The sequence below is a fragment of the Camelus bactrianus genome, chromosome 16, assembly GCF_048773025.1.
Source record: "Camelus bactrianus isolate YW-2024 breed Bactrian camel chromosome 16, ASM4877302v1, whole genome shotgun sequence".
In the NCBI taxonomy this organism is placed as follows: domain Eukaryota; kingdom Metazoa; phylum Chordata; class Mammalia; order Artiodactyla; family Camelidae; genus Camelus; species Camelus bactrianus.
Window position 1 is genome coordinate 12,988,084 of NC_133554.1, and position 1,061,558 is coordinate 14,049,641.

Consider the following 1,061,558-nt stretch of genomic DNA (forward strand, 5'->3'; position numbering starts at 1 on the left):
GAGATAAAAAGATGTTCAAGGTTGTCATTTAAAAAGCCAGAGACACTTTAGAAGCTGTGCTTCATTTCTGATGACTTTTTGGATCCTTCTTCTGTTTGTTGGTTTCCTTGAACAAGCACTATTGCTGCTGATTCGACATGTTTCATTCTATACATTTTTAATGTGTATTCCTGTTTTTTTGGAGAATGTGAGCAGAGGGCTATTAAATTCTTTTAGCATCAGTATAGCAAAGGAGTAAGAAAATCTCTTTGTGAAACACGACTGACTTTCATGGGGGTAGGGTTTCACATTCATTGAACACTTACCAAGAAACTCTGCCAGGCACTTACAGACTTCATTTACTACCTAGAAGCCCCTGGGAAAGGTATTCTAATTTTAAACGCAAATGTGACTGAGGCTGAAGGACCCACAAGTCTAAATCTTCGACTCTTCTCAACCCTGTCAACTGCCTCCTTGGAGACCTCCTAGAAAGACAACCAGGGACATCCCTGGTTTCTCAGCGCCCCCTAGAAACCCAGGATCATCTCAAGGCATCATACAAATAAGAAATCTTCCTCTTCACCTCGTCTCCTAATCTGCAGAAAAACTACTGTGAAACCTCCTTCATCCATTCTCGGTTCCAAACAAGCAAGCTAGCCTTCTCCCCGACTCCTTCAATGCCTTCCAAACGATCTCCTAACAGGGATGTGAACCAAATTTAAATCAGTGTACCTGCTCACTGCAGGTATCTTGTTCTACCGCCAACAGTTTCCATCCTCTCAGAGAGGGAATGTCCACTCTATAAGTCAGGTAGGTACTATTTAAGAAGGAGGATTAAAACAGGGTCACAGAGAGGAAGGCTAAAGAATGTCTCTTTTATGTTTAGTTGTACAAAGGAAAAACAGCACATAGATGCATCCACAGTATTTAATTTATTTGGATAATAGTTACAGATAAACAGGTACACTCCATATACAATTACCAATACTTTTTATACAGTTCATATTTCAGAACATCAACACTATTTTATTTACACTCTATTTATATACATTAACATCTTTCTAAAGTCAGTGCATTGTCAACAAGTTTTATACAGTAATTTACAAGGTGAATGTAGTTAGTTAATTTAATAAATTTTCTGCTAGTCATGAATTAAAAAAAATTAATTACAACCAATATAACAAACACAGATCAAACAACATTAGTAGATTGTGCTACCTGCTTAAATAAAACATCTGTAAGGGAATTATTTAAAAGCTTCCACTGTTTCATGGGACTTGTCCAGGTAGGAATGGACAGATTTTATATATGGAAAATCACAAAACTATGAAGTCTGCATTCTGTCTGATTTCATATACCATTTAGGCCACTCCTTCCTACTTGCAATTATAGTTTTCTTCTATATAGGGTTTCAACTTAGGTAGCCATTTAAGACAATCTTTCCTAATGCTCTGAGAAGAACTGAATAGTAACCGGCCTTAGATATCAGAACACAAATGCTTCATTTCATTGGTACCTACTATCTATGAGGAAGTAAGGGCAATGGAATCTGATAATTAATGAGAATCAACTTCCAGGATTCAGATGAATAAAAAAAGATCACTGAAAAAAAGTGGAATAATTACTTCAAACACATATTTTAAAACAACACAGAAAAAAATTACTGCTTGAAATAAATAACATTTAAACTTTTGTTCCAGTCTTGAATTATCAGAGGAAAAAAAAATGAAGTGAGCAAAGAAACATAACTTTTGATGACCACTACTGTGAAATTAAAATAAAATAAAATAAAGTAAAAAGGACAAACATCAAAATTAAAAAAAAAAGGACATGCAAACAAAACAAAAGTTTACTTCCTAAAACCACCAATTTCATTAAAAATACTTACCCACTATCAATGCTTGGGATGTATTTTGTTTTTAAATTTAATATGATGGGGGAAAAATACCCCAATCAAGTTACCTTATAGCCCTTACAGCCATCAAATATGAACAAGTTTTGAAAAGTTCATTTGCACATATTCTTTTTTTTTTTAAAGTGCAAAACAAAGAAACAAAGAACAAACAGTCACTAGCTGTAAAATACCATTGAGCTTTGCTGCTGCTTTCCCTCTCAGAATTTCTTTGTGCAGCAGTGCCTGTAAAGATGGTATGAATATTGGCAGCTTCCCCCCACCCCCCACACTCAGCAATGGGGAGATACATTTCTGAGGGCCCCTGAAGTATCCTCAAGTTAAGCTGCCTCTGTCTGGAGGGCTGTGTTGGCTGGATTTCCCAGGATGCTTTTTTGTTTTTCCTACAGGGTCTCCCAACCAAGGCCCTGGGTAGAAGGCACACAGCTCTTAAGAGATTCTCCCTTTCAGACCAACTGCTTAAATATGCCTCTGCTACCAACGACTGGTTGTGTCTCAAACACAAAACAACAACAACAAAAAGCAATGAAGACACAGAAAGAGTGGGAAGATGGTTCAAAAAGTAAATCGAGAAATCTGTGTCCAAGCCACAAGAACCCTTTGCACACCTTCACGATCTTGCTTTCTCCATCTTATTAGTCAATACAATGGGATAAAACTTCAGGAAAAAGGAGGTAGCATATCATGTCGTCCCCAGACAACACTACAATTTTTTGTTTTACTTTGACTCCAAGGAAATTCTTAGTATTTTGTTATGATTATTGGTAAACTATACTCACTACATGTTTGTTCATATCTGGACAAGCACAATTTAGTTCTTATTTGGTCCCAGGTGGCTGGTGCCAAACCCTTTTGTTTACAGGCTAATGGTGGGCTCTGCCTGAAAGTTCTCTACCAGAGAGCTTGTGTGAGACACTTCCAAACAAAATTATTACTACTGTCTGTTAACTGCTATTTTAATTAGGATTTTTATTTTGTGCTTCAGGGTCACAGGATAAAATAACTACATTTAGCTTGCCTTTCAGCGACGCTTTTGCCAAATGTCAGCTACTGGGAGTCACCTCCCTCATCAGCAGCCTGTCTAGCGGCCAGAGTGGTAGCTTTACTGCAACACACAGTACTTTCTGTAATCAGATTCGAAGTCTTCGTCCATGCTGCTTGTGTCTGCCATCTTTTTGCCATCGATCTTTGGCAGAAATTGTGCATAGTCGATCCCCTGCTGCTCATAGAAAAGAATGTAGGCAGAGTCGGTGTCAATTTCATCAGGGTGAAGTTCCTAGAGGAGAAAGAAAAGCCTTTAACAAAAAAGCCATCACTAGCTTGGCTCTTAATTCTTGCCAGGGAAGGGAGGACCAGTCCTCTTTAATTACTAAACCTGATTGCTTCCAATCAGCTTAATATTTTGGCTGTCTTGTGCCTGCTCCTAAAATAAAACCCAGTATTTTCAATGTTTGTTTCAGGGAAAATACTCAGACCATAGACAAGTCAAAAGAATGACAAAAAACAAAACCAAATACAAAATCCCATCAAATTCTAACAGCTCGAAAGACAAGAACTTATTCTCATCAACCTACACCTTCTTTTCCCTCACTGCTCATGTTTTCCTTGTCTCCCCCGCATATCACTTTTGTTCCTTTATGCTGAAGCCATCTACACACTGATTCTAACAGAAATAACTATTTTCTATTCAGGAGAAAACAAAACACATTATCTCTACAAATACCCTCCAGATCTGCTGACAGATTCAGTTTCTTTCATTCACAGATGGGAGATACTTACCTTACAGCTGCTGTCATTGTAACAGTACCACTTGCTGTTTGGGTTTTTGGCATAAGTGACATAATGGCCCCCGCCCAGAATTCCTGAATGGCACTGCAGGAGAGAAGAAGTGGAGGTATGTCAGTGGCTGACAGTACTCTGGCCAGGGCACAGCACCAGGATGCCAGCAGGAAAAGACTTACTGGAAAAAAAAAGTGTTTCCCTTTTCCCAAAAACAAATCAAAGAGGAAATGTCAAAATTCAAAAACTCTAAATCTTACCATTTTTATACTTGTAATTATTTTTGGAAAGCAAAAATTCCTTAGGAACACACAACTGTGAGTGGCCTGAACCTGTGACTCCAGTTACAATGATTACATGACTGTTCCCCTCATCACACTGTGAGCATCTTGGAGTCTATCTAAAAGCTCAAGGTTATCTACTGCCAACTTGGTCTACTGTCAAGTTCAAATAAGCAGGCCCTGAAAACATGATGAGTGAATGAATACGAACAAACAAACCACTGAAAAGTGCAGATCATTCTGAAAACCATACAACAAACCACTTACCGAAATTGCATATAGATTATAAATAGGCTTAACATGAACATCTTCTCTTTGGTCATCAGTGCTGTCTTCTTCACTGTGGTTCTCAAGCTGACCATTGCTGTAGCCATTGCCACATGCCTCATGCTCATAAAGGAATCCATTGGCCAAAGCTACTTCGTGGTCCTGCGGGGTGACCAGCTCAGGCTGGCTGCCCCCCAGCACATGTCCTCGGCTCAAGGCATCAGTCAGCTCACAAACTTGCCCAGCCCCATTCTCTTTGCTGGCATCCAAGTTCTCCTTACTACTCGACAGTTTATTTTTGCTGCCGATCTGGGGTAGCCGGAGCCTCCCTTTGCTTCTCCCTAAAGTCCGGGGGCTGCTGTTAGGGCTGCTGTTTTTGCTGGAGGGACAGCTGGTTCCACTTTTTCTTGATGAGGAAGGTGAACCTGTGAAAGGGGAAGAAGGAAAGATTCATAAATCCAAATGCCACAAGTTTAACCAGCCACCAAATGCTAACTGAAGCCAATTTCACAAGTGTACACCTAAAGGTAAAGACAGGGGTGTCCTGACTGGCTACTCTTTATTCCCATTATGTGGCCAATAAGTTGCACTCTTATCTTCCTCAGTGCCAAACCCCACCAGAGGCAGCAATGTCCTGAAAATGTAAAATGCCACTAAGTACGGACCTAGAAAATAGTAGAAAGATAATTTAAGACAGATTCAGTTCAAAATAATATTTAACTAAGGAGTTTTACAAATACACATTCTTCTTCTTTGTTAAATTAGATTAAAAAATACAATCACCAATTACCAAGGACTCACTGTTGCTAGCACGACACTGAGAGCTCTCTCCCCCTATTATCTCAACATCTCACAACAATCCTGTAAAGCAGCAGGTCTCAAACCTTTTGGTCACAGCTCCCCACCCCATTATATACCCTTAAAAATTGTCCAGGGCCCCTAGGACTTTTGTTCATGTGGGTTATATCTATCAACATTTACCACATTAGAAATTAAAACTGAGGGATTTAAAAAAATACAATACGCAAGCACACAGTTCACTGACAATATCACATGCAATGCTGGCTGACTCCACTGTACGGTTGTGCGAGTGACAAGGCAGATACTGTCTCAGAATTTTTATGAAAATAGTTCCTGTCCTCCAGGCTCCCTGAAAGGGTCTCAGGGACCCTCTACGGGTTCCCAGGTGATACTCTGAGAACCTCTGCTTAAGTATGAAAAGTATCCTTCATGATCACCAAATGTCAGGCATTATGGAAAGTGCTTTACTCTTGATATATGAAATCCTCACACTCTGTGAACTTAGTGCTATTTTTTATTTTACAAATGAGAAAATGGATTTAGTGAGGGTGTATCTCTTGCTACAAGTCACAGAGCTCAAATTTAGATCAGTCTGATTCCAGATAGGTTCCTTGTACCTCACTAAGCTGCTGCTCCAGAGTAGAAGACAGGGAAACAGACAGCCTAGAGGGGTCCCAGGAGGGCCTGTCTCAGGGTGATGCCTGGCTCCATGCAGTCCCCCGGCCTCCTCCTCACCTTTAGGGCTACTGACGGTGTTTGCACTGAGTGAGGATGGGCTCTTGCTCAGGAGCACACTGTCTTCCCCAGCTGAGTTCGGAGCATCCACTTTCTTCACCTCTCCTGTTGGAACCCTGGGGTCAGAGAGGTCGTCCCCCTGGGGTGTGAGTGGTTTGCGCTGACAGAGGGCTGGGTCTCTCGGCACCAGAAAAGCACTAGGGTCAAAACTTTCACGAGGAAATTTAACAATTTTCTGTGATTTTATCCACCGACCATTTACAAACTGAAATCGTTTGAGGTGAATAATCTGGAGAAGAAAATATAAAAAACACTTGCAACAAAGAGTTCTGAAGATAGAAAATACACATTAAAACAACAACAACAACAACAACAAAGCTGGGTCTAATACATGTAAATGTTCCCAAAATATATAACATAACTTTTTTTACCCCCAAGAATATATTTTATTATGTAACAAAGTTATCAGTTGGGCCAGTGCCCTTCAGCTATGTGGCTGACATGGTATAACCCCCCCATTTCATAGTCTGTGTGTATCCAAAACTCTCTCCCAAATTTCTTCAACATCCTAAGAGCCTATAATTGCATGTTCTCTGGGCTTGTGGTGCACACGGACCTTTACTTCTCTCCAACATCATAAAAAACCCAGTCACAAATACACTCATGAGGATAGAAGACTGTATTTAATGTTCTGAAGGAAAACAGAGGTGTTTTTTTTACAGATGAAGCTTATGTCATCCCCAGAAGGACTCTCCTTTCTTACTACATCCTTTGGCTGCTCCAGGGAGCTTCACTGTTCTGAAGAGCTTAAGAAGTTCCCTTCATCTTTCTGGCTTCTCTTCTCCTTTTCAAGAGCAATGAATTCCTCTAGCCTTACCCAGTGTTACTACACTCTCTGTTGTGGTCACAGATGTTTGGGTTGCTACCTCTACCCTAAATGCTTAACAATTTTGTTACGTACTCTACGTAAAGAGGGTTTCTTCCTAAGGGGCATGCTGGTGACTGGGTTTAACAGAAGCCCAGCAAGTTCTCAGCCTAATATTTTATTCCTCAGAAACATGGTTTTTTAAATGCCCATACTTCACGATATGTGATGGCTATATGAGTACATACAGTTGTCAAAACTCATCAAACTACACATTTAAGATCTACTAATTTAATTTCATGTTAACTATACTTCAATTAAAAAAAAAAAACCACAGACACGTTCCCCTTTCCCACTTACCTGTTCCCAGGCCTGCCCCTGTGCTCTGCTTCCCTTCCCTCAATTCTCATCCCTGGAGCTAGTTAGTAATTTCTTGTGCATCCTTCCCTGAGAAGTTGCTCTGGTCTAAGCTGTTCATGGTCTCACAGAATAGTAGGAAGAAGCCATGAACAAAAAGATACACACAAGGACTAGTTAAAATACACCAGTGCCTCACAGTGACTTTGTTTTTTTCAGTGACATTTGATATGATACTTCCACCCTTAAGGAAAAAACTCTCTTAAATGAATAGGAAGATTTGACACTGCAAACTCTCTTGACAAGCAAGAGGAGAGTCTCCTAACCCAGGAACGGAGAAGGCAGAAGTAATCCAGTGGAAACGAATACGTAAGCTGCAGTGCGCTTGTGCACACACACACCCCAGCAGTGTGCCATGGCCACGTGACCAAGCCTGGTGGGACCGGAGGCTCGGGCCCAGGTGCTCCTCTGTAGCTCATAAAGCGGAAGCATAAAGCTTCCCCTCTCCCTGGAGCCAGAAGTGCCTCCACCTTCTCCTGAAGCTCAAATTCACCAGGTTGTCCCAGCTGTGGCACTTCTCACATACTGGCCGTAACTGGAGCCACTGGTCTACACGGCTTCTCTCCCCTTCTAGGCTGTGCGCTGTCCAGGAGCAGAGGCAGCAAATACCTGTAGCACAGTTCACCTCTGTGTGACCCCACACAGCAAAAGCGCTTTGAACACTGCTGCAGGGAGGGACTTATTCTCTAAACCCATCATTTGTTCATGGCTTCTTTCCTCTGAGCCAGACTCCTGCTCCCTCAGAGGCGGGGCTGTGACCTACCAGGATGGGCGGGAGCCTCCAGAGATCCAGCTTCTTGGTTGCCAAGCAGTGTGTCTTACACTTGGAGCAGTAGTACATCTCATTCTCCCCGAGCTCCTCCTCACTGGTGAAAGCGCGGAGGCAGCTGTCCAGGTTGATGGGCTCGGCTTGCGCTCGCCGACTCTGTTCCACACTCTCGTGCTCATCTACAACCTACAGGTGGAGGGAACAGGGGAGATGGGGGAAGGGGCGGAAGGGAGGGAGTTTAAAACGGTCACCTGGCCGTGCATTGTCCTCTAGGGGACTCAACTTCATTTTACTTTACACGAGGAAAAACATACAACCCAAACTCGAGTCTGAGCAAACAGAGCATCTGCGCATTTATTCACAAACATCACATCAATAATAATATTCTTGGGCAAATTTCTATTTACGTGACCCTAGCTATTTGGGAAAAATTTCTGCATCCTTCAAAATGACAAACAAAAACAATCAAGGAATTGCCTGTTTATTTTACAGTTTCAAAATCCGAAAACAGCTTATATGTGAGCTGGCCCTCTCAAGGGTTAGAGATTAGGCCATTTACTTTTTAACATTATTATTAGTATGCTGCAGGCTTTACAGGGACCAGGAGAAACAGTATCACTGGAACAGACGCCAGATCCGCATTAAATAAGAAAGGATACACACAAAGCTCACCTTGAGAAGACAACATCAGGGTGTTAAAACCCACAGGCTACAACTTATTTGCATATTGATGCCCGAGAGTTATCAGAATACTGTGTGTATCATTATGACTCCTGTCTCTTGATGCATTTTTATCTGAGATGGCAATAAAAGGAACAGCAGGCACAAGAAAGCCGGATTTTGCTGCGAAGACCTTTAACACCTGCCCAAACCTCTGTGGTCCCGTTAACCAGCATGCTAGGCTTTGGGGCAAGGAGGTAAGTTTAGGAAAGGAGAGAGCAAAGGCAGGGGTAGGTGTGTAAGGATGTATGTTGGAGGTGGCGTGGGAATCAGGAGGAGGGAGACAAGGAGGAACCCAGAACGTGACAGAAAGGAAGAACTTGGTGCTCTCCAATTCTTGGCTGCTGCTTAATAAGCAATCAAGAACCAGAGCAGGGCAGGCACAGTAAGACTATGAATGACCGTGAGACTTCACACAGGGATCACATCCCAGGGTGGGGCCCGGACAACAAGTACAACAATGAAACTTTTGGCAAAGGTCACATACATGTCCTTGTCATCCCTTCCGGGGGTGAATAGCTTTCTTTGCCTGAGGCAATTTCCCTCATGTTTTCCTTCCTGAAGTCATGGTTTAGAACAGGTTTTCAGAGGTGGCTTTTTTCCTACATGAGAAGGTGGCTGAGTAATAGGCTGTCACTTTTTTTTTTTTGTATATATGTATTTTTTATTGAAGTATAGTCAGTTTACAATGCTGTCAATTTCTGGTGTGTAGCATAATGTTTCAGTCATGAACATACATATATTCGTTTTCATATTCTTTTTAAACCTGTTACCACAAGATATAGAAAACAGTTCCCTGTGCTATACAGCATGAATTTGTTGTTTATGGTCAAATGCTCTTATAAACTTTTATCAAGGCTGGGGTTGATGAGGCAATGAAGGGTTTTGGCACTGTATCATCGACCATTTTAAAAGGGGAACTTAGAGGAAACCTATTTTTCGGAAAGGGAAATCCGGTTTGATCTTGAGTCACTAACTTCTTTTTATTTTTGTTTTGTTTTTGTTTTTTGCATTTTTAAAAATTGAAGTATACTCAGTTTATAATGTGTCAATTTCTGATGTACAGCATAATGTTTTAGTCGTACATACACATACATATATTCATTTTCATGTTCTTTATAGGTTACTACAAGATTGAATATAGTTCCCGGTGCTATACAGTAAAAACTAGCTGTCTATACTAACTTCTCTTTTCTTTTTAAAAATTTAATTAATTATTCAAAAAATTGAAGTATAGTCAGTTACAATATACCAGTTTTTAGTGTACAGCACACTGTCCCAGTCATGCACATACATACATATATTCGTTTTCATATTCTTTTTCATTAAAGGTTTTACACTAATTTCTTTTCTGATACAAAAACTCACGTCATCTTCAGGGCTGGTCATCCAAGGGAAAAACTGACATGCTTCAAGAGGAAACATGCCGTATTATGGGGGTTAGAATCAGAGTAGAAAAAAAGGTGTATCAAATGGAGCAGCGTCTCTTTTCTCACAGTCAGTTAAACATTATCTATATCATCTCTACCAGGGATGCTTTATGGCCAACCACAAATTACAGCAAGCTAGTAAAGAATGTTGATTTTTACTGACCATATTTTATACAGAACACACAGACATAGATACAGAGCTTGATGGAGACAGGAAGGAAAAAGATGATGGATTAAAAAAGCATACTCGTAGATGACAGTAAGTTTTATTTATTAAGAGAACTTCCCTAAATGACAAAGATTCCTTTTGCCTCCTAGGATCCAATTCCAGATCCTCTATGATTATTCAAATAGCCTAAGTTACTTATTGGCACCCTCTTCCATTTTTTCTAAGTCGCTTGGAAGTTCATCCTAGCAGGGGTGGGTATAGCTCAGTGGTAGAGTGTGTGCTTAACATCCATGAGTTCCTGGGTTCAATCCCCAGCACCAACATTTAAAAAAAAAAAAAAAGCTCATCATTAGCCCAAAACATAAGGGCATGAAGTAATAGCTTTCATACATTATAAGACTATTAGAAAAAGAGGGAGATCTAAGAAGTTACCTAGCTTAATTTTCTATTGAGGAGTGTGAGGTCCAAACAGGGAATTGCCTGTTTTTGCCACCCTCCTTACCAAATAAAACATTCACATATAAATTCTGGAAAGCAGAGGAAAATGTAATTTTCTTTTATGTTCTGAATACAAAGGCAAACTGTCAAAATATTGACAGATTTTCTTCTATCCTTTCTTTTTATATTGAATAGATTTCTCAGTATATCCAATTTTATATCTTGCTTTATAAAAAACTTTACATGATATTATAAGTATGTCCCCATACCTGTTAGTAAAAACTCCTTGTAATCATCATTTTCAATGACTGCGTAATATTTTATCCAATTACTATATCACGCTTTATTTAACCACTCCTCTAATGTGGGACAAATATAAATGGCTTCAAATTATTTTTGAGTTATTTTTTTTAAAGTGATTTGTTGTTGTTGTTAGTGGAGGTACTGGAAAATGAACCCACAACCTTGTGCATGCTAAGCATGTGTTCTACCACTGAGCTGCACCCCACCCGCCATTATTTTTTTTTACTATTCCAACAAATGTTATGAAGAAATTTATCAGTAAATCACAGAGTATTCTCCTTGGATAGATTCTTAAAGGGGAATCACTGGAATAAAAAACATAAAACATTTGGGCAGTAATCTCAATTTTGAACCAAGGTATCTCCTTTGTCTACGTGACTTTCCAAGCACATGCAGAAACCACATGTAGGAAGAAATTAGTCATGTGGCGCCATTTCCCAGCAAGGAAGGATATCTCAACAGCAACTTGGTTTCCATGGTATCTTAAGAGCATCACTGAAAGTGGAAGTGGGGTGAGATTTAATAGGTCACATAGGCCCTTCTTCCTATAAAGATGTCCTCCAGAGCTTTACAGACTGCACATTGGGCTTGTTAAAAATGGAAAGAGGAGGGCAAGGGGTATAGCTCAGTGGTGGAGTGGGTGCTCAGCATGCATGAGGGCCTGGGTTCAATCCCTAGTGCCTTCATTAAGAGAAACAACAACAAAAGGGGGGAAAGAGATTTACAGCCAAATTTTTTGTCTTTGACAGGAGTATCTTGTCACAATAACGTCCTGTCCGATTTTGTGCTGATGAAGATTTAAGAGCATCTCTTTCAATTGCTAAAATTTTCCCTCTTCAGACGAAGCATGGCTGAGGTATTGAATCACCCTGTTACAGTGAGCATAACCTGCTAGGACATCAACTTCCCTTCTGTTCCCTTTAGCCCAGGGATCTTTCATTTGGCAAATATCCACAAAGAACACTCATCCTTGACCAGTGAGAGCTTAGGGGTGTGTGGGGGCATATTTAGGGATTCAAATAGGGAATTTGGTCTGGAATCGGTAGCTCCCCCACTCCTCAGTAGCACTAAAAAGACAGAAAAGTCAATTCTCATTACTAACTTGTCTAAAGGGAACACCTTAAGAAATAGCGGAGGAAACCTCCATCAAGAGTCATATAATGAAAAAATGCTCAATATCACTAATTATCAGAGAAATGCAAATCAAAACTAAGATGAGGTATCACCTCACACCAGTCAGAATGACCATCATTTAAAAATCCACAAATGACAAATGCTGGAGAGGCTGTGAAGAAAAGGGAACCCTCCTACACTGCTGGTGGGAATGCAGTTTGGTGCAGCCACTGTGGAAAACAGTATGGAGATTCCTCAAAAGACTAGGAATAGACTTCCCACATAACCCAGGAATCCCGCTCCTGGGCATATAGCCACAAGGAACCCTACTTCAAAAAGACACCTGCACCCCAATGTTCATAGCAGCACTATTTACAATAGCCAAGACATGGAAACAGCCTATCCAGTCCATCAGTGGATGACTGGATAAAGAAGATGTGGTATATTTATACAATGGAATACTATTCAGCCATAAAAATGACAACATAACACCATTTGCAGCAACATGGATGCTCCTGGAGAATATCATTCTAAGTGAAGTAAGCAGAAAGAGAAAGAAAAATATGAGATTGCTCATATGTGGAATGTAAAAAAAAAACAGAACATAAATACAAACAGAAACAGACTCACAGACATAGAATACTAACTTGCAAACTTGTGGTTGCCAAGGGGGTGGGACGTGGGAAGGGACAGACTGGGAGTTCGAAATTTGTAGATACTGACAGGCATATGCAGAATAGATAAACAAGATTATACTGTATAGCACAGGGAAATATATACAAGAACTTATGGTAGCTCACAGTGAAAAAAAAAGTGACAATGAATATACATATGTTAATGTATAACTGAAAAATTGTGCTCTACACTGGAATTTGACACAACATTGTAAAACAGTTATAACTCAATAAAATATGTAAAAAAAAAAAAGACATGCAAAAGCCACTATAATTCTTCATGTGACTAAATCAGCTCCTTTGATTCCGTTGCTTTTACTTCTCCATCAGATTCTTCATATCTCTACCCACAAGCTACCTAGTCAATCCACCCTTCAAATTTGGGGAACATTTTTAGGTATGGAGTTAGTATTCCTTTTGAAGTTACATTTTCAAAATTTAAAAACTGCTCTGGCCAGAGAGTGGCAGTAGAGGAATGCTAAGTGAGAAGACCAGGCACGGAGATGTACTCTTAGGTGCCCAGTCTGGAAACATTCAATATTTTCTCTAAGTTTTCTGATCACTGTGCCCATTAAAGGCAGCAGCTATAGCCCTGGAATGCATTTGAGCTAAGTAAGAGTGGTCACCAAGTGCTACAGCTTCAATAATCGTTAACAAACAGGCAGAGAGGTTGGTTATGCTTGGTATCTCATGGCCAGAGAATATAACTTCTTAATTACACCCAGAGTTTTATTTCAGGAATTACTTATTATTAGTATTTTTGAAATTCAATGCCTCAATACAATTAACTCTACAAGTGGGAAAGCTGAAACATCCATAAAATTAGTCAACACATTTAAGTGCTATAGAGAATGCCAATGAAGGTATTCCTGGCTGTCCTTAAACTGTCTGAAAATAGAAATGATATGATACAGTTAAACTGGGGGAAAATTTTACACATAAAAACCACTGCCTTACAGCGACCTTTCTGTGTACTCACCCTTTCCTGTGATGTTTGGTAGCGGAGGTGAAGGGCTGTGGGATCCCAATCCACAGCAATGTAGGCGTTTCCAATGAAAGCTCTGTCTTCCCCACAGTCAATTTTACAGCCTCTGCAAAACCTAAAGGGGGGAGAAAGATCTGCTGAGGAAGGAATAATTACGAAGGAATCCAGATTTTCTTTATCAGAAGTATTCTCCCTTTCTACTTCTCTGTTCTACTTCTTGGGCCTCACAATTGGGCATGGGCTTCTAACTGCAGACTGATAAGTGCATGAGTATGTATTAGTAAGCGTTATTATTTCAGGGAATCATGCTTATCACTTCTCAAGTCTTTGGTTTTTCAAAGCACTTGATAACCATTTGTTAACCCACATGAATACGTGGACTTTATGGCAAATAAATGATATGGGAATTGGATATTTGAGATCATGCACCTCTCAAGAAATTCTAAATTTAGTTTTTAATGCTTAGCAGTAGGGCAATTTATCTAACATAACAACACCTATTTCCTTGTTTGTACAATGGCACATTAAATAGACATATATAAGAATTTATGGGGGGGCGGGGACCATGACAAAGGCCATGGTTCCAATGCCTAGGCAGACTCAGTTTGCTAAGGCTATTACGTTTTCTGAAGGCTGACTTCCATACTCGGGCATTTCCCAAGTTGGAACAGTAATGACCAATCAATCTCCATAACTCTTCTAAAAACCAAAAACAGACTTCCAGCAAGGTCCAGTAAACAGACTATATTCTGCTGGGCTCAGAATCGCTAAACTGATTGATATCTAAGGAGCAGATGGTACAGAATGATAAATGTTGATCATAAACCTGAATCTGGTGAGCACTGTAGCATTTACAAAACCAGCTGAGTCTCAAGAGCAGAACTTCGCTGTAGACCTTATAGGGAAGAGATGAACGAAGAATTCCTACATTTATTTCAAGTATCTCATTCTTCACTGCTGCTTCCAAAAACTGGAAACCTTGTGGAAAAGGTATACTATATGAAGCTGCAATTCTACTAAAGACGTTCTTTTGCAGAAGGTCACCTTACCTATACCATGGGCACCAAGCACAGGAGTTCCCATCTTTCTGCACAACTCGGAGCGTGAATGGATATTGGTAGCCCATACTGTCATCACTGAAACAGAACATAAACCAAAGAGTATAAGAAACTTTTCTTATTTGAGGTCTCTTTCATCTTCTCCTGAAGTGACCCCAGAGAGGGGCAGCTGCCATGGCAGTATGCTCACACCGCCGGCTCAGTGCTGGTCATCCGAAGCCACTAACCGCAGCCCTGTACAACCACACTCAGGGCTTCCTCCTCACAGAGCGGGAGACACATCAGACTGCCAGATGTCTCTAAGAGGGTCCATGTGGTCCGTGCAAATTTTATAAAATAAGCTAATTATGAAACCAAACACTAATTATCCTTCAGCCCTAATTCTATCAGAAGATTTAATTCACATTAAACTAAAATAATTAGACCTTCTCCATGACAAGAACATTGATACACCACAGAAGGCTGAATGGTCATGATGGTTTTCAGAGGAGTTGACTGACTGTATATTTAGAAGCCTCTTTAATCAAAACCCCTGATGTGGTACATAGTAGGTTATCTTTTCCTTGCCTTAACTATCTAAAACTGTAAGTTACATAACATTTTTAGAGTAATGTCTTAACTGCAAGATAGCTTGTGAGTTCTCCAACTTTTAAAAAAGTTTATTCATCCTTGCCCTAATAAGAAGCAAAGCAAGGAATACAACATAAGAGCAATATACATAATGGATCATTTGGCAATTTGAAGTGGCCATGACATGGCTGCTGAAGGTAATGAAATCGTGATAAGGGCCAAAGTGAGTGTCGCATCTGTCACAGCAGTTCCCAGCTTCCCACTAACTTACTGACTGAATGATTATTCATAGAACATGCTGTCGTGCCCATGCCATCATGTCAATGGTAACCAGATCAATGGTAAGTGAAAAATCCAGAGAGAGAGCAAAACCACCAGGGAGCACTCTGGCAGGGAACTGTGCAGCACCTGTCTTCTAAACACCTTCTTGACCTTTTTGCTCTAACTGAAACCTGGCTTTCCTGAGGACACTGCTTTCCACTTGCTTCTTAAACGCTGACTGTCGCCTCACAGATCCCAGGACCTGGAGGTGATACGGGTCTCCTCCCTACCCCTCTTTATCACTTCTAGATGGTATTTCTCCTTCCTTCTCTTTCTAAAAAATTCTGGTTTCTCTGTAGCATGAGCTATTGAATTATACCTGCGATTCCTCCCTAGTAGAGACATCTCTACTTTATTCACTGAAGATTTTAGCACCTGGTTCACTGTTTTTCTCTCCGTCACTTCTGTTATTACCCTTGGTGACTTCAACATCAATGTAACTTATCCAACGACACCAAGGCCTTCTCTCCTCCAACAATCATTTCCTCCATTCTACATGATCCACCCTCTCCAATGGTCATATTCTAGATCTTGCCAAACGGCTGCTGAAGGTAATGAAATGACGATAAGGACTTTGACACCTCCGAAAATCTCAATTTCCAATATACTAATTTGCAGAAACCATCTCTTAGATTCTTGGATCACTTATTCAAAGTACCGCTACTCTAACAATTCTTTGACCCAGCAGAAACCTCTAAATCACTGCCCTCAAATCCTCACTTTCCTCCTTAACCACTGTCCCTCAAACTAATCACCTTTTGTATAGACCGTCAACTTCAGGAATTTGTCCATTTAGTCTAAATTTTCAAATTTATTGACATAAACACTCAGAAAAGTAGAGAATTGTACAATGAACATCACCCAACTATAATAATCATCACCTCTTGACCATTCCTATTTTATCTATACCTTTACCTAGCCCCACTAGATTCTTCTATTTCATTTTTTAAAACTGCGGTAAAATATACATAAAATTCACAATTTAATCATTTTAAGTGTACAATTCAGAGGCATTCACAATGTTGTGCAACTATCTATCTCCAGAACCTGTCTTCCCAAACAGAAACTCTTTATTAGCAATAACAAATTCGTCTGCTCCCTCCCCTCCAGACTTTGTTAACCTCTAATCTACTTTCTGTCTACAAATTTGCCTATTTGAGATACCTCATAAAAGTGGAATCATACACTATTTGTCCTTTTGTGTCTGGCTTATTTCACTTAGTATAAGGTTTTCAAGGTTTCATGCGTTATAGTATGTATCAGAACTCCATCCCTTTTTATGGCTGAGTAATACTCCACTTATGTATATACCACATTTTGTTTATCCATTTATCTGTTGATGGACTTTGGGACTGTTTGCACCTCTTGGCTATTGTGATGTACTAGATACTTCTGAATAAAATCAGAGGCATTTAATCATTTTCATTCATAAATATTTCAGTGTGTTATCTCTAAAAGATAAGCTTTTTTAAAAAGTGAAAGCAAGTTTATTTAGAGAGCTACACACTCCACAGACAGAGTGGGGTCTGTCTCACTCAGAAGGGAAAACGGCTTAGAAGAATACATATTCCATAGGCAGAATTTGGGCCATCTCGGAAAGGTGAGAGGGAGAGAGACCAAGAGGTGTGGGGGTGTTTAGTTTACAGTAAAAGCAGATACACACTCCAAAGACAGAGTGCGGGCCGTCTCAAAAGGCAAGAGAGAGAGAAGCTCTTATTATCCTTTAAATGTCTGCAAGATAATCTTTTCTTTAACCTACTTTAACCTGTGTGCCTTCATCTACACCACCCCACTAGCACAGTTTTTGCAAAGGTCTCCAAAGACTGCCATTTTATCAAATCCACTGGTCAATTCCTAGTCCTCTTACTCAATCTCTCTGTAGCATCTGAAACTGATCAGTCACACTCCTTACTCCTGATTTTCTTCTTCCGTTACTGGCTGTTCTTTCTCAATTTCCTTTGTTGCCCCTCCATCCATTATTCAACCTTTAAATGCTGGAATGCATCAGGAATTAGATCGTGGGCATCTTCTCTGACTCTTACTCTCTAAATAACATCATCTGGTCTCAGGGCTTTAAATACCAACCATTTGTTGATGACACTTATATTTATATCTCTAGGAAAGGAATTAAGTCATTTCCCACTTGAAAATACAACACACATCTTAAATTTAACTTGATTCCTGTCATTGCTTACCCGAACCTACTCCTTCTCCAGTCTTCCTCATTGCATTAAGTGGTATCACCATTCACAAACGATTGTTCAGGCTAAAAGCCTAGCTTAGATTTCTCCTCCCCTCATACTCTGTATCTGATTCATTAGCAAGCTCTGGGAAAAGCCCTCATCTAGAAGTCCTTTAATTCAATTAGATTTTCACTTCAAATTTAATCTTGCCCTACTGTTATTTTTACTAAACACAACTTTCATCAATTAAATCACTTATCTATTATTTGCAGTTTTCCTCTAAAATTTACTTACCTTAAACCTCATCCTAATCATCAAAACACCCCCATACCATAACAAATAACCTATCAGCAAAAAGAATGTCTTTACTTAGTTAACACAGAAGCAGAACTCTCATTTGCACCATGATAGCAAGAAAATAATCTACAATTTAAATGAGATATAAATAAGACAACATAATCCCAAGGATTCTTAGAAGTAAATACATTTACTAATCCAATAGAACAGTGGTAAGAGGAACGGAAAGAAAACACAAGATGTTTATTTCCTTTACCTAGACTTATGAAATCATTCCATGTTAAAATGACATGGTATGGAAATAATCCAACTGAACCATCTGTTACGGCATGAGACTTTTCCAGAGTTTATGTATAGACATGTATAGTATTGCTCCCATTCTGAATTTCAGAGAGTTGAGATGGTACAAATTTCCTATTGAACTCATACTACTTCTGTAATTACAGAAGCCAAAGATACTACCTGAAGCATTTAAAATACTAGCAAGAGAGATTTATTTAAGAGATCAGAGAATAAAAGGATTATTAGAAACTGGAAAGTCTAGGTGATGAGAGGAAGGTGTATGATCTTGCCTACTCAAAAGACCAAACCAAATTGTTGAACTCTATGTTCTCTGGATGGGTCTTCAGAGAGTGGTTAACCTGACATGGGACATGTACTATAAATCACACATAAATTCTTCTTCTACAGTCTGGAAACCACAGGTCTAGGAAGATGCACTGAACTCACCAATCCTGAGCATGATTACTGGCTTCCTGAGGTGGGAGTGGGCTGGCTAATCGAGATACTTGAATCCAAACCGCATCATACAGGTCTTTCTTCCGGGTGTGCACAGTACATGGAACAATCAGCGGCATTCCAAAGAGGCTGGGGCGATTCTTCTGAGATGACAGGAAATACAGTTCTGTCCTCATCTGTATGTACAAACAAGAGAGGCTAAGAAGACAGGCCTCCGATTCCTCCCTTTTGTTCTTCTAAGACTGCCAACAGCAAGCATCACTACCATTTTCAAATTAGTCACTACCACACTTTTCTTTATTTATGAAGAGAATGGTCATTCAAAGTGGGGTCATGGAAATGCTGAGGTATTGCCAATTCCAGACTGGCTGTCTGTCTACCAGACTTGGGTTTTCAGCATTTAATATTGTCAGAGTACGTAGTTTTCTCTGATAGATATTTCTGACACAGACTGAATCATATGTAAAAAGATTAAAAATCGTATTTTTAATTACATGATAGAAGGTAAACTTAAAATATTTGCTTTAAGTATGTTAAGAAGTCTTCTGTATTTCTTAACATGGAGATACTGCACAGAATTAGCTTGGAAACAGTGGCTTAAAACAAAAGTTTAGTATAATAGAAAGGTTGATAGGAATTGCAGGATTACTCAAAAAAATTGCTGCGCACTTGGACATTTAATTCTTTAAGTTTGGTCTTTATGTAGTAGAGAAGCTAAACCAACAACTTATAAATTCAGTAATTTCTAAGTGAAAAGACTCTCTTATTTCAGATTCTCAAGTAATTTATTTTGCTGTTACTCACTTAAGCTTAGCTAGTTATGTGATTTTAAGATACCAACTCATGTGTTGGTAGTTACATTATTATAGGACCCACAGAAATGTGGACAGAGTTCAGAACAACTTTTTAAAAAGATCTAAAAACTTAGATTACTTCTCTCCTTAAACTTCTACTTTTCTTCCATTCCAACTCTCAGCAGATGACTTATTTTGACTTACTTTACTAAACAAACGAGATCAATCAAGTCACTTTTTCCTCTACTCTTTTCAGTGTATCTCTTTTTTAAGCCCACACAATTAGCATGCTCTTGAAGGTAATTTCTCCCAGAGACCTCCAGCCCATACCTGCTCAGTTCCTCATGGGAAAATGCTCCCAGATTTTTTTTTTTTTTAATTGAAGTATAGCTGATTTGCAGTACTGTGTTAGTTTCAAGTGTACAGCAAAGTGATTCGGTTTTATATATATATGCACATATATATTTTTTCTCATTCTTTTCACCCCCGATTCTTTCCCATTATAGGCTATTACAAGATAATGAATATAGTTCCCTGTGCTATATATCCAGTAAATCCTTGTTGTTTATCTATTTCATTGTGTTTTTGTCTTTGTTTACTTTTTTATTAAAAGAAATTTTTTTGCAGGAAGGAGGTAGTTTTACTGATTTCTAGAGGAGGTACTGGGGATTGAACCCAGGACCTTGTATATGTGAAGCATGTGCTCTACCACTTGAGCTATACCCTTCCCCCTTTCTTATTATTTTTTATGTTTATCTGCTTTATATAAGGCATGCTCCCAGCTGTACTGCACCAGGAATTCTCCTTTTGCTCTCTCCTATCAATTTTTTCTCTAATCTGAAGAAACGCACTTGACCTAACTGTGCTAATGTCTCACCCTATTTCTTCACCTGGTCACACAGCCAGACTTTTCAGTTTTCATTCTTTTTGACGTCTCTGGCCCATGTGACCACTTCTTTCTTTCTTTTCTGAAATTGACATTCCTTTATTGTATCAATACAACACTATTATTTCTCCCTTTACTCTCTGAATATTCTTGCCTATGTTACCTTGCCTTACTCCTCTTCTTTTTCTATCTTGTAGAAGGGAGTAGAAGAAAAACTACTTTCAAAGTAATTCAACCATGAGATCAAAGGGTCTGAAAGAAGAAAGTGGCAATGAAAATGAAGAACAAATGGTAAATTCAAGCAGTATTTTGAAAAAGAAATTAAAAGGCATAGAGATATATTGAATATAGGGTTTTAGATGAGAAGGGGGAAAAAAAATCTAAAAACACTCCCAGCCTTTAGCTTTTAGCATGGAAGAACGGTGGGGCCTTTCACATAAATAATGGGGAAAAAAAGAGCTGACCTGGGACAGACAGATAGTAAAATCAGTTTTAGGCATTCCCCAAAGCAGCTCCTAGGTCATGAAGGAAACTACAAATGGGACTGGTTAAAAGGTGAACATATAGAGCTGAATATGGCTGTATGGTCCAATAATTACAAAAACCTGTATATAAGAGTATTTATCTTTAGCATTTACCAAGCACTTTATATAACATATACATGATAATTGAAGAGAGTTTTCTAAGAAAGATGAAAAAATAAACCAAAACAAAAACAAACCAGAATTCTTAATGTGTGATCTGATAAAGCCTAGTTGAAAAAAAAAAAAACATAGGGAAATGCATGAATCACCCCAATTATTTTAGCTGATGGGGCCAGTTCGAGCTGTGCCTAAACAAAATTCCAAGACACAAATATATCCCTTAATTCTGTAGGATGTTTAGTCACATTACCCTGTCTAGAACATGGTCCACAGAATATCATCCACATGGTCAGAAAATCACTTTAAGTCAGTGGTCACTAATTCAAAGGAGGGAAAAAGTACATTTCAAAGAATTATCAGAAAGCGAATAGCTATGTAATCACCAGTCAGGTCAAGAAACAATTCAGCCAGCACTCCAAAAGCCTTCCTCTTGCTTCCTCCCAATTATGAATTCTTCCTTCATCCTAAAGGTTAACGGTTTTTCTGAATTTTATGATAATAACTTCTTTGTTTTTCTTTATAGTTTTATATCCTATGCATAAATGAACAGTAAATTTCATTTTTCCTGTCTTTAAATGTTTTATTTATAAATAGAATCATATAAGTTGCATTTCTTTTGTGCCTGGCTTTTCCCCCACATTATGTTTATTGGATTCATTTATGTTCAGTATAATTATAAATCCATTCATTTTCATTGCTGTATAATATTCTACTATATGACCATGTCTCAACTTCCTTATCCTTTTTACTACCAATGGACATTTAATGGTTTCATAAAAACACAAGATGGAATAGTAGAATTACTTACTTCTAACTAGGAAACAAATTTTCCAAAGTAGCTGTACTAGTTTACACTCTTCTTAGCAGTGTATCAGAGTTCCTTTTGCTAAATTATCCTTACCAGCACTGTCAATCTATTTAATCACAGCTATTCTGGTGGGTGTGCTGTGATATCATAATGTGGTCTTTTATTTGCATTTCCTGGATTAGTAATGTGGCTGATCACTTTTTCACATGGTTATTGGCTATTCAGGTATCGTTTTTATAAAGTGCCTATCTTAGTATTAACCATTTTTTATTAAACTGTTTTTTCCTTAATGATGTAAAGGAGTTATTTATATTTTCTGGATTGAGCCTTTTTACTGGTCACATGAGTTGCAAACATCTTCTACTCCAAGGCTTGCCTTTCATTCTCTTAATGACGTCTCTTGATGAAACTGAAGTTCTTAATTTTAATGATGTCTAATTTATCAATCTTTTCCTTTGTGGTTAGTGCTTTCTGCGTTCTATTTAAGAAGTCTTTCCCTAAACCAAAGTCATGAATATATTCACCTTTATTATTATCTAGGGGCTGTTTCATTGTTTTGCTTGTATATTTAATTCTACAGTCCACCTGAAATTGATCTTTGTGTGGTGAGAGGTAGATGTCAAGTTTCATATTGATATCCAATTATCCCAGCACCATTTATCAAGGAAATTTTCTTACTGCTCTGCAATGCCATCTTTATTATAAATCAAGTGTTCACACATGTGTGAACCTATTTCTGGGCTACTGTATTCCATTGGTCTGTTTGTCTTTTCTCACACCAATATCATAATGTCTAAGTATCACTGCTTTATAAAATCATGATATCTGGTAGCTCTGTGCCTCATGCTTTGCTCTTCTTCAGCAATGTCTTTGTTATTTTAGTGCTTTGTGCTACTGTATGTTAGAATCAGCTTTATCAAGTTAAACACAAACAAGGATACACATACAGAGTTTGCATTTTTATTGGGATTGTGCATTGAATCTGTAGATCAGTTTGTGGAGAACTGGTATCTTTGAAAAATTGAGTCTTCTAATCCATGAACATGACCTATTTCTTCAAACATTTGAGTCCTCCTTAATTTCTATCAATAATATTTTATTGTTTTCTATGTAGATACTTTGTGTATTTTTTATAAAGCTTATTTTTAGGTATCTACATTTTTTCTTGGTACTTAATTTTTTTGGATACTATGATAAATGATATCTGTAGTGAATGGTGGTCCTCAAAAAGATACATCCACATCCTAACTCCCAGAACTTGTGAATGTGACTTTATGTGACAAAACAGGTTTGGATATGGAATTAAGTTGACACCATCCTGGATTATTTGGATGACCCCTAAATCCAATGACAAATGTTCTTATCAGTCAAAGCCAGGGGGAGAAGCAGCCCATGTGAAGACAGATGCAGAGATTGGAGTTATGTGGCCACAAGCTAAGGAATGCCTGCAGAAGTTGGAAGAGGCAAGAAGGATTCTCTCCTAACACATTTGGAGGAGGCACGACTCTGGTGATGTCTTGGTTTCAGACTTCTGGCCTTCAGAATTGTGAAAGAATTTCTGCTTTAAGCCACAAAGTTTGTGGTAATTTGTTACAGCAGTTTTAGGAAACAACTTGTCTTGCTCAAGAATGTTCTTCTTTCTCCCTTCAAAACAAACAAACTGTTCTCTAAAGGCAGCCATGCTTATATGGCAAAGAAGATGTACATACCTACATGAACATATAGGAGTCACAAACTTTTTAAAGAAAGTAGTATTCAGATGCACCAGCTGTCCTGTGGTTGCTTAATATATGAGTGAGGGATGTCATTTCATACATAGGCCATCACGTGTGATTCTAATCCTGGCTCCAATCACTTAGAACAGCATTCATAAGGCATTGAAAGTACACACAATGAAGATGTTGCAAAGAGAGAAAATAACGTTTTATAAATCACACTGGCAAGACTAGCAGTAACTTGCCTAACATTAAACTAACCATTTTTCGATGGACTGCAATGATGTAGCCTGTAAAGGAACTGTCAGGAAGAGATGGCATATGACCATTCACCATTCCATTTGTGAAGTTCTTCTCAGTTCCACATGGCACAACAGTGTTTGGCATTCCATTGGGGATGAATATTGGTCGAGGCAGGTCCCCATTGGTGGTTAGGGTGAACATTCCATTTGTAGATGGGGAAGAGGAGAAATCTACAAATTTGAAGATAAGTATAGCATCATAAGCTTGTGGTACATTAATCTTTGCTCTTTTCTCAAATATCTTTGGGACCCAGACTACTGACAGTCTCTTAACAGAAGACAGGGAGAAAGCATAGGTCAAATAATTCTAGACTAATTGGAAGATTTTAGTTTCAGATTCTATTTCTATAACTCACACTTCTGACAAAATGACAAAGCAAGAGTAATTACTGGGAAGAGTAAGTAGAATTTTTGCAACAACCTTTATCAGCACCAGGATGTGACAGGAAAACAGTTACACTGCTTGCTTTCTTTTTCTTCTCTAAAAATTCATTTCTCCATTCCTCTAAAAATGTTCTAGGACAGCAATCCTTAGCCAGATGCTGCTTTTAAAAAATTGTTTAATCTTTTAAATAAGAGTTTATTTTTAGATAAATTTCAGATTCACAGCAAAAGAAAAAGCAAGATAGAGACTTCACATCTGCCCCCAACACATTCACAGCCTCCTCCGTTAACAAGTCCCACCAGAGCAAAACATTTGTTACTACTGATGAAAGATGCTGCTTTTTAAATTAAATTAAAGTGCATTTCCTCAGTTTCACTAGCTGCATTTCAAATGTGAATAGTCCATGTGACTAGTGGACCCTGTACTGGATGGCAAAGATTACAGATAATTTTCATCATTGGTAAGAGTTCTATTGTACAGTGATGATATAAACAAAAAAGCAATATTACATCATCTACCAACTCACCATCAGTACTACCTATTGAGTGCCAATGACAGGAGCCTCATTCTCTCTGAAGCCCTTTACAGTTGGGGAATGTACCTAATTATCAACAGTATAAAGAAGAATAGACAAATCCTAATAATGGCCAAAAAGATTCACTGGATGATATTAAATTATAGGCAATATCAGATGAACAGATTCCTTTTTAGTCATATTTATTGTTTTCTGACAGTATATTCCTCTCAGACATCTGTTACCACGTTAGTATTAGATAAAAGAGTTAAAAGAGATCTGAATTCCAGTGGTAGTTTTAGCTAATAACTACCTATCTAACTTAGTCACTTAGGTTCTCTGAATTTTGGGTTGCTCATTTATAAATTGAGGAATCTGAGATAAATGATCACCAAGGTTTCCTTCAGGCTCCAAAACTCTCTTACTCTAATATTTTTAGCCTAAACAAATATAAAAAGGATGATAACCTTTAGACCAATATTCAAAGAATCATGAGAGGGAGCTCTAGTTATATCTTACCTGTCTGTACTGGACTAGAAGCTGAAATTGGAGATCCAGGGATGGGAATTTCAAATGCACACAAAAATCCACTCACTGAAAGCCGTACTTTCTGGTTGTCCTGAGGGAAATTCTATAGAAAAAGAGGCAAGATGAGAAGGGGGAGGTGTTTCAGATAAAATGGAGAATCATGTCTCTGATATATTCGAAGCAAATGTCTTAAATGCTTTCATCAGTCAAACAAACAAGACATCTGAATAATTTTTTCTAAAATAACTAAGAAGATGAAAGCTTGATACACGAAATGAAAAACCACCTTACTGACAAAACTACTCATCCCCTTCCATAGGGAGGAAGTCTCTTATAAGTGCCTTTTAAAATTCTGTCCTTCATCTCAAGAATCCCCACAGAGACCTCAACTTCTGCATTACATATGAAAAAAATATCAATGAGGTGGAAGTTTGTTTAGAAATTCTCAAAATGAATATAAATAATACCAATGGTAGCAGCTCAATTTAGGGCAGACAATATATTTATTACACTGCTTGTTTCTCCAGGTGGTATGCAGGAAGAAGTGATTTATGTCACTTTGTCTTTACTTTCTAACTCCTTAGTTTGGAAAGTCCTGGTAAACATATTCATAAGTACTAAAAGCACACATTCATAAGTACATAAAATAACCTAAGAAGAACTCTATTAACAGTGGTAATACAGAAGAGCTGTCAAGTGTAGCAGCAGCAGTCACTGGGAACATCTATACTACAACGACATAGTCAGATCACTCCATATAGGCAGCGTGGGCTTACATATGTTTCTCCTTTAAAACAAATACCACCATCTTTATTACTCTTTTATTCTGATAGACAACCCTTAAGCTTCTCTGGAATGAAAAACTTGACAATTCTTTTTTCAGTTTTTGCTCTGGTTTATTATCTCCTTTGGCCATTTAACATAATAATTAATTAAGAAAACTGTGATCTTTGAAGGAGGAATCAAGGGTTTCCTAGAAAGAATAGTAGTATCACCTTTATGTTGGAACCATGTACTTCTGCGAGAAGAATTTGTTCTGATTTAAGTCCACAGAGATCGCTCAGCTGTTTTTTTAAACCTGTGTACTTTTCATCCATATTCAGTCTTAGTCCATATCGTACAGGGGTAGTACCATCCAACTTAATAACTAGTAAAGAGGAAAGATCTTTTATCAGTAAAATTCAGGTTTCATTGAAAGCTTTACACTCTGTGCTTGCGTGTGACTTAGAACTAGCAAACATTCCAGTCTAGGATTTTTATTTTATATGTAAACATCACAACAGATGATACTTAGGGATAATACTGAGTGAAATCATTATTTTTTTAATATTCATGTGATCCAGAAGTGGGAGTGGCTTTGCAAGATCATAAAAAGAGTTTCTGGCATGCTTGAAACTAACAGAGGACTCAATGGGCACAAAAATGGATCCATGTTCCAAATCTTTCAAACCTCAAATCATCCCTGAAATTAGATCACTAAATTATAACATGCTGACTACCAATCTTTAGGAGAATGGATTATAAACAAAAGACTATACTTACAAGTTCAGGCTGCTTGAATTCAAGGTAAAAGACAATGGAATCAAATCATTTTTCAGAACTTTGTGACTCACCTGTTATTTCTAAGTGCATATAACTGTCCATTGGTAGTGGCAAAGACAAAAAATTGAAAGGGTCAAATCGGACACTTATATGCCCACATGTCTTGCATTTGACTTGGGATCTTAGCTGCCCATGAAACAAATCCACAACAATTGATCTATTTCTCCTCAGGTGGTTGTCCCAGGCCTAGCAATAAAAAAGATGAGAGAACTTTTGGATCCCCTCAAGTTAAGAAAATAAAAAATACTTCTCTGCAAATTCAAAGAAAATGGTTAAATATACTAGATTTAAATTTCAAGAATGTAATCTTCACTTAAATCGTCACTTCACCTTAATCTTCATTTAAAATATAAAAGCTTTTTGTCTACACATTTACAAGTCAGATACGTAATTTAAAATGTATTGCCTACTGAGACAGCAGAAACAACATGAAGTGAGTAGAGCGTGATTCTTTCCGCTCAACCTATAAAACATTCCATCAGATGGAAAATCTTATTTTTTTCTTTGTTCTTACCATGGTAACAATGTCCATTACAAAGCAGATAAAATATGCTATTGGTCACTATATACATTACTTTAGCAATTACGGGGACCCCTGAAGTTCTTGTGAATAATTATTCCTATATTCTGTCCCCAAAATTTACAATGTGAAAAGGTAACACTTTTCTATTTTCATTAAAGATGCTTTGTTTGGCACCACTGCTCAAGAAATAAGCAGAGAAATATAAATTCCTTCATTTTCACAGTGAAATTCTGATCACAGGATAGTTTAAATTAGCATTTAAAGTTGTGTAACATACATTTGTGACCAGAACATTTTCTCTGCTGCTTACAGTAGAAACCGAAAACTGACAAACCTCTGCAGCTACTTCCCAGTCTGGTCGACCATCACTGTCTTTCAGCTCCACATATGGCTTCTCATGCACTCGGTTGAGATCTTCATGAAGACCATCCAAGAGAAAAGCCAGAAGTTCCTGGGAGTCCTGTTGTTGGAACCCATTAAACCGGGGAGCATATTTTGCTATGGTCCACTATGAACATAAGAGGAATCAAACTCATTACTTGCTATCTCTACATCTCTCTCTCTCTCTCTCTCTATGTATATATCTATCTATAAAATTTAGAATGAACATGTCCATAATTCAATCAGAGCATTAGAAGAAGATAAACAGTATAGTATTTAGTCTGTGTCTAATTTCAGCAAATATATTTTGGATAATCATGAAAATCTTTCTAATCTTAATCTCAAATGACCTCTCCTCTCCCCCTCAGAAAGTATTACGGCCAATACTGTGTTCCAGTTTAGTATCATGTGAGCAAAGACTTCTTTAGGTACACAGATGCCATTTAAGACAGATAAGACAGAAATATTAAAACAGCATTTTCTCACACCAAAAAATTCCGTTTTATTTCTTTTACAGTTAACTTTTCTGGTCTTGTTGCATCCTAACTTGCAGGATAGCCTTGTGTTTAACTGTGAGGACTTATACTAGCTTGCAACTCTGGACAAGCTATTTAACTGCTATAAGCCTTAGTTTCCTGAGCCACACAGTGAAGATAGTAACACTACTTCATATTACAGGGCCATTTAGAAGATTAAATGAGTTAATACACACAAAGTAATTAAAATCGTAGCTGGTAAGTTGTAAGGAGCCAATTTTAACCTATTATGATTATGATTATTAATGTCTGACCTAAAAAGCCTTTGTCTTGCTTTTAAAGATAAAAAATAATCCTAACTTCACTAAAATTCACATATGATACTAATGTCAAATTTGTATCCATTAATTACATTCTTTCAGCTACCTTTTATCCTACAGATAAAACTAATTATCTTAGTAATGTTAAAAATGGATTGAGAATCATTAATTAGACTCAGAGGTCTACCTTGCAGTTAGAACACTGTTAATTGTGAAGGACTAAGAAAGAAAGGTTTACTGTATATACATGTAAGACACTTGATAAATTAGTAAAGTGAATGACGTCCCAAATTTAGACCATACTTTTGATCTTTCCCTACCTACATCTACAGCAGTATTGTACATACATGTGAACAAGTAAAAGTATCTGATGTCCCGTTTATGCCTTGTGAAGGACCCCAAAACATTAAACTAGAACTAAAAAGCTAACTATAAAAAAATATGTAGAGAAAAATAATTACTTACACAACTGCCTAGGACTTAAATACCTTTATATTACTTTAACATGCTTACCCGAAGCTTTAATGGGGCGACATTCTTTTGAGTTCCACTCCAAAGTTCCTGTACTAAATCCCCATAGCATTTAGCCATATGCCCCTTCATACCAATGGGATTTGTCCTAGAAGTTTGAGAAGAAAATTTGTTGCCAAAGATTCTTATAAATCACAATCACGTGGGCACAGAAATGCCTAGCATCTGTTTTCTCATATCAAAGTATCTTTTCAAAATGAGAAAAATAACACTTGGTCCTTACTTCATGCTAAACAGAGCCAATAAGATTAAGACTTTTCTCCCCCAGGGTGAAGAAGAGGAGATTTAGGTAATATTGTGTTTATATCAAAGTTATAAAACTTGAGAGGCCAATGACTCAAGAAAGATTACCTGTTGAGTTCATAAAGATGTCTCCCTGAGATAAAATACTGTGTCAGTGGCTGTGTGTTACTAACACACTGGATGCTTGAATTCATGAAGCATGTGTTTCCCAGGTTACTCAGACCTGTGGCTCCCTTTTCTGTCGGAACTGGAACAAACAATATAAGAACATAAGCCTAGCTGTAGGAAGATGCTATAGACCAAACAGTTACTTGTATTCAGTGCAATGATTTTAATGACTCTTCTAATCAGTTAAATGGAGCTAACATTTCTCTATCTGGTCTTGCAAGGCTAAACTAAATGTTTTTCATGGAGCATCACTGGCAATCATGGTATCTATGCTCATTTGTAATCTAGAAGCAGCAATGATTCTCTTTAATTGTTCTAACAGTTTTCTAAGCTTCAAACAATTCTCTTCTAGTATCATGTCTTAAAAAAAAAGCATACTTATTTAAACTGCAAGGTTAAAAAGAAATCTGATGCTTTAGGAAAAGGGAAAATAAGAGGAGGCCTGATCACTTTTGAGCCAGAAAGCCACAAGCTGTTAACACCTCAATAGTGAGAGAAGGAAAAAAACCAAAAGAATAATTTTAAGATAATTTCTTTAAAAATAATACACTGGAGACTTACCCTTGTGTCTATCTATTTTACTACTGTTTGCTATAAAGGACATTTCCTCAGGCCAACTCATATCTTTATTTCGAACTGGAAAGACAGAGATAGCAATGTGTTAATTTCTTTTCCATTCAAATCATACCTACTCAATTACTTTTGTTAAAAAAAAAGAAAGTTCTTATTTCTAAACCAGGAACTGGAAAAAAAAAAAGTGAAGTTAATTTTAGTAACTGACTCTGAAACCACTTCAATTCTTTATACTGGGGACTTTGTAGTCTTTGGTTAGAATTAATCAGTAAGCTAATCCCTCAGTTACCTACCTGAAGTAAAATTATACTGAATTGGTGGGGGGTATAGCTCAGTGGTAGAGTGCATGCTTAGCATGCAAGAGGTCCTGGGTTCAACCCCCAGTACCACCATTAAAATTTTTTTTAAATATTAAAAAAATTTATACTCAACCATCTATAGGAGCAATTAAAACTCTTAAATTTAGTACGTTAGAACTATTACAATTTTTCTCACCTTGTGACAAATGCCAGAGTAATCTATTCATTTTCATACAAAGGCAGTTAACAATAGTTCCTGAATCTTGATGAGAAAAGACACTAAGTTTTCAATGACATGTGCATGCCAGTGTGTAAATCTATGCTTATACAAGTTAAGTTCTGTTGGTGAGTGATCCGTGTTGATGATTAATGAAAGCCTGCACCATTAACTATGCAAGAAAGTTAGTCTCCTTATTTATTATTTATTGGGGGGGGTTAGGTTTGTTTGTTTGTTTATTTATTAATTTATTTTTAATGGAGGTACTGGAGATTTAAACCAGGAGCATGCTAAGTATGTGCGTTATCACCGAGCTATACCCTCCTTGCTAGTTTCTTTAACTCAGAAAGGCAGCTTGAAAATTTTAAGAAACTTGTAAACTTATAATTGAATTCACCTGTTTTTACCTACAGTTTTTCACCCTTGCCAGCCAATGAATGTAGACATATTTATCTTTTAAAGCAATCTAAATAGTATCACAACAGGATCACATAAAGGTTTCATGGATTTTCATTACCATGAAGAATATAATGATCAAATAACAGTTGGAAAAATTATAAAATGGATTATCAGTGAGTAACTAAATCTTTAAATTCTTCCCCTTCATTTGTACCTTCAATTACCAGGTGCTGCTCATCCTGGATTTTCAAATATTCCAATCTATGATCCTCATCATCCAGAAGAGTAAGGTAATTCTGTATATGGAGGAGGAAATGTTTTTGTTAATTTAACTACTAATCTTGAAACAAATACGGATATAAAAATGAATGACAATTAAAAACGTCCTTGTAGTTACGTAACTCATGTGACATACTTAGTATATTATAGTCATTCAGAAATACTTACAATTTTGGTGGTAAAATGAGGGAAGGAAAATGTATACTTTGTAAACATAAACTATGGCTCTAAAACAGTTATATAGGACTGTGGGGAGACCAGAAAAGACTTAACACACATCAACCCAAAATTCACTGAATTCTGATTTTTCTGAAGGGCTTACAGAAGCGAAATTTTTCTAGTACGTAGTATGAAATTCAGTAAATGTGCTTGTGATCAAGATGGAACTTGATTGCTTACTAGGAACCGAAAATGTAAAACCAAATGTCAAGAAGTAGAATTATACATTTTTGTTGACGCTCACCCTGTCTAAAGTACTCACAAAGTTAATTCACTTAAATCTTAAAACTATCCTAAGGGAGAAACTATTATTTTTCTCATTTACTCGTAAGAAAACTGTGACAGAGAGTTAAGCGACTTGCCTTTGGTTATTCAACTAACAGATGTGAGAGCCAGGATTTAGTTCTTGGCAGCATGGCTCCAGGAGCTATGCTCTTAACTTATGCTATACTGCCTCTCTATGGTGACCAAAGGAGGGTATGTATAAGAGAGAAAGAACTAGAGAACAGAGAACTGGTTAAAACTACTTATAATCCAATTTCACAGTACAATGAAAACATACTGCATGTGTTAGGAAGATTATAAGCAACTGACCATTCTCTGAAGAGAATGGAAGATGGAAGGGGTCAGAAGATGGGAAGGAAGAATTTTCACTATATACTTCTGTGCCGCTTGAATTTTTTAAAACATCTGTATAAGTTATTTTAAAACAAATCCAAAATAAACTCTGTTTATTTAAAAAAGATATTTGCTGTTACTTTATAATAATAATCTTTATAAGCTGGTACTGTTCATGATAATCAATTGTTATCATGGATTTCAGGTGACAAATATCTACACATGTGCATACAGTAATTTAAAAGTTGAAGTTCCCACTGAGGTCCTAGATATGGGTTTCAGCATAATTGCTGTAGACAAAAACCCCAGACTCATGAAATACGGCTTTGACGCTTAATCAGGTCTTTTCAGGACCCTGAGGCCTCTCACCTCACTGTTGTACAGCCACAGGCGCATGTCCTCCTCTTTGATGCGCAGCCTCTGAGACAGGTATTCATGAATTTCCTTGATGGTCTGCATCCGACTGAAACAGCCTGTGTAGGCCAAGACCCGCTTTAACGGCGCGTTCGGAGAAGGGACATTTCCTATGGTCGCGGTGACCACAACAAGGAAAAAGGCAGATGTGAGTATAACAGTGCCCCCCTCAGCAGTGGGGACCAGGCCATTTCAGGAAATAATGATGAAAAATGAGAATTACAGGTTTAATAATTTTATAATTAAAGAGGCTTTAAAGGAAGCTTTAAAATGAAGGTAGGAGACTCAAGCGTCTTTAAGAGTGAGACTTAACTTTGAAAGGGAGAACAAAATCATAGCGGCCCCCAAAATAAGAGGCAGTATTTGGATCCCCAGAAAAGTGGCAAATGTCAGTGGGCATTGGTATCCTGGCTGCCCTCAGCTGGGTCACACTCACCAGCAAAATCACAACTCAGTATAAGAATGGGGAAGATAAAACGGGACTGGATTTGAACTTCACAGATAACTGGATTTACCTGATCCGCCTTCTTAAAATAAACTGTCTTGAATTATTAATCCTATCACTCTCATTAAGTGGCCCAATTACCTGGCACACTGGTATAATTACACAGGAAATTTTTACTAAAATTCTAAGTTGGCATAGACTCTAAATGGCCAAACAGAGCTTTAAAGTGAAGCCACGGGGCTTCCCATGACAAAAAAAATTGCCCTATTGAAAGGTAGTATGCATTGGGAGAATCATATGGCCTGCTCACCCAATAAAAGGACAGCAGACATGACCTTGAGCTCTCAAAGGGCTCAAGGTGGAAACAAAGAGTGGCAATATGGGGAAAGAGTAAAGACTGAAGGAAGAATATATAAAGTCTAACTACATCCTTCAAAAGAGAAGGGTGAAGAAATGACAACAGATTATGGAAATCAAAAATAGGTTGCTAAGAAAATCTGCTAAACCCTGGTTTCAGCCAAAATCTATAGACAAAAACTGTAGCTTAAAACGGTCATCTCTACCTATGGAAGGTTATAGTTTACTGAGCAATCCAAAACAAAAACACATGTAACGTATCAATATAATTCATCTAGGGTACAATTATACACTCTAGGTAGTTTTCCACCCATTTAATGATGACTTGGCTTTTTCCCTCCCGTTAAATGTGCTTTGAGTCTTCACCTACTTAAAAAAAATGAAGTGTTGGCATCATCTGCTTTTTCAGAGCTTCCAAAAAGAATTAACTCACCTAAAATTGGTTGAAAAATCATCTAACAATGACTTCTGCAGCCTTGTCTGTTGAAAAGGCTACGTTTAAGTCAATGTAACTGTGGCAAGGTTTGTATACCTGTCACTTCAAAAGGAATAACAGAGCCTAGTAAACAGCTGATAAATTGAGTAATGAGAAAGATGAAAATCACATTACGGAGAACAAAATGCAACTCTGATCAATTTTTAAACATCTAGCAAAGCAAATCATTTACTGTTAGCAAGCAGAAGACAATCCCTAGAAGAAAACAAAGAGCAAATTTCTCTAATTACACATCAGAGGATTAGTTATAAGATTACAGCAAGAAAGCATATTTTTATAAACTTCAAAATGATTAAAGATTGATTTCACAACTAATTAGTAAGAAATAAAATTTCAAATTAAGAACAAATTTGGAGCATAACTATCCAGTTCTAGGATTCAGAAGCATTTGCAAGTGTAGTGTCCAACTCAATTTCTACTGTCCTAAGCCACGTAAGAAATTTATTTGAATTCTAGACAGTTTTTGTAGCATCGCTCATTAAGCAGGCAGCCACTTATTATACATAATTTCGTGCTTTTGAATAGCACCAACAAACCTAGTGGAATTTACAGAAGCAGCTAAAATCTAGGATCAGCACAAGAGTTACAAAGAGAATTTTAAAAGATATGTGCTATGGGTACAGGAAAGTGAGGCAAATAATATTATTTAATGGAAAATTAAATCAAAAGTGTTTCATAGAGATTCTTATTTCTCTGTTCCTTAATTTTGATGTTTTCCCCAAAGACAAAATTTAGCTAGGCAGAGTCCACTGCTTTATAACTCTTACCAAACAGTATGTATAAGAATCTCCACAGAATATCTGAATATAACCTTTAAGGAAGACATAAAACAAACCCTACTAAATTTCAAAGGAAGGATTACACTTACGGGGTTGTTTGGGTTCACAGGTAGTTCTTGTACACTATTATATTAATTATAATAACATTCTGGCATTAGTAACACAAAGTCTGGGACTTTGTCTAAATGGATGAACTCATTATTTTTACTGAAGAACTATTTCAAATATTTGCAAAGCAAAAGCATAGAGCAAGTCCTGCCCATTAATAAAATTTAACTTAAGAGAAATCAAAAGGGAATTTTTTGCATGTAATACATTAAAACGAGAACTTATTTATATGTCATTTTGATAGGTTTGATGTTTTTCAAAGGAATTGTATCATTTTCAAAAATATACCCTTTATTTTGTATTATCTGTGTTTTAAAGGTACCTTGGACCTAGCATAAGGAATATATATTTTGCTAAAAATGAACAAACAAACAAAAAAACCCCGAAAACAAACAACAAACAAAAAAAGATGATATTGTCTAAGAAATTACTTCTTAGAAATCTGAGTGGAGATGAGAAGACCAGTCACTGACCAGCAGACTGTAATTTAGGTCAAGCACATAATTTATAATGGCTTGTTCTCAAAGACACAAAGTATTTAAAATTTACTTCTACTCATTATCTTTGTATGTTTACAAACCAGAAAAGGGGACAACCATTCTCAGTTTGCTGCTGAGATTTTGCCTCCACCCCATCTAGTCTTGCGCATGACCATAGATCTAAGCCCCACAGTGATTTACTGATTCTGTATGAAAACAGATGGAAACGTGTTATTATGTACAGTGGCACCAGACTTTGAGGTCTTTATTTTTTATTTTTTAACGGAAATGCATGGTATTCTTGCTGCATTCTTAAGTTACCTCTTGGTAAATGCTGAGGAAACATTCTCAGGCTCATCATACCCATATTCACCCAGATGTTAGACTGCTGTGTCCGTGTGGCAGGCTGCTGTCGCAGGAAGAGAAGATATCGAGGAAATAACTCCAACTCTGGGATTTCTGTCTTGCTATTCTTGATCACCTGTTGTTTTAAAAGACATAAAGTGATCACTATAAAAGAAATAAAACTTGCCATTTTTACCCAATTTCCGAGATTTATTTTTAAACTCACCTGTTCAATAGGTTCACTGCCTATATTCAGTTAGATTATAGAAGTTCACAGGTTTAAATTACATGGCTTTAAAGACTCTCAAGCTCTGGTTCTTAAATCCATCTTCCAAGATTAAGACCCCTGTGGGTATTTCCTCCCCTTTCATTTAAAAGCAAGTAACATCAAAATTAAGGGGAAAAAATCTTAAATATTATCTACAATTTAGTACCCTCACACCGTAACTCTCTTCACTTTTACGTATTTCATACATAAAAATGACGCTCTTTTAAAGGACAAATTCCTAGGACTGATATTTCAAGTAAAAAAGTATAGAAGTATTCATGTCGTTAATTATTTAAGTCATACTGCGACCCAAAATGTAACAATTTACAGTATTTCCAGAAATGTATGAGTGTATTACTTTCATAAAACTTTATCATTGGACATAATTTTAAAACACCCCATTTCTTTAATACATATAAAGAATATTGTAAATTTACTTAAATTTTATTTTTTGTATTAGTAGTGAGAACAAAAATGTTTCCATATATAATTTACTATTTATGTTCTGTGTAACTGAACTGTTCATATATTTTTTCGTCTATGATTAAAACAATTAAATTAGATGTACAAAACTGGGATTCACATGGCTGAAACAGGACTTTTCAGTAACTCCTCCCAGTAACTTGCTTGCTGGCTTAAAGACACAGAAAAACATTTCATCATCAAAACAGTGCTTTGAGAGTAGCACATTATCAATTTAACATTCCATAAAGGACAGGAGGGTTAACACTCAAACTCTTTCAAACATAAACTCTTACAGAATCTTTAACAGTCTCAAGTGATCAGGCTTTATTTCACTTCCTTTTGCCCTACTAACCAGTGTATTCTGCAACAGAACATTTTTTAACATCAAGAGGGGGCAGTAAAGAACCAGGTAAAAACAGTGCTACAAAATCAAACCTTCAGGATTATTTCTGCATGTTCTGATATGCTGTCATACGGCACTAGAAAAGTTCCACTTGGGAGTTTTTTTAAACACTTATTTAGATGGTAAACAGTAAAAGGAGCTCTCTGTGACACCAAGACTACTAGATGAAAACAAGTCTGACCATTTCTAGACAGTCACTGATAGCTGCAAAGCCAACAGTAAAAATTTCTTATGATTTCAGTTTAAATGTGATTTTGGGAAAGAGTAATAATTCTGCATCTGTGGTTGTCGGGCTACCTAAAAACATACCTTTGGCAGAATCTGAATTGACAGTGAGATAATTTTTATAATATGTAGTTTGCTTTCCAAGATAAGTGATTTTGTGAGCAAATTACTGATAAACAAATTCTTCTACACACATGCACAATCATACATACATACATATTTATTTACAGTTCAATTATTCTTGTCTATAAACTTGTTAACTTCAACGACAACCAGCAAACAATACATGCAATTCCATTTACAGAAATTTACCTTAAAGAGATCATCACATGTTTGGAAAGAGAATTATTTACCAGAAAATTGCTTTAAACAACTAAAATCTAGAGGCAAACTAAATGTCCATCAGTGGTGACTGGTTAATAAATTATGATGTATGTATATATGCATATGTATATGTATGCAGTGTATATTAAGGAGCACTATGCTATTATTTAAAGTTATGGCAGAGATCTAAATTTATTAACCTAGAAAGATATCTGTAGCATCTATCTTAGATTGAAACCAGCAGATCACAAGACATCAAGTATAATATGATTCATTTCATAAAATTATCCAAACATATTTATACATTTATATGAATAAGCACAGAGGAACATTTGGGAAAATGCACACCAAAATGTTAGTAGTGGTTATCTGTTAAGTGGTAGGATATGGCATAATTTTTATTTTCTTCGTTTTTTCTATATTGCTTAATTTGTTATCGCTGAGCATGTACATGTACAAATTAAAATATTTTTTTTAAAAATGGTATGATTTATGTAAATATGAAGGTGAAAGTATTTTTAAACTTGCCATGGCAAAAATATTTAGTATTCTTTAACTTGGAACACCATATTCTAAATGGTTTTATAGCAATTTTTCCTGAAATCAGGCAAATTTATCATATTTAGAGATGAAAAAATATTATCAACTCAGCAAATGAAGATTTAATGTACTAAAATTATAGCTTAAACTAGTACTTATCTGGCATTGTTAAAAAACATGACCTTTTGTGAGCCTCTGTAAAAACTCATTTAATCATTATAATTATAGTTATAATGATGATGGTGACAGGAGCAATAGGCAAAATTTATTGACTATTTACTATAAATCAGAGGCAGTGCTTATCATTATGTATTATTTAATTATCAGAATAATTCTAACGAGGTAGGTATTACTGTTACCTCCATTTTACAGATGAGGAAACTAAGATTTAGAGATTAGAACACCGGTAATCTCAATCTAGGCAGGCTCTAACACATCAAACTACATCTGCCTGCTTACCTACCTACCTACCTACATACCTACCTACCTACTTACCTACCTACCTATCAATCTATCTAACGCAAGTATCACAATGATTCCCCTACAGATACAGAATATTACATTGAATAGGAAAGTCTCAGAAATTAAGTGATTAACTCAAGGACTACCCTACCTCCCACTAAAGAATATAATATGTAAGTATATGTATGCATATATATTCATATTTATAGATATCTATCTAGGAGTTCTATTGCCAAACAGAGTAGAAATCTTTTGGCGCTAACAAACACAAATCCTAAATTCCTGAAATTAAACATAATTTTTAATAAACATGATTATTAATAACTCAAAATCATTACCAAAATTATAGACTAAGGATATATAGCAGATTTTTACTATTTTGGAAGTGACCTAACTTACTGTATCTTATCTATTTAAAACCTTTCTGGTATAAAAAAGTTCTAGCTTGGACACTATATAAGAGAGAGGGTTTCTTGATGTACCAAGAGAATCTTCTTATGAGGTATTTTACTGTATTGATAATGGAAAGAGTATTCAGAGCAATAAGTACTGCTGTTTACTGTATAAGCAAAACAAATGATGTATAGTTAGTTCACTAACATTTGATATTATATACTCTAAGTCTTTTAAATTATTTTAGAGCATTTTATTTATGCTCTAAATGACTCATTCTAATAATGGCAATAATCAGAATTTATTAGCTTTGCATTCTTATTATCTTATGTTGTGGTGTTTAAATGTCCCTCCTTCAAAAAGAGAAACCACAAAAATCCACCAACAGCTGCAAGATGAACTCAGTCCCTAACTGGATGCCTGTATGGTTAATGGGAGTAACAGTGCAAGAAAGTAACCTCTGCACCACTTCCCCTACAATTCACTGAAACTTTCTGGCACTGGCTCTCAGACTTCTGCTCTGGCCTAAGTTCTGCATTATCTTAATGTCTGTTTGAATGACTTTAGCATAGACTAGCTTCATAATTTCTTGACTCTATTTAGTCCAGTGACTATTTCCTCCATTCCATATAAGTCACCCACCCACAAAGGAACATTATTATATGGTTGGTACCTAATGCAGTGCTCAGTAAATGTATGCATAAATAAATGAACTGAATATGAAAGAATCTAAAATTTATTCAACTAACTTGAATAGGTACTGAATACTGTGCTACTGTGGGCAAGAACTAATTTGTAGATAGTGAGGTTCATACAGAAAAGTAATAGGGGACCCCATCTATGATTGTTCCTTATGTAACGCACTACTGGCTATACTTACAGGTCTAGGTAGGGCCAGGTTTGCTCCGTACCAATGATAAAGTGCTCTCCATACAGGTTCAGGGACCATTTCATAGTCTTTTCCATGGATCAGCTGTGGGGTTCGTTTTAATCGTCCTCCTTCTAGTGTTAATGATGTAGCCTTAGAAAAAAATGGAATGTAAATGCTGATTTTTAATATTACAGGCTCTTGTGTTTTACCAAAACCTAGACGCAGGAGAATAAACACATATGTCACTACTCAGTTTCATGTTACTGGAAAAAAAATGAATTTTCTAAAAGAGTCTTATTTTGAGCTTTCAAAATAAACTATTTAAGAAAGGAAACTCAAAGCAAATCATTTGAAACTACATTTTCACAGAAGCTGTCCAAAGTAAGAAAAACATTTCCAAGGATCACTAAATGGCTTCTACGTAAGTACTAAATCATAAAATATTGTCACAGGAACATTTCTATGCAAAGAGATTTCCATCTACAACAGGTTAGTGAAATGTACCACAAACATTTCCCATGTGCTAAAATCTCTAGAACGAAATTTACTAGCAACTTGAAAGAGATGTCAAATTACTTACCTTTACTGGTTCTTGAGTTACTAGTGGCTGGTTATCAATAGCCCCTGGTTTTTGAGGATTGAGGTGTAACAAAATACTCCCATTGGCTCCTAGTAAACACTGGTTGTTATTGTCAGAAGTGTTATGTTGTCGAGCAAAGCACATATCTGCCCCTGGTGTGGCAGAATACAGAAAGCCTGTAAGGAGAAAGAGGATGGATCTCTCTATTTTGTTATATATAAGTAAGCTTGAAGATATGAACTCAGTGTCCATGTATTAGGTTAATGGTATTATTCTGTGGGACTATCAATACAGTGTTAGATTAAAAAAAAGTACAGTGTTAGATTCTGATAATTCTGCATAAGATAGGAAACAGAGATGTATCCCTTTCTGGACAATATCTAATATAGCACTAGGTAGAATAAAAGCTTTAAAAATTGTTACCAAATGAACATTTGGCCAGCCTCCTAGAATATCTAATAATTCACAAGAATTACATGCCCTCTGATAGGAAAGGGAGAAATATGGCCAAGTAGCTGGGCCCTCACAGTCTTCCCTTAATTCTTCTCTTCCACCTGCAAACACATTTCAAATGTTCTTGGTAGATAATGGTGATAACAAGTCCCTAAACCAAAGGGAAGGAGCTAAAACAAGAATTCCAACAGAAGAGTGCCAGGAGGGAAGGAACTGTTTCCTAATAAATCTATTTGAAAGGAAGGCATGAACATTACTATAGAAAAATATACACAGAAAAATGATTAATGATGACTAGGAGTTGTGACTCTCAATGGTAACTTAAGGTATTTCACCTCTCAACTACATGTTAATCTAGCCATCAATCACGTTGAACCTTCTACCTATGGTACTGCTCAGCATGTAGATAACACAGGTTATGTACAGAGTGAGTCCACGTCAAAAAGGACTTTATGGAGGGTTAACAATCTTAGTTTTAAAGCTGATCAGAGAGAGCATTTCTAGGACTGCTAAGTGATCTTTGTAATGTCAGATGGAGAAAGAGGGGCAGTAGATTCTACAAAGAGCTTTGTAAAGAAAATGCTAGCTCTGTCCAATTTGCCTTCTCCTTCCACAGAAAAGGAGAAAAGATCTCAACGATGCAATAACAACAGAACAAGATAAAGAGTCCTGCTACTGTATCAGCAGAGTAATAGTGATCAACTAAATTCAGTTGGGCCAAAATACACCAAAACATTTCCCCCCTAAGTGTAGAACCACTAAGTTTTAGGTAGGTACCAATGACTGAAGGGAATTATGGGAAGATCATGAATTCTTTCTCAATATTTTAACAAAATAACCCCCAAATTCCAGCCTGAAATGTCTGCAGAATCTGATGTGAGGGTGCATTTAGTCCAATGAAGGTCTGCTTATGCTCAGAGAGAGTTCTGGAGATAAAAACAGATTTTCTTAAAAGCTGTCTTCCCAAATCTACATTTGCTGACAAAATTATTTAACAGCAATATGGAAGGATGTGGCTTAATGAAAACAGTGAAAATATTTTCATTTTGAGAGACAAATGAAGTAGAATATAGAAGAGCTTCTCTTTGTAAAGCTTCTAATACAATCAAGAATCTGACAACTGACCATTTCATTCAAAACTTACTTCTGGAAATGGAAGCCTGATGCTCCATTTCCTGTCAAGCACACTCTCTGACAAACTGTGGCCTTTAAGAATGACCCGGACTAAATCCAAGGGAAACAAGCCATACTTACTGCTGCCAGCAGTTTCTGAGGCTTCAGATGCAGTAGAAATGTTGTCTGAAAATTTCTCTTCCGTGGTGTTCACATAACTGGGGCTGCCTCCTCCGATTTTATCTTCACTCTGTTCTATAGGGTGTACTGTTGTTCCGAATGAGTATTTTCCTCCATTCAGAACAGATGACGGCTCAATTACAACAGGGCTGGCATCCTAAAAACCATGAAGTCAGAAATTAAGAGGTAAAATTTAATAATCTGACAATTATGCAGCCTTCAAAAATAAATCCCCAAATTATCTATTGTTTCTAATCTTCCTGTGGTTGGCTACAGCCACTTAAAAACATCTGGATGTATAGCTAAATTTTTATTCTTCAAAGGGGAATAGTATATATAAATAAAATTGGTAAGGCAGAATGGGAACAGGCTGCAAAGGATTCTCCCAGGTAAAGTAATTTAGACTTTAGTCTGTTTAAAGTTGGAAGCCATGGAAGGCTTTTTTTGATACTAAAAAATAAATAATATTTATTCTTTTTTCTATTAAAGATTACTTTGTTATTACAGAAAATATAGAAAACCATGAAGAAAATAAACATCACAGGTACTCAGATTCCACCATTTAGTATTAACTGTAGCTGACATTTTGATGTATTTCCTTTATTTTTTGTGACTGAAAACATATACATATATGGAAAAACCAAGTAGTGTGGAGAATACACTTAAAATTAAGGGCAGGGCACTGACTTGCCAGCTATCTGACCTTTCACAATAAGTAAACTTCATAAGCCTCAGTTTCTTCTTAGGCAAAAATTAGGACAGTATTAGTATCTACCTTAGAAGTAGTATGAAGATTACATGAGTGGCACACGTAAAGTGCCTGGCATTTAGTAAATGTGAACCAGCATTCCAGTTGTTATCAAACAGATCCCACATTTTAAATACAGCATAATGCTTCTTTTTCTTTTACATAACATTGTATTGACAAGATTTTTCTATGAAAGGCTTTTAAATAGGGGAATAATATAATCCAGATTTTGCTTTAAAAATAACTCTAGTGTATAGAAAGGACTGGAGGTAGAAATTGAAAACTGAGACACAAGTTAGAAGATTTCTGTAATTCAGATAGGAGATGATGAGGCACTAAACCAAAAGCTAGATCCAGAAGTAAGGAGAGAAGAGCACGGATTCAGGAGTCAACAAAACCTTGTGTATGAAAGAGGGGCCTAGGTACTTGCAAGGCAGAACAGGAGGTGCTGGCTTAGATGACTGGAGGAGAGATGACAGCTTCATAAGATAAGGTATATGGGTGAATGGGATTGTTTTGGGAACAAGCTTATTTTGGGATATTCTGGTTTGAGATACGTGGATATTTAAGGACACAGAAAGAGACTAGATATAAATATGTGGGGCTCACTGGATTTCCAGAAGTACAAGAAAATGGTATATGCAGAATAAGGAGAGAACAATATTTATAGGGTAGATAACAGAAGAATCTGAGAAGGACATTGAGTCTGAATGATCAGAGAAAAATCAGGAGATGCAGACTACCAGAAGTAGAGACCATTTTATATATAGCACAGATCTATTTTCTAAGAAGCTTACCAGTGTGGGGGGGGAAAAAAAAAAGCAAAACAAAACAAAACAGAGAGAGCTAAGACTTGAGGAGAAGCAGGAGGGAAGGGGCTATGACAATGTGTATCCGTGTTTTAAAAAGATCAGGATATTTGTAAGTGAGAGGGTAAAGAGAAAGACTAAAGGGGCTAACTAGTTGAACAAGTTCCCATAGGCATCTGAGAAGCATGGGTAGAGGAGCTCCAGTGGCATTCAATAAACAGTGACATGAATTTTAGTAGATGAAACAGATCAATGGAAGTGGGTCTTGAAGGTACTGCTTATAAAGTAACTGACTGAAACCCTAGATAAACAACGAATTTAAGACAAACTCCAAGTGATAGCATAGCAACAGCACAGTGTATGCTTTAGTTTCTATTAATGCAATTACAGCATCTCTAATTTTAGCTAAAAAAGGAGACATTGTATCAACATTTTATTAGATGTTTTCTCCTCTTTGATCTGTAAGCCAGGTGAATACTATTAATTTGTAGATCCTTCAGAAGCCAGCTCTGAAGGATCTTTAATCAAAAGAGTGTCAAGAAGAATGAGAATAAAACTTAGATTTCTTTCTACATACCAATTAACTTACATACCAATTAACTTTATTGGACTAAAAAGGAAACCTCATTTAAAATGTAGTCAGAGGGTGGGGGGGGGTGGCCATAGCTCAGTGGTAGAGTACATGAGGAGGTCCTGGGTTCAATCCTTTACACACACACACACACACACACACAGAGTCAGGAAGCCCTGAAAGGGGAGCTCAATCCATTACAAAAAAAAAAAGAGACTTGCCTCTGGGGTTCGCCATCATTTGCTTATCCCCAATTACAATTTTCTGCTATTCCCAAATAAACTCATTTTGCTAGTATAACATCTGGCTCTTTCATTTTTCAAAGTCAAAAGGCCAAAAGATATAGAAATAGAAATTAGGCCTGAGTAGTTTATATTATTAATCATCTGTTTGGGCTTCAGTTTTTAGATTTAATAGCAATTTATTAAAGATAACATTGATCAGCTTATCTGATACTGAGTCCACACTAACAAAATGCACTACATTTAAATTAGGTTTCAAAAGAAAATTTTCAGTAAACAAAAATGACTTATACAAATTAATCCAACTTTTTTTTGCAATTATGCTTTCTGATTTATTTGGTCTGGAGTGGAACGAAGGCTTGGCTTTTCTTTCTTTCTTTCTTTCTTTCTTTCTTTCTTTCTTTCTTTCTTTCTTTCTTTCTTTCTTTCTTTCTTTCCTTCTTTCCTTCTTTCCTTCTTTCTTTCTTTTCTCTCTCTCTCTCTTTCTTTCTTCCTTCCTCTCTCTCTCTTTCTTTTCTTTTTAAGCTTTCTACGTGATTTATGCAGTCAGAATTGTTAACTACTGCCCTAGTGAGGATTATAATGTCACATTTTTGTTTTCATAACATTCTCCAAATGTTGAGTATAGTAAATGATTTCTTACTGAATCTATTACTTGCTCTGGAACTTGCTTTTTAGAAAAAGACTCAGACTTTAATGAGCTTTGGGGTTATTTGCTTCTTTCCTATAAAGATGGAGCACAGCCAGTCGAAAGAATAACTTTCTGAAAAATTAGTCTTCTCCCAGGTCCTGCAGAACCTCACTATCTTCCAGAAAATCACTTTATTCTTGTTTTAGATGTTCTTGAGTTTAAATAATGTCTGCATAACCATCAAATGGTTGACAGGCAACTTCCTTTTAAATTTATATTCACTTTTCTATTCCACTTATATTAAGTTTCTGTCCTATTAATTTCTTGAAAAAAATCTGTAGTAATATATTTAAAGAAAGATTAATTCTCCTTAATCTCACTTGAGCAGATAACTTTATTCAAGTTTTCCTCTGAGTCTGGCATTTGACAGAATTTCAAGGAGAAATATTTGAATTGTATTTGAAATGTTTTAATGGGTTTGGAAATCTTATATGGAACCTAGATGTTTCTGAAGAAAATCTACATGAAATTGTTCTTACAGTATTTCCTATTCTGAAAAGCTTAGTCCATAGGTTGACTCTACAGGTATCACTGGCAAGAGAACAGGATGATAAAAAATGGCAGGCATTAAACCTTTCAGGTTGAGTTTTACAGTAATTTAGCAATAGAATGACTGGACTAGTTTATCAGAGGCTGCAATGTTTGCCCTCAAAGACTGTAGAGTGTACCATCTGCTTTTAACATGGCACAGTGAATGCTACCATTAGACTTGGAGAATACAGGATTTTCTTCACTTCTTTTTCAATGTTCCAAACTAGTGTCTGTTTTCTCACTGCCTCTGGTTTTCTTTTCTATTCTAGGAACCTACTGCTCTTAGTGGCCAACACTGTCTGAAACTCACCACTACTCAGGTTCTTTTTCCTTCTTCCTTATTGGCCCTGTTTTTCTAGTCACTGCTTTAACCCTTCGTGGCTTTCAGTAAAATTGTCAACTTTTACAGTTAACTAATCTTATCACTAGTACCTTCCTTCTATATGTTGAAAAACCAATAATGGTCATATATTGTAGTCACTGGATCTTTTTGACTTTGTTATTTTCAGTTGCTCTGGGAAATTTTTTTGCCTAAACATCTTGGTGTGTTTTCCCTGACTTCTGGGTCTGGAACTATTAGAAACTATCCTAGAAGCCTGTTTTCAGAAAGATACGTCTCTGGAGAGGTCAAGTTTCATCTATGGTGAAAAATATCCATACTTTCTCTGAGTCAATGATTCCTTAAAAGGGCTACATGGCACTTTAATGTAAGATAATTCTATTTTGAGAATTTTATGATTCCTTCTAAGTTAAGTTATATGAATGGTTTATGATGTTCCAAAATAAGGGCTCACTGTCTTCTCTATCAGTGATAATATTACTTCTTTTTAGATCTTATACAGATGTATACTATAAGTATTAGTGATCTAAAACAACTAATAGCTATGCCAATTTTATATTTCATTAGTCTACAATGCTGGTTTTGGATAAATGAAAAGGCAATATGAAGTAATGTAAAAAGTAATGAGGTAGGAATCAAGAGACCTGAGCTCCAGAGATCTAGATCAGGTAATACAGTAATTGCCTAATACAACTTTGGGCAATTAAAAAAAAAACCTAAGGGACCTCAGAAGCATCATTTGTAAATTTAGAGAAGAGAGGCATTTAAAGTGTTTTCTAGCTCTAAAGTTACATGACAACTAAACAGTAAAATCTGTGCTGTTCCCTCACAGCTCTCAAACAGGAGGAAAGACAAATGTATATACCACAAAGAGGACAAATAAAATATTTCACCATTACTCCTATTTACATCTTTTTAAACTTTTCATTTTTGTTTCCTAAAATTGGGGGGGGGGGGGGTAGTTAGTTTAGTTTAGTTTTGTTTAATTTTAATGGAGGTAAGGGGACTGAACCCAGGACCTCATGCATGCTAAGCAAGCACTCTACCGCTGAGTTATACCCTCCTCCCTCCCATTTACATTTTTACAAAAGGAGATTTCACACAGCAGAAAAACACTTGGCTCATAAAGAGGGAACAAGATCAGCAAGATCCCACGAGCAGATCAAGTATTCAAGCTCAAGTGAATCACAGCAAATTGGAAGTAAACCACTTCTGAGAAAGGACTGCTTATTCTTCCTGCTTCCTTGCTCTCTTTGCAGTTAGGCATGCTGCTGTCTAGAAGACAGTCTGCGCTCACAGACAATCAGTAATTCACACAAGCAAATATGCCATTTTGTGGAGAGAAAACATGAACTAAAGCTAACCGATGTCTTAGGCAGGTGGACTAAGCCCAGAATAAGATAAAATTAGCCAACATGTTAGGAACAACAATTTATTTTTTTAAGCAAGGCTTTTGTCAAAGTTGTCATACATACTGGAAAGGTAAGTTTAGATCACTGATTACCTGCCAGACATAGCGCTGAGTGCTTCACATATACATCAGCTCATCTAATCTTCATAATAACCCTATTGAAGTAGGTATTACGATTAATCTTGTTGTTCATATAAGGAAACTGAGTTAGAGAAAGGATAAGTAACTGGTTCAAGGTCATATATCAAACAGCAGGACCAGGACTCCAACACAGGGAGTGCAAGCTTACTACTATTATCCTATACTGGTTTCTCATAATATTAGCTAATACTTATTGAGTACTTACTATGTGCCTGACACTTAACGTGTGTCAACTCCTTTAATCCTCATAATACCTATGAGGGAGGTTACTGTTATTATTCTCATTTTACAAAGGGAAAACAAAGCCCAGAATGCCATTAAAAAAAAAAAGTTATTTGCATTTAAAAGAAAGTTACTCTTTATTGAGTAAAGAACTCTTTTTTAATTAACACGCATCTTCAGAAAGGACTGCTGTTACTCCACTTACATTTTTCTCCTTCTAATTAAACAGGTCGCCATTAGTCTCTAATACCTTTCCCTGCAAATGAACTGACACTCTCTTCCCAGGTTTCTCAGTTAACCAGATTTTAAAGTCTGCATTTGACAGGCACATACTAGACAATAACATAAAGTGCCAGAGTGAGGAGGGGAAGATGGCCCTGAAGTATAGATTCCCTCTCTCTACATTTCTCCCTTACCATCCTCAACTAATTCTTTTAATGTACAGGAGGGTTACAGTAGCAGGCAAGAACAAACTCAGTCCATGTTTTTAGCAGTGCACTTCTATTTATAAGAGATGAACTGCTAAGAGCAAGACCTGATTCTATCATGTTCCTATAGGAAACAGAAAGTAATCTTTCAAATACAAAACTACGTTATTCTCTGAGAGTCTACAGCCTCTTAAGACATTAATAACCATTCATTCTACGGCCAAACTACGAATATAAAAACTAAAAGGTGTTTCAAAATAGACTGTGACACTGACTTTACCCCAGGGTTCTCAATTTCTACCTCTGTGAACCATCATTATCTACCTACAAGATCTCTGAGGTCATTTGCCTACTTTTATTCCTGCAGTGACACCAAAGTCTACCATTTCCAGTTAACATATTTTATGTGTGAAAACACACTACTAAACTCTGCAAAAGGGGGAAACAACCAGGTAGAATAATGAGGTAGATAATGTAAACAGTTTACTAACATTCTGATAAACGATGACAGAAAAGGACACGTAGGAAAAATATGGATCAAATTATTAGAATTCTGGTTAGTGATTATTTGGCAACTGACAATGAGTCTGTATACCACCCATCTCTCCAGGAATGGAGGAACTGATGCCTGGAAGTGCTCTTCTCAGTTTCATAGTTCCAAAAAAGATTCCTTCTTTGTTTTAAATAAAGCTCTAGAATATTCACTAATGAGAATCTAACTCTTCGTTAAGAACAATGGCAGATTATCATTTAGAAATTGAGTTCTAATGTTAGTTCTGAAATTAACTTTCTTGAACAGGAAATCAACACTTCTTACCCAAGGGCCTTCAACTTTTTGATGGAAAAGGTGAACAAATGAAGGATAATGTAAGTGATGTGATTGAGACACCACTGGCATTAAATCGGTCCTTAGGTTTGACTCCAGAACTTCCACCCTGAGCAAGATATTCAGGTAGCCTTTAAACTCAGCCTAGGTTCCACACAGGGCCCACATTTGGGTATAATACCACCCTTCTCACAGGGATATTGTGAGAATAATATGAGATATATAAGGTGCATATACATGCACCCCTATGCCCAGTATTACCTTCCTCACAGAGTTGTTGCAAGGGAGGAAATTCATGTGGAAATTCTTTATCTGGGTTGGGGCATTTTATTACTGGTCAGTAGTCTAACAAAGTCTGATGGAGTCTATGAAAAATGTAGATAAACAGGAATCTTACTCACATATTTGACATACTCTTTCCACTGCTGCCACCACTGCATGGAGATGATAAACCAATTGTGTCCTGGCTGCAGGCCATACCTGCTCTCTCGTTCTAACCATCCTCTGTACACACAAGAGAAATTCAGCATATCAAAAGGTAGGTAAAACAGATGACCACACACCCACAAATTATCATTAGAAATTTTTCAAAGGAAAAACATAAAACAGATATACTCAGAAACAGTGTAGGAAAAGTGGCTGCCAGGAGCTGGAGGAAAAAAAAAGGTTAGGAAAAGGGTACAAACTTTCATTATAAGATATATAAGGTCTTTAAATCTGATGTGGTGACAGAGTTGATAACACTGTCTTGTATAACTGAAATCTGCTAAGAGACTAGAACTTAAATGCTTCTCACCACCCTCTTCGCCCCGAAAAGGTGAATAAATACGTGAGGTGACTGTGATGGATGTGCTAATTAATTCAATGAGGGGAACCCTTTCACAATGTATACATATATCAAGCAATAACACTGTACACTTAAAAATCTGTTAATCCAATCCCCTGGTTAGCAAGTTTACTCTAACAAAAATACTTTCATTATATAACTATTTCTGAGAAACAGAGTGCTGTGGTAATGATTACATTAAAATGGGACATGCTATTACTTAGTAACAATGTATTTCAGGTGTCAGAGATTTCAACTATGATGAAAAAGACACAGATTGAAACTATAAACTTACCTAATAATTTGTCCCTCCTCTTCTGGAGTAGCTGGTCTTAAACCCAGAACTATATGACACACCTAGAGATAAAAATGGTAAATTTAACTTCACTGATTGGTGTCAGATGATAGACTATAGACTATTTCACATTCTCTATATGAAATCCACTTTCTAGATGGGAGCTGGAATTAGCAATAGCTCTCAACTGAATGAATTATCAATGATTCACTTTAGCAAATTTGAACTTTAAACTTAAATTTTTCTTTCTTTAAACAAACCATCTCAATGGAGGCCGATTTCCAAATTTCTATGTGAGATAGAAAAAAAGAGAGAGAGAGAGATAAAGGAAGAAAGGAAGTAAGCAAGCAAGTACCACTTTGCAGAATATTTCATTAATATTACATATTTTAATATATCTCATGCAGAGAATATTTTCTTTCCTGAAATCTGAAGATTGGGGAGAAAGGTAAAGGGGAGACGAAAAGGATATAGGAGATGAAGCATAAAGGTGGCTTTTCAATTTGAACAGCTATAAGAAAAACATTATTGCCACTAAGGCTAATTATGCTTTTTAAGGCTCATTTTCTCAATTTATTTGGCTTCTCTAAATATCATCACAAAAGATGTGATTTCCCCCCCAATATTTTAACCTGAAACTTTTCAAAAATACAGAAAAGTTGAAAGAATTTTATACTGAACACTGATACCCATTACCTAATTCTAACATTAACATTTTATTATACTTAATCTATCCATCCCTCAATTCATCCATTAATCCATCTTAATTTTTGCATGCATTTCAACGTAAATTACAGATATTAGCACAGCTCTCTGTAAATATATCAGCATGCCTGTTTACAGTTTTGTTTAACTTTTAAGTTAAAATTTACCTGACAATGAAATACATAAGTTAGGTTTTTGAGATTCATCCATGTATCAGTAGTTCATTCTTTTTTATTGTTCAATGATATTCCATTGTTTGAATATACTATCTTTTGTTTTATCCATTCTCCTACTGATAAATACTTGGGCTTTGGATATCTTTTTTTGCAAGCAAACATTTTTTAAAGTGCAAATATAATACACATGCTTAAATGTGAACAAATCTTAAGCGTACAGTTCAGTGACTTTTCACAAAGTACACACACCTCTGTAACCTACATCCAGTCAAGAAACAGAACATTGTTGTTCCACTTTGGGTTCTTCCTAGATACTACTGCACTCCTTTGATGTATTCACCATCCTAAATTCTACCACCATGGATTGGTTTTGTTTGCTTTTGAAATTTTTGGTCCAGTATTTTTTACTCAACGTTATGTAAGATTCATCCACTTGTGTTGAATGTAGCATTAGTGTATTTATTTTTATTGCTTTAAAGTATACCATTTGTATGCATGTGCCTCCACTTACGTTTATGTATTTATTTATTGTTGATAGGTGTTTGGGTCATTTTCTGTTTGGGGTTATAACAAACAGTGATTTTGAGAATTTGCTGCATGTCTTTTGGTGCTCAGATATACAAGTTTCTGATGGGCACACACATGGGTTAGACTTGCTGGGTAATAGGGTATACATATGTTAAACTTTCATTTAAAAAAGCCCATTTCCAAAGTATTTGTAAGAATTTATATCCCCACCGGCAATGTGTACGAGTTCCCGTTGCTTCTTGTCTTCACTAATGCTTCATATCACTTAACAACTAACTATTCCAGTGACGTCTAATGGTATTCCAAGTGTGGTTTTAATACGTATTTCCATTATTACTAAAGAGGTTAGCCCCTTTTCATAGCTATTTGGATATTCTCTTTTACGAAGCACCTGTTCAAGTTTTTTGCACATTTTAATATTAAGGTTCTGCCTTTTTCTCATTGGTTTTTGTTCTTTATATGCCCTAGATACAAGTCTTTTGTTGGAAACAGGTATAGCAAATATATTCTCCCATTGTATGGCTTATCTTTTCACTTTCTTAATGGTATCTCTTGATAAAAAGAATTCTTAATTTTACTGAAGTCCAACTTAAAATTCTTCTTTTATGTTTAGTGCTGTGTCCTGTTTAAGAACACTTTGCCACTTCAAAGTCATTAAAATACCTCTTACACTATTTTCTAGATGCTTTATTTATTTTGAGGGGAGGATTAGGTTTATTTATTTATTTTAATGGAGGTACTGGGAATTGAACCCAGGACCTCATGTATGCTAAGCACACATTCCACCTGAGCTATACCTTCCCCTAGACACTTAATTTTTTGTTTCAAATTTATTAGATTTATAATCTATCTAAAACTACTTTTCATGTATGGTACAGGGTAGGAATAATGACACACATGGTCCCCATATGAATACTAATTGACCCAGTACCATTTATTGGAAAGACCATCCCATCTCATCTGCAATGCAATGTTATAAATCAAGTGATCATATCTATGTAGGTCTGTTTAATTCAATATTGTTCCACTGGTCTATATGTTTAGCTTTATGCAGTTATCACATAGTCTTTATATTGTTTTATAATAAGTCCTTTAGCATTCTTCTTTAATATCATCTTGGCTATTGTTGGCCCTTCACATTTCTCTATGTATTTAGAATCAGCTTATCAAGTTCTACAAAAACAACAAAAACAACAACTAACATTTTGGGATTTTGACTGTGAGTAAACAAATCTTTAAATCAATTGAAGGGGAACTAACATCTGTTGAGCCCTCCAATCCATAAATATGGATTATCTCCCCTATACTGTTTTTTTTAATCACTGCTGTAACAAATTATCACACATTTTGCAGCTTAAAACAACACAAACTTATTATTTTATAGTTCTGTAGGTCAAGTCAGGAACAGGTATCACTAGGCTAAAAATCAAGATGTCAGCAGGGCTGTGTTCCCTTCTGTAGGTCAAAGGAAGAATACATTTCCTTGTCTTTTCCAGCTACTAGAGTTCACCCACGTTCCTTTGCCCATGGCCCCTAGCTCCATCTTCAAAGCCGACAACTTTGCACCTTTCTAACCCTTCTTCCAACATGATCTCTTTCTCTGTGACTACAGCTGGGAAAGATTTTCCACTTTTAAGAACTCCTGTTATTAGACTGGGCCCATGTAGATAATCCAGGCTAATCTACCTGTCTCAGAGTCCTTAACCTGATATGTCAGCAAAATCCCCTTTGCCATGTAAAATAACATATTCACAGGTTCCAGGATTAAAGCGTGGACATGGGTGGGGGGCAGGGTGCACTATTCTGTTTACCAAACTGTTCAACATTTGATACTTTCTGACAAATGTACAAGATAGAAGATCTCACTCATGTTTAGCATGCTTCCTCTGCAAAATATTGGGCACTGAGATTATTAAAAAGGATTGAAAATAATGATATTACCACAGGAATGGTTTCCTAACTTTACTGACACTTACTTATGTTATACTTAAATACCCAAAACAGCTAGCCAAGAGTGGGATCTTGGCAAGTTAAATAAAAGCATAATTCAAGCTTTTATCACTGAATTTACCAGCTAACTCTATTTTAAGAAATAGATAGAAAATAAAACAACTTAGAATAACAGTCTGCTTACTTACATATTAAGTGAACATAAAGTTTTAAAACCATGTCCAAATACAGGATAAAGTGAGCATCGTAAAATGTAATGTTAAAATTTAGTATCTGCAAATCTCGAACTCCCAATTTATAAACAAGTTCATGCTGCATAGCACAGGGAACTATATTCAATATCTTGTAGTAACTTATGGTGAAAAATATGAAAATGGATATATGTATGTTCATATTTGACTGAAGCATTATGCTGTACACCAGAAATTGATACAACATTGTAAACTGACTATATTTCAATAAAAAATATATTTGCATATATCCCAAAAATTGGATCGATACCCAATGAAAAAGATCTTTCAGTTTTTCATAAAAACCTGGAAACACTGACACACAAAAGCAAATCTCAAGCATGTTTGTTTATAAATTAGTCATAGAAAAATAGTGCCACCGCAAGTCCCTGATAAGCATGAGAAAACAGGAAAGGCAAGATACAAATTCAAAATGCTTTGCTATGTAAGAGCTACAAGATGACTCAGATACAAACTTAAGTGGTCAAAATGTTTATACAATGAATGACGACTTAAAGTAATTGAGTATATTATTTTAAATGAGATAAAAATAGCTACTCAATTTTCATATTACCAAGCAAGTCATTTCGGTTTATAGTAGTGATTTATATTATTTTTATATGTATTTATATTTTACAAAGCCATCAACTTAAATCCCGGCTGATAACTGATAGTGGAGCAACTGATTTAAATGGATATCACAGGCTTATCAGATGTCATATGCTTTAAATATACATTAATTAGTTATCAGCTGTCAGGAAGAGTTCAGTTTCCATTTATTCTAACATAGCTTTGTTGCAGACAGATTACTCTTTATTTACAATGGAGGATCATGATAGATATAAAGATACCAAACCTTACTGATCTTCATAGGGGTGCTTTTGTAAGAAAAGGAAAATAAAATAAGGAAAACCTAAAATACTACTATTTTTTTTTCCAGTGTTCTAACAGTTTTATCTTTATTTATTTATTTATTTTTAAATTGAGTTCTAGTCAGTTTAAAATGCCATCTCAATTTATGGTGTAGAGCAGTTTTTTAGTCATACATGAATATATATTCATTTTCACATTCCTTTTCACCGTGAGCTACTACAAGATCTTCAATATATTTCTCTGTGCTACACAGTATAAACTTGTTTATCTATTCTTTATATACCTGTCAGTATCTATAAATCTCGAACTCTCAGTCTGTCCTTACCCACCCCTTTCCCCCCTGTAAAATACTATTACTAAATCAACTTATATATTTATGAAGAACTATGAAAAATGGGAAACTATAAGTTGTTTCTTAAAATTGGAGCAAAGAGAATGACTTTAACTGGGAAAACAGTTAAAACCTGGCAAGCTCTATGACTTCATATTCACCCTTGGCAGCTTTTCTTTTCTCCTTTCTCCTCCTATGTTTTTTGGACCTTCTAAAGAATTTTAAAAAAAAAAAGAAAGAAGGGAAGAAAATTAAGAAATAGCCTTGCATCTAAGATAATCTCCTGACTGGAAAGACTGTATACTTTGTGAAAAGTTTACAGCTGCTGACTTATGATCTGAGTCTCTGTTCACACTGCCTTACTTGTTAGAAAGGGTCTTTAGAAAAGACAACAGTGAAGAAAAATAGCAAATTGTAATGGCTTTTACATTTTAAATTATTTTCTATGTGTCTACATTCTGCTCTATCATGAGTTATAAGATAAACATAATCAGCCATACTTTACTTTCCTATCTCTCACGTAGTGACTCTGAGAAGCACGCATGCTCTAACTTACCATCATACAGGTTACTGTAGTTCTTTTGATAATATATGGTTTTGTAGCCTAGTTGTAACAACTACTACATAATGGAAAAGATGTAGAACTACTGGTACCACTGCCCTCAGTACCTGTCATTTACCTTAAACATACCTGGAAAAGTAGATTCAAAAACTCATTGGCAAGAACATTTTTCACACTCCAGATCTGATAGTCTTCTAGAGTAAGATGGCCCATCTGAAGGAGAAACAGTATTTAAAAAGATCTTATATCTTCATTTTCTTACAGCATTTGAATAAAATCTGGTTTATTAAACTGTAACGGTCATTTGTCTGAAAGAAAACTAACAATTTAACGTAGATCCTATGTGTTCATTTGAAAAGCAGGCCAGCAAGAATAAGTTTAAAAGTAACCAAATTCTGTTGAAGTAGTCAAGGGTAATGCGGACAATTTATCACCAAAAAATCTCTCTCATCCAGTAAGACCTGAAAAATAACTCACAACATCTTCTGGTTCAAGGTGAAAGTTAATAATAGAACCCACAAAAGGTCCTGGGTAGAGAAAATAGACTATTTACTAATTTTGAAAGCATTTTTTCTAACTCTCTGGATTATGTCCTTTGATCCTAACAATTTTCTAAGATCTTCTTTAAAACATCTGGCAATATTATTAGACTTCCTAGAGATTTAAAAGAACTAAGTATATATAATAAATGAGTATCTATATTACATTTCTTCAAAATAAAATTTAACATTACTTTCATAAGTTGAGTATAGCAATATTTTTTTTGGTGTCAAAGTGTACCAAAAATTACATTCACATATGGAAGACAATATTTCTTGTCAGGCAAAAATATAACCAAATGCTTCTTACTTCACATTTCCAACAATCACCTTAACAATCCTAGATGAATAACAATGTTTTTTAGCTTTTATTATTTAATTATATTTGTATTATCTAATGATTTATTATTTAATGATATAATTTAACATTTATTATTAATGACATTGATGTATTCATTCAATATATAATAATCATTTATGGTAAGAAAAGATTTTAAAGCACTGTGATTGTAACTATTGGCTTTCATGATACAACTTCAAGTATATTAATACCAATCTAAAGGTACAAAATAATGGGTAACATTGTCACAATCTAGTCACCAGTGAATACGGGTAATAGGTTTGGTTGAAAGGTCCAAATTCTAAATTGTTACCATTTCATTATTATGGTTACATGGAGATGGAGCAGCTAAATGATCTTTTTTTTAACGTTCGAAAGCACAGCCATAAGTAGAAACTCGATCTTACATAAAAATAGACAGCAATGATACCTCCATACTTCTCAAACACCCAGAAAAAAGGCGCTGGAAATTGTATCTCTACATATGGCAGTTTCTAACAGAAACTTTCCCATGTTTCTGTTTTCGTGTATACCAAATAGAAATGGATACCTTAGTTTTGGGCAGAAAGGTAAATGAAGATGATTATCTGAATTACCAAAGCTCAAGCCTTGTAAAACTCATTTCTATTATTTATTTCTATTGAGTGTCAGTTAATAAGACTATGATGATTTCTTCTGGATTCGTGATTGAAGAAAAAAAATGTTACTTATTTTTCTAAGCCTGTATAACTATACCATGGTCTATATCCTACTGTCTGCTACTTGGTATATGTCAATGTTTGAATAGAAAGGCTCAAATTAACTCAAATGTGTCTCACATATATGGATTATCTTCAGTTTCACAGGGACACGCAGACATCACAGCAAACCTATTATAATACCCTTAACTAATAAATGTTGTCAACTAAAAAGTTCACGGATTTATTCTTTGTAAAGTACATGCTTATTTCTGCTATTATATGCTTATTCTGGCTGCCACTAAAGAACTTAGGACAGAACCTCACCAATATTACCGAAAAAAAAAGTTTAAAGAATAGATACACCACCCAGATTGGGATAAAAAATCATTTCCATCATCCCAGATATCCTATGGTCTTTCCCAGTTAAACCACCCATCCTCCAAATCACTACTGTAACACTTACTAACATTTGTTATTCTGTCCCTGTTCTAGAACTTCATATAAATTGCACAATGTGTTCTTTTTTTCTGTGGCTTCTTTTGCTCAATATAAGGTTAGTCTTACCACGATATATTAAAATGGGAGAAGTAAAGATTATAAACTACAGATGGCAAGGGCTGTGTCTACTTAATTTTTACAAAATGCCTAGCTTATAAAATATAATAAATGTTTTATGTAAATAACACTTAATGGAGTTGTTTAAAGATGGAATGGGCTTTCTTTAGAGACAGCTTGGAGGTACTGTAACCACAGGTCCATATAAGCATTTAGCAGGGATGATGAAGAAGAGATTCAAATATGTATATGTAAGGCATATATACCAATTCAGAGCATAAGGCATTTTTAGAAAAGAATAAATTAGTCTCAGCTAGACTCACCTTTGTGGTGTCATGTGCATTCAATATGCCTTCTACAATGTCAGATAGATCCATATGTAATTCCTTTAAAAACAGAAATCCAAATCAGTAGTTCGGAAAGAGTAGGAATCATTTTTATTAGCCAGTAGCTGAAGTATAAAATATTTTTGGTCAAGTATTTTTTTTTTTAATTACCATAAATAGATTGCTTATTTGCTTTAAAAATTTAAGACAATTTTCCTGTGGTTTCTTTTTTTTTTTTTACATAATACATTCAGTTTATTGAATTTTCTAAGGCAAATTCCCTTTCCAGTTTTGCACCTTTGGCTATGAATATTTTGAGTAGCATAATATAGCAACTAGAAGTAGTAACAAGCCTTTTTCTCAACCTCTTTTAAAAAATTCTTCACTCTACTTTCCTGTTGGAAGTTTACATGCAACAAAATGTATATAATCAGACTTTACCGGGATTTCATCGGTGCGGTTGTCCTTCCAGACCTCTAAAAGTGCAACCACCATGTCTCTCAGTTCAATCCTAGAGAGAACTCCATCACGGTCAACGTCAAATACCTTGAAACAAACTAAAGAAAAGAAACTCTTATGGAGGAAAATTACTTTTAAATTCTGAAGTATAATACATTTTATTAGAAGCTGCCCTACTAAAATTACTTAGCTCCTCAAACAGCTGCATTTTGGATTAAGTTCTCATTTGGAGCAGACTATGTCATTAAAGTCCTTTGAACTTGTAGGACTTCCTGCACACTTCATAAGTCTCTTTCCCTATATCATTAGCCAGGTTGGAGAACTCTATCCTTCACCTAAATCTAAGGTTAAATTTCTTGCAAACTCAAAAAGAGGGACCAAGTTAATATACAATGTCTCATAGATTTTGAGGAGGTAATTCAAGCCTTTAAATTAATTTCTAATATTTAAAACATCACTTCAGAGTTGATTCTTACAATGCTGAAAATATTCCACTTACATTAAGAACCAACAAAAAACTGGTACAGTCAGCCCTCTGTACCCATTGGTTCTGCATTCACAGGTATAAACAACCACAAAATAAAAAATAAAAATATCCATATAAAATATTTTCCTAGAAAGTTCTCAAAAGCAAAACTTGAATTTGCTACTCACTGACTATTTATATATCATTTACATTGTATTTACAACTAATTACATTGTGTTAGGTGTTATAAGTAACCTAGAGATGATTTAAAGTATATAAGAGGATGTGCACAGGTTATATGCAAATACTATGCCATTTTACATAAGACTTGAGCATCCATGGATTTGGTATCTGAGGGGGTCTCAGAACCAATCCTCAGCAGATAATGAGGGAATGACTGTATAAAGATTTTTGCCTCTCCAATGTAATTAATGTGCACTAAATACTTTTGCCAAAGAACAATTTCAAGTCTTCAATGAAGTTTATATATAACAAGCTAAGAATCAGAAATATCAGCAGTTTGCTAATTAGCTCATTTGCTAGTTAGTCTAGTTGGTTAACTTCCATTAGTCCACTGGCAAGAAAAGAAATTTACAAAAATTTTAAGGCAATAATAAACCTCAATTGAGAAACAAAGATTTCAGCCTCTTTAATATCACAACTTTAATGTGAACAAATAATCTATCATAAAGCCAAGTTAGAGTAATGGCATACTATTAGGGAAGAAAAAAGAAATCTAAATTTTTAAGATTAAATAATTATCTACTTCATACACCCCCATAATAATTATGCTATAAAATTAACTGAGTGCATCACAGTACAACATTACTAAAGAATATCAAAATATTAAATGTCATACCCAAAATATGCAATATTTGTGAAGCTGTATTTTAGAAAGATGCAGAGATAATAACCCTAGTGAATACATTAGAATTAGGTTCCAATTAAATGTAAACTGTTGCATTTTCTCAAATATGGTTAAGGTTTATTAATGTAATTCTTATAAATTATGCTATAACATTTTAGCTAGGTTTAAAATACTATTTTAATATTTAATAAAATTGTGCTTTGATCATAAATTTAATTTTGCTAATAAAATATCAATATATATGTGATAGAAAATAAGTTGGAATTCAAGTTAAGCAAGACACAAAATTTTCTATGTAGACTACCAGAAAATATTTTCTATATGCTTAATATTTTCAAACACATCATGACTGATGTAGTTCATTTATCATGAATTGTACATTCATCTGGAAAATCAATCTCATCATTAATAACCAAATCCCAAATTACTTTACAGTAAAAGAGAATAGTTGATTGAATCCTCACACTGACCTCAGAAAAAACCTCAACAAGAGATTGCTATTTGCCAAAGTGATGAAAATTCAAGCCATTTTAATCAGATGATTTTTACATGAATGAATGCTAATGTTTTTCTCTGTATAGTCTGCACGTTTTGTGACAATGTTTAACACACTTACATTTTTGTCTTTCAGCCAGGGGTCCTCTGCAACAGGCTGATAACCCACAGGATATCTCCTTAAAATCTATGTGATTGTCACGATTTTCATCAAAGGCATTAAATAAACCTGTAAAATAGGAAAAGACAGCATAAATCACAACCAACAAACTTCCTGTTAATAATGACATGTTTATGAAAGGAGGCATGACTCCCATAAACTGACTTAATTTAAAAAAAGTTATCAGTAGTTTCCACTGTCTCAGGAAGTATTTCTTTTTTTTTCCTGGCATAATTATAACTAAAATTTAACTTCCTAGAAGAAAATACTGTCATTTAGTGTTTTTGTTTGCCTACCTGTCTCTATCTTATATAAACTCCAAAAGCCAAAAATGATTGTAGTATGTAAAAAATAAAAATATATTTTAAAAACTTAACTGAAAAAAAGTCAGAGGCCACAATCATCCTTATTTGGAAAGACTGAGAAGAAAAAGGAAAAAAGAAGAAGAAAAATTGAACCGTCTATCAAAGATATACTATGTTGTTATTAATAAGCTTCATACAGCTCCTCCATGAAGCAAAGAAAAATAACACATTATATTATAAGAGAAAGAAATTCTGTGCTACAGTCTTCACTGTACTACTTAATCTGTATAAATAAATATTTCAAGTTTTAGAAATAAAGGGCAACTTATAATCTAATCCTGTGGTTTCCAAACTTTTCGTAAAAAATAGAAATGAAATAATTTTGTTTTCAAATTAAATGATTTCTCAATCTCCAATTCTAAAAAGGTAAAACCACAACTGCACTGTGAAGTAAGTGGAAGCCCTGTCCTGGCTCCCCTAACAAGTATTTCTGAAACACACCAGTAATCTGAAGAATACAGACTGTCTATTTCAAGAATCTAATTCTGTGCCCTCAGTTTAAAGAGCAGAAAATTAAAGCTAAGAAGTAGTTAAATGACTTGCTAAAAGTAAGAAAAGTTTTTTTAAAAAGTTCTGAGCCAGAAACAGAACCCAAGCATTCAAATTTCAAATATAGTTTTTGTGATATCATCCACAACTACGCTTTGTAAACCTCATTAAAAAAAAAAAAGGTTATAGCAGTGAAAAGTTTAGAGCTAAGTGGGGACCTTAGAGATGGTCTAGTCCAGTGGCTTCTTAATTTTTTAAGGGTGGGGGAAGGACGCAGCAGTGGAACCTTCTTATATATAAAAGCAAAACAGTAGACACTCCTCAGCTGAGGAAGAGGTGGGGTCATGCGCGGAAGCCCAGAGCTTTGCCTAGTCAGCGTCCGCCACCCTGATCCCTGCACAGACGCTGAGGCACCGCACTGGAGCACAGTGTCATAATGAATGTCTTCGTCAAACTCATTTTGTATATGAGAATATTCAGCTGCAGAAAGGTAAACCAACTTACGCAAGGCTCCAAAGGTAGAATAGGAATCTCAAGACTATAGTCTTAATTCTCAATTCAGTTTTTCTGCACTAAACTACACTATCTACAAGAAACTTGCAAATCTGTAATGCTATGGCCTTTTAGAGTTAAGGTGTATTGGTTAGAAATCAGATACGGGCTCATTTGTTTAGCAAAGAACATTTGTAGAAAATAGAATGATTCCTACCTTCACTCAGAGATGGACGAATTGGGGGTGAAACCAATGGGCCAAATGTCTCTAAGTCAAATCGTCCAGTTCGGGATTGAGCCTTCAGCAACCAATAGCGTTTCTCCAGATCAATGATGTCTGATTCCTCCACTGACAATCAAATCAAATAAGATTATAAAACCTCACTCTTCTTTTCTGGGCAATTAGTTAGTTCATCCTGATAATGCAACTTCTAAAGATATATTTTAATTTCCCAGCTAAGACGTTAAAAGAATTACCTAAAACAAAAACTCTGAAAGACATATACATTATATCTAAAGTGGCATGAAAATTAAATTCAAATTCACATAAAAGAGGCTTTAAAATGGGAAACAATTTTTGCAATTTCCCATTAAGCAGGCTGTTTAAGTCCAACATGTAAAATAATAAACAACCGAGACATTGCTTTTCGGCTTCCCACACCACTTTTATCTGTACTCGTTTTTGGTAATTTTAATCTCCAGCTTGGATTTTAAAATTCTATATACGTAGTCTCTCCTGGCTACACAGTAAACACTCTAATAGCAGAATCCATGTCTGATTCATCCTGTCGCTATGGTAACCACTTACACATTTAATACTTATTAAATAAACGAAAAAGAATATGATAAAATGTTATAAGTAATAAAGTCAGTAAGTGAGAGACAAGGTAGAATAGGATTTATAATGTGATATGTAACAGGGGCATCACGAAAACATGAACATCATTTTCTCCTTAATCATCAGAAGATATATTTCTTTTAAAAATCACAGATAAGCTCCAACTATGGTTACATTTTATATGTGCCTTTTTTTCCCCTCTAAGGAACTGAAGGAAAGTTTAGAAAACAAACAAGGTGAGTCCTTCCATTGCCTTGGCTTTCTGCTTGCAGTCTCTTTCCACACCTTGGCAAGGAATGAGGAACCTAAGCCACGAGATTTCACTGAGTTAAGAAGAGAAGCTATAGTTCAGGGAGGTTGAGGCAGCTGAAATTTGCAGGGCAGAGTACTGGAGTGGAAAAAGTTATATAGAGATAGAGCTCCAGAAATATGCATAGGAGTCTTGTTGAGTTTTGGCAGTGTACTAAGCCACGTGTGCATATGGTGAAATTCACTGAGGCTGGGCTAGGAGATGCCTAAGTTCTCAACAACCAGAGTGGAGATACCTTGGTGGGTTGTTTTTTTTTTTTTTTTTTTGGTATATAAATATTTTTATTGAAGTATAGTCAGTTTACAATGTTATGTCAACCTTTTTGAACACTGGGAACATTCACAGACTCAGAGGGTCACACTTAATTAGTAGGGGAAGAACTAACTCTAGAGTAAAGGCTACTCCAGACTTGCCCCAACAAAGCTTAAAAAAAAATCATTGAAAATATCAAGCTGATCCACAGATAACTGCCTATCAAAAAAAGCAAACTTCCTATTTTAAAAGAGGCTAACAGAACCTAATTAGCCATTTAACATTTATAATGTCTAGCATACAAAAATAACAAGCGGGATAGAAATAACAGACATGAAACCATGACTATAATGAGAAAAGAAATGGAAACTTTTTTTTTTTTTTAAGTAGCAAATGGAACTATTAGGAACGAAGAAACAATACAATTATTCTTCAGTATCCATGGAGGATTGGTTCCAGGACCCCCAAGGATACCAAAATCTGAGAATGCTCGTCTCCTATATAAAATGGCACAGTATTTGCATATAACCTATATTTGCACATCCTCCTGCATCCTTTAAATAATCTCTAGATTACTTATAATACTATGTAAATAGTTGCCAGTGCATGGCAAATTCAAGTTGTGCTTTTTGACACTTTCTGGAAAACATTTTTTTCCAGTATTTTTGATCCGCGGTTGGTTGAATTTGTGGATGTGAAACCCGTGAATATGGAGGGCCAATTGTATTTGAAATTTTAAAAAATTCATGGGAGAATTTAATGGCAGGTTAAAAAACACAGAAGATCAGTGAATTTGAAGATTGAGCAACAGAACTGTCTAAATAAAAGCATAAGGAGAAAAAAGACTGAAAAAATTATTAGAATCTTATTGACCTGTAAGACAGTATTAAAAGTATAGCACATATATTATCAAGGTCCCAGAAAACAGTGGGCAGAAATTATTTAAAACAACAGATGAAAAATTTTCAAATTTGATTAAAACTATAATCACATAGGTCCAGAAGTTCAATGAACTCTGTGCAAGAAAAATTCAAAGAAAATCAAACTAAGGCAAGAAACAAGTTGATGAAGCAAAAATCTTAAAAGCAGCATGAGGGGGAGGAAAAACACATTACAAACAGGGAAACTAAGATATGCAATGATTTCTCTTCAGAAACAAGAGAGCCAGAAGACAATGGGGAGAAAAAAGGTGTTCAAAGAAAAAAAATCTTATTAATCTCAAGTTCTATATTCTATGAAAATATCCTTCAAAAATAAAGGCAAAATAAAGTATTTTTTTGGACAGACAAAACCTGAGAATTCATTAACAGGAGAACTGCACCAAAAGGAATATTAAAAGGATGTTTTTCAGACTAAATTAAATGGTATCATATGGAAGTCAGTATCTACAAAGAGGGATGATGATAACAGGAAATGCCCAGTCCTGAACCTCCATCTGGTATTATTAATCATAACAGATTTGGGATGGGAGTTTAGTTGCAGTTTTGGTTAGACTAAGTTTACCTTTGGTTCAAATATTCTTAAGGTTAATTCAGATTTCTTCTCAGGAGAGCTCAGAAACTGCTTGTTTTTGAAACTAGGGGTCTATTAAACTCCAGCCTGAAGGCTGCATACGTGTTTATATAAGTATTGTTTTATTAGAACACAACAATGCCACTTGCTTACATATAGTTTATGGCTGCTAATGTGTTACAATGGCAGAGTTGAGTAATTATAACAGAGCCATATGGCCTACAAGTCTGACTGATTTACGATTTGCCTTTTTAAGAAAATGTTTGCCAATCCCAGTGCTGAAACTGCATAACCACAAGACTTCAAGACTGCGATTCCATAAAACGACAGCACCTCAGGCCCACGCAGCCTTGACACTGCAACCTTTAAGATTCTGAGATTTCAAAATAGTGAGGCCATGAAACCACATAATCAACAGCTCTTTTCACTTTTCAGCCTAGCCCCAGTCTCAGCAAAATTTCCACATGAGAGAATTAATTACTGTGTAGAGAGGATTATATTCACATTTGGGGTTCCTTCAGATTTAAATCTGAAACAGGTTTCTCAAAGTTTGGCCAGTTTGTCCTCATTCCAGCAAAGATTGTCCTTAGGCAGGCTCACTCCTCTGCCAGCCTTACCCCGAATTTCAGCATCTGGCCTCAGAAATGAAAGCATCTTACATCCCTTGATCACCTAGGAAGGGCTTTGTCCCTCTGGAGTTCAGTTTCATTTTGTTTCTTAAGATTTCTTTCTATTGATGTATCTTCAGTGGCTTTAAAGAAGATTATGATTGGTTTATGTGATTTCATGTTACTAGAATGAAGACAAAGTCTTTCATGTATTACTTTCCAACTTAAAGTAGAATCCTTCAATTACTATTTAAGATGATTCTGAAAATTCTCACCAATGAAAGAAAGTACAAATATGAAGTATAAAATATTAGAAAACAAGAAGCAAGGTAATTATCTGCATATAAGTAGAATACATATCAAAAAACTCAGAAAACATTTACAAATTAAAATTGAGTTAAAAAATTTGTAGGGATACAAAAATCAATGATTTTTCCTATATAACATTTATAACATGTAAGAAAATATAAAAAAGAAAAAAGTATAACAATAGCAATTCCCTCACAAGAACTAAATATCTAAAAATAAACTTTAATAAGTGAGATTTTTATGAAGGAAAATTTATAAATAATATTAAAGATTTGAATAAATGAAGAGAAAGTGGTTTTGGAAGATTGTACTATGAGGGTAACATGAGCAGAGATCTGAAGGAGGCAAGGGGGCAAATCACAGAGGAAAAAACACTCTAGACAGAAGGAACAAGGGTAGAGGCCTGGAGAGGACAGCGTGTCTAACAAGCTCAAGGAAGAGAAAGAACAGAGTGGCTAAAGTGAACTCAGGGACAGGGAGAATAGTGACAGGAGAGTAACAGGAGGTAAAGACAGGGAGAAAAGGAGGGTCAGATTATACAGGCCTCGGTAAGGACTTTGGTTTTAAGTGAAAGTGTGAACCACTCTAGGGTCCGAAGCAGAGGAGTGACGTGATCTAATCTGCATGATCACTCGACTGCTGAGTTAAGAACAGCCTGGTGGGCAGCTAAGAACAGAAGTGAGAAGACCAGTCAGGTGTTTAATAGAGAGTTTAAATCATCATTATATGCAACTGAACAGCATTAAGATTACAATAGATTAACAAGTACAAGACAGACAGACAATTCATAAAAATGGGAGGGGGACTACTACTTTACAACTAATAAAAAAATTATCTCAAAAGAAAAATTTAAGCAGAATCATGCACTTTTCTGCTTCAAAACCTTTTAACACTCTTCTCCCAATATACCTGCATGGCTATTCCCACAACTCCTTCAGTTCTTTACTCAAATGTCACATTCTCAGACCTTCCAAACTGCACTGCATCCAATGACACTCCTCCATCCCTCTTCCCTGCTTTATTTTGCTCCCTAAGTCTTGTCTGTTTTATTTATTGTTATCTTCTCCAGCTAGAGCATATGCCCCTTGTGAGCAGGGTTTTTTGGTCTATTTTATTCATTGCTATATTCTAATCCTTAGAATAATACCTGGTACATTTTGAGCACTCCATAAACATTTTTTTTGATGGACAAATAGCTTACAAGTTACCTGGGGAGACAAGAACAATGTACTTTAGAGGCAGGAGTTCTTTTGGCGGCGGGGACTAGGTTTATTTATTTATCTATTTATTTATTTTTAGTGGAGATACTAGGGACTTAAACCCAGGACCGTGTGCATGTTAGGCATGCGCTCTACCACTGAGTTATATCTCCTCCAAGAACAATGCACTTTAAATTCCTAGGGCCTTCAAAGCATTCATTCTTACTCTATTCCTTAGCAGTTTTAATTAAAAATTCAAGGGGAAAACTTTTTCCTCACCAGCAAGATAGTTAACAGACAGTCAAATCAATATGCATATTATACTGTATTGATACAAGTACTATAGCCATAAAAAGTGGTGAATAAATGAAAAGAAATTCCACCAACTTCTATAAAATTTTAAGAAAAACTATATTCCTCTTGTTTGACCTTCAAGGGGGCTCTGAGGACGTAAAGCTAATGTTTTTCTATCTTTCCTTCTTATCCCCTACCCTTCCCTGATGCTCATTATGTCTGAAACCTAAAAGAGAGGTTTTTACTTAAGGACACAGGAGTGAATTTCTTTTGAAAGCAAAATATAAAAATGAAGGAAAAAATCCTGTGCTGGAGGTACAGAATTTTGTACACATTATCACAAACCAGTAGACCAAAGAACTGAGATTTTCAGAAAGCTACTATCCTTATTCTGACATACAAGGAAAAATTCATGAGAATGACTTACGCCTGCCATATCTGAAAACAAAAGAGGTCTTGACAGTATGCACCTGGAGTCAAGTACACTGATTCTAACTAGTCCCTACATTTTACAAAGAAGAATGCTCTCCTGGGAAGTTCGTGACTTGGCTGTCCCTAGAATAGTGCCTCTCTCTCTCTCTCTTTTTTTTTTTAACATTTGTTTATTGAGTAATAGTCATTTTACAATGTTGTGTCAAATTCCAGTGCAGAGCACAATTTTTCAGTTATACATGAACATACACATATTCATTGTCACTTTTTTTTTTTTTGCTGTGAGCCACCACAAGATCTCATATATATTATTTCCCTGTGCCATACAGTATACTCGTTTATCTATTCTACATTTTGAAATCCCAGTCTGTCCCTTCCCGAGAATAGTGCCTCTTAATGATACACAAAACCTACGGAGAGGGATTCCAAGATCAACAGTGAAGCTACCCTATACTTTTGGCATCAAAAGGGAATAGAATTATTTATTATTTACTAGAAGTAATTATAAACAACTGAGTAACCAAGTTATATAATACATTTTAAGAAGTTAAAAAATGAAAGTACTAATAATACTAGATTAATTTTAAAATTTGTATTACTTGTTTTTATTAAACTAGTAATAGATTTTGTTGCATGAAAAATATTTAAAAATGTAGGTAATCAAAAAAAGGAAAAAGAAAACATAACTGCATGTTTTCATATAACTATAATCATAGTATTTAATTGACTGTCACCTGGTTGTTTGGGAAGATTACTTCCAATACTTTCATTCTAGCATCTTAACCACTGTATGATTTCTCAGATTATATAAAATCCTAGTTCACAGTTTTAAACAATCAAACAGCTAAGTTCATTCTTAAAATTTTAGAGAAAAATCTTCAAAAAAGACCATGATACAAAAAAGGTAAGTTTTTCATACAAAAGTACACACTGTCATATATATTTTCTTTTTTAACCAAATAACAAATATACAACATTCATTACTATATTGTAACCTCCTGATAAATCAACCTTTGCAAAGGTCCAATTACTTTCGAACTGGAACTGATTTTTAAAATGTACTAAACTTCTACATAGGCATATAGCTTCCAGTTTTTAAAACAGAAGTATCTGCTTCAAATACCTAGATGACTGAATTTATTTAAAAGGAATACGTTAAAAATTTAGTAATAGGGAGAGTAACACTAGAGTCTGATACATAAATTGAGCATTACTGTCTCATTTTTCTAAATAAGAAGTCTGTTCACTCCATTTACGATGTGAAAGAAAGAAACCTTTTCTGTTCCTCAGAGAAACAGCTTTCTCAAATTCTAAACTTTCTTCCAAGTAGTAGATCTGCAGATAAAAAATCTGACCCTGAAACAAAAGGAGGAAGACAGCAGCCTTGACAGAAACTATGTTCTTATTTTTATACTTCTAGGTACTGAGCATATTATGGATGCTCAGTAAGTACTTCTGATTAATTGGTGTTTAGTTAACACACTAAACTAGAAAACAGAAAAATTACATCAACTGCCTCCCAAATGTTTTTACTTTTGAAAACTAAGTTTATTAATCTCCTTAAAAAACAGAATTTTTCTGCTGAAGTAGAAATGTGGAAAGATAAGTAGAACACATTTGGAAGAAAAAAAAATGATCAGATTGGTCATAATTACCAACTAAAATCATGGTTTAGAGCTCCTTTTTAAGTTTACGTGATCTGTTCATTTTTTGGTTATAGACTGTAATTTTGTTAATTAAATATTTGCAAAAGCATGTTAAAGTAAATTATATATACTATATTATCATTACCCAAACATTTTATATGAGCTGGCAACAGAACTGTTGGGAAGAGGGAGATAACTAAACTTATTTTCACTTAAAGTTAGAGGTAAAAGCCACAGTAGTTACTCTATTTGCAATTCACACATCAATACCAAAACTTATACGTTACTAGCTAAATAGGAATGAATTTTTTATCACCCACCTATAGGTATAATTTTTTCTGGTTCGCAACAGCAGCATACCATATTCCCAACATTCTAAATAGTTCTGGGCCTCCACTTTGGGCCATCCTAATCAAGTCCCACCTTACCAGAGGCTTCAGCTGCAGAAATAGCTCTTTAATGCCAGAAATGAATTCTCATTTAAAAAAAAGAAAAAAAAGCCCGGCAAAATATCCAAATATTTTCAAACAGTAACACAGTTCTTTTACATTTTTGAGGAAGCAACCTGTTCTCAAAAGCAATGACCTTCTGAGGTCTACTTAAGATGGCTGTAAGCCTTACATCAGTTACAACCCGCTAAGAGGATAATGAAGGAGGGACGTGCAGATTTACTAGGCGGTTTATGGCCTAAGGATCACTGAAGTAGTTTTTTCTTATTGAAAGAAGGTTTTAACATTGCAAACTAAAATGTGGCAAGGGAATATAATAATATGCATATTTTAGTTGAGATAATAAATGCCAAAACAGAGACAATATATGAGTTATATATGAAAAGAAAAATAATCAAAATGGGTTCAATGGCCCTAAAATTAGACAAAAATATTACAATAATTACCTCAGGATCCAGATTCTGCTACTTAAAAGAAACCACTGAGTTAGCAGGCTATTTACTCTTCTACATTTTAGGGAAACGTCAAAAACATATTTACAAAAAAGAGTCAGCACACATACTTTCTTCCAAATAAAATAGCTAAATTCTATGAAAATATGGCCAGCATTAAGGGAAATCAATCTCAATTAGTCTTAAAACATAATTCTTAAAATCATAGTTCTTCTGATTACCTAGTTCACTGTCTAGTACAAATAGGCAATCATTCAATGATCTCACCTGGATCAAATGAAATTAATTCTTAAAGAGAAACATAACATTGCAATCATTTGAAGGTATCCCAAGGGGGAAGAAAGGAAATTGGAAAAGGGAATCTACAAGACTGTCTGAAGTGAGTCTGAGGAAGATGACTCACCACAGCCACAACCACCACATGACCAACTCCTTTTATTTGCAATTACAAACTACTCATAAAAGATTAAAGAATAAAATGACTATGTATCAATAAACTGCCTTTGAGTCCTAAAATGATAATAAGCATATACTCTGGGGTTCAAATATCCCAATTTTGGCACCTATTAGCCATCTGATCTCAAGACAGTATCTTCAACTTTTCATAGCCATGGTTTCCTCATTTTTAGAATGGAGATAAAGTGAACTTCAGAAGTGGCACAAGGATTAAATGAGATAATGTACACAGAGTATAGTGCCTCCTCTAGTAAGCTGTCAATCTGCATGTGGTAGATTAGAACCTTTCAAAGTATTTTTAGGAAAAAAAAGTACAGGAGCTATAGTCAAGTTCATTTAATATTCTGTAACATTCAATGAAAATATATGTGCCTGATATTGTGCTAAAAATCATATATATGACTGTGAACAATTATGTTTAGATTCTAGTAGAGAGAAAATTGGTCATTTGAATCCAGTGTGGAAAGTACAATGAAAGAACAGACACACAGACCTTTCTGGGAGCACACAAGCAGGTAGGCCCTAGAGGTCCTGATATTTAAAGAGGTATGTGCTGAACATCTAAAGGTTGACCAGGGAAAGAAAGAAGATTGTGGCAGAAAAAGGATATTATAAGCAGAGCCAAAGGAGCATATGTAAAAGTCTGTAGAAAAACATACAGTAACAGGATAGAAAAACAAAAAACAAAGAATAACTGTTGTATTCTGCTATACTTCAGAAACTAGGAAAAGGATAACCTATCGAAGGATTTACACTATGGACCCAAGATAAAAGACAAACAATAAGAAAGAACTTTATTTTCCAGTAAGTAACCAAAAATAAGTGTTAAGATGACAGTTCAACCTAGAATTACAGTAGGCAGTTTGGTCAGAATGTAGATATTTCAAAGGTTAGCATCTAAAGGATGAGACTTTAAGTGGGGAGGGTAAAGCTCAGTGGTAGAGCATGTGCTTAGCATGCATGAGGTCCTGGGTTCAATCCCCAGTACCTCCATTAAACATAAATAAAAATCTAATTACCTTGCCCCTAAAAAAACAAAAAAGAACTATATTAAATAAAGGATAAGCCTTCAAACTCAAGCAGGGAGCTGCCAGACTGTGTTTGGTTAGGACTATGTATATACAGTAGTAGGGGATGTGACACACTGATCTTAATTTGTGAAAAGCTGATTAAAACAAATTACATTTTGAGTTTGCTGTGTGTGTCTCTCCAAACTCTAACACTATATGTTGCTAAATAATCATGAACAAAATGGATAGGCAAGGGTTTTATAGGAAAAAGCCAAATAACTAGTCTTAGAAAGCAGAATCTTCTGTCATATATATGCTATTACTATAGATAGATAGATAGATAGATAGAAAGAAAGAAAGAAAGAAAGAAAGAAAGAAAGAAAGAAAGAAAGAAAGAAAGAAAGAAAGAAAGAAAACCTGTACCAAATTATTTAAAAAATTTAACTATACAGACCATATTTATCTTCTCTATACATGTTCTCTGATTCTGAATATCATTAAGATGTTCAGGATCATCACAAACATTCTCTAGTACAATGTCTTTAAAAATTAGCTTGTCATTGTCATTAAGAACACTGTACATATTTGACCAAAAAAAAATCTTTTTAGGAAATCTAATCTTAGATATTTAAATAGCAAATTATAAAAGAAAAATATATCAGTCAATAAAAATCTGGTTAAGATCTACTCAAGCATAAAACCTTGAACTTTTGGCTATAGTTCCAATTCAATTTCTTAAATTTAAATAAAAGGCAAGGTAACAAGAGTTTGGAGTTTGCAGTTCTGAAAACTGTACTGGCCTTTCAAAATCTAAAATCTTGCATAAATCAAATTGGTTACTTATTCTAACTCTATACTGAATACCAAGTGCCCCAGTTTCATCTGTGATTTACATAAAAGAGAACAAAATTTGATTAAAAATGGCAGTATGTTCAACTTACTGTGATTTCAAATTTTACTTTATAATTATATGTGAAAAAGAATTAAAGGCATCTGCATTCTAGTATAAAAGTTATTTACAAGTGAAAAATTGTAACTCCTTTTTGTTTCCTCGATGCCTTGGCTCATTACACAAATTTAAATGGAGTCACTAATGCTTTAAAATAAATATTTTCTGTCTACTTATAAATCAGTTAATGGCATTCTCTATTTTTATCCCAAGGTTCCACATTCCTAACATATTATTTGGGAAGTTTGATGTACCAAATATTCTTTGAGTGGAAGAGCCTGCAAAGACATCACTAGTGAACTGCTTAGCCAGAAGCTCAGAATCTGTAAATATGATAGATAAATCATAGTCATCAGAATATAAACCTGCCCATGTAAGAATTTTTATAAGAAATTTAGCAGTAATTCTGATTTTGTTGAGCCTTATTCAAAACTTATTCAAACATGATGATTCATGATCCTTTTCCTTGGTGGGGCTTTAGTCCTACAATCCTAAAACAAGATATTCCTCCTGCTCACTCCTGGGGAAATCAAATGTTTAAATCAGTACTTAGAATGTAGACTTCTGGTGGCTGAAAAATTTTCCATACAGTTCAGTCCACCAACATGCATTTAGTCCACTGCACTAAGGAAAACTCAAAAAGACGAATAGGATATGAGCCTTGTTCTCAAGAGGACTTGTCACTTCTGGTGAGAAACAAAGCCATTTCCAACTGTTTCTAAGGTAAGGCAAAAAGCACCTTAATTGCTTTAACTGAAATGTAAAGTGTACGAGAATGAAAATTAATTAATTCAAGCTGCAGAAAAATGGAGGAGGCTTGATAAAAGAGGCAGCGTGTGAGTTGGGTGTAATGACAAAGTATTTCAACTGTCAAGAACTCAAAGATGGAATGCATTCTTAATGAAGGAATATTAGGAGTGATGGTAGATAGGGTAGCCATAAAAGTGGTACAGTCATGGAATATTGACTAGTGCTCTGGAGTTGAAGCAGAGAACATATGAGAGGAGAAATGAGTATGGATCAGCTCTACAGGCTGAGCCAAGAGAAATAATTTATACTTAAAGGCAGACAGAAAAAGGAGAGCAGTAAAGGAAAGTCAAAAAAAAAAAAAATAGTAAAAAACTAGAAAACTACAATGTTTCAAAACCAGAGAAGAAGAGAATTTCAAGAAAACTGAATAGTCAATGGTACTAAAATGCTGCAGAGATACTGGTAGGTACAGGGATCCTAAGAAGAAATCACTGAGTTTAGAAATTAAAAGGTCATTATTCCAGGTGAAACAATGCCTCTGTGTTAATGTTTTAAATAATTCAAGATAAAATATTTTTTAACAAGGCAAAGGCATTGCAACTTTCAGATACAATTAAAAATCTAAAAATCTTCCCAACTGATAAAAAATTAAAGAGAAAAGATCATTTTCAAATAAAAATGGAGCCATATAATGGGATAACTTTAACATTTGAAAATTATTTTGACTGATTAAATGTAAATAAGTCTGTAAACTTTAATACAGTGCTTTCAAAAACAAGCAGTAAGCAATGTTTGCATTTGCAAAGTATGTCAGAACTAATTTAACTTTAGGCAACTGACAAAAACCCTCTCCTTGACCAAACTGAGTTCCACTCCTGGCCCTCTTTTGTACTAGGCCTTGAACTTGGCCACCATATCATCTTTAGCCTGCTTAGTCCAATCTTAGCAAAAAATTCTGCTAAATCATCCCCCACCCCTGATAAATGATCAAGTTTCTCATACCCCATAATTAATGAATAAGCCTTTGGCCTACCTTTAGCAAGAATTCACCTACTCTTGATGTCTCCTCTTAGTAATTTTCCCTCCACTCACCTCCTCACCTTGCTCCTTGGCTATATATCCCCTACTTGCCCTTGTAATATTTGGAGGAAGATCAATTTCTCTCCCCTGTTATAGTATGCTACTGCAAAGTCTTGAATAAGGTCTTGTTTACCATTTTAACAAGTGTCAGAATAATTTTTTCTTTAACATAAGTCATTCAAGGAAAGTAATCACACCCTTAGCCAATATTAGCAGAAAAATAATTCACCATACAATTACAAACAAAAGCAGAATATCTGTATGACTGACAACTTAAATATTAATGTAAGTTAGATAGAGCTTGAAGTACGTATAAAAAAACTCCCTAATTTTTTATGCAAAACATTAAAAAAAAAAAAAAAGGCTTTCCTATCAGAAACAAAAAAAAGTAGGAGCACTGAATTCATTGCCTATTCATGCCAGAATTTATCTGTCAGACCTTCTGATAACAATGAATGAAAATAGCAGGGAAAGTAGGTAGGGTGTAACTAGTAGCCAACTCATAAATCACATTAAGCAATAGACACAAACAGCACTTGATACCCAAGGTCCTCCACTCAGTCAACCAATACTTATTTAAGGCTTGGCGCTGAGGGTGAATAATAGGAATAATACAGACTCCCTATGATTTAAGAGAGATGACATGTACAAATAAATAGAATGCTATAAATAATTACAATACAAGGATGAAAGTGGTAAGTTCATTCTGGAAAGGTACAATAAAGGTGCTATGAGAGTTCAGGGGAAGGACAGATGAATTCTCATAGGAAAGCAAGACAATGTTTCATGAAAACCAAGTAGTATGTGATTTAAGTCTTCAAAGATGACTAGGGTTTACAGGGAGAAAAAAAAAAGGAAAAGCATTCATTCCAGTGTTTAGAAGAAGCATGAGCAAAAGCCCAGCGTAGGTACATCTCTGTAACCACAAGAAAGAACAATAGGAGTTAACACTTAGGCCTGTGTTGTGGGGGATTGAAGAGTATCCCTCAAAAATTCATTACTTGGAATCACAGAATGTGACCTTATTTGGAAATAAGGTCTCTGCAAATATAATGAATTAAGGCTCTTGAGTTAAAATCATCCTGAATTTAGGCTGGGCCCTAAATCCAATGACTGGTGTCTTTATAAGAAGAGGAGAGGACATATATACACACACACAGAGAAGGTCCTGTGAAGGGGGCAGAAGTTGGAATCACGCTGCCACAAGCCAAGCAAAGCCTGGGGTCACCAGAAGCTGGGAGGGGCAAGGAAGGCTTCCTTAGGGCCTTCGGAGGGAACATGGCTGTGTTAGCAATTTGATTTCAGCTTCCAGAACTATGAGAGAATAAATTTGTTTTTTCAGTTTATGGATTGTGGTAATTTGTTACAGCAACGCTAAGGAAACTAACACAGCTTGGTTAAGGACTATCAGTAGAAGGCTACTGTGAAAAAGTAAGACAGTGGTCTTTGCCCCCAGTTCTTGCTATTATTTGCTCTTTGATCAAATTCTTGTCGTTTCCTGAATGACAGGAGTTCCTGACACAGAGCTCCTAAACCCTTTGGAATTTCCTGGGTGATAGGAATCTTTTGTTCTCATGCTTGAGGTGACTCTTGGTAGGCTCCTGGAAACTGGCTGGTCACTAGAAAGACCAAGCCATAATTAGAAACTTGGAACTTACAGCCCCATTTCTCCTTCTCTGGAGATGAGAGAGGAACTAAGAATTCAGTTAATTATCAATCATGCTTAAGTAACAAAGCCTCCACAAAAATTCCCCAAAGCACCAGGGTCTGGAAAGCTTCTGGACTGGTAACCACATCCACGTGCCAGAAGGACTGGGGCATTACAACTCCATGGGGACAGAAGCTTCTGCGCTTGGGGCCCTTCCAGACCCCAGCCCATGTATCTCTTCACCTGGCTATTCATCAGTATCCTTTAAGATATCCTTTACTATATAATAAGTCAGTAAATGTAACTGTTTCCTGAAGTCCTGTGACCTGGGCTAGCAAATCACCAAACCCAAGAAGGTGGTCATAGGAACTCTAATTTACAGGTGGTTGGTCAGAAGCACAGATCACAACCTGGACTTGTGATTGGTGTCTGAAGTGGGGGTCAGAGGGCCAGTCTTTCGGGACTGAGCCTTAAACCTGTGGGGTCTGTGCTAACCCCAGGTAGACAGCGTCACAATTGAACTGAATCGCAGGACACCCAGCTGGTGTCCATAGAGCACTGGAGAATTGCTTGGTGTGGGGAAAAAAACCTTATACATTTGGAGTACAAAAGTAATCAGTGAGTAGGAAAAAAAGAGTTTTCCTTTTCAGCTATGTACCCAGGGCTCCAGCATTCCACTTTATTATACTTTGAAAAAAAAAAACAAAACACTGATAATAAATTTCTCCTTTATAGGCATATCCTCATATCACCAGACAATTGCATTAAAAAGTGAATGGTACACAATGCAATGCCATTACTTACAATGTGTGACTCCAGCTAGAGTTTGGTAGAAAGTGGGAGTATCACTATCATCAGTGAGGGTCACATACACACCTCCAGACAGCAGCCAACGAGAGAAGGTAAAAGCATCTTTGTTTAGAAGAAGCCAATTTCTAAACTTTTCATAGTTTACCTTTTCACCCTAAAATGAAAACAAACACAGGTTGAGTCAAATTTTAAGGTATCTTACTTGGAACTTATACAACCTGAAACTTGCATTTAATTGACATTTGCCCTTGTAATATCTATAAGTGAAGAATTAACTAAATACCACCATTGTCTATATACCTGGGAATGAAACTGCCTGCAAATATAATGGTACTTTAGAATTTCCATTTGCATAAAAATGTATATGCTAATTGAAAATTATTTCATTAATTCATTACAGCAATGCACTGCTACTAATAAGCCACATTTTATTTGTTAATGCATATCCTGAAATCAGTGAACTGCATTTCTTTCAAAATTTAATAAAACCGATTTTTCACTTGCTTTATCCTTCTTCAGCACTTCAGTTGGTCAGAATTAGCATATTTTAATCAAATATGTATGGAATTAAAATGCTTTTAAATTTCACTGGCGAATTAAAAACTATCCAGGAGTCATTCTCCAAAAGGCATCGCTGAAAGCGTGTATTCAAAAAGAAGCATGGAGATTTCTAATTTCTTTGCTTCCCCCCACCCCAAGTATTTGCCTTGCTAAATCTCTGGAGAAAAAAAGTATCCAGGCTGAGAAAGAATATCACATGGCTGTGCAAGTCAGTCTCTGATTGGAAGACAAGAGGACTTAGGTAGAGTGAGGGCCAGAGGTTTCTACGAGGAAAAGGGAGAAGCGACCCACAAAGAAACACAATGAATGATACTCGGGAGCCTAGCAGCTCTCATCCTGATGTAGATATTAAGAGATAAAAGTAATTTATAACCTAAAAGAGAAATGGTAGAAATAATTTCTACAATGTTTAGTAGCATCCTATTAAGTACAGCAATATGCTCAGCCTCATAGTTTCAAAACATTAAACAGAGCAATCCAAACAATCAAGACAACATTGAAAGTCCTATTTTTCTAAAAGTAAGAATATGACATTCAGATTTACTGCAGGGATATGTGACACTGCCAATATGTTTAGAGATTGGGGATCACACCCATATTTTTTATCTAACTCACACTTAGTCTAGAAAAAGGGTTTGCAGTATAAATTCCACAAAGTGATGCACATTTTTACATGTTACCAACTCTGACACTGGAGTAAGTCTTTTCTTTTTCCCCCTAATGGAGGCACTGGGGATTAAACCTAGGACCTCATGCATGCCAATCATGTGCTCTACCACTAAGCTACAGCCCCCATCCCTGGGACAAGTCTTAAAATCAATAATATCATTCAATTATAACTGGCAGAGCTTTTGTTCTTTCTAATACATAAAGGTGCATCTTATTAATGGCATCCTAGACTTAGTGAACATGGTGGTGCTTCACTGGTGAACAATGGTTTCAGTGAAGCTAAGATGTTGTTATAAGATGCACCTTCATGAACCGCTAAGAAAGAAGCTGCTAGTATCCACCACCTTCACATAAAGTTAATATTTATTGAGTATTTACAAGGCCTTAAGCACCATTCTAAGCACTTCTATATTCATTTAATCTTCAAAGCAACCCTCTATAGGAGATATCATTATCCCCCTTTTACACATGAGAAAACTGAGGCACCAAAAAGTTATCAGTTCAAAGTTATACAATAGCAGAGACAGAATTCAAAGCCTTGTGCCTAATCTATACACTACACTGCCTGGTTGACTTAGTGAAATATAAAGCAACCACTTGCTCATTGGGATCACTCCACATAAGTGGTAGCACCAAAATGCCATCTGTGCAATCTGACTATGTTTTTGAGACATGGATCTAAATAAAAAAAGAAGCAAAGAGAAAGTCTTTTATAAACTGTCATAATAGCAGTCTAGAAAAAACTTTCCAGTACTACTAAAGGCAATGAAAAATAAACAGGCTTCTGAAACTGATACATCTTTCAAGAACAGTATAAAACACAAATTTCCACTTTAGGTATCAAAAACCAAAAGAAAGCAATTTAACTCCTATGTGGATTTCCTTCATAACTTCATCTGTCACGGCTAATAAAGCACAAGACAGAAAAAGCTGAGAACCATTTCATTTAAATCCACGTCATTTAAATCTAGGTGCTAGGTTCCCCATCTTTTAGCTAAAGTCTTTCCTTTATAGTGTGAGGTCTTTTTTTAGGAATGCAAAATGAAAAACAAAAAACAAAAAACAAAAAAAAATCCAACACAAAGCATTGCTATGGAAGGTCCAAACAAGCCTATTCTAATAAAAGTAAACTGATATTGAAACATAGTAACTTGAAAAGCAAGGGTCTGGATATAATCATCATACACATTACTCAGGAATTACAGCAGGTAAATACATCAAATAGTTGAATCAGATAAAATTAGCCCACTTACGTGTGTTGACTTTTAACCAACCATAGGTACCTAATGATTTAAACAGCCATATACATGAGTATTCCAAAACCTTGGCCTTCATTTCTTTGATCTTTCCTCTTCCAAAGACCTTATTTTTCATATACTACCCTACACATTTACTACCATAGTCTCATATTTTTATTGCGGTAATCATTCCCTTTCCAATAAATGCAATTTTAAGCACTCTGCTCTCCCTGTCACAATTTTCTGTTACGAACGTATTCCTTCTAGTATCCTGACCCAGTGATTTTTGAACTCCACAGTACCTACACCAATAACCTATCTTCCAGATCTACCGATCACTTCTCAATGATTAAAGAACAACTCACTTGATATTTCAGTTTAGTTGACATAGTTAAATACTCCTTCCTCTTGAAATATTTTCATCACTTGGCTTCCAGGACACCACCCTCTTTTGGTCCTTTTCACAGGCTATTCCTTAGGCTCTTTGTTTGTTTGTTTTATTTTTTATTTTAATTAATTAATTAATTAATTTATTTATTTATAACATTTTACCGAGTTATAGTCATTTTACAGTGTTGTGTCAAATTCCAGTATAGAGCACAATTTTTCAGTTATACATGAACATACATATATTCATTGTCACTTTTTTTTTCGCTGTGAGCTACCACAAGATCTTGTATGTATTTCCCTGTGCTATACAGTATAATCTTGTTTGTCTATTCTACATATGCCTTAGGCTCTTCTTTGATTCTTCTTTATCTCGTCAATCTCTAAACATTAGAGTACAGTCTTCCAATTGATTTTCTATTTAAATTCACTCCTAGATGATCTCATCCACATCTATAAGCCAAAAATCCTTTCCCCTGAACTCCACCTTAATCAGAAGCACAGTTACAATTCCACCTGAATGTCTAATGATTCTTTAATTATGTCTTAGTGCTCGCTTCGGCAGCACATATATTAATTATGTCTTAAACTTCTCTTGCTACTGAAAGTCCAAATTTCCCTCTCCTGTAGTGTTCACCATCTCAGTTAATGGCAACTCCATTCATTTACTAAATCAGGCCAAACAACTTAGTCATCCTCTTCTCTTTCCATCATAGTCCATAATCAATACAAGAAAAGATCCTGTCAACTCCACCTTCAAAATAAATGCAGAACCCAGAAAGTCTCATCACCTCACTGATACACCATGATCTAAATGACTAAAACCTCTTACCTAGATTATTCAGTATTCAGATACCTCAATCAGACTCTTTTCAGCATACTTTCTACATAAGAGCCAAGTGATGACGTTTAAAATAAAATTAAACAAAACCTCATATATTCCTCTGCTCAAAATCCTCTAAAGCTTTCTGTCTGACTCACGGTGAAAGCTGAAGAATTCACTGTCCTACAGGGCCATTAATAATATCCCCACCCTCTCCCCCTCCCCCAACCTCAGTATCTTCATTTCCTATTATTCCCTCACTCATTCCATTCCAGCTAAACTGGCCTCTAGTTCCTTGCACAAGTCAAGTACACTTTCCCTCAGGGCCTTTGCTATATTTTCTTCATGGAAAATGTTTCCCCTCGATATCTGCCTGGTTTTCTCTCTCACTTCCTTTTAAAATTCTTTGTTCAAATGTCACTTTCTCAGATAAGCCTTTTCCCAACTATCCTATACAAAATACCTCCACTTGGCCCCCTCCCCTTTAGTCTACTTTGTTTTCTTCTATAGCACTAAATATCATCTAATATATGTACCTGCTATTGTGCCTAAATTTTAAGTGAACTGGGTGGCTAACCACGTTTAATTCCCATCTATAAAATGGGAATGTCTGCATAAAATGAAAAATATTTGTTATTAGAGGGAAAAAAAAAAAGCCCATAATCTAGTTTTTCTTGAGATACTGAAACTTCCAGTCATAAATCACAACCAAAAATACAGGAGGCCAATCCTTCTGCACCAAACACACAGATATGCTAAGTAAAGTGTAACACCATAACTACTACTGAAAACTGCTTAGCCAAGCTCAAAAGCAAGAAAGGGAACTCTCCAGGTGCTATCAACACAGAGGAAACTCAAAAGCCAGAGCGATGAAAAGCTAAAGCCAGAGAGTCAGAAGAGGTATCAGAACCAGAAATATGCATATGGCTGAAGTACTAACAATCAATGCTTATGTAGTTAGGAAGGTGACTAAAATAATTGAATAAAAACTCCCTGAATAAAACCAAGAGCAGTGAAAGACTCTCATATCCGTGAAATGGAAGCGGGTCAAACAGTCATAAGAAATCATACAGCATTGAGTGCTACAGGAAAGGGTCAGAAATTTGTAAAAGTGCTTTCCTCTACCCCCAGAACTTTTCCCATATTAGCAGACACTAGAAAAGAAATAAAAGAATTTTCTCTGTTAATGATACATATTTTCTATTGTTAAAGTCTTTTTTTACAATGAAAACACATTATTTACAAAAACAGAAAAACGACAAATTTTTAAAACCCAACTCCTTCACTATGCAAATCAACTAAGTAAAATAAATGATAAAATAGGCATTGATGAGTCACAGAGGCCACCTATGGCTCAAGGCCATGAGTGACACATCTACACGTTCACGTTCATGATGAAAAGCAATGGGACTACAACTTAAGTAACGCTCAGGTTTCTGCAGGATCACTCGTGTGTGTCTGTGTTTGGTGACATGAGAGTGTGGGCGTGTGTTTCATTATAACTTAGGTACAGACAGTTGCCTTTACAGTAGAATTGAGACTTTTCAGATTCAAATACAGCAGTAATATGTGTCAAGGACCTTTGAGCGTAGCACACAAATCGTTAAAACATCAACCATTAATTACAAAAGTGTCAAGAATAGGCTGTACGTAAACAGCTATTCATCATAGCCAAACTCATACAACTAAGAGTTAATACTTTATCAACAGGTAGGCGTGAAATGTAAATCTTTAAATAAATACCTCTGAGAAACACTTCCTGAGTGTATCTGGGACTTTACCATCCACCACATGGAGCATTCTTTCCATTTCTTCCCGTATAACATAGCTCCCAGATTCGCTTGCAAAAAGACTAAAAATGTCTAGGAGAAAGGAAGAATAAATTAACATTATCACAGATTAAATGGACCCTGGTGGAAGTATGAAGGGAAGAGAAAAGTAACAATTACTGGCTGATTACTAGTGCCAAGAACTTTATAAATATATAATTTATATTATTCCTTTAAAAAAAAACAATGCAAATCAAAACAGCATGATATGATACCTTTTCAAATACCAAACTTGCAAAAATGTTTAGGTGTGACAATACAAAGTGTTAGCAATAAACTGGGAGAAACAGGAAGTTTAATATACTGTTAAATGAGTATAAACTACTGCAACCACTTTGGAGACTAACTTGCCAAAATCTAGTAAAGATGAAGATTTATGTAGAAATTCAATTTCTAGGCAATTCCACCTCCACCTTTGAGAAACTCATACGTATGTGCATGAGATATAACATATACTGGACTATTTCCTGTAATAGCAAAATTTAGGGGAAAAGATAAGTATCTATCAATGAAAAAAGGTAAACTGATACACACAATGAAATATTAGAAAAAAGGAACTAAGTGTTTCAACATGGGTAAGTATCAATAATAATCGAGGGGGAAACAAACTGCAAAATCTGTATAGTATACCATTTATATAAAAATTTTTAACTCTATAAAACAGTTGAAGATATGTGTATGGGTATATAAAATGTCATAAATGTATTAAGACTTGAATGAGGAATGAAAGATCACCAAATTCACAAGAGTGGTTACCTCTGTGAAGGGAAGAATGGGGATGGGACCACAGAGGGATACTGGAGAGAGCTTTACCTTGGCTGTATTTTATTTCCTTTTTTTTTTTAAAGATAGATTCTTAATGACATAAGCAAGGAGAAGAGTCTCACATTCATACTAAAAATTCCAACTAGACTCACAGGAATTCAGTCTTTGTTGTGGAAAGTCCCAGCCTCCTGCGCCTGCCCAGTGCACATACGTGTACACACTCGTGCTCACACTCAGGTGCCAGGATGCCCGCTTCAGGGACTCCTGGAACAACGGTCCTGCCTGTGGGTGGAACTGAGGGAAACTAGCTCAGAGCACTAAACTAAGAGAGTCCACCTTATATAAGGTATAGGTAGAAGCTTGGTTTCTAGACCCATGCCCCACCCCGACTCCAATCTAGTAGGTATTTGAGGCCCCCCCCCCCCCAGCTCCACACCCAACAGAGCTCTTCTTGGGGCGGGGAGGAGCAGTCCCCTGCCACAGAACATTCACCCTCAGTCACAAAGGTGGGGGGACTAGTTACATCTACACCACATTATTTATAAAATAAGAATTACATTTTTATATAATGTTTCCAGAAGGAGCTCTAGTCCCTTGGGAAAGCTGCCTGGGACAGCATTTGAGCCTCTTCTTCACACAGGTATATCTTAACAGTACAGCTAATTTCTAGTCAATAGCATTTATACTTAATCACCTCAATGAACCAAGCTTGAAGGAATTTAAAAGGCAATTTAGCTTAAATACAAAAATAAATTTTTATTTTGTTAAAAATTTTTAAAAATATTTTTCTTTTAGTTTAGACACACACATTCATACTTCTCCCAAAGAGGATGGGCCTGGCAGCAAGGCTCTTGGGCCTAAGGTATGCGGTTTTGGAACAAAGGAAAAAGAAGGGAAGGGGTGGGGAGTAATATAACTTTAAAATGTGGTTCATTAATTTAGATTTTCAAACATACCCTATGCGTGATCTTGCCTAGAGTGAAGTGAGGGAGGTGGAAAAGAAACAGCAGAGGGAAGAGGCCTTTGCTTCCCCTTGGCCCCATCCTCCTGGGCTGCCAGCCCTTAAAGTCAAAACACCATTTGAAAATCCAGGACTCGGCACTTACAGCCGTAAAGTGGTGCTACTTTGCACATTCAATTAGCTAGGCTCTAGAAACATAAGAAACAGTTAAGTCCGGCACTACCAACGTGCCGCCACTCATACAATTCAATGCTTCCTCCAAACTCGATTCAAAGAGCAACAGACATGAGCATCAGACAAAATAACACAGAACAAGGCTTTAAATGTACAATCCCGGAGAGGCAGACAAGCCCAGTGAGGCCAACAGGGTAGGTGGGTGAGGGGGCAGCTGAAAGCAGCGGTGGGCATCCTGCCTGCTCCAAGAGCTTCCATCTCCTGGAGTGAGGTACCACCCCTGGGTCTGCCAGGCTAACAGTCTTGAGCCACCAAGCTTTTAGGAGCCAAACTGGCAGAGAGGGTAGGGGATGAAACATCGGCTCAGACTTGGCAGGAGGAAGTGGAACAGCAGGAGCGGCACCCACTGGGGTCTCCAAGGCAAAGCTAGATTCAGGATCATTTTAAAAGGAATCGATCCTGTAAGGAACCAGAGAGGGATAAAGCAGCAAGAAATGGGGAAACAGTCCCCTAAAGGGACAAGAAGGGGAGAACCACTTTTTATAGCCAAGCCAAGCAAGGTAAAGCTTTAGGGATAATCCATTTCCCCCAATCCCATCAAGTGCATATCAGAGATGCAAGAGGGTGACCCTCCATTACCCTCCAGCAAAGATGGCTCTTGGGGGAAAAGGAGGGAAGGAAGGCCGCCTGACTAAGCTTATACACCACACAAGAGTCAGGGAAGGAAGTAGACCGTATGTATAGGTGTTTCTTAAGTTCTCTCCAGCCTCACCAGCGGAATTGTCCCAGTAAGGTAGCAAGCTCCTGCCCCGCCCCATCCTGCCCCACCTCCCTTGAGAGGCCCAAGGATTCTGCTTCCCGGAGGAGAGGGGAACAGCCGCCTGGGCTGCCACTACCTCCCTGGTGGTTGAAGCCAGAGGTCTGGGGTAGGTCTGCTTTATGGAACTAGAGGGGTCAGAGGCTCTTCCTAGCAGGTGCCGAGATCCAGATTTGGGCAAGGGGCAGGGGAGTGGGGCAGGGACAAAGGCTATTTCTTGCGGGTGTGCTGCCTTCGGGCCTGCAGTCGCTGCTGAGCCCCTGAGGTCTTGGATCCTGCACCAATGGAAAAGGAAGGGGCCGCCGGTCCAAAAGGTCCGACTCCAACAAAGCCTTGGGTGGGTGTTGAGGATGCTCCAAAGGAGAGGCTGCTGCCCGATGTGCCCACTCCAGGGGCAGGGGTGTTCTGACCAAAGGTGGATGTGGAGGTGCCTCCAAACACAGGTCTGCTATCTGGCGTGCTGGCCACATTGAAGGCTAAGGCTGTGCTCTGGCTAGACGCGCCCAAGCTGTTCTGACTCAAGCCTCCCCCGAAAGGGGTGGTGCTGCCCGTGGTCCCACTCTGTTCTGCTCTGAAGCCAAACGCTCCAGAGGTGGTACTGGTGCCTGGGGTGGCCACGCTGATCCCAGAGCCCCCGCTGCTGGCTGGCGCCACCGATCCCCCAAATGTGGAGGGCGATGGCATTGTGCTGCCAAACATCAAGCTGCTGGTGGTCTGGGTTGTAGCTCCAAAGCCAGACACGGTGGCTGCACCAAAGGAGAAAACAGCTGTGGTGCTGTCGAAGGCTGGCTGGGTGCTGGCAGGGGTGCCGAAGGCAGGGGCTGTGGGCTTCACACCACCAAATGCTGACTGCGTGGTACTGCCAAAGGCCGGCTGGGCTGGGGCTGGCGCTAGGGCTGCAGCTGGGGCTGGGGCTGCAGAGTTTCCAAAAGTGAAAGAGCTGCCAAAGCTGGGGATGAGGCCTGGCTTGCTCGCCCCCTGCTGCTGCCCATCAGCGGCCCTGAAGGTGGGCTGGGGGTTGGCTCCCGGGTAGGGTGGCAGAGGGGGCTTGGCGCTTGAGCCTAAGGGAATGTTGAATGCCAGCGTGGGCTGGCTGCTGGCGACCGGGGCGGAGGTGCTGAGGGTGCCACCAAAACCACCAAAGCTGGCAGTGCTGTTGCCACTGGCAGTGGTCTGAGTGGCACTGGGAAGGGACTGGCCAAAGGTGGTGACTGTTGTTGAAGCAGACACGGAAGGAGACTTGCCAAATTGGAATATGGAGCCCACGGCTGGGGTGAAGTTGGTACCAGAAGCAGGGGGGGTCCCAAAGAGGAAGGGCTGGGAGGTGAAGGCCGTCGTGCTGGTCATGCTGTTCAGGGTACTGGTCGTGTTGCTCACACTGAAGCCGAATGGAGGGTTCGGAGCAGAGTCTGTGGAGGTGCTGGCTGTGGTCATGGAAGCCACTGTCGGGGTGGCACTGGCCTGGCCCATGAAGAGAGGGGCACTCGTGGTAGTGACTGGAGAAGCTGTTTGCTTGAAGAAGGGAGTTAACAGGGGCACAGATGTAGGTGGCCCCACGGTGCTGAAGATAGGCTTGAAAGTCAGGGGTGGGGTGCTGGTCGTCGTGGGGAGGGCTGAGCTGGAAGAGGCCATGGTTGTGACCCTGGATGGGCTAGAAGGCAAGGGGCCTTCATTCTCGCTTTTAGGTGGAGCTGCAAAAATTGGCTTGATCATGGGAGATGCTGATGACACAGCAGGAGCTGCAGAGACAGGAGGGTCTGCAGGTGTGGTGTTCAGCATTCCAAACAGAATGCTCTGCTTGGGGGTGGGAGATAGGGCAGGCAGAGCTGGGGACTTGGCAGGTGTCTTGGCCTGAGGGGCTGGCAGTGACCTGGTGGTGTCAGTGACTGGTCCTGTGGAAGAAGCAGGGGTCAGCCGCAAGAAAATGGCTGTGGATGTGGAGTCTGAGGAGATGTCTGGAAGGGGTCCTGACTGTGAAGAGCCAAGAAGGGCCAGAGGGCTGGGTGACTTTGGAGGTGAATGGGCCACAGTGGCTGCCACTCCAGCAGATTCAGGGAGGGATGGTAGGCCTGGGGAATTCTGCATCTTCTTCAAGCTCTCCAGCAGTGGGTTAGTGCTTGGGGCTGGGAAGGAGGCTGGGGAGGAGGCAGTCCCAGAAGCAGGCAGGGTAAAAGTGAAAGAAGGCTGACTGGGAGATGGGTTCTCAGTGACAGAGTTCGAGGCAGGATCAGTCTTATCCTCCAAGACCTTGTTAAGCCACTGTAGTGAAGCTTTCTTTTCCAAATCGAAGTCTTCAGCGGTGACTGAATAACCAAGCTGGGGAGGTGGAGGGAAGGTCAGCGGGTCCCCTCTCCTGGAGGGCAGCAGCTGCACCTTCCGTTTACGCTGCCCAGAGCTGCCAGGTGTTGATGGGGAATTCCACGAGTTCGGTGTCTTCCCTGTGGTTGTATCTGCAACCTCTTCTCCCCGGGACTCCTTGTCTGTTACCAATGGAGTTGAAGAGCTAGAATCATGAGAAAGCTCCTCTTCTCTTATTTTCTTTGCTGGCCTCTCTGGTGTCTGGGAGCGGGGTGAGGGGCGGCTAGAGAACGGAGATGAACTGGGTCCACTCCTCTTCCACAGCTGAGAGACACCTCGAGTGGAACTGTAAGAACTGGTGATGGCGTTGCGGCTGGAGCTAGGGATGCCACCCGTGTACGTGCTTGTCAAGCAGCTCACATAAGAGGTGCAGGGTCTCTTATGCAGGTGGTCATCTGAGCTCTGGGAATTGAGACCTCTTTTCAGAGACCCAGGCTTAGGCACAAAAGAAGCAGGGACTCCATTGGCCACCAGGGGCTCAAATGCTGAAAGTCCTCTCACATTGCTATCATGGCGCCCTCTTTTGTTTTCCTGGCTATCAGCAAATATTTGGTCTTCCTCCTCTACTATTCTTTTCTTCCTCTCTTTGAGGGCACGCAGTACAGTCTCCTTTGCACATGGGTCTGGGGCACTAGTTGAAGGTGAGGACAATGTTGAGCTGATAATCTTCTCTGGTATTGGAGAACGAGTCAATCTGCTATCCGGAGGAGCAATTCTCACTGTCACTGGGCTGCACACCATTTTGGAGTTTCGAACAGAAAGCACAGTCTTCTTGTGATAACCATTCCAGCATACTGTGGGAAGTGTCCCCAGCAAGGAATATTGGGCCCGCTGGATTGGGTATCTTCTTCGAGGTGTTATTACAAACGGATGTGATGAAGTCCCACAATCCCGGTGGGCAGGCCTCCGAGATGGTCGAAGAGGAGAGGGGAAGGAGGGGTGAACGCGAACGCGATTGGGATGCGCTGACTGAACGGGCGGCGCTGCGGGGCGGGCGGGTGGGCGGCGGCCAGGCCTCTCCCGCAGGTCCCTGGCCTCCGGGGTGGGGGCAGGCTGCGGGGGGTCGGGCGTGCCCAGGTAACTGCCCATGAGGAGCAGTTCAGCGCGGTCAGGTCCTTCGAGAAGGCTCCGCGGCTCTAGGAGACTTCAGCTTACTGCCGACTTAGCTGGAGGCGAGGCGAGCAGTGTACGCTGACGCCGCGCGTTCCAAACGAACCAGAAGGCGCGCAACCCTCGGGGCTCGCGGCTCAGTCCCCACCAGGCCGCTGGAGCCGCCACAGCCAGCCAGGCCAGCGCAGCCGCCGCCAGCACGAGGCCGAGCAGCGACAGGCGGAGGAGCGCCGCCCAGCTGGCCCGCCGCTGCCCCCGCCCCGGCCGTCCCTGGCACTCGCCATGGGCCGCCACGGCGCGCCTCCTCCAGCCGCAGCAGCCGCCAGAGACATCGCGGCTCCGCGCCGTGGAGAAGACTTCTATTTCTTAAAAAACAAGATCTGGTACAAAAATAACACGATGTGGACATATTATATGTACGTTTGAAATACTGTTATGGGTTGAACTGCATCACCCCAAAAGATACGCTGAAATCCTAACCTTCAGGTACCTGAGAATATGACCTTATGTGGAAAGACAGAAGACAGAAAGATAGAAAGGACATTCCATCTCTCTGAAGGCCCAGTGGGTTCCACTGCCTGACCTTCCACATCCCAAGGCTGATCCCCTTGTGGGGAATATTTGGTGTTATGGGTTGAATTGTATCCCCCACAAAAGATGTTGAAGTCCTAACCCTAGTACCCATGAATGTGATCTTATTTGAACTAAGGTCTTTGCAGATATAACCAAGTTAAGATGAGGTTAAGGTGGGTCCCAATCCAGTATGACTGATTATAAGAAGAGAAGACAGACCCAGTGGGAAGAAAGCCATGTGACGAGATAAGAGATTGGAGTGATGCAGGTGCAAGCCAAGGAACATCAAGGACTGATGGCCACCACCAGGAGTTGGGAAAAAGGAAGGGTTGTTCCCTGGAGATTTCAGAGGGAGCAAGAACCTGCTAACATCTTAATTTTGGACTTTTAGCCTTCAGAATTATATCCAGAGATAATACATTTCTGTTGTTTTGAGACATCCAGTTTGTGGTATTTGTAACAGCCGCCCTAGGAAACTAATACAACTGTATAATAAAAATTATTAAAAATTTAAAATATAGGTGTTTGTGACCTCCAAATTGGTTATCTTTATTTACTGGCTGCCTGGAGCCAGAGCATGTGTTTGTTGGTAGAGGGATGCTAATTTGAAAAAACCAGGGTCACAGTTCAATTCCAATACACAAAATCGGGTTTCTGGGTATGTTCATCAGCCTCATTGTGATAACATGGATATATACATGCTTCAAAACGTATCAAAATCTACATGCTTTAAATATGTGCATTTTATTGTATGTCAATTATACCTCAATAAAACTGTAAAAAAGGAAACAGATTAAGAACAACAGTCTAAAGTCAGAAGTAAGAAGATTCTGAGAGATTTAGATGCAGTTAAGAGTGTAGGTTAGAAAAGGAAGAAAGCAGAAAGACCAGCATCCAGCGGGCAAGGGTAAAAACCCAGGGATTTTTAAAGCAAAATGTCATTCTCTGTTTAATATAAACACCTTCCTAAACTTCCCCTGGAAATTTTCCAATAAAATTTCCTTTGCTTATTAATACCCTAGGTAAGAGCAGATTTATCTCTGGGGACCTCAAAGAAATGAATGAGGAGACAGAAAATAGTAGAAGTAATTAAATGAATAAATTAAAAATGAAGTAAAATAAATGAATATCCTAGGAAACACATATGGACAATGAACGTAAGGCTATCTTCCCTTTCATGTTTAGGCAGTAAATGATGCCCTCTCATCATAACATTTCCCTTCTTAGTAGGACTTAAGTAATAGATGAGGTGCCATTCTCTTCTAGGCTTAGATAACTGACCTAATAAACTTAATCTCTGAAGTTAAAAATAAAACCGTTAAAAAGAAACATTTTACCAAGAATTTGTATAAAACATTATAAAGTAAATGAACTTTTGGTGTATTTGTGAAGTACGGCAAGAAGAGATTACTAAGTCTATGTCACCAGAATTGTTTTTTAAATAGTAGCTTTATTGAGATATAATGCAAATTTCATACAATTCACCCTTTTAAAATGTACAATTCAGTGGTTTTTAGTATATTTACAGGATTGTGCAACAGTCACCGCTATCTAATTTCAGAACATTTTTACCCCAAAAGAAACTCCATACTCATTAGCAGTAGCTCTCCATTTCCCTCTCACCCTTGCCTCTGGCAACCACTAATTTATATTCTGTCTCTATAGATTTGCCTAATCTGGACATTTCATATAACTGGAACCATATAATGTGTGGCCTATTTTGACTGGCATTTATCACTTAACATGTTTTCAGGTTTATCCATGTTGTAGCATATATCAGTTGGAGGAGAGTTGAATTTGTTGCCCCTGAATATGTCATTTTGGCATGAGAATTGTTCTGAGCTTAAAGGCAATAGAAACTCAGCAGATTAAGGAAAACCTCTGTTCCCTCCCCTTCAACAGTCTAAATTTACATTAAAAAAGGGGGCAAATACCAGAAAGAGAGCTATTATCACAGAAACCTTTTTACCTAAGAAACTTACCTGCATAACTGGGCAGCCTTTGTTTTCCAAACATCTCTGCTGCCTTCCAGTGAATGGATTTCCTTCCCTTTGTACCCCCAAGACTCCTGTCCCTTTCCTTAGCTCAGAATGTTATATAAGCCTCAATTACCTGGCTGCTCTTTGGGTCTCGTATTTTTATGGGGCTCACGGACATACATATAAAATTTGTTTGTTTTTCTCCTGTTAATCTGTCTTATATCAATTTAATTATGATACAGAAGGGAAGAAGGAAAATTTTTTCTGCTCCTACAAAGTATTTTATTCCTTCTTATTGGTGAGTAATATTCTATTGCTGGTTATATCATATTTTGTTTCAGCTGAACCCATCAGTTTTTTTTAAACTTTTTTTATTGAGTTATACTCATTTTACAACGTTGTGTCAAATTCCAGTGTAGAGCACAATTTTTCAGTTATACATGAACATACATATATTCATTGCCACATTTTTCTTCACTGTGAGTTACTCAGCTGAACCCATCAGCTGATGGGCATTATGGCTGTTTTCATTTTGTGACTGTTACAAACATGCTGTTATGAACATTTTTTTCCTAATGAATATATGTTTGCAATTTTCTTGGGTATGTACCTTGGAGTAGAATCGCTGGGTCATACGAAAACTCAATGTTTAATGGTCTGAGGAACTGCCAATTTTCCAAAGTGGCTGCATTATTTTACATTTTCAGCACCAACGTATGAGGGTTACAACTTTTCCACATCCTCACCTCACCAATATTAATACTATCTATTTTAGCCATCCCAGTGAGTGTGAAGTGGTATCTCATTGCTAACTTTAACTTATATTTCCCAAATAACTAATGTTTAGCATTTTTCTAGTGCTTATTGGTTACTTGTATATCTTCTTTGAAGAAATATCAATTCAAATCCTTGGAACGTCATCAAAATTTTGAGGTAGATTATTCTGCACCAGATGTAGTATTTTTTACATTTTGAGACAGTAAAAGTACTTACATTTTGCTTTCTCTTCATCTTTGCCTCTTGTAAGAAGGACAAGTCCAACTATTAAGTTATTGAAGTGCAGTCCTTTGGATGTTCCACCAAAAGAACAGTAAATCACCTAGAAGAAAATGATAAAGCCAACCTTAGATGTTTCAGTTGTTGAGGAATTTGAGGCTGATATCAGCTTTAACAAATCTTATCTCCAATTCAAACAAGGCCCTGGCAAACTTAAGTGCAATGATTTACTACAAAGGTCCTTCCTCCTCTTCCTCCTTTACACCTGTTATTGCACTCAGCCAAGAATATACTGTATCTGCTCTAAAGTACATATATCACTAGATCACACACCTTCTCTGGAGAGTACTCATCAAGGTCAAGGAGGTAAGTTCCTCCCCCCTCAATAGTCCCAATAATGTGATAAGAATTTTGTGCAATGAGAGAACATCCTTCAAACTCTGTTAAACTTATACACATCAACTTGATTTGAAAGATCAACATTCTCTAAGTGAATATTCAGAAATACAATGGCAATTAAATCGCAATATATAAATGTACAAATTAACATGTTGTACACTTTAAATTTATACAATGTTATATGTCAAATATATTTGATTTCTTTAAGTTAAAAAAAGAAGGAAATACAAAAGACTTCTTTACACTCTTAGAATTGAGTATTAAAGTACTCAGAAACAAAGAAGAAAAGCTATTCCATTAAAGAAAGGGATAGTAACATCAATCACATAAATTCATTCATTCAACAATTCTTTGTTGAACGCCTAGGGTGATAGTGTGATATAACAAACATTTATTTGGTCTTCCTCCAGGTTCCTAACATAAAAGCTTCTAAAATGTTTGGAATTCCCAGAGTGATATAAGTGAAAGAAGCATCTTCTGTTATTCATAATATGCCCCTCTCAACTGTACCTGAATTTATGCTAATAAAGTGGCTCTCGGTGGGTCCTTACAAAGCTTGGGAGCTGGTAGTCAGAGAAACTAATGCTGTGATTAGAGGGTTAGAACTTTCAGCCCCACTTCCTAATCTCAGGGAAAGGGAGAGGGGCTGAAGCTAATCACTAATGGCAAGTGAGTTAATCAATCATGCCTATGTAAAAACTCCTGAACTCCAGGGTTTGCTGGTGTACACATCAAGGTGCAAGAAGGGTGTTACTCCCAGAAAGGACATGGAAGCTCTGTGCACCATCCCCTTCCTCCTACCTACTCCCCATCACACCCCACACATCTCTTTCCATTTGGCTGCTCCTAAGTTGTATCCTTTATAACAATAGACTGGTAAGAAGGTGACTTCCTGAGTTCTGCGGGCCATTCTGAAGCAAATTTTTGAATCCCAGGAGGGGGACATGGGAACCCTTGACTTACAGCTGATTGGTCAGAAGTACAGAGTCTAGGACCTGCAACTGGCATCTTCTGAAGAAGGGGGCAGACCTGTGGGGTCTGCGCTAACCCTGGTTACTTGGTATCAGAACTGAGCTGAATTGTAGGACATCCAGTTGGTGCCCAGAGAGTTGGAGAACTGATTAATGTGGGGGAAAAACCCCACATATTTGGTGTCAGAAGTGCTGTGCTGTTTAAAAAGAAAACAAAATAACCCGATCTAGTATCTGCTATGCATAGTCTGTCACTAAAATACATGATTAAAGATAATTCAAAAAATGAAACTTAAATGGTCAACATATGAAAATACATATTCATTAAATGATATTTATAAGTATATTTAATAACATTTTGACAGCTGATGCAAAAACTGTGTGTCTCTAGTGCCACTGATAGCAAAAACTAGCATAGGGAGATGGCTCCAGATCAGAAAGATAAAAAACATAAAAAGAACATAGCAAATATACTTTGTGGAATAACTATTTCTAGTTGGCCCCTCCATAAACAGAAGAAAGTAACAGAAAAAAATACTCTATCCCTGGGGGAGGAATAGGAAAACATCTTAACCTCAGACCTTTAAAAATGCTCTATCATTAGGGGAGAGGCAGAATCACTGAGGAAGTCTCACCCTCCAAGATCCAGAGACACAATGACTGCCTAAACTGAGACAGAAATAGGACAACAGAGAATGTTCCCCACATTTGTACCCCTCAGCCACCCCCGCCACTGGGCCAGCAAACACTGAGGAATAAATAACAGCAAGCAGTCCACTGCTGAAGGAGGCGGAAAGGTGTGGAGAGACATCTTCTCTGAGGTACAGAAACAAAGAGAAAATAAGCTCAAAAGATCAAGGTAGAGCAGACATTGGAAAAGAGTCTTCTGGCAAACAGGCCTCTACTGTAAAAAAGGTAACCCTAAACTGGAATTTGAAGCCTAGAGTGCACTGTGGGTAGCCATAGCAACACAAGAAACAGCTCATCTACAGACTAGACTGACTCAACTACTCATGCTAAAGACCTAGCCAGGCATAAACACTATTATTAGCTCAATCTCTGCTGTCTGATACAAAACATCCACCTTCCCACCACAAATTGTAAGTCACACGAGGAAGAAAAGAAAAAAACCCAAACCTCACATACTGACAAAGGAAAAACATGGCAACAGAGTTCAGTAAATCTTTGGTTATCACCCCCTAACAAAAAAAATTAAATAAATAAATTAAAATTAAAAAAAAAAAACCTTTGGACTGGCTCAACAGTAAACTCAACAGAATCAAGTTAGAGATTATCCAAAATGAAACACAGAGCGGAAAAGAATGTGGTGATGGGAGGGAACAAAACAGAAAACCCAAGAGCTGTGAGAAAATATCAAATGATTTTACACGTAATCGAAATCCTAGAAGAAAATAGGATGAGGCAGAAGAAACAGGTGGAGCTAAAGACTGAGAATTTTTCAAAACTAATAAAGACATAAAACTATACAGATAGAAGCTGTTCAGAGAACAGGGAGGATAAATCACACCTCTAACCCTCGCCCCCAAAATCAACTGGACAAATCATATCCAAACTATTTGAAACAAAAGATAAAACGAAAATCTTTAAGGCAGCCAGAGGAAAAAAAAAACAAATTACATTGAGAGAAACATTTCTCATCAAACACTACATAAGCCAGAAAACAGTGAAGTGACACACTGAAAGCACTAAAACAAAAACAAAAACAAAAACAAAAACAAAAACAAAAACAAAACTGTGAATCCTATACCCAATGAATATATCTTTGAAAAAGAAAGAACAATAAACTTTTTCAGGAAAATTAAAACAGAGACGTCATTACCAGAAAACTTACTACACACAAGGACACAAGAAAGTACTTCAGGCTGAAGGAAATATGATTCCAAACAGATACATGTATCTACACAAAGAAATAAGAGTAGAAAATAGCATAAATGAAGGTAAATATAAAATTTACTTGTTTTCTTATTTTTAATTGTTCTAAAAGGTAACTGGCTGGCTAAAGGAATAATAGTAAAAATTTAATGAGTTTATAGCATATGTAAAAGTAAAACATATATCAAAAGCACAGAAGGAATTGGAAGAGGAATTGAAAGCATCCTGTTGTATACTGCGTCATACCACGTACCTTGATCTTTACATTGTCAGTCAGCAAGAAATTAATCATAGCACAAAAACACAAAATGTTGTGTTTAACTCAACATTAACTCCATTAATAAATTTTTATTATAGTAATAAAAACAACAGCTAACACTTCAATGGTCATTATGTGGCATATGACTGTTGTCCTAAGTGCTTTACCAGCATTAAGCCTCAAGATGATTCCATGAGGAAGATATTACTGGTGTTCCTATTTTATGGCTGAGGAAAACTAGAGCCCAAGGAGATTTAAGTTAACTTGTGCAGAGCCATACAAATGAAGTGGTAGGGTCAAGATTCAAGCCTAGGCTCCTGAAACTAAACTCTTAACCACTTCATAGTTCTACAGTACAATTATATACATTCTATAGTACTGTATGAAATGAAAGACATCACCATAAAGATGTACACCATTTTGGTGAAATATATTGAAGATCAAGAAATTTCAAATGATCACAAACTCAATTTACAGACACGAAGTTCTTGGTGTCCTGTTTCTCCCCACTTTAGCTTGATAGTACACTCTCTTCACTTTTGACCACATCACTGACTTTAATACAAAAAGAGTAAAGTAATAAGGGTAAAAATTAACCAAGAAATTTTGGGTAAGATATGATGTTTAGTTTTGCAAGTATTCTCAAAGTGTAGATTTTTAAAAAATACATTTGGTTAAAATGCTGAAAATATACTGGCACCTCACTCCCAGCATACAAGTACAGCAATAACTTTCTAAAACAATAAAGTTCAAAAGTTCATCTGACAGATGAGGAAAGGAGTCCCAGGAAAAAAAAAATCGCCATTATTTCCTGAATTCTAAGATATATGTATTTTCCACCTTTTATTAATGTTCCAGAAATCATCATGCATCTCACACATCAAATGTAAACTTTTTTCACCCCAAAAAGTTACTTTTAAATCAACAATCATCTTACAACTGACAGTGCTTTAACATTTATGAAATATTAAGTGCTATGCTCATTATTATTCACACTGTTTTTAGGAATGATGAGAGGGACTATGCACAGGATAGCAAGGATATTGTGATGTTACTTTTTAAAAAAGCATATGTGTTAACTATTATTATTAATATAACTTGCTATAAGATCTTTATTTTAAAATTCCTCTAATAATTTTCTACAGCTATTAAAAGATAAAGAACAAAAAAACAGACATTTTCTTAAACATTTGGTAGCCATTAATATCCAGATGGAGACTTGGCATACTGTTATACTGCTGTATAAAATTGATGCTTGTGGTAATGATCTCACTAGAATCCTTTCAGACAATGATATCATCCAGTAAATATGATTAGTTGAGAAGAGAGGGAAATTGGTCTGCATTAACAAAAAAAAAAAAAAAAAAAAAAAAGACTTGTACCAAGAACCTACCCCTTGCCAAACAGTTAGTTAAAAGGTTAAAAAAGGCAAATGTGTGTAGGTCTCCAGAGTTAAGAAAAGGTTGTGTCTTGTCTCAATTGATGCTCTAGGCCCGGGTCCTTCTCATTCCACGTTCTTTTGGACTTAAGGTACAAGGGTATTCCACTATTCCTTGGGCAAAGTAGTAAGTGATGCATACGGTTTCATATTACAGCTTTTGGAGTCAGGGAGTCCTCAGTCTGAAGCCAGGCTTTATTAATTTACCAGCTATGTGATCTTGGGCAAATCCCTTAACTACTTGAGCCTTAGTTCCATTCCACTATAGGAGCAATGTGTCACATGTCTTCTCATTCCAGGACTCAGGTTGAAGAGCGGTTCCTGTGTGGGAAATGCTAGTCTCAGGGCAAAAGGCAGAAATCTGAGCTTGATTCCACTTTGTAAATTAGTAAGAATTAATTCAGCATCTATGAGCTCATGCCTTTTGCCTTGGAAAATATTTTTCCTGAGTAAACTATTACACCTTTTAAATGGTGTAAAACATTCAACAAACCAAATTAATGTTCTCAAATTTTCATTTCATTTTACATAATTTTCATGATGATCGGTGCTTTTCCATTTAAGATTTTAATGATTTGACTACCAATTGGTTTTTCTCCATATCAAAAATTTTCTGTACTATTTTTTGAAGATGTTATTTCTATCAAATCCAGTTTTCTTACATCAAATTTAGCTGATCTAAATTTGTTAATGAAGAACTGATTTTTCTGGAAATGTCTAAATAACAAGAAACTTTCTGTGCTTAAAAAAAACTGCTATACAGTTTATTCTTAATTCTATATATAAATTTTTATTGTGTATGTCTACAAGACACTTTTAAAGTATAACCATAATGTCATTATCACAACTTAAAAAAAAACCTGTCTTTCCAAAATTCATGTTGAAATCCAATGTGAAGTGGGACTTTTGGGGGCTGATTGGGGGGTGAATGGGATTAGTGCTCTTACCAAAGAGGCCTCAGAAAGCTCCCTCGCCCCTTCTGCCACGTGAAGACAGTGAAAAGATAGCCATCTATGAATCAAGAAGTGGGTCCTCACCAGACACTGAATCTGCAGGCACCTTAATCTCAAGACTTCTTAGCCTCTAGAACTGTGAGAAATAAATCCTGTTTATAAGCCACCCAGAATGTGGTATTCTGTTATAGCAGCTTGAATGGACTGAGACAAAAACAAACAGAAATTCCTCAGCGTAATCAAATATATAGTCAGTATTCACATTTTCCCACTGTCTCATAATTTTTTTCCAACTTGTTTGTCCAACTGGGGATCTAAAATATATAACTGGTCTCTAATCTTTTAAGTCGCTTGATCTGTAGGTTTTCTTTTGCTCTTTCTTCTTCTCACCCTTTTCTCTCTTTTTCATTGCAATTTATTTGCTGAAGGAACCAAGATGTTTGTCCTGTGGAGTTTCCCAAAGTCTGCATTTTGATGACTGTATCTTCTGTCCTCTGTATTTCTTGTAAAGTGGTAGTTAGATCCAGAGAATTGATCACATTTAAGTTATATTTTTTGGCAAGAACCATCTCCCAGTTGGTGCTATTGTGTCTCCATGAGGAGGCACATAATGACTGCTTATCTCTCTTTTTGTGATATTCGTAGCCACTAATAATCATTGCCTATATTCATAAATTCGTTAAAGGTTAAAAAATCCTGATAATTATAACTCTTCCATTCTTCTGTTTATTTGCTGGAATATTTCTGTAAGAGAGAATTCTCCTAATCTACTATTTGGTTACCCTGAGATATACTTTCTATAGAACAGCCAGAATAAATGCTAGATTCTTTTCCTTCATTAATCAGTTTTTTAAATAACAAGTGGTTTCCCAGCAACTTTCAAAGGTATCTGAGCAGAAAAAAGAGAACACAGAAGACCTGGGACTGCTATCCTTAGGTCTGCTTGCAAGTTTGGCTCTTGACTGGTATCTGTAAACTTGGATTTCAGGGAGGTTTCCACTATTCCCTAAATGTGAAATGTGGCTAACTTCCTAAACTGTGAAAACAATGTGATTTATGCTCGACTTCTGCTTTTCTTCTGGAAGACTGGCATTTTAGTATGTAACAGGTAGAAGATACCTATGTGACCAGCTCCAATAAAAGCCCTGAGCACTGAGTCTCTCTAAAGAGCTTCTCTGGGAGACATTTCACACCTATTGCCACAACTTATTGCTAAAGGAACAAAGGACATCCTGTGTGACTCCACTGGAAGAGAACTCTTGGAAGCTTGTACCTGGTTTCCTCCAGACTTTGCACCATATGCCTTTTCTCTTTGCTGATTTTGCTTTGTATCCTTTCACTACAATAAATCACAGTAGTCAGTATGACTATATGCTGAGTCCTGTGAGCCCTTCCTGTGAATCATCAATCTAGGGGTAGTCTTGGAAACTCCTGTGTCCAAAAGGGGTATTTTTAAAAATACCGTATTTGATACATTTCGATCTCCTTACAATTATCCATATTGATGATCAAATTTGCCATCTTTGCCCATCCCTCTGTAAAGGGAGACTCTCCATACTGGCTCCTGAATCCTTTTTATATGATTCCAAGCTCATTTTAAAAATTTCGTGGCCCAGACCTAGAATCAAACATCTTTCCAAGCAGCCCTGGTTTTTTTAAGTGGGAAATGATATTTAGAGGTTACCATCCAGGTACTAGGGGGGCTTAGAGCTTGGATATTAGTGACTGTTTCTCAAACTTTTCAGTGGACAGAGCTAGGAAACTAAAACATATCATGAATGGATACTAGTACTCCCATGTACATACAATCTTTTCCATTTCATCTCCATACTAGTACTCCCATGTACATACAATCTTTTCCATTTCATCTCCGACTAAGTTAATCATTATATGTTGATATGGATTAAATGTTTCAATATTTCTAAAGGGCATCACTGAACTAAGGTAACAGGGAGGTAGGATAATGAGAAGATAATTCTAAATGATAACTTCAAAAGGGAGTTTGAGAACATAAAGCATGAGAATACTGGGCCTAGAAATTGAAGAAGAGACTCGATGCTCTCACAAATGTACTTCTCCTCTTTTGGGGGCATAAGGCATGGCAACATTCCTTCACACTCTTTACGACTGAATAGGGCTGTATGACTACTTCTGGCCAAAAGATTATGGGTAGAAATGACAGGCACCACTTCTGGGCCAACTACCTAATTGCAAGAGACCCCTCTCTAGCATGACCTCCACTACGCTTGTTGATTTATAGAAGCTCTTTCTTTTTTCGTTTTGTTTGGGGGGGGGTAATTAGGTTTATCTATTTGTTTATTTTTGGAGGAGGTATTGAGGATTGAACCCAGGACCTCATGCATACAAAGCATGCACTCTTATCACTTGAGCTATACCCTCCCCCAATAGAAGCTCTTTCTAATACGCAAATACCAAAGAATTGACACTGCCAAACAAAAACACTAATTCAGAAAGATACGTGTCCCCCATGTTCATAGTAGCATTATTTACAATAGCCAAGATATGGAAGCAACTTAAGTGCCCACCAAAGGAAGAATGGATAAAGATGATGGATGTGAGATACACACACACACACACACACACACACACACAAATGGAACACTACTCAGCCATAAAAAAGAATGAAATTTTGCCATTTTCAACAATATAGATGGACTCAGAGGGTATTATGCTAAGTGAAATAAATCAGACAGAGAAAGACAAATACTATATGACATCACTTACATGTGGAATCTAAACAAAAACAAAAAAACAAAAAACTAGTGAACACAGCAAAAAAGAAAAAGACTCACAGATATAGAGAACAAACCAGTGGTTACCAGTGGGGGAGAGGCAAGATAGGGGTAGGGGCTTAAGAGGTACAAGCTACTATATATAAAATAAATAAGCTACAAGGATATACTGTACAACACACGGAATATAGCCAATATTTTACAGCTATAAGTGGAATATATTTAAAAATTAGAATCATTGTGATGTACACCTGAAACTTACATAATAAAAATGGACATCAAATATACCTCAAAAAAACTCATAGTAAAAAAGACCCACGCAAACGTACACTATTATCTTATAAATGAGTAACAAATTGCAAATCAGCATTCTGGCTTCAGTGCAGGAAAAAAGAAAAGAAAAATGAGGGAAATGGACACTGCCTGAAAAGCTGAAGCAACAAAAAAGTTGCCATGGAGAGTCACCCAACTCCATCAATAGAATTTTTATGAATGAAAAATAACCTTATGTTATCTCAAGGTATTTTGGAGGGTACATCTGTTAAAAAAGCAAAGCATAATCTACACTGACTGACACAGAATTAGAAAAGAAAATAGCACAGAAGTTAAAAGTCAAAAAAGATACCCTTTCCCAAAGAACCTGATGCCTAAAAAACGATCTTTAGGTAACCTATGACAGATACATAACATGAATACAAACATGTGACAAAAGGAGTCACACTGTATGCTGGTGAAGTTCAGCGAATAATTCGAGCACACCATAAGACCCACGGTGTATAAACTATTAAAACACTAAGTACTTACTTGCATAAAACATACTTAGTACTCATAAAATTTGAAATACTGCAATTTAAATTCAAACTCTGATTCTATATATATGTGTTAAAAAGATTTTTTCTTTTACAGATAAAAAGTACTTTTGTTTACATTACTGTCTTCGCAGAGAAGAGTCCATTGCAAATGTATTTCATAATACCAATCACATTTTTTATTTTCTATAAATTCCATATAGGAATATCATAAGATAGAGTCACACTTAGCTCCAGAAAATAATAAAAGGCCCCTTGAAATTCTGAATGAATAATAAGATGAATTCATAGAGTAAATTCCACAAGCAAAGAACAAAATACTAAGGAAACAACTACCAGGAATCGGAAAGCTGAATAGTACTCAAAGCTCAAAGGTCAAATGGAGTTGACCAGTCAGACAGAAAAGAGACCTCAATTAACATCCAGTGAATTTAGTAGAAACCCCAGAAGAGTCAATCCATGGTATTAGAGCTAAACTAGATTTTAGAGTAAAGGCTACTCAAAACCTAACATAACAAAACTTTACAGCAAGCCTCAAAGGGATTATATTAATCTGGAACTAATTAAACTGTACGCTAGAATAAAAATGTGTCAGCACTCTTTAAATAAAGACAACAAAATTCAGGTGCTCGATACATAAAGTTTACAATGTCCAGCATATATAAACAATTACTAAATGTAAGAAGAAGGCAAATTAACCAATCTCTAGAAAAAATACAAGCAAAAGAATGACAAATATGATAAAAACTGGTATACAAGAAGTTGGAAACAGCTATTACAAATACGCTTAAGGATTTAAATGAAAATATGAACACTGAAATTGAAACTATTTTAAAAGAAACATGGAATTTTTAGAGTGAAAAAATACAACATCTGAAATACAAAGTTTAGAGCTTTAACAGCATATTTAACACAGGCAAATAAAAGATCACTGAATTTGAAGACAAGGTAATAGTAACTATCCAAACTGAAGTACAGTTTGGAAAAAAAATTACAGAGGAAAAAAAGCTAAAAATGAGGGGCAGGAGAGAGATAGAAAGTAAATAAAAGAGAGATAATAATCAGAGTCTCAAGCAATGTGAAAAATCACCAACCATTTTTACATACATATAACTAGAGGCCAAGAAAAGGGAAGGGGGTGGGTGGAAGACATATTTAAAGAACAGTGGCTAGTATCTCCTAAGTCTGATGATAAACTCACAGATCCAAGATGCACAAAGAATCTCAAACAAGATAAACATAGAAAACCAAACTAAAGTGTATCATACATTACTGAGAAACAATGACAGAAAAAATCCTGAAAAGCCCTGAGGGAAAAAAGGACACATACATAGCAAAACAAAAATAAAAATAAAAATAATCACTGACTTCTAATCAGAAACAATGTAAGCCAGAAGGTAACAGAAGAAACACTTCTAAAGTGCTGAAAGCAAAACACACACACACAGAGCCTAGGATTCTATATCCATTAACAAAAAGAAAAACACCCAATTAAAAAATAGGCAAATGGAAAGAAAAAAAAAAGAACCTAAGAGGTTTATAAATCAGAAAAAAATGTATATATATACACCTCTCCTGCTAAGAGATCACATATAAGAAGTAGACCAATAACCACATATGCCTGACTATAAAGCCAGCCTAGAAGTTACAAAAAGTTAGATTCTATGTTGTGACAAAGATCATGTTCCAGAAATTTAAAATGGTATAGTGATCAAATTAACTAATAAGAATTAAGATAAATATATGCTGACTTTATTTAAGAAAGTACTTGACAAGGTCTCATAACAGTATATTTTAGATAATATAGTATATTGTAGACTGAATAATTATAGTTAGGGTCATACAAATCTGGCTGAAGATTATAAACATAAAGAGGGGGTTTTTTTTGAGGAGGAGGAGGTAATTAGGTTTTATTCATTTGTTTACTGGAGCTACTGGAGATGGAACCCAGCTAAGCATGCACTCTACCCTGAGCTATACCCTCCCCACCACATAAAGAGTGTTGATTAAAAATTCTACATTTTCCTTGGGGAAAAAGCTCTAAAGAAGTGCCAACTGGACTTTATTTTTATCATAACTATTAAACACTTAATCAGTAATTTGGATTATGACGTAAGGCATGTGTATTAATTTTAAAAACGACAAAGCTGGGAGGAATGGCTAAGAAAATAGTTAACAATACAGAGTCAGATTCATCTTAGGCAGGGACACTAGTCTAAATGCAACAAGATTAAATGTAATATATTTAGAGTTTCTTAAAAACTCAGTATTGTATGTAAGGATAAAAGAACAAGATCAAGCTTGTAAATTTTAGACAACATAACTATGACCTTTATGCTTAAGCTTATATAAATTTATGCTGCATGGTAGTGATTAAAGAATTAAATATTCCCCTACTGTTCACTAATCTAATTCCATCTAGAGAACAGCATGGGATTAATCAATATGCATATTAACTATGGTTAAGGAGCAGCAGGGGAAAAGGACTTGTTCACGTGCCTAGAAGGGAAGGTTCTAGTTTCCCAGTTCAAAGAGCTGAATTCCATCTCTGAGAGGTAGCAGATTTCCAATGGGGGTTCTAGTAGAGAAAGCAAAAACTCTGAGATCATGATACCCTGCCAAAATCCCCAGTAGCTTCAAGCCCCACCCCATCTCTAAAGCCAGAAAATGAGGCTGGGTCTAGGTCAGATGAATATTTAGAACTGGTTCAATGCCCCCAAATCTAAATGAGGTGGAACCAAAAAACAAAAATGTCGCTGAATTCATAATACCTTACATTTTCAAGGTGATTTACCACATTGATTTACAACATCCAACACTCAGCAAGACACAAAACTTTTAATAATGTAAGAGAAATGTTAAAGAGAAGGATGTCTGAGTTAAAACTGACCACTTTTAAAAGTTATTAGTTACAATGGGATATCATTCAGCCAGAAAAAGAAATGATGTTCTAACACATACTATAACATGGACAAATCTTGAATACATTATACAAAGGAAATAAGCCACACACAAAGACAAATATTGCATGACTTCACTTATATGAAATATTTAGAGTATGCAAATCATAGAGACTTGGAGAGGGGAAAAGGCAGTGTTATTATTGCTTAATTAGTACAGAGTTTCTGTTTGGGGTGATGAAGATATTTTATTTTATTTTATTAGGTTTATTCATTTATTTATCTTTGGAGGAGGTACTGGGGATTGAACCCAGGACCTCATGCGTGCTGAGCATGTGCTCTACCATTTGAGCTATACCCTCCTAGCTGATGAAGACATTTTAGATAAAGATAGTAGTGATAGTTCCATAACACTGTGAATGTCATTAATATCACTTAAATGCACACTCAAAATTGTTTAAAATGATTAAAAAGGCAAATTTTGCTTTATATATATATTTTTAATTGAAGCATAGTCAGTTTACAACGTTGTGTTTATTTCTGGTGTACAGCATAGTAATTCAGTTATACATATGTGTATACGTGTGTGTATATATATTTATATATATTCCTTTTCATACTCCTTTTCACTATAGGCTATTACACGACACTGAATATAGTTCCCTGTGCTATACAGTAGGACCTTGTTGTTAATTTATTTTATATACAATAGTTAGTACCTGCAAATGCTGAAATCCCAATTTATCCCTCCACCTCCCCTTTTCCCCCCTGGTAACCATAAGTTTGTTTTCTATGTCTGAGTCTGTCTCTGTTTTGTAAATAAGTTCATTTGTGTCATTTTTTCAGATTCCACATGTAAGTGATATCATATAGTATTTTTCTTTCTCTTTCTGGCTTACTTCACTTAGTATGACAACCTCCAGGGCTATGCATGGGGATCTCCTCTCAAGAACAAATTTCAACATTGCCTGATGTTGGTTTTAGGCTTAGTTTTTGTAAACCTATGTGTTTGTAGAGATTTTAGGCATCTTCTGATGTCTTCTCACCCATAATCCTTAGCTAAGAAGTCAGGGGTAGCCAATGGTCCCTTACTTTCATTTTTCAACTTTCCATTGGTGCATAAATTCCAGCTGGCTGACGCTGTCAGTAATCTCACCATTAATGATCTTTGTGCATGTAGTCCTTGCATCCCTAAAGGATAAGCCACTTTTAACTTTCTACACTGGATATCTCCGTCATTCCATAACCTTCATGGTATGTATGCCTTTGCAGCTTCTCACAGTTTATTTTCATTTCTAATGTAGCAATAAAATAATAAATACAATCATTATGTTGAGGAAAAATGGTTAAAATGGCAAATTTATTATATATATATTTTAATTGAAGTATAGTTGGTTTACAATGCTCTGCTAATTTCTGGTATACAACATAGTAATTCAGTTACACATATGTATTATATGTATTATATATATATATATATATATATTCCTTTTCATCCTCTTTTTCATTATAGGCTATTATAAGATATTGAATAAAGTTTCCTGTGCTATCTAGTAGGACCTTGTTGTTCATCTATTTTATACATAGTAGTTAGTATCTGCAGATCCTGAACTCCCAATTTATCCCTCCCCCCTCTCCCTTCCCCACCCGGTAGCCATAAGTTTGTGAGTCTGTTTCTGTTTTGGAAATAAGTTCATTCGTGTCATTTTTAAAGATTCCACACATAAGTGATAACATATGGTATTTTTCTTTCTCTTTCTGGCTTACTCTACTTAGTATAACAATCTCCAGGTCTATCCATGTTACTGCAAATGGCATTATTTTATTCTTTTTTACAGCTCAGTAGTATTTTGTTATATATATTGTTATATATTTTAACACAAACACTATTTGCTCTCTCTCAGTTCAGTATGATCCAGCAAAGAAACTGGAATTACATTTAACAAATAAACAGCACCCTGGGATATCTTATCATCAGGCAAATTAGAGAAACACCACACTAACCCAAATACAAAGTCATTCTAGGCAACAAAGACAAAAATAAACAAGTAGGACTACATCAAACTACAAAGCTTCTACATAGCAAAGGAAGCCAACAACAAAATAAAAAGGCAACCTATAGAATGGGAAAAAAAATTTGCAAATCATACATATGATAAGGAGTTAATAGCCAAAATATATAAAGAACTTATTCAATCAACAGCAAAAAAAACCATACAATCTGATTTCTAACAGGGCAGAGGAACTGAACAGACATTTCCCCAAAGACATACAAATGACCAACAGGTACATTAAGAGTTGCTCAACATCACTAATCATCAGGAAAATGCAAATCAAAACCACAGTGAGGTATTACCTCACACCTGTTAGAATGACTATTATCAAAAAGACAAGAGACACTGTTCTATGGCATATGTAAAAGTTGTTAAGCATAAACTGAAAGAGTTCTTATCACAAGAAAAAAACCCTTTTTTTCCTTTTTTTATATCTATATAAGAAGATAGATGTTAAGTAAACTTACTGTGGTAATATTTCAAGAAATATGTAAGTCAGATCATTATGCTGTACATCTTGAATTTCAATACTGTATGTCAATTTATATCTCAATAAGATTGGAAGAAAAAAACAAGAGATAAAGTGTTGGTGAGAATGTGGAGAAAAGAGAACCCTTGTGCATTATTGGGAATGTAAACTGGTGCATCTATTATGGAGAACAGTATGGAGGTTCCTCAAAAAACTGAAAACAGAAATACCATACGATCCAGCAATCCCACTTCTGGGAATATATCCAAAGAAAATGAAAACAGGATATCAAAGACATACATACACTCCCATTTTCAATGCAGCACCTATTATTCAGCCATCAGAAAGAAGAAAATCCTGCCATTTGCAACAATATGGATGGACCTTGAGGGCATTATGCTACATGAAATAAGCCAGCAGGAGAAAGAAAAATACTTCATGGTATCACTTATATGTGAAACTTTAAAGAGAAAAAATGTCAAATTCTTAGAACCAGAGAGTAGAAAAGTGGCTGCCAAGGTCTGGGGGCATGGGGGGAACGAGGACAGGTTAATAAAAGAGCACAAACATTCAGGTTTAAGCTGAATAAGGTCTGAGAAGCTAATGTTTAACATGATGACTGTATTTGATCACACTATATTATATACTACTAATTCAAATTTGTTAAGAAGAGTACTTTAATGTTCTTACAAAGCAAAACAAAACAAAACAAAACAAAACAAAACAAAACAAAACTCAAGAGTTAGATTCTGTAAACTCCAGGGTAACAAAGTGTTTTAGAAATCTAAAGAAACTGCTATGATGGTAATTTTTAAAAAATAGAGTAAATATCCCAATTCATACTTTTAAGATACATCTTAACTCTGATAGGATACATCAAAACTTGGTAAGATCATTCCTTCTGGGAAGGGAAACTAGGTGGCTAGGGGACTGGGTGGAAAGGAGATTCTCATTGTTCTTTTTAAAATTTTGAGACATGAGAATGTATCATTTGTTAAGAAGTACAGAAAGAGAATAAGGAAAAGATAATGTACTTTTTAAATATCCCACAAGCCATTTCATACTGACAGAGCTCTAAATCAGGCAAAAATGAAGCCATAGTCACCAGACAAGACAGTTTTCCAATAGACCAAATAAGACAGTGTTGGGCATTTTATATAAAAGTAAGAGTCAACATGACAGATAAATATATGAGTATGCAACTGTAGGTGAGTTTTCAGTGAAACAAAATGGTGAACCACCCTGGAACCAAGTAGACCTGGAGTCAAATCTTAGCTATCTTATAATTGGATAAATTATATAACTTTAGCTTGCTCCTCTAGAAAATGGGATTAATAAATAGCATGTCACCTCACATGGTGTGGTGAGAATTACATAATTTACATAAAATGTTTACCCTAATGCCAGGTGCATGGTAAATAACTCCACAAATTTTAGTTATTATCATCATCTATGAGAGGCAAGACATAACAGTGGCTAAAAAGAATTTGGAAACTTGGACTTGAATCCTGGATCTGCTCATTAGCTTTAATACTTGAGTAACCTAACCTCCTTAATTAAGCCCCAGTATCTTTTTCTCATTCATAAAATGGTAGTAACATTAGTACTTGAATCATGACAAATGTCATATAAATTAAATGAATTGATAAAAATTTGCCAATTCACTAGGCAACACAATTTTGAGTAGTCAAAGTTAACATCCCCATTAATAGTATAATGTAGTTGTTCAAAGTACTAAGTGACATATTAGCGAAGCTGCTAATAAAATAACTAGCATATAATATTAAACAACAACCAAAGTCCCTCAGAGTCATATAGTGTCTCTGAAGGAATGGTTTGGTTTCAAATAAACTAAATACTTTTATTTGTACCTCCTGTAACATTTGCAAACTATGTTATTATATATAATTGTTATTATAATAACAATATTTCTGGCTTGGGGTTTAACTAAAATTATCCATAGAAGGGTAAATCTAACAACCGTGGCCATTGTAGCATGATGCTCTGAAATGACCTAACAGAGAAACAGACTAATGATACGTTCAAGTAGTATCTCTTTGGAGTTTAAGGATGTTAAACAAATATCCTATTATCCTTCAAATAAATATGCTGGCGAGGGCTTAATGTGGTTCCCTGGGGTTATTGAAAACATGTCCCTGACCCTAACTGAGACAAGCTGGCACCTGGGACCCTTTGCTGCAGTGCTTGCACCTGGACAAATGTCTCCTATCCTCGACCAACATAATACAAAGAAACTGTAAGGGACTAAAAATAACTGTGTACATGCACAGTTAGGGCAAAATATGGACAAGATACAAGAAGATCAAAAACCCAATTGTCACTTCTGAGGTGTCGGGAGCAAAAGTAGGGCCCCGGGAGCAGAAGCAGGATCCTATGCGTGATCCCTATACGCAGCAGCACGACTCTCACCCCATGTAAGGGACCAGCTCACCTCATCTCAGAGAGCCAGAAAGGGAAGGTCATGCTGCAGCACGAGTCCCAGTAAAGCCTTGCCTGAATTTCTCATCTGGCCTTTTACCAATTTCTACTGATTAAAGAACCCAAGAACCCTGGGTGGTAACATAATGAAGGGGAAAAGAAAAAGATAATGAAAATCAGTAATAGTGACTATTTTTCAGTCCAAAAAACTTCAATATATAGCTTATAAAATATCAGTACAATTAAGCTGCTGATCCTTTTTCAGGGCTGTCCTGGACAAACAAAAGTATCCTCAAACATATTTGGATGAGGGACTCCAATTCTCAAGAACTAAAGGGTACCACGAAAAGTGCCCCAAACCAAACCCAATCAGAACCAGAAACCAAAGAAACTCTGCTGGAAGACTGATAAATGGACAGTGGCAAAGCAGAGTGCACATGGATTCCATGCTGTGATGTCCACCAACAGAAGATGTATAACACCAAAAAATCCAAAGTTTATCAAACTATCAAGCTTTGGTGACCTCACCAACTATTCAGTATCTTGACTGTGGTGGTAGGCACATGCACCCATGACATAAAATTGTATAGAATTACACACAAACACACACATAAAACTGAGGAAAAGAGAATAAGATCAATGGATAGTATCAGTGACAATACCCTTGTTATGATTTTATGCGTTTGTAAAATGTTATCTTCAGGGGAAACAGGCAGAATATAAAAAGGATCTCTATTTTCTTTCTTATTAACTGCATGTGAATCTGTATTTATCTTAAAATTTCAAGTAAAAAATTCAGGATGAACAGATCTTCGGAATATTTAAGTAAGTTTACCATGGAAAGAATTTTTAGAAAAAATTTCATATTCAATGTATTCTAAATAATATTTTCTCCCTACTCCTAGCTTTAACAGTTTTTCTCCTAAGGGCATGTGACCAAGGGAAAAAATTCCACAAAGATCCATACATATAGAACATGAGCTTATGTGAAAACAAGAAACAACATAACACTTTTCTGATTAAAAAGAAGAAACAAATTATTCATAAAGTCAAATAAGTAATAAAAATTATATCCCACATTATAAATATTATCTATGTGCCAGGCATCAAATGGGATAAGGAAGACTGAAGAAGAGAAATAACTTAATTGGTCTTTCTTGGCACCAACATTTTGTTGAACTTTAGTCATAAATAGATGCATACGTCTTCCGTTACATGTGCTTAATTTGCTTCCTTATTCTACATCTTCATCTCAAAGTGTCTTGGTTTTGAAGGCAGACTTATTCTCTTAGATTTTTAAAAGCCCTTTGAGATGGAGAAAGATTTGATCTAGTGGTGTATTACTCTCATTTCATAAAAGTTGTAGCAAGCATGGCTTTTCTGAGAACTACCTTCATAGTCAAAATGTCTGTCACCTAGACAAGAAATGAGCAAATTACATTAACATACAGTTGTTAGCTTGACCTCCCCTTCCAGCTAAGAGACAGGAATGCTCAGAGTGAGCTCTTCCAAAACTCATGCCAGTTCATGCCCTTACCTACAACCTTTGGGGGGTGTGGGGGGGGGCTGGGGGAAGGAAAGGTCTTTAACACTAAAATGGAAAAAAAAAATCCTCATCCACTATAGCACTCAACTATTAGGTAAATACTACATACCTCTATGAGAAACAGGAAAATCAAAACCTAACTCAACAACTTGTATGAGGGTGTGATAAACACTGTGTCAACAGCTGAATTTTATTTTATCTAGAATGGTCATTACAAAACAAAAGAGGACAGGTTATAAATATCTTTCATATCATCACTAGAACAATGCCACCCACACAATAAATTTTCAGAGAGTAATCACTGTTAAAAATCTCAAACTGAGATTTAAACGACCGAGAATACATAATTATATAAACCTATTTCCAGTAGCCAAGGAAGATTTCCTTAATAAATAAAAATATTTTCAGGTTAAGTTATAAGTAATAAACCTGGCATTTTAGAACATGCACACTTATTACCACAATTTCACAGACACATGCCTCATGCAGGTTCCAGGGATTAGGACCTAGAGATTTGGGGGTCCATTATTCAGTCTACCACACTCTCCAATCAGAGTAGCTATGGTCCTAAGAGGGTAAGATAAACTCCCATTGTTTTCTCCTCTCTCTATTGTCCTATGGCTTGGCTCAGGACATAGGGATGGTCTTGCTAAGCATGTGGCACAGCAGGGTAATGAAAGCACCTGATAAGAGGACTAAAAATGGGAGCTCAGGGAAAGGAAAAGAACTATGGATATTGAGAGGAGGAAAGAGCTCAGGAAAGTTGCTTTTGAACTCCTGGGTTCATCTCCTAACTGCACATGCATGGATCTGACCCTAAACAACAGCATTACAAATTCAGGATAGATCAATGCCCAGGTTCCAGACTGGCCACTGGATGGTGCACATGTGGGACAGATCCAAACAGCACTGCAACGGCTGTAAAAACTTCACTGACACAAACAAAAGAAGACTGGGTGGAATTTGCAGCCTGAACCCATCAATATCCACGATCTAATAAAAACAAAAATACAGTAATCCCTCAGTATTCAGGGAGGACTGGTTACAGGACCCTGGCAGATACTAAAATCCATGCATGCTCAAGTCCCTTGTATAAAATGTAGTAGTTGCATATAACCTACGCAATTCTCTCCTACACTTTAAATCATCTCTATATTCCTTATAATACCTAATACAATGTGAATGCTAACTAAATAGTTGTAAATACTATATAAATAGTTGCCAGCCTGTGGAATTTTTTTTCCAACTATTTTTGACCTGCAGTTCAAAAGGGAACCTGGGGATACGGAGAACTAACTGTACCAACATCTCTGTAGGATTTAAAGAGACTCAGTATCTCATAACATAATACTAGAAGTGTCTAGACTATATTCCGAAATTACTCAGCATATAAAGAACCAGAAAGTCTCAATTTAATTAGAAAAATGCAATCAACAGGCATCAACTATTACCTACAACTATTACATGAGACTTCTCAAAAGACCCTGGAGCAACTACTATAAAAACGTCCAAAGAAATGAGATCAAACACTTTTGAATGGAAAGATGGAAAGTCTCAGCATAGAAACCAAATGGAAATTTTAGAACTGAAAATCACAACAACCAGAAAAAAAAGAAAAATCACTTCCCTAGACTGGAAGTCTAAATTGGAAATCTGGGAAAACAAGCTCCTCTTTTAAGAGTGACAACTTCTTGTGAAGACCAACTCTATTAGTCATTAATATCTCAGTGTTCATTATTTTAATCAGATGACTTTCTTCATAACTCTAGTATGACTAAGTGAAAGAGACATTGTATTTCAACTTTGTCACAACTTTAGTCACCTCTTTTTGACAAAGGGCCCATAGTTGGCACTCATTGACTACTGAATAAAGTTAATGAACAAAAATAAATAGTATCAAAATATAAGTCCTGAAGGGATGAAGAAAAAAATTAACTAAAATGTGACTACTAGGTACAAAGCAGACACACTGTTTTACAAGATATGTTTAATATATCTTGAGACTCCATGTGCTATTTCTTTAAAGTGAGATGGGTAGGTAGCTCTGTAGAACTCAACCGTGTTCATTTATGTGTTTAATAAGTATTAAACTACAAACCAAGAAAATGTATAAGTGATTTAAAATCCAATGGCATTTCATCTATGTTCTCTACATTAGTAAGTCTTCACAGAATGTTATTTATACAAAATTACGAGCTAAATAGATATTGTAAAAAATGAATTTTAAAAGGTAGAATTTCAGAAAAGGATCAAGAGTGGAAAACATCAAAATTAAATGACTTGAAAAAAGAAAAAAAAATTAAATGACTTGATGTTCAAAAAAGAGACAACAGTCCCTGGGTTCTAGACCTTAAGTTATATTTATAGAACCACCATATGAAATATATATTAAATTCTTTATATCAACATTAAATTTGATAAATGACTATTACTTTACATTTTAAAAACTATTTATTGCTGAAATACAGGAAACCTCAAATTCTTCCGTGCCCTGAAATGGCTTGAGCCAATTAAGCCAAACACAAATTTCCATATACATGTACATCACAGAATGTACAAACCTTTACTATACATTTCAGATCCACTAATATATTTAATCAGGATACTTGAACACTTGGATATTCTTTTCAAATATTCTGCTTTAAAAATTAAAAAGTTTACTCCAGGATACCACTATTCAGGGAACTGAAAATCTAAACCACAATGAGATACCACTTCATACCCACTAGGATGTTAATAACAATGTTGGCAAGGATGTAGATGAACTGGAACTCTCATACACCATTGGTGGTAATGTAAAATGGCACAGCCACTCTGGAGAACAGTCTGGCAGTTCCTCAAAAGGTTAAACACAGTTACCATAAGACCTGGAAATTACATCCATGGTATATACCCAAGAGAAATGAAAATAAATGTCCACACAAATACACATGAATATTCATAGCATCATTATTAGCCCAAAAGTGAAAATAACTCAAATATCTATCAACTGATTAATGAATAAACAAAATGTGATATATCCATACAATGGAATATTATTCACCAATAAAAGGAATGAAGTGATACATGCTGCAACATAGCATAATGTTTTCGAGAACAACTAAGTCAAAGAAGCCAGTCACAAAAGACCATATATGTGGTTCCACTTATAAGAAATGTCCAGAATAGGTAGATCTATAGAGATGGAAAGTAGACTAGTCTATTAGTTAGCTCACAGCTGGCAGAGGACAGGGTGAAAAGAATAGGGTTTCTTTTATGGGTGATAAAATTGATTGCAGTGATAGTTGCACAGCTCTGAACAACTAAAAGCCATTGACTGCGTACTTTAAATGGATGAATGGAATAGCATGTATTATATCCTAATAACTGTTAAGGAAAAAGCTGTTAGGAAAAAAAGAATACTACTATATTTCATTTAAAGCAAAGAACTGGTATACGCAGCAAAGTCAGTTTAACACACTTTCCCAAAGACTGCTCCTTTTTATTCCTAATCTAAAGGTTTCAAAATCAAATTAACTATCAGAAAGAGCGAAGATGGGAAAAATAGTTCAAAACAAATCTTAATGTGAGGTATTATATGCCAGTATAGCTTTCTGTATACATATCAAAATACCTTCATTGCTTCTGTCATTTGGAAAAATTATTTTTCAAAGCTGGAATACTATTAAAGTTGCCACTCATACACAAAATAACTTTAAACTATTTTGCCTAGTAGCAATTTTTATGAATAATACCAACTTAAACTGATTTTAAAATTATAAACTATTTAAAAAACTAAACTCTAACCAGAATCTGTAAAAAATGAAAACATGTTTTCAGAGATGCTAACTTGATTTTAAAAAGAGTATCTCAGCTTCTTTCACACAAAGCAAGAAAAAAAATAACAGTCCTTAAGCCTGATTTCTCCTTCCTCTGAGGTCAACTGCTTTGTACAGATGGAATTTTATATCCAGTGTATTCCCATTGTTGTTATTAATGGTAACTTTACAACATGCAAATGATGTGATTAAAATTCACCCTCAATTCACCTCTTATATTTTATCTTGATGTTCCACATTACTCCAACAGCAAATAAAGAAAACTCAATAATTAAGTCTTGCAACAGAGTTTTTTTTTATTCACAGATGGGACAAAGGTGGCCAAAAAGCATCAAAACTCATGGAATATTAGAGGATACAAAGAGAGCCTGATATAAATAGACAGACAGAAAGACAGACAGACAGACATTATATATAATATCTCTTTCTCTCTCTTACAACTATAATACTTAAGTAAGCTAAAAATACATTTAAAAGATCAGTGTAAAAAATTAACCACTGTCTCACAGAAAATTATATTAAAAAGTTGTTGGAAGAGATAGAATGATTTAGCCACAGGTATGAAAACTAAGCAGATGAAAAAATAAGGCAATATTTTATAATAACTATAAATGAAGTGTAATCTCTAAAAATTGTGAATCACTATGTTGAACACCTGAAACTTATAAAATACTGTAAATCAACTATAGTAAAAAAAAAATAAGACAACTGTTATAATTCTAGAAAAAAACAAAAAAATTGAGTAAGAAAGAAAACTAAATCATAGTATACCATGTTGCAGAGAATACTTACATAGTCATAATACTGTAAGTAACAAATACTGATTTAACCAAAAACTATGATATAATTGCATTGGGCAGATGTGGAGGGGAATGTTTAAGAATGCTAAATATCTTCTGTAATTGGAAAGCAAAGGATAAAATCTAAAATTAAGGAAGAAATATCAGTAAAAAACAGTATTTAGAAAATGGAGGTATATACAAAAAACTATTAGAAGGAAAGTGGTTGCCTCTGGAACTGGGATGAGATTGAGGTAGGTGGGGACAAAGATTCTTGTTTTTCACTCTCTCTGATTCTGCTTTAACTATGTACACATATCAGTTTGACAAAAATAATAATTTTAACACTGTTTTTGCAAAACAAGTAACTCGTTGCTGCTGGGGAGGGTCTCTAGACTAATGGGGGTAAAATGGAGAAGTCTTACTTTTCACTTAAAACTGCTGTAGTTTTAAATAACGTGCCATAAGTACACATTACCTATTTCTTTTAAATCACTTGATAAATAATAGTTCACAGGATTATAAAACATGAAATACAGAGCAATTAAGTACAAAACAGCACTAATTCTATTTAAATAACATAACTAAAATATTTATTGCATACATTTTAAAAAGGCAATTTTACTAAATAAAATTTACATCTTTATAGGAATAACTAGTCTCCACAACCTTGTCCAATCCATTTAAACATATTCCTGTTGCTACTTACCCTAGATCATAATACAGCTTGTAATGATATAGTTTGTGACAGAAACTGTTAGCTATCTACACAATATCCATTTTTCTCTTCTTCCTTAGTAAAAGAACCCCATTTTTTCCAAGATACGTATATACCTGTTCAAACTTACATACATTTTTTACATTTTCTAGAGGCTCTGGCAACTGGGGACAGCCAACGAGAAATAACTGAAAGTCAGTGGGAAAAGACTCATCAAATGGGACCTGGGTCCCTAATGACAAAGTGCAGCTGCCATTCAATTCCTAGCTTTGAGATTCTTTTACATGAAACAAAAACAAAACTAATACATTTAGTCACTGTGGGTTTTAGGTGGGAGAGAGTAGTGATGTGTTTCCCACTGATATATAGATCAATAATAAATCGAAGCCTGCATTTCAGACCATCTGCCCTTGCAACTTGATTTGGAGTCCATATTTGACACCATGGTTTATTTTCTCATTCTGTTGGGACTTAATACTTGTGGTTAGTCACATGGAATTCTTGGACCTCAGTATGAGATACTTTGTAAGATGCCTCTCTTTGAAATTCCCCTAGAAAATCATCAAAGAAAAGTTCATGCATAGCGTAGAGAATAGTCTTTAAGTCCTATATTCCCAAACAGCCTTACCAAGTTTCATGAAAATAAGTCTGGTTATTTTCACAGGATGTTCTAAGAGACAGAAATTAATTTTGTTTACATAAATTGCTATCCTGTCAACATTATTGTTAAAAAATAAATTGTTGAATTTATTGTTAAAGGGAAAATATTAAATACTATTTTCAGAAAAAAACTAAAACATGTTAGTTGCTCCATATTCTTAGTATATTTCATTAATATCTGCCTTACAATTCATTTTTTTTACATAAGAATTATCCTAGGCCTATGTCAGGTATATATATCCCACAGAAATGTTGACATTTTATGCCTGTCATGAACCTATGCCATAAAATGTTTAGATAAGTCAGAAAGTAAGTTACTAATACTCTTCCTAAATTTAGAGAATATAATACTCATTACTTCTCTCTCTTCCTCAAGTCCAAAAGCAAAAGAGCTTTGCCTAAACAAAATATCCAGAATACCTCTGTACTTTCTTATTTATATCTGACAGACTGTTGGACCAATAAGCTAATCCCAGGACTGACTGGACAAGCCAGACTATTACCACTGTCTTAGGTGACTTTCTGTTGCCACCACACCGGATAGCAAGTCCTGAGATTCAATCTGTACCCTCTTTTCTCATCTCTGAAGATACCTTGTCTGCTTAAGTCTATCCAAAGACACAACTACAAGAGAGATCAGAGCACAAACTACAGCGTCACTAGACATCAGTGAGGTAAATTATTGGTACACCCTCTCAATTAGCTTGTCATTGGCTTAACATAATTAAATAATTTCTTTGAAGTTCTGGGTTGCAACTTCCCTTCCACTCACTAGCTTCCTTCAGAGCAATTATTTGTCCCTTTCTTATAGCTGATCTATTCCTATCCCAAGGAAGAAACTGAATTCTCCTTAAACCCACTGATGCTTGAACAAAGAAGCCTGTTTAGGTTTCAGGTTCAACTACTAGGTTTCAAGTCAAAATTGTTCTCCTTGGAGTTAGCATCCCTGAGTTCTGCCTATGGAGATTGCCTGGCTAGCTTTTTCCTTTGCTGTTCCAACTTTAATTCATGATCCTAAGGTTGGATGCCTGGCCTCACACGTTTCCCTGTACCTATACATCTCTTGGAAGATAACTATCCTGGATGCTCTATGATTAATGATCTCATTCTGGAATCTCGTTGCTTTAACTTTTATTTTCTAGAAGCTTAATTTAACCTGCAAGTTTAAATCAGAAGAAAAAAGGCAGCCTAACCTGGCCCATCTCCTTCTTCCCTCCAATCCAGGCAGATTTCAAAGTCAAGAGTAGAGCATCACAATTTAACTGCACTTCAAACTCTTCTAATTATAGTCAATCTGGTCAAAAGTAAATAAGTAAACCTAATTACCTCCCCCCCACAAAAAGATCAAAAAAAATAAAGAAGAAAAAAATTTACAATTTCTATAGACAAACTCAGCAAAATTTTATCAGCTAAATTTTGGCAGAGATTTTTAACATTCTCAGTTATAAATTAAATCAACCTATTTTACCTTATAATACCAATTAAGGAATATGCTATTAGATAGAACTATCCTATCAAGACTGACTTGAACAGGATACCAATTATTTTTATTATCTACTATACCAGTCATGTCAGTAGCTCACTTAATACACCAGGGATTGAAAGTAAGTGATTATACATAAGTTATTTTCTATAAGAGTATTTTTTAGTGCCAGTATAGGTGAATAACTTCTTTGACATCTGGCGTATCACTTAGAACATTCATAATTTATGTAATATATTTGATGTAATGTTTTATAAGGAGATCACTAGTCCCATTATGCTTAATGACATGTCAGCTCTTCTACGATAAACTTTGTTTTCAACAGTTTATCAAACTGTTTAAAAACTGCTCTAGGATAAAACCTGGCAGTTAAGAACCATCAAGACAGTAATGTACATTTTTTAAATGTCCATATGTAATTTTGCAAGAAGAATGCTATATTCTGTGATTATCTTCACCTAACAGAGCCCTTGGAATCTTTTTCGTCCAGTCTTACAGAGAGAAATACTGAAAAACAATGAAATTTAAGAACTCGAACAGAAAGTCTTAAGATAAAGACTAGTGGATATTTTACAGATTCCAGTTACAGAGAAAGATTTTAAACCAGTATCCTGCTTCGTGTTCTCCTGTTAGCCATAATGCTAAGATTAGGATTTACTATAACAAATGAAAACTTTAGTTGCTTTTCTCTGGTTGATATAAACACATTATTTTAGTGTATTACAACAGTCAATGATTAACAGTATCAATAGCTAACAATCAATGACTAGCGCTGTCAAGAATGTTGTCACTCACGATGCTAGTAAATCCAACATAAAAGGATGTAAACAATAATACTGATCAACTAACAGCAAAACAAAACAAAAAAATCACAAATTATTATTCTGTGGTCAGGCAGTCTCCCTAAACCTAGACTATCTAATAAATGTATGTCCCTAGTCCCAAAGGGGCATCTAAATGCAGTATGAATAACGCAGCATACATTTACCACCACTAATGGAAAAATATCCTACTAATCAGCTGTTTGTTTTCACATGTTGAACACTGTCTGAAAACACTGTAGGTCCTATGATTGCTTTTGATTAAAATGTGCATTTTCCTCTAATTTGGAAAAGGTTATATGCTCAAAGATTGCAAAGTTAGCGAAGCTGATTTTAGGAACACAGATTCCTGGTCACTGTCCTGGTCATTCTTGGAATAGGATTTTGCAGAATATGCAATTACTTAAAAAACAAACAAACAAAAATTAATCAAAATACTAAGTTTATATTAGATGCCCAGAACTCTGAGGCACATTTTTAAAAAATCATAAAGCTTGCCCATCAAAAATGATAACTTAGTTGAGAGACAATATTTAAATGGACACAATAAATAAGCCATCATCTAATAAAATATTGTGCTACATATGCAGTACAGAGACAGGCTTTAATGTCTGTTAAGGGTTTAGGAATTGGAGGAAAAGTGTGGGCTAAAATTGCCAGAAGCAGATTTATGGAGGAAGGTGGAGTGGTATTTTCGTATGAGCCAGTCATCCAGAATTGAAATCAATCCTGGGATAGAGATTTAAGAGTTTCCAGTTGAAAGAAAGAGCTAATGAGTAGCCACTATAAATTCACCTGCCTACCATATTTTGTAAATGGTGAAAACCACTTTTAAGTGAATGTGAAAACAATAGGAAATGATTACAAATTAATACTACATGGCAATGTTTTCTTATTAGATATCTTTGGGTGAATAGGGATTAGGGAATGGGTGACACACTAAAGAAAATATAAACACTGAATTATTAAGAGTTAGTGGCCTTGGTTCAGAAAAGCCCAATTTCAAATATAACACATTTTTCCATTTACCTTGCTTGACCTTGTTTTCTTAATCCTCTCAAATTCCATTCATTTAATATTTTATTCAAATAATACATGATTATTATAAGCAAGATCAGGATTTCATCAAAATATTAATTACACTCATCTATCCTAGAAATAATGAGTCTAATAAAATCAATGCTTTGATTCTAAAAATTGTAAACTGCCATGAGTTCTTATTCCTCATCCAAAATAGCCTCTGTCTTGGAATTTATCACACCAAGTCTTCAGAGAAGGTAAAAAATGGGAGGTTAGTTCAATCCTAGATAAATCTCTCTTTTGCTTTAAAAATATATAGCTACTCTCTTCTAGAAAATAATTGAGAAATTTATGTTGCCTCCTTAATATGTTAAGGATTAAAGTTACTGTCTTTTTAGGTTTAGCATTCTTTTGCACTAAGATTCCAAAAACACCTTTTCTTGCTCTTGAAAGATATTGTTATTACTTCTACTGTAAATAAAAGCTCTGATTAACTAGAGAATAAAGTTTAAAGTTTCCATCCACAATTGGCAGCTTATACTGGTTCTATGGCTCTTCTTAGAGAGGTATCGATGTTAAAATAATGCTACTGCCTCAAAAATATTAATTTCAGAATCTCATCATGAGTAGGTGGCCCACTTCACCCAGATTTAAGGCCCAAGCTCTCTGTAGGATTTTAAGAAAGATCTCACAAGGCCATATACAGTAGAAAGGTTACTTCCTTTGATTTGCAACTAATCACTTTGTTTATAAATCCCATCATTTGACTTGATTTCCCTGCAACTAAAGAATATAGATCTCCCATTCTATGAGTCTACCTACGCACTAAAACTAAATTCAAACTTCAAAACTATCTGCCCAGATCTATACTTCCATTTTATTTAAAATGCACCATTTCTCCTTCAGCAAATAACTCCGTACTCTGCAAGGATGAAATATGCTCATAAATTCTCTCCCTTTCCCAAATACACACAAAAGCTGGTGAAATCTGTCTACTGACTTGCTTGTCTTGGAGGGGTGCCTGAAATGTGCCATAAGCTCATTTTATTTGAATGCTGAAACTGTTTCAGAACTGAGCTTAATGGGGTTCACCCATCCTTTGAAATTATTGTATGAAAAACTATAAAGATTTACTTTTGTAAGAAAACACCAGAGATTAATTAAAGACAGAAGGACTCAGTTACTTATAATACTTTAAAACTTACATAGTATGTTATATGTATTAATCAATATTTACTTGCTAATAATACTCCTTTCTCATTTATTTTATTTTTCCAGTAGAAGTGTGTGTGTCTGTGTGTGTGTGTGTGTGTGTGTGTGTGTGTGTGTGTGTGTAGTCAGTTTACAATGTTGCGTCAATTTCTGGTGTACAGCCTCCTTCTCACTTAAAATAAGCCAACTCAATGAATAACAGGGCAAAAGAAGTTCACCATTATTACTAAAAGCATTTATAAATTTTCTATTTGTGTTTAATACTGTTCTAGAGTTTACATAAAAGTGTTAACTACAATGAAACTGAAATTTGAAACTATCATTGTGGATTTTACAATTTAAAATTAAGATCATTCTTGCAAAATAATTACTTTAATTATTCAAGCCAGTAATGACTCTTAACAAATAGTCCAAAGGACAGAGACTCTTGAAACAATTTTGAGTGAAATGAAATTTATGAAATAGTCACATAAAACTGATGCTGCAGGGAGTTCCACTTCCACCTTAGATGTAGAAAGCCTGAAAGAGTGTCGCTCCTAACCTAAGAACAAGAAAAAGCAATTGAACTATCATATTACACTTCTCGATCCTATCAGAGAGCTGAGATAATAGGGCAACCTGTGTCTGACATTCCAAGAAAGACAGGTTCCTCCAAAACAACAGTAGGAAGATGCAGCTATTATGCACGTGAGTAAGAAAAAAAATCAGCTAAAATTTTAACAAAGTGTCACTAATCTATTTCCTGTCTCCATAGATTGGGTTATCATTGCCATTACATACAAATGGAACCAAAAAATATGTGGTCTTTTGTGTTTGGCTTCTTTGACTTGGAATGTTTTGAAGGTTTATCCATGCACATATCAGAAAAGTTAATTCCTTTTTTATTAACGATATTCCATTGTATGGATGTACCATATTTTGTTCTGTTGATGGACTTTTGACCTGTACTCTGAAAATTACAAAACATCACTGAAAGAAGTCAAAAATTGAAATAAATGGGAAAAGGGGTGGGAAGGGATAAATTGGGAGTTGGAGATTTACAAGTATTAACTACTATATACAAAATAAATAAAAAAAGAATTTCTGTATAGCATAGGAAACTATATTCAATATCCTATAGTAACCTATAATGAAAAAGAATGTGAAAACAAAAATATGTATGACTGCAACACTATGCTGGACACCAGAAATGACACATTGTAACTGACTGTACTTCAGTTAGATAGATAGATAGATAGATAGATAGATAGATAGATAGGAAGAAAGAAACAAACAAACAAACAAAGGCATTCTAATTTTGTGAATTGGAAGACTTAAATATTGTTAAAATGGCAATACTCCCAAATCAATCTACTAATTCAATATGATCCTTATCAAAACCTCAGCTGCCTCTCTTGCAGAAATTGAAAAGCTGATCCTAAAATTCATACGTAAATGCAAGGGACCCAGAATAGACACATAACTTGAAAAAGAAAGCTGGAGAAATGACACTTCATGATTTCAAAACTTATTACAAAACAAGAGTAATCAAAACAATGTGATTCTGATACAAGGACAGACACAGAAATCAACAGAACAGAATTGAGAACCTAGAAATAAAACCTTATGCTTATGGTCAATCAATTGACTTTTAACAAGAGTGAGAAGACAATTCAATGGGAAAGAATAATCTTTTCAACAAACAGGGATAGGACTGCAGAGAACTAACCTAACTCCATGTTGAATCTGTTCCTTTAGCTCTAACCTTTGTGCTCTGCTGCCTGTGCTTAGTCATGCTGGCTCTGCACCTTTTGTAAAAGAATGCTGCCTATAGCCCTAAATATACAGGACAGCCCATTCTCAAGACTCTGACCTTTAAAGGTATAACACTTTTCCACTCATATAGAGATAAAAAGACAGAATAACATTTGTCTTGTTGGAGGTTTATAGGAACATTGTGACCAGATTTATGTGGAAAGCTGCAAGAACAAAGGGTTCTGACACCAAGAAGTCTGTAACAACAAGCCACACCTCTTCCCCTTCTAGTACTAAAGAAGCCTGAATTCTAACTCAGGATCTTTAGGACACCAGTCCACCATCTTCTTGGTCTCCTGGCTTTCCAAACAAAGGCTCTATTCCTTGCCCCAACAACTCATCTCTCAATTTACTGGGTCTGTCATGCAGAGAGCAGTATGAGCTTGGACTCAGTAATAGGACAGCTGGAGAACTATTTCCAAAAGAATAAAGTTGGACTCATCACACCATACAGAAAAACTAGCACAAAATGGGTGGCATTCAAATGTAAGAGCTAAAATTCTTAGAGGGAAATTTGTGACCTTGGGTTAGACAAAGGTTTCCTAAACACAACACCAGAAGCACAAGCAATAAAAGGGAAAACAGGTAAACTGGACTTTATCAAAATTTTAAAGTTTTGTGTTTCACCATCAAGAGAGTAAAAAGATAGCTAAAGAATGGGAGAATATACTCGCAAATCATGTATCTTGTAAGCGGCTTGTATCTAGAACATATAAAGAACTCTTACAACTCAAGAATAAAAAGACAAACAACTCAGTTAAAAAATGGACAAGAAACTGAATGGTTATCCGTTCACAGGTGTGCAGACATACACATGTAAATCTTTATACATGATCCAAAGAGATAAGTATATTCTGACCTAAGTTTTCTTAGCACTATGAATTACTCTGAGTCTGACAGTTTTGGCTTTAAGGAAGAGGCTGAGGGGAAAGAAAGGCTGAAGTTAGTATATATTTGAATTTGGAAGCATCCTGTATTAATTACTATGGATTCAGTTTAAACCCCTTTCTCTAATTGGCAACTTAGATTATCTCATTAAATTGCTAGGTATATCCTAAAATGAAAAATTCTAAATTCCAAATTTTATATTATATTAGTATTTAAGACAAATTGATTAAAAGAAAATGGGAAGATAAATTCATACTGAAAAAGACAACCCAATAAATAGTATCAGGAAAAAAATAATCTTGTCATAAATCCAAAATAATGGCAGAACAAGAAAGTACATAATTTTACACAAGAATACATATTCCAGAATTAATGCGTCATATACTCCCACCAAAAAAAAGATTAAAACACACCAAAAAAGCAATAAATTTACTTTCTATATTATGTAAACCACAAAGTTCAAAAGCATACAGAACAGGTTAGAAACACTGTCACTAACTAGAAATGGTGAATTAAGGTTTTATGTAATACACCAAGCTTAAAGTTCTTGTAATTTTTGCCATTTTATTAATTTTATTCTCATTTCACCTTTAGAATGACATAACACATACCTGTGTATATACCTATAAAACAGTGAAATTCATGTTAGAAAGGGGATATTTATATCAGTTTAGGTCATTTTATCTCCACCAAAAAATTTTAGTAGAATTCAAATAAGCCTTCACAAGTTCTAATAAGCTAGTGTTTCATATACGATACTTAATTTTACAGAATTAATTAGGTTTTACAATATGGGGAGGTTTTTAAACACAAAACTTATTAAAAAAAAAAAATACTCCCAACATAAAAATTCTATGTCAGAGTGACAAAGTCTGCAAGACTAAGAAGCCAGCCATATACATGGTCCCATGATTATAATCATGGCTGTTAGAGTTCAGTGCATAAGAAGGAGAATTGCAACTCTACAATACTCCCATTTGGCCTCCAAGAACACAGCCATATTGACATCTAAAACAAGATCTGTTCACCTACTCAGCAGGAAAAGTAACTGGAGGGAAGATTAAATCTGTCAAGACCAGGAGAGCCCTCAAGAATTCAAGCTGGTGGATAACTACCTCAAAGGAAAACCTAGAACGTAAAGATTACCTCAGCAACTTTCGGAGGCACTCCATCCCCAAGCACTTCCCTGATGAAGCAGTGCTGGCCCATGTAATACGAGAGTCCGCAGGTCCTCTTGAAGGCATCTTTCAGTCGTTTCAGCTCTACATCTGTAACTGCAATTCAGAAATAGGAGACGGGTAAGACACTGGAGGAGAAAAATCATCTCTCAAAATCTTTACATTTTTTTTAACCCAGTTCCTAATAAAAACTGGCAAATATTACCTCTCTTTCCAAGTAAATAAAACAAACCCAAAGATATTGCCGTAATTCTCTATTTTCAAATCTAACCTAGAAAATAAATATGAAAATTCTTGACTCACTATCTTCAAATGACAGAACATTAATTTATGGATACAAATTTTAGGCAAGGGCAAGGAAGAGGTAACAAGTATTTCACATTAGCGGGTAAGCTAAATGGCATTAGACTTTGGCATTAATATGTTTTTAGCAACAATTAACTCATTTCATCCAGGATAAAAATTGTATTATTTGTACTCTCTGAGCATGTATCTATGTATGTAGAAGACAGCCCTCAAGTTTAGGGTAGATTGCATCATCATCTACAAAGAAAGTAACCTATAAATAAACAGATGATTCTAATAACCTATAATTTTTAGATACCCACTATCAAAAAATTACTAAGCCATTACTTTATATTTTTGGCATTGAAGACTTTTTTTTCCACTAAATAAAACAATCTCTGCCTACAAGGACAGAAAAAGTAAATATTCTTTAGTATTATGGGGTCAGTAAAATGGTCACAACAGAGGCACAGAAATGGTACCTTTAGCCCATGCCAGAAGATAAGACTTCTGTACAAAAAAGATGATTACATAAAATTTTAAAGGCTAACCCAAGCCAAAGGGACAAGGGCATGCCAGGCAGAGATAATAGTTTATTTCAAAGTACAATGATGTACCAAGCGTATGGAGACTTGTATGTCACTGGGACAAAATGAACAAAGCAAGGAGCAGGAAACGATAAACCTAAGGCAGTCACTGATCAAGTAATAGAGGTTCTATTCTGTCATAATAAGGAAGAGATTCAGTCAGATACAATTCAAATAAAAACTACAGGCAGATAGGAAAACAGACAGATAAAATTCAGATAGTTAATCAGTTTTGCAGAGAAAGGAACCAACCTGGAAGCAAAAAGTAGACTGGTATGAGAAGAAGAAAAGAAGGAGCTAAATCTGGGAAATACTAGAAGGAAAATTTGGTAGAACCTGAAGCTTGACTAAAAGTAGAAGCAATCTAGAATAACACTCAGGATTCCATCCTGGGAAACCTGAAGGATGGTATTAGCATGTAGAAAGGGAAAGTAAGAAAAAGAGTAAGTGAGGAAGAAAAAATAATAAATTCTGGTAAGGACGTATTGAATATGATGAACCTTGGGGAGAGTCATTGGGTTTTGAGTGTAAAGCTTAGGAGGGCATTGATGAAAGGCATCAGCATACAGGTGGCAATTAAAGTCACGAATGAATAAAAAGCACAATGACACAGAGACACAACTGAAAGAAACCAATGCTCACAGTACCTGCAGAGAAAGAAAGAAAAAAGAAAACCCTAAAGAAGACTGACGAGGAATAGTTAGAACAGGAAAAACCACACAGCGTAGTCTCCAAAGGACAGGAAGAAGGGGCTGGTCTACAGTCGCAAGTAAGGCAGAAAGGGCCAGCAAGATAAAGACTGAAGAGGGCCTGGCGCACAGATTATCACCCAATAAAAGTCTGTGGCAGGGAGGGAAAGTTCATGGGTTCAACAACCTGTAAGGCAATGATAAAACATAAGTAAGAAGTAGTACTTGAATAAGTAGCTAGAAAAAAGAATGAATACTAGATGCTTAATTCATTAAAAATTGAACTCATAACATTAACCCCAATTAACTGATTTTTTTTCCTTTTTAGAATGCAAAAGTAAAAAACAGAACAAAGCCTTGTTTCATATATTACAGTAACAGAGAAGAAATTAGTTCAGGTACTGGAGTATCTATTTCTTTAAGATGCATAATTTTCATCAATGGCTTTACTAACAAATAAGGATGCTCATAGTCTAGTGGAGGAGACAAGAGAAATCAATCATTGTGATATAAAATGATAATCTCATACACTGTTGGTTACAGATATTTGAAGGACTGTTCAGTAATATGTTAAAAAAATAGCAACTTGACTAGTGAATTTATTCATTTATAACATGAGAAAATATAAATTTTTTAAAGCATTTTAAAAGCAGGCATCCATCAGCAGAGGACAGATTGAATAAGTTATTATACATGCACAAAATAGACTATCATACACTGAAATATTGCCAGAGATCTTTACTGAAAATAAACAGTATTTTTATTCAAAATAATCAGTACAACAATTAGTTCATCTGTGGACAAGAAATACATAAAAGTGTTCATTATACAAGTAAAACTTTGAAAACTCAAAAAATAAAAATTTAGACAAGATGGAAAATAAAACAGAATCAAGCCTAGTAAAATTTTAAGGTAGGAAAATATATTATTAATGCAGTTATTTTAGTTTTAGAAAGAAAAACAATTTCATTAGAAAAGAAAACTGAACACGTTTTTTTTTTTTCTGTCTCTCTAGAGACTTCACTAAAATTACAGCAAGAATAAAAAAATATATAAACTCATGAGGACAAAGGGAATAGGAGAAGAAATAACTGAGGACTTAAGAGGCAGTCATTTTTTCTGGTCAACATTAGTGTCTGGAGGAGTGGTGACTGACCTAAGCAGACAAAAGAAAATTAAAACCTAAGCACTAGCAGCTGAGAAACGTGAACAAGAAAGTAAACTAATTTACTCTGTCCAGAGCACCCAAAAAAAGGCTCAGGAATTCACTGTATCAATTACCAGCAAGGGTGGGGGGAGTAGGATTGAAGAGACATTGGTTGAAAGTCTATGTGAAGAGTGCTTAGACTCTTGAGTCCACAGTAGCACAATGCAGTCAGGCACCAACCTACCAACTGCCCACATAACCAACACTTGTAAATGTAGATATATATCAAAAACCAGAGGTACATTCTCTGGAGAAAGCGAGCTAGAAAGGCTCCATACACGGTAACACCAGATTTAGCTGAGAGCTACAGGAAGGACAACGAGGTATGAAAAAGGTGAAGACGGCGTGAGTATTTGCATCTAGCTGAACTTTGTTGCCCTACTTGGACATATATATCACCTGGGCAGAATAAATGAGGATTCTTCTCTAAACAAAGCAAATGATCCTAGAATAAAGACCTACTGTTACTGACATGGGGTGAGGGGAGCGTCTCCATTCCATGTTTAGAAATGGTTGGGTTCCAAACTAATTACCCAACAGGAAAATCCACAAGTCAACAAATGATATATTCAAACATGTGAGTCTTCCAATCAATCTTTTAATGTATCACTTTTTAAAAGGCAGTTTGGCAGTTATTAAAACTATTCTGCAAAAAAAATGAAGAAACTACCAATTCATGCAACAACATAAATGAATCTCAAAAACCATGCTGAGTAAAAGAAGCCAGACATAAAAGAACATATATCATATGACCACATTATATGAAAGTCTTAAAGAGGCAAAACTAGCTATGGTGACAAAGACAGTGGTTGACAGGCGGTGGAGTGGGGAGAACTGGCTAGAACTGTAGAGAACAGACACTGCAAAGAGACGAGGAGGGAACTCTTCTGAGGTGATGGAAATGTTTTATACATTTGACTGGGGTGGTGGCTACATAAATGAATACATTCATCAAAAGTTATTAAACTGTATACCTAAAATTTGAGCATTTTATATGTAAATTATGTATCAATAGAGTAGACCTTAAAAAAATGAATGGTCAAGGAACACCAAATATTGAGGAAGACTCCAACAAGAAAGGCACCAAAACAAACCAACAGGGGAACAAGGATGAACAGAAATAATGAAGAAAGAAGAAAAAATATTAAAACCACCAAATATTCTTGGAGAAGGATAAAAAGAAAATTACATCTAAATAAGAACAGAGTACTATAAAAATATAACAAGGAGAAAGTAGAAACAATATCTTGTACCTTTTCCTAGCAAGCTACAGGAGAATGTCCTACAACACAATGAGGGGGTAAACAAAGGAAAGAAAAGGGATCCAGGAAACACTGAGTGCTGCATCAGAGAGGTACAGGGAATTTCCAGGATGATCATGATACAATATTCCAGGAGGACAGCTATGCAGTAAGCCTAGAGAACAAGACCAGATTAGAAATGAAGGACTTCAGAATAAAAAAAGGAAAGCACAACAGTAAACTAATACGTCTGACCACAATGGGAACAGCTTAAAGAGGTATTTCACCTTCAAAAAATAAATGTCAAGGACTGGTTTTACTTTAGGTTTTTCTTAATCTAAGGAAGTGTAGAAATGTTTCAAGTACATCTACAACACTGTCATGAGAGTTCAACCAACCAGAATCTTACTGAAAACCACAGAAACAGAATTAAAATTTTTCCTCAAACAGGAAGTAAACGTGAACAAAAGACCAAGGAACACTCAAGGCAAAGAACAAAGGGAGAAAGTTTTCTTTTCTCACATCAAAACAGATTTTCAAGGGAATTTAACACAAATCTCTCCCAACAAAAAGCCGTGGTGATTTCAAGACATCTCAGTTTTTTAAATATTCAAGTATAATTAGCAACTCACGATCAAATACCAAGATCTGGTAAGAAAAAGTACTTGATAATCAATGATTATATTACAAAAGTAAAAGCGATTACACAGAAAGGGCAGATAGTGAAACAGATAAAATAAAGATTATGGTGATCACCAGTGAAAAAGAATTCTTCCAGTAAGATCCTGCTGAAATACAACCAATCAGTCAATCATCAGTTAATTCATTAAAGGCTACTAGATCCTTTACTTATGCCCAAACTCTGTGCTAGGCCATGAGGAACACAAAAAAAGTAAGACACCCAATTCTGCCTTCAAGGAACTCACAGCAAAGAGACAGACTCGTGAATAAACAGTAACAACACAGTAAATATAAAAGACATAGTTGTGCAAAAAGGAAGACACCTTAAAAGGAGGGATCGAATGCTCTAGAACTACATTACTAAGCACAACTTTGAGCAAAACAGCTAGCTGCACCTAGTGATTATTTGCATATATACTTTCTGTAAAGGTCTCACTGTGAATTCTTACATTTGATCACTGATAGCATGACATTCTCAAGATCTATTTCACCTATAATAAACCTAATATAGCAACTTATCAACATAAACAACCTAATCACCAGTTATAATGTTTTTAAGAGAAAACTGTAGCCTTCTGAGCTAAGTACGACTTACAGGTTACATCAGCTGATAAAACTGCGACTAACATGGCTGGGTGTGAGTTAACTGTAATGTGAAGGAGAGCAGATAACTTTAGGAATTCCCCATGTGACTTAAGGCCCTCAACCTCCTCATCTGGATGGAAGAATGAACAGCCCTCAGACACAGACAATGGTGCTAGCTATGAATTTGTGCTTCCTGGACACCCTCTCATCCAAGACTTTCCCATCCTCTCTCATCACTTGGTTTTCTGAGCACAGTGAAGGCAACTGTGTACCCTGGTGAACTAAGGGAGGACACTGAATTCACTCCAGGCAGCCTATGTCCTGCTGAAGGACTACATAATCAGGGCAGTGGGCGCTGACCTGTGCTTCTTTAGTACTCTCCACTATTTCTGAACCACATTCCATCTGAGCCTTTATCTCACTATCAATAAATATTGGCCAAATAAATAAAAATACATGTGTAATTCCAACTGAAAAAGCCAGAAACATAAGGCATCTCCCTTACACCTGACTATTCTCAGACCTGACATTGGGAAGAAAAGCTGTATGAATAAAAATATTCTGTAGCTCCTTTGCTCTGGAACACAAATTCAAGCATAAAAGGAATTACTGGAGTTAGTAAAGACTGATGATGCAAAGTTCAAAAATGGAATACAGGGACCAGGAGGGTAATATAAATGATGAAGTGGGCCAGGTGGGGCCTGTGGAACCTGAGAGCATATATCCCATTTCCCATCTGCAGCATGAAGCTGCTACAAAGTTCAAGGTATTTGCTGCAAAGTGGCAATGAGGAAACCAAGAATATACATTTTTTCCTAAAATAGCTCTACCTAAAAATTGTTAGTCGCAAATTTTTTTTTTATTGTAAACAACAGGCAGTCTTAATATGGCCCACTATCTGCCAAGTTTGGCAACCTCTGGCTGAATGGTTAAAGGTACAAACAAAACATATGTATGTTCAAATCCAACATTGCCACTTACTAATATGTATTTTATATATGTATAAAAAACATATATGTATATAATGGTTTAACAAACACAGGGAAATAATGGATGCCTAATAATGATAGTCTGGGAGGAGCGGGTTTCTAGCAATAGTGAGGATGTCCCCTGTTCACTTTCCATTCCTAACTCTGGAGGAAAGTTGTGAAAATAAGGACTGGAGAAAGAAGGTAAAAGTCAAACAAACAAAAACAAGTTTTTCTGCCCCCATCCTCTTTCCTCCTTACCGACTAATATCATCCCAGCAGACCCAGCTGCCACCTAACACTGGAACGAAGGGAAGGAAAAGAGAGAGAGTGAGCAGAAGGGGAAGAGAAATACCAAGAGGAAGGCAATTTCTGCAGGTATGACAGACAAGCAAGTATTGCCATTAACTGTAAAGACCATACCCAAGTCAACATACAAGTCATCCCTCGGTATCCTCAGAGGACTGGTGCCAGGACACCCTCCCACCTTCCCATCCAGGATACCAAAATCCACAGATGCTCAAGTCCCTTATATAAAATGGTGTAGTATCTACATATAACCTACAAAAGTCCTCCTGTATACTTCAGATCATCTCCATACTCCTTATAATACCTAATACAGTGTAAATGCTATATAAATAGTTGTCTGTGCCTAGCAGGCATGGCAAATTGAAGCTTTGCTTTTTGGAACTTTCTGGAATTTTCCCCCCAAATATTTTCAACCCACAGTTGGTTGAAACCACAGACGCGGACCCTGTTGACATGGACGGCCAACTGTGTTACATTTGAGCACGAGTGCTGTCCTACTCAAAGCCAGGCGAGTCACATAACTATGACTATTCATAAACACTTAAAGAGGACATTAACATTCCGTAAAATTATAAACAAAATAAAACCTTTGTAAAACAAATTTTGCTATCAATATCACATAAAAGAAGCAAGACAGGAGCCATGTGATCTTAATAGGTCAACCTGGTAATTTTGCTGCAGGCACTGGCTATACAGGTTGGGCTAAATGATATTCACTGAGAACATGGGCACATTCATTTGCTATTATTTATTATACTTATCTATAAAGGATCTCAATTATAGTTGAACTAAAGCCACATTTTATAAAGACTACTTTGTACCAGATTAAAGAACGGAGTTTATATTCTACTTAACCCATAGATCGAGCACAAGACTTGTTTAAAATTCATTAAATCCAAGACTTCTCTAGACAGCATTTTTAAACTTATTTTTAAAAATACAGACAAGAGCAGAAAAACCTTTCACAGTTGTTTGTCTAGCAGTTTCTAGTTATACGGTAATCCAAGCTTATTCTGAACGGCCCTTACAACTACATGAAATATCATGAAAACTGAAAAGAACTATATAGTCACTTAATTATATACGGGTATCTCCCACTTTTTTAAAGTTCACTTTATGTCACTTTGCTTTTATGAGAAATCCACTTTAGCACCTGCTTTTCCCAACTGAACAAAATCCAAAGAGGATTTCCATTTTTACGAAAAGAAAGTGAAAACAGCTTTCAGCATTTGCTTTGCAGACATCTGTCTATTACAGAGACGTAATGCACTCCAAGCAGCAAGAGTGGCACCGCCAAGCTCCTTCCCCAGGAGCTACAACAGCATCTCAGCATCAAACCGCCATAGCTCTGAACCGTGTCTGACTACCTGTGCTTTATCTCAATTTATTTTGTACATTGCTAGCATGATGTGTCCTCGGGTAACTGTCTCTTCACTTTATGCCATTTCAGCTCACAAAAAATTTCATAGGAATGCTCTACTTTCAGATAGTGGGGGAAACCCGTATGTAATAATAGGCAGTAGTGTGTTGGGTGCTATGGGGGGTTACAAAAACAAACTATGGCCCTTGGATTTAAAAGCTTAAAAACTGTCAACAAATATTTGAGTGTTCATTACAGGCCAGGCAGTCACTGTGTTTTATCTTCATTCCTTTAGTTCTTAATCCTGAAATCACCTGAGGATCATTTAAAGAAGTCTGATGCCCAGGCTCCATCTCAAACCAATAAATCAGAGTCTCTGGAAGTAGTACCTAGAGATTCAAATGTTTGCTAAATAAATGAATACATAAGTAACATGCTAATAACACAAAAGTATTATGTAATAAATGGCTTAAGGGGTATAAACAAATGCTATCAGAGTACAGAAAAAAAGATAACGGGAAGAATCAAAAGTTTCATGAAAGGGGGGCAGTTCTCATGCTAGAAAATCAAGAATGAGTACAAGACAGGGAGACATGAACATGTCAAGTATCAGAAAGGGAATGAGCAATGGCACAGAGGTCAGAAGATGTTAGGGAATTTAGAGGACAGTTTGAGAGGCTGGAATGTAAAATGTAGGGATTACAAGAGAGAAAAGTATGGAAAGAGAAGTGGAAGGAATATCTAGGGTAATACATGTTAATGAGTTTTTACTTTTTCAGGAGTTATTCTGGTGAGAGTGTGAAAGAAGTAATAATAAGGTGTAAGATTTTTAAATTGGGAATGAAAATCTGGAAGCTAATGAAAAACTAAATCTGATCTAAGACAACTATTAAGTGCTCAGTGTTCATATAAACACATGGTCCACACTGAAAAAGTTTACAACTTGAAAAAGAAAGCCAGAGAAACATACATGAGCCCTCATACAAACCCACACCTCATTTAATTTCATTTTCTGATATAACAGAGAAGAAAAAAGAAGGGCCACTGGCCTTGGTTTGAACTCTCCAGCATTATGGAAAAATATTTACCAAAATGCCCAGCATCTGCTTCCTGGATGCAGAAAACAAAGAGAATGAGACTGAGGAAAGGAAGGCAAATAGAATAAGAAAGTTAACAAAGCAAAAACAGAAAGATTAGAGAAAAAATATTAGACAAAGAGGCAAAGGAAATCAACATACATTTCACCAGTATTCCAAATTTTAGAAGCTGAAATAACAAGACTGTCACTTTTACTGTGTCATAAACCTGCCCAGATTCAAAAGGAGCAAACCACAGGTTCCACATCTCATGGGAGAAGTAAGCGTCAAAGTCACATTGTAAGCACCTTGTGGGACGGGAGATATCGTCATAACTATCTTTTGAAAATATAATCTACCATATATATACAAGAATACTACATATTACATTTGTACTGGGTTTCCTTTTTCCTGTAGGCACCTGAAGAATTCTACATCTTATTCTACTCTTAAATATTTACAAATCTCTGCAAGGTAAGTTAGATGTGTAACTTTCTCCAGTAGTGTAAGTACTGGAGAAAACGGTACTTCAGCAAAAAGTGTTACTAAGAACTTGGTCCTAAAACTGTTAATCATGCAACTCTCCTTCAGGAATACTAAACTACTATAGAGGATTACCTCTAGCCAAAGAGAGTTAAACTAAAGATTTAAACTTTCAACCTAACATCTTAGAAAAGATACAGGATCAACACGGAGAAGACAAAGAATAAAACCACGTGACCCGCTACTTCACTGAGAGAGATCAAAACCCCATCTGTAGTATATTTAAGCGCACCAATTCACAAACTGGGAGTAACCTAGCCTTAGAGAAAAAAAAGAGGAGAGGCAACTGATCAACTTCTTCACTAAGAACTTCAGTAACTAAGATCTAGCAAAAGAAGAGCAAAAAAAAGAAGGAAAAAAAAAGAAAAAGAAAAAGAAAAAGGAAAAGGAAATATATTCCAAAGCAAAAGGATAAAAAAAAAGTTATGTTAGCTTTAATCTGTGATCTGAGGTTCTAGGTCTAGCTAGAGCCCTTCTTCCTGAAAGTTTAAATGAAAATTTTCTCTTTTCCCATAGTCAACTTGGATAATGAAGTACAACTTATCAAGGCAATGGATACACTGTCCCTGAGGGGAAAAAAATCAAAGATGAAACAGAGCTAGTTAGTTATAACTGTTTTGTCATAGTTTTTTTTTAAAGGGGAGGAGGAGGCATAATCTGCAAAAAAAAAAAAAAAATCCATTTACAAAAATTCATTTACAATGCAGAGCTATCAGGCCTAATTCTGTTTAACTCTGTTTTACACAATAAGCATGTTCAAATCATTCAGCCAGGGATTTCAGAACTTTCTCTAATTCCATCATTTTAATGCTATAGTCCATAAACCCTACATATTCATTACCTGCAGTAGAGGCAGTTCCTAACTGCATGTGGCCTACAAGAATAACATGCCACCTAGCTGTTTTTCAATTGTACTGTTAGCTGATTTTTTTTCAACAATCATTTATTAAATTGTCTACTATGTGTCAGGCACAGTCAAGATGAGTAAGACATAGTCCCTGCATTCTCATACTTCAAAATTTAGTAGGGAAGAAAGACACACAACCAAACTAACTGCAGTGCCAAAAAGGAAATGTTAAAGTGGAAATATTAAAACAGACTCCCAAAGGGAGTCATTAATTTTGTCTGAGTTGGTAATTAAGAAAGGCTTCCACGAGGTGTTGATCCTTAAAGAATAGGGATTCACCTGGCAAGAAAAGGGCAGAAGAGTAATCCCTGCAAGGAAAACATATATGAAAGAATAAAGAGGCATGGATAATCAGGGAACTGCAGGTTGCTTGATATAAATGAAGTACTGGGTGCAAGAAGCAGAGCTGTAGGAAATGAGGCTGGAATGACAACTGGAATGATAAACAGAACCCTTTTTTCAACGTGATAATATTCCCAGCTAAAAGACTATACTTTCCAGCTTCCCTTGCAATGGAACTAGAAATGGCAAATGAAATGTAATAGGTATTACTAGGGAGGACCCCTAAAAAGACTCCTTAAAAGCCCCAGATAGCTAGCAATGTCCTTTTGCTATTATCTCTTCTTCCCACCTGATCTTGGACTTTCCAGCTTCCATAAGTATTTATAATACCAATAACAAATAGGCTAACTCCTTCTCCCCAATTTAGATAGAAAATCTATTTAAATGGTTTTTGCAGGGTCAGTGGAAAAGATTAGAACTCACTGTCTTCGAAAGGAAAATAAAAATATGTACTTTAATGATCATACCAAAAAACAAACAAAAACACCTCCATATAAAAGAAAGAACAGCACAGTGCTCATCTCTAAACTCTTATAATTTTTTCATGTCTATACTAGTAGTATCAACCTTCTTCTGCAATGACACAGGATGGATGTTTTCATTTCCATGTGCCTTCCCTAAACTCTAGCTCTAACTACAGTTTTTTTTACTTCCACTTAAGAAATCACATACCTGTGTGAAGTACGTGAACTTTAATCCATTGTAAAGCTACGCTTTTTTAAAACAAAGTTCAGTACTTCGTTGTTACTCATTGCCTGGTTACAAAATATTTCACACTAGACCACATATTGGTTATCTATACTCCTATTATATACTGCCTTGTATCATAACTTTTTTCAAAGATAATGGTTAAATCTTATCCCCCGAAGTAGATTTTGCAGGGACCAAGTAATCTATTTCTTCGTTTTTCTCAAAGAGCCAAGGCTTGTCATAAAATCAGATTTTTGCTAAAAGATAGGAGATGCTGTTTTAACAGTTCAGTTCCAAAGGCATGGATAAAAATTTAACAACATCTGAATTAGGATAACCACAGAAGTAAACAAACACTGGGAAATATGCTTTTCACTGCCAAAGCAGCGTAAGAATTTCCAAATATACAAAAGAAAGAAAATGCCCAACGTGGCAAAGAAATCACAACCAATACTAATTTATAAATGTGCCTGGTGCAGCTGATCTAAAGTGAATTTACCTACCAAAAGTCCCTCTGGCAGACTAACTATAGCAAAAGCTACTGCAAAGCTATTTCAAGTAGATAAAGGGCAACCTAAATGGAACATCTCAGGCAAGAAGCAGCCCACAACCATGATGGTTTTTGCCACTAGTAACTTTGTAGAGAACACAGTTTCACCAAGGTTTCAGATTGTATCTAGGGTCAAATGGCGTCGTAAGAGTTTTTCTCTTGTAAGAAGAGGCAAAGTAAAGGTGAGGGATTAAACTCTCACAGACATTCATAATCTTTAATCAAATGGCACAAAATTAGACATTCTGAAACTGGCCTAACATTTGTTCTATAAACTAGAGTTTCTAACAATATAAAGGATCAATTCCTTCAAAGTAGACTTTCATTTTAAGTTGGTTTTTATGTATTTTAAGGGTTAACAAAAAGTATACAAAAAATTAGCTCTAAATAAGATAATGGAAAAAACTAATTTTAATGATTAAAGATTTATTCTTCTAAAAAGATTAAAGGACTTCAGAGAGCCACAATTTTGCACAGTACCACTATAAGGCAGGAAAAAAGTTCCCAATTTTTGTGAGGCCAAAAGACTGATTTGGCTAAACAAAGATAGTGCTAACACTATAATTACTGATTGTGATCTCTAAACAGTATTATCCTCAAAAAAAGTAACGGCTCATAGACAATGCTTATACAAACCGTTCCTGTGGCAGATTATGGTAGATATGGTTATGGTTGTACCTGTGAATCCAAAGAATAGACTCTATTATTATAGTTTAAAATAATAATTTTCTACTTACTCTGAATTCTACCCATCACAATATAAAAAGTAAATAAGATCATTAAAATTCCAACTCCAAGACCCCTCGTCAATCTAGAAAACAGTCATTGCCAGATTTAAGAGTATTAATTACATCGCTTCTGAACATCTACAACTTCATGTCACAGGGAATGACCTCAAAGTATCAGACTCCTTTTATTATCTCCCTTTAAAGCAAATATTAGAAAGAGAGCTCAACTAAAAGACGGGGGGGAAAAAAAAGACTTAAATGAGATTCCAAAAAAGAAGACAGCCAAGGTGTTCATTAGGACATTAGAAAAGGTGTTCAATTTCCTTGGTAATCAAGGAAATGTAAATTTAAAGCATGATGAGATACTACTACACAACTATTCAAATGACTAAAATTTAAAAACCTGAGAACATCAAATGTTGGCAAGGATATAGTGGCACTGAAAACTCTTACTCATTGCCAGTGGGAATATAATAAAACGGTTTATCTGCTTTGGGAAAAAGTTCAGCAGTTTCTTATTAAGTTAAACACACACCTATCCTACAACCTAGTAATTTCACTCCTAAGTATTTACTCAAGAGAAATAAAAACATAAGATCCCAAAAGACTTGTACAAAATGTTCACAGTAACTTCACTGATAATAGCCAAAAACTGGAAATGACCCAAATGTTCATGAACAAGTTAACAAAGAATTATGATACATTAATATTATAGAATACTATTCAGCAACAAAGAGGCAAAAGCTACTGACAGACATAAGGACATGGACGAAGCTCACAGACAGTATGAACAAAAGAAAGCTGATTTTAAAAAAGAGTAGATTCTGCTTACATGAAAAATGAATAAACCTATCCTAAATGCATAGGAACAGTCCAACAAATACAAATATCTGATCTGACTTAGTGACAACTCCCCAGCTATTTACAAATGGACAAAAATTTCCAAAGATACTCTTATCCTTCTAGGTGAGTGTTATATATAAACACTGTGAGGCTGCATCTGAAATGGGCTGGCTGACCTAGAAGGGAAGAGTATTCTATATTTCAAATATTAACGTTTAGATACATTTTTAAACTTTTTTTTTTAATTTATCTATTGGTTTTGTTTGTTTGTTTGTTTGGGGGAGGAGGTAATTAGGTTTATTTATTTACTTATTTTAACAGAAGTACTGGGGATTGAACCCAGGACCTTGTGCATGCTGGGCATGCACTCTACCGCTGACTGATACCCTCCCCTATGCTTTTTCAATTTTATTGTACTTCATCTAGTATCCCCACAATATTGTTTCTACTACTTTTCTATTGCAAATATACAGTATTTCAGCTACACAATGACTTAAATTTCTATATGCCACCACCCTATGAATCTAATCATCATTTATAATATTGTTTCTATGGAGAAAAAAATTTTAAATTCCAAATAAAATTGGGGGGGGGGGCATAGCCTGTAAAAAATTTTTTTTAATTTAAGTATAGTTGGTTTACAATGCTGTGTTAACCAAAAAAATTTTTGGAACTCAACCTATAGTGTACTTTAAAACTAGCTTACTCTCTTTCAGATTAAAAAAATGTGTTTCAATAGCTCAGCTAATCTAATCTGTTTCTCTAACCTCATTAAATCACTCAGTAGTGCAATCTAATTTTTGATAGTGAACATGTCTATCAAAATAACATTTTCACAAATCCCTTTAAGCATTCACAATATTTTGGTTTTTGACTCTAAACTAAAACAGAAATACAGCATTCTGAACATAAAGCCAAAAATAACCATTCCTCCAAAGTTTTCAAAGTATCTGTTAGAGAGGAAAAGAATGGTAAAATATAAATGATTAACTAAACATAAAAGTAGAAGTAATATAGAAGAAATCTCAGAATAGAAACAAAAAAATTTCTACAACTATGACAGGAAAACTGCAAACTAGTGATGAATAAATTATGTCTGGCATGAGTAAATTGCAAAGATATAGATATATTAAACTAGTCGAAAAGAACAACTTCTGGACTAGATCTGAATAAGGAGAGCATATAAAGACAATTAATGGCTACTTTAATATATAAAAATGTATAGGAAGCAATCAGGAAAAAAATCAGTTACAGCTTGAATGTCACAACTGAGAAATAGTACTAGAAAAATATAAATCATGCAAAATTCAAAGGAGCAGAAAACCAAGAAAGGTAGGGTTTAATAAAGGTAATGTTACTCTGTACATCAAGAATATCAAAGACCACTCTGAAAACAGGAGCCCAAGCAAGAGTTTCTACATCTAAAAATTAGATTAAAAATGAAAGGAATTTTTAAAGAAGGAGTTTACTATAGATTGAATTGGGAGAAACTAGCCAAGACCAGAAAATTGATGATGAGGATGCTTCCCAAGGCTTCTGATTTTACCTCACAGGGCATCATCAGAAACTAAGAAAATATACATGGTTACAAGGCCACGAAGGATGTCACCTACCAAGACTTGAAAATTTTTGTCTTAGACCAAAAAGATCTAAAATGTTCTGACACGTAATAAATAGATGAAATTTTTAAATGTAAACCTTAGAACAAGAAGTATAGATATAAAGGCTTGAGCTATTCCAAACTATAGTTGACCCCTGAACAATGTGGGTTAGGAGTGCCAACCCTCTGTGCAGTTGAAAATTCATGTATAACTTAGAGTTGGTTCTCTGTATCCACGATTCTTCTAGATCCATGGTTCCTCTGTATCCTTAGTTCCACATTCTCATTCATCCAACAGCAATCATGTACTACTACATGAATTTACTACTGAAAAAAATCTGCACAGAAGTGGACCTGCGTAGTTCAAACCCATGTTGATTAAGGGTCAACTGTACTTACCATTCATTCCCTAACTACATTATACTCACTGCCATCTTCTTTGCACTGTCCTCTGTCCACTAACTCCAATTACTTGAACTGGCCTAACATCTTTCAAGACTCGGTTTAATATCACTCCTTTACCTTTTTTTGAAGTATATTCTAAAGATTTCCATGCCCCATTACCTAAAGTTAAGTGCCCCTCATACAAAATGACCTTCCTTACCACTACTTACTCAATATTAAACTTTCAATGCTTTAACTTTCAAATAACATAAGTTACATTGTATTGTTGATTTAATTATATACCTCCCCTCTGCTCTCTGGGAACAAAGAAATGGTCTTATTAATCTGTATCCCAACACCTATCAAAGAACCTTAAATATTACTAATGTTCAGTCAATTTTTGGATAAAGATTAGATTTTTTTTAAATGATCAAATGAATGTCCTGTCAATTCTACTATTCCCAGTCTTTCACTTTTTACTGAACCACAGCATCTGAAAGTAAGGGCTCAATAAAAATGTTTTTTCATTAGCTTGCACCTGATGTTTATCATCACTAAATGTATCTCCCTCCTCACATCCTTCCTTAGCCTAAGATCCAATATGGAATCAGGTTCCAATGAAACCCAGGTGGGAAATACAGTATGTTAATTCCAAAAGTGCTGTGGAATAGGTATAATTCAGACATTTACCTGCCCAAAGGCAGAAAATTAAATGACTCAAAATCTCTTACATTTGATAGATGCATCTTTTTCCTTATCACTAAAACAGGTACTTTTACTCAAAAGTTACATATTTAAACACTTATGTGGTATGTTTTTGCTTCAAAAGACAAAAAGTGACAAATCTTAGGAGCAAAATAATCACACAATATCAAACAAGGCAGATAAGATACAAACTGGATAACACAGTCTTGTTTCGAAGCTCCTCCAAATTAACATTAAAAAATTTTTTTTATCTAACATTTACTCCATGTCAGACACTATTCTAGGTTTTCACGAATATTATTTCATATAATCCTTGTAACTTTCCTACGGAGTAGATAAAGTTATTACTCTCATTTTACAGATGAGGAATCTGAAGCACAAAAGTCAAGGTCACACAGTTGAGTGGCAGAGGCAGGATTTGTACCCAAGGAGTCAGTTTCCAGAGTTCACACTCTTAATTTCTATGTTACGCTTTTAAAAGGAAATCTGAACGATGAGGTTGTGGTGATGTTAGCGTACTTCACCACTGATTGTAGCATTATACACTAGTCAAATCCTTTTGTAAAGTAATACGGCAATACTTAAGATAAGCAGGATATGTTCATATCCTTTGGTCATATGGTTCATTCCTTGGAATTTCACTTAAAGAAATAATTTAAGAGTATTATTAAAGATGATTTTTTAAAAAAGATTTCATAGAAACATGAAAACATGTTTGTAATATAATAAATTAACAACCAAAGATTATTAAAAAGTATACAAAATACATACATCAATGAATGTCTAAAGACATCACCATTACCAAATCCTACTCACTTCCTCCCACTGGTCTTGATCCCTTATCCTTCCCAAGAGATAATCAATGTCTGTCTCCTTTCAGACCTTTTTTCATGCTTTTATAAGATGTACCTGCAGAAGCTCATAGTGGTATCAAATAATACATACCACAATGGACCTTACTCTTATCACACACTAATCTAGCTCATTCCTTTATGTGTTGCATAGTATTAAATATTCCATTATGTAACAATACTATAGATCATTGATACATTCACTTGTTGTTGGACATTTAGCCTTTTTCTCTTTTCCTTCATACAACACTTGCCATGAAAAACTATGTACATGCCTCCTTAGGGGGAGGAAAAAAATATATATATATATAAAATCTTTCTCTAGTAAGTAGTAGGTCATTCACATTTTTTCTTTTAATAATTATCACCTAACTTCCTTCCAAGTGGCTCTACCAATTTATATTCCTACAGTTGTGCTTTTCCTAGCCTTTTTTTCACTATTGTTTATACAGCCGCTGTAATTCCAAAAAACAAAAATTTCTTAAAGAATCTATTCTGTATGGTCCATCTACGGGTAGCTATTCAAATAATGGAGAAAATAAATCTCCATTTCTCTTGATATTGAGAAGGTATAAATCCAGCTCCCTGCTATTATGTCCTAGCTTCATCCCTGACTACATCATCTGTAATTCAAAGTAGAAAACAGTGTGGCAACGTATATACCACTTGGCCTTAGCACTCAGATATATAATGTTGATGGTATTGCTATGTGTGAGTGTGTGGAAACTAAAAGTGCATGCATTCATCTCTTCTACCATGCCCATACAAAGTTGTTCTTGGCTCTACCACAACACACATGGTTAATGCATGCTGTAGAATAGACTGGCTTCATATCTTCACTTCACAGACTGTCAGTGTCTGTAATCAAAAGGAACCACCCTATCTTTGCAGAGCATCAGGTTGGACCATCTGCCACTACTTCTATTCTCTAGCATCCCTGAGCTGTGCTGCCCTGCATAAAAATTGCAGTAGTTCAAGAGAAAATTCTCCTTCCTACTTCCTATTGGTTTCTATTAACAAGCATTAAAAATGTGAATAAAAATAATATAGAAAGGAATACGTGTGTTGGATAGCTAAGCTATTTTGTCAATGAATGAACCAGTAATAACTTTTCAGCTTAGAGTACAGAGAAATATGCAAGTTGTATACATTTTCTTCTATTAAGAATGACGGTCTACTAAGAATGACTTTCAGAAACATGTCAAATATGCCACTTTATAGTTAGCAACTTCAAATAATTTCTGGAGATGAATGTGTCTTTGAAAACTGCCCATCAGAACATAAATCAAAAAGACACCACTTAGTTTATAGTCACAGGAAATCTGTTGTATACTTGAACGCTGCAGGAGGGTCTTAAAAATATCACAGGAAGAATGCCTTTAAGTATTCATTAGCTTTTTTTATTCTTCATAATATAACAAAATGACTATTTAACATATGTCGATGACAAGTTTTCTAGTTCATTCACTTGCTTCCAGCAGTTTCTCAAATCAAACACACAATTTATCATTCTCCTGGTTCATAAACTTCTGAGCTATCAGCAACATGGCACTCATCAGTTCAACTACATTAAAATATATGTCTCCAAGTACCCTCCTTTCCCCCAGAGGGGGAAAAAACTTAAGCCAAAAGACATGTAGTAGTCCAAATTCCTCTGCAAATCTAACCAGAATGTAATGACAGGTTATCATCAGAGCCTTTAACTTAAAAGAAAAAATTAATAATAAATGTTGTATCTAATCTAGCATTTTACTCTTTAAAAAGCACTTTCATAGACACTCTCTTAAGAGATTCTTACGATAGTCTCATGAGATAAGGATAACATATAACTCTGTGCTGGTTCTTCTGTCTTGAAGAGAAGAGAGAGAGAGAAAGGGACTGAAGGTAAGAAAGGAGGGGAGGGAGGGAGGGAAGGCCAGCCCACATACAAGTACATAAATTTTCCAGTCCCTAAGAGAACCAATGACTTTTTTCACCACCATCCCCCTAAATATGCTAAGTAAGTCAATCACATTTAATATCCATGAATTTAAAATCATTTATTGCTTCCATTCTATTTACCTTTAAGAGTAGTCTTTTACAACATAATGTATCCTAAATCTCCCCTTTCCAGAAGCTTTATTATTCACTAAGATGTCTGCAAAGAAAACAAAGCCCAATCCTCCAATGAGATTCATCTTCCAAGTAACACTCAAATTTTATACTTTAGGCTTCCACTTATAAAGAAAGCCACAAATAACAACATAGGTGTATGTCTTTATCAAATGACTACAAAATTAAAAGTCAGACATTCTACATTCTACCACTAATACTAGCTAAACCCATAATATTCACTGAAAGTTATTTTCTTGTATCTTTCAATTAAGAAATCATGAAAAATTCCCTACAGTTCTGAGTACTCATCCATCCGTGTCACTAAGATCCTTGCTGAAAGGCACTATAAAAAAGCAACAAAAGAAAACCTTAGAACAAATTCACAACACTGTAAATCAGCTATACTTCAAATAAAAAAGAACAAAATAATGAAATTGGGAAATAAAAAAACAATTTATTAGTCAGAAGAAAACATATTAGTGAAATGTTCTCCTACTTCCCATACAGAGTGGAAATAACTTTTTTAACATCCTTCCTGGCAAACTGGTGAAAAAGAACATATATAGTCTCTCTAGTCTCAGTACTGCTGTAATTTAGGAAGAAATACTGTTGACAATAAACTGATGCCTTGGCAACCACTACACCTAACAAGCGACAAGAAAAAATGTCACTTTCAGTACTATTGATGGTAACAAAATGTAACATCTGTCAAAACTTCATGTTATCCCTTCTGATACCAAAAGCAATTCTGAAAAAATTATATAAATGGATGAGTCAGGTGTAGACAATTCAGAATTCTTTAAAGAAATCCACACATTTACAACGTCAAACTGAGCTCCTTTTTATATTCTCTCAACAGTTGTTTACCCATGCTTTATGATAAGAAGGTGCACACCAACCTGGTAATGACAAATGTTTTAATCTGAAATTTTAAAATCAAAGTTCTAATAAAATCTAACAACTTCAAACTTTTGTAGAAAGGATTCATGTACCACAGATACTTAATTTTCATGAGTATTTTAAATATTGTCCCTTACTAGTTCTCTGACCTCAGACTTCCTAATAGCAATGATATATACTCTTCCTATCCTAAACTCTCAATCACAACTTGCAGACAAATACTAATATAAAACTATTGACATAAATAGCGGAATACTAACAGTTTACCCACAAGTATGGGGTGGGGGGGGTCATTACTGTTCTATTAAATATTCAGGTGGAGTAGTAACAGCATTACCAGTTTATGGCTTAATAAAACTGAAAAGAAAGTTATTTCAATAAGTTAAAGTTACTTTTGTTTAAATGAAGAAAATGTTGATTTTTTTCCAGTTTTCCTTGTCAACTAAGCTTTAACTATTCAGTTTTATAAATGAGTTTCTTTCTTTTAAAATGATTGCATTTTACAGTTAGTTGAATTTAACTTTCAAGACAATTAATCTGTAACTAAAGAATTACCTTCCCTGTAATCATTCACTCAATATTTCCCCAAGTAATTCCTGTCCTAGTTATACACAAAAATTTTATTACTTTTTTCATTACTCTACACTGTGACTTAATGGTACTGGTTATTAAGACGTCAGGGAATAAAGTAATTACTAAAAGGATTCATTCAGAGAAGGCATTTTTACAAATATAATTTTATTAAAATATCAAAAATAATGCCACAGAATAAATATAAGAGAGAAAAACTAGAACAAAACTACCAAAAAGAGAACCCAAACTTCTGCAAAGGGTATAGGCTTCAAAATGACATGAGATTAATTCATATAGTAATAATAATAGTTTTAGTACTCTGACATTTAAAACTGAAATGAATAGTGCATAGTATTTCTAGGAAAAATATAATTTAGTTAGATTTGGTAAGAGTCTGCTATTGATTCTCAACTTTTATAATTCTAAAAATATTCTAATTTAAGTCTATTGTTGAAAATTGTGGTGTTGCTTCTCTCCTAGAAACAGAAACACACTGCTATTATTGAAGTGGATAAGAATCTTAAGCCCACTTTTTAAAAGAAACCCATGTAGAAGTGCAAATCAAAAACCACAATGAGGTATCACCTCACACCAGTCAGAATGGCCATCATTCAAAAGTCCACAAACGATAAATGCCGGAGAAGGTGTGGAGAAAAGGGACCCCTCCTACACTGTTGGTGGAAATGTACTTTGGTGCAATCGTTATGGAAAACAGCATGGAGATTCCTCAAAAAACTAAAAATAGACTTACCATATGATCCAGCAATCCCACTCCTGGGCATATAACCAGAGGGAACCTCAATTCAAAAAGACACATGCACCCCAGTGTTCATAGCAGCTCTATTTACAATAGCCAAGACATGAAAACAACCTAAATGTCCATTGACAGATTGACTGGATAAAGAAGTTGTGGTATATTTATACAATGGAATACCACTCAGCCATAAAAAATAATACAATAATGCCATTTGCAGCAACATGGATGAACCTGGAGAATGTCATTCTAAGTGAAGTAAGCCAGAAAGAGAAAGAAAAATACCACATGATAGGACTTACACGTGGAATCCAATTTAAAAAAAAAAAAAAGACAAACTTATTTACAAAACAGAAACAGATTCACAGACATAGAAAACAAATTTATGGTTACTGGGGGAGAAGGGGGTGGGAAGGGACAAACTGGGAGTTTGAGATTTGCAGATACTAACTAATATATATATAAAATAGATAAACAAGTTTATATTGTATAACACAGGGAACCATATTCAATATCTTGTAGTAACTTATGGTGAAAGAGAATATGACAACGAATATATGTATGGTCCTATATGACTGAAGTACTGTGCTGTACAGCAGAAATTGACACATTGTAAACTGACTGTACTTCAATAAAAATATATTAAAACTTAAAAAAAAACCAAACCTACAATGAGATCACCTCATGCCTGTCAAAATGGCTATCATCAAAAAGAACACAAATAACAAGTGCTGTTGAGGATATGGAAAAAGGGAATTCTCCTATATTGTTGATGGGAATGTAAACTGGTGCAGCCACTGTGGAAAACAGTAAGGAGATTTCTCAAAAAACTAAAAATAGAAATACCATATGACAAAACGATTCCACTCCTGGGTATATATCTGAAAAAAACAAAAACACTAATTCAAAAAGATACATGCACTCCAACATTCACAGCAGTGTTATATATAATTGCCAAAGTATGGAAGCAACCTAAGCATCCATCAACAGATGAACGGATAAAGAAGATGTGGTATACATACACATACACACACATACATACATACACACGCACACACATATACATACACAATGGAATACTACTCAGCCATAAAAAAGAATGAAACTGCCATCTGCAGCAATGGATGGACTTGGAAGGCATTATGCTAAGTGAAAAATATCAAAGACAAACACTGTATGATATTCCTTATATGTGAAATCTAAAAAATACAACAAACTGGTGAATAAATAAAAAAGAAGCAAACTCAGATATAGAGATATATAGTTGTTACCAATGGGGAGAAGGAAGAAAGGAGGGGCAATATAGGGGTAGAATTAAAAAATAAAAATAAATTAAAATTAAAGAAATCTATATACCTCAAAGAATCATATAAGCTAAAATGCAATAAACAAATCAACAAATAAATAAAAAGAAAATGCAAGTAAAAATTCCACCTAACCAAGTTCATCCTGTTTCATAAAACACAATTTCATCCTTCCTGCTGCAAGAAAAATACAGTATTTAGAGACAATGAAGCATTTCATGGTACAGGATAGTGTTCTACTTGTTGTTTATTTATTTTAATGTAAAATTTTTAAAAACTTGTGAGTTATATAAGCATTAGATTGCTTTATAATCCTGTATATAGGGGATTTTTTTTTGTTTGTTTTTACTTTATAGAAATCAAGGGAATGAGAAGTTCTGTTCTTCACAGTTAACAAGAAATCCTGATATAAAGACTTAAAAGAGCTTTGCTGCTAGATGAAAACCTTTTCACCAAAAAGCACTGATTCAAAAGAAACAAGGCTACTAGTTGTACGGCCATTATAAGGACTAAAAAAAAAAAAAGCTAAAGGGAAGATATATTTTAAACTGAGATCTTAGTTAAAAAACAAAAATAAAACAAAACAGTTAAAACCAAGAATTGAATCTGGCCATCAAAAAAATAAACATAGGTCTAGAAGTTTATTTTCCCTATTGTATACAATAAGGACTTCATTGTTGTTAGCAATTTCCTGACAACCATACATGGTTTTATAAGCAACCTCAAGATGGCAACATTCTGAAGTTTTATTACATAAAAGCAACAGTGTACAAACACTTCCAAAACAACCAAAGCAGAACAAAATAATTTAAAATAAGGAAGTCTAGATTACATATGATGCAATCCAAGTCTCTGAGAGAATATGCAAGTTTCTGATGCAAGACTATACAGAGGAATAATTAGAACAGAATACATGAGGCAAAATAGGAGTTATTACACATACTCCTTTTTTAAATATTTTAAAGAAATAAGAACAGAAATGATTCCCTGGCTCATACTGGGTTAGCTGCTTAGCAGCTTTAAAACAAAACAAAACAAAACAAAAAACACATAAATTTAGATCCTAATTTTAATCACCCTCTAAAATAAATTTCAGGTGAATTTTTTTTTTAAGTTCAATGCTAAAAATACAATCATAAATTAGAATCAATTATTTTTCAGACATCTGTTAGAGTAAAAACATGAAACTTCCAAAGTGATACAAAACACGGTAGATTTGACTATGTGCAAATTTTAAACTCATGCACATTAAAAACAACAGCAAAAAAAATCACTAAAATGGTAAACCAACTGGAGAAAATATTTGTAGCAAATCTGTCAGATGGTTAACATCTAAGGCATTTATTATAAAAAGCTCTACAAATTGATTTTTAAAAGTTTTAAAAAACTAAAAATGTTGATAACAAAGGACAAAAAGATAATAAAAAATTCAACTAACAAAAATGTCGAGAACTGTTCTACCTTGACAATTAATCCAAAAAATACAAATTGGGGGAGGGTGTGGCTCAGTGGTAGAGTACATGCTTGGCATGCAAGAGGTCCTGGGTTCAATCCCCAGTACCTACAATAAGAAATAAATAAGTTTAATTACCTCCCCCCACAAAGAAAACAAAATTAAACAAAAAATAGACAAAAAAATCCAAAAAATATGAAACAAGATGCCATTTTAGACTAGTCAATAAACAAATGATTTTTTGGCAAATTACAATACCAAATTCTCATAGGTGTTTAATAAAATCAACACTCAAGTATCACTTTCAGAAAATGATTTCCATCAAAAGATGTTACATTTCTGGAAACCTATTCTAAGGAAATAATCCAAAAATGGGGGAATCTTAAATAAACGAAGATGTTCACTTCAGCAAAATGTAATAAGTGAAAAACTGGAAGAAACTTCAAAAAATCTAGTAATAAGACAACAGTAAATTATGGACAATCCAGGCAGTAGAATATTGAGCAACCAAGAAAAATTATAATTATGAAAATATAATAATTTGAAAAAATAAGACATGATATACTATGTGACAAAAAATACAGAGTTCTGATAAAAGAACACTGGATTGAAACACTTAATTTCACTCCCTTCTTAAAGCCCACTAAAACTCAGTAAAGGGACTGTTTTCTTCTTTAAATGCATAAACCCAAAGACAAGGAAATCAGGATAGAAGATAAAAGCAAGAAAATTTTGGAAACTGTAAAGCAGATGAACACACATTAAAGGACTCAGTAGATGTAATAGAGTTGAATCCCTAAGTTGACAAGAGAAAAGATGAATTCTGTATATGGCAGAATCCTATAAAGGCCCAGAATTAGTGGGACCAGGGTACCTCCAGAAGGCACAGGAGAGTGGGGGTAAAGAAGGCAGTTGTGCTATTGGCTAGAAGCTATTTGAGAAGCAGTGACATTCCAGAGCTCCCCAACTCCCTTCCACACAGCCTGGTCACCAAGCCTCCCTAACCATGTCAAAAGACTAGAAGTTTATTGTCTAGAAGACATGAAACACTTCTCTGGACATCAGAAAATCTCTCTCTGGACACCAGATATAAATGAGGTTAGTTAAGGCATTCTAAAAACAGGGGTATTAAATAAATACATGAATGAGAATGTGGAGACACCTCCCCTCTTCCTCCTCTGAATTTCCAGAGTCTGGCAGTCAGAACTTTACCCTCCAGACAGAAGACCTGAAGGGACTTCTCTGATTAAAGACCAGAATATACTGACTTGGGTGTGGGGTTAGAAGGTTCCACAACGAAAATGCTTAGCAACAAGCCCCACTAACACAGAACTTCTAATCAGCATTATGAGCAGAGAAACAAGATTATTAGGCATCTGCAAAATGCCTCTAATATGAAAGAAGCAAAAAATAGGAAAAGAAAAACTTGAGCAGTCTATAGAGGGAGGGAAAAAAAAATCCCTTAAAAACATACCATTAATATCCTCAAAGAGATAAGATATCAAAAAGATGGGGGGAAAAAAAGAACAAGATACTATTAAAATTCATAGAACAAAAAAGGGCTCTTAAGGGACATACAAATGGCCAACATGCACAAGTATGCATTATTAGTCATTAAGGCAATACAAATTAAAACCACATTGAGATACTGCTTCCCACTAATCTGTATGTCTAAAATGTAAGACTCACAGTACGAAGCACTGGTAAGGAGGCAGAACAACTGAAACTGAGGAAAGTAAAAGAATTATATAATCACTTTGGAAAACTATTTGATGCTTTCTAATAAAGCTAAACATATACCTACTCTATGTCTCAACCATTCCACTCCACTCCTAGGTATGTAAGATATATGAAAGCATATGTCCAGAAAGACTTGTAGAAAAATGTTTATAGTAGTTTTACTCATCATAGCCAAAACCAAGAAACTCAAATGTCCAACTGAAGAACAGATAAATAATTATGTTAAATTCGTACAGCAGACTACTACTCAGCAACAACAGGGATGACATCAAAACAAAAAAAAAGCCAGACACAAAAAGATACATACTATACAATTCCATTTATATTAAGTACAAAAACAAACGAAACTAATGCATGGCAATAGAAATCAGAAAAGTGGTTGTCTCTGGTGGGTTGGGATGACTGATTGGAAAGAGGCATGAAAGATCTTTCTGGAGTGATAGAAACATTCTTTATCTTGAATTGGGTGATAATAGAAGCGTAAAGCATTTGTCAGAATTCACTGAACTAAACACTTAAGATCTATACCTTGATTGGAGGGTAGGAGGTTACATGAGTGGATTTTTTTTAAACTCACTGAAGTGTACACCTAAGATTTGTGCATTTTACCCCATGTAAATATATCACATGAAATTTTTCAATAAAGAAAAACATTAAGAGCTCTTAAAATTTAAAAAATGAGAGCAGAAAGATAAAGATCATTTGAAAGAATGTAAAAGTTTAAAGAAATCTCCCAAAAGGTAGTAAAAAGACAAAGATGGAAAATGGTAAGAAAATGAGAGGATCAGCCCAGGAGGTGCAATATCAAAATTATAAGAGTTACAAGAAGAAAGAAAATCTAAGAGAGGAAATCATCACTGAGACAATTTTTTTTTAATTTCCCCAAACTGAAGGACATCAGCCTTCAAATTAAAGGAGCCCATTTTTAGTAGCAAATAGGTGAAAACAAGGCCATACAGGACATCACTGTGAAATTTCAGAACACTGAGGATAAAAATCCTGTAGGCAAATCCTGTAAACAAACACAATGCTCCAAGAACTAGAATGCATTGGATACCTCAAGAACAAAGGGAAACCAGGCTAAAAATGAAGCAATACTTTTTCAAAATTCTGAAGAAAAATGATTTTTAACTTAGAACTCTAACTCAGATAAACGTTCAGTCAAGTATGAGGTCAGATTTAAGATATTTTCAGATTTAACAAATGTCAATAATTTATCTCACATAAACTCTTTCTCAGAAAGTTCCTGGAGGAAGTCATCCACCAAAACAAGAAAAAAAAAATCCAGAAAGTAGAAGATATGGGATTAGAGATAACAAAGATCTAGCAGCAGAGAATTCCCGGGATAAGGGTGAAGGGAGTTCCCAGGATTGTAGCTGTGGACCAGGTTCAAAGAGTCACCAGTCTAGTTTGAAGCCAGACTGAAGGCTACATGAAAACATTAGAAGAAACTGACATCTGATAATCTTAAGAGGCTAGTGTAGGGTTGAATTAGTGATAAATACTTAGAATACCAAACACAAATAAAACCACAATTAGCTCTAGGGAAGACAAAAAGTTGTGCTAGAAAAGTGATCACAGCCTACTATACAACTTGGTCTGGTACACAAGGTGTCATAAGGTAAACACTGAATATTTATGTAACCAAAATTACCATATAACTGTAGTGGTAGGATGAAGTAATAGAGAGAGAGGAAGGGGAAGTGACTAAGGGTGAAGGGTAGGGGGAAGAAAGCTAAATTTGCATGCTCAGAAGTGGGAAGTCAACAGATAATGCCTAGAATATAACACAGTCTCTTCTGGGAAGGAGAAAATACCAAGGAAGATTAGGCAACTGCTTGTTATTCAACAAACCTTAAACAAACAAGTTAACACTTTAAACTATATGTATGTATGACACTGATAACAATTGGCATCTCAGAAAAAAACCCAAAAATACAAAATCGCACATGCTATGATTAAAACAACGTAAAACATTTATTTGAAAAAAGAGTAAAAGCAAATAATTAGCTGTTAGGTGACAGGATCATCAGTGGAATTCTCTCCCTTTTCCAATCTGTCAGTAGTATTATTGTGTTGCTTTTATAATTTTTAAACAAATTTTACAGAAGTGCTACTGGCTGTCAGGTGACATTCCTGTTTGCCTTTGCTTACAATGCTCTCTTCTTATCTATAGATACCACCTTTTTACAACGCCACCTGAACACCAAATGCTCTTTTATGACTTGGTTAAAACATCACCCCTTCTTTCCTTTCATCACCAAACTACTCTCACCTTCATGACCCTGCTCTACCTTATATGAATAATAAGCTCCTTGAGTGTAGTAATATGTCTTATTTGTCCTGGTATGCCTAGCATTCAGCACAGAGCCTAGAACAGTGTGCAGGCATTTAATAAGTAATCATTCATTTATTTATTCCAACTTAGTGAAAGGTAAATGAGGAAAGTAGTTGTGATGAAAAGGAGGAAGATATCCCAGAGGAAGCAGCACTGGCAAAAAACAAAACAAAACAAAAAAACTTTTAAGAAATTCTCAAAGGTAACACTGAAAGCACAAAAGGGAAAATGTTGGAAGTTAATCCATACTCAGAAAGAAATGTGACAATTCACCAAAGAAAGATGCACACTGCATATTTTAAGTTATACAACGAGAAGGCAAGCTTCAAACTACTCTTGATAGGTTTTTTACAAAGAAATAAAACATTAATTCTGATCATTTAAATTACAGTGTACTAAACAAACAGTATTATTGAGCATTTAAAGAAATATCTATAACGCACCAAAAATTATATAGCACAATGCCAGAATGTACAGTCTAGGACCAAACACACAGACCCGACCATGAAGTGGATGAAAAACACATTCTAAATTATCTCTCTGGTTAATACTGTTTTTCCTTTTCCTATTTTAAGTGCAGTAGAGCTGAGTACATTCCACGGATAAGGCCAGAGTTATGATTACCCTTATCAGCTTTGATAGAGGCAATCTGACAGAAAGCTACAGAAATAAGTCTAACATGCCAATCAGAGTTGAGATGTGAATTCTAAGCACAAAATGATAGCAGAAGGAAAGTGAAAAAAGTAAATACTAATTTTGACCTGTCATTTAAAATTTTCAAACAAATCTTTAACTTCTAAACTAATTTGGTAAGAAAGGATAATTCATATCCTCCAAAATATGTAATCAAAAAGCATCAAGTCAGACATGCATTGCATTTTTGCTATTACTCAATTTTTTTTTTGCCAATTATACTCTGATTTTTAATTTTATAAAAAGTAACAACTTTTTAAAAATGGAGAAAATTTAATGTCTTCCTTGGAGTATGCTAATGTAATTGCATTGTTATAATATGCCAATAATGACATTAATGTTTAATGCAACATTAAAGCATTAATAACTGATTAAAGCCATGCATTTAAACAATATTCAAAATCTGGAAAAAAATTTTCAGACTAACACAGAATATAAGACTTCAATCTAGAATAAAAGTTTTCTCCAATATATTAAGTTATAAAAAGCCACTGCCAAGAGATAAAAAGAATTATTAGATAAATGGCTGACAACCTCTAATAAAATCACACAAAGAACACTGCTATAATAAAATTTTGGTATGTAAAGGACTATGTCTGAGGGGTTATGTAGCTAAAAAGAAACCTCTTAGAGCAAGTATTAATTACTCAGTATTACTTACATATTAATCTCTATATGCCCATTAAGATATAACTTTTGAGAAACCTCCCTCCAGAGAGAAAGTTAAAACAAACCCTTCTTTAAAAGTGCCTACAAAAACAAAAGATTTTAAAACATAAAAATGTCATTTGTATCACTAAGTACCATCTTAACGATAAAACGGTCTCTACTCCAGCAGCATATGTCACTCACACCATAGGCCTCTACACCAATGGGGTTAACAAAGGTTAAATTTTAGAATTCATAAAGACACACGGCACTCTTACTCTTAGGGAAAAGACTACCTGTTATCATTTGTGTACATGTTTGCAATGATGGAGACTTGACCTTTTTGATGTTCCTCAATGAATATCCCAATTTTCCACCCTGGCTAAATTTGATAATGAAGTTGGCTTTCCAGTGCTTTCATTACAGGCAGGACTGCTTTTATGGGCATTGTTTGCTTTTAATTTACCCACAGGCTATGTAGATTATTTACTGCCAAAGGATTCTCTCTATTTGGGGAGATTTTTTTGGTTACAGTAAGTACAGTTCTTTCTACGCTGGTTTCCTACAGCTGTAGAATCAATCTTTCAGGTGTTTGTGGTTGTATCCTCTGCACAATCTATAACATTATTTACATTCAAAACTAAATACCTGACATCATCAAAATTAAAAACTTTTGAGCACCAAAAGACATTATCAAGAGCATGAAAAGCATCCCTCACAAAGGGAGAAAATAATTGCAAATCATATACCCAGTAAGGGATTAATATCTAGAATATATAAAGAACTCCTACAAGTCAACAACAAAAAAGCAAACAACCCAATTCAAAAATGAGTTAAGAAGATAAATGAATGACGGAGCACAGGAAAAGATGCTCAACACATCATTAGTCATTAAGGAAATAGAAATCAAAACTACAAGGAGATACTACTTCATATCCACCATGATGGCTAAAATATGAAAGACAGATAACAACAAGTGTAGCCCAGGATGTGGAAAAACTGTGACCCTTACACATTCCTGGCAGGGGTGTAAAATAGTGTAGCCACTTGGGTACAGTTTGGCAGTTCCTCAAACTGTTAAACATCGAGTTACCATTTGACTCAACAATTCCACTCCTAGATATATATGCAAAAGAACTGAAAGCAGGGACTCAAAAGATCTTTGTACACCAAATGTTCACAGCAACATTATTCACAATAGCAAAAACGTGGACACAATCCAAATGTCCATCAACAGATAAATGGATAAACAAAATGTAGTATATATATTATTATTCAGCCATAAAAAGGAATGAAATCTGCTATATGCTACAACACAGATGAACCTTGAAAACATTATGCTAAGTGAAATAAGACATAAAAGGATAAATACTGCGTGATTCCACTTACATGAGATACCTAGAATAGCAAATTCAAAAACAGAAAGTAAAATAGAGGTTACCAGAGACTGAGGGTGGGGGAAATCAGGAGTTATTATTTAGTAATTACAGAGTTTCTGTCTGGGATGATGACCAAATTCTGAAAATAAATACTGGTGATGGTTGCACATTATGAATGTACTTAATGCCAATTAATTACTTTTCAAATGGTTCAAAGAGTAAATTTCATATACTATATAGATACCATAGTAATAATAAATTACTGAAGCCAGGGGAAAAAAAACAAAATTATGCACATACCTGAGTCTGTGAAGGTCAGACAAAAATTTACACGAAATGTTTCAGAAGTACCTTACAATAATGCTAAGACATATAGTTGAAAATACAATACTGATCATAAAGCTATATTCCTATTACAATCAGATGTCATAATTTAGTGCAATTTTTCTTTCCCTCTCATATGTATGAGAAAAGTATATTTTATTTGTTAATATTAGAAATAAACACACAGTTTTTAGAAAGGGTTGTACAGAAATGCAAATGTCAAATTAGCTATGGTGAAGTTAAAAAAAAAGTTTTTTTCTATTAGGAAATAATTGTGAAGGACTTAATAAATGAGAAAATTTGGAAAGGCTGAAAAAGCCACTTGTAATGTTTTCACTTGCATAGGGAAATCCATAAACATCTATTATTCAGGTATAGGGACCCAGAATACAAAGGTAAACAGAAAAGTCTACCCTTTCACTTAGCTTATCAGTGCCAGGATCGAAAAAGGCACTGGTGAAAATTATAGGTCCTGGGTGCATCTTCAAACCCTCAAACTGACAGAAATATAGAAGATGAGCAAAAATCTTCTAAATTCCAGTGCAACTTACAATTGTCTATCTTCTAATAAATTCTTCTAACACATGTAAAGCTGCCATGCAGTGCAGTTCTCTTGGACCTATTAATTGTAATCTTCAGTCACATTCCTATAAACTTGCAAATTAGGAGTTTGTGATATGAGCCACATGTCACATGGAAATAAAATTTAAAAGGTATCGTCATCCCTCCGTACCTGCGGGGACTTGGTTCCAGAAGCCCCCATAGATACCGAAATCCACAGATGCTCAAGTCCCTTTTATTAAATGGTGCAATACAATGAATACAGTCGGCCCGCCTTATCTGCAGATGTGAAACCCACGGAATACATAGGGCCAACTGTGTATCTTAAAACAAAACTAAATAAGAAGTAACCATTGATTTTAAAAAGCAATACATCATATAAAGACACCAGTGACTGTAACCATCTGATTCTCTTGATCACCAAACAAATGCTGAATACCTATTTGTGCTTAAAACAGTGCAAAATGTTTTTTTTTTAAAGATTCCTCCTCAAGAAATCTGCAATCTAGTGGAGAGATTAAATTAAAACACATAAAACAATACCATATTTATGTAAAAATATTAAAACACCAAGGATACAAATTAAGAGTCACAGGAATTCAAAGGAGGTAAGTGCTGGATAGTCCACGAATGTTCGAGAGAAGAAGGTAAAATTTAGGCATATTCTACAAGTCTAGAAAGATAAGTAGAATCAGAGAACAAACCCTTCATGTTCTAGCCTCATCTTGCCTATCCAACACTTTGAACAATATCAAGTTATTAGAACAGATGAAAGCGGAGAGAAAGTCGCCCTAGACAAATGACAAACATGAAATGAGGAGAGCAAACCAATTAGCCTACATAGTCCTTATTATGGAGAAGTTAAAGAGTTTTAAGTAGGAGAATATATCTCACTGTTTAAGTTATATGAAAAAAGTTTCCAAAAATTGCATGGACTTTTGACATGACTTTCCCTTGTTTCCTATTCATATCAGTAAGTATTTACTATTTATGAGAAATGTGAATGTCTTAGGACCAGTGAAACCAAGGCTCATCAAAAAGTGGGCACTCAAACTTACTCAACGGTGCTAATTGTAACACAAATCAGAAATCTACTAGTCCTTGCCTATAAGGCTGTGTTTCAGTTTTCCTTCACATTTTCTGAGTCCTTCAAGGATTCAGATAATTTTAGTTTAAAGCCACTTTTTCACCCAAATTTTAAATGTTTAGATTCCCAGTACACTTAAATATTTGCATAAATGTCATGAAACAACCATAATTTATCCTGTAGAAATACAATTTATGAGATTATTATTATTAGCTTTATTTTGTCAGCTTCTCCCGTATTCAAAGGGCACTATGTGTCCCATTCAATCAGTCAACATTTTAATAAGCCCCACCAGGTACCTTCTAGACAACAGAGTCCTCATTCTCAAAGATTGCAGAACGCAATTAAGGAGAGGAGACAGCCAATTAAACTAGCAGCTGTATTTCAGTGCAATAACTACTACAAAAAAAGTGTATTACAGCTAGAGAGAAGGGAGGAGCAATATCAGGGAAGGCTTCTGAGAGGACTTGATGCCTCTAGTTTTGATGGATGAGGATCTAGTGAGGTGGATAGTTCAGGGAGAAAGATGCATGTCAGTTCACTGATGAGCATGTACTTCATGCCAGCCTCTATGTCAGCCTCTGGAAATAAAAATACACTGACCCAAATTTCAAGACATTAGTAATCTTTTAAGGAATTTACTTCATAGTGAAAAGGCTTCAGATTTGGTCTTAAAAATGAGTTCAGACTCAACTTTTTTTTAAAAACTGAGTTCACCACGCACAAAAGAAAAGAAATATTGGATAATTCTATTTATACAAGACTCAAAAATAGGCAAAACTAACCTACAGTAATAGAAGTCAGAACAGTGGTCACCTCTGAGGGGCAGTACCAACTGGGAGAGGACAGGAGAGAGCCTACTGGGATGCTGAAAATGTTCTTTATCTTGGTTTTGCATAGTGGTTACTTGGGTACATACCTAAAATTTCATCAAGCAACACAGTGAGTTTTGTGCACTTTATTGTATGTAAGTAATAAAGGGAAAGGGGGCATTCCAAGATCTAGGAGGCAATGTTTTCAAAGGCACAGAGTATTCAGGCAGGGACCAAATCACAGAAACTGCCAGGACTTGCCATGCGAAAAAGACTGACTTCAAACCATAAGCTGTGGATATCTTCCACTGAAAGGCACTTGAGTAAAATGACCAGATGTGTATCTCAGAGAAACACTATTCTGGTAGAAATACAAATAATGGATTGGAGGGGTAGGAGACTAATAGTCCAGGGGACAGATGAAGGCCTTTTCTAAGGCAATGACTTTAAAGATGGAGAAGAATCAGGAGATAATAAGAAGGCAGCACCAAAGGGACACTGTGATTGATTAAACGTGAACAGAGGCAAAATAGGAAAAGTCTCAACTGATGACCAGTTTCTGGCTTGGGCTTGTGGGTGAATTACAAAGACATGCAACAAAGAAATATCTGAAGATATACAGGCTGAATGATTTTCTAGGGTATTAAACTACTTCAAGTAGTCCATTATCTCATTTGATCTTCACAGCAATTTTATGAAGGCCACGAAAAGATATTACATCCATTTTACAGATGAAGAAATGGAATCCCAGAGAGGCTAATGGTCTTCATTCATTTATTTAAAATGCAGTCATTCATTTGCTTAGCAAACATTTACTGACTGTCATCATTTGTAAACTTGTTATACAAAGCAATAAAGGGCTTAGAAATAATTTAAAAAAAAACAAAGACATGCAATATATAAGCAGATCTGTAGGAAAAGAAGTCGCATTTAGTTTTGGACTCTATTGAAATAATATAAGAAATAAGCTCCACTGAAAATGGAACATTTTTCTATGAGATGTTATTTCCTGCCAAGTGTTCATTCAGCTGTCCTAATTTTCATTATTTAAATATATTTGCTTTGCAATCTTCTGTCAACTTCAATTTGAATCTCTATAGTACCAGTGATGTGACAATATAAAATGCTTCCATCATTAAGTAATTGCTTCTCACCACACCTCTAAGCCTATAAAGAATAAGCAATTTGTCCTTCTATAGTCAACTGTAAAGAGGTATTCTCAAGTCAGCATCTCTGACAAAATGCGTAACTTCTGATCTATACAATTCCACACAGTGAAAGATTTCATTTATAGATGCTTGCATAAACTAAAGAATCTCTAAACCAAATTTATTAATCAAACAACTATTCTAAATCCACCACAGCTTCCTACCACAGCTGTTCACCAACAGATTCCAAAACCAACTTTACAGCAGAGCCAAAAATGACATAATGGCATGCCTAATACAATTAACCATTTTTTAACAGCAAAAGATGCATTTAAATACATATACACTATAGATATGTAAATATGAGTTTTAAGCCTCTGGGCACGCACACCTGAGCACACACATACCCTTAAACAAGTTTCCACTAAAAATTTAATCCGGTTTTTAGAAAAGGTTGCTTATTCAATTCACTCATTCAACAAATATGTATTGAGTAGCTAATATGTAATAGGCACTGTGCAAGTGCTAGAGATAGAGCAGTGAGTAAGACATACATGTCCCCACCCTCCTGGAGTTTTAGAGTCTACTGATCCATGATCACAAAAACTGCATTCTAGGGCAATGTCTTCCTCTCACGCCAGTCTTTTAACTGATCGCTGCAATGAATCTGCCCTGCGGCTTAAATTAAGACCCACATGACTGGAGATCAAGTATAAGGATTACTAAAAAGAACTTCAGAATAATTAGTTGGTAAAAACATAAAGAGCCTCTTGGAAACTGAAGAGTACAGATGTAAGAATTATTTTAAAGCAAAAAGCATCAGCTTGAGAATGAAGGCCTCAAAACTTTACCTCCCATGCACCCTTTTTCAAGAAGCTACCAGGCAATGAGCTCCACCAAAATGGAAGAGTAAATCAAGAGAGAGGAAACAGGGATATAGAGAACAGGATCCAACAAAGGACAGCGAAGAAAATCTCCAGGATAATGGTGAAGGAAGATCCCAGGATGGCAAACTTTGAGCACAAGGGCAAAAAGTACAGACTGGAGGTGGACAGAAGGTTCCAGGAAGTTTTTTTTCCAATATGGCGAACTGAGTGAACACCTGATATATATGAACATATGGAGTAGATTTAACATTTGGTGGGAACTTTAGGGGTTGAATTACAGTGACTAGAAACCTAAGCAAATAAAATAAAAGGTAATTATTAAAGGAAATCTTTAAGAGAAAGTCAAGTGTACAGGAAAGGAAAAGTAATCCTAGTATATTAAATGGCTTAGCCATGAGCAGAATTTATAAAGACCTGATTACGGAAACATTGAACACTGATCTAATCAAAATTAAATTATACCAAGATCAGGAAATGGGAGGACAGGAGCACAGGTGTGTGTTTTGGGGACTGGGAGCAGAATAATAAAGAGCCAAGTCCTCATCCTTAATTAGTGGGGACACAAAAAATACTCCTTAAATGGAAAAAAAAAGTAGCAATCTAAGTATATTACTTCAAAACATAAAGACCAAATTAATAAATTTAAAGTGTTAAAAGCACTGGCTGATGGGTAGAGGAAAACTGGCTAGAGAAAAACTGTCAAGGGAGAATAACAGCACTACTGTTTTCATAACAAGCCCTGTACAATCAGCTGATTCTAAATTATGTGTATATATCACTGTCATAAAAATTAAAACTAAAAGACTAAGAGAAAAAAAGCATTAGCCATGGAGTATAAGAGAAGAAGAACCTTGGACAAAAAAAGCGCTATTCATAAAATTTAGTTTAAAATCATTTGGATTCTTTAGAACCAGTAAGAGTGCTCTGTATGTTGACGTGAATTTTATTCTCAGCTTCCAAAGGAACTCTGAACAACACTTTAAGCATGTAAGTTACCAACTCTAACCTCACATTTGGCAATAGGATTATAACTGTCACCATGGATGAAAAGTACATGAAGATCACTGTATAAAAATCAATCATTTCATGAGCAAAACTATTAAATTTTATATATTACCAAAAGACATTCTTAAGTGCTCATAAACACAATACTTACTGCCATATAGAACTTACCTTAAGTATCAACTTAAATATTTTAAATAAACAGACAAAACTGAATATTACATTTAAGGCTCCTATGTTTTTAACTATCATTCAAACTGAATCGCTTTGCTGTACACCTGAAACTAACATTGTAAATCCACTACACTTCAATTAAATTAAAAAATCCATGTTAAAAAAAATTAGCAATTTTTTCCAAAGATTTTCAAAGTTGACAAAAGGAAAAGAAATTTTGAGATGGATATATTGCTCAATATACTCAATCTCTGTCAGCACTCCATTCTTAACTCCCTTACAAACCTTATGCAGTTCTCCAAATCTTCTCTCCATCATTTATATATTCGCTCCACCATCCAATCCCTACTGAGCATTTAACATATACCAGTCACCGTACCTATCTTGGCACTGGGGATTCAGCATCATGCCTGACGACAAATATGATAATTACAAACTATGAACGATGCAGAATAGTGCAATATCCTCATGTAAGAGGATAACAGAAGGCCGAGTTGAGGCAATCAGAGCTAAGACTTCAGATATGAAGAATGGACCAGACATGTGAAAATTTGTAAACAGCCTTTCCAGGCTGAGAGAAAAACAGACTGAGAGGACAGGAATGACAGGATCCGATTTAAATTTTAAGATTACAAAGGCTGCTGTGTGAAACTAAAAAACCACTGTGCGGTATCTCAGCAAGAGCTGATGGCATCTGGGACTGGAGTAGGGGCAGTGAAGATGAGCACAAGTTAACAGACTGGACTGGATACCAAACTAACAGGACTAGGTGACAGACTCAAACTGGGGATAAGAGGATAGGTCAGATGGTGAAAGAGAGGAACTAAGGATGTCTATGGACTTTTGGCTTTAGCAGTTGTGTTGGAATACCGGTGCCATTTACTGTCATGGGAAAGACGAGGAGAGGCCTATCTTTATAGAAGGCTCTTTTTCATAATGTAGTCTCTCTAGACTCTTTCACAAGTCATTAGGAAAAGGCAAGAAACCACAGCAAAACTTAAAAGGTTTTTCTTCTGCAAGGGGTAAGATGCTGAGACAATCCAATTTCACAGAAATGGAAGAGAAGAGGGAGAACTTCCTCTGTAAAACCTTAGTTTCGGATAGTTTTGCCTTTAATGCAGTCCAGTATCAAGGACTCCAATAACCATCAATTTTCCTGAACCTTGTTCACAAGTGATGAACTTGGGATTTCCATAAAATGAAGCAAGCCTTACGTTAATGAATATGAAGTCTCTAATAAAAGCGGGTGTTAAGGAAAGGCCTTCATCTTTGAATAGATGGGTCTTCTAACAAATAGGTCTCTGACTATAACAGTAAATACCATGAAGCTAGTTTTATCAGGCTTTTATGTCAGTAATTAACTATCCATCTCTAACCTCTAAGAGTTATGATTAGAAAAAATGGAAAGAGGTGGAGGTGCGTGGCTCAATTTAAACACAAATATTATGAAGCCCAAAAGGTAAAAGCAAAAGTATAAACACACCCTGAAAAGAGAAGCCATGCTTTCTGGATACAGTATCACTCTCAGCACCACTATCAAACCACCAATTTTTAATTTATAAATAAAATCTCTCTACCTCTGCAGCTGTTTTAACACTGGAGCTTCTAATCTAAACTCTCAGCATTAATCTCTAGTGCTCCAAAAACAGATTCTCTACAGTCACACCAAGAATAATAACCACTTTCCTAACTTTTCCTGCGGCTTATCATAAAATCAAGTGCTGAAAATCTTCCCCTTCTCCTGAGAAAACACCTGGCTATTGGGTGGTCACCACATTCCCAACTCTAAGTGACTTATACATCTGTCTGAATGCTGTCACTCTGAAATCTCACTAACCAAGCACAAAGACAAACAATGAACAAGAAAAAACAACAACAGCTGTTCAGTTTGGTAAATGAGGCCATTAACTATCAAGTGATGTCACCTCATTCTGCTCAACCCCCCCCCAAACCCAGGGTTCATTGGTGTATTTATCTCCTCTTTGTCACTGACACTCCATATGGAGTGTCAAACTGGAGATTATGAAGAACAGCACCTTTGTAACTTCTTAGGTGACTACATATAAGCAGACTAATTTAAAACGGCCTCGTTTTTCTCCTTTACATACAATAGCAGCTGGCTAGGTATACTTGCAAAAGGCTTGACCCAAACCTACCGTTCTACACTAATGCTAGTTGAGTTCACCGGTAAATTTAGCAAATTTAGATGAAGGCAAATTAGTGCTTTCATAAGAGAGAACAGTGCATCCCAAAAGGTACCAACTGTGAAATTCAATTTTCACTTATACAATGTTATACTAAACTAGTTAACATCACATCATAGGTAATATAAAGCTAATGAAATTATAATAGTAATACTATAAAACTTGGAGAATAAAATCTTGGTTGGAAAGTCAATGTTTTAGAGCATTTTAGAGTTGGTGGATAAGCAAAATGAAAAGTACTGGAATCTTCAACTATTACATGCTTAATTATCCCACTAGCAAACACAACTTATAAGTGACTAGGAAATTAAATTCTTTAGCATACAATTATTGAACACATGCTGTGAAATGAGTACAGTGGTAGGGCACTTCCAGGCCACCAAGTACAAACACACTGCATTCCTATAGTACTTCCTTCTATAGGACTGTAGCACTTAATATACAATGTTAATCACTTATAAATTATGCACATATATACTATTATAAAAATGTTATGTCCACTATCAAACATACACAAAATAGAACTTTAAATAGAAGTTCTTATATTTTATTCCCATCTCCCATGGATAGTCTTGCATACACCTTGCAGTGTATCTCTTCAGTAGAGATCCCCAACACAGGCTATAAAAAGTCATTCATCTTTCTTCCTTCAGTGTCTAAGGAGTCATAGCTAGTACTCAGTAAAAATTTGCTGAATGTATGAGCAAAGAGACACTCTAAAGTGTGAATCCACAACATAACTTTTTGACATCACTCAGATATTTAGTCTAACATAAGTGCCAAACTCTACTAGAAAAAAAAGGGGGGATTAGAATAAATTTACCCACTGTATTTTACTACTACAATTTAAAAGCTAAGGACAATTTTAACTCAGCCAATTCCTACTAAAAAAAAAAAAAAAAAAAACCCACAAATGCCTTATAATTCTGTATCCAGAATGCTGCAAGAAAGGAAGAGAGGAGCAGGAGGAAAGAATTAAAGAATTGGAAAAGATTTTTAAGGTTTCTTGAGAGTTCTGAAATTCTCTAAACTACAACTCCTTTCATTCAATGTTTTTTTAATGCTATGTTCCAAGCATTTAGAATACATTGCTAGGAATACACAAGCCACAAACTTAGATGCAACAAAGAAATGAAGTAAAAACTTAAAAGACCTTAGCTGCTAAAATTGTCAGTACCCATGAAGTACAGTAGGTGGGTATACTTCAGAAAATACATGCAATCTAAGCCAGAGTCAAGCAAGGCTTGTGTTCTACTCAAGGTATTTAAGATAGATAGATTGTGTGTGAGTGTGTGTGAGTGTGTGTGTGTACCTCCCTTAAAAAAATGTCAGGGTGTATTTTAAGGAAACTATTTATGCTTGTATAACCGACATACAGTCTAGCAAAACCAATCTTTCTAATTTCTAGAGCATCTGAATGTAGATGGGAAGTCACTTAGACTACCCTTTCACTCAGGTCCAGTGTTATCTGTCATTAACACTGCATTTCCAAGGCCCCATTTTGCAAGATAAACTGCTGTAATTCTACGTTTGTAGGCGGTAATGTACGCTTGACTTTTTTTTTTTAATACTACCTAATTATGGTTAGGCATTATTTTGTGCTCAATAATTTTAAGTAAAGCCAAGGGGGTAGGTATTTCAGTAGTTTATCAAGCTTGTTTTTTACTTGTACAATGACTAATATAATATGCATTGTGTATTTGGCCAATTCTCTCCCACTCCCCATTCACCTTATACAAAACAAGTAGGCAGGTAAGAGTAACAGATGGAAGTTTTGGTGTCTATTTAGATTATTCATGTTCCCCCCTCCAAAAAGTTCTCAAACCACTTTTTAGCTCTATCAAAAGCTTTATAAATTCTTTTTATAAACTTACTAAAAGAAATTCTATATTAAACTCTGACATTTACTAAATAGTACCATGTTCAAAAGAATTGCCCACTTTAAAAAAAAAAAAAGCTCCTGGTTTACATTTTAAAAAGCTATTTTATCAACTTGCTTATCTTTCTTGCCTTAATTTTCTTCTGCAGCAAAACTGATAAAACATAAATTCCAACAACAGCTAAATAAGGTTTTTATCTTTCTTGCCTTAATTTTCTTCTGCAGCAAAACTGATAAAACATAAATTCCAACAACAGCTAAATAAGGTTTTAATAAATATTTTGCTACCTCTTCAAATATGTTTGAAAATTCAACAAGCAGACATTTCCTAACAAATTGAACAAAGATCTTCAGTCAAGTCACCTAATCAGTTTAAAAGGCACCAACTGTTAATTTCCTTTATATTTACAAAGGCAGAATCTTAGTTTGATACAAGACAAAGCAGGATAGAGTTGGATAAAAGTTTCATTTCAGAATTCCTTAATGCCGGCTATATCACCCTCTCAAACTTTAGAAACTAAACACCTGTGAACCCTGAAGCTGTGAATCAGTTTGACTGATCTCCTCTTCCATGCCATGTAAGCCATTGCCTAATTGAGGCCAGACCTGTCAGGCTCAACAGCATCCCGGAAATGACTGGCCTACTAGAGCTGGAAACACATCAAGAATTTGGAATATTTCTCATATTGAGGCAAGGAAAAAAGTTCAAGTGAGATTGTCCATAAAAACAATCAGTATACTGTTCCACAGGGAAAAAAAAAAAAAAAAAGAAAGACCTAAAAAGCATATTTTTGCTATTCTGGTCAGTCCACAAAAACACATCTAAATACGTATCTATTTTCAGGTGATGGTCCACTGAACTTATCCCTTTCCTCCCTACATATGAACAAGAGTTCACTACCAAATTCTCATTTTGAATGCCTGTCTTGCAATTAATTTTTTATTTTATATCCTTAGTTACTAATACCATCACCTGGATAATGGCTGGTTTCTTAACTTAGAAACCTGTCAACAATAACGCCTAGCACCTAACCTGCTTAATGTTTTCCACTTCTTACGAAGAAAAGCCATTAAATGCTGAAAAGAAATATAAGTACACCTAGACACAGACAGACAGACACACACAAACACACACTCAAATCCCAGTCATGAAAAATTAAGTCACATTCCGGCCATAAACTGTGCAACAGACACTTCCAGTTAGCGTGTGCTTTAGTGATCATGGACAGCGGTATTGGAGTAAGTGGTAGGGGGTTGGGGCTGTTAACATACTGTGCATCAGAGCCAATAAGCAGCTGGCTAGGACTGCCAGCAAGGCCGGTCTCTAAAGGGAGCTATAACACAATATCAGAATGCTGGATTTCCGAAGGCCATTTTATGGGGAGGGAGGGGGTGAGAACTGGGGATCAAGTGCAATGAAAGGCTCTGACCAACGTCTGAAGAGATGAGACCGAAGATGAGGTCTTGCGGCAACACCAGCTGTCCAGTCTCATCTCATCTCAAACACAACTCAATTTCAGGTCGTTCTTATCAGTCAGTCGCTCAAAGGGTGAGTGGGTGGCGGCAGGGGGTGGTGATAGCCCCACGAGACTGGCAAAGGCCCTCGGGATAGGCAGAGACTCCACAATCGGAAGGGGTTTCTACCAGCAAAGAGAGGGCTTTGCAGCCGCCTCCCCTCTCCCTTCCAGCCAGGGCGAGGTGCGAGGTTAGGATGTCGCTGGGGCGGGGGGGCGGGGGGGTTGTGAAGGAGTGATAGGAAAATATGGCAGTAAAGGATGAGGGGGCCTGGAAGGGCTGGTGCCACCCAAGAAAAGGGGGAGAGGAGGACTTCCCTGGACACATCCAGGATAACAACGCCACCAGAAAGCACAGGCAGTGCCGTGCCGGCGCCTGACACCCCTCTCCCTGGGAAAGCTTCCCCCCTTTCAGAAGGTCCCAATCCCCAAACACTGCTCCCACCCGACCCTTCTACACAGTATCCCCATCGCTGGCCTCCTTTCCCTTCCGCCTCAGGCGCCCCACGCCCTCCAGCTCCCCTCCCCTCCCCCGGTCACCCACCCTCTGGGCAGCCCGTAGCCGGCCTCCCCGGCAGCTCGCCCAGACCCCTCCCCCCTCACCTCTCCTCAGCGCCTCCTCGTAGCTGAGGAATCCGATCCGTGACTCCTTGGCGCCCATGCTCCCCTCATCCCCTCGGCCGGGGGTCGGAGCCCGCTCTCGCCCCCACCCCCCTCCCGCCTTCTCCTCGGCGTCCCTGGGTGACGGTGTCGGCGTCCCCAGGCCCCCTCCTCCCCCCACACTAACAAGTGCGGCTTCTGCCCCGGCGGCTCCTCCCGGCCACCGCCACCGCCTCCATGCCGAATCACGTGACCCGCTCCCACTCCGCCCCCTTCCCCTCCCTCTTACTCCGCCCTTCTGTCTCCTCCTCCCCTCCCTTCCCTCCTCACGCCTTCTTCCCTCCCCCTCCCTCCTGCCTGCCCCGCCGAGGGTCACCTGACCCGAGGCCGGGGATTGTTCCGGGTAATGGCCGCCCGGGGCCACCCACACCGCCCCGCCCCACGCTCGCCGCGCGCAGGGGCGTAGGGGCAGGGCCAGACCTCGCGCGTAATACATCATCCCCACCTTCTCGCCAATCCGGGGCCGCGAAGCCTAGGCGCCTCCGCCCTCCTGGGGACAGCGACTTCCGGGGCGCCCGAGGCCGTCCCTCCCGCCCACGCGTTCTGGCGCTCTCTGGGCAGGGTGGGAGCCCTTGACAGTTGGTCTGGCCGTGGTCCCAACCCATCTTGAAAGAGAAATGGAATCTTAGGGAGCCAGGGTCTGAGGGGTGCGGTTCGTGAGGGAAAAGAGCAGGCAGTCGAGGCATTCCTATCGTTAAGGGCATATCTGAGTGGGAGGGAGTTGTGAAAGGAAAGGAGAGTCTCAAGGATTTCTTTTGATGAGAGTATTCTTAATGCTAGTGGGGAGATTCTTAAGGAAAGTGAATCTAGTGATAGAGTTTAGAGTATCTTCCTTTGCACGTTACCCCATTCCCTCCGCGCCAGTACACTGTAGATTTCCTTTCACATGCGCAGATCCAGCTGCCCATGGGCACATCTCCGCCTCTGAGCCTTACTCTTGGACAGTCTTTGGAAGCTGCTCTGCAAAGACGTAGCTTGATTACCTCCAAGGGTTGCTCCTCGCCAGAAATGTGAGGGTTACAAGACCGATACCGTAGTTCCTTACTTTTTTTTAAGTTGTGATAAAATAAACAATTGCCCATTCTAACCATTTTTAAATAGCTCAAGAGTATTTCTATACAGTTTCTCCTTTCGTGGCTGGCTTATTTCACTTAGCATAATGTCCTCAAGTTTTATCCATGTTGCAACACAATATCAGAATTTCCCACATTTACTGTATGATGCAGCAATACCACTTGTGAGTAAATACCCAAAGGAATTAAAAGCACGGACATGGATGGATATTTATAGGCCAGTGTTTATAGAGCATTATTATTCACAATAGCCAAAAGGTAGAAGCAACTCAGGTGTCCACAACGGACAGATAAATAAAATATGTCTGCTGTTCAGTTTCTTGCTTTTCACTCTGTTCAGTTTGCTTTTCTTAATCTTCACCCTGAAAGACTGAAAGTCACAGCATAAAGCTTCTGGATAAGGAAACACGTCCATTTGTTTGAAAAATAACCATTTGGATTAGATAAGACTCAAGGTGCCACTGAGCTAATTCAGTGCCAGCAGAAGGATTTTACTTCCTAAAGCCGATAGGTTATAATATGCCCTGCTAGAGAGAGAAGGTAATAACTCTTTCTCTACTCATCTTTCCTGGCAGACCAGATCAGCAGCGTGGCATTAGTCACTTTGCTGCCCTTTCCAGTTCACTGTGAGGTAGTTAATTTTAAGACCTCAGATTAGTTTCATTACTAAAAGGCCATGAGTAAGGGGGTTGGGAATATACTTCAAAGCCTTTAATTTCCAGGTGATTAATTCAACATAGACATAAGTCTCCGGACAAAACAATTCAGTCATCTTCAGCCTGCAGTTAGATTATCCTAATTAATGGGAAGTGAATCTTTAAAAAGGGCTCAGCTGTGGGAGAGAAGACCCTCAAGAGTTTAATTGCAAGATACCTTGGCATTATTACTGTCCTAAATAATTCAGTACCTACAGGTGACTTGTACAAAGAACAGACCTGAGTGATTTATCTACCCACCTGATTTACAGTAGAATTGGAAGTAAATTGTTTTATCTTTGTAGTATTTGCCCTACTTGAAAGGTAGGATTGGGTTGGAATTAATCAATCTCATGAAATAGTAAATTATTACAAAATACTCAGGAAAGAATAGAATATAAACTGTATAATGAAAGATTTAGAGCAGTACTAATACACAGGAACTTCTAAAATTTCCTCCTTGGTTTCAGGCCCTGCTTCCCATATGGCCATAAAAGATTTCACCCTGTCAGAGTTTACCATGGATTAAATACTTCTCAGAATTTATGGGTTGAGATAGGAGAGTAGGAAATACTATTTCTTCCTTGTCTGAGTTAAATTAAGCATATTATTGAAGGCAGTGAAGCAAATAGTTATGTCTAATGGGAATTTTTAAATGTTAAGCTGGGATTAAAACTTGCCTTTTGGTTTGTATTACACAGTTATCAGGCAGTCATATGTTAAACATCCCTCCATAACTTAAAATTGATACAGTACTTAAGTTTGATGATGTAGAAAATCTAAAGTCTACCTGTCATGCTTAAAGGAATTCTATTAACCATTTAGTTTATTCAGTTTCATTATATTTCACTTAATCCACTGAAGAGTTGGCCAGCCACCTGACTTTAAGCATTAGGTTGTACTTGGGGAACCATTTCTTTAACTATAATTACATGCCTGTGAAAGAGTGGTTCATTCAAAGATTTAAAGCATGGGAGATTGGTATGTAATTTCTGCTTCCAATTGGGCAATCTAAATAACAGAGTTCCTCAGTTTATACTCCCAGAGAAATGACATAGGAATAGAATAGAGTTATATTACTTGCCAAAGAAGCTTAGGTCATGGAAAGGGAGGTCAATACAATAAAGAAGGGGTGGAACAGCACCTGACGTATATAACTTGATTACCACAAAGTGAGGCCAACAGTGCATGAAGTATGACTATATAATAAAAGAAATGCTTTTCCAGAATTAGGGACTTGTTACCTTATGTTGACACAATATGAGGTTGTGGTCATTTGTATTATATTTTTATTTAAAGCACGTTAAGCTATTTTTTAATGAAAATAATACTAGTCCCTGTAAAAAGTTTTTGTCATCAGTACAAAAGTGTGTATAAAACAAAAAGTCACACTTCTTGCTTTATCCACTCTCGTTCCCTAGAAGTATGTATCTTTCCAGTTTTCTGTGACTATACCCACCATATTTGTTATGAATATAAGGTATGCATCTCTACTCCCTTTATTTCTACACATATTTTTCATAGTCTATATTACTGATTTGCAGTTTCTTTTTTCACTGGATGGTATATGCCAAACTGCTTTTCATGTCAGCATGTAGATCTTACTCTTTTTAACAGATGCACAATATGCCAGTTTTGTGTATTGTATAATTAATCAATTACCTATTGAGGACATTAGATTGTTTCTAGTGTTTCAAATTACACTGTTGCAGTAAACATCCTAGTACATATATCCTCCTTTATATATATGAGTGTATCCGTAGATGGAATTTCCAGAAGCGGGATTGCAGAATCTAAGAGTATGCACCTTTTAAGTTTTAACAGACATTGCCAAATTGCCTGCCTAAAAAGTTGGATCAATTTACATTCTAATCAAGATTATCTGAGAAAGCCAGTTTCCCCTCACCCTTGCTAACAATTTAAGCTAATTTTTGTTATTATCCTTTACCTGTTAAAAATCCTACCAACAAGGAATTGAATCTCTGCTCTTCTAGATATGAAATTCATTTGCATTTTAAACCTGGACAAAATATTGAAGAATGACCAAAGAGATGTCATTCTCTAATCAGCAATTAGATATGTTTCTCCTTTCCATTTATTGTTCGTAAAAAAGTGGCTAAAATTAGCAAAATTTCAACAGGGCCCATCTCCTAAGAGCCTCTGTCACACAACATACCTAAGCTAAAACTAAAAAGGGGAAAGAAGTAACACATTCAGAGTGAGGGCCTTTAATTAAACCTACTTTAGAAGTTTTCTTCTGTCTTACCACAATCCATGCTTGGCAAGCAATTTATATATACTACCCACTAAGCCTGTGAGTAAACGTTTACTCTTTATTGCCCTCCTTTGCCCCACCTGCAATGAAGCTATATTTGTGTCTCTTTTAAATTAATAGTTCAAAGATGTTAGGGAATGGGTCTTAGGGACAGTACCACTAGGAGCTGCTTTTCCTTGTGAGCTCCTGAAAAATCAAGTAGCTTCTTTGTAGTCCTCTTCTGATCTCTTATTCCTTCTACTGTGGCCACTCCATTGCTCTCTTAGGCCAGTCTTTTCCAGCAAAATAGAAACGACAAGAATAAGCACATTAATTGAACTCTAATCAGCAATTAAAACATAGAATAATACAGAATCCAGCTCTGAACAGATAGGATATACCTTCCTTCAGTTTCTAGGCTCTAAATAGCTTTGTCAAGTCATCCAAAGTCCAGCTTATCATTCTAATATGGTATCTGAGAAATGTCAAATGTACCTTTGACTGTGATTTCTTCTTTTAGTAGATGAGAGGTTTAAATTCAATCAGGCTTTTTCCAGTTCTTCAATTCTACTATTATCTCTTGAAATGTACATCCTCTTGCCAGCTCAAATCTGTTTTTGTTTGTTTTTTTATCGAAGTATTGTCAGTTTACAATGTTGTGTCAATTTCTATGTACAGCATAATAGTTCAGTCATCAAATCTGTTTTTATTTTTAGTTCAGGCTGAGTTTTTTCCTCACCTGAATATTAATGTAATGTTTCTATTCTGTTTTCCACCTTTTACAGGTCTGCTGTTTGTCTAATATCTTGAGGCTTCCTTTTAATCAAAAACTATCATTTTGATGGGGGAAGCTATGCATATGTGAGGATAGGGGGCACATGGGAAATCTCCATACTTCTGTGCAGTTTTGCTGTGAACCTTAAACTGCTAAAAAAAAAAAGTCTGATAATCAAAAATTCTGATGCAGAGACATGCCTGCCTACATATAGGTATTTAATAGCTAGCAACTATGGTGTAATTTGAAAACTCTCAGGGATTTACAAGGGAAGTAAAGTTGAGGTAAATAGTTGGAGTCAAAAAGAAGTTAGAGGGAGAAGCTAGACATACAGTATGTGAGTTGTGATTCTAGGTTTAGGTAAAACTTTTTGTTTGATGCTACTGATCCAGCAAGTAACATCTCTAAAAATTGCAGTATTTTCTTCCAAAAGGATTTGAAAGCTATAAAATAGCATTTGGTCAAAAAAAAAAAAGTTTTTTTGACAATTATATTCAATTACTCGCACTCTAGGGGTGGGGGTGGAATCAAATCTGCGTTTCTTTAAAAGAGGAAGGAAGTTCGTATAAAAAAAGAGGAAGCTGACAAGCCCCTCACTCATGCCTATTTAACATTTTCCCACAGCCCCAACATTTGGTATGAAGGTTGTAAAGAGTTCATTTTAACATTTACTAAGCATTTTCTGTGTACGAGGAATGGTGCTAAGCCCTAGGGAATACAAAGGTGAATTTTTAAAAAGCCTCTGGGAAGTACTATGATCAAGATAAATATAGTATGTGATGGGAACCGAAAGTACAGAGCGATATTAGTCCAAACTGAAGGAGTGGGGAGGGAGGGAAGTCTTGGGGGATAGGAGTCTTGAAGAATAAGAAAGAAATCAGCCAATTATTTACTCTTTAAACAAATTTAAAGTGCCTGCTATGTGGCAGGCATTGTCCTAGGCACTGAAGATACAGAATTGAATAAAGGAAAAAGTCCTGCTCTTATGAAATTTACATTTCAGTGGGAAAAGACAATAAGCAAAATAAGTAAAAATAATGGTAAGTCAGTCAGTAACAAGTCCTATGAAGAAAAACTGCAAAGAAGGGAGGCAGAAAGTGCTGAGATGAAGGTTCAATTTAAAATAGAATGGTTGAAGAGGAGCAGAAAGGCGATATTTGAGCCAAAGTCTGAAGGAGATGATAGAGCAAATCTTATGGCTATCCAAGGGAAAATTGTTGTAAACACTGAGGCAAGAGCATCCTAGCAGATGCGAGGACCAGCAAGGATCAAGTATGACCATGAGGGAAATGGAGAGAGGCAGATCCTCCTTAAAGATTTTGGCTCTCACTCTTTGGAAAATGGGATGCCATTGCATGTTTTTGAATGCAGAAGAGAGCTGTCATACATTTTTAAAGGATCTCTTTGACTGCTGTGTTGAATATGGGCTGGAGTAAGAGGAGACAGGAAAGGGTAGACACATGGAGACTGGTAGAGAGGCTATTACAGATATCCAGACAATGAGTTTGAGGGATGAGAGGTTGGGTCCAAGATAATAATTTGAAGGAAGAGCCAACAGGATTGATTGATAGATGAGATTGGGATGTCAGAGCGAATATTCAAGGATGACTCCCAAGTGGTGGCCTATGTAACTAGAAGGACAGAAATGCAATTCACTGAGCTGAGAAAGGCATTAGGAGGAGCAGGTTTGTGGGGCAAGGTCAGAAGCTCAGCTTTGGACCTGTTACATATGAGATGCCTATTAGACACCTAAGTGGAGGTGTTGAATAGAGCATTAATTAGTTGTCTGAAGTTAGAAAGAGTCCAAGCTGGAGATATAAATTGAGGAGTCATTAGAGATTGATGGTGTTTAAAGTCATGAGACTGGATGAGATCTCCAAGGACATGTCCCAATCCCAAAGGGTTTCTGACATTAAAAGTTCAGAGATGAGAAACTAGCAAGAAGACTGAGAGAGTGAAGCCAGTGAGGTGGAAAAGGAAATAAGGGGAGAGGGCATGCCAAGAAAAAACAAAAAGGTGGATAAAGGCACAGAGATATAAAGTAGAACTCAAAAGATAAGATGCTCTGCTTCATCAGAAATGCCTTTTTGTACCAACAGAATCAAAGCTAATAAAACAACTAAAAAATCAAAATCCATTATTAACTAGTAAGGTAACAGTTCTCACTTTTAACACCTAGTAGGGGATTATAAATGTTTCAGGAATGCTCTCAGGTAGATTTTTAAGAGCTTATTTGGTTTTTGTCAGATTTCTTTTTTGCTGCGGTCTCTTTGAGCTATCCTGGGCAATACTTGACAGGAGGTTCTGGAAACAATAGGCACCCATAATATTTCATCTAAAAGAATGAATTAGGCTAATGTATAATAATTAATGGTTAAAAGTGGAGTTCTACCAATGCATGAATTTCAGCCTGGATGTCACTCAGAAGAGACTGTTGAGGCCCCATACGTTGGTGTTTATTAGTAATTAACATTGACATCCCAATTAATTAATGCAAAAATCTAAGACAATAGCCAATAAATACAAAGTTTATCTCCAGAATATCCATAGGGAAAGGATTCAAATTTCCCCCACTCAGACAAACTCTCCTTTAATTAGTAGCTCAGACCATGTACTGGACATGTGGGCAACCTTTCGAAAAAGGGTACTAAATTAACCCAACTCTTCTAGTTTCTGTGGATATGGAACAAAAACAAAAATCAGCATAGTTACAAAAAACTAAAACTAGACTTACTATATGATCCAGCAATCCCACTCCTGGGCATATGTCCAGAGGGAACTCTAATTCAAAAAATACGTGCACCCCAGTGTTCACAGCAGCACTATATACAATAGCCAAGACATGGAAACAACCTAAATGTCCATCAATGGATGACTGGGTAAAGAAGCTGTGGTATATTTATACAATTGAATACTACTCAGCCATAAAAAAGAATAAAATAATGCCTAAAAAAGAATAAAATAATGCCATTTGCGGCCACATGGATGGACCTGGAGATCATCATTCTAAGTGAAATAAGCCATAAAGTGAAAGAAAAATACCATATGATATCACTCATATGTGGAATCTAAAAAAAGAAAAAAGAAGACACTAATGAACTCATCTACCAAACAGAAACAGACTTACAGACATAGTAAACAATCTATGGTTGCTGGGGGGAAAGGAGGTGGGAAGGAATAAATTGGGAGCTTGAGATTTGCAAATATTAACTGCTATATATAAAAATAGATAAAAAACCAGTATCTTCCGTATAGCATAGGGAATTATATTCAATATCTTGTAGTAACCTATAATGAAAATGAATATATATATGTATATGTATGACTGAAACATTATGTTGTACACTAGAAATTGACACATTGTAACTGAATACACTTCAATTTAAAAAAAATACAGTTAAATTCTAATTAATAGTCACTAAATTCTAGTTATAGTTATTAACTATACCCAATTTAGCATTATACAAACACTAATATAAGGATTTATTATTTATTTATTATCTCTGTCCTCAATTCTCCATCCCTCATTGATCTTAATCTTTTTCATTCTTCTGCAGTACTAGAATACTCATTGGGATTACATATATCTGCCTACACAAGTGAGAACACCTGTGCTATTGTATGTGATTCTGGTTCTTATTGCTGCACAAGAAATTATCCCCAAAACTTAGTGGCATAAAACAACGACAACATTTATTTTGCTCATGGATCAACAATTTGGGCAAGGTTCAGCGAGGATAGCTAACCTCTGCTCGGTTTAGTGTCAGATGCAATGGCTTGAAAGCCAGGAGCTGGAACCCTCTGGGGGCTTGATCATTCACATGTCTGGCAGTTGCTGCTGGATGTTGGCTGAGACCTTAGCTGGAACTCTTTGCTGGAACAATTACATGCCTAATGTGCTTCCTCTTTCCTCACAGTGTTGTGGCTAGGTTCCAAAGGTGAGGAGAGAGAGAGAGAGACAGAGAGGGAGAGAGAGAGACAGAGAGGGAGAGAGAGGGAGAGAGGGAGAGAGGGAGAGAGAGAGAGAGAGAGAGAGAGAGGGAGAGAGAGGGAGAGAGAGAGAGAGAGAGAGAGAGAGAGAGAGGGGGAGAGAGAGAGAGAGAGAGAGAGAGAGAGAGAGAGAGAGAGAGAGAGAGAGAGAGAGATCAGCCCAATCTACATCCCTTTTAATGACGTAGCCTTAGATGTAACGCAGTGTCCCTTCTGCAGCGTTCTAATTATCGAAGCAGTCACAGACTTCTGCCCAGGTTCAAAAGCAAGGGAAATAGTCTCCAGAAATATTGCTGAGCCACGACCATCTGCCCTCTGGTCACAGCAATTTACATTCCTCTCATATGGAACTATACCTTCATTCCTTTCTCCAAAATCCCGATTATGACATCAAGGTCAGGCTTGGAGTCTGGGGCTCATCATCTAGGTCAGGTCCAGGTGTGAATGAGGCGCCTTGGGTGTGTTTTCTCAAATACAGTATCTTTTGACTTGATAACGTGTTCTTTGTAAATAGACACAGAGGTTATTTAGGGAAAAGGGACCATTATGTATGAAACTTACTCTTAAATGGCTCAGGAAAAAAAAACTATTTTGATACACACAATTTCTGGAAACTATTTCCCCACTCCTTGAGCCTGAGCAGAAATTTATTATTGCTTCAATGAACACAATGCAGCAGAAATGGCACTGTGTTACATCTGAGGCTAGAATATATACACATACATATATATGCAGTGTATGCACATGTATGTGTATTGTGTGTATATATGTATCTATATGTATCTCTATACATATAAAGAAAGAGAATGGGAGAGAGAGAGAATGCAAGTGATAGGGTAAATTGAGTAAAATGTTAACAATAGATGAATGTTAGTAAAGGGTATGCAAATGTTCTTTATACTATTCTTATTTTTGCAACTTTTCTGTAAGCTTGAAATTAATTCCAAATAAAAAGTTCTTTAAGGGGGAGGGTATAACTTAGTGGTAGAGTGTGAGCTCAGGATGCACGAGGTTCTGGTTCAATCTCCAGTACCTCTATTAAAATAAATAAATAAATGAATAGAGGGGGAGGGTATAGCTCAAGTGGTAGAGCGCACGCTTGCATGCACAAGGTCCTGGGTTCAATCCCCAGTAGCTTCTCCAAAAATAAAATAAGCAAACCCAATTACCTTCCCCTCAAAAAATAATAAGTAAATAAATAAGTGAATAAAATTAAAACTAAATAACCCCCCAAAGATAAATAAATTTTTTAAAAGATTATGTCCATGAAATAGGTTCTGAGCATTAATATTTTGATATGTTTAATTCCAAGGGCAAGTCCTAACTTGACCTTTCTGTTAACTTTTAGGTGTTCAGAAAAGACCATTTAATTCTCTCTTTGCCCAGTTGTCTACAAGAAGACACCATCAACTGCCACACTTTAGCCTGCATCCCTACACATCCTATTTACTTAAATAGCTAGTCTTGGAAAGATCCCTCTTTGAGAGAAGAGATTTGGCCTTGCTGAAACTCAGTTTTTCCATGGTCTTTGCCTACCACACTAAAGACATCTGTAAGTGTGGCTTGGCTTTTAGAGAAATTATGGAAGGGTGCATATCAATCTCCTTGTAGCAAAAAGAGACTGGGATTAACTTCCTTGAAGAAACAACATTGTGCTCCTAGAGCACAAAGTCTAAAAACAGTAGTTGCCCAGAAACAACTTTCTCACATTTCCAGTTTGAAAATGACACTTAAATAGAAGGGTCTTTTTAGCCAGAATGTCACAATCCCCAAATAAAGAATAGTCACCATTTAAAGTCCCTCTAAGAAGCACATGCTGGCCATTTAACAAACTTATTCAATGTATACAATTTTATTCATTCAAAACTGATTATTTTGAAAAGCCTTGGACCAACATCAGAAGTGTTATCACCTAAAAAATAAGTATTAGCCATACTGAAGATATATAAAGAATTCATTTATGAGACATGTAATCAAAGAAAATCCTCTTAAACAATAATAATTGCTAGCACTTATTGCGCTCTTAAATGTGTCAGACACTGGTTTAAAGACTTTTACATATATTGTTAAATAACTTAATTGTCACAACAGCCCTATGAGCTGTGTGTCATCATTATATCCATTCTACATGTGAGGAAAATTGAAATCTAGCAAGGTTAAATAATTTTCCCAAAGTCATACAACTAGTTAATGATGCAGCTGGGATTTAAACCCAGGCCATCTAGATCCAGAATCATGCTCATAAACTATACTTCCACTATGGATTAGAAACTAAAGTAGGAACTGAAGTGTGTTGTTACTTTGTGAGTTATTTTTCCCTTGTGAGAACATTGGTGAGCTTTGCCCACACATTCATTCTTTGATAAATTAGTCTTGTTTTCCATGATGAGTGTGGTTAGATAATTTCTTTGCCATTAGACTCATAGATCAAGGAGTTAGTAAACTCTTAGGGTAGAGTAAATCAGTTGTCCATTCTTTTGGATCCTAGAAAAACCATGCTTAAATTTAATAATGTTAATTTAGTAATTCACTAATTCAGCAAACATTTGTCAAAGGACCATTCTGTGTGAGAAACTGGGGTGTGAGATGTCACCTCAACAGGTTTGTTGGCTGCCCATAAAAGCCCTCCCAGGTTGACACTAATCTTTGTGGAGACACTTCAGTTGAGGAACTTTTAGGTTTACAAACTCCACTATATCAGGTTGATCAGTTTCTCACAGATTGGCTTACGCTAATCAAATGACCATGAAACAGAGGCTCTTTGTTTCTGATCACGTTGGAGGAAAAGGAACCAGGTTTACCTTCTGCCGTAAACAACTAGCAAACTAGATAAAATATATTAAAAAACTGTTTTCAGACATTGGACAATAGACAGCCCAGAACCGACATCATTGAGAGAAGGAAAACAAATGCGGTGAATTCTACAATTGCCCCGGCTTTCTGCCTAGAGGCACGTTCTGGATCATAAATTCAGAACACGGCAGAAAATAGCAATCTCACTGAGTTAAGAAGACAGAGGTTGGAGTTCTTGGTCTCTGTGGCAGCCGCAAGTTGCTAGACAGAATAGTAAAATGGAAGAAGGCATCCAAAAACAGAGCTCCAAAAATCTACACAGCATCTTGAGTCTTTGCTAGATACTAATGTGGCCACACACAGAGTTAAATTCCAGGAGGATGATCATGGAATAATCAAAGAGATGTAATTGAAAAATTCCCAGAGCTCATAAAAGGCTGGGAAACATTGTGGCCAGTTACAGTAGAATGACCTCGTTGACGACCCAAGACCTTCAAGAGAGATTTCAGAAGAGTCAGACATTATGAATTGGTCTAACCTAGCTCTAGAATATGGGATACTCTAGACCTGCTTCAACAAAGCCTTAAAACAAGCCTCAAAACCATCAAACTAATCTGAAAGAAACTTATCTGGCTGGTAAAACAAAGGCCTACAATCTTTAAGAGAAGACTACAAAATTCAAACACTCAAAAACGTAACATCCTAGCATCCAGTAAAAATTTTCTATATATGCCAAGAAACAGGAAAAAAAAAAAACCCCAAAAAACCTTACCAGGAGAAAAATTAGCCAACAGAAACAGACCCAGAAATGACAGAGGTAATAGAATTAGCAGAGAAGAATGATAAAACAGCTATTGTACTTAGGTATTTAAAGGAAAACACAAACATAATGAGAAAAGAAATGGGAGATATAAGAACCAAATAAAACTTCTAGAGGTGAAAAATACAATATCTGAAATGAAAAATTCAACGTGGCAGCTAGCTTCCCCAAAGCGAGTGATCAGAGGAAGGGGAAAAAAAAAAAAAGAGGCAGCAAGGAAGAAGGCACATGCCTTTTATGACCGAGTATGTCCCTTTTCTACTGCAGTAATAAATTAACAATGTATTGGCCAGTGATTTAAAAGAACGCAAGCCTATTATCTCACAGTTCTGTAGGCTAGAAGTCTGACACAACTGTCATGTTGTAAGGAGACTCAGGAAGCCTTATGGAGAAGTCCAGGTGGTGAGGAACAGAAGCCTCCTGCCAACAAGCAGCACTGAACTACCAGGCATGTGAGTGAGTCACCTTGGAAGTGGATCCTCAGACCCCAGTCACATGACTGCAGCCCTGGCTCCCATCTTGACTGCAACTTCATGAGAAACATTAAGTCCGAATCACCATGCCAAGCCTCTGCTAGATTCTTGACCCAGAGAAACTGTGTCAGACAATAAGTATTTATTGTCTTAAGCCATTAAAATGTAAAACAACGGGTTTTCCAGCAGTAGGTAACTAATGCAAGAGTCTCTTCAACAAACAGTACTGGAAGGATTGGATAGCCATTCGTAAAAACAAACAGACAAACAAAACACTCCTCCCAAACTGGTATATTCATACAATAGAATGCCACTCAGCAATTAAAAAAAAAGGCATGAACTATGGATCCATGCAACAACCACGGATGAATCTCAAAAACATTCTGCTGAGCAAAAGAAGTCAGGCATGAAAAGTACATCCTATATGATTTATTCATATGAAACTGTAGAAAAGACAATTGATGATGATGGAAAGAGGACCAGTAGTTGCCTGGGGCTGGGGTGAGGGCAGAGGGAGGAGGGAGGCATGAAGTTTGGCAGGAAAAGGACAAAGAACTTTTGGTGTGATGCAATGGTCTCCATCTTTTTTTTTTTAAATTCTTTAAAAAATTATATATGTATTTATTATTTGTCTCTTCTTTTTTTAGGGGGAGGTAATCAGGTCTATTTTTAAAATAGAGGTATATGGGGATTGAACCCAGGACTTTGTGCATGCGAGGCATGGATCTTACCACTAAGCTATACCTGCTCCACAATGTTCCCCATCTTGATTGTAGCTATCCAGTTTATAAGGGTATATTTGTTACTACTCACTGAACTCTACACTTGAATGGGGTTCACTTTATATAAATTATAATCGCATAATTATAATGTATAAAAATTTACCTCAATCAAGTTGAATTTTAAACTGAAAAAAATAATCCCGTGAAACAAATATGCATACATAAATGGTTATTCCCTTTTATATAGGAGAAATTTCTTCCAGAATATATAATAATATTGGTCCCTATTAAGGATTTTACCTTTCTGGCATCAGGGAGCTTGGGAAACTAAATTTGTAATCTGAAGATTTTTTTTTTTGGTCAGCCAGTCCCCTTGTTAATAGTTCTCATTATACCTGATGTCATACTTGTCACTGTGATTACAAATTTCTGGGAGTACTTGATTGATATTTTTCTCTCCCATTAGACAGTAAGCTCCCAAGGGCACAGTCTAGCACAGTGATTGGCACAGGGTAAGTGCTCAATATGTATTTGCTAAGTTAATTCTCTACTCCATTCAAAGTACACAAGCTAGTCCTATAAGCACAAAGTCTTGCTTTCTTTCACAGATGAGGAATTGTTTTCCTTTCATCCAACCGGTGGAGAAACTGTGCCGTCAGATACCTCAGCCCTCCATGCCCTTTGTGAGTGTTCCCTCTCCCTTCCCTTTCTCTTCCCGCTCCCCTTCCCTAGCCGATCTCTCTCTCTCTTTTTTAATGGAAGTACAGTCAGTTACAATGTGTCAATTTCTGGTGTACAGTGCAATGTCCCAGTCATGCATATACATACATATATTCGCTTTCATTTTTTTTCATTAAATGTTATTACAAGATACAGAAGAAACTTCTTTTAAAATCTGTTTATATATAGTGGCTAACATTTGTAAATAAACTCCCAAATTTATCCCTTCCCACTGCCTTTCCCTGGTAACCAGATCTCTTCTAAGTCACGTGACTCACTTCTCTGCCTCTAGATGATGTCAGAGATGCTGCCCTTGGCGTGGGTGGCTGCCTGCCTCGACATTCTCATCTCTTCTCTCATCTGGCTTCTCTACTCCAGTCAAGCTAATGTGATTCCCTGTCTACACACTAGTCTTCCTTTCTTACCATCTCCATGACTTTGCCTGTGCTATTCCTTCTGGCTGAGAAATCCTAACCCCTCCTTGACGATGCATCAGATTTGGCCTATAAATGGTTTATTTGAGGAAACCATTCCTACCTAACACGTCTCAATCTCAAGGCTCTTGCTTCTTACCAGCTCTTTGGATTCAACCTGAAGCATGGGGACTTTGCACTTACGAGATGTCACCTCCTTGTGCCGTCGTGATGGATTTGTATGCAGTTATGCTATTTTCCACTAACTATTAACTCCTTCCAAATGGGACCTGCTTGCTTCTTTCCCTTGTATCTGTTTTCCTTTCTTATGCAAGTACTCAGGACAGAGTTCTGCACAGAGTTGCCCTCCACCTCAAAATATTACAGTTGCACAAATGAAGCCTCCAAGGGTAATTCATCCCCAGTGCAGGCTGGAAAAGGAAGGCAGGTTTGATCCCATGGAAACAGCTTGAGGGAGAATGTCTTTTCTGGGACCAAGTTCCCAAACGCATCCCTTTTTTGTGGGCTAGGAGAACCTAGAGAAAAGGTGTAATTTTTTTCTTTGCCAGTGAAGATAATTGATTCCTTGAAACGTACTCTGCCAGGTGGCACAAACAAACCATATAATTATATTTCCTTAAACAGAAAAACCTAGAACATACAAGGATATGTGGCTTCTCTGGGTCAGACCAAAGACCATGTAACTCAGATTTTTTGGGGGGATTTGTGTGTGTGTGTGTGTGTGTGTGTGTGTGTCTGTGTGTGTGTTGGTGGGGGTTGGGGGGGATTAGGTTTATTTATTTATTTTTAGAGGAGGTACTGGGGATTGAGCCCAGGACCCCAGGTATGCTAAGCATGTGCTCTTGACCTATACCCTCCCCACAATTCAGATTTTTTTTAAATAAACGTTTTGTTTGGAAATACTTTTAAAGATTCACAGAAAAGTTGCAAATGTTGCATAGAGAGTTCCTGTATAGTCCTTACACAACTGCCACCATTGTTAACATCTTATATTACCATGGTACATTTGTTAAAGCTAGGAAATTGACACTGGTGTGTTATTATCTAAACTCTGGGTTATACTTGGATTTCAACAGTTTTTCCATTAATGTTCACTCTCTGTTCCAGGATCCAACTCAGAGTACCACATTGCATTCAGTTGTCATATCTCCCGGGTCTTCTCTAGTCGGACAGTTTCTTGGTCTTTCCTTGTTTTGCATGAACTGAAAAACACTCTTGAGGAGGACTGGGCAGATATCCTGTAGACCGTCTCCCAAACTGGTTTTGTCTGATGTTTCTCTCATGCTTAGACTGGAGTTATGGGTTTTTTGAAAAATATTGCAGAGTTGCAATGCCCTTCCTCATCACACATCATATCTGGGAGTACATGATATACACATGACGTCATTGGTAATATTAACCTTCATCGTTAGGTTAATTTAGTGCTACCAGGCTTCTCTACTGTAACATTCCCTTTCCCTACTCTATTCTTTGGACAGCTCAGATTTTGATGGGCATCAAAAAACATTCTGTAAAGAGAGCAGGGTATAATGGCCTTCGATTTTATGGATTTACTCAAAATATTCCTAATTCTGGCAGGAGTCCAAAAAACCAAAGAATCTTCTCAAAGTTTGATCCTCTTGAACTATAGAAATAAAACCAAAATGTATTAAGTCCCACTTGTGAAGCAATGGAACATTGCACAGCTCTAAATTTTTTGATGTAATTGAATACAATCTCTCGATAGCTGAGATCTCCCAGATCCTTAAAATCTAGAGAAAATTGATGCAGATCTTCAACCTGTAGAGGATAGAAGTCCAAAGTGCTTCTGAAGGTTTCTCCAGGTTCCCAGGAATTTATGTCATCAGGGTGGTACCTGCTGATTCAGTTTTTCCCTCTGTAACTTACCTTGTTGTTATCCCTGTACCTGTCACCAGCAGCCTGGGCCAAAAATAGGAGAGCCTAGCTTCATTTGATTCATCTACTCCAAAAGAAACACAAAACCAAGGCTGTTGGGTTAGAGTAGACATGAGGGTTTTAATGAAGGGTTGCATCTTATACCTTACAGCGAACGAATACAATCCATATTAATCCTTCTGGCCACCCCTTTCCAGGAATGTCTTATCGGAAGTGTTAGTCTCCATCCGACCTAACCTCCAACTCACCCCATGGTCATCTCGTCATCAGTTTTGCTGGCTTCTATCTCTGCAGTGTCCCCCTCTTTCTTCCTCTCCCTTCTGGCATCCTTTTCTAGATCAAAAACAAAAACGAAGTCCAAATGCTTCTCATTTTCTCTTTCAAATCAGCTTAGCTATCTGTTTTTGGCGATAAGGCTCCCTTGTCTGCAGAGATCACCTTCTGCCCCAGGAGTTAGGAAGTTGCTGGGGAGCTTATGGTCTCCAGCGGGAGGGGAGGCCAAGCAAGCACTCACTGTGCAGCAGGCAAGCTGATGGGCCCCTTTACCTGAACAATCTATTTTCGTTCCTTTTCTTTTACTTTATTTTGACTGACCTGTAACATTGTATTAGTTTAACGCGTACAACATAATGATTTGATATGTGTATATATTGTGAATGATCGCCACAATAAGTTTAATTAACGTCTTTATTTAATCCTCAGAGAAACTCTGTGAGGTAGGCTTTGTTGTCTCCTTTTGACCATTGAGGAAATGATGGCTTAGGGACAGCGGTGTGCTGGTAAATGCTTAACAAACAATTTGGTGGGGAGAAGACCCTGATTTGTAGCGTTTTCTATTTCTGCTGTGTGAATACTCCCACTGCAGCCAGTATCCAGCTACCAACACGACATCACTGAGCTCGGAGTTGGGAAGAGATGCCCGGCAGCACACCTTGATAAAGCATCTCTACCGAGCAGATACCATAGACATAAATAACCTCCCGGGCCAGATAATTGTACAGTGTAGAAAAATAATCAGGAAGTGTTGAGTTTAGAGTATTATTGTGTTTCCAATTTATTTACCTGTAAGTGGATCATTTTATTTTTACAGAATCGACTTTTTATTGTGGTAAAATATACGTGACATTAAATTGACCATTTTTAACTGGAGAATTCAGTGGCATTAAGTATATTTACAATGTTGTATGGCTATCACCATTATCTATTTCCAGAAGTGAATTTTTCCAACATCCCAAACAGAAACTCTGTAACGATTCCTTCTTTTTTTTTTTTTTGGTGGCGAGGGGAGAGGTTAATTAGGTTTTATTTATTTATTTTATTTAAATGGAGGTAGTAGGGATTGAACCCAGGACCTCGTGCATACTAAGCATGTACTCTACCACTGAACTATACCCTCCCCCAACTATTCCTTCTTATTTCCAGATGCTGGTAACATCTGTTCTACTTTCTGCCTCATTAATATAGGTAGAATCACACAATGTTTGTCCTCTTGTCTCTGGCTTATTTCACCTAGCATAATGTTTTTGAGATTCATCCATATTGTAGCATCCATATTGACTGAATAAAATTCTATTGTATGTATATACCATATTTTATTTATCCGTTCGTCTGTTGATGGATACGGGTTATTTCCACCTTTTAGCTATTGTGAGTAACACTGTTATGAACATTAGTGTACAAGTATGTGTTTGAGTCCCCACTTTTAATATCATTTAATTTTGTGTTTAACAAACTGCTGGCAGAATTCCTGAAAATTTAACAATCAGCTCTGGTGAGCCTGTTAGAACCTGTCAGAGCTGGCTCTAGCGCAACACTGCAGAGTCCATAATGTAGCCAATTGGACCCAAGAAGCGTCAATTTGGGATTCATCTTTCAAACGTGCCTGCTGATAAGAATTGCCTGGGACATCTATTGAAATATGGATGCCCAGGCCCTCGTGGGACATTCTGATTCTGAAGGTCTGAGATGAAGTGATTTGACTCATTGGAATTTGTCTCTGTCTGGAAAACCTGATATGAGCCTCCAGTACCACCAGATCTGGATCTGAAGAGGGGAGAGGGGGGCGGTTAAAAATATAGTGCCCTGGAAGAGAGGAGGCGAGAGTAAGTCTTTTGGAGACAAGTTACTGCAAATTTGGGGGCAGCTTTTTTTTCTCTCCAAAATCTTCTCAGCTCTAATATTCATTGACTATACAGTTCTCTCCTGCTCAACTCCCTGAAACCCACTGTAGGAAAGAATGCTTTCTGGATACAGCCAAATGCAAACCATTAGGCCCAGCAATTTGACAAGATCACAGAAGCTTGCATATCATTAGGCTGTTTAGAAACATGCTCTGAAGTTCTGAGGATGCATTTGGCAGTGTTATTTTGATACGGTGACAAGATATTTTTAGAGCACATGAGGCCCAAATTAAAACATTGCTACAAAAGAAAAAAAAAGTGAAATTAATCCAAGGTTCCGTTAAATGGAAATTATCAGTAAATATCAGATAAGAGCGAAAAAAAAAGTACCAAACATTTTTGAGAGCTATTTTGAGAAGAGAGGAGATGATGAGAGGTTCCTGATCAGCTTGCAGAGATGTGCCTATCTCTTGCCAGGGAAGGAGGGAAAGGTCTCACGCACATAGCCCTGTCCTGATGGGCTCTCACCTTTGTATTAGTGCAAGAGGAGCTTCCTTCCCACTGGTAAGGCCTGGATGGAGGCCCTTGGCAGGGGACACAGTATTTCAACTTTACTGGACATGGTCAAGGATCTCACTGCCCCCAGCCAAGTCCCTGGTTTCTTGGGTTGGGTTTGAAATACGGTTAGTTAGGCCTAAAACCCCTTTGTCTTCTTCCTCCATTCTGTTTCTTTCTAGAGTAGCCCTGTATCTGGCATTTCTCAGTGTCTCTATTTGAGTACTTTTATGAGCTCAGATTTAAAGACCTACCTGTGAACAGTCCCAAAGTCATTCTATGAAGCCACTGTCACCCTGATACCAAAACCAGGCAAAGAGAATACCAAAAAAGAAAACTACAGGCCACTATCTTTGATAAATATGGATGCAAAAATTCTTAACAAAATATTAGCAAACCAAATCCAATAACACTTTAAAAAGATCATACACCACGATCAAGTTGGATTCATCCCAGGGTCACAAGGATGGTTCAACATATGCAAATCAATCAGTGTGATACCGTACATCCACAAAAGAAAAGACAAAAAGCACATGATCATCTCAACAGATGCAGAAAGAGCATTTGATAATACTCAACACCCATTTATGATAAAAACTCTTACCTAAGTAAGTAGAGGGAACATATCTCAACATAAAAAAGCTATTTATGACAAACCCACAGCCAATATAATACTCAACAGTGAAAAATTGAAAGAGTTCCTGCTAAAATCTGGAAGAAGACAAGGATGCCTACTCTCACCACTTCGATTCAACATAGTATTGGAAGTCCTAACCACAGCAATCAGAAAAGAAAAAGAAAGAAAATGTATCCAAATTGGAAGAGAAGAGGTAAAAGTGTCATTATACACAGATGACATGATATTACAATATAGAAAACCCTGAAGACTCCACATAAAAACCACTAGAACTGATAAACAAATTTAGCAAGGTAGCAGAATACAATATTAGCATAAAGAAATTTGTTGAATTTCTTGACACTAAGAATGAATATCAGAAAGGGAAAGGAAGAAAATAATCTCTTTTAAAATTGCATCCAAAAAAAAATTACTTAGATAAAAAAATACTTAGGAATAAACCTGACCAAGAGGGTAAATGACTTATACACTGAGAACTATAAAACATTGATAAAGGAAAATTAAAAATGATGTAAAAGAATAGAAAGATATCCCATGCTCTTGGATTGGAAGAATTAATATTGTTAAAATCACCATACTACCCAAAGCAATCTATAGATTTAATGGGATTCCTATCAAAGTACCCAGGAAATTTTTCACAGAAATAAAACAAGTAATCCTAAAATTTATGGAATCACAAAAGACCCAGAATTGCCAGTGGAATACTGAAGAAGAAAAACAAAGTGGAGGCAGAACCCTCCCAGGCTTCAGACAACACCACAAAGCTACAGTAGTTAAAACAGCATTGTACTGGCACAAAAACAGACATATGGATCAATGGAATAGAATAAAGAGTCCAGAAATAAACTCACACACCTATGTTCAATTAATCTTTGACAGAGGAGGCAAAAACATACAATGGAGTAAAGACAGTCTCTTCGGCCAGTGGTGTTGGGAAAGCTGGACAGCTGCATGTAAATCAATGAAGTTAGAACACTCCCTCACACCATTCATTAAAATAAACTCAAAATGGCTTAAAGACTTAAATATAAGACATGACACCATAAAACTCCTAGAAGAGAACACAGGCAAAACATTCTCTAACATAAAGCGTAGCAATGTTTTCCTAGGTCAGTCTACCAAGGCAGTAGAAATAAAAGCAAAAATAAACAGATGAGATCTAACTAAACTTATAAACTTTTGCACAGCAAAGGTCACCATAAAGAAACCGAAACGACAAGCTATGGACTGGGAGAAAATATTTGCATATGTGAGACTGCCAAGGGTTTAACTTCCAAAATACACATACAAGTCATACAACTCAATAACAAACAAACAAAAAAATAAATGGGCAATCAAAAAATGGGCAAAGCTCAAAAAAAGACATTCCTCCAATGAAAACATACAAATGGCCAATAGGCACATGAAAAGATGCTTAATATCACTAATTATCAGAGAAATGCAAATCAAAACTATAAGGAGGTATCACCTCACACAGTGAGAATGGCCATCATTAAAAAGTCCACAAACAATAAATGTTGGAGAGGGTGTGGAGAAAAGAGAACCTTCCTACATTGCTGGTGGGAAAGTAATTTGGTGCAACCACTATGGAAAACAATATGGAGATTCCTTAAAAAACTAAAAACAGAGTTACTATATGATCCAATAATGCCATTCTTGGGTGTATTTCTGGAGAAAACTCTAACTCGAAAAGATACATGCACCCCAATGTTCATAGCAGCACTATTTACAATAGCCAAGACGTGGAAGTAACTTAAATGTCCATGAATGGAAAAAGATGTGGTAAATATACACAATGGAATACTACTCGGCCATGAAAAAGAATGAATTAATGCCATTTGCAGCAACTTAGATGGACCTAGAGATTATCATACCACGTGAAGTAAGTCAGAAAGAGAAAAACAAATACCGTATGATATCACTTATATGCAGAATCTAAAATATGACAGATAAACTTATTTACAAAGCAGAAACAGATGCATAGACACAGAAAACAAACTTACGGTTACCAAATGGAAAAGGAGATGAGGGAGAGATAAAATAGGAATTTGGGATTGGCAGATACAAACTACTATGTATAAAATAAACGGTAAGTTCCTACTGAATAGCACAGGGAACAATCTATGTTCAATATCTTGCAATAACCTATAATAAAAAAGAATACGAAAAAGAATATATATGTATAACGGAATCACTATGCTGTACACCAGAAATTAACACAACATTGTAAATCAACAATATTTTGATAAAAAAATTTTTTTTTAATGTCCAGATAGCAGACCTTCCAGTTTGGAGGCAAAGCCAGCTTGCCTCCTAGGATCATAGAGCTAAATGCCCCTGTCGTGCGCAGCTACCGCCGCCAGATGGCGAGAGGCAGGCCTGGGAGGACAAAGGGGCAGGACCGGCCCTGGCCCCGCTGGCCGACGACGACGATCCGACCCAGTGCCAGAGAAGGCGGGGGAGGAAGAGCGCCAAACAAGGTGGGGGAAACGGGACCTGGGTCCAGAGGGCGCAAAGGCAAGGGCCAGGCAGGGAGTTCAGCGATCCAGGGAAGAAGATGTGGGAGCGCTGAGGAAACCGAGGCTGCACCGTCTTACCTCCGCCGTGACCCGCGTCGGGGCCGCGTTAGGGGCGAGGGGGCGGCGTGGACCCGCGCCCTCGAGAGCCTCCGAGGACCTCCAGGCCAAGCGGACAGGGGAGACGCCCGGACCCCACCGGCCGCCTCCACCTCAGATCCCCGGAGGGCGGCGCGGGAGGGAAAAGCGAGGGCGGTCGGAATCCGACCCAGAGCCCCGCGCCCCACTTTCTGGCCGCGGACCGAAGGCAAGTTACCGGACCTCTGTGCATCTCGGCTGGTCTATGAAATGGGATCACTGCTGGTACCTACCCTGGGGAAGACTGTTGTGAGGATCAATTGAGATTATACGTGGTAGCTAGTATTTTGTACATCCCCTAAAAACATCACCACCACCCAAGCAACATCCAACACAACTGGCTCCTTACCTTCCTACGGGGGCTGGAAGAGAAGATCTCTCTCAGTAGAGAGTTACTGTGTTCTGTCCTCTCGGTGCACCCTCTAGTCCATTGTCCCCAGTCCGGAAAGGAATGTTTCAAACCCTGGTCCTCACACTCGGGGAGCGCACGCTGTAACCGAGGGGGCATGAATGATACACACGCAGGAAATGTACTTCAAATACCTTATCAGGGTTCAAAATCAACAGCATCTGACAGTTCTCTCTCGGGAGAAGTGGATGCCAGCCCCTCCGGGCCAGCTGTGAGCTCTGACCTGGGTCTACCTGGCACAAATTGTTCACTTCCCTAGTCCAGTCCCGGTTGAAGGAGAGGCTGCTGGTCACCCCTAGGCACGAGGACAGGGGAGAGGGAGGGGCGCGGGGCGCTTTGTTGGCCGTTGCCATGGTTTTGCTCCGAGTTCTGGAGCCAACCTGCCCACTCCCAGACACACTCAGGTCCCAGAGCCCGAGGTCAGAAGCCCGAGGGGACGTAAGGAGCGCCCCTCTGGAGCCCATCAGTGCGCCGGCTGATATGGAGGCCTCCGATGGGCAAGAGGGTGAAGGGGACAAGCCACTAGAGAAGGTTAAGTGGGGTGGGAGAGGGAGGGGAAGAAGGCCCTTGAGGGGCTGGCTTTGGAAAGCAGAGAATTTGAAATTCAAGGAAGAAGAGAAGGAAAAATGGTGAAGTACATGAGGTAGCAGGAGACCGAAAGAACCAGAAAAGGTTAATTCATTCAAACAGATGTTTACCAAGGACATAGATACCTGGCAAGATGATTGGTGGTTATGAAGACAAACAGGATCTCACGCACGTGCGTGCGTGCGTGTGTGTGTGTGTGTGTGTGTGTGTGGTGTGTATGGAGATGATCAGCCAGAGTCCCCTCTCTCTGGGGTCTGCAGGAGCCTATGTCCTATGTTCTCTCCCTCTTCCTCCCTCCCCTTCCCTGGCCCCTCCCTTCAGAGGGTCCTGGGTCTGGATCTTCCTTGTTCCCAAGGAACGCAGGGAAGAATTACCGCTCACCTTTCTGAGAGGCTTTTGAAAGGTCAGATGTAAATCTTGCATCATCCTAATCCTGTGCTCTGACTTTGCGTTATTCCACAGACATTTTGCCCTCATTAATTTCCAGCTTTTTTGGCCCCAGCTTGCTGTCAGAAAGTTCCTTCTCATCACCATTGGCGTCACACATTTTTTGGAGTGCCCACTAGCATGGCGTGATGCTACAGGTTAGAGATACAAAGTGCTGGTGCTGGGACTCGGGCAATCGATTAGGATTTGCCAAATGAATGAAGTCAATGAATCCCTGCTCATTCCCCAGGGAGTTACTCAAAAACCCCTTGGTGTCTCTGTGTTCTCATTTGTAACCGGGGATCAGGATATCTAACCTCACAGAATCTGGGAGAATAAAATGAGTTCATGTTTATCAAGTGCTTTGCCAAGTTCACTAGTATACTGGGTTATATATTATAAAAGAAATGTGTAAGACATTCTAGGTTTCCCAAGCAGGAATTCTCCAAGATGGGTTTCTGTGACCAGGGCCCGCTCACCTGACTGCTGGGTCAAGGAGGAGGTCACTGGAACAATGGAGAAAGGCTCTGGCTGGCACCGGGGCCAGTGGTTGCCCAGCACTGCCGCTCAGGAGCAGGAGCCCACGCCCCGCCCACACTGATTCCTGCTCCTGCCTCCTCCCAGGTGACAGATGGACCCCGCATAGAGGGAAGATCCTGCACCAGCCTTGCTAGAGACTCACTTGTGTGCCAAGCCAAGGGCCTGAGCCAGGACACCTTCAAAATTGTGAGTAAGGAGACAGCCCAGGACCCTGTCCCCTGTTCCCCCACAGGTCAAGAGGCCTGAGTCAGAAATTGACAGGCCTCAAACCCATAGTTCACTGCCCCACTGGACACACTCTTAGGAAGGGAGTGGGGGTAAGGGGTCATGGGGCCGCCTCGCTTAGCATGTGTAACCCTTCCTGGGCCATAATGGCTGTAGCCGGGCCAACCCACTGGTTATTTGGGGCCGCCCGTCTACCTCTTCTTTTCCCCTATCACCCTTCACTTCACCTGTTGCCTCCTCAGTGTAAAGAATGCCTAAGGCCACTGAAGAAGTTCCTGCGAAAGTTGCACCTGCCCAGGGACCTTCCCCAGAAGAAGAAGCTAAAGTACACGAAGCAGAGCCTGGTAGTCTTAGGGGACCACATCAACACCTTTCTGCAGCACCACTGCCAAGACTGGGAAATCAAGCACTGGAGGAAGTAGGGCAGCCTCCTTGCCCTTCCACTACACCTCCTCCTGGGCCACCCCCTCTAAATTCCAGGTCACACCCCCTCTAAGGGCTTAGCAAAGAGCCCTCAGTCCCTTATCTTTATATGAAAGAGCCAGGATCCTGGAGTGAGCCTGGTGACGGGAGGATGGAAAGAACGGAGTCCTCTAGTGACTCAGGGCAGCATTGATTCACCATCGCTGTACACACTGCAGACAAAGAACTCTCCTGACCCTGGGAGGAATGACCTCTGATTGAACAACTGCTGGGTGGTGTGGGGTCTCATTACCAGAACAGAGGATTCAAGGTCTGGCAAATACCCGCCTCCCTGCCCCCAACCACAAACCAAGGGGGCAGCCTGTGTCCCGTTTCTCCCTGGGTAGTCCTGGCCACATGACAGATGCTGGAGGAAGAGGGGCTGTGCTCCGCTCCCCTCAGCCCCGTGCATCTCCCCTGCAGGATGCTCTGGCGATTTGTCTCCCTCTTCTCAGAACTGGAGGCAAAGCAGCTTCGCAGGCTCTACAGGTACGCCAAGAACGACCAGACGGCCAAGTTCCTGGTGAGGCGCCTCCCTGGCTGAGCTGAGGGTTGGTCGGTAAGGGCCTGGGACTGAGGGGCCCTCTGATACAACCAATGCCCCTCCAGTCTTTTCCACGCTCACTGCCCCACAGAGCGGGGCTGCCGAGGGCCAAGACTGAGCTTCACGTTCTCCATGTTTATTCCACCTCCACACCCACACCCTGACATTAGCAAGGGCAGGGACATCCCTGGGCAGCCATGGGTGGGGTCGACTGAGGCCAGGCAGAAAGGCACAGCCAGCTTGGAGAAGGCTCTGGAAACTGTTGCAAAGGACAAGAGACAGAGGGCCAATCTCCTGGGCTGGCTTTGTCCCCAAACAGTGATTCTCAAACATTTTGGTCTCAAGTCACTTGTACCCTCTTAAAAATCACTGGGAGCCCCCAGAAACATTTGTTTGCATAGTTTACATCTAGTGGTAGTCACCCTTCTAGAAATTAAAGCTAAAGAAAAAAAATCAAAATATTTACTAACTCATTTAAAAATAAAAATAAGGAGCCCATCCCCCATTAACATAATTTTTATGAGAAATAACTGTCTTTTCCAAAACCAAAACATTTAGTGAGAAGAGTGGCATTGTTTTGCATTTTTGCAAATCTCTTTCGTGTCTGGCTTAAGAGAAGGCAGCTGGATTCTCACATCTGCTTCTGCAGTCCATCTTGTATGAGATAATGATTGGGTGGCAAACATGAAAAACACCCAGCCTCACACAGATAGATAGTTAGAAAAGAGAAGGGTATTTTATCAATGCTTTTCAGATAACTGTGGATATTTTTCTTTGATACCACGCCAAAATTCAACAAGTGGTAGTTGCTTCATTGCAATGTGGAATTGGAAATTGTATCAATGAATGTTTGAAAAAAGACTTTTTAAAAGCAGTTTTAGGCTTACAGAAAAATTGAGTGTAAAGTATAGAGTTCCCCATACCACCCTCTCCTGATTCGCTTATTATTAGCATCTTGTCCTAGAGGAGGGCTCTGGTGTCTTTGATCAGCCAATACCGATACATTATTAACTAAATCATGACCATAGTTTACATTAGGGTGCACTCTTTGTTTTGTACATTCTATAGTCTTTTTGGTGGGGAGTGGGGGGTAATTAAGTCTTCGCTGCCCCCAAACCCCCCTGTGCTCCACTATTCACTCTTCTCTCCTTTCCCCCGGACCCCTGGCAATGACTGATCTTTTTACTATCTCCATAATTTTTCCTTTTCCATAATGTTATATAGTCAGAATCAAACAGTTTGTAGCCTTTTCAGATTTGTATCAATGAACTTTTCACAGTAAGTTCCATTAGAATCCATTGGTTCCTCTCTTGCATTTGGAGTGGACCCCACTTTTCAGGGGGTCTGTGAGGTCAGAATACTTCACAGAGAACACCTGAAGGACCACTGGTCCAAAATAATCATCATAGGTAACAGTTTCCATGTACCAGACACTTTATGTTCCCCCGTGTCATCCTCCAAAGGAACCTAATGTAGCAATTAGAATGATTGTCCGCAGTGTGTAAAGGAAGGTGCCAAATATAGGGGGTAAAGTATCTTGACCCAAACCACATAACAGGCAGGAGGAAGGAGCCGGTTTCAAACACAACCTGACTCAAAGGAAAGCCCTCCTTTGACCTTAACTCCACCCCTCCCCTGCCCCACCACCTCTCCAGCTGTGCAGCTTTAACCAAATCCTCTCCCTCTCGGGGTCTTTATTTCTTCCTCTGAACAGGAATGAGTGAATCATTTCCGTGATTCTTCTCCTGAATATGAGGAGCTGCCACTTTAGTGATGCCTGGATTTCACCAGCCAGGAACATTTCAAAAGATATTTCCAGGCTCTCAATTTTAATTTAGCAAAGGACTTTCAAACAAATACCATTGTTTCATTACAAACACAGAAGACTCTCTAACCGAAAAGAGATGGAGGATGTATCTCAGAGGAAAGAACCACCCAAGAAGAGACGGCTGGCAGCCTGGCCTCAGCGTCCCCATGGTCCTTGCCCTCCCACGTCTGTGCCTCTCACTCTGTCCTTCTGGCTGCGCAGTTGCAGGTGTGGCCTGGCTGCAGCAGTTTCCTAATAAGGGCAGGGGTGGGGCTCTGGCACGCGGGCCCCTCTCTTCTCCTCAATGCTGTGGCTCCCTTGCAGGTGGCATTCTGCCCCATGGACACCCTGGAGAGCTCCTTGCTGGCTGACCAGGAGGACAGTCTGCCCAAGCTCTGCACTGCGTGGGGGCTGCACAGCCGCATCAGCAGCATGAAGGAGAGGCTGTCCAAGATGCAGGCCCCGATGCGAGGCCACGCTGCTGGGGGATCCCAGAGTCCCGAGCCGGGGGCCACATCAGGAGAGGTACTGCCAGGTTGAGGGGGGAGGGTCTGGAGGACTGGCCTGCGTGTCCCCGGAGCATCTACCATGATCGTCTTCCCCATCTCCATCTTCTCTTCATCCCTGCATTTCTCGTTCTGTCCGTTTTCCTTCCCCTTCTCTGAGGGTATGCTCATTACAGAAAGTTTGAAATGTACAGATAGGTATAAAATAAAGAGGAAAATCACTCAACACCCAGAGGCGTGACTAGTAAGGTTTAAGTGTGTTTCCTTCAGTGTTCTGTATCCTTTCCCCACCAGACGTCTTGTAATACGTGCATTTTCCAGTTAACGTTGAAACAAAAGCAGACAGACTGGGATTTCAAAATGTAGAATAGATAAACAAGATTATACTGTGTAGCACAGGGAAATATATACAAGATCTTGTGGTAGCTCACAGCGAAAAAAAATGTGACAATGAATATATATATGTTCATGTATAACTGAAAAATTGTGCTCTACACTGGAATTTGACACAACATTGTAAAATGACTATAACTCAATAAAAAAAGTTAAAAAAAAAAAACAAACCTTCAAACAAAGGCACTTTCCCAAAGGCTTAGAAGCAGAGCACAGACTGTTTCTAGTGGCCAAGAACAGGGACTCCCAGGAAGGGTCCAAGCAGCCGCAGGACACCAACCTCTGGAGGATGGGTGGGGGGTGGGAGGGGTTCATCCTCACAGCGAGGAGGCAGTCCGGCCCTTCCCAGCAGCTTTGGCTTCTGTGATGACCACACTGCCTGGAGGCGGCAGGGCTAGGGGACAGACACTCTTCAGTGAGAGGCGCCCCAGCCAAGGCTGCAAACTCTGAAGCCCCTCCTGTGCACTGGGGTGGAGAGAGATGTCGGAGCCCCCCACCTCACTTTTCTAGAACTGGCTTCTGGGGCCACACTTAGCTGTTCTTGCTTAGCTGCTGGGGGGGAGAAAATGAAAGCAACCAGGGTAGCCTGGGACCACAGATCGTGGTCCTAAACTGGGCGCAGGTATTCTGGGAAGGCCCGGCTGGCTGGGGCTCCAGGCCTCTTCACTAGTCACTGCTGGACCGAGTCGGAGAGCGGGAGTGAGAACAGGTCAGGCTGCTACCGAGACCCAGAACTCTGCCTGGGCTCTGTGAGGGTCCTTGGCCCCGGGGCCCACTGTTAAATTGAGGAAGTAAAACTTACAGTGGAATGAAGACCAGTCCGTCACTGAGATGACTTTGACCACGCAGACCATGAGTCAGGTGGGGAAAATGAGGTCCAGGCTTCGGGGGCCAGCATCTCCCAGCGCCAGGTGCTCTGTGGCTCTTAATTTTACTTCACCCCCTCCAGCATCTGGTGAGATGGGCATTATTATACCCTTTTACACCTGGGCACTCTCAAGCCACAGGGCAAAGGGTAGGACAGACCGCCTGGAGTTCAGGAGTCTTTAAAAGAAAAGAATAAGGACAGGGAGGTGGATAAACATCACCCTGTCATCCACTGGTAGCACTTTTTAGATTTTTTTTATGCATGTAAATTTAAGCAAAATGTATTTAAGTAAAATGAGACCATGTGATACAGACCATTTTGAATTGAATTTGCTTTTTTCAGTTAATTATATCAGTCTTCCCTGCCAATGGCTTCATTTCATCTAATTGTTGGATCAAATACTCCCCTTTTCAAGTTTTTCCAGTAGTCAGAGCTATCTTTTGCACTGGTTTCCCAAAGCATGCATTTCACTTGGTATGTCTCATTTCTTTTCACCTAACCCAGTCCCTTTCCTACACCCTGACTGATTGATGAGATCAGGCTATTTTTATTCTGCAGAATGTTCCCCTCTTTCTGCTTTTTTCTTGTTGCTTCCTTCTGGCATCTTTTAGGCTCATTCCTCTGTCTATGAGCGGATTGTGGGGCAAGAGTCTTGATGAACTCCTGTTAAACACATTTTTGGGCAGGAGACGTGAGAGACGAGGTTGTGTTTGTCACATTGTGTTACATGAGGAAACACGTACTATCTGGTGGAGCCCCCGTGACTGGGCTGAGGCGAACCACTGAGTCTGTCTTGCAGTTAACATTGACCAGTAGGGGGAGGGTATAGCTCAGTGGTAGAGCACGGCCTTAGCATGCATGAGGGCCTGGGTCCAATCCCCAGCACCTCCATTAAAGCAAATAAGCTTAATTACCTGTCTCCCCCCAGAATAAATAAATAAAAAGAAACCGCCACTTTAAAAATAAAATAAAATTTTAAAAAGCGACTGGCGTGGTATTTCCTCGGCACTATGTTCATGAGCCAGAAGCCAGAGGTCAAGAACCCTGGGTCTGGTCCTGACTGCGCCCCTAACTTGCCTGAGGCTTTGGGCAGCCCATTTCCTTAAATGCCTCCCTCCATGGGATCCCTCATCTGTAAATTGTAATTGACACCATCTCCTTCCCTCCCCACCCCCACCCCCAGCCGCAGAGTTTCTTCGAGAAAAGAACAAAGGATATAGGCTGGGAACAAGATAAGATTTTGTTGTTCTTCCTTTCGGTCCCTACTGCGCCCCCCAAGTATTACAGACTGAGATTCTCTTACTATTCGTGATGTCTTCAGGACTGTCTCCGACCTTCCTTTTTTCAGGTTCTTTCAGGAAACTCCCTCAAAAGCCAAAACTCAAGAGAAAGGGGATTAAGGAAGCCCCAGAAACTGCAGAGATCTGCCCATAAGAAGATCTAGCTGGGACAGACAGACAGCTCGCCCTGGATCCCAGAGCACTTGCTCCTGGGGAGGAGGGGAAAGAAGATATTGTCTTTATCAAATGGCTGCTCAGGTCTTAATTACGTATAAATGGGGCGGGTGAGGAAATAAACATCCTTAAGACTGTTTTACTTTACTTGGCTGATCATCATCATTTATTCCTTTTTCATTAAAAAAAAATTTGCCAGCCACCCTCTGAGTGGCAGGTGCCCCATATATACACAGATAAATAAGTGGTGGTCACTTGTGTCAAGGACCAAAACAGCTTTGCTGGGAGACACTCATATATGGTAAATAGATATTACAATGGGGTGAATGCAGGTCCCTGGGAAAGGCCACAGTGGAGGTTACAAAGGGGCTGATGTGCATTTGCCAGAGGAGGGCACAGGGGGGCGTGGAATGGGGCTGGGGTCAGTCAGAGAGTGGTAAGTCTGGCAGCCTGCCTAAATCGTCTGGACTTGATCTTATGGGAAACTTAGCGGGGACAGTGGCAAGGGAGACTCCAGGTAGTGGAACCGTCTGGTGTGACTTGGGTACTGGGCAACGTATGTGGAAGTGAGAGAGGGTAGAGGCAGGAGACCCAAGAAGGAACCAGATCAATAGTCTTAGCTTGGATGGTTGGTCAAACCAGTGGTCCGAAATTGGGAGCCCAGGTGCTGAATTCAGACCACTGATGTGTTTTGTTTGCCCCTTGTGGTCTACTTATTTAAAACACTTTCATTAAAAAAAAAAAAAAAAAGTAGTTGCCAATATTAACGTGGTGCTCTTCATGTTAAAAACAACAACAGCGTTTAAAACTGGCCACACTGGGACCTGCCTTCCCACACGGCAACGTCTGCCTGGGGCTGAGTCCCACGTGGCGCTGAGGTTTCACTGGGGCTTTTTCCAGTTCCTCATAGTCCCCTCCCCTCCCTGTTGCCCTATGCACTGGCCTCCCTCACTCCCTTATATCACCTGTGGGACCATTTTAGCCTTCAGTGTTTGCTACCCTTGGGATATAAAATGCAATGAAGCTGTGTGTGGAAGGGGGAGGGGTGAATTTGTGAGATTAAGGTAAAATTGACAGTTTGGTCAAAGTATTTTCTAAGAACAGAGGAGAAACAGGGCCCTGCCGGCCACAGCGGCTTTCAGGGCCCAGTATGGGCTGGAGTGTTTGGGACCAGAACAAATGTGTGTCTCTTTTTTCCTTTTCGCCCTCAATTTGTATTCAGGTGTCAGGGAAGGTATAGCTCAGTGGTAGAGCACATGCTTAGCACGCATGAAGTCCTGGGTTCAGTCCTTAGTACCTCCAATTAAAAAATAAATAACCCTATTTACCCCCTCGCCCCAAAAACGTGTATTCAGGTGTGAATATCATTAAAGATTTAAAATGTTAAAATGAGTATCAATTTAGACTTGAAGAACAAGCCTGGGGAGGCATAAATAGGGAAGAAGATGGCAGCTTAGCTCTTTCTTTGTTCCTTATACCCATTGCCTCCCAGAGGCCAGGTGAGAGGGTAAGGCATGCGCCTGGGGTCAGCCTTGCTCAGGTGGTCCTGACGGCCCTGACAAAGCTGGGAGGAGCTGAGACAAGGGCAAGCCGGCTGGAGGGTGTCCTTTATGATGGAGGGCTCTCCAACTTTCTACTACCCCTGAGAGAGTTCACTGACAAGGTCCCAGGGAAAGGGCTGGCTGTGTGGGGACAGACCAGAACAAGGAGGTGTCCCCTGTGTGTGAGGCAGCACCGCCACCTAGTGGAATTAGAGAAATCTACAGCCTTCTTCCTGTGCAGAGAGATGGAGACCAGGGGGAACATGGGGAGCTTCAGAACAGCCTGGAGGACAGCCAAGGCCTGAGGGCAAAATGGGCAACAGGGGAGGCTTGGTTTTGGAGGCTTCTTAATTCTTTCCTCAAATTCAGAAGGATCTCGGAATTCCAAAAAGGTCGATCACATGACAGAGTTCTTCTCAAAACCCTCCAACCGTACAGGGAACTTTGAGGGCAGTGAGAACACCCTGCATGATGCTAGAATGGCGGCTACACACCATTGTATATTTGTCCAGACCCACAGAACGCACAACACCAAGAGCGAACTCTAATGTAAAGCCTGGGCTCTGGGTGTTGACAGTGCATCAATGTAGGTCCATCAGTGGTAACAAATGTACCCCTCTGGTGGGGGCTGTGGGTGACAGGGGAAGGCCATGCACGTGTGGGGACGGAGGCATACAGGAAGTCTCTGAACCTGCTGCTCCATTTTTCTGTGAACCTAAAACTGCTCTGCAAAATAAAGTCTTAAAACAAAAACACAAATAAAACAGCCTTTAACCTCATGCAGCTCAAAGGCCAAAATCTTTCCAAGGGCCCACAAGGCCCTCTGTGATCTACCCCTGTCCATTCCGTTACCTCTCTGCCCTCTTCTTTGCTTTTCTCATATGAGTCAAGCATATTCCTGCCTCAGGGCCTTTTCACTAGCTGTTTCCTCTGTCTGGAATATTCTTTCCCAAGATATTCACATGGCTAACTCCTTCTTTGCCTTCAAATCTTTGTTCAACTGTCACCTCCTGCGGGAAGCCTAACATGCCTCCCCGTTTTAAATTCCACCACCCTACACACTCTGAATTATCCCTTACTTTGTTTTTGTTTTCCTAAAGTACTTCTACCTCTCAAATATTACATAATTTAGTCAATGGTTATATTTCTTATTTACTGACAGTCTCCTGCCATTAAAATGAAAGCTCCACAGGACAGAGCTTTTTGTTTGTTTTGTTCATTGCTGAATCCCAGGCAATTACAGGAGTACCCAGCACATAGTAGACCCGTTAACACACATTTGTAGAATGAATGATTGAATGAAGGAACGAACCAAAATGGAGACTTCAGTCCAAACACCACCTGGTTTAGAGGGGATAAAGAGGCCCAAGAGGGAAGGTGACTTCTCCGTGGTCAAACAGGCAGTCAACACCAGTACTGGGGCTAGATCTCGGACCTGCAGACCCCTGGCCAGCACACTTTCCACACACCAAGGACACATGCTCCACCTGCTCTCAGCCAACAAACTCATTTCCCACAGAATGTCAGTAACCCACAAGACTCAAGGTATGACTTCTCCTAGGATGGTTTGTATTTTCTTAGTAATGCTGTTTCTACCCAAGTATGGTGGACCTGGGGACACCAGAAGCAGGGAGGTCAGGGAGGCTCTTTGGAGGTAGGGAGCCTTGGTGGAAACCCCCAAACCACACCTTGGTCTAAGCTGCCTGTGAATAGGTTCACCCCAAGAAACAAGCCTCGTGGATGGCCCCTCTCCTAGAGGATAATGGATACTTTCTCGAAAGTCTTAAACGGAAGAGGCTCCTGACCCTAGGAACTAGGCACGTAATGTACAACACGATTAATATGATTATGTTCTGTATGAAAGTTGTTAAGAGTAAATCCTAAGAGTTCTCATCATAAAGAACTTTTTTCTTTGTTTTATATCTATAAGAGTTGATAGATGTTCACTAAATTTATTGTGATAATCATTCCATGATGTATGTAAATCAAATCCACCTTAAACTCCTACAGTGCTGTATGTCAATTGTATCTCAATAAAATTGGAAGAAAATAAAATAACATAATTGTGTGGCAAGGGCAGAGTGCCTGGTGACTGAGGGAATACTTGCAGTGAGACTGGCCATGTATCTATAAGCTGAATGCAAGGTATAAGGGAGCTGCTTATACTAGTTTCTCTACTTTTGCATATGTTTGCAAGTTTCCAAAACAGAAAGTTTCTAAAGAGTAGCCAAACCATCGCCTCACCCCTATTTCTGAAAGAACCATAATCCTTCTGCTTTAAAACAGGATTGGCAGGGAGGGTATAGCTCAGTGGTAGAGCATGTGCTTAGCACGCACAAGGTCCTGGGTTCAGTACCTCCATTAAAATAAGTAAGTAAATCAATATACCTAATTACCTCCCCCCCAAAATTAAAAAAAATAAATAAAACAGGATAGTCTTCAGCCTTGATGTTTGGTCTAGAAGCCTATCCTGCACAGACCCTTCCCCACCCCAGGACTCAGTTTCTGTAAGGGGGTGGGATCAAGGGGCAGACCAGAGTCCAAATCGAGTCCTGACTTTGGATAGCTGATACGTTGCCAGACAGCTGTGACAGGAGCGTCAGAGCCACAGGAGATGCTTTGGAGTAAGAAATGCTCTTGGCACAGAAAGAACTAATTCACAGACATTGCTTACCAGCAGGAGGCTCCTGACTAGCCAACCACAGACCCAAAATGCATAACCTCGTTACTAAACCAAGAGATGCAAATGAAAAGAGTCATTCTTTCTTGGCATCACAGTGGCAATGAAAACAATCATAAAGCTCAGTGCTGATGTGGGTGTGGAAAAATAAGCGCTCTGATACATTATAACCTGAATGGAAATTGATACAACCTGGCAGCATGTGTCAAAATCTGACCGGCAACTCCAGGACATTCATAAGACAAGAATCAGAGAAGGGCACAAAGCTTCAGTGTCAAGGATAATCGTCAGAGAGGAATTTAAAGTAGGGAAAAACTGGGAGCAATTTGAATGTCCAGTGTGGAGATTTAAAAATACATCCACAAATTCTGATACTATTCCTTTCAAGACATAGGGCTGAATTCCCCTTCCCTTGTGTGTAAGCTGTACCTAGTGACCTACTTCTAAGGGATAGAACATGGTGAAAATGAGAAGTGTGGCTTCCTAGGGCAGGTCATGAAAGATACTGTTGGTTTCTGTCATGCTTTGTTGGAATCACTCGTTTTGGGCGAGTCAGTGGCCATGTCATGAAGACACGTAGCCCTGTGGAGCCGCCCACGTGAGGAGGGATGGAGACCTCCTGCCAACAGCCACGTAAGTGAGCCATTTTAGGAAGCAGATCCCCAGCTGCCATCGTTACCTGGTTACCACCTTCATGCAGTCTCATGAGACTCCCTAAGCCCGAACCACCCAGATAAGCCATTCCTGAATTCCAGTTCCACAGGAATTGTTACTTAATAAATATTTTCTGCTTAAGCCATTAAGCTTTGGGGTAATTTGTTACTGTTAACTAACGTTTTAGAAACAGAGACCTGATTGAAATAAAATTAAGTGTTTATTGGGGGTTTGTTAGGATTGCAGCCTGGGAGACACAGGGTCAGGAAGCCATTGGAATTGCGTTCCACTGGACTACAAAATGGGGGAGGCTTATACAGGCAAAAACTGGAAGGTTACAGTTAGTTACATGAGTTGTCTATCAAGGATTATAATTGGAGCTCGCAAAAAGTAAAATACTTAAGTAAGGGTTGGTTGGGGTCTGAAGTGGTTGTATAGTTAGAAGAGACCTTGAGACCCTAAGGTTGCAGCTGGCAGGTGTTCTAAATACAGCTGGTGGTGTCCTTGGGTCTGGTACAGTTCAAAGAAAGTTCAAGTTTTTACTGGTACAGAGATGTGTCTGAGACCAGATCCTCAGTGGCCACCTGTGGACTGTGATTATTATTATAATTCAATTTGTCATCATTACACAGCAATAGATAATTAATAATTCCAGCAATAGAGGATGCATTAAATAGATTATGGCCCATCCACAGAGGAGCATACTTGTACAGTTATTAAAAATTACACTTTCCATATATAATAGTATGAGGAAATTGTCGTAAGACTAAAGCTGGATAGGCTCCCTCCTTCAGCTGCTTCTGAGACTCCTCCCTTTCTTATCTGAAGTGACTTCTGTTACTAAGAACCAAGCTTCAAAAAGACAAGATCTAAATAAGGCTCCTCCCTACAAACCTGATCCGAAACCAAAGAGCTTAGCTCAACCCTACTTATTACTGAAACCCTGAGTAACTACTCCAGTTTTAGGTCCCAGCTGGGTCTTATAGATGCCATCTTGGCAGATGGAATCATCTGGGTAGGCATCATTGTATCATATATTCAGTAAAACTGGAGTTTCAGTCTCTTCCTTCTCCTCCGTAACCCTCTAGCAAGCGAGGAGGAGAGAAAGGAACTAACACTTTCACCATATCCGTACTGAAGCAGGCGTTGCATTCATTTTATTTCATCTTCTTAATAATCCATGTGACAGATGAGGCATCCAGCTCAGCAACGGGGTAATTTGCCTAAAGCCACACAGCTGGTAAAAGGCAGCGCCTCTGGACGTCTGAAGTCACTGTAAGCACCCTGACTCCCTGGAACTCTCGACTTTCTGATAAAAGCTGCCTTTAGGTAAATCTTGTTTCTGAAAACTAAAAATTAAAGGCCTGACTTGTGTGATCAAATATATACTGGGTAAACTTTGTCTCAGTCAAAAAGTGCCAAAGGTAGTTTTTAAATGACTCATCTTTTTCTTTTTCTTTTTTTTTTTCTGTCGAGCATAGAGGAATGGGATTACTCTGTCACCAACATTAACAGATGCAGAATGTGGGCCGGCACTGGGTCACAGTCAATAACAGGAAAGAAAAATACTCAAGCTATTTAAGTAGCAGCAAGAGTGAAACAAAACCTGATTCTGTGCTGAGAAGGAATTTAAATGCAAATGAACGTTTGACAGGTTATATCAACGTTCTAATTCAGAAGTAAATCACACTTGAGGTTCATCAAGCACTGTCTGGAAGTGACCATTCACATTTTTTCAAACTTATATATCATGTCTGCTCATGCAGTTGTCTTGAAATTTTTAAAAATTGTGGTAACTCAGAGAATTTACCATCTGTAAGTGTACAGTTCAGTAACATTGTATTCATGTTGTGTAACCAACCTCCAGAACTTTTTTATCTTGCAAAACTGAAATTATACCCATTAAACAGCCACTCCCCATTTTCCTCCTTCCAGCCCTGATAACCGTCACTCTCCTTTCTGAGTCTGACTACTCTAGATAACTTCTAAGAGGAATCATACAGTAGTTGCTCTCTCCCCTCCCTTTTGCGACTGGCTTCTATCTGTTAGCATAATGCTCTCACAGTTCATCCATGTTTGTAGCATGTGTCAGAATTTCCTTTCCGTTTCTGGCAAAATAATATTTTACTGTTATGTCTATACACTACATTTTGTTTATCCATTCATCCATCGATGGACATTTGGGTTGCTTCCACCTCTTGGCTGTTGTGAATAATGCTGCTATGAACATGGGTGTACAAATATCTGTTCAAGATCCTGCCTTCAATGCCTTTGGATGTGCACCCAGAAGAGGAATTGCTGGATCACATGGTAGTACTATTTTTAATTTTTTGAGGAAACATCTTAGCTTTCCATAGCAGATACACCATCTTACATTCCCACTAATAATACACAACGGTTGCAATTTCTCTATTTTTTGATAATAGCCATCCTACTGAGTGTAAGTTTGCCTTGAATTTTCAAATTATAGAAAGTGAGTGTGGTTTACTACTACCTGTTACAGAGTAAACATCTCAAATTTTTTAAACGCACAAGTCAGCGAAGTTTATAAGCTAGAAATAGTCTTAATTCTGTAAGTTACATGATAATGGCTTTAACAAAGCTTTATATAAAATGCTGCATTAAGTATCAAGAAGTGGCAACTCAGGTTTTAAGGGAAGGCTTCCCTTGTCCTTTGAGCTTGACAGATGAGTAAGACTTTAAGCAGGAAATGGTGTTCCTTACAAAACAGGAAATGGCACGTTCAAAGTCATAGAGATGTAAAAGGAAAGATTTTTAAATTCAGTACCACCAAAGGTGGTAGGTGATGGAGTGCTGACCATTCCAAGCAAGGGTGGGATTTTGTCTAAATGTTTTCTTTTTAATCTTTTAAAATTTGGTTTCATTTCCTGTAACTAACTGTTCTAAATGCTTAAGATTCATGCTGTTTTCATGGTGAATTTTTTTTAAAGAACTAGTTTGACCCCACCGTTCACATGAGGAAATGAAACACAAAGAGGCTTATGATGACACATCTCAAATTCCCTGCTGTTCAAAGGCAGGGCTGGAACTGTAACCAAGACCGAGTCTTCTCCACTGCTGCCAGCAGAACTTCACCAGGTCTCATCACCCATTTTCAGTCTTTTAGAGTTAGGAGAGCAGGGAAAAGAATGGCATCATTACTTTTGGAAAGACTAAAAAATTCCCCACATTAATATAGTGCTTATTTTTTCCGTAGAACTTTCAAGAGCACCATATCCAGATGCTGTTCCCATGTGTCTCCCCTGCCACACAACTCACTTTTCTTGAGCAGGAGCACTTTCGTTCTAGTGTCTCTTGCAGTGTTCTCTAATAAAAACGGTCTGCAATGTTTAAATAATCCCAAGTCCCAACCAACAGTGATCACAACTAAATTGGAAACAGATACGCTATGAATGCAGGAACACTATATTTATTAAGTCAATAATTCATTTTTAGCAATACAAGTACAGAATATATCACAATGCTGGTTACAAACATACTTAGTATGGTTTAATGGTTACAAACAATGGTGGGCACTACAAGTTTGTGGTAAGGATGATATGAAAGGTCATTCTGACACAATGAAGAATTAGTTGTCTTAAAAAAAATCTATCAATGACCTTAGATATTTCTATAGAAATTACTGTGGCACTATCAGTGGGGATTTTCACATAAAGAAATGGTTAATGATTTGCTTTTGTTTCATTAAGAGTTTTTTACTTTGAGTCTATTAAACTAAAATCCCCTGTTGCTTAATAAAGTATAAAAATAGTACTGACCTGGTAATATTTAATAAAACATCGCATTCATTCACATCAGAAAAGTAGAACTAAGTTTAAAATTTTTTTAGTTACCATGGCAACACATCTTCCCGTAAAAGCAATCTATAGAAATGAATGATGTTACACAAATGGTACCTGCAAAGTTATTTAGTGATCCAACACTTAACTTGTGCACCACAAACCAAGTTTTCTAGATATCTATATATAGCATATATTTTTAATCTTAAATTTTACTTTTGAAAAAAAAAATGTGCACTTCAACAGACTCACTAAGGCCACTCATGCTATAGATGCCTAGGACTGCAATTAAAGAAGGGCATTATTTAATAAATCCTAAAGCACACTCCTTCAGATCACCAACAGGGTAAAACCAGTTTTCTGCCTAAAACATTCCTGAGATTTGTGGACAATGCAAATACTAGTGTTCAAGCTGGACATTAATGCAAATGTCAGATTAAAAAGAATCTCCTAGCAAGAGCTGAGGTCCTCCAAAGCCAAGAGGTGAAATATATGTTAATTCTTACAGCAAAAATAAAACTCCTAATGAAGTTTTTACTTATAAGTTATTTTTCCAGTAGTAACTTTGCCATCCAGAAAAAGAACAGTTTGGAAGCAGCAAGGCTACAAATTCAGCAGGAAAAAAAAAAAAAAAAACAAGCTGAGTGGCAGTTAACAACACAGGTATCCCCCGCTTTCGGAAAGTCCACTTTATGCCACTTTGCTTTTACGGAAGATCTACCTTAGCACCTGTTTTCGCTAACCAGATGAAATCCAAAGAGGATGTTTGCTTTTATGGAAAAAGATGAAAAGCAAAACTAGTGTTCAACCTTTGTTTTGCAGACAGCTGTGAGAGAGGCAGCCACACCTGGAGCAGCAGGGGTGGCACCGCCATGCTCGGACTACAGTCGGCATCTCAGCGACAGCCCTCCAGAGGCTTATTAGCTAGGCAAGCATCTGTGCTTCACCTCGATTTATTTTGTGCATCTGTATGTAGCAAGATATGTCCATAGGAAACTGCCTCTTTGCTGTCCACCCGTTTCGGCTTAGAGACGTTTCATAGGAACGCTCTAATTTTAGCTAGCGGGGGAAGCCTGTAACTGCTACTTAGCAAACCATTATTTCACCTGTAAAGCGTGGCCAAAAGCTTCACTCGTGTTCTAGGCACGTGTTCCCCGTTCAGCATTCAGTCTGCACGGAAAGGAGCAGCCAAATGGCACGCTCACACAACTGCAGCCTCTGGACCTTGTCACAGTGAACTCTTCCCAAACAGGCTAAGAACAAAGATCTCTGTCAAATCTTTTATTTTCACAACTGAAAGCACACCTGCATGGGGGTTACTCCAAAGCAATAGTGAGTTCATTTTTCACAAAAGAGGACAGAGCTTTGATGGTAATAAGGGTCCAAATGCTTTGGGCAAAGTCAGCTTTTGGGAACCCATAAAAATTATGGTCTAAAACACTCAACTGGCTCTATTAAACCGGACGCAGGAGTGACCGACCCCCTGTGTGGCATATGGGTGTTACAGGGCTCCCGGATGCACCCAACTTGAGTAGCACCAAATTTTAGGAAAAAGACTGGGTAAGAGAAAAAAAAAAATGAAAGTCAGTAAAGGATGAGACCAAAGGTCCCTTACTTATTAACATTACTTTGCCGAACTAGAAAAACCTTTAAGTTGGTCTCGGCTTCCTTACACACATCCCCATCATATATGAAAAATTCATTCAAGCAATTGGTTATTGAGGTAAATTTTATTCTTTTCTTCGAGATTTTTTTTCTAACCTCATAAATTACGATATTCACGTCTCCAATTTATCCTAAACATCCCTATTAAAAGGATAAATCCCACACTTAAAATTATCAGTGTATTATTCTTCATTAGAACCAGAAACAAAAGCATATTAAATTAGGTCACTAACAGAAAAAGCAATCTCTTTTCTAAACCTAGAGTGTTTATATTAAATCAAAGAAAACAATGTTAAAGTAGTGGTAATAAGGGGAAACTATTAACAGTGACTTTTTTTAAAGAAAAACTGGCTGCCACTGAACCCTGTGATCCTAGGCTTCTAAATATCATGTCGCTTTATCATTGAATGTGAGCTAAGTTGAGTTCAAACTGAATGAGAGAAGATGAGGCCTTAAGTCATTTGCTTGATTTTATCCTAGAAAATGTTACATGTGCACAAAACCAAAAAATATAAATTAAAAAAAAAAACTTCATATGGAAACATAAGTTTCAAAATATTTATTGAAAAACAATTTACCATGACATTCCTATACCACAAACATACCACAGGACTCTAAATAACCAACAAAAGCATACAAAGCCTATCCTTAAAATATCTTTGGAGGTATTAAATATATAAGCCCATGAGGATAGAGCTGAGTAACTTAAAAATGTTAGTCCTTGGTCACACAGACTATTTGGTAACTAAGAGAAAGGTGCCTCTTGGCATTAGATTGCAATTAACTGGGAGGGGGAGGTGTAGGAGTGCCAATGTACTCTTTTCAAAATTAAAAATAATTCAATTTGAGGAATAAACTCAGGTTTCAAAATCACACAGCTATAATCTTAGGGTCTAGGCTTGCTTCATCTCTTTAGGTACCTCCCCTAGTCAATCCCCTCCTGGGGACTTAAAAAAATACTGGCTCATAACTAACAAGATGGCAAGTAACAGTTTTAAACAAGGTTATATTTGGGAAGTTCAAAAAAGTGTTTAAGATCAAATTTATCTGAAATCTCCAGCTACTTTTTTTGTGTTCAACGTGGCAGACAGATTAGATTCTTCCCCACCTCCCACCCCAATGTGCCTGTTAAAAGAAAACCAAAATTCAGCACACATCCACTCATCCACAGACCACTCCAAGCATTAGCCAGGAGCAACATCTCTAACAGCCAAGTCATGAGCCCCTGAAAATAGGGGGTAAAACCCTGATTCTTAACTATAGAGGCACCAAATAAGCCCCTATAATAAGAACTGAGGTAATAGCAAAAGACCTTTCTTGTTTCTTGGATTGCTACACATCACAACTTCTCAAATTTGAGTATTACCTCAACATTAAATAACCTGACTGGCTTAAAAAAAAAAAATCAAAACTCAATAAACAAAGATAGGTTAGTGAAACATATCATTAGGGGAGTCTTTCCATCTGACTCCTGAATTTCAAATAAAATGACCTAGTTGGACTATTATTTACCACAAACATGAAGGATTTCTAAGAAGGCTTGCTTATTTTTGGGCATTCATTTTTCCATTAATCCCCATAAGCCATACAGTAACCTAAAATTCCCATCTGGACATGAGCTATTTCATGACTTTTACCCAATACACGTGCTAACTGCATTGATTATTAGGGTAACATTTAAAATGAAGGGGATGGCTGCAGCAGATCTTTATAGACTTGCTTATGACATTGCCATCTGTGTACCTTGACTAAAGATATGCCACTGAAACTGCCAAATTTCCCTAGTTTGGTGTCTATTACATGAATATAATCTTTGCATTATCACTTTTCATTACACATCTAAGTGAAATCATTCTACTGATAAAAAGTATAAGCAGGGGCTAAAATAATAATCTAAAGCCTCTGGTCCAAATAACCCCTTTCTACATTAGGCTGGTCCTTTTCAGATCCTCCTGGTCCTGTTAGCAAACACTATCAGAGCATCTTGCATTTTTGTACCCCCCAAAAACACAACAAAACCAAAACAATCAAAAAGTTAAAATTGCTGGTTTATCAGCTTTTGTGTTACTTACAGATCAACACTGGTCCAGTTCAGAAGAGTCTGACAGTCCTTCCCTTGAACTAGAGCTCTGGAGTGGCTGTGTCCACCCCTCTGGGTAAGGCAGCCAAACCTACGTCAGGATGTCCCTCTTCTATTAGTACTTGTGTTAACTTTGCTATACTGCATAGAAAGATTTTCCCCATAAAATTTCTTTACAATACAGTATTGAATACCTCCACAAGGAAGAATTACATGTTAAAAAGTTGTTAAAATCATCCTTACATAATAAGAATGCAACTCTTTTAAACTCTTAAATAGTTTTATTTAGGGGTTCTTTTTTTCTTTCAGGCTTTCTGCAAAATGAATTATTTTTTTAAAAAGAAAAAAAATTTTCCTGTTGTTTATTCTACTAGGTTGAAAATATGGGCCAGACTACTTATACATGCGGTACATGCTGAATATAACTGAATATATGCTTATTCCTACGGACACTCTGCAAGGTAGGGATCACCCACATAGGGTCAATGGACTGGACCAGTGTTTCAATGCAAATGCCAGCCGCAAAAAACAACATGGTTTTGATTTCACAGTATGAATTCCCTGGAATCTGGGAAAAGGTAAATTAGTTAACTGAGGTCCTCCCTCAGCAGCTGGGTCCCTCAACATTCTGAGAAATCAGGAAGGACTGTACCACTTCCTCAGTGGACTGGGGGCTGGTGTTGACGTCTTCAAGAGCATCGGTTACTGAATACTGCCGATCTCGCAACCGGTTCCAGTTAGACAGAACATTGTGATACTCAAACACTTTCTCGTAATTTCCAATGGAGTTGTAAAGTTTAATGAGACCTCGGTAATCATATTCTAGTCCACTGTAGCCTTCACCAAAAAGTTTCTTCCCTGAAAGTAACCAAAAAAACAAAAGAAAGAAAGCTTAAATAACAAAATAACAAGTGGTTATTGAACAACGCAAGTTCAATTCTTTAAAATAGGGTGGCTTGGTTTTTTCGCTTAAAAGGAACAGATTCAATTCTCATATCAGCATTCCCAACACAGTCCTACCCATAAACTATCTCCAGGACTTAAAAAAAAGTTTCTCTTGTTTAAAGCAGTTGAATAGAACAAAATTATAAAACACTCATTAGAATAAAATTATAAAATAGCATATTCTGAAGGGACCGATTTAAACAGATCTAAAGAATGGCAGTCTGATTATATTAAAATTTAAGAACGTCTGTTTTTTTGAAAGGCATTAAGAAACAAGGGGTAGAGTGAGAGTTATCTACAATACATTTAACCAACAAAGGGCTTGTTACAGCCAAAGTGGATAAAGAATCTCTGTACGCCAATAAGAAAATGACAGACAACTCAATATAAAAATGGGCAAGAATTTTAACAGGCACATCACTACATGATGACTACAGTATCTTATTTTGTAATAGGCCTGAACTGGAAACAATCCAACGTTCCACGTATCCATGAACAGTAGAATGGATAAATAATCATATACTAATCCAATACAGTATTATATGGCACTGGAAATTAACAGGCAACAGTGACATGAAACAACACAGATGTATTTCACAATTCGTGTTCACCAGAAGAATCTAGACATACAAAAATACACACTGTATGATTTCATTTATATCAAGTTCAAAAACAGGTATACTTAATCTATGTTAAAATCAGGAGAAGGGAGGGGATGGGTAAAAAAACTACTTTTGCCTTTACCTGACACATTACTGTCATACGTTTTACTAGTGGCTTCAACAACAATAAATAATCTTTAGCAAAATGCTCCAGGTGATTTTTCAGTGGTTCCTGAATATCCTTAGCAGCTCTGAACTCATTTAATTCTTAATAATAATAATGATAATAACACTTCTCTTATACAACATGTAAGAATGCTGATCTCTAATCAAGAAAATTTTAAAATAACATACCAATTGCTATAGATCGCAAATAAAGTTTCTCAGCATTTTCAAACTGATTCATGTCATAATTATATAAAGAAGCCAGGTGTCCCACTGAAAGGGCGACTTCATAATCTTCTTGACCAAGGAGTTGCTCTTTAATCTGAATTGCCTTGATGTGCATTTCTTCAGCTTCCTGAAAAATAATTAAGCCGAATTAACCATTAGATTAAACATTTAGATTAAACCTTACGTTGGTAATTCTTACTCAATAAGTAAGGTTCTTCTAAATGCCAAAGGCATCATGTGGATGGCATAAGGCAATCAGATCAGGGAACACACTATACTACTCCAAAAGCTGCCCGTGGGAAGCATTTCTGTTTGGGGAAGCTATGCACGTAAGCTGATGATAGTAACCGAGTCCTATGGCAAATTGACAAGAGAAAATTTGTCCTGGTAAAAAAAATTGTTAAAAGAACTTAACATCAAAACATTCCAAAAAGAAAATTATTTCTTTCGGTTAACATGTTCCAAATTTTAACAGAACCTTGTTAAGAAAGTCTATACTACAGTATGTTACTTTACATAGAAGTACATTTTTATTTTTTAGAGTTTTGACAAATTTTCTTCCAACAAAGTCAGGTTAATTGAGGGACATGTAAACTGATTTTCAAGTAAAAATGAATGTCTTAAGGACAGCAACTCTCATCCTTTCCTTATTGTGACCCTAAAATGGATTTATAACCCAAAATTCTAAAAGGGAAGTAAATTCAGTAAATTTTTATCACTACAAATAATACTTGCAGTATGTTCTTACATTTCTTGCATACCTACTATGCGTCCATGCATTCTGCTAAGTGCTGTACTTAATCTACTAGCTAAGACCTATGTTTTAAGTTTAACTATAACTGTTTTAGTCTTTATGGTTTGATGTATTTCTTATTTTTATATGGTCTTTATTTCTGAATTTTATTTATATTTTGACTACATTGTTATACACTAGCTATTTTCTCAAGTTTGATGTGAAATAATGTAGGAGTGTAGTAGCGTATACTTTATTACTTAAGATTACTAATGATGCATTATTTAAGATTTATTATTTAAGGTTGCACTTTATTACCTAAGATTATTTAGAGAAAGAAAAATACAGTAAAATATGCTTCTACCTTAAATTTTCTCATTGATTGATAAAGTCTTCCAAGGTTTCCATAGTGTTTTGCAGTCTGTACATTAAATTCACCAAAAGCTTTTTTAGCTAGCTGGAGTGAAGACAGGTGCAAATCATGAGCTTCTTGTAGTAGCCTCTGTTCAGTTTCTTTATTATGACAGTCAATTGCAATCTCCTCTAAAATAAGTGCTGAATAAGAAAGCAATAAAATTAATGCACTTTTAAACCATCTATCAAGGCTAACAGAACATAAGATTTAAAATTAAATTCTACAAATGTTTGTTGCATACATTTATATGCGGTTACGGTTTAGAACTGGTAAAAGTATTCCATTTTAATGAAAGAATACTTTAGGGGTCATTCTATTTTGCATTGTACAATGTATTTCAAATTTAAGAAAAACAATGGTATACATCAAAATATTTTGCAGAATTATTTTCTATTTTATCAGGCCTGTTATACTTTGCTGATATGACTTAGTGTTTTAAGCAAGTGGAAGGAAGATAAGAACAAAAAGGCACATTTTTTAGTTGTGAAACTGGGTCAAGGAGTACCTAAGCACTGACGAAAATTTTGAAACCACATTTTGTAGAATATAACCTTTAACCAAAAACAACTAAAGGAACTGGTTTCCTCCTACTCACTTGACCAACCAAATCAGGCAAGAAGACAGCTCAATTTCAAAGTCTCATTCAAGACTTTCAAATTCCATTTAAAGTCTTAAAAAATATATATATATTTTTACCAGGTCATTTTGTTTCTACAAAAACTATCCATGTACACAAAAGTAAAAGAGATTTAGTTCACTGTAGCATTTTTAAAAATAATATAAAGGTCCAATAAGACAGGTGAGGTTAAAAACATTAGAAAAAAGGATACATACATACGTGTATTGAAATGGGAAAATGTTTATAACACAGCAAATGAACAAGTAGATTATAGAACTAAAAAAAACTTATTCACTCAAAAAAAAAAATTATTCACTCATTTCATTATTTGAAGAGAAAAGAGTCTAAAAAAATATGTACCAAACTGTTGATACTGGATTGATGAGATTTCAGGTGACTTATTTTTTTCTCTTTTCTATCTAACTTTTAATTTTGGGTGACTTTAAAAATGCAAACCTAGAGCGGGGAAAAACCTAGTTCCAAAATTAAGGTAAAAGTTATCCACAGAATTACCACATGGGTGACCCAATCGTGTTGGCAAAATAAATGCTTTAAATAAAAGGGCTTTGGCAGTGATTTGCAGAAAAGATAAAACACAAAAAGAAGAAAGTGGTATGTGGTAAGAGCCTTGCAACACTAAGGGTAACCTGATACGAAACTGAGTTTCACGATCCTGCATTATAAAGCTGATGGTATCTTTAGTTTGCTATCCATTTCACCGCACAGTACAGTAATCATTTGTGATTCTTCCACTCCCCCACAAAAGAAAGGAATGAATGACTAAATGAGGAAAGAAAGAAAGGGAGAAAGAAAGAGGCAAAAGAAAGGTATTCTGGTTTATTAACAATGTTATATGAGAGAAGCAAACAAATTCTTAAGTAGAGCTGTAGGTAAGTACTTTAAATCAGTGAATTGGCTATTTTAGTAATACACAGATATAGTCTAATCCTGAGGAAATAAACAAATACCTCTATTTTATACCATATATCATCAAATGAAAAATATCACAGACTAGACATTATTACAACTGACAGCTGAAGAAATCTGAAAAAAATATATATGTATGCATGTGTGTGATATATGGGAGACTAGATTACAAAGGGTACCTTTCACCCTCTTTGAAGAAGCCAAAAGAAGATGATCTTCAGGTAGGATGTGGGTAATGATACCAATAGCTCTTTCTGCATGAAATCTGCAATACAGATATATATATTCTAGCATTTCTTTTCAGTTATAAATGATTTAAATATTTTTAAAAATCACAATTTATAATATAATATGATAGAATTTCCAAAACTATCTGCGGTCAAGGACTAGTTTTTTGTTTTAAATTCTAAATCTTTTGTGGTCTAAACTTTTAACATCCAGTGGATCCCCATCTCCCCCAGAATCATCTATGAGGGTGTTATTATAGCCTACAAGGCTCAATACGATCTTTCACTAGGCTACCTCTCTGACCTCATCTCCTACCATTCTCAGAAATAAACCCCTCTTTCCCTTCCAGCCACACAGGCCTAGCAGTTTCCTGACCACATAAAGCATGTCCTCTCCTAGGACTCTCGCACTTGCTTTACTGTCTCTGGAATGCTCTTCCCCTGAATGTCCACATGGCTCACTCCTCACTGAAGTCTTTCCAGACCAGCCTATACAAAAGATCTTAAAATATATTCCATCACTCTCTAAACTCGTAGCTTCCTTTATTCTTCTTTATACTGCTTTCTCACCTGACATGTTTGGTTGTTTATGGCCCATCTTGCCAAAGAAAAGAGGTAAGCTGTTTGTCTATTTTATCTGCCAGTTCCTTTCAAACAACTCCACACCTTCTATCCTCCTCTCTCAGGTAATCATTAATTTTCTCAGATCTGTCTTCCAGTTCACTAATTGTCTCTTTAGTTGTGCCTAATCTGCTGTTTAACTTGTTTATTGATTTTTTTTTTTTTTGGCAGGGGGAGGTAATTAAGTTTGTTTGTTTATTTTTAGAGGAGGTACTGGGGACTGAACCCAGGACCTTGCGCATGCTGAGCATGCGCTCTACCACTGAGCTATACCCTCCCCCCCTTGAGTTCTAATATCAATGACTATTTTCTAATTCTAGCTATATTTTGCTTTTGGTAACAGTGCTTAAGATATGATTCACACCACACAATTCAGCCATTTAAAGTGTATGAGCAGTGGTTTTTGGTGTATTTTAGTTATGCACCCTTCACAATTAATTTCAGAAGATTTTGATTCCCCCAAAGAGCCCCTGTAGCCATCAGCACTCACTTCATTTCCTCCAACTCCCCCAGCCCTGTCTCCACAGGTTTGCCTATTTTGGATATTTCATATAAATGAAACTATATAATGCAGCCCCTTGGGACTGGCTTCTTTCACTTAGCACACTGTTTTAGACGTTCATCCACGCTGTAGCATGTGTCAGTTGTTTTATTTTTAAACTGACTTTTTTCTTTATTTTCCCTCCAAAATATTACCTTCCTTTATATTAAGGTCAGCAAATTTTTTCTGTAAGGGGACAGACAGTAAATACTTCAGATTATTTGGGCCACACTCTGCCCCAACTACTCAACTCTGCTGTTAGTAGCATGAAAGCAACCACAGACAATACACAAGCGAGTGAGCGCTGTGTTCCAATAAACCTTTATTTTGCTTATAGACCATAGTTTGCCAACCCATTTTATATCTTTAATTGTTTAAGAATAGTTAATCTATAGTAGCAACCAAAAAGTTCTGTTAACTTGTATTTTTAGGGTTCTAATCTTGTTCATTATGTCTGCTGACTCACTCATCGAAGAAATGTTTCCTTACTTATGTAAAAACATTTTATGGTGAGTTCATTATAGGTAAAGCTAGATTTATAGGAAGCCTGTGTGATTTGGAATGAAGGTTAATTCTTTCCAAGAGTTTTGCATTTTCTCCTGAAGAGCATCCCAGGAGAATGAGCAGTTCCAAAGTGCTTGTTAATGTTTTTCTCAGCTTGGCAGTTCTTGCATGCATGATGCCCAAACCCGAGAGTGGTAGAAGTCTGCAGCTACACATTCCCCTGTGAGGTTCCTTTTTTGTTCAACTGAAAGCCCAACTCGAGATGGACAAATTTCCATGTCACCTCTCTTGCTAGTAGGCAGTTTTTTCCCCCTCTAGTCTACCCTTTCCCTGACGGTGCAGCCTTGATCTTGGCTTTATGTGAGGGTTTCAGTTCTACATCACAGCTTCCTATGGGCTAAATGCCTTCTCCCTTAAACCCAGGACTGCTGTTCAACCAAGGTTACAGAAACTTCTAAGCTTTCCCATCACCCCAGAACAGTTACACCACAGCTCATGAATACTCTTTTGGACTTTGGTCCATTATTGTCCCTTGGGGATTTCCTCACCACTACAAGCTCAGTTATACATTTAAAAAGATGATTGTTAAATTTTTTCAGTATTTCTGCATGTTTTGAGCAAGAAGCTTTTAGGTTAAGTCTGCCATTTAGCCAGACACTACTGTATTATTCAAGAAAAAATTACTGAAGTAGACAGTTAAAAAATAAGTCATATTCTTTATGAAGGTATATGACTCTCAATATTAAACCACATACGATCTAAATGAGTGGTTTACAAATTGGTATGATTTTTAAATGACTTCAAGAGCATTTTAGGCATCTTATTAAAGCTCTAGGAGGGCAAATTTAATCCACAAGGTACATTAAATACTATTGTATTAGGAAAAACAAAACAAAACAACAGCAACAGCACTGGAAAGGAAAGTGGAACTTACAGTGCATTGTCAAACTTCCCAGAGCTATACTGGTGAACGTAAGAAGAATAGGCCAAGTCTTCGTGAGCTGTTGCTACGTGGATATTTTTGCCACCAAACACTGACTGCCGAATGTCAAGCGCTGCCTGAAAGAGTAATGAAAATAACTGATGATACTGTAAATCCTTAGAAAACATGACCTAGTTAAGCTAAGCATCCCAGAAAGTTATATATATATTCTATATACTCAATCCCGTTGGTTTCAAAGAAAAGTCCTGCTGTATTTAAATCACAACAGAATATAAAAGTCACTTATAAGGCCCAATTTGAATCTGACTTGAAAAGTAATGGCTTAGTAATAAAAATCATTCACATGTGTTGGGAAATACATCAGTGTTTTTCTCTGTGTCCTTCTTCAGAAGTGAACTATAAAGTCAAGGATACCTTGTTATTGCCAGAGCAATGGCGTAACACATCATTTACCTGAGAATGAGTAAGACCAGACCTAAAATATTGCTATTAACCCTCCTTGCTATTGCAAAGGCAGCTATAATGATTTGTGCTAAATCAACAACAAAGACAAGCCATCATCTGGGTAAATGAAAACTGCTCTTAAACATTAACCAACAATTGAAAAACTTTTTTCCTGGATGATTTTCTTTAATTCCTATAACATTAACTTTTAAGCCATCTAGGCAGTATTTAGTAAAATAATGATGAAATAATGAGGAAGGTCTCAGAAAGAGTTATTTTTAGAGAGTGGTTTATGCACCACAAATACAGGGTCACCAAGTCAATTTAGGTTGAAAGAAAAAAAGTGTAACTATTAACATACCTGATAAATTGCAACAGACTGACAGATATTATCTACATTGAGTAAGTAGAACCCATAATCTAGCAGTGTATCAGAATATTTTGGGTGTTTGGATCCAAAATGATCCCTACGAAAAAGATACAAAACTATTAGGATATAAAGTAGAGAGAGACAATTTGAAATGGTATTTTTAATAACAACCACCTACCGTGCCAAATACACTGCATGCTTAATTAACTGTTCTGCCTTCTTAAATTCACGTTTTACAACACATGCCTAAAGACAAAGTGAAAAACTGTTAAATAACTCAGTCAATTAGCATGCTAAAACTAGTTTATATGCTCAAACTATAATGATCAAAAAGGAAAAAAAGTATCTTCAAATAATACACAGAATGGTTCTGTTTGTAATTTCTTTCCTTCCAAGTATTTGAAAATTTCATTATAAACATATCTGTCTGTACATATCCTGGGAAATTATAAAACTTAAAATTTGACAGTCATGCCCAAGAAAAAACCTGTCAATAACAAAGTTATCTTGGGGGGGAGAGTACAGCTCAGTGGTAGAGCGCACACTTGGCATGCACAATGTCCTGGGTACAATTCCTGGTACCTCCATGAAAAAAAAAAAGACAAACACAGTTATCTTACAAAGCTGGTATGCCCCCATCTTCCATATTATTAAAATAAATCAGTTGGAGAGGGGGTCATCATATTATTTTGTAAGGTATTTATTAATATCCCAGGTCTAGAGTGGCTTATAACTGTTTTGTAGTTTTCCATCTAATAATTTTTAAATGCACAGAATTTCAAGTTTTACTATTACTTCTTAAAATACTTTGATTCAGGAGAGAGCCAGTAGTCTTTAAACTCTAAATATCATTTTCATATAGAAATACAAATCTTATACATATATTAAACTGTCTTTATATTAAGTGTATAATCACTGGTTTAAATCAATTAAAAACATATTAATATCTCTTCTAGATCTGATGATAACCTGAATACATATGCTATTTACTTGCTCTAAAATGACTTACTTGAAAAGTACATCTCAATGCTTTAAAGCCTCAGGGTACCAAAGCAGCAACTTTTAAATACTATTAAGTGGCCTCAAAGAGTTAATAGATTTATTTACAGAATAAGAAGAAACTAGAGGGAAAAAAATCAACTAAGTACTGCCCAACAGGTCAATAAAAGGAAGCTATCACATTGTGAGACTGCAATACTGTGATTAAAAGATTTAATACTAGGCTACCCTTTAGGAGAAAAGTGACAAGCCCACACAAACATGGCACAAGGAATTCAGGATGCTTCTTAAAAGTTTAAGAAAAAGCCATATTTCTAAAAATGAGCTGAGAAACTTGGAACATAGATTTTGTTACCCGTAAGCATGCAATATCTAATTTAAGTAGTAGGCTAATTAAAACAAATTTAAAGCTTACTAAATCATACAATTCATTCATAATTTTAACATTATATTCACCTTAGAAGCTTGTCTTAAAACATCCACCACAACTTTGACTGGTAGGCCTGCTGTGATTTCTTTCATTGCCTCAATGCACCATTTATATGCCTAAAAAATATTTACAGAAGAGTAAAAATCAAACTGACAATATTTAATGAAATGATTGTGAATTTTTTCCGAAAGCTTTCAAGTACTTGAATAAGAACACACAAGATATTAACACTTAAAATTTTCTCTCAAAGACTAAGTTTTCCTGCAAGTGTAAATTGGTTACATTTTTCTTTGGATATATGACGTATTCAGGAAATCAGAGGCATGTTCTCTCTCGCACAGAAGCCTTTGCATATATTGTGCCCTCTGCCTTACAATACATTCCCTTCCTTCTTCAGTCCCTTAAACCACCCAACTTGTCTTTCAGGTTTTAGACCTAGACTAGGTTTCCTATGCTTTCCTTATCCCACTGTAACACTTATTATTTTATATCTTAATTGCTTGTTTAGTTGAGTGCTTATTTTGTGCTAGGTATCAGTTTAAGCATTTGAGTGCACTAATACATTTAACTGATACAACACCATTTTGAGATATGTACTATTATCACAGCAAAATGAGGCACGGAGAGGTTAAGAACCGGACAATGTACTAGCCTCTAAGGATCTAGTGGGGAACAAAACATAAAATGTCCTTCCTTTCCCAGAGCTCAGTGGGGGAATGCAAAAAAAAAAAAAAAAAGCAAATTACTTTGGATAGTAAGTACTTCTTCAAAGAAACAAAACAGTATTATGAAAGAATCACAAAAAATGTGAGGAAAACAGAAAAGAAAATATTAGAAAATAAACATTGTGTTTTCTTCTGCAAGCGTCCACCTCTTCCATTCCAGCCGTCATTCATTGCTGGTGGGAATGCATATTGGTACAGACAGTTTGGTAGTTTCTTAAAAAGCTAAACATACTCTCACCATACGATTCAACAACTACATTTCTTGATGATGCCTTCTCAGATAGCATTAACAGCAGGATGACCCTAGCACTGGGGTTGCACCATATCACTTTACAATTATTCTAGAGTTTTCTAGTTTCACTTCTAATGGTCATTTTCCTTTATATATGGAACACACATTTATTTATATTATGGGGCAAAAATTGAGATGGGATAATTTTAAAATATGAAAGCCAAATGGCAGCTATCTGACAGTAAAAAATAATTATGATATTCTTCCAAAAGTAACCTTGTAAAGTAGTTAAGCATACACAGATCACTTCTCAACTAAGTATTCATTAGCACCAAAGACTTAATTTAATAGTATAAAGCCAGGAGTAAGGCTATCTTTCTCACAATGCAGAGACAGAAGCAAAACAATGTAATAAATTATAAATAAAATCTAGGTTCCCATTGAAATGAATGCCTTCAAGCTATGAGAGTTCACTCAGAGCTACACATCCAATAAAAAAGCATCTAGTAAAGGTTCATTTAACAGAGCATGCCCTCAAAATAATTTAGGTAGAGATATATTTGGTCAAATTAAAAATAAAAACAGGCCCTAAATCATATATGTTATGTTTAAAATCCATCTCATAGAATACTCCTTTTGCCTAATTTTAAATATTCCATTACAAATGTGTACTGCTTTAAGTAAACCTAGTATGTGAAAATGAGATCTATTAAGGCAAATAGGAGATTATATGATTTATCTCCCGTTTTATATATACTTACTGGTCACAAGGAAATGTACTTCAAAATACTCACTTCATCATAGTGACTTTTTGCAAATAGGAGTGCACACAGTTCTCCATAGAGTGCAGCTTTGTTTGCTTGCTGGCCGTGTTTTGAGAGTTTATCCATATACGTCTGAGCTAACTTAAATGTTTCTTCACCCAAATGATATTTGCAGTTTCCATTTCGCACATGAAGCAACCTGCAAAAGGACAAATAATATTCCTCTGTTTCTGAGATATTTTCAGCACGGCAGATCTGGTAACCTCCTGCAGATCACGATGTAGCACCCATATGAGTAACTGGATACAAGATACGAGGCAGCACTGGAAACAACTGTCTGGCTCAAACTGGGATTGACTAATGCACATAAAGAAGTGTACGCTCTTTCTAGAAAGCTACCCATGACTAATCTCATCCAACTCTGATTCCTTATCTTCTCTATTTTGTATCCTTTGTGTACTCATTGTGTGCTACATACAATACTTAACTCTTTTTGTTCCAAATCCCAAAGTAATGCAGTTTTACTATAAAAAAAATTAGGAAACAATGAAGACAATAAAATTAACATGAAATACTATTATCTACTATTACTTTCCATTCTTTTTTCTAATGTATTTGTGTAACCCTTGATCAGTTACCACTCATTTTATGTTGCTTCATAAATGCTTATTTTTGCTTATCTTTCCTGCAAGATAAGTTCATTGAAAATAGTGGTATTGTCAGCTCTCTCTTTTGTAACCTATGGTGGAAAAAAACAGTTCTTTACAGAAAGTATCTGTAAAACCACGCTGACAATCTAATGATATGCAATAAGAGTAGTAAAAAGAGTAGACTGAGGTCTAGATTGCAACGGACTATACATCTGCATAGATCACACAAGAAAGGAGAACAGTGTGAGAACTGGATATATATATATATATACACACACCTATTTTAATGCAGGCTAAAACACTATGTCCATGTACCATGCTGATACAATTTTCTGAAAATACTCAGCCCTGAGAGGGAACAAGGTATAAAAATTATTTAAAAGAAAACCAAGTATGAAAAAAAAGGAAAAAAAAGAAAAGAAAAGAAAACCAAGTATAGAGAGAAACATTCTTCAGGAGTATTAAATGAAACCCAGATACTTAGAATCTACTTTTTATATCTATACCAAAAATATTAACTGATCAATGACCTAGGATGAGAAACATTCAATCTTCTAATTTCTGATTTCTTTTGTACAGTCAGAAAAGAGGATACCTTTAAATTAACCAGGACTATTAAATAAAGTGGCAAATATTAAACAATGCCAGTGTGCATCCTCCCAACAGTCACCATACAGTTGGTTGCTTTTAGAAAGAGTAAAACCCTCAAATAAAATGTATAGTACTGAGGTTAATCAAAAATTCTGAATGAAGTATATCTTTCATAATAACAAATTTCAACTTAAAGCAGAAATATAAAAGTGGAAAAAATGTATGTTTTGGTATATAGACAACTCTTCATGCTGAAGTTAGTATACTAATACAGAACAGACAATGTCACCTGACAGTCAAACTGCTGATCTAACAACCGAGTAATCTGCAATTATCTCTGTCACAATGGAAAATATACATAGGAAAATATCAGTGAAATCTAGTAAAAGAGTATGGTACAAAGAAATATGGTAGCTCAGATGATAAAATTCTGAGAGACTCTCATAGTCAAATACAGACGGAGGATTGATTATGTTTCAGTCACTTTTCTAGGTGCAAGGGATATGTGCAAAATGAGAGACAGAATTCATGACCATTAGAAGCTTCATTCTAATCATGGAGGCAAAGGGGGGAGGGTATATAGGACAGTGGCAGAGCATGATTACTTAGCATGCATGAAGTCCTGGGTTCAATACCTCCGTTAAAACATACAAACAAACAAATAAACCTAATTATGCCCCTCTCCCCAGGCCTGAAAAAAAAAAAAAATAATGGAGGCAAGAACATACAATGGGGAAACGACAGCCTCTTCAATAAATGGTGCTGGGAAAACTAGACAGCAACATGCAAAACAATCAAACTGAACTACTCACTCACACCATACACAAAAATAAATTCAAAATGGATTAAAGACGTATGTGTAAGACCTGAAACCATAAAACTTCTCAAAGAAAACATAAGCTCTTTGACAAAAGCCTTAATAATTTTGGGGGGAGATATGTCTCAGGCATAGGGAAACAAAAGCAAAAGTAAACAAGTGGGACTGTATCAAACTCTTTGCACAGTGAGGAAAACCATCAACAAAATGAAAAGGCCACCTACAGAATGGGAGAAGACACTTGCAAACAATGTATCTGATAAGGGGGATGATATTCAAAATATACAAAGAATCCATACAACTCAACATCAACAAAACAAACATTCCCATTGAAAAAAAGGCTGAAGGATCTGAATAAACACCTTCCAAAGAAGATATACAGATGGCCAACAGGCACATGAAAAGATGCTCAACATGAGCAATCACTAGAGAAATGCAAATCAAAACCACAATGAGGTAAAGGGGAGAGGGTACAGCTAAGGCAGCAGAGTGCATGCTTAGCATGCACAAAGTCCTGGGTTCAGTCCCCAGTATCTCCCCTAAAAATAAATAAACCTAATTACCTCCCCTCCACCAAAATAAAATAATTAAATAATACAATAATAAAAATATTTTAAAAAGCACAATAAGGTATCACACCTGTCAGAACGGCTATTATCAAAAAGACAACAAATAACAAGTGTTTGTGAGGAAGTAGAGAAAAGGGAACCTTTGTGCACTGCTGGTAGGAATGTAAACTGGTTCAGCCACTATGGAAAACAGTACGGAGATTCCTCAAAATATTAAAAATAGAGCTACTTTATGACCCAGCAATTCCACTCCTGGGTATTTATCCAAAGAAAACAAAGACACTGATTAGAAAAGACATGTCCACTGCTATGTTCACTGCAGTATTATTTACAATAGCCAAGATATGGAAGTACCTAAGTGCCCATCAATAGATAAAGATGCGGTATGAACGATGGAATATTACTCAGCCATTAAAAAAATGAAACCTTGCCACTTGTGACAACATGGATAGACCTAGAGGGTAATACGCTAAGTGAAATAAGTCAGAGGAAGACAAATACTATATGATTTTACTAATAGGTGGAATCTAAAAAATAAAACAAATGAACAAAACGTACAAAACAGAAACAGAGATACAGATACGGAGAACAAACAGGGGGCTGCAAGAGGGGAACGAGGTAGGAAAAGGAAAGAAACAGGTGAGAGAGATTAAGAGGTACAGACTTCCAGTTGCAAAATGAGTCAGAAGTATGAAATGTACAGTACAAGGGAATATAGTCAATATGCAATACCCCTCTATGGTGACACATCATAACTAGACTTATCGGGGGATCATTTTGAAATGTATAGAAATACAGAATCACTATGTTGTGCAACAGGAACTCAGTGTTACAAGTCAATTATTCTTCAAAAACAAATGCATAGAAAATGAGATCAGATTTGTGGTTAGCAAAGCTGGGAGGTAGGAGGAAGTGTAATTTGATGAAGGTAGTCAAAATGTACAAATTTCCAGTTACAAGATAAATAAGTACTAGGGATGTGATGTACAACATAATTAACACTGCTGTATGTTATATATGAAAGCTGTTAAGACTAAATCCTAAGAATTTTCATCACAAGAAAAAATATTTTGTATTTTCTTTAATTTTTTGTCTATTTGAGCTCACAGCAAAAGAGAATGTAACAATGTATGTACGTATGTTCATGTATAACTGAAAAATTGTGCTCTACACTGGAATTTGACACAGCATTGTAAAATGACTATAACTCAATAAGAAAAGTTAAAATTTTTGTCTATTTGAGATGAGTGTGCACTAAACTTACTGTGATAATCATTTCATGATATATCTAAGTCAGATCATTATGCAGTACTCCTTACATTTATATAATGCTGTATGTCAATTACATCTCAATAAAACTGGAAGAAAAAAAGCTTCTAGTGGGGAAAAGTGTATTAGGGTAGGCAAACACACCAATTTAAGACATTTAAAGATAAATCTATGAAGATAATAAAAACAGGGTAATATGATCAAAACCTTAAAGGAGGGGCTTTAGGATAGACAGGGAAGAATCTCCTGCAAAGGTAACATTCGAGTTGACATTTTTAAATGATGAGGAGGCAATCATGTGAAGATCTTGGGGGAAGCATGTTCCAAACAGAAATAACAAGTGCAAAGGCCCTGAGAAAAGGAAAAAAACTGTGGCATAATCAAGTAACAGAAAGAAGGCCATGTGAACCAGCTCTAGAACATTTGTTTAACTACCTACTCAATAAAACCCAGGGTGGAAATGCTTTTAAAAAAATGCTGATGTGTTTGGAGTATTATGAATAAAGAATTATGTAAAGAGAAAAAGCAGAGATAAGGAAAATTTTTATAGGGCCTACTGGCTAATTAAGGCATTCTGGTTGCAAAAGTGAATGAGATTATTTAATTTATGCTTTTAAACAACACTTTCTAATAGAACTTCCTGAAATGTTCTCTACCTGCACTGCTCATTTTGGTAGCCACTAGCCACAAGTGGCTACTGAGTATCTGAAATGTGCCTAGTGTGACTGAGGACTGACTTTTAATTTTTAACTTTCATTTAAATTCAAATAGTCACAAATGGTTAATGGCTATCATACTGAACAATGCAATTCTAGAAAGACTGCTCTGGCTGCAGTGTGGAGAACACTGTAATAAAGCCAAGAGTAGAAGCAAGGCAACCAGGACAGAAGATATTACAACAGTCCAGAAAAAGAAACCCTTGTGAAAAAAAGGACTGGTATTAGAAATACAGATTTCATAGTTATTCCAAGGGCTGAACGAGAAAAAGTTAAACCCAGGCATACCTTGTAAATTTAGAGAACAATGTTCACCTCTCATTTTAACAATACTAAGAACTGCATTCCCAGTTTACTTCACTACAGGTATTCCCCTTAAAAATAAGTTCCTGGAAATTATTTAGTAATTGGCATATGATGGGGGTAGCAAACTAAATATTTTATGCCAGGAAAGCACAGCTTGATTATTTTCTCCAATCCCTGCTCATTACCTATTAAAACAAAAGGGTAAATTAAACATATGGAGACTCTTCAGGGTCTTTGTGTCCATCTGGGCTGACAACGAGCAGGATATAGGATCTAAGGAACTTTCGATTCAACAGAGGATCTAATTTTGCCTCAACACTCAGCCTAATTTGAAAAGGCAGGTTCTCAAGGTTCTCCAAGTGTGGCTGTACCATGTAAGCACAGTATTTTATTTTAATATTTTTTAAAAACAGATTTTATTTTTTAGGGAAGTTTTAGGTTCACAGCAAAACTGAGAGGATAACAGTGATTTCCCATATACCTCCACCCTGTAGTATTTTATTTTTATGACAACAGAAAATCACACCTACTTGATCAATTGCTATTATCAAAAGCAATTACTATTTAACTGGTTAAACTCATTGTTTATGAAATGGAAAATATACAAATCTAGAGGTCTTTAGTTTGTAAATATATTTACTGTAGGATTCAGCAGGATAGCTAGTCAGATCCTCATCAGATACGTAACAAAAATAAATGTTAAAGTGAACCTGAAGGAAAAAAAGCTCTCTCCTGCTTATACAAGTATATTTTTATAACTACTTAAGTATTTTAAAAATAAATGATAGATTCCAAAGGGGAGGGTTAGATAATAAAATTAAAGAAAAAAAAGTCCTATATATAAAGATATACATTTTTTAAAAATTGTGGAGTAACAGTATGAAATCTACCATATTAACCATTTTTAGGTGTGCATTTCATTGGCATTAATTATATTTACCATGTTGTACAACCATCATCACCATCCATTTCTGTAATTTTTTCATCACCTCAGACACTGTAATAAGCAATGGCTTCTCATCCTTCCCTTACACCCACACTCTCAGTTCCTGGTAACCTTTAACCTACTTTTATCTCTACAAATTTGCCTATTCTAGAGATTTCATATAAATGGAATCATACAGTATCTGTCCTTTTGTATCTGTCTTATTTCACTTAGGATATCATTTTCAAAGTTCACCTATGTTGTACCACATATCAAAACTGTTTGAATAATATCCCATTGAATGTACAGTTGATCCCTGAAGAACATAGGGGTTGTGAGGCTGACCCTTTGGTGCACTAAAAAAAAATCCATATATAACTTTAGTGTCAGCTCTTTGTATCCATGGTTCTGCATCCGTGGATTCAACCAATGACAGATCGTGTAAAATGTAGTATGTATTTAGCATACAGGTAACTGTTTGTGTCCCTGTTTTCACTTCTTTTATCTATCTATCTTATCTACCTATATCTATCTATAGGAGTGAAGCTGCTGGGTCATACGGTAAGTTTTTTGCTCGGCTTTTTAAGGAACCACCAAACTGTATTCCATTCCAGCTGCATTTTACATTCCCATTAGCAATGCATGAGAATTCCAATTTCTCCACATTCTTACTAACATTTATTTTGTTTCTTTCTTTTTTAAAAATTACAGCCATCCTGGTAGATGTGAAGTGATATCTCATTGTTTCTAATTTGCATTTCCCTAATGACAAGTAATGCTAGCACCTTTTCATGTGCTTATTATTATTATTAGTCTTTTATATATCTTCTCTGGACAAATGTCTATTCAAGTCCTTTACTCATTTTTAGTTGGGTTGCCTGTTGTCAAATTGTAGTATTTGATATATTCTGGATACCAGACCCTTATTTGGTAAGTGACTTACAAATATTTTCTCCTTTCTATACGCTGTCTTATCACTTTTTTGATAACGTCCTTTGATGTACAAAGGTTTTAATTTTGATGAATTCCAATTCACCTGTAAACTAAAATGGTTTTACTTTTTTCTTTCCAATATGAATGCATTTAATATTTATTTACTTATTTAGAACTGCTTTGGCTAGAACTTTCAGGACAATGTCAAACAGGAGTAGTGAAAGCAGGAATCCTTGTCTTGTTCTCGATCTTAGGATTTGAGCCTAAGGAAAGATTTGAAGATGATGTTAGCTGTGGGTTCTTCATAAATGCTCTTTATCATATTGAGGAAGTTCTCTTTCCTACCTAGTTTTCTGAATGTTTCTATTATGAAAGGGTGTTGGATTTTGTCAAATGTCTTTTGTGTCAGTTGAGATGATCATGATCTCACCCCTTCATTCTATTAATGTGGCGTGTTGCATTCAATGATTTTCTTATGTTAAATGAACTTTGTGTTCCTGGGATAAATCCCACTTACTAACGGTGTGTAATCCTTTTATATTCTATTAGATTTGACTTGTTAGTATTTTTTTTTGAGAATTTCTGTATTTATATTCATAGGAGACATCAGTCTGTAATTTTCTTTTCTTATGATGTCTTTTTTTCTGATTTTGATATAGGGTAACGCTGGCCTCACAGAGTAATTTAGGAAGTGTTCCTTCTTCTTGACTTTTTGGAAGACTTTGAGAAGAACTGATGTTATTCTTTTTCTTTTCTTTTTTTTATTGAGTTATAGTCAGTTTATAATTTTTCTTTTAATGTTTGGTAGAATTCACTACTGAAGTGTTCCAGTCCTGGCCTTTTCTTTTATGGAAGGTTTTTGATTACTGATTTAATCTCTTTATTTGTCACAGGTTTGTTGACATACTCTATTTTCTTAGGCCAGTTTAGGTAGCTTGTACATTTCTAAGAATTTGTCCATTTTATCTACATTATCTAATGTGTTGGCATACAACTACTCATAGGGTTCTCTTATGATTCTACTTCTGGAAGGTCAGTAGTAACATCCCAACTCATTTCTGATTTTATTCTCGTCTTCTCTTTTTTTTCTGTCAGTCTGGTATGGTTTTAATTTTAAGTGAGGGCATAAAGCACTGTGAGCATATGTAGCAGATGCTGTTGGCTCCCCAACCAACAGTCATTTTCCCCATATCATGCTTGTTGGCAGAACCCTGATTTTGTTTACGCACTGACCCCTTTCTCACAGGATTCATGAGTAAATCATGATTAGTTTAAGTGAATCATAATGAGTTTAAGTCATTCAGATTGCCAGTGACTGATTTCAAAGGTCACCAAATGACCTAGCTCTGGCTAAAGAGACTCAAGGGTAAGTAAGCTGGGTGGTTTATGAAAAAGGTTCCTTCTCATCAGAGGTAAAACAGTGCTTGGGAAAGGAGTCTTTCTTCTGCTGGACAATGCAGAACCTCTGTGTGATACCTTACAACCACAGTAGCATTCTTACAACCACCCGGGAGCAAGCCAAAGACAAAACAAGCACACAAAGGATAGAGGAGCAGAAAGATGGAAAAAAGCATAGTTCTTTTAAAGTCTCTAAGAATTCTGAATTAAGCCACCCTGGAGGTACTCAGGACTTGGTATTGATTATCTTTTTATCAAATTCTTTGTATTTTTAGGGAGCACTGCCTATGTAGAGGGCTGCTATCTTGTCTGCTATACATGGGTTTATGATCTTTTTGTGAACTGGATGTTTTATTATCAACATCCCTTTTGTACCAACTAACGGTTTTTATCCTGAATTCTGCTTTGGCTTTTTTTTTTTAACTGAAGTATAGTCAGTTTACAATGTTGTGTCAATTTGCTTTTATTATTGTTATTTAGGGTATTTTCTTTTAAAATATATAGTAAGGTTTCATTTTTCAACCCTCTTGGAAATTGCTATCTCCAGACAGAGAAGCTGAGCCCATTTACATTTATTGTGATGACAGTTATATTTGTTTTTAATTGCTTCATATTTTTCATTTATCATACTTAAGTTATTTCCTCTATTCTATTTGCTTATATCTAGCTTGGACAAGTTTCCAATCATTCTTACTCCTACTTCCACTATTCTAATTTGGAATGTCTATCATATTTTCCCATTTATCAGTTTACTACATACCCCTCCTAGCACTGACAATGTTTGAATATTAAATAATGATAGCTATTCATACTTCACTCACCAAGATGAGATCTTCATACTGCTTTCTTATACTACTTTCCCCAAATGTGCATTTTTAAATAGGCTATCATATATACTGACTATAAAGCCATCTGAATATAGTAACATGAGCCTCCATTTTCCAACCAAAAAGGTTTTTTCGCCAACTTGAATATATCAAGTTTTAGGGATACATATGACAACATTTTAAAACTTACACTATTTAAATCATCTTTATGTTATGTTATAAATACATATTAAAATCTAAGTTAAATTTTCAAAAATTACTTTTCCTCCTTGCAATTTATGAAATGTTATTTAAACTATTCATATGCATCTTAAAACATTTATCTTCATCATCACCAAATGTTTGAGTCATTTAACAGTTTTTCAGAGTAAAACAGCTTCACTTGTTTGAAAACCAGCACTTTTGAGTCTGGTATGATGTCACTAGAAATTTTATACAAAGGTACTAGCAATCATTTGCAAAGCATTAAGACTGTTGGGTTTTCTCATTCTACCCAAGACAAGCAGACATCCATAATCTCCACAACCAAACCAGCTAATGCACCATATTTCAAAGTAATATTAAGAAAGCCAGTTAATAAAGACACCTAACACAGCTATAAGGTTATGACCTCCAAAATAATTCTAAATGTGTTAAGTTCCATTACTTCCTTAAAAAGAAAATTCTACCTCTATAGCTTCCTGATATTGGCACTGGCTGAGTTTTCAGGCTAACATTTCTTTCCAAATAGTACTTTGTTGTTCAAATAATAAACCTGAAATAACATCACATAACATGAGGGACTTTGTAAGGTAACTCTCTTTACTGAAGGATAATTTGGGGGGAGGGGTATTCTTATATTTAATAGTATATGGTAACTGAGAATTTCTGCTTTATGTGATTTCTAAAATTTCCCTTTCATTTCCAGTTTGAAAAAAAACCTTACTTAAGACATACTACAAATTTAATTTGTTCCTCATTCTCTTTCTATTCCATATGTTACAATATTCACTGCTGACCACTAACACCATCTTCCCCTACCTTGAGATTTCTTATTATTGAACTATTATTTGGTTAGAGAAATTCCTTGACTATTTTCCTCAGATAAAGTACATGGAGACATATTTGGCTTCTATATATTTGAAAATTTTAAATTTTATTGTAAAAGTTGGTGAAGTGTAGTATTTTCTCAGTAATTGAGACACTGCCTTTGTCTCCTAGCTTCTAATTTCTGTTTATTTTTGGATTTCAGAAAACTCACCTGCCTATGACCCAGCGTTCTGTTTCAATCTAGATTCAAGTCTTTTCCCCAAATAGTTCAGGAAATTCCTTTTGTCATTTAAAATCCCTAAAATACGCCAATATAATAATTGTGGTTATTTCTGGGCAGCGGGTTACAGATAATATTTATTTTCTTCTTCACAGTTTTCTGCATGTTTTAAATTTGTTTGGCAACAGGCATGTGCAGAAGCAGAAAAAAAAAAAGCTATTAAATAAAGAACAAGTAAAGGGAACTCGGCAAAGTTTTCAAGAAATACAACAAGGACTGATAAATGGTACCAGGTTAAAAAGAGGACTCTCTGACATTTGCTCTATACTGCTTCCATGCCAGCCCCAGATTAGAAGCTGGTTTTGTGCTATTAAATTTAAAAATACACTCTTACACTGAGCTCAAAGCTCTTGTGATTGGCCAAAGGATTTTATTAGTATCTGTTGTGTAAAACAATCCTTTTCCAATTCAATTAAAAACTAAGTAAGAAAAATTTACTCGTTTTCAAGGAATACTAATACAATACTACAAATTATATTAAATAAGCCCGTAATGACCAAGAATTTGACAAGCACAGCTGTATCAAAGCAAATCTTATTTTGAAATTTCAAATTGTTAAGAACAAAATGTCTAGGCAGTAAGCCCATATTATAAACAGTTTTGTTCCTGGTGCGGATATCTTTCTATTCATACGTGCCTGTTCTGAAGGCAGCTAGAACAGTCATGGTATTGACAGTTACCTATCCAATATTCTCCTCTCCTGCTTCCTTAATGTAGACCCATGAGTTCATCTGGGGCAGCAAAATGAACGATTAAAACTGTTTTGCTCCCCAGACCACTTTACACCATTGGAGGATGTGCAGAATGTGTCCCAGTTTCCTAGTTTCAAGGAGAGGTAATCAAAGAGACAGGGCTAGGCTTCTGCGAAAGCTCTTTTTTCTGACTGGGAGGGGAGGCTGACACAGGTGGTATGAGCCTTTTGGCCCTCTCCTTCCTTGTTAACAGTTGCAAACGATGTGATCTACGTGCTAAAGATGACAAAAATAGGAAAGAGGGGGGAGCCATGGTCCTGTGAGGAAACTAAATCATTTGGTTACATTAAAGCAAAATTAATATCAGAGCCTTAAAATCAGACAGACAGGAGAAGCATTTATCTGGATGAAATAAACCTTCTCATTCTGTGCATAAAAAGCAAGCACATACAGATAAACAATAAGGACCTACTGTATAGCACAGGGAACTATATTCAATATCTTGTAATAACCTATAATGGAAAAGAATCTGAAAAGGAATATATATATGTATATGTATATGACTGAATCACTTTGCTGTACCCCTGAAACTAACAAAATGTTGTAAATCAACTGTATTTCAATAAAAATTTTTAAAAATAAAAATAAGAACTTAAAAAAAGTCAAGCACATTCAAAAGAAAAAATTTTTACCTTTTGATCAAAGACTGCTATAAAAGAGGAATCTACAATGAAATCATACAAAATGGCTTTTCTATTCCAAATTAACTAATTCACATACAAAGAAACATTTAACTAGCCTCTAAAATCCCGTATGGATAGTCTAGTCTCCTATTCCTACAGGGGTAGGACAAGGGGAGGAAAGATGACACAGATTATTTTTATCAGCACTACAAATTATAGGCCCAGATACCAATCCATTTATAGTTTCTATACACGAGTATTACTAATAATTTATCATAAAATATCTATGGGAAATTACCATAAGCTTCTAAGATATTACTTATAATAAAGTTTCCACATTATAAAATTAACTTCAGGATTTGAAAATCTGTCTAACACAGGTTAAGCCCTGTATAAAATAGGGTAATGATAACCTCAAAAGACTGAGCAGAGAGAGCTTTAGTCAATTTTAGTTTAAATCAACAATGGTTTTACATAGAAGAATCTGTATTCTAGATCTGAAGAGGTTCAGATTTAATTAACTTATCTCTAAGACAGAAAGGAAATATGACCCCTTACTCAATACAAATGGAAGACTATTAATTCAGTAAACTGATCAGACTAGTTAACTTAGGACAAAGATTTTTTTTTTAAATTTATTTTTATCTTCTTTTAGTTTTATAAAGAAATTCTTTTTAAGAAATGTCAAATGAAACGGGGGGATAGAGAGAAAACCTATGTAAAAAGAGTTAAAATTAAATGTTACATGTGCAAAAAAATAAAGACATTAAAAGCAAAGACTTACTTCTAGATTAGCTTGCCTTTTCTTTAGGTACCTCTGTTTAAAAATGTATTTTTAAAGAAAAGTTATTTATAAGTAAAATATTGGGTTACGTACAATTCTAGAAATGTAAACAGGGGTTAAAAAAAAAAAAAAAAAACCTCCCCAAAAAAAAGTGTCTTAGCATCCAGTGCCCAGTACAGTTCCTGGTACATACTAGGCATTTAATAAGTATTTGTTGAATGAATGAACAAACAAGCTCTATGACAAAGCAAAAAGACATATAAAATACACAGTCTGATTCACAACACTCAAATATAAGCTAAAAGTCTACAGCAAGATCACTCTATTTTGGTAATGAAAGGAGGCCAGACTAGTGAAACAGACATATGAATGTCACCTCAGAGGTTTATTCAAATGCTAAAGTATGCTGAGAAGAGCTAAAACTATAAAAGGCACTAATATCATTAAAGCATGTATAGGATATATATGAATATAGGATCTGTCTCAACTTACCTTACACAACATTCTACTGCACGAAACCAATGAAGCATCTCATCGTGTAGAGTACACAACTGAAGGCAAGACAGAAAAACTTTCTCAGCGTCACTGTACCAGCCTGCATCGGAAAGAAAGCCACCTAAAGGACAAGAAAAACCAAAAATGTTAATTTAGTAAATCACTTGAAAGCTAAAATGACACGTTTACAATGAATATTATCTAAAATGAAAAAAAAAAACCTGTAATATTAAAATCCAGTGTTTAGTCTAAAACAGATACTAAAATTTTAAAAAAACCTTCAAACTAGAAAAATTAGATCAAAGTTGAGCCTCTGAATAAGAAGTCAAGAGTTTTAACCCTCTAATAATACTCCATGTCCAAAGAATTGACATTTTCCAGATAATTAGCCACTATGTTTTAGTGATTCTAATATTTTCATCATGCAGCATAAACATAAATAATCCCAAAGAAGATAAAGACATCTGAATAAACTTAATCATCTTAGCATAACAACACGTCTTAGAGGATACACAGGTGAAAGACACAGTAGTGCTTGCTCATCTCATTTTTTTAAACAAAAAACTGCTGTCCTGCAACAGTCCTAATGCACTGGGCATCTGGATATTATTTCCTTAGAATACTGTCCATTTGTTTTTGAGGCTCTTGACCCTAACAGTTTAATACATTTTTTGATAGTGTCAAGTAGTCTACAGTGTCAACAGTATCCAAGTCAGGAAAATACAGTTTGCTCAGACTTGTTTTTACATTTAATCAAAGCTATATATAATCAGGGGGAGGGTACAGCTCAGTGGTAGAGTGCGTGCTTAGCATGCACAAGGTCCTGGGTTCCATCCCCAGTGCCTCCCTTTAAAAAAATTAAATAAATAAACCTAATCATCTACCTCCAGCTTCAAAAAGCTGTATGTAAAATGAAAGGAACATTTTAACTGGAGAGAGGTGTGCTTCAGAACACTTTTTTTCCCTCCCAAATCTGGCATTTGTTATTTCGGGGCCCTCACCCAGTGACTGGAATAATGAGATGATACTGTTCATACTAAGCAACCTCCTACTCATCATCTCCGCATACTGTGCGAGCTGTTAGGCTACCATCTCTCAGCTTCAAACCAACCCTTCTAGACTGTTCTACGACGCTGGGCTAGGACTCTCCAAACCACATTTCTCCTTTGCCAGCGGGCTCCCTGGTAGTCTCCGGCTCCCTGGTAATCTCCGGCTCCCTGGTAATCTCCACCGAAGGAAGGGGAGAGAGAGAAAGGCTGTAAGACTGGAGGAGTAAGGGACGCTCCCTCATACCTTCCGGTTTCTGCCAGAAAGGCCCCTGCGGAGAGCACTGCCCCAGGGTAATGCTTCTTTACTCTGGCAGTAAGCCAATTCCAGCGGCAGTTTTCCAACACCTACAGAACCAGATTCACAGCACCCTCTCAGAGACACTAGCACCAGCCAGTCAGGTACCCCTCCCAAAGGTCAAGAGTCTAGACCCACAGGCCCCTTCTCAGAACTCTGAGGCACTGTACCAGCTGAGCAGCATCCCAGCTCTGTGAGACACCTCCTCAAGCTTCTAAATTTTAATCATTCCAACCCCATCCCTTGGTATCTCAAGCCCTAGGTGTGGCAGCTGATTCTTGCAGGTGCTATGTATAATACCCTAGTGCTGCCTTTTTGTCTCTTCAGTTCTCTAATACCTGGATAAAAACTCTATAATTAAATTCTACCCCTACAACATGGATGGAACTTGGATCTCGAAAACATTATGTTAAATAAAATAAGCCAATTACAAAGATCATGTATTTTATGAATCTGTTTATATAAAATATTCAGGATAGGTAAATCTACAGAGACAGAAAGCAGACTGATGGCTGCCTAGGGCTGGAGGGGTTAGAAAGAAATGAAGAGTCACTGCTAACGGGTATGGGTTCTTTTCAGGGTGATGACAATGTCCTAAAACTTACTGTAATGATGTTTTCACAACTCTGTGAATGCACTAAAAACCTTTGAATTGTGTGGTATATGAATTACATCTCAATAAAGATGTCATTTTTTTTTAAGTTTCTGCAGTATGTACTTGCAGTATGAAGTTTCTTCACTGTTTCAGTAATTCTAGGATCAAGACTGATAATACAACTGAGTCTGTTAGGACTTGGTTCTATCTCCAAGATATTTCTTCAGTCTAGTTCATTACAATGGCCAGATTGGTTTGAGTGTAGCGGTAACAGAGGATCTCAATGAACACTAGCCTTCTTGCTTTTTATCTTCCTTGATACTAAATAACTCCCACGTAGATTTTTACATGACCATCCAGGATTAAATGGATGTCAATATTAACACTTATCAAGATCATAAACATTCCATTGTTAAGAGACATTCTTTAGTCACAATTCTTTGCTGCAATTTATATTCCATGGGACTATCAAAAGATAAATGCTGAGGGTTCTTTCCAGAAAGGAATATTCTTAAGTTCCTCCAGCAAACTCTCTATGACTACCACAAAAACTTTTTCTAACACTGAAGAAAATGATCAAGAAACTTGTTGGCAAAGAAAGTACATGTGGTACATACCAAAGAGAGAGAGGGAGAAAACATGCACACATTAATGTGAGAAGTTGAAAATGGAAGGTAGTCTTTGATAATGGAACAGTCCTGTATCCTGATGGTATTAGTGGTTATATGCCACCAATGGAATGACTGCACAGAAATCATGGAATCAACTGCACAGAAAAGCACATACACCAACATAAAAAAAAACAAAGAACCCAATTAAAAAATAGGCAGAGGCTCTGAATAGATATTTTTCCAAAAAGAGACACACAGATGGCCAACATATACATGAAAAGATGCTCAACATCACTAATTATCAGGGAAATGCAAATCAAAACCATAATAAGATACTACCACATGCCTGTCAGGACAGCTATCACCAAAAACAGTAAGTGTTGGTGAAGATGTGGAGAAAAGGGAACCCTCATGTACTGTTGGTGGGATTGTAAACTGGTGCAGCCACTATGGAAAACAGTATGGAGGTTGCTCAAAAAATTAAAAATAGAACTGCTACATGATCCAGCAACTTCACTTCTGGGTATTTACCAGGAAAAAGCAAAAACATTACTTCAAAAAGATACATGCACCCCAATGTTCACTGCAGCATTGTTTATAGTAGCCAAGATACGGAAGCAATCTAAATGTCCACTGATAGATGAATGAATGGATAAAGAAGGTGTAAGACATATTTATACGACATATTTATACACATACACAGTGGAGTATTACCTAGCCATAAAAAATTTTAAATTTTGTCACTTGTGACAACACAGATGGATCTAGAGGGTATCATATTAAGTGAAATAAATCAGACAGAGAAAGCACAAACACCATATGATGGCACTTATATGTGGAACCTAAAAACAAACAAACAAACAAAACATAATGAAAACAGACTCACAGACACAGAGAACAAACAGGTGGTTGCCAGAGAAAGAAGGTGGGGTGTGGGGTGAAATAGGTGAAACGGATTAAGAGGTATGAACTTCCAGTTAGAAAAAAATAAGCCACAGGAATGTAATATACAGTATAAGGACCATGGTCAATAACATTGTTATAACTGTGTAATGGGGAATATATTTGTGGCAATCATTCCATAATGTATGCAAATTCCAACACTATGCAGTACACCCGAAACCAACATGGTAGTATGTATCAACTACATTTAAATTTAAAAAAAAAGTTACATACACACACGAATGAGTATACGTAAAACCAATGAAAAGTGAGATAAGGTCTGTAGTGTAGGTAACGGCACTAAACCAGTATCAACTTTCTGGTTTTGATATTGTTTGTGAATCTACAATCATTTCAAAATAAAAATTTTTCTAAAAACAAAGTAAAAAGAAAGGTAGCAATAACTTTAATAAATAATTGCCTAAAACATACTTATCTATGTAGATTTGTAAAAACCATGCTAAAATGTTATGCAAACATTAAACAATATTTTTTTATAGGCACAGCACACAAAACCTTTTCAGAATCCTTTTCCATTTATACTTTCATGATTCTCATAATATGCCCATAAGGAAATGCAGAATTACCCTCATTTTAGAGATGGGAAAACTGAGGTCTCAAAAGGATTAAGTCCCATGTCACAGTATAGAGCAAGCTGAAGAGGTTGGCAGCAGGATGATATGGTAGTTTTGGTTCTGGAATCATAAAGCCATGGGATTCTAAACATAGCTCCACTACGATGTGACTTGAGCAGGTTACTCAACTTTCCGAGTCTGTTTCCTCATTTGTAAAATGCTGTTAATACCATCACATCATTGGAATGTCATGAGGATTTTTTTTAGAAAAACAGCATTTATATGCATAGCATAATGCCTGACACAAAGTTAATGTTCAATGTATCACACCTAGTTCCTCTGGTGTTTTTCTCATAACTTCCTTATGTTGACTTTAGGGATGTCCTGGGAGAATCCTTTAATGCTGGCAGGTTTAATTCTGAGTCATGTCACAGGACAAAACACACCCCTGTTTTATCATTACTTACCTAAAACAAAGCCAACTTGAATGGCTTTTTCCTTCACTGCAGCATCTGATTCTGCTATATATGAGCACCGTCTACTGAATGAGTAGGCCAAGACTGAAGCAACTTTCACACCATGATCCATCAAAGCCTGGAAACAATGATGAAGCAAATGTCTGAAAGAGAAGGAAAAAGTCATTTTTGTTTTTATGAAAGTAACACATTTTGTCCTTTTAGAAAGCACTAACTTGCTTTTTAGAAATAAAAAGATGGAATAAGATAAAAAGCTTTCTGCCTTATGAGTTATGCGGCCGTAATATACAATTTAGCCTAATAGCTTTTACTTAGTGGGTCACTGACTGATCCTGTATGTTAAATTGATGACAATGAAGGATTAAATGAACTTTTAACATGAATTTTAAAAACCAAATTGTTATGTAATTCAACAATGACCCAATTAAAAAATGGGCAATGTATTTGAATAGAGATTTCTCCAAAGAAAACATACAAATGGCCAATAAGCAAAAGAAAAGATGCTTTAACATCATTAGTCATTAGGGAAATGCAAATCACACTCACAATGAGATACCACTTCACACTGTCCAGGATGTGTTATAATAATACTTTTTAAAAAAAAAAAAAGTTAAGGCAAGGATATGAAAAAGTTGAAACCCTCAAAGACTGGTAATAGGGATGTAAAATGGTGCAGCTGCTATGGAAAACAATTTAGGGGCTACTCAAAAAGTTAAACCTAGGGTTACCCTAGTTATATATATGTATGTATACACACAAGATAACTGAAAACATATGTCCACACAAAATCTTGCTCGTAAGTGTTCATAGCAGCATTATTTATAATAGCCAAAAGGCAGAAACAACTCAAATGCTCATCAACAGATGACTAGCGAAACAAAACATAGTATATCCATAAAACGGAAAATTATTTAGCCATAAAAAGAAAATAAGTACTGATATAAAAAACAACATGAATGAACTTCAAAAACACTATAAGTAAAATCCAGTCACAAAAGACCATCTACTCTCTGATTCAATTTATATGAAATGTCTATAACAGGTAAACCCAGAGACAGAAAGCAGATTAATGGCAGGCCAGGGACTAGGGGTAGGAGAAAATGGGGAGTGACTGTTAATGGGGACAAGGTTTCTTTCTGGAGTGATGAAAATTTTCTAGAATTAGACAGTAATAGTTGCAAAACCCTATGAATACACTAAAAACTTGTACTGAACTGGACAATTTAAAATGGTGAATTTTATGGTATGTGAACTATCTCAATACGAAAATTGTTTTAAACAGAATTGTAAATAATGAAGTCCCTGCTCTGGACAAGGGGGGAAGTCAAACTACATGCTTTTAGTTTCACAAATGTATTAAACACTTACCAAGGGATTTGGACCTGGTGAAAGATAACCTGAGAGATGAAAGAGAGGTATGCCACTAAATCTTTATAACGGCCATCTTTAGAACTAAATAGAGAAATTCAAATCCCAGAAAGCTAACTTTTTCTTAAAGAACGTTCTTTTAAAAAAGCTTTTCTACAGGCTTATTTTACCAAAATGAAGTTCTCATCTATTATTTTTTTACAGTTTAATTTAAATTAGTCAATGAACCAAGAAGTTTCTGTAGGCTTAGTACACAGGCCAACATTTCAAAAGTATCCCTGAACGGTGGTATCACATTAATTACTTACTTGATTATTTTATCACCCCTTTCTAAAATACAAACTTCATGAAGAAGAGACACTGTAGAACTTATTCACCACTGTAACCTCAGAATCTATAACAATATTTGACATATACTATGCATTCTAAAAAATATATACTTGGTTAATTTGTTGAACAAATGAAACAACTTGGCAATATTCATATTAGAGATTAGCAGTATTTTGTAAAACTGTATTTTTATTTTCCTAGAAATGTAGGTTAGGAAAAAGAAATGGTATTTAGAGCAAATTTAGGGAAGAATGCCAAAGACAACAGCAAACAAAGGCGATGTCACCTACACCCACATATTAACTCCTACTACATAATAGCCACAATGGGGAAAATGAATTCAGTCTCTCTCACTTGATCAAAACAGTATGAATGGACTTAGTGCTACTGAATTGTACATTTAAAGGTCACAATAGTAAAGCATGTAGATTATGTACAGTTTACCACAATTGATTCAAAATGAATTTACCTTTTATCCAAAGCTCTCAATACTTTAGCAAAAACTTCCAATTCACAAAATTCACTGCCCAGTTGACATAAGCGTCCCTGTTGGTACAGCTGAAATTAAAAACAAACATAAAAGATAATTTAAATTTTTTAAATTTAATTTCCACTTTATTATATGAATAATCTGATGGACTTAATGTTTGATGAATTTATGAATATTACTCAAAGGTATCATTACATATTAGTAACATCAGGGAAGATACTTATGCTAATAGAAATGTAATGCTGAATTGACAAATCTATATAATTTATATAAAACATTTTAATAGTTGTATACAATAGTTGAAAATATTTGTAAAACAGTAGTATCTGGTACATGCTAAATACTACAAAGTGTCAAATAATTATTTTATTTATTAAACAATGAAAAGTTATATTCAAGAAACTTAAAATTAATCTTTTTTCCTTAAACAAAACTGGATAAAGTAAAATTACCAAAATGATAGTAAAGATAACGTCCAGAAGCCAGACCTGGTCACTATGTCCAATTAGGGCTATTAAGACTGCAGGAGTCTCAGTTCGCTTCCGGGCTGAAACTTCACAAGCAGACTAATAGCAGATCGTGCCTAAAGAAATCTAGCACGGCAGGATTTCTAATCATGCCACAATCATTTATTCCTTTTGCCTGGCTTTTAAAATTTTCCATTTAAAATAGTATTTTAATAAATGTGCTAAATGTTTATCCCAAATAATACATGTACACAGTTTTAAAAAAACACCAATGCCCCTCTTTCCCCCGCCTCAACTTCCTCAAGTGTTACTGAATTTATACATCCTATATAAATGCAGCACTTTAGAAGGCAAGAATTCTGTTCTATCAACTCACTTTACATTATAAGCACTTAACACTTAGCTCATTTGACAAAAATATGGGTTTCAGAAAGACGACAGGATCCTACAGTCATTTGCCAAATGGGCCATTTAACTTTGCACAGGGAAAACATACTACAAACTCAGTCAGCAAATTCTTGGGCATAAACCACTAGCATGATGGAGGCCAGCTCAAATTAGGTAGATATGTTAATGCAAGTCAATGACTGCTGTGAAAAATCCATGACTGCTGGAGGGGAGAGAGGACAGGGACCAGGCAGGGGAGGCAGAAATGTTATCTTCACAAAATGACTGGACATTCTTATTAACAACAAACCTTCATAGGGAAAGATTTGCTATTTTTGGAGATGATTATGCTTTCTGCTCTAAAAAATTAAGAGCTTCTGGGAATGCATGATAAAATTCACTACTATCAATCACCATCACATACATTTTGACTATTAACCAATAAAGAATAAGTCAGGGAGACGGGTTGGGTATAGCTCAGTGGTAGAGTGCATGCTTAGCATGCAAAAGGCTCCAGGTTCAATTCCCAGTACTTCCACTCAAATAATAATATTTTTTAAAAGAAATTTTTAAAAGAAAATAGAGAACTTAAAAAAAAAAAAGAGTAACTCAGGGAAAATAAAGCTGAAAATTTACAATCAAATCCCTATTTGGGGCTTACCAAGGTGATAAATTTCTGATTTGGGGCAGAAAAACAAATGCAGTTATCAAAATAAATACATACCCATACTCTAAGAACAATATAGGACAAAAAACCTTAGCTTCTTACCAAAATAACTCATTAGCAAACTTAAGGCTTAGAATTTTTTTTTGAGAGAAGAAATGAAAAGTTGTACATTTTTTTTTTGCCTGTACTCACTAGTCAAACAAAGACAATTAAACTTTGTATGCTCTACAACTCACAGTATCCCTTTAATACTGAAAATTCCCTACCAAATACGATTTGAAACTAAAATTTAGGAAAGTAGTTACCTTTGCTACAATTTTAAATATATTATGCCCTATTAACACAAGCTTCCCCCACCCCCCCCACCCCAGCTGTTCAATTTTTCTAACTAAAAATTATGGGTCCACATTTAAATTCTGGGGAAAGAGTAATCACTTAACTGTTTCATATAATCCTTACCCATATATCAACTACACTTCAATTTAAAAAAATTTAAAAACATCCTTACCAGGCATATCCCCCAAAATACAAATTTATATATTTTATGAATTGGATTTTTGAATATTGATCCAGAATAAAAACAGCATTTAATCCTTACAGAAATCTTGTATGTATGTGCCAGGCAATGTTAAGTGCCTTTTGTAAGCAACTCATTCTGTGCTTCTACAGAAGAGGAAACTGAGGCATATAAAGTTAAATAACCACTCAAAATCATACAATTAAAAAGCGGCAAAGCAATAATCTGGCTTCAGGCAGTCTGTTCTTACATTCATGTTCTTAATAACTTACACTATAGTGCTTTTCAAAGATATTAAATCAGAAACTAGGAGTAAAAAATGGGCAATTTAAAGCATTTTTATAGAAATAATAGATTAATCTCTTCATAGATTCATATACCTTAGGTAGAAGAGCTTAGAAGAAAACTGAGGCTCCAGGTTCTTTGGTAATGATTCTCATCAGACTTTTAAAAATTTAACTTATTTTAGTTCATTATTACATAATGTGTTTAATATTAGATTCTGCACCCACTGGGTAATGAGGCTATTAAAGGACTAGCAACTACTTTTAGCTATTGGTACCTTAAGGAAAATAAGAAAAAACAAGTTTATTTTTAGAAGTAGGTAAATTATCTCTCAACAGATATGAAAACAGACAATAAAATACAATTAAAACAATACTGTACAGATATGAAGACAGACCAATCAATGGAACAAAATGCAAAGTTCAAAAATGTATGTAAAAAGTTAACACATGATAAAGGAAGCATTTTAACATCACTGAAAGAAAGAAAAAATTAGTTAATAGTGTAAAAATGGGGAAACAAAGTAAGGTACCTCCTGATAAAATATAAATTCCAGACTTATCAAAGTTTTAAATATTAAACAATAAAATCATAGCAGTGTTAAAAGCTACCTGGTAACACTGCCTTTCTAAGCATTATATACACTACAGGCAAAAATCGTAAGTAAAGAAGAGATACATGATTACATAAACACCTAAAATGTCCATGAATGTAAAATACTGTAAATAAAAATTTAAAAATACAACAAAAGTAAAGTATTAGTAATGTACCTGTGTAAGATTTAGTATCTTTAATACACAAAGGGGTGAAACTCCCACTGATGCTTTAGAAGCAAGGGCTTTCAGAAACTAAAGCAAAAACCTTACAGAAACTGAAGACAGCTATTTCAAGAACAATGCAAGACAGCCCCAAACCCAGAGAACTCTACGGGAGATAAAGATGGGGTAAAAGCCTTTCTTAACATTAACCAAGGGATTCTGAATTGATATGGCTGCCTTCTCAGCCAATTCGAAATCACCACAGGCTGAGGGAACAGCTTAGTGTTAATATCAAATTAGCACACAAGATAATCGAGGCTAATTCCCAACAATAAAAACTCAGGTTTAGAAAAAGATGTAAAGGAAATTGAGGGGATGAGGGGTATAGCTCAGCGGTAGAGCGCGTGCTTGGCATGCACAAGGTCCTGGGTTCAATCCCCAATGCCTCTGTCAAGGGGGGAGGGGGGGAAGAAATCGAGTCCAAAAGTATGGTTTAAGAATACCTATGAAAAGTCTCTGTCTCTGTCTCTCTCTCCCTACTCCTTCCTCCCTCCCTCCCTCTGAGAGGTATCTCACTCATGTTTGGAACTGTTACTTTTCTCTTTCAGAGTCATTAAATAGCAAAAATCTTCAGAAATGAAAAGGAATTATCAAGGGAAAATTACCATGGTATATAAAATGAACAAGTTTCAAAAAGTGTGAGTAATATAATTCCTTTTTTGTTCTTAAGTTGTATACCTACCATTATACACACACATTTTTAAAAAACCTGGAATGACAGTCAACAAAAAGTACATCTGTGGTATAGAATTCCTCTCACATCTTTCACCTGGATTACTTATTGCAAATGTTTGGTAGAACTGGTCTCTCCATTATCACTCTTGGCCCGCCCCCTCTAATCAACTGTCCATACAGCAGCCTGAATGAATTTTTGAAAAAGTAAATCATTTCATGCCACTCCTTGTTTAAAAGCTTTTAATAGCACCCTCAACGTGCACATAATTCAAAATTTTTAATGTGGCCTACAAGTCATCCGGCTCCTGCCTATCGTTTAAACCTCATCTTTCACCATTCTTTCCCCCTGTTCCCACATTAGCTTTCCTTTAGCGCTATCCCACCGCACGACTTCGTGCATAGGTGCTGCTGCCTCCACATGAAGCACTGGTTCTAGGATCCTTTGCCTGGCTAATTTGTAACTCATTCTAATGGTCTCAGCTAGTATGTCACTTCCTCATAGAGATTTTCCCTAGACTCCTCAATTTAAATTCTGTTCCCTGTTCTACTTTCTCACGACATACTGTATTTTTCATCCACAGGTGCATCAAGACATGCATACACACATTCACTTGAGTGATAATTTGTTAAACATGTCACTCCATCATACTCCACACTCTATGAGGTGACCACTGTCACCACTGTATTTCCAACACCAAGCACAGTGACTAGCATTAGATATACATTCAATATTTCCTGAATGCATAATCCAAATTGGTAGCATTCTACTCTGGATAGAACTCAGAACCTTAGAAGAAACAAAAAAGTCAAGACATACTTTATACCTCTGCAGTTTACCATCAAAGAATCAAGTATTTAATATTGTTATTCTACAATTATTTACTAAAACTGCCCAAATTCATCTATGAATGTGACACTGAAGAAAAAACCCCGATTTCATAATTATTTATTATCTCCCTAGTCAGACTGCACACACCCTTAAGAGATACATCAAACAGGCTCATGTCCTGTTCTCTACAGTACTGACACAGTGCCCATAGAATAAATTCTGAGAACAAATTTGAATGCAAACTTTAAACTAGAGTCATGAAGAACATAAAGGGCCAGCTAAATGCAAAAATCAAGAACAAATTCTAAATAACAGTTGCTTATAGACAAAAATAGGTGTTACCTAATTTAACATCTAATCTTTTACCAAATACCCTGGTATATATATTCACTACATGAAACTCCCAGCTTACTGAACCTGTTTAATCTTTGTGATTTTAACATCTAAGGCAAGAATATTACAACTAGGAACATCCTACTTAATTGTTTTTTTAACTTAATAAATACCAAACTGTACTAGGATTGAGGGATAAAGTGGTAACTATGGTCACCACAGGAATACAAAGACAGTAAGAACTGTTCAGTGATTTTAAAAATTTAGAAGCTGTCAAAGCAGAAAAATAAATAATGTTCAGATCAGATTATACAGTGAAGATAGGCAGAGTGTTTTAGGAACCCAAATAAAATACCTAATCCAAGGAAGAACTTCAGCCGAGTTTTGAAGAGGAATGGGAATAAAGTTTCTGGCAATATGGCAGAGAGCACGGATAAACAGATAAAAACCTTCCAGCCCCTTTCCAAATACAGAGTAATGCTGGATAAACATGTCACAGTATAACTTTTGGATAAACAGCCAAGTTTGAAATCAAGAGCAAAACTCCACAGCTGCCAAAAATTAAGAAGACACAAACTTAAAAACAGCTGGGAAGGAAGGAAAACAGAGTAGTTTTATACCTCTGAACAGTTGTGGACCAGAGCGCAAAGACCAGATAGGAAGGAGCCCAGGAAGCAGATCCCTGTAAGCAAAGGGACCTGGTGCTGAACTAACTGCCTAAAGCCAGGAATAAAAAAGATCCAGAACATCTCCCACAGCCTTAGCAAAAAGTCCGCTGTGAAAAACTGAAACCCCCAGCCTAGGACACATGTAAGTATACAGTCCAAGTTCATACTACCTAGCCTATTTACAGATCCCAAACCCAGAATCTGGCTTTAAAAACTGGTCTGAAACCAATGAAACCCATGGAAGTGCCCACAAGGTCAAAGGCTAAAATATCTACAAGGGATGATGAAAAACGTTTTATATGCTGATCACTGGAACCTCCACCATGGAAAACTCTGTAGTACCTACAGGAAAAAGGATCCTGTTTCTCCAACAAGTAAGTTGCAAAGACAAAAAAACAGATGGAAACTACAGATCAAGAGAGACTTCAAGAGATAAATCAACTAACAGCCAAAATACAGATCTTATCTGGATCATGATCCAAACAAGCAAACTGTAAAAATATATACACATTTAACCTTTAAAACAAATGAAAATTTGAATGACTGGATATTTAGTTACAATAAGGAATTACTGTTAATTTTTCTTAGGTGTTGTAATAGTATGGTGGCAACTAAAATATTTACAGATGAAATCATATGATGTCTAAATCTGCTTCCAAATACTACAGAAAGAGGAATGTGAAGAATAGATTCAGCAGTAAGACTGGCCAAGAACTGGTAACTGTTAAAGCTTGGCAATGTACACACGGAGGTCCATTATTCTATTCCACCTACTTCTGTTTAATTTTTTACATAATGAAGTGTTTGGTTTTTTTTGTTTTTTTTTTCAATAATGTATCTGGGGAAGAGTATAGCTCAGTGGTAGAGTGCATGCCTAGCACGCACAAGATCCTGGGGTTCAATCCCCGGTACCTCCACCAAAAGTAATAAATAAACCTAATTACTTCCCCTCTCCAAAAAAAAAGAATGATCCTTTAAAAACAATAATGCATGTGTTATCTCTAAATAAATGTATCATTTACCTCTAAATAAAAGTAGTAATATTTTGTTTTAACAGACATAAGATACATTTATTCTTGTTCTCTCATCTCAAAATTCATTTGAAACGCAGCTCTGAAAAAATTCACTATGGAATGTAACTTGGTATTCCTTCCTTTAGTCTCATATTACATTATATATTACATTTAATGTCCTTTATCTGTTATTTTACTGCATTGTGATCTAAGATTATACATTTTTGGATTAAAGCAAGTACCACAGAAATACTTTAATGTAATGTGCACTTAAAAAATAAATGCTTTCTTCTGGAGGTAAACCAACATTTAAATTTCTTGCTTCTTGTAACATTTTCACTTCTCAGCTGCTCTACACTCACTGGTTTTATGTCACACTTAGAAAAAAAATACAACTGACCAACATATGATTATTTGTATCTTGCAGGACAAAGTGTTTTGCTTATTGGTAAGTAAGCCAAAAGCTTAAGTCGTCATGTTCACATTACTTAAATGCACAAGAAACAGCTAACACTCAAATGGGAGGGCAACACTTTCCTAACTTTTAAATATGTTGTCCACATATAAAGATAGTACTAGATCCACCATCCAGTGAATAAGAAATTAATAGTTTTTCCCCCAATCATTAGAAGAATGAACTTATGCCTAATATTCAGATTCTGTCTCTCACTTGACAGGTCAATGGCATAATTTTCAAGATAGCATGATTGTGTTAATAGTGGAAGATACTACCATGATACAAATGGAAAGTCAAAACAAAAACTAGTCAGATGTAAAATCTAACCAACAGTGATAACCAGCCATATATAACTAAATACGTATTAGTGATCTCTGTATTTGGGTAAGAAGTGTCTTAACATGACGGCACATTTCTTTTTGGCCCTCTTTTCTTACTGGTTTGAGGAGTTCTGAGTATGTTTCATAAACTATAATTCTCCATTATGTAAATTAAAAGCTTTTTTTTTTTCATTACACATCTTTAAATTATTCAACTTGGTTCCAAGATACAGGACTTAGAGAGAAATAGTATCTTTAAAGCTCTGAATCTTCCAGTCTAGGAAGAAAATATGTTTCTTCTACACTTACTGAAGACTTTTAAATCTCTGTACACCTTTTTGGATTTACTCCATGGCATGCCTTCCTTTGACAAGTAAAATACATTCTTTCCCAAACTGTGTGTAGAAAAATTATTGAGTTTTTAATTATAAATGTATAATCATCCCTCTTACTGAATTATCTTATTGCTATAATTTTTCAGTAAACTTTGCTGGACTTTTCTTTATTCTAACTGCATTGGTCAGCACTTCAAGAATGTTAAACATGTAGTATACAGCTCCGGAAATAAGTCTGAAATTCTTTACTTAAAAAAAATTAATGAAACTAATAATAGAAAATATCTTACTATAGTCCTGATTTTAATCAGAATGCTTTTAAGTGTTTCACCAATAAGCATTTTTGCTTAGATATGTTTATTACCTTTTAATTAGGTGTATGTTTATAATGTCAATCTGTATTCCTTTATTAAAAAGTCTAGTGGAAGAGATGTAAGATTTTTACATTATGACAGTACTCTTCCTCTGTCCTATTAATATAATGAACTACACTAACAGATTTGCTGATTTGCATTTACTATCATTTTATCTAGAATTTTTGCCTCATAGTTCACAAATGAGGTTCTCCAGAGACTTTTTGTTGCTCTTTTTACGTTTAGGTATCAGTGTTATGTTAACCTCTCTTTCTTTTTTCAATTGGAAAGAATTAGGTTGGTCTGGAACAAACTAAGTATCTTTGATTATACTGTTCTTTGAATATACCCAAGAAACTGTCTAAAATTGGTGGGAGTTTTGTTTGTTTGCTGAGGGAGGTAACAAGAGGACAAAAGGAGAAGTATAATCTCTCAATTTCTTTTACGGTTTTAGTGTATCAACTTCTCTCTTCGGGTCATTTGTACTTTCTTAGAAACTCAGTTTCATTAAGGTTTTCAGACCCATTAGCAGAGAATTATAAAAGCTATTCTACATCTAAAGAAGCTATTCTACCAATTAAAAAGCTATCTTCCTCCTTTTCATTTTATCTATGATTGTTTTCTTACTTTCTCATTCCTAATTTTGAGAGTATACGCTTTAGCTCACGTTTGCGGATTTGGCTAGCTAGTCAAATTAACTACTTAATTAGTTGAATTATCTATTTTTCTTTTAAACCAATCACCTGGATTTATTTTTTAGTCACACTAATATTTCCAGTATCAGTTTTTAGGCTATTTCCCCTCTTAGTAAATAACCCACATATCTTATTCTTAAAAATTCAGTTTTACTTCTTTTCTATATCAAAATAATACTCATAAAAACCCAAGCAACATAAAATAGAGAATATATGTACAAAGTTTAAATTGACTACAATCCTACCCCTTGACTAAACACTATTAAAGTTTTGTCTTCCTCTAGATTCTTTTTTTCAACACATACATAAATGCACACATATATTCCCCCATTTGAGAACAACAAACACAATTGTTATTCATACTACTTTATAACAATGATTTTATTCTTTCCGTTTGCTGTGCTCTGGCATCTCTACCCCAATATACACAGCACTCTCATTCTTTCTAACTGCAGTAAGATATTCCATTCCTGATTGATTAGCATATTGTTGTTTCCAATTTTGCCATCATAAACAATACTGTACTGAACATCCCTAAATAGAATTTTATGCACACTCAACAAGAATTCCTGTTGAAAAAAAAAATTTAATGGTATTGTGGGTTAAAGGGTATGAGTGATTTGAATCATTAAACCATGACAATCTGGTGATGGATATTAATTTTTAAACCTTTTTATTTAAGTATAACGTACATATATATACATATAGGTGAGTACATAACTCATACTTAAAATGTAAAGCTCTAAGAGGTACAAACTGCTATGTATAAAATAAGCTACATGGATATACTGTTCAACATGGGGAATATGGCCAATATTTTATAACTACAAACGCAGTATAACCTTTAAAAATTGTGAACCACTATACTGTACATCTGTAACTTACATAATACTGTGTATTAACTATACTTCAATTAAAAATGTATAATAGAGAAGAAAAATAAAATGTAAAGCTCAACAAATTTTCACAAAGCAAACACACCCATAACCAACATGCAGATTATGAAACAGTATTATCAGAATCCCAGACATCTGCCCTTGTCCCCCTGCTTCGACACGATCTTCCAAGGGTAACCTCTCTTGATTTGTAACACTTTTGATTCATTCTGCCTGTTTTTGAAATTTATAAAAATGGAATCATACACTATATATCCACATTTCCCAAATTGCAACAAGGTGCCCTGGGGCACTCCAATATATTTTAAGTTTGAAGGAAACAACATTCAACATCTGTATTATATCATGCCAAATACTAGGTTGCTGGATTCCTTTCAATGATGTCTTCTCTTTGTGAAGCAGCATTTTCAGAGGTTGCTATGATAAAAATAATGTGCAAAAATCTTTATGGGACAGAAAATGAGAATGGTGGTGTCCAGTCTGACTTCAGAATTTGAGAACTATAATGCTCAACATACATATCCCATTAGTAAGTAATTGCGGTTATTTAAGAATGAAGTAAAATACTTCTTTCTCTTTCAATTTTTGTGCATTATTCTTTTAATGGCTCTTAAGTTGTTGGGATACAAGTATTGTTAGTACCTAACTACTTAATGAACAGAACTGTTAGGTATTTCTTTTGGCCTAAAGGTGCTGTGAAGGGAGAAAGTCTCGGAGCTTCTGGTATATACTCCTATGACTGATTTCTTCCACTATCATTTGTAAGATTCATCCATATTGTTTCTAACAGTTGCAATTCATTCATTTTCATCATAAAATGTTCCACTATACAACTATTCCACAATTTATTTATAAATTCTCCAATGGATTGGCATTGGGATAGTTTCCACTTTTTGGTTATTATGAGTAGTGTTGCTATGAACGTTCTTAAGTGTATATATCTTGATGAGGAATTACTGGGTTATAGGGTATATATACATTCAATTTTAGTAGATAATGCTAATTTTCCAAAATGGTACATCAATTTACACTCCCACTATGAGAGTTCTGATTGCTCCATATCCTTACCAACACCTTTTTCTTTTTCATTTGGTCATTCAGAGGAAAGTACAGTATGGCAGGAATTTCCCTGAAGAAAAATGCCGTTGAGCATCTTTCCAAATGTTTGATTGACCCCTGAATATCCTCTTTTGGGATATCTACTGAAGTTCTTTCCCTATTTAAAATAATTTTTTTTCTTAATTTCTAGTTCTTTACATGCAAGATGACTCTTTTGTCAGATACATATGCTGGAACTGTCTTCTCCCACTCTGTGGCTTGGCTTTTTATTCTTTTAATGGTATCTTTTGATGAATAGATGTTCTTGATCTTAACAAAGTCCAATTTATCAAATTATCCTTATATTTAGCTCATTTTCTATCCTATTTAATAAATCTTTGTAGACATAGTGAAACTTTTTTCCTAAAAAACTATTTTTCACATTTAGATCAGCAATCTACACAAAAATGTTAATTTTCTATGATGTAAGGTAAGATCATGATAATTTTCCCCCTAATAAATTGACCAATACCAGTGATTTGATCTTCCGTTCCCCTGTACTGCTGTGTCACTTTTATCATAAATCAGGTGACAGTATACACGTGTCAAGTCTGTTTCCGGACTCTCCGTTCTGTTCCATTGGTCTATTTGTCTACCCATGTCCCAGTACCATATTATCTTAATTGTTACAGTTTGATATTTGATGGTGTAAGTCCTCCAGATTTTCTTTTTCATGACTTACTTAGCTTGACATTGCATTTCTTTTAAGCACCTTTTGATGTTTACTGGCCATTCATATTTTCCTCCATTATGAGCTAGCTGTTCACATCTAGAAATGAGCTGGTTGTCCTTCACATACTGATTAGTAATAGATCTTTCTGTATTAGGAAATTCACCCCTTACCTAACAAATGTTGCAACTTGCAGTCTTTTTAAAAACATGCTTATAACTTTTTCCCTATTTTTTAATGTATTTGAAAGCATCGACTTCTTTTTTCCTGCTGGTTTTTGGTTTCATGCTTTGAAAAGCCTTCTCTAAGCCAAGATGGCATCACAGTGCTGGCAAGATGAGTAACAGAGGACTTCACCTTTCACATTATTTATTTGTATAATGTTTGACATTTTTAAAATTTGTAAATTACCCTAAAAATAATTTCTTTAAAGAACAATTTCAGTCATTTCCCACTGCAAGATACTGACCCAATAATTTATTCTGATACTTCTATGATTTCATGTGTCACACTTAAATCTTTAATTCACCTGAAATTCATTTTGGTTTATAGTGTGAAGTAGAGGTCAATTTTCCCTCCATTTATTTAAAATACAGCACTGTCTCATAACTTTATTATATAATAAATTTTTTTAATTTAGGGTTTTTTTTTAAGGGGGGAGGATTAGGTTTATTTATTTATTTTTAGAGGAGGTGCTGGGGATTGAACCCAGGACCTCCTGCATGCCACACATGCACTCTACCACTTGAGCTATATAGTCTCCCAACAAATTCTTAAATATGCATTGGTTTCTATCTATACTGTCTAATACGTTCTATAAATCATTTTCCCTCTGCTATTCTTGTGCCAATACTATATGTTTTAAAATACATAGCTTTCTAATATACTCAACTATCCTAAGTATTGTACATCTTAAAATTTTTCTTGGCTCATTTATTTTCATGTAATTAATTCCTCCATATACACTTCATATTTAATCAGTTTCCTATACCCAGTGAAACTCTGAGATTCTGGATTCAAGTTGTAATAAATTCACAGCTCAAACTGAAATGAATTGACATATTTATAACATTATCTTCACATCCAGACACACGGTATGGTTGGCTATTTGTGTTCTTTTATGCCCTACCCTCTCCTGAAGCTTTTGCTCTCAGTTTATCAATCCTAAGAGTTTTTTTATGTGAAGAGAGTATTAACTCTCTGGCTGTCAAACATGTTGCAAGAATTTTTTTTCAACTTGCTACCAGCCAATTTAAAAAGACTATCAGAATAACAGTTGAGGCGTATATAAGAATTAGGAATAAACACAGAAAAAGAAAAAATTAATTCAGTTCAATACTAAATCAGGTATTAATTTATGGTTTTTGAGCATGAGACTTATAACAATTTTTTAAAACCCCAAACTAAATATAACACATTACTGAAAAACTTCACCTGGTCAAAACTTAACTCTATGGCAAACTCTGTTATTGGAAGAGGACACAAAACAGACCATTCAGCAGTTACAATAAAAAGAAAAGATCATAAACTTCATTCTTTTGAAGAACCCAGCCCTTCACTCCACTTGCTTTCACTTGGCATACAACTTTACAATTGTTTCTATTCACTTAATCCATTTCTATACCTAAACCGTTGAATGCCCTTGGAGAAAAATCATTCTGATTCCAAGACATTCTGTAGGGTACTGTTTTATTGAACCATCTGTTCCTCCTGTCAATTTTACAAAACCATATTTTTAGTGAGCTTCCCTTTGTCTATATACCTGAGCAGCCATTTCCAACTTCTGTTTAGCCTTCCTACCCAAAAGTCACCACTCCTACCACTTACTGTCAGCAGATGATCTTACCTCCTAATTTCTAACAACCATTCTTTACAAATTTACCTATGTTATGTCTTTTAACTCCTTCCATCTGATCTTAGAGGGAAGAAGTATTCTTTCCCCAACTCCAATTTCAGACTGATACCTTAATTTCATGGTGAAGAAAGGGACAAGGCTCATTAATTAATGCTCCTACTCAGGGACTCTGCCCCATAATTTATTTCCCACCTCACGTATATTCAACCTCTCATTCTGTTTTGGTTTCTGTCATTTAGCCAATAAATATATTTTAACATCTTTCATTCTTAAACAACAATAAAAACTTCCACATTTTACCCTTTCTACATACCAATACCTCTCTCCCTTCCCTTCTTAGGGAGCAGTCAGCATGACTACTTCTTCACCTCCCACGCACTCCATAACCCCATCTCCTAAAGTTTTATGACTGTGACTTCACCTGAAGCTACTGGCAAAAATTAACATAGTGACACTGGACTATGGTGAATCGAGATGGGGCAATTTTTAATGGCACAAACACTATACTTTTATCTATGACTATACCTACTGATGAAAGTTGGGACAGCTGGAAGGATCTGATTAAGAGTTTCTCCCTGGCTCTAAACTGGAGAAAATTAGAAACTATAAACAATAAGCCTCTTAAAGTTTTCACAAATTGGGCAAGAAATGAGTATCACATATTCATATGTATTAAAATATTTAAGAAGTATCTTATATTTATGTGGTGAAACAATGCTTAAAAGCAAGAAAAATTCCTTCTTATATTTCTATTAGGCGAAAAACTGAGGTCCAGGGATTGACTTTCACTTTACCTACTTTGACAAAATCAAATAAAAAATTAGTTCTATAATGTCTTTCATTAAAATAACTTACCAACTCAAGATGCAAAATCTTTCTAAGCAAGAAAGCAAGGTACACAGGAACCAAATACTAGGTATGAGACCTTGACTTAAATTATTTAACTTTCTCACCTATAAAACAGGGTTATACCCCACTTCACAGTTTAATTGTACTAAACAAGATAAATGTGTAAAATCATTTACAGTTTCAGGCACATGTTAAATACCTTCCTTCACCTTAGCACAGTGCCATATTCCTGACATACAACTATCAAGGAGTAACAGTGTACCAAAAAAGAAGCCATATTAAAACTTTGTGGACTCTGTGAAACAGAAAATGTGGCAAAAGCACCATATGTTCAGACTCACTAATAATAATCTTCAAATGAAAAGCTTCAATTAGAAGCGAAAGTTACTAAAAGATATCTAAGTACTTTCTGGGGATTCAATCGCCAAATGTACTTTGATTAAATTCCCAATGATTTTCTCTAAAAAGTGTAAAAGATTACTTAAATGGATAGGGTTAGCAAACACACAAAGCTGCAATTTCCCAGGCTGAGAAAGAAATTCAACTCATCCTTCCTGGGAGGAATGAATCTCAAATATACAAAATTTCCTTAGACACAAAAGTAAGTCAATGTATCAAAGGGATTTGGAATGAAGGGAGATTATTCTCTAACCTTCCCTTCCCCCAAGTTAATAATATAAATGGCCAAAATGAATATTCTCCAAATATCTAAGGGAAAAAAATTTGTCAGACTGGTGTAGAGCAGCTGGATTTAGTAGAATGCACCAAGCCAGCTGCTTTCTGAAAAAATATTCGGGGGTGGAGAAAGCCGGCAATCTTCCCAATGAAGCAACTGCCATAAAACACCCTACATATACAAGAACATATACATCTGTTAAATATCAGTTTACAATGTTCCACCCAAATTACAAATCAAGATGAAGTATTCAGATCTAAAAAAAATTAATTATATTTTACTTCTGGTCAACTTTTGCATGGGTTACTACTGGAGAACAGAAGTTATCCACGCCGATTCAAGGCGAAGAGGAGTGAATAATAAGTCCACTGTTCAACATTCAAATGTGGGAGAGAGGAAAAGGGAGGCTCCGAGTCCATAAAGTTCTCCTCCCTCTCTAAACACTGCAAAACTGTCCACGTCTAAATACACTTATCCTTGAAACTCCTTGGAGAGTGACTTGGAGACTTTTTGTTCAGGGATTTAGGAATTCTTCAAGATTACAACTTTCAAATACGGGAACATAATTTAAATCCTAAAATATTTTTTTTTTCTTTCAGGAACGACTTCCACCCTTCCTTTCGAGTAGTTGATCACTACTCCCATACAAACAAAACCCCCCATTCAAGCCTAAGTATCAACAAAAACCAAAGCATTACTGCATATGCGAATAAGGCACACGGCTACTTCCAATAACTCAATTCCTTCCCAGTTAGGAAGAGAAAGGAGAAAAGAAGGAACACAAAGCAGAAAAAGATACTTGGGGATTACGGTAGCGAGAAAAGTAGGAAGGAGGGGAAAAGAGCAAAGCAAAAAGTCCAGTTGATGCTAACACTTAATTGGGAAGAGAGGGCAGAAAATACCCCGAAGAAACAGGCTACTAGGGAAGGAGTAAGTGGGACAAGGGCGCAACAGAGGAAGTTCACGCAAAAGGCCTACCCAAAGGGGCCCCAACGTAAGAGGGAACACCAAAAGGGGGAAAAGACTCATTAGGCAGAGGTTATCGACCAATGCCCAAGAGCTTGAGACAGAGGATACCAGACGGGATGTTTCTATACTGGACACCTCGACACCGCCCCCAGACGTCTCGGGAGGCGACCCTACTACCAGGGGTGAGGGGTTAACAGCGGGGGTTCGCGGACGTGGAAGGGGGTGCGGCCCCAGGGGTTGCGACAGGAGGGCGGAGAGCAGGCCCACGGGCCGTCGCCCACGGTCCGTACCTTGTAGTAAACATCGAACTGGATGTTCTCGGGCAAGGAGCGGATGTCTCGGCGGGAGCGGATGTAGTTGTCCACGACAGCGGAGATGGCGGTGTTATAGAGAGTCTCTGGGATCCACTCTAGTTCCACGGCCGCCATCTTCCTTCCCTCCTCCTCCGCCTCCTCCGCCTCCTCCTCCTCCTCCCGAAGGCCCCCGCCTCCCTCCGTAGCGAACTCCTATACGGCCCCGGAGGATTCGGAGGGGCGGCGGCGGCCACGCGGGCACACGGCAGAAGGGTGCGGCCGCCCTGGCTCCTCCAAGCGAGCTAGGGACGGCGGCAGCGAGCGCAGGCCGGGGCGGAGAGCGCGCCGGGAGCCGGGGTCAGCGGGGCCGAGGCCTCACATTCCAGGTCTGAGAGAACCCCGGGTCCGTCCCAGCGCCGATCTCTGCAGGGGCGGGACTACGTGTGCGGCGTCATGACGTCAGCGCACGCCGACGCGCTGGAGGGAAGGAATGCGGCAGGCGAGAAACTTGGGAAGAAAAGAGCCGTGATCCCGCCCACAGAGAACCTACTTTACTAGGGGGCCCGAGTTGGGTGGATGGGGGTAAAATTTTCTCGCTGGGACGGGTTATTAACAGGTTTTTACCATTCCGTTCCGAGTCACCAGGCGCATCATTCCTGTCAGCCAGTCCTGCCCTGGGAGTTCTGAGGCCGGACCCTTTCGAGGCTCAGGTAGAAGTTTGGATGCACAATTATCAGTCTGTAGAAAATTATGCATTCAGGAAATTCACATTACTCTGGAAACCCTTCCTTAGACTCCGGCCCATAAGCCAAACTGGGAACCTTCGGCCTAGGAACTAGAGATCAAGAGGGAAGGGAGGCTTGCATTGTGTAACCATTTCCACTGTTTCTTTTTCCAAACTGAATTAAAAAAAAAAAAAAAGAAAGAAAGAAAAAGAAAAAGAACTGCTCTAGAAGAATTTGGTAGGAAGGTTAGCCTGATTATGCAATTACAAATCGTGGTGAGAGAAAAAGGACTAAATGGTGGGTATGATATCACTTCGTGGTAAACAGAAATGAAGATTTCAGTTTTTTCGCCTAGTTCTAGTCACAGCCTCGGAAGATTGTTGAACAATTGAGAGTACTTGTTTCAACTCCCTTTTATAACCTCAGCCTGAACATCTGCTACTTATGTAATTTAATTTTCCGTGTCTGCGATTTCAAGAACTTAATACAACGTCTTTATGCTCTAGAAATTTAACAAGGAAATGACTGGCCATAATTGATGACAGCGTCAAGCTGATAGTCACTCTATAACCAATGTAAAACCTGATAACAATGGTAATTGTAATGTGCTGACATTTAGAGCTAAAGGGATTAGGAGTTCTTCTAGTTCACCCTGGTATTTCAATGTTAAATGGTTAAATAGTTTGGTAAGAAAGAAGGAAACACACATAGTCCTCTTCTCAGTCTGTACCAGCTCTTACTCTGTAATTCATGAACCTGAGAAACTTGTGTTGGCCTCAAAGTAGGGTTGCCAGATTTAGCAAGTGAGAAAAAAAAAAACTGACAAATACCCATTTATATTTTAATTTTGCATAAACAACAAATAGTTGTTTGGGTATTTTTTTATGGAGGTACTGGGAATTGAACCCCAGACCTCATGCATGCTAAACATGCACTCTGCCACTGAGCTATACCCTCCACCTACAACAAATAGTTTTTCAAGACAAATATGTTGCATGCAATAGTTTTACCCACTCATCCTGAGTCACTCAAACACATCAGTTCCTTCAGCAAATCCTTCATCAGGAGTTCTTAGACACAGAACTTTTGAGGCTGTTTGGACTTCTTGCCACAAAAAATGCATAATTATCTGTACATTATCCATTCAAATATTGCACATGACATACTTCAAAATTATTCATTGTTCTTCTGAAATTCAAATTTAGCTGGGCATCTATATTTTATCCAGCAACCCCACCTCAAGGGATTCATGAATTCCCTGAAATTGTACTAGGATATTTGGGCTGAATCAGGACCTGGGCTCAATCCTATGAACAGGTTAAGTTGTGTCAGGCACACATGTTGATTGGCACACATGTTGATTGCCATATGAACCTTAGATGCTGCTGGGCTGCTGGGCAGAGTTAGACATTCAAAAATTATCTATATGGAAGAGTCTCTGTGGATTCATCATTCATTCAAAGGCCCCTTGCTCCCTTCTTCATTGTTTTGAGATTGAAGGTTATTAAAAAGGGTGAGATGGACTGAGAGACCCTGACCAAGAGTAGACAGACTGCCCAAAAGGACAGGGTCCTTGAGAAAGAATTTATTGTGAGGGTCAGAGGAGTCAGGGCCAGTGGGCTAGCATCTGTACAAAAGACAAAAGAACAGAGGGGAGCATCGACTCCAGAATTAAGATGCATCTGCAGGCTTGGGCCCTCATGAACTGGCTGAACAGAGAAACCAGTGGAAACAAGGCCATTTTTGTTGTGGACTGCCCTCAACTGAGGGAAGAAAGGTTCTCCCTTGTACCCTAGAAAATTAACGAGCCCCAGCAGAGATGGGATTTGAACTCAATTCGATAAATATTGCTTTTCACATGTTGGTTGATAGCATAGCACCTGACCATTCAGTGGTCAGGATCAGATCATGAAGAGGCTAATATAATGTTAATGACCTTGGACTTTATCATAGAGGTAATAGGGAATCCTTAAAGGATTGTAAGCAGGGAAGTAAAAGGATCATATTTGTGTGTCAGCAAGAAGACAGCAGTCATCTAACTAGCAGAGCCGGAAGGAGATCTCAAGTCATGCACTCCCAGTTACAGAAGGGTAGAATACAGAAGAGTCCTGCTGAACTGTCATGGCCACCTCTACGTTTTAGTGGACTGAAGTCCTTTGTATCACATACTTACCCCTACAGTCCACCATATCCCCTTTAATCCTTGACTACTGGTAGCCTCAAATTTGGCAGAAACCCTTGCACTCACTATACACTATACAGATCTATATGAGACATGAACTTGGTCCAAAAAGAATCCTGAAAATCCTAAGAGGCAATACACATTGTGACCTTTTTTAAAAAAATGTATTTTTATTGAAGTATAGTCAGTTTACAATGTTATGTCAATTTCTGTTGTACAGCATAATGCTTCAGTCATATAGGAACATACATATATTCATTTTCATATTCTTTTTCACTATAAGTTACTGCAAGATATTGAACATAGTTCCCTGTGCTATACAATATAAACTTGTTGTTTATCTATTTTGTATACATTAGTTAGTATCTGCAAATATCGAACTCCCAATTTATCCCTAGCTGCCCACTTCCCCCTCTGTGACTGTTTTTAAATTGCAATTTCTCCCTTCATCGAGATGTTGGGGTCTAAGTACCTTGCTCTTCAATCTGGTTGAATTGTGTCTGCTTTGACAAATGGACTATAGCGGAAGTGATGCTAGGTTAGCAAAGGCCATGCTGAGTCTACCTTGTTCTCTGGAATACTCAATCTTGGATTCCTGAGCCACCACGTAAAAAGATGAACTACCCTAAGGCCATCATGCTCTGAGAAAACCCACACCACATGGAAAGGCTGCATGTAAGCACTCCCCGTCAACAAAGCACTCCCCGTCAACAGTCCCAGCTGGATACAGCCTTTGAGTTATCCCAGTTCAGGATTTGTTTCAGTGAAGAAACCTCCAGGTGATTCCTCCAACTCCAAGACATCTGAGTTAACCTCAGCCACGGCAGTCTTTTCACATGAGGCCTGAAGCATCAAAGAGCTGAGTGAGACAAGTATCCCTGCTCCGCTCTGTCTGAATTCCTGACTCACAGAAGCATAATAAAATGGGTTTTCATTTATATCACTGAGGTTACAGTGTTTTGTTATGCCACAGTAGATCACTGAAACACCCCATTCCAATCCCCTAAGTTTCGCAGGAACCTATCATGTTAGGCTCCATAATTAACCTATTCCCTCTGAGGGCTACATGTTACTAAGCATATAAATTCTTCATGAGAATGAGATAATTCATAACCTGTGTTGGACAATTTTCTTAGTTTTCTGATGCTGGCTCTGCTGCACTACTTATAAGAGTGAGCCTAACCACAGAGTATCAGAATGGGGACAACAATTGTTGCCCTAAATTTGAAGAGTCTTTTTTCAGAGCACTCCAAGTCTAAATCCACATATTCATCACCTGTCAACCACAGGCCAATAGTCACAGGGACCTCTTAAATAGAGTCATCAAGGCACACCTATGGCACCAGACATCACATAGGCAAAATGAGTGGTTCCTGTAACTTGTAACCACCAATGAACAGAGCAAAGCTTTGTCTTCAAGTTCTTGTCACTTGGGGAAACAATGCAGATGGGAAATCTGCCCAAGTCTCATCCCTCAGGACCATTACCCATATCTGCAGAAAACTCAAGGGGTTTTTGCACTTTTTTTTTTTTTTTACTGTGTTTTTAGATGAATGTATGATGAGAAATTCAACATTAATAATTTTCTATTTTCTTACCACAAAAAATAAAATTAAGGACCTCAACCGCCAGAAGCTTATCAACCAGTTGGAATCTATTTGTCTTCAATTGAAAGTCTTCTAGAATATGTAAAAAGTAATGAATAGAGAGGAGGATATAGCTCAAGTGGTAGAGTGCATGCTTAACATGCAGGAGGTCCTGGGTTCAATTCCCAGAACCACCTATAAAAATAAATAAATAAACCTAGTTACTGTTGCCCCCCTCCAAAAAAAAAAAAAAAAAAAAAAAGCAAAAAGAACTTTAAAAGAAGGAAAAATATAAAACAAGAAAGTAATAAATAAATGTATCTCCCAAGCAACATATGTAACAAGAACTTCTATAATTATGTATATGTGCCTTTGATGTATTTTCCCCCTCAAGATCATCAACTATGTGTTTGATAAGTGAAAAACAAATCTGTAATCAGTTGAAATTTTTGGTTATAAATGCGTTATAATTGAAACTGTTTCACAAACAATATATAAAGCAATATTAAAATTTGAGCAAACAAAAAAAGCTGTCCATCTTGTCTTGACTCCTTTAAATTCACCCTGCTTGCTACATGTGATTTGCTGTTTCCAAAATTAATCCAAACTGCTACCTGCTATGATACTCCCCCATTCTTGATCTCCACTGTCTTCATTAACATATATAACACCCCCATTTGGCCAAGAGCAATAGAAGATATAACCTCTCATTTGCCAGCCCTTATTTTGAGGAAGCCCACTTGGAACCTGCCCTGCATACGGTCTGCCTACTTACCCTGATAATCAGATGTAGAGAATCATAGAAGGTCTGAGCAGTTTTATATTTGTGCCGCTAATGCTGGTCCAACGTACAGCTTAAAGGCTTAAGGGTCATTCTTGGAAAGACACACACGTAATTAATAATCACAACACAATGTGAGAAATACTGTGATAGAGTTTGCACAGGACATTATGAAGGTACTGAGGAGAGAATGAATTGGTTTTGGATGTAATAATTCTATAACTGTTCCAAGATAGCTCAATTCTCAAAGTATTTTTAGTTGCAATGAAGTTCATAGGAAAATAACACTTGAACAGATTTACTTGAGCAATGATAAATGACACTATTGACACTATATCTGCATTTGGGGGGAAATTTATAATTATCATAATGTAAAAAAAAAATACATGCAAAATTGTGAAAAAAGTTGTAGTTCTTTATCTGTGACAGTGAAAAATTTTAACTTTTTCAATGAGATAGAAAATAGGAACAAAGTAAACGATATGCAGTGTTACAGTCATATAACTCTTGAGTCATCTGATGTAGATATCATTATCCTAACTGCATCCCACCCACCTCCAGCTTCTCACAGTCTTTTAAGAATGCATAACTGATGGTTAAAAAGAATGTGAAAACAAATATATGTACTTTCCTATATGACTGAAGTATTGTGCTGTACACCAGAAATTGACACAACATTGTAAACTGACTATACCTCAATAAAAATATTTTTAAAAATAAAAAAGGGAAAAAAATACATAGCTAAAGACACTGAAGTTATGTTGGAAAAAACATTTAGGTAATACATATCAAAAACCTTAAGAAATGTGCAAATTCCTACTTAATTTACAGACGTTTCCTCACTTCCTCACATGTTTAAATAGACATATGTATAAAAATGTTCATATAGCTTCTTTGTATAGTAAAATAGTCGCTTAAAAATATGAACAGCAACCCTTCCCCCCACTGAGGCAGCAGACAGAATGGTTCTATGCTCATTTGTTTTAAGTGGGAGGACTCAGAAGAGGGAAACAAGGATCCTTTTCTTTTCTTCTGCATTTCAAAAGTCTAGGCCCTGCAGGAAAATAGGAAGAACTTATATACAAAGAAAACACAGTAGATTTGATGAAGAATTTCCCCCAACCCTCACACCAGCTAGATTCCCTAAGAAAGGAGAAAGGAAGGAGGAAAGCCCAAAGTGGAAAGTATAGGAAACTGATCATGGAGGAAGTGTCCTGCACCCTGTCCCCACACCCCCAACCCCTGCATGGATCCTAGAGTAGGAATGAAAAAAAGATTTGATGGGAGGGTGAGTGCAGGGGGTCTGAAGTGTACAGGTTGGTAACTTTTGACAAATGTACCCATGTATGTAACTACCACCTCCATCAAGGTGAACATTGCCATCTCCCCAGAAGCTCCCTGATGCCCGAACTGCAGTCAATCTCCCCAGTTACCCGCTCCAGGCAACCACTGATGTGGTTTTTCTAGTACTACTGATTAGTTCTGTCTGTTTTAGAATTTCTTGCAAATGGAATAATACTCTAATTTTTTTTAATGTTTCATTTTATTTCCTGTTAGCTTCTTAGCTATACCTCTCCTTATTTCTTCAGTGTTTCCTCTGAGGCTAATAATATGTTTCTTAACTTATTAAAGTCTAAATAGTTAATACTTTATCTCTTCCCACTTTACACTGTCTGCTTAATCCTTACCCTCACTTATCTGACACTTCCTGCTTCCCAATGAAATAATTTACAACAAATTAAAAAATGTACAGATAAATTCACCTGCCCGTTGATACTTTACATGATTGTTGTCATATTCTTTCCTTCTACATATAAGCTCCTCACCTTTGTTTTCTTTTGTTTTAAACAGTCATTGTCTTTTAAGCAAATTACAAGAAAGAAAACAGCCTTTTATATTTTCTTGCTTATTTACAAATCGTGATGCTCTTACCTTCCTTCCTGTAGATCCGACTGTTTGGAAAGTATTTCATATTCTACTAATTCACATTCCTGCCAGTCTTGGCAGTAATCTCCCTATATACAAATCATAGCAAGTTAGGAAATACAATGAAAAGAAAGACTATAAAAGCAATAAAAACATAAACTACTGAATAAAGAATAAGAATATAGAATAAAAAATAAAATAAAGTCAAGAAGGCATGTGAAATACCTATGTGAGGAAGGCCACAAAAAATAAAGGGACACAAAAGAGGCTTTTAATGTGAGAAGGGACATACTCTGTTCCTAGAGAGAAACACAATTTTGTAAAGATGTGGGGTGGGAAGGGACAGACTGGGATTTCAAAATGTAGAATAGATAAACAAGATTATACTGTGTAGCACAGGGAAATATATACAAGATCTTATGGTAGCTCACAGAGAAAAAAATATGACAATGAACATATATATGTTCATGTATAATTGAAAAATTGTGCTCTACACTGGAATTTGACACAACATTGTAAAATTATTATAGATCAATAAAAAGTGTTAAAAAAAAAACCAATTTTGTAAAGATGTGATTTTTACTTTATTCTCAGCAATTCCATGTCATTTTCCTGGTCAATATAGCATATAGCTGGAATTTAACTTTAAAAATAATTCATTTATTAATTACTGGTATATCTGATTTTGCTCCAGTAGTCATGGTTTACATTTTCCACCCATTGTATATTCTTATTTTCTTTCTTTCTTTTTTTTTTTTTGTATATTCTTATTTTCCTTCTTTTCCCTGCCTGTGAATTTGGCTATCTAGGTGTTGTTTGTTTTGTTTTTTTTTTAATATACTGTTGTTTCTGCAGTACTGCATCCTATTTGCATTCTTATTGTAAAGAATTTTATCTTTTAAATAAAATAGTTATTATTTTCTGATTATAAAAGTAATACATACCAATGAAAGAAAGTTTGGAATAAATAGAAAACTAGGAAAAATTTTACCGTAACCCTACCATGCAGAAATAACCACTGTTAATATCTTTAAACGTTCTGTGTCTTGAAATTAAATTGTTTTTCCTGAAAGTAAAGCACACTTCTTGTAACAATTTCAAATAATACGGAGGCACTAGAGTGGAGATCTTTTATTTTTGCTTGTCTAGTAACTATTCTTTCTTCTTCTGGTAACAATACCCTGATTTTGCTTTGGAGAACTACCTCTCCCAGACTTTCAGTCCGTGTGTTTCAGATGGGACTGACTCCACTGCTCAGCTCCAAGAGCTGGCATAAGACTCAGGTGTGGCCAGAGCAATGATGAGCCAGGCAAGGGTAACAGGAAACAATCCTGTAACTTTGGTAAAACTACATATTGAGGAAAAGAAGTTCTTTTCTGCTGAGACCCACATCTACCAAATAGCATATGATGAAAACGATGCTGTGACTTCCAAAGACATAGCTTTTACTCTGTGTTCTCCTTCCTGAGTCACTCGTTCTGGGGGAAGACAGCCACCATGTTGTGAGGACACTTAAGCAGTCTTGTGGAAAGGACCCTGAAGAGAGGAACTGCAGCATCACCCACGAGAGTGGCCACCTTGGAAAGGAATCCTCCACCTCTGTTGAGCTTTCAGAGGACCACAGTTCCCCCTGACATCTTAGCTGAATCTTCATGTGAGATACCGAACCAGCAGAGTTTAGCTAAGCTGCTTCTGACCTGCAGAAACCTTGAGAGACAATAAATGTTTGTTGTTCTTTTAAGCCATGACGTTTTAGGGTAATTTGTGATGTGGCAATAGATAACTAACACAAGACTGGTTTAGGAATCTAGACCTAAGCCAAACAAGAACATGGCATTCCCAGGTAAACTTTATTGGTTTAGAAACAGGTAATTTATTCAACTGTCCTAATTACACCAAAGGGATGGGCTTCCTTTTTTTTTAAACAGTTGTGTGAATAACTCTCTTCCACTACCCATAAACATGAAAATCTATATTCAGATTGTAACTGGCAGCCATCCTGTTGTCCAAAGGAGGCCAACTTTAGGATGAATATAATATTGCAGATGGCAAATCAGATACACCAGATAAATTGAGTCCTTGATGAAATTCTTGAGCTACAGAAGTATGTAACTATAAGCCCCACCTTAACTTTACCCTTCCAGTTATATGAGACAATGCGTTTCCTTATAACTTAGCCACAAAACTTACTGTTTGTTAGCATACGTTTTGAAATGAATATCTCCCTTTATTTTCAAACTTTCTTAGCCATGATGTTTTAGGTGCCTCTTTAGCTGGGTTTTTTTCTTTTCTCAACATTCCTTTGCCTTTGATTGGGAGAATTTACTGTATTTACTTCTAGAGTGATCATGCATTTGTTCTTATTCTCACAGGTTTGGCTCCTACAGTCTATGTGTTTTGCTTTATTCTTTGGTAATTTTGAAGTCCTATATCAGAGGTTGCAAACTGATAACTTATATTCAACCCACAGACATGGTTGGGGTTTTTATTTGTTTTTAGTCTCATAGGATATTTAAAATTCTTCCAGCCAACACTTAAAAATCTGCAATTTTCACACAGGAATTCGGATATCTATCCAGCCACACTTGAAAAATCAGAAGGCCTATAATATGGGGCCCCTAGCATCACATGGCAACAATCGTCTGGAACTGAATGGTGGCTGGGACCCCCCAGAGGTGGTGTGTGCCCTCTGGTCCACCGGAGTCTCTAGTTTGTGTACTTTTTCCAAAGTGGAGAGTGAATTGCAGTTTGTGTTTATAATTGTTGCTTGCACTACTGTTTTCTCTTGGCAGAATATGCCTCTGTTCCTGTGGTGCTATCAACTTCATTAAAGACCTAAGGACCATTGCTATGGAATTGCAATTGTTCCCCCAGCCCTCAAATTCATATGTTGGAGTCCTAACCCCCAGTGTGATGGTGTTTGGAGATGGTGCCTTTGGGAGGTAATTAGGTCCAGATGAAATCCGAGGGTGGGGCTCTCACAATGAGATTGGTGTACTTACAAGAGACACCAGAGTGCACTTGCCCACACATTCTCTCTCTCTCTTTCTCTGTCATGATGTGAAGACACAGCAAGAAGGCAGTCATCTTCAAGCCAGGAAGCAAGCTCTCGGAACCCAATTACACTGGAATCCAGATCTCAGACTTCCAGCCTCCAGAATTGTGAGAAAATAAATTTCTGTTGTTTAAGCCAACCAGTCTATGGTATTTTGTTATGGCAGCCTGAGCTGACTAACATAGCTACTTTTCAAAAAAAAAAAAAGAGTAAGAATACCCTTTTCTATCTAACCTCTCTGGCCTCTGTGAATATTTGGGTTTGCAATTTCTGATTAAAACCTTTTTCTCTTTCACTTACAGTTACCCATAATTTGTTAATAATTACGATGTGAGCCAATATTTTTTATGATCATCGAGATACATTAGCTATAATTTTGCTACCCTACACGGGGTACTTTTAACAGGATTTCATTCTCCCCTGCCTTATACCCCACTTCCACTTTAATTATGATTCAGTTCAGGATTGTTATTAATTTTTCTTACTTTGTCCCTTCTGTTTTAAGATTCCTTCTGAAGAATTGCATTAGACTTCAGGGTCACTTTATCAACAACAATTTGTACTTAACTGGAAGCTTTGCTGGTTTCTTTGCTAATCATGGTTTCTAATACATCATACTTCCTCCTTTTTGACCCCTTCATTGTGATTCATTTTTTGTTTTGCTGCAGTACTTCCATCAGGAAAAAAAAAAATCTCTGCTGATCGATGGTTTGCACCCTCAGAACTTGTGTCCATCACTGACCTGTTCAGTTTTTCCCGAGGGAGGCCTCCCACTCCAAAGCTGCAGCATTCCGCTGGCAGGATTTACCCTGGGTGTAAAGCCATGGGCGTGGAACAGGCCTGCAATTGAAGGCCCTCCCAGAGCAAAAAAGCCAGGGAGGTGGTGGAGGTTTGAGGGATTTCACTGATGTAATTTGACTGTTGTGCCGAGCCTTTTTGAAATTTTAAAAAATTCGTTCTTTGTTTGTTGTGGTTGTCTAGAATTAGTTGGATCTCAGCTAGCTAGTGGCTCTGACTGCCGAGGTAAACTGTCACTTCAGAGAGAGCCAGGTATAGCAGTCTAGAATCATGATCCCTTCCCCTTGAAAACAGTTAGGACTGCTCTGTTATCATTTTGCATCTACAGTTGCAGATGAGAAACCGTGGAAAGTTACGGATTTCTTTCTATCGTTGGAATATAGAAAAGTCACCATGAAGGCTGGTGGAGAGGGATAAATTAGGAGTCTGGGATTAACATATACACACTACTATATATAAATAGTTAAACAACAAGGACCTACTGTGTAGCATAGGGAACCATATTTAATATTTTATAATAACCTATAATGGAAAAGAATCTGAAAAAGAATATATATGTATGTATAACTGAATCATTTTGCTGTACACCTGAAACTAACACAACATTGTAAATCAGCTATACTTCAATTAAAAAAGAAAGAAAGAAAAGTCACCAGGATTCACCTGGAATCATCTTTGATCCCCTTCAATCTCACACCCCATAGCCTACCTGCCAGGAAATCTTGTTGGTTCCACCTTCAGGATATATGTAGAATCTGATCACTTTTCACCACCCTGGACTAAGCCATTATCATCTCTCACCTGGATGACTCCTCAAGTGATCTCACTGCGTTCACAAAGTAAAAGCAAAAGTCCCTGCAATGGCCAAAAAGACTCCACATGACTTTTTTTGTTCCCTCCACCCCACCTCACCTCCCTGACCTGATCTCCTACTGCTTTCCTCCCAATTCTATTCCAGCCACAGTGGTCACCTTGCTGTACTGTTCTCTCTGCCTGGAACACTCTTCCCAAAAATAACTTCACTATGACCTCTCTCATCTTCTTCAAGCCTTCATTCAAATGATACCTTTCAAATGAGGCCTTCCCTGATCATCCTAAATAATACTGTAACTAGCCCTCCAACCCATTTTTTCCCGATCCTTCCCGTTTTCTGCTTTATTTTTTTCCCATTGCACTTGCCATTTTCCAACATACCACATAAACTGATAATTATTATATTTATGTCTATTACCTCTCCTCCTGCTGGAATGTAGGTTCCATAGGGTAGGAATTTTGTCTGTTTTGTTCACTGTTCTATCTCCAGTATCTAGAACAGTTCCCAGCATGTAATAGGTGCTCAATAAATATTTGTTGAATATAATGAACAGGATATATTTAGATGTGGCTTATCTTTCAGTAACCCAAAATAAAGATGATAGCAGCTTATATTTTTCCTCAAATAATGGTAATCTATGGGAAATTCTCAATGCCCAAGCCCTCTTTTTCATCCTCAAATGAGATAACCCCAAACTTTAAAAAATTATCTATATTAATGCTACTCTCCTCCAAACCTTTTATGTGACTCAGATCCATGGAAATCACTTGAAAACTACGGCATAAAAAGGATTCCACTTTAGTTTCCAGAAGCAAGATAAAAACTTCCTTTTCACAATTCTTGAATTATTTCACCCAGAAATTGGAGAAATAGGAAGTAGAATGTGTGTAATTTGTTCACCACTTTGGCCAACTCCACATCTGTTTTGTATTAATTTTTTTTAAACAGTGCTTAAAATATTCTTGACTTCTAGTGAAAAAGGTAGTTTAAACAACTGTGATTTTTTGCCAAAAATTTCCCTCTTTCCAAAACTCCATGATAGCAACAGTAAATGTATTAAAAAAAAAAAAAAAAAACAAGAATTGAGACAATAGCAACAATATTTTGGCAACTGGCATGTAGACAGATGGGCATTAATTGATGTAGGAGACCTAAGAAAGCACAATCTTCAACCAGCAATGGAGAAAACAGAGAATCAATCTGACTTACAGCAGAGAACTCATAAAAGACTCAGGAATTTCCACCAGTTCTCATCACTATGAAATTTCAGAACGCCCGGGACAAAGAATAAATTCTTCTAGCAGGATTTCAAAATACAATCAGAATGGCATCAAACTTCTCAACAGCAAAGCTACTGTGAAAATGTTTATTAGCATATGGTCTCAGGAAATTCCTTTGAGAGAAAATTATTTCCAACCTAGAATTCCCTTCTCAGCCAAATTGTCAATTAAGTGTGAAAGTCAATATTTTCAGACATAGAACATCTCAAAAAAAAAAAAAAAAATTGAGGGTCCAACGAAAACAGAGCTAAAGCAGCCACCTAGGATAATGGTAGAGGCAGATACCAATAAGAAGGCGGCACCGGCCTAGAGGAACCAGTGCAGAATGGAACCGATCAGAAGCCTCTGGAAAAGATGTCTAAAAGAAGATTAAATTGAAAGAATATTATTGCTAGAATACCAATGTTTTTAAATGTATCATGAGTGGATATACCTAACCAGAGGAAGTTTGGGATTAAATTAACAATAAATAGAAAGCCAAATAAATAAAAAGACAAGATAATAACCCCATAAAAGACAAAATGTGAGAGAAAGGAAAAGAAATCTCAGTATAATACTAAATTGATAAGAATAGCATTTACATAGCCATAATAAAGTAAATCTGTAAGTTGACTTAGTAAAATTATAGGTATGGAGATTCCTCAAAAGACCAAAAATAGACTTGCTATATGACCCAGCAATCCCACTCCTGGGCATATATCCATATCTAGAGGGAACCTTAATTCAAACAGATACATGCACCCCAATGTTCATAGAAGCACTATTTACAATAAGCAAGACATGGAAACAACCTAAATGTCCTAAATGTTGAGATCTTTACAAATAGTAAAGGCTGAATGAATCCAAACTGCTGCCCTAAGGTATGTTATTTATGCTAGCTCTTACAAAAACAAAAACAACTCTTTCTTAAAGTTTAAAAAATTATAAACATAATGAGTCCTTCTTATTACACAGACACACACACACACACATACACACACACTCACGCACACAAGTGCATAATTATATGAAGTAAATAGGACAAATCCCTCATTCTCTGAAACTGTCCTGATTACATTCATTCCTATTTTTAAAAAAAATTTGGGGGGTAAGTAATAGGGTTTATTTACTTTTTAATTTTTTCTTAAAGTGGAGGTGCTGGGGATTTAACCTAGGACCTTGTGCATGCTAAGCACATGTTTTCCCACTGAGATATACCCTTCCCCCTATTCCTGTGTTTTAATGCTTCAATTTTTTTTTTTTGTTTTTTTAATGCTTCAACTTTTCCTTCCTTTTCATGAAATACAGTACATTTTTAGTATAGTCTCATTTTTCTCCAAAGCCACCAGAGTCGGTCTCTTTTGCTTGCAATCAGAAGAACTGTAACAGTATAAAATGTCCTTGGACATTTAAATTACTTCTGGTTTTTAATATTATTAATAATATTACAACAAACATTCCTTACATCTTTGTATATCTGTATATTATTTTTAAGATAAATTCCTTAAAAATTTTTTTTATTTTAAAAATTTTGGTGTGGGGGTAATTACATATTTATTTATTTATTTGTTTGTTTGTTTACTGATTTCAATGCAGGTACTGGGAATTGAACCCAGGACCTCAAGCATCCTAAACTTGTGCTCTACCACTGAGCTATACTCTCCCCTCAAGATAAATTCCTCTTTAAAAATTTTTCTTTAAAGTGTATATTGTCTTACTTCCCTGATTAAAGACTTTTAGTGATTCATTATTGCCCAAATCATAAAGTCTACATCTCCTGAACTGGCTTAAAGTCCTTCACAATCTACTGCAAACCTGCATTTCCACCTCTTTCATTATTTCTATACTACCTTCTACCCTACTTTCTATTTCTTGAAATCTGGTCTTCAGCTGTGCCAAAAAACCGGCCATTGCCTAATTGGGAAACACATGGTGAATCATGCTCCCCACGCTCTTGACACATCTTATCAATATTGAGAACACCTAAGTACCCTGAATTACTCAGACTATATCCTGCCTGGGCTGTCAAGCAGCTCAAAGTTAAATTTGACGCCTATTCACTTAACTCTTACTACTAACTCTTATTAGCCTAACCGTGTCTTTCATTTCTTTGGATTGATCTCTGTCCATATATTTAAGGCTTTATTCTTTAAATTATAAAATCAACAGGATATAGAAAAGAAGAAAAATATTATTAGTTTTTAAAACATAAATAATGCTGTTAAAAAAAAAAAGTACTTTATAAACTATACAGTCCTCTGTTCTTCCCTAATCCCACTCCCCAGAGGTGGCTGTTGTTAAGCTCATAAATATACTTCCAAGTTTTTAATATAAGCAACCAAAACTCTTATACATTGCTGATGGGGATAAAAATTGGAATAACCATTTTGGAAAACTATTTGGCAGCATCTACTAAAGCAATATATACATAGGCACACAATAGTTTTACTCCAAAGTATATACCCAACATATAGATATATGTGAAAATATATAAAAGAAATATTCATAGAACATTATTCATAATAACTCAAAACTAGAGCCAACCCAGTTGTAGAATAAATAAATAAATTTTGCTATATATAATAAAAATACCATACAGCAACAGGAATTAACACACTGTAACAACATTTGATATGAATATATCTCACAATGATGACCAAAGAAGACAGACACAAAAGAAAATATACTATATGATTACATTGAAATAAAGTTCAAAACAGGCAAAACTAATGTACAGTGATAGAAATCAGGATGTAGTTACCTCTAAAGAGGATACTTGCGACTAGGAGGGAGCTTGAGGGGGCATGTGGGCTGTTAATAGGTTCAGTAACTTTGTAATAATTTATTAAGCCGTACACTGATGCAGGAAAAAGATACTGATCTTACTATTTTTAATGCTCCAGAGTCTTCCATTGGATGGATGTTTAGTAATTCACTAATTTTCTCTGTTAATTGGGCATTTACTTTGAACTTAGGTATTTATTCCTACATTACTGTTGCAATGAACAATCTTGTACTTATACCTTTTTCCATTTGTATAAATATATCTGTAAGATACATTTCCAGTAGAAGAGATGATGCTTTAAAAGGAATACACATTGTAAAGGTTGATGGGCATTGTTGTATAATACTGCAAAAAAGCTGCACCAATTTGCGTTTATACCAATGGGACATGATTGCTTAATTTCCATAACCAGGAAATTCACTGGGTAGTATTGGTTTTTTAATTGCTGCCTGTCTAGTAGGTAAAAACACTTCATCATTGCTGCATTCATTTGTACTTTTAAATTATTGGAGAAGTTGAAAACTTTTCCATGCTACTAACCGTTTGTGTATGATTTTTTACAAGCTGCCTTTTTACGGTTTTTGTCTCCTTTTTTCCCTAGGGAGTAGTTTACTTTTAATATACATGTTAAGAACACTGACACTTTATCAAGTGGTGGAAAATATTTTTCCTGGTTTGTCATTTGGAGTTTGTTTTCATTTATGGAGGGTTTTTTTTTTTCAGCCTTAAAAGAAGTATTTAAAATGTTCATCTGTTCTGTTTTAGGGTTTTAATGTTTTCTAGTACCTTGTCAGATTTGAAGTCCAGCAGGCAAGTTTTTCAGAAGTTGTCTTGTGTTGACCATTTTGTATCAGTTTTTCCTGGAACACACTGTCCCCTTTGGATGTTCTAGGGAAGGAGTTCAAGGTAATAGACAAATTCTGCCCACACATCCTGGGCCAGCCTCCCAGACACTGGTCTGGAGCAAATAAGACAAGCAGCCTAGCTCTTCAAGGCCTTTATGAATGCCTCTTTGATCCTGGCCTCTGAAGCCTTCGAAATGGATGAAGGCAGAACATTTACTTTTCTATCCAACAGACACATTATATACTACGTGAGAACTCACACTTTCTTTCCTGCTCAGCTCTGTTTTCAAATCTGGCTTATTAGATGACACCACCCAAATAACACTGTGCCAGCTATTTTTAAAAAGCATAACATGGTGGGGGGGATAGCTGAGCGGTGGAGTGCATGCTATGCACAAGGTCCTGGGTTAAACCCCCAATACCTCCATTAAGTAAATAAATTTAAAAAATAAAAAGCATAACATTTGGAACTTAACAGAATGAACGCTTTCTCTTGTATTTTTAAGAGAAATTGATGTTCCCCAAATGAATCTCCCATTCTTTACACCCAAAGAAACAATGAAATCCCCAAATTTCCCCTTTCTCAATTCTTATTCAGGGCTCTAGCTGGAGAGGTCTCCTTCAGGCGTCAGAGTTCTTTCTTTGACAACTGCAGCTTTAACCATCTTTCACTAGACCCACTGCAGTTCTTCCAGCCCCTCCCAGAATGTTCTAACCCAATTCTGTACTTTTCCTGAGTTCTAGAAGAATGCACGAAAATGTTTCAGCATAATCCTCTTGTCCACAAAACTTCATTTCCCACGCTGTAGTGATTTTCCATAATCTAACTGTGATCTGAATCTACAGGCTGGCTGCCAACCATTGGCCATGGCAGAGTTTTCATTGTTGGGGTAAGACAGCGGAAACAGTGAGAAAGGACTTCCCTGTTTTAGATTTACTATGAATCTCATCAGTACATTCCAGATATTCCGAGCACACCAACTATGCAATTAAAATTCAGTTGGGTCAGGAGAGGACATAGCTCAGTGGTAGAGTGTGTGCCTAGCATGCATGAGGTCCTGGGTTCAATCCCCAGTTCCTCCATTAAGAAGTAAACAAATAAATAAACCTAGTGACTACCCCCACTAAAAAAAAAACACACTCACAAAAACTAAAACCCAATTGAGAGATGGTCCGCAATAAGAAGTTGTGACAGTAAGCTTCCCTGAAAAGAAAAATTTACCTTGCATATAAACTTTCATTTCCCAGACAATAATATCTGAATTACTTTTGTCTCCTTGCAAAAAGAAGGAAATTTGTAAGGGTTATTCCTAAGACCCAGACTAGTGAGCTTTCTTTCTTTTCTGCCCATCATCCAACTTCTTTCATGGTGAGAGATAGTAGTTCACCTCACACTACAGTAACCAAAGAGGTAAATCCCACCTCTGGTAAATCCCAGCCACCAGGCCACAGGCCAAATAATTGCTCCTACCCAGGCATTTGAGTCTTGAGTGAGTGATGAAATGACGAAGGGATGGTTGGAAATTCACAGGGTGGGGGTGCGGTGGCAGTGTCTCACCACGGCAGGCACAGTAAACACTTCTTGATAAAAGACAGCTGCGGTGATTCCTGCTTCTTAGGCCTGAGTTGTCTCAGCCTCTGTTTTCTGAGCCTGATTCTCCAGGTTTGCATTGATTCTGTGAGCTAATCACAAGACTATGCAAAGTTAGGGATACCCTCCCCCAACCACAAAAAGGAGGACTGACACTGGACAGCAAAAAACTGTGACAGATGATGTACTGTATCTTCCTTCTGCTCCCTTTGTGTTTATCTCATGTTTACAACATAGGAATTTCATCTTTGGTGCCCATATTCTAGGCCCACCAAAGACAGCCATAGGCTGTGGCCTCCACTCTCCTTTAGGAACGTTGCTGATAGATGCAACCAGTGTTCCAGGTTCTCGTCCCGTCCCAGAAAGAATTCAGAGACAAGACTTAGAGGTTAAAAAAAGGTAAAGTGAGGACTTATTAAAGGATGGATAGTACACTCTCAGGGGAGAGTGGGCAGGCTTAAGTGAGCAGCTGCCCTGAGTTTCTTTGGCAAGTTAGTTACATAGGGTGTAAAAATGAATGGGCGGAATATTCACTGGGGAGGGAACGGTTTGGGATCATATTCTCTGATTATCATCCCAACTCCACCTTCCCAAAGGGAGGAGGGATTTTTGTCTTTATTTAGTCTGGATTGGAAGTGTCATGGCGTCGGTGCATGATGGGTACTTCTGATCTGCAAGGCTAATTTTATTGAAATGATGGCATAATGAGCAAAAGGTTACATTCGGACACTAGAAATTCCTGCCTTTTCTCACCTTTCTTTGTTCTTCTCCAGGCCACTTGTCATCCCAAAAGGCATGATCCCTTATCAGCCCCAAGGTTCCTGCTTTTCTTTCTCTACCCAAGGATCCCTGCTGCTTACATGATGTGTGGTTTCCTGCATTTGGCCTGTGCCCCTCCTTTCTGCCCAATTCCTGCCATTTGGTCTGTGACCCCTTTCTCTGCTCATATCTAGCTATCTGCCTGCTCTAACAGGAATATGACTCCGTGTATTTATAAAAGGCATCTCTCCAAGCAGAGTGTACAGTTTTGTATTCCCTGCAGTTTCACCTCCATGGTCTTTGCAGCCCTCTGCTGCTGCGTATGCCCCAGAGGCTGCCGCTGCTCCTGCCTGCAGCCCCACAGTTCCTCACAGTTGTAGCTCCTGGTTCTAGGTGACATTCTCATCGTGTGCCACTCCTGCCTTGTGGGGATCTTCTAAGAGCAAAACATGAATCAATGAGCTTGAGGTCTGAAAACTTCCTCTTAATACAGCACCTCCTTGGTGGAGTTGTCAAGGAACTAGCCTTCCACTGTCAGCCCAGCGTCCAACCCAGTCTTACACATGACCTTCTGTGGTGGGTCATGTGTGCTGCTGTCTGACTCCTGTTTCATGGATCTCGACACTCTGGTTTCCCTCAACTCCGTGTATATCCTAAGCACGCTGCTTGTAGCGTATGTCATTGTGTGTGTGCTGGGCTATAATATTTCAAATGTTAATGTGTATTTCCTTACCCTCCAGACTGTCCTTTTGTTTTCTTTTTGTTCTTCCAGAAGAGATTTTTTCCCCACAACCTAGAATTAGCTCTGTATCTCCCACAGATTTGGGCAAATGGGGGTGGAGGTTGGGGACATCACTGTGCAGTGTCAGAAACAAAAGGCAACACATTTTGATTTGTAAGCTCAAAAGCCATTTCTGTCTTGTAAAGCAAAAAAATATTCAGAAAGTAGATAAAAACAGCTTTCGGAGGACCAGACAGGTAGAGACTGAGAATCTGACAATCTCTCCTCATTTACACTGCCACTCACAGGAGTTAAACTCAAAGGGAAGAAAGGCCAAGTAGGAACAAACCTAAACACACTATTTTAAACGTGAATTGAGATAGAATTGAATTGGATTGTTTGCCTTAAATTGGCAAGATTGTTTTCTGCCTTAGGCAGGATGGGGACTCAAGGTCAGAAATTACAATTGAATAGTAGAAAATACTTCTAGTTGATACACACCCTGCATTTGCAGGACCCAGAGACGGATCACCTTTTTAATTGTGCACAATAGGTGTCTCACTTACTTTTCTCTGGTACCAGCCCTGCTTTGTATTTGTTGCTTTTTGAGGGTACCTTTCAATGATTTCCTGAACTTTGGCTTTTTCCAGGGAAGAATCAGCTACTTCTGAGATTACTACTTGATCACTCCTTTGTTCAATCTTTTTTGGGCCCCAAACATCCTCCCTGAAATAGTAACAACTGATAGACTGCCCATTTTCCAAGACTGTTGTATCTGAGTAAAAGTTCTTCATATGTCCCTTTCACTGTCAGAGCACATCCTTTCTTTCTGACAGGCTCCTCTCCTCCCTCACATCCTGACAAACTCTAATCTACCCTCTGCCAATTCTGCAAAACAAACAAACAAACAAACAAACAAAAACCCACTGCTGTTTCTTTGTTTACAATTTCTTACAAGACACTGTTCTTTCTGCCAGAAGCCCTTCCTCCACCTCTCACCCTAACTCAAAACTGAGGACTCCAAATGCAGATTCTCTTTAAGTGAAATTTCATAATTCTAAAGGCCAAAAGTGTCACTCACTTTTTTCTCCCACCCCTTTTTCAAGAAGCCACACACAATTCCCATGGCTTCTTCCCATCCATTGTGGTTGCATCGACATTGCAGAGCTCGGAAATTCACAAACACAGGGCCTCATGTAATGACCACTCAGGATTCCTAATCAGCAAAGACGGGAAGGTGGTGGCAGTGTATTAAAGTCCTTTGGATTTAAACCCAGAAAATGACTGCTACTTGCTAAGGGGGGAAAAAAGGAATTTGATGTGGAAGCAGCTCACAAATCTTGGAAAAAATAGTAGTCTTTTTTTGCTGTTGCCATTTTGACCATTTATAAGTGTACAACTCAAGAGGCACTAATTACAATCACAATGTTGTGCAACTGCCACCACTATTTCCAAAACCTTTTCATCATCCCTAATGGGCACTCTGTACTCATTAAGCAATAATTCCCATTCTCCCATTCTCCTGGTAAACTCTATTCTACTTTCTGTTTCTATGAATTTAACTACTTCCAGTACCTCACATTAGTGGACTCATACGATATTTATTCCTTCTGTGTCTGGCTTATTTTACGTAACATAATGTTTTCAATGTTCACCCACATTGTAGCATGTATCAGAACATCATTCCTTACTACAGCTGAATAATATTCCACTGTATATATATACCACCTTTGTTTATCCATTCATCTTTGGATCTACACTTGGGCTGCTTCAATTTTTGGCTATTGTGAATAATGCTGCTGTGAATAAGCTTGTACAAATATCTATTTGAGTCCCTGTTTTCAATTCTTGGGGGTACATACCCAGAACTTGCTGGGTCAGTCATGTAGTAATTCTTGTTTAATTTTTTGAGAAACCACCATACTGTTGTTACGGAAACGACAGGCCAGTCAAGAAACAAGCACCACTCGGAGGGTTGGAGTACTCAGATGTATTACGCCGGCAGGCTCAGAGGGACTTCTGCTCCAAAGCTCTGAGCACCTCCAAGAGGTGCGCATGAGGTTTTATAGGGTAAAGTACAAGCTTGGGGTATTCAGCCAATAGGCATGGAACAGCTTTAGCAGCATTATCATCACAAAAGTGGAGGTGGGGAGGCAGCAAACCAACATTCCAACGCCAGATATGTATCTTTGAAAATCCAGCTGGCTAGCAAAAAAACATGAACAGCAAAACAACACTAATTAACTTAGATTTACAAGTTAGTCAAGCAGAACTCAGATCAGTATTCCGATACTTAGACTTGTGAGTTATCTTGTAAGGCCCAGCCCAGCCTCTCCTTCACATTCCTAGACCTGTGTTATCTTGTTAGACCAGCCCAGCTTTTCCTTCACACTGTTTTCTATAAATTCATTTTATAGTAACATTTTGTTTCCTGATACCTTATGTGATTCAGAAAGTATTTCTTAAATATGATCATATCAAAAAACTTAGAATAGGTAAAATAATCTTGCCCTTTTCCATTTCTGAAAAAAAAATTGAGATTTTGCTAGAGATTACATTGAATCTGTAGACCACTTTCAGTAGTATTGACATCTTAATAGGAAGTCTTCCAATCTATTACATGAGATATCTTTCCATTTATTTAGGTCTCACCCAGCCATGTTTTATAGTTTTTGGTATAGTCTTACACCTCCTTGGTTAAATTTATTCTGAAGTATTTTAATTTTTTTGATGCTATTAGGATGTGGACTTTAAAGATTAGCCTCTTAGCAACTTTCAAATAGGCGATACAGTATTATTAACTATATTCACCATGCTGTGTATTACATTCCCATGACTTGGAATTGTTTTCTTAATTTTCTTTTTATATTGTTTGTAACTGTTGTATAGAAATACAACTGATTTTCCGGTACTTATTTTGTATCCTGTAGTTTTACAAAAATAATTTTTAGCTCTAACAGTCTTTTTATGAGTTTGTGTGTGTGTGTGTGTAGATTCTTTAGGGTATCCTACATGTAAAATCATACCATCTGCAAACAGAGATAGTTTTACTTCTTCCTTTCCAATTTGGATAGCTTTTATTTCTTTTTCTTGCCCATTTGCTCTGCCTTGATTGGAAGGAATTGACATTAGAGCAGCATAGTCATCTCCCAGAGCTTCTCTTTAGGATGTTGCCATAAGGCATCTCCGTTCTAAACTATTTCTGTGTGTCTCCATTCAAGATTGCAATTCCTGGGAGACAGAATCTGCGTATGCCCATGACTTCTGGTGGCCTAACTCCCGTGGGTGACATGTTGTAAGATTAGCTGAGCTTGGCCTTCTCCCTGCGTAGAGAGTGAGCCTGCTATCAGAAGAAAGCGATGGCAGAGATGCCAAGTGGATAAAAGCAGTAAGTACTTCAGTACTTAGGAATCCTACAAACAAACCACCCATCTGGTCTGCATAAGGTTGATCTAGGTGCCTGTTTTCTTGTCGATTTCTCAGAGGTAAGTAAAAAGTGCAATGTTGGTACCATCCTGTCCACTCAGGGTGGGTGAGGATTTCTCTGAGGTAATAAGCAAATTCTCTGTTTTGGACCAAAGCATTATGCCTAATGTCCAAGAGAGAAGTGGGGAGCTCAGGTACTCCTAACCAAACAGAACCCACCTGTAATCCTAAGAAAAAAACGGGTCATCAAGTCCTTCTTGTACTGAGACCTAGAACACAGATAACACCTGAGTCTATAGCTCATTGTGGTACTGGCAACATAAATCTCTCTTACATCCTGACCATATGTAATGTCTTTTTTTTTTTTTTTGTACTTGCAAGTATCCTCAAAGGGCCTGGTTTCTTCAGAAAAGGGCACACTCTTTCTGAAACTGGATGTCAATTTTATAACTTTGGCTCATTCCCCAATTAGGCAAGAGCGAATCTTGCAACATAATTTTATATATTCTATTTTGCAAACGCCCCCTGGTGGACAAAACTAATATGGTTTCCAGCATAACAACCAGTTACAATAAAGTCACTGGGAATAATAGATTGGGACCAGGGGATGATCAAATCCTCGCCTTGGATCTACTCACTACACAAACCAGCCAAAAGGGCCTTTGATGACTCCACCACGTTTTCTCTTGTCTTTTCTGCTTCCAACCAAATTAATCATGATACAATCTTAAAAGGAAAATATTTGTTATCATGCCATCCAAGTTGTTAGCAACTGTGGTAGCAAAATGTTTGGGGAGTAAGGTTCAGGTGCTAGGAAGTGATGGGAAGTTAGTAATTAGCATGTCCACTCTCCAACAGCATAGAATATGCATACCAACAGGAAAACCACTAAACCAAAAATCCCATGTATCATGTGAGAATTCAGTAGGTGCCATATTATTTGCAAAAAGTATCAATCATGACTGTTTCTCCCCACCCACAAGAGTAGCAACTAAAAATTCTGGAAATCTTTTTCACAAAGGTGAGAAGCACTCCATGAACTTGGACGTAGTACACTTATAGACCAGATCCCTCAAATCTTCTCTTGAGAAATATCACAAGTAAAACTGAAATCTAGTTTCTGGGTTTAGACAGAAAAATTATCTGAAACTTATGCAAGTACTTGAAACTGCAAATTACTTGTGACTTGACCTTTACTGAGTCAGCAGCAGCCCATTTTAGCCCTTTTCTTTTTCTTCCATCCTGCTGATTTATCCTAGGTGTAGCAGAATATTAGTATAATTTCTCAGTCTCTGCCAACCACAAATGTCACTTTTGAATTTCAACTACAGGAAGTGACACAAGTAAACATTCATTATAAATTATGTCATCAATAATGGTTTCTGATGAGAAAGTTTTAAAAATCAGAGGAAGGGACTACAGCAGATGCTCTGGGCTCTCACATTAAGTCTCCTTGACCCACCTCTGCTTTCAGAAGCAGCTGTGGTGGACAGTTCCGTGTGAGCCCAGATGCACCTAGCACTGACCGTGGCCCTGCCTCCATACAGTACATCTTGCATATCCTGTCCCAGGACTTTCTCCAATGCCACAGGAGGTGCTAGATCCCTAGACAAGTTAGTGCAGGGCAAACTCATCCAGTGCAGAATGGGAGTGGATGGTGACCCAGCCTCCCATCCTTCAGATGGACCATTCTGGGAGGCATTCTGTAGTTTCTAAGGAGGCTCTGGCTCCTGTTACTCACAGCAACAATCTAGATAATGACCTTTGAGTGATCTTTTCCTTCTCTATTTCATTATCCTCTATCCCTCCTGTGATCATCTTCCAAATAAACTTCACTCAATTCTTTGTCTTCAACTCTGCTTTCAGGTGAGCTCAATAGTCATCATTGGTATTTGAGTCCTCTGTTCAGGAGCTTAGCTATCTTGGCACCTGGTCCCTCTAAGGAACTATGGCTGGGAACGTGTGGGAACAAACTGATGGTTGTGAGTATGGGAGAATACTTCAGAGAACAGAGACAGATAAGGGAGGAGAGAAAAGAATCCAGACCCGGACAAGGCAGAGTAGGAGAGGCTTTGATGAAATGGAGCAGAGGGTGAATGGGGATCCTGGGCCATCCCAAAGGGAGCAGCCACCAGGGAGGAGATTAGCTCAAGACTGCTGGGGCTATGTTGACATATCACCCCTCTCCCTATTCTTCCCCTAATTCTTATTCTGACAGCTCCAATGATTCTGTGAGCCCCAGACACATGCAGGAGCATGCAGTAATAGGTATTGTTTTCTTCCAGGGATGGGATATGACAAATACAAAAATTCTAAGGAGAGAAGAGAGTGCATGGTCCAGACCTTATCCCCAAGGATCCCTAGTTCATTCCTACTCTCCCTTTGCCCTTTGTCTCCCTGATTCTCTTGATTCCCCCAGTAGATTTCCATGGTGGGTTAGAAGAAGGCAAAGACCACTGAGCTCTTCACTTTCACCCTGTGTACTTGATTCTCAGGTTCAGGGGTTGTGGCCCAGCCTCAGTGCCAGGGTCCCTTTTGAACCCTCACACTATTGTATCACTCTCCATTTCCCACCTCAAACTAGTCCAGAGGAATAATTCCCTGCTTCTTTTTACCCTCCCTGGGAATGAGGTCCTAGATCCTGTTACTCATTCCTTAAACCTAGGAAGAAAAATTAAAACTCATTAGGAACAGGAGGTATCCTTGACTATGGACGTCTTTATGTCTTCTACCCTTTGCCAAGGGAATCTGTGTGAGAAGGCATGCCTTCAAACTTTAGGCAGTTTACCACTCAGCCTGAGCTTTCACTTTCTGTTTGCAAAGAGACTTAAAGTCAGCCAGAAATTAGTGTCTAGGACCTTCTCCATCTCAGTGTCTCTCCTGGGCATGAGCACAGCCTTGCGCATTCACACAACTTTTTAGATCCCCTGGAATATGCTAGGGCTTTTCAGAGTTCCCTATATTTACCTGGTTCTCCAGGCTGTGTTCTTAAATTCCCAGCCTGTCTCTTGCTAACCCCTACTCAAAGTCTAGCCTTAGCAGCTGCCATGTTGCCAGTGGATGCCTGTTGTTTTGATAAAGCTCTGGGAGCAGGGTATTTTTTTCTGTCAAGCTGAATTCGGAGTCAAATCCAATAGCCACAACTACCTAAGAACAGAGGTTTTCCAGGGAGCTGCAAGTTCAGACAAAATATTGACTGTGCTCTGGGGATGTTGCTTTTAATTGAGCTCCACAAGAGGTCAGTCCTCTCCACTGGCTGTGAGACTGCTGGCTTTTTGTGGCTACCAAGAAACTGAGCTGGGGAGGGAAGGTGGATGGGAATAGTATCCCATCCACAAGTTAAAATATCACGGATCCCACCTTCTAACCAAAGTTCAGTTGTTTCTCTTGGATAGATGGTTTTCAGTTTGTTCTGTGGCTTTGGTTAATTTCCAAAGTGTTCAAACAGTTGATTTTAGGTTTTTTTGCCAGTATTTCTGCTGTTTTTGTGGGAGGGTGAGTTCACTGAGGTCCTCACTCCACCATTCTGGAGGGTGATCCCCAGGCAAGCTCACTCCTAAACATGCTTCTTCTCACGTGTCCTATGTCTCTGCAGCAGTCTTTATTTAAAGTTTGTCCTGCTTTCATCCAACTCAGGGTCAGACTGTGAGTCTTCATCACAGTGTGATTTAAACTTATTCTGCTGTGAAAAATCCCAATTATCTTTAAGGTGTGTGCTTTTCTTCAATGAGACTCCCAGGGATCACTGGAACCTATTTCATCAAGAGCATCCCACTAGCCTGCTGTGCAGTAGAAGACAGCTTACTGACAGCAGCACCATGGACAGAAGGCGATAACTTGAGTAACCGTCAAGTTCTCTGTACAAGTGCCCTGGCAGGAACAAATCCCAGAAGACTCTTCTAGTTCTGTTTTTTATCTATCTTGCATATAGGATATGTTCTTGATCCATCATTGCTACCTGAGGGGAAGGGAAGCATCATGGGCTATTTGGGGAGAAGTGCTGATCCTTCCTACTTAGCTCTGGACCTTGCACCTGGCATAAGAGGAGCCAATCAATAATGCCTTTTCTCCAGACTTCTCAGTCCCTCTCCTAAGAATTAGTTCATATTGTCTCCATTATCATTCATGACTTTATGGCTGGGACGTGAACTGTGTTTTTAGGGTCTCAGTTGGTGGTCTGACAAAAACTTTCAGTCTTTAATGAATTTTTGTTATCCCCCAATGATTGAGTGTGAGTGAAGGAAATATATCCCTGCTCCTCTATCTTCATACAACTGATTTAAATAATCAAAGGAAAATTAACATCAATGATGAGATTATGCGTCATTGATGAAACAATATAAGGGAGATATAGGTGCATACCACAAATGTTTCTGCTAGATAATGGTCAGCTGGGACTCAATGTAAGGCTAAAACTCATACACATAATTTTTAACAGACTAGTGCAGTACCATGAAAACTAAATAAAGGAAATCCTAGCAGATCCTCACTAATCCTCACTAATCAGAGAAATAAGATCTCCAAGGAAAAGCTGTTTTTTGGAGGGATAGGGGTCATTTCTACTTGGAATTTCTTTTGACACTACAGACTAACTCAAGGCCACTGCAGAGTTTAGGAAAGAAAAGGAGGCCTTCAAAAGAGAAAAACCAGTGGAAGGGTCTTTCCCTGACCATACATCTCATTAAAGCAGGTAGCTTGCCTCAGCACTAGGAGTAATTTCCTTATTTTTAGGGGCAACTGACCCCTGAGGCAACTCAGCTTACAAAACAGCCAAGAAGGAAGCCATACACCTGTACCTAAAGCAGAAGCCAAACCAAACAGAAAATCAGATACCAAAAACTGTTACATGGGCAGCAGTTTGAGCAAACAATGGGCAAGGTCTACCAAGACAAACTTCTAGACAAGATGGCCCATGACTCTAACTTCCTCTCTACCCTGTTCAGGAAGCTGAAATTCTGAGCTGATTATTTAAACCCACATAATGAAGGACTCCAAGTGCAGCCAGGTAAATAGGGAGGGGCCAAAGGAAAATAAATGCACAATATTTTTAGTCAATTATTATGTCTTTCTAAATCAGGGGTTGGCAAGGTTTTTCTTAAAGGGCCAGATAAGTAAACATTTCAGGTTTTGTGGGCTAAGAGACATAATCAAGGCTATTATGTAGGTATTTATATAACCATTTAAAATGCAATCATTAAAAAAATGGGAAAACCATTTTTAGCTTGTGGGCTGTAAAAACAAAACAGATGGTTGGCCAGATATGGCCCACAGGCTATAGTTTGCTGATCTAGACTAATCCTCACTCAAATGTGAGTAATGAGGGAAAACATTGAGTCTCTGACTGTTAGGGGACAGAGAAGAAAAACAGAGCGTTCACAAGAGATAGGTATATTAACTAAGACACTTTTGGTCATGACAGAAGTCCAGTTTAAACTATCTTAAGTGAAAAAAGATTATTAGGGGCCTATATTCAATATCTTGTAGTAACCTGTAATGAAAAAGAATATGAAAAGGAATATATGGATGTATACGTATGACTGAAACATGATGCTGTACATCAGAAACTGATGCAACACGATCCACTGAATATACTTCAATTTAAAAAATAAATTTTAAAAAAAGGATTATTAACTCAAACTGAAGACTGATGGGTCAAAAGGGGGAGCAATGTGCTTTTTCTTCCATCCCTTTTCTCAGCTCTTCTCTCTGATTCAGTCACTGTCATTCTGCACATGTAAGTTAAAAGAAATGTGTATTATATTGGAAATTTGGATTATGTAAAATATTTTGGAAAAATAAAAATGAGTAAAACTGACCAAGAAAGACAATCTGCACACACACACACACACACAAAAAAAAAAACCCACAAAAAAAGAAATAAAAAAGAAACCAAAAAAAGAGAGAGAGAGAGAGCGAGAGAGATCTGTACAAATGCATAATGTGAAAGTGATTTAAAAACTAGCAAAGAGTAAGCTACAGAGGGAGTAGCTCTGGATTTAAGGGGGCTCGAGGTGAACGGGGAAAGCGTGGAATGGTGGGAGAGAAGAATGGAAGAGGAAGGGAATCAACCAAAGACAAGGAAGGAGGTTCTTGAGTGTTGCTCTGCGTCTACAGATCCAGAAATTTGAGGTGGCATTTATCCTCACAGCATCCCTCATCATTCTTGGTATAGGGGCTAAGAAGACGGCATAGGATTTGTTCTCGAGATGGTGTTTGATGTCCAGGATGACAGGAGAAGGAAGGGATGTGAGGGAGGTGAGAGTGCTCCTGAGAGAGCAGTTGAGGTGATAAAACACGGAGGTGAAACTAAAGAGCGAAGGTCTTCTGTAAAGCACAGGGAACTCTAGTCAATATCTTGTAATAACCTATAATGAAAAAGAATATGAAAACGAAAAAAGAAAGAGTGAAGGAAGTAAGGCAGCAATGGGGCTGACAGGCTGGAAAAGAAGAAAGATTAAGAATTTATATTAAAAAAGGAAAAAAAAGAAAAAAAGTTTAGGACCGGGGACAGCTCAGTGGTAGAGCACATACTTAGCAAGCACAAGGTCCTGAGTTCAATCCCAAGTACCTCCATTAAAAAAAAAAAAAAATAAATAACCTATATGTCTGCAGTAGGGAGAGATAAATTAGGAGTTTGGGATTAGCAGACACAAACTACTATGTATAAAATAGATAAATAGCAAGGTCCTAGTGTACAGCACTAGGAACTATATTCAGTAGCTTATAATAGCTTATAATTAAAAATACATATACAGAAGTATAACTGAATCACTATGCTGTACACCAGAAACTAACAGAACATTGTAAATTGACCGTACTTCAATTAAAAAAAGAACCTATATGTCTCTTTTTTATTTGTCCGTCCAACCTCAATAAATCTGGATTAAAAAAAAAGAACCTATATGTCTCTGTATGATCTGAGAACAGTAGTAATACAAGTTAGGGCTTGGTAGAGGTGGAAATAGAGACTGGTAGGTACACTGGAGTCAAAGATTTCTAATATGGAGCAGTTTCTAGCATGGTCATGTGTGAGTCTGGTTGACCTGGAGTGAAAATACTTGTCACTCGAGTTGTATAAATCATGGAAGTGTGGGGTTATGAAGTTTAATGTTTCTTTCAAAGGAAAGTGCATTTATCAGGGTGCTGGCACAACATAGAGGCAGATAGGAACTCAGAGCTACAAGCTCCGACAAATGTAAACAAGAACCATAAACTGGTGGATGAGAAAGAAAGTGGTAGAGAAATGTTTACCCATCTGAGGGGAGTACTGGTTTGGTAATAATGGAAATGAGAAAAATTCAGAATTCCCTCCAGCCCCTACGATGTGCAGATAATGGGAGACCAGGAGTCCCCTAAGTTCTAACGAGTAGCACCGGAAGCCAGATTTTCAAGATAAAACAAGAAGGGAGGGAGGGAAGATTATAGAGGAGAAGAGAAAGGGGAGGAGTAGGTTTATAATGGAAATAAATATCCAAAGGCACAGTGGAAAAGTCTTTTAGGGAAGGGAGCAGTGGGAGGATGAGTCAGGAAAGAGAGGATAAAGTGCCATTGGTCTGGAAGTACAGGAGAGGAAAAGAGTGGGAGACATAGAAGCTAAATGAGGAGATGTAAAATCCAAGAATGATGGGTGAGTTCATTCAGCTGGTCTCGAGACGAAACTCTGGTGTACTGTTCAGGTATCTCTGATATTCTGAATATAGCTATATTCAGATAAGGTCGCAGTGGATTCTGTCTCATGATATCCAGGCTGGGGAGCTGGGGTGGTCATGCTGGAGCAGGTCTAGTTTGGCTCTATTATGCAATAACTTCTAAGCCACTGTGTACAATACATGTTCAATGTGTATTTATTATTCGCCCAATGAAAGAGGAACTGGGTGTAACCAAAGAAAACAGATCAAGTCTCCAAAGGACTGAAAAGCCTAGACGATCTCAGCTTTTCTTTTTTACTTTCTCATTTCAACAGTCATAAAACTGGAGAATTGGGTGGAGCTGAGAGTCAGCGGCCTCAGAGAACTGGAGCAGCTGAGAGACTATCCTGCCCAAAAAGGCAAGGTATTGACCAGATGAACTTAGTCTTGGGTAGGAAGGTGTGTTTGTCGAAAGGGGGTTGGGGGAGGGAGGAAGAATTCATTGTACTCTATCCCATGGAACGTGTCCAAAAGAGTCACTCACTGAAAAGTCTATGAGATTCAAGCTTCTGAAATGAATGCAGGGAAATCAATCCATTGCCAGATGAGGTGGAGGAAAATGTCTTTCTTTTAAACAGAGAAGCTCCCTGCACCCCCTCCCTCACTCCCTACCATCATCTCTATGAAATTACCCTACAGTTCTGACATATCCTCATCTCATTTCATCTTCTGAATCTTTTCCCAGATCTGATCTCAATAACATTGTCACTCGTCCTTTGGGGATTTGACTCTATGTTTGTTGATTGATTTGTTTCCTCCTCTCTTTGCTGCAGTAGACAAAGTGCTGAACCAGATTATCATTAATTATCCAGAACCAGATAAAAATAACACCTCAAAAACTAAAGGTAAATCCCTACCAGGGAGATTGACAGACCCCCAAAGTTGTGAAAGTTCAATGCACACTACTTTGTTTCGAAATAATTATTTTCATTCTAGAATTTAGAAAAAGGAAAACTTTCTTGACCTCCAGCAAATTTCTAACTTCAGATTTTTATCTGTTAAATGATGTATTAGTATTTACCTTTTCAAAGCTGTTGTATTAAGGCTATTAGGGAATTAGTATGAAATAGGCATTCAACAAATAACCATTATTATCTTTCAATCTGCATAAAATACTATTTAAGTATCATAACAGTCCAATTAAATAAGAAAAATTATTTGGCATCTAAATAGTAGACTATTGAGGGTTTATGTGAAATAATTTGCTTAAAGCTAATATCTGGTTAATTGATACCACACCCTAGTGGTCACTCCAAGGTCATCTTGGGATCTGACCCAAAACAAAAAGAGCTTGTTCCTGAAACCATATCCTAGATCTGGAATCCTAAAAGGTACTAATACCAAATGACAGCTGCCTCCTCTGATTCACTTATTTGGCACATAATCTGAAGTGAATTCACATTACAGAGCCCTGAAGAGGCTATATTCTGAAGTGGTTGAGAATATAGCCCTGGATTTAGATTGTGTGGAATCAAACTCTATTTTCTGTGTGACCTTGAGCAAATTATTTTCTTCAGGTGCCAGCTTCCTCATCTACAACATGGGGAGAATAATAAAACCCATCTCCCAGAGCTATTGTGAGGGGCAGCTGAATTCATATGTGTAAAGTACTTAAAATAATGCCTAGCACACACTAAAAATGGTTAAATAAGTTTTAGTTATTACAGTAACAACTATATATTTTTTTAACGTCACATGGATGGCCACCTAGAATTATGGATGAAGATGAGTGTGGCTTTAAAATCGGTACAATCCAATCCCCTCATGAGACCCTTGTGAAAGTGAGACTCAAAGAGAGAAACTGACTTGGTGAAGTACTTGTGACAGGCACTGTGCTAAGCACTTACTGTGTTATCTCATTTATTTCTCCCAACAACTCTATGAGATGGGTACCATTATTGTCCTCATTGGTGAGAAACCGAAGCTAAAGGAAGTTAACTCCCATGCCCAGGGTTTCACGGTGGTATGTGATGAAGCCGGATTAGAAACCAGAGCTTCTCTTCTAGAGTCCACCCCCTCAAAAATTCTATGCCATTCTGCTTTTTAAAACCAATTGAGGGGGAGGAAAATAGCTCAGAGGTAGAGGGCATGCTTAACATACATGATGCCCAGGATTCGATCCCCAGCACTTCCATTAAAACAAACAAACAAACACCAATTGAATTCCTAAATTTCTACATCAAAGCACACAATCAACAAGATTTGGGCTTGGAAATTTCCAAAGCAAGTGTTTCTAGTTACCAGCCATAGGAAAATCTTAATAATTCTTCCACTGTACCACATAATTTCTTGGTCAACTTGTCTCGATGAATTAATTGCAAAATGCTCCTTTAATACATAACAAAACAAATTGACTTTTTGTGTGGTGTTATGAGAAGAGCTAACTGGAAGGCAGTAAGCCTTCACCTAATATTTATAGTTCCTTATGTCATCAGCCTCTCCCTTGCTCTCAGCTGATGATTCCACTCCTACGTCACTGAGAAGATACAGGCCATTGGGCAATAAATTCCTCAGCATCCTACCTCCTGACAAACCTCCAAACTTATCTGCAACCCTGTCAATCTGAAACCTCCAAACTTATCTGCAACCCTGTCAATCTGAAACCTCCAAACTTATCTGCAACCCTGTCAATCTTTGCATTTTCTTTATCTTTTCAATGGTGAAGGTATCACTCTTCTAAGGTGATCTTCTCCACTTACACGCTAAATCAATCTTAGATGTGATTCCTGGACTAGCAGTATCAGCAGCACCTGGGAGCTTGTTAGACATGCAAATTCTTGTGCCCCATCCTAGATGTACTAAATCAGAAACTCTGGGAGTGGGTCCCAGAAACCTGTCTGAAACAAGCCCACAAGGTGATTCTGACGCACACTGAAGTCTGAGAACCACTGCTCTAAATTCCTACTAGTCAAAATGGGGCCCACAACAAGCGGCACTTGCATCACCTAGGAACTTGTTAGAAATATAGACTCTTATGCCCCACCCCACACTTTACTGAATCAGAATATGCATTTAATAGAACCCCACAGGCGACTCCAAGATCCCCAGGTGAATAACACGCATGTTAAAGTTTGAGAAACACTGCTCTACCTAATAACCTCTTCTCAGGCACCAGCCTCATTCCCACCCCACCCCCCTCTTTTACCTTTTTCTCTTTTGCCTCTTTCCTGTCAGCATTTTAAAAATGATCCTGTCCCTTCACTATTTAAAAACAAATTATTCCCTTGATCCCTCAGCTACTTCTCTCCCCTCTTCCATTCACAGACAAGCTTCTTGAGTGGCTGGCCTATACTAAGAAGGGTTTGCTGAAGGTTTCTCGGAAAGTTCACCCCTTGGAAAAGAGTTGCCGAAAGCCATTCTTTTTCTCTCATCACAGTGGGGAAGCGTGTAAAGTTGACTGCTGCGGACAGCCTTCCTCTAACTCTGGATGAAGAAGGGGTTGGATCTCATGACATCACTGCAACACTGGATCGACCAGTCCTAATGTCTGCCCTTCCTCTGGATTTAAGTTTGAATAATAAACCTTCTACACTTGCTCACTCATCTTGTTGCCTCCTGTTTGTCTCACTTCCTCATACCTGTTTCTGGTGCCTCAGCCTGTCCCCTGCACACTGACATTTTATTTGCACTGTCTGTTTGGTTTTGTACTTTAGTTTTCCAGCAGATACTGACTTGAACTCTCTTTCTCCATGTTTTGCATGAAGCCTAGCCATTTTACCACTGTCACGACGACTCCCAGCTCCCAGGCCTCAACCTGAAACCTCAGAAACAACTCTTTCTGCACAGCTGAGGGGCACCTGGAACACAGAAGTCAGAAAAGTGGTCTGGCTGGACTCCAGAACTTTCTTTCACTGCATCTGAGGCTTAGCGGTGGCCTCTGCTGATACTAGGTCAGGAGTATGTGCCACTTCAACCTGAAACCAATTTTCTTTGGAGTTTTAAGACCCCTACTTAATCCTGTAGAAGAATAGGAATTGAGAAATAGAAACAGGAAGTCCGAAAATTGTGGGTCCTTGGAATTGAAAGGACATAGAGGCTCGAGGGGCTTGGATGACCATTTTGGGGATATGTGTTTTTGTCTGTTTGATTCCTCTCTCTATGCCCATGTCTGGAACAGTCCCAGTCCCTGCTAAGAGCTCAGTACGTATTTGCCGAGTGAATGTGTGTGGATGAGCAAGCAAAGGGCTAGTCGGCTGAGAAAGGCATTGACAGTTGAGGACTTTTATGCTCCTAGAAAGATAAAAAGAACAATGGTCTTGATTCCTGACGAGTCCCTATTCAAGGTCCTCATCAGGCTGGGCCAGGCTTCCTGCGTTCTGGTTCCATGAGATACCCCTGTATTTGTATAACAAATCTTTTTAAATTTATGTTGTCGTGAGAGATTTGGCATAAGCCACTGTAGTTTTTATCTGGGTACATGGCCCTTTAAGAAAAAGGAATTCATTTCCAGCGTTCTATATGTTAGTTGTGGCCACGTGAGTAAGATCCGGCCAATAGGTTATAAGTAGAAGTGTTCTGAGGCAGTTGCACAGGACACGCATGCCTTGGACCACACTTAGGATACCTGTGTCTAGCTCAAGGATTGATCTGGGAAGCCTTGGTTCACAAAGAATGAAGAGATTGGTAACCAAACATTTCTCGAATACACTGGATTTGATCCCAGAGATGACCCTTTTCTATAGATCTGACATGGTCCTTGTCATGGCACATTTTATTTCTTGACCCAATCCCCACAGTAGTAATTATAGTGGGTTTATCAAAGTGATGTACAATTTGTTGACTCTCTGTTTTCAGATAGTGATTCCCAAAAAGGGTTTTTAAAATTCCTTTCCAATTGCAGCGAAAGAAAGAGACTTATCTTGTAAAATGATTATAAATCAATAAAAAATGTTAAAAAAAAAGATAGAGACTTATCTATTAAAGGAAATGCAAAAATTAGAGCATATAATGCTTAAGATGGGGGGGAAGGTAAAAGAAAACAAGAATCTATAGAGTACATCACATGGACTTTCCTAATATTTTGCAAAAAAATGTCCTGAAGGAAATCAAAGACATCCAAATGTAGGGAGTGTACAAACTCAGGTTGGCAAGAAATGTAAACTTATTTTTTATAATTAAGAAATTTATATTTAATAACCCCACTTCCCCAAATTAATGAAAAAATAATCTTAATAAATGAGATGTTCCTTCAAATTATTCAGATGGGCTGATTCCATTCCATATAGGGTCTCCCATATTTAGAACTTTGAGTGGTAAAAGGGGTGACTGGTCATAAGTCATTATTCGTTTGCTCTGGCATCTGCTGAGATTGCTTTTTCTGCTGTTTCTCATGGCACTCTGGATCCTGTGGATGCATCTTTCCAAATCCCCAAAGCAGCCATTTCTACTCTCCTGATGCCTCAACGTGCTAGTAGTAAGGCTTAGAGGCTGGTGACCGCCTTCCCAAGAAAATGAGGCATACTCCCCGTTGCATCTGATCTCAAACAATCTGGAGGAATTCAATGGACCACCTCCAGGCTTAGCTTGCTGAGAGGGCCAGGCACAGGATAATGGTCTCTCAGACACACTGGTATCTAAGCTTTTTAGCTTCTCCTTTAGTTCTCCTCCTCAAACAGATAGTAGAATCATTTACTCCTTCTCCTTGAGAACTTTTCTTTTAATACAGGAAAATATAGAAAATAATAAAATGAACACCTGTGTCCTCACTACCAAGGATCGAAGATTGTTAACATTTTTGTCATACTTTTTTGCTCTATTTTAAATAAAAGAAATAAAATATCACAGATGAATTTGATGTACCTTTATCTCTCGTGATGCAACCCAGAGTCCCATTACATCTCCTCTCTGCAAAGGCCATCACTACCATGATATATTGGTATTTTCCCAGTACACTTTTTAGATTTTAGACATATTAAATTACTTTATATTTTCTATATATTATCCAAATTATATTACTTTAATAATATAAAGTGTCACCGAAATGTGTTTAAATTTGTAAGATAAACAACAAGCTTATACTGTATAGCACAAGGAACTATATTCAATGTCTTGTAGTAACTTATGGTGAAAAAGACTATGAAATGGCTTTTCCTGTGGGAGCCGCCGGGTTGAGAGGAGAGTGGCTCTCTCCTCTCCCCGCCATGGCGTGTGCTCGCCCACTGATATCAGTGTACTCTGAAATGGGGGAGTCATCTGGCAAAAATGTCACTTTGCCTGCCGTGTTCAAGGCTCCCATTCGACCAGATATCGTGAACTTTGTTCACACCAACTTGCGCAAAAACAACAGACAGCCCTATGCTGTCAGTGAATTAGCAGGTCATCAAACCAGTGCTGAGTCTTGGGGTACTGGCAGAGCTGTAGCTCGAATCCCCAGGGTTCGAGGTGGTGGGACTCACCGCTCTGGCCAGGGTGCTTTTGGAAATATGTGTCGTGGGGGGCGCATGTTTGCACCAACCAAGACTTGGCTATGTTGGCACCGGAGAGTCAACACAACGCAGAAGCGATATGCCATCTGCTCCGCACTGGCTGCCTCGGCCTTACCAGCGCTGGTCATGTCTAAAGGTCATCGTATTGAGGAAGTTCCTGAACTTCCCTTGGTGGTTGAAGATAAAGTTGAAAGCTACAACTTTCTTCTTTTACTTCTGAAGAAACTCAAGGTCTATGCCTCTCAGCGAATGAGAGCGGGCAAAGGCAAAATGAGAAACCGGCGCCTTATCCAGCGCAGGGGACCCTGCATCATCTACAATGAGGACAATGGTATCATCAAGGCCTTCAGAAACATCCCTGGAATTACTCTGCTTAATGTAAGCAAGCTGAATGTTTTGAAACTTGCTCCGGGTGGGCATGTGAGGCATTTCTGCATTTGGACTGAAAGTGCCTTCTGCAAGTTAGATGAGCTGTATGGCACGTGGCGTAAAGCTGCCTCCCCTGAAGAGTAACTACAACCTCCCCACACACAAGATGCTCAATACAGACCTTAGCAGAATCTTGAAAAGCCCAGAGATCCAAAGAGCCCTCCGAGCACCACGCAAGAAGATTCATCGCAGAGTCCTGAAGAAGAATCCACTGAAAAATCTGAGAATCATGTTGAAGCTAAACCCATATGCAAAGACCATGCGACGGAACACCATTCTTCGCCAGGCGAAGAATCACAAGATCCGAATGGATAAAGCAGCAGCAGCACTACAAGCCAAATCAGACGAGAAGGGGGTTCCAGGCAAGAAGCCTGTGGTGGGAAAGAAAGGAAAGAAGGTTGTTGGTGTTAAAAAGCAGAAGAAGCCTGTGGTGGGAAAAAAGGCTGCAGCGACCAAGAAGCCAGCAGCTGACAAGAAGCCAGCAGCTGACAAGAAGCCAGCAGCTGACAAGAAGCCTGCAGCTGACAAGAAGCCTGCAGAAAAGAAGCCCACCACAGAAGAAAAGAAGGCTGTTGCATAAACTTAAATTTGTTTATTCCGTGGAGGTCAAATTATTTTGGACAGCTAAGTTTGAATAAAGTTCTGATCAAAGTGGTAGTGAGAAAAAAAAAAAAAGACTATGAAACGAATATATGTATGTTCATGTATGGCTGAAGCATTGTGCTGTACACCAGAAATTGACACAACATTGTAAGCTGACTATACTTCAATAAAAATATATATAAAAAAGTACACATTACCATATATGGAGATTTAATACCAATCCTTAAGTCTCCTTACCAGCAAAAGATAGTATTGTTTTATTTTCCTCAGGACAGAGTCTGACCTGTGCTATCTTTTTCCATGGCGTTATTTTGAATAAAGACTTGCTTAACTGAAAGACAAAAAAAAAAAAGTGTTTAAATTTGTATAAACAATATACTATGGCCATATCAATGTTTTCATTTAACATTTTTCATTTTATATCTTCTAACATTTTTTGAGATGTATCCATATTGACACAGTGTACCAGTTAGGAATGCTTCTGGCTGAAAATAGTATAAAATTCAACCAAGTGTAACGTAAACAAACACGGATTTCTTTTCTCACATAAAAAATACTCCAGAAGTAAATAGCAGTTGGTATTTTTTTCCATGGCTTGGTAATGTCAGGACCAGAATCTCCGTATTTCTCTTGGCATTTCCTTCACGGTTGTACGCTGGGGGAAAAGGCAGTGCCAGCTACCTTTGTCTCCAGAATCCCCCAACAAACTTCTATTTCTATTTCACTGATCTTTATTATTCCAAGACTCAGGTGCAGTGGAGTTGAGGAAAGGGAGTGCTGAGCTTTTTTTATCCTCTACAGAGAAGATGGCAAATGAAGAAAGGGGTTAGGAGTGGTTGATAGGTCAAACGATGTCTGACACACTATTTCTAAAAGAACATTCCTTCTAACTGCTGTCACAGTCATAATGAATATACCACATTTTCTTATCTATTCTATTTTTTTAGCTTTATGTTTTTTAAGTTTATTATTGTATTATTTAATTATTTTATTTTGGTGGGGGGAGGTAATTAGGTTTATTTATTTTTAGAGGAGGGACTAGGGATTGAAGCCAGGACCTCATGCATGCTAAGCAAGCGCTCTATCACTTGAGCTGTACCCTCCCCGTTATCTATTCGATTTTTGATGGATGTTTTCAATTTTTCTATTGCAAACAATGGTACAATGAACATCCTTACATGTCATCTTCTAAGTTTGTAAAGTCTTTATCACCGTCACTACACACAAAAACTGGCTCTAATAAATTATATATTTTCACATACCAAGGCTTTTGAAACAAAAAAGTTGAATATTTAACTTTCATTTTTCCCTCTAACATCTTTTTCCTGAGGTATAAACTCAAAGTGATTTTATGAGTTTATGAATGAAGGAAGGTTCTTGAGGTAATAGGAATTTCTGGGAGGGGAAAACCAGTAAACATATGAAACAATTTCCTGCCATACATAAACCAATAAATAAAGTCTCAGTATATAAAAACTGAAATTTGAATTAGTACATAAGCAAAAACTAGGACATATCAAAAAGGAACACAAAGGGGGGAAGGTATAGCTCAGTGGTAGAGTGCCTGGTTAGCATGCAGAAGGTCCTGGGTTCAGTCCCCACTACCTCTATTAAAAATAAATAAACAAATAAACCTAATTACCTCCATCCACCAAAAAACAACAACAAAAAAGGAACACAAAGAAGCAGAATCTCAAAACAAACCACATGGGATGAGAGAAACACTGCAACACAGAGGAATGCAGGAGGGTTCAGAGCCCAGACAAACAAGACCCACCGTGCTAGTTACAGGCCATCCTAGGTTCCCTACTGGGGAGGAACAGGAGATTTCTACTTTTGTCAGTGAAGATTCTTTACACTGCAAGTGAAGAAAAATTCAAGGCAAACTGGTTTCATTTAAAAGGGAAACTGAAAAGACCAGTGGTGAATCCAGGGATAGTCATGACATTATTCAAAGTTCAAATAATGTCACCAGGACCTAGTTCCCAGATCTTCTTCCTCAGATGTTAAGCTACTTCTTCAGACTGATTCCCGACCAGGTAGCAGAATGGCCGTAGCAGTCCCAACTTCACATTTGTAGACACCAGATCCTGAAGTGAGAGTCTCTTCTAGTAGCTCCATTATTAGGGAGGAGCTTTTCTCTCCCAGAAGTCCAGCAAATGTCTCCTCATACCTCCCTGGCTTCTGATCAGGAGTCCATTAATGAACCCATCGCTAAGACCATAGAGATGGAATATATTGACCAGCTTAACCCAATCTGGGTCCTCTGCTAGAGCTGGGGGACCAGTGCTACCCAGTGACTGCTTGGGACTGGGGGAGGGAGTGACTCCCCAGAAGAAAATCAATGCATCATTTTACCAAAAGAAGGGGTAATGAATGCTGAACAGGAAAACACAAAATGTCTACTATAAGAGTATTAAAACATTTTATTTAATTTTTAATTTATTGCATGTAAATAAGCAGAGTAAGCTGTGTTATTCTTGTAACAAAGATAGTCTCAGTTATTGTCTATGAATTCTTTGACTTCTTCACCTCATTTTTCATGAAAGTCCTCCCAAGTATAATTACACAGTAGAAACTCTTTCCACCAAACACCACTGAAATGATTTACCTGATTAATCAGTGCTCTCCTTTGCTTCTGAAAAAGACACTGATGTCCAATGCCATGCTAAAGCTTCAGGGCTAGACTTTGATTCTCTGATACATCCAGACACTCCTGCTTCTACATGTTGAGTCAATGTTGGTCCACAAACCTGTTTGTTCCAGTTGTTCTTGTTTAATTACATATTTAATTAAATGTTGTATGACTATGAGCAAAAGAAAAAGAAGATCTCTTTAAGAAAATCAAATTGAACCCTATAGAAAGATTTAATAAAGGCAAGTCAATTTAAAAAACTGTGGTGAATTAGGTTTGGGTAAGACACACTACTGTAAAAGATGGATGGTGGGGTGGGTAAGTCATAAAACCCAGAAGAATTCTGCATTGAGAGCACTGTGCATCAGTTTTTAAATTCTTGTTCCTTTTTAAAGAAGTCAAAACTGAAAGTCCTAGGTGATACACTATTGATGTGGTTTATGGAAGGAGGAGGGATGCTGAACTCCAAACAATGGATTCAACGTTCAAAGTAAAGGTCTTGGCCCTACATCAAAAGATTGGCAAATGAATATACGTGACTGTAAGTTAAAACATTTTATTTTAATATTTACCTTTAAAGTACATATGTATATGTGTGGTGAAAGCTATAAATTAAGCTGAGAGGTCAGTGAGCAAGAGAATTGGAACTCAATTTGGTAATTAGAAGGTAAGAAGTAGATGGTTTGGGAAGGTAAAGAGGATAGAGGGCAGATTACAGGAGAGTAGGGTAAAAAATAAAACTACTGAGAAAATTTAATCAAGAAGTTTACTACAAATCAATCATTAATAAGAATAAGAGGTAAAGTTATTGAGTGCTTACTGTATGCAAATACTATACTAGACATTTTTAATGCACTGTCTCTTTTTTCTTTACAACAACTTAGGAGGTAGTACTAAATAACTTGCACCAAGTTAAACAGCTAGAAAGTGAAATAGATTTTTCTGTGAAAGCACATGCTAGAGGGAGAAAATTCATGATTTTTCTGATGAGACAATATCCCAGGAAAAAAGTAAAAGGATTCAATCAAAAGCAAACTGTAAGTATTAACTGTTCTTGCTACGTGTTCAATATTCATTTAAAAATACAAGCTTCTCTTTAAAATAGGTGATTTAAGTGGGGAGGGTATAACTCAAGTGGTGGAGCACGTGTTTAGCATGCAGGAGGTCCCGGGTTCAATCCACAGTACCTCCTATAAAAATGAACAAATAAATCTAATTACCACCCAGCCCCAAAATAAAATAAAGGAGGTGATTTAATAGTTTACCATTAAAAGTCAGTTCTGAAGTCCCTTCTAAGTTCACCCACAGACTGGATGGAAGAAAATGTAAGAAAACAAAACAAAACAAAACCCTATGCCTTCCAGTTCAGCACAGAGGAGACAGTGAATATTCTAAAATAATCTGCTCCTACCCTAGCTCAGAAACAAGAATGAATACGTTAGCACCTGAAAACAAATGCAATGTTTAAACTTTATTAGTTTCATCTTAAAGATGGTCTCTGCTTTCGTCTCTAATTCTGAAGGGCACACTATTTGGAGCTTAAAACTTCCAACTGAAGTATATAGTAAGCAGTACTGCTGAGTAAAAGTAAATTCACAGTACCTCAAGGAAAAAAATTGCTTTTCCCAAATTATTTAAACAAATAACTTTTGTTTAACTTTTCAGAAAATGAGAAAAAAAAACCAGAATCTTTCATCAAGGAAAAGCAATAAATTCAAGAGTAGCCCAGATCTCTTTAGAAAAAAAGGTTGAGTGTGGAAGTAGAGCTATCTGAAGAGAAAAGGTATGAATATTCTTTCCACTCTAATGACTCCAAAACCAGTTATCTGCAGAAAACATGACAGATTGAATTTCCATGGCTAATTAAGAACACATACAGGTTTGACACCTTTGGGACTCTGGCAGCAGTGATTCTAATTTTGTGTCTCATACCAATTTACGTTTGCACACAATGGATGTGACAGTGGTAGCCAGATTAGACTGATTATTTTGTTGTATTGAGTTGCAAAAACAATAGGGTCAGAGTAAAGGCAGGGTTATTGAATTTAGCCTCTTGAGAAACAGTAATCTCACAAGTTCTGAATACAGAGTGGCTGTAACAGATGAGCGATGGACTACTGCTCAGTAGATGTTATGGATATTTATAGCTATCAGAAGAAACAATAGCAAATAAATTAGAGTTTTATTTTTCTTCTAAGATTAATTCTCACAGTACATGTTTGAAGATTTTGAACTCAATAATTATAAAAAGCAAGATATGACTTCCACATTAACAAATTAGTGAATAAGAATAGTTTACACAAGGGGAGAGTATAGCCCAAGTGGCAGAGCGCATGCTCAGTATACACAATGTCCTGGGTTCAATCCCCAGTACACCCTCTAAAAATAAATAAGTAAATCTATTACCACCCCCACCAAAACAACAACAAAAACCCAGAAAAAACAAGAAATAGTTAACACAGAAATAGATCCAAGGGTATACAACAACTTAGATATAAAGAAGAAATCAAGAGTTTGTTATGGCCATGTTAAGAAGAAATGACCATTAGACATCTGTGTGGAACTGTCAAGTGTGTAGTTGCACATGGAGTCTGGGATTCAAGGTGAAGTTCAGACTGGAGATAGGAATTTGGGAGTCATCAGTGGGTTGTTTTTAGAGCTATGGGCTGGATGGTGTTACCTGGGGAGAGGGGATAGGAAAAGAAAGGAGCCCATGACAAAGCCCTGGGCACTCCCAACAACCTGGGGTCTAGCTGGGGAAGAATACGCAAAGGAGCATGAGAAGGCATGGTCCGTCAATGAGATAGGAAGAAACCCAGAATAGTGTGGTCTCTTATAAGCCAAGAGAACAGTTTCAAGAAGGAAGCAATGGTTTGACTTGCTAGGTTTCAAGAAGGAAATAGTGGTTCCACTCCTAGCTTCAGTTGAAACAAGTCAGTGAGAAGAGAAAAGTCATCACTAGCTTTGGAAACAGAGCAGTCTGGTTATGTCATAAAAACAGTCTTAGTAGCAATACAGGGATGGTTGCTTGATTGGAATGAGTTATTAAGTAGGAACTGGAAGAAGAATCTAGATAGAGACAACTCTTTCAAAAAAAACTTTTTTGGAAGGGAGATCAGAGAAATGCGGTAGAATAAGGGAACAGGTAATTTTGTTCGTTAAAATAGAAACCAGAACATGTTTGTACAATGATGGAAATAACCCCACAGAGAAAGAGACATTGATGAGGTAGGAGCAAGAAAGGATAATTGGTGGAGCAAAGATCTCCAGGAGTGAGGTGTGTAGAACACCAACAGAGGGACTGGCTTTAACGGTAGCAAGGTCACATCACCATGAAGAGGAGGATGAGGAACTGAGAAACCGGAGTGTGGATGGCAAATGTGGATAACATTTTGAAAAATAAAGTGGCTGAGGCGAGAATAGCGGAAGAAATTAGGAGTTTGGGATTAACATACACACACTACTAGGTATAAAACAAATAAACAGCAAGGACCTACTGTACAGTAAGGGAACTATATTCAATATCTTGTAATAATCTATAATGGAAAAGAATTTGAAAAAGAATATATTCTTACGTATAATGGAATCACTTTGCTGTACACCTGAAATTAACACAACATTGTAAACCAACTATATTTCAATTTAAAAAAAGTAGTGGCAGGGGGGTGGGAAGGGACAGACTGGGATTTCAAAATGTAGAATAGATAAACAAGATTATACTGTATAGCACAGGGAAATATATACAAGATCTTATGGTAGCTCACAGTGAAAAAAAAGTGACAATGAATATATGTATGTTCATGTATAACTGAAAAATTGTGCTCTACAGTGGAATTTGACCCAACATTGTAAAATGACTATAACTCAAAAAAAAATGTTAAAAACAAACAATAAAGAAATAAAGTTTAAAAAGTAGTGGGAGAAAGGAGAACACAGCCATGAACAAAGGGGGAGTTACCAGGGATCATAGGCGAGAGCATCTTGGTGTGGTGGCAGTTGGCATTAACTTTAAGAAAGTTTGGACTTTGGAAGGAGGAAGAGAAATGGAGGCAAGATGAGGAGCAGGTTTGAAGATAAGAATATCTTTGAGAGGAAAAATAATCTCTAGTACTTGAAAAGTTTCTAAGGGAGGTAGTTTTGTTCTGCAGTAAACCAGTTTTCAGTTAGAACAGGAAGTTGACAGGAACCTTTAGAGAAGAAGTGATGAATAAAGAGGAAATAGCTGATAACAGATGTTGAAATCTCAAGGGTGGAGTGAAATGGTTAGGATGGATGGTGAAGAGCAGGGTAGTGAATCAGTTTAATAGAAGTAGAGGGTAGCATAGAGATGTTAATCAGGGTAATGACGAATGACCTGGAGGCTACCGGTTGTGACTGAGTGAAAAGGATTATAGTGTGGTGGAATTATCTTTTTGTAATCTCTAGGAGGGGAAGGGCAGGTGGGTAAGCTGTTTAAGATGAATAACAGAGCTACACAACCTGTTCTCTCCTGCAGGTCTTGTGGTAGGGAGACTACTGGATTAGAATTGCTAATAGTTCATTTAGGTGTTCTGCATTTACAGTTATAAAATATGGTCTATAGATTTCCTTCTAGTGTTATAATTGTTAGGTTTTGATAACAGGATTATGATCATCTTTTAAAACAAGTTGGGATTTTTTATTCCCAAGTATTTTTACACTCCGGAATGCCTGATCTAGTGCATTACATTACTACATTTTTAGTTTAATTGATCTATTTAGATTTTCTACATTTTAAGCTGATTTTGCTTATTTATGTTCCTATTGGTATAAGGATTTTTTTCTATTTCTATTTCCTGTGTTAATTGTATGAACATTTTTCCCATTCTCATTTTAGTACTAGTATGATTCCATTTGAACATCTCTAAGTTTGTACAGAAAAGAGAACACAGGAGAGTGGATGGTGAAGTGACCAAAAACTGAAAAAGTAAACTTTAAGTTGATTCACTACAAGAACATTTGCTGCTGAGAACACACTAACCTGCCCACTCTGAGAATTATTTTAATGTCGTGGAAATTCGTGCAAAGCTTTTAGAGCTTAAGATTGTAACCTACTGGGCGAAGATAACCAAACTGTTAGAGCAGTGGAGCGCTGGGCAGTTTTTGCATGCTATTTTCAAGTGGTAAATTCAAGTGATGTCGCCGAAGGAGTAAAATGCTGCACCCAGGGCTCGTTGGAGATAGTACTATTTTTAACGAAAGCTGAAAATAACTGTCAAAAGTTAGTTTACAAAATAACCCTTTAAAGTCTCTGACATACCTAGTTATGTGAATCGAGACTGTGCAGCCGAAGCTGGAAATTTCCCAAGTTTTCTTAACACAAGCTGGATTGCCTTTCTCAAGTCCCAGCCGGATTCACCCCCCCCCCCAAATCTAGTTCAAGAGTGCCACGCTTTTTCCAGCCTGCTCACAAACGACCTTCCAAAGTGAGGTTTCCCGCCATTTCACTTCAAGAAATGCAAAGTCTTTCCCCCCCAGATTCTCCACACTCGTGGGAGGCCCGAGCCTACACGGCTTTCCCTGCAAGGAGAGCAGCGGAACGCCCTGGGCAGCAGGCTGCAATACGGTCCCCGGGACTGAGCAAAAAGGTGACAGATCAAGTTGTCGGATGAACGTTCAGCACCGGCCGAAATGCCGAAGGGCGAAAGCGCTCACTGCAAGGGTAGAGCCGCCCGGGCTGCGCGCGGGCCTTGCGCCCGCGCTGGGAGGAGGGAGCGCGGCCGTTGCAGGGAGGAGCGACAGTTGGGGGCGGAGGGCGGGTTCGCTCCAACTCGACTCCGGATTGGTCAGGCCCAGAGAGCCAAGTGACGTCAGCCGGGGAGAACATCTGATTTGCGTGGTGGGCGCGGGCAGGCGGGGGAGGCGCATTGCGCAGGCGCACCTGCTAGGCTCGGCTTGCCGGGGCGCTCCGGCCCAGCTCTCGCGGACAAGTCCCGACATCGCGCGCCCCCCCTCCGGGACCGCCCCCTCCCCCTTCCCGGCGTCGTCGAAGATAAACAATAGTTGGCCGGCTAGCGCCGAGTGTGTCTCCCGCCGCCGGATTCGGCGGGCTGCGTGGGACCGGCGGGATCTCGGCCAGCCGGCCATGGCGGGGCTGTACTCGCTGGGAGTGAGCGTCTTCTCCGACCAGGGCGGGAGGAAGTACATGGAGGACGTTACCCAGATCGTGGTGGAGCCCGAGCCGGCTGCCGAAGAAAAGCCCTCGCCGCGGCGGTCGCTGGCTCAGCCGTCGCCTCCGCAGCCGTCGCCGCCGGCTCTTCCTGGCAGCGAAGTCTCGGGGAAAGGCCCAGCGGCGGCAGCCCGAGAGGCTCGCGACGCTCCGCCGGACGCCGGGGCCTCGCCGGCTCCCGGCCGCTGCTGCCGCCGCCGCTCCTCGGTGGCCTTTTTCGCCGTGTGCGACGGGCACGGCGGGCGGGAGGCGGCACAGTTTGCCCGCGAGCACTTGTGGGGTTTCATCAAGAAGCAGAAGGGCTTCACCTCGTCGGAGCCGGCGAAGGTCTGCGCTGCCATCCGCAAAGGCTTCCTCGCTTGTCACCTCGCCATGTGGAAGAAACTGGGTAAGTTCCCCGGCTTGTTTGGCGCCCGCCTCTTTTTCAGGCAGTTGAGGGCTTTTATAGCGCCGGCACCGCGGGCCCCCGGCACCGAGAGCCCTCAGTGTCCATTGATGGGAGTGAACTCTTCTGGGTCTAAGCGCGCCTTCCAGGCTGTGGGTCCGGGCAAACAAAGTGGCTTTGGGTGGGGGATTGCTGTCTCCCTGCAGACTCCCCTCGCTCAGTGTCCATCCCCGAAGGATCAGTGGGGGACAGACCCCTCCCTTGGCGGCTTCACTTTAGTGGCGGCCAGCGAAAACATGTTTGAAACCTGGCGCCAGATTTTGGCCAAAAGATGAATTGAAGACATGTTGCTGCTACCTGGGACGCACGAGGGAAGCGGGAGATGGCAAGAATTAGTATTTCCTTCTAATCTGTCATAATTTTGCTCTTAAAGGACTTGTCCCAATCGGTTGCCTCCTATCGGTGGTGTCAGTCCTCTAAATAAACCCCAGGTGGCTGGTAGTTGGCTAATTTAGAAAGGCCGAAAAGTGATCATCCAGCGACTTAAAGCCTTGGAAGAAATTTGGTGTGTTGATCTTTGGTGTCTAGGATCTTCATGTTCGTACTGCTTCTGAAAAACAAAAGCGCGGGACGCGTTCTTAACTCAGGCTGGCCCCACGTTATGGCAGTGTGTTAAATTCAGCTCGGGCTTCTTGAAAGTGCACTTTTTCCCCCTTTGGTAGTTGCCTTAGGTAATTGCTGTCAGATAGTTCCCAGTAGTTCCTAGTTAAAAGTACTTGTAAATTGTAGCTGCCTGTCAAAGTAGCAAGAGATAAGGAATCACTGATATGCTAAAAGGAATTAGAGATCTTAATTTCTAAAAAATTGGTGTAGTTGTAGTTTCATCTAAGTTTTAAATGTTTTCTAAAGCAGCCAGTTTTTCTGTACCCAGCATATAGTATCATACAGAGTTATAGTTGCTTACACATTGCTGTGAATGAATGGCATGGATCTTTTTTTTTTAAGAGAAAAGATAATGCTACTTCTGTCATTTAAAAAATCCTCTTATTTATGGTAGCATACTGGTAGCTTTATTTTCAGCAGTGGGACGGACATAGAGAAGAGTGTAAAGGTTGGTCAAATACAGAACATTTTTAAAAAGGTCTCACAGAGTTGTATACCAGCTTCTTTCAAAGTGTGTTTTCTATTTGCCTGGCTTTCTGCCAAGAATTATTTGATTGACTCATAGAACAACCAGTGCGCCTGTGGGAGGCGTTTTCCATCCAATCCCAGAGGTCCCTATTATGGATTTGTTTTGTTTTTGTGTAGGCAGAGCTGAGAGCACTGCAGTATATTCCAGAAATATGTCATTTCATTGCCTGCAGGGCAAGTGGGAGTGGACAGCAAGACCAGATAGAGGAAGATTAGACACAAAGAACTATTTAGAGTCCAGTTTATTTTGCAGTACACTTAGAGCAACATGAAATTTGCCATATGTTTTCACCAAAAGGATAAAGTATGAGCACTGTTACTTGAGCATTTTAAAAAATAAAGCAGAAACCATGCTGTTAAATGTGAGTGTGTATGTTTTTTGATATACTTGTACTGTATGAACCAAGATTTCACTCCCGTGCATGGTTCAGAGCCAAATACACCAATTGTTAAAGTTTGCTTTGTTCTGCAGATAACCTCGTACTCCATTCTCAAAACTTGAATTTAAAACAGAGTATGCTGAGTATATGGAAGTCTTGACACAAGTTTCCACTTTTGTAATTCTCATTGGGTTGTAGTAGAGGCTCTCAAACTTTTTGCTCTCAGAACCCTTTGAACTCAAATGATTTAGGACCCCAGAGAGTTTTTATGTGGGCTATAGCTACTATATTCACTGCATGAGAAGTTAAAATTGAGAAATTTAAAAAAGATTTATTAATCTATAAAAAGTAAACTTATTGTATGTTGACATTTTTTAATGAAAGATCACTTTTTTTCCTGAAATAAGAAATATTGAGTTAAGAAATATTCTCATATTTGCTTCTGCATTCAGTATGTTGTTCTGTGTTGTCTGATGGACTATTTAAAGAAAAGGCAGTCTCACACACAGATGTAGTAGGAGAAGGGAGAAATGGTTTGTCTTTTCAGATAATTGTGGATATTCTACATCAAAGTGGTAGTTTCTTAAAATGGAATCTGAAAACTTATCAATGAACTTTTGTATTTTTACATTAAGAGCCATTGGTCTCTATTGCTTTTTGAATCAGTCTTTTACCCACATGTGATTTTGTGACGTGGTGTATTAGTCATTTGGAAAATAATGGTTCACTGAGTATGCAGACCGTCCAAGAACTGATGCATTTTATGACACAATATTAAAAACATCACTGATCTCATCAGTTAATATCACTCATCTCATCAGAAAGATTGGGAAGCTAGCAAGTGCATCATAGTGAATACACATATTCTAAAATAAGAGATTTTTAAGCTGCGGTTAAAAATTTATCACTGGCAACAAATACTGTCAGTTGTTTTTCTTGAAGTGAAAAACTCACTATGGTCACTTTGAAGAAAGTGTATGCCAAGTGCCCAAGTCTTATTAACACATTTTATCAGTCTTTCAAGTAAAAATGTTGGTCCATGAAAAATGTGGCTTCTTCCTTTCATAACTTGCACAATCACAGGTACTTTTCTTTTAAACAGCACAGTGTGCAGCAGAAGCCTTACCCATGCTTCCCTTTTTGTCATATAGAGTGTTAAAAAGACACATATTCATGGGTGGATGTTTAATAAAATGAATTTTTATTGCATCATCAAGGACACCTGGTTTGAAGTGAAACTGATTTGCTTTTTTTTTTCTTTTCTTTTCTTTTTTAAAACTTAAGTGGGCAGCTATGATGAATACAATGAATGCTAGTTCACTTTGGTGCCACTGTCTTGTCTCCTGCTAAGGCACCAGCAGTTTTACAACTACTACTTTTGAACCATCAGTGCAGATGTCAACACAGTGTAAAGGGTGAAGAAATTCAGAATTATTATGAAAATAGTTTTGGCCTTGTGGAATCCCAGTCAAGATCACACAGACCATTGTGAGATAACCGCTATGTTTGTTTTATCTGCCTCTCAGCTAAATCTTCAGGTCTTTGGGGGCAAAGATCCTGCTTTACCCATTTTATAATTCATCTCTTGTATTTTACCACAATGTTTGAAAGGGGAAATTTTTTTTTAATTAAAAAAAAAGTAAGGAAAGACAATTTAATTGTTATATCCTCAGAAATTCAACTAAACTAACAGCTACTTTGGGCAAGGAATTGCATGGTTAGCCCTAAGAGATGTTTATCTATTTCATATATAGTAGTTAGTATCTGCAAATCTTGAACTCCCAGTTTATCCCTTCCCATCCCCTTCCCCTCTATAACCATAAGTTTGTTTTTTGTGTCTGTGAGTCTGTTTCCGCTTTGTAAGTAAGTTCATTTGTGTCATTTTTTTTAGATTCCACATATAAGTGAAATCACATGGTATTTTTCTTTTTCTGGCTTACTTCACTTAGAAAGACAATCTCCTGGCCAATCCATGTTGCCGCAAATGGCATTATTTCTTTTTTATGACTGAGTAGTATTCCATTGTGTATAGGTATATATATTTGTATACACACATATATATACCACAGCTGCTTTATCCAGTCATCTGTTGATGGACCATATAGGTTGTTTCCATGTCTTGGCTATTGTAAACGGTGCTGCTATGAACATAAGGGTGTATGTGTCTTTTCGAATTAGAGTTCCCTTTGGATATATGCCCAGGAGAGAGATTGATGGATCATATGGTAAGTCTGTGTTTAGTTTTTTGAGGAATCTCTGTACTGTTTTCCATAATGGCTGCACCAAACTACATAGGAGGGTTCCTTTTTCTCCACGCTCTTTCCAGCATTGATTGTTTGTGGACTTTTTATGATGGCCATTCTGACTGGTATGAGGTGATACCTCATTGTAGTTTTGATTTGCGTTTCTCTGATAATTAGCGATATTGAGCATTTTTCATGTGCCTATTGGCCATTTGTATGTCTTCATTGGAGAATGGCTTGTTCTCAAAACACAAGAACAATCTCAAACAACCTAACCTACCACCTAAAAGAATTAGAAAAATAAGAACAAACATAACAAAGAACAGACAAAACCTAAAATCAGCAGAAGGAAAGAAATAATAAAGATCAGGGAGGAAATAATATAGAGATTAAAAAAACAAGAGAATCAGTTAAACCAAGAGCTGGTTTTTTGAAAGAATAAACAAAATTAACAAACCTCTGGCCAGGCTCACCAAGAAGAAAAGAGAGAGGAAACAAATAAAGAAAATAAGAAGTGACAATGGAGAAATTACAACCAGCACCTCAGAAATACAAAAGATCACAAGAGAAAACTATGAACGACTATATGGCAATAAATTGGACAGCGTAGAAGAAATGGAGAATTGCTTGTTTAGGTCTTTTGCCCATTTCATATTGAGTTGTTTGTTATTAAGTTGAATGAACTATTTGTGTATTCTATTTTCATTACTTCTTGATCTTAAGTTATAGTATGTGCCTAATTTATGTGTATTATTCCTATGTGTGAATTTACTATATTATGCTTGCCCTCTGAGAAATAATGTTTTAAAGTTTGCCTGTGCTTTAGGTTTATTCATTGGAAGTAATGTTCTTATTACCTCTTTCTTTTGGTAGAGAAGATAGTGAACAAAGTGCAGCTTTTATTCCTGGGTATCATAGTTCATTGACTTATGTTATCAAGAGAGCCATTAGAAAGATAGCAACATACTGTTGAAATAAATGGACTGTGATCTCTGACGTGATTACAGGAAATTTGCCACTGTATTTGTAAAGGAAGATGAAATAATGGAAGTTTTATTTTTTAAATTTGTTCAACTGAAGGTCAGAGCATTTACTTAAAAGAATTTGGCCAAATGAGTGAATTATGAAGAAGCTGATCTTAACCTAAATTGTTGGTTCTAGATTTGTCAGGTAATTTTCATTATCTTAAATTTAAAGACAGGGACCAACTGATGAAGAAGGGGCATGGGAAGGCTACAGAAAAAGACAGTGAAAGTGAGATAAAACTGAATTTGAAGAAAATTTCTATTAAATCATGGAATTTTAAACCTGTATCTTTATTTTGTTATTTCTCAGTTTTTACTATTAAGGACCTTCAGCCTCTCACACATCACATGTTCTGAATGAATTTGCCATATTTATCAAGTACCTATTTTTCTCTGTTTTTGTTAATCACTCATTCTTTTCAATCAGGATTAGATAATCTCTGCTACCACACATTGTTGCATATATCAACATTCCTTTTTATTACTGAGTAGTACTTCATTGTATAGCTATACCAAAATTTGTTTATCCGTTCACCTGTTGATGGGCATTTGGATTGTCTGTGGTTTTTGGCTATTTCGAATAAAGCTTTTCTTTGTAGAAGTCCACTAATAAATGTAGACAGAATGGTAGAATTAGAAAATTGCACTTGGTAACCATCATAAATAATAGTTGATTCATCTGAGAAACATCAATGAATGCTAAAACTAATGAGTTAAAAATTAAGGAACAGGATTACTATATTAGTTTCCTAGGGGTGCTGTAACAAATTAGCACAAATTAGGTGGCTTAAAACAACAGAAATTTATTCTCTCATGATGCTGGAGGCCAGAAGTCTGAGATCCAGGTGTCAGCAGGATTGATTCCTTTTTCCAGGCTCTGAGGGAGAATCTGTTCTGTTCTCTCTCCTAGCTTCTGGTGGCTGGCAGCTATCCTTGACATTTCTTGGCTTGTAGATGCATCACCCAGTCTCAACTGTCTTTTATTAATGTCCTCTGTGTCTTCTTCCCTTCTTTTCTCTTTTAAGGACACTTGTGTTTGGTTTTAGGGCCCACTCTAATCCAGGATGATCTGTTCTTAAGATCTTTAACCTAATTACATCTGCAAAGATCCTTTTCCCAAATAAGGTCACAGTCGAAGGTTTTGGGTGGACATATCTTTTACTGGGGTGGGGAGGGACCATTCAACCCACTCGAAGGATATTTACATTATCTCAGATAATCTTCCTATGAAATGCTTAATTACAAAAGGAAAAAGATTATGGGGGGAAACAGCACCTTAATTAAGAGATCAAGGGTAGCTTGATCACTTTTAATGGGACAAACTGCAACTGTATTCTGCCCGCAATGAGAAGATCATCTTTAACACTTGTGATATTCCCGCCAAAAATGCATAATCTGATTACAAACATGAGGAAACATGAAACATACCCAACTTGAGAGACATTCTTGAAATGATTGATCTGGTATTCCTAAAAAGCATCAAGGAAACACTAAGGAATTGTTCCAGATGGGAAGAGACTAAAGAGACATGACGAGTTAATATAACAAGAGATCATGAATTTTATCCTTTTATTATAAATTCTTTATTATTAAATTTATTATTGTTGTTAGGATAATTAATGAAATTTGAATGAGATCTATGGATTAGGCGGCGGTATCATATCAATGTTAGTCTTTTGATTTTGATGGTGGATTCTGATTCTGTAGGAGACTGCCTTGTTTGTAGGAATTAGATACTAGAATAGTATTTGGGAGTGATGGTTTATTTTGTTGGCAGTTTACTCTCTATTGAGTCAAGAAAAAGAAATTCTTTGAATTATTCCCAGAAAAAAGAAGAAGTAAACCTGAAGAAGCAGGTCTCAGATCAGAAACATCGATACTTCCAGGAATCTAGGGAGCAGTTTCATTTTCGTCAGGGCCCTGCTGCTGGACACTTACCAGCTAGCCAAGGCTATTTATTTGTTCCAGTAGAGAACCAGAGCTGCAGCTGCATCTGAAATCATCATTTGATTATAATCCACCGTCATTTTCCAAGAGCTATTAGACTTTTGCAGTGGTCAGACTGTAGAATAGAAGAATATGTAGGATGACCACCCCAGCTCTCATGTTTTAACCTTTGAGAGATGTGATAATGCTTTTAGTTTACTATTTCAGAGGAGAATATCATTGATGGGATGTTCCAAAGTCTTGCACTTGGCCTTTTCTTCCGTAATAGGCTTTCTCACCAGTCAATTAAGAGCTGTGAGGGCAAGCTATTAATTGCTGAGGTTACTTGAGAATAGGTTTGAGATTCCAGTGGATCTGAGGTGGACTGAATTGAAAGTCTTGTCTATTTAGTATCTGACCTCCATGAGCCTTAGCTCTTTTTTTTAAACATTTCTTTATTAAGTTATAGTCATTTTACTACATGAGCCTTAGCTCTTGACCAATGGACTGTGGTTGTGTTTTGTAGCTCTGGAATTATCATTTTAGAGCCATCATTCAGCAGTTAGTCAATGTTATGAGTATTTCTCTTTCCTTGGTGTACATATACATGTGAAAATGGCTGCGCATCACTTTGAAGAAGGTTAACAGTTCTTTGACTAAACTTGGAATTTTTTGATCTGTTTGTTTTGTTCCTTGTTTTTTTTGTGAATGATCCTTCTGGAGATCCAGTTTTTCTCCTGGCATGTTGTCAGTGAGGTAACCCTACCAACTTATCTTTGGGTGATTAACTGCTCCTATCTGATCTGTCACCTGACGATTCTGCCACCCCACAGAGATCAGGAAATCCATCTTCCCTGCAACCTCTTCCCTTAGTATCTCTTGCCTAGAGAGAAGAGTCGGTAAAATGTGTTTAAAAGATTTTGGTGTTTACCTAATTGCTTCTGTAAGTATTAAAGTTGAGGAGAGTCTTCTGAACCTTTCTTGGCTGGGTAGGTGGGATGCATATGCATATACCAGACTTAATCTAAGATCCCTATTCCCCAGATCTTTGAATTGTTTCCTCTATATCATTGAGTTTGTTTTCTGGAACTGCCATAACAAAGTACCAGGAATTGATTGGCTTAAAACAACAGAAATTTATTGTCTCACAGTTCTGGAGGCCTGAAGTCCAAAATCAAGGTGTTGGCAGGACCACGTTCTCTCTATACTCTGAAAGCTCTAAGGGAGAATCCTTCCTTACCTCTTCTAGCTTTGTTACCAGGAGTTCTGGCATTCCCTGGCTTGTAGCTGCATCACTCCAGTCACGTGGCTGCCTTCTCCCTATGTGTTTACCTCGTCTTCCCACTGTGTGTGTGTCTCTGTGTCCATATTCCCTTTCTTATAAGAACACCGGTCATATTGGATTAGGGCCCTCTCTAATGACCTATTTTAACTCAATTACCTCTGTAAAGACCCTCTTTCCAAATGAGGTCACATTCTGTGGTGTACTGAGTATTAGGATTTCGGCATACCTTTTTCAGAGGGACATAGTTCAGCTCATAACAGTCTTGTTATTTCTCAGGCATGGAATTTTAGGCCAGAGTGGGGTCTATGTTTGTATTAGCTGACCCAGGAAAGTTTTATTAACACTGTTCTAAGCTAGTATGCTGATCGTAGACTATCTGACTACCATTTATCGATAAATTCAGCCCTATCTCACTACTGGTTACTATCTGGAATATGAGCAAGAGTCTAGATGCCTTCTACCCCTTATTGGTTCCATAACTGACATTTTTCTGAGGGTCAGTTACCTGCAACCTACTCTATGGTACTAGTTTTGTATTACAGTTCTTTGAAAGTAGCATAAACTGACTTGGCCTATGTTAAGGAGGGAAAAGAACATGTGAATTTATTGAAAGGATATTAGGTAGCTCACAGAACCAAAGTAAAGGCTAAATTAGGTTTCAGGATGGACAAAACCACAGTGTCCCTGGGGCTCTAGGGGGTAGGAGCTGGTGGACACTCAGTGAAAGGTTTTAGTGTCTGGAGTGCATCGGCTCCAGTGTTTTCTGGCTTTATGTCTTTCTGTCTAAAGATGCAAATATCTGAAAGAGTGACAGTTTAGATCATTTGCCTATACCTAGGGCAGGAGCAAGCAAGTTTTTCAGATCCACTAAAGACTGGATGCAGTGGAGGCTGTGTACTCCATAACAAAGTTGGGGTGCTAGTACTGGTACTAGAAGGGGGAATGTGTGCCAGGCAGGTGTGTACTGTATTTAATACCATCAGTGAGGGCTAACATGAAAGCAGCATAGCCTTTCCCTCCGTTTGGATTATTTCTTCGGGGAAAAAAATTTCCCAGAGCCAAATTATTTGGTTAAAGAATATGCGTATCTTTTGATGGTTGTTTTTTACATGTTTTAAAATTGCATCCTGAAGCCTTTCACAATTCCAGTCTACTCTGGCATTAGAATTCTGTAAGAATTCATAGCACAGTGATGACGAGTATGTTGCATTGTCCCAGCTTCTTCATTTACTACTTGTGCCAGAGTATCTTCATCTTTAAAATAGAGTTTTATGGTACCTACCTCCCAAGAGTTAAATGAGTCAGTATTTATTAATTAGTACATGGTAAGTACATAAGCACCCCAATTTTAAATTTATCGTGAAGAGCATATACATTCTATACTTAATTATAACAACTTTACTTCACTAAGAATTTTTGTATTTTTGTGTTACAAAATTTATAAGTCTTTGTAAAGGACACTTCCATGACATGCATATTATCTAAAGGATACTATTTAAAAGTTAATATCCTATCCAATACTGTCTTTTTAATGTGACTTTTTAAAAGTCATTTTTTAAAAATTAAAAGATTAAAATGAAAGTAGAAAACAAGGAAGACTAAAAGGAAGACAAATTACAAAAGAGGTAGTTTCCTTAATACAGAAATTAACTGCAGTTTCATTTAGAATCTCTACAGGTTTTTTAATTTTGCAAGTTGCTTCTGAAGTTCAGTTGGAAAAATACTTAAGAGAATGTTGGAAAAAGAAGAATAATTAGGGGATACTTAAACTCCCAATTATTTAAAAAAGCACCATAAATAGATCAGTAGGATGAGTCCAGAAATAGATCTGAGGCAAAATGTAACATGTTGTAAAAGGTGGCATTTCAAGTGAATAGAGAAAGCATGGATTGTTCAGTATTTTTAGATCATTGCAGAATGTCTTGTATAATATATTAGTTCTTTTGACCAAAAATGTGATTTAAATATTAACATTGCTTTGAATAACCTTTTTATTTTTGGCTTTTTTCCCCTTCCTTTCCATCTTGTTTTAGGTGCTTTTTTGCAAACAGCTGAATTACTTGTATACTATGGGTGAATTTTGTTTTCTCAATGTGCTTTAGAACCGTTCTTTCTGAGGTTTCACCTTATTCATATTTATTGTGATAATAGGCTTTTTTCCCCAGGTTCTTAGCTGCAAAAAACAATCTATTCTAGCTTGTTTAAAAGGAAAAGAGAAGGTTTTAGCAAGAGGTGTAGTTAACCCATAAAATCATTTAAAGGGCTAAAGAAGCATACATCACACTGTAGGCTGAGCTGCTAGGAATGACGTCTGTAACCAAACTGCAGAACTGGATGGGCTAGGGAGCTGTCCGCTGTGATCTTTGCTTGCAAAATTGATGCCTTCTTCCTGCTTTTTTTTTTTTCTAACTAAAAAAAAAGTGTGAAATACAGCGTGCATACAGAAAAGGCCATAAAACATACACTTTAATGGACAATCATAAAATGAACACCGTGCAGTTAAGAAAGAAAACATTGCCTGCACTCTAGAAGCCCCTGTACATCCTTTCTGATCTCATATTTCTATCTTTCCCCAAGGGATACCACCATCCTGACTTTTGGGATGATAATTCTATAGTGATTTACTTATTTTTATTAATAGTTTTTCCATTGCCTATAAACATGATACTTTGTTGTTGAAGAAAATCATGCTGTGTCTATTCTTTTATCTCAGGATTCTTCTGAGATGCTTACCCATTCCATGTAGGGTAGTCTGTTGTCATGTTGAAGGACATTGGGATTGTTGCTCGTTTTTAGCCCATATGCTACTGTGAACATTCATGTGTACCATGTGTACATATACATTAATTTATGGTGTATATCTAGGTGTGCTGAGTAGTCAAAGCACACATATCTTCACCTTTAATATATAAATGCCTAGATATTTTCTGAAGCAGTTGTACCAGTTTATACTCCTGCCAGTACTTGATGATAGAACCTCTTGCTCCACATTCTTAACCACACTTACTGTTGTCAAACTTTGATTTATGCAATCTGATAATTAGGTGGTGGTAACTCATTGTGGCTTTTAATTTGTATTTCTCTGTTAATTAAAGAAGCTGAACAACCTCCACATGCTTTTAGCTGTTTGGATCTCCTCATTTGTAAGAGGCCTTTATCCATTTTTCTATTAGATAGTCTGTCTTACTGATTTGGTTTGTTGGAGCATGTTACCTATTCTGGGTACCGTTCCTTTGGCATGTGTGTATATTACAGATATGTTCTCTTCCATTCTTTGAGTTGTCTTTTCACTTCAGTAAGGTATCTTTTGATGAAGGAAGAGAAATTCTTAATTTTGATAGTAATATAACTTCACAATCATTTTCTTATGTGGCTAGTCCATTCTTTGTCTTTAGTAAATCATTCCTTACCTTGAGATCATGAAAGTACCTTCCTTTGCTTTTTCTAAGCATCTTAGCTTTGCTTTTCATGTTAGGTCTTTACCATTCCTGGAACTGAGGTGGTTTTTTTTGTTTTTTTTTTTTTTTGTTTTTTTTTTGTTTTTTTTTTTTTTGGTTTAGTATCAGGGACCCAAAGTTACTATTTTTTTTCTATTTTGTCCAAGTTCATTTACTGAATGTCTATACTTTATCCACCATTCATATACCGAATATCTAAATATGTGTAGATCTGTTTCTGTGCTCACTGTTCTGTTTATCCACTGGTTTACAACTTTTCCATAAAGTTCTTGTTAGAGATTTGTTAGCATTGTTCCCAAATATGTATCACACCTTTTGCTGCCTTTTGTGAATGGTATCTTTTTATTTTTACAAAATTACATTTTATGATTTTTGTTGCCATTTTATAAAAATATAATTGACATTTTGTATAACTATATCTAATAACCTTTTTTTAAAACTTTTTTTAATTGAGTTATAGTCATTTTACAATGTTGTGTCAAATCTAGTAACCTTACTGAACTTTATCAATGCCAGTAATCTATCCATAGATTCTTTCGCTTTTTCCGGAAGTGTTTTCTTTGTGGCCCTTTTCTCTTTGCATGATCCATTTGATACCTATCAGGCTGTTTGCTTTTCTTAAATACATAATGGTCATAGCAGCAAAAGCTGTAATTTATTGAGGACTTAACTTGTGTCTAGCAGTATTGCAGGTGGTTTTACATGTGTATATGCGTATATGCCTATGTGTATGAACTTCTAGCTTCATCAGTATTGGTAGCTGTTCTGGTTTCCCTCAGCAATTGTGAAGATCATTGTTTTGTATCTTGCAAACAGCCCTCTTTTGGGAGTGACAGGTCACTCTGTAGAGTGGGTTTCATCTGTGGGATGAGATGGGATGGGATGGGATGGGATGGGATGGGGAGATGCTCTGTAGGGGTCAAGAGATGTCTTTTCAGCATATATAATATTGGAAAAGAAAAGAGCCAGTTAGCCTGAATATATTAGAGAAGCCTTTGTGGCTGTGAAAGTTGTGTGGCACCAGTCCAGTTTAGGGGGGACTATTTCTTCTCCCTCATCCCCTTTGAAGACCCTGTTGTCCCTATCGGCACATGCACCACTTTCCTTAAAAGAGAGGTACTATAGTTACTGGCAGCTTAGGAAATAAGATGTTTCATCTTATACTATGCAGGGGTTTAGGGTTTTCCTTTCAGTCTCTGCACTGCCTCTGAGTTTGAACTTTTCTGGAACTCTGTTAACAGGGAATACTGATATACTGCCTTCTTTACTGACTGTGCTTTTTCCTTATGTTGGATTACAAATTTTGCATTCTGATTTTTCTCTCAATATAATTCCATTTGCTTAAAATTCCAGGAGTTTCTCAGATTTTCTGAGGGCCCTTCTCTGTGTTTCATGACTGCTATGGAACTTTTCTAATATTTATATTCTGTCCTTTCAGTAGGATTTTCATGGGGAGCATATGTCAGTGTTTGGACTGTTTGCTATATCTTGAACTGTAACTTGTAATTTAATACAACAGAATATTTCAGAATTTTTAAATGACAGCGAATATAATCAGTCACTTTGGGTTTTGAAATTAAATATATGGAATCTTTGCCATTTAGAAAACTTGTTATTTTGAGAAAATTTCTTAACCATTCAAAGTTTTGATTTTCTTATGTGCAAAATGAAAATAATAGTACTAATCTTACCTATCTCATAGGTTTATTGTAGTATTATATGAGATAATACATATAAAGCTCTTAGCACAGAACGTGGTATAGAATGGGTGCTCAAACTGTTATTTAATTAGGTTATGAATATTCAAGAGTTACTACAAAAAACAAATCAAGTAGCTTTTTCTGAAAATCTTTTTGGAGAGAGATCAATAAACTTGATAAGCTACTGGCAGTGTGATACCAAAACTCTTAACACATTCTTGCAGCTAAATGTAGTTAGGACTAAGACTCTGCAGAAATAGTGAATCTACCCTGTAATGTTTTTCTCATAGAATTGGTTTGATGGTTATAATATAATTTCATTACTTATAAAATTAATTTATTAGTATATCAAAGAAGGGATTATTGCAAGTCCTTCTTGAATAGCTTTCACAGTAATTTTCTTAAAATATTTTCCTATGCTAATTCACGTTTTAACATGCTAATCTAGCATATGTTGCCTTTTGTTTTCCTGCCACAGTATTAATGTTTGTACCTGGAAGAGTAAAATATTTTATTTTTTATTACAGCAGAATGGCCAAAGACTATGACAGGTCTTCCCAGCACATCAGGGACAACTGCCAGTGTGGTCATCATACGGGGCCTGAAGATGTACGTAGCTCATGTGGGTGACTCTGGGGTAGTTCTTGGAATTCAGGATGACCCGAAGGATGATTTTATCAGAGCTGTGGAGGTGACACAGGACCATAAGCCAGAACTTCCCAAGGAAAGAGAACGAATCGAAGGACTTGGTGGGAGGTAATCATTGTGCTATTTTGTCTTTCCTCTCTTGGTTCTGGTCCTTTTCTGCTTTACTAACCAGATTGACCTACTTCTCTCTTTTAATGAAGCTATTTTCTCAGTATTACAGATTTTTAGTTTGCCTGATAAAGTACCCATGTGTATTCATATTTATCTTTATTATTTTGAATTGACTGTTTTGTTTTTGATAATGGCTTACTCCAAAAGGAAATGATATTTTAAAGGCACTCAAGTAACAATACATACAAGGATTTATTGAAAACCTTTTACACAAATACTGATTGGCATGCCCTTCAGAATCTGGACAGAGCAACCCTTAGAGTGCCAGAGTAGGACAGTCTGAATCTGGCTTTGGGAATAAAATTTTGTTAGAATTAGCCTTCAGCTTTTCCCTTTGATTTCTAAGCCATATGTGCTGCAAACCTCTGTTTCAACTTGTTGTCTCATGTGTATAGATAGTTTGTAAACTATGAACTGAATTTGACTTCAGCATAATATTTTTATGATACAAACTAAAATGTAAGATGATTCCAAAAATCAAAGTAATGAATAACATAAGATTTAAAAGTTATCCCAATACTAATTTTAAAAATCAAGGATCTGAAAAGAAAAAAGAAAAAAAAAATCAAGGATCTGAGGCAAGTTAAACAGAATCCAGTATTTTCTAAATCATCATTCTAACCCAAGTCTTACTGTGATATTTTTACTTGGTTTCTCTTTCTTGCTTTTATTAAATCAAAATGGCCTTTTTCAGAGAAATAATAAGCTGAAGGAAAGAACTAACATCCTAATAAACTACAAGGAGTTAAAAAAATCAGTAAGAAAAACACTAAAACTCTGCTACTTCCAGATAGGTGGATAAAGGAGAGGAAGTTTGAACAATAACAAAAATGGAAAAGGATAGTAAACATTTGAAAAAATGTTTAACATTATTGAAATGAAATTCTGTTTTTTGCTATTGGGTTAGTAATATTTTTGTTGTAATGGGTATCCTGTTGGCAGGATTATATATTGGTATGATCTATACAGAATAGGACATGTACCACTAACTTTAAGTGTATATAAACTCAGTAGTTTTGGGAATCTACTCTAATGAAGAAATCTGAAATGTGAGTCAGAATCTGAACAGAGTTATTAATGCAGCACTGTTTCTTGACTGTTCATTTAGCTGAAAGTAACTTGAAGGCCCAGCAGCTGGAAAATGGTTAAGTAGATGATAGTACATATTCATAACATTGATTATGATGTAGCCATGAAAAATGGTGTTTATAGATAGATTTTTTAAAATAATGGTGGTGTGAAAATTTTCAAACATAAAAGATAGAATAGTACTTCATTAACTCCCATAGAGAGGGGGAGTTTTTTTTTAATATATGATTTTTTTCTCCTGTTTCATTGAGAAATAATTGGCATGTATTTCTGCATGTATTTAAGACATATTACATGATAGTTTAGTTTACTTGTATTGTGAAATGATTACCATAATAGGTTCATAATAGATCTATCTTCTCATATAGATAAAATGAAAAGAGAGAATAAAGTTACATTGATAACTCTTTGTCTCCATGGAGGTTGTACCAGTTTATACTCCTATCAACAGTATATATGGATACCTTGACAACATACCTATGGAACTTTTTTATCATATCCAGTTTTAAGTTTTTAAAATGGCTAGAAATCATCTTGGTGATGTTTTAATTTGAATTTATCTTAAGAAAGGTTGGATATCTTTTTATTTGTTTAAGAGCCATTTCTATTCCCTTTTCTGTGTATTTTTGTTTACATTCTTTGTTCATTTGGGGGGAAGACCTTTTCTGTATTAATATGTAGGAGCCACTTATGTGTGAGTGTGTATGACATTAGAGAAAGTAGACTAATGTATGTGGTAGGAGTTTCAGATGTTGCTTTCGCGGATTGTCTTTTGATTCTTCTCCTGGAATTTTTTTTCACATGAAAGTTTATTTTAATACAGTTAAGTTTATCAATCTCTACCATTATGATTTTTGGGCTTTGTGCCATACACACATACAATTCCTTCACTCCGAGGTTATTCAAAGTCTTCTGTATTTTCTTCTCATATAAGCAGTTATGAACACTTTTGGTCTTAGGAACCCTTTACACTCTTAAAAATTGAGGCCCTCAAAGAGCTTTTTGTTTATATAGATTATATATATTGATTTTACCATATTAGAAAATTAAATGGAGACTTCAGACTTTGTCAATTTATTGGAAAATAACATGAAGCCCATTATATGTTGACATAAAGAACATTCTTTGTGAAAAATTAGCTGTTTTCCAAAACAGACATTGGTTGTTTTACATTTTTGTAAGTCTCTTTATTCTCTGGCTTAATAGGTGACAGATTCTTATATTCGCTTCTGCATTAAATCTGTTGTAATAAAGTTTTTTGTTGCAGGATCTGAAGTAAAATCTGATCTTATGTAGGTATATAATTGGAAAAGAGAAACTATTTTAAAAGCTTTTCCATGTTTTGGGGATATTCTTTGATACTATTCCAAAATTCAAGAAGAGGGAGTTTCTTAAGGGTTAATAGTAGTATGGTATCTGAAATCATGTGAGTGACCTTTTCCTTATTCTTACATTAAGAACCATTGGCCAAATAGTATCTTTATCCATGCATGATTTTTTTAAATTAATCGAGTTTTATTTTTTAGGGCAGTTTAAGATTCATAGCAAAATTGAGCAGAAATTACCGAGAGTTCCTATTTACTCCCTGCCTCCTCCTGTATGCATAGCCTCTTCCGCTATCAGCATCCTGCCCCAGAGTAGTACATTTGTTACAATCAGTGACCCTACTTTGACACATCATTATAACCCAAAGCCCAGGGTTTACATTAGGATTGCTCTTGGTATTGTACGTTATAGGGTTTTGAAAAATAATGTGATGACATCTATCTACTATTATAGTATCATACAGAATACTTTCACTGTGCTAAAAATCCTCTGTGCTCTGTCTGTTTATCCCTTCCTCCCTCCTTACCCCTGGCAACCCTAGTCTTTGTCTTGTCTACATAGTGTTGCCTTTTCCAGGATGTTGTATAGTTGGAATCATATAGTATATAGCCTCCATGCATGATTTCGTAACATGGGCATTGGTCAGTTGTAAGACATTGTTTAGCTGAGTTATGCAGATCATCCCAATATTGACACATCTTATTACACAATATATCAAGTCATGTAGCTGCTCAAAACTCCACTGTATACACATGGTATTAGTATTATATTAGTATTATGTATTAGAATTACGAAAATAATTTTGACCTTGCAGATCCCCTGAAATGGTTTGGGGGACTCCCAGGGTTCCCTGAAACCTGTTTTGAGAACCACTTTTCAAGTACTTGTATAGTTTCATTGTTTACATTTTAATCTCACATTTCTCTGGAATTTGAAAATCAAAGCTGTGTAGTAAGGATACAAATTATTTTTTTCTTGATGGTCACTAGTAGCCACTTGAGCAATTATACAACTTTTGATTACTGATTAGAAAGCTTACGAGGCATAAAAACCTTCTTCAGTGGGAAGATGAACTTGAGTTTGTCCTCGTCTAGCACTGCTACTCTGGTTAAGATAAACATGGAATGTTAGTTCTGTGGTAAGACAATATTGCTTTTTGTAGAATGACCCTTGAATGGAACTGCATCTTGGTAGGAAAGACTTTGAATGGACTGTAAGTTTCTGTTGGGAAGCACATGCCTTAGCTGCCCTCTGTACTTGCAGTTTGACTTGTACAGGGACCTGGGCATGGGCTGTTGTTACAAGATGCTGATTCTTGTGGTATATGAAGCTTGTTTGTAGTGGCTAGAAAATGGCACCTGGATTTCTGGAAGGATCATTGCTGAAGACAGCATAACTGAAGCTGTCATGCTGGCATACTGTGTTTCCTGTCCTGTCTCCTACAAAGTTAAATCAGCTTGGTTTCATGCTATGGTTTATTTCATGCGTAAAGTGCGAAGGTCAGTATGTATCTTAGACCACTGTGGCAGCTGTGCAAAGTGAGTTTTGCAGTTATATATATTTGGGTCTTTTTCTAGGCTTCTTTTTATAAAAAATAAAATATGTTTTATTTTTATGTTCATGTACCGGTACCATACTTTTTTTTAAACTGAGGCTCTGTTATAATTTTTAATATTGGTAGGCCTGATCCTTCTCATTAATATTAAAAAAAAATTTTTTTTCTTGACTGTTCCTTCTTTATTTTTTCTATTTGAACTTTTCCCCCTTTTTCTGAGGCACTGGAGATTAAACCGAGGACGTCGGGCACACCAAGCACGTGTTCTACCACTGAGCTATTTCCCCACACACCCTCTATATGAGTTTTTAAATTATATATTCTGTGATTTTATTAACTTTTTATTTTAGAGTTTATTTATTTTTGTCCTATCATATAAAATGCCATGTGGATAATTGGACAGATGCTCTTTGCCATTTGGGAGCAGGTGTCTTTTTGCACACATTGAGCCATTTTATTGTAAGTTATTTCCTCCTTTCCCTCTTTCCTCACCCTAGGCAACTGGCTAGTGCTCTGTGTTTGCAGCCTTCTGTTGCTGCTCAGTCAGCCCTCTGCTTATCAGGCTGCTCCTTTGTGTGTCCCTTTTAATCATACAGGACAACAGCAGGGACTGTTAAAAGCAGTATCTTTTACAACATTGCTTTGGTTTTTGGACACTGGATTTAAAACTTTGTTTTAACCAGTACCATTATTTTGTCTTTTGTTCCTCAGAAACACAGAGACCATAGTATCTTTGAATATTAAGTATCAAGAGAACTTCTAGTAGTTACGTTGGAAGCAATTTGGGTAGCTACTGTAATTACTTAAGTACTAAGCCTTACTTTTTAGGAGTGGGTTTAGGAAAGAACAAAGGAGTGTAAGGTGGTATGAAGGCTAAATGTTGATGTCTCTTCTATAACTCTTATGTTGCATATATTCTTGTAAATGGCGGATTTAGTCTTTACTCTCCTGTTTGCTCTTTAGGATCAGTGATGAAGAAAGCATAAAATAGCAAAGTGACTGCCTTTGAAACTCCGACTCTTACTATGACCTAGAGCAGTGTTGCTTTCAGTATTACAAATTAATTCGCAGAAAGGCTAGTAAATGAGCAACTCTATTGAATTTCTCTTCTGTGTTAACACTGATGTTTTCTGATCATTCTGCACCTGCTTCATCCTTCCTCTGTTCTGTCCAGAATAGTAGCCCCTAGCCACATATGACTGTTTAAATTTAAATATAAGTTAATTAAAATTAATTTTAAAAAGTCAGTTCCTCATTTGTGCTAGCCACATTGACATGGTAGTGACACGGTAGTCAGACGTGGCTAGTGGCTGCTGTGTTAGACTGTGCAGAGTGGCCATTCCCGTCGCTGTAGGAAGTTTCATGAGACAGAGCTGCTCAGACCTCCTGGCTTGCCCTTGTCTGATGAGCTTGTTTTCTACTTTAGGAAGATGATTGAGGTTGTTCTCCTTCTGTCATTTTCATGTTTTTCTTTGCTCGGGGGAAGATTGTTTTTTTTCTCATTTATAAGTTTTATGCCTTTATTTTGCTTCTGTTAGGACCTTTATACCATTTGTTTTCTCTCTCTAATATCTTCATTTCATTTGAGGTTAGAACAGAAATAGAAAAGCCATAAGTGGAGGTTACCTGGCTGGCTGCTGCCGAGTTGTACAGCATTTCATAGTGACATCCCTGTGGAGGTGGTCACCGTTATTTGTCCTGTCTCCAGCTTTCCATGTCTTGAAGCCAGTTTAGTTTCAGTGTTCAAGTTTAGGGGGACAGAGCCATGCCACTCACAGTCAACGTAGTAAACTAATAAGGGACTCGTGTGAACATCAGGATGTCAGAGTGCTCATTAACAATGAGAACAGGAACTGACTAGAAGACTGCTTATTATTGTCAGCTGGCCTGTTGTAGATGAAAAGAAATTTCAGATTATAATCAAAGGGTTTCAGTGTGCACTTGGGACGTGAGTATGAAGACTTAATTCGATTATCTTAATGTCATCGACACTTGAGTCTTAGGAATCAACTTGTGTCTTGTGCATGTATCTGGCAGGTGAGCCTAATATCAGGCAGGCTAATACTGTTTCTTGGAAGTATTCTTTGCCACTCTTCCCCTCAACTTTTCTAGCCTTCAAGGAGAGTGTTTTTCTTCTATTTATTTTAAGACGTTTTCAGGCAGATTATGATTAAATTTATTTAAGGGCTAGTTTCCCATTCTAGTCATTCAAGCACAGGTTGAGAGACCATCTCTATTGTGTTTTATTACTTTTTTGTTCAAATATTTGACCATATTTCAATGTTTTAGGCACCCTGGAGTGTACTATTTCCTCTGTGTAGTAATTAAAGATTTTTATTTCTCCTTTGCCAAATTTCAAGGAGGGTTTTCTTGTTCTGTAAGTTCCAAATCTGTATTTCTACAGCTGAACTGTTTCTAAAGTCTAGTCTCATACTTCTAAATACAGAAATATCTATCTCACAGATATTTATATTGAGGCATTTCGTATTGATTGCTCAAATTAAGAAGTAAAACCGAAGTTCTGCTGTTTTCAATCCCTCAAATCTCTCAAAAACTATACAGCCTTTCCTTTTTAATTTCTTTTATCACCACATAGTCTCTCTTCATTTCCAACCACTCTTCTTCCTCTCAATTTTTTTTAGTTATCAAATTATCTTGCTTTTTAATTTTACATGATATCTACTCATTTTGATTCCCATTACTTCCATTCCATTCTGTGTATCTTACCTCAGGGAATCTCCAAATTCTCATCTTAATCTACCCAATTTTGTCTTTGCTTTCTGGACAGGACAGGAATTTTGGTTTTTGCATCTTTGTATCTGAAACAGATAAATCAATATTTTGTGATAATATAATCTGATTTTATTAGTTATTTAACACGTTGAACTACCTTAGTTGTTGTATCTTAATCATTTAGAGTATTTATGTAATCTCTATTTTTTAGTGTGATGAACAAGTCTGGGGTGAATCGTGTAGTTTGGAAACGACCTCGGCTTTCTCACAATGGACCTGTTAGAAGGAGCACAGTCATTGACCAGATTCCATTTCTGGCAGTAGCAAGAGCACTGGGTAAGTAGGACTTACATTTGGTGAAATCATTTTGGATTTTCTACAATGTATGGTGGTAAAATAAAAGAGAAGCCTGAGAATTAAACCCTCATTTGGCACATAATGCGGGTAGAAATATTATATTATGATAAATGATTTAAAACCTAATTGAGGGGAAGATTAAAGTATGGATTTCAGTGCCAGTTGCTCTTTGATCATGAGTTATGTTTAATGTTTTGCTAATTCCCATTTATTCTTAGGGAAGTATCTGTATGCCTAGACTTGATGTTAGCCTTAGAATTCTAAATGCCCTTCCCTACTTCAGCCCCTCGTCTTTCTCTTAAGAGCCTTCAAAGCTCTTTTTTTTCTTTAGCTAGCAAAGTAAGTTGTCCATGACAAAATAAACAGACCTATTTTGAGTTCTCCCTGGTTTTAGAAGGAAGGCTAGAGGATGATAGCTAAAGTATCTTACCTTGGAGGTGCTAAATTTTCTTGTAAAATTTCTTGTAAAGAAAATTTCTCTTAGAAGACACCATTTTTTCCCTTCTCTCCTTCTTGCTCTAACTGACACTTGAGTACTGACTTGGTGCCAGGCACTTACTTGCATTAGGCTTTGGAGAGATATACTCTGCCCTCAGGGAGCAAGAGTAAGTAGCTGGGGAGATAGGCAATAACAAATTAAGCTTGTCTTGAAACTAATATACTATTGAAATATATTATCGCAAGTCAGTTATGCTTCAATTTAATAAAAAAGTAAGCTTGTAATGAAATAGGTACAGATTAGGAAATATGAAAGAAATATGAAAGAAAGAAAAAGGGTCCTGTGATAAAGAGTAATTTAGAAGGGAAAAACTATTTTAGACAGTGTGATGGAAATGCTCCTTTTAGGAAGTGTGATTTTGGCTGAGATTTAATGGCTGAGAAGGAGCTATTCTTGTGAAGAGCCTGTTGAAGAATATTCTAGGCATGGATCCTGAATTGGGAAAGAGTTTGGCATGTTCTCAAAAGGCAGGAGTTAATGAGGCAAACATGAGCTACAGATATTTTCCTTCTAGTTTAAGGGTACTGGGAAACATTGAAGGATATTAAGCTAAGGAACATTATCTGATTAGCATTTTATTTTTATTGAAGTGTAGTCTGTTTACAATGTGTCAATTTCTGGTGTACAGCACAATGCTTCAGTTGTACGTGAACATACATATATTCGTTTTTATATTCTTTTTCACCATAAGTTATGCTTTTTTTTCCTCCAAAAAGTTAATGCATTTTTAAAAATTGTTCTCCCTATCATCTTACTATTGTTCACCTTTGGTGATCAAATCATAAAGTCCCAGTCTTCATGGAGCCTATACCCTAATGAGGGGAGGGGGAGTAGATAATAAACAAATAAGAAAATTGAAGAAATTCATAAAGGAATTGAACAATATGATGTGGCAGTAATTGGCAGGAGGGACAGTGGGTGGCAGGGGAGGGCTGCTTTGGAGAGGATTATTAAGGAACATTCTTTAAGAAGGTGGTATGTGAGTCAGACCTGAAGAAGGGACCAAAAAAAGTAACAGACAAAGCAGAGCCATAGCATTTGCAGAGGCGATTAGGCAGTTAGTGGACATTTGCTTTGGGAGGGGTGTTGGTTGGGGTTGTGTAGCATTTATTTTATTTTTCTACTAAATTACGTCCTGATTTCCTTTTGGGAAATTCTGTCTCCCTTACTTAGTTTAGACATTCCTGTTAAGGTCCTTTTGTAAAATATATGAAAGGTCAGGCATATGACACCAGCCAGATAGTTAGATTCCCTATTCCAGGATTTTGAATTGTGACTCTAGTAAGGACAAAAATTAAAAGTAAACCTGGTTGGAATGAATTCACCCTAGTGATAGTGACCTCCTTTGGCAGTGCCCATTGGTGTGACTGTTTACTGCCTAGTTGTTTGGAATTGCCCCGTCTCCATGCTTGGTTCTCCAGCTTTTTGTCTATCATGTAAGCTACTTGATTTTCTTCTGAGTTGCCTTTTTGGCCTAAGTTAACCTGAGCTGGGGATTGTCATTTGTAAGCAAAGAATCCTAATGCCAGAAAGAAAGATTTTGAGGCCTTTAAGGAACAGGAATGAGGCCAGTGTGAGAGAGAGGAGGCAGAGATAGGTGAAGGTGGAGATGAGGACACTTACCCGATTAAGAAGGGTGGTGCAGGCCAAGGTAAGGAGTTTGATGATGACATTATGGGTGGTGGGCAAAACTAAGTCCTGCAAGGCTTTCTAGACCATGATAAGGAATTTTATTTGAAATGCTTTTGGGAAGGGGTTGCAAAGTAAGAGAGGGAATGAACCATAGTGTTTAAGAGGAGGACTTTAGCGCCAAAATTCCTAGGTTCCAATCCCAGTGTTGTTACTTACTGTACAAACTTGAGCAAATTATTTAATATATTGTGACACAGTTTTTTCAGCTATAAAGTGGGGCCTGCCTCATACTGTTGTGAATATTGGGTGACTTAACACATGTAAATTGCTTAAAATAGTGCCTGGCACATAGTAAGTGCTCTATAAATGTTAGTTGTTATTGTTGTTTACTAAAGCAGGGCAGTAACATGATCCAGTTTGTTTTTAAAGAATCATTTTCGCTGCTCCAGTTTGTTTGTAAAAGCTCATGATGGCTAAAATTGTAGGGTACTAAAATTAGAGGCAAGGATATCATTCAGGGGTCTGTAGCAGTATTCTAGGGACTTTACATATTTTACAGATTTTTGCAAAACTAGAAGCCTTTTTGAGATACCAAGGCCATTCATTCATGGTATGCATATGTGATATAATTGACCATCCAATTATTGGCAAGGAAAAAGATGGGGGGAAGGTGATAGCTGCTATTTACATTTCAGGTAGATGATAAGTTTCAAGTTAACTATTGGCATTTGCGAGCTTAGAAGGAGGGCATGGGAGGCAAAGAGTTAATATTACTAAAGAATAGAGAGGGCTTTTTTTGTGGGGAACTCAGTGTGGACTGAGGACAAGTTCTTACTGCAGGTTCAAAAGTAAGGTGAACCTTCAGTTTAGAAAAGTAGATGCCAAGTTATTTTGTATATATGAAGTGTGTGTGCCAGGCATTTCAAGTAATTAGCCTTGAAACCCTTAAGTAATTGTGGAGAAGAGAAGGAGGAACAGATGAAGGAGTGGCAAAAAGCAGGAAAACCAACTGGTTTTTCTGTTTCAGACATTCCTGCCCAGTTCAGAGATACCTCTGGAGTAATTCAGACAAGAAGTAATTCAACTCGCTTGAATATCTTCAGTAATCTTTACTTAATGTTTCAAAGTGCAGACTCTTGGATTATTAGACAACTCTAATTGTGAGTTAAAATCTTCCTCCATGAATCTTTCAGACAGGGCAGTGTACGTATTTTTCCTTTTGCATAATGACAGTCATTTACCTATTCAGAATTAGCTAGCATGTTTCTCTAACCTAATTTCAGACCCTTCGTTATTCTTGTCATCATATTCTTCCTACATGTTTCCTTCAGTAAATGTGATTCCAGAAATGAGGACACTCTGCAAGATGTGGTCTGCCCAGGTTGAAGTACAGTGGAAATATTTAGTTCCTGCCACCTGAGCATTGTACTTCCAATAATGGAGTCCTAGAATCCTGTCATTAGTGTTTAGTAATCTTGTCAAATTTGTTCGCTTATTAGGCTCAGATCTCTAAATATTTCTCTTATGAACAGCTGCCGGGTCAAGTTTCTCTATTACATACCCTGTTGGTTTTTATTGGGATGGTGTGAGGGTGGGGAGATGGAGACTGAATAATTGCATTAGATGAGTTTTTTGCAGAATGTATTAATACTAAAGATACTGATTAATAGATTGGTGTGTATTTGGAAAGAGATCTTGATTGATGTGATGCTGTGTTTTTTCCTTATCTTGTTTCAACATTTGTTAACTACCTAGAAAAAGAAATAGTGCAGTCCTTAATTTTGTATGTGATACAGATGTTAATATTTGAAAGTACTTAGGCAGCAGATTTTATCATTGTTTAACTGCTTTTAGTTGCAAGAGAGGAAGAATAGTAATTAGAGAGTAATCAGGCAACACTTTGACTGGATGATGACAATTACCATCACTAATGAAGCCTTGGACATTGTATGTCTCTAGGTGTGTGATACACATCCCCTGTGTAGTACTCTGGTCAAGCATGCGTAACCTCAATCTCGATTAAAGGGAGGCTAAAGAAATGTTACAAGTAAATGCTATTCCTGATCCTAGGCTGGATCCTATAAAGGGAATTATAGGCCATTGGATATTTCAAGATATGTGGATGGTAGATGGTATATTAGACAAAAATTATATTAATGTAAACTTATGAAGCTGATAACTGCAGTGTCCTTATTCTTAGAAAAATACACCTTGAAGTATTTAGGGATAAAGTGGCCACAATTTTAAACATTTTTATATATATATACACACACACACGCACATAGAATATTTATATATGTACACATACATAGAATATTTATATATATGTTGATAGAAAACAAGCAGATGGGGCAATATGTCAACAATAGATGAGTGTGAGTAAAGATGGGTGTTCTTTGTCATTTTTTGGATAACTTTGAACATTTGAAATGATCTCCAAATGAAAAATGTTTTAAAAAACAGGCTGACAGTAATAATATGAAATTTAATAAAAATAAAGTGCAAAACTTAAGTTCAGAATATTCTTTAAGAGACTCTGCTTTGCTAGCAGCATTTAATTTGAAAGAGGACTAGATTTTGTTTGTTTGTTCTTTTTGTTTCAGTTGATTGCTTATGAGCATAAGATAATCCAACATTGCTAAGTATAGCTTAGTCATAAAAAATAATGCAGTCTTTAAAGACTTAAACATGAGACAAGACACTATAAGCCTCCTACAAGAAAACATAGGCAAAAACATTCTCTAACATAAATCTTAGCAATGTTCTCCTAGGGCAGTCTACCCAGGCAATAGAAATAAAAGCAAAAATAAACAAATGGGACCTAATTAAATTTATAAGCTTTTGTACAGCAAAGGAAACTATAAACAAAACAAAAAGACAACCTACGGACTGGGAGAAAACACTTGCAAATGATGGAACAATCATTGGACAAGGGCTTAATTTCCAGAATATACAAACATCTCATAAACTTAACAGAAACCAAACAACCCAGTCCAAAAATGGACAGAAGATTTAAACATTTCTCCAGTGAAGACATACAAATGGCCAGTAGGCACATGAAAAAATGCTCAGTATCGCTAATTATCAGAGAAATGCAAATCAAAACTACAATGAGGTATCACCTCACATCAGTCAGAATGGCCATCATTAAAAAGTCCACAAACAGTAAATGCTGGAGAGGGTGTGGAGAAAAGGGAACCCTCCTACACTGTTGGTAGCAATGTAGTTTGGTGCAGCCATTATGGGAAACAGTATGGAGATTCCTTTAAAAATTAAAAATAGATTTATCATATGATCCAGCAATCCCACTCCTGGGCATAAATCTGGAGGATACTGTAATTCAGAAAGATACATGCACCCCAGTGTTCACAGCAGCACTGTTTACAGTAGCCAAGACGTGGAATAACCAAATATCCATCAACAGATGACTGGATAAAGAAGTTCACACACACACACACACACACACACACACACACACACACACACACACACACACTGAAGTACTACTGAGCCATAAAAAAGAATATAGTAATGCCATTTGCAGCAACATGGATGGATCTGGAGATTGTCATTCTAAGTGAAGTAAGTCAGAAGGAGAAAGACAAATACCATATGATATCACTTCAGTAGAATCTAAAAAAAAAATGACACAAATGAACTTATTTACAAAATAGAAACAGACTCACTGACATAGAAAACAAACTTATGGTTACCAGAGGGGAAAGGGAAGGGAAAGAGATAAATTTGGGAGTTAGAGATGTGCAGAAACTAACTACTGTGTATAAAATAAATAAACAACATGTTTCTACTGTGTAGCACAGAGAACTATATTCAATATCTTGTAGTAACCTATGATGAAAAAATATGAAAAGGAGATAGGTGTGAGAAGATGGCGGAGTAGAAGGACTCTCGCAGGTCACCCTCTCCCACAAATACACCAAGACCCACATCTACAGACCCATTCAGCCAACCAGAGCACCTGTGGAACTCCGACAGAACATCGCCCTCTTCAAAAGATAAAGACGCCAAAAATCTGGTAGGAGAAAAGGAAAAAAGAAAGAACAAAAGGCAAAGCAGCGCGGGATGGGTCCCGCGTGGAGGGAGCGGCAAAGGAGGACTGGCGCTCGCTCGCTAGGTCTCCCCTCTCCAACTGAGAGGCCAGCGGGACGGAGGGGGAGCCTCCGAGGCTCGGATCTGTACAGAGCAGCCCTTGACTAACAGAACTAAGTTAAACAGGCACAGAGCGTCCCCCCGACACCCAGCCTGAGACGCGGGCCGGCAGCGGCGGGCAGGGCCAGGCTGCCCAAGCCGGGCGGAGGACGGAAGTGGCTGCATGGAGGCAGCCCCGGGGGAACGCTAGGGGCTGCGCGCCCTGGCTGTGGGTGCACAGGGCAGAACAACCTGGGCCCTCCATAAAACAGCAAGGTTGATGTGCTCTTGGGGGAAGGGTGCACACCCCCATCTCTGAAAACCCGTGGAAAGTTTTCGGGGGAAGAGAGGCGGGGCTCAGGCACAGCCGCCATATCCTCCGCGCTGAGCACTCAGGCGGGGGCGGGGGTGAAACCTGCATCCGCACCGAAGGGCTTAGCAGCCTCAAAGGCCAGACTGAGACTGGCCTGCAGCCCGGGGCAGATAGGATCCTTCCATCCTGGTCCCTCAGAGAACTTGCTCCACAAAGACAAACAAGGAGCTGGGTTTTGGCTCGGAGCAGGGACAGGGCTGTCCCTCGGTCTTCCCCGAGCCCACCCGCGGAGCGCCGACCAGGGCGGAGCGCGCAGCCGCACAGAGAGCGGAACTACCGGCGGGAACTACCGGCGGGAACTACCGGCGGCGCAGGTAGAGGGAGAGCCCCCCCCCCCCCCGCCTTTCGGGCAGGAGCACAGCCCCTGACCGAGGTGCTGGGAGGGGGCACGACCCGCCCTCCTACCCGGCCAGTCTGCAACATCTGACTGCGGCATCCGGAGGGGCAGCGACCCGCCCGCCCACAGCAGAGAGCTGCACCTGACCCAGTGTTAGGAGGAGGCGCGCTCTGCTTGCCGACAGGTGCTGGGAGCAGCACAGAAGAGGGCGCCAACGGAGGGCCTCTGAAAACAGCAAGCTGAGCTTCCAAAACAGGACGAAGACAGAAAGACTTCACAGTAAAAGCACACAGACTCCAGGAGAACACCGACAACCCCCCCCCCTTTTTTTTTTTTAATGTTTTTACCTGTTCTATTTTCTATTACTCTCTTAATCTTTACTTCTTAATTCATTTCTATTTCTCTTGGGTTTTGATGTCCTGCTATTGATTAGACACAGGTTTCAAATACATCTATTCATCACCCCCCCCCTTTTTTTGTAAAGGTTTTAAAAGAACGTCTCAACCCGATTAATACTCTGCTTCAACTCACTCTTCTATTATTCATTATACACTGTTTTCAAACCCTCCTTCTCCCTTCTTTTAAAATTCTTTCTCTTTCTCTTTTTTCTTTTTTTCCTAAGTTCTATTCCTAAATAGGCATCAGATAGATAAAATCCTTAAGGACCAAAATAAACAACTGATACTCCATAAACCACAGTGCCAAAGAGGTATGAGCAAGATGAAGAAGCAGAAAAACCTTTCCCAATTAAAAGAACAAGAGAAATCCCCTGAAAGAAAGATCAACGAAATAGACATCGATAGCCTACTAGATCAAGATTTCAAAAAAGGAGTGATCGAATTGCTGAAGGAATTAAAAGAGATAGTGTTTAGAGATATAAAATATGTCAAAAATGAAATTGAAGCTGTAAAGAAGAGCCAAGTAGAATGGGTAAACTCATTGACAGAGATGAGGAATGATCTAATAGCTGTGCAAAGCCGACTAGATAATGCAGAGGAACGAATTAGTGATCTAGAAGACAGGGCAATAGAAAGCACCCATTCAGAAGAACTACAAGATAAGCAAATAAAAAATAATGAAAATAGCATAAGGGACCTATGGGATAATATAAAGCGTCCCAATCTTCGCATAATAGGGGTCCCAGAAGGAGAAGAAAGATCAAAGGGGATTGAAAAGGTTTTTGAAGAAATCATGACTGAAAACTTCCCAAACTTAAAGAAGGAATCAGATATCCAAGTACAGGAAGCTCAGAGGGTCCCAAACAGGAAGAACCCAAATAGACCCACACCAAGACATATCATAATCAAGATGGCCAGAGTCAAGGATAAAGAAATGATTCTAAAGGCAGCAAGAGAAAAGCAAAGAGTAAGTTATAAGGGAACCCCCATAAGGCTCTCAGCTGATTTCTCTACACAAACACTACAGGCCAGAAGGGAGTGGCAAGATATATTCAAAGCCCTGAATGAAAAAAAGATGCAGCCTAGGATCCTTTATCCAGCAAGAATATCCTTGAGGATAGAAGGAGAAATAAAGAGTTTCACAGACAAAAAAAAGCTGCAGGAGTTTAGCAACACTAAACCCATGCTAAAAGAAATATTGAAAGGGCTATTCTAAATAGAAAAGCAGCAGGATGCTACAGAAATGAGAAACACACAACTGGAAAGGTGATAACTCATGAATTACAAATAAACATGAAATTATAAAAGAAGACGTACAAATCACTGAGAGTGGGAGAGGGAGGCAGGGAAATATAGAATATCTTTTTCTTTCTTTTTTAAATTTTTTTAACAGTAGGATGGGTTTGAGATCATGTTACTATCAGTTTAATAAAAACAGTTACAGTAATGGGTTGATAGATTTACAAAAAAGGGTAACCACAAGCCAAAAATTTACAAAGGAGTCACAAAAATTAAATAAAATCCATGATAATACAAAGGAAAATTACCAAACCACAAAAGGAAGAAGAAAGGAACAAAGAGGATATACCAATTCAACTGCAAAGATAAGTTCAAAATGGCAATAAACACACATCTATCATTAATTACTGTAAATGTTAATGGACTAAATGCTCCAGTCAAAAGACACAGAGTGGCAGACTGGATAATAAAGCAAGAACCTTCAATATGCTGCATACAAGAGACCCACTTTAGGGAGAAGGACACATATAGATTGAGAGTGAAGTTCATAGCAGCACTATTTACAATAGCCAAAACATGGAAACAGCCTAAATGTCCATCAACAGGTGACTGGATAAAGAAGATGTTGTATATTTATACAATGGAATACTACTCAGCCATAAAAACCAACAACATAATGCCATTTGCAGCAACATGGATGCTCCTGGAGAATGTCATTCTAAGTGAAGTAAGCCAGAAAGAGAAAGAAAAATACCATATGAGATCGCTCGTATGTGGAATCTAAAAAACAAAAACAAAAACAAACAAACAAACAAAAACAAAGCGTAAATAAAGGACAGAAATAGACTCACAAACAGAGAAATAGACTCACAAACAGACTTGTGGTTACCACGGGGGTGGAGGGTGGGAAGGGATAGACTGGGATTTCAAAATTGTAGAATAGACTACACTGTATAGCACAGGGAAATATACACAAAATGTTATGATAACTCACAGAGAAAAAAATGTGACGAGTGTGTATATGTCCATGAATAACTGAAAAATTGTGCTGAACACTGAAATTTGACACAACATTGTAAAATGATTATAAATCAATAAAAAATGTTAAAAAAATATGAAAAGGAATATATGTATGTACATGTATGACTGAAATATTACGCTATACACCAGAAATTGACACATTGTAAACTGACTATACTTCAATTAAAAAAATAGATTAAATATAACCTTAGAATGTAGTAATATAGTATAATATCCAAAAAAAGGGAATGGTTATGCTACTGTATTTTTTTTTTTTAATGCCACTGTATTCTGTACTTAAAAATATGCCCAATTGGGGATGGTTCTAAGATCATATTGTAGTAGAAAGAGAACTACCAAGTTGAGTGTCTTTTTATGTGCCAGGTACTGTAGAAGTGCTTTACGTGTTATTTCGTTTTTAAACTTTATAAAATGGCAGGGAGGTGGGAGTTATTTCCAGTTTGTCAGTTAAGAAACTGCCTTAGCTGATCTAGTCAACTGGTCTTGTCCACATACTTGGCATTTTGATTACGGCTTTGTTCAACTTACGAGTAAAAGCTCTTTCCGCTAGATGCTGCTGCCGCTCTCCTAAGCTTATACAGGAGAGCTTGACAGGGTGTAGCCTGAAATAGAAATACTGAGGACAGTTACAGCTGTCTAATATTTGTGAAGTTTAGTCATCTAGAAGAAGAATTAGTCTGATTTTTAAAAAACTAGTTTGAAGAACTATAAAAAAAAAAAAAGACAAAAATTGCAGCTGATTAAAAAAAGAAGAACCATTATTTTGTGAACTGCTGTTAGCCTGCCCTTCATTAGAGGTGCCTGGGTGGTTAACGTGGATTTCTGCATTGGCTGGGGAGCTAGAGTATGTAAGACTTTGTGGGTCTCTTAAAGCTCTGAGAATCCATGGTAACATTGTTAAAATTGTTGATCATTGGACTAGCTTTCCATCATATTCAAAACATCTTTTTTTAACTAGCTGTTTTTCTCTGTGTATTGTTTTTAGATTTATCCATGTTTATAAATATAGTTCTAGTTCATGTATCAACTGCTATACGTTTAGTTCCAGTATGAAATAAATTTGGTGGACATTTAGGTTATATGCACACATTAGCTATTATAAAAAATGCTGCAATAAATATCTCCTTGTATACATATATGAGACTTAACTTTAAGGACATAACTAGAGGTGGAATTACTGGGTCATATACATTACTTAACCAACTTTTCAAATATTGTGACACATACAATATAATAATATTTTACAATAAACAGAGAAGGCTACTTGAGGCTGGAGATAACTGGCTTAAAGGCTGTAGCCACCCAGGACCCACACTGCTGACCCAAGGTCACACTCGCACCCTCCAAGGTATATCACTTGGAAAGCTCAGGTCATAGATACTTACATCTTTAGCATTAGTAGGTATTGCTGAATTTCTCGCCAAAATGATTATGTCAGGTTATTAAAATCCTACTGTGTTAGTTATCTATTGCTGTCTAACTGAATACTCCCAAACCTAACAGTTCAAAGCACTGATCATCTCACATGGCTTTTGTGGCTTAGGAACCTGGGAGTGGCTTAACTAGGTGGTTCTGGCTCCGGATCTCTCATGTGGTTACAGTCAAGATGCCAGCTATGATTTTGATCATCTGAAAGCCTGAACGCAGTTGGGGCATTCACTTCTAGGATAGCTCACTCACACGGCTGTTGTCAGGAGGTCTCAGTGCCTTGCCCTGTGGGCCTCTCTGTGTGGCTGCTTGATGTGTCTTCATGACATGGCAGCCAGCTTCCCCAGAGCAAGTGATATGAGAGAGAACAAGGCAGTAGCCACAATGTGTTTTTATGATCTAGTGTCATAATAAGTGACACTTCATCACTTTCTCCATGTGTTTTTTTGGTAGCTGTTATCACTGAGTCACTAGGTCTTGCCCACCCTTAAGTGGAAGGGAATTAATAACCCTTACCTCTTTTTTAAAAAAATAGCAAGAAAAATTGTGCTCTACACTAGAATTTGACACAACATTGTAAAATGACTATAACTCAATAAAAAAATGTAAAAAAAATGCCCTTTTAGCACAAAAAAGTAACCAAATAACATGTGCACGTATTTTAAAACCACACGTAGTTCCCATTTCTTTATGATTTTTTATTCATTTACCAAATATTTATTAAATGCCTACTGTGTGCCATGTATTGCTCTAGGTTCTGAGGATTCTGCAGTAAAGAAAACAGTTGAAAATTCCTGGACCCATGAAACTTACTTTCTAGTAAAGAGAAACAGATGATAAACTAAAATAAATAAGTAAAATATATATTGTGGAATATAAAAAAAAAAAAACTACCGTGAAAAAAAAAGTGGGGAACGCTGTAGGGGTGGGAGTATAATTTTAAATGAGATGGTCAGAGGAGGTCTGAGAAGATGACATTTGAATGAAGAGGCATCAAGGCCTGTGGGTGTCAGGGGCAAGAGAATTTGGAAGAAACAACAAATGCAAGTATCCTTATTATGATTTTTTTTTTTTAACTGAGCAGCTTGAAATGTGGAGTTGCCATTAATTGATACAGGAAGGACTGGAGCATATGTTGTAGGGAGAAGTCAGGGGTTCAACTTTGGAAAAGTTACCTTCCAGGTACTTATCAGACTTCAAAGTGGTGATGTCCATTTATTTGCCTTCTGGTTATGTGAATTGACTAGGTGAGGGCTAGGCTAGAGAGATCATTTTGGGAGCCAGTGACATAGAGATGATGTTCAAAGGCTTGTGGCCGAATCAAGGGACTGAGTGTAGGTAGGAAATTGGAAAGGTCCAGTGACGGAGCACTGAGGTACTCTGGTAAGAGGTGGGATGTGAATGGAAGAACAAGGTAAAACAGGGCTGAGAAAGAGCCGCAAGTAAGATACCAGAACATTTAGGAGAGTGTCCCAAAAGCTAAGTGAGGGGAGTGTTTCAAGAAGTTAAGTGTTTTGTTAAATGCCAATTATACCTCAATTTTAAAAAAACTATATTTCAAATACTGTTGTTAGGTAAAGGCTGAGAAGTGACCTTTGGGTTTAACAATGTGAAAGTCATTGATGACCTTGACAAAGTAGCTTTTGGTGGAATAGTGAGACTGCAGTCATGATTGGAGTTGGTTCAAGGAAGAGCGAGAGGAAGAAGTTTTGATATAGCAAGTTTAGACATTCTTCCTAGGAGTTTGGGAAGGAGAGACACGGGGCTTTAGCTGGAGTAGAAATACAGGGTCAAGAGAGGGTTTACTACTATTGTTGTAGAAAGGGAAGAACTAATAGCAGTTGATGGGAAAGAGCCACCGGAACAGTGAAAACTTCACGTAGGAGATAAAATATAATGGCTCTTGTAACATCCAACAACAGTTACTGTAACATAATTTTGTAAACAAAAATATGGGAAATGAGGCTATATTTTAATATAAAAAGATATGTCAGAGAGATGAAATTATTTCAGTAATGAAAAAATTGCTTCTGTTTTTTCTCTTGATTTTATCTTTCATATAGAAAATAATCTTTTTTAAGCTTTATTAAGATATAATTGACATACATCACTGTATAAGTTTAAAGTTTACAGCATTAAGAAAAATCCTGTAGATTTGGACATTTAAGCTGAAAGAAATTATTTGTTACATTACTTTTCCAGTCTAAGGACTAAGGTCTGGCACTTGTGAAAAAAATTTTAAGAAGTGTTTGAGTTCTAGCTTTCTTTATTTTAACTTGTTATATGGTAATTCTTGTTGGCCCATTGTAAATTACAGTATTTAGCACCCTTCTTATGGTTTATAGCCATTTTTTCCAAGTTTTTTGGGAGAGAAGTTTGCCTATCAAAATTGGTATTATTTGGGCACTGATGATCAAAATTACTTGAGTGCAAATGTAGCAAAGTTGCCTCCTACTGGCTGCCTGATGAAATTGCATGTGAGTCTTGCAAATCATTTATTCATTGAACAGGTATTTGAGTGCAGTGTGTGCCAAGCACGTTGTCTCTGCCCTCATGGAAGCTTACAGTTTAGAAAAGGGAAAAGGCATTCATCAGATGATCACAAAAAGAACTGAAAAATTACAACTCCTAAGCTCTTGTATATGTGTTAATGAGAACTTAAAATAGGGAGAGGCCAGAGAAGTGATGTTTGAGCTGAGATCTGAAGAATTACTAAAAGTTAATAGAAAAAGAAAATGTCTTATAGGCATAAGGTCTGCATTTGTGGACAGCTCTGCAATAGGAAGAGGCATGGTGAATATAAGGGACTTTGATGAGGGCCAGAGTGGAACAGAGAGAGGGGAATAAGAGGCATAAAAATAAAAAAAGAAAATACTGCATATTTGTAACTGTGGTTAAGAGTTGTGTCTTTATCTTAAGAACAAGAATAAACTGTTGCGGAGTTGGAGTGGGAAACATACAACTAGATTTGTGTGTGTGTGTTTTAATTATGGCAAAATACGCGTAACAGAATTTACTATCTTAATCATTTTAAGTGTACAGTTCAGTGGTATTAAGTATAACATTTACATTATTGTGCAATTATCACCACCAGCCATCTTAAATTTTGTGTTTTAAAAAAGATGATTTTGGTTGCAGTTTTGAATATGGACTTGGTGAGGCAGAAGTTGCTGGGAAGCTCTCTATGGGAAGCCATCTGCAGAGTGGGGGAGGTGCTGAAATTCACTAGAGATAAGGACCACTAGGTGTCCTGCACACTGTTGGCTGCAGCGTGTACCAGGAGCAAGCAGAGAACATACTGAAACCAGAAGAAAGGCCTCTTTCTCCTCTGGTAGTCCCTCCAGTGCCTCTAGTGAGGACAAAAGGGAAATGGCCATTGAGCAGGCAACCAAAAACATGTGCCAGTGTCCAAGGCCCCTCCCTTCAGTATGTACAGGAATGACGTTCTGTGCTCCTATAATGGTATACAAATACTAGACCAATAATAAAAACATTTAGTTCAATTCTGATTCTTACTCATTGGATCTCAGATAAAGCCATGTAGATTCCCTGAACTGGCAAAATAAGGAACTGGCTATATCTTATGTTCCTAAATTTGACTGTGGATATGAATCATCTGTGAGTTAAAAATTCAGATTCTAGGGACTTTTACTGGCAAATTTAAAGCAACTTGAACATCAAAATAATAACAGGAATAAGTTATAAAATATTGAGGGGAATTTGTATGCTGAAAACTATAAAACACTGATGAAAGAAATCAAAGATCTAAATGAATAAGTTCTTGGACTGGGAGATATAATATTATTAAGATGGCATTTTTCTCCAAACTGATTTGTAGGTTCAGTGCAATCCCATTCAAAACCCAGAGTCTGAGAAATTTAAGTTAGGAGAAATGTGCCTTTCTTCTGGTAATGTATTAAGGTTTAGAGAAAAAAGGAAAAAAAAACAAACAAGAGATTGGCAAGATATTGGGATTAGTAATTTGGGAGTTAAAAGCTTCAGAGGATGATTTTTCCAAAAGAGTGTACATACATGCTTGTGTGTATATATCCACAGATGTCTCCAGAATATGTAAGGACAGTAGTTGTTTCCTAAGTGGAGAATCAGGAAGGACGTGAATGGAAAGGGAAATTTTTGTATCTTTTGGGGTTTTGTGCCTTGCAAAACAAATAACACATAAAAAATGTCCTTGTTTTCAAATTTATAAAGATTTTAATGTTAGTTTATATATGAGAAATTGTGACCCTTCTTCAAGGTCATATAAACTGCATTAGCTTGAAATTTGGAATTTCTTTTTTTAATCTAGATTTTAAGTTTAGACATTTTTTAGGGGGTTTCACTTTATATAAATTTATGTTCTTACTTGGAGTGGCAATATTAATTACAAATATTAGAGAAACACTGCTTTTGAAAGCTTTTAGCATGATATATGAACTCTGTAATTGCTACTTTAATATTTATCTGAACTATTTCCATGTTCATTTTTATAGTTTCATCAACCAGGGAGCTTTGTTTTACTGGTATAAAGAAGTAAGTGTGTCTTTGTGGGCTGACCTGGATTATAATTAACGTTTAGCGGTCATATGTGTTCTCTTTTGTTGCTCTGAAGGATGAATTGCCCCTTTCAAGAGGCGATTTTAGCAGTGAATTTTGCTATTTTAGAGTGGAGTAATTGATTTGAGTTACTCTTTTCTTGGACCCTGAGCGTGTTTGAATTGGCCAATATTTCTGATGGGAGCTATGGGGAAGTTTAAATAAGGAAGGGAGAGGACAGAGTGCTTCCTCTGGTTTAGCAAAAGTCGGACCTACTGAAAGACGGCAAAAACAGTTTACCCTCTTGTCTGAAAACCTTTTGCTCTTAATTTAGGTCTTCCCTTGAAGTGTTTCACAACAAACAAAAGAGGCAGAAATTAATGTTTTTTTCTGTTTCCTCCTTCCTGTTTTGGGGCATGAAGAGTTTACATTGCCCTACTTACTTTGTCTTATGTATCACAAAAGAGTAGATGGTTTCTGTAATTTTTTTTTTCTATTTCAGTTTTACTGATCTTTTTAATGGCCCAAGTCAACCAAAACTTCTTTTCTGTTGAACATTTTGAGGTTTACTTCTAATAGATCCAAGAGGCAGAAGTTTTAGCTATTGTTTTAGGTGCAACTAATCAAGAAGAAGGCTGACTATGTAAGGACCCTGTTTTACTGGCTCACCCAAATGGTGAACCGTTGATCTTCAAAGGCTAGTCGTATGGTAGGGTTAAGAGTATAAAAACACTCATCTTTCTGTTTTGTTTTGTTTTGTTTTAAAGTTGAACTATAGTTGGTTTATAATGCTGTGTTAATTTCTGGTGAAAATGCTCATCTTTATCTCTGGAATTTTCTTCCTGGTGACTGGCACTCATTCCTTAAGTTTTGATGTAGTTATTTTCTTGACCTCTAGGAGGTTAACAGGAGGTTTTCAGATGGCCACAAGGAGTCTTATTTTTAGAGCCAGTTCTCCCCACCTTATCTTTTCTTCATAATTATCTTGGTTAATCTTGGGCCTTTGCTCTTCCCTATACATTTTAGAATCAGCTTGTCCTTTTGGGATTTTGATTGGAATTACATTGATGTTATTCTTGCAAGATTTAGCATATTAAATATTGGAAGACTTAACATATTAAATCTTCCTGTCTCTGATTATAGTTATTTCTTCATTTATTTAGTCTGTTTAATGTTTTAGAATCTAATTATATAATCTTGTCCATAAAAGACTTGCACACCTTTTGTTAAATTTATTTCTCAATACCTAACATTTGCTTCATTGTTGTAAATGGAATTGTTTAAACTTTTGTATTTTCTTTTTCTTGCTATTACAGAAAAATACCGCTGACTTTTATATATTGGATTTGTATTTAACAAGCTTGCTAAATGTTCCTGTTCTGATAATTTAATCTCTTTTTGATTTCCCTTGCAGAAATAAAATTATCTGCAAATAATGATAGTTTTAGTTTCTCCTTTCCAATTCATATGTATGATTTGTTTTTATTATCTTTTTGTGTTGGGAAGGATTCCCAGTATACAATTGGAAGGGAAGTAATGATCGAAGACGTACTATTATTAGGTTAATGAGGGAGTTATGTTTAACGTTTTCTAGTCTGCTAAGACATTTTTTTTACAAATCATGAATGTATTTTGAATGTTATCTAATGCTCTTCTGCATCTGTTGAAGAGAACATGTAGATTTTCCTCTTTAATCTCTTGATGTGATACTACTAGCTTGAAAATCATGGTTCTTGCTTTTTCTGCTTCTTACCCCCCAGGTGATTTGTGGAGCTATGATTTCTTCAGTGGTGAGTTTGTGGTGTCACCTGAACCAGACACAAGTGTCCACACTCTTGACCCCCAGAAGCACAAGTATATTATCTTGGGGAGTGATGGACTTTGGAATATGATTCCACCTCAAGATGCCATTTCAATGTGCCAGGACCAAGAGGAGAAAAAATACTTGATGGTGAGAAGAACTCAATTCAATTATTGTCTACACATTGTTCTGGTACTCTTGTCACAGGTCTTGAATATGAACTAAGGATGTTCACCTTGAGTAGATTTTTGCATTTGCCCTTGCTCTGGAAGAAAGTAAAATGTAGACTCTTGCCGCTCATTAGAGGAATGAGACAGGAAATAGATAAATGAAACTAGGTAACAAAACACATAACCACTGACTTCATTATGAACAACCCTTGACTTCCTGGTCTGTGGAACCCTCGCCCATCCTTTTTTTTTTTTTTTTTTAATTGAGATGTAATTCATGTACCATAAAAATTTACCCCTTTTAAAATGTTCACTTCAGTTGTTTTAGGATATTCTCAAATTTGTATCACTGTCACCACTAATTCCAGGACATTTCATCATTGCCCCCCAGCAGGCCCCTAACCATTAGCAGTTATTTACTATGACCCCTGTTCCCCTGGCAACCACTAGTTTTTTTCCTTTATGTATTTGCCTGTTTGGGATATTTCACATAAATGAGATCATAGCGATATGTGGCCTTTTGTGTCTGACTTCTTTAACTTAAGCTTTCACTTAAGTTTTAAAAGTTCATTCATGTTGCTTGTATTGGTACTTTATTTCTTTTTATGGTTGAATAATTTTCCTTTGATGGATGTATAACATTTTATTTATTCATGCATTCATCAGCTGATGGATATTGAGTTGTTGCCACCTTTTGGCTGTTATGAATGACATTGCTCTTAACATTCATGTACAAGTTTTTGTGTGGACGTGTTTTCTGATCTCTCAGTATCTACAAGTGGAATTGCTGGGTCACGTGGCAACTGTCACCTGTATTTAGTCAATTGTAAATCTAGAAACAACCATCAGTGATAAAATCCTTTTCTTTTTTTCCCTGGCTTTCTTGAAAATTGATTTGCTCTTATTCTGAGCTATGACAAAGTAAGGAGATTTGGAAAAGTACAGTTTTGTTGAAGGCAAGAAAAGAGAAAGTTTTGGAGTAGTAGTCAGCAATGTCAAATTCTACAAAGAAGCAGAGGCGGATGGATGAAAACAGGGTGTTGGGCTTTACAGTCAGGATCTTTTAGTGACCGTTAAGGATGAAGAGTTTCAGTTGAAGTGATGAGGGCATGAGCCAGCAGATTGGAAGTGATGATGAAAGAGTACTTTGTAAGCCTAGGAAATAGATTTAGTGAGTGTTCAGGAAGGCAAGAGAATGTGCCATTGTTGGCTTTAAAAGTAGTGAGGGTCTTGTACTGTCGTACATTATGTATTACATAGTATACCTTATAGTATATTATAGTACATTGATATTTTGTACTTACAATACATAAATATATTTTATCACATTACATAAGGTAACATTAATTAAATTTTTATCATTTATAGTTCATGACACTTTTCTTTTTCAAACATTTCCACTCAGTTTTCATCATTCAATAATTTCTAGAGATACTTTTTAAGACATGTAGCTCTGTTTTCTGGAGCACATCATTTTCACTTGTTTCTTTGAAACTTAGCAATTATGGAATCCATGTAGGATGCTGTAAGTTTTATAACAAGCCACATTAATTTGCATAAGATCCTTTTTTTAAATTTTGTTTCTCTTTCTGTTGGTATGTATTTGATCTGTACACTGTAACCGCTTATTGTATTTATTTTTTTCTTCATGTGAGTAATATTAACCATTTATATGGGTAACAGCCATTTGTATTTCCTTGTCTCTGAATTGTGTTCATATCCTTTGACAATTTTTATTTTGGGATGGTCTTTGACTTGCAGAATCTCTTACTTTAGAAGGAAATTGACCTTTTGCAATGAGGTTTTTTTTGCCATGTGTGATTATTTCGTAATAACTTGATGTTTATCCTCTTTTAGATAACTTCTATATAACTTTTCCTAAGTTACAGTGAAAACCAAGTGTCTTCCTACCAAAAAGATAAAAATACAGATAAAATTTAGCCAGGATGAGGCTTTGTTTTATTATTTTAAAAAAATTTAAAGTAATACTATTTCAACATATTTAAGGGGGTTGTATATGTTTGAAATTTTGAAAATTTAATATTTATTTAGGCCATATTAAACACCTGATTTTTAATTCGATACAAATGTAGTGGCAACAAAGTCTGAGTTGTTATCTTCCTTCTTGTTCTTTTACATACAGGGCGAGCATGGACAGTCTTGTGCCAAAATGCTTGTGAATCGAGCGCTAGGCCGCTGGAGGCAGCGTATGCTTCGAGCAGATAATACCAGTGCCATAGTCATCTGCATCTCTCCAGGAGTGGACGGTCAGGGGAATTTCACCAGTGAAGACGAGCTCTATCTGAACCTGACTGATAGTCCCTCCTACAATAGTCAAGAAGCCTGCGTGCTGACGCCTTCCCCATGTTCTACACCACCAGTCAAGGTACAGAGTTCTATCGTATTTAAGTTATAATAGACAGAATTTCTTGGGTTAGTACTGCCTGAAAACAGTTTTCAGATTCTTTACATAATAGAATTTTGGACTTGAGCCACTACGTTCAGGGGAAGTGATAGATCTTTGTCATATAACTTATTGTCAGTGAATCATGAACACCTCGGTGCTAAACTGAATGCTGGCTGTAGAGCACCTAACAGAAAAGTGATTAGATGTGGCCCCTGAAGAATATTAGCAAGATTAATATTTGGAACTTGCTGATCCCCTTCTAATATGATGAACATTTGTAAGCATGTAGACGTTTGTGATGCACTTTCATATGTGATATTTCATTTGAACCTCATAACCCTGAAAGCTAAATAGTGCGGATGTTATTCCATTTTATAGATGAAAAGACTGAGAGAAGATTGAACCGGACCTTAGGATCTCAGACGTTACAACTGGTTGTCTATTAACATGGATAAGAAACATCATTCCTATTTCTTATCCCTGTTATTATTGAATGAATTTTAAGATATGTTGTAAAATAAACAAATTTAAGTGATGCCATATTTCCCCTTTTCCGACTTCATCCCAGTTTTTTTCTACTAATAATTAGTAATATTGATAACTGCTTTGATATTCCTGGCCTTCTGAAAATGGGCTTTGAGACCATTAAAATGGGAAATACAACGGAATTTTATGTCATGTATTCAGGCAGCTTTTTAAGATGTTTAAAGCTATGCACTACAAAGAATTTAATTAATTTTGGGGTTTGTGTTCCTATACTTACTACTTGGAATTTTTCTATCACTGCTTCACTTTTTTTTTACTTCACACATATATGGCGACTTAAGTTTCCTTACGTGGACTCTTCATTTAGAAATTGACAAATATTTTATGCTTATTTTCTTAAATTCTTGTCTGAGATTTTTCTTTGAAAACCCTTGAAGAATAACGCAGATCAAAATCTTTTAAAGTCCCTCATTCTCCTTTGAGAGTTATAAAGGAGCACATGCTCATTTGAGAATTTGCCTGTTTTTGTATTTGTATTCATGACTTTCATGTTCACTAATGTATTTATATTTGGAGAACTGACTTCAGGCAGAATAGAGAAGGAGGCGTTAAGGTGCAGGTAAGGATTTGCAGATTGGCATTAGTAAAATTGTACCAAAATTACACATAGAAATAATTTTTAAAACATTTTAAAATTCTGAGAAATAATGCTCTAGTAATTATACTAAGATAAAGATGAGGAGATTTATGTATGTACTAATAACTTAAATGTAGGCATAGTTATTTGTTGACCATTTAGCCCCACCCAAATGTGAAAAAATATTTAGAGTCATTCAGAATAAGTAGTATTGTTGGCTCTGACCTAACAAGTAAATAAAGGAAAATTTCTGTTCAAGAAGTTGTGTTTTGTTTTTTTAATTAACTTAACCAGAGATACAAGTGTCTCTGACTTATTTCATTGTTATAATAATCCCATGTTAAGTAACATCTAGATAAATATAATGACGTTTTGGTTGATTTTGAATGACTTTTAAGACTTAACCCACATTTAGACTAGGCACTCGAGACTAGGTTTGTCTGTCTATAGACATGTCAACTTCTGTTTGAATCCTAAGCTAGAGCCATAGTCAGATCTTTGTTTGGGGACAGATAAAGTGGAAATACTTCCGTTTAAGTATTACTATGGCACACATTTCTTTCTCCATCCTTTCTTTAGGACAAAACTAAATTTAGCTTTTTTTTTTTTTTTTTTTTTTTTTTTAATAAGCCAAGAGCTAAAGGAAGGAAGAATGAGGAAGAGAGTTCTTTCAGATCAACAGTTTCAGTTGTGTTCTAGACACAATTTGTAATGAGTTGTTTACTCCTAGATTGTAAGATAGATGGAGCTCTCGAGGAAGTTGATCTCTGAGGTAGTAAAACTCTTAAAGTATGCATTTAGGAGGTAATATCTCTATATCACAAGTGTTCTATGAACTCATAAGAAAGTTTAACAATACAAATAGTAATTAATCTGGGATGAATCTGAGATGTCTAAGTAGTTGTCTGTGTTAACAGATGCAATGTGTTTCCACAAAATGCCAGTAAAAAGAGAAGGAAAAGGAAAAGTTCAAAGTGGGGGAAAAAGTTAGCACAGTAGTGTCAGAATAATAGTCTGTGAATTTAAAAAGACAGCAGAACAGAAATTACAATAAATTGTGTTAACTCTGAAATCGTCCCATTGTTTTTCTTGGGAAGGGAATTCCATCTAATGTCTAACCTTGTTACATGAACTAGAGCAGTGTGTTCTATTCCTATAAGTGGCTTGATTAGTACCTTTTTTCTTGTGACTAGTTAGTGATGTGCTTATTTAATAGGAAGCCTTCTGCCTGCAGAATTTATCTGCTGCCTGGTCTTGTTGCAAATCCTTTTACTAAATTAAAGCAAGATGAACTTTCAGTCAGCGATTACTTATGACTAGATGGAGTTTTCTGTGATGGGTCAGAACATGCTTGTGACCAGGGCAGTAGGCACTGGGATCAACCTAATGCAGAGGGGATAAATTCACAGACAAGTTGCTGCTCATATTATTGAAAGCCGTATGTAGATATTCTAGAACAGTGGCTGTCCTGTTATCCTTTCTCAGCACTGGTACTTTGAAACAAGGTTGCTACCCAGCAACTAGTCAGTGTGTTAAAACAGATAAGAAGAGTTGGGCTTTCAGTAAACCATGCAGTGTAAAACAGACAGACAAACCAGTGACCCCAGAAAGAAAGAGTATATTCTTAGTTAAAAAAAAAAAAAAAGGAGCAAGCTCTGGAGCAGTACCAAATTAGGAACCCTAGGGTTTCTCATTTTCAGTCTCCATTGGACCTAAAGGCAGTTTATTTTTTTCAGTAAAGCATGTTCCAACTTGTGGTTGGATTGAAATGCTTTTAGGTTGGTTCAATTTCCCTTTTTCTTTTTAATTCTAGAAATAGTAAAGGAAACTTTTTTTTTATGAATATACTTTTTTGTATAAGTGCTTTTTTGAAAGGCATTTATTCCTGGGGGATTTTATGTCAGAGGGAGGCCAGATAATATATCTTTGTTTATCATTTACAAAAGGGTTGACTTGGGCTTTTCAGAATATATTAAATATTTTAATAAATTTGATTTGATTGAGAGAGGGAATGATTGAGGGAAATGTTACACACTTGGTGAAGAGATAGTATTTATGCTTAAACTCTGTCCTTGAGAAAGTATTTAAAAAATGATTTTATAAAATATTATAGTGGAAGAGTTGGATTTGGTAGGAAGAATGTTCTTACCTGTCTGGAGATGAAAGGATACTCTGAATATATTTAGATCTAGAACACTACATCTAAAGGTGTGGTGTATATCCTAACCACCCGTGAAGCTTTTAAAAAACAATACCTGGAAATTTCTGTATGATTTTCATTATTATGTCTTTGAAAGTTGTCCCAGCCGTACTCAGTGGATTCCCATATGTCCTACTTTTCTCAAATCACAGAACAGTGTTTAGTGTTTGGGAGATGGGTGCCAAGCAGCAATATGAGTTTCTGTTTTGATATAGTTGCTTTAATATTGCACTTCACATTTCCCACACTACTAAATATTCAGAAATTAGAATATAGAGGGGGTAGGGTATAGCTCAGTGGTAGAGCACAACTATGCATGCACGAGGTCATGGATTCAATCCCCAGTACCTCTGTTAAATAAAAAATAATAATAAATAAGTAAACCTAATTACCTCCCCCACCAAAAGAAATTAGAATATAGAAAGTAGGAAATAAGTCAGAAAAATAAACAAATTTGTCACTTACTCTAATGAAGCCCCTTTATCTCCCCAGCAGTTAAGCTGAATTCTAGGATAAAATATTTATTGGTTTACCCTCTTGTTTTTCAGTCACTGGAGGAGGACCCGTGGCCAAGGCTGAACTCTAAGGACCACATACCTACTCTTGTTCGTAGTAATGCCTTCTCAGAGAATTATTTAGAAGTACCAGCTGAGATAGCTCGAGGGAATGTCCAGGCTGCAGTCATACCCTCAAAAGATCCAGAGCCACTTGAAGAAAATTGCACCAAAGCCCTGACTTTAAGAACACATGATTCTTTGAATAATAGCTTGTCAGTTGGCCTGGTGCCTACCAATTCAACAAACGCCATCATGGACCAAAAAAATTTAAAGATGTCGACCCCAGGTCAAATGAAAGCCCAAGAAGTTGAAAGAACCCCTCCAGCAAACTTCAAAAGGACACTAGAAGAATCCAACTCTGGCCCTCTTATGAAGAAGCATAGACGAAATGGTTTAAGTCGAAATAGCGGTGCTCAGCCGGCAAGCCTTCCCACAACCTCACAGCGAAAGAACTCTGTTAAACTTACCATGCGACGCAGGCTTAGGGGCCAGAAGAAAATTGGAAATCCTTTACTTCACCAGCACAGAAAAACTGTTTGTGTTTGCTGAAATATGTTTGGAAAAAAAATTTTTTTTCCAAATACAAGAGGGCTTTTTGAATTTGGTGCCGAAGTTGAACTTTTTTTAAAGGGACAAAATAAAAATAGTATACAGTTTGACTTTTTGGAATTTACCAGTTTTATCCTGGCCTGTACTTGCTTGTATTATAAATGTGAATTCTGTAGATGTTAGGGTATAAGCTGCTGTAAAATGTGTGTAAATTTTGTATCCTTCACACAGACTCAGACTCTCACTCTGATACACAGTAAATGTAACAACAGGGCTAAAGGTTTTTAAAAAAAAAATGAAAAGAATCTATTAGATTTTAGAAATACATTTAAACTTTTAAAAATGCTTCTTAAGAAATTTGTATAAGTCACTTGCAATGAAAACTACACAACTTTTTAAAGTAAATTATTAAGCGAACTGGAAAAGTGATGTATTTTCATAGTGACCTGTGTTCCTCTTAATGTTTCTTAGAGACAACTAGTGTCTTTTGAAAATTATTTTTTATTTCTAATTTCATAATCCAGAACTAAATTTTTCATAGAAGTGTTGAGCCATGCAAAAGTAGCCAGATGTTAGTCTTCTTGTCCTAATTAAAATGCTATGCAGGATCTCTTACTTCATTCAGTAACATTTTTTCTAAAACATTAATCATCAGACTTGCTCACTAAATCTTTGGAGTGGAAGAAGGTGCATTTGCCTAAAATGACACCCTTCTCGGTCATCCCAGACCCTCAGTGGCATTAGTAGATCCTAAGATAGTTACTCTCTTCTAGTGTTTGCATAAAGTATGTGACGTTTTTCTTGCTATTTCAATAACAGATGGTGCTGCTAATTCCCCACATTTCTTAAATTATTTTATATATCGTACAGTTTTCATTGATTATATGGATACATGTTTGTTCATCTAATAAATCAGTGAACTGTTCCTAACGTTGCTGGATTTTTGTTGTTGGTTTGTTTCAATGCTATATGTTAACTTTCTGTTTATTCCTTGATCATGCTTTAGAGTAACAACTTAAAATACATGTAATACTCATTTTTTTTCACTTTTGACTTTTTAATTTAGAGTACATTGAAATATCCAGCAATAAGAATATGGTTGAGTCAGTTATGGCTTAGAAGAATTTGATGAAATAGTATGTAGTGATTAAAAATGAATAAAACTATGTTCTTTGCTAATGTAGAAAAAACTGAAAGGGACTAATACCAAAATACAAAATACTAAATGTGTCATTTTGGTGTGCTGAACTGTTCTACAAAGAACCTTTTATAGTTTATTAATTTAGGACAGATGCTAAAGGAGACATTGAAGAGTTAATTCATGCATTCAACGCTGATCATGCACCCACAGCATGCTAGGAACTGCCTCTTGGAAGCACACTGTTTTCCATAAGAGTATTAATTGGGAACCAGTGGTCCAGGTGAAATGTTAATTGTAGCTAATTTTTCAAAAGTAAAGAGTTTGTTTTTCAGATCTTTCCAAGATAACATAGCAAGTAGCATACACTTCTGAAGTCAATTTTTTGTGAAGGAATTTTCCATCTTTATTTTTCAAATTAGTTTTTTAATATAAAATGTCATAGCATTAATTCTTTTCTGGATCACATTTTTGGTGTAATAGAGTTCAGTTCCATACCATACTAGTAGCTATCTAATACTGGAAACGTTCTTGGTTTGAAACATTTAACTGAAAATGCTAATATTAGCTCTTCTGTATGTGTTCCTAGGGCTGTGTTTAGGCCTATTTAAGGAGTTGACGATGCTATGCAATTCCAAATAATGTTTTAATGTTTCTGCTATTTTTATTACATTTTATTTGCCTATAGTGTATAGATCAGTAGTATGATGCATGATGGAAAATTCATGATGTATAAAATGGCACCTCAGTCCCCACGGTAGCCCACAATTCCCCTCCTTTTTATGTGTGTGTTTTCAGTGACAATCTATGTATAGACATGCAACTATACATGTTTCTTAATTTTATATCTTGAAGAATTTTCCATATCAGTACATTACAGAGCCTCCTCATTCTTTATTTTTAAAATTTATTTTATTCTATTTTATATGTTTTGTTCTTTTATTTGGGGGGGGAGGTAATCAGGTTTATTTATTTTTTAATTTATTTAATGGAGGTACTGGGGATTGAACCCAGGACCTTGTGCATGTTAAGTACACGCTCTACCACTGAGCTGTACACTCCCCCTCCTCATTCTTTGGAATTCTACTCTGGAAAGAAGTTATTTAACTATGCCGCTACTTAACCATGTCCACTGAAAGGAAAACAAACATTTCTTCCTTTATTCACATTCATAATACTTAACGATGCCAGATGTGTGGGCTTTCCTACACCAAAAAATTCTCCAGTTTTCTGCAGACACCAACTGAGTGTCCTACAATTCAGCTGTCTGACACTTATCCATCTGGAACTACCATCTGATCCCACAAGTTAAGGACTCAGTCTCACTTCAGACTCTAGTTGCAAGTCCCAGATTTCACGTACTCTTCTGACTGGCTGACTATACATCAGGGTTCCCACAGTCATCACCTCAGGTTTGATAATTTGCTAGAATGGCTCATAGAACTCAGGGAAACACGTTGACTGCTTTATTATATGTAGTAGAGGATATAGATGAACAGCTAGATGGAGAGACATTAGGGAAGTCCAGAAGGGTCCCATGTGCAGGAGCTTCTGTCCCAATGGATTTGGGTTGCACCACGCTCCCAGCATATGAGTATGTCCACCAGCCTAGAAGCTCTCCAAGCCTCATAGTTCAGGGAGTTCTATGTAGGCGTGTTCAATCATTAACTCAGTCTCTAGCCTCTTCACCTCCCAGGAGGATGGTGGTGTGAGGTGGTGAAATTTCCAAGCTTTTTATCATGGCTTGTTTTCTTGTTGACCAGCCCCAACCTGAAGCTTATCCAGGAGCCCACAAAGAGTTGTCTCATTAAATTAACAAAAGATTCCTCTATCAGGAAATTCCAAGGGATTTAGGGGCTCTATGTTAGGAACCTGGGTCTGATAACCAAAGACAAAAGATACCCCTAGCACTTTTTACCACCTAGGTTTTAGGATCCCCAGCCAGGAGCTTCGGACAAAGACCAAAATACGTATTTCTTACATCACTATCATGTGAACACACCGGTTCTTTTAGATATTTTGTAGAACAGATAATTATTGATTTACCTTATGCCTCAAAAGACTTAAAATAGGTATTAATTACATACTGCTGCACTGTAACATCTCAAAATTTTGCAGCTTAAAGCAACAAATATTATCCCCACAGTTAGAGTGTCCGGAATCTGGGAATGACTTAGCTAGGTTACAGTCTCCTGTGGTTGTGATGCAGGAAAATGGATGTGGGGCTTGAGGAGGGCCGTGTCCCAGGTCTCGGTTGAGCCCCTGGGACGGGCCCCGCCAAGTGTGGGTCTTTGGTTTCGCGCAGGAAAGAATTCAAGTGCGAGCCACCATTGAGTAAAGGTAGATTTATTTAGAGAGATACATACTGCATAGAGTGTAAGGCAAGAGAAAGGCAAGGAAAGAGATGTGGGAATTGGGTGCTCAGGTTAAAGTAAAAGTAGGTACACACTCCATAGACAGAGTGCGGGCCGTCTCCAAAGAGGAGGGAGCGAAAAAGGGCGCTAAGCATGGTGGTGTCAGTTTTTATGGGCTCTGTAGCTTCACACGCCTGCAGGTGGGACCATTCCAGCTGCCCTGGGGAAGGGGCTGAGATTACCAGGAATTGGGCCACCACCCATTCTTTGGCCCTTTGCCCCTTTGCAGTTAACCTTGGGACTGTCATGGTGCCTGCGGGCATGTTATTTATCACGCTGTTACAATGAGCATATAATGAAGCTCAAGGTCTACTAGAAGTTAAACCTCTTAATCCTCAAGGCCAACTAGGAGTTGAATCTTCCACCATTTTGGTGTTAAATTGCTGTCATTCCTTGAGTGTCTGTGCCCTGCCCCATTCCCTCCTATCTCATTTGCAGTCAAGACAACAATTAGGGCTACAGGCATCTGAAGGCTTCAGTAGGGCTGGAGGATCTGCTGCTCACAATGATCACCTATCTCTTGGTCGGAGGCCTCAGTTCCTTGCCACATGTGCCCCTCCATAGCGTGTCTCACAATATTCCCCCAGAGCAAACAATACCAGAAAAGAACAGGGCAGAAGCCACGTATCTTCCGTAGCCTAACCTCAAAGCTCTCACGTCATCAATTCACAGACCAAACCTGGATACAGTGTGGGAAGCAACTACACAGGACGTAAATACTAGGAGGTGGGCATCATTCAGGGCCATCCTGGACACAGTCCATCACAATGTAGAAGTTAAAAGCATAAATATGCAAAATGTAGGAGTTTTAGCATTGCTCTCATAAGCTGTGCACTAGGTTTGTTTTGGTAACATTAATGAATAGTGTTATTTTAATCATCTTCCAGATACCTATAAGATTCCTCTAGTGAAGTGAAGCATTTTAGTGTATTTTTTCCCCTAAATATACAATGTCACTAAGTAAAGCTGAAAACCTAAATTTATTTTTAATTTTTCCAATGTTTTCCAATTAAAATTTTTTTAATTCATTTTTCTTTCTGTTGTTGTTGTTGTTGTTGTTGTTAATGGAGGTACTGGGGATTGCACCCAGACCTCGTGCATGCCAAGTACGCACTCTACCACTGAGCTATACCCCCTACCCCTCAAAACCTAACTTTTAATCTTTGAGGCAAAATATTTTGGCAGTATGAATGGTTGCATTAGGGATTACAGGATACAAACTTCTATAATCTACTTAAAATCAATATTTTACCACTTAAAGTGGGATGTAGAAAACTTACACTGTATTACCTTCTCTTTATGTTCTAGTTATATGACTATATACTATCAGTCCTCTGTATCGGTGGATTCTGCATCCACGAATCCAACCAACTGTGGATCAAAACGTTTTTTTTTTTTTATTCCAGAAAGTTAAAAAAAGCAAAATTTGAATTTGCTGTACGCAAGCAACTGCTTACATAGCATTTACATTGTGTTAGGTATTATAAGGAATCTAGAGATGATTTAAAGTATATGGGAGGAGGTACTTAAGTTATATGCAAATATTACACCATTTTATATACGGGACTTAAGGGGGTGGGAGGCTCAGTGGTAGAGCATGTGCTTAGCATGCATGAGGTCCTGGGTTCAATCCCCAGTACCTCCACTAAGGGAAAAATTAGAATAAAATTATTTAAAATATATATATATATATATGGGACTTAAGCATCCTTGAATTTTGGTATCCTCACGGATCCTGGCACAAATTCCCCACGGATTCTGCAGGATGATTATACATTGAAAACCTTAGGCAATGATACAGTTTTTGCTATCAAAAATCAAACATTTTAAAGAACTCACGAGGAGAATAGTCTATGATATTCATCCAAATATCTACCATTACTATTGCTTTTTCTTCATTCTTAATATTGTTTCCCTTTTTTAATTGTTTTCTTTTAGCACTTTAAAATATTTGCCACATAACTGACTGTACTTCAAAAAAAATAAATTTAAAAATATATGCCACTTCCTTTGGCCTCCATGATTTCTGATGAAAAACTGGCAGTCATTCAAATGGTTCCCCTGTAGGTAACACATCGTTTTTCTCTGGCTGCTTTCAAGATTTGTTGTTGTTTGTTTTCAGTTTTCAACAGTACGGTTATGATGTATTTGCATATGGATTTCTTTGATGTTTTCCTGCTGGAAATTTGCTGAGCATCTTGAATTTGTAAGTTTAGGTCTTAGGAAGTTTTCAGACATTATTTCTTAAAATACTTTTTTCAGAATTATATTCTTTTCCTTCTTTGTTTCTTTTTAAACTATTTTCCTTTTTGTTACAGATTTTGTTGTTATATTTTTGAGTTCTAAAATTTCCATTCGGTGCTGTTAACTGAAAAACTGGGTTCATCTCTTGATGGATGTTTAACCAAAAGACACAACCAGGGCAAAGATGGGGAGAAAGAAGGATTTATTACTTGCAGCAAGTAAGGAGAACACCGGGTATCTTTCTCAAATCAGTGTCTCTTTGAAAGGCAAAACGGGAATTTTTAAGCTAAGAACATATGCATAGTCATGAAAGGGCTTGAGCAGAGGAGAATTCAGCATAAAATTGGGGCAAAGATTGACAGAGTCCAAGCTTCAGTTGATTGAAAAGGTCAACATCATCATTCCATCCTCCACCTAGGTAGCAGCCTTAGCTCCTGCAGAACTCAAAAATACGTATCAGATTATTATGTATATCCCTTGAGTAGGAACCAGTAAGTCAGGAAGGAAGGGGACAAGGCACAACCATTAAAAGAATGACACAGCAATGAGCACAAAGTTGGCAGAAGATTCAACTCCCATGAGGCCTTGAGCTTCATGATACACTCATTGTAATATATTAGCATAGTACATGACACACTCACAGGCACCATGACAGTTCTGAGGCTGCCAGTAAGGGGTCAAAAAGCGGGCGGTGTTCTAGGTCCTGGGAATTCCAGCCCTTTCCCTAAAGTAGTTGGAATAAGCCTCCTCTTTCTTAGCATACGAAGTTACTGAACTCATGAAAACTAACATCTCCTGGTTGCTTTCTCTCACCTTCTGAGACAGCCTGCACTCTGTCCTATGGAGTATGTGTCTCTCTGAGTAAATCCACCTTCATTCTACTATGGCTCACTCTTGAATTCTTTCCTGCATGAAGCTAAGGACCCTCACTTGCCCCAGGAACTCGACCAAGACCTGGGACGTGACCATCCTCTCGTGCGCCCCATTTTGCTGCATCACTAGGACTCTGTTTTATCTCTGAACTACTGTGTCTTGACTGTTTTTCCTTTGTTCCAGCACTCCCCCACTCCCTTAAACTCATTAATTACCTGTTCTAGAGCAAGCATTGTGGCCAGGCTTAGATCGTAAAATGGCTTAGGAAGAAAAAAAAAATCCATGCCAAAGTACTCAATAGGATCATGTTCCTAAGCTCCTCCCTCTCTATAGTCTGCATGGTACTTTCTCCTTCTTTGGGGCTCCTCTTTACTGGCAGAAAGCCAGGGCTTTAGGGTCCATGCATTTCTACCACAGTGCTTGCTTTTGGGGCTAAATGGCTTAACCTCTTGAGTCTTGGTCATTGTCTGTAAAATTACAGTAGAGAATAACCTTTGTTTTGTTGGAGGTTTACAGGGACACCATGACCTAGCCCAGGGGGATGGCTGCAAGAACAAAGAATGCCTGCAGCAAGAAGATTACAACAATCAACCAAACACCCTCCCTTATTTTTTGTATAAAAGGAGACTGTATTCTGACTAGAGCGGGATGGTTCTCCAAGACATTAGTCTGCTATCCTCTTAGTCAGCCAGCTTTCTAAATAAAGTTGCTATTCCTTGCCCCAACACCTCGTCTCCTGATTTATTGGCCTGTCATGCAGCGAGCAGAACGAGTTTGGACTTGGCAACAAAATGTAGATAATAATACTACAATGACTGGCATATAGAGCTCAATAAATGCTACCTAACATTATGGCTTTTCAAAAATGTTACTACAAAAAAAAATATTACTACAGATTCAGTTAAAAATGTTACTGTGCCAAGCAAGGAGTCCGAAAAAAAAATGCTACCTAATATTCTTATTAAATTTTTAGCTTCCTAAAATTGTTACTACAAATTCAGTTTTCTCAGCTTTAAAGCAATTTTTATCCAGGGTTATGTATATGAGGGGAAGGTAAATTATGCCCTGGGCATCATTAAAAACAGTTGATGAAACATGAAAACGAATATATGTACGTATATATATGACTGAACTATTATTCTGTACACCAGAAATTAACACAACACTATAAACAGACTATACTTCAACTGAAAAAAAAGTTGATGAAACTGATTTTTGGTCTTTGTCAATAGTTTTACTTTCTGGTATCTTTACTTACAAATACCAGCTCCATATTTCAGGATAAATTGTTGGGGTTCTGACATGTAATTTTCTCCATTTAGTAAATAGAGTATTATGAAGAATAGAAAATGAACAAATAATCCTTTTGCAAAAGAGCTTACATTTTAGCTAAATAGACAATAGAATTATCTATTAATCATGTAGAAAAGAGTTTTAAAGTAGTACTAATGTATCACAGATAAAGCATAACCATTATTCATGGTTCACCTGGGGCAGTCTTTACCTTAATTTTTGGGTGTAATTATTAATAGAGCCTCATTTCATGAAGGGTTCCTGGTTAGGATGATAAATTACATGGCCACTTTATAGATACTAGTCTCATGAGAATGAAAACGTAAAGGAAAATAATCATTGTATCTTTGGAAAGTTTGCTGGGCCTGATAATGAGCAGAGTGGATTAATGAGACCTGTGGGTTAGGCTGAAAGGACCCAAGATAATAAATACTTAGCACTTTGAATAGCAATGTGGGAAATACTGTTTTAGAAAACTCAGTTAACTAATAATATGCAGGACAGACAAATGGCTGGCACTATTGTAATTAGATAGATGTGAGGTGATAGAACCTTGGATTCTATCCAAGGTCTACAAGGTTTTTGGTTTTTGCAGGTCTAGAAGGTTTAATTAAAAATTTTTTTAATTAAAAAAATTAAAAAAAATTTTTTTGGGGGTAATTAGGTTTATCTATTTATTATTATTATTTTTTAATGTGTGAAGGAAAAGCTGGGCTGGTCTAACAAGATAACTCAGAGGTCTAGGAATGTGAAGGAGAGGCTGGGCTGGGCTAACAAGTCTAAGTATTGGAATACTGATCTGAGTTCTGCTGGACTAACTTGTAAATCTAAGTTAATTAGTGTTGGTTTGCTGTTTATGTTTTTTTTTGCTAGCCAGCTGGATTTTCAAAGATACATATCTGGCTTTGGAATGTTGGTTTGCTGCCACCCCACCTCCACTTTTGTGATGATAATGCTGCTAAAGCTGTTCCATGCCTATTGGCCGAATACTCCAAGCTTGTACTTTACCCTATAAAACCTCATGCGCACGTCTTGGAGGTGCTCAGAGCTTCGGAGCAGAAGCCCCTCTGAGCCTGCCGGCGTAATACATCTGAGTACTCCAACCCTCCGAGTGGTGCTTGAGAATTACACACTATCTTTATGGAGAAAAAAATGGAGTAGTTAGAAATAGTTGGTTAAGTAGTAATTAGAACTACTTAATTTGGAGGAATTTCTAACTGGCGCTAAGAATTTTAAATTTATTTACACCTCATTAAAAATCTTAGGAGGCTCACAATATTCTTTCCACAATTTACAAAGAATGAATTCAGGGCACAGAAATTCACCTCCACTAAAAAAATGTATAAAAAACAGGGTTCATCCTATCTCTAAGCGTCATCACTCAGTTGCTCAAACCCAAAGCACAGGCATCATTCTTGTTTCTCTGTTTTCCTTCTATCCCACATACAACCCATTATCAAGTTCTTTTAATTCTTTCTTCCAAAATATTCTAAGATTGATAACTTTTTACCTCTACTGCTTTACTTCTAGTTCTAATTCTAGATGGCATCTCCCCTCTGTTCTACTGAAACAGCCTCCTTACTTGACCCACTGCTTCCACGCTGATGACAGTTTAGTCTCTGTTTAGTAGATAGAATGAGCATGACATTTCCTAGTGAAAAATCCTCTGATAGATTCCCACCCTTACAATCAAGCTATAACTCCTCATTTCCATCCAGCACCGTACTTCATTTGGGCACAGCTTACCTCTCCTAATTAGCTTGCTATCATTTTCTATTTAATTCACTTTCTTTCAACTTTAAACTGTTTTTCTCATTCTTCTTCAAAATTTATTCCTTTCTTAGGGCCTTTGTGCTATGTTGTTTCTTTTGTCTGGACTGCTTTTCCTTCAGAGCAGCTTTCTCACCTACTTCACTGAAGTCTTTTCAAATGTCATCTCCTGAGAGGCCTTCTCTGACCACATTACCTAAAATAAGTCATCTCCCACTTCTATATATCTGGCTTTTTTTTTTTTCCCTATAGCATTTAACACTGCTTGAATTTCTCTGTTTGTGTGCATTTCTGTCTTCCCACCAGAATATAAATTCTCTGGCTGAGGACACATTAGTTGATTTTTTAAAAATTTTTTTAATTTATTTTATTTTATTTTATTTTTTGGGGGGGATCATTAGGTCTATTTATTTATTTAGTATTAGTTTTTTTTTAATGGAGATACTGGGGATTGAACTGAGGACCCTGTGCATGCTAAGTATGTGCTCTACCACTGAGCTATACCCTCCCCCCAGTTGATTTGTTAATTGCTGTATCTCTATAGCCTAGAACATGCCTGACACTTAGCAGGTATTCAAACATTTGTTGAAGGAATAAACTTGTGTTTGTGATTTTGTTTCCTCCCCCCCACCCATAGTTTTGTGGAGGAATAGTGAAAGAGTTATGGAATTTAGCGATGTGTATAAAATGTTGTAGACACAATGGGGCGGCCAGTTGGTGACATGGTGACGTGGGTTGGTAAAAGAATCTACCAGAGGTATAAAGTATGGGAATGGAGAGGAGTTTATTAGGGGTACGCTGTCATAGACAGCAGCAGGCCACACAGACAAGGGGTGCCTGTGTGAGTGCCGAGGTGAAGAACAAGGGAAGAGTTCAATAGTTATGCTGCTGTAGGCAACAGTAGGCGCACAGGTGAGAGATGCCTGCATGAACACCGAGTTGCTGGGGTCTTTTATAAGGTCGGGTCACAAGGTGCCTGATCCTCTTGTGCACAAGTCTCTGATTGTTTGCAGGTGAGGTGAGAGGCTTGGGGTCCCTGAAGGGCGGTGGGATTTGTCTCTGATAAGGTGGGCTAAAACAAGCCAGCCTGAGCATTATTTGGGGCTATTAGTTTGTTAGGGGAAAGACACCCAGTAAGAATGTACTTTATCTATTGAGGGATCACTGCCACACATCTGAGAGCCCCGGAATGGGGGTCGTTGGACTTTGAAGGAAGTCAGTGGGCCCAATAAGAAACAGCTATTTAAACTGAAAAACCTTATGCGAATGCTGGTTATTCATTTATAGTTACAACCTATTGGTTTCCTCTGGATTTCCTTTTTTGTTTTTGTGTTTGTTTCTAAGCTATAGTTAACATTTATTTATTTATTTATTTTTTATTCATTTATTTATTTTTACTGAAGTACAGTCAGTTTACAATGTTGTATCAATTTCTGGTATACAGCATAATGTTTCAGTCATATATATACACACACATATTCCTTTTCATATTGTTTTTCATTATAGGTAACTATAAGATATTGATACAGTTCCTGTGCTATATAGTAGGTCCTTGTTTTTTTTATCTATTTTATATATAGTAGTTAGTATCTGCAAATCTCAAACTGTCAATTAATCCCATCCCACCTCCTTTCCCCCCTGGTAACCATAAGTTTGTTTTCTACGTCTATGAGTCTGTTTCTGTTTCGTAGGTAAGTTAATTTGTGTCTTTCTTTTTTTTTTTTTTTTTTTTTTGGATTCCACACATAAGTGATGTCATACAATGTTTTTATTTCTCTCCCTGGCTTACTTCACTTAGAATGATGATCTCCAGGTCCAACCATGTTGCTGCAGGTGGATTTCCTCTTTATTCATGGGTCAGGGACAACATGAGAATAATAATTATTTAATTCAAAGAAGTCTGGTTTTAAAATATTTGTTGTTAAACCAACTATCTGTTGTTAGGTGTTAAGGGGGATTCAACAATGTGAAATTCTTAGTCTACTAATGCGAAGGAGGAGTTTAAATTTCTAGTGGGAGAAAATGAGACATGCATTAGGGAAACAACCAAAAAACATTTCAAAGACAACAAGGAAGTAAGCCATTGATAGCAATAAGAACAAAAGGAATTCAAGATATTGGAAAGATTCCTTTTTTAGTGGGTTTAATGAAGGAAGCAAATCTTAAATGGCTGATAGTGCTGGGAATTTGTGTAGTGGAAGAAGATGAATGTCCAAAATCTTTTAATTAGCCTGATAAATATCACTTTGGGTGTCCTTTTTATTGGAACTAATTGAGCATCAGGAGCAAATGAGTGGTTTCTTGGCTATATCTGTATCTATATCTATCTCTCCACCACCTGATTAACTGCATATTTCCGGTGAGGTAATTTGTCTACATTCTCTATTCCAATGTGCTAAACCTTACTACTAACCTACTTACTTATTAAATTTGATAATACTTATGAAGTGCTTAGTACTGGGCTGAGAGTTCACTCAATAAAACAATAAATAGTATCATTATTATGAGAAATGTAACTGACGGAATGAAACCAGCGAGATCTCCATTTGTTCTTTAGGGGAAGTAAGTGTAAACAGGTAAGGTAGAAGTCAGGCATGGTCTACACGCCTAAGTCAAACCGACAACATTACCACCCTCACCCCTCATTCAGACCACCACCTTGGCTCCAGGGCTGCCCACCAGCGCAAGCCAGGTTAGGCTCCCGGAAGGTAAACACATCGAAAGGGGTGGGACAGAAGGCGGGTTCGGGACGGGTGATTGGCCAACTAAAAGTGATTGGCAGCTGCCATGTCCACGTGCTTTGAGCTTCGAACCAGTTGTCGCGAGAATTCGATGTAAACAGACCGGTTCCCCTGCAGTCTGGCTCCCAGCCTGAGACGCCCGGGTGAGGGGCACAGGTTTCTGCAGCCCGATGCTTTTTGATGAGGCCACGAAGTTGCTGTGTGCAAAGGAAAACAGACATGTTTGTAACTCCTCCCCACCTTCCTGCGTTCGCAACCGAACCTGACACTTCGGTTTCACCCGAACTTACATACTGTTTTGTTTTCCCTCGAGCCCCAGCGGATTGGATCAGATCAGGAGGCGGGTCCGCCTCTTTTCCACTTGCTGGTTGGCGAAGCTGACCTCTAAGGGCGGTGCCCGGCCTCGGCGAGTTTGCTTCTGGGATTGGCTAGAAAGGTAGTTCCGCTGAGGCGTGGTAGGAAGTGGTGACCGTCAATCACGAGGGGAGACTCCAAACAGTGAGCCTTGAGCTGGAGAGCAGCGTTTACCGGCGGGGCGGCCGGTGAGAGGGCTGGCGGCGCTGTGGCTTTGGGGAGGCTTTGCGAGGACGAGCGACTAGCACCGTGAGGGGAGAGGGCTTGGCTGGCAGGCATTCGACGAGGGAGAGCTGTCGGGGTTGGAGGGGGAGGGGAGACAGGGCCAGGGGCCAGAGGGCGGCGGGGGGCAGCGGTGGAGGTTAAGTGGGTAGCGCCGAGCTCCTGTCTTTCAGGAGAGTGGGGCCTTAGGGGCTGGCGAGGGTCGTCCTCAGGAGACAGGGCCCTTAAAGGACAGTTCTTGGGAGGCTGTGTTATGGGAAATAAAGGGTGGAATGGAAATGAGAGGGCTGAGGGGCTGGGGGTGAAGGTACCCACTGAGGAAGGAGCACCTGGGCTAGTTGGGGCAAAGGGTGTTTTGGTTGTAGCAGATGGGACTTCATCAGTTTGCGAGTTTTCACATATCCCTGCTTAGAAGAGATGGTTTTAGGGGCTTTCAACATTAGTTCCAGCCTGTGGGCTTTCCTGAGCCCTGTTAAGAGATCTTTAGTATTGCTGTCTAAAGTGTAGTCCCTTTTAACCGTAGCCAAATGCATTCCATGCTTTTACAACCTCCTCCAGTGATTCAGACTCTTATTAAGCATTCAAGGATCAGGATTCAGCGAGGTCCCTGGAAAGGATAAGGGGCTTCTAACATCATATATGTTTTTACTTACTTAGACTCTGGTGATTGGATTACAATAGCAAGGGGTTTAACAAATAAGATTTTAAAAATCTTGTTAAATTATGACTGTGCAGTTTTAAAAAAATATAAAGGACATATAGCATTATATTAGTTTCAGATTCCAACATAATGATTTGATATTTGTATATTTTGTGAAATGATCACCACAATAAGACTAGTTAACATCCATCACCATATGTAGTTAAAATGTTCAGTCTTACTCGTAGATTCCCAACAGCCTCAGTTGGAGAGTATTACTTCAGTGTTCGATTTGGCTTTAAAATATTGTACCAGGTGTATTTTCATTATCCACAACATGAGATTTCAATAAATTCTTTGATTTTTGGCTCACAGAGATAGCACATTTGTTTTTATAAAGTGATTCTCTGCTAAACTTTCCATCCCTTTTGAGTTGATGTTAACAGTAGATCAAAGGATCCTGCAGGAGTCTTAACCTGTTCTGTGGTTCTGAGGCTTGGTGCAAAAGAAAAAGTCTCAGTAATTTGAAAACTTTTTAATCTATTTGTCCTCTTCCGCCCTCTCCTCTTTAAGGTGTAATAGGAATTGCTAAGAAAGTTTCTTAAGTTTAAGGTATTTTTGACAAGGGATTTCTAATGAGCAACCATAAGCTACCCACCAAAGATAATGATCTGTTTTTCTCTTTTTGTTCTGGAAACAGGTTTTGTGAATGAAACAATGGCTACAGATTCCCCCAGAAGACCCAGTCGCTGTACTGGTGGTGTTGTGGTTCGCCCCCAGGCTGTCACGTAAGCAAATTTTAGATAAGCCTAATAGATGCAGGAAAGATTACTTAGAATGGTAACTAACCTTCAGGTTTCCTTTCTGAGCATTGCTTACTTTTGTAAAATCTATTTAATTTTGGCTCTACAGGATGATTAATATTGCCAAGGCCAAATAAAAGGAATAATTGGAGGATCAGTTGATGTATTTATCACATTTACAGAGTACATGAAAACACTATGCTAAATCCTAGAGTACTGTTTTCTTCAAACCTCAGGTTTAATAATTAGTGGGTCATTAAATCAATTTAGTGGATCAGGACCATTATTTAAGAAATAATGGAATATAATAGAAAATACAGTTGAAAGTTAGTATTGTTTTGTGATGCCCTCATAAATATATTCATATGTATATGTGTGTTTACTAGATTGTGATATAAAATGTATCACTTGCTCTAGGTCCTAGTCAGAAAGTTTCAAAGTCAGTGTTATAAAGAATACATTTCAGGCTGCGCGCTCTCTCTCTCTCTCTCTCTCTCTCTCTCTCCCCCTCTCTCTCCCTCTCTCTCCCTCTCTCTCCCTCTCTCTCCCTCTCTCTCCCTCTCTCTCCCTCTCTCCCTCTCTCCCCACCCCCTTCAGAGATGGCCCGCACTCTGTCTATGGAGCGTGTACCTACTTTTACTCTAATCTGAGCACCCAACCCCCACACCTTGTGGCCTTTCTCTTGCCTTTTGATGCATCTCTCTAAATAAGTCTACCTTTACTCAAAAAAAAAAAAAAAGAATACATTTCAAAAAAATTTTTTTTAAATGGAGGTACTGGGGATTGAACCCGCACATGCTAAGCGCACCTTCTATCACTGAGCTATACCCTCACCCCCTCACTTCTATATATTAAGCATTCTTTGACAAAGCATATCTATACTTTCTAGGAGCTTATAATCTAATGTGTTTTAAGATGTGTGTGTTTGTAAGCACTATAATCAATAAAAAAGGTGCCAGCCTAACAGCATGAGAATTTAGAGGGAGAATTTTAGTGGGAGTTTTTTAGGATTTTAGGTCAAAAAGATTTCATGAAGAAGCTAACATTTGTAGTGTACTTTAAAGGCTGAAAAGAAATTGGGCATTTAGAATCAGGAGCACATTTTTGGCAAAGGGAATAGAGTGAGTGGATGTGGGAAAGACAAGCAGTTTTCATAAATGAAATCTAGGAGAGTTGACCTATTTAAAGGAGGTTGAGGTGGACAATTCAGACCCTTGAATACCTGGCTAAGGAGATGAAACTTGTTTTCTACCTTTTCAAATGTTTATGATAGAATTGTAGCATTTTGGATGCTTTCCCTTGGGCAGTTTAGCATGTTACATAAAGACTGCCTTCTCAGACTAACAAAAGTATACGTATAATGTGATATTTTGCCATTGTGCTGCGTTTCCCAGGGCTATATTTCTTTGCTAACTGTGATCCATGGCAACAGGAAAAGCATGTTATTAGCTACGAGTTAGGCCCTACTTCAGTCTTCATTTTACACATGAGGGAACCAAAGCAGAGAGAAATAAGTTGTCCTTGGTAATAGTCAAGAAGGGAAACCTGGATCAGACCCAGGCAATTTGTCTCCAAGTCTGTGTCCTTGTGTGGTAGTCAGAGCTGCCTCACCATGTGGTATTTGACATATATTGCTTTTTGTTATGCAGTACATAATTTTAGTGGGTTTTTTTTTTAAGATATCCCCCACCATTTTAGTGTTTTTTAAGTTCTTCACTTTATTATTATTATTATTATTATTAATTATTCAATATTCTTTTAAGAAATAATGCTGATAATGCTTGAGCCATCCACTCTGCCTAAGTACTGGCTTATAGATTCTGGAGATATAAGGGAAATATGAAAGATGGATTCCTTTCTGTAAGTTTACATTCTAATGGGGGACATCGTGAATAAGTAATTTCAGGCTCTGATCAGTGCCCAGTGTGCTATGAGAGTGACAATGGGGACTATGACTTAAGGCCATCAGGGCAGGGCTCTCTGAGGAGGTAAGACAAGCTGGAGATCTGGAAGGGAGGGAACAGTTTGGGAAGGAATCCAGACAGAGAGAAAGCTGGTGTAAAGGTCTTGATTCAAAGAGGAGCTTGGTGTATTCTAGGAACTGAAGATGCATATGACTGAAGCATAGTTAGTTAGGAGAGTGGCAGAAAAATGAAGTTGGACAGGTAGGCCTAATCAAAAAATTTTAAAAGCCTAATCATTTTTTGTAGATACTTAAGGGATATTGCTTGCTTGCTTGCTTGCTTGCTTGCTTTCTTCCTTGCTTTCTTCCTTGCTTTCTTCCTTCCTTTCTTCCTTCCTTTCTTCCTTCCTTCCTTTCTTTCTTTCTTTCTTTCTTTCTTTCTTTCTTTCTTTCTTTCTTTCTTTCTTTCTTTCTTTCTTTCTTTCCTTCTTTCTTTCCTTCTTTCTTTCTTTCTTTCTTTCTTTCTTTCTTTCTTTCTTTCTTATATATAGGGTTTAGGACAATTCACCTTATTTTCTTCAAATATAATTTTTCACATCTCCCTGACATGAGCTTGATTTGGTATTTTTTCTCCACTTGCTGACGTCTGTATATCTCCCATTTAAAATATCTTCATTTCCTTAATAGTTCTTCACTTTTATGCATTCTAATATTTTCCCTTGTCTTCTGTGTGCCAAAGTTCTGTGAGGATTTCTTAACTCCTTCTAATGCCTGTGTCTGCAGCAAAATACAGGTTCATTTTGCTATATACAGGTAAGGGACTAGGTTCATTACCAGTTTAAGGAGAAGGTTACTAAATACTGAGTCATCAGCAAGTTTTTCTTGCTCTAACTAGGGCATTCTTCTGCTCTGACTCAAGAGGAAGGTCCTGCTTTAGCCAAGTCTTCTGTCATGACTCTTTCAAATACGATTTCATATTAAAATAAGAGCGTGTGACTTTTAAGAAGAGAGAATGTTTTACAAAATTTAAATCTCATTTGCATTTAATAACATACGAAGAAATTAAGAAAGCAGGTTAGCAGAATTATTAGGTGATGAGAGATTTTTTCTTTTTTTCTTTTTTAAAAATATTCTGAATAACTTTATTAGGGCTTGTAGAAAGAGCTTTTCCATGTTTCATAGGAAGCTGTCGTAATCAGTTTTATCCCTTTCACCCTTTTTCAGGGAGCAGTCTTACATGGAAAGCGTTGTGACTTTTCTGCAGGATGTTGTGCCTCAGGTAAGTGTCTGTGTGGTTTCAGAAATAGTAGGTTTTACTCTTAGTCAGGAAAGCTCTGAAAGACTGTTTCCTAAACTTGACATGAGTACCATCCACTTCGGAAAGACTTGATGTTTTTGCATGCCCAGCATGCAAAACATGCCCAGCAGGAGAAACTGTACTTGCTGTCATTATTAGATGTGCCTTGGTTTTATGCTGACAGAGGCACAAAAATTATTCCTCAGAACTTGCTTTACTGAGAGGAATCAAGGTGAGGTGTTACTGAGAGATGGGACGTGGGACTCTCTTTTTGGGTTCTGTTTCCAAAATCTTTCTCTTTTCCTGGTTAAATGTTACCTGTCAGACGTGAAAAAAGCAATATAATTAGATATTGTATTAACTAAATACCATACCAAGTGCAAATCTGCACCATTTCATATTGAGCAGGAATTTTTATGCCAAGTAGCACTTGCCTTGTTCACTCTAAGAGAGGAAGCCCTTTACTGTTCCGTCTATATAAATGTAAGAATGAAGAATGAGAGTGGCCCTCTTGGGAGCATCTCTAGTGCCCTGTCGCCCAGACTTAAATTATCAGAGATTATCGCTTGGCACACTTGTTAAAAATAATAATTTCCAGGCTTCTCTCCCAAAGCATTTGACTCCGTGGAATTGAGGTGGCATTGCGTCTCTAGTAAAAATCTCAGGTGATTCTTTTGATGCAGTAGCGTTGGGAGGCCCTGTTTAGTGGAACTACTGAAGAGAAAGGTTTCTGTGTCTTCTCCTGTGGTGATGTCAGCGTTCTGACTGCCACGGCATCTATAAACTGCACTGTTCATAAAGGACATTCATAGGTCCAGTGTCCCAGCTTTATAAGAAAGTCCTAGAAAAGTCTATAAAGTCTAGATTTCAGTTGTATTAAACAAATTGTATTCGTCAAATAGGAGAAAGTATCAAGGCATGCTGTTATTCCTAGATTATGTTCAGTCAACTTTAATGAAAACAGACCACGGTGACAAAGTGTGGGGGGCACGTACGGAAAAATACATGATTGCTTGCTTTGAGGAGCTGAGAAAAGAAGGGAAGTCAAGTTGCTTGAAACAGTCAGAGATAATAGCAACATATCAGTAAGTGTTACACATGGGAGTACTGACTGAATATTTAGTTGCTAAGGGAATGCATAGCAAGGAAAGAGTGAAAGAGTCACGTTCCAAAGGACATTGGAAGTAGCATTAATTGAAATGAATGGAAAGGCTGGGTGTTTGATGTTGGAGGACACTGCCTCGCTGGGTATGGCAGACAGCAGAGCTGTAGCATCTTGTACCCTGTACAGCCCGGCTTGGATGGCAATCTGGGGCTGAGATCCAACTTACTCTTCTACAAACTGCATCTTCCTCAAACCCTGAGCCCTGACACGAGGCTGGTTCCAAGGAAGGGGCATTTCACAATTTTGGTAATTTGTCTGCTTCTAGATTGACCCTTTATCAAATTTTTACAAAGACACTTTTTGTGCTAGTGGAAACCCTGTGTCACATGCAGTTTTTGCTGGCTGGAGGAGAGAGGCTGCAGTCAGAGGCTTTGAGGGAATAGTGGAGAGATGGCCAGAGAAATAAGAATACTAGATGGAGTAATAGATGGAAAACAGGGGGCTGATAAAACTGTTAAAATGCTGGAAGGTAGATGTTTAAGGTCGTTTTGATGAGGATTATACATTAGAAAGGGGATAATCTGTACAATTGACTATGAAGATTTGGATCAGAGTTAAGTAAATGTGGAAGTGAAGCTGTAGTCACAAATCTAAGAATTAGAATGTTCATTTAAGAAATTTATGTTATGCATGTCATTATTGTCATTACTGTGGAAAGAAAGCCAATACTCAGGCAGTAGATGTTTTACTGAGTACCCACTATGAGCCAGGCACTGTGTTAGGCTGGGAGGGTACTCGGACCTCTTCTTTTTTTTTTTTTTAATTGAAGTACAGTCAATTCTCAGTCCCTATTCTTAAGGCTTCGTGATCTAGGGTAGCAGTCAGCAGACTTTGCTGTAAAGGGCCAGATAAATTTTGCAGTTCATACAGTCTCTGTCACAGCTACTCAGCACTGCTTTTTTTTTTTTTTTTTTTTACGTAAAGGAAAAGGTGTGGCTGTGTTAAAATAAAACTTTATTTAAGAGCACAGGTGGTGGGCCACATTTGGTGACCCATGTTCTCTTTTTTCCCCACATTTAATCCAGAATCCTCCATTGGCACTTCTAGTCAGCCACTTAGAAAATGGTATTTTTTTTGCTAATATTATGTTCCAACTTCTGCCCTATTCTGGGAATCATTGAATTCATGAGGCCTGGAAATTATTCTCTGGGTCTCCAAAAAGGGAGAAAATGTGCTGTTAGACTGGTATTGGCTTCTTGAGCTGCCACATATAGAGTGAATTCCCACTGTGTTTAACAGATGTCATTGATGGCTGGTGGAATCCCTAAACTGTGCCCTTAGATATAACTCTGCTTATGAAAATTTATTTAAAAGAAATGTCATCAAAGAAAAAGGTTAAAGCTTAGAATTTTTCATTTCAGTCAGAAATTTTGACATTTTTCAGTGTAAAAAAATTGTAGCCAGCCCATATGACAGTAGCAGACAAGCAAATTATGATACATAGTCCCTATAGAATAATTTGCTGGAATCAAAAATTATACTTTTGACAATAGCACACAATGGAGGTTCTTTTTCTCTACGGTGAATAAATGAAACAGCGTATCTACAGTGATTGTTACTGGTTTTTAAAATTCGACAGTAAGTTTGTGCTTATGTGTATATGTGTTAGAAACAAGATAAGGAATAAGAGGAGAGATAAACAAATCCTGTGCTCAATAATGGGGTGAAAGCTTCAACTCTGAACACGAGAGCTAGAGCAGTCAGATCTTGGTTGAAGAAGAGGGCTTACAATCAGTGCTGGGGGGAAAAACAAACTTTTGCGTGGCAGTACACTAATTTCCATTAAGACAGCCAATGAAAGCCGAGTGGGCACCAAACAGTGAAGTCTGTGCTTCACTGACAGCAACGTATCTAAACATGAGTGAAGAGTATTATAAAAAGCTGAGCGGCAAAATGATGTGTCACGTGCTTTTGTGCCAGCCTGCAGGAAGGCACACAAGAAGCAACACTCAGATGTTTCCATCAGCTTAACAGAATATTCTCAAACGCTTAGTAAAGAGCACTATGTCTGCTAAGGAGAAAGGAAAACTTGAAGACATAGCAAAAGTATGCAAGCCGCGTTGTGAAAGTCTCGTTTCCCCCTGAAGGGGGAGGAAAAGAAGTTTAAGAATCCCGGCACACTGAAAGGCCTCTTTTAACCTCGTCCTTTGCTGCATATCAGCCAGAAATCAAAGGAGAGCATCTTGCAAATGTTGCAGAGGAATTGGGAGAATGTTGACGGACACAGGTGATAAACAATTTTATAATAAATCTGCTGGATGGGAGATTCGGAAATGTGTTATTGCTTTACCAGATTAAGGGAGAGTCTGATATAGTGGTCCTAAATGCAACATGGTGTCCTGGATTGGGGTCCAGGGGTGGAGAAAGGGCATCAGTGGAGAAACTGGTGAAATCCGAACAAAGTCTGGGGCTTAACTGATAGTAATGCCCCAGTGTTGGTTTCGTAGTTTTGACAAATGTACCATGGTAACATAAAATTTGGTTAGATTAGACAGTTAACATTAGGGGAATCTGGCTGAGGGGTATATGAGAACTCCTTGTCCTGTGTTTAATAATCTAGTTATTCCCAAATAAAAAGTTTATTTTTAAAAAGGAGAGTTTTCAAGGATGAAAAGAGCAGGACCAACGAAGAACGTGAGGATGAGGTGGTAGGAGGTAAAGTTGATGAATTAGTTGGTTCTAGTGCAGGTTTTCCTTTTCTCCAAAGGAATTAACTGCCCTATACACACCTCGAGTTTTTTTTTTTTTAAAGACAGTTGAAATCATAAGGATGTATAAGATAACTTTTCTTTTTGTATAATAAACCTACTATTAAAGTAACCCCGTCTTTTAGTAATATTTTCAATGGCCATTAACCTTGTGTGGCACAAGAAAAGGGCTGTAAACTGACATGGAAATATAAACAGGTCACGTAGAACACATATTACATATGGAATGGTGGTTTTTGTATGCTTTTTTTTTCAACTTTTTTTTTTTAATGGGGATAGGATTAGGTTTATTTATTTATTTTAAGCAGAGGTACTGGGGATTGAACCCAGGACCTCATGCTTGCTAAACGTGCGATCTGCCACTGAGCTACACCCTCCCCCTACAACAAATAGTTTTTTAAGACAAGAATGTTACTTGCGATAGTTTTACCCAGCCTTCCTGAGCCGCTCAAACACATGGGTTCCTCCAGCAAATCCTTCATCAGCTTTTGATACAGCTTATAGTAAAGAATTGTTCTGTGAACTGACTACCACCATATAACTGACAGTGTTGCAGCTCTTTTGTTGACATTCTGAGTACTTGTAAATATATACAATCTAGAAATTCTAGAAAATTTTAAATAAAAACATTTGCTTTGTAGCAAGATGACTCCCTTTGAATACTGATAGGTACCGTTGATATGTTTCCTATGACTTCGTGGCAGTTTATGCTTATCTTAGTGACCCTTGCAGGCTTGCAAGGTTGTGTCTAGAGGCTGGATAAGAGACTAAAAAAGTAATACTTTTTTTTCCCCACCTCTCAACTCTGGCTTGTGTCCTCCACCCTGGCTTGTGTCCTCCACCTGAAACTGGTGGTTAGCAGAATAATACTCTTGAAAATTCTAGCTAGAGTGTAATTGCCTGATCATAAATACCTGGGAGCTAAATATGTGTGGTAGTTTGGTTTACTTCTTAAGCTTTATTTGTTGACCAGTATAGGAGGTAATTTAGTCTTGAGTGTCTTTGAATTACTGTGATGCTGTAAACTGTGATCATTGTATTTGGGTTAGGTTAAAAACCCTTTTTTGACCAAGATTATCAAGACTCCTGGATTACTTTCTTTGGGAGTAAAAATATTACAAAATATGCTAGTTCTCAAGATGTAGGATTGGTGAGGTTGGAGGGGAATAGGGTTGGCGTTATTTAAATTACTCTTTGTTTTGAACATCAGTAAAATTTGAGCTATTTTCATTCAAACATTTCTGTTTACTATGCAGGCTTACAGTGGAACACCTCTAACAGAAGAAAAGGAGAAGATAGTCTGGGTCAGATTTGAAAATGCAGATTTAAATGGTATGGTTTTAATTTTTCCAGGGCATATGAATTAAATGTTTGAGGTTGACCTGATTCGAAAAAGAAAACTCTTACTTTAGTCAGATTACTTTCCCTTACAGTGACTTTTTAGTTTTCAAAATGAGTTTATTTTTAATTGAAAAAGTAACATATTCAACTACAGAAACTTCATTAGAACTAATACTGTATTGGACAAGTCTTAGAGTCACTGTAGCATATCGTGCCTAGCCTTAAACTTCAAGTCCAAGTGAGATAACAATTTCTTAGAAAAGATTTTATTAATTCAAGTTTGGACGTTTGTATAGGATGTATAACTGCAAAACAATCACCAGTGTTGAACTTTTTACATTTTAAAATTATTTTTCTGAATTTACGCCAGTCCAAGGCCTGCTGGCTCTCGCATACCTTCCATTTACCTCATTGCTCCTTCCTGCTCCCTCTTGCAAGGGGACTGCTCCTTGTCTGTTTCCCAGGCTGCCATGTCAATTGCCTTCTGGCTGAGTTTGGGAGGTGCTGGTGGGAAATTGAAAGGGAAGATGGGAGAAAGGGAAGAGTATTATGCTCTCTTCCTCTCTCTGTCCGCAGCTGCATTTCCTCCGTGGTCCTAACTTCCCCTGGGCAGCTCCACTGGCGTTCCAATTTGTGCTAGGTGACCGCAGCACCCTGCCCTTCTCCCTGTCTCCCTAGCCCAGGGGTAGTAATGGCTTCCTGCCATTTGCTAATCCAGTAGGTTGCCTCACGTTTCCTGTTTTGGCTTCTTAGCTATTTTGTCATATGTGTGACCAGTTGTCTGTATTAAATTCCCAATTATGAATACATTGAGTGATTTTCGTTGCCTAGTTTGTCCTTGACTGATACCATCCTCTTCAGTCTTTTTCTCCTCCAAGACTTTTACAATATGATACCATGTTTCCTTTAAAAGCTACTGTTCAGGATGAGAGAGTCTAAGTATCAGTTCTGCAAATTGGTTTCTTTTGAATTTTTGATTCTCTGTCAGCTGGTTCGTTCAAATGACAACTTGTTGGGCCTTCTTTGTGGAGAATAAAATGTTCACTTGTGGTGATTATTTATGGTACCTATTTATGGTAACCTTTCCAGCACTATTTCTCTCTGAAAGCTTATTTAAAATTTTCTATTTACAACTGTTCACATTTCTTTGTTTACTAGCATATTCTTCTGCCTTTCCTTTCTTCCTTTTCCTTCTTTATAAGCATGTAAGTGTTCGTCACCTTTTGTTTTCTATCAGGTTCCTCCTGAATTCAGACTCTTTTTCTCCTGGAAATATATCTGATTTGTGGATGTCAGAAGATATCAGAGGAGTTTCTCGATTTAATAACAAAGAAAATGTGGTTGTGGTCTTGAAAATATTTAGCTGGATAGTAGCGAAACTTGCTATACAACATATGCATAATGTTAAAAATAATTTTTTAAAGTTTCATGTTGGCAGTAAAAAATGATTTAAAATCATACAATTAGCTTTTAAAAATGTCATCAAAACAATGTTTAGGCAAGGTTTTTGTGTTTTTGTTTTAAACAGCAAGTAAGCATTGCTGGGATAATGTTCTATGAAGTTTTTGCTTTTTTGCAGTAGAATGCATCTGGGAATGTAGATGGATGTTGCTTATTTGGTACTATGTATTCCACTGAATTTATCATGGTTGTTCCTAACTTAGTATTTCGTATCCCAGTTGACTTAGTAAACTTTCAAATTTATATGTCTTCCTCTTAAATACTTAGCACACTCACATGTCCTTTGGTCTCTCCATATCATATTGATTTTGTATGAAATTTTGTTTTGTGTTTTTACAGCTATGCTTTTTATTATCTTTGGTCCAAGGAGAGAGAGAGAGAGGGAGAGAGAGAGAGAGAGTGTGTGTGTATGTGTGTGTATGTGTGTGTGTACTTTTGTGTGTTTTAAGGCAGTAGTAAATACTACCAAAAAATTTGATCCCCCTTACCTTCCTGGTCTCTTACGGCATTTTTAAAATTTATGTTTTTTCTTCAAGAATGTTTGTTTAGGTGTTTGTATGGCAAACTTTCTGAGATACTTACAATTGAAGGAAAATTTGGCTTTGGGAAAGAAAAAGTAGGGTCCACAGGCTGCAAGTCCAGCCTCTCCCTGAAGAAGACTAACAAGGACTAACTTCTCCATTGCACTGGGGATTCCGGATCAGCCAGCCTGCCCTTCCCTGGCTGTGCCTGCTGCATCTGGGATGCATTGCCTTGTTCGTTGCCTTTTGTCTTTGATGGTACCCTAAGGGAGATCATGGAGGGGACTCTCCTGACTGCAGCTATGCTAGTCTAGCAGCCTGTTTCTCTGTAGAGCAGTTGTGGATACCCCGGAATTGTATTAGGTACTGAGGCTTCTCTTTGCCAGACTTGGAGTTTTTCTGGCAAAACAATGTAGAAGTCTTTTAGCTGTTTATAGATTCAAGTTATTTTTATAATATTAATGAAACTGTATTGGCTGTTAATAGAACTTGCAGTGTTTGAATTGAACTCTGCCCTGGTGATTGCTTTCAGTTTTTTCCAGCAGGCCTGGGAGCTCTGCCTTTCTGCTTAAGGTGCCAGTTGGCCCCCTTACCTCCAGGCTGCAGCTCGTTTGATTATGGGCTTATCATGGTTGGGGGTGGAGTGGGTAATAACGGACGAGAGATACTTCTGAGGACCCTGGGTTATTGGGGTTCTTCAGTCCTGGACCCTTCTAGGTCTCTCCATTCCTTTTCAATGTACTAACTTTGCTTTGGTGTTAGGTAGAGACTGCTACTTTTGGAGCTCATTAGAAGGTGGGATTAAGGCCTTGTGTATCATGATCATTGTTCTGTTTCTGCTTTCAGGCAGTCTGCTTTATACCTAAGATTGTTTTTCTTGAGGCACTGTATTGGAAAAAGTTGTAAAAAGTAGCCAGAGTAGTTTAATATCCTGACTTTTTTGTGTGTGTCAGATTTCCTAAAGGTGAGCACATAGTTTGAGTCCCCAGACACATCGGGTTAACCAGCTGGTTTGCTGTCAGCACTCTTTGGAAATTCTTAGCAACCTCTAGCCCATCCTGACTTGGTCAGTTCTAATGTCAACGTCTAGTACTACATACTTAGGTATCAATTTTTTTGTATTGAACAGGATTTTCTTTTTTCAGTTGCACGTGATTGGCTTAAGGGAATCTTAAAGTTTTAATTGTGGTAAAATGCACTTAGCATAAAATTTGCCATCTTAACCATTCTTAAGTGTACAGTTGGGCAGTGCTAATAAGTACATTCACATTGTCATGCAGCCAGTCTCCAGAACTCTTATGAAACTGAAACTTTGTCCCCATTAAGCAACAACTGTGTGTCCTCTCCTTCCCACCAGCGTCTGGCAGCCACCACTCTACTTTTATGTCTCCATGACTTTGAGGTACTTAAGGTACCTCATACGTGGTATCATACAGTATTTGTCTTTATATGACTGTCTTATCTCACTTAGCATAATGTCCTCAAGTTCTGTTCATGTTGTAGCATGTGTCAGAATTTCCTTCCTTTTTAAGGCTGTATAATATTCCCTTGTATGTACCGGCCACGTTTTGTTTATCTCTTCATCAGTGGTCATTTGTGTTGCTTCCACCTTTTGGCTCTACGAATGATGCTGTTCTTAACATGTATGTACAGATACCTCTTTGAGTCCCTGCTTTCGGTTCTTTTTGGGTAGTACCCATAAGTGGAATTGTTGGCTCATATGGTAATTGTGTTTTTAATTTTTTGGGGAGCCACCATATGGTTTTCCATAGGAGAGTTTTTTCTTTTTTAAACCTACTCAGATCTGGGAAAGATGGAGGGCTTGATACCTCTAGCCTTTCCCTTCTCGTCACTACTTCTCTCTGAGTGCTTGCTTCTCTTCTTTGGCTCTATTGAGGTTGGAGTAGTGATTGCTCATGGCTCTCTGTTCATACCATCATGATCAAAGAGGAGAAAATGTTCATTGAATGATCCAGAGCGCTCAGTCTGGATTACTGTCCAGTTATTGGAAGAGCTGCAGTGGCCCAGGCTGTAGTTCTGGAACTGGCTCAGCTGGGCATGTGCCTGTCCCTGTGCTTGATGGGGGGGTCAGATCAGTTACCAGAAAAGGGGAAAGCGTAGAGTAGGATGTGTGTGAGGTGTGCAGAGATAATAGCTACTGTGGACCCCTGTTGCTCTGCTGTGCCTGAGTCCCCATTTTAGCTGCCTTCTAGACACCTTCACTTAGATGTCCCTCAAATGCTTAATCCTTTTCCATGTACCTCTGTCCCCTCAAAAGCTGTGCTTCAACCCCACTTGTCTTTCAGGTCATTAAAGGCACAAAACTTTTCATGTCTTACGATCTTTGCACAAGGGGCTGTCTGACTGCAATGTCCTTTTTTGCCTTAATCTTCGTTTACCTATTAGCATCTCCTAAAAATGACTTTCCAGTTTTTAGACTGGGTATTGGCAGTCTGTTGCTGCTGTCAGTATGCATGGGGAATACAGAAGAAGCTGGTTTGGGAGAAAAGACTTAATTTCACTTTATACTTGGATTTTTGAGGTAAGCAGAAAAACCAGTATTCTCTTCTCCCCCTCCCAAATGCAGACATTTCTTCTAAGGAAGGAGAGTGTACTGTGTGCAGTACTGTGGGAGGTTCACAGATAGGTTAAGATGGACAAATGTTTGAAGGGTGAATCAAAGGAGAACATTGCAGTTACCTAAGACCACAGAGGAACGCTGGATGTGTCTATAGGAGAAACTGTAAAGTCCCCATTTAGGGGTGAAATAAGAAAAAAGAAACCATTAAGGAAGACAAAGGGCAGTTTATGGATAGAATTGCCAGTGGTGGTGTGACAGAAGGTGTAAAGTCAAAGAATAAGGATTACTTAAAGCTACACTCTGAAGAATAAGCTAAAACGTTTACAAAATTGTATTCAAAAGTAATCAAGACTGCTGTACCACCATCCAGAGAAAGAAAAACAGTACAAGTGACTAAGCAGAATCTAAAATAAGAGATTTTCTCCATGTAATGACCTCAGAGTTTTATATGTGGCATTTGAACCGTCCTAGAAGTGACAGCATGTGATCAAGGTGGTAGCTGTAGGAGGAAGATGACTGGATTGAGTATCAAGAGTCCTGAGATCTCTCTTCAGCTTGGAGTAAATTATACCCAACTTGTCAGTAAAAAGATGGAACTGGCTCCTCTCTGCATACGACACAGAGTTGCTCTGTGTCAGATTAGGTGATGGACATCCAAAGCACATGGGAGATTGTAAAAGAGCATTTAAATGTTAGCTGTAAAGAGAATTAATTATGCCTGAGAAAAATAAATATATGCTTCTGAATTTTGCTGGGTATAGAATCATTTGCTGTTTTATGCTAGTGATGAATTCCTGTCACAGGAAAATCAGCATTAAAAATACTGATTATAAGCTGTGTTCAGATTCTGATCTTTATATTTGAGCAGCAGGAACTCACTAATGTAGACGATGGCGGTGAGGAGGTCTGTCACTACTTGTATTTTACAAAGAGCACGCTGACTGTAGTATGGAGTTTGGTGGGCAGTGGTGAGGGCAGGAAGCCATTTATGCCTTTGGAGTAGACGCTGTAGAAAAGAGTAGTGGTGATGTAAGAAGATTGGTCACAGATTTATTGCTAGAGGGAAGGAAGAAGGCGGTTCCTGATTTTGCTCTCTGGTGAGAGAATCATGCTGTTCACCAAAATAGGGAGCCCTGGAAGTTCAGGCCTGGGGAGATGATCTTGATCTTTGAGTGAAATCTGATCTTCTATTGAGACATCCAAAAACCCATGTAAGGGGAAGTCACTAGCAGATACTAACTGAAGCGGTGGTCGGAATGAGATCACTTGGGGAGGGTATGCTGTGAGAAGAAAAGGAAGTTTAGGAATAAGCTTTAAGTAACTCTGATATTTAAAGAGTAGTTAGAAAAGGATGAGCCAGCAGAGGAAATGGTCAGGGAAAAACTAGAGAGCGAGGAGGAAAACTAGGAGACAGTTTTGTCTGGAAATCAAGAGGAAATATTTTAAGGAGAACGTCATGAGCATTGGCTATAGCTATTGAATAATCTTAATAAGATGTGCTTGGAAAACGTGTATTAGATTCAACAACTTGGATGTTACTGGTGACCATAGCAAAAGTCACTTGGGAGGAGTGTTAGGGGCAGAAACCATTCTGAAATGGATCTGGGGTGAATGAGAGAGAAAAAAATAGATGACAGTTATAAACAAGTCAGTCAATGACTTTAGCTTCTAGGAGAGGAAATGCCAAAGTCAAAGGGAGAAGGATATTATTGCTTTGATTTATGATTTAAAAAAACTGTTGTGTAAATACATCAAGGTAAGTAACACAAATGTATGGATCAGTGAATGAAATTTTACGAATCCAACACTCATGTAACCATCTCTAGGGTAAGAAATAGAACATTGCTGTCTAATTGCCTAGTGGTTTGGAATTTCATGTAAATAGAAAAATTCAGTGTGTAGGCTTTTTTATTTGTGTTTTTTTTCTCTTTATATCTGTGAGGTTCATCCATATTATGGTGTTTGGTGGTAGTTCATTTTATTTCTGTGTTGAGTAATCTTCCATCATATACCACTTCCATCATATACCACTGTGCTTGTCCGCTCCTGGTGATGGACATTTGAATTGATTCCAGCTTTTGGATCAAATAATGCTGCTATGAATTTTCTTGTGTGTGTCTCTTGATATATATTTACGCCTCTAATGAGTATATACCTAGTGTGGAACTACTTGGTCAAAGGGATCTGTATCTTAATGTTGAGTATCTATTGTTCAGACTTCTCCACAGTGGTTATACCGATTTACATGTACCAACAGTAAATCAGCAGCCTCTTCGCTCCACATCCTGTCAACATGTGGTTTTGTTATTGTGGTTTTAATTAGCACTTCCTTGATTACAATGAGGTTGAGTCACTTTTCATGTTCACTGATAATTGCTTTATTTGAATATCCTCTTTCTGGAGTGATTTCATGTCTCTTGCCTTGTTTTTCTAATGACGTAACCTTTTTCATATTGATTTTTGATTGCTACGTGTGCTAGATGAATTCTTGCGGGGCTATGATTGTCTCCCATTTTGTGGCTTGGCTTTTCACCCTTCTGGTAAGGGTGGCTCATGATTAACCGAAGTTCTTCATTTTAGTGTAATAAATAATATAATAGAATTTGCCAATCTTTTATGCTAAGTGTTTTTTTTTTGTGTGTGTCCTGTTATGAAGTTTTCCCCTGTACCGTGATCATAAACATTTCTACATTGTTCTCTAGTGTTTTATTAATTTTACCTTTGGCATTTGTCACTTGGTACTGACTTATTTGAAAAAATTTTGAAAGATAAGAGACACTTCATCATATTTAAATGCTCACTGGAAATATCCAGTAGCATGGAAGGAATTGAAAGTGGAAAGAAATGATTAGAAAAAGACTCCTGAGAGGGTTTGGGGTGGGGGTGGGGGTGGGGCAGATGAGATCCAGAGCAGAATGGAGGGATTTACATTAGACAGAAGGAAAAGACAACTGTTTGTAATACAGTGGAATGAGAAGAGGGTGGTACAGATGCACACAGGTCGTTGGCAACAGGAAGTTTCTAGTTTCCCTGTGAGTATGAGACACATAACCTGCTGAGTAGAGAGAGATCGGATAGAGTCAGAGCTTGGAGAAAGTTTAAGAAAGTCTTTGAAGAAATTGTAGAGTAAGTTCCAAAAACAGAGTAAATGTGTTGTGCAGTTCTGAGGGTCCAGTTGAGGTCTGTGGATATTAAGTTATAGTGGTACCAGTTGTGTCTCACTGTGTGCTTTTTCTGTCGTAGGACTTGGTTGCTGTGGAATGTACTAGGATAGTGGGTAGTTGGGTTCACCTAGATTGAAGTTTTGCTAGTTGGACATCGTGCAAAGATCCCACCAGAAAAGAATGAGTGAACGTAGATTATTGACAGAAGTTACTGAGCTGATTGAGTGAAGACCGTGAGCTGGGAGGAGAGTAAATGTAAGAGGGACCTGAAGAACTGGGAGAAGGCCTGGTTATTGGAGGTCCTGATGAAGTCAGAGAATGAATCATAATGCAGATAGTGAGCAAACTTGCTGGAAGGTAAGGTTGTGATATGAGCGTAGAAGGGCTGATTAGCGATTTTTGAAGTGTGACAGTTTTGTTCGGTAATAATACTGATACAATACTGATTATGTAACAGGTGCATTATTATTCACTGATGTGAATTAGAAACATACATATAATTCTTTTGTAGTGGGTCGTATGCCCAGTGTGTTCAGATGTATCAGGATTCAATTCCTGTTTGTGAAGGAACATAAGTTTTCTCCCATTGCTAAATTTACACATGATAGAAATTCTAGATGATTATACTTCACATTTATATTTAATGAATTTTGGTAAAATACTTCATTTTCATTTATCATTTACAGATGGTTTTGTTCCTGATGCTAATATTCCCTAGTTCTCTAGCGAGAGTTTGATTTTTAAAACCTTGCTTGTGCTGATAATTGTAGGTACTGTTTTAAAAAAAATCCCCAAAACTACTAGTTTTGTAATTTCAGCTTCCCGTTCACTTTCTTTTAAATGTCTTCCAATACTTCTGTATTTTTAATTGAAAAACAATTGTTACATCAGTAACATTAATTAAGTTTTCTTGTAACATGAATGTTGTTTCTTTAGTAACATTAATGTTTTCTTGATGGACATTGTGTCTTTAACCTGTTCCATTGTTAATTCTAATGCAGATACATCAAGAAATCTGGAATTTCATGAAATACACAGCACAGGGAATGAGCCGCCCTTGCTGATTATGATTGGCTACAGTGATGGAATGCAGGTCTGGAGCATCCCTGTAAGTATGAAGATAGTTAAATCCCTAAAATAAAATACTTCTCAGCATGCTAGCTGGCGATACTTTAAGATCTCATCTACTTATTTCACAAGCAGTTGCTAAGAGACTGGTATATGCGCATCACTTTACAAGGCCCAAGGAGTAACGAGCAAGTGGGAAGTCAGAGAAGCTTTAAATGTTTTATAAAGTGGACCAGGAATTGTGGCAATCATTTTACATACAAGATCTCATTTCTCATTATAGTACCCCTATTAAGTAGATATTATTATTGTATTTTTCTGCATTTTACAGAAGAAGAGTAAACAGGCTTGCAAGAGGCTTTTACAAAAAAAGTAATGATCATTTAAAAAAAGAATCATTGTTTTGAATCAGTTAAAACTTTCACATGGTACAAAAGTCAGTAGGTATAAACAGGTAAAAAACTCTACCACTCTTGTGCACCGTTTCCTTTGTCTTAAACAGACAGGATTTCTAGTTTCTTATGTATCCTTATAGCTATATTTTATGCAAATAAAAATGCATATGCATATATTTCTCCCACCCTGCCCTTCCCTAACAGAAGGGAGCATATTGTACAACTCAGTCTGTACTTTGCTGTTTTTTACTTATAATGTCGGTTTTCAGAGAGCTTCTCTATAGAATTTTATAGCTGCGAACAATTCCATTATTTGGATTTTCCTTAATTTACATAACTTGTTTCCTGCTTTTGGAAATACTTGAAAGTCTCTCCTGTCTTTTTTTTTTTAAATATTAGAAATAATGATGTAATACATGAACTTGAACAAAGATTATTTTATATCTGTATATCTATGTAGGATAAATCCAAATTTTGAAAAATGTTTTAAATTGTCTCATATTGGTCCCTGTTTGCTTCTTAAATACTACGTATTCTTTGGGATGACTAGACATAAAATGTGCTAAAAGAGGAAGAGGCCTGGTAGGGTCACAGCTCAATGAAGCATGGTAGGGACTGCATACTTTGGTTTGTACTTATGTTCCAGTGTCTGGCATGGCCTGAAGGTTGGAGGTGGTAGTGGCTGGCAGAAGTTCTACCGTGTGGCTATTTTGCAGTTGGAAGCTTGGGGCCAATAGAATTTTAATTTGTACCTTTTTAAATGCAGTGTTGTACAGTGTATCCTTGTAGCTTATTTATTTTATACATAATAGTTTGTACCTCTTAGCCCCATACCCTTGTCTTGCCCCTACCCCCCACCCTCTCCCTGCTGGTAATCACTAGTTTGTTCTCCATATCTGTGAGTCTGTTTCCTTTTTGTTATCTTCACTAGTTTTATTTTTTAGATGCTACATATAAGTGATATCACTCAGTATTTGTCTTTCTCTGCATGACTTATTTCACTTAGCATGATATCCCCTAAGTCCGTACATATTGTTACAAGAGGCAAAACTTCATTCTTTTTAATGGCTGAGTAATATTTTACTGTATATCTGTCTATCTATATGTACCACATCTTCTTTATCCATTCATCTGTTGATGGACACTTAGGTTGCTTCCGTTTCTTTATATTGTAAATAATGCTGCTATGAACATTGGGATTGAATGTATCTCTTAACATTATTGTTTTTGTTTTTTGAGGATATATACCCAGAAGTGAAATTGCTGAGTCATTATAGTTCTATTTTTAGTTTTTTTGAGAAACTACCATACTGTTTTCTACAGTGGCTGCACCAATTTGCATTCCCAACAACTGTTGTATACCTTTGTACAAGGGTTACCTTTTTTCTGCATCCTCACCAACACTTGTTATTTGTGGTCTTTTTGATGATAACCATTCTGAGGTGAGAGGTGATACCTCATTGTGATTTTGATTCGCATTTCCCTGATGATTAGCAAATGACGTTGAGCATCATTTCATGTGCCTGATGGCCATCTGCATCTCCTCTTTGGAAAAATGTCTATTCAGTTCTTATGCCCACTTTTTAATTGGGTTGTTTTTTTGTTTGTTTGTTTGTTTTTTGATGTTGAGTTGTATGAGCTGTTTATATGTTGGATATTAATCCTTTATTGCTCATATCATTTGCAAATATTTTCTCCCATACAGTAGATGGTCTTTTCATTTTGTCATGGTTTCCCCTTTGCTGTGAAAAGCTTTTATTTTTTTTAATTTTTAAATTTTTTTAACTTTTTTTGATTTATAATCATTTTACAATGTTGCGTCAAATTCCAGTGTAGAGCACAATTTTTCAGTTATACATGAACATATATATATATTCATTGTTACATTTTTTTCTCTGTGAGCTACCATAAGATCTTGTATATATTTCCCTGTGCTATACAGTATAATCTTGTTTATCTATTCTACAATTATGAAATTCCAGTCTATCCCTTTCCACCCCCAGCCCCCTTGGCAACCACAAGTTTGTATTCTATGTCTATGAGTCTATTTCTGTTTTGTATTTATGCTTTGTTTGGTTTTTTTTAGATTCCACATATGAGCGATCTCATATGGTGTTTTTCTTTCTCTTTCTGGCTTACTTCACTTAGAATGACATTCTCCAGGAGCATCCATGTTGCTGCAAATGGCGTTATGTTGTCGGTTTTTATGGCTGAAAAGTATTCCATTGTATAAATATACCACATCTTCTTTATCCAGTCATCTGTTGATGGACATTTAGGCTGTTTCCATATCTTGGCTATTGTAAATAGTGCTGCTATGAACACTGGGGTGCAGGTGTCATTTTGAAGTAGGGTTCCTTCTAGATGTATGCCCAAGAGTGGGATTCCTGGGTCATATGGTAAGTCTATTCCTAGTCTTTTGATGAATCTCCATACTGTTTTCCACAGTGGCTGCACCAAACTACATTCCCACCAGCAGTTTAGGAGGGTTCCCTTTTCTCCACAGCCTCTCCAGCATTTGTCATTTGTGGATTTTTGAATGATGGCCATTTTGACTGGTGTGAGGTGATACCTCATTGTAGTTTTGATTTGCATTTCTCTGATAATTAGTGATATTGAGCATTTTTTCATGTGCCTATTGATCATTTGTATGTCTTCCTTGGAGAATTGCCTGTTTAGGTCTTCTGCCCATTTTTGGATTGGGTTGTTTGTTTTTTTCTTATTAAGTCGTATCAGCTGCTTATATATTCGGTTTCATTTGCAAAAATGTTCTCCCATTCCATAGGTTGTCTTTTTGTTTTACTTATGGTTTCCTTTGCTGTGCAGAAGCTTGTAAGTTTCATTAGGTCCCATTTGTTTATTCTTGCTTTTATTTCTATTGCTTGAGTAGACTGTTCTAGGAGAATATTTTTGAGATGTATGTCAGATAATGTTTTGCCTATATTTTCTTCTAGGAGGTTTATTGTAGCTTGTCTTATGTTTAAGTCTTTGATCTATTTTGAGTTTATCTTTGTGTATGGTATAAGGGAGTGTTCTAGCTTCATTGCTTTACATACTGCTGTCCAGTTTTCCCAACACCATTTGCTGAAGAGACTGTCTTTATTCCATTTATCCCATTGTATATTCTTGCCTCCTTTGTTGAAGATTAGTTGACCAAAAATTTGTGGGTTCATTTCTGGGCTCTCTATTCTGTTCCATTGGTCTATGTGTCTGTTCCATTGGTCTATATGTCTGTTTTTGTACCAATACCATGCTGTCTTGATGACTGTAGCTCTATAGTATTGTCTGAAGTCTGGGAGAATTATTCCTCCAGCCTCTTTCTTTTTCTTCAATAATGCTTTGGCCATTCTAGGTCTTTGGTTCCATATAAATTTTATTATGATTTGTTCTAGTTCTGTGAAATATGTCCTGGGTAATTGGATAGGGATTGCATTAAATCTGTAGATTGCCTTGGGCAGTGTGACCATTTTAACAATATTGATTCTTCCAATCCAAGAGCATGGGATATCTTCCCATTTTTTAAAGTCTTCTTTAATTTCCTTCATCAATGGTTTATAGTTTTCTGTGTATAATTCTTTCACTTCCTTGGTTAGATTTATTCCTAGGTATTTTATTACTTTGGGTGCTATTTTGTGAAAAGCTTTTAAATCTAATTAGGCCCTATTTGTTTATTTTTGCTTTTATTTACTTTGCTTATGGAGATAGAGTCAAAAAAAATTGCTGTGATTTATGTCAGAGAGTGCTCTCCTGATGTTTTCTTCTAGGGGCTTTATAGTTTCTTGTCTTACATTTAGGACTTTAATCCATTTTGAACTTATTTTTCTGTATGGTGTGAGTAAATGTTCTAATTTTATTCTTTTATATGTAGCTGTCCAGTCTTTCCAGTACCACTTATTGAAGAGACTGTCTTTTCTCCATTACATATTCTTGCCTCCTGCGATTAATTGACCATAAGTGAGTGGCTTTATTTCTGGGCTTTCTGTCCTGTTCCATTGATCTATGTGTCTGTTTTTGTGCCAGTATCATACTGTTTTGATTACTGTACCTTTGTAGTATAGTCTGAAGTTAGGAAGCATGATTCTTCCAGCTCTGTTCTTCTTTCTCAAGATTGTTTTGGCTATTTGGGGTCTTTTGTGTTTCCATACAGATTTTAAAATTATTGGTTCTATTTCTGTGAAAAATGCCCTTGGCATTGAATCTGTAGATTACATTGGGTAATATGGTCATTTGAACAATATTAAGTCTTCCAATCCATGAACATGGTATATCTTCCCATCTGTTTGTGTTGTCTTCCATTTCTTTCACCAGTGTCTTATAGTTTTTCAAATACAGGTCTTTTGCCTCCTTTGATAGGTTTGTTCCTAGGTATTTTATTATGTGGTTACTTCTTACAGGATTTATATGCAAACAAACATATATTACCTCAAATTTAATGGAATTCAGGATGTTCTTGAGTACAAAATTTGGCTTAAGAATTACTAAGTAACGAGCACATTGAACTGCGTAATTCTTTAATGTTTTAAGTAAAAAATATTGTTTCTCCTTTGATAAGTCACTTATGATGAACTTTGGTATTCCATCTAATATAATAATTATGTGTCCTATTACTAGGTATTTAGGATTTGGGGTTTTATATTTCTTGTTTTTAAAAATTAGCTTTTTTTTTTTTTTTTTTTTGCAGCAATAGATGAATCTTGCTAGTATGTCATGGAATGAGTGTCCTTGTTCTTTTTGACTTTGGGGATGTGTAATTGACATGTTTTTCCAAAGCCCTGCAATGTTGTTTGTAATTTAAGTATCACGCCAAAGGCATGGACAGGGGACTTAAAATTTGGCTTTTCTTTTCCCCTCCTACCAAAAGAAATACTTCTAGGTTTTGTTCAGAGGAGAAGATTTTGTAAAGGAAACTTTTTCGTATTAATAGTACATTTTGATCCATTACGCTGTTTGTTGGCAGACTTAAGGGCAAAGAGGAAGCTATAGCTTTAACAAGAAGGCTGGCCCTAGGTGGGCTTGGGGTGTAGACTGGATGGAGCACATTCCTTTGATGGTACTCAGGCTACCCTCTTGTTTTGGTTATAATTAGAGGTATCACTTCTAATAGTTTTAAAGTTAACTAGTGTCTACCTCTGAGTAGCTTAAAGGTCTTCTGAGTAATTTAAATTACTTCTTTAAAGTAATTCTTATGCCCAGATTATATTTTGAGAGACTTAAATAATCTACATGGAATTTTCCTTGACTAACAGTTGTTTACTATGTAGTACAGCCCCATGAGGACTGTTTTAAGAATTAGGAGGCAGTTTGGAAAAATAAGCTCTTTCTTTTGCATTGATTGAGCTCTCACTGTGTTCAGAGAGCTTTATACACACACTGTCTCATCTGTATATTGTGAGGGAGAAGTTATCCTGCTTTACAGGTGGTAAGGTCACACCACTTACAGGAGGTGGAATTGGAATTCGAACCCAGTTCTGTCTGACTTCAATTTCAAAGCCCAAATCTAAGCTCTCTCTATTTCATTACTTCCCCTCTGTGATAGCTGAAGATAGGCCCTGCAAGTAGTATGGCAGTTTAATTTCAGTTTTCATTGTAAAAGGTTATGATGTGCCTTCATATATTCATCTTTTATAGACTACAGTGACTGTTACCCATTACTCTAACTAAACCCTTCTGAAACTTGTTTATCACTAGTCAGTTATTCAGTAATCATTTAAGTGTTACCATGTGCTCGACAGTGGGGCTCTTACGCTGGTCAACCTAGAAGGAATTTTGGCTCTTAGGGATCTTTCCAGACCATAAATCGTATTTGCTTTTGAGTAAGTGCGGGTGGGCAGAAAGTCAGTCCCTGTCCAAAGCATAGCTCAGTTTTTGCTTCAGGTTTTGTGTACAGGGTTCCTTTTTGTTGATTTTACATAACTGTTCCACCAGTGAGCCTCAGATTATGAAAATAAATGTCCTGCTTTAAGATTTAAAAAATTGTCTACTAAGTGCACAAATATGAACGAGGCTTAAATGATGTCTAAGAATATAGTTAAGTGGAGTTAGCCCAGAAGCAGAACTGTGCAGAAATAGTTTCTCTACTGAGCAGTCTCTGCCACTTTGTGTCTGAGAAGGCCACAGGGAAACTCGCCCTCTCCTAGCTTTCCCAAGCTGTCAGGCCCCTTCTTTCAACACATCTGATGTAACATAAGGAAGAATGATTATTTGTTATGTTGACGTTCTGGATAAATAGACCCCGTTCCCACCCGTGCCTAACCATGTCACTGCCTCTTTTTGGTAATGTAAATATAGGCTCTTTGATTAAAATCCTTAATTTAAAAAAAAATCAAATTTATACATGTACATGGACTAAAAATCAAATAGTTTTATGTGAGAAAAACAGCAATTCTGCCCTCCTTTCTGAACTCCCTCCATTCTTTTAGTTGTTGTTATCTTAGTATTTATTTCAGTTATTTAAAAATATCTTGCTTACATTCTTGATTTTTTTTTTTGCCTGCCTGTCTTACACATAGATTGACTTGGTGCCATGGACTGTGAGAACTTAAGAAGTGTCATTTATTCAATGAAAGTCTGGGATAAAATATGTATTTTGAGCAAAATAGACATGGTCTTTGCTCTAATGTGGATAGTGGGAGAGATGGATTTGAATAAAAAATTAATAGACAACTTAAATTGTAATGTGAAGAAAAAATAAGAGATTGTAATAAGGAAGTGGCATGGAAGTTAGCCATGGTAAGGTTGGAACAGCAATCAGTAAAGTCAGGCTCTGAGGTAGAAGTGTTTTCTCTACAGTTGGACATTGATTTAGATTTCTTAAGCTTTTTCCTTCTTAAAGAATATACAGATAAATATCTTTATGATTGTGTAATTTGGATAGATCAATAAAAGTAGATATACTAAGACTTTTGATATATTTGCCAAATTGCATTCTTGTAAAGACATGCCGTTCTACTTGCCCTGTTCATTTATTAATTCATTCCTTCAGCAAAGATTTGATTGCCTTTTATATGCCAGACCCTGTTCAAGGTGCTGGGAAAATGACAATGAGCAAAGCAAAACCATTATTCTTGTGGAATATCCATTCTGGGTAGGTGGTTTGGAGGGTGGGCAAGATGATCATAAACATGTACCATGCTAGATGGTAAGTGTTATGGCGAGATGGGTGATGTTGTGGGCTGCTATATTATATAGGGTGGTTTGGGAGAGCCTCTCTCAAAGGCCCTTTGAGCAGAAGTGTGGAGGAGTTATCCTTCTTGTTATTTGAGGGAGGAGCATTCAGAGCCAGTACTCAGTGATAGGATTATGCTTCCTATATTTAAGAACAGCAAGGAGGCAATTGGTGGAGCTGGATGGGCAGGTGAAGAATGCTAGATGGTGGCTGAGGGGTGGTGGTGGGCTAGAGCTTTGTAAGGTAAAGCTTACAAAATGAGCTTTGTGCCATTGTAAGGACTTCAAAATCTTGAATATAGAGCAGAGTTGAAACAATTTTACAGGGAAAACACATATACCCACCACCTAGATTGTACGGTGAAAATTTTACTGTACTTGCTTTATTTCATTTCCACCTGTAAGTGTTACTTGATGCATTTCATAGTAAATTGCAAACATTAGCGTACTTTCCCCTGACTACTTTTGCATGCATATCATTAACTACAGTTCAATATATGACTTGGCTTTAATTTAAAATTTACACATAATACAGAAATCTCACTATGTAAATTTCCTGAGCTTTGACAAATGGGTGGTAACCCAAATCTCTGTCAAGATAGAGAACATGATTATCACTCAAGAAATTTCCCTCATGCCTATTCCTGGTTAATTTTTCCTCCACCCCATCCATGAAAAAAAATCACTGTTTTCATTTTTTTCCACTGCGGTTTTGCCTGTTTTAGAACTTTGTATACTATTGCGTAGGATGCGCTCTTTGTGTAAGTCTCCTTTCACTCCACATAATGTTGGTGAGATTCACTCATGTTGATTGTTCCTTTATTGTTGAACAGTATTCCAGTGTATGAATTTACCATAGTTTATCCCTTCTATTAATGATGGCTGGCTGGCTGTTTATAGCTCTTGCCTCTTACGAATAAAGCTGCTGGGAAGGTTCTTCTGTAAGTCTTTTTGGAAACGTGTGTATTTATTTCTCTTAGGTAAATATCTGAAAGTGGATTTGCTGCTTCATAGGGTAGGAATGTGTTTAATTTTATAACAAACTTCCTTTTTCCCAAAGTAGTTGTACCATTTTACATTTCCCCTAACCACGTATGAGTTGTTCTACATCCTTGCCAACATTTGATGTTATTCCTTTTTTTTTTTTTAAGTAGTGGAGGTACTGGGGATTGAACCCAGGACCTCATGCATGCTAAGCATGTGCTCTACCACTGAGCTATTACTCCCACCCCCATCTTTTTAATTTTAGCCATTCTGATGGGTGATACCTTGTGGTTTTTATTAGCATGTCCCTGATGACTAATAACATGAAACATTTTTTCATGTATTTGTTGGCCATTTGCATATCTTTTAGGGATTATCTATACAATTTTGTTTTTTTTTTGCCCTTTAAAGAAAAAGTGAGTTGTAGAACCTGTTGGAGGACTTTGAACAGAGGTGGACATCGATTCCTCTTATAAAAATTGGAAAGGTATGCTAAGGAGCAGATTTGGGTGGAAAGAGTGAGTCTGTGGAGCATAGATTGGTGCTGTTCACAAACTGTTGGTTGTCAGTGAAATGTTTGTTACTGTTAGATGCCAGCTGTACATTATCCAAACATGTGTTTGTCATTTACAGAAGTATCTGTGCCAGAATGAAAATTAAAAAAAAAAAAAAATTAAGTGGCTGGACCTTCATAAGATGGTTTGACAAGCACTATCAACAGGGCCTTCTCCAGTTGGAGGAGGAGTTGTTCATGGCAATGAATGTGTTTTAGACATTACGCAGTCCTGTATTATTTCATTTAACACAATTAATATCTATGATTATTAACATTCATTTTAGTGTTTGTATGTTCCCCTGGATATGGAATGAGATATAGAAGTTTCAGGGAGGAGATTTGAATTCCAGGATGAAGATTTGGATTTATTAACATTTCAGCCAAGAAAAAGGATCTTCGTGTAACAGAGATACAATCCAAAACCCGTATTTAATAAAGACTGGTCTTGCAACGACTGTGGAATGAGCAGAGAATATGGAGAAAAGAAAAGAAAGGGGTATGAGCCCGTTATGAGACAGTTTCACATGAGGTGTTGAGAGCCGGGCCTAAGCTTGTGTTGGTAACTGATTAAGAAGAGAAGAAAGAGTCAAAGATGTTTCAAAGGTCTTGAGTTGGTGCTGGTGCTGCCTGGTGTGTAAGATGGCACAGTTTACGAAGGCATAGAATTTGACTATTAAGACTTAGACTTACATTATGTTAAAAATTTTATGAGGCAAAACTGTGTTGCATAGTTTAAATAATAAAATGTTCTCATCAAGAATTTTTCAATGGGCAGGAAACCCAAGATAGTACCTTTGTAAAAAGTCTTGATATTTATTTTCCAGTGCTTTTTTGGTATCTGTTTAAATGGCTACATATATTTCTCATCCTCTTTTGAAATGTTCAGTATCTCAAAAAAAAATCTTGAAAATGTATTCATTACAGCACCTCGAAGATGAGAGTTGCATTGTATGAAACTATATTTTAGGTTTACGATTTGAAGTGTTTTCTTGGAACGTTGAGAATATTGCAGTGAAGTAACACTAGGTGTCGCTAGCACATTGAGCTAAGAAAAGTACAGCTGTTCCCCTTGAAAGGAAACATTTGCCCTAAAGCTTTTAGTGTAACTTTTACACTAAAAACTTTAGCGAAAACATACAAGGACATATTTGAGGTAAATACCAATTAGTCTATTATTTATTAGAAGTTGGGTGCCAACAGACCTTGCCATGTCAAGATTGCTAGCCAGGAAACAATTCTTGTGGGTTTTATTTGGGAAGAGTATAAAGTCAGTGATTTGGGTAACTGGCCAATAAAGAAGAAAGTTGGACCCAATCAAAAAATTGCCTTTGTTGAGAAGAGGGCCTTATTTAGTTTGGTCCAGTCTCTTATTACTGGAAAGAGAAGTAACGGATGGCTCTTAAGTCATCTGCAGTGGAAGAGCATTGGGTGTCACGGAGTGAATAAATCAGAGATGAGGAATGACGTTGAAATAACTTCTGGAATCAACCCATGTTAATAGGGGAAAATACTTTCCTCTCGAGTATGTTTCTTAAGGTGTCACCTTAGAGAATTCTTGTGTCTAAAGTTTATACATTTCCTATATTTTAATAGTGGCTTTTTGTGACTTTTGTTGATCTGATAAGTGAGTTTGAAATTTATTATTTGGGATCTTTATTGTTTGAAATATTTTTGATGTTTTTCTACTCTAAAACAGAAAATATTCTTTGGACCTAGGATGACTTACAAGTTTGTGGAAGGCAGCCTTTTCTTTTGTTATAAATTCTTTTGTTATATATTTTGTTGAATATATTAAATACAGTAAAGTGTACAGATTCAAGTATACAGACTGAATTTTTGTGTACGTGTATGACCTGGACACCACCCAGATTAAGATAGAGAACATATTTTCAGCAACTCAGAAGAGTCGCTCATGCTGCTTTGCTGTCAGTTGCCCTTGTAACTCCAAGTGGCCACTGTTCTGACTTCCATCACCAGAACCTAGGTTTTTTCGTTCTTTAACTTCATTAAAAAAAAAAAATACATATATATAGATATGTATGTATCATCATAGATAATCCAATCTGTTTTGTATCTGGCTTCTTTTAACAATGTGACTATGAGATTCTTTCACGTTATTGTGGGTGTCAGTAATTTGTTCCTCTTTTTGGTGTATTGTATTTTGTCATGAATAGAACACATTTTTAAAAAGTCCATTATACAACTGATGTCAGACGTTTTTGTTGTTTCCAGTTTTTGAGTATTATAAATAAAGCTGTTCTGAACATTTTTGTATGTTTCCTGGCGGATATATGCTGCACCCATTTCCCTTGAGTATAGCCCTAGGAGTGCGTTTGCTGTGTCATCGTGTAGGTGTATGTTGAACTTTAGTAGATACTGCGAAGCAGTTTTCCAAAATGGTTTCCCCAACCTGTACTGTCACCAGTAAATGTGTGAAAGTTTGATTGGCTCCGTGTTCTCATTAGCTCTTGGTATTGTCAGTCTTACTAATTTTAATCAGTCTTGTGTGTATGTGTTGGGATCTCATTGTTGAGTTTTAGAGATGCTTTTATTTTGTAATAATTTCAAACTAGTGCAAGGAACTCCTGTTAACCCATTATCCAGATTAACCAATTAAGGACATTTTGCCCCATTTACTTTATCATTCTCTCAGTTTTTTTATTTGTAAAGATTCTTTTCTGAACCATTTATAAGTAGGAGAAGTCATGCTCCTCTTTTTCCATAAATAATTCAGTGTATATTTCCTGCAAATAAGCACATTATTTTTTACAACCATAGTGCCATTATCAAAACCAGAACATTTACATTTGATACAATACTATTTTGTAATCCACGGTTCATTTTCTGATTTCATCATTTGTCCTAATGGTCTTCTTTATAGGTTTTCTTACATTTTTACTTTCTTAATGTTGTCTTTGATGAAAGAAACCCAGATCACATTTTAAGTGGTTTATTTTATTGTTAGTGCCTTTTGTATTCTTGTTTACTCTAAGGCCTTGTAAATATTGTCCTGTGTTTTCTTTTAGAAGGTTGTTATTACCTTTAGGCTTATAATCCTTTTGAAATTTCTTATGTATGGTATGATGTAGGGCCAAAGTTTTTTTGAATGAAAAAAATTAAAAAAAAAAGATGCTAAGTGATTCAGCACCATTTCCTGAAAGAATCATTCTTTCCCCACCATATAATTTTTGCCATCGCTGCGTTTTTTTTTTTCTTGGTCTATTTTTGAATTGATTTTTAAAACCTTTTAATTTTGAAATAATTACAGACTCATGGGAGGTTACAGAATATTATTTAGAGTCCTGGGTACACTTCTCTTGGCTTCCCCTAGAAGTGACATCTTACATAAACTGTAGTACAATATCAAAACCAGGACATTGACATTGATTTTTAAAAAAATTTTCCTGTTTGTCTTTTCCAGTTTTATTTAGATATAATTGATCTAGTGACACCTTAATTTATGCTCATTTGGCCTGTTTTGAACTTTCTCTGGATGGATTCACAGGCTATGAACCCAATCAGATTTTCCTCTGCAGATACAATGATCAATCTTGAAGCACAGTCCCTTTTCTTTTTAATTGACCGTGTATGAATATTCTTTAGCTCTGGCCTGGGGATTATTTGCAGCTACACAGAGTGTGCATCGTTCACATTGGCTTTTTTATCTTCTTTCTTTAGGTGTACATTTCTGGTTTAGAGAGTTGGTCGGCTTATGTATGGTTGTGACTCATTCTTGCCATTATTGGCATTTTGGACCAGAAGGTTCTTCGTTATGAGGGCCAGTCCACTGTAGGATATGTAGCCACAGCTATGGCCTCCATCTGCTAGGTGCCCAGAGCAACTCCCTTACTTGTGACAATTAAAAATGTCTCCAGACATTGCCAAACACCCTCTGGTTGAGAACCACAACTCCAGAGAAAATACTGGTTGAAACTGCTGGTTTAAATACATATAATTTGATGGGAAAAGTTGTTGTGTGTAGTTAAGAATACTGAGGATTCTCTTTCTCCCTCTCTCCCTCTCTCTCTTTCTCTCCCTCTCTTTTTCTCTCTATTATATATCTATACATCTATATATAATATAGACACATACATATAAGGGATTTTATATATATACAAACACTCATACATACACACACCTTAGTAAGAATTGTAAGAACTGAAATTATCTTTTTAAAGATATTGAAATAAAATTATTAAAGTGCTATCCATTATTGTTTCCTGTTCTTTGCCTTAATACTCATTTAAGTTGATAAAGTTGTCAATAATCAGTTTTTTCATCTTTTTTCCTGATGGGAAGAATGAGATAATAGGAAATTTTAGTTTTCAGGGGACTTTTTTTTTTTTTTTTACATTTTTTATTTTTTACTTTTTTGGTGGAGGGAGGTAATTAGATTTGTTTATTTATTTTTAGAGGAGGCACTGGGGATTGAACCCAGGACCTCGTGCATGCTAAGCACACACTCTACCACTGAGCTATACCCTCTCCCAAGAATTTTTTTTTTTTAAGAATTTCTGATTTCCTAGTTTTTGATTCATTTTGTCTGAGTTTTAATATTTTCTGGGAATCTCGATTTTACATTAGTAGTTGGGAGAATTTTTTGTAAACCTCTCTAGAACTATGATCATGTCTTAATGGTCTTTGAACATGTGTTGTCAGGTACATTGGCAGTTCGTTGTATGTATGTGTGTGTATTTACATATGTATTTATGTATGTGTATGTATGTTTAATAAATGTGTTTCAGGATTTCAATCTTTTGTTGGATATTTTCATCCAAGTGTGTTAGAGACTCAATTTCAGAAAGATCCAAGCTAAGTTTCATAATCTTTTGCTGTTTGCTCTTATTCCGTTCTATTCACAATCTATCTGTTCTTCCTAAAATCTCTCTCTCTCTCTCTTTTTTTTTTTTTTTTTTTTTTTGGTTATTAGAGATACTGGGATTGAACCCAGAACTTTGTGCATGCTAAGCACACACTCTACCACTGAGCTATATACTCCACCCCTCTAAAATCCCATTTTTATTAATTAACAGAATCACCATTTTCCCATTCAGCCACACTGAAACTTTAGGGTTTGTGCCACATAATAAGAGATAGAAATGTAACTGAGGCCTGAGCCCTGCCTTGAGGAGATCGTATTTTATTTATGCAAAATGTTACTACATAATTGCAGTCTATGTTAGTGCTTCTCAAATGTGAGGCGTTTTGCCCCCAAGGAAATGTTTGTCTATGTTTGGAGACATTTTTTATTGTCACCATTAGGAGTTGCTACTGGCATCTACTGGGTAAAAGCCAGAGATGCTGCTAAACATCCTACAATGTACAGGACAACCTCCCACAGCAAAGAATTGTTCAGTCCAAAACATCTGTAGTGCTGAGAAACTCTGGCCCATGAGATGAGTGTTTCTGTGGATGTTCTGAATAGAGAGCTGAGTAGTGATGGGATGCCTGGGGGAGTTTTGACACTTGTGCTGCAGAGTGGAGTTTCATAATATTAATATAAATAGTAACGACTGTTTTTTTTAATGATCAGAATATGCCACACATTATTTTTAGCATATTGCCTATTATTGTCATACTGTCCTGTCAATTTTACTAGTTAGTGCTTTCCCATTTTACAGATGAAAAAAATTGAATCTCATATTTAACCAGCTCAGCTTCTTTGATAAGTGCCTGAAAAAAAAAAGACTATATATTTTAGAGCAGTTTTAGGTTCATAGCAAAATTGAGAGGAAGGTACAGAGAGGTCCCATGTACTTCTTGCCTCCACAAGCCCTCAGCCTCCCTACTGTCAACATTCCACATCAGAGTGGTAGATTGTTAGAATCAGTGACCCTACTCTGACACGTCTTTATCACTTAAAGTCCTCGACTTACATGAGAGTTCACTTTTGGTGTTGTACATTCTATGGGTTTTGACAGATGTATGATGACATGTACCCACTATTACAGCATCATTCAGAATGCTCTCACTGCCCTAAATATCCTCTGTCCTCTGCATATGCCCTGCTCTAAAAATCTTCTGTACTCCCTCCCCTGGCAAACCCTGATCTTTTTACTGTTCCTGTAGTTTTACCTTTCTAGAATGCCAGGGAGTTGGAATCATATGATATGATTCCATACAGTTGCTCTTCTAGCTTCTTTCACTTAGTAATATGCATTTAAGTTTCCCTCATGTCTTTTCCTGTGTTGATAGCTCACTTGTTTTTAGTGCTGGCTAATACTCCATTGTCTGGAGGTGCTGCAGTTTATTTATGACAGATAAGTTTTCAAAAATTAAGATACAGCATACATACCATAGTCTAGATCCCAAGCCTATGGTTTGATGATTGTGTGTTTAAAAGTTAATATAAGTATGTAGGTGTGTGTAAGCACACATAAGTGAAACTGCCATTGAGAACAAAATGTGGAGCATTTTTCTTACCAAGTCAGTATTTACTCCCCCCTCCCCGCCAGTAAGGCAGTCATGATTCTGACTGTAGCTTAGCTTTGCCTCACATTGAATTTCATATAGAGGTACACAGGATGTGCTGCTTTGTGTCTGTCTTTCTTACTGTGTCTTTTTTAGATTCATCCATGTTGTTGCATTTTGCAGTACTTTATATTTTTAATTTTTTTCCCATTACTTTGTTTTATTCCAAGGATTGACTATATCACAGTTTCTTTGTTTTTCTGTTTTTTAAGCTGTTCTCCTTTTGATGAGCATTTGTGTGTCTGGCTTTTGGCCATAGTGAATAAAGCTCCTGTGAACATAATTGTAGATATATGTACTTTATTTCTGGTTACAAACCTAGGAGTAGAATTGGATTAGGCATGTATTTAACTTTATTAGAAATTACCTGGAGTTTTCCAAAGAGGTTATACCATTACGCACTTCCATCCACGACATCTCAGAGTTCTAGTTGCTCCATTTCCTGCTACCTTTGGTGTTATCAGTTATTTTTTATCATCTTATCAATCTTACAAGTTTGTATGATATCTCTTTTACAGAAGAAAAACCTTAGGCTTTTTTGATATAATCATTTTCTCTTTGGTTAGATAGCTGTTGCAAAACTATCTTCAATCAACAGATTATATCAGGATAGGTTTACAATACCAGTAAAACATGACAAAGTCATTCTTTTAAAAGTGAAAAAAGCTATAAGCCAAAATTGGCTTATCTGTAGCGCGGTTTTCTCTCTTTCCCTTTTCTATTGGACATGTATTCGGCACGGAATGAAATAACGAGTTCAAGGGAATCCAGTTCGTGTGTCTGAGTGATTACGAAGTGTTTATGACAGCTGCTAGGCTGACACTCTCTGTAATGGTGTTACATTGACTTCTGAACACCTTCCAGTCTGCCTCTAGGCGTGTGTGTCTGTGTAGTCTGAGTGGTTTTACATTAACATCTACCCTGAGTAAGATCTTTTGACTACAGAAGTGTTACTTGCAAATGGAAGATACCATTAGGGCTGCTTCAAAGCTCTGGAATGGTATTTGGTTTGGTGGTGCTTTAGTAACGGCTGGGGTTTTGAAGTGTAATGTCTAAATCTGCGTTGCATAACCGGAGGAACGTGTGACCTTAAACTGCTTTTCTTTGATCTTCCTTTCAAAAATCAGGCTGAGGGGAAAAGGTTATAGTTGCCTTAAAATATTCCGCTCTATGTGTGTAAAAATTTGGAAGTATGAAGATATGATTACAAGTTCCGTTCATTATTTATGTTCTGCGGTTTTCATATTGTTCTTGAAACTCACTTCCTTCTTGCCTCAAGTTTTGTATTTTGAATTTAGTGTCAAGACCAAAATACTGACTTGGTTGCCGTCTGCTTTATGTGGTTAGCAAATATCTGTTCTATAAGTTGTTAGTCCTCACAAATATGCGTTTTAGGTGGTTTTTGTGGTTTACATTTTTTTTTCTTGATGGCATACAGAGTAGGTTACAGAGATACTGACACTCTGACATTAACTGAATCATTTGTGGTTAGCTAGGCAAAAATAAAACAAAAAACTTATCCCCTTCTTTCTCCTACTTTTAGGAGCTTTCAAAAGAATTACTTTTTACCATTAGGAGTGCTTTCCTCAAACTGTGCTATCTTGAGTTTTTGAAATTGTTGGAGCAGAACTACAGCACATAAAATAACCCCCTGGCAGTGACTGTGACTTGTTCAAGAAAAAAGGCCTGAGTTTAAAAACTGTTCTTGAATACAGTTTATTAATAGGAGATTCTGATGCCTCTTTGATCTGGTCATTTTAAGGGAGTAGTTTTCTTTGTTTCCTTATGTCTGAAATGAAAATATATCATCAGATTGGCGACTCCAGAGAGAGCTTGCTTTGTAGTTATGATAACCACTCACGTGGCGAGGTGCCATTCTTCTGTTGCTTAGGAACTGAATACTTTAGAATAAGATGACACCTCCCCGTCCTTCACCTATCTCTCTTTTTTTATATTTTTATCCTGTCTATAAAAATTGTATAGATGCATATATATTTACCTTTTCTCCCTAATTAAAAAAATTATTGTCACTTTGTAAGTTAAACTGTCACGAAAGTCTCCTTTTTAAAGAATTTCATCAGTTCATTTCTGTTGTCTATATGATTACTTAACGTGAAAGTTAGCGAAGTGTAACTTACATACTTATTTATTTAAGTAGACCGAATGAGGCTTTTGTGTTGCTTTAGGAACTGAATTCTTTAGTATAAGACCTTATCATGGTGAGAGGGTAATAGCTCAGTGGTAGAGCCCGTGCTAAGCATGCCTGAGGTCCTGGGTTCAATTCCTAGTACCTCCATTAGGGAAAAAAAAAAAGGCTGTCTGTCCCTTCATCCTGTATTTTTGCCTTTTATCCGTATTTTTTGGGGGGTGGGCGGTTATCAAGGAGGGTTAAAATGTATTTATGAAATTTTCACTTTTTCCATATATATGTAAGTAAACATTAACAGACTTTTTAAAGCAGATTTAGGTTTACTTAAAAATTGAGCAGACCCCTGCCTCCCCAGCCTTCCCCCGCGAGCGGACGCGGCAGCGCCTCTGTCTCGCGTTTTAAAATCCCCCCCCATTCCCCTTCCTTTTTTTTTTTTTTTTTGCCCTCTTTCCTCTTCCTCCCCCACCCTCCTTTTCTCCCTTCCCCTCCCTTTCACCATTTCCCCTCGGAGGCGCTTCCCACGGGCAGGGGCAGAGCCGGCCTCACCCCCCACCTCTCCCCGGCCCGCGCCGCCGATGGCGAGAGGGAACCCTGTCCCCACCCGGGCACAAGCGGCGGCGGCCTCAGGTCCAGGGGCGTCACGGAACTAATTCGCTGCCCGACCCGCCGGCCGCAGCTGTGCGTCCCGCGCCCGCGCCCTCCGGCCCCGGTCCCCCTCTTCTCCTTCCTCATGCGGCCCCATCCTCGTCCCGTGCGCCCCTCTGCTGCGCGCTGAGGAAAGTGAGGTGGTAACGGGCCCCCGGATGACCCCGCATCACCTCTGGGAGTCCTACAGCTCTGCCGGGGAGGAGGAGGAGGAGGAAGAGGAGAAGAAGGTAGCTACATCAAGTGGGTGGCAGGAAGATCCAAAGGATATCATGAAGTTTCCAGGGCCTTTGGAAAACCAGAGACTGTCTTTCCTGTTGGGAAAGGCAGTCTCTAGGGAAGCAGGTGAATGTGCCAAAAGTGCCTACAAATCAGAATGTTTCTCCATCCCAGAGAGATGAAGTGATTCAGTGGCTGGCCAAACTCAAGTACCAATTCAGTCTTTACCCAGAAACATATGCACTGGCTAGTAGTCTTTTGCACAGATTCTTAACTACTGTAAAGGCCCACCCAAAACACTTGAGTTGTAGTGCAATCAGCTGTTTTTTCCTGGCTGCCAAGACTGTTGAGGAGGATGAGAGAATTCCAGTACTGAAGGTGTTGGCAAGAGATAGTTTCTGTGGATGTTCTTGATCTGAAATTCTGAGGATGGAGAGAATTATTCTGGATAAGCTGAACTGGGATCTTCACACAGCCACACCACTGGATTTTCTTCACATTTTCCATGCCATTGCAGTGTCAACTAGGCCTCAGTTACTTTTTAGTTTGCCCAAACTGAGCTCATCTCAACATTTGGCTGTCCTCACCAAGCAACTACTTCACTGTATGGCCTGCAACCAACTTCTGCAATTCAAAGGATCCATGCTTGCTCTGGCCATGATTAGTCTGGAAATTGAGAAACTCATTCCTGATTGGCTTGCTCTTAGAATTGAACTGCTTCAGAAAGCACAGATGGATAGCTCCCAGCTGACCCGCTGTCGGGAGCCATGGCACATCACCTTTCTACTCTGCAGTCCTCCCTGCCTCTAAATTCCGTTTATGTCTACTGTTCCCTCAAGCATGCCCTGGTGACCAGTGACAAAGGAGTGTTCAGATTACATCCCTCCTCTGCCCCAGGCCCAGATTTCTCCAAGGACAACAGCAAACCAGAAGTGCCAGTCAGAGGTCCAGCAGCCTTCTACCATCATCTCCCAGCTCGAATGGGTGCAAGCATACCTCTGCTGAATGCAAAGTAGAGGAAATGAAAGTGAATGCCTTCTACGATGAGATCAAATGGCTCTGTAATGAAGATAATGCTTCAGAAAATGTGCGTTCTGTGTATGGCACTGATTTATCAAGGCAAGAGGGACATGCTTCCCCTTGTCCACCTTTGCAGCCTGTTTCTGTCATGTAGCTTCAAGTGTTACCTTCAAGTGCAAACTAAGGTAGACTACTGCTCTGGGAATGGGAACATGGAAAACCAGGAGAGGCTATAGAAAGGTGTATACCTTATCAGGCTGATTTGAAATGAGCCAGAAAAAAAAAATTTATTTGTATGGCTAATTATAATTCAACATTATTTAAGCACATAAAGACCAAAAACAGTGTAAAATTCAAGATTGAAAAATTTTTTTAACTAAAAAATTTGTTTGTAGTGTGTCAGTTCCACCCTTTTCTCTGCTTAAATGTGATGTAGATTACCCTGTGTCAGAAATTCAGTATTTTTTTTTTTAAGTTGCAGAATTCCTAGCTAGCAAACCCTGTCCCAGAATCCTGATTTAATTTTCATCTTGCTTTTACTTGCTGCTGCTTTGAATACTTACTGAATTTTATGCATGTTGATCTTCTCCTGACTTCCACTGATGAGGAAACCCTCAAAATTTTTTTAGCAATTTAGTGAACAAATTATTTGTGTAACAGCCCTGTTTAATCCATGATTCAAATTCAAATTAATCTGGAAAAGGTACTTCAGAATTGCCTTATGAATGAGAAGAAGTTATAAAAAAGGACTCCCCATTACCATGTTGATTTGTTTGTCTCCTTTCAATTTCTAGAGTTTGGAAACAAAATTATTTTCATTTTTGTTTATTTTAAATTGAAGCTTAAAAGTGGCATGTGATTAGGACACTTAGATTTGTTGAAAGCATTTTTGACATTCGTATAAAGGAATTTGATAAAGTTAATATATCCTGGTGTCACCAAAGAAATATGTTCTGTAACAGCTGAAATTGATTTTTTTTTTTTGGATAACTGATCAATTCACTCATTTATAATCAGTAGGAGAGACTGACTAGATGTTGGGGCAGCTCTATGGTTTGGATCTGTAGTATGTAATTACTGAATTCAGTGCCCTAGTTTTATGTTAAGCTATTAGGATTTTCTCGAAAAAGTTAATACCCCTGCCTCCCCAGTCTACCTATATTTCTTCATGACTTAGGGATCCTGAGCTCCCTGTGCAGTCTGAAGAAGGTATTGCAGTCAGAACCATGTACTGATGATAAAAGCCTCTGGTAGCAATAAAGCTTGTCCTTAACCTTAAAAAAAAATTGAGCAGAACAAAGCACAGAGCTCTTTTTAAGAACTTCATTTCAGTTACGTCTCTATGATTGGTACATGTGAAACAATTAGAAAAGATTGATAACTACATTTGTTAATTTACGTGAGCTGTTTTTATATCACTGATGGTAAGATAACTGTTTGCAGGTAAAAACATTATATAAACACAGAAAGGTTGGAATGACTGGGGGATATTTGCCAGAGAGAGTGGCAACTGCTTGGATCGTGAGCCAGAGTGTGAGGACTAATGTGTTAAGAGCTGCTGCCCAGATGAGGTGCTGTTGGCCCCCTTGGTAGTTGTCCTTTTCTTGGGCGCTGAAAAGCTTAGGAAGTAATTCACCAGTGGGTTCCAGAATGAGTTGTACCAGAATGTGTGTCATGACATGGTATTATCACAAATTTTCAGGTATTAAGTATTAACATGTTTTGAAAACAGTAGGGCAAGGGGAAATTGTGTTAAGTACCATTAAGATTGAATAATGAGGCCAAAATAGACTTAGTCATTTATTTATCAGTACATTAATTCAACTAGCGTCTTCTTGATTTAACTCTCTCTTGAGTGCCAACTATGTGTTACATATTTTAAATCACACAGTTGCTTTGTTAGATATGTCACTGCTGTTATTTTAAGGACAAACTCAGATTTAGCAAATTTGTATGGTTAATAAACACAAGTCCAATTTATTTTCTGCTATAATAAACTGTTGGAATCATTGATGTTGTTGATGGGTGATCTTTGTAACTGATGACCTGGCGTATTGTACATACTTGGCAATGTTGCCATAGGCCATGATTTTGGGAAAAGAGTAAAATGTCCAGGCTCCCACCTCTTGGCTGCTTTTACTGTGTTAGATTTCCTAGGTGGAACCAGAGGCATTACTTGTCTGGAGAACTCAGACGTGAAAGATATCTTTGAAAGTTAGGATGTGCTTAAGATAAACAAGAGGAATTCTTTTTCTGATGTCTTTCATGTCTAGTGGCTTGGTCCTTTAATCTGTATTTCCAGTCTAAAACTGATCTACTGTGTATGATATAGCCATTTTGAAAAATAGGTAAATTAATGCTCTTTTTAATTAATTTATTTTAGAGATTAAAGCTTGTTAAAGTATTGATCAGGAAGAACTACTAGTCATATCTTTTGTTTTTGAACTGCTTGAGTAATAGGAGAAAGATAATTTTTGTATGTTTCCTATCTTTAAAAGGGACTAAATTTGCTTTGACTGTTTTTGTATGAATTGTTACAAATTAACATTTTTTGACTTCAAGGGATATCATTTTGTTATAACTCAACCATCATACCTTAGTAAAGGGGAGAGATTGTTCATTACTGGATTTGGAATTAAGATATGAATTCAGTTAGGTACAGAAAGCTCTACTTTTTTTTTTCCTTTTTCAATTTTATTAGATGGGATTATCACAGTCCAACTGCACATACACATTATATTGCATGTAAATACATATATACAGTACACTGCACCAGAAAGCTCTACTTTTTTCCAGAGCTGCTGCAATGAGTTCTCGAATCTCGTTCATATTCTGTATTGTTCATCAAACCTAGTGCTGGAAATCGAGGACCCTTCAGGACAGAAGTCTTACATCATGTGCCCTGATAGAGGACCACTGTGATAAAGGTTGTTTATATACTCAGTTTGAGGCAGCATTGCTTTTCCAAAGGAGACTGATTTATGCATTTCATCACTGTGCATAATAGATTTAAATCCATCATTTCTTAGAATCAGGCAACTGTGTTGGGCAAGAGTATTAGACTATTCATAACTAAATTCCAATAAGCATATGAAAGGGTTGTTCAAGCAACCTCCTTAGTGATAAAGAAAATGCAGATTAAAACCACAGTGAGAATCCCACTGAATGCTTACCAGAATGGCAGACACTAATTGTTGGTGAGGATGTGGAGCAGGTAGAGAACTCTGTTAACTCTGGTAAATTGGTACAATCACGATAGAAAACTTTTTTGTTAAAATCTACAAAATATGCACATATTCATAATACAAAAGCAATTCCACTAGTAAATACCCCAAAGACGTACTTAAATAAGTTCACTAAACGATATGTGTAAGAATGTTCATAGCAATATTCTTTATGACATTATATTAAAAATAATAAAAACCATGACACTCACATGGACACATCAAAATGAACACATCATAGATTTTATTTAACTTTATTAATGAGATGTTAAGTAAGTTGTCATCGCTGATTCAAAGGAGAATCTGAAAAACCCATATAGGCAATTAGGAATGCTGAAATGGACTTGTTAAGAGATGCAAACCTACCTAATATTTTATTGAGACTAAAAGGTACTGCCTGGAATCATCTTTTTTACAAGTGGAATTCTGTTGTATCTCTGCCAGACAATTCATTTGCATTTCTGTGGACAAGATTCGATTGCATTACTATCAGTTTCTACACCTTGCAGTATTGTGAAATAGTCCAGTCAAGACAAAGGTCCAGATCCTTACAGAATCAAATAACCTCAAAGGGTCCACTAGACAACTCTTGGTAATCCATTGAAAGATTACACAGTAATCTTTTTCCCATGTGAAAGTTTTTTTGTTTTTGTTATTTTTCCTGACATCTTAAGAGCCAAAAACGAAAACAACCCAGAAATTCATCAACAGTAGAATGGATAAATTGTAGTATTTTCATATAGTGGAAATCAATATAGCAACAGAAATAAAAAACTGCCATCATGTGCAACAATATGGATGAACTGCACAGGCGTGTAATGTGTGAAAGAAGCTATTCACAAGAGAGTGCACGATATGGGATGCCATTTACCTAAAACTGAACAAGTAAAACTTATGTAAAGCTTTAAGTCAAGATAGTGTTTATGGTTATTCTTGAGTTGGGTTTGTGAACGGAATGGGGTGTGGAGGGAGCTCTGAGTATCCATAATGTTCTATTTCTTGATGTCTGTGCTGGTAACAGAGGTATATTATCATTGAACATTCATCAAGCTGTACATATACCTTAGATTATGTATTATTTCTCTGTCTGTTATCTTTCAATAAAGTATGCTGAAAAGAATCAATTGCAGACCACAATTTCTCCATGTGACCAGTGTCTAAAAGGGAAGTTGAGGCTGTAAATATGTACTCTTGTCCGAACTGTATGTCGCTGTAGAGCATTGTTATTGTCCTTTGTATTTGATTGAGTTTTAGTTTTGCAGTCAGATGCCTTTGAAAAGTTATCAGGGTTTGAGAAACAAGTTGGGTCGTGAGGGCTGGATGAACTTCATATGTTTTTAGATTTCTCTAAAAGCAGTTATAGAGCGCTCCCACAACTGTTACAGCCTTTTCTCTCTGTGTATGATTGTCTCGCTGTTATAATTTCCTTTTGCCTTAGACTGAGTTGTGAGATTCTAAACTTGTACTCCCCCACCCCCCTTTTTGGTTTGGTATGTAATTTGCATATTTTCACCATGCGAAAGCTATTTTCTATGGTTGGAAAAGATTTTTTTCCTGCAGTGTGAACAAATCATTCTTTGTTCTCCTTATTGTGCCTCCAAACTGGTACGTCCGGTTTATGCTCCAAACAACAAAAGTCTGTCATCAGAAATTAAAATGCCAGTAAGAACAAAGGCAGAGACCCATGAGGAGCTATTGGAGAGGTTTCCTCCCTGTTTGCTCCTCTCCCCAAGTTACCGCAGTTGCCAGGAAGTTGGAACGTTGCTTGGTACACTCCTTCCTTGTAGTTCTACCCTTGCATTTATTATTATTGTTGGTTTAAAAGTGGACTTAGAGCTCCTGGTAATTCTTGTCAGGATCAATAAAACCGGCATCTCTGAGATTCTTTGCCATTTTCAGTGAGCTCTTTTAAAGAAACCTGAAAATCACTTTGAAAGCCTTAAAAAAACTTGATCAGTTTTGACACTCATTTATTTGTGAGCAAAATTACCAGTGAACGTACTGTATAAAATTATTAGAGGCAATTGAAAATGGCAGCTAATGTGGAGCCCGGGAGGACATATCCACCCTCTCTGTGTCCTACCTAAAATGTGCACATCTTCTCTGTACGCACTGTGTTAGCACTGTCTCTGTTTTGAAACCATATTTCAATAAAGAGTTTGCTTATGCTATTTGGAGAGTTCTCTCTGGGAAGTTTGACATTGTAACTCACTTTGGATATTCAGAATCATGCTTCTAACAAATCTTGATTTTGACCTATTCACAAACATCTATAAGTAGTGATAATGTCTCTCCCCCACTTCCCTTATAAGTAAAGATTCTAGGACCTTAAAACTGAGAGGAAATGAAGGATGGGTGATGAGTGTGGGGATGTATTTTGTAATCAGTCCTAATGTTTTTTCTTACCTGTTGCTGTCCATTTGAAGAGGGATTTAGAGTAAAGCTTAGGACAGAATAGGGCATTTAGGTTTGTTTTGAAAGCCGTTATGCTCAAAAGCATGTTGTGTTCACATTGCAAAATGTTTTTGTATGTCGAAGTGAGCTTTTGTGTATTAAATCCAGTGATAACAAACGTTTATCATATTGTGACTATGCCAAGCTAGGTCTGTTTTATTCTTTATTGTTTAGTGTAATTTAGTATAGCAACTCAGTTAAATATGGTGACTTTTTTTTTTTTTTTAACTTTAAGGCTTTTTTTTGGTAGGACCAAAAGCTAAATGCTAGGTTTGTGGCATATGGAAATAATAGTAGAGAGCAGTGGATTTTGTGTTAGAATACTATGATTTGTTATAGGTATAAACTTTACCTGTGAGAAGTGGTTTTCATTACTCTGAATTATAGTTTCAAGGCAAGTTCTACAGTATTGTTTTATAATTTACTTTTCGTTTTATTGTTAACAAAAATAGTATATATAAACTGAAGTTATTTATCCATTGCCCAACTACAATTTATTTTCAAAAGGTAAATGACCTGGTAGCTTTCATGGTGATAGCCAATACTGCATCCTAATGTAATTGGATTACATTAGCGCTATACCTTTCAGTGAAAGTATGCTTAAAATCAAAGAGATGGCAATATTTAGATTTTAGATAATGTAATCAGTGCTTTGGGTGGGAGATTTAACCAAATGACCCTTTAAGGCTTTTTCTAAATTTAAAATTCTGTTCTTTAAGAGTAAAATGGAGACTTAAGAGCTGCAATATATAACGGCTGTGGTTTTTCATTTAGAAAGTTCATGTTTACAAAGGAATTTGTAGAGAGGTAAATTCTTACGGTTTGCTGTCCTGAGTTCGCAGCCTTTGTGTGTTCAAGTGGTGGTAGGTGGTGCTATTGTTGCATAGTTAGTGGGAAGAGCCTAGCTCTCCTCCTGTCTTCTGTATCCCAAGTGTTACAGAGGGATTTGGCATTGTGGCTAATAAATAGATTTTAATAATTGTTATAAGAAAAATGAATATGATGGCTCTTTGGGCGTTACCACAATTTAACAGTTATAAGAAACAAGAATATTTACAGTTTGCAGCTCTTAAATTCAGAAAGAAGAGACGTTGGAGATCTAAAAAGTAGTTAATCTCAGTCAGCTCTGCAGATTTATAGTTTAATATTGGAAGATTTATAAGACTTTTATTTCATAATATATACAATGTTGATATTTTAAACTGCTTGTTTGGCAGGCCTATTAAAAAAAATACCATCAGCATATTTCCTTTGAATGTTTGTTGTTATTACATCTGTTATAAGTTCTTGGGTATTTAGAACTAGTTTTATAATGTTTGCCATTTTCTGTATCTGATGTTACATATTCCATCAAACATTCGACATTTATGAAAATGTATTAGAAACTACATTACCACTTATAAGTAGTCTAGAAAGCCTTTCTTACCTAATTCTAATTTAATCTGTTCAATATTTCAGTTAGCAGCAAACTGTTCTCTTGAACCACTAATTTTGAAAAGCAGTTGTTTTCATACTTGATACATGTATTTAGTATATCTCTTTTACTTTTGGATTAATAGAATACAATTCTCTTTGTATTTGAGGAGCAAATCTGATACAACTCAAAATGAACGGACGTTGATACAGTGTTTGATCTATGTGTATAATAAGTTGGGAGGGTATAGCTCAAGTGATAGAGCACATGCTTACACAAGGTCCTGTGTTCAATCCCCAGTCCCTCCTCCAAAAATAAATAAACCTAATTACCCCCCCAAAAAAAACCCCTCCAAATATTTAAAAAGGAAAATAAGCAATATAGGTTTGTAGATAAGTGATTTACTCAAGGTGGTTAACAACAACTATGGGTTGCAGAACCATAATTGGTAGCTAAAATATTCCCCTTCCACTTCAGTGTTCTTTGCAGCATATTGTATTTTTTCTTATTTATGATATGTTTGCAAAAGTTAGTACAACATTTAAGTTCTACTTTTCAGGAAGCTAAGAATATTTATCTTTTTTTAAGTGGAAAATTGAATACTAATTAAAAAAATCATAGTTGCTTTACTCTAAATGGAAGGCAGTCCTATAGGAACTGAGCAGACAGCATAGATTATTAAAGATAAAAGATCATTTATTCAATTCACACCAAGCATGTGCTCCTATAACTTTCTAAAAATATTTATAATTTAAGATACTGATATGCTTAACGTATTCGATCAGCCATAACATGTGCTAGTGTGTATACATATATTACATTTCAGACAAAAAATTATGATAAAACTTTAGGAGATCTTGTTTTCGTATTATAACGTTCTGACCTGCATTTTCATTTACTGAATTTTTTTTCTGTCTTCTTCCTGCAGATCAGTGGGGAAGCACAGGAACTCTTTTCTGTTCGACATGGCCCAATTCGAGCCGCTAGAATCTTGCCTGCTCCACAGTTTGGTGAGTGTAGCCCTTAAGAAGAAACAAATCATTCAGAAAGAGGTTTCTCTTTTATTGGTCTTGGACTACAGACAGCAAGAATGATAACTAAGTCTGTGTTCCTCCAAGTGTCCATCCCCCTCCCCTCCCTCCAAGATAAACTCTTAGTTCTGTCAGTTGAGATGGAAATAGGTAATCTTAACCAATTCAATATGGCCATTCACTTTCTGCTGTGGTTTTGATTTATCTTCCTCCTCTTTGATCTCCATTTAGCCCCTGACTTTGCTGGCTCTTTCTTGAAGCCCTCTTCTCTCTTGGTTTTCATGGCACGGCTCTTCCCAGATCCCTTCCTTGCTGACTGTGCCGCTTTTGTTATGCTTCTGGTTTAGCTTTCTTCCGTGGCCATTCCCCACGCCTCTGTTGTTCTCAGCGTCTTTGCTGTCTCAGTTCTCCTGACCGCCTTGGAGAGCTTGGTTTTCACCATTATCTTGGCTGTAGGTGAATCGGCTGTCTGTACTGCCAGCTATGTCACAAGTACGGCTTCAGGCTTTTGACCTTGGATCTCCGCTTTGCTCACTGAAATGTCTTCATGTTGCGTTTAAATATTGTGTGTTTTTTATTAAAAAAAAAAAAAAAAAGTCAGATATATGCTTAAACTACTCTTATTTGGGAGCCTAAATAATTCCCAATTCTTTAACGATCTGAGCCTTTTAAAGGTTGGTACTTTCTCCTTAACTTGCTTGTGTTCACTCAGTAATGTTTTTGCAGGTGCACTAAAAACAATCTTATTAATATCACTTGCATATTTAAAAAAGAGGATATTAAAATATTTTAATTCTATTATATTTTTAATGTTTATCCAGAAGTTGTGAAATCTCCCTTATACTACTTCTTTTTGCAGTTAGTTCTCTAAGTTGGTGAGAATGATGCTTATTAAAGCTTACTACCATGTGCATTGAGCACTTATCATGTGCATAAGTAATGTTAGGGATTCATTTAGTGATTAAATCTGCCTTTTATTGAATTGGGAAGAATGGTGGTAATGAGGCAATGATACTCTGCAGTCAGGTGGAGATTTTCATTGTTATTCAACTATGTGGCATATACAGAGCTCAGCTCTGTCTCTCCTTTAAACTCATTCACTGTTTCCTGTTGCATTTGTGTTTTGAAAGTTTCGACAAAGAAGATTGTAGAACATTCTTTTCTGATAGGTTTTTGGAATAGTCAGCTTTCTTCTTTGGATGGTTGGAATCAAGAAGAACTTCATTGCTAAAGGACTCTGCTGTGTATTTGTACCTTTTATATGTAATTCACAGAGGCAGATTTTTCTCCCTACATTTCATTTATGAAGTTCTTCTCTTTATACTAATTACTAGTGTTCAACTTTTCTCAACTTTTTTTACTTTGGGCAGAAATACCTCATGAGAGAATATAAAGCTTTAAAACTTAATATTGCTAGTCGACTTTGGGTATGTTTAATTTACTTCGTTTAATTAAAAGAAATTTTTCTCCATCCACCATAATATACTTTTAAATACAATATAATATACTTTCAACATGCTTTTTTAAGAATTAAAATATAATTTCACAAAGCTTAATGTTCTATTATGACTTGCAAAAATTACATGTGTTGCTTTTATTGTGTCTTAATTTTTCAGGTTTGTTTTCATCAAAGTTATACATGCCGCTGATCACATAAAAACTTATAATGGAAAATAGAATACCCCATTTCTTTCTTTGGCCCATTTTGGTTTTGTACTCATTTTGGTGGAATTAGTCCTTTAGTAGCTTCCTGAAAAAGGATGTGTGGTGTGTTTTGTTTGTCCGAAGATGTCTATCTTTCTTAATTCTTGATGGCTAATTTGGCTGGGTAACACATACTTGTTTGTAAATAATGGTACTTCAGGAATTTCAAAGTATTGATCTGATGTTATAGTTGAAACCGGTTTGATACCCTTTTCTTTGTATATGGCTTGTTTTTCCTTCTGAGAGCTAATAGATTGTTGGCTTTGTTCCCAGTGTTCTGAAACTTTTCACTGTTGTTTCTTGATCACACATTGTCCTGGGCCCCTTCAGTGTGGAAATGCAAGTAATATAGTTTTGAGAAAATTCCTTAAACTTTTTTTTTTGTTTTTGAAGATTTCTTCTCCTAAGTTTTTCATGTTCTCTCTTTCTGGTACTTGTATTGTTTGGCTGTTAAAGCCCACTAGAATGATTAATTAGAAAAATAATTTCATTCCCATTCTTTTTGGGAGAGGATCTCAATATGGATTATTAACTCTTCTTGAATAATTCTTTTCTTGAATAGTTCAATTTTTTATATCCTCACCTTCATGTGCCTGTTTCTTTCTTTCCTTCCTTCCTTCCTTCCTTTCCTCTTTCTTCCTTTCCTTCCTTCCTTTCCTTCCTTCCTTCCCTTTCTTCCTTTCCTTCCTTCCTTCCTTCCTTCCTTTCCTCTTTCTTCCTTTCCTTCCTTCCCTTCCTTCCTTTCCTTCCTTCCTTCCTTCCTTCCTTCCTTCCTTCCTTCCTTCCTTCCTTCCTTCCTTCCCTCCCTCCCTCCCTCCCTCCCTCCTTCGAATTAATAAGTAATTAATAAGAGCTGTTGCATACCAGACTTATTAACTCTTTTGTGTACTGATTCCCTTACAGTGTATATTTCCAACATCATTTTGGGCCATCTCCGGTGTTCCCTATCTTGCCTGTATCCTCTCCCCAACAACACTCATTCTCTTGTGATAGTTTTACTGAACTTCTTTCATTTCCTCAAGTGATCTGTCTGCTTTCTTCCAGGTCTCTTCCCTTGCTGTTTCCTCTCCTAGAGTACCCATGTCCTAACTCTCCTTGCACCTTATCCAGGGTCAGTAGTATGTGCTCCCATGGGACTTACTGGTTTTTATTTTAGTTGCTTATTTGCCACTTACTTGCTAAATTTGTAGGCTGTTTTCATATCTTAAGTACCTCACAGAGCACTTGATACAAGATGTTAATAAATACTTGATTATTGCTGCCTAGAATAATATTTACAAAGTTATGATCTGGAAGAAAAGCAAGGTCCCTTTCTGTAGGTGTTTGTGCAATCTGTCTCTTAACTAAAAGTGAAAAACTGAAGTATTTGGATGTCCTTTTATCTCACAGAGGGTCATCATTGTATTTAATGGGCATTTACCCATATTAGCACAGTTCTTGCTTCCCTATTTCTTCATGGTCACTAACAATAATTGATTACTTTCTTAATAAACCTATACCTGCTTTAGAATTTTTTTCACTTCAGTGTTTGAGAAAGCTGTGACCAATCAATTTGTATTCTCATATCAGTTAAAATCTTTCTTTTTAGAACTTAATTCCACGTGAAGTAAATTCTTATTCATTACTGTTAGTAGTAGTTTTTAGTGACTCAGTACCTCACGTGTGAAATAATATACAGCAATATGTATGATTTAATATATGTTAAAGTTTTTATATAATTAGAGACTTTGTGCTAATAGTGGTTATTTCCAAGGAGTGGGATCAGAGGACAGTTTCACTTTAATATGTTTTTAATTTCTTAAAATGAAGACTGTATAATTCTAATCAGTTAAATTGTTCATTATAAAAATTCAACGAATACTGAAAATTCACATGATCTTATGTTATCAGAGATAAACCCAGGTTAACTTTTAACTTTCCTTCTTTCTTTACTCAGATATCAAGCATGCATTAATAGCTTAGAATATGCATTTCCTACTTTTTTTCTCTTACTTTTTCACACATGCATAAAATTTACTTGTAGTATTATGTCCAGGGCCTGATTCAAGTTTTTTACATGTATTAATATGTCTTTGCTCAAAAATTTGTAGGTATCTAGGTTTTTTTTCAGTTTGTATTATGAACATCTTTCCATTTCAAAACTTGAATTTCTTTTAGCGTTGTTAAAAATTGTCATTCCATTGGATGAACATTTATATTAATTTTAACCTTTTTCCTATAACAGGCTATGTTGTTGTATACTTCTCCATGTGCACATTTTAAAAAATATATAGAATTATTTTTAGGATCACTTATAGAAGGGGAATTACTGAGTCAAAGAATGTATACATTTAAAATTTTGATAATTGTTGTAAAATTGCTTCTCAGAGAGTATGCTGTCATTTATATATGACACTTCCTTTTTTCCCGGTTCTGTCCTCTGTCATAGGTCTTTCAGTCTATGTCTGTGTGATGGAGAAAAACCCTCTTCATTTGCAATTTTTCTGTCTTTGAGTGCTAGGGAGAGTGGAAAAGTCTTCATATTTTTGCTGTTTATTCTAATAACACCATGTTTGTACTCTTTGCTCTTACTGATTTGAGCTTTTTACTAGACTTTTAGTGATAAATTATTATGGACATGTATCCTGTAGACTTCCTTTATAGTTTGCAACTTAACCTTGTTATTTGGTGGAATCTCTTGGTTTTTATGTTATGTCTTTAGTTTCATGCAAAGAACACCTTTGCCTATTTTACCATGTCTAAGTTTAAATCATGACTCTCCTTGAAAGTTGAATTAGAAGTTTTTTCTTCTCTAAACTTGTTTTCTTCTTCTTTTATAGCTTCATGATTTTTCCTTGCCAAGCTGTGATTTTCATAGTTTTTGGGGAAATTTCTCCTTTATTATGGTCTTTCCCCTAGTATAATGTATTCCTTTAAAGTCACAGGAACAGTGATTGCATTCTATGCAGAGCATTGCATAACGTGGAATAAAAATGGGTAGTGCCCCCCCCCCCCCCCCCGTGAATTATCCAATATTTTACAAAAGAGAAGCTAGGACTCTAATTTTGTTTGAAGTATGTATCAGTGACCAAGTGGGTAGCACTGTTTTTGACTCTAATAGAGCTTATAACTCTGTTAGGAATTATATTAGCTTTGTAGTTATGCTGTTTCCTTATTGCTTATGGAATAGACAATCATTTTGGCCTCTGACTTGAACCAGATTTCTTAGAAATGCAGATTCAATCTTAGTTGTTATCCTTAGGAGTCCAATATACTGAGTACCTGAACTTTCTCCCAATAAGAAGGTTTTTGAGCAAATTCTTATGAACTAGAAGGGCCTTTATTCTGAGAACAGAAGCTATAGTTTCCTCAAGACTCTACGAGCCAAATTTCTGGTACCCATCCAAAACACTGGGTAGCCAACTTGGCTTGTTTCTTCTAGATGATTTTGTTACTACTGACTGTTGGAAAGGTACTGTTATTTTTTGTTCTGCTATGCAGGCAGTTCACAATTTAACATCTTAAAATATTAAAAGGTTTAAAAAAAAACCCCTGAAGATCTAACCCATTTTTTTTTCCCTTACTGGAGCGTAAATGCCAAGTATTTTCTGAAGCTTGTAATACCGTAATCAGCCCACCCGTGCAGGTGAAATACCGATTGTTGCTGCTGTTTTATGATGTGAATGGCTTAAGTTATTTTCTAGAAACAAACATGAGTAGAACACCTTTAGAGCTGTTAGTCAGGTAAACTTTTCCTCATTTGCTGTTTTTGTTTGTTTGTACATTTTCAAATAGACTGCAATTCCTGTGTATTGAGTTTTTCATTATTTTTCTCAAGGTACAAACTACCTGTTTAATCATTTTCAAACAAGTTAAGTGGGATTTTTATCATGTTTAAAGAAGAGCTGTTTGAATTCATCAGTTGTATGAACTTAGATATTCTAATTAACTTCTCCAGACGAGTTTACCGTATTTTTTCTTTGCTGTAAAATTTTAATAACTATGATTAAACAAGTAAATCCTACAAACATGCACACACTCTCACAGTCTGTTCAGCCAAAATGCTAGCAACCTTCCAAAAGTAGGCCAGCTGACATTTGCATACAGTCATCACCAGTATTTTGCAAAGAGGAAACAGGCTTATCGACATTTTAAATGGCCAAACTATGAGATTTAGGGCTTCCCTAATGTTTTCTGCTCTAATTATTTCTCAGCTTGCTTGGCATATTTTTTCATTACACCTAGCCCTTATCATTTGGGGCCTTTTGCACTTGGGGTCATTTAGGTTTTTACAAAATTTTGCTAAGCTTGTGATTTAGGTAAATTATAACTCAGAAACATATTTTCTGTTCACTTCAAATTTCTTTAATGCTTTTGGACAGAGAAACAGTGTTTCTAGTGGAGAATGTTTTAGAAGTACTTTTTTAGTTTTTCATGATGTCATGGTATTGAATTAGAGAAGTTGATCTAAGAATATACACAGTTTGTACCTATTTGATTCCTGTAGTTAGGGACTTTTCCTACAAGGGCTATCGTGAGAGAGAAGTATACTGAACAGAAAAGAGAGGAAGTAAATTGATAAATGAAGTGTATAAAATTGCTTGATATTTCTCAGATGAAATTCTGGGTGGATTATATACCTTATCACCCCTTTGCCACTCTTCTGCAGGGTGAATACCACTAACCCTGTTTCACAGGTTAGGAGACTTAAAGCTGAGAGTGGTTAGGTGACAGACGTAAAGACATGTGGTTGTAAGTGATCAAGCTGGAATTTGAACTTATAAAGCTCACCCCAGTCGTTCAGGCTTCTGTGTCTCCTAGTATATGACTTTACCATTATTACAGAGAAACACTTTTTACCAAATCCAGGTGTTTCTAGGCTGTGTTGGATGGCAGAAATCAAACAGTTGTGTATTCACTGAAGCGTGTAAAAAGTGGCTCTGTTTCTCTACATCTTCGTCTGTTTTGAAGGTCCAGAGTATCTTCAATTATGTCTTCATTGTATCTGGAGTCCTTGGTTGTTTAGTCTTAGGGTGAAGAGCAATGAAAATAGCCAGTCCAGGGACCAATACATAGAAAGGTTGTTATCCTACCTAACTCCGTTTAAAATTTTAAGCTGTTGGGATAGTTTGTCCCAAAGACAGCTGTAGTCTATTCAAGTCACGTTCATCCTAAATTAAATCAATCCTTTAAAAGAAATGTTGGTTCCCTTTTACAGGACTTGGTATAAACTATTAAAAGTACATCAAAAGGGTTAGTGACAATATCTCGAATCAGATAAAAACAAAGGTGTAACATGAAGCAACTAAATTACATGTGAGCATAATGATTCTGACCCAAATAAACAGCCTTGTAATGGAGATACTGATTCTTATCAGTGCAGCTTAAATGTACTTTTCCTGTAGAGCCGTAAGGAAGATTGTAGGTGTCTTAGTGAATTGACCAAATTATGGTCTTGGAAACTGGTGTTTATTTATCATAACACATTCTTAGGTGTGAAAATGGAAAACTCATAATTTTCTAAATAAGTTATTCTAAAGTAAGCCTTTTAAAAGATTTATCTTTATTGAGAAATAATTTATGTACAATGAAACTCATCAATTTTAAGTTTACAATTTGATGAATTTTGCCAGATGGATATAGTTATGTAGCTACTACCACAATCAAAATATGAAGCCTTTCTGTTACTGTAAGAAGCCCCTTTTCTACTTCATACCCACTGAAACGGCTATATACAGAAGGGAGATAATAACTAGTGTTGGTGAGATGTGCACTAATTGGAACTCTTATCCGTGGCTTATGAGAATGTAAGATCATATAGCCACTGGAAAACAGCTTGGCAATTCCTTAAAATATTAAATAGGGAGTTGCCATATGACCCAGGGATTGTACTCCTAGGTGTGTAACCAATAAAAATGAAAACATACATCTACACAAAAACTTGTACATGAGTATTTATAGCAGCATTCGTCTTGGTAGCTAAAAAGTAGAAATAATCTAGATGTCTATCAACTGTTAATAAAATGTGGTATAATGATACAATGAAATATTACTTGGCCATAAAGAAATGAAATTCTGATAAATACTATAACATGATGAACCTTGAAAACGTTATGCTAACTAAAAGAAACCAGACACAAAAAGCCATACATTGTTGATTCCATTTATATGAAATATTTAGGACAGGTGAATAGTTTTTGCTTTATATATTTTGCTGCACTGTTACTGGGAGCAAAGACATTTAGGAGGGTAAAGCCTTCTGTATGAACTGATCTGTCTGTTGTTAATGAAATCCCTGGTAATGTTCCTTGCTCTGAAACCTACTTTTTCTGTTAGTAATATAGATACTCTTGCTTTCTTTTGACTAGTGTTGGCATGATACATCTTTTTGTTTTTAACCTTTGATTTTCTTTATATGTGAAATGCATTTCTTGTAAGCAACATATAATTGGGTCTTGCTTTTTTATCCACCATTTCATTCTGATTATAATTGTGTTTTAGACCATTTACATGTAATACGTGTATTACAGGATTTAAATCACAAAATGATTCCGCTTTATCTCCTGTATTGTATATGTTAACCATGTCCATTTGTTTTGTTTTTAGTGGTTCTTCATAGTGTATTTACAAATATATATCTTTTTTTAATTGTAGTATTGTTAGTTCACAGTGTTGTGTCAATACAATATATATCTTCAATTCATCACAGCCTACCTTCTAATAATATTATACCATTTCATAAATTATATAAAAATTTGAAAACATTCAACAGCAACAAAAAAAAAACAAACAACATGATTTAAAGATGGGCACAGGACTTGAATATAGATTTTTCCAAAGAAGATATACAAATGGCCCATAAGCACATAAAAAGATGCTCAACATTGTCATTAGGGAAATGCAAATCAAAACCACAGGGAGATACACTTCACACCCATTAGGATGGCTAGTATATTAAAAACAAAAAACCCACAAAAAATGAAGTTTTGGTAAGGATGTGAAGAAACTGAACCCAAGTGATTTGCTAGGTCGCCACTGTGGAAAGTGGTGTGCAGTTTCTTAAAAATAGTGGATTTGTGAAAATTTTTGGTTATTTATTTAAATATTAAAATAATGTAGAATATATAGATATATCTGTTTTAGTAGACTTTATATTTTAGAGCAGTTCTAGGCTCACAGAATAGAGACTAGAGAGTTCCATTTATTCCCCCAAATGAGAGTTCCTGTTGCTCCACATCCTCACCAGCATTTGATGTTGTCAGTGTTCTACTAGCTGAGTAATGCTATTTCTTTGTTTTCCCTAATAACATATGATGGGACACATTTTTTCATTTGCTTATTTGCCATCTATATGTCTTCTTTGGTGAGGATTCTGTCGGAAGATGTGCAGATGACCAACAGGCACATGAAAAGATGCTCAACATTGCTAATCATCAGAGAAATGGAAATCAAACCACAATGAGATACTACCTCTCTCCTCTCAGAATGGCTATCATCAAAAAGACCACAAATAACAAATGTTGGTGAGGATGTGGAGAAAAGATAACCCTGACACACTGTTGTTGGGAATGTAAATTGGTGCAGCCACTCTGGAAAATAGTATGGTGGTTTCCTAAAAACTAAAAATAGAGCTATCATATGACCCAGCAGTTCCACTCCTGGGTATATATCTGAAAAAAACAAAGACACTAATTTGAAGGGATACATGCACCCTAATGTTTATAGCAGCATTATTTACAATAGCCAAGATATGGAAGTAACCTAAGTGTCCATCAGCAGATGAATGGATAAAAGAAGATGTGGTGTGTATATACGCCCCCCCACGACACACACAATGGAATTCTACTCAGCCATAAAAAAGACTGAAATTTTCTATTTGCAACAACATGGTTGGACTGGGAAGGTATTGTGTTTAGTGAAATAAGTCAGACAAAGACAAATACTATATGATGTCACTTGTATGTGGAATCTAAAATTTACGACAAATTAGTGAACATAACAAAACAGAAGCAGACTCACAGGTATAGAGAACAAACTAGTGGTTAACAGTGGGGAGAGGGAAAGGAAGAGGAGCAAAGTAGACTAATCCTATTTAAGAGGTACAACTATTAGGTATAAAATAAGTGACAAGGATATATGTACAATATGGGGCATATAGCCACTATTTTATAATAACTATAAATGGAGTATTACCTTTAAAAATTGTGATTCACTATGTTGTACCCCTGAAACTCAAGTCATTCTGTTCTACTGATTGATCTAATTATGGGTCAGATTTCCTTATTTGCATGCCTTGAAACATTTGTTTCGATGCCACACTTTATGAATTTTATGTTGTTCAGAGTTGGTATTTTGTATTTCTTGAAGTATTTTTGGGCTTTGTCCTGGGATATAGTCAAATTACTCAATTTTTGTTTGGCACATCTGGAACAATCTTTAGCTTAAGGCAGGAGTGTGCAAACATTTTCCTAAAGGGTCAGCTAGGAAATATTTTAAGCTTGTAGGTTATTTGTTGATAAAGAAAAGAAAAAAATTGGGTGGGATTTTGTTGTAAAATAGATTAAACTTTAAATCCTTTATGTTGACAGTATCTTTGGAGAACTTGAATCTCAGATCCTTTAAAAGGTGCAAGCATTCTTAGAGTCATTGTAGTTTTAATTGTGCTGTCTTCTCTCTGGTGATAGATGTAGTAGCAAAAGAAAATGATAAAAACACCAAGGGATTCTTTTTTTTTTTTTTTTCTTTTGATCTCATGAATAGGTATTGGAGGCTTAAACTTTCTCTCTCTCTTACTATTATCAAGGGATTACTATGATTCTTGCCTTTTAGAAAATGGCATATTTTTTTTCCTTTGCCTGTGATGCTTTTAGTCTTAAAAACAAGAGGATTGGGCCTCAGTTGTTATCATTTGAATATCTTCTTGGCACCTCTGTTTGACTTAGTTTTCTCTGAAATTTTCCCTCTTGTTGGTTTTGCTGTGTCTTGCAGTTTTTATGTATACATGGGTTTTCATTATTTCACCTGCAGAACATAGGAAGAATTTTATTTGAGGCTGGTTGAATTTATATAGCTTCATAGTTAACAGCAACAAGCAGATGCATGAACTAATCAAAACCCTGATTTTGTAATATGAAAATCAAAAGTATACCTCTCTTTGTCTGCAAAGGAATGGGAAGCACACATTTAGGAGAATGGCTACCTGGTAGTGGGTGGGTGACAGGATTTAGGATGCATGAGCTGGTAGTGTTTTACTTGTCATCTTGGGTGAGAGGTTCAGAGGTGTTTACTGTATTATCAAAATGTAGAGAAGTCCAAGCATTCATCATTAAAGAGAAATGAACCAAAGGTTGTTAATGGTCTGATTCTTTGTATTCAGTATCCTAGGAGAAGAGGAGAAAGGTGCCAGCATGAGAAACTGACTGTGGCAGTCTTTACTTTGTCAGCAATAAGAATTAAAAGTTTAAAGTGAAATAAAGGGAAGGATAGTTCTCTTCCTATGTCTTTTGCCTTGAGAGATTTTCTTACGTAAAGATACACTCCTTAAAGATGTTAGTCTTTTAAATTTAACAGTATTGGCAGGGGGCATATAGCTCAGTAGTAGAGTGTGTGCTTAGTATGCACGAGGTCCTGGGTTCAATCCTCAGTACCTCCATTATAAATAAATGAATAAACCTAATTACCTTCTGCCCCCCAAAATGTCTAAAAAAATAAATAAAACCACATCCTTTAAAAAAAATAAATAAATTTAACAATATTAAATCAGTTCTCCATTTTTAAAGTACTGTGTGTATGTATATATAGGTTTTCTCTGACCAGAACATGACTGCAGCTAACATCTGCTCTTGGTATTTTTATTCATTTATTGAACCGGCCACTGTAGTGTGATCTCAAGTTATTCTAACCTGCATACCATAGTTTTATATTCTTTCAGATGTAAATAATATCTTCCTTTGTCCTAACTCACAGCTGTCATGAGGACAAATGATACTATTTTTAAAAAAATTTCACTGAAAATATGACTAAAAGGAGCAGGTGTCAAGAGGGAGCCCCATGACCTCCACTCCACCACTGGCATGAAGGAAGCAGTGGTTCTAGAATTCTCGATGTCTTTACCCATCACCAGCTCCCTCCCCCTGCTCATGCTACCCTGACAGTGTTGCCATCACTATCTTAAGACCATGGGGACTAAGTTCCTTACATCCTTTATCCTTGTTGACCTCAGTCACCTTAAGTAGCCCAGCAATCATCTCTCATCCTTACAGTCTCCTCTGTACAGCATGCAATTGTCAAACTTTTTCAGTCACTATTTCAGTTCAGTAGGGATTTTCCTACTCTGTCCATTACTCACCCCAACTCTTAAAATCTTTTGCCTGGGCCCTCTGGAAGTCGCTGTCATCTGCAAAGTCCACTGTACTTTTAACCTCTTTTGGAATGTTCTTGCCCTTGCCCCTTGTTTTAGTTTTTCTTAGTTATTGCCTTTCAGTTTTTGAAGGTTGAATTTTTATCTTATGGTTTTCTGTAGTACCACTCCTTCCACAATTCCTAATAGTTAAAGATGTTGAACATCTTTCATGTGCTTATTTGAAATCCATCCCTTTATCCTCCTTGGTGCTATGTCTGTTCATGCCAATCACTGTTGAATAGAAAGCTCTTTACATATTCTGGATTTAAGTCCTTTGTTGGATGTCTAATTTGAATTTTTTTTTTTTAAATCCATGGCTTATCTTTTCATCATCTTAATTTAAATAAAGTCCAATTAATCATTTTATTTTCAAGTGAGATAATTTCCTCAGGAATATTTTGCCACAAAGTGGTAGAGATCCATCTATACATTATTAACTTTGACACTCTGTGGTTTTGTTCTCATTTCTTAGATATTGTTATGTTGGGAAATTGGTACGAGAACTTTGTGTTATTCAGCAAGATTTATTTTCCTGCAGTCTGTAAATCTTTAAAGGAACTGGGCAAATCCCCAAAGTTTACAAGTTGATAGAGTTGTTCCCTGGGTGGCATAAGAAGTTTTATAGCTCTTTATAAGAGGATATAATTACCTATCATGTAAAAAGACTAACTCTGGCATTTGACCAGGCAGTAGGAATCTTTTGGCTGGAACTGAGTGGTTTATGCATGTGTGTTGGGTGAATGCTGTGAATAGCATATGGTTGTGTGGGCAGATAAACTATGGGTGATGTACATGTTAACACATATTTATTGTAAAATTGTCTTGTGTCCAAAGTAGTTTTTTTCTGGGCAGATATTGAATAAACATCTAAATATAATTTTTGTAGTATACTTTTTGGCTAATATATTACTCGTGCTTTTAACTTGTCTTAATGCTGCCTTGATTCTAACCACATTGTTCTACCCCTCACTGAGCTTTTCTCTAAACCTTGCAAGGATGGTGTAATTCTCTTTAAAAAGTGTTCTTGGTGGCTATTTGATATGTAGGCTGTGACATGTTTACTGGAACATGGTGTATTATAATATTTTTGGAAAAAAGTCCACGTATTAAAAAAAAAACTTACTAGATATTTACGTTTTCCAGTGAGATTTTTCTCTCATTTGTTTTCTTGTTATTAATTAGTGCCCATTTTTTTCTTCTTTTTTTCCCAACCTGATGAATTCCCTTTAACTTTTCTTAATAAGGCCAGTTATGAAGTGATGAACTCCTTGAGCTTTTGCTTGTCTGGAAAACTCTTTAATTCTGAATGGCAGCTTTGCTCGGTTGAGTATTCTTGGTTGGAAGTTTTCTCCTTTCAGCACTTTGCATGTCATGTCACTTCCTTCTGGGCTACAGAGTTTCTGCTGAGAAACCTGCTTATAGCCTTATGGGGTTTCCCTTATATGTAACAATTTAGTTTTTCTCCTGCAACTTTTAAGTTTCTCTGTCTTTAACTTTTGATGTTTTAATTGTAACGTGTCTTGATGTGGATCTCTTTGGGTTCATCTTATTTGAAACTCTCAGTGCTTCTTGGACCTGGCTATCTGTCTCCTTCCCCAGGCTAGGGAAGTTTTCAGCCATTGTTCTTTGCAAATAAGTTTTCTGCCCTTTCCTCTCTCCCTTCACCATCTGAGACCCCTATAATGACAGTGTTTTTCTGCCTCATGCTGACTGATGTGTCCCTTAAGTAATTTTTGTTTTTAAAAATTCTTACTTCTTTTTGCTGCCCTGTCTTGATGAGTTCCATTGTTTTATCTTCTAGCTCCCTGGTCTGTTCTTCTGCTTCATCAAGTCTGCTTTTGAACCCCTCCACTGTTTGTTTCAGTTCAGTTATCGTATTCTTCAGCTTTACAACTTCTGTTTGGTACTTTCTTGCATTTTCTGCCTCTTCTTTGAAGTTCTCACTGGGTTCATCCATTTTTCTCCAAAGTTTGGTGAACATCTTTATGACCGTTACTTTTAATTCTTCAATTCTCCACATCATTAGGGTCCTTTTCTGAAGTTTTGTCTTATTCTTCTGTTTGGAACATGTTTCTCCATGTTATTCAGAACAGCTGTCTCTTTCAGTCTTGAAGGAGTGGCCTTGTGGCCTTTATCCACCTTGCCCTAACTCTTGATTGTCTCTCGAACCTTTGTGGTTTATTCTTGGTATGACTCCCATTGTTGGGAGTGTGCCAAGACCTGTCAGTGTTTTTACAGGAAGAATTTCATTTAGCACCTAGTTTCAGACTGATTGGAAGCCAGACCCCCAGGCAGCATGGAAATAAATGCAGATTATATTACAGTTGTAATCCCCACTGGCCTCCAGTCCATGGGAGCTATAGGTGTTCCTTGGGAAACAGTTACAGAATTGGGGCTCTAGATGATTGTATAAGCTCCTTTCTGGAAGGTAGAACTGTAGCAAGCTCAAAGGAGAGCACAGGGATGGCATCTCCCTGCTTATGGTCCCTGGGAGCACCTCCCTAGCTCCTGGGTGTGTGGGAAACTCGAAACCTGTCCCTCAGGCTGACGCTCCAGGCTAAGTAAATAGGCCCCTTTCACAGGAAGACTGGGGTTGTATTTCATTTGGTTTTCTGTGCAGTGCCCTCGGGGTGGTGGCCTGCCAAGAAGTGTCTTTTTGATTGTTACAGTCCCCTGGAGCTCAGTAACGTCAGCTGCCTTGTCCAACAGGGCCAGGCAGTCAAGGGGGTGGTCCTTGTGTGGATCGCACATGCCTGCTGGCTTTAACAGTAAGGCAGCTGGAGAGTGTCCGGAGTGAGGCAGGCTCTCCAGCTTTCCAAGGGCAGTGGGAAAATGCCTTGACTACACGTGCCTCTGGTTGGAGCAGTGCAGCCGTGCAGGTTTTAGACTGGGAGCGGGAGAATGCCACACTGCTCGTGCTTATCAGCCCCAGCCAGGGTGGCTGAATTTAGTCCCTAAATTTAGCTAGGGAGCAAGAGAATGCCATGTCTGTTCCTGCTCATCCATTCCCAGCCAACAGTGGCGGAGCACTGCAACCCCCTGCGCTTTCTGGCGTCAGCAAGGCAGTGGCAGAGTGCAGCCCCCACTTTCCCCTGCCTGCCTCAGCAAGGTCGGGGCGCACCACCTGTGCAGGCCGGGTGGGAGGAGAGTGCAGTGACGGCCACCAGTGCCTCTCCCTCCCAGGAGAGATTCTGCTGTCCCTCGCCCCTCCAGCAGTAACTTTTAAACTAGCAAATCAGTCTCCTTCACATACAGTCTAGGCGCTTTTCAAATTACTGTTTTTTAAAGAAACCTCCATACTGTTTTCCACAGTGGCTGCACCAGTTTACATTCTTACCAACCGTGTAGGAGGCTTCCCTTTTCTCCACATCCTTACCAACATTTGTTATTTGTGGACTTTTTGATGATAGCCCTTCTTTTAAAAAAAAAAAAATTTTTTTTTTAATTGAAGAAACCATCAGTTACAGTGTGTCAATTTCTGGTGTACAGCACAATGTCCCAGTCATGCATATACATACACATATTCATTTTTATATTCTTTTTCATTAAACGTTATTACAATATATAGAACATAGTTCCCTGTGCTATACAACAGAAACTTTTTTAAAAATCGATTTTTGTATATAGTGGCTAACATTTGTAAATCTGAAGCTCCCAAATTTATCCCTTCCCACCCCCTTTCCCTGGTACCGTAAGATTGTTTACTATGTCTGCGAGTCTGTTGACATTTACAGTGATTATCAATATGATATATATGTACTCATTGCCATTTTGTTCCTTGTTTTCTGGCTGTTTTTGTGTTTATTCTGTCTGCTTCTTTTAATTTCTTCCCTTGTGGTTTGATTTTTTGAGGGGTGTTATGTATTGTAGGTTTTTGATATGTGATTGTTATGAGGTTCACGTATGTCAATCTTTAACTCCTTGTATGTAAACTGATAGTCGTTTAACTTCAGACTCATTCTAAAATATCTATATTTTTAAACTCATTTGATGTTTTTTGATGTCATATTGTACATCTTTATGTTTATCCTTTCAATTCCAATGTCTTTCCACAAAAAACATAAAACTCTGTAACATGACTATAACTCCGTAAAAAAATGTTAAAAAAAAAAACCAAAAATGTGAAACTCCCAAAAAGATGGAAAAAGTAGGACAGTAAACTCCTGTATGTATAGTGTTCCCCTAATTTCTAATATTTTGGTCACATTTTAGATAAAAAAGAGGGAAAAGCCCACCTCTGTTCTTGACATTCTCATCAACCACCACTAATACTATGCACACAGTTTATTTCCTTTGCCACTGAACAACTTTGCTTCAATTTTTTAATATAGGTGTAATTAACAGTAGAAAAATACAGAGGTTGACCTGTTGCAGTTTGATTTTTAACAAATACATACACTCATGTAACCTATACCTCTGTAAAGACAGGTTATTTCTGTTATTCTGGGAAGTTCTCACATTCCCTTTCCCAGTCATCCTTATCCCCTCAGAAGCATGTTATTTTCTGACTTCTTGCACTTTAGAGGAGTAGTTTTCCCTGTACCTGTTAGTGTTGCATGTATCAGTACATCTTTCTTTTTTGTTGCTGAGTAGTATTCCATTTTATGAATATATATATATATATATATATATATATATGTAATTATTCATTTTTCTGTTGGATTGAACATATACTTTTGAGCTATTATGAATAAAGCTGCTGTGAACTTTGCCATACAGGTCTTCTAAGTCACCACTGTTATGAGACAGATAAATCAATGGAATGTATATAACATGAGGCACTGTAAAGTGCTTTGAAGCAAAACAAATTAGGGTAAGGACCTGGAGCATGATGGAGGGTGATCTTTCTGATGGGAAAATGTTTTAGCAACGTCCTGTAAGAAGTATACAAGCAAACTGTGGAGCCGACTAGTGTATAACTGGTTAATTCCAAGGAAAGAGCAGAAAATGTGGCGTTCCTGAGGCAGGAGTGTGCTTGGCATATTCCAGTGTGGATGAGCAGGGTAGAGGGTTAAATCAGAGAGATATTGGTAGAAGAGCAAAAAAGGAGTTAAGGATGTGAGTGTTTTTTTTGTTTTTTGTTTTACCAGAGAAGTATATGAATAGATTCACCATACAGCTGTTGCCAGTGACGATAATAATTGCATAAAGTTTATTGAGTTCTTAGATGTTGCAGCACCTTCTTAGTCCGTCCTATTTTTTATCTTTAGATCCTCACAACAATCCTATGTGAGGTATTGGTACTTATCTCCACTTTACCGATGAAAGAATTAAAGCACTAAAAGATTACGTACTTTAGCCTTTATCAATAATTTTATTCATTTTTCAGCAGAGTTCTGGTTGATCGTTTTCTGACAGTAGATTTTCTTAGTGTCCCAGGGTAGCAGAGGAATCAATTCTGGGCTGTATAGATACATCGAGAGTATCTGTTGGGGAAGATGGATGTGGACAAATCTGATTGAATTAAATATTTTCTAAAAGAATAAAATAATTGGAATGGAGGACTTGGAAGCAGTTTATCTGATAAAATGAATTAAATGGTTTAATGGAATCTTTCTGCAGGAGGCATTCTCAGTTAAAATTCATTAGTATTATCATACTTTTGTGTAAAATCTCTTATTTTCCAGATACAATCCTCAACATGAAAAATGTAGCACTGGACTATTTTACTATCAGTTGGACGTTTATTTGCGTCTTGAAACGGTTTTGGATCCAAGCAGAAGTGGTTTCTATTTGGTATCTTTAAATCTTTAAGGCTGATTCGTGAGCTTAAACTCTTTAGTTTAAATGAGAGTGTATGGTGGGGGGTATTACTTTACATTTATTGACATGCAAAGTGTCTTGAATTTTGTTAAGGGGGAGAGAGGAGTTGGTGACTTGGTGAGCAAGCCCATTTTCATTACTTTAATTGTGCGATTTATTAGGATTTTAAGCTTTTTATAAATGTTTTAGTGTTATAGGACAGAATTAAAAGGATTTAGAATAAAAGGAGTTTAACAAAAGGACTTTGCAACAGGATTGCAATAGTTTTTATATTTGATGGATTTGGCTAACCGCTTTTCATTTCAATCATCATGCTACATTCTGTTAAATGCTGTAGAACAGGTGTGTGTAACGTCATTCTCTCTATTGTACATGCAAATAAACACAATTTTATATATAAAAAGTTAATCCTCCACAATTTGGAGGATTACATTATGGAGGGTGATGACTCCATTAGGCATCATGGAGAGTACTTGCTATTTATATTGCAAGAAAAATCAGGTTAATAGCTACAGTGTTCATGAGATTGTAGAATTTTTATACCGACACTTTAAAAAAAAATTGTATCTATTCAAACTATCCAGAATGAAACTATTTAAAGCAGAGTTAAGGTTTTGTTACATGGTTTTCCAACTTTGAAAAAGTGAACTGTACAGCATGCCTTAAAGAAATTTGGATGATTTGTTATGATTTGTTTACTTATTGCCATTACTTGTAGAATGGGTGCTTTTGGCTTTATGTTCTTAAATGAGGGCATTATTTTGTAGTTTAAATTTTTTGCTTGGTTACCTTTTCTGAATATCCATGAAGAGTATTAATCTTTAGTAAGTGTCAGGTGACCGACCTACAAGGTAAGGTCGGTAGGACTGATGCAACCCAGTAGGTCAGTGGAAACCAGTGGAGTTCTTCAATTCAGGTTTAACGAACGCAAAAACAATCAAACCATTCTTGTCAGTATTATTTGCGTTTTAAAGACATGATGTTTCATTTATCAGAATATCGAATTGGTGTGTATACTGCAGGTATAAACCATAAAGATCTTGTCAAAACACCTGGAAGCAGAGGGAAAATAGGTATTGTTAAAAGTGAAGGTGAAATATGTAGGGGTGAAGAATTGGCCTTGCATAGATGAAGTTCAGTTATAATTCATTTGCAAAATAAATATTATGGGCTTTGGACCAGTTAATTTTTAACTTGTGCTTCGTTTGAAAGTCATATTGTTAATTGTGAACTCGGGTTGATTTGTTTAGCAAGGGTAAAAGCACACAATCCATAGTAAATTAATGTTTAGTGAAGAGCAGACACTGTTATATGCTTCTCAAAATTTAACATAGTTGTGGAGAACTTTATTCATCAACACTTGTTTATACTTTTTATCTTTATCCTATTCAGGTGTAATAGTACAGTCTATCAATGGGTCATAGAACTTGTCTTAACTTATTTAGTATGATTATTGTAATCACAATTTAAAAGTATATTATGTCAGATCACAATCTAAATGTGTAGCTGTTAACCTGTCCTCCTCTGGATTAAACCTCCTTATTTTTGGAGGGACTCATTAACATGGATTATTATTATGTTTACCACCCAGCCAAGAAGTGATACATTGTTAGGAGTGCAAAAGTCCCCTGGCAACCTCTCCCAAATATTGTCGCCATCCTAAACCCCTAAGAGGTGCATGCCTATCCTGAAATGGGTATTTATCTTTATGTGTTTATGTCTTTAGTACTTAATGTAACTAAATATGTGTCCCCATGTCTAACTACACACCCACATAGGCACACGTGTGCAAGCACACAACTTAATTTGTACCTTTTTCAAAATTGTGGTGAAAATCACATAATATAAAATTCACCATCTTTAAATTGTTAAAAACTTTTAATTCCACAGTTTGGCAGTGTTAAGTCCATAGTTTGCATTAGGGTTCCCTACTGGTGGCATACATCATGCTGGTTTTGACAAATGTGTAAGGAAATGTACCCACTGTTGTAGTATCATACAGAATGGTTTACCTCTCCTCAACAACCTCTCTGCTCTACCTATTTATGTCTCCTTCCTTCTTAACACGTTTAACTTAACACTGCACATTGGGGTTAGCCTATTGAATTTATTGTGCTAGACCCTCAAGGGGCTCATAAACTCATATTTGTTTATATTTGATTCATATTCATTGACTCATATTTGATTCTTTCCTCCTCTTTATTTTTCTCTTTTCATTTTGGAATTCCTCGCTATGTATTAGACCTTTGGGACTGTCCTTTAATATTTCTCTTGGATATGTGTTTGTGTGTATAAATTAATGCCATTTTCCTCTTTTTTGTGGTTTTTTGCTCTATTCTTTAGGAAGTTTCCTCTGACCCTTGCTTTGAGTTTTTAAATAATGCCCACGTTGCTTTTAATTTCCCAGAGCGCTCCTTTATTCTCTATGTCAATTTTTCTTTGCATTCTTATTGTTTCACGAATGGTCATCTCATATTCTTAAAATTATTGATGACAGTTTAAAAAATTTTGATATTTTCTTCCTGTATAGAGTTAGTCACTTTTCTAGGTGATTGTTAATCCTTGGTTGCCTGGATCTATTTGTAAGCTGCAAACTAAAAAGCTGACTGAAAGCACTGTGTGTTTGTCAGCTTTTAACCTTTTGAGGGTGCTTTGGTTGTGCCATTTTTTGGAGCCCTCATTTTTTGACAGTGTCTTTTAGTCTTTCTTTATGGACTGACTTACTAAGTTCTGCAGAGAAGACTTATAAGCAAACTGCTTTATAAGCTCCTGACTTTACAAGAACAAAGTTCTTGCATTAGTGTTCGGGAAGCACAATGCGGGGAGGGAGATGGACGCTGAGGAAGGGCTGCTCCCATGTATTAATGCTTCATTGAATTCCGTCTCCCTGCAACTCCCCACCCACCATTAAAAATTTATATTCACCTGTGCATGGTGTTCCCCTGTCTTACCCTCTGTAGAGAATAGCCTTTCAGTCTTCTGGGAATGGGGAGGGTGAGTTGCCTAGCAGAGTAAAGGATTTAGGACCTTAGTGTTTTTCAGATAACCTATACCATGTCCTCTTCATTTTATCTTCATTGCCCTGCACAGTCCATCTCAGGTGTACCTGGTGTTATCAGGTGTGAAATAGTAGTTTATGTCTCAGGTTTTAGTTTTCCCCAGCACTGGCTTGAAATTTTACTTAGGGCCACTAAGTTAGTCTTCACTCAGTTATTTCCCAAACTTGATTATTTTTACTGTATATTTTAAAATCATATTTGATTTAATACTGGAATTTATTGGAATTTTCAGGAAGAATAAAATGAAATACACGTGTAGTCTCCTAGCTTATCTGAGGTTGAAATACCACTTCTGCCATTTATTTGCCTCCTTATTTAAAAACAGTAGAATTTGGAGGGGAATCAATATATTCAAGTGGTTTGAAAACTAAAAAGTATAAAATAGACATACAGTGAAAACTGTCCTCCCATTGTTGTTCCCTGTCTTCCACTTTTTCCATTCTCCATCTCATTTAGGTAAGATTTTTTAATGTATCCTTGCAGTGAGTGTGTGTGTGTGTGTGTGTGTGTGTGTGTGTGTGTGTGTGTGTGTGTGTTTCTCTTGGTTAAAGAAAAGATGGGACATTATTTTTTATCTTCCTGTTTTATATAGTGTCCTTTTTCTGTTTACTGTTTTGGATCCCATTCCTTGTCTTCATAGAGCACTCCTTCGTTTTTTTACAGTTGTAGGAAATACTCCTTTGTCCATTCGGATTCTATTAGTCTTCTGGGGTTATAAACAGTACTATCATGCATAATTATATATAACAGTTATTTTCATCATGGCTGAATATATGTGTAGAGTGAAATCTTAGCAGTGCTGTTTCTCTATCAAAGGGTATGAGCGTTTATAATTTTGATTGCTATGGGCAGAGTTTCACAGAATTTTTTGAGACGCTCTTAGGTAAAGATCAATGTATATCATACAGTTAAAAAATTTGAAATGGAAAATTTCTACATTCAAAAGCAATGAAAATAGTATAACGATCTCTAAGAACCCATCGTTTTTTGGCCAGTCATGTCTCATTTATTTCTGAAAGATAAAAAAAATCTTAAAAATATAACCGTAATATTTTTATCACTTCTTAAAAATTAGAAAGTTTCAATGCAGATTTTCAAAATAGTTTTAAGTGGAAATTTGACATCTTTTTTTTTTTTTTAATGGTTCAGAGCTTTTTATATTTTCTGATTTTACTTTTCTGTCTGTTGCTGTTTTTGTATTAGTTTCGTATACAGTAATACTGTTGAGTTCTTTTATGATAATTATCCTGACTAGGACTTTCAGCATAGGGTTAATAAATAAGAGCAGTTAGACTGGGCATCCTTTTGTTATTACTGGTTTTAATGAGCGTGCTCCGAAGCATTACCTATAATATTTATTGTAGGTCTTTTGTAGGTAATCATTATTGAGTTAAGAAAAGTTATTTTTGTTTTCTTTTGTTCTTATGACTAGGTATAGAATTTTATGAATACTTCTTGCATCTACTGAGATGTTAATATTGTGAATTACATTAATAGGTTTCATAATGTGAAGTTATAACTTGCTTGGGTAAATCCATCTTGGTTATAAGATTTAATTTTTTTCAAATTCATTGCCATTTTAATTTTTTAAAGGATTTTTAAATTTATATATATAGAAAATTACCTCTAATTAAATTTTTTGTTGTTGTGATTTCACTTTAGTTTTGACATCAAGATCATACTAGTTTTAGGTAATTGGTAGAATTGGAGGTCATTTTCTGATCTCATGGAGAATGTGTATAAAATTGAAGTTGCCAATTAAAATAAAGGTTTAGAATGTTGATTCAACTTTAAAAACAGATTAATACTAATATTTATATTGTTTTGGCATCTCTTTAGCTGTAAACATTTTGAGAATGAAATTAATGGGAAATATGCAAGAATAATTCTCAAAGTTTTATATTACATTTTATTTTATTTTCTTTATTAGGTGCTCAAAAGTGTGACAACTTTGCTGAAAAAAGGCCCCTCCTTGGTGTTTGTAAGAGCACTGGATCTTCTGGGTAAGGAAATTTAAAAAAAAAGTTCTTTGAGCCACCATTAAAATTTTGTATTATTTCAGAAGGAGAACTTTGATGCCTTAAAGTCTTTGTTTACCTTAAGACTATGCTCTTATAAGAGAGAGTGGAAGGGAAGTAATAACATATTTTGAGTTTTTGTCACGCAGGTCTTGTTACTTTTCTTCTCACTGTTTCTCATATGTGGAATGATAGCAGGAGACAAAAGAAACTCAGTGGTGTATCAGAATTCAGTCTTGAGATAAAAGTTTAGCATAATTAAGAGTATTTTTTAGTTTATGTGTTTTTTGATAGTTTTAATTTTCATGGCCGTCTACCGTCGGTTAGAAGTTACTATTAGATGATAATCATCATCTTCATCATCATTAACTATCACACTTATTGTTGTAGCATGTGCCTGACACTGCTTTAAAGGCATTGCATGAATTTTCTCTTTTATTTCTTAAAGCAATACTATGGAATAGATACCATTCCTATTCCTGTTTTACAGTTTTGAAAAAGTGAGGCACTGAATTCACACAGTGGAGATGTGGATACAAACCCAAGATGGCATATTCTTAATTTCATGCTGGTTGCATTTGTGACAATGAGAGGGCTATGAACTAAGATGATTAAATGGTATTATTCATGAATTCAGATTTTTTACCTACTTTCTTCATGCATTAAATGGGAACACTATTCTTTCTTCTCAGAGGCTTATAGTGATTTAGTTATCAGGTTTACAGTGACCTTTTTACTGCACAGTTCCAATTAAGAACAATCTTCAGCTGCTGGTAAAGTTACAATGGCCTGTACAAACCATGTGATTGAAAGTTTGAGGGTAGGCAGTCCAGAGCTAGTGAAATGTTTCTGTGATATGTCATTAATGACCTAGATTCTCTCTAGCTGTGACATCTTTTAGACTATGACCCTTTCCTTAAGGATCTCACGAGGGCCGCCATCTTTTCAGTTAGTGCATCTCAGAGACTTTAGGAAGAGGATCAAAATGACTATTAGGCTTGGCAACCAATAGTCCCTGCCATGTGTTTTCAGCCCATAGTGTGCTCTAGGTCACGGATGCAGTGGAGAAGGGAAGAATGTGCAAATGGTATAGCATGATTAGATCTTGGGGTCTCTTTTTTTGTTTTTGGGGGACGTAATTAGGCTTATTTATTTGTCTTAATGGAGGTACTGGGGATTGAACCCAGTACCTCGTCATACTAGGCGTGCACTCTACCACTGAGCTATACCCTCCCCACTTTGTGGTCTTAATTGTTTTCTAGGGAGATGGTTCGACTACATGGGCTACAAGGCACTTTTCTTCCAATGTACATTTTTGGGTTGAAGTAGGCAAAAATTTGCCATGTACTCAACCATTATACCAGGTATGGGGTAAGGATACAGAAACATGAAAACCTAATTCCTTGTCCCAAAGACTCAAGGATGTTGCTGAAAACAAAATCATAGCACAGAGAAAATGATTGTGAGATAATGATGTGTAATAAGAATTAAGAGAAGGCAGAGATCAGTGTGCATGGATTAATGGGAGAAGGCCTCACGAGGAAGGCACAACATATGCTGGATCTAAAGGAGTGGACAGTTCGGCAGTACACGTAGAAGAGTAGAGACTTAGATTGTAAAGCTGCAGCAGTAGAACAGAAAGTGGTATAAATAGGAAAGATGGAGGATTGTGACTTGGAACTCAGGTCATCTGCAAAACAGGTAACAACAACCACTTCAGTGCTCTGGAACTCAACCAGAGCCTTCCAACAATGTGAAAAGTTTCTATGTTTGAGAAACTGGGAAATATTAAGCAGTGACAATGGGAATTTGTGGCATTCATGCCTGGGGCTGCTCCCATCACACTGCACCCTTTCTCCTTCCAGCTTGGTTTATTCTTCCGGAGTGCCCAGGGCATTGTCCATGGAAGTTATGGTCTTGGGGGCATATGAGTTGTGAGGGCCAGTGGCTCTTCTACTTAAAGTCATGGTTAGCTGAGGAGCCATGAAAGCATCCCCAGGGGAAGCTAAAATCTGGTGGCTGAAAATATTCTGCCTGTTGAATGGGCTCCCCTACCCACACACAGATCCTTTTGGAGAGAATGACAACCTTTATTAACTCAGGGTGTTTGAGCATATCTCTTTTGAATCGTTGACTAAAAACTAAGCTATAAAGACACAGGGGGCAACCCCCAGGAAATCAGGCTTTAAAATGAAAAGAAGACTTAAAGAAGAGTAGATTGCACATTGTGGAGGAAGATGGATTTCCAGAATAGTACCATATTATATAACACATCTAGCTTTCAACAGAAAATTATGACACATGCCAAGAAACAGGAAAGTGTGGTATATTGAGAAAAGAAAGTGGATGATACAAACTGTTTCTGATTGTTTCCAATGTTAAATTTTGCAGACAAGGCTTTTAAAGCAGCTGTTAGAAATATGTTCAAAGAACTAGATGAACCATGTTTCTGGAATTAAAGGAAAGTATGGTAACAGTGACTTAACAAATACAGGATCGCAATAAGAAATTGGAAATTACAGAAAAACCAAAGGGAAATTCTGGAGTTGAAGAGATACAAAAGGTGAAGTAATAAACTTGCTGCAGGAGCACAACACAATATTCAAGTCAGCACAAGGGTCAGGGACTGATGTGTTGACAAGGAGCTGAAAAGGAAGGGGAACCACAGAGAGGAGGGGGAGCTACTGTGGTAGAAGGAAACTTTGTTGACTTCACTTTTTCTGGTGTTTTCCTGGTGCCTCTGTAATTCAAGTGCACCTGCTGTGTTTGGTTTGCAGTTTTTCGAAGATTTTCCGTTCCTTATGGAGACAATTTTAATTTTTATAGGATTCGTTTATTGAGGTATCACTTTATCAAAAAATAAGACAAAAAAAGGAAGGGTAAGATGGTTACATAGAGTTGGTGATGAGATCACTGATTGAGGGATGAAAATGATGGTGTGTGGGTTATGTTAGTTAGGGTTCCCCAGATAGAACCAGTAGGATATGGGATGTATGTGTATGAGGAAGTGGGGGCAGTGGGAGATTGGTTTTAAGAAATTGGCTTGCATAATTGGGAAAGCTGCAAATCCAAAATCTGGAGACTGAGGGAAGATTTGCAGTTTAAGTCCAAAGACAGAATTCTGTCTTCCTCCGAGGAAGTCAGCCTTTAAATTCTGTTAAAGCTTTCAACTGATTGGATGAGTCCCACTCATTGTGGAGCATAATCTGCTTTACTACTGATTTAAATGTTAATCGTATTTTAAAAAATACCTTCACAGAAACATCTAGAATAATATTTGACCAAATCTGGTTATTGTGGCCCAGCTAAGTTGACAGATAAAATTAATCACCACAGGGGTGATGAATACAGTCTTGATTAAAATAGTATTTTCCTATTTGAAATAATCTCTTGTAGGTATTCGTCTCCCCTCACCCCCAACCCATTTCTACTCCTTAATTTATTTCATAGTAAGGGAGTCATTCTGGCAGGAGACTGCTTTATGTCTGTATTATTTGCTGGGTTGTTTTATGAATGGTTTTTGATAGATAAATGCAAAGAAACTTTTGAATTAAGTGCATAAGCCATCTCATGAGCTGTAAATTCTAGGGTAATGTATCCTGGTATTATTGTATACAAGTGCTCCCTTCCCTGCATGCCTTTTTTTTTTTTTTTTTAACTTTTTCCTCTCTTGTTTATACCTTTCTTTCTAATGTAAGAGGCTGGTAGGAAATACTCATTTTGTTTTCACTTATTTATTTGCTGATCTGATTAGAATAAAGCAAACTATTGTGTGTATCATCTTTGTCAAAATGTTTACAATCTCAAGAAGGACATTTTTGTAGAGGGTTGTGTTCTGTTTTTTTAAGTGTTACATTACAGTCGTTGGTGAAGAGAATTTTCTCCCTAATCTGAGCAAGTGATTTGTATATGAGCATATATATATCTTCAGTGTTATTCTATGTGTTTCCACTAGGTTAGCAGAAAGTAATACTGAATAGACTAGACACTTTTTAGTAACCCCAAATTTGACTATAATAACAGAGAAATTTAGTTATCAGTGAATTCTTTTAGAATCCGTTTCCCAGATCTTGGGATTAAGAAAAAGTTACAACCCACATTTTTAATGCGGCACATGCTTGTTGACTATCATATTATAGCACCAGGGAATGGAAGGCAAATGTTAAATGCCTGTGTCTGTTAAATGTTTCCCCGGCGTAACATCCTTTAATCTTACAACCCTGTGAAGGATCCTCATTTTATAAAGGAGGAGACTGAAGCTGAGGGAGGTTCACTCACAGTTGTGGAACTTTGCCTTGTTCGCCAAGTTTGTAGAAGGAATGGGTTTTGTATTCAGGGTGCCCTATACCTCAGGTTTATGCATTTATACTTTTCTGTCTTCTGACCAGTTATTTTCAGAGTTAATGAATTATTTTTAAATGTAGCAGATAAATGGTATGTGCAGTGGTTGTATTTAAGCAGGTGACTTTTTAGGAGTGGCATATACTTTGGTTGTTTCTACTTTTATTGTTATATTAGTGTGATGCATATTCCTTTGTAGCTACTTAGTTGGAATTTTTTAAAGTGTAAAGGGACCTCCTTGGTTAATTTTTTCCTTTATTTTAGCACATTGTTTAGTAAATGCAAAGGGGATCTCCTTTATACTATAGCAGTAATATTCAATAAACAGGGCTACTGAAAAATGGAAATAGCTAATTTAAGAAACATTCTTATTTTAAGACATGCAGCGCAACTTACATCTAATGTGAAGGTTCCCTCCCCTGCTTCCAATTTTTCAATAAAGTAACAAAAAGTGAGAGGCACTTGAAGAAGTAGAGGATATGAGTGCATCCAAGTAGCCTGAATTGAAGAGTCTCAAGTTCATGGACGTAAAGGAATGAACCTTCCTTTTGAGGGAGGAAATGGAAAGAACTGAAATAATGGAAAGAGTAGACAAGTAATTAAAAGAGACGTGCCCGAGTCAGATGGCGATGGAGCAGTTACGCTGTGGCTGCTTAGAGATATTGTCATCAACGTCACCTGCACTTCCAGAATGCTGATCTTATCTTGTTCGCCTGTATTTCCTTCTTGGTTCTAAGCACAGTGCCTTCTATCTAGGAGGCCCTCAAAACTACTTATTTTTTTGCTAAATGAATTTTACTAAGGTTGCTATACAGCATTTTATTATTATCATACCAGTCCTTTATTTGAATGTTAGTAACACTTCTTTATGGTTGAGAAAATGCCTTAATCTGAGCAATGATACGTCCTGAACCTGGGTGTTGACATCTTCTTCAAAGCCTGTGGTGCACAAAATCTTAGGACTCCCTTTACCCTTTGGAGAGATACAAGACATGTCTGTTGCCATTCGTTTCCCTGGCAAATGCTTTATTGAGCACAAGGTGCTTTGGACATTGTCGGTAGCTTAATATTTGCAATTACTACTGCTTAGTAAGTTATTCTTGGGAAAATTGAGTAAAATTTTCTTTTCTTTTGGGTATTTATACATTTTAATGCCTTTTCAAAGAAAGGAGGGAATTGTTATGGAAATAATCCCAATTTTTCCTCATATTTTATCCTTTAGATATATACACATTACGCTTAGCCCACAAATTTGAATACTGGCTCTTACTGCATTCATGACGGTCATTAAAACATCACTGATTTTAGCATTCTAGTGATGTGTTCTTTCTTTCTTTGTGTGTTTGCATGTGTGTGTGAGAGAGAGTCAGAGAGGGAGAGGGAGGCACATGCAATTCCATAGTCATTCCAGATAAGCCATTTAAGGTCTTCGAGGGAGATAATGTTTATTGTGCTACTGATCCAGGGATTAGTCAGTGCCTTGTGTAATAATTTGAGGGAGAGGGGGAAGTGTGGACAGTGTACTAAGGAAATGAGAGTTCGTTGTGTATTATGTGCTAAATAGTTCCAGTAATTCAGTTGTTTGTGGTTAGGATTTTGTTGGGTATTTTGAATAATCACAAAAGAGTAACATTATTCAACAGCTGACTGCAGACCTTGAAGAATGTTAATCCAATATAATGGCATCACTTTATATACATTATTGGAGTGGAGATGTGATCTTTACATAGAGAGAATCATAGACTATGGGAAGTGGAAAGAACCTTCAGAATCGTGTAATGTAACTGCCTCACGATACAGATAAAGGATGTCTTACCCAGAGACTCACATCATTATCCATTTGGTGCTGGGAAGTTCTTGTAAGAGTGAGAAAGTTTCCCACAGAAACAGACTCATAGATACAGAGAACAAACTAGTGGTTACCAGAGGGGAGCAGGGTGGGAGGAGGGGTGAAATAGGTTAAGGGGATTAAGAGGCACAGTCTGTAAAATAAATAAGTTACAGGGACGTATGTACAGCAGAAAATATAGTGAATATTCTATAATAACTCTGTATGTGTGTATTCTATAAAAGTATTGAAGCACTATTATCATACACCTGAAACTAATATAATATTATAAGTCAACTGTACTTCAATAAAAAAAGACTGAGAAAATGTCCCTTATCTCTTATTGAATAAGCATTCTATGGCCATATTTATACGGTTGAATTTTAACAATCAGAAAAAAACCCATAAAACCAAAAACATAAAAATCATAAATGATTGTCTTTTTAAATTTACCTTGAAAAAAGCAAAACAATTTTAATAGCTGTGTAGGAATAAAGACTTACTTTCAAAATTAAGGACTATTCGTTAAATATAATACAATTAGTTCACAGTATTAATTTTTTTGCAATTTTATTACATATTTCAAAAAAGGTCATGTTAGATTAGCAGAATTCCATGGGGCTTGTATTTGGTGGCCTCTGAGATAAAGCAGTAATTATTTAGGTGGAGGTTAAACACAGTGTCACTGTCCTGAAGTGTTACCGAAGAGACTATTTCAATTTACATCATAACATAAAGGTTACGTTAAATAGAACTAGAAGGGAGGTTGCTGGAATAATAGAACACCATGTTTCTTTTTGTTGTGAGGTTACAGAACCTTGACATAAGATGCTAAATATTTTCAGTCTTAACTGAATTTCATCCTGTTGTGTTGTGGGGTGTGATGGAATGACAGTTTGGGCTGACATCACTTGTGCAGATAGGAAAAAGACATTTATGCCATTCTTCCAGGGTTTGGTGCTCTAATACATGGGCTTTTCCAGCAATTCCTTGGCCTTCCTTCAGGCACCCAGTCTTTCCCTTGCTGGTCTTGCTGGTATTTTACATTTCTACGGGGGTCCCACATTTTCTCCGAGCTCTCTGCGTGGCTTTGTGACTCTCTTTACTGCTTTCAAAGAGTGGGCTTTTACATCTTCGATATACCATTTATGCTGAGAGCTGCCACACAGGCAGAGAGGTTTTTAATGAGATATAGGTCTGGATACTGGTTTATCCAGTATCATGGATGGTTCATGGACCTCTTGACTTTAGTGTTATCTTAGAAGAGACCTCAGAGCATGATAGAGCATGCCCTGTTCATCTGATTATGAATGTTAATAAAATCTTAAAGAAATAGTATTATGTCATAATGGTGGGGGGAGGATATAGCTCAAGTGGTAGAGTGCATGCTTAGCATGCACGAGGTCTTGGGTTCAATCCCCAGTACCTCCTCTAAAACTAAATAAACCTAATTACCTCCCCCCACCAAAATAAAATAATTAAATAATACAACTGAAAAAAAGATTATATCACTGTAGCTTCTTAAGTACTTTTTCGCACGTGGCTCTGGTACCTTATATATCTTCAAATAACACTGCCTTTATTAAACAGGAGCCATGGACAGGAATGTTAATTAGGCAACATTTACTCCGTTCACTTACTTCAAGTAAATTTTTAGTTTTCCTGTAGGGGTGATGCAGAGAACCAGGATATTACACACTTGACTCACACCCATACAGTTTTAAAGCACTCATTGGAAAAATCTGTAAGATGATAAAAGATTTTAAACAGGGGAAGTTTTATTTTAATGTATTTATTTTAAAATGTCGAATCTGAACAGTGGACTCCCGTAAGTGGTATGTTGTATGATCATTTTTATAGATACTGTTGTATGTTTCCTTGTGATCCTGAAATTGGTTCGAATCTCAGATGGCCTACCAAAATGATTATATGTAGGTGACCAAACCAAAGGAATCCTGGTTTAATTTTTTCAAGAACTGCTTTTCTTGCTGTTACATGATATGTGTATTCCTGAACACCTATGCTAGAAATAGAAGGCATCCTCACCTTGGGTAATTTGAGGAGAGTTTAAATAAAGTAAGAAGGAGCTGAGATCCTTTGCCACTTCTAAGCAAGGGGAAAGAGCCATTAGCTGAACCTATAATGAGAGCCGTATCAAGAGGGTTACCTGGCGGGAGCCGTGGCCCCTGGCACAGGGATTTGGGCCATCTGTGGTTCCCATAAGACATGTCTGATTCTGGTTTTCAGTGTCCACCCGAAAGTAGGTCACCTGAAGGTAGATTTGCCTTTCAAGAAAAGACTCTCTGATACCCTTCCTTATCAACAGCCACTTATAATAGAGTCTTTGTACTTTGACTAGTATGATAAACTTTCATTATTTAATTTTTAACTTTTTTTTTTTGGTGGGGGGTAGGTAATTAGGTTCATTCATTTATTTATTTTTAGAGGAGGCACTGGGGATTGAACCCAGGAGCCCGTGCATGCTATATATGGGCTCTACCACTTGAGCTGTACCCTCCCTACAGCTTTCATTATTTTTAAGTTAAAACGCAATCTCTATTTTCAAATTAATGTTTATTATGTAAACTCGCTTTTATATTCAATTAGCATATCTTTCTCTCTCTGTGAAAATATGGATTGAAACAGAGCTCAGTACAGTTTTTCCTATTAAAAGTAATGGAAATGATTTTCCACTTAATGCCTTTTCATTTAGTGGCAGAGTTTTCAGGAACAAATTAAAGTCATTGAGGCTTGCGTATTTGCATATTTGGGTTATAGTTTTCTATTTTGTGGGATTTTGGAGGGATATTTTCATTAAGATTAAATCCTTGTTTTTCTTTTGGTAGTTTTGTGTGAATGTTGTTGTTGTTTTCTTTTTTGTTTTTTTATGATAAACTCAGTAAAGCTTTTCTTGGGCAGTGTTAAAAATAATTTTTATAGAGGTTAGTGGTTGTGGTTGGAGGGGTTGGGTCTTTACTTGGTGGGAGTGCATCTTCTTCTGTAGGTACAGTGAAGTATAGGGTTTCTTTACTAAATAGCACGGGGGGACAGTGACTTCAGTTCTCCCTCCGATTTTCTGGTAAGACCTGTATTTCTTTCAGCTGCTTTCTACCATCTTTCCTTTACCTCTAAGTTACCATGGATATGTCCAACATCTGACGTGATTCCTCTCTGATGCTTTCCCCCTGACAGGCGTCTCTGGCCCAGCATACACTCTCATTCCCTTACTTCTAGTTCATTAGTAGCCAAGGCTTTGGGCCAACATATGTGTACTTTGTGTGTTACCACTTTTCTTTAGGATCGGTACACCTAAGTATGAGCTGGTTGGGAATCCTTTTCATGTATTGTTGAAGCAGATTTGGCTCTTGAGCAACTGAAGCATGGTTGGTGCCAACTGAAGTGCTGATATTGTGGATATATTGCATTATTAATTACGTTATACAATTAATAAGCATGTTATAATGTTATATATTCATTTGAAATTAACATTAATTTCACTCACTTCTTTTTAATGTGGTTACTAGAAAATTTTAAATTACATGCGTAGCTCACTTTTCCTTTCTGTTGGACTATGGCTCTAACCTTGCTTTGGCCTACAGGTATATATTTGAACTCTTTCTGAACACCTCTGTGAGGAAAACCATCACAGTTTCTTCTTACATGTACACATGTATATATTCATCAATCCTGAGCTATTAGCCAGGAAATTTTACAGGGGTTTCTAAAAATCTGACTTAAGGAAAGTGTGCCAGAGATAGTATCTGGTAATACAATTTTGACATTATGATATTCTGGATGACGGTGGGCTTCCAGTGGCAGCTTTGGTAGTGTTAATCTAACAGGAAATCTACCTATAGTGACATTTATGTTGAATAGATCTGGTTTTCATTTTGGGTTCTATGATTTTCTTTCTATATGCATTTAGCCTAAGGTTGGTACCCTGTAATATTTGTTGATACTCCTGAAGCCATGGATAGAAGTTTAGAATAATGGAAAGAACAACGATTTGGGGTCACACAGACCTAAATGTGAGTTACTAGAGTGAAATTATTCAATGGCTTTCAGGCTTAGTTTCCTTATTTGTAATGTGGTGCTCATGTGCAACTACTGTGCTGGGTGGGGATTAAATAAGGCAATATTTTTAGGAACTTAGTACAATGTCAGGCCTGTAGTAGATGTACCTCATATTATTTGGTCAGAAGGATATGGAGGGTAGCCAGGAACACTCTTTACAAGGAATTTCTTTCCATATATATCCATATATATGTATATAAATACAGAACAAAAAGTATTTTTTTGTTGGAAAGCGTTGCCTGTGTGACTGTTGGAAAACTGTGCCTGTGATCTGCGTCTTGTTCTACAGGTTTGTCAGGCTTCCTGTCCTAGCCCAGTTCTGTATCTAGTAGTATCTCTGATGAAAGAGCCCTCTACTTTCATTGGAAAATGGTGATTTGTTTATGTTCCCCAAGAAAACTCTAGTTGTATTTATTTATTTCCATCTTTATCGAGCTGTAATTGGAACATGACAAGCTGCATGTATTTACAGTGTACAGTAGGACCAATTTTGACGTGTAGACACACCCATGGAACCGTCTCTCCAGGCAGGATGATGAGCGTGTCCATCACCCACAGCAGTTTTCTCATGCTTTATAGCGCACCCCTGCTGCCCCTCGCAGTGCTCAGTAGGAGAAGCACATCTCTGTGTAATAAGTCTCTCTGAGTATTGCCGAGATCTTTTTTTATCGGGTGAGATACTTTGCTGCCATGTAGTTCAAGGTGACTTCAGTATAATATGGTTAAAAAGATAAAGGTGGGAGTCTTGAATTCAGAGTTGTTTTTCCTTCTGCTCTAAATCTTAAACTAAAGGCCCTTTAAAATAAACGTCTTCCCTCTAGAACCAGTTCACAAAACAACTACAGTGGTTGCCGTTTTCTGTGTAATCATTTCAAAACAACAGTTTTTTTCAGCCACCAAAAGGATGCAGTCTTGACATATAAATAGAAAACAGATTGAGTTTTTGGCTGATATTGCTCTACTGGTTTAAATGTTGGTTCAGTCAACTTCAGGCTTAGATTACAAGATTTGCAAATTAAAGGAAAACCAAAAGGGGAAGAACATCTGCATAGATTCTGACTTTGTGGAATTCCGACCCGGCATGCTTACTCTGCTCGGTGGAACAGGGCATGTGCACAGTGAGTAAGCCTTGAGAAGAGATCACGGTTGTGTTGTGATCATCCCAAAGACAAAATTGATGATGAAAGTCAGGCAGTTCATTATGAAGAACCATGACAGTTTGCAAATCAAGTATTATTCCACAAGTTTGTGGGGGAAATATTTTGTTGTGTATACTATACGGTATTTAACCAGAAGAAAAACCTCACTAAATCTCACTGGCTGTGTTGCTTGATGATTTTCTTGAATCAAAATCTTGGGAATGGAGGAAAGTCCTTTGGTTTAACTAAGACTTAAATATGTTGCAGTCAAAGACTATGTTGATGTAATTGACAGTAATTTAATTACTGCACACCTCAGTGAGATGTAAGGAATCTTTGCCTGCTACTGGAATAATCTTACCTGTGTGTATGATTTTAAAATGTTTGCTATAGATTACCTATGCTGCTGTCTCAAAAACTGCATTATTTTAATGTTTTTTTCCCTTTTGTTCCCTAAAAGAACTTTATATTCTTTTGAGAAATACTTATGGGTACTCATATTATGTATGGGTACCTATTATATTTCAGCTCCTCTCATAGTGTCTGGGAATTCAATAATAATCCAAGGCAATATTTTTTAACTGAGAGGGGAGAAGGGAAGGGTGTTTTTGACCCCCAGGGGACACTTGGTAATGCCTGGGGACATTTTTGGTTATCACAGCTTGGGGCTAAGAGGTGCTAGTGATACGGGTAGAGTCAACAATGCTGCTAAATACCCTATAATGTACAGATCAGCACCTGACAACAGAGATTTACCCAGCCTATGATGTCAGTAGGGCCAAGGTTGAGACACTTGTATCTAAGGAGACAAAAATTGATGCACTGACCGAGCTGACATTCTAGCGTGGAGAGAGAAAAATAAAGTACGTAGAATGGTAACAAGTGATATGTAAAAAATACTAGAGATGGTGGTTAGAGAATGTTGGACAGGGCAATGTTATGTGTTTTTGATGGACATTTGGATAATTTGCTGTTTTGGGCTATAGTGAATAGTGCTGATATGAACTAGTGCCCATTTTTCCTGTATGTTAAGTTTTTTTTTCTTACTCATTTGTTGAGTCCTTTTAATATAAGCCTTCTATCTATGCTTTTATGGTTAGTGCTTTTTATATCCCATTTGCCCCCCAGGTCATGAAGCTGATTCCAAAATGTTTATGGTTATCAATACAGAGACCCAAGAATAGCCAAGACATTTTTGAAGAACGACGTTGGTAGGATTATACTATTTGACATCGACTTATGAAGGGACAGTAAATAAGTTGCATTATTGCATTAATGGAGAGACCATCAGATTAGTGGAATTCATAGGGAATCGAAAAGCAGATTAACATATTTTCATGGTAAAGAGGGCACTACAGGACAGAGGTGATTCATTTATGATTCTGGGTCATTTGGATATCCATATGGAAATTGAAGAAATTGTTTGTTATACCATGCAAAAATCAACTTAAGATGTATTGTAGATCTAAATGTGAGAGAAAAAAGAACAAAGTATTTTGAAGACAGAGAAATATTTTCATGACATAGATAGGCAGTCATTCCTTCAACGGAACATATGTACTCACCATAAAGGAAGACATCTACATTCTTTTGGTTTCAATATTATATAGATAATTGCTTCATTTGGTGGTATATCACTTATATGTAATATTCTGTTACGTAAATGCAATGAAAAGTGAGGATTTTGTTATATCATCAACCTTTATTTAATGTCAGTGTATGGAATTATCATATAATTGGAACAATATAGTAATTGTGCATCATTTCCTATGTTGATGATACCATAGGTCCTATGAGTCTGCCTTAAAAGAACTGGGATTTTAAAAAAAACTGGGTTTGCTTTTTTCCTTTTGTAGTCATTTAAAAATTCTTTTGTTTCTTAATTTCTTTTCCTAGTTCAATTCCAATTATTGAACACCTTTAAACAGCTTTTCTCCCCCCTAATGTTTGAGAAGTGTATATCCAACTCCAGTGGTACATAACATAATACTGTTTCACAAGTCTAGTTGGAAAACTCCCCACAAAGATGGCAGAACTTGAGGGGGAAAAAAAGACATATAGGAAGTCCTGGATTAATTACTTGATGGGAAAGGTCATGCTAAGTTAAATGGTAGAGGTATTCTTATTTTTAATGTGGTTTGTGTTCTGGGCAGGATGGTACAGAGGGCCACAGTTTTCTTGTTTATTTCAGTGTGTAGAGCTGGTTAGTCATACCTTACAATACAGAGGAGCAATACACAAAACCTCCTTTGGACTTACACTTTGCTGAAAAACTTTTACAACGTCACTAATGACTTGAAGCAGTGTTTTATGTTTATAAACAGATTATTATTATTAAAAAAAAATCAACTTTCTGGCCTCAAGCTGATTGTCACAACCCATTTAATGTCCTAGAAGAAAAACTTTTTGTTTTTTTGTTTAGTCTTTTTAATGTGTTCTATTTTAATGTTAACTGGTTTTGTTCTTTGCTAGAAACTTACGTAATGACAAGTATTTTTTTTTTTCTCATGGAGTTCAAGTAATTTTACTAAGATCTTTTTTTCAAACACAATATCTAAAGAAGGTTAAAACAGCTCTTGTGTGATAACTGGTATATTAATTAGAGCCTCCTGGGGGTGGTGTAGGTGTAGGTGAATGTGCTTGTGGGAGAGGAATGAACAGGAGACAATATTTTGAGTGTCCCTTTGGAGTGATTTTTATTTCTTAAACTTTCAAGTGCTTAAAGGTGTGGTATATTTAGGTTCTATCACTTATTTAAAATATAACTATTTTTCTCTCTATGGAAATACTGAAATATAAAAAATGTGTTTGTGCTACAGTAACATCTCCTATTTTACTCTGTTTGCTTATTAGTCTTTTTCTTGCCCCTGAAAAATTTTCAACGAACTCACTCTGAATGCATGTGCTTGTCCGTTTTGTCCATGCACCTTTCTCAAATAAGGAAACAAAACTTAAGTTTGTGATGACCAGGGAGCTGGATGAAAGCAGCTGCACTGCATACTTCCGTGAGTCACTTGTCAAATGAAGCAGCAGTATAGGAAAAATGATAATGCACCTCTCCTCTCTTAAAGACGAAACTGCTGCGATCTGGGCCGTTTTAAATTATTAAACACTGTACACGCCATAACGTTAATTAGAAGAGGAACAAACTCTACAAAGATAAATGTGTTTTCAATATGATTCTTAGGGAGGGTACAGTAGAAACCAGTGAATAGAGAGGAAATTTATTTCTGGCAGGACTCAAGACATGGAACTGTGGCTGAACTTTTTACCCTAATTACCTCCTGCTAATGCCTGCAGCGGTCTGGAATCAAAGTGGTGCTTCGGGCCCTGGAAATTCTCTGATGTGGCAAACATTTGTTGTGTGAGGAGGGTTTCTTAAGAAAAAGCAGAATATTGTGACAGGATTTAAAAAAAATTTCTCAGTTACCACCCACCTCACTTGTTGCCTACAAAAATAGAGTAATTGTTTGCATCTGTGTGTGCTTTTTCCCCCCTAAGAAATAACTGTTATAAATCAATGTGACATAGATCCAGTGAACTGAGGCTTGCCCGAGTTAGGCTTTTTTTTTTTTTTTAAGTCTCTCCTTTATTTAAAAATCTAGGTTCAAAATGTAAAGAAGTTATTTTTGATAAATGAGAAGAAATATTCTGCCCATTTCTTAGGAGTATTTGGATCTTAAAGTATGCTTTTCAAAATGAAGTATAACCGCTTTTGGAGCATCAGACTGATAACTATTAAACTGCTTAATCCTGGAAGTTGAAATGGGAATTTCCAGTTTCCATTTTTAGCTCTCCATCCGACTGGGACCAGAACCTTAGAGACATTTCCCTTTAATTTTGCTGGAACTCTCCATTCATGTGTCACCACCTGCTTTTTGTCCTTTTATTAAAAAAAAAAAATCAGTGTTTCTGTGCTATTTATAGAATAAATACTTTCTGCATTTTGTATATTATTAGACAATCTAAATTTCATTTAGTCTGCACTTGTGTCATCTGAATGTCTGTGCTAACTTGTATGTGCAGCTCCAGCCCTTCACTAATCTTAAATACCTTTTATATAAGTCTTGAAAAACACTAATTGCACTGTTGTTTTGTGATGCAAATATATTCATGGTTTCACCTGGGTAGGAATTTATTTTGGCAGTCTTTTATTTTAGGTATTGTATAGATAGCTTTATGTTGTTAGTTTGCTTGATCCTGGGCAATAAAGAATTTTTATTCTTCGTATTGGAATCTAAATAAAATTTCTCAAAGGTTGGATCAGAAATTCACATCTTGTGGTTAAGCTGTGGTTACAAATTGCTCCAATATAACCTTAGCATTTTGTATTTTGTATAGTATCCTTTTGCATCGCATCTGTGGTAATTCATAGAGTAGTGTTGTTTGTGAATTGTGAATGAAGATTATTTCTTGAATTACCAACTTTTAGAATTATGTTCCGAACAATTTATTTTTATTTTCTTTAGTATATATGTTTATAAAAATTTTTAACCAGTGGAAAGCAATGATACATTTTCACTTTTGATATATTGTTTCAAAATTATGATTATCCACATTGAAAGTAATATGTGTATTTCACAACTTTTGTTGTTGATTCCCTTTGATTCCCCCTCCCCTGTTCCACCTACCTTTATAAGAACAGTCAAATAAGAAAAACATTTTTGTTCTAACTACTGTGAAAGTAATCTTTTATGGTAATAATACTGTTAAAACTGGAAAATGACTTACATTTTAACTATACCTTTAGACTTTCGGTGCTGTTGCCATTTAGTTTATACTTCACTATAAAGTAACTTTGCATATTAATTATAAGTGTTTAAAAGTGTCATTTGCTTTTTTCTAAACCTGATACCACAGGAAAAAGAAGGGACAATCACGGGGCTTTAACACATATTATGGAATGTAGATACTCATCTCAGGTTTCAAACAAATGTACAAATAAGGATTTTCTTGTGCCTCGTAAGTCAAAATACGAGAATGGATTTAAAGCAATATAGGTGTCCTCTTTAAAAAAAAATATGCAAACACTCAGATTTTCTGTTGTCATTTTAAGTACCAGTAGAAGGGAAGTAATAAGTTATTACACATGTCCTTTTCTAAAATGTCTTTTAGTACATTTTGGTATTCCTTGATTTTGAGAAGTAGATTTCATATAATCTCTCTCTTTTTTTTGAGTGTCCCAACACCATACTCTGTTTTTGTTTTTTTTTTTTTATTCATATAGCCTCTTAACTTCAGCTTTCCTATGTTTCTCAGTGTGTTTTAAATGCTGTGATGATCATCTGTTGGTTTCTTTGACATGTTTAATATGTTAGTTTCACGCACACTGATAAAGATTTAGGGTTACTCTGGAATAATAAAAACACTTATGCTTTTACATAGTAGAGTGCGTTGGCGTCTTGGCTTTCTTGGCAGAAGTTGGTGTAAATAACATCTCTTTGTGAATTGAACCAGACTTTAGTGTTCTCATTTCTGGGATCCCGTGTTTCTCAGTTAAACTATGGTTCTGTGTATCTGTTAATATGCAAAATGATTCTGTATGTACTTAGTTTATCACAACAGGTAAGCAGTTACAAATTAGCTTTCTGTCTAGGGAAATAAATCCAAGCAAGATTTTGCTTTGTTTTGTTGGAGTGTTACTGCGTGTACCACAAACAACACAACTTTTTCATAGCATTCAGTGTTTCCGGATAATAGCTTGACTCAAAATTAACTTCATATTTTTAAGGCAGCTTTATTTATGATGTATTTCTTAATCATTAAACTAAAGTTTTAATTTTTAACTGATCTTTTTTGCTTGTTTTTCTGTATCCTTTTGTCAGTGGTTTCCCATATGGAGGAAAATGGCCACAAGAAGGAAAAAAAAATAGGTTACAATAGAGGTTTCTAATTAGACTCACTAAATTCATACATCTTCTAAAAATTATAAAATAGAAGGCTTTATTTATATTTCTGCTGTTATCAAGAAAAACTCATTTTGTTTTACATAGGGAATTGCAAACTGAGGTTTTAGTGTCTTGCATTATTAATTTCAAAGAATACAGCATAACATTATCCTATAATTATGGCTAATTATAATATTTACTATATGAATACCAGAGGCAAATTTATTTGTTTTCTTTTGGATTTTTTTTGAAACTTGATGCTAATGAAGGCAAGTTTGTAGCTTTCAATCTTTGTTTTCTTTGTCTTCTATCCTCGTCTTCTGTCTATAAATCACTTTCCTAATCAATTAGTAAATGAATATCAGCAAATTAAAATGCTGAACATTCAATATTTGAAATCTTTGCTATTGATAGAAAGATTTTTCCCATGATATCTTATTGCTGAAATTTTTTTTGAATAATAAAACAAATGCTTAGTGGAAAGCTGTCTTCTATAAATAGATCATCATCTGGGATCAATGAAATAATACATATAATGTCTTTATAATAATGGCTGATATTTATCAAATGTACAATAATCAGAATTACAGAGTAGCCGCTTGTAGGGCTTATTAGAAAAGTAAGATTCCAAAGGTAGAATGTCAAACATGTTTGTATCTTTACTTCATAAGTGAAATTTTGAAGAGTATCTTGAGTTCATTCGGTCTTGTACATTCTGTGGGACAAATGTATAATGACATGTATCCACCATTATAGTATCATATAGAGTAGTTTGTTGTAGTAGTTAACATCAATTTTTTCTCAATTCTTAATTGATTCCTTTAACAAAAGTGCTGTGTTCAACCTACAACAGTAAATAAGATGTTGTCTCTGCCCTCCAGGAGCTTCTGGTTTTTTTGAATGAAATAACATATAAGTTGGTGGAATGTGTAGATGACATTAAGTAGATTTGTTTAGTCCCTTTGTATTCCTCCATTAAGAATATATCTTAATATCTTCAAAATATTCTGGCAGGATTAGTGGACAGTTCTTTTCCATATTTGTTGGAATTTATCAATATGGTTCATTAATGTTATTTACAGATACCTCACATGTATGTTATTATGAATTGTCATATATTATTTTTAGAGTTATATTTTGGTAATAGCTCTGAAATAAGATTTTTACTATGTGTTAGGGTTTTTGTTATTATAACTTCAGGATAGTTTTATGCTACTTCATGTTAGATCATGTTATGTAAAAAGGTAATTAGAATGTGTTTCTGTGGTACCCCATTAGTTAAAACCAGTTGGGAGATTTTAAAATGTTCTAATTTTTATTGATATTTATTGATTTATTTATTTGAAGTGGTTGATCCCTGGTTTTTGAATTTAGGAGAGATATTTGACTGGCTAGCAAACTTGTCTTTTGTCTTATTTGAAAACAAGGCTTTATCTTTCTTGGAGACTTGGAAGATTTTGCTCTGTTTTCAAATGATTACACTTTAAGCTTTCATCTATTGAAACTTTTGCTTTTCTTAGGATATGTCAGAAAAGTTTAAATTTCAGTGATATATTGTAAATCAACTATAATAAAAAGAATTTGGATGGTAAAATTGATACTAGTAGGTGTATGTATTGAATAAATAGATGCAATAAAAGGTGGCAAATAAGCTGTGCAAACATTCGTAACTTTGTTTAAGCTCTTACATTTCCAGCAGATTACCATACGTCCTATTTCAGAAGAATTGTGATTCAGTTTATTTGGAATTACCTTAGATTCTTTCTCTTTTGCCTTTAAACTTACCCATATATATATATATATATATTATAAAAATACCTACTCATGTGTAATGGATCTGATTACTTAATATTTATTTCTTCAGGGGAGGTGACTGGCAAACACTAGTTCTTTCTTAAATATGTTCAAGCTCTTTTAAAAATGACTATTTAAATATGCTTGAAAATATATGAATTTCTAAAATACGTGATCAATGTTAGAGCTGAAAAGGAAATAGAGAAATCAATAATTAAAGTTGGAGATTGGCACTCCTCTTTTAGTAACTAATGGGACAAGTAGACAGGAAATCAGCATATAGAAGTCATCAACTACAATATCAATATGACTCACCTGATATTTATAGAGTATCAATCATATCCACATACTGTATGTAGAACATTGACCAAGACTGATCATATGCTGGATGATAAAGCCAGTCTCAATAATAGAGTATGTTTTGTAACCACAGTGCAGTTAAGTAAAGAATTAAGTACAGATATCTCAATGTTTGGGAATTAGAATTTAGTAACAAATATCTCAATGTTTGGGAATTAAAAGATTGGTCAGGCAGAAATCAGGGGAAGACAGAACAGATTTTGAATTGAATGATAGAAAAACCACAGCATACCAAAAGTGTGATGTAACTAAAGCAAGCACAGGGGGATATTTATAGCACCAAATGCTTACATTTGACAAAAAAGAAAGGTCTAAAATCTTTAACTTTTAGTATCTGAAAAAGAGGAGCAAGTTTACCTAAACTGGTTAAACCAAAAGCTAGTTCTTTAAAAATATCAATAAAAAAAGAAAGAATAAATGATATGGAATTTAATAAGAAAGAGTAACAACAAAAAAGAAAAAAACATCAATAAGGTGAATAACCCTTTAGTAAGACTGATTTAAAAAAAAAACAAACAGAAGGCATAAATTAGCAATATCCAGAATGAATTCGGGGGCATCACTACAGATCTTATGGTCATTAAAAGCAATATTTTGAACAACCTTATCTTTGAAAACTTATATGAAGTGGACAAATGGAAAACATAACTCAATGAAAAGTTATTGGGAAATGAAAAACAATCAGTAGAATAATGTTTCCATGAAGTAGTTCTTAATTGTAAACATATTTCATGATTTTTATAATAATTTTAATAAGTGAGTTTTCTCTATAAAGAAAGAGCACAAAACAAAAATACAAGAACTCAGAGAAGAAAAGGTGAGATAATATGACAGGTACGACCCATCGGAAGAAAGAGAAGGGAAAAACTCGACAATTCACCACAGAACTGACAAAGAAATTAGAAGGTAGAGAAAGAAGACTAGAGAGAAAACTCGATAAAATTAGAGCTTGAACAAAATGAGAAGAAAATTGAAACATCCACATAGTTCCCAAATATAAGAAGGAAAGTAATGAAGTGGAGGAAATGTCAAGCATCAGTATGGTTAATCCCAAGGTATTAGAACTGTAGAGTTCCTGTATTTCAGGAACTCGGGCTCGCCTCGTGTTCCCCCTCAACCTAAGCAAATCCATGTAAGACCCCCGAGAGAAGCTGTGTAAAGCAGCCCAGTTATACTAGAAATGAAAAACTAAATCAGGGGTTAGTAAAGTTTTTGGTTTTGCCATATGCCAAATGTTTTAAGCTCAGCGGACCACGTGATATCTGTGGAAATTACTCAACTCATCCATAGAAAATAAAGAAACGAATGGATATAGCTGTGTTCCAGTGAAACGAGCAGTAGGGGTTGGAGTTGGAACATAGTTTGCTGATCTCTACTGTGCCCTAAAATGTTTGAAAATTTTTCCTAGATAAAACTTTTTTAATGTCATCTCTACTTTTTAAAAAAATTTATTTTAATTTTTTGGAGGGGGGAAGTAATTAGGTCTTTCTTTAATTAAAAATTTTTTCCCCTAGATAACATTTTAAGTATTGTATTTATGAATGGTTTTTACTTGATAAAGGTTGTGTAGGCATAATTAAATAGTACCATAAATATATAAATTATGGATATGTTTATATTAGTCATATATGGATATATGAACTAAACTGGAGACTTTTCTTATTCCCTGTAACATCGCTTCTATAATCTGAATTTCCACCAAATTTGTTTTTCATTGTGGTGTATAAAGTGTATTTCCTTGTATTCATGTTTAGTCTCTATCCTTAAAAAAAATAGCTGATTTTTTTTTTTTTTTGGGGAAATCTCCTTGAAGGTACAATATTCCTAACTCATCTTTGTATTTAGTTGCAAGTAATAGAAACTTACTTAAAAGTATTTTTTATCTGCTTCTTCTGTGGTGTGGGAGATGAGGATCTCTACTGAAGAACATTTGTCTAACCCCAATTTTAACAATACCTCCTATTTTTATGTGGAGACTATACGTACTCCTTCCTGCCTGTTTATCTCCTCATGTAAAGGCATCATTAATACCACTTTCTCAACTTGTAGAAGTGTTGGAAGCTTTTTAATTACCCAGTGTTTATTCAGAACTTTGCAGAAGAAAAATGTTATTATTAACTAGGCTGATCACAAGTTTAACCTTTAATATGGTTAAGTTCCCATTTTCTTTGCTTTTTCTTTTTAATTACTTAATAAAAAAATGCGACGAACTGGCTTTTGTTCTTTAGAAGCTGAATCAGAATACAAATAATGTAATACTATTGAAAATTTTCCTCTTATATTTAAAGGATTAGATTCAGTAACACATGTTGAAGGTTGTGCAGCTTTTTCCCATTTAAAGTAAGTGTTTCCATGCTTCTTGCAATTTGTGGTAGATTTAAAATGTCTTTGCTGTTTTGTGTTTCACTTATATATGCACATTCTTGGAAAATGTCACTTTCTCAAATACTTTGTTCCACTTTTCTTAATTTTGATTCAATCTGTTAAATGTCAGGAATGAAAATAATAAAAGTCTTTGTAGAGGAAAATGGTATTAATATTTAGAATTTTCGAATCATAAAAGCCGTTATCTCACATTGTTTTAACATGCTGCTCAGTGGATTGCATTGCAAAAAAACTATTTTGAAAATAGTGTCCAGGGTAGGAAATGGCTATGATTCTAATAAAACACATGAATATTAAGAACAAACATATTGTTATAAAAATGAAAAGTAGACTGTGAGACTCAAAATTGAAGTATTTTTGATAGAGATTTATAAGTTTAGGAGTTTGATATGTATTATTTGTAATTCTTGTTTTCCACTAGGCATAGAAGCTAGTTTGTACCTGTCTAATACACCATTTTTAGGCAGTGTCTTAATTTCAAAGATAAAGTATGAGGTCATCATCATCATTCTCCATGTACTGTTTAAAGATATATATTTAAAAGAAAACACTCAACTAACTCAACATCATGCTAAGTCTTCACAGAAAGCCCAAGATACCTGGGTCATTCCTCATTTTCTAGATGCTAATAGCCTAGGTTTTGACATCAGAAAAAAGATTATTGATTCTTCCATGGAAAGGTGTACTTCAACAGGAACATTTAACTGCACATACTAGAAATCTTATTTAATCCCTATTTGAGAAGTTCATGCTTCTTGCTCCTTTTAGTGGTTCATTTAGCTAGGCCTCAATTTTTCCTTAAATAGTACTTGTTGAATCTGAAACAGACAGTCAGACTATTTCCCCATGTTTACAACATCTATAGTCTTATTTGTGTATAAAACTATTCTGAAGTCATGGATTGAGGGTTCTGACAATCACTCAACCAAATGTTGTGGTTATTTACATTTGGTTAAATCTTTTCACTGTGTAAAAGTAATTTACTCATTCATTTATTCACCAGTAACTTTTTCATTAAGAAAAAAGTACTGATATAACTTACGAAAATAAAAAAATCTTTTTGATTGAGTACTTAATGCTCAATAGAGCATTTTTAGTTTTTATTTTGGAGACTCTGTATTGTCTTAATAAAAGTATGTTAGGAAGTCAACAATGTTGATGTGTTATGGAAGAACTTGAGAAATGGAAGCCCACTCAGATTTGTTTCAGAATAGTTTATAATGGTAAAATTTTATTTGAAAGTGTATTGGTTTAACCTAGTTGTTCGTATACTACTTAAAGGAAAGAACTTTTTTAAAAAATTGAAGTATATTCAATTACAGTGTGTCAATTTCTGGTGTATAAAGGAAAGAAATTAATTTGATGTATTGAAAGAATAAACACTAAATCATAACTCTAGATGCATTACTGAAACTTAATCTTCAAATAAATTAAGTGAAAAGGCAACCCAATTTTATTTTGAAGTAGTGGTAGATCTTTTTACCATCTCCACAGATTTGTATTTTCCAGAATGTCATATAGTTGGAATTTCATTCTTTTTAAGCCAAAATAATATTGCATTGCAGTATATATACTACAACCTGTTTATGCATTCATCATTTGAAGGACACGTGGGTTGTTTCTGCTTTGTGATTGTTATGAATAATGCTGATATGAATGTTCACATTTTTTTTTAATGGACATATGCATTCCTTTCTTGGTATGCTGCACACCTATTAGAATGGCCATCATCCAGTACACTGACAACATCTAATTCTGAGGCTGGGAGCTGTAGGAACTCCTATTATTTTCTGGTAGGAATGCAGAATGGTAAAACCACTTTAGAAGACAATTTAGCAGTTTTGTAGAAAACTAGTTTAAAAAACAGCGCACAGCTATTTATACCAGCTTTGTCCAAAATTGCTAGAATTTGGAAGCAACCAAGATGTCCTTCATTGGGTGAATGGATAAATACGGTATACCCAGATAATGGAATATTTTTCAGGACTAAGATCCATTGAGTCCTGAAAAGAAAGAGGTGAAATTTTTAATATTTTTATTATTACTGAGTGAAAGAAGCCACTCTGAAAAGGATACATACTGTGTGATTCCAACAAAAAAACAACATTCTGGAAAAGGCAAAACTCTGGAGACAGTAAGAAGATCAGTGTTTGCCAGGCGTTAGGGGTGAAGGAGGGATGCACAGGCTGAGAACAGAGGATTTTAGGGCAGTGAGACTATTCTGTGTGATACTATAATGTTGGATACCTGTCTTTATAAATTTGTCCAACTCCATACAATGTACAACACCAAGAGTGAATCATAATGTAAATACGGACTTTGGGTGATTATGATGTGTCATTGTATGATGTAGCAAATATTCTGCTCTGGGAGGGGATGTTGATAATGGGGTAGACTGCATGAATAGGGACAGGCGCTAAATGGAAAATCTTTGTACCTTCTGCTCAATTTCGTTGGAACCAAAAACTGCTCTAAAAAATAAAGCATGTTAAAAAAATTTAAAATATGAGGAAAGAACTACAGATAAAGTAAGAAATAATGAGATAGGCAAGAAATTTAGCTGAAAACATTTAGTGTTTTCTCAGTGTTTATCTTCTATATTTGTAATAGTTTCAATATTTCCTTTTCAGAAATCTACTTAATTTTGCTTTGTAATTCATAATTGCTTAGTTTAATCTATAATGGAAGCTTTCACTAGTTTTCTCTTTAAATATTTGTATTTAGCTCTCTTCAGTGAACTGAATGAACGGTGTAAATTCCATACCTTTGGCTCTGGGAGAACTTTTCTCCTCCTAATATAAAGCTTAATAACTTCCCTTATGGGTGTAGGTCATGTGTACGGTAGGTAACAGATTGTTTCAGTGCAAAAATTTTTAATATATGTCCTGATTCAATATGTCACTATAAAACGTTACATAGGTAAAGAACAGGTCAGTTAAGGAGAATTTGCATTTATTTCTACTTTATATTTATCATTAAAAGTACTGAATAACTTCACATCACTCCTGTTGATGTATATGTGTTGGAAAGGCAATAGTGCCTGGACACAGTTTTAAGTCCTCTAACCAACCATTTAATGATACAAATTGCATCATTTCTGCTTTTCTTCCAAACTCTGGTTTTTTGCCTATAATAGATTCAATTACATTCTAAATTTGATTCTCTACATTTCTGTGTGGAACTTTTTCCCATTAAAATATTAATTAGGTTTATCTTAAAGTGAAGTCACAACTTTAGGTTTAAATGTCAGATGCAAGCCTGTAAAATGTTAACCCATTTGAGCTCTAGGAATCTAATAAAGACTCATTCTATATACAGCTTTTGACATTGCTTGGTGTATAGTGGGATACAAAGTAAAAGCTTGTTTCTTGCCTGTGTGTTTTAGTATAACACGCGTCCTTTCTGTTTTGGGGCATGCATACTGCTGATGTTATGGAAAGGCTTTCTCATCAGCCTACCCATGAGGAAAATTAAGATTGTCTTGCTCTGTCCCAGGGAAATAGTCAAGGCTTTTAAAAAGAGAGAAAACAGAGAACAAAAGGACATGTCAGGCGTGCACACAACTGTGCTATTGGCAGATAGCGTGACTCCTTTATGAATGTGTGACTTTCTGAAAACTCTTATTTTTAAAGAATTATCTTTTTCTTTTAGGCATTGAATAAGAGGTTTTTTTTCCATATATAAATAGAATTTTTAGTTCTACCACATCTTGTTCAGTCAACTCTAAACTGAGCCTTCCTAGCATTTGTTTTGTCTACTTCTATTGAAGGTTTTCTGCAGGAAGAATCTCAGTTGTGACATTGTATGGATGCCAGTGAAATGATCAGAATTCAAGTTTCTAGTGTACCGTAGCTATAATGAGCTGCTAATTGAAGGCGACAAGCTGTTTTTTCCCTTCCCAGTTGGTCTGGCAAAATGTTAGATTTCATTCATTATTAACTCGTTGCTTCTCAGCAGAGGACCGGATTAATTAGTTGGGAACATTAAGAAAAGAATTTTTGCCTTGTGTCAGTTTTAGAGATTGAAGTCCAGGTTTCACTAGATTTTCCCCCAGATTTGCCGGTTGTGTACAGTTGTGTAAGTACCTACCACAGTCAAGACATGGCAACATTTCTGTCACACTGCAAGTGGCATCCAACGTGCTCCTTTGCCCACTATAGCTTCCCCCTCTTCTCTGGCTACTGGCAACCACTGATCTGCTTCCTATTATTAGAGTTTTACCTTTCTAGCTTTTCATTGAAAGGGGCCCATACAGTGTGTAGACTTCCTGTCTGGCTTTTTTTTTTTTTTTTTTACTTCTTAATAGTTTTGAGATTCATCTATATTGTTCTATGGATGATTTGTTCTTTAAAAGTTACTGTGTAATATTCTGTTGCATCAATACAGTACAGTATATTTATCCATGTACTCACTGATCGATGTTTACCTGTTTTTGTTATTAGGAATAACAAGTTACCTAGGTGTGACATATATGTTGTATGTATCATTATTATTGAGGGACAAGAGTTCTTTTTATATTCTGTCTATAAACCCATTGTCAGGTATATCTTTTCAAAATATTTTCTCACGATATGGGGTTTGCCTTTCATTTTCTTATATCAGTATTAAAAAATGAGTTCTGTGTTGTGAATAATATCTACATTCATGCTTCCTTTTCCTTGTTTTAAGAAGTAAAATTTTCTGCTATATATTCTAGAAGCTGTATAGTTTGGTTCTTATGTTTTCAGATCTGTGATCTGTTTTGAGTTAGAAGTTAGGAAACAGTTTCTTTTTTGCATGCAAATATCTAATTTTTGATCAACATTTGTTCAAAAGACTATCCTTTTATCATTTAATTATATGGTACCATCAGTGAAAACTAATTGGCCATACATGTGAATTTATGCCTCTCTATTCTGTTCCCTTGAATATAGATCTAAGTGTATGTCTATCCTTAGACCAGTATTATATATACTATCTTTTTTTATGAAATGAGATATAATTGACATATAATGTTTTTAGTTTACGTGTACAAAATAATGTACAGATGTATAATATTTGTATGCATTGCATAATAAAATAAATCTTGAGTTATGTCCACTTATTTCTTCTGATGAGAACTTTTAAGATCTACTCTCAGCAATTTTTAGATATGTAATAAAGTATTGTTAACTATAGTCACCATGATGTACATTGCATTCCCAGGACTTACTGATCTTATAAATAACTATACATTTGTACCTTTTTACTATCTTCATCTACTTCATACCCTAACCTGACCCTACCTTGCCTCTGGAATCTACTAATTTGTTCTTTTTATCTATGATTTTCTTAAAACAAATTCCACGTATAAGTGAGATCATATTTATTTGTCTTTATCTGGCTTATTTCACCTAGCATGATGCCTTCAAGTTCCATTTATGTTGTTGCAAATGGCAAGATTTCCTTTTTTATGGCTGAATAATATTCCAGTGTGTATATGTGTGTGTCCATGTGCCCATTCATCAGTGGGCACTTAGGTTGCTTCCATGTCTTGGCTATTGTAAATAATGCTGCAGTGCCCATGGGGATGTACATATCTGTTTGATTTAGTCTTTTTATTTTCTTTGCATAAATATCAGAACTGGGATTGCTGGATCATATGGTAGTTTTATTTTTAAGTTTTTTGGAAACTGTATTGTTTTGCATAGTGACTGCACCAATTTATATTCCCACCAACAGTGCACAAGGATTCCCTTTTCTCTGCATCCTTGTCAACACTTATTTCTTATCTTTTTGATAGTAATATTCAGCAGGTCCGAGGTGATATCTTGCACTATATTAATTATTGTAGCTGAATAATAGGTCTCATACAAATCAAGTCCCCAGGTATGTTTTATAAATTTTCATAAAGATTTAAAAATTAGCATGTCCTTGTTGAATAGGAGTGGTAAGAGCAGACCGTTCTGCCTTGTTCCTGATCTTTTGGGGAAAGTGTTAATCTTACACCTGTGGGTTTTTTGTAGATGCCGTTAATCAGTTGAAGAAGTTCTTTTCTATTCAACAATCTTTTATTTCTAGAATAAAGCACATCTGGTTTTGTATTGCTGGATTTGACTTGCTAATATTTTGTTGGGGAATTTTTGATGTCTGTTCATGAGACATAGATATCTGTAGTTTCTTGTGAAGTATTTGTTTATTTTTGAGATCAGGTGTTACTGGCCTCATACAGTAAGTTGATAAGTGTCTCCTCTTCTACCTTATGAAAGAATTTGTGTAGGATATATCTAAACTTTTTTGTTTAAATGACTGATAGAATTTACAAATGATGTCACTTTTGAGAACTTCCTTATAAGAAGTTTTAAATTATGAGTTCAGTTTCTAGGTTTAGTTTATTGAGATTGTTTTACTCACTCAAGCTGATTTCTTGTTATATTTTATTAATAACTCCCTCATTCCACTTCCATTGGATGTAACTTGCTCTTCTTTGCCTGTTTTCTTAAGGTGGAAACATTGATCTCTTTATCTACTCCAGTGTCAGGAACACAGTATCTTAATGACTACACCATTATAATAATATGTCTTATGTGGAATGTATGCATAGAATGAGGTCTCATTTCTGGTAGATTCTTGATTAGGGTTGAACTGTATCAACTTAGAGAGTCTGTCAGCCTATACTTCCATTCATTTTGGCCTTTTTTTGGATTTCATTTTGTTCTTTTTTTGTATAAATGTATTGAAATATTTCCTTAGGTTTATTTCAAGATATTCAGCATATTTGTATCTTTCACTTCATAATTGTCCTCAATTTGTAAAAAGCACACATACTGTTTTATCCAGTGACCTTGGTAAATCCATATATTAATTAACAATCCATATTTACGATTAATCCACATATTAATCCATGTATTAATGGTTTATCTTTCTTATGGGATTGTCTGTATATATTTCTACCTAAAGATTTGTGTTGTTGGGTTTTATATTTGTATAATCAAATTCTCAGCAAATAATGACAGCTTTACTTCTTCCTTGTAGTAATTTCTTATGCATGAGACCTTCTGTACTATGTTGAGTAGAAGTGGCCATAATGAGTATTCTTGTCTAGTTCATGATTTTAGGGTGAAAGCTTTCAGTGTTTTACCATTGTATGATTGCTAATTTTTGTTGGTTAGTTTTAAGGTTTGTATCCTTTATCAGATTAATGAAATATTTTGTATGAACAGGTTTTTAATTTTATCATATGCTTTTCTGCATCTCCTGAGATCATCTTATGATTTCTCTTTTCTATAGTACTAATTTGGTAAATGTTTCATTTTTTGTTTTTCTTCTTCTAATTTGGCATTTCTGAAATGAGTAGATTGGCCATATATGTGTTTTTGGTACTTCCAATCAATTTGCTTATGTTATATTAAGAAGAAAATGTAGAGTTTATTTTATTGGCTCTCCCACTTTTTTAAAAATAATTTTTTCTTTTCTTTTTTAGGACAAGTCCACCGTACTGTTGTGTGGATCTCTATTCACTTCGTACTGGGGAGATGGTCAAGTCCATTCAGTTTAAAACACCTATCTATGATCTCCATTGCAATAAAAGGTGAGCATCTTTTCATGGCATTCTTGTGCAAGATAACATGACTCCTGTGCATGTAGACCTTTACCAATATGATTGACTTTGATATCATAATAATAAAAAAGTCACTAATATGCCTTGTGAATTCTGCCAGATAGAGTAGCTCTTAAGATTTCTTAATGAATGTTTTCAAACTTCCCATCTTGTCCCATTAATAGATTAAAAGTGAAATGGGAAAGAATAAAAAGTATCTGAGGAAACATATAAAGGTTAAATATTGCTTTGAGGAACCTTTTACATGTATAATATAACATAAATACATATGTTTGTGTATATATATAATGTATGTTCATCTTTATGTTTACTGCTTTATGATGTGAAATGTACTTTTCTTGGTAGCATTCATCAAAATAAAGCATATTTTTGAAATATAAAAAAAGCTTTTAAATATTCTTATTCTTTTACATTTCACAATGGACCTAAAAGAGGGACAAAATAGACTTATCTTCTTTAAAATCAATTTATTAAAATCTTAACAAAAATATTCAGACCTAGTGATAATGAAGAATTAATTTATATAACCATAGGACATTAGAGGATAAAAGGGCCTTAAGATCTGTTTTTAAAAAAGTTTTTTTGTTGAGAGGAGATAATTCAGCTCATTGATTTATTCTTAGAGGAGGTGCTGGGGATTGAACCCAGGACCTCATGCATGCTAAACATGCACTCTACCACTTGATCTATACCCTCCACCCTAAGATCTTACTACTGAACAGTTTCCCTTTACATTTGAAAAAACTGAAGCCCCTTGATGTTGAATGTCTTATGAAGGTCATGGATGCAAAATATAAATCTTTCATCTCATCAAAGAGCAAACACATGGAACATGGAAGACAAAATATTTTATGCTCTGCCAATAAAGTAAATTTTATAGCAGAAGACTCTCAGGCTAAATTTTAAAGAGATATTTCGAGAAGTGCTTTAGAAATGTTGAACGTAAAAGGGTAAAGACATACCTGATAAATACAAACTAAAAGAACACGTAGGCTTTGATACTAATGATAGATATACTTGAATTCAAGTATAAAAATATGAGACAGGACAAAGAAAATTTGTTCAGCAATAGTGTGCAAATTCATAATGAAGATCTAGTTATTAAGCATGTTTACACTTCAAATAATATCAGACTCAAAATTGACATATGACGTAGGAGAAATAATATTATTTCTGGGATAATGTGATTATCCAGTGATACATCAAATCGTTCAAAATCAACATTACTATATGGAACGGTCCAGTAGATAATATATTTAACCTAGAAAACTATAACAATAGCTCTTCTTTTTAGTGTCCTTTGTACTGAAATAGATTACCTATTATTTAGCCAAAGAGAAACTTGAACACACTTGAATAGAGAGGTAAGTTCAGCAAGATTTTTAGATCATAATTTACTTGTATAAACACAGTGAAGTTTTAAAATAGTATTTCTTACATTGTTTTTTAAGACTGTTACAAAGTCTATGAAGGGCAAAGTTGTTTTTTTTCCCTCAACTCTCCAGTTCTTCCAAGTATTGCAAATCACCAAGTATTTCTGGTGATGCCCATGAAAATACAGTTTCAATTGACTTCTCTAACAGCAAATATTTTTGTGTTTATTTCTTTTAATTTTGGCCATGAAATAATGAACACATTTAATGTTTTCATAGATATTAATTACCTTGAAAATTAAGAAAATTCATAGTCATCAGTGTAGTCATCATAAGTAAAGGAATGATTGTGAAACTTGTGTAAAAACAGATGCAAGGGTGGTAATACGAAGTATTAGTGGAAAGTGGAAATGAAATTCTTTCGATTTTTTTTTTGATATAGCAAAGGTTTGTATTATACCTGCATTTTTTTTTAAAAAAGAAAAACTATATGAAGTTACGTTCCCACAGAAAAATCTGTTCATTTGGATACATTGTACATTTCTTGGGAATTGATTTTCCAATTAGAAATTGTGTGAGTTCAATTGTGTAGAAGATTAGAGGAAAAGTTATCATGTGGATTTCAGTCTGTTGCATAGAATTTGCTCTATAAAATGTCACATCTGATTCACAAGATTTCCCTGGTTAAATTTGCTTCCTGCCCCACCCCCCCAAATTAGCAGTATGGTATAATTAGTCTTTTAAACTTACCAATATTCATAATACATTAAACCTTCTTTGGCGAAATCATTTTGTGTATTACTGTGTTTTGGGGGAATGGCTGCTGTATTATATGAAAACTTCATCTCTGATTTGTCTTTTTTGCACTTTCTCTCATTGAGTTTGTCACCTTATTATGGATCTGATGATTGGTTGGTTTCTTAAATACTATGACAGAATCATTTATTATGTATTGTCAGCTGTGTTAAGGATTTTGTTCTGCATCTGGTAATGAACAAGATTAATAAAGCATGCGTGTTAAATAGAACATTTTAATTTTTTCCCCATCCGTCATTGACATCTGTTGCTTAGTAGGTTTATCTCCCCCAAATTTGGAAAAATAAACTGTGTGTATGTTAAATATTTAAAAACAGTTATAAGGAGCAGTACTCTAAAATGTGGTTTATAAAATAACTTCATTTTGGATGCATTTTATTTCCAAAAATTTATAATTCTTTTCCTAATTATTTATGAATCTTGGACTCTGGGAGAAAACATTGTTCATACAGATTCTGATTCATTATTTTAGTCAGAAATGACTCATTTCACTGAATAGCAGTTGTCTGAGCTTCCTTCCTTCTTTTTCTTTTTTCCTCTTGTGTTGGGAAATTCAGCAGTCTTTTTAAGTGACAGGTTATATAAATCCATTTTATGTTTAATTCCATGACTTTGAGTCAGCAGTGGAAAAACATTTTTAGTAAATAGCCAGCAGTTCATTGATCTCATACATTCTTAATGAAGATAGATTCATTTGACTTGTAATGAATGAAAATAAAATTTTACTTTGAGAAAAATACTTTTTCGAGGTGTAGTTTGTTCTCCTGTCACTTTTCTTCCTCAATCTTGCCTATCTTGATTATATTAAGGATTGTGTGGGGGGTTATTTTTACAGTTAAGAAGCAGATGTTTCTAGCCTAAATGTAAGAAGTGTTTGATTTTTAAAATTGCTTTGGTAGATATTTTAGTCTAGATTATTTAACTTATGATTCAGTTTATAGGATTTCACATTAATCTTTTATGTTTTTTTCTCTCTAATTTTAGGATCCTTGTCGTAGTTTTGCAGGAGAAAATTGCTGCCTTTGATAGCTGTACTTTCACGAAAAAATTTTTTGTCACAAGTATGTACCAGTTTGATTTATTTCCTATCATATGCATCGAGTTTATACTACTTGCTTGATAGAATCAGGAGACTGATTGGAATCATAACATTAGTATTTCATGGTTATTCAATCACTGTATTTCTCTTTCTGTGGAATTCTTGTTTAGTAATATAATTTTATGGTTTATATGTTCAACCCCACAACACATTTTCTTCATGTTACTAAGGAAGCCTTGTCGTATACGTCAGTTTCTCCTTGAGTAGTTGTGATTAATTTAGGTTCATAGAGCTCTGTTATATTTTAAAAGCAGTTGCTGAATTATATAATTAACATAACATACTGTGGACAAAACTGGATTATCTCTTTCCTTTCCGCCTGCCTCTCCTGACTCTCTGCCTGGATGTGAAGAAATAAGCATAGAATCTGGATCCAAACACACACACACACACACACACACTCCATGTGTTGAGTACTGAGTAGTAGACATTATCCCTCTCTGATAGGAGCTCATGTTCTATATGTAATTGTATACATTGTAAAATATATTTTACTGTGTAACACACACATATATATAACACATAATAATTCATTGTGATACATAGTTTGTCATTTTGTAGACTATGAAGAAGGATATGCCAGCTTGTCTCCTTGATGTTCTAAGATCTAAAGATGGATTAATGGAGAGCATGTTCTTTGAGATATTTTTGTTTTATCACAAAATCTAATGTACACCATTTACAAATTTATATTAGTATCTCTAGCACCTAGGACACTGGCTGCCACAATATAGGTGCTCGTTAAATATTTCTTGAATAAATGAGTGCATTAACCCACTTATCAGTCAGTTATGCTGATCAAAAATTTACTGCTGTTTTAATAATATTAAATACAGTTTATTAAACAGAAGTCTTCTATTGTTATAGCTATATGTTAAATTGAAAGTGGGGCATGTATTTGTTAACATCTTCATTCACAAATATAGTATATACATAATATGGTAAGCTTTGGTTATTACATGGCCTGTTTTAGCATATTAATTCTTTGTTCCTATACAAATCTTATATATATTGCATTTTAATTGTATCACTCATTAATTTAAATTAATTAAATTAATTAACACAGGTAGAGAACCTACCTAATAAACCGTGTATGAATCCTCCCCTTTCTACTAAGTGTGTGGGCTCCAGAGGAGTGAATCAGAGCAGAGTCTGGACATTTAAGCGTGGTTATGACACCAGGTTTTCCAGAGTATTTGTCTTTATGTCATCAATATTCTTCTGTTCTTCATCGTTAATCAAAGATATACATGTCTTGACTTCTGCAAAGTTAGACATCTCTGTTGTGATTCCATTTCATTTTATAGTTTAAAAAATAAAGATAGCTCTTGCTGCTTCAGCTGAGTGTTAAATTGAGGAAAACTCTCAAACCATTATTTGTTAAGATAGTTTATTTAAATGGCAACGTATGTTTTGAAATTTAAACCGTATTTAAATACTTGGCTGTACTGCACTGTGTATGTTAAAGTAATATTACACTTGCCAGTAATTTTCCTTCAATGAAATGAATGCTAGGATATAAAGTCAGTTGTCACAGCGACTAACAGGGAGTTAGTATATACAACTAAGTTAATAATGGAGATATTTATAGTGCATATTTATGTTTTTTTTTAGTGGATAGATAAACTGTATGGATTTTCATTGATTTAATACCCACCATAGAATTTTAAAATAAAAAGATTAAACTTTATTGTAAAGGAATAATTCAGAATAATTAGATTTGTGTATTAAGCTTAAAATAATTAGATTTGAAGGACATAGGCTTTTAAGTGATTTTGATACACTGGAATGAGAATAGCTTTTCACAATACTCTGTTCTATTGGAGAAAATTTATAATAATAGTAACTTTTAAGCTTAGATGATCTAATTAAATTTTGCATAAAATCGTGTAGATATAGCCTATATCTTTAATTGTATACATCTACTTATGAGTAAAATTTGTTTCTAATAACGTGAGTATCTGTCATTTAACTAGTGGCTAATAAAAGTGGATTTGTTTCAATGAAGGACCTACAAATAAGAATTTAAAAATACCTTCAGTACTGTAGGCTATAAATGGAATATATTTTTAAAAAGTTTTGTTTTTATACATTGATGATATCTGCAGCTTTTCTAGGAGAGTATTTTGCAGTCTGAGATTTTGCAATAGAATTTCGTTTTGTAATGTGACTGGGGTCAACTTACGGAAAATATGTAAAGCTTTTGAATCAATTGGCAGAATCTATATAGAAACTGGCACATTAAAGAAATTTCATATTTCCTGGGAGTCTTTCTGTACTTTCTCAATTAAACCATTTATGGTGGAAATAAGAGTGCAAATACCTTTAAGGAGAATAAGAGACAAGAGTATGTATTCTTAGTTTTCATCTTACTTGAAAGTATGAAGTACTTGCAGAAAGAAGTTGAATTTTTAGTCACCTTAAAATGGTTAAGTGTACCTTTGCTTTTCAATAATTTTGCTTATTTGATACATAGGTGTATGGCAAAAATACTATATTTTATTAAATTACTAAGGCCATTGATATACCATTTCATCTCCTATGACTTTTTATTTTAAGTTTTATTTTGGGGAATATAAACAATTATTTAAAGGAAGTAGTATAAGGAACCACCATGTACTTATCATGTAGCTTCAACAGTTTTCAACTTATGGACAATCTTCTTCATTTAGACCCTCCCCAAATTATTTTGAAGCATATCCCCGACATTATATAATTTAACCTATTGTCTAAATGGTAAGAACTTCCAAATCATTATTTCTGTATTACCAAATGATCAAAACGTTTATCATCTAAACTGAGGTCTTCTGATTTGCGCAAATACTGTGCTTGATTTAACCCTGGTCAGTAAGTATAAACTTGTACTTTTCCTTCTAACTGAACTCTCAAAGTTTTTGGCATAAAAAAATCCTTCTTTATCAAAGTCCAGTGTCCTTGCTAAATCTTTATTTCTAGACTTGTATTAGTCTCAGTTCTTTGCAAGTGCTCTGTTGCTTTGTTTTCCTGCCTGAAATGACCCTTTCACTAGCACTCTCCCACCACAGTGTCTTAATCCTACGTGTCTTTCTGGCCCCAGTGTAGATGGTAGTTCTTACTTGAAAAATTTCCTGATCCCCTTAACTGAAAACAACCTTAACTTCTAAATCCCCAAAGACAGCAATTTCCAAATCCTGTCCTCAGAACACTAGATATACCTTTCAACGTGCTCTGCAAATCAGGATTTCTGGTCAAACAGATTTAGGAAATGCTGCCTTCACATGGAGGATGGCAATGGTGATTAGCTTTTAAATCTGTTTAAATTTATTTATTATATTTCAATATTTCCCAGATTTATTTGATTACAGACCTCTTTTTGTTACCTAGCATCCTTTGGGAATGCTTTTTTAACATGTAACCTCCGCCTCTGTTAACAATATTTACTTTCTATCTTATTGTATGTGTTTTCTGTCTACTTGTTCTATCCTTGCCACTAAGCTGTAAACTCCTAGAGAGCAAAGTTATTCTTCTTGACTTGAATTAAGGAAGTTAGATCCATCATGCAAGGTATAATAAATCCAGTATGTTCTAGCTAATTTAAAAATATTTCTGATGCTTATTTTTGCTTCTTATAATAATAAAACTTAATTTGCTAAAGATGAAAACATTTATCACCTTGTTTTCTAGTTTCAAAGCATCAGTGTGATTCTTTCCCCAGATGTTTATTTAGCCGTAATGGTTGAGAATGTAATACAACTCTGTCAAAAGTTATCAGATGAAGAGGAAAATTATTCATATAGGATACGTACTCATCTCTAGGGAAAGTGATACAGATTTGAGCTGGAAATTTACAGTGTTTTTTTGGTATTTAAAGGAATAAATATATGTATGCATATAAGAATGAGGTTTCTCTCTTACATATCATATTGGAGTAAATCCAGAACTTTTCTGAAGTATGAGTTTATTTGAAAATTATGCCTTTGTGCTCAGCAGCTCTTGAGTATCTCTCCACTAACTGGATTAGTGTTTCCCCTTTCGGGAATAGGAACTTCTTTTTTAAAAGCTTTAGCAAGCACAAGAGATCAGTGGAGTTTGACAAAAATGAGTGGGAGACTGAGTTGTTATTACTCTTTCTTAATGCTTTTGTTCTTTCTTTTTCGGCGAATATTCTTTTAGGTCTTTGCCATGTAGTCCTAAATGCTTCCCTCTGTAATGCTGAGCCACTGAACAGTTGAGACAAGTATTAGTCTCTCTTGTATTCTGTGAATCGTTCTTGATAGGTAGAAGCGAGCTGGAGGGATCAGGAGGGTTTCTGTTGCTGCAGTCAGGTGCTTTATAGGTGGCGGGCAGCTTATCAGTACGTCCTGGTCAGGTGGCAGGGGGCCCACCAGTAGTCAGTTTTCAGTAATTTCAGATCCATTATGATTATCACTTACTCTGTCAGTGCAGTGTTTGTAGAATGTCCCTTGTGGTTTGGGGAGGTCGTGAAGTTTATTTAGTGTGGATTTTGTTAAATGTGTGTGTTACCTAAAATGTTGAAAATGGGGTAGTATAAAAGTATAGCTGTCACTTCATGGTATAAATAAGTGTGATACACTATGTACGAAAACCCAGTGATATCTTTTGAGGACGGGTGTCCCGTATAGTTGTCTTACGAGAATAGGACTGGAAAGGGGAATGAGAGGGGACTTTTGGGATTCTGTAATGTTCTATTTTTTGTTTTGGGTGATGCTTTTATGTATGCATATGTTTACTTTGTTGATTTGGGTATTTCTTAATGTATATTATATTTAATTGCATAGTTTACATTTTAAAAGAGTTCGAAACATATCATCAACAACAAAAGTTTGTGATTTCTCTCCTCACACTCTGCATGCTGTTTATTGTAGAATTTCACAGCAGGTCTGCTCTAACCCTTCCTCTGTGAATACCCTGGCCAGTAGTACTAATACATCTTATTTCATACTTCCATTAAGAAGTGTCTCCTTCTTAGTTACATTATTTGACTTTACTTGGAAACCAGATTTATTTGAGTGATGTTAGGTTTGTAAGATTGATGATATTTGGCAAACATTTGCACGAAGAAATGTAGCTTCTTTTCTTTGAAATACAGCTTCACCTTAAGTAATTTTTACCAATATTTTGAACAAAATTCAGCAAGACCTACTATTTAAAGTCAAGGAACAAATGAAGCCATTTCCTAACTTGAGGAAGCTCTGCACTGACCCGAGTCCCCACCCCTCAGTTCCTTTAAACAGCCTGAAACTTTTGGCAGGTTGTGTGTTTCTCTGAATTTGGCTCACCCCAGACACATAAACCACTCTTGCCTGCGACAGTGAGCAGGTACGGGATGTGGGACTGGAGGACAGGGGAGCTGGTGGACATGCATTGCCTGTGCCACATATCTTTTTCCATTGATTAGTTTCTAGTTCTTAAAGAACTTGTACCAAAGCCCATGCAGAGGGACAGATTCTTACTGAGGGTATTGTTTTGCTCACACAAGCGTTTAATTTCTAAAAGAGTTTGAAAAGCTCCTGGGTAACGCACTTGTGGGTGCCTTAGCTGTGTGTGCGCACAATGACGAGACTGTAAGAGAAGCAGAGGTAGTTGTGTTCATCAGAGAAAGCATCATGGGAATTGGTGCCAAAGGCTGGAAGGGTCAGGTAAAGAGAGCTGGTAGAGAACTGGAAAGGGAACACAGCCAGTTCGATGAGACAAGAGACACCTTTGTATTTGGCTGGACAGAAAAGGTGGCCTCGAGCAGCTGTCTGATGTGGAAATCCAAAACCCACGTATGATTAAGAAGACAAAAGACAAAGACTGATAGATGTCATTAGCAGTCATTTCCCGTGTGCTTAAATTGAGAGGTAGATATGAAGTCTCCAGAGAGACTAAAGGGTTGTATAGTAAGTAATTCTTTCCATTGGCATCTGTTTTTACTTTGAGGAAGGAAATTTATTCCTTACAATTCCAATGTTATTTCTTAGTGTTAAGTACATGTGTTACATTGCAAATGTAAAGAATGTATTTAAAGAATCCTTAAAATTCAAAATTATTTTTAATTTTGGAAACAGGAGCCTTTCTTTTTCTGTTTAGAAGCAAATTTGTAACGTTGATACGAAGTGATTGTCAAGTTAATGTGGCCAGTTCAAGTTAAAAGTCAGATCTATCCCCGTTCCCATCTGCATACAATAGACTGGACTGCCATGATGTTTTCATAACCCAGGCAGGGGAATGATATAAAGTAGACACTAAATAATATGTGTGCAGTGAACTAAGCCATGACTTTCCTGTTCCCTGCACATAATTCCCATGCATTGAGCCTTGGAATGGCAGTACTCTTAGATTCATGATGTTTCATAGACATAAAAATTAAATAAAAGCAAAAATCAGAAGTTTAAATTCAAAGCTCATAGAACCTTGAGAGTGTCATTAATCAGCTCTGAGATGGTCAAATAAATCTTTGAAGTGGTATTTAATATTTTGTATGCTTATATATATTTTTGGAGAGGGTGTTCATAGTCCTTCTTGAACTTCAGTCATTTTAAGGTCTTTTGTGACCTGTGTCTTTTACTGAATGTAGTTGATATAATTACATTTATTAAAGAGCAGTTTTACGTTCATAGCAAAATTGAGTAGAAGGTGCAGAAGTTTCCCGTATATTCTCATCCCCCCCATATGTATAGTCTCACCCTTTATTGCCACCCCCTACCAGAGTAGTACATTTGTTACACTTGATGAACCTACATTGACACGTATTTATCATCCAGAGTCCATAGTTTATTTTAGGATTCACTTTTGGTGTTGTCCACCAGTGGGTTTGGATGAATGTACAATGAGATACATCCATCACTGTAATAACACAGAGTATTTTCACTACCCTAAAAATCCTCTTTGCTCTGTTCTGGAATCGTGGCCATCTGAGATTGGCTTCTTTCATTTAATAATGTTAGATTTCCTCCATGTTGCTACCCAATGTCAAGATTTACATAAAACTACAGTAATCAAGACAGTGTGGCATTGGTTATTAATATGATTATAGATATCATATTGGTATCTCACGAAGTAGTATCTGATTATAGTTTCGATTTGCATTTCCCTGTGGCTAATGATGTTGAGTATATTTTCATGTGCTTATTTGCCATCTTACATCGTCTTTGCCAAAATTTATATTGAGTTATTTGTCTTTTCATTATTAAGTCGTAATAATTCTGTTTATATTTTAGATACAAATCAGTTATCAGATACATATTTTGCAAAACTCCCCTTCTGAGAATTGTCTTTTCTTTTTCTTGGTGACATCCTTTGAAAAAAGGTTTTAATTTTGATGAAGTCCAGTTTATCCATTTTATCTTTTATCACTTTTACTTTTGGTGTTACAGCTAAGAAAGCATTGCCTAATCTAACCTTATGAAGATTTACCACTGTTTTGTTCCAGGAGGTTAATACTTTTAGCTTTAAGTCTTTGATTCATTTTGAGTTCATTTTTGTATGCAGTGTGAGGTCAGGGTCAGTTTCATTCGTTTGTGTGTGGATATCCAGTTGACCTATCATCATTTGTTGACTATTCTTTCCCCATTGAGTTGTCTTGGTAACCTTGTTGAAAGTAAATTGACCATAAATGCAGACATCTGTTTTTTCAAAAAAAAAAAAGCTGAAGTCTTTTGAGTTGTCCTTTCCAAGAAAAATAAGACAGTGTTACAGAGAGTAGTTAAATCCTTTGTTTTTCAAAATAAGTTCAGGTCACCTCCCCATAAGGACCAACATTCTGGGAGGATGCCATCTAAAACTGTGTCAGTCTCATGAGTCTTCTTAATTACTTTTTCAGTTATAGAAGCATCTTCATGTAGTGTGCTTTTTGTCATGGATTTTACCTTTATTCGTATTTGGAAACCTGAGATTTTTAATATCCAGCTCTCTTTTACTTTGTTCACAAACATTGTAAACATGTTAGAATTAGTCCTAGTATTATAGAGGTTTGGGTTTTTTTTTTCCCCTTCACTTGTTTTCAAAGTTTAGCTGGAGGCAATGGTTAATCTTTAAAGGAGTCATGCTTATAAAGTTGGGATAGTTCTGAGTGGCTGATGGTCTGCTGATTCCAGCTGTAAAATGTTTTTTGGAGAGCAGAAAAACAATTTGCTTTCATTCCAATACACTGTAATTCTTGAGGTCCACTGGCTTTCTAAAAACATTGACTCAAAAAGTGAAATGTGGGGGGAGGGTGATAGCTCAGTGGTGGAGCACATGCTTAGTGTGCATGAGGTTCTGGGTTCAATCCCCAGTACCTCCATTAACCAAAAAAAAAAAAAAAAAAAAAAAAAGAAGAATTGTAAACTACATTTTCCCTTTGTATCCTTTAGTATATGAAGATGAATATACTTTTTTTTGTAATAAATAACATACTTGTTTATTGAGGTAAAATGGTTATCAGAATTGACCGAGAATTAGATTATGCTGACTTTAAAGTTTGGAAGATTAGCTACCTCTAATGTAATGCCACAGTTCACCAGTATTTGTTTTTGTTTTTCATTTGGTTCTTTTTTCCATGACATTTGATTTAAAATGGGAAATTTTTTTAGAAAGCATATTTATGCTCATTTCTCCAGTTCTGAAACTATGTATGGAATATGTGTATACACATATATAAAAGTACATTTTGGTATGAATTAGATGGGAGTGTAATAGTGAAATCTAGTATGTAAATATTGTGTGATATATGTTAGAGTGTGTTTCTTTGTACTACTTGCGTGGGCCTTTTCTCTGTGTATATGTCCATAATATGCATTCAGTGGTTATAGTAACATCAGTTATCCAGAAGTCGATTTTCCCCAAACCCAAAGCATTCCAAACACACCTCTTTAATCTCTGAAATATACAAACAATGCAGTACAGTACACAAATTGTTTTTTTAAACAATGAGCAAAAAATTAGAATGCTTATACCTTTTATTTTGTATGACATGGACTTTCTCTTAGGATCATTGTCTTTTTTGTAAGTTCTTTACCTTTAAAAACGAAAACTTATAAATTGATGACTGTTGAAGGAGCTGGAATAAAAACTAGTGTGTAACGGAAGGAAAAGCGATGGGTGCTTCTTTAGTGCTTGTGAACACAGCAGCATTATCATTTTAGAATGACCACCATTCCTACTCAAGAGGCTTTCTGAATTCAGAGAAGCACGTGATGTACATTTAAGAAAGATTTCTTAATGAAAGATCTGGCTCTTCGGCAGGCACGCTATTTGAAAAAATATTTGCAGAATGTTCTTCTGTAAATGACTTTTTTTTTTTTTTGCCATTGTATCTTATAAATATGCTTTGGTCAATTTAGGTGCACTGTTTAATTCATTCAAACATAATTATTTAGCTATTTTTCAGAAATTATTCTAGGCAGTGGAGATTCAGCAGTAAACAAAAGACAAAATACTTGACCTTACATATCCCTCTTTTCAGGTGACAGGGAAATAGAAAAAAAAGATCACAGAACATATAAATTATTTTTATTTTTGACAGCATATATATAGCTGTTCCTCTTAAGATCAGTGATAGACTGGGATTGTCTGCTGGTAAGGTATTTTTAGGTGTGCAGTTCATGGTATTTAGATCATGCTATTTTTTTTTCCTATTATGCTCATGTGTCTCATGCATGCTATTTGGCTGTTTATTTTGCCATGGGAAGAAAAGGTTATTGTTATAAAATGTTGTCTGTCTCATTATTGTATAAATTTAGATTCCAAATTGAGATGTAAACTATGAAATAGATAACGTCAGTTTGATCCTCTAGTGTATATTCTAGAGAAAAATCTTTGTGAAAATATAACCAGGTACTTGTGGAATGATAAACCAGGAATTCTTTAGATTAGGCTTTTTGTGTTCTTTGATTCTGTAGTCTCATTTGAGTAGTCTTTTACAAACAGTTTTGTGAGACAGTAGAATATTATTTCGTGTAGTTAATAGCTGAGGGCAATATACTCAGAGACCTTATTGGCATTGTCAGGAGGGGAGATGAGAGCCTCAGGGATGACAGATACCACTTCCTTCAGTGAAGTGTGTTATGTCTTGGTTAGTAGAGTTCAGGAAGATGGCACTGGTGTTTCCCTGCATGGATGGTGTCCACTGTCTGGAATATGTGATTTGTTCTATTTGAAAGAGGAGAACCACAAAATAGTTCTTCCTATTAGTCTGATATTGGCTGGGCTGAAAGCAAGAAGAATACAGTTGAATGCCTGTTGTAGATGCATAGAACTATGTAAATTAGTTCCCCAACATCTGCTGATGCACCCGTTGTGAATTACTTCTCATTGGCTCCATACTTGTTCTCCTTCCTGACCCCTCATCCCCAATTATTGTCATTTCATTTTAGGTGTATGTTTTCCTTATCTTTTACCCTTAAATTCCTGAACCGATTGTATACTTTCTCTTTGCTAAACATTTTTGCTAGACTTGTGAAGTTGTAAGCTTATAAACTCTAAAAATTCTTCTTGGCTTCTTTCTCTTGTTCTAGGAATAACTGTATAAAATGCCCGATTTTTGTTAAAAGTGAATGTCAGTTCTTCCTAGATTTATTTCTTATTGGAACAGAGTCAAAGCCAAAAGGAAACTGTAGCAGAGAAAAAAAATGATCCCCATTTAGCTATTAAAATAATGACAAGTGTTATGGGAATTTTTACGTGAAACTTGAAAAAATAAATTTGTTTGATTGTTCTGTTTTTATGGCATCAAAATATGATGCACCAGCAGAAAAATTGATTAAGAAATTTCTTATTATTGCCATTGAAATTTTTCAGGCTGCTACCCTTGTCCCGGGCCCAACATGAATCCTATTGCTCTTGGCAGCCGCTGGCTTGCTTATGCAGAAAACAAGGTAAGGCAAGGGCCCGTGTTGGAATATTTGTAATAGAGTGACCAATAATGAATGTTTAACTTACTCATTGGTTTTCTTCTATTTCAGTTTTGTTTTAATAGGGCACCCAATAGTTGCCCTATCTTTCTTATTACTTAGTGTACATCTAAATCTAAACAAGGGTTCTGTGGTCCTCTTGTCTTAATTAAACCACAGGTGCATACATTCTGTTGATTTTTTTCAGTTAAATAGGTTTCACTTATCCATTAAGGTCATCGTACTAAATGAAGATATATTTATATGCTGAAATTTTTAATTTATGTTTTTAACTCAAAGCAAAAGACAAAATCTTTTTTATGCCATTTAGTGCCCTGCATGCAAATGTAAAATGAAATCTAAAAACTACTCCAGAATTCAAAGAAGATGATACTTTTTGGTTTCATTTTTGTTTGTTTTTATGGTTATTGGCATATTGAGAATAATATGAAATAATATCTATTGAAGAGTTCTTGACTCTCTAGCCTCTGGAATTCACCAAATCAAGACACTACTGAAGAAAGGTACTTATCTAGATGAGTTCATTGATGCTTTCCCCAAAATTATGTCTGCTATGTACAGATATTTTGCATCACACTGATAAATACTGCTGTATTTGTACTCTGTCATGTTTTCTCTTGATATCTCATAAAAATAGTTCTTTTCAAGTTAATTCTTTTCAAGCAAGGCTAGAGATATGCAATCCAGTATGCTGACATAATAGTACCTTCTAAAGTTTACTTCTGTAATAAATTCCCTAGACTGCTGGAGACATCCAAGAGAAAAAGAAATAAATTGCCCCTTGGCTCTTGTAGATGTATTGTCACACGTGGAAGACTATACATTTAGAAGTATAGGTATTATGGCAGTAGTTACATATTGTTTTCAAACAGAAAGAACTTCCTTCTTAGATGCATAGCGTGAATGTGTGCTTTTATAGAGATATGTGTCAATAATATCTAGTGTTACATACAGAGACTAGAAAGCGTAGTGGCATTCACAAGGAGTTTCCTAATCCGATAGTCATACCATCCTTTGGAAGAAATATTTCCAGAGAAACATTTTTGCGTGGCATTTACATAAGGGGTAGTATTTATTAACAGTTTCTGATTGTTGTAGCATTTGGGCTGAGTGTGGAACTGCAAAATTGATTTAAGTTTTTCAGCAACAATCTCTTTCAGTGGAAGTTTTCTTTGACTAAAATTTTAAGCAAGAGGCCATGTATCTTGATTGGAATTGTTTTTCATTACTTCTTTTAAAATAACTGTTAACCTGGAAGACTTACAGAAAGTTTACAAGAATAAATATAGTACAAATAGCATAAAGTATACGCATATACTCTTTACTCAGATTGACCTCTGAATTATTTCAGGTTTGCACATATCACATTATTCCAAAATACTTAGATTATCAGCCAGTTTAATATTAATAAATTACTTTTATCTATTGTACCATGCATATTCCAGTTTAGTCAATTAACTCTACTATGTCATTTATAGAAATTTTTTTCCTGTAGTGCAGTGTCCACTCTACAATCTGGTATTATATTTTTTAGGAATATCCCTTTCATTTTTCATCTTTTACAAGATGGATAATTTTGAAGACCACAACCCTCTGCTTCTACCCACTATCCTATTTTGCTTTAATGGAAGGATTTTTATTTTGAGGTTTGTTTTTGAAGTTCTCTCTTGATTATATTCAGGTTCTGTATTTCTGGCTGGAATCCTATGTGAGCGTTGTTCTGTACTTCGCACGGCATCACATCTGGAGGTGCATGGTATACATCTGTCCTTTATTGATGATGCTAATTTTGTCAAGGTCTTGTCCAGTTTCTGTACTGAGTAATCACTGTTTTCCCCCCTTGTAACTAACAAATAATGTGGAAAGATCATTCTTATATCCTGCTTTTCATCAAGATCTTAGCCTAATTTTAGCATCCATTGTTGATTCTTGCCTGAACCAGTCTTTACTATGAAGATGGCAGATGAATGATTTTCCACTTTCACTCTCCATATTTACCAGAAGGCATTTGGCTTTCTATCTTTTTAACTTTCCCTTCTTTTCTATCTTTCTGTGTCTACATTTTCGGTATAGACTCATGGATTCTTGTTATTTCAGTGGCTTTTAATACTTGTGCACCTGTATATACACATAGACACAAACATTTTGGGAGTGAAGAGTTCATATTTTGTCCCCTATTTCCTATATATATGTCCTTTGTTTTAATAGGAGACCATAACATCAGCCAGTAATATTTTCCTCATTTCTTCAATCCTGTAATATAAAAATTACAGAATTCCTTGCTCATACCACTACAAAAATCAAACCAACTAAAATGATAAAAAGACTTCAGGATTTTCTTTTCCTTTGACTTTCATTACTGCCTAAAACCACAGGTATGCAATCAGATAGCGTGTTTATAGGTTATTTTGGTTAGTTTGGCGTTTATCCCTCCTTTTCTACCTTCCTTCATTATTGTTACAGTTTTCATTTACTACGTAATTGGGGACATTTGTTTTTATTTTTGTTTTATTTATATGCTGATATACTTTATCATGTGTTTTATATCTGTTTGCTTATTTGTTTGTTTTTTTGTTTATTTATTTATATTTCCCTTTCTTTCCCAAAAGATAACTCTGTGTGTGTGTGTGTGTGTGTGTGTGGGTGTGTGTGTATGCATATAGTGTTTTGTACATTGCTTTTTTCACTTATCAATATTTCCTGGAATTTGGGCCATTTGATAGTTTTAAACTACAAAAATTTCTAATTTATCTTTTTTGTTTTGTTTTGTTTTTTATGTCCTGAGATGCAAATATAATTTCCTAATGAGTTTAAACAAATTGCTGGCTCAGTTATATTTATGTAGACATGCTGACTCAGTTTTAGTTGACTTCAAAAGGTGACAGTATTGCTTGTTTTCACATATTTATTCTTGATTATTTTAATTATCTGAGGCAAGGACAAGATGATTGTATTTCCAAGACAATGTCTTTCCTTGCATTTGCTGCAGGAGGCAGCAGAAGGGTAATTTTCTTAGTTGTTTGAATGTGTCTTTGTGAATGAATAAATGAGTGAGTGGGTGGGTGAGTGAGTGAATGAGTGAGAGAGATTCTTTTCATTAGCTAAAATGATCACTTTTCAAACTCCGTCCCTGTTGTCCCCTCTGTGAAACTGCATTTGCCAGTCACCTGTGATTTGGAGAATTCCTCACCACTGACCTTGAATTTTACTTAAGCAACCATTCAGTGAGGCAGCTTAACGTCTCATGTCAGAGTTTTAAAGATATTCTGTTATAAATATTATTATTGTCTTAAGGGATTTTTTAAAATATAAAATCAGTGATGGAGAAAATTTTAATTTTAAAATAAAAGAAAAAATGGTTTCTTTATACAATTTAAAACTAGGTTTAAATTATATATAGCATTTTAAATTTTGAATTATATAAAGCATTTTTTGTTATATTTTGGGAGAGGAAGACTCTGAATTCTATAGGCTTTTAATAATTTATATCATAATTTGGAGTTCTAATAGTCTACTACTACTATTATTATACTACTATTATTAAAAACTTAAAAAATCTGATTTTTTTTTCTTTTCTCTCCTTTTTTAAAAACTAAATTTAGGAAGTGTAGGAGCCATGGAGAATTTAGTTCTGGTTTATTTCTCAGTGCATGAGGGAATCATACATGTCAAACTAGTGATTCGCTTTGAAAATTGGCAGGTTGATTTATTTATGTCAGACATGAATAAGGGCATGTCTTTTTCATTCTAATGGTGAAACCAGTAAGCCCTCTGAAGTGGACAGCTACTATATGTGTCAGAATTGATTTATGCATAATTTGTGCCACTTTCCCACAAGCACAATTGAAAATGGAAATATGGCAAATTCATTTGTCTATTTTTTAAAGTTTCCTTTTACAATCTTTATGTAGGAATTAAGAGGACAAAACTTCCAATTTGCTAGCATGTTAAATATTTAATGTTAGGAAGTCAGTCTTAGTCCCTTGATTATGTTTCTAAAATTTATTTGTGGAAAGTCTGCCAGGTCTCAAATCCTTCCATTTCAGAGTTTATAAATTCTTAAAGACTATTCATCTTGTAATTAAAAATCGTATTTGAGCATGAAACTGCCAGAGCGGCACCAGCAGGCTATAAAAAGGGGTAAAAGTGTCTCAGCAGGGCTTTTAGCTGTTTGTCTGAAAAACACTCATGCAAACATTCCCACCCAGTACCATCATTCTGCACGGTAAATAAGCTCCAGCCTAAGAGCCTGTAGAGTTAAACAGTTTAATAGAAATGGCTTTCTGGTCTCTCTCTCTCTCTCTTTCCAGTTGATTCGGTGTCATCAGTCCCGTGGTGGAGCCTGTGGAGACAACATTCAGTCTTATACTGCCACAGTCATTAGTGCTGCTAAAGTGAGTACCCAGTTGTCTCCGGGAGTTGTGATTATGCTAAGTAAACGATCCTGATTCTCTCCTGAAGTGTATTGAGAGTGTCCCTTCCCTTTTCATTCACAAATGTCGAATGGGCTTAAGAAATAACTCAGAATTATTTTATCAAGTGAAGAGAATTCATGACCAAATGATTATGTATTTTATCTCTTAAGGTTCCTAAATAATGCTTTGTTGTTATTGATGATTATAGGGTTTGTATATATCAAGTTTAAAATATTGAAGTCTGCTATGTAGATCAAAGCCTGTAATCTAATAGATACCACTTTGGAAAGAAGCTTTACTTACATGTTTTAAGTAGTTACTTCTGGCTTCTTTTTTCGTGCATCATTGTACCTATACTGACATCCTTTTGCATCCTTGAACATTTATGAATCTTCTTGACATAAAAAGAATATTATTCCTTAGGAAAACTTGAGTGAGACCCCTGGCACATTCAAAGATTCTTTCATGACACAGAGCTGCCCCCTGCATGTTTGTCAAGTGAGTTCTTTTTGTGTACACACGAGGGTTAATTTTGATGATGGCTCGTAAACTTTATGCTGATTATAAGGTATTCGTATAATCACCAGCCTTTTGAATTGTGAAGTATACAACAAAACAATTCCTGTAATAGGGATGACATAGTGAATCTAAATGACAGCATGTAATAGAAAGCACAACTGCTCAGAACAGAACAGCAATTTAAAGCAAACCACAGGGAGGGAATCAAAGGTCACACTGTTTTATGTAAAACAAACACAGAAATACTTAAAGATTGATCACAAATGCTTACACAATATGGTCTGATGAGAGAAGCATTACGTATTTTTGACTCAGAGGGAAATATTGAATGGCTTTATGCTTGCTTATAGCACCCTATACTTTAGATTTCTGAATCTTTATAAAAATTGCTTGCTTTGTTCCCACTGTGTATGACAAAATTGTGATGGTTATTTCAATGAAGAGAAATCCAAGACAGAATTATTAGGCAGCATCAGTGTTACTCAGTTAGTTTGCAATAGATCCACAAAACGTACCAATGAGATTGCACATTAGATTCCTTTCCGGTTTGTCTGTGGCATACACTTTCTTCAGGGTAGCTTATGGTATTGTCATTCTGAGTAATTTTTAGTTATGTGATAGAGGATAACTTTTCAGTTCTCGTTTGCTATAATTATGTTTTTTTGTGCCTACGTAAAAGGAAAGTGACCTGCTTCATTCAGTAACTGTTTAGCTGTTAGCTGAAAGTAGACTTGATAAAGTGAGGCTAGACTTAATATCCTTTGAAAAGAACAAGTCCAAACTTCCCACTTTTCTACACGGCAGTATTGTGAACTGGGAAGAATTCTTCTGCATTTAAACTCTGAAGAAATTACGTTGATGATAACACCTTAATCCAGTTAATTTCCCATAGGCTGTTGGTCTCCAATGGAATTGGCGTTGATTGCAGTTCACTGTTAGCTCTTGGATGTGAAAGGAAGATCATTCTAGAACTGACAAGATTTTAGGAAAATAATTTGGCATTATTTGCAAAGAAATCTCAAGCTATTCGTGGTTTTTAACTCAAGAGTCCATAAGTACAAAGAAATTGATTACATAAATGTAAGAAAAACATTACAATGACAATATTACACTCTTCTGTCGAATAAAAATGTATGTCTAATAAAAGAATATATCTAATCTTATAGATAAGACAATACATTAGATTCTGACATTAACTCTGGAATAAATTGATTAATGTTTAATTTTTTGTTTAAGTGCTTTTCCTTGATTTTAATGCTTATTCATGTTCTTGCCTATAAATTTATAAAGTGAAGGAAAAATATAACCGTGAATGCAAAAGTTTCCCATTTCTCATTAGTTTTAGTAAGTTCAGTCATATATTGTACCCTGGTCTTTTAGCTCATTTAACTTAAATATTATGAAATATTTTTGAAAATATTTTCCTTATACATTTATGTAATCATTTTCTTTGTACTTATGAACTCTTGAGTTAAAAACCGTGAATATCTTGAGATTTCTTTGCAAATACTGCCAAATTATTTTCCTAAAATCTTGTCAGTTCTAGAATGATCTTCATTTCACATCCAAGGTGTGGCTATCTTACATAGGGAATATGTGAAAGTTGGGATGGTTTCCCCTTCAAATATAATTTCTCCTAGTAAGTTATTGGATGTTAGAAACTTTCTGGGTAAATTAACCTTCTGAAGTATTGGCAGTTCCAGTTTTCCATGGTAAGGACATGAAAATGACTTTTGTAATTAAGTAGTATAATTATAAATATATTCTTTTTTTTTTTTTTTACTGTTACATTATGGGTTATACTTGTATTTGTTTGTTCACTTGTGAAAATCTATCAAGATGTACACTTATGATTCCTATCCTTTGCTGTATAAATGAGTAAAAAACCTTACCAAGGAAAGAAAAATCTCACAAAGATACCTTCAGATCTGGAAACCTTCTGCAGAGAATTCTGTCTAACACTTAGAAATAAAGAATAACATAAACAACACGAATTTACTGTATAGCTCAAGGAGCTATATTCAGTATCTTATGATAACCTACAATGAAAAAGAATTTGAAAAAAATATATAACTGAATCACTTTGCTGTACACCTGAAACCAGCACAATATTGTAAGTCAATTATACATCAATTAAAAAAGAGAATAAACAATGACAATATTACACTCTTCTGTAGAATAAAAAGATATGTCTAATTAAAGAATATATCTAATCTTATTTTATGATGCAAGATTACTTTGAAATTGAAAACTTGACAAGAGTGTTATGAAAAAGGAAAGCTACAGACCTGTCTTTCTCATGAACACAGATTTGAAAAATTCTAAACAAAATTCTAGTGGAAAAAAATTAATATACACAGAGGGGTAATATGTGTTGGGATAACTGCATTTTAAGGCTGGTTTATTACTCAAAGTCAGTGAGTGTAATTTGCCACAAGAACAGAATAGAGGAGAAAATGATGTAATTGCATGTACTGAAAGCATTTGATAAAATCAAACATACATGCATCGTTAAAACATTTTAAATAGTGATAGCTTCTGGTTCTCTAGAATTCCATTTTTCTCAAATTACCAAACTATTTAAACATAGTAAGCATGGCCATTATAATCTGTTTCTGATCACTCCAATATTTTGATCTCTTCTGGATATATTTTTGTTGTTTGATGTTTCTGTTAATTCTCATTTATGATGTCTTGGCTCCTTGTTTGCCAGAATTTATTTTAAAAAATCTTTAGAAACATCTTCAAGTTTGGATGATACCAGAGTTCTGTGACAGTCTCAGGCTTGGATGATCTTAATCCAATTTCAGGGATTGGGATTACTTAAATTATTTAAATAAAGGTCACCTGAAATAGCTGTGAGAGCCTGATTTCTACAAGTTATTTCTATTGTGTGTCCCTTTATGTTCCAAACCAAACCATAGAGGTAAAGTCACCAGGTAGACCCCCATGAACATGACCACCTAGTTCCACAAGTGAATAGAGCACCACTCAATGTCTTAGAAGTCCCCTCTAGAATCCATAAATGCATTTAGGCCTAGATACCAGCTAAATCCACATGTCTGGATCTCCCTGTTCTCTTGGAATTGGACCTAGTAACTCATCACTATCTTGTTAAATATTCAGTGCCTTGAGAGAGGAAAAAACAAATTTTCCCCAGTTTTCCTACTTGTTTTCGTTGGTAGAACTGATCTGATTTACCTAGCCTGTCATTACTGAAAATAGAAAATAAAATATCTCATTATTTCTTAGCATTTCAGTCATTTCTAGCTAATAAGATATTTTTTTGAGATATAACATGGAAAATGTCTTAAAAGCCAGTATAATACTTGATCCTTAAGAAAATATTAAATCATGCCCTTTAATAGAGTAGTCAGTAATATTTTTTTCTCTGTGATGACAGCTTCTATGTGGCTTAATAGAGGTTAACCACTTTGTTATATAGAAGGATTATTTATTAAATTAAAACTTTTTTTATGTCTCATTCAGTTGTAAATATAAATATATTGTATGTGTGCTTGGATCTCTAGAGGAAATAATTTTTTAAAACATTTTCTGAATTTTCAAATAGCACTTAAATACTCATTGTTTTACTTAAAATTTTTTATTTTTGATTTTCCAAATAATTCATTTGGCTTTCCTTATAAATGATATAATAAAGATGAATTCTCTGTGGTAGTGTTGAAGGAAAAATTTAATATTGAAATTGTTCAAATTGGATTATTTTGAAACATTTATTAAATCATTGGTATGTATTTTCTAGTTACCCTGTAACTGTCCTATTTGATTTTTCCTTTTAATGGGTTTTAACCCCTGTGTGGTAAATTGATTTAATAAAAATGCCTGTTTTCTCTTGTTATCTGATAACTTCTTAATGACAACTAACAGCTTTTTTGAGAGAGCAGCACCATTAGTACTAATGGATAGGGAGGACACTGATATGGCAGGAGAAGGGCTAAAGATGACTAGTGACCCTTTGGCAAATCTGTCTGCAAAAGAGCAGAATAAGGACCATGCTCATTTGAATTTTTCATCCCAGTAGATTATCTGACACATATGTTACAGCCTTATGTCCAGCACTTTTACAAGTACAGTTTAGTTCTGTGAATATTCTTGTAAAGGTTATTTGAGAGTATAAAGAACTTTTTAATAATTTATATACTTCAGATTGTGAGGACATTCAGTTCAATCACATAGCCATTTGGCCAAATTGGATTTTTTCCCTAATTTTTGCTAAGCCTTCATCCTTTTTTGTATGTGTTTGAGGAAATCATCAGGTATGCACATAGCCTTTCCATTAAAATCTACTGAAAAGACTAATTACTGTGAGGTGATTTAGGTATGTAAATATGGTTATTGAAAACTGTTAAATAATAACATATTATATATTTCTTCTGGTCACCAGTGCTCATTGATGTATTTGATTGTAATATGGAGACAAATTTCCCATAGAATCAAATGTCTTCACAAATGTAGAAAACTTCCAACACCCCCTCTCACACCCTGCATTAGATCTCACTGGAAAGTTAATGAGCTCTGTAGACAGTAATGTCTTGTCACTTACCATACATAGTATACATCTGATGACTGTTAAAATATGAGTTTAGATTTGTGTCCACTAATAAGATGATTCCACCAAGTATTCATAAGGTTTTTTTTTTTATGTGTGTGTGTGTATGAGAAATATCATTAAGTCTTCCTGTAATATGAATCTTTGACAATGAAATACACTACTCTGTTTTTCTCCTCCTTCTGGAGTTTTTTCCTTGTCTCTTATATTAACTTTCCCCTTCATCTTGTGGTTTGCTCTGGTACATTACTTCCCACTTTCTGTGTGCTCCAGTTATTTCAGTTTTATTCCTATTCATTGGTATAAGAGCATGAAATAATAGGCTCAAGGGCAAATAGGGAGGATATACAACCAAAGACTTTAAACCTGAAAGGCATTCCTTTGATAAAGGGATCGCTCCGTTTAAGTGGGAGCATCTCCATTAACATTAATGGAGCTGGTACATCAGCGGAGGCATCTCAGAGGTTAATCAGGCTTCCTGGCCAGCTTTTGACATCAATACACTGTGGCGCCTGATTTTGTTGGTCCTTCAGAGGCTTTCTTGACAGCACTCTAACAGACTTTGTGTAAGTCATTTCTTGTGAATTATTGAAACAAACGTTTGGCTGCTAATTGAGGAACACTAATGTGTTTTATAATCACTGCAGTTTGGGTTTTTAGCACTAAACAAAACAGTAACAATTGATTTGTGGCTTTTTCTTGGTTTCAGTCCACTGTAAGTTATATCATTTTGCTTGAATTCAGCAAGTGACTTTGTTGGTCATTTTATTTAAGTATTTATTAGGACACACTATTGTGGTCTTCATTTTCCCTTTTTTCCTTCCCAGTGTACGTTTGTGTTCTAAAATCATGAAGCAGTAACAGGAATAGATTACAAGGCAATACTGGGTAGCAGTTAAAATCAGGCTTTGGAGATAGACTGTCCTAGTTTCAAATTCTGGCTTTGTCATTGGCCAGCTGTTTGAGCTGCCATTTTGCTTAACTTTACTGCAGCCTCAATTTTATTTTCTATAATTCTGAGGTATTTAAGGAAATCTGTACAGGTCATATATGTTAAAGAGCCTTGACCAATCCCAAGTTCATAAGAAAGGTTCCATGTAACATGGCCATACAGTAAAATAATATATTACTAGAGTTAGTTACATGGCATTTTAATAGATAGTTTCTTTGGAAATATGTTTCCTTTTTAAAATTTCAATCTGACTATTGCTTAAATCACATTTAGGCCTTTATAAACAACCTTTTTTGCTTACCATTTATAAATTAATATTTGAAATGCTGTGTATATAATAATTTACACTTTTAAATTTACCTATAGCATATGCCAGAATATTGGTGAACATATTTTCCCATTATTATTTTTAAAAGCAAGTCACCTTATTGAAGATTAGTTTGAAGTATTTTAATAAGAACTTTACCTCACAATATAAGAATTAGAAAAAGTTATTTCTGAATGTGTGCCTAGTATAGATGATTTTTGAAATGTCCATGTAATCTGGATGACTTATTCTGGCGCCAGTGATTAGATCTTCTATGAATCACATAAACATTGTTTTAGCTTTCTTCCCTTCAGACAAAAAAAGAAAAAACCTGATACTTAACATTATTGTTTGTTAATGCATATGAAAGTAATCACATGATGAAATTCACATAAAAGAAAAAATACACATGAATTATTAGTTTTATCTACTTATTTAAATGAAATGGAACCAAAATGTTATAAAACATCTTAAGTTGTATTTTTATTTTTTTTAGAGGGGGTACTAATTAGGTTTGTTTGTTTGATTGTTTGTTTGTTTATTTATTTTTTAGTGGAGGTACTGGGGATTGAACCCATGACCTCCTGCATGCTAAGTATGCACTCCACTGTTAAGCCATAACCTCCCCCTTGTCTTTAATTAAATTGTTTTCTGTTACCAGAGAGCTATTTTTGTATGATACTTCATTCATCCAGTGATAAGTAGCTTAGATGGAGACTGTATTTTCTACATGCCAAATCTAGATGTAGAATATTATGTAACATCGTATTATACATTTAATTTGGAAGCAAATTATTTCCCGCATAGGGATTCTACCAATGTCTCAGTCTTTTTCATGCTAAAAAGTAGACTTATAAAAAATAGTTTTATAATATTAAAAAAAGAACAGCACATAGTTTCTACTTTTTACTCTGTCACATGTTTTAAGTTATGTGCATTTGCATTGAGGAGAGGGGGCAAAAATAAATATTTCTTATGAAATATCCTTATGTGAAACAAAGCTCTTTTGTTATTTATCTATGGCTTTATTCTCACCATGCTGACTTAGTAGACTCTAGTGATATCAAACTAACACCGATTTTCTAAATTTAAGATCATATGAAAAGTCATACTGATTTTTCATGACGATGCACCGCTACATAGAAGCTTGTTAAGAGAATAAAGAATTTAATACATATGAGAGTTAACAACGTGCATATTTCCATTTAGAATCCAAATGCTGATGTGAAGTCATACATTTTTACCTTTCATTGTATAGACATTGAAAACTGGCCTGACAATGGTTGGGAAAGTGGTGACTCAGCTGACAGGCACACTCCCTTCAGGTGTGACAGAAGACGATGTTGCCATTCATAGTAACTCAAGACGGAGTCCTCTGGTCCCAGGAATCATCACTGTAATCGACACTGAAACCGTTGGAGAGGGCCAGGTAATAACTTCTGATGCCTGTGATGTTCATTTTCTGCAGAGGATGAGCTGACTAAGAATGTTTTGGGATCAAGATCAGACAAAATGTGTTTGGCCTTGGAGATTGTTAATTTGGAATTCTGGAAACAGGGGTTATTTCAGGCTAGAATTTTTTTCCAAAAAATGATGAGTAACACTCTAAAACTTATTATTTCAAGCATAGTTAATGTATCCAGCCTTAAGGTAAAATTGAGGTTTTAAGGAATTCATCAGGACATTTGTTTCATAAATATGTAATCTCTTTATACTGTTTTGTCCATAATGTTTCTCTTTTTTTAAATGACGCATGTCATAAACTAAATCAGATTAATTATGACTAGTTATGATCTTTATAAGTGCAAGTGTCTTTATTACACATACTTCCTTATATATGAATAAATACACAAAATCTCAAAACATATAGTGGAATACATAAATGGTAACAGCTTATTATAAAATCATATATCTTCAGATAAAGTGTATTTTTACAGGGTTCAGAAATACTTGGGAGTAATTATAAACATGGAAAAATACACTATGCTTGTGTAAATCTTACTGGTAAGAAGCTAATTGGATTTTGTTTTCCTCCCCCATGCGCCCATTCCAAAGTATTTTTTTTTTAAATCATAGTCTAGACTTTAAAAATACATTTATGAAAGGAAGGCTATTGTAATAGTTTGTGATCATTGCTATAAATATACAGTCTAAAATTTATTGCTAGAATAAGGTAGTAGAGCAACATTTGTGAAATAGTAATTTATATATATTATGTATTTATAATTAGAAAAATAGAATATAAGATATATATATATTATGTATTTATAATTAGAAAAATAGAATATAAGATATATATATATATATCATATATTATATTTATATAGAATTTATATTCTGATTTAATTCTGTTTTCAGAACATAACTATGTGAGCCTTTAAAACATTAACCCTAAATATTGTGTGTTCTTTTGAGGAAATCTGCTTCCAGTATATATGGTTGTACTTTTTGATGAAAGATTGTGCTTGGCTGGTACTCATATACCAGTTCCTATAGTAAGATCAAGTGGCATTTCAAAAAAATATGGACTGTGCTGCAGTTAAAAGAGAAAGATTCTTTTGTTATTGAATCTGGCTGTTGTATTTTATGTAAAATCTGAATAATATAATTCTCCACCTTTCCCATCTTAACTTTGTGGTTAACCAAATATGTTACAGGCTTGTATTCTAGTTTAAAACTCTTTTTAATGAAGTGCTAGCAAACTTTTCAGTTGACTGTAACGACTTTTTAAAAAAAAAAGTTGTGTTAATTAGCTCAAGTTGATAGACACATATAAATGTTCTCTTTTTAAATTGGAATTAAATATATAAACCCTCAGTGTTTTATGAGTGTTAAAGTAAAAACTATTTTCTTTTGTCCTTTGATTCTTAATTAATTCACCTCTAAGGCCACCCACATTTACTGAGTAGTTAACAATCCTTCTCAACATTGTCTAGTTTGGTGAGTATGAGTGAGTCTGTTAAATATCGAGCATTTGGTGACAGACAGATTTGTGGTCATTTAAAAGCAGAAAATTTGTCTCTTCTTATTTTTGATCAAATAGCAGTAGAACTCATTATTTTATTACATGTAAGTACAGGAACATGTAAGAAGAAAGATTCAAAGTAATTTATATGAAAAGCGTAGTGTGAGTCTTTGCGTTTTCAAGTGCAGTTTGTTTTGGATTTTTTTTTTCGCCAGTCCTTTATTAACTTTTTATAACTTTAAAGTGGAATTCTCACACTTGGAATATGGAAATGGACTGTAGATTCTAGTTGCAAAGTTCATTTTTCTGGGACAAATGCATTGTTAACACTGAAAAGAAGTAAAATTGTTTATTAGGAAATAAGAGTCATAGAAATGTTAGCTTTTAAAAGTTAAAAAAAGTTAACAAGTATTGCTCAACCAGAAAATTTTTATCTTTTCCATTATTTGTATTGGGAGCATAATCTCTTTTCATTCCTACTTATAATATTTTCTGAAATTTTAACTTGATTTAAAAAATCTAAGTCAGGAAATAAAGTGATAGTCAATAAATGATAAGTTGCTATGCACATTTTTAAAGAATTATAAATATTTTTTTAAAGGAACAAGATTTCTTCAGTGTGATACTGTCCTCCTTTCTTTTGTTAACGTGAATCTGTTTTTTGTCAAGAAGACATTTTTGTCTCTGATAAATAGTTCAGTTGGAGTACAGAGCTGTTTTTAGGCTATGCTGGATTGTATTAAAAAGACTGCAGTGGTTAATGTCATAGATTTATCACTTTTAGCCCTTTCCCACTGATGTTTGACCTTAGCTGTAATGTTTTTTTCTTTTCCATCTACATCTCAGGAGCTCACACTGTTCATTTTAGCTTTTTAAATCCATTGAGCCTTTAATAAAGATATTTTCATGTTTACAGTGATAGTGTATAAAATTTGACTCACTGTCTTTCTGATGCTAAATTGATTAGTTTGATTTGATGGTGACAGGATCGCTGTGTGGTCACTGCATTAAAAGGGGAGTGGATTTGATTGACTTCGTCCATTTTTATCTTTGTCACTTTCATGTTTTATTTAAAAGCATTTTGTGGCTAGGATAAGTTAAGTGGTATAATTTGCCTTTACACATTTGTATAATTGAAGTTAGCAAGGCGGCAAAGTCTCTAATCAAAGAAAAACGCTCCAGATCGTGATGACATAAACTTGAGCTATTTCCTTCCCTGAGTGCAGCTGTATACAAGTGTTATTTGTAATAATTTAATGGTTCTTGAGGTGTTTTGTCTATCTTTTTGTTCATATGATAAAGGCCTGTTCATTTTGTATCAATTAAAGTGCTTTGCTTTGTTTTAATAAAGTCAGGACAGTTACAACATATACTTAGGAGTTGAGCCTGTTAAGCAGTGAGTAAAAATTACATGTCTTAGGGCAACTGAATTGGGATGTCTCTGGTATTATTGATTTGATGTTTAGGAAAGGGGATGATACAATGGAGGGAATCCTTACAAAAGTATCTGGTTGTTGTGTTGGTGAACCTCATGAAGAGAAGATTCAAAGAATCCTATATAGTGGCATGAGGTTTTGCTGTGCACCAAGATTAATGAGCCTTTTTGCTGGATAGCTTCTGTACAAGTACCATCAAATAGAGTACTCAATACTAATTGTGTTGGAAAGAGAGATATAGGGTTATAATATATGGAAGGAAAGGGAATCTTATAAGATTGAGTTAAAATAGAAAACTGGGCAAAGGACAAATATTTCACAGAAAAATTAAAATATATCCAAATGGCATAAAATCTATAGACCTGACTTATTATTAAGAGAAAGACAAAATTATACCAAGATACCATTCGGTCACCTATCAGAATGAGGGAGATTAAAAAGCTTAGACTATACTCTACATTTTTAACTTTTAATTTTGAAGTAATTGTAGACTCATACTAAGTTGCACACCCATGTGCCCGTCACCCAGTTTCCTCCAGATTCCCCCAAACGGTGACATCTGATATAGCTGTAGCAAAATATCAAAACCAGGATGTTGGTGGTGGCACATTCTCTTAAGTAGGCTACAGACCTTCTTCAGCTCCCGCCATTTGTGTTACCTGCATTCACTTGTGTGTGTATGCGGAATAGTGAAAGAATTCCTATAAATCAATAATAAACAGATAAATAGCCTTATTTTAAAATGAGCAAAGGATTTGAATAGACATCTTTCCGAAAATGATATGCCAATGGCCAGTAAGCAGAAATGAGAGCCCTTGTACACTGCTGGTGGGAATGTAAAATAGTGCAGTTTTGCTTTGGTAAAGAAGTTATCCTATGACTTGGAAACTTATCTCCTCAAGATTTGCTCTTAGGTGATAAAACAGTCAAGAGAAATGGAAATATATGTTCATATAAAAACTTGTACATGAATGTTCATAGCAGCATTATTCATAATAGACAAAAAATAGGAGCAACCCAAATATGTATCAACTGATCAATGGATGTTTAAATAAAATGTGGTTGTATATATAGAATATATTATTATTTAGCAATAAAAAGGAATGGACTGATTTATGCTAGAAAATGGATGAACCTTCAAAATATTATGTATATTGAAAAAAGCCAATCACAAAAGAACACATACTGTATGAATCTATTTATAATGAAATGTCCAGAATAAGCATATCTATAGTAAGAGAAAATAAATTATGGGTTGCCTAGGGCAGGGAGTTTAGAGGGAATTGGGGAATGAGCGGTGACTGTTAATGGTTATGGAGTTTCTTTTGGGTGATGAAAATGTTCTAAATTTGATGATTGTAATGGTCACTCAACTCTGAGAATGTACCATATATCCTAAAGCAAGTCCTTAGTATATTTAGCAAACTTGGTTGAATTCACTTTCTTGGAACCTGCTCCTGTGACCTCTTTTTCTTGTTGTTCTCACCTAACATTTTTGAAAGTCAAATGGAACAGAGGAAAAGAGAGATTAGAGAAGTAATTTATAATGCATGTTTCCCCCTCAACTGTGGTAAAATGTAAAATGTACATAACATAAAATTTGCCATTTAGCCATTTTTAAGTTTACCATTCAGTGGCATTTAAATGTATTCACAGTGTTGTACAACTGTCTCTGCTATCCCTGTCCAGAACTTTTCATCATCTGTACCCATTTAATAATAATTCCCCAACCCCTTGTCCCAACACTCCCCGGCAACTACCATTCTGACCTCTGACATCTCCAAAGGATTGCCTGTAATTAAAAAGACATACAATACAAATTGTTGGAAAGGATGTGGAGAGACTGGAGATCTCATACTTGTGGACATATAAAAGTATCTACCTTAGAAAATAATTTTCCTGCTTCTTCAAAAGGTCAGCGTACATTTACTATATGACTGAGCAAATCTACTTCTAGGTATCTCCTCGAGAAGTTTAAAAACATGTTCACAAAAAAAAAAGATGTGTATGCAGATATTCATAACAGCATTGTGCATAATAGCAATCAATTTGACATTATTCAAATTGCCAAGAACTGATCAATGAACCCACATGATGTAGCGTCTCCATACAGTGGAATACAAGTAAGCAACGTAAAGAAATGAATGATACCTGAAATAACGTGGTCGAACCAAAAAAGTGAAAGAAATGGGAGATAAATCTCATGATTATATAAAAAATTTTGAAAATTTTTAGAAAAGGTGAAAGAAGGATTTCAGGGATTTCCTGTGGTTTAGGGCTGGTGATTTACTGTGAAGTCATTAAGAAGAAATTTTAGGGTGTTGGAAGTATTATAAATCTACGATGTGGTAATGATGACACTACTATATTAAGTACTATCCACTAATATTTAAAATGGTTGATTTGTTGGCATAAATTTAGTGATATTTGGAGAATGACTCCCACCTATGGTGAAATGAAAAACCAATCAAATCCTTTCTCCAGAAAATAAGTACATTACTGGATAGGATTTTCAAAAATAACTACTTGGGCACACTGGAAATTGACCAAAAGCTAAGATGATGCTCTTATCCACATCTCCCTGGAGCTTGGTGAGTGTGATAGTTTTACCAGACCATTGTGAACAAAGTAGGTTCCCCTCTAGAGGAGGGGTTTGATTTGGAGTAGAAGATTAAAACTCAGGCCCAACAGTGTTTTCATTAAAAGTAGTAATCTTGGTAGTTGATAAATAGGGATAATAGGCAGTTCTGGTAGCCTGAGCTTGCAGTTCAGTTTTGAAGAACAGAGAGGAAAAATTGATGAAATGTATGTTAGCTTTGGATTCTGCACATGTGACTTCTATTATATTGAGGTAGTTTCCATAGTTCCCATCCATTCCTAGTTTACTGAGTGTTTATATCATGAAAGTTGTTGAACTTTGTCGAATGCTTTTTCTGCATTGGTTAATATGATCATGTGGTTTTTGTGCTTCAGTTTGTTAATGTGGTGTATGGCATTAGTTGATTTTTGTATGTTGAACCATCCCTACATTCCAAGTATAAATCTCACTTTTCATGGTGTGTGATCCTTTTAATGTGTTGTTGAATTTGGTTTCCTCCTGTTTTGTTTTGGATTTTTGCATCATTATTTGTCAGGGATATTGATTTATAGTTTTCCTTTTGACTTTCTCTTGTTTTGGTGTCATGGCAATGAGGGCCTCAGAAATACAATCCATTTTATTTCTGTGACATCAGTTGTAGTGGCTCCTCTTTCATGTCTAATTTTAGCTATTTGAATTTTCTCTCATTTTTTGTTGAGCATCTTTGCATATGCTTATTGGACATCTCTTTATATTCTTTGGAGAAATGTTTATTAAAGTCCTATGCCCGTTAATTGGATTTTTAAAGGATTACTGAGCTGTGGAAATTCCTTACTTACACTGTATATTAACTCCTCATCAGATATATGATTTACAATTAGTTTCTCCCTCTCTATAGGCTTTCTTTTCAGTCTGCTATTGTTTACTTTGAGGTATAGGGTGTTTATAAGTTCGATATAGTTTCATCTATCTATTTTTTATTTTGTTACCTGTGCTTTTTGACATTGTATCCAAGAAATCATTGCTCAGTCCAATGTCCTAAAGATTTTCTCCTATGTTTTTCTTCTAGGAGTTTAATAGTTTCCAGCCTTATGGTATGGTCTATAACCTATTTGAGTTGATTTTGTACATGGTATAAGGTAACCCTTGTGTACTGTTGATGGGAATGTAAAATGATGCAGCCATTATGAAAATCAGTATGAAATTTTCTCAACAAATTAAAAATGGAATTACCATATGATCCAGTAATCCTACTTCTGAGTTTATACACAAAAGAATTTGAAGCATGGTCTCAAGGAGATATTTACACACCTGTGTTCATTGTAACATTATTCATGGTACTGAGAGGGTGGAAGCAATCTAAATGTCCATCGCTAGATGAACGGATAAAGAACAAGGTGGTATATCCATAGAATGTAATAATATTACACAGCCTTAAAAAAGAAGGAAATCATATGTTACAATGTGGTTGAACCTTGAGGATGTTATGCTAAGGGAAATAAGCCAGTCACAGAAGTACAAATGCTAAATACTTTGTTTTATTTTGAATATCTAAAATAGTCAAAATCATAGAAACAGAAAGTAGACAGGTGTACCAAGGGTGGGAGGAGAGAGGAGGAAGAATTAGTGTTTAGTGTGTATAGAGTTTTAGTTTTGCAAGATAAAAAAAGTTCTAGAAATCAGTTACACAACAATGTTAATATACTTAATATTAATGTACTAAACTGAATACTTAAAAATCATTAAAATGGTAATTTAAAAAGATATACACACAGAAATTTTTGAAAAGTCTGTAGCTTGAGTGAATTGCAGGTTTTAGCCAGAATAATAAGGCAAGAAAATGAAAGCATTAAGATAGAAAAGGATGACAAATCAGACATAGATTCTAGATAATGGGTTATTGTAAAGATTATAGTACCGTATAAAATCATTAAATTGTAAACTTTTTAAAATAAAATAAGCAACTTTTATAACATGTAAATTGTACCTCTGTATAGCTTTTCACACTAAAAGAAAAATTAACATGGCTGTATAGGACTACTTCTTAGATTATTTCAAATTAAATCAATCATGTCAGAATATCATGATCCAATATCTGTATAGTAGGTTTTCCCTTTGGAACATTAGATACGTGAAACTTTTTTGTTTCTTGGGTTAAAGGCTAGGAATCATTGAACAGTACACTCACAAAGGGCAAGTTGTAGGGAATGTAAATTATATTTCAATATGCTTACAAGAAAATTAAGGGGAATAAATTTGAGATATAAAACTCCTTGTCTAATATATACTTCTGCTTGGTAATAACATTTTCAAAGAAGTGACGTGTCCATCTAAAACCTAGGAGCTAAAGACCTCTACTATATGGCTGTTTGTGTTTAACTTGTTATGTTGTTTTTCTCTGTTTTGTTCCAATAATGGGCAAGAATTTTTCAGCAGGCCATGACACAATAAAATCTCTTAGAGAAAGCTCTCTGTAGCTGATTTTATGTTTTTCGTTTTTTTCTGAACCTACACTTCAAGAAATTATTGTCTCTGTCATTTACAGTCAAGCCACACAATCTGCTGGAGGCATACTACATGTTTTTCTTATTCCTGAAGTGGTATTCTCACTTTTTATTGCCAAGAATAATCTTACTTTTCTATGAGGAAGCATGTTATTTGTTCAGGGATGTAGTGGTGTAGCTGTGTGTATCTTCAAGCTCAGTAATTGGTTAACTTACATTTGCCTTCTTTCTTTTTGAAAAGGTGCTTCTGAGCGAGGATTCTGACAGTGATGGTATCGTGGCCCACTTCCCTGCTCATGAAAAACCAGTGTGCTGTATGGCCTTTAATACAAGTGGTACGTCCCTCCCCGCCACCCCCACCTTTTATATTACATGTTTTCCAACGAAGTTTTTTGAAATATATGTGTTAGTGTATATTAGAAAAATGAGAAGTCTTCAGTAAGTGGTTATTGAATGAGTGAATCTATAATACAAGTTTAGAAACTCCTTTAAACATTAGTTCGATTCTGAATAAAATGGTAATTGAGTAGTTGCAGTAGGTGAATAGCAGTGGTAAACAGTGCTGTTGAGTTGTGTTAGTTTGGTGGGTTTTGTTTTTCTGATGTTCATAAGGCATTTGTAAAGGGGAGATTTTATAGCAGTGTGGAATGTCCATTTTTTTTCCAGACTTTTTATCGTGAAAGTTTAAAACATAAAAATCGTAATGACCCATGTACGTCACCTTGATTAAACAGGTATTGACATTTTAATATAATGTGTGTGTGTGTATTGTGCTGAACCATTTGAATATAAATTACATATGTGATATTTCACTAGCTGCAAAATAAGCATGCATTTTCTAAGAATAAGGACCTTTTAGTACATAATCAAATATATTATACTCAAAAAATTAACACATTATATTATTTAATATCCGAGACATAATTTAAAATTTCCCAGTTGTCTCAAAAATTGGTTCTGTAACTGCTTCAAATCAAGGTCTGATTAAAGTTCACTCTTTACATTTTGTTATGTCTGTATAGTTCCTGTTAATCCAGTGTGTAACTGTGACCTTCACCTCATCTAAATAGGAGTGTCCAGACCAGTGATCTTGTCCAAATTCTGCTTTTGTCACACATTTTTTTCATTATGATAATGTTCTTTTTATTCCCTAAAGATGTTTTTAAATACATTCAGGCTGAGGAGTTTTTTTTTTTTTTGAAACTTCCTAAGTATTGCTGTCTACATCATTTCATCCCAGTAGGAGACACATTGTATCAGGTTGTCTTGTAATTTATGACACTGTGTTTGATCACATGAATAATTTAGTGACCCATCAAATGTCTACATATTGGAGGTAGATTGTCTTTTCCAGATTAGCAAGTAATCTGCAGAGTGTTATTTTGGCTTCATTTCTGAAACAACTTTTTACTAAGTAATTTTGTTACATTTGAAGGCTATAGAATTGGTGTTTTTTTCTAATCCTGTTATGTCTTCTGCATTAATCAACTGCTGTTCTTCTGTTAAAAAATTTTTTTCTCTCATCAACCAGAAATGAACCACAGTTCTCCTTTATGTAAAAGGCAGGATAGATGCACTATGTTGTCTCTTTAATTACCAATTTTCGTGGTTAGGAATTGGTTTAATATTTCTAGTGGTGGAATTTGCTCCAGTGGACTTAGTTTTAAAATACTTTGCTTCTAAATAAAAGATAATATTGCTCTTTTCCTTTCAGAGCTGAAATAATCTTCATAGGTTTTGCAATCTTTTCAGCTCTATTCTTTGGTTGATGGGTCTGAAGAGACGTCCATTTTTATATTATTCTGCAGAAGCAATCCTATTCGTTAAAACTGATGGAAAGACCTATCTTTTCCCACTTCTTTTCATCTTTTCAGATGAAAAATGATGGTAAGAGGATAATATAGAGTATTTCAAATAATCTTCCTTATAATATCCTAATTAGTCATTTTTGACATAGATGAAGGTTTTGTAGTGATTGTTGATCGGTAATATTGATTTAATTTATGAAGACAAAAATTTATGGAAATGCTCTGAATGTTGTGGAAATTAAGTTAAATTTGAAAAAAACAGTCTGGAAGTTCTGTCACTTACAGCACTCCACTTGGAGGAACCAGCATGACTCAGTTTGATAGCCCATCTGTTACGTCAAGTCTCCTTTGTTTTAGTGTATAGTTCGTATTGCTGTAGAGTGCTTCAGACATTTGAAGCTGCATTTTTTTCCTGTCTATGACTTTCCATTGTAATAGGAACATCTTATATAACTTAAAGAATATTGTGGTTCTCTCTATTACTGTCGAGTAGTAACTTCTAGAAAACCATAGATTTCTATGATTTCATAATTTTGATCTCTGTTTGCCATTTGATTCCTTTTTTGAATTGAAGTATGGTTGATTTGCAGTGTTAGTGTGACATTTGATTTCTGTTTGAACTCTCCAATTTCTTTTTTATTGATAAGACTAAGATTTTAATTATTTATACCTACTTTTTGTTTTCCTAGGGCATTAATTGTATATAACTCTATGATATAACTTACCTTGCAGCAGTAATTTCTTTACATGTTTGTTTTCCTAGCTAAATAACCTCTCTGTTCCATTTTACTGTGTGGTTCAATCTTGGTGTACATTCTCTGGCTTATGACAAATACATGACATGCATCCACCATTACAGTACTGTACAGAAGAATTTCACTGCTGTGAAAATCCCTTTTGCTCTGTCAATTCATTCAACTTCTCTCAGTACCTGACGATCACTGATTTTTTTTAAAACTGTTTCCATAGTTTCAGAAGGTCATATGGTTGGAATCTTACAGTATGTAACCATTTCAGATTGGCATTTTTCACTTACTAATATGCATTTAAGGTTCCCCCCCTTGTCTTTTCATGCCTTGATTTCGCGTTTCTTTTTTGTGCTGATAATATTCTATTGTAGGAAGGTACCATAGTTTATTTTCCATTTTATATAATATTTGTTGAGGTGTCTATTCATATCTTTTGTCCATTTTTAATTGGTTTGTTCATTTTTTAAAATTTTTGAGTTTTAATAATTCTTTGTATATTTTGGATACCAGTCCTGTATCAGATATGTATTTTGTAAATATTTTCTCCCAGTCTGTAACTTGTCTTCTCATCCTTTTGAAATGGTTTTTGAAGATCAAAGTATTTAATGTATGAAGTCTGACTTACTTTCAGGGATCTTCCCTTTGGTGTGTATTTAAATTGACATTCTTGTACTGCTGTAGTCTTTTTTTTTTTTTAACATTTTTTTCTTGAGTTATAATCATTTTACAATGTGTCAAATTCCAGTGTAGAGCACAATTTTTCAGTTATACATGAACATACATATATTCATTGTCATTTTTTTTTTCACTGTGAGCTACCACAAGATCTTGTATATATTTCCCTGTGCTATACAGTAAAATCTTGTTTATTTATTCTGCATATGCCTGTCAGTAACAAATTTTGAACTCACAGTCTGTCCCTTCCCACCCCTCTCCCCCTTGGCAATCACAAGTTTGTATTCTATGTCCATGAGTCTGTTTCTGTTTTGCTGTATTCTTAATTCAGTCTCATGCCAAATCTTGTAACTTCTTGGAGAGAGGATAATTTTATAAGAACTATTTTATGAGTTTTAGAATTTCTTACATTTCTCCTTGAATCTAAAATAAGGCTTCTTAACAAGAGTCTGAGATCCGAGAGGTCCATGGATAAAATTCAGAGAGTATGTAAATTTAGAAAGGAAAAAAATTACATCTTAATTTTCTTTAATTTCTAATGAAAATTTCTTTCACTTATGATTATATACAATAAAACTGAAAGATTAGCTTGCTTGTGAGTTTGTGAGCAACAGAAATGATGGGTAATTTCTTTTTTTCCTGATGATTTCTTATCATTTTGACATTACTTATATAATTCTCTAATAATGCTTATGGTTTAAAATGCTGGTAGAGCCTGTCTTTTAAGATAACACACACACATATTCTGCCATATATCAATTTTTATAATCCTAAGTATTTTATTTTTTTTTAAATATTATTCTGAAAAAGAAGTTCCTAGGCTTCACCATATTGCTAAAAAGGTTCATGACACCAAAATTTTTAAGAGCCCGTTTATGCTTCGTATGATTCTATCTGTTTCAACCAAACACGTTGGAGGCTAAACTCCATTCACATCTTTTGGCTCAGCCTTGGTGATGCAGTTAGTAACTGGCAGTCCGTACCCATGGAGCCTGCTGATGTGATAGGGACTTAAAAAAAAGAAGTAAGGACAGAGTGCTAGGAGATGAATGTTAACTTGGTCTTTGACTTTTGGGGAAAGTTCTTCAAAAGGAAGTCAGTTCTAAGCTAGAACCAAAAGATGATTAGCAGAATATAACTTTTAGATCCTCCAGTAATAGCTCAGTTTTTATTTCTGTGTGTCTATATGTATTTCAAAACTTATTTTATATCAACAAGTTTTAACTGACCTCTAATAATTCTCTATTTGGTTAAAGGCTTTTTCATTGGATATATAATGTGGCCAATAATAATGATAGTGCTTGTTGGAATACTTTTTATAAGTTTAGGGAGATTCACTTAAAAAAATAAGTGAAACAAATCATATAGGAAAAGTTGACTGCTTGTTTTTTGTTTTTAAACCCGATTTTCCTCCAACTAGTTTACTTGCATATATATTACCGTTAAACTTATTTTTAGAGAGGCATATTTTTAGATGACAGAATTAAAATGTAATGGACATCAAAATTCAAGAACAAACCAGGAATATTGTCCACCTCCTGAGGAATTTTAAAAACAATGTAAGATGTACACGGTGGAATAACACTGCAAAGTGAATGAAGGAGAAAATGTAGGTTGTTCCAGCAGCATGCAGTTCGGCCTTGTATGGGACCTATTCAAGGGAGAAATTAAAGGATGCCATTAAATAGAGTTGTGAAACTTGTAGTTTAGCAGCTGCATTCAGTTTGCTTTTCAATTTCTCCTTCCCATTCTTGTTTATTAGCTGTGACTCTGAGTCCCGAATTAAAACAAATATTTTAATGACAACATTTATGATTTGGTTAGAAGTGCCAGAGAGGCCTCATGCTTAGATCTGGGCAGATTCAGTGTGGGTGGTGTAAGTTTGTTGCTTTCAATTATTTAGATACACAATGAGAATTTTTTTAATTAATAGACTTTATTTTTTAGAGCAGTTTTAGGTCCACAGCAAAATTGGGTGGAAAGTACAGAGAACTTTTGTGTATCACCCCTACTCACCCACAGACACCCACTCTCCCCTCACCCACCGGCACACCCACAACCTCCCACAGTATCCACATTCCAAACCACAGTGATGATTTTCTTACAATTGATGAGCCTATATTGACAGGTCATTATCAGAGTCCATGGTTTCCATTAGGGTTCACACTTGTGCTTTCTATAGGCTTTGACAAATTAATATTGACATATAGCCACCAATCTAGTATCATACAAAATAGTTTCACTATGCTAAATGTTTTTCATCAAATTTAGGACATCTCAGTCATTATTTCTTTCTGCCTCTTCTTTCCTCCTCTTTCCTTCTGGGGCTCCTGTTACTCATAGATTTATCTCCTTGATGCTATCTCACAGGTCTCAGAGGCTCTGTTCATATCTTTTCATTCTTTTCTTCCTCACACTGGATAATCTCAGTTGATTTCTTCTGCCATTGAAATCTGCTATTTGCCCTTCTGTTTAATTTTTCATTTTGATTATTGAACTTTTCAACTCCAGATTTCTTCTTCTTTTAGTTTTTTTTGGGGGGTGGGATTAGGTTAATTTATTTGTTTATTTATTCTTACAGGAGGTACTGGGGATTGAATCCAGGACCTTGTGCGTGTTAAGCATGCACTCTACCACTTGAGCTATACCCGCCCCTCCCCACCCTGCCCCCATTTCTTCCTTTTTTAAAAAAAAATTATGTTATCTCTTTATTAATTTCCTCTACTTGGTGGGACATTGTTCTCAAACATTCCTTTAATCTTCTAGATGTGATTTCTCTGCATCCTTGCCAGCATTTGGTATTCTCATCATTTTCTATTTTATGTATATACTGGATTTAGATCCTCTGTTGGGGAAATGTTTTTTCCCAGTGAGAGGTTTGTCTTTTTATCTTTTTAATAAGATCTTTTGCAGAGCAAAATTCTTTGCTTTTTGTCCAATCTGTTTTTCAAAATCAACTGTGTTTCTGTGTTCATGCCAAAGAAGTGGTCGCCAGTCTGGGGCCTGAGGATTTTCCTCTATGTAATTTTCTAATAGTATTCTAGTTTTACATTTTGTATTTAAATTTATGAACCATTTTGTATTATTTTCTGAATAATGTGTCAGGCTAGGTCATGTCCTCCCCACCCCCACCCTAATTCATTCCTCCTTCATCGTGTTTTCAAAATATTCTCCTCCTTCCTTCAAAATACTCTCCTTCCACTGAATTATTTTCACACTTCTCTTAGTAACATACTTCTGTTGGCTATTTCTGGTTTTTCTGATGAAGATGACTCCTTTTAGAATTCTTTTGTCTGAGAGTATCTATATTTTGCCCATAATTTTGAGGAATATTTCAACTACATATGACAGTTTAGTTTGACTTTTTTTTTTTCTTTCAGTAACTGTCAGCTGTCCTTCATTGTTCACAGTGTTAGGCATTAATAAATCTTACTCCTCTTGATTAGTTGGGTACAGAACTGTACATTTTTGGAGGGGCATATTGTAACCTATGTCATTCGCTCAAGTGGAGCCATTGAAAGTTTTCGAACGGTTGCTGAGTTCTCCTTACCCTTGTCTATCTCAGACTCCTCTTCTTCCTGCTGTTCTGTTCGAGGTGAGAGCAGCTACTTTTATTTAGGTTTTTTTGTATTGAATTTTCAAATAGCATTTTTTGAAACTTTGGTTTTGTTCCTCATCAGTTTGTTTTCTTATAGAGCAAGAACAATAGCCTCTTTTGATTTTATAAATCCAACCCAAAAGTCTTTTCACTGGTCACTTGAGCATGTATAGTGTTCACTACAGCACTAGGTCTGGAGAGTAACCTGTATACTTGTTATTAGCTCAGGCTGCCAGAACATAATAGCAAAGACTCAGTGGCTTAAACAACAAAAATTAATTTTCTTGTAATGACGGAGCTTAGAGGGAAATAGCTCAATGGTAGAGCACATGCTTAGCATGCACAAGGTCCTGGGTTCAATCCCCGGTACCTCCATTAAAAGAAAGGAAGAAAGGAAGAAAGGAAGAAAGGAAGGAAGAAAGGAAGAAAGGAAGAAAGGAAGAAAGAAAGAAAGGAGCTCTGTACCAGAGGATGAAGACCAAATATATATTTTTCTTATTATAAATCAAATTTCCAGCTGATTTGGTTTTCAGTGAGGTCTGTCTTCCTGGCTGACAAATGGCCACCATCCTGATGTGTCCTCACATGGCCTTTCCTTGGTGCAAGGGAGCAGGGAGAGGGAGCTCTGGGGTGTCTCTTGATAATGCTATCAAATCAGGGCCTCACCCTTATGACCTCATTTAAACTCAGAACCCTCTCCCCGCCCCCAACTCCACATACAGTCGCACTGGGTTTTTAGAGTTTCAATAGAGGAATTTTAGGGCTATAGAAATGTTTAATCTCTAACAGTATGTATGACAATGATTCAGTTACTCTTAGTTTTTAAAAATCTTCCTGGATCACAGCCCAGTTCTAGGTTATTTTGTTTAACTATGATTGTTGTATCATACTCCATATTTACTTCCATTTTCATTTACTCAAATATGTCTATATTTTGAATATATATATTCAAATTTGTCCAAAAGTATTACTGCTTGGTACAAGTTTACTGTTGTCCTGTGTTCTCTGCACCTCCCCCGCCCCTGCCCCACGTGCTGATTTTCAGCTCTTTAAGCATCTTACATCATTTTACGTCTTCCTGGAGCCCTCTTTTACCTGGCACTTATTTCTTGAATTCCATCTTAAATATCCTTTTGGGAAGACTTACTTGATCCTACATAAAATATCGTGTCCCTCCCATCCCCTTCACCTTGTCACTTAATAGGGTAAGTTACTTAATCTGCTTGGATCACTCCCAGTACTTCAGTTTCCTCATCAAAAAATTAAGGGCTATAATGGCATCTAAAATAATACCTAAAATATAGTGAGACCTCAATAAATATTAGCTGTTGTTTCATTGTTATTAACCTCCTCATCCTAGTTTTTAATTTATTTATATCTATCAAGAGTATTCTTTCAACATATTTTCTGTTAGAAGTAAGCTTTTATTTTTCCCCAAGTGTTAGCCTGATAATTTTCACATAGCTGATAGTAAGTATACATTGAATAATTACATTAGTTGTCTTTTTCTATCATTATAATCATGGAAAAACTCTGGCAGGGCAGAGATAAGGCATTAATTTAATGTAATTAGTCATTTTTTGAATAAAACCAACTTATTTCCAATTTGTGATTTGAACAAGAATTATTTCCCTCCCTCAATTGTGGGAGTGATCCATGATGCAAATTATATTAAATGCAGATACATGTATCACGTGTAATGAAGGTTGAAATATATAGTAGATATTAATTAAAAATATCTTGTGGAAACTACATCCTATTTATGTGATTATGTATGCTAGATTGGCATGTTTTTAACTATATTGCATTTGACATCAAAGAAGATATATATATATATATTTTTATTAATTAAACTGGAAATTAGAAACATAAAGAGGAAACTCAACTCCCTGTATAAGCACGACATTTCTAAAACAAACCTGTTGTCTTTAATTTGGTAAATAATTGATCTGCTTTCCAGAGGCGTTATTTCTGCCAGCTGAATAGCCTAGAGCTGTGAAGGGTAACACATCTACATTTTAAATAATTACCCTTCCTTGGCAGAGAAATTGCTTTTCCATCCATTAATAAGAGGAAAATGAGCGTTGGGTCTCTAGTAAAGTAGATTAAACATGTACCTCCTTGGATGCTTGACTGCATCTTTAACAGACTTGAAGTTTTTCTGGTTACTTAAATGCTGTATATTGAAAGATGATGGTGGTCTTGGGTTAATCATTTAAAAGTTGGATTTTTTGTGTGTGTGCACAGTTTTTCTCATCACAGCAAGTGGTCAGAAAAATACCTTGTCTTGATTTTTGTTAACATCTATAATGACTCATCAATTTATAGAATTATGTGGCTTCAGATTTTTTCATCTGACAGCTCTGGTTTGTTACTGCTAGTTACTTATACTATATCGACAGCAATTCAAAGGTCGCTTAAAAAGTTTATTGCCCCTCCCACCCTCCACAAGGGGATGTTTCCACTAGAGGTTTGTAATGACGCTCTTGTTTTTTCATCTTGTAAAATGTTGTGTTTTACTCACGTAATGAATTACTCCTTCAAGAATTTCTTGTCTTTGCCCTGTGTTCATTGTGGCACTGGGCTTGTATGAGAGTCAGAGGGAACTTTGCAGGTTTGACTTGCCATAAAGGACAATAGGCACTATGTTAGGGCCCACAATACTTCTAGGGTCCCACCAAAACGTTCCTTTTTAATACAAAAAATATATAAACTTTTAAGTTTATGGAATGACGCAATATACATTTTAAACCAACAATAGTAGTCATAAAACATAATTAAGAAGACATACATTGAAATGGTTCAGATAGGTACTCAAACCCAATTTCTAAAGACATTCGGTAGTTTTCTAATATTTAATACAATCTCAAATATACCCAAAATGAAGTGCTAAGTGATGACCAAATTTTATCCTCCATCTAATCATTTTGTGTTATGTAGTTTCTGATCTTCCCTGATAGGACTTTGAATTAAATCTATTTTCAACTAAACACTGTGGAATATATGAATCATGGTGCTTTGATCACTCATTTGTCCAAGCTGCACATCTGAGACTTGCTGACCTCTGTTTTGACTCCTTACGTGTATCTGTATTTTTTAAACATCCCTCTATGGGTGCTATATTCTTTAGTTTTTTTGTTTGTTTGTTTCGATGTGTTGTATTTTCCCCCATAAGGGTAACATTTTAACTTTCCAACCACTCTGTTTATCGTCTTATCTTTTCCCTCTCTTCATTCATTTGGACAAAACCACCAGTGTTATCTCTTTCCCTCACTCTTGTTATTGTTTTGGTTTGCCTTCATTTTTATTGAACTATGGCTTATATAAAATAGATCGCACAAATCTTGAATGTATACTGCTGTCCTCAGAGAAAAATTATAACAACAAATATGCTTGTGTGTCTGTGTGCACACACTCACACACACCTGTATAAGCTCTGCTCAGAAAATTTAAAAGTTTTGTTTCATACATCTGTGAAGTACATCTAATGATGTTCCTTTGGAAATTCTTAAATTTCCCTTTCAAATTATATCTTATAGTCCTAATACATAAAGTACATTTTCTAAGCAGATCTGCCTCATATCCTCTTCTTTACTTCTCCTTCCTGTCTTCTACCAAAATTCCTATTAACCTCAATTCGAAGTGTATTTTATTATGAACTTGTAGTAATGATTATCTGTGGTATTAATTTAGTACTGGTTGTGTGTGTATCTGTGTACATAATTTTTCTTTCAAGATAGCATTGCATTGATATAATAACACAATCTAAAACTTTGATCTTTAGATTTTCCACAGTCTATGGGTTTCAGTTATCATATCTGCCAATTATCATATCTGAAAGCAGACATGTTTCTAAGACCATTGGAGCTATAAAACTCTGAAATTATATGATATGCTGTTTTCTGGGGTGGGGGAGGGGAAAGGAGTTAGTCTTTACAAACCATAGTTCCTTATCTTCCCAATATACCTGCTTTATCTAAAAATTTTACGTTTTTGCCATCCTAGTGATTTATTGTGTTTTGAAGTTACAATATGATATTGTAAGAAACATCGCTAAATTATGATAGAAAACCGTTTTCACAAAAATGTTTGATCACTTTATGCTTTGATTAGTGTTTTGTGTTAATATTGTTCACTAATAGTTAACTTTATTAAAAGTGAATGTTTAACTAAAAATAATCAATACAACAAGCTTATTGTAAAATTATATGAAAATTGAAAGGGTCTAAAAGGGTGAAATTGATCTTCAAAAGAATGAGTAAATTTTAAAAACAAACTACTTAAATTTCTGACTTACTCTAAATCTATACTAATGCAGAGAGGATGGTTTTGGGTAAATATAGTCATAGATGGATGAAATCAAATCCAGAAACTGATCAAACTTTCACATTCATTTGTTTTTCGACCAAAGTCTCAAAGTAATCCAGTAGGGATAGTCTGGTTTTCTCAGCAAGCAGTGCTACAACAACTCATATACTCATTTGGGAAACAGACCTTTCGTTCACACCATACACAGAAATTTAACTCTAAATAGATCATAGGCTTAATTTAAAACCTAAAACTGTAAACCTTCAAAAAGAAAACAAGATTATATCACTGTGACCCAGGAGAGAGAAGATTTCTTAGATAGGACACCAAAAATTCAAAGTATCAAACTTGTCATCATTACAATTAAAAACCTCTTGGGAAAGATATGATTAAGAAAATAAAATAGGATGCCATAAACTGGGGGAAAATATCTGAGACAGATTTACTTATATGTATATGTATATTTATAATGTAATATAAATGTACTTTTTAATGTATACGAAAGTGACAAAACAATTTAAAATGGATAAAAGATTTGAATAATTATGTCACAAAAGGAAATGTGCAAACAGCTGTTTAGCACACCTATGTCACTGATCACCAAGGAATTTGGCTTATTAAAACCATAAGAAACCACCAAGTACTCACTGAAATGATTAACTTTAAAAGGAATGACAGTACAAAATGTTATATTATGGAGCTTGTGGGCAAGCAATATGATACAGTCACTTAGGAAAAACATTTTCACAGTTTCTTAGAAAGTTAGACATACGTGTGACCCAACAGTTCCACTCCAAAATATTCACCTAAGAGAAATGAAAACACGTCCACACAGAACCTTGTACTTGAATCTTCATAGGAGGTTGATTCACAGTAGCCAAGTACGAGAAACAACTGCTGAATGAATGTATAACTGTCATATATTCATGTATTGGAACAAGCACATGCATGGACTACTGTTACCTGCAGTGAATAGGTTTAGCAAAATATCATGTGATTCCATTATATGAAATGCTAAAGTCGGCAGTATTAATTCATAATGACAGAAACCAATCAGTGGTTGCCTGGGGTCAGGCAATGGGGAAGAAATGGACTGCACTTGGACACAAGGGAATGTTACGTCTTCTCTATCTTGATTATGATAGTAGTTGCATTGGTATATATCCTTGTCATAGTCATCAAACTGTGCACTTTAGTTTTAAATTTGAAGTACAGTCAGTTTACAGTGTTGTGTCAATTTCTGGTATACAGCATAATGTTTTAGTCCTCTATACACATCTATTCATTTTCATATTCTTTTTCATTATGGGTTATTACAAGATACTGAATATAGTTCCCTGTGCTATGCAGTATAAACTTGTTTATTTTATATATAGTAGTTAGTAGTTAAGTTTCTTTTCTGTGTATGAAACTCTATACTTTAAATTTGTATATTTATTTTACATAAATTATATAGTAATAAAGGTTAATAAAATTTAAAAATTATTCTGGTATCTGACAAGAAATACATTCAGGCAACTGGAAAGATAAGAATACACATAGATATTTACCATTTTCCCCCATGTCTGTTGGGTGAATAAACTGTTGAAAACATGAATGCTAGAATATTTACCCATTGGATATGGCCAAAGTTGTCCTCAGATATCTAACAATTTCATGATGCAAAGTCAAAGGAAGAAAGCAGTTATTTAAATAGAGATGTTAGGACATATACAAATTATAAACTTACAAAACAACTTATAATAATCTGTGCAAATGTTGTTGGGGAACTGTAAAGTTCACAAGAATTAATACTAAAACATATATTTATTTTATGAGTGATACCAATCTGAATTCCCATAAAGATTTCTATTTGCCCCAGCATATTAGTGTTGATGTCTCTTTTTGGAGGAGAGTGTGAACAGCTGGTAATTTGTCTTTGAATTCATATGTGTGCATGTGATAAAGAACCATACAATTAGGTAGGTGTTATAAATAGGATATGGCAAAAAAGTCGTACCTACTCATGTTTCCAAGATTTTACAGCCTATGCCCAGTGGAGGTTTGCTACTCTTTAATTTTGCCTTTTGGGCTAACCAGCTGACGCCCAGTTGAAAAGACTTATGTTCTTATGAGGCCACAAAAGCCTTAATGTTCAGTCTCCAGCTCCCTCAGATTTTGGAGGACGCCATGTACCATCAGCAGCTTTAGTCACCATCCTCTTTTGCTAACGCTCATCTATCAAACTTAAGGCTGAGAGTGAAGGAGAGGAAGCTTCCAGATAAACATACAGCAGCGCCTAAACAGCTAATCACTCTAGGCTTCCGCTTCCAGGCCCTATAATTAGAAGCCCTTCTTTTCCTTGTGTTCCCAGATGACGCAAATGCTTTTTGTGGCTTGGCACCTCATTTTGGGCGTGGGTTTAGTTTATGGCCAGGCTAGAGTCTGGTTTAGTCTTCTGATGCTGCATAAATAGTTCTCAAGCCACAGTCTACTCTGTACAAGTTTTTCCTTTTATGTATATCTGCTTTTTAACTTGTTTTCTAGAAAAAAAAAAGTTTGTCATTTCTCCCAGCAGAATGTGTGCAAAAGAGGAAATTATAAATTAAAAGAAAGCACATGATTGGGGTGGTGCTATGCTAGCTATTTCTCTAGTTTTTAAAACCTTAAAAAATTATTTTAAAGTTTTATCAAAAAATGTGAGCTCATGGCTGAACTATAGAAGCCGCATTTGCATGGAGAAATAGAAAAAGGAAACTTTTGAGATAGTTTACACAGAAGATAATAAGGATAAATTTTCAATGGGCTAATTCTCTAAAAATTTGAATGTGTTTTGCATATTAGAAGCATTGCAAAAAAGAGATATTAATATCCGTTTGAAAACCTAGGAGCATGTTGAAAAGTTTTCATCTGTGATTATCATTCGTATGCAAAACAACGATATTCTTGATTTGGCTAATAGGGACTTTTATTTCAGTGCTCATTATGAGTAAAATATTGACATGACTATGAAAGAAACCAGGTGAAGTTTATCTTCAGTAGATGAGTAATATGTTTTCCTATAAATATAAGTTTATCCTATTTCTTTCAGAATGATATTTCCATTGAAGTGTTTGTCATGTGCAGAAAATAATTTTGTTGTGGGAATGTGGAATCAGAACATAGTAGTGGAATGGTGATAATTGTGATAAATATACCATAACTAAGCAAAAAGTAGGAGGAGTTAAGAAACACTGCCCACAAAAGACAACATGTCTAACCTTAGAAGTTTATTGTTGGAGTAGCAACAACAATATGGAATGAATATAAAGTATGTCATTGACCTCATGATCACAGATAGGCACACAGTGGGAGGCAATGTTTTTAAATATGATTATTTTAAAATCTAATGCAGTGACTAGAGCTGTACCTTATATTAGCTAATAAATAGCAAACTGCAATATACTTCATCTTCGCATATAAATGGCCACTTTATTTTTCCATAAGTGCTTAATATTCTTTCATAATCTTTTCTTTCTAACAAAGAAAAGTTTTAAGAATGAAAAAATATGCTTTTGCTTCTGCTTCCCACAGAAAACAAATAGAAATCGTGGACAAATATAAACAAACACACAAAAATTTAAATATCAAAAAAGCCAATATAGATAACTAAAATTGGATATTTAAAATAGTGAAATTATCAAAAAAAAAAAAGTGGGGGGAAGGAAGCAAGAATAGATAAACAAACAAAAATAATAAACAAGGATACAATCAGAAAAAAAAAGGTATATATAAATTCACCCCTAATCATAAGTTACGCTAAATGTGAATGAACAACAAACAGCAATTAAAAGTTTTAGACTGGAATGACAAAACTCCTAATTGTTGTCTGGAACAAACTGATCTTATAGTATAATCATAATGAACATGGAAGTAAAAGAATAGAAGAGCATATTTCATTCATATACCAATCAAAACAAAGCTGAAGTGATGATACCAATATCAGAAGTTGACTTCAGAACAAGGGCAATACCAGGGTTAAAATGGGACATTATGGTAAAAGAGGAAATTCATCAAGAACTCATAAGAATCCTAAATGTGTATGAACCTAAAAAAGTAGGTCTGAAATTTAGGGAGCTCATATAACTGGAAAAAAAAAAAAATCCAAGTTGTGCTTGTAGCTGTTAACTTCTATTCAGTAATAGAACAAGAGATCAGGCAGTCAATAAGTAAGGATGTTGAAGATCCAAGTAACACTATCAGTGAACTTGAATTAATTGACACTGGTAGGACACAGAAGGTGTTCAAGTGTACATGGAACAATTACCAAGATATATCATTCTGAGATATAAAACAAACTTTAACAAATTTCTTGTCATAATAGAATTAAACTAGAAATCAATATATGAATGATACCTGGAAAGTACCCAAACATTTGGAGACTAAACAACATATCTTAAAATAGCTCATGAGTAAAGAAAGTCTTTAGGTAACATTTAGAACTGAATGTAAAAGAAATTGCAGCCTATCAAAATTTGTGGAATTTATCTAAAGCGAGCCTACAGGGAAATTCATACAAAATATGCTTGCTCTGGAAAAAGAGAAAAAAAATTCCTAGCACAGTAATCTAAGCTTCCACCTTAAGAAACTTGAAAAAGAAAGGAAAAAAGGTAAAGTAAGGATGATAAAAGAAATAGTAGCAGAAGGCAGTAATAGTGAAAGAAGGAAGATAGGAGAAATCAGTGAAATGGAAAAGAGAAAACCAGTGACACCAAAATGGTTTCCAAGAAAATAATCTATCCAGACTGACCGAGAGAACAGAGAAAGGACAAAAATGTTCAATATCCAGAATGAAAAAGTGGATGTTACTAAAGACCCTGGAGCTATTGATAAGGACCATGTCTTTGAATTACAGAACGTGATTCCTTGAAGAATGAAAATTACATTTTACATTTCAAATTAATAAAATTTAAATTAGAGAGAAATTACATTACTAAAAATATCTAACAATCTTCACACACACACACGAGTCCCACATAGTTTTACTGGCAAATTCTACTGAACATTTCTTCTAGAAAGTAAGTATAAAAAGAAAATTACGTAAGGCCAGATTTACCCTAATACCAAAAGAAACACATTATTAGAAAAGAAAACTACAAACCAGTATCCTTCAGGAACACAGTCTTGAAAATTTTCAGTAAAATAATAGCTAATTCAATCTAACAATGTATAATGAAGGATTTTGACCAAGTGAAGTTTATCCCAGGAATGCAGGGCTTGTTCAACATTTGATAATTATTTGTTACTAAAATTCACCATATTGATTGACTAAGGATGAAAAACCACATAATCATCTCATAGGTGCATAAAGCACTAGACAAAATTCAACATCTCTTCATTATAAAAACTCTCAACAAATTAGGAGTAGAAAGGAACGCCCTTACCTTGATAGAGGGTATTGACAAAAAGTCTACAGCTAGTTTCATATGTGAAGATTGAATATGTTCTCCTAAAACTTGGAACCACGCATGAGTATTGCTCCTCAGCACTCCTGTTTACCTCAGCAAATGTAGTAAGTCAAAAAAGGAAGATCTTGAACTATGTCTGTTCACATACTACCTGATTATAAAAAAAATCCCTTGTGTTCTACATAAAACCCCCTAGAACTAGCAGAATATATTGTCACTGTAAAAGAAATATCAATTATATCTCTATAGTAACAAGGAAAAACAAATAATTGATACAGAGTACCATTTCTAGTAGCTTTAAGAAAGTATGTTTATCATCTGTATGCTGAATGAAGAGGAATAAATCACAGAAGTCATATATCAAGAAAAAGGTTTTCGTAGATCAGGAGGCTCAATATTGTTAAGATGTCCATTATCCTCACTGTAGACATCAAAAAGCTGAAAAGGCAATGGAATTGGATAGCCAAAACAATCTTGAAGAAAGATCAGAAAATGAGGACTCACTTTACTTGATCTCAAAAATTTTCTATTAAGTTAAAGTAAATTAAGAAAGTGTGGTATTGTTGAAAGCATGGACACAGACATCAGTGCAATAGAATAGCACTTCCAGAAAAAGACACAAATGTGGCCAGTTGATCTTTGGCAAGTTGACAGTGGATATAGAATAACAGATAAAGAATAGTTTCTTCAAGAAATCCTGCTGGAACAATTGGACATCATTTTCAAATAGTTAATTTGTGTGATAGCCCTCACTTTATACAAAAATTAACCCTGAGTGGATGATAGACCTAAATGTCAAACTATGAAATCTGTCAAGAGAACAGAAACTTGCTGTGATCTCCTGTTAGGCTCAGAGTTCTTAGCTATGGCATCTCACCAAAATTAGAAACTTGCTCTATGAAAGACACTATAGATAATTTCAGTAAACATTATGCCCGGGCAGAGACAAGCTTTAAACTGATGTGTTAACGCATTACTAGTTGTGTAGTAGATAAATTGGACTTATAATTCAGGTTTTGAGAAATGGAAAACATGGAAGTGGGTTTTAATTCTGTGGAGAAAAGCCTTTCTTTCATTCTTTGTTACCAGATTTGCTATTTTAAAATGCTTGCGAACTCTGTAAATTCAGGCATTTTAAAACTTCTCTCCTGGATGTATGTGGAACATCATAAAACCTTTACCTGTAGAATGCTTACTATGCCTATATCCTGATGTGGCGTTAAGGTTTTATAGTCACACAGGGAAAACACCCAGTGTTTTAATTTTTTTAAATGTGTGAAGTTTCTTATACATTTGGTAATTTTTTCCCTTTGGTAATATTTTAAAGCATGATGAGTGCTTTGTGAAAATATTTCATCTACGTACGTAACAGTTTTTATTTTTACCCCTTTTTGATGTGTCCTTCAGGAATGCTTCTAGTCACAACAGATACCCTGGGCCATGATTTTCATGTCTTCCAAATTTTGACTCATCCTTGGTCCTCATCACAAAGTGCTGTCCATCATCTGTATACTCTTCACAGGGGAGAAACAGAAGCCAAAGTAAGTTGTATATTTTTCAGAAGGTGTTTTCTTTGTGTAATATGACGTCTAATCCAGCTAGTTATAAATAATCATATTGGAATTTAACATTAATGTTACTGAGATCATGTTGTTCTTTTAGAGTGGGTCGGATAATTAAGAAAAAGTTCTTGTCTTATTTTGACCCAGTAAATACATAAGCAGTTGGTGAAACACTCAATCAGTGCATTGGATAAGACAGAAGTTTCATTTATCCTTCTCCTTCTACCCTAATACCATTTCTTGCCTCAGAGAAAACCCTGTTATCCATTTGATACCCATCTTTCTAGACATTTTCCTAGGCATTTTGATTCTATATACTTGCATACATACACATACCCACACATACATGTAAATACATATATATTCACCTAGACTGCAAAGTAATCGAGCTCTGTAAGGTATATGACTGTATGGATAATATTCAGTGGTATGCTGGAGCCAGCTCATAGTTACTAGTGAGAACCAGCTCTGCACAGTAGGGTGGAATCATCCATGGTAGGAGTGTTTGCATAACGGAAATCAGCAAACACTTCAAATCAGAGCTACTTTTTTCTTAGGGAGCCAGTTTTTAACATTTACCAGCACATCCCTGTGCACATAAGCACATACACACACGCACATACACACACAGACGTATCCATATATAATTAAATGAACACTTGAATTAAGCACCCTGATAAGTGCATTACGTGCATTTAATACTCTTAATATCACGTGGTAGATACTGCAATGTTAAAAGTAGCGTTAAATCCCAAATATTCTGAGAGCCTGTGGTTATGCATTTACTGGTAAACTACTGTATATAGCTTATTCTGAGAGAGCGCTCATTGACCCAACACCATTTATTGACTAGTCCATTCTTTCCCCGTGGTCTAACATGCTGTTTTTCATGACTTCCCGTTAAAATTTTATGATAGAAATCTCTTAACTGTATAGAAATCCATGATTTATAATGATACTTAAAAAGGAATCATTGGGCATTATTGTAGGTTGCTTGTTTCCTAACTCATTATTCTGAAAATTGATAATTAAAGGGAAAGTATCCAGCATTTACCCTGCTTTTCCTGTATCAGTTTAGTAAGATAACTAAGTAGTTGATGAGGGAATTTTTTTTTAAATTGACAAATCCCAGTGTAAAAAAATGTTAGAATTTAGACTCATTTTGATGATCATTTTATAATAGATACAAATATTGAATCATTATTTTACATATTTGGAACTAATGTTGTATGTCCATTATGTCTCAATGTAAAAAAAGGTAGAATTATAAGAATCACTGTGCTGCTACTCCTAATGGAGCAATGGACATTGGCAGTAAAACATCTGTGTTTGGTTTTAGCTGATGAGTCTTAACGTTATCAATGTGGAACAGTCACGTATCATGTGCTTCCCAATATTATGTAAGAGGATGTATACAACATCATCTGTGAAATATTTCTGTCCAGCCCTCTAAATTAAACCTGAATCTAATTCAGCCTCTAGATATAATTAGCACTTTAAACAAAATACAGAGATAGAGGGACAAGTGAAATAGTACCGTGGGAGTACAACTAGCCGAATCTAAAATGTGGGAAATTCTTCGTTACAGAAACCAGGGTGTGTGGCAGGGGTAAAAGTAATTTTAGAGAATAATATCTAACTAGAAGGTGTGGACCTTGTTTGAATCCTGTTTCATAGAAATCAAGTATAAAAATCTATTTTTCATACAAATGGTGAGATTTGAAGATTTGGCTTATTAAGAAATTGAATGTCCTTATTTTTTTGTGATGCATATAGAAGTATTTACAGATATGTGGAATTTGCTTTAAAATGATCTAGCAGGGAGTGTTGGTCAGTTAAAACAACAAATAAATCACAAATAGGGATATGGTTATGTTGATGACAAGTGTCTTAAGAGGCACACCAGCCAAATGCAATGTGTGACCTTTGTAGCCTGATTTAAACAAGGTATAAAGAGTCACTTCTGAGACAGTTGGAGAAAATCGACCTTGAGCTGGGAATTATGTGAAACTAATCAGTTCATTTTGCTGCGTCTGTAACTGTGTTGTGGTTTGCTTTTGTTTTGTTTAAAGAAATTTTCTAAGTCCTAATCTACTGGCATATATCCCAAAGTCATCCCTAAGTAGTTATGGGTGAAACAATATGATATATCTAGTTTGCTTTTGAATATTCTGGCAAAGCAAAACAAAGAGATAGATTAAGCGTAATATGCAAAGTGTTAATGATTATCCAAGCTCGGTGATGTTGATATTGGTGGTACATTATAGCAATCTCTATACTTTGTGTATATTCAGAAATTTCTCTAATAGAAAGTAAAAATCAAACACTACCTTTCACCAATATGATGCTGTTTTATGTATTTTAGTTTTATAGTCTGATTTATTTTTCATTTTCAAAAGCTTCCCCAGCTATTCTTGGGCATTTTCTCTTTGAAATACATTTTGGAGTAACTCTGTTGAATTATGTAAAGTTTATGTTGGAGTTTTTTTGTTTGGATTGTATTCAAATTACATTTTTATGCAGTTAGAATTCACATCATCAAATATAGAATTTTTGCATCTAGGAATTTATTACATTTTTAAATTAGTTGTTGCTGAGGTATGATAAACTATTGGTTGTTTTGCATCAAATTTGTATCTTCCTGCTTTGCTAGACTCTGTTGTAAGATCCATTAGTTTTTCAGTAAAATTTTCTTAGATTTTGTTAGTAGAACATACTTTCTGACAATTCTGATAACTTTTGACTGTTTTAAATTTTATTTTTCTTGTTACATTAGCTTGGAACTCTGAAACAATGTGTAACTGTAGAAGTGATAGTTGTAATCTTTTCTTTGTTAATAGTACTTTTTATTTTTTTTTTTACTTTCTTATTTTGTGCTATTGCTAGTATCTGTTTTAACCCTAATACCATACTGTTTTCATTATCTTAGCTTTGTAATATGGTTTGAAATCAGGAAGTATGATGCCTCCAACTTTGTTTCTCTTTGTCATGATTGTTTGATTGCTTTGGTTATTTGGGGTCTTTTGTGCTTCCTACAAACTTTAGGATTATCTGTTCTAGTTTTGTGAAAAATCCTATTTGAATTTTGATAGCGATTGCCTTGAATCTGCATATTGCTCTGGGTAGTATTAATTCATCTAATTCATTAGCATGGAACATTTTTTCATTTATTTATGTCTTCAGTTTCATCAATGTCTTATGGTTTTCAGTGCATAGATCTTTCACCTGTTTGGTTAACTTTTTTGACATATTTTATTATTTTTGATGCAATTATAAGTGGAATTTTTTTTCTTAATTTCTCTTTCTGATAGTTTGTTATTAGTGTATAGAAACACAACTGATTTTTGTATGTTTGATTTTGTTTCCTGCAGCTTTACTGAATTGGTATATTGGTGGTATGATTTGTTTTAGTGGCTTGTTGAGTGTTTTCTATATATAAGATCATGTCATCTTCAAATAGAAACAGTTTTTTTCTTCCATTCCAATTTGAATGCCTTTTAATCATTTATTGTTTTTTTTTTTTCCTTGCCTAAGTCATCTGGCTAATACTTCTGGTACTATGTTTAATAAAAAAGGCAAGAGTGGGCACCCTTGTCTTGCTCCTGATCTTAGAGCCAAAGCTTTGAGCTTTTCACCGTTGAGTATGATGTTTGATGTGGGGTTGTCATATATGGCCTTTATTATGTTCAGGTCCATTCTCTATACCCACTTTATTGAGTTTTTATCATTAATGGATGTTGAATTTTCTCAAAAGCTTTTCTGCATGTATTGAGATAATCATATGATTTTTATCCTTTATTTTGTTAAAGTGGTGTGAATCTCAGTCAGCAACTAGATGCAGGCTGATTGGAAGCTGAACTCTCAGGCAACAGCTTTTAAAGCATGCAGATTACTTCTTTCAGGAGAAGACTGGGAGAAGGATATTTTAGACTGCTGCCTCTATGCTGTGCCCTGGGTGGATAGTGGGTTAAGAGAAGTCATTTAAAACTATGTAAATATCCCATTCCTCATCAAACTGTGTATTACTCCTTTTATTTACATATATCATTCGATTTAATAAATTTCTATTTTATTAAGTGGGTTATATTCATCCAATAATTATTCTAATACTCAAAATATCCCAGATTTTTGATACCTCTTTTGTATTAGCATTAATTTGTCATTGAATTTTCCTTTATATCCACCCTAAAAATAGAGATCTTGATTAAGCTTCTTGGTGTCTCTAATCCGTAGAACAGTGCCCTGCACATAGACAAATGTTTGTGGGTACAAATGTTTGCTACTGCCAATGCCATTCCTATTTAACAGGTAGGAAAATCAAATAGACATTATTAAAATGAGTTTGTTCTATGTCACACCCTTTAATTTAGGAGATTGGAAATTTCTAAACATCAAACATCAAGATCTAAGGAAACTCAGTGACCGTAAAATTAATTTTTATAAGCTTCTTCTGAAAGTGATCTTGAAGTGATGTATAAAATTTAACACTGATGATAAAATCTACATGGCACGTGATCTGTCTGTCTTTGAATATTTTAAAGTCATGTCATTCTGGAATCTTCCAGGAACTCTGAGGGTGCTTTAATCAGGCAAAGAAAAAAAATCAAGTATGTGGATCTAATTATGTTGAATTAAGTTGTTTTGTGATCTATGACTTGGGATATCCTCTGCATCTGACAGTAATTTTCCTCATAAAGTACATATGCAGTTAGGAAAATATTCCTCATTTTCATCTGTAAAGTCATACGTAGTAAAACCTTACAATATTTTTTTAAAGTATACTTCTGTGATGTCTTACTCAAGCAGACACAAGTAGTTTTCATACTTAACATGCCAATTTTGATAAATTGTAAACTATTTTGAAACATCTGCACATCAGATAAGTATTACTTTTACTTTATCAGAGTAGTCCTGCAAAATGGTATGATTAGTATGTTTAATTCTGAAGGGGAAAAACGTTATTGATAGCATTTGATGGTCAATTCAGGAAAAAACAGCCCATGGTACAGGAAAGGGGAGCCCAACTGGAGCCTAGTATGCTCCCTCTGTGGTGAGATATTTCTAAGAGTCCAGAGAGATGAAGATCGTAGTGTTCTCAGGACAGAGATGAAAGCCACAGAGAGCGAACCCCTCAGATCTGCAGAGAAGTCTGAGACCAGGGGAAGAAGCACCATCGTACCAGTGAGGAAGAAGTAGAACTGTTCATTTAAAGATGACGTGATTATTCATGTAGAAAATCTAATGGGATTCTACCCAAAAAGTTTGAACTGATAAGTGATTTTAACAGGCCTTCAGGGTATGACGTACTAGCAACAAACAGTTGGTAATTGATAGTTTTTAAAAAATTAATTAAAATTTTAAAATAGTAACCAATGTATAAGACTGTACTCTGAAAACTATAAAACCTTGCTGGGAGTAAAGACGTAACTAAATGGAGTATTAAACTGTATTCTTGGGCTGGAGTACTTAATACTGTTAGAATATCATTTCTCTTGAAATTGATCTGTATAATCAATACAATCTCCATCGAAATCCCGGCAGGACTTTGAAAATTTGGGGGTAGAAATTGACAAGCTAATTCTCAAATTCATATGGAAGTACATGGGATTTATATTGGGCAAAATAATATTGAAAAAGAAAAAGTTGGATGGCTATCACTACCTGATATTAAGACTTATTAAAGCTACAGTGACTTTCAGGAACACTCCCATCTGTATGTACAGTTGATTTTTGACAAAGGTGCAAAATAGAGGAAAGTTACTCTTTTCAACAATGGTAATGGACCAACTGGGCATTTACATAAAAAAATCAATCCATATCTCATCCCATATACAAAAATTAACTCAAACTGGATCATAGTTTCAAGTATAAAATCCACTATTCTGAAGCCTTGAGAAGACAACATAGGAGAAACCCTTTCGGTTAGATATAAGTTGTCTGGTATTTACAGCACATTTTAAGGAACTCTCCAAAAGTCAGTGAGTGGAGGAACTGGATCTTCCATACATTGCTGTTGGGGATGTAAAATGGTGCAGCTGCTCTGGAAAATAGTTTGGCAGTTTCTTAAAATCCTAACAGGCGCTTTCTCTGCCACTCGGCAACCTTGGTTCCAGGCCGTCCACAACATAAAATTCACATTGTTCTGGATGATGTACAAATTTACTGCACATTTCTTTCTGGTGGTTGTTGTAACAAACTACCGTGAACTCGGGGGCTTAAAATAACAAATTTATTTTCTCACAGTTCTGGAGGCCAAAAGTCCGAAATCAAGCTGTTGGCAAGGCTACCCTTGCTTCAGAGTTCTAACAAAGAACTTGTTCGTTGCCCTTTCCAACTTCTGGTGACTCTCAGCATTTCTTGCCTTATGGACACATCACTCCAGTATCTGCCTCTGTGGTCTCATTTCCCCCTTGTCTATGTCTTCTCGTCTTCCATGGATCTTATAAGGGCACATGTGATTCCATTTAGTGTCAACACTGACAATCCAGGATAACCTCTCCAGGTGTAGAAATTAATCACATATTTTGTTATATAAGGTAATAGTTACTCCTTTGGCGTATAATGTACCATATGTAGGTCCTAGGGATTAGGAACTTGATGTGTGTTTTTTTGAGCCACTGTTTACTTCACTACAGTCCACCCCTCAAATTTAGGATCCCTTCATGTGCAAAATACATTAACCCCATTCAGATATCCCTGAAGGTCTCAACACATTACAACATGAACTCTAACTCTAAAATGTCTGTTTAAAATGTCATCAGCCCCAAAGTTCCAATCTCTTCATCAAAATCATACAAATCAGATATGGTTGAGACCCTGTGTATGATACATCCTGGAGTAAAGTTGTTCCCCATCTGTGTAGAAGGAGAGGATATAGAGAGAATGAGGCAGAAAAAAAAAAGTATGAAGAAATAAAGTTGGAAAACTTTCCAAATTTGTTTAAAGACATATGTTTAAATATTCAAAAATATTAAAATTATAACATTTCTATATAAGAAATTTTAACATTTTCTGGGGGTTATATTTGTGTACATGTAATGCATTTAATAACTATAGCATAATGGACCATTGGTGCTTGGGTGAGAGCAGGTAAATGGAGCTATTTTAAGGTTCAGTGTGCTACACCAAAAAAGACAAGACTTCATTTAAAATGGAACTCTACAAAATGTTCAATTAATTTAAAAGTAAAGGCAGAAAAGAAAAACAAGAGGCACACGAAACAGCAGAGAGAAACAGAAAATAAAATTAAATGGTACACCAAAAGTCAACCATATAAATAATTATATTAAATATTAGTGTATTCTAATCTAAAGAACTCCAGACTGAAGGAACAAATTACCTGTTAAAGATTCACTCTGGATATAGAGATATTCATATGAGGATAGTGAAAGCATCTGAAAAGATTTGTTATGCAAATAATAAACATAAGAACGTTGAAAATTTGGCTATATTAATATCAAGTGAGATAAAAGTTAAGACAAAGCCTGTTATCAGAGATATTTCATAATGTTCAGGAGTCAAACATCAGGGAGATTAAAATGTATATGCACCTAAAACAGTTTAATAACACTTTCTCAGCATTTGATAGAACAAGTAAGGGGGAAAAAAGGGGCAAATATCTGAGCAGCCCTGTCAGTGATATTGTCTTAAGAGATAAACAGCTAAACCCCAGCACCTGTAGTATATTTATGCTTTTCAGTTACGACACTGTATATACTCTGAGTGATACGAAACAGTGGATAATCCCTGGGACAAAGATTATCATTGATGGGTTTAGATGGAAGTCACTGTGCAGCGCAGGGCAGCTTGATTCCAGTCACTCTCATCAGTGGGTGGAAGCCTACCTTGGGCCTTAGTGACCCGGATTCTTCAGTTACCAGCTATTATTTGCTTGCACAGCTCATGGTCCTGAACGAGGGGCATCTGTAATCTGCCAGTATGTAGTCTACCTCATGTCAAACCAGAGCATTGGCCAGGCTGTTGGCTTCTGCCCAAGTTTCAGTATAAATATAACATTTGCAGTCCTTTGGAGTATTGTCTAAAGCAGGAATCAGCAAACTGTTTCTTTAAAAGGCCAGGCAGTAAATATTTTATACTCTGCATTCTTTATGTTCTCTGTATGACCTCTGTCCTTGTGGCATAAGAACATTCATAGATAATACATTAATGAATGGGTGTGATTGGCCCACAGTTAGAGTGACCCCTCAGTTAAAGCAGGGGACAGCTTTCCAGTATCCTGCTGTGCTGATTGGTCCTTACATTTGTCCCTCCAGGGTTTTTGTTGGTGCTGTGCGGCTAGCCTGGGCCAGTGGACACCATCACCTTTCATCTTATCCAAACTGTCACTGAATCAGGCATTTAAAGGAAGCTCTGTGAATCAGGGGCCTGTTGAGCCAGGGGCATTGCTTCAGGCAGTACTGTAAAAATAAAGTAGCTGTAAAAACAGGGTGCTGCTAGGGCCAGTCTGGAACATGTTCTTGAATATACCATTCCCATGTGGCTATCAAGCCCTGTTGTGCCTTTCCCATCATGCTCATCACCAGATTTGGATCGACCCATCCCATTGTGAGTCTGGAAATTCACAAGGCCTCCATGGGCCAGTTGCTCAACTATAAGGACTTGGTAGCAGGTTGGTAGCTGCCATCTAAAACAGGCAGTGTACTTGGTCGCTGGATCAGGCAGGTGGCGATGTTGTACTGGGTTAACACCTCTGACTACCTTAGCGGCCATTAAGTCTCTACCTCAACTTTTCCCTCCTGGGGTTCTGTTGTTTCTATTACCGAAGGTGGGAAGGAACCGAAAGCCTAGCAGGTAGGCTGGTGGGCGCGTGTCTCACTCTCGCCTCAATCTGCATGGCAGGGGATGCGCCCTGACACTTACAAGCATGTCACTACAATCAGTTAAGCCATTAATACCAGTAAAACATTCATCTGCATGAGCCACAACAATAGTACACCCACAAGGGCACTTAGCTCCTCTCCCTTCCTGTGAACTGTGCTTACATTTCATTCCAGGGTATTTTTCTTCCTGCAGGGACATGGGCTGTTTCCCACTACATGAGACTGTAGACTAATGTGTTTAAGGTGCCCATGCCGGTTGTCCCAGTGACAGCTGCCAGGCATTCTCTTTATCCCCTATCTTGGTGACAGGGGAGGCCAGCCTGCAGATAGTCTGAGGGCAGCTGGGAGCGTTAGCCTTTTTTTCTCTCTTGGCCAAGTGTGGGAGTCGGTTATTTCCCTAGGGGCATTGGTGCTGCTTGCCATTGCTCAGTGAGTGTCCGGGCTCAACAGCCCCTTCCTTTCTGCCCCACTCCTATCGCTGCCACCGTTCACACAGCAGTCCTTGGCACCAGGGGCCACCCCTCACCCTCGTCTCTATGCAGGTTCAGGCTGCAGCAGGAACCAGTTCTGTTATCACTGCTGACCCCATGGTGTTTCCAAGGTGTCACATTTTCTTTCTTTTTTCTTTTTTAGTTTAAATTTTTATTGAAATAATCATAGATTCATATGCGCATAAGAAATTGTACTAAGACAGCCCATGTACACTTTAACCGGTTCATCCCAATTGTAACATTTTGCAAAATGTGATTTCACCAGATTTACTCGCATGTGTGTACAAACTTACTGCATTAACCTTGTTGCTTTGTCAGAGTTACAGTATTTTTACTGAAAGTGTATTTATCAAACTTGATAGAAATTATTAAAGTGTTGAGTTGGGAATGTCTCTAGAACTTGTATATGAATTCTGATGCAGGTAGCTTATTTTTAATATTTTTCTCTTCATTAAACATAACCTCGTCTGATGGCTTGGACTTTGGCTAGTTTGTTTTTTGCTCTGTGGGATTTGTCTTTACGGTTTTGATTGCCATTCTTACAGGCTTCTGAAAGTATAGTACTCTTGGATTTGAGACTTTTTAATCTAAGGATTCTCTGCTTTTGAGTTTTCTTTCTTTTTTAAAAAGAGACTTGGAAAGGGAATTTAATACATTAGGCATATTGGGTTTGGCTACAGAAACAAACTGCTATTTAACAGTGGCTTTAAAAAACCCAGGATTTATTTTTCTCACTTTACAAGAAGGCTGCTGCTGGTTTTGGTACAATTGCTCAACAATGTCTCAGTAACTCTTGGTCTTTGTCTCGTGATTGCTTTATAAATTGCCACTCTAGTGGGCATCATTTCTGAATTCAAAGCAGTAAGGTGAGTTCAAGGAGTAAGGACAGCTTCAGTGATGTTAATTCCTTTCATCAGGAAAGCGAATACTTTCCCAGAGTCCTGCAGTAGCATCCTGATTTTGTCTGGCTGATCGTAACTACGTCAGCACCTGCTGTAAGCAAGGCTGTGGGAGGCACTTAGGAAGCATCTGTGCTGGTGGCAGGTGAGGGAGTGTAGGTTGGAGACTGGCTGTGAGGTTTGCCATCCACTAGTTTCATCTGTATAACTGTAAATCAAGATAGAGAACATTGTCATCATCCCAGAAAGTTTCCTCCTGTCCTTTTCAGTCAGTCTTCTGCCCCACTCACCCCCTAGGAAATCATTGCTATTACTTCATTAAAAAAAAAAATATCTTATATATGATTTCTAAGGTTTGGTATGGGGCTGGGGAACTGCCATTTCGGGTCAGTTTATTTTTCTTTTCTAGCTCCATTTTACAGACTTTAGGTTCATATCACAGTCATTATCCGAGGGTTCTAAAGCTGCAGGTTTATTGGTCATATCTCCCCCAAGACCTCCTGACATCTCCTGAATTGTAATTCTGAAGGTGGCACCAAAGGGTCTGTATGCCCTACAAATAACGCGGGTGCTTCTTAACACGCTAAAGTTAGAGAGTCTCTACTTTAGATTTTAGGATGTTAAAATAACCCTAAATTTTAAAATTGCTGTCATTAGTTAATTGGGTTTGGGGGGTAGATTTGGGGCATAAATTTGGAGCCTAGTCTGATGCTAATTTCTGTATCTTAGACACTTAAATGTAGTAACCTTAATTCTCATGCTCAAATACTCTTATATGTAATTTTAATTCAACCTGTTTCGGTGATTAAATATACATTTGGGTTTTTTGTTTTGATAAAATGTTACACATAATTGTATGTCTGCTGTATTAGATTTTTGTTGCCCCAGATATTTTTGTTTTGGATTATTAAATCAATGAAATTGATTTAGATTGCCAAAAAATATTTGTATAAATTAGAATTACTGGAATACAGCTGCAGCATATTTTAACCAATAACTATAATAGCTTTCTATAGGCCTAATTGGCTTCTAGTAGCCAAATTTTACATCATTACAATAAGAAGCAAGTGTGAGATGTTATAAATATGCCAAATAATACATTTAAAGAACAATAAATTATATAACCTAATATACATTTGCAAAACATTTTATTAAGCACTCTGTGCATTTTATTTGTATCTCATTATTTAAGAATTGTGACATTTGTTTATTTAAAAGCTATATATTGATAATAATGAGTGTCCTAATGAGAGTTCCGAGTCCAACTTGTTTGATAACGTTAACTGTTATACCATTCTGCATTTTGTGGGTGGGTGACTCGTTATCATCTGTAATGTTATTTAAAGGATTAAACTTTCTCTAGTTTCTTGACAGCCAATGTCTTTAACAACTCTTCTCTGCTCACTTATGTATCCTGATGTATCTTTAAGGTCACAGAGCAGAGTCACTTCTCTAACAGCAGTTTTCCAAGGAAGCATTTAGGTGGAATTCCACCTCTTGCCTTGATACTGATTTTAGCACCACCTCATATCAGAAGTATTCTTAAAATGAAAGAAGGAAACTTCTTTTCATTGGCAGACCAAGAAGTGGTCTTGATTATAAGTGTTATGGAAAAAGGTTTTAGATAACACGGTTTAGTTCCACTGTGGATGGAACATAAATTATTCAATAAGTCTAAAGACGTTTTTCTTTATATATTTGATTCTGGCTTGTGTTAATGCATTCGACATTATGATGGTAAATTTTTCTGGTGCTATGTTTCTATTCTTTTCTCTTACTTCTGCTATTTACACTTTACTTTGTCCTGCCCCTTCCTTTTCTCTTTCTTTCCTGTAAGCTGAATGTGATTGTAGGCAAAGTACAGAGGTCAAACACTTGCAGAATGACTTTTTATTCCTAAATCTAGAATCCCTGGGAATTAAATTTGTCAGCTTTCAGGTGATTCTTTAATTATAACAATAATGTGTCATTTGGATGTGTCACAGTAATTGAAATGGGCTGGCATGTGGTTGAATTTGGTGTTTAGCCATGTATTGATAATTTTTGTCTAGCAATGAAGTATTATCTTATTTTGATGTATAAGACTAAAATTTTCTTTTTTATCTCAGTTGTTCCAGGCTTTTTTAGAGACTTGTACTCTGATGAATACTTACAGCTTTTGGTAGTAGACTATTTCTGGAATATTAGTCAAGATTTTAAGCTGAATTTAGGCTTATTTGTATATTTAATATATTGAAGAATGGCTTTGATTTTTTGAGTTTTACTTAGCTCATGTTGTTACAATGATAGCTAGTATTTTTTGTATTTATATATATACACATATACATTTTTAAGTGTTCAATCCTACTCGCAAACGTCTTTATTTTACCATACTTTTTGGTTGTATGGATTAATTTTTTTTAATGTTCTGTTTGACAAGTGTTTTATGTAATATAAAATTATTATCATTTGGTCAGTGTAGAAATCTTTCTGTATCTGTGACTTGCCTTTGTCTTTAGAGGCTATGGTTAAAACAATATTGGATTTTACTTGGCTTTCTTTTTTAAGTATAGAAGTAGAGACATTTTTGTTCAGGTTGTTACCATTAAACTGACATCAAGATAAAAGAAATAAATACAATGTGCTAATTTGAAAGTGCTGAAACTATATTCAGTGCCTCATAAATGTTATATTTATCAATTTAGTGACTTACTTTCTCTAGATCAAGTCTGTAGCCAGCTAGTTGTTTTTGTAAATAAAGGCTCTTAAGGAACATAGCTACATGCAGTCATTTACATGTATTTTCTATGGCGACTTTGACACTGGAAGGGCAGAGTTGAGTAGTTCCAACAGCCAGCAGAGACTGTATGCCCTGCAGTGTTTGCCAACCACTGCAGATATAAAAGTTGTTACTTTTTTTTTTTCGGTTTTTTGTTTGTTTTGTTTTGTTTGCTTTTTATTATCAAAGTGTTTTTTTAATTAAATAACTTTGACATGCAGCTTTGTGTAAATTTAAAGATGTGCAGTGTGTTACTTTGATGCATTTATATTTTGTAATACGGTTGGTGTTCTAGCCATATTTATTGCATTGCGTAATTATTGTACAAGGTTATTGTCTATATTCAGTATACTGTGTATTAGATCTCTATGGCTTATTTACTAGTGGTAGAAATTTGTACCCATCAATCTTATCCCCCCACTCCCATCCCTGGTAACCACCTCTGTTTTTTATAGGTTTCCTTTTCATGGATTTCACGTACAAGTGATGTCATAGTGTACTTTCTCTGTCTGACTTACCTTGTTTAGCATAGTGTGTTCGAAGTCCATCCATGTTATTGCAAATAGCAGGATATCCTTCTTTCCCATGGCTGCATAATATTCCACTGTGTGTATATATCACATCTCTTTTCTCCATTCATCTGTTGATAGGTATATGGGTTGTCATTAGAGTGTTTTGAGACATTTTTTCTTTTGTATCCCACCTCTCTTCAGGGTCCTTTATCTCTGTCTCTTGAAGCACCTTCTGCTTAACTTTCCTTCAGCTACCTGCATCCCCACTACAAGTCCACTCCCCTGCATTTTAGTTCCACAATCGTTCTTCCAAAATTTTCTTTTTCGTTTCATTTCATTTCATTTCTCTTTTCTCTTCTCTCCTTCTTCCTTCCTTCCTTTCTCTCTTTCTCTCTTTCTCCCTTTCTTTCTTTCTTTTCCTTCCTTCCTTCCTTCCTTCCTTCCTTCCTTCTTTCCTTCTTTCCTTCCTTTCTTCCTTTCTTGTTTACCTTTTCTTTATTTTAGAGGGAAGGAGAGGGAGGAAGGCAGGGAGAAGGGAGACAGACTGGTTTGGCTCCACTATTTCTTAAGTAAAATCCAAACACTCCTTACACCTCTTGCTCTGGCTTTTGCTGTCTTTCATCTTGTTTCTGACATAACCGAACTACTTTGCCCATTATTTCCATCTTATATCTATGCATTTTTATCTAAGGTGGGTTATCTGAATATATCTAAATTGGAATGACTATCTCTTCTTTCTCTGTAAGCATATCCTACTTCAAAACCCATTTCCAGAACCCAGAGCTATTCAGACAATGTTTTTGGGGCCATTCCTAACCCTCTACCTTCACAAACATCTCATTTTCACCTCTCACAAACAGATTTCATATTTTCCTTCCTTTTTGTTACCACTGTGCCTTGTATGTAAGACAGTTATTTCACTTTTATATGTAATGTTTTTGCAGATTTCTTATGCCTTTTCTTCCTGTTATGCTGTGAGCTCAGGGATTATTTCTGATTCACTTCATTTCTAGTACCTTTTGGCATGGTGCCCAATGAATATTTGTTGAGTGAATCATTGGGTTAATAATCTCACCTACACTATATAATCTGTATCTTAATTTTTACTGCCCTGTGCTATTTAAAAGGCAGATTTCTTTTAAGAAATAAATATGACCCTTGTATTTCTTTCCCCTCCCCAAATATAGCTCTGTAGGGTGACACTGTCTAGGTCCTCTTTTCAGACATGGCCCTCTATACAGCAAGGGATAGGATTCCCTATTCTAGACCTTATCAAATCCCTGGCAGGGAGTTTTGATCCATATTATCCATGTATCTAATCTTTAGAGTAAATACTTTAAATTTATAACCTGACTTAGGTAAATTTAATAACAAAGCAAGCATTTCTGTTCATATTTGGTAATATGTGTGATACTCTTTGATAAATGTAAATAGCTTCAATCATTTTGGTGTTTTTCCATATCTCATTTCTAGGTACAGGACATATGCTTCAGCCATGACTGTCGCTGGGTCGTGGTCAGTACACTCCGGGGGACTTCCCACGTTTTCCCAATCAACCCTTATGGTGGCCAGCCTTGTGTTCGAACACACATGTCACCACGAGTCGTGAATCGGATGAGCCGTTTCCAGAAGAGTGCTGGGCTGGAAGAGATCGAACAAGAACTAACGTCTAAGCAAGGAGGTCGCTGTAGCCCTGTCCCAGGTCTATCGAGTAGTCCTTCTGGGTCACCTCTGCATGGTAAGCTGAATTCGTCTCTCACTGTACCCGACAGTCCTCCTTTCCTTTATCTGTAACTTTTCCATCTGGGATGAAATCAACCCATTTTTCTAATTCATTCATACAAAGACAAGAATCTTAAGCCCACTTGGGGCCATTCTTAATTTCTTTTATTTATAATATACAGAAGCCAATATAGTAATGGTGATCACTGCCATGCTACTTTAACTCCTTAACCTTTTCACTCTGTAAGGGATCGTTGATGTCATATATATAGACTATCTTGTTTGAGACTATTTTCATAAATTAGGGATTGAATCTCATATCTGTTAGATCTTTCCCAGGAAACTGTTTTTAACCAGAGTCAGTACTGTTGTTCATGAAGAAATGTTCATTGTCGGAGAGGAATAGTCATGAGTCACATGTAGTTTAGAGCATCATTTGCATTTTATTTTAAAATATCCGTCTGTGGGATTTCTCCCAATATGTTGCAGGAAAAACAAAAACGTGTATGTCAGTAATTTAACTTAAGAGCAGACAGTTGTGTAACTATCATCCCAACCAACATATGAAATATGACCAGAACTCTACCTTTGTGCCCCTTTTCCATAAAAGCAAACCATGATTCTGACTTTTAGGGTAATCACTTCCTTACTTTTTAAAAATAGTTTTATTCCTAGGAAAGTATCCTTCAACAGTGTTTATTTTTTTTATGGATTACGCATATTTTTGTGTAGTCATCTTCTGTATGTAACATGTTGGTGAGATTAATTCATGTATTTTTAGGTAGGTTTAATTTATTTATTTCCATTGCTGTTACATATTTAATTGTCAAAATATATTTCTACTTAGTTATTTATCCTTTATCCTACTGTTGATGTATATTTGGGTGGTTTCTGTGTGTAGTTATTATGTATAATGAAGAGTTGAAAATTCTTGGTGCAAATGTGTACTCATTTTTGAGTGCAAAAATTAGGTTACAATGTATGCAAATTTTGACCTTTGTAGATAATATCAGTGATTGTATCTACCAGAATGAAAGAAAATATTTGTTGACATTAGATGACACTTTGTTATTTGGAGTATTGCAGATTCTCCTTGACAGATGACCAGTTTAGGTTTTTAAATATATGGAATTTTACATAGAGAGATTATGGTTACCCCAGAAGACAATTCTCATTTATTTAATTGATTTGAAATTTGTAAAATGAGATTAACCATTTAGATGTTAACAATTCAGTGGCATTTAGTCCAGTCACAGTATTTTGCAACCACCACTTTAGTTCCAAATGTATTTTCTTCCCCCCAGGCAAAAACTGCATTTTCTTTAAGCAATTATTCCCCACCCTTCTGTCCCCAAGCCCCTAGCAACTACTTACCATCTCTTTGGATTTATCTGTTATGGATATTTCATATAACTGAAGTCATAAAATATATGACCGTTTGTTTTGGGTTTCTTTCATGTAGCGTGGTGTTTTCAGGGTACAGCCACATTGTAGTATCTATCAGTATTTCATTCTTTTTTAAGGTTGAATAATAATCCATTGTATGTATGTATGTACCACAGTTTTTCATCCAGTCTTTCACTGATGGACATTTGGATTGTTTCTGCTTTTTAGCGTTTGTGGATAGTGCTGTTATGGACATGCGTGTACAATTCTTACAATTCTTTTTCCTATTTACCTAACCGTATTTATTTTAGCTGCTGCTTGAACACATATCCTTTTGTAATACCTAATCAATTCAAGGTATATATTTTCTGGTGGAAGTTTTAATATAGACCGAAAAAATATGTAGGTAAATAGAATCTTGGGGAGAAATTCTTTATCTCAAAGAATTTGGTGCCTCATTTTTCTCCTTAGATGATGTTTTGTGCTTTGGCCCTATTATATTTTTAAGAACAGTTGTTATTCATGTATATTTAACTAGTGATCCATGATTTTCTAGGTTGAAAATCTTTCGTAATAAGTCCTCGGTTAAAACAGTTATTTAAAAAATTATTTAGAGTTTTTTAAAAAAGTTTTGAAAGCTCTTGGGTATTCATATTTTCAGCCATTTGCAAGAAATTTTACTTCAGAAATAATTACTTACATTAAGTGTAACTGTTTTGTCATACACTTAGGTAGTAGTATAGGTTTCTTTAAGGACCTTGATTTTTTTCTGTTGAATATTTTTTTTTATTGAAGTATAATAGATTTATAAATCTTGTTAGTTTTAGCTATGCAGCAAAGTCATTCAGTTATCTATATATTTAGATCATATTCCATTATAGGTTATTATAAGAATGTTGAATATAGTTCCCTGTGCTGTAAATCCTTGTTGCCTGGGTTGAATATATTTCTTAACTTGAATTTCACCGAACACTTTATGGAGAGCGATTCAGTGTGTATGTGGGGCAGCTAGGTTGACCAAAGAACCAGATGTATTAGTAGAAACATTAGGAGGAATTTATAGTCTTTACATTTATACATATTCAGAGGACATTCTTTTGAGCTCCTTTTTTCTTCCTATTCTTCCTTCTCTAATAAGCACACATACCAGGTTCTGTGCTAGGCTTTGGGCATAATGTGCACAGAAAATTAAGGTCATCTCTGCCCTTGTCCAAAGGAAAAAATAGACGTTGAATGACTGAACAAATACCTTTCAATGTATTTTTTGGTGAAGGATGCAAAGTGCCAGCCAATTAAGGATTTCTCATTTGTAAAATATCAAATAGTTGAAGAGTAATCCTTGATTTCTCTGTCAAAATATATTATTTTCTCTCAGTGTTATTGGTTTCACAGCTTTCTTCATAGTTTTACATAAAGCCAGCAGAAGACCTCTCAGAGAGGAGATTATAGACTGTTTGGCAATACTGTTTTTCTTACATTCCCTTTTGAAAGCAAGGAATTTCAGGAGACATTTCCCTGCTGATAACACATGTAAATTTTTATTATGTTGGAATTTAGTCTCCTTACTCTGTGTACTTTTTCTCATTTTTTAAAGTGCAGACATTAGAGCGGTGGTCATTTTTCTTTATGTTCTTTTTGTATCTTACATGTCAAAACAAAATGGGCATTGTTGTTGCTTAGTTCTAAAAATGATGTATTTACAGTTTGTGTGGATAAACAGTCTGATGCTAGTCAAAAACAATGTAAACCTTTGAACAGGGAGGAATTCATCTTGAAAATGAATCATGCTTTGGCGGTATTACCGTTGTTTGTCTGTGCTCTTTTTAGCAAAGTAAAGGAAACTGTTAAATAACAGTTGATATAGGGATATTTCCTTTTTACTCTCTGGAGTCAATCCAGTTTAGGTTGGGATTATTTTATCTATTTGCCATTTTTTACTTAGCAGAGGATGTTTATTTGAAATATATTCTCTCTAAATATCTCTTTCATTTCTGATCTTGTTGCCTAGACCTTAAGTCTTTATGAGGGGTTCTTCAGATCTGTGAACGTGGATAGGAAAAAACATTTCACCTTTCTGTTTATGATCCTCTAAACAAAATTAAGTGTTTTCTTCATTATGATTATAGACAATACACAACAGTGATAAATAACAGTACTTGTGACATTGTTACCAGTAAAAGCAGATGTTTTCATATCACATTATATACAAAATACATATATATGAATATATACACTGAATTGCTAAAATATATTTTAAAATATTGTTGATGCTCATCATTGCTTGGGAATTATCACATATTATTATACAATAATATTATTGATTTTAACACTTACTACATATATTACTATAACCGAACTTAATTTTTAAAATAAATTGATAGCTAGACTGCAATATAATTGGTTTTCTTTGTAATTCTATGTATGGTATCCCATGCATTTCTAAGTATTATTCTGACAACAAGTCCAAGTGGTCCATGATACCATTTCTTACCTCATCTGTTTCAGCAGCCTCTTGGCACCGCCAACACCCCCCCCCCCAACACACACTTCTTTTTTTTAACCACTGCAGACATTTTCTTTGTTTTCTTCCACTTTTCTGCTAGGAAAGTCTTTCAGTGTCTCACTGTGCCTTCTGAAGAAGGTTCCAGCTTATTCCCAGCTTCTTATCCCACCACACCTGCATTTCTGTACCCTCCCCTGAAAATGCCACGTCATTTTAATGCACAAATTTTTTTCTACTTGAAATAATTGTCATCCCCTTGAATGCCTACTAAAATCCCACTTCATTACGATCTAGCTAAAAATATCACATCACCTCTTAAGCTGCTTTTAAACATTTCTTGGTGGTGTCTTCTGTGTCAGCCTCGCTATGGGCACAGTGAACGTAGTTTTATTATATTTTAATATGTTAATTGTTCACTGACAAGCCTGTGTCTCCCAGTAGACTGAACTCCAGAAGAAAGGGCTTTTTTCTTGTTGGTATTTGTATCTTGGCACCTCATGTAATATTTGGTAAAATGTAGATTCCTAGGCTTCAAGTGTCATTAGAGGTTCTTCTAATAAAAACAATTTATTACTTGCCAAAATGAAGAGATTGTCACTCATGGTCCCATTTCTTTTCATTTTGACATCTTTGAGATTCTTTCATTTATTCAGCTATTAGTGTTACTATGTCCAGGCCGTGTTCCTGAGCTCCAGGAATAAAGCAGTGAACAAAAGAGGAAAACATCCCTGTTCCCATCGAGCTGGCTTTCTAGTGGAGTGATGGGAACGATCAATAGGATACATGATAGGAAGATGGATAGATGGATAGTTTTAAGTACTACGGAGAAAAATAAAGGACGGGAAATAGGGAGTGCCTGGAGGAGACTGCACTTTGAAATTAGAATGCTTCCAGCAGGCCTTATTGAGATGATGACATTTGAGCAAAGAGCTGATGGAAGTGTGGGAGAAAGTCATGCAGATATCTGCAGACAGTGTTCCAGGCAGAAGGGCCACCAATGTAAAAGCCCCGATCTGGGAATGTGTCTAGAGTGTTCAAGGAAAGACAAGGAGGCTTGTGTGGCCGAGGCGCAGTGTGCAGGGTGCAGAGCAGAAGATGAGGTGAGAGAGGAGACGTGGCCGGATCGTGTCAGCCTTTGACTTTCACTCAGAGTGACGTGGAGGGGACGCTGTGGAGGGTTTTGAGTGACATGGTGAGACTGCAGTTGGACAGGATCTGAATGGAGCTCTGTGTTGAGAATGCAGTCTTTGGCCGACAAGAGGAGAAGCCTAGTGAGACCAGTTAGGGGAGAGTATTGCAAAGACCAAGTCAAGGTGGCTTGTCAGGTTTCTGGCCTGAACAGCGGAAGGATGGTGCTACCTTCAGGTGAAATGAGAAACACGGGGTTAAAGCAGGTCTGGGTTTATTTAGACACAGGATCAGGAGTTCTGGACATGTGGCGTTGAACATGTGTCTTAACCTCCTAGGGATGGTTGGTTTTGTGAATCTGGGGTTCAGTGGGAAGGAACAGGCTGAGAATAAATGTTTGGAAGGCATAGATGAAGAAAGCCCGAAGCAGGATGAGATCACCCAGTAGGTGAATGAGTATCAAAAGATGACGATGTCCCAGGACTGGGCCCCAAGCCCCTGCAAAGTTAAGTAGTGAGTGTCACAGAAGGGAAAACCGCACATGAGGAATCCTAGAGGCCAAATGAAGACCTTTTTTTTTTTCCTGAGTAGAGGGAGTGATTAATGTGTTAAATTCTGCTGATAGGTCAATTAAGATAAGGACTGAGAAAAAGATAGAATACCATCAAATTTAGTAATGTAGAGGACATGTGGCTTTGATAAGAGAAGTCTGGGTGGAGTGGTGGGGGCCTGACAGGAGTGGATTTTATTAAAGATGGGAAGAGAGAAGCTGGAGACCAGTATTGACAGGTCTTTCAACGGGCATTGATTGTAAAGGGGAGCAGGATATGGGGAGGAGTTAGAGGGCAAAGAGGAGATTGCTTCTGTTTTCTCACGGAAGTAGGAAGTGAGCGTGGTTGCAGGCATTGGGAGCTTTAAGGAGAAAGGCAAATAGCCCTTTGGGACATGAGGCATTCCTTTTACCAGTTAGTAAATTTCTGCTGAATGAAGCAACCATTTCTGCCACTATTATTTATGCCCCAAGCAAATTTAATTACTTGCTTTTGCTTTTCAGCTTCAATCAACACCTTGTTCCTGCGCCTGAATTGCTTTCCGCTTATTTCTTCAGGTAAACGTTGAATGCATCTTTGAACCTCCGCTCAACTCAGCTTGCAATGTGCTTTCTCCCTCTTAACAGAAAGTGTCTAACTTTAGGCATTCGTTTCTTCTGTGCGCGCGCTCTTTATCTGTACTTACTGCTTACTGCTTTCTCCCTACTGTTTTCAGTGATCTCCATTTCTGACTGTAGTGGGGGCAGTTGGAGGACCTGGAGCCAGACCTTCTGTGGTAGAATCTCCGTGACTTTCTAACTCTGTGAATTCAGACAGATGACTTAATCTCCCTGTGCCTTAATTTTCTGTCAGCGAAACAGGAATAATAAAACCACCTGCCTCCTAGAGTTACCGTGAGGATCAAAGCGCTTTGAATAGCGTGTGGCACATATGCAATAACTCAGTAATAAGACGAGCTGCTGTGACTAGTGTCATTATCGATACTGTGTACTGTTGAGGTGTATAGGACCGATTCATTATTCATATTTTTGTACAGTGCCTTTTACCCAGAAAACAGAAGAAATGAAGAATTCAGTCATAAGTGACTGAAATATAATTATAACCTTATTGCATATAGGCTTTTGTAGAATTATTAGACTCAGTATTGATAAGTTGACTTCTGAAACTCAGGGACACTCAACACAAAACTGAATGTGAAGGTAGTACTATTTTTCCTTTTTCATGTGCTTTTGCTCACTGTCAGACCATACGTTAGGAAATACAGTGTGATAAACGAATTCACCTATTCTCTAGCCTTTGCATTTCTTTATTTTGCAAATGAGTGAAAACTGGAAACGGTTTAAGTTCAAGAATATGGCGGTCACTGTGTGATGGGCCTTTAAGGAATTTGTTTTTGTTTCTACTATTTCCATTGGGTTAACAGGGGGATTTTCGATTCACTTCTGTGGTTTTCGGAAGTGTCTCCTTCCCATTAACTCACTGGTCCTTGGGGAGAAGTCGTCTTTGAGTCACAGCTGTAGGCATCTGAATTCCAGATTCTGCTTCTTCCAAGTGGAAGTATTTGTTGAGACGCCGAGACCTGTAGAGGGGCCTCCCGTTTGTTGAACTTCTTGTTTTAATGAAGTGCTTCAAAATAAGTGGTAGCATCACTTTTCTTTTTAGCATCTGTATGATGCATTCTTTTTTACCACGCAGACACTCTGTTTATAGCCTTCATTTGATGGTTTATTGTAATTATTTACTTTTGTTGATCAGTAGTTTTCTTGATACAGACCACATCACAACTGTAAATGCAAAGCAAGCACACATTTCAGCCTTATATAGTTTCACCTACTGAAGACAGTCAGTAATAATGTGATGTTTCTTGACTTCTCTTTCCACATCACTGTTTACTTGTGGATTGAAGTTTCCATTTGTATGTTTTAATTTTTGCCAAGAAAAATCAATCATGTGCACTGTAGCTCTGCTTTAAATTTTATGCCTCATATAATGCAGAGTATATATATGGTATATACATGTTAAATGGATAAAAATCTTCTTTTAGGCTATCTTAGTTTAGTACCTGGGTTTTCACTAGTTGTATGTACTTGCTTATTTTAGTTCAAATGAAGTTTCTAATTTGTTGTTTTCAAATCTGTTGAAGTTTTCCTAGTGAATTTGTTTTCTTGTAAGCTATTTGATCATCCTTTAAATAATATTACTATAACATTATACTAGTCTTGTATTCCAATACACCAAAATCATACATATTTAAAATATCTTCATGTCACTTCCTGTCATTTCTCAGAGAGAGCAGATGAGTTCTTTAGGAAAAGTAGATTGGAAAGAGAGGCATTATGATTAATACCATCCTGAAAACAAGGGGCTTTCATTTCAGAAGCCCTAACTGAAGAAACCATTCACTAAGTAAAGGTAGCATAGTTTTTTTAATAGACTATTTTATAGAGCGGTTTTAGGTTTACAGCAAATATGAGAGGAAGTTCAGATAACATAGTTTTTGAGGAAAATAAAATTACCTGTGGAGTATCTTTTAAAACTCTTATATTGTATCTAAATTATACTTCATAATTTATTTAATACTATAAAAACTTAGGAAAATCTCTTTAAATATTTTATCTTTTGTCTATTTCATTTGGAATATGCTACATTTTTTCCTCTCAAAGCTTTTCCATAAAATAAATGCCAGATAAAGTAGTTTGCAATTGAAGCTAAACTGGTATTTCTTGTTTTGCTTTTTACTGTTCATGAAATATTTTGCGTTTTCTGTATACTTTTAGCATGGGCAAATTATATAGACTCCAAGTTTCAATAGTGTTGTTTTTAAATGGTTAATGAGACACGCCTCTAGAGGGCGATCTTTTCTAAACTTTCCTGTGATAGTAATCATGGCAGCCCTGGCATGAACCTGGTTGTACTGTGGATGTTGATGTCTTGTAAGATTTTATAATAACCTAGCTTCCTTTTTATTATGTATTCTATGATGTACTCCTCAAAGTCTTATTAGAAAATTGGACTTTTGAAATATATTACTATCAACTAATATCTATTTTTAGTACACCATCCAGGTATCTAGCTCCTATGAATGAATTTAGGTAGTTGAATGGAGGCACAATTTTTAGTTAATTATTTAAGTAAATGGTTTGAATGTTCTAAAAATTGCTTTCTTTGTTTTTCTATTTATTGACCTATCTCTGTACTTTATGGGGCCAGAGTGATTAAACTCCATTACTGAGGCATCATTAGGGCTTAATCCTGCCTTTCTTTTCTGTTAACATTCATTGGAGTTTTACTGCTTTTGTTTGCCTCTTCAGTATAATTTTCATATCAAGGCAGTACATACATTTATTATAAAAGTCAAATAATGCCACAATTTTATAATGAAAAATTGCACTTTCTTGCCCCCACTGGTCCCCTCACAGTGGCTTCTTTCAAGTCTTCATAGTTTTTTTTTTTGTTTGTTTTTTGTTTTTTTTTTTTGCCCCTTTCTGGGGGTCACGTTAGTTGGATAATGGATCTCCTACACTGAGCTCCTTACTTTCCTTTTTCTCTCTGTGTTTTTGTCTTACTTTAAGAAAATGTCTCCAAGTTTATCTTCTAACCTTCTTTTTGCATTTTTACTTCTGCAGTATGTTTTTTATATCCTTTTCTGTGAATGTTTCTTTTATCATCACATCCTTTTCTTATTTTATAGATGTGGAATTGCTTCTCTCTTTAACAGTTATAATTTTTGAAGCACTTCTTTGCTCCTTGCATTATCATGTTTCCTCTGTGTTCCTTTTTCACTTTTCTTGTTGTTGTCATCTTTATCTTTCATCCTAGAACAGTAGTTCTCATTCCTGTTTGTACATCACAATTTACATGGATAGATTATAAAAGTACTGAAGCTAAGGCCCAGTCCCAGCCCGATTAAACCAACATACTGGCCCAAATGTCTAAGAATCCTTGGCTGATAATTCTCATTTTTTATTTTATGTAAAAATTTTATTATTAATTGTTTTCATTATTTCATTTTTATTCAGCTAATCAACAAACTCATACTAAAGAACCATCTGGAAGGTCTTTGAGCACGAGCAGCTCGTACCAGTTTATAGATCCAACTGGTCTATCAGTTTCATGAGCTCCAATCAGTAGTATTTGTAGATCTTTTTTGCTGCGACTGGTCAGTTTCCCCGTAAAGGAATCCTCTGAAGAACTCTCTGGCAATACAGATTTAGAAGTTTAGTTTTCAGGGAGTTGAAGGAGTTACATTATTTTAGTCTAATGATTAGAATAACAACAAGAGGATTTGGCTTATCTATTTGCAAGATAACTTTGCCTTACTTTTCCAGTAAGGAAGACAATTAAGTAAGAAAATTCTGGTCAGGTGCCATTGAAATGTGTTTTTTTTTTTCACAGTTGGGTTTTAGAAAAATTGGGGAGGGAGAAGAGAGTAGGAATTAGATTTCTTAGGATAATAATGAGCAGTGTCTGACTGAGTGACCCAAACACACAGATTTAGAAATTATGAGACTACGGAGGAGCAGCCACAAGTAATCTTGAACTTAAAAATCTGAGCAGGAAGTAAAAATCTAACTGCTGTCTTATAGCTTGTAAACTCCAAAAGGATGAGGAGAGTGGGGTCACTGCTGTGCCAGGGTTACACATACTGAGTAACATAATAGGTTCTTAGCATAAAATGAGATTTAGAATTTGGAGGAGGATGAGAAAAGGAAAGGGATTTAAGGTTCATTGAAAGAGTTATTCACCTTGGATGATGTGTTTTTGCAGGTGAGAATATTGAAGCTAGAATGAGGCACAAGAGTGAAACCGTTTGAGAATGAATAGCAAGGAACCGGTGTGGGCATTGTTGTTGGCAGCTTCGGAAGAGACAGGCCATTCCATTTTCAGTGTTCAGAATCATCCCTAGTAGGGAACGCTTAACAGATGTTCAGTGAGGTTTTACTCTTGTCTAATGTGGAGTGGATTGAAATGTGTCTACATTTGATAGAATCGTGGATGAAAGAAAATATAGAATGATAGTATTGATCAGTAAATATGGTTTTCTGACAATGATTCAGCTGATTAAGAAAAAGAGTTCCTGCTAAGGCAGAGGAGTTACAGGGAAGGAGGTGGGGGCATCATTCTCAGGTGCGCTGATATGGTCCTGCTGTCACTCTGCTTTGTGATTCTCACTCTCAGGGACTTTCTCTCAAAGGAAGTTTTCTGTAAACAGGTAAATTCATGGTTTTGCTTCTGGAAAAGTAAGTTTAGAAGACAAGGACTTGAACTTTTTATTAATGTTCATATGGTGTACTTTGACTTCTTTCCTTTCTTTTTCTTTCTTTCTTTCTTTCTTTCTTTCTTTCTTTCTTTCTTTCTTTCTTTCTTTCTTTCTTTCTTTCTCTCTCTCTCTCTCTCTCTCTCTCGCTCTCTCTCTCTCTCTCGTAAACAATTCTCTTTCACAGACTGCTAATAATTTAGGCAGCTAAATTGGGTACGGGTTTCCTGTTTTCCTCTTGAGCAGAACATGTAAGCATATTTTGATAGAAAGATATTTAAATGTTTTTAAGCTGGAAATAAAATATATGTGAGTATAAAAGGTTTTATCTTCCCTGCTGTCAAAAATGCTGATTTGGCTCTTTTGCACAGTACTCCCATCTTTGTATGGTTGTTAAAATCTGTTGCTCTTTCCCATCTGAAGGAAATGCATCTTTGACACTTCTCATGACCTGAGTCATGATGCTGAAATAGAGCCAGAAAATATTCTTAACAGTCATGAGTAAAAAGAAGGAAGACTTCCTTGGGGTGGGGGTGAGGGAGTGGGAAGGAGATTATGGGGAGAAGAGCATCTCTGCTTTTGCTGCTGCAAATTATGTCTTTTTTGATGATTAAGAAAATTGCTTAACATTTTATTAGTATAGTTGTTCAACAGAAAATACTTTTGATTTTAATATTTAATTTTTCCTTAAGTTTACAATGTTTAATGTATTGGAAAAAGACAAGTGCTACAAGCATTCAATCATTTTGAATCCTCCAAGTCCAAAAAATTACACCTGACACCTTGCAGTTTATTCAGTATTTTATCTTGTTACAGAACAAGCCTCCATTCTTCCACATCTTATATGTTCAATAGTTTAAGTAACAGCATTATATTTATTGAGTGATGCAGATAAGTTTCTATATTATTTTCTTGAACGGTGAAGTGCTTCTGTTTGCTCTGTTGACAGGATACAGAATTCATTGTGAGATAAGCATGGGAGATATGTGTGTAGAATATTTTCAAAAAAGCATTTCAGTGACGGTTCGATTATACTTTGGGGGAACTCATTTAATCCCAAATTTGGTCTAATAGATGCTAGATTATGGGGTATTTAATTCTGGGGATTTTTCACTAGGGTTATTGAAAGTCTTCACTCCTGAGCACATAGTCCTCAAACTCTATATAAGCTCAGTTCAGAATAGGGGTAATTTTGAGGGGGCTTAAATATGTTAGATTTGGAAATAACTTGAATCTTAAAGTAAAAGTCCCAAGATTCTTTTCTTTTATTCTTATTTATAGAAAGAGTTTGCTTTCTTCTGTCTAGTGTTAAATGTAGTCCATTTACTGTTTTGTTTGATTTTTCATCGTTGAAGCAGTGGCAAATTACTGTTTAAAATGAATTAAAACTTATTGAAACTTCATAAATATTGAGAGCACTAGCTTTTACAAATTTTCTTCATCCCAAATCTTGGAATTCTCTAAGAATAATAAACTAAGGTAATGAATTTCCCACTTATAGGGGGAGACTTTTAAAATTCATTTTATCAATTTGGGTCGGCTGTGTGATGGAGTCTAAATTGTGGCACGAGCATAGTGGAGAGGAAATTTTCCAACAGTAGATTTCATTGCCTGTCCCCATACACGCTTCATCTCTGAAACTTTTTGGGCATTAAAAAAAAAAATTTCTTCTGTATATGTTTTTGCATGTTACAAATGGTATTTCTACCTCTTGATCTCTTCTCCCTTTCTGGGCTTATTTTTGCGTCCCAAGACTCTTTGTTCTCAAGACAGTCTTAGTATCTTTTTGGAGCAGTGTAGACTGACCTTGTTCTGCATATAGTTTTAGCAACAGTTAGTTCCTTTGCCTTTTAATTTTCACGTATAAATTTTCTAAATTTATTGAGTTTTAGATTTAAGGAAATACTCAAATTTACATGTAATAGTCATGAGCGCAATAAGGTAATTAGCTTGTGAAAATGTATTCAGATGAGAAAATTTAGCAAATTGTTTATTTGATTATTAACACATTTGTATATTGATAAATATTTAGTAATTAATGCAGTTTCAAGCCTCCAGTGTGAAGTTTTAATTCTACTGACATCTAATAAGCATTAGTGAGAAGTTCCATGCAGCTGCTTTGTAGGTAGTATGAAGAGTGATGACAGTGTCATTAAAGACCTCAATCCCCATGTTGCAAAATCAAAAACAAAAAACGATTGGATTCTTGCTTTCAGGCCAATTTTGCAGGGGATTTCTCTCATCTTTCTACCTTCCCAACCTTCCCCTGAGTACCTACAGTAATATCTTTTGTGCTGTGAACTGTTTCCTTGAAAAAGCAACAAGTGTTTTTGCTTGAAGTACATAAAGGTTCGCAGGAGTTTTGCTTCACCGTCTGTCACTCTCAAAAAAAAGTCATACGGAGAAACAAGTCAGTGCCTCTTCAGAACTGCCCTTGAACTCTTTTTGTCTTGAACTTTGTCACCTAAACTGTTTGGTTGTTCTGTTAACAGCCTTTTAAAAAATATGTATATATTATTCATTTTCTTTTAATTGTGGGTTCTGCTCTCTTTGGCTCCTGTGAACAAGCTTTGCTTCCGCCCAGTTTGGTATGTGGGTCAGAAGGCACTGTTTCTCACCAGGGCGCTGCTGTTTCCTCTTCCTACTTGAGTAGATTGCAGATTATACTGGAATACGCCTGAGAAAAGGTCAGAAAGGAGGGTGAAAGTCCTGGAACTGCAGCTGGGAAGCTTGTCATTCTCATCTAGGGAAGGGGGAAAAAGGAGAAAGAAAGAAAAAGCGAGAGACTCCCATGTCGGCCCAAAACAACCCACATTCAGGAAATTCCCATTTGCACAGGGTACTTTTTATATATTCTGAAAGGACTTTATTTGGTTTTGATTAAATAATTATCGAGTGTTTGGCTGAGAAAGCTTTAATGTTAAATTAGATGGCAAGCGAGAGCCAAGCAGTGTTTTTAACTTTTCAGAGCCCAGATTTCCAGTGAGTGTTTCAAAACAAGCTACCATTGTACTTTTTTTTTTTTTTTTTGACAGAGTCTAGAAGTCGGGGGCTTTTCAACTACAGAGTTAACTTAGTTAAACTCATTGGTGTATTTTGGATTTTTATCCCTGTCATTTTCACAGCAGGATATTAAAAGCAGACCGAACAGTTTAGTCTTCTGTGGACAGCATGAAGCACCAAAAAAGCCCCATCAGAGCTGACTACCCAGTTTTTATTTTGGAAAGACATGATGTTGGGAATAGAACATCTACATGAGCTCTTAGACTAAGGAAGTTGTTGGAAGGAGGACAGTATAGGGCTATTTGGGAATAGGGCTTTTCCTACAGGATGATTGTCTCAGGAGAGCTGGGTTGTCACATCAGTATTGGCTTCAGTGTGTCTCATTAATCCAGTTTCAAAATGTAAGAGTTCAAAACACCAGCAGACCAAGGACGCTGACTGGGAGGCTCATATCCTAGAACAGGAATGGATCTTGTGGACAGATGGGAGGAAAGGTGCTGATAACAGAATTGGACACTACTGTGGGAGTCTCATTTTTACAGGTTTCTGTTCTAAACCTTTGGAAAAATGGAGTGCTTAAAGTAAATAAAGTCCGTGTCCATGATAAGGGTCAAAAAGTGAGAAGATAATGCCGTGTTTTTCTTAGGTCACTGTCAACACTGCCTGGTGTCCTTTTGCTTTTTCACAAATGAATCTTGGCCATTTTTACATTTATTCCTAACCTCCAATGACAACGAAAGACAGTGCTTCTTTATCCTCTACATTCTCCATTTGATCCACGTTATTTCATTGTATTTCTAAGTTTCTTACACCTTCTGTTCCTAGACTCTTCCTTTGACCCTCCCATTAGCAATAATCTGTGCCTCTAGAAACTTGTAACGGAAAGTTTTCTCTTTCTCACTGATGAACCGTTTTAAGGTACTTTCTCACCTACATCTCTGACCCCTTGATTGCTTCGTGTTATTTTAACTGCTCTTACTCCCCTTGATTCACAGTATGGTAGGGTAGGGAAATTTTTTAAAGGGTTGAGGGGAGGAAGCACAGAACTACATTTCTGTCTTATTTTTCCTCTTCTGTTTTGCATTTAAGAAGAAGTGCATGCATACCAACAGATACACTGATAATTAACTTTAATATTTAGCATAATCTGGAATGGTCAATAATTTCAGGATCTGGCCGGCTTTAGAAATTTCTCGTAGCTGGCAGTTTGCCACATTCACATGTTCTCACATCACTGCATTCAGAAGCTAAGAATACCAACCTGGCAGCTTCCGCAGGGAGGGTGAAGATAAAACAGAAAGGAGTCTAGCTTTGCAGCCACGTTACCTGGGAGTTGTGGCTGATGTCTTTTCCACAAATGTTCAAGTTTGTCAAAGCCCAGTAAATCTTGGAAAGTTTATTTTCCTTGTAGCATCTGTGTTTTATAATGGGTCTTTTAATTTGTTTTTACTTTGTCTGCGGGGATTTCTTTTGTCCGGAGTTTTCAGACTCTTGTCTTTTTTTTTTTTTTTTTCCTGTGGAAGTGAGTCCGTTAATGATGGCTGGTTTGGGAATATGCCTCTGCCAAGCTGACCCGACAAGCCGTTCCTCCAGTGCAGCAACAAAGCCCATTGTCATTTTTCTCTCTTTACTTTTATCCTCAACTTGGTCCAATTTTCCTCTGTGTTTTTATAGTGTAGAGTATCTGGGGAAACGTAGTTTGGGACAATGCATAAATGATAAGGTGGCATTTTGAAGTTAGCAAAATTTTTAGTAAACAGAAGTTATATCATGTCAGCCTTATACACACACACAGTGGTGCTCTGTGTTGATATTGGAGATTGAGAATTCCTTTCCCCCGGTGTACCAGCAGGTATTCTTCATGCAAAAGGCAGCAGAGGGAAAAAAAAAGAGAGAGCACATGAGGTTGTTTTCATAATCCCTTTTTCAAAAATGCAAATTTGTACAAACAAACACAAAAAGTCAGTGGTTAAACCCCAATGTGAACTGTTCTGGTTTAGTGCTTTGTATTGTGATATTAAAAGCAACAGTAACCATAAACAAATAAACAACAGAAAACAAAACAAAACATTGTAGCTTTCAACATCAAAGGATGTTTTTAAAATTCTGATTTTTAAATGATCTTCTTTTCCCAAGTAGAATTCCTGCTTTAATTTATTGAGAAACCATTTTATTGGGACTTGGGATTTCCCCCCCCCAAGAGAACTCCGTCTATCTTGGGGACTGGTAAACCTCTAAAGGATCAAAGCTCTAGTGGATTTGGTTAAAGACCCCAAAGCCTGAAGGCTTATGGAAGTTTATCTATATAGAGTAAGCCCAAAAAACTGGGATGAGAGTCTTAGAAGAGCTTATTTTCTCATGAGATTTTTGGGACTTCCTCTGTTTGGATGTGCCAGAAATACTGTGAGAATATCCATTCTCGTGGCATTTGTCACTTACAGGTCTTGTCCCAGCTGGAATCTGAAAGTATAATGGTGTGTGAAATATCATATGAAGGCCACTACTAAAATTACAACTAAACAACCCTTGCTGTTTTCATTGTATTCATACAATAAAGAGAAAAGTATGGTAAAGAATGGTCACTGAAGGTGACATTCAGAATTTATGTAATGAATGACCTTCACGGATCTCAGAAATTTTTAATTAAAAAAATTCTTTTAATTAAAGTATAGTCAGTTACAATGTGTCAGTTTCTGGTGTACAGCATAATGTCCCAGTCATGCATATGTATACATATATTCGTTTTCATATTCTTTTTCATTAAAGGTTATTATAAGATACTGAATATAGTTCCCTGTGCTATACAGAAGAAATTTTTTAAATCTATTTTTATATACAGTGGTTAACCTTTGTAAATCTCAAATCCCCAAATTTATTCCTTCCCATCCCCTTTCACTGAGAAATTTTTTATTTTAATATTACTATCATGCATATGCCTAAAAGGTGGAGCAAAGAAACAGTGTTGCTATCCTTCTCTGTCCAAAGGGGAATTGAAACTTAAAAACAGAGGGACAGACTTCAACCCCATCCAAGGCTTAGGAAGTTTCCTCTGCTGAACCTCATTATATTAAGAAGCTTCAGGCTTAATGAAAAATCCTGGCTCAGAAATTTAGGCTTGATACAACAGTAAGGAAGTTACGGTTCCTTTTTAATCTATTAAAAAGTTCTTATTCTATTCTTAAAGTTATCAAGTCTAGGCTCCTGGCTGAGTCAACCTGAGACTAAGCAGAATAGTGAAAGCCAAGGATTCCAGCATCAGGCAGTCTTCTAAAGTACTTTGAGTCACCTCCAAAATTAATTTTTTTCCTATAGATCATAGAGCTGTATTTTCCTATACTTCGTGGATATGCAAAAGAATCTATTTCCGTCATTCTTTCAGCACACCTGTACTGAGCTGTCAGTGGTTAGTAAGACGCTGCTCTGGCTCTGGAGGAGTCTTCAGTTTTCCTGGAGGATAAATCTGAAGGTTTGTTAGAGTCTAGTCACATTTTGAAAGGAGATCCGTGACACAAAGGAGGAGATAGTGAAAATCATGTTTAACCAAAGACTTTGAACAATTGAAAAGGGAAGAAAGGGTCATGGTATTATTCTCGTGTATTTGAGTCAGTATGAACTTGTATTTTTAAATTTGGTATTATTTATTTTTTCATTTTAATTGCAGTGTAGTTGGTCTACAGTGTTGTATTAATTTCTGGTGTATGGCATAGTGATTCAGTTTTATATATATATATTTTATATATACATTTTTCATATTCTTTTTCATTATAGGCTATTACAAGGTCTAAATGTAGTTCCCTGTGCTATGCAGTAGGACCTTATTGTTTACATGGTTTCGTGGAGATTTTTCCTGTGGTTCCCCCTGCCCAGGATCTCTGTCAGAGTTCAGTAGGTATTCCGTGAGAATTGTTCCACATGTAGATGTATTTTTGAAGTATCTGTGGGAGAGGGTCTGCTCCCCTGTCCTTCCATTCTGCTGTCTTGAAGCCGCTCCTAAGTTTGGTGTTTTTCATGTGTATTTTTACACATAGATCATTATGTGTCCCCAGACGAAATTCCTGTCTAAGCTAGTTCTCTCATTTTACTAATTTCTGGTACAATTGTTCACACATCTCTCATCTTGTCCTTAATTTTTTTTTAGAAAATTAAATGTAGGAAGATACAAGTTCCTTCCTCTATATTCAAAATCTACATATTGTTGTCCCTTTAAAACAACAACAGTAAAGACATCTCCTTTTTGTTCCTGAGACACTGTGCCGATACCTGTGTTAGCATGTTTTCTCCCACTGAATTCTTTAAAGTTATGTGGTGTTTCTGTCTTACTATGTTACGGATTCATGAGGAGTCCCCTGGGCTTATTCCTCCAGGAGTAGAACAGGGCCTCGTACCAATAAGGCTCAAAGAGGGCGGAGTGAAAGAGAGAATGTTGAATGAAGCCTTTCCTTGGTTCTTGCAGTATCTCACCTTTTGAGTGTTTTCTTTTCAGCCGCAAAGTCCTTGAGTCTGTGCTCTGTGTCAATTATCTGTGAATGTTCCCTTCACTTGCCCCTTTCCCTCTGACTGTCTCACTGTCTTCAGTAGTGAAACTACCCTTTTGAAGATGCCCAGAGTCAGCGGTTTTCTCTCTGAGTTTGCCTTTCTGAACCTTGTCTTTGTTGAGCATTTAATTAACAGGTTTATTCTTTCATAAAAGCTATTTTGATAAATTGCCTGCCACATAGTAAAATGTTAGGACCGACACTGCCCCTCCTCTTAAGAACACAAAATCTACCCAGCTTGCTTAACTCTTTCAGGTGGGCTGGGTTTTAGAGGCACATGAGGAACGCAGCACCAGGAACAGAAGCTCAGAAACTCTAGGGTGTTGAAGACAATACAGTAGCAGGCTGAGAGGGATGGGTGTGAGGTACCTTGTATGCTACCCTGGGGTGGTACTTTATCCTGGTGAGCCAGCCAAGGGCTTTAAGTCATGGCTAACTACACCACAAGATGTGGAGCTTCTCAGTGGTTCTAGACAGCTCATCCTACCCATGAATTTCAGTGCACAATCTGTAGTCTTCCCGTGCTGGAGAGTTTAGGCACCTAAGTTCCTACTCGTCTGCCTCAATTGAATTGTTCCTGAAAACCAAGATCACTTTGTATTCAAACTGCTGTGCGTTCCAGTTCTGTCCTCTGGTTAGAGATGTCTCGCTGTGGCTTGCCTGGGTGGCATCCCTCTACACCTCTGCCCTTCATGTTGCCCTTCATCCTTGGAGTATTTCTCCTCCCCAGCACTTACCCATCTTTTACCCGTCTTTCAAAGCCTAGTTCATGTCCCATCTGCTCCATGATCTCTTCTCCAAATAATTGATCCCATGTGTACTTATCTTTAGTACTAGGCAATTAGCACTTAATTAGTCCTGTTTCATGCATACTAGACTGTAAGCTTTGTGACAACGAAGAATGCAGTCCTCACAGCATGTCATCTTAAGCTAAGGCACTCAACAAATATTTGACTGCTAGTTTTGAAATGTGTGTGTTAAACACAGTCCTTGAATTTCATTAGCTTGTGACATATTTCATGTCGCGGTCTCATTTCAGATCCAAAATAATATTACTGTAGTTGTCAAATGGTGAATCTTGCAACTGTTTACATTTATACTGGCCTTAAGGGTATCATAATAAATCACTTTGAATGACTTAACCCTAGAGTCATTTTTCTGTTAATCTCTCACAAGTATAAAATATTATAATTGGATTCCACTCTTCATTTTGCCTATAAACTTTGTGTTGTGCGAGTGTAGATATTATTGTATAATTTATTAACAGCCTAAAGAATCTTGTGCATATTCTGAATGCTGTTATTTTATTATCCCTTCCATAGGTGTGGGTGTCTTCAATTAATTTTAATGTGGAATCTGATTTAGAAATTGGGGGTATAGAGAGAAATATTTATTTTGTTTGTATGCATTTCTTATCTTTTTTTTCTTGTTTTGCTAAAAAGATGTTTTTAATTGTTTAACTTGATAATTCCATAGATTTTTGTCCAAGAAAGATGTCACAATTGAATTGTTAAGCCATTATCCCAATTCTGAAGACACCTTCATCTTGTAATGATTTTTTTAAAGGGAGCTTCTTACTTTCCCCTACCTCTGAAGCTATCATCAGATATGCTGTGGTGGTTCTCCCTCTATACTGAATCCATGCCATTTTGAGAGTGAATGTCTTTTAGGATATCTTTTAGAAATAAGATTTTAATTAAGACCTTGAGGGGGTATTCTTTTGTTTTCTACATAAATTTGTCTCAATTCAAATTAGTAAAAAGAATTATGTGTGTTTGTTTATTGTCAGTATTATGTATACAATACCATATTTATTGCTAACCTAATAACTGGGGCAGGTACTTTTTATAAATAGAGAAGACTAATGATTTGAAAATAACATTGGCTCAATAAAGTGTTTTGTGTATGGAAGAGTTGTTGAATTATAAACATTAGACTCTTTTTTATAGCATTGAAAATGTGGTAAATTTTTATAAAGTTTCTATGTAAGTACATGAATTACTTAGAATCACTATAAAAATACAGTAAACAAACAAACAAAAAAAGGGATGTTGGTTAAAAGACACATGAATCAGTGGAACAGAATCCAGGAATAGACCCACACATATATGGTCAATTGATTTTTGACATTGGTGGGAAGGCAATTCAGTGGAGAAAGGATCATCTTTTAAATAAATGATGATGAAGCAAGTGGACATCTATTTTTAAAGCAATGAAGACAATAAACTTCAACTCATATCTCACTCCATATACAAAAATTAACTAAAAATTAATCACACTCTGCTCTTGCCACTTCTGATCAATATTGTACTGGAATTTGTAACCAAGGCTATTAGGCAATAAAAGAAATAGAAGTCACCTGGACTGGAAAGGAAGAAGTAAAACTCTCTTCTTTGTGGATAACGTGATTGTGTACCTAGAAAATCCCAAGGAATCCACCAGAAACTATTAGAGCTAAGATATGAGTTCAGAAAGTATGTAGGATACAAGATCAATGTATAGTCTAGTGACAAGGGACTTATCCTGAGAATATAATTAACTATTACAACTGAACAACAACAAAAAAGACAACTCAATTTTGGGCAAAAATTTTGGATACACATTTCTCCAGAGAAGGTACACAAATTACTAAAATGCACATGAGAAAGATGTTTAACATCATTAGTCATGAGAGAAATACAAATCAAAATTGCAATGAGATACCACATCACACCCACTAAAATTGATAAAGTATAAACGATCAGCAATAACAAATGTTGTTAAGGATATGGAGAATTTAGAGCCCTTAATACACTGGTGCCGTCACAGTTTGGAAGTTCCTCAAACGGTTAAAAATAGACCCAGCAATTCCACTCCTAGGTGTACATACCCAAGAAAATTGAAAATACTAGTCCACGTAACACTTGTGGACTAATGTTCAGAGAAGCATTATTCATAGTAGTCTGAAAGTTAAAACAACCCAAGTATTCATCAGCTGATGAATGGATAAATAAAATGTGTTATATTCATACAACAGAATATTATTCAGCTATGAAAAGGAATGAACTATTGCTACATGTCATAACATGGATGAACCTTGAAAACATAATAAGTGAAAGAAGCAGTCACAAAAGGCCACATTGTGTGATCCCACTCATATGAAATATCCAGAATAGGCAAATCCGTAGAAACAGAAGGGATCTCTGGTTGTCAAAGACTGATGGGTAGGGCAAAGGAAGAGTGACTGCTCATGGGCAGGGCTTTCTTTTGGGGTGATGAAAATAGTCTGAAATTAGATAGTGATCACAGTTGTACTGCTCTTTAGAATATACTAAACACCACAGAATTATATACTTTAATAGGGTGAATTTCATGGTATATGAATTATATCTTGCAAAAATGTGAAGTCAATTTTTAAAATGGGCCAAAGCTTTGAACAGGCACTTTACCAAGGAAGATATATGGGTAGTAAATAAGTACATGAACAACAAGGTAAACATTTTTGACCATTAGAGACATCCAAATAGAAGCCAGAATAGCTAAAATTAAAAAAAAAAAAAAAAAGAAAAAAGGAAGAAACAAAATCCTGGTGAAGATGTGGAAGAACCGGAATGATCATACTTTGCTGGTGGGAATGTGAAATGAATCAGCCACTCTGTCAAACTAGTTGGCATTTTCTTTGCTTAATTTTTTCCCCCAGTTTTATTAGGTAGAATTGTTACAGTTTGACTGCAGGTATACAATATATTGCATGTGAATATATTTATACACAATATACTGCACATTTTTTTAGTTTACACGTATGTACTGATCATTGTTTCTAAGAACAGATTAGAGCTTTAGCTTTTTAAACTTACATAGTTATCAAAGGAATAATGCCAACCGCAAAATAAGAATCAACAGAATACAGTGATCCATTCACAAAGGACAGTCAAATGTGCTTACACGTATTCAAGAAATCAATCATCTGAGTTATAAATAATTAGTAGTTCATTTGTATCCTTTTTTGAAGATTCCCCATTTTCTCAACTTTAAACATACCATTATGTCCATGCAAACATTCATTTACTATGATCATCAATTCCATTCCTAGTTTATCTATTTTAAAATAGCAGCTTTATTCACGATAACCCAGAGCTAGAAACAAACCAGATGTTGTTTTGCCAATGACGTGGTAAACAAACTTCCTTCTATACAATGGGGTCCTACTCAGAAATAAGAAAGAAAGAGTTGATGCATGCAGGAAAACGTAGAGTGGTTGATTCTCAGATGCTTACTGGCAAGTGAAAGAAGCAAGATTCAATTAGCTACATACTTTATGATTTCATTTATAAGAGATTCTAGAAAATACACAACTGTGGAGGGGGAGAAAAGCTAAGTGCACAAGTGGAGTTTGGTTTACTGGTGAGATGAGAATAATCACTCTCACTGCAGATCAGATTTTATTTCACAGAGTTTGTTTTACGTGGTTGTCACTGAGCCATAATGACTAATTTTGATTTTTGATATTAATGCTCACCATAAAATAAAGGGGAATGTATCGAGTTGTGTCTTTTAATTTCATGGTGGGGAGTGGTATCTTCTGGGAGGCAGGCAGTGTTTTTGACTGTGACTTTGGTCAGTCTCATCCTGTGTCTCTATGGATACACATCCTTATGACTTATGTTTCTTCTGCCCTCTGAGCACAGTGTTGCCAGGGCTGGAATATTCTCCCCACTTGCTCTCAGACTTGTTTAGGGAATCGTTCCGTGCTTCTTGTAGGCTAATTTAGATCTTTCCATTTTGTTTTCTCTGACTATCCTATATTTCTTTATAACACCATAAAATCATAATTAAATTTTATACTAATTATTTGTATAACCATTTAACATCTATCCAATTCTGTACCTTTCAGTCCTCCATCCTTAAAAGCTAAAGTCTCTATTTATAATCAAGGCACAGTTGTTGTTACCAGTGTTCTTTGTTTTTGTTTTTGTTTTCCCCATCCATATAACCACGATTCTTTTAGAACCAATTCTGCCTTTGGTAACTTTCTTAAAAGATCAGTGGAGTCAGTGTGAACCCTAAAAAGAAAGAAACTTCGTTTGGTGATGCTTTGCTTAATTTTTCTCTTTGTAGGGAAACTCAACAGCCAAGACTCCTACAATAATTTTGCCAACAACAACCCTGGCAACCCTCGGCTCTCCCCTCTCCCCAGTTTGATGGTATTGATGCCTCTTGCACAGATCAAGCAGCCAATGACACTGGGGACCATCACCAAAAGAACAGGGTAAGGCCTCAGGCTTGATGTCTTTTTAGTAGCAGCTTTAGAGTATTAAATATGTAAAAAATAAAATGTACTTTTTCTTTGAGTGGTTTTGATTATGTTCTTCATTTCCAGCCCACATGAGACTTAATGGCAGCAGGTTAAGTACAAAGTGGAGAACATGCGCAATCATATTCATACACAACCATGTACACACACATTCAGAGAGAGAGGGAAAAAAAACCAAAGCAGTGACAAGTTGTGAAAACTAGTATTGACTAATAAAAACCAGAGCCATCTACTCAGTCTTATAGTTGCTGCCTTGTGGCTTTGTCTGAGAGTAGTACACTTTCATTTTCTTGCTTTTGTGGACATTTATCTGGATATATAATGGCCCCCAAATTTTGACGGATAGAAATACTAAGGAGGGAACTTTATATGACAACCATGTTTCTAATATAGTTAAAAAAAGAAACTCTGTCAAGGTACAGTTTACATACACTAGTCTATCATGATTCTATCATCATTAGTGTCAGGGCAATGTGATGTTGTGGATGGTTTTCAAAAGCCAGGGTCCCAGGTGTTACTCAGATTGGTCACAATAATATCCTCAAAGACTTGATAAAGCACTTGATATCTTTGTGCTTATTTTAGGTTATTTAAAATTTTAAAAAAATTCTTACCTATTAGGATTATAAAATTATCACTTCTTTGGGTTCTGGCAAAAAAAGTGCTGTGTCTAAGATATCATTAGATGTTCAATTGTATAGCAACTCTGAAACTCCCATTTTGTACCAAAAAATATTTATGTCTATAGGCTAATTACCTGTTTCCATCAATCAGCAATCCTGAGGTTTAACCTAATTTGAGATGGAACAACTATCTTAAAATTCTGTATTCAGGTAGTCAGGAGAAAATTTCACCTTGGCTTCAAATAGTCTTCTCAGTCTTTCCAACAAAAGGAATAGATTAAATTATTTGGCTGCTGTATCAATATGTTTTAATATTGTTGTGCTAGGTTGTAAATTGTTTACAGAAGTCGCTTTTCTAAGAAGAAATATGCATTCTCAGGAACCAGGCCCTTGAGCTCCAGATTTTACTGTAACACAAAAAATGACCCTCTACCTAGTGGAATGGTGTTTGCATATAGAGTGATTCTATTGCTGAAAGCAGAAATTGAGTTTGTGGTATATCAATGACAAAAAAAGGGCAAAATACAGCAAACCTAGATCCCAAATCACACATTTTATGAGATCATTCGGCCTGTATTGAAAGAAAAAATGATTTCAATTTTTTAACTCTTTATGTTCAGTAGTAGTGTAGTTTAGACTTTTTATTTTCCTTCCTTTTCATTTTTTTTAATTTAAAATAAAGTAAATAAGAGTGGCTATGAATAGTAAAGGTATTATGAACTTATATTTACAGGTAACTCATTTTTTTTCTTTGTATAATGTATACAAAGTATTTCTGCATTTTTATCTGTTTCTCCTGAGTCTAAGTGAAAGATTGCTTAAAAATTTTCCTATTGATTTTCATTTTATTTCTAAGTTAGAATTTATTTCAAAAATATTTGTGGAGAGGAGTCGAAAGTGAGTTTCCTTTTGTATGTATTTGAAATTTTCCGTAATGAAAACATAACGATCTCTCACACACCCTTTCACTCTCTCCCTTGCTACTCTCTTTCTCTCTGCCCTTTGATGGGTAGAAACTATTAATCATCTGGTGTCTTCCTGTGCTGTCATACTTTATGATCTTGGATACATTCTGTGCTTCCTTTTCCTTTTAAAAACTTAGTCACGGTTCCTAGATTTGTAGAGTGTGTGTATTCTAGACAATTTAATAATTAATGAATTAAGTGATATGAATTTGAATTGTGTTTTGAAATTAATATTAGTTCAAGATACATGTACCATATTGTTGACTAGGCTTCTTATCTCAGTTCTCAAACTACTTTATTTTTGCCAAGTCTTTGAATTCTTTTTAATATGTCCTGTATTGAAATGTTTCAAGAGAATGATTAATATTTGTCCCACAATGCGTAATTTAAAACCTTTTGATACAGATTCAGACTGTATATAAGTTATAAGGTTATAAGACCAGTGAAAGGAATGCCTGTATACCCAGATTTCTCAGATGTTAACGGATTAATGCATTTGCTTCATCATTTATCTTCTTTTACTCTCTGTGTGCACAGGCGAGCATACGCACACGCACACCCACCATAAACTCATTAGTTTTTTTTTTTTTTGGTATATATTGTAGTTGTTGTCTGTAATGAAATCCCTACTTGTGGCAGAGCTTCAGTGCATCGTAAATTACCCCACCCACCCTTCTTTTTTTCCCCTCCCCTTGTGCTATTCTTTTTTTCCCTTCCTGTTAATATAGATTATGGTGACCTATAAACACTTTGATGATAGTATTCATAACTTGCACTTGGCTATTGGTAGATTAAAAGACTTGGTACCCTTAAGCCATTTTCTGAAGGGTTTGTTGATTATATTCAGAAATTGTTATTGTGACTTTCCTTATAATTCTTAGAGTATTACTGTAAGTCACCCAAACATTTAATGGTCATAGAATTTTCAAATTGTAGTTTGTGGTCTTATTATCTTAAAACTTAGCATTTTCATTGAAATACATGTATTTTGCCTTACCAAAAGTAGTGTTTGTTTTGCGAGAACAAAATATATTTCCCGAATTTCCATTTTTCAAATATGCTGAGATTAGAAACACATTCTAGACATTTTATATCACTAGGTTTCATCCCATTGGATATTAAGTTATATTTATTTCATTTTTATTTTTAGAGATTTTACTGTGACCAGATCTCAAACTGCAGTTAGCTCATTTGCATCATTTCCAGCAATTTTTATTATATTTACTGAGAATTTTGATTGCTACATTAAGGTCACCAGAGTGATGCACAAACAGGCTTTTAATTTTCCAGATTTCTTTTCATTGTGGAAATCCTAACTTACTCTAACTTTGCTTCGATCACATAGCTTTCCTAGGTTTTTAATAATAAAATTAACAGAAATATTGGACATGGATTATGTAGAGAGAGAACACGGAGCTGACTCATTTATAGACATATGAGTAATGCCTGGTAATATTCTAGTAAAATTATATACTTACATAGGTTGGATCAATATTTATTTATTCCGTGTCTTAGATGTTTGGCATAAGGGCATCAAATAAGCATTAAAAAATTACATTTCTAGCACAGAGATTTCTAAGGATTGCCTGGGATCCTATATTTAAATAACCAAATTTAGATGGAAGCCTCAACTCAAACCTTCAGGGGATAGAATTGTGCTTACCATGTTTCACATCTGCCCTCTTATTTTTGGAAATACATATCCCTGAAAGCTTGTGCAGTGTAGGACCATCTGTCTTACTCGAAGACATTCGCGGGGCCAGTAGACCTACAAATGGCAAAAGACAGATGTAATTACACCTCCATGTTCTGTACCTTGAAGCTGCACTTGGAGGAAATAAGGCCTATTTTGGCAACAGCTGTTGCTTAACTCTACTGTGGTGTAGGAAGGTAGAGGAGTGCTGGCCGTCATTTGGTTTAACAGTCACTCATTCAAAGAAAACCCATTTTTTTCCGGTCTTAAGACTGGAGGGTTGGAAAGACCTCCGTCCTGTCTTTACCATGTGTAAATAAGAGTAGTCCTCATCTGTTAAAAGTGAAACTGGGTACCGATGGATTGCTCCTTGTTTTGGAGTGTAGGGATTTATTAAGCAACATTTCGTGGATGTTTGGTGGCATTAATGAATTAAGTAAGTGACAAAGGTTTTTTTTTTTAAATGCTTCTTATGTAAAAGTAGTAAAAAAGATAATTTGTCATCAGTAAGCTTAATTTTATGTATATTGACTCTAACATTACTACTATATGCACATTTTGTAGGCACAAGCAGAGAATAGTACATTTCAAAACATTGTCAGAGTAATTTCACAGAAATAAAAAAAAACAAATTGGGAATGAAGTTACTTCCTTATTCTTAACTAGCTGACCGTTTTTAGTAAATAATGATACGATTTGTCATCTTTTATAGATTTCCTTTTTCTTAAATGGAGCAGCTTCCTGTTTCCCCCTACTCCTACCCCGTCATGTTTAGTCATTTCTTTGTGAGCAATTTGAGGTAGATATTAGGAACCTTTGGCCTGACCCTGTAGAAGTAAATTAGGTAATGCAGTGAAAGAATCTTGACTTAGGAATCTGAAGCTCTGGCTTCTCTCATCTTGGCTCTGCCTTTACCACCGTGCCCTAGGTAAATTTCTGCATCTGAAAAATAAAAGTTTGTATGTATGAGTTATAATCTTTCAGCCTTGCAGCGTATGAGTTCCCACCAGATGTTCAATCCCGTTACCTAATTTCTAAGCCTCATTCCTTGCTGAGCCCTAGGCCAGTGTGGAGCAAGAGCTCCATTTACAAAATCTAGATGATTGTTCTGTTAGAACTGAAAGCATTTAATAGCATTTACTCGATGATCTCTAGTTGGAATTTGTCGCCCAGATCTGCCATCAGAGCTTGTTAAGTAAATGAATGACATTGGCATAGAGTCCTCAAGGAAGGTCTATTCCTTCTTCTAATTTAGTTAAGTCTGCCTTGGCTTGTTTAGACACTTTGACCTGAGCCCCACACCCTAGAGGTGAAGTTCTCAGAGTTAAGTGGGAAAGATCTGGAGAAAGATTCACTGGATACAGTCGCAGATGTACTTCTCCACCTCCTAGCCCTGTCTTATCTGTGTGTTATTTCTTGATACTAACCTCTAAATGTTTGGTTCCAGCTGTAAAAGAATGGATAATGTATTTTCATTAGAATGGATGTGGATATGTCTACATGTGTAACATACTTACTAGTTTTCAATTTTTGTGTTAAATCAGGAGAGTACTTAAACCGTTCCATAGTTTCTTCCCTTTTACCATAAATCTGTGGACTTGGCAAGGCGGGGAGGGCGGGGATTAATTCTCCTATATACTGTGTTATAAGTTAGGAAGCATTACTTTCTGTAGAATGTTGACAATCTATGTAAGCTTTTCTAGTCTCTTTTCTGCCGTGTCTGGCAGAATTTGAACATTAATGCTTTTCTAGTGAAAATCTTGAGCTTGTCATTTAAATTTGCATGTTGAATATATCTCAAATTAGACAATTATAACCTGTATGTTTCAGCTTGAATTTGCCTAACAGATCAATAATTTGAGAGCCAGTAGTGCCATTGGTTTCTTTAGTAGGGAATGGTTAAAATTAAATTAATGAAAAATTTAAAGTAACTCTTGAAAATGTTATGAAGACTAATTTGCTCATGTGCATGTGGGAAACGTGAGTCCATCTCTGTTGCTGCTTAAAGGGGGCATACAGAGTGTAGCAGCGTCATTAGAGCGGCTGGAATATATTGTTAGAGAATGCAGCTTTACTTTCCAGTTTGACACATACAGCCCTTACTCTGTTCAGTACATTTAATATTTGTATGATGCTGATGTCTGTTAAGTGATAGTGCCTGACTTCTCATAGGACACAAACAACTGGAAAATAGGACCTTCAGAGTATGTTTATAGGATTTTTGTCTCAGACTACAACTATTTCTTTAACTCTGGATGGTGAAATTTAATCATTATTAATGCCTTTCATCGCTTGAGTCAGCTTGTGTAGGATTTCAGCATGTTTGAATCAAATCTAGTTTTATTTTTTACTTACATTTTAAAAATCTTCAGATTTGCCTTATTTTTAAGTAGTTAGACCAAACTTTTTGTGGTACTGCTTGGCCTTTAAAAAAAGGAGTCAGGATTTAAAGACATGTAGCTTTAGTAAGATATGATATAAAAGACAATTTCTTTCTATTATCTAAGAATCTGTAGAAGAAACCCTTTGAGAAACAATGGTCAAGTCATTTCATGCTGGACTTGAAATAAGTCTGTAATGGGTTTTTCTGGATTTTTTGTCTCTTGGCCAGTCCTGATGCTTTTCCATCAGAATTAAGCTTAAAAAGGACAGTCATGACATAGTGCATAGGTTTCATATGGCAGATTGTTAAATCTGCTGCAACTTAATAGTGTTTGGAAAACTGAAGACATCCTTAATACCTGAACATGATCATCTGAGTTGCGTATGTTAATACAGACAGTTTTAATTCAGCATGCCCTCTCCCTCACACACTCCCCTCCCCCTCCTACCCACCCCCGTGTAAAACTCCAGCTGCGGGATTTTGGAGGGGAGGGGAGAGTCATAGGTGAAGACAGCTGGATCGTGGACTTGTCCTTTGTGACTTTATATTTTCATTCTTTTGCTACCGAGGAAAGATGAAGCGGGCATATTTCAAAGCAACAGCTGACACTACCCATATGAAGTCAGTAATTACGTCAGTCACTAACTCTTTGGAGTTTGTGGCTCTTCTTTGGCGTGTCTGTGGCAGAGGTCCAGTTTGTGGGAGTGGGTAAGAAGTGGGTGAGTGTAGGTTGGGACCATGCCCAGTGTACGTACTAAAACGGGTTCTCACCCTGTTCCCCCACCTTCTGTTTTCTCCTGGAGCCGGGTTAGCTTGGAGATCTTTTTATTTGACTGAAGGTAGCTTTTACCTCACCCACCAGGTTATGCCGTGAACCGTGAGAACTGTAGGGTCTTTGAACTTGACAATGCTGCTGGTAGCGCAGGCCTGTTTACTCGTGTCTGGAGAGTTAACAGTGCATTTTGGGATGGTGGTGGGGCTGTCGAAATCTTGTTGGTAACATGCTGCTGCAACCTGGAAAGGAAAACCTAGGAGATTAAAAGGAACCCAAAACTTGTGTTTAATTTGTTTGGTTAATATGTTTCATTTTTATGCATAAGGGAAACTAAACTTGGAAAAAGGCATTTACTGGCTCTAAAGGTGGGAACATCAGCTGTCTTTTGAAATGTAGAAACTTCAAGGTTTTGTTTCATTTTGTTTGTTTTTGTTGGGTCAATAGAGAAGCCTTTTAAGTCATCAAAGACAAAGATAAAACTTTCAAATTCTTTGCAGTGAATCAGCTGTATCCTGATACTTGGGATGAATGCGGAGGCTCAGCTTCAATACAATATACATTAACTTTTATCTTGTGCCCAGACCTCCCAAGGCACAGTGCCTCTGTCAGAGCCATTTGAAGTATTTGGTGAATTCAGGTGTCTGCCCAAGGAAGAAAATGACAGGAAGTTGAGTGGTGGGTGCCAACAATAACCGCTTCATTCTTGAGGCATTTATGGGCATGTGGAAATGTATCAAACTTTCCATACATTTTCATTGATCATTTCTTCATGGCATCACTGTGCTATTGAGAGGTTGCAGTCTTCACATGATTTCAGTTATTCAAATCAGTGTCAAAGTACAGGGAGAACTCCAGTAACATTTTGTTTCTGATGTGATTAGTGTAAACAGAGAAGGCGATTGTGACTAACTTGTTTTTTTATTAATGGAATAGAATACAATAAAATGTAATTTTGCTACTGGTTCTGCAGACAAGCAGCTGTAGCATTCTATAGGGGCTTGTTAGAAATACAGAATCTAAGGCCCCACCCTGACCTACCCTGTTATATGCATTAATCTTCACTGTAACTAAATCTCAACATTTTATAAACATTGAAATAGAAAATGGTAAGGTTGATTATAGACAGAAAAGACGTTCATTAAATTTTTGTTTCAGTTTGTGTGTTTGTGTACATACCAACTTACATCTTAAAATACAGATGTCCCTTTGTATCTGGGGGAGGTTGGTTTCGGGACACCTTCTCCCCTCAATCTGTGGGTCTTCAAATCTCTTGTACAAATGGCCTAGTATTTGCACATCTAACCTGTGCACATCCACCCATACACTTTGAATCTTCTCCACATTGTGAATAGTAAATTGTCATATAAATAGCTGTTGGTGAGCAGCAAATTCAAGTTTTGCTTTTTAAAACTTTCTGGAATTTTTTTCCCCCAAAATGTTGGTCTGTGAGTAGTTAAATCCACAAATGTGGAACCTGCAGATAAAGATGGCCAGCTGTATATTTCTGTGGGTCATAGTCAAGAAAATAATTGAAATCCATTGTCCTAAATGTGGATGATGACGTATGTCTGGTTGTGGTCTTATCGTTAAGTGTGGGAGAGGTTTCCTTGCCTTGTATTGAGACGTTCTCTAAAGTTTCTTTTCTTTTTTTCTTTTCCAATATCTTTGTCTTCCAACTCACTCTTTCTTCTAATTCGTTTCTTACTTTTCTGTTCCCTTCTTTGTATCTTCTGTGTATTAGTCCTCAGAATTGTCCTCAGTGTTGTGAAGACATTTCCCTCAAGTTTTAGTTTGTGGCCAAATATATTCAGTTTACTGGGAGATCAATGCTAATTATCAGGATTTTTTTTTTAATGTTCTTAACACCAGATTTGAAGAAGAAAATGTCCAGGTTATGCAGTGCACTTTCCTTCTCCATTTGTTAACGTCTTCTTTACAAGTGTCAGATGCTACAACAGTATTTGGTTTTGGATATAATTAAATCACTCAGTCATCTCTGTGCAAATATGCATAGCATGTCTTAAATGCTGTGAACAGAATATTGAGAAGAAAAACGTGTAACACTGAAGTCTGCTTTGTATCCCCGGCTGTATTTAAAAGAAGCAATTATGGCTTTAGTTTCCTGTATTCCAGCCTAACCCAGTATAGGCCAGGTAGCGGAAGTTAACCACCTGTATCACTATTAAGAGAAATGCTAATTTCCTGGAACGTGACCCTTAATGGAAATATATCATACTAAATACTTGTGTTTAGTGTTAGGTCCTTTGACCAGCAATATGCAGTTCAACTTACTGTAAAGAAGCAATTTAGAAAATATGCACTTTCTGTGGTTCTGAGACTACAACTGGTGAACAGCAAGAGATGCTTATTGAAGTTTTTACTGAGTCCTCTTTCACGAATTTTAAACATTTTGTGTCACACAACCACGCATCTGTTGCTACTGGTCTCACTCTTTTCCATCTAATAATTCCATTTAACTTCGACTTTGTTGTAAGGGGCCTCTGATGTGAAATTTACTTTATTTTACCTTAGGGACCCTACAGGGGTGCTCCAGAAAAGGGGGCGAAATAGAACATTTTGAAATCTCCAACCCTGTGAAAATTAAGGGACTTGTTACTGCACGTCATTCTGTTCGTTGGTTTCATCAGACTCGTTAGGATCTGCGACAGAATTGCAAACGATTACTAATTCTTTCAGTTATTTTATTCATACTCTATAACAGTATGATTTACATGTATTTGTTAATGTTCAATGAGTTTTCCTCTAATTTTTTGTGCATTTTCCCCCCTTTTCCATGAAGGCCTTATCTGTTTGGAGCGGGGTGTTTTTCCATAAAAGCTCCATGGTGAGTCCCGGTTCAGTCCCGCATGCCTAATTCATTTGCTGTTCTCTCAGAACGTAACTCTGTTGTGTCCTGTGTCTCCAGTTGCATGGCCTGATCACAGGTAGATGCCCCTAATCACGGAAGAATTTGTGGTTGGGTCGTGAGTGTTGGTGGTTAAACCTTAAAAGATCTGTTTTCTGGGTTTCACTTCATTTCTTGAAGTCACATAAGAAATCATAGATTAATACTTAAAAAAAAGAAATTAGAAGAATTCTCTCCTAATGCTAGTATATATTATAAGACAAGGCTAACCCCCAGGTTTAAAGCTTTGAGTATTATAGTGATAGACTCCCTACTTGTCATGCTGAACATGTGCAGGCATGATTCATTTTGAAATATAAATATATATAAGGTATACTAAAATTCCCCTATAAATTTTTATTGCATTTTATTTGGGACCAAAGGAACAAGAGTCAGTTCTGTTTTGAATAGTTTAGGTATTTAAGGAGCTACCAGAGGAAATTTGTGTTTCACATAAAAGCTCCTAAATAATCTATAATTTTGAGTTATTAGCACCTACTTGCTGTAACTTATTTAATAAATTATTGTATGAGTGCTAAAACTACAACTTTGTCAGTCTTAGATACGATGATCATAGAAAAGAAGCAGAGTATATTTATTACTTTCATGTAAAGATGGGAAGTAGAATGTATTTAGAACCTGGTATAATGTGTTTAATATAATAGTTAAGGGTCAGGGCTCCAGAGTCAGACTGTCCAGGTCTTAATTCCCAGCTCACATACTATCTAGATGACCTTGGGCAATTTTCTAAAACCTTTCTGTTTCTTGGTTTCCTTATCTCTATTAAATAGAGTTACCAGTAGCACCTACCTCACAGGTTGGTTGTGAGGGTTAAATGAACTGAAAATATAAATTGCTGAGAACAGTGCCTGGTACAAAGTAAGTGCTCAGTAAATGCTAGCTGCTACTAACATTGAAGGTTTAAGGGGAAAATAAACCATTTTTGAAAGAAACTTATTTAAATTAGATCCTGATTTTTTTGCTTTTAAGAGTGAGTGAGCCAAAAGGAAGTTTTGGTTAATGTTAAGTTACATCGATTTTATAAATATGGTTACAGTACTTTAAAAAGTACTGAGCGTGTGTGCAGTTCTCATAACTGCTGAGGAACTTACTCATATACTGTCCCATTATTCTAGGAAAAAACCTTCAGTCTTTTTTCTCTTGGACAAAAAGAAACTTAAATAGTTCTTTAAGGTACAGTATAATTTGACACAAACTAATTTCAGTTTTCATTTGCCAGAGGAACATCTGAAAATTTCATTGTCATATTAGAAAAGGGTGGGAAATCATCATAAAAATTTCCTCTTTAAAATGCATCATCGAAATTAGAACACAGATTATGAAACTGTTCTAAAGAAAGTCAGGGTATAAACGAGTAAACATTTCCTGAAAGTTAATCTTTATCCTTTTCGTTAACAAAATTTCTTCCCAAAACACATAAGATACATGGATCTTACTCAGGAGATTATAGTGAACCGTTGATTTTTTAAATGCCAGATTCAACATATGACAGCATTTCTTTGTAGACTCAATTTAGAATTAAATTCCATCTTAGGACAGATTTCTCATTCTCAGTACAAGGAAAAGAGTTTTAGTATGTTAATAAAGATAGAAGTTTTAGCATTGAAGTGGAGTTGGAATAACAAATGTTGTATGTGAAATAAGAAAAGTCCATGCCTTCAACAGCTCATGTGCCCCTCAAATTTAAGCAAAAGCACTTGTCAACCAGAAATGATTTGAGGTTGAAACAAGATTAAAAGAGCCAGATTAAAGAAAGGGATATATGAAATATAGTAGACTTTTAAATCATTGCCTGTCTTTTAGAAGACCGCTTTGTGGTTTGTTTGATGCCGTCGTTAGCTCCCAAGAAACTCGTTTTTAGTCACTTACACTCGCTTAAAAGATCCTCCTTCAAAATACGTTCCTTTACTGTTGGTGCATGCTTTTCCCATTAAGATCTTAATGAAACCTCAAATTAAGGCAGCAAAATGAATATAAATTTGACAATTTCTTTCTTGTTTATAAGAGCTTCTTTGTTTTAAGAGTTTTTTAAAATTATTTTTCTATGATATTTAGCATTCAACCTGAGAATGTTTTTATTTACTGCTTTGAAACATTATACTAAATACATGTATTTATTTCATTAAGTTTATAGAACTTCCAGTGTAGGGTAGTATTTGTATTTTGGAAGAATATGAAAATTTTATAGTTCCTCTTAAAATGTTATATAAATTTCACACAGATTTTTTTTTATTGCTTTCAAGTTGAAATGTTTATATTTAGCTAAGATTTTCCTTTTGCTAGATCACAATTTCTGCCAATTCTTCATTGTTTGATAAACTGGTTTAATTGTTTAAATTCATGCAGTTTCAGTTGAGTCTTTTGTTCGACAACCAAATAAGCTTGTTGGAAAGTTAACTATGCAAGCCGTCTTCAACCCTTTAGTCATTTTATACATTCTGGAGATTATGTATCTTCCAGGATTTTTGAATTTGAATGACAGTATAAAATAATATAAAAGAATCACACATGTGATATACTTTCTAATACAGAAATTTTAAGAGATAGAACCATTGTGAAATTTTACAAATGAATTTTGCTTTCAGTATTATAAATAACAAGTATTTATTGAGTTCCTAATCTGCATCTAATATTGTATTTAAATTACTGCTGTTTTTGACCTGCTTAGCAAAAGAAAACGCGTGTGCACAACAGTGTGGACAAAAGGTGGTCCTTTTGAATATATCCCTTACTTATAACCTGTCTGTACAGTATTATATAAGGTTATTTTTAAAGAAGAGTTAAAACTTACATACTGAATTATATTTGAAGTTTTAATTAGCTCTGAGAGTGTGCAGTCTTTGTATAAATAGTTCATTGCTCTTCTGAGGATATTAAAAGATATTATAATTTCATTTTTAGAAGGAAAGATTTATATGGAGAGGAGAATCTTTTCTTATCTGCAAGGTTTACATTAATCTGTTAGATCTTTAAGAATAATTTGTGATAGAATAATTTTAAATATATTATTAATGTCTTTATTTAAAATAAAATACTTTCAGTTTCCCTCTTAGTTCTTCCTTTAGCAAATAAAGTTGAGAGTGAGAGGAAACTTCTAAATTACTTTCGAAAGCCTAATGACAGTGAGGAACGTAGAGAAAATTTTTTTCTTTAACACAAAGACATAATACCACTTGTAATTCTTACATCAATATTGTGTCTAACATTTAAGCTACAATATTGACTGTACCCTTATGTTTTAGAGAAGGAAAAAAACGGTGCTTCTATCTCAGTTTAGCTCTTTCCATGTTTCTGTCCTTCTGAACGAGGCACCAGACCTCACTGTTGCTTTTCGTGCCATCCATGGATTCACCACTTACATCCCATTTTATAGGTTGTGGTAAAATTATCTAGATGGACATAACTTTTCTATAATTTTAAAGCCAGTATCGTAAGAGTTTTGCTTTCCCACCCCACCTCCCACCCCCTTACAGTAGAGTGTGGAGGAAAAAAAAAAACAGGCAAGAGAAATTCAGTATGTTTATCTGACTGAATTACATAATACAGAAAAAAGCCAATGGGTATCTTCAATACTCTTTGTAAATACTTTTAAAGATACCATAGTGTTAATGTCCCCAGAATGTCTGATGGCACTGAAAATGATTCTCCTTTTATGATTAGATGGTTAAGTCTCCCAGAAGAAATGACAAAAATGTTAAAACCCCTGAGTTTTAATTTAGCACCTTACTTGTTTGTTTTGTTTTATTTTCTTTTTACATTTATTTTACTTTTGATTATATTGTCTCAGATCAAATTTAGTAAATGTGATGTTTTTTATCATTATTTTGACTGATACGGTGAAAATTGAACTCATTCCATTGTCGTTTATGTTTTGTTCACAAATTAAGGCAAATTTTTCTTTTAAGTTTTGAACACAGGGTTGTTTATGATGGGCTCAGAGGAGTAAAAAGCAGTTCTCGGGGGAGGAGTCTCCCAGCGCTACCAGCATGTTTTGTTCTGGTTTATAACTATCATCAACACAGTCATTTCTGGACACGCATATACACTGAAATTTTATTTTTTTATATCAATTACTAATTTAATAATAAGTGAATAAATAAATAAGAGAAGGCTTCCAAACACCCAGAGCTATTCTTTTTAAACTTCTAATGCAATTCATTAAGTCTCTTTCAGAGAATTCGGGAAGATACTGAGAGAAAAAAAGACAAAAAGCTGGTATTGGAATGCTTTCCTAAGGTGGTTGGGTCACCAATCTCTAAGTGAACATGATTGACAAGGCTAACACTTTTCTCGTTATTCCTCTCATATATGTATCGTTTTTTTTTCATATTTTATCTTTCTGCCAACAAAAGTTTAATTTGCCATAGAAATACTCTGGGTCATTGTGAAAAAGTTCAGTTCTTTTTCCACCTAGCATTCCTAGTCGGTCTTTTTAAAATTTAGGATAGAGGGCAAATTGAATCAAAGTTAAATTTTCTCCCTTTGGGTATTTCACATAGAAAATACTTTATTAATAATAATCATTTCTTTAGGTTATTTTTCCCTTTTTATTTTTCTGAAAGTCTTGCACACACATGCACATATTTTCAGTTTCTATTTTGCTTAAATACCGGAGTCATTCCAAATGTAGATTGATGACATAAATAACTTGTTAAGAATATGTTCGCCTAATATGCTAAATACCCAATACATAGCACTGTGTCGTGCAGGAGGTAGTAAGTTAGTTTCAGGGATACAAACTTTTAATTACTTATTAAACACAGACTTTTATTCATGTGATTTATGAAGGCCTTGTCAGAAGAAAAAGAAGAAATAATGAAGAATTAAAGTGATCATTTTTGCATAATTGTAGAATACTTTTAACATGAGATACTTATTCTTTGCAGGAAATAATGAGTTTATGTATAATAATACTGTGTTGATGTTTTTTACTTTTACGTTCAGAAGCTTAGTTATGTGTAACATCACAGAAGTGTAAGAGACTTTAGCTTTTGACATGGACTGATTAGACTGTAAACTAATAGACATACAAAATACGTGTTTGCTTGGCCAAAGACTAACTGGATTATTACGTTACAAAGGTAGCTAACCAGCCCAGTGGCAATTATTTTTAAGTCTTGTTTAGATGCACCATAGTCTCTCTTAAGAAGTGAGATTTTCACTTTTCTATTTTGTTGCTTACTGATTTAAAAAAGAAAAATAGCATTAAGTAATTTGCATAGAGCTTTGAATTTGTCCCTAGGAAGCTTATTTGTACATTGTGTAGTATTATTGTTCCTTGATGGTGATTTTAGTGAAAACCTAGTCACACATTTGAAACACCATTCAAAAAAATTCTAGAGTGTTTTTTCTCTCTTCTTAGAAGATGCTAATTAGGAGCTTAGAGCTCTCGGATAGTAGTTCAGTGATGGAAGTAGAGACTTTGAAGGAAAATTTATGTCCTAACTTAGCACAACAGAGAGCAGCATCATCAGAAAGAAGACTGTGATGCTGGTTTCCCAGAAAGCAAGGGAGGGTGTGTGTCTGTCCAGGTGTAGATGGAGGGGAGTCTTCTTTTCTGTTAGTTTCGCAGTTTTTGTAAAGGTTTTTGCAGCTGTAGCAAATGCAACAAGGAAGATGTGAAACTGTAGAAGCAGATTCACTTTCTCACAGAAACTTAAAAAGAAAAAACAGTGGATATCTGACTGTAAGAGGTGTTGGCATTTTAGGCAGGGATGTGATCTTCATGATGAATGACTCGGAGTGTTTAAGGACAGAAAGAAGAGGCCTTTTCATGTACTGCAGTGTGCACTGCTGTGGATTTGGTCAGAGGCCTCTGACCCAGACTTTCTGCTAGCGGGAAAGCATCAAAACAGAAGGCTCAGGAAATAAAATATGTGAGAGACTATTTCAAGTGTCATGACACCTGAAGTCTGATCTTTTTGAAAATTAGTTGAAGGCTGTTGTGCTGTCTAGTAGGTAGTTCAGGTTGAGTGCTGTGATGCAGGAAGGCCCTGCCCTGAGTCCTTTATGCACTTTACCTGATACAGCAGGGTGGTTCTTAAACCTGAGGGTGTGCCAGAATCTCCTCTCGCTGAGGGCTTTTGTTAAAAACCAGATTGTCATGCCCCACCTCCAGAGTGTCAGATGCAGTAGGTCTGGGCGTGGCCTGATGAAGACCTGCATGTGTAAGTTCTCAGTACTACTAGCCTGGGACCACAGTTTCAGAACAAATATAAGACAGTAATCCTTAAAATCAGCTCTGAGCAGTTAAATAACTTAAAATCCACACGGCTGAAAAGGGACAGCACTGGGATTCAGGTTTGTGTTTCTGCCTGACTCCAAAAAACCAGTCTTTCTCCATCTAACCCTACTTCATTAAAAGAGAAAGAGATAAAGGATAGTAAGCAGAAGAAGGTAGGAATAATGTTATTTGACATTGGAGACTGGTTAGCAGATTAGGAACATCAGAGCTCTGTTATTCTTGGGCCCCGACTGGGCTCTGGTCTTGACCAGGGTACAGTGAGGCTGTTTCCTGGTCTATGAATCAGAGAAAATAATGCCACCGTTTACCTAAGGTGCTTGGCCAAATTCCAAGCGAACTTTGGGGTAGCCTTTGGCAAATCGAGAGTGAAGAGAAATACAGGATTTGAAAGAAGGTGAAAGGTTGATACCAGAAGGTGATGGTATTAGAAGGTGAAAGCTGATTTGGGGAAAACAAAGAGAAAATATCCTTTCTCATGGTAGTTATGTGATGTAGCAGAAGCTATCTAATGTGTCCTCAAACATGAGAAACAAAATGAAAGCAAACCTATCATTTTCACAAGTCCATGAAGAAAGAATAAATAATAAATAGGAAGATGAGTGACTAATTGTGTTAGATCTTAGATCTGCTCCCCAGACGTTGTCCAACCACATGTAGCCGTGTGGCTGAGAGCATTTGCAGGGTCTCATTCTGTACCATCTCGTGCTTCCGTACATGCTGTCTCCATTCAACTGTATTGTCAATCCCACATTTTAGATATTAAAAACGATTTTATTACTATGGGATGTTTGTGCTGGTTCTGTTGTTCCACTCTGAAATATCCAGGGAAGTGTTGTCCATCTGAAATGAGTTGACTTGGATTTTGCCAGCACATTTTTCAAGAAGAAATTAATGTTTATTGGTCTTAGAAGTTGCTGTTCTGATAATACTCTTCAACTTCGCACTAGTCTTGCTTTTACTGCAAAACAGTCTCCCACCACCAGTGATACTTAAGGCAAAATGCATGTCTACATGGGAGGGTTTGAATATTTAGGGGTGGAATTTTACAGGAAATGTTATTATCTTGAGGACTGTGATTTCATCATGGTAATTTTTTTTTAAACTATCATTTTATTTTTTAAGCAAAGTTAAACCACCTCCACAAATTTCACCCAGCAAATCAATGGGCGGAGAATTTTGCGTGGCTGCAATGTTTGGGACATCCCGATCGTGGTTTGCAAATAATGCAGGCCTGAAAAGGGAAAAAGGTATGTATTTTCACTGAAGCTTAAACTTGCCGTTTGTAATTTTTATTTCTTAAGGAAAATTCATAGCAATTCTCTTTGAATAATCTTGAACCCAATATTCTAGAAATTTTTTTCCCCCACTCAATTAGCATGTCTCTCCTCAGCTACTCAACTCTGAAGGGCTATCCTCTTACTATAAATGTGAGATAAATTGCCCACTGAGTGTTTTTATTTTGCTTTGCTGGTGACTGTATATACAGGTGTACTCAGTGCTATTAATTCCATGCTATTATATGTAGCTTTTACATTTTTCTCAAGCTAATTTCATGCCATTGTCCCTGGAGTGTGGAGAGGAAAAACGTTATCCCCATTTTAGAGATGAAGAACTTGAGATCAGTGAGTTTAAATATTTTAGTTAAAAGAAATATTAGTGGGTGATAGTATCAGAGTTTGAACCCAGGTTTTCTAATGCTAAATCTCTACCTAAGAAATTATCAACTACACCTCTGCCTTATTTATTAATTAAAAGATAAAAAAAACAGACTCCCGCTCAGAAAGAAGAGTCATCTTTTATGGCTCCCAGCCTCCCTTTGAGTTTATATAGTAATTTTTTGTAATCCCTGCTTTGACCACCAGGATCAATACCTAACATGTTTGTATAATTACTGTTGTAGTCTGTGATTCCTTATTGTTTCTGTATAGCAAAGAATGCCTACGTTCTTGGACCAAGTGCTTAATTTTGAATGTTGAAAATTTCCCCTCATTGTAGTGCTATTAAAGTAGGTCACAAACCGAGTTGGTAAGTGAGGTACTTTTCCGACGAGTTCCACGGGCCGCATTGTTCTCGGCAAAATGGCTTTCCTTTGCGCTTAATACTGGCGGTCAGACATCAGCCCTGTCCCCTGTTACCGCCTTTCAGTGACCCTTTCCTTGGAAATGGGATCTCGGGCACAGCAGGCTCTTTACCTAAGTGGGAGAGGATACAGTAATGTATGCAAGCCTTCCATTTTCTTATCCCATCTTTATTTTTTTGTTACCTTCTTAGCTTTAATGATGCTGTTGAACTGACTTTTTGTTATTGGGTAAAGCCCTCTGTGAAGCTCGATTTCAAATGCTTCTCCCTTCTGTTCTAATTACCCTTTTAACTTGCTACTCCTTTATGTCCCACTGACTGGTCATTAGCCATTTTCTCAAATCAGCTGTAATTGATTCCTCTGGCCTAGAGATAAGGTGACCCACCCAGCATTCATGAGTGATTTTATACGCTCCTAGGTTTACTGTAAAACCCGAGATAGAGGACCGAGCCTGTTTTGGTGGTGAGGACATGTGTACTCCTTATAAAGTCATTTGATTAGATCCATATTCAGCACCTGGCCTCCAAGTATGACTGGTCTTCATTTTGCATGTGGGCCAGTGAGCCCGCTGGGAGAAAAGGAGGAAGAGAATTTGGGAAGGAGGGCGTATGTGTTTTTCATTTGTTTGTTTGTTTTAATCCAGAAATGTTAAGGAGAAGTTTTCTCAGAGAAAGTAGATGAGAAGTTAGGCTGATTTAGGCAGACAAAGAGCCTCTCATGCAGTGGAGCTGGTTTAGTCCATCCGGTGTAACTAAATCTTAGTCCACACAGCGTTTTCCCTTTCAGCCCGTCCTTTCTGTCCCACCTGGTATCACTCATTTTTCGTAATCTGGGCCAGGTTATTACATTGCAGGGAAATACTGTAGACTGTAAAATTTGTTTCAGCATATTAGAATTTTGAGTGTGTGTGTGTGTGTGTGTGTGTGTGTGTGTATTATATACATAGTTCTTGAAATTTATTGCTTAAGATTTAAAAATATTTTGATAGCATAGAGATTTTCACATTCTTTAGCCTCTACTTATAAAGAGACAAGCTTTAGGCAAGGAACAGGCACCATGTGAAAAAGTTCTTGCCTTCTTTTTTTCTCTCAGCAGCCTCAGGACCAGACTGAAGGGTCAGTAACTTGTAAAAAATGATGCTGTCCTCCTTCCCTGCCAATATCACACATCCAGGTTCTGTTTTTCCATTTGTAGACCAGTCCAAACAAGTTGTCGTTGAATCCCTCTACATCATTAGCTGCTATGGGACCTTAGTGGAGCACGTGTTGGAGCCACGGCCGCTCAGCACTGCCCCCAAGATCAGCGATGACACCCCACTGGAAATGGTGACGTCTCCTCGAGCCAGCTGGACTCTGGTTAGGTAGGATCTCCTTTTGTCTTTTTGTTTAATAAGAGCTTTGTTGACATATAAAATATTAAAAGTGTACAATTTGATAAGGTTTGACATGTATATACATTATAATTAACATTATAAATATATCCACCACCTCAAATGTATTCTCATTTCTCTTTGTAATCTCTCTCCCCTGCCCTACTTCACCCCTGCCTCAAGCACTGAGCCCCAGGCAACCACTCTTCTGCTCTGTGTACTATAGTTTATAATTTGTAGAATTTTATATAAACAGAATCAGAATGTGTACTATTTTTGCCTTCTTTCTCCCAGCAAAATTATTTTGATTTATCCTTGTTGTTATATTTTTGATAATTCATTTCTTATTAAATTGAGATGCGATTTACATGCAATACAATTTACCCACTTAATGTGAATTTTCACTGGTTTGTGCACCCACCACCACAATCAATTTTCATAAACCCCGAAAGAAACCTGGTACCAATGAGCAGTCACTCCCCATTTTCCTTCAACCCTTCAGCCATAGGCAACTGCCAGATTACTTTCTGTTGGTGTATTTACCAATCTGGACATTTCATATAAATGGAATCATGCAAAATGTGACCTGTTGGTTGACTTCTTTCACTTATCACATAGTGTTTTCAAGTTCCATGTTGTAGCATGTAGCAGAATGTCATTCCTTTTTTAAGGCCAGATAACATTCTATTGCATGGATATACCATATGTTGTTTATCCATTCATCAGTTGATGGACATTTGCACTGTTTAGCTGTCATGAATTATACTGCTAAGAATATTCACGTACAAATTTTTGTGTGGTCATATATGTTTTCAGTTGTCTTTGATATGTGCCTTTAAGAGTACCTCCCTCTGAACTCTTTTCTCCTTGCATCTTTGTGTTTTTCTGGGACTTTTGTAGGTCTTGTGTTTTTTTGTCTATCCCACATACAGGGCTTTAGTGCTTCCCTTCTTTCTAGTCTCATGCTCACTGCAAATACAGAGTACATTGAGACAGCCATTAAGGGGAATGGAAACTAATATAAATAGATTGGAAAGTTGCCTTGAAAGTGATTCCCCAAGATACAATGGTTAAGCACTATAGAAATGTTTCGTAACACTCAGAGTCCTTCTCAAAACTACATAATCATTAGAACCATTATAATCTAGTATAAAGAGGGAGAAATAAAATCTAGACTAAAACCCATTCAATATAGTGTACAATTGTACAGAAGAGACAGAAAAAAAATTGGTCCTGACATGTATAGTAGGAAACAGACAAAAATGGATATGAAAATGATCTCTCTCCGTTTGACATTTTAAAATATTCTTATATTGATTTTTGGAGGCTCCAGCATTCTTTACTACTACTTTACTGCACTGGATTGATCTGATCAATATCTTATTTATCAGGCTATTTCAGAGTGGGCAGATCTAATTAAAATTACTGCACCATCATTGAAATAAGTGGCTTATTTTGGAACTTAGATACTAATTAGATCTATAATAAGTCAATCATTAACTCTGTTTTAAAAATTTTTTTCTTTTTCCAGTTTTATTAGGTAGAATTATTACAGTTCAACTGCGATTAACTGACCATTTTCCCTGCATTATTTTATTTTAAAATATACGTGTATTCTAAGACTAGAGAGCTCTACAATTGTCTGAAATTAGTCAAAAATTGGCTGTGGCATTTGAATTCCATACTTCCTCTCTGTTCTGTGTTTTCAGTGTCTTGTCTATCATATTGGAGGGTCGTCTGCTATTAAACTAATATGGGCTGTCTGTAATTTGTATGACTCACTGCCACCTTTTTATTCTTTCTAAGCAGATGGCCTCATGTTTCAGGTTTCAGCACTCCAAGTTCATTTTAATGATTACAAAGATAGTGTGAGTTTATATCATTGTCTGTAAGTGGTGACAGTGATGGTGATTTACATCCCAGCTATTAAGCTTGAATATTAATATTCTTCTGCTATTTCCTTAGAACTCCTCAATGGAATGAATTGCAGCCACCATTTAACGCAAACCACCCTCTGCTCCTCGCTGCAGATGCAGTGCAGTATTATCAGTTCCTGCTTGCTGGCCGTAAGTAGTTCTCATTGTTTTTTCCCTTCCATACAGTCTTTTGAGCTTTCATCTTAAAATGCTGACTTTTAATGCAACCATACACGTTACCACTGGTCCGTAGGCCAGAGGCGAGTGAGATATTTAATAGAAATGTAAGTCATAAGCTTTAGCGCACATTAAATATACCTATGCCTGTTCATATTCCCTGGCCATGAGATATACCCCTGAAATTATATGTTGATGGGAAATATCTTGGGGGCTCAAAATTTTTTTTTAAAACTGAGAGTACTAGGATATAATAAAGTTTCATAAAATTGCTATCTATTTCTGACATCAACATTGTTTTGGCAGGGTTTTATTTTTGTAGAATTGTACTTGGAATAATGAAATAGTGATTGCAACTCCATCAGGCTTTTGTTTGTTTACTTTTAGACTTAAGCTTTAACATTTGTAGAGACTGATCTGGGTTCTTTTCTTCACTTAAGAAGGAAGAGAAAATGTACGTTGAACTAGAAACAGCCTTCTTTGTAGGTGAGGCCTTAAAAGATAATTTAATATTTATTATCCAGTTTGTGGTCATAGAATTAAAAATTTTTTACAATTATAATTCAATTTGGTAGAATTGACTGGATCCTTGATTTAACTTGATGGCTCTGAGTACTGCGTATTTTAAGGAAACTTCCTAAAGATCAACATTGACATGTTTTTAATGGAGTTTTGTTGCATCAAACTTTTTTTCTTGCCTGCCTGTATTATGCAGCACGAAGTACAATATTTCTAAAACCTTTTTATTTTATGTTTCTAATGTGTTACATGTTACACTGGAAACAGAGGCAGTTCATTGACTTTGCTCTAAAGTTATGAAACTTCATAATTTTAACAAATAGTTGGCATTCTTGCTCTCTTACAAACTTGAACTCACTGACTCTTCTAGCACATATTTCTTGGGTGACTTCTATGTGTAGGGCACTTGTGGTTTAAATGTGAATAGTATGTTGCTTCTGTCCTCAGAGAATTCACTATCTAACTTGAGACAGGAGTTTAATCAAAAGGTAAAAGAAAATGAGACGGGTGCATCAGGGAAGGGTGACACATTGAAGTATGAGGGCAGGACTTAAGTTGCCAAAGCTTTCACAGAGGGAGGGATATTAGGTAAGTGGTTTTCTGGTTCAGGAAGCAGAGTCCATAAAAGTTGTTAGGTTCTAGGCTCTCTGAGCATATATTTAACTTTTTCCTATGACTTGGAAAAAACATGACATTTTTATAATATCAGTGTTTATGAGGACATCTCCCCCTACCTCTCAACAGGGGTGAAAATAACTAGTTGTTGAATGAAGTTGGTTGACTCTTTCAGAATTAATACTGGTTTTCTTTGTTTACTTATTTTGATAGGTCTTTTCAGTAGACAAACAGTAGCAAGTTCCAAAGACGTGAGAAAAAGACATGGGGAGAAAAAAAGTAACTATCTCTGTTCCTTAATTTTTTTGTTCTGGCGAATTAAATTGATGGATATGATTTTATATTAACAGCTCGAATCCCCTTTGTCCCGTTCTTAGAACTGCAAAAATCCCCAGGTGCACGGTTGAAGAACCACCACTGTAGGCAGTAGCAAGCCGTCAAATGTTTTCAAGCCCCGTCAAAACTGTGTGTTAGAAAGATCACTCTGGCAGTGTTGTAGTAAGAGGTTCGGAGGAGGGGGCGGGGTGGAGGCTGGGTGATCCTGGAGCAAGATGAGAGGGCTTTAATTAAGGTTGTGTTAAAGAGAAGACAGGACAAACTGAGATGTTGCTGCTTTGGACTAGAACAGAATTAGACAACCTGAAAGAAAATCATCAGTGATGATTCTACAGTGTCTAAATAAAATATGTGTTATAATGCATTTCATGTTAGGCCTTTTGAATTCCAGGTGCATTAGCATTGGGATAAGGATGAAAAGGCCTGGTTTTTAGTTCCAAACCACCTCTCAATAACTTGATAAATGTAAAATATCAATAAAAATATTTGCTCTTAGAAAGGTAGTATTATGATCAATGAAGTGATGCTAAACTAACATCCTTTAAAAACTGTAAAACAATCTATACACTTAAGCATCATTCTGAACCTTTGTTTCTTATCTCAGAAGTGCCTGATTTCAAATAATAAACTTCAGGTACTTCACAATGGAATGTCTGTTCTGACTATGTGCTTCTGAGTATGTTGCAAGATCTGTTATCTAAGTGACAGATGTAATTAATATGTTTCCTCTTACCTTGTGAAATGTTACTATACATAAAACTTAATGGGTTAAAAGTACCTAATAGATAATTCTGTAATGATTATTATATTGCTTCTTTACATTGACAGTACAGACAGATTTAGCCTGTTTTATTTTTATTTTTATTATTATTATTATTACTACTACTACTTTTTTTTTAAATGGAGGTACTGAGGATTGAACCCAGGATCTCGTGCATGCCAAGCATGCGATTTACCACTGAGCTATACCCCTCAACCCCAGCCTGGGTTTTAAAGTCATGTTTTCTTAAAATAGAGAAAGGCTATTTGATTGAAAGTCCTGGTCATGCTAGTATATTACATGACTGAGGCAATTAAATACGCAGAACATGGACATCTGCATCAGAAGAATAAAAGCTGAAATACACTTGCTAAGAGCCAATGATGGGGCCAGTTTAGAGAGAATGCCTCTACCTGCCCATCTTTTGAGCCCTTTATGCAAATTAGAGCCTCATTAAGAATATTTTCTTATTCCTTTCTTGCCTTCTCTCCAATTCCCCGTACTGAAGCCAAATGAAAAGATGTTGTGACCTCTTGAAACACAAGTATACAGTACCTGATGGCGGGAAGTTTTTTGTTTTACTTAACTGCATTGAAAATCACTTCTTATTTCCCAACTTGCAGACTATTGATAAATATATTACTAGAAGTATTTTCAAATATAACCATTTGGAGTAAAACTCTAAAGCGAACTTCACAAATGTTGCCAACATTTTCTTTGATTGTATTCGGATCTGTGGATCAAGTGAAACAGACTTGCACAAACTCCGGAAATTATAATAATAGTGGACAAAGAATGATGGAAATGGAAATGGGAAAGATTCTGTCTCAAGTTGAAGAGAGTAGGAGAGCAGGATGTTTAGCAAGGAATCCCCACTCCCCTTTCAGCCCTGTAGTCATAATAAATACACTGCTAGTTGATAAACAACGTTCTGCATATGTGGCAGAAGGGTGGCTGCTAGGGAGGGAAAGGGAGACCTGCCTGGAACACTAAAGACTTCTTACCTAAATTTAGCGAAGTAAGTAAAACCCCGAAATTTTGTATTCTTAACTGTAGTCACATTTCCTACCTATAGTAATTGAATGGAATGATACAAAATTGAGCAATTTTAGTGTATCTTAAATTGACTCATACGAGAGTGCTCCTTACAAAGCCACTATGGAGGTGGTGATGACTTCTTTGGTATTAGGATGAACCGTAAGAAGTTGCCATTTTGAATAAGTAAAGTCATATGGTTTGAGCAGATCGATTAGGTTATATGCGTGAAGTGATGTGCAGGTGGTAATCTAATTTCACAGTATAACTCAGTAAAGGTAAAAGTCAGGCATCTAATATCATAAAGAAGGCTTTGCCTTGGTCTCATAAGAAATCTTGGGAATAGTTTATAAAAAGATTATAGCAGAGAAGATTAATGATTTTTGTGTTAACAGTATTTTTTTCTTCCTTCATAAATATTGCATACTATAGTTACCTTCCCTAAAATAGGCATTTTATTTTAGTGTATTCCTTTGCCCCAAACAAAGATAAACATTAGACGGGCCTGACAAATATCCACCAGCTTTGAATATGATCCCAAAGGAGACAATACTTTTTCTTTAGAGCTTCCCAAATTGTAAATTAGAAACAGGGCTTACTGAGCTGACTTGGGAAAGTTTTATTTAGGGGAAAATAATGTTTCCTCCTTTTCTCTCAGCTATTTTGGCAGCAGCAGTATTTTGAAGTTGTTGACATTAACTAGCTCTGTTGGGGGGAGGTCAGACTTTGAACTTCTTTCTGAGATAATCTATGGGTATGTGAGAAGTTCTTCTCGAAACGCTCCCTGAGTTTTTTGTTTGTTTGTTTGTTTGTTAAATTGTAACAAAGGACTATTCAACAGAAATATAACTGATACACAATAGAAAGGTGACTGGGATCCATAGAAACTCCCTCTATTGGGGATATAAGTGTGTTTCTCTACCTTCTTCTAAAGGCATTATAGGAAAGGTGGGGAGAGCTTTTGATGCCAGATGGAAGGGAATGAAGAACCCTGAAAATGGTTAAAACTGTATGTGGGTTTTTTGGTAATTATCTAAGTGTCTTTAAAATATAAATCACTGTTAAGACAAAAACAGTATCAATGCATTGTGATCTTTAAAACACATACGTGTGTGTGTGTGTGTGTAAGTATAATATATGACAACAGTAGCATAAAGGCCAGGAGTGCGGGAAACGGAATTAGATTATTGTCAGGTTTTTATAGTATATGTGACTTCAACATCACTTGAAGGAAAACTCAAATAAAAAGCAACCTATGCCAAAAAAGGAAATAAAATTTAAACAACCCTAGGCATATCAGTACTAAAGTCTAAATATCCTAATAAAAAGTTAGAGATTGTCAAATTTGATTAAAAAAATGCTGCCAAGGAAAAACACTTTAAACCCTCAGTTGCTACATTAATATCAGACCAAGTAGAACACTGCACCCAACAACAGTAGACCATACATTCTTTTCAAGTGCAGAGGGAACATTGATCAATATAGATCTTCTGGGCCATTTGAAAACAAATCTCAATAAATATAAAAGCTCTCAGGCCATACAAAGTATGTGTATTCTCTGACCACAAATGGAATTAAATAAGTAATGATTAACACATCTCTGAAAAATCCAGAAATGTTTGGAAACCAGACACTGTACTTCCACATGATGCAAAGTTCACAGGAGAAATTAAAAGGGAAAATTGAAACTATTTTTCACTGAATGAAAATGAAAACAGAGCACATCCCTATCTTAGTATTGTCTTCCTATTCAGGGAAAAAAAAAGTAGATTGAACTATAAACCCATGCAACACATTGAATGAATCTCTGGGACATCATGAGAAGTGAAAAAAAAAAAGCCAGTCTCAAAACTTTGAATACTACAAATCTCAAAGCACCAAGAGGAAATAAAGATCCCATTTATATAACATTTTCGGAATGACAGAATTAGAGAGATGAATAATAGATTAGTGTTGACCAGCGCTTAGAGGCAGAGCGTGAGGGAAGGTGTCGAATGTGACTCTAAAGGCTTAGGTAGATCTTTGTGGTGACGGGACAGTTCTGTATCTTGACTATAGTAGAGGTTACACAAATTAATGTGAGTGTGATAAAATGGAATAGATCTATACACACTCACTCTCCTTGTGTCTCACACAAAATGAGCGTATGTAAAATTGTATACGTAAAACTGGTGAAGTCTGAATAAGGTCTGTGAACACTTCCCTGGTTTTGAAACTAGGTGCAGGGTGTACAAGACTCCTCTGTGCTATTTTACAACTTCTTATGCATCAGAAGTTTAGAGAAGATAGAAAAATGTGTGGGACAGCACCAAATCATACTCAGGGTGATATTGCGATCTGTTGTTTTATTGGTTTCACAATTCAATGGTTTTCAACATGTTGATACATAAAGAGGGGGAGAAAGTGTTGGTCTCCTTACCATAGTCATTATCAGTGCCCTGGAAAAGCAATTAAATATGCAGCAATTTTCCGAAGTGCTGTCTTTTGAGTGTCACATTCGATTTAACCTAACATCCTGGATTGCATCGCTGTTGTGGTATGTACCAAGCATGGTGGAGGGACTCAACAATACTTCCTTGCATTGTCCATAATAAATATTTGCCCAAGAGTGGGTAGGGTGGAAGGGGAAAGAAAGAAATGTTTTTCTTCTGTAGAGGAAACTTGTAATGTAGGACTTATTTATAGAGTATTTATAGTCCATTGTTGGCCATTGGGTGTGTCACACTGCTCTGTCCAGGTCTGAGTATCTGAGGTAGTTAAGAAACTACTTCAGATTGAATTATGTTTGATGGATTCTCTTATTTCTACTTAACTTTATGAACTGACACATATCCTTCCATGGAGAAATGATTTTAGTGACATGAATGATGTTTTTTCTTCAAGAAACTAGAACTTTGAGAAATACTGACCTCAAATTTAGCCATATGTATGTTGTATAACTTGGGGAATATTATGAAATGTAATACCTCTTCTTCGTCAATGGAAAGATGTCATATAGGCAAATGAAAGTACCCCAAGCAGTCCGCAAGCTTCATAAATGATGGATTGAAGCATTTAGATTAGATGGCCCTCTTTCCCTCTTCCTTCCCTTTGTTTTTATGGGATATACGCTATCTGGTGGTGCCCATATCTTTAAATAGATCTTCACACGTATGCAGTAGTTCATTGGGTTTCTCTGTCATTGTTGATTTGTTGTTGAATGTTTCACATCAGACGCCCTTTCTATTCCAATATAATGACCTGTACTCTATTCTAAAGTAAATCTTGGCATTTCTGTCATTTGCTTTAGAATTTATCATTTGGGAGAAAATGACAGTTTACATGTCAAACCACCTTCCTGTCATAATTGTTCTTAAAATTGAAATGAAACAAAAGGGAAGTTTTAATAGAGGGCTGTTTGGTACTTTTAAATATCTCTCTTACTTTATTTTACAAAATTTTAAGTGATATTGAAACTTACAGTTCTTCTAGTTTCTTTTATGACATGCTTTTTTCCCGGGTACAGTTGATAATATTTTCCCATTGATGATATTAATGTTCATTGCCATCAGATTGGAAGATTTTGACTGGGATGAAACACTGATTATGGTGGATTAAAGAAAAATAATCTGTTGGTCATTAAGCCTCTAGTCCACGAGTACTTCTGCTTCTGATGTCATTTACTCTGTCCCACCAGAGTTTAAGGTTCTTATAGTCACACACCACAGATACATACGGAATGTGCATTTTGTTAATTACGTAGTGGGGATATAGGATGGAGGGTCTGAGGATATCTGTTTGCCCTCTCCAAAAATGGGGCGCTAAAACAGAATGGTCTGTGGCTGCCTACCTGCGATCATGTAATGGGTTGATATTGGCAGGAGCTTGTGGTTTGATGTGCCATCACTTCCATCAGTCAGGTTAATTGCTAACAAATGACTGAATGGGAACTTAGGGGAAATGCTACAGCCGTCTGCTCTGTCAGTGGTAACGGGAGTTCTGGCGCCATTTCAGGGTCACTATTTGTATCTGTCTATCAGAGTTAGAATACAGTTGTTTCTCTCAGTTTCAGCCTTCTCTATAGAATTTCTCTCAATTGTTTGACTCCATTAAGTGTGCAGAGGAAATAAAAGCCTGAATGACCAATCCACCAGGGGCTATGGATAGACCCTTTCATTGTCCATACTCCGAGCACTGCATTAGGTCTCATTATCCATTTATAATAAGCGACCTCTGCCCCCTGGGTCATTGAAAAATATTCAGTGTGCTTTTCTGACACATAGGGCACCTTTCTCAGCAGACACATCAAACAATGGGACGTCTGCTAGTCTGGAGGACTAAGACACATTGCAGGTTTTTAAATACACAGAGATCATTCCGCAATTTGCTCTTGCATGGTTCATAAATGGCCTATGGGAGCCTGATGTCTGGAAGATGAATGTAACGTTCTTTCCTCTTTGCTTTTTCTTCTGTTAAAATTTTTGTTGTTGTTGTTGCCATGTTTTTCAATTTTGTTTTCTGTAAAGAATTTGGCTTCATCTCTGCGTTTGCATTTCCTGATAGAGAAATTTGGGAAAATTTGGATGTAGTGAATCGAGAGAGTCATCACCTTTGGAAAGCATTTGTCAAATACGGCCAGGGTAGCTCTGGAGGTTATCTTTGACATGTCAAAAACCCGTCTTCTGTTCCTGTGCTCTGCCCAAAATGGTAGTGATTAAATACCCTGCTGAAAAGTATGAGAAAGGATTTGACACATCCTTGGTCACTCTAGTCCAGATTTCTTCTGTGATGTAAATTTGGACCACCTACTAGAAAGCTCTGCTCATCCAGTGGTTCTGTGTCCTGCCCCTGGTGCACAGACAGACTTTGGAAAAGGTGGTGGTACCATAGTGATTAGTGGATGAAATGTACTTCATCCAGTATAAAATCAAAAAACTGTCGTGTCCAGAGCTTCACACTGTGTAAATTGAAGGGTTACTAACCATGTGGTCTCAACTCAGTGCCTTGTTAGGTACAGACAGGAGTCCGTCATTTCCCTGAAGTGTGTTGGGGCAGGAAAAAGTAAAACATTGAGAGTCACTTCTAAAGTAATTCATATGAAGAAACTTTGAGAATAGGGGAAAATATTGATAACAGTACTTTTTTTTTTGCGGGGGAGGGGGTAAGTAATTAGGTTTATTTTTTTATTTTAATGGAGGTACTGGGGTTTGAACCCAGGACCTCATGCATTCTAGGCCTGTGCTCTACCACCGAGCTATACCCTCTCCCCAATAACAGTACTTTTTAAGATGCATACATTTCGTTAGTAAAGCCTTGTTGCTCTGTAAGAAGCTTACTTAGTTTGCATTTAGTATCGCATCTGTTGGCTTGCTCACTTTATTAAAAATATATGAGTCACAAAGGCATTCAAAGAAACCCAGTTTATTACAGTGAATTAGCAGCCACACTGTCTGGTAGAAGCCAGGTACCTATTTCAGCAAAGCAGTTTTCCTGTTACGTGATGTATATGGCATGCTCTCGGATACCGGGACACAGAGGTGTTACCTCCAAACAATGACCGTTGAGTTCCAGCACAGATTTTTCTCTCCAAACCAGTTATGGAAAACCATGTAGTTGTCAGAACTCTCCCCATGACAAGAATTAATATATTAACTGGATTATAGCACCATTTGACAAATTGCTTACTAAATACATCAAAATTGATTGGCCATTCTGTATTTGAATTGACAAATGGCTGCATTAGGAGAAGGAGGGAAATCCATTAATTATAGCCGCTCTCAACCATAGGAAATATAATCATATAAATATAGATTTTGCTAAAACAGAAATCTCTGCTTTATGGTGGTGTTGCTTATATGTGTCCCTGCACCTCATTGCCCTTAATAGAAGCGCTGCTCTTGGCCACTGCCCTTTAAGTAATAAAATAATAATAACAATTTCTGCTGTTATGTGTTTCAGGCTCTCCTGACTGCATAATAGTTTTTAGTTATTATTCCAGAAATGTAGGGCATACCAGGGACGCAGCCTTTCTGCTCCGTTCTCAACTTCACCTCTGTTTGTCCGTCTTGCACAATATTTAAGTCAAAAAGCTTTACTTTTGCTCTGATGGTGTGTAAGCTTTTATCACCACTGAATTTCTCATTTCTAGAAAAAAAACGTTTTCTCATGATCTTTCTCATGGAAGGCAACCAACCGAGTGACCAAGGCGCGAGGGAGGTGGGTGAGTGCCACGGGCTGCCTCTGTCCGGTTTGAATCTGTTCTCCTAATTGTTGTCATATGACAGGAGGCTTTCCGCCATGTGATCCTGAGGAACTTGGTGGAGAGACGAGAAACACTGAATTGCCTTCATTGCCTTTACACCATTAGTTTCTTGCCTTTTCTACTGTGCTTTCTTTGTCTTTCATGACCACAAGAAGAGCATCAGAACCGTCTGTGATGTCAAGTCTGGGTCAGAGCTGAGATTTATAATGAATATTTTGGGGCTAGTTTTTTTTTTTTTTCTTCTTCTTCTCTTGGGCACTCTGCTGCCTTCCAAGGCTTTTTTTCCCCCAGGTGCTAGTGGTCCTTCCCAACTTATGTCATTTATACCTTTAAATATGAAACCAAATCAACATTTTCTAAAATGAAATCTTCTAATCCCTCAGAGATACTATAGAGAATGTAAAATGCGGCCCCAGGGACTTTGTTTTCTGTTACTGAGTGTAAGGCTTCCTTGAATGTCTGTAACTTCGTTGTGTTGGGACTTCTGGTCAAAGTAATTTTTTCCCCATTGTTTGATAGTTTTATATGGTATCTCTGATCAGGATACATAGATGTTTATTAAGATGAGGAAAATGATTATATTAAGTTAAGGAGACATAGAATGCAGAAATCACAGAGACTCTAAATCAATGATACAGTTTATATTAGGGGATAAACATCTCTCAGCTGTTTCACATGAAAATTTTGATTTAAAATTGTGAACCTCACAGAGAAAAAAATGTGACAATAAATATATGTATGTTCATGTATAACTGAAAAATTGTGCTCTACACTGGAATTTGACACAACATTGTAAAATGATTATAAATCAATAAAAAATGTTAAAAAAATAAACTAACAACAACAAAAAATAAAATAATGAACCTACTTACTAGGTAAAGACATCATGAATTGAAGCAGTTTATACTTCAGGTTAAGAACATGGTCTGTGGAGTTTGCGGTTCTAAATTCCATTTCTGCTGTTTGCTATCTGGGCGACACTGGGCACCTAACTTAACCTCTCTGGGCTTTAGTTTGCCTGTCATTAAAATGCGAATGAATAATAGCTACCCTTACCAGATTGTCACTAGATTAATGAGATAATTCATCCAAAAAGCTCCACGCATTATCTTAGATAGAATGAAAACTTACTAAAGAGAGCTGTTGATTGTAGGTGGTGTCAACAGAAATAGTATCCTTCTCCTCCTTTGAGGTCTTTCTTGCCTCTCTCAATCCCAAGTGTTTTGTGCCTGAGATACGGCCAGGCAGCACAGCTAAAGATGCTTTGCTGTTAACACGCAGCAGTGCAGAGAAAACATTTGTGCTCGATCATATCTCTTCTCTTAAGTGGTCATCTGGACAAGTATGGCTGTGTTCTAATGTGAGCATTTTCAAAGCTATAGAAAGAGATTTTACACAGCAATTCTCATTTATTGTTGCCAGTTGAAAATTTCTCTTAGATACATTTGTTTTGAGCATCCTCATTCTTGTAGTAATTTATAGGGAGTGAGATTTTTCTTGGTGTCCACTGCATTCTGAAAGGCTCTACTCTGCAATTTCTTTCTGATAGTTGTCTTAAGACTGATACTTTTACCTAAAAAAAGGTAATACTGTCAACCTCTAGACAACTGAAATGCCAGAAGAACATTTGATTTTCTGAGATTATCCTTGGAACCATTGTTCACTGTTCTAGGGAGCCTTTTTTTTTCACTCAATATTATTTGACGTTTATAATAAATGTATGTTCATATAATATTCTTAGGTGATTTTCCAAAAAAATGTTTAGAAAGCAATGAGAGAGAGGAAGAAAGAGAAGAGAGAGAGAGGGAAAAAGGAAGGAAAAGAATGAAAGAAAGGGAGGATGGAAGGACAGACTGTTACAATTTGCTATAAAGGTTAGAAGTTAGTAAACTAAAGCTAAAGATATTAACGTGATGATTCTCCCACATTTAGTGCCCCGTGAAAACAAAATAGTCCTGAACACTTCACACAGCTCATAGTCTTGCCAAGAAAACAATCAGTATGACTCTGTCCCCCTTCAGGTAAAGAAATCTTTGCTCAGTTTTTTTTTTTAACATTCACGCAATAGTCTTTAAAATGTTTTTTCTTTTTTTTAAGTTGAGTTATAGTCAGTTTACAAAGTTGTGTCAATTTCTGGTGTACAGCACAGTTTTTCAGTCATACATGAATATACATATATTCATTTTCATATTCCTTTGCACTGTGAGCTACGAGACCTTGAATATATTTCCCCGTGCTATACAGTATAAACTTGTTTATCTATTCTATAGATACCTGTCAATGTCTATGAATCTCAAACTCCCAGTCTGTCCCTACCCACCCCCCCACACCCCCTGCCAACCACGAGTTTGTATTCTATGTCTGTGAGTCTGTTACTGTTTTATATTTAAGTTCATTTGTCCTCTGTTTGTTTTTTTTTTTTTTGAAGATTCCACATATGAGTGATATCATATTGTATTTTTCTTTCTCTTTCTGGCTAACCTCACTTAGAATGACATTCTCCAGGGACATTCAATTTGCTGTAAATGGCATTATGTTGTCATTTTTATGGCTGAATAATATTCCATTGTATAAATCTACCACAACTTATTTATCCAGTCATCTGTTGATGGACATTTAGGTTGTTTCCATGTCTTGGCTATTGTAAATAGTGCTGCTATGAACATTGGGGTGCTGGTGTCTTTCTGAATTAGGGTTCCTTCTGGATATATGCCCAGGAGTGGGATTGCTGGGTCATATCATAAGTCTATTTTCAGTCTTCTGAGGAATCTCCATACTGTTCTCCTCAATGGCTACACCGAACTGCATTCCCACCAGCAGTGTAGGAGGGTTCCCTTTTCTCCATAGCCTCTCCAGCGTTTATCATTTGTGGACTTTTGAATGATGGCCATGCTGACTGGTGTGAGGTGATACCTCATTGTAGTTTTGGTTTGCATTTCTCTAATAATTAGTGATACTGAGCTTTTTTTCATATGCTTATTGATCATTTGTATGTTTTCATTGGAGAATTGCTTGTTTAGGTCTTCTGCCCACTTTTGGATTGGGTTGTTTGTTTTTTTCCTATTAAGTAGTGTGAGCTGTTTATATATTCTGGAGGTCAAGCCTTTGTCAGTTTCATCTTTTGCAAATATTTTCTCCCATTCCATAGGTTGTTGTTTTGTTTTGCTTATGGTTTCGTTTGATGTGCAAAAGCTTGTAAGTTTAATTATGTTAAAATTTTTATTATGGAAATGTTCAAACATACACAGGAGTGCAGTGAATAGTATAATGAATCTACCTATTACCCAGCTTGAAGTATTAACAACATTCTGCCACTCTTGTTTCTTATGTTGTTATTGTTATTATTTTTAATGGAGATACTTGGGTTTGAACCCAGGACCTTGTGTATGCTAAGCATGTGCTCTACCACTGAGCTATTACCCTCCCCACTCTTACATTGCCTTTAAATGTTTTAATGTATGGTTGATAAAATATTATGAGAAAGCCACCCACTATGGTATTTTTTTAAGCTATGAATACTTCAGTATGTATCTAATGAGAAGAACTTAATGAGAAGGAGGTAGCTCTTTCCAGGAGTTGTATGTCGTGGAGCAGTAGAGGGATGACTAAGCCTTGGAAAATGTTCTCTTGCGTTTGGAAAGAGAGAAAACCCTATGGTGTTTGTAGGGTGGTATTCTCCATCTCATTCTTTTTTTTTTTTTTTTTCTCTCCATCTCATTCTTTCCCCAGTCCTCTTGGTTCTATGAATTTTCTGATTTATTTAGAGGTAAAATCTTAAACATTTAATTTCCCTCTTCTATGGAATACATCATGGATCCTTAGTGATTGTTTGGGAGGATTTTCAATTATGTTCTTAAAAGTATAGGTTGAAGACATTGATGTCTTCCACGACTAAAAGCTTTTAACTCTCCATGCCAAGAGAGCTTTGCCTCTTTTGCTTAGGCAAGAGAAAATCTGTACTTAATTCCTCCTGCTGTATAATGATCTGGTCTTAGCTAGTATGTAACTAGATGATAAATAAGTGAGGCCTGGAAGAAGCTGCATTAACTCTGCAAAAAATGATTTTTGCCATTTTTACAAACAACTCCCTCCCCTTTATTTCTGTTTGGCAGACTTTGTCGTGGAGGCTGGACTCAGTACTCCTTGCTCTTCAACTGTGCCGTTGTAGGTAGGGTAGAGAACCAATATGTTTCCAATAAGTGGCCCATCACCTACTTGTACAAACTGGTCCATTGCTGACCGAATGCAGTTTAATGATCCAAAACAGTGATTTTTTTTTTTTTTTTTACCTTCAGGATATCAATTCAAAATAGTTTCTGCATGACCTCTACTCATCTTAGTCTCCTATAGGAGACATTCTATTTTAGAGTGTTCCTTGAATTTAGAATAGAGAATTGATTATTCCTGGAAGACGTGAATCTAACACACAAGGTTAGCTGTGAGAATAGTTGCCACTATTGAAAGATTACAGCTCATAATTCTACATAGAATTAGCACTAGGGAGCTTCTAGCTTACAGCATTTGGTCATTTTCCTCAACAAAAACATACACTACCATATGTACTTGAGCAGTTGCTAAAAGCTGGTCCTACATTTGATATGTGTGTGTGTGTAAATACAGAGATAATGATAAACGGATAGATGTGAAGTGAGCAAGAGAAAGCATGTATATAAACACTACCATTTCCCTTTTTAAAGAAAATGTTACAAAACCTAAGAAAATAGGGGAGGAAATGCACAACTCAATATGCCGTGAGCTCAACTTTTGTTTCATGCCTTGGTTTCCATCATTCGTTGATGTGCATCTGATTTCTTTGTATTCCTTTCTTGACTTCTTGGAATGACTTCACTAACCATATTAATTGTAGTGTGCTTATTCCACAACTTCATAATGATAAAGTTTAAAGTAGGTACATGGAAGACACAATTTAAAAGGTACCAAGGAGTGTTTTGTGGAAAATGAGTCATTTCTGTCCCCAGCCATACCCATTTCTTCCCATGAGGTAATTGTTGTATAAAGGTGAGCTTTGATAAGAATGGCTTTGTTGTTATTTAGACTTATATGTCTGGGTAGATTATCTCACCCTTGGTAAGACCAAGTTGTTACCCGTAAGTTACAAGCAAGATATTATACAGACATAATATGAACCTTTAAAATAGTAAGGGTGCACTGACTTTTCTAATTATCTTTCTGCCGTTTTAATGTGTATGTCTGATAGTTGTATTATGAATTGAGTTGCCGTGATACACATTAAATTGTGTACATCTTTCCAGGTCTATAAACTCTACCTTGACCTTAACTGCAAATGTTTTGAAGGGATTGTTGCAGTTTATTCAGTTCTCAGATGCTACTTTGGGACCATTTGAAATTTTCAGTGGAGTAGCTGATCTTGCTGATAGCATGAAGCCATTATGTTTTATTCTTTCTCTCCATTTTATGATATGGAGGGTTACATTGAGGAGCAAAACTGAATTGTGAACCCTTCCAGACTACCCCTAGGTGTAACTTGTCCAGATGCTAGATGTCAGATGACCATTATGGTAGCAGGAATAACAAATGAAAGCTCCTTAGTTTATGTCTTCTGTGGGAGTATTATATGGTACTTAGGGGGTAGGGAAAAGGAGACGGAGCAGGGCGGGGAGGAGATGCGCCCAGTGTTGTCAGTTACCCGGTGAAATCTATTATCTCCGAGGCAATGAGGATGTCATTTTTCTAATTATATATTGCCTGTGACTGTTCTTCTGGGAATGTGGAATAAAAGGAAAGTGAAACCAGAGAGTTACAATGACGGACTGTTAGAAAACTTTAATAATTAATTAGGGAACATCTCTGGTACCGCGGGGTCAGGGTGCAAGAAAGACCATTGATCCGTTTAATATATAACGTAGGTGGAGCTTGTTCCCTTGTATTTGTTGTAACACTCCCACTGCTGTTGCACTGCTACAAGAGATGACTGCTGATGAACAGAATAGCCAGTAACATTTAGTGCGCTTGCTTAATTATTCTGTGAGTGAAATTCAGCGAATTCCTTTATATTTAAATTGAAACATTTATAAATAAGAGAGACAACTTCTTTCTAGACTTCACTAGAGATAGAGTTGCTCCTTAAAAAGAATAAGAATGCTGCTTACATCTTAAAGCATTAAATGTGTGTTATTTTTGACCTGAGAGCCTGCTCCCTTTTTAAAAAAAAAATTTAAAAATTATTTTTTAAAAGGCCAGAGTTTAATTTTCACCAGTTTGTATGAAAACATAACTTTTTAAAATTTGCAAATGTTTGATTACCAGTGTTTACATATGTTTTTTGGCTGCTGTATTTTTTCCTCTTTTGTGAATTGCTTGTTCATTAGGAATTGCCTTAGACAATTTTGCTTTTGGATTACTTGTCTTTGAGCCTTTCTGTTTAAAAGGCAAGTCAGAGTTTCTGTACTAAGAAACTACATTCCCAAGCAGCATTTCTTCCTCAGATCCTGAATGCTTCCTGATCAGAAACAGAGTTTGGTCAAGAGCCCTCTCTTACCATAGGGCTGCTATATAAATGCTGTTTTTAATAAGTACCAAAAATATATTGAAGTTTGTCCTTGCATGAGAGTTTATCACTGTTGGCCTTTGGGTGAACTTTGAGCCTGAGCTGTTTCATTCAAGGCAGCATGATGTCATTTAACTCACAAATTTCTCTGTTGCTGGAAAAAGGAATGTTGTTCCCCTAAATAACCCAAAGAACTGAACGCTGCTGGCACATTACTCACCTCTCAGGGCGCCACTAAAGACTTCAGCATGGTCCGTGCAGGATCAGTGGGGGTTTGGTGGGGAGTAGGGGAAGCTCAAGCTGTGTTTGGTCCTGACTCTGAAGACCACTTGGTTCTCCTGTGCACTCCGCTGCAGTAGGACCCAGCTCACACTCACTTCTCCAAGTCAAAACCTGTGGATCCATTTTTGCTTTCTCATATTAAAAGATTCTCTTTCTAGAGCTAATATGAGCATATTTTAGGTATTTCAACAGAAGCTAAAGCGGAGAGCTGTATCTCACATAAGAAACTAAATACCGTTGGGATCAGCATTTCTACCCTTATTTGAGAAGTAGATTTCCCCGAGTCCAGTGATAGTGGGAATCACTTCAGTGTTCAGGAAGCAGCTTTTCAGCACCTCCTAGAGCTGGGGGCATGAAGCTTACCAGCAGTGGGGCCCGTAGCTGGTTAGCAGCTACGTCCTCTGAAGCCTCCAGAGCCCCAGCAAAGAGAATTCACTGCTGGGAGTTCAGGAGATGCAGGGAAGAACAGAGCAAGAACATAACAGAATCAAATAGACTTGCCCTTCTCTGGGTTCATGAATAAGCACTGCTCATTGTTCAGCATTATGCTTTGTGTCAGTTTATATTAAAAAGGATGCTTATAACCTGTATGTGGTTAGTCTTTTAACTTTCATATGCATTGTCAGCTTTTTCCTCTCATTGCTTTAAGGGCAAACAGTGCTGGGAGCCAATAATTATTCCTTTTACTCTTTATCTTAACAGAGCGTTTAGGCCCTATGGACCTTGTTGTAAACTCCATAGTTAGGAGATTTGATTTTTTCCTGAATATCTAAACCATGCCCAATATACAAAGAAAAGTAATTACCTGTTCTCATATAAAGTATATTCAGTATATTACTGGTAAAAGTTTACCTTCTGTCTTTCAACTGGAAGACAAAATTTGTTGCAGATGAACTTAGATTATTAAGATCTAGGTGTTACTTTTTGGGTATTTTAGAGAGAATTTGATTCCTTTGAATTGAAAGTATACTTACACTGCGTTGGAGAGAACACCCTGGAATGGCAAGAGGTTTAAATTTCTTCAGGACTTGTAATAACTCATTCTTGGAATCTTGATTCAAACCTGTGTGTCCTAACCTTCAAGTATTTGTATTCATTCTATTAACCTGGATTAAAAAGGAGACTTTAGAGTGTCACTTTAGATATCTGTTAATACAATGTTTATAACTCTTTAACTTAGTAATTGTTATTTGAACAGCTTGATACTTTGTATGTTTAACAGCATCTAAATACTTTAAGCTTTAACTCATAAATAGTCTATTTTATGTGGGTAATTTGTAAAAATTCTATACTCACTGGTCCTTATATTATGGTGCAAACATCAAAAAATTCAAAACCAGAGAACTCTCCCTAACTACTTATGGGTTTGAGAAATTATATTATGAATTGACATTTTCCATTTTGGAAATTGAGAATTTTGTTACATGGGTTCAGATTTAGGGACATTATCAAAGGATCATTTAATCTTTCTGTTCATAATTTTACTTAGGTGGTTTTTCGGGGGTTTAGATTAACAGGACTAATTTGCAAAGGTCAGCGCTGAAGCAGATTTGTTTTTGTTTGCTTTGCACATAAACACACATAAAATATATAAATATATTCATAGAAATACACACATATATACACACACACACACACACACACTCATACATCACTGTAAGACAGCAAAATACACTTAGTGATTTTTTTTTTTAGCTTTTATTTACTCACGAGAAGCATGATCTGCTTTCCTGAGAACACAACATAAACAAAGTCTAGCTCACAGTTACCTCATAATGATCTGCTCATCCTGCCCTTGGTTGTTGATCTATACTTATCAAATGCCTGTGTGTACAGGCAGTGCTTTCGAAGTAGTCTCTAAAAAAGTCGACAGTGTATCCTTTTTAGTTCGATGGATAGGCTTGTTTTAAATTACTGTACTAAAGGTAGGGATAGAACATGCAGAGATTTTTATTTCAAAATTCCATTTTCTTTTCCTAACTCATGATGATTAATTATCTAAGAACATTTCGTGAAATATAAAAGATACTAACCACAGAAGGTAGGTATGTTGGTCCATTAAACTCAGGCTTAACAACATATGCGACTTTATTTTTCTCTAAATAAACTCTTAAATAAGTTCTCTTCTGTGCCTCCATCCTAACAAATATGGAGAAATTAATCTCAATCAATTATAACCTCCTAAAAATGGCATCGGAATTCTGTAGGGCTTACAGAGTACAAAGATATGAGATGGGAGAGTTAGGGTTATTTTATCTTTACTGTCACCCCTGAGATGTCGCCGTTCCCTACCCGATAGTTGGGTACTGGTTCATATGTCTCTGCAGTATCCATCCTTGTTTCTACTTCAGAGTCTTTTCAAAGCCTGTCTTTCTGAGCACTGTGTGCACACCTCCTCTAGACTCTTGCACGCGTGGAATTTCCTGCTACTTCCCTGACCTCTACTCACGAATGAAGATATTTCATAGCTGTTCATCCCTAAGTCTCCTTCTGGGCTCTGTCATTTCGTACCCTTCCTTGGGAACCCTCTTTCCCCCCTTGTTTATGGTACTCTTGCTCCACCTTAGAATATCTTTCCTAACGCCTGGCTGGTTAGAGAGCATGGAAGCTTTGCTCTTAGTTACCATACTGTCAATCTCTTTTTCTTATCCCAGGGTCAGGGTTTTGTTCTTTTTTCATTGTGACCTGGTATTCCATTGCTTCTCCAAAGTAGTAAACATGGAATGTTTTTCCTGCTGGGATTGGGGAAGTTTTTCAAATGTGGAGAAATGTGAGAGTGGGGTGAGGATATTTATTTTATGTTGAAAAATACTATCCCACCACACTTCTAAATATTGTGAATCTTCCAAATGCTTCAGTGCATTCTTAATTGGAATACTATTTTTTAGCAAATGTAAGATATGAAAACTCTCATTATGATCTCCATTTAGAAATTCAAGGTTCAGATTTAATGTTTCATAGATACGTATTTGGTATTTTTACCACTTTCTTTGGGAAACAGGACAGCTGGGAGGGGGAGGAAGAGAATTCTTTAAAAAAATTTTTTTTTCACTATGGAAAATTCCAAACATACACAAAATTAGAAAACAATAGTGTAATGATTCTCCATGTACCTGTCATTCAGCTTCAACAATAATCAACTCATAACTAGTCTCTTTGCATCTGTAATCCTTTTCCTCACCCCATCTCTGCCACTGGATTACTTTTAAGTTTACCCCATGTTGATGATGGATAAATAAGTGTCCTACCACTCTGGTGTCATTACTTAGTCCATGATGCAAAACTCCATTCATTCACTTAATACTTCTGGAATGTTTATTCTGTAACAGGTGCACAGCCTAGGCCCAGCATATATAGAACACCTTGTAAACTCTTGGAAAAATTCATATTAGGTACTAGTTAGTTACGCAAGGGGATGATTTCTCACTTCTCTTTAAATTTTTCCCATATCTTTCCATCATATTACGTTAGCTTTATTAAAAAAATATTTTTCCATAAAAAATCTGCTGCTCTTCCCTCGCCTGCCCCGTCTGCCTCCTGATTCATCTCCCACTCTCAACCTGCCTCACCGACCGCGCTGCCTCTTGATATGACTGAAACGTTTCTCTGAATGTTCCCACGTCAGTCTTTGTACTTGATACTTGTTTTGTAACACTTTCCCCTCAGCTATCTGCATGTCCTGTTCCCTCTCCCCTTTACAATCTTCTCTGCCCTCAACTGCTTTCCAATCTGTCCTGACCTCTAGATATTTGTCCTTAGCTGCTTTCTTGACAACTATTTAGGGAATGGGGTTTTGAGGGATCCTCTTTCTCTGTTCTGTATATAAATTTCATTTATTAAATTTATTAATTAAAAAGATTACAAACGGTTGGAGAACAGCTCAGCCTTTCGTACACATAAATTTACTTACCAGTTTTGCAGTATACACCAAAATTATTTAAGAGGATGCTTAAATATTCATTAGGTAATTATAATGTTATTTTCTTCATGATATCATTCAAAATCATAAGAAATTAGGTGTTATGCTTTGGTGATCACTTGTGTTTTGTGCCAGATGGCAGCATGCCCCTCAGCTGTAGAACTATGATTTTGAAGAACTAGTAGCTGAGTTTCACCCACTGCAAATCTTATATTTTCATACTGCTTATCTCTCTGTATTGAGTAACTGACTGGCTTAGGTACCTTTTCTCCCCTCCCAACTAGTTGGGGGTAAGGTTTTTGTGAGTATATCCTCTTTAAAATCTTCCCCTTGCTTCTGCTTTGTCTACTTCACTCGTATGTGTTTCACTAAGATTTAGTTCTTCTGAGTACCTTGTCCTGGCAAGAGGGCTGTGAGATTAGCGTTCTCAGTCACTGCTGATGGAAGTGTGTTAACTCTTTCTGGGAATATGCATTAAGAAATTTTGATATGTTCATATCCTCTGATTTTTGATTTTTTGGTAATGTAGCCTAGGGGAAATGCACGTGCCTGTACTCATAGCTCTGGGTGGTAAAAATTCTGAGATTCTTTTCTTTTTCTCATTTATTTCTATTTCTTCAGGTTTCTTTAATACTCATCTACTTTACTTCCTCTTTTGTTCTCTTTTTTTCTTTCATTTCTCTCTTTCCCCTCAGTACTTCATTGCTTCATTCCTCGTAGCATTAAAATGTATATGGAGGCAGAAATGGGAAATCTCTGTATCTTCTGCTCAGTTTTGTTGTGGATCTAAAGTTCTTCTAAAAAATAAAGTATTTTATAATAAAAATAAGCATTGGACTTTAAATAGAAGAGACTAAGTTCTTTTGGGGATGGTGTTTGGTTTATAGTAGAATCTCAATAAATATTTGTTGAATCATTCTATTGCTTTGACTAAGCAAAGTTCCTCTTTGTATGAGAAAGCAGGTTTTTGTGTTTTTTAATTTTATTTTTAAATTCAAGTTCTTTGTGTTTTTAAGCCTGTATCCTACCACTTAAGAATCAGGGAAACTACTGAAGTATACTTTAAAAAAAAGGAGAAGGGGAAGGGGAAGGGGAAGGGGAAGGAGAAGGAGAAGAAAGAAGAAGAAGAAGAAGAAGAAGAAGAAAAGGAAGAGGAAGAGGAAGAGGAAGAGGAAGAAGAAGAAGAAGAAGAAGAAGGAGAAGGAGAAGGAGAAGAAGAAGAAAGAAAAAGAAACATTTCTTTGGATAAATGAATAAAACATTTCTTTGGATAAATGAATATTTGGATAAAAGTGTTTTTAAATAAATGCATTTTAATGCCTCCATTTATATGAAACTATTAAACAGACTCTTAAGGAATGTTACTATTTGATATTTGTTTTTAAAACCGCTTCTCAAATGATAAGGAACCACATCAAATTAATTTCTTTTTAACTGGAGGTAATTGAAATGTCCTCAATCTTGAAGGCTAGGAGTTACACTGGTGCACAGGTAATGAAATTGTCACTGCCCCATAAAGTACTTGTGCTGTTAAGATGCAGTTGGTTGTTTCTTTCAGACAGTGATATATATCATGACTGAATTCCCTCAGGTGTTTTTTAAAGTGTAATCTTAATTGGAGATTTTTCTTATTCCTAAGAAATTCAGTGTTTCCTGTTCATTAATTATTTGAATTATTTTTGTGCATTAAATGTCATATTTTATCTTTTAAATTACCACAGTGTCCAGGATGGTTATGCCCACCTTCATCTATCTCACTGCATGGATTCTAGTTGTTTAAATATGTTTCCTTTCTCCCGCAGTGGTTCCCCCTGGAAGCCCTGGGCCCATTACTCGGCATGGGTCCTATGACAGTTTAGCATCTGACCACAGTGGACAGGAGGATGAAGAATGGCTGTCTCAGGTAAAAGTCAGAAACTTTTGGTCTATTAAATAATGTGCAAGAAAACAGAAATCCATTGTCTGTTTTTATTCTTGAATTGGAGAAAATGGCAGAATTGGGATCTTTTTAGGATCACTAAGAATTAATCAGTTGTCTTTCCATATTAAGAATTTCTCATCAATACTGCTGCAGGGATATGTGTATGTAGACTTTATGCACACACAGATGTCTATATATGTGTGTACATTAGCTTTTACACAAAGAGCGTAAAATATGCATTTTTTTCAAACAGTCCATTTATATCCCCTGAGACCTTGGATTTCAGATGAACTGTTTGGATTAAAATAAAAATTGGCCTTTTTCAAACAGTCAAGCCATTCAACAACCTTTGGGATTTGTTTTGTGGAGCCAACATTTCCTGAAGATTGGGCCCATACTTTGATTGGGGAAGTTCTGCACAAGTCCTGGCTGTGCCTGCCTGGCTTTCCTCCCCTAAACTTCTGCAATGACGCTTCCAGGGGTCTCCACCCAGTCCTGTAACAGCTTCAGCTGACCCTGCCTCCCCTTACCAGGTGAGGCTGTCTTCAACTCCAGGGCTTTGAAATAAAAGATACCTGGGGAGATTTCAGAATGCTGAGATTACAAGTGACTTCATTACAAATGCTGTTATGTCTGTCTCATGTCATGACATCACTGGGTGAAGTTAATGACCTGTCTCAGATTACCAATCCTGCAGCTTTTCATCAGACAGGTGCCTCGGTGCAAGCTGTGTACAGCTTCGTTGCTTTCTCAGGGAGGGGAGCCTGAAAACCACAGGGAATCTGGAAACTGAGGAATCAGATTGTTTCATCTCAGTGAAAATACAGGCAGCTCCTTGAAGGATGCTGGATGCATATAGAGGTACAACCTTTCTTGAGGATAGATACCACGATAAAGTTAAAAAAAAAAAAAAACTGGCAAAGAAACCACTGTCCTTCACTTCAACTTTTCAGTTAGAAAAAGGGGTAATGTGTGCTGTCAGTGTGAAAGTATATACAATATGTTTGTACCGCATACAACAGGGGAGTGAGCAGGAACATCTGGCCATCGCCTCGGTGAAATTGCAAGTGCATCTGTTTACCTCTCGGCTCTGTGACACTGATGGTTTTGAGCTTAAAATACACAGAATGCTTTATCTGTGGCCTCATTTACATTGCTGAATACAACTACTTGAATGAGAAATCACTGTCCTAAATCTGAGTAGTTTTCTCCCCGTGATTAGTGGGAATGTGAATATTGTTCCAAGACCATGATGCTTTTGCCCTTTAGGACTTACAAACACAGAGCTGCACTCCATGAACCTTTTCAGTTATGTTTTGTTAAGAATTAATCACCGCAATCAGAGAAATGTAATTAAATATAAAAGAACTCAGGGCAAAAATAAGGCACGTGGGAAGTCAATTCCATAAAGTGGATGTAGCAATTACAAGACACTGTGAAATACTGTTTCACCAAAGGTTTGCCTATTTAGTCTCTTATGCAAGTTGCTCATTTGTAAAATCACATAATATGTTTATTTTCAGGTTTTACCCAGGGTCCTACTCTCTGCTTCCTCTTTAAAATGTTCAATATAATATTGGCAACATTCCCTTCCCCCTCCATGGAGCATGAAATTCGTACCACATTTTGATATTACTGTTTTGCAGCATTTAAAATCCCTATGTCAGTGTTCACGGTAGTTGAGAAAATACTGTAATTAAGTAATAGTATTTTGAAAGTAAATCTAGTTTGAGAGAAAATACGTACTACTGTCTTCATTTAAAAGTGAATTTGGGATTTTGAGGACACTATAGTAAATGTTGTAATATTTAAAAGTGGAAAGAAACTGGCTTTGGGTGTTGAAAATTATTTCAGACCTTTTCTTTTCCTTGGATAGTTCAAGAACAACTTCACGTTTGTCATGAGCTTGGTCCTCAGTAAAGGAATTACTTTTAATCTGTGGATTGATAGGTTTAGTGTTCAGTACATGTCCACAAAGTGGTAAGTACTGTCTAGAATGAATCGAAAAGGTAGTCCCTAGGGAGCTAACACCAGTTAAATGAGGCAGGCAATTGTTCCTTTTATTGTCATGTGATTTTGTGTGTGTGTGTGTGTACACACAAAGTGAATTTTTGGTTTGGTTTGGTGAAAACCAGTGGAGGGATGTAGTGAGTGTCTCTGTTGGCTGTCATTCTCATTTCCATTTGATTGTGGGTGCCCTGTCCCTCTCCCACTTGGTTAAGATGGGCTTCTTGGAGAATGTGAGTGTTCAGAGATGGGATGGGAGAATCATGAAAGGCTCTCAAAGGGCGGTTGTAATACATTTAAGTCCTGATTCCTAATCTGTTCCAGGTAGAAATTGTAACGCACACCGGACCCCACAGACGTCTATGGATGGGTCCACAGTTCCAGTTCAAAACCATCCATCCCTCAGGCCAAACCACAGTCATATCATCCAGTTCATCTGTGCTGCAGTCTCATGGTCCAAGTGATGCTCCACAACCCCTTTCAGATTTTGATACGGATGATCTTGATCTCAACAGTCTCAGGTAAGAAATAAGAAATAGAAAGTGATTTGACCAGATTAATATGTCCGTTTGTAATGAGCTTCTGTCTGTCTGTCTATTCCATCATGTATATTCTCTAATCCTGACTTGTAAGAATCATAATACAAGGTTTACAAATGCTTTTTATTATTAGTTTTTAAAAAATGTAATAGAGAACTTTTTTGACTTTTGTAGTCTCAGGTTTGCTAAACTGCAAAGTTTAGTTTGTTACACCCAGACTTGACATGTTAGGGAACAGACAAGGAAGGGCTCAGTCTAATGCATTGTGTAATTTCCCTTTCCTTGTTTTCTTTCAAAAAAAGTTCCACAGTGTATCTTTATTTGAATCTACAATAGCCCTCGGACTTTTTTCTTGCATCTCTTTTTTAAAAATTGTGGAAAAATGTGTCCCAGTCATATGTCGGAAATAAGTTTTTATTCTACCTCTTTGTCAACACTAATAACAAATCTTTATAATAAAACAAAAGCTGTTGCTGAGGTGGGTTTTGCCCCAATGTTTCTTTTTTTAAGAACAACTCATATAATGAAACATACCTCCTGTAGTACCTTATTAAGAATTTTAATTTTTTGTTTAGGTTGGTTCGTATTTTATTTCTTCCGCAACTTTTTGCTTTTTATTTGTCCAGTGTATTTTCTTCAGCTTTCTAGAATCAATCCTCAGCTTAGTGATTCAATATATACTCGTCTGTGTTTATTGGTCATTCTGTTACTTAAATGTTAATAATAAGGCATTTAAAATAAACGACTCATAAAACTATGTTTATTCCCTTTACTAAACTATTTACAAGATTTTCCCCCCTCTCCTTTTTTTCTGATGACTGTCACCCGCTGCTCTAAGACCCTGTCCCTTTTTTAGGGGGGACATCTCCAGCTCCTGCATTTGCAGCTCTGTTCTTTTGTTTTTCACTTCCTTTAGCTTCTTACTTATCCCTTACTTCAGACATAGTTCTTCATATAAGAACTCTCTTACTTGCTTCTTCAGATAGAGCTGCATTCCTGAAATCCTTCCAGAATTTTCCTCAGAGACTTTGCTTTTTCTTATACTAAAGAGCTCCCAGTATTTATCTAAATGATTTTAAATTGTTTATGTTTGTTTAGAATATTGTCCTGTTTGGTGGACACATATAAACTTTAGGAACCTTTATATTAGGCTGAGGTTTAGAAATTTCTTTTGATTGCATTTGTAGTTTATATTTAAGATTTTGAGCATATAGGCCCTTGACTGAGACCTTAGCCCCATTAGAACACAGTTTTGATGGAAAATTCAGATTTGACTCACATCATTTCCATTATGTGTCCTGTTTATTACCATTTCCTGCCCAGCATCCAGTTACAAATCCCACTATTTATACTCTCCTCATTCCTGTTCACTGTCGCTTTATCCCAGGTTCTCACCTCTGGTTCTTCGATATTTCTTTAGGCTTATGTGCGGTGGCACTATGACAGTTGGCCTTACTTTCTTCTTTAAATTGTGAAGCCTTGTTTAGATTTTCTTGGCTCAGCTGACCCTTTACACCTGGTACCTTGTCCTGTATCCTGTATCACTAAGAATTATGTGGTGCTGTGATGGTCTGCCTTCCGGTACCCTAGCAAAAGTGGGGAGCAGCCAGGCGTATTGTTGATTGTCATATCCATAAGGAAATCAGGCGTGGCTATCCTCAAAGCAGCTCCTTAATACTCTAGACTAGGGATTTAGCATGTAAAAAAGGCCAAAGAAATACTGATTATTAGACCTGAGTAACAAATAATGTAAAAGAAAACTGAGATATAAGATCTAGTTTTCCATTCAAGTTTAACTCCTGAGAAATCAGTTTGATTTTATTTCATTCATTTTTTTTTTAATTATAGTTTTCCATCGAGTTAATTAACATATCCATCAGCTGACATATTTTTTATATATGTGTGTTGTGATTTTTTTCTTTTGGTGAGAACATTTAATTTCTACTCTTTTAGCAAATTTTAATTGTACAGTAAAGTGTTCTCACCCATAGTCACCATGTTATACATTAGATCTCACACTTTCTATTTTCTTTTTATTGATACATAATTTACATAACATAAAATTCACTATACAGTTAAGAGGTTTTAGTGTATTCGCTATGTTGGGCAACATCCCCTCTAATTCTAGAACATTTCCATCACCCCTACCAGTTTGTTTTTATTTTTGTCTTATTTTCTATTATGGAAAAATTTCAAACATAGCTAAACACATGCAAAGTTAAAGCGAATAATAGAACAAACTCTGTGTCTTCAACACATCAATTCATGGCCAGTCTTCCTTCATCTATAGCCTCATCCACAACCCACCCAAAACTCTGGATGATTTGGAAACTCTAATACTATAAATTGAATTAATAAAAGGAAATTTATCAGCCCAGCTAAGTTGTTTAGACTGGGAGGGAGCTTTATAGTACACGAACTGACCACATCTAAAAGGTTAGCTTCTTGTTTCTCTTAAGACCCAGAAAATCGTTCCTCTTTTCTCATTGGCCTAAATCTGCTTAGGCCTGCCCATCCCAGAACTGATTAATCTCCGCTGTGATGGGAGATGATGGGATTACCATGGCTGGAGTAGGAAAACCCGGCAGAACCAATGTTGGGTGGTAGACCACATCTTCGCCATTGCAGTGATCAGGATCTGTGTATAGCAGTGTCTCCAACTTCCGGTTCTAGAGCATATGCATCATTTTTCACCTCCCTCCGATTTCTTTCTTTGACACAATGTATACACATACTTGTACTGCACTTTCGATAACTTTTTTTCGATAACTTCTTTTCCTGTGGTCCATACTTGGCCTGTCAGGCTTCTGTGATCTATCCTATGGTGGTTACCAACTTCTTATCTTCCAACAATATCCACTAGGAGCTCAATGCTTAAGCCAAATTGTGCTCCTTAAGACGCCCTGCATTTCTCATGCTTGGTTACAAATCTAAGGGTTCTCTTGTTCCAGTTCTGTGTTTAAAGGGCACTTCTTGATCTTTGGGATTTTTTATATATCCTGTTATTGTATACATGTCTAGTTTCTGCTACAGCTCCACAGGATCTTCTTGATTTGCTATGTACCGTGCATTCATCCCCCCATTTCCTCATTCTGACCTTCTGTTACCTATTTCGTTCATTTTCACATGTCAGTTTTCTTTTGCATCAGTTCAGAATGTCCATACCATATATCTCCACATAGAGTTTGTATTTCGTGTTTTGTTTCTGCTTGTTCCTAGAATAACTGACACATGATTAGTATTCAGCAAATACTTATTGAATGAATGAATGACAAAAATGCATGCTTATGTTATAACAAATCATTATCCCTCCAAGTTGCCTGAGTCTCTCAGATCTTTTAGCCATACAGGTATTTTTATGTGGTGAGTATTAATCTAATACAGCTGGATATATATATATACACTCTGGGCATTTATAGGTTTACCATTCTCAAGCAACTTGAAATTGTATGTCGTGAATTGCAGTTTTGCTGAGACTCTGATTGATTCTTACATGCTAATTGGGAACTTTTTTGCAGGGAACTCATTTGGACAGCAGTGATCCTAGCTAAATCCCTGGCAGCCGAATCCCAGCACCATTTCGTTATCCTGTTCTTATTTTCACATATAAAGTAACTTTCATTAAGTAATTTTAAGGGAGTGACTCAAAATTTTGTATCTAGTATTGCTGTCTTTTAGGGAAAGCATTACTGGATATGGTTCTGTTCATGAATTTAAAGATTGTCGAAACTCTGCATATCTGTCCCCTGCAAATGCCAAAGGATTCAGTGTAGTGTTTTGTTTCCTCTCCCATTTCACTTAATTTATCTCTTTAAGTTAATGTCAGTTTTTCAACCCCTTGCTTACAATCCATTAAAAAACATACAAAGAAAAGAAGGAGCCCAGAGTGTAGAGAACGTCGTGCTTTAGCCTCGTGCATGAATCAGGGACTGCAGCTCCCCCGTTTGCCTTGTTTTAGAATGAATGGTTCTTTAATGGATTGGGTAATTCCAGCATTCCTGATTTAAGATCTGTTGTAGCAAGCGACAGTTCAGATGCCAGGAACATATGTGAATTAAATTAAATTGCATTGCAGGATCCAGCCGGTCCGCTCTGACCCAGTCAGCATGCCAGGGTCATCCCGTCCAGTCTCTGACCGAAGGGGAATTTCCACCGTGATTGATGCTGCCTCAGGTAGAAAACTACCTCCAGAATGTTTACTGGGTAGTTCTGTGCATTTTTAAATTTTTCTTGCACAGTGTAGAGAATGCTATTTTTTTCTTGCCTTCCTCTTTCTCTTTTCGGGGCTGTGGGGGGATGTGTGTGTGGATGAGTGCACGTGTGTGTGTGAGACAACAATGTGTGCCTACGTTTGCTGCTAAACAATGCCACGCATTTAAATATTGTTATGGTTGGTGAATGATGCGGAGGAGTTGGCACTTGATTAAATGTAATGAACACAGTATTGAAGGCTACAGGGTTGATGACTGTTTTGCCTTTGATCTCTCAAATGTGGAGAAGCAACCTTGACAGAGAACGTAAATACAATATATGGATTCAATTTACTCAACCTGTTGAGTATCAAAGTGCCTGATCTGTAGAAGCAGGAGTCCAAATGCTATAGCTTAAATGGTTTTATTATTGAAAGCATAAAGTTTAGAAATTCATTAACTTAACTCTAGTCTATCTATCACAGTTATTAACTTCCTATCCTTGGAACCAAGCCACGAATGTGTATCATCGGTACTGGGAAGTAGACCTTTGCCTTTGTAGGTGATAGTTGCTACATTAGTATTATAAAACTGTTTTCTGCCAGGTCTGCCAAATAATAGAACTGTCTGTAATGATACGTTGTCTCATCTCTAAATGCAGTGATAAAGAAAACAAGAAAATAAGTGATGCTTTATATGCGGTGCAGCTGTGGAGCATCTGAAGCTCGCGTACAGCAGGGTTTCATCAAAAAAAGTCTCTTACAAGTAGAATTATTAAACACTAGGCATTAGTCAAACAGTTGAGTCAGAGAGGATTTTAATCTATAGCAATTTCAAAATCCCTCTAGACTGCTGATTTGATTGAGGCTTAAACTGTGAAAGAAAATGGAAACAAACACCAAACTGATTTGTGAAGGTCACTTTTAAAAGACCAAAGCTTCTGTTTCTGATTCTGTCTCTGGATATATTTTGAAGTTTGAAGGCTAATGGGGTTTGTACGTTTTCTTGGCTTTCTGAACTCTTTGTCAGTAGATTGTACCTGTCCACATCCAGGGCTGCCCTTTCATTTTTAACATAAACTCTTGCTTTAGAGGACTCATACTTGTGCCTCCGCTTTAGCTTGGCAGCCAGGGTTGTCCCCTGGAAATAAGCACAGAATGTGTGAAGTCTGCAGCATTGCACTGAATGAGATACTGAGACAGGTGACTTAAACAATACATCTTTTTGATACTTTTAACCTGAGAATGCTAATAGATCCTACTCATCTGGAATTATCATTTACATCTGGGGAATCCTGGAAATGGTGTATTTTAACCTGAAGCATTTTATTCAAGATCAATAGTAGGCTTTGTTGGTTTTTTGTTTTTTTTTTAAACATTGTTAAACTGCAATATTATTAATGCTTTAGAGTCAAGCGACTAGCTACTGGTCAAGTGAAACGCATGTCACTAAATCAGTTACCACATGTTTTATTAAATTTGCCATATTCCATGCAGTAGTCTGAGCTAATATCCATGTTTATCATTAGCACTATTTAGTCTTAGCTCTTTGTAAAGTTATCTCAAGCCACAGAGAGGAACTTCAGTGAAATAGTGCAACCATAATTTTGTTTAACTCTGTTGCCAGAAGAGTTTTCAGCTGATGTTTGAGTAAGGAATTAGATCTTTGCCTTTGATTTACTTCTGTTTCCATCAGAGACTCATTGTAGGAGTTTCTAGGATGTGATTCCACAACTCCGAGCCTTGGCCTGATAACACCTAACTTTTGAGTGGAGAAGGGCTTCTTGGTGACTAAGCTCTATAATTTTTCTAGACCTGTTTTCATTCCAGACAGCCACAGTTCCTTGCCAAAAGACAGCCAGGGCGGTGAGATGTGTGTGCTGCTTTCTCTGATCTCAAAAACCCCCCTCGATGAGGAGTTAGACGTCTATGAATTGGTCTCTACCTCTCAGATCATCTGGACCCCTTTTGTTGAACACATTTTTAAACTGGGTGAATAATGCTTTGTTGGGGAACCTTCATCTACTTTCTCTAATAGGATCTCTGTTGTCATGGACTTATGTTGATTTAACAAGGTAGAGGTTCAATGGCTTGAGTTCTTGATGAAAGGAAGTTTATGGGAAAATTCTGCTTTAGGTTCTTCTATTAAAAAGAGCCTAATGAATTTTTATAATCTCTCCTGAACTGGGAAGTGCGTCTCTGATTATGACCCATGCATTCGAGTCAGCTGCATGTTATGAAGATGCTAATCTGGAATTCTGATTGCCTTTGCTTAGAGGGATATGACCAGGGTGGCGCCTCCTCTTACCAGGGTTCATTGCTTTGTCTTACCTTCAAGCAGTTTAGACCATGAACATGCTGTCTTTTTAATCATTCCTATGGCATATTTTATAGCTCTCCCTCTGTTTCAGTGACACCTCTTACTCTGTCTAAACTAGTGGTGTTAAAGTTATTTTTGATATAATTACTTTTCAAAGGGAAAGAATTTGAACATTTTAATGTGATATGAATTAAATCTTTTGATGGTTGTGGCAATTTTCGGAGTGAAATTATTATGGAAGCCTTGGGTCTGCGTGTGTGTTTAGATCCCTGTGTACGAATCTGGCAGCGTGAGTCTGTTGAAACTACAAGAGGTCAGCAGAGCACTGTGCTACTCCTGCTAGGAGATTTTTTTTCCCTCACAGTTTCTTGGTCATCTAGTATATCTGTGCTTCACTCCTTTGTATAGAACCTTGTTTCCTAAAATACATGTTTTTCACTTATTAACTGATGATTTTAGGCACAGTGTAGATTCTGTGCCATTAGATAACATAGGAACCAGGTTCTTGCTATCTCTAAATAAATATGTATGTTTTAGACTCAGCAGATACATAACTGCTTTATAAGTAGGTGTTAATCCCATAACATGTTTCATCTGGTCTTTGGTAATTCAGAAGACACTATCCTACCTAAGATTTTGAGTTTAGATAATTGTAAGACCTTCTCTTCTTGACTAAGGAGAAGACCATTCTGGAAATGGACTTTATGGAATTTACCTTTATGACCAGGCTACTCAGAACAAATGGAATTTGAGGGAACGCCTCCATTTCTCCTGTATCCAGCTGATGAACAGCAGTGTCTGAATCACACGCAGTATTTCTAGACAAAAAGCACTGCATGGATTACTTACCTTTTCTTCTTTCTCTCTCTCTACATTCCTTTCGATTAGGTATCGAGAATTTCTTCCTGCTGTTTGTCTTTTATAACATGTGTCCTTCTTTTGACAAAGGCGTATGACCTGAAGAGAAAATAGAAATATAATTGTCAGTGTCCTGTTCAAACTTTTGTTTCCCACATTGGTGACTGAAGTTCTTGTTCCGAGACTTGCAGGCTGTACTTGCTGGATAACTTAATAACAACTCTGATTGCTTTTGAGTCATACACACAGAGAGCCTAGAAAGATCTGGTTCCTCCTAAGTTTGTTTGTCCTAGTTTGTACTTTTACCAGGGAAACTGATGTTTACCAAGGAAGAACTCAAGGCAGCTAAGATTTAAAGACAAACTTATGCCTGGCTTGTGTGGAGAGCAGACATCTTTGTCAAACTCTACTAAAGTAAAACTTTTATAGAGAAAATGTTATTAGAAGTGGTGACAGAAGCATTTAAGTTCATTCCTGAGGAAGATGACAGTAGAAGAAGGAATATTGTGACAGATAAGTAAAAATCCTTTAGAGCAGACTATGATGCACGTGGTAATAGTGTTTATTCAAACATTTCGATAAATGGTGACAAAGCTGCAGACCTAGTATTTGTTGTTATTCTTTCCTTTTAAAAAATTTATTTTTAATTAATTTTTATTTTTAATTAAAAGAAACATTCCCCCTTAACGGAGGCACTGGGGATTGAACCCAGGACTTCATGCATGCCAAGCACGTGCTCTGCCACTGAGCTCTACTCCTTACCCCCCGTTGTTCTTTGACTCAAGAGTCATCTAAATGATTTCTAGGAATTAATTAATTCAGGCTTTCAGCACCTACTTCTTCTGAATACAAAATAATTTATTTGCTTGACGTAAATCCACACTGGTTTGATTTGATTGATTTTATAATGATCATTTGTGCCTGCTTCATGTATTTGGCATTTGGTGCAGCAGACTTTAAAAAAACAAATAATGTTATTAGCGAAGCGCGACTGGGTAGGCAACAGGGATATTATTCGAGCAGTCATATCTCTGTCGGAGGGTCATTCTTATCGAGGCATGCTTTTTTCTTGCAGAGATTTTTCTGATGCGCTGGGGGAAGCGTGTTCCTAAGGATTATGTTGCACTGTGTCCACAGTTGCCATTCCAGGCAGGCAGACTTAGTCACTGTATCTTAAAGCCGTCAGAGGCACAAGAGATGCTGGTGGTAAGAGGCAAAGAGATTTGTAAGAAACACCATTTGGTCTGCCGTGGTTAGGCCACTTAGCTCCATGGTTTAAAACCTGGAACTGAGTGTCAGAAGCCATGACGTTGTAATCATGGTTTTGATCTTTTACTGAAACCCTCAGCAAGTTATGTTTCCTTCTTATCCATTCTTCTCTGCATCAGTAAAAAGAATTTAAGTTACCCTGCAAAGGTCTGTTTCACCTTTTTTGGCAGGGATGTGTTCAAATTATTACCTAAAATAATTCCCAGATATAAAGTTCTTTTCAAATATTGAGATATTTCTTTGAATATATGATCTGGTTTTCATTTAATAGAGTTCCAGCTATTCTTTGTGATTATAAGGTGACGAAAACTCCAGGCAGACTTGTACCTTGGGTATTCAAAGCCTGTGTGGGATCAGTAAGAGGATTATGGATGAGGGTGAAATTAAAAGAAGGCTTAGTCCTGACCTGTGAACAGTCCCTCAGAGGGGAAAAAGGAGGTCAGTAATTTTACTTTGACACTATTTATACCTGAAACAGTAAACATTCAAACTAAGATATTAAGATTGGCTTTTTAATTAGAAATGAGGAAGTTGGTACATTATTTCAGCTATCAGCTAATGAATATCTACTGTTTGTGTCGAATCAAAAATGAATTTTAGAGACAAGACCTGATTTGCCCATCAGAAAAGTGCTCAGCCGCATCTCTCTTTTTGATGTAAATGCTCCTCTCATTCTTCTTTCTAATATTTATAGGATGTTAGAAGATGAAATTCAAGTAAACAATGTGGAAAATTTTAGCTCAGCACAATTAAGAAAAAAATGATTGCCCCACTTGAAGATGAAGAAACTGTAAACAGAAGTAGAAGAAGCTGTTGGGAAAGTTTCTTTCTGATGACACATTGCTTCTTTGAATAAATCTTTGTGTCAACTAAAACCTCGCCTTTGCTTTCTCTGTTGCAAGCACAAAGTCCTTGACATGACTTTAAGTCTCTCCTAAGCATTTTCAAAAGCAGTTGATGGAATTCTCCGTACTATTGATATACCAGGGTACCACGTATTTACATGGGACTTTTGGGCCAAAAGACCCAACTTTCCTTTTTTGTACCTTTATTACTACATTTTTAATACAAGGCTGGACTGTTTATGTAGTCTGTTGCCTGAGACTGTGGTGGCAGAGGGACAATATTGGGGGCAGTATTAGAATTTGTTTAAGTCTGAACCGGGAATTCCATTTGTCTTAGTGACATTAGTGTCAAACTGTTAGTGCCACACTATTTTAAATTGTGTCCAAGAGCCCGAGAGGCTTATGCTTATAGGTGCCATCTATAAACTTAGAAACAAACAAAAGAGCCCCTCTCCATTGAATACATAAGCCCAGCAAGCAATTAAAAAGCAGCCTGGGACCTCACCCGAGCAACTAGTCGGAACCCGAGCTCGTGATATTCCCCTGGATATTGTTGAAAACTGTCAGCGAAAAACTAAAGCAAATAATCAACGTGAAAATAATTGTTCCCGGGAAAAGTTTTGTTTTGGAAGCTTGGTGCAGTGGAAAGAATAGTGCCTAGTCACTTACAGACCTTTGGTTCTTGTCTCAGCTCTGCTTGCAACTACCTCTTTAAGAAATTGCTTCAAAACCCAAGGCTTTCTTCTATAAAAAGAGGGAATTGAAGTTGGTCATTTGCAAAAAAGTCCCTTCCAGGTTGAAAAATTGATAAATCTGTATTTTGGATCACCTTTGAAGACGTTTTTAAAATTAGGGTATAATTTATATATAGCAAAAATGCACACATCTTAATCATACAGCTTGCTCAGTTTTTATACCCACGCAATCACCACTCAGATCAAAATTGGAATGTTTCCATTATTCCAAAAAAGTTCTGTTAGCCTCTTCCGTTCAAGACTACCTTTGACCTAGAGATTACCACTCTGACTTTGATCATCAGCAGTTAGCTTTGTCTGTATTGAACTTCATGTAAATGAGATCATTCTGTACATACTCTTTTGTGTCTGGCTGCTTTCACTCAACTTAATGTTTTTGAGATTCATCCAGGTATTATGTGTGTCACCAGCTCATTTTGTTACATTGCAGTGTACTATGAACATAACACAGTTCACATATCCATTACCCTGATGTTTTTAGCTTTCGGCATATTATTAATAAAGCTGCTATAAACTTTGCTGTTTAAGTCTTTTTTTTTTTTGAACATACGCATCCATACTTTCAGTTGTACACCTACGACTGGAAGTACAGGCTCACAGGGGAGGCATGTGTTTAGCTGTATTAGGAGCTGCCAAGAAAGTATTCCAAAATGACTTTACCATTTTTCATTCTTAACAGCAATGTATGAGCCATTCTAGTGAATGTAAACTGTGGTTTTAATTTGCTTTTCTCTGATGAATACTGATATTGTGCACCTTGAATATACTTACTGGCCATTTTGGGTATCTTCTTTTGTGATGTATTTATGAAATCTTGCACCGATTTTTATTGGGTCTGTCATCTTTAATGAATTTGAGGGGTTCTTTAACCATTCTGCTTATGGGTCTTCCATCAGATGTTTTGCAAATATGATCTTTCAGCTTATTGCCTTTTCACGTTCTTACTGGTATTTTTTTTGACAAGCAGAAATCCAATTTTTCCACTGTTTTTCTTTTTATGTTTTTATGTTTATGTTTTTGATGCTTTTCTCTAGTAATTGTCTGGTTTTGGCCTTTGCATTTAGGTCTGTGATCCTTTTCAAATTTTATGATCCTTTTAAAATTACTTTTTATTATGATATGAGGCAAGGATCAAGGTTCAGTTTCTCCCATATAGATATTTAGTTGTTCAGTACTGTTCGTCAAAAACGATATGCCTCTCCCCCAGTGAATTTCACTGATGCCTTTTAGAAAAGAATATTTTTTCTGGATTCTTTACTTTTTTTCCTCTCTGTATCTATCTACCTGTCTTTATACTACTATCATACTATCTTAATTATAGCTTTTTAGTAAGTTTTGAAATGGAACAGATTAATGTCTCTACATTTTTTTTCATGTATATCATGGCTGTTCTAGACTTTCAAGGGGTCACTGAGTGAAAACTGTTTTTATAAATATGAAGTGATTATTTGCCTTTATGTTTTACACTCTGTGTACATTGAGTACAGATTGTGCTGAAGCAATGGTAGATAAAACTGATGGCATCTTAGCATACTAAAAGCAGTGGTACCACACTCTGCTTGTAGCCAGTGCCACCCACTCACAGGTTTAAAAAAAAGATCTATACTTACTTTAGGGTGTCTTTGATATAATAAGCATTATTAATTTGACTAAATTTTAAAACATAATAAATTTTATGAAATTTTCATTCTTATGTACTTCTTTTCAACTTTCTGGATATCAGCATCACATTGATGCATGATAGTTGTCTTGAGGAAATGCACTTGTGTGATTGTTATGAACTGAACTAGCAACAGTTTTCATGGAATGCCATTTTACTTAAAAGAACAAGTGGCAAACTATATTTATTTAGACATTGGTATTTGGCAGAAATTTTCTCAAAAATAAACAAAATAAGCCTGTTATTTCAAAGAAAACAACTGACAGTCTATTTATTACCAATGATAAAATTCTAGTCTTCAGATGAAAATTGGAAATCTGGAAACCATGTATCCACGTAAACACCAGTCTGCTTAACAGGTTCCTAACACTTAAAGACATTTCTTTTCTTTTCTTTTTAATATTTATTTTTATTGAAGTATAGTCAGTTTATAATGTTTTGTCAATTTCTGGTGTACAGCACAATGCTTCAGTCATACATGAACATATATATATTCATTTTCATACTCTTTTTCACCATAAGTTGCTATAAGATATTGAATATAGTTCCCTGTGCTATACAATATGAACTTGTTTATCTATTTTATATATATATTAGTATCTGCAAATCTTGAACTCTCAGTTTATTCCTTTTCACTCCCTACCCATCTGGTAACCACAAGTTTGTTTTTCTATCCCTGTGAGTCTTCCTGTTTTATAAATAAATTTGTTTGTCTTTTTTTTTTTTTTTTGAGATTCCACATATAAGTGATATCATATGGTATTTTTCTTTCTCTTTCTGGCTTACTTCACTTAGAATGACAATATCCAGGTCCATCCATGTTGCTGCAAATGGCATTATTTTCTTTTTTATGGCTGAGTAGTATTTCATTGTATAAATACACCACAGCTTCTTTATCCAGTCATGTGTTGATGGACATTTAGGTTATTTCCATGTCTTGGCTATTATAAATAGTGCTGCTATGAACACTGGGGTGCATGTATCTTTTTGAATTAATGTTCCCTCTGGATATATGTCCAGGAGTGGGATTGCTGGATCATATGGTAAGTCTGTTTTTAGTACTTAAAGACATTTCTGATGAGATAGATGGTGATATTAACTAGTGTGATATTTTATATCATATCATAAAATAAATCAGCATTTGGAAGATCTATAATATTTTGCAAATGACCAATCTTAAGGATTGCAAAATTATATATGGGTAATGGACTTATTCCAAGTGCAAGATAGGACAAGGGATTTTTAAATGACAGAGTACAAACATTAATTGAGATAGCTTCACATATCATTGTAACTAATTTGTTAAGTAGAATATCAAAGATGAATATCCCCTGTATCTGAAAAGTCTCAGAATCTGAATATGCTCCATCCTTTTCCAGTTACATTTCTGAGTGAGGCCAACTTGTCTTCACATACTTTGACCAAAACAATATATCATAACAGATTGAATACAGAAGACAATATGAGAATCTACTTGTTGTCTGTTATAAATATTTCTCCCCCAAAAAGTAAAAATGTCTCTCTTCTCACTATTATTTAGTTTGGAATTTTTTTTAATAAAAATATCATTTGAAGATCAGATGCCACAGAGATACAGAAAATCATAAGAGAATATTATGAAGAGTTTTATGCCAACAAATTGGACAACCAAAAAGAAATGGACAAATTTCTAGAAACATACAACCTTATAAAACTGAATTGAGAAGAAATGTGCAATCTGAACAGACCAATCACTACTAGTGAAACTGAATTTGTATTAAAAAAACAAAAACAAAACCTCCTAGCAAACAGAAGTCCAAGACTGGACAGCTTCCCAGGGAAGTTCTCCCAGACATACAAATAAGAGCTAATACTATCCTTCTCAAACTGTTTTAAAAAATTGAAGAGGACGGAATACTCCCAAATTCATTCTGTGAGGCCACTATTATACCCCATATCAAAATCAAAGACACTACAAAAAAAGTAAAATATTGACCAATATCTCTGATGAATATAGATGTAAAAATCCTCAATAAAATATTAGCAAATTAAATTCAATAATATATAAAAATGATCATACATCATGATCAAGTGAGCTTTATTCCAAGGATAAATGGATGGTTCAATATCTGCAATCAATCCATGCACTACACCATATTAACATAAGGAAGGATAAAAATCATATGATCATCTCAATAGCTTCAGAAAAAAATTTGACCAAAATCAACATCCTTTCATGATAAAAGCTCTAATCAAAGTGGGTGTAGAGGGAACATATCTTAACATAATAAAAGCCATTTATGACAGACCGACGGCTAACATACTCAACTCTGAAAAGCTGAAAGCTTTTCCTCTAACATCTGGAACAAGTCAAGGATTCCTACTCTCACCACTTCTATTTAACATAGTATTGGAAGTCTGATTCACAGCAATCAGGCAAGAAAAAGAAATAAAGGGCATCCAAATTGGAAGGGAAGGATTAACACTGTCAGAATTTGCTTGACATGATACTCTGTATAGAAAACTCTATAAAGTCTCCACCAAAAAACTATTAGAACTAATAAATTAATTCAGTAAAGTTGCATGATACAAGAATAATATACAGAAATCTGTTGCTTGTCTATACACTAATAATGAACTACTAGAAAGAGAAATTAAGGAAATAATTTAGGATTGCATTAAAAAGAGTAAAATACCTAGGAATAAAACTTAACCAGTGATGTGACTAATAACAGGTTAATAATCAAAATATATACATGGCTCATACAACTTAATATTTTTTAAAAGAACAATTAAAAAATGGGCAGAAGACCTGAAGAAGGCACACAGATGGCCAACAGACACATGAAAAGATGCTCAGCATTGCTAATCATCAGAGAAATTCAAATCAAAACCACAGTGAGATATCACTTCACACCTGTCACAATGGCTATCATCAAAAAGTGTGCAAATAACAAATGTTGGTGAGGATATGGAGAAAAGGGGACCCTAGTACACTATTGGTGGTGTTATAATTTTGTTCAGCCATTATGGAAAACAATATGGGGGTTCCTCGGAAAACTAAAACTAGAACTGCCATAAGATCTCACAGTTCCACTCCTGCGTATGTATCTGAAGAAATTAAAACACTAATTCAAAAAGATACATGAACCCCAATGTTCATAGAAGCAACCTAAGTGTTCATCAGCAGGTGAATGGATAAAGAAGATTTGGGGTGTGTATGTGTGTGTGTGTGTATATATATATACACACACATTTTATATATATATGTACATATGTTTTACATATATATATATATATATATATATATATCTACACACACACACACATACACACACACACATATATATATATATAAAATGGAATATGACTCAGCCATAATAAAGAATGAAATTCTGCCATTTGCAACAACGTAGATGAACCTAGAGAGTATTATGCTTGGTGAAATAAATCAGAGAGAGAAAACCAAATCACTTACATGTGGGATCTAAAAAATAAAACAAACAAATGTATATAACAAAACAGAAACAGATTCAGAGAGAACAGATCAAACTAGTGGTCACCAGTGGGGAGAGGGAAAGTGGAAGGGGCAACACAGAGGTAGGTAGGGGCTTAAGAGGCACAAACTACTAAGCATAGAATAAATAAGCAACAGGTATATATTGTACAACACAGGGAAATATAGCCATTTTTTGTAATAACTTTAAATGGAGTATAATCTACAACAATACTGAATCACTGTGTTGTACATTTAAAACATAATTCTGCAAATCAACAATAATTCAATAAAAAAACTACGTAATAATACCATCAAAAAATGAATGTCAGTGGTTGTAATGGCTCAAAAAATAAAATTAAAATGTCATTTAGGTTAACACATAAAGGGATTATTGTTGTTATTAAAGAGTTAATACATTAATGTTTTCAACATTGATAGATACAATCACATAAACCAAAGTTCTTTGGAATCCTCAGTTTAAAGAGCACAAAGCAGTCTTGATTCCCAAAAATGTCTGAAAACCATTGAGGTATATATGCCCTCACACACATACACATTAAATATATATCCATCTCTGCAGAAACTTAGATGAGATTTGATTTGCATTTCATTGGATCTGTGGATCAAATTGGGAAGAATTGACATCTTTACAGTGTTGAGTCTTTCAGTACATGAATCTTTTATAGCTATCCATTCTTAGGCCTTCTTTAATTTCTCCTAATATTTATTAACTTTTAGTGTAGAAGTCTTATACATATTTTATTAAATTTATTTTAATTATTTGATGTTTTGATGCCATTATAAATAGCATATTTTATTTTTCAGGGTTTTTTCAGATTGTGTAAAATATAATGATTGGGTTTTTTTTGGTACGTTGAACTTATATCCAGAATCCTTTCTAAGTTCATGTATTCTACTAGATTCTTTTGGATTTTCTCCTGCTATACAGTCATGTCATCTGCAAATAAAGATGCTTGTATTTCTTTCCAATCCTTATACTTTTTATTTCTTTTCCCCTTTATTACACTTGATTGTACCTCTAGTACAGTGTTGAGTCGAAGTGATTAACATTCTTATCTTCTTAATCTTACAGGGAAGTGTTTAATATTTCACTATTAAGTATAACATTAGACGCAATTGGTTTTTAAAAAATGAAAACCTACATTCCTCTGTTGTATTATTCCTTTACTGGAACTCCTACCTTCTTATATGTATCATATCTTCATTGGAATGACAAAAAGATGGACAAAATCTATAAAAGAACCAAACTGACATTCTAAAACTGAAAAAAATAGTATCTTAAATAAATTATTCATTGAATGGGCTTAACAGCTGACTGGATGCAGAAGAAAGAATTATCAGAAACTCAAAAGCAAGAAAAAAAATTTCAAAAGTAGAGGAGAAAATACTGAAATAAAACAATACAGTGAGAGAAGTGTGTGGGGTAATACTCAACTGTCTTAACATGTGTAATTGTTACACATGGATGGAAAGAAAGAGAGTTTAGGGCAAAAGAAATAAATGAAGGGCTGAGAATTTTCTAAAATGAATTACAGACATCAGCTCAAATTTCAAGAATCTCAGCTTGCCCCAAGTAGCATAAATACAAAGAAAACCATACTTTGGCGTATCAGAGCCCAAATCTTGAAATCCAAAAATCATGAAGCAGTTTTATTAAGCCTACCATGTATCTTTATCTCTTGGGTTCATATTTGGGGGACAGTTTAAAGTTTTGAAAAAATTAGGATGATTTTAAGTTTTTTGGATAGTATGAGATCCCTGTCTCCCAAAAATGTGTGAGGAATCTTCAGGATGTTTGCCATAAGACAGATGTAAAAGATACGGGCAAGTACTTATTTATAAACAGCTATGTACCCAACACTGTGCTAGGTGTTATCTCTTTAATCATATTTTATTAGGATCACCGGTGCATTTCAGAAATATGCAATGAGTGGGATTTAAGACACCTAGTTCCTGATACTTAGAAATACTTAAAGTGCATTATGGTGACACCTCAGATAAGTCCAAACCTCTTTTTACCCTACCTGATCAAATATTCATTTCAAAACACTGTATGCTGAAATGAGCCACGTGGGAGTTGAAGAGAATCAACTATTCAGGTGGTGAAAATGTGTGAATGCAGCTGGCAGATGAAGTTCCAGTGTGATGAATTCCCAGCTTGTCCTTATTGCTTCAGGCAACAACTGACAGGCCTGACTGGTCACTGGCTTTCCATTTCTGGCATTGATAGGACTGAAAATTCTTAGTGTCACAGATACTTAAAAGCTGTCCCTGTTATCATGGACACAAACAGTGCTGCAGGGTCCTTATTGCATAGCGATGTAATCAATATGGTCTAGAGTTCTTGACCTGAAACCTATAATTATCTGGACATTGTAAAGGTGGCTTATTGTTACAGAAAATGCTTATATTCAGAACTTTGGGGCTAAGCTGTAAATGGGGAGAAGAAAAATTGAAGCTTTGTCCATCTTTCTCTACTACCTAGTGTTTAAGAAACTATCATAATAATCACAGAACAGGGTATTCTTGTAAGATTAGAACACTGTATCTTTAGGAGTTTAAACTGAAGTTTAAAATTGTACCTCTGATGTGAAGTTGTGACTTAAGTGTTATGCACCTTGTGATTGTGATGTTTCGGATACCAAAATTGAAGCATTTCTCATTGGTTCAAAATACTTGGATTTGAAGTGCAGCTTACATAACATCATGACTGAGTTTGCTCTTTTCCCGCAGCTAAGGGTATGCTGGGAAAGAAACTGGGTAAGCAGATATTATGGCATCCATGACCCACGGGTGGGAGTGAGTAAAAGGACTTCACACTGGTCTGGTAGCCATTCTTAAGTTACTGTTTGTTACCACTGTGTTTAAGTATATTGTGGTGGTTAATTTGCCGTGTGAAAGCAGTAAAGGTGAAGTTGTAGAAGGACTCGGCAGTCAGTGCGGATCCTGACTGCCCTGTCACTGCTTGGCTTAAGATACCTCTGGATGGTACTGTTACTGGATTGCCCTGTGGGTAGGATGCCTTGAAGGAGAGGGGAGAGGTAACGCCTCGTAATAGAGGGCTCTTTGAAAACAAGTTCTGTCTTTGGATTTCCTGGTCTTGGTGCCTGCCTCAGAGCAGATATTCAATATTGGTTGCATTGTTGATTTCTGATAAAACATAAGTCTTTATACCACAAAGTGATTAAAGTTTAGTAATGTTGCATCTTTATATACACAATACCGCACTTAAACCTAGAAAACATAATCATGATGTAGAGCCCGTTATGAAGGTTGCTGTTATGTTTATGATTACTATTCCTTCGTCTGGGGCCTTGATAAACTTTGTGATCAGTTGAAATGTTTTGCCGAGCATTTCAGATGAACTTTTGTATCATTTTTTAAAAAGCAGCATTATGTTTGAGTAGTGTGTTTGTGTTTCTCATCTTTGATAACTTTTACAGACCTAGAAAATAAAAATAAAGGAATTATGGCTCTCACCTCAGCTGGGATTTAGTCTTGCTAGGCCAGCGTGGAGATTTGTGTTTTAAAGCCATCTTTATAAAGCTCTAACTGGCCAATTTCTACTTCCTGGGATCTGCTGTCAAGCCTGGCAAACATCCACTGAAAGGCATGGACTTGCTCTTGTCTTCTGGTCACACTAGGCTAACTTCTCGACATGTTATTGTATGGATATTTGGGACTGTTCTAAGCCAGCTTCTCTTTGCACAGGATATTGGCATATCTCGGGATCCGAACTAAATTCCATTAAGCCCAAATGGTTGGTTGGTTTTGAATTGCCACCATTTTAATCTAATATAATGTCATAGCAGCCTAGTGACTTACAAGTATGCCCTAGGCAGCCCTACGAGACATGCCACCTAGAGTCCTAAGCCTGTTCCAAGAATCTCAGGAAGCCCATAGTTATCCTGTAAAGGTTCAGTGTTAAGGGTGCAGAGAATACCGGAAGTTGCTCTTGAGACCTTAACTGAAGTCTCCAGTTAGTAATCCAGTATTTAGACGAGTTTATGTAGTTCTCAAATAAAGAGCGTTTGCATGACTGGGAAGAGAAAAGACTCCTTCCCTCTTCTGCTTCTCTCTATGTACAGAGGACACTTAAAAGCATCCACAGTAATTAATAACTCTGACATTCTCCCGACTTTGCCTATGTCGGAAACTTCCAGCCATGAGTGAACACCTCTAATCAGAGTTTCTATCACCACAGTAGGGTCCCAGTTCCTGAATCAGATGGCCTAAACCAGAGGGACCTTAGAAAAAATTTTGGCATGGTGCCTGAAACTTTTCATTTGCCTTCAAACATGTTCTTTTTTTTTTTTTTTTCAAACATGTTCTTAATTTTACTTTTTATTCCAGTCTACCTCATCGATCAAATTAATTACTTTCTCCTCTGTTCTTAAACTTTTACTGTTGTGTTTATCACCTCAGATTAAAGTTATTTGGGAGCCATTTCCCTTTCAAACCTGTGAGCTCGTCTCTGTACTGCCCACAGCTCCCTGCGTGGTCCTGACACACAATAGGCACTCAATAAATGCTAATGAATTCAACATTTCAGCATGGAATATTGGAACCAAATTTTTGAATTTGGCCAGACACCGTCGTTGCCTGCTAGGGAACAGAAAGTCTTCTTTTCATTGTAGTCTCTTAGAACATGCTTACGCATTAATCCTTGCAAAACATAAACATAAATGAAACTTTCTTTCTAACATCTAACATATTTTTCAGAATTTGACAGGTTACCATCATTATCGTTTGTCTCTTTATTTGTTTGTAGAAATAAACCGAGGCTAAGGAATGTTAAATAACTTGCGTATTGTCACGTAGGTGACAAAGCAAAGATATGAATCTGTGGAACCTTCACTTTTTCTGGGATATCAAAGGGCATCTGGGCGACAGGAGCCTACCTTGATTTTGTTCATGCATTCAGTAGGGAGCAGGGTGTGCATCTGACCTAGGAAATACCCCAGTTTATTCTTTATATGTATACTGTATGCATCATAGAAGCCACAAAATAGAGCACCTCCACTCTTGAGTGGCACCTCTGTTTTCAGGGGCCATTGGCAAAACCTCTTTGGTGAGGTTCTGATGACTGAAGATGATTGATGATGATGACTGAAGACAGTTGTCCTCATGGCTCACCTCGGTATCCATGCCGCTCACAGAGAGCCTCTTACCCTAGCAGCAAACATTTATTTGCAGCTAGGAAAGCCACTATCAATAAGGTAATGTTTTGTCAAGCTGAAAAAGGCGTTCACTGAAGAATGGTGATTGCCCAAGGTCACATTTCTTTTTCATCCACTTGTGGGAAAATGCAAACTACAGGATACTAGTGTTTGAAACTCATACTTTATTCTGTATTTGGAGGCAGGGGAGGGAGGGGTGGAGTGATTATGTTTCTCTTAGAAATATTGTTAATTGCTTCTTCAAAATACGGATTCAAGCATAAAAGAAGCCAAAAAAAGCTGTGATTCTAAATGGACCTGACACCTTGATCTTCTATCATGCCATAACATATGAGTGGGGGTTCCCCGTGGACCTTGATACACTACAATATTTATTACAATCAAGAGCTGTTCAAATCCCAACCACTGGACTTATGTTTTCACATGTTAAAATTAGTCTGGTTTGTTTTGTATGGTTTCTTCAAAAATAACCCCTCCCGACCCCCGCTCAAATTCTAAATAATAATATCTGACTTTTCAATAAACTTAAAAAGAAGAGCTCAAATCTGAAAGTGGACCTGAGAGAGAAATCGTTTTGCTTTGCTTTTTGACTATCTATTAACGCCTGGGGCCTTTGTTGACTCATTTTATGCCTGTTTTTTTTCATCTGCAAAATGGTAACTAAATTTTGCCTTCTATTTCATTCATATGATCAAAATACTAATAAGTTGAAGGGCTCTGAGACAATACGTCCGTCAGCTCCTGCTACGGGTGGTGGAATTTTCACTGTAGTTTGCTTCAACACTGTGGTGTCAAGAAAAAAAAACAATATGGTTTACTTTGGTTTATTATGGTTTAATTTTAATCATTGGTTTTTAAGAAAAAACTCAAATTACTAGAGAACCTCAGTGGCTATAGTACCATTTACATTCACAAAAATAGCTGTATGCAAATTAGTACATGTATGTAGCTGAGACAAAATTGTTTTTCAACATAAGGTTGAATCTTGTGCTTCCTTACTTATGAAGGAAACCTAACTGTACTATGTATTCTAGGGAAGTTGAAGAATTAAAGGGAAATAAACAGGATGCTTAACATCTCTACTTAAATTTGGAGTTATATGCAACCCAGAAACAATATGTATATAATATTCTGTATATAATGAGTAACTGTGGTTGGGGGTAACATTTGATTGCTTAAAATACTGTGCTATATATTGCACATCTATTACCTTCTTTATTCCTCACAAAAATCCCATGAGGTAAAGGTATTGTTATAATTTCCTTTTTTCCGAATAAGGAGCTACAGCTCAGAGAAATTATGGGCACTACACTACTTCCTGCTTTGACGATGCCATCTGAATTTCTTTATCATGAATATGTTGTAATAGATGTTTTATTAAAGTATTTTTTTTGATAAAAGCATTTTTAGCATATACAGGCATACAGCAAGTGCATGAACTCTGTGATTAAATGTAGGTTTGATGTCCATTTCTGTGGCCAGCCAGCTAGATTACCTTGAGTCTCTTTGTCCTTAAGAAGAATATGGCTAAACCTGTCTCCTGTGTTGTGAAAATTAAAAGATGGCACACTTGTGTATCTTCTGGCCAGAGTTTGAATACATAGCAAGGACTTACTAAATGTTAGTTCTCTCCTTGTTACTTTATTTCAATGGTCACAGTAGTAGTGGTAGGAGTGCTAGTAATAATAGCAATTTTTACTCACCCTAGTTTTTGGTTTTGCTCTTTAGTATATAGCATGTTCATTCCTCATGACTTCCCTGTGAAGAATGTTTACACTATTGTCCTTATTCTATGAATGAGGAAACTGCAAAGTGGTAATTCCAGGATGGAGGCCAGGAAGTCTAATTCCAGAGTTTGTATTTTTAACTAATATGTGACCTTCTCAGAGACTGTGTTCCAATAACAATAGATTAGATTCTGATATTTCAGGTCTTAATCCTAGAAATTATTTTACCGCCCCCTCCTTCTCCGCCATCCTATTCTTCCATGTTTAGCTTGTGACACTATGACCATTTGTTTCTTGATCCTCAGTTGATGCCTACAATAGGTTTGTTTGATTAGATGTTCAAAGACCCTTCTGATTCTGAAATCGGGGGTCCCACACTGTTCGGATAGATGCAGTGTTCTGAGTCAGTGCTGGCAGTCCTTTAAGGGAAAGCGATTCATCACTGTGGCCTGATACGGAGCATGTTGACTTCAATCCTGAACTGAAATTAACCATTTCATGGGGGGCTTGGGGGGGACAACAGATTGCAGATTAACTCCCCAAGCCTCTTCATCTCCTTAAAAAAAGAAGTTCTGCCCAGACGGATTTGACTTTAGTCATTTGTTTTTGTGTCTAAATACATTTTGCTCCACCAACAAAAGATGAAGAAACAGGGCCATTTTGTTTGCCAGAGGAGCAGCCACTCTCCTGCACGTGTTAGCCTGGCTGTTTACATCTGTTTTTGACTGTATCCTGATCTGTCATTGTCTCCCTTTCTCTCTTTTTTCCCTTCTGTCTATGTTTCAGTTTGTCTTAGGTTTCTATTTCTCCCTCCTCACGTCTATCTTCTTGTTTCAATAATTCTGTTTTATTTCTGTAAATGAAAGTCTCTCCCAAGGATGCTGAACATGTCATTTTTTTTTATAACACTCCCATATATGCACAGAAGAATTTAGTGTGGCTATAAAACTTGTTCTTGGCATAAATTTGGCAGATCGTTTTTAGCCTGGGTGAGACTTTTCACTGGGATCATGAAAGTGTTGGGGCGTCACTGCCTTCCACTCTTCCTTCTTCAAGGATGACATTAGTGGTTTTAGCTCTTGTTGACCCTTCTTTAAACCAAAGCTTTATAGCCTATTAGAGCACAGCTTGGATTTTTTTTTATGATATGTTGGAGGGAAAGAAAAAACTCCTCTAAGGTTACAAATGGTTTCATTTACCAAAATGACTATTACTCTTGGAAAGTTTTGTCTTTACAATTTCCAGGAGTTGGGTGGGCTTGAGGTCCTTCCTCTCTCCCACTCCACCTCCCCGCCCACACACTCATGTTGGCAGAGATGCCGAGAGCTTGAAGCATAATTCCAGGCTTCTAGGAGGCAAACCATGGACCAAGACGCACTTTCTTGCTATTATTTTAATCTCATATTTTATCATTGGATCAGATAACAGTCCCATTTACTTACGATCTGTGTCGGCACCTTGAACTCCAAATCAGGTGTTACATGTCACTTTGTGAGAGGTTCTCTGCATTGCCCCTCTCTCTATTCCTGCTTCATTAATGGATTTTGTTTAAGCATCTTCATTTTTCCCAGGCCATCTGAAGATTTCAATGAAATGAAAAATACTTGCCCTCTCCATAAAAATAATACTTAAAACTTTGATCTTACATTTTGCTTATCAGAGTAACTTTGCCCAGACCTGGACCAGAGCTTTCTTAATGGGATCCAGTGGATCTAAGCTTCTGATGGTTCTACAAGGAACCACTAAAGAAACTTAAGGATTTCCTGAAGCAAGCAGTATCCTTCAGTAGGGAACCAGATTACATCATAAATCTAATCATAGCTGAGAAGGGGAAAAGTTGTGGATCTTTTATCATCACAAGCTGAATAACACACACGTTAGGTAACCTCCATGGGTTTCCTCCCTGCTACTGGCTCGGCTATGGCTTTTATTGGAGCCGTATCTGTACCCCTACTCTTTCAACCCTCTCTTTTTATGAGACTAAAAAGTAAATTGGGTGCTATTTAAGTATTTCCTACTTATGTTTATTGAAAACTACCCTGCCGCAGGGCATAGCACTTTGAAAAACTGCCCTGCGCCAGCCCAGTTTTTCACCCACATGATTTACCCAAAAACCTGGACTTTGCTTTGCTCAGACCTTTAATTTCTTTAAACCAGTGATCACACAGAAACTTAGGAGGAGCCTAGTTTCACTTGTGAGGTTTTCAATAAAAGTTAAGTGGAGTGTGGCTTGAAAACCAGACCCGTGAAAAGCCATGACTGTGCTGACACTAGAGGAAAAACCTACCGAATTCTCATACCTCCTGCTTTCAGTGTTGGAAAGCAAAGGAAAAATTAGGAGGATGGAAGGACTTCAGCCCTGGTCCACTCTGGGAAAGGAAGGGAATGAGGGAAGTTTGGTTGAGTTCATTTGTTACTTATTGGCTTTTTATTTAAAAGTTTGTTCTGTTTCTATGTATGTGTTCTTTTTAGAAATTTTTGAAAATACAGAAGAGTATGCAGAATACAATTTAAAACCTGATTTCACTCCACAGATATAATTATTTTTAACATTTTGGTATATAACTTCTAAGGACCTAATCTCTTTAAATTTATAATATCTTTAAATTGACAGAATATTAAACAATATTTTATAACTTACCTCATTTATTATCATCAGCAGATTTCCTTGAAGTCATTAAATATTTTTCAAAAATAGATATTTAATTGGTTATATTCTCTGAATCATTTATTTGTCTCATTTTCCATCCTTAAACTTTTCAATTTCTAATTTTTTTGTAGTACGCTAGTTAAGAATAAATAAAATTCCTATATATTAATCTTTGGTTTATATGTTTTCAAACACTTAAAGAAAAATTAATACCAATACTTCTCAACTCTTCCAAAAAACAGAAGAGGAAGGAACACTTCTAAACTCATTTTATGAGGTCAGCATGATCCTGATACCGCAAACAGGGAGGACACAGCAGGAAAAGAAAATTAGGCGAATATCCCTAATGAACAAGGGGCAAAGATCCTTATCAAAATGTTAGCAAAACAAATTCAATAATACATTAAAAGGAGTATCCACCATGATGAAGTGGGATTTATTCCAGGGAAGCTAGGATCATTCAGCATCCACAAATCAATCAGTGGAGTATATACCACATTAACAAAACAAAGGATAAAAATTATATGATTGTCTCAATAGATGCATCAAAAGCATTTGACAAAATTCAACATTCACTTATGATAAAAACTCTAACAAAGGAAGTATGGAAGGAACAGACCTAAACATAATAAAGGCCGTATATGACAAGCTCACCGCGAACATCATACCCGGTGGTGAAAAGCTGATTTTCCTCGAAGATCAGGAGCAAGACAAGGAAACCCACTCTTGCCACTTTTATTCAACATGGTATCGGAAGTCCTAGCCAGAGCAGTTAGGCAAGACAAAGAAACAAAAAGCATCCCAATTGGAGAGGAAGGAGTAAAACAGTCACTATTTGCAGATGACATGATGTTATACATAAAAAACCCTAAGAACTCCATGAAATCACTGTGAGAACTAATAAATTCAGTAACGTTGCAGGATACAAAATTAACATACAAGAGTCAGTTGTATTTCTATACATTAAGACTGAACTGTCAAAAGAAAAATTAATAAAACAATCCCATTTACAATTGCATGAAAAAGAATGAAAGACCTATGTATAAATTTAACCTAGGAAGTAAAAGACCTGTACACTGAAAACCATAAGATACTGATGAAAGAAACTGAAGAAGACACAAATACAGGCGTGTCTAAGAGATACTGCTTGTTCAGTTCCAGACCACTGCAGTAAAGTATCAAGATAGAGTGTGTCACGTGACTGTTCTGGTTTCCCAGTGCATATAAAGGTTATGTTTACACTATACTGTAGGCTGTTAAGTGTGCAATAACATTATGTCTAAAAAAACAATGTACATACCTTAAAAAAATACTTTATTGCTAAAAAAAATGCTAACCTTTATCTGAGCCTTCAAGGAGGAGTAATCTTCTTTGCTGGTGAAGAAATTGAAATATTGCAAGAATTACCAAAAGGTGACACAAAGACATGAAGGGAGCAAAAAAAAAATGCTATTGGAAAAATGATGCTGATAGATTTGCTTCGCACAGGTTTGCCAGAAACTTTCAATTTGTAAAAAGTGCAGTATCTTTAAAATGCAATAAAATTTGAAGTGCAGTAAAGCAAGGTATGCCTATAAATGGAAAGAGATACTGTGCTCACAGATTGGAAGAATTAATATTGTTAAAATGTTCATAAGCAACCTAAAGATTTAGTGCAATCCCTATCAAAATTCCAATGGTATTTTTCAAAGAAATAGAACAAACAATCCTAAAATTTGTATGGAACCACAAGAGACCCCAAATAGCAAAGGCAATTTTGAGAAAGGAGAACAAAGTTGGAGGCATCATGCTTCCTGATTTCAAACTATCTTATGAAGTTATAGTAATCAATATAATACTGGCATAACAATTAAACATTTCAATTGAACAGAATAGAGAACCTAGAGATAAACCCACACATGTATGGTGAATTAATTTACAACAAAGGATCCAAGAATATACAATGGGAAAAGGATAGTATCTACAGTAAACTGTGTTGGGGAAAACTGGACCACTGCCTTATACTATACACAAAAAAATCAACTGTAAATGGTTTAAAGACTTGAATATGAGATCTGAAGTCATAAGTGCATACAGTATATATGTGATAAGCTCCTTGACACCGGTTTTGGATTTGATACCAAAGACAAAGGCAACAAAAGCAAAAACAAGTGAGACTACATCAATCTAAATACCTTCTGTACAGCAAAAGAAACCATCAAAGAAATGAACAGGTATCCTACAGAAGGAGAAAAAATATTTGTAAATCATGTATCTGGTAATGGACTAATATCCAAAGTATATAAGGAACTCATACAACTCAAGAGGAAAAAAAATCTAATTAAAAAATGGGCAGAGAATCGGAAGAGACATCTCACAGATTACATACTGATGGCCGACAGGTACATGAAAAGGTGCTCAACACACTAATCAGGGAAATACAAATCAAAAGCCCAATAAGATATCATCTCACACCTATTAGAATGGCTATCATGAAAAAGAAAATAGACAAGTGTTGGCACAAATGTGAAGAAAAGGGAATCCTTGTGTACTAGCAATTGGAATTATGGAATGTGAACTGGTGCAACCACCATGGAAAACAGTATAGAGGTTCCTCAAAGAATTAAAAATAGAACTACATATGATCCAACAATTCTCCTTTGGGGTATTTATCCAAAAGAAACAAACACACTAACTCAGAAAGATACCTGCATGCCCATGTTCATTGCAGAGTTATTTACAATAATCAACACATGGAAACAACCCAAGTATCTGTATAAATGGATGAAGAAAATGTGACAACACACACACACAAAATGTAATATTCGGACATAAAAGGAAGAAAATCCTGCCACTGTGACAACATGGATAGACCTTGAGTGGCATTATGCCAGTCAGAGAAAGACAAATACCACGTGATCTCACTTTATAAGTGGAATATTAAAAAAAAATCAAAGACTCATACATGCAAATAACAGACTGGTGGCTGCTTTGAAGGAGATGTAGATGAGAATAGGATAAAATAGGTAAAGGTGGTCAAAATATACAAAATTCTAATTATAAAATAAGTCATTCCTGGGGTAATGTACAACCTGGTAACTGTAGTTAATACTGCATTGTACATTTGAAAGTTGCTAAGAGAGTAGATCTTGTAAGTTATCATAAAAAAAAATTATAACCATCTGGTGGATGTTAACTAGACGTGTTAAAGACTTTTCCCAATATATTCATATACTGAATTTCCAAATATATTCATATATTGAATCATTATGTTGTACATCTGAAACTAATATGTCCTGTGTCAATTATATTTCAATTACATTTTTTTCTTTTAAATTTATCGAGAGATAATTGCCATGCAGCACTGTGTAGGCTTAAGGTATACAGCATAATGATTTACTTACATGAAAATGTTAATTATGCATTCACCAGTATCTTTTTGAGTTTTCCTATTCTCACCGATTTTAAGATCATATATCTTTTTCCAAATTTCACTTTCAATCTGTGTATATCATTATGCTTGCAAAGAGTTTTTTTATAAACAGCATATAGAGTTATGTTTTTAATTCTATCTCAGTCTTTTATCTGGTGTTTGTAGACCATTTACATCGAATGTACTTATTTATATACTAGAGCATATACTGCTGTTTTATTTTTTATTTTCTATTTGTTCTGGTTTTTTTATTTGTTTGTTTTCTTTCCCTTGCCTTTCTGTAGTTTGCTTGAACGTTTTATAAAATTCTATTCTGATTTATCCATAGTGTTTTATTATACCACTTTATATAGACTTACTAGTGGTTGCTCTAGGTGTATTGTTTTAAGTATTCATAACTTATCACAGTCTCCTGGTGTAGACTGTGTACTGCTGGGCGGGGTGGAAGTCTAAGCTCCATATTTGTTCTTCGCCACCACCGCACGTGTGTTGGGGTTGGTTCTTGTTAACAGCTGACTTTATCCTGACCACCTACTTAGTCTTCTCTGACACTACCCCAGTGGGGTGTTGGGTATTTTCTTAGAGCTTCATGAAGGTGGAAGTCTAGGCTTCATACTTGGCCTTTGCTGGCCTGGGTGGCGGTACAGCCAGTTTCCTTTTCCTTTTCCTTTTCCTTTCCTTTCTCCTTTCCTTTCCCCTTCCCCTTCCCCTCCCCTCCCCTTCCCTTCCCTTCCCTTGTCTAGAGTAAAGCAGTTATTGTTTTAAGTCTCTGTGCTGCAAGGCTGACCCTTTCCTATTTTTTGGCTAGAGAGATCAGGCTTTTTGTTCAGGGTTGTTTGTTTGTTTGTTTGTTTGTTTTTGGTTCATTTCCATTGGTGTTTTCAGGTTGCTGGCTTCTTCAGCTCCAAGGCTGGGATATTTGAAGCAAAAAGGAAACCCAAGGACGTCATGTTCCTTGTGTCATCCTTTGTGTCCTGAAGGTCCTAGGTGTCCTGACGCCTTTTCTCCACCCCTTTCAGGGTCTTAAATTTATTTCGTTTTTACAACTGACCCTTGACCAAAGTGAGGCTTGGGGATGCTTACCTTCTGCGGGTTGAAAATCCACGTATGACTTGTAATTGGCCTAACGGGTCCGTGGTTCCGGTTCTGCAGCCGTGGTTCCTGTTCTACAGCCGCAGATTCAACACAAGGCAGATTTCATAGTGTAGTACAATTCACTGTTAGGGGGAAAAAGAATCCCTGTGTGAGTGGACCGGCCCAGTTCAAACCCGTGTTACTCAAGGGTTAGCAGTAATTAATGTTCAGGGTTGGGGTTGTACTTAGCTAGAGAAACGTACATCTACTCTATTTTCCCTCAGTGGAATCAGTTTGTTCAATTTACTCAAATCCCTGAGCAAAAATACAAACGTGTATTTCTGTCTGTATGTGTATGAAAATACAATATATCTTATAAGTGGAACAATTTGTTTCTGATTTGGTCAGTATCAGGAGTCAACAAGCTTTTTCTCTAAAGAGGCAGATAGTAAATATTTTAGATTTTGAAGGCGATACTGTAATGGCAGGTATATTTGAATTTTTCATTTCTTCCTTCTTTCCTTTTACTTTACCAGTATGTTAGGGCATAATTTCAGTATCACAGGTTTAAAACCAAGCTAGACATTTCATGACATTACATTAAAGTAAGTTAACATTTGTCAACACTGCTTCTCTTTTTGAATGATACTGCAAAAACAAACTTTGAATGTGCCTTGACTGAGTTTGAGATGGGTGGTGCCAGGAATCTAGCGTCTTGCTAAGTAAGAGCACAGCTTTCCTTTCTCCCCATCTCTTTTATCTGGCTCCATTCTTTTACAAATAGAATTTGTAGACCCAGTTATCCGTGCTAAAGACCTTTCTAGTGAACCTGCAGGGACCTCATCCTGGGGCTTCTCTGGAGCAGGTCTCTCCAGAACGAACTCGAAGTGAGCACTTACCTCAATAAGCTGATCTTGCCTCTCCTATGGTAGGTGTTTTAAGTTACTGCTTCTATTTAGTTCCTTTGTGTTCTGAGTATCTTGCAATTGAAATTTCATTATTCAGGGATGTAATACATTTTATAAAATAAAGAACCTATCCTTTCTCCACCTCATTATGCAGATACCCTCTCAAACTGATAAAAGCTACTGCAAACTAGTACTGAATCTAAGAACTCCAATGAGCTATAGAAATGTTCTGAAATATTAACCAAAGTAGGGGCTAACTTCTCAGGATTCTGGTGCTACAATTTGAAATGTATATTGTCTGTTTCTTTCTAACTTGGTTTTCTTATTTCTTATTCCTTAGTGACACTGCAAAAAAAAATACGTTTTTAAATTATCCTTGAAAAACTTGACAGTTCTTATGTTTGTCAATTACTTTAATATTCTATATATTTTTAAATGGTTGCTTGGTTGGGAGTCTCTAGACACAACACTTCACACTAAGCAGGGCTGACAGTTAAGTGATGTGGAAGCCATTATCTCACCTTTGTGCTTGCAGGCTGTGGCCTCTTGCCTTTTCCTGTTTCATAATAAATAGCATTAGCATTCAGGAACTTTTTAACACCTATTGAGGACAGGATTTTTCTAATCTTCTATAAGAGAGGATTTTAAAATGAATGACTAAAACCTCCTAACAAACATAGCATACAGAAAAGAACTGTGCATCGTTCTTACATTTGAATTCAGATTCATAAATATCAAATAAAATACCAACCAACCGAATTAAACATTGCAATAAAAAAAATCATCTACCATGACCAGATATGATTTATCCTATGTTAGAAAGTCTATTGTTGTAATATACAATATTAAATTGGTCCAATAAGAGAACACAATACTCTCACTGGATGCTGATAAAATTCAGGATTTATTATCGAGATTTATTCTGTGATAACTAGGAATAGAAAGGTAAATTCTTTACATAATAACGAATAGCTATCTTAAACCAAACACCAGCATTATATTTAATGTGGAATACTGTTGGCATTCTTTCCAACATCACGAAAAAGGCAATTATGCCCTGACCATTATTGTACAGTTACTCTGAAGATTCCAGACAATGCAGTAATATATAAAACATGAAGAAGAGATATAATTATAAAATCATCATTTATAGACAGTATATTTTTTCAGACAATATAATTTTTATATAGAAAATTCAAAAGCATCAACTTTTAATAAACTTACTATGCTGATCAGATACTTGGTTAATATGTAAAACATCCACACTATTTCTATAAGCCAGTAAAATTGATTAGGTGATCTAATTCTTTAAAAAAAAATTTATTCATGATAGGACCAGAAACATAAAATACTTAGGAATACCCTAGGAAGAAATATAAAAATGTACACACACAAAAAACCCATGAAACTCTTCAGAGTGATATAATTTACATAAATGAACAATATATCATATTTCTGAAGAAGGGAACTGAGTATTGTAAAAATTGCAGTTATTCCAAAATTAGTTCAAAACTTCCTTATAATCCCAAATCAAAATACCAGTGGATTTAGTTTTTTAACAAAATTATTGCATTTGAGAATTGCTAAGGTAATTTTTTGTCTTGGCAATGAGGAGGAAGTTTGCTTCGCAACTTCCTTGTTTTATTGGGAAAATTTTCTAACTTACACAAAAAAATTAAATAAATACATTGTCACTAGATTCAACAATTCAACAATTGCTAATATTTTGTGATAGTTCTCTAGGCAAAATAGAATCTTAAATAGAAATGAATGATCTGGTTTTTGAAGTGAAAACAGAAAGTGAATGAAGGGCCACAAATGGCAAAATACCCTTCTTATGGGTGAGATGTATTCTATTACATATACACGCTGCATCTTCTTTATCCATTCATCTATTGATGTGCACTTAGGATGATTCCATATCTTGAGAATTATAAATAATGTTGCTGTTAATAGCAGAGGGTATGTATCTTTTTGAATTAATTTTTATATTGTGGTTGGCTTTATTCCTTTGTAACTATGTAAGTTTAAAAAGCTAAAGCTCTAAACGTTCTTAGAAACAATGAACAGTGTGTATATGTAAATTTTAAAAATATGTGCAGTATATTGTGTGTATGTATTTACAAGCAATATACTGTATATGTGCAGTCAAAGTGTAATAATTTTACCTACTAAAACTGAAAAATGAAAAAAAAAAAAGAAATGAATGACCCATGAGGTCCATTTTAAAAGCAGTATCAGCCACAGACCTGTTTCTTTCCTTTGAAGTATAACTCCTCAAAACAGTGATCTGTACTTGCTGTCATCAGTTTCTTTGTGTAGGTACGTACACACACACACACACACACACACACACACACACACTCTTTCTCTTTAACGCCTTATTAAAAAATTCAAATACATGTAAACATAGAAAGGATAGCATTACGAATCCCCTAACAATCAAGTAGCTGCTGCAAGTCAGAGGTCATGGCCAAATTAGCTTCGTATCTTATCCCACTACCCCACCAGATTATTCTGAAGAAAATTTCAGACATATTATTTCATCTGTCAGCACATATTTCCAAAAAATAAACTTTTTTAAAGCAAAGTATAATCACTCCTGAAAAAATTAATTCTTTAATACCAAATTTCCAACTCATATTAAATCCCCTGATTATCTCATTTTTAAAATCATGTTCCAAATAAGACCCATATGTTGTGATTAATTGATATAGTCTCATAAGAGTCTTTTAAAATATTGGTTTCTCTTCCATCTCCTTTTGTCACTTCCTTACAGTTTTTTTTTTCTTCCCTGGGGGCATTTCCCACCTGTGGGCGGGACTTGTGGGGAAGATTCCCAAAAGCAGAGAATTATTTGTCTTTTTGGAGGAGGCGGGTAATTAGGTTGATTTCTTTCTTTATTCAGTGGAGGTTCTGGGGATTGAACCCAGGACCTCATACGTGCTGGGCATGCGCCCTACCACTGAGCTCTACCCTCCCCCACTCCTTACTGTTTTTAAAGAAACATTTATCCTGTAGTGTTTCCCTTCCCAGAAACAGGATTTTGCTGATTGTGTCCCCATGGTGTTCTTTTGTCTCTGAAATTTCCTGTAAATTGTTAATTAGATCTAGAAGATTGGTTAGATCAGATTTTATTTTTTTGGCAAAAGTACTTATTTTTTATGAATTTATATTAGTATGGGCACTTGTAAAAGGGTATATTCTCTGTTTTCAAGATATCAAGTTATGTTTATATCAGATTTACCTCATTAATTAAGTTTTTATGTCTTCTGATGCCATATATATCCTATCCTGGACTTGGGTGAATTAAAATCTCATGCTACTAATATTTTTCTCTTTATTTCTCCTTATATCTCTGTAATTCTGCTATATAACATCCATGTTATATTATGTGATATATAGATATTCATAACTCTTAGGGCTTCATTGTAGATAATATATACTAACTGTCCTTTTTAATGTGTGCAGTATCCCTTTTTTGTTGTTTAACGTTTTTTGTCTAATTCAGATTGTGACCACTGATTTTCATTTTGCCATTATAAATTTAAAAGGATTCAGAACTGTATTTTATATATTTGAGAAACTAAAAGGAAACGGACCAAAATGTAAACAGTATTTAATTTCTGAGTGATAGGATTATGGGCAGTTTTTAATTTTCTTCTTCAAAGCTTTTCCAAAGTTTTCTTTTATAAGGCTTAATTAACAAACTACTTTTTTTTTAAACAAAATAAAATTTTAAAGAAAGTATGCAAAGATAGTTTGGTATTGTTAATGTTCTCAGCAGATTTTTTTGGCCCCCACCTAAATACTAAAGTAGGGACGGTATTGAATAGCCCCCACCCCCTACTTTAATCACAACAAAAATTATACACGTGCCTCTTCCACGGATGGGTATGAAATGGGAAATTTTGCTGGCTAGATATTGTTAGATGAATGAGGAAAAATTTCCCAGAGTGTTTGATACAACTTTAAGGCTGGGAGTGGAACAGGGGAGGCTTCCTGAAAATCTTTCTAACGTTCACTCAGGCTCCTCTTGGTTCAGAGCCAAATAACAAACCCTTCAGTTGAATTTTTCTGTCCAGACACTGGCTTAAATGAAGGTATACTTAACTTGGAAATATCATTTCAGCTTTTGGCTGGAAGAGCTATTGTAGAGAAGCTTCTTTAGATGTGAAGCCATGAGGGAGTTCTCTGAGTACACGCATTTTCACACATCTGCTAATGCAAAAGCCCCAGTGTGAGCATTAGTACTCAGGAATGTGATGTGGATTTGAGATGATCTCCCCAGGATTTTGGCAGGTCAGGACAAACATTATCTTGCTCCCATATGTTTTTGTAGGATCTTAAAAGGGAAATCATATACATTTCCTTAAACTGACATGCTGAATTTTCCCACATACCCCCCAAAACCCTCTCAGCACAGATAAATTCGGGAATATGTATATATGACATTCATATATTTAGCATCTGTTGTCAATACGACAATATAAGCTGATGGCTATTGGGAGTCACAGACAGTTTGCATTTACTTTGATTTATGTTTAAACGGCTTATTTCAGAAAACCTGGCCCAACAGACACAAACTGTGAAAGAGCCCACATTTAGACTAAGTCCCTTTTTAATTTTTTTCCTACTCTGCATTTCCTTAGGCACAGCATCCATGGGTCCATGGGGCTCGAGTCCCTCATTGTCACTCTTTCCCCACGGATGGCACTGTTTCCCCACATGGACACTTGTCTGGACATATTCAGTATAAAAGACAACCAGGGAACCCTGTGCAGCTAGGAAATTCAAATGCAATAATAATGATAACACATACTGTGTACAAAGCTGTATCTGTTTTTTATCACCGTTGAGCAAACCCAGTCCTGTTTCATATGGAGTTTGACAAACAGTAAGCGCTCCCTGAACGTTAACTAACCTTTTCCTAAGTCTCTTCGTTCTTCAGTCTCTAGTCCCTCTCAAGAGTGATATGTAATCTGCCCAGTAGTTTTGCTCCTTTTCTCTGCAAGTATATTATTAAAAGTTGAGCAAAGATAGCACCCGCTTCAGCCACATAATGGCTCCTTGCGCCAAGGATAGCACATTGGTTGATTCTCACTGGCACAAAAGCTGACACATTTAGTCTATTTCATTCTGTATCACAGCCAGGCTCTCTTGTAGGATTGAACCTAATTTTGAAACAGTAATAATCTGTAATCACTAGTTGTTTTCATGTTTTGTAGATGAGTTTTGTTGCTACAGTGTCTTGTACCTAATCAAATTGATCCTCCAGGTCTTATAGCTGCTTATACCACATAGTTTTGAAGCTATCACATGTTATTTAAAAGTAGTGTCTGGGATGTATTTCTTCTTCTTTTTTTTTTTCTCCCAACATTTGGAGGGAGGTCAGACATCTTTGACCTCATTTCTTTTACTTTAATTTTGTGTTTATTTATCACCAATTGTTTCCTGTTGGATTGTATAGCTGGAAAAATGGTTTCTACCTGGTAGGATTCTGCTCACAAAGGGAAACACAGAGAGGCAATTTATCAATCTAACATATTAACAAATAATTGGTCTTGAATTTTTTTCGCCTGATGTCTTGGTGAGCCACCAAGGTCATGTAGCTTTACTTGGTCTGAATTTATCAGTCTGTAAACGTAGGGATTATAATAATACATCTTCCCTATTTGTTGACTCCATTCTGTTCTAGAATTGTTATATATTTTTATTTTTTAAGATCTTGTGATTCATGAAAATATTGGTGTTGTATCAGCTCTTATTGCATGTTGGTACTTTGATTTTTGTTCTTACATCCACTGTTGCTTTTTATTAGTAATAACACGGAAAACTTTTTCTTTTTTTTCACTAGTTTTCCTTTCCTTTATAACATAAATATTTAATTACATAAAAATGTTCTTCTGTCCAAACTATGTTAAGATTTTCAGTCCTTTGAAAAACTGGTTATAGTGAATTTTCCATATATTACTCAACATTAGAGATCTGCCTGCCAAATGATCCCAGGTGTGGAATTGCAGCAGGTAATTTCCTGAGCTGTATGGTACAGATGATTTTCTGTGTTAGAAGATGCTATCGGCTCACCTGGCCTCTTAGTGACAGAGAAATCCTTTGTTTATTCATTTAGTAGGCAGATTAACCCTAATGAATATTGGCTTCCTGGAAATAGATACAGGTGACAATGGCAAAGTGAGGAGTGGGGAGAAGTAAGACAAATTCCCTTTTCTTTCTTCACTTATAAATAATGGTGGCTTTCATTGGAGAATGTTTTAAATAGAAAAGGAATGCAAAATATTTTAGTTTGAAAGCTAGATTTAAATAATCAACCTTTAATTTTTAGTTTTGAACATGTGTATATGTATCTTCTTTTGAGAAGAACTTAAGATTTTCTAACTTTGGCAAACAAGTTAAAAACTTTGTCTTTGCCATTAGAGTTAAGTGAAAATATTTAATTAAGTACTTCATGCTGGTTTGGACAGAACAAGTCATTTGAACAGGAAAATGCAACTCTAACATGTCCTCACACTCAGTTTAAATTCTGTGACTTGAAAAAGTGTGTCATTCATCAGCCTCTCCCAGCACAGGAAGGAAAAGGCACTGTACTGTGTTCATTTCTAGAGTGTGTTCTTACTGCTTCAGTGACGTATTTATTTGTTTTCTCAGGAGCAAAGATGAAGGACTAGTATAGCCATTAGAAGATTATTCATAGAATTATACTATAAATTATAAGAAGTTTGTAAAATTAAGCTATTTAAAATTCTTTGCTTCGTTATAACTTTGAATGATATTGGCAAAAATCATTTTTATGAATATAATTCTGGGTATTTGATGTAATTTTCAACAATGTATGATGAAATGACATGTGTGTGATTGCAGCTCTTAAGATTTGCTTACTGAAGGAAGGAGCGTTTTACAACATTTTTCTGTGAATGGTTTTGGAGATACATTATTCCCAAGACATGAATGTATAGACACAGATGTGAAAATCTCTTAACGTTCTACCAAACTTTTCCAGATCTTACAGCTATAATTTATTCTGCACTCTCCAAAGACTCCCCAAATGTCTTCTTTACATAACTTTATTCATTGGAGGAAAAGTTAAAATTCTTCCCCTCCACATGCTAAACGTTGAAGATAGGCTTTTTCATGATGCATTTTGTAGTTGACTATAAAAGCTCCAGAATTTCAAGGGAGAAGTGAAAAAGCAGAGTTTATCTTTCTCTGAAGATTTAAAATTTATGATTTTTCCTAGCTATAGTGTTGCTATTCTGCTTGAATTGTGTTATGGAGAGTTCTGAATAATGTGAGATATATATGTATCGGAGGCAGTAATAAATTCTGAATGAATCTTTTGGTTTTTACTTAAGATTACTTTATCCTTAAAACTAATGTTTCTATAACCTCTGACCGATTGCAGAAGATCCAAAGTACTTCTAAGGGTGAGAATTTTTCCTGGCCTCGTGTGAGTAGTTTAATTCATTCCAATTGCGTGGTACAGTATGGCATGTGATGGGAGCACATCAGAGGTATATTTGCATTTACATATCACCTTGCCAAAATATGATGCAATCCTTTACTGACTTGTCCAAAACACTGGAAAAGGAGAAAGCAATGTATATGTGTCATATTATCTTCACAGGAACCACTGCCTGTGTTAACTGGATTCTCCTTTCCTTTCAGTGGAAAACCAAAGGACAACAGTCATTATATGATTTTGTATTTTAAGTATTTTCATAATCCAACATAAATTGGCCCACCCAAGGATTATGTCTGTCTTATAAAGATGTGTTTACATAGTCATTGGGTGAAAGATTGCAGAAGTTGAACCACTAGTTTTGAAAGTTGAGCCAGACCAGGAAAAATCAGGATACAATTTGGCACTTATGGAGACGAAATGATTTCCTTTTTAGCTGCTGATTTCTACTGGGAAATGTATCCTTGGACTGAAAATTGCATCCGGAAAAATGTTTATGTAGTGTTTTTCAAATGACTGATTATTCTTCTAACCTTTAACATGAACTGTGTCTAATTTTGGTCTCTTTTAACTCTTTCATGACTAGGGGATTTTTCTCTTTGTGGGAAAAATACTAGTAACAAACGTATTTTTACTACTTTGAATACAGAAATGTCTTACATGATGACAGTGACAGAAAATATGTTAAGATTTCTTCTTGAGTTATTTTTCTCAGCAGTTAGTACAATGTCCTAAGTCGTCCACCCTTTTTCACAAGTTTTTAATTTTTAAAATATGTCAGATCTTTAGAGAATAGTTTGTCTTCTTGAGCAGGTCCGTTTCCCCGTCTTACTGCATCGCCACCTGCACATGAGAAGTAGAAGCTTCTTGACATTTTTGTGGGTAATATTTGACCCATAGGGTCTTCCCAAAGATTGGTACCAGCTATATTCTTTTTCTTTTACATTTGGTGACTTTTCTGGCTAAATGATTGTCCATCCTAAATGACACAAGTCTCTGTTCCCTGCTATCGCTACTTTTGGACCTAAATTAACAAAAGCCTTACCACCAAATCATTGCAAGTGACCAAGGTAGAGGGAAGGGGACACTGGAGGTCTCACACTGGTCACTTCTGCTCACAACTCATGGGTTAGAACTGGGCCGTCCAGTGCAATAGCCACGAGCACCATTTGATTAACGAGATTTAAATGAGTGAAAATTAATTAAAGTTTGTTTTTCAGTCCCTCGGTTGCACTAGCCACATTGTACGTCTACCATATTGGACAACACAAAGTCTAGGACATTTCCATCATCACAGAAAGGTCTGTTTGAGACTCCTGGACTAATCTCCCATTAGTCTTCTCCATCTTTAAGGCGATGTGGAGGTACAAGCCCAGAGGTGGGAAAGAAGCAAATTTTACTGAACTGCAATCATGTCTTAACACCATTGGTAAACTATATGCTTGCAAATACTCCTGAGATGCTCTGTATCTTTTTCCTCCTGTTTCTTTCTTTTTTTTTTTTTTTTTTTGTGGGAGGGTGGGTTAAAATATCTGGAGGGTGATCTAAATACATATATCCATGCACATATACTTACGTATACTGCTTCTTGCTGCATGAGAAAGAAAAGAAGCATACAGTTGACACTAACATTTTTGCCAAGGGGGAGGCCTTATGGTAGACATCCCTTTGAAAGAAGAATCTGTGCTGCATTCGTGTGGCTCTGGAGAAGATATTCAGGAAAGAAACACCACAATTCCCATTGAGCTCAGAAAATGTGATTAAGGAATTTGAATGTAATTACCCAAAGTTTGGCTTTTCTTTTAAGGAACCCATTCATTTTAGAGTTTCCTTGATACTGTAAATCTGACAACCAAATCTGGGTTGTTTTTGGAAGACTTCCACCAGGAATGGTGTCAGTCAGGGATGAGCACATAAAAAGGAAGCCCAGGCAGCAGAGACAGCCCGAGCAATATGCTGTTTTGACGTGATTTGATCTGTGGCTGATATACAGAGGGGTGTTTAGTGGAACGTGCAGAATTTTGTTCCAGATTTGTGTCTTCTAATGATTGGCATATAAGCTAATTTAAATGAAAAGTGTGACAACAGTAAATAGACATTTGGGTAAATCACACTGCAGTTATTTCCGAACACAGTAATAATCATAGATTTGGAAAGGTTTCAGAGACCAAGTTCTTTTTACCCAGAGATGATGGATTAGAATGTGACAAGTGATGAGAAACCTTGAGTCCTTCTCTGTCCTAAATGGTTTGACGGCTGTGTAAAGTCCCCAGAAAGCACGTAACCCAGCAGAGTTTGTGACAGAAACTGTTAACCGTCCTTTCTTTGGTGTTTCTGCACTATCTTGTCAAACATCTGGAAATCGGCATCTTTGTCATCTCACAACATGATTTTGCATTTACATCATCGTGCAAGTTGGTAAAAGTTGAGGTTTGTTTCCTCCCTTTCTTTCTTTCTTTCTTTCTTTCTTTCTTTCTTTCTTTCTTTCTTTCTTTCTTTCTTTCTTTCTTTCTTTCTTTCTTTTTCTTTCTTCCTTTCTTCCTTTCTTCCTTTCTTCCTTTCTTTTCTTTCTTTCTTTCAAAAAAAACATCAGCAACTTTTGGTCTGTCACAAGGTCAAGTGATGATTAGTGATGCCGTCTCTCCTAAACACATGTTTAGCCCAGAAAAGTTAAATCAGTTTCCAAAAATTTGGTAACCATTAGTGTGCTTCCTAAGTCACTTCCGGATGTCAGGCCTTAGGTGGGGCGGGGGGTGGGGACGACGGGGCTATATTGAGTTCCCTGCAGTTTTTTACCAAAGGGACTTAATTTGGCAGCTGATCCAGCCAGGGAAACACTCACGCAAGGGCAGAGCTAGACAGGAAACACTTCTGAAAGTGCTGTTTTGATAGAGGATCATGAGATCAGGCAAAGAGCTGTGAACTTTCTCCGCAGCCCAGGCAGTGTGGCACTAGTCTAGCCACCTGAGGGTATGGAGTAAGAAAGGAAATGAAAGGAGGAAGACCATTATCACTTGCATGCAGTTTTCTTTTCTCAAAAGAGGAATGCTAAAGATGATGAAACGCTTTGAAGCAGAGGAACATAACTGATGAAGTTTGTTGTTGTTAACTGTTTTTTTGGTTTTGCTTCAACATTCCGCTGTTACCGTTTCACCTTTACATTTTTAACATGATTGTTAGCTCAGCTACAAGAACTTACCTCATCACTCCCAGCCATCCCTTTATAGCTCTGAGAAGAGCTGTCTTCCAAGGAAAACACTGCATTGAGCAAAGGTTGTACTTTGGGGAGACGGACGTTTTTTAATGATAAGGTTTGACAACTTGCTCTGGTTGCCATGTGTCTCCCAGGCCTGCCGGTGGGTGGGTGTCTGTCAGGAATGAGAATGTATCTGAGAGGGGCTGCTCTATAGCAGGCAGACTTGATGTTCAACTTCCAAGGCTTTGAGCCTCCTCACAGCACAGAAGAGCTAGGAGGGGCTTTGCATGACGTCGAGGACACCCCGAGGTCCCATGCCGGGGTCCCGTGCCGGGCCGGGCAGAGCCTCAGTTATAGAGCAGTTGTTGGACACCTTTCGCTCTCCCGTGGACTTCCCCATGTTCTTCTGTGGCCATATTTAGAAACTACAACTTGATTTCTTTCTACAGAAGCCATTTTTGTGTGTAAGGCAGACTTGTGCATTTCTCACAGCAGATCATTAAGCTGCATCTGGCTTAATTACAACATTTAAAAGAAAAATCTAATCCGTATCGGTACTTAACAAAGCCTGCCGATGCTTCCCTCTAGAGCACGGGTGATCTTGGTCTGTTGTCGTTCGTCAAGGCCATGTTGATTCCACAGCATTAGCACCCTGCCTCTGCTTCTGTGGCTCAGACAGCTGGCAGGTCCCCAGGAGCAGATGGATGATGCCCTCACGGCATCTGCCCAGTTGTTCTAATCACATATTTGGCAGACAGCTCAGAGACCCCCATTCAACTTCACTAAGTTTACACGACTAATTCTAAATTTACTGTAAATACTTTTTTTCTCTAAAGCTCTTTAAAATTTTTTTTATTACCTAATAATCATCGTGTAAGTATCCCTCTCAATTCTAACTTCCAGAGCGCCTTAAAAACCAACAAGTAATGACTGCACCCAACTACGTTCCCAGTTCCTACTGTATAGCACAGGGAACTATATTCAATATTTTGTAGTAACCTGTACTGTAAAAGAATATGAAAACAAATATATGTATGTAAATGTATGACTGGACTATTATGCTGTACCCCAGAAATTGACACAACATTGTAAACTGACTACATTTCAAATTTTAAAAAAAAATGGTAAAGGGGGGAGGGTACAGCTTAAAGTGGTAGAGCGCATGCTTAACATGCACGAGGTCCTGGGTTCAATTCCCAGTACCTCCTCTAAAAAAAAAAAAAAGTAAATAAGTAAATAAACCTAATTACTTCCCTCCCTCAACAAAAATAAGTAAATAAAATTTTTTAAAAATGATTAAAAAAAACCCCAACAAATAAAATATCTTAACAGTTAACTATGAGAAATGAATCTGTACAATTTCCTTATTATCACTGATTCTCTTATATCCAAAAGGATAATCAGTAGACCCCAAGGGGCCATCCCCCCAACCCACCACCATTCCTCAGACTGACCGCTGAACTGATTCTTACTCACCCCTTACTTCAGCAGCGTCCATTATTGGTCCCGCAAATGTTGGTCTCTCTGACCCTGTCGCTTCCCCCAGTTTATCCTGTGTAACGCTGATAGAAACTTCTTCTTCACATACTGCTTTTATCATGTCACTCTGGTTTCCAAGAACCTTTGATTGCCTCCATTTTGTAGTATGAAGTCTAAGGATTTTGGATGAGGATTCAAAATTCGAGCCATACTTCTTGGATATCCCTTCTATACACACCTGCACTCTACTGACATTCTTCTTCTTTTTGGTTCACTTGGGCTCCAACCAGATCAGATCCTAGAGCAATAAAAAGCCAACAAAGTTGGAACAGCAGTAGGTCTTGGCTCCTGGCCAGGCATGTTGCCTTTACTGCCACACAGCGTCATGTGCCCGGCTCAGTGTCACCTATGATTTCTTTCCAGAGTCCATGCCGACCTCCCTTCGTCGTAGGCAGGCAGGTATAAAGCAGGTCTTCGGTGTGTCGTTAGAATAAAGTTAGCATCTGTTTTGGAAGCCATGGACGCAACTCTTGGCTTGCTAATTTGCATGCCACCCTGTAGTCTGCTTTTGTATCTCAGGGGTGATTTCATATCTAAGATTATCTGCTAGGGTCCTGGAGGTGTTTGCCACCATCTGGATCAGTCTTCCTCTGAAAAGTGAATTTTCTCTGTTTTGCATGAATCCTGTTAGCTCTTCAGCCCGTTAATGCTCTCAGAAAAGTTGTTTGTAATAATTTAATACTACCTTGAGTATACGCTGCAGCATCCATTTAATACATTCAGGAAAGATGTAAACCACATTTTACAGATGAAGAAACTGAGACTCAGGGTATTAGGTGCTTTGGCCAAGGTGAGTCAGTGGTGGACGCAGAACTGTGGCCCACATTTCCTTGCTTGTAGTCTACTCTTCTCTTCACTTTTCTCTCTTCTAAGTGGTGTTTTTTCAGCATTTGACTCATGCGTGAAATCTATAGTTGTATAAGATGTTTGGAATCCTAGGTTCTAGAGTAAATTCTGCTGCTAACCAGGTCTGCTGACTTCCATCTAGTCCATTTAATCTTTTTCTCAGATTATTTCTAAGATCCTTTTCAGTGAAAAAAAATACAATGAGTTCATAATTTTATAACTCTAATTCCATTTAAGCAAACTAACATTCGTATTATAGATATTTGAGAGTTGTCACCTGGAATTTTTTTGTTTTATTTCCTAAGCGCATCACCGAAACAAGAGGTGAGAAGGGGAGTTTCTGACTTTGTTTTAACAATTTTAATTTATCGCCTGTCCCTCTGCCTTGGTCGTACTAGGTTTTGAATTAGGTAGCGAAATCAGTAAGTTGGGGGTACAAATTTCAATGCATTAAGCAAACTCATCATCTACCTTCCATCGCTGAAACAAAACTATCTTCCAGTCTCTTACAATGAAGTGTGAACAATCTGCGTTTGAGATTTTGAAGTAAGTCCTAGGCCTTGGAGTCCCATCGCACCTTCACTGACTTATTATTTCTACATAAAGGCCTTTCTTCCTTGAGGCCTGTGAGCCCCCAGGCCTTTTCAGCATAGTGTTCTGCACGTCTCTGTTTTTCTTTCCCTGGGAGTGCTGATTAGTGACTTGCGGTGTGGATTCTGATTTATCGCAGACCAGAGCTGCCCCTTAGGGGCTGAGCAGAAACACTCACGAAGGAGCCCTGATTAAAAAGAGTGGTAATGAAGACAAATGTTTCAGAGGGAGTTGAGAGAAAACCAGGCCTTGGCATTCCCCACAGCTCCTCTGAGCTTTTGTGAAGGAGGTAGTGGTAGCCAAAGGAAATATTTCTCCTTTGTTGTTTATTTCTTATGGCACTGGAAGCATTTTTCTTTTCCTCCTGGGTGTTCTAATTCTCACTTGTTAACTGCTTTTCATGCAGGGTTGCAATTAACCCCTGGCAGATTCCTCACCACGTTCCCCTTATAGCCACTCCTTCCCCTTATAGCCACTCCTTCCCCAAAGACGTTTTTCATGCTTCGACCTAGAACCATTTTAAAATTCTTCAGACTTGACACATTTGCCTAATTTCTTAGATCATTAAATCACGCTTCTGGTTTTTTGATCCAGTGATTTTTACCAAATTTGATGGTAGGTGCATGTATTCACCTTCCCTTCGTGTTTTTACAAGCCACAGTGCCAGTAGAAAGAACAGATTTCTACTCACTTGGTAATTTTAATTGTAACTAGGTCAGAAGTTCCAAACCTAGTGTTATGTCCATGACTGAAGACATCATTCCAAAGTACTTGAGTCTAAGTGGAAACGTTGCAAGTAAGTGTCATCAATGATCCAGGTCTCCAGTTATCCAGCGAATCAGTGGTCTTACCATCTTTGGTGATGTGAGCTATAATCCACTGCCTGATCAAACCCAACCACAATTCTGTTTCTTTTCAGAAGATTCCCTAATATTGGTATTCATGGTAAGGATGTAGACTGTTTGCAACAGACTTACACAGTGAGTCTCTGAACTACGTTGAATGGCCAAGATGCCATTAACAGAGCATGTAGGGAGGGAGAAAGATGAAGTTCCATGCATGCCAGGGACTGTTCTGGTGGGCAAGAGCAAACACTGTGCACGTACCCGGCTAGTGTGCTGCATTCTTTGTTCAATGCTGAGCAGGCAAGATGGAGAGAAGGGAAGACAGAAAATAAAGCATACAGCCCAAGCCCTGCCTCTATCAGTAAGAAGCTCCTTGGAACATCCACATGGGTTAACAGCGAAATCTTAAAGAATTCAAGCAAAGTTCAGAAAATGCCCCCACCCCTGATTGATCTGACCCTACTGAAAGCTTTGATTTCCAGAGGCAGGTAGTGGTTTCTGATCCAATCAAGTGGGTTCCTGTTGTGGGGGAGAAAGTCTCAGGGTGCCTAGAGAACCTTGTCATATATCCAAGGTTAAAGGAAAATTCAAATCAAACCCAGTCAGATGAACAAAGCTGATGAAAAGATAGACTCATTTGTGTGAGAGGAGCCTTTAAAGTTAGCCTTCTGGCCTTTCTACTTCTGTCTGAAGGCAAGACAAAAACAAAGAAAAAAAAAACAACAGCAGAAACAAACTCTGAGCTTAGTGGTTCTCAGACAGAAGGGAGAATTCGCAGTCATCCCATTCTGATGAACAGCGAGATTAAAGACCAACATTAAAGATTAAAGAGCGCTCATTGAGAGAAGACTTGGGTAAAACCTTTCGCACTTAGGTTGTTTCTATTGAGGTTTAGCCCCTCTGAACTCTTCCCCAACTGTAAAGGCGAGGTCAAGGGCTGAGTCTAGGCTAAATGATGTCAAGTGCAAGGGCTGTTAAGGAAAGGCCAGAAACTGCTGCAGCTCATCTGGCAACAGACGAAGATTTAGGCTGCTGGAGTAATTGCCAAGTTCGTAGGATTACTTCAGGAGCATGCTCCGGGGTAGTAGAATTCCATGCAAAATTTAAGCCATTTGACATTGCTTCCATGTTAACTGGGGAAGAAAGACTCTTTCAGGAATTTCCGAGACTGAACCAAATTCCCCCTCAAGTACTGATGGACTCTTCCTGGCCTTAAACATTGGCATATGGCTCTTTATTTTTCCTGGCTTCGAACAGGCATATTAAGATTTCATGGATATCTGAATCTCTCTTTGAGTATCTGGGAACACATCAGAGAAACCAGATAGAAAAGAGGGAAAAGGAAATAGGTTATTTCCTTAGCCTTTTGAAGCAAATGAATTGAAAGGGGGCTTTCTGTGATGTTCATTGGCCCACAACTGCCTGGAATCTCCAAAAACACCGTCTTTTGTTCCTTATTGTGTCATCTTTAACAAAGCGTTTCACAGACACGTTTAGCACAGTTTTTACGTATATATTCTCAGGATTCATGGGAACTGAGCTGGAGAGACTGAAGCATTGGAAGACTTATTAAACTGATTTGAGGGGGGAGGGTATAGCTCAGTGGTAGAGTACTTGCCTAGCATGCACAAGGTCCTGGGTTCAATCCTCAGCACCTCCATTAAAATAAAAAGTAAATACAACCTAATTACCTACACCCCCCACACAAAAAAGTATACAGTGCTGTATGTCAACTGTATCTCAATACAACTAGAAGGGAATTTTTTTAAATTAAAAAAGTAATTAAAAAATAATTTGAAATTGAGGTATATACTAATGAAGGAAAAGGGGAGGTAGAGTTTGCCTGATTTGGAAGGTAAATATTTTGCTGTTAATCTGCTTCCGTCTGGTATGGCCCGTCAGTATGGTTTGATAGGAGTCAAGTTCAGAACAAATATAAGAGCAGTTTACACACATTTCTCCAAAAGATGGACAGAGGAAATACAACTTCACAGTGGAAGAATAAGATAATAATAATAGTGAACATCTATTGAGTTTTGAAAATATGTGCTAGTCACTACTCGATACTTCGTGAGCATTATCTCATTTAATCTCCATTTTATAAATTAGGAAATGGAGGTTTTGGCAGAATTAATTCAGCTGATGGGCTGCTGCAGTCAGGACTCCAAAGCAGGCCTGTTCAACTCCAAAGCCCTCGCTCTTTAAACCATCCCCCCGTCTGACCTCAGTCAGTCGGTCCATTTACGTAATGTGAGGGTTGGACTGTGCAATTTCTAGATTCTGTTGGTTCTTGAATTTTAGAAAAGTATCTTCGAGTCGGGAGAACTTTGCTGTGGTGAAACATTTAGAGAGAAGCTGAAGGAGTGATTGTAATGACATTTCATGTTAATGACACCTAACCTCGAGTGAGCCCACACTGTACACCCAGGCACCATGCAATTAAATTACAAACAGATCAATTAATCCTCCAAACAGTCCTTTTGACGTATGTTTATTGTCCCTAAGAAAGATCGTAATTATTCATAAAGAGCCACATCAAAGATGTAAAAGACAGTTGTTTAGATTTGAAATGGCTTTAGTTATAATAGTATACCATTGTGGCTATTAAAAGTAATAAAAATTGGAGTCAGGAAGAAACAAGTTTTTTAAAGTAATATTTCTACAGATTAGTACTCTGTACTTTTAAACAGGTTTTTCTTACATAATACATTTTTAAAATTTAGTAACAGTGCCATGTTTTTGTCACAATATGAATTCATGTTATCAGACTTCTCTCTTGAAAATAGTCCCAAATTAAAGGTAAGAGGTTTCCAGGAGCTTAAAGTTTCTGGCGTCTGACTTAGGAGACTATCAAGACTGAGACAGTGCGAACACCTGACCTGTGGGTCAAGTCGTACGTCTCATATTGACATGATGAGGTATTTGGTACTTTTCTTCATTGCAACGGATGATTATAAATACGGAGTTGTTTCTTAATAGCTGGTACTTTTTGTCACTTAGCCCTAATTCGTTCAATTCAAGGACATACTCTGTCAGTACTGGGGAGTTAGTTTAAGGATGGCTTTGCTGCAGTAATCAGATTACATTAGTGTCAGGTGCCCACTAATTATGAAGAAATTTGTATCTGCATTAGGTAAATGTCATTTCACCGCAGTAGCCTGAAATGAGCTTTTCATTCCTTTAGTTAGCCTACCACCTCGTTGTAAGTATCACAAGCAAGCTATTGACCAAATTCAGGCCCAAGTCCTTTAGCAGGAGGAGCTAGCAGACGGTCAGTACTTCCAGAGATCCAAAGAGAAATGCCCAGCTCCCTTTTTCACCTGATCAGCTAACTTGTCACCAAGAAGTCCTGTGTATTCACTCTAGCAGGGCTTTGCAGACTCTTATCACCACCTGTTTATGTACAGCTCACAGGTTCAGAATGGTTTTCACAGTCTTAAATGGTAGGGAAAAGAATCAAAAGAGAATAATATTCTATTAAGCCTGAAAATTATATGATATTCAGGTTTTAGTGGCCATAAGTCAAGTTTTAATGAAACACAGCCACATTCATTCATATATTGTCTGTGGCTACTTTCTCCTCACTCTGATCACAGAGTTGCAGAGTTGTAACAGAAAATATGGCCTAAAGATATTCCTTTCTGGCTCATTACAGAAAGCGTTTGTTGACCACTGATTATAAGCTCAAGTCCACATTCCTTCCTAGCGGGACATGCAAGACCCCGATGCCTCTCCAGCTTCACCGTCTGTCCTCTCCTTCTCTCTGATAAGCATCCTGAGCCCTAACCATGCTGAACTACTGAAACCTCTTAGGCTCCACCATGCTTTCTATGTGTCTAAGTATTTTTCCATGTTATTCCCTCTACATGAAACCACTCCTTTCCATCTTGGGAAATTTCTCTTTGTCTTCCAGTCTTTTACCTTAAGCATCCTCTGCAAGCCTAACATCCTGCGCTCTGTTTCCACCTTGAACTCTTTCACTAGACAGGAAGCTTTGGGAAGACAGAGATTGTCTCTTGTTCCTCTTTGTATCCCAAGAACAGGTTTCTCAACCTAAGCACAATTGGCATTTTGGCTAATTCTTTGTTGTGGGGCTGTCCTGTGCATTACAGGAGCTTTAGCGGTACCCCCAGCCTCTATCCATTACATACTAATAGCTTCCACCCATCATGACAATCGAAAATGTCTCCAAACATCACCAGATGTCCCCTGGTGGACAAAACTGTCCCCATTGGAGAACCACTGTCCTAGAACCTTGCAGTCAGTAGCTCATAACAGGTACTGGATGATGTTGAATTATGAATTAAAAGACTTGGGGGAGAGGGTATGGTTAGGGGTAGAGCATGTGCTTAGCATGCACGAGGTCATGGGTTCAATCCCCAGTGCCTCCATCAAAATAAATAAAACTAATTACCCCTCCCCCCCAAAAAAACCCAAAACAAAACAAAACAAAAAAAGACTTGATTCACATTGAATTTTACACTTCAAATGGATGATTTGTATGATGTGCTAATTATTTATGAAGAAGGCTCTTTTTTAATAAAAAGGTTTGGTTTACTAATAGCTATCATTAGTGGCATTATTATTGTGGGTTTTTTGTTTGTTTGTTTGTTTGTTTATTTTGTCTTCCACAATAGTTGCCAGTGTAACTGATGGTGTCACATGCTAGGTGAGTTGATGCCAAATATACATTATCTTGTTTAATACTGACTTCAAGCCTGGGAACTTGACCTGAGTTTTGCTTCTTTCTTTTTTGGTAAATGCAGACAAAACGATTCGGTAACGTGCTGAAGAGTCATTTAACTAGTGGGAGTGTAGGAAGGGATACAGGACTTAACTCCTGACTGGTTTCAAAACCTGTGTTCATATCACTTGACCACGTTGCTTCCATAAGCCAGTTATTAAGCAGAGGAAGCTGATCTTCTTGGTTAGGTGAACATGCATGTACCTACCAAAGATAGTATGTGTACATTGCAGATGTGAGCAGTTTCTGAATAATGGGAGCATTATTTTTGTTCAAAATGCTAAACACTGGGTTTCTCATGGGTACAACAGCCTATACACTCTATGGACAATGGTGCGTTTTGTTTTGTTGTAGTTGTAGTTGCTTTGGTTTGTTGGTTTTCTCTGAACCCACCAAGGGGCCACTTTTTTTCTTGCATGTCTTTAGATCCTGAAGTGATGTGGAGTCTCTCTGAAACATCATAAAAATCTAATTTTCAGCCTAAAAAAATTGGTAGGTGGCATTATCAGTTCTGCCTTTCACTTTGCCTTGGAGCAATGGCACTAAAGCAAATGTGACCTATAAGACAGGCCGTCTTTAGAAGGGAAGAGTACAGCAGAACGTTCTGTGGTGATGGGAACGTGCTAGATCTGTGCGGTCCAATGTGAGAGCCACGTGGAGCTCTTAAGCACTGCAAACGTGATGGATGTAACTAAGGAGCTGAATTTTAAATTTAATTTTGATGAATTGAAATTTAAATAGCCATTTGGGTCTAGTGGCTATCAAATTGGACAGCACAGCTTTAGAAGTCTTAGCTTTGATAAAACCACAGACCTAAGCTTAACCCCAGCAAATATCTTAGAAGTCAGAGACCCCAGTTTCAGATTGAATAAAGAGACCTTAGTTTTAGACTGAATAAATTACCAGTGTTGAATACACGCGGAGAGTGTAGAAATACATACTTTAACCGTGCAATTGAAAAGTTTACTGTTAGACCACAGCGGTAGGGGGTGCACTTGAAGTGTGACTTCAACATTTATGAGCATTATTTTAGTGAGTAATTTTGCATTTTTCTGTTGATTTGATTGTTACAGTGATGAAATAAATTATCCATTTAGGGGCAATGTTGAGACATTAAGAAGTAAAATGGATAATGTGGTGTGTTTGTTTTAGGTATTTAAGAATTATTGTTGGAGTAAGAGACTTGCTTTGTTGAAATTCTAGAATTTTTTACTGTAATATTTGCTTTTTGGCTCTTGGTCCAATGACAGCTGTATTTAGGAATTCAGCAGGAAACTAACAGAATTTTTCTTCTTTGGGTATATTGCTGAGTATTTTCAGAAGATGTAATGTTTTGGAATATTCTTCTTGTACTCATAATATTTTAATTATGATGATGGTAATAAAAATGTTAAGTTGTAATATTTTCACCAGCAATACATTCATAAAAAGGAGAAAAACACTGTATTTCAAATGCCATCCTAAATTAGCTGTAATCTTTGGCAAGTTGTATTGAAATTCATTTTATGCTTTTGCTTGTTGTGTTCATTACATCTATTTGATCTAGGAGGAAAGAACTCAGTTATACTGGAGACAGAGATGAATTTTATTCTTGGACTTTCAAGAGTTAACATTTTATGCATATTTATTTTGCCCCAGCACTTACCTTATATTAATTGCTAGTGATTGAAGTTTTGAAATATAGACGCATTCTTCACTTGATATTAGCCAAAAGGCCAGAACGTGATGGATGCATTCTTAAAGATTATCCATTATTCTCCTTAGAATGATAGATGATGTAATCCAAAAATTTGGAAGACTTAAAATAAGTTGAAAGATATTTTTTCCCCTTCCCCATTTGCCTAACTTGCTCCTTCTAAGGAAGTGTGATGAATTTAAAGATGTCTGTGATCTGACTGAAAGAGGTTCACAAACACCGTTTCCATATTTGTGGTTTTGGTGTTTCCTCTTACACATGTGTCTTCCTTCTTCAGTTTCTCACTCCCTCCGCGGAGAGAGAATTGGCCGCACTTTTTGTGCTCTGTGCGTGTATCAGATGGGCTCGGGGCGGGGGCGGTGGGGGGAGCTTTGTCTATAGCAGAAACCATCAAGTCCAGGAGTCGGTGAGCCAATTAAGCAACTCCCTTCAAAGGACTCCTTGTGTGAACTGCTTATCAGAAAAGATGCAAATGCTATTATTGATGGTTTCCTAGATATCAGACAGGCAGCATAGCTCTGTGTGATGAAAAGCCACCATGCTCCATGCTCCAAGGGGCATAAAAAATCAAAAAGGTGTGCTCTCTGACCCTCAGGACCTTGGAATTCAGGTGATAAAAATCAAACTCTAGTGACCACAGTCCAAGCCAGATCAAGTCCTCTTAGAGTACAAAGAAGGGAAAGATTAGTTCTAACTGGGGTGATCAGAGAAAGCTGGGTGGGGGGAAAAATGCCATTTGAGCTAAAATGTGAGAAATAGGGAGAATTTTGATAGGTGAAGATTCAGGAAAGAGGCTCCTATTGACCAGAAACCCAAGGCACCAAGGCAGACACATACTGAGTAATTTAAAAACAAAGTGAAATCTGCTTTGAATTTATAGGAAGGGATACGTGAAGGGAAGTTGGGAAGCGCCAACCATCTCGGGAAGTTAGGACCAGACTATGAAAGGAAAGTGCTGGTGGAGGGGTTGGAACAGAGGGCAAGTAACAGAAGGTTTTTAAAGTGGTGCGTGATGCGTTTAGGAAGATTATTCCTGTTCCTATTGGCAGCAGGGTTGAATAGATGGGGTACAGACTGAAGAGAAGTAACCCCGTTACGTGGTTATCACAGTCAGACATTTACCTGGTAGTCACACGAACAGAGGCTTGATTTGTAAAGCCACATAAAAGTTGCTAATCTTTCCCTTTTTTTCACCCCTTGGAGAAATAGCACTCTGGCAATTGGCCATCTTAGCATAGCCTTTGGATCATTTTGGAATGCAAAATAAAGAGAGAGAGAGACAGAGAAACAAAAGGGTACTTTCATTAAAAAGTCAGTGAAAAGCTTCTAGTTTGTGATTTTTAAATTAATTAAATAGGTAGGCAGTTCTTACATAAAATGTTTGTGTCAGTTCTTTTCCTTATTAAGCGACCGTATGACCCTGGGTCCATTACGGATTGTAATGTAGTGATTTGATAGTGCATGATTTTAAGATGCATTTTGTCCCAATCTGCAGTGTCCTGACAAATGTTAAGTAAGCAAAAAGCATGCCTCCCCATGCCCTGTGTTCATCTGAGTGATCTTTTTTTTTTTTTTCAAAAGTATAATACTGAAATGGTGCAGGCATGAAGCCAAGTGAGAGACCACTGCCACCACTGTTGCTTTTCATGATCAGTACTATGGCTTCTTTGCTTCACTGTGCTTCACCTGTACAAGTGCACTGGGCTGGTTCATCTAGACAAGGCAGTGAGCATTCATCCCCCTCTAGCCTGAGTCCTTACCCTGGTATATAAATATTATGTGCTTCCACCAGAGCCCTTAACATTTGTGTACGGTTTTAAGGATGGCCAGTAATAAACAGGTTGAAGCACCTATGTTTTAGATTTTGACCTTATTGGAAGTTCCCGTTGAACAATTATACTGAGATGCTTAAGTTCTTCAAAGTTAGTCGAGGGTTATGATTTATAAAAAGGGTGTATTTTTAACCCCCATTTCTTCCTTCACTTCCTCCTTTCCACCTTACACGGATCTTCTCTCATTGTTAATATTCGTCACATGTGAGATTCTCTTGCTTAATTCCTAAAAATGAGCTACCATTTATCGTTAAGGTTCTTGGCTAAGTGCTCTATACATGTTATTTCATTTAATCTTCACAACAATTCTATGAGAGAGTTATCATTATTCCAATTTTAGAGATGAGGAGACGGTTAATAACTCAGAGAGGTTAATAACTTGCCCAAGAATACAGAGGTAGTCACTGGCGGAGCCGAATTGAAAACCCGATCTGTACGACTGAAACTGTCGCCTTAACCGCTACACTTCCTTGACCCCTGTGCCTTCCCTGGTGCCCGATGATGTGAGCCCAGTTTTGGTAATGGAGGAACCCTGGTCCAAAGTGGATGTTTGCACAGAGGAGTCATAGAGTTTTAAGAATGGAAGGGTGTGTGGAGGTCATCAGCCTTCATGTAAAACAAAAGTCCTGTGTATCTGAGACATGCTCTCTAAATTAACTAGATTCATGTAGCTCCTGTGTAGTAATAGTTAGTACTAGTAACAACATCTTAAGGGGAGGAAGGGGGTAGTTTATCATCAGAAAAAAAAATTTGATTTTGGGATGGAGGCGAAGGCATTCAGCGTGGAATAACGTACTTGAAGGATCTCTGCCTTTTCATGTACTGTGTCTGATTTGATGACATCTGGAATTTGCTTCAAAATAATGCAGGAAGAGGGAAGTGGATGTGGATGGGGCAGGATTGGCCATGGTTTGATGGTTGTCGGGTTGTGTGATGGATGCTTGTGTTTATTATATTGTTCTGTCTATTTTGGTGTATGTTCAAAATTCCCCATGATAAAATGTTTTAAAATTTTTATTTGAAAGCACTGTTTTCATGATTTTGTAGTGGTTAGATTATGTATATGTTTTCTTTCTTTCTTTCTTTTTTTAAATTTTATTTTAATCAACCGAAGTCCACAGTTTACATTTGGGTTCATTTTTGATGTTGTACATTCTATGGCTTTTGACAAATACATAATGACATGTAGCCACGACTTGTATATGTTTTCTTTATCCAAAATTCTCTTGGATGTTTTAGTCAAAAGAAGCATTTTTCCCCCTAGCATTTCTTCCCTCTTAGACTCTCCTTTGCGTTTTTTTCTGATTAGTTGTTAAAGAAAGAACTCAGCTTTTCCAGTGCTGAAAGTGAAGTTAACTGTCAGCTGCCTATATGGCTGCAGTGTTGGGATAATTTATCTAATTTCTCTTATGAGTAACTTCTCTTTGACATTAGTTTTGAACTCAGAGACTTGCTTGCATTGTTCTTGTTAGTAAAAAAAAAAAAAATCGCTAGGATGTACTTAGTAATTGGAGTCAGCTGCACTTAAAACTGTTCGGCCAGACTGTTATTTTAGCCTTCACTAGTAGGGTTTTTAACACCAGTTTGACCTTACTTTGAAACATTCTCAAAATACCATACTTTAATATCGATTTATATACTTTCATACTAAGGCAGGGCAGGGTCCCTGGGGAAAAAAATAATGAAAACTCTTATTTCCCACAAATACAAGAATAAAGGTAGATTTTTTTTCTGCTTTTGTTTTTTGAAAGAAAAATAGAGAAAGATTTTGGGTGAAGTTTTCCTTTGGTTTGGTTTGGGCATAATGCTTGCAAATGCATTCTAAATATACAAGTGACAGAAAGATACAGGATGCCTGCAAATCAAGGGGGCTGATTTTCTTGGCCAGTGTGCTTGAGGATGGAGACTAAATCCTCAATTCGTAGCACCGAATAGATGCTCAATGAAGATGTTTCTGAATGCGAAATACTAAATTCCCATGACTCTATGCCAGTTATATTTTAGGCAAGTAAAGTGCAAATTTTATATACATTTTCTGAAAGTAAGTTCTGCGTTTTTGTTGGTTCCACAGGAGGACGGTTTTCTGATTGCTTTCTTCTCTTTGCTTTTTGCCATTGTCCCTATTTTTTTTAGCCCCCCGTAAACTCCCATCCAGTGGAATATCAGAGGCGAAGTAAATTTAGGAGTGTAGATGCTGTTTTTCAAAGTCGATTGAAAGGGTTATAGTAGTCTCAGGACTGAAGTTCTTTCTCTGAGGACACAACTGTCAGCAAATCCATATAAGGCAACTGGACTGCCTCCCATCTCCTGAGAGCTTTCTACGCGTTATGTCTCGATACCGTGATAGATCCAGTGCCTGTGAAGACCTGGAACGTTCCAGACAATAACTCAGACTTGTTTTCTTATGCTATATATAGGAATTGAGCGAGTGTTTCACAATGAAATATCCCTGCAGGCACTCTCCATCTCCTGGTGGTGCAGAACCCTGAGCCATTCAGTAAACAGTCCTTTTTAAGTTTCAGATTCTTTCTTTCAGCTGTTTTGTTACCTTTCTGAAATATTTGGCCCAATAATTTTCATCAAATAATAAAATCTGTGAAAGATTAAAATTTTCTATTGCTTGATCCTCAGTAGCTTTAAAAAAAAAAAAAAAGGATCCTTTAACCAACACAGCATTTCTCTGCGTGTTCTTGAGCTTAAGTTCTTGGACTTTTAACTTGGCTTTTATTAACCCTTTATTTTCTTGACTTCTCTGAGTCAACGATTAGAATTGTTTCTGAGTTGCTGAGGACGCGAAAGGTTAAAGATAATTTCTTAGTAAGTTGATTTACATCAAAGAAAAATTCCTTCATGTAGATTAACTGTAATCATGATACTAGTGAGATTTCCAGACCAGGCTCGTGACAGCATTTGGAGTACGTCCTCTGTGGCTCTAAACTTGTCTGCCTCACCACCGTAAGGTTTAAAACCTAAAAATATAAAAGTGTTTAAATTTTTCTTTCTCCTTCCTTATCAGAAATATTCATTTAGACCCTAACAACTGTTAGAACAAGATAACAACTCCAGGCCAGCTGTCAAATGTTTACCATTATCAAAACTCTCCCTGGAGGGAGATGCAACTTTGGCTCGCCTCACCGGCAGTAATTTAATTTTTCCTTCATTCTGACTCGGAAATGGCAGCATTTTTCAAAGCTTCCTCCCACTGATGGCTGAAATTTTCCTTGTGAAATGATTTCCACCAGTCTTGAATCTTTCTTGTTTCTGCCGTCTTCACCTTTGCTGATGGTTCTGCAACTCATCACCAGCTATGCAAACTGACAGTTCACATCCTGGGGCAGCAGCGGGGTCTGGCCTGCAGAAAGGAGCAGCCTGACCAAATTTACGCTCACAAGATCTCTTAATTCACAAAAGCATTTGCTCTAGTTCCTGTTCTCTGCTGCAGGGGCTATGGAGAGGCAGTGGGGGTGGGGGCAGGACCACTGGGAGAATGTTCTGAAGAGAAGAGAGGCTCTCTTCACACTCTACTGAGTACACAGACTTTGGAGATGAAAAACAGACGGAGGGAGGCATTTCCAACCATCTTGCTGATCGCGGGAGTTCATTGAACTGTACAGCGTAGCACCAGACCCTCATGTCATTTAATGTTCCTTCTTAAAACTGTCCTTAAATGTTCAGCGCAAATATCCCTCCCCCTCTGACTTCAGTTGACAAAGAAAATAAAAATAAGCAAGGAAGAAACAGCTAAATATTGCAACGAGAATGACAAGCAGTAGCTTTTTTTTTTTTTGTCTCTGAAGAGTTCTGTTCAATACGAAAAGTCCTCTTAACCAGAGTGGACAGAGGAAGTTTTAGGTTTGGTCTGAACTTCATGAACACAACAGATTTCATCTTTTTTCTTCCCTCACAAATTTCCACCCCAGCTACTTGTTTGCCAAAACTGCCAGACCTTCCCTGGCTGCTTCGAAGATACCCTTGGAATTCGAGGTTCCCTTTTGTCCTCTTCCCTGCAGCCCCTCGACACTCATCCCTCTCCGCCCAGTCTCCCCAAGACAGACAGCCAGTACATCACTGCTCCGTAGCACAAGATCCCTCGTGTACTTGTGAACCAGTTTGGGTCAGTCTGAAAATTGCTTTTGAACACGGATTGTTTATAATGACTGACCTCAGAGGCATATTTCGACATACTCCCTCCCCAGCCGTCTGAGACAACCTCATCAGCATGGTAGGTTGTTTTCGGGGCTTTGAGTTTGGGACTAAAATTATTAGAGCGAAAATGATAGAATCCTGAGCTTAGAAATGCAGGTTTGAGTTCTAGGCTTCGCACTTTTACTGTGTTTTTCCATTTCTTTCCTTGTAACACTCATGATCCCAGTAAAACGCTGGTAACACCATCAGGTCCCTAATTCGGATCCCACTAATTCAGAATGTTTGATGATGTGGATGGAAGTTGATCTTGGAACTATCTGGGAGTGAAGTTTGTTATGCAGACTGGTATCTTAAGTAATTTTCCGGAGCACATTCACTTACTGAAGAAAACAAAAACATTTCCAGTGTTTTCTTCTACTTGTACAGTTAGTTGTGTCCAACATACCTCATTACAGAGGTCTCTTGTATCAAAGCAGACCCAACAGACTTCTACCTCTCAGCAAGTATTCTTCTTAAGTAGCACTCACCTGTTTCCCGGTCTGAGACAAGCCATTTCCTGAATCGTCTGAATTAGAAGTAGTTTAATATCCTCAGCGATGCTCTGGGAGTACATAGTTGAGCTGAAAAGTTGGTCGGGGATGCAAATACCAATACAAGATCGTATGTGCTAAATCCCCAGAAGAAGCATGGTTAAAAATTAAGTGCTATAGGAATTTTAGATCCGTAGAGATATTTGGAAGGTTCTTTGAAAACAGCACATATATATGCTATTTTCAAAGAACCTTCCAAATATATATATATATATATATAAAAATAAAAACACATAGAAGTTTTAAAAAATTAATTCCAGAACTTGGCATAGTCTCTGCTGCATAAAATGTTCAGTTGATCTATATGAAACCTCCCTGTGTTTTGGAGTCAATGACTTTTACTTGGTGTAGCCATTTTTTTTTAATACCTATCTTTTATTGAGTACTTACTACATACCAAACAGTTTGTGCCAGATACAGTTCCAAACTCTGTTTTAAGCTATTCATGGAGGGTTCAAAACCTCCGATGCTCTGATGGCCAGGTTTCAGCCCAGGCGGGGGAGTGACCTGCGTCTGAGGTTCCGTGGCTACTCGTTCCATGTTGCTGTTGCAAAAATGTGGGCTTGGGATTGCCAGACCTTCCATTTAGTCAAGAGAGACAGGAAATTCACGTTTTTATGGATATTTCCTGATTTTTAAACCGGTACAGGCCAAATAAAAGTTTGTGACTTTTGCATTATACGCTCAGGCCCGTTTGATCTTCACAGCATCCCTACGAGATAGGGATAATTATTTGTACTTGCCCACTTCCAACACAGCTAATAAGTTACAAGAGTAGGGTTCTACCCCGGGTCTGTCTCACTCCCCACACGGCGGTGTTAATGTGCTCTTTCCTCTCTCCGCTCGACGCGTGGGACGGGTGCTGGGGATGGTTTGGGCAGGAAAGTTCTGTTTGGTTAAAGCCAGGCCCTTAACACAATGATCACATCCTGTCGTCCTGAACCATGGAGCGTCATCATCCAGAGAACAGTTCCATATGGCTTTAAGGGGAATCACTTACCACATGAAGTTGCCGGTGACTGTAAATATCAAACAAAAGCTCTGTTGCCTTTGCTGCAGATTTATTATTTCAACCTCATGGTCCTTCTAGAAAAGCTACACAAGTACTCTTAACTCGTCTGTAGAGGCCTTCATTTCACAAAGAGTGGCCACGTATTACCGGCAGTTTTACAAGGCGTGACCTTGCCGGAGACAGAGGAGGAACCAGCTGTTCCCAGGACCTACGAAATATTTAAACACTTTTGTTAAAATTCTGAAATGAACTTGGGGGCCTGAAGGAGTTAACACACCTCCCCAAACCTGCCTTCAGCTGGTAAGATCAGGCCCATTATTATTATTATATACAGCTGTAAAAAGCTGGTTACATAGCATAAATTGCATCGAAGCACTTAGGCCACAAGATTACTCAAGAAGAATTGTATTGCTTGTTCAGTCATATATTTTGATCTTTATTGCTAGTAGTTTATTCTCATGAGAGACGGGGATTAGCCTTGCTTTTAATGTAAAAAGTGTATCTATGAGGGTAAAAATATAAAATGAAAATAGATTTTTAATGGCAACTTTGGTTCTTAGCATTAATTTTACATGCCTTTTTCATTCTGAACTTTTAAACAGTTTTGAGAAACATATGAGAGATTTGTGAACAGGGGCAAGAGAGGGTCAAATGTATCAAATCCTTGGATTCCAGCAAATGTAGGATTTGTGGAAGAACGGAGAAGCACACATGTGTTGGGAATGTAAATTAAAATAAAACCTCTGCGGAGACTTGGAGAAGCGAGCGTACCACATTGTGGCAAATGTCCGGGGCGTTTGTCTCCTGAAGAAATTAAGCAAATATTGAAATAAACATTAATTTTTATCAGTCTGCATTTTTCCCCTTCTCTGGATGAAAGTGTTTCAGGAAAAATCATAAAAGAATCTATGGTAGCTCAGAGAGGTTAAACTCAACAGTTGTTTTCTTTGAAGTCCCTGGCCATGAGGTTAATTGCCAAAACTGCTTGTGGAAAAGGTGGTAACAATTTAACAAGACTGTACAACTGCAGAGACTTAGATGAATATCAGGTGTTTGCAGATGTTTTTTTGCCTAACAGGAAAGGGGGTGGGGAGGAGAGGAGGCGCGGAATGAGAAACAGGGGAAGAGAGAGGCCTGAATAAAGTCCCAGCTAAACAGCCAATAATTCTTTGTTTGCTTAGCCAATCATCCTGTAATTGGCCGGGAGGTTAATAGGCGTCTATCGATTGGTCAGGAGGAGTGCTTACTGCGGCGCTTTTTACTGTACGCGTCCAGGCAGGAGGCTGCCGTTCCCGGAGCCCTCGTTCCCGCTCCGTAGGGCCATCCCTGCTCTGATTTATGAAACCCGACCAGGTGGCTCTTGGCCGTTTATGTTTTAAGTGTTGCCCTCTGGGTCTTTGCTGCTTATGGGTCAGCGTGCCCTTTCTCATCGTTTGTTGTGGTCATTTGAATACGTAAGCTTATTTACAACGCATCGAAGTAGGAATACATTAAAAATAATACCACCGGGGCGGGCTTCGGGGGGGGGGTATAGCTCAGCGCTAGGGCACATGCTTAGTTAGCATGCAGGAGGTCCTGAGTTCAATCCCCAGTACCTCCATTTAAATAAATAAATAAATTTACAACGTAATTACTCCCCCCCAAATTAAAAATAAATAATAACCAGCACCCACTTGGACTAAAAAATGGGAATAATCATGTGAGCTGTGGGATGGAGCCCTCCCTGCCCTAGAAATAGAAATTCTGCTTCCCGTATAGAGTTCCCAGGAGACCAGGAGATAAAATAATGCAGTCCTTTTTTTTTCTGCCTTGGACAGACGGGTTTCTCAACTCTCCCCATTCACTTGCCCTAATTGATTATGCTTGGATATGCTTTTGTATAACTTCTTAGTGGCAGCTATTTGAGCGTTAAGGAAACTGAGGCCGTGTGTAACACGCCTTTCACCATCCAGGCTGCCCCCTGGAGTTCGTGACAGGGCTCTTCTGTCTTAACCCATCCTGACCTAGTCCTGACCCGAGCATTACTAATGAGGTACTTACCTCATCGTTTCAGTTCTCACTTGCTTAACTTGACTATAAATCCTTCTGCTGCTCGAGATCTTGGTTCTCCACCCTTGCTCAAACCTCCGTTTGTAGTTCAGAGTTCCCTGGGAGCCCGGTTGAAGGGGAGTAAATCCCCACTGATGATAAAGCCCCGAGCCACAGATTTCGGTGTAGCCACGTCTAGACAAGTGGTTTCACCTGCACTGCCAGCTTGTCACTTAGGGCTGTGATGACCACAGCCACTACTTCCGCCTGTTTCTCCTACTGCTTTAATTTTACTACTAATATTTAAAAAAATACAAAACACGTTAAGGACTTCTGCAAATCCTCCCCTTGTTACTAACAATCTCCATCATTCAACATCCATATTTTGAATGACTGCCCTATCCCGGGATCTCTTGCAAGTACTGTGGATAAAGACGACAGGCCACAGCTCCATGCTGCCCGCTTGCGCCCTTGCAAATGTGGCGGATGTTGCTAAAACCCAGCAAAGGGTGGCAGCCACCAACCCCACGAAGTGACCCGGTACAAGAAGGGTGAGGATGCTCTGTATGCGCACGGACAGTGGTGTTATGACAGGGAGCAGAGGCGGTGGTAGGTAGACTAAGTCGATTTGCCCCCAAAAAAGCTAAGTCTACAAAGAAGATGGTTTTGAAGTTTGAATATGTTGAGCCCAACTGCAGGACTCAGAGAATGTTGACCAGTAAAAGACAGAAGCATCTTGAACTGGGAGGAGATAAGAGAGGGGACCAAGCGATCCAGTTCCAAGCTTCATGTTTCATTTTACTATGAAGAGTGTAAAATCTTGATGTTATGTTTAAAAACAAAAAAGACCACAATTATACCAACTGTGCAGATTCCTGGTCATTTTCCTTATGGAGAGAAAGGTGCCCTCTGGTTTGGTGGGTCTACCTCCCTCTGCAAAGCAGAGAAAGATATGATCGCCCCGCCTGTGGCAGGAGACTTGCAGACAGCCTTCCAGAGATTTTTTTTTTTCCTGTAAGCTAACCTCTTCTTATTGAACTTTGTTATTTGTGCTGTCTTGGCATTGCAGGAGAGAATGCCTTTCTTTCTTCCTTCTTTTAAACATTTTCTTCTGGGGAGGCGGGGCAGGGTATAGCTCAGTGGTAGAGTGTGTGCTTAGAATGCACGAGGTCCTGGGTTTAATCCCCAGTTCCTCTATTAAAAAAGTAATAATAAATAAATAAATGAACCTAATGACCTCCTCCCCCCAAAGACAAAACAAACAAAACAACCTAAATAAATAAATTCTTCTATCATCCTATTCAGACTCACAATTTTTTTCTCATCCTCCTGAGTTCATTAGTGCTCACAAGAACCTTCTTAGTTTTCTCCTCTGTCAATTGTCCATAGAACTGTCTCTTCCTGTTGCTTCTGCAAGCAAGAATGGCCCTTTTCTGCTCCCCTCACTCCCCCATTACCTCATTTTAGAAGTCTGTTCTGATTATGATTCCTTCTTTTGTGTCTCTTCAGATATTCTGACTAACCTATTGTTACCATAGTGTTATGATGTAGGAGAGTGTTAATCTGACCTCTCAATGTAGTCATTATGGTTCAAGGAAAGCAGAATGTTAGTAGCTAAATATCCCATGGGGTAGTCGGCCACCAGTTCCACTAGACTTTAAGAATATCATTCCTGCCTTTCTCACTGGTTCAGATCTAGGCAAAATGACCTTCTCTCTCTGTTTTCTTGTTATGTTACAGTATTTATTACGACTATCATAGGGAAAGAGATGATTCAGTGTGCTTGAAAGCTCTAACCTCACCAACCCCCCATCATTATGTGACAGCTCCTATTTACTCAACTTGGAATTCATAAGAGAAAGTAGCTTGGTACTTTTAAACAGACTGCATCTTCTTTATCGTTCGCTTTTACAGTAATCCCTAAAGCTCAGAGGCCCAGAGAAAGGTCCCTGAAATGTATACTCTCTACCTTTATATGCCTTTAGAATTCTTGCATTGGCTTACTGTTTCCTCATTTTTTGCTAAACTTCCCTATTTAACTCCATTATCAACTTTAATATCAGAACTCAACAGCATTTATAAGATTCTTTAGTAACATGGTGAGGTCTGCACGTCTGTCTTCCCATTTGTGGGTAGAATCTGCTACTATTTTCCAAAGGAAATAAAAACCAACCAACGAACAACAGCAAAAATTTCAGAACAATCCAGGTTCTGAAACTAACCAGTCTGAAGGTCTCATCGTTGGTATCCCTTCACTGGTGATGAAGGAATTATGAGAAAGGAGAATAAACAGACAACAATCCATTCTTTTAGAAAAGCGGAGCAAGGGCTGAGTAAGTAAGCGTGGAGTTCATCCCCTAGGGCCGCCGGGTTCTCTGGGAGGACCTTTCCTGTAAATATCTGTCACACTGCCTTCCTTCCGTTTTGTTTCGTTGTCCTTTGTTTTATTTTGAGCCAGCCATGTTCTTTGCTGGATGAGCATTATAAAAAAGGAGGGAAAGAAGGGAGGGAGGGGTCAGAGGAAGGAAAGAAGGAGGGAAGGAAGGAAAGGAAGGAAGAAAAGAGGAAAGCAGAGGAAACCCATGAAATAAAGCAGAGGTTGTGAACTGAGAGTTGGAGCAAATGCAATATTTGGAGATAGAACTATTTATAAAAGTTTGGGCGCTGACTCAGCCATGACACATTCACCTTTTTGGGAAAACTGAGGGAGATTTTTTGGCAAAACTCCATGATTTTGTTTGCATAGTTCTGGGGCAGAACTGCCACCGCAGACTTACACGTTCTTGAGCACTAAAACATGACTTCAGTTAATCACCAGAGTATTTATTATTTAATGTGTTTAATGTAGAAAGGAATAAAATCTATTGTAAATGAAGTTACTTGGCTCTAAATATGATTTTATTTTAAAAATATACTCTTGAAGTGTTCTTTTGATTGAATGCAACTGTTTTGTTTTGTGTTTTTAAATTTTGGCTTGCAAAAGGCAAATCATTTCAGAAATGTGTTCCTGTCTGCACTTTTCCTTGAAATCGTCTTTTGAATATGGAAAAGTGACCAATGAACAATACAGAGAATTTCTAATGAGGCATTGCAGGCCCCATGGAAGGTTTGTGCATGGTTCCCTCGTGTAAGATGACCTCAAAAAACATTTTTCTATACAGCAAAAAAAAAAAAAAAAAAAAAAAAATTGTGAGACGCTTACATATTTCGATGAAAGTGTTACTCCATCTTACAGCACAGATGAAAGAAACTTTAACAGGGAGTAAAAAAAATTAATGAACATAGTTTGATATGAATTTTTGTGAATGTTATCAGAGACAAGTTATGGGGGGAGCCAAGTGAGTTGATATCTTTATAGGAAAACTTGAATTGGAGCAATAAATATGTCTGGAGGCTTTGGTGACATCATAAAGTATTTGTGCCTGAGTCTTTGTGATTTATTACTTTATCAACAGAAGTAAGCATTTGTGTTCAGAAATGGATAATTCACACTTAAATCTTATTTTCCCTCTATTTAATCAAGCTTAAGTTACAGGTTAAAAGCGGTGGCAAACACAAAACAAAACAAAGCAAAAAAAAAAAGAAAAAGACTCCAGAAAAAGCGTAATATTTAGCTTGAATCTTCATTTAAATTTGCCTCCCAGTGCTGGGGTTTGACATCTGTCCCGGGGCAAACACTTCTGGTATTTGTCAATAAGCAAAAGAAAAAGACTGGCTTTCAGAGAACAGGCATTTGATGAGAACAGGCATTTGATGAACTGGCGACAGTCGTGCGAGCGAGAATGTTCAAATGACTTCAGCTCTTTCTAGCTTCATTATATCGGGCTGGCGGATCATATATGGAAATCTGGAAATCAGCAAATGAAAACCATATTGATCAGCACTGAGAACAAATGTAAAAAAGGTGGTCTCGAAGAGGAGCGGAGGCGAAGAATGCTTCCCTGGTCAACCTGATAGGCCCTTGTTAAGGCCTTTTAATCATTTATTAATGTAACCCCCCCCCCCTTCTTCCCTTTCCACTCAGATTACCTCAGCCACAGAGCATCCTGCTCCATTTATCTTTTAATGTTTCCTTTATTTAATTTATTTTTAAGCTCCAAGTTATACTCTTATTTCAGAATTGAGTTTTACTTTTCATGGGATTGTTTTAAGTGACTGAAATGACTTTTCCCAACAAGCTCACCAGGCATTCAAAGGAAGAAAAGCATTTGCTGAGATTCACCTATCAGCAAATAATTTACTTGGTATGCACCGCAACCAAAAGCAGGGAGACAGAGAGAGACAGGCAGACACATAAAAAAAAGAGAGAGAGAGATGACAGAGCAAAATCTGAGTTGTTCCTAAACCTAATCCTCTGGGTTAACGGGAGGGTCAGTGTTTCCATTTTAAAGTTTTCTGTCATCCCCCACCCCCCCAAGTTTGGAATTTATCTTGGGACAATTCTTTCAGGTCTGAAATGGAAATCCCCGTCCGCTTTCCTTTCCTCCCTCATTCTGTGACTAACAGAGGAAGCTGGAGTGGTCTCTCATCTTGTTGCCGTGGGAGGAACATGGGAGTAATGCCGGGTCTCCCTGAACGAAAGAGAACAGGGAGTCTGGGCTCGGCCTCCGGGCTCCTCACCTGACATGCATCTTGGGTCTGTGGGTTGCTGCTTTCCTTAATCACATTCAAACCTGGGTCTGAGCCGGCTTGTTTCTCTCCCCGCCTCTTCCCGCCCCCCCTCTCTCATCCCCTCCCACCCCAGCCTCCCATGACATCTTTATGTGTAGGTTCCTTCCTCATTTGGTCAAAACTTTCAAAGGTATTTTTCATGCGGGGCTGTGTCCTTCTGTAGTTGATGAGTTACCTGTGGATGTGATCCTTTGGGACACTGATGGGCGTGGGACAGTAATTGTCTCTACCCAACTTGGGAGCATAAATCACTCCTTAAAACAATCAACGTACACAAAAGAAACCAGAGTTAGAGATTGAAGTTCATACCCTGAAACTGGTGTGTACAAACCAACTATACATGATGGAGTCTTTCAGGAGATAAATAAAAGCAAATTGATGAAACTGATTATTTTTCTATTTTTTTCCCCCTTTGAAGGCATCTTTGAAACCAAAACTCCCAAAACTCATCAACGTGAAACAGGGTATCACTTTGCTGTAAATTTAACATCAAATTCTGAAATAGATACTCATTTAAAAATGTGGTTAAGCTCTGGGTGCTGGGGGCAATCAGATCACTGAACTTTCTTTTTGTTCCGGACTCCTCGTCTGTGGCCGTTTGGGCATGATTATTTTTATCTTAGCTTCCCTATGTTTGCTTTCCTTTCCCATGCATTTTGAGGGGCTATCTCTGATCGATTTGGATATCAAAAGATGCACAGCGTGGAGGTCTAATCCATCTAAATAGAATCAGGAATTTATTTTATTTTGGTTCTCCCCAGGGACTCCAAAGATATATTCAATAATGGATTTGAAAAAAAAGAAAACTCCATGTATAAAATCTGTTTTATTTTTCCTTCTCGCACACTCATTGATTTCTAAGTGCTTTTCCTCATAGACTCACATTACTGTCCCACGTTCCTTTCTGGGCTCTACATCAAACAGTGTAGGAATTACAGCAGGAGTGCTATCTGTGGAAGGCTCACTCTCCTTGTTTGTTGCAGAAGAGCAGAACATTAAACAGTGAGTGAACTATGCAGAAACGCTCTCCCTCTCTGGCTTTTTTACTCTCTGCCTCCCTCCCTTCCTCTTTTTTTTTTTTCCCCCACTCTTCCCACTCCTTCTCTTCCTCTCTTTCTCTCTCTCTCTCCGTTCCCAATGGGAGTGTTGTTTATAGAGCATTATAATTTATAACTGAAGAGAGTGGATTTAATTTCAGTGGAGAGGCTCGCCAGCAGGGCGCCAGCCTGCAATCATACGAATCAGCAAGCTGCAAACTCTATTGAATGGAAAGTATTATCGCTGGCCACAAACGGACACTGTGCCTCCTGAACAACTCCCTTGGTGCAGGAAGACCTTGTCTTCATTCATCTATTTTACATATCTACTTCTGTTTTAATTTTGCCATTTCCTAAAAGTGTTTTCTCTTTAGACTGTAACTTTTCTCTGCCTTATTTCCTGACCTGACATTGGAAACTGCTATTTGTATATTTCTGGCTAGTTTGATATTTCTTCCATCACCATCCTTAGCATGTATGACTTTAGTTTTCCCTTCACTTCTCCTTCCTGCATACAAGTTTTTTTTTTCTTTTTTAATGGGAGCCGTTAAACATGCAAACAAGACTATGATGAACCATTAACATTAATATTGTAAAATGCTAGTCAATTTCAGTCACCTAGAGTTTTATTTAATCGTGGATATTTTGTTTGTTCTCAGATTTTTTTTCTATATTCGTAGCAAGATTTATCTTCTTATCCTTCAAACATCTTAGAGATGCTTTCTTATTCTTTGTTTTTAATTGAAGTATAAGTTGATTTACAACATTGTGTTGTGCTTTCTCATTCTTTATGTGACCCATCCAATCTCTTGTAATGTTAGTATCTGCGCCTTTGTAAAGCCAAGGTTTTTTTTAAGTGTTTCAGTCATTTTTCAGAAAGAGTGCTAGAAATGTGCATGACTTTTTTGTGGCTGGTATTTGTTTTAATCCACCATCGGCTGCTTTCATGTAGTTCAGCTAAATCTCTGAGTCATTTTGAAAAATCACGTTAAACCTACAAGGCTGGTACCTTTTTCGGAAGTATTTTACTGAATTCATGTAGCTATTATAATGTTGGTAACTTAGGTAGTGAATCTTTACACTGAGATTTGACAGTTTGCATGAATCGTGCCTCAAATATCAGGCTGTCTTCATCCAGACTTTTGAATAATTTCAACACTCAGTTCTCAGCAGTGCAATTCAAGTTGCACCATAGCCTGATTCTGATACTTGCTTAAAGGGAGAGAGGAATAGTTCACAAGGCACCAAGGAAGCACCAGTAAAGGGGTTTATTTAGACATGATTAGAAAAGCCAGACTAGTCTGACTTCATTTGTTTAAAATAAAGGTCTTATATATTTAGAAAATACTAATGAATGCAAAAGTTAGCAAATAACCAAAATGCTGAAAGCTCAGAAAATTGCTATGAAGTTCACATGCTTTATTGTCAGAAATGTGCTTATTTCCTTGTATGTGTCTAAGGGGAAATTATGTATCAGCTTGCATATTTTCTTGACACAAGGTAACATCAACAAATCAAAATATATGTAACCATAATTTTTCTCATTTAAAGCTCAAACTTATGAATCCATATGTCTTCATAAATTTTCTCCTTTAAAGTCTGAGAATAGAGTTACAGTCCTCACTGTCTCAGCTAGGAATTTTTTTTTTTTTTGTCTTTGATTACTTAATAAGAATTACACATAGGAACAGAAAATCAATATGTTTACTTCTGCTTATTTTCAAAATTGAGCATTGCTCTGTACTAATATCAGAGGAGGCAGACTGAGTGTCAGCTTAGATTCTGTTTGGTTTAGTTTTAAATTCCTTGTGGTGGCAGTTGTCACCTCTAACAGCAGTGAATTAGCAGCAGAAGCGAAATTTCTTATCCCTCTGTTTTTATTCCAAGAAGTAGTAGAGGAAATGAGGAAGAAAATGGTGAGGTGACTGCAGATGAATGTATTTCTAAATGCTTTTAGTCCTGACTTAAAACCAGGTGGTAAGCCTGACTCATGATATTTGGATTTTTTATTGAATTAAGATTAGCAAAAGGACAGGCAGTTCCCTAATGAACATCTTTCTGCAGGGATCTTGTGCGTTTGTAACATCCTTGAGGAGGTGGGAGGACTCCAGGGAAGGACAAACATTTGGGCAAGGTTGAAACGAAGCAACAATAGTGAAAAGGCCCTTGGCTTCATCCGTTTCTTTTCAGAGGCAGGGAAAGGGAGGACCTTTGGCTTTTCACTTGAGTTGTGTGGGCTTAGTTATTGAGTTTTGTTTGGTATATTTTTACCTAAAAGATGCCCCCCTCTCTACCCACAATGTAATGTAAGGTTCAAGACAAACATGGTTTATTCATGCTTTATTCTGCTGAATTCCTATTTTTAAAAGATTCTACCAGAAGAACTCTTAAAACCCAACCCTAGATCAGACGAGTTCTGTTTGCCTGTATATTGCATGCAAAGGATTAGTTTCTTTAACTTGGTACCCACAGTTAAATGAATTCCTTTGAGAATTTTCTGCAGTTGAATTAGAAGAAGAAAAAAATGTGGTCGTTATCTATGATTCAAATTTTAAAAATATATTGAAAATAGAATCATCTGTAAATACATTTGCCCCAAATTTTTATATGCTTACCAGAGTCAAAACTAGAAATTAAGTGCAGGAAAGCAGAGTTCACTAAAAAGTTGTTTTTTTATGGTCTAAAGCAGAATGGTGGTTTTCTGTTTGCTTTGCTTTGCACAATTATTGCACGTTACAGCAATCTGATCCCTTGATCAGAAAACCTTGATGAAATAGTCTGAATGGATTTTTTTCAGTGTTGCTAGGTGCCCTTGTGGAAGTCCCTGCCCTGGTCATGTAGGGGATATGTTGTATTTACGTAATTGCTATTGGCTTCCTTGATTGTTCATATCCAAAGTTTCCAGGCGTTGCTTTAACAGAACGCGCTCGGGCATCAAGGCCAACAGCTATGTTTCCCATCCCTGTAAACCCTGCTTCTGGACCGTGTGCTTGGCTGACTTAGCAAAGCTTAGAAGTCAGCTGCGTCTGTGTGAGCCAGCTCTGCTTTGACTGGGAGCAATTGAGAACACCATTTGTTTTCTTTTCTAAATATCACCAAAGTTTTATTTTCCATTCAGTGGGTTTTTTGTTTTCGTTTTTGTTTTTGTTTTTGTTTTTTTGCTTTGGGCTAAGGGTTTACTAATTTTTCTAAACATCTATACATACTTCCAAAATATAAAAAAGGTCATGGCCTTATCACAACGCTGCGATCCCTCTAGTTAAAACTGTGACCTTGGTCGGGGGAGGGGGAGAGGCCGGACTGGTGGCTGCTTTCCTCACTTTTTGGAGCTTTGATGTGTCCCTGCAACTGATAGAAATGCAGGGGGCGGGGGCAGTGGGGGGAGCGTTCTGGGAGAGGCAGCTGGCTGGCAGCGACAGATTAAAATATTTCTGACCCACAAAAGTAACCAAATGCCCATATTTCTTCATTTAACATAATTAATACCTTGTATTTCCATTGACTTTGATAAAGTGGCCTTTCTCCTCCCACCCCAGTCCCCCTTCCCTCTGTCAACTTGGGGAAGACTGCAAGAGATCTAGAGTTAAAATATTCTACAGATGATGAAGGACAGCATGTCTTAGAAAAGCTAACATCAAAAGTCTCAATTAGGTTGTTGCCTTGCAGGAAGCTTATAACCACATTAAAATGGAAGTTATTTCATTTTTAGTAGACTGTGTTTGAGCAGCGAGGGTTGCAATCTAGGAGCAATATGAAACACTTTGGTTCGGCTGCCAAGTAAATCCACATTTTGTTATAAATGTGTAATTACAGGAAATATATGAAAAGAAAAGTGTTAAGCATTTCTTATCAAATATTGTTCAAGAGGAATTTGGTGCCTTTAGCTTTGTAGCCTGGGATGGATTTTGGTCATGTTACAAGGTCTACTTGTTGCCTTTAATTTAAAGCAGTTGTTCTTAGAGCGTTATCACAGAGCACAGTGTTTTTTCGGTTCGACAGAGAAAGTAGCACAAAACACGCCGATAGGTTTAAGCAATATTTGATCGATCACGTGGTTCTATCAGTGTCTTATTTTCCTTTGATTTTGCACCTCAGTGTACACATTCCTGAGTGAAAACACGGACGATGTCTTTATTTTAAACAATCTAGTAACGGTGGAGCCAGCCATCTGGAAAGGTGATGTCAGCTGAGGGCAAGGGTGGTTGCTGGTTGAGGGTAGTCATCTGTTCCTTCCCCCGCCACATACACACCAGCCTCCGCAAATCCAGTTTCATGGTGCCTGAGTTGCTGTTTGGTTGGTTGAACTCATTCTCTTCAGCTGATATTTAACTAGTAGTTTGTGCTAGAGAAGTATCAGTACTGCCTTCTCTGGCCTTTCCAAACATGATCGCCAAAGGTGAGCGGCCCTGATCTTCTCCGATGGACAGAATTCAACTCTGTCAGAGGTGGGGGAGAGCACACGTTTAATGCCGTAATGAAATTGGATTCCTTCCTCTAAGAAATCCTAAATTTGTGCCTAATAGCCAGATAAATGTGGCGCTGATTTCCACCTACAGGCTGATTGTAGATTTGGTTCATAGAATATAGAATTTGGTCTCTGGGTAGATGGTATTCCTCCCCCAACTGATATGTAGGTATCCTGGTCCTGCTTTATTTTTCCCTTCCATAAAAACTGAAGACCTCCCATTGGCGATTACCTTGAGTGAGTACACCGACCGTGACCGCCACGTGTCAGGAGCCGCGTTCTTACAGGAATATGCATGGTTCAGGAAGATCCTGACTCCCTGTGAGATGCGAGACAGGTAGAGAATCATTTTGTGAGGCGGGGCTTGCAGTGGAATCGTGCAAGCGCTCCTGATGCCTGGCTTTGGTTTTGTTTTTAATTCCCATCCAAGAGATGTTTCAAATGCATCTGCCTCCACAGAAAGAAATTTTCTCATATTGTACAGCAACAGAGAAAGGACAGATAGGCACCCCATATTTTATCTGGAGATGTCCTGACGGCATTCCTCACTGCCTTTTTCCATGCCACAGCCAGCTGTACAGCAGCAAGACAGATGATCCCAGTAACAAACCTTATTGGTATGGTTCACTGAGTTTTTTGGACTCTGCATTTATTTTAGCGGACTTCTCTGATGGCTTTTTGCAGTTTTCAGCTCTTTGTTGTTGAAAACAAAAATAATAAGTAAGCCAGTTTCGGGATATCTCTCTCTCTCTGTAACTGATTCCACGTCCCGGTGCCCTCCTTGGGGAGGGGCCCCTCCTGACGGAATGTGAGGGAGAAGAGGGTATTATTTCCGTTCTTAGTGTCTTATTATTTGAGGCATTCAAGAGGATCAACATGGTATTTGAATTTTTTCCTGAAAAAAAATTCTATACAGACATATCTTATTCAAGTTGTATACATAGATCTGTAAGTTTGGTCTTACTTTCTGAAAGATCAGGGCAACCTTTTATCCACATTGAACACATTTTGGTTGAACACCTGTTGTGCAATGTAACAGTGAATCCTTAGAATGGCTTTACTACCAGAGTAGATGATCTTGTTCCTCTTACACGAGTGCAGCACACATGATAAACGTTACTGAATAAGACATTTCTGCTGCACTAAAATTTAAGGGATCAATGTGTCTCAATCTCAACTCTCGGGAGACGGGGTAGTTTCTTCTAACAGTTGACCCCCAGGTATTTTAGGTTTGAAGGAGTAACTGCAGTACATCGTTCCAATGCGGAGTTGCTCAGATTTTTTTTTACTTAGTTTTCATTCCAGAGTCCTTTCTGGAATGTGGGTTAAGAAGTGGTAATATTCCATTTATCCAGGAGTCAAAGAAACAAACACAACTCAAATAAACCAAAGACTTAACTGAAGTGACCATATTGTTGGCCACTAAAATCAATGATAAAGATGTGACTTCTTTTTTCTTGAGACACTGATTTTGGAAAATTTATAAAACCTTGAAGACAGAGCAATGAAAGTACCATGGAAGCATGTGATTGTGAAACACTGGCAAGATACTGAATTGTCTTCTAAATCGTCAAAGAATTATTAAATTTGGTTCAATATAGAGTTTGTATTAAGTGTCCACATAATTTTCTAATTCCTCACTGGTTAGTATCTGTGTATGATAGCTGCGATTAATTAATCGCATTAATGAGAGTGTTGTTCTGTGAGCCCCCACGTTGTAATTTCCTGGTTAGACCACCTGCTGATCTGTTAGGAGAAGGCAGAGCCGAGCCGACCCCACCTGGGCATGCAGACTGGAAGGAGGTGATCCCTAGTTGGTCCCCCACCCAGGTGTCGTCAGGGAAGCAGAGCTGAGCTGGCCTCCTGGGACAGTGCCTCCAGTGACAGCTTCTTAACCTTGTCTCTTATAGTTTCTGCAGTTAGCTAATTTGTTCCAAAGGAAGCCTTGTTAGGGCCCAGAGTACTTGGAGACTTTTTTTTCTCAGAGGGAGCCCCAGGATCCAAAGGAATTAGCACAGACCCACCTGAGCTCCCAGATGCTCTCTGGAAAACAGCAGCCTTACTGCCCCGCCTTATTCAGCTTGGCCACGCCTACTTCAAGAGTATCAGGCACTCTGAGGGCATTTGTGGGATTTTTTAAAAAAACATACTCAATTACAAATAACGCTTCACTTAAATTTTCTTGATTCTTGAATGGACTCAGGCAGGAATTATGATCTTATATTTTATAGAGGAGCAAACTGAGGCTTAGAGATGTTAAGTAATTTGAACGTATGGACTGAGTGCTAAAGCTGGGAGTCAAACTGAGGTTCTGTAAATCCAAATTCCACCACCATGTGACACTGCCCACTTCTTTGTGATGGTGCTAAAGTAGGTAATTGCTACCTGGGCTTATTAATGAACAAAGGTAACTATAAGTCTCATGTCAAGTTTTTCCCCATTACCGCTAGTTCAGGAGATGCCCCCCTGCTCAGTTCCTTTTCATTTTTGCAAAACAAAACACCTTTTCCAGGAGCATCTTTTGGCAGGTTGTCAACAAGCAAAAGACTTGAATTCCTTCATGGCGTATTTTTGTCCTGTAAGGAGCTTCTCTAACTGACAGCTTCATCAGTCCTTCCCCCTAGCTTCTTCCAGTTAAAAGGCAACTTGCAGCATGGCCTCCAAATGGTAGGTGACAGCCCTAAGAGCATTTTCGTAAAGCATCAATTCATTTTGTGAAATAGGTTGATCTTTATTGAATACTTACTATATTCTTAGTGGTGTGGGAGATGAGAAAACTTTGTTCCTTTCTCAATTCATGGAGCTTAGGTTGGGAAAGATGAGGCATAAATGCATTTGAATTGCTTAAAAGATGAGAAAATACCACAAGGCTTTCTGTGATCAATTGCAAAACTAACGGTACAGATTGTAAACGCTTTGCATTCAAGGGAAGAAAGAATCATAATCTTAGAATGCGTAATCCTCCCATCTTCAGAGAAGATAGAACGCAGCAAGATTAATATCCAGGCTTAAATTTATATAGCAAGATATTGTCATATCTGGAATTCAAACTCAGATCTTTTCACTACCAGTCTCTTGCCGGAAGTGCACCCTCTCCCTGACCTGTTACCACTTAGATTTTTGAGAGAGAAATGAAATCTCACCATCAGTATTTCTAAGTTTTGGACTTGATGTAGTAGGTCCCTGTCTATCCAGCACCCTGCTGTGCCCTGGGCACGAGGTACCAGGTACCCAAAAAATGGTCCTTGATTCAAGTAGTTTAGAATCTAACACTAAAAATGTATATAGTTAACTGGACTACGAGATAAACGTAAGTCAGTGCCACAGAAGAGCCTTTCATAAGTATAATGCTGTGCGTGCCCAGTGGTGGGGGGAAGAGATTGGGTTTCTGGGAACTCCAGCTTCTTGTAGGGGATGCACTGCAGTGTTTGGGTGCAAAGGGAAGTGCTCTGATTTATTTTCTGTTTTTTAGTGCTTTCACAATTAGTTCCTATTTTCCTCTAGGCTTTCTAACCTCATCTCTGTTCCCCACACCTATTTTTCACCATCTTAGCCACTTCTACACGGGGTTTTGCCTTGCTGCTGAAACCTACTCTTTGATATTTGTAGTAACTGTAGGTTTATTTTCTCTCTTCTCTGGTATCACATGGCACAGCCCGTCTCTTGATTCTGGAAATAATTTGATTTCCACATTGGCTTTTGTCATTCATTGGGAACAACTGAAATTTATGCCCATTGACAAAAATTCCTCACTAGCTTATTTTATTTGCTGGGTCAAGCTTGACTTTCCTTTTTGCTGATCTTTATTTCTTTCTCTCTGTCTTTCTGTCTCTCATTTGTCTAACTCTAGGCTTTTTTCTGTCCTTCCACGGTTTCTCCCATGTAACATCTACACTCTGGAAGGTCATCTCGATGACTTAGACACCCCACCTCTGTATCTCTTTATACCTCTCGTGCGGAGCTGTCTTGTCCCTTCAGCCTTTTCTATGTCTTCCTTCTCCTCCGTTTTATATCTGGCATTTAATTGCCATACTGTAAATGGTTTGACATCATCTTGTGTTTTAAAAAATGGAATCAAATAAAAGTTAACTTATTTTGAACCCCGACTTTGATTCATTAATGACCGCATGGAGATTAGGTCATAATTTTCTCACCTTATTCAAATATTTATCTCTACTTTTTCTCCTGCCAAAGTCAAGAATTCCAAAGTGTCTTTCCTCAGTAATTTAATTAGGCCACAAGTTTGAGGCTTAATGATGGATCAAAAAATGTATGATATGCTTGAGAGATCAAGACAGCAAATTGATTACTGTTGTAGCAAAGGTTGGCAAATGTGGGAGAGGGAGCAGGTACTGCCCTGTGCTGCAGGATCTGAGTCAGTGATCAAGGTCAGCCTCAGTTCATTAACTTCTGAGGGCTTATGGTCATTGTACATATAACTGCTCGTACCTTATATTCAAATTACAATATAGTATGGTTTTGGAATGACTTATGTTCACTTCAATAATGTCCTAGAATAATATAGGATGTTAAAAGATCCTGAGTAGCATAAGCTGGTTTCTGGTCATTTTGCGTAGTTTCTCAGTGACCATATACAGAAGGTCTCACCTCTCGCGATACTGGTGTGGACGAATGTGCTGCCATTCGTGGGCACATTAGGCAGGGGCCTGTTCTTAACCTAATTATCTAAAACCATCCATTTTGTTTTGTTTTGGGGTGGGGTTTATTATTTATTTTTTAGAGGAGGTACTGGGGATTGAACTCAGGACCTTGTACATGCCAGGCATGCACTCTACCACTTGAGCTATACCCTCCCCCCCTAAAACCATCATCTGTTTTAAAGAGCAATATACAGGGATTCTTATTGTGCTTTCAGCTAGCACATTATTAAAAATTGGAATGCATTTCATGATAATTTTTAAGGCCTCGCAATCAAGAAAAGTGTTTTTTCAACAATTCTAATACCCAGTTTCATTCCTATGTGTAGACAGTACTGTAAATTGTTTTGACCATAAATTGCTAATAAGCCTACTTTTCAGTGACTTTTAACGTATTTTACTTGAAGCAGAATAGTGAATCATTTTAAACTTAACAGTTTTTATGAAATCTAGAATGAAGATGACATTTTATACGTCCAGTCCCTTGCACAGAAGTGTAATAACTTGGTCTGGGGTTTTGCACATGAATGGCCTAACTGCTATGAGACGTGCTTTTGTGTAAGGATTCCTCAGTGTACCCTAGAAACTCCCAACACCAATCTTCAAAAATAAACACAAAATCAGAAAAATCAGAAAAAAATGTAGATATTAAAGACCATTTGAGAAGCAGAAATTGGTGTTGGTGATAATGAGTTGGAGTTTAAGCTGAAGATATTTGTGAACATTGGATTTTTTTTTTTACTAATTTGATTTAAAATAGATTTTGTTCCATTCAGTTTCTGTAAGTTGACTTTCATAAAGGTGAAATAACCTTCATTTTCTAAGCATTAATTGGATACCCCATATGTAGAATTTTACAAGGCCTTTGATAAATGCAGGCATCAGACATACCTTTCCACCTGAAACAAATAAACTGGGCAATTGTGTGATACAGTGGTGTTCAAGGCATTGGGTGTCAGGCAAGTAAGGACAGTGATCCCTGCGAAATGGGAAGCAAATGAAGTGAGTCCTGCAATTGTCCTGGCTCACTGCCAGTACGTATTGTAGGGAGGAGGAATCCCGATTGAGCACAGCAGTCTGAGTGGAAGAGATGAAGCTGGGAGTCTGAGGGGGGCCAAGTTGCCTGGTGTTCACCAGGCAGAGTACCAGAGAGCTGTACGGGTAGATGGCTCTGGAGATCTGCAGGGGATATCCTGTATGCCTTCAGCTGAGTACCGATCAGTGCATGAGAAACTACCCAAGACCCAGGAAAAAAATCACCTAAAAGGGGCAGAAGGAGCATTCACTGGAGCTCACAGGGTTGAGAATAGTTTCTGTTGCCAGTAGCCAGAGTGGAAACTCTCATAATTTACAGGCGAACAGGGAGAATACACTGAAAATTTTTGCCTCCACAGTGAGGCAAATTTTCTTCTAGACTATACTGGTCCAGTTCTGCCTAACAGAACTTAAAGCAATGACCCAAGGCACATTGTAATTAAATTGCTTAAAGCCAGTGATAAAGAGAAAAAGCTATAAGGTTTTTATGCTATACATGAAATGGTATAATATTCCTTAAGGGTAGATTTTGATGAGTTAAAAATACATGCTATTCACTCTAAAACCACCACTGAAATAACAAGTTATATAGCTAGTAAGCCAAATGAGATAAAATGGAATCTTAAAAATAGTCAATTACTCCAGAAGTCAGGGAGGAAAAAAAAAAAGAAAAAAGGAACAACAAAAAAAACCCATATAGACAAATAGTAAACATATAGCAAGATGGTAGATTTAAACCCAACATATCAAAAATTGTGTTAAATGTAAATGGCCTAAAGACCCAGTTAAAATTGGACAGAAATTGCCAGACTGGGTTAAAAAGTATGATTCAACATAGGCTGTCTACAAGAAACCCAATTAAATATAAAGACACAAATAGAATAAAAGTAAAGGGATGGAAGTAACATACTATGTTAAGACTAATCAAAAGAAAGCAAGAGTTGTTAAATCGATATCAGAAAAAAATATTATTACAGAATTAGTGGACAGTCATAATGTTAAGGGTGTTGATTCATGAAGAAGACAGAGTAATTTTACATGTTTATATGCCTGATTATAGAGTTTTAAGCCATATGGAACAGAACAGACTGCAAGCAGAATTAGTCAAACACAATTATAGTTGGACATTTCAACATCCTTTTCTCGATAACTGATAGACTAATCGACAAAAATCAATTGAATAATACTAATAACCAGTGTAATCTAATAGACATTTATTTTTAAAAAGCATTACCATCACCACCAGCAGAATCACTTTTTTAAAAAATGCACATAAAATATTTACTGTGATAATCCATATTCTGGGCCAGAAAGCAAACCTCAATAAGTATGAAGGATTTAAATCATACACAGTTTGTTCTCTGACCACAGTGCAATTAAATTAGAAATCAATAACACAAGATATTTGGAAAAATCCCCAAATATTTGGAAACTAACACTTGTAAATAGCTCATGGTCCTAGGAAGAAATAAAAGGAAAAATTGGAAATTATTTTGAACTGAATGAAAATTAAGACACAACATATCAGAATTTGTGGGATGCACTAAAGCAGTACTTAGAACTTTATAGCACTAAAATGCCTAATGAGAAATGAAGAAAAGTCTCAGATCAGTGACTTCAGCTCCTGTCTTAGACTGGAATAAGGATCAAAGTGGAAACCAAAGAAAAACAGAAAAATAATAGAGAAAAATCAATGAAACCATAGTTTTTTAGTTTTGATAACAAAAATGTGGCCCAAAAAATGTGAAAATATCGACAAATTAGACTTTATCAAAATCAAGAACATCTGTTCTAGCGATACACACATTGGGAGAAAATATTTTCAATTCACATAACTGATAAAAGACTTGTATGTAAAATATGTGAACATACAAAAACTCAGATTCAATAATAAGAAAACAAACAACCAAATTAAAAATTGGGCAAGTGATTTGAACAGATTTCACTGAAGAAGAAACATAGATGGCCAATAAGCACATGCAAAGATGTTCAACTTCATTAGTCATTAGGGAATTGCAAACCAAACCAAAATGAGATACTAGTACACTCTTATTAGCTTGTCTAATATTAAAAACAATGACCATACCAACTTTTGGCAAGGACATAAAGCAACCGGAGCTCTTATACACTGTTCAAATGTGGAATCATACAAACACTTTGGAAAACAATTTGGCACTTTCTTAATTTTTTCATGTATCAAAATTTAATAGCAGCTATATTTATATTAGCCAAGAACTGGAAACAACTCAAATGTCCATCTACCAATAAATGAACAAATTGGTATTTATCCATAAAATTGAATACTACTCAGCAATAAAAAGGAATGGATTTTTGAGGAATACAGTAACATGAGTAGATCTCAAAATAATTAAGCCAGTGGAACCAAACCAAACAAATAAATACTGTATGGTTTCATTTATATAAAATTCTAGAAAATGCTAACAAATCTATGGAAATAGAAAGCCCATGGATGGTTTTCTGGATATGGAGGTGGGGCAAAGTGAGAGTCGGATTATGGGGGGGCATGAGGAAACCTTTGGTAGGGATGGATGTGTTCCTTATCTTGGTTATGGTGATGGTTTCATAGGTGTATACAGACGTCAAAACATCAGATTGTACACTTTAACATACACAGTTTATGTCAATTAAACTGTTAAATTCTCAAGGATGACAGTTTATATTCTCATTCTAAGTTCTGTAGAGTAATGCTATTTTGAGGTTTTTGGTTTAGTGTTCCAATTAATCCAGTGGCTCCTTCATCTGAAAGATGAACAATGTCTAGCCATTGTACCTGACTTGTTTCCAAACTGATCACTATTAAATGAGAAAACCAAATCGTGATATCATACTAAACCGACAGAATGAATATATTACATGAGAACACGTATAACGGCTACTAAATGGATAATCTTTTGTCCTAAACTTCTACATCCGAAAATAAACTGAACATTAGATACTTGTTTTATAACTTTGAGTGTCTGGGTTAGTGATTTGCTTTTGAACTCTGAAATACAGACTAAAATCCTAAACATGCTTTTTCATTTCCTCCCAAATTCACAGGTTCTGGCTCTCGTATGTGTGGCGGGCTGTACACACCCAGTCTGCCATCTTATTCCATGGAAGTCCTGCTTGGACATTGTATTTTGAAATCTGTATTACAAAGTCTTTTATCCTTTTATTAGTTTAGTACTTTAAGCCTTAGACATAAGAAAGAAGACTATCAGTGAAAATCAATTGAAATGCGGTTAGATAAAGATCTGTTGTACTAGGCAGAAGGCTTAGTTGCAGCACAATGTAATCAATTAGGACCCTCCAGCTGCATACAGAGTTTTACCCAGCCAATCACTTTTCACACGTTTCCTCCATTAGCTTGACTAGAGGTCTTTTTTTTTTTTTTAATGTGAATTATGATGAATGAGATTGTTGTTATGAATATAGAGATGGGTCATTACCCTACAGAAACCAGACTGTGCTGGCGTTTAGTGATTAGGGCTTTGTGCTCCTGCTATCAATAAAGTAGAAATTTATCTGTCTCAAACTGTAATTGGGAAGCTGTAGTCATTGTTATGTAATTCATTTAACAACGTTGTAATTGTGAATTGTTTTTGTTCATCTGGATCATTTGCATAACTTTTAAGTTCGTGGTGAGGATAAAAAGGAATATGATTTATCAAACAGAGGTGGGAAATTTTTCATGGCTTCAAATCAAATAAATATCCCTCAGGAATTAGTAACCCCAGATTTAGCAACCTAAGTATTGCCCTTCAAGATGTCAAAAGTGGAAATAATGAATGAAGTTTACATACCCACCATGAAGGGGGAGAGTAGAGCTCAGTGGTGGAGCATGTGCTTAGCATGCACAAGGTCCTGGGTTCAGCCCCCAATACCTCCATTAAAAACAAATAAATAAACCTAATTACCTCCCCCACAAAACAAAACAAATATATACTTCCTGCATGAAGATCTGGAGGTTCGCAAAGTAATAACCATTAGCTTATTATAGAAATCTTATAGCTGTTAAATTATAAAAAGTATTTTACTTTTTCCTGGGCTTATTAGGTTGTGGAACTGGAGGGAGAAAGACGTTGCTGGGTTTGGTTTAATGCACTCAGAGGCTGAGATTGGTAAACTGGGCCAATCAGCCTCACACAAGCATGTTTTATGAAAAAGAGATTTAATCATTAGAATACCTCCACCTGAGTAGATTAGTAGAGCATAGAAACTACTGAATTATAGTCAAGTTTGGTCTTTTTTTTTTTTTTTTTTTTTTTTTTTTGCTCTTAAAAATTTTTTTGTTGTTATTTTAACTCTTTCCTATTCTAGCCTCATGTTGTCAAAGAAAAAGGTTTTTTGCATGTCTGTGTGTGTTTAGAAAAAGGCCTTAAAAAAGAAAAAAACTAGAATACAGCGCTTACAATACTCAGCTCTCACAGATGTCAGTGCCTGGATAGAAAAATCTCATCGTCTGCAGGCATGAGTAACTTTAACGTTACATGGAAAAGCAGACACTGTTGCCCGACTGTGGTGGATACCAAAGAAGACTCCAGGAGAGATGCCATCCTCTGAAGCTTAAAGTTAAAGCAGGCCTGCCTTTGAGGTCCATTGATGAAAAGACTTTGTTTTGCGCTTTGAGGGTGGGGGAGGAGTGCTCAGAACTAGAAGAGTTAATAAACACCAAGAGCTGTGCTCATCTTGAGCTTTAGTAAGCTTTAATCTGTAAGCTTGATTACCTCCTAACCCTCTATCTCTTGCCTCCCCCTTCAAGCACTGTGGGGGCTTTATGGCGGTATTAGTGGCATTTTGCCCAACATTGGCTTTAGGGAAATCATTCTACAAGAAAGGAAAGCAGAAAGACTGGATCTGTCTGCTATGTGAGGTCATTAACACACAAATAACCTTATGAGCTCTAGAGGGCGGTCAGGAACGTCTGTACTTACTAGAAATGTGCAGGTGAAATGATACTGTCCTTTTCTTGTAGCTCAACTTGTTCTAGGCCCAGTGGCATCCATCATCTGGAAGAACTCCCTTTAGTTACTTTCAGCAAGATATTCCATTTTATATCATGGAGAGACCTTTGTGTTTCCTGTGATATTTCATAAAAGTATGTTTGCTCTCTGGGATTTTTTTTTTTTTCCAGAGATACATACTAGCATAGAGTTGCTATGTAATGAATTCTCAGTATGAAAGATATTCTGGTGTCTGGGACCAGATTTATTGCTCCCTGTTTTGCCAACAGTGATGAAGTCATTAGTGTAGGGGACTTGTTGTGAAGGACTGATTAAAAGCTCAGAGAAGCCCTTGTATATTTTTATATTAATCCCAAGAGCTTTACAATATTCTTTTTTCTCTTTATAATGAGTAGTTTGAGAAAATGACTTATCATTTCATTAAAAATATCTTGGCAGATAAACTAAGACAGAAAATGATTATGGCCACAGATAAGTGATTAAACTATTCAACCAACAAGCTGTAATAAATAAATACTGAGCCCATATACTGTTAAACTGGGAGCCACTGGGTAGAAATAATTTGGCTTAAATTGTGACCCTGTGTTGTCAAAGGATAGGAGAGAAACAGTGACAGTTGTCACTTGCCTCCAGGGTATCCAAGAGTTGATTGTCAGGTCACTTGAAGAACAGGTGTGCCTTACACGTATGAGGGAAGAACTCGGAGGGAGTGTGACAGCAAGTGATGGGCCTTGACAGTAAATGGTGGCTGATACTCGCAACCAGAAAGCATTGGCCGCATGCCGTGTGTTTGTGCAGTGAAACAGAAAGCAGCAGTTCCTCCTCACAGATGGCATTGCCTGCAGGACGCAGCAATGTCCCTGAAATGAGGGGACAATCAGATAGCCATGTAGAGCCCAAGGATAGACTAGAATCTCCACGAGGCCAGGCCTTGTCTTCTGTCATTGAATTTCCAGAAGTTGGAATAGTGCCTGGCAGAAAATGGCAATTTGTTACAAAATTTTAATTAATTGATTGGCATGACTGGTGAGGGACAGGAGATGATTAGTTCTGGGCCTGGGCCCATGCTTGTATGTAAGGCCTGAAATACTGCAGGCCCACTGGTTGTGGTCAAATGAAGGATTCTAAGCAGATAAGAACAAAGTATGGATTGGTCATGTTGGTTTGAGAAAGTCTTTATTCCTCTTTCATTTCTGAAGGATGGCTTAGCCAGGTGTAGAATTCTTGGTTGGCAATTTTCCCCCTCCCCAGTGTTTTGAAGAAGCTTATCCCATTCTCTCCTGGCCATAAAAGTTTTTGTTGAGAAATCTACTGATGGTCTTCTGAGGTTCCCTTGTATATAACTTCTCTATTTTCCCTTTTAAAATTCTTTTAAATATTAAAATTCTTTGTCTTTGACTTTTAACAATTTAATTATCTTGGGTCTCAGAGTAGCCCTATTTGAGTTCAACCTTCATGGAGTCCTTTGGGCTATATAGATCTGGATGTCCATTTCTATTTCTAGGTTTGGGAAGTTTCCAGCCATTCTTGCTTTTTTTTTTTTTTTTTTTTGTGCAATTCTTTAAAAAAAATTTATTTTAATTTTTGGCAGGGGAAGGTAATTAGGCTTTATTTGTTTATTTTTTTAGAGGAGGTACCAGGGATTGACCCTAGGACCTCATGCTTGCTAAGCATGCACTCTACCACTTGAGCTGTACCCTCCCCACCATTATTGCTTTAAATATACTTTCTCTCTCTCTCTCTTTCTCTTCTCCTTCAGGAATTCCCATAAAGCAAATTTTGTTTCTTTTCATTGGTTCCCGTAAGTCCCATAGACGCTCCTCAGTCTTTTTCATTCTCTTTTCTTTTTGCTCCTCTGGATAATTTCCAATGTCTTATCTTCCAGGTTCCTGATTCTGTCTTTTATGTGGTTGATCCCGCTCTTGAATTCTCTATTGAATCCTTCAGTTCAGTTATTGTATTTTCAACTCTAGGATTTCTGATTTCTGTTTGTTTGTTTGTTTGTATTTGTTTTTAGTGGTTTCTGTTTCTTTGTCCAACTTCTCATTTTGTTCATCCGTTGTTTTCTTAATTTTGTTTAGTTGCCTGTGTGTTCTTGAAACTCGCTGAACTTCCTTAAAAGTATTATTCTGAATTCTGTGTCTGACAGTTCATAGATCTCTGGTTTTTTCAAGGTCAGTTATTGGAACTTTGTTAGTTTCCTGTAGTAGTGTCATATTTACCTGATTTTTTTTTTTCCTGTTGTCCTTAATTCCTTGTGTTGGTACCTGCACATTTGTGAAAGTGGGCTCCTCTTCCAGACTTCACAGGCTCACTTTGGCAGAGACAGATCTTTACTAATCAGCTCAGTTTGGGTTTCTGGGTATGTCTGCTGGTAATGTCCTCGGGGAGGTGGGGCCTGTTATTATGGTCTATTTTGGGCCAGGACAACTGTTTGAGCTCTGAGGTCAGGGATGGGGGGTGTTCCACTGTCTTGAGGACTGTTGGATAGGACTGATGGCTTGGTTTCCTACCTAAGTGATACAGTAGGACAGGCCCATGGTTGTTTGGATTCTCTGGTCGAGCTTGCTAGATGGTCAGGACTGGGTACCATATTCAGTAGCAGATGGGGCTATGAATGAGTTTCCATGCCCTGGCCTTTATGGCTCATTGTTTGGGGACTGGAATCAGGCAAGAGTGTACACTGAATTCCCTGGTCAGGTGAGACCACCATCTGCCCTGCAGATGGGGAAAGCCATGGGCTGTGCTCTCTCTTCAGGTGCCACTGTGAGTCGAGCTTTTGGATGGGCTCTGCAGCTCCCTGTGTACTCTGGTTAGGTTCGTTGGTTGGGCAGACTGAAGGCATATTCATCCAGGAGAGGGACTATGAATTAGTTTCCCTGCTCAGGTGTAGTGGGAGAAGCAGCTCTACAGCTGATAAAGCTCTTTATTTGTTGTCTTAACTCGAGCTGACTTGCACCCCAAGTTCCCTGGCTGAACAGGGCCGCTGGCGTAACTCTGCAGACCATCAGCTCTAACTGCCCCTTTCTCAGCTCAAGTGTTGCTGGGCTTATGCAACTTGCAGGTGTTCTCATATCTTTTCTGGTCACATGGGGCCAGGAAACACTCTCCACAGTAGCCACAACTATGTCTCCGTTCTCTTGCCTGTGCAGGATGAAGACGGGCCATTCCAGGCCTCTCCTAATTTATTGGATGGAAATGTGACCAGAGGCTCACAGCTAGCTCATTCTGTTTTTTCTTTAGAAAATTTCTGTGTTCACTAATTCTCAGTGTTCATGGTGACTTTATAGAACATAAGTACCACAGATAACAAAAACTGGCTTTATTTAATAGAGGAATCATGTGCAAAATATGTAAAGAACTCTTATAACTCAATAATGAGCAGAACAACTCAATTAAAACATGGGTATTTGAACAGAGACTTCACTAAAGAAGATAAAAAGTGACAAATAAGTATATAAAAGATGATTATGATCATTTGTCATTAGGGGAATGATGCTATAACTAGTAGAATGGCTAAAATTTAAAAGACTAATAACACCAAGTGTTGATGAGGAGATGGAAAAACAGTGGAACCCTTATACATGGTTGTTGGAAAGGCAAAATGGTATAGCCACTTTGTAATATAGTTTGGTAGTTTCTTAGAAAGTTAAACATCTACTTACCATATGATTCCTCCATTCCACTCATGTGTGTTTACCCAAGGGGAATGAAAACATGTGTTTATACAAAGACTTGAACTCAAATATTTATTGCAGCTACATTCATAATAACCAAACTCTTTAAACAAACCAAATGTTCATCTGTTTGTGAAGAGATTAAAAAAGAGTTGTGTTATACCCCTACTTAGCAATAAAAGGGACTACTGATTGATACACATTGCAAAATGGATGAATCACAAAAGCATCGTGCTAAAGGGAAAAAGACAGACATAAAACACTGCATACTGCCTGATTCCATTTATATGAAATTCTCAAAAAGGCAAAACTATAGAGATAGAATGCAGATCAGTGACTGCCAGGGGCCAGGAGTTGGAGGAAAGAGAGTGACTTCCAGTGAGCACAAGTGGACCTTTTGGAGCGATAGAAATGTTCTATATCTTGATTGTAGTGATGATTATATACTATATGCATTAAAAAAAAAACTCTTCACATTCAACACCTAAAATGGACAGGTTTCACTGAAGGTAAATTAATGCCCCTATAAAGTTAATTTAAACAACAACCAAAATCCTTACCAAAACCTGTAAGGCTCATCTTAATAAGACTTTTGCCTACTTTTCAACTTAACAAAAATAAACATTTCACTGTATTTGTATTTATAGGCCTTGAGCACAACAAAAGCTACTGGTGGGGTTGAGTTATCCCCATATAAACCAGTAATCATTAAAATTTTTCTTTCTTTGAATGGCTAATGGGCTAATGGTTTAAATACTTACCCCTACTCCGATATGTTCTTCTCTTTCATGACCATGCTGTGACCTCTCAAAACAAAAGTTAGAGATCGGAAGTAACTAACTGACAATTACAGTGGTTGATACACTCCAGTTTAAATAGAAGTGTCCTCGGTTAAAATATGGTTCATTCATCGGTCAAACTGTCCTTATTTCCTTTAATTGAATTAAGATGGACAAATGAGAGATTTGTGCAAGACAGAAAAAAATCCTTTCACAAATCACTGTTATCCTCCCTCTGAGTGTAAAACAAATCAATTAAAAAGCATGTTAAAGCATCTTTTACTCCTGAACAACTTTAAAGCAGAAAACATTTCATAAAAATAAAATTTCGAGTGAGAAATTGAGAGAAACTGGTTACCTTTTACAGCTAAACACAATTTTATTTCTGAGAATTGTGGATTATGTTATTTTATATGTTCTTGTTTGGCTACAGATTATACCATTGGGCTAAAAAAAAAAAGCCTTTTTCATTTTACCTTCAAGTTGAAAATTCCTAATAAGAAGAAAATATAAAATATGAGAAAACATACAACTCACGACTGTGTGTACACAGTTTGGTCTCATCTGTACATTTACTAAGTCATATTTCTTGGGGAGAGGCAAGGGAGTGGGATAAAGGGTGAAGTAGAATTTTTATTTTTCTGATTAATACCTAGCTACTTTGAAAAATGTAGATTCCCTGCTCTTAAATCATTACTCCTTTAAGTGATTATTTATTTATGCTATATCTTATATATGGATTCATGCACACTCATACACAGGTTAAAGTGACTTTTAACTTGTGTGATAAGGTTTGTTTTTATTAAAATTAGTTATCTATCCTCATTTTTACTAGTAGACACATGCAAATTTACACTGCTTAACTCAGAGACTACTTTCTGTTTGTAATTCGTATCTTTCCATACTTAAAAATGTTTTTTCCTGCTTTCTGAATTTACTCATAGATACACTCATAACTTGTGTTATTTATTCATTTAAAGTTTTGTTTTACTTCTAATGTTTTTTTATTTTTAATAGGTTAACAATATAAAGCATACAAAAAGGTACATAGTGAAAAGTCTTTCTTCTGCCCCCGTCCCCCAGCCACCTAATCTCTCTCTTTGGAGGCTGACAAAATTATCAGTTTCGTTATCCTTCCAGAAATGTCTTATACAATATATATTTGGGTGGGAGAGAAACAAAACAAAACAAAACTGAAGCAAACCTTATTTATAAGTTGGAGGCATTCAAATTGCAAAACTATCGCGGTGCCATCAGTTTCCACATGTTGATTTTTTAGACTCAACTTGCCGACATCAGTCAAGTCTCAGATTCTAAGTGTTATCAGGGACATAAAGACAGACCCTTCACTATGAGATTTTAAGAACTTACTCAAAATACTCTGAATGTCAGGCTTTTAGAGTTTCCTATCTCTGGACTTTATGTCTATGACCTGTGTTCTAGGCTAGAATTCTGGAATGTCTGGGAAGCTCTTCTTTTCCCATTTGTCTTTTAACATGAATGAACCATGCTAATTAAAAGAGCGTGGATATGAATTACTGAATAGCGCCAATCACCAACGCATCTGCCCACATGGTGGTTTTCTCTTACTTTTACAGTCTATACTTTAAAAAATTTCCTTCTAAAATACCTAGAGCTCAGAAAAATAGTTTTACCGCACACCTTCTTCCCTAATAATGAAGTAAATAAAGAAATAAATAATAAATGAATAGAAACACTGGACAGGTAACTAAAATCCAGAAGAATATTGGCAAACATGTTTAGGGTTATTTATTGATGGCTTGCTCATTGGCAGTATAAAGTGTGTGTCACTTGTCATTAGCAGTAACAATTTCAGCACGTTATGTTCTCTTTTTATTTACTCTGGTGGCAACATGTTTCTGAGCAGGGCCACTGGCTGTGGGTCAAGAGGTCAGTCTTTGAGGTTAAGAGTGGTTGGGGTCATTTACTATTAACCTAAGATTAGCAGCTAAGTTTTTTTTCTTTTTTTTTCTTTTTAGCAGATTTCCTCCTATTTGTGTAACATGCCAAATTAATCTTGCCCACTTTTAGAAGAATTTCTCCTTTCTGGTCTGAATTTTATTTTTTTAAATGTTATTAAAGTTTTTTTTTTTTTTCCAATCCAGATTTCTTTCTAGCCCTTTTTCCTTGTCCATGAAGCCATGTGAACTTCTAAGATTTAAAAAATTTCATATGTTTAACATCCATTTACCAATGTACAAACACAGCTATTGTTTGATATTTTTGAAGTCTTAAGGGTTTTTCCCCCATATACATATACCAAACAAAACCATAACATGAATCAATGCACAGCAGAATTTTAGGATTTCAGGGATGGATTCTTAGCTGAGCCAGTCTTTCTCTTTGCTATTCTTGCTGTTAAATAATGTCCAACTCCTAAAATAACACGTTTTGTTGGTTACCGTTAGGGAATCTGTGTAGTTGGTGCCATGATAATCTGAAACATTCTTTTTCTCTTCTACTCTTCAGCAAAAAGAATCACCTGTTATAATGTAGTTTCATTAGTCATCATGTAACACGTGTTCTCTGTGGAATTTCCGCACAATTCCCAGTTTATATTATGGAATGAAACCCAAGCCTGCTCTAGAAGCTAAGTTCATGTTCAATCTTTTATACCAGTTGTTTCTCTTATATCATTGCTCATTTGGTTACTAGAAAGAGATTTCATTTGCCTTTAAAAAGCTATTGCTATTGGTGATTCACTTTGTTTTCCTCTCTAACCTTCATAGTAGGCCTTAGCCAGCTAATACTCATGTAATGAGTATGCTGTGGACACAAGGTACGACAAGTAGGGAAGAGTGCTTAATGCATCCTTCTTAGGGTGCAGTATTGAGAGCTTAATGGGTAAAAGAAGGAGAGGAGAGGAAAGTATATACATAAAAGTTTCAAATGTATAAGACCTATGATAAGGGAGAGATGAAAATCAACTGGATTTCTAATCATGTTATACTCTAACGGACAGCAAAGTTCTTTGGGGTATAGTCTTTGTTGCTAAGTTCCTTTACATGCTTGGAGTTGAGGAAAATGGAGAATATTTAAGGAAAGCTTTAGACACCCAGGATGAGGAAGAGTTGAGTTGGTATTCCGTGAGAATTGTCCCACATACAGATGAATTTTTGATGTATTCATGGGAGTAGGGAGCTCCACGTCCTTCTACTCTGCCATTTGAAGCCTCTCCAGGAATTTATACTGTTAATTTTAGGAATGTTGAAATTGATGTACCTTTGAGACAATCAAGGCAGACCACCTGGCCCTGAATAAAAATGTGGGAGTTATCAGGGTAAATGAAAGCAAAAGTGTTTGGAGTGAGAAAAATGGTGGGTCAAAGGCAGACCCTGAAAAATCAGCAAGATATTGTAGGCCCGCAAAGGATAATTTGTTCAGAAAGAGCTGATAAAGAATTAAGACTAGAGCCCACAAAGTGCAGCGTCACCAGAAGTCATGCGGTGGGAGCAGGGGTTTCAGTCAGCAGTGCCATTACATATGGATCATGCCATGGTCCTAGATGACAAGGATAGAAATACAGTCTGAATTTAGCAACTGACTAAACATTAGAGGCGTTGTCGAGAGCAACTTGAGTATAGCAATGAAAATGAGAGCCACACTACACAAATAATGGAGTGAACAGAAATGAGTAATAGGTAAGAAAATAGGACATGGCATGTCTCTTTTTTGGTGTCATTTTCAAGAAAGGAATTTTTTTTCCTTTAAAAAACTTGAGCATATTTCTAGTCCGAAGGGATTAATGCAGAAATGAGGGATAAATTAGGAATGGAAGAGAGATGGGATGCCTGACAGACCAAGATCCCAAGTAAGGAAGAGGAGATTGGGTTGGAGGCCTTGAAAAGTAGGAAGGAGAGCGCAGATTTGTATCAGAAGAAGAAATAGCTCTAGGCATGTGGGGATGTATTTGCACCTACAGAGAATCAGCTGCAGGATTAAGGTATTTGGCCTCAAGCTCATGCTATCACTTCTGTCTTCCTTGCATTCAAGAGTAATTATTTGCCCCATCGCTACTTAATTTTTACTCTTTACAGAGATATACATACATAGTCCTATAGCATTAATACCATAACTATCAAGAAAAGAAAATATAGGTTACCCATTAACATTCTTCCAGAATTAACATTTTGGTATAACCTTTCACCTCTCTTCTGTGTATATGGGTGTATTCTTAAAGTTACTATGTAGTATTCTGTAATTTACTTAACCAGTCTCCTGTTAATGAATATTTTGTTTATTCCTTTGCTTTTGTTTGTTACGCTATTGTTAGTTTGGTTTTTTGTTTTTTGCTTTTATAAACAATGAATTCCGTGTATATTTTGGTACATTTATGTTATTACTTCCTCAGGATAAATTTCTAGAAGTAGAATTACTGCTCTACTGAGTATGGGATCTCTTAGGTTTTTTATGTATACTGGCCAAATCACTTCTCAAACAGATTGTCAGGTTTGCACTACCATAAAAGAAAATGATTTCTTCTTACTCTTAAAACTCTCTTAATGTTAGCTATTTGCCAACCCAATAGGTAAAAGTGGTATCTTTTGCTTTAAGTTTGTATTTCTTTGATGTTGAATACTTTTTGTTTTGATCATTTAAGAGAATGTATTTTAATATTTTCATTCATTACTTGAATAATTAAAAGTATCAGAAATTAATTACAGTTATAATTATAAATTATAAGAAATCATTTGAGTATAAGAACTTTTCAGCTGACTTGCATTGATAAGTATCTATGACGTAGCAATAATAAAGCCATTTTGGCTTAGAGGAAAATCAAAAGGTGAATGCTTTAGAGACCACGAAAAAGTTGGCTGGGAGAATTCTTTCAGTTAAAAATGTTATTAGTTTACACTTTGATGATAAGCTATTTGAAAAGTAAGAGGAAAAAGAAAACAAAAGAAAATTGAGAAGACATGACTAAAAAATGAGGCAAACATCTCTATGGAACAAAATTGGAACAGAAATACAAGGTGCTGAGAAATGGGTGTTAGTAGTGTCTGAAAGATGGCTCAAGTGACTTGGAATCAGCCTTCTGCAGAAAGCTCCATTAGGGGCCATGTAAGTGTCTTCCAAAAGACACGAACGGAAGCTGCTACTGACTGCTGCTAACAGCTGTGGCTTGTTCAAAACTGCATGCCTAGAGAGGCAGGAAGACAAAGACAGACTTAGGAACTAAGCTAAGGTATCCACTGGCTCATTTTCTGATTTGGATTTTCCCCAGTGTGACCAGGGATCAGATCTCTTAATTGCCCAATATATGACCAGATTCTGGGCTAGAGTTCCAGGGCTTCTGTGGAGGCAGCCATTAGCTGCAAGATAGGGAGTGGTGTACTCACAGAGAAAGTGAAAAGAACTCATGATCATTCCCACTTACGCCTACAAATCAAATGTCAAAATCTGTAAAATAAATACGTTAATATCAAGAAAGACACAATCAAGTCAGCAAATGGGAGAAAAATTCACTCAGATGAAATGAAAATAATAGAACAATCTGAAGGAAAAAAACCAACCCTTTATATTCCAAATTTTTAGAAGGATAATGAAATGACATTATAAAACAAAAGCTGGCAGAAATGAAGTAAGACAAGAACAAGTAGATATGAAAAAGAATCAGCTCAAAGTATTAATACAGTAATTAAGACATTGAAAACTCAAAACTTAGTAACAATTTGAGACTGTTTCTTTGGATAGTAGTTCTCAGAAAGCAGCACAGAGATATAAAAATGTGAAGTAGTAGTTAAGAAATAAGCTTAGAAACTTCAGTACATATCTAGTAAAAGTTCCAAAGTAAAACAGAGAAAATGATCAAGAAGTGATGCTCACTTTATAAGAACTAAGAATTTTCCAGAATTGAAGAGATTTAGCCCTCAGATTTAAACCATAACTTAAGTTCTGAGCTGAATATACATATAAATTCATGTCTACCTACTTTATAGTAAAATTGAAGACCAATGATTTTTTTTTTTGAAGCTCACAGAGAGAAAAGAGATTTTACCTATATAGGTACGAAAATTTGACAGACTTTTATTTGGTCACATTAGATGCTAGAAGACAATGAAATAATACACCAAAGTGCTGAGCAAAAATAATCCTAAAATTATAATTCTATACCCAGCTAAAATTATCATTCAGCATTTTCATAGGGTAGTAAGACTTGCTCTTCCTGGGGGGAAAAAAATCCTTTAAAGATGTTCTTCATCATGAAAATGTGAATGTAGAAGGAAAGGGTGATATGCAAGGTGCAGAATTATTTTGGCAATTAACTTGGAATGTTATAATAATAATACCTTTCATGGAACTAAAATCCCAGACAGTAATGACAAAGAAGCCGTGGGGATGTTCGGTGGCAATTAAAACATATGTAGGGCAAATACGGTGATATTGAATAACTTAAGGAATTTTATAGTTGTGTATAATATGATAAAAATTAAGGGTAAGCCATTAATAGAGATATAATCTACAGCTTTCAAACATACAGAGAAAAAAATGATTATGGAAAACTATCAGTGCAGTAGAAGGCAAGGGAGAACAGGTCATACAAAATAAGATGGTAGAAATAAGCCCCAATATATCAATGATCAAAATAAATATAAAAGACAGGGGCTATAATATTAAATTAAAAATCTAATTACAGTCTGCTTACAAAAAAAAGTATATCTGGAGATTGTGCCATTAGCTGGTACCAGTGGTGTGAAATTTTCAGTCAGGCTCTGCTGTAAGCAACAAATGGCTTTATTTTCTTTTCCTCATATTACAAATACATTTGCATGAGAGAAAAAAAATATCGCCTTGTGATTTCACAGATTTTGTCATTAGTTAATCAGAGTTCATAGAATCCTCAAATATCCCATCAGTAAATTCCCCCAGCACTTGAAATTTTCATTGTGCTAAAGCTGATTGAAATTCTGAGCTGCCTTTCAAGCAATTCCAGACCTCAAGCTTCTGAGGATTTTTTAAAGATATACTAAGTATGTGACGCTTAAATTCATAGGCTAAATTTCCTTTTGGATTGTTTTTCAAAGACTGAAAATGCTTATGTCAGGAAATATCTTCTCTTTCCATCGCCCGGCTTCCCTGTTTGTCAACTATTCTATTCTGACCTCTAAGATGGGGTCCACATTTTAATTACAGTTATGTATGGCAGGCTCCATCTGCCGCAGCCAGCCAGCCCGCAGGCTTGCAGAGAGAGAGAGAACGTAATACAGGACTTCTTTTCGAGAAGCTATCTTGCTACTTTACAGTTAGACTCTCTAAATAATAATCTGTGGCAATGCCTGGATGACCCTCTAAATGATCAAATATTAGAAATCTTCAGTTTTCGGAGGTGTCTCTGTTTAAGCATTAACAGCCCATTTCTTTTTAATTAAATTTCTTCATTCTTCACATATGCTGTTTGCACTTATGGCCCGAAGGACTTCATAAAATTTATGAAAGTTGTAAAAATGTGCTGTTTATTCTCTTATTCCCATTTAACTGCAGATGAAAATTGGTTGTTCAGGATGCAATTGTCTTAATGGGATATTCTTCCCTCCCATCCCTGTGGGGCCCTCCCCTGACTATACGCTCCCTGAGAATATTTCTGAACTTTCTAGTTTCACTGTGACTACAGTTATCTGTAGATGAAACGTAGATTTATTCTGCTCGGTGATGTGCAGAAGAAATGATCTGACTGGATCTTTAGGAGTGATTTATTTGTAGGCTACAGTAATGATCAAAGGCCCAAACTGATGTTTATCTTTTTGTCCTATTAAGGTAGAAGGATCTACTTTTTAAAATGTATTGACATTAGCATCAGGAGCATTAATACTTCTGTACAAATATATATAAATATGAATATATATATAGTTGTAAGACTGAAAATATAGCTTCTTTTTAACCTCTCATATAACTATAGAGACGATTGCTTCTGCAGATGTATCTGGAGCACTTTTCGGGTTCCTACACATATAAGGGAAAACTCATTTGTTGCTGCTGATAAATCCTTGCCCTGACTCTAGCTGAAATCACCGCAGTCTGAATTACTGAAGAGACGCCGTTCCATAACTCAGTGAATCTCAGAATTTATTTTTTCAACTGATACTTCCAGCTCTGGATTCTGTGACATTTGCCCAAAGGGAAACACCGGTCCCTTGGATTACACTGTGCATCCATTGTCTGAACTGTCACAGCGATAGCGCGTAAAGCTGTTTGCATAGCGTGCTAACTCTGTCAGGGTCAGTTCCAGTCTGTGGCCGCTAAAAATGAAAACCATGCCCCAACCGGGACAAGAGCAGGGTCAACAGCTGGCAAAGGATATGGCAATCATTTATATAAATATGCTTTCTCAAGCCCACAAAAACAAAAAACCCCAACCCAACAGCTGGGAAGGGTTGGAAGTAGCCCCAAGGCTGGTTAGTCCCCTTCCAGATGGGGAGGTTAGACTGGGGCTAGCCAGACTGCTCCACATAGACTTCCGATTCGCATTAGAAATGAAAAGAGGAGAGGAAAGGGAAAAGGAAGAAAGGCTACAAGCATGACTGCTCTGTTTTTCACCTAACTTAATCAAATAAGTGAAGACTTTCCGAGACGGAAGGCTTGCATTTATCGGTATTCACGCTCCGTTTTTTCTGTTTATCAGAGTGTCTAATACACTTCTTAACTGCTTAAACAGAAAGCATATATGCTCTAAAGTATAGTTTATATATAATGTCATGGTTATTTGTAGACAGATTGAAGAACCGATCTCAGATTTATGTCCTGTTTACATCTTCCAAACACTTATGTAGAACATTCAATGCTAGAGAAGATAATAATTGTGGTGTTGGCTCCCTCCCAGAACTTTATCCAAGGGATAGGGTTCATTTTTGTAATTTGATTTACTTTATAATACATCATTATTGCACATCTAATATATCCAGCAGAATAACGAATACCATTTTCCTGAGTTCATCTTAAGGTTGCATACCGTGAGACAAAGTATTATTTTTATAACCTGTGGATGCTACCAGAGGCAAAGGTGGAGAGTATATGGCTTTCAAAGTCTTGCATAGTGAAATAAAAGGCACCACGCTGATGATGAAAAATTTGTTCTCATTATCTAGAAATAGGCAGCCTCCACCTAATAATGGAAAGTTCTACTGAAGCCAAATTGAATGGCAAGCAGCACCTTCCTCCATCTCCAGCCTTATATTTGCTTAAGGGAAGGCTTACATAGTGGAGACATTTTTTAGGTGTAGGATGAGCTCATGATATTGGAATTCATAACGAGGCATGAATTAGGGTCTTTTGCCAAAATTGAGACACTGTCTTAGAGAATGTGCTGGTCCGACACAGAAGTTAAATAATGTATTTTCCTTCTTGTAATGAGCTGCCTGAAATAAACATTTAGCTTTGCTCATGGAATGTCACAACTAGGAGGAACTTCAGTGATCATCTCAGGTACCGCCTCTCATCTTAGCGCCAGAGCGGTGGCGATCAGACCTCAAGCTTCTGAGGATTTTTTAAAGATATACTAAGTATGTGCAGCTGGAGGATGCCATGGACCTCTAATCAGGATGCATATCTCAGCTGTGTATACAGAAGACCCTGTCCTGAGGAAGAGTAGTGCTAAGCCAAGCTGGATAAAGACTTGCAGAAGACCTGAATTATCAGTGCTCTCTGCTGATCCCAGATTTAACCAGATTTGCTGTGTAATTGTGCTTACTTCCCACTCTTCTATGGCTCTATAATAGTATCAAAGCAAGTGTTGTTCAAGCATCAACATTATATTAGATATTCCGACAGTTTTAGTCCAGATATTTCCATGGGGAAGTAACAGGGTGGGTATGTTAGGAGTGTATTAGAAGTCCATCTTCTCTGTCTGTGCAGTTCTACATTTTAAGCATTTTTAAGGCAAGGAAAACTAAGTCTTATTCACATTCGTATCCACTGAGTTGTGCACATGTAAGTACCCAGCAGATGTTTGCTGATGTAAAGTTAAATGAAGTATAGGAAATGCTGATTTCCAAATCATTCACTGATTTATGGATTTTCTTCTATAATATATGCAGCCGTTTTATGCTAAAAATTTGGGGGTCGGGAGGCACTATGTATTACCTTAATGGATGTAATAGGTCAGTTACGTTTCACAAGAGAGTGGGAGTATGGAAACGGTGTTTTTGACAAGTTATCATTACTGTTCTGCCACCTTTGGTTCCGTTAGCCTGGCCCTTTTTTAGATCCTGTGTATTTACTTTGGGTTAATCTTCTATTTGATTTGAATACACTGTTCATTTTGTCTCAAACATTTTCTTAGCATTTATCTACAAACATTAAATATAAAAGCGAGACAGGCTTAGAGGTGTGCTCAGAATTTAAGAACTAGTGGTTTAATTTCCTGACTCTGAGAGTCTAAATGTTTCCTTAGATTGATGCAGATTAGTTTAACATAATTGGAAGTTTGAAAGGTGCATGTTTCTAAAGCTTTTAAGATAATGATACTTAGAAATCACTGATTCTTGCCTGATGACTAATGTCTATAATACATGTTTACAAGCTCCAAAGACTTTTAATGTATTTTTACCATACTCTGATTACTAGTAATATAGAACTGAAGCAAACATTTTCTCTATCTTGTAATTCTTAGTGGAAAAAAGTGTTTGGGAGAGGCTGTCCTTCCTGAATTTAGTTAAAGCAGCTCTGTATCTTATTTTTATGTTTCTTAAAACTTTAAAACTTATCCCAATCTGCTGGGATGTATCAGGAAGATAGTTTTTCCTTCCATTTTCTTTCCTTCTTTTAGCCATTTGTATACCACATACACCACATAATACATATGTTTAGATCTGGTCTGTTGTATAGGATGTTCATGCTACCAGCCAGTCTTACTCTTTCCCCTCCACATTTCCATAGCTACAACCACTTCTCTGGCAAATGTTAGAGAAACAAAGGGAGGAAACCAGCAGGCGGTGTTGCGTTAATGACAGTATGCTGACTGCAACTTCCCTGTCTCAGTTGAAAGCTGAATAGTAGCTATCCCAACCAAATTCAGGATGCGATTAACACCCTCGTTTAGATGTGTCTGTGATCCAATGTGGTTATCTGATCACATATGTTTTTCCTTCTAATTTGTGGCCTCACTGTGCCAAGGTTTAGGACAGCGATGAACAAGTCAAAAGAAATGCTTTCAGGGTGGACAAATGTTGACTTTGAACAGTGGACGCAGAGGGTAAACGCCTTTCTCAAAGAGTGACAGGTTGAGTTTGAAGGGATCCCTATGATCTTTGCAAAGTGTATTCATGCCAGTAATCTTGTCCTCAGCATCAGATTCTATCTCAGTCGCTTTTCAAAAAGCCCGGTAAAGTTAGGTTGCCTAAAAGAACCTGAAAACATCTTTCTAGATTTCCACCTTCCTTCAGGGCCCCAGGGTCATAACCTCTTAACCCTACAGGTTATAGGTCTCTAGCTTTTTGATCTTCCTTGGTTCCTTAGTTTTTGCCTGCTTCCTCCGCAACATTCAAGCCTTGTTATATAAGGAAATTGGAAACACCAATTTTGGATGAGATAAGAGTTACCCTCTCTTCCAGAATAATGCAGAAATATGATTTTAAATAGAAACATGCTTGGGAAAAAAAACTTAAAACTAACTACAGCATCCTGTCGAAGCCGGTTTGAACTAGAGCCCCTTCATTCCCTCCACTCTGCCCCCTGAAAAAAACAACTTAGAACTTACTGTTGACTTAGTGATAAAAATTTTATTTAGGTCACAACACAGCTTGCTTGAGACATCAGAGGGATTCAGAGTGATGTGAGTGACCAAGAAATGGATTCATAAAATTGGTTGGTTAACTTACTGTTCTTGCCCTACCGATCAGTGGGCTGTTGGATACTAGTAATAACTAACATCAGTATGACACCTACTGTTGACGAAGCAATGTCCCATTTATTATTTTAGAGCCATATCAATTTAGCAAGGGAGAGATTATCTTCATTTCACAGTAGGGGAAGTAGAGCTTCAGAAAAGGTCCTTGACTTGCCCAGGGCCAGATAGGAAGTAAATGGTGGAGCTGGTGAGGAATCTTAGCTTCCTGGGTCCTGATCCTTCACAGCCAAGCAAACATTCCTATTAAAGAGGCTTTCGGAGCAGAGCACATGTCTTTTGATTCTCAAGTAGGGTGGTGGTGAGATGGCATCAGGTGTTTGGCTGACCAGTTGGCTCTCTCATTTAGTTAGTATCTTTTGGTTATTATGTTTCCTTTATTTCAGCCAGTATTGGGGTTTTGTTTCTTTGCCACATGCATAGTACCAGGCACAGTTAGACTGAATTTATAATTCTCCTAAGGGAGAAAACTTCTCTTAGCCTAAAAATCAAGTACTGAAATTCCAGATAGAATTGGAAAATGTGCTTTTTTGACAGGATACCTTTCTCCACCCCTGACTCAGCCCAAGAATGTGCTCATTAGAAATAAAGAGACCTTACATAGGATGTGGAAGCCAAGTTAGAAGCTCTGAGTCATTTTTAGCAGGACAGGGGTTTGTCTTTGATCCTTGCGCAGGAAGTACCGTTCACCCATCCGCCAGACAGAGCGAAAGAGGACCGATGGTAAAAAAAAATTATAGGTCATTTTTCAGTTGTCTTTCAGTCCTGTTAAACTTACAAGAGCTTGCTTTGAAAAAAAATTAAGATATGTTTTAACTCAAACCTAAAATCAAACGACAGCAGTATTTCTTCTCAAATGCAGAGTACTTGACATTGGCAAATAACCTGGTCATAGCAAAATGAGAACGAGGAGGCCTCTGAATGATAATCATACTTCCAACCTCAATTAATCGTCTACTTGTCTGACTCACAATAGCACTGAAGTGTGTGTGTGTGTGTGTGTGTGTGTATTTGTTCTGAATTTATTTTTATTTTATCTGGCTTGCCAGCTGAATAAGGGGGCAAAGAATGTAATGTGGAAACCATCCCCTGCCACTGGTGAAAGGATCCAAGAGGAATTCCTCAAGCTGAGAACATGAGCTGTGAGCAACATGTTTAAATAGCTGAATATCCAAAGTTTGAGTCAGGTCCATTTATTTGGGGGTGGGGGTGGGGTACACTCTCTTCTTTGTGGCTTAAAGGAGTCGTTTTGACTTAGACTATAACGGATGTGGTGCCGGAGGAGGTGAGAGTCTGGAAGCCTGGAGAGTTTGCCCGGACTGTGGTGACGGTGAGAGGGCGGTGGGGCTCCACGTGCTTGAAGGATATCCCACGTGCAATCTGAAAGACCTGTGGACTTTTAAAGAAAGCCTTTTCTGTTTACTTCAGTGAAAGGAAGGGAGAGGAAGGGGACAGGAAGCTAACACGTGGGAGTCCTTTTTCCAAGTTGGATGCCAGGTATGTTCAGAAGTATCCCATTTAGTTCCATCAGCACCCTTAGTAGGTAGTGATTTTTACCCCCATTTTGCAGAGGAGGAAACTGATGATGCCTGAAACCACCTGCCCAGTCTAACACAGCTCGCAAGGCTGGGAGCGGGATTTGATCCCAGATCCGGCTCCAAAGCCCAGACTTTTCTCAGTTGCCTTGAAAACACTACTCAAAGCCTAAACTAGAGCACTCAACAATAAGCTGACTTTCCTGCTGATTTTCCTTGGTTTTTTTGCCCTAGGCAATCTGGGCTAATCACTCCATTAGTTGGAATGAGAATACATTGGGCTCCAAATTTTGTTTGATCTCTAGAGAGGCCCAAATTAATTTTTTTTTATAAAGCAAAGCTGAGGAATATATGGTGTCACCACTGACCTACCATTGTGACAAAGGTGTGAAAGATGAAATGAGAGTGGGTCTGACTCCACGCCAACCCAGAAAGACAGCTCAAATGCACGTGTCCTGTTGCTCTCATAGGGTCTGACTATTTAAAAGGAATAAAAGTAATGAATGCATCAGTGGTAGAAATAAACAACCTAAAGAACTTACCCCCAAATCAGTAGCTTTTCAACAGTAAAGCTGATTCTTGTATATCTGTCTTGTTTCAATTTAAGTAATCAAGGTACTGCATTTTCTCTAAGCAGGTTTATATTTATAGTATCAGCATCATGACTAAGGTGGTCAGTCCTCTGTTGTGAATCAAGGCTCATATTAAATTATGTTAATTGCTGGAGAAGTTGGCTAATGCCTGTGCTGATTACTTCTTTTAAAAAAAAATGTTTTTTTGTACCTCATAGATCTAAAAGGGCTGAGTTTTTCTCACAATTTCAGGACTTCTTTCTCCTATTTTCTTGTTCTTTTTTTAAGTGTAAGCACCTTGGTCTGTCTGTCTTTAGTCTCTGCTGGTTGTAGCCACGCATAGATGTTTTTATCTGTCCCACCTTTTTTTTTTTTCCCATTTGCTATTCAAAAAAATAAACATTTTCACCCATCACCATACTTCTTATTTTAAGAATTTTTAGAAAACCATTAATAAGTATCTTTCATTTATGCCATAGCTTAAGTGCATAGTAAGATTCTCTGGGTGGAGAGATTGAGCTTGATATAGATAAAGAATATGTCATCTTTAAAAAGTCCTTTTTGAAGAGTAAAGATTAATGAAGAGAATGAAATGTCAGTCCAGCCAGAAAGAGCCTTCTGCCTAGAGAAGTCAAGAAGAGTCCTTCAGAGCATCTCCCTTTTCTCTTCCTTCATTTTTTATTTTATTTTATTTTATTTTATTTTATTTTATTTTATTTTATTTTATTTTAATTTCCTGACTCCTGGGGGACAACAGGACACAAAAGAGACAGTTTATGAAGAACTTAACAGTTTCCACATTGTCATCTGTGTAAGATCAGGGGAAAAAAATAATTAACAGATGTATCATAGACCAGTTAGGGAGATTAGTGATCAAAAAGGGCTTGAAAAGATATTTCGAAATCCATGGAAACTTCCAGCTACATATTTTGCCTCGTGTTCATCTTTGTAAACTTTTTTTTTTTTTCAGGTTGAGTGTGATTCTTTCTTCCCAGCTGGAACTTTCAGCTTTTTTTGTCCCTGGGACCAAAAGCTCCATCAGTATCACTCTGTAGAGAATGTGTTCAGGGTTGGTCCATCCTCCCCTTGGCACTCGATAGGGGACAGTCAGCACCGCCCTTGGCCCTGAGCTAATGAATCGCATAGCCCTCCCAGCTCTGAAGTGACAGAGGGGAGAGGGCAGAGAATGGAACCAAGAGATCATTCAAAGTGGGGTTCACGCTGCGAAGTGGTGCCCGGCCCCCTGCTTTCACAGCTGGGGTTTTGGCCGCGTGTCCCTCGCCTTGTTCAGCAGGGTGACCCTGGCTGCCTGTGATTTACTAACTGTTTTACAAACATTTCCTCACTCTGGGAGGTTTGATACACTCTTCATCCTCCTCAGCTCACCAGAGTCACTCAGCTTCTGAGCCAAACCTGCCTTTGTTTACAACTTTTCCGGAAATTTTCACAGAGGGGGGGAATAAGAAATCCTCCCTCCTCTTCCAGTGTTTTATTTTTAAGTCAACACTTTCCCCAAGTTTATTTGTGCTAACCCAAGTTCTCCTACAAGGTATTGCTCTATATTCAAATGGGAATTGCTGAGTTTCTATAAATAGAATGAAGGTCATGTGAACGAGTTCAGAAAAATCTAAATATCACATTTTACTGGGCCTTTACGTTTAGTGCACTATTTTTTGAAAATAATATTCCATGTTTGGATTTGTCTTTTTTTCCCACATTCGTATTAGACTGACCATTATGTGAAACACTGAATTTCGGAAACATTGAATGGAATCTTTTTTAAACGAAAATATCCATGTTAAAAATAACAAAAATTGTAGTTCCTTCATCCTTGTAACTTTCTTTAAAACACAGTTTATGGCCCTTATATTAAATATTTTTAAATATAATTACTTTAGAAAACACAGTGCCAGGGCTTTTTTCTTTAAGTCGAATTCCTGTTGTATTATTCGGTCTTGACACTGGCTGAGAATAAAAAAAACTGCCTTGGAACTTATCAAACATCAAGAATAATTTGAAGAAAAATTCGAGATTGGTAGGGTAAAAAATTTGGAAGTCCAATTCCATTCGAAATCAAAGGCTAACTTTTAATTCACTCTGAAGAAATTAAGTATGTAGCAAATTCTGACAAATATGCAATGGATTCCCCCTATTCTGTTCATTTTCCCAGCGCACTGTTAAAATGGAGAGAGTTTTAAGACTCTTCTTATAAAAAAGTGACTTTCTTTGGAACTTACCTGGGAAATACAAGAAGTATTATTTTTCTCTTTTCTGCCTGTCAAGAAAGAAAGAAAGAAAAGAAAAGAAAGAAAAGACTGAAAAGGAAAGAAAAAAATCAAACAGGTATATTTCTTTCCTGCTTTTCTATCTTCTAGGGCCAGAACAGACAGAATGTAAACTTAAGTTGGATACAGCCAGAGACTAGTTTCCTGATAAAGTATGTTTTAGGAAGGAAAAATTGTTTTATTTCAACAAATCCAGCTGGACTTCCTGGTGGGCCTCCCACCTTGTCAACATCAATAGCACTTATCTGTTGACCAACAGAAGACCACCAGAATGAGGTATTTTCATTTCTGCATATTTCTGAGTCCTCAGGAAAGATAGCTGTGAAGAGGGCCAGTGTGGAGGAAATGGCAAGCAAACACCATAGGTGATCCCGTGTGACATTCAGGAACTAGTGCAGACGTCCAGTGCTCAAGACAGTCTCCTCAGCCATAATGTCATTGACCTTGACATGCTCAGAACAAATTGGTCTTTGTGATTGCTACCACATGCTGTTGCACTTCCTAACCCTGCCATCGGGCTGGAGGGAGGGGGGCAGGAGAAAGGGCTGCTCATCCGAGAATGTGCTTCCTTTTTTGTTCTTTAGATCCTTGCTCAGTGTGCTTTTCCCACTCTGGTTGGTCTGAAAATGGCTAAAGCTGCCTCAACTTCGGAGGACCTGTGGCGTGTACCTGGTATTACCCATGTACTTAATAGACCAATACCCTTGGCATTCGTAGGGTCTGAACTGCATCGGGAACAGAGTTGAAGGCAGACACTATCAGAAAGACAGCCTTGATGATCAGTCAGGAAGATCATTTTTGCCCCAAAGTTCTTGATGTTCTCTGCAGCCATCAGATGAGGAGCATCTGAGCTTTGAAAGGAAAAGCATTGATACCTCTTTTCCCACCTGAAGGGCCAGCTGAGACGAGCCTACTCCTGAATCATACTTCTCTTTTACTTCCGCGGGTTTTTCATTTCTCTGGGGAACATAGGTTTTAGCCTGCATTTTAGAGGGTTGTTTCCAGCACTCTTGTTATAGGTGGGCACTTAATAAATGTGTGAATGAGTGAATCTTGCGCAATTCGGGATATGTGGCGTAAATCATTATCTTGGCAAGAGCCTTACCTAATACACTCAAATCATTGCCCTGAAGCAGGAACTTAAACCGTGCCTTTGATTTTTTAGCTTAAAATGGATACATGTACTTTTGTGATGCTGTGCACCTTGGCACAGACACTGGAGTATGATGAGGTGTTGGAACAGCCGCATGCCTGGGGCATCCTGGGGCGTTCTTTGTGCATCACACCTACTGTGTCCCCCATATCCTAAACCAGAGCTGTCTAGATGATTCTTGAGTTCTGCGAATAACTCTTTTTATGTTTTACAATAAGTAAGGCATATTTTACCTTGGTTTGTGTGTGTATGTATATTTGTAAATATCTGTAAATTATGCTAGTTCTTTTGTGGTACGATGAATACCCATAATATTAACTAAAACTACATTTTTTTTATATTAGAAAATTTTGGGGAGGTTTCCCCCTGTGAATGCCCAGTTTTTACTTTGATTCTATCTAGTTCCTCTTTTTTAACTTAAAGAATTCGATATAGGTTAAAAATCATTTCATTTTGAAAGAACAGAGGTATTAGAGGAACAAATGACATGTGAGTTACAAAGGAAGATGCTTTTCTAGTGTCTCTTTATTTGAAGACACAGTAGTACTTGTCCTTAGCACCTTTTCCAAGTTTTCTGCTCATAAACTCTTGCTGTGTGCCAAAGATAGAAATGTTTCTTTCTTTTTTTAAAAAATTGAAGTATAGTTGATTTTTATAGTTGATTTATACATATATCTGTATTCTTTTTCAGATTCTTTTTCATTATAGGTTAATACAAGACATTGAATACAGTTCTGTGTGCTATATAGTAGGTCCTTGTTGTTTACCTATTTTATATATAGTAGTTGTGTATATGTTAGTCCCCAAACTCCTAATTTATCCTTCCTCCTCCCCCACCTCATTCCCCTTTGGTAACCATAAGTTTGTTTTCTATATCTGTGAATCTATTTCTGTTTTGTAAAGAAGTTCAATTATATTAATTTCTTTAGATTCCACATATAAGTGATATCATATGATATTTGTCTTCATCTGACTTTGCTTAATATGGTAATCTCTAGGCCCATGTTGCTGCAAATTGCATTATTTTATTCTTTTTTATGGCTGAGTAGTATTCCATTTTGTATGTATGTACTACATCTTCTTTACCCATTTATCCGTTGATGGAGCAAAGGTGTTTCTTAAACTTTGATCTGCTACATGCATAAAAGCAGAGAAATTCAGATTTTCCTCCCTGTCCTTATATTGCTCTATCTGCTGCTCTCCAGCCTGTGTTTTTTCCTTACCTATTTATGTGGTAGATATCATCTCCCTGTCAGTGTTTATTGTATATAGAGATCTACTTTATTCTTTTTACTGTCTGTATATTAATAATAATGGATAATATTTCTCAAGACAGGTGTGGATAATTCATTTAACCTTCACCATAACTTTAGAAGATACGTATTGCTAGACGAGGAAACTGAGTTAAAGAAGGGTTATAAACATGCCCAGAGTTATAAACACATTAAAAGCCAAGGCTGGATTCAAACCAAGATATTCTGGCCCTTTGGCCTGTGCCGCTGTTCACTGAGCTCCTTCCAATAGCATTCTGCTGTATGGAGGTATTATAACATACGTAACTGCCTCCCTATGGCAGTCGTTTAAAACTATTTGCTTCTATATACAAAGCCGCAGTGAACATCTCTGTACATATTTCCTAGTACACTGAGTAGCATCTTAAAAGCATGGGTATAACTGCCCTCTCCAACCCCTCCTACCATAAGCAATGCCTATCGGTTGCTCCAGAACCCAGAAGAGGAGACAGTCTGCCCTGTCACATGGTTCAAGGAAATTTAGACAGCAACAGAGTTCATTTTTCAAAGTTTTCTTGGAGCTGTGAGATTTAAACTTAGACAGAAATGATGCATATATGTATTTGTGTTTCGTTTGGTGAAAGTCGTAGGAGGGGTAATGTTTTTGGTTTTGCTGTGATTTTATTAGTAACAAGGCTGAAAACATGGGGCTTATGTGGAAGCAGGGAAAGAAAAGTACTGTTAGTATTATTAATTTTACTTTCATATAAGAACCTTGATGGAGAAAAAAAAAATCTTAGGAGGTAATGTTGATCACCACTTTACATTATCTTTAAAGTATATAGTAATGATAATATGTAGGGCTATTTTTATAAGTTTCTGCAATTATGTGTTATATGTGTAATATGCAGAAACTTATAAAACTTATGTGTAATATGCAGAAACTTATAAAACTTATGTGTAATATGCAGAAACTAATAAAGACTGGGACATTTAGGAACTCAAAAACAAGTTCAAAGAAATGCCTTGCTGAATCTAGGGTAGAAATAACCTGTTTTCACCTATGGTTTTACCTCTTACCGATTCTATTTTAATAAATAACAGTCATTGAATATTTTAGAAAATGGTCTATAGAAATTTTGATTAGTTTCAACTTATTGTTTCAAAACCTAAATTAAAAATGGGGAGGTTTCATGAACTCTCAGACTTTTCAGAGGCTGGTAGTTACCTTTTCCACTTCCTTGCACTCGGTATTTTACTTAGTGTATTGCCTGTTTACATATATTTGACTTTTCATTATATTTCATTTTTTCTAAAGCTTCTTCCAGGAACAAGAGAATTTTCTTCCTGATGCACAGCTAACCCCCTGCTAATGCTCTGAGTCCTCCTAACTTTAGATCACATAATTTCGTTTTCTCACATTATTAATGATTAATATTGACATGCCAATTATTTGTTTAAGTGTGGCAGTAAGTTTCATTAGAGAGTTGAGATAGTAAGTTTCATGACAATTTCTTCTGTTTAGGACGTTTCTCATCCTCGGTGCGAGTTTAACTTGAAGCTCACTAGCCCAGTTTCACGTGAGGATGTTCTGAAAAAGGAAAGGGGAGAAATAAGGCACCTGGTCCTCCTCAGTGCTATTATCAGAACCTCCTCATTTATACATCTGTTGGGACTATGCCTCGATGAGGAAAATAGGTATCAATGTTGTTGATGCTTCCTCAGAGGACCTCAGACACATTTTGTTCCCAAACAGAATTGGAAGGAAAAAGGCTGCTTAACTGTCTTTTCCTGTTTAAAATGCAGCTGCCCCTGATGCAGAGCCGTCATCAGCTCACCAGGGCTCTCTGCAAACTTGCGGTGTGTGTGTGTGATAGAAGTGATGCGGAGTGGTTTTGTTGCTAAGGGAAATGTGCTAAAAAAAAAAAAAAAAAAAAGGAAGTGGAGGGGGTGCTGTATCTCTTGTAGAGCTCGGATCCTTTGGGTATTTAATGTACAGTTTCAACAAAGGACACTCAGAATTATACCTCTGGTTCAAAATTGCTTAAATGTTGAAACATATGGTCTCGTGTTCCATTCGTTAGGAAACAACCAGCTGTTCTCAGCCTGCCAAATCCAAGTAAACATCCACTGTGTGGAAGAATGAATCTGAAGTGGTTCCGTAAAAACATAAAAGCTGTTTTCGCTGAAGAAGAAGGGGGAGGGAAAAAAAAAAAAACCGGCCACCCCGAAACAACAGTTAGTAAAGAAAAAAAGAAATCCTGTCCTGATAACGTATTTTCCCTGGCTGGCTCATAGTGGACTTGTGGAGCAGGAAAAGCTCTGGAGATGTTTCAGTGAGAAAAGATTCGGAGCCTTCCTTGTTGTCTCCTGTGGGTGAAAACCCCGCAATGGTCTCAGTTACCGTGATTATTTTAATAAAATGCAATTATCTGAATAATTAATTTATTTGGCGACTCTGCTGTGTCCTCCATTCACAGAGGCCAAAATGTCAAAGATCAAGTAATGGGGAGAATAGGAAAATTCTCATTATAGACGCGAAGGGAGGAGGGAAAGGATGAAATAGTTGGAATTTCAGTGCAGTGGTTTCTATTTATCCGAAATGTCAAGGGCAGTGTAAAATGTATTTTTAAAATGTGTTTCTGTATGGTTTGTGCCCATTCTTGGCGTGGCTGTGGCTCTACAGAGGCCATTGTTCTTTGAAGAGTATGAGGGGGTGTCTTTGTCCAAAGTGACAAAAAGAAGACTTGGAAGACTGGGCTTCCTTTGTTCCTGTGCGGTGCTGTAAAATTTGGTTTGAAATTAGGACCTCAGGGAAGGACCTTCAATAGAGAGCTTTCATTTCCTGCCAGCATTTTAATCACTCTGGGGTTTAAAGTGGATGGCCGGCCAGCATAATGGCCCTATGTTTAATAGAACAGCTCGTATCTTAAAGGCCAGTTAAGGGAACTGTCATCCGCCCAAATATTCGTCTTTTCTGTTTCCTGTCCATTTATGAAGATCACCCACCCTTTTAGGTGGCTGCCCTGGACCATTTTGTAGGCAAGCCACTGCCACTGCTTCTTAAAGAGGCTGAACAGAAACCCAGCTGAATGTGGTCCAGTCTTCACCCTCTACAGGAAAGGGCTGGAGAGGGCTCTAATTAGACACGGAATTCCCCAGGTTCGGGAGTTTATTCCACCCGTTGCAGAGAGGAAGTGTCTGGTTTCACAAAAGTATAGAATATGAAGGTGGTTAAAATGGATCCAAATCTCATCAGAAATATTGGCCCCTACCGACTTGATGTGTGACTCCATCACTGCTGTGGAAGGTAACGTCCTCTCATCAGGCAGAGGACTCATTCACCCCGTGGAGGGTGAAGGGACCCGGTGGATTTGTTCCTGTTGTATAATAAGGAAATCTGCAGGTTTTGTGATGGAGTGGCTTTTTAACTCTGAAAGCTCCCTTCAGAGCCATTTAGAGATTTACCTTTGTAGCATATTAGATGATGTCCAGAACTCCTAAAAGAGTGAATACTGGAGTGAAGTCTTGAAAGACAGAGCCAGCATTAAGAAGCAAGAGTTCTGAATTTCTTCCCTGATTCACACTTGGTGGCCAAGAATAATCTAATATCAGCGAAAGCCTCAGATTCACTAGGTTTTTTGTTTTTAAATGGAGGCACTGGGGATTGAACCCAGGACCTTGTTCATGCTAAGCACACACTTTACCACTGAGCCATATCTTCCCCTTAGACTCACCAAGTTCTGATCTAGGACCTATCACTGAAATTGCTCTGGGACCAGGTGCTAAGTGTAGGATTGTCCCTATGTGGTGATAGTAATGGTGAACTACTCAGCAGAGACAATCTCAGGGGCAGCCATTAAGCAGGATCACAATGTGGTTCCCTAACTCTGAGTTATAACAGACATGAGGGGGGAGTGAAAGGGAAGGGACGTTTTTAGCTACTGACACTCTCTTCACCTCACAGTCAGGAGTGATGCGAGAGAAACAGACTCTCCTCTCCAGGGGCATTTTCTTCTTTGCACATGGGACTGGGTTATCAGGGGGAAGTGAAGGAATGTGTAAGCCTCCTTCAGCAGGGCTGGAAGGATTCTCTGATCTTGCTCGGGCCAAGCCTGACCTGCACCCCCAGAGACATGGAAGTGAGCCAGTCTTCACTGCCCACAGGCAGGGTCTTGGCCCCTGAGGGGAGGGGAGGAACAGAGAAAAGGCCTGGGGGAGGTGGGGGCGCAGTTATGGGGAGCCTGCTCACTTCTTCAGAAGAAACGGAACAGCATTAACGTTCTCCCCGCTCCCCCCTCAAAGTTGCCGGAACCAGCTCCCCTTGAATTGTCCCCTCTGTCACCGGTGATCATTGCCTGGTTAGTTCCTGTGATAGCCGAGTCGGCCGCCAAGCGGTTGTGCTTCCTGACTGACTTGTACTCGGCGCCCTGGAAGACTTTTCAAACAAGGATTTAAACATCCAGAGATTTTCCTGCCTCTTTGAGAGCCACCCTCCCCCTGGGTCCCTTCTGACCTTTTTCGTCGAGTCTCTAGCCGCAGACGTCTTAGCTGCCCAATTTGATCCCTTTCGAGCGGCCCTCCCTTGGATGAATAGCTGTTTGAAAGCTGATTTAAAGTGAGTGTTGCTCCGCGTAAGAGCTATTGGCTGAAAAGAGCGCTATTTAGAGCAGCAAAGGTGGCCGCATAAGGTAGGCAGGCTCTCTTGAGGTTGGTTTCACAGATGTGCGTTGGTCTAGGAGGAATTATGCATCATTAGACTCAGGGTCTTTTCTTTGCATCCAGGTCGTTTCTCCATCCAAAAAAAAAAAAAAAAAAAAGCCTCTTACATTTCAGCCCGGGAACCACCATTGTACTTATACCCGGCTATTCCCACACATGAAATGTTATGTGTTATGACTCAAATAACCACTCGATAGCTCTTCTGAAAAGAGCCTTGGGTATGTTTCGTGGGTAAAAATTTTCAGGCATGGATTTGAAGGGAAAGCTGCCCACCAGAGCGGGGCCTTAGCATAAAAGTTAATATCGTCAGAGAACTGACTATAATCCGTTTCATTCACTGCTGCCGTTTGCTGTGTGGGTGTCTCCCAAATGTGGGAACCTCATTTCATTGAAGAATCTGAATATATTGTAAGGATGTGAAGAGTTGCAAACAATCTTTTCTGTAAGGCTGGGAGAGGAACAAAGCCGCTAATGTTAGAAAGAACTGGTACACTTTTGTTTTCTGCCATTTGTAAAACTCAATAGGAATATTCTGGACTTGACAGATTTATATCCTCCACTTGTTGTTCCTTAAAGAGTCTACATATCCTGTTTACAGAAAGCCTACCTGTGAAAAGATCTGTTCCATCGGAAGGATATCCTCTTTTGAAGCTCAGCTCGTTTAAAAATACAGTGATATATGTACTAACCCCTTAAATTCTTTGTTTATAGCACAGAATTTGTCCATACCTTCAAAGAGCTATCTAAAGTCTGTTATATTAGCAAAAGACAAGGCATAGAATAAAGTTTTTATAAACATATACACACTTTTTTATATATACAATTATATACATTAAAATTACATAATAACATATAAATAAATATATTAAAAAAATGATATAAATATATAAAATACAAGTGCGTGGGTGTATATGCTAGTCAGTGGATTTAGCCAAATGCCTTCATTTTTGCCTTGCTTTAGGCAGTGAGACTACCCAGTCTTAACTGTAACCAAGGCGATTATGAGCTAGTTTCCAATTTCCACTTTTCAGCCTAAATCACACTAGAAAATGAAGTGTCCTTTCAGGAGGTCCCATTTTTAGGCAATAGTGTTTGGTTAGCATTGTTTCTATGGGCTTCCTTGGCAAATTTTGCCTCTATCTCGATGTCCTTCTGAAAGTCTTTCCTGTGAGTTCATCCCTTATTTAGTTCATACACCTTTTATTATTTTGTGTGCAAATGATTTTATGTTTTAGAATTGAATCCCAATCAGAGAGTTACCTTCTTTGAGGCAGGACTCATGTCGTCTTTCTTCTATGTTCCTTTGAAGTCAGCCAACTGTTCACTTTCTCAGTGTTAGTTTCCTTCCCTTGTGTAATTCTCGTCCATACATTTTTCAGATGAGAAAAAGTAAGGCATGATGAGAATTTTATTGTTTGTTTAGTTGATCAGAAATTCAAAGCAAAAGCAGTGTGATAACCATCTTACCTCAAGTTCCAAGAAACTGATCCCCTTTTGTCACTTCTGCATTGTAGCTCGTCTCTCTTCTTGACCTTTAAGTGTCTGATAATTATGTGCTTGTTTTAAAATCACAATTGTTTGGAAAGTCGTGAAAGAAAGATGGAGGATGAACGGATAGACAGATGGACAGACATTTGTGCTAGACAGCGGTTTAGAACTCCGAAGTTTTGAGTCTTCTGGATGTGATTTACTACATCATGAGCTGCAAACCATGGCAGCTCCCCGGCATGTGACTGTGGGGGAGGCAGGCAGGGAAGAGTTGAATGAGATATTAAACTCCGCCTTCGCCCTTTTGTAATTGTCCCAGGATAGCAGAGAAAGGTCTACCCAAAGGTAGTACCAAGGGGTGAGTAAGTTATTCTGGCAGCCAAATGCCTCCTAAAGTGAAGGGCAAGAGAATGATTGTTGGGAGTGGTTGCTTGATTTAAAGTGGGACAGAGACCCTAACTTACCTCACAGGACTCCTCATAGGGCTGGTTTCCAAGCTTATTCCAACTAGAGGAATATTTTGATGGAACGTCTCCTTGGAATTAACAGTGGCCTTCCTGGAAAATACTGAGAGATAATTCTTCAGAAGGGTACGCTCTGGCTATAAATGTACCTTACAGATTCTGAGCAGATTTAGCAATAACAAGTTTGTTGTTAATTTCATCTCAGAAAATTTGCCATTCACACACACTTAATGCTCAGGCTTACCCTATAAATACAACCTCCATTCCTCTTACATCTATTAGATAAAATTTAAGGAACTAATCAGGACCTCTCTTGATAGCTGGAGCAGATAGGCAGGACATATAATTAGCCAGGATTAATTTCACATATTGTCTATTATTATAGTTTTTCTTAATCTACTCCTTGGCTTGGTCTAATATTTTTCCCTTCAGGGAGCTAGCTTCTTAAGAATGGAGGACAAGGATACATTTCACCGACGTCTAATGCTTTAACTCTTTTGAGAGGGAAACAAATGAATCTTGAAACACATCCGTTAGAGAAAATATTCCAGGAGTCATTGGCATCATAGTACAAAAGAACTTAGCCGATTCTTCGTGCTCTGGATGGGGAATCTGGAGGTGCTGATTTTTCCTTGTCTCTGGTACTACCTAGGTCTCTTTCCTTCTGACACTTCACTTTTCTATACTTCAGTTTCATATTATGTGAAACATCTAAACTCGATGGTTTCTGACCTTCCCTCTAGAGCTGTCATCATTCTGTTGCTTCATCGCTTGAGACATGCAGACACTTACTTGAATGCGTCTCCAAACACTTGTATGCATTGCTCCCCCTGCATTGAGTGGGAACCAATGTCCACTCTGCTGCTGACTCTAGAAGACAGAGGAGTAGATGCTGACATGTTTTTAAAGCTACTTAATCTCAAAGTAAATTGTAATTTTTACAAGAAATGTGGAAGATTAACATTAGCCTCTCCCAACGTCCATCTCTTTCGTATTTACCTACTGAACTTGCTAACCTCTCCGTTCACGACATCCAGGCTCCAGTAGATGTGAAGACCAGCAGCTCTTGTGCAGTAATTCTCAACCTCGGCATGTTAGAATTCCTTGGGGACCTTTTAAAATTCCCTCCATCCAGGCCACACGCGGGGCGGTTGAGGTTGGATCACAGACGTCAGTGTTTTTTGAACTCCCCGGATGATTCCAGTGTGCAGCCTGATTTGAAAACCTCTGTCTTAGTTGGATCTCTTTTGCTTTTCAGAGTGTACTATATAAGTTCACTTTTCTAATTTATTATCATACCTATGTATGTTGGTTCCCCCAGTAGTAGATATCATATTTCAGAACATTTTGTTGAATGTCTTACTGACTGCGTATTTTATTCCATACTAATCTCTCTGATCGCCATCTCCCCTCCCCTGGAGGTATAGCTTCATTTCACATTAGGCAGCATGACGTGGATCTTCTGTTCTCATTTCCTGTGAGTAAACCCTAAGTAAGCTAGGAGGGTGATTCCTTAGTGTATCGTGGAATGTCCAGAAATTGAGCATAGCCTGGGACACACGAGTGGGTTTAGAGTGGTGTCGATCTGTGTTTATTTACAACAGAAGATACTGTTGGGATTTTTGTCACATTTGCCTTAACGCAAGTATACAAGGTATTGACAGAGAAGCTGTGTTCTTCCAGCACTGACTCTACCCTAAACAGAAATTTAAAGTTTAAAAAAAAAAAAATCAAAAAGCTTAACAGTTTAGAAAGAAGAAACCAAATTAAAATCCATGTAGGATTATAGCATATGTCATTGCACCTATGAACTGGGCAATTCAATAAACACTTGTTGATTTTATGTGATGTTAAGATAATTTTCAAACACTGTTCTAAGATATAGAATTTAAATGTGCATTCGTTACACTTTTGTGCAGCTTTTCCTTTATCTAAATGTCAGATCCTCAGTCTTTTGCAAAGTTGTTTGCCTACCACGTAGAGTTTAAAGTTTGTGATAGTTCTAAAGCATCCTCTGCCTTTTGTGATAGTGGAAAATCTGGATTCCTGAAAAGAATAGATTCTTTTCCTACCTGGATGATTTCCAGTCCTTACAATGTTTGGAAGCATTTGGTGAGGATATTGTGACCCAGAAATCACTGTGGCTTAGTTTGGCTTGCCTTAGTAATGTAAATTATAGGAAATCTTTCCTGAAAAAGATAAACAGGAACTAAGAACAGAAATGCTTTTTTTCCCTGTCATGGTTATTTGGAGCTATTGAGGGAATGGACAAATGAATGAAGGGCATATTCCCAGGACCTAGACACCCTCCCGAATTCCCCCATTTTTGTCCCGAGTTAGGTTTTACAGATCTGATATCATTAGGATTCTTCTGACTTGTCAATTTGCTTGAGAAATATTTTTCTTGATCGTGGAGCAACCCATATTGCTTTGCTTAAACTCTTCGAAGCCTTTTTTTTTTTTTACCCTCTTCCTCAAAATGACTTTTTAAAAAAAGCCTAATGCCAGGCACAAAATAAACTATACAGGAAAAGTGTCAGACCTCCCGTGAATAGTGTTGGTTTCCGAGTTTATTGCCCTGAGAGGCCTTCGTGTTTTGAATGAACACTTGGTGTTTTGAGTGAACAACTGTGATCGGCCAGTGATAATTTAGGTGGACTAGTTACTGCCAGAATTCTTGGGATTGTCTGATCTTCTCGAAGCAGCTCTCCACTGAATATTGCTCTGCCTACTGTCTGATTATGCTCTCACAGTCTGGATCCAGCCAGAGCGAGGAGAACTGAGATGGTGAAAAGCAGAAATGCTAAGGGTTGGGTCTTGAGAATTTCAGGTGAGCACCTCATCACTCGATCCTCGTGGAGCTGGCTGCCCTGGCTTTCTCGGTCTGAAGTCCCCTCGCCACCAGCCCTTTACCCCGTGAGCCTGCTCCCACAGTGATTAGGAGCGTCCAGAGGGTCAGGGAATACCCTGTCCCTGGAAGACCACAGTCTGAATTCTCTGTAGAGTGTTGGAATTACCTTAACTTCTACCAACGTGGAAAGCGCCCAGGCCCCATCCTGTCTGTCCTCTGGGGTCTGTCCTTAGGACAAAGAAAAGGACCCTGAGAGCAACATGCTCTTGGCTTCGGGTAAATTTCATGGAAACATGTTGCTAGCTGTCTAGGTAGGCCCCTGCGTGTGAAACTGCAGTGGGTAATCGTGACTGCGCTGTAAGCACGGGGTTGTAAGCACGGCAGGGCCGGCTCAGCTCGGCACAGTTGTCTGCCCGAACACTGGGGATCAGACAGCCTGATATTTGTCACTAGGCGAGCAGGACATCCAGCTGGTGGGCTGAGCATCTTCATTCCATCCTGCTGTTCGTTCTGTGAGGAAATAGCCACTTACTCATTTCCTATCTCAGCGCGTAACTTTTCAAGTCTCAGTTTGCTGTGAGGACTTCGCTGGGGTAACCACAGGTCCCGAGATACCCGGCCCCGTTTGCATTTGTGTCAGTTTAATTATCAGTGGTGTTCAGTTCACCCTTGAAGGTGCACCAGTGTGGGTGACAGCCACCCAACTTACCACCCTATGTTAGCCAAGAGAAGGGCCACCGAATGGAGTGTGGGGGACAAACGTGGATAGATGGTGGAGCAAGCTGCCTTCTGAACATAAAACCCCCGAGAAAGGAACCTTCTCCAGAAACCCCATGCCTTCGCTGGGGCCCCGTGGTGCCCTGGAGAGGAGCATCCATTCCAGTAGTTCCTTTCTGGGCGGGTTTCCTAGGGAGTATTTGAAGTTCAGTAGCAGCGTGCAGGTTCAGGACTTTGGGGCCAGACCCCGACATAAAGGTCTTTCTCACCCCAAGGTGGTCCACCGGCTTGGGCTCTATGTGCCCACATTACTGGCGCTTATGAAATTTTGATGGAGAAATTAGGTTGTTGCTTATCTTGTACCGTCTTGCTCATAGTATTGACAGTACCATTGAATTGCTTGAGGCAGATAGCATCTCTGCGATCGCTGTGCTGTTTCAGCCCTCAGCCGCTGACAACAGCAGAAGTGTTTTAACAGGGTTTTAATGGGCAGCCTCTGTAGCTCCTTGGAGGCTTGCAAATAGCTGCCGTGAGAAACCCTCTCTGCTGCTCTGGGCTGCTGTGCCCTCCTTTCTCATCCAGCTGCTGCTTGTTTAGATGGCCGCCTTCCTGGTGACAAGCACTTCTTATTTGGGCTGAGCAGTCCTCGGACTTGAATTCCAGAGATGAGATTGTGTAATATAAAAAAGGAAAGGTCTCCTAAGGACGTTTTCTTCCCATCCTGTCGGGGGCAGGAAAAACAAGGCGGGCTGTGGGGGCGAGGGCAAGAGAGAGGGTCTAACCAGGAATAAGTCTGCCATTCCCAGAACCTTTCAGAGAAAATTCCTCATGTGTCGTGAAAATGAAAGTGTTCTCATTTGATGGAGTCACAGGAATCTATTTGGGGAATGCCATGCCCAGAGCCTCTGTTTTCTAGCTTTCCCACATTTCAGAGTTCTGTTTCGTGGCTGACAGGCATGCCAGAGAGGACAACACCTTTCCACACATGAAGACAATTTCTGACTATTTCATGATACCCTGGGATTTTATTAAATACATCTCCAGAGTTAAAGCAGAGTGAAATAAAAATGCTGTTTCAGCTTTGGTTCCATTACTCGATCTTCAGATGCAGCAACGTGACTGAATTCCCCACTAGTAACATCAAACTTCAAATCTTCGGATGAGAGGGGATGGAGATCGCCCTTCCTAGAATTCTCTTGACTGAGACGATGAGGTCGTGAAATGAGGTGAAAAAAATGACAATACGTTGATCTCCCAGTTGTGGTGCCAGAGACAGTTCTTGATATCTGTGCCCAACACGGTGCCCAAAAGGGTACAGGTAATAATGGAAGGAAAAAATACAGTGCCAAAATAATTAAGTTTTTAGTCCGATACAAGAGCTCGGTCTAATCAGGAGTGCTGCTCCCCCGCCGCCCCCTCCCCAGGAAAATATATCTGTGTTGCACTTAGAAAGTCTAGTTTATAGTGGGATCCCAGTGTTTGGATGTATCAGTGCAGACATCAGCTGCTGTCATTGTTTCTCTCCATCAATTTCCCTTCTCAGGGACATAGAAACAGTAGTTTGCCTGGCTCCTTTTAAAAGGAGATCTAAGGCTACTTTCTTCTGATGTCAGAAAGAGGCTGCCTCCACTTCAAGCTCTACCTCCTCAGAATTGGCTTTTATCATTTATCACCCTCCACAGATTTTTCAGGCTGCCAAGAAGAATCTCCTATCAGACACTTAAGACCATTTCACAGCCTTCTCTCCCCAAACCAGATTGACAGTAGCAGGTTATCATCTGTCCTTCAGAGATGTGAGATTCTTAACTTCTTGTCACCAGCGGAGGCATGACTTTAGCTATTATCAAGGTTGGAAGCGAAAAAAAAAAAAAAAAGAAAGAAAGAAAGAAAAGAAACAGTGCACTTCTGGGACCCATTCAGAAGTGGATTCTTGGGATGGCCCGAGCCTGTTTACCATTTGCCTTCTTACAGCGGCTGTTGGCTGTGCTACCATGGGGAACTGTTACTCCAACTAAGATCATAAAAAGGGCTTTATGAGATGGGCCTGTGTTTGGGGTCTTCTGCAAGGCACTGAGTAACGAAAACTACAGGAGGCTACTTGATACAGAGGGAAGAACACAAGATGGCCTGTGCGAGAGTGTGACGGTGAGGAATGCAAATCCTAGAGTTAGGGAGAAAGCTAACCACACCAGTAACTGACATGCGGATTTACCTCTCTCTGCTTCAGCACCCTCATTTATAAAATGAAAAATGGGATGAGAATTAAAGCCTGCTCCTCACATGGTTGGGGATTAAATAAGAAAATGCATCAGAGGCAGAGTACCTGACAGGTGGTTAAGGGCTTGGTTAACAGGGGTGGAGAGCACTATTTCCGTGAAGCAGCCACACGCCTGGTGTTCAGTAGAGATGTGTGTAATCCCTGCACATGTTCGAAGTGCCTAATTCAGGGAATTTATCAGCAGGTACAGATACAAGCAGGCAGAGATACAAGTGTAGAGGACATACAGGGGCAGAAGAAAACCAGTTAGCCAAGAATATGAAAGGGAATATGTGCATGTATATGTATGCTGTGCACCAGAAATTGTCACAGCATTGTAAACCAACTATACTTCAATTAAAAAATAATAATAAAATTAAGGAAGAAATTAGTTAACCAAGATACGAACGAATGGTGGGGAATTGTAAATAAATGATAAAAATAAGGACTCAGCATAAACCTTTGAAAGAAAGAGCATCTCTTGATTTGTCAAACTACAGATATTAACTTTGAGAACCTATATTCTCTTTTGCAGTCAAAAGTCAGGATTGGACTGGACTGTCTCCCATGGTCTTGGGATGGTTCTTCCTGTCCCTGACGCCTCAGTTTTCTCTGAAGTGGGAGGCTGGGACAGGTGGTCTCCAGAGGATCTTCTGGTCTAAAGTCTTATAGGTTTACTGACAAAGAAGGAGCGTAGTCGGAGCCCTCTTTTCACAGTCGCTCAGCTGTGTTGTCCCTGAAGTGGAGGTGTTTTGCGGATCCGCCCTGATAGCTCTTTCTGGGAGAGTTCAGCCTCGGGCCTTGTGTCTCGGCAACTCAGCAGTAAGGCAGCGTGGCTCTCTTATTCTGCTCTATGGCTGGTTTTTGTGAGTTACATCCTGGGATGAGCAGTCTTGGTCAAGGTGGGCCACTGGCCAGCCCACAGCTCCGGGCTGATTCCTGGGCCTGCTGGCTTTCAGGTTTGCTGTGAAGCTCCCACTTGCCTTGAGTAAAACCACTGGCTGACCCCTGCGCTTATGACTTCCTCTGTTTTCACGTTTGCGCCCTCTCTGAGAGATGGGGAGGGTAACTTGTCGGCCACATAGGCGCTAGCCCTTTGCATTTCCCTCACTGTATTACTCCGCCCTGGACTTTTCTCATTCCCCGATTTGGGTGTTCCCAAATTCAGGAGTTTAATTCTCCATGTTTGAAGAACACCAATGCAGTATCTCCCTTTCCTTAGTCATAACCGTGGATAATAATTGTGGATTACATTTCTTACAAGTATTAATTTTGCTTTCACTATGTGCCAGTATTCAGAGCTGTTTCTTATAGATATTTTAAAATGTGACTTCATAAAGACACCTCTGATCAACTCCTGGATGGCTTGCAAGCTGCCTGATCTCATCATTCTCCTCTCTGCCCTTGGGTGCTGTCCCTCTTCATGCTCCTTTATTGCCTTATTTTATATACCACCTGCCAACATCTAGCTTAAAGATGTCTTTAACCATGAGTCATCACAAATGGTTGCGTAGTATCTTTTCATGGTGTGAAGTTTTCAAAAATTAAAAGCTGGCTGCTAGGATACACCTGAAAGGAGGAATATCTTGATTTCTTAGAACAGCATAAGGAGCAATTTATATTTGTGTCTCCGGTGGGCCTTTGATGAGGCGGCCATGTGATGACAGAGCCAGCTCAGGTGTTTTCAGAACAGCTGATTTCCTAAGCTTGGGCACTTTGTGGTGTGTCAAGTTGTTGCTACAGATGTCAACCAGGCAGGATCACTAGAACTCAGTTATAGCTGCTCAGGTCTGAAGGATGTCTGCCAAGTATCCTCGCGGGCTAGAATTTGAATAGAAGGAGGTGGGTGAGAGTGAAGTTGACATTCTTCAGTTCCCTTCAGCCACCTCTACTTGGGAGCAAAAAAGCATTTGTTTTGTATCAGTTTGATAGTCCATCTTTCCTCCTGTACTTGATCATAAACCTATCGAGGGTAGAAGGCAGTTTTAATGTTCACCCTATCTCTTTGTTATTTACTCATCCATTTATAAAAGGAAGGTCTGAGCACCCATTATGCGCATCTCTGTGCTCGGAACCATAGGCAATCGAAAGATGCACAAAGCAAAGCTCTTCTTAGCAGAAAGATGGACTAAGTACACCTATGACTATAATACACCTATATTTACCAGAAGGATGGGTGAAGGACGGGGGACATTCAGAGGAAAGGGAAATCAGTTTCCACTTGAAGTTCAGGAAAGGCTTCGTGGAAGAGGTACCATTTGAGCTGAGTTTCGTTATATGGAAATAGGAACAGGAAGTCATTCCAGGCAGGGATAACGGTGCTCAGCAAGCACGGTTTGGCTTGCCTGTAGGACAGGGTGTGACAAGGAGAGGAGAAGGAGAGGACATCTGAAAAGTAAGTTCAGCTAGAGAGTGTAGGATTTGGGATGTGCTTCTGGAATCAGCCTCCACTGCTTCTCACCTCTGTGACCTTGGGCAATCCCTCTCCCACTCTGCACTCCAGTTTCCTGGTGTATTAAAACTAACAGGAGGAATGAATTTTAATAATACATTTTATTTAACCTAATACATCTGATATACCATTTCAAGATTTCATCAATACCAAAATTATTAATGGAATATTTTACATTCTTTTTTCCCATGTTACGTCTTGGAAATCTGCAGTATATTTTATACATACAGCCCATCCCTATTCGGACCAGCCGTCTTTCAAATGCTCCCCAGCCACACCTTGGCAGCGCAGAGCCACCACATTCTTCTACTCTACTGCCTTTGGTTGTATGAACATAAAGAGAGAAACATTTGGATTGAACTCAAGGTCACTCCATGCTGATATCCATGGCTACCACCTACAGATGCTTTTGACATGACAGAAGTAATTCAAATAAATTTTGTTCTCAGTTGGCCATAAGAGATTTGTCAGCGATTATCTAGGGAAGTAATCACTGGTAGCAAGTCCGTCCTGGTGGACATGTTAAGTTTTGCTCAGGTGTTTGCTTAGAGAAATAAGACTCGTCTCTCCTTTTATTCCTCTCTGGCCAAGCCCTGCCTTTGTACTGAGATCCAGCAACCTTGGAAGAACACAGGTTATGTGCTTAATATAATAATTACCATTTTCTACTTAAATGGCCGTCCAAATTCCCAGCACTGATCTAATTCCAATTGCTTCTAAAGTTTACCTTTTACACTTGTGTTGGTTTTAGCCAGTGGCCACTGTGTCGAAGGTCAAGAACTTGTACACTTCCTCCCCAAAGACTCACTGTATCGGTGCTCAGCGTGTTCGGATCCCTCTGGATTTGTTTCTTTCATTTTGCCATGATTGGTTAATTCGTAAAATCATAAGGCTTTTTTTCCCCTTCCTTCAATTGGATGGCAAATGGGCGATAAAGGAAGAGAAGGAAAAGGAATGGAATTCATCAGTTTCCTCAGCATCTTAATTATCTTAGTTTTAAGTTCTTCTATAAGTGTGTCTTTATGGATGTAGTTTTACGAGCTTAAAGCATCTAATTGAAACCAGATCCTTAGATCTCTCTGGATGAAGGAGCAGTAATTAGCCCAGAGCATCGGATCCCTACAATCCAGAAACAGTTGTGTGTCTTGTACTTGATGCACATGTAACCAGTTTACCCTCCCTGCTTCGTTTCCCACCAAAGACTGTAGAATGTGCATCTTGCTCTAGGGAGAATGCCTCTTCTTTTATACTCATTTGTGCACATTTTTGCATCGCTCCCCACCCCACCCCCACAGGCTCAGTAGAATCCGGTGGCAGAGACGTCTTCATTTTGGCAAGCGTGACTCCTATGTGTGGGACCAGTCATCTGGCTCTTCACTGAAGCCTTGGCTGGTTTCAGGAGTCCTTAATTCTTTTGCTTTGGGATTCTTTTAAGCCCCAGTAGTGTTGAGAAATTGTGAGGGAGGGTATAGACACATTGAAGCCTTTAATCAGAGAAGTTTCCTTAACAAAAAACCATAATTTGTAATATACTTTAGAAGGATTTAAAAGCACTGCAGTAATAGGTCCAAGAATTATAGTATTTTCCGAAATCACTGGATGTTATCCTAAGGAATGAAAGCTATCACTTGTAAGTCACAGATCAATTTTCTTTGTCTAAATTCAATAATTTTTCTTCGAGGCAGCCCCCGTGTAAGTTGCTGAACCACAGTCTTGTGCTTCTAAAACTTTTCCATTGAAGTACCTTGAACAGCAGAAGACGGATGTTCACGTGTCCCCTTTGCTCAGTCCCCACTTCTGGAGCCACACCCTTGACTGCTACTGGCTTAAACTTTTTCTTAAAGCTAGGCTTTTATCTTAAAATCAGTGTTGATATTATATTCTCTTCCACAATGTATATGTTTGTTTTACTATCTAAATTATTTGTCAGTCCAATTACTTAACTTTTTCTCCTACAATTTTCAAGCAAAATAATTCAAGCAAAATACTGCAGAAATACTGCAATAACACAACTATTGGTAGAGGTTTTCTGTGTGTGTGTGTGTGTGTGTGTATTTTTTTTTTTTTTTTTGCTCGCTTATATTCCCATTTTACAGACAAGAAACAGATTTTATAAAGTTCAGGCACTCACTCAAGCTTATAGACTCATGAAGTGGCAAAGCCATTCTAACCCATGTTAGAAATTTCTTGAGTTGCAAATCGATAATATAAAACCATGCTGGATATGAAGACATCCTATCTTCAAAAGAAATAAGAAGGTAGGTTTTAAAAGATTCCACAAAGTTAGTGACTATGAGTTATTCATGTACAGTGTGCTGAGTTTCCCAGATAGCTTGGAAACAATTAATTTTGGATAAGCATACATGTTTTATGTAACTGCAGCTACTGGCAGTAATGTTTCATAACTAATGCATTTTGTCAAAAAAAAAAAAAGAGTAGGGGGCTAATTTCCCTCTAAAGCATTATCTGGCAGGGTAAGGAGGGGATGTTTTTCGTATTCGAACAGAGAAGCAGAGACTCACATAGGAATCTTCGTCGCATTGATGGCAGTTTGACAGACCCTTGAAGAGAACCCATTTCATGGCCCATGTGCTGGTCCTGCCCTGAGAACCCTCTTGCTTGTGAGGAAAATCTTTAAAACCTTAAGTCCCCGAGGTGCATCCTGATCTAGGACCAATTTTCTCTTTCTTAAAAGGAAAAAGAACCAAAATGGTGGGAAATTCTCCGCAAGTCCTGTTTCATTCTGAATTGTCTCTCCCTTCTCCACTGCTGTTTGATTAGCAGCTTCAGCCCCTGGGATGAAGCACATTGGAAATAATTATTATTAGCATTATTAAAATAACTATTTTCTTTATCGTCATTTTAAAGTCATATATCTATTTAGCAGACCACAACAGCTAGCCCAAGATACAAAATTATGTTGCTTGCATCAGTTGGGAATTTCATGGAATTTGCTTCTATTTGACTATATTTCCAGATGGAACCATGTGCCTAAGTGTTTGTTTTAGGCCTCCAAGAAGTCATTCCTTTGCAATGATCTGTAGCCAGACTGCTCTCCTCTTGGGACTAACCTGTGTGACTAATTTGAGTAGGAGTGTGATAAACTTTGTCACCACTTAAGAAGAGGCTAAAAATACTTCCTTTTTTCGGTTGTTTTTTTTCCCCCTCCATATTATCTAGCGACACTCCTCAAGGGATAATCCAAAGGAGGTGGTGAAGATTAGAGCTAATGGAGAAGGTTCTGAATGCCCAAACTTCATTTCGGAAGCTTCACACCTTCGAGCCCCAGGGAAAAGTTTTGACCCCAGGCTTTTATAGGTTTTGTTGTAAAATCCGAGCTGCCCAGAACACTCTGTGGCTAATGGCTTTAGCAGAAGTGATTTTTACCAATAGAGATGGCCATCAACCAGGCTGGTCTTAGTTCATTGTCCAGATCTAAAAATGTTTGTTAATTTAACTTATTGTGCTAGTTAAGCATTTCCAAAAAGTGTCTCTTTTTAGGTTGCAGTCTTGTGATCCAAACACGGTAAATGGAGGGAGGGCTTCCCTGAAAGGTGGAGGAGACAGACATGGCTTGGAGATGAAACATATTCAGAGCTGGAAGGCTGGGGAGGGACTCCTGTCCTAACCCGGTTCTCGACTCATTGAGGGACTTTGGACAAGTCACGACCTCACTGTCCCAAATTTATCTCTTTTTGGGGGGGGGGTGGGTAATTAGATTTATTTATTTATTTATTTGCTTATTTATTTTATTTTATTTTTTTTTTTTTAATGGAGCTACTGGCTATTGGACCCAGGACCTCACGCATGCTAAGCACGCACTCTACCACTGAGCTATACCCTCCCCACTCTTTAACTTCAAACTGAAAGATTGGACCAGCTCTTTGGTTTTCAAACCTCTCTCTTACACCCTCCTCCCCAGAAGCAGAGCCTTTTTTCTAGTGAAATTTATGCAGGACCCCAATATATAAAACAGGAACAAGTGGAGATATTTTGTTAATGGAGGGTCCAGGGAAAAAATCCCTCTCTGGCTTCAGTTCTGGGCCCCAAGACACTTCTCCTTTAGTCATTCTTTAAGAGCTCTTCCAACTGTGGCATTCTATACTTCTAATTAATGCGAATTGAGCGTTATTAATATCAGTGGGGTTTTTTTTCCATTCAGTACCCACAGCAGGGAAGAAAAAAATAGTCTTAAATTTCAGCATGATTTAAGTTAGAAGAAGGTGTAATTCGTTGATACTAAAGATGCATACAGGTCTAATCATACAACTGTTGAAAGCTGTGGAAATTCACAATAGAAACCCTCTTCCTTTGCCCCAGGAAGCACGGGGCACGAATGCAGAGGAGCAGATAAATGATAAACCTTCAACCATTAGACCTCACTTCCTGCACTTCCCATTGCGTCCTCCCATACAGCTCCCTCTTTCTTCTCCTCTCTCAAATCCTAGATTACCGCATAGTTGAGAATTTTGGCCCCAGAAGAGCTTTTCTTGGTTCCTCGTGTGTCTCTCTAACTGGAGCCAGGTCTGAAGTACTCTGATCTCTACCTGCCATCTCAGCTAAGACCTTGCCGATTTAATACCAACCCATTGTATAGGATTAAATTCTGAGCCTTCCGGGAAAAATTTCAGAAGGTGTTCCCTTGCTGCTGTTAATTGCAAAATAAACAGATCTCCCTCCCGGGGAGCAGAGTTTCCTTCTCGTTTGGTGGGCTTCCCTCTAGCAAGGCAGGAGCGGCCGGCGCAGATTTACACCTACAATTCCAGACCGGTTGAGAGCTCCCACTTCATTAGCTCAGTTTGCAGCATTTCAACGACCCAGGTACTGATGGCTAATCACTCCAGCCTTTTCTGAGCCATAGCCTCTCCCTGCCAGCAGTTTTTCCACTAACTGTTAAAACTGTGCCTCTGAGTCAGGATTTCTCCCCCAAAATACTAAGAGCAAATACTGTTTAGCATTTTCTCTCAGCCAGGCACTGTCCTAAGCACTTTAAATCCGTCAACTCATTTGGGCTCTTTGAGAATGGCCAGACCAAGGCCCGAGGGGCAGGATAGGTACAGAGTTTCCAGAATCCTCTGTGGCTTGTTCTCACCAAATGACTTGCAGACGGGCAGGCTGGGCAGCTCCCAGACGAGTGTCCATCCATTAAAGTGTACAACTTTGAGAATCTGGATTTTTTTTTTTTTAACAAACAAATGAGCCACTTGAGTTGCTTATGTATGAAATGATGGTTTGGCAGGTGGAGTTATTATTATTCTATTACGATCAAAATGATTAACAAGGGCTTAATTTCATTCCAAACAGATTGTGTCAAGGCGACTGGGCGCTGCAGAAGTACAGTGAAATATGAGATGCTCGAGCTTTTGGTCGGGGCTGAGCTAGAGACCCCGGTTAGTCCTACCCTTTTCTAAACAGCCACAGCCATGAAACTTTCTTGACCTTTTCACCTTTAAACTTTGTTTGAACTTGGAAAGAAGACTTTTGAATTATTAAAAGAAAAAGAGAGAGAGAGAAGAGAGAAGAAAAAAGAAAGACAGGAGAAAAAAAAGGTCGGGGGAGGCCGTGGAAGAGATGTGGGGACTGGGAGAAAAGGACTGATTATATGTTAGCGTAACAGTAATACTAGGAAAATAATCCTCCTCTTGTGTACGAGTTTCTGCTACTGGGAGCCACAGGGTAATCAGCTCACATGACATACCCAGAGGCTAATGCTAGCCTGGGCTGTTTTTGAACATATTCAAACAAAGGCTGATTATCCAAACAAGCATTTGGACTGCAGCAGTCGGACCAGTTAAATTATAGTTAGTAAAACTTGGCGCCTTCTGAGCTTGGAATGTTACAATTGCAGCTGGATCTTCGTTTGTCAGGCAGCCTCACCAAACAATAAAACCAGAGATTTTTTTTTTTTTTTTTAAATCTCCACAGGACTCAGTTTAACTCCTTGGATGCAAAGAGAAAAGTGCCAACTGTCACAACTTGGACCCCTGGCAATGTCTGTCTCCCGTCCTGCCTGAGTTAATGAGGCAGCGGCATTTTTGTGGGGTTCTGTGGGGAAGTGGGAGGGTGAAGGCAAGTTGTTTCTTTCCTTAGATCTTCTTCTAGAAAGAGAATCATTGTTGCTTGTTTATTCCTTCCATCAATGTCTGTTAAGGGCCACTATGGACAAAGCCCTGTGCTGGATCTCTGTTTATATACACATGGCGCTAATAGATGTCATAAAATAGTCAGGTGTCAGAAGGCTACAAGATATTATGAGTGATTTAATGAAGGGGGATGGGGAAGATGAGAAAAAAAGGGTTTTTGAAGAAGGTATCATTTGAACCAACTTAGAGGGAAGGTAGGCTTGAATTTAAAGGTGATTCTAAAGGCGATTTTACGCAGAGGAAACAGCCCAAATAAAGGAGTGGAGGCAGGAAAGCTGGATAGTGGATGAGAAGGAATAATGGTTGATTGAGACTAAAAGTCGATTGGGAAGGTCAGGCCCAAGAGTGTGGTCTTTAAAGTTACCTTTTGTTTTTACATAGCTGTCTTTAATAATAATACATTAACATAAATTGAAAATTCACCCTTTTTTTGGGACTTTGAGTCCTCATAGTAATGCTCCGAGAAAACTGTGGTTCAGAGACACTAGTAACTTTCCCCAGATCACACAGCCCGTCCGCGGCAGAGTCAAGATTCAAATGCAGGCTGACTATAGACCTCTCCGCCCCCACCCCCAGCTCTTGACTAACTCGTCTGTTCTACTCTTTACGCCTTTTAAAGTTGCTGACTTTATGATCCCAGTGCAGGATTGATTACGGCATATTTTTCTGTGGAGGCAGGACTGGATTATCACCGTCCTTGAGTTGGGTGGTTATAGTGAAAAGAATCACTTTACTTGGATGATCTTTGTATCGGAGGTCAGTGCGCACTCACCACGGCCACCACTCTGAGTCGGTTTAAGCGTATGGGTTGTGATTACAAGTTCATGCGAGCAGCAGTGTTTCTTCCTGACCAATCCCATCATAAGGAGACAATCTGCTCTCCTAGTTACTTCTGACGGCGATTTTACAGTCGCCCAGGGCTGACTCTGGCAGTCAAGGTCCTGTGCATTTATGACGTTGCCTTTTCTGAGAAACACATTTGATACCATTGGTATATGGCTCCCCGCTTCCCTGCTTCCACAGGGCATCTTCACCGTGTTCTTATCCTCTGCTGACCCTGCCACTGTCTTGTTTTCTTTCCTGTCCTCTTTGATATACTCTGTTATTGTAAGCTGGGCTTGTGGCTTCTGGGAGGGGTGATTGGCAGGGTCGGTCAGACATGAGCGCTGAAACGTGTGTCCCAGAGGTGGAAGCCAGATTTCCTCTTGGGGCCCTGAGGCCAACTCCAGGGATGACTTCGTGGCTAGAAATAGCAAAAATCAAAATGGTTATTGCAGATAGTCCAGACAAGCAAATAAGAAATCCAAATGCTTGGATACTTCAGATTTTTTAATTTACTAGTGGATATTTTTAGCAGTGGAAGCAACATAGCCTAACTTTGTGTCAATTTTTTTCCCGGGTATAGGATGGGTTTTTAGTTCTTGGGGGAAAATGAGGTGCTGATTTAGTGAGCTTATTTTTGAGAAGCAAGAGTGAATAAATGGGGTCACCGTATTATAGAGAGTGGGAGTTAATTGGCAGTGGTATCCTTATTTAGCTTGGGTTAAAAGTGAATGTGGAAAGGACATGTGAATTGCATTATCAAAGACAGTCACGTACCCAACAGGAAAATGTAGGTTTAAAATACTGAACCGAGCTGTATCGATTTGGGGGTGTTGGTTGCTTTATTTTGTTGTTTAATTCAGTTTGCAAGGCCTCCAGCAGCTAACTCTGCAACCTTTGAGAAAACTCTTGAAATTCTAGTGCTAAGCTTTCTGTAACGTTATGACGCTTTTGGAAATTAAGGTGGCCTCGTGATGAGCAGTTCTTCCTTTCTGATGTGAGTCATTTGCATTTTTATCAGTGGCTCTGAAATTAATATAAAAAGGGAACTTCATTTAGTTTGGGTGATCATATTTCAGGAGTAGTAGAGGATAACATGCTGCTCTGTTAAGATCTAGATCATGCTAAAAGTATTAAACTTGGCTTTTGGAGATTAGGTTTTCCCTGCTTAAAATTAAGAACTTAAAGATTTTAATCAAGATAATCTTAAAATGTCTTAAGGTGCAACTTACTCTGGAGGTGATACTCTCCTTGGTAGAGTAAAGACCAAAGGAGAAGTTGTGAGTTAATGTTTACTCTTTTATTACTATTTTAATCAAATGGCTTTGCAACTTGACCTTCTAAATGTGAATATTTTTTGTTTTGGAGAGAACACTCAGGTATGTGAAACCATCACTGTTGTGTTGGACGTTCCCAGGCCTAAAAGTCTTACACTTGAGTTTTAAATATGTCCATGATAAAAATATTTCGATTGGGATTTTCTGTGAGGGCAGTTACATTCTCCTGGAGACCTGCATTTTGGTGTAGGTATTTGGATGTTTGGGGACTGTAACCATGTTGCCTCAAATAACAATAATTATAATAGTAGTAGTAGCGCAGGAACTACCATTTATTGAACGCTGACTCTGCGATGGGCACATTTATGCATATTTTCTTACCCTGACAGTTACCCTGTCGGGTAGAACAGTATTTTTATTTCTAAGAGAACTGCGCCTAAGAGAAGTGATAGGGACAGGCTTTGGAACCCAGGATTCTCTGACCCCAAATTCTCCATATTCTTCCCACTACACCATGACATTAAAAAGGAATGAGTTGTAGCTGATGCTTGTTGAAAACTTCTCAGTTACAGCACACATATCCTAAAAAGTTCAAAACCTGCCTTATTCAGTAAACCAAATTCATTTACCTATGGCATTGAGCCCGATGAGAAAAGGGCTCATTTCTTTTAAATGAAACTCACGCGCACTGAAGTCTATCTTAAGTCAAACCATCCCCGCAAAGAAGCAGTCTTAAAAGGTACCAAGGGTGGTTGTTCTTGAGCTGATTTTGATGGATTCAAGGGCAAAAATAGGCTAGCCATTTGATTACATTTCAATATGCCACTCTTACTTGGGAATTTTCCTCTGTCTGGGCACGAGAGAATTCTTGCCATGAGAAACCGTCTGCTCCCTCCCCCGCGGCCCTCGCTCCCCACCTCTCACCCTTGAGAAGAATCCAGCACGAAATTACAATCCAGTTAGGCTGTCTTTTGGGGGACCCTCCATGCAGTAGACACACTGAATTGGTAGATTTGACATTAGAGATTTGACTTTTGGAAAGTGATTCCAAAAGTCAATGAGGAATTTGCTGTTACTACTGATTTGTAAGTTGGTGTGTAGGAGTGAGTGGTAAAGCCAGGGAATCAGCCCGTTTGACCACCCAGCACCTGTGTCTCCCTTTGCTCTGTTCCCTGCTTCTTGTCTTATACCAGGATTGAAAACACACTCACACACACACACACACACACACACACACACACACACACACACACGGTAGCCATCTCTATATGCTAAAAATGGGAGAGACAGGAAGATAAATAAGCCTAATAAAATAATAGTTTTGAAATAAAACCAGTTTAAAAATTGTACTTTTCCCCCTACTAATAGCATTTAACACATAGATGTTAAAAAACAAAAAAGTTTGTTGAATAAATGCTTAATTTTTCTGAGAAAGCCAGGATGATGATAATGGAATAAGAGTCAATGTGTGAGCGTGTTTGTGTGTGTGTGTGTGCGTTTATTAAAGAGAGATCGTTTCCCAATGTTGAGTGTATCTAAATCCAGAATGGCTCCTGTTATCCAAGAGGAAGAAACCAAGAACATGAGAAAGGCAGTGTAAATATCAGAATCTGACCGAAAAGAGACGGTTAGATACGTCCTGGTTAGCCCTTTGATAGGTCACTATATCTTAAAACACGTAATGATATTTGTAGTGGTGTTTTAGTAACTTTCGTGTCTATTTTGGACTCGGTCCATTTGGCTAATGTTTCCAGGCCCAGACTCCAGCCCTCCTCCCTTTATATTTGATGTTTCAGACACGACAAGAACTTCCTCACTGACTAGCCTGTGATCAGACCCTGCCTCCAATTAGAAAGACATCACTGAATGCAGGTTACAGCAAAGAGCTGAGACAGATCCTGTCCTTACAATCTCATGAGATGCGAAGGGTCTGGAATTCAAGAAGCTGAGGGGAAACTCCACCTTCAGGGCCTCTCTTCTGCCAGTCAGCCTGCTTTTATGCGGAGGTTTATCTCTCTGTTTCTGAGCCAATGTTGAATAGAAAGAACAGTGCTGATCACAGTTCTCCAAGGATGACTGCGTCCCCCACTGCCTTTACGAACTAATCCCAATTTCTTCCAAACAGATTCTTGAGAATTTTATTTATAATCTCATATAAAAGTGGCCTACGATTCCATCATTGTATATATCAGGATTTATTTTGCCAATTCTTTAGGAGGTACTGTCTTTAGAAGACAAATAAGTAGGTTTTCAATAGGTTAAAAAACAAAAACAAAAAACTAAGGAAAGTCTTTGGAAATGACACCAACAAAGGCATCAGTGTGAGAACAGTCTGACTAGAAGCCAGCAAAAATGTGGCATAAAAGAATAACAACAGGGTAAATTCTGAAGAGTATTTTACTTTAGTATTAAAATTGCCTAATGCTCATAGGCTTCATTCAGTCTACATTTTACGAAATGGGACATACAGGAAAGGAGCAGTGTTTTTGAAGATGGAACTGTAACTCCATAGTATTTGTGATCTCACTATTCCTCGTCCTAAGCGCCGTGTAATAGACTAATTTGAGGCAGTTTTTCAGCAAATATTATTGATAAATAAATACAATGGCTTATTTCAGAAAGTGAAAAAGCTGTTTCCATGCACTCTGACATCCATCAGCTTTTCTCTCGGGTAGAAATTTTACACTTACAAATCCTAGTTGTCCAAGTCCTCTGCCTGCTGCTCAGTCACTTCGGATGGTTGGCTTTAATGGGACAGCTATGAGATGTTGGGCTGTCACAAAAAGCGGTTCCTAGGGGAACACCTAAACTTAGTACTTCTCTTTAAGGGTCGTGAAAGTCTCATTGAAAGAAAAAAACAACAGGAGATTGTTGGGAACCTCTTACTGCCTCATCCCGAGGGACGTGGAGCAGAAGGGGCTCCTCTTTAGGGTCTAGAAACCCAGTCTTTGTGGACTCAATATAATGTCAAAGCCGGAAGGCCTCCTCCCCTGACATGTGAAAAAGCTGAAGCTCTGAGGGTTCAAGTGATCTACGCCCGGTGACTGACAGGCCTGACGCTTAGAATTCCAGCCTTCTAACCCCAAGATTTGGCCTGCCTCACGGACTGACTGAGGGATTCTTTTCCATCCTGGGAGCACCCTGGACGTCTTGTGACCCCTGACCTGATCTGTTACAGGTGGCATTCTAGAGATGCTGGAGCCAGGAACAGGTCTAAAATAGGTTGAAACTGGGCCCTGGGTCTCCACCCTTCCTCCCCTCCCCACCCCACCCCACTTCTAAAACTATGTGAGGTTGCCCTAGGAGCCCCAGTGGTCTGGGGGAACACTAGGGATCGCGTATCCTGTAACATTTGGGACATGGCTCACCTGGCGTGGCCTCATCAGAGCTTGTGTGTCTGAATTACCCCGGTTGTTGTAGCAGGTCAGCTCTCTTGGTTGGCAAGAGAATTTCCTTTTCTTTTTAAAAATGCAAGTCATGCTTTCATTTTAATATAGTATCAACCATTCAGCCTTGACATGATTTAAAATGAATGTGGCTAGTTTTGCCTTTGAGTGTATGTGCGTGGAATAACCTAATTGACAAGCAATCATGAAGTTCTCTTTTAGCCTGATGTTATCCCATCATTCGCAGGCCCATTTTGGTTAATTTGTTTTTTCATATAGTTTCTGGTGGGAAAAATGCATTGCTTTGGTCCTGAAATTAACTTGATTGAAATATCTGAGACGTTGTCATTTTCCAGTGGCTCAAGAGGTTATTTCCCAAGTGTCTAATTTTTTAAGTACAGTGTATATTAATTTAACTGCTACTTTCTGACATTCATCATCCCCTGAAAAATTATCAACCGTGCATGCGTGAAACAGATTTTTGTTTACACTCCAAAGTCCCACACAATGTGGTTTATTTACCTTTTGCAGATAGTCATGCAAATTTGATCAAGATGGGGTTTTTTAAAAACTTGTGCCATTTATTGATTTGCTAGATCTCATTTTCAGATTTTCTTTAAAGTATTCTATAATATATCTTTCAGAAGGAAACACTTAAAGACTAATGCAATCTCCAGGAACTGTTCAATCAGAAATAATGAGTGGAGAGGTCACTTGTCAAGAACATATTGTTTGAAATACTTACATTTAAGGGTTTCCAGTCTTTGACGTAAAAAGTTCTGCCATGAAAAATATGGACTTCATTGGGCTTCTGAATTCTGTACAACATGTCACGATTTGTGCTCCGAGGCTAAAGATAGAAAGTAAAATAAAATGTTCTTTGTCCATTTAGTTATCCTTGACTCCATGAAATTCTCCAAAGTAATTACTGGTGACCACAATACCACCTACCAGCAAGAACAGCATTGACCCTGTGCCAGCTGCCTTATTGCTGACCACAGCTACTCTTTACTAGAGCAGATGTTTCTCCTCTTGCCTTGCCAGTAAAATTTTATTGAGCAGTTTTGCAAATACAGAGCAGTATACTCTGCCTGATGAGCGGCCAGAGATCTTAGTCACCACGTTCAATAAGGGTAGATTTCTGCTGTCTGCCACAAGGCCCCCACTCCTAGGCTTCGTGCATCTTACTGACTCCCCCCCCCCCCACCTCCAAGGCCTCAGGACTTGTAAACTGCAGTCCTCTTGGGGTTTGCTTCCCTACCCACCCACGTAATTTTCTCAAAGAAAATAAGGTTGGAAGAGCAACCACACTTGTGGTTGCAACTTGCTTCTTTAAAAGGCTGTCACATTAGAACTCTGCTCCTGCCCACTGTGGGTTTGCACAAAGGAGTTAGGGCACTTTGTTGGGATGTTTTGTTAGGATGCTCTTCTGAATTTTTCCACATCTCTTTGGTTTGGATGTTGACCTGGAAATCTCTTTTTGAATTAGCTTCTTTTGGAGAGCTTTCTGCCTTCCTGAGCCCTGCTTGAATCCTTTCCCCAAGAAGGCAGCCAAGGGAACTTCTTCTGATCCCACCTCTCTGTACCTGTGGTGGACGACCCCCTATTTGAGTCAGGAAATTGAAGTACTTTCAAGGCCTGTTTTTAGCTTTAGTTGATTTGAGACAATTTCCCTCTGTGTTCCTTGTCTAGATGGAAAGGAATAGAGTTTTCAGTTGTGTTTTTTTTTAATGGAAAGCTTAAGGACCACATTCTGCAGTGATTACCGCCTATTTCCCAGGACCTTTCAAAGAAATCAGCTCATAAAGATAATGGCCATTGAGGGGCTAAGCCCCAGCTTGGCATGAATTCCCACAGAGCCTCGGGCCTCGGGAGGACAGGTAAGATGGAAGGTCAGAGGGCAGAGGTCATAGGGTGAGCGTTTGCCCGGCTTGTGCTTCCTCAGCAGGAAGCAGCAGGCACCTGAGTCCCTTGGTGTTCATTCCAGGAGTGTGTCTTTGTGGGACTTCATCCAGCCAGCTTTGTGGCAGATAAACCAACTGTGATAGCCTGATTTTAAGGCTCCTAACACATACAATACCAGGACTTCATTGAATATTCTGTTTAGTCCGTATTAGGACACATAGGTCAAGGTGAGTGACTATTCTCCATGTATAGGTCAAGAAGTTCGAAACACTTTTAATGCTTTAAACCACTTGGAGCGGTTTAAAGCAGTACTATATTCTCAAATACTTGTAATATAAAACTTCATTCTTCTTTGATCGTAAAAAGAGGAATTCGTTTCGATTAACATATATTCTTTCCGTACTTTCTCTGCTACTCCTCTAAAAATTGACTTTTAAAATAAGAAACTTGAAGGCAATATTAGCACTGGTAGACTGGGTATTTGGCTCAGGACTGGAGCTTTTTTTTTTTTTTTTTTTTTTTCTAATGTTCCCAGAGCAGAGCACTCTTTAAACTAGGATGAGAAAAGTTAATTTTAATCCTCCAAAGGCTTATTTGCTAGCACAAAAGGTCATGAAACACACCCAAAAACCGTATTGCTAAGATCTGAAGGAGAAAGATTTCAGCAGCAGAGACCAATTCCAGTATCCCAGCAGAGAACTTTGTCCCTTGCTGAAGAAACAAGTTTGTTTTAGGAGCACCGATTAATTCAAAAACTACCGAATGGAAGGACTTTCCCATAACCTGTCTAAGGGAAAACTCTTTGTTTCACATTGTTTCATCTCAGAGGAGAATTCTTCAGAAGTGGTCTTAAACCGGTGATAGACGTTATTTGCAAGGATGTGTAAGGAGTTGTTCTCTAGCCAATCTTTTTGTAATTATTACCCTTTAATCTGTGATCTGTCAAAAGAGAGAAAGACTGGCCATACCGAGCTGACAGACCCATGGAATACGAAAATGTGATGACCCAATTTTTCAAAGCTTTCTTTTCAGCTGATTTCTTAGGGTATTCACATGTCACCTGCCCCAAAGATTAAGAATCAGAAATTGAACGAGGCAAACTTGAAGAGGGTCAACAACTATGGTACTGACTAACAGCAGCCACTGTAGAGCTAGAGAAGGCAACAAAGTGTCCTTGCTTTTCTGTAGGGAAGGCCTTTTGCTTAGGTCTGTTTGGTGGATGTTTTAGGAAAGTTCATGCCCTGGGGCCATTAGATAGCTTCACCTCATGGTTGTCCGTGTGCGGTAAGACTTCAGTACTCCTAGTTGCTTTATCCTCCTCAGCACATGTATGAAGTAAAAGGTTACTAAAGGAGGGTAAAGAAGAAAATCCAGTTGAAAATTGCAGTTTTGATAGATTTATAAACAACTGCTCCTTCACATTGTGAATTCTGACATATTATGAAAACAGGGCCTGCTGTGCCTTTGGAAAAATTCTCAATGTATTGTGCAAGTTGTGATGGCAGGAGGACCGAGAGAAAGGTTTGTTTTTCATAAAAAAAAAAATTGTTTCAGAAACTAAGGTTGTAACTGAGCTCCACTCTGTACTGTGTCAAGCCATAATATCCAGTGAGTCATGAAGGCTTAGGGAAACACTGGCGACATCGTAAGAAACATTTGAGTTAATGTTTGAGATAAAGAAGATGACTATCTCTGAAAAGAAACTGAAATTAAAGGGCACAGGCTCCCATTTTCAGATGCCTGAAGGGAATCCCTTTCAGTGCTGCTTCCTTTCCTCACTGATGGTCATCCTGTAGGTGAGAAGGAGCCAGGATGGAGAAGTAGAAAGCAGGTTTCTGAGCTCACATTGGCCATGAGACCTCACCTGAAAGTGTGTGACGGACCACATCATCTCCCTGGGCCCCTCAGATCCAAGGAGTCTCTGAATCTGGTTTTTGAACATTGTTCTACATGAGATAATCTTGGAAAGGTTTTATCATTTGTGGCTGCCATTGTGGTGCTTCTTATCACTGGGGTACTTAATACTTGGACCCGTCAGGAGAGCCATGCTCAATTCTGTTGTTTCTGGCTGGTAGACCAGATGGCCAAATGCCTCCACTTCCCTGGCCCTGCCCTGAGAAACTTTCAGCTCAGAAAGGTCATTTCATTTCCTGTGAGCCTGTGATTCAGGCTTACATCAGTGGTCTAAGAGCTGGGCACCGTCTGTCCATCTGGAAGGTGGGACAATGGAGACCTCAGCCCCTGTAGACTTGTCAAGTGACCCGGCCTTCCATGGACTTGTCAGGCTGGTGACAAACTGGTGGACAGCCCAATCCCTCTGTTAACTTCAGGCCGAATTCTAATGAATCTGGGATTCCTTGCTGAAAAAAAGACTGGATCTTGGTGTGTCTAAGACTCTGCCCTTGAAACCTCTGGGTTGATGACTGATATGTTAGTCTCTTGGGACAGGGCTGTACAGTTGAGAAAAGTAGCAAAGAGCATCAGATCTCTGTGGGTCATCTGGCCCCCATAAAAAAGCAAGAGCAACTGGGAAAAGGCTAGACTGCTAGGTTCCCAGCTATACTGGGTGATTAGACAAAGCCACCCTCTCCGTCTTTGTTTATAGAACTCATTTTCAGGAACAAGTGTTTTATAGGGAGGTGGAGGTTGTTAAGAAGCTATTTGTAATTGAAGATCTCCAATATGTGAGCCCTGTATCAAGCTTGATCTAAAAGAACTTTGCATGGGTGGCAGTTTAGGAGAAAAAGGGAGAAAAGGATAAGGAAAAAAACTAATAAAAATAGCTGAGATCACTCACCAGTTATCAAGAAACAGATACTACAGTTTTATAACACTAAGTACTAAAAGTATATGCACTCTTAAAAGGCAATTAAAACGTATGCTCAGCAACTATAAAACATTTTCTTTTCATCTGCAACATAGAGGGCAGATTACAACACATTAATAACGTTTTGTTTAGAGTTCAGTTTCTGATGGTTTCCAAATGTAGTCTGTGTAGATTAACCAGAAGGAGTCCAGTTCCCTTTTTTAAGAGCGCTTGTAAAGGAAAGCAATGTGGTAAGATTGTTATGAAAAGAGAGTGTATTTAGGAAATAGCACTTAGCAGGGTCTCTCTGAATGGCTGCCAGGTCAGGAAGCTGAAGTGCAAGGCTTGGCCCTTGTTCAGCCCCCCCAGTTCCAGCTCCTTGACCACACAGTACGTCAGGAACATGTCACAGGCCAGCCAGGAAGGCTCGGCCCCGCCCACGGGCCAGCTTGGCACGGCCGCTTTCACATAACCCAGGGCTCCAGAGGGGCCGGAGGCAGGCATTCCAGGGCCACGGGAACATGCGATTTTTTAAAATAGAAATGAAGAACTTAAAAAAAAAAAAAAAAAAAAGCCTGGGAATCAAACCGTTGCTGAGTCTTTACGGATCACGGTCCCTCATGGAGAATGTTAGAGCTGAACAGGGCCTTAAAGGTTATCTCATCCTCTGCCCTTGTCTTGCAGACAAGGAAATTGACCTGCCTGCAACCGCGGTGGCAGGGCCAACGTGGAGTCCGTATCTCTCGGTCCTCCATCTGCTCAGCCCGCTGGCTCCACCTCCGTGGGCTCGGTCTTCTGTCTTGGGAGCTCCGTCCTGCCCTTAGCGTCCTACTGGGCTGCGTGGGAGCCCCGTGCACCCCCTCCCCCTTGGATCTTGGCTATCCAGTGATTTGCTGCTGTATCATTTGCTCCTGCGAAACTACTATCATTGTGTTGTCACCATTGTTACTAGTATTGTTTCTACAGTTCCTGTATCAACAGTCACCCTCAGGAAGTTGGGTTTGGGGGCAGGGGGCATGAGCTCTGTGGATTGAGGGGCAGAGTCAGGAGGACGATGGGTCTGGGCCAGTGCTTCACGGAGTCCTACCATCAGGTTCCAGCTGAGGAGCAGAGGTTTAGAAGTGGCGTTTTGGTGGGGAAGAATTTTTATTGTCACTGTTTGTTCTTGTTTAGGGGAGGGCTTTGCATTTCTAACTTCATCATGTAATTTCATTTGAAAGGGACTTTAGAGTTGATGGAGTGATTATATATTATGGTTCAGTCTCCTCAGTTTACATGTGGGGAAACTGAGGCTCACAGGGAGACAGTGATTTGCCTTCTGTTTTGCTACCTGAACTTCCCAATTGACTGGAGCTCCTGTCTTATTTATACATAAAAGGAGAACTGGAGGAAGAAAGTGCCTTAGGATAATACCGACAGGACCTCAATCCTTTAGCTTTTCTCCTCCATCAGGCCCACTGTGACCCTGTTAAAGCCGCAGTTGTGACCTTATTCCTTGGTCAGCACAGGGACAACCCTAAAGGAAAACTCAAGAAAGCCGACCCCTTCCTTAGGCGTTATTAAAATCCCTATAAAAAATTAAGTGGATGTTTGTTTTCTTTATTTGAAGAGACCCTGGTGGGTGGCGGCTGCGTCACCCAAAGCAATGTCTTTTGAGGCCCCCCGTGGCACTACTCGAAAGAAGACTGACTTTCCAGTTGCCTGAAAAACTGTGATAAACACATCTCTTTGCTTAACATAAGGCTTGTTGGTTTCGAAAGTAAAATTAACTTCCTTAGTTCATGCATCGATTGTCTTTTCCTTGAGCTTTTCTCTCTCCTTTGCCCTGGTGTCAACTCAGCTTTCCTGTTTTTCTAAAACGTTTGATCAAGTAGTTGGTAAGATTAGAAAATGTTACTGTACTGCTTTAAATAGCAGATAAGGAGAGTATTTGATTGCTGGGAAGGTCTTGCATCCTTAGCAACAGCGCTATAGCAACATCAATCATAATTTACTTAGAAAATTTACTTAAATTCATCCCAACCTTTAATAAGAATATTTTAGCCCTTCCTTTTTAAGATGTTAAGCTCTGGTCTTGCCTGGTTACAGGGGAACAGCCCTACTGTGTTATCTCACTTTCTTTTTCCCGGTACCTTGCTCTTTGGGACTTTTTTGGCTTTCATTTACCTAAATTTGTTCTGAAGGCACAAGAGCAGCTTTTCTAAGGGCGGTAACTATCACAGAAAGAGCACAATGACTTATTGAGGTTTCAGATTTTGCTCTGTTTGGAGCTACCGGAGATTGGAACAGATTCTCCAGCCTCATCTCTGCCCCAGAGTTGGTTGAAAATATCAAACTTTTCCCTTCTCTGATGCTTGTCAAACATACCCTCCCCAGCAGCTAATCACGATCCTGATTTTCCAAAGAGGAAAACCAAATCTCAACAGGTAACTATTCATCTCAAGGTCACCTGACAACATAAAAAGAGAGCTTAGATGAGTGTGCTCAAGTTTCTTTCCCTTCTAGCCTCCGAAAGACCTCCAAAATACTCTTTCTTTAGTGTCCGCAGCCCACTTCCCTTCATTTCTTCTTAGTTTGACAGTGTCTGGAGGGCACTGTGGGAAACTGCTGGTGACTTCCAATGGTCAGAGACTTTTGAGTATCATCAGTACCTGTAAGTCTTCCCACCCGTCCCTGGAACCTCGTTGGAGACACCCTGCAGTGTGGGCTCTGGAATCAGTGTGCTTCTGTCTTGGTACTTGGCTTAAGTGCCAACTGGATACACTGTGTGATGCTTTTTTTTTTTTTCACTGTGTGATGCTTTTCCATCAGAATACTCATTATTTGGGGGATGACGTTTATAAACACTTTTTTGCCTGATCATACCATGTGTAGTTTTTGGGGACTAAAGATTTCCCGATTGAGCTGCTCAGCTGGAGAACCTGACCACGAATTTCTTTTCCCTGAGGTATTTGTAGTCCAGTCCTGGCAATTTGTTTCTATGTTCAGTGAATAACACCTAATAAAATGATACGTGGATTGGGTTGGACTCTAAGGAATTTGGGGGCCTTGCTAATTTTCTTGCCAAGCTGCTCTAAGCAACTTTGCTCCTGGACTTTACGGGTGAAAAAGGCCACGTTACCCATTTCCCTCTGAAAATTGTGTCTGATCAAACCTAGAGAGTATTTTCTGAAACTCCATGTCACAAGTATGTCATATTGATTTTCTGGCTTTGATCTTTACTTTTTACAGTTAGTAGATGTTTCCCACCCATTGTCCACCTCCACTGGTAGTCATAGGATAAACAGGCTAATGGCTCACTGTATAACTGAGGCTTCTTTTTTAACGTGGAAGTGCTGTGTTTCAAAGTGACCCCAAGCTGGACCAGGCTACATGGGGTCATTAAGCCTTCCTTCTTCAAGCCAAGAGGTAGTTTGCTTTTTGTTGACTTTTTGAAATGAGATGTCTTTGTCCATGGAGGGCTATGTGTTTAAGGCTGATGCCCACTTCTTGCCTTTACAACCATTGAATCTGGGGGCTGGAAAGGGACGAGTAGGATACACAGGTCACACAAAAATAACCGTTAGAAAAGAGTTACCTAAGGGTTTTAGGATTGTTTGTATCCCGTGGCACAGGAACCCAAAGTAATTTCCTTTGCCTTAACCCCAGCCCCTGCAGATGGGCTTTGAGTGGCCTACAAGTAGCGGGGAGAGCTGATTACTGCACGTACGTACGTCTCTGTGCAGTTTCTGGGGGTGAACTCAGCTTCTGTTTGATTTATTTTCTCTACTAAATCAAGGATTTTAGATTTTTTTCATTTACGTTATGCTTTATACTTACAGAGCATTTCCACCCACTTTATATCCTTTTAAATCTAAACCTGTGAGATAGATGTTGTCATCCTCACAGGAGTCTATGAATCTAAATAAAATGACACAGCACAATGCCTCCCACGAATAACGATAAATTGAAGTCTCCCTTCCCTTTTTTTTTTGGTTCAGACTGATCTTTTCTCTCTGACGTCCTTTGCGATGTGCGATTTAATATATGTATCATCTCTTGAGCATTCCCTGTACCTTCCCACCTTCATATTTTTATGCACACTGTCCCCTTCCTCTGAAAAGCCGTCCTGTCATCCGTGTCCCTTTATACGCTCCTCTGTAGCCACCTATAGAAGTTCTACTCATCTTTCAAATTTTAGATCAAAAACCACTCCTCCTTGTAGATTTCCTAACCAGGGGATTTATTGGTAATAATTTTTGTAAACTCATCTGCTATGACGAGGACTGCTGCACACTCTCTGTAGTTTGTTTGGGAAGCCAAGTGTTACTCTGTGGAAGAATTACAGAACCCGAGCTAAATATTGGCCACCGACTGTCCCATCCCCTTCCAGCATATGGATTTGTATTTCTAATTCCCTCCAGATAAGATTTTACCGTCCCTCTTAATTTTATTAATCCATTCTAAACTGACAGATGTTGTGGTGAGCCTTGAGCTCTTGGGGATTCTTATTTCATTTCTGATTAAAAGAGGAGTTTCCTTCTTAAACCCAAGTGTACACCACCCTTCTCTTCTAAACAGCTTATTTGAATGTCAGAAGTCAACTTGTTATTCTCTGTCGGATACTGAAGAAGCTTTCTAGTAGCTAATCCCCCTCTAAAATGTTTCTTCCTGGTGGGCAGAAGAGTGGTATAGGAATGGATTAGTACTGGTACCTGGTACCTTGTAGTTGCTTAGTTAATAGTAGTATGATCTTTACTTCTTATTTACTTTTTTTTAAACTTTAACTTAAAAATTCTTTTGTTGGTTTTTTTGTTGGTGGTGGTTTTTTGGGGTGGTGGTGGATAGGTTTATTTATTTATTTAATGGAGTTACTGGGGATTGAACCCAGGACCTCGTGCATGCTAAGCATGCGCTCTACCATCAAGTTATAACCCCCTTACTTTTTTTATTTTGGAAGAGGCTGGAGGTAGTAAGCAGAACTCACAGAACTAATCTGTGTTGACCTCTCTGCTTCTCGAGGGCATGAAGAATGTGACAACACTTAAATTCAGGTAGATAATGACCCAGAGTTCTGGTCAGTGTTCCGGTATGGTTTGTGCTTTGTCCTTAGGGTCCAGGTCTGACTTTAACAGCACAGTGACTGTCAGTTCCTGTCCCGAGGGGCTGAGAACATCCGATCATCTGTTTAGCTCTGGAGAAGCTGAGTTTGCCTAAGTACGGGGCTACCGTGTGAACTGCTGCTCCAAAAGGCAAGTGGGACAGCATAAGAATTTTCATGAAGCCATTTAAGTTTTCTACCCTTAGGAGATGGTTCTCTGATTTTTCCCCCCCTCTTTATCAGCCTTCCAGCAAGAAGAGACTCATGTTCTTTCCCAGGGCACCAGCCCTAGAGTGGGCAGTTGTCCATCACTGGCCTAGGATAATCATATTGGAGATCTCCCTTGACACCAGACACTTGCTATCACTTCTGCTGTCCCGTTGGCTGATCCTCCTCATACTTTTAGGGGCACCTGAGGTCATCTTTTTCCTTGGGAGGTGACACTCCGTGGCATCTTTACTGAAGATAACTGGGGATTTGCCATCTATTACTTTGGATGGGCAATAGTTACCGTTTATTGAACCGCTGTGTGACTTAAGCACGGTGCAGGCTGCTTAACATTGATTGTCATTAGTTCTCCCAACAACTAACTTTCAGGTAGTTGTTATTGCAGCCATTTTACAGATACATATTGCAGAAGTTAAGCAACTTGACCAAGTGACTGAAGGCCAAAGCCAAGGCTTAACTGCAAAGCCCTGCTTTTCCACTCCATTTACAGAAAGCTCAGAATGCCCCCAAAACTCAGAAGTCACTGTGGTATTTCACACTAACAGCACCAGAAATTCCCAGGACGTTAATGCAGTGATCAGAATTGAATGGGAAGAGGCATTAGCCAATTTGAAAACAGTAGATTTCCACTGTTTCACAAGAAAACCCAGAGAAGCCCAAGTACATTAGACAAGTTGGAATTGAAAAGCTTAAGGAAAAAAAATCTTCATTTTAAGGTCATCCGTTTATACCGACGCGAGGTCTATGGAAAACGAAGGAGCCGGCATCGTGTTTCTGAAATATGCAATTTTACAATGGGAACGTGTTATAAAACGCCCTGCCACTGTTGTTTTCCTTGGGATTTAGAGTGAGAGACATGAAGGCTGACAACTCTCTTCCTGTTGTAGGTCAGCGCTTCAAGGAACTCTGTAATCTTCCCACCAGCTTTGCTCTCTCCTGGAACTCACGGGTAAAATTAGATGCTGGCAGGACTTCAGTAGCTGAGTCTGAAAGCTTTCAGAGGCGCAGTCAGACAACTGCAGCAGACTGCTTTCTCACAGTACCATTTTGAGAGATGCTTCGTCCAGACTAACATAGTTTGGTAAACTGATGAGTGTCTGACTCTCCTGCTGTAAAGCACTGTTAATAACAATGCCCACGGGAGCAGAAAAAAATTACCTTTGTGTGGTTAATCTCCTTGGAAACAGGATAAGGCTTTATCTGCCTTTTATCAAGATTTGCCTTTCGATGTTGCTTTACTATATGTGTCTTGTTAAAGCTTAAAACAAACAAACAAACAAACCCCTGAATTTGAGGATTTAGACACTTTCAAGTTGGAATTCTTTGATTATACACATTCTCATTGGCTCTAGGAGGCAAACCTGGTGAAGAGGGTGTGGGAAGAAATCAGTGAGAGAATGAGGGTTCTCCCAAACCAGCAGCAAACACATTTGTCTAATTTGACGCATTTTTGCCTGGAAGTCTTAGAAAGAGACTGAGGTGCCCCGGCTCAGAATATAAAGAGCCAGAGACTAAAACCAGACTAAAAAGGGCCAACCCATTAGGGAAGTACCTCCCTGGGGAGCGGGTAGGCAGGGAAAGGAGGGTAGATGGCGGTTATTAAACCCCGAATCAAGAATATGTTCAGAGAGGCTGCTGCACAGGAAAATCCTCCTTCCCAGACTCAGCTGGGCAGGGGACAGTTAAGGAAAAGGAGTTCTGCTTATTCTCTGCTGCAGGATGCTACCCCCTGACCCTTTATAAGTCAGCCTCTCTTGATTACTCCTTTTAATTCAAGACTCAGAACAGCTTGTAAAGTTGTTTTTTTTTTTTTTTATCATTCCTTTCCAGATTGTGTGGGCCACACTGTAGCATGCACTTTCCTTTTGTCCACATCTGTTTTCCAACCTCATTACTCTTCTGTTATTACATTCATTAAAAAAAAAAAGAGAGAGAGAGCTGTTTATTTCTTTTCTGCATGTTCCCCCCCAACCAGCTTCGAAAGCTAAAATGGTAAATCATGTGATGTTTGATGTGACCCTCTCCACAATTTCTAGTATATGAGTGGATGGTTGCTTATACAGCGATTGGTTGAACCTTATTTTTTAAATTAGCTATACTCGAGCCAAGGCTCACAACTCACATAAGGCTTTTTCAGTGTAGACTACGATCGTCAAGGCGTGTCATTTCTATATTCGAATGGTACATCATACACTCTGGAGCATATGGTAGTAATGTGTCTTTTTTTGGCTAATGTGTCTTCTGAGCACTTTAATTTGAGTATAATTATTTAAAGGCAAACGGAAGCTGGGAGGCATAGCTTTAGGATTTACAGTAGTTTTGCCTGGTGAAGAGAGTGCTACGAGAAATGACCCAAGGGTGCCCATTAACACCATTTCTATTCAACATTACATGGAAGTACTAGCCAAGGTGATGAAGTAAGAACAAGTGATAAGAAATACAAGAATTGGAGAGAAAGAGACATAGTTGACCTTATTTGCAGATGCTATGATTTGCTACATGGAAAATGCAGGAGAATCAACAAACTATGAGAATTAATAAAAGTGTGCAGCAAGGTTGCTAGATACAGAAATTGATGGCGTTGCTACACGCCAGCAAAAACCAATGAAAGAAAAGACCCTTTTTGGCAATAACAGTGAAGCACCAAGAAGCTAGGAATAATCCTTAGAAAAGACATGCAAAATGTTTACAGAAAACTTATAAAAGTAAATGAAGGGCTGAAAAAAGACCTAAATAAGTGGATGTAACATGTTCATGGACAAGAAGACTCAATATATTACAGTTGTCGATGATTCTCAAATTAATTGAGACGTTAAATGAAATTCTAATCAAAATCATAAAAGATTTTGAATCGGTCAGAGGCCTGGCAGGAGACCTGCCAGGTGCACACCAAAGTTTTTACTGAAAAGAAGCGAAGGGCTTATTTACAGAGGTCTGGACGAAGCTTAGGGAAACCAAGAAGCCAACAGGGGAAGCTAACACACCCTAAGCTGTCGAAAGCAAGAAGTCTTTCTCATGCCTGGGCCTGAAACAGTGAAGGATGGAGCAGTTGTCAGAGCCCAGAGAGGGGTGTAGATATAGTTCCAGGAGAAACCCACCTGACAGGCCTCCAGTGGAGGAACAGCCACTGCTAGCCTGGGCGCCGTGGCAAGAAAGCCAAAGGGGAACATCTCTTGACCTGTTTCCCCTCTTGTCCTTCATCCCCCTGTCATTGACTCTCACTGGCTAAATCCAGGATGAAGGGACCCAGGTGATGCTGTCCATCTGGAGACACCTCATGGGGATGGAGCAAAGTGGAGCAGAGTCGAAAGGGGATCTGAAGGAGCAATCAGAGAATATCCAGCACAGATTTTTTTTTTTTCCCATGAAATTTTTCAAGGTGATCTTGAACTTCACGTGGGAGACTAAAGAGTTGAAAACAGCAAAGAACAATTTTGGAGAACTGCCCTATTAGGATTTTCATTAGAATATCATTTAATTTCTGTCCTACCAGATACTAAAGTGTGTTATAAACTATAGTCATTAAGGCAGAACAGTATGGTCACAGAGACAGAGTAGAACAGAATCCACATGTGTGTGGCAACTTGAAATAAGATAGAGGCAGTGTTACAATTCAGTGCTGTAAGATGGACTCGTCAATAAATGGTACTGGGACAAATGGTTATCCATATGGGGAAAATTTAGTACTTCCTATTTGGATAGCTGAAATTAAAAACTTTGACCACGAGTGTTGGCAAGGATGTTGAAACTCATACACTGATGGTGGAAGTGTGAATTGATGTAATGATTTTAGAAGGTACTGTGCAATGTCTAGTAAAGTTGCTCAGACTCCCAGCTGTAAAACAGAGGTAACAACAGAATCCTCATAAGGTTATTGTGAAAATTGAATGACTTGGTAGATATAAGCCACTTAGAGCAATGTTTGGCACAAAATAAGCACTGTTTAAGTATCAGTTATAATCATTTTTGTTTCTGGATCCTGCAGTTCCATCCCAAGATATGCAATGCAAAGAAAGTTCTGGCTTGTATAAAAGAAGACTCCTACAGTAAGGTTCTTTGCAGATGAGCAAAAGAATGGATTTTTTTTTTAAAAAATCATGATCTGTTCATTATATCGAGTAAAGATGAATGAACTAAAGCTATATGTAGTGACATAGATAAATCTTAAAAACGTGTTGAGGGGAAAAAGAGATTGCAGAGGAATGAGAACAGTGTGATACTGGGATGGAAGGAGAGATGGGACCTAGGTAAGGTACACAGGTTTCAGTGGTATTTGTAATATTTTATATCTTTAAAACCATTTTTAAAAATCGAAATCAAAAAAGAGGGAGAGAGAGAGCTAAGCAGTAAGTTATGGTCAGGTTTGAAAAATATGAACAGGCTTTCTATCACAGAAAGAAACCAGCTTGTAGGAGGAAGAGTGCAGACAGCCCCAGGTTTCATTCTGCCTTTTTTTTTTTTTTCCAAGTTAGCTATATAACCTCATATAACTATTTAACATTGGTTACCTCCCTGAGCTAGTTTGAAGATTAAATGAGATACCGTATATAACTTAGCAGAGTGCCTGATATAGAATAGATGTTCAATAATTGTTCCATTCTTTTCCCTCGTGTACTAGGAAGAAAAAAAGTCTAATCAATATTTTCCTTGGAAAATATTCTAGACAAATATCTGCTTCTGTGGGCCTGGTTCCTACAATCTTTTCTTGGCTCCAATTCATGTTGACTTTCAGCGAGGACTGCCAAGTCATACCCGAGCTTAGTGAAACGAGCTCGTCTGATAAAGAAATGAGCATCAGGATCTCACTGCATAAAATCATCGTTCTTTTTTTTTTTTTTTCCATCAAGTGGTATATTTCGCAGTGTTTGGGTGTGCAATGCTGTCTTGGGCTTTTTGTGAAAAAAGAGCAAATGACCGTGGTCCTTCCCTTTATTCTAAAAAAACTTTCATTATATTTTTGTAATTAGTGCTTGTGAACTTATACCTCCTCTTGCTAACTGAGCTGGGGAGTAGTTATTAAACCCAACCCCTGCAAAAAAGATGTGTCTTTTTCTTGTGAAAACCAGTGTCACCTTTCATGGATATGTAACTGTTTCCCTTCCTCATGTCTAACGAATTGCTGTTTAATTATTGTTTTTATAAAGATATGAAATCCATATGAGAGCCTGTGTTGTCAGGGTCAGCGTCTCCATGGGGAAAACTTGTCCTCATTTTCATTAAAATGTCTCTATTCTAGGTAGACCCCGTTTGATCATTAACAAGCAATTTGATGCTTTTCATAGGAACACTTTTGCAACAACCAAGAGAGCAAATTAGGGATGGTGGTTTGGGATTGAACCTCATTTTTAGTCTAGTATTCGGGGCATTAGATATGACATTAAGTGCTAAGGAGAGAAGCTAAGCAATAGATAAAGGAGACAGATGGCTTTAAAAAGAGACAGGCAGGGACAGAGTGACAGAGCGACCTAAGCCCATTAGTGGACAAAGAAAATGACTGGTGTGTGAATTTTTAAAGGAGATCTTCTTTCTTGCAGGCTTCTCACAAGGAAAGTCCCTGTGAGCGATGCCATTTAAGGAAAGATATGGGAAAGGAGAATTAGTTTCCAAAGGAAAGTGTGAGAAGCACCTTGAGCTTGAATGATTTAACACTGAACTAAGACCGGGTATCTGAGAAGCTGTATCTCAGGCTGGAGAGATGAAACAAGAGGCCTAGGACAATTTTCCTGTCTGGCGTCCCCGGGGTTTACCAAGATGACCCTGCCTGTAGATGGTGTTTTCTGAGACTGATATACTTAGGAAATCTTTTAAAAGACCTAATTGCTCCAATAAGTCTGACTCATAACCCTTTGCACCTTCTGTTGTCGTGGAGTCCACCCCATGCCGTGTTAGAAGTTTTCTGTAACCTAAGCCTATTTAGTCTGTTTTCTCCCACTCTGTAAACACCCTTTTTTCCATAGTTGCAAATGTCTCCACCATTATTTGTTTCGATTTGTAAATTGCAGAAAGTCCAGAATAAACAGTGTCCTCACACACGCACATCAGCCATAGCCGGAGATTAACTCTCTCCGGCCAGAGATACGTTCAGATGGGGATGCTCCATGTTGTCTTTATAAAGCCAGAACTCTAAAAGTCAGGTTCTTTTCTTCTTGTCCCCTCTCTGTGAGGATAAGAAAGTTAATTTTTAAATCTCCGCAGTGGGCTGATAACTTAAAAGATAGTCAGAAGTGACATCAAGACTTTTCTTTCTTCAGAAACTTAAAGGGGGTATTGACTGGTCCCTCAGAAATATTCAGAGCCCTGAGCAACAGCTGCCACGGTAGGAATTATCTTCGCCGTGGTTGGTGGGTGAGCGAGAGAGTGAATAAATGAATGAATGCCATGTTGCCAAAGCGTATTATCCTTGGCAAGAGGCATGAGATGCCCGCAGGCTCACAGTCTGATTCTGAATTCGAGGAGGGAGGTGGCAAGGAGGTGAAACATGGAATTTTCCGGAGCGTAGCCAGGAAGGGCTACGTAAGAGAGGACTGCTTGACCTGAAACATGACCGTGGGGTAAAAGTCTGTTCCCCTTTGTTGTGTTCTCCTCTGTGTCCACGGACCTGTCCTAGATAGGTCTGTATATGCTCAGAGCTCACTGAAAACCCAACACCTCCACCCCCTAAAAAAAGTAGGTCATGTATCTCTTAAATATTTAATATCCTGTCCTACATTTTGTGCCTGGAAAGAAACCGTTACTTGCTTGTAGATGTCGCTCAGGCCACAGATCTTCTGTCACTCACTGAAGAGTCAATATCTCCAGTCAAATATTTGATCTCGGGCACCAGTACAGACATCAAAACGGTATAGTGCTGGCATAAAGACAGACAAATAGATCAATGGAATAGAATCGAGAGTCTAGAAATAAACCCTCATGTATGATCAACTGATTCTCAACAAGGGTGCCAAGACAATTCTTTGGGAAAAGAATAGTTGTTTCAACAAATGGTGATGGGACAGTTACATGTTCATGTGCAAAAGAATGAAGTTGTTACCCCTACCTCATATCGTAGACAAAACTTAACTCAAAATGGATCAGAGACTTAAATACAAGAGCTAAAGCTATAAAACTCTTAGAAGAAGACATTGGCATGAATCTTTGTGACCTTGGATTAGGCAGTGGTTTCTTAGATATGACACCAAAAGCAGAAACAAAATTTAAAAATAGAGAAGTTGGGCATCATCAAAATTTAAAACTTTTGTGCCTCAAAGGACAGTATTACAAGGTAAAAAGATAACCCACAGAATAGGAGAAAACTTTTGTGAGTCAGATATCTGAAAGGAACTTTTATCTATGCTACGTAAATAACTATTACAACTCAATAATGAAATGACAGATAACCCAACTGAAAAATGGGCAAAGGATCTAAATAGACAGTTCTCCAAAGAAGATACACAAATGGCCAATAATCATGTGAAAAGATGCTCAACATTATTAACCATCAGGGAAACACACAGTCAAAACCACAGTGAGATACCACTCTGCACCCACTAGCGTGGCTACAATCAAGAAGGTAGGTAATAATAAGTGTCGATGAGGATGTAGAGAAATTGGAACTGCCTTTGAGAACGTAAAGTGGTGTTGCTTCTTTGGTAAACTGTCTGGCGGTTCCTCAACTGGTTAAGTATAAGTTACCATATGATCCAGCAATTTCACACCTAGGTAAAAACCCAAGAGACATGAAAACAGGTCCACACAAAAACTTGTACACAAATGTTCGTGGCAGCATCAATCCCAGATAATAATTAATAGTCATTAATAGCCAAGAAGTAGAAACAACTGTCTATCAACCAATTAAAGGATGTACCCAAAGTAATTGAAAGCAGGAACTCAAACAGATAGTTGTTTGCATTAGTCACACCAGCTAAAAGATGGAAATAACCCAAGGGTCCATGAATAGGTTAACAGATAAACATAATGTAGTATGTCCATTCAATGGGATATTACTCAGCCATTAAAAAAAAGAATGAAGTCCTTTTACATGCTACAACATAGATGAACCTTGAAAACATTTGTCACTGAAAGTAGCCATCCACAAAGGACCACCGATTGTATGGTTCCATTCATATGAAATGTCCAGAATAGGCCAATAAAAGAGACAAAAAGTAGATAAGTGGTTGCCTGGGGCTGGGGGGTGGGGAGTTTGGGAGGTGATGGCTAAGAGGTACAGGGTTTCTTTTTGAAGTAATTAAACTGTTCTAAAATAGATGGTTACCCATTCTATGACTATACCAAAAGCTGTTGAATTGGACCCTTTAAAGGGACAGAAAGTATGGTAGGAGAATTATATCCCAATAAAGCTGTTGTTGTTGTTTTTTTTTAAAAAAGGAGTGCAAAGTAGGATTGACTCTCTGAACAGAATAGAAACTGTTGCTCACTTCTTTTCCTCAGTCAGCGATTCCCTTTGGGGACAGGTGTGTGAGCAGTTGAAGACTTTTCAATCTGCTTTTTATCATTGGAGTTCTTCTTGAATGGCAACTTCTGCCTCACTTGTTGTGGCCAAAAGATTCACTAGGCATTGCTTGTATTCTGCAGATTTTTCCCTGGGGACTTGCAGAGGACAGTTTTAGAAAAACTGTGTGTCTTAGTGTTGATGTGGCCTAATGTCTGTCCACTTGTTCCCAGCACTGCCATTGGGATAAGCGCGTGTTACATTTGATCCTAATTCCTTGGAGGACACAGAGTTATTCAGTCCATCTTGGAATAGACCACAAACCATGTTTAAAGTAGCAGGCCAAGCCATTGGGCCTCCATGGTGAGATGGCACTAATCTCTCTGCTTGGATGAAAAAAAGCCGGCCAGGTAACCACAAGCCACGTTGGGCTTGGCTGCTTCAGACTAGCTGGATGTCTGAGATGGTGAGAGTTTTGCTAAACCTCCTTTGGCTCACTCTTTGTCTCTCTCCCAGTCTCTATGTTAACTCTTTGTTTAGTTTAGCTCCAGGGCTTCAAGTACGTTTTTTTGGTTAAACGTTCGTCCCTGGGATATTCTCTCCCCACGGTCAGAGTAGAGTTGTAAGGGATCTGAGAATGCTTATAGTACGAGCTCCTTACTTTACCCTTGAGAACCACGGATGCCCAGAGAAAAGCAGTTGTAGTCTGTTTAAAGTCCAGGAGGCTACTGGATGCTACTGAGTCCCAGGAGTTTGTAGAGGCAAAATAATTACTTCACAGCTTTTAATTGGCACGGCTCGGGCACGGAGGAGTCCTCACTGACTTACCTTTGGAAGGGAATGTAAAATGGTTGACCTGGTAGAAAGAACATCTAATTTGGAATCAGAGGATCTGGGTTTGAGTCACAACTCAACCACTTACATTTCGCATCTTGGGTGAGTAACTTAAATTTTCTGAGCTTCAAACGTACAGATCTGTATAACAGGAAGGAATGAAAAAGTAGGACCTTCCTTGGAATGTGATTGTAAAGATTTGGTGAAATGATGGATGTAAAAGCTTCTCGTAACCTGAAAGGAAAGGTTTATTCACGTGAAAAGATTGGTACTATTCGTGTGTGCACACGTGCGCGCCCAGTGAGACATGCCCCGCCCCCCGTCGAGTACACTCTTAGAACAGACGAGTGTTTACATGGGCAGCACCAGAGCCCAGGGTTCTGCCAGCTCTTCTCACGCATGTCTGCTCATTTGCGCGGCAAAGATGGAGCCATGTGGGTAACCCTGGACTTTTAACAGGTCAAAGGCTTTTTCCAGCAAATCTCAACTCATTGGCCTACTTTATTCCCATGGTATCTCAGCTTTTTGAATAGGTATTACATACTATGCAATTGCAGAAGAAAATGAGGCACAAAATGGTATATAGGGAAAAGTCTCCCTCTCCTGCCCCCTAGCCTTTCCCCAGAGGCAGTCACTGTTACCAGTTACCTGCGTGTCAGTCCAAGGATATTCTGTGCACATACAAACATCCTTTTTTTCTTTACGTCAGAAGGACACCCTACTATGCACACTCTATTGTACGTTAGTTAGTTTTATCATATGTCAATATATCTCAGATAGTTTTCCTTTTTTTAAAGCATTTATGGAATTCTCTTATTATTTTTAGAGACAAGATGGTTTTGCATTGCAATGATCTATCATGATTTACTTAGAACCCCTATTGTTGGCCATATAGATGGTTTTCAATCTTTTTCCATGATAAACAAAGCTAAAGTAAATACCCTTTTACATCTTTGAGCATTTGCATAATTGTAGCTATGTGATTAGTTCCTAGGAGTAAAATTCCCAAGTCAAAGGGTATGTGCATTTGTAATTTTATTTTCTAATGCCAAATTTTCCATCATAGTTGTTATGCTAACTTACGCTCCCACCGACAATATATGAGAGTGCTTATTTCTCTATACCTTTTCAAATCAGCATGTTATCAAATTTTTTGAGTTTTCCCAGTCAGATAGAGTCAATGTGATATTTCATTGTAATTTTAATTTGCGCTTTTCTCTTAGACCGGCATTCAACGTCTTTCCGTGTATTTACATTACGTACTTTTTTCATTCTCTGTCCATGTTCTTTGCTCATTTTTCTATGGTTATTGGGATTGGTCTCATATTGATTTGGAGCAGCTTTCTACATACTAAGCAAATTAGCATTTTGTAGATATATTATAAATATTTTCCTATTTTGTCAATATCTTTTAACATGTCTGTGATACTGTTTACCATACAGTATTTTAAGTTTTTACGTGTTTTAATTTATCAGTGATTTTTAACAGTTTTTGTTTGCATCATACTTAGAATAACTTTCTCTCCCTCTCTGTTGATTACAAAATTCTCCTATGTTTTCATGATAAATCTTCACATTCTCTTATTCACCCTTCTGATACTCCCTTTTTGCAGGAAGGTTGCACACATAATAGATGCTCAAGAACGTTTTTCCTAAACAGCTATTTCTGTTTAGGCTTTTTTTGTCTAGTGGAAGAAACACTGAATTTGGATTCCAAATACCTCACTGACTAACTGTAACATATAGATACCAGTTTATCTACCGTGTACCTGCCTGTTGGATTTCTGTGACCATCTAGTAAGACCACATGAAATAATATATGAGAAAGTACTTTTTATAGGAATCATTTGGGGTGGTTTCTCAGTGAACATGTTCATACGTGCTTTTGCTAATTTTTTTTTTCCCCAGTTGGTCTCAGGTTTGAAATAAAATTTATCTCTAGGAAAAAGCAAACCTCATAAATGTGAGATTTCCTTTATTGCTTCTTTGGGAACATCTGACCAATGTGAAGTCTTTACTGAGCCTCCTGGTTGGGCGTAGAAAAAGGAGAGGAAGACTGGGTCTTTAATGAGAGGGTCTTCCCGAGTGTCCAGACTGGTCACTTCTAAGAGTTGGATGGTTGGGAAAAGTGGGCAGGGCCTTCGGTTAACATGGAAGGACAGAGAACCCAGTTCACTGGGGTTGCGCTGAAAGACTTCAAAGGCAAAATCTTTGGGGAACTAAAGTTGGTTTACTCTTAGATGTGACTTCCTGTGTCAGCAAGGGAAAATTCCCTTGCTTGACCTACGAAGGCTCCAAGGACATGTTAAATGCCTAAGTTATAGAAAGTTGTGTTTGGATTGGTCCCTGTTGATGAAATAGAAGAGCTGGGTTGAATGAGAAAGAAGGAAGCCTGTGAACACAGAGGGCTGTGGACCAGATCCTTCTCAAAGTTGCTGTAATTCAGTTGGAGAAGAACTGAACGCTATTATTTGGGGTTCTATCCTGGTTTAATGAATTGGACAAATTATATTATCCCTTTATCTACCTAAAATGTGAATTTTTAACATTTTTTTATTGAGGTAACTTATATATATATATATATTTGACTGGGATTTCCCCCCTCTTTAAAATGTAAAACAAAGCAGCCCGTGGCATCTTATGTCTGCATAATACCACGATGTTGTGATGTTCTAACTCTAGAAGCTGTGATGGTTATTTCGCTTTGCTTTGCTCCTTTATGTGGTGAAAACAGCTGGGCCACTAGGATGCTCAGTGGTACTGCCTAGTCCCTTCAGAGATTTTACCGATTTATTTATTTTTTAATAAGAAGACCATTTGGGCTGGAAAAGTACCGATGAATCTAATTAGTCTTGGTTTCCTACAGTTGATCCACCCAGCTCTTTATTAAGCACCCACTTCGTGCCAGGCACGTGGTATCTGTTTCACTGTCCCTCTCTGTCCCTATTTGGGAGGAAGCAGAGGTGACAAAGGGATGGCCAAGTGAATTTGGAGGGGATTTGTACCAAAATGAGGTTAAAAAAAAAAAGTTGATTTTCAGCGGTTAGAACGTGAGAACTGTAGTTCAGGTTAGGCCTTGAACTCCCTCACCTGGGCCGCTCTCATCGTGCCTTTGGTGTTAGGCTCCGTGGAATCAGCGGGGCAGCCCAGAGCTGCGTTGCTTTCTTGCTCTTTGGCTGTCTCCAGCTGAGCTTTGGAGGGTGTCGTTGAGACTTCACCTCTCCTGCCTTTTCAGCCGGCCTGGGCATTGCTTTGTTCCCGTCAGGCCGCACTGATGGTTGTAAACATGGAGAGGAGGAACCCTCAGGGGAGTGGTCAGGACTTCCGCGAGGGGAGCCCATACCCCTCCCGCTCACCGTAAAGTGAGCGATTTGTCCAGGCAAGACAGGGCACAGCACAGTGACACAGTGACCCGAGGCCTCCTCAGAAAGGACGCAGAAGCTTCCCTGGCACCTGTTTGCTGAATGGTTGGGTGAACGATGTTCTCCAGCAGTTGCCACCAAGGCCCTCTCCTGGCCGTCTGGTCTGTAGGCTTCTAGAAGCCTTGTTGCCCTAAATTCCTGCCCTCAGCCTCTGCTCAGACGCCGCCACTCTCTCCTGACCCACTGCCTGGCTCTGACCTCGGGGCCTCTTCTGCCCCCTGGTGACTCAAACCAGCTACCCTGGATCTGCCTCCACCTCAGTAGACCAGGGATGACAGGAACCACAGACAAGGAAAAAAGTACCCCTGCAAGTTGCATTGAATGGGGTCCTTTGCCTTCCCATCCTCCTGGGCTGTGCTTTATCTTGCTACAACGGAAGAGATACAGTTATGCTATTTAGTGCCTGGCAGAGTAGGTGCTAACACACGTGTATTAGACAGAGAACCTAGTGCAGCTTGCCCAGCCCAGAGCAGCCCCCTGGTCTGAATACTGGCCTTTGTTTTTTGCTGATTTCCAACAGGTGTCAGTTACACTTTCTTGGCCCTAAAGCGTGGAGCTCCGCGTGTTTGGTTCAGTTTACCCATCGGCTCTAGACTAGACTGGAGGTTTGTCTCAGTGAAAATGTTTACTTCTCTAATTAAGCAGAATTAAGGTCTGGACTCAAAACTGTCTTGGGCTGTGCTCGGCATAATTGAGATGCATGGGCTTTGTGTAAATAATGTCCCTCTAATTGGCTTTGATTAAGTGCGAATTAGGATCACACTTCACTCCAGTGTGATTTACATTCCTAAGCCCTTTTACTAACTGAAGTAGTGTGGGTGGCCGATAAGGCTGTTTATCCAGGATGCGGAGAGAGCTAGGAACTGGGGAGCTGCAGTTTTCCGAAGGTAGAGAGCCTGCTGCGGAGAGCCCCAGGTCTGGCATCTTCCTTCCTATTTCTGGTCCCTACTTTGGGTGAATCAGCTTAGTCTCCTCAATTTTATAGCTCCACCACTTACTCTTTGATTTTCAAGACGTAGGAAGCTTGTCTTTAAAAATAATAATAATAAAAGCCAAGTGAATATTGGCGTTTGCCTTGTTGGACCTCAGACCTGAAACCGGCGCCAGGCCTTGGCTGTCAGAATTTTGTGATACCTTGGTTACTCGTTGACCAGAAATATTTCATAAAAGGAAACACCTGGTGGGAAGTTTCCTCCAAAGAGTTCCCAGCGTGCGGGTGCAAGTCAACAGACTGCTTACAAAGCGGCTTAACTCTACACACATCCTCCTCCCAGATCGCTTTGCAGTATTCGAAGGGAAAGTCTTTGCCACTGGCCCTTGGTGAGCCCGGATGGGGCACGTGACACATTTTTTCTTGCTCATAAATCCTCTGAATCTGCATCTGAAAGGCATCATATGAGGTGGAGCAACAGTTACTGAGTTTGTCTTGATGTCGGCTCCTAACGCCTAGTGTTGTGACGTCTGGTAGGCACAGGAAAGGCCTCGGGTTAGTGCAAGCCTGGTGAATTGACCCCCAGAGGAGGACTGGGAGGTGGTATTAGGACCCTGCAGGCCACAGACAGCTCGATCTAGAAGGGGTTTCTCCAGATTTTCTCACATTTGCATGCTGCTACTTGGTGAGGGACCAAGAAATAACATGACAAAATAGGGACTTACACACTGACCGCTAACAGTGCTCCAGGATCCGTGGGAACACTGTTAAGAGGTGTGATGTGTGAAATGCTCACTTCCCAGCCTGAAGAAAGAGTCGCCCAGAGCGTCACAGAGGGACTCCTTGACGTGTCCCCTTCAGAGAAGGCTGGACTGCAAAGATGTTTGGACTCTAAACTCTGCCCTGGGCCCACTCAAGTGAGGAGGCAGCCCATTTAGACAAGCCACACTCCGGCCAGAGTGAGGAAAGACAGAGAAGGCTTTCTAGGCCCTGTAAAGTACATCCATTCATTTCTTCATTCTGTAAACATCTGTGGGCCACCTACTGAGCCAGACGCTGGAGATGTGACTAGGAATAGGCGACAGACTCTACCCCAGGAGAGCTCTATCTGGTTGGGGAACAGATCCGTGTGGAGCTAAATGGTAACCAAATGTCTGTGCCGTGGCCAACATGAGGAAGCACATGGTGGCGGCCGTCGTGGGGAAAGCTGTCGGCCATACTGCGCTGGTTCAGAGCCCCCTCGGGCCACGTGCTGTTCCCCCAAAGTGCACTTCTTTTCCTTTTCACTTGAGTGGGACCAGCACATGAATTTCTGAAGACAAAACAGCAATAACTACAATAATTAAGAACAGTTGTTCAGTATGTACCGTGTGCCATTCTAAGGGCTTTTGTTCATTCTTGGAATCAAATCTTCGTGGTATTCGATGGAGACAATTATTATTCCTATTTTAAGAGGAGTAACCTGAAGCTTGGTGATGAAGTAACTCGCCAAAGACAGGAACCTGGCCTTGGACTTGAGTCTGAGGTCGCCACAGCTCATGACCACTGTTCTCCTTCATCAGGGTGCGATGGACTGTGAGTCGGAAGCTCTGGGCTCTGGTCCCGACTCTCACCAGCGGGCTGTGAGCTCTTGAGCAAGTTACTTCCTGTCTCTGCCTCGGTTCCCTCGCTTGCCTCCCCATCAAGGGAGACGCTCAGTCAGCTTCTTGAATCACAGAAAACGCCTGGACTGTGGCTAGGGAAAGGGTATGCGCTTTTGCTGCCTGCTGTTGCTGCCATCAGTTGTGAATTTTGTGACCCTGATTTGCCACCTGCCAGCCCGGAAGTAAGTGATGTTGGTCTTTGTCCATCTCGACCTGAATAGTTGATTCCAGAAAGCCTCTTAAAGTAGGGAGAGCTCTGTCTCTTCCTTTGTCAGGAGTGGCCCAGGCAGCAGAGAGGGGCCCAAGGTTATGGGGCACAAGGGCTTCGTCCCAGGGCCACCTCGGCTGCAGGTTGTCCTAGCTGTACGTCAGCACGTGCTTTCCGCTTCAGGTCTCCTGTCAGGCCTTGCTGGTAAACGCAGTGCTCTGATCTTTCAGAAGATGTAGTTCAGCCCGAGACCTTGACTCGGGTTCGTTCTCCTAGACTCCCGGTGGGCTAGGATGATAGCTTCCTTGTCTGAGTGACAGAGACAAGGAACTAAGTCAGAGGCAACCACAAAATATGGCCCCCCCAAGGGCCAAGAAGTCTCCCTTCCTTCCCACCCCTTGGGTCTACTTGTTGGAACAGCTTGTTTCAGACTCTTCGTGTTGTCTCCTCCTTCTAATCATAGTCTGGAGCTTTGACCTTGAGTTGTATTTCCAAGTGCTAAGCATCACATCGGAGAGGATGCAGCCACTGTGACTCAGCTGGCTCGCTCAGAGTTGGGGGGGGGGTGCTGACCCAGGAAATTCTCACCCACTCATTAGGAGGGGCTCCACTTCTGACCTCTCCCCAACATCTTCAGATGAGCCCAGTTTGGTTTTTAGCATCTTTTTTTTTTTTTTGTTCTCAGCTTATAATTTCCCAGCAGCAGACAGAGACATTTCCCTCCATGGGCATTACTGCCATATACGAAAGCACGCTCTTCTCCGAAAGCCAATAAACTGGCTTTAATGGGTGTGCTGGCAGCTGGCAGCTAAAGGGTTAAAAGTTTCAGCAGGCAGACTGGCCAGCAGGAGTTAGTGGTGTGGAGTAAGAGGGACGCCAGGCTGTCTCTAAACTTTTTGGCCCTCCCCAAGTACAGAGATGAAGGAAGAGCCTCTATAAATCACTGGAGATTAGAGACCCTGTCCTTGCCGACTCTACGGGGTTGCACTGCTTAATGTCAAAGCCTCACGTATTACTTTAACAGCACTCCTTTTCTTTATTAAATCCACTTTGAAATAAAAAAAAAAATGATGATCTTTCCAGTAAGGGGGAGAAGGCTAAAAGGATTTAGAAAGTATCTGCTATGTTACATTACAGAGACTAATAACTGTTTAGGGAGTAAGTAAGATTTTTGCACCATCTTAAGCCATAAAAATGAAAAGATGTATAAAGGTCTGTTCCTTAAAATCAATTTGTTTGAGCATTTATTTTGCCCCGCGTCCTTGCCTTCAGATTCCTTCAGTGAGTGAGCACGGGGCCTGGGAACTGGAGGCGTGAGTGCTTATGACCCAAAAGTCTGGAAACAAGCTCTTAACGGAATTGTTCAGAAACAAGGGTATTTCATAGGGGTACGTGCTTGTGCGTGTGCGTGTGCGTGTGTGTGTGTGTGTGTGTTTCTGAAGGGAGCTTGGGAGGGAGTGCAGTGGTGGAAACAGTTCTACTTTTATACTTAAAAGAAAAAATGCAGACTTTGACTACGTTCCACTAGAGGCCGGGACTAAGCTTATCTCCTTCATCTGACTTTAATGAAGACATATTTTAAGCAGCTGCACCCATGTCAAATGTCATATTTTGGCTCAAAACGTCCACCTTCTGAGTGGGAGGTTTCTCACAACTAAAAAGTTGGTAGTAATTATAAACTAATTGGGGAGCTCTAGGCAAAGTCTTGTTATCAAAAAAACTCGAGTTAAAAACTCATTTATGTAGATGAAATTAGAGTGGCCGTGAGTTGATAGTTGTTAAAGTTGGTGATGACTACATAGGGTTCATTATACCATTTTCTCTGCTTATGTATTACATTTTTTGTTGTTTAGAAAACAAATAAATCGGTTTAAATAAAATACTTAGCACTCAGAATTAAAAAAAAAAAAAAGACAAAAACCCATGAGCTGAAACGTTAAATCGCCAATGACAGCATTTTTATTTGTACTTTCAGAGAGATCTTAAGATAAAGAAAAGCTGCACAGAGAATTTGGGCGCCTCGAATTTGTTTACTCCCCATTAGGCTCGAAGCTCCTTTCTGTTATTTTCATTTATAGTCAAATGGCCAAGACTTAAATAGAATTATTTCAAGAAGGTAGGATTTCCTCACCGAAAGCCCAGCCAAAAGCCTTCAGAATCTGGGGAACAAATGTGATCAAGGGACTTTTTCGGTTTGCCTATTTTAGCCAGGCACCCATAAGCCAAGCCCATCATGTTTTCAGGGCTTCACGTGTTTATTCAGCAAATGTTTCCTGACAACTACTACATCCCAGGCAGCAACAAAAAAGCTGAATAACCCAGGCTCCCACTCTTGAGAAGCTTACGATCTTTAATGGGAATAGAGAGAGACAGATTCAATATAAAGTAGTCATGAAACCCTAAAAACCAAGGCCACTTTTCAAGGTTGCTATCCTGGATGCAGGGAAGGGAGCCGTGCTTTCTTCCTGCCACTCCCAGGTCACGGCTTGGAGGACTGTGAGGTCTGAGATGAGCAGGGAACCCTCTTGCAGTAGATTCCTCATTTGGGAGGGTGTTGTTTCCATCTGCATTTTGAAGTCTGGAAGGAGTTCACACCTTTAAAATATGATTCCTTATTTGCCAGGGAGGAAAAAAAAAAAAAAAAACCAGGTTGTTTTGTAGTGCTTCCCATCCAAAAGCTGACAAGTCACCGCTTTTGATTCTGACAAACAGCTTGAAGGTGTCACCTCTGCAGTCTCCTGACACCATGAGTTGTGGTCCTTCACTTATGACGGTTTGTGCCTCGTGTATGCTTTCATGTATTTAGGATGGTTGCCCAGTTTTAAAGTAGCAGCTCTGCAAATAGCTGGAAATGGACGTGGAGTTCAAGCTCGGTTGAACTGGGGTCGGTGGTGGGTGTGTGTGCACACTTTTCGAGCCGTGCGCGTGCCGGCGCCGCTGTAAGTCAGCGCTGGAGCAATTTACACGGGGCTCCACCGTGACCAGAAAAGAAAAGGCACCGAGGGCGAGGAGGAAGAGGGAGGGAGGGGGGCATCTAGTGATCCTGGAACAGTTGCTCAGACCAGCATTTAGTGTTTTATTAGGAGAGAACAACTCTATAAAAGGAACAAGAGGTTCAATCATTATGGGAGTTGGGGGGGGGGGGTGCGACAGGAGGCAGCTGCCAGCACGACTTTGAAAACCCTTTCAGATCCTAAAAGAGTTGCCACATATAACGGGCTGCAGCTGCTGGGATCATTTAGGAGAAATGCAGAACTTGGCACCCACTCACCTCCCCGGGAGATGGGAGTCTAGGATCACCCCAGTGTTTTCTTTAGATGAGTTCCAATCCCGCCCACCCCCACTTTCCTTCTTTGCCACTGAACCTTCTCACAGCAGTACTTGTATTTCTCATTTTTTTTTCAGGTAGGTTTGCAGAGAATTAAAAGAAAAGGACAGTTCCCTAGTTTGATTGGAAAGAGTGAGTGGGTGGGTCGTGGTGGGTTCTGGGTGCTCGGGAGCTGGGTAGGTGAGGCCAGGGTGGGAGAATACAGAGGGTCTCTTAATCACGCGTCCAGTGTTTTGTACTTGATGAACGAGTTCCCATAGCCTTGCAGGCTATCCCTTACATGATGTCATGCAAGTAACAAAGTACGTGGATTTCATTTCTGAAAATCTGCCTCAGGATGTCTGTTTTTCATCAGTACATACTGAATATTTGCAAAGTTGAACCCTTGGTGATTAAAAATCTCCAATTAAATCATATAAACTTCAGCAATAACCCGTGATCACATATGCCAGGACAAAAATCATTTATGGGGAGTTATTTTTGACAAATGCAATGTTGGATATATGTATAAGATTTTTGATAGAGATTTCTCCAAGTATGATCATCAATTACGGCTGAAATTTGGCAACCAGAAGAGTTTGTATGAACTCATGTTCTGCGAGCAAGCTCAGGGACCACCAGTATGGTAGCAAAAAATATTACTGATCTAATCTTGAAAGAGATATGACCCTCACCCCGCTGGGGAACAAAACGAGAGAAAGTCAGGGGATGCAGAGGTAGTCATAGTTTTATATTTAGAAGGGATATTAGAAATCCTTTAAGCCAGAAATCTCACTTCTAGTTTGAGAAAATCCCCCTGCCCCTCCAATCTGATAGCTTCTTACTTTCCCCACCCCAATTTAAAAATCATCCCACTCTTACTTTGAGGTGCACATGTCTCTCGGATATGTTGAGATGGAGGGAAAAAAGTTAAGAATCTCTAATTTAAGCTTCCTGACTCTTCCTGAAGATGAGAAAACTGGAGCTCAGAGAACTCCTCTCAAAGAAAACAGAAGAACGTCTTCTTATTTGGTCATGACCTGAACCAGGCATTTCTAAGACCACGTCACAACCCTTCTGTAGCTGCCAGGGGACCAGGGATCAACAATGGTCAAGGAGGAAAGAGAAAAGCTCATGTCGCTGGGGAGATGATGTGAGGGACCACACGTGCTCATAAGCTTAAATTCTATGACAGCAAGGTTCAAAAAATCTACTGGGAGTAGCAACCCGTTTTGCTGCAAAGTATGTTGTTGTATCTCCAAAGCAGTTAAGTAATAGATTACAGCATTTCGTTTTTATGTCTTCCAGTCACCAAAATAAGTTGCTATTAAAAACAAAAACAAAAACAAAAACAAAAACAAAACAAACAAAAAAAACCAACGTATAAAACCCTGACTACTGTAGTTAAACTCATAATGGAGTTATGTTAGGTTTGAAAAGAGACTGGAATAGAGCGGCCCGTGTTTTATTCTGGGCCCCCACGTCTGTAGCAGCACACCCACAGGTCCTCTCACCAGTCTGGGAAAAATCACCCATCCTGAGTGTCTTTCAGTCTTTGATTCAGCCATACAAGGAGCAGGCTGAGTTATGCTACCCACAGTATGGTATTTGGAATTCCTTTTGTTATTAAAAAATTCCACACTGGTAGTATGAGTCCAGGAAGCTTGAGGAAGGATAAGAAATAGAGAGCCTTTGTCTAGCACTGTTTTAACACACTCCTTCAGGTACTGGTGGGCAGACTTTGAATTTGAGGGGCCTTGAGTTGAATTCCAGGCTGGGCCCCTGGCGGTACTCTTCTGCTCTCCCCCCTCTCCTGTCCCTGTGTTTGTCAGAATTCTCAAGACAGGGTTGTCCCTTCAACACAATTAGGCAACTCCATTCCTTCCTGCCAGGCTCCATCCAATCCCGGCACCGGGATCTTGCCTTCATTTAATACCATGGGGCTTGGGGATAAGGTTTGTCTTTTACCAACAGATTCTCTTGAGACTTCTGGTTCATTTCTCCCCCGGGAGGTCTTTGCCCTGAAGACAGGTCTCTCTGCTTCTCTGGTGCTTTCAGGACGGCAGGCCAGTTAAGCATTTAGCCCCCTCACTAATTTAGACAACAAAGACCGCCTCCACCCACCTGACCACAGCCTTTGATGACATCACTCCTCAAGACTGTGGCTGACAGGAAGGTCTTGGTGTCACTTTATGGTGGAGACAAGCTGAGAAGCCCAGCTTCTAAATAGCCCCTGCTGGGTGACGAAGTCTCAATTGGGGAATGTGTTCCCCGCCCCCCCCCATCCCGAGCCTTATCTCTAAACCTTTGGAGGGCATGCTCCCTAATAAGCTGCCTGAGATGGGCAACGCAGACAAGGAGCCCCCTTTAAGTGAGTCACAAGATCTGGAATGATCATGCTGGATTACTAGGCAGACTAGCCAGCAACCCCATTGCTCCTTTCCCGAAACTGAATTCCCAAGTGAAGTGGTGTAGAAGGAGCAGGTGATGGCGGCGAGGAGGTGTTGCTGATGGAGACTCCTGCCCGAGAGCAGTCTGGCTCCTGGCGGGTAGGAAGGCGTAGAGGACCTCTATCTCTGAGGCTAGCAATGCCCAGCATTATCCCCAAGGCGAAGGGCAGCCCGAGAGCCTTTTAGAAGATGAGCCGTCTCTCTGTCGCTGAGGTCAAGGGAGCTGCTTTTCTGTGCACTTGCTGCCTCCAAGAGCCAAGGTGGTGGCTTCCAGGTGAAGGTTCCTTTGTCCAGTTCTTTACATGATGATGGTAAAGCCTCTTTCTGCTACCACTCAGTGCAAGACTAGTCTTACTGAGATGTCTGTTCTTGCATTTGAAATTTCCACAGATCATTACAATTTGAAACATAACAGTTGCTCAGACAGCTCCTGCCCTGGCCCAAGAGGGTCCTGAACATTTCCCCTTTCTTCCCTGAAAATGAGTTTCATTTTACTGATGATGTTTAGTAAAATATCCCCCCCCAATTTTTTTTTTTAGGGACATGGAATCAAGATATAGATCATCCCCCTATCTGCCTCCACCACTCCCTCATTCCCCCACTCAGGTTAGACAGCCTCGACCCAGAGCTCATTTGGATACCCCACGTTCTTCGTGGTTACCTCGAGTTAGACTCAGTGACAGTTTGATAGGACTGTTGCTGGCAAACTCCGTGAAGGCAGATCCCATGGTCACTACGATTCGATGGTTCCCGATGATTCCAAGGCAGGCAGTTATGTTATTGTTCCAAGCTTCAGGTCTTCTGTGGAGAGATGTTCCTTAGGATTCCATCTCCCTTTTGAAAAGGCGAGTCTGACAAAGATACCTGAACCAGGATGCTTCTGCCCAAGCCATAATAATGACATCACATGTGGCCGAAGTTCTCATTCCCCAGCCTACCTTCTTTCCTTTCCCTTGGCAGTTATTACTGTGCTTCTGTAGGAAAGAGAAGCGTTTCCTAGAATATCTCCCTACCATTTTGTTTGGCGTATTCATTTAGTCAATGAATTTATTAAGCACCAACCACGTGTCAGGGAATGCTTCCTAGAGGAATGATTGCTTCAACCAAGTCTTGAAGAGCAAGTTGGAATTCTCCAGGCAGCAGTGAAGAGGGAACAGCATGGACGAATCCATAGACAAGAGAGGCCAGAGCACAAGCAGAGCCTCGTTTAGTTCAGGAAAGCCAGGCTGGAGGGCATAAATGAGAGGTGAGGTGCAAGAAATAGAAGGCTGGTCATGAGGAGTTTTGGTATCATGGTAGAGAGCCCGAAGGCTTTGTGGAGCTCCTATGGAATTTTCAGCAAGGCAATATGGTCAGATAAACCACTTTGGCTACAGTGTAGAAAATGAATTTTTTTTAATTTTATTTTTTTTATTGAAGTGTGGTGGGTCTACAATGTTAGTTTCAGGTGTACAGCAAAGTGATTCTATTATACATATACATACATACATACATATACATATTTTTTCAGAGTCTTTTCTGTTATAGCTTATTACAAGAAATTGAAAATAGTTCCCTGTGCTATACAGCAGGTCCTTGTTGTTTATCTACTCTATATATAGTTGTGTGTATCTGTTAATCCCAAACTCCTAACGGAAATTGGATTGAAGTGGGGTGAGACTGGATCCAGGAAAACCATCAGGTCCTGACTGTATTGATCTAAATGATAAGTGAGGAAAGCCTGAAGTTAGGCAGGGGTAGTGGGAATGGAGAAGAGAAGCAAAATGCGAGAGAAAGCTCGGGAGCTTTATGAGGGTTAATGGCGTTTTGCATCCAGAATGTAATAAAGAGGGAGGTGTCTAGGATGGTACCCAGGGTCTGGTCAGGCAGCTGAGCGGAAAGCAGTACCATTCATAGAGCAAGAGGATGGGGAGGAGAGGAGATATGTTTACTTCGTAGCACTGAGTTTAAGGAGCCCAAGGAACAATCAAGAGAAGTAGGGGCAAGTCATACTCCTTGACTCTCCCTTTCTTGGCTCAGATCGTCTCACTGTCCTTGGCTGTTGGTTCGTGAGTGCAGGGGAGGGAGAAGGAGGGGGGCATGTGGAAACTCTCAACATCCAAGAGAAGTTAGCATAAACCCGCCTGTTGAGATTATTTCCAAAATTTGACCAGATGTTTAAGCAAATTAACAAATGATTAAAGCGGCCGTCGGCAGAGACCTAGACCCCTGTAGGGATAGGCGAGGGAGCAAGGCCACAGGGACAGCGGAGCCCAGGTGTTCTCGCTGGAAAGGTCAGTGTGATGTGGGTCCCCGGTGGTTGGTGGCCAGAGATAAAACAAGGCGAGCCGAGGCGGACGGAGCGGGGGAAATAGGCAGTCTAGGAAAAGTACAGATGTTTGTGTTCATTTTGAGAATAACTTCTGCCCAGTGGCTGGGCTTTCAAAAATGTTTTATCCTATCCATGGTTAGTAATACATTCCACTTTTCTCTATAGTTAAGTGTTTCATCCCTCAACAAGACTGTTTCTAAATAGTCCAGAGAGAATAGTTTCAAAGAAGGACCATTGTGAGGGTTTTGCTATTGCATGAGCACTGGACCAGCAGCTGGAAAGTGATGTGGATTCCCCACGTGGAGCCTTGAGCACATCACTTACTATCTCTGGATTTGAGCTTTCACTTCCAGACAGTTAAGGACTGTATCTTAGTCGGTTCCTGGGGTCCTTTCTGGCACCATCATTCTATATCTGTGTCCATTTCTGATTTGAAAAGGCCGCAAGCCTTGCTCAGAATGGCAGCTTCTTCTCACTCTCACCCCAAAGACACGGGCTTGGATAGCAGCAAAATGCCTCAGTAAATTGTGCTTCCCAGCACACTTTGTGTATGGTGTGCAGTAGGCTTGGAAATTTGCCACAGAGACACTCGCTGCAGTCCTTAACCCATCAGGGGTCATTTAGAATGTCAGGCTTAAAAATCCACTGTCTGTACATCCCCTGTCCCTAAAAACAAGTCAGCTCCCTAGCTAGCCTCAGCTCAAGGCTGCATTCTTACTGATCTTCAAATAAAAGCAAAATAAAATGAACAGGACATTGAGCTGTAAGATACGGAAACTCTCCCAAATGTCCTGATCTTTCTGTCCCCGATATCACTGGGCTCTCCTTGGTGTCTTCATTCTCCTCCATGTGAGTTGATTCTCCACTTCCCAGAGGGGATGTCCCACAGCCTGTGTGGTGACATTCACGCTCCCTCAGTCTCCATCTCTCAGGCTGCATCTCCCCATCTTTCCACTCATCCCTCTCACCCCTTGTGGAGGAGCAGAGATTTCAGTGCCCTCAAATACGGGCTGCCTTCCAGTTGAAAGTCATCACATATCATAATTAACCACTTACCTTGCCCAGGAGGGGAGTCTGAGTAAACTTGGGATAAATATTTGTATTAATTCATTAGCTATCTTGTGACAAATTCATGGCAGTTTCATAGCATTCTTCAGAGGGTGTGGGCTCCTTTCCGAAAAGAATCTCATTAATACTTGTGTCATTTTTGGTAGGGCAGTTAACATGTATCAAAATGTTTATTTCACATTTGGATATCAGCGAGCCAGAGAGGTTTAGCTACTTGCCTATAATCACACAGTAAGTGAGTGATCAGCACAGATGAGGAACATTCCAGGTGGAATGAAACCAAAATGTTTGGGCTCTGACAGAATAATTCAGCAGAAGGATGTTAGTCCTCAGATGGTGAGTGCAGCTTAGCCTTCAAGTCCCATTGCTCTCCCAGGAGAACTGTATTTTCTACTCTCCTGAATTCTATTATGACAGGTTTTTAAAAATGATTTAAAATTTATGTGTATGTATGTGCATGAAAATATGTAGCCGCTCACAGATACATATATAGAAGATGAAAGAGAAAAATGGACAGCTTATAATTACAGATATTTTTGTTCATCTGGTATCCAGATGATCTCCCTTGATTCTGACAGTTTTGACAAATCAGTTTATTAAAATTGTAAATGTAACCCAGAGATGTTTAGTACAGAACTAAGCAGAAGGTGCTTTCTCCTCGCATTATATTTTGCTGTTGCCTTATGAGAAGTAAATACAGCTTATACTTGAAGGACCAAACGGCTTGTCCTCTCTGAGAAGGATGTAACTTGCCACATATATTCCCAGTTGGTTTCACTGTTCTGAGATGCTAAGGGTATTTTCATAGAGCTTTGACCTTGATCAGGCACAGAGAAGCCTGGGCCCCCATGTCCCCCTCTCCTCTCCAATGCCCCTGTCCCTTCAACCTCAGGTTTCTAAATCGAAAATTCTAAAGAGAAGACTTGCTCCCTAATATCCCAGAAGGCATTGTTCAGGTGACATCTGGGGAAAGAAATCATCAGAAAGGCAAGTTTCAATTTGGGGTATGTAAACCCATTGTGCTCAAGGAACAGATTTTCACTGTAAACTCTTCAGAAAAATGCATGACAGCAAGCAGTAGTGGCTGGGGGCAGCAAGATGGGAAGAGTGAGTGCTTCTTCAACAAGGAGAGAAGAAATGCACAAGAAGTGGAACTCCCTTTATGCAGCCACTGAAACTCAGGAAAAGAATTCCTTTTCCCCCCCATCAACTGCCACGGAAAGTCCAGGGAGGTTTTTATTTCATATCTGATTAGCTTCAGTTGACAGTGCCTTCCACTACTCTGACTGCTTCTCCAGCTTTCCTTCCCCAGTACTTCTAGTCTTTGCCCGGGAGTCACTTGTAAACAAGCATCTATGAAAAGGCATCTAAATCTTTCTGGGGAGAAGGGGATAGCTCAGTGGTAGAGCGAGTGCTTAGCATGCACGAGGTCCTGGGTTCCATCCCCAGTACCTCCATTAAAAAATTTTAAACAAATAATTAAATCTTTCTGCCATGGACTGCTGGTAATCTGATAAAGCCCAGGGACTCCTCAGAATATTTCTCAATGAATAAAATGTATAAGAACATAATTATTAAAATGTTTCATATGCCTACACATTTATGATAGAGTAATATATACTTATGTTTTAGCATATTGAATAACCAGAACTAGTCACTCCTATTATCAGTCATAATGTGTGTATACCAGAGATTAAAGTCATAACATGTGTGTACGAGGCATTAGCAGACTACAGCCCAGAGATGGTTTTTGTAAATAAAGTTTTATTGCAAAGCAGCCGCGCTCATTCATTTGCATATCATCTCTGCTTGCTTTCATGCTACAATAGCAGAGTGGAATAGTTGGAATGAGATCGTACAGCCCTGAAAGTCTAAAGTATTGGCCATCTGGCCCTTTACAGAAAAAGTTCCCCAGTCCCTGGTGTATGTTGCAGCAGTAGTAATGTGCAATCAAAATGTGATTTCCGCTGACGACAGTCATAGGCATTGCTAACTACTGTTTGCTGCCTACGTTCATAATTGATACAAGTACTAAATTTCAATTAGAGGTTAGTGAAAATTTAGGTGGAACTTTTTTTCCATCCAACTCCACAGATCACTTGAACACTATGGATTCCTTGGGGACCTGTGGACCCCAGGTTAGTAACCTCCAGATGGGATTACAATTTAAAAGAATTTTCGTCAAAAAGAAATAGTTCTTTTACAGTCTGACAAATCTGCTCCCTTTCTACCCCTCTCACAAATTTGTATATTGTAATTTCATATTTTGATATAAGGGGTTTTTAAGGGGTAAATGAAAAAGAAGCCAGGATCATCCCCAGAATCAGGTGACTCAGAGCCACCGTGGACTCATTAAGAGTCCTGCAAAGACCCAGTGCCTTGCTGGGGAAAGGTAGTCTCTGTCAGCTCACGCTAAGAAAAATGTGACATCCTCTGCACAATCAGCTCATCACCACTGCCCCACCCCACTCTTGCCCAGGCAGGAGAAGGAGCCAGAATTTTCCCCACCCCCACTCCCAAGCCTCTCCCTTGGTGCATAACTTGACTTTTCTCATCTTGTCTTTTAATGTCACATCAAGACACACCACGGGATCTGACTTTACCATTTTTGTGGCTATGGTGTCTTATTCTCCAGAGACAGCTTCAAGTATTCAGCAATAACTCATGTCCACTTAATGTGAAAATTGGTACCATCTAATAGAATCTTCAACATGCTAACCACACCACTCCAATAATGAAATGCAAATTTCTCTGCTTTTTTTGTTTGTTTGTTTTTAAGTATGGTCATTTTTAGACTCTCGAATGGAATATCCTCTTTAATATGAACTGAGAACTGGGAATAAAGGTACAGATTTTTCTTACACTTATTTTAAATAAACTCTTTCCCAAGAGTCGTAGGCTGTATCACGTTTAATCCTCACATCAGACCCAGAGAGTCCATGCCATTGCTATTCCCACTTTACTGCTAAGAAAACTAAGATATGGAGAGTTCAGGTGGCTTTGATAAGTGGCAGGATTCCAGAATTCATGTATTTATTTTTTCCAACTTTGAGAGAAAAGACGGTCTTACTTTAAATGTTCCTTCATTTAGGGGATCAGCTATGGCCCCTGGGTGTGTTTGTATCTACAGTGAAATGGACTAGCTCTGACTAGTCTCAGAGGATCTCGGATCTAGGTCATTTCCCAAGTTTCTCATCTAAGCTGTAAAGGCTCTGAGAAAGAAGACCATCTTTAAGGCCCCTTCCACTGCCGTGGAACCATCTGTGTTCTGAGATACTCAATGCAAAGATGCTGAGGAAGCCCAGTCTTTGACAGAGCGCCCCAGCCTGCCTTACAGGTGGACCATTAAAGGCAAAGGCTAGTCCCACAGTGGGACCTCTGAGATGGATTCACAGCCCTGCAGCCCCGTCCTGTGTGCTGAACAGCTCTGCTGATACAGCAGAGATGAGAGATGATAGATTTTTCAAATAATACTTGAATGTCATTTGATGGAGACAAAACTGAAAGGAGGTGTGGGGACCCAGAGCTGCCCACTGCTGCCAGAGATCTTAAAAAAGGGCAAAATAAAATCGTCCCTCCCCTATGAGAGTAGGGGAAAAATGTCAACAAGTGCCTGGGTGCAGGGACCCAACGGCAGCCTGGAACTTCTGAACTGCCAGGGAAACATGCAGGGGGGCGAGAAGGAACACGTGGGCTTCACTGAGCAATTAGTGCTGTGGGTCTGCCCGCCTTGGAGTCCTGGTCTACCTCCAGTCTGATCCAGCCCCAACTCTGCTGGGCTTCCCGGACGGTGATTTGAACTGACAGCCTTACCACCTGTTGTTAATTGGACTTTGGGGCTTTCTCCTCCTGCTGTCATTTCTCATTTCTGTCCTTGACGTCTTTGTAGGGGTGTGGGGGCCGTGGGGAGTGACCAGCCCGCAGGAGGAGGGCCCAGGTACGAGACGGGGCTCACCCTCCCTTCCACCGCCTACTCTGGCCTGGCCTGGATTGATGCAGAATCCGTGTTTCCCCGTCCTCTCTCCTTCCCTCTGTGCTATAGTTTCCTGCTGACATTTCTGACTGCCTTCTGGATCGTAAGATCCTGAAGAGCCGAGCTTGAAGAGTCATCTCTGTGGCCCCAGCACGAAGTTCTGTGCCTGGCTCTTAATAGAAGTATTCAGTAACATCTGTTGGATGGCTGGCTGAAGAGTAGGCGTCGTTTTCCGATGGGGGCATCCTCACCGCTGCCTCCCTCTCCACACAGATCGATCACCGGTTCCTGCTGATATTTTTCTCCAAAAGTTCACGAATTTGTCCTTTCTCCTTTTCATTCCTATCACCACGGCCTGGTTCAGTGCCTCATCATTGCCATTGTCTGCTCTGCCCGCCCTTCACGTTGGCTTCCGTTTATCTGTCCTGTGACACGGCTGCTCTGGCCTCGTCACTGTCTTGTCTGAAGTCTGCCAGAGGCTCCCTGTTAACCCACCAGCAAAGAACCCAGTCTTCTGGCTTAACAGACACACATGACTATATATAAAATAGACAAACAAGGACCTACTGTCTAGCACAGGGAACTACATTCAGTTTCTTGTAATCACATACAAGGGAAAAAAATCTGAAAAGAAAAATTTATATATGCATGTATATGTGTAAGTGAATCACTTTGCTGTACACCTGAAACTAACATTGTAAATCAACTACACTTCAATAAAAAAAAATTTTTTTTTTAGGGAAAAAAACCCAATCTTCTTAGCATGATCTACAGAACCTTTCCCTGCTCTGGCTTCTGCCTGTCCACATCCACAGCTCTGACAACTGCCTGCCTTAAATTTCACGTTTCAGCATCACCAGGATTCTTACAGTTCTCCACATTAGTCATGCTATTTGCTGCCTGGGGGTGCCTGCCTTGCTTTCACTTTGTCCATTCTCAGTCACACTGTGAGACTCAGCACATATGTCACTGCGTCTCGGAAGCCTCATCTGATCCCGTCTCCGCAGGGAAGGAAGGGAGGGAGAGGGGGAGAGTAGGTAGGCGACATCTCCTCTGGGCTTTTACAGAACTCTGTACGTGTCTCGGCATCCCTGACCCGGGAAGACACTTCCGTAGGGTACTGACCTTCCAACACGCCTCTTAATACCCTCAGATTCTCTCCATTTTCCTTCCCAATCCTTCTCTCCTAGAATAGAGGTGACAGGTAAATGTGACCTTTCTTAGGAGGATTCCCATTTTTCTAGCGCCCTGCTCCTCTGCAGATGGGATACTGGTTGTAGTCAGTGAGTGAGGACTCATCTCTTGGGGTTGCCGGATGACCCCAGGATAGTGAAGAATCCATTGAAATTGGACTCAGCTGCTCAGTTGGGTTAACGCTTTCCTTTCCACTCAGTACAGGGTGAGTAACGGAGATTGTACCCGAGCTCCAGCCACACAACATGAGGGGGGACCACAAGCCAAAAGCCGTGCTGAGCCCACCCAGCCAAAAACAGCTTGGCATTCTAGAAAGAGCATGGTCTCTGAGGACTGACAGGCCTGGGTTCAAACCCACCGTTGGCCACTTCACAGTGTAAAATCGAGCAAGTTCCTTAAATCCCCTCCTCATGCACGATACCTTCCAATTCCACACTGAATTAGGATGAGGATTAAATGAGCTAATATGTGTTACATGCTTGGAAGGGTCACTAGCACATAGTAGGGGATCAAAAGTGATGGCTGCCTTTGTTGTTATTTTAACTGTCTCACTCCCACCTGAGTTTGTGTCTGTGTTTTCCTCTGGTTTCACTGAACTTGGCCCTGAGGCTTATCCTCCACTTCCACCTCCTTGGGGGGCTTCTGACTCAAACACCCCAGTATGTGTTTCTAGTTTTCAAACAGTTGGTGAGAACATTATAAAGCCTTAAATCCTGTCTATGGAAAAGCAGCATGGTATTAAAAAAAAAAAGGGGGTGGGGAGGTAAATCTGAGTCCAGGTCCTGGTTTCTCTTCTTAGTAGCCGCAAGATCTTGGGCATAACTGTTAAGAGTCTCTGCACCTGCGATGTAAAGATCCCATGAGGTTAACGTATATCTGGAACTTTCTACGCTTGGATGTGCTTTTTTATGTCCTTATACACTCTTTTCTTACCATGAAAATACTTTAACACTATAATAGTGGTTTGGCAGACTTCAGCCTTAAATATAACTTAATTTTAGAGCTGAGCAGGCTTTGCTTTGTCTTCCAATAAAAACACTCTCTTAAGAAGTGGAATACAATCAGTATCACCAAATAATTAATTTTCAAAGATAATTCAAGAAGCTCTTTTCTTTAAAATATTTCTTTGAAAAAAAGCCCACAGATCGTCACAATTATTAATCATTCCTTAATGGAACTTTGGATTTTTCCCCAGGCTTAAGCAGAATGATTATTTCTAACTCTTTGATTTCCTGGCGTCCGATCTTTCTAGGAACAGCCCTGAGCCTCTCGGCCAAGTTGGCGTTAGAGCTTCTGGGCCACTTTCCCCAGCTTCTGTGATCCTCTCAGAGATCTGACGGTGTTCATCAGAGATTCATTTCTGCTGAGTCCTTGTGGTTTTCCTTCCCCATAAGCCGCAGAATTAGAAGAGGAGGGACGAAGCTAGGGGCCCAGCCTACCGCCGGGTTTGGGTTGGCACTTTCTGAATGTTGGTTCCCATCCTGCCGAAGGGTACACCGCAGCCTACCTCAGCCGCCTCGTTCCTCTGGGACTGTTCCCAGAAGGAAATTCTTCTGTCAGTTTTTAGTTCACTTTTTGGAGAACAAAGAACACTACCTATAATTTTTCCCATTCCGCACCCCTACACTTTTACTAGCATTTACTAGAGTTTGACTCCAGTCGAGAGTGATCTCAGAGAAGAATCAAACTCATCTTTTCTTTCTCCCATTGCATTTCCCACAGCTGTAAGCATAAGAAATGCTGAATTATCTTTCTTTAGCCTCTAGCCAACATGAGCGGCCCCTTTTATTTTTTTGTCCAGTTTTATTGTGGTGTAAATTGACACATAACATTGTATAAGTTTAAGGTTTGATACATGTACACATTGCAAAATGATTACCGCAATAAGATTAGTTAACCATCACCTCACAGAGTTATTTTTTTTTCTTGTACGAGAACGTTTAAGGTCTTCTCTTTCAGCAACTCTCAAATATATAATACACTACTGTTAACGATCGTCATCATGTTGTACATTACTAAGTGATCCGTTTAAACTTTACTTTCTGTGCTTGGCACCTACCTGTGTAAAGCAGCAATAATCCCAGTCATCTTAAGTGGGATTTTGTCCTCCCCACCCCCAACCAAAAATAGCATTCGGAAACAAAAGGAACCATATAAATCCCAGAGAAACTACAGAGAAGGCGCTAATTTCGTGTCCAAGTGCTCTACACTGAATTACTGTCTCCCATATAAACGGTGTTCATTCTGCCTAAGAACATCATGGTCCACTCATTGGGAAATAACCAAATTAAAGCAGTTAATTCTGACTTCTAACTGATTTTCAGGAACACCTTCTTTAGGCACTTCCATCTGACCTCTGTCAAATGCACAGCGAAACATCTGCTACCTAGTTAGAAATGTAACACCATTTTATGAGCGTCTTGGAATGATGTACCTTTATGCTGTTGAGACTTAAATTTTCCGAACACTAATTAACTTGGGTGGATAAATACGTATTTCATCCAATTACCTTCTGCTTTATCTGTTTAGCTGTGTGTGGGCCTCCTGAAAAGGGACCTGGGAACCAGGGACAGAATGCTGACTGGCCCGCGGTGAAGGGGGTACAAATGGCCGAGCCCTGTGAGCGGGGCTGAGTGTGTGGGGACTCCCGGTGTTATTGTTTATGCCATTTGGCAAATATTTCTCCTCAAGCCCTCAGCTAGTTTATAGCATTTCATTTTACAGCCCATCACGATGATAGTAACCAACCCCAGGAAAACATCAACAAGCCGTTAGAAACCATAATGTTAGAAGATGAATGTGACCTCAGAGACCTCCATTCCACCCCCCCATCCCTTCACCACCCTCCACCCCGTTCAGCGTTCAGTGAATTTCTTGAGCCAGAGTGGTTGCCATGGTTCTTGGGTCAAAAGGAGGATATTTGGAGGGATTTTTCTAAACACACACATATAAATGTTGAGAAATAGGACTCTCAAAAGTAGGAGTTATACACAGACCCCAGTCCCTCTCGGTGAGTAAGACAAAAGGCAGCATGATCTATAAATACAGTAAAGTGCCTTCAAATGATGAGTATTGGGGCGGGGGTGAGGGGAGGCTGTGTGACACCAAGCATGCCTGCTAGCCCCTGCAAACACAGCCTCATAAGAAATTTTCCATTTTTGAACAAGGAAACAACCATTACATTTTAAGTTGCATTGGTTAAGAACAGAAAAATATAACTTGGCACGAGTTCCTATCCTGGCCGTTTAGAACGAGTTGGTCCGTAACACCACACTAAGTCTGTTTTCTATCAGTGATTCCTAGCCAGCTTATTAAACAGATTTATACAATGAAAGAATCTAATAACAGAAACATTCACCTCCTTTATTACTTGGCATTATTTATGGTTTGAGTTTTTTCAGCTACTTTTTTATGCACCGGAATCTGGCAACTTTGTACTTATAAAGTTTATGTACCAAAGTATGAGTAGGTTGGGGGAGCATTATATGCGTCCCCTCCACCCGGCCACGTGGACTCCACCAGCAGAGATGCCGAGGACTTGTCTGTCCCATCCTTTCGGTGTTTTTAGCATGGAATCCTGTTTCCTTTTGGAGGCCATGATTCTTGACACAAGCAAGGGTTAGTTTTTACCCCCCAACAAGGAGTAATGTTCCTTTCAGCCCTGGGTTTAGTAACAGGAAAAAGAAAAAAAAAAAAAAAGAACTTTAGCCCGTGTGAGAATGTTTATAGGGGAATTAGATAATTCTCTACTGAACTGCAAATATCTCTCAAATTTTTTAAGATGGAGAAGGTATTCAGAGTCTCCTTTTTCCTCCCCATTCATTGTCAGATAATGAAGGATTAGGAAGAAGTAGTGGAAATTTTTTGAGGGGACTGGTTTGGGGAGAACCCTGGGGTACTAAACTCTATAGCATCCCTCCCCGAATCGCCCTTTTGGAGGAGAGGTAGCAGGGAGCCACTGAGAGGGCGCCAACGGACCTGAAGTGGATGTCAGATGGTCCGTGTTGTGTTCAGTGTGGCCCTGACCCTTCCCTACTTCAATTTCCTCTGCTTCCCAGCTTCATCATAGCATGAAAGAATATTTTGATGTGTTTGTTTCCCCTGAGGAAGAACCAGTCCCATCTCACAGAGATGTCACCTTCTCTCTCTGAGGTGCATCCTTCCTCACAAGGAAAACACATCCGTGAGCCCCTCTGAGCAAAGTCTGGAGCTGGAGAAGGGGACCCGGGTGTTTTGGATGGCGAAGCAGATGCTGCAGGGAAGCAGTGGTCTGTTGATGGGTTGAGGAGGAAGGACAGGATGACGTGGGGGAGACCAGGAGGCTCCCATGAATATACACACCCTTGTAAAATTAGTCCATGAAGTCGAACGGCAATTTGTACAAGGAAGCCGTGAATGCTGGCAAATGAGAACGTTGGTGGTTAAAGATGAGGGTATAAAATTAAGGGACAGGCTTCTGCTTAAGCCTTTTCCTTATAAAACCCACAGCATTTAGGCTACCGCCTTGTGTTTCCTTAATAAGGAAGCTGTATCCCAGCCATGTGGCAGGAATCAGACATTGTTGCCCATATGGCTTCTAATAATAAATATGAGAATTCAGGGGTTAATGAACTGGTCCTGGTTCTCAGTTATCAGTGAGGAATTGCCATGGGTTTGCTGGGTGAATGGATCTAAAGAGGTCACATTTCCTCTCTCTCCCAGCTTCCAGATTTCCAGCCCTACCTCCCTGTCATGCATATATGCACATGGGTTTCCATCTCTTGGACCCACTCATCCCTATTTTGAAGAGTCTTTTGAATCATCCAGAATGAGACCATTAAAAGGCCTCCCAAATCTCTCTCTAGTCTCTGCATCTCTCAGAAACCAGTATTTCCCTTGAGCCCAGGTACTGAGCCAAGCTGTGACCCAAAAGTTCGAGGTGTGAGAGGTGTGGCAAGGATCAGGCCTCCACACCCTGCCCTCCGAGAGCCCCCGGTATTGCTCTGTGTTAACAGATCATTCTAGTGGCAAAAACGGTGAGAGAAAAGGGACTCCCAGTTCTGTTGGCCACTCCATGTGCTTGGGGAGGCAGCTGGGAGGAAGGTGGAAGGCAGAAGGGGGAAGGCTGTGCTCCAAGTGGCTTCTGAGGATCTTCCAGGACATTACTGGCCATCCATCTCAGTCGATTAGAACAGGGACTCTGGATTAGTCCCCACAGACTTCAGTTCCCAGCTCTGCCTCTTGCTAGCTGTGTCACCTTGGGCAAGTTACTCAACCTCTCTGTGCCTCGATTCTTCATTCATAAAATAATACACCTACATCCTAGGGTTGTCATGAGGATTCAATGAGTTAATATGTGCAGGACACTTAAAATACTGCCTGCTCACCACACACAAAATACTGCCTGATAGTAAATGCTAGATATAATTATTAGCTGTTACTATTTTCACATATTTTGTGTGAATGGATGTAAATGTGATATATGTATAGCTGTCTTTTTTTTTTCTTATTTGAGCTTATAGTATACAGAGAGCCTAACTTGCTTTCCATGTCAGCACATATAGCGTTATCTTATGACGATGATTTAAAATCGACTTTCCTTTGATAAATTTTATAGTTAACCTCATCTGAGACTGGAGAGTCCATGCAGTGGCACTGCTCTAGGATTGGGGTTTCCTTTGGTTGATGGAGTTACATCCTTCAGAGTCCAGATTTGTGTCCTCTATTCAGGCCGTTCGGTTTGTGGAAAGTTTAGATATTCATTTTTTAAATCCACACCAGGGCGCATTATCCACTTGTTTGGAGAAGTCAGTGTACTAATTCCTAGGCTGCTTGAAGAATTTGTAGGTTAATTGTTGCTCTTAGATCCCCCTGAAGCAGGGCAGAAGGAAACCTGGCATCACTGTGTTTAAAAGGTACATTTTTACGTCACGTGTTAGGGTAAAGAGGTCATCTCACATCTCAGCCTCGTAAGACTTGTGCTGCTCTCAATTGTTGTGGTTTCTGGGAGTTCTGTTAGAAACAAAGTAGGAGGACCTTTTGATCTCTTGCTCCTCAGATGGGGGCCCTGGGTGGTCACGAAGAGGTGCTGGCCGTTGCAAGTGTTTTCCCTGAGATCCAAGTCCAGGATCCTACATTTTACAGAATCTGCGGCGGTATCCATTAGACGGGTCTTTCCGAGGAAAGCGAAGGGAACAAGAATGGTGGTGTCGGCCAGATGAGCTCGCCAGTCTAGTGGATGCCAGGTCTCCCACAAAGCAGATACCCCATGTAGTTCACATCTGGTACTGAAGAGGCTGGAGTGTTGCCACGCCCCAAAATGACACTGACCTTGGCCGTGCTGTTGGGGTAATTGGACTTTCAGGATGAACTCCCTGAACAATCTCACCACTGTGGCTGGCACAAACAGGCTTTTCTTCAGCAGCAGACGTTCATGTCTTCTCGCTCCAACTTTTTTTTCTTGAACAAACATATGTATTGTCGCCAATGCAAGGAAAATCCCACTCATCATTTTGTTCTGAGTTGTTTCTGTCCTGGAACAATAGTCTAGTGTACCCGGGGCCCTTGGAAATCTGGTTTCCATGCCCGGGTCTAGTTTTGTGAATCTCCTTGCAAGACCCTAAGGCCAGGAAGCCATTGGTATTACTGAAGGCCTCCTGCCGCCATCCGTGACATCAGTGGCTTTGCATCTGATTCGATTCTTTTTCAGGGCCAGAGAGGGAGCTTTTAGCAACAGCTCCAGGGCGGGCACTGGTTATACTGGAGAAGATCCTCCAAATCAAAGGGCTGTCTCAGTACCGATCTTTCCCCGCACAAGGTGGCCTCTTCATTACTTAAAAGAACAAAACCAAGGACGTGTCTTCTCCTTTGAGCTTCCATGTTACTCAGAAGGAATGCGTTTCCAAGCAGTGCAGACTAGCGAATCAGCACCTTCCGAGCTCGGGTACCAGGTCAGTCTCTCCACATCTTCCATCCCGCTGGGCTCCTTAAAATCCTGCGAAGTTTTAAAGCGCAGACTCACGGAGAAACCTACCCTGTGTTAGGCATAGAGGACATACGGATGACCAAACCACACAGGCTTTGTGCTCACGGAAGTGGCCGCCAAGTGAGAGAGGGGAATGCTGTCACTTCCACAGAAGAGGAAACCGAGGTTCAAAGAATCAGTAGTTCCTCAGGGCCACACAGCACTGAAGGGTGGAGCCACAATTCAGACGCAGTCCAAAGTGTCCTCCTTCCACTGGGCCACACTTGCCTTCCTACAGGAAGCTTCATCTGTGGTTCCACTTAAAACATGAGGAAACATCTGGAATATTCGTTTTCAACCACATTTCAGACACGGAAAGCGGAGCCTGAGGAATAGCCCAGTTGGCTCCTCGCTGAGAGTGGGTTAGAGGAGAAAAGAACTGCTGATCTCGAGCATTCTGTTACCAGAATAACCCCCCAGGAGAGGCCCGGCTGAACTGGGATCTGTGTGGGCCAGACAGCGTAGGGGATTTATTTCCAGAGCTGGAGGACGGGCCTGGGATCCTGGTCCAGCTCCGCATCCTCCCTCGAGCCCCGCTTGCCGAGGAGGCGCGGCCTCTGGAGGAGGCCTTTCCGGCTGGGCTGGGGCAGAGCGCGGCGGTGCCGAGGCAGTTAACGATTAAACAAGAAGCAGCCTTTGGCTCCCAACCTAATGGTTTGGGTTCCAGGGCGCAGGATAAAAATATACAACTGGAAAGGCAAGCTCCCAATTAAGTGGAAGAGCTCGAGCAAGAGATGTTTCAGTTCAGCGTCGCCAGTGACCACACGCGGGCCCGCTGTCTCCTCAGACGGCCCCGCGCTCCCCGCCCCATACTTAGCGTTGGCTCCAGGATTTTGTGGGGGACGTCAGCTGGAGCACACAGGCTTTTTCTCTTTCCCATTCAAAGAAGAACTTGCTTGCCTTCAGCCCGGCGATTTATCTTCTTGGGCGTCTTGGAGGAATAGGATGTCAGAAGTCACAGGGCCCTTCGAGACCGTCTGGTCTGATCCAGCCCCCGGGTTGAATGCTGTGGAAACTGAGGTCCAGACAGGGGAAGTGACTTGAGCAAAATCTCTGTGTCAGCTCAGTGAGTGGCAGGGAGAAGATGAAATTCTAGGTCCTCTGATGTCTGTATCCACACCCGCTCTCCCCCTCCACGCGAACCGAGCCAGCACCACTTGGCAACCTGCCAGCCACACTTCTTTCCTTCTGCCCCCCCAAAACATAAGTGTGCTTGGCCCTCCTCCTCTTTTACAGGAAAGGATGCTAAGGCTAGGAGGGTACACAATGCCCACAGAACTGACAAGATGCCAGCAAGGGAACCACAGAAGCCCGACTAGCAGGCCCGGCCTTCTCCATCAGACCACATTCCCTCTCTAAGAACGTGTTGTGGGAGGACCCGATTTGGCCTCCCCTGAGCTCCCAGCCTGCAACGGCCCTCCAAATGGCTCTACAGTTCCTGGCTTCCTCTTTCCACTGACTTTCCCCTCCCCACCGCTGCCCAGGACAACCGTACAACTACAGTGACTTCGAGTCTTGCCAAGACAAGCCCAATAGTTACTTTCAGACTCAAGTTCTTGCCAAGCCTGAAATAGTAATTGCCTGAAGGATTCCAAAAGGCTGGGCTTTATCTGCAGCAGAGCCTCAGTAAATCAACACACGGGTCTTATCTCTCGATTCTCTCCTCTCCACTGTGTGGTCTCCTAAATGAAAAATGTTACCTAATTGCCTAAAACAGCTGGCCTGATGTTTAATTATTTCGGCTCGCTAACCTGATGTTCGGGGCCAATAAATTGTACGCAGGGAGCGGATAAAGCTCTTCGCAGATCATGCATGTCCAGGTTGTGAGAGATGTTGATTTCAGCCACCAGAGGGAATTCCAGATTTGGATGCTATTAGCCATCGCTGCGTTTCTCCGCTGTTGGAACTCCTCTTCGCCCATCTGAGGAACCATGTGCTGAGAAAATGCCTTTAATCCTCTCCCAAACATTCCAGTGGCCTGCCCTTCTGCTCTCTGCACATCTCAGCCTGCACTCCTTGCTCTGAGGTGCAGGAGAGCATGCAGAACAGCCTCCAACATGCCCCTCGGCCTCCATGCCTGTGCCCTCACCCCAGACAGCAGACAAGCCCGTGGACGTAGCACGGTGTCGCTGGTTAAGGACAGTGCCAGGGTCACAGGCCGGTGACCTCCCGCTATCCTCCCTAACCCGAGTCCCTCCAGCCTCTCCCCCAGCTGTCCCTGATGTGGGTTCTGGATTCTAACCAATAGGCTTGTCGTTCCTGACCGCCGTCTCATGCCCCTTTGCTTTTGTTCCTGCCAGTTCCTGTGACGTCCCGTCACCCGCCGGCCTCAACCTCCTCTTCCCTTCCATCTGCCAGATGCCACCTGCTCCTCCTTCAAGAGCCACCTCAAGTGGCAGCACCTTTGCACAACCCTGTCCCTTGCCCCTCGGTAAGCTCATTGGTTCCCATGGCCGGTATCTTAACTCCACCTTCATCGCCCACCCGTCTGTTACTCTATCGCTGCACTCCTTCAGGGGTAGGAAGTTATCTTTCCATCTGAGAGTCTCTGCACTTAGAATAGCATCTGATCTATAGCAGGAGCTTGTCAAATATGTGCCAAATGGGAGAGGTACTGGGAGGGGAACCTAAGATGTCATTCTTAGGGCAGCAAAGATAGGGTCACGGAGCTGCCCTTACTTAGTGTCTGATCCAAGAAATAAAGGAAGGAGGGAGGGAGGGAGAAGGAGGAAATAGATAGAAAGAAGAGGCAAATTCTTCAGAAAAGGGATCCCGGCCCTGTGAACGGCGTGGTCCTCTTCTCTTCTTAGACACCTGTTTGCTCACATGCAAGGCTGTGTGTGCTGGGCCAGGCTCCTCGGGGTAATAGACAACAATTCCTACCATTTAGCTTTATTAAATTAACAGTTTCAACTTAAATTATGTTTAGCTGGTTTCCCTAAGGAATTCCTCCTGTATTCGATCGATTGGTGTAAGAGGCGAACTCCGGCCACTGCCGGTCCTTTTGTGGAACTGTTACTGTGGAATCCAAACTGCCTTTTTCACGGCAGACCCTGATGATACCAGGAGCCTTCAGGGCTTCGTGTACAATTCTGAGACGGGTATAGCATGCGTGGAAATTGCTCTCACTGCTCTAGTTTCCTAAAACTTTCAGGTTTCCAAAGAGTAGTATCTTCTCTCTCAATTTAATGCGTGTATATATTATACCCATTGTATTATATTTAGCTCTTTTCCCCCAGGTATTTGATCGATTTGCGCATTTCATTGCCGGGCTTTTAAGAAGCCTCTGCTCCACATCTTCCTGCCACCCTCGCTAGCTCAGGACAAAGCTGATGGACCAGTGAGACAGGGAACTCTTCTCCAGAGCCCACCCAGGGATGCCATATGTAATAGGACGTCCTATAACAGTACAAAGGCAACACTGCCTAGGCTGGGTGCTTTTATTCTTGCATTCATTCATCTACAGATGGTGTTGCTTTCACTATCAGCGATTAGCCTTTCTCAAACACCTGTTCATTTGTGGGCTGGTGCAGAGAGTTAGGCCTGATGAACTAGACAGTTCCTGGTGTTTGGGCCATGGACCAGGGAGGTACCACTCCTGGCATCGTGGAGTGATGGGGACTCCAGGAGATGGCCCTGTGCGGATGTCTGGGCTGGCAGGGTAGTAGCAGCAGCAGGGGAGGCTGGCAGGGGGGCCTTGTAGCACATCGAGAATCCAGCAGGACTCTCTGGGATGGAGTGGGAGAGCGGTAGATGACAGGATACGGTGCCGTCTTGTTCCTAGACAGCTGAGGCCTATCGAGGTAGGGAGCCAATGCACAGAGATGCCTGGGGCTCGTCCTCAGGGGAAGTACAGAAGCCTCGTTGTCATTAGAGCAGAGGCACCCAGTGCCCCGGGGGGCCTGACACTAATCTCCTCCCTTCCACCCACCTGAGGGCAGACTTGAACCAAGAACCTGGTTGAGATCGGAGGGTGGGGAGGGACCAGGGAGAACGTGCCTGATTGCCCCAACCAAGACCGCTCTGCAGTCTTGACAGTCAGACCAAGTGGTGAAGGGACAGGGAGGGCAGTGTTTGAGCTTTGGGCATCCCGGGATCTGCAGGAGGCAGGGGCGGAGACCTCCTCTTCTCCAGAGCTCTGTCCCGCCCCTCTCTTCCTCCCCTACCATCCTCACACTGCAGCCCAGGCCTCTGGCTAGAAAGAACTGGAACCTGCTTTAAAAAAAAAAAAAGGGGGCCAGTTTCCCTGCTAGGTGGACTCACCCTTCCTTTAAGATACCATCTGTGGCCAGAAGTTAATGAGGGTTCTCCAGATAAATTCTGCCCTTTAGGGGGCAGGAGTAGAGATTCCAGAATTAACTGGCTTTTCTAAATTGGAACCTCCCTTCTTAGGCTCCAGGATATGCAGTGTCCAATCTCTGTTCTTCGGTGGCATGCCAACAGCAGCATTCTTCTCTCTTCCTTTTCTCTTGTTGGAGCAAAATACCCTCTTTCTTGAAGCCCATCAGGGCGGCACCATCTCCCATCTCCCTCTCCTGCTGTCATCAGCAGCCCCACTCCACTCCGCTCCCCTCAAATGGCAGACGTGGCCATTTCTAAGTGTCCTGTCGCGTTAACAAGGAATGAGCGGCCTCATAACATGTTGAACCACAAACAGACGCAAGGTTAGTTCCCACATTGCTGCCCACCTTGCGGCCAGGCGGCAGCCCCATGTGGGGTTTCTGAGCAGTGCCGCTGCTCTGAGGACGAATGCTATTTCCAGCCCGAGCTGCCCACCTGCAACTTTCTGCTAGTGTTAGCAGTTTCGTCTTCCATTATGAGAGTCCAGCTGGAGTGCCTTTGAAGTTGGTCCCACGACGTTAAATGTTAACTATAATTTCTCTTGGCCCTCGCTGGAGAGCGCATTCCTTCTGCTGGTTTGATAATAGCCATGGTTAGGCTGGCTGTGTTCTAGCTGACCACCTCGGCAATTGCTTTCCCTCCAGTAGTGACATCGAAAGCTTTGCCCTGTGCATCGCGAAACTTGGGTTGGGATCTGGCTGTGCCAGGAAACCATGTGACCTTGAGCAAGTCCGCTCTCTACCTTGATCCTCGTGGTCCTGCCCTGTGAAATAACAGGTAAGGGCTAGTGGATCTCTCAAGCCTTTCCGCCTCTGCGTCTGAGATTCCAAGGTTCAGAGGATGCGCAGCGATTCTCAGCTTCTGCCTCTGCCTCTCCTCTGGACTCCCTCCCCATAGGTCTTCTCCGTGTGCAAACCCCAGTCAGTAGCCACAATGTGGGCGTCCTAGGAATAGGTAGAGAACCCGGGGTCATTCTGCCATTTGAACTTGAAATCCTCAGAGAGCTTTTTATTTTAATAAAAAGACATAATCTTGGTGATATGACACTCCAGACATCAAAGTCTATCATATTAAGGAAACCTTAGAACTCAGATCTGCAGTCTGGCCTGATCATTTACAATTCTGCTGGGATTAGTAAGAGGAATAATTATATCTATTTATTTATTCCACTGTCAGAATGTTGATGCTAGGTTTTCATATTGTCTCCATCACTAAAGATTATAATTAAATAATAAGTCAAACGTATTGATCCTTTTCTTATAAATTTGTGTGATGTGCTGTTGGAGGCCTTTTGTTGTTACAGTAGATCACAAGATTAAAGTCAAAAGTTTGCCAGGCCAGCTAGGTCTGTTTAAGAGATCTTCTTTTTTTTCTTAATGAATCATGGATTTTTGATGGCTTGTCATTTTGACATCGACTAAAGCACTTTATTTTTCCTCTCTAGTGCAGTACTGTATCTCAGTTAGCCTTTGGTAGGGCTAAATACCTCTAATTCCATTAAAATGAAAAGTCGTGTGTATCTTTGAAGGTGGATTTTAAATGTCTTTTCGGGCATGAACTCATCATTTTCAGAAGACAGTCTATTTTTGCAATGCATTTATTATAAGAAATTTTCCATAGGAAAAAGTATATCTTTACTGTTTTTCTAGCCTTCAGTTCCATTCTTCTAGTACAGAAATAGCAAATAAACCTAATTTGTTAGGTAACTACTTTATTTCGAAGAATACGAGAAATGAAACTGGTCCCCCTAAAGCGACGGGATTCTAATAAGATGATAAGCAGGCAAGATGGGAGATTGAGAGAAAAGAGGCATTTCTGGATTAGGTGATGAGAACAGAGAGGGCAGCAAAAGCGTGTGAAGGACTGTCCGCGGGTGCAAGAGGCCAAGGATGGCGGCCGTAGGAAGAGGAAATGAGAGGCAGATGGGAAAACACAGTGTGTTTTCTGAGCTACACAGACACACCTATATCTCTGATGTTTGCTATCTAGAATCACTCTGAAGTGCTTGTTACACTAAAGCTGTCCATTGTTCAAAACCCAAGAGCCTAGATGTTTGCCAAAAGAAGGAAAAGCCAAGAAATTGTCTCTGTTGTACATAGATGCTTCTCCGTAGACACCTAGAGAAACAATTAGCAAATGAAATTTCAAAGCCCACATAATATGTTTATGACACCTGCATGGGGAAATTTCAGACGTAGTGAACTGAAAAGGGGTAAGCTGAGAAAATTAACTGGGCTCCATAAGTGCCATTTATTGATCTCTTTCTATATGCTTGGCCTTCTAGAGATCTTCAGAGTTTGTCCCTTGCAGTCTTTACATTGACAGGACGGTATTTTTCCTGTGTCACAGATGAGGACATTTGGGCTGTGACCTGCCCGTGGTCTCACAGCCAGTGACCCAGATCTTCCAAACCCGGGTTTTCCCTGCTACCGTACTATTGTCTCTAGATTTTTCCCTTATATATCTACCTCCTTCAGCGAGCCACTAGAATTTTATGACATTTTAGGAGATACATAAGATGTCAGATGTAAGATCACTTACAGGGAGCGTTTGCTGTATGTCGGTCGCTTTATAGACACAATTCTGAATCCTTCTGGCAACTCTACACAAGTGGGTATCCTCATTTTTCTGATGTAGCAAGTGAAGCCCAAAGAGCTTTAAGTAAATTGCCCCAGGTGCATGGCTAGATTTTTGGCAGAGGCAGCACTGGAACTCAGGTCCCTCTGACTGCAAAACTCAGTGTTTTCCTGTGCATCAGGCGTTGTCTTCCCAGACAGCTGCACTTCGAGCCAAAGAGACTTGGGTTCCTCACTTGTCCCTGGGACTCTCAGCCAGGGGACACTGGTGAAAGAAGGTGTTTGACTAGAAGCTCTTTTTTTCAGCCTAATTCTTTTTTTTCGTAAGTTACAAAATGTTTACCTGCTTTAGTGACAGGACCCACAGGGTATAATTAGAGTTTTTCTAATATTTGCTTTGGATGTTTCATATGTTTTCTTAATAGGCAAAGAGGATTTCTTCAATCTGCCTGAAACATGTGTAATAAGCTCTTAGGTAATAATAATAATATATCACAGGCGTATAATGCTTTGACATTTGCAAAGGGCTGTCATATACGTTATCTCAGATGACCCTTAAAGCACACAGTGATAGAGGCAAGGATTATTACTATTACGTCATTTTACAGATTTTTGGAAAAAAGAGCCTAGAGAATTTAAGATTTTTCCGTATCATACAATTAGTAAATCGTAAAGGAGAGACTAGAATTCATGTCTTCGGAACCCTTAATCCAGCTTTTTTCTTATGAGCTCTACACTCATAACTAAAAGTGTGGTATCTCCAATTCCCCTTTTTGCTTATTTGTTTGAAGTAGACGCTCAGTGTCCTTCTAACATCTAGTGCCCTGGATAGATGTGGCGTGAAATTGAATGGCCACCCTTTACTAACCCGAGGAAGGACAGAGCAGTAGCAGGAGGAGAGAGATGCTGGTTGTAACCGACTGAGAGGTGGATTCACGCCCTTCCTCCCCCGCCCGCGTGTCCCCATACCTGCCATCCTCTGGCTTCTTGGGCAGCTCATGACCTCCATTTTTGAAGAGCTTGGCTGTGGTCCTGGACCAGGAGGAAACATGGCAGCAAAAGCAGTGATGGCGAGTGAAGAGGTGATGTGAGGCTCTGGCCAGGAAGCCCTTCCTCCCGTGGGCCATCTGGAGAGCCCCGTGGGCCACTAGGCTCCCTGTGCTTTCGGGGAAGCTCGCACTGCTGCCACTTGGGTTGGCATTTGGGCCTCGTCATGAGGAATTCTTCACGCTGGAGCAAGCCCTAGAAAGAACGACCAGCAAACTTTGCTTGCGCCGCTCTAGACCATGAGAATCAGCCTGGCCTGGTGTTCCTCATTCTGGTCCACGATTTGGCCGGGAGACAAGCGAGCATAGCGTGAAGAACCGTGGGGGGCTGGATCTTAGGCCTTGCGGCCCCTGTGACCTTGGGCACCTTATTTGATGTCTCCGGAATTCTAGCTTTGTTTCTTCATGAGTAAAACATGAATGATAGCCCCAATTTCCACTTACTTCCTCAGGTTGCAATGATAAGGCAATGATGAGGTCATGTAAAAAGGCACTTTGCTTGTTCTAGAGCCCATTCAAACGCAAGGGACTTCTGAGGGGAGGCGCTAGTCTCTGGAAGGTTGTGTTTTAGGGGAGCTGCCAAATTGAGCAGTTTATAAGAACAGAAGCAATTCTTTCCTCTCATCACTCTTGGTGAGGACCAGGGCTGCCTACCAGGGTTACACCCATCCCTCCAGGCTTCCGCCATCCCCTTAGAAGTGAGGTTGTAACTCAGCCACCATTCGGCGGGGACGTTTCTGCAGGCCCGAGGCTCAGCCAAGAACAGGGCCTCGCTGTGCCTCCCACTCTCCTTCCCCTTCTCCTCCCTCTCTCTGGCCTCCACTTAGTTTCAAACAAGTGTATTGTGTTGGTTAGCTTATTAATGAGGTTTTTCCAGCCCCTTGTTTTTCTGTCCTTGACCATAAAGAACTCCCAGTTGCTCAAAGCTGAAAATAAAATTTGGCCACAAGTAAGCTGCGAATATAGTCTTATTATTGGTGTTGATATTTTTAAGTACTCTCTTTAAAAAAAAAAAAAGGGCTCTGGGAGAAAGGGAGGATTTGTCATGACATGAATATCTGTTTGAGGACTCTGGAGTGAGGACTTTGTATCTTTTCCTGAAAACAAGGCGCCTTCCTTCTTTTCAGGGAGAGTCGTGGCTATTTTGATGCCTTTTGAAAGCACCACAATTAATTTGATTGAGCTGCTAAGCGGCTGGTTTGAAAAAAAAAAAAAAGAAAAGAAAAAGGATAATGGTCACATGAATTTAGCATCACATGGGGAAATTCGCTGTAACGCAGCGGTCTTTTAGACAGCTGATGACCACGGGCCAGATTGTTCATTTCACAAAAGAGAGTCTTTTAAAGATGAGAAGACTTTTGTCTAGAGCCCAAACTTCCCCAGGGGGATGGACTCATTATAACCCATTCTGATTATTTTTCCCTCTTAAATCTCACTGGTTAAATATGAGTATATGTGGCGCCCTCTGCTACAACATGAAAATAAGAAATACAGGGAGAATTTGGCCGAAGGGAGTCCTAGCCTGGGGTCCCAGTCTCTGCCCTCACACTCCCTGGAAGGCTGTGTAGACACAGGAGTGCCCCTGAACTGGCTTGGAATTTCTACGCTGTAAAATGAGGCAATGAAATGAATCCTTCCTACCTTGGAGGACTGGTTTGGAAGAGAAAATGAGCTGATAATGTAAAGCACTTTAAGAAACATCTTAGATGTTCTCAAAATTATGCACTTGAGGGTGTGCGGGGAGGTGGATTTGGGGAGGGACCAGTGACCAAGCTCCCCAGTTCCTTCCTCCATATGGCATCTCAGTCAGCAAGGTGGATCTCTGTTTCCTTAGTAGACCCCACTTCCCTCCGAGGACCCAGAGGCCATTCATCACCGCGATGTGGGATCCCCAGGAAGCCGGCGGCCCATCTGCTGTGCTCCACCGCTTATAAGCGATCCGGCAGAAGCCGGCAGCCCCGATGTTCCCTGGGCCCCCTGGTCCCCACATGGGTTTGTTGGCTCTTTGTTTCTCCTCTTTCCCAGGATACCTGTCCCCTTCTCAAGTGTGCGTTCTTCCTGGAGGAGAATGATGACTCGTTGTCAAAGCTTGGGTGGGAGGCAGGGTTCGAGCTGTTCGTGTCTGTGAGGTGTTTGGGGTCCTTCCATCACGCTCACCCTCACTTCCAGCTGGAATGCTCGGCCTTCTCCGGCTCCGGCCTCCTTCCCCCATGTTCCCCGGGCTCGCCTCTCCATGGGTCTGCTAGAGCACTTAGCACGCGGGGCACTCCGAGCCTCCCTCTTCCTGTCAGAGCACTTTTCTGTATCTCTCTGTCCCCGGTGCCTGACATGTGCTTCAGCACTCAGCAAATGTTGCAATGAATGAATGAATGAGTGAATGAGAGATGAAGGGGACCTTGGAGTACTTACAGCCAGCCCCCAACTTCCTTCCTTGTATGCACTGATGAAACTGAAGCCCATGGCTCCTATGAGAATTGATCCTGCAGAGAAACCTAGGACTGAGATTAAATATATATTTATAAGAAATGCATATATTTATATGTTATATTGTGTATGCTATATGTAAATAATCTCAGTTCTACTATATCCTGACTCTGGTATATCTGTATAGATCCTGACTCAGAGTTGGCTCTGTGTTAAAAAGCAAACTGAAATAGCCCAGGAAGGAAGGCAGCACCATGTAGTAAGGCAGGAGCCGGGCTTGGAGTCAGCAGGCTGTGATGGGGTGTGTGACCTTGGCCAAGTCATTTCCTCTCCCTCATCTCAGGTGCCTAGTTTATAAAATAAGGGTGTGGATTAGATGATCTCTAAGGTCTCTCCATGTTCAAAAATCTAAGAATTTCATGAGTTTTTAAAAGAAAAGTTTGAGCTTCTTGAAGAGAAATGTTTAAAAAAAAATTTTTTTAAAAAGTTAGAGAGTTACTGCAAAGGAGGTTTTTAGTTAAAAATTCTTACCTTAAAACTGATTTCCAGTTGGGTCCTATCAGGAGGCCTGGGCCTGCACTGTAGATGCACCCCTCCCCGCCACTCCCCATCGCCCACTGAGTTACTGGTCAAAGACTAGGATGGTTTGGCTCTGTCTCCATGGACCGCAGCACAGGCCACGGGCTGTAGCTTAGGTGAGTTTAGGAAGTGGCTGTTTGAGTAGAGATCATGGAAGGAGCTCTAGCCAAATCAATGGCACCCTGACCTTTTCATGTGTGTGGGGAGTGACTCCCAACCTCCACCGGGTCCCACACCTACTGGGGCAGCCTCGCCCCGGCCTGCCCTGCCCCACCCTGCGCAGTCCTCGGGCATCACTGGGGTGGGAAGGATGACCTCCTGCCCCAGGGCACTGGGCACTGCCCGAGGGTGGCGAGCCTCCCTGGGAGACCTGTGTGGGTGCTCCCTGCAGGCTTTGCGAAGCAGCAGAACCCTCCACCAATTCATCCTTGGTCAGTGGCAGGCAGATTTCACACTGAATTCCACCCCATGGGGCTGTGTCTAATTGGACAAATTTGAACAGCAGGCAGCAGAGCCAATGCAGCGAGGAACATTGATATATGGCCCAAGCAAGGGACTAAAATCTTAAAGTGACAGGGGTTCTTTTTTCAAAAAAAAAAAAAAAAAGACTGGCTGGATTCCAGGAGTAACAGGCCTGCCTGGCAAGAGAGAGATGGACCAACTCTTCAAAGCAGGGGCTCGTTCAAGGAGGTGTTTTTGAAAAGAATGTCTCCATTTCTCCTGGTCTCCGTGGCAAGATAAACAGTATAGGGTGGTCCCTAGGGACGGTCAGCCAGAAACCAGACATGCTGAATGCTTCTCCCACCAAAAAACTCGCAGTATCTGATTAAATCTGGCTGAAATATCCAGCAACGAAACCTTGACAGAAAAGAATTGCAAAATCACGCGGTTGTACGTTACTGAACACCCACCACCATTCATTAGTTTAACATCCATCAAACAGCTATTCAGTGCTGCTGTGTGCACTATTAAATGCACTGTGCTTGGACACAATGGGGCTTGTGAAGGCTATGGTCTAGGGAGGGGAAAAGACATTAATCAAATAAACTCACAAATAAACATGATTACAAGTTGTGCGAAGTATTATGAAGGAAGCATTCCACGTGGTATGAGAGCATCAGAAAGGGCCACTGGGGAGAGTTGCCCTGAGAAGTCACGTGGAAGCTGAGCTCTAGGGGGTGAGTTAAGTCCGCAGAGGGGGCAGAGGTGCGGGAGGTGGGGGTCACGGTCAAGGTGAAAGGGGGCCTGTGAGGCTACGGCTCAGTGCCCACGGTGGGAGAGCGCCTGGGTGAGACTGTGGGGGCTTGCTGCCCACGTGAAGGATTTTAGTCTTACCCTAAAGAATGGGAAACATTTTCAACAGAAAGTGATATGATTAAAATCTGAGCTTTGGAAAGATCACGAAAGGAAGGAAGGAAGGGAGGGAGGGAGGAAGGAAGGAAAGAAAGAAAGATTGATTCTGGAAGACAGACTTCTGCAGAAGCCCAGTAGGAGATGACGGAATGGATTAGGCTGGTGTCAATAACAAACAGAATCGGACAGACACCAGTGATACTGAGGAGGTACAATCACTAGGACTTTGTGATGGAATCAATATGAATGAGAGAGGAGGCGATGTTAAGGATGGTTCCTGGTTTTCCGACTTATTTTATTCTTTTTCTTTCATTCACTGAGAGTTGCCAATCCAGTGGAGAAGGCAGTTCGGATGCGCCGAGTTTCCATGGAGATGTCAAGACGTTGACTCCGCAACTGTGGAGTTGGATCTGAGGGTCTTCAGCACAGAAGAGATGTCTGCACTAGGTGTTTCCTGGGAGAAGGATGGGGAGAGAGGAATGGGAGATGATAGAAAGGTGGAGTAGACACCTCTCCCTTGAGGCATCCCCAAATCTATTTGGGGAAGCAATGGGACCAGAGAGTCTAGGAGACATTTACAGACTCATATAATAAATGTAAATGTTCGTGATTTTGTATTCGTGTGATGAGACTGTGTTGAGAGTTAGAGGATAGCCAAGTGCGTAGTGCGTAGAGATGAGGGAGTGGAGCTGATGGAAAGTGAGGTGGAGCTGACCGAGGAACTGGGGCAGAGGTGAGGCCAGCAGTTCAGTTCGCAGGAGGTTAGCAGTAGGCACTGACTTCATTTAGTGCTTGTAGCGCGTGTTCAGAGCTGGGCAGTGGAGTGTAAATTGGGTCACCCTTTTCAGAGGCTTTTTGGTTCTAACCATTATATATTAATAGTTCATTCTTTTTGACCCAGAAAATTATCTTCTAGGAATTTATCCTATAAAAATATAGGTAAAATTACTAAGATATAGGGAAAAGCAGTGTTGTAATAGCAAAGAAAAACTAGTAACACAGCTGCCCATCAATGGAGGAGTAGGTAACAGTAAATTTTGGGATGTGCGTATCATGCAATAGCATGGAGGTATTAAAAAGAACATTTTTTGATTTTTAAAAAAAAGCAGTTGAAAGGCAATATAATTATATGGCTAGCGCAAACACAAAACAGTCAATAGTAGTTACCTGGGGAAGTTAAAAAAAAAGAGCATTCTTATTCTTATGTGATTTTACATAGTTAATATGTTTTGCAATTAACATCTATTACTTTTCTGATCAGAAATAACAGTAAAGACTTTTACAAGGAGAACACGAGTGAGGGGGCAGGAGTAGCTACTGGCTGGGGACGAGCTCTTCTGGATGAGGGTGAGGAGGAGGGGGCGGGGCTTACACACTCCTTACTTTCTCCTCCTCCTTGCTCGCCTGCGCCTGCGTGACTCGGCTGCACTTGCCCCTGGATCCTGCAGGACCACGCTCAGATGCCAACTCTCCCAGGACGCTGTTCCTGATGGTCAAATTCAGGCTGTTGGCTTCATGAGCGTTCACTGAGAACTTCCTTTTATCAGCCCTGATTAGACACTGGAGATATGAAAGTGAATAAGATGCAGTCTCTGCCCTGAAGAAGCTGACTGGTGAGGGGGCAGAAACTGCCAAGTAGACAAACGCAGTGCAGAATTCAGTCTAGGTGCCCTGAGGTCTCTTCCAAGTTGAAAGGCCTTCAGTTCAGTGAAGAAGGTCCCCCAGATCTCTGGCTTCTTTCCACAGGCTGGGAGGAATGTCCTGGTAGCAGTATTCATTCCTGAATTGTCCTGGGCCCCCCAGTGCAAGCCGTAGGTCCCTGGGCAGCAGGCTGTTCCCCGTCATGGAAGGTTTTGTGGGAGAGGCAGACACATGAGTCTGTGGCCAGTTGGCTGAGTTGATGACCTCAGCCCCAAGGGGAGTCCCCCAGCCTGCCTGGTCATCCGTCAGCAACACATGCTGGTGAGCACACAGGGGACACCCAGCTGCACAGGGGACTCTCTGGGAGGCACAGTGCAAGACGAGCACTCACTCTGCTGACTGAGGGACCTGGGACAGATTCCTCTTTCCTCTCTGGGCCTCAGTTTCCTCATTTGCAAAATCAGCAGCTGGTGCTGACTGGTCCCCGCTGGCTTTGATGACCTACAGTCATGGTGAAACCCTTCTGCCAGCTCCCGGGTGGGTCACAGGGCGTCACAGTGCCAGGCACGCAGTCAGTTTTCCACATGCGTTTGTGGTGGACAACCTACAACAGAGGCCGGGTGTGGTAGAGTTGAGAGAAGCCTATAAGACTTGGCCCTGCCTTCTGGGAGCTTCCAGCCTTTTCTGAAAGGCAAGAGAAATATCCAGGAAACAGGTGCAACCCCTAGAACCCACAGGACAGAGGCGTGGACGAATGGGGATGGTGGCGGCTAGGAGTAAAAGGTGGGTTCTTTGGTCTCCAGAGAAAGTGCCCCTTTGTAAGGTGTGTGACAGTCCCATTGGCTTGTTTCATTCCTGAGCATCCGATTCTCTGAATCACTTCCTGACAGGGAACGGACACCAGAGCCTCTGAAATTTCCTTCGGGGGAGGGGGAGGGTTGGGAAGCAGTGAGACACCCCTCTCTCCCTTTGTTCTAGAATGCCCAGGCTGCCCATCTTGGCAGAAAGAAAAGGTCCAAATAATATAACCTTCTTACATCCCCCTCCTAAGGGAAAACGAAAGGGGAATTCTTGTCAGGAAAACCGTGAACAAAGCACACATTTCAGTGCCATTTCTGTCATTTCTGTCCCTTGTGGGCTCGTGTACTCAGCACATAGCAGGTGTACAGCGTGTGCTTACTGGCCTGAAGTGACCACCCTTCTGAGCCCTCAGCCTGTCACTGGGGCTGACAAGCACTCTGTCTGTCCGTGACGGAGCCCACGATGGGTTTGGGTGGTGCACTTTTTTTGGTTTTGCACCAAAACCGGCCTTTTCCATGACCATCCTGTGCTGGTGTGTCTCTTCTGCGTGTTGGGCTAATCTTCTCCATATGTGCGTCTGGTCTGGCATGGCGTCCCGACCTCCCGTGAGTGAGCAGGGCGAGGCCGCCTCAGACAGACACGGAGAGTTGCCACCCAGCCCGCCAGGCCCTGGAGCTGGGCCGCTGGCTGGCTCTCTGGGAAGGGCAGCCCCCACTTAGGCTTCCTCTCCCTGGAAGGGCTCTATGGAGAGGCACCCCGTGGGCCACTCTTCTGGGCTGAGTGGAGCATGAGAAGAAGGTGTTCTTTGAGCAGCTACTGTCTGGTGACCCACCTGGAGCAGAGTCTCATGGGGACAGTGGGCCCAAGGTGTGCCCAGCTGTTAGCCAGGCCGTGTGTGGCCCTCAGGCCAGGAGTCCCCTAGGTCTTGAACTTCCTGCTCTGACTCCCAATGTCCTTTGCTCCCCTGCCTTCACCGTCCTAGAGATCAGCTGCCTTCCCCAGCAGGTTGGAGCCCCTGTGAGAGGCAAATAGATTGATAGGGTTTAGGGCTGCAGATTGAAAGGAGGGGAACGATTTGACAGCAGAAAATGAAACCTCGTGTGAAGGGGATGTTACAAGTTTACAAAGTTCTTTCAAGTTCGCTGCCTTCATTAATCCTGCAGCCACCAGATGAAGCAAGGATTATCTCCCCCCGGTTCAGAGAAGTCATGCTGCTCGTAAGAGGCAGAGCCAGGACAAGGTCCCAACCTCCTGATTCCGGGCTCAGTGCTGCTTCTAGAATTCTGCCCTCCCCTAACCTTACATGCTGCAGCCTCGCGGCTCCTGGCATCCTTTCGCGTAGACCCCATCAAGGGGCTTTCTCCAGGGCTCTTCTTGTCTCCCTTGGGCCACCTCAGCCTATCTCTGGACGTTGGTTGGCCTGTGGGTCAGGGGAGAAGGCTGTGTGAGCAGAAAGATGAAGTCTGTGTGAGAAGAGCAGGTACAGCTCCTGCCCAGGGCCCCTCCGGCTCCCTCGGCCACTGCCGCTCTGGTTGTCATTCTTAGAAAAGCTCCATCTTCAGAGGGGTTTGTGCCTGGTCGCTGGTCTCCACCTGTAACCTCCAGAGGGTACCAGTTCTCATCGGGTGAGAGTTGTCCACGACCTCAAGCAGACCCTGGTCAAAATGGAGGCATTTTGTGAGCCCGGTGGCCCTCTGCCTCACCACCACCAATAGCACACCTTCCTTTCAGCCTGCACTCTGCCGCCCCCAGCCCTCGCCAGTCCCGCCCACACTACCCCATTGTGCCAGCCCGTCCTTCCTCTCCTAACCCACGAGGCTCTTTTATGCCCAGTAGACTAGCTATTCAGCTTTCTGGTCCTGAACCTTTCTGGTCCTTTGTTTCCTGACTGAGAGATGAGGTCAGCTTGCAGACATTCATCAATTCATGCATTCATTTATATCAGTTCAACATATAATTTGATGAGCCCCCCAAGATTCAGATTCTAGGGCCCCAAGCCCTAGAGAGTCACAGAGGTAATCAGACGCAGGCTCACTGCCCTCCAGATGTTCATAGTCTAGCAAGGGAGACAGATGTGTAAACAGATGATCATGATACAGTAGGAACATCAACAAAGTGTTTCCCAGCTCATGTCAGAGCTCTGTCCACTGAAAGCCGCAGAGGGAAGGAGACACGGGGACTATTCCTTAGGAGTCACGGAAAAGCACTCAGGAGACGAGGGTGAGCTGAATGCCCCTGGGCAAGTTCTGTAACTTCTCTGAGGCTCAATTTCCTTATCTATAAAATGGAACGATAAAGCCAGTGTTACAGAGTTTTAGTGTAAGGGTAATACAGAATGTATTCAAGCATCGAGCCAATGCCTTATACAAAATAAGCCATAAGAGAGGAAAGGAGCCACAAAGATGATTGAATTGTAAATTTTGGAAAAATAAGTGTCACAGGGATGGCTCATTATGACAGCAACTAGTATTCGTCAGTAACCAGTAAATGCCTGACCCCTTTACAGACCGTGGCCTGAACCTGAGGCCAAGACATCGGCTGTGATCTGGGCTTCCTGAGCAGAAGGTGGTGTGCAGGTAGAAAGACCCTGAGCCTCCATCCCATGCTGGGCCTCAGTCACTCAAGAATAAAGCTCTGATGGCCCCACCACTCCTGTGACCTCAGAAGGTCCTAGAACAGGCCTAGAAGTTCTTTCTCAGGCGCATCACTAGTCCCCTCTTGTAGCCTTGTATCATTTTCAGCCCATTTCTTTTTTAAAAATAATTAATTAATTAATTGGGGAGAGAAGATTAGGCTTGTTTATTTTTTTATTTTTTCATGGAGGTGCTGGGGATTGAACCCAGGACCTTGTGCATGCTAGGCATGCCCTCTACCACTGAGCTATGTGCTCCCCCTAGCCCATTTCTGTTCCTCACCAAGTCAACATAGGCAAACTTCCTTTTAGGAGGCCCTGTTTTGGTCAAGTCTGCTTCCATTAAAACCCTGTGTGTTCAGGGCAGCAGATTCCTCCCAGGAGTGGAGGGTTTGCCTCTGGCCTGGCCGCTGAGTCCTACTTTGCAGCACTGACTAACAATGTGTCCTCAGTCAAGGCACCTACTTTTTCAGGACCACCTCTATCCCTCTCACCCAGAACAGCTGTTTTTGCCCTGCACTCTTGGCATAATCAGATATAAGCAGAGCGCATTCTGCTCCTCTTGGCCAGTCATTCAGAAGATGCTTCTTTCATTGCTTTTCTGACCCCCAAATGGTGAGAAATGCAAAGATGCAGTGTGGGGACCATCCAAGCAGCTGTGTCCCCACCAACAGGGTTCTTATTGCCAAGTAATTAATGCTGACATATTGAGGGAAGTTCAATTAAGTGTCTAGTGTGGCTTCTGGCCTCAGTTTTCTCATCTGGAAAATGGGTGTAGTAATAATATCCCCCCATGAAGCTCTTGTGAAGGACTAAACAGTGTCCCTGCATGAGTTCCCCAGTCCAAACTAGGTGCTCGGTACACTGTAGTTCTCATTCATCTGTCCTTTCAGCTACCAAATATTCATCGAGGGCCTCCTGTGGACTAGACACTGCAGTGGGCCCTGGACATGCCATGGTGGAGAGACCCGGGCAATCGGGAACTCATTCTCCCAGCCTAGGAGGGGAAAGAGGCATTAAACAAAGGATCACATAAATAAATTGTGATTATAAATTTCCCTTCTCTTGCCCATCGGGGACTAGGGCAGATTGCATCAGGACAGTTCTGGGTGGAGGAGAGAGGAGAGAGGAGAGAAATGGCTGTATCTCTAGGCTGCTGAGGCTAGCTGGGTGCAGAAATGAAGGAGAGGCTGGCGTCTGCTGGGTCTAACCCAAAGATCTGGCCCCTTTTCTCCAGTTCTAAGGCTCTGAGCAGTGCCTGCAGGGCACGCCTGTGCTATTGCTCCTTCAGGGCCATCCCGGACTCGGAAGAAGGGAGGAGTCCGGGTGCCTGTGAGCCCGCGTGCTGGAGAGCATCTCCGCTAATCCCCAGCCTGGGGCTGCACCTTCTCCCCTGGACGCTGACTGACTTCTGAGATACGCCTTTCCCATGTTGGGAATTCACAGCCCTTTATAGCGACTGGGCAAAAGGGAGAAAAAGCCCTTTTTGCCTGGATTTTCTTCTCAGAAATCCACCAACTTCATCCTGGCCAGTCTGGATAGGAGAGCGGGCCCCCGAGAGGGAGCAGCTGTGGCAGCCTGCAGACCAAGGACGGTCCCTAGACCCTCCCGGAAGGCTGCCTGGATACCCAGAGAGCCCGCCCGCTCCGCCTGCCTCCTCCCTGTGCTCTGCTCCAACGCGGGGCTTGTAGGACTTCCCCGATGCGAGTGAAGCTCCCAAGGCCCGGCCCCAACGGTGCTGCTCTGGATCAAGGCCTTTGCTAAACTCCCAGCTCCCCGGTTTGCAAAGCAAACTTCAGCCTTGTACTATTTACCTTGGCAAGTCCAGGACCAGATTGATGATCTGTAAAGTGGATTTGTTATTTGGCTGTTTGCTTTGGCAGCTCTTGAAAGCGCTTTGCTGATTACAGTCCCAGATGTCATTGCATACATTACCCTGCTCTCTAACGGGGCTTTGAACACTTTAATTTGAACTACAAATACTATTAAGCTTTTTGCACCTCTTCTGCCTTTCATTCTCAGATATTAAATATCAGAACGGACAGCCTGCATTCCCTTCGGCTCCTTCCCCCTTGTCTTGGTCAGTCTCCTCCTATAGAGAGCATCCAGCTTTTCTCCTGTTCTCTCTGGGGCTTTCTAGAAACCTTACCCCCCCCCATGCCCACCCCCAGCCCAGCTACCCTGGCAGCAGCCTTGCCAACGTTTCCCTAACAGGTAATCTGCTTTCCAGCTTGGAGGTGCGGTGTGGTCATCCCCAGCCTGGTTTCCCCGCGCTCCCAGTCCCCAGGACTCTGTCCCAGTGCTCCGTTCCATCCACCCACGAGGATTTTTTGTTTGTTTTTGTTACTGATGGCATTCTTTGGGAGGAAGCTAGATTTGAGGCATAAATGTATCACGTCTTTTTGCCCAGAGAAGACAAGGGTCTTGCAGATAAAAAAGCCAGATGTCACACCAAAAGGTAGCAGCAGAACCAAAAAGAACTTGATACTTTTGCCGACTCAGAGCCCGGTACTGGCACCCAGGCTCTGGTTCTCATGCTTTATGCTGTCACCTCAGCAGAGCAGTGTGGGGAGGAGAGCCGTGGCAAGGTCTGTAAGTGGGGGCAGCCGCTGCTTCGTGTATCTTTGGGGGTTATTGGTGGAGAGTACCCGTGTTCCTGGCTAATGGTGGGGTATATGACTCCATGCTCTCCAAGGTAATTGCCTCTTCCTGTTGTAAATAAACCATTAGCCAGGTCCTCGCCTCAGGAAGCAATTTAAGGCCCGAGGGAGGTAGCCGAAGTCAGCTTGCAGCCTCCTGGAAGGGAGGCCCAGCTTTGCCCAGCGCCCCGGGCCCCGGTCTTTCCCCAGAGCAACAAAGAGCTCTGTCGTCCTTCTGCCAAGCTCCTGACGAAGGGCTTCCCTCAGCCTGTGATTTGCCAAGCCCCGTGTGAACTGCCTCTTTTTGTTACTCTCCAGAGAAAACGCCTGTTTCTTATTCACCTAAACTGAGTATCGGTGGGATTTCTTTCTTTAATTTTTTTTTCCTTTTTGCTTTCACTTCTTAAAGGTCATTTTTTGGTCCACTCCTTAAGTATCCACAAGATTCTTAGCTGAAGCCTTGCAGCATGTCACAGGGCTGTAGAGACGGAAAAGGTCTCCGTGGTATGGACAGTCGGTAGAGTGCCTGTGTATATTGCTGTTAATCAAGAGAACATCCCTGTGGGGAAGATAGTTCTAACCCCATTTTATAGTTGAGGAAACCGAGGCTCAGTGAGGGCCTTGTCCAATATCACAGAGCTATGGCAGGGCTAAGATTTAAGCTGCTGGATCTGTCTGAGTCCAAAGCCACAGCTCCCTGCTGGGCAGTCTCTCCCTGCCGTTTGCATTCGATTCTCCTCCTGTAGAAGGTCTGAGCTCTGACTTGGGAACTGCAGGCGCCCTTCTGTGGTCCAGGCACCTCAAAGGTAGGTTGGATATCGTGATTAATTCTGTATCCTGGTGACTAGTCCTGGACCTTGTTTGATTTAGATACCCAATAAATATTTGTTGAATGAATAACCATAAATCCACTCAAATGGTTCTGATTTTAAGTGACCGTGTCTTCCCTGTGGCCAGCCTCTAAGTTCCGGGGACAGAGGGCAGAGGGGAGACTTTCAACTTTGAGATATTTCAGTTGAAGAAGTTAATTCACTTTGTGAGTTTACTTTAGGAACAGAGATTATTGCAGTCTTTTTGGCCACCACTCTCAAATTCTTCCAAACTTTTACTATAATAAGCAAATTGAGCAGATTAAGGACGTCCTTAACTGCCAAATGGTGTTCTGAACTGTGTAAAGTTACCAGGGTGGCTTTTTCTTTTCGTTTTTTTTCCCCCCTATATAAAAGATTGTGTGGGTTCTGTGAACTTCTCTGCTTTTTTTAGCCCTTCCTGTTTTATTGTGTTTGAAGTGTCTTTGTGGTGACCTGTTGGGATAGGATTCTTCCATATGGAAGTGTTTCTTTAACTTTTTAATCATTTCTTTTGGGAAGTGGAGGGTTAGGGGTAGCAGATGTTTTTCTGGCACGGTTTGCTGAGTGGAGGTAGGGGCTTTCGGAGCTGTGAGTCAGGCTAAGCCCAGCCTGAATGAAGAAGTTCCCTCCCGGGGCTAGGAGGCAGCCCAACACCATTGGATCTGGCAGATCAGGCCCGTGTGGGAGTAGATCCTTCTGCCCTCACCCTGACTAATGCCTTTTCCATTTCCCAGGAAGAGCACATTTTCCCCTGTGACACTGAGAGAAGTTATTTTTTTCAGTGTCCCAAAGCAAATCCTTACCAGTCCTCAAATGGGAAGTCTGTCTGGTGCCCTTACCAAAAAAAAAAAAAAAAAGGCAAAATAACAGATAGAATGAACCTTTGTTTCTCTCTTTCATGGCAGTCATGTCCCTTTTCATGTTCAATTTCTCAGTGAGCCCAAGTTTAACATCTTGGTTTAAAAAAGAAAGGTTGCAAAAACCCGTCTAGTTCTCCCGTTTTCTCATGCTCTTTTGGACTCTGTTACTCAGTCAGCCTATTTGAGAAGTGACATGTGACCTCCCGGGAAGGTCGTTCGGTGGAGGGGGCAGAAGCTCATGGTTGGCAGTCATGTTCCACAGCTCTGAGCCTGAACACTGGTTCTAACAGCGGCCGCTGCACTTGCCCTCGGCCTGCTTTACTGCCTCGCCCCCGGTGTCCACCTCTCCATCATCCCCAGTTCACGCCGGAAAAGCTAAGGCGGAAAAGGTTTTGGTGCAGCGAGCGAGAGCACTCAGGCACTGGCACACGTCGGACCCAGGGGATGAGGAGACAATAGGAAGACAGGGAAGGAGCTCAAACCAGGGCTTTCTCCCTCTCTCATCCTTTCTTGCCCAGACTGTGGCTTTGCATGCGAACTTGGGGATCTCAGCATTTAGAGGTCGAGGGGGAGAGTAAAAGAGTGAGCAAAAGAGACTGAGAAGTAGCTGCTAGAAAGATGAGAGGAAACCAGATGAGTGTGATGTCCTGGATGCCAGGGAAGGGAGGGACATCAAATGCACCGGCTGATAGGTCGGGTCGGGTGGTAACTGAGAGGTGGATGGAGTAACGTGAGGGTCACACCTTTGGAAGAGCAGTTTCGGTGGAGAGGTGAGGCCATACACCCCGACTGGAGTGGGTTCAAAGAGAGCATGGGAGGGAGGGTGGACATTGTAGACGGCAAGTCCAGACATGTCTTTCAAGGAGTTTTAAGGGACCGAGGAGAAGTGGGGAGGTAGCTGGAGGAGGAAGTAGAGTCAAGAGTTTTTTCCTTTCTTTTAATGGAAGAAAAATCAGCATAACGGTGGCAAGAGGGTGTGCGGGCCAGTGCGCAGGCGGAGGGGGCGGCCTTGGCGAGTGAGCATGTGCGCGCAGAGTGGGTGGGTGGGCAGATGCAGCAGAGGGGCTTTAAATTCCCTTCTCCTTGCTTCCGTTTTCTTGGCAAAGTCATACTAAGTCCTCGGCTGAGTGTGAGAACCGTGGAGAAGGTATTGGACATTTGAGGATAGAGGAGCCAATATGAAGTCATCAGCTTGGAGAGGGGAGAGCAAATGGCCTGAGGAAATATGATTAGAGGGCAGTGTTAAAGGCCCGTTTGAAGGCAGTGCTCATAAATTTAAAGTAGGACCAGTTAGCATAGGGTGCCTTTTTTTTTCCCCCAGTTATGAGTAATTGCATGGGGACAGGGAGTAGGTGGAGACTTAGATTTAACAAGGTTGTGGTTTCACAAGGCAAGTACAGCAGAGGGAAAGAGGGGCACAGGGTGAGGGTGTGTGCCAGGGGGCTGAGCATAAGGATGGAACATGGTAGGGGAGAGGACACCAGGGGGGAAGGGGCAACGCAAAGCAGGCGGGACCAAGGGATTATAGACCTTGGTGGGGGCGGGGGGGAGAGGGGCAGTCAAAGGATTCTTGGCGCCCGGGGAACCAGAGGGAGAGAACCAGAAAGACAGAAGGTGGTGGTCAGAGTGGGCTGCTGGATCTTGCGGTTGTGCTCTCTTTGCAGTTGTTGTTAATTGTATCAGAGGAGCAGTGGAGACAGTGGGTGGTGGAGGTAAACTACACGTGAGGAGGTTCAGGAACCCAGAGGCCACATTGCTGGAAGAATCATCTGTGTGACCCATGACAGGGTTTGTGTTGGAGAACCTGATGATGAACCAGGAGCTAAATCTCCCAGGAGTGAGGGGTGTGGTGGTGGGGGGTGAGGAATTGGAGATGGAGGGGGGGAGGGGCCCTAGAGTCTTAGGACATGAGAGACAAAGTAGGAGCTTTCGTAAAACAAAGAAGAGATGGTGCGTCTGTGAGGAGCCAGAAGGACGCCAGCTCCACCCCAGGGTCTGAGAGATACGGGAGACAATCAGGATACGCCTGCTGGGCAGGCAGGTCCTCAGAGGAGAACCTGGCGTTGCTCAAAAACCTATCACTTGAGAATTTACAGAGACAACGAGTGTACATACACTTCCTATTTTATTTGATTCTTTCAACAACACTTCACGTAGGGAGGGCAGATCTTGTATGCGCGAGGACACTGAAGCTTCCAGAGGTGAAGTGTTCGCGTGGTGACACTCGGCAAGTTGGTGACGGATTCAGGCCTTCTGACTCCAAGTCCAGTGCATTTCCCACCACATGGTACTGCCTTCCTTCAGGAGGCCAGGGGGTGGGGGATATAGCTCAGTGGTAGAGCGCATGCTTGGCATGCACAAGGTCCTGGGTTCAATCCCCAGTGCCTCTATTGGGGGAGGAAGCCAGCAGTCCTTCCATAGACCCCACAATAACACACTTGAGCCAAAGTCACAACTGTTGTTACCTTGCTGCCTCCACAGCCCGAGATTCAGCCCCCAAAGACAGCTTCCAGGAGGTGGCGGTCACATGACCTGCACTCTGCCCTCTCAGATGCACCTAGATATTAAGGATCATTTTCCCTAGTACCCAGAATATCTTAAACTTACCAGCCAGCGATGGGACACAAGTGGACATTCCCTTTCAGGGCTGATTTGGAGAACAATTCTCAAATAGAAATTAACACGGTACTTTAGTTTTAAGGAATTTCAGTGTCCTAGGACATGCCCAGGTCACGGCTTTCTAGCCACAATGGACAGAAAAGTTATTATGAGACATAGGCAGGCAATTGGCCATGCTGGGAATCATGAACTTAAGGTAGTGGTTCAGAGCTTGGTTCTTAAAAATGTTTCCTTCTGAATTCTCAGATCCAGTAAGTTGGGTAGTGTGCCCGCCTAGGACTGCCAGGTTACCCCACCCCTCCTTCCTCCCTGGGCCAGCCACTCAAATGGGCAGAGAGTCCAGGACGGAGATGGTCTCCGTTATTCATTCACGTAGCAAGCATATGTTGATCACCTCTATTACAGTTCTGGCACACAGCAAGCAACACTACACCACAGAAATAAATGCAATGAAGGGCTAGAGGTTTTTATCCATGCACTGTACGAAGAGATTTTTCTTTTAAAGGAAAGCGAGAATACTCCTGCCTTGGCCAGTAAATAACCTCTTCTTAACCACCTCATCCTAGTTTCCCAGTTTGCTGGGCCCCGGAGGAGGATTGCTCTGTGGAGGGTTGACACCAACTGCCTCCACCAGCCCTCTCTGCCCCAAGGCTGTTGCCACACTGGGTGGGGATGGTAATGTTTCTAAAAATGCCATCTGGAACAGCAGCACGAGCCCTTCCGTGGAGCATCCTGTTGTAAATGGCACCCGCGTGACCTCTGAGTAGAGAGAGTTTTGCAGGTGTGTGCCCTGCTCTCCACGTACTAATGGTCTCAGGCAAACACACTGACTTAGACAGGAGGAGAGACCCCGCCGTGGTTTATGACAACTGGGAGTGCCTCAGAGTCACCTGGGGAGCTTTTCCAAGATCAAGATGCCCAGATCCCAATCTTATGCCCCAGAAATCCTGATTATGACCAGGGCAGGGCTCGCACCTCCGTATGTTTGAGAAGCTCCCCAGCGGATTCCGATGCATTGCCCCAGCTGAGACGTGCCAGCGGAGGAAGGGTATGAAGGGGTCTGTGCCAAACAGCTGGATGGCAAGATAACCAACATCCCACTGGCCATTCCTTTACCAGGTCTGAGTGTGATCAAATGTCTCTTGTGACAGCTCCCTTCTCCACATTATCCTCCAGGAACTTGTGATTATCCTGAGTCTAAGTCAGAAGCAGCTTAATTCCTCTGAAAACAGTGCCAGTTGGGCATTTTGCCTAGAACGAGAGAAGCAAATCTGTGGCAGGGCTCTTTGCTCGGCTCAGCTCTGCAGCCTCCACGGGGCACCCTCTCTGTTTGCGCCACCTCCCCGCTTACTCTTCCTGCCTCAAAGTCCAGTGCTTTGTCTGGTGCCTGGTTGGTGAAGGCAGGTCTTTCCAGCAGAACGGGGCGCCTGGCTGGATGCAGACTTGGGTATCCTTGTCCAGGTGAAATCTGGTTGGTGAGAATTCCAGGGTGGGCTAAGACAGGCAAGTGTCGGTCGTAAGATCAGAAAGCGGGAGCCTGGGGCCAGGGGCAAGGAGAGCAGGCGGAGGGTGCTGGCCAGGCCAGCACCAAACTGCGATGCCATGATGCACTGCAGTCGAGTCTGAGAGAGGCTCGGTGATACCTACTAGGAGCTGGAACACGTGAACCCTCTTTACACAGAGGAACCTGACTTCATCTGCCTACATCATCCTTTGACATCAAGCCCCCTTGGTCTTAAAGGGCCAACCTCTTACCAGTTTCTTCTGCCTTGTCAGAGACATAGGCCTCTTCTACCAAGACCCTGAGCTGACCATTGGAGACACTGCACCATGAAACCAGCGGCCGTCAACTCTGGGTCCTCTTGTTGAGACTGGTTCCCTCTTTAGGCCCCGTGTTGTTTTCACTGGGACCTTCTTCCCTCTGTGCACTGACATTAGTGTTCTGTTACCATGTAAAAGCCTTGATTGTCTGGGGTCAGCACAGAGATATTAGCAGAGGCGGGTCCTCAGTCTGCGGCTTCTGTAAAGAGCAAAACAGATGATCTCTGTGGCCCTCTTGGACCTTGTATCCTAGAAGAGAAAACTGACAGGCCAGCAGCACCCGTGGAGTGTCCTGGGGTAAGGTGGGTTCAGGGGCTCTGCTGTGGGAGCACGTAGGAAGGCGCCTGACCCTCCTGGGGTCAGGGAAGGTGTCCCAGGAGAAGTTCTGTTTAAGCCAGCAGCAAGGGATGAGCAAGGCAGAGACCTGAAGGCCCAGAGGTGAAAGAGAGCAGTGCGCTGGAGGGACTCGAAGAAGTTCGTTATGCTTAACACAAGGGACAAGGGAGAGAGTGGGAGAGACGGCCCAGAGAAGTGAGCAGGGCCGGGCCATCAAGGAACCTAGTAACCCTGGCGAGGAGTAGAGACAACCCTCTATCTAGCCCCCTGCTTGCACCTCCTGGGATGACTCTGAAATAGGTACGTGCACACGCAAATCTCCCAGGAACGATTACTGCTCCATCCCCTCTCGTTTGGAGGCAGCACAGGGTAATCTGGATTATAAACCACCCGCCTGGGGCAGGGGCTCACTCGCCTGCTGTAGCATGTTTTCTTCCACCTCGGGATGCTGCTCAGCCTCACACAGCACCAGCCATCTGATGAAGAATAGAAGTGACAAGGGCAAAATCCAAACCTTTCCAGAATGTATTCAGTGGGAAAGCAAAGGCGGGAAGAGCTGTCCTCTCGTTCCCAGCCGACGCCCCCACTTCTGCTCGCTCGTTCCAGAGGAGACTCCGCTTCTGCTCTGCCTGAGTGCCTGGCAGGGCGATTCTTCAGGGGCTGTGTTTTGTGCTTGTCACTCCTACCCTGGGTCGCTTTTAAGATGCATGGACTTCTGAATCTTTAAAAGAAAGAACTAAAAAGGAAATCCCAAAGGCAGTGAGTTGGCAGGTCATTGGCTGAGGATGAGGGAGAGAGTTGTGACAGGTTTGGGGAGCTTGAGAAGAGGGGGAAATACAGGAGGGAACTGACCAGGAACAAATGGAAAAAGGGGAAAAAAAGGTTGAGGCACAGAGAGGGTCTGGCTGATACATTTGTCATGATGCCAGTGGACGTGAGTGTGTGGTTTTCTCCAGCACAGCTCAGCAGCCCAGGAACAGAGAAATCCAATGGCTGGATGGATCATCCTGGATGCGTCTGGCAAAGCAGGAGGGGCAGACAGACCTGGAGGAGCGGTGACAGGGGAGGTGGTGAGGGTGTTCTGGGACCTATAAGCCCTAAACACTGGGGCGGATGGTGAAGACTGTCACCAGGAGGGAGCTGGTGGCTTGGGATAATAGAGAGGGCTCAGGAGGCTGGCAGGCTCAGTGGGGCCGAAAACCATCATTAGTGAGAATGAGGAAGTGAGAGAGATAGACAAATAGAAAGTTTCATGATCAAAATGTGGAATTTCTTGCTTAAAATTCAAGAAATGCAAGAGCCAGCTGAGTGAATGTCTGGAAGGAAGGTGAAGGTCATTGGCGTGTGGAGGGCAGTGAACTGTGAGGGCTTGGTGTGGTCAGGCACCTGAGCGTCACACTTTCTCAGCATTTGGCAGGATTTGTTGAGATGGTGACAGTGGTGTGGCACTACAGTCCTCTTTGAAGTCGAGGGACTGTTACTTCGGTCTGTGGAGTCCGGTCACAAGGATGAGGAGTGCTATTCTAGACAGCCTGTGTGAGCTCTGAGCATCTCCCCTGGTTGGTAAGATAATTCCTTTGGCAGAGGTGATGTAATTCACAGAGAACATTTGTATTCCCTTGGAGAAGAAAGGACTTCCTTTTATTGTCAGATCGTTTTAGTATGATTGAAAAATCAGGGAGAAAACATTTTTTTTAAAGGGCTTGAAATGAGTACTATATGAGATGTCTCAAATCCTGGCCCTGAGGTCCAGCCCCATGGCCTAACACAGAGCCTCTTTAAACCTCAGCTTCTCTCTGAAGCAGAACTTCGCAGGGTCATTGTGAGGATCAGTGGGACAGTAGGCCCTTTAAATATTTATTGTGTATCAGGCACGTTTGTTTAAGCCTTACTCTTTTTCTTTATTCCCACTTAATAGATGGATAAATTGAACCAGGAGAGGTAACTCATTTGCCCAAGATTGTACATTACACGACTAAACAAGGGCCCTAGAGCTGAGCCTTTCACCATTTCCCATCCCGCGTCTGTCGGGCTCTGTGAATACAAAAATTGGACAAAACGCTCCCAGGGCTAAGTTCAGGGGAAGACATGGAAACAGATCGCTGGACCTCAGGCCCATACACGCCACATTAGAGGGTGTGCGCGTGCCGTGGGGTTGCAGCAGAGGGACCGTGCCCCGCCCACGTGTCCCCAGGAAGGCTTCTCAGAGGAGCTCAGGCTGCAGATGAGTTGGCTGAAGGGGCAGCTTGTTGTGTCGGTTGGTGCCCCTTCTTGCATCCGTCTGAAACACTCCAGCGTGCTGTCTTCTCCCTCTAGGTCCTTTTTTGCCTCCTGGGGTCACACCCACCCACACACAGATCTATTCCCTCTTCTGTAACATTGCTCTCCACGTGTTTGAGTGCTAGAATCGCAGCTCTCGGACCCTCTTCTCCAGGTTAAACAACCTCAGTTTTATTCCCTCCCTCCTTCCCTCCCTGCTGGCCACCAGGAACGGAGGCACTGTCCTGTCTAAGAAGCGGCTGCCCACAAATGCTGCCCTCCAGGAACCTTGCCGTCCAGCGAGAAGACAGACCAGAAAAGCTTTTACTTCTCTTTTTTGCAGGCTATTGCTTATACCAAAATTCCCAGCACCCAGCACGGTGGCTGGACACACAATAGACACCCAGTAAGTGTCTGTGGTGGAACGGACCACACCATGGGGCTCTCAGGAGAGGAAGCCCAGGGTGTCGCGGGGCCTGTTGGAAGACCTAAATCAAACCCAGAAGGAACATGGTAGACTCCCCAGCTGATCGGAGGATATCCTTCAAAAGGATAAATAGGACCCAGCCAGGGAAGACGAGCGTTCCAGGCAGAGGGACAGCAGATTCAGAGGCCTGGGGGGTGAAGCCCAAGGTGGGGCATGGTGTGCAGAATCTGGAGAGCTGGCCAGGCCCAGGTGACAGACAGTGGTGCTCAGAACATGGGGCTTTGTCCGGAGGAGAGATGAGGCAGATGTTCAGAATACATGGGAGAGAAGGTCACTCTGGTGGATTCTTCTAAGAAGAACTCTATGGAGGGACAGGAAGACCGGTATAAAACTGTTGGAATTACCCTGGTGAGAACTGATGAGGGCCTGAGCTCGGTGGCTGTGGGCTAGGGGACAGATTGGAGAGGGTGTAGGAGGGAAAATCCACATGAGTTCCTAATCAGCTGGCTGTGGGGATGGGATGGGGAAAAGGAGAGATCTGGCTGGGGCCACCGAGAAGACAGTGCGGCCATTTGTTTAGGGACTAGAGAAGGGAGACCAAGTTTCGGAGCAGGAAGGTAATGGATTTGTTTCGGACGTGAGTCGGAGGTGCCTGTGGAACGTGTTTGGTCTGACACAAATGGATTTGGAGGCCAGGAGGGAACTGAGTGAGAAGCACAGTTGGGAAGTCAGTCTCATGTCCGTGATGGTTGTGACTTTAAGAGTGGAGAAGTTCACCCAAGTACTGTTTGCAGAGAAGAGAAGAGGGCTAAGGGTGAAACCCTTAGAAGCACCAAGATTTGAGGAACAGAAAGAGCAGAGCAAAGCCTTGGGAGAGACGGGGCGGGGCGGGGGGGGGTGGTCAGAGATGGAGGAGGTAGACCGGAAGAAACGAAGGAGGCATGGGGGTAGTCGGCCATGTCCCAAAGCGATCAGCTCTCCTTGACAGCATCTGGGTTGCCACATGGTTATAACCAAGCTACCATGGTCTTAGGGGTCTTAGGGGGACAGTCACACAATTTTTCAATCTTGAGTGATTCTTCAAGCTAGATTTGAGCATCGGCAGCTCTAGAGAAGTGCTTCCCAATATTCCCAGGTTAAGAGTCAGACCCTATCCCAGAACCACTGCGTTAGAACATCTTGGAGATGGACCTGAGAGTCTGTTTTTCAGTAAGCCCCCAGGTGATTTTTCTTTTAGGGAAATCTGGGAATGATGCTCTGAACCAGAGATTCTCCCATAATAACCTGGGGGCTCTTCCTGACTACACACACCACTGCCCCACCCTCCCAGCCTGCACACAGACAGATTCTGCCCTAAGGTTGTGGAGAAGCCCTGCAGTTATGATCCACTGTGACTGGTGGGACTCCTCAGATGTGCGGAAATGGAAATGCTGACCCACTGATCTACGGGAGAGTTTCTGAGCAACTGTCTGAGTATTCGGGAATCCGTTGGAAATCCTGCATTTAGACAGATAATTGGTCCAGCGCTACTTCTCTGAAAGCATTTGGACTGGAACACCCTCACTGCCCTCTGGTGTAGACAGCCTGATTGCCCACTCCACTTTGTGGAATAATGGACCTGAATGTAATCCAGCATTTTAAAAAAAAACAAAACTTACCATCTATTAAAAAGCTGACTATTAAAGAAGTTTGGAAGAGGCACCATATGTAGACAAAGACATTTTATAGCTACTGCCATGGAAGGAGCTGACTTTCTCTCATTTATATGTTTAAGACCTAACACTGCTCACTGTCCCTAGCTGTGAAATTCGTGACACCTGCTTAATACTTCTATTCACGGGAGCAATTTTGTAAAACAGGCCTTCATCTCTACTGAAGGTATTTACTAATTGTAGAAGTCATTCAGAGGGCCTGCGCCCTTTGTGTGAAATTACAGATCTCTCAAATGCAAACACTGTCATTAGTGAATAGTCAGGAGAAATCATCTTTCCTAAACAATTGGCTTTGGAAAATTATCTTTCCAGGATAAATAGAAATATTAATTGAACTTATTTAAATACTGCAGGGGGAAGGTGCCCGCTGGGTAGAGCACTCCGGAGTGTCCCTCTAAGGGGCACTCCTTTTCGGAGTTATTTTAGAATGAGGGCTTTAAGGATGCTACTGCCTGGAGGTAGGAGGGTGGCCCAGTAATGCCTTTATGAGCTCCCTTTTCAGACCCACGATATATACATACTTCAGATGAAAAGATAACGAAGGTTGTTCTTTCATCCATTCATTCAGTAAACATTTATTGGGCACCTATTACGTGGCCAGATCTGTGCTGCAGGCTCTGGGTTCTTTGGTATCTCTGGGACATCAGAACAACTTCTGGGTGAGCCCTTTTGATCCTGGAGGACGGCAGTGGAGGATCTTGTGCAACATGAAAGCTGCAGTAAAGACGTTCCTGGCAACCTCACATTCCTGGTTTAGAAATGAGCCGTGTGCTGAGCTATGTGGACGTTCCCACACCACAAGAAGCCACGCAGTTTAGACATCATCTTCGCGTCTCAGAGGAGCTGGAGGGAAGTGGTGAGAGCACCGACCTAAGGCCATCCGGCGGTACTTTGCATGCAGATTACACATTATGGTCTTGAAGGTTCCATCATGGACCTTGTCATTTGAGTCTTCACATAACTTTGAGAATTATGAGCAACTAGCCGTAAGGCTCTGCCCCACCCCACCCCCATTTCACAGTGGCTTTAAAAATAAAATATACGAAGGGGCCGCATGAAGAGAAGAGATTGCAGCGAGATTCAAAGGGTGCCAGCAACTGTCGGACCTTAAAGGTAGACACCGTGGGCAGGGGGAGGTGGAGGAGGGATGGTTCGCCCGAGGCATGGGGGACCACCCCCCGCCCGGCATCACCTCCTGCGTTACAAGATTACAGAGCTCCTGTCCAGGCCTCTTCGTTAATGACTTGCCCAGGAGGGTTTGGGTGAGCTTGCAAGTTCACTGAGCTGTTTGGTAGGTGTTTCTGTAAGAAAGATGGCTTGGTGTTTATTTATTGCCTTTTTGGGGGGAACAGCCTGAGGCATATGAGAGAGCTATTCTAGTAACTTTTCCACCTGAAAGGCATTTCTCAAACTCACAGGAAGCGCAATGAGAAATTAATTTTTCCGTTCCGCTGCGAGGTCTAACTCAAGGGTCGAGGACAGGCCCGTGTCTGCCTGACATGGCAACATGAGGTCTCCAGGCCTCTGGTGGCGCCTTGGCTTTGCTTTTTTGCTTTCATTACTCTCCGTATGGATTGACTCTGCTCTTCCTCTAATTCACTGTGCACCCTAGGTCCAAAGATAAAGAGAGAGGTTTCAGCGCACACGCAAACACGCTCGTTCGGGGCTGACGCTGTAAACCTGCTCCTTGCGTGAGTGTAGCAGAAACAAACCCTGTGGCTTCCTCCTCACGGGGCGGGGGGAGGGGGACTGGCATCACTTACACAAGGAAGGGGTAGAGGAGGCTCTACTGGCCTTTTTGAACTTGCTTCTCAACTCGGGAAATGAATAACATCCTGATTGGCCCCAGTGGAGTAGAAGTGGAGGGAAAGGAGGGGGGCCCTGGCCCCAAGCCCCAGTCTCGGCATAAGAATCACTTTACCCACAGGCGCCAGACTTGGCACACGGTGCGACCAATGAGTGGAGGGGAAATCGCAACCAGATTCACACAGTTTGGGGGCATTTTCGTACTTACTACTGCAGTGGGCAGTTTACAAGGCCCAAGCAGGGGTCTCCTTCATTGGCAAGCAAGTGTTCCCAGCCCTCTCCTATAGGCAGGAAGGCCAGAGGGGAAAGGGCAGAGACGGCCCAAACATTGCCCACCCCCACCGACACACACTCACACACACACACACATGCACACACACTCTCCCACTCAGCTCCTAGGCTTAACACGAGGTACGAACGTCTCTGTTTGCTTTAATAGAGGTTGAATGTCAGCTGGATATCGTGGACCCAGGACTGATTTGCAAAACCAGGGCTCTGTCTGCTTCTTCTCCCATCAGGGACCAGGACCCATCCCCTCCCTGGGCCTCAATTTCCTCATCTTGAAATGAGTAGATACAACCAGATATACCCTAATTGTGTTTCGGGGGACAGGACAGGGTGAGGGGGTTGCGGTGTAGGCAGGACTCTCCAGCGGTGTCCCACACACAGATCCTCTGGGATCTGATATGAAGGCAGATTCTGATTTATTCATCTCTCGGGTGGGGCCTGAGGGGCTACGGTTCTAACAGGCTTCCCGCCACTGCTGCCGGCCGGTGGCCCACACTTTGAGTAGTGAAGGTGGAGAGCACAGGATGGGGTTCCCCAGTCGACGCTCTGCCCCCCCTTAACTCCCTGAGCCTCGCCGTGCTCCCCAGGGGTGTTGTGAGGATGAAGAGGGGGAAGCGCCTGTGAAAGCACCTTGGAAAGTGTAAGGGATTATTGTCATTGCGAAGATTTCTCCGCCTCATTGCTCCCCGCCGCCCCCCGTGTGTTCCTGCAGCATCTCAACTTTCCCCTACATCCTCCCCGGTTGCCCTGCCTGGGCTGCTGAGTCAGTGTCGCCAGCCAGGCATAAACAAATACCTGGACATGTCAAGGCAGGAAATGACAGTTCCCGGGCCCCCGAGAGTTTCAGGCGTGGGGCAAGCCTCAAACACACCTTGTGCGATCAATTCAAGTGATACTGAGCTGAGCCTCACCCCCACCCACCCCGTGGGGCTGCCGGACCAGGAAATGAGGCCAAAAGTCAGGGAAGTCCCTGTAGGACAAGGGGCCTGAGCACAGCCCTAGCTGAGCTTTCGGCAAGAAGAGATGACCAGTCCTCCCCGCCAGCCCACTTCTGCGCCCGCCACCGGCAGCTACGCTGATCGCTCTTAAGTGTGTTGCTTTGTTCACTGAGGACCGTCACAGATGGTCCCACAACTCCCCTGTGAGGCAAGGAACTCGGGTGACTGAGGCAGGTCTCAGACTCACCCTGAACCTCAGGATCCTCATCTATAAAATGGAGTCGACAGTGTCTGTCCTGCCGACGGTACAAATTTCTATGATCCTTGAATCAAAATGAAATAATTGGGTGAAAGTCAGCAGTGATGACGTGACGTTACGTGAGGCATGGTCTTCTTCAGAAGAGACCTCCTGCTTCAGCGGAGGTGACTCTGCCCCGCCGTGAGCAACACCCCTGCTTTGGTGTTTGTGCTCAGACACCCCCTCCTGCACTGTGGATTGTCCAGCCACCTGAGTCCTCCACGCCTGGTGGAAACCATCCCCGATCGCCCCCACTGCCCCAGCCCCAGTGGGTGTCCAAACACGGCTGGTTCTCATCTTGCTCTTCTCAGGCCCTGAGGCCAAGTCTTTGCTGAACAGCTTCGTTAGATGGGCCTGGAAAGTAGAGACCCTGTTATGTAATGGACCCCAAGTCAGGCTAGCAGGCCAGGGCCAGACCTTCATCCCAAGATGCCTGCGGCTGAAAATCTGGCTCAGGTTTGCCCCCTGGAGTGAGAGCCGATGGGTTTTGATGGCAGAGATAGGTAGAAGGCTGACCACACGTTACAAATGGAAATGCCTGTTGCCCAAGCTGGGGCCCCATTTTCAAGGCCACATACTTAGGTGACTACCAGAATAAGAAAACCAAAAATGGGCAGGGTATCAAACCAGTCAGGCACATTCCAGGACCCTCCTTCAGCACAGGGTGGGTCCCTCTCTTCTTCTGCCCACAGCCACTGCCCTGGGGGCTTAGCAGGGGCCACTTTGCCCACCCACCCCGCTCTGGCCTTTGAAAACTCCGGAGGCCAGCAGGGGCCCAGGCCTGCAGAGTTGGGCCTCCGTTCATCTCAGCCAGCCCGGGAAGCAGAGAGGTCTCGTCTGAGGAGATGCAGATCCTCAGGGACGGTCAAAAATAACCCAGAAGGACAAGCCATGCTTGTCTGTGGGCGTACTGAGTTTTGCATCTGAAATCCAGTTGTGATAAAGCTGATGGTTTTGAAACATCCTCTTTAATTAATAAAAATGGAGGCTGTCTTAGCCTGAGGTTTCAGGCTTCGAAGTTCTCCTACGTCGAGAGCCTCAAATCTGACTTACTTGCGGAGCACTGAAATCCCGCTTTGGAGGCAGAAGAACCTAGAATCAAAATCTGACTGTACCCTGGATATTGTCATCCTGAGCACAATTTTTACTTCTCTCTACCTCAGTTGCTTGATCTGTAAAATGGGAATATTAGCACCAACCTCCTAGACATGAGGTGGCTGTGCCTGGCTCAAAATAGACACTCAACAAATGTTCGTTCTCTTGTCTTTCCTGATATCTGATCACAGAACTCATTATTTGGAATTGAGACTGTTCTGGAAAACCCAGTTTGTGGGCTTGCTTGTCCTGAGAGATACAGTTCCACAAAGTTTTTCCATTCAAGGAGTTGTTACGTTTCTGAGCAGGCTGTTTGTCTTGCAGTGTGTTCTGAACCTCTCCGTGGGAATCCTCTGGCTGTGTGTAAATTTCCTCTCCATCCTCAGAAGCAGGCAAAGCATACTAGAGGGAATACATTCATTGCAGTCTAGCTGCAGAATGAGTCTTCTCTTCCTATTTACAGAGGGAGAAATCTTGACTGTGTCACGTTTAAAGCAGAGGAGGAAAGGTTCTCTGGGATCCTGCCAGGGAAATACCAGAGTCAGCCTGACCTGGAAAGCTCTCCTGCTTGAGGCACCTCCAGGTCTGGTCTGAGTGTTGACCCTGTGGAAATTTTCCTTCCTGGGATCTGCAGTGATGACTGAATTCTTGGGCTCCCAGGCGAGAGGCAGGGCCCTGGTTCAGTGACCTCCTGGTGATGTGTGAGGGACTCAGACCTTCCCTGACAGCCATGAAAGGGTGTCTCCTAGGAATCTATGTCCTATTTATCCCACAGGATAGTGGGAGTGTGGGGGCGGGGCAGGGTGGGGACAAAGGTGACAGGTAAAGGGACTTGATGTAAAACTTGAGTTGCTCTTCTGGGCCTTTCTGATCTGATGTATGAAATTTGTACAGAGGTGGAATTGTTTCTGCCATTTTTCACACACAAGTTGGTGCACATTCCTGATAACGAATGAAAAATAAATATGCCAGCTGTACACAGGGATGGGTCAACATTGCGTGCGGACAGCCATGGCCACTGGAAGAAAAGTCAAGTACTCACCTGCCCCAGCTGAGTCAAGCACAGGGCTTGACAGGGGGACCAACTCAGCAATGGCAGGCCCTCCCCTCAAATGCGTCTCCCAGGCACCCTGTCCCGGCCCCAACACGAGTCCTTCTACAGAAGACGTTTCTTTCTCTCTCAGCTTTTTCTTAGCGTTTGTTGATTTGTTTTACGCTGATTGCAAAAATTATGAGAAACCTACAGAAAGGTTTAAAGTAACAGCAGAGTTCCATATAACCCAACAGCCCAGAGGCAACCATGGTTAATAACAACATTTTGTCATGAATTGTTTAAAATGTTTTTTTTAATGCTTTCTTTACATTGTTCAATAATACTAACTACGCAATTTTGTTTCACTTTTTTTTTCATTGAAGTATCATTGATTCACAATGTTTTATTTGTAGGGTAAAGTGATTCAGTGATTCAGAATATATATATATATATATATATATATATATATATATATATCCAGAATATATATATATATATTCTTTTTCAGATTCTTTTCCATTATAGGTTATTACAACTATACTGAATATAGTTCCCTGTGCTGTACAGTAGGTCCTTGTTGTTTATCTGTTTTATACATAGTAATGTGCATGTGTTAATCTCAAATAATTTAACATCATCTCTTAAAGAATTTCTCTTGTTACCAACATCATTTTTCATGACTGCCTAATATTCTACTGCCACAATGAAGTATAATTTACTTAACAAATACCCTATGGTAAGGCTGTATTAAGTGGCAATGTGCATCTTTATGCATGAAGTTTGTTGGCATCTTAGATTGTTTCCTTAGGTTAGATTTCTGGAAGTAGCACCCTAGGTCAGTAGTTGGGCACGTTTTTAAAAGGCTCTTTATACATATTGCCAAACTGCCCTTTAGACAGTTTACACCAGTAATATTCCCGTTAGCAACAGTCAATCTTAATTCATCCTTACCTGGGTCGAGTATGATTCTGCTTACTCATTGAAGAACTTAGAGGGCAGAAACGTCCTATCTGCATTTTTGCTGTGGGGAGATCAGGGGATGTGAGGCACCTGACCTCAGAGCTAAGAGGCCACCTCCCCTGCTCTCCTGTGCCCCCTGCAGTCATCCTCAGGGAAGCGGGGGACATATACCCGCTTAGATGCCATGCCTCCCCATCAAAGGCTCTTGCTGTGTAAGGACACAGAGCCACTCAGCTGTCATGAGGGAGTTACCCAGACTAGGAGCTGATGTGCCTGTTTCCCATCCAGCATCCTCCTTGAGCCACTTGTCTTCTGGCCTAGAGGTGTCCCCAGTCCCTTTCTTTCTTTTTTTTTTTTTTAATTGAAGTATAGTCAGTTACAGTGCATCCATTTCTGATGTACAGCATAATGTCCCAGTCATGCATATACATATATATATATTCATTTTCATATTATTTTTCATTAAAAGTTATATTACAAGATATTGAATATAGTTCCTGTGCTATACAGAAGAAATTTGTTTCCTATCTATGTTTATATATAGTAGTTAATATTTGCAAATCTTGAACTCCCAAATTTATCCCTTCCCACCCTCTTCCCCCCAGTAACCATAAAAAATATGGAGCACTTCATGAATTTGCATGTCATCCGTGCTCAGGGGCTACGCTAATCTTCTCTGTATTGTTCCAATTTTAGTATATGTACTGCCGAAGTGAGCACCCCAGACCCTTTCTAAGCCTTTCACAGAATCCCACTGCTCCTAAGAAGAGCCGCTTACAGAGCCCGGGGTGGCTGTCTAGGTTGGAGTGGCCCTGGGCAGTCTTACATGTCACTCTTTCATGTACTATCCAATCAGAGGCTTACAACAGCCCTAGAAGGCAAAAGTTCATTCCCCTGTTTACAGGTGTACTCTTTTCCTAGGACAGCCGTCACAAATTCCCACAAACGTGCTGACTTAAAACAACAGAAATTTATTCTCTTATATTTCTGGAGGCCAGAAATCAAGGTGTCAGGAGGACCACGCTCCCTCCAGAGTCCCTATGGGAGAATCCTTCCTTGCCCTTTCTACCCGAGACTCCCTTACAGGGTGGCTGCTTGATGATGAAAATGAAATGTGGCTCCCTTTGCCCTGGGAACCTCAAACACCATCTCACTGTTACTCTGTTAGCACGTTATTGTTAATTACGTTGCAACTATTCGTGAACCCCTTAAATGAGACTCACTCTTTTATTCCCCATGTGATAAGTGGGGAAATTAAGACCTAGAGTAACTAGAAAAGTTAACAAGAGAATTCCACTGATAACCTAGATGTCTGGATTTATAACCTACATTCTAAGCTTTGAAGTATGAGTTGCGATCGTATATTGCAATTGTGAATGTAGATGTCAAAATGACTGCTCTTTTTTAATGGCTTTTTTAGACTATTTTTTAAATTTATTAAACTATAGTTGACTTACAATATTGTGTTATTTTCAGGCATGTAACTTCAGATTCTTTTCCATTTAGGTTATTATAAGATTTTGAATATAGTTCCATGTGCCATACAGTAAAACCTTGTTTTTTTATCTATTTTGTGTATAGTGGTGTATATCTGTTAATCCCATACTCCTAATTTATCCCTTCCCTTCCCCTTTGGTAACCATAAGTTTGTTTTCTATGTCTGTGAGTCTGTTTCTGTTTTTTAAATCAGTTTGTTTGTATTTTTTTTATTCCACATATGAGTGATATCATATGGTATTTGTCCTTCTCTGCCTGCCTGACTTCATTTGGTATGATAATCCCTATGTCCATCCATGTGGCTGCAAATGTCCATATTAACTGAAAATAGAGTTACCATTTGCTCCAGCAATCCCACTCCTGGGCACACATCCAGAAAAGATGAAAACTCTAATTCGAAAAGATACGTGCACCCCAATGTTCATAGCAGCACAATTCACCACAGCCAAGACACAGAAGAAACCTAAATGGCCATCGACAGACAAAGAAGATGTGGTTTTTGTATATGTACGATGGTATATTACTCAGCCGTGACTATTTTAAGTTGCAAAGAAATTCTTGGTGTCTCAATTACTGTTGAACTCCTCTTCCCTGGCTCAGGTGCTTTTGGCACGTTGGCCACACATGGCAGTCTGCGCATGGGCCTCTGATGAACAATGAGTAATCCCTTCCCACTAGCGGCCTGTGAGGACAGATGTGCACGACATCCCCACATCTGGCTGTCCAGCACCTCCTGGCTGGCCAGCGTTAGCTGAGGAGTTTCTCTACTTTGCTGTTCCCTTTCCTTTCTCTCGCTAACTTCACTTCTGAACTGGAGCAGTAGATCCTTTAAAAATGAACTAACCCCAAGGGGTGGGGAGTATAGCTCAGTGGGAAAGCACGTGTTTAGCATGCATGAGGTCCTGGGTTCAATCCCCAGCACCTCCATTTAAAAAAAAAAAAAAGTGGAAAAAAATGACCTAACCCCAAAGTCTAAATGCCTAAAGCCAAATGGATGAATATGGAACAAACATGGCACACGGCCACAAGACTGGTGAGCATTAGATGAGTCACAAAAGGTTGCTGGGGTCTAGGCCCCTTTGCTCTGTGCTACGTCTGTGGATGTGGGGTTATGGTTATTTTGGGAACCACCCTAAAGGATTGTAGAGAAAGGAGGTCCCCCACAGCGCCAGTCTCGAGCTGGGTTTGGTGAGCCAGCTTGGACAGCAGGCAAGGAGACTCTCCAACGGCCGTTCCTTAGTTATCATCGATGTCATTGTCATCACGCACTCTCACCCAGAAGGGCTTATGTCCCGAAGAGCATTGTTTAATGACAAGTTTTGCACTTGGTACCTGACCTCCCTGGTGGCTGGAAATCTGATCAACAGGCTCCCATCAAAGTCCAAACCCTGGGCTGACAGTAATAGATGCAAAGCGGGGGCTGAGCCACAGTCTCGTGAATAGCGAGGATGTGATTAGACACTATCAGCTCAGGGGACCATCCCACCTCCCCTGGGCCGCCTCCGCCCCCTGGGCTCCCGTGCCCCTCGACAGTGGTGTACAAAAGACAGAGCACGTGTCCCCTAGCCTCCCCTCGAGCTGGCTGGCTCACCAGCTGTCACGGCATGCCTCTAATGGGTTTGTGAAACCCAAGAACCTGACCCATTTCTCCTCTGGGGAGAGGGTAAAGCTGGATGCCAAGCCAGGAAGCAGGATTTGGGACACTCACCTGGATGAGGCTGGCTCTCGGTGCCATTCAAGGCAGGTTGTTTTGGTTCTTCCAGTTCCCAGAATCTCAATGCTAAAATCAGTGCACAGACAGCAGGAGGGTGATACTGTGACACGGTTTCCTGCTCACTTACAATCTTCTTCCTTCCTCTCATTTAATTTTAGCTCCTTCTCCTGCCTAGCGCAATCTCTTTCCTCCCAATCCTGGCCCCACATATTTAGGCTCTGGGAACCCTCCCCCGCAAAAGGGTGTTGACTCCAGAGTGACTGTCAAATTTCTCAATGATCATAAGCAGTCAATAAACATGTTTTAAGCAATCGCAATGCACCAAGTCCAGTGCTTATTACAGACTTATGGGTTATGGAGGAATCCACGCCCTCAAGGAGCTTCTAAACCAGGTTGAAGAGCAGATCATGAGAATAATATAAGGCAGTGCGGGAAGAACACAGGGGACCGATCTAGTTAACCTGGGATCCAGGGATGGGCTTCGGAGGCATCCATCAACACCCTGAAATGGCTTCCATCATTTAATGTAGGCAGACACATTTTGAGGGGTAAGTTTATAGCTTTCATCAGCTTCACCCCAAAAGGTAAAGAACCTTTTGTACAGTCAGACTGTGGACGAGTGCTCACTCTAACTTAGTCACTCAAGATTTCATTGAGCAAATGAGACTTGAACTGCATCTTAGAAAATATATTCGGAGAATCGCAGGGTGGTAGGCGGCCCTGAAGGAAGAGGTTCCCAGGAGGCATCCGGGGAAGACTGTTACACTTAGAACCAGTGACCTGAAGTTGCCTCACTTCTCTCAGTCTCAGTATAATATGAATCTGTAATAAAAAATGGTGATAATTGCTGCTTCCCAGAGTTTTGGAAGAGCCATGAGCATTTTTTTTTTTTTGGCTCACTTTGTATCCCTACCCCTTAGCACAGTGCTTGACTCATATCACAGTGGACAGTAATCAATATTTGATGAATGTGGGAGTTAAATAATAAACGTGAGAGGGCTGGGTAAACAGCGGAGCATTGCTTCAGCAAAAGATCGTTGTAGCTAAGTACATATATTTCGTCTTTGCAAACAGCCTGCCGTAAGTGTCTTCTCCCCCTTGAAAGTGACCCTTTCCCCCGTAATGGGGCTCAGAGGGCCAGCCCATCTGACGGAGTGTCTCTGGGCTGGCCAGATGAATGATAGCCGTGCCGACCATGCTGACAAGATGTGCAGTTTGCCTCAGAGCCCAGAGGTGACCTCACTCTCCAGGGGCTTGGCCTCTAACCCCAGCCCCTGCTGACACACACACACCTGCAGCCATGCTCTCACGCTGGGACCAGGAGAGCCCGTGTGCACCTAGGCTGCCCTCGTCTGTCCTCGTCTGTCCTGGTGGGGCTGGAAGGGCAGGATGGGACGGGGGCATTGCCAAGCCTCTGCTGGGACTCCTTGAAGCACTAGGAGCTGGACCACTGATTGTATCTCCTCTGGGACCTCTCAGGACACTAGAAACAATCGAATGTTCCTTTTCTGAGCACCTTTCATATCCCCACTCTCCTACCCACAACGTTCTTGCGGTGCCCACACTAAGGGAGAACAGACTAGACCTTCTATCACCCTTTTTCTCTCCTGTGTGCCACCAACAGACAGCATGGCTCATCAGCGTTCCCAAGAAACTCTAGGAAACTTGGGCTGGTGGGGGAGTGGGGAAGACTTTGGAAAGGCGGTGGTGGAAGGTGACAGGAGTTCTCAGAACCAGTTAGGAAGGACAGAGGTGACTTCTCCCCGGAACGGTTCTCCGCTGCGGGTGCAGCTGAGGGAGGCAGCGTGAGAGCTGAGGGGATGAGCTCCAAGCTAAGAACTAGGAGCCTGTGTTCCAGATCTGTCACTGAGAGACTCTGAGCATGCCACTTAATCTCTCTGAGCTTCCAGCTCCTCTCCCATGAATTGCAGTTGGTCCCTCTGGGCCTCTCAGGACCATTGTGATAGTCAAAGTTTATGACGATGCTTCAAGTGGTATAAAGCTCTACACATTTGTTATTCTTAACGTGTACACGGGCACGGTCCTTATGCGCCAGGCACGCCCTGGGTGCCAGCTGCTTTTAATTTATCTCAGGCCATCCTCACAACACCCCTATAAGACTGTGTTGTTTTTCTGTTTGTACGGCTGAGGAATCGGAGACTCAGAACGGTAAAGAGCTTGCTCAGAGCGAACACACGTGCAGCTAATGTGTCGGAGCCTCTATTTCTGTTTCCTTTCTCCCCTATAACACTAGCCCGTGATCCTTTTCTTCCATACACTGTCGCTTGTCCCTTAAAATATGATGCATTCCTCTGGACTTTATCATCTCTCGTGGACCAGGCCTCTTACCTACACCCTCTTGCTTTAACATCTTGCTGGAGTGTTTTGTTTTCCTTCTGATTTTCCTTCTGATACCCACTGTGGCCCTGAGATCAGCTTACCTGCCCTGACCCCTAAACACAGGATGTATAAACCTGGCTGAGCACCTTTCTGGAGGCAGCCTCCTGCTCTCGTGAAGCAAGGAAAGGAAAGATCATTTCCTTCCCTTCCCCAGGCTCTGAGACATCCCTGTCCACAGACAAAGCTGCCGCCCTGGCCCTGAGCGCGCGGGGAGGAAGCGTGCGCACGTTTTATCATGAATCCTCTCTTCTGGAAATTACTAAGCCTAGACTTCCCAGGCAGACCTTCCAGAGAAGCAGGGGTGCTGTAGCTCTGGAAAGTCAACTCGGATCGGGGCAGCTCAGGAGGAGAGCTCAGACTACTGGCAGGACCCTCGCTCAGTCTCTTCCCTCCTTTGAGACCGGACAGAGAGTTAGCTCCACTTCAGAGATGGGAAAAGGAGATGGAGGCACTTACTTGCATCTCTCAGTGGGTGGGTAGGGGAATCAAAAGCTCAGCTCTGAGCGGGTAGAGTAGAGCTCAGTGGTAGAGTGTGTGCCTCGCATGCACAAGGTCCTGGGTTCAATCCCCAGCACCGCCATTAAATAAATAGATGAATGAACCTAATTACCTACCCCCCCCAAAAAAAAGATAAATAGATAATTTTTTTTTTAAAGCGAAAAACCTAAGCTCATGTCACCAGTGCCTCTGTGTCCTTGGGGACTGGGCACCTCCGAGTTGTTGCCAGTGCTGGTTGAGTGTGGGCTCCGAGGCAAGACTAAACGCCCAGGCCCAGGGAGGGCTGCCCCTTAGAGCTCCCCACCTGCACTGCCCAGCGCCCGGCCCCCTGGGCCCACCTCCTGACCCCACCTGATGCAGGGAGATGGTGATATAAGGCAGCTCTCTGTTCCTGGGCCCTACCTGACAAGCTGATCCCCCGCAAGCCACTCTCAGGGTGGGCCTCTTCTTGGGGAGACGCATTTATAGACGCTGCCCATTCCCCCAGCACCGGGAGTCTACCCTACAATTAGGCAAGAGATAAATCAAAGCCAAACTTGGCTGATGACATTCAGGAGCCAGGACTGACCCTTGCCACACATAGAAATCCCAGCAGGCCGGCCGAGGGCCTTTTGTCTGGTCAGGAGAGCCCGGGATTATCTGGCCCTCTTTGCTGATGTATGGAGTCACCGGCTGTCAGAGTGTTTACTAACGGTTATCACCTCGGTGCTTTGGCCATTATCAGAGGCAGGGCCGCCTGCCGGGGCCGGGGCTCGCACCCTCTCTATTACCACCTGTCATTGGCAGAGAGTGTGCGCTGACGCTGCCCAGTCCTGACTGCCGAGGGAAGATAGTTTCTGACGGCTGATCAAAGAGGAGAAGCGAGGCCTGATAAAAGGAGTGTGTGTTGGTGTACTTTTAACTTTGGGAAACGTTGGCATTTGCATTTTTTTCCCCCATCTTCCTGGTGCTGGCAGGAACCAAGCCCAATAAATGCAGTGGATTCGGTTACCTAATCGCTGGGGAAATGGTATGTGCTTAAAGCAACAGAGCATGACGATAATCGCCTTCCAAGAGAGGGTGGATGAAATAAGCTTTCACAGAAGACTTGCTATATAATAAAGTAGAATAATTTAAATTTAGTCTTTGAAGCGATCTTGCATGTAAAATCTAATCTTGGCGTTCAGCGGAGCTCCATGTACTTTCTGGAGTTGGAGAGAAGCTCCAGATTGAGGAGAGATCTTCATTGAAGATGCTGTCACCCACGTCTATTGCTGCCATCCCCAGGATGGTGCCCCAGTGGTGCGCATGTCCTTGGGCCTCTGGGAGACTGTACGTGGTAGAATAGAAATAGTTCTTGACTGAGCCGTCAGAAGATCTGAGTTCTTGAACCAAGTCTGCCACAAACTTGCTGTTGGATCTTGGGACTTAACTTTTTTGAACTTCAGATGTAAAATGAGATTTGGTATAGGTGATAGGACATAGTGTCTTAGAAGGCTTTTGTGTGTTAAGTGTATGTAACCCCTTTTTAATATGAATCTTTGGGTGAAGCCTTATTGTATCAAACAGAGAAAAAAAGAGGGGTTTAGGATGAACTTGGAAAAGAAGTTCCCTGCCCTTGACCTAGTTCCTGAAGCAGTCTCTGAAGACTTCAGAGAAACCCTGTAGTGCCTCTGAAAACAGCTGAATAAACCACTAGCCCATGACGTGGATGTGGAGGTCTACACACTCTGATCCAGTGGCACGAGCTGTTTCGCTCTGCCCTGCGCATACGGTGTCCCCTCCTTCATCCACCCTGTGGAAGAGCTGACATGGACCCCGGGCGGGGCGGGGAGTTGGTGGGGAGCAGACATAGGGAACCGACTGCTCTCTGCAAGGTGGACTCAGCATCGGATGTCCCCTGTGTGCTGCAGGTACCTTTGACCGGAGCGTGACCCTGCTGGAGGTGTGTGGGAGCTGGCCCGAGGGCTTTGGGCTGCGACACATGTCCTCCATGGAGCACACGGAAGAGGGCCTGCGGGAGCGGCTGGCCGATGCCATGGCCGAGTCACCGAGCCGGGACGTTGTGGGATCCGGGACAGGTACAGGTAGCCTCACGCTTCTAGCCTGACTTGGTAGTGACTGGCAACTGTTGGTGTGGAGCTTCTCTGGCGGGAGAGGCTGTATGTTTGTTTTAACTGTTTGTTTTTTTTTTAATTACCACTCTGATTGCCATCATGCTGGAAGCTTCTGGTATTGGGAAGCCCAGTGTGGAAGGGAGTTCCCAGGGGAACTCACCCCTCCTACATGGAACAGTGCATACAGAAATGCTGTGGTTACACAACTGTGTTGTATAAGTGGTTTCCAGAAGGACACCTTCTCCCAGGGAAGGGACACCTTGGTGTCCCTAAGGTTTTCAGCAGCCCTTGGGCACCAAGTGCTGAGGCAGCACACCTCTGCTGTGCTGGAGCATCAGTGAGCCCTGCCAACCTGGGAGAGAGCAAGTGGGAAGCAGGCAGGGCTGGTGTGACCCCCTAGACAACTTTGTCTTATGCTGCCTTTTGCCTTTGCACTCTTGCCTCTGAGAGGGACCAGCAACTGGGGCCTGGGGTGGCTTCTCGCATCCATAGAGCAGTCAGGGACATCCTTAGATGATGGGTGAGCCTGGCCCCAGGCAAGCAGGTGTACACACACACAAGTGCGCGCATGCAATTACCATCCCGCCATCTCCACACAATTACAGTGCAGCCTGCCTCTCCTTTTTTCCAAAGCACCCCCGTATTCCAGATATCTGTACTGTTAGTGATGGCTCTAGTCCGGCTTTTATGCCTGAGGATGACTGCTCCACAGGCCTCTTCCCAGTTTTCTGAGGTCAGCGGGAACTCTGTAGGGGGTGCACCAGATCCTGGCTGCAGGCTCTCCCACTCTTGCCTGCCTGAATCCTCACAAGACTATGATTCTTTCTCGTGAACTTCTCCATCCCTGTTCCAGGTGTCTACCTGGAGACAGGATCCAGGGAGGAGAAACTTTCAACAACCCTGGGGCAGGAATCAGGACCAGCACCACTTAGAGTCGAAGCATTTTTGGCAGGGCTGGAAATGCCTGACGTTATCACATGGTCCCAATTCCCTGCAGATCCTCGGGGTCTTTTAGATATTTGGGTTTAGCCCTTAAGCTTTTCCCTCTCTTCTTCCCTATCCCGTTCAGTTCCTCTGTTCCTGCACTAAGAGGATAGAGACAGATTGTCCTCATCTCTATATCCCCAGCCCTAGCTTTGTGCCTGCCCACGGTGCTTGTGTGATAATTGGCAAAGGAACAGAATGGATGCGAGAGGGAGAGGAGGAGTTGGCTAGAGATAGAGAGGTGCCTGATCCGGCCATGGAGGCGGCCGTCTCTGAGGACCAGCCCCCTTCCATGGCCCCTTCTTCCCTAGAAGGGAAAGAGGTGTGGGCTTTGGAAGCTGCAGTAAGCTGCGTCCCACTCCCTCGACTCCCACGTGCACAGAGATGTGTGCACCACCTCTCAACCCCCATCATAAAGCCCCCTGATTGTGGACGGCAGGTCATCATGCCGTGGAGATGCGGAACAAGCAGCTCTGCCCTTTACTGGGGCTTCAACCTCATTGTGCTGGGAAGCTTGCTGAAGGGAGAAAAGCTTTTCCCTTGCTGAACCTCGCTCATAGCACAGCCTTTCCCCTGCATCTCTGGGACCCCTGGCCGGCCCCAGCTCACATGAACCAGACTGGTAGCACCAGATTCACTCCCCAGGAGCTGCCCTTCCAGGGGCTAGAGCAGCTCTGGGTCTGCTCTCCTCTCCAGCCGCCTTCCTCGGAAGCCACTTAGAGCCCCTCTGTGTCATCCAGCAGGCAGATTGGCAAGTGCATTCAGGCACGGCTGGGGAACCTCGGTCTGGCACAGACCCTTAGTAACCTGAGCAAAGCTGGCAGCCGTTCATCTGCAGGGCAGCTGAGGGATTCAGGAGAGTCTTTGTGGCCTTAAGCAGGTTCATGAAATTTAAAAAGAGAGAGAGAGAGAGAGAGGAAATTAAAACTGCATGACCTACAGGTCAGAAAATAGGAGGTGCCCTTTTTGAGCAGAAGGATTTCATTTTCCTCCCCAAACTGTCAGCAAATGGCATTCATCTGGTTTTCTTTGACCAAATTAAATCTATCAATCTATCTATATATGTGTATGTGTGCATATATATATATGTATATATATAAAAAATTTTTTTAAGTGCCTCAATTTTAAAGGCCAGTAAGTAAAGCAGATATTGTGGAAGTTAATCTGTTCCCCTCTGCCATGGCTGAAAATCACTTTTCACATTTTGCAACTCCAGATAAAGTATCAGCCTGCTAGTGCAGCCCAGGACCTTGAAAGGGCAGCTTGGCACACCCACTCCAGAGTCAGCCTGCTGCCCAGAGAGAGCCAGAGAAACACAGTGCGAGGGGGCTGAGAATTTCCCGCAAGTCACCCTTTGCTCAGAGCTGCCTCTCAGTTCCTCTCTCTTTCCACAAACCTGCTTCTCGGGTAGGGTGACATCAAATATGTGCTTCTGTTGGGTACTCTGAGGCTCCAGAGATGCTCGGTCCCTGTAATGCCTTCCAGCCAGCTCCTTGTTTAGTATAGCACCAGGGCTGGTGGCCTCTTCATCAAGGGATGAACGGAGCACGGTGTGACCCGTCACACCGAAGCCCATACGTGCTTCACCGTTAACAGCTAGTATCTAGCACTGATGTGCTGGTAAATGTTTATAACAACCAGCTCTCCAAAGGGAAGTGGGAAAGCCAGCCCTGATCAATAGCATTTGGGCATGTCCGTAGTATAAAAACTCCCATTATGGCCAATTTCAAGCTATCAACAGGATGTCAGTCACCTAGAAGAATTCCTGAAAATGTAACAGTCAGCCAGCTCCAGTGCCCCACTGATAAGCTGTACCATATTGCAAAAGCACACTTCCCAAAAGTAGAGCCAAACCTTTCAAAACCTTACTATCCCAAGAGTGGCCTGTGGACCAGCGGCACCATCCTGAAAGGGTGCTGATGAGAGATGCGGAATCTCTGGCCCCTCCTAGCCCTACTGAGTCGGCACCTGATTTTTAACAAGATCCCTATGCACATTAAAGTTCGAGAAGGTCTGTTTTAAAACATGGCTAACCTATATTTTAAAAAGTGGAGGGAGAGTATAACTCAGTGGTAGAGCATGTGCTTAGCATGCATGAGGTCCTGGGTTCAATTTCCCAATACCTCCGTTAAAAAAAAAAAAAAAAAAGGTAGGGGGAGGGTGTTGCTCAAGCGGTAGAGTGCATGTGTAACATGCACAAGGTCCTGGGTTCAATCCCCAGTACCTCCTCTAAAAATAAATAATAAAACCTAATTACCTCCCCCCTGCCAAATATAATAATAAAAGAATACAATAAGAGATAAATAAAATTTATTTTTAGGAAAGATAAATAAATAAACCTATTTACCTCCCACCTCAAAAAATATTTTTAAAAATTAAATTAAATTAAAAAAAAAAATAAAACACTGTGAATCTATGATGCAGGTGTTAGTTTGGTCCCCACCATGGCTGCTGACCAGTTAGTCTAATTAGATCACGTGTGTGATTTGCAAGTCCAGCTCTAAAATAACTGAGTGAATTGCTTTCTTTCTAATATCATCACACCTCTTGCCCCATTGCCTTTCCATTGTCCCCATCCAGCAAAACTCCAAAGTGAGGTCAAGCCAATCCTACTCGTACACTTAAGTGGCTGAAGAAAAGTCATAAATTGTTCAGATCAGCGCCTCTACGAATTTATGGTCTCTACTCTCCAGGGAGCCCCAGCAGTCTTTCTGCGTTCTCCTCGTGCCCCTTTTTCCTGTTCTCAGTTTGTACACCTCTTTTGCGGCAGAACCCGGTGCCTAGAACAGTGTCCGGCACATAGTGGGTGTCCGGCGCCTGCTGGATAAATGGATTCTGCATTTAAGCTGGATCTTACCCCATTTCACTGCCGTGGCTTCTGGCCTGTTTCCATTCTCTTAGAGATTTCCTAGATCTCTGGTCCTCTGAGAGTTTGTGTTGTATTTTTTTTCATATTATTGCTATTTATTTAGCATGAATTAGTAGGATAGTCCACCCACCATCTTGAAATCAGTCTTTCCTTCTTCCTGGACACTATTTCAAATTTCTCGTTCCCCTCAAATCTCTTATCCCATCATTTTATCTCTTACCCTCAGAAAATTGTAGTCAGCATTTGAGAAATCCCTGGACTTGCTGCACTCAGGGCCTGAACGTCCCTGTAACAAGCTTCCCCTTTCCTCCTGCCCAGAGGAGGGGCAGTCCCTGCCCAACGATGACAGCACCCCATTCTCCACAGAGAGGCCACTGGGTGTTCCCTTGGCCCCAGTGCTGGCCTGAGCGCCAGGCCCTGTGATCAAGTGACCTCCCTGTGGCTCCTGCGTCACCACACTCTCCCGGTTTTTCTTCTGCCTCTGGCTACTTCTCAGTCCTTTCCCTGGGTTTTCTTTCTCTGTTGACCTTAAATGTGTTTCTCAAGGCCCTGTCTTGGTCCATTGTCCTCTCCCTCCGTCAGTACAGGGCCATCCCCTCTGCTTCTGTGGCCTCAATTACCATCCACAAACTGATGGTTTCCAGAGAATCTCCATGTTGGCTTTCTCTCATGCTCTCCAGACCATCTATCCGGTCACCCACCGACATTTCCACCCCATCCCCAAACTGAACTCCTCTCCTCGCAACCCTGTCCTTCTCCCCGGTTTGCCCCATCTCGCCCTGCACAGAGCCCTTCGTGACCAGCTGCTGCCCTCTCTCCAGACTCCTCTCCCACTGCCCCGTGCGAGCCCGGCCGGGCTGAGCTCCCCGGAGGGTCCCTAGGCACACGTGCTCTCTCTGCACATATTTCTCCTCCTGCCTGGAATGCTGTCCACCGCAGCCCCCCCATCACTCCCCCCCCCCCAAATAACTTGACTAATTCCTGCTTAGCAGACATTCCTTTCAATATTGCCTTTTCTAGAAAAATAAGGTTTTTTTTTTTAAATAAGCAAAACATGTACTTCTTCCAATTGTTTTGTGTCTAAGTAAAGCTATAACCTAATACAAAAACATTTTCATAAACACCTGGATACATATGAAGTTTCTTTTCTCTTTAGACTTCAACTCTTTCAATCACTAGCTAAACCTTGTCTTTTGTTTTGTTTTGTTTTGTTTTGTTTTCTCTCACATCCAAGAGCAAAAGCCCCAGGCCTGATTCACAGGTTTAAAGTTATTCTTGACCCATCTCTGTTGTGGGCAGTGGCCTCTCTTTGCTACTGTTGACTCTTAAGAGCTCACTAAGTCAGCAATCAAGGTCAAGAGGGACTGTCTCCTCCCCATGACTGTGGCTTCCTGCAGCCCTGAGAACGCTGTTTCATTCTCTTTTATGATCACAGCACAAAGGGTGGGGAAAAGGCTGCATCTTTGTCTGCCTACCGTCCCTTTAACAGACTCTGTTCTAGTCCAGAAGACATTACTCTTGGGGAATCACACTGTGGGCTCAGTCTTTACCTCTTGTGTTCCATCAGAAAACCACTTACTTCCTTACTCAGATACACAAAACTTCCAGAAAACAATAGTATGGGCTATGCACTCTAGCACTATTTTATTTCATTTTTTAAAAACACAGTCATTACCCACTAAATCGATTTCTACCATACATGGATGAATTGCCATGTACAGTTTGGAAACAAAAGTATCTGTATTAATTACTCCACAGAAAAGGCTGTAAGATTATTCACAACCAAAGCTCTTCCAAAGATGTCAGAAACTGCTTTTACTTATTAAAATGGCTGTGCCTTTACTTTCCTTCTTAACATGGAAACCACATTTTGAACAGTTATACACAATTTTTAAATGGTCCCGGGAAGGGTTCAAAAAGTTAACGAACAGATATCCGTTGATTACCTATGTTTTTGCAGAAGATGAACTAAAAGCACTATTTTTGTGTGTGCGTGCTTGTATCTTTCATTACAGGACTGTGGGAATTAAACTCTCCGTTAATGTTAGTTACTGTCTGGAGTCGACCAGATGACCCAAAACAAATAACTCCGCATGTTGGACCATCTAATCTGCATCTAAGATTAGCTCTTCCAGTGGGCCCTGGAAGCTCTGCTTGCCCCGGTGCTAAGGGTGGGAGCATTTTCATGCTAAGGCAGCTTTTCCAGCAGGGGCTGTATTAGCCTTCTCCCATCTCAAGATGCCACATGATCAGATCACAATAATTGCAGGCCTAGGGCAGTGAATTAATTCTCTTATCTTTCAGACATCCTTACTCTCAGGCAAGCACTATCATGCAAGCAACTTGGCTAATCACTTGGGTCCTCTCCTCTGCTTTACCTATTCCGGCCCTGGATTTTCCCTCCTCCTCCTCCTCCGGGGGCTTTACAAAATGCTCTCAGGGGCTCCTCTCAACCGCCTCCTCGGTGGGGCTGCACCTTCTCTCCGCGGCAGGCAGGCAGGCAGGCTCCCTGTAGGTGCCTCTGGTTCTCTCCACACGAGGCTGGGCCCTTGTGGGGAAGAGGTAAGGCGTGGTTCCTGTCCTCAAAGAGATTAAAGCTTGGAGGAGGCAACCGTGCTGAGCACCGGATGGGTTGCTCTCTGGCTCCCATCCCCAACCGCCCACCGGGGCCCACCTACCCGAGCTGGACTGAGCAGAAGTCTAGGTTGGTCCCCTGCCCACAGGTGCGGTCTTATCAGGATGTGAAGACAAAACTGTGGACTCTCCAGTAATGACACCATAATGCTGAGAGTGGGGAGAAGGGAATCAGCCCCCAGAGGCGTGGGAGCCCCCAGACACAGGGCCCAGTGCCGGCCCGCAGGCCGCGAGCACCCCGGCTCAGGGTGGCCGCAGCTGCCAGGGAGACGGGGTCCGGGTGGCAGCAGGGCTAGCATTGCAGGGGTTGCTATTTGTGTCTCAGTCAGGGCTGGCCGCCTGTTCCCGGCTACTTGCCACTGGTAGGAAAGGCCACATCCGAGAGTCCTTCTGCTGCCCGGCACCCAGCGACCTCCCCGGGGAGGAGTGTTTGTTCTTTCTTTTCAGCAGCACTTGGAGGTCCTCACCAAGAATCGGGGAAGCCTGTGACCTTGGCCAGGTTCCTTTTACTTTCTTCCTCTCGGAGGCCAAGGGCGAGGGAAGCCAGGAAGTGCGGGAGACGCTTCCCTCCCACTCCTGTGACACCCAGGCCGCTGTTCCCTGTCCTGAGAATTTAGGTCTTGTTCCTCCTCTCACTGCACCCATGGCCACCACGTCCCACATGGCCCCTGTGCTGCCCACGACCGTCCTCTAATCCTCACTCCACCACCAGGCACATGCTCCTCTCTGTGCTTTACAAAGGAGGGAAAAACAAAAGATTGGAAGTGAAATCATAAGGAAAAGATGTGGGATTAAGTTAGATGTCCAGGAAGAATTTCCAGTTTGTGAGATCCTGTCAGTGTCACCTGGTCAGAAGGGTTTATCAGTCACTCCTGCCCTTTGTTCACGAGAGGGGAGCCCCAGAGAAGGAAGCCGCTGTCTCTGTGGGGACCTGGTCTCCCTGCCATCCTGCTGTGACAGCCTGGGCTCCTTGCTGGGGTACTGCGGGCCTCTTGCCGGCCTTCCTCACCTTCCCTTCCAGCCTGCTCCCTGACTTCCCCTCCACAGTAACCCCTTATCCATATGTCACCACCACCGGCATCTTCATCACCTGTCATCCCCAGCATATGCTCTACTCACCTGGCTCTGCTCAGGTGCCCGCTGCTCTCACCCCTGTCCAGACAGCTTTTTAGACCAAGCTCAAATCTCACCTCCTCTAAAGCTGTCTCTGACCATGCAGCCAAATGCCCTTTCTTTCTCCTCTGAAGTCCAGCATCCCCTACTCACTGGGCATGTGGTCCTGGACAGGTAGTGCTTGCTGGCTTTTCCATTAACTAGCAATGGCGGATGGCTGTCTGCATCCCACTGGGAAAAGGCTGGGCTCTGGGGGTCCCTTCAGCCCCTGCGTCAGCCACACTGCCTGTGCTGTGTGTCTTAACCCTTTTCCAGTTCCTTGGACTGAGTCTGATTCGTCTTTGTTACCTCTAACCACCAGCCTTTTCCCTGCCCAGCATCCAGCACTGGGACAAGAGCCAAGCTGAGCCCCAGTTAATGTTTGCTGAATGACTAGATGGGTTTTTGTGGCTCCTGAGAGGTAAATGAAAGCCGGTCAGAGCAATGGGGAAAAGTATTGTGCTTAAAAAAACACACTTGTTAGTTTCTGGCCAGTTCTAGATAGCTGTTTTGTTCTCCCTCCTCCTCCCTCTCTCTGTCTCCCCTAAGGCTGCTGGAAGCCCCAAGCAGAGACAGAGCCATAATGGAAGGTCAGGACTGAGAAGCAACTCTGCACATTTCTCAGTTGCCCAAAGTCTACTTTGAATTCTTTAACCAAAGCACACTGATTCCTATCTACAAGGAGGAAGTGCCGATGTGACCTCACTGGTGACCCTTCAGAGTTGCCTTTCCAGGTGTTGCCCCAACATGGAAGCAGGAATTCCTGTGGAAAATGTACAGGCTTGGACAAAGGGTGGAGAAGGGCCATTGGACCCCCAGATAAGGGCCCTTCGCTAAAGACATTAACATAGGTTAATGGTTAACAAAGGGAGGATTTCTCTCTGTTCCTCCTCCTTTGCCAGAGAATTCACCTTTAACCGTTGACCTTTCTGCGAGGTGTGAGATCTGAACAAAGTTGAACGCAGTCATGGATGGTTAAATACCCATCTTTGCCTTCCACCCCTGCCTCTGCCCCTCTAGTGCCTCAGAAGACAGTATTTGGACCACCTCCTAGGTTGGGTGGCTGGTGACAGAGAAAAGGCACAGAGACACACAGAAAATGAAAGTTGGAGATGGCCCTCTGGCCCTTTAGGAAGCCAGAGCCTCGGCTCTTAAAGCAAAAGAGAGTCCTGTACCAGGAAGGCCGAGCCATGCCCCTCGGGCTGAGTTTAACAGAAGGAGGCGTTCCAAATACCATACCAGAATCAGCTGTCCAACCGCTGACACTTGGTGATTGCTTCCTGCCCACTTCTCTTCAAGCCCCACCCCTGCCCCCAGGGACCTGCAGGCCCGCTGCATGTGACATTTCACATGTGCTGGCAGAATCCCCCAGCACCAGGCTTCACCGACCTCCCCCCGATTCCCCCTACACGTGTTTTATTTAGTGTAGCCCGATAGCTCGCCATCCCACCCCTCTATGTGCCTAATTGAGTTTGGGGAGAACTGACATCCAGTTGCTTCATTTGCTCAGGATTTTGTTCCATTCTGTGCTCATTTTGCTGGCCTGTTCCCATCACCTCCAGCTCCAGTTGGCCAGGACCAGCGTGCCATCTCTACTTTGATGTGTGTGACTGGTGCTCGCCTTGGGGGTGGGTTGGGGGCAGGGATTGGGCCAAGCCTACCAGGGCCCCTGCCTCCATCTGGGCAGCGGCTGGGTCCTTGGAAGGCTTGGAGAGTCTCTGGTTTCATACTTTATCCATCCCCAAGCCACTGGGAGCTGCATCTGAGCATGCAGCTCATGCATCTGAGCACGTCTCCATGATCCTTCCCTAAGCAGCCCAGCCCCACTGCCAAGCAGCTCGGAACTGCAGGCCTGGTTTCTACATTCATGGAGCCCGGGAGGAAGAAGGAAAGCCTAGGGCCTGCCCAGGTGCTGGCTGTGCCTCCACGTCCTTCCCCACTCCCGCTCCCCTGCAGGAATGAGGCGGGACTGGGAGGAGGATCTGGAGGAAGGATAGACCAGTTCAGGCTGGTGAGAAATAGGTAAAACCCTCCATGTGCTGTGCCTCGGAACAGACCACGAACACCCCCTGCAAAGCTCTCAGTGGTCAAACCAGATTTCAATATCTACTTCTTCTGATCTCGGCACTTGCTGCTCTCTTAAAGGTCCACGTCATGCTCCTCTTTAAAGAAATATTTTATTTTCAATACAGACACAGCCCTTGACGTAGCAGTAAAAGCCACCACCCCTGAGAGACACATGGCTGTGAAGTGTGTTGGTATGTAACTTCCTGTCTTTGCCCACGTGCAAGGCTTCACCCACTGCTCTTATTGTCCCTCAAAGGGTCGCCCCCCACCCACCCACCCACCCCTGGTGCCCAGGCTTCGGGAGGCATTGGAGCGAGGGCCAGAGGTCGGCTCAGACAGGGGGCACCTTCTGGCAGTGACTGGTTTGGGATGGGGAGGAGTTGCGGTTCTTCCCCCGACAAGAGTTTCTTTGACAACCTTGCTCCCTGCCCCCCACTTTTTAAGATGGAAGTCAAATTTTCGGATTCTGCTGTGCAGAGCAGAGAGGTCACTAGACTCTAATGCATTTACCATTGACTGCCCCTCTTGTAGTGCGTCTATTAGTGGGTAATTTGATTTGTACCTATTCATTTGCAGTCCCTGCAGGAGCCTGGAGCTGGCCCCTAGTATAATTGGTGCTGTCTCTATTTTTACATCATTAGATTAGCCCCGACTCCTGGCCACTTGTTGTCTGCGCTTGTCTGTCCATTTATACAACCTAATGTAACACAAAATTCATTACTGATCACATTACTTTCAACTCTGAAGCCAGCCTTGTGATAAACATTTGGTTAACCCCTTCCTGCCCGCGGCAGGGCTGACGGAACAAATGCACTTCCACTCGACAGGCAAATCAATATCTTAATACACCAAAGTGGAATTGCATTTCTAGATTTGTTATTCCTCCTGGAGGAGCAAATGGAAAGGCTCTTCTGAGCGAGCTGAATTGAATAATGAATAGAGCCCCGGCACCAGCAGCCAGTCTGCGGACAGAGCACAAAGGCAAACCCGGCACCCGCCCAAGCCCTTTCGTCTGGACGGGCGGCACCGTGGCAATTAATTGAGACTTGTGATGGTGGGTTCAAGATCATAGGCTGGGACCCTAAGACGGGCAACAGAGACCTTGACTCCACCGCCATTCTCTTCGCTAGGCTTGGCCTAGGACAACTGGACCAAGAACTGGGTTCATTTCCTGAAAACCTTCACTGATACGAAGGCATAGATGCCACCAAGAAATTAAATTAATTCCATTACTAAAGTTTACCATTTGCAAACAAATATACAAAATTATTCCTATTTAGAGCCAGGTCAGCAATGTTGGGGTTGGTTGTGTGCTGTGCCTGCCTCCGGGGTGAGCGTTCTTTGGCGTGGAAATGCCATGCGCACCTGAAAGCGGTCCTCAACCTCCCTCCATAGGGATGTCGGTGAGCAGCGTCTGGGGACTCCAGGCCAGGAGCTGGCCGAGAGTCTTAAAGGGACCTCAGCACAGCTTTATTTAATCTAGAAGTTCCTCATCTCCCCCGACCCTGGTTCTCCCCTCTGCAGCCCCCATCTGTCTCTGGGTAGCATCCTTACCCACTATAAGGCATTAACTTGCAGGATAGTTCGTTTCGAAAGGAATCATACCCTGACTTACTAAGAAACTCTCATAAAGCCTACACCACCAAGATTGGAAAAATAGACATCGAGGAAGTAGAATGGAACCCATTACTATGAAAGTCATAAAGCCCTAAGTAAAAAGAGGCCATAAACTGAAGATACTCAGTTGGGAAGGGAAGCTGGAAAAGGCAGCCCATCTAGGGGATGTTCTGCTTAAATTGGGGACGTCCTGAGCAGGGGGCCAAGTAGAGGCACCTGAGTTTCTGGTGAGTGGGCCTCCTTTCTTTTGAGCAGGCCACCCTCCCTCCCCAAGGCCTGCACCCTGGACTCTGCTGCCTGTTAACCCGTTCAGAGCCCTGACAGACCAAAAATGACCAGCCATCCTGTGGGCTGTGGAGGCCCGGGGGATGCCTGGAGAGGGCTCACATGCCGCTCCTGGCCTTCTCCATTCCCCGCGCTCTCTCGGGCCTCCCTCCTGCGTGCGTGGGGGCGGACAGGCTGCTTCACCCTGTCCTGACTGTGGCAAGTGCCATTTCCCTGTAGGGCCAGGCCAGAGGCTCTCCAGTGCTCCCAGGGGTCCCTTGGCAGGGCGTTCCAAGATCCCGCACATCTAGGCAGTGGAAGGAGGATGCTGGTGTGTCCCTGAGCTGTGTCCCCGGGGCCACACACCTCCCCACCCCTGCCCAGCCCTCAGTGCACTAACTTGCTCGGTCACAGCGAGCCTGCTGCTTTGGTCTCAGCTGTTAATCCTCTCAGGTGGGTAAGTGGGACAGTGGGGTAGGGGGCTCCGGGCATCCCACAGGGGCCTCACCCCCGTCAGCCCTAGGAAACAGATCCGAGTACAGGCCTTTCCTGTTCAGACTAGGACAGACCAGCGGTGGGGAGGAGAGTGGGTCAGCCGGTGGAATGAGAGACTGTGATTTCTTAACCTTGATGGAAGGGGGAAAGCCACATCTTACCAAACTCTTCCGCTGCATCGGAGAGAATTTAATTACGTTTGGACATTTGAATGAGAACCAGATGTGGCTCCAGCCCATCAGGCCAGCCGTGTTCAAGGAGCAGCGTCTCTCCTGTGGTCCGCAGGCCTCTGCGCCGTCTCCCAGCCCCGGAGGGCGGCTTGGGCGGGGTCTTGCCAGCTTCAAGGAGCTGGACTTGGGGAGACAGGCAGGTCGCGGCCGGCTGCCAGACACCTGGTTCCACGGGACGGTTTCCAAGCCCTGGGTCCTCCTCAGAGCCAACATGAGTGGGCACATTAGCGGGCCCTCGTTAGCACCCACGTCGGCCCCACGTACAGATGCACACAAAGGAGTCCCGTTGCAGGCCCTGGCTAGGCATCCTCTGCCGCCACGCTGCCCCCTCCCTCAGGTGACCTCGGATGGCATCTGCCACAGCTCTGCCCCTGGTGTCTGGCCTGGAGCGAGAGGACAGTTCAGACCCTCCTGGGTGAGGGCCGCTTCTCCAGGGCCCTCTGCCTGCTGAACCGTCAGAGGTGGCAACGTCTGTTCTCTAAGCAGGACCCTGCTGCGGTAAACGCAGCCTTTCCTACGCGATCCATGCAGTGCGTGTCCTGCTTCTTGAAGCACCTTAACATCCTTTTCTCTCTGGAGCCTCACACGCCCCAGTGAGGTCGCCAGAGCAGCCCCTCCCCTCCTGCCTGACAGATGGGGAAGCAGATGAGAAGTGAAGCTACTTGCCCAGGTCATTCGGCACGTCTGCGGCACAACTGGGGCTAAAGCGAGTTCTTGGCCTCCTCCTCCTCCCTGCCATCCACAGGGAGTTTCAGCTCAAGGCTACTCCTACATCTGGCTGATCTCAGGCAGGGTTTCAGCCAGATTTATCAAATAACTCAAAACCGGGGACACGTGAGCCGGGTCAGCTCAGCCTTTGCTGTCCCCATGTAATGTGCTGTGACAGGACATGTTTAAATTTAGACTGATGGAGTGGCACTGAGAGGGCCCCTGCACATGGGGTACTGGTGGAGGTGGCCTGGGGGCCTGGGCTGGCTCTCTTTTCCTCTGAAGCCGAGACTTGGGAGGGCTTGGGTAACATGGGTTTCCTGGGCGTCGGGTGTGGCAGCCTTTCTGGTCTTTCCCTGACTGGGATCAGTGCTGCATCGTGGTTGTTGTAGGAGGCACCTGGGGGAAGGCTTCAGTCCCCAGACAGGCCAGGGCATCCTCTGGTTCACTGATACCCCACCTGAGGCTGGGGAGAAATCTGGGACTGGGCTGTGAGCTGTTCTGCCTGGAACTTAGATGCTCGGCTCCCTGCCCCCTCAACACACACACACACACACACACACACACACACACACACACAGAGCCGGCTCCAGGGGAGAGGGGGTGGAGGATGCCTTTTGAACATGGGCCCTTCCTCGTTCTTCAGACCTTGGTCCCTCCCCTTCTCTTTTCTTCTTTTTTTGTTTTTTTATTTGGCGGGGGAAGGTAATTAGGTTGGTTGGTTGGTTTGTTATTTGATGGAGGTACTGGGGACTGAACCCAGGACCGTGTGCATGCGAGCACGCACTCTACCACTGAGCTATACCTTCCCCCTCTCTTTTCTTCTTTTATTCTCCCTTCCCCAACATCCCGGCATGCTCCTCTCCTGTCGTCCCCACTGGGCCCACCAGGAGTTCTGGGATTTTGCCTGCCCCTGTGCCCCTACCTCATGATATTAATGTCAGACTGGCTTAATGTCAGGCATAGGTTTCCAGGGGCCTGAGAACCTTTCCTATGGGAGGGAAGGGGTGATGGGGAAGAAAGGTGATGTGGGTCCCCTGGTTTTTCTGGGTGGACCCAAAGGCACAGAGAGGGCTATCTGCTTGCCGGTCTCCTCAACCATCCTTCCCAGGTATTGGTCCCTACTTTCACCTTCCGGGGGCCAGTGGATGCCCGGGAGGGTCTGAGGTCTCCCTTAGGCCTCAGGTCTCCCCCTAAACCCTGAGGTTATTAGGCACCTCTGCGTGGCCAAGGGAAACAATTTAAAGTACCTGAGCCAAGAGCATCGGATGTTTGCCCTTGATGTTTGGAGCTGGGGGCAGGGAGCAAGTGTGAGGGGCAAGGTAGGTCATGTGGCCTTGGCCTCATCCTGCAAAGATATTCCGGGTCTCAGTACCTGTGGACGGGAGTCAGGAACAAGAGCTGGGCAAGGAGATAAGAAAGCGTATTTGTGGGAGCCCTGTGGGTTGGAAGAGACTCCTGCCGGGAAGGAAGACACGTGCCTGCCCACCGGCTGCGGGGCTCAGGCGGATGGCACAAGCTCTCAGGACTTCCAGGCTGAGGGTGCACAGAGCTGACCAGAAGTCAGTGGCTGAGCAGGCTGGAGCTCTGTGCTCAGACACTGGGGTGAAGCCCCGGGGATACCCAGGCCAGAGTTAGCCATCTTCTCGTCCACTCCCTCATTCTACCACCCAGACCAGGATTCCTGCTATCTGAACGTGGAGGGGCACCCTCAGCTCCTCAGCTTCGGGAAACTGCTCTCCTTCCTTCCACAAGCACGCCCGGGAGGGGAACAAAACCTTTGCTGGAGGAGAAAGGTGATACCTTCTCAGCCCGCTCCCCCCAGCCCCCATCCTTCCAAGACCTGGTGCTGGTGGACAAAGAGGATCCCTGCTCTGTTGGCATCTCTGCAGGCTCTGAAGCCTAAGGGAGGTGCCTGAGGATGAGGGGAGCCGACACCGCAGGGCTGAGAGCGAGGAAGAGGGAAGGTGCAGAGGAGCCGGGCAGCCTCAGGTGGCTGCGTCGTCGGGTATAAAGAAAATCAAGGCCTCCCTACAGGCTTCCTCTTTTAACTGCTTCCCCTTTTAACCTCCTAAAAAGTGCCCAGGGACTCAAGCTGGCTCCAACCCAGAGTGTGATCTCTGACAGAGCTGTCAGGGTTTCTAGAAGCAATCTCAGCCGACTCCATTTCTGTCTCCCTGAAGAGACGTCCACCTCCCTGAGCCACCTCGGGAAAAGAGAATGATGTGAGACAAGCATCCCACAGCTGTGTCCCCCAGGCCCACCCTCTAGTTGGCATCCTGACCATCTCTGCGGGTTCCAGCGCCAGAAAGCTGCCAACCTGCTGAGCCCCACGGGATGCAGTCGAGCCCCTCACCTCCTGAGCACCTCTCTCTCCAAGCCCCAGTTTGCATAGCTGGTCCCAGGCCCTTGTTGGCAGGCCCCTTGCTGACTAAGCCAATGGCTGGGGGCAGACCCCATTTGGACCCCTTTGCTGAACCTGCTGCAGGCCTGTGGTCCCCTGGTCTCCTCTCTGTATATCCCCTGCCGAGAAGATGCTAAAACTCTCTAAACTCCTGGTCTGAGGACCCTCTTCCCCGACCCCCAACTCCTTCCCCCACCCCAACCTCACTCCCCAGCCAAGAATCCTCATAGCAGAGGGGGATTAAAACTGTTTCTGTTAGCACACCCCCTCTGAGCCAGGCACTGGGCAAGATGGGGCAGTTTGACTTGCTGCTCTGTGCTCTGGGGCCACCCAGTCCCCTGGGTACCACTGAGCCCATTCCAGACAGGGGGCTTAACCACAGGCCTGGCTGAGGGGGGTTGGGAGGGACTGGGAGGTGGACGCAGGAGGGAAAAAAAATCAATGCACGTCAACAGGGTTGGAAATTTATTTTCCAGCTTGGAAGAGGGTATTTACAAAGAGGCAAGGAGGAAAATGAAAAGCTGTAAACACATATCTGCCATCTTCCTCTTCGGGCCATTTCTTGATTAAAAAGAAAATATTTCCCAAGGTCCAGCTGGGGGGAGGTGCAAAGCGGTGGGGGCCTGGATGGCCAACGCCTGCTGGGCAGGGAAGATGGAGAGGGATCCTGAGATCCTGATACAACTGCAACAGTAAGAGGAATTCATTTGCTGACGGGAAGCTTTCAGCACTTTGGGATGCAGTCTACATGCATTATTTAATTTAATTCTACAACCGAGCTAGGAAACAAACCCTGTTATCCTCCTGGGCAGGAAACTGAGGCACAGAGAGTGAGGAACTTGCCCAGAGTCTCCCAGGGAGCAGGGGCCACAGCCTGGGCTCTTAACCTCTTCCCTAACCTGCCTCCCCACCCTGGGCAGACCCCGCCCCTCCCCTCCTCTCAGGCCCTGAGGCTGAGGGGTGGGGTGGGGGGCATTCTCCCTTGTCTCTGCTGGAAGAGTACCCCCCCTGAGGTCTAATCCCACTCCCACCAGGCCGCCTGGGTGGGTAGTGGGACGGGGTCTGCGGCTGCAGCCAGGGCCCCGTAAATGTGCTCTGCTAATCCCTTTAATAAGCAGCATTGTGAGGCTCTGAGTGTGCAGGGCAGCGCTGGCTGGAGCCTTCGCGCACACCAGAGGGGCCCCACACTTCATGCCGCTCCTTTTGTGGCAAGGGAAGTGCCAGGGCCGCCTGGGGGCTGAACCAGGGGTCCCAGGGACCCTCCTCCCAAACACACCCAGTGCACCTCCCTCACTGACCGCACTAGGTCCCAGACACAGGCCTCCCTCGGAGTCCTGAGACTTGGGCTGGCCGTGATGCCCCAGAAGCCAGAGGGGCTTCGCTCAGGGTCTCTGATTGGCCAGCCACCTCCGCTGCCATCTGGCCTGGAGGAGGCGTGGAGAAGGTCAAGCCCAAGGTAGGACTTCACTCCTGACCCTCCCCCTGGGCTCCCCTGCCTTCCTGGGCTCCCCTAGTTCTCCCCAGAGCTCACACAGGCCCCGTGTCCTTGGCATTTCCCAACCCCCACCCCAGGATGGAAGAGCCAAGACCACAGGGCTTAGTAAAGTGACTGATGTGTGAAGAGAGACCTTCATCCAGTCTGTCCCCAGAAGTCCCTGCCTTGCCAAGTATAGGGGTAGGCGTACCCAGGGGAGAGGACGGTCCTAGGGAGAAGAACCTTAAGGGTGAAACAGCCTTGGGGACCGGGACTCTGGAGGGAAAGGCCAGAAAGAGGGGCTTCCTCGTGCCCTGCCCCCTCCTGCGAGTGTCCCCTCCCGCCTCATCCCCTGCCTCTCCCACGTGGAGCCCTGCCCCACTCATGCTCCCAGGAGCCCATCTCTGCTGCTCCTGTCTTTACAAAGGGGCCACAGTATCCTGCTGGGGGCTGAGGGGCCGGGGTGATGGTGGGGTGAAGGACGGAAGAGGGGCGTGCCCTCATCCTGTGTGGCCCGGCCCAAGAGGGGGGCTCCTGCCTCCTCACATACTCCCTGGGTCTCTGTTGGATCCATGCCCAGGGAACCAGGGTCGCTTCTCCCCAGCAAGGCCAGCCACCTCTCTGCCCTCTCTGACACCTTTGAATTTTGCCAGGCTCCATACTGAGTGAGGGCAACATAAGAGCTGAGCTTTTTCATTCTTTTCCTTATTTCACAAGAGCCATGGCTCATTAGTTGTGGCTCATTCCATTGTCCCCCTGTCCCCTGTGGCTTGCCCATCCTGTGCCATGGCACAGAGGGGCAGCTGTGGGTAGCAGGCCCATTTTCCAAAAAGAGCCAGCAGGGACTGGGTGGACACAGCCGGCGGTGGGCCTGGGAGCCAGCCTTAGTGATGCCGGGAGTTGCCGCATCTCCGTCTGGGGCCTGCACCAGCGCAGTTCTCTCTTGGAGGTTGCAGACGCAGGGCCGCTGGCTTCCTGCTCTCTAGTTTGGCTGTCTGCAAGACAGGGTGACCAGCATCTACCTCCCAGGCGCACAGAGGTGCTGGGGAATGTGAGGTCACAGTGAGATGTTCTGTCTGAGTTCGGATGCCTCTCCAGGAGCCACTCCTCATCCCCTACCTTACTCTGAGGTCTGGCGAGCAGCCTCCTGTAGAGTGTGCCTTTTCCCACGGACCAGAATCCACTTACTTCCACTGCGTGGGGAGGCCACTGGGATGCTAGTCCCCCCCCCCCCCCGAGCCCCCAGCTCTGTCTCCTGCAGCCCTGGCAGGTGTCTGGTGGACCTTCCCTATGAGTCCAGCTCAGCTGCAGAAGCCCAATTCAGAGCCGGGGATCTTAGGAATGGCAGGGAGGGCAGCAGCCAGAAGCTGGGCCACTGAGTCAAGATGTTCGGAGGCGGCCCTGAAAACTCGGCAGCCTTTCTCGGTCTCCTCCTTCTCCTGGCATCCCGCCTGCATGGGGCGCCATCCGGCACTGCATGGGCCAGAGGCCCCTTCTCCCCCCCTTCCCACAGCTGCTCCTCCTGCTCCGTGTGCAGTTCTTCCCCTCCCCCATCGCCCCGGCGCCGAAGGGGGTCTCGGCTCTGTCCCAACATTTCCGTCTCTGGGACCCCCAAGACTGGCCCCTACACATGCATGTCACTGCAGAATTCTGCTGCAAGCTCCCCCTCCTCCCCACGCCTCCCGATTCCCTCTCCACCTGCTTGCAGAGATCAGTGTTCTTCTCCACCATTGTCCAGATCTTTTCCCAAAAGATTCCTCAATGCTTTTCTTTTCACAAGGGAAAAAAAAAGGAAAAAAAAAACAATGCCAACAGCCCAGCGTCCGTGAGCAACCCAACAGTAACAAAGCGTGTGTTCGGGATGGAGGAAGGTAAGGCCACACACTTCCGTTTGCCGCTTGCTCCGAGGGCTGGGCAGCCGGGGGGCCTGAAAGGGGACCGTGTGTGCACCCCTCCACATCCACGTCCACTTCCGCTTCCGCACACACTCGTTGTCCTGTCTCAGTGAGAAGAGAAAGGGGGTTGACAGAGGCATGTAGGGAAGCACCCAGGACCAGCCAGGCCCCTGATTCTTTTACTGGTAGTCATGCTGCAGAAGTCCCTCATCTCCTTACCACGTCACTCACTCATTCATTCATTTGAGAAATGTTTTCTGAGCATCAGCTACTTTCTAGGCCCTGTGGTTGGCACTAGGGAATGCAGAGATAAAGCACCAAGCTGATCCCTGAGGGACGGTCCCCCTGGATGGGGACATGCGTGTGGGCGGAGAGCGCACCACGTGCTTGAGGGCCCAGGGCAGGAGCTAGTATAGAGCGCAGTGGGGCCTGCGTCAAAACAGCCCAGGCTCATGGAGGAGTGGATGCTTGTGCTAAGCTTGGAAGATGAGTGGGCGTTCTGGGGGCCAAGGGAGACTTTTCAGTCAGAAGGAGTTGCACGAGCACAGACCTAGAGGCCTAAAGCAGCCTGGAGAGCCCCCCAAACTGCCCAAGTTCATTACTTTGGTCCCTCAAATCCGGTAACAGGTGACGTTAGGGAGGTGGGGCCTTGGCGGGGGTGGCGGTGGGTCGTGGAAGGCTGTTTGATAGTGCTGAGGAGTTTAGACCTTATCCTGAGGACCATTCAAAGTCGATGAAGGTTTTTAAGCAGAGGAAGCGCAAGGGGAGGTTTGTGCAGCAGACAGGCCACTGTGGCTTCAGGATGGAGGTCGGGAGCCCAGCAGGGAGCTTTTGAGACTATCCGGACGGGAAGCGCAGGCCTAACCCCAGCAGCGGCCATGGGAGTGGAGAGGAAGGAAAAGGCTGGGGGAGACGTCCGTCCATCCATCTGTCCGGGAGATAAATTCAGCAGAGCTTGGTCAGCCTGGGATATGGGGGCGAGGGAGAGCCCACCCCCTTCCCTCTTACCCCAGGCCTCATTGGTGAAGACAGAGTATTAACAGGACAGTTCAGGCTCTACCTGGCCCCCAAAAGCAGCAAACTCATCTTGTCAGCCCCTTTGGCCACTGCCCCTGCACTGTCACACGATGGGACTCGTGAGATGGGGGTCACTGGGCTGCTGCGGGGGTCGCTGTGGGCCTGTGCTGGGGGGCAGCGGGGGTGCCGCGCTTGGTCCCAGGCTCCCGTCTCCTCAGCTTCCTTGGCAGCGTGGATGTGCTGGCACTTTGCATCAAGGTCGTTAGGCCTGTCCCCCAGCTCTGGAGAGAGGCCAACCTTCCCCATGCTAGGGGCCTTTTCTGCTCCTTCATCTGGGGCTTTCTTCCTTGGGCCTGGTGTCCAGGGCCTCAGGAAGCCCCTGCTGGTCTTGCTCCTGCCCGTGCTCCTCTCTCCTGCCCTCCTGGCCCTGCTGTCAGCGCCCCCTAGTGCTGGGTTGGCCTGCGTGAAGGCAAGGGCCTCTGAAATCGGTGGGGCCTCGGAGATCTCCCACAGATTCCTTGGCTGGCTTGTGGGGAAAGAGGTGTGTGGAGGGAGCTTTCTTGGAGCCTGCAGCTTCCATACAGAAATCCCAGGGTCTATTCTTTGCTTTCCTGCCCCGTCCCTCTCGGCACACTGGCCTGTACCCCTGAATGAGGGTGAGACTGGAGAGTAAGTGGGAAAGGAAAGAGCCCACCTGGTGGCCTTGTCTTCTGTCCACATCTCTGTAATTCTCGACATGGCTCAGAGTCGGGCCCAGCAGGGCAGCCCGTGTCTCCTGGAGCTTAGGGGCCGTCTCCAGGCCCACAGCCTGTGTCCCCAGGCCCCTCCTTCCACTGCCTCGTGTCTGCTGAGAGGTTCTGGTGTCCAGGCACACCCTTCCAGCCTGGGCCCAGGCCCCAGCCATGGCCGGTGCAGCCTGAGAGCCCCTCACGCCTGGGACTGGGGGCCTGCTGTGAAGGAGGGCAGCAGGGACTCCCCCCCACCCATTCTGTGGCTGTTGCTCCCGGGCCACCAGTGCTTTGGGGGGTAGCCTGCAAGGAGCAGGGGTCAGTGGCCAGTTCCCGGCTGGCTGGTAGAGGCCAGCCCGGGAGTAAAGGCCATGACTCGTCCCCTAACAAAAGCCAGCTGTGCTGCGTGTGTGGGGCAGCAGGGGGCCTGGGTGTGGATGCCAGCTGGAGATGAAGGAGACCAGATAAGCATAACATTCGAGCATACCTTGCTGTTTCAAATGACTGCTCTGAGGCCCTGAGCTCCTGAGGCAGGCAGGCTGGACCCCATCAGCCCTGGGCAGGCATACCTTGGAGGAGAGGTTGCAGGTACCACATCTCGGCTTGGGGCGGATGTTCAGAGTTTACCCAGGGAGGTGTGTGCCCACATCTCAGAGCCCACTGGGAGGGGCTGAAAGGGGATGGGAACTGGCTGTTTTCAAAAAGCCAAGAAGTAATTATTTTTTTTCCTTGCATTCAGCATGCAAGGAAGTCTATTCCCAGCCCACCTACCCCAGTACCTGTCTTCGGTCAAGAGATGGTGAGGCAGTTGAGTAAGGTGCCCACAGTTGAGGGAGATAGAGCCAGTTGCCATATCCAAGATGGTAGCATGGCTGTGCCAGGCCCAGGGAAGGGGCAGAGGAGGGGGTGGGCGCCTCACTGCCTGCTTCCCAGGTTGACTGATCATGTACATTTTGGGGGGCCTCCAGGAGACTTCTGAGCCAAGAGGAGGGGAGGAAGGAGGTACTCAGACAAGTAGGGACCCTCTGCCCATTGGAGAAAGCCCCTCTCAAATAAGGCAATCCCTCCTGCAGGGAAACAGGCCACTTTCCAGGACGGGCCACAGATAAACCGGGGCCTGGCCAGCAGGCGGATTGTGTGGGTGAGGACAAGTGAGCACGTGCGTGGCTGAGCCGGGACAGGCAGGGCAGGAGGAGGAGACGTAGGGACAGAGCAGGCGGGGAAGCTGCAGTCCTTGCCATGTCCTGGCTTCTCCCCTCCTGCCTGGCCTGTCAGTCCAGCACAGGAGCCTCTCATGGAAGTAGGGGAGCATGCTGGCTGAGCACGAGTATGTGTGTGCAGGCGTGGGCACATGCCCCGTGTATGGCAGTGTGGTCCAGACACGTCATCAGGGCAGCCACACTTCTGGCCCAAAGGGGTTCCCACAATGAAGGAAAAACTGGGGCCTGCCGGCCAAAGGAGCTTCTCCCTCCTCCGGCTGAGCCTCCCTGTGACCTGAGGTGCCACCTGGCCCAACTCGGGAGCACGTGGGGGTCCCCCTGCGGAAGGATGTAAACGGACCCAGATTGGTGCCTGAAGGCAGGCAGTCCTGCCCAGGGTATATTCCCCACCCCTTGAGACTACACTCTGACCGGGCCCGGTCCTCTCTTCTGTCTTGCAGAACTACAGCGAGAGGGAAGCATCGAGACCCTGAGTAACAGCTCCGGCTCCACCAGCGGCAGCATCCCGAGAAACTTTGATGGCTACCGATCTCCATTGCCCACCAATGAGAGTCAGCCCCTCAGCCTCTTCCCTACCGGCTTCCCGTAGGTACCAGCAACCTGCTTCTGACTGGCCGGCCCACTCACCTGCTGGCGGGAAGGGGAGAAGCCCCCTCTGGTCCTACCCTTCAGTCTCCGCTCCTCGTTTACCGCCCACCTTCCCCAAGCCTAGTGACAACAGCAGCCCACCCTCCCTGGATTGAGAAGAGACCTTTCTCTGAAGCACCTCGGCGCAATCTGACCTCTGCCCCCCTCCGCATCAGCAGGGCTGTGGCCGAGAGAGACTCCACAGAAGCTCCGTCCCCTCCTCCATTGGCACACCATATCCTGCATTGGATCCGCTTTTGTATTTTCTAACCAAACCCTTGGGGGGCCTGGGTGGGGAGAGGGTGGATGGCCTGGCGGGCACTTTGGTCCTGAGTGGACAGCCCCAGCCCACTCCTGGCTTTGACACACGCCGCCCAGCTTCCCTTGGCCAACCTCCCCTCTGGCACAGGGTGAACTGAGGCCCAGAGTGTTATGGAAGGAAGAAGGAAGGAGAAGCCCCCTTCCTCTTTTCTTTCCCCTTTGGATCATGGAAAGGATTTGTCTTTCTTGTCTGTAAGCCCTTTTACCCTGGCCCTGTACTGTTCAGTGGAGGAAACCGTGGTTACCAAGGCCCTGTCAAAAAGTGCACGTCTTGTCCAATAAATCACGCTGCAATTGGTGTCCATCCCTGAATTGCTGGGGTCGGGTCCTCTCCAAGCACTGAGCAGAGAGTCCTGTGGGCCTGACCGTGTGTCCCTGCTCGTGACACCCCCACCTTGACGTGTGCAGCTGAGGGGGAGTCAGGAAGGGGGTCGGAAGGAGGATGTTTACTCTGGAATTGGGGTGAGGCTTGACTGAAATCCATTCTCCAACCCTCTTGCCTATTACCAGAGCCATTGAGTTCTGGGGGCTCCTCAGGCCCGGACCTACCCTGGCTGTGGCAGTCAGGGTCCGTCAGGTCCTCTGCACGTGCCTGTGGCAGCTGTGGGAAGGAGAGGCTGATGAAGACTCCGGCCTTAACTTTGGGACGGGCACCTTGTCATTCCCTCTCTTTTCAAACTCAGAAGGTGAAGGATGGTCAGGTGATGGTGGGTCTCCCATGAAACCTGGCTGGAACCTTGGATGACAAGTTCCTGATGTGGTTGCCCTCCCACCTCCCAATTCTGGACCTAAGGTGCATGGCAGGAAGGAGACGGGAGCAGCGGGAACAAAAACGGGTATTGAGCCTGAAGGAGCCGAAGGCTAGCGCCAGTCCCACCTTCCCTGAGGCCCCAGAGGGGCCTGGGAGGACTGAAGGAAACCCACTGAGCCAGGTGTGGTTGGGGGTGAAGTTTAATGTAACAGCTGCAGAAGAGCTGAGTTCGCAAACAATCAGGCTCCCCATCCAACCGTCCAGCTGGAGCCGGGGCAGCTCTGGGGCCCCTGCCCACTTCCCACACACCCCATCCCATCCTGGCACCTAAAGAGAGAGTTCATCTTCATCTTCAGTGCCTTCAACCCCACCAGTCGGGCATGCCAGGAGAAGGGGGACCTGAATCCTACTCAGCTCTGAAGGCTGAGTAGATGGCCCTGCACAGAGTGGCTGAAGCCAGTCTCTCCTGCCTGGGAACCTGTGGGGTGAGAGATCACATGCCAGAGTGAGGCATGCTGGGAACGGAAGGAGACCTGGGAACAGCCAGTGGGGGCCACTGGACGAACAGCAGCTTTTCCCATTTCAGGTGAATTGGAGACACTGATGTGCCTGGAACAGCCCTCACCCCCAGCCAGAGCAGTGTTTCAGTCAAAAGGGGACAGGGAGGGAGGGGAATGCCACCAGGCTGTCAGTGCACACTGCCTGTGGCCTGGCTCCTTGGGGATGGGTCCAGAGCCCAAGGGAGGGTACACCTCTCTGACCCCACCCTTGGGCACAAGGATGGGGCAAAGATGGAGAGCCAGGAGCGCCCTCCAGCCACGCAGGGAACCGGTTGGCAACTTAGAGTCAGGAGTCCTCCCTGGCTCAGCCCTTTCCCTCCAGGGGGTGCGAAACAGCTGTGGCCGCCTTTAGTCAGGGAAAGTGGTGGGTGTAGGGCTGGACTTGCCGGCTGAGCTTGCAGGACAATCTGGTTATTCATCTGCTCGCAGCCAGGGCAACTCTTTGAGTATGTGGGGGAAGGGGGAGGATAAGAGAGGCCAGATAAGCTGGCCCCATGGCGGCTGCCACTGGAGCTGGGGTTATCAGAGAGGCCTTGGGCCTGGCCCCCGGCTAATTGGAGAGGTTATGGACCCTGCCACAGCCTGTAATCAGCTGGAAGTGAGAGCTGGGCCCCAGGGTGGGGGACCTTACTGCCCCCTGGCCCAGGAGCAGCCAGCCTCTTGTCCTCTAGAGATAACACCCCGGGCAACCTCTGCTTCACCCCCAGCGGCCCCTGCAGACCTCCACGATGGCATCACCTAGGAGGCCATCAGAACATGCATCTAATTGTGGCCTGACCAGGTGACCTTGAGGAAGCCTGATTCTCAGTGCTACCTGCTCAGCAGGCAAATTACCATGGACTTTCTCTCAATTTGATGGAGGAAAAAGTATCTTCATGCTTTGCGAGGAGGCTGATGGCAGCTGGGGTGGCAGCTCCAGCGGGGAGGGCACTGTCTGGGCTTGACTGGAGAAATGGCCCAGTGGTCCCAAAGTAAATTCAGGCACACAGCACTCTGTCAGACATTAGGGTCGACTCCTCTGGAAGCAAGCAGAGACCAGAGCAAGCAGCTGCCAGTCTAAGATTGGAAATGGTTTCTCTCTGCTGATTTTTCTGATTTTCCCAGATCACAGAATCTTTAAACCGTGCTCTAAAATAGCACTGTTCAGTCCTCATTTTGCAGATGAGAAGCCTGAACTCTAGCGAAGCCTTGCCCAAGGTTAAGAAGTCACACAGCTAATCTGCTGGCCTTGCTGCCTCACATGCCTGGGCCAGTTCCCCGAGAGGTCTCTATTCTGTGGTGACCTCCCTGTCCTGGGCCCCTACACAATCCAAGACTCTGAGCCCACTCACTCCCATTCCCTACCCCTAAAAGCATCCAGCCCTGGCCCCTAACAGGTTTTGAAGCTGTTCCTTTGTCCCTGCGTAACTAGGAAGGCAGCCCCTTCTCGCAGACCTAGAGCTGGAAATTCTAGGGGCAGAAGAGAAGGGTGTCTTGTATTCAAAGCAAGAGCCCAGCTTGGGACAGGCTGGAGTCTCAGTATTGCCTTGCCACAGGAGCAAGTGTAGCTGGCAGGACAGCAATGACATCACCAGCTTCGAAGGAGCGGCCTTGCTCTCTTTTAAGGTCCCTGGATCCCATCCCAACTTTGCTACCGGTAGCTGTGTGGCCTCGGGTAAATTACAGCACCTCTGGGCTCATCTGTAAAGTGGGGGAGGGGAGCACACCCAGCGGAGAAGAGCAACAGGGCCGAAGCAGGCGAAGAGGAAGCTGCAAGTCAAAAAAGCAACAGGTTGGTTGGAGGCCCGGAGGCTTACAGGACAGGCCAAATAGCTCTTCAGCGGCGGCAGGGTGGAGGGGTAGGGAAAGGGAGGGCAGGTGCGGTGACGCTGGAACGGGACTATCTCGAACTGCCCCTCCCCCCAAGCTGCTCCAGAGAATCCTGGTGGTGCTCCCTGAGAAAGGGAATCAAGAGCCTGGTGAGCGCGCAGGCCAGCCCCGCCCCTCTCTCGCAGGTGGGCTGGTCCTAGGGGGTCCTTTCTATGCTTTGCCCCGTTTCTCAAGCCACATAGCATAGTGGTCTGTTCACTCTGCCACGATCCCAGTCACCCACACCCATGATCTCACACTCCTGCAGGTCCACGCACTGGCAGATTCACAGACGTGCCCCTCACTTTTGCCGACCTCTGCGGCCCAAGCGGACTGCTGCGACCCGCGGACCTCGACCCCCGAGCATAGAACAGCCTGGAGCTCCATATAGTTATGAGATCCCCAAAACTCTGGGAGAAATCATCCAAAGTCCAGCGGGGACGCGTCTTGGGTTGTTGGGCCCTGTGACCTTCAGGTGCACAGCGACGACCCTCTAGGGCCAGGGCTGTCCCGCGCCAGAGCAGCCAGGCTGGGCCTCGCTTTCGCGACAGTCTGGAAGACTGGGGACTGGACCGTATGGGCCCTACTGCCCAGGCACTTCCTGGGACCTAACCGGAAGACGTGGCCCCGCCGCGCAAGGCCAGAGCCACGACGCAGCCGGGAAGAGGTCGAGCCTCCCGCTCTCCCCGCGCCCCCCACCCCATCCCAGCCACTTGGCCCGACCCTGCGCGGGGTAATTGGGTCGGGAGGGAGGCGACGGGCGGGCGGCGACTCCAGAGAGACTGCGCGCCTGTCAGCCGCAATTTGTCTAAGTGGACGGGACAGGCCGGGCCGCTGCGGGCCGGGGTCATCGAGGCCGCGGCCCCCACCCCAGCCAGACCCGGGACCGCGGGGGAGCTGGGCCTGGCCACTAAACGGAGCTGGCTGGCGCCAAGGCTCCGGGAGGCGCGGGTCCGGCCGGGAAGCCAGGGATGGGAAGCAACTCTGTCTGTCCTTCCCTCCCCTCCTTCCTACACATACAACGCTCAAAGACCAGGAGGATGCGCCCAGTGGCACCTTCACTACTGGTCATACTCATAGGGCCACACACGTCACCCAAGCTTAGCCCGGACACACTCGTAAACGGCGCACTTAGTACTAGTCTCACGTCAGCTCCCCGCTGCCTAGACGCACATCCCCTCTGCCACACGACTATACACTCCAAGCCATCAATCCAAGCAAGAACACACAGATCCACGCCCAAGACACCGGTGGGGACCAACCCCGCAAAGTTCCCAGAATTGACCCTTGACCCTGCAAAAGGTTACGGGGCCAAGGACGGACAGGCAGCCCAGCCAGGCTCCAGACCACGTTTCCACCCGGCCCAAGCCGCCCCTGCCCGATTTCCGGGTTGCGGGAAGCACAGAGCTTACTGAGCGCGTGCAACGGGCCGGAGGCCCGAGGCCCGCGCCCGCCCGACGCCCGGGCCCTGGACGGCCCGGGAGAGGGAGGGGCGGCTGAGCGAGCGTCCCCCGCCCGTCTGCGGGGCCCGGCCGATGCGAAGTGACAGGGGCCGGAGCTTTGTTGTGGAGCCTCGGCCGCCTGGCGCCAGCCGCCCCCGCCCGTGCCCTCCCCCTCCAGCCCCAGGCGGCTCGCAAGGCGCCCCCCGGGGCCTCTTAAAGAGACACGCACTCTCAGCCCGGGGGACCCCCCAGAGGCGCCTGTTCCCGGGAAGGGGAAGAGGAGTAGACCTGGGGGGAGGGGCTGAGCGGGAGTTGGGCGCTGCACGGCGCCGCTCCGGGGCCGCCTGGGCCTCCCCTTCGCGGGTTTTCGTTGAGCCAAGGATATTCCTCACTGGAGAGTTTGGCTGGAGGGGGTGGGGGGAAGGAGGATGGAAATTCAGAATCTTAAGAGTGGACGTAGCGGAGCCTCGGGTTGGTTGCGGGAAGGCCGGGAAGGACAGACGATGGGGTCCCGGTCGGGAAAGAGCCTGTGGCCTCCGGAGGGCAGGTCGGTGGCCCAGTAGCTGGCCAGGTGGGATCGTGGTCCCCAGATGCAGCCGCTGCACCATCGCCTTAGAGTTTCTTGGACAAACAACCCGGGCCAATGTGTTTCAGACTCTCTGGGCTTTGGACCAGCTACAGTCCTTCCCCAGGAAAATGTCCAAATTACACACATTTAGGTGTACTACACGCCATTCTTTCAAGTGCGAAAGTATGTGTACACACACGACTTAGCAAATGCATGCAAAGATTCCCAGGCCTGTGCACGGATTCCTGGCTACAGAACGCTGCCCTGGCTATTGTCTGGTCACCTCACCGACTGCGCAAACCTGTCTACACACATCCCTCCCCAGGGGCAACGTCCCACCTAAGATGGAGCCGGCAGGACTTTGCCTGTGCAAAGCTGCGACGGATCCTGCCCCAGCTGCGTAGACTGCGCAGCGGGGAGTCGAAGATTCGTTCTGGACAGAGAGGAGGCACTAAGAGAGGAGCGACCCAGTCAAGAGCAAGGTCTTGAAGAAAAACTCTTTGCGGGCGGCGCCCTGCAGCGCGCTGCGTAGGGGTGTTGCGAGATCTCTAGGGTCTCCTCGGAAAAGCAGAAAAAAGGTCCAGGAGGCCAAACCATTCCAGCCGGCTCCCAACCCGCACTGCCTGGAATGATCAGGCTTTACACGCCAGGTCTGAGCGTGCAGCAACAAGATTCCCTGTGACTGGTGTGAGCGGCAAATGGGTCACTGTTGGATGTGGGCTGTATACGCCCACCACGCCAGCATAGGGCCCGCGCAGGCTGAACTCGCCCGCTCTTGTATTATTAGTTGTGCGGGCCAGAATGTCACCCGTGTCTAGTGGGTGATCCGTCATGCCTTCAGAACGCGACCGCCAGGAATCAGTCCGAGTGTCAGCGCCTGACCCTGATTCAAGGCAGGTGTGTGGCCGCTTCACTGGGCTCACGCCTTAAGTTGCGGCTCCCGCTGCGCACAGAGGGCATCACCACATTGGGCGCGAAACACACACACACACACACACACACACACACACACACACACACACACACCCAAGAGGCAGGGGTGCAATATTGGTGCTGCAGGAGAACGAAGACCGATTGCGGGGCGAAGATGGAGGTTCAACCGCAAGTGCGTGCAGACACTCAGACCCCCACACTCGTTACTGGGCACTACTGAACTTGGGAGACGTGAGCTTTCGACAGCTGGAAACAAATTCTAAGAAAGTAGCAGAGAGCGGAGAGAGGATGCCAGTGTTTAGAATGAGGGATATTTATGTCCTCTGGTACCGGATGCGGCGAAAATTCGTTGGGCCGCGGGTCAAGAATCTGGGGGCTGGATCCGCCAGTGCCGTGCCTCCCTGTGTTCGGCGGAAGGTGCGGTCACCTTTCCAGCCCAGAGGTCCGGCTCTTGGGGCTGTGGGAGAGCTCAGCTTAGGCTGGGGACGCAGACGGGTGCTGGGCTGAGTCCAGGGCTTTCCCGGAACTCCAGGTTCCTCCTGAGTCTTCCTGTGAGGGGAGGCGCGGGCTAGGGGGTCCCCGCGTTTCCCGAGTGAAAGGCCGCGTCCCGCTCCCGCCCACGCCGACCCCCACCAGGGCTCTGCCACCGCTCCACTCACCGGCTCCCGCCACCTGGGTTCCTCTCCGGGACCTCGGCAGCTGGCGCCTCCTGACTCGCCCGCCCACTGGCCTCTCTTTCCAGCACCCGCAGCCTCCCTCCGGAGCGCAGGGGCCCGGGCGGCGCCTCGGCCCGGAGCGGGGTCGGAGGCCAAGCTGGGGCGCCGGCCAGAGCTGCCGGGCCGCTGGGCGCGGGAGAAGGAGGGCGCCCCCTCTCCTCTCGGGGCCGTGTCAATGCTTTGCACTTGGGGCAGCTTGCGGCTGGGGGTCCTTCCCCAGGGCCCTGGGACCCGGGTGCCCCCCGCCTCAGGCCCTTTCGGCGGGTCGGGTCGGCCCGCCGCGCTTTCCTGCTCGGGCGCAGGCAGCCGCGGGCGCGGGCGGCGGGGTGGGGGCCGGGGCAGGGGGAGGGGTCTCGGGGCCCGCTGGCCCGTCATTGGTTAATATTTTATTCTGTTGACATGTTTTCTTACTGCTGAGGCTTCCGACACCTTCTCCCCGGCCCCCCCTCCCGGCCGGAGCTTGGCCTGAGCTGTCAAAACCCCGCCCCCGGAGACCCACAATTGGTCCAAAAAGCGTAAAATCAGCAATCAAGGGGGGCCTGGCTCGTTAGCGCTGGGGATCCGAGCAGGGCAGGACATGTGAGATAGTCACAGTTTTCCAGAGATCACGACAAGATCTAACCAGTCGCGCGTGGTCCCCGGCGCCGGAGCGGGCCAGCCCAGCCCAGCCCCGCGTAGAGCCCCCCGCCGCCCCCGCGCTCAGAGCCCCGCGTACCTCGCCGTGCGCCGGACGGGGAGCCGGGAGGAGCCGCCGCCGCGCTTGCCACCCCGGTCGCCCTTCCTCCGCGCGCGCCGCCGCCCGGGCCGGGGGTCCGAGCCGCGCGCCCCCGGCCCCGGCCCCTGGGCTCCTGGGCCGGATGTCCCGATGAGAGAGCCGGCGCTGGCGGCCAGCGCCATGGCTTACCACCCGTTCCACGCGCCACGGCCGGCCGACTTCCCCATGTCCGCCTTCCTGGCGGCAGCGCAGCCCTCCTTCTTCCCGGCGCTCGCACTGCCGCCCGGCGCGCTGGCCAAGCCGCTGCCCGACCCGGGCTTGGCGGGGGCGGCGGCCGCGGCGGCGGCGGCGGCGGCGGCCGAGGCGGGGCTGCACGTCTCGGCACTCGGCCCGCACCCGCCCGCCGCGCATCTGCGCTCGCTTAAGAGCCTGGAGCCCGAAGACGAGGTGGAGGACGACCCCAAGGTGACGCTGGAGGCCAAGGAGCTGTGGGACCAGTTCCACAAGCTAGGCACCGAGATGGTCATCACCAAGTCCGGGAGGTAGGGAGGCCCGCCGGCCGGAGGGCGCGAGGGTGGGCGGGCGGGCAGGCGGGGGACCCGACAGCACCGACCAGCGCCGAACCCGCAGCTCGCGGGTCCTGGCTCGGCCCCCGCGCAACGCTTAGCTCCCAGACAACCAAGCTGATTTTCCTCATTTGGCACCGAACGAATTTTTTTCAAACTAAAGCATCGAAATCTCCTGAATGAAGTAAAACGAAAACATGTTCCTACAGAGTAGTCCCAACTGTTCTGAATCCCAAAGCCGAGAAGGCCCCGCGGCTCGGCCCTGGCGGGTTTCGGAGGTCTCGGTTGCAAGTCCTCAGCTCCGCGGCCTCGCTCTCCTGCCTCCGGGTCGGGCTCGGTGCTCCGGGGAGATGCAGCGTCTCCCGCACTCTCCTCCAACCCTGGAGCCCAGAATGGGACTCGCACCCTGCTAAGGCCCAGGATGGCCCGCTGGTTCCCGCCGGCCGCTCCGTTCTCGGCAGCGAACCCCGAGCTCTGAGCCGGACCAGCCGCTGCCTGACCCGGCCTGGAACCTTGTCCCGGACGAGGAACGAGGAGCTCCGGACACACAAGCCGCCTTAGGCCTTAAAGCCGGAAGAAAACTGCAGTCCCCGACCACTCAAGCTTTTGACTCAGCCACGGAGAATTCAGGCCTCAGGCTCACCCTCTTCCCCCGAACTTAAGGATCGGGGTCCTTGTTCGGTGCTGTAACCCAGTTCCTTCCCCAAACAGACATCCTCCGAATTTATTTCTGGGAGCTTGGGTCCCAAGTGAATGTATCCCCTGAACAAATTTCAGGGAGATTCAAGAGAAGGAGGTGTATTTCTAGAAGGCCTGGATTTCTTTCCTGGACACTGGCTTTCATCTCAGATGAGGGAGAAGGAGGATCACTCTATCTAAACATAGAGCAAATGAGAAAGAAGCCTTATAATAGGAGAGGGTCTGACAGGCAGAAATGGGCTCTCTTAGGAATAGCAACCACAGGTGGGGTCTCTCAGGCAGTAGTAAGGGGGCAGAGGAGAGACAACAGGAAACACGATGGGGAAGCAATGGTGGATGTTGGGGGAGAGGGGATCGCTGACATAAAGCCCGGTCCCATGACTGTCTCCGTCTTTCCCCTCCTCGCAGGAGGATGTTTCCTCCCTTCAAGGTTCGAGTCAGCGGCCTGGACAAGAAGGCCAAATATATCCTGCTGATGGACATTGTGGCCGCTGATGATTGCCGGTATAAATTTCATAACTCGCGCTGGATGGTGGCGGGCAAAGCTGACCCAGAGATGCCCAAACGCATGTACATCCACCCGGACAGCCCAGCCACAGGAGAGCAGTGGATGGCCAAGCCGGTGGCCTTCCACAAGCTGAAGCTGACCAACAACATCTCTGACAAGCACGGCTTTGTGAGTGCAGGGCAGACGTGCAGATGGGGGTCGAGGACTTCAGCACCCGGCACAGCTGAGGGTGGGTGGACAGGAGAGGAGGCGGCGGGATTCTCCAGAGGGGAGTGCTTGCCAAACCTCCAGCGTGCCCCCACCCAGGTCACTGCCCTGTGGCCTATGATGGCTGGGCCTGGGCCCAGAGGGCTCTGCTCTGCAAGCCTGGAGAACGATGTGTCTGAACCCGATAAGCTCTAGGCTGCTCACAATCTCAGCTTCCGTCAGGCCTTGGAAAGCCCCTCCTAGAGTCTAGCGGTGGAGGCAGGTGCGAGACTGGGTCGTGCAGCCGCTGGTCTTTTTTTAGGTCCTGAGCTTGGAAGACTTTACGCAGGACCTCAGCTTGTCCTCACCCTCCCCAAGACCCTTGTTCCCACCCCTCTCCCCGAATGAGGAGGTTTAAAAGTTAAAACAGTCATCTCCACACCTTTTCTGAGACTCCTTTCCCTCCTCCCACAGGCTGATGCCCAACCAGGAGGAGGGAATTTGGAGTTCTCTCCGTTTCTGCCAGACTCAGGGCCCCAGCAAATGGGAGGGGGGAGTTCATGGGGCAAAAGGGACTGCCCATTTGGAGGTAGGACAGTCGGTGAGCCCTGGAAGGTTCCAATCTTCTCTCCCTGGGATTACTAGGGGCTTAGCAGTGAGCCCAGGAAGAGAGGTTAAGGATGGAGTTGTAGGGCTTTTTAATTTTGTTTTATTTCTGTTTTTCGGCTGGGGTAAATTTTTTAATGGAGAGGAAAACTAGGATAAAGAAAATTGAGAGAAAAAAACAAAAGGAAAGGAAATATAGGGGAGAAAAGGCAGAGAAGACAGCAAATGGGAAGTGTAGGGGGCGGTGGAGAAGACAGAAACGTGCAAGAGACAGAGATGGAAAGAGGTTGGGTCCCCAGAGAATAAAAATGCTCGGGTCATAGTTGGGGGGCTGCCGGCTGACCCGTGTCCTCCCCACAGACCATTCTGAACTCCATGCACAAGTACCAACCACGCTTCCATATCGTGCGAGCCAACGACATCCTGAAGCTGCCCTACAGCACCTTCCGCACCTACGTGTTCCCGGAGACCGACTTCATCGCGGTCACTGCCTACCAGAACGACAAGGTGCGCCGGAAGGGCGGCGGGCCCAGCCCTTGCACCGACGCCCTCTCCCACATGCGGGCTCCAACTCTCCACTCACACCTGCCCGCAGCCCACCCCCGCACCCGCACCCACCGTGCGCCCTCACGGCCCATTCCCAAGCACCAAGCCTCACATCTGTGAGCGCAGCGCCAACCAAAATCCCTTGGCAGCTCTTCCAAGTCCGGGACACATATGCACACGCACCCCCAGGCCAGTGAACAGCTGGGCCCTCGTTGGGGTGGGGATGTTTACTTAGCAATTAGCCGAGTCTCCGGGCCCGTGCTGACATTTTTCAGTTTTTATTCGTTTATTTCTTGGCTCAGGGGTGGGAATTTAAATGAAGAGAGGGTGCCCGAGGCAATATGCCCAGGCTCTCCTGCTGCTAAGAACCCAATGCTAGGAACCAGGGGGCCCAGTTTTCACCTTCCTGGGGGAGACAGACGGCGGGACAGGTGACACAGCACGCCCCCAACATCCTTCTCTGGGTCAGTCCAGGCCCAGGACCCCTTCAGAGGTGCTTAGAGACTCCCTTCAAGTTAAAGGGCTTTTTCTGATTGTTGCCTTTCTACACCCTCTCTTTGGAGGGCCAGAGCACCACCCAACTCACCCTGTGTCCTTGTACACCACTCTCAGATGAACGACAGTTTCTGAGTGTCCTGCGAGTCGTTTTTTCTATCTTTGTGAACTAATCTGTCTGAGCGGGTTTGCGTGCACCTTTTGGAGCGCCTTGGATCCATGTGGAGGCTTGTGAATTCGTTTGGTTCCCTGGACACTTGTTTTGCCTGTGTACTTGCGTGTGTGAGGGCCCATGAGTGTGGTTATCTTTGCGTATGTCTATGGACCTGCGTGTGTTCTGTCTACAGTCTGTGCATGTCTGCTCCGGTGCCAGGTTGGTTTAACGTGAGTAGCCATGTGGGCTTGTGTGCATGCTTGGGCAGATTTCAACTCTGGTCGCACAGCTTTGGGCCTGTGTATGCAAGTTGAGGGATTATGTCTCAAATAAAGATTTTGCAGGAGAGACCTTGTCACTTTCCTCCAGGCCCGTGCGCCGGCCTCACCTTGCCTTCTGGCTGGGAGTGTCCCATCCCAGGCAGGAGAGTTAAATGTCTACACCCTGGAATCTCCTCTGGGCGGGCAGCCGCTGACTTCCCGGCTGGAAGAGCGGCATTTTGACCTGGTGCCACCCTCTTGGTCCCCGCAGATCACGCAGCTAAAGATCGACAACAACCCGTTTGCCAAGGGTTTTCGGGACACCGGGAATGGTCGGCGGGAGAAAAGGTGAGGATTCACGAGACCGCCCTGCGGCGGGTGCCTGGGTAACAGGACGTGGAGGGTGTGCGCTGCGCTCTGACCCGCTCCCTCCGCTCATCCCCAGGAAGCAGCTGACACTGCCGTCGTTGCGCTTGTACGAGGAGCACTGCAAGCCGGAGCGCGACGGCGCCGAGTCGGACGCCTCGTCCTGCGACCCTCCCCCGGCACGGGAACCGCCGCCCTCCCCTGGGACAGCGCCTAGTCCCCTGCGCCTACATCGGACCAGAGGTGCGGGTCGGGTGGGGGAAGGGGAGGGGAGGGTGTCCTTCGGGCGCCGGGTTGGCTCTGTGCTCAGCATCTGTCTAACTTAAGGCCTGGGGGAAGCGTCAGCAGGGTGTCTGGGATGGGCCTCTAAGCTCGGAATCCCCTTGAGGGCGGTCCCAAGTGGCCAGCAGATGAGGCTGGGCTCCTAGCTAGGGCCCTGGCGCTGGGTGACTCTGTGGCAGTAAAGTCTCAGCTATAGGGCTCACTTTCTCCCGTTGTAAACAAGGGGTTTTGGATGAGGTGACCTGCAGCTGCTCCCTGCCCGATGACGATCTAGGAGCTCCTTCCGACTTGGCCTCCTGGAGAGCAGGCTTCTGCACATCTCTCCAGCCGGGTCCAGACACCGAGAGAGGCTTGGCTCCTGTCTCTCTCCGGGCTGTAACCCTACGCGTCCTCTCTCCCCGCAGCCGAGGAGAAGTCCTGCGCCGCGGACAGCGACCCAGAGCACGAGAGGCTGACCGAGGAGCGCGCGGGGCCGGTGCTCGGCCGCAGCCCGGCCCTGGACGGCGGCAGCCCCCCTCGCTTGACCGAACCCGAGCGCGTCCGGGAGCGGCGCAGCCCCGAGAGAGGCAAGGAGCCGGTCGAGAGCGGCGGGGACGGCCCGTTTGGCTTGCGGAGCCTGGAGAAAGAGCGCGCCGAAGCCCGGCGGAAAGACGAGGGGCGCAAGGAGGTGGGCGAGGGCAAGGAACCCGGCCTGGCGCCGCTGGTGGTGCAGACAGACAGTGCGTCCCCCCTGGGCGCCGGACACCTGCCGGGCCTGGCTTTCTCCGGTCACCTGCACGGGCAGCAGTTCTTTGGGCCGCTGGGGGCCGGCCAGCCGCTCTTTCTGCACCCGGGACAGTTCGCCATGGGCCCCGGAGCCTTCTCGGCCATGGGCATGAGTCACCTACTGGCTTCGGTGGCAGGCAGCGGAGGCAGTGGCGGAGGCGGCGGGCCCGGGACCGCCACGGGGCTGGACGCAGGAGGGCTGGGTCCCGCGGCCAGCGCCGCAAGCACCGCTGGGCCCTTCCCGTTCCACCTCTCCCAGCACATGCTGGCATCTCAGGTAAGGCCTGTCATCTGGTGTCATCTGGCACGATGGAGGGAGGAGGATCGAGGTGGGCAGCAGAGGCAGGCATAGGGCTTGAAGGTGCCATAGGCGCTCCGAGCTTCCGGTGGGCAAGAACTCCGTTCTCGGGAGACCTGATGGACCCTGTGGACCACACATAGGTTCAGGGAGTCTTATGTAGGTCTACAGTCTGGCCAGGGCACTGCTTCCGACTCCTGTATGACCTTGGGCAAGTCCCTGACCCTCTCTGGACCTATTTCCTTCCCTATAACCCCAGCGTAGAGTGGCACCCATTAGACTCTTTCTGTTCCAACACACTGGGGGCTGCCCCTGGCTTTTGTGACGGCCTGCCTCAGGACATTTTTCTTGGGAACAAAGACCCTTGGCTCACTGTCAGTCCCCAAAAGGCTAAGGTGGCTGGACAAAAGGAATAGGATTTTTTTTTTTTTGCAGTATGTTCTGGACAGTTGACCACCAAAATGATCCACCTCCCAGATGTCTCTGGCCCATTTCAGGCCCTCTAGGAAGTCCTCTGACCTGACAAAGGACAGGGCTGTTCCTTCCCCCACAGTGGGTCTCCCAAGTCCTCCAGCCACATGTCCCAGAGAAGAGGGGCTCAGTTCCCTAGGCTCAGGTTGAAATTCTGAGCTCCCAGAGGAGAGTTTATGAAACTGTGGCCAGAAGCAAAATAAGAAGATCCGATGGAGAAAGCGGCCTCTTTGGTTGCTTGGGTGGAATATTCCCTGTGGAAAGATTTGGATTCTCTACATTCATTTTCTTCCCTCTGAGGTTTCTGGCAAATTGAACCCTTGAGATCTTATCTTAAGGGAATAAAAATAGGAGTCCAGGTCTGAGAAGGCTCCTTTGGTTCAGAAGCAAATATTTTTCAAGTGGGGGAGGGGATTCTGAAATGAGTTTTAAACGGAGCTCAGAATCTGGGGTGTGTGGAGTGAGTGTTTGAGGCACTAACATCATATATCTGGGGCTCTGAGCTGGCAAAGAAGTCTCTGGAAAACGGAGTTCAGGGCCTGGAGGTTTCATCTGTATCCTCGATTCTGTGTGTATGTGAATGCCTCCTCCCCAGACCAATTCTGGTGACAAGCATGGGCATCAGAGAGGTGGCTGGGAAGTCAGGGCTTCTGGTCACAGCCTGATCAACAGGTGTAAGGCCAGGGCAAGAATACTCAGCACTCAGGAGGCATCACTTGGTATACTGCTAGTGGTTAAGTTCTCAAGCCAGGGTAGCCCACCTCTGGGCCATCAGGAAGGGCCGAAGCTAGATCTGAAGCCTCCCTCCTTCCTCTGAGGTGCCAGATCTGAATGCTCAGTAGGGCTTGACCTTCTCAGGAAGGATATTTTCTCATTCCTGACTAAGCTACTTCTTCTCCTCCCTGCCTGAGGCTCCCTGGAAGCGCAGCACAGTCAGCCCCTGCCCTCCTCCCCATACCCACATACTCTGCGGATTGAACCATTATCTCAAAGGTCAGATAATCCAAAAGTTGGGCCTCAGGGACTAAGGAGGTATTTGTCCTGGGTCTCCTGGCTCCTGTGCTCTCCACAGGCAAAGACTTTGCATTCCTTCCTCAGCTGCCACTGAGGTGCCGCCAGGAGTTCTTTGTAGTGTATTCAGGCCAGTTTAGAAACAGATTGGCATCTGTATCCCTCTCCTGGCTCAGGCAGGAGACCCCCGAGCAGGTGGGCAGGCAGGGGGAGAGTTTACAAAGCTCCTCCCCGATCTGTGCTGCCCCAGCCCTTTGCAACACCTGCAGGTAGAAGGGCTGGGGAGGACACTGTTCTAAGTGAGCAGAGCCTCCCATTGCAGCCAAAGTTGCCTGCTGGCCACCTGGCCCTATGCCAGCCCTATTTCCTCCCTCAAGGCCCAGGCTAGTTCAGTTGCCTGTGATGGCCTTTCCTGACTCCTACTGTAATACCTGGCACGGAGCTTCATGGTGCCAGGGCTGTGCATCATAAGCTGCACTTCTACCTGGGTCTGGCCACAGGCATACTGGCTCATGCCCCCCTGTGCTCTTTGGGATTATAGTTATGTGAGCTCTGGTCTTAGATTCCTAGCAACAGTGGGGCAGGGTTCCTAGTTGTAGCACCACTCCCACCACCCAGATCACCCTCAGGAACACCTCAGGCAGGATGCCTAACCCTCGTCTTGTTCTGTTTCTTTCAGGGAATCCCAATGCCCACTTTCGGAGGCCTCTTCCCCTACCCTTACACCTACATGGCAGCCGCTGCGGCAGCGGCCTCCGCTCTGCCAGCCACTAGTGCTGCGGCCGCCGCCGCTGCCGCCGCCGGCTCCCTATCCCGGAGTCCCTTTCTGGGCAGTGCCCGGCCCCGCCTGCGCTTCAGCCCCTACCAGATCCCAGTCACCATCCCGCCTAGCACTAGCCTCCTCACCACTGGGCTGGCGGCCGAGGGCTCCAAGGCTGCAGGCGGCAACAGCCGGGAGCCCAGCCCGCTGCCCGAGCTGGCTCTCCGCAAAGTGGGGGCCCCGCCCCGCGGTGCCCTGTCGCCCAGCGGCTCAGCCAAAGAGGCGGCCAGCGAACTGCAGAGCATCCAGAGACTGGTGAGTGGGCTGGAGAGCCAGCGAGCTCTCTCCCCCGGCAGGGAGTCGCCCAAGTGAGGGGGCTGCCCAGCTGCTCCGCCACCACGCAGGCCTCCCGGGCTGCCTGCCCCTGCTGCTTGGGACGTGTACAGCACAGAATGGGTATTTATTTAAATAAAGGAGTAAAAGAGGGCTGCAGCAGCCGGAATGAAGCCCCCACCAGCCAGCCGGGGCCTGGGACACTTCCCTGGGCCTCACAAGGAATCGGGCTGCCGGGAACACAGTCGCTTTGGAGCCAGTCCAGGTCTGCTCCAGTGTCAAGGTGTCATCGGCAGGGGCCTCTCCGAGTCCTCCAGCGCTGTGAGGAGGACTCGTCCTTTGCCCAGCCAGGGGCTGGCTCTTTGGGAGCCAGAAGATGCAGGGGTCAGGGGTAGGAGCTTCGGAGGAAGCCCCGGAGCCCCTAGTCATGGGCCTGGACCACTTGAGAATCTGGGATGAGGGATGCTGGGGTCAGTGAAGACTGAAGTCAGTGTAGACTTGAGCTGGGAGGGACCCGGTCCTTTAGTGCTCCCACCTCTTCTCCCAGACAGGCGCCCCTCCCACCCCTGGGTCAGCGGAGGGAATGGCACTTCTGCCCTGAGTCCCCAGGGAAAAAAAGATATTTATGAAATAAATGGTAATTTGTGTAAATAAGCTTTAAGGTTCCCAGAATATGCAAATTGGTATTAATTTATTCAAAGGTGTACATTGCTGTGTACATAATATTTAGAGATTAACTCATAGCATTTAATTTTTTTCATTTTACATGAGCATCTATATTGTACAGGGCTGGGGGGGTGTCCTTGGCTGCGGGAGAGGGCCCGTCCCCCGGAGGAGCTCCCACCCCACCAGCCCCTCGCCCCTCCGCCCGGGCTTTGCTCGCCCGGCCCGCGGGCTCCACCTCAGGTTTTCACTTTTCGCTCCGGAGAGAGACGAAACGACAAAAACGCGAGAAAACAATAAAACGCTGCAATGCGAAGTGAACGGCGCTGTGCGCTCTGTGGGCCGTGCGGGGCAGGGGCGCAGCAAGCGCGTCAGGAGGGACTGGAGGCGGGAACCAAAGGTTGGGCGCCCCGGGCTCGGCGGCAGCTGCTCCCCGGGGGCGACTGCACGGCCGGGGCAGCTGGCGGAGCTGCGAGGCCGGGAGGCGCCGAGCCGCCGCGAGCCCCTCGCGCTCCCAGTGCGGGCCGCGTCCCAGGCCGGGGGCCGGGCTCCCTCTGCTGGCCGCTTGCTTCCGTCCGCCGCTCCCGCACTCGGGCCCCCACAGAGGTTAAACGCAACCCGCCTTCAGAGCCTCTGGGTAGGTGGGACTGGTAAGATGGGTGCTCCCTGCTCCCTCTCTCCCTTCCGAGGAGCAGCTTGGCCTCGGTCTCCCAAATACTGCGGATCCTAGAATCCTTTTCCATCTCTGTCTCCTGAACCACAAAAAGAAAATACTCTCTCCGTATCAGGGTTGTTGACTAGCGCGGCAAAGTCTAGCCTGAAAGTTCTCCCGTGGAACTCATCTCTCTTGAGGGTGTGGGGAGTGGGGCTCAATAGGCTCTTTCCTTTCCTGCCTCACTTTCCCTCTGTATAATTAGGGGTTCGACTTGGGGTATCTCGGGAAATCCAACTATGTCAGTATCCACTAGGCCGGTCCTTCCACGTGGCCCACGTCTGCAAGAACAGCTGCTTCCCATCCCCATTCCATGAGCAAGCGACGGCGGCATCGTCTCGCCTCTTCACCCCACCAACTGGTGTCTCAGCCCCAAATCCTAGCAGTGGGAAGGGGTGGGAGATAGGCTGTCCTTCAAACCATTCAGAGTTCATCACTGAGCCCCCTCCTCCCTTCCCAGTTCACTCCTCTTTAAGCTTTGGGGATACAGGACGCCCTGGACTAGCAGGCTGGCCAACTTTGTCACTTTGTGGGGCGGGAGCTCTGGCTTCCAATTCACCAGGGACACCAGGGATGGTGAGATGGAGGAAGGGTGAAGGTGGAGGTGGAACTCGCCTCCGAGCACCCAGGACACGTGCGTGGGCAGACACATTTGCAAGGAAGAGAATCATGTCCGCCTCTGCCAGGAAGGGAGCTGGCTACAGGCCATGCTGAATTCGGTGAGAGGCTCGGCCAGTGAAAGAGTGGGAGGGCGCAGAAGACTGCCCCAGCTCTTGGAGTTCCAGCCTCCCTGCCTCTGATCTTGGGGCGGTCAGGACAGTGATGGGGGCAGTTCAGGAAGGGGGCAGGGCAGAGGGGCCCCTTTCTCAGCTCAAATAGAATCCTTCGTGGACAGTGTGCTTATTCGAGGCCTCTTCGGGCTGAAAACTGCCTAGAAAATTCAAATAGCAGGGGAGCCTCCGTTTCTTCCGATTTCTTACTGTTCGCCCGCACGTCTACGAAGGAGAGTTGGGAAGAGGCTGCGGACAGGGCTTTTGACACCAGGGGGCAGCACCGACCTGGAGCCGCGGGAGGGCCCGCGGGCAGACGGGGAACCCGAGGAGGGGTCGCTGTAAAGGCTGGGCAGAGCCGCCCGGTTGCGGCTGCGTTCTCACCGCGTGGTGACTGCAGCGCCCCGGGTGTGGTGGAGTGATATTCCAGGGCCTCGAGACACCCCGGGCCCCCGAGCGCAGCTTGGAGACTCGTCCCCCCTTCCCCTCGGCCCCCACCGCACACGTCCCCACCCGGAGTCGCCAGCCTGAGTTCGGCTGCGGGAACCGCGCGGCCGGCGGCAGGGCGAGTCCCAGACAAAGGCCAGGCCGCTCCCAGGCCCAATTAAGCCACCCGCCTCCCAGCCTTCATTGTTCCTGGGGTCGCCAATTAGCCCTGGCGCCCCGCGTCCCACCGCTCCGGTGCCCCAAGGCCTCCTTAACCCTTCAGGGCCTGGCACCAGGGTCCCTAGACGGCAGAATCGCCAGAGGACGAGTGTGGAGGGCACATTTGGGGGTGATTGGGATTGCTGACTTGGTGTGTCTCCGCGGGGCCCTGTGCGTTGGGACTGTGGGGGTGTGAGAGGGCATTGTGAGTGTGATTCACAGACTGGGAGTGTAGGTGTGGGGGGCTCCGTGAGACCCCTAGCGGCTAGGCAGCAAGGATTGCGAGACCTAGGGGGCCTCATTTCCTCTTCGGTCAATCTGAGTCTCTGGAGCCCTCGAGTAATCCCCCATCTCCACGCCGCCAACCCAACCCCCAAAAATGCTGCGGTGGAGGAAATCCTGACTTTAGTGGCCTGGCCCTGCCCTCCCAAGTGTACAGAACTGGGACCCGCCTCCCCAGCGCACCGCGAACGTCCACGCAGGGCACCCCTTGGAGCGAGAGGCGCGCGTTCAGCTTAATGCTCCCCAGGACACCCACAGGTGAACGCCCCAACACCCACCCCACCCCATTTCCCGGATATAGGATGGTTCAAGGGACGGAGTCTCTAAACTCTGAGCCTGCTTTTCTCACCAGCTTTGAGAAGTACCCCAGATCCAATCCCACTCCATCCTCTCCTTCGCCGTCCTGGACCCCAAACCCAGAGCACGAGCCGGGCAGACAGGATCCGTCCGCCGAATGCGCCGGGGACTTTGATTTGGCCTTAGAGCTCCTTTGGGGCTCTCTGGAGGCGCGGATCCTCTCGCCCCATCCCGCGTTCACTTCTGAAGCACGGGGCTCCCAGACCCGACGGCTGCCCCTTTTTTCCAGCCCTCCCCCTTTTTTGGTACCTTCGGCAGCTCCCCTTTGGGAACAGACCTAGAGCAGACCCTGGTCGGGGACCACGGCAACGCCCCATATGCCCACCAGATGGCGCTCCAGGCCAGGGACCGGGCGGCGACCGGACAGCCCACCCCGGGCTGGGGCTGGCGGTGCACACAGAGCCGCCGCAAGACGGGAATCGAGACAGAGCCACAGACAGACTGGCTTCCATCCAGGCCCAGAGACGGGCACAAGCAGCCGAGGGACCGAGGCGCTCCGCAGAGCCCGAAGGAGGCTCTGGACAGGGCTGCAGACACAGGGATGGGATCGCCCGAGGCTTGGCGTGGGGGCTTCTTCCCTTCTCCTTGGGGCCGCCCTACGGGCCAGCCCCTCGACTTGCGAAGCCCCAGCTGCAAGCACCCGCCGGCCACCCGCGTGCTGGGCGGGCTGGGCCCTCGCCATCCTTATCGGGGCAGGACGCCACCTGACTCCCGCCTTCCGGGCCTTTCAGAAGTGGGGCTACGGGCTTGGTTCCGTTGCGCACAGGAGGAACTGCTTTGCACGGTGGGGCCACCTAGCCATGAGGGGTTGGGGGATAGGAAGCTGAGGCGGCTCCCGGGCGATGGGCAGGTTCCAGTGAACCTCCCGCCCTGAGGTCCGCCGAGGCGCCTTCCTCTAGCTAGCTTCCTCCACCCCTTTTTTCAAGGTGGAGCTTGGGGGCAGCAGGATGCGCACCCCTGGGGCGAGCTCTGCGGAGCTGCTCACCGGGGTCCTGCCTTCTAGGCCTCGGGTGCCAGAAGATCTGGGGAGGCTTTGGTCCAGTGGGAAGTGGTTGGGTTTTTGGCGGGGGGTGGGGGGCGCAGGAATCAGCTTGAGAATCTATCTTGGGCTTAAAAGCCACCAAGGTTCTGGTTCAAGTTTGAATGAAAAGAGGGCAGGTGCGAGACTCCAGGGTCCTACTACCAGTCTGATAGGGAACGAGGTTTGGAAACCTGATTCCAGCTGACACTTAACGTCCCCAGACGAGCACTGGCACTCTCTGAGATGATCTCCCTTATTATCAACCAAGGATACACAGCTCGAGAGCAGCCCAGCTAGCAGCGTTTCCACGACAACAGTCACCAGTTTGTTGTGTGACCCCAGTCAGGTGTCTGCCCCGCAATAGGCTTCCAGCTCTCTCACCTTCAATGTGTGACACAGGGGAGGGTCAAACCCGTGGCATCAACTACCACGTGGTAGTTATCTATATGCCCATCTACTGCTGAACTGGGGGGGTAGGTACAAGGCCAAGCTCTGGCTCTAGCTGTGTGACCTTGGACAATGTGACTTTCTTCTCTGGGCACCAATTCCTCCTCCTGAAAATCAGTAGTTTGTAGTAAAATCAAATTGATCCTTGAGTGACCAGTTGAACTTTATCCAGTTCCCAGTGACCATCAGCCTCAACTTCCTCAGAGAAAAGGCAGGGACGCTACTTCCATTTAATGTTTGAGGAGCATGAGCCCCGGATACGGATACGATGAGGGGGGAACCCACCACCACTGGGGCGGTTGCTGCTGAGATTCCTGGGGTGGGGGCAGGACTGGTGGCCAGAATGAATTCACAATTAGGAAATGCACATTCCAGGTCCTGGCACCTTCAGGGAACAGGCTGGCTCCAGCTGCCTCCTCATGGGATGTGGTTATTCCCATCCCCCTCCCACTTTAGAACAAACTGCCTGCCAGAGAGGCACAGCTCAGAGGAGGGTGTTTTGGGTACCCAGCACCAGTTTGTCCCCTGCCTGTGACTTCCTCCCAAAGAGAGAAGGGACTACTGCTGGAGGACACTGAGGCACCGTGTTTAAGGGTGCTCCCCAGACCCAGGATACTCAACAAGCTACCTCCCTACCTGGTGAAAGGCTTTGGGGGCATTCAAAGCGCTTTTGTGTAGGGGCTCCTACTGAACCCTCACTGGCAGGTTGTAGGCGATGAACCCGCATTTCACAGCCCAGGACAGTGAGGTTCCGAGATGTGAAGTGAAGCGCCCCAGGCCATCCAGTAAACAAAGGAAGAGCCCTTTCACAATCGCACAGGCCTGGTCCTGGTGAAGATTAGCTGATGAAGTGATGATGGGTGAGACTCAGCCTCACGGCTGGGAAAGGGCAAAGGGGTGTGTGCCCTCTGGGGCCTGCTGGGCTGTGAGTCCCTGGGAGAGCAGCCTGACTCAGAGCCCAGGAGCAGGACGCCAGGGGAAGTGTGGCCTCCCTGCTTCGTGTCAGCCCAGCAGGGCCTGCTGGGGACCCCTAGTGGGAGCAGGGGCTTCCCCTGCATAAAACCACAGCAGGGGTGATGTCACATGGCAAGTGCTAAGTTCAGGCCTGTTTGCTCTCCTTATTGTTGGTTTCTGTCCCCAAGAGAACAGGACATCCTCTGGCCCCACCACATCTCAGCACGACGGCTTGAGGTGCTTAATGCTGGGCGTACCTTTTCTTATTTCATTCTCAGCCCTGGGCAGCGGATATGCTCACCCCCATTTCACTGAGGGGAAAAGCAAGGCTTAGACCTGCCCAAGGTCATACAGTTGCTAACAAGTGGGTCACAGGTCACAGCAAGGTCTGGCCGGCCCCACGCCTGGGCTCTTTCCTGAATCCCTGAGCGGCCCTGCTCTACAGCCGCAGGGCCTCTGTGTCCCACTGGTCATTTGGCCAGGCCCCCTGCTTTGGGTTCTCGTGGGACACACACAGGCCTGCACACACACACAGACACAAAGAGACATACAGAGAAACACACACAGACACACACACCTATAGACATACACGAGTATATTGCATGCAGACACGCGTGCATGTAAACACATAGAGACGCTTGGGGACACTTGTTGGGGGGCAGTTTTCCACGGAGAAACCAGCTCCCCGGCCTCTCTGAGGTTCTGAGGCTCCCCACTGCCTCCAGTTTGCTGGAGCCACCCTTTCCCACCCCACCCCTCTGCGTGGCCACATGTCCTCGAGGAAGGGATGTATTTGTTTAAGGTCTGTTTCCTGCGAGATCATTGGCTCCATCAAGGGAGGGCTAGTGTCTGCTTTGCTTATTTCTGGGTCCCCAGACCTAAAACTGCTTAATACAGAGAAAGGGTACAAAAAGCATTTGGTGAACGAATGAATAAGTGAATGAATGAAGTGCACCCTCCAGAAACAGGGCTCACACCTTGTCCCTCCAGGATGTGTTTGCTGGTCCCTGGACCAGAAGCTCCAGGTTCACTTGGAGTAGCCACAGAGGGCCCCTGAGGCCAGGGCCTCAGCCTCAGGCCATGGGGCCTCCTCTCTCTCCTGAGGAACTGAGGCCCAGGGAGGAGGGCGTATATCTTGCCTGAGGACTTGCCTCTACACGAGAAGGGTCCAGGCTGCTGTGATCTGAATATTTGTGTCACCCCAAAATTCATGTTGAAACCTAACCCCTGAGGTGATGGTATTAGGATGTGGAGCCTTTGGGAGGGAGGTGCCTAGGTCGTGAGGATGGAGTCCTCATGAAGAGATTAGTGCTGTCATAGCCTCTTTCCACCTTGTGAGGATACAATCAGACACCTGTGACCCGGAAGGGGGTCCTCACCGGACCATGCTGGCACCCTGATCTTGGACTTCCAGCTTCCAACCGTGAGAAACAAATGTCTAATGTTTTATAAGGTACCTAGTCTGTGGGATTTTGTTATAGCAGTTTGAATGGACTAAGGGCCATCCACAACCATGGCCTCCCAGACCACAAAGCCTGCCCTCCAGCTGTGCTGGGTGATTTCTCTGTTCCTTAGGGGCTCCGGGGCCCTCTGGCTTCTGGGCCTTTGTTGCCACTGAGCCCCTGCCTTGAGCAACAAACTTGCTCCCCTCACCCCACAACTTCAGGGCAAGCGCCTCCACCTGGGACCCTTGGGAACCTCCCAGCCTGTCTGCTTGCTGATCTTTGACACACAGGAGATGCGGTCGTTGCCCTGTTTAACGTTCTCCAAAGGCTTTCTGTGCTCTTGGGGTCAAGTCCAGTCTCCTTAGCCTGGCAGTGGGGCCTGTTTGAGTCCTGCCCACTCAGCCCACCCCGCCCACCTCCCACCCACGGTCTGCCTGCCCGCCCAGGTCTAGCTTAATCTTGCTGCCCTTGCCTCGGGGACTTCTCACACTCCTGCTCTGCCCTCTGCCTGGAACCTCTTCCTTCTCCAGGAAGCTTCCCCTTGACCTTCTCGCTTCTGAGTGTGGTGCCCACGCACATCATTTTGTAGTCAGTATTCAATGAATGTGTGACTTGGGCAAATCACTACGCCTCCCCCATGACTTTTTCCTCGTGGGGATAATAGTGTCTAGCTCTTGGGGTTGTCTGAGGACTAAGCGAGATGCTGTGCAGAACAGCACCCGGCACCGTGAATGCTGGTTTCCTGCCCCTCCTGAGGAGGCCTGCTCCCTCTGGAGGAGCCTGAGGATGGGGGTCTGGGGGCCAGCTGAGAAGAGGACAAATTCTCCTCTGGTCCGGGCAGCAGCCAGGGTTGAGCCCATCAGAGCTGGGTGACCCCTCTACCCTGGAGGCCAGCACAGGCCAGTGAGACCCTGCTATTTGCGGTAACAGGCTGCCAAGTCCCTGAACCTGGAGAATCTGGTCTAGACGTGGAGGTTTAGACTGGGGAGGGGGAGAGGCCTGTGTGTTGGTGTGTCTGCAACAGAGCCCCCACAGGCAACTGGGCTGCTGCAGAGAAATACTGAGGGCAGTGAACCCCAGTGCACAAGCCAGTTGATGGACCTCCTCTGTCTCCAAAGAACCCGGGCCCAGGGAGGGGATGTTTGCTGCTGGAGAGTGGTTGCTGGTGGCCTGGCTGGATCAGTGTCTCATTCAGCTGCCTGGGTGGTGTGGCAGTAGCTCCATTCCACCACTAGGTGGGGATCTGGAGTCATCCAGGCTTGGAGTCTGGGGCTGGCGCCCCTGCCCCTCCTGCCACAGGCCTGTTTCAGGTCAGGGGTTCCCAGCCTGCCTGGCTGCTGCCTCTGGGGGATCCAGGTCTGCTCTCTGTGCCTCCATGCTAATTTATGGCTCGACCCGCTGCCAGGCAATGACACTGAGGGAAGTGAATAAGACCAAGGGCTTTGTGCAGCCAGAGAGACCCGAGTTCAAATCTGAGCTGCACCTCTAGCTCTGTGGCTTTGACCCCTTGAGCCACAAGTGTCCTCATCTCCGAAACAGACTTGTGTCTACCTGTCCTGCAAAGAGCGAAAGGAAATGTGGCCACCCTGATGGCCACGCGGAGTCGGGAGAATGGGCTGTGTTCTAATGGCTTTGGCTCACATTCAAGTAGGATGTGGGATCAGCTGTGCCAGGAGGTGGGACTGAATGGGGGTCGGGGGTGGGGAGCGGTCCCCATTTGTCCCATCCAGCACGACCCCGAGCTTGCTCTCAGGACTCTGAGGTGCCCCGAGGAGGCCTGGCTGGTCCCCTGTCTCAGGGCGCCCACAGACAAGCATGAAATAGAACATGGCAGGTGCACAGGGAGGTGGGGTAAGGGGCTTTGGGCGGTTCATCTTCCACAACAGGTCAAACCCGACTTCCTGTCTGTGTGGAATGGCCTTCTGCCCCGGTCTCCTGACTCTGTAAGTGCTTCATTATTTCCTAAGGCTCAGGTCCAAAGTCCTTCCTTCATCATGTCTTACCTGGCTCCTCCCGCCCCCAGTCATGGGCTCCCACAGTCCTGGTGGGTCCCTCTCTCTCAGCATCGGCTCATTGGGTCAGAGAATTTGGCTAGGTTCAGGCTTCTGGCACAAGGCAGATGCTTAACGGACGTACAAGAAAAGTTGCCAGAAGATGAGGACGGCTTCCTAGAGAGGTGACCTGAAAAGATGGGAAGACATTTCAAAAGCCCAGGGGCAGGGTATTATCAGGGTGTGTGGGGGAAGGGGCACCGTTCCCAGCTCAGGAAAGGGCTGAGCTCTGCTTGGGGCAAGGAGCTCTGGGAGGAAGACAGGTCCCGGAGGGTGGAGGTGGGCGGGGAGGAAATGGCTCCTTAGAGGACTTATATGGATCCCCAAATCCAGGTGGCGGCAGGGCTTGGGACTGGTCCAGCCTCTCTAAGGGTCCTGTGCCATCCCCATGCCCTCTTCACCCCACCGTCTCCTCCTCTGCCACCACACCCAGGGTGATCAGTGGAGCCAAAACCTGAGATGTTTTCAATTCTTTCCGCAGCTCCATTTTCCAATGCGGCAGAGTGCCAAGAGCTTGGACTGTGGGGTCAGATGAACCTGACTTCTCACAGGCTCTGTTACCTCTCAGCTGGGTCACCTTAGACGAGTGGTTCCACCTGTCTGGCTTCCTCACCTGGGAAATGTGAAGACCCCAGACCTCACCCCCATCCTCCATCACCATCTCCCAACTTATGCTAAGATTTAACGAGACAACGTGTTTTACCATCAATGAATGTGCCCTTCCTCCTTCCTTGAGCGCCTAGGAGTAAACTATGATCATCTCTGCCCCCCGCAGTGCTCCCCACAATGCCTCCCACAGTGGTCCCCAGTTCTCCCCGGCTCTGCTCCCACAGCTCATCTTCGTGAGAGTGGCTGAGCCGCATGCTGAACTTGCCCCTCCCCACGTCAGGCTGGGCCCTGCTCCCGGCCGAGCCTCAGACTGTTTGTGGCGTTAGTGTGACTCATCCCCAGGACCCTTCCCCTGGTCCTGCAGGCTGACCTCCTAAATGCCCAGGGCTGGCCAGCCCCCTATCTTCTGGACAACGCCCTGCATTCCAAGCCCTCCCCACTTTCCCAGCTCACTGGTGGAAACTTACCCTTCCCAGGGCTCCCTCCCTTGGGGCCACAACAGGGGAGGGTCCATGTCACTTGCTGTGCTCCCTCCCCCATGTACCATGCTGGCAGCTTCCATCAGACTCTGGCCTGTGTCCCAGGACGTCATTTCAGATGCTCAGAAGTCCCTTCCCCCATCCCACAAAGGCACTGCCTCTTCCGCCTCCATCAGGCCCTGGGTCAGGGCTGAGGGCTAATTTCCCTTCTCCTCCAACGAGGGGTAGGAAAACTGAGGTTCAGAGAGCCCAGTGCAGGTTCCATGAGTGGGAAAAAGAGAAGGAGAGGCCCCAGGAATCACAACATGGGGCTTGTTCCTTCTTAGTCACGAGTCTGTTCTTCTGACTGGCTCTGCTCAGGTGTTCCTTCCTCCCCAGAGCTCATCGCCTGGCCCTTGAAGTAGGAAGGATCTGAGTGAGAACCCCCACCTGTTCAGAAACCAGAACCAGCCAGGCTCAGAGGGAGCTGCTCTCCCTGGCTCTCGCCACCTTGGGATCTGGAGGTCTCTTCTCCACCGTTAAAAGGCAGAGGCCATGAAGGGGTTAAATATTCCCGCTTTCACGTTACTTCAACAAAATGTGCATCAAGCCAACTTCTGTGCTATTGGGTGCCAGGCATCGTCCTCACTCTCTCAGAGGCACTGGGCTCCTTGTTTTTAAATTTCTTTAACAAAATAAAAATAGAATTCACATACCATAAAATTCATCATTTGAAGGTGTACATTTCAGTGGTTTTTAGTATATTCACCAGGTTGTGCAGTCGTCACCACTATCCACTTCCAGAACATTTTCATCACCCCTGAAGAAACCCTGACCCATTAAGCAGTCACTGCCCCTGCCCCCAGCCCTGGGCACCCACTGAGCTACTTTCTGTCCCTGTGGGTTTGCCTATTCTGGACATTTTATATAAATGGAATCATATAATATGTGGTTTTGGCTTCTTTTACTTAGCATAGTGTTTTCAAGGCTTATCCATGTACTTTGCATGTGTCAGCACTTTTATTCCTTTTTAAGTCTGAATAATATTCCATTGCTGCGTGGATATACCACATTTTATTTCCCCATTCATCCTTTTTTTTTTTTTAATTTAGTGGAGGTACTGGGGTTTGAACCCCGAACCTTGTGCACGCCAAACACATGCTCTGCCCCTGAGCTATGCTCTTCCCGCCTCCACTCATCTGTTGATGGACATTTGGGTTGTTTCTACTTGTTGGCTATTACGAATAAGGCTGCTATGGATATTGCCGTACAAGTCTTTGTGGACATGTTCCCATTTCTCTTGGGTCTATGCCTCGGAGTGGACTTGCTGGGTCAAATGATAACTATTTAACTTTTTGAGGAACTGCCAAACTGTCTTCCAACACGGCTGCACCATTTTACATTCCCATCAGGCATGCTTTGCCATTTTTCAAACATTCCAGGCACACTCCTCCTTGCTCCCCAACTTCTTTTATTTATTTATTTATCAACGTTTTACAACATGTTAGTTTCTGGTGTATAGCATAGTGATTCAGTTATATATATATATATGTATATATATATATATATATATATATATATATATATATATATATATATATATATATATTCCTTTTCAGATTCTTTTTCATTATAGGCTATTATAAGATACTGCATGTAGTTCCCCATGCTATACAGTAGGACCTTGCTTACCTAATTTATATATAGTAGTTACTATCTGCAAATCCCAAACTCCCAATTTTTCACCTCCACCATCCCCTTTCCTCCTGGTAACCATAGGTTTGTTCTCTATGTCTGTGAGTCTGTTTCTGCCTGACTTCTTTCTTTCTTTTTTTTTTAGGCTGGGGGGGGGCGTTAATTAGGTTATTTATTTATTTACTTCAAATGGAAGTACTGGGGATTGAACCCAGGACCTCATATGTGTTAAGCACGCACTCTCCCCCTGAGCTATACCCTCCTTAGTCAAAGGATTTGATAGTTGGCAGTTGGAGAGGGCATTCAACTGTGACTCAGTGCCCTGCATTGGCCCAACCTGTCCCCCTCCAGGGGGACACCAGATCTGAGAGCTGCTTGATGGGAAAGGATGTTGGCCTTCCCCACGCCAGGAGCCAGGGACAGCCTGTCCTGCTGCAGAGCTGACCCAGTGGGTCTTCTATGGCCTCACCTCAGTCGGCCTCTGGGCACGTTAGGCAAGAATTCTTTGTTGGCGAGGGATGGAAATCCAGCTCAAGCTGAAGGAAGAGAGCCATTCCTTGGCTCCTGTGATACCTAGGAGTGCAGGGGAGGGGACAGTGGCCTTCAGAACGCTGGCGGCCAGGCGCACGTGTCCCCGCCCTCTCTCTCAAGCTTCTCTCTCGTTTCTTCTCTCTGTGGGTGGGTGACACTCTCTCCCACCGCAGATGGGCCTCAGTCATGGGACAGGGAGCTGGGCTGCAAGCAGCTGTGGTTACAGGAATCCAGCTTCGTGGCTCAAAGAGGAGAGAAAATTGCCCCACTGCAACCCTCAGGACAACCCAGAAAAATGCTGATTGGCACAGCTGGGATCACATACTCACTTGTCTCATACACCGTACAAACCAGCAGTTCCCGTCCGCCACTGCTGTCCATTATGTTTATGCAGCAAAACAGGCTTGTTGGTCTCTCACAAAATGCCTGCCTAAGTGCCAGGTACTTGGCAATATTTCTTTTAATCCACACAGCTGCCCTGCAGAAAGATGTGCTGGTCAGGGCTCTCTGGGTTCCTACTGGTAGAAACCCAACTCAGATTAGCTTAAGTCAAAAGTGGAATTTATTGCTCACATAAATGATAAAAGCAGGAGCGGACATTAGGCATAGCTGGATCCAGGGAGTCAGATTGGCCTGGGATGTCTGTCATTAGCTCCAGCTCTTAATCTGACTCCCTCTCTGTATATTCTCAGCTCTCAGGCACGTTCTCCCCACATAGCAGGAAAGACGCCCAGGCCAGGTCACGTGCCTACACCTGCAGCAAGAGGATGGGACACAGCTGTGGGGGTTGGTGCCCCCAGAACTGGGAGGGGGCAGACAGATTCCCTGTGGTCAGCTCTAGTTGGTGTATTTCCCCATTGTACAGAGTAGGAAACTGAGGCTTGGAGAGATTAGGTAACTTACCAGGGCCATTTAGCTAGAGACCCAGCTGGGATTCAAACCTATGCCCGTCTGCTTATCCAAGAACATCACCCTACCTCCTTTTAAAGTGATATTGAGACATCACTTGAAGAAGTAGATCCCTGTTGACGGCCATGTCATTCCCAGCACTCCTTGCAGCAGCTGTCACAGAGAGGATGCCCTGTGAGGAGCGAGGAGTGGTGGGCAGGGGCCATGGTCTCAGACAAGATGTTTTACAAGTTCTGCCATGGCTGGAAGAGTCTCTGGGGTCATTGACTCCTGTTGCCATGCTGAACCAGTAATGCAACATCTGGCCCCTGTTTGGACAATGTCCATGGCAGGGAACTTACCATCTCCCAAGACAAGCAGCTTTTTATAGATTTGATCTGATGGAAGGATGAAAACTTCCCCAATGGTTAGAAACAGGGCAATTTGGGCTGACTCCTAATCATTTATTTGTCTTCACTCATCTGTAGGGGAAACTTTTGTTTTATAAGTGGAAGAGGAGAGAGAAAGATTGGGTAGAGGGTGGGGCCATCCAAAGATTTGAAAGTTACCGTGTACCCTCTTCCTCTAGCTCCACGCAGTCGTCTCCCAAATTTTCTCAACTGAGGTTTATTCACTAATATATTATCCTTTCCCTGGAGACGGTATCTGTGATCTCAAGAGCCCTCTTGACAAATGTGAGCCTCAGTGGGTAGAGACCAGGAGACAGGGTCCTCCCTCCTCCTGCACTGGTTTAAACAGAGCTCAACATCACTTGCTCTTTGGTGACCACAGAGCAGTATTGGCTCAAATTAATTCCATGCAGATTTCCTCTCCACCATGGACAGGTGACACTGATTTTTTTTAATCAAAAGTGACAGGTCAACAGTATTTTGGTGTTTTTTTTTCCAGAAATGGAAAAACCTATCGTAAAATTTGTATAGAATATCAAGGAAACCTAAATAGCCAAAAACAATCTTAAAAAGAAGGACAAAGTTGGAGGGCTCATGCTTCCCAATTTCAAAACATAGTACAAATTTATAGTAATCAAAACAGTGTGGTGTTGACATTAGGACAGACATATAGACTAAAGGAACAGACTGAGAGCTGAGAAATAAACCCTCACATTTCATTTATGGTCAATTGACTTTCCACAGAGGTGCCAAGACCATTTAATGGGAGAAAAAGACAGTCTTTACAAAAAGTGGTGCTGGAAAAAGTGGATACCCACATGAAAAAGAATGAAGGTAGACCCTATATCATATACAAACTCAAAGATCAATCAAAGACCTAAATTTTAGAGCTAAAACTATAAAACTCTTAGAAGAACTCACAGGGGAAAATCTTCATCACTTTAGGATTGGCAGCGGTTTCTTAAATATGACACCAAAAGCGCAAGTGACAAAAATAAATAAATAAATTGGACTTCACAAAATGAAATAACTTTGTGCATCGAAAGACACTACCAGGAGAGTGAAAAAGCAGCAAACAGAATGGGAAAATATTTGCAAATCCTGTATCTGATAAGGGGTTAGTATCCAGAACCCCTACAACTCAACAGCAACGAGACAGAACACCTCCATTAAAAAATGGTCAAAGGATCTTGAGCAGACATTTCTCCAAAGAAGATACACAAATAGTCAATAAGCACATTAAAAAGATGTTCAACATTACTAGTCATTGAGGAAAGGCTAATCATGACCACATTTAGATACCACGTCATACCATCTAGGATGGCTAGAATTTTTTTTTAATAGAATTTTTTTTTAATTAAAATAAAAAACAAGTGTTGGCAAGGACGTGGAGAAATTGGAACTCTTGTTGGGAATCTGACATGGTACAGTCACTATGGAAAACAGTTTGACAGTTCCTCAAGAAGCTTAACACAGAATATGATGGAGCAAATCCGCTCCTAGGTATATACCCTTAAGAACTGAAAACAGGGACTCAAATAGACACTTGCAGACCAATGTTTTTTGCAGCATTATTCACAATAGTTGAAAGGTAGGTACAACCCATGTGCCCATCAAGAGATGAGTGGATCAAGTGTGGTACAGACGTATTTTGTTGTATTGTGTTTCACTTTTCTGTACTTTGGAGGTGTGTTTCTTACAAACCTAGGGTTGGTGGCAACCCTGCATCAAGCAAGTCTCTCAGCACCATTTTTCCATCAGCATTTGCTCACTTCATGTCTCTGTGTCACAGTTTGGTAATTCTCGCAATATTTCAAACTTCTTCATTATTATTATATTTGTTATGGTGATCTGTGATCAGTGGTTTTTGATGTTACTATTACACAAAGATGATGACTCTCTGCAGGCTCTGAGAATGGTTAGCATTTTGGGGCAATAAACTATTTTTAATTAAGTTATGGGCATTGTTTTTTCAGCCATAAGGCTATTACACATTGAATAGACCACAGTATAGTGTGAACGTAACTTTTCTATGCACTGGGAAACCAAAAAATTCATGTGACTTGCTTTATTGTGATGTTTGCTTTATTGTGGTGGTCTGAAACCAAACCTGAAATATCTCCAATATTTATATACATAAATAGAATATGATACAACCATAAAAGGAATGAAGTTTTGACACTTGCTACAGCATGGATAAAACTTGAAGGCACTATACTGAGTGAAATAAGCTAGACACAAAGGACAAATATTGTGTGATTCCACTTACATGGAATATTTAACATAGGCAAATTTATACAGACAAAGTCAGTTAGTGGTTACCAGCACCTGGAGGGAGGGGAGATTGAGGAGTTATTGCCCAAAGGGGACAGAGTTTCTGTTTAAAGTGATGAAAATATTTTGGAAATGGATATTGCTGATGGGTCCACAACAATGTGAACATATTTAATGCCACTGAACTGTACACTTAAAAATGATTAAAATGGTAAATCTTATGTTACATATAGTACCAAAATGTAACATTTTAAAGTTATTAAAATGGCAAATTTTATGTTGTACATATTTTTTACCCCAGTAGAAAAAAGTGATGGGCCAGCTCTGCTGTAAACTCATAAAATACCTTCAACATGAACTTTAAAAAGGCTTCTCTTCTTCTGGATGGAGTTAAGTGGCACACTTTGAGGGACTAAACAGGGGCTGAAATTCAGCCAGTGTGCCAACCAGAAAGAGACATAAATATAAAATCCAGTACGTCATCGCCATGTACAGTTGTGTAGGCTGTTAACTACCCAAGTGCAAAATCATGTTTGGTCCTCAGTCTGTTACCCAGTATATTTGCCATCTGCCTCAGCTTCGTGATACCTAGTGAGCTGACGCTATGCAATCTTCCGTATCATTGATTAAAAATTCAAACTGGGCAGAATCCTATGGCTCCTCAGTAGAGACCTTCTGCCAGATGTGTACTGACCTGTTAACTAACACTCTTGGGGTATGACTGTCCAGCTGCCATCAGTTGTACTTGTGCCTCTGGGAATATGACACCTTGTGATGCCCGATGCAGCCTCTTTCCTCCCTGGTCTTCTCCACTTTTCCCCACAGTGTCCTCAAAGTTTCATGAGAAAACCAGATCAAAGGCTTTTCCCTCTCTCCAAAGAGAGGCTATTTCCTCCACCTGCCAGTCTGAACATCCTATTATAAAAGAAAATGAGATTACTTTGGCCTGCCTGTATCTTTGAGGAGATAGGATAATGCAGGGCAGTGGTTTCCAAACCTGAGAGTATGTGAGAATCACCTGGAGGGTGAGCACAGGGCTCTGCCCAGAGAGGTTCAGATTCTGGGTGGGGCCACAGCACTTGCATTTCTGGTAAGTTCCCAGGTAATGCTGAGGTCACTGGTCCAGGGACCACATTTTGAGAACCACTGATGTATGGGGATAAGAGCAATGCTTTGTGGGGAAGCAGGATATAGCTCAGTGGTAGAGCATGTGCTTAGAATGCATAAGATCCTGGGTTCAATCCCCAGTACCGCCATTAAAAAAAAAAATTTTTTTTTAAGCAAACCTGATCACCTCTGCACTGATCAAAAAAAAAAAAAAAAAAAAGCAAAACCTTTGGAGTCAGATAGACCTTAACCTGTTTGAGCCCCAGTTTCTATGAAATAGAGCTAATAATCTTACCTCACAGGGTAACTGTGGGTTAAAAAGGTAATGCACAAAAACACTTAGCTACCTAGCACCTAAGTGATCAATAAAGATCGGCTCTTACATTAATACGCCTCTTAGTGAATCTGTGCTGACTGCTTTTCTAAACAGCTCGACCCCACACTGGAGCTGGGGTTGGCTAGTCACTCACTCAGATTTTCTTGGGCTGATCTGGGTAATGGGTAGGTTTCAAAACTGATTACCCAAAGAGAGCAGATTGATTAACTAAGGAAAACTGGGGAGAAGAGAATAAATCCTTCAAGTGGGAGGAAGGAGGACTGGCCGAACTGGGAGAGGACCGCTCTGTCCACTGCCTCCCCTTTGCCTCTTAGCTGGTCATTTGTGGTGCTGTCAGAATTTCACTTTCCACAGTCCATTCCAAGATACCAGGCCAAGAAGGTGGGTGCCTGGCCCAGCCCAGCTCCCAGGTAGGGCAAACCTCTTCCCCACATGGGTGGGACTTCCAAGGCAGCCCCCAGCTGCAGGCCGGCCTCACCCTGAGCACCCTCATTCTGGCCGCTCCTTGGATGCTGGGCCTCCTGCCCTATTCTTAAGATGCATGTTTCAAAACTGACATGTTGCCTCGACTTCTATTCCCGAGATTCTGTGTTGGTTTCTGCCTGATCCTTCTGCCTCAGTGGTGGCCCCCAGGCTCAAGGGTTAAAAGGACTCGCAGCAGAGCTAGCTGGCAGCAGACTCACCCACCACCTCTGCCCTCTTCCCCAGCTGCCCCCTTCCCAAGGTCTCTGAGAGGTCCCTCCCACTCCTTACCCGCCCACCCCAACTCCCCTAAGCCCTGAAAGGAGAAATATATTCAAGACAAACCTTAGGGGCAGAGCCTGCACTGAAATACACTTCCCAACACGTGCTGCAGGTGCAAAGATGCAGTGGCTTTGAGGCTGGACTGCTCATTTATAGGCTATTCAACCACGGACGTGGTAAGGAAGCGCCTGGTACCATGTGTGGTTTCCTCCTTCGTCAAATTGCAGCTAATGATCTTCCCCGCCTTAGAACTGCCAAGAGGATTCAATGGGGTAATTTATGTCTAGTGTTTAGGACAGATCTTGGCACACAGGAAACTCAATAATATTTTTATTACTAGTGTCTGGGCCAGAGTTTTTCAAACTCACGGTAGTTCCTGGAGCCACCAGAAGGGAAGACCAAAGGATTCTCCCTTGAGAGGGAATGTGGCTCCACCAACACCGAGATTCCAAACTCGAGTCTGCAGAACCACGAGAGAATCAACGTCTTTCCTTTAAGCTCCTGAGTTTGTGATGTACTAATATACTTTTCTTTCTGGCTCCCTTTCCCTGGAAGGGTCTGTCCACATTTCTCTCTCCTCCCAGTGGAAACTCCCAACTCTTAGGGAAATTTACCTTGGTGTTAAGTGGAAAAAAATATGATAATTTGGTTAAAAAGTCTTTCCCTCTGAGCCATTAAAAACTTTCCCTCACACACCTGCATTCCAAATGAAGCCTTTTCGGTGGAATGTGGTCTGAGGATTTTTTGAGGCCTTCTTGGCCTCCTTGGCTGGGCTGGCCCCTTCCGCAGAGGGCCCTCCTGCCATGACACTGACCACACTGAAAGGTCATGAGAGCCCTCTTTGTCCTGGCTTTCTTAGCTTGGAGTGCAGGCTTGGCACATTACCGTCCTAATAAATGTTTATGGACTGACTAGATGAGGGAGGGCTTTTTCTGATGTCCCTACTCCTGGCTACCTCTACCCCAGTCCTAGAAAATTCCATGAGAAATGAAAGCAATATGTCCACACAGAGACGTTTCCATGGATTTTTATAGAGACTTTATTTACATTAGCCAAATCTGGAAACAATCTAAAAGCCCATCAACAGGTGACTGAATAAACAAATTGTGGTGATATCCATATAATGGAATACTAGTCAGCAATAAAAAGGACCGATTTACCCACGATGTGAATGAATCTCAAAATCACGATGCTGGATGAAAGAAGCCAGACACAAAAGAATACACACTGTATGATTCTGCTCACATGTAATTATAGAGAACTCAGGGTAATCTAGAGTGGCAGGACGAAGAGCTGAATTTGCCTGGAGCCGGGGCAGAGGGGGTGAGTGACTGCAAGAGACAGGAGGGGACTCCAGGGGAAGATGGACATATTCTGTATCTTGTGGTTGTGGTTATACTGATGTAACATACACTTGGCAGAACTCATCCAATTGATACTTTAAATGGGTACAGTTTATTGTATGGAAACTGTATCTCAATAAAGTTGATTAAAAAGAAAATTCTGTAAGGCTTAGAATCCGAAATACAGCATCCTCTACTCCAACAAAAATGGGATATACAGCTGGCATGTGGAGAGGACTATTGGAGAAGTTACTTAGTCCACAAAAAGGTATTGAACATCAATCAGTGCAGGCATCTGGTTGACCCTGCAGATGGATAAAGCAAGTTTCACCCTCAGGAGGCCCGGGGCTGTAACAGAGCTTGTCAAGTTCTCCAAGGGAGATGAGCTAGATGGAAAGAACATACCAAGGGCAAAGAATACGAATCTGCCTCCTCAGTGTTGCTCAACTCACCCGAGGTGCTTGTTACAAGCACTAAAAACATCTGGGCTCCGACCCTGACCTACTGAGTCAGAATTGCTGAAAGGGCCCAGCAATCTTCACTTTCAACAAGCGCCGCAGGTAAATCTCCAGATCAGCTTAGGTTTAGAGAAAGCGCTTGACCAGATCTCCGTTTCAGGCAGAGATGGTGGGAATGCCACACAAAAGCCGAACCAGAGGACTCTGAATTAGACGGGAGTGTGAAAGGTCACCTGTCCATCCTGCCTCTGGCCGACGAGAGTCCACCAACTCCTCCTCTCCGTCCATTTCCAGAGCCTTGTCTGTCTGCCGGAAGTTCTCCCTGTCTAGTTCACTCCCTCCCCCTGCAGAAGCTCCTGAACTTTCGGTGCATCCTGGGAAAAACAGAAGACAGACCCCCTCCCCAACCCCCCCATCTTCCAGAAGGGCCAAGGTTTTATTGAGAGGTTCTGCAATGTGGACCAAACATACTGGTTCTTTGATTAGAGAGTGTTTCTGCTCCTCTGGCCTGAGGACTCAGTGCTAACCTAGGAAACATAACGCCTACCCTGCATGTGGTATGAAGGTGGGTAAGCGGGTTGAGGGGGGAGGAATTCTGTCCTGTGGTTACTCAGGCCATACGGATTCGTGGTCACCATGGCTGTGAGCACTCACGGCTCTGCTGGCCACCATCTTGCTTTCAGGGACAAAGCCCTGCTAGTCAGGAGGCTGTGTGGTGGCGGTGGGGACACAACATTCAGAAAGGGTCCGTGTCACAGCCAGAGATCACCCAGCACCTCAGGGTCGGCAGCTAGACCCCTTCCCAAAGCTGGCTGGGTTCTTCCCCAAGATGCCAGTCCTTTGGGCCAAGGACAAGAGTTCAGGTTTTAGCTAGACGATGATGACTGTCCTCTCTTTGAGAACACACCACGGAGACCATATTTTAAAACCCCAAATCAGGACATAGTGCTTGATTAAAAAAAAAAATTTATAAATTGATCGATGTGAAAAGTTCTTTAAAAGTATACAAATCAAGGCATAGTTGGTTACATATTGAACAAATTATATTTCTGGGAAAGAAGGCAATTGAGGCAGACACTGTTCTGAAAAACCAGTGGGTGTCTGTTTAGGCCACTGTTGGCCTAAATGGAGGTGATTTTTGGCCCCCAAGGGACATTTGGCAATGTTTGGAGACGTTTTTAGTTTCCATAACCTGGAGTGGGGAGACTACAGGCATCCAGTGGGTAGAGGCCACGGATGCTGCCAAACATCCCACAATCACAGGGCAGCCCTCACCACAAAGGGTTATTTGGCCCCAAATGTCGATAGTGCCGGAGTTGAGGGACCTTGGTCTAGGATCTCTGGTGCTGCACGTGTGGACCCCAGGGTGTCAGCCTTGGCATTTGGTTTTTCCTCCTACCTACTTTGGTCCTGGCCTTCACATTTCTGTCAGAGGGGAGAGGCTTGGGACCCCTCAGCCCACAGCCACTTCCTCTTTTGTTGGCAGAGCAAGGAGACAACTTTCTGAAGAGGTGCCCAGGTGCCACCCCACACACAGCAAGAGACAGGCAAGGTCTCGGGGCGGGATCTCTCAGGGCAGAGGCAGCTGCAGCAGGGGAACAGGGAGGAGCACTGGGTTTAGAGGGAGACATGTGGCTTCTAGCTCTGCCTGACTCTGCTTCTGACTTGCTCGCTGAATCTCTGTGCTGATCAGCAGCAGGGTCTTGGAAATGATGGACACATATCCACAGCTGCTGTTTTGAAAGTATTCGTATTTTTAGGTGCTTGTGAAGTGGTTTTGCAACCTTTAGATGTCTTTAAGCTCTTCTGTCCATCTCTTCAAGGTGTTTTAAATCTACTTTTTAATTTCCAATTCTTTTGTAGCTAATTATTTCTTCTCTCTGTTATGCGTATTAGCAAAAAATATGGAATAACTGAAATGTCCAACAAGAAAACATTTATTTATTGAAACGAAATTAATATACAACAACAAGGATTTGTGGGAACAAACGATGTTTACACACACACTGAGGCATGAAAAGGAGACCCTGGCCAAAGAGTATGGACTGAAAGACATTAGAAAAGTTTTGTAAGCAGGGCCACATTCATACAAACTCCTAAATTCCTAAAAGTGTGTGTGTGTGTGTGTGTGTGTGTGTGTGTGTGTGTGTGTTTGGAGGAGACAATGGTGTCTAGTGGTCATACTTGCTGCCCAGAAGTTAGAACAAGACCCCTATTTACCAGCAGTGTGACACTTGGGCTGTGATTCATCATCTCTCAGTTTTATTTGTCTTCACCTGTGAAAGGTGGATAATAACGATGGGTGTCAAAGAGACACAGCAGCCAGCTGGAAGAGCTCCCGGGGCAAGAACTTGAGTGACAAAATAAATGACCTAGTACTGGATTATAGCCTCAAAGTATAAAATGACTATCCACAAGGCTATACTGCTGTAAATAAGTGATTGAAAAATAAATACATTGAGGAGAAGATATAAATCTACTGTGAAGAATTTCAGATAATTAATGTAAATACTCCTCCCTCGGGGAGGGGAGCAGAACTCCCCACTCCTGAAGTGTGGGCTGTGCGCAGGGACGTCTTCCCGACAGCCGCAATGTTGGGCAGTGGGGCAGAGAACTTTCTGTTAGTAACCTGGCAGATCCGACCTCAGTCAAGTGATCAAGGTCAGTACCATGAGTGACAAGTCACCTTGATAACACGTACATTTGCTAGGACTTGATGAAGGGCGCTTCACCTCTGAGGCCTTCCTCCTCCAAACCCATAACCCCAGTCTAACTGTGAGCAAAACACGAGACAAACCCAAGTCAAGGGGGCAGTCTACACACACCCGACCTGCACTCTGTAAAGCCGACAAGGTCATTAAAAACAAGGAAAGTTGGAGAACCTGTCACAGCCAAGAGGAGCCTGAGGAGACAGAATGCCTAAGTGTAATGCGATATCCTGGATGAGCCCCTGGAACAGAAAAAGGACATTCAGTGAAAACTAAGGAAATCCGAATAAAGCACGGATGGGCTTTATTTAGTGAACAGTATTGCATCAATATTGGTCCATTAGTTGCGACAAATACACTATATTAACGTGACATAAGATGTTAACAGTAGAGGAAACTGGGTGTGAGCCATGTGGGGAGTCTATGCACCATCTTTGCAACTTTTCTGTAAATCTATTCTGAAATAAAAATTTTATTTTACAAAGTAAATTAAAAAAAGAAAATCAGAAAGAAAGACAGAAAGAAAGACAAAGAAAGACAGAAAGAAAGAAAGAAAGACAGAAAGAAAGAAAAGACAGAAAGACAGAAAGAAAAGAAAGAAAGAAAGAAACAAAGAAACAAAGAAAGAAACAAAGAAAGAAAAATTTTTAAAGTGTCTACATTATGTTGTTGTAGTCAGTAAGAGAATTTCTACCAAGCATTTAATACACTGGCATATGGTAAGTGTTTAAGGTTAGTTATTGTTTATTATTGATCTTATTTCTATTTCTCTTAATAAAACAGCAATGCATACTCATTATAGAAAAATTTACGGACGAGCCAAAGAAAAACACCAGCCACAGAAGAACAAGGATCCCCCATACTCCTACCCTCCCTGAGACAACTGCCGGTCGGTCACACCTTGCCGTGGGTCCCCGCAGAGCTATCACTAAGTTTTTGCATAACGTGGATCACACCATACATACAATTTGGTAAGTGGCCATAACCCAATTAAGTAACATTTCTGTTGTTCCAACTCTTTGCTCTTACAAGTAGTCAAGAGCACAAGTAATTGAGTAAATATTAGGAAGAAAAAACCCTGAAAAACGGTAAAAACTGGACACCAGTACTTACATATGCACAAAAGGTGCTCAGTGGTTCATCTAAATGAACTTCATCTGAAAAGCTGATGACTAGCTTTTGTTTTCCAGGTCTGTTTTATTAAAATGTAATGAATCTTAAAGATGTATGTAAAGAGAAAAAGAAGCAAGGGAATACAGCAAAATGTTGACTGTGGTCATCTCTCGTTTCCTTTGCAGCCTGCTGGATGGGAAGGCGGATATTTCACTCTAAAGCAGCAGCAGCACCACGGACAATGAGTGACTGGGTCTAGTTCTTTTCAACCAATTGCAATCTTGCTTAAATTGCTGGGTTCACTGATTTTCTTTCAAGTAAATCTATTTGCTACTCAGCGTTCTAAATGCTTCCCCAGTATTTAATCACCCGATGATGTAAATGGGTATTATTTTGCTCATTTTACAGATGAGGAAACTGAGGCCCAGAGAGGCTGAGTTGCCCAGGGCAATACCCAAGCCACATGGACCCCAGAGGCCAAGCTCTCAACCACTGCACCCGTGACGCTTCCCCCCACCAAATACCTCTGGGCCAAATTGCATGGAGTCAACAGGCTGCCCTGTGCTGGCAAGGAGGTGACAACTGCATTAAGCTTCACGATTCTGGGGCCTGGCTTCTAGAAGCCATCAGACCCCAGAAGCCTGCAGAGGCCACTTCCTAGCTGTGTGACCTTGGGAAAGTCCCTTCACTTCCCCAAGCCTCAGTTTCCTTATGTGTAAAATGGGCACCTGCGTCCTTCCCTACTCCTTGGGGCTGTTGTGAGCTCAGCTGTGTGAAGATGCTTCGGAAACTGTGACGTGTGCGTGTAGGCAGGAAATCACAGGTGTTGTGCGTACACAGGTACAGAAATGGGCCTGCAGGCCGTCGTGAGAGAGCTGTGTTCAAGGGAGTCTGCTTTCTGAGAAGTGGGACTGGGGTGGAAGGGGGCTTGGTGTTAATCCTGGAGGGCTTTAATGTCCGACAAGGAGTTGGATGAGTCTGGACGGCGGGGTGGGAGGGTGGGCTGAGGTGGGGAGTCCACGGCAGGGATCCAGGACCACGGCAGGACTGTCTTCAGCCTCTCCGCTGGGCCCCGGGCTTCCAGGTGCGTCTCAGACAGAGCTCCCCAGGACAGGACCTAGGAGTGGGCCATGGCTCCAGGGGTGTGTAGGGACTTGCTGGCAAACTTTGGTCAATGTCCATGACAGAGAAGGATGATAGAGGAGGCAAGCACTATTACTCGGACCAGATGCCCCAGGAAATTAGGGCGTCTGTCATTTGGCAGCCCCTCCCAGTTCACAGCAGCCACCAGGCTGGGAGGGAGGGAGGGAGACTCTTCTCTCCCCTGCGCTCAATCTGCTCTAACGCCCCCAGTGACCTCCGCACCCCCCACCCCCCTGCCACAATCATGTACATTCTCCTCCTTGACACTCTCGGCTTAGGCAGAGAGGGGACTTCCTGGAACGATGAAGCAACTCACCAACTTGAAGGGAAGGCTGAAAATCCAGGCTCAGAAATGGTGGGGGCCAGAGCAGCTCTGGGCAGCTGAACGGGGGGTACAGGTGAACAGCTCCTTCGGGGCGTGAAGACTGAAAAATGTAGAGTAAGAATGTCACCTGCCATGTAGGGTGTGTTGGATCTTAAATGAACTGTACGGGTTAGGAAGTTGAGGCCCAAAGAGGATGATTCAACTCCTGTGCCTCCATTTTTTCTGTCGTTATGCTTGGGTTAGAATCCTAGGAGGGGAGCATCTAATGTAGTCTTGGCTGGGGGTGGGCAGAGCTCCTTCACTGACAGTCCCACCAAACTCTACCCAATATGAACGATTCTTTCCCCTAAAACGAAACTGGGGTTCTGAGCCTGAAAAAGGGGAGTGGACTCGGGGCGGGGGTGGTGATGCAAAATCACAAATATTTACATCATATTCCTGCCCAGGGACATCCTAAACTCCTGCCTTTTCTACTCCACTTCTCCTAAATATCCTTCTAATAATTCCCCTGCTTTCATAGCTGGCCTCCTTGCTACCAGTCCTCCCGAAAGTCTTCCCATCCTGCCAGGAATCATCTTCTAAAACACAAATCTGATCAGTCCAGCCTTGTCCCCTGCTATAAACACTTCATGGCTTCCCATTGCCCTTAAAAGTTTTTTGTTGTTGTTTTTGTTTCTATTTTTCTTGGGGGGGGGTTGTTTTGTTTTTGACTCAGTTCAATTTTTCTTACCCTCATCATATGCAGGGTGTGTAGACAAAAGCTTTTTATCAGCTGACTATACTGAAAAGATAACCACAGTAGTAATTCCTGCGATCCAAGATGGGCGAAACAGAAGCCGAGCTTCCTTTCAGTAGGAAAAGTTTCAGGCTTATAAAAAGGGCAACAGCACGCATTTTTACTTATTTATTTATTTACTTTAACATCACAATACGCATTTTTTAAAATTATATTTACTTGCAAGCATTTGGATTGTCAACAAATTAGCTGCAACTTTTTTTTTTTTTGCAATTACAGCATGGTATTCAGGTAACAGAACAACAATTATTTCATATAAGCTGCATCAGAGACAACTGGAGAGGACAAAACTACCATCCCCATAAAAACGAATTTGTGTTGTACACCAACAAGAACCTACTTTATATTTCCATGCCAACTTACAAGCCCCACACTGTATCCCACGAGGTTCGCAGCCACTGAAGACATCACCGGGACAGGGCTAGCTAAAGACACACTCAGCAGTGTAACTGTACAAAAAAAGAACATTATACAGTTTAAAAAACAATCTTACACAGCCTTACATTTCAATTTTTCTTTAAAAGGAGTGAACTGTGGGGGGAGGGGTATAGCTCAGTGGTAGAGTGCATGCTTAGCATGCAGGAGGTCCTGGGTTCAATCCCCAGTACCTCTATTAAAATAAATACATAAACCTCATTACCTTTCCCTAAAAACAAAACAAAACCTTAAAAAAAAAAAGGAGTGAACTGTGTCGGGGGGGGGGGCAGGGCTTAAATGTTTTATAGCCAAGAAAAGAACTTCCATGGAACCATCTTATTCATCATCTTCTCCATCTTTCTCCTCCTCCCCCTTTTCATCCTCCTCATCTTCCTTCTTTTTCTCACTTTTTTCAGCCTTGATGACTCTCTTTTTTGCTACATCAGCTTTCCTTTAGCTCAGCAGACAGCAATACCTTTTACATATTTTCCTTTCTGCCTGCTGCTCATCAGGCTGCTCGTCATCTGCTGCAGTGTTAGCCCACATCGCTCCCAGTCTCTTTGCAACATCATTGATGGATAGGCTCAGATCTTCTTCTCCTTTGATTTCTGGGTGATACTCAGAACAAAATAAGAAAAAGATACAATGGGATCCTTGAACTTCTTATTTGCTCGCCCTTTAGGAGAGATACAGGGTTTCATGTCTCTTTCTCGATGGGTCTTGTCTGCCTTTGCCATGTCTTCAAATTTTCCTCCCTCCTTATCAGACATGGTCTTCCATCTCTCCGAGCATGTCTGGAGAAAACTCTTAAGATGCTGACTGAAGCATCTGGGTGCTTCTTCTCATGCTCCTCCCGACAAGTTTGCACAAAGAATGCATATGATGACAGTCTGCCTCTCAGCTTCTTAGGATCTCCTTTGCCCTTGTTTAATTATTTTTCTTTAGGGAGCCTGAGTTGCCCAGTGCCCGTCAGGCCCTCACTCGCCCTGGTGCTGTCTCTATGGAGCTCAATGTCCTGCAATGGCTGCCTAGATAAAGTTAGTAACGGGATTTACGAGGCCCTTCCACAAAGCTTCATCTTCCTCTGTTGCATCCCCGCTGCTTCTCAGACGTGCCCTCTGTGCCTTCATCCATGTTCTTCCCGTCTCGTGAGATTCCCTTTTCACTTCCTCTGCCTCTCAGGATCCCATACATGTTCATCTTTCAAAGACAGACTCAGATGGAACCTTATGGAACAAGAAAGGATGAGTTGGTGACTCCCTCATTTATACTCTCATCACCCTCAATATGGAAATAGATTATAGCCCTGAGCCTGTTTTATGACTGTATTTGTGTACAAGTCTGTCTCTCCTGCTAGATGGGAGGTTAGGTCACACACCTAGAACAAGTAACCAACCTGCGGAAATGAATTTGGAGAGAGACGTGATAAACTAGACTGTGTTTTTAATAGTCTAGGTAGTTGCTAAAGACTGCCGCTCCTCCCCCCATAAAGGCTGGGAACCACCTACTTAATCCCTTTGCTCTTTGGGGAAATAGGGCTTGGAGAGATTTGACTTAAAGAAGAGGAAGGTCTTCTTGTTCCTGAGTTCTTGTAGACCAAAAGAGTGAGGTGACTCAGAATCTGTGGGTTTGGCTTCTGGAGGCTTTTAAAAAGAAGAGAGACTTTGTCAGGACCAAGCTAGAAGTCCTCCTAGAGATGGACAAATGGCTGAGCTGACACCTGAATGGGGCTGCATCTTGAGGAGGCCTACAAGGAGCAGAGGAACTAGCCGGAGGTCTCCAGTGTCTCCAACCGTGTTCCCATGGGGTCAAGGATGTTTGGGGGAGGGGAGACGGATGAGGGAGCCCTCCCTAATTAAGCCTCTACCCTTGAGCGAATGTGAGGCTAATAAGGCAGCCCCATTCCAGGGCACCTCCACTCCAAGCCAGCCGGTCTGCCTGTTTATTGCCCGTATGGAGATCATTAATGCCTCCTGACACTGGGGTCACTCCTGGGGTCAATCCCTGAGCCCGTTCTGCAAAACAAGGGGAAATGAACTTCCCAGCACATGTGGCTCAGGCTTGGCGGGGAGGGGGACTCTCGTCACCCCACACCTCAGCTCTGGGAGAGATCAGCACCCCAGGCTCTTGGACCCCCCAACACAATCCACCTTGCCCAAGCTGGACTCTGAGAGAGGTGGTCCTGGGGAAGGGCGAAGGGGAGGCCCCGGTCGGGGCCAGGACAACCCCCACTGAGGCTGTCCCAAAAGACAGACGGACACTAATCCCCTGGCGACGGGCAGGGGTGGTGTCTGGGAGCCGCAGCTGCAGCTCGACAGGGGCCAGGCTCCAGCCGCAGGTGGCGGGAAGGCGCAGGCCCGCGGCCACGTGGGCGCGAACTGCAGGCTCCGTCCCACCCTCCACCGCTTCCCCTGCGGTGATTGGGCCCCTTACCCGTCCTGAATCCAAGATGGAGGAGGGGGGCGGGGTTCCGGGCCAAGGAAAGCTGTGATTGGTGAAGCACAGGTCCTTTGAACCGAAAGACAGCCTCAGTAGCCACTCACGGAGCTCCTGGTGGTGGTGGTGGTGGTGGGCGCTTGGCTGCCTTACCTCACACTTGAGCAACCAAGGCTTCACCAATCTGTGTCTCGCGTTCTGGGAACGGCCAAGGTGGGTTCAAGGAACCCCCAGATGGTCCTCCAGGCAGGCCATTACCCGTCTGGGGCCTCTTCCTCGGTAATGACCAGAACTGGAATCAGCCCCTACCGGCCCAGGAAGAAGTTGAGAAAACCCCCAACTAGCTTGGAGGAAATCAATAGGATTATGAGGTTAATGCCAGAGCAGGCTGAGTGACAGTTACCAAATAAATGATCCCAGGAGGACATGGCTGAGGTTAAATGAGGCCCAATAAATAAAGGAACGTGTTCAAAGAGAAACTTCAGAAAATGCAAGGATGTGGGGGTCGGGCCTCAGGCCTCTTTCCTGCCCTCCCCTTCTAGGGCCTGTTGAATTCTGGAGGAGCCACAGACTGGGGCACTACCTCCCAGGAATGCACAGGCCAGGGTCTGTGCCCTGCTCAGTGCCAGTGTTGCCATCACTCCTGAGCTCAAGGCTCCTTGGACAGCACCATCAACCCAGCTTCGGGGGCTGAATAAGGGAACGGAAACTCTTACTATGGAGGTCTGACCAGTTAACAGCCCTAACGTGCCTCTCATTCCTTACAGACAGAGAAAGGACCAACTGCAGCAAGAGGGGTGGAAGCTAGATGTTAGGAAGCACTTACCAAATATTACATAGACAGAAGGAGCTTATGAATCTTGGAGGCAAGGAACAAGGCCTCCAATCCAAACAGAGGATTTTATTCTAGATGAAAGCACATTTATCTTGTATCCCCATTTGTGCCTGAGTTAGTAAAGCCTATTTTGGTCAACACAGTGGTACCAGCTAGGAAGGGCCATCGGCACCATCTTTGCACATGAAAAGCTTGTCTGTGGATACAGTACCCTCCATCCCACCGCCAGTGTATCTTGGTGGACGAGCAGCCCTATCCCACAGGTCCTGCCAGTGGCCAGCCTGGTGGGGATCAGCAGAACGCAGAGCATGATGTTCTTGGGACAATGCCATGAAGGATTTATTATGTCTCTTTGGGGGGGGGGGTAAAGAGAGAGATGATTACATTTTGCTCTCTTGGTGTGTATTTTAATTTTTTAGAAAATGAACAATAAGAATAGTTAAGATCTTGAGCTCTGGAGTCTTTTTTTGGAGGGGGTGGGGAGGTAATTAGATTAATTTATTTACTTATGTTAACAGAGGTACTGGGGATTGAACCCAGGACCACGTGCATGCTAAGCACGCACTCTGCCACCAAGCTATACCCTCCCCTCTGAGCTCTGAAGTCTTGTGGGTCCAATGACCTCTCTCCTTACTGTTAGACCTTGGGCAAGTCCTATTTACAATAATAACAGTGTTGCTATATGTCAGGCAGTATTTTGCACTCTTATAACAACTGTAAAGGGAATGTACTGTTATCCTGTTTAACAAATGAAACCAGCTTAGGTTAAGTGACTGTAGAGCAGTATATTTTAAAGCATGGGCACCAAAGATCCAGACTAATTGGGTTCAAACCCTGACTTCATTTCCTGGTTGTATGACCTTGGGCAAATCAACCCATTTCTTCGTCTGTGAAATGGGGATTATGACAGTTCCCACCTGATAGGGTGGTAAGGTTGAAATGAGAGAATGCACGTGAGGCTCTTAGAATCCTTCCAGGCACACTGTGGGTCCTCAATAAATGTAAGCTGTTGTGTAAGCCCTTAGAGCACTTTTATCTGTGTGATATCACTTCATCCTTTCTGCTACCCTCTGAGGTGGCTGTTATTATTAAAGTCACTTTACAGATGAGGAAACAGAGGCTTAAAGCAGGTCATGCTCTAGGTCCCTCTGTAAACAGCCTGTTGAGGACTTGCATTCAGATGTTTTTAACTTCAAATTCCAAGGGCTTTCTGACAGTCCCCATACTCTCTCATTCTTGATTTCTAATTTGTTTCAGCTCCTTGCTCAGAAAAAATCCTTGAGGACTCAAAATAAAAGCCAGTTTGGGACAATCAATGCTTAGAAAAATGGAAGGAAGAAAGAGGAGGAAAGAAAGGGATGGAGGGGTGGGGAAATTAAATAATTTTTCTGACTTAGGAATTTTTTTAACCTACCACAACCCAAGCAGATATGCCCTCCTCAGACTGTAAAATAAATGTGCGTTTCAGAGAAGTCTTCCTGGGAGAAATGGAAGGGAGTGGCAGTGCCGGAGCACATAGTGTAATGGGGAAGAAAGTCTGATCTTCTGCAAAGAGTCCACCTACTACTGATAAAGACTCTGGCGCGGAAGTTCTGGATTGCTACCCCTGACTATTCAAAACCCAGGTCTGATTATTCATTCCTTGTCTCTGTAGTTCCTCAAGTTACAGTTATAGGAGGGATCAACCTGTGCTATTCGTGAATCACGGCCTCTGCCCTTGGCCCTGAGGGGGCTCAGCCTACTTCACCCAGGTCCAGGATCAGGACAGCCCAGTCCTCAGTTCTGTCTAACTGGAAGCTTCCTTCTTCTCTTTGTGGGAGAAGGCCAGGGAGGCCAGGGTGAGAGGCCAGGTGAGCAGACCTGCGCCTGTGGTAAAAGGGAAGCACCTATGGCAGCAGCTGCCCCCTGCTACCCGCCCTTCTTGTCCAGTCCTCTGATTTACAGAATCAGCTCAAGCTTTCGTCCCCACCCCAACTGTCCTGAGTCTGACAATCCCAATGGGATGTGGGCCAGGGAATCTGGAACCAAGTTTTGGGGCTACTGGGTAATAATAAGGCCACAGGGGAACAGGTAAATTCCCTGCTGCCTCACCCATCCTTTTTCTTTTGGGGACTTAATAAGGATCCCAGGCCTTAGATCATGGCACGCATAGCACACAGAGACTAACATGGCTAGGGAGGGAGTGTGGAGGGGTTTTGTTTCCTGGATTTGAATGAGAAGGTATGTGCACACGCACAAGAACACCTACAGACACTAAGATATGTATCTTTCCTTATGGAATACCCAAGGACTCTCTCAGCACTGAGTTGGGACCTTCACATATGTCTCAGGAGTATACTTGACTGTAAGTAACAGAGACTCAAACTAACAATGATGTAAAGAAATTGGGTTTATGTTTTCTCACATTACAAGAGCAGGTTTACTTGCTCAGTGATGCCATCAGGAACCCAGGCTCTTTCTTTCTGTTCTGATATCATTTGCATATTGGCCTTCATCCTTCTTGCCTCAAGGTCTCTAGAGTGAGAACTCCAAGGATCTCATCCACAGGGGAAAAGAAGACTCTGTCTTCTTCTTTATCAAGAAAGCAAAATATTCTCCAAATCCTCTCTCCCCTCTCGTCTTTAGCTTAGGTCTCATTGGTCAACATTGGATCACATGACCATTCCGAGTACAAGGGAGGCCAGCAGCGCAGGGGCAGGGTTTCCGCAGTTGGCACAGAGCAGTGGTTCTCAACCTTGGCTCCATTCTCAGAGATTCTGACTCAGTTGATCTGGGGTGGGGCTTGACATTGGTATTTATTAAATGTTCCAAAACCCGAGGATTAAAAAAAATTATAATTGCTTTTCACTACAGTATGATGTCAACTCAAGTAATCATCTTCAACCAAACCCACCCCTGGCTCTGGACAAGCCACCTTACGCTACTGACTAGGGTTCCCCAGTTTATCCTGTAGCCCCTGCTCCCTTTCGGGTTGATTACATTGGTGATTAATTAGTAAGTTTGTAGGTCATTTGTTAGTGAATGTGCAGTTAGTAACTGGTTAGCTAATTAGTTAGCTAACTGATAGAATGGTAAGTCGGCCTTTCCTCTTGTTTAGGTGTCTGGCACATAGTAAGTACCTGATAATTTTGTTTTTGGATGAATGAATCCATAAATGGAGTTAATACAGCATCAAATGAGATAGAAGCTATGAAATCAGCTTGTAAATAATAAGACACTGTACAGATACAAGAATAAACATTTACATGAGAAACTACTTTAAAAATTAAGACCAGGATAAAGTCCCACCCGACTCCTCTCCTTCACCAAGGAAATATTATTTCCACATTTCTGAAATGGAGAACGACCAATTTTTGCCCTGTTGCTGGTAAGCCAGATTTTTCTCTCAATTATAGCAACTGTATCAACACTTAGTGATGGCGCATATTTTCTCCTTTTCCCTTGATCATACTTTGTCTTTCTACTTGTATTTTTATTAGACTATTTTGGTTATAAACCACCTCAAGCCTTTTCAGGAAAGAGGTGGGGTAAAATAAGATTTAAAAATACTTGGGAACTAGCCTTTATTATCTATCTACCACATGCTAGGCATTTACGTGCATTGACCTAGCCAAACTTCACAAATAGCTGGTAGGCTGGTGTGATTATCCCCATTTTATGTAGCTGTTAAGGGACTTGCTCAAGGTCACACAGCTGCTAAATGGTGAGCCAGGACTCAGAGCCAGCTTTCCAAACCAAGGCCAGTCTGACACCAAACCTGAGGCCTTTCCCCTAAAGCAACTCAAGTTGGTGTAATAGATGGTTGGTTAGTTCACTTAGTTGAAGAGCATTTTTGTACTTTGAACGTCTCAAATCAGTCTTGGGGGAAAAATTAGTCTCATTCTTTTCTCCACAGGCCATTTATCAGCAATTACTATACTCCATCAATTGTAAGCTATTCTAATATTTTATGTACCACTAAGAAGAAAAAAAAAAACACTGCTAATTAAACTATAACATACCATTGATTTTAACATGCATCCTAGTTTCAGAGATGCCAAAATGTGAAAAATGTGTATCTTAAAATCAATGAAATAATGTATTCCGTGCTGGTAATGAAGACTTTGTGTACATAATCTCCCTTTTTCTCTCACTCGATTGCTGGCTAGTTTACCCTTTCCTTTTCATCACCAAAACCTTGCCCGTCCCTTCAATGTCTCATTTCTCCACATCATCATCAACTAGTCGATGTTGATTTAGATTATCTCCCATGAGTCTCCAGAAAGCCTTATAGGCAGTTTCCACTCTAGGTTCTTTAAAGAGCTACATCAGATGGTCTCATTATGAACTTCCTCCAATGACCATCAGCAAACTCTTTCCAGAGTCTGGCCTAACGCTAGTCTTCTCCCATGGTACCTGGTGATTCACTGCCCTCCCTGTCCACCATTCCACAAAGTAGTTGATCGGTTAATCTGTACACTATTTACTGGCAAGGGGTTTCCCTACAGGCTGTTGGAGAGGGCATGGGAGGGGGCCTGGGTGCAGAAGCTGAGGCATGTCATCCAGTTCTCCCTAACACAGGAAACATGACTCCCCAGGCATCTCTTGAAACACCAGGGCCTTCCCTTTCTCCACTCCGGGAGGACGCAGGATTGGGGGAGGATTAAGCTTCTCCACATCTCTTACACCTTACTTTCCCTTCCTGGGTTGGGACTCCATGAGACAAGTCATGAAGGGAAGATGGGGTAGCAGTATCTGGTACTGCTGGAGGAGATGGGGGTTCTTGAGCAGTGGGCGTATTGTGGAGCAGGGTTACAGGCTCCTGACAGCAGCTGCTGGCTTTTCTGAGTTCGTGTTCTGCTTCCCCCTTTGTGTGCAAGGGGGTGGGAAAGGAATTGATGCTGGCTTTCCATTTCCTAGCATTACAAAAGGGACAGAGCCATCCAGGGAAGGATTTTCCCTGTCCCGTTCCCGTCAATCTGATTTTAAGGTCAGAATCTGGAAAGGAACAGAGGCTAATCAGCGAGGCTGGGACACCAGTGGAGGGAAGGATAAAGCCAATGCTGAGATCTGAGGAGCTAATCTGGGAATCCTATTGACAGAGGATTCTGGGGCCTTTGCAGACGGGTGGGTAGGCCTGTCCTTGTCCCAGTGTTCTGGGCATGTTACAGGCTGTGAGGCTTGGACATGGGCTGAGGTCCACATGGGTCTGTCTGCCTGTGCAGCTGCGGGGTCTTGTGGAGAGGTCCACACCGACATAGAGAAATAGAGGGAAGTGAGACAGAGAGAGTCTAAAGTCAGAGTCGGGCAGGGAAGTCTAGGCGGTTGAGGGGGACTCACTTTCTGAGGCACAGAGGCCGGCTGGCTCGGTGCGAAGCCGTCTGGGCTTCCTAGACTGGAGCAGGCATTGGGCTTCCTCTTCAGCCCTCCGGGATCTCGGGGAGCTGCTGGCAGAGTCCTGGCCCTCGGCCGCAGTTTCCCCAAGAGGCTCTGCCAAGCCCTGGCACCTTGGAGCCTGGGCCTGGGCCCGAATTCAGGCTGGCGCCGCACCTCCCCACCGCCGCCGCTGCCGCCGCCGCCGCCGCTCCAGGCCGGGCCGCCGGGCCTCCTCCCCGCCCGAGCGCAGGGCCTGCCCTCTCCCGTGACCCCCGCGGCCGCCTCCAGCGCCCGCTGCCCGCCGCGCCCCGGACCGGGGCGGGCCGGTGAGCAGCGGGGCCGGTCTCAGACAAGGCCGGGCCCGGCCGTCGCGACTGGGCCCGGAGCCCGACAGCAGGAGCGAGCGCGGGCCGGCGCGCGGAGGTGTGAGAATGTGTGGCGGGCATGGTCGGGAGCCGCCCTGCGGGGCGGCGGGGCGCGTGTGCGCCTGCGGCCGCCGAGCTGGCTCTCGAATAAACCGCGGGCACCGGCGGGGAGCGGGCTCGGACCGGGCAGTGTGCGGGCGGGCGGGCCCCGCGGCCTGCGTCTCGGCGGAGGACGGCCGTCTGGATGTGGCCCGGGCCCCGCCGGCGCCCCAGGGTGCGGGTCACGCCGCCGCTCCCGGCCGGCCGTCCGGCCGTCCTAGTTGTCGAGCCTCGGATGGGAGCCGCGCGGCCCGGCCAGGACGCTCGCCCTCGCTTCCCGCCCCTCTAATCTAAACCATTCGGGGCTCCCACCCCAGGCCGGCCGGCGGGGCCCGAGGGCCGCGCGGAGGGCACTGGGCCGCGCGCTGGGGGAGCGGGCAGCGGGCTCCGGGCTAGGGTTCCTGGGCCGCGCAGTCAGGGGACCCTCGCGCCCCCCTCCCCGGGGGGCGGCGGGCGCGGACTGATTGACAGCGGCGACGTCAGCGCGGGGAGGGGGGGCGGCCCCGGAGGGAGGGAGGGAGGAGGAGGGAGCTGAGGCCCCAAAGTGCGGCCTCGGAGATCAAGGGCCCGCTCCAGAACTGGGATGTGTCCGTCCCCGAGGGCGCGGCGGGCAGCGGGACCCTGACCCAGCGGCCCCGAGTCGGAGTCCCGGCTGTCCCGTGCTCCTCGGACCCGAGCCTGCAGCGGACCTCGGGCCGCAGGCGCCAACGCATGCGGCAGCGCAGTTAGGGTGAGTGTGGGTCCTGGAGGGAGTGAGGGTGAGCCGGACGTGCGGGACAGAGGTCATTCCGAAACCAGGGTTTGGCTGCAGGGTCGAGGAGGATGAGCTGGGAAGGGAGCGAGTAACGGGGCCAGGGTAAGAACCTCGGGGATGATCAAGGCGGGAAGAGGGCGGCGCGAAGTGTTTTTGATCGGGCTGCTGCAGCGGCCCGACTCCCAGCGGTCAGGGCAGGAGCCCTCCTCTCCTCCGAGTAACCGGACGAATTGGGTCGAAGGACCCAAGAGCATAGAACGACAGCGCCAGCGCCAAAGGAACAAAATTAGGCCGTGACAAGTGGAGCTGTGGCCTTGAAATTAGTGTTTGCAGAATAAGAAAGGCCAAGGAAGAGGGCCTGGGTACTTGGCGAATATCGATGTAGATATGTGTGTGATCAGAGCACTGGACTTCAGAGCCTTTGATGCAACAGGTTCGTCCAAATTAAAGCAAGGAGCATTGTATATAAGTAGTGATCTGTGGTCTAGAATTATCAAAATGTGAGCAGTTACCAAAGAAGCAGGGCTCAGCGGCATAAGTATTACAGCACTCGGACTTTAAAACAACAATAAAAGAATAGTCACTCTCAGAACCAAGTGAAAATCGTAATTACAAATTTGAAAGGACCATGGACAAAGTGACGGAACGATGTGACAAAAACCATTGTATTAAAATCAATATTAATAGAATAAGAAATAGTAATGTAAAAAATGATAAAACTGTAGAAAAATATGAACAATGGAAAATACTATTAAGGGAGATACTAACATTAATAGTATTGACAGAATACTATCATGTAATTTATTATTGATACTATAGTGAATTATTAAAATAAATATTAGCCAAAATCTCAAAAGCAATAGTGACATAAATAAAAACAGCGACAAGAATTGCTGGAATAATATGACAATTTATGACCAAGGTTTTAATAATCCCAACAACATTATAAATAATGATAGAGTAATAAGAAGTATTGTACCAATGTGATGAAACATAATCAGAGTATTAAGAGCTACAGCAATATTACAAATTATGACAAAGTAACAAGAAGTAATGATGTGATGAAAAATAACTAGCGAATTAAGATCTGTAACATTACAAATAATGACAAAGTAACAAGATATTGTAACGATGTGATGAAGAATACCTGGAGTATTACGAACAATCCTAACAAAACAAATAATAGTAAAATAACAAGAAGTATTATAAGGATGTGAAGAAAATTAATGTGGATATTAAGAACAATAATATTACAAGTTCTGGTAAATAAATTATTCAAACTGTGACAAAGTACAGAGACTGAGAAGACAGCCACGGAAACATTTTAGGGGTATAGAGTAAAAATAAAAGAAATAATAGATTAACATGACCTATCAGAAGACTGTGTTTAATAACTGCCTAGGTATTGGTAATAGTATTAGTAACGTGCCGGGAGACCCTAGAATGATGAAGCAGTGACAGGAAAGCAGCAGCAACGTATTTGATAATGATGAATTAACAGATCAATCAGTACTTTAACCATGCAGTATTAAAAATAAAAAGTACTTATGTAATAGAATACTCTTAATGTTACTGAACTGACCAGAATATCTCTGATAATGGAGATAATTAAAATATTTAAAATAGTATAAAATATTCACGATTACTCCAGTGCAAGAAAAATACCACCAGTAATCTAGAAATGAGAAGAACAACGCTATTCTTAGAAAACGAGGCAGCTGAAAGCGACGGACCCGGGCGCAAAGGGCTCGGAGCCGACCGGCTGTGCCCGAGGACCGCTCCAGGAGAAGGTCGAACGCGGGCCGCGGACCCCGGCGGGTGTGGGACCGGCCGTGCCGGCGTCCCAGCGCGCCTGGGCTCTGGGTCCGAGGGTACCGGATCGCGGGGATGGCCGTGCTGGGCAGTAAGAAAAGGAAATTAGCCGGGAGCTCCAGAGAAGGCGAGTTGTCGCGATGTCGGGATGTGGCTGCGTGGCCGAGAGAAAAGGAAGAGGCGAACCTCGAGTCGGGGAAGGAGAGCATCGCGCAACCCTCGACCCGCGTGAGAGCAGAGGTACTGGCATCAGTGCACACGGGCCGCGGGCGTGCTTTGCACCGGGCAGGACTGAAAGCGCGCGGAGCAAGTCGCACGGGGCCGCGACACCGCTCCCTGTGTGACAAGTGCCCCACAGAAGACCTAATGGCCAAGACAGCATTGCGCCAGGCGGCCCCTCCTGGACCCGCGGACTGCTGCACCTAGGACCAGCGGATCTAACCGCAGATATAGTCGGAACCAGCGCCTTGGCCCGGAACGTACAACAAACTTCATCCCGGAGAGTCCCCTTGCCTGGAGGCTTCTGGGTTTCCGGGGCTCGGCCTGGGAACTCTCATGTGGCCCAAGGCGGGTGCTGCGTTGGCCATGCCCGGTGAGCCTTACTGCTTGGTGCCTGTGGCTGGAGGACTGACTGGGCTGTCAGCCTTATCTTTATGGGCTTTTCCCAGCCCCAACTGGCCCCGGCCCCTTTTTATCTCCTCGGTTGCACTTGGCTTGTTTACTTTGTGAGGCCCTGGGAGCCGACGTCTAGTCCAGAATGGGGAGTCGGTGGATGTGGGGCCTGGGCCTTGGAATGCCCAGGGAGATCCAGGGGAGGACAGAAAGAAGGTAGGAGGAGAAAGGGGGAACATTCAGCCACAAGAGAGGCAGTCAGACATTTGGAAAGCCTCACCAGAGCTTGCCCAGATCCAGATGAAAGGAGAGGAGCAAGGAGGTGGAAGAGAGAAGCAGAGATGATGCACGGTTGCATCCACAATGGAGGCAGGACAGGCAGGTCCTTGCAGCCTGGGCATTATCCTCATATCCCAGGACTAGCTGCCAGAAGGGAGCAGGCATATGAGCAGGCGCCTGAATAGTCCTAGACACCTGGGGAAGGGTTATTGTGCCCTGGGGCAGGGCTAGGCTATGCCTGTGAACTGAACCCACCCAACTGGCCTGCTCCCTAGCTGGGAAGAGTCTGGGTCCTTCCTTTGCCCCAAAGCAGAGTCGTTTGGAGCTAAACTTTGAGCCAGCGTGCGTGTGACAGCAAGGCTGGGGAGGCTTCTGGCTGAGTTCAGGGCCTGAATCAGAGCGGCCCTAGGAGAGCATGGCTGTTTGGGTGACTAGCAGTCTGTGAGAGGGTGCTGTGTCTTGAGTGTGAGGATGTGTGTGCCTGTGTGAGTGACAAACAGGTGTCTGTGGGAATGGATGTATACAGGAGGGAAACTCTGGTTCAGGAAGCCTCTACCTGACTGCTGTCTGAAGTTCTGGGTGAGGGTAGCCAAGTGAACAGGGCTTGAACGGCTGCTCAGCCATAGGCCCTCCCTGCAGGTGTGATGCCCTGGGAGCCTGGACCCTGCCCTCCTGGCTTGGCTTTCTTCCCCTGCCTGCGCAAGAATCGTCCTGGTTGCTCTGGGCCGAGAGTGAGCCAGGACCGCAATTATTAGGGATCAGATGAAAAAGACCCAGACTTCAGGCTCCACCGGAGTCCAGCAGGAGGGAGGGACTAGGGGTGCAGCTGGGGCAATGCCATTGCAGAGAGGGCGGTCCTTCCCCCAGATCTACTCATCACACAGCCCCACACCCAGGGGCAGGCGGACCTTGAACCGCACACAAACCCTCCCCAGGTCCAGAACCCAGAGGGAGGAGGCGAGGGTCCTGCCCTCGTGTATTCTCCCTCCTCCAGCTCAGGAGGGGGCGGGGTCCACGTGGGCCAGGTCGGCCTCCCAGCCGGGCCGGAAGACTCCCGGCTTGGCTCCAGAGGGCTGCGAGGTCTCAGGCGAGTGTGGACCTGGGCATGTGACTCGTGTGTGCTGTGTCCGCAGGAGATGCTGCAGGATAAGGCCCTGTCGGAGAGCGAGGAGGCCTTTCGGGCCCCGGGCTCCGCGCTCGGCGAGGCCAGCGCCGCCAACACCGCCAACGCCCCTGAGCCCGCGCTGGCTGCGCCGGGCCTCAGCGGAGCCGCGCTCGGCAGCCCCCCGGGCCCCGGCGCCGACGTCGCCGCCGCCGCCGCTGCCGCCGCCGCCGCCGCCGAGCAGGTAGGGCCGCGCCGGCCGTCGGCCGGAGGTCTGTCTGCAGGGCCGCCTTGTCTGTCAACCCGCCACACTGCGGCAGGACTGTCTGCCTGTTCGCGCTCCCCTGGGCAGGGCCCGCTCTCGGCCCTTCGTCCTTCCTCCACCTTGAGCCCTCGAGGCTGCTCAGGGACAGGCCGGAGAGGGGACCCCCGCGGCGGAGCGAGCCGGGGAGAAGGTTCCAGCTCCGACGACCCTGATCGGGCGGGGTCGAAAGCCGAGGACCAGGCGGGGAGAGTGGCCCCTGACCAGGTGCGTGCGGGAGCCGCCGCCGAGATCCGAGGCCGCAGGGATGTCACCGAGAGGGTCATGGTGACGACCTGAGGATCGAACGGAATCCGGCTGTGCACGCTCTCTGCCTGTGCGGGTCTGCGGGTGCACGCGGCTGGCCGAGGGGGTGTGTGCCCTCCTGTGTCGGTGCATGCCCGCAAACCTGTTGCTGTGTCGGGCCACTTGGGGTGTTTATATGTTTGTGTAGGAGTGTGTCATCTACCCCAGCACGGTCAGTTTATGTGTTTTCTGCGGAACCACCTATAGGTGCAGTTTCGAAGGAGGGGGTTTTAGCCACTTACTAAAATTTTTAAGTTTTAAAATTCATCAATGGTACAGAATAATTTTGTGAAACGAAATCTCGAGGCGTGGGCTCCTGGGGCTGGCAGTGTTCTGCATGGTTCCTTGGGTCTCTGTTCCCCTTTCTGAGGGCTCCACACGGAGCCGTGGGCCAGGCCGACACAAGTCCCCTCCCTCCCGTCCCTAGACCATCGAGAACATCAAGGTGGGCCTGCACGAGAAGGAGCTCTGGAAGAAGTTCCACGAGGCGGGCACCGAGATGATCATCACCAAGGCGGGCAGGTCAGCGCTGGGAGTTTTACTTCGGGGGGATGACGGATGGGAGCAGTGGGAATCCTCAGGGGCTCCCTTAGCAGTCTTTTCCGCCTTCAGCCCGGGGAGCGACGGCAGTCCCCTCTGCCATTCTGGCCTTAGCTCCACATCCCGCCATAGCTTCCGAACCGGCTTCGGAAGCCCACAGAGGGCTACACCGCGAGGGGTGGGGAGGGGCAGTATTATGCAAATGAAATGCAAATTAAGGTCGTGCCGCTGGAGGTCCCTGTTCCAGCACTTTTGGCCCCTGGGGGACGAGGTGGGGGCTGCTTTGTCCTCCTCTTTTTGGGGGACCTGCCGGGTTTCTCAGGAATGCATTGAACAGGGACCCGGAGATGTCCCTTAACAGATAGAGGAAGGGGGCAGGATCATGTTTTCCTATTTCCATAACTTTTTCGGGGGCAGTGCGAACCCCAAGTCTCTCATCCCATGGATGCCCCAGTGCTGTCGCCAGCTCCCTCCTCAGCCAAGGGGAAGGCACCGTTGGGCCCTGTGTATGTGTTGTTTGGGGAGCAACTCTCGGGTGGCTGCCAGAGAGGAATGATTTATAAAGTGGAAACATTTTTAAAATGCGCTGGTGTCTGTGGGAGAGACGGGGAGGAGAGGGAGAGAGGAGGAAGAAGCAGACGCGAGCAGACAGAGAGATTCACAGGAATGGCTAGGAGAGCGGCTATCAGGTGAAGGAGATATCTGCAGACAGAGAAGCTGGAGAGTTCAGGTTCAGGGACCTCCCTCCCCGCTACACTGCCTCCTCCACAAACTCACACTTGATTTTGGTCCCCGGGGTACAATTTAGTTGTTAAAATGTTCCTTTGTCTGGTCGTGGCCCCATAATTGGGTTTTCCAAGGAATAGGATGGTGGTGAAGCATCAAGGGCCGGGAATGGGCAGTCAGACGTGGTGGCCAAGGGCTTCCAGTCGCTCACCTACTGCTATCTGTGCAGCCTCAGGACAGGCACTTTACGGTCTCTGCGCTCTCCTCATCTCCATCTGTAAAATAATAGATCTTCCTTCATACAAACGTAGGTAAAGCCCTCAGCATGGCTCCTGGCATATTTAAGCACACAATAGCTGCCAGTGGATACTCTTCATAATTAGAGAAGTGTCTGGCATTTGCTCAGCGTTTTTCTTCTACTTTTTTAGAGAACTCTGCTGAACTGGAATGATGGGTCAAAGGAAATAAGAAGCTGGTGGTTTGCTGTAGGCAGAATAGGGGTCCTGGGTCCTTCCTGGCTGCTCACTAGCAGGCTTTGCAAAGTTTCCTTTGTTTTGTTGGGGGTGGGGGGTCTGGGCACTTGGCAGCCCTCTTGCCTAAGTCAGGGAGGTGGCACGGCCACCCAGAGCCTCTATCAGTGGAAGGAGCAGGGAGATGTCAAGGCCTGAGTTTGCTGCATTTGGGGGCTGGGAAAGGAGGATGCATCCAGGGGACCTGGTGGGGAGGGGTGCCACCTGGAGCAGTCATTGAGGACAATGGGACCCAGGTGTCACAAGTCCTGCCTCTTCCTAGTTGAGTTCACTCAGGCAAGTCCCCCAGCTCCCTGTGGCTCAGCAGTGTCAGGTAAAACGGCGATGGTGACCGTAGACCTACCTGCCATCCTTTCTTTTTCAGTTACTGTGAGACTCAAACCAGGGATCTTGTGAGCAGTGCTTGGTAAATTGTTGAGTGGATTACAGCTGCGATGGGGGGGACTTTATTTCTTGTGATTGCTGGCATGTAGGGAAGAGAAGAAGAGAAAGATCCAGAACTTCCATTTTTAGGCAGCAGAAATAACCTTGTCTCTTGAAAATAAATGGCCAGCATATTCTTTGGGCATGCCTGGCCTCTGCCATTTTAAACAAAAGGCATTTGTGATTCTCCTCAGTGGGGTTTCCTGCACCTGCGTGGGTCCTCCCCCTCTCCCCTCAACACACGCGCGCACACACACACACACACACACACATTTCCAGAGGTACTGGCTTCAGGCAGATTTTGTGCCTGATCCTGGTGGAAGCTTAGCGATGAGCCTCAGGGAATGATGATAATAATTTTTAAATGGCTGTGATGATGTTGGCCAATTATGGATTCATCACAGTCTTTGATTTCTCTGGCAGAAAGTTATCCGTGCACCAGGTCTAGTCCTTAGGAAAGTCACTAGCCTCATCCCCTCCCCCCACGGTTCTCACAGACCCTTTTCCCTCCTGCATAGCTGCCCCCTGACTTCAGAGACCACTTTCACCGCTCTGATCCCTGTGCCCCCCTCCTCCCTGCTGCCTCCCTCCTGCGGCAGCCTTGGAAGGCAGCTTGCTTTGCTCCGGCTCGGGCTCGGGGCTCGGGCTCCTGGCTCTTCCACAGGCTGCCCAGCACCTCTCCCTGTTCTCTTCTTTGAGTCTCTATCATCACCTTTCCTAGGACACTTCTATTTCTCAGCAGATGGCCTGGACCCTTCTCCTGAACCTTGAATCATTGATGTCTAGACTGCTTGGTCTGGAGGGGAACCAAGAGAACATAAACCTGACCCCTGAGAAGGGAGGGCTTTTGGCTGTTGCAGATAGAAGTGGAGTCAGGCAGTCGCCAGGTCCACACAAGCCAAGCAGTGATGCCCCACCCCCGGAACAAAACCCCAACTTTGAGAAATTCCCTTGATTGCCTGTTCAAGGTGGAGTTGTTTCTGTCCTAGAGACGCTGGCTGATTAGAGGTATGACTGCTCTCTGGTTGGGGATGAAGGGGGCCCAAAGAAAAGTAGCCCAAATGTTCTCCAGCCAGTGTGAGTCCTTAGTCACAAGCCCCTTCCTTAAGCCCTTGAAGATCTGAGGGTCAAATGAAAACAGAGTCCCCTTCATCAGATAGTAACTGAATTCTCAAACAACTTGAGCTGGGGAATCAAATGCCAACCACAGTCCAAGACATCAATTTCTGAACACTCAGGATCCCCTGATGTCAGGTGTAAAATGGGGCCAGAGCCCTCCGTTGCCAGGCTCTGTCGCTCTCAGGCCCCTGCACCCAGAGAGTTTATGCCCCTAAGTGCAGAGAGCAGACCCCACCCCCCCCCGCCTCCTCACATCCTTGCCAAGCTTGATACATGTGAGAAACTGCATTTTCTCCCAAACACAGATAAAAGCGAGCTCCACAAAATTTAAATATAAACCTCCCCAATATGAAAATTTCCTAACCGTCTGACTGCTCTGCTCCTAGGTCATGGTTTTGCCACCAGATAAATCTCCACTATCAGCCTTCATAGGCTGTTGAGTTCAATGTTGCTTGTGTTAGTGACAGTGAATTTGCGTTTGAAAAATGAACTACTGATGAGAACTCCTGTTGAACCTGTATTGTTTGTTATTCTGAGGCAAGGATTTGGCCCAGCTTAATCCGGGGCTTCAAAGCCAATTGCCCTCGCTCTGTATACAGAGCGTCAGAGCCCAGTGGCGTGGGTGATAAGAGAAGTAAGGGTTGAAGACACTGGGAAAGTGGATTGGGGAGAGAGCGCTTTGATCTCCTTCTAAAGTATTTTCTGAAAGCAAAAGTCTATCAGAAGGAAGTGTCTTCAAAAAAATCTGAGAGAAGCAACTGGCCCTTCAAAACAGCATCCATTCCACACACCCTCTCTCCGGCCCCCCACCTCAGGGAAAATACTTCTTAAAAATGCTTTGAGTGAAGTAGAAAACGCTGTGTGTGTGCGTGTGTGTGTGTGTGTGTGTGTATGTGTGTGTGTGCAAAGTGGACATAAATTACATAGCTTTGTCATTGCTCTCAGAAATCATTTGCAACAAAAGCTTTGGTCTCCTTATAGACGGCACTCCTACCTCCGGCCCCCAAACTCAGCCTTAGTTGTTGGGCCTTGGCCTCTTCCCAACATACCCCGAATTCTTCCTTAAGACCCCCAGACACTAGGGATAGAAAACGGGTGGGGTTTTCTGTGGACCCCTACCCTTTTCCTGCAGCCCTTTCCTTTCAAACTCTGGCCTCCACAGGCCTCTGTGTGTACACATATTTATGATATATATACACATATATAATTTTTAATGTCCAGTTTATTGAAGTGGAACATTCCTGCAGAAAAGTGAACAAATCTTAATTGTACAGCTGTATAGACTTTCACAAAATGAACACACCGGTGTTACCACCACCCAGATAAAGAAACAGAACATTACCGGCCCCCAGTGTCCCTCTTGTGTGCCCTCCCCATCACCACCACTCCCCCCTGGAAACCCCTCTCTGGAGTTCTCACCCCTTTTGATTTGGTTTTGCACCTACATTTCAGGAAAGGCACATATAGCTGCTCCTGGGGGGCCTGAGACCGCCCCCCAAACCAAGGAGGTTCTGCGGTGGATTTGGGGTTTGGGGGCTCAGCTAAGAGAGAATCTGGTGGGTGTCCTAGGTCTGCTCCCTCCTGCTCCCCCACCCCCGGCTCCTCGCAGGATTGGTGCTGGAATGAGTAGATAGCACCTTGAATTTGGCAACCCCCTTGGCCCGGGACTGGCGCCCAGGGGCTCTCTGAGCCCAGCTGAAACTTGCGTGTCCCCTCTCTCAGCACTGAGTTCGTATTTACGGGTTTATTGCCAAAATCAAAATGCCCCGAAACCCTTGCCCAGCGCCCCACAAGGCTCCAACACCAAGAAACGTCCAAGCGGCTTATCTTAGCAGTTCATTCTAAAACCATTTCCGAGTATGAAGTAGATAAAGGCTCCAGGCCCGCACCCTTTCAGAGCCTGTTTCATGATCAGAGGAGAAACCCCCGGCTTTCATCTCCTCCCGGGCCAGCCGGCCGGGCAGGCAGCTTGTTTATTCCCTGGCGGAGCAGTTTCCGAGAGGCCCAGGAGCGCCCCAAATGCCTGGGGTCCGGGAGCTGGAGAGGGGCGGGGGGTGGGGGGACCCGAGCACCGAGAGGGCGCCAGGGGCACACAGAAGGCGCGCGAGGTACACGGAAGGGGTGCGGAGGGCCCCCGGAGAGAAGGTAGGGCAGAAGGCAGGGCGGAGCAGGGCTCTGGGTGGCTGCAGGGTGCTGAGGACAGGCGAGCCAGGGTTTCTGGGCCAGCGCTGGTGGCAGGGTTGAGTGGGATATGGGGTGGGCAGAGTCACTACTTCCCTTCCTGGCCCTCCCTCCCGGTCCCACCAAGGTCTTCATTTCCCCCTACAGGTGTTGGTTTTCAGGTACATTTTTTTGTTGTTAATCAGAAGCAATTTACATCTCACTCTGCGGTTTCATCTGTTTCAATAGAGAGGACTGGGTGAGCAGAGGAAGACACAGCTCCCAGCCCAGCTTGGTCTCTCTGGCCTGAGTCCTGGTGAACACTCCCAGGCCAGGCCTCTGGGCTCCAAAGACCTTAGCCCGTCTGGAACCAAGGGCAGATGCCCTCAGCTTGGGCAGGAGGCCTATGTGGCTGGTGGTGTGTGTGCTGCACCTTCACACTTAGCCTTTCTGGCACAGCAGGCAGGCCTTTTATCCTCTGGAGCCCGCCACTGGGTAGGGAAATGATAGAGCCTAGGGTCCCCACTGCGTGTGTGCTCCATGGCCCAGAAGCAGGCACCAAACTGGAACCCAACAGAGACAGAGATGCCTGTTTCCATGAAGTCAGTGGCGCTCACCGAGCCTGGGTGGGCTTCGCCTGAGCAGAGGACTTTTGAATCCCCATTCAGACCACACAGCTTGTCCTTCCTCCTGGCTTCTGGGGGCTGCTGCCCAAGGAAGAGAGGAATTGGTGGGCAAGGGAGGCAGAGGCTAAGAGACACCTTCCTTCCCTGCCCCATCTCCAGCAAAATCTTCCTGAGGCTGTTGACAGTCAGGACTCCGGTCCATGGGGAGCTTCCGGGAGAGGCCAAATCACAGGACAAGAGCTCCTTGCCTTGGGATACTGAGCGTAGGCTCCTTACTGGCCTTCTAAAAAGCACTGGCCACGTCAGCCTGGCCTCCTGAGCTGCTGAGGTGAAGTGTGGTAGGGAGTAGAAGGGAAGGACAGGATCCCTCACCTCCCTCTCAGCCTGGGTTATGAAGACTGTTGAAGTGGCAGCAAGCCATTTTTCCTGGCCCCTTTGGTGGACACTGGCCTTGCTGGGGAGCTGTGTCTGCCCTCTGCTGTTGCAAACTGGAGTGATTACAGGAGAAGCGGGCTAAGTGCGGGGCACTGGTGCCACGCCAGCCCCAAGTCCAGCCAGGGCTGCCCCATTTTGTGGCTGTTTCTGTAGCAGTTACAAAATGGTAGCCTGGAGGGGACAGGGTTCTTGGCCTTCCCCCAGGGAGGGGGGTGAGCCGAGGCAACTGCTTCCTCCCTCCCTTTCAGCCACCAGCCCACCAGGGGAGAGGCTGGGCCAGGAAGAGGGTGGCGCAGTTCCAGCATTGCCCCCAGGCCGGGCAGGCAGCTGGTGAGCAGGAGGCAGGATTGGGTTCCTGAGCCCTCTCACTTCCCCCGTTCCTGGAGAGGGGGTGGGGTGGACATTTGAAAATGCTTTCAGTTGACATCTGAGACAAATTCTTCCACACGGTTTATAAGTCCCTAGACTTGCAGCTAAAACTTGCCTCCTCCCTCCAGGCACGCACACATGCGCACATGCGCACTCGGCCGTGTGCAGGCACACGTGCTCGTGCGCACACAGGGGCACACGGCTCCCGCTGCCCGGGCCCACGGCAGTGCTCTCATGGGCCTGCCCTTCAGCAGGAGACAGGGTGCGCAGGCGGAGGCTGGGCCAGGGTGGGACTGAACCCTCCACCTCAGGGTCCTGGCCTGGGCTTGCTGTAGGGTCTGCCAGCTTGTGGAAGCCTTGATCCCTTCTGGAAGCCCTGCCCTGTCAAGGTAAGCTGGTACTCCTGTTGACAAAATGGGGGACTCCAATCGTCTGAGATGCTTAGGCCAGCTTGCCTTGAGGGTCCCTGTGCTGTCTCTTGGCTTTGCAAGAACCAGAGGACCCCCTGATGCTTGGGCTCCACCAGCTCAGGGTATTTGCTCCTCAATTCCCTTTGTGTCTTCAGTGAGGTTTGGATCCTGCCTCTCTCTCAGGGACACCTTTGTGGGAGGTCAGCTAGGATGGTGGGGGTGGATGGATGCTGAGGAGGACCATGGGGAAGTCCAGCGTCAGGGACCTGGTGCCCAGGGGAGGGTACCCCTGCAGGTATGTGTACATGCTGTTGTATGTACGGGTGTGCCGAGGGGTCTGAGGAAACCCTTCTCTAGAATGTTCCCTGAGCCTCAGGGTCCTGGACAGTTTCAGCACAGGTGGTAGGAACTGGAAGACTTTCTGCTTTTTGGTGAACCCTCTTTCACAGAGGTAGGTCATACGACCAGTCTATGGGGGCAGGAGTGCAGTGCTCAATAATAATGGCCATAAGTGGGCTCGTTTACTCCACACAGAAACCCATGCGATCGGTAGTGATATCCCCATTTCAGAGATGGGGAAACCAAGGCATTGAGAGACACAGGCAAGTTGCCCAAGGTGTCACTGTTTGTCAGGCTGCAGACCACGGCAGGGTGCTTCTAGAATCCATAATCTTCCCCACGACGCTCCTGGACCGACTTCCCCTGACACCCAGTGAGTGCTCACAGGCCCAGGCAAGGTATCCACAGGGAGACACACCTCTGCTAAATGCACAGAGGCATCCAGAGACCTGCAGCCCTCTCCTGCTTTCCTGCAAGTTGCTTTGAGGCCTGGGGGTTTCCACAGAGACATGACTCAGAGGAGACACGTCGCTGTGGAAGCAGCTGACAGGGACTTTCAGGGCTTGTGCTCTGCCCCCTGTAGTGCCTGCCCCACCCCCCAGATCTTCAGTTGTGTATGGATGCAGACAGGAGGGAAATTAAGGCAGCCAGGTTGGTGTTGAAATCCCGTCTCACGTCCTGACCAGGGTTGCTGTGCTTCAGCTGCTCACAGCTGCAGACTGAGAACTGCAGGGGCTCAGAGAAAGCAGCTTGTGCAGCCCTTTCCTTGTGTGTGGGAAGCTGACCAGAGAGGGCAGTGACTAACACACAAGGTCACAAAGCTCTGACCAGTGCTGAGGTATCTTGCTAAAGGGGCAGTGCCTCTTAAGGCTTTCTGTCCCCTTGCCCACTGTGTGCCATCTCTCCCGGTGCTCTGCCCACACCTCTGCCTCACGCCTTGGCTTCCCTCAGGAGGATGTTCCCCAGCTACAAGGTAAAAGTCACAGGCATGAACCCCAAGACCAAGTACATCCTGCTGATCGACATCGTCCCCGCAGATGACCACCGCTACAAGTTCTGTGACAACAAATGGTAAGAACCGGGACCCTCACATCGCCTGCCTTCCCTCCACGGAGCTCTTCCCACTCACACACCCGCCCCCACTTGACGTCCAGGGACTCACCAGTAAGCCCCAGTGACTGGCCAGATCCATGGCCTCGGGAACCAGGCCTGCCTGGTTGGCTGGGGGCTGGGGCTCAAAATGAGCCACAGTGTTTGGGTGTTTGGTGGATTTCAAGGGTCTGTGCCCTCCCCACAGCTGTGGACAAGCAGGGTGGGTGACCGTGCTGTGAGGTGACAGACGAGCCCCAGCATTGGGGGGTCCAGGCTCTGGCAGTGCTGTGCTGGAGGAAAGAGGGGGGCTCTGATATTCAGTAGCTAGGGTCCAGTTACCCGGTCTGTGGTGTCACCTGTTTCTCCACTCACTTGCTCTCTGTCGGCTGGCCTTCCCCCTTGAGCTGTGTGTCCACCATCCAGAGGGAATGGGCAGGCTGAAGGGTAGGACCAGGCGGGGACCCAGGAAATAATGACTGGGCTGCTTCTCCTGATCCACACCACCCCGCTTAGTACTCTGTCTGCCCGCAGAGCCCCGCACAGCGCGCAGGGAGAGAGGCGGATGAGCGAGTCAGCAGCCCAGGGCGTGGGCTCTGCGGTGGTGGGTAATCGGCCACAGAGAGCGGGCCGAGGGGGCGGATTCGGCAGCCAGGTCCTGCCAAGGGCCTGTCTGTGTTCTCTCTCTGGGCTGGGTGAGCACTCAGAGCGGCTTCTGGCTGAGGGGACAGCCACCCATCAGTTTCTTATCATTGTTTCAGGCGCCGGCAATCTGGAAATTTGTCTACATCTTTCGAGAAGCTCCCTCCAAATAATATAATTTATAATGTTTGAAAGTTGTAAATATAACACATACACAGAAGTGTCTAAATCTCCCTGTAATGTATTTGTGATTAATAACATTCCTTCAAGTAAATCATCACCTTTCCTTGTCATTTCCCTTCCTCTTTCTACTGCACTGAAACAGAAGAGACTCAGAATCACTCTCCCTCCCCAGCACCCCTCCTCCGCCCCTCACTCCTACCCTCAAAGTCCTAAATTGACAGTAGGACCAGCGGTGGTTTTCCCCCAGGTCTCTAGGGATTTGCTCTCTGCGGGGCCAGGGCATCCGGGCTCCCCAGCTGCAGGCCAGTCAACTGTGTGCTCTGTTGGCAGGATGGTGGCAGGGAAGGCTGAGCCGGCCATGCCTGGAAGGCTCTACGTCCACCCAGATTCTCCTGCCACGGGGGCTCACTGGATGCGGCAGCTGGTCTCCTTCCAGAAGCTGAAGCTGACGAACAACCACCTGGACCCCTTCGGCCACGTAAGAACGGGACGGCCTGGCCGTGGGGGCGAGTCCTGGGGCCACGGCTGGAGGTGGGCCGGTCCGGGCGGGGATCTGGAGAATCCACCCTGGGGATCCAGCTCCGGGCCTTGGCACTTGCCAGGCCAGGTTGTGGAGGGAGTGCAGGGCCTGAGTCCCACAGCTCGGCTTCCTTCCTCTGGCACTTACTGGCCGGGTAACTTTGGGCAAGTTTCTCAGCCTTTCTGAGCCTTCGTTTTCTCGGTCATCTCCAGATGACTGTAGGAGAATGAAATGAGATTATGCACAAAGCACTTTGCACCTAGGAGGCTCTGAATAAATGGCACCTCTGACAATGACGATGATGGACACATCTCAGCTTCAGTCTCCCCAAACTTGGCCCTGCTGGAGCCGGAGACAAGTAAACCTTCAGTGACATCAGAAAGAGTCACTGATGAGTTCTGAAGCCTCTCTCTGGCGGGTACCGTCCGCCTGGCCTGGCAGCCGCCTGCCCTGGAAGGGAAGGCCTCGCTCTGGCTCCCGCGTCCGCACCTCTCTGGCCTTGCCTGGGACCTGGCTCTCACAAGAGAGATTCTAAAGCCCCGGGGATGCTGCTGCTGACGCCCCATCCAGGCTGCTGAAGCTCATTCTTTCCCCATCTGGCCCTGGCAGGCCCACAAAAAACTTTTTATGTGGAAATTTTTAGCTCAAGTGTGTGGCAAACAGAAGCCTGGGGACCCAGTATCATCTGCCAGGGAGCAGGCCTCGCCCCTCTAGGCTACCCGTGGTCACCCTGGAAGGGCGGGGTGGGGTGTCGGGGAGCGGGTGCAGTGGGGGCTCCTGGAGGCGATTGTCCTGGCAGCACCTACCGCTCAGCTTGCGGATGGTGGGGGCGGGGAGCAGGGGCGGGGGTGTGCGGGCGTGTGCCTCTTTTATGCAGCAGTTCTGTTTCTGGGGAGCTGTGTGCAAATCAGAATTCTGTGAATCACAGTTCCTTGGGGAGAGTGCCAGCGACGTTCCATTTCTGGTTGACTGGTGTATAACTGGCAAGCAGCTTTTAGTTCTAAGTTTCTCAGAGTCTGTTCAGTTCTCTTCCAAGTCGTCTGTCGTCTATAAACCGAAAACTAGGAGGATGCTTAATTAACACACCTGACTCCTAACTTACCTGCTTTGCAAGCAGCTTGGGTTTCCCCATGCGGGGTCGGCAGATGCTGCTGGGTGTGTGGCAGACACGCGAGTGTGACAGTGACATGGATTCTTGCAGCCCCAGCCTCAGCTGGGGGCGGAGATAAGCCAATGACCCAACAGGAAGGGTCAGCCAAGCCCCCACCTCTCAGAGCACAGGGCCTTTTAACCAAGGGACAGAGGGGCCTCCCAGTCTTACTGGGCACCATGCTGGCCGAGACTTTGCTCCCAGTCAGCTCCTACCTGGCCCCCTCTGCTTGGCCAGGCTGTGGCACCAGCCTCGAGAGGTAAACCAGGGCCTCTGTGGTGGGAGGCTGGGAACCACATCTCTGCCCACAGCTGCACACACACGCGGACCCCACGGGACAGATCACTGGGGTGGACACAAAGCTCGGTGGGAGCTGGAGCTTCAGGTGAGTGACCAGAAGTACCCAGGGATCCAGGCTCTGGCGAGAGTTTTGGATGCACAGCTTGCTGTCACAGATCCCGGTGGCAAGGATGCCTCCCAGGACTCCTCCACCTCCCTGAACCCCTGCAGAAAGCGGTGGGGGAGGGAGTCGAGCCGTTGAAAACCTGGGTTTTTTAGGAAGGAGGAGAGAGATTTAGCAGTAGGTTTTCCCTGGCTGGCTTGCCTCTTCGGTGCCGCTACTGGAGTCCGCCAGGGGTGTGCAGTCACACTGCAGACAGACTTGAGTCTGGGCCAGTGGGCTTGTGGTCTTGTGATGCTGGGGGTGCCCCTGGCTACACTTGCCATGCCTGCCTGGGGCTCGCCTCTCCTTGGCAGCAGGGATAGTCCCCTTACTAACTCAGCTTCCTCCCTGGAGGGCTGAGGTATGGTGCATGGTCCTTGTGCCCACCCCTGCATTTAGCCAGGACGTGCCGTCTGTTGGTTACAACACCCCACCATGGGGTGACTGTGTCAGGAGCTGGGAGTGAAGGAGCAGAGCTTGGACCCCTGCCTTCTGCTGCCTAGTCCAGCGCTCCTTTGGTTTCTCCACCTGTCTTTCTGTACCCAGGGCTTGGGTTGTCATATCCTTGGCAACTTGGAGCATCCCTGGAGAGGAAGCAGCCTTTGACCCTGCAGGCAAGGGCTGTGGAGGGTGAGCTAACTTCCTAGGCATACCAGGGCACAGCAGCCCGTTTGGACCTTGGCTTTCTGCTCCTTGGCCTGTGCCAGTTGGAGTGACTAGCTCTCCAAGTCACCCTTCTTGGCTTCTCAGCGCAGGAGCCTGGGGAGGAGCCATCTTGTACTGTGAACTTGCCCCAAACAAGTCTTTCTGCACAGCTCACCTCCACACTTCCAGTTTTCCCTAAAAGCTTCCAGATCTCAAGGAACTTTTTCCATCCAAATGGACTCTCCCCTTGGGTCTCACAGCATCTCAGGGACTTTAGCAGCTGCCTCCCATTTGCAGCCTTCCTCCGGGAGAAGGGTCCAGGGTCCAGGGTCCAGGGTCCAGGGTCCAGGAATCCCTAGGGCAGACCACATGTTCCAAAAAGACAGAACTAGGTTCTGACTAGAAAACTCCTTGCGGGTTTTTGCTGTGAGTTCAGGAAAGCCTTCTGTTCTTGAGGGGTAGGTTCAGGCCGTGACCCCTGGGTTCTGGGTGTAAGTAAGCCCAAGGGCAGAGGAGGGCAGGCAGCAGGGGCAGAAAGGACTGGAGGCCAGGCCAGGACTGGGCTTCCCCAGTTCAGCTCCACTTCTGTGGTTCTGCCGGCAGGAGACGATGCCTGCCCATCATCCCCTCCTACTTGCTGCCCCTGTCCCGCCCCCAGCAGGGCTCTGTGCCAGGTGACCATGTGGTGGAAAGAGAAGCTGCTTCCAGAAGTTGAGGAGGACCTCCCTGGGGTAGGGCCTGTGTCCTGCAGCAGGACGTGAGGATGGCTGGCATAAGAGTCTTACTTTTCTCCTGATCTGGAAGCTGGGAGGGGATGGTGGGGATGGTTGCAGTGGGGTGTGTGTGTGTGTGTGTGTGTGAGACGGAAGATGACCATCTTCATCACCCGATGTGTCTGAGGACTCCCAGATTGCTGAGGAGAACGGTTAGCTGCAGAGGCTAGGATAGCCCTGGACAGGGGTGTGGGCTGCAGTTCCTCAGCCACAAAGTGGCACATGCATAGTGCCCTCCATGTGCTGCTTCCTCCTCTGGCCACAGGCCTCTTAGCCTGCTTAGTTACTCCCGAGCCTTGGGATCCAAGGTCAAATGCCTCTTTTTCGGGGAGACAGTTCAAGGTCCCCATCACGTGCTCTCACAGCACCGTGTACCTTTCCATCCTCAGACTTACCGCAGCTATAATTCTATACTTACTTGTCAAATTGGTTCTGAATAGGAAATACATTCACATGGTTTAAAAGTCAATCAGTGAATAAATAAAAACGTCTGCAATGAGCGAGCCATCTCCCTCCCCTGGTTCCCCATCCACCTAGGTTTTTTCCAACTCTGGCCACAGGTAACCACTGTTACTAATTTCTTTTCAGTGTTTCTTTTTGCACATGCAGGCAGAATGCAGAGGCTCAAATCCCTTCTTTTCTACACCAAAGGCAACATACTACAAACACCTTGCACCTTGCTTTGTGTACTTAGTGCATCCTTGGAGTACTTGGTGTACTGAGATACTCAGTGTCTCATGGAGACCATTCCATTCACACAGAGCTTCCTCCTTCCCTTTTTTCCAGCTGCATAGCATTTCATCACATGATTGTGCTATTCATTAGGTAACCAGTCCTTATTGAAGGAATTAGGCGTTTTCCCATATTTTTCTCTTTCAATTAAGCTTGTGCCTATGTCGTTTTATACCTCTGCCAAGCATTCTTTGGGATCAGTTGCCTGCTCAAGGGGTGTTTGGATCTGCAGTTTTTAATTTGCCCTGCATTGGACTTGTGCTGATGTAGCTTCACCAACGTGGTGGCAGAGAAAAATTTTGGATTTTTGCTAGCCTGGTGGGTGACATGTAGTTATCAGTTTCAGTTTCAATTTCTGTTTCCTTTATTATGAGTGAAGTTAAGTTTGTGTATTTCTTTTTCTGAGAACTACTGTCCTTACCCTTTGCTCATTTTCCTCTTAGATTTTTTTTTTTTTAAATCCCGTATCCGTTCTAGGAGCTTTTATAAATTGGGAAGATTTAGCCCCTATCTGGGATGTTGAGTTGCTCATCTGCTTTCCCAGTTGTCATTTGTCTTTTGGTTTTGCCTCTCGTGGTATTCCCACACAGAAGTTTCTGATTGAATGCGTCAGTCTTTCCCCTGTGGGTTCTGGGTTTCGAGTAATTGAAAGCCCCCATCCAGTCCTGACTTATAAGGAAATTTTCTTGTGTTTTCTCCTAGTATTTTATAGATTTATTATTACATTTAAACCATTGATCCTTTTGGAATTTATTCTGGCATTCGATATGCGGTGTGAATCCAACTTTTTTTTTTTTTTTTTCTAGAGAGCCATCCAGTTGTCCTAGCACCAATAATCGTATAGTTCTCTTCCCTCTCTGGTTTAGGGTGCCTTATTTCTGTACACTAAATCCCCATATGAGTCTGTGTCCGTTCGGGTGCCAGGGCCTTAATTGCTGGGACTTTGTAATAGGTTTTAGTGTCTGGCACGCCTGGTCCCCTCGTTGCTCTTCTGTTTCAGAGTTTTCTTGGCTGGTCTTGTCTACTTTTTTCACATGAGCTTTAGAGTCAGCTCGTACTGTTGAGAAAGAAACTTATGTGTATCTTTATTGGAATTGCTTTAAATTATAAATTTACTTAGGGGAGAGGGACAGGAATGCCTTTCTCTTTGTTGAAGTCTGCTTTTTGTCCTTCAAAAGTGCATTCGAGTTTTCTTCCCGAGGTCCTACACATTTCCTGGGAGGTATTTCGTCTTGTCTGGGACTACTATCAAGGCAGTCTTGCTTCCACTACATTTTCTCACCACTTATTTTTGCTTGATTTGGGATTACTGTGGGACTCCCCCTACTAGATGGTAAACCAGGAGGTTTTTTATCACTGCTGTGTCCTAGTGCCTGGCACAGTGGGGGTGGTAAGCAGTGAGTGGGGGAACCCGCGGGGGGGGGGTGTTTAGACAAAGAAGGCACATGCTCCTCTGGGGGTGATGTCCCCCAAAGCTTATGCCAATGGGAGCCCAGAACTGCTGATCACCCTCTTTTCCCCCTTTCCGCCCACATCTGCTGAGCATTTTGGGAGATAGGCTCCACACATGACTCCAGACCAGGCTTCCCCAGCCAGGCAGAGATACAGGAGCAGGTGGGAGCTCAGATTTGTAGATTAGCACCAGTTCTGGCTCTGCCTCCCAGCGACTGTCTGAGGTTGGGCAAATGCCTTCACCTCCCTGAGCCTCAGTGGCTTGTCTGTTAAAATGGGGCTAAATAATTATACCTACTTTACAAGGGTGTAGTAAAGGTTAATTGTGTGATGTGTGTAGCATACTCGGCACAGGGCCTGGCACAGAAAACTCTGGCTATTGTCACTGTGTCTGTGAGAGAAGACAAGAGGGTTAGCACCTGGCCCAGGCCTCCTGAGTCGGCTGGCGGGCTGTCCGACTCAGGGCTAAGCTGGATATTCTCTGGGCCAATCATTTTCCTCTCTGGTCTCAGTTTTGTTTTGGTTTTTTTCTTTTTTTCCCCTAAGCTACCAATCCTGTCTCTTTCCTAACCTCTTTGCACGTCTGGAGAGGGTAAGAAGGATAACGGACAAGGTTGTCTTAGAAAGTAAAAACATGATACAGGAGGAAATCTGGTTTTCACATAGGACCAACAGACATTGCCCCACTTGTTGTGAGGCTGGCATCCAGATACGCGGTGCTCGATGGTGGACAGCAGGGCCTGGCGAATCCTCGTCCCCTACAGTGTTTGGTTGAAACCTTATCATTAATTACTGAACTTGTTGCTGAGAGCAGTGTGTGCTCTCCCCAAGGCCATCTGGAATCGTCTCAGGATTCAGTCTCCAACCAGCTGTGTGTCCCTGGGCAAGTCACGTTCCCACCACTCGCCTCCTGCTCCTCATCTGTAAAATTAGGAGGTGGGACTAGAATGATCTGTGAGGACTGCTGCTCCGTGCCCTAATGTTCTGTGATTCCAGCGCAAATAGATCTGGGCCTCATTAGCCCAGCACGCTATGGTGATCTCTGGAGGAGATGGATGTTTGGCGCTATCACAATTGTTAAAATAGAACAGGCTTCTGAACTGTAGCCAGAACGTAATGAATCCCATTTCTGTAAAACAATGATGATGACGAGACAAGTCGTATAGCAGGGTTTGTGGACGTGGCCAGCCCGTTTGGCCCAGCGTCCTCTGCAAGAAATATAAATGGGAGACTCTGGCAAAACACTTTAATGTGGCGCCTGAGGAACTTCCGAGCAAAACCAGGTGTGAGTCACTGAGTTGCTTCCAGTCTCCCAGGCGGTTGGGAGCGACGCTCCGGTTTATATCTGTGTTGGTTCAGGGCTGGGGCTTTCTTCCAGACACCTGTGCAGGTTCCAGACTGTCAGAGTCAGGAGGGGTGTTTGGGACCACTTAGTCGAGGGCCTTACTTTACAGATGGGGACCCCAGTGACGGGAGGGGAAGAGCTTGCTCAGGACTTGCAGCTGGTGGGCAGAGATCCATAGAAGCTTCTGGGCCCCTTTTGGCTTCTCTGTGGCTGGGACTGCACCCTGCTAGCAGCCCCCACCTGCCCTTGCAAGTCTGGCAGTTTCTCTCTTCCCAGATTTCCCTGCCAGCCCGTCTGGTTCCCTCTTCTAGAAAGTGTATTTAGCAATCTCTCCACTCTCGTCGTCGAGGACCTTGTCTGATGGGCTAAGGAGCTCGGCCTTTATCCCAGGGGGCAAGAGGGAACCATCAAGGGTGGTGTTATGAATATCAGTTAGTTATTGAGCCCTGAATCCTGGCAGGAGTTGGGGTGGGGCATGAGAGGCAATAGGAGGAAAGACAATGTCCTGTCTTCCTGGATGAATCAGAAGGTTCTAAGCAGGGGAGTGACCTGATCTGATGTGTAGCGGGTGAAAATGGAGAGGAGGCAGATGGAGACAGGGAGGAGGCTGTCCCAGAGCCCAGCGAGAGGTGGCGAGGCCTGAGCCAGGGCTGTGAGGCGGGAACGTAGAGGCCTTTGTTTTAAAGGTGGAGTCGCAGGACTCGGTGGTGGGTGACACTGGGGAGATGCCCAGGGCTTGGCTGGACTGTCCCAGCCTGGGACTGCCCAGGAGGCAGAGGTGCAGGGTGGGTGCTGCCGTTTGTCCTAGGGCGTCCTCATGGGGCAGCACAGCCTCACTGTCCAGGTGCCCGCGGCATCTGCTCTGGGTTCTGATGGCCCGTTGTCTGTGTTCTCCCCTTGCGTCCACCCTCCCCTCACCCCCCAGGAGATCTGGAGTGATGTGGGTCTGGTCCTGCACGCCAGGGAACGGAGCGTGTGAGTGATCACGGAAGGATTGTGTGTGCACATGTTTAATCACTATTTTTGACCTGAAAAATGCCCCAGAGGTTATCTTGTCTCTCATGAACAAAGACGAGAGAGGAGGAGACAGAGAGCTGGAGGTCATGGCCCAGGTCTTCCTCCTCCTGTAACCCAGCCTTGCACTGACTCGTTCCTGTTTTGGGGTAAAGGAGCCTGGAGGTAAAAAAAAAAAAAAAAAAAGAATAAAAGATATGGCCCTTTCTCTTGAGAAGCTGTAATTGAATTGAAGGGACAAGAAGAAATGGGAAGCCACTAGGAAACAGCACAATAGCCGAGTAGACAACCCACGGGAAGGGAGTTTTAGAATTTGGGGAGTTCAGAGCAGGCCCTGGTAATCTGGGAAGGCTTCCTGGAAGAGTTGGGCCTAGACAGTGAGTGAGCATGGGGAGGGAAGATCAAGACAGCAGAGGGAACCGTGTGCACAGAGGAGCAGAGGCGGGAACCTGGCTCCCTCTGGCATCCAGTCTACCTCCTGGTATTCAGTTGCTGGGTATTCTGGGAACTTGGGTCCTTCTTTTGGCTCCTGCAGCATGGGACACAATGCAAGGTGACAGAGTGACCTAAAGGGACTGGGCGGTGTTTCCCAAGCCCAGCTCCTCTCCCCAGGGCCCCTCCCAGGGGATGGGAAGTCCATTGAGGCCTCCCTGGGTAGGACTTGTACCCTTCAGTCTCACTCTGAGTTTCTTGTCTGGCAGGCCCCTAGCTGGACCTGGTTCGGGGTTTGGAGAGCCCTGTACTTTCCCCAAGAGGGTCCAGAGGTTTGTTACTGAGGACTGAGGGGGAAGTGGCCAGTTCGGGAGGTAGAAAAGCCAGTTCTTGCTGGATGGAGCTGCTCAGCCAAGTGGAGGAGCTCGGGGAAGGTCAGAGCCCACAGCCCAGCTCCTGGCCCTCCTGCTTCCTCGGCTGAGCCTCTCCCTGGGCGGCCCCCATTCCCAGGGTGTGAGGAGAGTGGAGCCTTGTAAACTAAGGCTTTGGCCCAGGCTTGCCATGGAAGAACCCGACTCTGGCCCTCCCCTGGGGCTGGCCCTCCACTTGGCACTCTGGTCACTTAGGGGTTAAATCATTCCCTAAGCTTCAGCATCAGGCCCGGTCCCTGGGAACCTGGAAGAGTGGGAACCAGCAGGGCCAGCCCCAGGGAAGGCACTCCCTAGAGAGAAAGGAGCTCAGAAGGACCCGGGCCTGAGGGCCAGCCTCTCCCAGCCTGGACAGGAGCCAAAGGGTTAACAAAAGCAGCGATGCTGATAAAATGCCCCAAATTCCCGGTCCTACCTCCAGTGGGGAGGGCGTCTGGCAAATGTCAACGATAAAAAATACATTTTAATGGCACATGATGCTGCCGCTACCGTGGGGCACGGCCCAGCGAAGCAGGTTTGGGGCCGCAACTACCGTGTGCTACTCCCACGGCTTGGGGCCCAGCCTCCTGGACACTTCGCGTAAGCATGGTCCTTTGGGGCCACCCACCTCCCCACGCCCCGGCATCCTCAAGGGCTGTGGGTGCCTGGGGCCTCTGGCCTCCTCTGGTGTTACTTTAGGACTGGGTACCTTGAACTCCAGCCCACGATGGTGCCCCCCCCCCAGGCTGTGAGCTTCCTAGGGTGCATAGGGTGGGTCAAAGTCAGGGTGCAGCTGGGTCTCCCCAGCGTCCCCTCAGCAGGCCTCTGTGAATGAAGGAATGAGTACCCAGATGGAAAAGGTCAGAGTTTAACATTTTCCTCAGCTCCCCTCACCCCCACCCACCCCTTCCGCAAACCCCTGGGCTGCAAAGCTGCTGCCAAACATGAGAGGAGGGGCTGTGCGCCCACCACAGGCATTTCTAGGAAAGGCGGTTCCCATACTTGGGGCTGCGCTGGGAGCAGGGGGAGGGGAGCAGGAGAGGAGAGGGAGGAGCCGGGGAACAGTCAGCCTGCAGGGCTGAAAGCTGAGGCTCAGAGAAGTCGAGGGACTTGCCTGAGGTCATACAGGGAGTCAGTGGCACTTGGACTTTTGCCTGCAACTCAGAATTCCACCCACGACACTGTGCTGAGTTCACAGGGGGCTTTCAAACTGTTACGTTCCCATCACCACAGTGATGCGTCCGTAACACCTGCGAGGTCCTGGGACCGGATGTTAGCGCTGGAGCAGAGAGGCCAAGTGGGGCCCGTGGGGCAGAGGCTGGGGCCCAGGGACCTGGATCTTCACTTGGGAGGTCTGGACCTTTCTGGATTCAGTCTCGGTGGTCAGGCCCTGGAGCCTGGGATTTTAGGAGAGGGAAAGCCACCCCTGGGCCAGCCAAACGAGGCCGAAGACAAGAGGGTGGGGACTTGGAGCTCAGAAGGAGACCCTTCTCTTCCAGATCATCCTCAACTCCATGCACAAGTACCAGCCGCGGCTACACATCGTGAAGGCTGATGAGAACAATGCTTTTGGCTCCAAAAACACAGCCTTCTGCACCCACGTGTTCCCAGAGACTTCCTTCATCTCTGTGACCTCCTACCAGAATCATAAGGTACAGCCACAGCACCCCCCCAGCACCTGGCATTTCTGCCACGACAGAGGGGCAGCCAGCGAAGCCCCAGCGCGGTGAGGCTGAGGCAGGCAGCGCCGGCACCTCCGAAAGCCGCTGAGTCCCTCAGGCAGTGGGAGGTGGGATGCCGTGCAGGAGACGAGACCAGACCCAAACCCAGGGCAGAGGAAGTGTGGTTCCTCTATTCTGTTTTGGGGATGGATGGGGTTGGCAACTGTACAGACCAGGGGCATGGAGTTTGCCCTGTGCTTGAGTGTTGGGCCCCTTTGATGTAGAGTTGGATTCAAAGGTCAGATTCTGGGCCTGCAGAGAGAGGGGGAGGGAACAGGGAGAGGAGCCCTGGGCACTGCCAGCTGTGTGGGAGCAGGTGACCGAGGCCTCCGGAGGCCCTTCCCAGGGACCCTACCATGTCCCGGCCCACCTCCCAGCCCAGACTGACCATCCCAGACTGCCTCCTGATCCCATCCCCACACGGCTCTGGGGACGCTTTCACATTTTGTGTATTAGACCTGGCCGCTGGGGGAAGGGCCGTAGGCTGTGGTGGGTTTTAGGCAGAAGAGTGACAGAGTCCGATTTGCACATAGAACCTGACGTGGCTGTTGCACTGGACAAGGTGACATTGACTGGAAGCTGTTACTGCCTGGCCTGGGGAGAGGATGATGAGGGGCTGAAGCCAAGGGGCACAGTGGGCGGGAGCTGGAGACAGGACCAGAGGGTCTGCCGCAAGCAGAGGGGATAAGAGCCAGGATGTGACTGGCAAGGCCAAGGAGGCCCCAGCAAGACATTGCAGGAGCTCTGAACGCACCTGGGGTGGGGCAGGAGGGCCAGAGGCCAGCCCGTCCTCTACTGTGTGTCCTCTCCTGACAGATCACACAGCTGAAAATTGAGAACAACCCTTTTGCCAAGGGATTCCGGGGCAGTGACGACAGTGACCTGCGTGTGGCCCGACTGCAGAGGTGGGGCTGCCCCGGCCGGGGGTGGGCCGGGTGGATGGGGTTCAGGCACGTGGACTCGGTAACCCATCTTCACTCTCTCCCTGTCTCCCTCTGACTGTCCTCCCCTCGCCTCCAGCAAAGAATATCCCGTGATCTCCAAAAGCATCATGAGGCAGAGGCTGGTCTCCACCCAGCTCTCATCCAAGCCTGACGTCAGCCCCCTGCACGGGGCTCACCAGGCACTCCAGCACTACCAGTACGAGAACGGGGCTCACATGCAGTTCTCTGCGGCTGAGCCACAGGACCTTCCCCTCAACACCTTCCCAGCCCAGAGGGACTCCAGCCTCTTCTATCACTGTCTGAAAAGACGAGGTAGCTCTCTCCTGGTCTAGAAGCCCTAGAGGGTCAGAGGAGGGTCCCCCCACACACTCCCCACCGCACATGTGAGCACGCGCACACACACACTCCTGGTGACCGTGGGGCCCGGGAGGGCCAGCCTGAAGCATTAGGGACCGTGGTCAGGCTCAGCGTGGGGATGTTGCTTCTTGCTTTTCATGCAGCCCTCGGATTCATTACAGACAGCTTGTGGCCTTGATGTCCCCAGACACCAGTACCCCTCCCCAGTCCCAGGTGTTGCTTTGCACCCACTGCTTTGAGCCCCTCCAGGGGGTGGGCAGACGACACAGAGTCAGCCAGGCTCTGCCTCTAGGCGTGGGAGGCGGCTCAAGCACAGTCCGAGGTTGTCATTTGTTGAAGTGACCTCAATCCTAACACAGGGGCACCCAGAGTCCTGAGCGCAGGCACCCCCACCTCATCACACCAGGATCTGCAAAGGCTCCTTGAAAGTGGAAAGGAGCTGTTGTGGACATAGACTGGGGTCCAGGAAGACAGGCAGCAGAACTGTCCATGCCAGTTTCTTTGTGAAGAAGAGGAGCCCTGAGCTGGGAGCCAGAACGTCAGTGCTCTGGTACCAGGTCTCGGCTTTTCCGTCTCTAAAATATGAATGATCATTGTTATCACAGGGCCACTGAAACTCTCCTGGGAATGGGTTTGGAGACTTTTGCTCGGCAGGCCCCTGAGCACCTGCTGGACCAGTCGCATTAGAACCAGTGGTCTAGCAGTTCTGGCAAACTGTGGCCTTTGAACCAGATCTGGCCTGCTGCCCACTTTTGTTTGGCCAGTGAGCTGTACAAGATGGTTTTTACATTTTTTAATAGTTGGGGGAAAAAAATCAAATGAAGACTATGTGAACATTACCTGAAATTCAAATTTTGTTATCCATAAATAAAGTCTTATTGGAACACAGCCACACTTATCTCCCTATTGTCTATGGCCACTTTTCTGTAGAGACTCCCTAGAGAACACAGAGGGCGGGAGGCCAAGATAAGCGACCAGACACGTGTTCTTAAATGTGTTGAATGGGCCGCTGCCCAAGTCCTCAGGCCTGGGTCATCCCTGGATCCTAGGGGAGGACATGCTGGTCCAGATAGTCAAGCCCTCATGGTGGAGGATGTTGAAAGACACACATACATGGTTCGGGGCAGTTAATGTCATCTTCCCCCAGGCAGAAGATTAGCTGAGCCTTAAATGTACAAGTCATCTTTTACTTATTAACAGTTCCATTTCTTAATTGTGTGAACCCCGTTATGTTGAAATCTGTGTGATAACAATCTGATGGGACTTCTTTGAGCATATTTAGGATTTATTTCCTCTTCTAAAAGCAACAGGGATGTGCCTTCGAGTAGCTTTGGCTTGCTAAAGCCTTCCTAGGAGTGGAGGATTGAGGCAGAAGCATTGTGGCTTTAATTTTCCGGCTAATTCAGAAAGATGTAGCCTCCGGGTTTGGCCTGGCAGTTGCCTGCAATTTCCTTGGCCAGGGTGGGAATAGCCTAAGAATGCCAGTGCACATTAAGGCCTCTTACCATCCCCAAGAGTCAGGGCAGCAAAGGATTAAAGCTATACACCGCCTGGCTAAACAAATCACTCAGTGTCCAGTGATGTAGCGTCCCCTGTGGCCTTTGAGCATGGTCCACAATCCGACCACTTCTTGGCTGCTGCCACCTTATAAAAGCTGTCGCTGATTAAAATGGTTCTGGGAAGTGCCATGGCTGCGCGGGGCGGGGGCCCTGAGTGACAGGGATAGGCTGTCCTGGCAGCTGGCAGGGGTGTCCTGGGCCCTGGGCTGGAGGAAACGGCTCTTCCTGAAGGTTTCTTTGTCTTCCAGCAGACAGTGCCCGCCACCTGGACTTACCCTGCAAGCGATCCTATCTGGAAGCTCCCTCAGCAGTGGGGGAAGATCATTATTTCCGCTCTCCGCCTCCCTACGACCAACAAATGCTGAGCCCCTCCTACTGCAGTGAGGTGACCCCGCGAGAAGCCTGCATGTACTCAGGTTCGGGGCCCGAGATGGCCGGGGTGTCCGGGGTGGACGACTTGCCCCCGCCGCCCCTGAGCTGTAACATGTGGACGTCAGTGTCGCCGTACACGAGCTACAGTGTTCAGACAATGGAGACTGTGCCTTACCAGTCCTTCCCCACGCACTTCACCGCCACCACCATGATGCCCCGGCTGCCCACCATCTCCACGCAGAGCGCCCAGCCGCCCGGAAACGCCCACTTCAGCGTCTACAACCAGCTCTCCCAGTCTCAGGGCCGGGAGCGGGGGCCCAGTGCCTCCTTCCCCAGGGAGCGCGGCCTCCCGGCCATGTGCGAGCGGAAGCCGCCCTCGCCACACCTGAATGCTGCCAACGAGTTTCTCTACTCACAGAGCTTCTCCTTGTCCCGGGAAGCATCCTTACAGTATCATTCAGGAATGGGGACTGTCGAGAACTGGACTGACGGATGACTCCCAGGTCCCCTCCACAGCCCCAGGACCGTGTTAACCCAGTATTAACCTCCGAGGGTGGCCTGCACTACCATGAAACACAGGAAGGTATTTCACAGGGCGGGGAGCGTGCATGCGTGCGCGTATTTGGAGAGAATCTATCTTCTGACATACGATCGAGGCCGTGGCAAAGGAAAAAACTCGCTTGTCTAAGAAGTGGTTTTGGCTGCAGGACCTGGATCCATTGTTATGTGACATCTCTTGACATGCTCATGGGTGGGATGGGAGTGGCGAGTTCATGTGACTTCCTTAGAGGTTTTTATAATATAATCTTTGACTTACTCAGGGGCCAGGTGGCGAGGTCTCTCCTGCAGGGAAGTGGGGGAGGATTCTGGTTGCTGGGGTGGGAGGGCTCTCTGCACATCTCAGAGTCCTGGCCTTCTATCTGCAAGGGATGCTGAGAACCTTGTTTTGGCAGCAGGAGGCCCACTCCTTTGGCTTCCGGGGATTCTGTGAGACAACCTGAGAGGTGGGCTCAGCTAAGCCCCAAAGTGCGCTCTGGGAGGAGCGCTGTCTGCTCAGTTAGTGGCCTGGAAATCCATCCCCGGAGCACTGAGGTCTGAGGGAAGACTTTTAGTGCCACCTGATGGATATTAAAACATTGTTTTTTCCATCAGGAGGGTGAAGATGCAATGAATAGCATCTCTGGCATCATTCAGTTTTTCTTATAAAGTCCAAAGCCCCTCCCCCTCAGTCCCCAATGTACAATCTCTCACTCTCTCTGGTGCACAAGACTCAGCCTCCAGGCACCATCTGCGTCCCACCACCGGCCACTAGGAAACACACTTTACCTGGCAATGTCCCCAGGAGCCCACATTGGAGCTGCTGTCCGGCATCTCCAGAGGCTGTTCTGCTCCCAGAAAGCCCTCATCTCTGGAACAAGAAGGCCCAAAGGAAATAAAAACAAGAATTGAGAAAACATTCATTTTTTTCAGTAAATTCAGCCTGTGAGCTCAGAGGAGCAAGGATAATTGTTCTCCAGGGAGGTGGATCTTGGAGTCCTCAGCCCATCTCTTTAGCATTGAATGTCCCCAGACCATCCATGTGGCTGGTGTGAACTCTGTAATCAAATTTGGGAAATCACTAAACTCTTTGCATGCTGAATAGCTATTTATATATTATATAAATAAATAAATGAAATAAATAAAATATATAAATATATATATCTCACAAATGCAGGCCACATGTCAAAATCAGCTTTGCTTTTTACAAATGAATAAACCTAATAAAACAAACGTTGGAGAGGGTATTTGGAAAGACATCTATTTAAATTTTTATTACACGTTTGATGTTAAAAAACAAATAATGGTTTAGATAAAACATATAAATAAATAAATAAATAAATAAATATATATATATATATATATAAACACACAAACACACTACAGATTACACTTTATTAGAAGCCACGTTAGCTAACAGGATATGGAACTCCAAGTGTTTTGTTGTATAGCATGGACGTTTTATTTTACATATTGGAACATAAAGCCATTTACAACTGTGAAGTGTGTGGGTCCTCTTTGCTCCTGACTTGTCGTTTCTTGGCTCAGCAATGGTCTCTGCTTCCCATCTGCTCGTATTATTTTCTCAAGGGCCAAATGGAGCCCTTAGTGCCTCAGAGCACGGAGTGAAGTAACTTGGGACCAACGGAGCAATTGTACCTTTGAGCAATTGTATCTCATGCTACTCCCCAGATGATGGGTCTGGATTCCAGGGCCCACAAAGAGCCCAGAAGGGCAGGGCACTATGCAAGAACCTGTCACCTTCTAGTAGTCAACACAGAACCTGGCCGTTTGGGGAAGGTGGGCTCACAGGTAGGGAGTTCTTGGTGGGGTTTGTGCAGCTGCTTCAGAGAAGGACCTGACGGGCAGGTTGGAGTCAGAGCCTGGGGCTTGGTGGAGCAGCAGTCAGATGTGTGAAGCCATCGGCCCCCAACCCCGCAGAGAAGGAGTCGAGGCCTGGCAGAGGCCACCGCTTGTCCAGTCCTCTGCCTTGTCCCTGAAGTTCAGCCACAAGATGGGGCAGGAAGAAAGGAGTCCAGGTTCTCCTACTAGAGAAGAGAAGATGGGGTCGGACGGTGTGTTGGGTGTCCCTCCTCACCACCCCTTACCTCGTGCCCATCCCCTCATGGCTCCTTTTCCACAGCTCCTCACTGTCATCCACCGTCTCCAGGAGGAGAGAAGGCAGAGGGTTAGGGAAGCCCTTTAAATCCTTGTCCTCGTCAGGATTAAGATGAGATTCCCTGCAGGGTAGAAAGTCAACCTTGTCTTCTGTTTCCCCAGAGCCCTTCCCTGTGGCCATCAGGCTGCTCTGGCTGGACCCCTCCCTGCAGAAGGAGGCCAAGCTGCTTCTGCCCTTTGCTGTTGGCTCCCACCTTGGGCTTTTTGGTCATAGAGCAAAACTGAGCTGAACTTGGCTAAGGCAACAGGGAAGGAGGGCTCTTCTTAACGCACACCTGCTCTGCTCTTTTCTTCCTGGGTGAAGACGGCATTCTGGGCTACCCCATAACCTTCAGAACCACAGGCGGAGGGCTGGGAGCTAGATGTGTGCCCCCAGCCTCCCTCCAGACACACAGCTGCCTGAGTTCGAGGTAAAGAAAGCTGCTTCTTAAGAGAGATTTTGTCTTCGGGCGGCCCGCAGCTTCCTACCGGCTTTCTGGGAAGCATGAGGTCCGTGGGCTTCCCCACCTGGGCACGGCTTGAACAGGGCCTGCAGTGGGATTTGTGGAACTTTCCTGCCCCTCTGAATCAACAAGTCAATAAAAAGGGGGCACATGGGATACCCTGGAACAAAGGGCACCATTCAGTAGCGCCAACAGGTCATACATCATCGGGCCAGAAACCTGCCACATGAAAAGTGTCTGCTGCTGCTGTGCCCTGCCTGGGAAGGGAAATAAAAACGATGAACGTTCAACTGTGAGGCCACAGGCAGGCAGCCCCCAGGGCTCTGCTCTCAGCCCAGGGCCAGGCCCCTGGGGGAAGCGGGACCAGGCTCTCCACCGCAGCTCAGCCACCCAACTGCCCTCCTACAACAGAAGAGCCCGGAATAACAAAAAGGAGAATGAAAAGGGAAGCTGGGTCAGACTGACAAATTGTTAAAAAACCAAACCAACCTCCAAGCCTCCGCTGGGCCTCAGGGGGTCAAAAGGCCTCGCCTCTCCCCACTAATGGAGCCTGCAGAGGAGTAGCAGCCCCAGCCTCGCAGTGTCTTATCTTACAACATAAAATTAAAACCCACTTAAAAGGCCGGAGGGCATGTTAACATTCCCCCTGCTGTCTAATTGAAGTAGTTCCCAGCGCAAAGGATTTCACTTGAAAGATGGCTCCCTCAGAGCCCCAGTTTTCCTGCTCAGTGGGCAGGGGAAGGGGGTGGGGAGGCAGAGGGTGTCATTTCAAAGACCAGCTCAAACCTCGGAAAAGCGTGGGTTCTGTTTGCCGCCCCCACCCGGCCTGGGGGCAGGTGGCCACTGCAAAGGTTAGGGCAGGCTGGGTTGTTTTGTATTTTTTTAAAAATTTACAAATTCATTAGCAGCTATGTCAGCAGAGGCCAGATCCTGACAAGAAGCCCTGGTAATGATTCAAATATGGTGAGCCTCACAGTGAAACCTCCCGTTCCTGAGGCCCAGGGATTTCTGCTGGGTCCCCCACGGACGCCCTCCTCCCTCCTATGCAAATATATTGCTGGTCTCCAAGGCATACAGAATCAATCAGGGACATCCTGTAAAGGTGATGAACTTGCACTGGCCATCCTGAGTAATGGGAACCAGTCAGCCCGAAGCCGGCTGCGACTGAAAGCCAAGGTGACAGCTATTAAGCAGTTGTGTGCAGAACAAAATGGCAAAGGGGCCGGGCAATCAAGTCAATTTCAATGGGCAACTGCGGAGTCTGTCGCAGCTGATTAGAGAGGGCCGGCTGGAGCTTGCAGGGCGAGCCCATCACAGACCAGAAACAGGCCCGCATGAAAAGGGAAAGAACTGTCTCCTGAGAAGCAGGCGATGAAGGACTCTGTTTTATGTGACCGTGTTCTTCTTTCTCTCCTTGAAGGGAGAGTCAAAAAAAAGCGAGATTAGATAGTTTTCTTTTCAGCCATTTATCATTATGAAGGAAAGTAGACAGGGCAGGGGCAGAAAAATCTCCAGTGGGATTTCTGCGAAGTCTCACTAAGAGGGACGGACCAGGTTTACACTTTGCCGCTTAAACAGCCCCTGCTTATTACCACCGCCTGACGGGGTCTGCAGAGCGTCCGGACTCCCTCTTCTAATGAGGGCAAACAGGCCCCGGTGCTCTGAGGATCACAGAAATTCTCCTGCAGAAACCCCACACCACCAAATTGTATCATTTGTGAAAATTAAAGCCTGAGCTGGAATCACGAGGTGAGGAGGAAGATGGGAAAGGGAAAGATGAGACAGAGCTGTGCCAAGTCCCAGCAGGTTAGGCCCCGGCTGTGGGCGCCCCCAGTGACCTGGGCCTGGCGCGGGGCAGGAGGGGCCCTGCTGTGTTTGCCCATGGTCAGTACTGACCCCAGGCCGGCAGCGAACCCTGCCTGCCTGCTTGAAAATTCTAAGCTGGTGCTTGGTTCTCAGGGGTTGAGGGAGGCAGAGCAGGGGGTACCCACAGGCAAGCAGCCGTGAGAGAGACCAGCTCTGGGACCACGGACAGGCTTGGGGAGGTTCACAAGCAGATGGCAAGAGATGCAGAACCAGGAGCGGGAGGGCGTCTCAGAGCCCAGGGTTGCAGAGTGGACATCAGGGCCCCGGAGGGCTCAGGCTGGGGCAGGGCTGCTGGTGAGAGAGAAAAGGCTGACTTAGCAAGTGAGAGCGGTGGGTGCCCGTGATCAGATCATTCCTAAGAGAAGAATGACAAATGGATAATTAACCTGCACAAAACTAAGCTCACTAATCATCGGAAATGCAAAGTAAAGTGATAAAAAAAAAATTCCACTTTTGTTTAAGAAGTTAATCAAATTTTAAGAGAAAGATGTGGGCAGCCTCTTTTAGTCCTTGCTGGTGGGAGCACAGATTGTTACAGTCTTTCTGGAAAAAGCAATTTGGTAGCGTGGACAAAGACTCTAAACGTGTTCATATCCTAAAGAAAATAACCAGAAAGGTGGACATAGCTTAATGCTCTATAATGTTCATTGTGGTATTATTTTTAATAGCCCCAAATTGGCAGAAAGAAAATTATGGTTAAGTAAATTATGATATTCTCATATTCTAGAATATGATGTAGTCATTGACATTATGTTTACAAAGTGTTTAATGACATGGGGAATTGATTTAAAGCCAAGTGAAAAAAAGAGGATCATAATATAGAGCGTGATCTCAAAAGTATTGGAAAGTAAAAACAAAAATATTGGCATAGCCAAACTATAGATCGTTAAATCACAACCAACAGGAGAATGAACTACATGAACTTATATCTCCATGACATATTATGTGAAAAAATTTTTCTGAGTAATATGTCTGGTTTCCCCATTCGTGTGAAACACAAAACGAAAGCAAACCTCTGTGTGTGCGTTCACGTATGTGCGTGTGACATGTGAGTCTGTGTGAATGTGAGTGACGTGTATTTGTGGGGTGGGGAGTGTGCATTAGGGGCCCAGAAAAGAGGTAGGAGGGGTTGGGTTGTTCTGATAGACCCCTCATACGTCTCTGTCCTGTTTGACTCGTTCTGTAACTAGAAGATTTAATTAAAGAAAAAAGAAAAATAAGTTGGGATTACAGAAGTGCCCGAAATAAAAGAAGACAGAGTAAAAGAAATTGTGCCCAAACGCTACAGCTGTAACCCTGGGAGGTGGCTGCTTCTGCGGGTCAAGTGAACCACGACTGACCTCTGGGCCCCCTGCCCTATTTGCTTTCCTCCTGACTCTGGAGTCTCCCTCCCAAACACCCCTTCTTCTGCCCGGGTCTTTAATGCCACTGCTGCTCCAGGTCCGGGGCTTTAGCCTTCTCCTCTCACCAGCTGCTCTCCATCGGTCATGCCCACGTCTGTTCCCGCGGCTTCCTTCACCAACAAACGCCGATACATCTCAAAGCCAATGTCACTTCCCTCTCCTGAGACTGTCTCCTGGACGTTGCCATTTAAGAAATGTCAGGATCTCCAACTCTCCCTGTTCAAACGGAAACGATCCTCGCCCTCCAAGCTTCCCCTCGCCTTCTGTGTTTGGGTCCATGGCACCACCAGCCAATGTCCGGCTGTGCCAGTCGGAAACCTGGGCTTCCGTGCTGACTCCCCACCTGCCCGCCCCAAACGCTTGCCGAATTACACAGATTCTGCTTCCTACAGAGCACATACATCTGCACACTTTTTCTCTTCCGCCAGGCCTGGCACATCTGCCCCAGCAGCAAATCCTTGGGTCTGGGCTGGCTGCCCTCTGGTGCCAGCTGGGTGAGGCTGCAGAGCTTTGGGCTGCTCTGAAGGGTCCATCATGGGGTGAAGGCTGTTCAGACGCGGAGCCAGGGGACTGCCCGAGGAGACAAGGATAGGAAAGCTGTCTTTACACGGGACTCGGCTCACAGTTTAATGTGTCCTGAGTCTTCTGCTCTGGCTGCTGTCATGGGTGCGGCGAGGAAGCGAGCAGCTCATCCTCAGGGTCACATGCCATCTGAGCGTGCACCCAGAGCCTGATGCTCTCTCTTATCCAGCTGTTTCCTAGGGGCAAATAAGCCCCGGGAGTGCTAGATCGTGGCTGTTTCCATCTCCATAGCTTATGTGGAGAGAGGCTGGGGCGGGGGGGGCCTTGTGTGAGGCCGTCCCACACCTCACACAGGCACCTGCTCAGAAGAGAGGGCAAGTTGTGAAGGGACAAAGGACAAAGGACAAAAGCATCAGATTTTCCTAAGCCTGCACTCTGTTCCAGGTGCTTTACACAGGGAGCCATTTCTGGGGGCTTCTTGTCTTTGGTTTGGTTTGTTTTCTGTCTTCTTAAGAGGGAGTCTAGGCCAGTCCCATGTCAGCACAGGCTGAGTGGTCTCCCACGGAAGGGTTTGGGGAAGGGGACAGTCTGGAATCCCCAAAGGAGAAAGAGATGTACAGACATGGATTCCCCAGTGTGCCCGAGTCTGACCTTTCTTCAGGTTTGGGTCTAAGGAATTGGGAGGGTCCTCCAAATGTAACTGAGTGACTAATTTGTGGCTCTTAGATTGACAATCGTCTCCACCAACCACAACCACCCACCCACCGTGGGCCAAGAACGTGGGTTATCTGTTGCCTTCCAGTTGATCAAAGGAGGGGGGCTGTCGGTGCCCGAGACCTCGTTGTCTCCGTGAGGCTAAGTCAGTTTGGTCCAAACTAGCAGAGTCAGTAAATAATCCAGGTACATCTAAAACAACTGTTTAAAGTGTTGGGGGGACATGGCTTGGGTGACAGAACCAGGGTGTCTTTTCCTGCCTTTCCAACTCCTGATCACAGTGTGTTTCCTTGGGATGACTCAGAAGAGTCTTGTTCTGGAGTCACTTCTCTTTATGCCAAGAATTCCTAGCGAGGATGCCTGAAGCAAAGGCTGAGTGTGAAATGATGTGGCTCCATTAGGAATGATGGAAACCATGTGAGCTGCTTTTAATGGCATCAGATACCGCCCAGCTCAGTCTTCCTTCGTCTTAGACCCCACGTGCTGACGGCCTGGTGCTCACACTCTGTGACCTGGACTGAAAATCCAGGGGCCGCGTCTTCTGAGCAGTTGATGGAACTGAACTTACTCCGGACACAGCTCCGAAGGTTCTTTCTGGCCCGTCACATTGGAGACTCCTGCGTAATTTTCTAGCCCAAGAGAATGAGCTTTTGGCTTCTTTCTACATGAGTGCAGAGCTGTGAAAAGGGCTTGGGACTGGGTGTGAGGAGGTGTGGGTCCTAGTGAGCGTTCTGTCACCCCCTGCTGGTGTGACTTGCTCTCCTTCTGAGCTTCCTTTTCCTTCTTCCATGCAGCTCCTTATATCCTTTGCGGCACTAACGCTCTATCATCCCATAAGGTGTGCAATCGTGAATTTCCTAGTCATAGTCAGCACTGTCTGAATCCACAGCAGCACTCTCTCCAGAGGAGGGTAATGAAAGGAAATACTAGAACTTCTTCTATTTATTTTAATCTCATCCACTTCCAAATGTCTGTATTAGTGCCTATATATAATTAATGAATAAGTCTATACATAACATATTGGGAGTGTGTACTTTAAGGCTTTTTGCTGAAGATCATAGAAGTATGGAGACGATGGGGTGGGGGGTGACAGAGGAGTCACGTGAGGCTCTGGGCCACGTGACCATCCAGACATGGTTTACCAGAACTCTGGCTGGTAGTGGAGCGAGAGCGAGCCTGGAGCTCTACCATTTATTAGATGTTTGCCTCCTCTCTGTGAGCCTCCATCTCCCCATGTGTTAATTAGGGGCCGTGAATTGCCACCTATCTTCCAAAGTTATAGAAAAGACGAAATAAGAGAGCAGAGACAAATGTGCGCTCCCCTCCCCCGACATGGAATGCCAGTCTACGCAGGTTTCGTTTTTTGATGCTTAAAAGATGTGAGACTTTTTTTCTTCCCCCTAGGAAATTCCTTTTATTGCTTTTCAGGACTTTATTGCTTCTCCTGTCTCACAGTTAAGCCTTCTTTAACAGATGCCAAAGCCTAGATCTACGTGCAGTGAGGTGTACAATGCCAAGGGGAGGGGTGGTGGGAGGTGATGCTGGGAAGAATCCTGCTAGGTTGTTCCAGCCCTCTGAGCACCTCACACTCCCAGGGGTTTGGGGCTCAGCCAAGATTCAGGACAATAGTCAAGGACAGTTAGGAAAGGGCGTTCCTGCGTAGGAGAAGCCGTCCCCGTTTACCAGTGCCTCCAGGAAGGGATGGCTTGAGTTTTGTGCCCCTTCATTCAGAGCCCATTGCCCAACTCAGTGACACTGGGAATGAATCTATTCCAAGAAAGTCCCAACTCTGCCACTGTCCTGTTGGAGTCCTTGGACAAGGCCTTCAGTCTTTCTTGGCTTCGAGGTCCTCATTTACAAAAAGGGATGGGTAATATCCATGCTGCCACCTCCTAAGTCTTGGTTCATGGGCCAAATAAGATGCTCTGCATAAAAAACTTAGTAAGAAATGAAAGGGATTGCAATTACTAAGCTTCCTGTTGGTCCAATGAGTACCAACCATGCTTGTCTTGCATTTTCATGGGAAAAAAAAAAACCCACACTACTTTTTATGGACTGGGGAGGGGGAACGGTTGGCGAGGTACTGAGCAATCTCATCGGCTCTGAGAGGTGAATGATTTAGCATCATCACCTGCCTTATCATTATCCTTGCCCTGCCTGCATCCTCAGCTTTTGACGAGGTCAATTTCCGGCTCACGCAGGAAAACCTGTGGCTGTGGTCAGGAACAATCGGCCACAGTGCTCCTCTCGCGTTGTTGATCCTTTCATTTCCTCCAGCCGACTCCTGCCGCGGGACAACGTTCTGAGTTTTACGCTACTCTTTTGGACCAGGCATTTACAGCAGCCCTAAGCACCCAGCCCCTCTCTCACTTTTGCTGTCCAGCTACTGCTCTGGATGGCAAGATTGCTAATTGGGACATGATCCCAGCCAAATGGCAAGAAAGATTCAAGAAGCTGGTTCACTGGACCTTAAATACCCTGCCCACAGCTTTACAACTCAGGCAGCCATGGAGGAAGCATGAGTCATACCCGAGAGGTGAGGCTGCTGCTCAGGGAAGGCCTCTTCAATGACATTTTTCACACTTTTAATAAACCGCCGTATTATTAGAATTCACCAAAGCTGAATTTAATGAAAATCTTGGGCCCTAAGGCCCGAATTTTTCTTTTGTATTGCAAAATGAAACCAACTGGTCCAATTCAAATTAACCCCAGCAAATGTGTCGACTTTAATTATGTTTCTTTCATTCTTTTTCCTTTCTCTCTTTTTCTCTCCTGCTCTCCATTTTCTGGTTGTCAAATTTTGCTGTGATGACAATTCGTTGGAAGAAACAGAAGTGTACAGGAGGAAGAAATGAAATATGAGAAACATTCAGATAGTCACAAGTTTCTCTATAGGATTCTTTAAGAAAAGTTACTGATCAGCAACCCAAATTCATAGGGGAATTTGTAAAAGAGAATGAAAAGGGTGGGGAGGGTGTAGCTCAGTGGTAGAGTGCATGCTTAGCATGCATTAGCTCCTGGGTTCAATCCCCAGTACCTCCATTTAAAAAAAAAAAAATCAAATTATCTATGTCCTCCACAAAAAAAAAAAAAAAAGAGAGAGAGAATGAAAAGGTGAAAAAGACAAGGTCCTCTCAACTTGTACCAGAGATATAACCTGATTTAAAATTCAATTTTGTGAATGCTCTTCCAATTAGACCTGCTAAGCATCATTTCATAATGGGCAACTCTGCACACAAAACTGGTGCCTTCAAATAAACAATCGCTCCAGAAATAATAAGACCAGTCCTTTATATTTCACATTTCTGGGGCTAAGCCCTTGGGAACTACCCTGGGGGAGGTGGGTAATGAAACGCGCTGCTGTGCACCTGGCCTTCAGTTAGTCAGAAGCTTGGGCGGCAGGAAATAGCTCTGCGGCAGCTTCCGTATTTGCAGGAGCTGGTGAAAAGACATCTTTTTTCCCCCCTCACAGCTACGTTCACAAACAAATGTTCGCTCTCCAACCCCCGCCCCAATTGGAGCATATTTACCCAATAGAGTAAGGCCTTCAAATGCCTCCTTGTCCTGCATGGAGCAAGTAGGCGCAAGTGGCCCGGGCTCCCAGCTTCGTGGCCACCTTGTGGAGTTCGCTCTCCGCCCTTCCTTCCCGAAGGTGGGTCCGCCAGCCTCCAGGGCCCAGATCCCCAACTCGAGTTACTGGACCACAAAGTCACCCAAGATGTCAGCGAGGGGATCTATTTTGAATGCACTGCCTTCTCCATCAAGGGGCAGGCGGCAGAGGGGGACTGGGAAGAAACCCGGGTGCAAAGCTGCCTTTGTCTTAGGCAATTCCTCCTTCCAGAATCAGGCTCAGCTCTGATTCCTGCAGGGAAGTCCCTGCTTGGCATCAAGGCTGGCCGCAGGCATAAGATCCTAATTATTTGAATGGTATTTGTTTTCATAGCTCTCTCTCTCTCTCTCTTTTTTTTTTTTTAAATGTGTCCAGGTCGATGGCATTTTAATGCCTTATTAAACGGGGGTTTTACAGCAGTCTGTCTGTTCAGTCTCTGGGCCCATGCCTGTACTTTGTGTGCAGGGATTTTATCTTTCCTGCTGGCAGAAAATATTTTCCGAATTCCCTATAAAAGTTTTCAAGATTTCCTAAGACAAACAGAGCCCTACCAGCTCTAAAATGACCTTGATGCAGTCGGAGTTACGTTCAGACACACGCGCTCTCCCTTGTTTACACAAAGAACTGAACTTCGCTTGTACTCATTAACTGCAGTTATGAGCGCACCAAATTTGCTCCACAAATGCTCTGGTGCATAAAAACACAACTGTACCTGGGATGGCTCGCCAGAATCCCATCTTTTACTGGTTTCTTCCATCCTCTCAGATGGCCGCCTTGGCTTTGAAGGCGGCATCAATAAAGCCCGTCCTGGACGAGGGGTTTACAGAAGAGTGGGCGGCAGTGCGCAGCCGAGGGGAGCAGCCAGCCCTGCAACAGGAACATGGCTGGCTGACGACCACAGAGCCGCCTGGGAGAAAAAATCAGCCAAGCCCTTTTGTTGACTTGCCAGCGTCGAAAATTTTATGAAAATGGGTTGTTCAGAAGGAAGTCGAATGTAGAAAGTACTGAAATAAGCCTCAAGTCAGGCGACCTGGTGTTACGGAAAGAACTTAGAACTTAGAACCGAGATTGGGTTCAAGTCTCATTTCTGGTACATTTCAGCATGTGATCTCAGGCAAATGACACGGGGGAAAGGATCTACCTCTCTATCTATCTCTCGCTATCTACCTCAGGGTTATCGTGAGGATGGAAACGAAGGGATGTATAGAAAACATCGAGTGCAGTGGCTGACACGAGTGTTTGTAAATAGCAATTGGCATTGTCTTGTGAGGGTCCTCAGGACTCAGATAGGCAAGCACGATGGTCAAGTTCTGTTAAGGGTTCTGGAAGTGGGAGGGGAAAGGAGGTCTAAGGGATGTGATGCCCAACTCTGCACCAAAAGCTAGAATTTAAATACAGATCTGACTCCAAAGCCGGGTTCCATTATCCAGTTAAGGGAAATTAAATATGGAGAATTATGTCAGCTGCCTGCAACACAACCCAAGCCCGAATCAGCCAGATGGGACTTATTTTGCTTATGTGGCATTAAAAATCGCCTCTGATGCTAATGACTTAGCCACCAGGAAAGCTCCCTCTGAATTTCTATTTCACTGGGTCGTTTTTGAGCACTCCCCTCTTGGTGGTGTTTCACTGCCAATGCCACTTTTAACACTTAAGACAAATATCCTGGAGATGAATTTGTAGGGGTGCCCAGCCCATTCTGAACATTTCTTGCTTAGTCTATATCTGCTGTCATTGATCGTGTCACAACCAAAGATGAAAGGTTGCTGGATGCCTGCAGTCGGAAAGGACAATAATCGGGGGTCATGTTTATGCTTCTATGATTAAAACCTGTCATTTATTTAACTAACACTTTCCACTTTCATGGAATCAACGAATACTCTCAATTTTAAGGAGTATTATGTTTTATTCCTTGATATTCTATTTGACTAACCTTTTTCAAGATAGGTTAGTCTTTTTAAAAAAAAATACTGCTTTTTCTGTTTCTGTTCTCTTCTTTTTCTGTATTTAATTATTTTAAACATGTTTTAAAATAATCTCTAGATGATAATTCTGTTATCTGCGGTTCTTGGGAGAAGTGCCTAAATCTGCCATTTATTGGGTCTACTAATGTTTCACAACAGGGTTTTCTTTTCTATTGTTTTATAATTTTTTAAGAACTCATCCTGAACCAGTATTTATCTCTTGTCAGATCCCTTCAGAACAGTTTTGGTTTTGCTTTGGAAGATTACCTTTTATGTTGATTTTTTTCAGTTTGGGTTCTTGGACTATGCAAGAAGAATAAATTCAGACCCTGAACCCAAAGGAAGGGGAAACCTGTCTTGTGCTGGGTAGAAGAAAACAGGGTTTTAGCTATTCCAGAGTTTTAGTGTCAGCTTCTCTACTTTCCTGTCCTTATATGTCAGTTAAAAGCTCAAGCCACTTGCACTGAAGAAGAATAAAACTGGAGGACTTATACTATAAATACGAAGAACTGTCATAAAACTAGAGCAGTTAAAGCAGTATGGTACTGGTGCAAAGACAGATGAACGGACAAATGAAACAGAACAGAGTCTAGAAACAGACCCACAAGTATATGATTCTTGAATTATGAGAAACATGGGCACTGCAGTGGAAAGAGATGGTGCTGTGTTGATTGGATATCCATGTGGAACCAAATGAAATTTGATCCCTGACTCACACCATACAGAAAAATAAATTCCAGGTGGATTGTGAGCTAAGTATGAAACATGAAACAATAAAATGTTTAAAACAAAACATAGAAGAATATCTCTATGACTTTGGGCTAAGCAAGGATTTCTTAAAGAGGACAAAAACACTAACCGTAATGGAAGAAACTCATAGATTGGCCTATATTGAATTATAAACTTACGTTTATCAAAAGACTTCACTAAGAAAATGAAACTCCAAGTACAGAATAGAAGATATTGAAGATTTTTTTTCCTGTATATGTAAACTCAAATCCAGAACAGTTAAAGAACCCCTATAAATCAATAGGAAAAAGGCAGACATCCCAATAGATAAATGGGCAAAAGACTTGGCTCTTTGCAAAAGAGGATATTCAGATTTCCAAGAAACGTATGAATAGGTGCTCAGCTTCAACAGTGATCAGGAAAACACAAATTATGACTAAAACACAATACTACTATACTCCCATCAGAATGGCTAAAATGAAAAAAGAAAAACCATACAGAGTGCTGGTGGAACGTTCATGTACAGCTGGTGAGAGTGTAAACTGGCATAACTGCTTTGGAGAAGCATTTGGCAGCATCTACTAAACTGTTTGTCACTATCCTACAATTATGTTTAGTGGGGACATGGGGACATACCCTGTGGCCCAGCAATTCCCCTCTTAGGTATATACAGAAAAGAAATGTGTGCACGTGCCAACAAAAAGGTCTGTACAGAATGTTAACAGCAGCACTATGACAGTAGCATAATTCATTGTAACTTAAAAGTGTAAACAACCCAATGTCATCTGTAGTAAGAAGGAAGGATAAGCAATTGGTGGTATATTCACACACTGGACTATTACACAGCAGTAAGAATGAACGAATTACAACTTAGTGCAAAAGCACAGATATCGCTTACAAAGATAATGTTAAGCAAAAAGGCAGGACTTAAATGAATGCATAAGTGTGTTTTCACTATACAGATTCCAAACAGGCAAAACTAATTTGATATCATTAGAAGTTAGGATAGAGGTTTCCCTTAGAGAGATGGGTAGTGATTGGATGGGGCAAAGGAAGGCTTCTGGAGTCCGGGTTAAAAACAAAAATTGTTTTTCTTGGTGTGGGTACTAGTTACATGGATGTGTTAAAAGGCATTAAACTGTATAATTATGATTTGTGCAAATTTCTGTTATGCATGTTATACTTCAAAAAAGTTTACTAAAAAAGAAAAAAAGATAATCTTTAACCAATTAAAAAGAGAAAAACAAAATTCAAGGTCTTGGGTTAATAACATAGGTTCTTTACCCCCAGGTAAAATTTACAACTATTTTTAGTTTCTCTTACATTTTTCATTTTGGGGGATTTTTCTTACTTTCTTAAAAGCTCAGCTATATATTTAAGTGAAAATTGCTATATATTCTTCTATCACAATATTGACATTTAATATTATTAGTTTTAGGAGTATAACATAATGACTTGCTATATATGTATATTGTGAAGTGATCACCACAAGAAAGTTTAGTTAACATCCATCACCACATGTAGTTACACATTTTTTGTGTGTGCGTGTGATGAGAACTTTTAAGGTCCACTCTCTTATCAGAAAGTTGCTATATTTTATTCATCTTTCAAGAGGTTTTTGAGCAGGAGCATTTTCAGGTTAAGTCACAGTATTATCAAAATCAAAAGTCTTCTGTGAAAAGGTAGTCAACTTCAACAGTCATCAGGGAAATGCACATTATAGCCACAACACAATACTAGCTTACCCTCATTTGTTTGAATTTCCTTAAGCATTTTTACTTCTTAAGTGATTCTGTTCTAACTGAAGTAGGGATCTAGGCTCAGTTAACCATGAGGTTAAAGACTGGTGACTTAGAGTAGTCTTAAGTTAAATGATTCTTCATACATCATCTTGGATTCACCTGGATTTCCCCCTCCCACCCCCAGTTTTATTGAGAAAAAAATTGTCATGCATCATTGTATATGTTTAAGGCGTACAGCATGAAGGTTTGACTTATATGCATTGTGAAATGATTACCATTATAGGTTCAGTAATATTCATCGTCTCATATAGATACAATAATAAAGAAAAGAAAGAAAAAAAGAAAGGAAAAAAACCTTTTCTTCTTGCAATGAGAATTCTTAGTATTTACCCTCAACAACTTTCCTATGTATCATGCAGCAGTGTTAGCTGTAGTCATTGTGTAAGTACATCCTGGTACTTACTTAAAACTGGAAGTTTGTACCTTTGGGCCAGCTTCATCCTGGCCCCCTCCCTCCACCGCTGATAACTGTAAATCCGGCCTCTTTTTCTATGAGTTTTTTGTTTGCTTGTTTCCATGTATAATTCCACATACACGTGAGATCACACAGCATTTGTCTTTCTACATCTGATTTACATGGACTAATTACCTTCCTTGCTGCCCCAGGCACTCTGTCTGCCAGCAAGAAGATGAGGAGAGAGAAGTGACATTCTCTCTCCCTGACCTTAGTCTGTTTGAGAAGGCTGGTTCTTATGGTTATTCCAGCAGAATCTTTTTTAAAAGGTCTTTTTATAAACTGTGCTCAGTTGAAGCAAAGAAATTCAACAGGAATGTGGACACTAAATCTTGTCTTGTGGAACTCTTAGTTCTCAGGTTGGGGAAAAGGAGTTATATGAATAATTTTGATATAGTGATTTTTTTTTTCATTAGTTCACAAAGTGGTTATTTCCTTCTATTAATTTTCTAAAGTTTAAGGCAAACTGAGAAAAATGCACAAAAACAGGATGCATCGGGTAGTTTCAGCCCTTTCCCTCTGTGCTTAGCTTTCTAGTGGGTTTCAGATGAGAAACAGAAGGGAGGACATGGTCCTGTAGTCTGGGAGCCTGTTTCACTGGGGACTCAGAACTAGCGCTTGTGCAGCAGCAGCAAAAAGATGGGGTGTAATCACTGCTCGTTAACGCAGACCGGAAGAAAGGAGTTCCTTTAACACCCTTCTTCTGCATCTCCAAACGTAGCTCTTTCCTTATTTTTGCTTGTCTTGTACATCGTATTTACTTTCATACTTTCCAATTATATTTTCTAAGTGGTGGGTTACTGAGAAATCGTAAGAAAACAGTTTTTATGTTGTAAATAGGTACTATTACTCTCTCAGTTTTAACAGCTTTTATTTGGTCCTCTTGGACTTCCTCGTTGAACAAGCTTATCATTGGCAAATATTGATCATCTTGCTACGTCTCTCCTCCCTCCCTCCTTCCCTTCCTTTCTATCTTTTTGTTGGGTAGAATTTGCTTTAACAACAATGATAAATAAGTGTAAGGATAGTGGACTTTCTTGTCTTGACCCTGACCTCTACTGAAATTCTTCTAGTGCTTTATCCTTATGTTTTCTTTTATGTATTTGATTATCACATCTATTCCCATTTGTTCTGTTCTCCCCAGCAGCATCATTTATCCACTGAGCTCTTTATCTACCATATTCTCTCCCATTGTTGGTCGTCTCTTTTCCCTGGCATGCTAACTGACTTCTCTCATAGCTAAACCATTGCCCTGTACACTAAGGATTCCCAAGTCCAGAGACAAATTACTTCTCTCTTGAGGACCAACATCTGTATTCCAATTGCTATCTGGGTACTGTTATCTGAGGTCCTATGGATGCTTCAAGCTTGACATGCTCAAAATTGAACTCTTCTCCCACAGGAAAATCTCCTGTGTGTGCTAAGCAGAGGCATCTGATGATTTACCAATCACCTGGTCACCTAAACTGGAAAACTTGGAGTAAAAGTCATCTCCTCGCTTCTCCTGCCTCTCCTTTTCACATACAATAGACATGCAGATGGTTTTGTCAACTAAGGCCAAAAGAGTGGGCTAGCAAATCAGAGCCTCTCATGTGCAAGATGCCAAGACGATGTGAAGTAAGATATGGTCCTCACAGTTGTAGTGATGTGAAATAATACGATTGAAAAACCACCAGACTGTAGCCACTTCTATGTCGGGAAGCTGCCAAATTCATTTTCAGGATACATAACAGAATTGTTTAGGAAAACACTTTGATGGGAATTTTTGGCTAAGAAAGAATCAGCCTAGATGCACTGGAGCGCTGAATCTTTCTGTGGAAGAAAGGAAGACAACATGAATTGCGGTAGAGCATCACTGTGAAAGAGATGGGGTAGGACCACAAGCCAGAGATGTCCGGAGATACGAGGAGGGACTAGGGAGATGGTAATAAGTGGGAACCCAAGAAAAGAAAGTTCCTTCTGTCTGGAAAAACTTCTCTGTAATGGGGATGGCTTGCGGACTTTAAGACAGTGATGTTCACATTCAGGTGGTTTGCTATGTTGTGCTATGTTGTTAGCCTGTCTATGTCTCAAATAAAAATCTGCTATTCGTAACAGTGGTGTTGAAGGAAGCTAAGGGTGAGGGCAATTAAAAAAAAAATGAAGTTTTCTCCACACCACCCTCCTTGAGGCCAGAGTGGCTGGGAGTAGCAGTGTGTGGAGGAAGGATAATTCGAGCGTGTATCCTTGAAACGGAAGCCCCTTTCCTCAGGATATCAGAAGAAAGTGATCTTTGAAAGGGGGCAGGCAGACACTCGGGTTGCACTTACAGTCTATTAGGGGAGATGACACGAGTAAAATCGTAACTATGATACAACGCAATGTAAAACACATGCCATCAGCGTGGTGCCTACAGAGAACAGACTAGGACAACAGAAACATTGAAAATCACCATATCAAGGGAGGGCTTTGATACTAACGAAAGTGGAATGAGACAGAAGTATCTGAATGTATACATCATAAAAGCAATGTGCATACCAACAACACACACATAAATGTGCTACGAGTTTACTTTAAAAGGTAGCTACGAGTTTACTTTAAAAGGTAGCAACGATTTCTGCAACAGTAAATTTAAGAGCACATTTTAAAAAGTAAAACATAACACTCAAGTCCTGTTGATTGAATGAATGAATGACTGAATGAAGAAATTGTTGAAGTAATTCAGAATGGGAAAGTGATCAATGAACCAGTGCAACTGATCAAGAAGGAAAGATTGTAAAATCAAGGAATGAATGGCTTACAAAAAGCATCTGAGGTCCTCAACTGGTACATGTACTAAAAACTAAATTTGACTGACAAAAGGAATGAACAGCACAGAAGCTGGGGAGTCTCATTACCAAGATCACAGATTCCGGTGCCAGCCAGGGTTGATGGAAAGACTGGCCAAGGAGAAAGGCCCTAGAAAGCTTCTGAAACTCTGTGATTAAAAAGCAATGAAGATGGAATTGGGAGCTTTTAACCACAACACCACTGCAGCTGCCCCTGAGTCATTCTGATCATAGCTGGCTATTCTGAATAGATTATGGTGACTAAGAAATACCTGAGGAGGAGTGGTGTGTGTGTGTGTGTGTGTTTGTGTGTGTGTGTTTGACAGAGACAGAGAGAATATGAATGAACTTCTACATGGCATTTGCGAGTGAAATTTTGTGACTAGCAAAATGAAAATCAGAACGTTCAATTGTGCTTTGTTGTAAGTAAGTCTCCCTAAGATTTTGTGCTCGTGAAAAGAATACTGGCTTTTCATTTGACAAATGCATGGAACATGGTGAGTGAGTTCAGTTGGAATGGTTAAGTACATGGTGCTAATATTCATGAGAATTTTAAAATAAGAGAGAAAAAAACCAGAAGCTCTGGCCAAAAATCACTTGTCTATGATAGTCTTCACATTGGCCAAATGTCCAGGTGCAAGTTTGGGGAGATTGGGGGAGGGAAGGTTTTTGGCCAACGATCAGAGGTGGGCTGAGCAGGCTGACTGCTGTTAAAGGACAGCCCTTCCCAAGGTGAAGGAACACACGTTCTTGAGAGCTGTGCGTCATGCAGGCGCTTGATCTGTAGAATCTCACCGAGTCTATCAAGGGAATGAGGCAAGTGTGACTGTCTTCATTTAACAGACAGGAAGACTGAGAGTCTGAGAGCTTACACAGTGGATAAGGATTCGAACCCAGTTTAGATTCCAGGTTTGTTGGCTCCATATTACCATGCCACCATAAACCCTAAGTAAGGGTAAAGATTTCTTTTTACAATTTCTTACTGACACTTAGAACAGAAAAACCTTTTTGAGACTCTGATGGTTGTTTGACACTAAGCAGAATTCCCCCAGAACAGGTGAAAGTTATCAACAAAAGCCTGTACTTTTTGAGAGCCTCTAGAGACAGACTCCTGCTTTGGGGAAAAAAAATTGTGTAAAATAAACTGAATCAACTCCAGATCCATCCCAACCAATACTATCCAAGGGGGACTAGCGGAGCCATTCACAAAGGGCGAACTGAAATCCAGTTTATTTTCCCTCCTGTGAGAAACAATCATGCAAGAAAAGAACAAAGATGGTAATAAAAAAAAAAAAAAACTGTGTTAAAACTTCTGCTTATCAAAGTCAGCATAAAAAAGAGAAAAGACAAGTCAGTTCTATACTTGCAACACAACAAGTGACACAGCTAAAGCACATAGAAAAAAATTCTACAAATTAATAAGAAAAAGACAAACAATCCCATACAGAATCAGGCAAAAGACTTGAACATGCGCTTCACAAAAGAACGAATATGATTGACTATGAACATATGAAGAGATGCTTAACCTCATTAGAATCAGGGAAATGCAAATTAGAATCACAAAGAGATAACATTCCACATTCACTAGATTGCCAAAATTTAAACTGTCAAATAAAATCAAGAATTTAAAAGGATATGGAGCAAGTGGAACAAATTCAAGCTGCTGGTGGTTGTGTATAACCATTTGGAAAACAATTTGGCATTCTTTGAAATACTGAAGGTGTGCAAACTCTTATGGCCTGGCAGAAATGAATTTCTGGAGAAACTCTCATCATGTTCCCCAAGGGGCAGGTATAGTAAGGTTCAAAGCAGAACTGTTTGCAACAGCAAAACATTGGAATCAACCCAAACATCTAAGAGGACAACGGTTAAATACATTTTCGTATAGGAAAACAAGGAAATATTATACAGCAGTGAAGATGAATTTAGCCATGTATATCAACATGAGTGAATACTGTAAGCATGTTGAATGAAACACGCTGCAGAAGAATACATACAGTATGATGCCATTTTTATGAAGCTCAAAAGGGAAAACTGAGAAGTTTAGGAATATGTACTCAGATAGGTGAGCCACACGCTAGAGAAAAATCAAGGAGTAATAAACAATCAGGACAGGGCAACCTCCAGGAAAGAGGGAGCAGAATTTGAAATGCAGGAGGAGCACACAGGGGTCTTTCGGGGGTACAGATGGTGTTCTTTTCTTAGCCTGTGTTTTGGGTGCATAAGCATTTATGTTAGTATTCTTCTGCCTAATACATGCTTTATATGCATTCTTTTGAATGCATAACTTAAAAATATGAAGAAACAAATAGTATTAAGGGCTTGGAAACACATTCATTTTACCAGGAGCCTCACTAACTTCCCCTCCCTAATCAGTTAGCATTCACCAAACACTTTTACTTTGCCTTAATGACTCCCTTTGGAATGGAATTTGCAGTGGATAAAAGGATTAGACAGCAGTAGGTAGAATTGTTAACCGTTGGTAGATCAGCAGTTTGTTTTTGACATTTAAAAAGTAAAAGCTAAACTTCAGGTTTGAGTGACGCCTAAATGGACATGGACATTTTAGTAGTGGCTCCTTTAATGAAGATGTTTCTGAAAAATCCCTTTGTTGATAGAAAACTGGTTTCCAGAGATAGAAACCATGTTGGCAGCTTGGGACTGAGGCTCAGAGCCATGGATTCTTCTCCTGGCTTCCAAACCAGGTCCCACAGCCAGACATTCCCTTTCTCTCCCCTGAGATAAGCTTTGACTCCCCAGGTCCGTCAGACTGTTTGGGAACCAGGGGTACCTCCTGCCCAGGGCCCAGGAGGTCCCACACGGTGGCTGCCCTGCCCCTGCTCTGCCCTCCCTCCTGCCGAGGCATGTGCTGTCATTTCTCCTCCTCCTTAGATGCCGAACTCCCGGCCTTGAGAAGACCAGCCTCTTCTAACCTCCTGCAGGTCAGGCTGACTGTTATACGGAGCCAAGTTGCCTGTGCATTACTTATCTGAACTAAATCATCGGATTCAACTCTCACAACTCTCAGGGACCCCTGCCATCCCTGTAGAATTATTAACCGTACTCACTTGTTCTATCTCTCAAACATTGGGGCTTATAACGTCACTTGCAGGAGCTTTCTCTTGGGAATTTATTTTTCATATATATATATATATATATTTAACCTAATATTTTGAATGTCTTTATAGTTTCAGTGGTCAGTGAGAGGTCTTAGGGGAAGAGCAGAGTGGGTAGAAATCTTAGAATGAGGCTAGAGGACTTCTCACTAGTGACTGCCATAGACTCACATCTCTGAGTTATCAATAAGTTGCTATCAATAAAGGTCAGTCTATTACATGTCAGGCTGTGTTGACAGATATTATCTTTCTGCTTGTACCAAACCTACAAGGAGAGTCTAATTGAGGTACAAAAGCATATTAGTCAAGATCCAATAACCTATAAAACCCCGAATTAATAGCTGACTCCAACCCTCTACGATGCTGCCTCCAGTTGGAAATCCGAACGTTTTAGGGGGAGAACAGCTCCAGTCCCTGGTCTTGCGTGGCAGTGAAGGTCATGTGCAATAATACTACATTCCATTCACTTCCACTGCCCTCCTTCAGTGGGTAGGGAATCCGTATTTCTGGTAGAACATTATTGCTTTTTCAAAACCCATTTTCTGCATATCGACAGAGGCAGGCTTTTGCTGCCTATAGACCAGCAGCTTAGAAACCCATTTTTACCAAATGAAGTTTTGGGGGGTGTTTATAGAAGTCCCCCAAATGTCTGAAACTAGAAACGTCTCTATTTTTGAGCACACAAGAACAGCTAAGAGACTGGATGCCAAACTTCAGCCCAGAGTGAATTTTTATGACTTGAGCTGTAAGCCTATGAAATTAGGGGTTTAAAATGGAAACGCTGACACAATCTTTGCACTTGGTGGAAGGCTGAGCGCTGGTGGGGGTGGTGCGGTCCTCGCGCTGCTGCTGCTGGCCTCTGCCGGGCCGGGAGACTTCCTGTCCAGCTTGCTTTACTTTGGGGCCTCTTGTTCTCCTCTCAGATCTCCCAAGCCTCCCTCTGGCCCAGCGAAGAAAGGCGGCTCAGACTCAGGCCCATCTGGAGATGCTCAGTGTGAGGCCTGGACCGGCCGCAGGGCCCCGCCTACGGAAGCCTTGCTGGTTTCCAAGCTCTCTGGCGCCGCCCTGGACGGCTGTCTACCCAGGCCCTCCCAACCTCACATCTCCCAAGTGGTCCAAAGTGGTACTGCACCCAGCCGTCATCCTAGGGCCAACCGTGGCCTTCCTGTACATCCTTTCCCGGGATGCGGAAGGGCACCATCCCTAAAATATCCGGGGCTCTCCCTGATTTACCCCCTAGTGGCTTTTCACTGGTTCTGAGCTGGCATCCTCCCAAAGGAAAACCCCAATCAGAAGAGTTTTCCTTCATGGTGGCAACAGTGACAGGTATGATTGATACCTGCCTGAAAGTTACCTCCAGTCAGCACGGCTTTAAGCACGTGGACTTCGTTGGACTCCTTGGATTCAAATCCTCGCAGTACCTACCTCGCAAAGTTGTCTTGAAGATGAAATGAGGTAATACAGGCAAAGTGCTTGACCCTTGCTGAGGGGGTACTGGTTGAGGGTAGGGCTCTCCTACCCTGAATCAAGAGCGGGATCAGGAAGAATGAGGGTTGGATCTGGGAAGGCTGCGTGTGAGTGAACCCAAGGGACAGAAGAATGGAAATTGTTAAAAAAAATAAAACTTTATTTGTATGGTGCTTACTGTATACGGTCTCATAATTTAAACAGAGCACTTCTGTAAGGTAGTTATCTCCATTTTTACAGACTAAGGCTTAGAGAGCTGAAGTGACTTGGCCAAGGTCATACAGTCAGGGCTTGAACTACGCCTTGATTCTAAGTTTGGTGCTTTTTTTCATTATCCCATGAATTTTATGGGACAATAAGGACTAGCTAGTGGTGACGGTTCAAGTTCTCAGTTTAAAAGACTGATTTTATACTTTTAAAAAGACTCACTATCCAAGAACGTGTATCTCATTTCTTTATCACTGAGGATCCCAGAAAGTACTTTGGAATTGGTGCAAAGTTCAAATGAGCACGTAAGTTTTTTTAAAGGAATCAAATCAAGTTGTCTAACTTAATTGCTTTTTCCTTCATACATGCTCCAATTTGAGCTTCAGTCATTTTCTTTTTCTCAGTGATTGTCTTATAAAACCTTTTGTCCCATGATCAGAGTTTAATTAGAAAACAATAGCAGAAAACAACATAAAGACAAAGGAAACAACGAGGAAATATTGCATAACTCAGTAAAATGTGCTTAGATATTTGAAGCCCATATAAATATGGGCCTGAAGTAATTAGACACAAAACCCTAGCTCGCTACAGCTAGAAAGGAAGGTATGACATGACACGAAGTATCAGTTCTCCTGCACAGTGGAGAGGACTTCAGGTTGTTTCAACCAGGAAACTATTTTCTTCCTCAGAAGAAGAAACAGAGAGAGAGAACGCAAACAAGTGAGAGCACGAGATCTCAAAGCTGTGCAAGATATGGCGTGGATGGTGAGGCATGCATTTTGTAGAGAGCACAGTGGAAAAAAATGAACCTTCATATGTTATAGCTTTAAATGGTTCTGTTCAGGAGCAGATGTGGAACAGTTTTGCTAGTGCTGTGGAAATACAGTTCAAAGGAACTGCAGTTAAAGAGTAAACTTTGAGCCATTGCAGACAAAGAAGCTGAAAATTCTCTGCGATTAGTTACAAGCATTTGGACAAGGTCGAAAACTGAGAACTACAAGACAGAATGGGACACAGAAGTGGGCGGACAGTGTCCTGCCAGATGGTGGAAGAAGAGGGTCCGAACAGGACCAAAAGAGAGCCATCCCACGAGGGCTTAATGTCAGAAATGAATTAGGGGGAGGGTATAGCTCAAGTGATAGAGTAGATGCTTAGTGTGCACAGCATCCTGGGTTCAATCCCCAGTACCTCCTCTAATTAACCTCCCCCCCAAAAAAACTAAATAAAGTCACCTAGAAAACATAAAGAAAAAATTATTTATTACCATAATTGTGTTTATAGATTTATGTTTTAATTAACTATTCGATAAAATATAGTTCATTCTGTAGTACGTAGTTGTTCTCAAAAGATCTTTTTAAAAGTCTTTATGAAGACTTGAGTTCAAACAGACAAAACCCTTTAACTATTGATTCTACTCAAGCAAACTGGATTTCGGCTCACAGAATAGTTAAGACTTTATGTCAAAAATCAGCAGAGAGGATAGCTCAGAATAGTGCCTGATTAAGGATGCACCACACTTGAGGCCACATATATGGTACTAATGTTTGTGTTGTTGACTTCTTATGCTATGGTCTTGGCAAAACTGCCTTATCATTTTGGTGTTTTTCTTCCTTTTTTCCTTTTATGGGTGAGAAGTTATAGTCACACTCTATCTCTCAGCTTCTCATGGTCTCACTCTTCTGTGGTCTCACGGCTACCCATTCCCTGACGTATTCCAAAATTTATACCATTAGACCATATATCTCACCTGAGCCAGTCAGCAAGTTAATCTGTCCAGAAACACAGTGGAAAATCAGGAAGAAAGGAAAAATGAAGGGTAAAGTAAAGAAAGAGAATGAAATTTTACATAGTACAACCTACTATGAGTCTAGAACTCCACTATATACTTTGTATAGAAATATATATATAAACATATGTACACATATATATTTCTTTTTTTAATCATTGTAATTCTACAATACAGGTTTTATTTTCTCTGTTTTAAAGATGATAAATCTGCTGTTCAGAGAGCTCAAGTAACTTGTCCAAGGTCACACGACTAACAAGTAGAGGCGTTAAAATTCAGATTTAGGTCCAACTCCCAAACTCATACTCTTTCCACGGTACACGCTGTTTTCTGAAAACATCTCTGAATAACCAAGACGTGTTACAAAGTATAAGCCCAAAGTAGGCGATCGCGTACTCACGTAAGATGTCTAAAACCCTCATACAGAACTTGGTTGCTCTGATTTTACATGTAATTCTAAGTCATGGTTGCCTGGTTTCTAAGTCCAGAGCTGATTAGAAAGAAGTAGCAAATTAAAAATTGGGAGAAGGGTTTTTGCGAGAAAAAACAAATGACAGCTTGATGGTAAAATCACATTAAAAAGCAGATATAAGGGTAAAAGCACAGTGGGGAGGGTATAGCTCAGTGGTAGAGCACATGCTCCAGCATGCATGAGGTCCTGGGTTCAATCCCCAGTACTTCCTCCAAATAAATAAATAAACCTAATCAGCACCCCCCCCCAAAAAAAAAACAAACAAACAGACAAAATTTTTTTAAAGAATAAAAGCACAAATGTGAATAAAAGCTTCACACGAAGTGATAACAATATTAAATCGCTATCATTTGAATAGTATCTATTATGTGTCAGGCTCTGTACTAGATGCAGTGACTTTTAAAACTCAGAGCATTCCCATTTTTATTTGTTTACAATGGGGCTCTGAGTAAGATTTCATTTGTAAAAAGAATTTTGGGGTGAGAAATACTTAAAAACCACTGCGTTGTATCACTAATTATCAAATCATGACTATTAAGTTTGGTTCTACCATCCCCATTTTATAGATGAGAAATCGGAGCTCAAAAACTTTAAGAAATTTGCCCAACATCACGTAGCTATGGAGAGCAGAAGCCGGTATTCAAACCCAGGTCTGTGGACTTCAGAGCCTGGGCTTTTTCCACCGTCATGCTGCCTCCACATTCAGAGGCATGGCTCTGAGTCACTAAAAGAAGATTATCTTGTAACTGTTACAAAAGCCAGGGAAATTGCATTGGTTACAATAGTGGAAAAGTGGTACTTAAATGGCAAGCACCTAGCTACCCGGAAATCTAAACTCTCCAGAATGATCAGATACATAATAACACAAGAGTGACCGTGTAATCAGGCTCCTTACACGTTCCCCAACTTTATCTTCACCTCAGTGCAATTTTGTAATGTTTAGGTCTGTCCTTCTAGTAGATGACCTTACATGGTCCTGTCAAAAATCTGATCCAGGAAGGTTTTGTCACAGGAATCATGAGAACTGCACACTTTTCAGTTGGGGTATGTGTTCTCCTGTCTTTGTGGCAATGATTTTATTGAACTATTGTTCATTAGTAGAATCCGTACAAACACATAAACATAATTTATGGATTATTATTAATAAAAGCGTATTTTTCATAGGAAAATAATCTGTGGGCTGCAGAAGCAGTATCTTTCATGACATCTTTCTCACAATGTTGTCGGAGGGAAAAGGAGCGGTTATAAATCATCCCCTAAATCCCCTAAAGGTTGAAAGGTAAGTAGTAACCAGTCATCTTCAGAACTCATTGGATTTACAAGTTTATCCTTGAATAGGTTCATGACTGAGAGGAAGCCTCATTAATCTTAATCATATCAATCTGAGTACCCAGTAAAGTTAGGTCAGAAATGGCTGCTATCAGAGGCAGTCAGGACATACTTCAGACAAGAATGCACTCACTTCTTAGACACACATACCCAGGCCAGATAACAGCCGGGGATTTAGGAGAGATTCACTGGAGACACAGTCTCAATAACGACAATAGCTGGAGAGAGGATCCCAGAGCCAAACACACAGCTAATAAAACCACCGAGGTGCAGGGTCAGACCAGAGTTAACCGCAGAGCCATCCAGAACCCTACTGGCTCTATTTAAAAAAAAAAAAAAAAAAAGGCAAAAAAACCCTTGTGTGCAACAAGTGGCCAATTTGGAGCTTCAGCAGGTAAACTATGATTGTCCCAGGAGATAGAGATGGCTGTCATTAAAGTCAGGGAGAACTCTGCTCTGAGCCCCTCATTTAGATTGGGGGGGGGGGTTAGATTAACACAAGATGGTGAAGGAAAAAGCAGGGAGGATACGGGAAACCACATAACACAGACAGATTTTTGCTTTTGTTGGAGGATCTAAACTCTATCAACATTTAGATTGACCTGATCAGAGAAGTGAAAAAGAATCATCCATCACACAGTGGAGTGAACAAAACCACTCAGGTTAGGATTTTTTCAATTTCTTAACCTCTTGAAACATGAAACTTTCCAGGAAACTTCAGGGCAGATGGTCTGTCCTCCGCCCACCTCTCCAACTCAGATAGCTCGGTCACTTACCCTGTTGAATCTCTCCTAGAGGCTGCAAGCTCCTGGTGGGCAAAGAAATCATATTTTATTTATCTGTGTGTTTCCTACAAAACGTAGTACAAAACATGCTGTAGGCTCTCAATACACCTCCATGGGTTTTAACCACCCTCTCCATGCCCCTCAGAAGGCATTCTCCCTCTTCTCTCATTGTTATCACCAACAAAACCCTTTATATAAAATTCATGCACCATATCATTCACCTATTCAAAGTGTACGAAACATTGATTTTTAGTGTATTTACAGAGTTGTCAACCACCACCATAATCAATTTGGGGACATTTTCATACCTCAAAAATAAGCCCTGTACCCCTTAGCGCTCACCACCTTACTCCCCACACACCCCCACCCTAGGCACCCATTAATTGCTTCTTGTCCCTTTAGGTTTGCCTCTTCTGGACATTTCATGTAAATGCAATCGTACGATCCAACTGGGTTCTAACTCCAGGTTTTCTACTTGCCAACAATATGGACTTGAAAAGTCCCTTTTTTCTCTAGGATTCAGTTTCCCTTTTTGTAAAAAGAGGACCAGTTCATCCTAGAGGACTTCTGTGGCTGCAGGACTGATTTTAAATTCCAGTTCTCTCATTAACCTGAGTAAATCCTTTACTCTCTCTGAAGCGAGTTTCCTTATTTCTAAAATGGGTACAATCACATCTCAATTTGCAGAGTTGCCTTAAGAATAGACTAACGTATGCATAATTATTGGCATGTGGTGGGCTCTCAATCAATGAGCTTCATTTTGTTTTTTAATGATGATTGTTATCGATTTTTTCTCTGTCCAGCGGAGAGATCTAGCAGATGGATCCTGGCAGCAGGAGGCATGTTCTCTGAAGCTGTTTTAGGAGTTGGTTTGGAATCGCTTGTCTTTCTCAGTGGTTCAGACCCACCATAACCCAACAGGCTGAGTTCATCTCGCACAAAAACCTCTCTGCTCGGCCTCTGCCCTCCCAAGCCACTAAGTGGTGTTAGGATCCCCCATGTATAAGATACTAGAAATGAGACATCTCACGGTAGCGTCAATCTGAGCCTCAGTAAGACTTTTTTTATATAATGACATTTACTATCATATCTGATGTCTAGTTTCCTCTTTGGTGATCACGATGTTTCGTAATTGTTTGCTTTGCACTTACTAGGTAGAACTTCCCTCATCTAGAGGGGCTGCAATCAACTTGTCTAAGATATGGAGAAGCAGCCAAAGAAACCTGAAACTCAGAGAAGTGTTGGGACTAGTAGGTCCTCAATCCAGAAAAAAAGAAAAAGAAAAAAAAAACCCCTCTCATGTTAATAGCTTTGACAGCCAAATTTGTATGGACTCTTTGTATTCAGTCAATTCCACTGGGAATGAGAATGAGGAAAACAGGTAGATTTTGAAACCCAGAAAGAAAGGAAGATGAAATTCCTGATCAGACCGTAAACTATATTTAGATATAAAATCTATTGTATGATACCATCTATATATGTAGATACAAGGGTTTATTACACTTGACAATAAAATTTAGAGCACCAGTTTCAGAGGTCTTATAAATATGGAGGGGGTGGGGTGGGGTGGGAGGAAAGACCTTTACCCATCTGATGCTTACCTTAATATCCTAGCTACCAATAACAGAAAAATCAACTCAGGTTTGAATAGTGACCTCGTGGGTAAAATTCTTGAAAACCTCTGGCGTGGAATACTATAGTAGAGAATGAATGGGAGATTGGTAGGCATTATTCCAGGCACTTAAAACATGTTTTTGTGGAGATATATGGTTCTCAGATGTGCCACAAAATAATAATTTGTTTCTAATTTGAGTGAAGAGTGAGTAGGAGAAAGCTGTAAAAGAAGTTATCTCCGCTCTCTCTTTCCAAAGATTAAGTCTGTTAACAACTCCAGCATCATAATTATTTCAAGTGTTGGTGATACAGGAAAGCCGTCGAGTACAATTTATTCCTGGACAAGAATTTACCAGGAGTCTACCAGATACCCCATCCCACATCCCCGAAAACAGCTAATTCACTGGAGGAATCGGCAGCTGTTGCAAACCTCTCCACTGGACCGGGCCTCCAAACGTGTAGCAGCCACAATGCTTTCCTTGGACCAGCCTCCAAGCTTTTATTAGCTTTTTGCTGTTTTTCTAGGTTAAACCCATTGGAAATTGGATTCTCTTTAAAAAGAAGTCTATTTTGGTTGAGAATACAGAGTATGTGGAATAATCAAGTCAGGTAATCTCTAGGGCTTTGGATCGAGGATTCTCTGCCCATGATACAGTATACTTAGCTTTTATTTTTGGTGGAAGTCTAGTCTAAGAAATCGTATGGAAAAAGAAACAAATAATCACAACATTTGGATGATCAGAAGTGATGTCTGACTTTTAAATATTTCAGAGAACCTGTGGATTCTGGCTTTGTCCTTTTTGCTTGTTTTAAGTTGACAGGTGTTTCCAGAAAAACGAGTCATGTTTGTTTAAGGCCAATATTGGAAGCCAGTAAAAAGGCTGGACTTTTTGGCTCTCAGATACAGTGTGATTTTGGATTTTTCTCTCTACTACATTAACCACGCATTCCTGACAGAGTACTTAGAGTCCTGAGGAGGATGTAAAATGTCAACACTGAACCAAGATCACAGAATTCCTGGAATCATAGCAAATATGTTGTTAAGGATCAGACTGAAGATGTGCAAATCAAAGACAATACTTTAAACGTGCTCTCAGCTTTTCAGTTCATCCTAAAAACTCGACTGCTGCTCCCAGTCCTGGGTAATGGCACCTCCCTCCCTTTCTAGGTACTTCTCCGAAGAGCTCAGAGCACTTTCCAGACATGACTTCATTCACTCTCCCAGTAAGTAACAGGGCAGGAGTGAGAGAGGGAGTGAGAGCCATTCTCTTTATATTACATAGTGAGGAAATATGGCTTAGAAAAGAAATTATGCTAGAGTCATGTAGGATTATGGGTAGAAGAGTCTGTGTGGCTCTCATGTCCCCTGACTCACAAAGTCCATAGAATGTGAAAGCTAGGAGAAAACTTAGAGCTTATCTAGTGCAGTGGTTTCCAACCTTTTGGATTTTATACAAGTAAAATTTCAATTTTAAGAATTAACAATAAGATTTGCCCATATAGGACATTAGAAAAACAATACCTGTCACTTCATGAAAAAAGAGATAATATAGCACCTTGAGACCAAAATGTTTGCTAACTAGCTGGTATAGAAGGAGAAGAATTTTTGGACTTCAAAGCAGAAAGTAATAGAATTTGGAATAATGGAATTAGAATTAGAAGTGGGTTTGAACATGGTAGGCACCCAAGCTGTGAATTAATATGGTACAAGAATAACCTCAAAATAAGTAACAGTCCTTCTCAATAAAGGATTGTTTGCAACTTTGTATTAATACATGCACACAAGCACACTATATACTCCTAATTTTTCTTGTTTTACCATCAAAGACCAGCATCAGTACAAAAGTAGACGTACAGGAATTTCACCTAGATCTTCATTTTATTTATGAGAAATGAAGACCTGGAAAAGGAAAGTAGGGCTGCCAGATAAAATACAGGACACTCAGTTAAATTTGAATCTCATGCAATATTGGGGATATGCTTATACTAAATAATTATTCGTTGTTTATCTGAAATTCAGACTTAACAGGGTGTCCTGTATTTTTATTTGCTAAATCTGGCAACCCTAAAAGGAAGTGACTTCTAGTTACCTGAAGTAACTGTTGCTTAATGGTTGAATTAGGAGAAATCTGTTTTGATTCTGCTGATTTTTTAAAAATACACTGTGCTATCTTTTAATACATCATAGTTTTGCCCTAATTCAACACAATTTCTCAACCATACCAATTACTAACATCCGAGTTCCGTTTTTCTTTAAATCTCAAAGTTTCTTCTCTGTCTACAAGAGCAGTTACCAAACTTTTTGGTCTCAGGACCCTTTACTCTTAAAAATTATTGAGGACCTTAAAGACTTCTTATGTATGTAAGTTATATCCATCAGTATTTACTGTACTAGAAACTAAAATTGAGAAAAAGTTATATAAATATATATATATACATATATATATCATTAAAAATAATGTCACTATATGTTAATATAAGTAACATTATTTTTTTTAAATATATTTTCCAAAACCAAAAATAAATTAGCAGGAAGAGTCGTAATGGCTTATGTTCTTGCAAATCTCTCTAATGTCTGATTTAATAGAAGACACGGGATTCTGATGTCTGTTTCTGCATTTGATCTGTTGTGAAATGTTTCGGTTGAAGTACATAAAGAAAAACAGCCTCATACAGATCCTTGGTTGAAGAAGTGCTTTAAGTAGGATCTGGAGATAGTTGTGGCTATTTTTCTTTAATGCTACACCCAAAATTGACAAGTGGTAGCTTCTTAAAGGTTAGTTGCTAGGTAGAATCTGCAAACTTATCAAAGAGATTTTTGTACTCTGTTACATTAAAATCATTGATGGATAATTTACCCATGAATGATTTTGTCACATCGCTCACTGGTAATTTAGAAAATATTGGTTCACTGAGTTTGTAGATCTTCCAAATGTTGACACATTTCATTACACAAGATCAAAAAGTCGCACTTGTTAGTATCACTATTGATGTGATTAAAAATGCCAAAAAATTTCCAAAATTCTCTTCCTGCTTGGAAGCTGGACTTTTTAATCATTGGCAACAAATACTGTATTAGTTGTTGAAGTGACCAGCTCCCTTTTTTCATCATTAGGAAATGTCTGCCAAATCTGAGTAACCACACTTGTCTGTCAGTAATTTTTTTCAAGTAAAAATAAGGTTCCATTAAAAAAAATAAAGTAGCTAGTTCAACCTGCAACTCAAACAACTGCACAGTGATTTTCCTGCAGACCAGCCATCACACTTTAGTATGTAGCAGAAGTGCTTGGTGCATTTTTTTTTGTTACACAGCCTATTCAAAAAGTCCTGTACTTAAGAGTTGAGATTTAATAAAAATTAATAATAATTTTTACTGCTTCATCAAGGCTTTCTCAAGTGAAACTGGCTGTTTTAATTTGTTGTTGTTGTTTTGTTTTTCTTTTTGTTTTTGCATGTGCTGGTGAAGAATGAGATGACTGCTACCATAGTTCGGTATTAGTAACTTAATCTACCACTGTTTTGAACCATCAGTGCAAAGATCAACATAGTGAAAAAGATAAATAATGTTTTAGTATTGCTAAGAAAATAGTTTTGCCCTTGTGGACACCCTGAAGGGATCTTGGGAACTCCCAGGGGTGCGTCCAAGTTGAAGTCCACTGCTCTATACCGCCTTTGCGCAGACACACCCACAACCAATTGAAATGCTTAACATGAAACGCAAGTCCAAAACTCATTAAGAAAGCCACGCCCTTGGTTCCAACTCATCACCGTAGTACATAACCTGCAGGAAGCCTCTGGAAGTCTTTCTCTTTATTAATTATCAAAAGACAGCTGTGGTCTACATAGAGAAACCTGGACTGTGAACTGTTCCCAAACACATGTTGTTCCTTGGGGTTGGGGTTTCGCTCCTTGGCTCTTCCTTTCTCCAGCTCCTACATATTCTTCAGGTTTCAGCTGATGCCTCACCTCTTCTGGGAAGCGTTCTTGCTCCCCTAAGACTGTATCCCCATAGCGTTCTGCTGGCCACCACGAGAAAGGGTTCGCATGGCCATAGGGAGGCAATAACATGTAAGTATCTCTCATATTTCCGGCGTCAACACAGGATCTTACCATTTAATGCTTACAAAATCCTTGTGAGATAATTCTATAGATGAGGAAATCAAAGTTGAGAGAGGCTGGATAACACACCTAGCCACAGAAAGAACAGCTGAATCCAAAGCACGTTTTCTTTTTACTTGATCATGAATTAGCTTTCTGTCACTTAGAGAAATTTAATTTAGTTAAAAATCTTCTCATCTTCATATCATATAAAGGGGTTTAAATCAGTAATCTCTGATTATTTTTAGCATGAAAAATTTTAAAGAACATTTAAAGTTTGTGAATCTTGGCTCTTTATAGAGCAACTGATCATTTATTTGGCAATCTACGTAGAGATAATCTTTTTTTTTTTTTTTGCACTTTTCTTGAAATCAGAGAGGGCAGAAGAAAGACTGGGATGGAGATGGAGTAGGGGAGGGGCAGAGGCAGGAAAGATGCATTCAGTGCATTTGTGGAAATCATCTGATGGCTATAAAATGATACTCAAAGTAAAGTCCTACTATTAGAAAAACCAGGAATAACCACACTTGAAAAATCCAAGGACATAATTTTGAAGAAAAACAAGATAGAGAAAATTGCCCCACCAAAAAGCAAGGTTTATTATAAAGCTCTAGTAATCAAGTGTAACTAGAAAGAAAAGATTGATACATTTGACTATTTTAAATATTAAAACTTCACTTTGTCAGATGACACACCACAGAAAAGGTGAAAAGAGAAGACAGGCTAGAAAAAGATACTTGTAATACATAGAACCAACAAAAGATCAGCGCTCAGGATGTGTTACAAATCTGTATGAAAAAGACAAATATCCCCCCTGCCCCCCAAAGGATAAAAGACTTCAGCTTCTATTCCACAGAAGATGAAACATGAGTGACCAATAAACAAATTGATATCGAACCTCATTAAGTGGCCAGGGAAATGAGCCATTTCACATTCACCAGGTAAAGAAAATTGAAAAGTCTTATAATGCTAAGTATCGACGAGATAGGGAAGCAGAGCCTGCTGGTGGGAGAATAATTTGGTTCAACCACTTTGGCAAAAAAAATTGACAATAAATAGAAAAAGTGAATATGCATTTACCTTGGGGATATGTTCTAGAAAAACTCTTGCATGTGTGCACAAGGATGTTCATAGTAGCAATATTAATAATAGCAAACAGTAACAGTTCAAATGTCCATGGACAGGAGACATATCAATAGATCGTAATATAACCCTGCGACATCACACCACACAGCGGTGAGAATGAATGAGTCAGAGCCCCATGGGTCATTGTGGACCGGACTCAGACACAAGATGTTGAGAGGAAAAAGCAAGTTTCATAAGGATACACATAGTTGGATAGCATGTATATAAAGTTTTAAAAATGGATATTAATACTATATATCGTTTAGGGATACATACGTATGTGGTTAAAAAAAATAAACGGAAATGCCTAGAAATGATAAACTCCAGATTCCCTCATTTAGAAGGCTGAAAGAAGGATGCAGCTAAGGAGTGGGGTGCATACAGAGGACCTCCATTTTATTGTTAATATTTCACTTCTTAAGTTAGGCAGTGAATAGAGAGGTGTTTGTTGTTAGTTTGTTTTTTTTTTTAAACAAGGTTTTGTGTATGTCACAATAAATTTTTGAAAAACCCAAGGGGAGATGCCTGGAAAAAGTCATTCTTTAGGTATACCAAAGATATATATTTTTTTTTCTAGGCAGCCAAGAACTTTTTTTTCTATATTCAGAATATTGGATTTTAATCATTGGATCACGTTTAAAATTACTCTTAGACAAAATAACACAAAACCTCATTCTCACTAGTTAAGTTTCACATTATGTGCCTTCTGGATTAAAATAATGCAATGCAGAATCCAGCTTATGTCATACGAGGTCAGGGGAAGAAAAAAATAATGATACCTGGAAAATAGCACAGGGAAACAGAGCCTGCATGCACACGGTTTATTTGTTCAGGCTTGTAGCAAGGAGTAAGGGAAACATGAAAATACCTTGGTCATAAATTGTCATGTAAAAGACAAAGAGAAACTCTGGAATATTATGAAACTATAAATTACTTCTGCTGAAAGGGTAGAATTTGCAGTATCCCCTTAACCGAAGTTTCACCTCCCCACTTTTGACAGAATAACTCCTGTTCTTTGGAGAAAAACACATGAAATAAATGTAAAACCCTAGAGGGAAATCATCTAATATGTACACCACCTGCCTAATAAAATGAGAATAAATTTGGCTTTTTGGCTAAGTAGATTTGCTTATGTTTTAACTTACTTAGAGGCACACGCCACCTAAATTACATATATTTTTTTTATTTCAAAAACCCAACATTGAAGGGACAAAAAATAACTTCATAATATTTAAATGATTTTGCTTTCAAAGCAGACATCATACAATAGAATTTATATTTATAAAATGAATAAGTCACAGTCAGCTCTTGGGTTAACATGGAACCATATCTATTTACTAGTAATGCTAATGAGATCTCAGTAAAGCGGGAGGGAAAAAAGAAGTTCTGAGATTGAAAATGAAAAATGCTAATGAGATTCTGAAACATGACTGCTGTCTCTCCAGCTCAGTCCTGGGACCTCAAGCCTGCAGTGTAGACACCTACTCTTAACTCCAGAGATTGCCAGCGGTTTAGTTCCTGAGCTAATGGCTGCAGGTACCAAACAATGACTTCCCAAAAGTAAACATCTCTACTCTTTAAAAACTTTCTTTCTCCCAAATCCTAGAAGGTGACAGGCCTCATGAAGAGCTACCTGCAAAATCCTTCCTTTGAAGAAACACCCAAATAAGCCAATCCCCTGTTAAAGGATTTGCTAAAAACAAAGGTCCAGGAAGCCACGTAAAAATGATTTGTGAGGCTGCTTGATGCCTGACATTTTTTTTTAAACCTTTCTATGCCCCATTTCAAAAAATGCATCTGCAGGCAAGTGGGCTGCTATTTAAGGCTAAATGCTGGTCTCAGATGTATATTTGAGGCGTCTATTCAATCTGGAGTTTACTATAGCCAAGATCTAAACCATAAAAATGGAGTTGGTAATGAAAACACGGAGAATTTTAACTAGAGTCAGAGCCAGATCCCTACCCTGACTCCTCTGGCACCTTTCACTTACGAGTAGTTACTGCCAAATGGAGAGTGGGGGTTGCAGAGTGAGTGCCCCTTCACTAGCCAGTATGACCCTCACACTAAAGGGACACTGTAGTGCCTTGGGGCTACTGGTTTATGCATTTGTGTTGGTAAGATACGAAGCTAGAACTTCAAATACCCACTCTGAGGGTGCTGCTTTGGTTCTCATCTATTCATTGTATTGGATGGTAGAAGCAAATATATATTTTCCAACATTCTGTATTCTGTACAGGAGAAAGAGTGGCCAATATCTGAGTGTCAAAATAGGACCTCTTTGGGGTACCAATTAGTAATGATTTTGATTATTGGGAAGAAAAATTACAAGAAAAATAATTCAACAAGCATCTCCTACGAATAATAGTGGCTATGATTTTTGAGGGTTTACAAGTTAGCCACTCTGCTTAGTGCTTTTCAGACACTGACTTGTGTAATAATCTTACCATGCCTCATGATACGACTATGATCCCTGTTTCATGAATGAGGAAACCGAGTCTCTGAGTGAGTAAATAAAATGACCCAGATCTCTGACTAAGTGGCAAATTTGGGATCTGAATCCACATCTAGTCGAACATTAAATCTCTTTTCCTTACGCTATAATCCTCCCTCAGAGTTGTTTTGTATGTGGACTACTAAAGATGCTATGAGATCAAAATACTAGGATATGTTAAAACACACCCTGTTCCACTGAATAATAATGCACTGCAGGGGTAGGTACCAAACCCCCATTCTATAGTGGGAACCCTGACATTTGAAGCAGTTAGTTATTTAGTCTAACATCACACTGTAAGGAAGAGCTGTGGTCTCGTCTTGACCCTCTTGACTTCACTGCTCTAAGAAAGTTATAAAATACTCCTTATGTGACTCCTCTTACCCTACTCCTGTGTTTGATCTGACAGCAGTAGTTTACAAAACCCGTTTTGTTTCCAAACAATGTTAAATAATAGAAGGGGAAAATTACAATTTTTTCCCCCAAAGTCATGCACAAATAAGATGGATAAAAATACAAAAAAAAAAAAAAAAAAGAAAAGAAAAAAGAAAGTATGAGCTCTTTTTGGAATTAATTCATTGAAAGAGCCATTACAGTATCTATATCCCTTCCCATCAACCTTCCCATCTGGAATTTATTTTTTAGGTGCTCATTGCTTCTCACAGGTTCAATGTTACCCATTTCACACCATTTAACTATTGAAAGCACTTGAAATTCCGGGCCCTAGAACCAGAGCCAGTGTATTTCCCCGTGATGCAGCTAATGTGTCAGACTTGTAAAATAGCTCTTAGTGGCAGGCCTCCATTTAGAGAAAGACGGAAACTAGCTTTAAATACTTAGAGCTTTAATATCTAGTCCATTATACTGAAGCAGGGTCTTGTAAAGAGTCAATTATGGGATACTTCTGATTTGATCCACATGCAAGGGAAATCCGCTGCTTTGCCTTTAAATCCCTGTTGTAAGTGTCTTGTTTAAATAATTAGTGACACTTTTTCTTTGATCAAATTGATTCATATTGTTATTCTTCTATGCTAATTTAAAACTTAATCCATGTAAAAGTCTAAGGCAGGTTTTAATCTCTCATGAAGAAAGCTTTCCCAAAGAATGCAGTTTTCCAGAAAACATTTTAATTTTTAAAACACTGTTAATTGATTGAAAATAAGTTAATTTTTCTGTAAAGGAATATGAAAGTCAACCACAAGCAAAGATGGTAATGTTATTTTTTGTATATAAAGTGATGTATTTCATACACACACACAAACACACAAAGTACATAATACTTGCTTAATAGGATTTTTAGGCAACTAATACCACTGAGACATCTAAAGGCAATCAAATGTAATCTTAGTTTATGGCTTGGGGGCTAAAACGTTTATGTGTGTTTGTAACGTACTGTCAAAGGGTTAATATCCTGAATATTAAACTTTATTCATAATCAAAGAATTGATTGGCATAAATAAAAACAAATGCCAGACTTTACTTATTCAATTCATATTTTGAAAAATGACAACACCCAGTGTTTGTCAGGGCACTGGAAGGCTGGTACTCTCATGCACTGTTGGTGGGTATTAAACAGAAGTTTACTGAAAGGCTTGTAGAAATACATATCAAAGGCCTAGGAAATGCACACTGCATCTGATCCAGAACACTGCCAGAAATCTAGGAATCTGGTCCAAGGAAATAAAATCACAAAAAGAATTTAGTTATGGAGGTGTTTCAACACCGAGAAAAATTGGGAAAAATCTAAAAGTACAACAGATTAGTTAAATGCATTGTACTTTTACTCACCGTTGTATTCCTAGTATTTACTGAACAAATGAAGGAACATATATCCTTTTCAAAAGGATATTGCACACAAATATTTTTACGTTAGGGAAGATCGTCCCAATACGCAATGCCATTTCTATTTAAAAATGCATATATGTGAATAAAATAGTTTGGCAGTCTATACCTCAGAATATTAATAGTGGATATTTCTGGGTTGTAGGCTCATTTTTATTTTCCTATTTTCCTTCTCTGAATTTTCTAAATTTTCTAGGAGAAACATGTATTGCTTTTATAATAATGGTGCCATTTCAAATATTTATCTAAATTTAAAATTATTTATGTAAGAAACATCCTTTCATGAAATTTTAAAAATACATAAGTAGATAGCATAAATATGGAAAAGTTCTTTCTTCCCATCCCCTAGCCCCAATTCTGCTCCCTTCCCAAGATTTCTTAATAGTTTGGTATCTTTCTTGACCATTTTCCTGTGTACTTGTATCTTCTAAACTTCTGTATTTTTTTATTTTTTATTTTATTTATAGATGGCATTATACTCCATGAATCCATAGAACCATAGTCTCTACCTAGCTCCAGGAATATTTATGTTATTTCTTTTGGGTTTTTTTTTTTTTTTTTTTGCTATGATAAACAATGATTTAATAAACATTCTCACATGTATTTCAACATACATAGGTGCAAGGATTTATCTAGGATAGAAATGAAGAAACTGCAGAGGTAGGTTGATGAGAACTTAAAATCACCTTTCAAATGTCACAAGCTCTCAGCGATTCAAACGAGTGCCTATTCCTTACAGTCCTCAACGGTAGATATTATCTATCTTTTTAAAAAAATTTTTGACAATCGGATGGGCCAAAAAGTGGCATTTCATTGGTACTTATGTTGGCCTTTTCCTAATTACTAGGGCATTTGAACATCTTTTCAGGTGTTAATTAGACATTTTTATTTCTTCTGTCAATTGCCATTCTTCCTCTTGGTTTATAGTTTCTCCAATTGCTCTGTAGTACTGTATATTTTGAATGCTACATTCAATGAATTTATTACCCATGCTGCAATTATTTTTCTCCCAGCCATTTTTTTCTTACCTTAAAAAAAATTGAGGTACAGTTATATATGGTAACTGTAAGTTTCAAAAGTTTTTATAAAAGCCTACACTCATGTAATTTTTTAAAATTTCATGTGTTTCCAGCTGTACAGTTTTCATTTACTGTCCATCTATTTTATGGCTTCTAGGTTTTTCTTTATGCTTCGGAAGGACTTCTACAGACCAAATTTAGAATATTCATTTATATTTTTTCTGATATTTATTTTTTATTTCAGCTTTCTAATCTGTGTAGAATTTAGTTCTGTATTTGATGTGAGATTGTGATATGATTTTGTTTTACTTTTTTAAGTTGACAGCTAATTACCTCAGTGTTATTTTTTCACTCACTTGAAATATCATTTTTATCATAAACTAAGTCTCTGTATACGAATGTGTGCTTTTAAGCTCTGCATTTGTTCCATTAGCTTAGTTGCCTATTCTCGCACCAGTGTCAGAATGTTTTAATTCTTACAGGTTTACAGTGTATTTTCATATCTGAAAAGGCAATTCCCTTCTCATGCTTCTGCATCCAACAGTTCTTTTATGGTCTCATTCAGTCTTTTCTCAATAGATGAGAATCAGCTTGTCAAGTTCCATGAAAAATACTTACTGGGATTTTGATTGGGATTGCATCAAACTTACAGGCAGTTTGAGGAGAACTGACATCTTTACAATGTTGGGTCTGCCAACCAAGAACCTGGCATTTGTTTCCATTGATTCTTCTTTTATGAGTTACATTGAAATTCAGCATTCCACCCTACATAGGTCATATATATTTCTTGCTAGGTTTATTCCTAGGAATTTATCTATTACATGCAATTGCTGGGATATAAGAAATCTATTGATTTTTCTAAATTGATCTTTAGTTAGCTACTTTGCTAAATTCTCTTATTAGCTTTTAGAGCTGTTGATTTTTCCAAGCAGACTGTCATGTGGTCTGCAAACAAGGACACTTTTGTCTGTTTCTAATATTTTTTATTTTCATTTCTTTCCCTTTTCATATTGCATTGGCTTTTAGTTATGACATTAAATAGTCATTGTAGTGGGCATCCTATCTTGTTCCTGATTTTGAAGGGAATGCTTACATGTTCACTGGAGATTTCTCAGAAACTTTATCAGGTTAAAGAAGTTTATTTCTATTCCTAATTTACTAAAAATTGTTCTTTTTTTGTTTGTTTATTGAGGAATGGTGCTGAGTTATATTAAATGTTCTTTTTGGAGGTGGAGACTTTCACAACTACCTTTTTCCCCTCTGTAAATCTGATAATTTATAGAGTATTAAAATATTTTTGCACCAGAGATAAATCTTAACTGGACATAATGCACTTATCTTTTAATATATTACTGGATTTGATTTTTGAATATATTATTTAAAGTTCTGACTCTTTTGTAGATGACCATATATATCGATGTGTATACTGTCCTTGTTTAGATCTGGTTTCATCCTGGCAGGCTGAGTTAGAAAGCCAAAACTTCTCTGTGTTCTAGAGCATTTTATCTATCAAAAGAAGTTATTCCTTAAGGCTTTGTAGAATTTATCTGTGAAAAAGCTAGGCTTGATGCTTTCTGAGAGGAAGACTTCTTCCCACTTTAAAAATTTCTTTTATTTTGGATACATTAAGTTATTTATCTCATGGAGAAGATTTTGTTAAGCTTTACTTTTCTAGAAAGTCTCTCATTTCTTTTAGATTTTCAAATTTTGGGTGTCGAAGTACAACTTTAAATCTTTCCCCACAAGTTTATTTGTGCTTTCTTTTATTCTGGATCAGATTTGCCAAAGCTTTGTACTATTTATTGGTCTTTAAAAAAAATCCAATTTTTGGTTTTACTGATTTCTAGTTTGATCTTCCTATTAATTTCTGCTATCCTCTTGATTAATTGTATTGCCCATTTATGGCTTCTTTTATTATTTTCCCCCTAATTCTCTGAGTTGAATGTTAATTCATTTTTTTAATTAAAAAAATTTTTATTGAAGTATAGTCAATTTATAATGTGTCAATTTCTGGTGTACAGCATAATGTTTCAGTCATACATATAGATACATACATTTGTTTTAATATTCTTTTTCATTATAGGTTACTACAAAATATTGAATATAGTTCCCTGTGCTATATAGTATAAACTTGTTGTTTCTTAATTCATTTTTAATCTTTATTATTCTCTAATAAATGCAGTTAAGGCTCTAAAATTTCCTCCAAATACCACTTTGTCTGAATCCACTAGATTTTGATATATTGTGCTTTCATTGGTTTCCATTTCTAAATAGTCTGTGATTTGATACAACAGCATTAAGAACATTTTATTTTACTCCTTGCAGAGAGATATGGGGAGGTATTATTTAATTATTAATTCCTAATCCCTATTTTTTTTGCATTCTGGTCAGAGATGTGTGGAACACAGATTTTCAGTACTCTTGTATTTGTTGAAATTTCCCTTGCAGCTTAATACATGGCTAAATTCTAAGAATCTTTCATGGATATTTGAAAATAGGTGTATTCTGTCTTTGTTGGGTGTAATATTCTATGTGTATTATTAAAACAGAGTTGCGTGTGTATTTAAATCCTTCATATCTTTACTCTTTTGTGTATGTACCTGATTATCTGACTTCTGAGAAAGAGGTGTTAAAAATCTCCCACTCTGCGGATTTGTCGATTTCTTCTTGTATTTCTATCAAATTTCACTCAATACTGTATATTTCAAAGCTATGTTCTTAATTAACAAAAGATTAGAAATTTTATTCTTGTTGGAGAATTATACTTTTTATCAGTATGAAGCCCCTCTTTGTCCCTTTTGTTGCTTTTCACTTTTTAGACTGAAAACAATATTTTGTGTGAAATTAATACTCTTAAATCTGCATACCTTCTGTTAGCATTTACATGAGATATGTTTTTCCATGTCTTTATTTTAAACTTTTCTTTATCATTTTATATTATATATATTTCATGTAAACAGCATACATCAAAAGTTTTGAAAAGGCCAGTTGGATCTTCTGTCCTTTTGTTGGGGAATTTAACCTGTTTACATTAATTGTGAGTACTAGTATGTTTAGAGATTTCTTCCTTTTTCTCTTTTCTTCTTTATTTCCTTTTGTTGGATTGATTTAGTTCTCTTTTTCAACTTTAATTGTCTTGAAATCTATTCTATTTTTCTAACAGTTATTGTAATTTCTAATATTGGCTTAAAATTTTTAATTTTTGTATCATTTCTCCTGTCCGTTTGTCTACATCTCAACTCACCCCTTGCCCCCAACAGCACAAGAGTCTTAGCAAGCATTCATTAACTTCCCTCTGCTCTCATCTGTCCCCTCTTACTGCCCATGCGGACACTATCTGGCATTTTATCCCCAGGTTGTTATTTTTTTTTATTCATGAACATCATTAGACTTACTTTAGGTTTTGTTTCTTTGCTGATCATTTGCTTCTTACATCTCTTGTATTCCTATGAATTCCTTTTTAGGGGGAGGGGTTGAGTTACATTGTTTAGAAATTCTTGAAAGAGAACATTTGTGGCTGATTAACTTCCAACGCTTACCACGTCTGAAAAATGCCTTAATTTTACACCCCCAGCCCTACCTCCATCTAGATGTTACCTTGGCTAGGAATAAGATTTTAGCTTTAAAATAATTTGTCATTTTTATATTGAGATATTGTTTCATTGTCTTTTGGCATCCAGCCTTAGTAGTGAAACATATAATGCCAAACTGTTACCTGTTCAATTGTAGATTATCCTCTCTTTATCCTTGGTGTTCTGAGATTCCTCTTTGTCCTTCGTGTTCTGATGTAGGCCCTTTCTATCTAAAGGCCACAATTTTCCTTTAGATCTAGGAAACTTTCTTCTGTTATCTCTTTGATTATTTCCTTCCTTTTATCCACTGTGTTCTCTTTTAGAGATCCTTCAAAATATCTAATCTGAGGAGCTTTTCCTTCTTTTTAACATATATTTTCTTACAGTTTACATGACTTTTTTTTTTAGAGAGGAAGTGGGCACACAGTCAGATCACAATTTTAATCTAGTCCTTCTATGCATTATAAAGAGATTTAAAGATGAACTTCAAATTACACCTTTGAATGTGATTGAATTTGGGCTCTGGCTATTTTCTCAAAGAATCTTATTTTTCTGTCTTTGGATGGATTCCCTTCAGAGAATCCTATGAGATTTTTCGCTCATTGAACCATGTTTATTTAGTGGGTAATGTTTGCTTGACATTGTTCTACATCCTGAGGATCCAAAGGTGAAAAAAGCCCCAAGTTTACAGTCTGGCTGAGTTTCTCAACCTTGGTATTATTGGCATTTCTATTGGATGTCTCTCTGTTGTGGGAGGTTGTCTAGAGCACCACCGAATGTTAGCAGTGTCTCTGTCTTCTACCCAACTAGAGATGTCAGTAGCATTGCCTCTCCCTTGTGTGAAAATAAAAGATGTCTTCAAACATTGCCAAGTTCTCCACCTGCTCCCAGAACCACCGGTCTAGCAGGAGAAGTAACTAATATAATATGGAGAGTACGTTAGTGGAAGAATATACACAGCAGAGTATTGGCACAAAGAGGGTAGCAGCTAACCCTGCCTGGGGTCCAAGAAAGGCTTTTCAAGGCAGAAGATACTTGGCCTGGGAATAAAGGAAGGGCTGGGTGTTTGTCAGGCAAATAAAGGAGTGAGAGAAGAAAGAATAGCAGTAGTATTAAAACTAAAGACAGAAAGGTTGAAACAGTTTGATGCATTTGAAGAACTCTGAGTGGTAGTTCAGTGTATGGTTGGAACATAGATTTGAGGACTGTGGTGAAGGAAGCAATAAAGCTGGGGGGTAGTTAGAGACAAGGTTATAAAAGAATTTGTAGGCTGTGCTAAGAAAATTTGGGCTTTATTGAGTAGTGATGGCAAACCACTGAAAGTATTAGGCAGGGAAATGGTATTTTAGAAAGGTGATTTTGTAAATATGCAGGGAATGGTTTAGAAGGACGTGAAATTGGAAAGGGAGAGATTAGTTTGAAGACAGTTCCAGTAGCTAAGTTAAAGGCTTAAACTAGGGCTGTGAGGGCGACAGAGATGGCAAATGGCACAAGCAATATGTAGGAGATAGAACAGATAAGAATTAATAAATGATTGTTTAGCTATGGAGAGTAAGGAATTGGGAGGAATTAAGGACAATGTCAGATTTTGGTGAAAAGAGTGGGTAAGTGGGGATGTTCTCAATGAACTGTGTTTACAGGCAGAAAATTCAAGCAAAAACCTCTGGGACAAAACCAAAACCACAATCAAACAAACAAGCAAACAAACAAAAAGTCCTACCCCCTCCTTCCTCAAGTGTTTCGTAGATCCTTAGTTCTAAATGCAAAAGACAGTAAGTAAATTGGCAGTTTTTAGAAAAGTAGAACCATCCCCCACCCAAATCATTGTTGTCCTTCCTCTAAAGAAGCTCTAAGTTTTCTCTAAGCCTTTTGGCCTTTTTGTTCCAATATTGAGTCAACTCATTTTGACACACTATTTCAGCCGTTACAACAGATTGTGAAAATTTAAGCCAAGATCAGACAATGAGGACTAAAAATTTTCATCGATTAATGATATAAAATGGACAGTGGTGTCCATGAAATGACTTAAATTCCACAAGCAACCATAAATGCCAAATAACTCAAAGGTGGGAGAATTTTTCAGCATCTTAGTTGAAGTACTGTGGCACTGAGGACCTCTACCGTTGAGAAGGTGAATGGCTTCAATGTTAGGATTAAACATTCAGAAAAACATCAGCCAAGCATGGGCAGGCTACAGCCTGCCAAAGTTTGGAAATAGTCTTCAGAGGCACACGGGGAGCTGTGTCACCGGAGTTGAAACAGGCTTATACGGTAGGATCTAGGTCTCCTCCCACCTCCTGGAACCCCTTCTTCATCCCAGGTACCATGTCCCACTGCTGTCTTCTGGCCGATGAGTCTGTACTAGGTTTGGTTACTACTGTTTGTGTGTTTGCTAGTTTGTTTTTTGAGGCTTAGAGTTTTTATGAGGCTTTTTTGAGGCATAATTACAAGCAAACTTAATGTTTACACAATTTAAATCCATTGATACTAAGGGCTGGAAGGAATCTATTATCTAACGTCTCCCAGTCTATGCTTAGATCCCTTTAGAAAGGAGAGTGGGTGTTTCTTACGTCCATCTCTGCCTCTAGAGAAAAGTGCTCCATTTAAATGGTTAGTGCTTAGAAATGGTCACTAGAAATAGTCCTCTTTTCAGATAATTTTTCCTTTATTCTACCCAGATGCTGAAATGTTGACTGAAAACACCAGATGCTCCTACAATTCACTCCCTTACAAAGTCTGAATCCAAAAAGATGTTTGATTCTGCCTGTGACACTCCTTTTCCCTCATTGTCCTCACAGTTCTCTCAGAAGATTTTAAAATAGTACAGTTGTTTTTTTAAGTGAGGTTTTGTGAAAAGTTTTTCTCAAATGCCACAACCTATAGGGTTGGGAAAGATTTCTGCTGTGTTTATATTTAATACCTGCAGGGGTATGGCTCTCTATATAGTGACCTTTCCCTTTAAGAGAGACTTAGTTCCATTATTTCCATGATATGCATTGATAGCATTTAAACTAACCCAAAGGCCTCTCCAGGTACAGTCTGACTAATAACAGACACACTCGAGCTTGATTTTGGGCTCTACTATTTATAAGTTTATTACTAAGTAACTTGTTCAAGTTACTTAACCTCTCTGACTCTCAATTTTCTCCTCTGCTAAAATGGGAGAAAATAATATTTATCTTGCAGGTTTTATGAGGTTTGAATAAGATGGTGTTTATGAAAACATACATGACAGAGGCTGGCACAAAATCAAAGCTCAATGTAAGTTTCCCTTCTCTTCCTTTCCCTCCCATTTATAAAGAACACATTAAATAATCACTCCAGAGTAAGAGTTATCTGTGTTTAAAAATATGCCTAGGTAGAATCCTTTATCAACAACACATTTTCAAGCCTAATGTTAGCCAAACCAAGTTCTTCTCTTCATCAGATTGTGCTTCTATCTGAAAGAAAGTCAGTCCAATGAAGGTTGATGATGACCGGAGGAACTGGGTTTTAGAGGGTTTGGTTTTACACATGAAGAACCAAAGGCATAATCCAAATGTTGTGTAAGGAATTTGATTGAATTAGAAAATACTGTAGCCAACTCCTGCCGTCACACGCGAATACGCGGCTTGGTATAGGGAACGACGAGGGAAAGAATCGAATGGAAGTTCAAAACAAGAGAAACTGAAGCCCCTAACCTGAAAGAGGCTCACACCACCTCTAGCACCACCCGGCCACATTCACAACATGCAACGTGTGTATCTGAGCCGTCTATACAAAGAAAGTTTAGCAGCTCCATGCCTCGCCTTTGACGACTCCGAGTTAGGTCATCCTGTCACTAACTTTTTTGTAAAACGGTTATGTCCATCCACATACAGAGAACCACGTGCTACAATACAAATTCAAGGTAGTGCACAGATACATTTTCACACTGCCAAGATTTTTGTTGCTTTCGATGCTTGGCGTGAAATGTAAAAGCTAATGGCTTCTACTCACTTTGAAAAATGAAGAGGGAGCAGCAATCTGGATGAAGGAATAGTGGGTTAGCAATCAGAAGATCAAAAATCGAAACCTTTCTTATGCCACTGCCTTATCAGTGTGACCGAAGACAAATCCTCTAAATACGGTGCTTCAGCTTCCCCGCCAGAATGCTGTAAATAATAATTCTGGCTTATATCTCAAAGGGAGGATATAATAAGCATAAAATACTTTGCAATCTTCCTTAAGATGGTGTTACATAAATCCCAGTCATTACCACCACTAATACGCTAGGATGATAGTACCTGCAGGGAGGTAATCATCACCTTGGGGAGAGAGAGCCATTAATCACTTAAATCTCTCAAGTTGTGTGTCAAGTCAAGGGCAAGCGGGAGAGATGCAAACTGTAGTGCTGGTGTCAGAATGATGTTGTACTGGCCTCAAGCCTTCTCTGTGTGAACATTTGGCTTCTAAGAAGACGATTCTGAATCGCTATGAGAAGATATGGTCTTGACTAGTTTACCTCTCTTGAGGCTTTACATCTTGGCAACAGTGTTGCAATTCCCACTTAAGCTGAAGTCCAAGTGCAGGATAGCGCTGTCAACAGAGTCCGGAGGGAGGATGCTTACAGTAACCAAGAAAACCATTTCCAAACGAGGGTTATAAAATGTCTTCCTAAATCCAAATTGTAACTTTTATCTTAGAGTTCATCTCTAGTGAAGGTGCTGGTGTACAGATCAAATGTCTAAATTGATAGATGTGGCTCGCTGGCATAAGGGACTCACTCACTGTCAGAGCCCAGAATCCAAAGGTGATTAGGTGGCTAAAGAGAGAAGATGAGCACCAGACAACCTTGTTTGTCATTTTGCCGCTTAATCACGTAAATCCCTTAACACGATGTGCATCTGCATGGCAGGAAATTAAACACTGACAAAAATAAAACCAAAGCTCCCAGATCAGTTCAGACACCTGTTTCACAGGACTAAGTGTGATCAGATTGTCTGTTGGTAGTAATTTTTTTTTTTATGTAGACATTCTTAACATTTGAATACTGGCACACATACTTTAGGATTCATTTTTATAAGGGTGGCTGCTTTTTCTACAATGTAGATAAATATTAAATTCCAAACAAAAAACAGACCAGATTCTAACTGAAAATAAATACAGTACCCTCTAACTAATTATTCCTAATTCATAAGCAAATATATTTCCTATTTCAGAAGAAAGCTGATTTGGGGATTTCCTCTTAACTGCACCAAAAAAACACTAAAAGTGGCATGTTTCTCCACACACACTTAACCTATTTGATTCTGAACAAGATTTCCTTTATGATCCTTACATTGTTTAAATGAATTCTTTATAAGGAAGACTCAAATCTTTTAAAGTCCTAGTGTATGAGACTATGATTTAAAATTTTTTATCCAAATGAAAAATACCAATGTAAAGTCCATAATTTTTTTTCTTAAAACACACACACAGCCACAGCCTTATACCATCATGTGATAACTGTTTTTGTCCTATGTTCCATTTTTTAGTTAAAACCACAGGTACAAAAACATGTGCAAATCAGCTAAACCTTTAAAAACATGTTAGTGAAAAAAAGCAAAGCAGAAAATACTCTCTTCTGAGAAAAATTTACCATTTCCAGGCAAGGTTAATTAAAAAAAATTTTTTTAATTTAAAAATAACTTTAAATAGAAAAGCTTTAAACAGGTCACTTGAAGCAAAAGTTGGTTTTCTTTTTAACAGTGCAAATGTGCAGAACGTCCCAGAGACGTTCAAATGCACCCGGCACCTACAGAGCAACCTCCAAGCAGATAAAACTCAGACAAGATCCATGGACGGTTTTCACGGTAACTGGAAGGAGTCGGCGCAGGGCACCACGACTCTTTTCAAAACATACCAAAGCGTGGAATAAAGCATTCCAAGCACAAAATGAGCACTCAACAAGAACTGCAAAAGAGTCTTTTACCTAATTAAAAGCTTAAATTTACAGAACTTCAGAGCATTGCCGTTTCGGCTTAACATTGCCAAAATAATCAGGCAGAATGAAGCAAAACAAATAGGGGAAAACAAGCCTCCCACTCTGGTTTTGATTTGCTGCCCATTTCAGTCGAGCGGTTTGGCCTGTTTGGGCCAGACTGCTTTCAAACCTCTTCCAAATGCCCTATAATGACACCTAATTTTACATTTAACTCTTGGAGGAAAGAGTTGTTTCTCTTGTGATGGTATTTGTTCTATTTGAACATTATCAAACTGTTTGTTCTAATCCATTAGGAAAAAAAACAAAAAAGCCATAATAAGTCTCATCTAGAGGCTTTTCCCAGTCAGGAAGGTGGCTGAAAAGATTTAGGTCTTTAGCCTGTCTTTAAATCTTCTAAATGAAAGATGATTTACAATTAAGCTTCGAAAATGTGAACACCCTCAAGTCTGGAAAGTTTCAGTCTGAATGTAGGTATCCTAAATCAATGCAAAAGACTCTGTCTTGCAGAACCAAATTTTACAAAAATCGGCCTCTATGCTCAGATTTTGTTAATAAATTATAAAGGGTGCACGTACTGTGTTTAAACTCAGCTAGTCTCAGCTGAGACACTATCAGCGTTTGCTTATAAGATGCCATGAAAAGAGTAAGAGGGCTTGTGTTTTTAAAGATAAAATGACATTAAGTGCTGGAAAATTGGCACACGGAGATCATTTTCTTTAAGAAAAATTATTACCGTTCTAATAATTCAGTAAATCGGAATAAGAAGATAAGGTTTGTCAGGCGCTTCAGAAGACTACTCCAGGTTTCGCTGCAAATGAAGGTCAATTTTTACAAACAGAATTGTCAAATTTTTAAAATTTTTAACCAGTTTGAGATTTTTTTAATTTATTTTTTTACATTTTTTTGTTGAGTTATAGTCATTTTATAATGTTGTGTCAATTTCCAGTGTAGAGCACAAATTTTCACTTATACGTGAACATACATATATTCATTGTCGCATTTTTTTTCGCTGTGAGCTACCACAAGATCTTGTATATATTTCCCTGTGCTATACAGGATAATCTTGTTTATGTATTCTACATATGCCTGTCAGTATCTACAAATTTCAAACTCCCAGTCTGTCCCTTCCCACCTCCCCTCCCCCTTGGCAACCACAAGTTTGTATTCTATGTCTATGAGTCTGTTTCTGTTTTGTATTTATGTTCATTTTTTTTTTCAAGTCTGGGAGCTTCGTCGGCACAAACTTCTCATTTTCCCTTGTCTACACGCAGCCAGTGCCCTTGCCCTTGGTCAGAGATCTTATTTCCATTCAATAAGCAATGCACGTAGTCGAAGGACCATGGTTATAATCCTAGATTTGGATCCGGGCTATATAACTTTAAGCAAGTTTTCCTTTTTTTTTTTTTTTTTTCACCAGAGCTCATTTGCCTCATCTGGAAAACAATGGAATTACACCAAGTATTGCTAATAATTCGTTCCAGTTTAAAACTCTCTGAGTTCCCGGCAAAGGAGGCGTCCCGGGCAATGGTGCCCACATATCACATCAGGCCTGTCAGTAGACCTTTGGGTAGATCTTATAAAACTACCCAACTAACTATCTGAACCCCTGAAATAAGAACTAAAGGCCAAGAAACTGGGAGATTGGGGGGGGGGGGCGGGATGAGGATTAGATAAAATCTACTAGAGAGAGAAAATTGCATAGAAAAAGTTGTTGTACCTGGTGCAGGTGTGAGTATAAATTGCACTTCGGATAGTGAACGCAGACAAAGGAGAGAAAAGGAGACTACAGATCCAGGAAGAAGACCATGGCACAAGCACCGAGATTTATGAAACCGTATCAGAAATGACACTTTCCAGAATTGAGTAAATAGAATTTCTCAAAAATGAGGGTGATATACTTAGATTTTTTTGTCCTTGAGGCAATATGGGTAGTGGCTAGAACTCCGACCCAGAAGGTGGATTCTACTGCAGCTTAGACCCTGCCATTTACTAAGAACATGTGACAGAGAAGTCACTTCACCTGCCCAGATATCATTCTACTCATCCATAAGAGGAAGGGGAGGAACTCTTTGAGATCCCTTACAGATCTTAAATTTTATAATTAGACATGATTAAACCAAAGCATTCTTCAATGAAGTTAGCCAGGAGTCTAAGAAAGGCCTTAAAAGTTGAGATAATATTAATATCCACTTCATTCATTTTGGAAATTTCAATGAAAATGGTGGCTGTGAAAGAGCTTTGGAAGCTGCAAAATGCTGTACAAACAATGGTGGTAATAGACATTATTATTTATCAGCATTTTAGAAAAGTGAGGAATTAATGTTGGTGAAAATTTCAGCAGTCTGAGGTAGGTAGTCAACACATGCTTCCTGAGTAAATAAATGAATTCAAAGTAACATGTCCAATCTCATAGTGAGAACAATTGATAAACAGATTTGCAGATGTAAAGGGGAAAGCTCGTCTCTACATTGTAGAGAATGTGGGCAAATAGGAAGTCAAGTTCAAAAAAAAAAAAAAAAAAAAGGAGACTGTTTGGAAGGATGCCTCCCCCTGCCCAGAATTTCCACTTTGAAGAAAGAGGCTTTGGTTTCAAAAACCACTGTCAACCTTGTGCAAGACTTTATGTTAACTTCTTGAGCACGGAGAATAGATGTTCTACGATAAAAAGGCAGTCCCTGCCTTCAAGAAGCTTATAACTAATGTGGGAGCATGACAAATGCATACTAACTGTACTGTGATGTGACAAGTGCTGCGACAGAAGCGGTCCTGGATCCCACAGAGCCACAGAGTAGGGGAACTAGTTCTGTGTGGGAAGAATGGAGGGTAGGAAACCGAGAAAAGCTTCTGTAAGAGATATTTAATATTCCTCAAAAGATGAACAGGATTTCATTAAGCCAAAAAGATGAGAAAGGCATTCCAGGCAGATGATGGGAAGAATGTCCCAGAGTGGAAATATAAGTGAGAACCAAAATCCAAGAGACTAAAATGGAGTGTGAGTGTGACCAGGCAAAGGTTAAAGTTTTCACCATCTGCACCAGGTAAGAGAAGTCATCATCTTCACAGTCACAATCCATTTTTGCAGGGTGGTGTTCTTTGGCAGACTGTTTCATATAATAGCATAATTAACTCCAAAAAGTGTCAGCATGAATACATGTGCTTTGCTGGGTATTTTACAAAGGAAATTAAAAAGATAAGAAACCAATCTTTTCAGAGCTTAAATTTCGACTAATGCTGTTTGGGGAACATCATAAGGCCTTTTTTTTTTTTTTAATTAAGATTTTATGTCTTAATTCAAACTCTCACATGGACTTAAAGGCAACATTACCTGTAATAAATTGCACCAAAAGTTATATAGCTGAATACATATACTCAGGGCTTGGACTCTGAGTCTAACTCAAATCACGTTTAAGAGCTCTCGCTTCTATTTTTAACCAGCATGAGGCGGGCAATGGAGCTAACTTTTCTCACTATGGCTCCAGCCCGTATCTTACTTATATCCATCTTTTCCCAATGCTTTTTTTTTTTTTTTTTTAGCTCCCTTCCAGAGAGGTGGCATATATTTTACTCACTTTCCTGTCACATCTGACTGCTTGCTAATTAGTCTGGTTGAAATAGCTTTCCAAACCTATCTTCACCACTAGTTAATCAACGTAAGTAGGCACTTTTGAGTCCTGCCATGTAAGGCGTACTATCCCCGCCACGTTCCCAGATCCTACTGGCGCAGGTCCAGAGTTTGGGACTGGAAATTCAATCAGAACCATGCTTTCCTATGGAATTTGACCTTATATTATTTTTAACACATACAGTCCAACAGCAACAAACAGCCATGAAAAGGAACTTCACATATTAAGCACATAGCAAGCCGTTAGGTAAACATGCAGGATTATACCAAGCCTATAGCTGCTAGGAATAATACTGACCTGCCAGGCTCTCACATACAAGGTTCAGTTGGCATTCTTGCTGTTAGAAGATATAAGCCTATGCATCTGAATGAGGCTGGGCAATAAATACTAGAGCAGGTGGTCTGGTCGACGGATCCTTTGGAGAAGATGGTTCTGGAGGGATGGAAAAGAAACTCTGGGGCTTTCTTTCCGTCCTTTTACATGCTCCATGTTCCATAAAGGTCAAACTACTTTTATAAAAGGAAATTAAATGTTAAAAACCAGTACTAAAATGAAATCACTCTATTTTCTTACCTAACCCCACAAAAGTCAGGGTGTTTGGAGCTCAAATCTCCCTATTTCCACTAAGCAGTGGATCCCAATTTAGGATTTTAAAAAAAAATGTGTCTGGATATTTCATGTGCTATAATTCTCCAGAAGAGGATAGAGTGCTGGTATTTCTTATTTCAGAAGTAATGAATTAGAGAATAATGAACTGGACGCTGATTTCTAAATCGCAATTGAATTTTTCATTGATTTCCTGGTAACAGCATACGTGTAGGTACACGTAGTATACGTGTGAGTCTGTCTTTAAACATATGCCTTTTAAGAAGGCAAGCAGGTAATTTAAAGGTGCCTATCCTGAAAGTCCTCACTTGCATGACAGGTATATTTTCCTTTGTAACTCTTCCTTTTGGTTCCAAATGAAATAAACCCACTTTGATTAAAGCATCTATAACTTCAGATACATACAATGTAAGTGGGAAGATTTATGTGACAAAATTCACCTGTGAGGAGCACACACCTCATGGTAACTGCAAACCAAAAATCTACACTAGACACACACACACACAAAGAAAAAGGAATCCAAACATAACACTAAAGAGAGTCACCAAATGACAAGAGAACAAAAGGAGCACACAGTGACCATGTTTATAATAATTAATATTTGAGAGGCCCCAGAGCAGCGTGGTTAAGCTCGCTTCACTGCAGACTCAGAGCCCTGTGCTTGACTCCAGGCTCTACCACCTACTGCCGTACAAGCTTTCTTGGCTTCGATTGTCTTATCTTTAGTGGAGATTATAACAGTACCTGGGATTAAATTAATTTTAATACTATGCTTAAGTTACTCTGCACTACGTACAGCACATATGAGTGCTTCAAAGACAGTAGCCATTGTTATTTGCGCAATACTATGTGCTTTACAAAGTGTCTTCATTGGCATCTCACTCGGTCCTCCTGGTAACCTTGCTCCCGTGATGTAGCTCAGTGTAGGTGTTAAAAGTCTGAATTCTGGAATCCAACTGCTTAGGCTGGAAATCCAGCTTCCCGGCTTACTAACAATGCAAAATGGCTAAGTTTCTCTTCTAATTCTTCAGTTTTCTTATCTGCCAGATAGGAATGATAACCGTCTTTACCTCACAGCATTGATGTGCACACATGCAAAGTACTTAGAAGAATACTTGCAACGTAGCAGGTGTTTAATAAATATTAGAAATTATTGTCTTCATTTTAAAGATGAAAAAAACTATTTCAATGAGGCAAGTGATTTGCCCAAGGGCAATTATCTAAACAATAGTATCACTACATGTTTACTCCAGAAAACATACGAACGTATGCATTAAGTTCAGTGTTAGGCACCAATGATATAAAAAAAGAAGACATAACCTCTCTGTATATGTATATAAATGATTTCAACATACATGATATGCTGAATAGGGATTTGCAGAGATCACTATGGAATCACAGAGAAAGGGACTTCTAAGTTCCACCTAAGACCTCAGGAGAAAAGTGATGCCTGAATTGGGGGTCTTAAAAGATGAGCAAGAATTAGACAAGCAAAGATTCATGGGAATGGCAATCCAGGTAAAGGGAATATAATGAGGAAAAAAGACACCAAAGGTATGAAATAGCACGTGTGTATATGTAACAATTTAAAAATGCAGTATTATTAGAACATAAATTTTAGATGGAGAAAAGGAGAAGACAAGATTGGGTGATGAGGGGCCAGAGGTCTCACATGCATAATAAAGGACTTGGGCTTTATTAGTTGGCAATGAGGAACTACCGAAGTTTTAAGCGTCAAGTTGTAGGCAGGTCGTCCTGGATGCAGCACGGATGACAGATTTAGGAGAAGGTAAGATTGGAGAGAGGCAGGAAGTCTAGTTAGGAGGTGACACATGATGCAGGTTTGCTGCACAGTATTAGCAGTGGAGATGGAGGGTTTGTCCTTAGGCTGTATCTATATCTTGACAAAACTTGGGCCAAAGTGAAACTGGTGAAAACATTTTGCAGTGGTGATACCCTCAAAACATGTTAATATATTGTATAGTTTTTCAACAAAATTTATTTTTTTAAAAAACAATTTTTCTAATTGTTGACAGTTTAGCTGGCGGTTATTTTGGTGTCATATATATTTTTAATCCTGTACAGGCTATATTAATATATGTTAATGTCGTTCCCTAAATTAGACTGTAAGCTCCTTGAAGGCAGTAACCTTTTCTTATACTTACTGAATACAGTACCTAGAGCAGTACTAAATATGTAGCAGGAATACTGTAAATACTTGATTAGTGAACCTTAATGATTATACTAATATGGGGTGATCTTACAAAGACAAGCATAACTCTGACTATATTAAAGCTTCATCTCAGCTAATGGCATGACTAAGAAAAGAAGTTAGTAAGTTTATCTAAATAGGAGAAATTCTAAAAGCAGAATGGCTATTAATTCATTTCCAAATTACTTTTATGAAAGTTCTTTTTTTTTTAACAAAAGCTAATAATGATATCAAGAAATTTTCAGAAAGGAAAGCTATACCTTTAAGAAAGGTTGACCTGCAACATATCTGGGAAAGAAAACCTTTTCAGAGGTACGATCAAAGGATTACAAAGGATTACGGTAGTCAGTTTAAACAGCAACATGCACACCTGCTGAAGTATTAGTTCTCCACTAATGTTTGCATAATACTAGACCCTGTAGCATTTTTCTTACAGCTCTTCTATGGGATGAGAAGTTGACAAAAGGTTATTTCTTTGTACCTTTTGAAAATTCTACTTTTGTCTAGAGGCTGAAACTTCTTTTGCGCCTCTCTTTTGTGCTATTGTACACACTGGTGGATTTTAACTGAAGTGACTCACCATTGAGGCAACTTGCGAAAAGTCTGGCGTAACTGGTAATTAAATGAAGGCATTTTGGAAAACATTACAACTTTTGTGTTAATGGGTGTAACCCAAAGGATGTTCCCAGTGAATATCCTCTTTTATGTATTATGACTCCACCACATTAAAACCAGATGATAGGTAAACACAAAATACACTTTAAAGTGCAAGGTATTGTCAAGCAGAAATCATTGATCTTGTACCTAACATGTTAAAAATGATCAAACAATATTACCTACGGGTAAGAGAGAGCTGCATTCTGTGTAAACTGTAAATTGTTTGAGCTCATTCAAAAGTATTTTCAATTTGCCTTGAACTTCTTTTCACTGGAAACAATTATTACTAGGAACTATTATCTGAATGAAAACCAACCATGATAATGAAGCAAAAAACAAGCCGAAAAGTTCCTTAACAAACACCAACTTTTCTGTAGCGCTGGAAGAAGCTTCAGACACCCTAGATTAACACTGAAATTGACTTCTCTACCTGGTTTTGAAACATGTCGCTATCCAAGACAAGAAGCTGCGTGCTAATTAACACAGGCTTCATTTCAATTGAAAGTTCGAAGAACTACACTTTAGAAGATATTACATAGTTATGGTGACTAATTCTACCTGAGAACTATTAGGTGTCTTTGTTTCCTTTTAAGAGTTTCACGTGCATATTTGTTACTCAAAAGCCAATTTTTGCTTTAGATGTCTTGAGTCCTTGGTGGGACGCATTCCCCGCCTACCTCCGCTTACTTTTTTTTTTTTTTTTTAACTTGCAGATTCAAAACTCACCGTGAAAAGAAGCCAGAAAGAAATATCACAAATGTGCAAGTCATTAATTACTATAAGCAATGAAAATAGAATGTTTCTACAGGTTGAGATTTAGCTCATTTATCTCCTTTGTGTTTACCCAACCAACCACACCTAGGTTGATACAATGATTCACAGAGAAAAATAAGAACCCATATTTAAGCATAAAGATCAACAACAAAAAAAATACCACCCAGGAAAATGCTGTTACTAAGTAAGATTATGTTAGCCAGAAAGATGCATAAATGAATTGCCAACCTAATGGTTCAGGTGCTGGAGGGCACTAATTGGAACCAAACCTCTGGCCCATCTTTGAGTTCTTGTAGCTGACAATATGAGCACAAAAAAGGGATAGAGTGGGAGAGGAGAGGGGAGGATCAGGGACTTAACAACACACTCCAGATCAGAATAAATGTCTTTCTTGAGTCAAAGGAGAGGTTGCTTTTGTCACGTACACAAGTCATGAAAAAATAGCCAGACTCAGGTGGGGCGTAGGGGTACCTGAAGGGTCTATAAAACCATCAAATACCGAAGTTCATCCCTTGATAAAATTAGTTTCTCAAAGCAAATATGGCTGAAGCTTAAGTGCTGGTCTGAGAATACACCATTCCAAGTTCTGCTCTAAAGATACAAACATACAGAACCATGTGTAAATATTAAATATGGTTATGATCTAGCCCATACTTTTGACTTTATATGGTTATCTACATAGTTTTGTTACCAAATTATTTGAATATTTTGAATGTACTTGCATTTATCAATAGTGTTAATTTTGATAAATTCTTGGATTACATATATGGCCAAAGTTCAGCAGAAATTAAAATATAATTAAACAAAGGTTCTTGGCCATTTACTAAACTTTTTAACCACGATTTTCTTTGAACGCTTTATGTTTTATAGCTTAAATTGTTTAATCGTACTTGCAACAGAAAATATGTGTAACATAGATTATATTTTTGGACTATAGAATTACCTTTTATGTCATATATTAATTTGGTTCATTAGAATTTTCAACTGATGAAATAGTTAAACAGGGCTGCCCTGGACACAGTGGAACACCAAGGGAGGGAGACCAAGTTAGGGGACATTTGTGAGTCTTTTAGTGTCTTAAAATTACATAACAAATTTTATAATGTATTTTAAATGTTGAGTGATTTAAAAACATGCCGCTGGATAGGCTTGATACCTTTTACATAAAGTTTAAAAATCGCATCAAAGAATACTACCTATTGTTTATGGATTCAGCATGTAAAAGAATATAAAAAAAATTAGTGTCAATTTCAGGACAGTGGTTGTCTCTGGGGCAGGATGGAGGGAAATGGGGTCAAGGAAGGATACAAAAGGGACTGCCCCTGTAGGTTAACATTTTATTTCATGAGAAGCAAAACTAAAGCCAAAACTGCAACATGTTAACATTTGTTGAATCCACTCATTAGTTGTGAGATATTTGGGTCATTTTCACCTTTTAGCGATTGTGAATAGTGCTGCTTTGAAGATTTGTATACAAGGTTTTGTACGAACGCCTGTTTTCAATTCTTGGGTCTATACCTAGGAGCAAAATTGCTGGGTCCTATGGTAATTCTATAACTTTCTGAGGAACCACCAAACTGCTTTCCACAGCAGCTGCACCATTTTATATTCACACTGGCAAAGCCTAAGGGTTCCAATTTCTGTACATCCTTGCCAACACTTACTATTTTCTTTTTTCATTTCCCTTTAAAAAAAATTATAGCCATCCTAGTGAATGTAAGGTGGTATTTCATTGTGGTTTTGCTTTGCATTGCCCTAATGACAAGTGATGTTGCCAATCTTTTCATGTACTGATTGACCATTGTCTATTCAAGTCCTTCGCCCCTTTTTTTAATTGAACACACAGTTCAACATGTTGTCGAGCTGTAAGAATTCTTTATATATTCTACATACTAGATGCTTATCAGATATATGATTTGCAAATACTATCTCCTGTTCTTTAGGTTGTCTTTTCGTTTTCTTGATAGTATCCTTTGATGTACAAAGTTTTAAAAGTTTTAAACTTCGATGAAGCCCAATTTAACTATTCTTTCTTTTGTTGCCTGCACTTTTTTGGTGTCATATCTAAGAACCCGTTGCCAAATTCAAGGTCATAAAGACCAACACCTAAGTTTTCTCCTAAAATTATACTACTTTAATGGCTTACATTTAGATCTTTGATCTATTTTGAGTTAATTTCTGCACGTGGCGTCAGATAGAAAGCCAACTTCATTCTTCTCCATGTGGTTATACAGTTGTCCCAACATCATGTGTTGAAGAGATTATCCTTTTCTCACTGAATATCTTGGCACTCTGGTCAAAACTAAGGTGACCGTGGACACAGGGGTTTATTTCTGGACTCTCAGTTCTATTCCATTGATCTCTATGTCTATCCTTACGCCCCCATGCTTTCTTAAACACACTATACAGAACATACTGTAAATGCTTTCATAAGGATACAGGATCATTACTTAGTATCAATTACCTTGTAATGTGTAGTAACGGTGCCACTTTATGGCATACCGAAATAAACTGGATGTTTGGTTCCACAGCAAGTGGTCCCAGACTGGTAGTTTCAGCTATTTATGTTTTGTGTGGTTTTCTGTCTTCCCCTTGCTGAGAGCTGTCATTCTTTGCTACAACCAGGATGCCTATGGTAACATGTAATCTCATTTTTCCCTTCCTAATTCATTATCTTAATGCCTCTGTGAATTCAGATAACTGAGATTAATTCATTCAATACACATTCTGAGTGTCTACATTTTAGTTTTTGAGGCACTGCTAATGACGTTCACACTCTAAGGTAAGCAAGAACACACTCACAATTAACGGGCATATATGTACACAGCTAATTGTAAAACGAATGCTAAGTGCACGAATAAAGGTGACAGGAGTGTGGGGGAGTATAAAGAAGCAGTATTCATTTAACCCAGGGAGATTGCCTCGGAGGATGAGTTGGAGACAGCCAGACAAACCCAGGGCTAAGTGAATAACCTTGAATACTATGCTAAGGAGTTTGAACTTTATCTCGAAGGCACCTGGAAAGCCGTACACGTGTTGTTTGGATAGGGGATGTGACTAGATCTGTTTCAGGACAATGACTTACATGGTAAGCAGTGTGGTGCTGGTGGTAAGGCTGAGGCGGAGAGAGGAAGTTAATTTTTAATCTATGTCTGAGATGATGAGTGAGCAATGAGAATGGATTTGTGATTTACGAGAGTAAACCACTTGAGTCAGAGTTGAAGGAACTCTCTTATGGATAAAGTGCATAAGGAGGTCATGGTGTATAGATTGCAATGCTTAACTTTTGGCTCCTATGAGGAAAGAAAGTGATGGGGTTCAGGACATGCTACCCCTTGGCATATTGAAAATCTTAAGCTAAAGAAATTTGAGATGTAGCAAGCACAGGAAGAAATTTCTGACCTCCCCCTGAAATGGTCATAAAACCCTCATGTGAGAGGTGCCCCCCTACACCTGGCAGAAAGGAGCATCCTTGTCTCTGAAGACAGAGGGACACCGAGAGGACTCTGACCGAATAGACCTTACTAAGTCTCCCCCAGTTTGCTGCACTTGGTTTATACTTTCTGTCCTATCACATTTCTCCACGACTTTCCACCCTTCATCACACTTCCATAAAATCATTCAGGTTTAATTGCTTCCTTGGGTCTTCATTTCCTTATGAAGGCTCCCATGTTGCATAAAACTCATATTAATTAAATCTGAAGGCCTTTCTCTTGTTAACCTGTCTTTAGCTACAAGGGCCCCAGCCAAGATCTTAGGTTAGCAGGGGAAAAGGTATTTCTCCTTCCCTACAAAAGCATTAAAAAAAAAAAAATGGGCTTTAAAATCACTAGACCCTCAGCTCTGGCTCTACCATTTCCTAGCTTGCTATGGGCAAGTTCCTTAAGATATTTAAGTCATTATAAAACATACACATTAATATTAATATCACAGAGTTAATGTGAAGGGTTGAGATGGCATGAACACTACCCAATAAAAGCCAGTTTTCTTATTTTCTGTCCTCTCCCAGGTACTTAAGTATATTCTTGAAGGTTAAGGTTGTCATATAAGTGTCCTTGAGATTTAGCATCATTATAATGGTTTTTAGGTTATAGCTAAGGGTTGATGAGAAAATAGTGACCCTGACCCTTCCCTTTGAACTCAACAAAATTACTTTCTAAAGTTTGCACTTCAGTATTAGAGTTAGATTATATTATTTGATGTGTATGCCATGCCGTCTTTGGTTTGTTCTGCCCCTCTGGAATGCCTTCCTCTATCCCTTCCAACTGGCTGGTCTAACCTGTAAGACTCAGTTGAAATATGACTGCCTTCAAGAAGGCTATCTTCCCCTCTGTCCCAGGTAAAGGTTTGCCTTCTTCGTGTTCCCATATTACCACATATTGCAATGTACTAAATGCAACAATAGAGCACACTGTGTTAGTTTCCACACTATTTGTTAGTTTCTCCCTAGAGACACAAAAGGGCGAGAACTGTGTATTGTGAACTATGTCAGTGTTTCCTCAGTTCCTACCCTGAGCCTAGTACATAAGAGACAGTTAATAAATATTTATTGAATGGAGAAACAAGTTTTAAAAATCACCCACCTACCCATTCCAAGTGCTTACAAATTATATCCATTTTCCTATTTTAAATCTCTCATGTCCTGCTTACCACTCTGTCTTTCTCCTCAGAGAAGCAGCTTGAATGGCTCTGGAGAAACTGATCTTGGAACAAAAACCTGTGATGCAGCCTGGCTCCACCACAATTAGCTGTGAAATCTTGGGCAAGTCACTGGATCTCTTGCTTCCATATGTGCAAAAAAGGAATAACTGTGGGTTTGTAACAAGGATTAATTGAAATACGATGTAAAAGAGACTAACAGAGTATCTGACATATAGTGAGTTTTCATCATTTATTGATTACTTATTATTTGCTTTTGCTAAAATTTTAAGTTAGAACATAGTTATGGAAATGAGAAAGGACTCGTCATGAAAAATTTGAGTCTTTCATGCAATTAACTAGATTATTCCAATCACCCAGACAAGTCTGTAAAACTGGCTTTATTTTAGGCTCTCCTGTTATCACTAGCACCAGAATGAACCTGTTAACAAAAATAAAACAAAGTAAAACACCCCAGCCTCAAAGTCATTGCCAGTCATAAATAACTTGAAAGTTATTTAAATGAAGATATATTGCCTCTATAATGGGGTGCTGTCTATAAATCAGGAAGAAAAACAAACAAATAAAAGACCCATTAATGTGAAATGCTGACAAATCTGGGTTTTCAAAGGCCCTACAATTGGTATTTTCAGAAGCTCTCATAAAATACACAATGCACTGTGTCTCCCAAACCCCACAACTAGAGGAACGCACTCAAAACTTTGAGGATAAACCTGAAAGTAGTGAATTCAGAGGCGGATGCTCGCAGAGTCAGGGGAAATTTTCACCCTTAACAAAGAAAATTTGTGGCTGATTTTTAGTTGCATGAACTATAGTCTTCCGGGCACCAGAGTGTTTAGCACCTTTCCTGCAAATTCGTCCTGGGAGGCTGTAGAAAGGATGTGTTAGTATGATGCTGCCATCTACAGCCAGAGTTTTCCATGTGCATTCATAAAATAATGAAAAGGAACAATTCTAGGGCTGTCCGGTTAGTACACACTTGAAATAATCTTTCTGGTCACTTCGTGGAGTAGGGAGGTATTCATTGGTTCCAAAAGAATTCTTGACGGAGGGTTCTTCTGATTACCAAAGGAATCCATTTTAGTTTCACCTCAAGAAAAATCTCGTACAAAAGATACTTCTACCTCACATGAGTTTTTCTGGATTCCACAGCATAATTTCTATCAGAAAAGAAAGTACTAAAGACATCTTTTTTAAAGAATTATGTTTGTTACTCTAATGATGATGTGAACTCACTTTAGAGTGAAGTTGTAAAATGATCAGACATAGAGAAATGATTCAGCCCCTGGGGTGCTGATAACCAGAATTTCCCAGTCCTGCTCCCTGACCATTTTCCTTGGGTTTTGCCCTTTCCCTCCTGTCCTGACGGCAAGCAGAGGAAATAAGATGAGAGCAGAGGGCATCAGCCTTTTTTTTTTCTAGAGAACAATGCTGCCTCAGTAAGTAGCATCCAACTAAGATATAAATCATATTTGTAAAATATAGAACGTTCCCAGAAATAACCAACCAATTTTACAAAAATGAAAATCACGCCCACTATTTCTAGTCTCTATTGTTTTTCCAAGGCTGTTTTTCCTCAGCTAAGTATTTGATCTTTGCTAACTGCCCCACATTTTTTCTGAATTTTTCTTATGTCTTATTATGAGTCATCTTATTTCCCTCAGGCTAACTTTGCTTCGTGTATGTCTCAGTGTTCACTTAAAAACAAAAGACCAAAAATCAATGTTCATAATCTCTCTAAAATATCATCATATGAGTTAGTTTATTTACACCCTTACAATGTTTCAGTGTAGTTTAGATTAAAAGTTCAGCTAGTTGTCCAAAGGTGGATAAAGTTATCATAAGCAATTTATAAGCCATATTAAAAATACCAGTTTGTTAATGCCTTTCTGAGGGACAAAATATATACAATTACTTGACATTATACTTTTGATCATCATAAGCAACCCCTTGTCTAGACCACTCTTCACTCTCAGTCGGCAGATGAGAAAAATAAGGCATGCAAGGGTTAAATGACTTATTCAAGGTCGTTTCAAGTAATTTTTACGAACATTTAGAGAAGAGGTTCTTATCATTACAGTCTGTACTGAGGTCCTAGCAAGGATCTTCTCTTTTTCACCTCTCTCGTGAGTGGTTTACTTCAAACTTTCCATCTGTAAAATGGGTGTCAGTTTCCCACATTTAACAGTGAGAGAATAATTTATGACAACCCATTCGATTCCTAAGGGATGGACTGGGGAAGAAAAATGTAATGCCATACTGGAAAGTTTATATTGGAGTGTTAAAGAGAAAAGGTTGCATCTGAATTTTCAAAGGTAGTATTATGTTTTTATAGCCGCACTAGTACAAGTTACTAAAAAGTCATTCGATGCACTAGTAAGTTACTCAGCTTGTTTATAAAATAGTTAAGGAAAGATTACTAGCGAGCTTATTGCAAAGGCTTAAGTAGAAAAATCTAGTTAACTCATAATCAATCTTATGAAATGCTTAGGATAAAAATATAAACTTCTCAGTTATTACTGTTTATCACTTTGGATCATACCTGTGCTTTCTCAAAACATAAGCAGGGTAATAGGGTTTTACTCGTTTTTTTGTTTTGTTTTTGTTTTTGTTTTGTTCATGTCTTGAAGAGAAAAGACAACATTATTCCTCGATCACCTTCAGATGTCTTTTCCTCTGGGCTCGATCATCCCATTAGAATTCTAAGTCAACAAAGGGAAGAAACAATTTTAAATGACCCTAACTATTGAAAATAAATTCAGAAAAACATGAATTCTCCTCAGCCTTTGATTTACCTTTCACTGTACTGCAAAATCATCAAACACACATACTTTTAATTTTTCTATATTATGTAAACAAAAGATTTTCAAGTGGGATTTAGGAGATGGTGGATTTCAAATTAAACTGAAAATGTGCCCATAACACAGCAATTATTTCATCAACTCTGAATAGTTTAAATTCTTACAATGGAACCAAGTCTTGAATGGAAAAAAAAAATGTTTACATAATACTATGCCCAATAAACAGGAGCAAGCAATTGGTGTACTGTCTACACACTTTCATTTTGTTTTTAAAATACATCTATGGTGATGGTTTTACAACTCTATGAATATACTGAAAACCACTGAATTATACAATTTAAAGGGTGAATTTTATGATATGGGCATTAAATTTCAAGAAAGCTGTTTTATTTTTATTTTTTTAACTTTTTTTATTGAGTTATAGTCATTTTACAATGCTATATTTTTAAAAATTTAACTAAATGTTCTGTAAGAAAATCCTGCTAGGAAAGAATCTCCGATCTTTTCCTTGTTAGCATCATATTTAAAAGTGTTATACGCAAGTGAAACCAACAAAATAAGTGTTCATTGCTGCCCAGATAAGGTGACATTATCTGTTAAGATAGGATATCTTCTGTGCTGTAGTCGTAACTCCCAAATTCTAATCTGAGAGACTCGTGTGAAGTTCCCATTGAAATCAGTGGCCATTACACTACAAAGCTTAGAGCACAATTTGGCACATTCTGCAGTATACTTACATTTTTAAAGGATTCTCTGTTATAACTTTCATCTGTTTTTGTTTAACTGACAAAAGGATCAAGCAATATCTCATCATGATATTTCTTTAAAGTAAATTGGGATAGAAACATGAAAGTTACCCCAGTACAGACATACAGATTTGAACTCACTGAAAGTTTCTGGAAATAAATATTGCAGGCACACTCCGTTTGGACTTTGGAAGGAGGAGTAGATAGAAGGGTCATTCTTTTATGGAAAAAAAAAATGGTTTTGATAGCATCAAAGAATCTTAGAGTCAGAAAGCACTTTAGAGATAATTTGGTTAAATCCACTGTTAGTCGAAGAGTAAAACAGAGAATGGGTCTCTCGATCCCTTAACCAAAGATTCTCCTTGTCTCCTTCCCTAAACTACTATTATCTTTGGAAAACTAAAATTTGTTAGGTGTTCTCTGGTATGTTGTCTTTTTTTCTTTAAAAAGAACTGTATGTAGAATAATCTCATGCACAGCAGGTGTCTAAGTGTTTTAAATTATGAGCTAGTTTCCATTCATTTTTACTGTCTTTTCATTTAACAGTTTTGTGAGATACTTTGTAATTCATCTCATGATGGAAAAATTGTACGTGGTGAGAGTAAGAGGGTCAAGGAGAGGATCAAACAGCAATCACCTCTCTTTCCAAATTCTGCTGTGTCTCATGAAATCCCAAGAGAGTTCACAAAATCAGTCATTTGAATGAACCAGGAAAATGAATACTATCACACTCTGCTACATAGAGTGTAACTGGAAACAATCGTTCTAGAAAACAATTCCACAGTTTCCATCAAAAGCCTTAAAAATTTGTTTTATAGTTTGAACTAGTAATTCTGTATCTGGAAGCCAATTATATAAATATCAACCAAGATCCAGAGACACAGCTTTGCAGAGAAATGTTTGTTGCAGCATTACTTATCACGAGAAGAAGTGGTAAACACCAATCTTTCCATCGAAAGATTAAGAATGTGATAGTATATTCATTTGATAATCATCACTGTAGCTAATAAGAGAAAATTTAGAAGAATTTAATACAAAATTATTATGTGATATAAAGGGTTTTAAAAGCAGAGTACAAAATTTTAAATATGGTATATATTTTAAAATACAAAAACCTATGCATAGAAAAATATATTGGTTGCCTTTGGGTAGTAAAAATATGGGTGGTTTTGCTGACATTATCCAATTTTTAAATGAAAAAAATATGTATTGCTTTTACAGTAGAATATCTTTAATAGATGCTATTATTAAGACAAACATAAAACGAGCCAGCCAATCAAAGACCAGTTCAGAAAATAGAATCTACCTTTAGAATGAAGTATTTATAGGCTTTGGGTTCAGATGCCTTTCCGCTACATCACATTATCCGATGCCATCATCTCTCATGTTGTTGCCAAGTGCTTTTCTTCACAGGATCACGTACGGCTAGTATCTATCATAATATATAGATCTTTGAGATTCTAAAGAATACCATTCACTCTAGAGCTTATAAATACTTCATTCTTTTGATTCACTTGATCAGACTGCACACGTCTCCCCAACTTGGTTCGGGTGGAGAGGCTCCCCTGGCTGCCTCCTGAGAGGTCTCCTAATTCAAGACAGTCCCTCCTTTGCTGCACATGGCAAAGCCCTGTTTTCTCTTTGTACTACAGCAGCATCCAAACTCACACCAAAGCACGAGGGGCTGTAATTCCTCATTTCACAAAACCCCAGGTTAACCAAAGTTGTTACACATAGAGCTGGAAGAATAGCAAACACTTTAAAGGTAACAGCAGCTGTCTGAAAGGATAATAAAACGCTGCTTTAAACAAAAAAGCAGCTCCTCATGAGCTACTGCGTGAAAATGTTCTTCATTTAAAGAAGAGAATTTGTGAAAGGGGATTTCAAAATTCCTGAGTCTCACCTTTAGAAAAATTCCCCCTGTTGTTTACACTTTGGAATAATAAGGCCAGATAGAAGAAGCTTTTATTTCTCTGTCAGCGTGATTCATATTCCCAGCATTTAAAATGAAGAAGATCTTTTCCCAACTAGCTCTCAATAAGACAACCATGAAGGCAAACTGACAACGTGGGTTTCTGCTGTCAGAGGTTCGCACATCAATCAGCGAGACTCCAGATGGCATCTGTTTTCAGTGATCACGTCACTTACCATCAACATCACGTTAAATCCTTGCAGTAAAAATGGGTTCTTTTCCCCACATTCACAAGCGGATGATGTCTGATTTCATCCTCAGGCCTCTCATGTTGGGACGAAAACAGTGCAACAGTGTCTCCTGCTGCCTGTTAGCCTGGTGACATGTGCGCACGGGTGGGACTCTTCCTAGTGAAAAGAAATGAAGACTTCATCCTTGGCAGAATCTGACTTCATTCCAGTGTATATTTCCTCTGCCCTCAACTACTGTTTTGAATTTCACATTGCTCATTATCTCGGCTATTCGAACTCTTCCATTACCAACCAATTTCTCACATTCTTTTAGTTTTTCACTTGTTCGCTCCCGTATTTGCCTGCTTAGCACTCCTACCCTCACCTCGTGAAACCAATAGAAGACAGTTCAGTTTGGAGAACAGTTACATCAACCGAAGGATCTGCATTTTAGATGCCAGAGAGAAAATTACTGGTGTCAGGATATGTCCTTACTGTTTCACAGGTTTGGCATAACATTCAGTGGGAAATCGTTCTGGATGAGTGCCACTCAAACCCGCACAAATACAAGTTGGCTTTTTAGTATTATTTCAGATCCTCGATGGAGGGGAAAAAATGTATGTCTGGGAGCAATCACACTCAAGCATATATCTTCCCCGATGCAATTTTGTGAATCCAAAGTGATAAAAAGAAGTTGTGACTTTTGACATTACTGAATAAATTCTTAGGTACTGTTTGAATCAATCAGGTTACTTCTTTCCCTGAAATAAATCCAGTATGTTTACACTCTTACCATATGTTAAAAGAATGCATTTGGAAATCTCATGATGAGTTAATTTATTTTTTTAAAAAAAAGAAGACAGTGGGTTGGGGGAGCTCATGTAGAAAACTGCAGTTCTGATCACTTTTCTAATTTGGAAGATCTGTTCCTGGGGAATGGCTCATTTTTATTGTCTCTTGTTTTGACAAACAAAATCTGACAAGCAGGGCTGCACCCATCTTAGATGCTAAAGTAACTGCCTTCGATGCAAGGGTAGTATGTTCCCTATGTGTTCAGAGTTAGTTGAGGAAAGGCAATTACCTTCCCTGGTCTCAAAGTCACTACTGAGGTAGGTAGAATAGAAGACAACATCATGGTACATTAACTCCTCCTGTTCATCTAAAGGAGCAAAATAGCTCTTTGCTCTCAGGTCAACTATAGATGTGGTTTTCCACTTCTCTGTTCTGATCTATAGCATTTATTATCTATTTTGGTACAGAATCATGTCCAGTCTTGAAGAGTCCCTAATTGTTCCAGAAGGGCATATCTTACTTCCAAAGCAGGGCTAATTTTAAGGGTGTCCCCTCAACCCAAAGTACACTCATTGAAGTGATCTCTTTCTCTTTGCCTCAGAATTCTCAGTGAGAACACTAACAGGCTTTACAGAGTGTTATGGAATCAACTTGTTAATATTTGTGCAGCTCTTTAGAAATATAAAGCACTAAATATTGCACTGGATAGCATCTTAATAAGATAATTAACCAACCATTTCTAACTTGAAACTGTGTAAGTATGGACATGTTTAACTTCTGAATATTTTATTCTTTCTTCCTTTTATTGGCTTAAGCATAATACTGAACATTCTGATGACTCAGTTGGAGTGAAAGAAAAAGAGACATTTTTAGTTTGAATAAGAATTATCTTACCATTTAACAGTATCGTCTTCTCTCAGGATACAGAATGTTTTTTCATTTTAACACGCCATTTTTTATGCCCTGAGTAGAAAGACTGTCAAAGGTAAACACCTGAGCTAATCTCTAGTTAGGAAAGCATTTGATCACCAGCTTTGCTTTATTTTTGAACCAGGACACTCTTTAAGAAGACCATCAGCCCCTCCCAGGGCGGAAAGTGACTACTCATTTCTGCTGTATACTCAGCTAAACCTTCTATTGTGTGTCCCATTAATAATTGTATTTGCTTTTGTAGTATGTACTATCTCCTGATCTCTGAGCTCATACCTATTATAATCCTCTCTAAATAAATAACATTTAAGTTCCAATCCCCATAGACCTGCGGCAGAGACCATTTCCCTCCATTTTTCTAGAACTCTAGGACCCAAGCATACAATGAGATTCTAAAACTATTTTAAAACAAAAGTTAAAGTGGAATAACAATTAGGAACCACTAAAAACTCATGTTTAAATGCATTTACTGGTCTTTTTTTTTTTTTCCTGGCACGTTGTGGGGTTGAAACCGTAAATAACTCTTAGTTTAAATTATATTGAAGACAGAAAAGCAGAAAATAAATGAAATAATTTCAAATCAGTAATGAAAAAATAGAGAAAAATCTTTGAGATTTTATTAAAATAAAAGGCTATCTCATTTATCTTGCTGAATGTTAGGTTAAATGTTATATTACTATAATGTTACTCTTAAGAGAGAGTTCATTTTGTTTTGTATCCTCAGTGCTTAACACACAATGCCTGGGACAGGGAAGGCACTTAATAAATATTTGACAAATGAGTGAGAGAATGAATGAATGAATGGCAAATGTACTCCAAATATATACTGAGTTTATGAGTAAATCTGTACGTTAACTCACTGATGTTCAGTTATAAATGCATCTGAAACAAAAGATCTAGGAGGTGAATGTAAGGAACCATAAATCAAACACCCTTAACCTGGACTCCTTGAAACTAATCTTAGACTCATTTGAGAGCAAGTATTTGAGAGGGGATTTGGTTGAAGAAGTCATTATGGAAGAGAGGAAGGGCAGAATCTGAGGTGTTTGGAAGGCTCTAAGTAGATTCTTAGGTTAAAGTTGGCAAACTTTATTGCCAACAACTCTTTGACGTTTGTTTTAAACAACTTCTAATATTATTTCACAAACCTTATTCAGTCTATACCATATGCAAATAATATTTCTAAGTAAAGGATCGTATTATTTCTCTAAATTAAATTTCATCTTAAAAGCCATAACACGGGGGGGAAAGCACAGGGAAGCTGAACTTCTTGCAAAGACGGAACACATTTGGATTTCTCATTGAGATCAGGGTCAACAATACCCCCAGAAGTGTGTTTATTGAGGGCAATACAGAAAATCTTGGCATATGTTATCAATTTGGGAACAAGTACATGTATCTGCATTGGCATCAGGCAATTTGTTAGTCCCAGAGGCAGGATGCTAAGTGATGTACTAACAAGGCAAAAATAAGAAAATCATTTAGGAAGCACATCATTAGATTCAGAATGAAAACACAACCTCAAATAGTTTATACATAAAACACACCACCTTGTGGAATGAAAGCTAAACACTTTACTACTTTCTGCCAGTTGTGAATGATGTCACCACTGTGATTCCACAAAGAAGAAACTTTTTAGCCCCAGATGGTCACCATTCTTCCTCTCTGGTAGCCCTAGGATTCATAAGTGCGTATAATTCTTGTTCAATTCAATTGTATAAAAACACATTGCCCTTTCTCACTGACATGGGTGGTGTTTTATCTCATTACTCTCTTCAGTCTTTGCTAATGTGGTTTTCTACAGGATTTATTCTTTTGCTATAGTGATCACAAGCTTTGCCTAGATAACCAGAACAGACTTTTAGAAACCTCTTTTATTTTAGTTCCTAAATGGGGTCAGAGATTTTTTTTAAAAAAAAAGGTTTAGTAAACTCTCTTACATTCAAGCAAAGATACTGCTTTACTTCTTACCTACATGATGAAGGGGTACCCACTAATTAATGCAGAAAGAAAAGAGTGTCTAATTTCTGTTTGTTAACATTTATAGACTAAATGATCTCAAACCTCACTATTTCCAAGATATTATGGAATTAGAAACCATGTGTTTTAATTTCTTCATTTTTTAAATTAGGAAATCAAGTCCTAGAAAGGCTAGGTAAGTAAGTCACCCAAAGTTACACTATCAGTTTACGGATGAGCTAAGACCAAATCCCAGGCTTTTTATATGCTCTCTTCTACTACATGACACAATATCGCCTAGAATAGAGTGAATTTTTAAATGAGCTCTCCAGATTGACAAAAGTCATTATGCTTAGCAACTATGCTACTTACTCAAAAATTCACAATTTCTTGTGATTTTTATATTTCACATCTTAAAAGGAATGGTAAAATTTCACTCTGCTGAAAATAAAATGCTTTTATGTACTCCTCAATTGCAATGTTTAAAAAACATGCATTTTTACTTTGAGACTGGCTTTGTGGTACGTGTATTTTTAAAACTGGGGAAATGGAAACATTTCTGATTTTTCCATTAGCTGTAAAATCAGTGTATTTGTTTCAAGATGAGGAAGCACTGTAAGTATTGAATCTGTTGCACACACGAATTTTTCCAGATGCTTGGCTGATCTATGTTACACAAGTTTGATGACAACTATCTTGCAATTTCTAATTGAAGGAGCTTTAAGTAATTGTGCTAAAGCCATGTTCAGTGTGTATAGCAATGAAGAAGCCCAGACACAGAGGAATCCTTCACTGGAGCTGTTAATAGAATCCAAATTCTAGTTTGTAAAGGAGCCAGCTGCAACCCACTTGTGATATACTACATGAAAAGGCACAGATGAATTTGATACAAATGATTTATTTTTGAAAGCAGAAATCCAATATTCAAATTTCACACTAGCTGAGTTTTTTTTAAAAAAAAAGTAAATACATCTTTGTATTTAGCATATTGGACTATCACTTGAAATAAGAACACTAAGACTCTTTGGCATCTTAAAAATATGGAACATTGAGTACATATAACTTCCTTCATTTGAAAAACATTTTTTTAATGGAATTAGAATACCATTTGTATCACATCCTTTGTTTTAAAAATTGGGTATAAAATTCAAAAAAGATGTTCCTTATATGATTCAAAGCTGGTAAACACTATGTTCTATATTCTCAGTTGAATGTTAAAATATGAATTCAAGTACACTAGGTTTCTTGGGAAGAAAATGTACATATTTGTCAGTGAGGGGAAAAAATGGATCATATTAAATATCTCTTACTAAACTTGACTTGGACTAGCCTATGTCATCATTAATTTATTCCTTTTCTTCTTTTCTCCTCTTTCTCCTCCTCTCCTGCCCACCCCTCGCCCCCATCCCTTCTCCCTCTTGGTAGTATGGACAGTTTAAAGGAATGATTTTCAAACTATGGATTTTGATCCATTTATTTGGTCCTGATCAGAATTTTTTCAAATGACATAGTAATATCTTCAAAAGTGCATTACACATAGTGAGGATAACTGCTCTGAGTCTTAAGATAAAATGTATTTCTTACCGTGAATCATGGTTTTAACAGTTTGAAAGGTACTGATTTAGAGTAAAACAACTATGAAAAGCATTGCTAATTGTCTTCAGCCTTCTGTGCACGTTTCTCCTCTTTGGTTTCCTTCTTGGTAACCCTTGACTCTTTTATCACTAATTATCATGAACTGGAATTTATTTTTCACACTTAAAACTTTGCAGAAGAAAGAAATATGTATAGCAACAGATAACATGTATGAACATATATATTAGTATTCTAATGTGTAATAATACTGTATACTAACAGATAATGAAGGAACATGTGGTTATACCTCCTTAGAAGTCAGCTTACCTTTAGTACATAACTATAACTAGGAGTTAGGACATTTCATATTATTTCTATGATTTTCATAAACCTTCTACAAGTCTTGCTGTGACTTAGTTTCCTAGTATATTTGGTAAGAATAATTCCTGCTGCTAATTCCAGAATCCCTGGAAAATTAATTTTAGCAGACAATAATATGGTAGGCTGCTCTGAGCAAGATTAGAATAAATACTTGGATGGAGAGACTGGCTAGAACAGCAATTTTAAGACTTCTATTAATTCTCTTAATTGCACATTCTCTTTCTGATTATTCCTTAAAATATCCTTTAAAATATTTCTCTTAGGTAAGATTTTCTTCATGTGTTTAATCCTCCCATTACAATCTAAGAGGCTTTTTGCAAATAACAAGCATGACTTAAGAGTGTTCAATATCATCTTAAGGCCCAGAAAGAACTCAATAAACGGATGTGACTTAAGAAATGTTTATAATAAATAATTTAATCATGGTGAACAATGGACAGATGAAGAGTTAAAATTTACAAGGAGCTAGAAACAGACTCTACTGACCTTAAAATAAATGCCATAAATCAATCAGGAATATAGACAAGAAGAGAAACACAAAGAGGTGGGGTTAAATTGTGCTAGTTTGTATATAGATAGAAAAAACTTTGTTTATAGTCTGATATATATTTGAATGTATTGCTGATTTTTATGACACAGAACTTTACTAATTCCTGTCTAATTTCCTTCAGTTGGATGCTTCCTTGTCATTGGGTACTAAAGGTCCCTGCATTATAGTCTTTGCTAATATTAAGTTAGAAGATAACGTGTCAAACTACCTACCCAAAAAAAATCATGCTTGTCTCCAAGAGCCTCATCAAGTTAAAAGTGGTAAGTGAATTTGGTTCCATCTACATATGGCCGAACCAAGATGAGATATGACAAAAATCAAAAATGTTATTACTGTCAATGCATTCCGTGGGAGATTTACAGAGGCCGGTAGCAAGGTCCACATCCAAATTGGAGTCCGTGCTTGGACAGGGTGCAGACATCAGATTAAGTAACTGGAACTGTTTCATCAACCACCACCCCCGGACCCCATATAAGACTCAATATCAGGTGGCAAGAAAAATTCCCTATAGAGCAGGATTGGTGTATTGCCATTCTATAGGAACGGCGATCATGGAAAGTTAGTTTCCTTAGGGCAGGTCATCAGAGGGAGGATCTGAGCCTTAGTAACAACTTTTTAGGCAATGAAGTTAGAACTTAGGTTTAATTCTTCAAAGACAGTTATCAAGAACGCAGCCAGAAAAAACACACACATTATACTAAAAAGTAGGGGGAAATATACTCAATAGAAAACTCTTAACGCTCATTTTGAACAAAGTAGAGCTGCCAGAAGACTGAGATGCCGGTGAGAAGATGGGCCACAAAAAGGACTAGAGTGATAGAGCCGGGATTTAAAATGTACCATCTTTGTATATGATGATGGCCTGGTTTTAGTTCATTATGTACTTTGAGTAAAGTGGAAAGAACTGGGGCTTTGGATTTATGTAGACCACAAGTTCCCAGTCTAGCTTCCATTTGCTAGATGTGTGGTACTGGACAAATTAATTAACCTCTCTTAGCTTTTGTTTCTGAAATGAAAAAATAATATTTGCATCTTAAGTGCTTAGTTTAGCATAATTTCTGGCATGTAGTGGGGTATCTAAATGAGATCTATTATTGTTGATTTTAATAGGGAAAATAGATTTATTTCTGTAGTTCTGTTCTTGCCCGTGATTTCCCTTGTGACCAATAATACATATTTTTGAGATGTCTGACCAGAGTCTGAAGGCACCATCTGTGGCAGTTGTTCTCACTCATTAACTCCAATAAACTGAGCCAACCAAATCTCACAGTGGTTGGTACCCTTGAGAGCTATCTTAGTTGGCAAAGGATTATTCGATATTTCATAGCATTTTTGCTGGGGAAGGTAGTTAAAGTAGGTGGGCTAAAGTAGCTTTACTTTGTGGTGCTATGTGGCCAAATTACAGTGATGATTTATTTGTAAGTGCTTTTCTCATTATTAAATGTTCACAATAATGATGATAAAAAGTAACATTTACTTAACATTTCTGGGCTCTATCTACTATATCATGCTCTCCCTGAAGCTCTGAGTAAAGCTCACACGTAGATAGAAATTGTGTCTAAAGGAAACAAGAATTATGAAGCAAAACAAAACAAAACAAAACATTCCTAACTGTATACATCTAAATGAGCAGGGCCCCCTGCAAAGGAGTTCCCTTAGGAAGCTATATAAACGTTCTAACAATCTTGCCATTGCTCAAAACATTTTTGGAACTTCTCTTCTGGAATTGCCTTAAGTCCCAGTTTATGAGCCATACGAAAAAGTCAGACTCATTCATTCACAGTCACACATAATTTTCACCTCTGATAGTATCACCCAGCTTGATTACCCATCTTGACTCTGAGCAATTTTGCTACTTTCAAAATAAAACCCAACCTCAAAGGGTAAATACTTGCCACTATCTCGGAGACCATATCACAGGTTCTGAAGGCAATCCGTAAAATAATTCCAGAATTTCAGATGCTTGAATAACATCTTCCACGTCAATGAGCTTGCTGAGGACAACTCTCCTCAGAATAGAAAGTTGTAATGTATTTTTTTTAACTGTTTCATTCAGCAAACAGATATTGAGTGCTAACTATTGTCAATTTGTTTATTCATTCATTCATTCAAAAAGTATTTACTAAGTATCTGCTGTGTGATAGGTGTTGGGTTGTGGGTCCAGCAGCAAGTAGGGCAGACATGGCCAGTACTCTTATGGAAACTTCGTCTGGTTTGGAAGACAAATATTAAACAAGTAATTACAGTAATGAGAAGAGTAATGGGAACATATTTCAGGGAGATCTAAGCTAGTCTAGGGATAGGGTCAACTTTTCTGAGAAAATGGCTTTAAAGCTGAGATTTGAAAGATGAGTAGGAGTGTTCCAGGTAGGGGAAACAGCGTGTAAAAGCTTGAGAGCAAGGAAGCATGGTGTTGTAGGAAATGAAAGAAACTCAGTATGGCTAGGTGTTTGGGGGAATAGCAAGAGAAGACTGGCAGAGGGCAGACCATGCAAGACTTAATAAACTGTATTAAGGAGTTCATACTATTTCAGTTGTACACACAGTGAAACAGAGGTATGCAACTCTGGCTGCAGAATGAATTGGTAAGAAGAGAGACCAGAGGTAGGGAGACCATTTAGTAGGTTGTTGCAAAACTTAGGAGAGAATGATGGTACTAGATATGGAGATAAGTACGTGGATTTGATAAATGCTCAGAAGGTAAGAGCACTGGGACTTGATTTATTGGATGTCACAGATAAGGACAGAGAAAAGTTAAGACAGGACAACAGAAATGACTGAGTCTGAGGAATGGAAAGACTGAAGAAAAGTGAACAGAGCCTAAGAGAATTATAGGACACAATTAAAGAGGACATAGACTGTGGGAGTCCCTGAAAGAGAAGAGAGAGAGAAAGGGGTGGACAGAATATTTGAAGAAATAATGGCTGATAACTTCCCCAGTATGATGAAAGACATAAAAATAAACATCCAAGAAGCTCAAGGAACTCCAACAGCATAGCAACAGCATAGCAGCTCTAGCAGCATTGCAGCATTATTTACAATTGCCAAGGTACGGAAGCAACCTCAGTGTCCATCAACAGATGAATGGATAAAGGAGACAATGGAATACTACTCAGCCCCTAAAAAGAATGAAATTTTGCCATTTGCAACAACATGGATGGAATTGGAAGGTATGCTAAGTGAAACAAGTAGGACAGAGAAAGACAAATACTGTATGATATCACTTATATGCAGAATCTTTAAAAATGCAACCAACCAGTGAATATAACAAAAAAGAATGCAATTCTGACATGCTACAACATGGATAAGCCAATCACAAAAAGACAAGTCCTGTATGATTCCACATACATGGGATACCTAGAGTAGTCAAATTCAGCCAGAATGCAGAGTGGTGGTCACCAGGGGCTGGAGGAGAGGCGGGATTGGGGAGCTAGTGTTTAATGGGTATAGAGTTTCAGTTACAAGATGAAAAGAGTTTTGGAGATGGACGGTAGTGATGGTAGCAAAACATTATCAGTGTATTTAATACCACTGAACTGTACACTTAAAAAGGGTTAAGATGATAAATTATGTATTATGTGTATTTTACTACAATTTTTAAAAATTGGAAAAAAAGCAATTGTGAAGTAATCTGAGTGCAGAATCCAAGATTATTTATGATTCTCCCCAATCTTTTTTTGCTCACCTCAGATCCAATGAAAAAAATTAAAGCCATTTTCCTTTTATGAACTTTTTCCAAAGCATTCAATTTAATTGTCCATTTTCCTCTTACTATTTATATTTCATATAACAATAAGTAATGGTTTACATAAAAATCAAATTATGTAATCACAGTAACAAGTATACCTAGCATAAACAGGTTGAACAAACACAACAGATTCTTGGTAAGCCTGCCATTACCTAGTGAGAACAAAAATCCTTGTGTGTCCTAGGCAGCGGTATATTACCCATATGCATTCTGTGTGCCATAAGCATCAGTATGTTTTATAAAGGTAATGGAGAGTACCAGTTAACCTGCCTTATGTTGGTTAAATAGAAGTCAGTTATGAGAGTTTCTACTTTAGAGCCAGGAGATGATCAGGAAGAAGTCAGATTGCAGTAGGCTGAGAACGTAGGAGGTGAAGGAATGGAAAAATTGAACTAGACCACTCCTTCAGGAAGTTTCACTGTGAGGAAGGAGAGTGTAGTAACTGAAGACAGAACTGTAGTTGGTGGATAGATGAATACATATCATTCTTAAGATAGAAGAGAGTTCAGTGAGTTTAAATACTAGAAGGAATAGCTAAATATAATGAAAAAAGAGACGATCAACAAAGGCTTTGAAAATTAGGCAGGAATGGAATCCACTGCACACATATAATAATTAATTTCAAATAATACAACTTTTTCATTGTAATAAGAGAGGAGGAGAAGACGGATATGGGTGCAGGTAGGTCTCAGGTTTGGTGGCACAAAGTCAAAGGTGTTTGTATTTGATAACATCTATTTTTTTCTGAGAAGTTAGAGGAGCCATCTGCTGAGAGTGAGGGGAAGACAGCGTTAAAGGTTTATGGACAATGTAAGAGATCTGAAACAGTTGTTGCATAGGAGGGAGGAAAATGATCACTGAAGAAACACAGTAGGATTGTGACTCAGTGTTGAGGTCCTAGTTGAGACAGGTAAGCACTGTGTTATATGTTGGGTTGAACAGAGTTGGAATGGAAGGAGGAGGCAAAAATAGGTAAGACATAGTCCCTGTTAATCAAACGTGGAAGAGATACATATAAAAAAATTTTTTAAAGAGTAGAATATGTAAATGATGGCATATTTTGAAAATTAGTCAACTAGGCCTACACACAGTAAGATGAATGAATCTTAAAAACTTAATGTTGAGTATACCATGCATGGCACAATAAATACACACAGTAAAATTCCATTTCTATGAAGTTTAAAAACAGATAAAACTAAATTATATATTTCAGAAACATATACATATATATATGCTAAAATATGAAAAAAAAGCAAGGGAGTGATTACCATAAAAGTCAGGTCATGGCTACCTCTGGGAGAAAGGAAACATTATCTTGACCTGGATAATGGTGTATTTAGTCAAAGTTTAATCAGGGAAACAGAACCACTTTGGGTTAGAGAGAGGGATTTATTATAGGAATTAGACTATAGATAATAGCAGGAGGAACTGGGCAAGTGAAGTTCTTCAAGAGAGAGTAGGAAGATGGGGGAGTTACCAACCGGTCTATCCATGAAGCCCAGCACGTCCAGCTGCTGAAACATGACTGCAGAGGAATAACTTGTGGAGAAGTCAATGGGAAGCTATTGCCTCTGAGGGTCTGCAGCCAAACATCCGGTAATCAACCTGGGACCATTGTTGGGAAGAAGAGCTGCATGTGGAGCAGAGAAGAGCAAGGACAAGTTAGAACCAGTGACCTTCAGAGAGTAATAGATGCTGCTTCACTCCTTCCTCCCAAATCTCACAAAGCTGCTCTTTTGGCCAACTCTAAACTAGAGCCATTCAGGGAAGGGGATTCTGGGAAACACATTTCCCAGAATAATCAATTTGAAAATAAAATGATCCAGCACGGGTGGTTACATGAGCTTTGCTTTATAATTATCTGTTACATATTTATGGTTAAACACCTTTCTGAATTTGTTATCATTCACAATGAAAAGACCATCAGTTAGTCAATCAAGCAACAAAAGAACAAGAGTGTCATTTCAAATGCCATGTATGATGTGTTCCTATAGTGCTATCAAGAGTATGTATACAAGTGCTATGAAACTAAAGGAACAACTTTGCCTAACAGTGTCAGGAAAGGTTTCACAGGGAAAAAAACAATAAAAATAGTAACAAAAATAATTAGCTACCATTCACTGACCACATACAATAAATATGTCAGACATTATAATATGCTCTTATATCACTTTATATACTTTTCACAACAATCCAATGAAGTAGTTATTATACTTCCCATTTTGCAGATTAAAAAAACTGAGGTGAAGCGAAGTAAATTAACTTGCCCAATGCTACATCAGCTAACAAGAAACAGAGCAGTAATTTGAACCCACATCTGGATGACTCCAACTACTCTTAGCCATTATACTGTACGATCGTCCATCTAGTCTTGACAGGTAAAGAGAATATACCTGGTGAGCAGACGGAATGGCACGGGCAGAACTGGCAACGTGGAAGAGTGCTTGCAGAACACTGAGAAGGTCAGTGTGGCTGAGGAACGTCTGTGTGGAGGATGGTGAAATAGGCGATAGAAAAAAGGTGTAAAATGTGTTGACTTTTTTTTTAACGTCATGATAAAGCGTTCTGAACTTATCCACAGGGGACCACTGGTATTTAATTAGTGGGAAAACAGCACAGTTAGATTTATGTTTTATAATTTTGGCAGTAATTACTTAATAGTTACATAACCCTTTGTATATGGCGATACATAGAGTATTCGGACACTTCTTTACTCCTTTTTTTTTAATTTATTTTTTTATTTTGAGGGGGAGATAATTAGGTTTACTTATTTATTTTACTTTTTTTTTAAGAGGAGGTACTGGGGATTGAACCTGAGACCTTGTGTATGCTAAGCATGCGCTCTACCACTTGAGCTGTTCCCTCCCCTGACACTTCTTTTCTCTTTACACAGAACTTTCAATTATATTATTTCTTTCGATTCTCACAACTAACTAGCCTATGAGGAATGCAAATAGGTGCTTTATCCCCATTAAATGAATTTTAAAACTGAGTCTCAGTAAGGCTAAATAAATTTGTCCAATGTCACTTGGCTAATAAGTGGCACTCTAGATAAGAACTCAGGTTCCTCTGACTCCTTGTTTTCTCCTCTTCTTCCTACATCATATTGCCAACCTTGACCCAGGCACAGGCAAAAGTAAGGACAACAAAACGGATCTAAATCCCCAAGCATTTTCCAGTGAGCTGTAGCCAAATCAAGTGAATTTTCTATTTCTTGAATTCTAGGAGCTGAGAAATGATTGCAATCATCTTTTTTTTTTTTTGAGAAATTAAATCTTAGCCATGGAATTTCTATTTGATTTAAAATTACATGACTCATAGATATGTTTTATCTAAATCTAATGACAGCAAATTGGTTCATAGTGGGAATAGAGTAATTCTGGATAAACATAAATATGGTGCTTCAAAATGAGACAAAGTTTTCTAATTGCAATGAACAAGAGAATAAAATTAGTCTCAATTGCCAAATGAGACATTGTGCCAGGAATTTCAAGAACAGGGAGAAAAAAAAAAAAAAGGGAATTGTATTCAATATGGATGCCAGGGAAAAAAATGCTTCCAGGAGGCTCTCAGGCTCTCCATGGGAAATCAGTTCCTTTAGTTCCTTAAATCTCCGTATCCATTACTTTCATCGACACTGAGAATTTCCTTGATTTTCAAATTCCTGGTTTAGATTTCTGATTTCCTTTATTAAAGCTCTTGTCATTGCTCTGAAATCTCTTCAGTTTATAAGGTCTGAATTTTTGAAGGTCTCAAGGATTTTGTTTTCCAATAATATCAAGTGTTTCCCTTTAATGTAACCAGCGAGGAAGAATATAAACAAGAGCTGGACAGGGGCCACCGGCATCCGAAGAAATTGCACCCTTTTCTTTTTCTCTTGCTTGTTGCCTCCTGGAATCTCTGCCTAAGAAAATGCCAACATTTCTATCCCAGTAACTTGCTGGGTCTCTAAAGGGACTGCTGATGTGAAGCTTTCCAGGATCCCGCGAATGATAACGATGAAATTCAGAATCTCACCAGAAGACAATTTTTCTCAATTGATCACCCTCCCAAGGACGTTATGAAAGCATCACTTTCCCAGAATAAGCCACAGCAAAGCAACATGGAAAGGTGCCACACCAGGCTTCTGTCCCGTCCAATTTATATACTGGTTTTCTGAATTGGCTTTTCAGCTATGTTAAGTCTGCGTTAATTTTGTCTCTCCTCGACAAACTGCTTGAGGAAGTCTGAAGATATAAAAATAAAAAATATTGCAAAGACAAATAAATATATATCTTTGTTTTTATTTGTTTTATTCTCAAAGGATTCTTCCCCAAAGCCATCAAAGTTTAAACACATTAACTTCTCATGCTCTCAAAAATTTGGGATAGGTGTGAAAACATCATGGGATTCAGGTATCTTACCAGAATTGGTGTTTTCACCACGAAAGCTTTCTCTCTTTCATTGTTCTCACTTGGCTTGGAAGGTGCTGCTTTATACTCAGCCAAAAATACTAAGCATTTAAGTACTGAATATACTGTAGTATGTGATGCTGGCTTCACCAGCCTATTGGCTCTCATCCATCAGAATTCAAAATGGAAAATGTACCTAATGAAGGTTTATACATAATTTCTGGGAAACCTCTCTGGATTTAATTTTTGAATTTTTAACCCTATTATTCATTTCATATAAGTGGTCCCAAAGAGATCTCCGTAAGTGGCCAGCTTTAATTTACACACCTCAGGGATTCACAGCACTATAAGTGGAGGGGCTGGCCCTGGTCTTAAAAATGACAGCTTGCTTGGTCTTAAAATTACAGGCAGAATACAGTAGCTTGAAATTAACCGAAATGAACAGAGCTATAAATTCGACCTCCTGTTTATTTAGCTACCTGAGAGGTTGTTTTAGCTGCATCTGATCAAATACACTAGCTGAATTAGATTTAATCCATTGTTTAATACAAATTCCTTAGGTAGCAATAGACAAATTGTCTAAACGTCTTGTCTTCTCTACACGCACAAATGGAGATTATGCTCCTGGATTCTGTGATGAAATACTAAACTCCCGCTTCTGCGGCCACCACCCAATTCTTAAGTCTTCTTCCTGTGTTCGTGGCTTAGGAAGGCAGGTCTTTTTTTCCCTTGTACGTCTCCTTGTTTTACATTGTCTATAGCAACACACCCTCAAAATACTTATATGCTTTGAACGGGAAAAAAAACCCTTTACTACTTACTGAGATTTATAAAAAGAAAAGCAAATATGGGTTGACAGTAGGGTAGGTAAAGCGCTCCATAACCTAGGTTTTTGTAGCACAGGGAATAACCCGAGTAAAAGGTCTTATTCTGGATACTTCTCTGCAGCCACATGGCCCACTTCTCCCGTCAATCTACTCTAGATCCTTTCCTGGTCAGTCTGAGAATGAGATGATGTTAGTCCAACCTTTCCATCTTTACAGGTAAGAAAGGACTTACGAGTTAGGCTTTTGGGCTTTGACTTATGCTCTGCCCTATGTAGTTATATATTAAAATCTTACTTATATCTTTAAAAATGAGTTAATACAAATGAAGCATTAGAACAGTACCTAGTACACAGTACTATGTAAACAGCTATTAATATTCCAACTCTTCTGTGAAGTCTTCCTGATTCTCATCTGGCCACTCCTCCCTGTACAACCGTGTGTTTCTTGGTTTTGTTTTCCTATTTATACTTATGTTGAAATTAATTGTTTGTTTTCCCCTCTCCGTCACTAGACAGTAAGCTATTTGAGGACAAGAGCCATGAATTTTCTTTGCATCCTCCTCCTCCCCAGTGCCTTGTCTTGGTCTAAAATGAAAAGACTGCTAATTATTCCTCCAGAAAAAAAATGTATTTATTCAGGATCAAGAAAGAATTTCAATTCAGGATCTGCAACTGTGGCAAGCCACATGCAAGTCCCCACACACCAAGGAGAAGAGAATACTTTTAAAGAGGAGAAAAGGAAGGGGGAGTGCTATAGCCAACAGAGTCCATTGGAAGAGCTGAGAATCTGAAGTACGGTGGCTTTTCATTGGCGAGTTGTGACAGTCTCTCACTGGCTGTGCTCTTGCCAGTCAAGAAGAGCATGTCTTTCTTCTTCCTGTTGGGCTCTGCTATTTTTGTAGGGCATGAGAGCTTCTCCTCTGGCCCCTTGACTCTGTTTTTTGGTGGGTTTTTTTGCAGGTCATTATATATATTTTTCCCCGCCTCCCCCCACCCCATGGTGGAGAAGGTAATTAGGTACATTTATTTTTTTTTCAGTGGCAAAAATAAATAGTTTTGTTTTGTTTTTTTTTAATGGCAGTACTAGGGATTGAACCCAGGACCTTGTGCATGCTAAGGATACATTCTAGCGCTGAGCTATACCCTCCCCTATATATATATATTTTTTCTTTTTTTTTAATTGAAGTATAGGTGATTTACAATGCCTGATTCTGTTTTAATTAAGGTTTTCTGTTTATTAATTTTTACAGTAGCACATTGCTTTTCAGGCATTACATCCTTAAAGAAGTGTTCATTGATTTAATTGCAATGATGACCTACAAAAGCAGTGGGAAATTATCAACAAGTGTAGACTTCTCTCCTAGACCTGCCTACAAAAACTAATAGCCACCACATTAGTTTCTTTATGCCCACAGTTGGAGTTGCAATACGATTAAGCAAGTGGCATGGTCAAATGGCAGGAACCAGAAAAAGGTGATTGCAAAACAACAATGACAAAATGCAGAATGGGATTAACAATGGGATTAATTTCGACTGGAACTCACTAAAGCAACAGGCAGATTGAGACAAGATTAGGGACAAGGATAGATTTAGGTAAGTGAGTAGGGCAAGCTGAAGCTTGGTTCAGACCCATTTGCAGGTAGCAAAGAAAAGCTGCAATCTTAAGAAAGCATCTGAAATAGCTTCCAAGTGTTGCATTAATCGGTGATTGTGGGATAGGAGATAAAAATTATAGTCTCTTCACTACAAAGGATAAGTCTTTCACCATGAGTTCTGCCTTCAAGATGTTTGTTAAAGGACCTCAGTTTATTAGAGTGGTTCCCATTTACCCGGGTTCATCTTCATGGCTATGCCTCCATAGTCATGTCCAGATGGTAGTTTCTTCAAAGAGGATCAAAGACGTAATCATCACTTAGAGACCAATTCTCATTTTCTAAATACTCAAGGAATTTCCATATGGACTCTGTTCTCTAGAACTCCTGATAGCTGCGCTTTTGACCAGAGTCCCAGACCATGCTCACTAATTGGAATATCAGATGCATGAATCTCTAAATGTTGTTTGGTTCCAGAGAGCAGGTCCTCAAGTCTGAAAGATATCCCTTTCAATAGAATATCCCTAAGAAATACTAGATTGTTCAAGCCTCAAGTTCCACAGCATTGCTTACTTGAATCAGTGAAGGAAGGAAAGGAAGAGAGAGAGGGGTGACACCGTATAGGAAGGAAAGAAGTTTAATATTTAGTTTGGTGGGACAGAGACGAGAACAGGAAAACTGCCTAGACTTAAAGGTCATTAGGAAGATGAAGGTAATAGTTTTGATAATAAGAGAACTGAAGAAAATGTTTCCCAGTCTTTAAGAGGGTTAAAGGGGGCTACAAGTGTAGATGGTTAGAAGTACTTGGCCTCCAACCCATTAATATGCCCTGGGGATTGCATTGTATTCCTCAATTTTTCCATTTGTAGAAGGGCACTCTTCACCATTTAATTTTTTTGTTTTGTTTTGTTTTTTAAGCTAGAGAGTTTGAAAAGAGCTCATGTCCTTGGGCAAAGAGGATGTTTATGTGTCTATCATTTAGACCCTCTTAATACTTGAGAAGGGTTATCAAAAAACAAAATTCAACTGAGTAAATTTGAAGATCGAATTGGCTTTAGTCAAAAATTCATGAATTGAGCAGCATCCCATCCAGAAACTAGATGGGCACTCAGAGGAATGATACAAAATTTGGAAAGTTTTTATAGAAAGGAGGCTGGGGCAAGGAAGTCATTAGCAAAAGAAAAGAAAGGGTTACTTAGGGCTAGATGTCTTCTTTTCAGGGAGAAGGGAAGGCAAGGGTTTTACTGTGCAGACTGCCTCTTCTTCCTCCAGGTGATGGAGAGGGTCCAATGCAGATTAACCTCACCGGTGCTGACCAGAAAATTCTAAACTAATTAAGATTACATTTCTGGGGAAGGTCAAAACTGCATTTAGGTTAGGTATTAAATCTAGGTTTGATATCACGGTTTTTAGCACAAGTGACGTCATTTGGGGCATGTGATTTTTCTCTTTAACAGGATTAAGCAGACATTTGTGTCTTTAAAGTCTGAGAAAAGGTGTCATCCTTGACGCCTCCCTTTCCATAGTGGGCATCTGATGTTTCTTTGGCTATCCCAAATTCAATTTCCCTTCCTAACGTCACCCTAATTTGTGTGTGTGTGTGTTGGGGGGAGGGGATTTCCTGCACTAAATTTTGTGCAATTTTGAGGACTAAAGCCAAGGTAACTTGTCTTCCCTCTCTGAAAGCTGAAGGGGTTCCCAGATGCAATTAAAGCTTTCTTCCAAAAGATCTTACTTTCTCATTGTCTTGGTATATCAAAAGCCAGGCATAAGGCTTAATTAAGCTCAGTTAGCTGGAATGCCGTTTCTGGGACTCTGAATCACAGATGGAGTGAAAGATGGAAAAATCAGCTGCATTTCATTCATTCCAGCGGGGGGAGCCTGATAAGACAGCAGTTAGTTTCTGCTAACCCTTCTCCATCGTTTCTAATCCTACTTCTCTAACCTTTCAGTCAATTTTGTGAGTTGCCGACATCTTTATTTTTTAAAGTCCTTTTTCGCTTAAGTCAGCCAGAGTTATTTTTTACATCTTGCAACCAAGAACTCTAATTCAATATCCCTTTTCCCACACATTTTATTCATCACTCAATCCTGTTAATTCTACTTACAAGATAGATCTTGAATCTGTTCACTTCTATACAGCTACTCTGGCATCACCCCTACTCCAGCCAACCATCTTTTCTTACCCAAACCACGGCAAGAGCTTTCATGCTTCCACTATGGTCATTCTCAAATCTAATCCATTCTCCATGCTGCGACCACAGCGATCTTTCAAAACTCCAATCTCATCATGCTAGTTCTCAGTCTAATACTCTTTAGTTGCTTCCCATTGTTCTTAGAAGAAGATTAAAAAATCCTTAACAGAGCTTAAATGACCTTTTGTAATCTGGTCCCTGGTGACTTCTCCAATCTTGTTTAATAGCATCGCCCCAGGTGCTCACTGAGCTCCAGCACCTCTGGCTTTTTTTGGTTCCTTGAATATACTAAGGGTCTTATTATCTCAGGGACTTCAAACATGGTGCTCCCTCTACTTAGACAATTTCTCTCTGTCAACTATGTGCCTGGCCAGCCTTTCCTTCTCCTGATCTAAACTAGTTCTTGCTCTCCTCTTTCAGAGCACTTTGTTCCTTTCTTTCATAGTGGTTATCACAATTTTTGTGTATCTATTTAGGTAATTATTTGCATAATGTCTCTTCCCTTCAATGCCTATAAGCTTCGTAAGGGTAAGAACCACATCTTTTTTTGCTCACCACTGGATCTCCAGCATCCATTAGGGTACCTGACCCACAGAAGATCTTTAAGAATTATCTTCAGATACAGTGGTTAAATTAATGAAAGACATCACATCCCATCCTCTTCTCTTACCTTCACCATTATTTCTAACACTAAATCAATGACTAAATCATTAATTCCTTCACTTAATCTCTAAAATATGCCTCTGTTATCAGTGCTACTGATTTAGTTCAGGAAGCCATCATTACTTACCTGAGCCTTTGCAATAACTTCCTAACTAGTCCTCTTGTCCCTAGTTTTGTTCCTCTCTAAACTGTCTTCCACGCTGCAGCCAGAGTGACCTCTCTTTAAAATACCAACCTTATCATCTCAACTCTCTACCCACAACCCTTCCATGGCTTTCCATCACCTGCAGGATAGAGGCCAAATTCCTCCTACAAAGTCCTTAATGACTTAGTTCCTATCTATCTCCAATTTCATTTCCCAACTACCTTCTACTTCTAACTTTAAGTTCTTTTCTCTTGCTGCCACCTGTGACCCTTTTCTTAACCTCATCAGCTCTAATATCTCACAGTGCCCTGTGTCCTATCACAGTTTATCACGTTGCATTGAACTTTATTTATGTGTCTGCCTCTGCGTTTACAATGAAAGCTCCATTAGGACATGAACTTTGCACGATTCATATTTCTATTACCCTTGTATAGTCTTTTTCAACCTGCAAGTTGTAATCCATTAAATGGTCATTAATCAATTTAGTGAATTATGACTAATATTAATTTTTAAATGACACAGAATAGGAAATATCAGATTGCATCACATGTAAGAATTCTCTGTGTGTGAAACCTTTTCATATGCACACACATGCATAAAATATGTATAAATTAATGTGTATATTGGGTCACTGTGTACAACGTATTTCTTGCTGTAAGATTATGGTAAAAATTAATTTTTTGAAAAGACATTGTTTTGATAACTAGAACATTGTAGGTGCTAAATAAATGTATCTGCTTCAAATCTTTCTTGGAATGAGGTCGAGGGAAAAACAAGTGTGCTCAAATAAACCTAATTGCAGTGAGCTTATGATTTCTTTTGTTTCTCTGACTTCTTACTTTTCAAGGCCCAAATAATTCTAATTTATTCCCAGAAATAAACCCACACACTTATGGTCAATTAATCTACCACAAAGGAGGCAAGAATATACAATGGAGAAAAAACAGTCTTTCAATAAGCGGTGCTGGGAAAACTGGACAGCAACATATAAAGGAATGAAATTAGAAATTCTTTAACACCATATACAAAAATAAACTCAAAATAGATTAAAGACCTAAATGTAAGACCATAAACTATGAAACTCCTAGCGAAACACATAGGCAGAACACTCTTTGATGTAAATCGTAGCAATACTTTTTTTGAATCTGTCCCCTAAAGCAAAGGAAGTAAAATAAACAAATGGGACCAAACTAAATATAAAGGCTTTTGCACACCAAAGGAAACCATCCACAAAATGGAAGACAACCTAATGAATGGAAGAAAATATTTGCAAATTATATGACCAATAAGGGTTAATATCCAAAACATATAAACAGCTCATACAAGTCAACATCAAAAAAAGCAAACAACCCGATTTAAAAATGGGCAGAAGACCTGAATAGACATTTTTTCAAAGAGATGATGGCCAGCAGACACATGAAAAGATGCTCAACATCACTAATCATCAGGGAAATTCAAATCAAAATCACAATGAAATATCATTTCACACCTGTCAGAGTAGCTGTCATCAAAGAGACCACAAATAACAAATACTGGCGAGGATGGGAAGAGAAGAAAACTCTTGTACACTGTTGGAAAGAATGTAAATTGGTGCAGCTACTGTGGAAAACAGTATAGAGTTCTTCAAAAAACTGAAAACAGAACTACCGTATGACTGAGCAATTCCACTTCTGGGTATACATCTGAAAAAAAACCCCACAACACTAATTTGAAAAGATACATGCACTGAAATGTTCATAGCAGCATTGTTTACAATTGCTAAGGTATGGAAGCAACCTAAGTGTCCATCAATAGATGAATGGATAAAAAAGATTTGAGATTATACACACACACATATACACATACACACAATGGAATACTACTCAGCCACCAAAAAGAATGAAATTTTGCCATTTGCAACAAAATGGATGGACTTGGAAGGTATTATGCTAAGTGAAACAAGTAGAACAGAGAAAGACAAATACTATATGATATCACTTATATGTGGAATTTAAAAAATACAACAAACCTGTGAATATACAAAAAAGAAGCAGACTCAAAGATATGGAGAACAAACTAGTGGTCATCACTGGGGAGAGGAAAGGGGAGAAGAACAATATAGGGGTAGGGAATTAAGAGGTACAAACTATTATGCATTAAATAAGCTATAAGAATGTATTGTACAACACAGGGAATATAGTCAATATTTTATAATAACCATAAATGAAGCATAACCTTTAAAAAGAATTTCAGTTCATGAAGATGACAATCCTAAACATTTATACATCTGTTAACAGAGCTCCAAAATACATGAAGCAAGAACTGACAAAACTTAAAGAAGTGGACAAATCCACAATTTCAAAACTCATTGCTCAATAACTGGTAGAACAAGTTGACAGAAACCAGTATAGGTACACAAGACTTGAATACATTATCATCCTTGGACATTCCAACCAACAAAAGGAGGATGCACACTTGTATCAAGGGTTCATGGAACATTTACCAAGATAGACCACATGTTGGGCCATAACACAAGTCTCAATAAATTTAAAATGATATGTCACACAAAGTATGTTTTTCTGGTCACAACACAATTTAATTAGAAATAAGTAACAGAAAGATATCTTTATAATCCCCAGATATTTAGAAACTAAACAATATACTTCTAAATAACCCATGAGTCAAAGAAGAAATCACAAAGGAAATTAGAAAGTATTTTGACGAGAGAGAAATTTTTAGTACTAAAACCCTATACTAGAAAAGAAGAAAAGTCTCAAATAATTGATCTCAACTTATACCTTAAGCAACTAGAAAAGAAGAGCAGATTAAGCTGAAAGTAAATAAAGCAGGAAATAATAAAGAACAGAATAGAAATCAATAAAATACAAGAAAGCAATCAAGAAAATCAATAAAACCAAAAGCTAGTACTCTATGAAAATCAATGTAATTGATAAAACTCTAACCAGACTAATCAGGAAAAATAAAAGAAGATATAAATGATTAATATCAGAATAAAAGAGTATATTGCTAAAGATCCTACAGGTATTTAAAGGATAATAAAAGAATACTATGAACAATTTTATGCTCATAAATTTGATAGCCTGAATTAAGTAGAAAAAAATCCTCTGACTCGATCTACCAAAGCTCCCTCAAGAAGAAATAGATAACCTGAACAGCCCTCTATCTAGTAATTGAAACTGTTAAAAACAGTCCTGCAGAGAAAACTTCACTCTGAATCCTACCTAACACTTAAGGAAGAAAGAATGTCAATTCTACACAAACTTCCAGAGAAGTAAAGAGTAGGGCCTATTTCTCAACTCGTTCTATGAGGCGAGCATCACCTTGATACCAAAGCCATCATAGATATTACAAGAAAATAAAACTATAGATGAATATCCCTAACCCACACAGAGGTAATAATTATAAATAAAAGTTTAGCAAATCCATCAATACATAAAAATGGTAATACATGACAGTAAAATTGGATTTTCCCAGGAATGAAAGGTAGATTTAACGTTCAAAAATAAATCAATGTTAAACACTTTTATAACACACTAAAAAAAAAAGAATTGTATGATCATATTACAGATACAGAAAAAAACATTTAACAAAATCCAACATTCATTCTTGACTTAAAAAAAAAAAAACACTCAGCAAATGGGACTAGAAGAAAACTTCTTCAAGTTGTTAAAAGGTATTTACAAACAATCTACATCTAACACCATATTTAATGGTAAATGATTGAATGCTTTCTCCTTAGACTCAGTAACAAAACAAGTCTGTCTCCCCACCATGCCTATTTAATATTGTACTGGAGGTTTTATTCAGTGCAATAAGCAAGAAGAATTTAAAAGCTTCTTGTTGGAAAGGAAGTCTTTACTGACAGATGACATGATCATTTGATATGATTATGCAAAATATCATACATTACAAAGTATACAAAACTCTACTGGAACTAATAAAGGAGTTGAGCAAGGTTGCAGGACACAAGATAAGTGTACAAAAATTAATTATGTCTTTGTATACTAACAACAAACATTCAGAAATTTAAATTAAAAACAGCAATAGCATAAAATACAAAATATCTAGGAATAAATATGACAAAAGATGTACAAGACCTGTGCGTGAAAACTACACAACATTGCTGAGAAAAATTAAACAAGACCTCCCCCAAAGTGGAGCGAGATACCTGTTCATGCGTGGATGACACAATATTTTTAAGATGTCAATTCTTCCCAATTGCAATCTTAATCAAAATTCACATGAGCTTTTTTTGGTGTAAATTGTAAAGCTGAATCTAAAATTCACATGGAGGTGCAAAGGATCTAGAATGTTAATTTCAACTTCAATAAAGAAGAATAAAGTTGGAGGATTAAGACTACCTGATTTGAAGATTTGTAAAGCTACAGTAATCAAGACAGTGTGGTATTGTAAAGATAGAAAATAAATAGGTGGAACAGAATAGAGAGTTCAAAAATAGACCCACACATATGGACAACTTATTTTCAACGGAAGTGCAAAGGCAATCCAGTGGAGAGAAAATCCATTGGATTCATTTCAACAAATGTTGCTGGAACAATTGGATACAAAAAAGTAAACCTGGACCCATATCTTGCACATATATAAACATTACCCAAAAGTGCATCATAGACCCAAAGCTTCTAAAAAATATAGGAGAAAATCTCTGCAACCTGGGGTTAGGCAAAGATTTCTTAGTTGTGATATCAAAGCATGACAAATTTGACTTCATCAAAATCTAAAGCTTCTTTTTTTTTTAACCACTGTTATGAGAATGAAAGACAAGCCACAGACTGAAAAAAAATTTGCAAAGCATATATTGGATAAAGGACTTAAATCCAGAATGTATAAAGAGAATTCTCAAAACTCAATAATAAGATAACAACCCAATTTTTTAAAATGGGCACAAGATTTGACCAGACACCTCAGCAGATAAGACACATGTATGGTATGAAAACACATGAAAAGATGCTCAATATCATTAGTCATTAGGGAAATGTAAATTAAAATCACAGTAAAATGCCACCACACACCTACTAGAATGGCTAAAATTTAAAAACCTGATCATATCAAATGTTTCCAAAAACACAGAGGATCTGAAATATTTATGCTGTTGGTAGGAATGTAAAATGGTATAATCACTTTGGAAAAGTTTGCCAGTTTCTCAAAAAGTTAAACATGCATCTACCATATTATTTAGCTCTTCCACTGCTATGTGTTTACCCAAGGGAAATGAGAGTATATGCCCATACTTGTAAATGAGTGGTCATAGCTGTTTCATTTGCAATAGCCCAAAATTGAAAATAACCCAAATGTGAATGAAGAAACAAATTTTGGCATAGTCATATAATGGAGCAATACTCAGCAATAAAAGGGAATGAACTATTGTTATGTGGAACAACATACATGAATCTCAAAATAATTATAAGCTAAAGAAACTAGACAAAAAGAATACATATTCTATGATCCTATTCATATAAAATTCTAGTAAATGCAAATTAATCTACAGTGACAGAAAACTGATCAGTGGTTGTTTGGGGATGGGGGTGAGGTGGGAGGAAGGGACTACTAAGAGCCATGAAACAACTTTTTGAGGTGATGAACATGTTCATGATCTTGATTGTGTTGATGGTTTCATGGGTTACAAATGCATCAAAACTTGTCAAACTGCACGCTCTAAATATGTGCAATTTATTGTATGTTAATTATATATCAGTTAAAAATGAATAGAAAAGAAATAAATTGAACAGAACTATTGAAGCACTAGAAGAAAATAAAACATACTATTTTCATAATCTGGGCAAGGAAGACCTTTCTTAGCATGCACTAAAGCTGGAAACTATCAATAAAAAGACTAATAAAATTGGCTGCATAATTGACCACAAGTTGACACATAATATAAATCAAGTTAAAGGGATAAACTTCAGCATATGATATAGGGGGTTAATATCTTCATAAAAGCCTCTTACGAATCAGTAAGAAAAAGAGGAATACTTGGAAAACTAGGGAAAAGGCATGCATTTTCTGGTACTTCACAAATGAAGAAATCTAAAATTGTCAATCAATGTATAAGATGCGCTACTCCATCACATCTGATTGGCAAATATTAGAAAAATGGACTATATATATAGGGGAGGGGAGGGTGTGGGGTACTCTCATACACTGTTGGTCGCACTGTAAATTTATATATTGATCAGCATAACTCTCAGACAGCAATTTGATGAGGTATATAAAACTTTAAAATATCTAAACATTTAACCCAGTAATTTCAAGTTTTAGAAATTTATTCCAAGGAAATCATTAAACAAATGCAACATTGTTTATAATAGCCTTAAACTGGACACAACTTAAATGTCCATCAATAGAGAGATTCATTAAATCACTGTGGTTTACGTATAGGGAATTAACTATGACCAGAATACTATGTCATCATTAGAAATTATTTTTATCTGTATTGACACACAAAGATACCCAGGATATATTAAGTGAAAAAAAGTCAGTTTGCAAAGCACTATGCATTAAGTATATTTTAAAAGTATTTTGTTAGGAAAAAATCCTAGAAGGATATACAGAAGAGTGTTAACAACAGTTTTTTCTGAAAGGTGAGATTATAGATAGAATTTCTAGTTTTGAGACTTTTGTTGTTACTTGATTTTTACAACAAAAAGTATTATTTTTTAAGTGTGAAAAATCAGTAAAAGGTGTTTGTTTTAGAAAAATTTCTGTTCTATTGTTAGTCAGTGACAATTTTATAACGAAATTATGAATAAAATTCACTCCTACCTAGGGTTTTAAATGTCCTAATTTGTTCACTGAAAGCTTTTAGAAAGTGTTTCTTCTATCAAAAGATCACGGACAATTTTCTTGAATTGTAACTTTAAAACGTTTATAGGCAATTTTTCCTAACCAAACAGTTTTGAGCATGAAAAGTACAAGATTTTGGACTTGTATAACCAGTTCTGAGTAAAATATATCTATCATCACTTTGTGAGATGACTTCCCACTAAACAAACACCTGGGCTAAGAAAATTAATGGATAAACCAATATTGCAAGCCTGGGCTACATTCATATATATTGGATTAGTTTTCATTCACATCATTATTTCTTGTTGAAAAGTATCCCATTTAAATAGTTTAAAAATTCACTTTTCACAATATATTGTCACATTTAAATATACACTGAAAATACCCTGGATAATGTTACACAAAAGCTATGAAACTCTGTAATCATTTTTTAAAAGATACTTTATAATAATCGTATGTCCTATATATTTACACGTGAAAATAAAGCATTATGAAGAACACCAGCTGTTAAAATACTATCTCATAATGAACTACCTTCAAATTTTAAAAACTCACATCAAAGAATGTTGGCAAGATGAAGGCATGAATAAAGGTAGTAAGTTATATATCAGGTATGAATTGCATCACTTCTTTGCACCTAATTTTATCACTGTTGTCTATGACAATTCAAACAAACAAACAAACAAACTCCTCAAACACATTATAAATCATGCACCCTCTTATACACACTCTTAAGCAAAAACACCTACCAGGTATATAATCAAATTAAAATTGTAGGAGAGATTTATTAGCTTGTAGACGTTCCTAATTATTTGAAAAACTTGTCTTATGTTCAATAGCAACATCATTCAAGAGCACATTTCAATCTTAGGAGAGGGGATCAAATTATTATAAAGGTGATCACAGAGAGTGTTTATTAAGTTGACATTTCAGGGCAAGGAACATTTTTCACAAGTATTACGGGTTTTATTCTGTAATACACACAATAGTGCTCAGCCTTTGTTACTAGCTAGCAAGCTTGCTATGTGTAGAAGATAGAATACTGTGGAAGGTATACTGGGGTAGGGGCAACACAGAGGGAAAAGGGTAAGATTTATTACCTTCAATTATTTTTGTTAAAAACTCTCCTCAGGGCACAGGCACATAATATATTGTACTTTCCATTACTTAGTGCAAATGTAAAACATATCTAAAAAACACATTTCATCCCTATAACATATTAAAATAACAAGTAGGATGTCATGACGTTAATTTGACAGATGGGCTGTCATTTAGCAATGTTGTACGACATTAGTTAACAGCAAATTAATATCATCATACCCAATTTTTCTTAATATCTAGAAGCTATCAGATTAGGATAAGTTCTCCAGTAAGGTATCTTTGATTTGTTTACTAATCTAAGAAGACAAAATAGCGAGCTAAAAATATGCAAATATAACCCACATATAATTTTAAAATAACTATGTTCCAAAAATTTTAAAACAAATGTTAGAATAATCTAAAAACTCTGATTTTAGCCATCCCTCCAACTTTATCCTTCACTAAGGTATTGATTTTTTTTTGACAAGTTCACATGTACATTATGAATTGACTCATAAAAATTTTCAGCATATTGTACTAGGTTTATTATAACCACCCTTACTATATATTAAGACCAGTATCTTTTCATCAACACCAGCTGTTAAACAAACTCAAGTGACACAGTAGATTCATGATTAGTCCACAGAAAAGAAAGCAAAAAGAGTGACATAAATTTAATTTCATTACACTTTGGCATCTAAAACCACATTTTATGCCCTACTGACCACAGATGACTTCTCTATTGTAAAACAGTCTTGATCTATACAATTTTAGTAACAACAACATTTACCAAATGGATGTTAATTTTCTTTTAAAGTTTTCATATTAAAAGTTGATATTTTCTGACATAATTTTAATAGTTTTGGAATAATGTGAGAAATTATTTCTTGCAAATTTATCCCCAATGGTAATTTAAGTGTTTCTGCAGATACTCTATGTTAATATTTTTTCTTTATCTAATATACAAAGGGAGGGGTAAAAGAGGAAGGAGAACTTCTGGCCTAATATCAGAGTTTAAATGAAAGCATCAACTTAATTTTATCCTGTTCTTGAAGCAGGAACAGGAAGGGTTGCAAAAACATGGCTTTAAATCTGTAGCAGCTACAATCTACAAAAACATAAAATAGTGATGTTTTAGCATTAAAATAGACCTGCTTTTCTGTAAAAGGACTTGTGGTAACCATACTTCTTAGCAAAGAAGTTATGATTTCCTAATGAAACTAAAGAAGACCTGATTTCAGGAATGTTTGTATAAAGCTTAAGGAAGCAATTTACGTGCTTTTTGTTTAAAATTTTCAAATTCTACCTCCTTGGAGAAGCTAACTCATTCCAAGTCAATACCATATAACTAACTTCTCTAGCTGTCTTATGTATGTTAATTCAGTCACTCCCCTTGGATTTTACATTCTTTGAAAGTAAGGACCATGTATTAAACTTCCCCCTTCATTCCTTTTATTAGCACAGTATTAAGCATATAATATGTATTCAATAAATACTTGATTGTGAAATTCTAGTAGTGTTTATCCATTAAAAAAGCTAGATGTACTTTCACCCCCAAAGTCCAATTTTATTAGATAAGTCTGTCTGCCTTTTCTCCTTATGACTTCTGCTGAGTCTCATTTTTACTTCATTCTATTTTTTCACTCCTGAACACTTTCCTTTTTCTTTTTTCTGCCTCTCAGGATACAGGATACACAAATGTACAGACAAACACAATACCAAGTATAGTACTTTCAAAAATTACATACTATAAAATGTATTATAATTTTATATAATTGGTGATAAGAATTTTACATATAAATGATGAGTACACTTTGTATCTTATTGCCTTACAAGAAATCTAAAAAACTAAAGATGATTTTTTAATGTTACCTGAAATTGATTTTTCCTGCTAAAATTACTGATCCTTTTTTCTAATGGTTGGTCTACATTATCCCAAAATATAGCACTAATTTCACTCAAATGTTATTTCACTACTTAAAACATTTAATTGTATTAATTTCTTGAAAATTGTGTGTTTTACTACATTTGCCAATTCCACTGGAAGAAAGAAATGGCTGTTACTAATAAAAGAGGATATTTTAAAAAATCATTCTTGATTTCTTCTCATGGAAGTGTTAGCCATCTTTCTCAACTTTAATGCTCAGCCATTCCTAGATTATAAGCCATATCTTTTTTTAACTTATGATTATTTTAGGAGGATGTACATTTAGTACAGCAATTGATACACAGACCTGGAACTTAGTAGGAAACTTAAATTCAACTCCCAACTTTCTAAAATAAAAGCATCATGGCTGCTCAGTTTCTATGTCTGTTAAGATTTGAACATTTGTCATTCATTCATCATTCATAAGTAAATCTATTATGTCAATTGGAAGTGATATTAACAAAACTGTAAGCAGATAGTAGAGGGTCCCCAGAGAAAGAGGACTAGGCATGGTTTTCTTGACATAAGAGATGCCATTTTTGGCCTGAGCCATTTTGTGATATAAGCCTGGCCACAAGGAACTGGTCTCAGTAATTAATGATCTCAGTGGAAGTGGGGGAGTGCAGAAACAAAGGAAAAGCAGCAGCAAGAAGCAATAGTTCAGCAATAAGACAGAGTCTTAGTTCCTCCTCAAGGTATACACATAACAATCTGATACACATCTTTGAGTTCTTCAGGAACAAATGTTCCCACCCAGCTGGAGGATGGAATGATAATGTTGACCCTCGTGACTTCAGTCAACTAAAGCTTGGACTCTGTCAACCTTTGCCCCAGTTCTATGCTGAATTTTACTCTGCTCAAGTCCTTTCATGAATATGCATGTATCCTTAGTTTAAAACTCCCCCAGTTTTGCTGTTTGGGGAGACACTGCTTTGGGAAAGATCCTTGGCATTCTCCCTACTAAGTAATAATAAAATCTTCCTTCTCCCAATCTTTGGCTTGGTTGTGTCTTTTGGCTTGACATCCTCCAAGAGGCGAAACCAGTTTTCGGGTAACAAAAGGGCAAATCAGATCTGGTAACTTGATTTACACAATGCAATATTATTATATTATACTATATATACTTTACATATTATACTATATTATATCATCTGAACATCAAGTTATTTTACAGAAAATTGTATTTTAAAATCTTGAATTATACTATGAATAAACATGTTGAGCATAGGCTTATGGAAAGTCAGCATTCAGATATTGGGTTCCTCTTAGTACAATGTGTGTGTGGCTGAAGAAATAAATTATTAAGTATTAGCAAACTGCAATGACATGGATATCATAAATACAAGTTGGCTAATGATAAAGAGAAATATTTCAGTGGGTAGAAACTGAGTATTTCAAGTACCCTGAATGGTATTTGGCACTTACTTTATGAAATTTAAGGTTTTTCAAAATATAAACCTAGAATCAGAATATTATTTTCAGGATTCTATATCAAATAAGTAACCAGTTATAATGGATCTTTAAACCTACTTTAAATGTAGTTGTAGAAATAAAAAATTGCAGCTCCCACAAGAGACGTATCCAGTGTGACTGCTATTAATTTACTGATTACCTCTGCATGTGAAATTCCATCAGAGGTACCTTTCTAAATATCTCTGTGTTTTATTCCAAGGACAACTATTTATAAGTATAACCATTATAACAGGCAACTGTAGTATAATTAAAACCTATATCTGATCTTTGTTCCTGCTTTTAGGCACAGAGCTTCAAAAACCTTTGCAATTTCCACAGTGATAGGCGTGTCTTTGTTATGCTAAGGAGGTGACTCAAGGCAGGGCCCATAAAAGCTTCAGGATGGGTGCTAGTCACCAGAAAGACCAACTGATTGGAAGGCTGGGACTTTGAGCCAGCCTAACCTTCAGAGAAAGGAAGTAGATTTGAACATTCAACCAGTGTCCTCCGATTTAATCAGTCTTGCCTGTGTTAAGGAAATTATCTGGACATCCAGCTCGGGGGAGCTTCCTGGATGGTGAACATCCAGATGTACTGGTGGCACACCCTGACTCCACAGGGACAAAAGGTCCTGCACTTCCACACCTTGCTCTATGTATCTCTTCATCTCACTGTTCATTGTACCCTTTGTAATAAAATGGCACTTATAAGAATAGCACTTTTTTGAGGTCTGTGAGTCCTTCTAGTGAAATATTGAACTTGAGGAGGTTGTAGGAAGCGCTGCCTGAATTCGTAATAGGCCAGGCAGAAGTGTGGGTGGTTTGGTGACATCCAAAATTTGCACCTGGCATCGAAGTAGGGGTAGTCTTGTAAAGGACTTTATCCTAAAACTACGAAGTCTGACTCTAACTCTGGGTAATTGGCATCAGAATTGAATTGAATTGCAGGCCACCAATTTGGTACCAGAGAATTGGTGTTGGAACACAGCAACAAACAATTTTATCTTAAGAATTGTAAACTTTTTATTTCCACCCTGCACCTTGAAATATGTAACCAAACAATTTAAATGGTCTTTGAAGAAAATATGTCAGAGTGATGTCCCAGCCATCACTCCAGTTGCCTTTCCTAAATGTTATTTTCATCTTAAATAACAAAACAAAAAATATCAGCAACATTTTTTTACAAATTAAAATACAGTTGATTTATAATGTGTTAGTTTCAGATGTACAGCAACGTGATTCAGCTTTCTCTATATATAGGTTATTACAAGATATTGAGTATAATTCCCTGTGCTATACAGTAACACAGCAACAATTTTTAAAAAACCAACTAGTATGTATCAATATATATGCGTAATACATAGGGCATGGAAATAAAAGCGATTGTATGTATATTCAATGTTCTTTATTACAGTGATTTTTGTAGAGGTAAAAACTAAACCCCAATAGAATCTGATATAATGGGAAAGCAGGAACTAAGATGCCAAAACCCCACAAAACTAGAAATTTAAAAATATAAAACATATTGCAGTTGGAACTTTCTGTTTCATTAATGTCTTTGTGAAAGCGTCTTTGTTAAATATACTATGTCAATTCTACTATTTAAAACAGAATTTATATCAAACCGTAGATAAAAAGCATTCTGCTAATTTTTTTGCAATAAAATATGCACTGTCATGAAAAAGATTGAATTGCAAATTAAGAGAGCACTTATATACAAGACTATACCAAGAGTTAGAAATCTTTGTAAACATTGGTGAATGCCACATGTTTTAAAGAATTATCAATTTCAGAGACTGATGAGAAACAGATGATGTACACAGTAAAGTTGCCACAAAGGCTAAGTAAAAGTCTTGGCCACTTTTTTTTTAACCAACATTTAATAGTCAATAGCTCTAAAATATTTGGTAAATATACTAACTAGAACGTGAGGGATGTAGAGAGTTACTTGTAAAGAAGAAATGCTAAAGATTCAGGGGAAATGTCAATTTCTTTATGATACAATGCATTTCACAATTAAAATAATTCATTTGGTGGTAAAACCTGAAAAATACACTTCCCAGCACACCTATCCACTTATCATAGTATAGGAAAATAAGTGGATTTCAATTTGGTGATTTAACCTATAGCTTTAAATCTTTAATAAACAAACTTGAAATTCCAAACTTTAATAATGAAAAGGCCATAACTGAAATGATGTCAACCCTGGATATGAATCTCTTACCAACACGATGAAAGCCCCACTTGTAGAGCTGCACTTCTGGTCAGCAGCTGCATTTTTGTTTTAATAAAAGGAGAAAGGGTGCCAGCACACCAATGCGATCCAAGACATGGTTGCTACATAAGCAGCAGGATTAATTGCTTTTCCAGAAAGCTGGAGTGAGCTCTCCTTCCACTGTCCCATCAGGATCAACTTCCATAAAATGAGTGTAATAAGATAATGTATTACATACGCCAGTAACTCCTACCAGCAGTATTCAGCTGAACAAAGCCATCCATATTTATATCAATCAATAAAAACTTCATTGCTACATATATTTCAGACACCACATTTTACCTGTGTCTTTTAGATGGAGATAAGGTAGGCTATAAAGAAGCAAAAGCATATTTCCTTGCTCCCTGAAGGATCTGTCCACCTTTCCTCTAATATCCTCCTTGGATAATGAGATGAGGAAAAAGAAACACGTATCAGGGATTTTGGAAAAATAGCTCTACCAATCTGAAGGATCTGATTCACAAACATAAGAACTACAGACCAATTTTAATTGGCACCAAAATGGTCATACTAATCATAATTAGCATGATTTCATGATTGATGAGATTTGGATACACCATTTGATTACAGCACACATAGCCATGAGAAGGTACATTTAGGTTGTGATGTACCTTGATGACTTCATAGGCTCCTACTATGCTTTAGAAGTGAACATAGAGGAGAAAGTTATTTCTAAATTTAAGAAAAGCACAGAAGGAAGCATGACAAAGGTCACAGTCTAGCCAGAAAAAGAACTCTTTTCTTCTGGTTCCCCAGTCAGGAGCTTATCCACTAAATCATTTGGATTTCCAGACCACAGTCTAAATGTACTTTCTTATGGCTATATATGGGATAATCAAATGATCTCCCCAAAACCCATTAATCATTTTGGAAATTATTGGCAAGTCTAAAACCCATAGATTTAAGTTTCCTTCATTGGTACAAAAGTTCTGAGACTATTTTTTTAAATTCTATCCCATTTATACAAATGATGCCGTGTACTATATTAGAAATTGAAGGCTTTCCTTGGAATTTTTTTTTAAATAAAGAAGATAGGTGTCTCTCTTTAGGAGAGCATGTGGATTACTGCCATCTAATGACATGTAAACCATCCCAAGAAAAACCGTCTTCTCAAATGGATGTATTTGTTTAAATGAGATGAAAATAATTAGATCCCTGCTTCAAATTTGGGCAAGAAATAAAAATAAAATGAAATTAAACTAAAAAATTTTCAATCTTTCATGATTTCTTAATGTGTGTATGTGTGTGTGTGTGTGTAGCACTGAAACTAGGCAAAGGCCAAATCTCTACTTTTACTCAGAAATAGTCCATGATAGCTTTAGGAACAATAATTTTATTTTCCAAGCAAGCTATCTGTTGCTTAAGATGTTTTAACAATATCAACCCAGCATTTTCTAAATTCTTAATAATTTTTTTCTTTGTAGCCTTTACCTACACTGAGAAAAAACATACAATACTATCACCCTCTATTATGATCTCTCTGATGATTTCCAAATGTTTCTTTGCTATGCAGCAAAAGTATATGATTTCTGATCCAGATGCTTTAAAAAGCAATTCTAACAAAGAAACTTAATCTGAGCTGAACTTGGCACAGATTCTAAAAATCTATAGGATGATGTTTTGGAAGCTGCTCAAACAAAGGCTGAAAGGGAAATATGCATCCACAATCATATATCCCTGGCTGGTAGTAATAAATGAATGATACAGACTTTTTCCATAAGTGTGGGTGAATAGAAGTTAATGCTTATAAAACACAAAGTACCAAAACAGTATTTGAGACTGATATTTCTTTTTTTTTAAAGCCAAAACATCCATTTAATTCATAAGAAGTTATAAATCAAAGAAAGAAAGATTATACTTACTATTTTGAAAGCTATTCAAGAGCATTGGTGCCCATCTTAAGTAAGGAATTATTTTTATTATAATACACAACAAAATTATAGCATGACAGTCTAAAAAATATTAACACAGAGAGATGAGGGCACTTCTAGCCAATTTCTTTCAGTGAACACAGGATAAGTTGGGTACAAAAATTCTGAGACCTTTTTGGAGTCCCAGAATGAGAGAAGAGGGAGAATGGAACAGAAGAAATATTTAAAGGAATAATGCTTGAGAATTTTCCAAAACTCACAAAAGATATTAAGCCATACACTCAAGAAGTGCTAACACCCCACGAATAATAGATAAAAATAAAAATGTACCAGGAATATCACAGTAAAAGTACTGAAAACCAAAGACAAAGAAAAAAAATCTTAGAAGTAGCCAGAGGGAAAAAAGGACATATGACATTCCAATGAGAACAATGGAAGTCAAAAGACAATAGATTGTTATTTCCAAAGTGGTTATAGAAAAGAACTACAACCTAGAATTCTATACCCAGCAAAAATATCCCTCAAAAATGAATGTGAAAGAGAATTTTCAAACTACTAAATATTGAAAAAAATCCATCACTAGCAGACAAATACTGAAAGAAATACTACTATAAAAATGTAATTTATTTTTATAACTTGATCTTGTAAAGTGAGACCTTATTAAGCACACTGATTAGTTTCAGCAGCTTTTCAATACATTCTTTATTATTTTCTACACAAGTCATCATGGTGTCTATGGATAAAAAGTTTTATGCATTCCTTTACAATCTATATACTTTACTCTTTTTCTCCTTTATTGCACTGGCCAGGGCCTCCAGTACAATGTTGAATAGAGGTGGTGAGAACAGATATCCTTATTTTGTTCCTGCTCTTAGAGAAAAGTATGTAATTTTTCACTATAAGTTTTTTTGTTGGCCAGTTATTGCTATTATTATTAAAGACTATTTTTTTTTACAGAAGTTTTAGGTTATTGGCAAAATTGAGAGGAAGGTACAGAGATTTCCAATATTCCTCCTGCCCTTACACATGCATGGCCTCCCCCATTATCAGCAACACTCACCAGAGTGGTACATTTGTTACCACTGATGAATCTATAGTGACACATCATATCCCTCAAAATCCATGTTTTTCCATGGCTTAACAGATCATTTCTCTCTAGGGCTGAATAATATTCCATTATGATATTTCACTGACTAGATGTACCACAGTTTACCCATTCACCTACTGAAGGATTTCTTTCAGTATCTTTCTTTGTTGCTTTCAAGTTTTGGCAATTATTAATGAACTGCTATAAGCATTCTGATGTGTAATTTGTGGGGACTTAAATTTCAACTCCTTTAAGTAAATATCAAGCAGGACAATTGCTAGATTGCATGGTAAGAGTGTATTTAGTTTTGTAAAAAAAAAAAAAACAAAAAACAAAAACCTGCCTAAAATGTCTTCTAAAGTGGCTGTACAATTTTGCATTCCACCAGCAATGAATAAGTTCCTGTTGTCCCACTTTCCCATCAACACTTGGTGTGCAGAAGTTCTCTGCAAGGAACAAGGGGTCTGAGCAATATATTGGTTTCCCCAACCAGGGGTCCTGGACTAGGAAAATGAGCCCCTCAAAGGTCTGCTTTTGAAGGTTAATAGGCCTTGCATAAGGGATAGCTGGAAGGCTTCAGGAAACAGAATCCCCATAAAGGGCCCATGCAAAGTCTCACATGCTACAATACCCAGTGCAGAGGCAGTACTTTGAAAGGAGCCTGGGTTAGATTCACTTGCTGATATGAAGGAACACCCTAGAGAGATAGGAGGCAACTGGGACTCCCCCTGGGCATATGGATAGTGGCAGCAGTCATTTTGAGGGGCTTGTTCTATCGTGAGGACACTGCTTTTGGCAATCACCATTTTGGAATCCTTCCTCTAGGTTATCAGTGCTAGGGTTTTACCCACCTACCAGCTGGTTGACACTAGTCCTGGGACCCCCAAGGCCATGCAGCCACCATACCAGGGCCCAGCCCGATTCACCAGTGGGCTAGCAGCTTCCACATGAGGCAGGGACTAACAGCCACTTGGGCCAGGGGCCAATCTTACTTATCAGCATGCCAACAGTAGTTGGCCCTACCACAATAGAAGGGCACATGCAGCCCACATAGAGGACAACCCTAGAGCATATACCTCTGAAGATCAGAGGGGAATGTGCTGCTGGGCCCCACAGGATGTCTCCTACATAGATTAGGAAACATGGTCAACTTACTTAATACACAGACTATAAACAGAGAATTAGGCAAAATGAGAAGACAGAGGAATATATTCCAATTGGAAGACCAAGATAAAACTCCAGAATAAGAATTAAGTAAAGTAGAGAAAAGCAATCTACCCAATAGAGTTCAAGATAATGATCAAAAAGATGCTCAATGAACTCAGAGAATAATGGGAGAACACAATAAGAAGTTTAACAAAAAGTTAGAAAATATATAGAAGACGCCAAACAGAGTTGAAGAATACAATAACTGAAATTTTTAAAGCACTAGAAACAATCAACAGTAGATTCAATGATACAGGGGAAATGAATCAGCAATCCAGAAGACAGACTAGTGAAAACCACCCAAGGTGAACAGAAAAAATAATTTTTAAAAAATGAAGATAGTTTAAGAGAGTTCTAGAACAACATCAAGCATACTAGCATTAGGTGGGGAGGATATAGCTCAGTGGTAGAGCACATGCTTAGCATGCATGAAGTCCTGGGTTCAATCCCCAGTACTTGCACTAAAAACAAACAAACAAACAAACCTAACCACTGTCCCCCCACTAAACAAACATATGGAGGTATAAAACTCAAGAGTAAAGAGAGCTATATGTTCAAATTTAGAATAGTCTAATATTGTAATGGTGGTGTGTTAATCACTTTAAACTCCAGTATAAAAGTTAAAAGACAAAAGTATTAAAAATAACTGTAGCTAAAATAATGTGTTAATTAATACAACATGGAAGATGTAAATTGTGACATTAGAAGCATAAAATATTGGAGGGTAGGAAAAGTGTAGAGTCTTTGCAGTTGAAGTTATCACCTTAAAACAGACTTATAACTAGTAAGATATTTCAGGTAAGCCTCATGGTAACTACAGATCAAAAATCTATAGTAAATACACAAAAGATATAGAAAAAAGAAAAAAAGCATACCACTAAGAAAATCAATTCACAAAGGAAAGCAGCAACAGAGAAAGAAAGAAACTACGAAAACACCCAGAAAATAATTAACAAGATGGAAATAGTCCTTACCTATAAAACATTATTTTAAATGTAAATGAATTAAATTCTCCAAACAAAAGACATAGAGTGACTGAACAAAATTTTTTTTTAAAGCAAGACTCTACTATATACTGTCAACATGAGATTCATTTCAGCCTTAAAGACATACATTGGCTGAAAGTAAATAAATGGAAAAAGACATTTCATGCAAATGGAAACAAAAAGAGGCCAGGGGGCAGCTATTCTTAAATCAGACAGAACAGACTTTAAGTTAAAAACTCTCACAAGAGAAAATGAAGATCATCACATATTGATGATCATTATAAATCATTATTTATCATTATAAAGAGGTGACTTCACCAAGAGGATATAAAAATTGTAAATACATGCATCCAATATCAGTACACCTAAATATATAAATCAAATATTAACAGATATAAATCAAATATTAACAGATCTCCAGGGAGAAGTAGACAAAAATACAATAATACAGTAGTGGACTTCAATATTCCACTTTCACCAAGGTATAGGTCATATAGACAGAAAATCAGTAAGGAAATATTGAACTTAAACTACACTTCAGACCAAAAGGACCTGACAGAACAATCCATCCAACAGCAGCAGAATACACATTCTTTTCAAGTGCAAGTGCACCCAGTATATTCCCGAGGAAAAATCATACATGAGACCACAAAACAAGGCTTAAGAAATTTCTAAGATTGAAATCTTATCAAGTATCTTCTCTGATCAAAATATGAAGCCAAAAAAAAAAAAAAAAAAAAGATATGAAGCCAGAAATCAGTAACAGGAGAAAAACTGGAAAATAAAAAAAAAATATGAAAACTAAACAACACATTCCTGAACAACCAATGGTCAAAGAAGAAATCAAAAGGGAAATTTAAAAACTATCTTGAGACAAGCAAAAATGGAAACACAATACAAATCTTAAGAGATAGAGGAAGAGCAGCTGTTAGAGGGAAATGTATAGCAATAGACACGCACATTAAAAAAGAAAAATGATCTCAACTAAACACCCTAATTTCACACTTCACAGAACTAGGGGGAAAAAACAAAGTTAGCAGAAGGAAAGAAAAAACAAAGATCAGAGCAGAAACAAATGAAGATTAGAGAAACAGCAGAAAAGATCAATGACACTGAGTTGTGTTTTTAAAAAGATAAATGATATTGACAATCTTTAGCTAGACTAAGGCAAAAAGAGGATGTACTTGAATAAATAAAATGATAAATGAAAGTGGGGTCATTATTACTGATACCACAGAAGTACAAGCAATCATAAAAGATTATTATGAACAATTATACATGAACAAATTGGGTAACCTAGAAGAAATGGATAAATTACTAGAAACATACAATCTACCAGGACTAAATCATAAAGAAATAGAAAACCCAAACAGACAAATTACTATTAAGGAGATTGAAGCAATAATCAAAAACTGCCCAATAAAGAAAAATCAACAGGACCAGATGGCTGCATGAGGGAAATATACAAAATATTTAAAGAAGAATTAATATCAATTCTTCTCAAACTCATAAAAATTGAAGTGGAAGGAACACTTCCAAACTCATGAGGCGAAAGTTACCATACTAAAAAAAGGTAGGCAAGGATAGTACCAGAAAAAAAATTAGAGGCCAAATCCCTGATGAACATTGTTGAAAAATCCTCAAAAAATACTAGCAAATTGAGTTTGGTAGCACACTAGAAGAAACATACACCATGATCAAGTGGGATTTATCTCTGGAATGTAAGAATGGTTAACTTACGCAAATCAATAAATGTGATACACAACAGTAAGAGAATGAAGGATAAACATCATATGATCATCTCAATAGAAACAGAAAAAGCATTTGACAAAATGCAATATCTTTTTATGATAAAAACTCAACAAATTAGGTGTAGAAGGACTGTACCTCAACTTAATGATGGGCATTTAAGACCAGCCCACAGCTAATATCATACCCAATGGTGAAAATCTGAAAAATTTTCCTCTAAAATCAGGAAAAAGATAAAGATGCCCACTCTCACCTCTACTCTTCAACACGGTATTGGAAGTTGTAGTCAGAACAACTAGGCAAGAAAGAGAAATAAAATGTATCCAAATTGGAAAGGAATAAATAAAATTGTTCTGTTTGCAGATGACATGATCTTTTACATAAAAACTCTAAAGGCTCCATCAAAAAAAAAAAACTGTTAGAACTAATAAATAAATTCAGCAAAGTTATAGAGCACAAAATCAATACACAAAAATCACTTTTATTCCTATATACTAACAATGAAATATCTAAAAAAGAAATTTTAAGAAAACAATCCCATTTATAGCAGCATCAAAAAGATAAAATACTTAAGGATAAATTTAACCAAGGACATGAAAGATCTTTACACTGAAAACTAAGAAATATTAATGAATGAAATTGAAGACACACATAAATGGAAAGATATCTGTACATAGATTGAGAGAATTATTATTGTTAAAATTTCCATACTACCCAAAGTAATCTACAAATTCATGCAATCTCCATAAAAACTCCAATGGCATTTTTTAACAGAAATATAAAAAATAATCCTAAAGTTCATATGGAACTACAAAAGACTCCAAACAGCCAAAGAAATGCTGAGAAAGAAGAGCAAGCTGGAGGTATCACACGGTCTAATTTTAAATTATATTATAAACCTATAGTAATCAAAACAGTATGGTACTGGCATAAAATCAGACATGCAGGCCAGTGGAACAGAATAAAGATTCCCAGAAATAAACCCATGCTTATACCATCAACTAATTCTTTGACAAAGGAACCAAGAATGCACAATGGGGAAAGGATAGACTCTTCAGGAAATGGTGGTGGGAAAACTGGATCCTTATTTAACATCATATGTGAAAACCAACTCAAAGTGGATTAAAGATTCAAATGTATGACCTGAAACTGTTGAATTCCTAGGAGAAAACATAGGAGAAAATCTCCTTGACATTGGTCTTGGCGATGATTTTTTTGGTTATGACACCAAAAGCACAGGCAACAAAAGCAAAAATAAGTAAGTGGGACTGCATCAAACTAAAAAGCTTCTGTGCAGCAAAGGAAAAAAGCATCAGAGTGAAGAGACAATCAATGGAATGGAAGAAAATATTTGAAAATTATAGATCCAAAAATATACATGTAAGGAACTCATATACTAACAGGAAAAAACCAAGTAATCCAATTAAAAATGAGCAGAGGAACTGAATAAACAGTTTTACAAAGACATACAGGTGGGCAATGGGTATATTAAAAGGTGCTCAACATCACTAATAATCAGGGAAATGCAAAACAATGAGATATCACCTCACATCTGTTAGGATAGCTGTTAGTTTAAAAATAAGAGATAATAAGAGTTGGAGAGGGTGTGGAGAAAAGGGAACCCTTGTACACTATAGTGAAAATGTAAATTGGCATAGCCAACATGGAAAACAGTGTGAAAATTTCTAAAAAATTAAAAATAGAACTGCCATGTGATCCAGGAATTCCACTTCCAGGTATACATCTAAAGGGAATGAAATCACTATCTCAAAGACATGTTCCAAGTTGATCGCAGCATTACTCACAATAGCCAAGATATGAAAACAATCTAAGTGTTGTCAATAAATATGGATAAAGAAAATGTGGTGTATATGCATATGTGTATATGTATATATACAATATACATATATTCAAATGTGATATAAAATATTATTCAGCCTAAAAAAAATCCTGCCATTTGCAACAACATGCATAAACCTGGAGAGTATTATTAAGCTGAAATAAGCCAGACACAAAAGAAAAACACTGCATGATCTTACTTATGCGTGGAATCTAAAACAGTCCAATCCATTGAATCAGAGAGTAAAATGGTGGTTACTAGAGGTGGGGCAGGGGGAGGTGAGGAAAATGGAGAGATGCTGGTCAAAGGGCACAGACTTTCAGTTATAAGATGAATACATTCTAGTTACAACATAGTAACCATGGTGAATAATACTGTATCACACACTTGAAATTTGCTAGAAGAGTAGATTTTAATTGTCTCACCACACACAGAAAAAGGTAACTATGTGAGATTATGGATATATTAACTAAGTTGACTATAGCAATTGTTTAACAATGTATCAAATATCAAAACATCATGCTGTAAATCTTAAATATATACAATTTGTATTTGTCTATTATATTTCAATGAAGATGGAAAAAAATCTTAAAAAAGCAAAGATGTGAGATAATTTTTAAAGTGAATATTTTCACTCAGATACTACAGAGACAAATTTTATAGCCTATAATAATTGTTTTATTTATAAAATGCTTGACAATAACTCATTCTTAATTTAATTTGCAATGTATGAATTTGAGAGGAATTTGTTCCTTGATAAAAATATAAAATAATAAATACTCTTCCCTACAACTCACTGGTGAGAAGATATGAAAGACAATCACATAATTCTATCTACTCAAAACTTTTAAACCAGATTATAAAGCTAAGTCCACCTGAACCCTTCATGGGCGAGGATTTCATTTCTAAGGCTGCAATAATTTTGTTTGTGGCCAAGTCAGCTTCAGGAGCAGACAGATTACCAAAGATGTTCTGAGATCAGTATGAAGCACAATTATAATAAACCAATTATAATGAAATTGTCAGATCACAGATGACAGCCAATTTCATGCATTTTGTAAGCCACTGAATTTATGTAATCACAACAGTAATAGAAATTGAACAAGAAAGATGTCATTACATATAATTCATTTGGAAAATCAAAACCTTAGATAGATTATTTTACAAATAAGATTCTATGGGTCAGCAAATATGATTTTAAGAAAAATATGTTGTAGGAAAGTGTGGATTTATAAATATATGGTTAAAAATTATACTTTCATGATAATTTTTTGCTTATTTCTATCCCATTGATTCCTTTTAAGAGAAAACTAACATGTAAGTTTAAATAATATATTTAATCTTTTACCCTCTGTATTATTTCATTAATAAAAATAGATGATAAAATATAGCTTGGTAGAAGAGCAATGCTTAAATAAATTTCTCACCTTTGTACTACTTTTAATGCATGGATTCTGAATGGTGTTCTATAATATGCACAGAAGGAAACAGTTTAATAAACACAATCAGCAAATTATTTCATGCATCCTTCAATATAAAAGCCTGTTCCAAACTAAGAGGAATTCACATGAGCTTTTCCTAAGACTGTTATTTATAGTGTGTTTGCAATAATAATAAGGACCAATCTGTTAGAAAACAAGTAAAGGACAAATTAATAAGGTCATCATTTTGGTCTAATGATGCTTAATGCAGTTTTAGCAATCTGCTCAAGACAAAAGGTAGCCACTCAGACATAGCCAATTATGCATTTGTGTGGCAGATGAAATCTTTAATGATGAATCTGATTAACATTCAATAATAAACATACAGGCTGAGAAAATGACCAAGCTACCGCCTGCAAACATCAACTAAGGCTTTGTTCAGATTGAGGTCAGACTGGTATTCCAGAAAGGCGCATTAAGATAAAAGTTTATCAAATGTGTTAACATGGATCCCCCTAAAAAAAACACAAAATCCCTATTATACGAAGGTCACCTTTTTAACAGCTGACTTGTCTGATCAGTTAGGAAAATAATAGACCAAATTTCTCTATGAGTTGTATGTATTTAATTTTTTAGAGAAGTTTTAAATAAATGTGGTTTGATCTCCAAACACTGAAAACATAATGAAAATCATGCCACAGGAGATTTAGCAGTCCCACTGCTGAAGTTTTTGTACCAATGATCTTTTATGAGCAATTGAAGGGATTCTATTTTGCTCAGACTTCTATTACTAAAATGCCTGGGATCCAGTGGGGGTTTCATAACTGTTTATCTAAATAAACACTAATTAAAATAAAATACAAAAGAAGTTAGATGAGGAATCACAAATTATATATTTTAAAATATTTTACTGAAGAATAACATAACCACAGAAAAATATACAAGTAAGTTAAGCATTCACTGGATTTTCACAAAGTGAGCACACTCAATAACCAGTAACCAGATTTAAAATCTAAACATCAAGAAACAGCATCTTAAAAGCCCCTTCTAGTCACTAGATCTCTTCCTTTCAGTCCACTTACCTGACTTTTAACACCATACATTAATTTGGCTTGTTTTTGAACTTGTGTCTGGCTTTTCATCTCAAAATTATCTTTGTGAAAGTCTTCAATGTTTCTGAGCATTTTTATAGTGCTTTCAGTCTCAATGTGCAAATACACCACGATAAGTATATATCCATTCTACTAAATAATGATAAATTTTGTATTATTTATCTATTCTACTGTGCTTGCTGCTGTGTAGCTATAATGAATCGTGCTGCTATAAACAATCCTGTACATGTCTTTTGGTGAACACATATATGCATTTCTGTTGAGCATATACCTAAAAGTACTGCTGGGGCTTAGGATATACATATATTCAATTTTATTATACACTGTGAAACAGTTTTCCAAAGTGGTTATACCAATTACATTCCCATTAAGAGTGTCATGAGAGTTCTGGTTGTTCTACACTCTTGCCAATCCTTGGCATTTTCTGTCTTCATTTTAGCCATCTGGTAGGTATATAGTGGTATTGTATTATGGTTTTAATTTGCATTTACCTGACAATGAGGCTGACGTATTTATTGGCCATTTGAATACCCTCTTTTTTTGAAGTACCTGTTCAAGTCTTCGGTCCACATTTTGCCTTCCAAGCCAAACTGCAACATCTCCTGAAAGTGCATACTAACCAGCATGCAAAAAAATTTGAGTTTTAACTATTTTTTAAGTGTTAAAGGAATCAAAATACATCACTATGTTTAAGTTTCTGAGCTTATAGTGGAACTAAAAAACAACCAACCAAAAACCATCACTATTGTAGGATGCTAGTGGACCAACTCAGTATAATAATTATGGTAAAGGAAGACATCAAGTATTTACCCTGGTTTTCCTATTTAAACTGTACCTCTGAGTAACTAAATAGCACACAGGAACAAGTTATTCTTCCTAAGACTCTGTATAATAACTGAATGATGGATGATAGAATCGGAGTATCACTATTTTATAATTCCTAGTGAATTAATGGCCCTAGGTGTTGAATATCAATGGCTGTTAACATCATCAAAAGAGAAATACACAGGCATATACTTCTTGATGGAAAAATACAGTATCGCCTATGAAGTAGGTTCCAAAAATATTACTAGGGATACTAAAAGACAAAAAAAATTTTTTTTGAAGAGACAGAGCATCAAAAGTAGACTTGGATATGGCAGAAATGAAGTTATCATACTGGGAACTTAAAACATATATGATAAATATGCAAAGAGCTCTAATGGAAAACGTGGATGGCATGCAAAAATGGATGGATAATGTAAACAGAGAAATAGAGACTCCAAAGATAATCTAAAAGAAATGCTAGAAGTTAAGAATACTGTAGTAGAGATTTGCAGATACTGACTAATATATATAAAATAGATAAACAACAAGTTTATGCTGTATAGCACAGGGAACCATATTCAATATCTTATAGTAATCTATGGTGAAGAAGAATATGAGAATGAATGTAGGTATGTTCCCACATGACTGAAGTATTGTGTTGCACACCCAAAATTGACACAACATTGTAAATTGACTGTACTTCAATAAAAAATTTTTAAAAAGAATACTGTAATATAAATAAAGAATGCCTTGATGGGATCAAAAGATTGGGGACACAGGTCAGGAAAGAATCAGTGAGCTTGAAGAAATGTCAACAGAAACTTCCAAAAGTAAAATGCAAAGAGGAAAAGGAATAAAAGAGAACAGAGCATCTAAGAACTGTACACTTACATTACAAATTATAATTACAAAGGGTGTAACAAATGTGTAATGAGAATAGCAGAAAGAGAAAAAGGAGAGAAAGGAATAGAAGAAATACTTGAAACTATGATGACTGACAATTCCCCCAAATTAATGATAAATATCAAACCACAGATCCAGGAAGCTCATAAACTACTAAGGTGGAAAATTCCACAAAACTTACACCAAATCATATCATATTCAAACTTCAGAAAATCAAAGACAAAGGGTAAATCTTGAAGGAAGTCAGAGGAAGAAAACACATTACCTATAGAGGAGCAAAGATAATAATTACATTGAACTTCTCTTCAGGAAACATGCAAGCAAGAAGAGGGTGGAGTGAAATATTTAAAGTGTTGAAAGAAAAAAAGTAACCAACCTAGAATTCTGTATTCAGCTAAGTTATCCTTCAAAAGTAAAGGAGAACTCAATACCTTCTCACACAAAAATTGAGGGAATTTGTTGCCAGTAGACAACTTTCATGCTTTGCAAGAAACGTAAGAAGAAATTCTTCAGAAAAAAAGAAAAATTTTGCTCAGTGTTATGGGCTACCTTGTGTTCTCCTCAAAATTCATATTTTCCCATATTTTTTGAGCTATTTGATTAGTGGTTGCTCTGGAGATTACAATTAGCATTTTAAAACATTCCATTTCAAATTAATAGTATCTTAGTTTCAATAGTATACACCATTTATTCTCTGATATCTCCATTCCACCCTCCTTTGTATTATTATTGCTACACAATTTACATTTTAATATAAGCCCATTAATAGTTTTATAATTATTACTCTATGTTGTTGTTATTAAGAGGTAGAAATAAGGATTTTGAAAAACGCACATTTACATTGTCATATATATTTATTTCTGTAGTTACTTTTACCAGTGCTCTTTACTTCTACATGAGGATTTAAGTAACATTAAGCTAAATGTTTTTTTCATTTAGCTTAAAGGACTCCAGTTAGCATTTCTTGTTAGGAAAGTTTGCTAGTGACCAATTCTGTTTTTGTTTATCTGAGAATGTCAGAATTCCTTCTTCATTTTAAAATGAAACCTTTCATTTTGAGATACTTGTAGACCGATATGCAGTTTTAAGATACAGAGATTCCATGACTTTTTACTCAGTTTCCCCATTTAGTATCTTACAGAATTTGAGCATGATTATCACAACCAGGATGTTGACACTGAAGCAGTCAATATGCAATATTTCCATCATGACCAGGATCTTTCATGTTGCCCTTTTATAACCATACCCACTGTCCTCCCACCTGCACTTTCTCTTTAATTCCTGGCAACCACTAGTCTGTTCACCACTTGAAAAAATTTGTCATATCAAGAATTTTACATAAATGGAATTACACAGTATGCAGTCTTTTGAGATTGGCCTTTTACTCTGCATAATTTTCCGGGGTTTCATTCAGGTTGTTGTATGTTATCAATAGCTCATTTCTTTTATTGTTGTGTAGTATTTCATAGTATGTCTATACTGTTTGTTTAGTCATTTGTTGATGAGTATCTGGGTTGTTTTTGTCTTTTGGCTACTATGAATAAAACTGCTATAAACATTGGTATACAGATTTCTGGGTGAACACAGTCTTCATTTCTCTGAGAATACAATTGCTATTGTATGGAGGCTGCACTCATAGCTTTTTTTAAAAAATCAAGACAGTTTTTTAGAGCAGTTTTAAGGTCATAGAAAAATTGAGAGGAAGATACAGAGATTTGCATATACCCTCTGACCCCACACATGTATAGCCTCCCTTATTGTCAACATCCCCCACAAGAGTGGTTCATTTGTTACAACTGATGAAACTACAATGACACATCATAATCACCCAAAGTCCAGTTTACCTTATGGCTCATTCTTGGCATTGCAGTCTATGGGTTTGGACATAATGATACTATAATTACACGTATCCAAAATTATAGTATCATACTACAATATACTATACTATACTATCATTGCCATAAAAATCCTCTGTGCTCTGCCAAATTCATCTTTTCCCACCACTCCCAAACCCTAGCAACCACTGACCTTTTTACTGTCTCTATAGTTTTCTTTTTCAAAATGTCATATAGTTGGAATGACACAGTATTTGGCCTTTTCAGATGGGCTTCTTTCACTTAGTAATATGCATTTAAAGTTTCTCGATGTCTTTTAATGGCTTAATCGTTCATTTCTTGTCAGTTCTGAATACTGGTCCATTGACTGGTATACCACAATTTATTTATGCAGTTACCTACTGAAGGATATCTTTGTTGCTCCCAAGTTTTGGCAATTATGAATAAAGCTGCTATAAACATTTATGTGCAACTTTTTGTGTGGACATAAGTCTTCAACTTCTTTGAGTTAAGAACAAGCAGTACAATCGCTGAATTGCATGGTAAGAATATGTTTAGTTTTGTAAGAGACTGCCAAACTGTCTTCCAAAATGGCAGCACAATTTTGCATTCCACCAGCAAGAAGTTCCTGTAGCTTCACATCCACATCAGTAATTGGTGTTGTCAGTATTCCTCCACCAGAATTTTTCTCCCCTGTCAAGTATCAGTTGACTATATTTATTGGGGTCTATTTCTGGGCTCTTTATTCTGTTTCATCCATCTATTTTTCTGTTACTTCACCAATAACACACTGTCTTGAAGTTGGGTACTGTCAGTCTTTCAATATTGTTCTCCTTTAATGTTGTGTTGCCTGTTCTGGATCTTTGGCCTCTTCTTAATAGGTCTGTCAATATCCACAAAATAATTTGCTGGAATTTTGAATGGGACTGCATTGAATCCATAGATCAAGTCAGCAAGAACTGACATCTTGACAATATTGAGTCTCCCTAACCATAAATATGGAATATCTTTCCATTTATTTAGTTTTTCTCTGATTTCATTCATCAGATTTATAGCTTTCCTCATATAGATCTTGCACGTATTTTGTTAGATTTATACCATTTTGGGAGGTGCTAATATAAATGGTATTGTCCTCCAATTTCAATTTCATTTGTTCATTGATCATAATAGGGAAAGCATTTGACTTTTGTATATTAACTTTGTATCCTATAGTCTTGCTATAATCACTTACTAGTTCCAGAAGGATTCTTTGTTGATTCTTTAAATTTTTTTCATAGATTATCATGACATCTACAAAGAGCTTTATGTCTTCCTTCCCAATTCGTGCATCTATCATTTTCTTGTCTTACTGCTTTAGTAAGGACTTACAGTACAATGCTGAAAAGGAGTAGTGAGGCTTAGTATTAAGGTAATTCTGGCATAACTACAATGCTACAAATGAGTTCAGCAGTATTCCCTCTGTCTCTAACCTCTGAAAGAGACTGTAGAGGATTGGTATAATTTCTTCCTTAAAAGTTTAGTATAATTCACTAAGGAACCCATTTGGGCTGGGTGCATTCTGTTTTGGAAGGTTAATAATTATTGATTCAATTTTTAAAATATCTATAGGCCTATTCAGATTGTCTATTTCCTTGTGTGAGTTTGGCAAATTATGTCTTTCAAGGAATTGATCTAGTTCATCTAGGTTATCAAATTTGTGGGCATGGATTGTTTACAGTATTTATTATCCTTTAAAGTCCATATGGTTTGTAGTGATGTCTCCTCTTTCATTTCTGACACTAGTGATTTTTATCCTCTTTTTTCTTGGCCTAGCTAGAGGCTTATCAATTTTTGATATTTTCAAAGAAGCAGCTTTTTGGTTTCATTGATTTTTCTCTATTGATTTTTTTATTTTCAATTTCATTGATTTCTGTTCTAATTATTATTTTTTATTCTGGTTACCCTGAAGTTAATTTGCTCTCCTTTTTCCTAGTTTCCTAAGGTGGAAGCTTAGACTGAAAATTTTAGATACTTTTTTTAATCTATGCATTCGATGCTACAAATTTCTTCTAAGCACTGATATTAATGCATCCCACAAATTTTGCTAAGTTGTGTTTCATTTTCATTTAGTTCAATGTATTTTAAATTTTCTCTTGAGATTTCTTGTTTGACCCACGTGTTATTTAGAAGTGTGTTGCTTAATCTCCGTGTATTTGAGGATTTTCCAGGTGTCTCTTTGTTATTGATTTCTAGTTTAATTCCACTGTGATCTGAGAGCAGACATTGTATGATTTCTACTATTTTTAATGTGGTCTATCCTGGTGAATGTTTATTCTTATTTTCTGAACAAATTTCTGGATTGTTTTTGAGAGTGGCTGTACTATTTTACACTCCCACAGCAATGTATGAGTGACGCAGTTTCTCTGCATTCTCACTATTGCTTGGTGGAGTCACAATTTTAAACAAATATTAGTCATTCTGATAGGTATGCACTGATAGTTCATTTCAGTTTGATTTGCATTTCCCTAGTGACGAGACATAATGCTGATTGGAACACTGATTGGCTTATTGCTTGCAAGATGCAAGATGTCAATTCTCCCCAAATTTACATACAGGTTTAATGCAATACCTGTCAGAACATTATCAAGGATTTTGTAGGTATAGACAAAGTTGTTCTAAAATTTATATAGGAAAGCAAAGGCACTGCAATAGCTAAAACAATCAAGTTTCTTTCATACCAGACTTGTACACTGCATAGTTTTTAGCATACAAGTCTGGTACATATTTTCTTAGATTTACACTTAAGTATTTCATTTTTAAAGCAATTATAAATATAATAATTCTATTTTTAATTTTTTGAGGAGCGATGTTGCTTTTTAACTGAGTTCCAGAGTGGCCAGTTCTCTCCATTGGCTGTATAAGTGGTAACTTTTAATGGCTACTGCACGATTGAGCTAGGGCAGGACAGGGGATGGGCACATCCTCATGTTAAAATATCACTAACACTGCTGTCTTACTGAGGTACAGTAATTTCTCTTGGATGGATGATTTTTTTTTTCTGTCCATTCTGTGGCTTTGTTTCATCTCCAGAGTTCTGTGATAGCTGTAGTTGTTTTGCCAGGATTTTCACTGTTTTTGTAAGAGAGTGAGTTCACCCTCATTCCAGTATTCCAAAGTTGATCTCCCACATTGTTTTAATTATTTTTAACTTTGCTGTATGTTTTTCACATGTTAAGGTGAGATTCCTTCATCAGTCATATTTGAATCAGTTAAACTTGTATCTTAATTTGTAAAGAACTGACATATTTACATTTATTTTTTTCTCATCCTATAACACAGTATCTATTTAAAGCTTTTATCCTCAAACTTTTCAGCCTTTATGTCATTTACGTGTGTACACATTTCCATCAGTAGAAGCTTTCATTATGTAGAAATTCTTGGGATTAGATGTACATACTCTTCTCTCCACTTGAAAATCACTGCTTAACATCTTTCAAAGAAGTTTATAATTTTCATCATATAGGTTCCAAATATTTCCTAAATTTCAATGGACTGTCTTATCTTGTATGAGAAATCGATATTTTAGATATCTTTTAAATGCTCTGAAACACTCTTAAATACATAAAGGTAAAAGTGAAAATTAGCTTTTTAAAAATTGAAGTATACTCAATTTACAATGTTTTGTTAATTTCTGGTATACAGAATAGTAACATATATATATATATATATAAAACTGTTCATATTTTTCATTATAGACCATTATAAGGTATTGAATATAGTTCCCTATGCTATAAAGTAGGACCTATTATTTATCTATTTTATATATAGTAGTTAGCATCTACAAATCCCAAACTCCCAATTTATCCTTCCACACCCCTTCCCCACCCCCTCTGGTAACCATAACTTTGTTTTCTATATCTGTCAGTCTGTCTCTTTTTGTAAATAAGTTCACTTGTGTCTTTTTTTTTTTTAAGGTTCTACATATAAGTAATATCATACGGTATTTTTCTTTCTCTTTCTGGCTTACTTCACTTAGAATGACATTTTCCAAGTCCATCCATGTTGCTGCAAATGGCATTATTTTATTCTTTTTTATGGCTGAGTAGTATTCCATTGTGTATTCATACCACAACTTCTTTATCCAGTCATCTGTTGATGGACATTTAGGTTGCTTCCATGTCTTGACTATTATAAATAGTGCTGCTATGAACACTGGGGTGCAAGTATCTTTTTGAATTAGAGTGAAAATTATCTTATAATTTCAGCTGTTTTCTCCTCAGAAGAATTTTAATTATGGCTCTTATCACAAGTACATATTGTTTTACAAAAAAATCAGGAGTTGTATTCTTAAACACTTAGTAATATACTCATTAAGAAAGTTTTAAAATGATTAGCTTGCAATTAAGGAGTTAGTATGAGAGTTTAAGATTAAAATAGAAATGTACTAAAATATTTACATAATAACAAATAAATAGAAAATTAACTCTCTAGAGAAAAAAAAAACCCAAATTTGAATCAGGCAACTATTTAAAATAATTACTAAAAAATTTAGATGATCAGTTACAATATAGTTGCTTAATCTCCTCTCACTAAAGATTATTAAAAGTGTGTGAATGTTTTCTCAACTGTATTAAGGTATTTTCTAAAGAATCTAAAAGTTTAGAAAGATAAATTCTAAGGATAAGGACATCGAAATTTCTGAGGCTTTAATAAAGTGAGTGGAGGATGAATTTAAAAGAGCATTTTAAAACCATTTATTTAGAATTTTTTTTCATTAATATTCACACACAAACAAAACTGGGAGATGTGAAAGAAAGCAGGTTTTAACCTGTTCCCCGTTGGACCATTACTCTTGTTGAACTTTGAATGCAACCCGAGATTTCTGGTCCATCCTTCATCCTGCTTTAGAGATATTGCCATGGCAGTGACGTAGTGATTTCAGGGTATGCCTTGCTCTTAGGCAGAAATGTTCTCTTAAATGAGGAGGATTGGTATATTTTGGATTGATACAATGTTCTAATAGTTGCCAAATAGGATGCAAATGATTGCTATGCTACTATATTTGGGTTTTTTTTTTCCTTCAGAGTTTCTTCCTCTCATTGATTTAATCTTTTTTCTAACCCTGTTTCCACCGAAATGAAGGCTTCAAGCTGCATGCATGTAGGTCCATTATCACAACATATACGTAAATTGTGAAAACATTCCTACTACTTTTTCTATTGAAGTAAGACTTATACCACCTAAAACAAAGTATTTTTATGGTGTACTGTGATTTTTATTGATGCAATCATTGAAGGAACGCTACTGTGCAAGCCCTAATTTAGCATAAATAGGAGCAAAAAAGAGAGAAGGGTTATAAATAGACTTACAAGAGAGAAATCAATAAGTAAAAGATAAGTTTATAGAAATTTGAAAAACTAATATTATTCAGTGGGTGTTTTGAAGATAAAAGGAAAAAGGGAGATATTAAGAAATATAAATCAGAGAAAATGTAGTTTGTTTACTCTGCATGATAATAAAAATATAAAAAGATACAAAAAATAAGTTACATATGATGTATCTGGGTTAAAAATATTAACATCTCTAGAGAACATCTCATTTTCATGAATAAGATTGCCAACAATAGCTATAAAAACCACCTTTAGTAGAGCCAGAAATAGCAGAACTAATCTTTCATTTGCATATAATACATTTGCATGTACAGTCATTTCAGATTTTAGATGCCCAAATATCGTCAATATTTTAAAAGAATCATTATATTAAAACAAGCAAAAAAAAATCTAAATTTTGCTGTGCTACTATTAGGTAAGATTAAACAAGAAAATAAAAAGTAAGTTATCTCTCAGTAATACAGATGAGTGGTTATGTTTAGTTAACATATATGATAAATTATATAATTTACTAACTCGCTAATGTAAGTGCATGATATAAATGAATATGACATGGGCATAACTATAAAAGAGAAAGTCATATTTAAAAGCTAATCTCCAGTGGTCCTAACCAAAATCAGGTTACATTTACCCTCCTGTGTAAATTTCTTATCAGGCAAGACAATAGAACAAAACCTTGTTACATAATCTCTATTACATTTCCAATTGGGAAGAGTAAATTTAAAAAAATAAAATACATAACCCTGCCAGAACTTTTCAGTGCTCCCAAACTGCCAATTTTACCTTCCTTGGAAGAAAGACAAGCTCTATTTTTTTCCCACAGAGAAGTATTAATTGTAAGGCATAATTCACCAGCCCACCAAGGAATAGTACTTAACTATGCTCTTCCTGTGAGCATTCAATTAACTATATGCTTATAAATGGCATTTCCTCTGAATGTGTATTGAAACTCACCTTATAAAATCCACAGCAGTGAGCATTTCTTGTTGCTAAGGGACTATGATACCATTTCATGATGCTAAAATAGAAATATTATGGTTTAAACTGTTCATATGCCTAGCCATCATCAGACAACTTAAATACTAAAGTGGATAAATGTTCTAACCTCTAATTATGTTATTTAATGTTGGGATAATGAATGATCCTGTTCTTTTTAATAACTAAAGAATTCTAAAGTAATATTAATATGAATAACAATAATAATAATATAGAATTATTGTCATTACAGTGAATATTTTGCATGAGTCTTGCATCACACCAGGCACCATTCTAAGTGGTTCTCAGGAATTAACTCATTTTAATTCTTAAAAAAACCCTATTGGTTAAGTATTATTATTTTCCAATTTTGCATAAAAATAAGCTAGAACACAGAGAAGTTAAGTAACTTGCTCTAGGTCATGGAGCTAATAAAGAGGCAGAAGTAGAATTTGATATCCAACCAGTCTCATTGCAGAGTTCACATTCTTACCTGCCATACTATATTACACTAAGAAAACATTTTTAAAAATCTTACTACGCTCAGTTACCTGCGTTTTTTTTTTTTTTTTTAGAGTGATGTTATTCATAGTTCTTTAAGAACGTACCTAGCCTCATTCATAGAACATATTTGGTGAAAGTACTTTCATCCTCTGATGGAACTATAAGATTTATAACCAAATTGTTTACGTTACTATTATAACTTTGAATCTGCTTGGCTTAGGGATGTACACTGGCAGTTTACCTTGAGTTGGAAATCCGATCCTTAATTTACAAGGCTAATCTTTGGCTCATGTCTTTGTCTCCAATGTATATTTAATCCTGATTAGGCTTAAATGAGCAGATTAAAAAACACACTAAGAGATAAGACAGAATTACTTTAACAATGTAAATTTTTAAAGTGTGATTTCACTCCAATATGGAAGCACGTGTCTAATTTTTCTATGCAGATGTACTAAATGGCTTTTTAGTTTTAGCTTTGATACTTACAGTTTAATACCAAATACTAATGTACTATACTATGAATAGTTTATCTTTCATAGTATATCATACTTTATATTTTTTAATTAAAGGAGAGAATGGGCCTTATTAATTATATTTATCTTCAGCATAGCAGTATAGTTATGCATGAGCAGCTCCATATTAGATTTCAAGAGCAAACATACATAAACTTACCTTGATTCAGCAATGTTTCCAGGGTCACTTATTTCAGCACCAATTAAAAGACGTGGGAATACAGACTGGTTGATACAATTTCTACACTGTAAGCAGCTGGTTAAAGAACATTCTTTCATATTCTAGATGGCATTTAAAGATAAACCTGTCTCCATACCTACAAAAAATTTAAAAAGGCCTTTCATAAACTCTGAACTACCAGATTAAACATCTCAATTTCACTTATAAAGGTCTAATAGAGAGTGAATTGTATGTTAAGACTGGATAATGTTTTTGAAAACTATTACCTTAACGTATTTTGTTTTGGGGGGAAAAAAAAGGAAAACTTTAACAATCTTTAGTCTAACACAAGTTGAGTATAGAAAATAAGTTTAAAAGAGTCAGATGAGGAAACTTGAGTTTCAGGAATTATAAATTAAAATTAGAACACAGTAGACTGGCAGTTAAAATGCCCAAATCCAACACTCATGTTCCAATCCCTTTGGCTTAGTGCTCTCCTAAGAATCAAAATTATTTTCAAGAGAAAAACGTTAATTCTTTGTTTTCAAATAAAACTATGTATAATTGAGAACACTATGAACAAATCTCTATACTCCACAATAAGAATATCTGTTTACATTAATTAAATGTGAAATGGTACCTTTAAAAAATTTATCACCAGTCAGTTTTAAAACAGAAATCTGATTATCACATAAAAATACGAGAACATAATCTTCCCCATAATAGAGGTTACACTAGAAAATACATAGAAGATTCATATTCTAAGAGAAGGCTATTTTAAAATAAAAAAATTTAAAATGCAAATAGTTCCTCAGCAATTAGAAACAGCACAGTCATTTTGCTCAAGTTCCTATACTGTAATGTATCTGTGGGAGTGGCATTGTTCTTTCACAGTACATTTGTAACAGTAATAGGTATCACTATTACACAACTCGTTTCAGGACAAAAAGTTTCTCCATATTCCTTAGTTGGACAATCCATCAAACAAATCTCAAGTATGCAAAGACAATCTTCATTATGTTGGACTGCCTTTTTTGTAAAGTGAATAAAACTCCAAGTTCTCATGAAGGAAGTGAGAGCTCCAGGTGTGAAATGAGCACTCTTTTCTTCCAGAGGAATTAATGGTGCTATACAAGAGAGGTGTTCAGTCATGCCAGACAGAAGACAGCAGATCAAGAGAGAAACTCTCCTACACACTCCACTCTCCTGATCTCTCTTGGGATTGAATTACATTTGTGCCTGAAAGTCACTGTAAAAAGAGGAGCGGAAACCCTGAATGAGGAGATGTTGTATGATGCAGCTAAGAAAAAATATTAACAACTTAGCCTTTCACTTCAAACTCAAAGGTATATGGTTGAAATGGGAAGAATCTATATAATAATAAGACTATGAATCTATGCAGAGTTGTAGTTCTCAAAAAAAAAAAAACCTTCTTACAGTCTTCCATATTGCACTAAGCCAAAAAGTTCTTAACAACCACATATTCATTTTTTGATAAATGAGTACATTCCCACAAGAAAGAATTTCCAATTCCAGAAAAAATATTGAAATTGGTCAAAGCTGCAAAGTACTAAAGGGAACATTATTAGAACCATATGATCTGACCATATGTTTCTGCAGACATTTGTAACCAAAGTAAACATTCAGACTTGTCATGAATGGTCCACCTTTGAGGGGGCAGCAGCAGGGGAAATCCCAAGTTATAGTTTTAAGTGTCTTTTATGCCTAAGTATTGAATGAGTGGCTATTATCATACAACTTGTGACCCTCAGACTTTTAAATGGGTAGAAAAGAGAGTTTAGATGAATCCATTGATGTTGAAAATGGATAAATAATACATGCTTGGTTATCTGAAGCCAGGATTTTGGAATACAACTAACAAGCTTCTCCTTGACCATACTGCTCCTAGGAATGAGTGAAGTTTAGGATTATTTCTGGGTGAGTGCAGGGCCTGGGATAAATCATAATGTGTGGCCTACTCCCTTCTACCCAACGTTAAAAACAGGTATTGGCAGAATAAAAAGGAACATGACGAACAGCCTTTGACAGTGGCTGGGAAATTGTAAAAGGGCAGTAGGCAACCCGAGATTTATTTATGCAAAGGAAAAAGGACTTGGGTTTATGTGTCATTTGTTTGTACATAATAAGAATCCATCCCATTGTTTCTTACGAACAGCTGGTGGAATCCAGTCCCTTTTATCCTGTAAGTTGCTTCCATGAGTTACTACCCATCTTTTATCCAAGTCAAGCCTGCCAAAGTGTACATGAGATCTGGGTTTTTATGCCTTGGGAATACTTTTGGGGAGTCATCATCAGACACAGATAGATCAATGCCTCATTTGTCCCAATGTGACATTTCTTATTTATGCATTTCTTTGTTTTGAACAGAGTCTGAGATTCTGTTTTATTTTTCCTTCCTTTGCAATTCTCAAGACAGTGGAACATATTTTAAAAAGTGACTTAAAAATTGCTTTTCATTTTAGAATTCACATGAAAATTAAAAGGTTCCTTATTTACACTTGAAGGCTTTAGAAGACAAGGAAGCAATGTTATCATTAAGTAAGTTTATCTTCATTATTCGTTGAAGTCCGATAAAGCATTAATGTGGCTTTTAAAGGGTTATTTGCAGCAATGTCACGAGTGACAAATTTTTTTCTTCTCATCTGTACTCAGCTCAGTTAAGCAATGGCAAAGGGATTTTGTGCAACTTAATTTAACACTCAGGAGGAGTCTTTGAATTTTCATCAGCACAGTATTCCTAGAAAAATCTCTTTTAAAAAAATCCTAAGAAAAGGATAAGGTGAAAAAGATTTATAAACAGCGTATCACAATAACGATTAGTTTCCTAAAAAACTAATACTGGTTCCAGTAGTTTATTACAATGTGTTTATATATATATATGTTAGTCTGTCAAAAGGCAACTCAATAGAGAATTATTGCACTTGATGGTAACAATAAAATAAGTAAATATATTATCATTAAAACCTATTATCGTCAACGTGTATTGCTTCTCATAAAAAACTCTAGGTAGATGAAGTCCAAAGAATGTGATCGAGTGGGTTTTTAATTAGTATCTTAATTTATTTCTTGGTTATCTAAAATTGTAACTTTCTCTTAGAGTGCCTGAGAAAGAGTCTAGTATGAACTAAACTGTATAAAAACAGTGTGGCCTATCACTATCAGTGACCTTGGATCTCTCTGGGCCTCAGTTACCTCATGTATAAAATAAGGGAAGTAGACGATTTGTAAAGTTCTGGACTACTCTAAAATACTAAAACAGTAATAAATAGTATAATAAATAAAAGCAGCACCCAAATAAAAGTTGCCAATGTCAAGAAAGCATGGTTCAGTTCATTTTGTGGAACTGAATAGTGCCATAAATTGGGTACTTGCTATTTTAAAGCAGTTACCAGATTCAAGAGTGACAAAGTCTTCATTTGTACAAACACAGAAGTCTGATAGAGAAGTCGAAAGCAAAAATAAACAACATTAAAAAAAATGTGACAATGAATATATGTATGTTCATGCATAACTGAAAAATTGCGCTCTACAGTGGAATTTGACACAACATTGTAAAATGACTATAACCTAAAAAAAACACGTTTGTATTCTATGAGTCTACTTCTGTTTTGTATTTATGCTTTTTTTGTTTTTGTTTTTGATTTTTTTTAGATTCTACATATGAGTGATCTCATATAGTATTTTTCTTTCTCTTTCTGGATTACTTCACTTAGAATGAATTCTCCAGGGACATCCATGTTGCTGCAAATGGCATTATGTTGTCATTTTTATGGCTGAATAGTATTCCATTGTATAAATATACAACATCTTCTTTATCCAGTCATCTGTCAATGGATATTTAGACTGTTTCCATGTCTTGGCTATTGTAAGTAGTGCTGCTATGAACATTGGGGTGCAGGTGTCACTTTGAAGTAGGGCTCCTTCTGGATATATGCCCAGGAGCGGGATTCCTGGGTCATATGGTAAGTCTATTCCTAGTCTTTTCGGGACTCTCAATACTGTTTTCCACAGTGGTGGCACCAAACTGCATTCCCACCAGCAGTGTAGGAGGGTTCCCTTTTCTCCACAGCCTCTCCAGCATTTGTCATTTGTGGACTTTTGAATGATTGCCATTCTGGCTGGTGTGAGGTGATACCTCATTGTAGTTTTGATTTGCATTCCTCTGATAATTAGTGATATTGAGCATTTTTTTCAGTGCCTATTAATCATTTGTATTTCTTGCTTGGAGAATTGCTTGTTTAGGTCTTCTGCCCATTTTTGGATTGGGTTGTTTGTTTTTTTCTTTTAAGTCATATGAGCTGCTTATATATTCTGGAGATCAAGCCTTTGTCAGTTTCTTCTTTTGCAAAAATTTTCTCCCATTCTGTAGGTTGTCTTTTTGTTTTGCTTATGGTTTCCTTTGCTGTGCAGAAGCTTGTAAGTTTCATTAGATCCCATTTGTTTATTCTTGCTTTTATTTCTATTGCTTGGGTAGACTGCCCTAGGAGAACATTTTTGAGATGTATGTCAGATAATGCTTTGCCTATATTTTCTTCTAGGAGGATATTGTATCTTGTCTTATGTTTGTCTTTGATCCATTTTGAGGTTATTTTTGAGTATGGTGTAAAGAAGTGTTCTAGCTTCATTGTTTTACATGCTGCTGTCCAGTTTTCCCAACACCATTTGCTGAAGAGACTGTCTTTATTCCACTGTATATTCTTGCCTCCTTTGTCAAAGATGAGTTGACCAAAAGTTTGTGGGTTCATTCCTGGGCTCTCTATTCTGTTCCATTGGTCCATATGTCTGTTTTTGTATAAATATCATGCTGTTTTGGTTACTGTAGCTCTATAATATTGTCTGAACAATTCTTAAGTATAAAGTTAGCAAAAAAGTGGCAGGAGATGAGGTTGGAGATGCTGGCAAAGACCAATTCACAAAAAGTCTGGTATGTCTTCACGTAGAGTTTTGATGGATCTTGTATAAAGAAGAATTTTAAACAGGTGAGTGAAATGGACAGATCTGCCTTTTTGGATTGGCTAAGTGGCAACAAAGTAGAAGGGGGGCTTTAGGGGAAGGACTGGTGACAAAGTGACTAGTTAAGAACTATCACAATAGTCTAGAAAAGCGATTATGAGGGTCTGATTTAATGAAGTTACTGTGAAGATGGAAAGTAGGGAATATTGCTCAACTCAAAAACTTGGATGACTCAATAGTTTAATATTTGGAGAACCAGATGGATGATAGTGCCACCAGCTGTTACAGAAAGATCAGGTTTCAGAAAATAACTGCTTTATAGAAACTGAGTTTGAGATGCTATGGGACATCCAAGATGCTGAGCAGTCAGCTGGAAGATGGGTCAGGAATCATTAGCCTATAGTTTAAAAGAGGATAAGATTATCCAGAGGAAGCATATCAACTGGAAAAGGAACTGGGCTGAGAAAAGAAGCAACATGTAAGTTTAGTCCAGTTACTGGTGGGTGAGGGAAGAGAGGGGGAGCTAGTAAGGGAACATACATGAGCTGAAAAGCAATGCTGAGAAGCCAATCAAGACTAGAAGCCATAACACTGTAGTGGCACCAATCCCCACTACTACACAAACTTCAGCAGTGCTCAACTTTCCAGGCTGGGAATCTGGAATTGGAAGTTATGACATCTGGGAACTAGTTCTGACTTGAATGTCACTAATTAGCTATGTTGCCTAAGGCAATGTTAAGCTTTTGGGGTTGTTCTGAGGAGATTTCTTCTTTTTGTAAAAAAGTATTTACTAAGCACTGACTATGTGTCAAACAGTATACTATTTTCTAGGATGATTTCTGCCCTCAAAAAACTTATACTCTTTAGTGGATGTTAATGTATCTTCATTTAGTATTATAAAAATGCTGTAAAATTATTCTAGAAAGTACCCCTTTGAAAAAAAAAGTACAATTGTGAGACTTGCTTTCCTTTCATAGAGAGATTCTGGGAAACAAAGGTGAACTAAAATCAATACAAAAGTATAAAAATACATCAAAAGGGTGGAAATTGCATCACGACCTTGATTGTGGTCTCGTTACAGTGTTTTATTTTCCTCATTTATAAAAATGAGGATAATACCACCTGTGTTGCTGACTTTGGCAGGCTATTTTGAGAACCAAATGAGCTAAGCGTTGTGAAAGCTCTATGGTACACTGCACTACACGCTATACTCAAGGCAGTACAGATGTACTTGCTATGTTCTTGCTTTGTTCCCTTTGGGTAAGTTAACACTCAATAATCCACAGTAGAGAGGCTAAGAGATCTGAAGATGGGAACCTTAGGAAAAATAGCATATCCTGAAATTCCTCAAGAATATATTTCAACACTGTAAGCATTTTCCCATTAAAAATTTAATGAAAATCTGTCAAGATGTTTCCTGTGTTAAACAGATTCTGCTGTTAACGTACAGATCCTCTAACTGTAATCATAATTGTGCATAAGAGTATGCATATCGACCTCAACAGCCACTGCCTTGCCTCTATGACAGCTCTTATCACACTGAACCATACATGTTTACTTGTATGTGAATTAGGGTGTGAATTCCTAGTGGATATATCTTTGTTATACTCATCTTTGGCACCCTTAGAGCATAGCACAGCTCATAATACAAAGCAGGATCTCAAAATATGTAAGATGAATGAGTGGATGAATGATTAAATGCCAGGTAATACAAAAAGTTGTCCATTTCCTTGGCGGAGGAGGGTCACAATATGCCAGAGAGACAGACTTTTACACAAGTCACTGCCTTATCATACAATAAATATTACACTGGGACACAGGCAGGAAAAATTAACTCTGTCCCAGGGTGAAAATGGGCTTAAATGGTTTATAAGATAGCTGTCATTTTGGCAAATCAATTAGTTAATGTGAAATTCAATTCATATTTTAGAATCCAACTGTGTCAGAATAGTACTGTTTATGAACATCTCAAACAGAATGTACAAAAATCCAACATTCTTCGTAGGTAACACTGGTAAAAGTACACCCTTTGGAAAAGAAGAAAGAGAAATGGCAGTCTCTGGCCCACAACTGAAGGAACAGAGATAGTGTGAAGGATTCAATGCTGTTTGGGCAGTAAGAATAAAAAATTTGTAAAGAGAAGGATCACTAGAGTCTAGAAATTAGTCACATGACTAATTTGTCAAATGACTTGACATTTATGAGAGCCAAGTACCATATATAAAGTCCTGATAGAAATACATTATTAATAGAAAAATCCATTAAATTTAGTCAGTAAATATAATGTTGGGAACACAGCAACAAATAACACACTGCCCTCCCCCATCAACAAAAATCCCTGTCCTATGGATCTTACATAGAATGTTCTCAGTGCACCTTACAGATTTCAGTGTTCCTTTGATGGCATTTTCCACTTTGCAATGTGCACACTTTTTAAGATATAAAAAAGAAGTGGAAAACATATTTTCACAATATTTAAGCCCTGCCAGTAAAAGAACAACTACACAGAATTTTTTTAAAAATGCAATGCTTTTCAGTACATGAAACAAATTCTAACAGGTTTATTAGTCCTTTTCAAGGTGCAATTTCAGGTTACTGAGATAACAATTTTACTAGACTATTGTTTCAGTTTCCTAACAACTATCATTTGGACAGTGGTTCAGAATTTATAAAGCACTCTCACATACTGCATATCATCTCATTTAATCATCACAATACTTTTCTTAGGTAGATATTGCTCATTTTTTCCCCCCAAGAGAATAAAGCTGAGGCTTCATGAGGTAAAATAATAGGACCAAGGCCAGTCAGTAAATAGTAGGACCAAAACTCAAACTCATTCCTTTGACCCCAAATTTTGTTATCTTTCTCCTTGCCTGATGTTAAAAAAAAAAAGCTTGTATGCAGTTGATACTCATAATGTTTGATCTATTTCTTATAAAATTATTTATTAACATTTTAAGATGAAAAAACGGAAGTTCAGAGAAGATAAGTAACTTGCCCAAAGTAAGTCAGCAGGTGGAACTGGAACATGTTTCCATGTCTAATGATAACAAAGCTCATCAAGTTGATCGACTTTAAAGACTGAAATATGGTAACAATAATATATCAATCTACCTTACTATAATTTAGGTAAGCAGATACTAAGGATAGCACAAAGTAATTTTTTATATTTCCTACCTCATTCTGCTTTATGTAATAATTCAGCTCTACAAGCAATAAAGTCCTGACTGGCAAGGTGGATTACTTGGGTCCTTTTACAACAGATACAATAAAAGAGATCAATGTCTGAAAGGGTGGTTAACATCTGACTATGAATACCATAATACTAGCTTGAAAAAAAGGGAAAATATACCAAGACGATACTTGATCCAAAATAATAAAAATCAGTATTTAGTATCTCTAAATCTTTTCAACCATATATGAATCATGGCATATGATATATATATCATGGCATATATATATATATATCATATACCATGGCAAGATGATGGCATCTAACTTAGTTTACATAAATGACATGCCACTTGTACAATTTAGTACTTTATAATAGCAAGAAGACAAAACAAACATTTGAATATTTAGTTTTGTCAATACTGATGTAAAATAATTTAATGTGAAATGATGAAATTTGGGGGGAAAGCACAAGAGAATCAAAGTTATATAAACTACTTTTAAAAGCAAGACCAAAATAAAAAAATACAAATTATAAAGAGTACAAAAATATCTACCTCACTGTGCCTTGTTAACAAATATTTCTTTTAATCAGTATTTACCATTAAATTTTCAAAGATTAATTTCTGGGAATAGTTAAGTTTCATGCAATTTTTGTTTTCCTTTAAATACATTGAAACTTGTTTATTACACAGTGGAATTTGGTATAAGATGGGTTGTTTTGGATCTTGTCCAAGAGTTTAGTCACTGAAAGCACTTCATTATAAGGTGGTTTTTCACCAATAAGGTGATCCACTGGCTGAGATCCCATGGATATTATAACAAGGCCCTATTGTAGAGTACAGGAAGCCAGGCAGCTAATGGTCTATCAAACGAAACCTTAAGAAACAAAATGCCTTTTTTTTGGTAGGCATGAAAATCATTTAAGACTAAAGAATCATAAGCCTAGGTCATCTCTCTAAATTTCCATCTCCTTAAGTGACTTTCTTTACCGTATGCTTAACTCCTGCACAGATATTTCTTTAGTTTTAGCTTCCTTAGACATTCACTGTCTGATTCGGCCTTAAACTTATTTTTTTTTAAGGAAAAACTTCAGTATTAACACTGCCTTTCTATTTACAAAAGATTGACTGCACTTGTCTATGGAAATAGGCAAGAAACTGCCACGTATTCATAAAGTTTAAAGTAAAATCTTGTGTAGCTCACTGATAAAGCTGAGGTTTATCACAATCATGAGCAAGAGTAGCTGTGTGGTACCAAATACAAATAAAATGCCATCACTTAGAGATTAAATGACTACAATAATCAGTCTTTCAAGTGATTTTACAACAGGCATTTTGATTTCATGAAGTTTTATAAGCAATTTCAAACAATTGAATATTTGGAATGTGTTTTACTATAGAAAAACAGCATGACAAAGTCATATTGCAGAAAAATAATAGGGAAAAGCCTTTTAAAAAATTAAGTCTTAAATGGAAAGAATACAAGAATAAAAACAAAGACTTATCTTAGAAACAATACCAAATTAAAAACCATGTAATTATCAAATGCATAATGGTAGCATAAAGAGTTGTCATTAATTTCCAACACAATTATTGTAAGTTTTAAATGATGCATGTGAATTTTAAGTCAAGTCATTAAACATCTACTCCTTATATTTTACCTTTCTTCCATGAATAAAGCCCTTTCTCCAACTGGTAGTTTTCCGGGCTCGGGGCCTGTATGCTCTATGTATTTTCAGCCCTTAAATAAATTCAGTATTAGATAATTATTTCATATGCATTAAACGGGTAAGGCAAATTACCTGATAAACAATTTCTATCATATATATCTCAAAAGCCTTAAAAAGTAAACTAGCCAAATAACTTTTCCTTCCTACTGTATGATGCTTCTTTATTGTCAGTTTATCTGTCTGTATGTCTGTCTGTCTGTCTATCATCATTAGGGAAGGCTTCATATAAGGCAAGGGTGTACTCCAGATACATGATTGATTTACGAA

The 1,061,558-nt window shown here is 39.4% G+C and overlaps 9 protein-coding genes, 2 long non-coding RNA genes, 6 other non-coding genes and 2 pseudogenes across 51 annotated transcripts; 12 read left to right on the top strand and 7 right to left on the bottom strand.

The window, feature by feature from the left end:
• Positions 1–892: 892 nt before the first annotated feature.
• On the bottom strand, positions 893–168,510 carry USP32 (ubiquitin specific peptidase 32). Of its 3 annotated transcripts, none has more exons than XM_074342650.1 (34): positions 168,299–168,510; positions 125,065–125,192; positions 91,840–91,945; positions 82,024–82,142; positions 76,597–76,756; positions 61,816–61,947; positions 60,214–60,321; positions 58,246–58,361; positions 57,802–57,864; positions 55,494–55,577; positions 50,010–50,071; positions 49,290–49,392; positions 41,890–42,085; positions 40,183–40,358; positions 39,612–39,752; positions 35,628–35,787; positions 32,598–32,752; positions 31,327–31,408; positions 30,186–30,260; positions 29,565–29,703; positions 29,196–29,301; positions 27,840–28,013; positions 26,994–27,168; positions 26,376–26,527; positions 25,372–25,483; positions 23,913–24,124; positions 18,796–18,980; positions 14,687–14,773; positions 13,632–13,752; positions 7,800–7,991; positions 5,755–6,043; positions 4,219–4,643; positions 3,671–3,763; positions 893–3,167 (listed from the first exon to the last, which is right to left on the bottom strand). In XM_074342650.1, exons 1-34 carry the CDS (start codon positions 168,354–168,356, stop codon positions 2,994–2,996), a joined length of 4,860 nt encoding a protein of 1,619 aa, XP_074198751.1. In that variant the 5' UTR covers positions 168,357–168,510; the 3' UTR covers positions 893–2,993. The 3 variants fall into 3 exon arrangements, with proteins under 3 accessions (XP_074198751.1, XP_074198752.1, XP_074198753.1); XM_074342651.1 differs by having other exon boundaries at positions 35,670–35,787; positions 168,299–168,509; XM_074342652.1 differs by lacking the exons at positions 125,065–125,192; positions 168,299–168,510 and adding an exon at positions 98,626–98,630 and having other exon boundaries at positions 91,840–91,947.
• Positions 82,158–91,820, bottom strand: LOC105065832 (nuclear envelope pore membrane protein POM 121C-like). Its single transcript, XM_074342654.1, is given in 2 exon segments — positions 82,158–88,527; positions 88,530–91,820. Coding segments are annotated over 2 exon segments (3,588 nt in total). The 5' UTR covers positions 88,627–91,820; the 3' UTR covers positions 82,158–85,036.
• A 23,330-nt stretch (positions 168,511–191,840) lies between the features above and the next one.
• On the top strand, positions 191,841–199,168 carry CHCT1 (CHD1 helical C-terminal domain containing 1). The gene is given in 7 exon segments (XM_074341879.1): positions 191,841–191,906; positions 193,014–193,115; positions 193,397–193,572; positions 194,040–194,139; positions 196,292–196,451; positions 196,454–196,492; positions 199,083–199,168. Coding segments are annotated over 7 exon segments (714 nt in total). The 5' UTR covers positions 191,841–191,855.
• Positions 199,169–207,477: 8,309 nt separating this feature from the next.
• APPBP2 (amyloid beta precursor protein binding protein 2) lies at positions 207,478–259,308 on the bottom strand. Of its 2 annotated transcripts, none has more exons than XM_010951013.3 (13): positions 258,860–259,308; positions 242,717–242,805; positions 240,541–240,692; positions 236,004–236,127; positions 223,073–223,241; positions 221,348–221,437; positions 220,071–220,138; positions 219,884–219,989; positions 219,070–219,194; positions 216,422–216,507; positions 214,646–214,836; positions 213,510–213,675; positions 207,478–212,466 (listed from the first exon to the last, which is right to left on the bottom strand). In XM_010951013.3, exons 1-13 carry the CDS (start codon positions 258,995–258,997, stop codon positions 212,213–212,215), a joined length of 1,758 nt encoding a protein of 585 aa, XP_010949315.1. In that variant the 5' UTR covers positions 258,998–259,308; the 3' UTR covers positions 207,478–212,212. The 2 variants fall into 2 exon arrangements, with proteins under 2 accessions (XP_010949315.1, XP_074198756.1); XM_074342655.1 differs by lacking the exon at positions 258,860–259,308 and adding an exon at positions 245,156–245,307.
• A 14,271-nt stretch (positions 259,309–273,579) lies between these two features.
• TRNAP-AGG (transfer RNA proline (anticodon AGG)) lies at positions 273,580–273,651 on the bottom strand. The gene has a single exon. It is a non-coding gene; the product is annotated as a tRNA-Pro (tRNA).
• Positions 273,652–289,626: 15,975 nt separating this feature from the next.
• On the top strand, positions 289,627–293,359 carry LOC123615646 (uncharacterized). 2 transcript variants are annotated; one of them, XR_006723308.2, is made up of 3 exons: positions 289,627–289,742; positions 290,079–290,167; positions 293,068–293,359. It is a non-coding gene; the product is annotated as an uncharacterized LOC123615646 (long non-coding RNA). The 2 variants fall into 2 exon arrangements; XR_006723307.2 differs by having other exon boundaries at positions 293,180–293,359.
• Positions 293,360–295,891: 2,532 nt separating this feature from the next.
• LOC105065835 (large ribosomal subunit protein uL4 pseudogene) lies at positions 295,892–297,252 on the top strand (annotated as a pseudogene).
• An 8,530-nt stretch (positions 297,253–305,782) lies between these two features.
• On the top strand, positions 305,783–352,915 carry PPM1D (protein phosphatase, Mg2+/Mn2+ dependent 1D). 2 transcript variants are annotated; one of them, XM_010951105.3, is made up of 6 exons: positions 305,783–306,470; positions 320,203–320,431; positions 327,409–327,533; positions 344,944–345,134; positions 347,298–347,540; positions 351,433–352,915. In XM_010951105.3, exons 1-6 carry the CDS (start codon positions 305,999–306,001, stop codon positions 351,988–351,990), a joined length of 1,818 nt encoding a protein of 605 aa, XP_010949407.3. In that variant the 5' UTR covers positions 305,783–305,998; the 3' UTR covers positions 351,991–352,915. The 2 variants fall into 2 exon arrangements, with proteins under 2 accessions (XP_010949407.3, XP_074198757.1); XM_074342656.1 differs by having other exon boundaries at positions 320,206–320,431.
• An 11,980-nt stretch (positions 352,916–364,895) lies between these two features.
• Positions 364,896–847,724, top strand: BCAS3 (BCAS3 microtubule associated cell migration factor). Of its 22 annotated transcripts, none has more exons than XM_074342661.1 (29): positions 364,896–365,005; positions 366,380–366,467; positions 369,610–369,664; positions 374,812–374,887; positions 383,625–383,731; positions 411,315–411,396; positions 434,255–434,327; positions 463,593–463,700; positions 466,904–466,980; positions 477,780–477,856; positions 482,203–482,286; positions 489,914–490,084; positions 498,380–498,473; positions 516,110–516,243; positions 531,238–531,502; positions 537,558–537,611; positions 554,947–555,097; positions 564,382–564,426; positions 571,874–571,998; positions 574,026–574,191; positions 576,166–576,266; positions 577,641–577,706; positions 598,332–598,432; positions 600,782–600,978; positions 605,072–605,199; positions 824,517–824,690; positions 834,552–834,617; positions 843,399–843,489; positions 846,919–847,724. In XM_074342661.1, exons 2-29 carry the CDS (start codon positions 366,397–366,399, stop codon positions 846,953–846,955), a joined length of 2,976 nt encoding a protein of 991 aa, XP_074198762.1. In that variant the 5' UTR covers positions 364,896–365,005; positions 366,380–366,396; the 3' UTR covers positions 846,956–847,724. The 22 variants fall into 22 exon arrangements, with proteins under 22 accessions (XP_074198762.1, XP_074198763.1, XP_074198758.1 ...); XM_074342662.1 differs by having other exon boundaries at positions 364,897–365,005; positions 824,517–824,684; XM_074342657.1 differs by lacking the exon at positions 843,399–843,489 and having other exon boundaries at positions 364,897–365,005.
• LOC105065836 (cyclin-I pseudogene) lies at positions 401,318–408,323 on the top strand (annotated as a pseudogene).
• Positions 584,730–584,804, bottom strand: TRNAS-AGA (transfer RNA serine (anticodon AGA)). Its single transcript has one exon. It is a non-coding gene; the product is annotated as a tRNA-Ser (tRNA).
• Positions 663,006–663,081, top strand: TRNAS-AGA (transfer RNA serine (anticodon AGA)). Its single transcript has one exon. It is a non-coding gene; the product is annotated as a tRNA-Ser (tRNA).
• On the bottom strand, positions 810,377–854,763 carry LOC123615655 (uncharacterized). Of its 7 annotated transcripts, none has more exons than XR_012499457.1 (3): positions 854,188–854,697; positions 811,514–811,705; positions 810,377–811,398 (listed from the first exon to the last, which is right to left on the bottom strand). XR_012499457.1 is itself a non-coding variant. In XM_074342686.1 (3 exons), exons 1-2 carry the CDS (start codon positions 854,617–854,619, stop codon positions 854,003–854,005), a joined length of 507 nt encoding a protein of 168 aa, XP_074198787.1. In that variant the 5' UTR covers positions 854,620–854,697; the 3' UTR covers positions 840,593–840,828; positions 853,956–854,002. The 7 variants fall into 7 exon arrangements, 5 of the variants coding, with proteins under 5 accessions (XP_074198788.1, XP_074198787.1, XP_074198786.1 ...); XR_012499456.1 differs by lacking the exons at positions 810,377–811,398; positions 811,514–811,705 and adding exons at positions 840,593–840,828; positions 853,859–854,096; XM_074342686.1 differs by lacking the exons at positions 810,377–811,398; positions 811,514–811,705 and adding exons at positions 840,593–840,828; positions 853,956–854,077.
• LOC123615679 (U6 spliceosomal RNA) lies at positions 817,129–817,235 on the bottom strand. The gene has a single exon (XR_006723361.1). It is a non-coding gene; the product is annotated as a U6 spliceosomal RNA (small nuclear RNA).
• TRNAA-CGC (transfer RNA alanine (anticodon CGC)) lies at positions 822,633–822,706 on the top strand. The gene has a single exon. It is a non-coding gene; the product is annotated as a tRNA-Ala (tRNA).
• A 101-nt stretch (positions 854,764–854,864) lies between the features above and the next one.
• On the top strand, positions 854,865–864,244 carry TBX2 (T-box transcription factor 2). The gene is made up of 7 exons (XM_074342681.1): positions 854,865–855,501; positions 856,633–856,900; positions 857,885–858,031; positions 859,251–859,327; positions 859,425–859,588; positions 860,032–860,669; positions 862,852–864,244. Exons 1-7 carry the CDS (start codon positions 855,110–855,112, stop codon positions 863,302–863,304), a joined length of 2,139 nt encoding a protein of 712 aa, XP_074198782.1. The 5' UTR covers positions 854,865–855,109; the 3' UTR covers positions 863,305–864,244.
• Positions 864,245–875,279: 11,035 nt separating this feature from the next.
• On the top strand, positions 875,280–888,159 carry LOC141573596 (uncharacterized). The gene is made up of 2 exons (XR_012499458.1): positions 875,280–887,145; positions 887,473–888,159. It is a non-coding gene; the product is annotated as an uncharacterized LOC141573596 (long non-coding RNA).
• TRNAS-AGA (transfer RNA serine (anticodon AGA)) lies at positions 880,660–880,733 on the top strand. The gene has a single exon. It is a non-coding gene; the product is annotated as a tRNA-Ser (tRNA).
• An 11,424-nt stretch (positions 888,160–899,583) lies between the features above and the next one.
• Positions 899,584–929,720, top strand: TBX4 (T-box transcription factor 4). Of its 3 annotated transcripts, none has more exons than XM_074342689.1 (9): positions 899,584–899,788; positions 903,649–903,861; positions 904,652–904,746; positions 912,853–912,972; positions 914,146–914,293; positions 924,227–924,379; positions 925,265–925,353; positions 925,469–925,704; positions 927,560–929,720. In XM_074342689.1, the coding sequence occupies exons 2-9, from the start codon at positions 903,652–903,654 to the stop codon at positions 928,174–928,176; spliced, it is 1,668 nt and encodes a 555-aa protein (XP_074198790.1). In that variant the 5' UTR covers positions 899,584–899,788; positions 903,649–903,651; the 3' UTR covers positions 928,177–929,720. The 3 variants fall into 3 exon arrangements, with proteins under 3 accessions (XP_074198790.1, XP_074198789.1, XP_074198791.1); XM_074342688.1 differs by having other exon boundaries at positions 899,585–899,788; positions 927,557–929,720; XM_074342690.1 differs by lacking the exons at positions 899,584–899,788; positions 903,649–903,861 and having other exon boundaries at positions 904,226–904,746; positions 927,557–929,720.
• Positions 929,721–1,061,558: the final 131,838 nt, after the last annotated feature.

Excerpts from the sequence above, each read along its gene's own strand:
- USP32 (XM_074342650.1), bottom strand. The coding sequence starts at position 168,356 with ATGGGCGCCAAGGAGTCACGGATCGGATTCCTCAGCTACGAGGAGGCG. Across the intron at positions 14,774-18,795 it reads AGTAATCATGCTCAGGATTG|TGATGACAGTATGGGCTACC; the intron begins GTGAGTTCAGTG and ends GTTCTGTTTCAG. Across the intron at positions 3,168-3,670 it reads ACAATGACAGCAGCTGTAAG|GAACTTCACCCTGATGAAAT; the intron begins GTAAGTATCTCC and ends TTTCTCCTCTAG.
- BCAS3 (XM_074342657.1), top strand. The coding sequence starts at position 366,397 with ATGGCTACAGATTCCCCCAGAAGACCCAGTCGCTGTACTGGTGGTGTT. Across the intron at positions 490,085-498,379 it reads AAACCGTTGGAGAGGGCCAG|GTGCTTCTGAGCGAGGATTC; the intron begins GTAATAACTTCT and ends CTTTTTGAAAAG. Across the intron at positions 498,474-516,109 it reads TATGGCCTTTAATACAAGTG|GAATGCTTCTAGTCACAACA; the intron begins GTACGTCCCTCC and ends TGTGTCCTTCAG.
- TBX4 (XM_074342688.1), top strand. The coding sequence starts at position 903,652 with ATGCTGCAGGATAAGGCCCTGTCGGAGAGCGAGGAGGCCTTTCGGGCC. Across the intron at positions 912,973-914,145 it reads AAGTTCTGTGACAACAAATG|GATGGTGGCAGGGAAGGCTG; the intron begins GTAAGAACCGGG and ends CTCTGTTGGCAG. Across the intron at positions 925,705-927,556 it reads TCACTGTCTGAAAAGACGAG|CAGACAGTGCCCGCCACCTG; the intron begins GTAGCTCTCTCC and ends TTTGTCTTCCAG.
- TBX2 (XM_074342681.1), top strand. The coding sequence starts at position 855,110 with ATGAGAGAGCCGGCGCTGGCGGCCAGCGCCATGGCTTACCACCCGTTC. Across the intron at positions 858,032-859,250 it reads CTGCCTACCAGAACGACAAG|ATCACGCAGCTAAAGATCGA; the intron begins GTGCGCCGGAAG and ends TGGTCCCCGCAG. Across the intron at positions 860,670-862,851 it reads AGCACATGCTGGCATCTCAG|GGAATCCCAATGCCCACTTT; the intron begins GTAAGGCCTGTC and ends TGTTTCTTTCAG.
- APPBP2 (XM_010951013.3), bottom strand. The coding sequence starts at position 258,997 with ATGGCGGCCGTGGAACTAGAGTGGATCCCAGAGACTCTCTATAACACC. Across the intron at positions 236,128-240,540 it reads TCAAGTTGGCTTTGTTTTAG|GTGGCTTTCTTTCCGATGCA; the intron begins GTAAGTAATGAT and ends CTTGTCCTTTAG. Across the intron at positions 213,676-214,645 it reads AATCAATGAGAAAATTTAAG|GAAGCTGAAGAAATGCACAT; the intron begins GTAGAAGCATAT and ends ATTATTTTTCAG.
- PPM1D (XM_010951105.3), top strand. The coding sequence starts at position 305,999 with ATGGCGGGGCTGTACTCGCTGGGAGTGAGCGTCTTCTCCGACCAGGGC. Across the intron at positions 327,534-344,943 it reads GGCAGTAGCAAGAGCACTGG|GTGATTTGTGGAGCTATGAT; the intron begins GTAAGTAGGACT and ends CTTACCCCCCAG. Across the intron at positions 347,541-351,432 it reads GTTCTACACCACCAGTCAAG|TCACTGGAGGAGGACCCGTG; the intron begins GTACAGAGTTCT and ends CTTGTTTTTCAG.
- LOC123615655 (XM_074342682.1), bottom strand. The coding sequence starts at position 854,619 with ATGACGGGCCAGCGGGCCCCGAGACCCCTCCCCCTGCCCCGGCCCCCA. Across the intron at positions 848,028-854,187 it reads AACCCAGGTGGCGGGAGCCG|CTGCCACAGGCACGTGCAGA; the intron begins GTGAGTGGAGCG and ends TCCTTCCCACAG.